The sequence below is a fragment of the Ursus arctos genome, unplaced genomic scaffold, assembly GCF_023065955.2.
Source record: "Ursus arctos isolate Adak ecotype North America unplaced genomic scaffold, UrsArc2.0 scaffold_31, whole genome shotgun sequence".
Classification (NCBI taxonomy): domain Eukaryota; kingdom Metazoa; phylum Chordata; class Mammalia; order Carnivora; family Ursidae; genus Ursus; species Ursus arctos.
In genome coordinates, this window is record NW_026622997.1 from 16511944 (window position 1) to 17665376 (window position 1153433).

Genomic DNA, 1153433 nt, shown 5'->3' on the forward strand with positions numbered 1-1153433 from the left:
AATGCACCACTTCCAAAAAGGGGAGACACCCAAGGCTACGTATGGCTCTGCAGCCTTAACCATAATATAATATTATCTAATGTCAAGGGATTTTTAAAAAAATAAATCATCCTCTAGGGCAAAGGCTGGAAAACTGTAGCTCATGGTCCAAATCCAGTCTTCTGTCTTCCTTCATAAAGAAAATTTTATTGGAATACACGCATGCCTTTACGTACTGTCCATGGTCATGTTCAAGCTACAATGGTGGAGGAAAGTAGCTGCTACAGAAACCCTATGCTCCGCAAAACTGAAAATACCTACTGTCTGGTCCTTTTCAAATTGATACAAAAGGGTTAGTATAAAATGAATCCATCGGCCTATGTATTATAGTCAATATTTTACAGTGTTCATAATATTAACTGTGACACTTCTCGCAACTTCTTGCACATCAGAAAAGATTCAAGGCCACTTGATGCAGTTTTAGGGTTAAGTATATTTTATACCACTCAAATTCTTTTAGGCAAAGCATCCTACTCCCCAGTCACCCTGGATAAATAAAATCCTGACGTGAAAGTACTCTACTGTCTCTAGCCTACAGCTCAAATTGCTACAGTAAAAGCTACATCCTGGTTGTGGACTCAGCAAATGTATTCATATTAAAACACGGTTTAGATTTTAATTTTGTGTTACCACCCCCTCTTGTACAATTGGGTTTCTGTTGTTTGCTGCGTATCTTTCCTTCTCAGCTTACGAGCACTTGCATTCTTCTGTATCTAAATCTTCAAACAACAATACGATGAGTAAAAGACAATTGTTCCTCATAAGAACTAGGATGATCAGTAGGGGAAGAAAGGGATAAAGAAAGGGGGGGTAATCAGAAGGGGGAATGAAACATGAGAGACTATGGACTATGAGAAACAAACTGAGGGCCTCAGAGGGGAGGGGGGTGGGGGAATGGGATGGACTGGTGATGGGTAGTAAGGAGGGCACGTATTGCATGGTGCACTGGGTGTTATACGCAACTAATGAGTCATCGAGCCTTACATCGGAAACCAGGGATGTACTGTATGGTGACTAACAATATAATAAAAAATCATAAGGGGCGCCTGGGTGGCACAGCAGTTAAGCGTCTGCCTTCGGCTCAGGGCGTGATCCCGGCGTTATGGGATCGAGAGACACATCAGGCTCCTCCGCTATGAGCCTGCTTCTTCCTCTCCCACTCCCCCTGCTTGTGTTCCCTCTCTCTCTGGCTATCTCTCTCTCTGTCAAATAAATAAATAAAATCTTTAAAAAATAAAAAAATAAAAAATAAAAAAATAAAAAATCTAAAAAAAAAAGAAATTAATTAGTAGAACACTGGTAAAAAATTAAAAAAAAAGAAGACAATTGTTCCTGTCTTTTCTACTTTTCTTTTTCTGCTGATTCGTTTGCATTAGCTTCCAAACATGCTTTCATTTTCTCTCATCTTAAAAAAAAGAAAAAATCTTTCTTTTGATCAAACATCCCCCCTACGGTCCTGCTTGCTAACATTTCCTTAAAGTATAACTCCTTCAGAACTTTCTTCAATTTCTCCTCTTTCTTCCCTTTCAAACTTCTCTAAGCAGGCTTTTGTCCTCCCCAGTCCCACTCCCGCTACTAGCAGTCAGCAGTGACCTTGTCGTCAAACCTCTACTCAGCTCCCAATCCTCATGCCACCTGACTTACAACCGCCAGCAGCTGACGTGCTCACCTGCTCTACTCTCCTTGATATACCGTCTTTCCTTGGCTTGCAGGGTGCCACGCTGTCTTGGGATCTTGACTTTTGTCCCAGTTCATACCTAGAACTGTGCCTGACACATGGTTAATGCCCGGCAAATACGTGTCTAAATAAAGGAGAATGGGACATCTCACCTCATCCGCAATAAAATAAATTCACGCCGCTGTTTACAGGATACTATCAAATGCTGTTTGAAAGCTTATTTAAAAAATGTGTATCCAAAATCCCAATGATCATATTCCAGGGCAAAAGTATCAAGTACTGTTGACAAAATAACTATCCTTCATCTATCTATCTATCTATCTATCTATCTATCTATCATCTATCTATCTATCTATCTATCATCTATCTATCTATCTATCTATCTATCATCTATCTATCTATCATCTATCTATCTATCTATCTATCTATCTATCTATCATCTATCTATCTATCATCTATCTATCTATCATCTATCTATCTATCTATCTATCTATCTATCATCTATCTATCTATCATCTATCTATCTATCTATCATCTATCTATCTATCTATCTATCATCTATCTATCTATCATCTATCTATCTATCATCTATCTATCTATCTATCTATCTATCATCTATCTATCTATCATCTATCTATCTATCTATCTATCTATCTATCATCTATCTATCTATCATCTATCTATCTATCTATCTATCTATCATCTATCTATCTATCTATCTATCTATATATCTATCCACAGACTGACTTCCTTCAAGGTATTTAAAGAAACTAAAATTTTTTATTGATAAAACAATGACAGTATTTTATTCTTCTGAGAATACTACCCATTTGGGGGAAAGAGTTACAAATCTGGGTAGATCATTGATTGAAATGCATGGCCTGACATCTTTCTTCTTCACTTATCATCGTGCGTGACAGAAGTTGTAAGAAGACCCTTGGGAATATATCAGTGATGGATACAACGGTGGCTAGCCATGTTAGCAAGGCCATTTGAGGAGAAGGGCATTAGGATCAGGATGACACATTATCTGGTCAGATAATAGGCGGCACATAGTAGGGGAATCTTCCCTGCCTTCCTGTTCCCTGTGAAACAGAAGCTAAGCTCATTGCGGGTGTCCGATAATACTTCGGAATGGAACGGAATTGAAAAAAAAGAAAAAAGCATCCTGGTAGATTGTAACTGAGTTGTTTTGATTTAAGAAGCATTTTTTTACTCAACATGTCTCTCCCAGATCATAATGTTTGTATGTGATAAATAGAAATTAAGAATCCAGACTCTCAACGGTTATTCAAAACAGCCTTTGTGAAAGCTGAAAGTGATTTTATTGAGCACCTGCACGTTGAAGGAGACGAAAAGCACGTATCACGAGAACACTGTAAACATAGTGTGAGGACGAAGCTGGGATTGTGATGCACAGGGCTTCCTCTGGGCGGTGACATGCCACCAAGACAAATGGCATTCCAGCCACTCAGTTGGCCAACGTCAAAGATTATTAACCAATTTCCGTCCTGTTCTTTTTTTTTTAATGGGTTTTAATGACCAGGCAAGATTTCACTGTTTAATATTTAAACAAATGTTTTTATGCGGAGACAATAAAGCCACTGTTGAGACTGGCTAGAACTGTTTAACATTCTCCAGTATGGCTGACTGCCATTCCTGCTGGAGTAAACGGCATAAGTTGATTTCTAGAAGTGTTCAGAATTTAAAGCTCTTTTGGGTGACACATGGGAATGGAATCTCCTTGAGTGGCACACATAGCATACCAGGTGTGTGTGGTCTGCCCCGCAGGGTGAGTTCCTCTATTGTTCTGGCTCTCCTAGCAGAACACAATTTGGTTAGTGTAGCTTGTCTTGGCTGAAGGAACTGGCTTGCCTCCATGTGCTGCTCCCTGTCTGCATTAACTCTTATCAAATTGCCGATGGCCTTTTATATCCCCCTTCTTAATTACCCACCATCAAATGCAGGAGGGTGGTGGGCTTCTGTTCCAAGGTTCAGTATCCCTCATTGGTAAGATGACCTGGAATGAACCTTTGAGGTAAGCTTTCTTAGTGTCCGAGGATATTGAAATATGAGGCAGGACATCGCTCAAAAGCCACTTTGACCTATTTAAACAGTAGTTCCGTATTTTTTTCCTCAGAGTCAGGTGTTATAACGTTTGGATTGTAGCAAGAAGGGTAATTTTACAAAATGTTCAGGATCTTTTAGGCATCTGAAGAAACCGCGATGGCCAAGTCCACGAACGATCTTTGATGACACCCCGAGGGAGGTATTATCTCTTATCTCTTTTAAGGTTGACTGTCGATAGGACAGGCTCCAAATTGTGTCACTATCCCTGTGGGTATTTAACCACACAACCCTCAAAATACTGAAGTTGTACATTCTACTTGTGCTCACCATGTTTTAACTAGTTTTTTTGCCTAGATGAGAATGGGGTCCAAGATAAAAGCCAGCATTTGGAAACAACATTATAAACCATGTGAAGTGCTACAAACACAGCAACAAGACAGGGACCAAATAGAATTTAGGAAAAGTGTGTTGATTTCTATTGTTTAAACTTGCCTTCTTTAATAACAATCTTTATACATCTCAAATGTAAAAAATGAAATCATTGAATATTACTGTGTATAAATTCTAAAACTTCCATGACTCACTGTCTGATAGTTAAGATGATTCCTCCAATCCAACACCCATAGAATATGCATTGGAGAACACACTTTCTCAAAAGGGGCATGAGTTAGTATCAATTCATCCATGTTCTCTCACCTAGCTCTCCTGGACTTCTGATTTTAGAAATGGCTGCCCAGAACCAGAAAACCATTTACAGCCACCTGGCCACAGGGAGAAGTGTTTCCCAAATTTCAGATCAGAAGTATTATTTGGGGCATTTGTTAAAAATATGGATTCCCTTCACCTTTTCCCGCCTACCTCTCACTTCAGGTTGACTCATTATATATGGATTGGAGCCCAAGAATACGGATTGTTAAAAGTCAATCTTTTATGTAGGGAAATTGTGTGAGACACTTTTCCAGGATATAGAATCCCCAAATTCTGACCTCACCAATTGAAGATGTACCAGTTTTGTGGCTTAATATATTCACAGGGAGTGAACAAGAGAAACTGGAAATGAACTAAGATATAAAAAGCATATATAAAGAATAAAAATGATAAGAGAAAAAGAGAGTTAAGCACAACAATGATCAGAGATAAGTAGTGACTACAAACTTAGGATATGAGAATATGAGGAAAAAAGAAAACCAGACAGAAAGACAGAGATACAGAGAGAGAGATTGATTTCCAGAAAAGTCTGCTTTCTCACATCTACTCTGAATTAGTCTTGGACTTGTGTCCAAGATCAAGGTCCCCTGTTCTCATGACAGTGCTCAATTGCCCCTCTCTTTTATGTACGTAGTTTTAGACAACTGGAAGCTAATTAGCAATACGTGAAGTTTTGTTATTAATGTGTTTATTTTAAAAATAGAAATCACTAAGGAAAATAAGTAGGGGTAGGAGATGTGTTGGTGGAATCACTACCATTAACTGAGCGTCCAGCTATGTTCCACACGCTATCCTCGTGTTCTAACATTTCTTTATTGATCTTCACAACTCTCCGAGAGAGGTTTTATTACAATTTTATTGATAAAGAAACAGGAGCTCAGAGAAGTGGTTTATCGAAGGTCACATCATCTAGCAGCGACAACTGAGGTTTGAACCCAGACGCATCTCTTTCTAGTACATCCTATGCTCATGAGACAGTAAGCTGTGGATTGAGAGGCAAGAATTTGGATTCACTTCCCGGGTTGGCTGATGACTCATTGTGTGTATTTAGATCCGTGTTTAGGTTCCTTTGTGCCTTGGTTTCCATATCTTCCAGTCTGCAGACAACTTTTCCGTTATCTGGTCAATATAGAATCTGTTGGAAGTTAAGTATGGGGTTTCTATTTGGGCTCTACGTCTGGTGTGAAATTGGGAGGAACGTATTCGAAATCTTTTGGTTGCTATCAAAATGGCAGCAGTGGCTCACAAGTGAGGGAGCCCATTAAAGCCATTCGAGGAACTATTCGCCTATCTGGGAGCCATCTGATGAGTTACTATTGCCTTCGGACCTTGTCTCATACTTACCAGCTTGCTAAATTCTGACAAAAGGGACAGAGTGAAGCTACTATCTAAAATAAAGTGTTCTGTTCCAACTGGCAAAAGGCAAACATGATCTCCCAGACACTCTTGCCTAGAAGTAACCGTTCTCTAATGAGTTGCTGTTTTTATTAAATATTATGTAGAGCTGATTCATCCTCTTGGATTATAGGAGACACAAACATAACGCAATGTGCTTTTCCTATGCAGAAGCTATTTGCAGCTATGTAACAAGTCCCGAGTGAATGTCTGAAAATCAGTCATGTTTGTACAGATTTAAAGAGGTTTGCACAAACTTTGAAAGAATTAAAAATAAGCATTTTTGAACAATCACTTCCATCCAAAGGACAGTGCTCCCTGGTGTCAAGGCGTTTCCTTTGCAAGAAGGAGCTGGGAGATATGAAAAAGAACATGAAATTAATGTTAAGAAAACAGATGTCCAGAGCCTTAGGGACTAGCATTGCAATTCCTGAGCAAGAGAGCTATAAAGTGCAAATGAGTCCAGGAAGGAAATGTGATAATGTGGGGGAGTGATAATCTATTGGGTAGGTCCTAGGTCTGTAGGGTTTTCATATTTTCAACAACGACTCAGTGATGGCACCAAGAACATATTTGTGTTCGATAAGTTAATAGGTGACCCGAGGCTGACCCAGAGAAAATTAAAGTTCAAAATTCCTTTATTCAAGGTGGGGGATAAACTTGGTGAAAAATTTAAGGATACTTTCCAGATAATGCAAACACTATGGAAATTAACATGGCAGGAGAGAGTTGTTTGGGGTTTACAATGAACTTCATGCTATCTCTAAGTCACCAGTACACAATTATAGTAATGTTTCCAAAGAAGCATGTAGGATGTACAGTAATTAACTGGAAAGGGAGTATATGGTGGGCCCCCTTTTCTCTAGTCAGTAAAGCAATGACAGAAGGAGAAAATAGGAGGGAACTGTAGAATGGGAGATTCAGGTCAACCAAGGGGATGAGATTTGCAATAAAGCAAACTGTTCAATACCAGAATATCTGGTTAAGGGTGTACTTATCATCCTTATTATCACTTTCTTGAGGTCTTTAAAAATCAGAGCATTTCTTGTGCAACCAGGACAAGGTGCATGCTATCAGGATGGCCAACACAAACTGCATCTAGGCTTAGATGATTCTTTAAGGCTCCCTTGGTCTGTTGCTTCCATGGACATATGAGAGGAAAGTGCAGGCTGTTCGAAACTTCCCTGGGCCTCCTGCTCTCATCCTGGACCCAGACAGCTCTCGGGATAACCAGACTTAGGCTGTGCTGGCTTTTCATCGCTCCATGTTAATTGACTCTGAAGTTGGAGCACATCCCTGTTTCTTCCCACTCTATCCCCCAAAATGGAAATGGATGAGTTCATTTTCTCCCACTCTGAACCAGCTCTGACTTTGCTAGCTCATGTTCTCAAATTTAGTTGTCTCACATGCCAGCCTGAGATAAAGAGGCAAAAAAAAAAAAAAAAGAAGAAAGAGGGTAAAAGAAGAGAAAGCACAGGTGGTACCAAGAGGATGGCCGGGGATGTGAGCCTTGGTTTAATTTCCATTTGTACATCATCTTGAATGGCAGTCAACATCAGTTAAAATGCTATCTTGACTGTGGAAATGTAGCTTTAATGAAAATTGCTCAGTCTCCCCCTTTCAATCCATTTGCTACCCTGAAACTAGAAACTCTGAAACTTCCAGTTCTTTGCATTATTGAAGAAGTGGTCTCTGATTAAAGAATAAAAGTCGTCTTGAGTTATAAGAGACTTTAGAGGAAGAGTATCTAGTCTAATAACTTTATTTTACAAATTAGCAAATGAAGAGCCAGGGGGATAAATGATGAGAACAAAATCACCCTCCTCTGGTTTACAGTCAAGATTCTGGGCTTCTTTTCTTTAAGATTTTATTTATTTATTTGAGACAGAGAGAATGAGCAGGAGGGAGGGGCAGAAGGAGAGAGAGAGAGAGAAGCAGGGTCACTGCTGAACAGGAAGCCTGATGCGAGGCTTAATTCTAGGACCCGGATATCATGACCTGAGCTGAAGGCAGACGCTTGAGCGACTGAGCCAGGCAGGTGCCCCTGGATTGTGGGCTTCTTGTGAGCGGAACATTTGTCCATTTTTTTCTGCCATATCCTCAGAACTTAGCACAGTGCTACACATACAGTAGAAACTCAACATGTATTTATTGAATGAATAAATAAATGACTTCTGATACCCTTTCTCATGGTCTTCCCATTCAAGCACACATTTTAGTTTAAAAAAAAAATCCAAAAAGCAATCTGAGGACCAATTTAGCTTACTTCACCCCACCTCGAGCCCTGAAATGACCTAATATTTTATCTTGGAATGTTCCACTGTGTTTCCAAAAATTCTTAGTATGCTGTAGTGTGGTTTGACTTAATTCTGTTTTCACAAAAAAAAGGTTGGCTAAGTGAGCCTTTCACAAATGCTCCATTGTTATCACCAGACTCAAACTTTCGCCAATGAAAAAGCGTCATCTTATTAAATTTTTGCTGTTTTGATTCTCAAACTTTCTCCTACTCTTAACAACTGAAGGAACTCTTTTACCTTCGTTTATGGTAGAAGTAAATAGAGGACCATAAGCCATATGAAGGTAAATCTCAGTACATGAATTCTGATATTAGAAAATCTGATTTCCACTAAATTCTACCCCTGCAACTAATAACACAGTATATGTTCACTAAATTGAATTTAAATAAAAATTTTTTTAAAAAAGAAAATCTGATTTCAAAACAGATACATTACAGGGAGGCCAATTCTTTGTAGTACTGAAGGATTTATCATTGGAGTTCTTTAAATACCAGTGTAGGGTATAAATGTGGTTCAGATTACATGCAACTTTTTAGGAACACATCTATTGTGCAAGAGAGGTGACTTCTGATACAACCACAGGATAGACAAAGCAGCCAACTGATGTGATGTGTTCTAGGACTGACTCAGAACATTAGAACCCAGAGTTCCCAAAGACCCATAAAGCACGTGGACTCTTCCAAGCGCCAGAGGTCAGGGAGAACCTAAGAACTACCTACCATACTTGAAACCGCTCGCTCCACAGTTAGTTAAGTCTAGAGATGAGAGATGAATGGGAATAGAAAGAGAACATTTTAACCCTTACTGGAACGTCAAATGCCCTAGTTCTGGCTAACTTTGACTGACAAGTAACAAATATTAACATTCTGACACTGAGATATTCATAATATGCATTAAAAAAATCAATGAGGAGGACACATACAATACAACAAAACAGAGAAATCAAATGTGCATGAGAAAAGGGATAGGAATAGAAACACAAAGAGAGAAGCTAACCCAACAAAGTGTATATTATATATACTTATATACCATAATGTATATTATTACAAGAGATGTGGATGTTGATTCCTGGCTTTTTAGCAGTGAGAAAAAGAGAACTGATCAGTTACATAACTCGTTATCTTCCTAAGATTTTTTTAAATGCTCAAGAAAGCACACCAGATAGAAATTTGTCTCCTAAATCTCCATTAAAATGACAATAAATAACACCCCTAATGATAAACTTACCATAGACCAGTGGTTCTCGAACTTCGGAGTACATCAGAATCAACTGGAAGACTTACTAAAACACGGATTCCAACACCACTCTCCAAGTTTCTGGTGCCATACATCTGAAGTGGGGCCCAAGCATTTGTATTTTTAATATCCTACCAGGTGCTAGCCATGCTGCTGGTCCAGGAACCCCACTTTGAAAACCATTGCACAAGGCCAAATTTGCCGGTCCTCTTCCTGAAGCATCTTTCCATATAGACTGATAACAATGAAAAAATGAGCAGTTACTTGGGATTAGTGCAAGGGAGTCCAAACACATCCCTTCTTCAGGTCCAGCCCACAGTGGGAGGTAGCAGTGGAGAGAGGTAATGGCCATACCATGTATCAGTTAGTATATTTGCTATATCATTCCTTAATGCAGACCAGTCCTGTTGGTTTATTCATTGTATCTCTTAACAAACTTGTAGAGTTCTTCCTCACTCATCAAATTATTCTGCAACCCAGAGCAGAAATAACTCTACCTAATGGAACACAGCCATCACGTGTCGCAATCACAAGAACAATCTTTTCTGATTAAAGGCTGCCTCTTAAGTGTCAATAGACTTTTGCATTTCTATCACTCATTCTTTACGCGCACCCCTTTCATCATTCATCCATTATTCATCAATTCTTTGAGACTGAGATTCCTCATATTTCCAACCACAAGTCAAATTCTATCAGCCATGTCTAATGCTTCTGTATCTCTAAACCACATGGTATAGTGCTTGTACGAAATGGACACTCAGTTATTGGAGTGCTGAACAAAATGCTTAAAAAGAAAACTGTAAGAAACCTGGGAGGCTGACAACTCATGTCACCAGAGGAGATTCCCCTCAGCCATCGTAGCATACCTTCTTTCTCATAAAGATGGACTCTTAGATCGACTATATTCTACTGAGGAAAAGAAATGTGTGTTAAAAAATATGTGATTTTACTTAGCATAATCCCCTCCAGCTCCACCCATATCGATGCAAATGGCGGGTATTCATCCTTTCTGATGGCTGAGTAATATTCCATTGTATATATGGACCATTCATCTGTTGAAGGGCATCTTGGCTCCTTCCACAGTTTGGGTGTTATACGCAACTAATGAATCACTGGACACGACATCAAAAACTAACGATGTACTATATAGTGGCTAACTGAACATAATTTTAAAAATGTGATTTTTATTGACAGTGTGAAAAATGTATGGCATGGATATTCTCTCTGAAATAGGATTTTTTCCCATATTTTAAAGTTAAGTTCATTCATTGATTCAACAATATCCTGAGCATCTACTATGTGTAAAGTAAAAGCAAAGAGTCCGCTCTTAAGGAGCTCACATCCCAATAGGGAGCACAGACATATAACCCATACTGGACTAGAGGTGCACATGAAGTAAGCTGGGGAAGTAAAGAAAATAATCAGCTTGGAGGTGGCAGAGGGTGGGCTTAGAAAGTTATCATCTCTGACTAAGTTGGCAGAACGCATACTGAGGGTAGCAGAACGTTTTAGGAAATCAGGACTCACACTGTTAGGAATTGGCATGCCTTTTACCATAGCAGGTAAAGCAAGCAAATTAACCCATCAATCAACTGTGAGCAAGGGAAGCATGAAGAATAGGACTGCGATGACACATACAGTGACATGTTTGGAGAGGAGCCAGAGATATCCTGCCACCAATTGCCATGGTCCTGACATTTCACCATTGAGAAGCCATTCCCATACATCCTAAACACTCTCTAGTTTTCCCATACATCTTTTTTTTTTAAGATTTTATTTATTTATTTGACAGAGATAGAGGCAGCTAGCCAGCGAGAGAGGGAACACAGGCAGGGGGAGTGGGAGAGGAAGAAGCAGTCTCATAGCGGAGGAGCCTGATGTGGGGCTCGATCCCATAACACCGGGATCACGCCCTGAGCCGAAGGCAGATGCTTAACCGCTGTGCCACCCAGGCGCCCCATAGTTTTCCCATACATCTTAAACACTATCTGGTTTTCTAAGTCCTCGGGTAAAATGCCATTTCCCCTAAGAGAGTCCCTCTCAACCTTGGCGACACCGTGGACATTTGAAGCTAGATAATTCTTGACTGTGAGGGACTGTCTGATACACTGCAGGATGACTAGCAGCATCTCTGGTCTCTACCCCCTAAATGTCAGGAGCAGCCCACGCCTTAGTCATGACAATAAAAAATATCTCCAGACATAGCAAAATGTCCCCTGGGAGGCAACACCACCTCGCATTGAGAACCACTGTTCTGGGAGGTATAGCACCTTAGGCTGGGGTCAGCTTTATTCTGTTTCTCACGATCGAAGAATAGCTCTTCTCTTTCTGGGGAGACTGCCTCCCCCATGTAGTTATTGTGCAGCTAAAAGAGAAGCGACTGAGGGCACCTGGGTGGCACAGCGGTTAAGCGTCTGCCTTCAGCTCAGGGTGTGATCCCGGAGTCCTGGGAGCGAGCCCCACATCAGGCTCCTCCGCTGGGAGCCTGCTTCTTCCTCTCCCACTCCCCCTGCCCGTGTTCCCTCTCTCGCTGGCTGTCTCTCTCTCTGTCAAATAAATAAATAAATAAATAAATAAATAAAATCTTTAAAAAAGAGAGAGAGAGAGAAGTGACAGGCCAATTAGGAAGCAGAATGACAATTGCCCAACAATCTTGTTGGCTATACCAGCTCTGGCTGTCAATGAGGTAACAGGTGTCACCACCAACTGAAATCTATGAATCAAACTATTTGAGCAAAGGAGACATGGGAGAGGGAGGGGAGGCAAATCAGAGTATGACAAATCAAAATGGCCCAATTTTATAAAAGCTTGGAGAAGAGTGTCTAAATTGAATCTTTTCTGTTTAGTTATATCATACGGCAGAAAGGAATTTAATTGATTATTTATTGATTGACCAAGTGTCGATAAAGTATATAATTATCACTGATACATTATTAATAATCAATCATGAAAATAACAATATCCTTTACATATATATAATGCTTTACAGCTTTTAATATCCTTTTCACATATGACCTTTTCCAAAAATTGGCAATGCATTCTGATGTTTCAAAAGTCAAAACAATCTAAAAAGGATGTGAAAAATCTCATTTCTACCCTTGTCCCATCCACTCATTTCTTCCTCACTGCAGATAACGATTTTTGAGTTTCTTTGATACCCTTCGAGAATCACATCATGAAAATACAAGAATATACGAATATGTGTTCATATTTTCCTATTTCTTACAGAAAAGTACCTTGCTATAATTCTGTCCTGCAGTTTGTTTGTTGTTTTAATTTCTTTTCCACGTAACCTCTTGGAGACTTCCATACAGAGAGCTTTCTCATCAATTGCTTTTTTATAGCTACATTGTCTTCCATACATGGCTACGCCACTGTTTGTGTAAATAGTCTCCTATTGATGAACTCCTGGATTGTTTCCAATTATGTTCTGTTGCATGCAATGCTGCAATAGTTAACCCTGGCCATGCATTGTTCCATGCGCCACCTTCATCTAATCCGGACATCGAACTCGATTCTCTTTCTGTGTGCAGCAAGAAAAAACAAAATGCACAATGTTAACCATATTTAAGTATACAGTTCCGTAGCGTTGAGTATCTGTACATTCTTGTGCAACAGATCTCTAGAAATTTTTCATCTTGCAGAACTGAGACTCTGTACCTATTAAACACTAAGTTCCTTTCTTTTGCCCTTAACCCCAGCCTCGGGTCACCACGTCTACTTTCTATTTATACGAATTTAACTATACTTTAGATCCTGCACGTAAGTGGAATCATACAATATTTGTGTTTGTGTAACTGGTTTGTTTCACTTAGTAGAATGTCCCCCAGTTTCATCCATGTGGTAGCATGTGACAGGATTTCCTTTCTTTTTAAGGCCACATAGGATTCTGTTGTGTATATACTACATTTTGTTTATCCAGTCATCCATTGATAGACCTTGGGTTACTTCCATTCATAGTTATTGTGACTAGTGCTGCTATGAACAGGATTGCGCAAACATCTCTTCAAGACCCTGCTTTCAGTTATTTTGGTTAGATACCCAGAAGTGAGATTGCTGGATGATATGATAACTGTATTTTTAATTTTCTGAAGGACCACCATATTGTTTTCCACAGTGGTGGCACCATTTTACGTTTTACATCCCCACCAGCAGTGCACAGGGCCAAGTTGAATTCTTAAATACTCCAAAGATGATGTATTATGTATGCAGAAACCAAGACAAGCTGCAGCCTCACAGATAGTACAACTCCAACTGGGAACATGCCAACAGACCTTCTTGACACAGTCCAGTATCCTCTATTATTCTACTTACTGCATTAAAATCCAAGTGAAGCAAACAATGCAAATGTTATTTTCTGTCATCAGTAAGTTTAGCCATCTCTGTTAGAGTCTCTGTAATAATTTTAGCCAATAGATTTTCCTACCCTTTGAAAGAATATATGTCCCCCTTGTTCCTCAATTCTGCTACTGGTCTCCCCCAGCACCACTTCCAAAAATAAAGATTAGTATACTGCTTCATTGGTTGTTATTTATGCCACGTTATATTCAGCCTCCATTATACATAAGCTAATTGAAATCTTGAACTTGGAAACAGAATGATGCCCCATTGGCCCAGCATTAGGGCAAGAGTCCCGAATGACTAATACAGTAACCTGGCTAGACGTGTTTGCTAACCCGAAAAGCTGTGATCTCTGGGCCAGGCACGTGGGGCCAGAGGAAGAACTAACTCTTGGCTGTATTAGTGGATTTTTCCACCAAAGAATTATTGCAGGAAGACAGGTCACAAAGTCAAAGCATATATTACTGAGCAGGGAATACCATCAGAGGCAAAAACAAATACCAGCAGGAAAGCCTGGCCCACTCTCCCTCACACATCTCCCCTCAAAGATGTTGGTAGTTGGAAGCTGTTTCAATAATGATAGCTCAAACTGATGACAATGCTCTCTAGAACTGTCCTTGTGATCTGGCTGTTTTATGTTTCATAAAATATCCAATGAAAAAAAGGAAGGTCATTGCCATGGGGAAGGATATGACAGAATGTTGTCCAGCAGAACTAATACTTTTCCTGCTCTACATATGCCTCAGATCAGCTTTCAAAGGTTTTACGCTCTAATTGTCAAGGAGCTTGCCGCTAATGATAAAATAATAATCTCTGACACTGGAGTGTGTGTATCAACATTTAAGAAAAAAATGGCTTTTATACTTGAATGGCATAGCTAAAAATCATCTAACAAGTACTGAAACCTAACATATCAAAGCAAACTAGAAATCCACCCGCATATGGAAGGAGACATTGAAAAGAGGTGCCTGTCTTAGGCTTGGCATTGGATGGAAAGGGAAAGAATCCTCCCAAAAGAATTCATAACCACACTCTGGTGTATATGTGGGTTTGCTTCCCAAGTTTGCACTTCCTGTTTAGTCCAAAGAAATCTGAATCCAATCCAATCCCTTGGGCAATAAGCCTTGACCTCCAAATTCCTTCTATTTCCTACTAATCAAACCCTGAATCTGATCACGAATTATCTTATCACTTATCTTGACACTTAAATATATTATATAAAATAAATATTTCCAGAAAGCAGTAACACATGAAGATATTATTATCCAGATATTTATTGTAACTCTATTCTTAACTATCTACATAATTAAAACAATTAACTCCTGAGTCTCAGAATTCACCAATTCTAGAAGATTGAAACAAGTTAAGGATGAAAGGTAAATGGAATTAATATGTTTGAGTCAACTGTCTATTAAGATGATGTATTTTTTAAAGATGTTATTTATTTATTTATTTATTTATTTATTTATTTATTTATTTGTCAGAGAGAGAGAGAGAGAGCACAAGCAGGGGAAGGGACAGAGGGAGAAGCAGGCTCCGCACTGATCAGGGAGCCAGATGTGGGACTCGATCTCAGGACCCTGAGATCATGACCTGAGCCAAAGGCAGACGTTTAACCGACAGAGCCACCCAGGCGTCCCTATTAAAATGATTTCTTATTTATTTCACATAAAATGTTATGTTGTGCTTATTATCACCATTAATAGTATTGTTAAGTTGCAGGTGAGGAAACTGAGGCATAGTAATTAAGTAACTTGCCCAAAGTCATGAGAAGGAAATGGTGGTAATTGGCCAAGTAAGATTCAATCCATGATAAACTCCAAACGCTTTGCTTTACTACTGTACTGTACATACTGCCTCTTTCCAGTACACACATTCTATTTTTATGCAAGAATTTAAAAATCTGAATTAGTTTTCTGTTCTATAGTTAATAACATGTCCTTCATAAAATATACATATATGTTATATACATACTTATATATATGTTATGTATATATTTGTATATGTGTATGTGTGTGTGCGCATGTGTGTGTATTCCTGTGGTTCATTTCCTCCCAGTATAAGAAAGCTTGTATAACGTCTTATTCCCATTCAAAAATTAATGTCTCAATATGAAAAAAAGCATCTGAAAGTAATGTGACAGACTTTGGGGGGAAAAGAAAGAAATTATTCATTCATTTCTGAGTATTTTAGAAGGCCTACTATGTTCTGGGGCCTATGCATGATTAGTGAACAAGCCATATAAGAAAACTGCTCTTTTGAAGAGTATAACAGGGAAACGCATAAAATAAGCAAATAGAAAAATAATAATGGCTTTAAGAAAATGGTAATTGCTACAAAAAGTAGAAAAATGGAATAATGATTGATAGTGAGGACAGGGCTGATGTTTTAGGAGAGCCATTTTATCTCATCGCTCTGAGTTGGTGATGCTTGAGAAGGGGTCTGAATAATGAGTTTAAAAAAAAACAGTGATCCTGAGATCTGGGGTCTTAGAGAGAATTTTCCAGCCCAAGGGCAAAGCACGGGTGAGGATCCTAAGGTAAGAGGTTGCTATATTTGACCAACAACCACTTAGTGGCCTGGAGTCTACGCGAAAGAAAGAATGGTTGGATGATTTCAGAGCAGTGCATGGGTCTAGATCATGAGGGACCTTGTCATTAGCTGGAAACTACTAGAGGATTTTATCATATCACTCGAACTACTGTTTGAAGAGCAGAGTTGCAAAAGCAGTAGAGGGAGTTCCCAAATATCCTTCACCTAGCTTCCTCCATTATTAACATCTTACGTAATCATAGTACAATGACCAAAATGAAGAAATTAACTGAACTACAGACTTACTTGGATTTTCAGTGTTCTTTTTCTCTTTCAGGATTCCAGATTGCATTTAGCTGTTAAGCCTCCTTTGTCTTCTTTAATCTATAATAGTTCTTTAGTCTCTCCTTGTCTTTCATGACTTTGACATTTTGAAGGATAATGGTCAGCTATTTTTGTAGAGTTTTTCTCAATTTGAGTTTGTCTGATGTTTTCTCATGATTGGATTGGTATTACATGTTTTTGGAAAGAATACCACAGAAGTGATTCTCCTCTCTGTGCATCACCATATCAGAGGGAACATGATACTATTACAAGGTGATATTAACCTTGATAGTTTGCTTAAGGTACTGCCTATTGGGTTTCTCCACTGTAAAGTTACTAATTTTCCCTTTATAGTTAATGATATCTTAGCAGAGATTCTTTAAAACCATGAAACTGTCCTGTTGTATCTCAACGTTGTGTCTACTGATTTTAGCATACCTTGTGGAACCTTGCCTGCAACAATAACTAGTGTGGTCTTTACTGCAGAATAGAGGGAGGTGAAGAAAAAAATCTAGGGCTTATCCAAGCCTGTGAGTGTGGGGGACACTCACAGAAGGGGACCTCAGAAACTTGCCTGTCTTAAACTTGTTGTGCGAAGGGAAAAAATATTTCTTTGGGAATTCAAAAGCAAATCTGTTTTTGTCTTGTTTTGTTTTAAACATTTTATTTATTTATTTGACAGAGAGAGAGAGAGCCAGTGAGAGAGGGAACAGTGGGAGAAGAAGAAGCAGGCTCCCAGCAGAGGAGCCTGATGCGGGGCTCGATCCCAAGACTCTGGGATCTGAGCTGAAGGCAGACGCTTAATGACTGAGCCACCCAGGTGCTCCCAAAATCTGTCTTTAATGTGAATTTGCTCCTGAAGTTCAGACTTGAGATTGGACCCAAAGCATTTTGATTCAAAAATGTATTTTAAGGTAGCTGTAGGTCACCAGTGCCTCAGTCACCTCACAAAATCAAGTGAAAATAATCTAAGCAGAAATCCACTTCCAACATTGACCTAAAATATTTCCCTAGATAACGTCCTACAGAACATGAGTTCACAGCTAAAAATCACAAAATACACACAAAGGAAAAAATGTCTTCAATGGAAGCCAGCAGAGACAATATATAGGAGAATCAGGTGAGCTGTCTGATATTGGAATTTTTCAATAAAAATAGTAAAAAGATTAAAAAATAAAATAAATATTAATAAATAAATATAAGTCACCAAACAAATTTGAAAAAGAAAAATAAATCCCTTAGAAGCAAAAACTATAACAATTGAAATTCAAACTGAGAGGATGAGTTAAAGAGCTTATTAGACCAAACTGAGGAAAGAATTAGTGAACTGGAAAATAGACCTGAAGAATTTACCCAGAATTCAGCATATTGGGTCAAAGAGAGAAAATATGAAACAGAGTGTAAGAGACACAGAGAAAAGGAGAGAGTCTAATATCAAACAAGCATTGTAAAAATTGAGAGAAATGAAAGAAAAGAGGAATGGAAAGGAAATACTTAAATAGAGAGTAACAGAATTTTTCAAAATTGTAGAAAGTTAAGATTTTAGAGATAAGAAATCTTATGCAAGATAAATAAAATATATCTACAATTAGACTTAGCCTATTAAAACTGGAAAACACTGAAGACTAAGTAATGATCTAAAATTTGTCTGAAAGAAAACATATTACTGACAAATTAGCAACAATCTGACTAATTGGTATCTCAACAACAGTATTTACTTACCTAAAACCGTATACCCAGAAAAACTATTTAATAATGCTATTTTTAGACAAAACTAAAAGGAGAGAATTCATAATGATATTTTTAGGGGAAAAAAATCATAAAAGAACTTTCCACCAATAACATTTACTAAAAAAATTATCAGGAAAGTCCTTTAGTGAGAATAATCTCAAATGGAATGTGTACAGTGCAAGAAGGAATGGATCAGTAAAGAAATTGGTAAAGCATATGAGCAACTTACACAAACAGTGATTGTATAAAATAACTAATATTTCCTAATTTGGTTAAAATACATGAGAGAACAAAAACACAGTGCACCGATGGTATACAAGAAAGGAGAAATTGTTTGGGATTATAGTGCTATTAGAATCCAAAATGTAAGTAGCCAGGCAAAGGTAATGATTAACTTTATGTATTAGTCGGGGTTCTCCTGAGAAAGAGAGCCAATAGGATATTTATTATAGGCATTGATTCACATAATTTTGGAAGCTGAGATATCACCCAGCCTGCTGTCTGCAAGCTGGAGAATCAGGAAAGTTGGCGGTATCATTCAGTCCAAGTCCAAAGACCCAAAAACCAGAGAAGCCAATGGTGTGTGTCTCAATCTTAGTTCAAAAGCTTGAGCACTGGGGAACACTGATATCCCAGAGCAGGAGAAGATGGATGTCCCAACTCCACTGGGGAGAGTAAATTCACCCTTCCTCTGCCTTTTTGTCCTATTTGGGCCCTCAATGGACTGAATGCTGCCCACTTGCACTGGGGAGAACAATCTACCTCATTCAGTTCACCAATTCAAATACTAATCTCTTTTGAAAACATCCTCACAGACACACGCAGAAATAATGGTGTACCAGCTTTCTGGGTATCTCTTAGCCCCATCAAATTGACATAAAAATTAAGCATCACACTTTAAAATTTAAGTTAAGTAGCATGGTAAAAATTTTATGGTACTACTAATGAAAAAGAAACTGAGTTTGTAATTTAAAACCAGTAGAGGAATATAAGATGGGATGAGAGGAAAAAATTCAAATGATTTCAAAGACAAAAGGAGAAGAAACAAATATGCTCAGAAATTTAGAAAAGGGGGAAGAAATAATAATGGTAGAAATAATTCCATGTATATGAATAATCACAATAAATATATATGAACTAAGTTTAGCCGCCATATAGCAAAGATGATTACATTGGATTTAAAAGGTGGCATATGCAGGGGACCCTGGGTGGCACAGCGGTTAAGCGTCTGCCTTCGGCTCAGGGCGTGATCCCGGCGTTATGGGATCAAGCCCCACATCAGGCTCCTCCGCTATGAGCCTGCTTCTTCCTCTCCCACTCCCCCTGCTTGTGTTCCCTCTCTCGCTGGCGGTCTCTCTCTCTGTCAAATGAATAAAATCTTTAAAAATAAATAAATAAATAAAAATAAAAGGTGGTATATGCAAATAATGAATCATGGAACACTACATCAAACACTAAGGGTGCACTGTATGGTGACTAACATAACATAATAAAAAATTATTATTAAAAAAAGATCCACTTATATGCTATTAACAAAAGATGCACGTAAATTACAACGCAGAAAATTTGAAAGTAAAAGACAGCTTCACCATATAGCTAATACAATAGACTCTATAGGAAACAATCCTGGAGATACAGTCATATCAGGGTAAAATGTTGAGTTCACCAGGAGGATGATATATGCAGCATATCACTAACGTATAAAGTAAAAATCAACAGAACCGCAAGAAACAAATAAATTGACCAACATCCCTGTATCCACTTGATAAGTATAATTTTGAATAACACAATTAGCAAGTTCAGTATAAGAGGCATTTAGAACATTGCACCCAAAACATACTTTTTAATCATGAAAAAAAAACACCATTTTAAAAATCTGGCCTGTAATATGTTTAGACCATGAAAACAACAAATCTCAAAATTTAGTGTCATGCAGTCATAATTCTCTGCCTACAACATAGCAAGATTTTAACTTAAATAAAAATATAATTCGTAATATTCCATATATCTGGAATTTTTTTTCATGTATCTGGAACTTTATTTTTAAATAGGCTCCACAAACAGTATGGAGCCCAGTGCAGGGCGGGAACTCAAGACGACTGAGATCAAGACCGGAGCTGAGATCAGGAGTCTGACGCTCAACTGACTGAGCCCCCCAGGTGCCTCTCACATCTGGAATTCTTAAAAAAGAAAAACAGAGCTCAAATTCTAAGTCACAAGAGAAATAATAATGAAAGGAAAAAATTAGAACTACCCAATACCCAAAAATACCACATATCAAAACATGAGTGATACTGAAAAAGCAATGCTTAGAAGTATAGAGCTTAAATCTTTGTCTTAGAAAATGTTAAAAGCTGAAATTGAAAATAATAAACATCCAGCTTCAGAAATTAAGGACACACAGCAGAAAAAGTATAAAAGAAAAGAATGATACAGCTACGTTTGTAACGTACAAGGTAGAGATAAAATACAGGATTAACAAAGCCAAGAGTTTATCTCATGTAAATACTAATAAAATTGACAGCATCTTGGCTGAACTGATTAAGACCAAAAAAAAAAAAAAACAAAACAAAAAAAACACAGTTTTTAAAAAATATGTTGTTGCAACTGACTCAATAAAAATTGTTTAAAAACTTGAAAAAACTAACCATTTAAGATATTGAATCAGCAACTTAAAATCATAAACAACTGAGAAAACATTAGGTGTGCTAATGTGGATAATGTGAATCACTCCGGCCAATTTACAAAGAAAAGGACTTGGAACAGGGTGTTCACCTTTACAGACTCACCACGACAGCTATCCTGGGTTTGGCACTTTTCTGTAAAGGACCAGATAGTATATAATGTAGGCTTTATGAATCATATGTAATCTCTGTCACATATTATCCTTTGTTTTGATTTTTGATTTTTATTTTATTTTTTAATAATATTTTTTATTATATTATGTTAGTCACCATACAGTACATCCCTAGTTTTTGATGTAAAGTTCCATGATTCATTACTTGCATATTGATTTTTGATTTTTAACACCACCTCAAAAATGTAAAAACCATTCTAACTCATGGATTATACAAAAACAGGCCATGAATTTGGCCTACAAGCTCTAGTTTGCCAGGCCCTGGTCTAAGCTGAACATTCTGGAATGATCAGTGGAAGCAAGTAGTTTGGTGCCCAAATTCAGGATAATTGCTAACTCTTCACTTCATGCTTTTTTTTTTTTTTCAGAGAGAGAGCAGGGGCAAGTGGGGTGCAAAGAGGCAGAGGCAGAGGGAGAGAGAGAATCTTTTTTTTTTTTTTTTAAGATTTTATTTATTTATTTGACAGGATAGAGACAGCCAGCGAGAGAGGGAACACAAGCAGGGGGAGCGGGAGAGGAAGAAGCAGGCTCATAGCGGAGGAGCCTGATGTGGGGCTCGATCCCATGACGCCAGGATCACGCCCTGAGCCGAAGGCAGATGCTTAACCGCTGTGCCACCCAGGCGCCCCGGAGAGAGAGAATCTTAAGCAGTTCCATACCCAGCAAGGAGCCAATGTGGGCCGCGATCTCACAATCCTGAAATCATGACCTGAACCAAAATCAAGAATCAGACACTTAACTCACTGAACCACCCAGGCATCCCTGCTTCATACTCTTTAAAATTAAGAGCATTTCATATTCTATCCTCAGGAAAAGTTAATTAGGGAAATAAAATGTCCTCAAAACTCCACAGAACTCCTTTGTGTACAATGGCGTTCAACAGGAACTAAAATTGAAATACTTGTTCCTATTTTCCTACAGTTCTAATAAATTATGTTCTTTTTCCCTGTGTGTGTTTATTTATTAATATACATGTTTACAATAAATTGTAAAAGTTATGTTCATATAACTATGTAGACATATATGTTTCGACCACTATAAATTAATATTATGTATTTATCTCTAATTATAAAAATATATTAAATACTTATTTATATTATTCTATTTTCCCAAAGCTGTCAACTCTATCTGAGCCTTCTGAGGCTGTTGGCTGCTTCCGATCACATGCGTTTACTGATTTGCTTGTCACTTTCTTGTCCCACTACCTACAGTGTCATTTGTTAACTAAATATCACAATTAAAGACATTTTGGTAAGAATAAGATAAATTCAATAAATAAATATGAATCCTGAGAAAGTATGGAAAGTGTATTTATAACATAATCATCAGCTTCACGGTGCTCAGGCTTTGATACATGCTGCTAAAATCATAATTGATAATATTGCCTTGAAAGCGGATGCCTGGAAGGTACATCAAGGAACAGTACTCTTCCATAGGTCAGTTCCTTTCCATTTACTCACTTTTGCCTAGACCTAGCATCTCCTGAATAGGTCTCGATGCAATGGTAGTTCTAGGATATCTAGAATTTCTAGCTCAATTAGAAGCACTTCCCTCTCATATATTTATATTTTTTCATAAATGTTAACAATTTCTGGGGCACCTGGGTGGCACAGTGGTTAAGCGTCTGCCTTCGGCTCAGGGCGTGATCCGGCATTATGGGATCGAGCCCCACATCAGGCTCCTCCGCTACGAGCCTGCTTCTTCCTCTCCCACTCCCCCTGCTTGTGTTCCCTCTCTCGCTGGCTGTCTCTCTCTCTGTCGAATAAATAAATAAAATCTTAAAAATAAATAAATAAATAAAATAAAAAATAAAATAAATGTTAACAATTTCTATATAATAAATTGGGCTGCTGGTTGAGAACCACGATCCTTCAACTCTCCCTAGCCCACCACCTCTTTGGTATATATTCTTTTTTTTTTTTTAAGATTTTATTTATTTGTCAGAGAGAGAAAGACAGAGAGCGCACAAGTGGGGAGAATGGCAGAGGGAGTGGGAAAAGTAGACTCCCCTGCTGAGTAGGGAGCCCAATGTGGGGCTCAATCCCAGGACCCCGAGATCATGACCTGAGCCGAAGCCAAAGGCTTAATCAGCTGAGCCACCCAGGCGTCTCTCTTTGGTATATATTCTTATTGGCCCATTTTCAAAGGGATTTCGTGTGCATGTTTGCACTGAAAGCACAGGACGCATGCCTGGGACGTCTATAACATAGTGGACAGAGTCACCAAGAATTTCCCTGAGGTCGAAAAGAAATTAAATGACATTCTTTCCCTGAGTTCTCAGCTGGAGAGAAAGAACAAAACAACCTGTTCATTGCCATCTATAGAAATTTGGATCTATCAAGGACTGAATATTAATCATGTTTTTACAGGAAGAGCAACACCAGGAAGCTTTTCTAGCTGAAAAGAAAAAAAAAATGAGAATGAAAATAAAGCAGTGCACTTCACAGACTTGAAAGTTCTGAAAATGACTCATCCAGGAATCATGTCAGGAATGCCTGGCTGTTACCAGATGGCTGGTTTGGGTGTCAGACTGGATTCTTGAGATCCAGGTTGAGGGACAGAGTCTCTCCTTTAGACCAGACCTTACCTTAAACTTGAGACCCCAGCCAGCATCCAGATGGAATTGGGCGTTCCAGGGACACTGGGATAATGCCCTGTTCTTAGCAGTTAGCTGACCCGTGGAAGAAGCAGATTTGTCTCCATTCTCTTCTCTGCATCCCCAAACAATAGAAGCAGCCTCACCTGTCTTAGTGGGACTTCAACTTAATGTAAGCACATTTCTAGAATACATACACGTGTGGGTGGTAATTCAATTCATACACATACACGTGCAGTCTACTTCCTGTCTTTTATTTCAATTAACTATGTACTGCTTTATGATGCTTCATATTTAATGTGTAATACAATTGAAACTCGTATCATTTGATTTTTCATTTGTTCTCTTATCTACCAAAGCCATTGAGAGCAGGGATCATGTTTTTTATTCTTTTGTGATCCCCATCTCGATTGAATTGAAATTCAAACACATTCTTTATTTCGAATGAATAAAAAAATCCGTGTGATATTCGTCTGACGAAGGAACATCATGAACTAAAAAAAAATCAAGATAAAACATTTCCCAGAAGCTTATCTTGTTCTTATTGGAACAAGTGGCAAACCCTATTGGATGGGCAATGCAACTGTTGGTCCGTAAGTTGTTCTCACAGATGTGCTGGGCACAGCATGCTTCTTCCTGGGACACAAACGTGGATGATGTCTTTCTCTGGTTTTCCTTACCATTGGATACTACCACGACCTCAAAAGCAAAACTATTTAAAAATTCATCTACTTATAAAGTAATCAATCAGTATTGTTATCGAGAGACTATTGCGTTTCTGACTATTTTTCGGAAGTGAGTAGGTGTTATAAAATCAAAAACAGGACATTAAAACACCAAAACTAGAAGTCACTGTGATGGGTTAATATGATTTAGAGTGTTTTATTTTTTTTTTTAACTTTAAGTTCTTTAAGCGTTGCGGGGGGGGGGGTATCTTGCTGATTTAACTCTTCTGAACACAAGGATCGTGACCCTAGTGAATCAGGTAGGCACTTCCGAGTTTAACAATACCTTAGAGCAGTGTTTTCCAAACTGTGCTCCTCGGTACACCACGTTTCTGGCAGTAAGTCAGTAAGTGTTCAATGAAAACAGTGATTAAGTGAGTTTGGGAAATAGTGCCTCCTCTATCACCCACTTGAATAATTCCCAATGCCAGTAATCTTGGTAACGATTCTGAGAAGTCCTTCTGTTAAGAAAGCTTTGCTCAGCTTTGTTTAACTCAGTGTTTCCCAAATGAATTCACCTACAGACTTTTATTTTTGATGATTATTAACATTTCAAAGGACACTCCGTGTTCCAAGCAGCACCATTCAGAAAAAGGTCCCGAAGGAGTTTATTCTTTACTTCAATTCTTTTGCAGGACAATAAAAGGATTAGTTGAAAAAAACCACACCTGCTTTCTGTAATGAGAAGCCCGCACAGTTTACTCTGCAAAAGTACATTGGTATGGTGGCGAGCCGCTCCTTCCCAAGAAGCGGGGAATAATCTGAACCCCGTGGGTGGGACAAAGGAATCCTAGCTATTCTTCCTAATCATCTTTTCTCCTTCTCTCTCCTATTCACGGTCTTGTTCATCCACACACGTGCGTGTGCGTGTGTGTGTGCGCGTGTGCGTGCGTGTGTGTGTGTGCGTGTGCGTGTGTGTGTGTGTGTGTGTGTGTGTTGGTGCATTTATTTCTTGTTTCTCACCCCATGGCACTAAATGTAGAAAAGTTATTCATATTTCCTTTAGTAACCACAGAAATAATTTGTTGCTTATTGCTGAATTTTAGGTTTTTACAACTTGTCTGTATTTCTCTCTGAAAGATCAACACTCCGCGATAGTTTGGGAAGAAAACAAGAAAGATAAAGATATACGACCTAGTCTCCTGATAATTGCTTCTATTCCCCAGAATATTCTGTGATGATTGATAACGCATGTCTTCAGCTTCTTCCCTCAATTGGCTTCATTGCGTCACTTCATAAACATGTTCAAGTCTTCTCTATGCTAATCAGACAAACTCTTTTTTTTTTTTTAATGATTTTTTATTATATTATGTTAGTCACCATACAGTACATCCCCGGTTTCCGATGTAAGGCTCGATGATTCATTAGTTGTGTATAACACCCGGTGCACCATGCAATACGTGCCCTCCTTACTACCCATCACCGGTCTATCCCATTCCCCCACCCCCCTCCCCTCTGAAGTCCTCAGTTTGTTTCTCATAGTCCATAGTCTCTCATGTTTCATTCCCCCTTCTGATTACCCCCCCTTTCTTTATCCCTTTCTTCCCCTACCGATCATCCTAGTTCTTATGTTCCATAGATGAGAGAAATCATATGATAGTTGTCTTTCTCTGCTTGACTTATTTCACTTAGCATTATCTCCTCCAGTGCTGTCCATGTTGTAGCAAATGTTGAGAACTCGTTCTTTCTGATAGCTGAGTAATATTCCATTGTATATATGGACCACAACTTCTTAATCCAGTCATCTGTTGAAGGGCATCTCGGCTCCTTCCACAATTTAGCTATTGTGGACATTGCTGCTATGAACATTGGGGTGCATATGGCCCTTCTCTTCACTACGTAATCAGACAAACTCTTAAATCTCTTGGTTACAGCCTTATTCCTCATTCTCGTCGCAGCCAAATTTCTAGGAGAATGTTACTTTTACTCATTCTGTTTGCACTTTCAATTTACTCTTCGGCCCTCTGCAATCCAGTTTATACACTACATTCTTCCCCAATACGTTTTACTGATACTGTTCTAAGAACACCAAGCATCATGTCTCTGTTATTATCTTGCTTGATCTTTCTGATGCAATTGGCTCCTTAACCTGAGCCTTCACGAATTTTCTACTCTCATGGTTTTAGTTACACCACCTTCTTGGTGATGCTCATTCTTGGCCACTTTGTGGGATTCTCTATGTCCATCCAACCTTCATTTTGCTGTTCCCTGGTGTCTGTGCTGGCTCCCTCTTCTCACTCTATTTGTTCTTTCTGGAGAATGTATTGCATTCTCAAATATTTAGCCACCACTTGTTTGCTGATGATTTGTAATTATCTACGTCCACCGTGAATATCTTCCCTATACATCAGACTCCCATAATCAGATGTTTCCCAGACAACTTTATCTAGATGTTCCACATGAACTCCCCCCAACATATTCACAGTAGAACTTTACTCCCCTTCCTCCTACTTCACAAAGATTTACTCTTCCAGATGTAATCCTTACTATAGTTGGTGGCAACAGTATAGTCTTGGTCATGCCAGAAAGAAACCTGGGTCGCCCCTGCACGCGGTTAACCTCTCCTCTTTCCTTGCCCTCACTTGCAACATCTAAGAGTAACTTGGCCCTTTCAATTCTGTTGCATTACCATGTGGAAGAGCCTCTGAACTTGTGGTCTCACTCATTCAAGTTTCTTGCCACAGAGCTGGTAAAATCACCTGCCTAAAACACAGATCATGTCAAGTCGTGGCTCTGCTTCATGCCTACCCACCAAAATATAATGGAAAGCTATTGTCTGCAGGACTGGTTCTCTTTCAGAGGGGCTGTGAAGTCTTCACTTTGCCCACTGCTTATCTCTGTGAGGCTGGATTTTCTTCAGATACTTCCAAGAAAATTAACATGACACGGCAGATTGAATACAGAAACAGATAGAGGAGAACTCTTAAGCCAGATTTGCAAAAGTGTAAAGCAGTGCCTCTTTTCTCACTAAATTTTGATTCTTGTTTTGGAAAATATACTTGTTTTTCATAAAAACAGGTTATTTATGTTAACATGTAATGAATTGAGTATTGTTATTTTTAAATGAATGAATAAATATTCTAGATGCCCCCATTGTAATTTCTAACAGGAAGTACAGATGGATGCAACCTGCATAAGTCAAAGTTCTTTAGGGTCCTCAATCATATGTAACAGCATAAAGTGGTCCTGAGACCAAAAGCTTTATGAACTTCTGATCTAAATGTTACAACATAAGCTTCTTAGCACACAGATGTTCACTAGCCTATTTATTTATTTATTTATTTATTGTTAAAGATGTTATTTATTTTTTTTAGAGACAGAAAGACAGGACACAAGTAAGGGGAGAGGCAGAGGGAGAGGGAGAAGCAGACTCCCCGACGAGTAGGGACCCAACACGGGGCTCAATCCCAGGGCCCCAGGATCATGACCTGAGCCGAAGGCAGATGCTTCACTGACTGAGCCACCCAGGCGCCCTACACTCACCTGTTTAATGCATTAATGGGAATGTTACATCTGATCTAAATCTGACCCAATCAATTCTGGGGTCACCTTCTTGAGAAAGGATTCCTCAAACCCCAATCTGGCTTAGGTTTTTCCTTTCCTGTGCTCCAGTTGTGCTGAAAAAAACCGTGCTTTTATTTATTTCTCCTAAAGAATTGTCAGCCCTTGAAAAGATCCTGTATTTTATTCACTTTTCTATTCCCAGTCCCTAGCTCTGTGCTTCCAGATAATCAATAACTGTGCACAAATCAAAGACGGAGCTATGGCTGATTTGCAAAGAAGCTTTCAGTTTTTGCAGCTGACTTTCTTCCAATTGAACCCAAAGTTGGAACCGTCTCAAATTCTCCTAATTTATGACTATAAATCTTCCATTCCACACACTTATTCACTCACTCATCCATTCAACAAATCCTGAGTGCTTACCATGTCTCAGGCACTGGGCTAGGCAGAGTTTCAATGCTGAAGCAAAGCATGCATGTTCTCTTTCCATTTGAATTTAATTGTCTGTGAAGAAAACTCCAGGGGCACCTGGGTAGCTCACTCGGTTAAGCCATCTGATGCTTGATTTCAGCTAAGATCATGATCTTAGGGTCGTGGGATCGAGTCCCGAGTAAGGCTCTCTACTCAGGGTGGAATTGGCCTCTCTTCCTTTCCCTCTGCCCCTCTCTGGCTGAAATGAATAAATAAATCTCTTTTTTAAAAAATTTTTTTAGTTTTTAAAGAGTTTATTTATAGCCCATCCACAAAATTTCTCCTCAGTCTGAGGAAAAAAATTCCTACCGATATTTTTATTTATTTTTTTTTACTTTTACATCTTTTAATTTTTTGATTGATTTTTTTATTTTAATTCAATTAATTAACATATAATGTATTATCGGTTTCAGACGTAGAGTTCACTGATTCATCAGTCTTATATATACCCAGTGGTCATTATATCACATGACCTCCTTAATGTCCATTGCCCAATTATGCCATCCCCCCACCCTTCCTCCAGCAACCCTCAGTTTGTTTCCTATGATTAAGAATCTCTTATGGTTTATCTCCCTCTCTGCTTTCCTCTTGTTTTATTTTTTCCTCTCTTCCCCTATGATCTTCTGTTTTGTTTCTTAAATTCCACATATGAGAGAGATCATATGATAATTGTCTTTCTCTGACTGACTTGTTTCACTTGGCGTAATACCCTCTAGTTCCATCCACATCATTGCAAATGGCAAGATTTCGGGTTTTTTGATGGTTGAGTAATAGTCCGTTGTGTGCATACACCACATCTTCTTTATCCATTCATCTGTTGATGGACATTTGGGCTTTTTCCATAGTATGGCTGTGGTGGACATTGCTGGTATAAACATTGGGTACAGGTGCCCCTTCGGATCACTACGTTTGTATCTTTGGGATAAATACCCAGTAGTGCAATTGCTGGGTCATAGGGTAGCGCTATTTTTAACTTTTTGAGGAACCTCCATACTGTTTTCCAGAGTGCCTGTATCAGCTTGCATTCCCACCAGTAGTGAAAGAGGGCTCCCTTTGTCCACATCCTCCCGAACATCTGTCGTTTCCTGACTTGTTAATTTTAGCCATTCTGACTGGTGTGAGGTGGTATCTCATTGAGGTTTTGATTTGTATTTCCCTGATGCCAAGTGATGTTGAGCATTTTTTCATGTGGCTGTTGGTCATTTGTATGTCTTCTTTGGAGAAATGTCTGTTCCTGCCTTCTGCCCATTTCTTGATTGGATTATTTGTTCTTTGGGTGTTGAATTTGATAAATTCTTTATAGATTTTGGATACTAGCCCTTTATCTGATATATCATTTGCAAATATCTTCTCCCATTCTGTCAGTTGTCTTTGGTTTTGTCGACTGTTTACTTTGCTGTGCAAAAGCTTTCTATCTTGATGGAGTCACAATAGTTCATTCTTGCCTTTGATTCCCTTGTCTTTGGAGACGTGTCTAGCAAGAAGTCGCTGCGGCTGAGGTCACAGAGGTTGCTGCCGCCTGTGTTCTTCTCTAGGATTTTGATGGATTCCTGTCTCACATTTAGGTCTTTCATCCATTTTGAATCTATTTTTGTGTATGCTGGAACTGTCTATAAAGGAAACGCCAGGGGCACCTGGGTGGCTCAGTTGGTTAAGCGGTCCAACTCCTGGTTTTGGCTAAGGTCATGATCTCAGGGCCATGAGATCGAGCCCCAAGTGGAACTCTCTGCTCAGGGCAGAGTCTGACTCTCTTCCTTTCCTTCCACCCCTCCTCGCCTAAAATAAATAAATAAATCTTTTTAAAAAGGAAAGAAAGAAAACTCTATTGCACCAGTAAATACACAAATACTGTATACTTGTAAATACTTATATGTATTGCTAGGAAAAAACAAACAAACGTTGTGCCATTAGAGAGGATCAGGAAGGGGCAAATCTTCTCTTGATAGTTTGGGCAATCAGAAAAGGATGCCCTCAGAGAATGATATTTAAGATAAAACCTTAAAGGTAGAAAGAAATAGTCAGATGCAAAATGGAGTGAAGTACAGGAAGTGTGAAGGCCCTTAGGTAATCAGGTCCTTGTCTTATTTGAGTAACTAAAAGATGGTTGATGTGACTAGAGTAGGAACAAGAGGCAGAACAGCCTGACTTAACACTGGAGAGGACAGAGGCCAAAGCATGCAGGGACTTACGAGTAGTCATCATAGCCTATAATCCAAAATGGGACCCTTTGAAAATGAAGGCGAGTGCTCAGAATAAGAACTTAGCCAACTGATATAAACAAGACTGATATAAACAAGGTTCGGCAAACCGAGACAGATGGTCACCCTACTTACATGCCATCTTAAGGGATAAGGTTTTATTTCAAGTGAAATGGGAAGCTATTCACGGGTTTTAAGATCATCCTGGTTGCTGGGGTGCCTGGGTGGCTCAGTTGGTTAAGCATCTGTCTTGGGCTCAGGTCATGATCTCAGGGTCCTGGGATAGAGCCTAGAGTTGGGCTCCCGGCTCAGTAAGGAGTCTGCTTCTCCCTCTCCCTATGCCCCTCCCCCAGCTTGTGCTCTTTCTCTTGTTCACTCTCTCTCTCTCAAATAAACAAATAAAATCTTAAAAACAAAAAGATCACTCTGGTTGATACCTGGAGAATAAAGAATGGGAGAGTAAAAGTAAAAATAGGAAGACCACTTAGAGAGTTCTTACAGCATCCAGGTAAGAGTTGTTTAGGGTAGAAATGGAAAGATTTGAGATCTATGTGGATGTAAATTAACAAGGTTTGGTGGCAAATTGGAAGTGAGGATTGGAGGAAAATGTAAGAGTCAAGAATAATCCCACATTTTCTAGGTGAGCAACTGGGTAGATGGCGGGGTCTTTTATTGAGAAAGATGTCTTCAGGAAAATAAGCGTATAGAGTGGGGAGAAGAGGGCAGAAATCAAGAATTGAATAATTTTGGGGGTGCCTGGGTGGCACAGCGGTTAAGCGTCTGCCTTCAGCTAAGGGCGTGATCCCGGCGTTATGGGATCGAGCCCCACATCAGGCTCCTCCGCTATGAGCCTGCTTCTTCCTCTCCCACTCCCCCTGCTTGTGTTCCCTCTCTCGCTGGCTGTCTCTATCTCTGTCAAATAAATAAATAAATAAATCTTTAAAAAAAAAAAGAATTGAATAATTTTGGATATTAACATTTGTAATTCCTGTGAGGCATTCAAGTAGACATAGGTGAAAGTTGGCCTTGTATACACAAATCTGAACTCAGAAAAAGATGACTGACCAAAAATGTTAACGTCGGTCATCAGCACATAGATAACATATAAGTAAAATGAAGTTCAAAATATTTCCTTTTGCCTCTTCTTCCATTTAAAAATGCTGATATAATTCTTACCCTCCCTGTCCCATATTTGTGATATAAAAAAAGGTTTGAAATTGGCTTCCAACTTTAAATTTTGAAAGCCTTGCTGTTTCTTATTCTACGCTGACTTCAATAAATGATTATACTGCATCTTTCGTAAGATTAAATTTTCAGCTTTTCTGGATGGGACTTGTACTACAGAGCTGTGGTATCCCTCAGGGTTTGAAAGTAGATCACTTCTGGGAAAATTAAATTATTTTGCAAGTATATGAATGAGGTCAGTTATTATTTATAATAACCCCACGGTGAAACAATTTATAAAGTTAGGAATCTGTCTGATCGATGAAACATCATGCCCTGGTATTTTGTTTGAGAAGTGTGGATTTAGGATACCAAATTTTCTTGAACAGGTAAGACCTGAAATTTGTTTTCAAAGCTGATAGAGTTATGTTCTCTGTGGCAAAAAGCCTACCAGCCTAAGTCAACATTATTTCATTAATTATGGGTGGATCTCTTTCCACTTCTAGATTTGAAGCTAAAACTGAAATGCTTAGGTCATTAATCTTTGTACTCCCAACTTCGTGCAAGAACTCATGCCTGTGGAATCCTTTGATTGAAGTAGCAATGTCAGGAATTTTGGAGCATACCCGACTAAATCTCCCAAAGGCTTATTACCTCTCCAATCAGTACATATAACACATAAATAAAACAAAATAACTGTGATTTGCTAACCAAACTTAACCCTGAAGTTGGAGATGGAAGGCGTGTGTGCATGAAAAAACTTGTCCCAGTTACATATTTTTTGAGTTTTTATTTTAATTCCAGTTAGTTAACATAGTGTTATATTAATTTTAGGTGTTGGTTACATATTTTACACACTAGTTTCCAAGTGTGACTAGACATGGGGATCTTAAAACAATGACATATTACCAAATTTTTTCATCTATCTCTTAAAGACTTTAGAAAAAAGATTATGATTCTAGGTAAACATGCAAATTATACAAATGTTTATGTGTATATATGCATATGCATGTGTATAGATGCAGTGTATTCATTTGTATAGTTTATGTGTGTATGTAGGTATATGTGTGTGTGTATAGACATATGCATAAGGAAAGGATAGATATCACACGATCGATATGGATGTCCTCTGAGGAAGGGGAACATTGAGATGCATGAAGTGAGCTTTCATGTTTAGTTCATGTATGTCCATAATATCTTCATCTTTCACCACGTGAGTGTATTCACATTTCCTGCATAATTTAAAAAGAAATGAAGAGAAAAAAAGAAATAGAGGAAAGTAAATAAATAGATGCATAATGTTTTATTTAAAAAGCAGGAGGATAAAGAAGAGAAAAAGAATAAAGGGATGACAATAAAAAGTGGAAATGTGACAGAAGTGTTTAGATTTGCTTCTTGATCAACTTATTTCAAATCTGGAAAACTGATGCAAAGATCTGGACTTTTTTTAATGTATCCATCTGAACTTTGGCTAGACCAAATGTTCCCAGTAACAATTGGCTGGTTATAAACAAATGAACCTTTATCTACTGGTTACGCGTAAAAGCGATCCGCAGGATCCAGGAACTCATCCCTCTCTGTGCTCTGCCGCACCCCCCCCCCCCCCCGTTCCTTGTAGGGAGCCTTCAGCAAATGAGTCATCACCAACGCTATGCTGTTGGTCTCTGTTTCAGGCTCCCCCTATTTAGATGGCTGACCTTGGCTGAGATCCTTATTCTTCTTGTTTTTATTAAGTTCTCTTTTTTAAGATTTTATTTTTTTATTTTAGAGACAGAGAGAGCATGCACATGAGCTGGGGGAGGGGCAAACGGAGAGGGAGAGGCAGAGAATCTCAAGCAGACTCCATGCTGAGCACAGGGTCTGTGCGGGACTCGATCTCATGACCCTGAGATCATGACTTGATCTGAAATCAAGAGCCGGACACTTAACTGACTGAGCCACCCAAGCGTCTCTTTATTAATTTCTTTTTAAAAACAAGCTTCTGTATGCCGCTTTTCTTTTCCCTTGGGAACGTTCATCCCAGTCCTCATGAGTCATAAAGTCATTCCTTTAATCCTCATGAGTACTTGCTCAAGATGCCACTCTTAGGAGAAGGAACCATGAGCAGCTTCTCTCAGGGAAGCAAAACCTTCTAACTCCTGGGGAGAATTTCTCTGTTATATCCACCCCACCCGCTAACATCTGAATATCCCCCTAGGAGAACGTATATTATGGAAATGCTTGGAGAAGTTCCCCCAAGCATTGAGCTGCCCCTTGTTACCAAGAATACAGTGATATTTGAATGAACAAATCTTACGGGGCTGGAATGGAAATGGGTATCATTACTGACAACAACATGTCCTGTTGTTCCTTTCTCTCCTTCTGCTCACATCCCTATATTCCTTTCTCTTCTCCCTGTTTCCTTCCTTTTAAACTTCTTCCTCATCTAATGCCCAGTACCTCCAAGAGTCTTTGCTTTCAGAAGGCTGTCTCCCTCAGGGCAAGTGTGACTTTCTGGCGTTGCCGCTCAGAATGACGCAAGGCGCTCCTGGCAGGGGAGGGCCTGCGGCTCTGCGTGACGACCTAGAACACTAGATCTCATCTGACAGCAGCCTCAGTGACTTGAAGGAATTCACAAGGAGCCCTTGGTTCCTCCCCATCGTTCCAAGCGCTGTCTGGGGCTGTCAGTCTGTCTTGTCCTCTACTCCTTGCCCAGGGCAGGTGGGAGACCCTAACCCACACTTCGGACAGAAATAGGACCGCTTGTTTGCGTCAGATACTAAGAACAAGAGCATTTGAAAATGTCTTAAAATTGCCCAATCCTCATGCCCCATTTTGTTAACTGCCCCTACCTCTGCCCCCAAAAATAAAGGAAGAAAGAGAGCTCTGTCCTCTCCTTAAGGTCATAAAGCACTGTACATTCTATGGTGAGACGTGGCAGCTGGTACAATAGGCTGTTCAGTCTTCCTGGATTTGGGGGGGCTGGTTTTCAATGTTTCTTTTCTTTTCTTTTTTTAAGATTTATTTATTTGAGAGTGAGAAAGAGGTAGACCACAAGTGAGAAGGGCAGAGGGAGAGAGAATCTGAAGCAGATTCCGTATCCAGTGCACAGCCCAACTCGAGGCTCGATCTCACAACCCTGTGATCATGACCTGAGCCAAACCAAGAGTCGGCCACTTAACCAACTGAGCCACCCAGGCACCCCTGGTTTTCAATGTTTCTGTGGGAGAAACTGATTCATTAGAGAAAGAATGAAATTTACCCATTTTAGTGTATTTTAGTATAAAATTGTGCAGAATTTTAGGTTAACAACCTGAGATGCATCATTTCTTCAAGGCAAACACGTCGTAGACATCCTCTGTCAAGACAATGTAGAGAGAGTCGTTCTCTGACATTCTTTGCCTCATATAAGTGACTTGATATAATAAGTCATCGACTGAGCATAGAATTAAAATTTTCGGAAACAAACTTTCCGTTTGATGTGTTTCTTGGTAAGGACAAGCTATTGAACAAAAAGTAGTCACAAAAAGTAGTTGATATTTGACTCATGCAAATTTCCGAAATGTGCACATGCAAGACTTTGAAGGTCTAGGCAAGGTTATTGAAGTGTAACTGAAGCCACATCCCACAGACTTCAAGACTTCTATTGAACAGAGATGACAAAACTATGTCAAATAAAGAAATGAAGTCCAAAGAATTCAGATTAATCCTCTTAACTCTATTTTGGATTTTGAGTCCAGGACCTTACCTTCATGCAGGGCAATCCTCACCGTCTATCTATTACATTAAGAACCCAGAATCACTTGTCAATTTGCAAAACCCACCCAGAAATATCCAACAAGTTTTACTTCTCATGCGTTGGCATTGCTAAGGAGTTTGAAGACCCTCTCCTGGTTTTAGGTACGTGCCTAGGCATTGTGAAGTATGCTCATCCCCCAGGCAACACAGAGCATAATATTTTCTTCTTCCAGGTCCTTTAATGACTCTGGATTTGCACTACACCAGCATATAGGACTCTAGCATTGCTGATTTTTAATGACTCAACAGGTCCAGACTCATAGGCAAGAATTTTAGGGCCATCGCCCAGGCCTGAATCAGCGAGGACTAAATCCAATTCATCGCTTTGCAGTGATATTTGTTTATTCTTGTTCCAAATGTGGTTCAAAGAAAAACAAAGCCCAGGGAAGCTTGGTACAATGTGTTAGCCTGCAAATAGCAATTATTTTAACGACACTGTATAGACCTGGTCACCATGCCATTTTAAGGACTCTTTTGACTTCGTTTATCTGAAATGACCAAGAGAATCAGAAGTGAGTCATGATAATTACTTATTGTTTTCCAAGACAAAAAATGAGTAATAGCCAAAGCCTTGCAGAAAAAAAAAAGATGATATACCAGAATATTCATAGTCCTTCCATTGTGTCCAGGTTCAATTATCTGATTGTCAGTCTGTTTATGGATGCCCTTTGGATGAAGCCCAAATCTGTGATCATTGGCAGGCATTATCTCAAGCAACATTAGCCTCATGAATCTCCACTGATCTTTTGCACCGAGGGTGAGGTGACTCTAATCTGATTATTGATAAATCACCACCTATCCTATTACTCATCCGCATTCCCATTTGGGGTGCAATAAATGCCAAAAGCTGGAAGTAGTCCCTCTCTTCTTTAAGTCTCAGAATAACAATTTATACTTGTGTCTTGAGGTCCAACCAATACGTCTTTCCACATTTCAACATCTCTAGAGGAGGTCATCTCACTCTTTGATTTTACAAAGATGACCCTGCCCACGGCTGGCCATCTAAGAAGATGGCAGGTGGGTGTGAGGCAGAGAGGTAGCCTCTGTCTCAGCCCCAGCAGAACACCTACTGTCCCCGACTTTGGAAGGCAATGCATTCTCTGTTTTTACAGTATAAGCATGATAACATGACCAACCTATGATTTTCAAAGGGTGCCTTGTTTTTGCCTTATAGACAAATTTAAAAAACTAAAAGACGTTTGTTCCTTACCTCTTGGAAAGAATTAAAGAGACGTCTGATAAAAAGTGCCACAGGTTGTAAACAGTGGAAAGTTTTTGCCTTTGTGTGGGTTGAGTTGGTTCAATGTTGCGGGAACACCTGGTAATTCTTCCTCCCTGCCTATATTAGAAGAAACGCCGCTCTGCGGTAGGCTTTCTTCAAGAGGGCTGGGTCTGCCTTGAACTTAAATCAACTACATCAGGAAACTGTGGGTGATGTTCTGGCTGTTTATCAAGATGGTTGGAAACCATTCTTGCAAGGTATTTGGAGATAATTGACTGTTACAGGTCAGGATCACAGCTGTACAAATGGTTCTTCAAAAACCATGACATCAATGAGGTATTTCTTTCTTTTTTTTTTTAAGATTTTATTTATTTATTTGACAGAGAGAGAGAGAGACAGCCAGCGAGAGAGGGAACACAAGCAGGGGGAGTCAGAGAGGAAGAAGCAGGCTCCCAGCGGAGAAGCCTGATGCGGGGCTCGATCCCAGAACGCGGGGAGGCCCTGAGCCGAAGGCAGGCGCTTAATGACTGAGCCACCCAGGCGCCCCCATGAGGTATTTCTGCTGGTTGAAGTAAGATATGTCTTATTGCGGCCTTCTGGGGGGGGCAATTTATTTGCTAGTCGTGAAGGCTCTCGTGGAGCTTGTCCAGACACACTTTACCCCCCACAGATGATCTATCCTCCTTCAACTGGGATAAAATGAGCTTCTCAGAAAGCCATAAGAAACTTCAACTGCCAATAATGAATAAGGGAATAGCCCGTACTTAAGCCGAAGTTTGGTTGTTTTCACAAGCAGGGAACTTACTAACACAAGCATCATGGCCACTCCATACAAAACACAGTTCAACAGAGTTACCGACTGATTAAAACACTGATACCTCAGCGCGCTGTGTGCTGTTATCCTGCTGAGGGCTTGGATTTGCATTCGAGTCTATTAATATTCAAATGGGACCTCCCTGACTACTTTCTCCATATTTGTCTTTTGGAACTTATCTCTTCCGATGTGTGACCAAGTCATGCCTGTGCTCATGACCTACTTCCTTATCAGACAGTAATTCCCATGTTGGCTGGACACAGATCTAAATTACTTTCTCTTACTCACTATTACTCCAGCAATAATACATACTCTTGGTAAATAAATTCTTAAGGAGCGTAAACAGATATTATTCTAGGGATGTATTTCCTTTCTTCTAAATAGAAAGGCACACATTTGTACATAGATGAATATGTTGATGACTACAGGTGAAATCAGGACAGAGAATGCCCTTGTTCCTATTTCTCGTTTAAATGATATTTAAACTCGTTTAGGGAAAATTTCCTACTGTAGGTTTTCAAGAATTTCAAAAGAAGAGTTTCGTGAGACTGCCAGACTTTTGGAAACACTTTGATGTTTCTCCCATATTTGCCCACTAACTCCTGATTGGTGTTAAGCTTGTTTTCTTTTAAAAGAGAAGTCAGTCAGGCTGTCTGGGGGGCTCAGTCGGTTAAGTATCTGCCTTCAATTCAGGTCAGGATCTCAGGGTCCCGGGCATCAGGCTCCCTGCTCAGCAGGGCGTCTGCTTCTTCCTCTCCCTCTCCCTCTCCCCCCTGCTCGTGCTCTCTTCCTCTGTCTCTTTCTCTCAAATAAGTAAATAAAATCTTTTAAAAAATAAAAGAGAAGTCAGTCACTGCTCCTCTTTTAAAAAATTCTCAAAAGTCCTATAAAATACTATAGATACTTAATTATGAATTCATAGTAATAATTAATTGTGAATTGAAACTACAGATCTGAGATGTATCAGGGATACTCTGAAAATTTAAACTAAAATTTCACTTCTTTATTGAATTGGTGTCTCTTCTACCAGGCAGAATGAAATTGCCAAAAATAATATAATCTATAATTCATATAACATTGTGGCTAGAATTACAACCTAAAATAATTTTCTTTCTACCTCCCAGCTCTCAAGGAGAAATGCTCTCAAAATTCTGGAAGTGCAACTCATTTTCATCACACAGACTTTCATATCTACTGCATCCAACAGTTGGACAGAATTTTTGCCCTATTCAGACAGACACCTCGTTAAAAAAAGCCCCAGCACCTTTTTGATCTAACTTTAAAAAGCATTGTCAATATCAAGAACATGGAGACTGTAGACTGTGAGTTGTTTATTATGTTAGAAGGAGCCTTCTGTATTGTATTGTTTGTGTGGTATGAAGCAACATTGTATGCCTGCCGTCCCTTTGGGACCCTCATGAAAAGGAGACATTTTATCTCCCTGCCTATGCCCGTAAATGAATTCTGCAAAGTAAATACAATATATAAAGACAAGCCTGACTCAAGTCATCTATGTGCCTCCCTTTAGCTATAGAGGAAGTTACTCATGCTTATCAGAGGACCAAATTTTGTGTGCCATTATTAGGTTGTGGGCATTATGGTAAGAGGACACCACTAAATAGTTTTTAGCAACAAGGTGTGCCAAGACATGGTCTCCCAGTCTACTGGCTTCAGAGAAAGTGCTCCTTCCTTTAGCCACGAAGTAGAGGAATTTCTATGAATAAAAAGAGAAGTTGGATCGTTGAGAACGGGCATCAGATCACTAGTTCATATAGGGGAGGTGGTTAAACACATTAATTTAAAAATATATTTTCGCATCTATGGCACTGAAATTTGAAGAACTGGAATTCATTTTATTTTATTAATTTAAATCAATGTGGAATTACATGCCTCCCATGAGGAAACCAAATATGCAGGAATTCAGCTACTTGACAAAACCGTGACCCCATTACAAGCCAGACAATGAGAAAGGACAATGGAGAAGGAAAGTCAAGTTGAAATTATATTGCTTCATGACTGAACCATGTCATTTATTTCCTGATCCTGACTCACAGTCTCTTCCGCCCATGTACATCAGTTTTGCCCAATCCTTTCCTATTTCTCCAGATTCTTCGGAACATTGGTGTCTGGTGTCTGGTGTCTGGTGTCTGTCGTCAGTGCAATTGCATTGTTGGGGTTAGATAAAATTGCTTCAAAGCCACAAACATCCAGACTCAGATCCTGACTCTGCCACTTGCTAGCTATGTGGCCTCAGACGAGAACTTTCTAAGAACTTGCTTGCTTTATAAATGATTATAGATTTTGTAAAGTAGCCATGTGACATCTGAAACAATAATTTTATAGAAAGTGAGGTTGTAAAAGCACATCGTATTTCTAAGATATGTTTTGAGAAAAACAACTCATTGAAAATACTTGTGCTACTTTTTTTTAAGATAAAGTATTAAACTGGGAAGTAGTTTGTTAATTACCATCCTAAGACTTGTAGCACTTGCTAGGTTTAATATCTTAGCAAAATGAAAGATTTAATTTTTACCCACAGGCATTGAACTGACACTTGATATTCACATGAAAAATATTGATCAGATGTTACTGACTTTAATTTAAAATTTAGAAACAGAAATAATCTAAAGCTTTATTTATTTGGTTTTACTGAGATGGAACTGACGTACAACATTATGTTAGTTTCAGGTGCATAATGAGTTGATCTTTGTAAATGTTGCAAAATGACACCACAATAAGTCTACTTAACACCCATCACCATACATAGTTACACATTTTTTTTCTTTTTTCTTGTGATGAAAATTTTTAAGATCTACTCTCCTAGCAACTATGCAACTTAGCAAATATACAAGGCAGTAATAAGTATTTTCCCCACGCTGTACATTGCATCCCCATTACTTATTTTAAAAATAATTTAAAGTTTTAGATCTTAGAAAAGCAAACACAGGTGTCTATGAAAACATAACAGAGAGTTTTATAAGCTTCTCTTTTCTCTATTTCTCTCCTAAGGAATTCTCTGAAGCTTAAAATACTTTCGTCAATATTTTGTTCAATATCCATCATATATTAAATCTGCTAAAAATTTTAACCTACAATGTCAGCTCAACCAACATTTCAATCATGCAGAAGCCTGAAGACTCAAGATTGATTCATCAGGTGCAAATTTTATACACTGAGGCATTTATAGCAAATGTGGAAAATACATCTTTGGATTTTCTGTGGCGGTTAAAGTGGTCTATTTTGGCCTGTCTCCTCCTTAATATCATCTCAAAGTATAAATTAGAACCTGTCAAGTACCAAATACAGCTGGAATAGAGTTGCCCAACAGTGATGTCAAACTCCCGAAGAGTAACAGTCCTAAACTGAGTACTTCAAGGGGTAACCTCCATGTTTTTTCTTCCTGTTACTGATTGGAGAAATGAGAGGACTGAACAATTTATATTTCCCAACCTTGTTCAGTGGAAGAGAAAAATACTATGGAAAGAATCACTTATGATTCTGGTCAGTGTCCTTCAACTCCCTCTCCAGGGATTTGTGCAAGTCTGCCTTCTCAAAAGTGAAAAACAGCTCACACTGCTCTCAAGAGCAGGCATCTATTTTGATTCCTTTGGCGACTTAAAAACATATCTGGGTCTGGATGTGTGTGCTCTTGAAACTGCAATTTGTCAACTTTGTTGTTGACGTATGGCACTTGTAGGGTTTGATTCGGGCTTGTCTTTAAAAAAAAAAAAGTTTCTTAAAACTGTATGCCTTTATCAGAAGTCGCCCCTGGGCTATTTACAAGTGCCATGGTTACAGTGCTGCTAGACTGATGATATTCACATGCAGGAAACAATGCAAGGAAAACAGGATTTGAACGGCTCCGACTGCACTAGCCCAAGAATTCCAGGAAGTGATTGTACTTCATGAAACCGTCTGTGCTCTGCTAGATTGTCTATAGCTTTTAAGGTCAAGTCCTATCACACTGAGTTTGCAATGCCCTTTGTAACAACGCGCAGTGTTTATGAAGCTGAGTACATGCTGTATTGTTTACCAGGCCGTGCGGTTTAGAGGTGCGATATCCCGGTCTGCCGTTCAGGATGGTACTGGGAATCCATCACGGGCTTTTCTGGCACAGGCTTGGGATCGGTTCAAAGAGTCACTAGCAACAGGGACCACGCGACAGCCCAGAGCATGGAGAAAGTCACGAAGCCTGCCGTCTCTGACGGGAGAGACGGGGGAGAGGGGAGAAGATAAATGTGGGGAGCACTCCGAGTTTATGTTCTAAGGTTTCTGTGCTTCCTGCTGTTGAGCAGTCTCTCCTCAGAGGGAGAAAGGGGCTGGCGTACAGTATTCCAAGAGTGCGGAAAGGAGCCGGAGACTACAATGGAATTTACTTCTTCGTAAGAGAGCTGGGAGGCAGCCAGGCATTCCAGGCCTCGCTCTCGGATTCTTTGATTTCTCAAGCAGTGCATAATGACCAGAGATGCCTTGTGCCGCTGGACTCAGCGGCTGGAGCCGGACAGTGGACACCGATGTGGGAAACGAAGGCAAAAGAAAAATGAAATTTCCTTACTACTTACAGCCCGTTGACAAGTCCTTGAGACAGGCAGAGTGACCTTCCTCTGGGAGCTCAGCTGCCTCCATGTTGAGCCTTTGCTAAGGGCAAAGGCAATCTTAGCTTAACTCTATCCCAACCCTCCCCCCCCCCCCCCGCCCCGGATCTTGTAAGTCTCCTTTAATACATAAAAATTCCTTTGGAAGCTTCCTTTATCTCCACCCCCCAAGATACATGTTAGCAATCATCCTCTAAGCATATGGCCCACCAATACACATCTGAAGGGTCTCATGAGGAAGTTTTTACTCAACAGTAATCAATGACCTTTTCCTAACTATAGCTAGTCCCCTCAGGATCCTGGAAACCTTGCTTCCAAAATACCTTGGAGGATTGTGCTGTTCCTAACCCCCTCCCAACTTGAAAGTATAAAATCAGTCACCTGTCACAATCCCAGTGCAGCTTTTTCTGCCCACGGGTGTTGTCCCCAGGCTTCCATAAAACCACTTTTTTTTGTACCAAAGACATCTCAAGAATTCTTTCTTGGTCATCAGCTCAGAACCCCAACATTTTCCTACATCAGACACCAAATCTCTTTGTAGCCGCCAGACTAGACTTGGCTGACAAGACTCCTGCTGTCTCCGTCCCGCTGAAGGACATTGAAGCTGAGTCGAACAAGCAATCACCCACAGCCGTTGTTAAGGATGCTGTAGCAATTGGATCATCTGGGCCAGGGTCCTTTCAGTTAAGAGCATCCGCTGCTACCCAGACTGCAACGAAGTGACTTTCTGGCGATGTTCACATGCTGTACACCAGAGTGATGGCCCCTTAGGGGTAACTGTGACTGCACTGTTTTTCCATACATGGACTGAATGAACCTTAGTGGGTGATTGTCAAATCAATCAATGTAAACTCAATGGAGTCCAGTAGTTTATAAGTTAAGTGACCTGCCATTAGGTGCCATTTCCTCGAGGAATGGAAAATAAATGGGTAACAGTGAGATACTCTCCATCCAGCCTGGCATTACGTACCCCACTATGTACCTGGTTTCACAATGGAGGGTTATATTTTGTTGAATGTATTTACTTTATTTTTAAATTTATAGGCATCTTGAGGTTCATCATTAAATTAGTAGGTACACTGTGGAGAAAATTGCACAGCTCTCTTTAAGCCTTTTAGTAAAACTTATTTCTTTCAAGTAGGCTCATCAAAGGCTCACCACTGCTGGACGTAGTAGTGAGCATTACCGCCTCATAAATGGTTGCCAATTACTGTCAAAACACACAAAACTAAATAAAAATAAAAACACCACTCATCAGGTAAAAATATGGTAGAAAACACTAGATCAGAAGTCCTACGATCTTTGTTCTGGTTTTGGCTTTGGCACTAACCACTAGGAAATTTCGTTTCTGCTATTTATAGGCATTGGGACAATCATTCCCTGGACCTTTGCCGGTTCATCTGCAAATGGAGGAGCTTTGAATATGTGATCTGTAAGGGCTCTCACATCTACAAAGACAGATTCTGAACCTGAGGGCTCTAGAGAAGAATCTATGGAGAGGGAGGGTGACGGCTTCCTGGAGGAGGAAGGAAAAGGCACGTATGGGATAAAGAACCAAGTACCAAATTTTGAGGATTAATCCTGCTAGTAGAAGAAAAATATACTTAATATTTTTTATTTGCATAGCACTTTTTAAAAAGTGACTCCACACACACACAAAAAAGTGACTCTACATTCACTAAATCCTCAGAAAAATCCTGGGAGGTTGATATGACAATTTTCAATTCACAGATAAGGAAGAAAGCTGAATCTTGCTGAAGGTACATAGTATTGAAGGCTTGCATTAAAAAAAATTTTTTTTAATTTAAAAAATTAAAAAAAAAAAAAAAAGACAAGTTCTCAGGCTCCAAGACCAGGACTCCTTAAGCAGTCCAAATAAAAGGGCAGTGGTGCCTGACAGGGAAGAAGTCCAACTGAGAGCATGTCTATTCTTGGTTCTTCTTGCTATATCACATTTAGTTTTCTGGAAGCTTTATGTGGCAAAATGCAAAAGACCATTCATTGGCCCTTTGTAGTAACATCTTCTGATTTTAACTGTGCTAATTTTATTTTTAACCCTGTTACGACATGCATACATAGGAAAGAAAGGAAATTATGAAGTTATTTATTTGAGGCATATCTTGGTTAAGAGAAATATATACATTAGAGATTATGAAAATCATTTTTTGTGCCCAAAATGCTCTCAGCACATTGTCAGATGATATAAATAAATGTTAATTACTGCACTTATTCAATATTTATGCAGTTAGAGCTAACAAAAGCATTAAGTACTATATATACAAACACAAAACATGTGAAGTTCGAAAAAGCAGTTTTTATAGGGAAAAGTATAGTTTGCAATTCTTACATTGGAAAAAGAGGAAAGACTTAAAATGAATGAGTACAATACCCATTCTAAGAAATTAGAAAAGGAACAACAGAACAAACCCAAAGAAAAAAGAAGGAAAGGGGTAAGAGGAAGAAGTGCAGAAACAAGACAGAAGGTAAAATTTCATATAAATATTCAAAAAGCTAATGGTTGTTTGCAAAGACAAAATTCTGATAGATCTATCAAGAAAAAAAGAGAATATGCAAACAAATAGCATAGGCATAAAAAAGGAGAAATAAATATTATTCCCATGGATATTTTAAAAGAAACAAGAAAATATTATGAACAACTGCAGGCCAGTATGTTTGTAAACTGATGAAATATATAGATTTGTAGGAAACATAACTTCTAAAAATTACTCATGAGGAAATAGAAATCCCCTACAAATTAGAAATTACCTGAATCTGTAGTTTAAAATCTCATAAAGGAAATGCCATGCCAGATGATTTTGCTTGTGAATTCTACCAAACACGTCTTACACAAACTCTTCCAGAGACTAGAAAAAGATGGAACACTTCCCAGCATATTTCATGAGACTTGTACAAGCTCAGTAGAAAAACTAAGAACAAAGCAAAGCAAGGAAAATTACAGGTTGGGATTATTGTCATTCACTACATTAACAAGTTAAAGGAGATAAGCCATATAATTACACCCAGAGTAGCAAAAAGCTGTCCAATGAAATTCAGTAACCACTCATGATAAAACCTTTGGCAAAGTAAGAATAGAAGAGAATGTCTTTAACTTGATGAAGAAGATCTGTAAAACTCCAGAGTAAACATCATATGTAATAGTAAATATTTACAACTTTCTTCTGAAATCATGAGGAAAACAAGGATGACACTACCACCACTTACTTCCTTTCCACATTGTCATGAAGTCCCAAACACCAAGGTAAAACATAATTAACTAATTAAATCAATCAATCAATCAATCAATCAAGAATTCAAGAGTTCAAAAGCCCAAGAGCTGTAAAGAAAGGAACAAATCTCTTGTTATTAATAGGTGATACAAAAACCCAAAGAGAAAACCCAATAAAATTAGTAACAAATCAATTAACAAAAACATTCTAGCTATGTTCAGATACAAAATGTAATTTAAAATATCTTCTACACTGTATGGTGACTAATATAACAAAATAAAAATTATAAAAAATAAAAATAAAAAAATAAAATAAAATGTCTTCTACAACAGCAAGAGGCACCTCGCTGGCTCAGCCAGGAGAGCATGCAACTCTTGATCTCGGGGTCATGAGTTCAAGCCCCACATTGGGTGTAGATATTGGTTAAAAATAAAATCTTTAAAAAATAAATAAATAAAAAGAAAAAAAAAGAAAATACCATCTATGAAACCAATAAATTATATAAAGTACATAAATACATAAAAATAAATCTAACAAAAGGTATACAATGCATGTATGATTCAAAACCTTTTTGAAGTTCATTAAAGAACTCCACCAATGGAAAACTATACGATGTTCTTAGATATGAAGAGTCATATCATAAACTTGTCAACTCTTCTCAAATGGATCTAAATAGTAAATATGATTACAACAACAATTTCTAAAAGTTTATTCTTGAAATTTAACTAGCTGATTTTGACATTTACATAACAGGATAAAAGAATAATGGGCAGCCAATGTGCTCCCAGAGAAGGAAAATAAGAAGAAGGAATTTGTGCTTGTAGATGTAGAGACTCACGTAAAACTATACTAATTAGGACATTAGCAATGTGTAATTAACAAGTAGACCAAAGGAATGGAATGGCGAGCTTAGAAACAAACCCACAGATATATAGAAACTTGATTTATGACAGAGATGGTATTTTAGATCAATAAAAAAGATTAGCTATTCGATAAAGGCTCCATCCAAAATTTTTTTAAGATTCTTTTTTTTAAGTAATCTCTACACCCAAGTTGGGGCCTGAACTCACAACCCCGAGATCAAGAGTCTCATGCCCCACCAACTAAGCCAGCCCCCTGCATTCAAATTTTTAAAACTGAAATTATACCCCTTTCTCACACTATACACAAAAATAAAATCCCAAGAGGATTAAAGAAATAAATGTGAAAAAGTATAGAATCCCAAGAGAATGTTGGAGGTCTCTATAAACAGAATTTAAAATTCACAAACTCTAGGGGCGCCTGGGTGGCGCAGTCATTAAGCGTCTGCCTTCGGCTCAGGGCGTGATCCCGGCGTTATGGGATCGAGCCCCACATCAGGCTCCTCTGCTATGAGCCTGCTTCTTTCTCTCCCACTCCCCCTGCTTGTGTTCCCTCTCTCGCTGGCTGTCTCTGTCAACTAAATAAATAAAATCTTTAAAAAAAAAAATAAATAAATAAAAATAAAATAAAATAAAATTCACAAACTCTAAAGAACCAGATTGAACAATTCAATGACTTTAAAATTAAGAACATTTCTTTGTCCAATGAGCCCACCAAGAGAGTAAAAATAATTAGCTATAGAGTGAGAAAATATAATTACCTTGCATATAATTTATAAAAGTAAATAAACTTCACATAGTTAAAATTTTTGCCCATCACTATTCCTGCTTTGATTAAGAGCTTGAATCAATTAATAAGAAAAAGAGGAACAACCCAATAGGAAAATGGGCAAAAGACCCAAAAAGGAATTCCAAAGGAAAGGAAACACACATGGCCTGTAATAAACATTGAAAAGATGCTGCACATCTTCAGTAATCAGAGAAATGCAGAGGCAAGATCACAATGAGATTTCATTCTACATGTACCAGACTGAAGGAAGAAAAAAAATTATTTGGACATTAGCTTGTGTAAAGAGGATGCTGAGCACTGGGAACTCTCATCCACGTCTGGTGGGGGTTCAAATGTGCACTACTCCTTGGAAAACAGTTCGGAATTGCCTAGAAATTGGAACATTCATTGCTTATGACCTAGCAATCCGCTTCTGGTTCACTCAGAGTCTCTGGCATATATGCACCAGGAGACAAGTACCCGAAAATTCTTAGCAGTGCTCTTGACAGTAGTCCCAAACTAGAAGACATCCAAATGTCGATCAAAATCAGAAGAAATAAAGCAGAACGGACAGATTCAAATGTGCATCAAAAGCAGAATAAACGAATTCATCTGAAGGAATACTACACAACTGCGAAAAATAGTGGGCTCCAGACACAAGCATCAACATGGATGCATTCCTAAAACATAATTTTGAGCAAAAGTAGTAAGTCCCAGGGAAGTAGAAATATAATATTTCCTCGATATAAATTGCCCCGAAGTCAAAACTAAACTATAGTTTGTGTAGGGATGTACACACGAATGTTAAAACTATATATATCAAATTATATATCAAATTTTATTTATATATATATATTTAAAACAGGGAATGATTAACGCAAAATTCAGGATCCTGGTTATCTCTGATGGGGGCAGGGAAAGCAATTGCTGGGTTCTCATGGAAGGATTTTAATTATACATTATGTTCTATTGCTAAAGCTTGGTGGTAGGTATGTGGTATTCACTTTATAGTAATCCTTTATAGTACAGGTATATTTGGGGCACTTTTGTGTATGGATGAGACCCCCCATAATACCAATAAGTAAATCTGTACTTCACACAGCATTCGTGTCCAGAAGCACTTCAAGATATCTCCTTCTTTGCCACTGGATTATTTGGGAAGGAAATGTTTTAAAAGCCCCGTCTTACAGTTAATGAATGTAAATGAGGAGCTTTAAGGTTTGGATGGACTAGGTGATAGACAGTGAGAGGGGGCTGTGGCTGCCCGAGGAGGGTGTGAAAGGTAAGAGGAAAGGAATTTCGCGGGTACCGTGGCCAACACACTTGTCGGTGTTAGTAACTTCGCCTGATACAGCCCCCGCTTGCAGGGTTGCCGCAAGCTGGAAATCCCATACCAGTCACCACTTCCCTGGTGACATTAGTTGTTCATGTAAATTCTGAATAACGGAAGGCAGAATTTTCATCACAAAATAGAAGGAAATGGAAAACAAAGACTGAGCCCAAGAAGTGGAACTTGAGGGCTGGGGTTTCTCCCTAAATTTCCCTTACACTTGTGTTGATGTTCTCCTCGGTTAAGTATTTGGAAAGCACATCGTATTTCATGTTTTCCCCCCTAAAAAAGAACACTTTGTACCCCTACTAGAAAGAATGGCAGTGTTTTCTCACTTTATTACATGATAGCACCATCTGACACCAGAAGGGAGAGATCTTATTTAGGGATACATACATGTGTGTAAAACTATAAAGAAAAAGGGAAGTAACAAAAGTAAAATGGGCATTTACCTCTAGCAAGGGTGGCGTGATCCCAGAGATTTACTACGTGAGGAGGGTGATTCTAAAACATTGGCTATATTCTCTTTCTTAACCTAGCTGAAAAATACGTGACCTTTCCTTTTACTATTATTCTTTAAACCATGCATAAATGTTTTATAATCTCTTTTCTACACATGATAAATTTCACAGTACTGATTTATGTACTTTATTTTACTGGAAGTTCTATTTAGATGCCCCCCCCCCAAAAAAAGTAGCGATAAAAACAGAGGGTCCCCGAAGAGCAAATACCAGAACCAAGTAGACCAGAGTGAGAGAAATTTTTCATGGACACCTGGTACTCTTTCCAGGCTTCAGACTTTTAAATATGCACTTTTTATAGGAGACACTTTAAATGCTTTCCTGCTGACTCCCGACAAATCACAAGCATTTGCTGGGGTGCTACAGGTTGAGTGAAAACGGAAAGGAATACCAGAAGAAGAGAAGCCACCGAGTTTGCAAGCCGCTTGGCCTGCCAGAAGGAACTCAAGGATTCCCAAAGCAGCATGTCAACAGTAGAGACCAACACTGAGTCAGCTCGACAGCCGCCTGAAAGTAGGGTGAGAGTGTATACCAGTTTGCTCCCTGTGGCCCCAGCTATGTCTTCTGTCCCACAATAATTATTATCAGCATGCCCTTTTGCTCTCAAAAGCATCCCAGTGAATTATGTGGCCGTCCTATCCATAAAGGAAAAGATATCACTGGTCCTGGGGGAGGTGGAGGGCTCATCCAGAAAGACATAGAACAAAGGGAGAATCTGGAGCTTAAATGCTGGGCTCTAATCGGCAAAAAAGAATGGAGAAAACTTTTTAAAAAGAAACTGAGAGAAAGAGAGAAAAGGAAAAGGAGAAGGAAGAGGGAATTATTTGTGGATTTGCTTAGATCTGTATGAAAAAGCAATGCACCCACGAAGAACAGGAGCAGACTCCCAAACATAGAACAAACTGGTGGCTGCTGGAGGGGAGGGGGGGATGGGCAAAAGAGATGAAGGGGGATTAAGAGGTACCAACTTCCAGCCCTAAAGTAAGCAAGTCACAGGGATGAGAGTACAGCATAAGGAATACAGTCAATAAGACGATGATAACTTCATGGGGTGACAGATGGTCATTAGACCCGTGATGGGCATTTCCTAATGCATAGACTTGTCCAATCACTATGTCATACCCCTGAAACTAATACAACGTCGTGTGTCAACTGTACTTCAATAAAATAAATAAACAAACAAATGAATAGGAGAAAAAAGAAATGCCAGGGGAGTAGCTGTTATTTCCTCAACCGACCAACTCTTCCTCTGCTTCGAGCTTCTACAGAGCATGCCTGGGCTTCTTTTCCCCTCGATTCCCTTTCCATCTGAGATGAGTCAAAGACACCCAGGAACCAGAATAATCAGCGTTGACTTAGGGATTAGGGAAGGGTTCTTTTCAAGCTGTCCATCGTGCCTGTGGAAGAAAGGATGGAAACTTCCTACGCGCTCTCATCACAGAGTTTGTGACCTGTGTTCTCGCTGTTCCCCAACAGGCATTCTTGTGGCTTTGTTAGTTCTAACAAAGAATGCTGGAATTTATGAGCCTTCCTCTTTTGACCCTTTTGGCTGAATTTATCAACATTCTCTAGTGTTATTAATAAAAGAAAAGAACTTATTTTTAGGTGGGATGAGCACAGAAGGCTGAAACCGGACCCTCCCAAGATGTTGCAACTCTGCAAGGGTGTCCTGGAGGCTCTTTCTCCCTCACGTGGTCAAGCCCGTAAGGCATTGTTTTGTAAACCTTGTCCTGAGAGGAGCAAGTCACAAAGTTTCTGTTTTGCTTTTTTCTTTAAAATATCTCAATTTGCATATAACCGTACAATGAATAATAGCTTATAGCAGCCAGGGGGAGGGACGGAGAGATAAAGCAAGATAAGAAGGCGTGGGCAGAAATGATAAAGGATCACACAAAAACGGTTATGCTACATGTTATTATTAGTCATTTCGTGTTTCTTCCTTCATCTTGTCTTTCTAAATAGCGGCTGCATTGGGATGGTGAGATCTGACTGCGGTCCCACATGCGGTTCTTCTGTGGATTTGTGGATAAGGAGGTGAGGAAAGTCTTCGGGGGAAAGAAATTCAGATGAGTGGGCTTCAGTAACCCGCAGGCAAACCTGGCCTGGGATTTACATCTCAGCCTCCAGAGACCCCAGGAAAAACATAAACGACAGTGTTACTAGAATATAAGCAATTTAATTTGACTCAGGTGAATGCGTAGAAAGAAAGGCCCAGGTCCCAGCTTTGGAATCAGACACTCCTAGGAGGGGAAAAAAAAAAGGCATTTGCTAATTCATTCATTTATTCGTTTATTCAAAATGGATAACAGCACTAAAATCATGGCTAGCTACGAGGGGAAAACTTTATTTGTTGCCTTCAGGTATGCTAAACTCTGGGTTTCAATTTATTAAGTGTAGGAGGATCGCTCAGAATTACTCTAAAATGCTGCAATACAGTTGAGAAAGATCCTTGGCCGCAAAAGGACTCACACGACACAAGCTTAAGCAAATTAATGCCAACTCTAATGGGCCAGTAAACATTATCAGTAGTGTCTTCATTTTTCTTGGTTTTAAGGCGGCCTCTTTTTCTACACGGACAACTCAGTTCTCTCTTTTAGTCTCCACTTCAAGAGAGAGGAGTCAGTATTCATATGTTAGACTATCCCTAGACTCTTCGCCGCAAAAGGAACATTTACCCAGTATTGAGACTTATGAATATAAAGGATAATGACAAAGCAGTCTACAAGAATTTCTCTCCATCAACACTGACTCCAATAAATGTCATAGTAATGAAGATTTGGGATGTGGAAGGTTTTTGGTAAAGGAAAAGGTATCAACAGAGTTTCACTTGGAACAGGGAAGAGAGGCATATAATTTGTGTTTTAGAGCGTAGATGTCCGCCATATACATACTTGTTCAATCCTCATTAAGGCATTGTGCCCAGTATTTATTTTTTCCCACTCCTTTTCCAAATAATGGGCGAGGTCCGCTCTGTGCCAGAATGGAAAAGGTGGTGATGGCAACTTCCCCTCAAGAAACTCACAGAGCCTCTTAGCCAAGATGCCAAACGGAAGCCACCCAGAAAGAAAACTTTTAAGTATTGGGGTGGGATTTTTCTCTTGAACATTCTAGCTCATTTGCCTCTCCAGACAACTCTCCATATATCTTCTTTTTAAAACAAATACACTTGGGAGAAGTCTTCATTTTAAGTGTTGTGGATGTCTGGATTAATTTTGAAGTGATTTCTTGGTAGAAATTGGTACTTAGTCAACTGAGAACAAGGATGACTCTTTCAGAAGGGAGAACAAGTGATGTGTATGGAGGTGAAGGTGGAAGAGAGATGGAGAAGACATGAGGAGACAGAAAATGACAAAGGAGAAGAGGGGAGGAGACAACAAGGAAGATAAATTTCTCTGATTTAAAACTTTTATCTGAACTGGCTCTGGTCCTTGTGGGAATTCTCTCACACAATGCCACGCAATACCCACTCATCTGGCAAACCTTTATTGAACACCTGGTACGTTCCAGACACTCAATTCAAGTCTGGGGATTCAAGACTGACCAAGACAAAGAGAGGACTTTTACCGCAGACTACATCCCAGAGGAACGTACATCTAAATTGAGCTTTGAGGAATGAATAAGAATTCACAAGAAAGGCAGGTAGCCAGACATGGCCATTTGTGACTTCCTCGAGCACTGCTTGCAATCCATTCGCTTTTCCCAGAGTCTCTACACTTCACCTCTTGGGCCTCCGTACTGGCCCATATCTATTTATTCTCAAGAGACAACCTAGGCTCCTGTTTCTTAGAGAAAGAGGGCCCACCATTCATGAAATTCTTCAGTTTCTCTCCATCATCACACAATCATATATCCCCATTCCCACCTCCTCACCTCATCTTACAGGAAAATGTATTCATCTCCCCCCTTGATGTAACCAAGTCTTTCTTCAATCACTGAGAGCTATACCTTTTATATCTCTTCTGGAACTTAATGATGCCATTGTCTCTATTCTCTCTCATGCCTTCATCTAATTTCATAGCCCTAGTTCAGCATGAAAAATGCTCAGCTTTTCTCTCTCTTCAAAAGCAAACACACACATACACGCACAGACATGCACACACACATACTCACAAATGTTTATTAAAACAATTCCCACCTGGATTTCCCCTACCTGTACTTGTATCATTTTATTAACCTCCTCATTTACAAAATCAATGAATTCTTAGTGATTCTCAACCTAATTAACCTTTCTGCACTATTAGACATTACTGACCATTTCTTCCTTCTTGGCGGTGCTCTCCTTTCTAAAATATTAACTTCTTTCCCGTTCTCTTGCCCACCTATTTGTTCTTTCTAGATATCTTATCATTCTTGATCCTTTAAATAGGTGTAGTCCCCAGAGTCCAGGTCCTGATCTGCTTCTCATTCCATTAGCTCTCCCAAGTAATTTTATTCATTTTTAGGGCTTATTCTCTCTGACTTCCCATGCCCAACCAACAGTAATTTCTATTAGATCTTCCTTCCTTGCTTTTATCAATCCCAACCCCTTTCTATATCCGACCTACTGCCATCACTCAATGCTGCCCTTCCTCGCCTCTCACCTTGTTTAGAATTAAAACCTCTTAATAGGTTTACTAACCTATTAAGGTTCTGGCGACCATTCCCTTCTTTTTCCACGGTTTGCCAGAATGATCTTCCTAAATAATAAATCTTGTTTTGTTCCCCTGCTTAAACACTGCAGTGGCTTCTCATTGCCTTCAGGATAAAGTTCAAATCCTTATGAAAATTCTCATAGTGAAACAGAGACTCCTTTAAGATTGGTGCCAGTGTCCTTTTCTAATCTCTCTTCCCTTTCTTTATACCAAGCACACACTTGGGGAAATTTTTTTTTATATATTTATTTGAGAGAGAGAGAGAGTGCAAGAGCGAGAGCACAAGCGGGGGGAGCAGCAGAGGGAGAGAGAGATGCGGGTTCCCCACTGAGCCAGGAGCCCAATGTGGGGCTCGATCCCAGGACTGCGGGATCATGACCCAAGCTGAAGGCAGATGCTTAACCGACTGAGCCACCCAGGTGCCCCACTTGGGGAAATTTTTGATCACCCTCAACCATGCCATGATTTTTCAGACCTCATCCCTTTGCTTCTGCTTAAATTTGAGCCTGGAATATCTTTCCCAAATTTCTCTACATGGAAAAATTTTACTTATTCTTCAAAATACAAAAAATAATTACATCCTCTGCAAAGCATTTCTTATTATTTCCCCTTTACTGCCTTCAGTTGTGCAAAAACACATCTCCCAGGCAAACTTAGTTACTGTTTCTTCTTTGCTCCTGTAATATTTCATTCATTCCACTATTTGCAGCCCTTGCCAACCAGATGGTTTCATGGTCATATAACTCTGTTTCTCCTGGGAAATCAAGGACCTAACCCATCAGGGCAGGGACAGTTAATGTCACAACAGGAACAATGATCTAGAACATTTAAGCTAAGTGAGCCATGTCCTATGCTAGGTGTGTGGTTAGTATCATCCTTCTGGGGGGGAAAGTAGATCTGATAACCTCTGAAAGTCTCTGTCTGGACTACCATGATTCTTTGAATGGCTTCTTTCACCATGGCATCAGCATAGAATCCATGATGCCTTTGTTTTCTAAAGGCCGCTGTGTGAACAGCAGCAAGAAAAACAGCATCTCTCTTACCACATCATCGTCACCATGAAGGAAGGTGGCATCTTGATAGCGTTTAGGCTTGCTCTCCTTCCCAAATGCCTGGATAAGCAGAATGACCTTTTTAGGGCTGTCCCATAAACTGAATCATTTTGAGAAGGGTCACTGTGGTCGGGCTTTCCGATAGGTGGTTTGCTGCGGTGTACAGAGTAGTAGAAATGAATGTATTACATGTCATTGACCTGTTAGTTCAACAGACCTTCCTTAAGGTCAATCCAAATGGGAGGGTACTTCTGAAGTCTGAAGAACTTCTGCTTTTCTAAAATGGGAATTGAGATGGAGATGTAGTTACAAAGCTCATGAGATGATTTAGTCTAATCGTAGGTATTGAAAAACCGAAGTGAGCACCTACCATATATATATATATATATATATAAAATACATCCTACCATATATATAACATATTATGTTTATATAATATATTATATTTATAATATATAATATATATTATATTTATAATATATAATATATTATATTTATATATATTATATATTTATATATATTATATATATTTATATATATATAATATATATAAACTTTAAAAGCTTAACTTGAGCCTAACAAAATATCTTTTTTTTAAATGATTTTTTATTATATTATGTTAGTCACCATACAGTACATCCCCGGTTTCCGATATAAAGTTCGATGATTCATTAGTTGCATATAACACCAGTGCACCATGCAATACGTGCCCTCCTTACTACCCATCACCGGTCTATCCCATTCCCCCACCCCCCTCCCCTCTGAGGCCCTCAGTTTGTTTCTCATAGTCCATAGTCTCTCATGTTTCATTCCCCCTTCTGATTACCCCCCCTTTCTTTACCCCTTTCTTCCCCTACCAATCATCCTATTTCTTATGTTCCACAGATGAGAGAAATCACATGATATTTGTCTTTCTCTGCTTGACTTATTTCACTAAGCATTATCTCCTCCAGTGCCGTCCATGTTGCAGCAAATGTTGAGAAATCGTTCTTTCTGATAGCTGAGTAATATTCCATTGTATATATGGACCACAACTTCTTAATCCAGTCATCTGTTGCAGGGCATCTCGGCTCCTTCCACGATTTAGCTATTGTGGACATTGCTGCTATGAACATTGGGGTGCATATGGCCCTTCTCTTCACTACGTCTGTATCTTTGGGGTAAACACCCAGTAGTGCAATGGCTGGATCATAGGGTAGCTCAATTTTTAACTTTTTAAGGGACCTCCACACTATTTTCCAGAGTGGCTGTACCAACTTGCATTCCCACCAACAGTGTAGGAGGGATCCCCTTTCTCCACATCCTCTCCAACAATTATTGTTTCTTGCCTTGTCTATTTTTGCCATAACAAAATATCTATGGTATAAAAACTTTTTTACAAACAAGATCTACATGAGAGGGACAATATGGTGTTACTACCCAGGTTTTACAAATGAGGAAATCAAGGCCCTGAGAAATTGTCATGCAGCTGGGACCCAGTTCTGATTCCTTCTCCAGAGAACTTCTACCATAAACACTGCCTCTCTGATTCACATGAAACCCATGCATGTCACTTTTATAATAAGAGTAATGATTTCTATGTTGAAGGGCTCTTGGGTTTTAACAACAAATGAACCCCTCATCTAGAGAACGTAGATTGCTATTATAAAACACAATATATTACCAAGTGGGGCTTTCTTCCTCTTTAAATCCTATTTCCCCTCCTTCAAGTTAGAGAGTCATTAATCCGCTGCTTTGTCATTCCATATGTATTAAAGCTAAACTGTGAAAATTGACTTGAAATGCAAATGCTGATTTAACACCTTTCCAGCAAATACTATGTCTTACTAATGCTAGAGAATGTAAGATCAGTAGATTGTGGAGCTCAGTTTTTTCTCCTTTTCAATTGTCTCTACTCGCTATCCTAGAATGTTCTGAAGGCGGCAAGTCAGGCTAGAAGAGAAAGTTTATAACAATTTGTATTTCCTCTGCTGTGGGGCAAAGAAAACCTTAAATGCCAGTTTTATAGTCTTCTGTACTCTCAAGGGAATTTAGGTATGCAGAGCTTTGGCTGAGATAGGAAAGGGAACAGCTCGGAGGTGGGGGCTGCTGCTTAAAATGTTCCTTTGTTTCATTTTTTTCCTGTTATTGTATATGAAACTTTGAAACCATCCTGACTTTCCATTCCGGAGGCACAGGCGAGCGCAGGTGCCAATTGCCAGGACAGCTCAGATGAGGGGCATACACGGTTCCTGGCTTTTATGGGGCTCCGGGTGAAAGCAGAGGGGGTTTCATGAAAAGTTTTACTATGAGACTAAGAAGTTTGCCTATCAGGGGCTGCCTGGGTAGCTCAGTTGGCTAAGTGTCTGACTCGTGATTTTGGCATTGGGGCTCCATGCTCAGGGGGAGTCTGCTTGAGATTCTCTCCCTCTGCCCTTGCCCCCACTCATGTGCATGCTTTCTTTCTCTCAAATAAATAAGTCTTTAAAAAAAAAAAAAAAAAAAAAAAAGATCTTTGCCTGTAAGGGTAGGCTGTAATCCTTTGTCAACCTTTGGGTGGAAGGTTTCCTGTATGGTAATTCAACAAGGGAGATCTCCAGGTTCGATACAAGCTAGCATAAAGCAGGGTACTACTAGCCCCCAAAATTGAGTGGAAACTCAAGGCTATGGATTCTAAATTCAGTGTGTTTTCTTGCCTTGTAAGCTGGGCAGTGTCTTTAAATTCTCTCCGCCTCCATTTCTTCATCTAGGGAATAGGGCATGCCACGGGGACAGGTGTTCTGTAAAAACATAGATATCATCGTTTCTTGGAAAATAAGTGCTCTGTTTAGGCAACAGGGCTCTCTTTTCTGTAGGGCAGGGTGTGAATCAGAGCTCCTGGGTCTCACTCCAAACTGCTGAAGATACCTGGAAGATGCTATGGACAAGGCACTTTGTTTGGCTTTAGGTACATTACCCAATGACTGTGCAAAACTTCGGGAAGATCTGTTTTACTGTTCTCTTAGATACATTACTCTGAAGTGATGAACTTAAAGATCTGCTGGGCTGACCACTTCTACCATGTTGAACAGCAAATTCCACTTTAACTCACTAGGCGTATTTCCCATACTCTCACCTATCCCACCCCCGCTCTCAAACACCACGCATGCGCATACGCACACACACGCTCACACGATACCTCCTCGCACTGGTCATTTGCGTGACCTATTCCGATGGTTTGAGGGATGTTAGAACCCTTTCAGCTGCCACATTTATGCACCTCTAAACTTTTCTCCTGTGATGACGCTGAAACCTGTCATTACAACGGAAAGGAGAAGAGTCAAACCTACTCCATTGTTGCTAATAGCACTTTCGTGTTGAAAGTGTGGGCTCTGGGTTCGAATCCCAGCTCTGTCGCTCGCTAGCTGTGTGATGTCTCTGAGGCTCAGTTTCATCCTCTGTGAAATGGTGACAGTAGCAGAATGGGCCTCATAGGTTTGCTGTGGGAAGTATGGGTGATAATGATGCAAAGTGCTTACAATCGTGCCTGATATATAATAAACACGCAATAAACACGGCTTTTATGATTATTGTTGGTTCTCCCACCTCCCGCCAGAAGAGGAAGGTAAACAGTGTTGGTGAAGAGACAGAGCAAACCCTATATTTGCACCAACCATTTACGAGTGTTCAACTTAATTTTTATTTTACTCCTGTTGATGGTAAATTTAGAGGGCCTGTGATGGCTGCCTTATCCTGTGGACGAAGACCGGGCCAATCCCTCTGTTGCTAATGACTGGAGTGACCTCTAGTGGTACCTTTATCATACTAGGGGAAGAACCAAAAACACCCAAATTCAAGACCGCTACTGGCCAGCATCAGCTTTTCCTATTTTGCTTGTAAACCCCAAATCCACAGATTGCTTCAGTGGAAACTAATGTAGTGTTTAATTGGGTTGACCGATTTCATAATGAAAATGTTAACATCCACAGTACTTTCAACAGTCCCTTCTGAACATCACCACACCCTCGCTACCATTCCGGTCTGTTTCCGTTACTGCTAAGCCAGGGGAGTCCTTCATTCACATGCAATTAAAATAGGTCGGTTGCCTCCCATGTGACTGACACCGTGCTAGACAGAAAGGGACATATAAAGATGAAAAATGGCCAGGCCTCTGCTCTCAAGAGCGTCTGAGTGAACAAAGGAACTGAGGGAGAATTTGAGGAGGAAAGTACTAAAAAAGTGTCCACTTCTCAGAATGTACTCAAGGAGATGTCAGCACAAAGAATTGCCACCATGGTGCTTTCTGGAACTGTAGACAAACTTTCTTTTTCTGATAGGGGAAGAAACAGACGCCCCCCTTGAGCAAAGAAAGCTGAATAAAGCCTGTGTATCCACCGGGATACAAGAGATTTCTTTCCACGGGCTGGGAAGTATTGGCTGACAGTAGAGTCAGGTAACACAAAAGAGAAGTACTCTGCTATGTGGTTGTTTTTGTAAATCCATATTAAATAAAACAAATTCAAACTTCAAAAATCATTCAAAGAAGTCATTTAAAATTTGTTTTGTTACTACAATCATATCTCACTTATTTTCTGGATAATTCTAATTTGAAATAAACTTACTCCTTTCTGTAAAAGCAATGCATTAGTAGGCAGGTAAAGAGGATAACATTTTATACCTTTATATAAATTTCCATGTAACAAAGTTCACAAGTCAGGAAAATATTTTGTCAGATCTTATTTTATCTCCTAGAAGATTGGCAATGTACATCTAGTCTGTGTCTAAAGAAGTAAGATTCCCAAAGAGAATGTTAGTGCTCTGACAGATTACCCATCCTCCAATCATTTTTATTTGATGGCTATATGAAGCTAAGGACTATTTTTAGCTACACATGAAAAGTATAATTGTCTCTAATTCTCTACTCACTCTCCATGAAGACTTTGGTGATGTTTCATTGACAAGCTAATAGCCTCACACAGAACTATTCAGACTTGGCAGAAATTTAGAAATTATTCAAGCCTGATTCGATCTAAAGGCCACAAAATGAATTCATAAAACTTCAAATTCCCCCTTGTAACAACTTTATTTGGCGATAGTATGGCGAGGATTCACTCCAAATACAATGTCATTGGAATTTTCCTGAAACATTAGGTTTTGATCATTGGGAATCCTGTTCCATTTTGTTTTAGGGTTTCTATTTAGTCTCACTTATGTTCATTCTTATGCCCTGGGAGGACAGACCCAGCCAATCAGGAACACAAAAAAGTTTTGTTTTTAAAACTTATTTGTTGGTTTATTCTAATTTATGGTTTCTTTATCCTTTATTTCTTTTTTCCTCTATTATTGTTTATTCTTTATTCTATTGATGATTTATGTCATTTATCTTAGCTGGTCCTCTGTTCAAATAAGCATTAAGATGTTCAACAGGATGTACCGGGTCTGATGAGGAGCTGGTATAGGATGGAAAGCATGGTTCATAAAGAAATAGTATAGGAAAGATTTATAGGAAAAAAACTCAAGTTGAAAATTACAACATTACTTGCCCTGGGGAGTCTTTGATTTCTCACTGTCAAATTTCGTTGATGCACTTTTTTATTTGCTTTATATTTATAACGATATTTACAATCTACTAGTCATTCGTAGGCAATGAATATCCTTAGCCACCACGGAGTGGTGATCTGCACGCAGTTAAACAGTTTATGCTTCTCTAAGCACTTGTACGAAGCATTGGGCTGAACTTAAGTTTGTTTGCTATATTGCTTTTAGTTATCTGAATTTAAATATTGCCACTTAAAACAACCATCAGCATATGTCCAAAACAAATAAAAGAGGTTAGTTGGCAGCACAGATTTAAAAACAACGTTTCACGCTAACCGGGAAAAGCTATGACACCTGGCTATCTAGTTTTGACTCCAGAGAAATAATAAAATGGGGTAAGGTCTTCATTTGAAAAGTGTTAGGGCTTATTGGGTGCCTACCTCTGCTCTGGGAAGTTTAAAAGTAAGTAGATGTAGCTTCCGGAAGCCTCAAAAAATCTTGGGAGATACAATGATTATAACTATGCCTTTGACACTTTGCAAGCTAGCGCGTTCTTTCATACCATTCCATTTTATCCACATAGCTTTTGCGGCTTCTTCTTTGGCCTATCATCAACAGGTCTGAGCTTTTTTGGTCCCTGTGCAACTTGTTTATCTCAGCAGTTTGCTGCCACCTAGTGTCCAGGATAGAGTGTCAGGCATTAAATCAGATTTGGTGAGGGACAGAGCAACTTGACCCTCACCGGAGAGCACACAGCGGAAAGACAGCATACTAGTGTTGTGATAATGGCTCTCGCGATGATCCAGGAATGCCATCAGATAAGACTTAACTCCCATTAATACGTGCCTCACAATAAGAATGAAGGGGGTGTGTGGAAACAGTTCCAGTCTCAAATTAAATTCGAAAACCACCTTACACATTTACAAGCAACTGAATTCAAAGCTCATTGAGTTCATTATGAGACTTCTTCTCACGCCAGCCCTACCACGTGAGTTTCATGAACACAATCACAAAAGATTAGGTAGATTTCAGAGGGATTCCCACCAACTGAGGTCTACCACTCTCAGGTATACTTTTGGATACTAGGTACCAGTATAAGGGAAATTTCTCCTTATTTTGTCTCCAAAATTTTAAACTTTCTCCACTTCAGTCCTCCATTTATATCCAGCTAAACAGGATGGCATATTACTTCTGCAGGTCTGGTTGTTACTAGGGTATGACAAACAGTGTTCGACATCCACTTTCCTTTCCAAGCCTGTTCCACTTATAGCTGTTCTGAAGAATAGATTTCATTTTGGGAAGTGAACACAGTGCCGTTACATAAAGCCTGATTGATGGGAGTGAAGGTGGGCAGGAGTTATCAAAATCTGAAAACGGAGTGTTTGAAGGGGAAGGAATGTATTATCATTAAAGAGGTGGGAGGATAGGATTGCCTGCTCTGGCTGAAAGATGGGTTGGAAGCTCCAGCCTTCATCGTAGATCCCAATGACTGATCCCGTCATCCTCGAGGACTCGCTCTGCTGGGCTGACCTTCTCACCATTCATTAAAACCATTTGTCAGGCAAAGTCCTCTTCAGCAATCGATCTAGTCACAAGCAGAGAGACTTGTTTGGACATCTCTCCATATGTCCCACTAGACTAAAATATTAAAACTTACACAGGAATGACCTCAGCAGCGCAGAGCCAAAAATGAGGCAATGAGGAAGAGAGAGAAAAATTCAGCCTCACTGTGAAATTGATTCCAACTCTCTCTCCCTTCTCATCTGTCCCTTTCCTCCCTACTGACGATGTCACAATGCTTTCACTTGCCCACTCCTATTCTCCCTCATACACACCCACAGGTCCTCACACATTTATCTCTCCTCCTTCTTTTCTGCAAGAAATATATGTCATGGAATCACTTTCCTGGTAGTGGAGCAACCATTGCAATATTTAAAACCCTCAGTTATAAATTTCATTGCCGCTCATTACATTTCCCGATTGACTGCCCATCTTTTTCAACCATTTCCTATATGGATACGAGCTTAAAAGGCTGGAGCATAACACAGGGTCTGTGAACAGAGCAAACATAAAATCTTTACTTTCGAAACTCTTGGATATTTTCATTTAAACGGTCCCATATTAGCAAAGGTGAGACCCTTTTTCTGTTTTGATCATTAAGTACTTGGCTACCTGAAGGAAGGCTGGGTTTTGGGTGAAGAATGTATTCTGACCGTACTGGCTCATTGTGTCCCTCTATATCTCATGGCATTCGTAATGAACATCTAAACCTACGGCGCAGAGGAGAGAAGTCCCAAGACGATAAGGAACCATGCAAATTGCATGCGTGTGTGATACATGCGTACCCACACACACATGCGACGCTGCTCATAGACTACATGCATTCGGGCTGCTGAGCCAGAAACAGGAATCGTGATTTAAATACTAGGCCAAGAAAGGCTCTTTCTGTGAGAAAGTCATCCTGAAATATACTTTTCCAGCACAGAACTTGAGTTACCAGTTGCTAGCGTTCATAAACCTGACGGTCATAAAATGTCTGTTCTTTGTTTAAAAAAACACCAATGGGGCGCCTGGGTGGCACAGCGGTTGAGCGTCTGCCTTCGGCTCAGGGCGTGATCCCGGCGTTGTGGGATCGAGTCCCACATCAGCCTCCTCTGCTGTGAGCCTGCTTCTTCCTCTCCCACTCCCCCTGCTTGTGTTCCCTCTCTCGCTGGCTGTCTCTATCTCTGTCAAATAAATAAATAAAATCTTTAAAAAAAATAAAATAAAATAAAAATAAAATAAAATAAAATAAAATAAAAAAACACCAATGGACACCTACCGTGTTACCTTAGAAGGCTAAGAACCCTTTTTGCACAGTGTTTTATTCACATAACAGAAAATATCCATCAATTGTCTACTGGTGTGCCCTCAGTAGAATATTAAGAACAATTTCTTCTGCAAAAGGATGGAAAACAAAAACCTTGAGCAGTGAAAGATTGCACATTCCAAGAAGGTTAGCTCATTTCCTTCGATGGAGTATAGTGAAAGGACCCGTGGACAGTGTGTGGTGTTGTGCTTTATCTGTAAAAAAAAAAAAAAAAAAAAAAAGAATAAAAAAGAAGCAAAGGCCTCACCATATCTTCTGGCATCCCTATCTAAAAGTCACCGAGTCAAACGGTAATTTTGAGCAACTTTGAAAAGCTCATCAATATTGTCTGCTATTTTAAACAACAAAAACTTTCTCTTTTTACCTCCAGCTATCTTACATTTTCATGACACAGACTCAAAATAGCACAACGCATATTTCTAGGTTGTGATCATTAAAATGTTTCATCCGGAGACCGCTAGCCGCAAATAATCAACTTGAGAAAATAAACCAAACTAAAAGGATTTCTTGTTCCTCTAACTATTTCTGGATTTTTTTTCAACCTTCTTTTCCTTCTTGCTCAAGCAAAGATAGCCCAAACAAACAAAACCCAGCTGTTTGCCCAATCTTTTCGATTTAAGCCTGTTTAAATCAAACTAGAAGTGACCGTATTTCTTGCTTCACCAAAAGGGAGTAAGGGACATATCTAAACGTTCCCCTGGGGAAGAGAAATAGGATAGGCCAGAAAGACAAATCATAAACGTGTAAGTCAAGGTTTTTCATAGAGGAACAACAGGAAATATCTATGAGGTTGTTTACAGCTTGTCAAGCTGACTTAATATAAGACTTCATAATGTGACTTACCTTGACAATAGTTCCAACTCTGGAATTTCCTTCCACTGCAGTAAATGTTACGGTGCCCTTGAACCAGGGAAGCAGCGTGGTGTGCAGTAGGGGAAGACACAGGCTTTGCAGATGGACAAACTGAAGTGTGAATACCCAACAGCCATTTGGCTTTGGCAATGTCTTAATGAATCTGAAGTTTGTAATTGTAAAACGAGTATAGGAATGTATGCCTACCATTACTGTGTGAAGATCTAGAGATAATACACGAGAAGTCCCTGGAATACATCTTTAACCATTTTTTTAAAGATCTTATTTATTTATTTGAGAGAGACAGAATGAGCAGGGAGGGGGGCAGAGGGAGAGAGAGAAAAAGACTCCCTGCTGAGCAGGGAGCCCAATGTGGGGCTCAATCCCAGGACCCTGGGGTCATGATCTGAGCTGAAGGCAGATGCTTAACCAACTGAGCCACCCCCAATCTTTAACCGTTATTGAGAGGATTATGGCAATCGAGCTATAGAAGACAGAATGGAGAGAAGAAGATTTTGTCCAGGACACAGGTAGAAAAAGCCTGGAAATCAGAAGAAATCAAATACCTCTTTAGTAAAAAAGTTTATTTAAGGTCCAACAAGCACAAAGAGGCAGGGAAACCAGGTGATAGAGACTTTGTGAAGATATCCGCTGTCCCAAACCAGAACTACTCTCCTCTATCACATCTCAGATGCCCTCGTAGAAACAGGCACTGCGAAAAGTAGTACTCGTGGGAAGCATCATTCTACAATCATGATGCTAAAATCAACCTTGCCTGGGCAAACGCTAATTTTCCTCACCCACTGGGCACATGCCAAGTTGGCGTATTAAAAATTTCATCTATTATTCAGCCTACATAAAGCGCTGGTATTTAGAGGTGGTTTTGCTACACTGTAGACTTAGGAAATGCATCATTCAGCAGAAATATGCAGCTAAGGACTTTCATCGCAATTTGACATTATTGTTACTGATGCAAAAGTGTTGTCGCCTTTTAAGCAAGAGCTGGAGTAAGGTGCCTCTGCCTATGTCTTGGCAGAACTGGCAGATCTTTGAGATTCAGCGCTAAGCCTAGTGTGCCTCGGCATAACAGCCCCACAGAACAGTGCTGCTGGACTTGTTCTAAATATGTCACAACATAGATTTGCAGCAAGAAGTCAGAAATTTAAAATCCATCGGACTAAGTCTGCTCCTGGAAGTGGTAGTTGATTTACTTCTGCGAACATCTCTTAAGTATCTTTTCATGCCAGCCACTGTACACACATTATTTAAATTTTCAGCTGTCTTGCCCAGAACTCTAAAAATATGCAAAAATTATTTTATTTATACCTCAAAAAACATTTTTTCCACTGGATAAAAAGAGAACACACCAAGTTTCAAAGCTTCAAAGAAAGGAAGATTATTTCAGAACCCTGCCAATATTCAATGTGGTGTGATTAGAAATAAGCCTTGGATAGGCAAAGAGCTCTTGGATAAGACAAAAAAACACAAAGCCCTACCAAAAAGAAAAACATTGATAAACTGGACTTTATGAAAACTGAAAACGTCTTATTATCAAAAGTCTCCATTAAGAAAATGAATAGATATACCACTGAGAGAAAGATGTTTGGTCAGAGGACCAAGGACACATATCCATAATATATAAAGAATTACTACAAATCACTAAATTTTAAAAATGCAATACGTATTGGCCAAAGTCTTGAGTACACATTCTACAAGAAGATATACAAGTAGCCAAAATGCACATGAAAAAGCTTTCACCATCATTAGTCATCAGCAAAATGGAATGTAAAGCCAATAAAATACCACATTACGCTCACCAGGATCGCTGAAATGAGAAACTCCGACAACACCAGGTGTTGGCAGGGGTGTGGAGCATCTGGAAATCTCAGAGTGTAAATGATAAACTACTTTTGAGAACTGTTTAACTTCCAGCAATTCCCTTCATATGTATTGACAGAGAGAAATGATAATAGATGCCCACAAATAGCCTGACTTGTACAAAAATATTCATGGCAGCTTTATTCATAATAGCCAAAAGCTAAAAACAGCCCAAGAGCCCCTTCACAGGAACACAGAGGCACAAATGGAGGCATATTCATAGAATGGAACAATCTTCCATAATAAAAAGGACAGAGCTATGGATACACACAGCAATCTGGATGAGTTTCAGAAGCGTCATACTGGGGAGCACCTTGTGGCTCAGTCACTTAAACGTCCAACTCTTGATTTAGGCTCAGGTCACGATCTCAGGGTTGTGAGATCGAGCCCCGCGTTGGGCTCTGCAATCCATGGAGAGTCTGCTTGAGATTCTCTCTCTCCGTCTCCCTCTGCCCCCACCTCTCTCTCTAAAATAAATAAATAAATCTTTTAAAAAATGTGTGTCATAGTGAATGAAAGAAGCCAGACACAAATGCCACATACAGTGTGACTCCATGTATACAAAGTCTAAATTCAGACAACACTAATCTTTGGTCATCAAAATCAGATAGTCATTGAGAGGCAAACTTGACTGGAAGAGAGCACGGGAAAAGCAACCACCCAAAGACATTAGATAGCAATGAAATCAGTCATATACTGGGAGGTGGGTGACACTTGGGACAAAGACAACAAAACTGGGTAAGTTGTATGCTTGTGTGGCTTTTAGCCTGAGGGCGAGTCACACCTGCGACATGTCGAACAGCTACAACTGAAGTAAATTCACGCCACATTGCCAGCCTGGAGAACGAGATGGCAGAGATTGCGCTGACCGCTGAGGCTGGGAAGGGAGGGGAGAGTCAGCTTCACCTACTGTGAATACACTTTATCCAAACCTTTCCATAGGTCCCAAACTATACGTCCATGTGGCAAATTTCTAGCAGCTCAGCTAAGGCTAAAAGAACTAAACCAGAATTTCAGTTGCCACCCACAGCTTTCAGTTGAAGTCCAGTCAAGTTATTTGTCCAACAGTAAAAATTAATATTTTTGCAGAAACATTAACATCCAAGGCACTTACAACATATCGTTTGTCCAGAATATAATCCAAAATTATTGCATAAGGAAAGAGGGAATATTATCCATAGTCAAGAGAAAAGACAGTCAGTGGAGACTGATCCCAAGATGGTCCAGATACAGGAATTCACAGGCAAGAATTTAAAGCAGCTAGGACAACCATGATAATGTCTGTGAGAGTGCTCGTAAGGAAGGAAAAGCTAGGAAATACAGAAAAGAAATGGAAACTAGGGGGGGAAGAACCAAATGGAAATCCACGACTTGAAAAAATGAAGTATCTGAAATAAAAAATTCAATGGATGAGCAAACAGCAGGTGGGAAATTATGGAAGAAGTATTGACCTTGAAGACAAAGAAACAGAAATTCTCCAATCTGAAAAAGAGAGAAAAATAGATTGAAAATAATACATGAGGCCTCAGAATGCGTGGGGCAGTATCAAGAGGCATAACAGAATTTTTGGAGTCCAAGAGGAAGCAAGAGAGAATGAGGCCCACCAAAAGAATTATTTGAAGAAATAATAGTTGCAATTTTCCCATATTTGGTGAAAGACAAAATCTGTAGATTCAAGAATCTCAGCCAGCCCTGAGTCTAAGCAGTAGAATAAGGGGGCTTAGTGTACACATACTTCAATTGTTCTCTATGCTAGGAAATTTTTCATAATAAAATGTTGAAAAATAATATAAAAACTCATCAAAACAAACACTGAGATCTGTATATGATATTGTATCTTAACATACCAGTTTTTAATAAGTAATCTAATTCTGGACCATATTAGGTGGATATTCAAGCTTCAGGCATTAACTGAAAGGCAATCAACATCTTTATGATTCCTGCTTATCGGGGTAAAGTGTGGTCCATGGAAAAGTCAGCTGGTGATTCAAATTATCTGATATAGGGTCTATGCCCAAATAATCTGTTAATTTATCAGTCCTTCTGTCACTCACTGAAAGCTCTTCATCTTAGCTCTTGCATATATATACACACGTCTGATGAAAAGGTTTAAAAAAAAGCAAGAATGAAAGACGGGAGACAGAACACCATCCTCAAGAAGCTCTTCCCCACTCTTGTGTTGGTGGATCTGGTCTTTATCTGCAAGAGTGTACATTACAAGGACGCACCAGAGAGCCTAATCTTTCAGCACTGTATTTGAGCACATGATGATAAAGAATACCATGCATAGATTTAGTTGTCCTACCTCTGTCACTAGCTAGTTGCGTGACTGTAAGTGAAACCCTAAATTTACTCAAAACTCAATTTCTTCTCCACAATATGAAGAAGTTAAGAAAAAAATTTGCTCCCTCAAGCCCCTTTCGTGCCTAAGAGCTGTTGTCCGCACTGACATCCTTTGAAAAGGACAAGAATTCTGTATTTCCGGGAACTCTACCAAGATGCCAAGTCAACTAAACCTGTTTGGTGTTTTTCTTTCTGGTCAAAGTCTAGGATCTACTTTCAGCCAGCCCCACGTGAACCCAGCAGATTTTGAACATTTGCAGATAAGCATCACAAACTCTGAGCAAGTGTTCTTGTTTTAAAAAGGGAACTGACACGAGCAACTAGGTGGGTTTTAAAAGATATGAAAATCCCCAAAGAAAGTTAATGTGCTGTGATTAAGTTCGTACAGAACTGACATCACGTAGGGGGAAAGGGAAAACCACCTACAATAAAATGTTACGCCTGTCCCTGTTTTCAAGTTCCTCCCACGCGTCTACTGCTTCTGTTGAAACTTGTAATTGCTAAAGTACTTTTGTATCATAAAAAGAGCTACAGTTCTGAAAGGGACTGTTGGCACCCAGATTCAGCTTTGGTGTTTGAGGCAAATAAATTGTTTGGTCATTTCTTTCCCGGGCCTTTAATAGCATTACTGGGGTCAGGGTGCCCAAAAGGGCCCTTTCTCTTAATCATAAATAGAGAACAAATATTCCACTTATTTTTGAATAGTTCTTTTTTGAAGACAAAGAGCTGGATGATATCGAGGCACAATGGCAGAAATAAAAGCAAACACTTAGCGACTGGCAAAAAAGTGATCAAAGCATACAAGCAGCTGTAAAAAGCTCATCTCCAATTCAAGTTCCTTTAAATACAAAGAAGTTGTTTTCAGAGTCAATCCAAACAATATCAAAATCTCCATTTGAAAATATGAAATCTACTTTTGCCTGATTTTCTGAATACGTAGAGATGAGCTGACGATCAGTTACGTAACCTTCCGAGAATTATCAGTGAGGCTCTGATTTGCACCGTTATCCCTCTCCTTCTGGCTCTCCATAGGTAGAGTTAACTCCAGAGCAATATCTATTTCGGGAAATGCTAAAATCTGTTTATTTTATAATTAACAAATGGGGCAAGCTTTTTTTGAAGCTTTTGTCTGGGCGACCAAAATTGCTGGCTGCCGCTAAGTTTATGACCATTTTTTTTTAAGGCAAGAATTCTATCAGTTCAAAATTATAATTCAGAAATCATTTTATGCTCAGGCCGAAAAAGACAAGAGATTGCGGTGTTTTCCAAACTCTGCTCCTGGAAGCCCCTTGAGATCTACAGAGATCCATCTAGGGCCTCGTCCTGTTCAAGCAGAACAGCTCAGTTTATTCTGTTTCTTTAAGAAAATAAAGTGGATGAAAATCATGGATTTTATCCAACTCCCTCTTTTGAAGGTTGAGAAAACTGAAGCTCAAAGACATGCCGTGGCCTTTTATAAGGTAGCTTTGCTAGGGGATTTGGATAAATGACAATGATTAGACCAAGAAATACGAGAGAGAAAGGGAGAGACAGAAAGAGAAGCAGTGCTGGGACACTGTCCCACGTTGGTACACCATTTTTCTCAGTTACCTTGGGTAAACGTCACCTCTGTGTCATACCTCATGTGTCTTGCGTCCTTTTCATATTTGTTGCTACTGCCTTAGTTCAGGTCTTACTTGCTCACACTGGAACTAGACTGTGTCTCCCTTTAGCCTTATCCAGCATCTCTTTCCTCCAATCCGTTTCACCCCTTGCTACCAGGCTTCCTCCCAAGCATGTGACTGCCCTGATGAGAGACCCCCAGTGGCTCCCCATTGTCTTCTGCTGTGCTTCCCAGCACGCAGTCCTGGACCAGCAGCATCAGTGCTACCTGAGAATGAGTTAGAAATACAGTTTCTCAGGGGCGCCTGGGTGGCGCAGTCGTTGAGCATCTGCCTTGGGCTCAGGGCGTGATCCTGGCGTTCCGGGATCGAGCCCCACATCAGGCTCCTCTGCTATGAGCCTGCTTCTTCCTCTCCCACTCCCCCTGCTTGTGTTCCCTCTCTCAATGGCTGTCTCTCTCCCTCTGTCAAATAAATAAAATCTTTAAAAATAAAAAAATAAAATAAAATAAAAAGAAATACAGTTTCTCGGTTCCCACCCCAGACTTGCTGAATCCAATACTCCAGGGTTGGGGCCCATAATCCGTGTTTCATCAAGCCCTCCAGGTGATTCTGAGGCACACTCACATTCGAGAACACTAGTCTAGAGAACAATCTCCAAACTCTTTGCAAGTGGTCAGGATTGCGCATCATCAGTTTCCAACCTACCTCCCATCTTTATCTTCTATTGCTTCCTAAAACGGGACCCATGTACCATTCAACTGTACTATTCCTTTGACCCAATAGATGACTGAACTTTTCCTACGTCCCGCCCTTTCCTCACTCTGTCGCGTGAGCCAGAAGTTTCACACTCATCTGTATCTGTCGAAACCCCACCAGTCTTTCAAAGCCAACATCAACTGCTCCTTCAAGAGCACCTGGCAATATCCGCATGGTGATATAACGTGTCCTTATTCTCAATGTCTGCAACACTTTCCCCCTTCTTTAGTTTTCTATACCTTCACTGAATTATAATTACGTGCGTATATATCTTGTCAGGGCTCCTAAATACTTTAAACCCAAGGCTGTGTTCGTTATTGTTTTGTATCTTACCCTGCCTATCACCCTGTATATATTTAGTAAATATTTGGTAAATAAAAGAATAAAGACTCCGTGAGACCAAGAACCATATCCTCCCTGGCATCAAGCACGAGGTACTGCACGTGACAGGTGTTTGTATGTTTATTACTTAAACAAAGAACTGAAGAATGGCAGTCTGCTTCAAAGGTCTGGTTTCTGATTTACAGGAACATTCTTTGTACATCTTCTCTATAACAATGCATTATTTAAAAAAATACATTATGGCCAAAGTACAAACAGCTGGGAGTTTAAAAGACCTGAATTCTAGACCAGCTACTTGCTAGTATATAACTTTAAATAAGCCACCTATTTTCCTGGGTTTAAATTTCCTCCTTTTAAAATGAAATTCTTAGACAATATGTTTTTTAAAGCTCTTCTACTGTTTAAAAACTATAATTTTATAAATCAGCATAGTGCAATGAAGAGAACATCCAATCACCAGACACTGAGAATCTTTTTTTGATAATCATTCTGTTAGGCACTAGAAGTGAGTTTTGAGTACCAGATTCAGCCTTGTAACTGACTCGCTTCTTATCTCAGTCAAGCTCCTGAACGGATTTGGAACCTCAATTCTTCACTTATAAAATCAGATTTTGCTAAATGACTATTATTGTGCCAGAGCATCTCTTTCCTTTTTTTTTTAAGATTTTTATTTATTATTTATTTGAGAGAGAGAGACAGAGCAAGAGAGGACAAGCAGAGGCAGCAGCAGAGGGAGAGGGAGAAACAGACTCCTCACTGAGCAGGGAGCTTGAACCCAGGACTCTGGGATTGTGACCTGACCTGAAGGCAGACACTTAACTGACTGAGCCACCCAGGCGTCCCAGAGCACTTCTTTTTTTATATTTGTTCCTACTGCACTCCCTCAGCCTTGTGCTGTGGCCATTAGTACAATCTTTCTGAAAGATTATTCCACTTAACCCCCCGTATTTTATTTTACATTCATACAAAATGTTTAATAAATGCCTGTTGAGTTTAATTGAAAGAAGTACGTGTTTTCTTTCACCTCACTGTAAGATTCAATAATTCAATGAAAACATGACTCCACAGTTTTCTATCAAAAATTTTAAAACCTTGAAAATTGTGGAAGAACACAACTTCAGTTGTTGCTGTCTCACTGAAGAGTTTTTAGGGCTTAGATGAATGGCTCACAGACACATGAAAAAGTTCAAAATCATTCATCATCAGGGAAATTCAATGCAAAACCACACTGAGATACCACCTTACACCAGTTAGAATGACAAAAATGGACAAGGTAAGAAACAACAAATGCTGGAAAGGATGTGGAGAAAGGGGAACCCTCTTACACTGTTGGTGGGAATGCAAGTTGGTACAGCCACTTTGGAAAACCATGTGGAGGTCCCTCAAAAAGTTAAAAATAGAGCTATTCTATGACCCAGCAATTGCACTACTGGGTATTTAGCACAAAGATACAGATGTAGTGAAGAGAAGGGCCACATGTACCCTAATGTTCATAGCAGCAATGTCCACAATAGCCAAACTGTGGAAGGAGCTGAGATGCCCTTCAACAGATGAATGGATAAAAAGATGTGGTCCATATATACAATGGAATATTACTCGGCCATCAGAAAGGATGAATAGCCACATTTGCATAGACATGGGTGGAACTGGAGTAGATTATGCTAAATGAAATAAGTCAAGCAGGGAAAGACAATTATCATATGGTTTCACTTATATGGCATAAGTACTAGCATGGAGGACATTAGGAAAAATGAAGGGGGGGAAATCAGAGGGGAAGACGAACCATGAGAGACTATGGGCTCTAGGAAACAAACTGAAGGTTTCAGAGGGGAGGGGGGGTGGGGGAATGGGCTAGCCCGGTAATGGGTATTAAGGAGGGCAGTATTGCATGGAGCACCGGGTGTTATACACAAACAATGAATCACGGAACACTACATCAAAAACTAATGATGTACTGTATGGTGACTAACATAACATAATAACATTTTAAAAAGAAAAGAAAAGTCTTTAGGTCTTAAAATGGATGGTGGGACTTTATTTTACTTGGAGCACTTCAAGCATGACACTTTCTCATGGCAGAATCCATCTGTAGTGGCGAGGTTAAAAATTCATGCAGACTGGAATAACACCAGGCAAAGAAAAAGAAATGGGGAAACAATCTGGAAAATCAAAAGGCAGAAAGGCTGGAACAGCTCAACAGTCTGCATCGAGGGTGGTTGCTGTAGGAAGGTCTCAAATCTAACGATGGCCTTTTCTGAGGATAATGATGTGGTTAGATGCATACCACATGGACCATGCTGAAATTGACTGTGTGGTAGACATGTTCTATTTCCCAGATTATGCTTGAAGAAGGAAATGCTCCAGTGGGATTCTTTCCAATCATTTCCCAAGGAAAGAATTCTGCCACCTTCTGAAATGACATAAGAGAGAAGATACGCTTTCAAATCTTGGGATGGGAAGAGTGAGTTAGGGTGGGCATGAAGTCTCCCAGGCACCCTCTTATCAAAATATAACCAAAATATAACCCACCTCTTTCCCCAGACCATAGGATGAAAACCAAAAAGATAACATAGAAGGGAGAAAATATGGCCACTTGGAAAGCTCTGATTATCAGGTTGTTGTTTGTCCATTGATAGTGAGACAGTTTTGACTTTGAGGCTATAGTAGGCTAAAGCCAAAACTACCATAAGTGAATAGGAATGGAACACTCCTAGGCCATCCTCCATTGCAGGAACAGTAGAGGGAAGATTGTCCCAAGGCTGGCACAAGAATTTCAAGGCCCAGAATCTGGTCATGAGACTCAGGGGATGTGATTTGCCAAGTAGCCAAATTGTTAACTTATTTGGTGGTGTAAGTGGTTTCTGGGCAGTGACAAGCTGGGGGTATAAAAGTCAGCAAAATCACCAACCCCCATACCTTTTGCCCAAAAGGCATCACATTTCACATTACTGAGACCTCCATACTTTGGATGTAATGTGAGACAGAAGGAAGAAAAGAGACATGCAGCTGTATCTTCTAAGTGTCTTTTGCATTTCTCATTAGATGTTTTGAATTAAACCCATGTAAAAGAAATCTAGAATTCTTTCCAGCTTGTCACACTTACCATCCTTGAAATAAAACCCAACCCAGTGGTCTGGTCTCACTCAGAAACCCAAGCTCCTAAAAAGAGCATAGAGTGACATGTCTGGCCTTTTGCAGATTGGGTTGATGTGGTGGATTGTATTTTTGTTCTCAAATAGTCACTGTCCCTACTTTGGGCGATAAACATACCCATCTCATTGACAAGAGGCTCGTCTGTGTGGCTGGCTTTAGCTAGTGCAATGTGAGCAGAAATGATACTCTAAGCAGAACTTTCAAGAGCCAGTGTGTGGTTCTGCCAGCTCTCCTGTCCCTCTGCTGAGATCAAAGAGTTTCAGCTTGGGACCACCCCTACAAAAGGAAGAGATTGTGGAGAAGAGCCATAACAAACATATAACACACATGAACTTGAACAGTAAATCTTTGTGATTGTGAGCTGCTAAGTAGAGGGGTCATTTGTTACAACAGTATAGCTTAGTCTGCACTGACTGGTACACTCATGTTAAGTCATAGAAGTTCCTAGCTGTAGGAAAAGCATGCCAGCCTTCTTGTTTTCCAGGAAACAACTGGTACATGTATAAAAATGTTATGCTCAATGTTTCATCATGTTGAAATTTTATGCATTTGTATTTTACAGTTCGGGTTCAAATGGTCTTATCTTTTCTAGGAGAGTGGTGATTGAGAACCATAAGCATCTGCATTCTCTCATCTATCGGTCTTCATTTGACCTAAATTCATTAATGGCCAATTTCTCCTGAAGCCAACATCTGAAAATGTGTTCACTAATCTTGAAACTCTGTACTAATTGAAATTTGAGTGTTTCCCTACATCTGCAGTCTAAGTTTTATAAACTTCTATTATTATTTTTCAGAAGCTGCCTGGAGAAAAGAAGGCAAAAGTCATATTATTTTGACCTTTCCGGTGCTCAAAGAAGATATACCTGGTAGAAGCCAAAGTATGATCCAGCCTATAAAATCAAATGCATTTTCTCTCCTGACCAGGTGAAGAGCTGTTACCACAGAGATACTGGCCAGAGTGCAGAGGCTATTCTGCTCTTAAGAAATGACAGGAAGAATTTTCTGTATTCCACAATTACACTTTAAATTTAAAAGATGTAATTTTCCCATGGATTATTGTACACGTTAATTTTTTCTACCACAAAATTAAATTCACTTACTCTTCCAAATTAGGATCAGCCAGTTGTCATTGATGTCAGATCTGACAATTTTTGCCCTTTAATTGGAGGAGTTAGTCCATTTACATTTAGTGTAATTACTGATCTGCTAGGTTTGGGTCTTGTATCATCTCATTTATTTTCTAGATAGTCTTCTTTTACTGCTTTCTTCCTCATTCCCTGTCTTCTTTGGGTTAATTATGTAACTTTTAGTAGTTGTTTCTATATCTTTTGTTGGCTTTTTCATTATATCTATTTGTAATATTTTTCTAGTGATTCTTCTAAGGATTTTAATACCCATCTTTAACTTATCCCTAAAAAACAAGCATCACTACAATTTAGGTTACTTTGAATTAATACTATACCACTTTACATACAATGCAAGAACCTTAAAACAATATCATTCTACTTATACACTCTTTCCCTTTATCCTATTGTTACATATTTTATTTTTAAATGTTTAAATCCCACAGTACATTTACCACTTTTGCTATTAACACTTAATTGATTTCAATTAATTTAAGAAAAGAAAAACACTTATATTTACACATTTATCCAGTGTTCTTCAGTCTTTCCTCTAGATTGGATGTTCTATTTGATATCATGTCAGAAGTTTCCTTTAGAATTTCTTATAATGTGGGTCTGCTGGCAACAAATTATCCCAGTTTTGGTTTATCTAAAAATGTCTTTACTTTGCCTTTGTTTTAAAAAAACTTATTGAGGGCCACTTGGGTGGCTCAGTCAGTTGGGCGTCTGCCTTCAGCACAGGCCATGATCCTGGAGTCCCAGGATTGAGCCCCATGTTGGGCTCCCTGCTTGATGGGGAGTCTGCTTCTCCCTCCCCCCTTGCCCCCTCCCCTCTCCCTACCCATGCCCACTCTCTCTTGCTCACTCTCTCTCCCAAATAAATGAATAAAATCTTCTAAAAAATTGCTGAGCATGGAATTCTAGGATGATACTTGTTTTTTGTTTCTGTTTTTGTTTCAGAACTTTAAAGATGCTATTCCATTGTCTTCTGGCTCCATTGTTATGAGAAGTCAGTTTTCAGTCCTATCATATTTCACCTGTACGTGATACAGCTGTTATTATTTGGATTCTTTAAATTTTTATATTTATATTTATCTTTGATGTTCAGAAGTTTGACTACAATGGATGTAGGGGTTGGTTGTTTTGTAATTATCCTGATGAATGTGTGGTTACAGCTTTGGTTAGTCTTAGTTCACATTTGATTTCTCAAGTTTTGACTACCTCTGCCTCCTGGTTGGCTCTGGGGTCCAACTCATGTGGCTACTAGACCTATAAACAATGAGACCTCATACCTACAGGAGCACAAAATTGTGAGACCATGAGATTGCTGGGTATATCCATTAACCATGAGACCTCAATCCTCTGAGCCTGTAAGACTGAAGATCACAAGAAAGTGGGACTGTGGAATGACAAGATTTGAGACCATAAGACTTTAAGTCTCAAGCTTACAAAATGTCCATGTGATGTCATGAGATCATGAATGTGATGGGATACACAATCTCTGTGTCTACTCTGACATCTGACTTATTATTTTACTAAGCAAAGAACTTAAAGATTCTGTGGCTTTATTTGGAACTAGCTAGTTTTGACTCTCTCTGTCTTTTTAAAACAATCATTTAGGTAGTTAATCTTCACAGATGAATTAAAATTATAGGAGATTCCTGGCTTTAGGATTGTCAAGGAGATATCTCTTCACCTCTTTCCTCTTGAAAACCACTCTGTACTAACAAGAACTTGGAACTCAAAATCCCTTCTTGATGAAATCTGCAACCCTCCACCACAAAATGGGAAGAAAGAAAACAGTTGGAGGAATAGTATATCTTAGCTGGACAGTGGCAGGTCAATCTAAGTTTTGCTGGAGGTAATACCAATAAGAACAAGCCTATTTGCCCTGCAAAACCCAGGAACAGCTAAGGAATAGAGGCATCAGATACTTTGTAAAATGAAGCTCAGTTGAAGGGTATGAACACAGTGGTTTCATTGAAAATCTCTTTTAAGAGCAGTTAGATACCAGCACTTCACCCCTCTCAGATAATCAGGCCATTTCTTTTCCATTCCACTACTGAATAGAACAGGTAATTTCTTCAGAGAAAGAACATCAAAGAGGCTCCAGATTAAAAAACAAAAACAAAAACAAACAAACAAAAAAAGGAACAGAGAAAGGTGTTGGAGAAGTGCTAACCTGCAGTCCAGAGAAAATTCTGTTAACTTCATACCTACCTTCTATCACTTGCCCAATGACAGAATGCCAATAGTCAGTTTAACACAACCTTCCAGACAGGAGATTGGGAGGTCTACCTCCGAAGAAAGTGAATTAACCCAGAAAACAACAACAACAACAACAACAACAACTAGATACTGACATTTTGGGTTCCCCAGTATATCACTTAGAGAAAGCTAACTGCTATAACAGATAGAGACCCCACCCCCCAAAAACATGATGGTGCAAACACATTAATGTTTAATTATTGCTCACATAAGAGTCATGCCATCATTCAGGCACCTGGGCAGATGGAGACTCTGCCATCTTCAACACATTGTTATCTGAGAATCTTTCTCATTCCAGATATAGGGGAGTGTGCTGCGGTGTATTCATGGGTCAGGCTTGGAAGTGGAAAGAGTCACTTCTACTAACATTCTATTGTGCAAAGCAGTCATAAACCCATATTTAACTGCAAAAGGGTTGGGGAATGGATTTTGGTGGGCAGCTGGAAATTTTAGCCACAATAAACCAAACATCTAGGCCCATGACTGATGGGTCTCCAGTGAGTAAACCCTCTTTGTGCAAAGAGCTTTTAGTGCTCGTGCCTGATTCATTTAAACAAGCCTCCAAAATATAAGATTAGGATACAATAAAAATACAATCACAAGAAAACTAGAAAGCATCCTCGGAAATTAAAAGTATTATAGCCCAAATTAAACATTCAAAAAATATTTAAAAATAAAACTGAAGAATTCTCCTAGAAAGGAGAACAGAAAAGCTGAGAAGACCAAAAGGAAAGAAAAGGAGAGGGAAGGGAGGGCAGGGGAGGAGAAGGAACAGAAGAAAAGGAAGGAAAGGAAAGATGTGAGAAGATGTGAGAATTATTTCAACAGCAACATTGGAAGCTAGAAGCAAAAAATTAATGTCTTCAAACTTTAAATAACAATGTATTCCAAGCCAAATGATTACCCATGTGTAATGAAAGAATAAAGAAAATTTCATATATGCTAAGTTTCAAAAATTTTATCTTCCATGAATCCTTACTTAGGCAGCCAATAAAGAATGTGTTCAACCAAAACAAGGGAGGAAATAAAAAAAGATAGAGACACAGGATCCAAGAAAAAGTCATCCAAAACAGGAAGAGGTAAAGGAGTCTTAGAATGAGGGCAAAGGATGTCAGTAAGAGAGTTGCATGGCAGAACTAGAGAAAAACAAGTATAGATTTAAAAATTGAACAGAAATCAAAAGAAGGGGTTGTTTCAAGAAAAAATAAAGTGGAACTGATCATCAAAACATTTCACCATATGTTATGGAAAGGTGTTAACAGAGTTAGTGAATAATGTGGCAAAACAGCCACAGGGTCAAAGAAAATTAAGCAAATGGCAGGGGCGGAGGGGGGGGAAGACTACCAATTACAGAAAGAATAAAAAGTTACAAAAGAAAAAATGTAATCACAGTATACAACAATATAAACAATATTTATATAGTCTATTTGTTATTTGTTGATATATAACAAACTTCCCGAAACTTAGCAGCTTAAAACAACACATATTTGGGGCCCCTGGGCACTCAGTCAGTTAAGTGTCTGCCTTTGGCTCAGGTCATGATCTCAGGGTCCTGGGATGGAGTCCCGCCTCCAGCTCCCTGCTCAGTGGGGAGTCTGCTTCTCCTTCTCCCTCTGTTTCTCCCCCCTGCTCGTGCACTCTCTTTCTCTCTCTCAAATAAATAAATAAAATCTTTTTTTAAAAACCCATATTTATGATCTCACAATCTACGGTTCAGGAATTTGAGCATGGCTTAGCTGGGTCTTACACTCTGTGGTTTCTCACAAGGCTGAAATCAATGTGTCACCCCAGGATCTATGGTGTTATCTGAAGTTTTGACTGGGACATGATCTGCTTCCACATTCACTCAATGGTTGTTGGCAGCATTCAGTTTCCCGCAGGCTATTACAAAGGAACTCTGTTCCTCGTTGGTTGTTTGCCAGGGGCCACCATCTCCTTGCCACATGGGCCTCTTCGTTTTGGTAGTTTGCTTCATCAAAGTCAAGAAAGCCACAACGTCTGTTAGCAAGACAGAAGGTACAAGTCTTCTGTAACCTAGTTACCGAAACAATACCCATTCAGTGTTGCCATATTCTATTGGCTAGGAGCCAGTTACTCAAAGAGAGGGGATTACACAATACCGGTTATACCAGGATGTGGAGATAATTGGAGAACATCTTAGAAGCTGCCCACAACACAGCAAGATAATTTTTCAATTTTTACAGATTGGATTCAATTTTAGAGACTTAACTAAAAGTGTGAGAGAAATCTATTGAGAATATGGAGGGAGAGGAAAAGAAACATAAGAGAATTAAAATTCACCATCTACAATGCAGGCAATCTGTAAACAATATCAATAGATGTCAACCAGAGGATAGTAACACAAACATAGCACTTAAGAACATAAAAGTAAATATCAAGAGACTCTCAAAAAAGTTAACATCGATTGCCTCTAGGGAGAGGATGGGGCAGGAGACAGCTGGTTTTGGTTTGGGGTTTTTCCTAAACAATATTAAGCAAAGACTTGATATTTCTCAAGTAAATCTAAAAGGATGAAATTTTGATTGCTAAAGGAAAACTTTAATGTTGACCACATTAATTGGATTTCAGAATTTAAAAACAAACTTTTTATGACTTCCTTCACTTCGTGATTTTTTTCTCATCAGTTGCATTAATTTTTACCTCCTAAAATGTAAAATATATTGTCAGATATTCATTGTTATTTCTAGTTTTTCCTTTGGCCAGTACAACAAGTTTTATTTAAAGTGTGTGTGTGTGTGTGTGTGTGTGTGTGTGTGTGTGTGTGTGCAACAGTGAGAACATTTCAGTGTCTTCTTCCTAGAGCTGTAGGCAAGCTATCATCTTGGCAATGCCTGGGACCTAAATGGCACAAGAAAAACACTCCCCACCCCCCCCAAAAAGATGGAAGGATTTCTGAGTGCAGGAAAGGAAAAGACATATGTACCAAAAGGTGTTTCAGGCATGAAGACATCAATTTATGCCATTAACAAAGCACTTTTCTTTTAAAACAGGAATCTACCCATTCTTTTCCACCTTCTCTTTCTAGTACCTATATGTTCTATTACAGCTTTATTTATTTACATTTTAATAAGAAATTGAAAACTATTTCAGTGAAATTGAAGAACAGGAAGGGTGAGGGAATCCCCTGGACAAAGACAGCTTTCAATGACGGGTAAAAAATAAGAAACATGTGGGGCACCTGGGTGGCTCAGTCAAGTAAGCGTCTGCCATCAGCTCAGGTCATGATCCCAGGGTCCTGGGATCGAGTCCTGCTTTGGGCTTCTTGCTCAGTGGGGAGCCTGCTTCTCCCTGTCCCTCCGCCTGCCACTCCACCTGCTTGTGCTCTCTCTCTGTCACACAAATAAATATAATCTTTAAAAAAAAAGAAAAAAAATTAAGAAACATGTGGATAGCCCATACGTCTTGCCACTTTCTGCGATGGCCAGGGATATGGTCACTAGGTATTGGGATCAAAGGAATATTACACGTGGATATTTTTAAATTTTTGACATTTCTTCATGAAAACATAAGACTCTCCTTGAATAGTCCCTCTTTAGAGACAGTTGCTACATCTTCAATTGCATTCACAAAGTGTTCTTTCTTTTCTTTGTAATTAAAAAAAGATTTCCCTTAGATTAAAAAAAGAGAGGTTTGCAAATCTAATTGCTATCTTTTGTAGCAAGTGGTTGAGTCTTTAACAAGCCGCCCTATTTGCTCTGTATGCAAAGACATTTACATGGTTCCTTTTTTTTGTAATCATTCATTACTTCTTTACAAAGATGACAAGAATGTAATTTTTTCTTTATTTCTGACACAACTTTTAATTATTCCTAATAGCAACTGAAGGAGTATTTTTATTTGTATGTTGATCTTCATATTTACTTGATTTTTTAAAAATTTTGTTGACCTGGAAGTACTTTTGGATTTAGGCTAAAATTTGAATTCAGACTCACCTGTGGCCACTGTTACATGAGATTTTTTGAATGTCTGCTTTGTAAGTGGAATTGAGATAGGGGCCTAACCACCTTCTGTATAAGAACACAGAGGTGAAGTCCTTCGCTCAAGGTCACATGGCTAGCTAGGCCAGCATCGGGAGGATGCCCTGCTCTCCTGACGGACTCCTAGTCAATGTTCCTTCCACTGCGCTTACAATTCTCTCACTGTTTCATCCAGTATATACATGGAATTGGGATTTGTTTTGTTTTGGGGGTTTATAAATATTCCCTTCTGCCTCTAGGTGAGAAATTAAACATGTGTCCACACAACACTTATCCGCTAACGTTCATAGCAGCGCTATCCACAGTAGCCAAAAAGCGAAAACAATCCAAATGTCCAGCAATTGAAGAACAGAGCAACAAAATGTGGCATATTCACACTCAGCAATAAAAAGGAATAAAATACTGACACCCGCTACCCCTTGGATAAGCCTTGAAAACATTATGCTAAGTAAAAGAAGTCAGGCACAGAAGTCCATATCCTGTATGATTTCATTTATGTGAAATGTCCGGAATAGGCAAATCTATAGACACATACAGTAAATTCATGGATGCAGAGAGTTGAGGGAGATGGGCAGGAAGGCTGGAGGGCTGACAGGTAAAAGGTGTGGGATTTTGCAGTGATGATAGTGTTTTACAATTGACTGTGATGATGGCATTACATAATGCTCTAAATACACTAGAAGCTATCGCATTAAACACTATAAATGGGTGAAGTACGGGATATAAATTATACCTCAATAAAGCTGTTAAAAATATGCCTTTGTTGGTGCTTATTTTAAAGAGAATTTAGATTTATATCATTAACATTAAGATGAGAAGAAATATCAACAACAACCAGAGATATAAATAATGGGCAAAAGAAAAAAAAAACCACAGATGGCTCAGAACTAAAAGAAATTTAATATATTTTGGTTTCTTGTGTTTTACCTTATGTATTAGATCTTCACTGTAAGCTGTGCTAAGAAAAAAATTTGAATGCCAATTTAGCTCTCTGTGATAGGTTCACTCAGTCTGCAAATATGGACATGCTGCCTGAAACCGTGCTGGATACCGGGGGTAAAATGGTAAACAAAAAAAGAAAGCTCATTCAGGGAGCTCATGGTAAAGATTCGTTTTTTAGGAAAAAAAAAAAAAACAAAGAATACAAAAATAGTAATTCAAAAGGTTACATGTACCCTAATGTTTATAGTAGCATTATCAATAGTAGTCAAATTATGGAAAGAGCCCAAATGTCCATCAACTGATGAATGAATAAAGAAAATGTGGTACACACACACACACACACACACACACACACACAGAGGAATATTATGCAGTCATAAAAACGAATGAAATCTTGCCATTGCAACAACATGGATAGAGCTAGAGATATATGCTAAGCGAAATAAGTCAGAGAAAGACAAATACGATATGATTTCACTCACGTGGAATTTAAGAAACAAAACAAACGATCATGGGGAAAAAAGGGGGGGGACCAAGAAACAGACTCCTAACTGAAGAGAACTGATGGTGACCAGAGGGGTGGGGGGAAGGGGGGATAGGTGGAACAGGTGAAGGGGAAGGACGCACTTGTGATGAGCACCGGGTGATGTAGGGAGGTGATAAATCACTACATTGTACACCTGAAACTAATATTACAGTGTACGTTAACTAACTGTAATTTAAGTAAAAACTAAAAAACAAAAACAAAAAAACCCCGAAGAGTTAGCATTTGTCAAACACATTCTATGTGCCAAACACCATGCGAGCCATTGTGCATCAGTTCAAAGTTATAATAAATTGAAAAACCATTTATCACACTACAGTTAATATTGGTTGGCTATTAAGATCATTGAAGTCATTAAATTATTCAGTTGACATCTATTTCATAAATAAAGTCATTCACTGTCTTATTTTTGTGTCTCAGAAACCAATTCAACTAATGATAATCAAAATACAGTTTATAATACAAATTTGTTGAACTCTCAAAAGCAATTAATGATTTAGCAATATGATGACCTTGTGATTGCAGTTCATTAAAATCCAAAGAGCAGTCAAACAGTTGTCTTATTGATTCTTTTCATCGCCAGTTCAAGAGAGCGGAGAGAGGAAAAACATTTACAAAGGCAGCATACGGACAGTCACGAACATAATTTGTAAGCCTGTACAAGACCAATGCCAGTTCGCGGACTCTCACGAATATTGTGGTCTGATGACTTTTCAAACAATGTGCAAGACTAACCACTGCTTTCTGCTTTATTTCACACACCTTCCAAGAAGCCCTCAGGCACAATAGTTGCTTTATTCTTTTGTACTTGTATCTTTATTACATATGCTGTGGGTGCATGGCAGGTGAAGGCAGGGGCTTGGCCAGTGACAACATTTGTCCCCCCTGCAGTCAGGTGGGTCACACTTACAAAAGTAAGTGTGACCTTTCTCCTGAGAACAAAGTGCTTTACAAATATCTGTCTGAGCTCAGAACCTCAGCAGGGAGCCTAGAAGACAGGGACTAGTAGTAAACTATTTCACACCCAAGGAAATCAAAGGAAAAGAGCCTTTCCGACTGCGATGTACGGAAATGTTAACCTTTTAAGTACTCGAGGCAAATGATCTGAGGAATGATTTGAGGCTGAGCTGGCCTCCTGCATCCCGACAATGGCAACAGAGTGTGCAGAGTTTGGGGGGTTCTGCTTGAACTGCAGGCATCCAAGCAGCCCAGATCCTGGCGTTGCACAAGGTAGCTCACTCAAGGAGGTGTCCGACAACCGTGCCTGGAGCCTAGCAGGCTCTTGCCAAGTGATCGTTGAATGGACTTTGGAAAATGTGGCATGAGGGACGTATGGGTGGCTCAGTGGGTTAAGCGTCTGCCTTCAGCTCAGGTCATGATCCCAGGGACCTGAGATCGAGGCCCGCATCAGGCTCCATGGGCAGCCTGCTTCTCCCTCTCCACCACTTGTGCTCTCTTGCACACTCGCTCTCTCTCTCTCAAATAAATAAAATCTTTAAAAGAAAATGTGGCATGAATTTGTAGCATAAACATAGTACGATCGCTATTAAGCAGGCAAAAGACAGTCTCCGCGATAATTACCGCTGGGACCATAACAAGGATGCGTTAGCTGCATGAGTTCACTGAAGAGGGATTTGATCAAATCAACCCATGAAAGGATTTGGGAATTATTTTTAATGTGTGTGCATACAAACACACAAACGGAAATTAACAATATATATTTAATTCAGTCCATCAATAATGGATGAAAAGTTACAACTAGGCTTTGAATTCAAGCTATTTTTAAATTAATTGATCATGGGGCACCTGGGTGGCTCAGTCCGTTAAGTGTCCTACTCTTGATTTTAGCTCAGGTTTCGATCTCAGGGCCATGAGATCGTGCCCCCCAGTGAGCTGCATGCTGACTGGGGAGTCTGCTGGAGATTCTCTCTCCCTCTCCCTCTGCCCCTCCCCCACTGCTCACATGCTCTTGCACTCTCTCTCTCTAAAAATAATAATAATAATAAAAGAAAAAACATTTTTAAAAAGAAAAAATTAAAGGGACTAGTTATCAGCAGGATTGGAACCAGAGATGGTGCGGAAACAAGACAGCAAGAACTGGCTATGGCCATGAGTGGCTTCTGGTGTCAGGCAACTTCAGGGTTCAGGGGGACACCTTGGGAAGGCATCAGTAGCCCAATAGGGCCCTTACTGGGATCTATGGCATGGCTGCCATTGTTGTCATTGGTAGGGAACTAGCAGGCAATGAGGGAACCAGAGGGTGCCAGCTGGGGAAGGTCTGCGTTCTGTCTCACTCCTCATGAGCCAGACACATTGTGAGATGGTTCCTCAGAATTCCATTTAAGGGGCTGTCACTGTCCTGGGGACTCCCAGGTCAATGGGAGCAATTAAAGAGGAGAGGTGATCTCTGCAGAGCAAAGGAACAGCGTTCTGTTACAACTATGGCATAATTTTTGCCCCAGATCACTGTTGCCAGGGGGAAAAAATAGATGAGTTATGTTCACCTTCCAAAGGATAATATTTTTAGTACTTTTAAAAGCCAATTATGAAAAACCATATGTAATTATAAAATAATGTTATGTTATTCTAATCCTGTAGTATAGTGCCAACAAGAAAAATAAAACCCAAAAATTAACTGCAGTAAAGTTTCCTGTAGGTTTCTGAGTGATACTGAGATTGTAATTTTTTAAAATAGCCTTTATATGGTAGAAGTCTAAATAGTCTGATTTTTTATTTGTTTTTACTGCCATGCTTATTTGAGATGTGTTACCATGACCAGTCTAAGTCAAGAGAACATTTACAGTATAAATGATGAAATATATATATATGTCTTGTCTCTCATACCTGTTGCTACAGATAATACAGCACGCTGTTTCTACCTATCCTGAATTAGAATTTCTTTTAAGTGCTTGAGGACATGAATTCATTTTTTTCATTTTTCTTATACTTGTCAGTAAACTTATTTTTACATTAATCACGGTATTTAAATGCCTTTCTATTGAGTCATGCCTAACAGAAACATAAACAGGGTTGGCTTTAGATAAAATTATAAAAAGGCAACATTTGTTTCCATCCCTCCAGCTTACCCAATCTGTTCTCTTAACCTTCCCCAAACCCCATCTCCCACCTTCCCTCCTGTCCTCCAGCGCAAACTGTGTCATTTCACCTACCTGATTTAACCCATCAAAACCTGTCTTAGAAACAACTACTGCAATTACTTACCATCTCTTCCTTTTATCAAAATGTATCAAAAAGGATCAAAAATAGCAACTGAATTTTAACAAGAAGCAATGCCTGGGCTTCTCACATCAAGGTGGCTTTAATCCTGGGAGTGCATTTAGTTGGCCAGCATATGCAAAATCTCAGGAAACATCTGACAGTCCATCTTCTCGAATGTAACTATTAATGGTACATTTTAAACATTTTATATGAAAACAAACATGGTTATATAAATCGGATTGCAAAGTACCAAGAATTGCAAAGACAAAACACAAGACTGTGAGGAAATATTATTGTGATAAGCTATTTGAACAAAAGCATTCATTTCCCTATTAGTTGATCTCATGTTCCTCTGCCTTCAGACAGGCATCTGTAGAAAAATTTAAGGAGCACAGGCTCCAGCCAAAGGAGTGAAGTCCTAATGTATAATTATTTCAGTACTATCCACCGAGACAGATACCAGAAATTAGCAAGAGGATGATAACTCTTATGTAGTAGAAATACATTGACGTTCCAACATTTACTGCCTGTGTGACCTTGGGCAAGTCACTAAACCTCTCTGAGTAAATCTTCCTATCTGTGAATTGAAAATGATGGCTCCCAGTTCAGTTGTTTGTTTTGTTTTGTTTTTCACAGGAACTGGGGAAGCTGAAGGAAGAAAAAGGTGAAACACTTTATAAATTATAACGTGCCACATAAAGGTAAGTGACTCTTGTTTCTAGTTTTGATCAACTACTTGCTTTGTAGAAATGCTCATAGGCCCTCTCTGAAGCCTGGAATCCCATTCCTGCGGCCGAGCCCCACCCTGCCCACTAGCTGACTGCTGGTCTCCTGTTCTGGTGTGGTGTCCTTCTGGACTCCTGCACTCAAGCTGAGAACTGCCTAAGGTGGAGGGGCAGCATTTGATCATAAATAATTATCCTTGTTGTATATTCAGATTTTACACAGAAATAGAAAAACATGTCTGTGTTTTAAAGAATCTATGCATGATTTTTGCTCGCATCCCTCCTCCACCTGAAGGATCTGTAGGAGCTTGTGCGGAATGCAGAATTGGTTCTGGTGATGCCTACATGGGAGGTGGAAGTAGCTCGAGAAATCACACTCCTTTCTTTGGAATCAAGATTACATCTATCTTTGGTTTATTTGCCATCTGTGCTGGTAAATCTTTTGGGGAGAGACAGATATATAGCTCTAGATTTGAGGCCGTCAATTAGGTCTTTATAAAAATAGAAAAATGTCTTAATCTGACCTTGTAATTCCTGGTAGTGGGTTTGGAGACAGAGAATGCCACTTCCCTCGTAGAAAGGCAAGCCGGACGTCCACACTGAAACCTACTCAGGGTCTTTCACTCCTAAAAGCCCCCAAGTGCAACTGTTTGATGGGGACAAGATCTCTTTCAATGGTTACCATGTTCTCCTTGGTGTGTGGACCACTGGGAACTTGAGTCAGCCCTCAGGCTTTGTCTTCAAAGACAGACACAAAACCCACGACCATTTTAAAGCTCCAAGAAAAGTACCTCTCAGGAAAGGGTCTGCTGCCAACCAGAAATTAAAAGTGTGCTTCCCGAGAGATTGATCCAGATAACATGAGCTGATATATTCTGCTCAAGTTTGAGAGTGAGCACATCTGGCTTCTAATCCCAGTCCTCCCACTGTGATTGTACAACTGGTAGATGGGGCCAGGTTCCTGCCCAGCTGGAATGCGAGGAGGCTTTGGCTGAGACGGGAAAGGCAAACGAACATTCTGAGGGGATGGGAACGATCCCAGATCTAATCTTTCCTTTAGCTTTGAACATGTCTATTCGAATTCTGCAAACTTACTCTCAATTTTAGGACATGTGGCCCCTATTTATTGTTTTTCTTTTCCTCTAAGGGAGTTCATCTTCTTTCTCATTCTCCTATTTTTTATTTATTTTATTTTATTTAACACTCACAACATGTGCTCATTTCCAGAGAACGCAGGCAGATACAAAGAGGGCAATAAAAAGAAGTATTGTGAGTGTGTTGAAATATTCCTTTCAAAGCTTTTAGATATGCATATGCATGTGTTTGAAAACCAGAATCACAACATACAGAGTCACTGAACATTTGCATTTCTTCTTTAAACTACACATGTTCTTTGCCCAAATTTTTAAGGAGCCATTTGCCTTTTTTCTGATTGATTTCAAAGCCCTATTTATATATTAAAAAGAGTAGCACCTTATAAATGTAGCAATTTTGTGCCTGGTTTATTCTTACCGTTTGAACTCATTCATTGTTTTAGGTAAAAGTAACCATTATTTTTTGAGAGACAAAAGCAAAACATATCACTGTGGGGGAAAAATAGCAAATATCAGTAAGTAAAAATAGAAGAAAACATTGGGGGAAAAGGCTCACATTAATCTACACCTTGAGATAACCATTATTAGTTACTTGGTATGTATCTTTCTCAATGTGTGTATTTATACATGCATATATTTCTTTTGATTGTGTTTACCTGAAAGTTGTTGTTACTTTTATTTTTGACTTGGCTATGTCCCTTTACTTAAGGCCTATGGCTTAAGAGCTCCACCTAATTGGAGTCTGCATTTTTTCCCCTCTGATTTGAGAAACTTACTGTGGCAGTTAAAACCATTTACTTTATACATGGTCCCACCCACCCCACCACGATTTCTGTTTAGTTTATTACCAAAAGGACTGTTCTTGCTCTCGCTCTCTCTCTTTTCTTCTTGTACTTTATTTTTGTAGTTTATTTTTTTTACTTTATTTCTATATATAGCCCATTTATGTTTTATTAGTGACCACATTTTGTTATGTCATTACTATTCAATTAGTTATTTCATGATGAGTGTTTTAATATTATATGGTTTTCCTGCTAAGAATTTCTGGGGATGCCTTGGGTGGCTCAGTCAGTTAAACATCTGCCTTGACTCAGGTCATGATCCCGTAGTCCTGGGATTGAGCCCCACTCGGGCTCCACGCTCAGAGGGGAGTCTGCTTGTCCCTCTCCCTCTGCCCCTTCCCCCCACTCGTGCACACTCTCTCTCTCTCTCACATAAATAAATTAAATATTTAAAAAAAAACCTTCTGGTAATTTTATCATGCTGCATGTGCATACTTATGCTAGAAGTATCTCTATTAATTAGTCTGCATGGTCATGCACATTTCTTGTTTCACATAAGCTATACATTTCCCAGTTCTCCATTTTAGTTTCTCATTCAGTCCACTGGACTAGCTGACGGAGACCCAAGCTCATCTCCCATCACCTTTGTGCATAAAATATCTGCAGGGAGTCTTCACTCATCAGTACACGGCAAGCCCTTCTCATCTGTAGGCTCCAGTGTTCAGGATAATTTTCTTCTTTCTTAATTATTGCTCTGGGCTCATCAACAGCACTTCTTCTCTGAAAGTCCACTCTACATAAATGTGAGCCCTAATTATGTTCTGCATTGCTCACCTTTTCTTCTTCTCTCTCTCTCTTTCTCATTTTTATCTCTAGACTTTCTACCTTAATTTCAGGAAAAATTCTTGGGTTTCTCTTCTACTTCAGAAATTTTATATTTTCAGTATCCAATCTACTATTCATTGTATACATCATGGCTTTTATTAGACACTTGTGTTTTTCATCTCTCTCCCTGCCACTCTGATTTTAGAACTTCATGACTACCTATTTTGGATTCATATATGCAAATTCGTTTAAGGCACTTTAATAACACAGTCAGAATCATTGAATTTTCTTTTCCTACTGTTTCTTGAGGCAACTCTATTTCAGAGGGAAGCATTTGCTTTGATTCTCCAGAGCAGTTCCTTATATCAGGTTAAAGCATATAAAATCGCTGGTATTCCAGCCTTTCTTTATTTATAAAATGGCAACTTTATACGGCTTCACCTAAAAGAAATATTTTCTTTTTTAGGACTTACTACTTACTCAATCTTTCACAAGCAAGCTGTTGCTGCCCAGATTGACTTATAGTCAAGTCAAAGTTAAGATGGGTTTGTGAGAGATTTATTTGTGTCTTTGTTACCATTCTTCAGTTCCAGGTAAATGGGAAGATTAAATATTATTCTTGAGATGAAGTTGTATTGTTGGTTGAGCTGTCCTAAGTGCTGGTAAGGGGGTGGGTAGCTGGCACTACAAATAGTTTCAACTGTCCATTTTGTCCATGCAATTTCCATACATGAGGGTAGATACTGCATAGCAGAAAACCCCACATCTCCTTAGGATGCTTAGTTGCCATTTCTCTTTTCAGTAATCATGGTAGACCAAAACAATGGTTCTTTGCTACTATATAAATTTGCCAGATTTGGCAACTAAAAATAAAAGATGCCCACTTAAGTTTGAATAAACAACAGATAATTTGTAGTATTAGTATGTCCTATGTAATATTTGGGACCTGTTATACTAAAAATTATTCGTTGTTACTGCAAATCAACACCACAATGAAGTATCTCCTTCTATCTGACAAAATTGCTAGAATCAAAAAGACAGGAAATAACAATTGTTGTCCAGGATGCAGAGAAAAAGGAACCCTTGTGTACTGTTGGTGGGAATGTAAATTGGTGCATCCACCGGGGAAAACAGTACGGTGGTTTCTCAAAAAGTTGAAGACAGAACTACCCTACAATCCAGTAATTGCACTTGGGTATTTACCCAAGGAAAATGAAAACACTAATTCCATAAGATGTATGCACCCTTATGTTTATTGCAACCTTACTTACAATAGATAAGATATGGAAACAACCCAAGTGCCCATCAATAGATGAATGGATAAAGATGTAAAGATGTGATATATGTATATAGATAGATAGATAGATCGATCTTCCACAAGCTTATGGTGGAATATGCCCATTGACCATGTGCAAAAATTTGCTTTTCTTCAGATCAAGAAAAATTTATATATATATATCTTCCATATATATGTGTATATATATATATATATATATCTTCCATATATAAATATATCTTCCATATATATATATGAATATTACTCAGCCATAAAAAGGATGAAATCTTGCCAACATAGATGGACCTAGAGAGTATTATGCTAAGAGAAATAAGTCAGACAGAGAGAGACAAAAACCATATGATTTCCCTAATATGTGGAATCTAAAAAACAAAACAAATGAATAAACAAAAAAGTAGAAACAGACCCATAAATACAGAAAACAATCTTGATGGTTGCTGGTTGAGGGTGGGGTGGAAAGGTGAGCAAAATTGGTGAAGGGCAATGGGAGATACAGGTTAGAATGAATGAATCACAAGGTAAGGTACAGCATCAGAAATACAGTCAATGGTATTATAATAGTGCTGTATAATAACAGATGGTATACTTCAATAAAAAAAACTATTCATTGTTTATCTGAAGTTCAAATTTAATTGTTCATCCTGTATTTTATCTGGCAACTACTACTCAGCCTAGTCACAGCATTAAATTACTTTCAACACAACAGGCAGTCAATATAAAACAACTGGAGTCAATCTGTGAGTTGACGTCCTTTTGATATCTTATAATGGAGCTTAACTGGAGGGGTACAAATGTTGCCAAAGAGATCATGCTTGTCTCTAATACTTGCATTTTTGAGTGTTTGGATGCTTGCTTGGGTTTCTCAGGATTTCCTCCACACGTGACCAGGAACACTGCTTTTATACAGGAGGAATGGCATGGGTCACTCTCTATAACTGTCATCAAGATGGGTCCACCTCACCACCTCTCCCATAAATGCCTCAGATGTCATGGAATGTCAGGAGTGCCCTTCCCTAGTTTCCAATGGCCATGCAACTTTCTATTAATCATTTCAAAGGGATTTGGGAAAATGAATATTAGATGACTGGGATATAGTCATCTTCCCACCTAACCTGGAGAATCAGAATAATTTTCTTGATCTGAAGCAAAACAAATTTTTGCACCTGGTCAATGGGCATATTGCACCATGAGCTTTAATAATCATATACACCTGATTATGATTTTTATCCATAGAATGGCCAATATTTTCATGAATTGATTGTTCTGGTTGTAAAAACAGAGACTTTAGAAAAGATAATTGTGAAAGAAATTGTCTCTTGCTCCCTAGTTTGAGTGTGGAGCAATGTGCAGACAGTAAGACTTGCTAATTGAATAGTGTGAAATATAACATGATGAACGAAACCTTGGAAATTTCACATTAAGATAATTTCTTTTTTTTTTTTAAGATTTTTAAATTTATTTATGTGACAGAGAGTCAGCCAGTGAGAGGGGGAACACAGCAGGGGAGTGGGAGAGGAAGAAGCAGGCTCCCAGAGGAGAAGCCCGATGCGGGACTCGATCTTAGAACGCCGGGATCACGCCCTGAGCCGAAGGCAGACGCTTAACGACTGCGCTACCCAGGTGCCCCACATTAAGATAATTTCTTATTTCAACACACACTGACCAAACTTTAAATGAGAATCCATTGAGAATGAAAATCAAAGCATTTAGACAGCACATCCAAAATTATCATAGGTGGCCTCTCTCTTTCTCTGCCTTCATTTTTTCCTCTCTGTGGGTGACATATAATAGAAGAACAACTTTCTGTAGCATTAAACCAGATTTCAGCCTCACTATTATAATCATACGCACATCAATGATTCATGTCGTATTCTTGCTTAACTCATGGAGATTATAAGGAAAGCATTCCTCTGGAGAATTTAACACGTGGCTCAACTTTTATGGATATTTCATTTTAGAAAAAGACGATTTTGGTCTAGGTATTCAGGATTGATGCCTTCATTAGGAAGTTTTGGTAAATAGTAAGGCCACTGGCCAAATCTACTATGATGCTCTAAATACAATAGGAAATAAGTTTGACTCATTTCAGTTCAAAAAGTATGTTGTTGATAATGCCAAACTGTCTCTGCAGTAAAAAGATTACTTTCCTTTTTATTTAATTGAGGTATAGTTGACCCACAATGTTATATTAGTTTCAAGTGTACAACATAGTGACTCGACAAATCTATACAGTGTTCTATGTTCACCACAAGTGTAGCTACCATCTGTCACCACGCAACACTATCAAAATACCATGGACCATAGTCCCCATGCTGTACCGTTTATTCCCATGATTTATTCATTCCATAATGGAAGCCTGTTCCTCCCACTCCCCTTCCCCCATTTTGCCCATTCCTCTGGCAACCACCAGTTTGTTCTCTGTATTTAAGAGTATGTTTCTGCTTTTTTTAGAAAGTTACTTTTCTTTTTTGGTATAGAAATACCTTTGATGTTTTATTTTAAGTTTTATATGTAACGCATATTCAAAGTAAAAATCAAAACGTATAAAATGATATAAAAAATATGAAAAAAATACCTTTAATTCCCACACTGTATGATAAACTTGACCATTATGTTGGTATATCTTTCTGGACTTCTAATTGTTTATAGTAGAAATATCAATGTGGACCTATAGAGGAATACAAAACCACAAGCAGAATGTTGACTTTATTTTAGGTAATACGTGCTTCAGCTCTTTGTTTGAATTCCTTTTTAATTTTAAAAGCCACCCTATAGAGTAGGTACTGTTAGCATTCCCAATTTAGAGATGAAGGAATTCTGAGGACAAATTAGTCAGCTTGTCCAAAGCCACATGCTAGCAAGTGGTGAAGCCAGAATCCAAAATGAAGCAGATTTATTCTAGAGCCAAAGACAGGCTAGGGGCTGTTCATGACCTGCATTTTTCCCCTAACAGTATATCACTGATACCTTTCCACATTAATATCCAAACACATACATCCTTTTTGTGAATGCCTTTAGATCGTTGTGCCTCAGTTTACATAAACGATCTCTTCGTGGTGGAGTTTAGTTTGGTTCTTTTTTTTTTTTTTTTTTGACTTCTACAATAATGTTCTGAAGATGACCTTTGCCATAGAACTCTGCTAATCTTCCTGATCACTTATTTAGGATAAATTCCTAAAAGTAGAATTTGAGAGTTCAATTTAATTTTTTATACACATTGACAAAATGCGTTTTCTAAAGATTAAGCCCATCTACACTCCTGCAAATGGAACATAAGAGTAACTTCTCTCCACACTGGCTCTACATAGAAAAATTCTTAAAATCTCCCATTCCAAGACGTTTTGAAAACAAATATCTCCTTCCGTAGTGAGTTAGCACTGTCATTTCCATTAAGTCCAACTATTTCAAAGACGATGATACTTTGTCCATTGGATCAATGCTTCTACGGAGAACACTGTTCCAGGGTCCAATCGCCCAATCACGGCCAGCAGGCGGTGCTCACACACAGACTAGAAAACTCTCCGTGGTCACATTCACTCTGATGCACAGGGCATCGTTCTCATTGTCTCAAACTCTTGCACAACACATCGTGGCCTGCTTACTCGAAACTTATGTAATAGTTTGTCCAGTAACCTCTACAATTCAGATTTTTTGTTATTCTTCTCATCAATGCCTTGGTGGGAGTGATGTTAGCAATGTCCCAATACCGCTCCCATGACCAGGTCCATACCTACAGTCAATAATAGCTCACTAGGACCCATTCATGTGAGTTTTCAAGCATCTGATCTTAAACACGCATCAGCCAGGTTTCACCTCTCACTTTTTTATCTATACTTCTTGTCTATAAGGAGTGGCATATGCCGAAACACTACCTAATGCTCTTTTTTCCCTATTTCACTTGTATTCAACTTTCACATATTTCTTATTAAAAAATATGGCTAAATATTTGTCATTGCAAGCGTGAAGTGGATAAGTTTCTCTATGTTTTCCTTCCTACTAGAGATCAGTTTCTTTCTTTTTTAATGTCATCGTATTTGGAACTATCATGCTGCCTTGTACTTAATATAAGCACATTTCTGACTCCTCTATGATTTGGTGGCTTATACCTTGAAAAGCACAATTCAAATGGAAAGATTGAAAAATGTGACCACACACACACACAAAATGTCTGAATATTCAAAATATCAGAAACAAAACAGATAAACATTTGGGAAGGGGGAATAAAAGAGAGAGAGAGAGAGAGAGAGACGGAGAGAAACAAGCCATAAGAGACTCTTAACACTAGAGAACAAACTGAGGGTTGATGGAGGGAGATGGGTGGGGGATGGGCTAATGGGTAATGGTATTAAGGAGGGCGCTTGCTATGATGAGCTCTGGGTGTTTTATGTAAGTGATGGATCACTGAATTCTACTCCTGAAACCAATATTGCACTGTATGTTAACTAACTAGAATTTAAATAGAAATTTTAAAAAATACATCAGAAAAAATTTTGAGAAAAATATTTACAACATATATGATCCACAGAAGATGATGTTCTTAAGAGATGAAGAGTTTGTAAATGTCTATTAAAAATATTAAAGCCCTAACAGAAAAAAATGGACAGTGAACTTGAACAGAATTTACAGAACTACAAGTAACAATGGATGTATTTCAAGAAAATATTTAATCTAGTTCTGACAAAAATACAAATTAAAATGATCTTGTTCAAATTAGCAAAGAGTAATTCAATGTTAGTAAGGAGGGTTAGGACATGGCAAAGTCACACCTCACACATGGTTAGTAAAAACATATAACCGTTCTAGAAAGAAATTTTACAACTTAAAGCAAAAACATTAAAAATATTTATACCTTTTGACCAGTAATATGTCTCTGGAAATTATTGGAAACCAAGTCAAACATTATACATGTAAAGTTCATTCTGACATTATTTATTCCAACAAAATAGTATACACCACTAAATATCCAGTAACGCAGCATAATTTTTAATATACGTGTATTTTTAACATACATATGCAGGGCAAATAAAGGAAGAATATATATCCTATCTTTGACATTTTCTCTGGATGTAAAGTAATAGTTTTTGGTTTTAATTTGTACTTTTTTGTTTCTCACACTTCGTAGAGAATTTCCCCTATTACTTTTATAATCAGAAAAAACACAGATTTAAAAGATCAACTTCATTGAGGTATAATTTCTGTACAATACAATGTACATAATTTAAGGGTAGAATTAACTGAGTTTTGAAAAATGGCATCCTAACGTGACACTCACCAGAATCAAGATACAGAATATTTGCTTTTTTTTTTTTTTTCTTTCCAATAAGTTCTATGCCCAGCCTGGGGCTTGAACTCACAACCCTGAGATCAGGAGTTGCCTGCTGTACTGACTGAACCAGCCTAGAGCCCCAAAACACAGAATATTTGTAGTCAAACCTTTCTACTTTCATCCCCAACAACCCCCGGTTAGCATTCTGTCGCTATGACTCAGTTTAGGCTCTCAAAAATTTCATGTAAATAGAATTAGTATGTTGTCTTCTGTGTTTCTCTTCTTCCCCTCAGCATAATTTTTTTAAGATTTAAACACGTTGATATGTATACCATTAGCTTGTTTCTTCTTACTGTTGAGGAGTATTGATTTCAAAGATAACACAACAATTTGTTTATCAAATCAACTAATGATGGGTATTTGGGTTGTTTCCAGTTTGGAGTTATTATAAATAAATCTTCTAATTACATTGGCAGAAAAGTCTGTGAACATATGCTTTAGTTTTCTTGAGTAAATACCTTGGAGCAGATTTTCTGGATAGTGAATATTTATTTAAAAATAAAAACAACTGCAGGAACACTGGGGTGGCTCAGTCAGTTAAGTATCTGCCTTTGGCTCAGGTCATGATCCCAGAGTCCTCAGTTCTGAGTAGCACATTGGGCTCTCTGCTCGCGGGGAGCCGGCCTCTCCTTCTCCTTCCTGCTCATGCGGTTTCTTGCTATCTCTCTGTCTCTCAAATGAATAAATGAAATCTTTTAAAAAATTTAAAGAACTGAAAAGCAGTGTTTCTAAGTAGTTATACCAATTTATCCTCCCAACAGCCATGTAAGAGAGTTTCAAATATTCTATACTCTCACTAACATTTGTTATTATCAGTCTTTTAAATTTTAGCCAACCTAGTGGTAAGAAGTGGGATCTTTTAATGATTCTTAGTCTCCGTTCATGTGCTTATTGAAGCTGTTCATCACTTCTATATTTTGAAAGTTTTATTAATACAACTTCAAATACTAAATATTAATCGATGATAGGATGCTTGATTCACCAAAACCTTCATAAGTGATGGTTAGGGCATCTGATTGACATAAGAAAGAGAAAGCCAGGTTAACTTCATGGAATTCTTCTTACCGAGGAAGCTTAGTTATATATTTTGCTAAATTAACTGCATTCTTGGCCCTTTCTTGTTTCCACACCTCTTGTCAAGTGACTTCAGAGTTCTTCCTCTAAAGCAGGAGAACTTCTCCATCCCGTGTGCCTTGCTTTGACCTTCGGGATAACTGGAAGTGACAGTGGGCTAGTTCTGAGCCGAGACCTTAAGGAGCTTTGCATGTGGCAGCTTGCTGTCTCTTGTTTTCCCATCATCCCCATGACGCCATGCCCTGGCTAATCGGGCAGAAAATGAGACACATCTCGAACAGAGCTCAGTAGCTCATCATCTCGGCCACAGCCAGCCTGGATCACCCAACCTCCAGCAGGTGAGTGAGCTCCATCAGGATCAGCAGAGACTCTTGGTTAACCCAAAGCTGACCCCGCATGATAAACACCTATCACTGTGCCACAACAGAGTCTGGTGGTTGCTTGCTACGTAGGTAACTGAAACAATTACAGTGAGCTTTCTTGCACATAATGGAACACATCTATTATGCTTTGAAATACATTGAAAATAATCCCCCAAACTGTTGTTGTTTCCTTGGATACCATGGGAAGCTTGGGTGCTTCAACGAATAGACAGACGTCTTCTGTATGTGTGATCACAGCATTGTTACAAAGGTTGTATAACACATCTAACACAAAGCAGGAAGAGCTGCCTTCAAGGGCTGGCATGCTGGTTTGTAGTCTCAAAAATCAATTTCTAAGTGAAATCCACAGAGACAATAAATCTGGATTCAATATAAATGTGTGCCAGTATGTGTAAATACGTGTGTGTGCTTGTATCACACACACACATCCTTATTAAGCACCTCAAAATATTTTTTTTAATCACGCACCCACCTGCAAAGAAAACCTTAATAAGTTCTAAGAAGTACAATTACACAGATTACTTTTTCCCATCTCATTACATTAACACCAGAAATTTATTTTTAAAAGGTTAAACCAAAGCATCGAATTACTTTTAAAACTCTCCTAAAATATTTTTACACCAAGCAGAAGATAATTCTCACACATTATTAGTTAATGAGGAATATATACCTCCTAAACATAATAGTTTTCATCTAAAACCAGACACCACATCCTGCTCGGTGATGAATACTTGATTTATCACAGTAATATCAGAAGCAAACAAAATGCACAAGGGCACCACCATTATTTATCTGGATTCTAAAAGTGAGACACCATACAGTAAAATAAACAAAAGAAGATATCGGTATTAGAAAAAATACATTTATCATGACTTGAAAGTAACACCATTTTCAATGAGGGTTATTCAAGAATACTGATAAAAAATATTTGAAGTAATAAAAAGTTAAATAAGGTAGCTCGTTAAAGCACAGACAAAAATAAGTGGACATCAGATAACCAAGCATAGCATTTGAATTCCTATCACTGGAAATTGATTAAAATCACCTTTTTACTGAAGAATAATTTAGAGGAATACTATCTCAGGTTTGGAGATAGATAGATAGATAGATAGATAGATAGATAGATAGATAGACGTAGATAGATACATAGGCATAGATATGCCAGCATATAGATATACAGATATTTATATAACTTTAAAATAATTATATCCTTCTTTGTGCCTATTTTTACTGTTGATCAATGCTATGAAGACTAGTAGAATTTAGGCAGGGCACAGAAATGAAGCGAAATGAAAAGCGGTTAAATTTTATTGTAATTTATTCCAATGCATACTATACCATGCATATCATCAACTAAGTAAGTGCTATAAATCGTTATCAACATTTCAGTTTATACTGCAGAGTCATTTGTACTGCGGTTGTAAAACCCCACGCTTGCATAATTATTTCAAGTAGTCAGTAATACTAGAAAGTATGAGAAGGCACCACAATTTTTTTTAATGTGAATTATTTTAAAATATGCCTGTGGCTATCACAAGCACATGCATACACTCTGTTTACTCTGTGTGAGGGAGATGTTATTTTACTTTGGTCCCTATTCTTTTCACACAAGCTTTATACTTGGGCTGCATAAAAATCATGTCTCTGAGAAGCAATTTAACTTTGCAGTCTGACTTCCAAAAATGCTCAAGTATTGTATGTGACGGTGGTGAGATTCTTGCAACAAGACCACAGGTGGATGGACTGAAGTTCATCTTCTCTTGCTCGTTCAGCCTACTGTCTAGGAGAGGTGCTAATGAACTCTGAAATGACCATATGTTTAATACAACCAGAAACACAAAAAGAGAAAAAGAATCCAAATAGCCTGCTCCCGAAAATCCAAGTGTCTGCTAGGCTCTAAAGACAACCCAATAGAAAGTAACAGATATCAATCATTATGTCACAAACAAAAAATGATGTAAGTTTATGAAAAGCTGATCAACCTCACTAACAATAAGACATGAAAATTAAGATGAGCTATAATTTTTGTCCACTAGATTGGATGAAATGTAAAAGACTGGTAATGTTCAGTACCAGCAATACAATAGGGAAATGACATTTTCATCAAATGCTGGTGGGTAGATAAGTTGTTACAACCTTGTATTGGATAGTTCTGCACGTGATAGAAAAACCAGGGGTGCCTGGCTGACTCAGTTGAGCGTCCGACTCTTGGTTTTGGCTCTGGTCATGATCTCAGAGTCTGAGATCTAGCCCCACGTCATTCTGCTTGGGATACTCTCTCCCTCTCCCTCTGCCCCTTCCCCTGCTCTCTCTCAAATAAATAAATCAATCTAAAAAAGAAAAAGAAAAAGAAAAAAGTGCCTCAGTCAATTAAGCAGCTATCTTTGGTTCAAGTCACAATCTCGGGGTCCTGGGATCAAGCCCCACGTTGGGTTCCCCGCTGAGCAGGGAGTCTGCTTGTCTTCTCCCTCTACCCCTCCCCCTGCTCTCTCTCTCTTTCTCTAAAATAAATAAATAAATCTTAGAGGAAAAAAAAGATACTTAAGACCTACCTTTCCTGACAGAAAATAACTATTGAATGGGGCATGAACTTGTGGCAGCTATACACTTTTGTGTGACATTTCGGTGGTATCTGCCAAAATTTAAATGCATAAATCTATAACAGTGTAATATTTCTTCCAGGAATTTAGGCTAGACATACTTCCAGAAATACTGGAAAGATACAGGCTTCCTTGTACGTACTTCTGGGAGTATTTCCATGTATGTACACGTATGTGCATCTGTATATCTTTACACAGTACTTCTGGAAATACATGTAATCATACCAGCATCATTAATAAAAAATTGGAAATAATATATAACTTACGTGTCAGTTAATGCATGTTAAATACTAAATATAGTATCAGGTACAATATGTGCTAAGTGAATATTTAGTGTTGTTTTGGGTTTTGGTGTAAATCTTTTGTTCTGTTTTTTTTTCTTTAATCTCCATCAATGTAAGATTAAAGCAATTGCAGACATCCACATATTGGAATACCTTGCAGCAATCAAAAAGAACAGCTATGTTTGCTGACACTGAAAGATGCACAAGATATATTGTTCAGAAAAGAATAATGTAAGTTTCTTAACAGTATGTGTAACATCATCTTATTTTTCTTTAAAAAGGCAAGGAAAATAAAGCTGAGAATATAACTGGGAAAGAGTTTAGGTTTTGATATTGCATTTTTTAAACAACACATAAGAGTTACTTTTTTATTCTTCTGGGTGATTCTAGATGTCCTCTTTGTTTTCAGTTGCTTAGTATGATGGGCATAGATAAGATGTGTTTTATATTTAACCTGCTTAGAGTTCTTAGCACCTCTTGCATATATAGTTTGATGTCTTTCATCAGTTAAAAATTCTCAGCCACTTCTCTTCAAGTAATAAGACTATCCCAATTCTCTTTCTTTTCTCTTCTGGTACATCAGTTGCACATGTTAGACCTTATTATTGTATCTTCTATGTCTCTTTTACTCTTTTCTGTATTTTCTGACCTTTTATTTCTTTGGATATTTTCTTCCATCTTACCTTCAAGGTTCCTTATTCTATCTTTGCCATTTGCAATCAGCTGTTAAACCATCCAATGAGTGTGCAGATTACATTTCTCAGTTATGTAATCTTTCCTTGAATCTTTCTATAGTTTCCTCAGAATTCTCATTTATTTATTTTAATGCCTTGAACATATATTATGTATTTTAAAGTCCCTGATAACTCCATTATCTGTATCTGGGTATCTATTTTTCCACTTTTTCTCTTGATTGTTTGGTTAAGTTTTGTCCTTTCATATGTTCATAATTTCTGACTAGACCCAAATATTCCCTATGAAAAACTGTAGAGGTGTTTTGAGACTCTAGATAATGTTACCTTTGTCCAGAGAAAATGTAATTTAGGTTCTGGCAGGCAGCTATGCTAGACACATTAGCAATCCAAGATTCACTTTTTTGATTAGGAATTGAGATGATCTAAAATTGGGCTTAAGCCTCTATAAGGAATGTTCTATTTCCAGTATCCCAGCACCCCCTTTACCTTCAGATTGGAGAATTCCAACCAAAAGTCTGGGACTTTGTGAACCACCCTCCTCATATTGGTGGACCTTGAATTCCAATTTTTATAACCTTACTCCTGTTGACAGCTCTACTCAGCTTCCCAACCTTTTGACATAGCTTATTGTTTTGAAAATTGGCAAATGCTTTGAGAGACCAACTCTCTTATTCTGGCTTACTTTTTTGGGGGCAGGGGTTTGGAGTACACAAATCTTTGCTCTCCAGTTTTTCCACCTATTTTCAAAGAAGGTTTGTGAGAAACAAGTTAATATACCACTGGCAAATTACAAATCACAAGCAATGTTTTTTAAATTAAAAAGAAGAAGAAAAAAAGAAAATTCCATTAGAGCACATCACACTCTGAGTTAATATCTGACATCTATATAAAAATGAGACTGAGAAGTTTTAACAAGAACTCTACATTTAGAGATTATATTTTAGGAATTTGAACCCTAGAAAATGTGAGGGGAACCACTAAGCGCATAAGGTATAAAAAATGGGAAACTTGTCTTGAGCTACTCCTTATCTTAAGATTAATCCCATTGGAAACTGAGATCTATTAAAAAGTTCCAAAGTGACCAAACAGTAGGATAGAAAATGAAATATCTGGGTTAAAATGTCAACATGAAGCCAGACCATAATCTCCTTCCATTAATACTATTAAGGTAGTTATTGAATGCATTATTTTTTCTTAGCCATATATCTGGCAGACTATCAATGTAGCTAATATAAGCAAGTAAAAAAAAAAAAAAAAAAAGTAAAACAATTATCAGCAGCAACCAAGCAAAGAAAGGGCAAATAAACTTAAAGAAAAAAAAAAGGCAACCAAGAAACTGAAAATTCTTTTGTGACTTCACATCTGACACCACAACTACCTCTCAGAGATCATATCAATGAACAAAATGTTATAAAATCTTGGAAATTCCCAATAATACCCATTTCCCATTTAGGCATGACCACACTGGCAGTAAACAGGTGAGTCAGGAAAATTCAAGGGAAAAAATTGTTAATGTAAGCATTATGAACAGTATAAATATTAATTCATACTGTGTGGACAGAGTGGCCCCCCTTAACCATAAATAAAAGAAAAGGAGCAGCAATAAAAGAAGTCAGGAACTGAGGGACAGACAAAAATTTCCCATCAGTGCCTCATGTCACAGAAAAAGCTTTAAAAGAATATAAATATATAAACCAAGGATGCAGTTAAAATAATAAAACCACATAATAAGAGGGAAAGGGAAATTTTTTTCCAGCCAAGGCAACAAATGGACAACAAAAAACTCCCCAACTACCTAGCTAATAAATAAATAAATTAGAAACCTTAAGGAGCAGATTAACCATGGCTGAAAATTAAATTACTGATAAGGACAAAAGCTTTTGAGATAATTATAATAAATGCTACGGAAATGGGCAAACAGATAAGATAATTAGAAAGAAGATAATAGATACAAAAGATAGACAAACACCATCTATCATGAAGATAGTTCCTATCCCTGAGGTAGAAAACAACAAATAAAATAACCAAAAAAATGTTTAAAGATGTAATAGGTCTAGGTAATTTTCTGCTATCCTAATGTCCAACTGGAACCACAGAGTAATAATAATAACAATTATAATAACGTCAGAGAGAACAAAGAAGAAAAACGTGTAACGTAATTTGAGAGGCTGAAAAGCAAATGGACCAATGGTAACCAATTTGGCAAATACAAGAAAGCCAAATCTCAAGCAGTCAAGAGAGCTGAGGCTCAACACAGTTTGCTTTACATAAATCTCAAAAGGTGCAGAAGCCGGCAGCCTTAGATCCCTCTAGAACTGTGGGAAAAAGAAAGAGATGCCAAGCTGACCGAGAGAGTTTTTCTCGAAGAAGTTAGCTTCTTAGTATTCTTTCTCATTTCATTCTAAGCCTCGGGATATATTATCTGGATACCTAGATTCAGTGGCTATATGCACACTGATTTCTAACTGCAGAGACCACCACTACCCCAGCTCCCCTGACTTTAGCTCCCAGAATGATGGTGTTTGGATGTTTATGTTCCAAGAAGGAGACTTGGGACACTAAGCAGTTCAAGAGGACATATTTAAAGACACCAATATTTGGAGATTCTCAAAAAAAGGCCATTAAGGTCACCCTATAATGAAGCTCAAATACAACAAACCCAACCCATGAACTCAGTGCTTCCAGTCAGCTTTAGTAACTCATCTTAATCATAAACACACAACCCAGAATTACAGGAACTAAAGGAAAACCTCTAGCATGAAAGAAGCAAAACAAACAAACCACCACCACCAACAAGAAATGAAAAAAGAAAAACCCAAGTCAGAAAAAAACTGGAAAAACTATGTAGGAAAAAAAAATCTTTAAAGATGCTATTACTAATACCCTCAGAGGGGGCACCTGGGTGGCTCAGTTGTTAAGCGTCTGCCTTCGGCTCAGGGCGTGATCCCGGCGTTATGGGATCGAGCCCCACATCAGGCTCCTCTGCTGGGAGCCTGCTTCTTCCTCTCCCACTCCCTCTGCTTCTGTTCCCTCTCTCACTGGCTGTCTCTCTCTCTGTCAAATAAATAAATAAAATCTTTAAAAAAAAAAAAGAAATACCCTCAGAGATAAGGAAAACTAATGCATCCTTGAAACAAGATTAGGATGCTCTTTAAAAAGGAGATTTCAAAGAAGCAAAAGCTTTTAGTAACAGAAATCTCAAGAACAAAAACTAAGAAATTCAATAGACAATTTGGAAAATATAAGTGAGGAAGTTCTCCATAAAATACTGCAGAAAGACAAGAGATTAAGAAAGAAGATAAGCGGGGCACCTGGGTGGCTCAGTCGTTAAGCATCTGCCTTCGGCTCAGATCATAATCTCAGGGTCCTGGGATTGAGCCCTGCATCGGGCTCCCCACTCAGCAAGGAGCCTGCTTCTCCCTTTCTTTCTGCCTGCTGCTCCCCCTACTTGTGCACACTCTGTCAAATAAATAAATGAAATCTTAAAAAAAAAAAAAAGGTAAGAAAATCAGAAAGCCAATCCATGATTCTAACACTGTAATAAAAGTCACTGCAGAAAGATAGACTAAAGACAAGTGAGCAGATGATGTCATCAATAAAACGATTTAAGAAAATATCCCAGAACAAAGGTGCCTGGGTGGCTCAGTTGGTTAAGTGTTCAACTCTCAGTTTAGGCTCAGGTCATGATCATGGGTTTTGGGATGGGCTCCGCATGGGGTTCCACATTCAGTGGGGAGTCTGCTTGAAAGAGTCTCTCCCTCTGCCCCTCCCCCTTCTCTCTGTCTTTTCAAATAAATAGATCTTAAAAAAAAAAAAAGAAAATATTCCAGAACAGAAGGACATATATCACCAATAAAAATTATGTTATGAAAAACAAATAACCTCATATAAAAGTGGTCTTCCAAAGAAGATATACAAATGGTCAACACATACATGAAAAACTCAACATGATTGGCTATCAGGCAGATGCAAATCAAAACCACTGTGAGATACCACAAAGAAGGATGGATAAAATCAAAAAGACAAGTGATAACAGGTATAGGCAGTGATGTGAAGAAATTGGAACCCTCATACATTGCTGGTAGGAATGCAAAATAATGTAGCTGCTTTGGAAAATAATCTAACAGTTCCTCAGAAGGTTAAATATAGAGTTACTGCATGACCCAGCAACTCTGTTCCTGGTATATACACAAGAGATTGGAAAACATATGTCTACACAAACGCTTGTACATAAACTATAAATTCTTCACACTAGCTAAACTGTGAGAAAACCCAAATACCACCAGTTGATATTAAAACAATTGTGATATAATCGTGATATTAAACAAATTGTGATATAAACATACAATGGAATATTATTCTGCAATGAAAATAAGGGAAATATTGATACATGCAGCAAAATGAATGTATCTTGAAAACATCACGCTAAGTGAAAGAAGTCAGTCAGGAAAAGTTATAAAACTGTATGAACTCATTTATCTGAAATGTCCAGAAAGGGCAAATCCACAGAGCCATAAACATAAAGTAGACTAGCGATGCCTAGTGCTGGGAGTTCAGGTTGGAGTTAGTGTTAATAGCTATGGGGTTTCTTTTGGTGGGTAATACAAATATTCTAAATTTGATTATGGTAAAAATGGCACAATTCTTTGAATATACTAAAAAACATTTAGTTGTGTACTTTAAATGAGTGAATTGCATGGTAGGTAAATTATATTTCAGTAAAGTTGTTTATATGCAAATTGCATTTAATTGAAGCATTTAAAAAATGATTGGCCAGGTTTCCAGTATAATGGATGAGAATAAATGCAACCAAGGTATTTTGTTGCCACATTTCGGAATACCAAGGACAAAAAGAAGATTCTATAGACTTCCAATGGAGGAAAAGTTAAATAATAAGAATCAGAAATCTGAATGGTGTCACACTTCTCAACAGCAATCAGAACGATGAAAAAATGCAGCAATGCTCTCAATATTCTGAAGGTAAATATCTCTGATCTAGAATTCTATAGTTAACCAAACTGTAATCAAGCATGAGGGTAAGATAAAGATATTTCTGGCATAAAAGTATCTCAAAAAAGTAACCTTGTACACCCTTCGACAAGATGCTTCTGGAGGGTGTGCTCCTTGAAATGAGCATATCAACTAAGAAGACGAGAAGGGATAGGGAAATGGGTCATCCAATGCCAGAGAGAGGCAAAGGGAATTCCCGGGGAATTCCCAAGGAAAAGGGAAGTCCCAAATGATAGTTATGCTCTAGATCAGAAGGCAACAGTCCAGTCTGAAGTGGCAAGACAAGCAACAAATATATGAAAAGCAGTCTTCACTAAGAGCCCTACAGCCATTCAACCCAAAATGCCTGGACATGCCTGCTCCAGGTGCTTATGTGTTCTGGATTGCATAACCACATGCTGTGGAAGTTTCTGCCCTTCTATCTATGCTCCAATATTAGATCATCTAAAGACACTCATTTCAAACCACAAAAGTGCACTTCATTCACCTTACTTGGGAGCTAAAGTAAGTCATGATGAGATGTGTTCATCAGAGTATCCGTGATTATGCTGGGTAACAAATTAACTCTCAGGCTTTGGGGACCTATCACTCTCATCCCACGAGTCCAGTGTGCCTCGGGATGGATATTCTGCTCCCATAGTCACTGAGCACCCAGGCTTATCTTAATAAACACTCCTATTCTTAACATCTTGTTCTCACAGTTGCTGCGGAGGGTTAAAATAGTCAGTTTAGCAGCCACTCTTCAACCACTCCCAGAAACAAGATACATCTCCCACACTCCCAGCACATTGGCAAGAGCTAGAAAAATGACCCTCTTCTAACCACAACGTTTCTAGGAAATGTGGCAGACCACATGAATAAATGGTGAGCAATAAATATCTCTACTGTATGAACTGGGAAGTAAAAATTACAAAGTAGCCTAATCTCTCTGACCATATTTTTGTCAGATATCCAGAACCTGGCTCACAGTCCATGCCTGCCAGATGCCCCACCTTCGTAAGCCCTGTGTTTTCCAGAATTCCATTATGACCTTGTCCACTAATATCCCCAAAGGAGGCAGTGGTTACTTCTAAGGAAGCTGAAGCTGAAATATGAAACAGAATGTTCAGCTTATGTTTTCTTCATCAATAAGCCCTTTCCTAACAACACAAGGTTTGTATTTGCTACTCAGATTTTCAAAAATAAGAGCAGGCAGGTAAAGAGAGAGAGAGAGAATTGTCAACACAAAAGTCAGAATAGTGGTTATCTCTGGTGGAGAGAAACAGTAATACAGCTGAGAAAATGAAAAAGTAACAGATTTTGTTACTTAATCTGGATAGTAAGTGCTGGGTACATAGGTCTTTGTTTTATTGATGTTCTTAAATTAAATCTCTATATCCATCTACCACTTCTCTGGTTTACCTGTATGTGTGTCTGGTTTCCTGTTGTGCAGTAAGGATTAACAGTGACCAAAGAAAGATTTGGCCCTCGACTAGCTCCTGAGAAGTAACCCCTAAACCCTTAGAATGCCTTTCCTGGAAAGAGTGTGTTTATTATCTAGAGGCCTTGGACATGCAATATCAGCTTGACCTTTAGAGAAGCCGGAGATAAAGGCCGGCCATGTGGGCAGTCAGCCATGCCTGTGTGCCTGGCTGTAGTGAAATCCTCAATTCCAGGGCATGGTGGAGCTTTCCTGTTTGGCAATACTCCATGCTTGTTGGCACACAGTGTTGCTGGGATCGGTGGACCCTGACTGCATGACTCCCCTGGGAGAGGACAACTGGAAGCCCTTGCCTGGTCTGGGATGCTGTCCCATGAGCCTCTTCCCTTTGCTGATTTTAATCTGCATCCTTCTGCCATAACTGTGAATTCTTCCAATGAAGGTGGTCTTGGGGACCCTGGAACTACACCCGGATATAAGACAGTCTTCACGATTAGTTTTTTTTTTTAATATAACAGAAGAAAATTTCCCTAAATATAGAAAGAATTAAATCTGCAGAACACAAAGACATTTTGTGTTCTGTAAAAGATTTATTTTAATAGATCTACATCAAGACATGTCACAAAGAAGTTCTGGACATTAAGTATAATGAGAGAAAAGAAATCTTTAGTCACCCAGAAGAAATGCAGTTTACCTACCGAGACAAGAAATAACTGCTGCTGAATTCCAGGTGATAATAAAAAAACCCTTATAAAAATCTGAGAAAGCACTGCTGAAGAATATAATACTCAGCTTCAGTTTATGCTCAAGTATTAAACTAACAGACCAACATTCTTACTCGGGAAACAATCACGGGGTAGTGCACCCATAGGTCCTTGCTGAAAGCAGTCACTCCAAAGCGAAATCATGCAATCAAATACGAATCAAAATACGAATAAAGATCTCAGAAAGGGAGACACAGGACTAAAATGATACGCATTGAACACTGAATTCATTTGATTGTGGAACCTGGTTAAACATCTGTTGGAGGGGTGCCTGGATGGCTCAGTCGGTTTAAGTGACCGACCCTTGATCTCAGGTCTTAATCTTGGAGTCCTGAGTTCAAGCCCCATATTGGGCTCCCCACTGGGCTTGGAGCCTACTTAAAAAACAAAAAACAAACAAACAAATAACTGTTAGAATCCATGAGTATAGAACAGAATGTAGATGTTAAAACTCTTAGCTAAATAAAAATAATAAAATACAAGTCAGGATGTGATTGGGAAGAAGGTGGGAGGGAGGGGGAGAAAACATGATAAATTCCTCCACCTTTCCTAGCACAAAGCTACAGAATTTTTTCAAAAATGGACCTAACCCAAAACATGACTCCATCTCTGATATTTTTCATAACCAACTTTCCTTAAAATAAATCTATATAATTGAGCTAATATAAAAATAACTGACATTTATGAATCACTATATTCTAGGCACTGTTCTAAATGTTTTCTTTATATTATCTCTTCTTAGCCTCACAACATCCTATGATTTAGGTACCATAAATCTTATTTTACAGATGAGAAATGTGAGGCATGGAAAATGTTAAGTAACTTGCCCAAGTTCCCACAGAAAGTTAAGGGGTGGATCCTCGAAGTAATATTTTTTATGTATGGAAACAATTCTATACAGTTTGACTTCAGGGTTTTTTTTCCTCCCTTAAGTTCAGTTGTAATTAAATTTGAAGTCTTACTTAATATAATATGCATAGCATAATCTCATTTTTTACAAAAATGCATTTTTTCATCTAGCTATTTTTCTAACTATATATATGTGGATAGAAAAATGTTCAGGATATAGTCAATAATATTGCAATAATATCGTATGGTGGCAGATGATGACTGCACAACAGGAAAAGAAAAAAATGTGGAGGAACATTGCTCATCTAATATTAGAGAAGGTATTTCAGAGAGTTAAATTTGGGGTAATATTTTGCTTTCTGCTCTATAATTATCTATATTGTCTGAACTTATATCATTAATAAGGTCTTTAAAATTAATAAAACACTCTCTTAAAATGTATCTTCTAATTTGGGGGGAAAAAACAACACGCTTCTACTGCACCAATACCATGAAATTTTGAGCAGCTATTTAAAGTGCTAGCGTACGGGTGCCTGGCTGGCCCAGTTGGCTAAGCGTCTGACTCTTGGTGTGGGCTCTGGCCCTGAACTCAGGGTCATGAGACCGAGCCCGCATTGGGCTCTGCACTCAGCGTGGAATCTGCTTGAGATTCTCTCCCTTTCCTTCTCCTCCTCCCCCCTCTACAATAAATTTTTTAAAATCTTTTTTTAAAAAAATGCTAGTGTGATTAAGACTTACGGATAATGGATAAGGTAAATTTATTTTTGTAAAAACTGTCAATTTGCAATACAACATGAAGAATACATTTAGTTCCGTAAAATTAAATATGGTGTGTTTGTGTGCATGTATGGAGTCAGACAGTCAGACACACAGTAAGCTCTTCAAGATATTAGCAGGGGTTATAACTGAATGTTAGAATTTGAGATAATTTTTCCTCCATATTGTTGTCAGAGTTGGTCAAATCATTAATCATAAGCACCCCCAATTTCTGTTAATAATATAAAATGGGGGAATTAAAAAAATTAAAATTGGGGGAATGGTAAAGGCAAAAGATACATTTATATTTGTCCCTCAGAGAGGTTCCCTGATTTCTCTACTCAGGCTGTTTGGCAAACGTGTGGGTGTTTGGGTTTTTTCCACAATTTTTTTCCTTTGCTGATGATTGCCTAAAACCTCGTTCTTGATTACCCTCTTTGAGATATGCGACAGCAGGAGCCGTTGGGTATTGAGTCATTTTGCCAGGGAGGGGAAGAAAATGCTCCAGGGCCATTTGAACGACACGAAAGGAATTGATTATATTTTTGACCCGTTGCTGCTGAATTAGGTGACTCTGACCTGCTGTGGCAAGATTGCCCAAGCAGGCTATTCTGCTGAGGGAACACATCGTTCTCCATCCTTTGCTAGACTGATTTAGCCCCTTGCTACTTAAAATGTGGTTTCTGGCACAGCCACGCAGGCCTCACCGGGGAGCTTAAGAGAAGCAGGGGGCTTCGGGTCCCCCATCAGACATACTTTTATTAAGATCCCAGGTGATCCTCAGGCACTTTAAAGCATGAGAACCGCTGATTCCAAGAACATCATGTTTCTGATTCTCTCTGATGCTTGGTCAAATGTGCGCCTGCATCCAGGTCAGAGAATCACAGAAGGTGAAATGGAAAATACCCACATTCCAAGGAGGAGAAAACTGGTGGGGAGAATAAGCCCACTTGGAGGAAAAAATAAGCCAGGCTCCTCCCGCCAACCACACCCTGGACACACAAACCTGCTCCAGGACTTGCAAAACCACAACTCGGAGATGTAAACTGGCACCCAGTTAGGCTACTCAAAGAAAAGTAACGTTGACACGAGAAATTGGAAATTAAAGACTGAGTTATTTGAATATTCTGTTGCCTCTTCAGGGAGCTGATTTCCAAGCTCTTGGTACCCTGGCTGGCACCTAATAAAACACCGTGTTTTTAACCCAATAAAGAATAAATTAAGGGCACATGGTTGGTCGGTGGAGCAAGTGACTCTTGAACTTACCGCTCAGGGTTGTAAGTTCCACTCCCAAATTGGGTGTAGAGATTATTTAAAAATAAAATCTTTAAGAAAAAGAAGAAGAAGAAATTAGATGACCATAAAGCTAAAAGAAAATTAAGACATAGAGTTTGACAGAGGAGCCCAAGGTCAATGCCAGTTAAAGGTAAATCATTTAGATCTTTTGATTCCTGCTCAGTGTTCTTTCTACCTCCTTTCCCTGTTTTGCTTTTCTACCTGTTTCCCTCTTATCTGGTCATGTACCATCCAAGTAATATAATAGACCCACTTGGAAATGATGATTATCTCAAGAGCTACCAAAATGGAAAAAGTCATCACCCTTTCCCGTTTGTTAAAATTATCAGAGTAATGGATGCTTTGTGAACGTGATGAAATTATGTTGAGTAAGACTGGTGTTGAAACAGCACATTTAGGAAAAAGACAAGAAAAAAAATTCACAAAGAGCAACAACAAAACTAAAAATCGTGGACTACCTGGGAATAAATTTAATAAATTCTGTGTAATTGTAGTTAAAACTCTAGCAACATGTTTTTAGGAGTTCATAGGACAAGTCTAAATTTCACCTGGAATTAGAAAGAAAGGAAAACCACCAGCAAAATTCTGAAAGAGAAGAGTAATTAAATGAGACTTGCCTCCAAGAGATTTCAGCGTTTACCATAAAGCTACTGTGAATGAAACAGTATCTTCCTGGTGAATTTAACTTCTAGTTTAAATCACATATTAAGGATATTTTTATAACGTTGAATCTTCCTGGTTAAGAAAAAGTATGTGTCTCCCTTTATTAATACTTGCCCCTCAGTAGCATCTTATAATATTATTTATTTATTTATATCTTGTTAAATTTATTTCTAAGCATTTTATGAATTGCTTTGTTGAATTATAGTAGTAGCTTTGTTGCTTTCACTGTGTTGCTGTTATTATGAATTGATCTTTCCAACATTCTATTTTCCATTCTTTATAAAAAGGCAATTCTGTGTTTAGGAATTGAATCTGTAGAAGTACTCACAGAAATTAAAAATATATAAAGTGATGTTTCACTGCAGCATGGCTTCAAATAGTAAAAATAGGGTTTGACAAGTGAATTCTGTTTTATCCATACAATGACGTACTGCGGAGTCATTTTTTAAAATGACATGGGTGTATAATGAATTGACATGAGTCACTGTCCATGATACAGCATAAAGAAAAAGGGCATTTTAAAACAGCATGTTAAATATACCATTTTATTTTCTAAATTATGCATGTCTACAGTGTTTGTATTTTCAGTGAAAGCCATATTATTTTGTAACTAGAAAAAATTAAAGTGGGACATTTTTAATACCATGTAGCTTATTGCAAGCATTGTGGTTAGCTTGAGAGATATAACTCAAAGCAGTTTAAGAAAGAAATTTGAAAATCAAAATATTAAAAACACTATAATCCCATGATCTTGCGCCAAACAGCGTTAATATTATAATGCGTGTGTTCCTTTTTCCACGTTGACTTGAAAGCATATTACACAGAGTTTACTCACCATGAACATGCCAACAATATAATATTGTATTGTGTGATGTCCCATAAATTACTTTGTCTTTCTCTTACAATTGGAAATTCAGGTTGCTTTGGTTTTCTCCATCCTAAGGAACAGTATGATATGGACCTTCAAGCAAAAAGTAACATTTATTAAATTTTAATTTCAATTAACATGACTTTCATATTGAATATCTCAAGTGGAAATCACTGCTATAGCATTCATAATTATTTATAGATATATACCATCAGCAGGATAACCACTTGAGAAATAAAAAATTCATCAAAGCTGTTTATTTGGATATTTTATAGATACAAAATAGTTATTTTACTCACTTTCTGATTGACCTTTGTCTGGAATGCTTAATGCGCTTGAGACTCAAAATAACTGAGCAGGGTGGAAATTGATTTGGATCACGATGGTCAGCTGTCAACTCTTTTTGTGGATGTTTTGAGGCAAGAATTCAAAAATGACTTATACTAGGATATAGGGGAAAGGCCTCAATGTTCCTTTATTTTATTTGTAAACCACCATTTAATTAACAATAAAAATTAAGTAAAGAAAATTGACTTGAGTTAGTAGAGCACACTATCATTAAAGACCACTGCTGAAAACAGTTGTTCCCCGTGCTTTGTCAGTGGGAGAATTTAAATGCCTTTAAGGAGAAAAATGAGACTACAGCACACTGAACCAACTATGCAATTCTACCAAATTTTCCAAGAAATAAAGCTCATATTGTTTATTTAAGAAGGTACATGATCTCTAAGGCTGCACTTGCAACCTGCCGTTAATAATTCAATTCGTCTGATTGCTGCAGATAAAGAGAATATTGTACATTGCTGTAGAAGTCATAACTGCTTCTCTTTCTCACCTTAACAGTATTCCTGAGGTAAGTTGAGAGTTGGTCTTTATATCACCACTTTACAAATGAAGAATTGACCCCCAAAGAGTTGAAGTCTCTCATTCAAAGTGATGCCATCCTGATACATTCTATTTGAAGTTGGTGATTCTCCATGGAATGTGGGCTCTGATTTGTTTGTCTAGAAAACAGAACACTCATTAGACAGATTGCTTTCAAAAATCAAAACAATTATGTAAATTTCCAACTACTTCAAAATGATATAAGCATTCAAGAAGTCATTAAGTGGCATTTAAATGTGAATTTTACATCTAAGGTAGCTGAAAATCTAGCCTGCCTTTCTGGAGAGGAGGTGGAGATTAATCCAGAATGGCATGAGCAAACTTTCTGTGTGGATGGTGATATTCTAGAAGGTTATAGGAGTAGACAGATAGGTGATAAAGTGAGTACAGTAAAATTTAACAGTAGAATCTTGGTGCATATTCAGTGTTAGTTATAAAAATCTTTCAATTTTTCTGCATGGTTGAATATTTTCTGCATGTTATAAAAATATAATAAAATGTGAAGAAAAAAAGGCATGGAGTTTTAACCCAATATATGTTAGAAACCCATGTCTAGGAAGACAAATCACTTAAATTTACTTGAGAAACTCAATTTGAAAGAATGCACAAAAAAATTATATCTGAGAGAGGCATTTGGAACCTGACTAGTCTCTTAAGAAAATATTGATTCGTCCAAATTGTATTCTAACTTTACTATAATGAAAACTGAGATTATGGTTTCTTTTCTGGATACTTGAAAAGTATAATTTGTGTATAGATATTTCTAAGTGTTTCTTTTTTTCAAATTAACTCTAGAGATTTAATTTCTCTTTCATTGTCTTTTCAAATATTTTCACTGTTCTTAGGACAACCTGGAAAACAAGCAAAGCAAATTTTTAGTAATTTAGTATGTCTGGGATAGCCTTGCCATTGAGCTTGCTTGCATTGCTCTTTTTTTTGGCTCAATGGGGAAAAAACAACTTCCTCTTTCAAGGCAACAAGCTCCAGTGACAGCTGCCTGCATAGGTTGGATTCACCTCCATGGTTTTCCTGCACTCCACATGTCTTCTGATTTCACAGTTCAAGAAGAGAAGCAAAAATAAACAAACAGAAGACCCCTAAATAGCCTGGGTGTCATTCTCAAAGAAATGACTGGGGACAATTGTCTTAAAAGAATACATAAGTGAAATAAGTCAGTTGGAGAAAGACAATTATCGTATGGTTTCACTTATATGTGGAGTATAAGGAATAGTGCAGAGAACCATAGGGGAAGGGAGGGAAAACTGAATGGGAAGAAATCAGAGAGGGAGACAAACCATGAGAGACTCTGGACTCTGGGAAACAAATTGAGGGTTGCAGAAGTGAGGGGGCTGGGAGGATGGGGTAACTGAGTAATAGGCATTAAGGAGGGCATGTGATCTGATGAGCACTGGGTGTTATACACAACTAATGAATCATTGAACATTATATCATAAACTAATGATGTACTATATGGTGGCTAATTGAACTTAATTAAAAAAAGAATATGTAACAATCTTTTAAAAATGACCCTAAAAATGTGGCAGTTTTGCTTTTCTAAAAATGATGGATGGATGGAAGATGTGTGTTTTCTCTCTTTAGTTCCACCAGGCACATACGTGTTCATGCTTAGTAAAGGCAGGTACTTTATTCTTTCTGAAAACTCTGGGCTGTCAAACCTTTGTTATGTTTCTCCTACTACAGAAGGTGTGGGTGAGTTCTGCCTGCTTGCTTGCTGAAGATATTAAAACGTGTTAGCAATTCTTTGCTGATATTTATACACTGCTAGAGGCTCTTTCTGATTTTAAATGCTTCACCAGGCTTACTGCCTTTATATCACTTGGTGATGGGAACTAAACCCTGTCTTAATGACCATTTATATATTAATACTCTTTGTAATAGTTCTATTGGATTTTTAACAGCTTTCAGAAACCTAAGTGTATTTGTGAAAGTTCCTTACTAAATTATCAAATAACAATGGTAACAGGTACATTTATTGTGATATGATTAGTTTTTCCTGGGAGGAATATGCAGTTTATTGGCACAAAAATAGATGAAAAAGAAGTAACAGAGGCTGCTGGCTCTATCCCATGAACCCAAAGGGGGGGATGCCATAGAATTGAGAGAGAGCTTGAAACCTAACAGAAACAGAGGGAAATCCCTAGGGAGAGAGAAGGCGCAGAGTCTTTATTGCCATGTATGTGGCAGAAACGACAGTGAGGAGCCGGGAGCAGGGGACGGGGAACTAGGTGGGGAGCTCATTTCACTGCATTCTTTTCTCTCCTCCATTACTTTATCAGCTGTCCTTGTAAAATAGAAAAACTTAAGTTCTAGCCTAATGTCGAGTACAGGAGTAAGTAACATCAGAGAAATTCTGGAAACTGATTTGGAAGAGAAGGGGAGAAGAAGTGGTGAAATCAACTAGCCAACCCTCCTCCTCCCACTCGGTTTCCACCCTTAGTGAGATAACTATACCTAAGTGAGGAGACTCTTCAGAAACAGCAGTGCCTGGGGCAAAGGTGCTGAGGGGTTCCTGAGGAATAGGACTACTTTATGAAGAGGGTAGACGTGCAGTAACTCAGGTGTAACCTCAGAGGCATATGCCCCTTTCCCTGACTAATCTGAGGGGGTGGAAGCTAGGGCTAAGGCATTTGTCCCTTCCTCTGTCTATACATCACCTGCAGAGAGGATTCACTGATCCAAAAGATCATGAGCTTAGAGAGGAAATAAGGGGACATCCGCAAAGCACAAGCAATATAGAATTGAGATCACATATGGAAAACCTACGTAAAAGTAAGCAGAATTAAGGACAATGGAGAATCAGAATTTAAAATAAGCATAATAGAAATTTTCAATGAAATAAGGAAGAATACTGAACCCATGTGTTGTGGTCAGCAATAATAAATAAGAACCATTTAGTGAGACAGGACATGAAAAATATTGTAGCTACATAAAGACCTTAAAAGGTGACTAGTTCACAGAGTAGGTATAGTCAAAAAACTGATTAAACTGGAATATCAGGTCCAGGAACTCTCCAAGAAGGCATTAATAAGAAACAAAGGGATGAAAAAATAGATGAGTTAGGAGACATAGAAAAAAGGAGGAGAAAATAAAAACAGACTATTTAATGTAAGAGTCCTAGAGAAGGAGGGGAAAATATAATCTATGCTAGGAAAAGTAGGAAAGTGTAAACATCTGTATAGTATAGGAGTCCCAGAGAGAGAAAAAAAATATGTATATACATAAATATATTTATATATAATTTAATCAAGGGAAAGTAGAAACGTAGAAAATAAAAAACAAAAGAAAATATGGTAAATAAAAAATGATAGAAAAAAGCATTCACAATAAATATAAATGAAATAAATTAAGATCAAAAGATAAAGCACCTCAGACTGAATTAAAAACAAGACAAAATACAACTCAGCAATATAGTATATGAGATATATTTACAATAAAAGAATATTATATGACTGAAAATAAGGGGATAAGTTACCAGGTAAATATGAATTAAAAGAACACATTGTATATATGGACCACATCTTTTTATCCATTCATCTGTTGAAGGGCATCTCGGCTCCTTCCACAGTTTAGCTATTGTGGACAATGCTGCTATGAACATTGGGGTGCATATGGCCCTTCTCTTCACTACGTCTGTATCTTTGGGGTAAATATCCAGTAGTGCAATTGCTGGGTCATAGGGTAGCTCTATTTTTAACTTTTTTGAGGGACCTCCACACGGTTTTCCAAAGTGGCTGTACCAACTTGCATTCCCACCAACAGTGTAAGAGGGTTCCCCTTTCTTCACATCCTCTCCAGCATTTGTTGTTTCCTGCCTTGTCGATTTTTGCCATTCTAACTGGCATAAGGTGGTATCTCAATGTAGTTTTGATTTGAATTTCCCTGATGGCTAATGATTTTGAACATTTTTTCATGTGTCTGTTAGCCATTTGTATGTCTTCATTGGAAAAGTGTCTGTTCATATCTTCTGCCCATTTTTTGATTTGATTATTTGTTTCTCATGTATTGAGTTTGAGCACTGGGTGTTATACGCAAACAATGAATCATGGAACACCACATCAAAAACTAATGATGTATTGTATGGTGACTAACATAACATAATAAAAAATTTTTAAAAAAGAACACATTGTAGCTATTTTAATATTAGTCAAAATGAAATTTAAGACAAAATTCTTAGGCATCAAAGAGAGATATTATTTACTGTAAGAGAGAAAATTGAGCAAGGCTCCAAAATGATCTGGAATATAACTGCATCCAACTATGTAGTCTTAAATAAATAAAGGAAAACTGATACAGATTAATCAACTCATGGTTGAATATTTTAATAGCCCCTTTCCAGAGTAGATTAGATAGATCATGCAGATAAAAAATGAAAAAGACTTGACACAATTTATAGTTATAAATTATAGGTATATAATTTAAATACACACACACACACACACACACACACACACACACACACACTCTTACCAAGCACATGCCAAATAGTCACAGTGATTGACTATGAATTAGGCAAGAAAGAGCCTCAAAAAATTCTAGAGAATCAATGTTATATAGATTATATTTTCTGATCATAATGTAATAAAATTAGAAAGTAAAAACAAAATGAAGTTCAATCTGAAAAGTCAAAATAGTTATATCCAGTTCCAAGATATTAATTCAATTCAACAGACATTTATTAAGCATCTACTAACTTGCAGTCCTTGGATATCCACAGAGCCCAATAATGCCCATTGAGATATGGGAAAAACATAACTTATTTATATTTTTTTCATACTTTTTAAAAAAAATTATGCTTGCATATATTTTATAATGTACATAATTAATATGTTGGTATAATACTTCAAGCAAATAATGCATAAAAGTAGTAATACATGTTATATATTTTTATTAGTTCCCTAGAGTTGCTGTAACAAATTACCATAAATTGGACAGCTTCAAACAACAGAAATTTATTCTCTCAAATTCTGAAGGCTAATGTCCCGAATCAAGGTGTTGGCAGGACCATGCTCCCACAGAAAGCCATAGGGGAGAATCTTTTCTTACATCTTCCTACCTTCCAGTGATTGCGGGCAACCCTTGGTGTTCCTTGGTTCCCAGCTATAACACTCTAATCTGTCTCATCTTCACATCACCTTTTCCCCTCCATGCATGTGTCTGTGTCCCCCAGGCTCCTTCTCTTTGTAAGGACACCAGTCATTGGATTTAGGGCCCACCCTAATCCAGTAGGAACTCAACTTGATTACATCTACAACGACCTTATTTCCAAGTAAGTTTACAGTCACAGGTACTAGGGGTTTGGACTTCAATATGTTTTTCTGGGGACACAAGTCAACTCACGACCTTTTTTTTAAGGTTCTAAAGTAGCACAGAGGAAAAGGGGTCATATCCAGATGAGGGAATCATGAAAGCCTTTGTTAAAGAGGTGATGTTTGTCTTGAGCACTGAGCACCATTTCATCCAAAGACACGAACACTCTATAGAATGTATTCGTGGCACAGATACAGAGCCCAGGGAAGGGTCAGGAACATTGAATCTGGTTTGGTTTAGAGTTATGGATAGAAAAATAAGATGAGGGGCGCCTGGGTGGCACAGCGGTTAAGCGTCTGCCTTCGGCTCAGGGCGTGATCCCGGCATTGTGGGATGGAGCCCCACATCAGGCTCCTCTGCTATGAGCCTGCTTCTTCCTCTCCCACTCCCCCTGCTTGTGTTCCCTCTTTCACTGGCTGTCTCTATCTCTGTCAAATAAATAAATAAAATCTTAAAAAAAAAAAAAAAGAAAAATAAGATGAAATCACATTGCAGAATCCCTTGGAAACCAGAAGGAAGATTTTATTTTGTTGTTGCTTTTGTTTTCTGGATTGTTTATTTCTTTATTTTCTTTATTGGTGGCAATAGAGAGCCACTGAATGTTTTTGAGACTCTTATTCTGGTAGCAGTGTGTATACAATGGATGGGAAGATGGATAGACAGGAGATACAGGGAAATGCTTTTAAATATCTAGGCCAAGGAGAAATAAAGACCTAAAGCCTCAGTATCTATGAGAATAGGAAGGACGAAACTGATTTGAGGACTATTACCAATGTAGAAGAAATAACCTGGGAAGTGATTGTATTGATAGACAAGTTGGAAGAAGTCAAGGGGCTTGAGTAATCAGGAGGCCAATAAAAATGGTCATGAAAATAGAGGAATCAAAAGGAAGGTAGAAATTGTTTTTGTAAGAATTTGAGGTTGGGGCACCTGGGTGGCTCAGTCAGTTAAGTGCCCAACTCTCGATTTTAGCTCAGGTAATGATCTCAGGGTCATGAGATAGAGCCCTGCATTGGGATCCACTCTGGGCATGGAGTCTGCTTGAGGTTCTGTCTCTCCCTCTCCTTCTGCCCCTCCCCCTGTTCATGCTCTCCATCTCTCTCTCTCTCAAATAAATAAGTAAATCTTAAAAAAAAAAATGAGTCTGAGGTTGAAATTCTGATGTATTTAGATTTAGGACAGTCCCAACAAGGATGTCAGACAGGAAAATGGAGACGGTTCTGAGTTCCCATATGACATCCAGTTTAGAGGTATAATTGGGAGAGTCATCTGCCTAAATCAAGGACAACTAAAGCTCTACAAGTCTATTTGCTCTCAAGGAAGAAAGTAGCAAAGAAAGCAGAGATGGGGTGGGATGGAGTTGGAGGTCTTGATTTAAATGCTTATTTTTTTAGTTATCTTCCATATCCTTCAACAGATTTTACAAATGCAATTGCTGAAGGATGAGTTTGTAGCAGAACAGGCCTTTCCTCTGCAATATACTGCTTTTCCCCTGCTCATATGCTCACTTTTTAATTCTTTGCCTATTAGGCCAGCTAATGTCGAGCTAATTGAAATGGGTAGCCACAGAGAATTCTGGGGTACATCCGAATTTTGAATAAATACCTTTAAAGATTCAGGAACACACACACAAACACAAATATAGCAAGCATTGTGTTAGGAGCTGGGATGTATGAGGGACCCTAAGCCTTAAGGAACCTCTAGTTTAATGAGGAAACTTTAAATCATGTAGGGGAGAAATATTAAAGTGGAACTGAAGGGGTCTGATGAATGAATGGATAGCCAGGTCTCATTATTTAGATAATGATTAGACATTTTTCTTTTAATGAGTTTGGTGGTGATGCAAAAGAGAGGGGGGAAACCAGCAGTAGCTTGTAGGTTGAGCAGGATAAAAGAAAAAATCATGTTTTTAGTGATGAGGAGCATGTAGGAATGATTACTCAGAAGAAAGGGCTCAGGAGAAAGGGAGTTGGAAATTCATATGACAGAAAGGGTAACTGAAAGTGTGGGGTCAGAAGTAGGCACAAGAAGATGGGGCTGGAGCGCCAGCCCAATGCTGAGCTTCAGTCTTCTTTCTGGAGAGGAAGAGAAAGTGCGGGAAGACAGGTGGGGTAGCAGACATTGGATAGCCAATTAATAATAGCGCTGGACTTTAAAGATAAGGAATCTTCAACATGCAAGTAAAAAGATCAAGGGGGAAAGAATCAGACTGGATCTCAGACTTTGCCACAAAAGTTTTGCCCCAAAATCCTTGAAGAAAGGGAGCATGACCGAAGAATTATATACCCACCCAAGGTGTCTTTCATATATAAGGACAAGTATTTTGGAACACGCAAAGAACTCAGGGACTATAGTCCCAGATAGACTGCATAAAATGAATTAAGAAACGATTGCAGAAGAGAAGCTAATGAAAAGTGTGTTTAAAAGCAACTGACACATAAGTGAATATTTTTATACTATACCTATGAAACATTTAGAGTTAAATTCAACTTTGTTTCCTGGCCCAGAAAACTACATACGAAAAAATTTACTTCTTTGGAAAAGATGTGTTCCAAACCAATTTTTAAGTAAAATTTGTTAAACAAATTCATTCTGAGGTTGGAGACTGCCTGGCTGTAAAGCCAAAAATAGCTTGTAGGGGGCGCCTGGGTGGCACAGCAGTTAAGCGTCTGCCTTCGGCTCAGGGTATGATCCCGGCGTTCTGGGATCAAGCCCCACATCAGGCTCCTCCACTATGAGCCTGCTTCTTCCTCTCCCTCTCCCCTGCTTGTGTTCTCTCTCTCGCTGGCTGTCTCTATCTCTGTCGAATAAATAAATAAAATCTTTAAAAAAAATAGCTTGTAATATTATTGAGTTAATATGTGATTGATACAATATATTACTTCAATTTCCAACCTTACTCTTAGCAAGGGAATGAACGATGACAGCAATATAAAAGTTTGACTTAAATAAGACTATGTTGAAATTTGCCTTTAAAAAAAATTTTTTTTAAGCTTCCTAGTCCCTTCTGTATTTCAGGAAATCTCTATCTTGTAAGTTTTTCTGAGAGGCAAAGTCACCTCCTAATGAGTGCAGGAAACACCAGGGCTCTACTAGAGATAGCTTGAGCCCCTAGCCAATGCTTGAGCCATCAAATGTAGCCACTCAAGACTGAATGAGGAGCTAAAGATGAAAAGATGTGCCTGCAGAAGGTTTTGTGGTGGGCAACATCAAAGGCAAGAACTGCATTGCCTTTCCAGGAGCCACCTACTCTCCAGGGCTGGGGCGGCAGGGACCCAGCCTATCAGATTGTTTAGCGGTGAGAGTAGCAGTGCCCCTACCTGATCCATTGCAGGTCTCAACTGCAGTAAGACAGTGGCCATGGCCCTAATTCTGACCTCCTGCCCAACTACCCTTTTATCTGCCACCATGGACCCTGGATATTCACAGACAGGTCTGTGGAATACATGCATATACATACAGCATAGGAGGAAAATTTTAGAGTTCAAGTATCGTATTATTTCACTTAACACAACTTTCCAGTTGTATTTCCCGTTATTACCATGCTCCGCAGCCTAGATGACTTATCTCCTGTACTTGTCCCCTTTCAAGTTCCTGATATTCCTTGCCTGATATGACATTTCTCTTTCTCACCAATGACTTCAGCTTTTTGAAGATTTATCCCCCTTATAAAACTAAACCAAAGGAGCCAACTGCTTCAGTGTCCATGGCTGCACAGGTTTATTGGGAGAGAAGCCCATTTGTACTTTCGATGGGTGGTAGCTTCCTGCTGGTTCCTAGGTGCTGAGAACACTGACCATCTCTCAGAGAGCAAGGAGGGCCAGCTTTGACTTGAACTGAGTATACTTGTTCCCTACCTAGTGGTGAAGGGTAGAGGACATCCTTCCACCCAATTTTGCGAATCTCTTCCTAGTGTGCTTTCCTACTACCTTTCTTTCTTTTCTCATGGTGATTCCCTCTCCAAAGTGCCACCCCGAAATAAAAACCTTGTATGTCATTAGCTGATGCATGGCCTACTGGAATGAGCAAAGAGTTAGCTTTTTTTTTTTTTTTCAAATAACTACATTTTTTATTGTTGTTTTTTGTCTTATTACACACGAAAGAGGACCCACATTAGACGGTGCTCCAGAGCCCATTTCTACTAGCTAGACAGACCTCTTGCTATACTCCTCAAGTTCCCACTTAAATGCCAGGCCCTCCTTAGTGCATTGACTAAATCCTCGCCTGCCCATTTCACATCCTTACTACATTCAATTCCTTCCTTTGCGTTGCCACATCAGTTGATGCTTCTCTTAAAGCAATCACTTATACTCAGGTGCAATGACAAATGATGTATTCTTTTATATCTTTCCTAGTCTTTCCTCTTTCCTATACTTTAAGTTACTGAAAGAAACTAACAACCAAAGATGTTCAATCACTAATGGAGTGCTTGCTTGTTCAGGCACTGCACTTGGCTTTGATCATCCAAAGACGAAAGCAACAGATTCTGACCTCCAGGAATTCAAAATCTAGGGGGAGAGTGAGAAGGAAACAGCACAAGGCATTATTGTCCATTTAGACAAAAAGAAACATGCAAGCTATGGGATCTCCTAGGATCCCATACCAGATGGGTTTGGGGAGCAGGGAGGATAGAACTGCAAAAAAACTTCCTAAGGAGGTAGGACTTCAAGTCATTCCTAAAGCATGAGAATATCAAAATGGGGGGAGGAATGGAAAGGACTTTGCAAGTGGAGGAAGAATATGAGCGAAACCAGAAAAGCATAAAGTGATCAGTGTGTGCAGAACACGGGGATTTCAGTGTCCTTCAAGTGTGAAATACAGAGGTGAGGCTTGCAGGGGTGTGGTGGCCAGATTGCAGAGGGACACATATGGCATGTTAAGGAGTTTGGGATTCATTTGGAAGGTCCTGGAAAGACAATGAAGAATCAAGTGGTTTAATATTTTGGATAGATCCCTCCATTGCCTTTGCAAAAGTTGGATTTGAGAGGGAAAATACCAAAGGCTGGTAAAATGATTAGGAGGCTGGTACAATACTGCCCACCACACAGTATCTGTTCCAGGATAGAGGTTGTAAGGTAAGGGAGGACATGATGGGTTGAAGAAACAATTACACAGTAACAAATTGATTAGGTTTGGAGATTTATTTTCTGTGGGGGATTAGAGGGAGGGAAGAGTCAAGGCTGCTCCCATGTTTTGTTGCCTAGGAGAGACTGTCAACCTAGAGGAAACACAGGGAGCCAACAAAGATGAGGATGACAGTATGGGACCAGTTGAGTTTAACTGTAATGGAGTAGATACATAGCTGGAAGTTAGATCATTAGGTCCACCCTGACTTAGTAAACGGCTGAACTTCAGGAGAAACTTCTGTGCTAGTAAGATTTGGGATTCACCAGCACCCAGCAGGTGGTTGTACACATGAGAATGGGCATTACTGTAGGGAGATAATGAGAAGAGAAAAAACACCAGGTTGGCACTAGAACAAGGTATACCAGCTATAATGATGGGCAGGAAACAAAGCCTTCCACAGAACATGCAGACAAGGCATTCAGAGATGCATGGGGGAAACAAGAAAGCAGAGATTTGAAGTGAGGGTGGGGGGCTACCATGCACAACCAGATAAGGACTGAACACATGCCCTGAATCTGACAACACATGAGGAACGTGCAGGGACACAGGCTAGAAGCCAAATCTCAGAGAGCTGAGCAGTGCCTGCGAGGTGTGAAAGTGGCAAGACCAGCAAAGGCAATTCTTTTAAGAAGCTTAGCTGCTGAGGGATGCAAAATGAATGGATGATAGAGAGGACCAGAAATCTTGGCAGTTGATACAAAATCAGCTCTGCATAGTTCAATATGGCATGTCCGCAATCGCCCACAGCCCCACCTGAGCACAATTGTCAGAGCCACCGCTTGACCCCTGACCTTCGGCCATCCCTCAGATCATGGGACACGGTCAATGGCAGGTGTTCTCAAGATGGATCAAGCTGGTGAACTGATGTGGATGGTTAAGCAACTGTCTGGCGAAACTGATTAAAACAGATAGCCCAAGCACATGTGCATTTTAAGTTTCCTTCAGTCAGCGTTGCTATAAGGATGAACCGTGAGGCTAATGGCTTCCCTTCTCTGCTAAGGCATTTCCCACAGACAGTTTTTCATGAAAACCAGGCAAAGAGGCAATTAGAGAAACCATGGGCTATATAAAAAGGCTTTTCTGTCTGTCTCCCAGCATCTGCCTACCTACCCCTGCATGGATTGCTCACGCTACTGTTCATTCTCTTCATCACCCTATTTTGAGACCAATTTACAGATGCTGTCACACCAACTGATGTTTGGTGGTAAAAGTCATTTTTTCTGCTTCAGTCCAGCCTTTTCTTACCAGCATTCGTAATGAGCATCTGGATCTCCTTCGGTATCAAAGGATGTGGGGAGACGTGCCAAGTGATAGCCTGAAGACACCCATCCCAGTAGAATGGGTTTTGTTTTATTTTTTAATTGCCAGGTTTGCAAACACGTTAGGGTCACTGGGACTATGTTCTATCAACTTCGAAATCCAGGGTTTTCAAACTCTGAAACAAAGGCCAAGGTCCTGTGTGAGAAACTAGCTGGACAAAAATATTCTCTCTTTTCCCTACTCTGACAAGCAGGCAGCCTGGGGTGAATGCTGGGGATTGCGTTCCATTGTCCACCAGGGATCCTTCTTGGTTGCTTTCCGTGGGTAGTGACAGAAGCTAGCCTGAAGTAGGAAGTGGGTGAGAAGGTTTTGTCTACACTGGAAGCAGAGGCAGTTTATCAGAGTCCTTTGCTCCTATACTTAAATTTGCTTTCTTAGTGATCAGCACACCGTCTTATTTCAAGAATGCATTCTCCAATTTCTCCATTTAGGTTGTAGACTTACCTGTCTCACCTGTCGGGAATTGCCTGAAGGGTTACTTGACTTCTCAGTAACCTACTTCCTATCACCACAGGGATCGCAGGCTGAGAGAGTGACAACTCTGAATGGCCATCATGTGCTACCTGATGAAGAAATACAGAAAAATTTGTATGTAAAATACATGCAACTTGTGTCTCAAGGGAGAGAGGACACTTTGAAATTTGTTGATTTTTCCCCCCTTGGTTGGCTCAAGTCCTCATGTGTTACGAAGGACAAGAAATGTCAATCCCTCTGGTTTTCGTTGCTGGAGCAACAAAGAACAGCAAGGCTCCCGGCAGGGTCTCCTGGCCCATCAGGCTCTGGCTGTGCAGAGACTCATCGCCAGACAAACACCCACCAGAGCCAGCCCTGCCACAAATGATGGTGTTCCAAGCAAAGATTAAATTGTGGTCATCCCCCACCCCTAGACACACACACATACCCCTCCCCACTTCCACTCCAAATCCCAGCTGTCTTCCAAATATGGGAAGCCCAGATTGCATTACTAGATGCAAAAAGTATGTTTTAACCTGTAATGCCAGCAGCAGTAGGATCCCAGCACCCAGTGCATAGGAAAGGGGACAGGACTTCTGCTCAACTATGAATGCAGGCACACGTCCAAGGGATGATTTAAGAAGGGTTGGGAACAGGGGTGTCTGGGTGGCTCAGTGGGTTAGGCATCTGACTCTTGATCTCAGTTCATGTCTTGATCTCAGGGTCATGAGTTCAAGCCCTGTGTTGGGCTCCATGCGCATGGAACCTACTTAAAAAAAAAATGTTGGGAACAAAATATGCAGAAGAAAGATCAATAAGAAAAACAAAATGGAAAACAATTCACAAAGATTTAAGAGAAGGAGTGTACTTTCCAATTGTGAAATTGAAACTGTAGCCCTGTTTTGAAGACCATGTTCCTTACCTGGCACAAGAAGGCATGGAAGGTGATGGTCAAGCATGATAAAGGCCCTTGTGTGAGTGTCCCATCAGAGGAAGCAACAATAACAATCAGAGTAACCACAAAAAGACACCCAGAAATGGAGCGGAAGCATGAGAGAGCTAACAACTGACCATCGAGCACTCCAGCAATAAGTGTCCCTTCTGTGGAGATTTTAATAAGGATGACTTCAGTGCAATATGAAGCAGAGGAGAAAGTAGGAACTGGAAATTTGAATATATGCAGGAGGTGACAAGAAAGTAAAGGCTGTGGGTTGTGAACAAGTACTCTGTCTGGAGACACGTTGAAAAGCCAGAGATGTTACCAAAGTTCAAAAACATAGAGAAAGGGACACCTGGGTGATGCAGTTGGTTAACCCTCCAACTCTTGGTTTCAGCTCAGGTCATGATCTCAGGTTCTGAGATAGAGCCCCATGTTGGGCTCCACACTCAGCCTGGAGTCTCCTTGAAGATTCTCTCTCACCCTCTCCCTCTGCCCTTCTCCCCACTCTCTCTCTTTCTCTCATTCTAGCTCTCTAAAATAACTAACTAAATCTTTAAAAACACAACACACAGGGAAGAGTGTGAGGTAAGAGAGAGCTGATGTGAGGGGACAAAGGAGCAGCAAGGTGGATGAAAGTGAGGATAGGTAGAGGGAGAGAGTACAAGATAGGTTGGGGTCTGCATGGAAGATGAGCAGGAGCTGGAAGGAAAAACACAGGAGGACAGCTTTGAAGAGGAAGTCCCTGATTTACGGTCAAGTCTTGGGAATCTGGTTAATGAGTTAGTGATGGATAATAGTTAACTAACTATAACAATGCCCTTTGAAAAATTTTAAAATGCAATAGTAAATGGCAGGAAAAAACATGCACTCTAATTTTTTAAAGTGATCAGGAAAAAAAGCAGTAATGGGGAATAGGAGATCTTATCTTGCTCCCAGCTCTCGTGACCTGAATGTCACATAGCTCCCCAAGTCTACTGCTGTTGCTTCGTTTGTTAGTCATCCGTTAAATGACTTGAACAGATTTAATTATATGTCATAAGAGGCAATGAAGCCATTATATAATATAGCCCATTTGTATTTTTTTTCTCCTCCACAGCTTCTGAACACAGAGATTGATTTTTTTAGTAAAGCTGATTCACCTAGATGTAGCCTTCTGGTGACATCATCCCACAGGACTCCAGTTCCACCTGCTTTATTACCCAGCCTCCCAATCTTTATTCTAGTCATAGGTCCCAGAAGGCAAGAATAAGAGGGAGGCAAGGAAGAAATAAGAGGAAACACTTCTAACTCCAATGCCTGTCGCTAGAGGGCAATTCTGGAAGCCAGGAGATCACTTGGGAAAATATTGCAAGATTCCAGGAAATGGGTGATGCTGGTCTGTGTGAGGGTGGAGGATGGAGCTGAGAGAAAATGGCAAATTGAAAAATACGTAGGGGATAACTGTAAGAACTAATTGGTTTGGGACAAGAAAGGGGAAATAAGTGATTGATGGGTTGAGCAAACTGATGAAATGGTGCTTATTACTGACCAGGGAACAAGGAGAAGAAGGAGGCTGTTTGTGGAGTAAGATGATTAATTCCATTCTGAATACACTGAATATGGGGGGACCTGAAAGACATCCAAATAGGATGACCCAATAGGCAATTAAATATATGCATCTCAGGCTCAGGAACAGGTCATCACTGGAAATACAGATTTGGGAGTTAGCGTGACTTAGGTGGCATTGGAAGCTGTCAGATTATGTGAAAACTCCCAGAGGGCCCATAGGGAATCCATAGAGTTAGAAGAGAAAAGGGTTATGGGAAACCCCAACATTTAAGAGACTGATAGAAAGAGAAGCCTAGAAAACTACAAAAGTGGGCTAAGAGAAGTAGAAAAAATCTAGAAGAAATTGCTGGAATGCAAACTCAGGTAATAGTGTATTTCAAGAGTGTCTGAAAGATAGTAGCAAGGCACACAGAAGACTAGCTTGGGGATATTCCTAAATTCTCCATATAATAGGAGACAGAGAAACTAAATAGCAAAACCAAAGCATATGGGAGCCTGTAGAAGAACTCTCAGTGACAAAACATCTTTATAAACTCTGAAATACAAGGGAGCAACAACAAACCATCAACAGTGACAAAACCCATGCCATTCCAGCATCTGTGTGGGAGAACACAGATGGAAGCTACAGGGCACCCGACAGACCTGAGACTAGGAGAACCCCAATATCGCCACCAGGAATTCACTGGAAAGTCAAAGTGGGTCAGTTTGGGAACAGCAGCTGAACAAGTAGGGGTTTCCTTACTCTGAATCTCTTTATTTCTAAAGTGAAGGCACTCAGAGTAAGAAGATCTCAAGCAATTGGAGTAGCCTCCCAGCTCTGAACTCTTGAAACTGAATTTCAGGGCTCCTCATGGGACAGGCTCCACACTGGAGGAGTGAAATCAAAATTGAGCCCATGAAAGAGAAGTCTAGCTCAAAGTGGGGGAGGGGAACTGAGACAAGAAATCTTAGACAAGCCACTGACATTTCGTAACATGAGAGAATGACAGGAGAGTTCTGTAAGTTAGAAAACTATCAGAACCAACCTCCTTCTAAACATTCAGAAAAATTAAATTGCCATAAAAAAGTTATCAAGTCCAAATTTATTGCAAAGTTTCTAGAAGATTAAAAAAAGAGCAGAATAATACCCTATACAAAATAAAAGCATGCCAAACGATAGGTTTAAAATAGATCGAAACGACTACATGCATAAAGTGAGCTAGAAGACATTAAGAAAACTACACAAGACATGAAATATCAACATATATCAGAATCAGAAGACTCCAAACGAAGTGACAGAACTCAAAAAGAATTAGAGTATAGAGATGTGGAATCACTGCATCATACACTTGAAACTAATGTAACATTGTATGTCAACTATGCTCAAATAAAAAATTGTTTAAAAAGAAATAAAAGACAAACTTATTTTAGAAATGAGAAGTTAGAAAGCACAACAGTAAATAAACACCACAGATAATGCCTTAAGAGAAATAAAAAATGAAAAGTTACAAATGCTTTAACTCACAAGAAACAAAGACTTTTTAAAAGGATTCAAGACAAAATGACAAGTTTTGAAGATAGACCAAGATGACCTAATAAAAAGATAATTCCAAAAAAGAACAAGAAAACCAAAAGTGAGGGGATAGACTACCCAAAACTAAAATTCAAGAGAATGTTTCTAAAATTAAAAAAAAAAAAGATTTGAAGCTACATATTGAAAGAGCACGAGTGCACATAATTCCAAAACAACCAACAGTAAAACATATTTTAGAAAAATGTTGAAGCTTAAAGAGATTTATAGAGAAGGAAAATAGATAATCATCAGACTTTTTGACCCCACAGCTTTGTACCAGATGAATATAAAGTGAAATACTTCAGATATTTAAAGACAGCGATTATGAACTAAGGATTTTATATCCAGCAAAACAGACCATCAAATACAAAGGTATAGAAAAGTTATCACTAAGAAAGAACAACAGTATTCCTACAATCCCTTCCAAAAGAATCTACTAGAGAGCAAGATTGGAGGAATCAAACTAGAAAAACATGACATGAAGCCAGGTGATGAGCAATAAATCTACAGCATGTATAAAACCAAAACTGAAGAGACTTGAAAGGGAGAAAGTTTCATATGTAACAGCTGCATGATCTGACAACATAGATATGGTACTGTCATTACCTGGTGTGTATAAGGGGATTGGCGTATGCAAACAATGTTTTTAAACTACTTTAGTTATTATAATTGATGGTAGTAGCATTAGTATTACTATTCTGAGAATATTGTGTGTGTATAACATGGGGATAGTAGGGTTTCTGAATCTTGGCACTATTGCCATTCAGGACCAAATATCTATTTGTTGTGAGGGCCAGTCCTGTGCATTTAGGATGTTTAGCAGCATCCCTGGCTCCTAGATACGAGTAGCACCAAAATCCCCTCACTCCAGTTGTGACAACCCAAAATGTCTCCAAACACTGCTCAATGTCCCCTGCAGGAGGAAAATCATCCCTGGTTGAGAACCACTTGGACAAAGCAAAGAAGCAATCATCAGATATTCTAATTCTAATTCATCCCCCAAGTCCTTGTAAAAAAAAGATTCTTGGCATAGAGGAAAAGAAATACAGGTTACAGTATAATACAGTGAGGAGAGAGAGAGAGAGAGAGAGAGAGAGAGAAAGAAATTTCAGCATTCAGATTTTAGTCTTGAAATACTATTTCCCATTAAGAGAAATCAGGGCTTGTTGGAGAAATGGCTGGCTCTAGATCTGGGGCAAGAAATGATTCTGGGGTACCTTGACATACCAGATATCAAGGAAGAAATTAAAGACAATTAGGGTCATGTCAAAAACACTCAGGATCTAACTGGAAAAGTTAGATCACCGGCCAAAGTTCAAGCAATTAATCTTCAACAAAAATAAGATATGCAGTTGATTGGAAATCATTAATTATGTTTAAATTTATGAGTTCATAATAATATTTTAAAAACAATCATTGGTTATCTTCAGAAGATGATAGGGAACCAAGGATTATCTTGAACACATCAATAAAGAATATGAATCAATACTTTATTCAGCCTTTCCTCAATTAACCAAACAATGGATGAGAGAAAATGTCTCTGTAATAGGTTTTCAAAAATAAATTCAAAAGAAATGATAAATTAGAATATCATCATTTTGCAAGCTCCTACAATTTAATAGATCTAGGCATTGAGAATCAATGGCCGTTAACAGCACCAAAAGATAAAACCAGACATAATATGCCTCCTGAAAAAAGGACACACTACCACCTATAGTCTTGCCAAAGAAATCAAACCTGACTCTGATTAAGTGTCTGGGCCCAAATGCCAATTTCCAAGAAATACAAAGGATGGAGGAACACGCTACTAGGAGTATGGCCATCAGTAAAATTCAGATTGTGGAAAAATACGCAGCCAAACAACCAGAGTTTTTTAACAGTCAAATTGTAAGGGAAAGAAAAGAATGCAAAAGGAAATTAAATGAAAAGAAACCTACACGCTACATCAAATATTTTTAAATGGGCAAGACTAAGCTGTAGTGTCTAAGCTGTCATAGGGATGCACACAGGAGTGATAAAAACATATGGAAGTACAAGAAATTATTAACACAAAAGTCAGGATGGAGGTTACTAGTGGGAGGATGGGCTTCTGAGCTAGCATCATGGTTTCTATTTCTTGGCCTGAGTGATGCTTACCAGAGTGGTCAATATATAATAATTCACTAATATCTGCATTTATTCTCCGTGATCTTGTGCACCTGTTCTATTTTACAATGAAGAGATTAGAAGAGAGAAATAGCCAGGGAAGGCACAGGTCCCAAAAATGAGTATGTCTAAATCCTCTCAATTTTGTGACAAGGAAGTAGATTTTTGCCTTATTGAGGCAGTTTCAGTGAAATGAGAGAGATTCAGAATAGACTGGAGTAGGGCGAGGAAGGTGGGGGGCGGGGAAGCAAGCACAGGCAACCCTATAAGAAATACAGCTTTGTGGTGCCTGCTTGGTGCAGTCAGTTAAGTGTCTGACTCTTGGTTTCGGCTCAGGTCATGATCTCAGGGTCATGAGATCAAGCCCCGCATTAGGCCCCACAGTCAGTGCAGAGTCTCCTTGAGATTCTCTCTCTCTCTCTCTCTCTCTCCCCCCTCTGCCCCTCCCACCCTTGGTCTCTCTCTCTCTAAAATAAATACATTAATTAAAAAAAAAAAAAGTAACAGCTTTGAAGGAGAAACAAGAGATTCAGCAACAAAGAGAGGAATAAGCCTAGAAAGGAGAGAGAGACATGCTTAAGTGCAGGTGGAGAGCAGTAAGCAGAAAGGAGGAGATTGAAGAGACACCTGAGAGACAGCCAGGCACCAAATCTTGAAGATCTGATGTCAAAATAAATCATGACAAAGAGAGAGAACCCATTTTTTTAAAAAAATGATAAAATCCATAAGTCTATAGTAATTTAATCGATTGATTGACAAAGAGGAGAAAGGAAAGCTCTTTCTTTCAGTAATATATCAATTAATAAACATGAAGGAAAGATAGAGCTGGAAAATAGGCAGGTTTCAACAGGATGGGAATAATAGATTGTTGGACTTCATAAGTGAAATATTGAGGAAGAACAGGATATTAACATAGCCTCAAGCTATCTCCCCACAAATCACTTATTAATTACAAAGGGGAAAATAATAACTGTGCAGTAGAGAAATATGGCAGACACCTTATCCAAGTCAATATTACCAATATTGGAACAACATGACCTCATGTGCCTCCTGATACAACACACTGAAGAAGAAAAACATTATGTTGGTTATATTCCTGCCAGAAATGAATAGCCTGAATTCTAATTGTGAGAAAATAACAAACAAATCCAAATTAAAGGACACTCTAAAAACTCATGGGTCTTTATTTTATAAAATCATCAAGGTCACGGAAGACAAAAAATGGGTGGAGAACTATTCTAGATTAAGGAAACTAAAGAGATGTGACAACTAAATGTTAAGAGTCATCTGGGAAAAGAAAATAGCTATAAAAGACATAATTAGGAAAACTGATGGGAGTACGAACATGAACCACGGATTCAACAATAGTATTGTTGTCAATGTTAAACTTCATGATTTCGATCACTGCACTATGGTTATGTCAGAGAGTGTCATTGTTCTTAGGAAATCCACCCAGCAGGATTTAGGAGGTAAGAAGTTGGCTTTCTCCGCAATGTATCTGAAATTATTCTTTATGAATTGAGACAGAGAGAGAGGAGCAGATGGGGTAAAATGTAAACAAGTGGTGACTCTGGATACAGAGTATGTGGATTTTCTTGTGCTATTCCTGAAACCTCTCTGTAAGTTTGAAATTACACCAAAACAGAAGTTAGAGGGAAGAGGAGGAATGATTGATGGATTGAGGTCACTAAGGAGATGAAAGGGGACAAGATTTAAAGAACATGCAGAGGGAAGAGCCCTAGATTAGAGGAGAGACACCGTCTCCACTGTAAAAGGAGGGAAAGGGGAAAGATGGCTTCGGGTGTCATTTTCTGTGTTGGTTGAATGGGGGGAGGATAAAACTATCATCTTATTAGCAAGGGAAAATCTTTATATTACTTTCATCTGCTTTTGAAAATTGATGAAGGCGGAAGCGAATGTGAGCCTGGAGCAGAAAGACCATTACTTAGCAGAGTGTGTTCCTCAATCTTTGGGTGTGCAAAGAAAGGTTTTAGGTTGATTGTGTGAGCACACAAGCCCACTTCCGTGCAGTGGGAGAGAGCGAGTGGGAGAAGTGGAGGGAGAAAACAAATAATGCAGAAGGGTCAGCCTCAATGTTATTGGGGAGACAGTGGTTCAGAAGAGAGTGAGGCACTTCTCCTCTACCGCCCAAGCTAGGATGCCTGGTTCTGGTCCTGCCTATGATTTTCCCCTAAGCCAGTTTTCACAGGATGAGCCTTTGGGCTATTTTTAAACTAAGGCATAAAATGTGTTCTACCTGTAAATTGTTCACATAACTGTTTGCCTTAGTCATTGCTCAAATTTAAGAGCTATTTGTGGAAAGATGAAATCCTACAACAAATAGTGAAATATTCAAGATATAAACCCATCTCTGTAAATACAGAACAGCATTACTTTCATGGTTTTCTGTTAAAATGCCCCCAAAGAGACCAATAGTCAAGATAGATGCAATGCACTTTCATTGAAAAGTGGGTTTTTCTTCCTTCAATGGCTCACAATTTTCACCATTACCTCTCTTCAGCTTGTTAGAGAAAGGATTTGGTCAACTGAAAGATGCACCATAAAGACTAAAAAATAAATAAAAAATTTGACCTCCAGAGATATCTTCACTCTTACAATGGTAATACTATTCAAGTACAACGTTTAAATATAGTGTTTCTTACACGTGGGAGAATATAAGGCCATTAGAAATGTTTTTCATTTTAAATAAATGAGCATTTACCCATTCAAATGAAGTAAAAGCCTATTTGTACAATTTTGGATGTTAGAAAATTGATTGGATGGCTGAATCTCTCATTCTGTGGGTCTCTCTTATTTTCAAACCTCTGATAAGATTGCTCAGAAAGTTTGGCAAATGACACCTACTGCCAAAAACGAGAAGCTGGCACCACACAGCTTAACCTTAGGCTCCCCAGAGATGGTGCAGTGCCCAGCTGGGAGGGAGAGACATCTCTGCTCTGCTGTGTACACCTCAAGTGGAGAGATGGGTCTCATATACAGCTCATTTTACCCACCAGGAATGGACTTAAAGGAAATTAGGAGGACATGGTACTTACTCAAACACTGAAATCAAGCATAAATTGAATACAATGGATACAAGGTAATGTGTCAGGGATGTTATAAGAACACATTGATTTACAACCATTATAACCGGATGAAATCTAAGAGCCAACAATACATTTTATAGATAGTCCTTTCAATAAGCCATCTAAAAGGCAAATACCTAGCAAAGACTATGATGTTTTACTCCTTCATTCTATAGACAGTATTATGTTCAAGGTCTTGTGTTAGAAATTGAGGATAAAGAAAAGAATGGAAGAGTCCTTATCTCAAAAAGCTCATAGCCTAGAATGAGATGTTCACCACCACCATCATCATTGCCATCATCATCTTCATCACAGTGGATACACACAATAAAAACATGGTCCTAACAGTATGGGAATATCAGAGAGGGAAACCTGAGTAGTCTGTTAACTCAGTCTTTAGGAACGGTGTAAGAGTATTGACAGATAAAACAGACTTACACAGGGAGAGAAGAGTGGATGGGCAGAAGGAAGAGAATGTCCACAGGCAAGCAGACACCAGAAAGCAAAAGGTCTTTAGAAACCAGAATTTTGGTCTGCCTAGAGCGAACAATGCATGTGGCAGTGCAAGGGCATACAGCAACTGCTGAAAGAAAAAATCTGGGTCTCTAAAATTTAGGGACCTCCCTAAATACTAGGGAGTTTGAACTGCATCCTAAAGAAAGAAAGAATCTCCAAAGACCACTGTTGCTAGGTAGAGCCAAAATCTTCCTGTTTTGAAGGTTTTAGATTGACTTCTCAATTTAAGAGTGTTTAAGGTAGAAGATTCTAAGAGGAAACAGATTTTAAATGACCTAAGTTTACAGTTACAAGCTACATATAAAAGACATTGACCCAGCAAAGATGATCTGTTATTGAATTTGAGCATGCAAAATATCATCTCAACCACTTACTGGAGTGCCTAGAAATTTGCTTCTTCTCTTCCTTAAAATTGTTGGTATGATCATCCCTCTCTGGATTTTTAAACAATTTTTCTGTTTTTCTGTTGATGTGTTAACTGTCATGTTTCCTAACAGTCTCTTTGGGATCAAACTCAAGTTGTCGCTCTCCAGGTACCAGGGGATAATTTCCCACCAGGGTGGTGTATGAGAATTACATAGTTGGAATTAATGCCAGTGAGTAGTATAAAAATTGACATCAAGTCCTGCAAGATGCCTAGGCACTAAGGAGAAACTGACACATTTCAATTATATGTAAATCTCTTGCCCTCTCCATGATGGTGGCCCCAGTAATGTTTGAAGTTTGGTTTTGTCTTAGCCGCATGATGCCTTGAGAAAGAAACTCTGTCTGTTGTAGTTTTCTCAGCACCCAAAAGATTATACTAGTTTCTACTCAAAAAGCTGTTAGTAGTAATTTCTACCCTAACAACTGTGCAAAGCTTCTCTGATGGGGGGAATTCTGCACACCTACTTACTGGCAAATATTTATCTCCCCTAAAGAGTCGTTGTAGTGAATTTGATTTCATATACCTGGAATTTTTTAAATGCAAATAATCATTGTGTTTCCCAGCCTTTTAAGACAAAAAATATTTCTTTATAGAGATGGGGAAAGCTCATTCTAGGTTCAAAAAACAACATTTGCAATAGCTCTCAGAAATCAGAGTTTGCAGAAAATTTCAGAAGACCATGTGGCTACCTCTGGTACCTCTGAGAGAGGGGGCTCACCCAGGAGGCTGTTTTGTTTACTGTGGCAAGAAGGGAGCAAGAAACACATTCTGAAGTCTGGATGGGTGTTAGTGAAAGATCTCAGATAAGTGAATGACATGCTCAATTTGAATTTTAAAGATTCATTCTAGCATAATTGAGGAGAATGCATTGAGAGAGGCATGGCGTAGATCCCAGAGACCATTAGAAACCTTTTCAAATAACTAAAGCCAAGAATGAGGAAGTAGTGGGAATGGAGGGTATAAAACACACTCATGAGGAGGGAAAATTGACAAAACTTAGTGACTGGCCAGATCTTGCTGGATAAAGAAAATACAGGGATTTAGGATGACTCCCAGCTTTCTAGATGAGATTCTCTGTATGATGATGTGCCATTTACCAAAAAAAAAAAAAAAAAAAAGAACACAGGAGAAAGAACAATTAGGGCATGCATAATGGTAACAGCTAAAATTTATTCAGGGTTTATTCATCATGCATTATGCCAAACTTCTTGCATTATGTTATGTCAAATGGCATGATGAGTTTGAGAGGTCTATGTCATCTCAGAGAGCATCCTCACCAGCAGCACCAGGAGGTTATGAGTCTATAGCTCAGAAGGGCGAATTGTTTTGGAGATCCCAATTCAAGAATCATGATATTGATAATAACAGCTAACATTTATTGAGTGTTTGCCACATACCAAGTATTGTTCCAAGTACCTTATGTGGATAACCCATGTAATCCTCGCAACATTCATATGAGATAGGAACTATCATTAATTCTTTTCATAAAAGAGGTCCAACAAGAAACATTAGTTGACTTGCCCAAGGTTACAGAGCCAGTAAATGCTGTGCCAGCATCTGAAGCAGGAACCACATTCCTTTTTTTTTTTTTTTAAAGATTTTATTTATTTATTTGACAGAGAGAGACAGCCAGCGAGAGAGGGAACACAAGCAGGGGGAGTGGGAGAGGAAGAAGCAGGCTCCTAGCGGAGGAGCCTGATGTGGGGCTCGATCCCAGAACGCTGGGATCACGCCCTGAGCTGAAGGCAGACACTTAACGACTGCATCACCCAGGTGCCCCAGGAACCATATTCCTAATTCCTAAACCTTAAGGTTGAAGACCAAAAGAAAGGTGCAAAAGTAAGAGCCCTGAGCCACACTTGGGTTCCTTTGATAGTAGATTCATTCTACTACATTTTCAACCCTGTGGTGGGGTTCTACAATCAAGGGAACAAATGGGCATGTCACAGGGAATTTAGGTTAAAAAACTGGATTTTAAAGTCTCCTTTGTGTGAATTTAGGCAAGTAACTTTTATCTCTGTGAGCTTCATTTTTTTTTTCAGTCTGTCAAAGTTGTATAATACCACCCAAAAGAATTTTTCTGAGAATGAAAAGAAATGTATTTATTTGAAAGTGGAGCGTATAGTAAAAAGGCACTAAGAGTCTATCATACATTCAACTCTCTTCAATCCACAATAGCCTATTCACTGTTAAAAGGAGCCACCATCACAAAATAACACTGAATAGACAAGGCCAGAGGTGGAGGAGAGATACTACAGAATGGACTTCCTTTACATCTTCTTGGGAAAACTAACATGTTCAAGTGAGAAAATCAGCAATGCTTTTTATCTACCCTATTTGAAGAATTAGAGCGAGCAACTTAGTGTTCTAAGTTAAAGAGAATTACGGGATATTACAACTTCTCAGGCCAGTATTTTGTGTCCTTAAATTGACAATAATTTCTTTAAACCATCGTACCAGATATTAAAACATCTGTAGCTATTTTGTATCCTCATATCCCTGGCAATATTACTGCTGTCATTCAATTTTTAAAACCTTGAGCTTTATGACTTTACAGATTTTCTCGACTTTAAGTGCAGTTTTATTGTATCTTGAAAATAAAATGTTTTCCGTAGATGCACAACTCCAATTGTTTTTATTGAACAAATGTTTAAGCTTCTCAAGGACAGAAAGAGTGTCTTGCAATTCTTTCATACCATCTGTAGGTACCCAAGATAGTTTGGAGAACCTAACGAGCAGCTATTGAATACAAAAACACAGACATTCTATAAAGCATTTCATAAGAATCATTCTACTGGTAGGTCACTTTTGAGATTATGGCAACACTTTAATTATAGCATACCTGGGCATTTGGAAAAATATTATTAGGATCAGTACATAACACATTCTGAGATAATTAAGAACTCCTAAGCTTTTTGAGATCCCATTTTACATCATTGGAACTAGCCTGCCAATGAATAAGCTAGACACTTGAGAAAATTTGCAGAACTATTTAAAAATACATGGTTTAAGTCTTTCTCCCTTCTTGGAGTTGGGCATAATCCATCTGATTAAATTATAACCCAACATAAGTAGTACTTTAGAATCAGTCAATACTTCCTTCTCCTCAACCTGATTTCCAAGGCAGAGGCATGAAATTCCCATCATACTCTATAATTTAGGTATTAATCTTTGACTCATCCTTGACATTCTACTTACACCTACACAAAGTCTTTCAGTCTTAAAAATGCCACCGTTTCAAGGTTTAGCAAATTGAGGCATACAGCTTTACCGCTAAAAGAAAAATCTCTCTCCTTCTGACTTTTTGCTCCCTCCCTCTCCCCCAAACTACTTTAGTACAAGACAAGTTTTTATCCTAGCTCTGCTAACTTCAAAAAATTGTTGTATAAGCTCTCTAAGTTAATTGAAACTCTAGAAAGTTAATAGCTTAATAAAAACTCAAAGTTTGGGGTGCCTGGGTGGCTCAGTTGGTTAAGCCTCTGCCTTCAACTCAGGTCATGATCCCAGGTTCCTGGGATGGAGCCCCGCATTGCCTTGGGCCGCTGGGCTCCCTGCTCAGTGAGGAGTCTGTTTCTCCCTCTGCTCCCCCTCAACTTGTGCTCTTTCTCTCACTCACTCTCTTTCTCAAATAAATAAGTAAAATCTTAAAAAAAAAAGAAAAAGAAAAAGAAAAAACCTCAAAGGTTTCCTAAAGAATATGCTGTTTTATGTCATTGATGATACCTTCCAGAAATTACCTTCACACCATTCTGCTGCACAGCAACTAAGGCTTCTATTATTAATACATTCCTGGCATTATGCTCTCATTATAAAAAATCCTATTATATTTGATTGAATTTAGATTTCTGCTTCCCCTTAAGACTTCTTAACACAATGATTCTTTTCCCTAGCTATACATTAGAATCACCTGGGGAGCTTTTAAAATACCAATGCCTGGGCCTTACCCCAGAACAAATAAATCAGAATCTCTAGGGGTAAAGTCTGAGCTTGGGTATATTTTTAAAGTTACGATGTTTTTTTCAATGTGCAGCCAGGGTTTAAACTACTATTTTAGCAATTCAGGAGGCACGTAAGTTGGGTTTGGCCAGGGCTGACCAGTTATCTTCTAAGGCTGACCCATGACCTGTGCATTGGCAAGACCCTGATCACCTCCAACATATGAAGCCAGCATTTAAACTTTATTTTTTTAAAGATTTATTTATTTATTTTGAGAGGAGAGAGAGAGAGCGAGAGCACGAGTTGGGGGAGGAGCAGAGGAAGAGGGACAAGCAGACTCAGTGCTGAGCGTGGTGCCTGAAGTGGAGCTCGATCTCACCGCCCTGAGATCATGACCTGAGCCGAAATCAAGAAGCAGGTGCTTAACCCGCTGAGCCACCGAGGTACCCCAAGACTTAAAACTTTAATGTGCTTGGACGTCACCTGTGAATCTAAGCAAAATGCAGATTCTGATCCAGTAGGTCTGGGGTGGAACCTGAGACTCTGCATTTCTGACCAGCCGCCAGGTACAAATGCTGCTCAGGGGAACACCTTATCGCTTAAGTGACTAGACTTGTTTGCACTGCTTCACCTTCCAAATATACTGGTTGAGAATTCATATCCATTGGTGCGACCTCTCCCTCTAGACACAAATTTCTTATTTCCTTTTAAACATCTACTCTTGAATGTTTGTGAGATACTTGAAATTCAAAGTGACTCCAACCGAAATTCACTGTCTCAGGTCAAGTCGTCCTCGTATCTTGCCTGGACTTAGTCAATTGCCTCTTAACAAGATTCTCTGGCTCTTGCCTAGAGAATAAAACCAGAACAGGATATCCATCACAGTGTGGTTCCTGCTTACTTCTTCATCTTCCTCTGCCAACATCCAAACCTGTCCTCTGGAGGCGCCCCTTCATCTTCTCTTTCCTCCTGAAATAATCCAAGCTTTTTTCCTTGCTTGCAGGCCTTTCTGGGCTGCCCCCTCTGCTCCACTTTATCTTCCTACTTAACTGCTACTCAGCTGTGACCTTAGGTCAAACAAACTTGCTCTTAAGCACTCTATAGCCAAGACAAGTTGGTCAAATTCCCTCTTCCACATCTCCATTAAAGCATTCCAACCTCTGAATTGTAATTATTTGTTTTATAACATTTCCTTTACCAAACGAGAGCCACCACACCGTCTGCCCTAAGAACTCTGTTGTTTCTTTGTTGTTATTTTTAAGCACAGTCATTTTGAATCAACTAAAGGAATGGCAAAATGAATGGGTAACACTAAATTGTCACCAATGTTGCCTCCTTTGACTCTCTAAAAGAGTTTCCTCTAAAAGAGTTCAGGTTTTGTTTGCTTTATTCTTTTGTTCAATAAACACTTTTTATTTCTTTAAGCTCAAATTGATTGCTTAGCTGCCCTAGAGAGCAACAGAGTAAAGAGATGTCGATTTAGCAAGTAGAAAAAAATAAATACTCATGTATTAGGATGAATTCAAATGCATAAATGGAAGTTCTTATTAGGTTAATGTGGTTGCTTGCCTCTATATCTTCATTCCACAGTTAGCCCTAGATGAAAGTATTGTGCTCATCATCATAAAAGCAACTCAAGATCCTTCCCAAAAAAGGTGAGGTAGTTTCAAGGGTATTCTTATTGTAGCATGCTTTACATAGCTTTTCAGGCATTGCTGTTTAAAGAAAGCCAAATTTCCAAGCTAAATTCTATAAGTGGAAATCGGAGGCTATGGTTAAGTGAACAGAAATAGAATTGACAACCTAAATGCGTCAACATCCATGAAAAGTGACATCAGCAGGTTTGGTGTGCTATTGCTTTTTTTTTTTTTTTTTTTTAAGGTGAGTAGGTGTTTAAAACTTTTAAATGTTTAGAAAGTGTTCTCTTCAGCTTATTTTTCTTTAGGTAATTTTTTTAACAAGAAAGAAGTTCTTTGCAAGAATTAGAAGATATGTTAGCACCAACAAATGTAAAATCATGTATCTGGCTAAAAACAAGGACATCAAAAAAGACTATAACCCTTTCTCCCAAGAAATAGAATTTGGGGATTATTATCATAATCCCAAGAAATCAGAAGAGGCCTCTGCACGTTGCATCTGATCACAAGTATTTACAGAGCTGCCTGCCATGGAACAATACCACTTGGTTGTTCATGAACCATTTTATGAGTCTCCTTGCTGATATCCAAAGGGCTTCTTAATGAATTTTTTAAGAGGATAGAAGGACAGTTAAATTTAAAGTTTCAAGCATGAAAGGCTGAAAACATTCCCAGGCAATCTCTTCCATCATTCTGCATAACTTTGTTGATGTTATTACCTTTCAAATGAATCTGTGAGTCCAGAAAAGAATATGTAGGTTGTTCTATCAAAATATTTTACCTCTTGGTGAAAGGGAATCAGTAAAACTCCTGATGAAGCAAAGTTAATCCCTCCATTCTCTTCCTACCCTAACTGCCACGTACATGTCTTTATTATAAGACATTCATGTTTATTGTATTTTGAATCTATTTACTTCAATAGACTATGAATTCTTTGAATGCAGGGATTTTATTTTTAACCATTCCTGGATGTTTAGCTCGTCACCAGTGTCAGATGCTTTTGCAGACCAAAAGTGGTTCAGTACCAGCAATTTCATATTGTTTAACCTAATAATTGTTCAATATTTGATGAATGAATACTCAATTAATTACTTCACATTAATATTCCATTTAGCAGGGTTGGACTTCTCAAAAGGAAACTCAGCATCTATTCCATGACTTTCATACTTTACAATGTTTATGAAATGATAGGAAGTATCAATCAGTCAACTGCTGACTTGATACTATGGGGATTTGCCCAGTTATTATGGCAAATAATTCAGCCTTAAGAGAGACCAAATAAGACCTCTGTGCTTCATTATATTCTGACAAATGAATTACAGTTCTGTAAATCTTTTGAATAGGAGAATGTTTGTTTCTAGAAAGTTTTTCATTCAGTGTGTGCATGTTTATGTGCCATATATATATATATGTATACATATACATATATATACATATATATATATTACTCTCTACATGTAGATTTTTCTCAGCATTTCTTAAGAGCGGACAAAAACTAAAGTGGGAAAAATTAACTCAGAAAGTTTAAGTGAGCTTTTGAGGAAGATGCCTCCTTCTGAAAACAACTTCAGAGAGATTCAAACCAGTCAACAAGCTAAAGGATACCAGGGTCAAAATAAATTGGATAGAGCTGTATTTTTCTTAATTGCATTGCCCAAGTGATGATATGAGAAATCCTTTATACCATTTAACAGTATATTTCAACAATAGCTCATTCTGTGAACCAAGATAACCACATAAACATTCCAAAGGACCATTTTTTTTTAAATGTATAGCTCACAGGACTTTTATTTTTATTTTTATGTATTTATTTTTGACAAATAAGGATTTTTTATATTTAAGATATACAATGTGATATTTTGATATATGTATACATTGTGAAATGATCACCACAATCAACTAATTAGCATATCATCACCTCTCATAGTCACCATTTGTGTATGTGTGTTAAGAATCCTTGAAATCTACTCTCTTAGCAAATTTCAAGTATAGAATACAGTATTAGTAGCTACAGTCACCATTGCTATGCATAAGGTCTCAAGAACTTATTCACCTGATAACTGAAAATTTGTACCCTTTGATCAATATGTCTCCTTTTTTTCCATTCCTCAGTCCAAAGGACCATTTTTACTTTTTGATGGATGTTTCTATCTCACTTAAATGATATGTTGGCTCTGAAGCCACTCTAATTTAGCTTAATATCTCAAAAACAGACCTTCCTTAATATATATATTCCCTTCTTTTAAAACCAGTTTACTTCCACCATTAGTATTCAAAATGACTTGCCACTATGAAAAATAATTAGAGCAAGAATTGCTGCTTCTTTAATGTAGAAGTCTCACAACAGGCTGTCCATGTTTAAGAGTAAGAAAGATACAAGGCTCCTGGTTGGCTCAATTGGTTAAGAGTCTGCCTTCAGCTCAGGTCATGATCTCAGGGCCCTGGGATCGAGTCCCACATCAGGCTCCCTGCTCAGCGGGGAATCTGCTTCTCCCTCTTACCCTCTCCCCACTTGCTCTCTCTCTTTCTCAAATAAATAAATAAAATCTTTAAGAAAAAAAAAAAAGAGTAAGAAAGACACAATATAACCCCTTCCCAAGGAATGAAAATACCATTGGGTTGGGTTAAGTGTTTAAAAGTCAACCTTTCAATCTCCCAGAATATTAAGTGAAAGGAATGAGGTGAAAAAACAGACATTAAAATCAGTTAACTCTTGGGGTGCCTGGGTGGCTCAGTCAGTTAAACGTTGGACTCTCGACTTCAGCTCAGATCGTGATCTCAGAGTCTCTGGATCAAGCTGGTATAGGCTCCATGCTGAGCAGGGAGTCTGCTGAGATTCTTCCCCTCTGCCACTCCCCCTACTACCCCCCTTCTCTCTCTCTAAAATAAATAAATCTTTTTTTTAAAAGTTAAAAAAAAACCTTTTCTTTCAATTGAAGAAAACAGCTTTCTTCTTTGCACTGTTGGTGGGAATATAAAATGGTATAGCCACCATGGAAAAACAGTATGGCAGTTCCTCAGAAAAATTAAAAATAGAACTCCCATATGAACCAGTAATTCCACTTCTGGGCATAAGCCCTAGAGAATTTAAAGCAGAACTTGAAGAGGTATTTGTAAACCCATATTCTCAGCGGCATTATTCACAATTGTCAGAAGGTAGAAGCAACCCATGTGGCCATTAGTAGATGAATAGATTTAAAAAATGTGGTATATCCATAAATGGAATATTATTCAGCCTTAGAAAGGAAGAAAATTCTGACACATGCTATAACATGGATGAACTTTGAGGACATTATGCTGAGTGAAATAAGCCAGTCACAAAAACGCAAATACAATATGATTCCACTTATATAAGGTACCTAGAATAGTTGAATTTGTACTGACAGAAAGTAGAAGGGTGGTTGCCACAGGCTGGGGAGAACAAAGAATGGGGAATTATTGTTTAGTGGGTACAGGGCTTCAGTTTTGCAAAACAAAGAGTTTTAAAGATAAATGGTGGTAATGGTTTCACAAAAATATACCACTGAACTCTTCACTTTAAAATAGTGAGATGGTAAATTTTACATTATGCATACTGTACAACAATTCAAAAAATTTTTAATTAAAAAAAAAGCATCACCAAAAGGCACTATTCATTGTCTTGGTCAGAATAGAGACACACAGCCACACGTGGGTAGCACAATGAATATTCTGAATCAGACACAAGAGTCAATGATACTGGGTGTGGCACGCAAACATCTATGCTTTTGCTTGGGCTCGTGACTTACCCGCGCAGACAAGTCCATTCAGTTCTTAGGATTTGTGTCAATCCATTCTGTAAAAGGAAGTTATAATCCCACTCCTGATTTCCATATGATGTGGTCATGAGAACCAAATGATGATTTTTCAGCTGAAAAATCCATGTCAAGTTGGAAGGTAGGTGGGGGCTTTTATGACAAAGGGCTTTTATGCCAGGAGATTCTATCTGTTAACAAACGGAGAGGTTTAAAATGGTGGACAATCTGAAGAAGGCCTAGTGGACACACTTTCCCCCTCTTAGCTGAATAGCCTTATGGAGAAGTCCACCTTAAACCCACCTTAGTTTCACCACTTAAGAACCTATTTCGTGTGTAACCATGGACAAGTTACATTACCTCTTTGCACTTTGGTTTTCTCATCCATTAAATGAGAATAACAATCAATCATTACCTTGGGGGTTGAGATGAAGGCAGATCACGGTGCTTAAATCAGTTCACCTGGCTGTCAAAAAATTTATCAACAGAACATCACCTCTATACATACTCTATGGCATTGGTTCTCAAATTTTAATGTGCACATGAATTTCTTGAAAAGCTTGTTAAAATGCAGGTTCTGAAAAGTAGGTCTGGGTGGAGCCCAAGAGTCTACGGTTCCCAAGTGCCCAGGTGGTGCTGGCGCTGTTCATCCACGGACACATTGTGAGCAGCAAGATTCTATACCAAGGGTCTCACAGCGTGATTCACTTCTAAATAGTCCGGTCTCACTTTACAAAAAGAAATAAAAGTCAGAAAGTTTAACCAGGCCTCAGTTCTATTGACTTCGGTTCTGAAAACTAGACTCTTTGAGCAATAAGATACTTTAGACCTACAGACTCAATCAATTAACATCTCCATCTTACATGAGAGGGAAAGAAAAGCCCAGTGCTGATGAGTCCTGTGCCTATCAGCACAGAGCAATAGATTTAGGATCCACATCTGGGTTTCTTAGTTCCCAATCCCTACACTTTCCAGGAATACAGTTATTGACAACAGTGTCTTAACCCAACACCCCCGTAGACATACATCCTAACTGAGGAAGTTTGGGAGACAGAGGGACAATGGTTGGCCTCTAGAGAGAAGCCAGTGGTGCATCCTGCTTCATTCTGTTCCAAAATGTTCCTCTGAACCTTCCCAAAGGAACAGAAATGAATGACTAATCCACCTTTTGTCAATATCTTAAAATCTAAGCAAGCTTTATGCAAAAACATCCCAGACCATTTCCACCCTGAAAATGATTTTTCCTTGGAGATTTTAAAAACACTCAGCCAGGATTCAGGCTTTGTTTGGCCTTTGGATCTTTGAATCTCAGGCTTCAGGGTCTTACTCTTTAAAACAGAACCACTGGGGTCCTCCTTGAGGAATAGACAGTAATGGTGACAGCCAACACCTAGGGCCTAGGAGACAGTCGACGCAGAGGGGGACTTTCTCCACACCCATGACTAACCACTCCAGCTTCCTGAGAATGTGTTATAAATGTTCCCAGAGCTGTGCTGCAGCCCAGTGGGTGCTTTCTTGGCTCTGTCTCACCACATATGTTATCTTCATGGTAGCTGCTCCCAAAAAGGGTTGTAACTCAAGGGAATTTCTTCACAGATTCATGTCTGGCTTTAAAACAAGGAGCTCTCAAACCTGTCAAATCAGGGAAGCAGACGGTATCTCTATTTTGGGGTACATTTTCCCTCTGGGTGTGTAAAGGTTTCCTTCGGGAGGACTCTTCCCTTTTACATTCATGGGTTTGACGCTTGCATGTTGGAAACCAACTCTGTGTCTGGAAAAGACACAGATCCTTTTCAAGGTGTACAATTCCGTGAAGTTCAGGTTGACCCCATAGGGAGGGGATAGTGGGGGACGGGGGTACACGATGCAGAGCTTAATGTACACAGCATGCAGCATTAGTTGAATACTTCTGCTGGTTGCCATAGGAATGAGAAGACTTTTGATTTTAAATCATAGTTCCTCTGGAGCTGTTAAAAATGTGACTGTGGATTCTTGCTGTTTACAACTAGGAGCTTTTTAAATCAAGGGCTCTTTAAAAAATGCAGTCCAAATGTTTACCCTGCCAAAGGAGGTTACACTAACCTGAAAAAAAATGTCACTCCCAAAGCCCCATCAGCTAAAGAACATGGACTTCTTCCAACTACCTTAAGCATCACAACTTCCAAGCTAGTGAAAAACAATGTGGTCTTGTTATTTTTCTTCCAGAAGAGATTTATGAAATACATAAAAACTGGTAGTAATTCCCCCAAGGCCGTTGTCATTCAATTGTCACAGGATGGGTGGGGGTGGGGGTCGCAGGGGAATATTTTTTTTTTAATGAGCAATTGATCTAAAACCAATAGTTCTTGAAATCATTTTTTTAAAGATTTTACTTATTTATTTGAAAGGGAGTGAACACAAGCAGAGGGTGGCGGGGCAGAGGGAGAGAGAGAAGCAGGCTCAGTCCCAGGACCCTGGGATCTGGAGCCAAATGTAGACATGTAACTGACTGAGTCACCCAGAGACCCTTGAAATCATTTTTTAAAATTGTTTGGTAAAACATAGTGGCACCTATGTATTTCGTTCCTCCATCCCATGGCCCCCTCGTCATTTTAATCACTAATTCAAAGTTCTGACATAGATTACCAATCTGCAATTTTAGGGTTAAACACTGCACTAAGTTTGATCGGTGTCTACTCTTCCCTTCTCCCACCACCAACTAGATGCTGCATTTTTCTTCTAATCTGAGAAGCTATGGAGAAATTAAATACATTAAAAGTTGTGCATCTTATGTAAAGCTTTCTAACTAGCATGATGAGTTATTGCCCCCTTAAACCCTGGATGGCTGAGCCCCCAAAGCTGACTGCCCTTGAACACATCTACTCATTTACACATATGATCATTTTCAATGTATGCCTTAATATGCAAAAAGTTGGAAGAATCTAAGTTTGGCTAACTCGTACTCTCCTTGAGAAAAGAAATTGGTAGTTTATTAATGTATTTTATAGTTTTCTAGTTTATTAATGTATTCCCCAAAATCCATGCTTTGCCTGGCACAGAGTGAGTGATAAACCATTATCCCCAATTAAATAATTATGAATAAATGAATAGTGACTGAACATTTAGACCAGACAACATGTCTGGCCCTACCCCTGAAAAATAGAAACTCCTGTTGTTGAGCCATTTATTATGCAATGGATAAAGGGCTTATTCTGCTCCAAGCATCTATATATATATTATGTCGTTTAATTTGGCTGAGGAAAGAGATGAGTTTATGAAAAAGAGTGGCCAAAATTCTGCTATAGTTTGTAACTCCCTGTTGTAGGAAAAGGAAAGCAGAGTGGTGGAAAGAAAAACAGCTGCCCTTTTGGTGAGGATATGTTGGCAGGAGTTCCAGATGCTCCCCTCCAGAAAAAGAACACGCACAGAAGAGCTCATCGAGTCCATCAGCTCTCTGTGGGAGAAGATAATTATAACAACTAACACTCTGGGGCACTTACTATGGGCCAGGTACCATTCTAGATGCATCTAGAGGTAATATTTCAACTAATATGAGACAGATGTGGTTGGGGTGCAGGGGATGGGATGTCTTACTCTCACAACTCCTTACATTTCTAAGCTGTTGAAGAAATATTTTAAAGTAATAACTAACCTAAATGCTTCCTGTGTATCAGGTTCTCTGTTGTCTGCACAGGTATCTCATTTGATTCTTATTTTTATTTTTATTCTACAGAGATGGAAGATGAGGCCTAGAGAGATTAGCTTGCTCAGCTAAGAAGCAGCAAAATTGGATTCCCAAGCCAATATTTTTAACCATGTTCCTGCATTGTCTCCTGAATGATTGGAAAACATTTCTTTGGTGTTTATTATATAGCAATGAGTATTTGAGACTAAATATGACAATTTTTCCAGGTATAAATAATGCCTGTGAAAAATGAAAACTCAGCAAATACCACTAAGGTTTTCTTTGTTTCAGAAGCAAGCACCCACCTACCATCATTCCCCTTTCTAAGCATTGTGGTGGAGGTGGGTCTTCTGTTATCTTCGATCCACTGGGAGTAAGGAATGCTGATTTGGAAACCTGATACCTGTGATATGATGCTCCTCAGTGCCTTTGGGTGATAGATCCCAGACATTTGTCTCTGAAAACAAACCAGGAGCTGTGTCATAATAATAATAATAATAATAATAATAATAATAATAATAATAATAATAATAATAATATTTGTTATGCAAATACCCTTGCACATATGCATAAGGAAAACATTTAGTATTAATATTTAAGCACAGAGACCTTGTTGTAGAATGTGTCAGTATATTAAAAACCTAAAAGGGATGAAATAGTTACCAAAGTTCCTTTGAATTATACAGTTTTGTTTGGTTTTTGACCTTGGCATTTGGGAAGAAAAGAAAAAGGTAGTTCAAGGTTACCATGTGTCTAAATTCATTTTGATTATTTTCTTCTTCTATGTCTATATATCTCTATCTCTGTCTGCCTCTCTTTTTCTAATCTCTACTTGTACTTCTATATCTGTCTATCATCTATCTATCATCTATCTATCTATCTATCTATCTATCTATCTATCTATCTATCATCTATCCAATCTATTGGTAATCCTCGGTTTGCATAGTAGTGTGGGATTTTCAAAATGACCTTGAAATGCCCGAAAAATGACTTATACTGTTTTGATACAATTCAAAGTCACTCCCTGTGAGCTCTCACTGCTATATTCAATCTTATTTTACAAATGTGTTTTGGAAGTTCAGGAGCCACATCTTCTGTAGGGTCTATAAGACTCATGCCCTCAGAGATCACTGTTCTTTCGTTCTTCAGCACATATTGAGATATTTTCAAGCTGCTTATCTGGATTTTTAGGAGGACTAGGAAAATGCAATTGAACTTGGGATTAATTTTTCCCCTCCAGGAGGGTTGAAAACAAATTACACACACACTCTACACATAAAGAATTGAAGGCAATGTGATTTTCTTGCCAGGAGGAATGAAGTCAAATATCATTATAATATATCCTCAAATTCATGTTTAAAAAAGCTACTACTGTCAATGCATTTCTCCATCAGTAGCTGGCCATTTTCATGTCTTCATAGTTTAGGGATTTGAGAGTAACAGTAAGTAGAGAGTTGTTTGAGAATTCCTTTCCCTACTCAATATCTCTTCATTTCCCTATTTCCAGATCAATTAGATAAACACTAAGATAGAAATATAATGTATGAGTATTCTTTCTGGCAAGCAAAGAAATTTCTGTATTTTAAAAATGATCAACTTACTAGAATCCAGTTGGCAGAAGAGTACAATGCCATTTTCAATATTGTTCTTTTCAACTCTGTGAACCAGCCCTTCTACAAGTATTAAAAGAGGGGAAAGAATATTTTCAGAAGTGGGCAGCAAGTGGAGCTAAAGGCTGCATTCTTCTCAGCCCTCCGCCATATTGGCCAATGCCACCTCTCTTCTAATGTGGCTTTCTCCAATGCAGTCCCAAACAGGGGGCTGTGTGATTTTGTTTTGAAGAATTTTCCTGCTAACTGAGAATGGGCGAAGGGGGAACAATTTTGACATGATGTTATTCAATAGGATTTAGAAGTCTGCCTATGATCCTTTGGGCAGTGTCAGTCCCTGGTCCAAATTAAGATGTTTACAGATTTAATGCCCATCTCTGCCAGCTGAATGCAGGCTTACCTCACTTTATTGCACTTTGCTTTATTGCACTTCACAGATTACTGTGTTTTTTATGAATTGAAGGTTTCTGGCAAACCTACATTGAGCAGGTGTATTGGCTCCATTTTTCCAACAGAATTTGTTCACTCACTTCATGTCTCTGGGTTACATTTTGGTAATCCTCACAATATTTTAAACATTATTATTTTTTTTATTATTATTATTACTATTATTATTATGTTTGTTAAGGTGATTGGTGATCAGTGATCTTTAATGCTGCTGTTGTAATTGTTATGGGACAGCACAAACCACACCCACATAGGACAATGAGTCAAATCAATAAATGCTGTGTGTTCTGACTGTTCCACCAACTGCTGTTCCCCCATTTCCCTCCCTCTCTTCAGACTTCCCTATTCCCTGAGATACAACAATATTGAAACGAGGCCAATTAATAACTTTACAGTGGTCTCTAAGTGTCCAAGTGAAAGAGAGTCACACATCTCTCACTTTAAATCAAAGGCTAGAAATTATTATGCTTGGTGAGGAAGGCATGTCAAAAGCCAGGATAGGCTGAAAGCTAGGCCTCTTGCACCAAGCAGTTAGCCAAGTTGTGAATGAAAAGAGAAAGTTCTTGAAGGATATTAAAAGTGCTACTCTGAGGGGCGCCTGGGTGGCTCAGTCAGTTGAACACCCTACTCTTAGTCTCAGCTCAGGTCTTGATCTCAGGGTCATGGATTCAGGCCCTGCGTTGGGCTCCATGTTGGGTGTGGAGCCTTCTTTAAAAAAAGAAAAAAGTGCTACTCCAGTGAACATATGAATGATAAGAAAGCGAAATAGGCTTATTGCTGACATGGAGAAAGTTCTAGTGGCCTGGACAGAAGATCAAACCAGCCACAACATTCCTTAAGCCAAAGCCTAACCCAGAGCAAGGTCCTAACTCTCTTCAATCCTATAAAGGCTGGGAGAGGTGAGGAAGCTGCAGAAGAAAGGTTGAAGCTAGAAAGGGTTGGTTCATGAGGTTTAAAAAAAGAAGCCATCTCTATAACACCAAGTGCAAGGTGAAGCAGCAAGTGCTGACGGAGAAGCTGCAGCAAGTTCTCCAGAAGATTGAGCTGAGAGAGTTAATGAAAGCAGCTGCAACTAAACAGATTTTTGAATGTAGATGAAACACCCTTCTGTTGGAAGCAGATGCCAGCCTGGACCTTCATAGCTCAAGAGGAGAAGTCAATGCCTCACTTCAAAGCTTCAAAGGACAGGCTGACTCTCTTGTCAAGGGCTAATGCAACTGGTGACTTTAACCTAAAGCCAGTGTTCCTTTACCATAGCAAAAAGCCCAGGGCCCATAAGAATGATGCTAGATCTACTCTTCCTGTGCTTTGTAAGTGGAACAACAAAGCCTGGATGGCATCACATCTGTTTACGACATGGTTGACTGAATATTTTAAGCCCACTGCTGAGACCTACTGCTCAGGAAAAAAGATTCCTTTCAAAATATGACTGCTCATTACAATGCACCTGGTCACCCAAAAGCTCTGATGGAGACGTACAGCTAGAGTAACGTTTTCACACCTGCTAACACCATGTCCATTCTGCAGCCCATGGATCAAGGAGTCATTTCAACTTTCAAGTCTTTTTCTTTAAAAAATACACTTTGTAAGACTACAGCTGCCATAGACAGTGAGTCCTCTGATGGATCTGGGCAAAATCAATTGAAAACCTTCTGGAAAGCATTCACCCGTCTAGGTGCCATTAAGAACATTTGTGATTCATGAGAAGAGGTCAAAATATTAAAATGAACAGGAGTTTGGAAGAAGTTGATTCCCACCCTCATGCATGAAGGGTTCGGGATGTCAGTGGAGGTAGTCACTGCAGATGTGGTGGAAATAGCAAGAGAACTAGAGTTAGAAGTGGAGTCTAAAGATGGGATTGAATTGCTGTCATCTCGTAATAAAACCTGAATAGATGAGGAGGTGCTCCTCAAGGGTGAACAAAGAAAGTAGCTTCTTGAGATGGAATTTACTCCTGCTGATGATGCTGTGAAAAACTGCTGAAATGACAATGAAGGATTTAGAATATTACATAAACTCAGTTGATCAAGCCACGGCAGGGTTTGAGGGGATTGACTCCATTTCCGAAAGAAGTTTCTATTGTGGGTAAAATGCTTATCAAACAGCATCACAAGCTACAGAGAAATCAGTCATGAAAGTCTGAGTCAATCAATGAGGCAAACTTCATTTTTGTCTTATTCTAAGAACTAGCCACAGCCACCCCACCTTTAGCAACCAGCACCCTGACCGGTCAGCTGCCAGCAACATGGACGCAAGATCTTCCATTGGCAGAAAGATTGCGAACTCTCTGAAAGCTCAGATGGTGGTTAGCATCGTTTAGCATTGAAGTATCTTTAAATTAAGATATGTACATTGGTTTTTTAAGACATAATGCTATTATACACCTAAGAAACTATAGTATAGTGTAAACAACACTGGGAAACCAAAAAATTCACTTGACTTGCTTTATTGTGATATTTACTTCATTGCAGTGATCTGGAGCTGAACCTGCAATATCTCCAAGGTATGCCTATACCTGGCACGTTATACATGAGGTCTCAAAACATGACTACATGCTTCCATGGAATACAATTAGGCTCCTTCTCCCTGTGAGACTTTGTTTTCCCAGTCTACCTTCCCAGCCCTCGCAGCCTTCTTTAGCTTTCAAACTATCATCAAAACCTTCTCACAAGAAAAGTCTGGAAATTCATTTACTATAGAGTAAAAGTAACTGATGATGGCTTAAAGTGTTTCCTCTCGCTGGGAGAGTTCAGTATGGATAAAACCTCAGATAAAATGTTTTCCGTCTCCTACCATTTAATGACAATCTTTAGTGAGCAGGGAAGGAGAGACTTCTTTTGAGGGATGGGCTAAGAGATAAGAGAGTGACTTGCCAAGCAGAGAGAAACCACTGATATTGCAACATATTCTGAGGTCAGCTATTTGCAGAAATAAATAAATATATTGTTTTCTATACTTGTTTAGCAAGCTAGCACTTAACCAAAGATCTTCAACCTAGGGACCCCACCAAGGAATCCAAAATGCTCCCACACTTTAAGCGAGCTTCTAATGTTTTAAAATTAAAGTTAGTTGGGTTTTCTGGGAAAAGAGAAATTTCCCCAATATTTCATGCAGAGAGAAGGCAGAGCTTTGTGTAGTTCAACACAAATATAAAACACTGTCTGCTAGAGAGCTCTGGAATACAGTGAACCAATTAAACAAGTAAAATTAATTATAAAATTGTCAATAACACAAAACTCTTCATTTCTTAGTAAACAGTGAACCCAGACTGACTCTGATAGAAGTCAATACAATGATACCAAAAGAACAAAAAAGCCAGTTGTCTACTTATGAATCATGTGACCTCCTCTCCCAAAATGTCTGGGTCTTATGCTAGCCAATAGAATAAATAAGTATACCCCAAAAATAAATTAACAAAAGCTGATATCTTTCCTGGTCTCCAGATTCCATCTTGAAATACACCTCCATTTTGAATTAATCAAATACTGCTTCCCTTTGTATCTAGAGCACTCATACACATACGCTCTTGTCACCAAACTGAATAGAAAGTATACATATCTCTGCCATGTCATGTATTTGTAACAATCCTGGGTTATTTCTTTCAGTCTTACAGTTCCAAATTTCCATATTATAATGCCAATGGTATAAAAGATATAACTCTACTTTGGCCTCTTTTAAAATAATTTTTTATTTCTTGCTCACTGGGACATGTTAACATTGTCTAAGTTAACTTTTTTGAGCTGATGTCTTGAAGATGATTTGGGCTGAATTGTTCAGGGCTACATAAGTGTTAGTCTGAATCCTTGCTCTAACGTTGCCTTCTGGTTCTATTATACCTCAGAACAATGGACCATTATAAATGTTGCTTTTGAGCAGAATAAAGTTACAAAACAGAGCTGAGCTGATCTAATCGTGACACGGGCTTTTGAACATTACAATGCTTCCCACTTTTAAAAATAATTCCTCACCCAGATATTCCTATATGTAATCTATAGATTTGTTCTCAGAGAGCAAAAGCATTTTTTGAAAATCTATTTCAGAAGCTGATCATATTATGTTTTTTTTTAAAAAAAGAACTAGTTGTTAATTATTTAGTAAAATGAAGTCCCCATTTTGCAAGTGAAGAATCATCCCCTTCCCAAATATATTTCTTTCTCTAAACGAAATTTTCCTCTCCGAGTTTTCTTAAATCATGGCCCTTTCATATTGCATGTACATTTTGTAAGACACTTCAAATTTACCTTTCTTGGCCAACTCTCCAGAAATGATTTCCTTCCAAACCCATCCCCCAACCTCTGGGAATCAAATTTCCAATTTAGCATCTCCATCGTCAATCACACATTCATCTGTGCTCACCTAAATGTTCGGTGTTTGTCAGCAGCAGTAGATTGCACATTCTCTCTCCCCATCTCTCTCTCTCTTTCTCTCTCACCTATGAGTCATTACAATTTCAGTAGATTCACAATAGAGAGTTCAGAACCTGTCGCCCACACCTCACTGTAAGCTAAAGAAACCAGAAGACAGCTTTCTCCTCTTGTAAATGTCAAGTGTTCAGCATGTCTCCATTGGAGGCTGAATAGAAATGTAACCTTAGAAAAGTAAGTCCTTGGGTCTGGGCAAAGCTTGGAGTATTCTGCTCCAAAGTGGACTTTCCCTACAAGAACATATGATTGGTAGTTTTAGCTTCCTCTTTCCTCAGGCTTAATTCAGCAGCCCCAGCTTGGTGTCTGATTTGTTCTGATTGGGTAGGAGAGCCCACAAGACAAACAGCAGGAGATTTTCAGGTTTGTCTCAAAAGCAGCCGGAAGAACTGTGTCTATGGGAGGGGGGAGTGTGGTGGTCTTCCATCCAAGACTTCTCAAATGTAGCTTCTTTTTTCTTAACAATCCAACACACCACACACATTCTAATTCTTCTTGGTCAACAAAGGGTCAAAACCCACTCTTGGGCTTGCAGTTGGCTCTCAGTATGCCTTTCATGAGCACATCTCCAAGTATTGTGTCTAAAAGTCCTTCCCGAGGTTTGGCAGGGAGAATATCCCACCAGAATAAGCTCAGGTATCTAACCAAAGTTTCCTTTTGCTATTGGGTTTATTTTGTTACATTCAGACAGAAAAGAATGCATTTAGACAGATTGGCATGATTTGGGCTGGAGCTTTGACCAAGCAATCAGAGGCAGGAAGGGGAAGAAAGGCCAGGGAAGAGGGAGGGGGTGAAATCAGATGTTCACTTTATATTTCACTCCAGAAAACAGCTCACAATTATAATTACCCACCTTGTTTTGCAGCTCAGAATAAAAGTGGCGTTGCACCAACCCCTACCCAAGCAGCCATCGTGATTAGAAAGTACTCCACACCTTGGAGAACTGAGGAGACATGAGCATAATTTTAAATGCAAATTAAATTGAGGGGGTAGCAGAAAGAACACATAAAAGACAGTAAAACAAAACCTTTCAATTTTCTTAAATTAGCAGTCTAATGTGTTCTAAAGAGCAGCTCCACTCAGATCTCTTCTTAGGGGTTGCATTTCATCACAATATAAAATGGGCAAATCCATCACTTGCCTCTGCCTAGTGCTCTCGAATTGAGATTGAAGGGAAAATTAGAAGCTGTTCATTTGGGCTCGCGTGCTCAGCAGCATTACACAGGTTCCTTTGATGCTCTGCGGTGTCCTGCTGCAAGAGGCCAGCAAGTGTTGGTGAGTATCTGCTAACTTCAAGACTCTTCCTTTCCTGTATCATTTTTGGCTACCTTTCTTTTCCGGGGGGGGGGGGGGGTGGGGGACAGCTCCCACAAGAGCTATGTTATAATGCATTTTTTAAAAGCTGGGAAATTTCAGGCAGCTTTTTCAGCTTCTTCCAGTGACTGATTCGCAGAAGGAAAGAGAGTTATTTTCAGCCTAGATGCTGGTGACTGATCTATGTATTAATTATAACAGGGGGACATTTAACATATGCTGAGCTCAAATGACCTTTCCCTACAACCCAGAGCCAGCATTAGGATAAGAACTGGGTGCCCCCCCAACAATTTGTAGACAACTTTTCTATCCTATTAACTGTTTAATCATGTAATTCTGTTGCAATTTGCAAATCAAACTGTGACTCGGGGCTATAAACATAAATTATTAAAGCTAAAACCCATTTTTCCAATGATGATGACACTTCTCTGCGTAAGAGAAGGAAGGGGTGATGGGGACTGGACCACATGATGGTTACATGTAGATTCTGATGGTGATGATTTTGTGCCCAAGTTTTATACGGGAAACTGGTCATTTTCTTCCTTCAGAGTGGAGGATACAAAGAGGCTGAGGCTGGCGTCACCTTCTGTTGCTAAGGTAACATGCTCTGGCCATTTTATGTGATAAAGGAGGTCCAGTGGACTGTATACATTATTCATCGCTGTTCTAATCAAACAATCAAAATTGTTTACTTTCATCGGGAATTTAGTGAGATCAAAGACACTCCAGCTGAAATTCTTCTTGTTTTTACTGCCGGCAGTTAGTCCTTGATTTTTTTTTTTCTCTTGCAGTAAGTATGATTTGCTGTTGGGGTACCTTTGGGTATTTTTTAAAGTTTCCTCTTACCAGATTTGGTTTCTTAAATTAAAATATGCACTGCTAGAAAGAGGAACGAATTGGATTAGCCTTCTGAGCTTGATTTTAATGACTTGGTCTTATAAATTCTTTCCAAAAACATCCTGCAGAAATAGAGATACTTCATTTGCGCAAGTATCAGGGAAAGGCTACATATGCTAAAAAGAACCCAACAGGCTGAATGCTTTTTAATGAAGTACATCAGCTTCCTGACAGGCTAGTGCATGATAATATTGTGGGGATTGTTGCCCTACAAACCAGGATTCTTTCTCAAAAGCAGCCTGGGTCGGGGGCAAGCAGGTGATGATTCTGTAGCACTTTATAAATGTGCTGGAGGGAATCACCAAAAAGGAAGAAATCCAAGGCATTTTTACAGCAAACATGTCAGCATGTGTCATAAATGCAAGGCACCTATAAGTGGAGGCTCGGATTCCCAGGCGATTCTCGCTGTTCTAGGGGAATCGGGACTCCCTGGACCAACTGAAGATCAGTTCAGAACGGCTGACACTTAACGATGCCATTCATCAGACAGACCTTTTGAAAACGGATAGCATATGAATTTAACAGCCTATTTTCCAGTTCATATACAACAAGGAAAGACTGGTACGTTATTTCTCTTTAGCTTAAATCATCTGGGTGTTTTTTTTTTTTTTCTGAGTAGAATATATTTCTTTTAATGAATGTTGATTAAATGTTGCATTTTCTCATACAGTAGGAAAGCTATGTTGAGGGTGGCTTTAGAATTGGAAATGTCAAATGAGGGAGTATTATAATGGGTATATATATATAAAATCCCAAAAATTTTAATATATATATATATATATATATATATATATATATATATATACATATACATATATGTGTCTCTAGAAATATACAGCCTTATATAACAAATATAATATATTGTATATACATATATATATATGGTTTTAAACATCTGTTTGACAGTCTAAAATAGTGTGGATTTTTTTTTTCCTTTTTCATAGGGATACAAGTGACTATTTTGTCTTGAAACTCTGCTTTTGGAACATCAAGGATGGATTATCCCAAAATGGATTATTTTCTGGATGTAGAGTCTGCTCATAGACTCTTGGATGTTGAGTCTGCTCAGAGATTCTTCTACAGTCAAGGAGCTCAAGGTAATACAAGGGGAGCAAGAGAGGAAACTCCTCTCTTTTGCATGTTGGCTTTATATTGACAGTTGAGTGTCAACTGCAGTAGCTTCAGCTCCACAGAAGAGGGTCAGTAACTGGGATTACTAAATCGAAAACAAATCTCTACCAAACTGTTGCCGAAATTGAGGCATGCAATAGAATGGATAAATGCAAACTTCTTGGATGTGGTTAAAAAAAAAGCATCCTACCCAACTTTTGACACAAATGCCCCTTAGACAGCTAGGTTAGAAAATGATTTCCCACCTCCTTGCACGCAAGCCAGAGGTATCTGGAAAGGTATTTGGAATGCTTTTATCCCCCCGGGAAAGGTGAAGTTTGCAGCCACTACACTTGAGGACATCAAGGGCACCCTGACCTGTCTGACTGAAATCCAGCTGAATGAGGGGCTCCTGAGATCAGCTTTGTGCTTCTAGAGCTGCCTTATCTATTTTAGATGAACTTCACGTTACTGCTGGAGGAATTAACAGTGCACTTGGGGAGCAGTGAGGAGCATGCCTGTTGTGAAGTGTGGCTGATGTGTGCATTTTTATTACATATTTCAAGATGGTCAGTTAAGCTCCAGTTGGCTGGCTCTTCCTGTTCCACAGTGTATCGAGAATGTTTTGCCAGCACACTGGAAAGAAGCCGGAGTGTCTTAGGGGGTCTCCTGACAGGCAGGAGATTTTTTTAAAGCATATTTTCTCTTTTCTATGGAATATTTAAAGTATTCAGTCAAAGCAATCTGATGATGGGCATCAGGAGAAAGGCAATGTCCGTATTCTTAAAGAGAAAAGTAGTCAAATTCTTGGAAGTCATAAGGCAGAACTGAGAAGAAATGCTGTTTAGGGATGGCTGGCGTCTCTCACTGTTAGGTGGTGACAGGTACTTCACACGGGGCACTGATGATATCTTCCTTGGCTTTCCCAGAGGTCTCCTCTGCATTGGTTTTACCTCACTGGCAAGCCAATTTCCCACGGCAACCTCAAGGGTTTGCAAGCCTCCTTCTTCTCTGCTTCCATTTTCCTGGCTATGATCCAAGCTTCTTAGAGTCAGGAGGGGCTGGGAAATGATCTGGTTGATTTGCTTGGGTCAGTGTGCTCATCAGCAGGACTTAAGTCAGCAAACGTGATACAACAGCTAATCCTCCCTGCACCTCCGGTTGTACATAGTCAGCAAATGGTCCTCTCAGCCACCTAAAGAGACATGAATATGTTGCTGAAGTAGGAGAAGAGGGAGAGGCTGGCCAGAACCTCCAGCCTCCTATGGGTCTGCAAGTAAGAAGATGCTAGGAGTAGATGGAGGAAAGGGGCTGAGGCTCAGTCCCCATCTCCAGTCCTGTGTTTAAACATTACTGCATCTGATCCATTCAATCTGAGTGGGACAATAATGTTCAGTGGTGGAGTCATCTACCTGAGCTGCGTAATGGTCGGCAGAGCAGAGAAGGGGAGTCGAGTTCATTAACAGTATTAAAGATGCCCACTTTGCCTTGCAGTAGAGATAGTTGAAGCTTTTAAGAAGCCTGTGGGCTCCAGGCTTCCACGGAAGGAAAGCAGGCAGGGTGTGGGAGGCTCAGAGGACTCAAAGCAGCCTGGTGGTTGTCAGCAGATGGAGTTTGGGGGTGGAGTGGTCAGAATTGTCGCCATCCGTGACTGTGGTTTAGACAGCAGCGCTGGAATGACTAGAAAAATGCAGGGGAGGTGGTAGCATAAGCCACTGGTGCTCCTGATAGCACATTCATTTTAAGGTAATAGGAACGACATTTCAATCAAAGGATCTTGAATTCATAGTAAGGTGGAGGGGTCCCTAAATATCACCTATTTCAATTTTTTAAAACCCCAGCCTTCCTGAATCAGACATCCAGGTGTACAGCCTAGGAGTCTGCATTTTAAGCAAGAGCTCCAATAATGTTACCTAGCAGCACATCAGTCTAGGGGCCCACATTTAAGGACCAGTCCACCCAGTCCAATCTCTCTCCTGCCTTCCTGGAACAGGAACACCTTCCTCTGCATTAGAGGCAGGATGACACAGTGGTTGCAGACCTGGGACCCTGATCGCTGGGGTTCAAATCATGGGTCTGCCACAGCGAACCTGGACAAGTTCACCTCTTTGATCTGCATTTCCCTCCCCTGCAAAACACAGAAACCATACTAGTGCCCAGTTCCTCAGTTGCTAGCAGCCTTAATGAAGTAAGATTTTAAGGTGCTGAAAACTGTCTGGCACATAAGAAATGCTACACATCAGCAAATCAATAAAATAAACACCCCTGGCAAAACACTATCTCCTCCTGTGTCTGAAATTTCATATGGAAGCCACTGCCAAACAAGAATGTAGCCTGATAGAAGCTTAATCTCCTATTTTTAGCAAAAAAAAAAAAAAGAAAGAAAGAAAGAAAGAAAGAAAGAAAAAGAAAGAAAAGAAAAGAAAAGAAAAGAAAAGAAAAGAAAAGAAAAGAAAATTTTACATGAATTATAAAACATAGTGATTATTTTCTTGTCACATCAAAACCCAACTCAGGGCATAACTGAAAAGTAATGAGTTTGTCTTGGCATTCCCTATCCACCTAGTCTTTTTTTTCACATGAAAAGTGAGACACACACCCCCTTCTTTTCTTCCCCATGCCTTCCCCAAAGGTGGACCACCTAGGGCCGGTGAACCCGTCTCCTTTCTGGACCTCTGCTGTCACTATGATGTGGGACTTGTCACGATACTGCCCCAGGTCCTCCATGGCAGTGTCCTTCCACTTGGCACAGACTCCCCAGACTTTCCTAGAGAATCAGTCCCTGGGCCTGATAAAGGGCTCGGGTGAGTGGGCAGAAGCCTGAAGACCACAGCCTGCACCCCTCCCTTTCAGAACCAGATGTATGTGTTTGAGTGGAGATTCTGAGCACCAGTGAAAAGGGGGCAGCATGGGAGCTGGCTCTTGGGAAAGGCATTTGAGGCAATTAGGGTTTTGTGCTGCTGCTGAATCACAGCACACAGCAGCTATCTTTCTGGCCAGCCTAGCCTGGGGACAGGGGAACAGTAGATCAATAACCCTGATCTGACACCCTCTTCTAAAAGAAGGTCCAACTGGGAGATAAAATGGAGCTGACCACCCAGAATTTGAGTGACCCGGGATTTGATCCCCTCAACTGGTCAGTGATTATTGCCTTTTTGAGTTGTCCATTCTCAAAATCATGTTGATACTTCTGTAGACCGATCAAGTGTTCTTGCAGGTGCAAATACTTTTAAAGGGGGAAGCAAGAAAATCTGAGTTTTATTTTCCACGTTACCATCCTTATATCAGTTTTATTTACAAATTCATAAACTTCTTAGATACCAACCCCTTCTCTACTGATGACATGCAAAATGCTTATCTAAGACCATGATGCTGGAATTATAATGTTTTTGACCCCATCACAGTTATTTTTCAATTCTTTTTGGAAAGTGGCAAAAGGCCTGCCTCTAAGTAGATGTGTTTAGCTAGTAAAACCCAGAGAAGACCCAGAGGGTGAAAAACAAGGACAAAAGATTGCTTTTGCTCTATTGTGGGACAAATTCTTCTGAAAGTCCCAGAGATTTTCCAAAGTCAATCATCAGCTCTGTGGAATAAAGCAGGTTGCTCTGTGGACCTTCATTTTTCCTTGGTTTGGTCCCGAGGTAAGGTAGATGAGTCCACCTCTCTGGGGATTCTGCTTCGGAAAGCATGATGTGTTGCAGAGAACAGAAAAACATCTAGGGTCACCCTGTTCATCATTCATCAGTGAAGGACGCTCTCCCAATTAATCTGTGAGTGCTTCATCAACAATTAAACCTGCTTATTGAGAGGGAATTCGGTGAAGGTCTCCATTAACTCAAAAGGAGAATTCTTGGGGTTGAAGATACACATGGCATAGAGATCAGCCATGTCCTGACATCAACTAACTTGAGTTCACCCACCTTCCAGGTTTCTGACAATGATGACTCACACCCTCAAGTTCAGTCTCTGTAATTTTTTACTGAACAGTTGCATGGGGAGGGAAGTCATATTATAAGACCACAAAACTAGCATCCTACGATTTTCGGGTTGAAAGGGACATTATAGATGGGGGATTCTCTTGGCCCCTCCTGAAACCAAGTAAAACGGAATTTGTGAGGGACAGACCCAGGTCCCAGGGCTACATTTTCAAAAAGCTACTGGGCTATTCTGATGAGCACTGAAGGTTGAGAACCACTGTTCTGGATCATTAATCACATGCTATTCAGAAGGTGGTCCTGAACTAACAGCACCCGCTTCATCTCAGAACTGGTTAGAGATGCAGGGTCTCAGGCACCCTAGACCTAGAGAAGCAGAACCCGCACTTGAACAAGATTTCCAGGTAATTTATGTTAGTTCAAGAAGCAATGACTGAATCCAGTGCATATTAGAAACACTTGGCGAGCTTTTATGAACTCAAGACTGGAGTCCCACGACAGATCTATTAAATCCGAATCTTTGGTGGTGAGACTTAAACTTGGGAATCATTTTAATTGTCCCTGGTGATTCAAATGTGCAACGAGGACTCAGAACTACTGACCTCCTGTTTTACAGTACAGGAGGTTTTAGCACGTCATGCGGCTATTCTTGCTTGAGGATCTTTCTCTATCTAGGTCCTTCCCTTAAATAAATCTACAGCATTGGAAAGGTGCAAATGGACTTTTTTAAAAAAGGACTGGGTGCTACCCTTTGCATATTCATTGTATCCATTAATCCTCAAAGAAACTTTGGGAAAGAGGAATTATGATGCTCATTTCACAGATGAGAAAAGACCACACATTTAGAAAGCAACATGGCCAGTAACTGAATTTGAGTATTTCTGACTCCAACAAACTCACAGGTAGTGAAGGAAACATTCATAACCAAATCACACTTCCAGATATGGTGAAGCTCAAGGTGGTTCCACCACATGCCCAGATCACACAGCTTACAGCAAGAAGGTGGAGACGCATCTTACCACACACACCCATACCCTCTCTGCTGCACTAGGTTTTTCTCCAAGATCATCAAAGTCCTTGGACAATTAAATTTCCTATCAAAGGGAAAATACATTAAAAGGCAGCCAATTGACTAAAGTCACTAGGCAATCACATTTATGACTCCTGCTCACAATTTCCCTCTTTTATCTTTTTAAATAACTCTTGGCATTGGAACCAGGTGCTATACTCATTTCGTCATAGAGCATCTTCTCTGTCTTTCCGGTGAAGGGAAATGCCGCTTTTGACAACTGATGAATGCCACAGTTAGCAGCTAAGAGTCTCTTCAAGATGCATTTGGAAATGGAGAGGAATTCATTAAAACCCTCTCTCTCAAACATTTCCTCCACCTTTTGCCCACCCTGTGAAATCTGTCAGAAGAGCTGGCTCTTCAATCGTTAGCTTTGAGTTATTTAACTCGAATGTACTCTAAACCTAAACTCTAAACCTCTGGGACTTCTTGACGTGGCCCCAAGAGACAAGGACATATGGTTATACTCGATTAGTTGCAAATCATTGACAACAGTCATCAGCACAAAATGTGCTCATGCTATTTCCTTTCCTGTGCTTCATGCAAGACCCAACCCAATGTTAACACCTCTGAGAAGCCTTGTCTGACTTTTCCAGGCCTTTCTTCCACAGCATTCTGGTCATGCCTATATTATAGCCTTTGTCATACTGTATTATTCAACTTTCACCACTTACTAGCTGCATGAGCTCACATAAATGGCTTCATGTCTCTAAGCCTCAGGGTCCTCATCAAAATGGACATAATCCTAGCTTCAAATTCATGGGGATTTTTTAGAATTAATAGAGGTGTGCTTAAAAAGTGTTCAGTACATTATTTATCATTATTGATTAATCATCGATGCTTTTGTTTTATTATTACTGAGGTGTCTGTTACATACCTAGAGAGCAGTGATCTCCCTAAATACCATTTTCTGGGTGCCTAGTATCATCCTTGGTATAGAGTAGGAGAATTAAGATGTAGTAAATGTCTCTATTCTATTGAACTCAAGGAATGAAAATGCTTAAATCTCCATTACAAAGAGATACTTGGGATTCAGGGAAATAACTTTTGACAATTGAAGATCTGGAAAATAAAACCTTCTAGGACCTTTAAAGAATTCAAATCTTTAGTTGAAAATAAGAGGCTGCTGAAGGCCAAAGGGAGGGACAGGTAAAAACAATTTTCAAATACATACAGGTTCAGGAAACAGAAAACGTTATCAACTTTGCTAGATCTCCCATAAAACAGAAGTAATTAAAAAATCAAAAGCAAAAAGAAAATAAAGCAGGAGAGATTTTGTGTACTATTGAGGAGCATTAACTTTTTAAATAGATTTACAGCGCCCCTGAATAGTACCGTTCGTAGAAGAGCTCTTTAATATATGAATCTATGATGACTGAGTTTTTATTCTGCCTTAAAGTAAGAGTTGTGGAATAAGCAACCAGTCAACATTTATTCTGCTGAACTCAACTGACATTAGTTCAAAAGCTGTTCTGAACATGTTCAGGAAACTAGCTCTGAGCTATATCTCAGCTGAGACACCTTTCCCGTTCCTTCTTCAGATCCTTACTGCCTAATCCAGTGCTTACATTCTGTGCTTGACTTGCCCTCTAACTAGCTTCCATTCACACTCCTGCTTCTGACCAGACTCAATGGAAGGTGGCTGTAGACACCCACCTAAACCCCAAGCTGGAGACACTTATTTTGAGAACCACTCACTGGAAGCCTGGCCATGGTGTTTCTAGGAGTCTTGCTGAGTAGATGCCAGGTTGTCTTCCTTCTTCCGGTCTGTCCCCTGAGACCTTCATGTCGTGGTTTTAGATGTGGTTTATAATGGGACCTACAGATCAAATTTGCTCCATAAGGACTGAGGTAGAAACAGTGATTGCATAGCAACCTGATCCCCATGTAAGGCGTGATTGCCAACAGGATCATAACCTTTTCCATTCACCAATCTTATGTCTTCCTTTTTGCCCCTCAGAGTCCTGCTAAGACCAACACAACTAATCAGCCACATCCATCTGTGTCCTCGTGGGCATGTCCTTACCATGTAGGATACATGTAATTTCCAGACCTATGTCTCTGAGAGGTGCTTCAGAAACCACTTTTCACAGAGAGTTTCTAGCCTTACTTTCATGGCGCTCAAGTCCTCACCTTCAACAAATACTTGCTTTTTGTCTTTTTTCTTTTCCTCTAAAATTCTATCCAGGAAGCAGCACGCTGTGCTTCACTCATGGATGACAAGCTAACTAGCAAGCCTTCCCTCCTAACCTCCCACACACTCCAGTTTAGACCTCTAATTGCTCACATGCAGGCTCTCCAAACCTGTGTTTAATACAAGGAACATTCTGTGTGAAGGAGAGGGTGAAGGCAGATTAAGAGAAAAAATACTGTGGAGATAGCGAGCTTGCCAATTTCATCGATAGGTAGATAACCATAAAATTTAATCTTCCATTTCTGGAGTATGCCATTGGAACAGGGCAATTCTCGGTACACAAAGTAGCCTCCGTGGTGCCAACAATTTACCTGCACTCGGTCTTCCAAAGCTCTTTGTGCCTTTGCTCCCAGCAAGCATCTGCTTTGCCATGTATTGTGATTCAGAGCTCATAAGTAATGTAGGATATGAGGACAAGAGGAAGAGAGAGAAAAGACCAGAGGATGAGAAACAGAAAGGGAAAAAAATGATATGAAAATACAATGAGATAATTGCAATCAATTAATAACTCCTGCTTTCACATAAGACATATGAGAGAGTGGATTACATATTCAGCTCACACACAGCCAGCGTCAGCCATGACCCAATTAGCATAAACAAATCACAGGTGCTTGGGAAAGAATTCTCATTTTCCCAAATAAATCTGTTTTCCTAAAAACTTTCAGTACCACCTTCTGGGACTGAGTTGGCAGAGGCAAGGATAGGGAGCCTAGCACATTAAAATCAGTTCACGGCTAATACTATTTTTAATATTTTAAAGAATATTTCAGTAAACAATTAGACCCAAACGCTCGTGCATAACCACAGATTGAATATTGGTGTGAATAGTACTTCTGAAATGTTAGGACTGAACAGAGAGATTATGTTGGAGATCTATGTATCTTTTTTCAATTATAAAAGCAAAACAAAGGTAGTATTAAAATATTTAGCTAAAAAATGGGAAGGAAAATCAACCCTACACAACTACCTTTGACCCTTGAACAATACAGGGGTCGGGACACCTACTTCCCATGCAGTCAAAAATCAGTGTATAACTTTTGATTCCCCCAAAACTTAACTGCTAATAGCCTGATGGTGACAGGAAGACTTACCATTGATAAAATATCAATTAACACATATTTTGTATGTTATATGTATTATATATTGTATTCTGACAACAAAGCTGAAGAAAATGTTATTAAAACAATCATAAGGAAGAAAATACATTAATACATTACTGTACAAAAAATCCGCCGATGAGTGGACCAGCACAGTTCAAACTCATGTTCAAGGGTCAACTGTGCATGCGTATAATGAATATCTTCTGCCAGTCTATGCTTTGCTTCTTTACTTTCTTAGTGGTATATTTTAATAAGTAGAAGTTTTTAATTTTGACGAAATTGGTAAATATTTTTTTCTATTATGGTTAGTCCTTTAACAAATCTTGGCTATCCTGAATGTTATGGAGATATTTTTCTGTGTTGTTGTTGTTGTTGTTGTTTTAAAGCCTTGTAGTTTTAGCTTTCACATTGAAGCCTGGATCCATCTTAAATGCATTTTCCATATGATACGGGGTAGAGGAGGGATTGCCTTTATTCAAGTATTCTTATTACAATGGACATTCTAATTGTGATCATTGAGAATAGAATATTTTACTTATTCTCCTTTCTCTAATGCTTTCTCCCTTTCCCCATATTCTTTATAGTCTTTATGTTAGTCAGATCAAAAGTGACTTATCATAGATGTGGTTTATATATCTTTGGAGTTTGTCCTTTACATGAAATTTGAGTAGGAAAGTTGACACTCCATTTTTAAGTTACTCTCAAAAGACTGAAGAATTCCCAAATTGGACTTTTTCTTGAAAATTGATTATCTACATGGCATAAAATAACCAAAAATCTAATACAGTTCTTTGTTTACAATTGTGAATGTTGGTATACCTTTTCTATAACTACTGGAATTAGAAATAATTGAATTTATTATTCTGCCATGTACTGTTACTTAAAATGTTTTTGTACATTTAAGGTATTCTAGATATTATTTACTCTAATAGTCCTACTATCCATCTATTTTCCTATTATTCAACTATCAGAAAGTGCTCAATGTCTATTTCTGTACATAGAATTGTTCACATTTGCAGCACTTTACTTTTGTTATACATATACATTACTATTTTGGCTGATTAATAGAATTTCAACACACAAAGCACATTCATTCAGCTGAACATTTGACAAATATTTATTGAGCACCTATAGAGTACCAAGTACTATCTATATATGACTTCAGCAGTCAACAAAACAGACAAAAACTTGCCTTTATGGAGCTTATATTTTAAGTGAGATTTTTCACTTTGATGTATATCCCAAATATTTACCTTTCTTTAAAAATGAATATTCAGATATTAACGATATGTCTGAATTATTTGCAGTAGATAATTATATGTCCATTACATATAATTGCATGTCCCCCTTTTCATAATGTAGAGTTCCTTTGAGAAATTGCTACCCAGCCAGGAATTAGACTTCCTAGACCCTCTTATAGCTTTGGTAGCACCCACAATCAGTTCTTGCCAATGGAATGACAACAGAATTAGTGTGTCACTTCCAAGCCAAGGTATTTTAGAAGTGGGTACACCTTCTCTATGCCTTTTTTTTTATTTATTTAAAAAAAATTTTTTTTAATTTAAATTCAATTTAGTTAACATATACTATGTTATTAGTTTCAGGGGTAGATTTACTGATTTCATCAGTTGCACATGACACCCAGTGCTCATTCCATCAAGTGCCCTCCTTAATGCCCATCCCCCAGTTACCCCATCCCCCACCACCTCCCCTCTAGCAACTCTCAGTTTCTTTCCTAGAGTTAAGAGTTTCTTATGGTTTGGTCTCCATGCTCTTTTTTTGCCTTTTACTGGCTGGATGCAGTTGACAACAAGGCCCTAGTGGATGATAGAGCATAGAGGGAAAGTGCTAATCACAGTTTCACTTCAAATAGGAAGGAAGACCAGTAACTCTGACTCCAGTGTGAACAAAAAAATACATTTTACTCTGTTAAGGTACTGAAATGTAAGGTTGATTTGATAAATTAGCATTACCATAACAAATATACGTGCCTTGTTCATACTGAAGACCGTTAGTCTGAATGGGTATGATGTTTATCTGAGAAAAGGACCATTATCCTTGATCTAGTACAATTTCAGAGTTGCCAAGAAAAGTGATCCTGAAGGAGGCAGTCAGCGAGGTAGCCTCCCAACGGGCAAGGCCAACACCTAAGAGGAGATTTTTGCTAAATACTGAGGCCAACACAAAATTAAATGCATCTCTTAGCAGTTAGTGACTTAAAGAAAAAAGTTGTATAAGAAAGTAATTTTGAGGACTCTGCGGCCCATGAACCAAACTTGCATAGTTATAATATCAAGTGGGTACTATCGGAATTTTGATAAAATAATTATTGCTGAGGAATGTGGAGGAGATATGGTGTAGGAAAACCATGTCCTTCCTCATTCTCTATGGTAGTGAGTGTAAACTGGGTCAAAAAATAATATATGTATGCTTTATATGCTCATATGGGAACAGAATTTGTTGCCTCTGTAGGAGTTGAACCACTGACTAGAAACAGAGGAGGGAAGGAGATTTTTTATTTTTTCACTTCTGAATATTGTACCTTGTAAATAATTACCTATTTAAAAATACATTTTTAAAAAAATGCAATATAGCTTGTGAGAATTTATTAGTATCAGGGAAGATATAATTTCCTGAATTTCAACAAAATCCATTATGAAAATTGGTGGATGGGATTGCAGAATTGATACCATAATTTAGCAAGCACCCTCAATGATATCCTTCCCCTAAAACCTATAAAGTTTCCAAGGTTTTCACTTATAACGGCTATTAAAATCAGTGCTGAAATAAACTGAACTTAGAACTAACCCTAAAGCGATCAGTCAAGATTTTTTTTTAATGTGTGAGAGAGAGAGAGAGAGAGAGAGAGAGAGAGCAGGAGCAGGGGGAGGGACAGAGGCAGAGGGAGAAACAGACTCCCCGCTGAGCAGAGAGCCCAACATGGGACTCGACCCCAGGACCCTGGGATCATGACCTGAGGTGAAGGCAGACACTTAACTGACTGAGCCACCCAGGTGCCCCAATCGATATGTTTTTAAATGTTGAAGCACATTCAGTTATTTGGGTCGTTGAAAAGTTTATGTTGCATCATAATACATCCCTAATATATGATATTCCAAACTTTCAATCAAATAAACAAAAATTACTTATTTATCTTAATTCATCTGTTAACTATCTCTTGTGTGTATTTTATAGCATATATAAAATATACATACAGTACAACACTGATCCATGGATTAAGAACTACGTTCTTGGGAATGCAGGTTCAGTAAGCTCCAGCGGGCGGGCTGCTGAGTCCACTTTGGAGACATCCATATCTGCCACAAAGCTCAGAGAGAGCACCTCTGATGGGAGTCGGCAGATCAAGGCTGTCTCAGAAGCACGGCTTGAGCTGAGACTTGAAGGCTGATAGGATTTAAATAGGGGTTAGGATGAGAAGGGCATTATAAAGCACGAAGACATAGAGGGAACTCACAAGGCTTCTTCAGGCTACTACAGCAAGTCTCCAACTGGGGTCTTGGCCCATCTACAACAGCATCACTGAAGCCATTGTTTAAAAGGCCTTCCCCAGACCTATTCAATCGAAAGTTCTGGTGTAGGGGAGTCAAAAATACTCATTTTCATCAAGCTCCTGATAATTTTTAGGCTTACCAAAATTTGAAAAATATCTAATTCTGTGAAAATACACTGGAGGCCATGTGGATATGTATTGCAGAGCCATTATAGGTGATTACAAAAAAAAAAAAAAAAAAAACAGCCGTCAATCCCAAAAAAGGAAATTGAGAAATGGCTCCTTTGACGTATTCATCACAGATGGGTCAGCCATATTACCAATACTTAATTCATTTACAATATTGGCATTTGCATGGAGTCCTGACCACTCTCCTGTTAATGGAATAAAGAGAACTGAAAAGTTTCAGCTCTATCCGTTGTTTGAGTGTTGGACCGTTCTCTTGTTTAATTACCTTTGAACTCTAGAAAAAGCCCAAAGAGGCAACAATGTTGGCTGCCACATTCCGCTCTGCCTGCTTATCCTAAGGCAAAATTAAATGTACTTTTCAAATCGGTCGATAAATGTTTCAGTTGTTGAAAAGCCCCCTTGTGTCATTAACTGCTCTTGGCCCATATATATTCTCAGGCTCTTCTTCTGAGTTTCACACCTTTGTTACCACTAATGCAATTGTAAGGTAGGAAGATGAAAAAATATATATAAATTCCTAGACTCCTATCTTCCACAACCTGTTTTCAGAATAATGTGTGGAACTCATGGTGATCATATTAATATTTAACATAATCTGACTATAATTTAGCCTCAAAATATTTTATTCCAAAATGTCATGTTCCATGGTATTATGTTGATACATTTGTAATCTTGGTTCATATTATTGTCACTTTGTAACAAAGGGCTTGTGTTTTTATTTTCCTCCTGTGGAGAAAAGATGCAAGACCCATTCCAGGCTACGTTAAAATGAAACCCTGGTACCAGTTAATGTGCATTAGGATTACAATAAAAGCACAGTGCCAACTTAAACTGTGTGCTTTCCTTGCATTTCTCACTCAAAAAGGGGGAATATTTGACAAAACACTTTACTTTTTAAAAATAAAATATGACCGGGCTACCTGGGTGGCTCAGTCAGTTAAACGTCCAACTCTTGATCTCAGCTCAGGTCTTGATCTCAGGGTCCTGAGTTTGAGCCCCGCATTGGCCCCAGCATGGAGCCTACTTAAAAAACTAAAAAATAAAATAAAATAAAAAATATGACCTAGGTGCCACACAGAAATGCAGAGCTATGAAAGCATATTTTAGGTGCATGCATACCAATTTGAAAGATGAATAGGAATAAGGCCAAGTAGAGAAAACAACCTTCTAGATGAAGGGGTTAAGTGAAATACAGGTGACCCTTGAACAAAGCAGGGGTTAGAGGTGTGAGTCCTGTGCACAGCTGAAAATCTGCGTGCAACCTTGACTTCCTCAAAACAAAACTAATAGCCTATGTTGACCAGAACCCTTACTGATAACAGAAACAGTTGTAACACATAGTATATAATACATGTACTGTATATATTATATGCATATAATACAGTATATATTCTGTTATAATACAGAATATATAGAATATATACTGTATTCTTACAATAATGTAGGCTAGAGAAAAGAATATGTTATTAAGAAAGTCATAAGGAAGAGAAAATACATTTACGGTACTGTACTATAGTTAATCAAAAAAATCCACGTATAAGTGGACCTGTGTTGTTCAAGGGTCAACTGTGTTTTAATTTTTTATACTGACTTTTGGTCACTCTCATACCCATTCAAATTTTTACAAAGTTACATTGTGGCATATACAAAATTGGAGTTATGAATGAAGTCTCTTCCAGGACTGGCTGAAGAATATCATGTTTTAAGGCTTGGGGTTCAGAGTAACAGATCTGATTTCACACTATGATTTCCACACCATAGCTTGTGACATGAAGTTATTTAATCTCTCTTTGCCTGGCTTTTCCCTTTTGAATGCAAATGAGAATAAGAGTTCTTAATCCAAAGAGTTATTTTGAGGATTAAGTGAAACAAAATGCATTTCACAAACTATGGTCCAACAGATGATTTGCAGATAATACTTATGAACTCTTTTATAATAACAATGTGTTTGTTTTCATCATGTTTTAGAAAAAATGTAAATTAAAGAAATTTAATGAAAATAGAAAGCTATATAATTAGACTTCATACTTAGGGGCTATTGCTTAGACCAAGGGGGAAAGAGTAGGCTAACTGAACTCCATTTAAGGAAAAACATGAAGTAAATAATCGACACTTTGATGGAGTAAAATCCATAAAAATGACGTAGGAGTGACTAACGTTTGGAAACACTGAACAAATAAACATAAAACACTAAGCAAAATGTCAAGTACCTAACATGCACTTAGTAAGTTTTAGCTCCTGTGTAATTATGCTTTAGTTTGGTCAAGCCCCTGAGGAAAATGGCAGGGCCTCCAGTTCCCCAGGAGAGACCTCCCACCCTGTCCCATGTCTGGTCTTTTCTGCCACTATTTATTCCTAATTCAGATTTCTAAGCCCTTTGAAAACGTGAGACAGTCTGAAAACACAGGAACAAGAAAAAGCAACAAAACTTTGATTTTTTTTTAAATCGAGTTGCTAAAAATCCCCAGAGAATTTTCTTTATGGTTGGACTGCTGGGTATTTTTGTCCTGCAAACTCTCTCAAAGCATTAGCTCCGCTGTTCTGATTTCCCCTGAATTTACAGCAAACTCTAGTTTATCAGCTTGTGGCTTCTAGGTGGCGATTGGCATAAGTCAGCACTTACCGAGGAATGAGAAAATCGATTTGGGAAAATCCGCTTTAAATCATATTTCCCTTCCTCCTTTTATTTTGTTTTGTTTTGAAACAAAACATGGTGATGTGAAGAAAGTGACATCAGAGACAAGGAAGCTAATTCTGACCCTGCCCTTAAATAGCCATGAGACTGGCTGTGCAAATAGCTGAATCTCTATGAGCCCTTGTTTCCCTGTTTGCAAAATTATAACAATGCTTGCAATATTATTGTCACAAGGACAAAATGACACAAAGGAATAACTTTAGATTAGTAGATTCTCAGTTTAAATAGTACATTCACAATAAATATTTGTTTAAGGAATGATAAATTGCCACAATAAGGAAAGGAAAGAACATTCATGGAGCAACTGTTTTGCGTCTTCAAGAAGCTCAGAGACAATATATATAATATAGTACAAAGTACTCTAATAGAAGCAAACACAGGATCTGAAAGGGGAAAGGAAAGAATTCAGAGAATTCTTTGTGGAAGACTTGATGCCAGAGTTTCATCCTAGAATTAGCACAATAGTGGGGCATTCCCTACAGAAAAAGCTAGTATGTATAGGTCTTTCCAGAAACAATTCAGTATGGCTAGATCAAAACGCACAAGAAGGTGAAGGTGACATCTGAGATTGGAGAAAAAAGCAGAGTTCAAGGAAAGGGATGTTGCATAGAAGATTAAGAAATTTGAAATCTGTAGGAAACAGAGCATTGTAAGGATTTCTAAAGCTGGGGCAGTTTCTAGGCCCGTTCATTTCAAATCTTGTTAGATATCAAAAACACACATTTTATAGCCCCGGCTCAGATGCACTGATCAGAATTTTAGGGAGTCAGGTATAGCAATCTGGATTTTTTTCTATTTTTAAGGGGTGTTTTGTCTTCTTTTTGCAGCTCCCAGATGCTTTGATGTAAATAGTATGAAGTCTAGAAGTTGAGACCCACTGACTAGCTTAATTATTCACTTTTAAAGTTATTTTCTAAGATTTTATATATTTACTTATTTTAGAGAGACAAAGCATGAGGGGGGAGTGGAGGAGGGGTACTGGGAGTGAGAAAAGCAGACTTCCCGCTGAGCAGGGAGCCCCACAACACAAGGCTCCATCCCAGGACCCCAAGATCTTGACTTGAGCTGAAGGCAGATGCTTAACTGACTGAGCCACCCAGGCGCCCCTAATTCTTTACTTTTATGGATGAGGAAAATAGAGCCAAAAGAGGTAAATGAATTAAATGGAATAAAAATCCAAGATTATATTCATTTAAATTCACTATTTGTTGACCACTAACCATGTGCTGGGTATTCAAACTCAAAATAGAAAAACCCCTTGGCCTCAAGAAGAAATAAATGATTTCAGGCCCAAAAGATAAATGCTGGGAGAATATATACACTGTGAGTTTGTAAGCACAGAGGAGGGCCCCCACATCAAACAGAAATACACGTGTGTGTTGGGGAGAGAGGGTAGATGTGTTTCTACATTAGCGTCCAAGAGGAGATGATGCTTAATCGGCCTTTGACTTAGACTGAAGTAGGAGAAAAAAGAACATTCAGGGCAGTGCAAAATGGCTTGTGATAAGGCATGGACACATGAGGAGTATTATATGTTAAGGGACCATGTTACAGAATGAAAGGTATATTGGAAATACAGGGCATGGCAAGAAAAGAGACTAGAAGAGCAGGCAGCAGCCAAGGCATGAAGCATACTTAGTTAAGCAAGCTTAAAGGAATTCTAAACCTGATATGGAATGCACCAAAGAATCTAACACAGGGGAGAGCTGTTGTGAGATCTGTTTGTATCAAGACCACAGACATGGAAGACAGATTGGAGGGAGTAAGATTAGAAATACAGAAAGAGAAGCACCTGCAGTGATCCCAACAAGAAGTAAAGACTGTGTGAAAAGGGAACTGACTGAGTGAATTCAGCAGGGGAGAGGGATTTTAGGAATATTAAGAAAGTGCTTTCCAGATTATGTTGTGGTAGAGTGAGTAGACAGAAAGTCAGAGAGGGGTATTTCCAATGATCCCCGGATGTTTTATGTGAACCCACTGGGTAGATGATGAAGCTATTCACTGGGAGAGAAAATACAGGAAGAAAATCAAGATGGAGGGGAGAAAAAGATAAATTCAATTTAGAGTATACTAAATTTGGAAACCCTATAGAATACCCAGCCATAGATTACCAGTAGGGAAAAAATCTATAGGCTTAAGGCTTGATAGAGAGATCTTAGAAAACCATACAAAATATTCTATATGCCTATGTAATTCCAAAAATAATGTCACTAACTGCTTTTACATCTGTCTCTAAATATGTAGTTCCACCGGGCCTTTAATTTTCCTTTCATATTTTCTTGGAGGACTGGGAGATGGTATAAAGGAAACATTTATTTTGTAAATTAAAAGTTTTTGCTCTAAGTACAATATTTTCTCTCTAGCACTAGTACTTAAAATTAATAGGCCATTTGAAATATTTACATAAACCAAATGTTTGAAGTTACCAATTATTATTTCAAATTCTGGCTTGTGTTTTCATAAGAAGCAAATTTTGAGTTAACACAAGATCGTCTAAAGAAAACAAGTTGTTTTTATCTTTTAAATAATCTCAATGCAGTTCAATCTCTTTACAGAAGTGTAGGCTCTAACAGAATGTTGCAAAAGAAGGGAAAAAAGAGATTCAGCTACAGTTGGTTAAAAATAGACCTTACTTTTCTTTTGAATCTACACAGTAAGATCTTTTGTTACATTTAGTTAATTATGTACTATTTGGTGACTGAATTATGTACTACTTGATCGGTGACAGGCAGAGAAAAAATGAGTTGACTTAGCCCAATTCAATTGTCTCTGGAAAGCAAGACCACACTTCCAAACATTATCTGCCAAGACTGATTTTGACATTAGCCTCTAGTCTATGCTAGCTCAATAATCTGGGCATGCACATAGAAATTGCAAAAGGAAATGAGAAAGGGAAGATGACTCACATTTCATGGGTCATGGGTTTAGTATTTATTTTCTCATTTAGGCCCAGAAAGGGAAGTTTGTAGAAGTACTTGTTTATTATTCTCATTTTACAGATGAAGTAATCCATGTTTCCAATAATAAAGTAACTTCCCAAGCCCAGACAGCTGTTAAGAATGGAGCCAGAATAACGCTCTTGAATCTTTTGATTCTTCCTATTACATCTCATGGTCCTATATTATATTGGCAACCGTGGCCATACTAAGAAATATGTGCGATCATACATGATTCGTGTATTTCCACATATTCAAAGGCAGAATCTCAATATGATAAGATGCAAATGTGGCAATGAAGGCATTTTATGTAATTTTACTCTTAGATTCAACATTCTCAAGTGATTTTCACCTTTATTTATTTGAAAAACTATCACTATGGGATGGTGAATCATCTCAGCCCTTCAGGTTGAATTATCCTAAGCCCTCATGGAAACTTATTCTCAAAATTCATTTCTCCCTCTCACTACCAACATAACACATAATAATTATAGAAATTTTAGAAAACATAGACAAACAACAAAACACACCAAACTCTCTGCATCATCCAAAAATAAGTACTCTCTACAACCTGTGAATATTCTTACATTCTTTTTTATACACATGAGCACACACACTTACACACATACATTTCCTTTTAACCTTAATCAAGCTCCTCAGCTTTATTACCTTTAATTTCCTCTGTCTGAATTTAAAACATAAGTAAATTCTTCATATCCTGGTGTAGTTGATTCTAACAAATGTAGGAAACAATCAGACACAGTTTGAGCTAAGAGGCAGAGGTCAACCATGCTTTGTTTTTGCGAAAAGGGTGACTTTGCCAGCTGGGTTGACGTTCCTGGCTCTGTTCTGCCATTATTTACTAGACAGAGTCTCTGACTAATACCCTGTGATCTGATCACTGTCATCAGGCCATCTGTAGACACAACAGAATGCAAATAAAATATCTACTGAATCTATATTCAGGCCTTCCTCTTCGACACGTACATTTAGGAATTTTTGTGTTTTTCCCCTTCCACCACCACAATATGTTTTTATTTTTATTACAACCAGATGTAGCACTTCGTTACATACCACGAGCAAGTGCCCAGATCTAATATTTCATTTAACAGTATAATGCCTACAATAATAGAACATTAGAACTAGGAGAGAATTAATTCAACTGGCTCATTTTACAGGTGATACAACTGAGGCTCAGGGGGGAAAAAAGGAAAGAAAATGTGTTCAGTAAATTCCTGACAGATACCACAAGCTATGCCTGTTTATTTCATTCAAAATCACATTGTTGCAACATTGTTGCCCGCCTACAATTTGTCAGGCTGTGTGTTAGCTGTTTTACATTTATTATATAATGTGTTATCCTCCCAAGGCCCAGGGAGAGTTTCTTTTCTATAGGAAATTAAAACTCTTCAGGATCACACAACTATGATGTGAACCATGCATGATTCCAAGATGAGTCTTTCTGACTCTGGTTTCCCCTCCAACATCCTGCCTTTCTGGAAAGAGGTGACATTGAAATCAGACATCTAGATAGTACAAGAGCAGAAACTAGAACCTAGTCCTCTACTATCTAGACCACCGCCCTTGTCTCTACAACTTGTTGTTGTACATGGAGCTCAAACGGGATTAAAGCCCATAGGATTTGCCTCTAAGATCACTTTGCAAATGACCAAGCCCAGCAGTTTGCCACACAAAGATACAGCCCGGTATACATCACCCTTTTTTACACTGAACGTGATTTAGAAATATTAGTACCTTTAGATTTCAAATTATGTCATTAATTAAAGCAACTCTATTGAAAATCAACCATGTAGAAAATACAAAATTAAAATAAATAAGGCTTCGCATCACCTGTGCTATTAAACACAACTGGAAAAGTGACTTGTATATCTGAACCGGGCATGTTCAACATTTAAGTAATAGAAAGCTATTTCAGTTTATGCCCAACTCAGTTCAACATACAAAGCCTGAAACACATTTTCCTTTTCTGCATCTAGCATGATTTAGCACCCAGCCCCCAGCCGCTCTGCACAGTATCTACTTTAAGAAGCTGAGAGGAAAGGAAGCAATGAACATTTGTTGCCCGCCTACCATTTGTCAGGCTGTGTGTTAGGTGTTTTACATTTATTACATAATGTTTTATCCTCCCAAGGCCCAGTGAGAGTTTATTTTATATCTAGTTTACATATAAAGAAACTGAAGCTTGGAGAGCTCACTAACTTTTTTCCAAGATCTAATAAGCATTAAGCTTGGGAATTATGCCAAGGTTTAATTGCGCAGTGACAGGCTCACTTGGAGCTGTCCGGTAATAATAGTTTTAAAATAATAAATGTTTATTGGGAATTTTCTTTGCCAAAGACTATACACATTCGCATGCTTGAATCCTCATAGCAATTCTAAACCATAGGTATCCGTAAGGCCCGTTTTATAGATGCACAAAGGGTAAGTGATTTGCATGAAATCGTACTACTTTTATTTTATTTTTTAAAAAACTTTTATTTAAATTCAATGTGATTAACATATAGTGTATTATTAGTTTCAGAGATAGAATTCAGTGATTCATCAATTGCATATAACACCCAGTGCTCATCACATCAATGCCCTCCTTAATGCCTATCACCCAGTTACCCCATCCCCCCACCCACCTTCCCTCCAGCAACCCTCAGTTTGTTCCCTATAGGTAAGAGTCTACAACTTTTAAGCATGGAACTTCAGCACAAAGTCAGGAAAGCTAGTCCCAAAGCCTGTGCTGCTAACCTTTATTTCATATTGTCTGAAAGGAAAATAATATCCACATCCTTGTGTTTATATATTCATACAAAGTGAAAATTACAACGCATCATAGGTGGACAGAGATGAAGAAAGAGAAAGATACTACATTGTCACAGTGGTACTGGATTGGGGATGGGAATAGAAACTTTCCAGCCACAGAGGATGGGCAGAGTTTAGACAGGCAAAGACAGCGAGAAGAAAAAGAAAGATTTTCCAGTGGAAAGATTTGTACTGTGATGTGATACTGTTTTCTTAATTTGTGTTTGGTCTTGTGTCTTAAAATCTGCTCACTGACCCATCACAGTGGTTGAGATTTGGGTTTTCTGACAGACCTAGATGGCATTTAAGTATGCATGATGGAGGCTCTAAGCCCATTGAGAAGCCACGTCTATTGTATTACTTACTTAGTGTTGGATATCAAATTACCCCAAACCTTAATGGCTTAGAACAACTAAAGTTTATCATCTCACAGTTTCTATAGGTCAGGAATTCCAGAGTATCTTAGCTCAGAAGTTGTGGCTCAGGACCTGAGGTGGTAGCCGGGAGGGATGTTGGCCCCTCAGCCAGAGGCGGCAGTCACCCGGATAGAGGAGGAGTTAAGATGGTGGAGGAGTGGAAGGACCCTGATCTTGCCTCCTCCCTGGACGGAAGAGAACTAGATAGGTACCAAATTATTCTGAACATCCAAGAAGTCAGTTGGAGGGCTGAGAGAACAAAAACTGCAAGTCTACAAGTAGAAAAGCGAGCACTTTCTGGAAGGTAGGAGGAGGGGAGTTGGGGGGGACGGAGCTGTGGCAGCCGGGACAGGGAGGAAGCCTGCTTACGAGGCTACCGCGCGACGTATTAGAAGAGGCCGAGTGGAAAATCAGAACTTTTAAGTTCCCTACCGTGGAGGGCGTGCCTGAATGAAAGGTGCTCAGGTGGCGAAGAGACGCTGAATCCCAGGAGCGACGGGGTGGTCTGAGGATCCCCTGGGTGGCAGGAAGGGCGGGTGGCGCCAAGGTGCCGCGCTGTTCCCAGGCATAGGAGCTGGGAAGCCAGTGGAGAGCTGGGTCTTGGGCCGGCTTGCTGCTATCAACGGCAAACCGTGCCGCGCGTTTGTGGGACCGCTTTCCTGGGATGGCGGGCAAGCGTGGAAGACCCTCTCTTGGAGGCTGCGGGCATCCCTTAAATTTCGAGTTTAGAAACTCAGGCACCTGAGACAAAAAGGCTCAGACACGGGCAGGGTGAATGCAGGGTTCATTTGAAACTGAGGAAACAAATAGGGTGATTGACTGCTTTTCTGTGAAGGCTCATGGGAAGAGTGGGGGACCCGAATTTTCAGCTTGGGGGCCAGAGGGTAGGACGCCGCCATATTATCCCGCCCCTCAGTGCTGAAAGCTTTCAGGGAGCAAAACAGCACCACCTAGTGGAGGCCAGAGCAGTTTACAGCAAACTGCACCCTGAAGGTGCACTTCCACGGAGGCAAGTCCACCTGAGAATCAGTGCACCAGGCCCCTCCTCCAGAAGACCAGCACAAATAATGCACTCACGCCAACTTTGCAAAGCTTCAGCTCTAGGGGAAATAGGCTTGAGTTCGCTTTGTACTTGTATTCTTTATTTCTTTTATTTTTATTATGTTTTCATTTAGTCTCATATTTTCCAATTCCTTTTTAAATTTTTTATTAATTTTTAAAATTTATATATATATACTTTTCATACATATTTTTAAAATTTTTTTGTCTACTTTCATTTTATTTTATTTTTTATTTTGGGGATCTAAATTCTTTTAACAAGCAGACCAAAACACATCCAGGATCTAGTGGGGGGTTTTTTGGTTTTCTTGTTTTGTGTTTTTGTTTTTCTTGTTTTGTGGGGTTTTTTTTTCTGTTTTTTGCTTTGTTTTTGTCTTTTGTTTGCTTTTTGGGGTTTGGGGGTTTTGTTGTTGTTGTTTTTGTTGTTCTTTTTTCTCTTTCTTCTTTTCTTTTCTGGACTAAATGATGAGATGGAGGAATTCACCCCAAGAGAAAGAACGTGAGGGAGAACTCACAGCCAGGAATTTAATCCATACAGACTCAAGTAAGATGTCTGAACTAGAATTTAAAACAATAATTATAAGGATACTAGCTGGGCTTGAAAAAAGCATGAAAGACACTAGAGAATCCCTTACTACAGAGATAAAAGAACTAAAATCTAGTCAGGCTGAAATTTAAAATGCTGTAATTGAGATGCAAACACAAATGGAGGCCATAGAAACAGGATGGATCAAGTAGAAGAGCAAATCAGTGATATAAAAGATAAAATTATGGAAAATAATGAACCCAAAAAGATGAGGGAAAGAAAGATAATGGACCACAAAGGCAGACTTAGAGAATTCAGTGACTTGGTAACATGTAGTAACATTGGTATCATAGGAGTCCCAGAAGATGAAGAGAGAGATAAAGGGGCAGAAGGTTTATTTGAACAAATTGTAACTGAAAACTTCCTAATCTGGGGTAGGACACAGACATCAAAATCCAAGAAGCACAGAGAATTCCCATTACATTCAGTAAAAGCCAGCCATCGCCGGGGCATATCATATTCACAAAACACACAGACAAGGAAAGAATCCTGAAAGCAGCAAGGGGAAAAAAGGTCCTTAACCTACAAGGGAAGACAGATCAGGTTCGCAAGGAATCTGTCCACAGAGACTTGGCAGGCCAGAAAGACATGGAAGGAAATATTCAACTTGCTGAATGGGAAAGATATGCAGCCAAGAATTCTTTATCCACCAAGGCTATCATTCAGAATAGAAGGAGAACTAAGGAGTTTTCCAGACAAACAAAAACTAAAGGAGTTCGTGACTACTAAACCAGCCCTGCAAGAAATTCTAAGGGGGGCTCTTAGAGTGGAGAAAAAAGGACCACAAGCAACAAAGACTAGACAGGACCAGAGAACATCACCAGAAACACCAAACTACAGGTAACACAATGGCACTGAATTCATATCTCTCAATAATCACTCTGAATGTAAGTGGACTAAATGTGCCAACCAAAGACATAGGGTATCAGAATGAATAAAAAAAACCAAGATCCATCTATATGCTGCCTACAAGAGACTCATCTGAGACCTAAAGACATCTGCAGATTGAAAGTGAGGGGATGGAGAATCATCTATCATGCTAATGGACATCAAAAGAAAACCAGAGTAGCCATACTTATATCAGACAAATTAGATTTTAAAACAAGACTGTAACAAGAGATGAAGAAGGGTACTATATTGTAATTAAGGTATCTATCCATCAGAAGATCTAACAATTGCAAATATTTATGCCCCCAACTTGGGAGCACCCAAATATATAAATAAATTAATAACAAACATAAAGAAACTCATTAATGGTAATACAATAATAGTAGGGGACTTTAACACCCCCATTTACAGCAATGGACTGATCATCTAAGCAGAAAATCAATAAGGAAACAATGGCTTTGAAAGACACTGGACCAGATGTGCTTAACAGATACATTCAGAACATTTGATCCTAAAGTAGAATACATGTTCTTCTTGAGTGTACATGGAACATTCTTCAGAACAGATCACATACAGGTCTCAACAAATAGAAAAAGATCAAGATCATACCATGCATATTTTCGGACCACATTGCTATGAAACTTGAAGTCAGCCACAAGAAAATATTTGGAAAGACCTCAAATATATGAAGGTTAAAGAACATCCTACTAAAGAATGAATGCATCAACCAGAAAATTAAAGAAGAATTTAAAAATACATGGAAGCAGATGAAAATGAAAGCACAATAGCCCAAAACCTTTGGGATGCATCAAAAGCAGTCCTACGAGGGAAGTATATTGCAGTACAGGCCTACCTCAAGAAGCAAGAAAAGTCTCAAATACACATCCTAACCTTACACCTCAATGAGTTAGAAAGGGAGCAAATAAAGCCTAAAGCCAGCAGAAGAGAAATAATAAAGATTAAGCAGAAATAAATGATAAACAAACAAACAAAAAACAGTGGAACAGATTAATGAAACTAAGACCTGGTTCTTTAGAAGAATTAATGAAATTGATAAACCCCTAGCCAGACTTATCAAAAAGAAAAGGGAAATGATCCAAATAGATAAAATCCCAAATGATAGAGGAGAGATCACAATCAACACCACAGAAATACAAACAATTATAAGAAAATGAAAAATTATATGCCAACAAACTGGGCAACCTGGAAGAAATGGACAAATTCTTAGAAAGTTGCAAACTACCAAAAGTGAAACAAGAAGTAGGAAATTTGAGCAGACCCATAACCAGCAAAGATATTGAATCCATTATCAAAAATGTCCCAACAAACAAAAGTCCTAGGCCAGATGGCTTCCCAAGGGAATTATAACATACATTTGAAGAGTTAATACCTATTATTCTCAAACTGTTCCAAAACATAGAAATGGAAGGAAAACTTCCAAACTCATTCTACAAAGCCAGCATTACCTTGATTCCAAAACTAGACAAAGACCCCACTAAAGGAGAATTATAGGCCAATATCCCTGATGAATATGGATGCAAAAATTCTCAACAAAATACTAGCAAAGTGAACTCACCAGTACATTAAAAGAATTATTCACCATGATCAAGTGGGATTTATTCCTGGGCTGTAGGGGTGGTTTCATATTTGCAAACCAGTCAATGTGATACACCATATTTAAAAAAAGAAAAGATAAGAACTATATGATCCTGTGAAAAGATGCAGAAAAAGAATTTGACAAAATACAGCATCATTACCTGATACAAACCCTCCATAAAGTAGGGATAGATGGAACATACCACAACATCATAAAAACCATATACAAAAGACCCACAGCTAATATCACCCTCAATGGGGAAAAACTGAGAGCCTTTCCCCTATAGTCAGGGACAAGACAAGGATGTCCACTCTCACCATTACTATTTAACATAGTACCGGAAGTCTTGCCTCAACAATCAAACAACAAAAAGAAATAGAAGGCAACTGAATTGGCAAGGAAGAAGTCAAACTTTCACTATTTACAGAAGACATGATACTCTATGTAGAAAACCCAAAAAACTCAACCAAAAAATTACTAGAACTCATACATGAATTCAGCGAAGTCTCAGTATGTAAAATCAATGTGCAGAAATCTGCTGCATTTCTATATACCAATAACAAAGCAGCAGAAAAAGAAATCAATGAATCGATCTCATTTGCAATTGCACCAAAACCAATAAGATACTTAGGAATAAATCTAACTAAAGAAGCAAAAGATCTATACTCTGAAATTATAGAACGCTTATGAAAAAAATTGAAGAGGTCTCAAAGAAATGGAAAAGCATTCCATGCTCATTGATTGGAAGAACAAACATTGTTAAAATGTCTATACTACCCAAAGCAATCTACACATTTAATGCAATCCCAATCAAAATACCACCTCCATTTTTCACAGAACCAGAACAACAATCCCAAAATTTGTATGGAACCACAAAAGACCCCAAATAGCCAAAGCAATTCTGAAAAAGAAAAACAAAGCTGGAGGCATCATGATTCCAGATTTCAAGCTATATTACAAAATCGTAGTCATCAAAACAGTATGGTACTAGCACAAAAACAGACACATAGATCAATGGAACAGAATAGAGAACCTAGAATGGACCCACAACTATATAGTCAACTAATCTTTGACAAAGCAGGAAAGAATATCCAATGGGAAAGACAGTCTCTTCAACAAATGGTGTTAGGAAAACTGGACAGCAACATGCAGAAGAATGAAACTGGACCATTTCCTTACACCATACACAAAAATAAATTCAAAATAGATGAAAGATCTTAATGTGAGACAGGAAACCATCAAAATCCTAGAGGAGACCACAGGAAGAAACCTTTGGCCTCAGCTGTAGCAGCTTCTAGACGTGTCACCACAGGCAAGGGAAACAAAAGCAAAAATGATCTATTGGGACTTCATCAAGATAAAAAGCTTCTGCACAGCAAAGGAAACAATCAACAAAACTAAAAGGCAGCCTACAGAATGGGAGAAGATATTTGCAAATGCCATATCTGATAAAGGGCTAGTATCTAAAATCTACAAAGAACTTACCAAACTCAACACCCAAAAAACAAATAACCCAGTTAAGAAATGGACAGAAGATATGAATAGACACTTTTCAAAAAAGACATCCAGATGGCTAACAGACACATGAAAAGATACTCAACATCACACATTATCAGGGAAATACAAATCAAACCATGATGAGATACCACCTCACACCTGTTAGAATGGCTAAAATTAACAACACAGGAAACAACAGGTGTTGGTGAGGATGTAGAGAAAGGGGAATCAGTCCTCTTGCACTGTTGGTGGGAATGCAAACTGGTGCAGCCACTCTGGAGAACAGGATGGAGGTTCCTCAAAATGTTAAAAATAGAACTACCCTACAATCCAGCAATTGCACTGATAGGTATTTATCCAAAGCATAAAAAAATACACATTCAAAGGGATACATGCACCCCGATGTTTATAGCAGCATTATCATTAATAGCCAAACTATGGAGAAAGCCCAAATGTCCACTGACTGATGAATGGATAAAGAAGATGTGATACACACACAGGCACGCACGCACACGCACACACACACACACACTGTAATATTACTTAGCCATCAGAAAAGAATGAAATCTTGCCATTTGCAATGACATGGATAGAGCTAGAGAGTACTACACTAAGTGAAATAAGTCGGTCCGAGAAAGACAAATACCATATGATTTCACTCATGTGGAATTTAAGAAAGAAAACAAGAGCACATGGGAAGGGGGGAAAGAAGAAAAGGAAAGAGGGGAAAAGCCATAAGAGACTCTTAATGATAGAGAACGAACTGAGTTGTTGGAGGGAGGTAGGTGGGGGATGGACTAGATGGGTGATGGAGATTAAGGAGGGCGCTTGTTGTGATGAGCACTGGGTGTTGTATGTAAGTGATGAATCACTGAATTCTACTCCAGAAACCAATATTGCACTGTCTGTTAACTACCTAAAATTTAAAACAAAACAAAACACCCTCCCCCCAAAAAAGCCCCTGCAGTCATCCAAAGGCTTGACAAGGGCTTCCAAGGTGGCTCACTCAGGAGTCTCAGTCCTTGCCTCATGAGCCTCTCCCTAGGCTTCTTGCGTGGGTTCCCCCATGACATTCCAGCTGGCTTCTTTCAGAGCAAGAGACCCAAAGATAAAGCAAGATAGAAGCCACAATGTATCTTATGACCTCACTTTGGAAATGATACACCATCACTTCTAGCATATTCTAGTGGTCACAGAGACCAACCTTAATATGGGAGAGGACTACAAAAGGGTATGAATTCCAGGAATTGGGGGTCATTGGGGGCCACCTTGGAGGCTGGCTATCACAACACAAACTTTTACAGGAGACGAAAAATTTCAAAAGAAGTAAAAAACATGGCAGATGTTGCTAATATATCTCAAAGCCTCAAGGGATTTTAAAATTAGGTACGATTTTACAAAAAACAAAATGTAGTCCCTCTGGAGAAGAAGCCACTATGCCAATGTTAAGGTAGCTATTAAATTGTCTTGAGTCCATCTTTATCCAGGTATTAATTCAAGAAATGCCAAATATTAAAGCTTTGAAAGAAGAGTCAGAACAAAGTCAATGTTAGACCCATATTATTATAGGAAACACGGCTGGCCTGAATGCCAGACATGGAGCCATCTCTTTGGGAAGCCACCACCTTTGGGGCCTGTAGAATTCAAAATTCCATAGTTCTATTCTCATAGGCTAAGATGGTAATGATGGACCTCCGAAGCTGTGCAGCGTGAAAGACCTGAATTAGGGCCAGTAAGCACTGTGAGGCTGGAACTCTAGGCAGCAATTATAAAAGCAAGGCAGCCACCCACTCTCCTTCGTGGGCCTCACAAAATTAGCCAGAAAGAAAGGAGGATTCTCATCAGAACTTTGTAGAGTGGATAGCTCATTTAATGGTAAGTTTAGGCAGAGAGAGCCAAGATGTACCAATAACAATTCCACAGATTCTGGGTTTTCTAGCAAAGTATGCATATTTATAGAAAAGAACAAATGTCTCAGCAGCTACTTACTAAATTTAGTTATAATGAAAAGCCCAAAAGTCTTTCTGGGATATTTTTGTTAAATCTATTTAAAATATATGTTACTAATGCAAACTTTTAGGGTTGATATTGCCATTAATAACACTGATCCTTATCATTTACATTTTGTGTTTTCTACATGAATGATTTTGAATAACATCACTGTAGTTACTGACATCATACTCATTTTATTTGTTTACTTATTTATTTTTGGAGAGGGAGGGAGGGGGGGCGGGGAGAGGAAGAGGGAGAGGGAGAGGATCTTAAGTAGGGTCCAGGCTCAGCATGGAGCCCAAGGAGGGGCTCTGCCTCACAACCCTGAGATCATGACCTGAGCTGAAATCAAGAGTTGGACCCTTAACCAACTGAGTCATCCAGGTGCCCTGGCATCATACTCATTTTAATTGTGGGGTGAAAATGTTCTTGTATTTTTGACTCATGTTAGGTATGCAAAATACTGATATATATACTTTATCTATACAGCCCAGATTCTTAATCTGCTTGACTCCTCTATCAATCAATCAATTTTTAAATTGCAGGACAGATTACCCTTGAAAATCAATACTGTATTTATCCACAGCCTGTGTGAATAACTGACAATGACAATTTTTCAGAAAGATTGAAAGTAAGGCTGGCACTTCATCTCTAGTCCTTGGAAACTCTTCTAAATAGAAAGAAACATGCGTTCACTAGTACCTTCTAAGTGTTATTAGAAAAAAAACTTACAGAAAATTTGCAAAAACAAAATAGTACAAGCATACTTTTATGTACCTTTACTCAGATTCACCTATTGATAATATTTTATCCTATTTGCTTATCATTTGCTCTCTTGCCTCTATATTTATCTATCGACCAGTTGATCGATTGATTGTTCTATCCAGAGAGGAACGTAAAAGTGTATATTTATACTGGGGGGGGGGTAGGAGAAGGACGGAAAGAGAATATATACATGCAGTTGTGTGTGTTTGATTTTGTGTGTGTATATATGTACATACATTTTTTTCCTAAGCCATCATGACCCTTTATCCCTAATACTTTACTGTGTATTTCCTAAGAATAGAAATAGGATAGCCTCTTTCATAACCACAGCACAGCTGTCAACTTCAGTACATTTAACTTTGACACTTAAATTGTTTTTAAAGTTTTTATTCAAATTCCAATTAGTTAACATACAGTGTAATATCAGTCTCAGGTGTACAATATAGTGATTGAACACTTCCATACAACACGCAGTGCTCATCACAGGTGCACTCAATCCCCATCACCTGTTTCACTCATTCCCCCACCCACCTCCCCTCTAGTAATGATCAATTTGTTCTCTATAGTTAAGAATCTCTTTCTTGGTTTGCCTCTCTTTTTTTTTTTTCTATGCTCATTTGTTTTGTTTCTTAAATTCCACATAAGTGAGATCATATGGTATTTGTCTTTCTCTGACTAACTTATTTCACGTAGCATAATACCCTCTAGTTCCATCCATATCATTGCAAATGGCAATATTTCCTTCTTTTTATGGCTGAATAATATTCCCTTCTATAAATATACACATCTTCTTTATCCATTCATCAGTTGATGGACACTTGGACTATTTCCATATTTAGTTATTGCAGATAATGCTGCTATAAACATCAAGGTGCATGCATCCCTTTGAATTAGTATTTTTGTATCCTTTGGGTAAATGCCTATCAGTGCAATTGCTGGATCGTAGGGTGGTTCTATTTTTAACATTTTGAGGAACCTCCATATTGTTCTCCAGAGGGGCTGCACCAGTTTCCATTCCCACCAACAGTGTAAGAGGGTCCCCTTTCTCTGCATCCTCATCAGCACCTGTTGTTTCTTGTGTTGTTGGTTTCAGCCAGTCTAACAGGTGTGAGGTCATATCTTATTGTGGTTTTGATTTCCCTGATGATGAATGATGTTGAGCATCTTTTCATGTGTCTGTTGGTCATGTGTATGTCTTCTTGAGAAAAATATCTCTTCATATCTTCTGCCCATTTTTAATAGGATTATTCAATTTTGGGGTGTTGAGTTTTACAAGTTCTTTATATGTTTCTGGATACTAACCCTTTATTAGATATGTCATTTGCAAAGATCTTCTCCCATTCAATAGGTTGCCTTTTAGTTTTGTTGTTTCCTTCACTGTGCAGATGCTTTTTATTTTGATGTAGTCCCAGTAATTTATTTTTGTTTTTCTCCCCCTTGCCTCAAGAGACATATCTAGAAAGAAGTTGCTGTGGCCAATGTCAAAAAGGTTACTGCCTGTGTCCTCCTCTAGAATTTTTATGGTTTCATGGCTCACATTTAGGTCTTTAATCCAGTTTGAATTTATTTTTGTGTATGGTGTAAGGAAATAGTCCAGTTTCATTCTTCTGCATGTTGCTGTCCAGTATTCCTAACACCATTTGTTGAAGAGACTTTCTTTCCCATTGTATAGTCTTTCCTGTTTTGTAGAAGATTAATTGACCATAGAGTTGTGGGTCCTTTTCTGAGTTTCCTGTTCTGTTCTATTGATCTATGTGTCTATTTTTGGGCCAGTGCCATACTGTTTTGATCACTAAAGCTTTGTAATATAATTTGAAGTCTGAAATTGTGATGCCTCTAGCTTTGCTTTGCTTTTTCAAGGTTGCTTTGGCTATTTGGGGGTCTTTGTGGTTCCATACAAATTTTAGGATTGTTCCAGCTCTGTGAAAAATGTTGTTGGTATTTTGATAGGGATTTCACTGAATGTGTAGATTGCTTTGGGTAATATAGACCTTATAACCAGGTTTGTTCTTCCAGTCTATGAGCATGGAATGTCTTTCCATTTCCTTGTGTCATCTTCAATTTCTTTCATCAATGTTTTATAGTTTTCAGAGCACGCTTCTTTCACCTCTTTAACACTGATACTTTAGTCTGTTCTTTGAATTTCAATTTTCTCAGCTGATCACAGAATGTCCTTTATAGCACTTTTTCCCTGCAAGACAGGATCTAGTCTAGAGTCAGTTCAGTCTAAGATCTGACTCCAGTACGGAGTCCTGTTTAGGGCCAGGTATCTTTTACCTCCTTTTATCTGAAAATTTTCAAAGCCTTAATTTGTCTTTTAGAACAATGGCTTTTTTTTTTTTAAAATACAATTCCCCTTCCCCCTTTTTAATAAACACTTCTTACTTTTGAGGTTGTGTGACATTTCCTCATCGTTCTACTCAGGTTATGCATTCTGGACCGGAACACTCCAAGAGTAATGTCATGTTCTGTAGGTATCACATCTGGAGTCACCCAATGTCCATTTGTCCCTCTGTGGTGATGATAATTTTGATTGCCCAGTCAAGGTGTTTTCTGATTTCTTCCTTGAAACTAATAAATCTGTGGGGAGAAATTTTAAGATCATGAAGATATCATCATCAAAATTTCCTCCTAGACTTAGCATCTATTATGAATCCTTGCTTGATCTTGATTTTTTTTCTTGTTTGATCTTTGTTACAATGGCTGCAAAATGATGATTTTGTAACTCCTGCACTCCTTCTGAACTGAGGTGTCAATTCTCTGCATTCTACTGGAAGCAAGAGTCCTCCCCTTTCCTGCATTTACTTATGTAGTTATTTATCCAATTATTATCCATTTTATCCACTTATCTATTTATGATTAGACTAATGAATACCTATTATTAATAATTCATCATTCATTAGTGGACTTAATTATTTTTTGTGCTCACATTGTTCCAGATTTGGCCAATGCAACCCCCTTCAAGCTGGCTCCTGTGTTGTGACATACCTCTTAATTTGGGGGAATGCTGCCTTGTTTTGGCATAACAAGAAGCCTACTCTCATCATTCTTTCATTATTCCTTATATGCATTTCCAATCTAGTTATTTGTTCTTGTTTTTAATGCAGCACAGAATGCTGTGGATAGAATACTTAAAAGATCATGGTTATAAAAAACAGATGTCATGATAGCCTAAAACGAAAGCTGAGACAGAAAAAAAAAAAAAACCTACAGAATTTTGGGGTAGTGGAATGTTGATAATCACAAAGATGCCCAAGTCATTAGGAAACTACGTAATAAGATCTAATTAAATTGTTATTAATAGTGTGGATTCGTAAATATTTGGTACTTAAATGCAATGATTATCGTATTTATTTGTGCATATTAATAAGCTGGAAGATTTTTTAACTTAAAAAAGAGCTTGTGCATTTATTTTTAAATTGATAAAGTTGGTATCAAATAACTACAAAACTCCACATACTATAATATTTTCCAGGATATATTTGTTTAAATAATAATATAACTGTTTTATTTCTAAATGTGTAGTAAATGGAGACTAGCAAATTTTTATTAAAGTAAGCACAATTCTGTGAGCTGAAAGTTTTCTAAAATTTATTTTTTAGTAGTATGTAATATATATATAGTGATGTAAACAAATATACAATGTATAATGTAATGAACTTTTACAAAAGTAATCACTTTTTCTAAAACTTATAATCACCACTCAAGTCAAGAAACAGAAAGTTTCCTTTGTGACCCCTCCAAGACATTATCTTTCTAATTAACCACTTATTGCTGTATATTAGCTTTATTTATTTTTCTTGTGCTTCACATAAGTGGAATATACAAATATTCATACAATGTATAAATCTGGCTTCTTTTGTTCAACATTATGCCTAAGAGATTCATCTATCTTGTTGCTTATAGTGATAATTTGTTCTTTTTCATTTTCATGAAGTATGACATTGTAATGAAGATATTACAATCATTTTTGAAATATTTTGCTTTTGATGGCCATTTGGGTTATTTCCAGTTTGGGGCCATTATGGATACATCTGCCATGGACATGCATGTCCATGTCATAGGGTATTTGTGTGTTTACCTATATTTATGCATACTGTGTGTGTAAACGGCTTTCCAGAGTGGTTTTACAAGCTTACATTCTCACCAGCTTTCATGAGAGCTCCAATTCTTCCACATCCTCACCAAAACTTGGCATTGAATGACTTTAAAGTTTTAGCCAAATTGGTGGATGTGTAATGATATGTCATTAAGGTTTTTATTTGCCTTTACCTTTAAGTAATGATTCTGAGCATCTCTTCTTATGCTTATTGGACATTTGAATTTTCTTGTTTGAAGTGCCTATTCAAGTCTTTTGCCCATTTTTTAAAAAATATTGAGTTGTGCTATCTGTCTTTTCATTATTGTTTTAGAGTTTCTTTATATATTCTGGTTCCAAGTCCTTTGTCATATACAAATCTGAAAATATCTTCTCCCATCCTCTGGCTTGCCTTTCCACTCCCCTAATATCTTTTCCTTATTTTTTTTAAAGATTTTATTTTATTTTTTTAGAGATTTTATTTATTTATTTATTTATTTATTTATTTGAGAGATAAAGAGAGAGCACAAGCGGGAAGAGGAGCAGAGGGAGAAGCTGACTCCCCACAGAACAGGGAGCCCAATGGAGTGGGGCTCCATCCCAGGACCCTGGGATCATGACCCAAGCCAAAGGCAGATGCTTAACTGACTGAGCCACCCAGGTACCCCTAAGATTTCATTTTTAAAGTAATCTCCACACTCAACATGAGGCTCAAACTCACAATCTTGAGATCCCAAGATCAAGAGTAGCATGCTCCACTGATGGAGCCAGCCAGGTGCCCCTGCCTTTTCTTTATTTAAGACCACTGCATGTAGTTTATTTTTACTAAATTGTTGAATATATGAGCATAAAGATGTTTGTAGTATTCTCTTATTATCCTTTTAATAGATATGGGATCTATAGTGATTACCCCTGTTTGAATTCTGATATTGGTAATTTGTATGCTCTCTATTTTTATCTTTGTTATGTTTGCTAGAAGTTAATCAATTTTTTTTAAGAATGAGCTTTTTGTTCCATTTACTTTTTTATTTTTCCATGTTTTCAATTGCACTGACTTCTGATCTTATCTTTATTAGTTCCTTCCTTCTTCTTACTTTAGATTTATTTTCCTCTTCTTTTTCTAAGTTCTCAATGTAGGATTATTGATTTGAGAATTTCCTCTTCTCTCATATGGACATTTAGTGTGCTATAAATTCCCCTATCAGCACTGTTTCAGCTGCATCCCACATATTTTGGTATGTTATACTTTTAGTTTTGTCTTGTGATGAACAAAAGTTCTTAATGTTAGTAGCAGCAACATGCCTGCTTATTCTTTTATTGTTAGTGCTTTTCATGTCCTGTTTAAAAATCTTTGCTTAGGTCATAAAATATACTTCTATGAAAAAATTTTCTTCTAGAAACTTTACTGTTTACCTTTCACACTTAGGTCTATGATCCATTTGGAATTGAATTTGTATATGGTGTGAGATAGGGATTAAGGTTTGTTTTCCACCATATGAATATCTAAGTGACCAAGCACTATATGTTGAAAAGTCCATCTTTCCCTCACAATACTGCAGTGGGATTCTCGTCATAATCAGGTGGCTGTTTACATATGGGTCTACTTTTAAATTCTCTGTTCTCTTCCATTTGTCTAATTATCTTACTTTGTTTTTGAATTCTATACCTTTATAGTAAGTTTTGATATCTTCTACTGTAAGTCCTCCAACTATTTTCTTTGTCATGATAAGGCTAGTCTTATCCCTTTGCATTTTCATACAAATTTTAGAATCAGCTTGTCAATTAAAAAAAAAGCTTGAATTTTAACTGGAATTTCATTGAATCTTTAGATCAATTTGAAGAGACTGATGCCTTTACATAGTGTGTCTTTTAATCCATGAGCATGAGAATGGTTTAGTCATCCTTCCTCATTTATTCAGGTCTTCTTAATTTCTTTCAGGTTGTAGTTTTTCATGTAGAGGTCCTGCTCGTCTTTTGTGAGATTTGTTCATAGGTATTTGATGGTTATGATACTTCTGTAAATGGTTCTTTTTAAGTTATATTTTCTAATTTTGTCAGTATGTTGAAACAAAATTGATGTTTTATACTGCTATTGTATCAGTGATGTTGTCAAATTCACTTATTATTTCTAACAGTCTGGATTCTTATAGATTCTAAATGTACACTATCATAACATTTATGACTAATCACAATTTTATTCTTGTTTTCCAATCACTATATCTTTCTAATTTCTTTTCTTTTACTTAAGTCACCGCATTGACCAAGACCTCCAGTATAATGTTGAGTAAAAGTGGTGAGAATGGACAAAATTAGGAGCCTTTTGAAAATCTATGTACCCAGGTCTCATCCCCTCAAAATTCAGTAGGTCCAGGTTGGGGGTCTTGAAAAATCTACAACTTTAACAAGTAGTCTAGGTGATATAAATGTAGGGGTATCCTAAAAACACACTTTGAGTAATATTTTTAAAGCTTCACTCACCTGAAGTGTTTTATTGATTAGGATGGAATATTGCTCTCTTCTTTCTTCCTTCTCTTCCCACCTTCATCTTCTTCCATGCTAGCAATGGATGTATAAAATGTTACTTTTTTGAGCACCCTATTTTGCTGCTTCTCTTTCTCTGTCACTAGGTCTGGATATAACATGCCTGTATGGGTCTTCAGTGTTAAAATGTTGACTGGCTTTAGAAAAGAAAAAAATCCTTATCCTGAGTCAGCAGTCCTACTCAAAAAGAAGCAATCTTTTTTAAAAAAAGTAATTCAAAAGTTGTTGAGATCACAGTTGAATTCAGTTCTTTCTATATACACGCCCACGCCCACACATGCACACACACAAACAATCATATGGGTGTTGCCACATGATGGAAACAGTATGAAGGAAAAAAAAAAACACATTCTAAAGGATGCACAGTTGTATAAAATAAACTTGAATAATATGAAATCACTTGAGAGAAATATGGATACCATGTGGTTTCCTAAATATGGCTAGATCCAAATCAAAGGAACAATGTATTTTCTTAGATTAAGAGACAAAATATGCCATGGAAGGAAGAAGAGATAGAAAAATAGCTGCAAATATAGAGTGTTAGAGCTAGGCAGGGCCTTAAGATCATGTTAGCTGACCCTGCCATTTTTATAGCTGAGGTGACAGAATTCCAACCTGGTAGAGTAAGTGACTTGCCCACTGTTACTTGGTGAGGTAGTGGTAGTACTGGGCCCAGCACCCAGCACCAGAGCTTCCACCCCAGAGCTTCTTGCCTGATGTCACCCAGAGAGTTTATGGTAAGAGATCACGTACATGAAAGGAATTCCAGAGAATAAAGAATGTGGATACATTGGGACAAACCCACAGAAGTGAGTCCTTCATACAGCATAGGAAGGAGCTACATGAAATGGGATCAATTTTGTGAACACATTGTAAGAAAGATGTAAGAAAGGAGGCAGAGTGAAAAGGGAATGGGAAAAACTAGATAAGACAAAGAAAACAGTAAATTAGGGAAGTCAAAAAATGGAAGATAATAGTCAGAAATAAAAATATCATAAAATAATTCAAGAACATGTACACAGATGTAATATTTTTATGTCGCTTTTGCCGAAAGTGTATCTATCTAGAATTATTTCAATAATAAAATGTCCATAACGAAATTTTATGAAAGTACATTTAGACTCCTTTAAAGAAAGGTACATCTAAAGTAATGGCAATGTTAAGTTCTTAATCTTCTAAAATGCTGAAAGAAGAAGATCTAGAAATCCAAAGATGTACTTCTCTATATCAAGAACCATTAAATGTAAAATCAAAGATACACACGGAAGGCTAAGGCTAGGTGTTTCTTCAAATGACTCTATTGGGTTTTGTTTTTAAGACATGGTTGAAGAATGAAAATACAAGGGGGTGGGGAATCCCAAATATTTTGATCAAGTGGCACTGCCTTAATTCAAAGAGTGGTAGAGTTTTTACAGTATTCAGAAGTGTTGGACTTAATTTCCTTACGTTTGCACTTCCTTAAGAGCCTGAACCTAAATGTTACAATCATAATATTGGTTTGCAGCCTGACTAGCCATGTAAAAGCATTAACCTTCATGGTTCACTTGATGAGCCAAAGACTCCTGTTGTGCCTCCTGGGAGAGGAGGCATCCATTTTTAATCTATGTTTAACAGAGATAAACGGGACATAATCTTGAGGCAAATGTCATAGAAAAGTGAATTTTAAGTGTGGCTAGTCAACCAAATACATATACTTAGCAAATCAATATACCAGTTAAGGACACAGGATTTAAAATCTGGCAGATATGGGTTTGGTCCCCTGTTCACTCCTTATTACTCATGTAACAACTCCTTCTTTTCTCTTCTCTCCTTCCTCCCTCCCTCTCCTTCTCTCCTCCCTTCTTCTGTTAAAAAATACCTATTGAGCATTTACTATGTACTGGGCTCATGCCATAGACTAGTGGGCCAGTTATCTGACATTGCTGAGGGAGAACATAGAAAGTTTATAGGGAAGAAATGTGTGGTGTGTGACACAAGCAGAGGTGCAGATACAGGTGTGAGCAGGACTGGGACAAATCTGAGCAGACTGGAAGCAAATAATGGGGGATGAGTTTGGAAAAACCTGTTAAAGTCAGATTGTGAAGGGCTCTGCATGCCAGGATAAGCAATTTCAAATTAACTACGCAGATAATTGGCAAATAATTAGAAATTGAAGGATTCCGGAGGAAGTCTAGTACAGAAAGCCAAAGGAGGAAACTACTTCAAGAAGAACAGTTTACTACTGAGCAGACAAGAAAGATGGATTTAACTGTTAAAAGGATATGCTGACCTTTAAAATAACTTTGTTTGGGTAGTGGGGATAGAACCCAGTGGTGGGAATGAAAGAGGGGATTGGCAGTGAAGACATGGAGCGTGTAGAGCGAGAGTTCCACGGGAAGCTTAAGCAGAATGGGAGGGAAATAGTCTGATAGAGACTGAGGAGGCAGCGAGGCCAAGGGCAGCTGTATTTTTCCTAAGATGAAGAGTTACCAGCTATGTGTGAAGTAGAAAGACCCGTGTGGAGAGACTGGAGATTCTAGGGTGCAAGAGTTCGAACTGACAGCCAAAGTGCAGAGGGAAGTCTTGCAGAGCTGGGGCAGCACTTCTTCCTCTGAAATGGAAGGGTATGACTTGACACTGAGATCTCCTTTGTAGCAGGGAGGGAATCAAGGCACCGTTTATCTGTGTACTCCAGGTGAGCTCTTATTAGAAAGGAGAGTGGCAACATCAGGCCACAAAAAAGACCAAGTGACTGAGGCTATAGAAAGACAAACATCAAAGAGTTTAGCCCATCAATAGATTCAGTAGGAGCATCAAAACATTCTGATTCACACTCCAGAAACCTTTCTACTTCCTTCGCTGCTGTATAATGTGGGAAGGTGGCAGTGCAAACATTCAAAGAAATGTAAAGTGCCCTTGATCCTCACCTCAATGGTACAGGGCTATAGAGACTACAGGTCCACTGCAAAGACCATTATTTGTCCCCGAAGTCACCAAATAAAGAGAAAGTTAAAGGTTAAAATGAATGGGTATTTATGGAGACATAAACACATCCTAGAAGTTAGTGACTGTAAAAAGAGGGTCACTCAATGCTGTGTGAATATGCCTAGTCTACATTCAAAGTATCAACTCCAAAAACTTTATTGCCAAACCGCTCCCAAACTTGTATATACTTTTCCTCTACCCTCCGCCTCCAGGGTTCAAGGGGGCGATAATTTAACAGCTCCTGAGGATTGCAGATCTGGTTGCATCTTTATTTGAGCTCCGGGTTGGGAAAGAGGGAGCGGAGGGGTACCCTGGGTGTAGTGCCCTTCTCCATGACCACTGGGAGCTTGCACTCCAGCAATAATAATTCCACGCAAGAAAAGCTGAAGTTGGTATATCTGGCCAGGCATCCTCAGTCTAGAGAATCCTGTGGGTTAAGGAGACCCTAGTGTGCACTTGAAAAGCAGAGTAAGTGCGTTTGGCGGGAGAGGGCACAGTGCTGACTGGGCATCTTTGCTTTGGAGTCTTCCCTTTCGCATCAGCCTATCTGTGCCAACAGCTGAAAACTGGGGCTGCGGGCAGGAGGCGGGGTGTCAGTCGGGAACACTGACCCATTGGCCCTGTGGCTGCAAGAGGAGTTAGGGGAGCCCTGGGAGCAAGCCAGGGATAGCCTGATCTCTGCTCCAGTCCACAAATCCTTAACGGATTTTCTTTCTCTCCCTTCACCCTTTTCTCTCCTTTGCTCTCTTTCTTTCTCTCTCCCTCTTTTTTTTTTCCCTTTTTCCCCTCTTTTCCCCCTCCCTCCCCGTCCCCTTCCCTTCCTCTCCCATCTCCCTTCCCCTCCCCCTCCCCGTGTGTGCGCCTCTTCCTTTCCCCTCCTCCCCTTTTCCGCCTCTCTCCCTCTCTCTCTCCATCTCCTTCTCCCTCTCAGCTCGCCGGGCGACCCTGCTCCTGCCTCCCACATTAATGGCGGCATCTTCGGAGGATGATATAGACCGGCGGCCCATCAGAAGAGTCCGCTCCAAGAGCGACACGCCGTACCTCGCCGAAGCCAGGATCTCCTTCAACCTAGGGGCAGGTAAGGACGACCCTCTCGCCTTACTCTCTCCCCCACACGGCTTCCTCGCTTCCCTTCCCTCCTCTCTGGCTGGCTCAGCCCCCTGCCTCTCCTTGGGTGTCCCCCTCCCGGCAGTGCCCTGCCTCCCGCCCCCCTTCCCACCCAGCCGGGCGCCGGGCTCGCTCACTTGCTCTTTGTGTCGCCGGTATTCGGAGGGTGTGTGTGTGTGTGTGTGTGTGTGTGTGTGTGTGTGTGTTGCGGAGGTGGGGGAGGGTAGTCCGTGGAGCCCTACATCCGCCCAGGAGTCACACGCGGGCTTCCCCCTTCTATGAGGAGAAGAAAGTGTTGTCAGCGATAACAATGATCTTAGGAATCACCAAAGCTGAATCGGGATGCGAGTGCACTGGCTGTGGGCGGAGGGTCTGGCAAGGCTCTGCTGGTGAGGTTTGCTAGCAGGGCTACTACAGGGTGGAACTTGTTGGTGACATTCAGACTGGTGATTTTGCTGTGTGTAGGCTGGCGAGATACCACTGGTGATACCACTGCTATGTGTAGGCTGGCGAGAGGGTGTGGGGTTGATAGCTAGGAACAGGACCTTATCCTTTCACCAAGCAGTTGGAGAGCAACCCTAGGGATGATAATAATAATTACATGGTCCATAAGATACATGTTAGGTGATTTGATTTGATTCTGTCACTGGTACTGGTGCCCAAAGTGGCCCAGATGGAATTAAGTGAAAAGGACAACTGAGGTAAAGAAGGGAGGGAGGTGGGAGGGAGGAGGATAGAGAGGAAGGGAGGAAGGGATGGAGGGAGGGAAGAAGAGGGGGCAATAGAAAGGACTGAGGGATTCAGAAAATCAAATTGCTTCAGTTGAGACCTCTCAGCATACCTGATAAGAGACACCCAGTGTCTTCTGTCCCCACTGCTGCAACTGCTCCAGATTCACGGGCAGACCTAACCCTCTGTTGCTAGTAGATGGTCACTGTCACTGGGAGGAAGTTGTTCACCACTAACTTCATAGTGCTGCCTTTTCTGAATGCCTCCTAAGTCCCCCCCCCCCCCCCGCGCGCCCCCTCCAGCTTGTGTCTCTTCCTTTCTAGAGTGTCTTAGTATTCTAGCTAGCAATTCCAGTGCAAAAAGAGTGAGGGCATTTTCCTGAAGACCCTCCCTCAAAATAGGTTTGAAAACCAGATAATACCTTTTTCTTTAGCAAACTAAATTCTTGGAAATGGAACTGAATCAAAGTGTGTGTGTGCATGTGTTGGAGCAAAGAGGACCTTCAAATGATAAGTATTGTATACACTATTGGGAAGTTTGGACAAAAGAGAAAACTCTGATTAGAGAAACAAGATGTGGTGGCCAAATAACCGTATCTTCAGGACTGGAAGAATGGCAACTGAAAGTACCAAAGTGGCCAAGGTCCTTGGAGTGTCGTTTTCCTGTCTTGGTGATTTTGGGTTTTGATCATATGTTCCCTGTCACTCCTAAAATGTTCTCCTCTGGATTTAGAGTGGGGAAATGAGGTCTTTATTGGGGGAAGCTTTGGCCATTCTTGTGGCGTGCTGTAATAGCCTATGGTCTCATTATGGAACTGTTAACCCTTCAGTTGTATGTTCCAGATTCAGGATGTGGTTGTGAGGGGTCTTCAAAAGGACTGAGAAGAGTTTTTTTTTTTTTTTTTTTATGACTGAGATTGTTTTCACACTGAGTGATATTAGAAATTGTACCACTGACCCCTTTCCTACCAAACTCTTGTATATTCCTTAGCATCTTTGCCTTAGCACAGGACAAAAGTGGCACTTAGTAAATGTTGTTTACCTTGTTTTACTTTTACAACAAAACAATAACATAAAACACTAAAAGGGAGCTTCAAGTTTCAGCCACTCCTGAGTTGGGTTGAGCTATTTTGCCACCAGATTAAACCCAGTGACTTGCAATCTTTTATTCTGGTTGAATTACTCTGGAGGCCAATTAAAAGAGTGAACTTTTCAGAGAAGATTTGTCTCCCTTTAATCTAGAAATAAACAAGCCCAATAAGCTCCCAGTCCCTTCCATATGTCCCTTAGAATTCCCCTAAAAGCAAAATCAAGAAAGACACCAGCAAGAAAGAGAAATGCCATCCAGAGGATGTTGGAAAGAAGGGAGGGCAGTCTCAGCGGGCTGTGCTCTACGGTTAGGGGAGCTGTCCTCTCTCTGTGGTGCTGAAGCTAAGGACTGTGTGACAGAGACATGACTGTAAGCAAGACACTCAAGGGAGGGGTGCCCAGTTCCTCCCTGTAATGGAATCCCAGGGAAAACATAGAGATCTAGCCACCGAAAACTTTTCTATCCCTGCCCACCTACATTTACCGCCTGTTTACTACGCCTCACGCCTACTGCTGCACTGCTCAAATCAGGCAGTTCTGCTCTAATTTTGTGCAGGCTGCTCACTCCTGGTGCTTTGTTTATTTTCCAGCTGGTTTCTGGTTGCTTTCCTGACATAGTAAGATCCACTCGCAGATGTGCCTTTCCCCCGCGTTTAAAAGTAATTGTAACCCCTGGTTTAAAAAGCAAACAGCCTTGTTTATCTCCTTGAGCAGCAAGTTATAATTAAACTATTAGTGTCGTTATCAGCGTTACTGAACAGAGGAGCCTGCACACTTCGGATAAATTACATAATTTGGGCATAGAGAGAATTTTGTTTGTCTCTTAACAATGATTTATAAACAATTAAGCAAGGAAGCTTTAATCTGCCCTTTATTCCCACTCCTCTTCTACCCCTCAAATAGTCACTTATTGTTTATTCTTTCCAGAGAAATTCTTTATTGGTTTAAACTATTTATGTTTAATATTTGCTTTCTCACACCCACTCATTATATTATTCCATGTTTAATATTTTAGAGGTTTAGTAATGCTTCATGGAATAAATATACATATATTCATTTTATTTGGATATCACAAAATCATTTTGGGTACCAACTCCCTAAAACTAATCTATATAGTTGCCAAATAAAGTGGACTGGGCATTTTGAATACTAATTAAATACTTAAGCATCCTTTCAACTACATCTTGTCCCTGAGGGCACTTAATAATATCATTTCAGAAATAACTCCACAGCTTGAGTGAAGGGTATACTCCTTCACCTACAGTCCCAAGTCAGTCAAAGAATAGCACCAAAATGTGGGTCTTAAATCACTTTATGAAGATGCAAATTTCAAGTTTTCGGCCTAAACTGACAGAGTATAGAACAGAAATTTTCTGAACCATGACTTCCATTTTTTCTAAAAGAGCCCCTTTTGTAGGTTTTTAACTTCTCTTCAGCACTTAGTATGTTATGCTAATATTGATAATGATTATTTACTGAAGATAGTATAAATGCTAGAGAAAATTAAGCCAATATATTTGCTGAAACTTACCCAGACACATCAGACCTCATTTAAAACATTGAAAGAGGTTTTTTTTTTTTTCCCTGAGAAACTAAAATGTGTTATAAGGACATCGTGTAACAGAAGACTATGTTCACACTATTAGTAGCAAGTGTTTCTAATTGTGTTCTCACTTAGTAATGAACATCACTGACATTTAGCTTGTGAGAACTCACCCTGCCTTATGAGGTCATTCATTCACTGCATTGAAGTGAATGCAATGAAGAGTTGCAGCTCATCTGGTGGATGTTTTCCTATAGGCTAGTGTGTTTTATTTATCTTTATATTGAGAGCACATAGAAGAGTATTTGATAGATAGAAGGTGCTAAAACTGAAAAGTTCTCTGCCATTACACACTGAGGTGAATGGAGGTGTTATGATAAATAGAAGACTTAAGCACATCAAAAATTTCTTAGAGGATGTCAAAAGAAGGAAGGCTAGTCATCCTGATGATTTAGGATTGTTTAAAACCCAAAACCAATATTGAGCCATGACTGAGAACAGTAAGTACTTCTCTAATCATAAGGAAGTTTAACCTTTGTTGACATTTCAGAATTGCTTTCGCGTGGAGTAGATTTTAAGTTAATAGCATGGTCAAATTCAGAATACCTATCCTCCTTGGGAGGTCAAGATCTGTTTTAGTTTCTGATGTCACCCAAGAATAGCTGTTTCTGACTTTTGCTGGTCTTCTCCACTCTTAGGCACAGAGGATAATGGCAGTCAAAATTGGCTTGTTCTGGCTACCTGTAAGAATGGATGGGTCGGCCAGATCAAGTTATAAACTGGGTCTCAGGAGATCTCTTTCCTGCCTTTCTTGAGGAGGAAGAATTTATTGCTTACTTAAATTATGAAAACTTATGATACTGAGAAGTGACAGCCCAGAGTGTGCCGTCATCACTTAGCAATGAGAACTGTCCCTAGGTAAAATTGTGAATATTGTCATACTCAACCAAGATTGTTGCACTAGTCTGAAGGTCTTGGTAAGCATCTTTCTTCACTCTTTCACTGAAGAATGCCAATGTCTCCCTCATAATTTTTTTTTTTTACTGATTTCAAATTGAAGGCAGATCATATGGATTTGGCTGTTACTTGGTGAGCCTAAAATCTCCTTGAAAGTATTGCTTCTAAGAGAAAGAAAAAGAAAGAAAGAAAGAAAGAAAGAAAGAAAGAAAGAAAGAAAACTGCTTTTCACATTCAGTAGCCACAGTGCAAATAGATGGCCTGTAGTTAAACAGAAGCCTCTATTATGGGACTCTCTGAAGGTCTGCCCTCCTTCTTTACTGTTGTTAAAGCTAACCAACCTGGTAAACTCATTATGTAATGCATTCAGATGGTACTGATGAAATCACTCCAGACAATATAAATAATATAAACCAGGTTAGGGAAAGTAAATAATTAACAATATGAGAAAATGGGAAACCCTTTGCTGTTAATATTTAATGTGGCTGCTTACCATGTCATTGTTTCAATAACAATCCGTACATTTATGAGACAACTCAAGTATAAAATCTGTGTCACATGGTTAGATTTTCTTGGGATCTCTGGTCTGGGCATTACTAAAAATTTTTTTAACATTTAAGTATTATATTTACTATTATCTTATCACTAAATGACAAGTTACTTGTGTAGTTTGTCTATAAATATATGTATATTTTGATTTTATGGAAGACCATGGAGGTGTGTTTTATGTGAAAAATATGAGTCAAGAGTCAGAAAAACTTGATTTTAATACATCTCTGCTTCTAACAGCATGGGCAAGTCATTTAACTGTTTGATTCATTCAGCCCTAAGATGAGGAATTTAGATTTTAAGACCTCTAAAGTCTCATCCAACCTAAAAATTTCCTATGAATAAGTAGTGCTTCTAACTCTAGCTGTAGTACCGGATATACACTATACCACTGATTTTTATATGCCATCTTATTTATGGTATAAAACATACATAGCATAATTATAGCAATAATTAAAATATTTGATTACAGCTAAGTTATGAAAACAAGTTTAATTAAACAAAGAATTGATAAATAATCAATATTAATTCTTAATAATGTGCTAGAAGGCACATTTACATACATCATCTTAATTAAAATGTTTTAAATTTGAATTTTCAAGGATTAGAGTCTTTAACATGGTTGATGCTTTGTAAATGTTTGTTGTATGATTGAGTAAGGTATTGGAGAAATCATGGCAATAAATGGAAAGTGAGAAAACTAAATATTAACCCAGTCTTCTAATTGGCATTTTAAATTTTTAGCCTGCCCTCCTTTATAATTAAAATGAATGGGGTATATAAGATCTAGATTTTCCCTTTATCCTTTTAAATTACCAGGGAAGGTAAGTATACCCCTTTGGAATTCAGATCGAATGACCCTAACTTCTAGACACTAACTGTAAAACTTGGTCATGGATTACAAAGAATTTTTTTTTCCTTTTTCTTCCCAAATGTATATGGTAACAGAAGCAAATAAATTGTTGGTTAGAACAGGTGCAAAACAATATATTTTATGCCTATATTTTAATACCAAGCAAAAATGTTTTAATATTACATGTGGAGTTACTCCTTGATGTATGCAACCTCAATTCGTGATTATTTATTGTAGAAGCAGGCATTAAGACACAAGTGGAAATGGAAGATGGTTTGTATAGCTATTTTTCTCCTAGACTTGATAAGGTGAAAAAGGGGACATGTATTATAGCCAGTGTATTATGTCATGAAAACAAAAGAGGCCCTGGAAGAACTATTAGTAGAAATAATATGTTCCTCATTGTATGATATAAGAATTCTAACATTTTTCCCCTTTGTTTCATCACTGTCCCCACCCACTTTGGTATGTGATAAAGTGGATGTGATTTCAGGAGGAAAAAAAGTGGGCCATGTTGACATCTTAATTGCTTTAATTTGAAGTCTTTTATATAATGTAAAATAGTTAAATAAAAGACAAAATCAATTTTATGGCCTTATTGAATGATGATGGATTAGCATGACTTTCTACACAGGTTATGGAAGGACAACAGAAATAATCACACTACTAGTTATTTAACATTTATAAAGGCAAGTGTTGTGTAAAAGCCTGTAGCTTTCCTATTGATCTTTTCTACCACATCTGTATACCCTAAACTAACAATTCAGGAGCAGAATCTTTGAATAGTAAACACCTGGGCTGTAATTATAGTCATGAGGATTCAAAGTATATCTTGGTTTTGAAACTATACTGAACTTTATCAATATGATTGTTTGCCATTTATAGACATAGAAAGCCCATTATTTCTAGATCTCTACCAAACATATGATAGCAAGTTGGTTTAATATTTGACCATGATGTAAACAGGAGTATAGAAAGAGCTTCATTTTTTTTGAATTTATCCCTATTCCATTTGGGCTCTGTGCTTTGTGGGGGAGGTGGAAGAAGGTAAGAAGAAATAATAATATAATAATATTTATTCATTCAACAAATATTGAGAAGTTAAATATGTATTAGACCATGTTTTGGACACTTGGGAAACATTAGTGATCAAAACGAGCAACATCTAACCCTTGTAAATTTTAACTTCTGAAAGTGGGTTATGGACAATAAACAATATAATATTTACATACATGGTATAGTATTTTCTAAGTTAAGTGTTAAGGCAAAAACAAATAAAGCAAGCTAAGAGTATAAGGCACATGGAGGCAAAGAAAGGGGTGGATTGCAGGATAGGCAACATTGAGAAGTGGGAACGAGAATGAAGTTCTCCAAAGGAGGTGAGAGAATGAGCAATGCCAGTATGGGTGGAGGACAGGGCAAGAGAAAGCTCAGGGAAAGCAAGTGGAAAGGCTCTGTTTTCTGGAGTGTCCCTGGTATGTTCAAGACCTGGCAAGGAGCCCAAGGTGGCTGGAGAGGAAATTCTTGAGGGAACAGGGACCAGATTACACAGGATCTGATGGGCCACTGCCAAGCTTTGACTCTCCTCTTAGTGAAATGTGGGACAGTGTAGGGATTTAAGCATAAGAGTAACACGATCTGAGATATAGTTTTAAAAGTATCGCTGGGGCTGCGGTGGTATGAGCAGACTATCGTGGGACAATGAGGAAGCAGGGAAGCTGATTTGGAAACTATTATAGTAACCCAGAGAAATAGTGGTGGCTTAGCAAGGAGGTACAGTGAGAAGTGGTCAGATTCTGTATGTATATCAAGGGATAGTCGACAAGCTTTCATGATGGAGTCACTGTGGGTTGTAAGAGAAGGAAAGAACCAAGAAGTCCCTCAAAGGTTTGGCCTGAGCAACTACAGAATAAAAGGGCCATTTTGGAGCATGGGGGAATGGTCAGAAGTTCAAATGCAGATAGGTCAAATGTGAGATGCCTACTGGACATCCCAGTGGAGGTATCAAATGGGCAGTTAGACAAGCCTAAGGCTAAAAATGAGGTCTGGCTCAGAAATAACTATGTAAGTTGTCTGCACATACAGTGTTTACTAACATCTACTGTGCCAAGGGCTTTATTAGCATTTGCTCATTTATATCTCATAATGACCCCATGAGGTTGGCATGATGATGACGATCCTTATTTTATCCACTTAGAAACTAAGTCACAAAGAGATTAAATATCTTAGCAATGGTGATACAGATAATTAGGGGAATAAGGTGAAGAATTGGAATTTGGATCATCTTTTATATGACTCCAAACCCATATTCTTAATGGCCATGATTTCTTACAAGAGAGCAAGCTTATGTCAGCTTTGCCATAATATGGTCACATTTTAAGCTGAACATGGCTAGGGGGAAAAAAAAGAGATAGAACTAAAAATGCATCCTAGCTCAGTATTTTAAAAAATATTTGGCTAGGACTCACTAAGAAATGCACTTTAGGGGTGCCTGGGTGGCAGAGTAGTTTACGCAGCCAACTCTTGCTTTGGGTTCTGGTTGTGATCTTGGGATCGTGATGTCGAGCCCCACATCACACTCTGTGCTGAGTGTGGAGCCTGCTTGAGATTTTCTCTCACTTTCTCCCTGTGCCCCTCCCTGCTTGAGCTCTCTCACGAAAGAAAGAAAGAAAGAAAGAAAGAAAGAAAGAAAGAAAGAAAGAGAGGAAGGGAGGGAGGAAGGAGGAAAAAGAAAAGAAAAAGAAACGCACTTTCTATCACCTCACATACACACATGCATATTTATAATTGGAATAAAATATTCCTCAACAGGTGTGAATATACTCTGATATTTTCTATATAATCCTATCCCATCCCTTCCCACTTTATTCCATTCTAACCTAATCTAGTTATAAAAATGCTAGTTACAACCCATCTAAATGATTTTACAACCTACAGTTTAAAAAACATTACTTCGTTGGTAGTTTACCAGGTGCTATTTCTGAACTCAGAAACAGTATTTGCAAGGAAATCCCCCAAAGAATGTGGTAAATTCATTTTCTTAACTGGACATCAATCAAGGTGAAAGAGAAAAACCTCAGAGTCAGGGTCAACTTAGCTATTGGGTACAGTAGGCACAGAGCCCAGACTCACAATACTTTTCAAGGCCGGCAAAAATGTTTTAATTTCTTGTAAAGTCGAGAGAAAAAAATGAATATAATCCAGCCTGGTTTATATTTGTCTTTATACCAGCATACTACTAAAATACAGTTTTTACTTTTTTTTTTTTTTTTTTTTTTTTTGTGGTGATAGGGGCTTTTAAAGGCAAAAATGCCTAGGAGCCACAGAAGTCACAATGCAATCCTGCAGAGTGCAAAGAGGAGCAGTGAGACAGAATCCTTTCTTTTCCAAGGTAGTCTAGTGGTTATGCGGATATACTCTTGAAACTAGACGTCTTCGGTTCAAATCCCCACTCTGTCACTTACTGGCTGTCTGACCTTGGGCAAGACATCTAACCTCTTCTTATCTCAGTTTTCTCACCTATAAAATGGTATTAATAATGGTGACCATCTTGGAGGGTTTTTTGGGGGGGTTTGTTTTGTTTTGCTTTTAAAGAGCAGATAATTTTATTAAATGTGAGAAGCTTAGAATAATGCCTTGCATATAGTGAGTATTCATCACACAAAGTGGCCAGTGAGCTTTATTAGGTTTCTGTGTTTTGCATCGTCCTTGTTCAATTCCTCCAAGATCCTACAACACAATAAAGAATGGAAAAAATGAAAGGAAAAAGAAAAAAGGAAGATGTCCTTCTAGTTACCACATTTTGTAAGACCAAATAAGCTACAAATTCAGGAACTTCCACATAAGGCATAAATTTTCTTAGCTAAATTTTACCTCTATTCAGTGCTTCTTGTCTGGAATACTGAGTGAATATGACAGGTTCAGAATGAGAAAAGAAGTCACCCTCAGACACTAAAAGTTAAGGAAATTTACATTCAGTCTATCCTCTGACTGAAGTTGAATGGATCAACCTTGAAATATCTTTTGCAAATGGCCACACGGAAATGGCTGTTCCAGTAGAGTAACTACTGGACTTTCCAGTGATCCCCTGAATAGGGAGCAGGTGTTTTGTGGAAAGGGAGGGGGGGAAGAGTAGAGAAAGGGGTATAGGGAGAAGAAAGGAGGAAGGCAAAGAAGGAGGGAGAAAAGAGAGAGAACACAACTTTTCAGTTTGAGAAGTCATCCATGTAGGCCAGGTGAATATCAAAAAATCACAGAATCTTAGCTTTTGAGAGCCAGGAGAAGCATCTTCTCTTTCTTGAATCATGGGCACAAGTGTTCTGTGATGGGTTTGGAGATTTGCTGAGCCCAAAATCTGAGTCTTCTACTGAAGGGCTGAATCATCTCTGAATCTTTGAAACCTGTAACGTGGGGATGACTCTCTGCCTAATTTTTGTTGTTGCTTTAAGGACCAAACATGAAAATGTTTTGCCAAGAGCCAAGTACTATACAAAGACAAGAAACAGATGTGGTCTGAGTGAATGGGACAGTTTTAGATGTCTAACTCTTGCACAAGTAAGGCACAGGAATGAAAATGTGAAAACCAGACTAATTCTACCTAAAATGTTGCCTTTGCCATAGCCAAAAATTCAACACAGCCTACTAGCCCAGAAAGACTGACTATAGCATTTACTGATTTATAAATGTAGGTGACCTTCGTGCCTCCACTGTCAACTCTCATCATGGAATGAAGTTTGGCTTCCTTAGGATATTATTACCAACCCATAAGAGACAAAGTGCTTGAATGTTTACAAGTGTTTGTCATTTTGAAGCTAAAAGTATGGAACATAAGAACTAGAATGATCAGTAGGGGAAGAAAGGGATAAAGAAAGGGGGGTAATCAGAAGGGAGAATGAAACATGAGAGACTATGGACTATGAGAAACAAACTGAGGGCTACAGAGGGGAGGGGGGTGGGGGAATGGGATAGGCCGGTGATGGGTAGTAAGGAGGGCACATATTGCATGGTGCACTGGGTGTTATACACACCTAATGAATCATCGAGCCTTACATCGAAAACCGGGGATGTACTGTATGGTGACCAACATAATATAATAAAAAATCATTATAAAAAATAAATTAAAAAAAAAAAAGTAACTGTACTGCCTCTAGGATCACTGGCCATGTGGGGCATCAGTCCAACTTGGCCGTAGGCAAACACTCAGCCAAATAACCAAGTGTATTCTTCCTTCCCAAACTCCCCTCCCATTTTCTTCATGCTCTACTCCTTCCCCCAACTGAATGCCCTGATTATTTGTTTTGACTTTATACAACACACCCAAAGCTTTCAAGGCCAGATCTTCATTTCTGAGAGGAAGAGGCTCAAATGTCCCCTGTGTATCTGCGGAAGTCTAGGACTGTTCATTACGTCCCACTCAAACCATAGAATTATACGGTTTGCACAGCTGTGAAGCCAGCTGCCCTGTGTTCCCTCCAGATCTCCCACCATGATGCCTTCCAGCAACATCTTTGCTCTATCTGGTCATGACGCTGACTGTAATCAGCTAAGAAGCAACTATTTCAGTAAGAAAACTGACTTTCCCCAGCAATTTCGGCAAGGAACTCAGAACCACCTCACATGTAAGGCAGCTTCTCAGTTCTAGAAACAATTTCTCCATGTTCAGTGTGTTCCACTGAAATAAAACAGGCAGAAACAAAATTGGGAGTGGATGGGTTCTTATCCTCATATGTACTTTTTGTCTTTGTTTCACCGTTTAGAGGGATTTCATGCATATAGAAGCAAAAAATTTCAGCGGATGTCTGAGTCTAGAGCTGTGATGGGTAATGCAGACCACACCAAATTGTGGCTAATCACAGATTCCCCATTATATATAATTTATGATATCACATAATTTTGACAAGTGTATTTTACTGCATTTTGACATAAAAAGATATTTGCTTTAAGCAAAATTAGAGGCTTGATACATTATTATAATTTTGAAAAACTTCAAAATGATAAAGTCTTTTTCAAATTGTAAAAGACCTGAGATAGTTTTCCTTTATCTTCTCATAAGGAGTTCATTTTAAATGTGCAGACATAAATCGTTAGTGTGGTTTCTGATGTTTTAGCCAAAGGTGTTTCTTACACTCTGTGTACCACTGACTGCTGGCCACAAAACTCCTCCCCACTTTCTGAAGCCACCAGACAGCATAATCGGTGCTCCCTTGGTTTCCTGTTTAGTTGATTTGAAAATTCTGCTTTGTCTTTCAATGTCTATTCATGTTTGCACCTAGAATACAGGTAATATTCTTTCTGGTATCTTAAGAACATTGGTATTTCTAGAAATAAAAAGATTTGCCTTTATTTTTCGTGTCCACCAAGATCTGAGTCAAACCACGTCAATTTGTCTGATGGAAGAGTAACCACATACATGGAAGTGTGTGTTAAGTTGAAGAGCAACTAGAACCATCCATAAAAATAATACCAGGTCAACCCAAAGTAAGCTCAAATCAGCCTTAAACTCACTTCATTGGTCTCTCTGTTACAGCTCATATAATATGATCTGTATGAACAATTTCTGCTGTAAAGTTACCTCATAAAGAAATATATCATCTACAGTCCTTTCATAAACCCAATTATAGGAGCAATTCAGGAGAGTTACAACTACTAGGATCTGCGTTCTATCTCCTCCCCGGTTCCACTTATTAAGGACACTGAAGTGGAAATATTGAGGTGGAAAGGAAACAATGACTGAATTTAGCCAACACAGAAAAGACTGGTATAATCACTCAGTCAGGCATTACTTCAGTTCTTTTATTGCCATGTTGCCAGCTCCATTTATTATAGATGATTTGTCCAGAGAAATGCTATCAGCAGGCCCTTTGTACACAAATATGAATGTATTTTCTTTTTAAAATATATTTTCAGTGTCTCATTGACTTGTTTTTTTAAAGATTATTTATTTGTTTGAGAAACAAAGAGAGCACATGCACTAGTGAGGGGAGGGGCAGAGGGATAGAATCTTTAAGCAGACTCCCTGCTGAGCAGAGAGCCCCTATGGCAAGCTGGGTTTGGATCCCAGGACCCGTGAGATCATGACATGCACAAAAACCAAGAGTCCGTCACTCAACCAACTAAGCCACCCAGGTGCCCCTCTCACTGACTGATTTACACAAAACTGTGTATGTTTCATTCAAAAGTGTTCCACTATTTAATTTAAATCTCATCACCATAGTACTTGGATAACTCAGATCTTTGGTGGCAAGTGGCAGAGAGAAATAGAAGAGTAGTAATTAATAAGACATCATTAATAATTGATAAAATATATTATTGAGGCAAAAAAAGACCAATTGTGAAAGATTTGCTTCCTTTTAATCTTATAACATGGCTCAGACTAGGTGGTATTCACATTAAATTTGTTGTTCTACACAGAATTGAAGTGGTGATACCGGTTTTGAAAGGAAATCACATAGGTTATAATAAAAAGGCATAGTAGGGACCAAGTAGAGAAGTGGATGTTAGTCTAATTAAAGCTTTTCTGCAGCCAAGATTCATCATTCAGAACTGAAGGAAAATGAGAAACATCTCATGGCTACTTGTACACTGATTCATGTATTTGGTGCATTCACGGCAACTGGGTACATAGACTCAGCAACACTGGTGTATATTAAAGTGGATGTAATTTTCTTTCCAGTTGCTGGTTCTCAGAGGACTTTATTCTCTCTCAATCTCTACAAACCTCAAATACAGTCCAATAACCACAATGAATCTTGAGCGCGTTTTAGTGTCTTTTCTAAATTATAACTGGTTTCGTCTCTCTCATCATGCTTGCTCGTCGGTGACCCTAAAGAAAAAGAATTGTGTTATTTATGTGGGTTCATAAAAATAGAATTTTTTCCCATAAGTCCTCAGTTTCCATAAATCTGTTGCTGAGGTTCACTGATTATCCTTCCCTGAGGGGGAGAACAGTTCCAAGTCTTAGGTCCACCTAATTTTTCCCATTACGTCCCCCGCTCTGCCTAGTGTACGGACCAAATGCCTTACTGCAGTAAAGTCTAGAGGCTATGCAGCTGGAAGCAGATCAGGGAGGCAGAGTGGCAAGTAAACGGTAGAGCTGTAGTCCTTCCAGGGATAAATTGCCAAGAGGGCCCACTGACTGATAACATACAATCATACATAGAAGGAGAAAAAATGTCTGGAGATTATTGATTCCCATGGGAGCTTGGGTTAGGTGAAGTGTCATGTTACTCTTTGCTCTTGAAGTATTACATACAAAGGGAGAAGCACAGGTATGTCAGACAGACCTGAGTATGAATTCTGACTCTTTTGGGCAAGTTTATTATCTTTATGAATTTCTGATTGCTTACCTATAAGATGGGCATATTCATTTCCCAGGGTCGTGAGAATGACTTGAAGGGGGGATATAATGTACTTGGCATAGTAGGTGCTCAGTAAACACTTTTCAAACCATTCAGGCAAGAAGCATGTTCAATTTAGTTTATTAACATAGAATCTCGATATTGTATCACGGTGACAATTATTAGATTAACCGAAGTCCCCTTATAAAACCTGGACAAAATTTTCAAAGAAGAATGGATGACTTGTTTATCGTGACTTATTTCATTAAATATCCGTATAACAAATATTTACCAAAGGCCTACTACATGCTTGACGTGGATTTAACAGTTTCTTCAACAAGTGAATCCATCAGTAGGAATATCATGTCCACCAGACTCCAAGCTTTTTGAGGGAAGGGACCATGTCTGCCTCATTCACCCCTGCTCTACCTATGCTATGTGTCTAGCATAGAGCATGGCCCATAAGAGGTGCTCAAAAAGTACTTGCCATGAAAAGAAATGTTATCATGGCAATGGCCACTTTGCTATCAGTCCATCTTTATACCAAACTCGTTGGATTTCTTCAGTTTTTTTAAAAAGGACTTCATTTTTTAAATTTTTTCATGTTTATGTTTTTATTGAGATGTAATTGACATACAACATTGTGTAAGTTTATGATCTACACATGTTGATGAAAGGACTTTATTTTTTTTTAATATTTTATTTATTTATTTGTCAGAGAGAGAGAGAGAGAGCACAAGCAGGGGGAGCAGCAGGCAGAGAGAGAGGGAGAAGCAGACTCCCTGCTGAGCAGGGATCCCGATGCGGGACTCGATCACAGGACCCTGGGATCATGACCTGAGCCGAAGGCAGACCCTTAACCAACTGAGCCACCCAGGTGTCCCAGAAAGGACTTTATTTTTTAAGAGCAGTTTTAGGATAACAGCAAAATGGAAAAGGAGGTACAGAGATTTTCCCTCTATCCTCTGCTCCCACATGTGGAGAGCCTTCTGTGATCACATCCCCCACAAGAGTGGGACATTTGTCACAATTGATGAAACTGCACTGGACATGTCACTATCACCTAAAGCCCATAGTTGACCTTAGATTTCACTCTTGGTGTTGTACTTTCTGTGGGTTAGTCAGATATATACTGACATGGATCCATCATTATAGTATCATGAAGAGTATTTTCATTGCCCTAAAAATCCTCTGTGATCTGCTTATTTGTCTCTCTTCCTGTCCCCCATCCCTGGCAACCACTGAACTTTTTACTGTCCTTATTGCTTCGCCTTTCCCAGAATGTCATAAAATTGGAATCGTACAGTTTATAATCTTTTCAGATTGGCTTCTTTCACATGCATTTAAGGTGGTATGCGTGTAAGATTTTTCCATGTCTTTTCGTGGCCTGATGGTTCATTTCTTTTTATCACTAAATAGCATTCCATTGTCTGGGTGGATTACAGTTTATTTATCCATTCACCTCCTACTGAAGGACATCTTGATTGCTTCCAAGTTTTGGCAATTATGAATAAAGCTGCTATAAACATCCATGTGCAGGTTTTTGTGTGGACATAAGTTTTCAACTCTTTTGGATAAATACCAAGGAGCGCGATTGTTGGATCATATGGTAAGAGTATGTTGTGTTTTGTAAGAAATCGCCAAACTGTTTTCAAAAGTAGCCGTACCATTTTCCATTCCCACCAGCAATGAATGAGAGTTCCTTCTCTTCACTTTTTCGTAATGTCTGTAGACATCTTCACACATCTGATCCTTGTTTCCTTCTGACAATTTCGATAAGCAGAAGCTTTAGAGCAAGGAGACACTTAACCTCTCAGAGTGGTCTACAAGCCAAGCAGGCCTCTCAGTATTGCCGTGTCCACGTCTCCAACCCCCCTCTCTGAGAGGGTCCAGAGATGTGATATTGTCTAGAGTTTGTGTCTAGGGGTCCTAAAAAACACGGAAAGAAAGGGTTATGTTGCTTTTCATTCTTAGTACGTTACAGTTGCAATAGCACTAGCGATGATACCGTTAACTTTTCTTCATCAATACTCAATTCATGGTCTCATCCCAAGTGATTCCCTATACATGGAGGAAGTTTGAAAGTGCTGTTCTGGCCAAGGAGACTAGCTGTTACTCCTCCCATGTATCACAACTAGGGATACCCTTAATTTTGCCCATTTTAAAAATGCTTAAGTAAAAATGAAGCAGGTACAACCAACCATAATGTGTTTCTCCTCATTGACCTGGCAGGTTTTTTTGTTTTTGTTTTTCTTCTTTTTGAGCTGAACTGTAGGAACTGACATCATTGTAACAAGATCATGGGAGTCTGCCATTTAATATATCTCTGAAAACCATAGTTAAGTTTTATAAAATAAACCACACTGAACTAGAAATAACATGCTTCTGTGTTGGACACCACCCTACAGCTCCAAGTCCTTAGAGTATAAACTTGGACTCAAAGGAACTTTCTTTAATTCTGGTGTAATACTCAGTCTCTCTTAAAATTCAGAGTGGGAAAATTATTAAAGTATTTAAAGAACTGAGCTTAGAGAAAGCTTAGAGATTACCTGTTCCAGTTAACCCATCTCGCAAATGAGGAAATTGTGTCCTAGAGAACCCTGTGGTCCCCAAAGAAGGGAAAAAAAAGAAAGGGAAAAAGAAAGTCTTCAGAATCTAGACATTCAAAAGCAGCTCGGTTCCAGGGGTGCCCTGGCAACAAGTACATAGAGGTTCTTATGAGCCTGCGAACACATTTCTTCCCAACTCCATGGTCAGTGATAGTACATCCGTGGCTTGAAATCAGCCTTAGAGTGAGTATTTACCCATGAAAATCAGCAAACACTACTATAAATCAGAACGTTTTTTTGAGAGCTGGCACGTCACAGCTCTGTTCACAGATTTGAGCCTGATATTTAACAGACATTCTCTGAGCACCATCCAAGCGTATATGTAAGTGGTTTAGGCATGTTTTATTAGATGCTAAAAATATCAAAGGAAAAGTATCAGAGTGGTTTCACTTGACCAATTTAATTTGACAACTTAACATTCTAATGTTTATTTACTTCAAAGGATCTAGGAATGTGTTGATAGATAAAATTACTTTATTATTGCTTTACTGGTATTTTAATATGGCAAAATCAATATGGCTAGATGCACGATATAAGCATGTCTGTTGAAAATATGCTTTCATCTTTAGAATAGATATAAAAACGTGTGATACAACTTAACACTTTTTCATAGAAAGTCTTTTATCATCTTACATTGTATTTTGGACACTTAGGAAGATGAAAGTAGATTTCTTTCTGCAGTCCATTCAATAATAAGATCAGGTTAGTCAGTGTTCCAACATATTATGCAGCATTTCCACATTTCCCAACTAATGTTACTATAATACATTAACTCTATTTGGAATCCAGTTTCAATCAAGTAGATGGTGAGTCAATTGCAATAACTGCATACCAGCCTTGCCAACTGGAAAGGTGCATCTTGAAGCAAGAAGTCAACAGCTATTTAGAATTCTCCTGGCGTATCTGTCCTTGGAACAGTTGCTAATCTCCATCAGGTGAAAAAAGTCATTACACGTAGGCTTTCTAAGAGAGCCTTTTAAAATTATATTTCAGTTTCTGCAAGTCACATGTGTTTTTCAAGCAGTGGAAAGAAAGGGTTTTTTTTTTTTTTTTTTTTTTTTGGTTTTCTGAGTAGTTGTTAGCTTATAGTAAATGCAGCGGTAGATGAAATCAAGGTCCCAGGGGAGCACCTGACTTGCTGGAGGGAATTTGAACAACCTTGTCTACACTCTTCTTTCCTTTTAAAATGTGGCTCAATGACAATCATAAAGGAGTGCATGTGCATACACTAAGAAACCAAATGAGAACTTTGCATTTATGCATGAGGGCAGTATAGGGAAATAAATGAGAATATTTTCTCTCTTGGTGTGTTTTAAAGCTTTCCAGGTCATTTCTGGGCGATCTGACGTATAGAAAAAGTATAAAGGGATTCAGAACAAGAGGTCATGAATTGAGAAAATAGCCTAAGGATGGAGAATTCTAGGAAAAATGATAAGACAAACTTAAAAGGCATTAATAAATCCTGTTTCGATTACTTTAACATATTCTAGCTGAATAACATGAATCAAGCAGAAAATGTTATTGTATGTGGCCTAAATATTATCGCATAATTGGGCTTGGCATTTTCCTTTGATGTAGAGAGTGACACCTGGTGCATCGGGACAATAGATTTGTCGATTGGGAAGTGAAATTACCTGATTTTGACAAGTTTGATGTGACTTGGTACAACAGCATCTCTTTCTATGGGAACAATTACTTAGAATGCTATCAAACCCTTTTTAGGGAACAGATCCTGGGAAGAACAGTTACCCCATCAATCCCCTGTTGGACAACAGATCCTGAGAAAAGAATGGATTTTACCTCCTTAAGGTCTTGGTAGGATGAATTAGTATAGAGAGCCAGAAATTTTCTTTTCACTTACTTTCTCTTTTTGAGAAAAGAATGAGTTCCAATCTTGGTTTGGGTTGGGGTTTGTGGGTTAGACCGTGGGCCATGGAGTCCTGCCAGTGGGGTTACATCACCTCCAGGCTTCATTAAGTATGTGACCTTGAGTTAGTTGCTGAACCCCCCTATGTCTTTCTTCTTTCTCAGTAAATTAGGGATAATAATAGCATCTATTTTACAGTTGTGGAGATTAGATAAAGCAATCTGTACAAAGTTCTTAGAAGAATTTCTGATACATAATGAGCACTCAGCAAATGTTCACTGGTACTATTAGTGGCCATGGCTGGCTGGGTCAGCCCAGGGTGCTAATAAGCTTTAGAGACTCAGCACCTGTTGGGAGAAGAGCCACAGACACAGGGTGGGCAGAGACACTGTGTGGTCCCCTCCGTGAGTCCCTGCTTTTGCTTTGCTCCCCCTCTGCACAGATCTGCTAGAGGCTCAGAAGAAAACCTCTTTCACCCCCAGGTTGAGTCTTGGCTGAAGCAACCTGTCCCAAAGCCATCATTCAGGCTGTGACTAAGCAAATTCAGGATTCAAGCCTCTTTTAGGTAACTTGATTTATGGGGTTAAGTATTTCACTCAGCAGGCAGGTTAAAGATGTGATATACCAGTGTTTAGTCACTTACAACTCTAACTGCTTGAGATGATTATGCAATCTGAAATGCCACAAGATGTGGGAAGCAGGGTATGAGTCAGCGAAGACTTTAGATCCTCTTGCCCTTTCATTTGGAAAGCCTCCTTGGTGCGTCCTCCCACTGTGGGGACTCTTAAACCTTGTTTCACAATTAACCCAAAAGGGCGATAGTGGAAGCACAGTTCCAGACATTAACAGCTGTTTTACATCATATCGCTATTTAGTATCCCCTGCCCCCAGACCCTAGTGCTAAGCACTAGAGACAGGAAGATGGGTAAGCAAGCCCTTAGTCCTGGAAGCCTGAGTTGACTTGGGTAGAGGGATGGTAAACAGGTGGTTCCAAGGCAAAGTGGTGGCAGGGTCATAGTCAAGGCACAGTCAAAGCATCACTCAACATAGACAATGATCAGCCCTGCCTGGGAGAGTCAGGGAATCTTTACTGAGGTGGGCACTTGGGCAGATCCTCAGAGGATGAGTTGGATTTTTCCCATGGAGGAAACCATGAGGAAAGCATTTCAGGAATTGAAGGGCATTCTAATCAGAGGAACCAGTCTACACAAAAGGCATCTGGCTCTTAGGTTACTCTGGCTCACAAAGGTTGTATTCCTTAAGAAATATGCATATATGATCTGTAATGCACCGAAGTGACTATGGACGTCTCTGCCATTGGGGGGGGGCAGACTGAGAGAAGAAAGCCATGGAAGGTAACTATGATACAGCCTAAGTGCTCTGACAGCAGAAAGTCGGGGTCCCCACAGCAGAGTGTCAGGACCCGGTGGGGGCTCATGTTGGGAGCTCACAGTGGAGGCTCACAGTGAGGTGGTGCTGGAGAAGGCTGTGGGAATGAGAGGCATCCCCCAGTGAGGCAAGGGAAGGGGTGTGTGCGAAGGTATGAAGGTCAGATGACATGCAACCTCTCAAAGAGCAGGAAAACTGGAGAGCGTGTATGAGCAGGGACCTGCGGAGGAGACGGGGGAGGGGACTAGACAGCAGAGACTTCATACGATACTCAGCAACAGTGAGGAAGGTGGATTAGAGAAGGCCCATACTGGAGGCAGGGAGGTGCTGAGTTTCTCTGAAGCATTTGGCAAGACCTGAGAGAGGCCTGAGCTGGGCCAGTAAGAGCAAGGATGCAAAATTGATTTAGAATCAAGACATTTTAAAAAGTAAAATAGCCAGGACCTAGGAACCATGGACTCTGAAGGGTTAGGGGGAGAGGGATGAGAACCTAAGTTTCTTCCTTGGCTAACTAAGTTCTCTTGACCAGTTCAGGGAACAGAGGATGGAGCACATACTCTCAGGAACTCTCAGGACAGATTAATGAGCTTCTCCATAGACAGGTGGGTTTGGGGTTGTCTGTGCAGCCTCTCAGGGGAGGATCCATCCAGAAGCAAATACATGGGTCAGGAGCTAGAGAGAAGTACTCATATTTACTAAAATCATAGGTGGGTAAGACCTCCTAGGTCAGAGATTCTTGTTCAGGGTACCATCAGTGATCACATTATGCCCAAGTGTAGATATCCTCAACGTTGTATTAGTTTCAGATGTACAGAGTAATGATTTGATGTATGTACTTATTATGAAATGATCATCATAATAACTTAAGCTAACATCCCATCACCAGCCTTTTCTTTCCTTTTTTTTTTTTTTTGAGTATAGTTGACACATGATGTGACTTCAATTACACGTATACAACATAGTGATTCAACTTCTCTGTAGGTTATGCTGTGCTCCCCACCATTGTAGCTACCCTCTGTCACCATACAGTATCACTGACTGTATTCCCTATGCTGTGCCTTTTAATCCCATGACTCATTCATTCCATAACTGGATGCCTGTATCTCCCTCTTCCCTAAACCCATTTTGCCCATCCCCCCATCCTCCTCCCCTCTGGCACCCATCAGTTTGTCCTCTGTATTTATAGGTCTGATTCTCTTTGTTTGTTTGTTTGTTTGTTTGTTTGTTTATTCATTTGTTTTGTTCTTTAGATTCCACGCAGGAGTGAAATCATATGGTATTTCTATTTCTCTGATTCATTTCACTTAGCATAATACCCTCTAGGTCTATCCATACTGTCACAATTGGGGAGAGTTCATCCTTTTTTACAGCTGGGTAATATTCCATTGTGTTGATAGACACCACATCTTCTTTATCCATTCATCTACCAATGGACGCAGGCTGCTTCCATATCTTGTAAATAATGCTGCAGTCCACATAAGGGGGCAGATATCTTTTCAAATGAGCATTTTCATTTTCTTTGGGTAAATACCCAAACGTAGGATTACTGGATCATATGGTAGTTCTGTTTTTAATTTCTTGAGACACCACAGTGGCTGCACCAATTTACATTCCCACAAAAGACCCCAAATAGCCATCACCATCTTTTTCTATATTTGCCCTGACCTGATGGAACAGTAGGAAGTCCTATGCCAGGGAAACCACGGTGAGAAACAGAAGAGGACGGGGAACAGACTCCCAACGGACATCCATTTTAAAGTGTGCAGAGAATAGGAGTCAGCCCCAGCAGGTGAGGAGGAACAGAAGGACAGGGAGGGAAACAAGAGCAAGCCAGAGGAAAAAGGGTTTTCTAGGGAAATACAGTGGCCAGTGGCCTTCATTCAAGGGCATTCACTGGGAAAGAAAGGTGAGAACAGTACTCTAGCTAGCTAGCGTGGGACAAGCGTCAGAAGAGGTTTTGTTTTGTTTTTCAGTTATGCACAGAGGTGTGGCTAATCTGATTTCCCCAGTTAGGTTACAAGGTCCCTGAAGAAGCAACCCTGTTTCCTATGGAAACTCTGGGCACAGTCCTGATGCTAATTCGGGGAATGAAGATTCACATACTGAGTTTGGTCACAGAATTAGTCAAACAACATTAGTGGTGTGCACAGAAATTTAAAATGTCACTTCTTAATAGTTCCAGAAATATGTGAATATACACATTTCGTAAGGGGAGAAAGCAGATTTTGTGATGTTAACTAATAATAATGAGTTTTTTAAAAATATTCTGATTCAGTAGACACTTACCTTCTTGCTCTGGAGGTTTTCTTTTATTTAGACTTATTTTAAAGTGTAACGAGATATTTTGTGCCTGCCTTTCTCTGCACACCGGCCTTTCTCCTACATTCATCTGTTAAGTAACATTTTCTCTACCACAGTGATCAAACCATATGTTCCCCTTCTGTAGTGTTTTGACTTTTTTTTTTTTGGTGAGGTAAATGGTACTTGGAGTGAATCTCACCATTCTCAAATACCAAGCAAATAAATTAATGAGGCTTAAAAATGAAATCAACTCTTTCCAGGCAACAACTCATTGATCAAAAATATCCCCTACCATCACTTCTAAATTGGAAGGTATATGTTGGCTTAGACTGGGGAGAGCATGCTCCCCAAAACATGAGAGTACGCATTTAAAGTTTCTGTTTGTACTAGGATGTGTCATTTGAGCTCAAGAAAAGTGTTAGAACTGATTACAAATCATAGCAAATGGACTCTATTTTCAACTTCCATTTTTAATTTAAGCTTGTACCAAATCCAGTAGGATTTCCAGACATTTATATAAAGATACAATATGAATGTGATAAGAAGGAGACCTTTAAATAAGAAAATACGCCCTTCAGGGGCGCCTGGGTGTCTCAGTCATTAAGCATCTGCCTTCGGCTCAGGGCGTGATCCCAGCGGTCTGGGATCAAGCCCCACATCAGGCTCCTCCGCTGGGAGCCTGCTTCTTCCTGTCCCACTCCCCCTGCTTGTGTTCCCTCTCTCGCTGGCTGTCTCTCTCTGTCAAATAAATAAATAAAAACTTAAAAAAAAAAGAAAGAAAGAAAATACGCCCTTTAGAATAATGAAAAGAATAAAACAATCTGGTGAACTGATGGAATACATAGCAGAAACCTCTCTTTAACAGAGGTTTGAAAGCAGTCATTAGTGTGCGGTGATTTCTCTGTTTTCTGTGTGCATTTTCCTGAAGTGAAGTTGGGGGCAGATATGAAAAGATGTCTAGATCTCCAAATGAAAAGATGGGTTGTCTCAGCCAAATTCCATTTCATGCCAAGATTTCTCAACAGGGTACAACAAATCAAGTTCCATTTCTGGGAGTTGACCCTCACGTGTGCAGGAGGACGTGTATGTTTCATATCAGCTCAGGATTTTCGGAGCGCTGTGACAAGTGGCTCTACTCTTCCCAACTAATATCCAGTTACTAGAATTTGTACCATCTAGCCTCACCTGATTCACTGTGTGTTCTGCAGACTTACGCAATTTGTCACCTTCTTAGGGGGATAGGACATGCAATGTTATTAATTATATTACCTTGTTTTAAATTAGACACTAAAAAAACCACCACATTTCAAACTAGTCTTAAGAACCACGTACAGCAGATCCAGAATGAAGGCTGTCAGTTCAAGTCATGTCTCTATTCTAATATTAAACCTCAGATTTCACAGATCTCATAATATCTGAGCTGTGACTATTTGCTTCAGGCATCAATGTGGCATTTAAAAAAATTTTTTCAACCACATGGACATTTCGCTTTGCCAGAGTATTTACTTCTCGCATAATGCTTAAAAATATTAAACTTTAACTAAAACATCCAATTTTATCACGTTCCAAGAGTCAGATCTCTCTTTTTGTCTGGTGAGGTCCTCTTTCCTTTTTATATTTCTAGACTCCTACATACTTGTCACCCATTTTGTATTGGTTGGTTGATGGATTGATTGATTGATTATTTCATTGATAAGGGAATCAAATTGCCCAGAAAATGCATTCTAAACACAAAAACCATTTTTCTTCTCTTAGAATTTTTGCTTGCAATTTTCACTCTGGGAAATTAAAGAGTATAGATACAGATGTAAAGGACCAGAGAAGGCAGTGGTGGGTATAAAGAAAGGCACTCAACTGAAAGGTGAGAGAGTTCATAAAAATTTCACATATGTGGCAATTGATCTGGGTGGGTCAGTCAGTTTAGCGTCCGACTCTTGATTTCGGCTCAGGTCATGATCTCAGGGCGGTAAGACTGAGCATCATATTGGGCTCAGGCTCAGCTCAGGAGTCTGCTTGGGATAATCTGCCTCTCCCTCTGCCCCTCCCTGTGCTCGCTCATGCTCGCTCGCTCTCTCTAAAATAAATAAATAAAATATATGGCAAACATGTTTCTTCCAGATGAGACAGATATGTATTTTTTGTATGGGAACTATTCTGTATTTTATACTGACATATATATTTGGTATTATTAGCTCTCTTTGCCCATGACATTCATGATTAATGTTTGCATAACCCCCTAGAATTTACAAAGTGCTCTCAGCTCTTATCTTCTCAACTGGAAGGTAAGCTCCTTCAGACCTAGAGGCATGTTTGCAGTTTCCTGACACTTCATAGATTTGAATATATCCAAATCAATAAATCTTAGAGCCGTTAGGTATCTGTGGGATGCTTAAATGCAGTATCATAGCTGCAGACATTCACCTGTTACGGCCGATAGTCCATTTTCAATAGAGGCTGGAAGAAAGAGGTCCAGACTTTGGCAGCTGAGCTGGCTTAGTTCTCAAAAAGCAAAACCATTTCCCAATAAAGTAAGTGATGATGTTGCTAGGAAGTCCCTGAGTTGCCTTGAGAGCGTGTCTGCAGCTGAAGGACCCATGACTTTCTATTATCTCTCCAAGGAGACTCCCCACTTCGGAAATGCTGAACAGATGGGGGCACCAGATGAGGGCCATCTCAGGCCCTACTAGCCAGAGTAGCCTATTAAAAGGATGAGCCAGGGAAGGGCTCAGGGACTCACTCTTTTATCTTTCTAGGACTCACCCCATCTCTCTTCATGTTTATGACACATTAATTACCCCAGGACTCCCGCACTGTATCGCATCTTATTCAATTTTTCAAATAACCGGTTTCCTGATATTTGTAACCCTATGATAAATCAATGTTCAGCACCCCAAAACACCCTTAATGAAATGACATCTTCTGTTTTTAAAAATGTTAAAATAAATATCTTAATTTTTTTAAAAACATTTATTTAGAGGAAGTTGGATCTGGCCATCTGTTGCCACATAGTTAACCAGTAATGTAGTAAATACAATATGAGGACATAAATCTATTTCCATTCACTGAACTCATTAATCATGTGGCCTAACGTGACTGCAGAGCACCACTCACCTTTTTAATTTGTATTAGGATAGTGAAGGCTAATCCTGGGATACTACATTTATTTTCGAGTACCAAATGACAAATTAAAATAAAATTTAATGTGGTGGGTTTTTTAAAAATCCATTGTGGTGGGGAAAATATGCAAATTCATGTGAGATGCAAAATGGTTTGAAATGGAATTTATACATATGGGAATCCAGGAGCAGGTGGTTTTCGTTTGCTCTTCCTCTAGTAAATTTTTTAGAAACTTGATATTTTAAGATCTGAGCAAGATTCTCTCCTGCCAATAGTTTTGACTGGAATATACTGTACCATCAAGCTTGCCGACCTCCAGATCTGATAGAAGACAAGAGATTCTCAACCATTTTCATAGATTCTTGGGTCAGGAAACCATTCATTATTTATGTTAAAATCTAAAACTAAAACTAAATAATTAAAAATAATTAGTTCATTCAAGAATTATTTATTGAGTGCTCACTCTAAGCCAGGCGTTGTGCTTAGAAATGGAAAGACAATGGTGAACGTTGTATTATTAATCCCTGTTCTCATGGCTCTTACAGTCTTAAAGGTCACCTCAGTGTGAACGTTCAAGTGATGTTAGAAGTTTTTTTAAAGACTTTATTTGATCGAGAGAGTGAGAGAGAGAGAGAAAGAGAGAGTGAGGACAAGCTACAAGCTGAGGTGGGGGGGAGGGGGGAGAAGCAGACTCCCCAAGCTGAGCAGGAAACCCAATGAGGAGATCATGACCTGAGCCGACACCAAGAGTCTGACACTCGATGGACTGAGCCACCCAGAAGCCCCGTGATGTTTAAAAATTTTTAAATTGGAATTCCTGGGTGGCTCAGTCTGTTAAGCTTCTGCTTTTGGCTCAGGTCATGACCCCAGGGTCCTGGGATCGAGCCCCATGTCAGTCTCTCTGCTTGGTGGGGAGCCTGCCTCTCCCTCTCCCTCTGCCGCTCCCCCTACTTATTCTCTCTCTCTCTGTCAAAAAATAAAATTTTTTATTTTTTAAAATTTTTTTATAATAATTTTTTGTTATGTTAGTCACCATACAGTATATCCTTAGTTTTTGATGTAATGTTCCATGATTCATTATTTGCGCATAACACCCAGTGCACCATGCAATATGTGCCCTCCTTAATACCCATCACCGGCCTATCCCAATCCCCCACCCGCCTTCCCTCTGAAGTCCTCAGTTTGTGGACTCTGGGAAACAAACTGGGAAAAAATTAAAAATTTTTAAATTAGGAAAGACTATTGTCTAAAGACCCTTTTTCTTTAAAATGCTTATACAACCTTTCAACTAAAGATGAGGTTATTTTCCTACATCTTTTGGCTATAAATGTTTACTTTTTTCTATTAACTATACATACCCACGTTAACAGAAGAAAGTATTGGTTATATAGCCAACACTGTCTTTATTTTCCTTTTCCTGTTTACTTATATATTGGAAAAAAAAAGTGAGACTTTCTTCTGTTGTCTTAACACACTCCTCATTACCATTTACAAATTTAGGTTAGTCCAAAATAAGAAAACAATCTTTCTGCTTCTGCGGAAAAAGCTGACTCTGGGAAGCCTGAATCCATACTGGCAGCAGCCTCTGGGAAAGCAGGTGCCTCACCATGGTCACCAGCTGATAACACGGGGTGGTCTTGGCAGTCTGCGCATGCCCGCCCTGCAAAGGTCTCCACGACACTTTGATAAGCATCAGACAGTGGTTGTCACCAGGTAGATGTGGGTTCAGGTTCAAGGGAAAATCAGAAACATCTTGTGCATATTATCTTGATTCTATTACTCCATTTTCATATTTGGAGTTTTACATATTCTGAGTAAAATCTTACTCAACTCTAAAATAGAGTTATTTAAACAAAAATGGACATATTATTTTAAGGTTAATTTTTCTTTTCAGGAGTCATTCATACCATCTTCCCTGACTTAAGGACCTCAGATGCCTCAAGTATTAGTTCTATAACCAAATTGGTCTTTACCTGCTTCTTCCTGCTCACTCACAGATTGGGGAAATAAGACGTTGGGCTCTAGAGTAATACTGAAGATTCTTAGATTCTGTAGAAAAGGAAGAAAAACTAGATAGGGTCCTTTACATGACATAGCTTGTTACAGAATATCATCTTTGACACATAGAAGTTACGATCCATCCTCTTCCCACAAAAGAGCCGGTCGGCTTCCAGAGTAGTCATTTTCATTCATGTTTTAGTAAAACCACTCACTTTTAAGGTCAGAAATTCTCAATATGCACACAGTGTTTGTGTTTAATATCCATTGATTGGCAGAAATGATGAAGAATTGAGTAATACTCAAACGTTTTTTGTACTTTATCCAACACAACACTATTTGCATACATCTGAAGAGTTAGAGCATGGATCTATCTGAGATTTATTCAGACTACAGCTAATAACCAGTCTATGCCCATGGATGGGATGACTTCTTGTAATGACCCTGGGGTCCCTCAGCAGCTCAAAAGGCATGGGTGTGGTATGGAAGGGAGAGGGGGTTTCTCTAGGTTGAATAAAGTATGGATCCCTTTTAAAAGAAAAAAAAAATATTACTGGGCCCCAGGAATTGCAAACCTGGTTATAAACTCCTTAACACTCAGAGCCCTTGTCTAACCATAAAATCAAAACAAATTAACAATCAAATACAGACTACAAAATCAATTAAAATCAAATTAACAAAACTAATTTAATGTGGCAAAACATGTTGTTTGGCTGAAATTAAATTGCCACTCAAAATGTGAATATAGTATCGACTACTATGGCAACGGGGCCTCTTCTGATTCCAGCATGTCTATATATTTCAAGTGCCAGGAGATAGTTTTCTGGTAGAACACAGTAGAGCCTTCATTTCTTCTGTGGATTTACTTGGTGCAAATGAATTATTTACTTATAAGTCTGTCTTAGAGTCTGCAATAGTATTACTTGTCGTTGTTGCAAAAGAGGTCATATTAATTTTTTAGATTATCATCTGAATAAAAACATCAAATCAAATCAATTCCTGTAAGGAATTTGCAGAATCTTAAAAACATGTTCAAGCACTTTCCTACCCCCATTTCCAATGACCGTGGATGCCTGTTTGAAACCCCTAGAAGACAGTAAACGTTCTGATGCTATACTATGTCAAGGGGTAGTCTCTGTAATAGTAACACAAAAGCTTGAAATTTAGTGTTGTATTATAAAGCATGTAAATGCCCAGCTCAATATTCCTACATAGAATACTGCAGGTTCACTACTAACCCATACTGTTCCTTTGTGCAAATTAGAAAAAGATGCCCCTCCCAGCAGACCCAACCCAACCCCAACCTGGCGTTCTTGGCTTAGCCACAGGTGCCAGGCAGGATTTCAGCTCCACTTGTCCCCTGGCTCGTGCCTTCATGCTGACAACCTGCACAACTGTACATGGCTGACCCAGGATATTAAGAAGTTAAGGAAGCAAGATTCCTCTCCTTAATTTTGTTTTCCAAAGAAAGAAATCCTGACTCTCAAATTGACTCATTAGCTAAGTTAAACCTCTTTGTAATGTCATATTTACTTCAGTTAATTAAAACAAATGCACTGGGAGATACTCCATGCAGTTTCCCTCAGGAAATTATTCCTGGTGACCTCATCTTAAATAGAAGACACTTTCTACCCATGAGTTCCATTTCCACTTATTTCACAAATTTCATTGCATTTTTCCCATTTTTTCCCATTTACTATAATTGTCCAAGTGATCAAACCCTAATTTCAAGTCCCCCAACACCTTCATGATCTCATTTTTTGGTAAAGGCTATTTCCTTGCTATATGTGATATGGTGATTTATAAGAAATGTGTATTTGGTCATTCAGATGACCAAAATATATTTCTCATATCTAATTTGGTCTTAGTCCATGGTTCCAGGCTCACAAGCTCCTAAAACCCTTAGAATTTCCTGCAATGAGAGCGATAAAGGTGTCTTTTCTTACTTTGATGAGGTGACCTTTGGAAAGCCTTTAGGTAACCTAAGGATGGGGGCTGGTTGCCAGGAGAACCAACCACTTGATGTAGAGTTGGACCCTTCAGTCCCACCTCCCACACCTGGGAGGGGAGGTAGGCTGGAGATGGAATCAATCAGTGGTCAATGATCTAATCAATCACGCCTGTATGATGGATTAAATCATAAAAACTCAAAAGAGTTTTTTAAAAACTCAAAAGAGCTGGGTGCCTGGGTGGCACAGTTTAGCAGCCAACTCTTGGGTTTCGGCTCAGGTTGTGATCTCAGGGTCATGAGATTGAGCCCTGAGTGGGGCTCTGTGCTTAGCATGGAGTCCACTAAAGTTTTTCCTCCCTCTCCCTCTGCCCCTCCCCACCTCACGCACTCTCTCAAATACATAAATAAATCTAAAAAAAAAAAAATTAAAAAGACCGTGTTCAAAGAGCTTCCAGGATGGAGAACACGTGGCGATTTGGGGAGAGTCGTGAGCCTGGGGAGGTCATGGAAAGCTCCAAACCCCTTCCCCGTATGCCTTGCCTTATGCATAGCTTCTGTCGGGATGTTCAACTGTATCTTTGTCATATCCTTTTATAAGCTAGTAATCTGGTAAGAAAAATGTTTCTCTGAGTTCTGTGAGCCACTCTAGCAAATTAGTCTAACCCAAAGAAGGGGTCATGGGAATCTCTGGTTTATAACTTGGCTTTCAACTGGTCTGCTGGGGGGGGGGGGGAGAGGAGTAGTCTTGTAGGGACTGAGCCCTTAACCTGTGAGATCTGATGCCATCTCCAGGTAGATAGTGTCAAAATTGACTTGAATTGCAGAACAAGCAGTTGGTGTCCAAGCATTGCTTGTTGCTGTGGGGGATCCCCCATCCCACATTGGAATTGGTGATGGGAGCCTCCAATTTACTGTATGACGAGGACTAGAAAGTAGCATTTTCACCATGGCAGTATTTCTCAGCAGCAGTATGGGAAGCTATATATATATGTGTGTGTGTGTGTGTGTGTGTGTGTATATACACACACACATATATATATATCCTCATTTTCTCACTATATATATAGCTTAGTTTAAATAAAGTGAGCTTTCCATATAGATAGAGCGTTTTGACTAGAAAGACATCATGGAGAATTATGTAATACTGTTATCCTGAATATCACTCACTGTGCTTTCCAATGCTGTGTACGGGTCATTTCCCAATGTTCACATTATTGAGAAAGTCAGCTTGTGCTTCCTTCCTGCTCTAAATCCAGAGAGAAGGGAGGGGGGGAGAAATTTATTAAGAACCTGTGGCAGGGAACTGAGGTGACACCTGGAAGTAGAAATCAGGAAGTTTAGAAAGATTTCGAGTTTCAAGAATCTGACTGTATTTTAGTCGTATTGTTATTGTTGTTTACAATCTTTGACAGTTATATGCATAATAAAAGCCCATTATCTAGGAGAGCAATGGAAGTATTCCAGTGGGGGGGGGGTTGCAGAGAGAAGGATAGAGAGAGGGAGAGAGAGAGGAGAGAGACTGAGAGAGAGAGCCATTCCGTTCTGTGTGGGTGCATGCACAGACCTAAGCATTCTGCAGAGGCAACTTTAGATATATGAGTGTCAGGGTCTGATATATAGAAACAGATAATTGCTGTTACGCGATCCTGAGCTTATATAGTAAATCCTCTCTTCTCTACGCTTCATACCCAGCAGAATTATGCAGAGGTAATTTTACTTAGTGGATTATGGCCATTTATCACAGAGTAAATCTTTGCCAGATCCCTGCAAAAGGAATAGAGCACTAGGAACTGGCTTCTACCCGAAGAGTCAAAACCTTGAGTACATCCCTCACAGCCCTGTTTGCATGCGTAATGACCTCCCCTGGGCAAGCAAATCTACAACAGCATGCCCAAGGCAAGTCCTTTTCTATGCAGCCTTCCCGGTGTTTGCGGTATATTCATTCAAGCTGCCTTAAGGTCATCTAAGCACGCTGAAGCAGAAGTTATGGAAAGTGATCTCCAAAACTCTAAAAACAGCTGCAAATCTTAAAGGGATGTTTTCTGATATACTACAGTGCAAACTGACCCTGCCTCATCCCTTTTATCCCCTATGTGATAAATGGTTTCGGAGGACAGAGGAACTGGGCAAAGGACGGGGAAAAACATATTTTGACTTTATCTCGTTCCCCCTCCTCTACAGAACGACACTTAGCATAATTTGTCACTCACACGAATCTCAGGCAAACTGCTAGGAGCCCCTCATGAAAACTGGAAATTCTTCATTCTAGCCGTTGATGTAGAGGCCTTTCTTTCCTTGTCACTCCCCTGGGGGAGATGGCAGGGCTTGAAGAATGCAAATTAACGAATTCTTCACATATTTTGGAGTCCCTCCCATGCTCTGTACTGGACTTGGAGAAGAGTAGTGCTGAGTCTTCCCCTCCTTGTCCCCACATTCTGCCTCTAGGCTGATCCTGGCTTCAATGTGAGTTCTTTGTTCTATGATATCTTCAGGGTGGAGAAGGCAGACCCCTTGTGCACCTGCCGTTGATGAGAAAGTTTATGATCCTTCCTTCGCTACTAATATTCATTCCATGCAGTATATGAGCCTCTAGTGACAAAACCATCTTCAAAGCAATGATCACTCTAATAAATAAGCGTTTGCTGTCTTGAAGTGTTTGGCAAGCTATTTATTTTCCAAACAGGCCCACAAGGGCTCTAGGGTTGCCCGGTTCAAAAGCACACTTCCATCAAGCGTGTTCGCTGTTAGCTAGGCTTTTCATTTGGAAGGAACAGGAAAGCTCAATTTGGTAATCTCAGTTCTTGGGAGATTCTTTTAATGAAAAGCATAGCTACTGGGAAACAGACACTTCATGGCAGTCCCAAATCAATCACTGTCTACACCCCTTCATGGTGGGCCCTCCAGGACCCGGGCACTTCTTCCCATCTCATTGCCATTTCCGCAACAAGTGTTCATGACTTCTGGTCATCTCTACTTTTTCCTGGAGCAAGGTGAACAGTAAATTCTTATTTTTCTCCCATTACCAAAATCCCAAGTGAAAGAATGCATTTGTCCTAACAAATGAATATTGACTCTGTTGGGGCTGACCTTTTATATTGAGTCATCTCATAGGATTCTGTCAACCTAAGTGTTGGTAGTCCCCTTCTTGGTCCAGTTCATTAGATCTGGATGTTTAAAGTGGCACACTATATGAGATCTGCACAGGGAACTGCTTATGACTGCTTTTCCTGCAAGGCACGTGGGCAAGGCCATTGTCCTCAGAGAGCACATTAGATGTGGCCCGTACCATGACTGACACTTCCAGTATAACATCAGGCCATAATGATGCAGGAAAGATGTTAGAGTTCAAAGCCAACAGCCAAGAAAGAATTCTTGAGATGTCTTTGGTGCAAAAAGGTGGTTTTATTAAAGCACAATGGCAGGACCTCTGGGCAGAAAGAGATGCACTGGGGTAGTGAAGAATGGCCCATTACGTACTTTCAAGTTAAGAGAGGGTGAGGGAGAGCGTAAGTCTCTAAGGAATTTTGGAAGCAAGGTTTCCAGGACCTTGGGGGCACTAGCTTTGTTAGGAAAAGGTCACTTATTACTGTCTAATCAAATCTTAGTCATGAGACTCTTCAGATGTATATCAGTGGGTCATGTGCTTGGGGAATGATTGTCAATATGTATTTTGGGGGGGTCTCTATAAAAGAAGTTTCCAAAGGAATTTTTTTTTTTAAGATTTTATTTATTTATTTGACAGAGAGAGAGACAGCCAGCGAGAGAGGGAACACAGGCAGGGGGAGTGGGAGAGGAAGAAGCAGGCTCCCAGCAGAGGAGCCTGATGTGGGGCTCGATCCCAGACTGCCGGGATCACACCCTGAGCCGAAGGCAGACACTTAACAACTGAGCCACCCAGGTGCCCCTCCAAAGGAATTTTTATATGTTCAAATAGACTTATAGGACCCTGGGGGTCGGGCTAAGATTGCCTTTTGCCCTTAGCAAAGTATTAACATCAATGAAGCTGAGTCCCTAAAGGAATGTCACTCTGCCCATTTCAAGGACTTGCCAGTGGGCTATAAGTAGTAAGGAAATTTAATAATTTTTCAAGGCCTTTGTTTCCCACATCAATAAAAAGACTGTATTCACAAGGACAGATATAATCAGCTTGTGTTTCCAATCCAGTTTCTAAGACTGTTGCATATTTGCCTACAGTTTTGGTGGGTTTTTTTGTTTTGTTTTGTTTTGTTTTTAGAGAGGGAGAGTGGGGGGAGGGGCAGAAGAAGAGGGAGAGACAATCTCAAGCAGGCTCATGCCCAGCACAGAACCTGCCGTGGGGTTCGATCTCACAACCCCAAGACCACAACCTGAGCCTAAATCAAGAGTCAGACACTTAACCGACTGAGCCACCCAGGTGCCCCTGCACATAGATTTGTAATATTGAGGATCTGGCTAAGGTTTTCATCAAAATACTGACTGAAAAGCATAAATCTTTTCCACCTAAATCTTTAGTTTTTTGCTTTCCATGAACTTGGATTGTGATGGCATAAGGCATAGTTATAGGAAAGGTAGCAATAACAACTTATGAGAACTGAAAGATGTGTTTGGCCTTTAGGGAATGTTAGATAAGGCTGGATGGTGGCCAGCAGTTGAATTTAAAAAGAGGACCTACTATTAATTAGGCAGGCAGAGTAACAGAAGATCGTGATTCTGGATAGCATCCTAATGACAGGAAGTGAGGGGCTATGTAGCTATCAAAAAGAATTATCCAGTAGACATAGGCATTATCTGAGTGCCTATTCTTTTATGAAATACATAGCCAGCTGGAAATTCAATTGGGAGATAGGGGGGAGAAAAAGAAATATTTGTGTTCAACCTGTATCATCTTTGGATTCAGATATTTACGACGCTCGGCTATGGGCATTCCAGAAGAGCTGTGGCCCCGTCTTTAGTGTAGCTGTGTTTTAGGCAGGACGAATGAAATACGTTCAGTTCACGTGCATTGTGAGCTGTGCTGTTGATTGAACAGGCAAGGCTGACAGCAGTCTGTGGCTTTGCTTGTGTATTGTCTGTGTAATGTCAGGAACCCTGGTTTCAAGAGTGTTGTCTTGTCATCTCCCTGCATCCCTTGCCCAGGTGGGTTGCAGCAAATGCACAGATTCGTTTGTGTTGGGTATCCAGGTGGGTAACTAGGAATACTCTGTGTGGGGGTCAAGTGCTTCACACTCACAAAAATCAGATCCACCCTGGATTAGTGTTGGTTCAAAGTATAAGAATTAAATTGAAAAGCATTAATTTTTTTAATGTGCGTATTTAAGACAGATTCTTTGCTCTCCTTGTGCTTCGAAATGTATGGGGTGCCATAAGTAAAACAATAGGGAATGTGAATGGGCTTTGCCTATGGCCTCATGACATATGGCGAGAGAACCTTTAACTTCAAATTTACTTTTTAAACCTATTTGGTTATAGTCCAAACCACATGGATTTTTCAGTGTAATAAAAACATATTTATAGAGTGTCATCATGCGCTTGCTTTGATAAGCAAATCTGCGGCGGATTCCAAAATAGCATTTTTCAGCCTCAAGGAGCTTTTGATCAAATTATGGAGAAAGACAGTCGTAAAAGTCACCATGGTTATAGAAATGAACATTTATTGCATGTTAAGATGCTTTAAATGGATTTCCAGCCATATACAAAAATATTATAAATTATTGTCTCATTTTCACAAAGGAAAATATTAAGTCCGTGGGGCTAAGTGGCAAGCCCAAGTAACCAGATGTAAGATTCAAATTTAGGTTACCTGAATTTAAGTCTGCATTTTTCTATTATATCATGTTCAATACATAAAATAGTGAAATAATAAATAACCGCTATATGAGTAATTGCTCTAGAAATTCAGAGAAGGAAAAGATCAACACAAGATATCAATTAGTCCTATACTTGCTTTTACAGGAGATGGTGCTAGAATGCATTCACACACACGCGATACCTACACGCACATACACCTATACACATACGTACACACATACACATATGCATGCTGGTATATACCTAGATACTCATCCACGCATACACACACATACATGATGATATAAGTGTAGATACGCATGCACACATACTGTAGAGAGAAAGAGAAAGCAAACATGAAACTCCTTCTAGGAGGCTGTAGTCTAAGAAGAAACACAGGACATTGCCATGAAAACAATGCATTTCATTAGAGTTGACACGTAGACTAGCACTGAGTTTCACCCACTATAATCGCGCATGTTGCCGTCCAATAGAAGAGGCTCCTGTGTCCACCCTCCCCCTTTGTCTCCATAGGCTAAAATAGATAAAAGCGTGCCCATTAGGTTAACATGTAAGGGTAGGAATAGTTCTTTCTTGGTTTGCTCAGGAAGGAAACCTCAAACAGCAGTTACATCTTATTCCTGGCTGTCTCAAAGCAATGCCCAGGAGTGGTACAGGGGTGACTAATCACTGCGGGCCTGCCAGGCTAGTCGTTGGCAGCAGGATCAGCGGGAAAACAGAAGGGAGGTTCAGGCTTCTTCTCTTGGGGGAAGCAACAGTGTTTTTACAATGTCTTGAGTCAAGAGTCTCTGGTATCACAAAACTGATTTAGAAGTTTCTTAGGGTCTGAATGCTGGTCCTGAAAGCAGGCCTCATGTCCCAGGAACCAGATGCCCTCTTACATGCCTTGTTGAGTATAAACCGCTTTTCCTTTTGCCAATATGGTTTTATTCATTTATTTCTATTATATTATATGTATTACATCGTTTATATCATATTCATTTATATTATTCATTCATTAATCCTTCGTCATGGCTTTATTTATGTATTCATTCATTCATTCATTCACTTAAAAAATATTTACTGAGTTGCCTACTTTGTGCAAATTAACAGGGCACATTTCACTGATTACACTCACCCAGTTGCTGATGTCTGCTCTGACATCCCTGAAGAGAATTCTTTCTTGACAGGACAATCCTTCAAAGGTCATTGTGCAAATAACAGCATAGCAGTTTTGTCATTTTAAAATGACAACTACAAGGAAAAGTAAAACTTTTCTTCTTAAGGCAGTTTTTCCCCTGCCTTTGGATATTCAAAAAAATACCAACGTGGTGATGGGAGACACTGTATATTCTGTCCCAGTAAATGAGACCTTTGTTATAATAGTCTACCTATACACCCTTTATTGTTTAAAATATAACACAAGGTTCAATTATAAAGGAATGTGACTGGTTTTCTTACGCTACTCATAAATTGATGGTAATCCAAAACCAGGAGCTTCTAATCTTTTTTTCGTGTGTGTGTGTGTGTGTGTGTGTGTGTGTGTGTGTTAGACCAAGCCAGTATTATAAATGCATGGCTTTCTCAGGAGAGTCATTTGAATAGGAAAAGAATTCCTGCCACAAATTCTGATAGTTTGTTGATCATCAATTTCAAAGCATCAGATACAAGGAATGATTCAGTCCAAAGTGTGGTATTTGCTATATAATTGGGTCTAAGGTTCAGAAACCAGTATAAAAGTAAGAATAGAAGGGAAAAAATTAAATTGCCTGTTTCTGGAAACTGTCAGTTGTCAGTGGTTGTACATATGTGCTTTGGGGTTGCTCAGGATCGGTATTAAGTGACAGATGCCCTTGCCACACTATTGCAAGTAGTTAAGTGTCAAGGAAGCTAGCCGTCTGGAAATTGCGATTCTGAAGTTGAGTTCAAAGTGACAGCTGTTTCCAGAGTACAAGAGGAAAGCCCTTCAATGCCCACCGTCAACAATCTTGATAAAAGTAGTCATTTTGTTTGTTTCCTCTCCTTTAAAAACACTTAGCCAAGCCTCAGTGTCAGAAAAAAATGGACACTTAAAATTACAGCTGTATATAAAAATATTCCATCTATGAAATTACATGTTTTTTAACTACCAAGTTAAATCACCTCTGGTAGTGAGTTTTGGGAAACAGAAGGGGGTGTGGGGGCAGACATCATGCCCTGACTTCTATAACTAAGGGAAAATTATAAGTTTTATCTAAATTCAGAAAGGTTGGGAATAAGCTGTCAAGCCATGGGTGATGTACTATACCAAGGAAAATATTTCACTTAGCAAAGCAATTGAGAAGTGGGACCATTTTCCAACTGACTGAAAAAGAGATGACTTGAATGGACAGTTCTCATAGAATATTTGAATAGGAGGGAGCTTAGAGATCACCCCTTCATTTTACAGTTGGGACAACTGTGAGGCAGAAACCTCCAGGCTGAGTCAGGGGTAATGCCAACCTTTGATGGAAAGCCAGAATGATGCGTCAGTTTTTTTCTACTAATAATGTTGTCTTTTAAATTAGAACATTATTATTATTGTTGTTGTTGTTGTAGTTAAGAACCCAGTAGGTATTTAAAAGCAGATGTAAAGCATAAGAATTTCAAAGTTACATTTCTCTGTGTTTACTTCCTTTACAAAAGCCACCAGTATCCTCCCATGAATGTGAAAGGCAGAAGGGTCTTTCATGGGGCAAATCTTACATATTCACAGCCAAGGCTGGAAAAGTTCTGATCCTGTGCAACGGTTTCCCAGAACACTGATGAAAAGAACAGTCGAAGATGTATTTGGGGGAGTTTATTCCAACCTGCCTTTACACAAAGGCCGAGAAGGCTGGAAGAAAGAACTCCGTTTGCTTCTGATTTACAGTCAGGCTCCTCCGACAGGCTGGCAGATACTGCTCAGAATCAATCTCCTGTTAGGCTGGGGTCGAATGCTAAATCACAGCTCTCCTCCTCAAGGGATTCTGGCAGGAACAAGGCTCGGGGGGTTGACCCCGTGGGTCCTAGGGCTTTCACCAACTGCATTGCTCTACCCAGAGTGACCTTTCTAGACAGGAACCAGCATCTCCGCATCTCAGAATGAGTAAGAGAGCAAATGGTAGAAACCACGGCTTCCACCTCTGCCCTGGCCTGAGCCAGGGGATTCAAGAGGGCACTTGGGTCCATTAACAGCATATTCGGGCAAATTAAATGAGAGAAAATGAGCACTGCCAAAGCCACAGCTTCCCTCTCCAAGTTCCCCATTGTATCAACTGGTGTAACTAGTCGCCATATTTTCATTTGCACCATTTAGCAAGATGTGGGCTTTGCAGAAATGAAACCCCTTTTCTTCTTTCCAGCGACAAAAATCTAGAGACTACAAGGAAGAGAGGCATGTTATCTTGTCAGAGTTATTTTTAAAGATTTTGAATAACCTAGCCATGATGTACAAAATCCCGTATTTTTTTAAGATTTATTTTTTTAAGATTATTTATTTATTTATTTGAGAGACAGAGCATGAGCAGGAAGGAGGAGCAGAGGGGGAGGGAGAAGCAGACTCCCCACTGAGCAGGGAGCCTGACACAGAGCTCGATCCCAGGACCCCAAAATCATGACCTGAGCCAAAAGCAGACGCTTAACTGACTGAGCCACCCAGGAGCCCCATGACTTATTGAATCATTTTGGAGAGAATGAGAGCCAGAGTGCCTGAGTGAGAGAAGCAGAGGGAGAGAGAGAGAGAGAATCTCAAGCACACTCCCTGCTGAGCACAGAGCCCCATGCAGGGCTCGATCTCAGGACCCTGAGATCACAACCCAAGCCGAAACCAAGAGTCAGATGCTTAACCAACTGCACCACCCAGGCACCCCCAAAGTCACATATTTTTAATGAGGACCTCATAGAGTGATGGAGAGGAAGGAAATATAATGAAAGAGAGAATTTCATCAGGACTCTGATGATCCATTAGGCTCTAATTATCTATGAAATTATATTTCATGTTGAGACACTATTATGATTTTGAGATGGAATAAGATACCAATATTCACTCACATTTGTTATTATTCTTAACTATCAAAATACTAATAAAGTGAGGAGTTAGTTACTAGACAATGTAAATTAATCTGGCAGAGAACAGTGGCCAAGGCCTTTTTGGGCCCATTGCATGCATAATATTCTAGTGCTCATTTATAACAACACCAAACAAATTTAAAACATTGTCTGTGCCTTCCAGCAGTAGTAATTTTGGAAAGAGATAAGACATGTAGGAGTAGAGTACAGCGTGAGGCAGAATTTGATTAAGTGCTAAACTGAGGCCATAGAACATAAAGGCTTATGTACATTTTCGGGGACGAGAGGGAGGACATGAGTTAAACTTTGAAAGGAAGACAGGACCTGAAGAAGCAAGAGTATTTAGAGAAGAAAGGAAGAAGTCACTCAGCTGAAGAGCTGTATCACTTTCTTGTTGAAGTTCTTTGGATGATACACACCACCATTTCTTTGTTCTTCTTTGTTAATACTCACTGTCCCCAATTTCTCTATTCTCTTTTCCTCTTAAATTACCTGGGTTCATGTGTTTGCTTTGCTTATTTGCCTTACTGCTTTTGCTGAGACCACTAATGCCTCAATCCTATTAAATCTAAAGGTCAAGTCCTACATCCTGTCTTTCTAGACCTGTCAGCATCATCAGTGATGGTGGGACCCACCCCACTTCCATTGGCAAACTTCCCTCACATGCCTGGCTTCCCACGCAGCCTCTCCTCCTGGTTTGCCTCCAGAGTCACTGGTAGATTACTCCCAGACTCCTTCAAAGTCCCTGATCTCTTAATATTGGACTGCCTCAGACCTAGGTCATTGGTCCTCTCTTCTCCATCTACACCAACTCCCTTGGTAGTCTCCTCTGGTCTCATGATTTTAAATAACACATAAGCAGAAATAACTTCCAAATGTATGTTCTGAGCCCAGACAACTCTTCCAAACTCTGTAGTCGTATATCTAACTACTCTTCAACATTTCTACCTGAATGCCCAACATATGTCCAAAACTGAACTCCTCATCTGTGGCCATTAAAACGTGCTCTACCCTCAGCCTTTCTGTCCAAGTGGATGGCTGCAATCATCTTCCTGTTTGCCTAGTCTAAAACCCTGGAGTCATTACCTTTTTTTTTTTTCTTGAGTGAGAGAGAGAAAATGTGCACACATGAATGGGGGTGGGGGAGGAGCAGAGGGAGACAGAGAGAGAGAATTTTAAGCAGCCTCCACGCTCAGCTAGGGACTGATATGGGTCTCAATTTCACGACCCTGAGATTGTGACCTGAGCAGAAATCATGAGTCAGATGCTTAAGCAACTCAGCCACCCAGGCACCCCACCGTGAAGTCATTTTTGACTCTTTCTTTCTATTTTCACCTACATCTGGAAATATTAAAAGAAATTTGTAGTGTTTGACCACATCTTGCCACTTCCATTGGTACAACTTTACTTCATGCCACCATGGTATCTCTCTTGGTTCATTCCAACAGCCTTGAAATACATCCCTATTTCTACTTTTTCCCCACTGGAAATCTATTCCCACTGACGGCTGAGAAAAAAACAAAAAATAAAAAATAAATTTTTAAAAAGAAATCTATTCCCAAAACAGAAGCCAAAGTGATCTTTTAAAATGAAAGGCTATGTTACTCATCTGGCTCAAAACCCCTTACAGCTTTCCAGTTTCCCTTGGACTAAAAGCCAAAATCCCTACAGCGACTGACAGGGCCTTTGTGGTCTGGGATCCTGTCACCTCTACCCCTGTTCCCTAGAATCGTCCTGCTGGATCACTCTGATCCAGCCACAGTGACCTCCCCTCTTTTTTGGAACACATCAGATAAGCTTGTGCCTCACAGCCTTTTCGCTGTTTCCTGTGCCTGAAATGCTGTCCCCCAGATATCACATGGCTCACTCTCTGAACTCCTTCAAGTACCTGCTCGAGGGTCCTTCACCTCAGCAAAACCCCCTCTAACTCCCCCATTTTATATTGCAAACTACTTGCCCAGTCGCAGTTTATATTGTTCATCATTTGTGCCCCTGAGAAAATGTAAGCTCCATAAGACCAGTGATCCTTGTCTGTTTTGTTTAATAAGAAAGACCACATAGCATGTGCCTAGTGAGTATTTACCGAATGAAGGAGCAGAGACAGGCCATGGCTACCTTATAGAAAGAGGGTATTATTGGATGTGCACAGGATGGGTCAAAGAATCTAAAGAAAAGTGATGAACTAGGCTTTCATAAAGACTTGAATTCATCTCCTCAGGTCCCCACATCGGGCTAAATTATGATCTCCATTTGGATCAAGGTCTAAATTGCAGAAAGAGAGTTCTGATTGGCCTACATTGGTCATCTGCCTGACCCTTGGCCAGGGGAGAGTGGGGCAGCTTGATGGACCATTCTATCTAAACTGGCTCCCATGGGGAAAGAACAATTCCTCTCTTTAAAATCAGTGAGCTGTTATTTTTTAAAAGGAGACTGAATAATAAGCAAACACAATAGACGGCCTATTCAGTAGTCATTCAGCCAGCATTGACTGAGGGCTAACTCTGTCTCTTACTGGGCTGCTCACAGTGGGGGGCATGGGAGGGACAGACACATAAGCAAATATATGCAATACAATAGGCTAAGCTTCTATGGCGATATAGAAAAGAACCACTGCTGCTCTCCGCAATGAGGGAGAAGAGAAGTAAGTGAACCTTTTTAGAGGCCCTGAGATGTTTCATTACAGAGAATCTCAGCATTTCATCCTTCAATCCTGTCACCTATGGTTGCTAAAAGGTTGCTGGTTTAGACCTTCTTTCATGGCGGTTTGAGGTACTTCCTCTTGTTCTCTGCCTGGGATGGAGGAATATATTTAAGGAATCAGATCAGCTCAAATAGCCAGAGATGAATAAGACCCCAGGAACTTGTCACTCATCGCACTTCCTCCACAAATGAAGTGACCTGAGCAAAGCTTTACAGTGAAGTATGAACATGGTGTCCTCGGGGAGAAGTGAAGAGACCAGACCTTTGGCAACAGCAGGTGCTCGCGCAGCAACCTTAGGAAAGAGACAAGAGGCAGCCGAGCGGAGTGGCTGAATGCAACGGCAGGCAGGGCGTGAAGCCGCCTGCTTGGGAGAGTTTCTTCGCCTCGCTAAGACTCACCTCTAGAAGGAGGAGAAAATATGCCAGAGCCATAAGCTTCATTCAGAAGATCAAGTGAGGGCATGAGTTACCATGTGTAGTACAGCCAGCACAGAGCCCCATACCAAATAGGCAGCCGCCATGTTTGCATTTTCGGTGAATGTTTGCTGAACACCTCTATGTCCAGCCTCTGCTCTAGGAGCAGCAGTGACCAACATAGAAAATAGTGCTCCTCTCCTGGGAGCTGCCCCATGGTAAGAAAGCAGATAGTAAATGCACAATAGGTTTCATAATATGCAGATCGTGATAGTGTCGTGAAGAAAAATAAAGACAAGGCGGATAGAAGGTGAAGGGACAGATGGGCAATATGCTCATATAAAGGGTGGTTGAGGAAGGTTTCTCTGATAATGACACTTGAACAGAGGTCCCAAAGGGGTGTTAATATACATGTGTATATGTATGAAAGTAGGTGAGTTGGTATAGACATTTATTTAAATGTACATATTTACATATATATACTTATATATTCATGTATTTGCATTATAGATTACAGTTAGAAATCAGAGAATAATGAGGTCTGACATCATCCTGAAAAAATTAAATCTGCAGAGTAATTTTTATTACTGAGGAAACTCAAATACTCAAAAATTCAAATGCTGCAGACACTGCATTCATGCCCATTTATTTAAAGCTATCTATAATTGTGCAAATTTCAGTGTTTGTGTCTTAGAAATTAGCATATTATGATCCCGTTCTCCCATTTTATATTCAAAATCTTGAAAATTTAACGTGAGGCTAAGATTCTTTTGAACTCTGAGGCTTTTTAGACGCCATTAAAATGGAATTCAAGGTTTAGGGACATTAAATAGAGTTGTACATTCTTGAGCTTGATATTCCCACTATATTTGTTCCTTAAATAAAAGCTTTTCTCAGGGAGCAATCATCAAAGGAATTCTGAAGCTTCTCTATCTTGACTACACCTACGTGTTTGCTATTTTTGGCAAGCTCTCTCCTAGTCAAAAACATGCTTAGATTTTAGATTTTTCTTGCTTCTAGTGAAGTTCGTGAGATTTGTCATTTTAATTTTATCTTCAAAAATGTATTTTTTTCCCCTAAGGTCATTATCAACTCTCGCCTCATGTTAAAAAGAGAGAGAGGAAGAGAGAAGGAGAAAGAAAGAGAAAGAAAGGAAAAGATGAATATTAAGGACCATTCACGTTAGGCGTTGCAGTCTGCACTGCACTATTTCTCAAGTGCTCTGATATGAGATTATTAACTTGGTGTTTCAGGAGTGTTTCAGAATTAAAATTGAACATATGTCAAATGTTTCATTGTGTGACAGTTGGCAACCATTCCCACCAGTCCTGTTCTAGAGTTTTATTGGGTTATAAAATCTGGTGACTGCAAAGCTTTGTACATAATTTTTCCTGTGTTCAGGTTTGTTATTTTTTCTGTGATTGGCATTTTTTAAAGAAAGCCATTTGGCAGGGGGCATGGGTGAACTGAAAGGCATAGCTCAGGACTCTGTCTTTTTCTCCATCCTTCTTGTATACCAAGAAAGCATAAGGAAAACATAATGTGTCATTCATTGTTTGAAATGAAATGCAAAGTCACACAGAGAAGAAAATTTTTGTAAACCCTTGGGCTGGAAGACACTTAGTGCTCCAAATTCTGATTATATTGATTAAGAAACCAAACCCAGGGGGCGCCTGGGTGGCGCAGTCGTTAAGCATCTGCCTTCAGCTCAGGGCGTGATCCTGGTGTTCCGGGATCGAGCCCCACATCAGGCTTCTCCGCTAGGAGCCTGCTTCTTCCTCTCCCACTCCCCCTGCTTGTGTTCCCTCTCTCGCTGGCTGTCTCTATCTCTGTCAAATAAATAAATAAAATATTTAAAAAAAAAAAAAAAAAGAAAAAGAAACCAAACCCAGAAAGGTGAAGTGGCTTTTTGAGTTAATTTAGTGGTAGAAGCTGCATCAGAATCCCAGATTTGTCGTTACCAACCTTGTGGTGTTTCAACTGTAACGTTTCATTGTCCAAAGTCGAGAGGAAAATATATGGTGTGAATCAGCTTTTACAAGACATACTCACATTTCTGTTTTCTTTAATGGGGCACCAAATTTTCCACACAATCAATATCACTTTCCCGAAGCTGCTTCTACAACTACCCTATGGCAGTTAGTAATTTGAGTGAGAATTCAGTGTGAATTCATATGAACTATGAATAAATTTAACCCGAGAAATATTTACTGTGCATCATGAAAATGCTGGGCCCCTTGCTAAGTCCTGGAGATATAAAGAGAAATAAGATGGGAAAGGCAGAGTTTGGAGTCAGAGAGCCTTGGGCTTGAATCCTGGTTCAGCCACTCAGCAGCTGTGTGGCCTTGGAAAAATAAGTTAACCTCTCTGAGCTTCACCTCACTTGGCCTATTTCTGAGGACAAAATGAAACATGCCACTTTGTAAAATGCCTAGTCCGTTTCACCCATTGTAGACCCTCGCATGTGAGACATACCCTCTATAACTCACAGATTAATCAAAATAGTAAGAGACCAAAGTGTGAACAGATGACAGTGGTACAATTTGATAAACCTGCCAGGAGTTACTGCTGAAGTGCACAGGGCATCCTTGGGTTATCCTAAAAGGATGTGTCAGGAGGAGCAGGAGAGGTGTTTGAATAGGGAAACCATTTGCCCAGCAGACAGGGATAAGGAAGAAAATTCCAAAACAAGGGAAATGCCCAAACAGATCACAAGCCTGAATGTGTGGGGCATAGAATGACACTGTTTAATAGAAATAAATGAAGCAAAATTTTCTAGTAGTCACATTTTTTTTAAAGATTTATTTATTTATTTGAGAGAGAGAGAGAGAGTGAGCAAGTGGGGCGGGGGGGCAGTGGGAAAGGGAGGGGGAGAGAAGCAGACTCCCCGATGAGCACGGAGCCCAACTCCGGGCTCCCTCTCACGCCCCCGAGATCATGATCTGAGCCGAAATTGAGAGTCACCTGCTTAACCGACGGAGCCATTGAGGCACTCCTCTAATAGCCACATTTTTTAAAGAGAAAAATGGAAATGAATTTTAAGACTATATTTTACTTAAATATGTATCTAAAGTGGTATGTATCAACATGTCCTCCGTATAAAAAGTTAATGAGATAGTTCACATTCTTTTCCCCATACTAAGCGTTTGAAATGCAGTGTGTATTTTCACTCACAGCACATCTGAATTCATACCGGACACATCTGAGGTCCGCAGTAGTCACATGTGGCTGGTGGCTCCCACCGTGGACAGCGTCGATATAGAACTGCGGGTGTGTGGGTAGAAAGGAGCTGGGGGGTTAGAGAGGAAGGCAGGGACCGGATGACAGGGGGCCTTGCAATGAACTTGACATTTTTAAGTAGGAGAGTTATATAACCACATCTGTAACTTACAAAGATCACCCTGGGGGAGAGGGAGTTCGAAAGAGGGACCAGCCCTCAGGAGGCTGTCACAAATGATCTAGGTAGACTGTTGCTTCTCAAACTTCAATGTGCACATGGGTAATCTGAGGATCTTGTTAAATTAAATTCTAATATTCTAGGTCAGGGATGGGGCCTGAGAGTCTGTATTACTAACAAGCTCCCCAGGGGATGTTCATCCTCCTGGTTCACGGGATCGCACTTTGCATAGCAAGGATCTAGAATAAAAAGTAGAAAATAACGTAAAGGATTATTTTGCCTAGAGAGAAGGAAGAACCTCTAGTTAATAATCAAAATGCAAACAAATGGCCCGGATTCTTTATAGTCCAGAACTAGCTACTTAGTGCTAAGCCCCTTTTGAAGTCACTCCTTCTCCGGGAACTCGCTGTGTCAATTAAGAATGTGAATGACAACCATTATCTTGCATTTCAATTTTGTTAACCTTTCCAGGAAGCTCATTAATTCATGTTAAAAGGATAAAGACATTTTGGGCACAAACTGCCTGTGATTTAATGCTCCCGGGGAAGAACATTTCCAGTCACAAATAAGTTGAAAACCACAAGACTGTAACAAAATTGCCCACGTAGGGGTTCAATGTATGACTAATGGGTCCTAGTGTTTGACGCAGGTAACGTGTCACCAAGTGATGAGGCAGCAGAAGTCAGGGATAGGAAATGACAACAAAACCGGTACATTTTTCATTGTGTCCATATACATTAAGTAATTTGGGAGAGGTCAGTTGACTGATATGGAGAGTAACTCTGATATGGAGATACGGTTTTTGAAGTTTATTTTATGTACTTTACACCTCCACTTTTTAGAAGGCAAAGTATATTAGCCCATTGTGCTGACTTTTTCCTCTTTCTTTCCTTTTCTTTCCATTTCATTCTTTTCTTTCTTTTCCTTTTTCTTTTTTTTTTTTCCTTTTTCTTTTTGGAGGGGTGGGTGGTGGTAATAGAGAATTTTCTTCAGGGAAAAATTCCTGATAGAAATTCTGTCTTCCCTTAACCGGAATTGATATTTTAGGAAAATGAATCTTCTAGTCCGTGGAGAAACCTAAGTTATTGTTTTTGGAATTCCTTAAAAGTTCCCAAATGATTCTTGGCCATTCCGTGAAGTTAAGTAGATAAAGAATTAATATGTTAAATTAGGATTCCAACATATGTACATCTGTGTTCGTTGGGAATGCAAAGAGTTAAATTGCATAACTTACTTAAACTTTGCCAAGGTCAACAAAGCTGATTTTTTTTTTCTTGATTAAGTTGAAAGAGCCACAGAAGGAAGGAAAAAACCCACTATTTAGGGGATGTATATATTGGGGAGACTTAATTGCTGTTATTTCTAAATATATGTATTTTCTTCTATAATATTTTGAGTGCCCTCTGACTTAAGTAAGAATGTGTGTGCTTTTTGGTTTAGAGTAGTTATGTATAAAACTCAATTTGGGTCCAAACAGTTAGGGCAAGAAAGCATTTTCCTTTTGCCAGGGCGTGCTACTTGGAAGATCGCTTGATGCCCAGGATGGTTACGTTGCTGTCTCCTGAGACCTAGTGGTGGCAGCTTCTCCCCTGCCCGCTGCCTGAGGGCTAGCCCAGTGCCCTCATAGCCGTGCTGGATACAGCAAGAAGGGTCTTTAAGACACCATTGCAGAATGAACCACACATTTCGATGTCTTAATTTCCAGACATGTGGTATTCAATCAATCACTAATTTTCTTCCCATCTTTGATTTCTAGGTCAGATTCCCAACATACCCACTAGGTACTGGTGCCCAGAGTTTCCAAAACATTTAAGGGAGAGAAGTATGGTGGGAGGAATAATCTAGGGTAAATGAAGGTAAAATCATAGAAAAGAACACTGGTGGGGACTTACGGCAGGTGAACAGTGGGACACTTCCAAAGGCTAGAGTCCACAGGCAAGGTTGAAGCAGAAATAAGAGGCACCTATATCTATCTTTGCCCTTTGTGTTCCAGACCCTGGGCTGACACGTCCGCAAAAATCTCAGGTACTCTGCACACCAGCACCGAAGGGCAGTGATTGTTATTTCCATTTTACAGAAGAGAACAATGAGCCTCAGAAATACTAATTAAGTTACTCGAGGGCACAAATGTTTCAGTGGCAGCACCTTCCTTCTTGAGGGTTTTCAGAAAGAGTAGACATCCTGCTTTCTAATTAGGGGAATGTGTCTTGTGCTGCATACTTTGGATAGTCGCTTAAGAGGTCAGCATATTGCAAAGGAAGGTGTCTTCATTGCTGGCTCATTTCCAGAGCATAACTTTCATTTTCTTGGAAATTTTGATGCATAATTAGCATGTGTACTGGCACAGTGGCAGAACAAATTCACAAGGTTTCAAAAGGTCGACAGTGTAGGCCCTTTCCTAAATCTGCCTGGTGGCCGTGTATGGTCTGCCTGTTTTTTTAGTCTAGTTGGTTGATCATTCCAAAAAGAATTCTGCCAGTTCTACTTGAAAGAATATTCAGATTCTTTCCACTTAAAACTGTTCTCCTTTCTTTCCTTTGTGAAGATCTCCAGGTAGCAACTTAAGAGCATTTCATTGATTTGAGATTATGTCAAGTTGCAAAAAGGCTGAGTGACACCTTCTAAATGTCATACTCTACAATAGTCACTTTGGGGAAAAGCAATATCCTTTTTTTTAATTTGACCTTTCTTGGGAACATGTTTGGTACATGTGATTCACTTCAGTTTTCCTCAAGTCATCTACATAAAAGATTTATAAAAGGATCTCCACCAGGGTGAAATTTCATCATGAGGCATGGAAAGAATGTTTTACAAATGCCACAGTGTGATGAAAGGTAAGGCCATGTATCAAGCTGGGGTCACCCTAGAGATAGCACTCATACGCAGAGAATTCACCATCACGGCTTTTTATCTAATAAATGCCACCCAAATCAAAATGCATATGTAAATGAGACATTCTTAGCTTTCAAAGTTAGAACCAGCTATTAGGTCTTCGAAATATTAGATATTTCTCCCACAATTTCTTTTCTGGGTGAAAAAATAACTATGTTGTCTTCTTGCTATAATAAGAAAAGCATCTCTTCATACTCTCTAGGTGTCTCTACTACCAACATTTGGACAGATTCCCCAAGAAATGATAAAACTAACTATATTGTTTGGAGGAGTAGATAAGAAGCCCATTATGAAGACACCTTACAGGGGCGCCTGGGTGGCTCAGTCAGTTTAGCAACCAACTCTTGATTTCAGCTCAGGTCAAGATCTCAGGGTCCTGGAATCAAGCCCCACCTTGGGCTCTGCGCTCAGGGCAGAGTTTGCTGGAGATTCTCTCCCTCTCCCTCTGCCTCTGTTCCTCCTCCTGCTAACACATGTGCTCTGTCTCTAAAATAAATAAAATCTTAAAAAAGAAGAAGACACCTCCATCTTATAACTCAGATTCATTGCTAGAAACTGACATGACACAAATTTCTGAAGTGTCAGTAATCTCAGCAGTCCTGGCCAAGCTGTAAAGCTGTGTGGTTAGACCTTTTAATCGTCTGGTGTTGATAACGTTTTCATCGTGAGGTAACCTAAATTTAATATGACCTTGAAAAGAAAGGAAAGGGGATTTTGATAGAATTTTTCATGGGCAAACTTTTATCCAAGTGGCCATTTCTACTGAAAGGCATAGAAGAGAGGTAGCTGAAGATGATGCTGTTAATAACAGCAGTAATAACTCAGAACTCATTATGTTCTGGTGCTATCGTATGTTATTCTATGTTACAGTTCACAAAAATTTTCACGTACTTTATTTACTTTAATCTTTCCATCAACATTGTGTACAAGTTTTTAAATCTTATTATTCTCATTTTGTTGATGAAGACATTGATGCCAAAATAAAAAACAGGCGCTGCGCTAGACCGCAGGTCTTCTGACCGCTGATCCCATAGTCATTCCATTACTCCTTTGAGAAGGAACAAAGAATAGTCATATGAGCAAGAAGTAGTGAGAAAGAAAAATTTTAAACTCCTTAACCTTATTGTCTCTATGCTAGATGATTACACTTTTTCTTGGTTAGAATCAGGGTTGGGATATAAATCCCTAGAATTAATTTTTTTTTAATCCAGAGATTGGCATTCCATATGCGCAAAAGAAAACATCTCAAAGATGGGGCGTCTCACCAAAAAGCTACAACCCAAGAGCAATGGTGGTCGAGCTCTTGCATGTCTTGCACACATGCAAGAGACACACTTGATCCTTTGGCATTTTGGGTTATTACACCCTTTTCCTAGCCTCCAGTTCAATAAATTGATTTTACGTCTCATTGTATGCCATCGTCCTTTCTCTTAAAGTCAGAGTGATTCCCTAATTTTAATATGGGCAGTTCATTAGAGAAGTCATAACAAAGAAAGTGAGGTGTGTGATCTAGAAAATTCTGAGTTAAAGAAGTTTAAAAGTCAATTTGAATAGCTCATTTTTCAGGGACCCTTCTCAGTTTCTAAGTGGCGAACTGTGCTAATAAATCTTTGAGTGTAGTATTTTTAAAAATAAGGTGAGGTTATCAGGAAGATAATATACAGTAGTTATGGACAGGGGTTTGTTAGGGCCCTTGATTTTTTGTATTCAAGATACTCAAGCTAAAGACAAATGTAATGGTGTGCCTTAAATTAATAATTTGTATTAGTAAAGTGATTTAGAGAAAGATTTTGAGCTTGCTAATATATTTTGACAATAGTTGAAAGGGGAGGCTCTACAAAAGACTGGAAAGATGGGTACAAATGAATCATCGGCAATCTACTTTGGCAGTAAACCTCAATTGCGCATGTCAAGTCAATGAGATGGTCAAGAGGACCACAGGACCAATGGTCCAGTCAGCACTGCGGGCACTACATGCCCCCTTGAACCAGATTTTGGCAGACTTCAACTACTCAACCAGGTTATGGCTTGGGCATCTCATTTTCATAAAGAAGGTAGGCAAAGGAGAACGAGTTCAGAAAGGGGCCACAAAAATAATTATGAGGGTTCACTTGTAAGAATAAAAATAAAAAAGAACAGAATATCCTTACTGCTTGGCTGACAGCTCTGCCAGGGCACGGATGGCAGAAGGGGGAGGAATTAATTGCAAAAAAGGAGCTAAGAAGTCTGTAGAAGTTTGGGAAGGAAGCATTTAGCAGAATCCTGGAACTTTAAAGCTGTAAGGTATCATAGAGATCATCTAGAGATTTGGTTGGAATTAATGAGGTTAAATTAAGCTGGGAAAATGAGATAAAAAGCAAGAAAAACCTTCTGCAAATGAGAACTACTTAATAATGCTTTATTGAGCCAAGTAGAACTCTTGCTCAGTTCTTCCTTCATATCATAGGACCCTAGAATATGATATTCCCTTTGCAACATTTAAGCCAATACCTTTACTAATATGACTGGAAGATTAAGCCACTGAGAAGTGACTTAATAAATTGTTGTCAGATCCAGTCTTTTGATATCTAGTTAGCATTACTTATACCCTACTTGTAGCCTCACCTGATTCAGATTTATGGAGTTGCATAGAGAACATATAATTTCTAGGCTCTGGTGTGATCATTTAACCTCACACAACCCTTTAAATTTATATACCCCTTGAGTCATAGGAAGTGGAGCTATATATTATGTAATTAAACTTATATAGCCAGTTAATGCCAAAGATGATGAGTAGATACTAACTTCTACCTATGCTCTTCTATTTCCAGCCTAACTTAGTTATTGGGGAAAAAAGAAAAACATTTTTAAGTCCCTATTAGTTTGTAGTCCTCATTAGCAATTTATGATAGTGTACAAGAAAAAGAGCCTAGGAACAAAAAGCTACACACAAAATTAATCATTTTTATGTTCTGGCAAATGGAATATGTAACTAGGGGAAAATAGAAGCTGGACAAGGCTAATTTTAAAAAGAAAAGAGGTATGGATAAGTATCAAAAGAGGAGCTATTTTAGATATGGCTGGCCTGATCCAAGTGATTCTAAGAAATTTGGAAAACACTGACTACTGACTTCATTAAATCTAAAATGCTATCAATTATAGGATGTACCATTATTTTATCTGCCACCAACAAAGAGACAACCAATTAAATTGTGACACAATGCTGTCTTATCTCATCAATTTTAAGATGCATCTTGCTTTCTGAAATGTTAAAATGTTTCTTAAAATGCACATAGTATCATCAATGAAATACTGTATCTTAAGCTTAAACACACAGCAATTGATTAGGTCTCTCAACTCCGAGTTGACTGTCTTCCCGGGGAAAGCCCTTGACACCCCAGGCCCTCATTGCTATCATTTTATTCTGAGAGGAGAAATTTTTAAAGAGACTGTGAGTTTGGGGGTTTATTCTCCTTGGTTAAGAGAAAATTGATTTCTAGTTCATTCTCTGTTCTTGGATGACAAGAGTGGCAAAATAAAAACCTTCTGTGAAGATCACTGATCTATGTGGCTTTTCAGGAAGGAGGAGACACATTCCATTATACAGTGAAGAGGAACGTGCATGTTAAAATATCAGGCTGCCCTTTCAACGCTTGTGTATTCACTGGTGACTGCTACCAAGCTGCACGGTCTTATCTGTGCTCTGCTGGAGGGTGCTGCTCTTTGATCTCATTATCTTATCACTTCTCTGTGTGTCCTCTTGTTGGAAAGTCTTTGTGTCAATACTGCCACACTCGGTAACTCTCAGAAGTCCAGTGCCTTTGAGCCAAGCAGGGAAGCTAATCAGGACCGAAGTGCTGGGAGGAGGCGGGAGGGCTTTAGACGTGAGATCTGTCTGCTCTAGGTCTCCTCTTGCACCTTGGCACCTGCACCACTAGTCCTAACCAGCCCACCACCCTTCACTGGGAAGGGGGGAAGGAGGAGGCAGATTAGGGAAGACGGGGAGTTCACACTTGAACTTCAAGTGTAAAGGTTTTATAAATAGGAAAAAGAAACACGTTACTGCCTATCCATACTAAAACATGCTAGGAGCATTGGGAGTGCGACCATACTCTTTTCTAAATTTCTCTAAGCTGTGCTCTAATTCAGAGTTTCCCATTTTTTTTATAATGATTTTTTATTATATTATGTTAGTCACCATACAGTACATCCCCGGTTTCCGATGTAAGGCTCGATGATTCATTAGTTGCGTATAACACCCAGTACACCATGCAATACGTGCCCTCCTTACTACCCATCACCGGCCTATCCCATTCCCCCACCCCCCTCCCCTCTGACACTACTGACATTTGGGGACAGGTAATGATTTGTTGGAAGGAGTGGGGGCTGCTCTGGGTACTATAGGACGTTTAGCTGCATCACTAGGCTTCAGATGTGGATTACACTCCTACCCTAATTGCAACAACCAAAACTCTCTCCATTGCCAATGTCCTCCAGAAGGCAAAATTACCTCCTCACCTCTCTCCATATGAGAACCTCCGCTCTAATCTCTCCAGAAAGAAAAGCTGCAGGGCATGGAGTAAAACTCCAAATAGTAACAAATGATCAGTCACTCCTCTACAAAGAGCTAAAAGGATTCCTTACTCTAGAATTGACCAATGCCAAGCAGAGAGGGGGAAAAAATGATTACCATCACTTGCAAAATATTGTTTGGAATTGCCTTGTGTCTCTTCGACTTCTTTTGCTCTTAGTTTAAAATGAAATAAATGCCCATTGAATTATATGCCAATTGAATTATCTGATGATCCTCATATTTAACTCAGAGAAAACAACTCTGCATTTTATTCAGTGACCTCAAAGAGGTGCTTTGAAGTGTTGACTTACGTTTATATGTCTTTGAAAATTCTTTTGTCCCATCAATTTTCCCAAGTTCTTCCCCTGTGTTCTGTCTTGCTTGGGATGGCTCAGGCACTGACAGCCAAAGAAATGAGAAAGCATAGTGCATGAGTTTAGATACCTGAAAGGAAAGAATTCACTGAAATCAGATTTATTTGAAAGTTGATGATTGGTCCCATTACACAATGATCTTTGCTGTATGAAATCATTTCTTATAGAAATTTTAATAAATATTATTTTATTAAGTATTACTTTTTGTCACTTAGAGTAGACATCAATTGACCACACTAGTATGAAAATACTCACTCCAAAAAATGAATAATTATTAACCCATAGAAATTTATTCAGACACTTTGTTGTAATTTACATGGTTTTTGCTACAAACTTGCTCAGTAACGGCGATGACTATTTCATGTGCTGTTCAGAATCTCACCTCTCTTATGCTCAGCATATGTGTTGCAAAAGAATTTTCCTTTTTGGTTATATGTGGGTTGTTTGGGACTGGGCTTTTAACATTTTTTGGTAAAGTCTGGGGCAAAAATTTATCAAACTATCTTATTAGTTAAGTCAGAAAACTTTATCACAGAGGAAATGACTCATCTGTACTCTTGAAAATATCACACTTGGAAGCCATCAATTAACACATTGTATGGAATTTACTTAACAATGCTTTTTGAGGTGTCAAACTCTTCAACTCCTTTCTAAAATAAATCTCTACTTACGTGATCTGGTTTACTTGAGGTCATAGGGCCACAATGACTTCACTTTTCTAGAAGCATGAAGCATGTGTGCAGCTTCAACAATCTCTACATGGTCACCTCCATTCATACCTCAGTCCCCCTTCTGCCTCCAATGACATGCTCAGAAAGACACTAATGACTGATGGTCAACTTGAATGGCCTCCTGTTTGCTTCCTTACATTGTAGTCGTGTTTGCCACTGTTAACTACAGTTCCTTCATGGAATTCCCATTGACTTTATAATGCTGCTTTCCTCTCCTCTTCCTCCTCCCCAACTCCCAATGTCCAAGATGCCTCTTCTTCCTCAGTAATCATGTCTCTCTCTGTGTTGTAGACTTGATCCAGTTCTCATTCTCTACCGTGTCTTCGAAATCCTACCCAGCCTCAGGGCTTTAGTGTAATGCCTCCCACACATACAGATTTGGAGTTCCTAATCCGGCTTTAAAACCTAACTGGAATTTCTAACAGCTGTACAAGTAGGTCCACCACCCTGTCATTTGCATATGCTCCCATTCTAGACTCATCGCATCACCATTGCCTTTGCCGTGACCAGACTTGAATCTAGAAGAAAGCTTTCATGTCCCTTTTTTCCCCCTCATGCCACACGTTGTATCAGTGGCAAATCAGGTAAGAAGCACTTTTGTGATGTCTCTGCTTTCCCTTACCTTGTTTTTCAGGCTCACATCTTGGTTCAGGTCCTTGTGTCCTCTCTTGTGGGCTAAGCACCTGTCTGATTTTCTCCCTTCTGGTCTGTTCAACAAGCTGCGGCTAGAGCTTACCTCTTCATAAAGAATGGCTCCTTCCAAAGAATGGAAACAGTTTCCCAAGTTCAGAAACTTGCAGTGGTCCCTCCAAGTATGCGATGTCTTCTACTTTCTGACCTCAACCCACTTATAGCTTCAATGTCCCACAGGCCAGCTAACCCAGGCAACTCCCCATCCCCTGAATATGGTCCGCCTGCACGTCCCTGTGCTCACACCACAGTCCCCAGGTGTCGTCTCATGAACTGCACATCAGCAGTGCCTGAGAACTTGTAAGAAATGCAGATTCGGGCCAACCTCAGATCTGCTGAATGAGAAACTCTGAAGGGAAGTCCCAGCAATCTGTGTTTTAATAAGCCCTTCAGGTGATTCTGATGTGTGCTAACATTTGCAAACTCAAAATGCTTTTTCCTATCCTTTCTGCTAAGATTTTCTCCCATCTTTTGAAAAATTGCTTAGATATGAGGTTTGTCTATGAGGTTGTCTCTGATTCCCTGCTCTGCTCCTATATCTACCTCTGTCTTTATCATGCCATTTCCAAGGCACTTCCTTGTTTCCCAGTTATATGCACCTGTTGGATCACCCCTGGTAGATGTTACACTCAAGGATAAGGACCGTGTGTGTGTTTGACTTTGTTTTATCCCTTGTCTTGGTATTTTAACATTTGCTCTATATTTTAAAAAAATAGAATTGAAAGCAATAAATAAAACTTTCCTAATTTGTGAGTGATATAATTCATCAAAATCTGGAAGGTTATCAGAAGCAATGAAATAGCACTTAAAATGTGGGAGAGTAGCTTTAATCTTCTAATAAAATAAATCCAGCCTTTATTCTCACATGCCTGTTCTATTAGGAGGGACCTGTCTGATATTGTGGTATTGACTTCAGAACATTTTGACTCTGATCTCTGGGAAAAAATTCTAACACCCAATAACAGCACAGAGACAGGAAGTGATGTTTTCAGTGTGAAGTCCATAGTGCTATTGCAGTTGGCATAATTGTTTTACCCAAAATGGTGTCTAAAAGCAAAGAAAAAGTTTTCCCAGGTAGGTATGAAATTTAAGTTTTAAAACCAATGTGTCTAAATTTACTCAATCGTCCTCCATCTGTGATTTGAACTCTTATTATTCTATTTTGTGCTGCTAATATTTATTGATTCATTTGAGTGTTATTTGGTTATAATATAAAACCAAGTCACGATGATATGCACGTATGTTTGATATAAAATAATATTACTAGCCCAATTTTCTTAGATAGGGAACAGACTGGGAGGAGGGGTGAAGGGCAGAGAAATGGAAGGCAGAAAGAATAGGGTCTGGGTGTGTCACACAGGTGGTGGTAACTAATCTACAATTTCAAATGTAGTCATAAAGTGCTGAAAACCTTGCTGTAATCAGTTTCATTGCTAGAGATTGGGTAAGCAATTAAAGTAGTGGTGAATTCACACTTCTAATGATTGACCAAAAAGAATTTAAGGTAATGAGTTCTAAATTAGGAAACTCATAGAGTGTCTACTCTATACCCAGCAGTTAGAAAATGGCACCTTAGCTCTTAAAACCTCCCAGAAGGGAGATACAACAGCTCCACCTGACAAATGAAGATGCCTATGCAGGGGAGGCTAAGGCACTTGTCCAAGGTCTACAGGCTGCACTGAGGAAATTCACCAGACTTGAGCCTAAACACCACTGGGGTCCCCTTGAAAGATGAGTGTCAGTGGTGCTCAACCTTTGGGTGCTTGCAGTCCTTTTGAATTCTAGACATTTTGGCAGTTCATTTAAAGAAATACAAAGACTGGGAACAGCTCATGTCAATGCTAACCATAGTGTAGACCCTTCTCCAATAAGCGGTGGCTCCCTGTCCATGTAAGCATCCTCAGCTCACCTGCTTTTGTTGGCAACTTACTCCCCTCTGTGCCCTGTGGATAGTGAGCAGAGCTGTGTGTGGCTCTCGCTGCACTTAGTCTCAGCTAGTCTCAGCACTCCAATGAGGGCACTTTGCTTTATTGTAGCTTGAGGTTAACTACACATTTCACCTCTACACTTTGTGACATATCCTCTCAACTCAACCTGACAGCCATTGTGGAGTATTCAGTTATAACAAAAATAAGCTTTACACATTGCTAAAAATTTGGTAACACATGTGACAGGATTGCAACACGCGGAGGCCCCCTGGAAGATAACATCTCATATCTTTTGAATGATTACGTAGTGAAATATAAAGCCTTGGTCTATCATATAACAGAAATTTTTAAATGATGCTAATTGGATTTTTAAAAGCCTTTTAAAAATTATGACTTCTGCCATTCATAGCAGGCTTTAATACTAGCAATTATCTTTTAGAGAGTATTATTTCATCAAACAATGCATTTTTTTTATAAATCAGAGCTCCGTTATACATTTTCACTAGTAATCGCTGTAAATTCAATCTTTAGGATGATTAAAATATTTAGCATCCATCAAAATCCCTGGGAAAAAATTACTGTCCTTAAAAAACATAGCCAGGAGGACATATATTTTCAGAATCTTGAATTTGTTTGCATGATAACTGCAATTACAAATCTGGAGTTTTTAATCTAGCAATCAGATGACAAGATGAGCAATTACCATTCCATGCTTAACTATTTTTATGATGACTTTTTTCCCCAAAGCAGCTGTTGTAGTTAAAAACGCAAAGATTCTTATTTTTTCTTCCCGTGCTACAGTATTTTGGCAAACAAATCTCTGTTTCCCAAAACATAAAGAGTCTGACTCTGAAAGATGATGTAACACATGTGTGCTTTCATAGATTTTCCAGTGCTTAATAATCTTGTAGATATGGGCTTTTTTTTTTTTTTTTAACCTCACAGAATGCTTAGTACAGATTGGCTACCCAATGAGTAGTTCATGAATGGACGAGTGAATGAATAATATTTGGATTATTTAACTGTATCTTCTAAAAGTGGTGTGTTCTTCTTTGTGTGTGTGTGTGTGTGTGTGAGAGAGAGAGAGAGAGAGAGAGAGAGAGAGAGAGATAGCAGCTGGAAAAGAAAACCCAAAATATTTATTGACACTATTTTCTTTTCTTCCTTCACTGGCTGATGACATTAAAGAGGTAGATAACGTTCTCTGGAGAATTCCAAATAAGAGACGCAAGTGTGCATTAGAGAGTTAGAGTCGCAGTATTAATTACTATGTCAACTCAATGAGATACAAAGGAATGAGAAAGATAGGATGATGGAGAGATAAATAGATAAGTACCACTGATCAATGCTGATTTCAGATATTTTAGTTCCCTAGCAGACTGTTTTGGTTAGAACAGAGACGTGCAAAATCTTTACAAAGAGCCGGCGTAATCTCTGATCAAAAATCTCACACCAACTCAGTCTTAGTGAATCCATCTAAAAAGATGCACCTTTACAAGGCCTTCACTATTCCTCACAGGCATTGCTGTGGCTTCCCTGTCACGGTGTCTTAACCCTTACTTGCATCCTTCCTAGTACTTGTTATGCTGACCTCTCCCCAGATATTTACGTAGATGTTTTCTCAATAGCCTTGTTGTGTTTCACCTTAATCGGTGAAACCATGTTTTAACCATCTTTGCACCTGCTGTGTCTGGCATAATGTTTTTGTCCAATGAAGTCTGTTGAATTTGACTGGGGGAGGGTAAATGTATAACACACTCATACCTCAGCTGCTATTAAGTTAAGGAGATTTACAGTTTAAAAGTATAATCCGCAGGGATTGAGAATTTTCCATTTAAGCTGCGGGACTGTTTCCATAATTTTAATAGGTTTGGTTTTAATGTATATACCAGGTGATATTGGAAACAGGCATCAGAGCGTAGAACTCGGTCATTCCTGTTTGTAGGAACTTTTCCTTAGTTTCTCTGTGACATCTCAAAGTAGAGCTCAGTAGCAAGTCCTGACCCATCTAATGAGTCAACATATTCATGACAAGCAGGTAACTTTTTCCATTATAACTTCGTGTGCAAAAAAAGTATTTTGCCACCCACATAGTTCCAAATATGACATTAATATGATTCATTGTAGTCACATGTGCAGAAACTAGTTTCTTGAGAGCAGTTACTAACCTATACAACAGAATTCTTCATCGGTCTCTGAAATCTTAGTACCATTATTCAGTCCTGGGGCACATTTAAAAATATACTTTCAGGGGCGCATGGGTGGCTCAGTTAGTTGGTTGAGTGTCCAACTCTTGGTTTTGGCTCAGGCCTTGATCTCATGGCTCGTGAGATCCAGCCCCGTGTAGGGCTCTGCGCTCAGCAGGGAATCTACTTGAGATTCTCTCTCTCTGCCCCTCCCCTCACTTTCTCTCCCTCTCTCTCTCTAAAATAAATAAATAAATCATCTATATATAATAAAAATATATCAATATATAAAATAAATAAATCAAATATCTCTATATATTTTTTCAAATTTTAAAATATTGGTGGAAATTAAATTTTCTTATCATTTCAGGAGAGCTATTCATCAGTACCCATCAAAAGTAATCGCATTTAATTTGTTTCAGCAATTCTGCTCATACAAATTTATCTTGACATAGCAATCATGTAGGTGCCAAAAGATGTGGCTATAAAATTCATGAAATGAGGGTTATCAAAACAGTAAAAATTAGAGACCACCATGATATACAAGAATCATGGTTAAGCTACATAAAACTGGTACAATGGAATACAAGGAAGGTATTTTAAATGACATAGAAGGGGCGCCTGGGTGGCACAGCGGTTAAGCGTCTGCCTTCGGCTCAGGGCGTGATCCCGGCGTTGTGGGATCGAGCCCCACATCAGGCTCCTCTGCTGTGAGCCTGCTTCTTCCTCTCCCACTCCCCCTGCTTGTGTTCCCTCTCTCACTGGCTGTCTCTCTCTCTGTCAAAGAAACAAATAAAATCTTTAAAAATAATAATAATAATAATAAATAAATAAATAAATAAATAAATAACATAGAAATCTTTTCATGAGTTATGATAGAGGTTACAACATCAGGTGGCATGTACAACCCCTTTTTGAAAAGTAATACCGATGAGAAAAAGGTATTATTTATCAATATTGCTGCCTCACCTTTAGTTAAAAGAAGGGTCATGATTTCTACTATCTTATTTGTAGCTTTACGTATTTTCGGACTTTCTGTAGTGAACACAGATTGCTTTAGCAGTAAGGAAAATAAAAGCTATCCTTGATATTTACACAGATTCTTTCATACGGCATTAATAAAAGCCAATCCCCTTGTGTAGGAATAGCAGGTACTCTACACCCAAGAGACCCCACTCACCAATCTCAGCACTTTGCCCTAAGCAACCCTGATGGAACCTCATTTTTTCTCAGCACTGGGCTCTTGATTACCCATTAATCCAAGCTAGTGTGAGACACGAAACCTGTTCTCCAATTCTACTCTATCAAAAGAAAACAAACAAAACTCTCTCCCCTGGGACAGAGATTCTCTTGTTGCATTCTGGTGTTTTATATAATAGTGCTTTAATTTCTCCCCTCGAAAAAATTTATCTTTCCTTCCAAAGAAGTAGTGTAGATTAATAAAGGGGTAGATGTGAGGCCAGATGTCTTTCTTGGAGAAAAGGAAATAATTCTTTAACTAAGCCTCATAGTTCAATTGTTCTTACCAGATCAGATACAGATGGAAAGGCCTATGGATTAGAACTTTCCTTTCATCCCCACCCCCCAAAAAAAGGTATATCAAACTTTATCTTTTTTGGATAGCAAATCATATGATTTGAATATTATTCCAACCAATGATTAGAACAATAAATATATCTTAACATAATTCTTATCTTCTTGGTATTAAAGTCCAAGGCCCCACCCTTGTAAGGAAAGTGATGTAGGACCCTAATACTAGAGGATGGAAATATAAATAAATGAACTGAGTTTACTGAAAACCTGTATTGAGGCAGCCCACCTCCATTGCCTGGCTGGTCATCTTTGCTTGTCAAGAAGTCTCTTATATGTAGTACATTCATTTTGGGTGGGTATGGGACAGAACAAATCAAGTGAATTCTGTCTGGGTTAAAAATGAAATAGTTCCTCAGATTATTTCTCTCTTCATAAGGTACACTCATTTCAAAATCTGCATTGTTTTAAACTCATTTTTTTCTCACTAGTAATTAATTGAAAGGGGGGACAAAATTGCTCCCTATTTTATGACAATTTAGCGTTGTCCTTGTGTCTCCTTTCCTCCCCCAAATCATTCATATTCCTCTTCCTTAAGATGCTACCTTTTTCTTATTCCCAGGCATTTATAAAAATGATCTCAATGTTTCACACAAGATTTGCATGAAGCGCCTTTGGTTTTCAAGAAACGGAGATGCACTTGGGTTTCTTGTAGAAAATCCCTGAGAGGTATTAGCCGCTGTAGAACTGGACGGCTGTTCCCTCTGTCAGGAAGTGACAGTGGCTTGCGTTCCAGCGTCTTCTCTGTAGTGACCCCAGAGCAACCGCCCGGACGTGCGCTGCTCACACCTCAGTGTTCTCGGCCCCACTTCTCTCACTAAGTGTGCTCTTCCTCTTCTACCACCGAGGACATCTTTGCTTCCCCCCTCCCCTGTCAGGGCTTCTGCTTCCTTCTCTCCCCATGCTTCTTTGCTCCTGTTCTGCTCTATTATGTATCACTTCTCTGTGTGTCCCATTCACACTCCTCAAGAAAGAGCATGCTGGGCCATCAGTCACCCCCTAGTAGCAGGTAAAGAACCGACGGAAGCAGCAGGCTTCTTAGGCTGCTGCCCAGACTATAAATGGCTGCTTTTGGTCACTTGTCCATCCTCCTGCCTATCAGATGTGTCTCTGCCCCAGAAACCCCTTGGAATTGGCCACAGATTCAGCAAGTGCTTCCTCCATCACATGTCTGGTAGATCAGTTTCCTAAATTATTCTTTGAGCTGCAAGGTGGTGTGTGGCATTTAACGTAATAGGAAGAGGCCTCATTCCTTGTTTTCCTGTCATTCGGAGATTACATACGGGGGTTTCAGAAATCGTAAGAGGAAGGAAATGTCATAGTTTGAGAAAACGCTGAAAAATGTCGTGGATTTCAATTTGCCTAGTCACATGAAACTTCAGAATAAATGCAACACAAGACCCGGCCCCGAGTGTATTTAAAATCATTACACAAAGTGCATCCTTGATTATATAAGGTTATGCTGGAGAATATTGTCTCATTACTGAAAAGAACTGGTAGGTTTTAATCATTTGACTTGTTAAAAATTTATGTGTGTGGTTTTTCTTTTCTTTTTCTTTTGTGACAAGAAACATTCTCTCGACATGGGTGGTGGTTACAAGGGTATATACAAATGGAAAAAAAAGTCCTTGAGCTGGACACTTAAGGTTAGTGTACTTGATGCATTTTATTTGATGTATACTTGACATTTGCTATCCTTCCATTTGAAGGACATTGCATGATTTCCTTCCTCCCCATCCCCATCTTGGCCAGATCTTCTCCAGCTTGAGGCTCTAGCCTAAACAGGCCCTACGCTGCTCTCTCTTCTTTCCCTGATGTTCTACCCCATATCAGTCACCTCTTCTGAAGTAGTTCTGGTCTGCTTCTCTCTTCAGCAGGTATGCTTACTTCAAAAACTCGTGTCTGTCTCTTACTGCCTACTTACCAGTACACTTCCTGAAAGCAGGCATCATCTTTTATTTTGCCTTTATGTCTCCATGGCAACCAGCACAGGACTCAGCTCATAGTAGGATTTCATTAAGGACGTGACTCCAAGGGGGGGCACGTGGGTGGCTCAGTCAGTGAAGCGTCTGCCTTTGGCTCTGCTCATGATCTCGGGGTCCTGGGATCAAACACCACCTCAGGCTCCCTGCTCAGTAGGGAGTCTGCTTCTCTCTCTCACTCTGCCCCTCCCCCCTGTCCCTGCTCCTGCTCTTTCTCTCTCCCTCTCTCAAATAAATAAGATCTTTAAAAAAAAAAAAAAAAAAAAGGACATGACTCCAGGAATGTCAGAAATGCCAGGAACCATACAGACCCATGGTCGTTTATTCTTTCTGAAAGAAATAGCCAATGCATAGGGTGTGTGTAGAGAAAGACAAACCAGCACGAATTTTTTTCTTATTAAGTGTACTGATGTGAAGTGTATAGACATGAGATAAAATTAACCATTTTTAAAGTCTACAATTCAGTGGCATTTAGTACCTTCACAGTATTGTGCACCTATCACCTCTATCTGGTTCCCACACATTTTCATTGGCCCAAAAGAAAACCCTGTACCCATTAAGCAGGCTCCTCTCCTTCTTCCCCATCCCCGGCTCCTGGCAACCGCTAATCTGTTTCTGTCTCCATGGATTCGCCTGTTCTGGACATTTCACATAAATGGAATTATACAATATGTGGCCTTTTGTGTCCGGCTTCTTTCATTTAGCATAATGGTTTCAAGGTTCATCCACAAGATATCATGTATCAGGGCTTCATTGCTTTGCATGGCTCAAGTACTAACGTTTTTGAGCACAAACAAAGCAGCAGATACTATGCCAGCTACTTTCCATATGTAACCCCACGTAGTCCCCTGTAGCAGCCCTGAGAAATATAAATAGCATTATCCTTATTTTACAGATCTGAATACCAAGGTTCAAAGAAGTGAAGTCTCTAGCCCGACTTTGGAAAGCAAGCCAACCAGCTCACCTGTTCTGAGATCCACATTCCTGACCCAAGGTGTAACGTTACTGCACTACACCCAGGTGTCTCTCGTGTTAGGATCCTTACTTCACATCTGGGTCTGTCTGTGCATTCCCTGCTGACATATTAGTGACACTGCCTGACATTTCAGAGCGGGCCAGACAGACCCTTGTCTATGATCTCCCTTGTTTGAAATCACCTGCTAGTTCTCAATATAGATGCTAAAAACTTTACAGAAATGTCCATTGCTCTCCAGTGCTGGATAAAGTTTCAGCCAATTGAAACCTGAAAACAATTTTCCCTCCTCGCCTGGCGATCACCAGAGAAGGAGGTCTCTTCAAGCTTTGTTTCAACTGTTGAAAAGAGGGGGTGATTTGAATATGCATGAACATCACCGACGCAGCAACAGCAGAGGTGGATTTTAATAATTAATTCATTAGGCCAATTTATTTCTCTAATTGGTTGTGAAGCTTTGTCAACTAGGAGATAGTAAAAACAATTAAAAATTTTTAAAAATTGAAAACTTAGTGGAGTTTGGGTATTAACGATGCACAGAGAGATGAAAACAGACAGGAGCCCTAATTATTTCTCAAATAAGTGTTTAAATATTTACAAATTGCATTTCAGTGAAACCCGTTTTTATTTTTATAGACGTGTGCTGTCTCCATTTGGGCTGGGATATTGGTTCCAAACACAAGTCCTGAAGGCCCTTTCACAGTTGAAGGGGAGCATTCTTAACCTTGGGTTCACAAACCACACCAAGGAGCCTGGTAACACCTTGAAATTATCTGGAAAAATGTTCTGTGTATGCATTTTTGTGAGATGGGAACACAGAGCCTTTTGTCAGATTCTTGGTCTAGGAAACACTACTTCACAGCTTTCTCCCTGACCCTCTGAAGCGGCGGCCAACCACAGTCTGACAGTGTGGGGCCCTAACTTTCCCTGCGATGGGAAGAGGGGCTTCCAATCATCCCAAGGACCCTGAGGCCAGCTGGCCCCTTAGCAGAGACTTGGAGTCTCCCTCTACACCTTCCACCTGTCCCTCTCTAACTAGTAAACCAAACCAAACCAACCAACCAGGTAAGAGACTGCAGCAAACACAGGGGCCCGCTAGGTGAAGGCTAACACTGGAAGCAGTCAGCGACGGAGAGAGTTTTCTGGAGGTGCAGAAAACAAGAATGGGCAGAGCTTTGCAACTCAAACTGTGGTCCACACACCAGCAGCAGCATCCCCTGGGGAACTTGTTAGAAACAGAGACTCTCAGGCCCCACCCAGACCAACTGGATCACAATCTGCATTTTTTTTTTTAAAGATTTTATTTATTTATTCGACAGAGATAGAGACAGCCAGTGAGAGAGGGAAAACAAGCAGGGGGAGTGGGAGAGGAAGAAGCAGGCTCATAGCGGAGGAGCCTGATGTGGGGCTCGATCCCATAACGCCAGGATCACGCCCTGAGCCGAAGGCAGACGCTTAACCGCTGTGCCACCCAGGTGCCCCCACAATCTGCATTTTCAACTGATTGCTCAGGGATTTCTAGACCCAGTAGAGTTTGAGAAACACTGGTCAGGCTGGTGCGGTGATCTGGACACCATTCTCCGTTCTCAGCGTGCCTCCCTCTTCTTCATGCCCCGTAGGAAGCCACATCCTCCTCCGTCACCGCCCTGACTCTAGCTCCTCCAGGTCACGTGGGATTCCTGTTGTTCCCTGATGTCAGTTAAGGATGGGGCTGTTTCTCATGCCGGTGCTGTCCCCTCCAGCCTCTGTCTGGTGCACAAAGCCCTGTGGCTGCCCTCTCTTGATGGTGCTGTGATAAGAAGAGAGAAAAGGGGCGCCTGGGTGGCTCAGTTGGTGAAGTGTCCTACTCTTGATTTCAGCTCAGGTCATGATCTTAGGGTCATGAGATTGAGCCCCACGTTGGGCTACATGCTGGGCGTGAAGCCTGTTTAAGATTCTCTCTCTCCCTCTGCCCTCCCTCTGCTCAGTGCGCATGCGTGGTCTCTGTTTCTCTCAAAAAAAAAAACAAAACCAAATAAATAAAAATACTAAATAAATAAATAAAAGAAGAGGAAGAAGAGAGACAGGAATCAGAAGATTCAGTTCTCCAATCACTTCTCCATGGGCCATATAGCCATGAGCAGGTCATGGCCTCTTGGGCCTTGTTTCCTCATCTTCAAGCTTCATGGGGTTGTAGTAAGGATCAAAGATACTGAAAAGTACTTTGTGCCTGGTTCCCAAACTGTTTCTTTTATTTTTTAAAGCCACTTTATTGAGGCCTGAGTGACATGCAAAAATAGGTTCCTGTTCAATGTGTCCAACTTGATGAGTTTGGGGACAGGTAGGCACCTGAGAAGTCATCACGACCAACCAGGCCATACATATATACATGACCTCCCGAAGTCTCCCCCTGTGCCCTTTTTATTATTATCACTATTACTGTATCATTATTATTATTATTATTATTATTACTACTACTATTATTATATTGTGGTAAGGACACATAACATAACATAAAAGGTCTACCTTCCTGGCAGATTTTAGAAGTGTACATTACAGCATCATTGGCAATCAGCACTACTCTGTGTGGTACATCTCCAGAACTTACGTAACTCTCTGGAAAGACCATGAATTGAGAGCTAGCAAGTCAGCTTTTCTTTCTTTTTCTTTCTTTTCTTTTTTTAAGGATTTTATTTATTTATTTGTCAGAGAGAGAGAGAGCACAAGCAGAGTAGCAGGCAGAGAAGGCAGAGGGAGAAGCAGGCTCCCCAGTGAGCAAGGAGCCCAATGCAGGACTCGATCCCAGGACCCTGGGATCATTACCTGAGCTGAAGGCAGACGCCCAACCAATTCAGCCACCCAGGCAACCCAACGAGTAGGGCTCTGACTAGTTTTGTGTGAACTTGGAAAGTCTCTTCCCCTTCATCTCCAGTCTATAAAATGAGGCTTTGGCCACCATGCTCTGTCATATCTTTCCTGACCCTGTCATTTTATGTCTTAGCTCGAGGAGGAAACTATCACCCACCAGATGTTCTACAAATGATGAAAAAAGCTACACTGTAGAGTCAAATGCTTGAAGGGTATCCCTCGGGACAAATATATGTTCACTGTTCCACTGGCACAAACATTAATCCCCCTCCATTAGTGATTCTGAGTTGCTGTGACTACTTGCAACCCAGAGCCCCAACCCTTGGTCCTTTGTGAGATACCCTCCATTAGGTTTGCCTCAAAACGCAACGCACTTCACACGCATTGAGCACAGTTGCAAACTCCTCTGTGACAAAATGAAAAGATTAATTTGGAGCTTCAGTACTTGGTGTTTATCTGTTAGGGTGCCAGCTGCCATTGTAATGATACAGTCTCCCATGCAGACAATTAAAAATGCTGAAGGACTCGGTTCTAATTGTTTTGCTTTGAATTATAATTCAATGAAGAGACATCACCTATGTAATAGGAGGGCCACCACGCTTTGTTTGAAGTTTCAACAATTCTTTGACTTCCTGTATACTGTTCTTTCTCACCAAAACCTCCCAAGGACCCCCCCCCCAAAACCAGGGAAGTATAAGGAGTGGCTTTGGTAGTGCCTAGAATTCCTTTTCCCTTTATTCTAAGCCCCAGCGCTGCCCCCGTGTCCCCCCACAGTTTACCCAAAATTCCCTTCTCCCCTGCGAGCCTCACATTTTGGTATTTCCTCTACTTGCATCTTCTTACATCAAACTTACCTGTTTTAATCATTCCCTCAGAAGCCGATCACTGCTACTGACGAGCAAATGTGGCAAATTAACCCAGTATTGAATAGTGGGTGCTAGTGAAGTTGCTCTTGCTTCTTTGTGCTTTACAAATGGAAAAGGAAGACAACAATCATCCTCCTCTTTTCACTGAGCATTAGTGACAGTTGCGTGGGAGGGGAAGGAGTGATGAGGGAACAGCTCCTTAACTCCACCTTCTCCCAAATTAAGTCAAACTACAGAAATCCCAGCTCACATCCAAAAAAGGGGACCAAATACAGGCTGTGGGGGAAGTTAAAAGAGAGATCTGCTTAGTTATCCTTCAGTTATTTTTTCTTCTACTTTTTTTTCTCCCTTTGTCTCTTTTCTGCCCTTAACAGCTTCTATTACCCAACTGAACACATAAGAGTATACAGAGCTTTTCCACAAGAAACTAATGGTGTTTACAAAGTTTGGTTCCCTTTTCCTCGTGTCTGCCCATCTTCCAAGGGAGCAGGGCTCAGTTTGTAAGGGGAAGAATATTTCCAGTGGGGACAGAACAAGAGCAAGTCAACTAAGCACAACTCTTCACCCCTGAGGGTGGACCTTTTCCAGATATGTAAATAACAGTTGTACATGAATATAATTATCTTCTAGAACCTTCCACCAACGCTACTTTAAATGGCTCCCTTTCAACTCAGAATTGGAACTCAGTCAATGATGCTTAATTTAAATGAATACTGGCATTAACCTGAAAAGGCTGTCAACTTCTCTCCTTAAAGGCCTGATGATACCTGATCTATTCAAAAGAGGTACAAGCCACTCACCCTTTCATGAGAGCTGTTTTATCAGACCCATTCTTTTTGAGCCTCCAAGAACAGATGTCATTTCTTAAACATTTTATCCCTCTCTTAATCTGAAGTTCTCTCTAAGGAAAATTCAGTCATTCCCTTTAGTCTTTTACACTTATGTATTTAAACCCTGTGGGTGTGTATCTTGGGTTTCATATCAGGGAGAGACAAAGCCTGATTAAGCTCACTCCGGAGGGACAGGGCACTAGTCTAAGAAAGGCTCTTCTTATTCTTGAGGGCCTCACATTATATGACATCCTGGTTTGGAGACCTCTGTCACTTGTGCCATCATCCCGCAAAATCATATCTGACACTTTCTGTCTATCTTCACAACTTTAAAGTATCCTACAGTGTTTCAGAAGTGGCAAATTCTGTTTTCATCTACATAAATTGCAATAGCCCCAGTTTAGAAGACAGGCTTTGATTTTTTTCCTTTTGCTTTGAAAAGTCTTTCCAATTTTATTAACAGACCAGGGCAGTCAGAAGGATGTGTCAAAAGACTTCATGAATTACCTCTTTCAAGAAAGAAGACCAAATTATCAGAACAGTATTTACACTGGAGTAGAATGTGCAATGGAATTATGGCTTAGCTGTGAGAGTCCCCACTGGGGTTAGCCGTGAGAAAAAAGAAAACCACTTTGGCGACTCAGAAGGACACTCATAATTTATACTGAAGAAGGGAATAGAGAGGACAAATCAGGTAGTGTGTGTGTGCGTGCGTGTGTGTTTGTGTGTGTGTGTGTGTGTGTGCACACATGCCCATATGCTTGTGTGTGTCTGGTACATGCATGTAATGACAGGATTTTTACAGTGGTAGTATGCCTTCCCTGATTGGCCGGGAAGCACGAGTTTGGTTATACTCACGTAGTGATCTAAAAGATAATACTTTTTATAAACCCTTCCTGTCTTTTGGTATTTTTAGTGTGTGGTGGGAGAAAAGACTCTTTGACAAAGGGGACTTTATTTTTTTATTTTTTTAAATATTTTATTTATTTATTTGACAGAGAGAGAGCACACAAGTAGGCACAGTGGCATGTGGCAGAAGGAGAGGGAGAAGGAGAAGCAGACTCCCTGCTGAGCAGGGAGCCTGATGCGGGGCTGGATCCCAGGACCCTGGGATCATGACCTGAGCCAAAGACAGACGCTTAACCAACTGACCTACCCAGGCACAGCAATAAAGGGGACTTTAACCAAGGAAATAGTGATTGCAAAATTACAAAGTAGGTGACATTTCTGTTTCTGCCTCCCTTTTCTGCAAACTTTTTACCGCTTTCCATATCTCCTTCAGACTTTTCCATCCCTTAAATCCTGGGAAAATAGTTTTAAACTTATTCATAGCAATAATAAATGGCCTGGTAGTCCATAAAGTAACATGGCTGAGGGCCAGAAAGATCTGGGACTGAATCCTGGCTCTGCCACATAATGTGAAATCTTGGACAAATTCATCTCTCCAAACCTCGGTTTCTTAAACTTGAAAATGGGAAGACTCAAGCCTTCCTGGTGAATTGCTATGATTGAGTGAGGTCATGCTCTAAAGCACTGAGCATAGGAGCTGGGACACAATAAGTGCCTAATACATGCTAGCTTTTGTCATTGTTGTATTATATCACCATAAAGGGAGAGAAGAGGTTTCATATTTTGGGAATTTTTCTAACACTAAATTGGAAGACTTTAGTTATATTTTTCAGGAAAGATAATTACTGAAATCAAACCATTTCCTCTGAGGAAGGTGGACTCTATATAATCACACAAAATCACCGCTGATTCAAAATAAGCAAATGTTTAATTCATTTTTCCAGCTTTATGGAGGTGTAATTGACATATAAAATTGTAAGATAAAGTGTGCATCATGGGGATTTAATACCTGAATACACTGGACAAGAAATCCCCCAATCTAGTTAATTAACACACCCGTCACCTCACATATTTATCTTTTTTGTGTATGCGAACACTTAAGTTCTACTTTGTCAGAAAATCTCAGTCATAGAATACAACGTTATCAACTGTAGTCACCCTGTTTCACATTCACTCTTCAAGCTTTATTCATCTTCTGACTCACTTTGTACCTTTTCACCAACTTCTTCCTGTTGTTCCCACCACCCCCAGCACCAGACAACCACTTTTCTACTCTATTTCAATGAGTTAAACTTTTTTTTTTTTTTTGGATTCTACCTGTAAGTGATACCACGCAGTATTTGTCTTTCTCTGTCTGACCTATTCCACTTACTGTAATTCCCCCAAGGTCCATCCATGTTGTCCCAAATGGCAGGATTCCCTTCTTTCTCGTGGCTGAATAATACTCCATTGTGTATGTATACCACGTCTTCTCTACCCATTATCTGTTGATGGACACTTAGGTTGTTTCCATATCTTGGTTATTGGGAATAGTGCTGTGATGAAGATGGGAGTGCAGATACCTCTTCAATGTTCTGTCTTCATTTCCTTTGGATATATACCCAGAAGTGGGATTGCTGGATCATATCATATTTCTTTATTTAATTTTTGGCAGGACCTCCATTCTGTTTTCTATAATGGCTGAACCCATTTACATCCCCACCATCAGGGCACAAGGCTTCCCTTTCTTCACATCCTTGCCAACACTTGTTATCTCTTGACTTCTGGATGATGGCCTTTCTAACAGGTGTAAGGTGATATCTCATTGTCGTTTTGACTTGTATCTCCCTGATGATTAGTGAGGTAGAGCACCTTTTCATGTACTTGTTGGCCATTTGCATGTCTTCTTTAGAAAAATGTCTACTTAGTTCCTGTACTCATTTTTTCATTCTGTTGTTTGGGTTTTTTTGTTTTGTTTGCTTTTGAGATATATGAGTTCTTTATATATTTTGGATATTAACTCCTTATCAAACATATGATTTGCAAACATTTTCTCCCTTTCCATAGATTGCCTTTTCATTTTGTTTATGGTTTCCTTCGCTGTGCAGAAGCATTTTAGTTTTATGTAGTCCCACTTGTTTAATTTTGCTTTTGTTGCCTTTACTTTTGGTGTCAAATCCAAAAAAGTCATTGCCAAGACCAATGTCAAGACGCTTACCCTCTATGTTTTCTTCCAGGAGTTTTGTGGCTTCAGGTCTTACATTCAAGTGTTTAACCCATTGTGAGTTGATTTTTGTGTGTGGTCCAGTGTCACTCTTTCACATGCGGCTGTCCAGTTTTCCCAACACCATTCCTTGAAGAGATTATCCTTTCCCCGTCGTATATTTTTGGCTCCTTTGTCCTAAATTAATTGGTCATAAATGCCTAGGTTTATTTCTGGGTTATGTAGTCTGTTGTGTTGATCTAGGTGTGTATTTTTGTGCTAGTACCATACTGTCTTGATTACTATGGCTTTGTAATATAGTTTGAAATCAGGAAGTGTGATGCCTCTAGGTTTGTCCTTCTTTCTCAAGGTTGCTTTTGTTATTCAGGATCTCTCGTGGTTCGATACAATTTTAGAATTGCTTTTTCTCTTTATGTGAAAAATGTCATTGGAAGTTTGATTGTATTGAATCTATAGATTGTGTTGAATCTGTAGATTCCTTTGGGTAGGATGGACGTTTTAAGTAAATGTTTACTTTTAAATTATTTTCTTTTGGGGGAGTGTGAGAATGCGTCATTTAGCATTTACTATGCAACAAAGCACCCCAAAACTTAGCCTAAAATGACATTTATTATTTCTCATGATTCTGTGAATTTTCTAGGTGCTTCTTTTGATCTGAACTAGTGTTGCTGGGGCTAGGTGGTCAAGAATGGCCTCACTCACTCACGTGTCTGGGGCCTGAGCTGAGATAGCTGAGGAGGCTGGGCTGGCTGGAGCCTGTGTCATCCTCCTGGAGGCTCGCCTAAGCTTTTTGGCATGATGGCAAGAGTTCCCAGTAGCTAGAAAGGGCAAACCCTGATAAGCAAGCACTTTTCAAGCCTCTGTTCTCTAATTAGTCAAAGCATATCACATGGCCAATGCAGATTGAAGGATTATAGTGCCCCCCACTTGGTGGGAGTTACTACCAAAAAACCTATGGCCATTCAGACTCCACAATACAGGAGTTTTGGGTAGCCAGGCCTTCTAATCTCCATACACAGCTATAAAGAGAGTTGTTCAGAATATTCCGTAGTGAGTCTACAGCTTTGTTCCCATAAGGAAATCAAAACCTTTAGGAAAAGTTAACACTTCTTAAAGCACAGAGTCATTGTCTACATGTAATTCTTGGCCTTTCAATCAGTAGTAGGTTTCCCAGTAAGAAAATATTTGGAAGAGGCTTGAAAATGTGAAAAGGACAAGGAAAAGTAAGGCATTATTATCATCTCTCAAGATTAGATAGGGTGGCTTTCTTTTTTTATATTTTTCCCTCTTTTTTTTGGCTTGGTTTTGGTGATGGTAATGATTTTTTTTTTTCCCAGAAAATGCTCATACAGACATATTTTAACAATTCAGCTTCTATTCTTAATCCTTGGTATATATTTTTAAGTTTGAAATAATAAAGAATTCAGATTTTAAATGAAATGTTTGGCTCTTTGATTTCACATTAATTTCCATTTTCTCTTGCCAAAATGAAGCTGTGCCTTTGTAAATCTCCCTGTGGAGTAACCCTTCTGTAAGGACATGGTACTTGAAGATAAGAGATCAGTTGAGAAAAGGAAGGAAGGAATGGAGAAGAAAAACATGCAACTGAGGGGAAGAGGGAAGTTGCAGAAAGCATCTCTTTGCTCTAAAACAAGTTTCCATGTCCATAGAAATGTTAAAAATATGTGTTTGTGGATAATGTTATGACAGAGTGAGCATTCAATCATGTGTGTCGTACATTTTACAAATAGGAAAGGAGGGGCACCTGGTTGGCTCGGTCGGTAGAGCACGTGACTCTTGATCTCAGGGTTGTGGGTTCAAGTCCCACACTGGAGGTAGAGATCACTTAAAAATAAAATCTTTAAAAAAATAGGAAAGGAGGTTAATTAAGCTGCTAAAGTTCATCCAAGCTGATCCAATTTGAACCCAGATCTGATTTTATTAGTTTTGGTGAGTGATGTTCAGGAACGTGAAAATGCCTTGAGAAAAACTTTTGGAGAGATTCATTTTAATGATAAGCCTCATGAGAAGACCATAGTTGATGTGCATTCGCCTGGCCTCGAGTCAAGTAAGATGAGACTTAAGAAAATCACAAGGAGAGTCTGTTTCAGGTCATGCCATGCTGGAGGAGCTCAGCGGGCTGTTGTGGGACTCTGGCCTGAGAAACATGAAGGACAAGGACCTTGCTATGGCCACAGAACAGAGGTCTGTGGTTTTACAAGTCACTGGACTCCTATCAACTAAATGTTAGAGGTCTGTGTTTCCAGGGAATGAAGATGTGGATAGAAAGAGAAAACTGCCCTGGAGCTCCTAACTGGACTTTGGCTCCTGGATTTGCAGTGAGATCCCAACAGGGAAAACCAGGGAAGCCACAAGGAGCCAGCCAGTCACCCTGGTTGGGGAGCTACCAGAGAGAGATACCAAGTGAATGAGGACTGGGGGACAGCCAGGTGAGAGGCCTTTGGACACTCCACAAAGCTCTCCATGAGAGACAGTTGATTTTGAAACTCTGCCTCAACCAGAAGATACCAATGCCAGCTCACAACAGTGCTAAACACCTAAGACATTCCCTGAGCCTTATCTGTCTTCTTCTTTCCTGGCCTTTCCCAAGTCCTGGAGGAGCAGGGGCATCTAGGGAGGGTGGGCTAGGGGTAGTAAAGAGGGCAGAAGCTCAAGTCAGGAGAGAAATGAAGGAGACTGCCTCTTTCCCAGGGTAGGTGTCTAGCCTACAGCCGTTCTGACCCACAGCTCTGACTTCAACTAATGCTCAGCATGTGGATAATAAGCCAAACTGGTCATGTGAATTACCAGGTTGGCACTGTTTCAAGGTTTAAAGTGAGAAAAGGACTTTTTGTTTTGTTTTTATCTCTCAAAAGGTAGCTGAGCATTAGACCACAGGGGGGTTTGCCTGAGAGGTTATGGGAAGGGAAATGCCTTTTGATTTTACCTTTCAAGTACTTTTTATACAATAACATTGGATCAGGAATGTGAGTGGCTTAGCAGTGACCACAAATAAACCTCATGGAGCCTTGGTAATAGATTTTCTTAACAACACTGTGGTTGTGGTCTTGGTGTCCCATCAGCAAAGGTTGCTTATCAATCAAGGCCATGTCACAAAATCTGACCGTCTGTGGACATCACCTAATTCTGGAAGCTCTGCCATCTACCATCACACACATAACCTTGGCAAGCTACTATATTCTCAATGCTTAGATTTTTAATTCCACAAAATGGGAGGAGTAGTGCACCTTTACATGAGATTTTAGAGGACAGTAAGTAAGTTCATATATTTCAAGAGCCTTGAGGAACAAATGAATGACACATGGGGAGTCCTAAATTTGATATTTCCAGTGACCTTTATTAAAATCAACACAGTGAATCCAAGAAGTTAATTTGAAACATCTATTCATTAAGTACACAATGAGTTTAAGAATAAAAAAATATAAGAAACGTTCCAGTGGTTCCATTCCCAATAAGATGCATGGAATTTTTTGAGTGAAGTAGAAAAAAAATTTTGTTAACCATATTCTGTTGGTTATTATGCGTGCAGCAAGCCTGCCTTTGGATCTGGGTAGATCTGGCCTGTTGGTTTTCAGATGGATCAGAGATCTATGAAATATAGAAGTCCTGGAAGTGAGCTGACCCACTTCCATGTTTAGAACACAGTGCTGTATTGAATTACACGAATTGATTTTTAGAAAATCCTTCTCTCAGTTGGAGCTTCAGATTCATTCTCTATTGCGCCTCTGTCTGTGGTTTTGTCTGTTATTGTAATAGGGCAGAAGTAGTTTCCTTCCACTTCAGAAGCTGGTACTTAGGGTTCATTCATTTCATCCATTTTCTTTCCTTATTTTGCAGACAAATAGAAGCTAAAATTCATTAGCTGCTAGGGGTCATTTGCTGTTTCATTGGGGTATGACTACATTTTGATTTTACGCATTCCTGAATTACCTTTTTCATGATTTTCCTTCCAAGAGAAGGGAAATTCTGTCACCAGCATGATGTGCCTAATGGGATTATACATCTGCATACCATTAAAGAAGAGAGAAGCTATTTAAATACGTTTCATTCTCAATCTACTGCTCTGGGAGATCACGGTTTAAGGATGGATTTCAGAAGGTTTAGAAGAGGGCAGTGAAGGCAGAGATGGAGACTAGAAGGGAAACAGATAATGCCGTCCTATTTCCTAGCTCTATTTTCATGGCACACTTAATCCCTTCTCCATCATGTAATAATGGGATCTATTAATACACGTGGGTCTTGAAGTTTCTGAAGATTAACATTAATATACATGGTCTAACTGTGTGTGTTTGGATCTAACACCTAGCGTAGGGGTCAAGAGAGCACCAGTTTAGGAACCAGAATACTTGGGCTTGATTCTGGGCTCCGACCTCAGGCAGGTAACTTCTGCTCTCCGTGCTTGGGTTTCCGCATCTGTAAAATGAGTGCAAAGGAAATCGTTAATATATTGACAGTGTCTAGAAGAGTTAATGACGTTATAGCTATTACTAGTTTCTCTGCTCTTATTTCTGAATGAAGTGATAGGTAACTATTTAGTATTGTTTCTCCATTTTATTTAGAAACATTTTACAAGTGGAATAGAAAAATGACTGAAAAACATCACTTTGTATTAGTACAGCCATCTCTTTTTTTAAGAAGTTTTGACAAATCGTGTGCTGGAAGTAATAAATCCTATCATTCTTGTTTTTACATGGCACGTACATTTTTCACATCCAAAAAAAGCAATAAACTTCAGCTTATATGCTGCATTTTTCCTTCTTCAGTGACTTTCCTCTGTTTTCATTCTTTGCATTATTATGCTGCTGCTTTTAAAACAAAGATATGTATGTGCCCCCTCTTACATCAGGACCGTTTTTGAAAGAAACTACCCAGACTCAGCCTCAGGCCCACATGCCTATTAATAGCAAAAGAATAACCTAACCTCTCTATTAAAATGAATGTCCAAGTTAGACTGTTTATTTTTTTTTTTTAGATTTATTTATTTATTTGAGAGAGAGAGAGCACAAGCACAGGGGTGGAGAGGGTAGGGGAGGAGCAGAGGGAGAGAAAGAATCTCAAGCAGACTCCCCGCTGAGCGTGGAGCCCAATGCAGGACTTGATTCCAATCTTTTGAAATCATGACCTGAGCTGAAACCAAGAGTTGGACGCTCTGAGCCACTCAGGTGCCCCTAGACTATTTATTTTAGAAAAAAAGATTGGATTCAACACAGGAGGGACACATTAGGGGTAAATAGTGACCAGAAATGAAAGATCCCCATGCTCTGCTCTTGGTAGCCAACAGCACATCATGCAGCTAGAAAGTTCCTCTTCCCTGAGAATACTCGCCCATTGAGCATATAAACAAAATCCTCCTTAATCATTTAGTCAGGAAACGAGGATCTGCTTTCCTTCAGTTCCCGGCCGTTTGGGACCATTGACCCCAACCAGGCAGGAAGCTAAATTGGAGCAGTGCAACCTCTAGGTGAACTTGACATTTCAGCCCTGAGCATCTCTTGAGAGACTCCGTCATTTTGCTGCCCCCACCCCCCAGCTACTTCTTGCTTGCTCATGCTTTCTGCCTTCCCAGCTATACTTTCCAGAATTTCTTTCTGTCTCCATTTTTGCTCCTTTCTTCATCATACAATCCTTTTTATGTTTGGCTATGTCACTCTCAACTGCTAGGGCATTCATTGCCTTTTTCATCTTTATCTCATTATGAAATAAAGGTTTCTAAGCTCACCATTACTCTTGATAACCTCTCCATTGATTAGGAGGGTAAGCATGCAAAATAAAGAGCAGAAAGAAAAGAAAAAATTTTGAGAGACTTTTTTCCACAATGCTAGGTTTACATTAATAATGGGATTTTTTCCAGATTAAAGTTTTCTTTGAATTTTTAATTAATAAATTTAATAGATTGGGAGTGTTCCTCAATATGGCTCTATACATTCACTTATGTTACAAGGCTCTGTAATGTTGAAAGTAATTTTTCCCCATGCCTAACTCCAAAAATCCAAGCACTTCACTGATTGACTTAGAAATGGGAAAGCCAACAAACTGTACATTTATTTCATTTTTTTTCTTTAGAGACTTTATTTTTAAGTCATCTCTACACCTTACAGAGGGCTCAAACTCATGACCCCGAGGTCAAGAGTCTTATGCTCCACTGACTGAGCCAGCCAGTTGCCCCCATCTTTTTTTTTTTAATTGATGTATTTACCATTTTTCCCAAAGGAATCAAGCAGCTTGCAAGCATACATACCCTCCAAGATAGCTTGAATTTAAAGTTGTGACACCCCTTCCCCCAATAAAATAAGAAGAAAAAACTAAAAATATACTTGGAAGAGGGCATCTGGTGGCTCAGTCAATTCTCAGCTCAGCTCTTGATCTCCGGGTCATGAGTTCAAGTCCTGTGTTAGTCTCCACAGTGGGTGTGGAGCCTACTTAAAAAAATAAAAATAAATAATAAAGTTAGAGGCAATGTGGAGCCGAAGAGGCTAAACATGTATATCTTCATGACCCAAGCCTCTTCGGAGGAGGAGTTTACCTGGTTGACTAGAAAAATGGAAACATAATCAAATTTAACAGCAATTCCCAATCATTACTAAAATCAAATTTAGTAGCAATTAACTTACAGAACAAGTGACTTTTACCTGAGAGAGAGACTCCTCCGTGAGGACCCAAGTGTAGCCTATTTGCTACTTGCTATTCATTCTCTCTGCCACTCAAGTAGAAAGTCTTCAAATGACTGTGGCAAAGTTATAGGCTATCCTTGAATCTTCTCTAATTTATTTATTAAATACATAATTTATCATCTTTATTACTTTAATCTTAACAACAAAAGTCACTTGCAATCCTTCTCAAACATACTGTGCTAGAGAACTTCCAGGTTTTCACAATGCTCAAGGTCCATAAATCAATATAAAGGAAACAATAGCTCAGGTTAAGGACAATTAATCTTGAAACAAAGGTTAAGCAGGGATTTCTCCTGTTACTCCTCATGAAGATGAGCACACTTTGATTGCTCGGATGCCTTTCTCCATGACATCCTGACAGACGTGTCAGGAAGTTCCATTCGATTAATTATCTTAACAGCCTTGAAAATTCCTCGTCAAGTTTTCTTGAAAGGACTTTTCCTGTCTTTTGCTTAATCACTTGAGATACAAGGGCTATCCAGGTATGTGCTGGAACTTCACTGCATAAACATGGAAACAACTTCACTCAATTGTATTTGAAGTAGGACCGGGTTTCATAGACATTTTGGAGTCACAAACCCTTGAGAAGAAGACAAAAGCTATAGACCCCCTTCCCCATAATGATGCACAAAGATTTATAATATTAAATGTTACATATCATTTCAGAGATTTTATAGACCTCCTAGAACCTATGCAAAAGGCCTGTACCCCAAAGATGCCATTCATTCTAACTTAAATAACTTGACTCTGGTTATTTTAAGATATATACACATAAACGAAAGCCTATATAGGTAGTAAATCTTGTTCTGGGACTTTACTAGAAATGACCATGGCATCAATGTCGAGAGGCAGACTGGGAAGTGTTTTCATTCATGTAAAAGGCAACATATCTGCCCAGACAGAGGCAGATCCAATTTACTAAAATTAACAGAACCTACTGTTTATGACAGATATTTCTGGAGCTGCCAAATATTAATATTTCTATGGAAGCAAAAGCCAGCTTAAAATTATCCCTCCTCATGAGAAGACTGGACCTTGGCAGGAGTACCAATGATACTTAAAAAGGCTGAAGTGAATTCTAATATAACCTTCCAACCATGTTATATGACAACATAAAAATGAAAAGAGCTTTCTTTTCTGACTTATGAGAGGGAGGGAGTCCTGAAATAAATAGAATATCTAGGAGCTATTATGATTTGCTATTTGGGCCTTTTCAATACTCATTAGTCACTTTGGTTTTTAGCAATTGTTTAATGTCTCTCTTTTCCAAAAGAAAGTTTAATTTTGGGATGTGATTGTCAGGTTAATTCAGAGCTAGAATTATCTATACAAAGAAGTGACTGTGGGCTTTGATTACCTCGCTAACCTTAACAAATCACAGTTGGCTTAGTGGGTAGGCAAGAGAATTGTCATTCTATCATTTTGCTAATATGACGTCAATTAACCAAAAGGATTTATTTATAGATCATGAAATTCTCAGCTTAAAGTGGAACATTATGCTTCTCTGTTCTCTTACTAGTTAGGAATTGCCACTGATTTTTGCAGTTCCCTACTTAAATACTATTTGAACTGATACTGTACATTTTCTGAAGCATATCTATATGTATTCAGCACAAAAATGTGACTCATGCAAACCCAGAAAGCGAAGCAAATTTAGACTGCATGAAAAGACATAAAATTATGAGGATGTATTCTCCTTATACGAGAAAAACTATAAGAAGTAGATGATCAAAGGTGTTCTATGATGGAGTTTCTATTCACTTTTGGGTTTTTCATCAGTAACAATTGGTGTTTTAGTATTACTTTAAATTCACATTTGAGGGGTGCCTGGGTGGCTCAGTCGTTAAGCGTCTGCCTTCAGCTCAGGGCGTGATCCTGGCATTATGGGATCGAGCCCCGCATCAGGGTCCTCCACTGGGAGCCTGCTTCTCCTCTCCCACTCCCCCTGCTTGTGTTCCCTCTCTCTCTCTGTGTCAAATAAATAAATACACTCTTAAAAAAAAATAAAATAAAAAAATAAAAATAAATTCACATTTGAGCACTTTTGACAGTGTAATATTTTTGTAAAAAAGAAGAAGGAAATACATGAGAATTTAATTGTAATTTTCTCTGGATCAGTAGGATTATGGATGATTTCTGTTCCCCACTGTTTCTTTATCTTTGTTTTCTAATTTTTCTGTAATAAAACTGTATTGCTCTTTTAATGAGCAAAAAGCAACAAAAGAAACTTCATTTTGGGAGGAAAATAATGGTCTCATTGTAAAATATATATATATATTGGCCTTTTTAAAAAGCAGTTTGGAATAGAGGCAAGACTACTTTGAAGCTTTTGGCCAAGGGGAGTCATCACAGAGATGAGGAAGGGCAATGCCTGTTTTGAAGGACTGTCAGTGGGGTGTCTCAAAAAAAAAAAAAAAAAAAGAAGTAAAAATCACAAACTTTTAGGCCAAAGAAAAAGTTCTTTCTAGTAGTGAAAAGAACTATTTACATGAAGTTGTATCTTAGCCTAATACAGCCCTGAGGGACTCTTAGAAGGTTTAATAGAATTCAGTTTGGGGACCACATTGTAGCCTTAAGTACAAGACCAAAGAGTTTTGTGCTTGATTTAGGAGGAGATGGAAGTTCACTTGAAAGCATTTGAGTAGATGGGTCATGAGATTAGTGCTGTAGTTAAGAAAAATTAATCTGCAAAACAGGGTAAATGGCTTGGGGAAAAGAGTAATGGTAGAATGTGTATAAGGTGTTAAGACTTTAAAATGGACCAGATGCGGTCTTGAATTGGGCTCCAGTTTTATGAGTGGAATGAATGAGTGAGATAGTAGAAGATTATAAAAGAAAACTAAAGGTGTCTTTACTTCCCTTCATCCAAGACACACCATTTATTCAGTTCACAACTGAGTCTAAAAACCAAAAATGAACTAAAAACTCTCCTCAGTTTGGAGACCCCGCTGATCCATCCTAGAATCTTACCTATTGTCTTCATTGATTGCTCTTAAAATAGGATTCAAGTCTTAGAGAAAAAGAATCTGTAAAAGAAGGCATTGGTAGTAAGATATTTGTTTCTTTAAATCTCTGCTTTACAGAATCAGCATAGTTAAAGCTCACATTGATAAAGTCTATATTGAACAAATAAAAATGATGAATTGATAGAAAGGCAGAGAAAGAAAGAGAGAGAACCAAAGAATATGGAGTTTAGACCACCCATCTATTATCAGCTAGCGACAGCTTATGATAAATGAAGACTCACTTTGTCTAAGACATTAACATTTTAAAATGTTGAATTTTGCACACCTAAGCATATGAAATTATGAAAGAACACTGCTTTTTTTCAGTTTCCCCCAGAAAAAGAAAATAAAGTAATAATGCCTTCATATTGTCTGATTAAAAATCCATTACCTAACACGTCATAGGCACTTAACAAATATCCACTAAATGACTGGATAAACAAACAAATAAATAAATACACATTAAATCATGGTGCATTTTTTAAAGCCATGTGAACACTTAGGGATGGTATATTTATAATTTGTAGACTTTAGGTTTGTCCGGAAATAGGAAGTGTCATGGTACCAAAATGAGGAAAATTATCCAGAAAAATACCCCTCACTCAGAACCTCAGGTATATATTGTACCTTGCACTTTGGTGACCTAGAGCAAGGGATGACATCCTTAAAATAGGAGGAAATTTAATCTATCATTTCATAACTAAGTAACTGATATTTAAGTCATGCTTGGATTCAAAGACATAAAGCAGGGATCAGATAGATATCTGCCTCCTTGTTTAAATTCACATTGGACATATAAGGTGTGGCTTACTTTGAAGTGTTTCCTGCCTCTTTAAGAGGAGACTTTGGCCAGTCTGGAATTATTCTATGTTCTGTTACATTCCTTGGCAGACATAACAGAATGACAACTATGATATGATTTAAAACCATCAGTGTTTAGCTCATACAGTAATTATATTTAATCCTCTTGGCAAATTGAACAACCTAGAAGAAACAGGTAAATTCCTAGAAATGTACAACCTACCAAGACTGAATCTGAAAAAAAAATAGAAAATCTGAACAGACTAATAATAAGTAAGGAGTTTGAATCAGTATTCAAAACCTCCCAACCAAGTAAAACCCAGGACCAGACAGTTTGGTGAATTCTACCAAACATTTAAAGAATTAACACCAATCCTTCTCAAACTCTTCCAAAAAAATTAAAGAGGAGAGAACACTCTCAAACTCATTTTATGAGGCCAGCATTACCCTGATACCAATGCCTGATAAAGACACTCCAAGAAAAGAAAACTATAGGCCAATATCCCTGATGAATATAGATGCAAAAATTCTCAAGAAGCTACTAGCAAACCAAATTCAACAGCACATTTAAAACATCATTGACTATGAACAAGTGGGATTCATCCCTGGGGTGCAAGGATGGTTCAACACATGAAAATCTCTTTAGCTATATGGAGAAGAAGAAAAGACAAGGTTAAGTCCAAGAGTTGCAAAACTTGCTTCCCTTGAATACGGTCTTGGTTATTTGTGGCACACACAATTTTAATGATTTCTTAAAATAGCTGCTGTCTTTTGATTTTGGAGAAGAAAGGGATCTTAGACCATGTATTCTAGACACCTTCCTTGTATGTTCAAGGAAACAACGTACCTCGAAAAAGTGAATGAGTCAGCAGACTAGGGTGATGCTCGTTTCTGTCAGAAATGTGGTGAAACATAGGGCTTTTCTCCTCACATGCCTTGAAGAAAGCACTTTGAAATTCTGGGATACAACATTTGTTAGAGGAAGAGCAGTTAGAAATAACACTTCATATTAACTAGGAGTCTGAAACAGAATCCACACTGTATAACCTATAATTGAATTGTATGCTCATATATGTTTAGTTTTAGAGTAATGGGCTTGTTGCCAGGTCAACACATTTTTCACATTCTGGCATGAACCTGAAGAAAGTTCGTCATAGTCCAGTTATGGATGTAGAACAGTAAACACTGAAAAATAATTCATGGCTGTAGCATGCCTCGAATAGTTAGACAATTTATCTCTTGTCAACAGGAAGCACTTCCCGGGTTTTTCAATCTGGCCCTGGTAACTGGCAGCAAATAAAGGCTTTAGGGAGTCAAGAATTTATCATATGAAAGTTGATGAACTCTCAAAGCAAGCAAAATTGAAATGCTTGTCTTAAATTTAGTGTAACGCTTAAGATTTCATTTACCATATTGCTTGTTTCAAAGTTCTCTGCCTCATGAGATAATAACTTAGTTTCAGATCTTTAGACTATTACCGGGAAAAGAACCCTACCTCCCATACCCCTCATCATTTGTTCCCCTTGTGTTGTCAGGAACATAGAAATGCAGGGGGATATAGAACACTGGTAAATCTCTGTCTATGCTAAATGCCAAAGTGCCTTCTCTGAGCCAGGACACTTGACCTCCTTTCCATCATGACCAAATAATGTCTTAGAAAATATGAAGTGCTTATGTATAAACAGTCTTTCTGAGATTCTCCTTAAGTAACCTGTAGTTTTACATTATCAACTATAGTGTGATCCCAAGGGCAAATTCCAGATTAGAGTGAGCCTGAATATGGTGAGCAAGACAAGCTTGAAGAGATGTCGTTCTGGAGCCCATTAATTGTTTGTCCTTGATGAAGTTAACTACCTATGGCAGCTCCCTGTCTTCTCATCTGTTAAATGGCTTCTGAGGTCCCTTCTACCTCAAAACCGCTACGATCCACATGGCATTTGTTTCTTTGCTTCCTTTTCTGTGTGAAAACTGGGCACATCTAAGTTATCTTCTGATACACCAGATAATCACTGCTCTAGAAACCTCTGTACCATAATCTGAATCTGTCCTTCTCTCCATCCTCACCACTGCCATCATGTTTGAAAACACCATCTCTCTCACCTGAATTATTTACTAGTCTCCTGCTTGTCACTCTTGCACACATGCACACACCACTTCACACACAGTCTGTTCTCCACGTGACAGGCAGAGTGAACACTTCTAAGCGTAAATCCTCTGATGGCCTCTTACAAACTTGGAATAAAATCTCACCCCCTTAGCCTGCCTTAGAAAACCCCGCATGGTCCAGCCTCTGCTGCCCTGTCATCCTTCTCCTGCCCTTATTCACCATGCTCTGTTGCTCTGGCTTTTTTTCTGCTCCTCACACACACCGAGCTCACTCACACCTTACAGTTTTTGAACTAATGGCTGCCTTTATCTGGAATAGTCTTCCCCCATCAATCATCATGATGGATGCCCAAGGCTGGGTCCTTCTTGTGATTCGCGGTTTGGTTGTTGCCTCCCTTGGAGAGCTTTCCTGAATCCCCATCCTGACATGTCCTCCAGTCACTCTCCATCCGGTTGTCCTGCTTTAGCCCCACTATAGCACTGACCATTGTCTGAAATCATATTATTGGAATGCGTGTCCACTTGTTGACTGATTTTATTTGCACCCACCCAAAAATGTTTGAAGAGATTTTGCCTATTTTTTTCCATTGATGTATCATTAGAACAGTGCCCAGCACATAGTAAGTGCTCAATAATAATTTTTTTCAAAAGCTATTTTTTTAGAGACTTTAGAAAAGAGTAAAAATATGTCCCCTTTGACAGAAATAATTTAGTTTCATCAACTCTAGAATCTGAATGGCATAATAGGTCCATAAATATTTGTAGAAATATTATACCTGTTTCAGACAGAAAATTCACACAGATTCATATGGCCAAAGCACACATAAGTCCGGATTACTGTAGCAGTGGATGGGAAAAAATATTAGTGATACAAACAAAATATAATACTAAGATAGTTTATCCTTGTTTTGGGAATGTGATGTTTGAGCCACAAGGGAATGAGATTAGAAAAACAAAAGTCTGAATGTAAATAGTTCTGTTCATATTGCCTTCAGAATGAGTCAGAACAGCATAAAGCTCTCCTCCTTGTAGGCAAATAGATCAAGTCAAGCTCCTGATGGTGACTTGTTTTGGAGAAATTTCTAGGACACCTTAGAACATCCTAGAACAGAGTGACAGGCCATCCTCAAGAGGAAGCATCTGCACACTTTCAAATACCCCCTTCCCAAAGATGAACATTTGATCCCCAGAAAAGTGAAATGCCCTGCTTTTGCCTCCCAACTGGTTAGCAATGAGAAGAATTCAGAAAAGGAGGAGAGTAGGCAAAAAGCTTTGAGGATGATAGGAAACTGGGGCCCAGATGATAGCTCGAAAGGGAGCAGAGGGAAGGGTAGCAGGGGGAAGGGTAGCTGGGCAAACCCAGAGGTAGAGAACCATGGAGAGAATAGACCTCTGTAGGAACGTGTTCTGAGAGTAAGGGCAAGCCTGAAGTAAGTATGCCTGTGGGACGAGTAAGGAGTCACATGGGGTACATGGAGTTATGAAGGTGTTTCTTCCTTCCCAGCCCATCCCAGGCATCTGGGCAGAGGAAGGCAAGACATTTCTGGAGATGCCTGTGTCAGAGTGTGAGGCAGAGTGTAGCATAGGGGAAGTGTGGAGTGCCCCCTAGTTAAATCCTTTATCCAGGAGGCCACTTGTCCAGCATGCCAAGCCAAATCCATGAAACATTGTTTTTAAACATTTGTTTGTTGGCTTTAATTTTACTTGCTTGTTTTTCAGTACATTTTTATCATTCAAAATTCAAAAGCTTCAAAAGGCTGCACACATGAAACAATGTCTCTCACCAACTAATGGTATATATATTTATAGGTATCCGTTATGGAAGATATTTCAAAAAAGAAAGTATATGAGGAGGGACAGATTGAACAGTAATGTACTGTGTCTTACACAGTGGTGTATTTTTTACCATAGTTTCATGTAAAGTAAGACAGATATTCCTGTTTCTCTTCTGCTGACAAGACAACAGGCAGAAGTTAAGTAACATAACCCAGGCTTTTTTGGTGAAAATATCTGGATTAACACCCAGCTGGGGAGTGGGGGAACACAAAGGGAAGAAAAGAGTTAAAGATAACTATAAATGAAATCTCCCATATACTAGTTTCGTGCTTGTTTTTTGAATAGCTACAAAGAAGAAAGTTTTGAATTCCTTTGCGGCAAGAAAATTTTAAATCATTAGTGTGTCTATATTGTTTCTTTATAAAATTTTATAAAAAATAATGGCCTTTTATTTAATACCATAAAAGCGACAATAATCATGGTCTTGGTGCTGGTGGATTAAGGACAAGGGCCTTTGTTTCAGTTTGAATTACTTTCTGGAACTTACCAGGAAGCCATCAACCTGATCTGACTTCTAAAGGCATCTGAAAATACGCCCACAGCAACTTAAAATATTAAGGGAATATTAATTCCCTGGCTCTGATTTTTAACTCCTGTCTTTCTCTTTCGCTCACCTGCCAACTCTATTTCTTTTTTCAGTTTCAATTTCAGCATACATGATGAGAAAAGGTACTCTTTTTTTTTTATTTAAATTTTTTAGAGAGAGAGCACACCAGTGGTGAGGGGAGGGACAGAGGGAGAGAGAGATTCTTAAGCAGACTCCACTCCCAGCGTGGAGCCTGACGTGGGACTCAGTCTCAGGACCCTGAGATCATGACCTGGGCCAAAATCAAGAGTTGGATGCTTAACTGACTGAGCCATGCAGGTGCCCCATAAAGGTACTCTTTTTTTCTACAGACCAAGCACCATATCTGAATTTTTTGGTAGCATAGTTTAGTGAATTTATAAAAGCAAAGTCAAAATTCTGATTTCTCTCAAACTTGAATTGTCAGGACTTTATCTCTTTCATCTGTCCCTTTTCTGGAAGCCAGTAGCATTGGTCCAGCAGGAAGGCTGAATATAAAAGTGAAACACCTCCAGCAATACTTAGCAAACTGAAAGGTGAAGAGGCGTCCTCAAATACTAATCAAGCTATCATCCTTGCAAAATTTCCAGAACAAATGCAATCAAGAATGATCAAAAAAGATACCATGTATCCCAGAGAGGCACTCATTTAGCTTTGGTGTCCACTGCTAGAAATGATAGTTGAAATATTTCCTGTGTAATATTGCTAGAGTCTAAATTACATACTTTGAAAATCACTGTCTTTTAGTTTCAGAGAAGAAGGAATTGTTCTAAGAAGGCAAGTACCTCCTCAGTAATTCACTTATAATTTGAAATATTTAAAATTATTTCAAATATTAACTGCGTTCACGAGCTTCTCCAGGGAGCCAGGAGTTTCTAAACGGCATTATCTCATCAGTCCAATTAGTTCCTAATGTGATGAATAAAGGGAGCAGATATTTTAAAAATTTTTTTCATTCTACTTATGAAAAATAAAAGATAAGCAAGAAACACCATTTCTTCAATTTAGTACAGTTGGACCAAATTAAGAGATGAGACAAACCATAAAAAATCTCTTTCTATGAATTACAACCCTACCTCAAAGTAGCTGAATGGTCCTGGACAAGTAACTTAACAAGCCCACGCATCAGCTTTTTCCCTATAAAAATGGGGATAAAGGCTTTCTTCACAGAATTATTGTGAGAATTGTAGAGCTTTATATGTAAAAATAACAATCCAGTGACTGACAATAATAGATATCTGTATTAGTTATTTGGAGCTGCATAACAATATTACTTCATTTAGTGGCTTAAAGCAACACACATTTACTACCTCACAATTTCTGCAGTCAGGTGTTTGGGCCCAGCTTTGCTCGGTCTCACAAAACTCCAGTCAAGGTGTTGGCCAAGGCTTCAGTCTCATCTGTAAGCTCAACTGAGGAAGAATCCATTTCCAAGCTCATGTGACTGTTGGCTGAATTCAGCTTCTTGTGGCTGTAGAGTTGAAGAACTTGGATTTTTACTGACCATTGGCTGGAGGACCCTCAGTTCCTAGAGGCCACATGAGCCACCTGAATAAGGCCACTTGCTTTATCAAACCAGCAAGGGGGAGAGTCTCCCTATGTTACATAATCATAGAAATGACATCCCATCGCCCTGGCTATCTTTTATGCCCATCATAGTGTCTAATACCCATTTCCTTCTTTTTCTACCTTACCAACCCTTTCTACCTTGCCAACACTTTCTTTTTTTGGTTTCTATGTCAGAAGACCATGACCCCTGTTGCCCCATAAAATTCTTCTTTGTTAAAGACAATACTTTAGAGTTCCCTAAAAATAAAATAGAAAAAGACAAGTTGCAGTGGAAAACACTTCAATTAGTGTTTTATAATAAATTAAATTGTGTTCTGTAAATTTACTAGTTAGGTAAAATGTCATTAAAATAGAAGGTCTTTTGTTTTCTGTTGTTGTGTCATGCTTTTGATGCATTTTTGTTGGACTGCATTCAGAAAATGATTACAAATCGAAATTGTTGAATGCAGAAGCATTCATGAAACACAGACACTACAAAATAATTTTGCAAACTAGCCTGAAAGTGGTTGTGGATTTTGTTCCCCTAAGTGTAGTCAAAAATAGCCACAAGCCCCAACATGAGACAGAATGGCATCAATGCCAGTGTTGGTCATCCTATGTAGTTTGGCCATGTTTTGTATGCCCTACCTGTGTCTAGAGTCTCTGGGTTCTCTGAGAACTAGGGTCTTCCAAAGATAGTAGGGATTTGAATGATTCTAAGGCTGTTGCTGCTGCTGCTAACAATGGTGGTGACAGCTAGCTAACATTCGCTTGCATTTATGACATGCCAGTTATCCTAACATGCTTCATATATGCAATCTGATACAACCCCGTGAGAAAGGAACTGTTATGATTCCTATTTCACAAATGCAGAAACAGAGCCTTAAAGAGATTTGAATCACATAGCAGGCAAGTGTTAGGGCCCGGAATCTAACCATACAAAGTTTCACTCTCAGAACTTGCCATGAAAAACCAGGAAGACTAAAGACAGGCCTTAATATTCTCTTCAAAATGTTATAGGACTGTCTGGCTGCAGATGGATCAAAGTTGCACCTGTGGCCAAGGAATGGCAACAGCCCTTGTTCTGACACTCACCCCATCCTAGCCACTGTGAATGTACCCCCAGATGTCAGCAAGCCATTACTCCTTCTCTTAGAGCCAGTGAGTGGGGAGTGGAACAGGCTCTCCATAACCCCCTCTACTCCACATGGAGTCCTTAGTGGGATTCAGGAAGGATCAGGCTTGTACCATGCCAGTGAACAGAGTAGCCAGGGCACTTCTGTGGTAGACTGTTCCTTCTCAATATTCCGTGGGTCCTATGCACTAGCCCCCTGCCACAACCTGGCTACCAAGATAACCCTTGTTTCCCCAGGCTTCAGCCTCCCAACCTGATTCCAATGTCTGATGCACTTTATAGAAGCAGAATACTGGTCACAAACACATCAAAATGTGCATATTTAATAGACAGAAAGTCCATCCATTATCACCGGAAACATATCTCATTAAATTAAAATGAACGAAGACCAGCTGGTTATAGTCCATGTGTCTACCTGGGCCACAAGTGGTAAGGTTAGGCTGTGTAAGAGGAAAAATGAAAGGTCTGTGGCAAGAGGGCAGGAATGTAGGTGTAATAGTGCTACAAAGCAAGAACAAAGGATCATGACTCTCTCTCTCTCTCTCTCTCTATATATATATATATATATATATCTGTCACCAGAGATCATTCCCAACCCCGAAGCAAAGGAGTTACATATTGACGAGAAATCATGAGCAGAATTTTTATGTGGATGTCCCATAAGAGACTTCATGGAGATACAGTTATTATATCTCACTAACTAAAAATTATTTTCAGACATTTATATTCTGTTCTCTTTTGATGTTAATTCCTTCAAGAATGCGTTCTATAGATCTTTATAGAAATTTCTCTAAAAATGCAGAACATCTGATTTCAGTCAAGCCAATATTTTGGCATATCTCATCTGTTTTCTTTAAACACTGGGCGGTTCATTCCATTAACTTGCTCCACTGTGCTCACAACCTAAACATAATAGAGAAAAAGCTTTCATCCATGAGAAAGAAGCTGGTGGAGCCTATGTCCTGGGAGTCCCATGTAGAAGCAGACTTCCAGACACTTGAACATGGAAGGAGACCTTCTCCACACTGCTCATTGGACCTGCTTCCTCATCCACATAGAGAAACACCAATGCTTCACCACAGGGGAAATTTCCGGGGCTACTATATAATGCAGCTCCGAGTCTTATATATTAATGGGTAATGTAGGCATGGATTTCCTATACCCACACCTATATTTCCTATTCTTTTTTTTTATTAAGATTTATTTATTTATTTATTTATTTATTTATTTATTTGAGAGAGAGCATGAGTGTGGGGAGGGGCAAAGAGAGAGGAAGAGGGAGAGTGAGAGAATCTCAAGTGGAGAATCTCAAGCCCTACATGGGGCTCCCATCTCACAACCCTGAGATCATGACCTGAGCTGGAATCAAGAGTCTGTCTGATTTCACTGAGCCACCTAGGTGCCCCACACACCTCTAATATCTCTATCAGCACGCTTTTCACAGTCTCTGCAAAAAATAAATAAATTACAAAGGTTTGTACCCTCTACCCCAAACTTATGTCTCCTAAAGTAGTGACCATTTCTTCTTGCTTTTGTATTGAATTTCCAAGTGTTATCAATGCTTTGCAGAAGAGTGCTAGGCACGAAGGAAACATTTAATAAATGCTTGTTGCATTGAGCTGGTGAGGAAATAACTCTATGGACTCGGCAGCTGAATGGACTTAGTGGGTGACATGGTCTGTCTCTCGGCCATGTTCAGACAGGACCGTGGGGACACTAGGGTATCCTGGCTACAGAAGAGTGAGTTGCAGTGAGAAATGTGATACAAATTAACTTTGCTGCTTTCCCGTCTATTGCATGGTAGGCATTGCTGTAAGCTCTGTAAATATACTTAACTTCTTTTAGGGCCCCGGGATGGCTCAGTCAGTTAAGCGTCTGACTTTAGCTGAGGTCATGATCTCAGGGTCCTGGGATCGAGCCCTGGTCAGCGGGAAGTCTGCTTCTTCCTCTCTCTCTCTGCCCCTCCCCAAGCTTGTGCACTCTTTCTCTTAAATAAATAAAATCTTTAAAATACATATATACTTCTTTTAATTTTCACAACCCTTTAAGGTATGAGATAAGGAAACTTAGATTTGGAGAAATTAAGTAACACAGTCAAGATCAGACATTTAATATGTTGTCAGATGGAGCTTGGACTCCAAGGCCATGTTCTTTCCATTAGACCAATGTGGTGCTTGCTTCTTTTTCTCGTTTGCTATACAGTGACATCACCCTACTAAAACTGAAGACCATGCCTCAACAATATGTGCACTAGGGTGGTGGTAGAGGCCACAACCTTGAACTTGCTAAGTTCTGGGAGACTATTAAGATCAGAGCAGGTGGGTCTTCAGAGTTTCTTCACTCTGTACACTTCCAGTTGCAAGGAGAAGAGCACACTATATATAAATTGAGCATCAGATATCAAGATTTTCTCTTTTTTTATATCACTAGGAAAATAAGAATAATTTCTCTCATGCTTGGGTAGAAATGTTCGACAAACAGAATAGTTTTGTATTACAGTGTGTACTGTGACCATTCAGCTATCAAAAAAGACTAGAGGGGCACCTGGGTGGATCTGTCGGAAGCATCTGCCTTTGTCTCAGGTCTTGATCCCAGCGTCCTGGGATCAAGCCCCAGTCCCATCTGGCTCCCTGCTCAGCGGGGAGCCTGCTTCTCCCTCTCCCTCCTTTTGTGCTCTCTCTCTCTCACTGTCAAATAAATAAATACAATATATTTTATTTAATTAAAAAAATAAGTACTCTGCTTAAAGAATTACATAGCGTTGGCCGGGAAAGCGTGCTGTAAACATTTCAATTTTACACTAAAATCCATTTTGATGAGTATCCTGCTTTATTTGGTGCATCTCTTATGGGAATCGTTAGGCGCTGACAATGTTCTTTTCTACTGATATTATCACTTAATTAAGCAGCTTATTTCAGTTGCCTGAGGGCTTCTTACACCTTTATTTTAAAAATAAAAAAGTACTCTTTAGAACCGCTTGTTATTATCTTGACAATCTACTTCAGTTTTATAGCTTTATATAAAGCAATCATGAGTGGTTATTTTTATGCCATTGGAAATAAGGAGTACTAGTCTATGATAACCACACAACACTGTATGTTTGCTACTTAATAAGAGACATATATAAATGAAATAAAAATACATATGTAAAATAACAGTGAGGAAAAACTATATTTGACTATGAAAAGTGCTGCTTATCCAGTGTTCTACCCTTAAAAATTTAATTAAAAAATTTCTGAAAGCAACCAGATGGTTAATTTGCTTTATTCAGGTATAGTTAATTTAATTATTTAAAGCATAATTTCATGTCTTCTCTCAGCAATATATACTACATAGAAAATCTTGAACTTTTGCCCATGTTACTAAGAAAAATAGATTGTAAGAAGTGTGTCATATTTTCTTCTAATAACAAGATTGCAAGTAGGAGGCTGTGTGACCTTGACCAATGGCCCAATGTCATAAATTACTGATGATCTCTTTAAAAGAAAATGTATAATTTCAAGTCTTAAAAATTATTTTAAATAATAAAACACATTTTAATAAGTGTATTTAAACAGTAAAGGTATTTTTTCTAAATTTTGCAAAAAGTCAACATGAATACACTGTAATTACTGATTATTTAAGGAATTTTAATATACCATAAAGGCACAATGTACTTAGCACAAAATTATATATATCTTTTGGGTCACAGTTTGACTTATCTCCCCTTCATGTGCTATCTGAAATAAACATTTTCTTAACAAAGTTGCTTTTTTGTCATTTGAGATGTAGAAAGACTTTGAGGTGATGTTTAGATGGTCCAAATATCCTGAAGTTGGAACCAGTGTCACCCTTCTTTTTTGTTAAAATCTCCCAGAGCAAGGAGAATATGCAAAATTTCCCCTTACTAGCTAAGGGCAGTAATCAATTTGAGTCGATTTTTAAGAAATTAAAATAAATGTCACTTATGTAGCTCTCCTAAGGACTTTAGCTCTGGGAGTTTGGACAGCAGAAACCTCACCATCTAGCCTTTAATTGATCTCCTTTTCATTCTTCCCATTTCAATGACAATTACAGGGGAGCCTGGAAGAAAAGAGGAAATACAAACAAGGAGCCTTAGAATTGGTGATGATGCTAAAAGATTGGGGAGGTAGCAGGTAGGGAAAGCAGAGCAAGGAGACTAGAAGCTAGCAGTTACACACGCACGCACACACACAGGCACACAACACTTAGAAATACCTATTTCTTTTGAAGCTGAGGGGTAAACCAGTTGCTTGGAAACCATTGATTCCTTATAAGTGATGTGTTAAACCATGCATCATAAATTGACAACCCCTCCCACTGCCAATGAGAGTAAGGTCAAGGATTGCTGTCCTACATGAGCAACTGGGCTTTGCAAATATTCAAAGCGCTGTTAGTAAAGACCTGACATTGAACGAAGGAGATAATACAGGTAACAGGCCTCCTACTGGGTATGACACCTCGGCAATCAATCACCAAAGTTCCCTTTGCCTTTCATTCATAACAGGTCAATTTAATATTTGTATTTGCATAAAATGTTTTATATGGCCATAAATGCCCTTTATTTCTGTGGATAAATATATTGTAGTAGAAACAATATGTTTTAAAGTCAAATAGATATGGGTCTGAACTTTAGTTCTGTCCTTGCCAGCTGTGTGACCTTGTGCAAAGTGGTTGATATCTCTGAATCCCAGATTCCTCTTATGTTAAATGAAGTTAAAAATTCAACTCTAAGAATGAACCACCCAGCTATAAGGATCTGCAATCTTGTAAGTAAGTGCTCAGGGCTTGATGCTGTTGGTGATGCTACAGGCATTGCTCTAAGCATTGGGGCCACTCAGGGGAAGCATACAGACCAGGTCCTTGCTCTTCGGAGTTTCTATGTTGCTAATTAGGTTCAATAAAGGGTAAAATGTATTAATATACGTGAAACACTGTATCACGGAGTGAAGGGAAATACTAGATGGGATATCTGCCTTGTAGAGCCTGCAACGATTCAAGATATATTTAAAGAAAGAAAGAAATATGAGAAAGGGGGAGAAAAAAACAGCAGGAGAAGATACCACTGGAGAAATCAGTGAAGAAGTGTCTCAGAGGAGCGATCAGGACCTCAGTTAAAGGATCTGCAGGCCTGCAAGAGAAACCTCTCCCCCATGTCAGCCTTCTAACGGTAGAAACAAAGAAGTGTGGTGAAAGCTTGAGCAGCAGCAGGCAACCAGGAATGATCTGGCTGCACAAAGGGTCACTGTGTTGCAATTCTCCCCTGGTATAAGAGTTTGTAGACACAAGTGAAACAAACCATAATGGTGTATGTAGGGAGAGCCTATGTGTTTGTGGGCATTGTAAGGTACAACAGCATCTGCGTGTTACGGTCTATATTTTCCAAAACTGTTTTTTTTTTTTTAATTTACAATATGAGTATCTGCATGGTACGCTTACAAATCTCTGCATGATCTACATGAGGGAAAGTGAGGAAATGCCCTAAGTTATTTTGGCCTCTTTTTCTTCTTCACCAGATCCCATGATGCATAGTTGTTCCCCCATCACGTATGCTGCCGGGTCTTTTGTGAATCCTTCCCCCTCTCTCTCTCCTGTGCGTTTTAGTCCCTGCTGCCAGGCGCTTGCTCATTCTTCTGCAGGGAGAGAGGAATGGCATGCAAAGATGTCATAGTGAAAAATCCCCTTAACGCTGAGCATTCCTTCTGCATCAGATGGCGGTATCGTCATCCGTGGCACAGCAGGCTTTTCACCTCCGGGATTACTATTTCTGTTCGGCTCAGAGACGTTCTCATGTGCTCAGATTATTATCATATATATGGCTTTTGTGTGCTATTTACCAAAAAAATACTCCTGAAAGGAAGATAACTCCTGAGGTTAATGCTTCTATTTAGCATGCTCCCCGAGGTCGGAATACCGGATCTCTGTGCTTTATTAAGTTCCTTCTGTGGGCTGGGATACCGAATTGTTCACATGTATCTCTTCGAAGCACATTATATTATTCCTTTTAAAAGGCCATTTGTCTTACCAAACGGCAGCATTCTCTTAGATTCAGCAAAAGTAACTTTGACTTCTTCATTTAAAAGAGCTCTCGTATTGCCTTTAAAATTTCGTCGGACAAAGTAAGCAATTCGCTGTGCACAGACCTCGTGCACCTGCTAAACATATATGCCTCTCTTCCCCACCATATTCCACAGTCAAGCCCGGGAGGTGAATAGGTGAAATGTACTTTGTTGGCAGATAGCAAAAGTGAGGACTGTGGAGAGGAGAGAATTGACCCCCATTTTGAAACCATTTCTTAAAAATAATAAGCAAAACTGAGGTCTAAACACTGTAGAATAAAGACTTTCATTTGGAAGGATGATTTTAGCCCTCATGTTGATATTTGACTGTTGTTCAGTGTGCCTGGTGAACTGCCTGTCACATAGGAAGAGGTTAATAACTGTCTGCCTAGGGAATAGATTGATAAATGTTCATGTCTAAGAGAGAGATCTTAAATGTTAAGATCTTTTTTTTTTTTTAAGAGAGAGAGAGAAACTGCGTGTGAGTTGGGGGGTGGGTGCGCTGGAAGGGACAGAGAGAGAATTTTAAGCAGGCTCCACACGCAGCGCAGAGCCGACATGGGACTTGATCTTATGACCCTGAGATCATGACCCGAGTGGAAATCAGGAGTCTGACGCCCAACTGACTTTAGTCTGACGCCCAACTGACTAAATGTTAAGATCTTAAATGCTATGGAAATGGAAAACTTTACTCTGATGCCACATGTCTGATACTCTTCTTGGGATTACACTGCAAATTTCCTTCAACACAGTGACAACTCTAAGGACTCTGCTTTCACAAGTCACATTCCCTTTCATATTTAAGGATCCCTACTACTGGGTGAGTGCACCTTAAGGGCAGATGCTCTTTTGCAACAAAGTTTTAGGTGGTTCCTGAGTCTAAGATTCGGAGCACAAGGCATGCACTGGTGTTGCTTAATCATCAAAATCAGATTTCTTTTGTGTGTGTGTGGGGGGGGTTGTTTGTTTGTTTTTTTTAATTTTAATTTTTTATTATATTATGTTAGTCACCATACAGTACATCCCTGGTTTCTGACGTAAAGTTCGATGATTCATTAGTTGCGTATAACACCCAGTGCACCATGCAATACGTGCCCTCCTGACTACCCATCACCAGTCTATCCCATTCCCCCACCCCTCTCCCCTCTGAAGCCCTCAGTTTGTTTCTCAGAGTCCATAGTCTCTCATGCTTCATTCCCCCTTCTGATTATCCCTTTCTTTATCCCTTTCTTCCCCTACCGATCATCCTAGTTCTTATGTTCCATATCGATTTCTTACATGTAGATGTGGCAAGAGCTTTGGACGCTTTATCAGGCTTTTCAGTTATACATTTGCTTGTTAACATTTGAAATGATGTCAAAAGATAAACTGAGGCATGTTAAAAATTTTAAGAGTTTACTTGAGCAAAAACCTACTCAAATTGGACAATGCCATACCGGAAGTGGTTAGGAGCACTCTGTGACAGGGAGGCAGGGTTAAGACTTTTATAGAGAAGAGGGGGAAGCAGAGCAAGGAAATCATCTGATTGGTGAAAACTGAAAGGGTTGCATTATTTGAGAAAGCCAAGTTGGCAGTTTGTGGTTGGTTGTTCTTAGGTTTCAATTTCTTAACCTTGAGGCCTTTTAGGCTTAGTTTGAGTTTGCTTACGTAGGCTACTAAGGCATTAAAGCCACCTTTGTCTAAAGACCTCCTTTAATTATTTTAACAATATTAACCCTAAAGAAACTTTGTAACTATAGAAATTAAAAATGCTATCCCTTGGGGCACCTGGGTGGCTCAGTTGGTTAAGCATTTGCCTTCGATTCAGGTCATGATCTCAGGGTCCTGGGATCAAGCCCAGCGTTGGGCTCCCTGCTCGGGGGGGGGGGGGGGGACACTCTGTTTCTCCCTCTCCCTCTGCCCCTTATGCTCGATCTCTCTCTCTCTCTCAAATAAATAAATAAAATCTTTTTTTAAAATGCTGTCACCTGCTATCACCTGGGTGACTCAGTTGGTTAAGTGTCCAGCTCTTCATCTCAGCTCAGGTCTTTATCTCAGGGTCATGAGTTCATGCCTCACATTGGGCTCCATGCTGGGCCCGGAGCCTGCTTTTAAAAAATTTTTAATTAAAAAATTAAAATAAATGCTATTGCCTTAATCCAATTATGAATGCTCTTTTTGCCCATTTCTCTTTGGCCTTTTTTCCATAGCCTTGGAGAATTTGGGATAATTCCAGTTATAGTTTAAAGACCACTCAGCAGCCTGCCTTTTTTTTTTTTTTTTTAAGATAATGTTCTATCATAAACATTTTAAGTTGCTACATAGTCTTTACAATTGTAGATAATTGAACAAGCTGGTATAATGACATTCAATAATGTTCCTTTTAACATCAGTGCTCCAGGGGGTGCCTGGGTGGCTCAGTCGGTTAAGCGTCTGCCTTTGGCTCAGGTAATGATCCCGGAGTCCCCAGACTGAGCCCTGCAGGATCGAGCCCCATGTAGGGCTCCCTGCTCAGTGGGGAGTCTGCTTCTCCCTCTTCCTCTCCCCCCAGTCATGCACGCTCTCTCTCTCTCTCTCAAATTAATAAATAAAATCTTTTTAAAAATTTAAAAAACAAACAAAACAACAAAAAACCATCCGTGTTCTCTGTGTGTGTGTGTGTGAGAGAGAGAGAGAGCAGGTAGAGATCAATGGAGAGCTCTGAATCAATAATATATACACATATATTGGCAAGTACAGAGAGATATGAATAAATTATAGCCCCTCAAATATTTGTAAATCAAACACTCAGCAACCTCATCTTATGACAAAGTAGATGAGTAAAAAACCAAGAAGAGAACAAACCAGAAAGATTTTTCAGTAGCCAGACTAGATGACACAAAGGTCATCAATCTTCATCATATTAAGCACTTTGCATTTCTCACTGAGAATCTATTACTCTTATTTCACATGCAATTCTAACACACTTGGTTATTGGTATTGATGTTGGTATCAATACTGATATTGATAATGGATAGGACCTATTAGCCCAGAGAGAAGCAGTAAAAAAAATGAAAACAGCCATAAAACCTCAACGAGAGCAGCCATCTCAGACAGTCTAGTAAAAAAGAAAAAAATTATAAAACACATACCAAGATGTTTCAGTGGTACATTATTAATAGGCTATTTAATACACTAGTAATAGGCTATTTAAAAAGTGTTGCTTTATATTCAGGAGACTCTATTTCCAAAGGCAGGAAAATAGCTAATATATTGGGAGAGATTTCCATCCAAAATTGATTTTAAAAAAACCAAAGAGAGTTTAAAGGAGCAAAACAACATTCCTCAAAATTTACTGCTTTAAAACAATTTATTCCTCAATGATACCATTTAATGGAGGTTTTAAAAGTATTTGCAATTTCCTGTGTATTATTTTTTATTTAGACTCTGATATACCTCCTCGTCCTGACATGGTTAGGAGAGTATTTCCTGGGAAATACAATAGCTGATCATTGGGTGATGCCAGTATATGCATATGAGATACATAAGGAATAATGGTATAATAAATGATCTATGATTATCCAGTGCTACCCTTGCAACACGCACCTGGAGTTTCATGAATCCATCCACAATAGGCTGGACCAATAGCACATACTGGTTATAAGCAGAATTGAGTTAACCAAGCGCATGGATATTAGGCCTGCATATTCACATCTCAGTCTTTAACTATCAGAAATAATCACCTACCGATGGAAAGTTAAGCCATGCCCATTTTTTCTGTTTATAGTCTTACCAATATACCTATATGTACATACACGTATTTTACATATACAGGATTTTACAGAAACACAAATATACGTAAGGGTGATTGTATCATGTTTCTTTCTTCCCACTATCTTCTTTTCCCAATCTCCTTTAGGCTGCACTGGACTGGATCAAGCACCAATTCATTTCTATTAAAAATCCAAGGCAACTGGTGGAGATGTTTATTTGGAAATTTTATAGCAGTTCATTTAGAAAGGAGGGCGGTAGTGGAGTTTGAATCAAACGGTTTCTCAAGACAATTGGTTTGCAACATGCCTGAGGATTAGCTCGCTTTAACTGACATTTAATAGCTTCTATTGCACATCCTGATAAACATTTCAGTGTAACTGATCACTTTGAAAACAAGACGTGGGCACTTGAGCAGACATGAGGAAAATAACTAGGTTTCTGGGTTCTGAACTTATTTTCAAATGGCTTTCTGCCATCAGAGAACACTAAATAAATTCCCCTGAGAAATCCACCTCAATTTAAAGGAAGCAAATCTTTCTTTTTCTTTTTTCTTTTTTTCTTTTTTAAAGAAAGTGCTGTAAGTGTCTGGATTAAACAGCTGAAAAATCAAAAGACATTCATGAGAGCCACTAAAATTCCAAGGAAATGGAGACTTTATTTATTTTTGCATTTCTCAAAGCACATTTAATCTGACCATCTCTAATTATCAGAGCTTATTCTATCTAGGATTTCAAAGACAGGCAATATTCTTCCTTACTACAACTCAAATGACTTTGCAGATGGTGCCTTGTTCATTCTGCACAACGCAACGCCCTACAATGGTTGAGGTGGATGGCACTGCTCTCCAGCAGGAATCCCCTGGCATGGCAGTAAGGAGACTCCTGAGTTAGATGCTCTATTTTCTCAGTTTATGAGCAATAACAGAAGCTCCCTGGGAGTGTGTGAGAGAATGAACCAATTAGGAAACCTCACTCCTCCTTGGGATTCTAGAAGACTTGGCATCAGCCACTACGTAAAGCACTTAGGTTTCCGTGTGGTGCGGGCCCATGTAGGTGTGCAAGTCAGTCAGACCTATACACACCTCCCTGTAGGAGCCCTTGCACCTGCTGGGAAGGGGAGGGGCCCAGAGCTGGGGGAGCGGCGGGATGAAGAGGATGATGGGTGGTCTGCAACCCATTGTGGAGACACGGATTGTGAGTCTGAGGAGAAAGAATGTAATTGACAGCCCCTGTCACTGCAGCTGACCGACTGGACCGTGAGCATGTGGGAGAGGTAGTCTTTGGACTTCTAGAAAGAACTGGGTGAAGCTTAGGTGGAGGCCAGGACTCTGTGTGAGCTGGAAGGGCAGGAGCCCATGGGTTTTGAGATTTTGCTGTTGCTGAGACCCCAGTGCTTTGCCAGAGCCTGTGAGGCCTGGGAGAGTTCAGATGGCGCCAGCAACAACATCAGCAGTTACATTCATAAATATCATATTCTGTGCAGTAGTGAACGGCTTCCCCGTCCTCAGATAATCAGGTAATAATGGCGAAAAAGTCTCCTCTCTTCTGTCCCCACGACTCTGATGAATATTTGAAATCCAAAACAAAAATACACAATTCTTGGCCACAAAGTTATGTTAAGTGGTTTAAGTTTCCAGAATACAAATACATGTACATTTCTTCAAATTAATGGAGTGGACTGCTTCATCCCTGAGATTTCCCTGGTGTTGTCATTCTATAAAAATCAGTGCCTGCATCTTTTTCCTGGACTGGCTTTGAGATCTAGGGAGCATCTTGCCTTCTGTGTCCCTTGTCCCAGGATGTCACAGGATTTGACTGCCAGGGCTGGAACTGGGAGTGTTGAGGATTCATTTTGCCTTTTGCTTCAGTCAAATTTTGCTTCGTCATCTCTGCTGCCCCTTCTTATCCCCATGCCTGCCCCGCACTGGATCAGTCTCCTGCCTCTTTCTCGACTTCAGGAAGCTGCTAGAATAGCGTGCTTTCTTCCTCTGCATTCACTGCAGCTGCTGCTGACAGACGTTTGCACTTTGTCCCACCAAGTTCAGATACAGACGCGGAATTCTTCCCAACCTGGGCTCCTGGCAGCCACCACTGGTACATCGACTTTGCATACGAGATGAACTAGATTTGCCATTCCTCCTATATGACATGGCCTGGAGAAGGGAAATCTACGTCATCACTTGTGCTCCCTTTAGCAGAAAATCTCTTTCTGTGTGGATGCGGGGCGGGGGGGTCCTTCCTTGCCTCTTTCAGCTAGTGCTATTTGCCAGCAATCCTTGGCATCCCTTGGCCTATAGATACATCATTCCAGTCACGTGGTGGTCTTTCCTCTCTCTGTCTTCCCATCGTCTTCCCTCTGTGCCTGTCTGGGTCGCAAGCTTACCGTCTTATAAGGACACCAGTCGTATCGGATTAGGACCCATCCTAATAACTTCACCTTAAATTCCTTAAATCTGCAAAGATCCTATTTCCAAATAAAGTCACATTCCAAGGTGCCGGAATTTAGGACTTCAACAGTCTTTTGTGTGTTGGGGGAGGGGGACATCATTAAACCCACAACAGTATTCCACTGCCCTGTTTTAATACATCCATATAATTCTTCCCAATTTTATGAAAGTTTGCATGATCACACATCTAAAACATCTACCTTACCCAGATTCCACAAACTAGGAGATGATCACCCCACACTGATACGCAGCAATGGAGCCACGCGAACATGCTCCTGAATGGACTGATCAGTAAGAATACCTACCACGTACCAGGGAGGTGGGTGCTGAAGAGGAGATGAAAAGAGTATAAGATGAGCTTTGGACTTTAAATAGCCTACCTCAAGAAATGCAGATTTAAATAGCAATCTAGAATATTAAATAAAGTGACACAAGGAAACAGAGTACCGTTGGGAATAGTGGTGGATTGTAATGGCATTAGAAGACATTATTGTAAGGAAATATAAGAATACCAAGTCTTGCAATTAGTCAATACCCTGCAAGTTTTCTGAAGAAGACAGATAGAAGTAATAACAGTCTAATGCAATAAAAATGCCATTTTATCATTAATTAACACTTACCCAATAACTCATAATGTGGAGCAGTGGTAAAGATAGGTTGAACACAGGATTCAGCCACTGAGTAGTGCCACATATTTCACATAGCTCTACTTTGATTTTCCAAATCACCTTAATAATCTGACGGATTCCACATACTTACTCTAAAGCATTTTGAACTTAAATCCTTAATTTTCTTTTCTTTTTAAAAGAAAAATCCTTAACAATTATGCACTGCTGTACTGAATGTTTTCCTCTCTTGTCCTGCATATCAGGAGCTTTGGTACTACTGCTTAAGAACATCTATGAGTATGTTCCATTATGTGGTAAGAAGTACTGAGGTCCTAAAGAGAAATTCTCATGAAGCCAATTTAAAGTATCAATGACCCAGCTATGGCTAAGCAATGGCCCACAGCTCGGGTGATTCATACCTTTCTCTCTCCCTTCCACCCTACCCTGTAAAAACAAACACAACAAAAGAAAATAGTAAAAATCTTACAAAGGGAAATCAGAAACTCAATCAGAAGAATCTAACTTAAGAAAGATACGATATGCGAAACTTCTAGAACTTAGTTTTGGAATACAAACTCCTTATCCTAAAATAGCAACAATCTCTAGAAATCATTGACTCTTGGATCTGAAGAGTACCAAGAGGTAACTAAATACATTGCCTTGCTTTGACAGCACTGGACATAAAGCATTCTACACAGAGGGGTTGTAACCTGTGTCCTAAAACCTTCAGGCAGGAAATCCTTGGTCTAGAAACCTTTTTTATCATATCACAGCCTGAATCATCAATAATTCATCCTTACTTCTGACCTAAGTCTCCAGCACTGCCCATTGCACAGGACACATATGAAGGACATATATTAAGCCCCTAATAAAGGTAAAAAAAAATGCAATTTAGAATCTATAAAAATCAAATAAGAAACAATCCTAGCACTTGGAAAGTTTCGTCAGTTGCAGAAATGGCAAATCTATAGCGAGGGTGTCACCATTGTCCTTGTTCCTTGCAGACATTATTAATGGATCACATTTATCCCCCCACTGGTGGACACAGTTTCAGAATCCTCAAGACAACATCTAGGAGGGCAAAAGATCGAATTTGGCAGAGGAGATGAGATCAATTTGTTAACCACGGTGGGCATATCACCAGTAACAACTCCAGACATATATACATATATTTTTAAAGGCTAAGTAGAGGGGCACCTGGGTGGCACAGTCGTTAAGGGTCCGCCTTCAGCTCAGAGCGTGATCCCAGCGTTCTGGGATCAAGCCCCACATCAGGCTTCTCTGCTGGGAGCCTGCTTCTTCCTCTCCCACTCCCCCTGCTTGTGTTCCCTCTCTTGCTGGCTGTCTCTCTCTGTCAAATAAATAAATAAAATCTTAAAAAAATAAAAAATAAAGGCTAAGTAGAGATTACAATAATGTGCTAAGAGAATGAAAAGAAAGGACAATTTTTTCTGAATGGTTGAAGCAGAGAAGGCTTCATGGAAGAGAGAGTATTGAAATAAGACTTTACAGAATGACTATGATGTCGGTGGGGACAAGTTTGGACCATGAACGTCCTGACTGGGACAGCCCAGGAACAAAGGCACGCGGTGTGTGTATGTGAAGCTCTGTGTATGGACAATTCCATGTGACTGGATTCCAGGGGTCGATATAAAGTGGGAACAAAAGTAACTTAGAGTCATGTTATTAAAGACCTTCAGTATCGTAGGAAATTTAATTTTTCTTCTCTGAGGTAATGGAAGTGTTGGGGGGGAGAAAATAACAAACATATCACTCTAATCAATTCCTTTAAAACAGAACCATAAATATCAGAATTACCCATTTCTCTAAAGAGCTGCCGAGCACGGGGTCCTCCAAAATCCACTTAAAGTTTTGTCATGGAAAATGTGTATGTTTCTTTTTTGTTTCATTTCCTCAGATGTAGGGTAATAGGCCAGGCTAATAGAATGTATTTTTGGCTGACCTGCTTGTCTCAGAGGGTATTTGCACCTTTTTAGCATTTTCCTTGTTTCTAGCAAATCCTGATAGAAAGTTTTGTTGTGTACCTAGGGAAGTGTCACTGTGTGATGGATGGCTTTTGTCCAGGGACTTACTGAATGCCTTATTTTTTTGAAATTTGGCTCTGAATCTGAAAATGACCTGAGACCGATCCGACGTGCGAATGAATGGGAATATAAGTTAGGAATTTATCATTTTGGTTACTTCTGGCAGAGTGGCTTACAATCAATTCCTGATTTCTCTTAATTCTAGAGCCGTACGGCCCAGAGCAGAATAAACCTTGAAATTAATAGTCACAATCAAAAGCTCCTAAACTGGAATAAGAGTGTGACCAAAGGCAATATATATATTTAATGATGATGATAATAAGGGCGACTACCAAAGGAAAAACTCAGCTAATCTGAATTCAACTACTGCCCTATCTTCTTGGGTCACCAGGGAAGTATCATTATTTAGTCCCTTCAGCTCATTAGGTCACTGTCTATTTAAGTTTAATTCCAAAAATTCACTCTTTCTCAAATTATCTAAAGGATAACTGCAGGAACCAAAATAAATCTTCCTTTGTGATCAGTCACATATACAAGAGTCCTGTGGTTACCGAGAATCCCACTTCCTGCTGCATCTTTATACTCTAACAATCACCAGGACTGACTGTCAGGATCCCAAATTCCTCCCACTTTAGCTACTTTGCCTCAACCAATTCTTGGAGGCCCCAGGGAAAGGGCAGTACTCTGCCCTTGGATAGTCTCTCAACAAAACACTGGTGTTTGCTTAAGAAACAAGCCAGGAGCATCCTGAGTGTTCTCTTTGCTCAGGACTACAGACAGAGAATGTGCTCTCCTGAGCAATGGGACCAAGAAAAGGACCCTGTGGTATTAATGAGATCTCAGAATCCCTCTCAGCCTATGAAAATGGAGGCCTCCTCTTGTTCGTTCTCTGTTGAAACTAGAGATTACTCTCTTCGTGGAATATTGTGTTTCAGACAGACTCAAGGAGCCAACTAAGAAAAGTATAATTCCCAAATGCAGAACCTGGAAAGCAATCTTTTGTCCTCAGTAAGTAGCTCTGTGTATGAAGTAGATCAAATGCTGACCTTATTCACAGAATGTTTGTATTTATTTTTCCTATTAGCTATTTCCTGCCTGTGGGCCACAATTAGATGGGAATTCATTGCTTAGATAAAAATTAGGTCAAGTGTTATCCTAAGAAAAAGATCTATAAATTATACTTACAGCACTTAAAACCAAATTAACATAGTTGCATGCTCATTAAAAAAAAATACTAACATTTTCCTAGGCAGAGATAGTACTCAATTGGTAATAAAAATAATCATGCTGAATCAACTAATAATATGAGTTTATGGTTGGGTGGGGGGTTTTTGGTTTTTGTTGTTGTTGTTGTTTTGGGATTACCAAAGCCTGAGGCCCTATCTTTTAGCCTTTTACCAGGGTTAATGCCTCTCAGTACTGATTATGATTCTCTCCCTCTTAAGACATGAGATTCAATCATCCTGCTTCAGCCAAACCTTGCGGACACAGAATAAGGGCTCTGTAGTCACAAGATCTAGGATTAAGTCCTGAGTTCACCATTTATTCACTGCAATCTTGGTCAGGTCACTGCGATCATTCAACAGACAAGTATTGAATGTTTCTTCCATGCCAGCTCCCGTTCTAGGCATTTGGGAGGCCAAGATTAAGAGATACAGCCTGATCTCAACAAATTTACTATAGAGCAGAGAAAAAGATATGCAGTATGAGAGTTGAAATAATGGAGGTTATGGAAGTTGGTATGGAAGGCATACAATGAGTTTAGGAAAGGACTGGGAAGACCTTTAGAAGGGACTGCACAGTAATACCAATGAATTCTCCGAGTGTGCGTGTAATGAGTCACCCACTCATTACAGAGATTCTCTTTGGTCAGGGTCCCAGTGCCCATGAGGCTTGGGGAGGCCACATGCTGCTCATACCCTAAGAAGGCTGAAATATAAACATCATAAAACCAATTCGTTCATCTACAGGTACATATATAACTTCCCAGGGGATTGGATAATCACAACTGAAGCCTTATTTTCTCATCTGTCAACAGGGCCAAATGATAATATCAATACATTCCTTAGATACTTTATAAGTGTGTGACTAAGTTTGGAGATACAAGTCTAGGTATCAGCGTATCTACCCTTCATCAAGTGTTGAAACCAGAGTTCCAAGTGCTTTGCATGCATTCTTTTATGGAGTCCTTCCTCTGCATTAAGATGTAAATATTACTGTGACGATTTTATCAAGGAGCAAAGTGAGATTCAGAGAACCTAAATAACTCATTCAAGATCACACAGCTAATAAACCTCACAGCCAATTTTTGAAGCTGGCTTATTCTAAAACCTGTGGTGTTAGACTCCAAGTTTACAATTTCCTATGAAATAATAAAATAAAATCTGCAAGAAGTTTAGTAAATGCAAACACCTTCACAAGAATGACTTAATAAGATGCAGGAAGAAACAAGAGGTAGCTAATGAAAATAGTTTCTGGTTTTAGAGTTACTGGCTTTTTTTTTTTTTTTTTTTACCACCTACACATACTTTTTTGCCTACTGAAATATATAGCACTTGGTACACAACCATGAGGGAACTGTCTCAAGCCTACTCTATATCAGTGAATGATTCTTACAACCAGTGCATGTATTACATATGCATTACAAATATGGTAATTTATAGCTTTTCCTTCCTGTTCTATATATATCAGTAAGTCTTTGCCATGCCTTGTGTATTTCAAGTGTATTTCAGGAATTCTATATTATACTAGTGGTATGTACTAAATGATATTTAAATTTGATACTATGATGGATTTTATGTGGACAGAAGTCCAGAGGCCTTGAGAGAAGATAGCAATCCAGGATTTTTTGGTGTTTGTTTTGTTTGTGTTTGTTTGTTTTTTTTTAATAGCAACAGTAAACACACTTCAAGAACCCCGTGTGCAAAGTTCAGTCTTAGGGAACAGGGCTATAATTTAGACCGTCAGCCAAGGAGCCTGCTTGTCCCACGAATGCTGATTGAGCTCTCTCCTTGGTTATGGATGGTGCCTCATTAACCATATCTTTGTACCCTTGCCCAGAACCAATATGTTCACCATCATTAATAACATGGACTCTAATACATAAGGACAACAGATGTTAATTCCCAATGCACAAGAAATTCTCCAGAGAGAACCTTTTAAATGTTGCTTGTATTATTAGACACAGGATTTTAGGGCTAGGAGGCTCCAACATCCATAAGGCACCATTAGGTTTTCTATAAAAATTCTCAACCATGGGTTCAGAATAGTATCTTAAGTGCACCATTGTTCCAAGGTTATGATGTAAGGATTGCTTGACAATTATAAGATTAATTGCTGGCATATTACATAAACTGTCCCACTTTTGTTGGGCAAGGCAGGCAACATTATAAAGTAGATTTATAGTTTTAGACCACTTTCAGAATGTCGTTACCCTGAGCATGTGGTCCACAGACAGAATGCCATTGCAGGGCTGTGCCTTTCCTCCCCAAACATCGTACACACTCTTGTTATGCTGGTGACTGGAAGTTATTTCCTCAATAAATCAGAAACGAATTTTCAAAATGTAAACATTTTGGTTTGTGTAGGCATTTAAGAATAAAGTTGGTGGACACACTCCCATCTCACATTGAATCTCTTGAGCTTTAAGAGACTTAGGCAGATGCCATGGCTCTGATTTCTTAAGAGAAAGGTCCAATAAGAGGTTGAAAAATGGTCACCCAATGCTCCTGTTCAGAAGATGAAAAGCAGCATGTGTTAGGATCTGCAAATCTCCATCTCATTTAGACTACACGCAGGTCCTGTTAAACAAACACGTGCAAATAATAACAGCAACTCCCAGTCTTCCTCCGGCTAGGACAGTGAATACATAAACCTCAATTTGAAACGTGTATGTTAGCCATGTGTTCTAATGAAATATATATTGAGTTGAAAAGAAGAAACAGAGAAGCTAAGCAAACACTTTACCCAGGGACTTCCTATCATTGCACTATTCTAGACAAAGGGGTTATCTGCTGTTAGAGGAATAAGCATATTGAAAGAGCACAGAAGCTCTGTGCTCTAGGCTCTTTGTTCTACTTACATCAGCTATGAAAATCCAGTTTACACAAGTTCTTCTTCTTGGTCGTTTTCTTTACCTTTTCTTTAAACCCATAATTAGTCATACTCTCCAGTATACAAATAGTAAGTGCGAGATGTAACATCATCATTTCTGGCAAGCTAGAAATCAGATGCATATTTTGAGCAGAGCCCAAAACTGGCCCCACACCACAAAAGCTAATTTTGATTATATCAGATTTAGTTAACATTTGAAATAAATAGTATGTACGTATAAACAGATAGTTGTAAATATAAGTGAATGTGTATGTATATATATACTTTACATAAACTTTATACATACATATACATAGTACTTGACACATACTAATATATATACTGGTATATAATATATACTAATATGTAATAGAGTATATAATGTATTATATAGACAAATATGTAAATAAATATATATTATAATATGTAATATATATAATTATTATATATTTATATTATGTATAAATTAGTATACATATTAAATATATATTTATATATGAATATATATAAATAAATCTTGCTGAAGTATTATACCAGGAGTTATTTATATGTTGGTGGAGGTGAAGGCGAGAGGTATCTACAGATCAATCAGATATAGTGGAGTCACAGCCAGGTCAGCTGGAAAGCACTAGAACTGGGAGAATGTGAGGAAAGAGGAAATGCTTCTCTGCTGTCCTTTTCAGGGTCACTAGCACAGACGGAGTCATGATACTTATCACAGTGGTGCTTACTGTTCCAGAGCTGTATCTCACTCCCTTTCAAGCCCAAGATAGAAGGAGAGTGGTCACTCCTTTGGCTGTTGAGAAGTCCCACGGTGTCCAGGCCAACACTCCTGCTGTGTTATCACACACCACAAGGTCATGATGCACCCAGCAGGGTTGAGAACAAGGAAGAAAGGAAATTAAAAAGGCTCCACTTTGTTTGATATGTCTGAACAACTGAGGGACTTGTAGGGACCAAGACTGTCTCTGTGTGGGGCGCCTGGGTGGTGCAGTCGTTAAGCGTCTGCCTTCGGCTCAGGGCTTGATCCCAGCATTCTGGGATCGAGCCCCACATCAGGCTTCTCCGCTGGGAGCCAGCTTCTTCCTCTCCCACTCCCCCTGCTTGTGTTCCCTCTCTCGCTGGCTGTCTCTCTCTGTCAAATAAATAGATAAAATCTTTAAAAAAAAAAAAAAAAAAAAAGAATATCTCTGTGTGCTTTCCATTACCAGTTAATGAGAGCAAGCTGGGATACTCATGAGCCTAGCAGTGACCCAGGAGACCCCAGTGCAATTGGAACGACTGTGTTACAGTGGACAGAAAAATGGTCTCACCTTTGGAAGACATGGATTCCACCCTAGCACTAGTCCTTACCAGCTGTGTCCCTGAGCAAGGCATTTCAGCTCCCAGAACCCCAATTTTCCACCATTAAATGGGGACTCTCAATAAGCCATGAAAGGGTTTCATGAACTCTAAAGTTTGATAATTACAGCATCATTTACTAACCAATAGTGTAGGTAGAGAATTTAGGAAGTTGAAATGTTTATTGTATATATTAGGCATCTTGGGCTGCTACAAAATACCATACACTGGGTGACTTAAACAGCAGACATGTATTTCTCACAGTTCTGGTGGCTGGGAAGTCCAAGATCAAGGTGTCCACGGGTTTGGTTCCTGGTGAGAGCTCTTCTTGGCATGCAGATGGCCACCTTCTTGATGTGTCCTTGTGTATCTTGTGTGATGTGTCTTGTGTATCCACATGTTGGATAGAAAGAGATCTCTGGCCTTTCCTCTCTTTATAAGGCACTAAGCCCATCATAAGAGTCCAACCGTCATGATCTCTTCTAAACCCGATTACCTCCTAGTACCCTCCTCAAATACCATTACACTGGGGGTTAGGGCTTCAGCATATGCATTTTGGAGGGAAACAAACATTCAGTCCATAACACTACATTGTGAGATAACCATTGTTTTATTAACCCAAAAGAATAAAGGTAATGACAGGAGATTATAAAATGTCTGGAATGAGTTCCTCTCATTTGAAGGCCAAGAGACCCAAGCAGGATCTGACCACAGAAGGACAGTCCAGTAGGGTATCCTTAGGAAATAAGGGTGTCTTTTAAATGATGCTTAGAAAGACAGGTTTGAATAATCACTGTTTCATCTTATAATATAAAATGATCATCGATGTGGGTGTTTACCATCTTCACAAAATGTATTTGTGATGTTTCCCCAGCTTTTAAAATAATGAGATATCTTCGATGTGATGCTAAAATAAACACAAAGCTCGTTGACTGCACAGAATTGCAGGGACACCCAGGTGCTGAGTGGCAGTTCAGGGAAGGCTGCTTCAGTAGCAATTCATGATGTATAAGATTCACTTGTAGCAAACGTAGGGCAAGTAAGTGGGGAGCAGAGAAGATAGCATTGAGCTTCATGCATGATGCTAAGTTGTCATGAATTTAGTACCATGTGAAATATTTTCTGTTGGTGGTGATGTCCAAGATTCTTACTTGCCTGCCCTTGACATAGAGTAGTAATGTAGACGGTAGGCTCAATGCCTGAACTCTTTGGGTGTCTGTCTAATCCCTGAGTGTCCATCACAAGTAAGGAAGATAGGATGTAGGTACATCAATTCACTTGTTTCTCAAATTTTTGCTGCATGTCTGAGAGGGGTCACCTGAAGGGTTCATCCACATACAGACTCCTAAGTCCCATCCTCGAAGTATGTGATTCAGTTGGTCTGGATGGAACCTGAGAATTTGTCCCACATGTTTCCTAGGTGATTTCAATGGTGCTGGTTCAAAAGGATGATGTTCTTTCAAACTCCATGTAATTAAGAAAGGAATTACACCCCAACACTGAGTCTTCACTTCTAAGAAATAGTTTCTTCAGCTAATTTGTCCTTTTGAAAAAATCGGATGAAAACTCAAGAGATAAACATGAGGCCTCCACAGACTAGCACATAGGACTTGGTTTCCATTGAGGTTTCCTCGGGAACTTAAAGGATTTCAGATGGGATTTCTATAGCCCAGCATTTTATAATCAATTGCCTTCTTTGTTCTTGATTTTCTGCTTTGTGTCATTGATTGAATATTCTTCATCTCTGTCTGCACAACTGAATTTGGTGTGTTAGTGCTGGTGTGTTAGTGTTGCCTAGAGGTAGGCAAGGGCAGGAAGTAGAGGGAGAACAGGTAGAAGGTCAGGTGAACAATGCGACCCAGTTTCCCCAGGTACGGGTCCCAACTTTTAAAACTGAAAATTCCCCCATTCCAGCAAAATCCTCAGCCTGGGCAAACCAGAAGAGTTGGTCACTCACCATACCATAAGGACAGCTTGCCAATGACCTTGGGGGAAGGGTGGGGAGAGAGAACGATAATGACTACTGATCATATCATTCATACTCACACTGGCTGCTTCACATTGGCAAAATCCCTTGGCAGTGATGGTATCATGAGAGCAGAAAAATGTCTTTCAGTACTGATGAGTTGATTTGACAAATACCAATAAAGTCATGCCTGCTGCCTTCCACCTAGATTCCAGTGTGAGGCTAGGGTTGAAATACCGTATAGCTGCTTCATGAGTCCACAAATGTGCGATAACTCCTCCTCCCCAAGCTCTTTTCATCTTTAGTTCCCTGGTCTTTTCACTGTTTCTACTGGGCACCTTTGTACACTCTTCCCCTACGTACTGTACTAGTTGCTCGGTAGTCAGAAGCTGTCCTAAGCGGTCATTATGGAAGCTTCCTCATTCTCTGCCTATCAGTGCTATTCAAATATTATAGTTTGCAAAGCTATAAAATTAAAGGTTTTAACTTCTTGATTTTCCAGAACAGTCCCACTTTCAGAAGGCTTGTTACATTGTCCCAACAAGTATCCTTGCTCTCATTGGGTTTGGGGGATTAACGTTTGGCTTGCAAAGTTTGATGTTATATATTCCTCCAGCTGTAAAGCCTTATAATTCTGCCCCTCCCCCCAATGCAAATGACTGGAAAATGAAGTTCAGTGGGAGAACTTGAACTTTGGTCTTCTCTTCTCTAAGAAAGGCACTCCCTTCCAACAGGAACAGCTGAAGGGGGCTCTGAGTTGCTGTCTTCTGACTCCAAGAGGGATACAGGAAGGAGAAACACAGCTCTTTCAATTATGTCTTACACCATCTGTGAATAAGCATGGTACCCAGCAAATCTCAGCCTAAGCAACAGTTTTGGGGAAGAACCATTATGATAAACAATATCGAAGAGTTTATACTTTCACTGCGCCTAAGTAATTCAAGCGGATGGCGGTGTTTGTGATTGCAGACTTAAAGCTTCTCACTTCCTCTCATCCAGAACAAATGGTACATCAAGCGAGCAGATTTCATATATTATAGGACCCAAGCTTTTCCTGGTAAAGGAAAGAAGTTAGACAAATATTTTGGTTGTATTTTAAACTTCCCTGTCAGGCTGTCTAACCTCTTCTCTCTGTCCACCCCTCCACCCACATCCTGGCTGAAGGATTGGTTCCTTACATGAGGTGCCTGGGTGGCTCAGTTGGTTAAGCATCTGACTTGATTTCGGCTCAGGTCATGATCTCAGGATTGTGAGACTGAGCCCCACGTTGGGCTCTGTACTCAATGGGGAGTCTGCTTGAGAGTCTCTCTCTCCCTCTTTCTCTGCCCCTCCTCCCATTGCACATGCACATACACACACTCTCTCTCTCAAATAAATAAATAAATCTTAAAAAAAAAAAAAAAAGGACCGGTTCTTTACATCCCTGAAATCCTCTCATTGCTTCCTCTCTCCCCAAAAGAGAGTGGAAAAGTTTCAAGAATTCTCTCCCCTACAGCCCAGCACTGCTATTCTTTATGTCAGAAAGAATTGGTGCCTAAAAAGCTCAGCCTGCACAATCCTCTTTCCTCCCACACACATGCCAGTTTTTGCAGGTTGAGTTGGGGTAATTGAGAAGGCGTATTCAGAATGTTCCATTTATGTTCCCAAAGGTGAAGGAGCCTCCGCAGGTCGCCTAACTACCCTCTGCAAATAAAACATTATGCAAGTTGCCTTGCTGAAAAGAGACTCAGGGCTTCTGTGACAGAAAAGAAACACCAACAATAGACGGGAGGTGTTTTCTGCAGAGTTGTGTGCTAGGGAGTTAAGGGGTCCGTAGATGCCAAACTAGTCTTTCTGTGTTTTACTGCTGTTGAACTAAAATAAAGCTTTCAAATGAAACACATGGTCCCTTATGGGTTAGTGGGCTAGAGGCCCACTTTGCAAAATGCTTTCATTTCTCCTCCTTTCCCTCCCCCCAGTCGCCTGTTGTGTTCACTAAGCCTTGAGTTTAGCTAATGGTGAGGAACTGGTGGTAGAGAGAGAAGTGAGAGAGAGAGAGAGAGAGAGAGCAGTGAAAAAGAGAAAGAGAGGTACAGAGACAGAGAGAAGAAAAGACACAGAGAGAGATAGAAAGAGGGAGAGAGAGAGAGAACTGGATACAAATGTCCTCTCTTCTGGGGACAACGCATGACCTCTATGGGGACAGCTCTCCTAAGCAGAGTAGTCATGTTGTAAATCTGAAAGCAGCACAGAACCTGACTTATGTAAGTAACAGTCTGGATAATCACAGAATTTAAGGGGGTGGCAAGTAATCTAGTTTAGCCACCAGCTTTTACAGATGAAATGAGAGGAGAATCCAGGAGAAATTTCATGGCTTCTCTGGGCTCACATAGTTAATTACCAACAGTGTAATTTTTAAGACTGCTAAGCTGCTTCAGGCACTGGTGAAAACAAGCAAACAACTATGCCCCCAGCAAAGTGGGTTTTGCAGCATGTTTGGGCAAGGGTCCCTTTTGACCACTAGCCCGGTCATTTGTACTGCTGGTGCCCTTGTCTATTCAGTTCCGAGGTCAGGACCCAAATCCAGGTCATGTGACCCCTGTGCAGCTCTCTGACTAGAATCGCAGGCTATACCTCTTGTATCTGCTGGGGTCTTCATTGCCTGCTGCTTCAAGGGGCCAGAGGAGAGCCACACCTCACTGGGTTCATTGCAAACTGCAAATCACAGTACCTAAGTGGTCAGATTCTTTAAAAAAAAAAAAAAGATTTTATTTATTTATTTGAGAGAGAGAGCCCAAGTGCAGAGGAGAGGGAGAAGCAGGCTTGATCCCAGGACCCTGGGATCATGACCTGAGCTGAAGGCAGACCCTTAACAGACTGAGCCACCCAGGTGCCCATGGTCGGATTCTTATAAGGATTAAATGTAAAGTCCTTTAGCAGACACTTGATGAGCTCTTCCTGTTTGCCACGGTCTCTCAAGTGCTTGACGTCTATGAATTCATTTCCCCTCATAGTAACAATAATGATTCCAGTTCATTTACTGACCCACTTCACAGGTGAGGAGATTGAAGTCTAGATAGGACAACTGACTGGCCCCAGATGCTAAGTAATTCAGCGTTCAACAAATTACTTTAAATGGAGGAGTTAGAATTTTGACTCTAGGATCTTGACTGGAGAGACCCAGCCCATTATCACAGCCCTATTCCAACACTTGGCATATAGCAGCTCTTCGTGAAATACAAATTCATTTCCATTATCAATAGTAAGAATTTTGGAGTCATAGTGACCTAGATTGCAAGATAGGGAGAGATAGATCTATAGGTTGGGGTGTGTTTTTTTCCTCCTTTTTGTTTCCTACTCAATGTAAGTCAATTTTTGGAGGAAGGAAGGAAGGGGAAGAAGAGTCCACCATTCATATGGGTAAAGCTATGGAACAGTCTGGGACAAGTATGGGACAAGACCTCTTTGTTTCCAGAGGAACATTGCCACACATCCACACCAATTAATGTCTCATCTCAACTCACATATTTGGTGGGAATCAGAGGTTCAAGTGCGGACCAGTGCATGGGTGGACCCCTCTAACACCATAGTTCTACATTCCTTAAGGAATGATAACTGTCTTTTTTTTTTTTTTGGCTTGTCTTTCATGATCCTATCTGAACCTATACTCTAAAGATGGATTCTCTATGAAAAGACACTTCTGAAGATGTCAAATTCAATAGAGAAGTGGAGGAGAGGACATGAGAAGCAAGGAGAGGGTGAGAGACATGCTACAGTCTATCAAGATGTGTAGATCAATATCAAGATGTATATATCAAGAGCTTCCATCATTTTTGGCAAAATAGCACCAAGGATGGATAGTGGGTATACTGAATGGAAACACAGAATGGGAAAGGAAGGAACAAAAGAGTGAGGGAAAGGAACAGAAAAGAAAGTTGTCACATGCCTCTTAATACCCTGAAAAAGCAAATGGCGTGTCCTTGTCTTTTCCCAGAGGACCATTCAGGGAGCTAGAAATAGTTTATGAGAACTTATGGACCATGTAAGATATGCCTAGGATCCAGACCCTGGGCACGCATTCTATTCATTTAGAACAGAGAAATTAGTCTGCTGGCAGTCCCTTCACCAAAAGCCAGGAACCTCAATTCTATACATAGATCCACTCCATAGAACCTCTTATAGGTACGAGTAGTCTACTACTTGCCCACTGGTGAGTGCCAGGTCTTGGTAACTTGTCCTCATTAATTCTCTTTTTAATTAACAGGGAGGATCCAGCATACTCCCCTCTTCATCCAAGCCTCTTTTCATTGCCATCCACATCCTCCTCCTAATCTGTATCCACCTCTGGGCCATGATTATGCTTCAGGTGTAATTCGGAGCCGTGAAAGAGACTCACGGGGCATTGATAGCTTCCCAGCATGGAGCTGACAGTACTTCCCCAGGGCATGCTGAATGAAGAACAGATTCAGTATGACATTCAAGTCCCTCTAGCAACAATCTCCACCCAATAGCGCAGCCCCATTCCTCACCCCTGCATTATGTACCTAATAATCCAGTTCTACCTTATGTTCCCTGGATCTCCACTGAATAGTCCAGCCCCATCTTAACCCTTTGTACCTCTCCCTGATGGTCCAGCCCTATCCCCAATACACCTCTACCTTCTTGTTTAGCCTTCTTCCCACTCTTGTACCACAGTGATGGTCCTACTGCAATTCTACATAATGGCCCAGCCCTAACTCCCACCCCTTAAACTCTACCTGAGTTTCAGCCCTATGCCCCACATTCCAACTAAACTGGGCTCTTCACTGTGGAGCAAACACATCCTCCTCTCCGCGAACCATGGTGTCCTTGTTAATGTTTACTCTGCCTAAATGCCCTTCATACTCCATATCCTTGAAATTTTACTACCTGTGTGAAATCCTTGGGAATCAGAATTTCTCATCTTCCCTGTCCACGGCTCTTTTCATTTGCGTTGCTTAGAGTACTTAGCACATTCTATTTTTAGTTATATGCATTCATAAATATATTGCCCCAAAACAGAAGATTGTAAAGGCAAGGAACTTGGGGTACAATGCCTCAGATCCTTTTAACAAATAGTCTCTGAGCTCCTCTTCTGTATCAGGCATGGTCCAAAGTGCTAGAGTAGAAGGTGACTAAGACATGGCTTTATAAGACCTTATTTTGTAGCCTGATAATTTGTATGCCCCTACAGTGCCTGGCAAAGTGCCACTAATAGGTCCTCAGTACATTCTGTAGAATAGAATGAAAGGGGGAAAAAAATTAGTTGGCTGAATGATCACTATAGCTGAATAGGGACACAGTAACAAACAAACAACAGCAACAACAACAACAAATCACTCCAATACTTCCCATGTACCAACATCTTTAATTGGCTCAGAGAAAACATGCACATTTTCTTCAATATGTCGGAGACATTGGCAGCCATGTAGGTGTAATAACGCATTGCTCTGTCAATTCAGAGATTCTTTGATGTGCTCATTTCAGGGAAATGTGTCTCTTGGTTGGAATGCTTTTATTTATTTTTTATCCCTTTTTTTTCAGACAGTTGCTATACAACCTGAAATTCAATTCATCTAAATGGAAGATTCATTAATGTATGATTACATGTTTCATCAAGGGGATTTTATCAAGCCCCTTTTTGGAGAGGAATTTGGTAGAATGATTTTTATTAGAACATGTCAGCCTCTGAAAAGTTCAAAATTATAATTATCCAGAAAACACTGGAGTCTGATTCCTTGGGAATTTTATTTGATGGCAGCAGGTATCTCCACAATGGCACACGTACACGCACCCATGTGCATTCTCTTCTGTCTCTTCCTTTGCGTGTGGAAGAACATTAAGTCTCCCCTCTGAGTACCTCAAATCTCCATAACCCATAACATATATAGTATATAATCCTCATAACACATACAGGCCCCTAGCACACACTTTCATTTCCATCTAGCAGTAATGAACGACACACACGTTCCATGACAGGAATCCTTGGACGGGCATGAGTTGGAAAGCTGACTTTTATCAGCTTCTAAAGGTCTCTATCCAAGTGATGATTTTTAAAAAACCAACTCTTTCTAAAAAGCAAGGGATAACATCAGTGCATGAGGAAAATTAGTTAGTTCTCAGACCCAGGAAATAAGATTACCATCTAGGGAATAACACTATATTTATCATCTATACTGAATGAACTTAGGCTCTGTGACTTAGAAGAAGTCACAAAGTCTCAGGAGACTGTCAGTAAATGTGTGATTGAAACATAGAAAGACCCAAATCCGGTCAACCCAGGGAGGAATCAAAGGTATGTGATGGTAACTATGAAAGTTGAAACCTAAGAAGGAAGAAAGGCTTTCCAACAGAATGGCCTGCTAGATCCAAAGAGGGGGACAAATAAAAACAATTTGTCAGTACTTATCCAAAACTATGAGCTATTGGACATTGGTACATGAGTTTGGAAATCAGACATCTGATTCACTGGGTATTTGCGTGTCTCAGACCTCTTCCCCAAATGCCTCAATGATCTTCACTGGGTCAAATGTTCTAATTATCTAACAAATGGCTTTTTACAGTTTGTTTATTCTAATCAAGACCAAAAGAAATCCTCACATTGCACTTGGTTTGTAAGTTTTTTAAGTCTCTTTTAATCGACATCATCCATCCCCTCTTTTATATTACCACTTGCTGTGGAAGTAATCAGGTCATTTAATCTGTAGAATTCCCCACAATCTAGATGTAACTCATTTCATCCCTGTGGTGTCATTTAACATGTTTCTCTATTCCTCATATTTCCTGTAAACCGCCTTGACTAGATCCAGCTTCCGTTCTTTGCCAAAAATACATCATGGATGTCATAATGTTGGTTGTTCTTCTTTTAGTGAGGTTAAGATTGATTAATGGGCTTGGATATTGTCAGCCCAATCCATCCATTCTGAAGTTCTTCATCAATCTTGTACCTAAATATTTTAACACCCATTGGTGATTGTTGCTTAGATTTCTATTTCATAAGAGGTTGAAATGGTTTTTTTTATAATTCTCTCATTCCTTCTGCCTTTATTAGCTGGAATTCTTCTATAAAGAAGAATGTTCCCAGGGTACCTGGGTGACTCAGTAGGTCAAACATCCGACTCTTGATTTCGGCTCAGGTCATGATCTCAGGGTTGTGAGATCGGGTCCCAGGTCAGTCTTCACGCTGGGCATGGAGTCTGCTTAAGTTTCTGTCTCTCCCTCTCCTTCTGCCCCTCCCCCTGCTCTCTAAAAAAAAAAAGAAAAAAAAGGAAGAAAAAGAAAGGAAAAATGTTCCTTCATCAAACATTTGGTTACCCTGAAATACAGTGTGTATGTGAAAGGCAGGATATATGATTGATTATTTTTCCTTCTATTTACACATTTTAGAAATAATGAGTTGATGACCAGAGAGTACTTGTTCCATTAGGAGCACATGGGTTTTGAAATAACAAATGTGCTCAATCCCTTGTAGTCATTATTCCTTTTGATGCTCTGATTATTACATCTTTGTCAAGTCGGAGCCCCTTTGAGTTAGCTCCTACACCTTTTGAAATGGCGTCAGTAGCTCCTGATAGCATCCTTCCTTTCTGGCATGATATGTTTCTAGCTCATCTTGTGCACTTACCACCCTAGACCTGGAAGCAGCCACCTCTCGGAGGAGCCCTCATTCCTTTCTCATGGGAAGTGATAATTAAAAACCACAATCTGGAGGCTAGAGGTGCTTGCTGGTATTGCCTCTTCCTTGTCTCTCGGCATCATCATTACACAGAGCTAGGAAATTCATAAGGGTATTGTGGGTACATCAAAAGAAAACTTTTATCTGCTCAAGGTGCATACTGTACTATTTATTCATGAAATATGACGGGGTAGATTGGATTTGTTTTAAAATATGCTGAGTTTTTTAAAAAGTACAGGGATGAAAAAAGAAGCTTGGAAAATATTAAAAGTGGGTGATGGGTAAGTGGGAGTTTTTTTTATATTATGATTTCCACTTTTATTGGATGTTTGAAAATCTCCATAATAAAAAGTTTAAGAAAAGGGTGATGTCTCTCTCTCTCTCTCTCTCTCTCTCTCACACACACACACACCTGCCATTTCACTTCTTCTTTCTGACTCCGTGTACATAAAGCAATCTTTTCATTACTCAGTTCTCCTGGTATCCTCACACAAGCCAGAAAGTAGGGGAAACAGGATGTATTCTAGTCCCTAGAAAGGGGAATCCTGAAATATACATTAAAAAATTATGAGCCTGGTTTGTTTCAATACCGTGGCTTTTGTAGTTCAGCACCTTTCCCCACGTGACCAAGATGCCCCTAAAGCTCTTCATCATTCTTGTTCTTCACTATCATCCTTAGCCATGCTGGACTCCTCCCGAGGGCAGGCGGAGACCAGATCTTTGTGTTCAGTGCCTGGCACTCCGCCAGTTGTGCAGCTCATCTAAATCCATTTTTCTGTTTAATTCTAAATCTACTTCTTAGAGTAAGACCAGTTTAGATCAGAGATGAAAACAATTATAAACATGTATAAACTGTGCCACGGTTCTGGGCACCTGGGCACCAGATAGGCAAACATCAATAAAACACAGTGCCTGCTCTCAAGGAAATTCCATTTGAGTGGGAAAGACATGTACACAAGTGCATACAGAGTCTTTAAGTAGAAAAAGAATCTCAATGTTAAGTACAAGTGCTGCATTAGACATTCATGGAAAGGTCTTTTGAAACACCAAGAAGGACCAATTAATTCTGAGGGAGCGCAGACAGGAAGCCCAGAGAAGAGATCCTATGTGAAATGGGCCTTTAAAGATGAGTGGAAATTCCACAGACACAAAGGGACTGGAATGGAGGGAAGAGGAGTTGGTATTCAGGGAGAGGGTAGAAGGGGGGAGGAGTCCAAAGGGGGAGGAGTATGAAGGGACAGAGAAGGGACATAAGGGAAAGAACCTGGTCTTCGCTTTGGAACGGTAACATCGTAAGCCTATGACTCTCGGCCCCACAGGCCAAATCCAGCCGGCATCAGGTGTCAGAAAGAACGTGTCCATGGTGTTTGCAGATTGTCTGTGGCTCTTTCTGTACCATCCTGGCTGAGTTGAGTGGTGTGTGCAAAGCCTGAAATGTGTACTCTCTGATCCTTTACAGAAAGAGTTTGCCTACCTCTGCTCTAGAACAGCATTTCTCCAACTTTAAAGTGCATAGAAGTCACCTTGGAATCTCATTGAAATGCAGATTCTCATTCAATAGGTCTGAATAAGCCTAAAATTCTGAATTCCTAAGAAACTCCAGGTGATGCCAGTGTTGCTAGACAGCGCAGCTTGCTCTGAGTAGCAAACAGCTAGAGAAACTCTGGATTCTCGGGGTCCGTTCTTCCAGAATGACATGAAAGAGTTGCATCTGAGAAAGTATCTGCAGCTGAGAATATGGCCAGAGCTGAACTCATTCTGGACACAACCTGATTTACTGAAGTTCATGGAGTTGCAAAGCCTTGTTTTAGTAACCACAGTTTAAGCTTTTTCTTTTTTTTAAAGATTTTATTTATTTGTCAGAGAGCATGAGAGAGAACACAAGCAGGGGGAGCGACAGGCAGAGGGAGAGGGAGAGGTAGGCTCTCTGCTGAGCAGGGAATCCAATGTGGGGCTCGATCCCAGAACCCTGGGATCATGACGTGAGCTGAAGGCAGCCACTTAACTGACTGAGCCACCCAGGCATCCCTCAGTCTAAGCTTTTAGAAGACCAGTTTTATAAGTGCCAAATGGCCACTAATCATGTCTCTCTCCTTCCTCAAAACAAGGCTTATACCAGTCACCATATGTTATGCATCCATTCCAAAGTGTCTGCATTTCTCTTCCTTTAAGCTGAGGATCTCCCCACCCCATGCCCTTCATCGCTCCTGAGCCACCAGTCATGTACCTCCCTCCCTTAACTGCAATAATTTGATGATCAAACACATTTCCAAAAGTAATGTCAACTATCCAACCAAAGGACCCCCTGCAAAATAAAAAGAGCAAATCCTGTTGGGACTGTACTTTGAACCATAACAAATGTAAAATATTGCTGATTTCCACCTACCTCATTCCAAAATCCTTATCATGTTATAGTAAAGTAAAAACAGTCACTTGAGTGACTTCAAATATGTTTTGCTTATTTCGGCTTGCTGTTATGAGGGTTGGAGCTGGGAATAATCCCTTCCCTCCCCTTTATTTTTTTAAATTTAATTTAATTTTTGTTTTGAGAGAGTGTGTGTGCATGTGTGGGGGGCAGGGGAAGAGCAGAGGGCGAGGGAGAGAGTGAATCTTAAGCAGGCTCCACACCCAGCACGGAGCCCAACACAGGGCTTGATCTCACAACCCTAAGATCATGACCTGAGCCAAAATCAAGAGTCAGACTCTTAACTGACTAAGCCACCCAGCCCCCCCCCACCTTTATTTTTAAGTAGAGAATTAGAACTAACTCAGATTTGGCAAATAGTGAATCTGAAAGAATATTTAAAATCCTCTGGCATTCAAATGTATTTATTCCTGGCAAAGAACTTCCTATTTCTGCACCTCCCCAACTTACCCCCCCAAAAAAACACTTATGTAAAGGACCAAACTTGAAGGGCACTTTGGAAATCAATCACTCTCAAAAGAATAACATTTAGATGAACTAACTCCAAATGACTCAGAAAACATATGGATTGAATTCCCACAGAAACTTTGTATATGGACTTTATATTTAATGTGTTTAATAGAGGACATGTTGCAATTTATCTGAAAAAAAAGGTCATCTCTCCCTCATCATGACTCCATAGGGTTCTCGGTTCTTCCAGAGCCCTGGCCCAGCAGCCAAGGGTGAGTGGCCCCACGCAACTACTAACTCAGTTGTGTCTGGCAAATCACTGAAATGCTCTGCCTCGGTACCTGCATCATGGCCGCTGAGGCCCACTCCAGTGCCAAGAGCAGAATTGGGGGGATTTGCCCAAGATCACCCAGAACCAGGAGTGAAGCTCAGCCTTCTGATCTCCCATCAAGGGCTTTCTTCAACATTCTGTTCTGTGCTGCTTCTATGAATAAAACTCATCCACGTATTACCCTGTTCTTGCCCGATCAGTAACGGAGGCTTCGCAGTCCAATCTGACCTACAAGTATAACCCCCAGTGCTGTTCGGTTGCTATCCTGCTTTTGGGGGCCGACACTGGAAATTAATCACTGTTGTGGGGATTTGTGTAGGCTCCCATGCAGCAGTGGAGATTTTTAGTTCAAATCAACAGAGAAATTACTAGATAAGCATGGCCTGCATTGTCCTATGTTTCAAGCTTTTCCGAGAGGGACTGTAGAGACCAAATGGACCCACACAATGACACACACCTTAAGGGTTGCTTGTGAAGTGCCTTCGCTCTGTTTGTAAGTGTGCAAGGGGGGAGACCAGGGGCCCTGTGGGTAATAATCAGGAGTGGCTGCTCCATGGGTGTGTTTTGGCCAAACATTATAATAAAGCTAGGGATATTAAAAACATGAATGGGAAGCCTGAAACAATTTACACCCATCTGATGAAGGCTTACAGTCTGTTTTCTCAAACATTTCTCAAACATGGTCACAAAATGAGGAGAGCAAAGGGATGTGAGCGGATGGGGCGAGCTCATCACCTCCGCAAGCACGATTGCTCTAGGCGGCCTGTGACAATCAGCGGAAGATGCCCTGTGTGTGGCATGGGGCTTATTGAGAGGGACAAAGGCTGATTTCCCCCACACTTTCAGCAGAGCCCCCTGTACAAGTAACGCATCTTCCAATGCGGCTTCCAAAATGCCTGGCACTGTTCTAAACTAAAGACACATGAAGTTTGTAACCTTCCTAATCATCCTAACGGTGTTTTATTTACAGTAGTAGCTATACTCGCACCCCTATGGTCATTATGATTCCCAATTTACAGATCAGGAAACTGAGATGAGAAGCAGGTAAGAGACTTATCCAAACCGGTAACACAGCTAGGAGACTTCAGAGTTAGAATTCTGCCCTAATGAGAAAATAATCCTCTAAGCTTCAGCTTCTCCCTGCCTTTGGGGACAAACACACATCACTGACTTTCAGGGGTGCACCCGCGAGCCCGGGCATGCACATACTTAATCGGTACCGTCTGACTAAAGAGGCCCTCCCCGGACTCAGAAATAGTGATCTCAAAATTCGTCTCAAGAAAGAATGCCCCTTCCTTGGGCAAGGCTCACAAGGAAGCCTCCAGTGTCAAGATCAAAAGCCTACCCCAGGCCGCAGTGAAATGACTTGTATGTATTTACGTTGTGTGGTTGTCGTGCCTGTGATGTGTCATGTTTTGGGTATGTGAGGCTGTTTCCTTCTGAAGCTCAGTATAGGAAATCAAAGGCTTGGATGTCAATTTGGGGTGAAGGTAGACTAGTTTGCAAGCTCAGGCATTGCCTGGAAGAAAATACCAGTAAACAACGCATGATGGAATAATGCACACTATCCAGTCCTAATCAACCGAGAGGAGAGAGCACCTCCAGGTTACCGAACCATCCAGCACACGGCCGAACCGGAGTGCAGAGAGTCCTAATGGCTGGCCCTTTCCTCCTCAGCTTTGCCCCACACCCCATCATCCTATTTCGGGGCACAGAACTCTGGCTGGTTCCTGGGTGTCCCCTGGGGCTTCACACTTGTGTGGCTTTGCATTGGCTCTCACTTCTTCTTGGAACCAGCTTCTTGCTGGTCTACCCGGCAAACTATTCCCCATTCATCAGATGACTTACATCACCACCCTGTGCCGCTTTCCCTACCTCCCCCCAAACCTCCCTTCCTCAGTCAGCCATCCCACTGCCTGTACGTTCCCCTTCCGCAGAGCAGCTTGGGTTTAGTGCCAAGAACTCAGGCTTCGGAGGCAGACAGAGTTTTCTCCCACCCAGACCCATTCATTATCCAGCATTAGCTGACTCTTCCTCAAATGGGAATGCTCAGAGTACCTATCGTAGAGTGGGGAAAGATCATATGATATACTCGTGGAAACCTTTAGAAATTCCCTCTATGTGTTTCTGACTCATATCATGTTGAACTGTAGTGGTGTCTGAAGCCAATCATACTTTCCCACCTGTGATTCCAGAGCCCTTAGCAGAGTGTCTGTGGAGGAGCCTTCAATGAATATTTATTAAATGAAAGGGTGAATAAGTATGAAAGCAGTAGAGATCTCAGGATCTTATCTAATGTTTTGTCATGTGTAGATATAAATCAAAATGTGACGATCCCCACAAAATCATAGGTACTTGAAATATCTGTGTTAAGACCATAATAAGCTCCTGTAGATTTATTGATCCCAATGCATGGATGGATGAACTTTGTTATGGATGAACTTTTGAAAGAACCCTGCTGCTCACCAGGGGCTTGCCGATGTAATTCAACCCCTATATTAGAAAAATAGAGAGAAATTGAAATGGAAATTAAGTATTTCCAAGGTCATAGAACCAATGGGCAGTAGAGCCAGAAGAAGAAAGTAAATCTCTCGAGTCCCTGGTACCTGTCTTGAGTGTAGGAAAGCCTAGCTCACCCATGGAAGAGTTGGAAAGAAACACCACGCTGTGTATGACCAGAGGCTGAGTGGTGAGCCAGCATCTCCAAGTGCAGCTGGAGTTCAGCCTGCTAATGTCGTTGCCCTGGGGATTATTGAGTTGGCCTCAGAGAATTGAATCACTGCTGAAATATTTAGAGCACCTGTGTGCTGTTCAGCATCATCAAGTTGTCTTGTCCCCCTCTTAGCTTCCCCGGGTCCTGAAAGTGTTATATATTATACTTTGGAACTCTTGTCTAAAACAGGAGGAGGTGAATAAAAAGGGATGAGACAGATTCAGACGCACTGTTTTCAGTGGCCTTATCTGGAATTTATGGCTCCATGCAATCAATCTTTCATCCACTTAAAATTTCACCTCTGCCTCTTCTTGTATCAACAGCATTGAGATGACACGTGTAGCAGCAGGGGTTGTTAATAGTCTAGAGATGCAGTGCGGTGGCTCACAGTTTCAATATTTTAATACGTTCTTGCTTGCAGTCATGTTTTTCAAGCAGGTTAACTTTGCTCATGTGTAGAGCAGATTACAGAGGCATGGCTGAAAGCAGTGAAGATTCTAGGAGGCCGTAGCAATCATCCAAGCAAGAAACTTGGACTATGAGTTTGAAACAAAGCAGAGACAGGAGGCAGATGGAGAGAGGAGAGACCTAGGAGGCGGTTAAGCTCTCTGAGGAGAGAGCCTGGGTCTGTCTTGCTCAGTTGAATGTGGAAATTGAGAAAGAAGATAAAGTAGAGAACAATGTCATTGTCCAAGGCCACTCGACCAATTCAAATGTAACTCCATGCAGCGAAGTCTTGAGAATCAGCCAACTGGGAAGCTCTCAGAGACTCCTGGGCTCTTTTTTACATCCTCCTCCCACTTTTCCCAGGTGCCCAGAATCCTCTGGAATCTTCCAGAATCCTCCAGAAGCTTCAAGGCTCCTGTTTTAATTATCTCCTTCCTCTTGGTTTCCTTCAAACTAATCTTTGACCCTTCCCTCAGGACCTTTGTGCCCCAGTCAGACTTACTCAGGTCTAAGTCAACAACACACAATAATATCAAGAGCCAACATTTACTAAGTACCAAGTATTTTACATTTATTATCTTTATTTGGTCCTCACAAGAATTCTCTGAAGCTCATAATATTATCATCCCCATTTTTCAGGTGGAAAAACCAGACCGCACAGAGGCAAAGTGTCAGGATTTGAATGCAGGCAGTTTGACTCCTGAACCCCACACCAAGATCACACTTCTTTCACGAATAGGTGGTGAACTTGGTCCACTGTGGCAGTTCTTCTATTCTTACGTGGGTATTTTTCTCCAGCTTACAGTAGTCAGAAGACTGTCAGTCACATATTTATTGATTTGAATGGATCAATAATGGAAAGATATTCATTGAGGCCACGTTATTCCCCAATACCATGCTAATCTGGGGTGCAAAGAGCTAAAATTTATTGAATGTGTACCGTGTACCGGACTTGCTACACACTTTTACATGCATTCACTTATTTAAACTTGACAACAACACTTTGAGTAGGTACGATTATCATCAACTCCAGTTTATAGATGAGGAAATAGACCCCCAGAGTTGACACAACCACTCAGGGACAGAAATGGGATTCAAATTCTGAGACCGTCTCTCTAAAGATCACACTTTTAGCTACTATGCTCTGCAGCAAGACAGGTGGGCTCATGGTTAAGTTGAGGAAATGTATGCATGATCAAGAGCCAAAAACAATTGATCCCCAAATAATATGTGATGTGGGTTTTCATGGCCTAAGTGAATGGAGAGTGTGTCTCTGAGAAGAGGAGCAGAGATTAAGCAAGATTTGATGAATGAGCAAAAAGAAAAGGTCAAGACTTTCCAGGTATGGAGGTCAAGGTGAAGGTCAGGGTGAGAAAATGGGATGGGTAAAAGCAACATCGATTTATCAATTAGCAGCAGCAGAGATTTCATGTTGCGGGGGGTGGTGAGTGAGTTGTGATTCAAAAGGAAATTTGCAGTCTTCTTTATCAGGCTAGGAAATATGGTCTTTTTTCCTGTAGTTATTAAAGAAGAGAAAAGAAAGAAAAAGGCAGAGTGAAGGCTTTGATCTAGGGGGAACACTGAGCCTCAATTTCTCCATCTGTAAAACAGGACTGTTAATACCACCTTGTCAGTAGCATGAGCCAACGTAGCGTAGCGTAATGTGCCAGGCACCGTGCCCACAAGAGTGTGCATTTGCATTGAACGGTAGTTATTTTTCCCCACTGCGAGTCACAGGATGAACCGGGCAATAAGGAGCTGCATGAGAGGGCAGAGCCTGTAGGGACAGAAGGGACACTAAGACTGTCACCGATGAAGTCACTGAACATCAGCAAAGAAGGCAATGATATGTGCCAGGTGACGCTTCAGTTTCCAGCCTAGGAAGTGGGGAAGGCAGGAGTGAGAGAGAGCCAGCTCATGTGGGGAGCACGGTCACAACGTTTGGTTCCAGACAAGCTGTTCCCGCAGTGACAGTCAGTCACTGAGAGCAGTCAGAGAGAGGGAACAGGAGCTCTTTACAGTCCTAAACTGTGGCCCTGAGTTCAGAGTCACCTGTGTAGACGTCATGTATGTCCCTGCTGCACTCCCCAGATGCTCTTTTCCCAGAGATGCCCATGGCTTTTGTATCACTTAGGGCTCAGCTCAAATGTCACCCTCTATGAGGAGCCATTCCTGACCTCTCCAAGAGAGGGCAGTGGCCCCCACGCTTTCTAGCCCATCGTCTTGCTTTCCTTCCTTCCTAACCCTCACCAGTGGCTGCAGTTGTAAGAAATGTCTGTTCATTTGTTCACAGTCTGCCTGCCCAGGGGAGCAGAGGCTTGGTCCTCTTCCCCACTGGGTCCAGCAAGCAGCAGAGGGTCTGGGAACAGGAGTCAGTAGCTTTAGCAAATGGTCTCGAGCACTGTTAAACTCAATAAACAGAAATGCATTTGAATAAATGAAACTATAATGTTGAATTTAGGCAGAGAATGAGGAGGGAAAAGAACAGAAGCTACAATGCAGCCCCTTGGAAACATCCAAGGTGCAGGAAGCAAGATGGAGATAGAGAGCAAAAATGAGAACAGAGAGATAGGAAATGAGGCAAGATACAGAAATGTCCTGAAGTCCAAGGGCAGAAGGTGTGTCAGAAAGAAAGCAGGGTGGGGGAAGGGGGAAGAAAAAGGAAAGAAGGAAGGAAAGAAAGAAGGAAGAGTGGAAGGGGGAAGGAAAAGAAAGAATTCAACATGGCCAAGTACTATAGAGGCCTGAGGGAGACTGAAATATAAGAAGGAGGAATTTGCTGGGGGCAGGGGCTCCTCTGGTCCGTGAGCTCCAGTCCAAGAGCAGGATGATGGAGGGAGGCAGGTACTGCTCCCTGCCAAGCCCTGGTAATCTTGCAACGGGAAATGGGGTTGAGAAGTAAGAGAGTAGTTTAAGGGGAGAAGAATGTAAGAGAAAGTAGGTCCTCCATAGGAGAGAATTAGGCATGAAGAGGGGGAGAATGAAATTGCTCAAGAAAAGGACATGATAAGGAGAGGACATCTGTCCCCAACAGGAGGGAGATGGACTGATCAGATCCACGACATTGGCGACCAAAATCCACAGAATGACTTTGTGATGACTTGTGGCCACATTACCATAGAGTCATAACCTCAACCCTATGAAGAGAAATAGAAGAACACATGAAAACAGATACTAATGCCTTTGCCATATGGAAAGATGTTTTCATCTGCTTAAAATCAACTTAGGCGCAAAATAGAGATTCCAAAGCAAACTGAGAAAATTAGAGAAAGATGACAATAGTGAAAATAGAAGGAGGAGGGAGTATGAGGGCTCTTGTGACCGTGTCAGCCAGCTCCCTGGTGGAAGCAAGACCCTTGCCCTTCTGCAGCATCCAACCCTGGAACATGAGGGGCTCCCGGTCTCTTGCCTTCCTGGCGAGGATTCCTCAGAGGTTCGGTAGAATAAGAATGCACTGTGAGGCACTTGGAAGTATGTTATAAATGAATCGGAGCTGGTATAGTAATGCTTGAAAGTGATTTCATTATCCCGGTTGTAACAAGACAGCTTTGTGTACAGCCATTGAGAGGTGATTCATGGTCTCCAGCAACCTCACACAAAGGCCTTTGAAAGCACCTGTTTGGAGGAGGTGTTGGGCCAGCAGGAGGCTTAATGACTCTAGAGAGATGCTGCTACCAGCAGCAGGGTCCTCACAGGTTCCCCAAGTGATAAATCAGAGTTATGGAGATGGAGCTTGGCAGGGTGACCCCTGCCCCAGCTCCTGCCTCAGGGACAGCCAGCTTGCAGCACGCATTCTCGGATATATTGAAACAAGAACATCAAGTTAAAAAAAAAAAAAAAGTATAAGGTCTTTTTAAAAAGATCACACAACAGAGAAAAAGAAATGCCCCAAAGTCCAGGCCCCAAGGGAGTTGAGTTCCCCGAGTTGCATGCTCTCTGGAGATGGCCTGGTCCCACTGAGCCCTCCTCCCATCCAGGGGTCCAAGCTGGGGCAGGTTGGTGACGCTGGGGCCCTAGGGCTGACGGACTCCTATTTTCTCCTCCTTTTTCTTCCTCCTGCGTATCACCATTCTCTTTTCGCCTGTACTGTCCTTTAGGTTCATCAGCTACCGTCTGATTAAGAGTCCAGTACATACATGCGTTCATCTCTGCACACACATGCCCACGGACACACATTCTCACAGCTGATCATAAGGGCAGGACCTATTCCAAACTTTTTTATCTTCCAGTATCTGGCACAGCGCTCTGCGCAGTAAATCTTCATGGATTTTCTTTCCATTTTCATTTCTTTTTTACATTAGTAAATTAGCACAAACTTGCATTAAAGGGATCATATACACCCAGAGATGAGCACCGTGATTTATTCCAGAAAATCACAGCGTTAGATTATTGAATTCTTAGAATGTCTTACACCTCAACATAGCACCAATATGCCATTCATTCATTCCTATTCACTCACTCATTCATTCATTCACTCACCACTGAACCCCTGTCATTTCCAGGCACTGTGCACACTGCACACACACATACACACAGATCCCTGCTCTCCAGTAACTCGGTTTTATAAAAGAAATACTAATCATAAATAAATAATTATCGGATGGCTTAACATAGTCTAATAAGAGTGCCAGATAAAGGAGCCACTGAAGTTGTCCTGATAATCAAGCAGTGATCACAGAAGAGTAGGGTTCTTTTTTTTTTTAAGATTTATTTATTTATTTGAGAGAAATAGAGAGAGAGAGAAAGAGAGCAGGGGGGAGGGGCAAAGGGAGAGAGAGTCCCAAGCAGACCCCAAGCTAAGTGCAGAGCCTGACTCGGGGCTCAGTCATGATCCTGAAATCACGACCTGACCTGAAACCAAGAGTCAGTCACAACCGCTGACCCACCCAGGCACCCCAGGAATAGGGTTCTGAAGGATGAATAGGAGTTTCCTTACTGTGGAAAGCCCTTGTTAGACCTGGTGATTCTAACATCATCCTCTTGCGACTCATTTGGAGATTCTAAGGGCATGGCCAAGGTTTGCTCAGATCTACAGACTGGAGCGAGGTTACCACACATTCCAGTGGCATGCAGGAAGGGTTTCTAGAATCTGCCTGAGTTCAGCCCGGACAGCGCCATGGTGAAGAGACACCACATCTGGCTCCAGGTTCCTCGGGTGCCTCTTGAGAAAGTTTTGTTGGAAGGGTTATCCACAAGCATCTGTCCAATTCCCTCAAAGGCTCTCAGGATGCTGAAGGATTTATTAATTTGGGCATTTCATGTAGACATTTATCACCTGACCCATTTAAAGGGAAGTGCCTGCATGTCTTTGATCAGAGAATTCCTATTATCTGGAAATTGCTGGACAGGGGATGTTGGAGACTTTGCCTGTTTATTTCACTTTGAAGTTTTAAATTGTAGTCTGGCTTCAGAAATGGCAAAGCTACATTTTCTTTCTGTCTCTCTGTGCCACTCCCTTCAAAGGGTTCATTTTATGAATCATTTCACCAGAAGGTTGTTTGAACATGCCCCTCACAATGACACAGCCACTCTTGTGGCTTTATTCTGAGAGAAGATACCATTCTTTATCTATACCCTTACGACATGGAAAATGAGTGAGGCTCTCATCTGATGACAGGGACACAGGGAATAGGGTCTAAGAACACAATTGACCATTTAAAACCCTGTCCAAGGAAGCTTAATGAAATGAAAAAGAGTTCTCTGATTCTACTATGACCTTACAATATTGGATCATTGTTGCATTGTGATGAAGCAAACCACAGCAACATATATCTTCACATTAAAATTTATGTCCTATTGCTAAAAAAGCAGCTTAAAAAACACATTCAAATGACAAAGACTTACACATTCCTGAAAATGAAGAAAAATGTTTGCAAGTTAAAAGGGCACTCTCAACGCTTACCAATTCCCCTATTAAACACAAGTATCTCAATAATAATTTCTATTATTATAAATGTCCTCACTGAATGCTTGCGGGCACTAACCACTTTAAATACTTTTTTCTTCATGTTAAATGTTCAAAACAACTCTTGGGAGGTAGTATTATTATGCCCATTTTACAGATGAGTAACTGAGAGAAGTAGGCAGATTAAGGAACTTCCCCAAGGCCATGCAGAACTTAAGCTCTCGAATGCTACATCTGCTATTCCCACATCATTCCCCTACCTATTCTGGGGAAGCAAAGGAGAAGGAGAATTAGAAGTAGAAAAGGTGGCTAGCCAGGCTTCCTAAATGAACTGAAATCCTAGCTTTAAAGTTAAGGGATTCATTGAGACCAAATATCATAGACAATATAGGGCTCCAGTTACCAGGATGGATTCCAGACAACATGGACCCAAGTAGAGAGCCCACAGACAGAAGCTGGTGAACAGTTCTTGATGGTGCTTGGTGCAGAGGGAGGAGGTGGGGTGGTGGGGTGAGCGGAGCCTTGCTCAGTCATTATTCATATCTGGAGCTTGCTCTGCTGGCATGAGTCAGCATTCTGAGGCAGGTGGGAACTTAAGGAATGCAGATCCTAAAGCTAAATGCTTTGGCTGTCATTTAAAAAAAAAAAAAAAGTAGAGGAAGGGATGAGGGAATGTAGATCATGAGGCAAAAAGTTTGGTTCCAAGCATGGCATCCCGAAGGAAGTCCATTGGGTGCAGACCAGCGTGCAATGCCATGTGACAAGACGGCTCCTTCTCCTTCACCTTCACCTTCTCCTTCTCTTTTTAGGAGCTGGAGACTTTCCCCGTCAGCCACGTGCAATCCCACTCGGTCGGCCAGCACCAGGGTGCCCCCTTCTCCTCTAGCTTGCCAACCCTCCCGAGTTTGGGGAATCAAGACCTTTCCTGATGCCCCCCACCCCCACTCAACACCACCTGTCCCCCTCCTCTTAGATTCCCTGCTCCTTTGACCACACACCAACAGGCGAAAGGAAGGGACTTTCATGCCAGGATCCTCAGTGCCTGAAGACAGTAGAGGGGTTGGCTAACATTATCATAAGCTTAATAAATCACTGCTTTCGGGGCGCCTGGGTGGCTCAGTCAGTTAAGCATCAGACTCTTGATTTCAGCTCAGGTCATGATCTCAGGGTATGAGATCCAGCCCCACATCAGACTCCGTGCTCAGTGGAGGGTCTCCTTTTCTCTCCGTCTCCCTCTGGCCCTCCCCCTGCTCTCTCTCTCAAATAAATAAATATATCTTTATAAAAAAAAAGTCATAAGTCACTGCTTTCTGCTGAGTCCTCTGAACTGTGGAATGCAGCTCACTTGCTCTTCTGTTCTTCCCCCACTCCCCGAATATTCCTAGCCAACACAAAACTGCCAGCCAAGCTAAACACTCATAGTCTTCCTCCTCTAATCCATCACCGACCCCTGCCATCCAGCAGTGCCCATCCATGGAATATCACCATTCAACTACAGAAGCAGTAACCCTCCAGCACTGAGAGCATGATGGTCTCACTTAGCTTGCATTCATTTGCCACGTGGATCAACAAACACTTTTTGAGTCCAGTATGTGCCAGACATGATTCTAGGTGCTGGGGACACAAAGATGGGTACAATATTATTCCCAATCTTAAGCATATCATTTATTAGAAAAGCTTTGCATGGAAATCCAAATTTCAGTAAGCTATATCTAGACTAGCATTTTATAATTAATCATGAATTTTAGAAACCTAAGGTCGTTAAAAAGGAGTCTTGTTTAACTCTTTCTAAAGGCCATGCATTGAGTAATATATTTTTGGTAAATAAAGTATGTTTTTAATTAGATTTGCCCTCTAAGAAATAAACCCTTCTGCTAATTAGAAAATGCACCCATCCAGAATGATTTTGTATTAGCTTTGCCGCAGTAACAAACAACTCCAAAATCTCCGTGGCTTGCAACATTTGTTCCTCACTCGTGTTATGTGTGGGCTCTCTTGCCAGCTATGGCTCTGTTCTATGTGTCTTTTGATTTCAGAACTCATGCCGGAGGGCTCTCTCTGGTGCATACTAGTCTAGTGAGAAGAAAACAGTAAGAGAATGGGTGGGAACATGTAACACCTCTTAAAGCTTCTGCCTCATGAGATGTATGTTGTCCTCAATCATATTTTGTTGTCCAAAGCAGGTCATATCAAGGTCAGTGGGGTGGGAATACTCTTCCCACAGACAAAAGGTGGAGGAGGAAGGCAAATAGTTATTGAATTCCGGTGCCTTCAGAAAGTCCATGTTGCTGGCTCTATCTATGTTTACATCTTTATCTATCACAATGACATTTAATGATCAAATGCATAATAGCTAAGGCATGTTGGAGAATTACAAATGTCGAGATATGATGCTTGGGAATATATGCTAATCTGACACCAGGGTTCCAACACTCTTCCGCCTTGCACATTGGAGGCCTGGAAAGAAATGGAAGTGGTTTTGTCAGCCTTCCCTCAAATTTCTGGGACATCTGGGAGCAGATGGCAGCAAGTAAGATTTACTGATGAGCCAAGCAGTCTTCCTTTAGCCAGAGTGTCAGTGTTATCCAGTGCCATTTTGATGCATTTAAAGTTTTTTTTTCACCAATTCATTCTTTTAATAAATCAGATAACTGAAAGATAGACTTGAAATATGATTATAGCCAAAATCTTCCGTGGTTCAATGTCTCTCTCTCTCTCTCTCTCTCTCTCTTTTTAAAGATTTTATTTATTTAAGAGAGCATGAGAGAGAGAGAGATCATGAGCAGGGGGAAGGGCAGAGTGAGAAGCAAACACCCTCCACCCCCCCACCCCCACCCCCCACGCCCACTGAGTAGGGAACCGGATGTGGGATGATCCCAGGACACTGGGATCCTGACCCGAGCCAAAGGCAGGTGCTCAATGGACTGAGTCACCCAGGTGCCCCACAATTTCTCTTTTTTAATTTTTTATCCCCAGACTGGCAGAGCTTGACTGGAGTTGAGCTTTGGAGGGTGAATCTTACAAACACGTGGCCCCATCTGTGAGGCTCCCTCTTGCCGGTTTCTCTGCCTTCACTGCAACCACCTGGTGCAAGACCCCTTCGGATCACCTGCGATCCTGCCCCATTCCCCTGAAGGCCCTCCCACTTTCGCCCTGCTCCCCTACCATTCTCAGTAGCACAGCCAGAGTGACCCTTTGAAATCAGAAGTCAGACCGTATGCCTCCTCTTCCCCAAACCTGCAGTGGCTCCCCTTTCATTCAGAGCAATCCCTGCAATCATTTACAAGGTCCTGCCTGGTCTGGGCTCCGATACCCCCATTTCCTTCTCCCTCCTTCCCCACTCACTCTTCTCCAGCCTCATTGGCCTCTTTTTCCCTAGAACCAAATATGTTCCCATCTTAGGGCCTTAGCTCCAGGCATTCTCTTCCTTTCGCCTGAAATGATCTTCCCTGGACATCTGCTTGGTTAATTTCCTCATTTACTCAAGTATCACCTTCCCAGGGAGGCAAAGGCTGGTGACCACGAAAACTGCCTCAACACTTGGGGTCCTCCTGACCCTGTTCTGCTTGTTTTTTGTTTGATTTTTGTTTAACAAATTTAACCCTCATAATAATTTGCCTGTTCTACTTACTGTTCAATAGCTGTCTTCCCCTCTTTCATAAGCTTATGAGTCTAAGTGCCTTTGTCTGTTCTGGTCACTGATACATCCCAGCTACCAACAATGATGCTCGGCACAAAGTGGACGTTCAGCAAGCTCTTGAATGACAAAGTGAATCCCTATCTTCCTTCCCGGAAGTAGAACACGTAAGGACTTTTGTAGATCACTAGTTCACTCCCTTCATCATTTTACTTGCTTTTTATTTATTTTTTTTAAAGATTTTATTTATTTATTCGACAGAGATAGAGACAGCCAGCGAGAGAGGGAACACAAGCAGGGGGAGTGGGAGAGGAAGAAGCAGGCTCATAGCGGAGGAGCCTGATGTGGGGCTCGATCCCACAACGCTGGGATCACGCCCTGAGCCGAAGGCAGACGCTTAACCGCTGTGCCACCCAGGCACCCCTACTTGCTTTTTAAACAAAAAATTGTAAAAAATCATCTTGCACTTTAAATATGCAAGTATAAGCCTTCATTCATCATGTTTGAGTAAGGAGCAATTTCCAAAGTGATACCAATTTCCCCTGGAAAAAGCAAAAATCAGCATTTCCAACATCATCGTGTGACACTTGGGTGATCAATGTGAGAAACTAGGCGCTGCTCCTTCCATTTTACAGATCATGTTATTGAGCTCAAGTGAGTGGCAATGATGTTCCTTGTCATTTAATCCATACCTTCACCCGAATCTTTTTAAGTGCCCGTCTTCCCCCTGGGTTCCTCAAATGTGAGCTGAATGCCAAAGATGAGGGAGACCACCCCCATGCTTTGACTTTATTACAAAAATTATGCTGTCCTTACATGGCTTGAGAAATGGGTGGATTTTATCATGAGGAAAGAAAGAACTGAAATTTCAGGATGCTACCTAAGTCAGAGCCTTCTGATGGACAAACCTAACCATTGGCTACTCCAGATACCTCCTACTTTTCATGCCGTTACACATTTTTCAGAGTCTGTGTAAACATGCAACCCATCCTCGACTGGCTTATAAAAACTGAACCAAAAAGAACCTGGTTTTACTAAGCCTTTCAGGGTTTGGCACCTAACAATAGTTAAGCCCAAAATCAAACTGGGCGTGAATTCCATCCGCCTCCTGGCTGTGTAACCCTCAGCAGGCCACCTACTCCCCAAGTCTCATCTGTAAAATGGGCATAACAATAGACCTGCTTTATAGGGTGTTGGGAGGATCGAATGAGATAATACCCACAGGGCTTCTGTTAGCTCTTCCACCGTCACACCCAAGTAGAATTCAGAGTCTACATGAGAGACATTTTCCCTATAAAGCTACTAGCTTATTAAATGAGTATGCTAACAGTTCATATTGAATATATGAATGCTGTAGTGCTCCCCACGAACCCTCAATCTGTCCAAATAAAGTCCTGAAAAATGGAGCTCCTCTTGCATTGTTAGCCTAATGATGGGAGCGGGCAAGCAGTTTTGCTCAGTTTGCACCATCTTGTCAAAGTGAGTGGTCTTTGCCAAAGGAGCACATTAGAGAAAATTGTTTTCATGGTAAAAACTGAAAAGCCCGGGACAGTGTCCAGCTCATTTATGATTTAATATATTTAATTCAGGCTTCACCTTATGCAAATAATAGACTACACATGCATAACTTCTCTTGCCTGGATCATGGCTCTTCAAACCTGGATCGAATTAGGAGAGAAATGCTCTGGGTCTGTCAGAGGGAAGCAGTGAGACATACACATCCATATGGATTTATAGTTACATGGGAGGTTTGGGGACTTGGTTGCAAAATCCTCATGTGTAGGACCCACTTTGGTTGTCAAAATAATATGATCTATTACAATGTTCCATCTTCTTTGACTATATCTTGAGTTCGTGGTAAAGCAGAGCAGAAGCAATGGCAGTTACTGTTTCAGATATATTTTTCCTTTTCATGGAGACAGGATAGTGTGAGTAATCAAAGCTGTCCTTCTACTTGTTCAAACAGATATGAGGGGCTGAAACATCGTCATGATCTCTGTCCTCAAGGAATCCACAATGGGGGGGGGGGCGGAGACAAGGAAACCACCAGTGATGAGTAGGACAAATTGTACGAGTCATATGAATGACAAGAGCAAAGGAGACTAGGTTTCATTAGAAGGTTATTTAGGGCTGGGGTGATAGGCACTGAGGAAGAGACAGGCTTTGGAATCAGGCTTTGAGGCAATGCTAGGATTTCTTAAGGCAAAGAAGGAGGATAGAAGCTTCCAGAGGGTTAAGAGGGAGAGAAAAAGTATTGGGTCTTGACAGTATAGAGTGTCCAGGCAACACACTTAGGCCAGTAATGTGGCTAAAAATGGGATTGGAAAGGAAGGAAAATCCCATTATTCCAGCCTTTCCTATATGCTGGGCACTTTATAAACACGATTCTCCGCGTCCTCCCATAAGCCCCATTGGACAGGTGAGAAAACCAGGAGCTCAAAAAGGAACACAAGTCATGTGCAAAGTTGGAGCCCAACTCAGGGCTGTCCGATTCCAGCACCGGCACTCTTTGCATCGATACCCAAATGCTATGCATCAGAGTCAAGGGGAGCAGCAAACTTTCAATAAACATTCATTCGTCAACAGTAGACAATTGCTGCTTAAGATTCTCCTGCTCTCCCTACCTCTCCAGATTTTCCATAGAAATTGCTACCTTAATCATAACAACAGATCGGCTGGAAAATTAGTGAAACAGCAAGGTACATCGTAAACTAGCTAGCTAATCCGTAGACGGGTTCTAGGCATATTTATGCTAGCCCTGTGACCGCTTCATTGTTAGATGTATGACTGTAAGAACCTGTATTTGGGGACCACCATCCGTCCTCCTGGTGGCGGGCTGTGCCCCTGAGCCTCTGCAGCCGCACCATGAAAACACCGGTAACTTGCATCCAACCTGTTAGCTTTCATCTTTCCCTCTTCTTCCACTATTACTGCAGATCCCACTTCTCCCTCGAGGGGACAAACAGCCAAAGTCCTTCTCACTCTAGGCTAAAGCCCTTCGCTAAGTCAGGAGTCCCATGGGCCTCCAAATTCAGCAAAGCAGCCCTGCCCTTGGAGGGAGAGAAGATTCAAGAACCCCATTTCTATTTACGTGAGGCCAGCTGCACCCTCTGCAGAGCAGGGTCAAGGGCGGAGGCTCCACAGGTGGGAGATACCGTGTGCTGTCATTAGCTTCCTTTAATGGCAATTTGCACAGGAGCACATCTTCCATTCCTGACCTGTGGGATTTTTTCCTTGAAACCCCCTACTTCACTTTTTAAACTTTATCGCCATCTCGCGGCTGCTTTTAATATTGCATGTGAGTGATTCGGCACAGGTTAACCCGCCTTGTGATCATTCATTTCCTCGTTTATTCAACAAGTAGTTTTTGAACCCCTATCTCAGGCTCTCGCACCGAAAAACAAGCTGATAAAGAGGAAGAAAGCCTAAGAGTATTATTGTAATTGTGATTTAATACGTTTTAAACCTCAATAGTCAGGTTTGCTTTGCCAGGTTGCATTTGAACTTGCGCGGCATCTAGCTGACGTCTCAGCCCAGCCACGCTGTCGCCCCTATGACAGGTAGGCACGTCCTGCTCTTTGACAAGTCACTCAAGAGCTGTGAGACTTCTGAGAAACGGAATGGAATATCTCCCTTATATACATAAAATTACAGAATAACAAGTGCCCAGCATAGGAAAAAATCCAAAAAGGGAAAGTTAAAATTGTCTTCAATTCCATCACAGAAAGGTAACTATCTCAACATTTTGATGTATATCTTCCATGGTTTTATGTCTACATGTCACAAAAGTGGTATCATTAGAGGCATGTTCTTTTTAAACTTCCTTTTAGAAAAATGTGAAAGCCTCTTGTCCGCTGCTAGATTCCCAGAGCCTAGAACAGTATTTGGCCCAGAAGGATCTTCCTCTAAAAGTAGTTGTTAAATACCTCTTGCACTGTTGGTGGGAATGCAAGCTGGTGCAGCCACTCTGGAAGACAGTATGGAGGTTCCTCAAAAAGCTAAAAATAGAGCTGCCCTATGATCCAGCAATTGCACTGCTGGGTATTTACCCAAAGGGTAAAAAAAAAACAGAATCAAAAGGGCACATGCACCCCGATGTTTATAGCAGCATTATCCACAATAGCCAAACTATGGAAAGAGCCCAGATGTCCATCAACCGATGAATGGATAAAGAAGATGTGGTATGTGTACACACACACACACACACACACACACACACACACACACACACACAGGAATATTACTCAGCCATCAAAAAGAATGAAATGTTGTCATTTGCAACAATGTGGATAGAGGTAGAGGGCATTATGCTAAGTGAAATAAGTCAGAGAAAGACAAATACCATATGATTTCATTCAGGTGGAATTTAAGAAACAAAACAGATGAACGTATGAAAAGGAGAAAGAGAGAGAGAGAGAAGCAAGCCATAAAAGACTCTTAATGATAAAGAACAACTGAGGGTTGATGGAGGGGGATGGGCATTAAGGAGGGCACTTGCTGTGATGAGCACTGGGTGTTGTATGCCAGTGATGAATCACTAAATTCTACCCCTGAAACCACTATTACACTATATGTTAACTAACTAGAATTTAAATAAAAATTTGAAAAAGAAAAAAAAACAAAAAAATAAATTGATTTTAAAATTAAAGTAGTTGTTAAATGAATGTGAGTAAACAATGTGCATAATTGTTTTTAATACCTGTATAAAATTTCACTCTGGGGATATCCTCTATCTGTTTAACTAACCTACTCTCATCTAATACTATGATTCTTTCTATTTTATTATTAACAAAACTGTAAAAAGTGAAGGCAGTGGAGTTGTATGAGTTTTACCATTTAGCGGCATGGTAGAGGGGTCCCTCAGTCCTGGTAATTATAAGCCAGCAGCAACAATGGTGGGGACCGCTTGCCAAATAAAATACAAGCTCTGATCCAGAAGATTGCTGTTTGCGCAAATTTTACCCATCAGAATAAGACCAAGGTGACATCCTCTGCCTCAGAACTGTAATCTGGGATCCTCGAGTCTGTCTGCAAATTAGAATTACCTGGGGAAATTTTAGACCTAGGGACGCCTGGGTCCCAGCCCCCAGAGAGTCTGACTTAATTGGTCTCTGGTGGGTCTCACTCACATGTATTTTTCAGAGCTCCCAGGTAATTCTACATGCAGCCAGGATAGAGAAACTCTCGTTTTCATGGACTTACCACGGGTTTCGTGTCAGGGAGATCCTCCCAGGAGGGAAAACAGCCCCAGTAAAGAAGCCCTTCTCCAGTGTGTGTGGTCAAGGTGAACGCAATGCCATGGGTATCCTAGCTGCTCAGATACCAGGCAGCAAGTTCTGCTAACTGGAACCCCTCAGAGCTATTTTTGGGAATTAACAATACAAGTAATGCAAGCACAGGGACTATGTATTAGACAACTTGCCAATATCATAATGACTGTACATACAGCAATCATAACCCTTGTGCACATAAAGCCACGGACTGCGTCTCTGTATTGTAATACAGTAAAGCCATTAGCAGCCATTATCCTTATAACCGGACATAGATATTAAAACAGGCTTCCACTGCCAGGTAGAGGAAATTAACTTTGGAACTACATATACGCTTTGTAATTGGTTTAGCACCATTTGGGAGATTTATGAGGGAGCTTCTCCCGGATTCTTTAGAATCGGAGACCCTGTATTCCTTTGAGAATTCCTTAGCCTGATTACTGTTTGCTCTCCTTTCACACGTTCCAGACTTTTGAGCGGCACTCTCTGAACTGAGCATGCCCAGATCACTTACCCTGCAACCCGCCACCCCCCAGGGTGCAATTAAATGCTTCACATGGGACCAAAATGCCAGACAGTCCCATGGGCTGGAAAGGAGTGAAGGGCATTGGATGTCGTCCCTGCTCCCCAGGAGATTCTAGTTAAAAATAAAAATAAACAACAGAGAAACGTTCTCTCGTGCCAAAAACAGCTCTAACCATATTTCTTTAGGGAATAAAACGTCTCATTTTTAAAACTCCAGTGAACTGACAGTTCCTTATATGCTTCTCTTCCCACGCAATTGGTTTTGATCTGTGCAGTTCTTTCTCATCTTTCAAGTATCGCTGCTGCAATTTTTGGAGGACTGGGGGGGGGGGTCTCTCTGGGGAACGGGAAAGGTCAGTTTTGTGTCTCTCTCCGATGTGTTAAGGGTAGAATTCAAAGTAAAGGAACCAAAAGTTCTATTGATGCCTTCTTGATGTTGAAGTTGAAGTTCCCAGCACGCCTGCCTGAGAGCTTGCCGTGACAATGAGTCCAATCTAAATACCCGGGTCAGCAGCAGGTGTGGAAACACTGGCTTCGGATACAAGATCTCAAATCAGGTGCTCACATACATGCTTCTTCAGGAGACCTTTCTGAAAAGCACGCCTAATTGAAATGAATAATAAAAGGATCATCACCAGCCTTGGTTTCTGTGTCCCTTTGTTACATAAGGGACATGGAAAATAGTTCACAACCTCTCCTGCTAGAATATTTCCATTGGCATTAAACGTGCCCAATTCCTCCCAGGCAGGAAAATAAAGCCTCCTTCAATCCCACACCGTCTTACGATTGCCAGGGGGCTCTCACCCTAACACACACACATATACACATGCGTGCACACACACACATCACCTCATTGTTAGTGTCCACTTCCCCCCTTACACTTATACCCTCTCGCTGACTTTGGCCTCTATCACATCGCTGAAATCTCTCCAGCCAAAAAGACAAAACATGTCTTTGTTCCAAAATGTAATGGGCACTTTGTAGTCTTTACTTTACTTGACTTCTCAGGCAGCATTTAGCACTGTGGATCTCTGTCTCGTTGACACACCATTTTCCTTGACTTCAGCCCACCTCATTCTCTTGGGATTTTTTTCCTACTTCTTTGGCTATTCCTGGGGTCCTTTTTTGCCTCCTTGTCTTCCTTGGCTCCCCTAAACCTTGTGGTTACATGCTGTCCTGCTCTTTCCCCTTTCCTCTACTCTCCATAGCTTCTCTGCCGGGGGACCCACCCACTCCCACCCCTCCAAATTCCAGCTGTCAGCTCATGATTCTTGAAACAACTCCAAACCCAGTCATTCTCCAGAACCCTGAAACAATGTGTCCAACAGACCCCACAATTGCAGCATGTCCTGAGCTCAGCTCTAGCACTCACTCTCCACCACTTCTATGTTCTCACGTCTGTGACACATGGGACATATATTCTATGTGTCTCCATGAGGCAACACCCAGAGCCCATTGGCCAAGCCAGAAACCTGGCCATCACTCTTGATGACTGAGCCACCGTATCCATTGGATCTACTTCCTACATGTCTCAAACACATCACCTCTTTCCAGCTTGGCTACTGTCTCAGTCCATACCGGCTGCTAGGACAGAATACCCACTGTGTGGCTTATAAACAACAGAAATGTATTTCTCAGAGTTCCGGAGGCTGGGAAGTCCAAGGTCACAGTGCCGGCAGATTCCGGGTCTGATGAGAGCCTGCTTCCTGGTTCATGCTCTAACCGCTCATGACAAAAAGATGAGGGGGCTCTCTGGGGACTGTGTGATAAGGGCACAAATCCCATTCACAGACACCCCACCCTCATGAACCTCCCAAAGACCTCCACCTCTAAACGTCATTGAGTTGAAGATTAGTTTTCAACATCTGAGTCTGGCTCAGGGATCGGAGAGAGGACACAAACACTCAATCGATAGCAGCTACTGTGGCTTTACTCGGGCAGCCTGCAACGTCCTTCATGGGGATCCCCTCAGCCACCCCCTGACACGGCACACTGTTTCCATTCTTGCTGACCCCCTCTCCAGCTCCAGCCAGAACACTCTCTCTATACGGCAATCCATCCTTGTTACCAGGACCTCCCATCACTTTCAGCATACGCCCCCTGGGCGTGGGCTCTGGAAGGTTCTCTCTGCTCTCCCCCACCACTCGCCTTTCCACCTTCTATGTCCACCAGCTATCCTGCACAGCACTCCAGCACAGGACTGGGGTACTTGCCTTACTATGTCTGACCCCAAGCCCTTTGCATAGGCTGCTCCCTGGGCCTGAAACACACCTCCCACCCAGCCCACCCCACTGTCTTGCCTCGTCCTCGTCTACATATCCTCACATACAGCCTCCCCAGAAAAACCTCCTGGAGCCCCTTGATGCTGCGATAGTGGCCTCTTGATGCCCCTTGTCTGCTCCCAGAGCACCTGTGTGTACTTCTAACCCATCACCTATTATACTGCGCTGAAACAGCCCGTGTATCTGTTATCTTCTTGCTCTAAGAAGACTGTAAATTCCCTAACGGTAGAGTCTGAATCTGAATTCATCACATGCTCACAATATGCATCAATTGCCTGGCAAACAGTTCAGTGATTAATAGATATCAAATGAATAAATGCAGCATGATTTTACTTTTCTAGTACAGGGCTGGTATGGGGAATAGTAATGGAAACAATCATTTTAAGGCATTGAAGTCATAAAAGCACCCCCAAAAGAAAGATAGCAAGCCCTTTACCTATTACCCTAGTTAATATAATCTTTAGTTGTATCTGTATGCCGTAAACTGTTAAAAATAGTCCAACTAATACGGTTCTTTTAATTTGTCCAAGGGAATGAAACTATAATGAAAAGGTGTGTCTATATGTAGATACCTGCAAGGGTTGGTAAAATTCTGATGCTCACGTAATTCAGTAGCCCCGGGTGGAAGGAGAGTAGCTCACGTTTCCTTATTCTGGGATCAACATGCGTTTCCTGCGCCCTCTTCTGGATGAACGGAGAATAGCTTAAATGTGGGGGAAAAAAATTCTGTAAGGAATGATGATTTCGGTACCAACCCCACAAGGGTGTTCTGGGTTCAGATCAACTCAGACTTTCCAGAAGAGTAACAGTAGTTGAAAACCCAGGGAGGCAAGTGTGTGATGTCACCACTGGATTAGAAACTGTTCTGCAGCGTCATGCAAGCCCATTCTGTAGGAGGTCCGCTCCCTGTGATGGGCCCTTGTGTCCTTTCAACTGAGAACTTAACAGCTATCCTGGTGGCAGCGCCCTCTCCCCTGAACACACAGTCCGGCCCCCTTCTAGACCAAACCAGGGGACCAGCTCTGCCCAGCGACTCTGTAAGGCCTGGTTGCCAGATTTAGGGGATATTTGGCAAATACTTTCTTTTCTCTGGAAACCCTATCTGTGACATACCCAGCCACACCAACTCTGGTCTGATGCTGTCTTGCTTAAGATTCTCCTTCTTCAAGTTCTTTAGTCTCTTAAATTGCTTGAATTATTTTTTGGAGACATATTTTTTATCATTTTTTATTTGTATTAAGCCTGTCCCCATTCTTCGTTTTTACTTCATTGTTTTACTTTCTATTAATTATTTTTGACTACTGCCTTTTCCCTCATCAATTTTTTTGAGCTGATAATATTGTCCAGTGATTTACTTTTATTTTAGCCCTACTTTTACTCCCACTCACCTTTTTCCTGAGAGGCTTTCAAGCTCTCAATTTCTTGGTTGATTAAATTATTTGCACTTTTATATCACCTTCTCTTATTTTAATATTTTACTGATCCTTTTCTATTAAAGTCCAGTTTCAGTGTTTGACTCTTGGCTGTGAATTATTCTTTGCTTCATTTTTACTTTATCTGCTGTCCACTAATTATTCCTGACTCTGTGTGTGTGTGTGTGTGTGTGTTTCATTTTAATTTGACATTTTACTTGATATTTAAGCCTTTTTGGCTCCTTTTTTAATTATTCAGACAAATATTATCTTCTGACTTTATTTTTAAATTGTTATTTTTTTCCCTCTTATTTTACAAAGAGCAATTCAAGAGACGTGCTGATAAAAGTAATTGGAAGGAGAGCATGTGACACTCCTTCATCCTCAGGGCGCTCCCTGGGTAGAGTGTCAGGGCAGCAGGGGCCCCTGTCTCCTTCACTTCGTTTCTTCGTGAGCAAAGAAATAAAGAACATTGAGTCGGGAAGTGAGATAAGGAATGGGATCTTAGTTCTCCACTTTTCAGTAAATGAATTTCTATTGGAAAGGATCCTCAGGCCTTTAGGAAAAAGCCATCTTAAGTCCTACTGTAGGACTGGCTAGGCTGTGGATGCTGTTTTCTGCTTATAATAGTCATTTTGCAATAGTATCTTTCCATCCTACCAAAAACATTATTACAGTCAACTTCAAAGGGACAACTTCTCTTTGGCCTTGATGGTAGGTGAAGTTCAGGACGCCTAAGAACAAGAGATTTCTCTTATAGCCTCTCCAAAAGATGGTAATATGTTAGAAAAAAAGAAAAGCAGTGCAAAGGGGGAAAAAAGGAGGGATGGAAGGAGGGGGGAAAACGAAAATGAAATTTCAGGAGTTTTTCTATCAACTTCCTTTTTGCACAACCTAAGAGTATAGACAATCTGGACCTTAGAAAGACTCAAGTCTCCAGAAATGCACCTCTGGTGTGGCTGTTTGCACACAGTGGTTTTCAACAAAGTGGTGGGGAGGGGGATGCATTTTGTCCTCCAGGGGACATTTGGCAATGCCTGGAGGCATTGTTTGTTGTCACAACGGGGGGGGGGGTGCCACTGACATTTAGGGGGTAGAAAGCAAGGATGCTCCTAAGAGCCGTATAATACACAGGACAACCCCCAGATACAACGTGCCCCTGCACTCAACCCCCAGCTCCTGGTCACGTGCCTTAATCACTCTGTGCCTCGGTTTCCTTATATGTAAAGTGGGGCTATCTTAAAGGGTTGCTGTGAGGATCAAACGAGTTAGGACAAGGAAAGCAGTCGGCACGGTGCCAGACACAACTGCCTGGCAAAGGTGGGTATATTTAAAGAAGAGCCATGCCATGAACCCACAGCCAAGAAGCAAATGTTCTGGTCGCTAATATTACCCTTAGATAGCATTGTTACGAATGAATCAACCAGATGGTCAGCCTGACCAGAGGTGACCTCTCTCCAAGGTTAAGTGAAAACTTAAACAAATTTCACTTCCTTACAAGGGCAATGGGACTGGACTCCGTCCTACTTCACATTAATTCTGTTTCCTCTTTGCTATTTAAGAACGAGTACACCAAGTACAGTTCTCCAAGCTTCCCTGCTGGTTGATTCTCAGCTCCTTCTTTGCCCCAGGGGAGTTCTTGGCCTTCCCCCGTAGAACTCTGTACGTAATTATGATGAAATAACAGTGAAATGGGATTTTAATTATTTTATTAAAGATAAGAAATATGGTTATACCCTTGAAGTCATATAAAACAAAATAGTATTAAATCACTGGCGATGGTTATATTTTTCCACCAGCTGAGTTTTAAAATATGTGAAAAGCCTGGGGTAAATTAAGAGAGATTTCGGCCTATTAACATTCCTAAACAGTTCTAAGTAGGTCAAGAATCCAGTCATAATACCTATGGATTTTTGGTTCCTCCTTGTTTCCTGATAGTACCGCATGTTTTATAATTTAACATCTTTTTAAGGAGGTAACAGCCTGTAAACTTAAAATAAAATCCTGTCTTTAACCCTCAAAAATATTTTTTTTAATGGAGACTTTGCTTATTACTTTAACAGAAGACCTACCTCCATCTTAAGATTTAGGGGATAATCGAGCTATTCTTTTTCACCTACCAGTACATACTACAGAATCTAGAACAGAGAAGACATTTCTTTTATGTTTGTTAAATGCATAGAACACACATATGAATTCACAAATGGACTATAAAAGCTATTCGAATTTTATTTTTTGCTTTGGGTTGTTAGTTTGTCTGTTTAACTAGCTTCTTTTTATGGAAACTACTCCCAACCATGGTTTCCCTGGCATGAGAATCACATTTAACATTATGCCTTTCCGTCTTTATTTCCTGACATCTCTTTGACCTGGGGAAGGATAAATAGTTCATTATCTGGAGGGCAAACCAATTATATACCCGGAGGTCACTGACCAGGTCTCAGTCTAGCATCATCAGCATTCCATCCAACCAGCCCAGTGTAGTAACCTAGAGAGGACACGGTCTGGCTACTGAGAGAGACGTGGCTCGCAGTCCATGGTCTGCTGCTTCCTGAGCCCTGGAGCCTCAATCTTCTTGTGTATGAAAGGAAACAATTGGGATTTTGCTGAGATGATAGAGGTTGATGACTGGCATATAGTGTGCCCTCTGTACATAGGCTATGGATTAGGCCCTGATCCCAATCATTTCCTTAGAAATAATAGTGAAGTCATAGGAAAGCCAACTGGATGAAAGGAAGCTCTCCTGCCCGTTAGCCAATTCTGTGGTTCTCAGTCCTTGGCTAAATGTTGACCTCACCTACTGAACTTCTGAAAAATTCTGATGTTTGGTACCCATCCTTAGGGATCCTGATTTAAATGGGAACAAGGTATCTATATGGTCCTAGAGTTGCCCCAGGGGATTCTAGGGACCATCCAGGGCTGAGAGCTACTGACCTGACAGGTGTGCCCAATCGTGTCCCTGTACTCTGGTAGGTCATGTGTTTGTTTATAAACAATCACTGAAACACATTTTCGTTTGAATGTATGTTCTTGTCCTTAAACTCTATCTAATTTGGTGTGTTGGGTATCTTTTAAGGAAGATTCGATGCTGATTCTAGAGTCTCCCTCCCAAAGCACAATGTCTAGTCAGCACTCATATATTCATTAAAATAATGAATTTATTACGTAATAATTTATGTAATAAATTATTACATAATTTATTGAACATCATCTATGTACCAGGAACTGTGTATTCTTCTGGGATCCAGAAATGAGCCTGACACAATCTTTGCTTCAAGTTGCTCCCAGTCCAATGGAGGAATGGTGACAGTTTAAGGTGACATGTGTTCCCATATGAGTATGCACTGAAGAAAGGTCGCTAACCCAGCCTCGGGAGAGAGAGAGCCTGAGAGCACATCCAGAGTAGGGGATGATAAGTATAGATAGGAATTACCTGCCCAGAGAAGAGCAGTCCAAAGATAGAATGTTGGAGGCATGAGTGGGGATGAGAGTTTGCCAGTTTCATATAATAACCATGAATTAATATTGTTTCATCTTCAAGGTTTTAGGGTAAGTCTGTAGGTACTTACCATACATTGAAGATTTTATTCAGATAATAGGGATTTAGACTAGTCCTACCTGGCAACTTCTCATTAATTAAATTCCCCAGGAAATATGTGTGATACTACCCTGACATAGTATGTTAAATAAGTTGAATAAATAACTGCTAACATCATTTCTGTTTTTTTTTTTTAGTTCTACAACACAGATAAAATTAATTTGCAAGTTCCCTTTTTCTCTTCCTTTTCCTAATCTTTCCTTATCTAATAGGCTAATTAAGGCAGGTTTTGTGTGCCTGTCATTGTCTGTATATGAGATAGACAGAAGAGTGGAAATGTCAGTGGTGTTCTGAGTAAAATAATTCCCAGAGAGTTGGCCTGTTGACAGTTCTGGTTTTAACCACTTAGTCAGATTGATTTAAAAATATATTACTCCTTATGTTCAGTGGTTTTCAACCATAGATTATTGAATTTTGAGCGGGACATCAAAGCATTGCAGAATTGACATTCGACTTAAAATATACATGAATGCGGTGTCTCGGTGTTCTCATCTCCCATTATCATATAGTTAAACTACGCGGGGGGTCAACTTTTTCACCTTCCAAAAACCTCATGTTTAAAGATGCTTTCTGATCTTTAAATGGAAAGTGCTAGTGATGAGAAACTAAAATATTTCCTTCCCTCAGATAATCTGTATGTCATAGCTTTGAGTTCAGCTCAGGGTATCTAATTTGTCAGTATTCTTTCCTTTCAAATCTAAACTTTATAAAAGGGAGAATTTATTGGCTCAAGGAATAGTAATAGGTGAGAAGGTATGCAGACCCTCCACTAATGTTATTAAGACTCTAGCTGCGTCTCTTCATCTCTCGGGTATGTTGCCTTCATTCTCTGGTAGGTTCTATCTCCGCAGAGGGGAAGCTGGTCTCTGACAGGCCCAAAGCCCCCAGTGAATACAGCTCATGGTCTCTGAAAGGGAAGCTGTCGGGGAACCAACCTTTCAAGTCCCCAAAAGAACTCTGATCGGCCCTTGTTGGGCCATGTGCCCACTCTGGACTAATCGCTCTGTCTGGGGAGATGAGCTTTTCTGATTGACTCCACCACTGATACCCACCAGAACCACAAGGAGAGGGGAAGAACAGTCCCCATGGTATAGAAACTGGGGGGCAGACAAATTAAGAGATGAGCATTACTAGTTACCGTGTTATTATAGCGCTTCTCTTGTACCTCCCTAAAAACTGTAGTATTTCCACTAAGCAAAGAAATGAAGATCCAATAGAAAAATTAACTACATTATATAGCTGGCCGTTCTTCTCTTTTGAAAATTCTTTCAACTACTGGCACATTTCCCTTCTGTGAGCAATAGACTCTCTCTGCAACATCACAAAACTCTCTTTGGTTATTCAGCTGCATGAGAAAATTCTTAGTAGCTCACACAACTAGTGTCTCAGAAAAAGAATTACAGTTTAATAAAATAAAAATACATTAACTAAACCTGTTTATCTTGAGTTTGTTATTTCTGCAGACAAGATGGGGGCTGAGGAAGATGGAGATAGGTGGGAAATTATAAGCTTTTCATTTTTGTGCTTTTCACCATATAAGACTTCCGTGAAAAGTTGTTAGTGTGTTTGTATTCCTATATAGTGATTACGGGCTGATAGGCACTGGTTTCCTGGCACTCAGATAGAATCTAACAGGATAGAACTACCTTGGAAATGTCACTTTTGTCTAAAGATGGTCCTCAGTTCTGAAGGCCCAGAAATTGTTTTTCCCTAATTCATTCAAGGGTTATTGATATCTCCAAGTCTAGCCAATACCAAATTCACAGAAGAAATCTGAGAATCTTCTTGAAACCTCCCTTCATGTATATTTCCATTGTGACCAGGCCCTCCTAATTCCGTCTTCTTAATACACCCGCCCATTCTCAACCCGTGTTCCCCTCTGCCTCTACCGTACACAGACTCCTATTGTCTCTAATCTAGACTGTGGTTCTACTCTTCTGATATCCTGACTCAATCCTCCCTCTTCTTTAATCAATTCTTTATATTGAGGTGAATATCCACATTCAAAATGTAAATCTTGAAATGGACTCCTGATCCTGGAACACTGGGACAGAATAAGTAGGTCTGCAATTAATATTTGAAGTGGTACTATTGGAAATGGTAGTTGGAAGGGAGGGGAGAGTCAGTGATTTCTCTCCTTCAGAGGAAGTTTCTAGGAGAAGCCAAACTTTAACCTCCATGTTGCTGGGCGAACATGACGTATTAGCAAGATCTATTACTAGGATCCACATAATGGCTAGTGATGTCAAGCTATGCCAATTTGAGGCATCCCTACCCACTTTTTGGGTAAATTGGATCCATAAGCCAGCTGGTCAGGGAATCTTCTCAGGGCTTAATAAAGAAAATTCTCAAGTTCTCTATTCTCCATTCATTTTTTTTTTAAGTTTCCTGCTTACTCTATCCCTTCTGCTGATATATTCATTCTTTAGAAATGGTAATGAGGGGCACCTGGGTGGCTCAGTCAGTTGGGTGTCTGACTCTTGGTTTCAGCTCAAGTCGTGATCTCAGCGTTGCGAGTTTGAACCCCACGTTCGGCTCCGTGCTGGGTGTGGAGCCTTCTTGGGATTCTCTCTCTCTCTCTCTCTCTCTGCCCCTCCCCTCCGCTCATGTGCACGCGCTGTCTAAATAAATAAATAAATAAAATGGTAAGAAACCAGTGGGCTCCAGCTGGACACTATTCTTCCAGATTTAGGCCTAAGAGATCACTTTAAGGAGATTAGATAATAGATTAGATAGATAGATAGATTGATGATAGATAGAGAGATAAATAGAGAGAGAGATAGAGATAATGATCTTTAAAATATACATCCTTATGCTTCCATTCTTCATATCTGGATTTCAACTAGTTTCGCTTGTTGACCCCCTAACACATCTATGTCCTACTGCCTAAAATAGTATCTGAACTCTACTATGTATAAATCAAATATTTATATTTAATAAATCAATATTTATTGATGGCATAATGGGGAAAGAAGTACTAAGCACCGCAGATCACTACATGAGGGAGTATGTTGACTAGGACCACATAGAACCATTCAGAAATTTGGCACTGGGGGGAAAGGACCCAACACTCCAAGTACCTACTAAAATCAGAGTTGTCCCATCTTGCTAGTAGCTCCCAAACATAAGCCTTTCCATACCGCCACTTCCAGAGCAGTTTCCGTTGAGTGATTTCCCTGAACACTAAGTGGGCGTCTCCGGCTGGTTGGACCAAGGTCAGACTGATAGGGGGTGACACAAAGGGGCCACATGTTCCTAGGGGACAACAGGTATGAAGAGAATATGAAATGCCACCTCCTAACTGGATGCCTGCCTGGGGACCCCGCAGAGTCAGTGTCCTGAGATGAGTTTCTCCCTTACAGTGGTAGCGTCTTTCTAGACTGACTAGAAAGATGGGAAAACGCTACTTGCATTCTGTCCAGTCATGCCACAAACTTGCTCAGAAAGCCAGTTCCTCTGTCCTGAGCCCAGTTTGAAGGACTTTGCCTGATCTGCAGCCTCAATGAGTTTTTAGGCACATGACATTTCAACCAGCCATCATCATCTTTAAGAGAATCTTTTAACACTAATGTGAATCCAGTTTCCTCTGGGGTTTATTTAGATAGTAAGAAGTTGTACTTATGAGGTTGCATAACATAAAGAAACCTAATTTGGGGCCGTGCAAGGATGGCAGCTGCAGTAAAAACTGGAGTTTGTAAAGAGAGGGAAAATGATCAATTAGCTTTGTGCCGCCATAATGGTCCAGCATCTCAGATCCACCTCCCCATTTCATCTTTCCCACACTGCTGCAGGGAAAAAACCAGCATAAAATCATGTAATCAATGAAATCTTGAATAGTGATGGGTCTTTAGAAATGTCACAGTAGGACATTTCTAGAGAGGAGGAGAAGGGATGATGGCACAAGGGAAGTGGCAAGAGAGGAGGATGTAGCCGTCCTTAGGCAATAGAAACCGAGAGGCAACATGGGGGCCCGGACTGTCATGCAGGTAACATCCTCATCAGCCCCTAGTACCTGACTGGATGTCAGTGAAACACATGGTTAGGGAGATTTTTAAAAAATTATTTTTCCTTAAAGACTCCATCTTTTTCAACCATTGTATACCACATGGTTTTCCATATCCACATACCATTTTGGCTTCTTTCTTGATATGGATGCAATCTGATGACCCTGCTACCATAATTTAATTGCAACCTATTCTTCCCCACAGGGTAATGATCCTGAAGTAATAACAATGTCACTCTTTACATCATGGTGTCAACTTAAACTGCAATTAGGCCACAGTTCCAGGCTATTAGGAGCTATTATCATAATAGCTATGGCTTCCTTTATTTGCAGATGCTGAGTTGTGAGATATAGAATTCTATGCAAGAGTAATTAGTTTTAAATTTATTTTTGCAATTATAATAATTGAACATGGAAGTGAATTTAAAAATATGAAGGGCATGGCATTGAGCCTGATGCAATGTCTTCATAATAGGCAGATTAAAGATATGATTATTACCAGTAGCTGAAAACAAACCTTGCTCCTCTGTAACAGTCCCACTGCAGATACAATGACCCATACATCCGTTCCAAGTTCAATGACTGTTCAGTACATTTACTATGTGGAGTCTTCATGAGAGTCACTTTGAAAATGGACCGATTCCCGAAGCAAGAGGAGGGCATCCCAGTTGTCCTGCTGGGGCTTGGAATCTTCAGCATTCCCACAGACGTCACCAAGGTATACTCACAGTCCCCCGGGGGGCACACTCAGTAGCATCTACACTTACCACTCATACCTGCTCATGGCCAGGCCTCCCAGATTCCCCAACTTTTAACAAAACACACAACCATTCATGATCACGCCAAGCGCCTCAACCTAAGATCCCAGTTGCACTCGGTCTCCAGCCGGCGCTGCTCTGGCGAGCTGTCCAGCCCTTCTATTGGTCATGGCACGGAGTCCTGCGGAGTGAGGCTGCTCCATCTCGCTTGGCCCAGCTCCTTGTTATGTGCCCATCTGCTCTTCAATTCTGCGTAGATTCCAGCGCAGGCCAGCCTTTGTACCAAACACGGAGGGGCCCTGGCAGGTCAAGTGCAGGGGGAGGGGCAGGTTCTCCTTTGCACGTCTTCCTAGACACGCTCTGTAATGCCCGAGAGAGGGTCAGGAGAACCGTGCTGAACAAAACGCTTGCAATACTAAGCCATCTGCTAGAGGGCAACATACGTTAAATAATAATGTGGCTGTTTTTCTGAGGGAATGACACAGAGTTTTTTAGTTCAAAACCAAGGTCCAGTTTCTTTGTTAAAAAAAAAAAAAATTCCAGTGTCCAAAGTCATTGTAGCTGAAAAACAATAGCCTTTGAATTCTTGCTATTTTTCAAGGGATGTATGTGGACACTTTATTACTGCTTTTGTCCCCTTCCCAGATTCACAAAACAGCCTACCATGATTCAGGGCAGCTAACCTTCTCCGCCACCAACAGTAAAACCCTCTCTTGAAAGCTCTATTAACTTGACTACCTGAAGACCAACAGATGAGAGAGGAAGGTCGAAGGAAAATACAGGATTGAGGACAAGGAGACATTTTGTGATTGTATGTCTCCCACAGCTTTTAACCTGCAGAGTTGACAGGGCAGGCTTTTAGGGGACCTCATGTCAAAACTAAGCAGAGGGTCCATTATTTCAGTATTTATAGTGCACAGCTTGTGTTATCCAAAGAGAGAATCAGTGGTTTGGTTTTGAAAAGGTTTTGTCAGCCACTAACGTTTGCACATGTCTATAAATTCAGTCTATGCCCCCTGTAAGAAAAAAGACGTGCGAGGTGCAAACACATCTTCCTCTCCCTCCACTCCACTCCCCTGCCTTATCTAATAAGTAGCTGATGTTTTGTCCTTGTGTATTAAGAAGTGACAATTTTTTAAAGCTGGCATTTAGAGCTATCAAAAATACATTCCAAGGATATATCCATCCTACTTAAAAGGCTTTCTGTCTGTCCCCTCCATCCCCAGGAAGCATAGTTTATTTATTTTTTATTTTTTTTCCTCCAGGAAGCATAGTTTAACTTATCAGATTAGATACTGAGTTTCCTACAGAAAAACCCAATGTAGACATATGACCAGAACATGAAAATCAAATGGCTCCATCTCATCAGGGCACCGAAGATGATTTTGCAGTCTCAGTGGAAAGAGATCGCGCAGAATACAGAACAGGGCAGGATCCAGGGGTTCATCAGGTGACTTGTCTATGAAGCTAGGCTGCCAGGCAAATTGACTGTGAACTCTCACTGTGTCCCAGAGGCACTTACAATGTTAAAAACTGCATGCAAATTTTAGCGCTCAAAGTCCCAAGACCCTCTTGCAGCAAATCCAAGAGCCGTATGCCAGTCAGGCACCAGGCAGCTTAGAACTTGGTAAGATTGATCAAACGCGATCAGATTCCGCCGGAGACCGTATCGCCCCAGGAAATGTCTGAATGCTTAACATGGCTCTCACATCATGTCAGGTGCTCCCAGTGGTCTCCAGATCCACTCCGGGTGCCCTCGGGTGCAAGGGAACTCCTAAGAGCGGAATTCTTTTCTTTTTTCCTCCAGGAAGAAAAGGTGGTAATACCCCAGGTATCCCTTAATAACATTTCCCTCTTAGCAAACGGGTAGTGTTCACAGGGGTGATATGTTTGCACCCTACACATTTTGACACTCTTAGGGTGTTATTCCTGCGAATATCAGGAACTTCCCAGTAAACTCTGAAGACAACCTGCTTCTGCTGAACGGTCTGAGACATCTTGTTAACGTCCTTCCTCGACTTCTGCTAGTTCCCCTACCTCCGGGGCTGTTCCTCTCGCCTCTTTCACTAACACCTTTGCTCTGCTCGGTGCTTAAACTTTGGGAATTTTAAGGACACCATGCTTGGTCTTTCTCGCCCCCAGAAGACTCTGCATGTCTTCCCTGGTGACTATGCCAACTACCATATTTGTGCTGGAGACATCTGTGTCCCCAGTCTGAGTTCCAGATTCCTGTCCCAATCACCTGTCTGATTTCTCCACCTGTAGGTCCCACAAGCACCTTCAATGTAACAACTCCCAATGTGAGTTCACCATCGTTACCACCAAAAGGTGTTCTTACTCCCCCATCTCAATTAGGGCGGCCATCCACTCAGTTGCTCTGTAAGCTGGTTCCAACCAGGACACAGAAACCTCACCATGACTGAAATTAGGAAGCTTAATATAAGAAGAATTAAACTATGCTGGGGGCTAACTATAAAGCTATAAAGAGAACTCTAAAGGGCAGGCTCGGGCTGAGGGAGAGCACCCAAAGAAGGACAAATTTGGAAATGGGTCCTGCACCCCAGGGCTGGCATTCAGATCTCACTGAGAAGGTACAGTTGCAGGCCCCCGGATGATGGAGGGGTTGGCTGGGTGTCCAGGCACGAGCTCACTGACAGAATGGCGAGCCCTGACCCTCTGGAGTTCAGATGAGCCCGGGCTGGTGGGTGGGCCACAGAGGGAGTCGGGACCCCACTGTGCCGTGGCCCGATGGCAGTATGGCACCAGGCCACACCAGAGCTGCTAAACATGCAGCAAGAGCCCCAAAAAGCACAACGCAGCACAGCAAACAGGAAGGGAAGCTCCCTTCTTCCTATCTGCCCCCCCAGGGCCCCCTACTGACATGGGAAGGAGGAATGCTTGAAGACTCCAGTTGATTCTGGCTGAGCAGATCCAGAATTGTGAATCTGGGGCTAAGCAGTAATGAATCATGGCTGGCACCGCGGCCTACACTAAGCTCCTCACATTTAGTGACCAGATCTTGCTAAACCCTTAGCGGGTCATCTGCCGCATAGAGTTCATCCTCTCTCACCCCTACCACCTCTGCCTTGGGGACCGTGGCCACGGTGTTGTGATTGGTCTTCCTGCCTCCAGTCCCGTCACCACACACTACCAAGTATCTCCCTAAAGGAACAAAATTATCTTTATTATGCCCTTGCTTAAAAGCCTCTGGTGTCTAATTGGCTGATGCAAGGCGTTAATAACAGAAAAAAAATGTGTGTGTGGGTGGGGGCGGGAGGGCTTATGTGGGATTCTCTGTACTGTGTGCTCATTTTTCTATGAGCCTAAAATTGCTCTAAAGAAAAAAAAAATTAAATCTTTTGAACTTTTAAAGAGAAAAACTCCTCTGTGGCTCCACTTTGCCAACCTCCTTCTCTTGGGACCTGGTTATTCCCGACCTTCATGTCCACGTGGCCTCTTTTCATTTCTCACCAGACTGAGTTTCTCCCACCAAGCCCTGAATTTCCAGCCCTGTCCTCCCAAACAAGGCATTTCCTTTGTGTGGAATACCCTTTGCTGCTTTCGTCCACGGGGCAATTTCTACCCATCCTGCAAGTCGCTTCTCAGATGCCAACTTTCAGCAAAACCTTTCCGGATAATCAAACAAGCCAGTTGTTTCTTTCTCTCTGCTCTCCTTTTATTTCTCAACACGCAATATTTTAAATTACCCGTGTACGTGTCAGGCTCTGCCATCTCTGTATAAACCTGTGTAACAAATGTATTGCCACATCTCCACACTTGGGAGAGCGATGGAATTTAGGGAGTCGGGATACCTGTCTCATGAGGGGGTAGGGAGAATAGATCAAAGTAAACGGGCTAGGTAGGCATTCCTAGAGACACACCCTTAATGGAAGAGTAGTGTTGACAATCAGTACATTTACAAGTATTAACCCAAAAGGATTAATAACTAATAAGCCTCAGGAGAATTGGCTACTCCTGGGCCTGGGCTCGTGAGTAGAATGAATTGTCAAAGTGATAAACAGCTACTGTTTTTTTGCTTTCAACATATCAGCATTGGAAGCTGTTGTAGCCCATCACCCATGGTAACTCAGAAATCCGGGTGGCTTCTAGTCAAAGGGTACTATTACCTTTCACAGCAAATGAGCAGCAAAGTAAGCCGAAGTCACATCTGTGATTATTATTAGGCTTCTGTTTAATAATAATAAGTTAGTGTGCCAGGCTTCTAGCTCAGCACTGCACACGGGTCCTCTTGTTTACAATTCACATTGACTTAGTCAATTCCTGCTTCCATGACTGGGGACAGTTCTTCAAGTAGTACACCAGTTTACTCTTTTTAGACCAGCCTCTCCATTGGTAGGAGTGTTGTGGAATGAATTTGTCTCAAGGGGACTGGCAGCGTAGACTGGGGTTTTTGTTAGCCAGTCAATATAACCAGGTGTCATTGAGCGGGACAAGTTGGAGCCTAACTCCAGACCTACAGCTTTTCAGGTTGACCCTAAGGAGGGACTTGGACCATATCAGAATCACCCAGGTTTATTTTGAGTTTCCTACCTTTGGTCAGCTCCAAGGAGAGAGCCACAAATGCAAACCAAGGCATGGACGTTGCCCCTTGGTTTCCACAGTGGCCCTCACTCTCTGAGCTGAGCTCAGGAACTCAGAACTCGGGAATTATTCAGAGGTGACTGGCAATCCAGGCACCTCTATTCTGATGGTACCACTAAAAAGAGAATCGAATTTGTTCTTGGTGATAAGCAAAAAATAACTATACAAACACCATCCTACCTCCTAACATGAAGCTTTAGCACCACCCATCATGGCAGGAATCAAGTTCAATGACAAGAACAGCTTATACACTTAAAGCCTTCACCTTGTGCTCTCCCCCTGGGCAAACAAGCATTGCACAGCAGATCACCTTTATAAATCGGTCCCTACAAGAAGCCACAAAGTGGTTTCCCCCAGACAGGACTCATCCGCAGTCTTAGATAGAGAGCTGGCCATTTGGCCCGCATGCAAATCATCTGTAACCCTTTCCTCCTCATCAAGAAACTGTCAGGGGAAACTCTAGGAAAACACTGGTCTGACATTTTAAAATTCCCATTACTCCTGCACAGCACAGAATTTTCAGGCTCTAGCCTCTGTAATCACACAGACCTATCCGTACCTCAGGTTGCAAACACGGTTTGTCTTATACATGATTACATCTCCGCTTAGTGGAAGGTGAGCCCAAATTTTGACAGTGCATTTAGAATGATGTCTGTTGACATTGCTGCTGCCATTGTATGTAAAATCAGCCTTGCTTTGTGAGAGCTGTCACCGCTCTCTGTCATCGTGCTATTTGCATATAGAGGTTGTCTGGTTGTATTTTTCAATAGTCATTCATTTGATGTGATGTCACTGTGAGCATAAAACAGGTGTTATGTCATAAATGAACGTGCTCTCTAAGTCTGGACTCCTAGTGTAAAATCACTGACCAGTGCCAAAAACCATTAGGACATGTCAGCATGTCATTAAATCTAAAGATAGAAGCAGAAAGAACAATCTTAACCAGAGCCATCTAAGTGGGCCAGGTTTTGGTTTCCAAAGACCGTTAGAATTTAATTTGCACCCAGGGGCGCCTGGGGGGCACAGCGGTTAAGCGTCTGCCTTCAGCTCAGGGCGTGATCCCGGCGTTATGGGATCGAGCCCCACATCAGGCTCCTCCGCTATGAGCCTGCTTCTTCCTCTCCCACTCCCCCTGCTTGTGTTCCCTCTTTCACTGGCTCTCTCTATCTCTGTCGAATAAATAAATAAAATCTTTAAAAAAAAAAAAAAAGAACACATCTAATAAAAGACCTAGGTTCTCTAATAATAAATATACACTGAGGGAAATATAAGCTTCTTTAAAAAAAAAAAAAAAAAAGAATTTAATTTGCACCCAGGATGGAAACGACCATTCTTCCACATCACTTGAAATTTAACTTTTATTCTCCCCTCCCTCTGCCGCTCCCCTTGCTTGTGCTCTCTTGCTCTATCTCTCAAATAAATAAATAAATAATCTTTAAAAGGGGGGGGCATCTGGGTGGCTCAGCCAGTTAAGCATCTGCCTTCAGCTCAGGTCATGATCCCGGGGTCCTGGGATCGAGCCCTGCATCACGCTCCCTGCTCAGCCGGGGGCCTGCTTCTCCCCCTCCCTCTGCCACTCCCTGTGCTTGTGCTCTCTCGCGCTCTCTCGCTCTCTCTCTCAAATAAATAAATAAACACTCGTAAAAAAAAAAAAAAGAAATTTAACTTTTACCTTTTAGTCATCAGCCAGGAGGAAAAAAAGGAAAGAAAAGAAAAGAAAAAAGAAAAAAAAGAATTCCAAAATGTCTTTGATTCTAAAATGCCATTGTTTTGTAGGGGCTCCACCCTGACTTGTAAGGCAAAAACGAAACGCAACCACTGTGGGTGTGCACATTGCTAAGATAATCTTTACAATCTAGAAACAGCATTTTAGACTCGAGGAAATAAGATAAATATTTTACCAGGGTGCCTTACAGAACTTAGAGTTAACTTTCTCACACACGAAGTGGAGGCTCATTTTTCCACCGTGATGCTTCCCGTGGCTTCTAGCTGTCCTGTCTGGCGTCCCTCACTGCCATCACTGAGAAATTCGGAAGTCCCGTTAAACCATCAGTTTTTGTGCGCAGCAACAATGCCCTTAAATGTGTACTGTGCTTGAAGTCAGTTTTATCTCTGCGGGACTCAGATCTCTCCAAGGAGAGACCCCCAAGTCTTTTGCCTGTTTTAGTTTTAATCCTGTTCTGTGCCTGACGTTGTCAAAGCACTGGGGGACATGGTCACATAGACCTGGATACCATTCACAGTTCACTTTTCACGTTGACAAAATCACTCCCTGACCTCAGCCCCAGTTGGCTTTCCCATGTTCAAAACATCATACTAGGTAATAGTTACCTCGAAGGAGAATTGTTTAAAAAGGAGAGACAGAGAAATGAACATGGGAATAATTTGCCTGAAACACAGTATTCACTCAAGAAGTGTTGACATTATGATCGTTACTCGTATTGTTAACAGATAAATATCTGCTCAGATGTTGGCTGAAATTCTCCAAATGAACTTAAATGCATGGTAAACAAATGAAGAGGAAGTAAGAGAAAACAAAACTTGTTTCTGTCCTGTTTCCAAATTACATGACAATGAATGTATTGAAGCATAAAGCTTTTTATATTCATAAACCAGTAAAAAAAAAATCCCAATAAGTTGTATTAAGTTCAAAAATCCACATTACGGAGGGTGACCTTGAGTATTTCACGCCATTTGCACATATGAAATTTCAGCTCTTCCCTTCTTCCCCTATTTGAGTCACTGATAGGTTAACAGAGGAGAAGAAGAGCTTTTCCAAGCCTGTCACCTGAAATAAACTGCCAAGGAGTCTGCATTTGCCAAGATGATAATGTGTATTTTTCATTATCTCTTCATTAATGGTAATCCATGCATTATCAAGCTTTTGCTCTTCCTGTTTCTATTTTTCCCTGCCTGGCACTTTAAGGAGGGGCTGAATGTAATGACGAAGTAAATTTGTATCTGCATTATAATTAACAAGTTGCAGGGGCGCCTGGGTGGCACAGTTGGTTAAGTGTCTGACTCTTGATCCAGCTCAGGTCTTGATCTCAGAGTTGTAAGTTCAAGCCCTGCATTGGGCATGTGCCCAGAGTGAAGCCTACTTAAAATAATAATAATAATAATAATAATAATAATTAACAAGTTGCAGAATTACAGTGAAAGAAAAGGCCTGTTGTTATACAAGTGTCCCTGAGAATAGGTCCAGGCCAAGGGGAAGTAGGAGCAAAATAAATGGAGGAAGAAAGTAGCTACAAGATGATGTGCCTTCCTGTGTCAAGTTAACTGTTTTGGAGGGAGGAAGGAAGACTTTATACGTTGAAGTCTAAGGGACCTGAAAATAGTATCCCTAATACTAATGGCTACCATTTTTTAGTCATTAGCTGTGTTTTCAAAAGCTGTGCAAAACATTTCATTCACCCTTAAAGCCTTTGTGTTTGATGCTGAGTTTGGCACTCTGAATTTGGTGCTACTGATGCCATTTTAGAGACAAGGCTTAGAGAAATGAAAGACCTAAGGTCCAGAGCCAGGAGGAGAGAGACAAATAAGGTGCCTAGCCTGCAAAATTTAAGGAAGCACTCATTCTCAGCTTTGTGCAAGTGCAGACCTGGCACCGGCCAGTGAGTGCCTCCTTAAATTTTGTACCCCAGATCCCTCCTTGCTTTACCCTACTCTCCACCCTGCCGGGATCCCACAACCAAAAAGAAAAAAACATGGTCAGGGCACCCGGGTGGCTCCATTAAGTGTCAGACTCTTGATTTCAGCTCAGGTCATGATCTCAGGGTCTTGGGATCGAGCCCCGTGTTGGGCTCCATGCTCAGAAGGGAACCTGCTTGAGATTCTCTCTCTCCCTCGCCCTCTGCCCCTCCTCCCCTAAAATAAATAAAAATAAATCTTGGAGGGGCGCCTGGGTGGCCCAGCGGTTAAGCGTCTGCCTTCGGCTCAGGGTATGATCCCGGCGTTCTGGGATCGAGCCCCACATCAGGCTCTTCCGCTATGAGCCTGCTTCTTCCTCTCCCACTCCCCCTGCTTGCGTTACCTCTCTCGCTGGCTGTCTCTATCTCTGTTGAATAAATAAATAAAATCTTTCTTTAAAAAAAAAATAAAATAAAATAAATAAATAAATCTTGGAGAAAAAATAAAAGAAAATGGTCAAGGAAGACTTTAGATCTGATCCAAAGTTCGTGTTTTCGACCACTCTATTAGGTACCATATCAGGTAACCATGCTCAACATTCTAGAAAATAAATTCAATAAATAAAGGCCCAGGGCTAGGAATACAGGGCACACAGAGATTAGAAAGGCAGTCCCTGTCTTCAAGACTACAGTGCTGGTGTACTAGGAGTTGCTGGCATCCCAAGCAATCTAACAGAGAAGGAGGGGAGGAAGGCCCAAGCATTGCTCTGCATTGCAGTATCGTCTGGCTCTAGCGTCAGCAGGCATCGTGGGAGGGGCACTGAATCTTACACTCTCAGAGTCTCATCTCCACACCTGCAAAACGGGAATGCTTTCACCTGGGCTGTCTACCTCACAAAGTCACAATGATGATGATGTCAAAAGGAGAGGGTACACTTTTTGGGACTGTCAAGCAGAGAACAAATAGAAGGAATGCTGACTGTAACGTACAGAACCATGAATTTGGAGTTGGAATCCCTGCATTCTACTTCTGGCTTTGCCTTTTATCCTTAGTAGAACCTTACAGAGGACTCTTCTTGCAAGATCTTGCTTCCTCATTCATTAAATGAGGAAATCTGATTCAAAATCCTCAAAGCATTTCATAATTACGTGACGGAAGTATTCAGGGAAGTGTTGAGTAAACGTTTGTAACGTTATTTGTAATCTCATCTTATTGTGCATGGATTAGTACACATTCAATGATGTCGACTCTAAGAGACTACTATGCAAACATATCAATGATGCATATAGGGCAATAAATAAAAATAATAAAAGATACATTTTAGGTAAGCATAAGGAACAACATCATAGCAGTCTATTTATTCAAGAAATACTTGTGGAGCACCATGATATGAGGAGTTGAATCTATAGCTCCAGAATCGAAGCCGCTTGCGCTGTCTACTTTGTTACAATCTTTCCCAAGCTACCAAGCGATAGAGTGGAGTCACAGAAAAACCGGGGGGCTGTGGAGATGACTGACCAAGGTTCAAATTCTGACTCTGCCACTAACTAGCTCTGTGGCAGCTGCTGGGTTTATGTCCACCTCTCTGAGCCCCGATATCCCAGCGTGTAAATAGAGCTAATGCTACTTCAGAGGGTCCCATGAGGGTTCGTGGAGCTTATAAATATCCTTACACATAGCAGGTGCTCAATAAACTAGTTACGTATCAGAACTCTAGTCAGTGATCAGAGTTAGCAACCACCTCCTGGGGAACACTGCGGGCAGGCAAATTTATAGGTTCTGTTCTTCTCTGCCTCAGCCACATCCTCTTGAAGGCTCTCACGGGCAGCATGACCCTCCCATCTAAACAACCTTGCGTAGGGGCCTTATTGTAAAAGGAGAGGGTGTCTATACAACCTTCTCACATACGAATTCCCAGATGCACAGCTGGGTGTGTCTCCTGGCATGTCAGCCCTCCCCCCAAACCCAACAAATTTGCACTCTGCCTCCTTGACTTACAGGTGGTAAGAACAGCACAGTAGGAAGACTTTCATACTTGGAATCCAGAGACTAGCATCTGAATCATATCGTCTCTTTGAGCTTTTGTTTCTTCGTCTGTAAAATGGGAATAATAACACGTGCTGCACTTGGCAAAGTTTTGATTCACTGAGTAAGATAATGTTTTTAAAACACTTAGAAGACCACGGTGTTATACAAGCATAAGGATCCACTGCAGGATACAGGGCTCTGGCCCAGGGAACATGAAGCATGAGCATGTGAGTTAGCCTCAGCTAACTCCCAGATGAATAAAGCAAGAGTTCACACCCTAACATCAGTAACCTGGAAATTATCTGCAGCTCCGCTGAAGTGTACTCTATACTTCGAGAGCAAAAAAGTATTCAGACAGCACCGCCTTGGAAGTCAGGTCCACGGTAATTAAAAGCGAGGGCACCTCCTCCTACAGCCCTCCCCTGGTCCCAGGACTCCGCATTGAATGTTGGAGTAAATTAATAGAACTTTATTCATCTTTAAAATATTTACTGAATATTGCCTACTAGCAGCACACAGTGGGAGATTACAAAGATAGGATCAGAAACTGAGCCTTTTTTCATACATCTATTACCCCTGCTATCCTTATGTGATGTGATAAAAAGAATGTTTAAAGAGAATTCCAGCAGCTCAAAATTTAATGCAAAGGAGACTAAGGATATTCTAAAATTAGAAAAGATTTGGCGGGTCTAAGTTATGATGGACAGGTCCTTATCAAAGGCCACGGACGTGAATCTACTCCAAAATTGGCTCTATTTCCATAATAAATAGTAGAAAAGGTGTATGACTAAGGTTTTGCCTTGAAAAATTAATCCATTTAAGCTATTTCATCCTATATTTAGCAACATTTAGGATGAAATACCATTATGCGGTAACTCATAAACACAAAAAAGAATGTATTACTTAAAATAGCTTTGCAACAAGTATTATGAAAGCACAGTGAGACATCCGGGACATTGGATCTGGCTTCTGCAGGATGATCCAGGATAGAATCGCATTTAGGAAATCATATGAAGACCTGCATTTTCCTAATATCATTCTCGTGACACCGAAAGTATTCCCATGGAAGCGTCTATTATGTCATTAAACTGGCCAATTTTTTTTCTCTCTTCAGTCGCTAACCGATCTCTTAGAAGCTCATGTTTCACAGGCCTTACAGTTCTCCATCATCATATTCCCTCAGTTCCTGAAACCATAACATTCCTTGCAAGATCTGCCGTTTCTCTTTACAGTCCATTTACACTGTCTCAGCAGAGAACTGAAGATGTGTAGTGGGAAGAGGAGATACGGTGATGACTTGCTTTTGTAAGTGGACGGTTTATAGTGACGTATTTAGCTTATAACGATAATTTGCTTCTCTAAACAACTTTATAAGTGTGGGATAACGAGCAGTCTCTGCTGGTGATAATAAAGTTCTAAAGTAAATTCTCTACATCACTTTTTTTTTTTAAGATTTTATTTATTTATTTGACAGAGATAGAGACAGCCAGCGAGAGAGGGAACACAAGCAGGGGGAGTGGGAGAGGAAGAAGCAGGCTCCTAGCAGAGGAGCCTGATGTGGGGCTCGATCCCGTAACGCCGGGATCACGCCCTGAGCCGAAGGCAAGCGCTTAACCGCTGTGCCACCCAGGCGCCCCTCTCTACATCACTTTAATTTATCCATTCAATCCTGAATGATACGATCACCAAATATAAATTGTTTTTTTATTTTTTGGCAGTCTGTAGATTATATAAATAATTTGCCCTTCAAGCTAAATTGACCTATATTATAGATGGTTGAGACTATGTATTCTAGATAATGTACATAGATGTAGATAAGCACATATATACACACACACATATTTTATATGGATATGGATATAGCCAGGTACAGATATGGATGGATGAATAGACAGATAGATAGAGATAAAGGTATGGGGACAGGTGTTGTATAGGTATGAGGTATGAAGGTGCGGGTACAAGGATAGAGATAGAGATAAATGTGTGTGTGAATGTATACACACATAACCAACACGTGTAGATCCACAGCTCTGTTGAGGTTATTTAATCCATATACAATAAAATATACAATCCATATACAAATAAAAATACAAGTTTTATTTTGTGTTTCAATAAGCAACCACACCAAACTCTTCAATCTGCCATTAACACTGATTTGCCAAGCTTCTGACACAATGCACTAATTTCCATGAATTTTTAATGAGATATAAAGTAAGATGAAAATTCTTAAATTATAGTAAGTAATCATATTTTGCAGTTGCTTATGCTCATTTAGGCCCATCTTAAAAATGCAGAAGTGCTTTTTCCTATGATTTGTATCACAAGTTGATGAACATAATGGAAATGGACGTTTTCAAGTCATTTCTTTTTGCATTACCATTCAATCTGTACCATTTCCGATAGGAAGCGTGTGTGAGCAGCTCATTATGCTAGCATGGATTGTTTCTCTGGTTTTGGTCCTCTTTCAGATCCATCGCCTAAATTGCCTGTTAATCTTGGCATATATATGCTTTCCTGGCGCTAGCTGCTGTTACAGATTCACAGCAGCTGCCCTTTGTATTTTATATACAGTCAGATACCTCGTAGGGCATTTGTGATGCAGACTGCAAGCACAACTAGCTCCCCATAACCCTGTCACCTTTTACTGAGGGCTCAACTGACCTGTTGATACAGCACAGTTAAGTTGTGATACCAGCCATAGGTTGAAAGTGAAAATTTCTCTACTGTCTTTTTTCTCTAAATTATAAATACATTTGAGTGAACACAACAACAGCCAATTAACTAATCAACAAGTACCGAGAGGCTATTAGTTGCTCAAGACTATGGGGAGGCCGGCCCAGAAGGTGTATACAAGGTTGTAAGTCCCCTAGAAGACTATAAATGTAAACAAAATGAAATTAATGCCAGTACTCTGTCGTATGCTGTGTGGGATGAGCAGTCCCCCAAGTCAGCAGTTCTTAGTGTTTTGGACCCTGTAGATTATCTCATTAAAGCTATGAACTCTGTCAAATGCCATACTTACACAAAAAGTTGAATAAAATGTCAAGGACTTCATGTATCTCTAGGTTAGGAACCTCTGTTCTGAGAGAAAAATTCCCACATCCTATAGTCATTCTGAACATTACATCAGATGATGTACATAAAACTAGCACGCAGAATGGAATTTAGCGGGTATTGGTACATTTCCCACATTCCCCTTAATTTTTGGAATTCATGTTTTATTTCAAAAGTCCTAGATTTGGCTGATGACTGTTCCCAGTAGAACATCACATAAGGATAGCATCTTACCTTGCAATTGCATTGATATTATAGAAAGCCCAGAATTGACCTCCAAAGATAAACAAAAATAACCTGGGGACTCCTCTTTCTCTCCTACCCCCCCAAAAAGGGTCTCCCATTCTCTGCTATCCAAAGCAGAAATATATAATCCAGTTCTAGGGGCCTCTCCTTCATATGTCTTCAAACCCATCCTAATGAACCATGTATCTTTTATTTCTTCACTAATCTCTTTGAAAAAATAGTCGATGTTCCTTCCTCCACTTTCTTCCCTTCAACTCACATGGCATCCCCCTGTAGTATTGCTTCTGACCCTAGCTCACTACTGGAATGTCCTTGGTTAGGTCCCCACGAACTCCTAAATGCTACCTCTCAGACATACTGTTAGAATTTTCTGCAGCTACTTAGCCCCATTGGCCTAACTTCTTCCTCTTCTAGAATTATGGTTGTCCTTGATGTCCTTCACTCCTACCACTCTCTCTCCTGGGTCTTCTCCACCATTTTGGGGTATTTGTTTGTTTGTTTGGTTTGGTTTGGGGTTTTTTTGTCTGTTGTCTTCCTGTCTCATCTCTTATTGCTATTTCCCAAGATACTGTCTTAGATCTTCTTTTCTCATTACATACCCTCCCCGACAGATTTCATCCATTCCCAGTGCTTCAGTGCTGCCCAATAAACTGACGACTTCCAAATCTGTGCCCTGACCCTCACTTGAATTCCACATCCATATCTGTAGTTGTATATACCACAAAATATACACCATAAAATATCCATATTTTGATATACCTCAAAATCTGTGTCCCCCCAAATCCAAGTCCTTGCCCATCCATCCTGTTCCCTATCCTGATTTGCAACATCAAGACTCACCCTTGACTCATATTCTTTATCTCCGTAGAAGGTTGTCCAGCAAGTTGCAAAGAGTCTTCCTTTGGAGCATTTCTGGCATTGGCTGCTTCTCCATCACAACCTGCTTTGGGCCCTCATTCCTCTTATTGGGATTTGTAGAGAGGCCTTCCCTCTCTGTTTACAAATCCACATCGCAATGTTCAGCAGGCATCGGGCTCAAACAGAGCTGATCATGAGCTCACAGTGCTTAGAGACAAAACACCAAGCTCTTTTGTGTGGCATTCACAGCTCCTCACACTCTGGTCCCAGAGCTTTCTAGCCAACCCCTTTCATGACTCCATGACTTTGTTTTGCTGCTCTTTCTGACAAATCTTGCAAGCCTCGTTAAGTCTAGTCATTGCTTAAGATAAAGCTTAGATGCCACCTTCCCTGTGAGGATTTATTTTACTTTTCCCACCCCAAGGACAATAATCACAATTTTGCTAATACTGCCGGCATAGTTCACATCACATATGGTCATTATGCACAGTTGTTCAGCTTGTTCAATGAGCAAGGACACCTGGCCAAGAGAACAAGGGTCTAAAATCCAGCCCACTGACAGAGGGAGCATCTGTCTTTCTAATTCACATAAAGGTGCAATGTAGGCAAGTGGTGACCCATTGTCAAACAGAACTTCAGTTTCAAGCTCTTAAATGCATCTGACGGTCTAGACTCTGAGCTTTTTACAGCCAGGTCTCCTTGGCCTTTTTAGCCTCAAGGCCAAGTACAGTTTCTTGCACTAACTTGCAAAAATTATCAAATTAGAAAGATCAATGATAGCAACAACAACAATAAGCCAATCAACACGTTTAATCCCCTATTATGTTGTAGGAACAATTCTGAATGTTTTTCCATCGATAATATCACTTAGTTATCACCATGTGCCTATGAAGAAGCTACTATTATTATTTCTGTTACTCAGATCATAGAAGTGGGGCTCAAAGAAGCTCAGTTATTTGCTTCAAGTCACATGGCCAGGATTTGAATCCAGTCCTGTCTAAATTCTGTGTCCTTAAACATGACAGCCAGCACAATAGGTACGGGCAGGTGCACACCGAAAAGACCCTCACATGTCCGCAATGTTAAAACCAGGGGCTCAGGACTGTCGGAGAATGTCAAGTGTTTTTGTAAAAAACAGTCTGATGAAGAGCAAACCCAGAGGTATCCTGCAAGCCCACCTACAGAAGAGAGATGTAACCTTTCTGCACAGGGAAAGGCAAGTTCAACCCCCGCTGTCTCCTGGGCGTCTGAAAGGAACCATCGTCCCCAGGAGGTCAGCACCCCAGAATTAGGATGGCTAGCCTCCCGCTGCTGCGTGCAGGTAATCTCCTGCTCTGCCTCCTGCCTCCAGCACCAATCTTTCTTTTACCTGCAATAAACCTCAGCTGGCTTGTCGGCTCTCACGCAAGTCCCGGTCACATCCAGGCACGGCATAAGCTCTGGAGTCCCTGTGTCAGGCTCAGACAAGGGTGAACAATAGAGCCATCCATCATGGCCGGGATGATGGTGCCCGTCCCCATGCCCCACTGTGTCACCCGGGGTTCATTAACACATTGAACAGGAGAAGGACAGACACCTGCTGATGAATGAGTGATCCTCTTCAAATGACCGTGGGAGAAGGGCGAGATCTCTTTCCAGAGCAGTTTTCACCACGTGTGTTAAAAAACCATGCTTGGTCCCTCCTGGAAGTCTGCTGAGCAGAGCACGCACAATGCCTGGTTCGTCCAGCTTCCATCCTGCTACCTCCCACCAAAACTGCTTGAAATTAACCCCCAGGATTCTAGAAAAACTGGGACGTGGCAGGGATTTGTTTTCCTTATTTCTTCAGAATCCCGGTTAAATCTCCACCTTTCCCTCAAAGCGTGAAGGATTGCTTCCCCCTCAGGGCGGTGGAGTGGTTGTGTCTGTCCCACTCATTGGAAAAGTTGCATTCCACCCATTTGTGCATTCAAGTCACAAACTCTGAGGTTGTGCTCTGTGCCAGGCACTGTGGCAGGGACCAGGAGAGACAAAGCCCTTCCACATCCTCAAAGGAGAGCCCAGCAAAACGGGCAAGGCAGATGGAGGGGAGGACCACCTCACTAGAGGCTGATGGTTTCTGTAGCACAGAGAGGTCGAGGTACTAGAAGAGAGCAGCACTGATGTGTGTACCCATCCCGAGGCAGGACCAAGGAACACTGTGCAGAGGAAGGGCACAGGAGTCTTGAAGAAGAAGAGGGAGAAGTCAGGGAGTTTCAGGCAAAAGCTCCTTAAATCACAATGTCTGAGTGTGGATGCAACACCGTGGTATTTTTTTAAAGACCCCCAGGAGACTCCAATGTGTAGCAAAGTCTGAGAAGCACCACTCTGGAGGAATGCCCTAAGCAAAACAGAGCTGCTGCATTGGGAAAGGATGCCCCTCGTATTCATTTATACCCCCACACTCCCCCATGGTCTCATCCCCGCCCCTCCCCGGTGGGCAGCTGGCAGCCTAAGAATGGATGACCAGCACTTGGGGACAAAAGGCTGGCTCCCTTGCCTACAGGTTGGACCAACTCTGTGAGCCAGTTCGTGCTTTAAGCTTCCCTATGGGGTCAGCCTCAAGCTAGACTCCAACTGAGACAACAACCTTGCTTTGAGTCTCCTCCCTGCCCTAACCTGCCCTTCCTCACCCTGTCTCCTGAGAGCATCACCAAGTAAAGTCACTTGTAACCTGAATCTCTGTCCCGGCTCTGCTCCAGGGCCCTGACTCCAGATTCCCCAGTCCTCTGAACTATTCGCTATAGACACTCCATTTGGATCGAATGATGGTGATTGTAGTAAAATGTCCTAGCCAGAGGGTGTATGGACTCTAGAATATTATCTGCAATCATTCATTGTCCCTTAATTGGAAGAGTGTGGAGGACAGTGGCTAAGCCCAAGGAGGTTGAAGACCCACAGTGGCTCTCAGACTTGAAACACACAAATCCAAAGAACAAATGACTCATTGTTCCTGAGTCACACCACAGAAACAGCTGCCAATCTTACCTCTTTTGAGGACTATTTATTCACGGCGAAAGCTCACCACTTCTTCACTGCGTTTTCTTAGTTTGGAAAAACACTTCCAGGATCCCCAGATGATATTCTTGAATGGTGTCTCACTGATCAGTCCCCACTGAGACTGCTCCTTCATTCTGGCTTGTCAGAAGTAATCATTTTGATTTCATGTAAATGCCTGCATGGTACTTCCTGGCTAAATAATCGTCGTTTTAAATGTTGATGCAAATGACAATGTCTTTTGAGTCACCAGCAGAGTACTGTCTCCCTTTAATTTTTTTGGCACTTTTTTTAAAAGACTTTATTTGTCTATTTGAGAGAGAGAGCACACATGCGAGAGAGAAGGAGAGAGAGAGAGAGAGCAGGAGCAGGGGGAGGGGCAGAGGGACAGGGAGACTCCCCAGTGAGCAGGGAGCCTGACAAGGGGCTTGATCCCAGAACTCTGGGGTCATGACCTGAGCCAAAGACAGAGCTTAACTGACTGAGACACCCAGACGCCCCTGCACTTTTTTAAAAAAAAGATTGTATTTTTCAGTAAGCTCTACACCCAGCATGGGGCTCAAACTCACAACCCCGAGATCAAGAATTGCACACTCGACCGACTGAGCCAGTCAGGCACTACAATTTTTTGCCCTGTTCTTTAATAAAATATTTTATCTCTAAAATACTGCAAGTAAAAGACTTTTTAATCTGTTGGTGAAACCTGCAAACACACCCTTCGGACAGAGTTTTTTGTGTGTCTGGAGAACCTCTTTGGGGACTACAGGAAAAGAAAGAGGAGTTGCTGACAATCAGTCCTCCAATAATTACTCAAGTATCTGATAACCAGGATCTTCGCCTGCGTTGTTCTAACAACATTGTGTATCAGCATCGCCAGCCACATTCATCCTCCAGCCTTGTCTTGTCCCTTAGACGATCACCCTAAGTGATGAGTCACTACCCAGGAGGGCACAGGGGACCAGTTCCGGTTGAAAGGGGTGGAAGCAAATACCACTTCAAAGCCAGTTCTAGGTACCAGAAAGGTTTTATCAGTACCATCATTCTAGAAGTTTGAGCTGAATCTGGAGTCCAGAAAGAACATGTGCAAAGGACAACAATACAGGCCATTATATTAGTTAAGATAAAAGCAAAGCTGCTATAACAAGGAAGCCCCCAAATACAGTAGCTTAAACAAGATAGAAATTTGGTTCTTCTCGAACCTAACAGCCTAGAAAGGAGTGGTCCAGGGCTGGCGAGCTGGCATGCAGGATTGCTGTAGCCACTGTCCCTTCTCAGAGAGTGGGAAGGGTGGAAAGGAAGTTGGGGCAAGCACCTTCCTCCTTAAAGAAGACAACCCAAAAGTCACATGCGTTGCTTCGGCTCATCTCATTTTAGCCTCAGCTTAGTCTCATGGTCAAACCTAACTGCATGGAAGGCTGGCAAATTTAGTTTGGAGCACTGTGGCTATATGCTGGGCTAAACTCAGGAGGTTTTCTTACTGAAAGAAAAGAGTCAGCGGTCTCTACAATGGCAAGTTACTATAAATGTCCAGGGACCCCAAATAAATCCAGCAGAGGACTGGGAGTGGAGTCAAAAAAGTATATACCGCAGGGCTATTCACATTATAAACACTGAGTACATATGTAAAGGCTGGGTTGATAGGTGAATGAGTAAATGGATGAATGAAAAGAAAATATTTGTGCCAGTATCCAGAAACTCCAGTTAAATAGGTGTGATATTCATAAAGCAGAATTCACATTAACAGATTCATATGAGCACACAAGACCTAGGGATGTGCCCCCTGGCCCGCGCTTGTATACATCCTGCTAAGTACAGGCAAGCAGAGTTTGGCAGGTGTGGGCTGAGAAACAGAGGAAAAGACCCAACACTCATTTCATTGATGGTCTCAGAATCTCACAGCTGGGAAATTCGGCCAGCTGGGACCGGGGCCACTATGCTGGCATTCCGACATCACTCAGACAATAGAAGTCTTCTGCTCTCTACGGAATCTCTGTCTCTGTAGATCAGTGGTTCTCAGAGTATGGTCCCCAGACCAGCTGTATCAGCATTATCTGGAAACTTTTAGAAAAGCAAATTCTCGGGACCCGCCCCAGTCCCATTGAATCAGAAATTCTTAGGGGGGCCCTCCAGATGATTCTGGTGCATGTTCAAGTCTGAGGACCACAAATCTAGACACTACTGCCTTCAGTTACCTGCTGCCTCTTCCTGAGCCATTTCACTGAGTGTCTTCTGAGAAAGATCGTGTAGCCCCAAATGCAGCTTGGTTTGGCCTGGATCTCACCAGAGATTATAGATCCTGTTCTGGAATCCTAGTCTAGGTGGGACTTTCAAAAAAACTCTTTTATTCATCTGTTTGTCTCTATGGTAGTAAATATGCAAATCATCCAAGATAGCAACTGTAGCCAGCACTATTCCCAAATATCTCTGAGGATGGAAATCCTAAGTGTTCCTTGTTAGATACTTCAGTGTTCAATCAATATATAAGACAAGGCATTTTTCCTTTTTGTTTTTAAATAGCCAAACTTCTTCCGGTTATAATGCAAGCCCATTTATTCTTAAATGATCTTTCCAAGAGATCGCCAGCCTTTGGCCATTCTAGTTATCATCTGTATACTCAAAGACATTTTTTACATCATTGCTTATTCTCTCTTCTGAGCTAAACAATTTCAATTTCTTCAACAATAAAAACAATCTTTTTTTTTTTTATTCCAAATGATCTTGATGGTTCCTGCTATGGAACCACCTGCATTTTGTGTCTGCATTTTGAAATATTTTTTGTGTCTCCCCAAATTCATATGTTGAAATCCTAACTCCCAAAGATAATGGCAACAGGCGGTGCTTAAATCACTAAGGTGAAATCCTAATGAATGGGATTAGTGTCTTAGAAAAGAGATCCCACAGAACTCCCCAGCCCCTTTGAGTGTGTAAAGATACAACAAGAAATCTATGACCTGGAAGGGGGCCCTCACCCGGCAATGCTGGTACCCTGATCTCAGACTTCGTACCGCCAGAATCGTGAGAAATAAATTTCCGTTCTGTGTAAACTGTTCTGTGGTACTTTATGATAGCAACCCTGAAGGACTTAGGCAGTTCCTAAATACTTTTTTTAATATTATCTTATAATAACCCTAATAGAGGAAGCCCTAAGACATTTTATCCCATTTTTATATATGAAGAAACTGAGATTCGCTAGGGTTGAACTACCTGCCTGGGGTTTGAGAGCGTGGACATGGCTGGGCCCACCCTGGCTCTAATTTATCTATCTATGGGGCTGGCATTTAATGTATTCCAAATCTTGGTTAAGTAAAGGTTTCACATTTTTCTTAAGGTTGGAAATTCTATTGTAAATTATAAGTTTGAAATGTCCTACAAATAAGGGGCTCCTGGGCAGCTCGGTCAGTTAAGCATCACACTCTCGATTTCAGCTCAGGTCATGATCTCAGGGTCTTGGGATCAAGCCCCACATCAGGCTCCATGCTCAGCCCAGAGTCTGCTTGAGATTCTGTCTCTGCCTCTGCCTCTCCGACTCGTGCTCTCTCTCTCTCTCTCTCTCAAATAAACAAATAAATCTTTTTTAAAAAGAGAAATGTCCTAAAAATAATATTATAGGAATTAAAATGTTCATGGGAAAGGACATTTTATTTAAGAAAAGTAGATATTCTAAAGGGATATTTCAAAATGCAGTGATCAAATCATCATAATTTGAGAATCCCAATGCCATGAAAACTAGGAGAAAAGAGGAGACAAATGTATCAAAGACACCAGTTAGAACTGATGACTGTAATGGGCCTTCTTCAACATGATTCACTTTATCTTCATGGGAATGAGCACCAAAAGCATCCAGTTGCCTTCTTTCTCAAATTACTTCATGGACAATTTCCATTATGTCCCCAGCACTAGAGGAAGACTTTACCCATCATGTACTTGTGGAATAAATAAGCAGTTGGTTCTTCATCTTCGAAGAGGACTAGAGAAATCAGAGCCAGGTGGAGTTCAACAACTGTCTATCCCTAGATACCTGCTAGTCCACGCTTTGTTTCCAGATGAACTGCAGACCGTGAAGTTATGTAACATGTTCAAGGTCCTACATATGGAGAGTAGTAGAATTGGAACTAAAAGTCAGCTTCCCCACATAGGTTATGCATTTGTCAAATTCATCAAACGGACACTTTAGATTCGTGCATTTCACTGTATGTAAGTTATACATTTAAAAAACCTTGTGTTTCCAACTCTTTTTTTTTTTTTTTTTTTTTTTTTTGTCATTTCTCTTCTGTTATAGTTCCCTCCTAAAGGATGAATCAGGAAAAAAATAGCTGATACAGTTCTGGCGACAAACAGCCTACCCAAGGTCAGACTTTGAATTTCCATGGAACACATTATAAAATCTCAGTACACAATCAGGGCTTGACGTCCCTATGCCAACTTTGTTTATTTTGCCAAAGAAGGAAATGAAAAGATTAAAAACCTTACTATTTAGAGTCGCCTTCATTTCAGAAGACAAAGAACATGTTGACATTTTAATAGGAAGGGTATAATCTCAGAATAAAGACAGTATCCCTCCCCCCCCCCCCCCCCCCCGGCAAAAGACCGTTTTTGTTACAGGCCTATGAAGATTCTCAAAGGACCAGCACAGACCAGCATCTGGAACTCTCAGGCCAGGTCAGAAAGAGCCAACAAATGAGGCTCGGTGCCAGAATATTAGCTTCCTGACTGTGGGTAGGGATAGGTTTCCTCCTTCTGACCTGGGCTCACACCTTAATGTCTTTATATTCCCACCAGGCCAGACATTTTTCATTGTGGGGGGGGATATGCATGAAGCAAGTGTGAGGCCACTAGTGCCAACCCTTAGCGGCCTCCTCAATGAGAGCTCATCTATTCCTCGACGTAGGAATCACACACTCGGCAAGAGAGCTCCTACGTAAACCGCATTAGCCCACAGCTGACACACAGTTCTCTACTCAACTTGAGCACCGCTCAAGGAGCCTTACAGGGCATCTACAATTTGATTTATTATAAAAAGGCAAACTCTGAGTTGGTGTGTGTTGCATATTGGTTCCTAGAGCTACCTTAACAAAATACCACAAAGTAGGTAGCTTGAAACAGCAGAAATTTATTCTCTTGCAGTTCTGGAAGCGCAGGGTCCAAAACTGAGGTGTCAGCAGGGCAGTGCTTCCTCTGAAGTCTTTGGGGAGGAGTCCTTCCTTGCCTCCTCTAGCTTCCAGTAGGAGTCTGCAATCCTTGCGTTTCTTGGCTTGCAGATGCATCCATCCAGTCAATGGCACCTTCACCCCAGGCCTTCTCCCCCGGGTGCCGTCACATCATCTTTCCTCCCTACATGCCTGGCTCTGGCTCTCTTCTCTTCCCAGAGGTCACCAGTCAAACAGGATTAATTCTATCTGCACAGACCCTGTTTCCAAATAAGGTCACATTCGCGGGTACCAGGGCTTAGAACTTCATGTATCTTTTGGGAGTCCACAGTTCAACCCATGGCAATGTGTTCGATTTACTCCATGGCTCTGGTGAGCCAGGGTTTTGAGGAGGATTTCAGATCTGTATCAACTCCCCCAAGACCCTGACAAAGCCTGCATTTACAGTACATCCCATGGGGTTGAAACGCTAATTAATAGCCACCTGCTGATCACCTTGTATGTGTTTGCAAGATGCACAAAACCCTGTCTCTACCTTCAATCCCCGCTCTACCCCTCACCAGTTCCGGACCCCTCTGTGCCCCAATTTCTCAGTCTATAAAAATAGGGATAACAGCCGCACCTTCCTTATAGGCTTGTTAGGATTACAGGAGAAAATAGATACTGTGTGATCCATAGCAAAGGTTTGATGGATGCTACCGATGGCTGCAATCCGATGTGTGCACAAAATATACCCATGCTTTAGAGAATACATAAGAGCAATATAACATATATCCACTGATGTTGCAATATAGAAGTTCAGTCGAAGGAAGGAGAGCATCTCGGGTATTGATTAATGCCTTATTTATGGTCTGCACGTGTTTGTGCATGATTGAGTAGATGAGGGCAACTCCATGTGTGTGCGTGTGTTTGCATCTAGTTTGATAGGGGAGCAGGAATCTGGAGGATGGATGTCTTTCCTGGGACTGGAAAAGAATTTCGGACCCAGTCTTCCTCATTTTATTTCCATCTAGCCACGTGGTTCCTGCAAAGCCTCAAGGACAAACTGTTCTGCGTTCACGGTGGCCGCCAGCCTGTGTGTCTTGTGTGAAATGAGACACGCTCCAGAAAAATCTCTTAGACCTGTGCATGGAGCGGGGAGGTCACCCCCATGGCTGAGCAATGGATTCTTAGTCTGCCCAAGAAGAGATTATCCTTGGAACATAATCTTTTTACAACCTGCTCAAACTCCCCTGTTCACTGAGGCCTTTGATCAAGGCCACTGCCTGGTGCTTTCAGATTGAGCACCAGAGAAAATGAGATCAAGTGACAATTTTGGTGCCCCTTAAAGAACCATGCCTATTTGCAGCAAAGAAGGACTATTGAGTTAACACCAAAACAAGACAAAAACCCATCTAAACCCCTTCTGTGCCTTGAGGATTTTTGCACTTCAAAACAGCTTCAAAGAATTTTCCATAGCCAGGCTCCCTTTATTCAGAATGAAAGTAACCTATCTGGAGCTACTCTAGCCACCTCTCCACTTATATTTACATTGGTATAATACTAATTGTAATATTAATTGATTAATCTAGCCCAAGGCGCTCAAGTGTCTGCACACAAAATTGGAATGTAATTGCAACAATAAAGAGATCAAATGAGGTTAATTAAAACATAAAAGACGACAAATGCTAAGTCAGGAAGCCCTTTGTATGCACTGAAAAGTGTGCCACTTATTTATAAGGCATTGTTTGCAGATTCCTGAGGAAGGAGTTCAAGGCAGAATAAATGTGGTGATTTGTTTACACACAGATATCAAATGGAAGTAGTCACGCCAGGACTGATCGCAGGACAGTTGCCCATCCAAGCATATATTTCATGGGACATTGTCGAAGTGAGTCTTTATAGGAGACATCGCATTGAACTGGCATTAATGCCATTTCCACATTTCTCCTAAAGCTGCAAACTTGAAGGAATAGCCTCTGCGGGAAACATGGCAGGAGGAGGACAAGGCAGGGAAAAGGAAGCAAGTCAAGACTGAACTCCTGTGAAGTTTAGGCACGTAATTTGCATCCGTAACATTGAAAAGGAGGAAAACGGACGGGGCAGGTCCTGGCTTAGCCACACCAGAACAAATTGCTTGCACTTGCAAGGGCCACTGGGGGTCAGGGGTGACATTGTACCTCAGACCCAATTTTTGTCTAATTTCTCTTCTTATCGACTGTAAAGAAACGAGTCTAAGGACTCATCACTTCAAAGCCGTTATGTGCACAACTTTCTAAAACTTAAGATTTCTGTCCTTCATCATCTTAGTAACAATCTCCGGCCCCGATCTTTTTTTTTTTTTTTCCCCCAAATATCTTGTTCAGCCCATGCAGTCTCATAACTCCTGCAGAGCCAGAAATGAAATCAGATGGGGACTTCACTGATCTCTACAATTTCAGATCTTTTTTTTAAAGACTTTATTTATGACAGAGAGAGAGAAGGAGAGGGAGCATGAGCAGAGGGTAGGGGCAGAGGGAGAAGCAGACTCCCAGCTGAGCAGGGAGCCTGAGTCGGGGCTCCATCCCAGGGCCCCAGGATTATGACCTGAGCCGAAGGCAGGCGCTTAGCCGACTGAGCCCCCCAGGTGCCCCAACAATTTCGCATCTTTTTCTGCCCAGCTACCTGTGTGTTGGGCCAGCTACAGGAATCACAGGGAGCCTGAAGCCTGTACCCACTACCAGCATCAGCACCATATGCCACCACCATCACCCTGCTCCCATCACCAAGGAAGGTTCTTGGAGATGATGCGGTCATTCGTTTATTCAACACTCAACACATATTTATTGAATGACTTTTATAGTAGTGAACCAAAGTCCCTGGTCTCGGGGAGGTTATGTTCCAGCAGAGAGAGACAGAGAACAAACAAATTAACGAAGGAATGTGTCATATAATGTCAGACGATGGTAAGAGTCAGGAAAGAAAATAAATCAGAAAAAGGTCTTGAGAGTGGTTAGGTAGGGGTGCTGTTTCAGAGTGTGGCCAGGAGAAAGCTCCCAGACAGGGTGCTGAGCAGAGACCAGAAAATCGGCATGAACGTGCCTCACTTCAATATTCCTTAAGTAGTCTCATGAACTCAAGTCTTATGGGAATGAGATGCAAAAGGTAAAACAGAATCCTTTCTCAGTTGTTCCGGGAAAATAATAGGAAGAGCTAGTTTTTACTGAGCACCTCAAAGGTATGAATTTAATCCCCCAGAACGTTTATCCCCGGGCACCTTTGTGAGGTGGGAATTAGGATTACCCTCCTTTTGCCAATGTGGTTATTAACTCACCAAAGGTTACACAGCAAGTGGATAGTGAGGCTGGGTTTCAACTCAAGGCCCCTGTGGGTTTTTTATTTTTGTTTTTCAGAGCGGCTGGTGTACAATAAATGGCACATTTTTAGGGGTACCATTCGAGGACTTTTAACGTATGTCTATACTCATGAAACATCACCGCCATAGAGACCGTAGACCTATGCCACACTCATGCCTCCTTATAATCCTACCACCCGTTTCCCGCTCACCTCCAAGCACCCCCTGATCTGTTTTCCATCATTTCAGATGAACTTGCATTTTCTGCAATTGTATATAAGTGGCATCATACAGTGTGAACTCTTTGTCATTTGGCTCTTTTCACCCTGCATGATTATTTTCTGATTTGTCCACATCGTTGTGGGTATCAGCAGTTCGATCCCTTTTTTGCTGAGTAGTGTTGCGTTGTGTAGACGTGCCACAGCTTGCTTATCCATTCACCTGCTAGTGAACACTGGTGCTGTGTCTGGTTCGGGGCTATTGCAAATCAGCGGGTGTGAACATTCGTGCAAAATGTTTGTATCAGACCCTCACTCTTAACCATTACGTAATAAAATTCTCTTAAAAAAAAAAAAAGATAAAAAGAGAACGCATAGCAGCTGCCTTGTGTGGCAAAACCACTCTGAACCAGAACCAAGACCATTAGATGTCAAAAGCTGGGACCACTTCCTAGTCTGAGGTAATGAGCAGCCATCGAAAAATGCAGTTGTAAAGCCTTTCACTCAGGTGTCACTTGGTTTCTCCATAATCTAAGGAGAGATGGCCTTAGATAACCTGGCCCAGAAATCCCTGGCTGGCGCTCTCTCTCCGACATTTACCAACAGCAGTGTGACTGTCCACAAGTCCCTCATCCTCCCCGGGACTCTTTCCTCATCAGTCAAAATGGCAGCCAAATTCTAGGCTGACTCATTGGCTCGTACCAATTAGAGGAAAGCGGGAGGTTATCCGTGTAGTTGGACATTCTTGGGTGGCTCTGCTCCTCTTTACTGCACGCAGCAACCCCGTTATGAAGCACGTAAGAACACCGAAGCCCCAGGAGTGGGGGTGCCCAAGGTGCCCCCGCTAATCACTGGCAGAAGGGAGTCCAAATCCAGGCTTCCTGACGTCAAGGACAGAACCCTCCCTCCCTCCTACACCAAACTGCTGCTTGTTGATTCTTCAAGTTTTATCTCCAGCAAATGTCCCGAATTACATGTGTGCATTTCTTTCCTGTTTTTTTAATGAATTAGGGTGGCCATCACCTGTCGTGGAATGTTGACTCCACAGTTTGTGATCAAATCATAGATGCTAGAGTCTTCGGGACACAGAGTAACACCTCGCTAGCAAGGTAGATGCTGCACGAAGGGAAACGCTTTTGGGGGAGAGAAGCTGTAATACAAGAGGCAAATCCATGATTCATTCCCCCCCCCCACCCTGCTGTTAATTTAAGTTATAATTACCCGAACTTTAAAAATAAAACCTGAAGAGCATCGCTGTCTCTGCCTCACGACAGCAAAGCACACCCCATTGCATCAACTCAAATCACACATTTAACAACTGCTGTTTTAGGTTTCGACTAATTAAGGAACGATTCTTGGTACATGCATTCCTACCACAATTAAATAACTCACGGTGTAGGATGGAACGGTTAAGGCTTCTTAAAGCTGCTTTTCCTCTTTCGGTGTTAAAAAGATGAGTTTCTCCTAGAGACCAGAGTTGTAAGAGGCTTGTGTTTTAACTCATGAAAGCCTCAATATATTGGTTTAGAGGGACTTCTTTAAAACAACTTAAATTATAGGGTAGCAGGCTGGAAGTTTCTCTTCAGCATGGTGAAGTATTCAGTGGAGATAAAATTGCTTTATAGATGGCTGACCAGAACTCAGTCTAGAATTCATAATACATGTCAAACCTTGAGTGGAAGGAGGCGTAATTTCTCAGAGAGCTTTATTGCTCGGGAGCTTTGTGCTGCAGAGAAGTGACGAAATGCCCCTTCGCAGCCTCCCTGTGTCTTGTCCTGCGTGCGGCTCGTGCTGGCTGTGCTGTGGAAAAAAGCAAACAGGTTGGAGATTTTTATGTTGATGGTCATGTTTAATGAGTCCCTAAGTTATGCTGGTTTATACCATCTAAGTTTCTCAGCCTGTCATGAATAGATCAATTCCAATGTCTTAACCCGCCTGCCCCTCAATACGTATCATTTGGACAGAGACACTTGCTGTCTGCTCATTGCAGGTACTAAGAAAAATTGGGACAGACTGAAATGATTCTGACTACCTTCTCCCAAGACAATGGTAGATTCAAAATGTCTGTATAGATTGGCCTTAGGGATTTCAATATGGCTGAAAGAGGAGGCTGGGGGCTTGACCTTTAAGAAGTGTTTGTATGGAAAGCATAGAGTCTTCCTTGGATGTTATGTTTATTGGACTCCCTTAGCACCAATTCCATGTCAGTAATCATTTGCTACTGGTGAGGTTCATGGCCAAGGCAACTTACCCATGTCAGTTCACCTACAGAAAATCCTTGGGCCCCACTACTTTGGGATAAACTTTTGGCTGGTGAAAGGCTAAACCAGACCAGCAGCAAATGCCCCTTTAAGAAGTACCCCCAAAGTAGCAACAAATTAGTGATAGGTGCATGATAATTAACCAACTTCCTACCTCATATCTGTCACTTGCCCATTGCATGGGGTACTATGACCATTTCTTACGACATAAGAAATGTAAAGTAGATGAAGGGTCATCCCTGAATATTACAATGGGGAACAGTAGCAAGCAGAAAACCATGGCACATGAAGCCTGACAGAAAGAAAAGAAGAGAGGGGGGGCTAGTCCCCCAACAAACACACTGCTCCAAAATCTTTCCTCTGCATGAAGACCTTACCTCTGGACAACATTCCACTACTTCCCATCTCTCCACTTGAACCTGTTCTCTCACCTGAGGTGGGTGGGAGCTGAAAATCCTTCACATTTAATACCGGGATTCTGGGGAGCTGCAGGGTTGTAAGTTATGGATGGAAGACACAGCAGGTGCGAGTCACAGATGCAGCGTCATGAGAACTGAGAGCAGATAATAAGCCAGAAACAAGTACACAAGCAAAGGAAGGTATTCGCTGGCCTTGAAAATCATGCAAAGTAAACTGAACTGTTATAGGGCATTATAAAGGGTGTAGGGCTTGCAGTCAGAATGCCACAGATGGACCTGAGTTAATGAACATACATTTTCTAATACACTCAGAGTTTTGGGGTGTTTCCTTCTGGAGAAGCTCCTCACCAAGGTGTGCACAAATTTGAGCAGGCAACACCAGATTCATGAACTGCCCTACGCTGCCCACAACTAAGCTCTCCCACAAAGGGATTAAACGAGAATCACCCATGAGGGATTCTCTTCCCCTATTCATGGACACTGGATCTCCAATGCCAGATTCCATCTGTTGCTCACCCTTTAGGAAATGAAATATTCCAACACAAAATAGGAAGGAAGGAAGGAAGGAAGGAAGGAAGGAAGGAAGGAAGGAAGGAAGGAAGAAAGGAAGGAAGGAAGGAAAGGGGCAGGGAGGTTCATAAACCCCAAAACAACCCAAGGCAATTCCCATTAAACATGTTACATATTCAGTTATAATTAAGTGACTTTTATGTGCCCAGCCCTGTGCTACTTAAACACCACGGGAATATCAAGAGGTATAAATACAATCCAAGCTTACATTTCTTTTTTTTTTTTTAAAGATTTTATTTATTCGACAGAGATAGAGATAGCCAGCGAGAGAGGGAACACAAGCAGGGGGAGTGGGAGAGGAAGAAGCAGGCTCATAGCAGAGGAGCCTGATGTGGGGCTCAATCCCAGAACGCCGGGATCACGCCCTGAGCTGAAGGCAGACGCTTAACTGCTGTGCCACCCAGGCACCCCCCAAGCTTACATTTCTTGAGCATTTATTAGCCAACTGATAGCGTAAGTCTTTTCAATACACTGTCCTCTTGAAAGTAACCACAACCCTATGTTGTCATTGTAGCTAGTTCCCCCATTTACAAATGATGACATTTTAGAGGTTAAGCAACTAGTTTAAGATCACACACTGATAAATGCCAAGCCTGGTATTGCAACTCACATAATGCTATTCCAGTGCCCGGGTGCTTAGCAGCAAAGATCTGCTGAAGAAAGTAGCCTCCGAGCTAGTGGACAGAGGAGCAAACCCACACAAATTTTCCTGACCCGTCGTGAGATCAGCGAGCACATCCCAGTGCTTCATAGCATTTTCATTAAGGCATTTCAGCAAGTGTAGATGTTTCCCGACCAACCACATTCCACCTTTGCAGAATCCTGGTAATATTCAATAAAAAAGTGTACGTGCACCTAAATAAGTTAAATGGGAATTTCCCTGTGACTCAACAAGACTACTGCTAGGTGGATACTGAAAAGAATTGAAAACGAAAGTTCAAACAAAAACCTATACAGAAACGTTCATAGCAGCATTATTTACAATGGCCAAAAGGTGGCAACACTCCTGATAGCCCATCAAATGATGAATGGATAAACAAATTGTAGCATATGGTGGAATATTACTCACCCATAAAAAGGAATGAAGTACTACTACAACTATAACATCGCTGAATCTTGAAACATCATGCAAAGGGAAAGAAGCCAGGCACAAAAGGCCACATATTACACAATTCTGTTTATATTAAACATCCAAAATATGGAAATCCATAGAGGCAGAAAGCAGATTAGTGGTCGTCAGGGGCTGGTGGGGAGAGGGAAACGGGGAGTGACTGCTTCTTGGATACAGGACTTCCTCTTCGGTTGATAGAAATATTATGGCACCAGACGGTGGTGATGGTTACAAAACATTGTGAATGTACTAAATGGCACTGAAGTATACACTTTTAAATGGATAAAATGCTGAATTTTCTGTTATATGCATTTCACCCCAACTTTAAAAAAAAGTAATGGGGCACCTGGGTGGCTCAGTTGGCTGTCTGACTTGATTTTGGTTCAGGTCATGATCTCAGGGTTGTGGGATCGAGCCCTGCGTTGGGCCCCCCCACGCCCCAACCCCCACTTGCACTCTCTCCTAAAAAAAAATGCATGATGGATCTGGAGTAAGAGATTACATGAGGCATTTGTAGGGGTTGATGGGTGTACAAGACACATTCTCTATCCTCCAAGAATCTAGATCTGCTACTGTCTGATGAAATTAATTAATTAATTAATTCCTGTTTCTCCGTGACCACGATGGCGTCTCTGCTTTGGTGACAAATGGTATGTCTAATCTAATAATTTCTCCCCTGGTGGTTGAATTGACACCAGTCGATGTGTGATGACTTGCAGAGGTTGTAAAACATTTGGGGGCTCAGCAGATCTGAGAGACATGCGTACATTTCTATTTTCGATTATATTTAAGAATTTATGATACTATAAATCTGTAGACCTTTTATGCATCTAGCCTCTGAATTGTCTTGCTTTTGCCAGAACAACAGGAAAACGACTGATAAAAGATGATTGTTCTCCGTATTTAGATCCTAGGTCATTTTTTGGATTATTAACTTTGCCAAACTGCATGTGGGATTAATTGGAAACAATTGCAATATACTCACTACATTGCACCACTTCCTTTCATTAATTAAGAGACATTAGCCTCTGTTCTACAGATGACAAAAGGGGTGGTTCTTCTTTTATAACCAGGCGGCAGCCATAGAAAGAAAGGCAGGAATTGCTGTGTGCCTGAGAACCAAGGAGGTGACAGAGGGCAGGAATTCCAGTATGATGGCTGCAGGGAGAGATGCTGAGTCCAACCTCTGGGCTCTTAGGTACCCTCAATTCTAAGCGTCTGATTCAATAGACCCAATTACACTTTGACCTCTCTATTTGCTAGGTCACAAAAGCAAGCTGCGTAATAAGGGAAAACATGTTAAAGAGGATTAAACAACAATGGAGTTAATGAAGAAAGTCACCTCACCATTCACAATTGCCTATCTATATTTAATTTTTTAATCAAAAAATAAATTGGAAATAAAATTAATAAAACAACATTGATATACATTTTTAGCAATAAACCTTTTTTAAAAATACCCCCTTATTTTGAACTTAAGAGTGTTGGGGACAGAGTGTGTGTGTGAATCTGTGTGTGTATATATGTGTATCTCTGTGCTTCAGCAGTTCATATCTGCAATCAGATTACCATAAGGGAAATAGCAATTCAACAAACGTTTATTGAACATCCACTTTGTAAGCTAGATACGGTAAGAGGACAGAGGAAGATTCTGAGAGTGGGGATGAAAGGGATATCGAAGACTTCATGGTGGCCTTTGAGTTGAGATTTTTTCTGGTCACTCAGGCAGCCCATGTCCTCTCTGATTTGGGGACCTTTACATAAGCAGTTGACCCTGCCTGCATCACACTTTCCATTTCTGCTTCTGATTTCTATCTGGCTAATTCCCACGTCTCCTTCAGGTTCCCATATAAAGCCACTTCTTCCAGGAAGCCCTCCCTAAGCATTCCCCCAGACTGATCAAGTCCGAACCCTCTGCACTGTCACAATTCTATTTCCCCCACGATAGCTCTTACCATATTCTGTGGTTGTGGCGTGTTTATGTGTCTGCCCTTCCGGCAAAACGATAAGCTTCCTGACAGCAGGTACTATATCCATCTTGCTTTCTATTGCTCTCCCCACACATTCTCCACTGTCTGGCATGGTGTTAAATACAGATTTGCCAAGCAAATGTATAATGGACAAGGGATGAATGAATGAATGAATGAATGAATGAATGAATGAAGAGGATTTGAACGTATCAGTGTTTCCCAAACAATCGTTCATAAACCCTAGTTCTTAAGGGCTTCCAGAAAAAGAGGAGTCCAATGTTTATAAAAAATTGGTTAAACAAAGCTAGCCAGGTTTATTTGTTGCAGGATTTCTCAGAGCCTTTGAAATGCTAATATGCATATAACCTTCAAGGGGAGAGGGTATATGGCATACATTATTACCCAGTACTGTATTGACCACAGCTCTTTTTTTCAGTAGAGCATTTCCTAAGACCAATATTCTGAAGGGGGTATAGTGGCAAGTGGTGCAAAAGATAGAGACTAAGGGAAGTGCATTGTCTGATGAGTTATTTTTTCAAAAGTAGTTTGAGAGTAAGTAGGAGGCAAGAGAACTGCAACATGATGTCCAACACAATAGAGGCCTCAGAGATCTAGAAAGACTTTACAGAGGGTGCAGTAAGCTGGTGGATTTGTAATGGCAGTCCTCTAGAATATGAATATATTTGGTAATATTTCCAACTTTTATTTTTTTTTTGAAGATTTTATTTATTTATTTGACAGAGAGAGAGATAGCCAGCGAGAGAGGGAACACAAGCAGGGGGGGGTGGGAGAGGAAGAAGCAGGCTCCCAGCAGAGGAGCCTGATGCGGGGCTCGATCCCAGAACACCGGGATCACGCCCTGAACCGAAGGCAGACGCTTAACGACTGAGCCACCCAGGCGCCCCACTGAGCCACCCAGGCGCCCCTATTTCCAACTTTTAAATGAAAGAAATCAGGCCCAGAAATAACCACATGGCCAGAGAAGCTCTTTCTGGCTGGATGTGGACTGTGACTCTTTTTGCTGAGCAATTTAGATCAGGATGGAACTAGAGGATATTATACTAAGTGAAGCAAGTCAGACGGAGAAAGACAAATATTTCTCGCCTGCGTGGAATCTAAGCAACAAAACAAACAGAAACAGAATCAGCAATACAGAGAACAACCTGGTGGTCGCCAGAGGGGAGATGGGTGGGGGGATGGGTGAAATAGATGAAGGGGATTAAGAGGTACAAGCTTCCAGTTATTGAATAAATAAGTCGCTGGGATGAAAAGTACAGCATAAGGAATATAGTCAATAATACTGTAATAACGTATGGTGGCCGATGGTAACCACACTTACTGTGGTGAGCATTGAGGAATGCATAGGATTGTCAAATCACTGCTGTACACCTGAAGCTAATATAACATTTATGTCAACTCCAGTAATAAAAAATTTTAAGACATCCTGCATAACCCAGTACTTTACACCAGCTTCCCAAGTATAACCCGAAGAAACATAATCATTCCTGTTACTTTTTTCTGTGACGACACTAATCGCCTTGCAACTTTCATATCAGTTAATGCTTACTGCATTGGGTTCTGCAGAAGAAGGATGAAAAGGCATGGTAAAGGGGCACCTGGAGGGCTCAGTCGGTTAAGTGTCTGCCTTTAGCTCGGGTCATGATCCCAGGGTCCTGGGATCAAGCCCCGCAGTGGGTTCCCTGCTCAGTGGGGAGCCTGCTTCTCCCTCTTCCTCTGCCTGCTGCTCCACCTGCTTGTGCTCTTTCTCTCTTTCTCTGTCAAATAAATAAAATAAAATCTAAAAAAAAAAAAAAGAGGAACTGGAAAAACTTTCTTTTCAAATTTTGAATGAGTGGTGAATTAATAACTTGGGAGGAATATCAAAACAGACAACATTAGAAAATTCCTTTAAAAGCATGAACATGGGAGCCAGACACATCTGGCTCCAGAGCTTGCCAGTTATATGACCTTTCGGAAAACAGACACACACGGCCAGATGCCGCAGCACGCACTCTCGGACATTCATTCATTTCGCCCTCATGATGACCCTAAGGAAAGGATGAGGCTCAGAAAAGTTTAAGCAAATTAAATATGTCACAAGTGAAAGAGTCAGATTCAAACCCTAGGTTATTTAATGACAAAGCCAGTTCCTTTCCACCAGTCTGAAAAATTCACGAGGACAGATAGGACGCCTGCTTTGCTTATGTCCGGAGTCTGGCACAGAGCAACTGTTACTATATGTTGAATGACCAAATGAATATGTGAATGTATGAGTGACTAAGCAAATTATAATGCTGTCTTCAATAGACTTTCTCTTTTTGAACCTTTTTTTTTTTCTTCTGTTGGCTCATTGTATGTACTCAAAACCTGAACTGAACCTGTCAGCAGGTTTAGGGATAGAAAGTTCTTGGTCAGGGGTGCCTGGGTGGCTCAGTCGTTAAGCGTCTCCTTCGGCTCAGGGTGTGATCCCGGCATTCTGGGATCAAGCCCCACATCAGGCTCCTCCGCTGGAAGCCTGCTTCTTCCTCTCCCACTCCCCCTGCTTGTGTTCCCTCTCTCGCTGGCTGTCTCTATCTCTGTCAAATGAATAAATAAAATCTTTAATAAAAAAAAAAAAAGGAAAAGAAAGTTCTTGGTCAAAACAGATCTCCAGATCCAGAATATTTGGCCATTAGTAGCCACGATGACTGTGACTGTTGAGAACATTGAGGCTAAAGTGATAGCTGATTGTGGGGGAGCTGTCCTATGCAGCCAAGGTTTGACCGGATGGTTTGAAACAATTCCTTATGATTGTGACATTAACATGAAGGCTGAGAAGTGTAGTTGTACAAAGTATGTACAAAGTATGTACAAAGTTGTACAAAGTGTCTAAATGGAAGGAAGTGTGATTATTTTAAAAAAAAAAAGTTGGCGGGGGTGAATTCCAGCCAGCTCTAAGGCCTTGGGAGCAAACCCCATCTTAATGAATGGGATTGGGTTTCTGGTGATGGTGTTGGCATTGGTGGTGGGTGTGGACAAGGAATGTCTAAGATGTGTCTACCCTGTGTCAGTTTTGAGGCTAAGTACTTAACCAGAACCACCTCGTTTCTCCTGACGATAATCCTACAACTTAGTCATTATTTTTATCATCATTTTTAGGCATGGACTTAGTAAAGAAAACACAGCTAAATAATGGGGCCGATTTAAACCCTGGTCCTCCCCGAATCCAGAGCCTGAGCTTTGAACCCGATGCTACTGTGCCTTTGGAAAATGTCATGGAGGCCATGTTTCTCTTCCAATTGGGTTTTGTTGTGTATTCAACAGCTACATTTCTCATTGACATGGATCAGGAACTCAGGAAGGGCTCGGCTGGGTGATTCTGGATCCAGTCTCTGATGAAGTTGCAGTCCAGCAGTGACTGTGGGGGCTGGGGTTGGAGCATCTGGGAACTCTCTCTGTCCCCACCTGGGTGAGGTTGGGCTTCCTCCTAGGATGGTGGCTGCAGAGAACTCAATTGCTCACTTGTCAGCTGAATGCATCAAGGGTAAATACTCCAACTAGTGAGATAGAAGCCGCATTGCCCTTTATGACCTACTCTCTGTAGTCCACAGAATTATTTCTACCACGCTGACTACAAGTGTGCTCCAAGCCCTCCCTTCCACCCAGAGTCGCAGGAAGAGGAATTAGATTCCATCCCCTGACCAGGAGGAAGTGGCAAGATTCTAAAGAGGGGGTGGGAGGGGAGATACGGTTGTGGCCAGCTTTGGAAGCTGTGATCTGCAAGGTGGAGGTTTGGGGATAGGTGGGGATGGGTAAGAGGGGAGGCCCGCACATGCAGTACTTACCGTTTGCTAGAGGCCTCTTTTAACTTACACCAAGGTACTTTATAAAGGGGGCATTGTCATCTCTTTCCCTTTTAGACCTGAGGATACAGAAGCTCGGAAACGTACCTGGCCAATGTCATTCGGCACCTGCTATACACCAGGCCACCTGACAGATGCTTTTTACAAACACTGCCTCCCACTTACCCTCGATTTATTATTATCAGCGTTGTTCACAGGAGGAAGCAGAGGCTCACTAGCCTGCCCCAGTGAGCAGGTGGCAGGACTAGAATTCAATCCCAGGTCTCGCCCTACTATAGTCTCCACCTTTTTTTTTTTTTTTAATCAGAGAAAGAGAGAGAGCACAAGCACTGGGGAGTGGCAGGAAGAGGGAGAAGCAGGCCCCCTACTGAGCTATGAGCCGACACAGGACTCGATCCCAGGACCCTGGGACCATGACCTGAGCCGAAGGCAGACGCTTAACCCACTGAGCCACCCAGGCGTCCCTATTCTCTACCTTTTAAAACCTCATTCATTTGCCCCATTATTTGGTCCACTGTGTGTCTCCTCTCCCTTCTTGTGTCTTTCTTGGGTCCCAGTCCTTTTTGGATGCATGTCGTCACATAACTTCCACATGGTGCTTTGGAGAGAATGAAAGGAAGCATCGAAACCACCTGCCCTCTGGGAAACTGCCTTTTCTATTGTTCTCCCAAGGCTGTCATACAGACATTGTGCTGAGCTGGCCAAAACGCAATTTGAAAAATGGCTTCGGAGATTGGCAGGCACACGGACTTGACGGAGAGTGAGGTATCGACTGCTCTGTTACAGATTATGCTGGAGGCCTCGGATATTTTTCCTGTCAAGCTCTGCCTTCCTTCTGGGAAGTTCTGTGTGAAGCAGCCCCCTTCGCTCTGAATAAGAATGCTTTGACCTCCTACCTTTCTTGTTTATGGTATCGCAGGCTTTCCAAGAGAGAGCAGAAACATGCTGCTCTAAGTTTAGCAACCTGGTGAGCTTAATATGGCTTTGGCAAGAAGATCTCGATATAAAGAGTCTTAGTTGGCCGAGAATAGCAAGGGACAAAATAAACTCATTTTATTTTATTTTTATAGTTTTAGTCATCATGTCTCTTTATTGCATTTTATTTTATTTTATTATAATTCCGGTAGTTAACATACAGTGTAATAGTGGTTTCAGGTGTACATGTAGTGATTCGGCACTTCCACACATCAGCCGGGGCTCGTCGCAGGGTACAACTCCACACCCAAGAACACCAAATAACCCAACTAAAAATAAAACTCATTTTAAAAATAGTCAATGGAGGGGCACCTGGGTGGCTCAGTCAGTTGAGCGTCTGCCTTTGGCTTGGGTCATGGTCCCAGGGTCCTAGGATCGAGCCCTGCATCGAGCCCAGCATTAAGCTCCATGCTCAGCGGGGAGCCTGCTTCTCTCTCTCCCTGTCCCCCTCCCTACTGCTCATTCTCTCTCTCAAATAAATTTTTTTTAAAAAAATCTTTAAAAAATTTTTAAAGATTTTTTTAAAAAAATTTTAAAAATCAATGGAAAGAGAGAAAAGGAGAAGAGTGAGGGAGGAAGAAGGAAAATAGAGAAGGGAGGGATGGAAAAGGAAAGAAAGAAGGAAGGAAGGACACAGACGTTGGGGAAGTCAATCCGCTCACCATCTGAATGTGTGCCGACCCCAAGTTGGATAGAAAGAAGGGAAGTGAGGTAGAAGAAGAGGCGTTCACTTGGGCACTGCCTTCTTGCAAGCACCCCCATGCCATCTCCAGTGTTTTGTTACTCTCACGTGATATCTGATTATAGTTAATATTAAGAATAAGGGGCACCTGGGTGATGCAGTCAGTTGAGCACCCGACTCTTGATTTCAGCTCAGGTCATAATCTCAGGGTCAAGCTCAGCGGGGAGTCTGCTTGAGATTCTCTCTCCCTCTGCTCCTCCTCCCACTCACGTGCTCTCTCTCAAATAAATAAATAAATCTTTAAAAGCATTAAGAATAAACTTTTCCATTAATTGACACAGACCTTAGTCGATCATAGACATCATCTCCTGTAGCACGCACAATAACCCACAATATCCTTATCTGCTTTTTCTAGATGAGAAAGGCTCTAGATGAGGCTCGCAGGACCTTACCCTGTGGAGGCAACCCTGCTCCCTGCGGTGTACTGTAAATCCAGCAGGTGGTGGCAAGGGCTGACCCCTGGGGGCATATAGATGGAGTCCAAGAGCAAGTGAAATTTTCCCAAGACTCACTTACTCTTCCAGCCCCGGGCCAGCCCTCCTAGCACAGCCCTCCTCCAAGTCTGAGGCTGTCCCAGGCTCCAGATCTCCAGAAAGTGCATCAGTAATAGCTTTCTGTTGACACTAAGGCTATTAGGTTGTTTATGTGGGTAGAAGTATGTATTTATTATTTGAAGCAGAAGTGTATTTTCTCTTCATTTCATTTAAACGAGAATTTATTAATCCCTTAGTACATGCACTGCCATTTATTTAGTGGTGTTGTGGAAACAAAACTAAAAAAAATTAATAAACTTAAGCAACTGACAAAGTAGTGGGAAAACAGAACCAAGTGTGCACCATCCCTGGGCACCCATGAGCAAGCCATTCCCTGGCCCCTCCATTTTTCTTTCTTAATTAGACCTTATTTTTATTTAATTAATTAATTTTTAGAGATTTTATTTATTTGAGAGAGAGAGAGCATGAGCAGGAGGGAGGGACAGAGAGGGAGAAGGAGGCTCCCCACTGAGCGAGGCTCCATCCCAGGACCCTGGGATCATGCCCTGAGCCAAAGGCAGCCGCTTAACCAATTGAGCCACCCAGGCACCCCCAATTAGACTTTATTTTTAGAGCAGTTTTGAGTTCACAGCAAAATTGAACAGAAAGGACAGAAAGTTCCCATATAGCCCCTACCCCGCCCACACACAGCACAGCCTCCCCCATTATCAGCATCTGGCCCCAGAGTGTTACATTTGTTTAAGCTGATGAATCACCACTGATGTGTTACTACAATAACTACATTGACACATCATTATCACCGCAAGGCTGTAGTTTACATAGGGTTGACTCTTGGTGTTATACATTCTATGGGTTTGAACAAATGTATGATGACATGTACCCACCATCATAGTATCATACAGAGAGTTTCACTGCCCTAAAAATCTCTCTGTGCTCCATGTACTCATTCCTGCCACACACACACATGCACGCGTGCACACACATACCCTCCCTAGCCCTTGACAACCACTAATCTTTTTACCATCACCATGGTTTTACCTTTTCCAAAATGTCATATAGTTGGAATCCTACAGTACAGAGCCTTTTCCGATTGGCTACTTTTACTTAGTAATAGACGCTTAAGTTTCTTCCATGTCTTTCCGTGGTTTCATAGCTCATTTCTTTTTTGTCTGTTTGCTTTTGAAGATTTCATCTATTTGTTTGTTTATTTATTTGAGAGAGAGTACAAGTGGGGGGGGCGGGGAGGAGCAGAAGCAGACCCCATGCTGAGCAGAGCCCAGTGAGGGGCTCGATCCCAGAACCCTGAGATCATGACCTGAGCCGAAATCGAAAGTCGGATGCTTAACCAACTAAGCCACCCAGGCACCCCATTTATAGCTCATTTCTTTTTAGGGCTAAATAATTTTCTGTTGTCTGGATGTACCAAGTTTATCTATCCATGCACTTCCTGAAGGACATCTTGGTTGCTTTCAAGTTCTGGCAATTTTGAATAAACCTGCTATGAACAGCCATGAGCAGGTTTTTGTGTGGACAAAAGCTTTCAATCCATTTGGGTAAATACCAGTGGGTGCAATTGCTGGATTGCTGGATTCCATGTCAAGAGTTTATTTTGTAAGAAACCACCAAACTGTCCTCCAAAATGGCTGTGCTGTTTTACACTCCCACCGGCAATGAATGAGAGTTCTTGCGTTCTGTATCCTCACCATCACAGAAGTTCTTCCACTTTTTAAAGCCCCGCCAAATTGAATTATGTGGAAATGAGTAGAGAGCCAGGAACAAAGCCAAAAGTGATTCTGAGCGACAAAACTAAATGTCACATCCTGTGATGTCCCTGTGGCAGGGTTCCTCAGCCCTTCCTCAAAGCCACCATATTCTTACTCAGTACAAAATACTATTAAGTTAGGCTTCCTGCTTTCCCAATACATTAAGAATTAGAAACATTTAATAGATGGAGGCAATAAACTATAAAACAAGACACATGCATCAGCCTGTTAATGAATAAGTTACTAGCAAGTGTGCAATCCTGCATTCTTTGGAGTCAGAACTGCACATAACTGCACATCAGCTTCTCATAAATGGTGTTTATAAGAATGACCTTAAAATGATACACGCCCCCCAATGTTTACATAAGCATTATCCACAATAGCCAAATTATGGAAAGAACCCAAATGTCCATCAACTCATGAATGGATAAGAAAGATGTGATTGAAATATATATTTATTATTATATATAATATATATTATTGTTATAGTATATATATAATTTATATATATATAAAATAAAATATAAAATATACACATACATAATGGAATATTACTCAGCCATCAGAAAGAATGAAATCTTGCCATTTGCAAGGACATGGATGGAGCCAGACAGTATTATGCTAAGTGAAATAAATCAGTCGGAGAAAGACAAATATCATATGATTTCACTCATATCTGGAATTTAAGAAACAAAACAAATGAACATAAGGGAGGGAAGAAAAGAGAGAGGCAAACCATGAAATAGACTCTTAACTGTAGAGAACAAACTGAGGGTTGCTGGAGGGGAGCCGGGTGGGGGGATGGGTAAATAGGTGATGGGAATTAAGGAGGGCACTTGCAATGAGCACCAGGTGTTGTATGTAAATGATGAAATGACTAAATTATACACCTGAAACTAATATTACACTGCATGTTAACTAGAATTTAAATAAAAATTTGAAAAAGAAACGGATACCTTACAACACTTGTTGAAAGATGGAAATGGTATTCAAGATGCCACAGCTATTAAACATTGAGAAGTTGCAGATTTGTGGTTGACATTAAATGAAATGGGTGTAAAATGCTTAGCACAGTGCCTGGTACCTAGTAGTGCTGATACATATTGGCTGCTATGTAATGATGGTGATGGTGATGGTGATGATGTACCAAGTGGTTCAACAGCAAGAAGGGGGAAATGGAATGGGAGGGGGATTAGAATTCCTCTGGCATTTATTGAGATCCTACTATGTCCCAAAGTGAATTCAAAGTAAATAGTATGTTGTTCCTCTCCTCGAGGACATATTCATCTAACATGTCATATAATTACAACAGAATGTGATAAATGTTGTACAAATCTCTTTATAAAAGTAGAGTGATAACACAGTTGAGGGGGCTGTTAATTTGGACTACAAGATTAAGAAAACCAACAGTAAATCCTGGAGCTAGGCTCAAAGGATTTTGCTGTTTAAGGGGTAGGCATTTTAAGATAGGACATTTCTGGCAGAGGAAACAGACTAGACAAAGACAAGTTGTCCTGGAAATCATGGCACAGTCAAGAATGTAGATCAGGGTAAAATCAAAGAAAGTGTAGCCAGGAGATGGGCTGGAAAGTTCCCTGAAGGCCAGTTTATGATTACCTAGTGTATCACCGCAAGGAGTATGGGTTTTTTTGGGAAGGCAGCAAGTTGCCGTTAAAGCGGAGGGATGCCTGAGTAGTTCAGTCGGTTAAGCATCTGCCTTTGGCTCAGGTCACAATCCCAGGGTCCTGGAATCGAGTCCTACATCCAGTTCCCTGCTCAGCAGGGAGGCTGCCTTTCCCTCTGCCTGTGGCTCCCCCTGCTTGTACTCTGTCTCTCTCTCCGACAAATAAATAAGTAAAATCATTTTAAAAAAATTTTTTTTTTCAGCTGAGAAGCTACATGATGAAATGTCTGCTTTCACCGCATCTCACACTGAAGGCAGGATAGAAACTGAACCTGGATGGGTAGAGAGTGGAGGCAGGGAGCCCAGGCAGAGGCTATCGGGATCTTCTAGGATATAGCAGAGATCCTGGAATTGGAGAAGAGGTGACAGGTAGACTCTATGGACTTAGTGGTCTGTGGGAGGGGCTCCAAGGAGCAGAGGGAGATGTAGACAGTGCAATCAAACATGATTCTGAGGTCCCTAACTTGGGTTAGGGGGCAACATTGTGATTGGGGCAACCCAATGAAGGAATTTTTTATAAACCCAAGATTTATTTTTTAATCTTCTCTATCTTCTGGTGACATGAAAGAAGCTGAGTCTTTAATACCATTTCTTTTTTTTTTTTTTTTACATTAAAAAATTTTTTTATGGAGCACCTGGGTGGCTCAGTTGGTTAAGCGACTACCTTCAGCTCAGGTCATGATCCTGGGGTCCTGGGATCCAGCCCTGAGGCCAGCTCTCTGCTTAGTGAGCAATCTGCTTCTCTCTGTCCCTCTAACCCCTCCACCTGCATGTGCTCTCTCTCGCTCGCTGCGAGCAGGAGAGGGGAGAGAGAGCATAAGGTGAGGGAAGGGCAGAGGGAGAGGGAGAAGCGGTCTCCCAGCTGAGCAGGAGCCCGAGGCGGGACTCAATCCCAGGACCCCAGGATCATGACCAGAGCCAAGGGCAGACGCTTAACCCACTGAGCCGCCCAGGCGCCCCAATACTATTTCAATTCCAGGCTTATTTGATATTTTCTTGCTCCGCCCAAGAGAACACTACTTGATTTATGCCATAAGGCTAGAACCAAATAAATGCAATTTATTTTTCTAAAAGTTTCAAGTAGGGATAGACAAATGCATACTCAAATTCCAAGCCCCATATGACAAAATACAGTCTGAGGTGGGACCATCCAATGTGGCCGGGTGTGGCCACACGTGGCTATTGAGCACCTGAAACATGGCTACTCCTAATTGAGATGTGTTGTAGGTATACAATACATAGAATTCATATCAGGTTTCAGAGATTTAGTATGAAGAAAAGAATACAAAATAATTTGTGAATAATTTTATATTGATTACCTGTTAAAATAATATTTTGGATATATTGGATTAAATAAAATATATTACCAAAATTAATTTCACTATTTTTTAATGCAAAAAATAGAAAATTTTAAATTATGTATGTGGCTTACATTATATTTCTATTGAATGGCGCTGGTCTAGGAAATTCAATTTTTGTGGCATCAATATTTAATGACTATATACGGACCAGGGGTATATTTTATATTATTGCTTTTCTTCCCATTACTGGGGAGGGTCTCACCACCTGATGTTTTCTATTATCTTACTATGTGTCCTTATTTTCATTAAGGCAGAAGTAGTTACCATAGCAACTGTGGCAACATACTATATTTACTATACGTAGAGGAGTGTGAAATAAACAGACATCAATCTGTCATTCAGGTTTACACATTTATATTTTCTTCATGAATGTCTGGGTCTTTGCAAAACTGAGCGCTGAGAGTAGGAAAACTGACTTGTAATTCCTGCCTGTGTCACTGGCTTCCTTGCGTCTGTATAAGGATAACAATGATCCCGGCCCACAGTTTAATATAGTAATGGTATCCAATATTCTGTCCAAAGCTGGAGGCAGGCAGAAAGGGCAAGATACTTTCCTTCCGTGGATGTGGGTGGGGGTGCAGAAGGGAGAAGAGAGGTCAGACTGGGACAAACCAAAAAAGGGTGATCAATGTTAATATTTGTTCCCATGGACTTTAACAGTCCTTTTTAGGTACTTAACACATTCAGCAACAAGGCTCCACTGGCTGGGAGAAGACTGGGAGCCCAGGGCCCCCTCCACATACAGGTCAGCCTGGCTTTGATATGGACAGTGCATACAGGTCTGAGTTTTTTATGTTGATCATCCTGTTTCATGATGCTTTAAGTGTTATACTCATTTATGCCATCGGAGTTTCCCAAAGAGCCTCTCATTCACGGGACAGTTCTATGTTTTAACATATTTGCCCCTCAATAAATATCTCAGAGATGACAGGGATGCTAAGAGAAGGAAGTTGGGATAGACTGAGATGATTCTTACCACTTTCACCCAAGACAGTGCTGGCTTCCAAATATCCAGAGATTGGCCTTAAGGATTTCAATTTGGTGGAAAGTGGGGGCTGGAGGAATTGGCCCTTAAGAGGTATTTGCATAACAAGCTTGTGGCTTTCAGTTGGTTGTTATGCTTGTTTGAGGAGGCTGGGGGAGGGTTTATGATGATCAAGGTCAGGTGGGGGAAGGGGGATTGGCTAAAGAGCCCCTCAACCCAATTTACCCCTTTGGCATTTCAGGGAACTTAGATATGTGGCAAAAGTAGTAAACACTCCAGGTTTCAGAGCTCAGTTTACACAGGTGCGATAAATCTCTGCACTCTATCATCTGAAAACACATTCAATACTGTATCACATCTACAGCCACCCTAAAGGAAAATCAAGGAAAGTGCTACAGTTACATCTGGAGATGTTACATGTTCAGAAATCTCTGCTACCTCAGCACTGGCATTTAGGAGGTCCTCTACCCAAGAAGAATCAAACCAAAAGGAAATAAAAATGCACTTCAAAAACTGTAGCATGCCCCGCCCCCCACCGAAATTTCAGAAAATGTTACTTGTCAGTGGTGTTTGCAAAAGCTCCCTCTCTGTCTCCCCCTTCACTCCAGGGGGAGGGGGGGAGGCAGGTAGGGGGACAGGAGCGGAGTGTGGTTTTCTGATCAGAACTCAAAAGGCACAGTTTGGATTATATAATGGAGCTGCTATGAGTCAGGTGACAGTCTCACTGAGTAATTCCCTGCAGAAGGAGACAAACTGCATGTTAAAAAGCTCAACAAATACTTCAAAAATAAAACAATAAAATAAAATAAAAAGCCCAGGCCGTGAGTTCCAGACTTCCAAGCTGCAGTTTTCTCTGAATTCTCTCCAAGCTGAAACAGCTGGGCGGGTTTGGCTGGGTCCGGAGACGCCCTCGCAGAGACTGCTGCTGAGGGCCAAGTGCAGGTCGGGGGTCTGGTTGGATCACCGGGTTACTTTCTGTTTCATTTCGAAATGTTCCCTGCTTCTGGAATTGGTTGCCTCCAATGTCAAGGAAAACGCATGACTCCTTGGAGACTCCAGCCAGGCTTTTAAGAACTGGGACTTTGTGAAGGTAAGAGGCATCCGTGTCCCGCCTGCCCCCGGGGGCTGCCACCTGGAAGGGGTCTTTGTGCGAGCAGGGAGTGGCAGGAGGAATCCGCCAACTTGTTCTGGGATCTGAATGAGGCCAGAGAAGCTATCTGCGGAGGGGTTTTAAGGTTAGCAAAGGGGGAAAGGTGGATCCTTCCCGCCTGGATGGGTGGCCAGCCAGTCCTTGGTAAGTGGAATCATCCCCAACTCCTGTGGGCTTCCTTCCCTCCCCCATTCCACCCTATGGAGGAGTTGGTCAGCAGTCAGGGACTTGGCACGGGCTGGCCCGGGGCCGGGAAGGAAGGCGAAGGGGCTGCCTGGCACCGAAGGGCTGCTTGGGTGTGTGGAGCATGTGTATTTCAGAGCTCGACACTTGAGACTCTCTCAGTCTAAGAAAGCACAGCTATTAGAAAGCCAGAAAACAGACCCAGAGGGGAGGATACTTGCGTGAGCAAGGAGTCTTGGGAAATCTGTAAGGTAGGCGTTTGAGTTTTAAATAATTTGATTGCTTTTCATGTATTTGTTAGTTGGATTTTGTATTAGTTTTATGTGTGGTTGGGTTTCGGGAATTTTCGCCTTTTGGAGCTGCCAGTATGGACTGATTTGGTTTTTCAATCTCCGGACCCGGTTCATAGGATGTCTTGGAACCCACTGATGTACATACGGGATGCGGATGCCTGAAGTCAGAGGACATTGATGGGAAACTGGCTAGCGATGTTTTTCAGATCGGGATTCACTTGCAAATCTCACTGCAGTGGAGGCTTGCCCTGGACTCAGGCTGAGGCAGGCAGGCAGGCAGCACTTGGGAACCTCAGGAAGTTTCTGACTTAAAGAGACAGGAAAGGAAAAATCAGGTCAGCAGTGGTTATTGGGGGGGGGGGCGCGGGGAGACGGGCTCAGGGAGAAGTTGTGGATGACGAAAGAGAAAGATGATCGGGAAATAGAAGGATAAATACAGGTTTGGTGAGATCCCCATCGTGGGCTGTGGCATCTTGAGGTTTTAGGCATGATGATAAAAATCAATATGGCAACTGATAACAGCTCACTGGGCATAAACAAGAAAGCTAAATGAATTTTTTCTCACTGACTTCTAGAGACCTCGGGAAATAAGCAAGGCTTGAGTTTCCAAGAGTTCCTTTCTAATTGCTATTCTTTTTTGGCCACACTGAGGTGCTCTAAACAAAACATGGTGATGTTAGAGCCCAAAAGAAAACGTGCTATGAAAGAGTAGGTCTAAGAAGGGATATTCAAGTTTTTTGCTACCCTTCACCCCTTCCCCACCTTACTTCCAGTTTTCAGCAAATTATATGAGCCGACTGTGTCTAATATAAACAACTCTTTAGAGTGTATAGTGATCGCTGTGAGAGGATGTTTGGATTTCACAATAAAAATGATCTCGAATCGGGGTTCTTAAATCCTTGAGCCCGTGGACCCCATGTGGAACAGAAAGGATCTTGTTGATCATGAATTTTCTAGAGTCATCTCTCTACTTTCGCCCTATCACCCTCACCTCTTCCCATGCTCAATGAGCAGGACTCAATGATGACAACAGAGAAAATGCATAACATAGTGAGGTTTCTAATTAAGCCCATGTTTGGAATACAGATAGTATACTATTATAAATATTCACAAGAGAACAGCTCATGGAGCCCCCCTACCCCCCGCAGGCCATGGCAGCCCCCCGAGAAAGCACTGCTTCCAGAATTCATGTCAGCACAGTGAGTTCCTTTTAATCCAGATTTCCAGCATTTGAAACTGGTGGAAAACCTGCATTTCTGTGCTTCAATAATATCATGAGGACTGAGGTAGGTAAGGATTGACCTCTGGACACCACAAGATCCATCAGGGCCTTTCAGATCACTGAAGACCACGTGATGCTCTGACTCGATTTACTTTTGAGTGCATTACCTTGCATTCCAGTTCACTCAGGTTTGGTAATCTGCCTAAATCATGGTGCCCACATCTCCCACCCCAAGAAACAGGACTCGCGGTTTTACAAAGGAGTTGTTTTTGTTACTTTCAGGGTGAGGCACAGTCTGGGAAATGCAGTTTGGATACGAAGGTACCAAATTTGGGGGTACATGTCTGGGACGGTTCAATAGTTCACGGGACAGCTGGTCAGAAGATGCGAGATAGGAAGGCTTTTGAAAATGCAGTCCTTGCAGAAACGTGGATACTTTGTTTAAAAGCATAGGTCTTTTGTGTTCAGGCCGACTTGGGTTTGCCTTCCTGTTCTCCCATCTATTCAGTCAGTGAGGTTGGGCAGCCTTCTTGACCTTTCTCAGCCTGTTTCTTCATCTGTAAAATTGAATCGTCATCATCGGTTGTCTGGGAAGTGAATAAAATGATATATAAGTGAAACAGCACATAATACAATACTGGCATAAGTAACACCTAATAAACAGTACCTGCTGTTATTATTGTTATGATTTGTGCTATTTAGTGACCACAAAATAGTTGAAAAATGGGGCCATTTTTTCCTTTTAATATCCCAGAGCTTAAGGAATAATGTTGTGCAACTTTAGAACAATGTTCGGGATCCTCAAAATGTTCTGGAATGAAGTTATTAGCGTATCTCTTCCTCTGAGTGATGAGGCATCATCACCCCATGTTTTGCATAGAAGAGTCTATTGAACTGGTTTAAGCCACATAGGACCTTAGTGGCGGGGAGGGGGGTACTTGTCTCTAGATTTGCTGTGCCCTACCCCCTAGATCACACTGCTCCTGATGGTCTCCGTGGGGACCACACCAGGGGCGGAGGGGTGGAAGTGGGGGCAACAAAGCCAAGAAGCTGTTGTCTCTAGAGAGCCTCAAACACCTTCCTGTCGATGGAGTTTGGTGCGGCAGACTCAGTTTCCCTGCTTCAGCCTGCTATTAGTGGTGGCTCTGCTGGGTTTTTTTCTCCTGAGTTGCTGGCCTCAGATGCCCTACAGCTGTCTACCCATGTGGCCAGCTCATGCAGATGGGTGATTATGACCAGGACTCCAGGCCTCCAATGGGGACAGCACAAAATCTGCTACCCTTGTGTAGCCCCTTATGGGCTCTGCTTCTATTTTCTCTTGCAGTCTCCTAACGTGGGGATTTAATGCCTCCCATCAAGCAAACTCCCAATTGTATGTTATCAAGTCCAACAATAGCCATATAATGAATCTAAAGGATACAGATGTCAAAAGGCCAGTTTTGCATTCCGTGGGTTTTTTGCTCCCTGTAGAACTCAGCATTCACAGTTACAGGATGGTGCTGAGAGAGGGAGTTCATAAAAGATAGTCCAGGAATAGCCTGGGCTTCTCAAAAAAACTAATAAAAATCACACACACACCCCCGAGACACACACAATGGTAGAGTGAAGAATGGTGTAAGAGTGTCTTCTTTTAAGAAATGCACCAAAGACAGCACAAAAGTCTAAAATGAAGAGAGACAGAAACAAAACCCAGTAGAATCACAGATAAGTAAGACACAGGATTCAAAAATAAAGAAACAAATTTTGAAATGTAAAAACACCCAAAGTTGGAAATATGATAAAGCTCAGGAAAAAGAAAAAGGAGCAGAATGTGGGAGAAACCACAGATAGAGCCCTGTAGCCTGAGTCCATCATTCCTCACTGATAAAATGGTAACAATAATCCCTACCCCACTCCAGGTGTTACTGAGAGACACAAATGAGAGACTGTGTCAAAACTGGGAAGATTGATGAGAACCTTAGAGTATTCCCTCAACACTGTTGAAAACGTGAACGTTAGCTAGGCCTGTCCATAGGTTTTAAAAACTATTTAGGATTTTAAAAAATTGACCAAAAAAGAAGGAATGTGTGTATTACTAAAAAATAGGATTTTCGGGGCGCCTGGGGGGCTCAGTTGGTTAAGCATCCGACTCCTGATTTCAACTCAGGTCATGATCTCAGGGTTGTGAGATAGAGCCCCTGAGTCAGGCTCCACACTCAGTGGGGAGTCAGCTTAAGATTCTCCCTCTTCCTCTGCCTCTTCCCTGCATGCATGTGTACTCTTGCATTCTCTAAAATAATAAATAAATCTTTAAAAAACCCACAGGATTTTCTTTTTAGTAATACAGAAGAAAATCACTTTGGATACTCTTAGCTGATAGATAACCAATAACTACTGTGTTAGTTTGCTGGGGCGGCCATGACACAATACCTTAGACTAAGTGGCCTAAACAGCAGAAACTTATTTTCTAATAGCTCTGGAGGCTGGAAGTCCAAGATCATGGCGTTGGCAGAGTTGGTTTCTCCTGAGCCCTCTCTCCTTGGCTTGAAGATGGCTGCCTTCTCTCTATGTCCTCACGTGTGTGTGTGCTTATCCTCTGTGTATGCACATCCCTGGGGTCTCTTCCTCTTCTTTGTCTTTTTTTAATAGATTTTTATTTATTAAGAGAAAGAGAGAGAACACAGAAGGAGAGTGAAAGGGAGAAGCAGACTCCCCGCTGAGCAGAGAGCCCAATGTGGGGCTTGATCCCAGGACCCTGAGATCATGACCTGAGCCAAAGGCTTAAGAAAGCTCATTAAAAGGTATGTTCTTGTTTTAGAAATTTATCAGGTCCCTAAAGGAAAATGGTATCTCCATAAAGGCACAGTGAAATCTCCAGATCGCCATGGAGAGACATCACGGAAAGTAGTCTGGCAGATCTGGCCCAAGAGTCAAGAGGAGCTTGACTTGCTGGTGTATTTCTGCTAAGAGGAGAAGGGAGGAGCTTGTTTTCTGCCTTCCTCCCAGGTGTTCTGTCAAAGAACTAGCTGACTAGTCCCAGGCATGGTTGCATCTCCGCCGTGACAGCTGTTCTTGGAGGATGGATTTCACATTGTTTGGAATTAGATGTTCCTTTGAAGTCAAAAGGATTGTGGCATTTCACTGGCTCATTTCCCACTTCCTTTTAATATTCTGTCTCTTGAAGGAAGTCGAAGATGAATCCTACCATCTGGGGTCCTGCCATGTTCAGTGTAATCATGCACGCTATTCCCCATTTCTTCCGTCGGTTCACAGCAGTGTGAACAGTGATATTCAGTGACACGGTTGCCTGAAATACACACACGTGTGCATGTATATGCACGCACACACGCGCACACACACACATACATTTATTCAATCCTGAAACAGAACTTGTGAGTAGAGAGGAAGGTGTTTTGTAAGTGATACTCGCACATCATTTTCTTCTTGAATGTCAGATCTTTGATTTCAGAGAAAGAGATACGGGATCCAGCTCATGGCCTAGGGGTCCCCACAAATGTGAGAAGCACTGAGGAACTAATGCCTATTCTCCATTCACAGCATGAAAAGGCTCGAAAGGGGAAGCAGGTGGTTCGCAGGTGTTTGTAGATAAGAATGAGCACGCTCACTGCCTTTCTGTGGCCCCTGACCACTCACAGCTGCACCTTTAGGAGACCATTTGCACACTCTGGTAGGACACATCCCAGCCAGATCCAAACAGGAAGCATGAGGAGACCGTGCAAGCAAGGCATACCTTGATTTTCTTTTTAAAACAACTGGTGGTAGTGAAAATTTATATTAGAAGGAAGAAAGAAGTAACTTAGTAACTTGTAAAACACTCTGTCCTGTCCCTTTGCATTAAAAACAAGATATGCCTCACGGGCGCCTAGGTGGCTCAGCCGGTTAGGTGTCTGCCTTCGACTCAGGCGATGGTCCCAGGGTCCTGGGTTTGAGCCCCACATTGGGCTCCCAGCTCAGCAGGGAGCCTGCTTCTCCCTCTGCTTGCTGCTCGGCCTGGCCTGCTTGTGCCCTCTCTCTTTCTTCTCTTTCTCTGTCAAATAAATAAATATAATCGTTAAAAAAAAAAAAAGGCTATGCCTCCATGCCCAAGGGGAAAGAACTGGTTCCCCAAGCATCATGAACATACCTTCTGAGCCAGCTCCTCTTGCTGTCTCAGCACAAAGAACACACTCCATTCTTAGGGGAGAGTTTTCCCCTTCTACCAGGATCCATTTCAAAGGCAGGGGCAGGAATGTGTTAGCTAAATTAGTTTGCCCAAACTTCAAGCTGTTTGGATGCAATGTTCTCTCCAAGTGTCAGGTGCTCTTGTCTGGGTTATTAGAAAGAGAATGTTGAAACTGTGATGCAATTTAGAATATGTCAGAGCCTGGATTGCTTAGCACTGATTTGAAGGTTCATGACTTGCCCGAAAAAGGACCTGGAGCCTGAAAATGTTTAAGAACACACACTCAGGAACAAGCCATCAGACTCCAAGAAAAACTAATACTGGTTCTCTTTGGCTTTCAGATAAATTAGGAACATAAATTAGGAACTCTTATTTAAGTTGGTTCGTTCCCATATAGAACTTTCCAAGTAAAAATGTGGGTTTGGGTTTTTTTTGTTTTTGTTTTTTTTGTTTTTGATAAAGCAAAAAAAAAAAAAATCACTACCTTGGTGGGTTTTTTAAATTATTGTTATTGTTATTGTATTTAATCAGTAAGCACTTACTGTCTACTGAACTAAGAACAAAGTGTTGTGCAAAGAGTTTTGCGGGGAAGAAAAGATGAATCAGATCTACCGTATCTAGAGAAAAAAACATGTACATAAAAGTTTTGTGGAGATACAGAAAATGACAGCTTCATGAGAACAGAAAAAAAACGGTTATTGAAGTTGAAAAACAGGAGATATTAATTCCAGCTAGAGAGGGCTTTAGGAATGTTTTTAACAAATGTCTCCGGGATGAATAGGTGTATTTCAGTGTGGAGGGGGAGCGGGGAGTGAGCATGAAGCAAAATCGTTCATGACACAGTGAGCAGGCCAGTTTTGTGGGAGGAGCAGGTGGAAAGAAAGCAGCCAGCTGTACATACATTGGGAAGAACTTGACTATCAAGCAGAGAAGGACAGGACATGTTGGGAGCTTAAAAGTATGCATAGGGTGGGGTGAATGGGGAGAGATGGTGAGTGTGACCATCGGTTACAATGTTACTGCAGGAGTGGAGAACCAAACAGCGGTTAATAATAGTGATAATGACAACAACTTGTTCTCACTTGCTGAGTGCCTTGTAGTTGTTGAGCGTTTCCTTTAGATGATCACTTTTAACGTGCCCAGCAGAGCTGGGAGATAGGTCCAAATAGACTTGATCCTTGTTATTCATGGGTTCTGTATTTGCAAATTCACTTATTCGCTAAAAGTTATTTGTAGCCCCAAAATCAATACTCATGATGCTTTCACAGTTGTTCATGGACATGCGCAGAGAAGCAAAAAAATTTGCGCTGCACATACATTCCCAACTGAAATCGAAGAAGGTGATGTTCTGCCATTTTGTTTCAGCTCTCAGACGTAAACAAGTGTTGTTTTCATGGTCTATTTAGTCTAATGTTTTCCACATTTGGGGGGGGGGTCTTTGTTGGTGACTTTGCTGTTTAAAATGTTCCCCAAGTGTAGTGCTGAAGTGTTCTCTTGTGTTCCTGAGTACAAGAAGGCCATGGAATACTTACGGAGAAAATATGTGTGTTGGATAAGCTTCGTTCAGGAATGAGTTAGAGTGCTGTTGGCCAACTTCAAGGTTAATGAATCAATAATATATACTAAATAAGATGTCTTTAAAGAGAAACACACATAAGACAAGGTACAAATTGATCAGTCGGTGGAAACATTGTGACCAGAGGCTCATGGGAACCTTAGCTTATATTTCCCTGAGGAGCAATGGTTCTGTGTTCACTAATTCAGTGTTCACAGTGACTTTATTGAAGAGGGCTACTTGAATATCGAGAATGCTATGGTACTGTCCTTTCCACAGAGGAGTAAGCTAAGGCTAGGAGAGATAAGGACCTTGCCTGAAGCCAAACAGCAGGCGTAAACCCAGTCTGCCAGACTGGCATGTCATCGTGTAATGACATATATTTGTAATGACATAAGGGTCTGGATCAGGTGACAGGGATGAAAATGAAGAATGGAGGAAAGGAGGTAAACTGCAAGAGGTTTAGGAAGTATAATCAACAGGACTTGGCCACTGACTGCACATGGAAGGCAAAGAGGAGTAGGGCTCCAGGAGGTCTCTGAAGTCAGGAGAAGGTGGCAGACTGTTGGGCAGAAGGTTGCAGGAAGGGTAAGCAGCAGCTTCAGCAGGGCTTAAGGCCTGGGGTTTGAGAACAGGAATGCCAGTTGTTATCTTCTGAGTTCTCATACATTCCAGGTGCTGTTGAGAGGCTCTACCCGAGCAATCTCATTGAATCTACAACAGCCCCGAGACAGTGACTACGATGCCCATTTTACAGATGAGGAGAGTGAGGCTCAAAGAAATAAAGTAACTTGTTTATGGGCACCTTGCTTATACAAAAAACAGGAAGTTCAAACCCAGACTGAGTGACCCTGGAGGTTGTAATAACAGAGAGAACTGTTGCAGTTTGAGATCTTGGAGGAAGAGACGCCTTAATGTTAGAGATACCCTATCTTGTTCTCTAGTTTCTTGTTTTTAATTGTATTTTTTCCAATATTTTCTCTTTTTACCAGATGTTTTCCTACCTTTGTGTTTTTGTTCAAATTCTTCTGTCCCACAGGAATGTTGTTTTCTCTCTTAGCTTTAAGGTTTTTCTCTTTCTTCCTCTTTTCTTTCTTGATGTTACAAAGGTATAACTAAAATTATTTAATAGCTGGGATGCCTGGGTGGCTCAGTTAAGCATCTGACTCTTGATTTTGGCTCAGGTCCTGATCTCAGGGTCGTGAGCTTGAGCCCCACATCGGGCTCTGTGCTGGACGTGGAACCTGCTCTTAATTCTCTCTCTGGGACACCTGAGTGGCTCAGTCGGTTAAGTGTCTGCCTTCGGTTTGGGTCATGATCCTGGGGTCCTGGGATCAACTCCCACATCAGGCTCCTTGCTCAGCAGGGAGCCTGCTTCTCCCCCTGCTTGTGCTCTCTCTCTCTCTGACAAATAAATAAATAAAATCTTAAAAAAAAAAAAGATTCTCTCTCTCCCTGTCCCTCTGCCCCTCCCCACCCTCAATGTGTGCTCTCTCTCTCTTGCTCCCAAAAAAAAAAAAAAAAAAAAATTAACAGTTGCTGGAATTAAACATGTTACGTTGTATTAGTTTGTGCTGTTTCATAAAAAAGTTTGAAGATTTCAAGGTTTCTAAGAATGTAATACGTGTTACTTAGCAACAATTATTCTCCTAATCACTCTGCATTTCACATTAATAGGCTTATGGTTTATTGGCAGATGTGCTCATTAATAGAGGAAAACATGATTATGCTATTTGTGTGTTAGATTTGGATAACCTGACATAAAAAGACACAGTCCCTGTTTTGCGTTTCATCTCAGATATCAATTATCTTTGAACTTTTTAAAAGATATGAAGTCTCTAAGTTTCCCAAATCCATATCCCTGAGACTTATTTGTCTATGTCCTGGAGATATTAAGAAATTAAATATTCCCCCGACACATGGGTATCAAGCGTTATTTCCGCAGGATTCCCAGTAGTACTGTGCCCGAGGAAGGAATAGTTTCCAAATACAGAGGGGGGTCTCATCTAAAAAGTGCCAGAACTGTTTATTATATTCAGAAACATGTTAGCAATATATAATAGGGGAAAAAATTCCCATCAGAATCTTGGGCTCCCTCCTTCTTTCTGCAAAGTGCCTCCAAGATGTCCAGAAGGTGAGCATTCTTTCTAACCACAGAAGGGGCTCTCCAGAGCTGTGGCATTTCATCAAAACACCTCTGCCCACAGAGTTCAAATGCCGGTGGTTGCAAGAATAGTTAGCTTGAATCTCTGCAGGCAAGCAGAAAAGAGTTCACCTACAAGGGACTGTCTATTCTTTGAAATAACCCAAGTATGAAACCGTTCCTTTATAAATTAAAAAGAAACCTCTTGAACTATTCTGAAGTCAAAAGAGAGAGTTACAATTCTGCCGTGTCCTCATTCAGCTGCAAGTAACTCCTAGGTGAATCAAGTCTGCATTTGTAGAGAGATCTGGTAAGGTAGGAACAAAGGCTAAGGCAAAGCCAGAGGAATCTTTGTCCTCTTCTGAAACTGCTACAGCGTAAAAAGGAACTGGGAAAAGTGAAGCCATGTTGGTTTGATTCAACAAACCCCCGAAACCATCTTTCAAATATTCTGGACGGAATCAAGTCCAAAGTGTGTTTTGCCAAGCCCGAGGGAAATTCACTCCATGTGTTTCTGATTCATTTATAGTTTAATCATCAAAATACTGCTTTGCAAGGACTAGTTATGTCCAAGAAACCTTTTATGAGCCGTTTTAAAACATTGTCTTGAAAACAGGAAGCACTGTTTTGCCAAGAGCTAACAGATGCCTGGGCAGAGGTTCTGGATTTGGTTGTGGGGGCAGAGCCCTGGAAACGGAGATTTCCAAATCTGGCAGAGCCAACCTTATAATGCCTTTGGGGGAATCTGTGCTGTGTGTCTGTCTCCACTCACTAGAATGACAGAAATCCCTCAGGGAAAACAACCCAAGGGTAGGGGACCACTGGCTTCTGTGATTTCCGCTCAAACTCGTTCCCATTCTTGGATTTTCACACCCTTTCTCTACATTCCATTTGCTAAGTGAAAATTCAGGAGATAACTTCTCTACTGAAATCTTACTAGTATTGTAGCCCTTAAAAACCTAAGGTAGAATTTCATCATTGAGTTTAGAAAACAGTAGCTTCGGAGGAGCCATTGACTTCAGGAATAGAAAAAATCATTTTTTTTCTCTTTATTTTTGAGGTTTTTTTTCATTAAATGAGCTCAAATGGTCAGAATTGAAGCCTTCTAAAATTGCTTCTACATCAAGTAATGTTTATGTCGCTTTCTCTCTCATTGTTCTTCATTGAGGGGTTTTAAAGTAAGTTCCCCCACCAGCTTCACCTGGGAAATTGTTGGAAATGAAAATTCTCTGAGCCCAACTCACATCTGTGTCCAGTGTTTCTCAAACTCCATGTACACCAGAATCATGGAGGCCCCATGCCTCGAGTTTCCTATTCAATAGGCCTGGGTGTGACCTGAGGACTTGTATGTCTAACAAGCCCTCCAGGTGCACCTATCCGCTGGTGTCAGGACCCCACCTGGAAAACCAGTATTCTACAATCTTCCCAGTTCTTACCACTAGCCTGCAGTTGAGTGGCAGGTATAAGAACCATTCTAGGTGTATCCACTAATGGTTAGTTGGGGATATGTTTCAGTGATTTCGCAAGGATGCCGTCTCGAAATTCCTGTGGACCATTATTCATGGCCAAAGAAATGAAGTAGTTTATGTAATTCTTGGAATGATTGTGTAAATATGGCCTCCACAGAGATCTAGGTGATAAAATAGTACCGCCAAGCCGATGTATATAAAACGCTTATCATCTTTAGAGACCTTCATGAATTAGACTGTAGACTTTAAAATTATATAAAAGTTAGCAACTACATTCATCGGGTGACAGGAACTTTCTCTGTCATTAAAATGTTAGAAGACTTTTATTGCATGGATTCTTGTGTAAGGAATATTGGCTATGTAATAGGAAAATGTCCTTGATGAGAGCCGTATGATTGACCCTCATGGGCCGTACGATCCTCAGGCAAACCGTGAAACTGGAGCTCAGTGAGGGTATTTCACCAGAGAGTTCCGTGGGAATGCTGCTTTTTGATATCTGACAATACAAAGAGCTTATAGAACCTTCTATTTTAAAAGAGTGGTTGGTAAACTTCCAAATGTATTAGAATCACCTGGGAATCTTGCCAATTGGCAGATTTCGGTTCAACAGATATGGATGGAGTGGGGCTTAAGGTAGTGCATTTCTAGTAGACTCCCAGGTGACGCTAACGCTGCTGGATCATGAACCGCACTTGGAGAAGTGAGGTTCTAGAATAGTGGTTCATGGCCCTGGGAAACCTTGAAAAGATTCTAAATCCAATATTCTGGGTGGGACATGGAGGTGGGTATTTTTAAAACACCCCAGGTGATCGTAACGTACATCCCACCCAGAGGAGCTCTGACCTGGAAAAGTAGTGGTCGCGGTCCTGGGCTGCCTCTCTCCGAATCAGATGCGTTGCCTGAGTCTTTGGTGAATATTCCATTGCAATGAATTCACACTCGACTTCTCTAACAAGTGTCTTAAGTGCCTATTTCTAGGTTGCTGATAAAGGAAAGAGGCAAATGCTTTAGATTCCAGATGTGTTGACTACCGAGTTGACATTCGGCTATGAAAACTTAGTGACCCGTCACGTATTCTCACTCCTGCAGAGGTTCCCCTTGTTTACTCTTCCAAGAGAGCTACAGATATAACTGTGGGTACAACCAACATTGACACTCAACTAAAAAATGCTTGATATGCTCAAGTACTTAGACACCTAGTTGAGAACTCAGAATCCTGCACTAAAAAAAAAAAAAAAATCGAGATTAAAAAATTGCCTGAAAAATGTGAAGAGCAGATGTTACAATCCATTTGTCTCTGGCATAAAATACATGTAATATTACTTCTGTGGAACATCTGATTCTGCTTATGACTGCACCCCGGTGGACCTTGTTGGGTGAGTTACTAGCTGAATGTGCTATCTGAGGTTGGGGTAATTAAATATCGCGCACCTAAATATTGGAGAATACCTGCCTAATGTAATTATTTCACTTTCAGTCGAGCTGAAGCGGAACTTCTCTTTCTCACAATAATTAGCCAACGGTTGCAGTTGCTTCTTCAGCTCGCTCCTAATTTCTGATAATAAAACTATGGCAAGATAGAAAAGAATATATTCCTATTTATTCTGGCAGAGGAATACAGACTCTAATAACTGTATCCAGTTATTTAAATGTTAAATCCCGAAGGAGACTTAAATGAACAGCATATTTTTGAAGTTAAATTTGATCCACCAAAAAGCCCTTTTTATCCTACTCCCCCCACCCACCCCCCATTTTTTTTTGCTAGTAGTATTACAACAGGCTGTAAAAACTGAAACTTTGGATGCCATATAAATATTTCCCATTTTATGCTATGGGTAGTTCGTAGGCATGAATCTAAACTGACCCAAACCCTCCTCACTATAAAAGTGCCTTCTTAACTATATCTCCGGGAATTGGAACGGTGTAGCGGTGATCAGTAGAATGATCGGTAATACAACAGACATGGCCGGGACAGTCATGAAGAGCCATTTCTTGTTCTTCAGGGCAGTACAGTATTGGGCGCTGCCTGTATATTTGGAGTTAATTTAATCCTTGTGCATACCAGGAGGAGCAGCCCAAAGCAGCCAGCGCTGGAGGAAATGCGTTTGGAACCATTTTGCTTGTTTCTTCTCTGATTTTGTCTTCACCCAACACTGGAACACCTGAAATGCCTCTCTGGGTCTCTTTACACATCTGCTTTTATCTGCCTTCTTGTCAATCCTTAGCCTTCAGGCTTTCTCGCAGTCTTGGGTGTGGCCACCATATGGCTTATAAGATCCCCCTACTGCTCCAGGTAGAAACTTACTGCCCAACCTAACCCCGTCCCACTCTGACGACCTCAGCTGCCAGGCCCATTCAGCTACAATTACAACAGACCACCTAGAAGCCTGGGGCAAGCGAAAAGTCATGGCTCTGGCACTCAGATTACTGAAGGTACCTGTATGGGGTGAAGGGGCTGGAAAGAGTGTAGAACCACCCTGCATGCCCTGGGGGCTGATGGTCCCCCTTGGACTTCAGGTCCCTCTATATTCATCTCTGGAGTCATGGGGCCTCTCACCACTCAGACTAGAGTTTCCTCTTACCACTCAGACTAGAGTTTTGGAGGTAGGGGTTAAGGAGGAGGAGTGAGGAGGGGAGTTTTAAACTTGTACATTCTTGAAAAGTCATGATTTGAAAATGTACAATTTGAATTTCAGTTCCCTTTAATACTGGCAGCTCTGACCAATAAAACCCACTTCCCTTCAGAGGCCCTTCCAGGTAAACCCAGTTTCTCCTTTTTGAGAAAGAAAAGAAGCTGATGTAGAATTTTGTAGTGATGGCCAGTAAGCTCATGGGTGTCTGTTTGCTTATATAGTGAAATTTCTTCTTGAAGCAAGGGAGGACCACATTTGGAATCCACCTGAAGGAACACTGCCTAATTTCCCATCCTTGGCAATCACCGGGATAGGCCCTGTAATTCTAATAGCTAGTGGTTGTTTTCAGCTTTTGGTGATTGATCAGATGTCTTAAGGTAGATAGGTTTTCAGTAAGGAAGTGGGCCAAACCAAGAGAACAGAAAATTGCCATAAAAATTAAAAAGAACACAAATAATAACAGAGGATGCGCAGACACCAGGCAGAAACAACACCAAGAATTAAGGCAAGAAAAGTGGTAAGAATTGCACTAAGAATTAGAAAGTCATCCTCAGAGCCTAAAGGTTAGGTCCATTGGGGAAGTCAGGAGCACCAAATGTAGCCCAAGTAGATAGGAATTTAAAAACCTAACAAATTATCCAGACAGAAATGGTGCCAAATTTGATAAAGAACGCCAATAATAAGACAAAGATAAGTAACCTAGGCCAGTTCTTCTGGTAGTTCTTATTTGAATAACCTGGGAGCAGACCGGTTTCAAAATACCGATTCCAGGATTTGTCACAGATCGATTAAGATCTCTAGACGTGGGACATAGGGATGGCAACTTCATTTAAATGTCCCTGAGATGATTTACATGTGCATTGAGAGCTCCAGCCCAACCAGTAATCTTCTCTTGTGCTTTCTGTTGGGATAAGAGTTAGTTCCAGGGATGGATGTTCTATGGCTGCCCTGTCCAATATGGCGCCCACCAACCACATGTGGCCAATGGGCACCTGAAATGCGCCTATTCCAAATTGCAATGTGCTAAATACACACTGAATTTTGAAGACTTAGCAGAAAGAGAAAGAATGGAGAACATCTCGTTTATAATTTTTATATTGTTTACACGTTGAATAATACCGTTGATATTATACATACACACACATACACACACATACGCCTTGGGTTAAAGAAAATATTTTTTAGGGGCGCCTGGGTAGCGCAGTGGTTGGGCATCTGCCTTCAGCTCAGGGCGTGATCCCAGCATTCTGGGTTTGAGCCCCACATCAGGCTCCTCCACTAGGAGCCTGCTTCTTCCTCTCCTACTTTCCCTGCTTGTGTTCCCTCTCTCGCTGGCTGTCTCTCTCTCTCTCTCAAATAAATAAATAAAATCTTTAAAAAAATATTTTTTAAAAATTAATTTCACCCATTTCTTTATATTTTTTAAATACAGCTACTAGAATACTTTAAATTACATTTGTGGGTCACATCATATTTCTGTTGGGCAGTGCTATGCTTGAACCTGTGGATAAAACAGCAAAGTTATGCTCCCTGAAGTACAAGAAGCAATGAGAAGACCATAGAAATGAAGGACTTTTTTAAATTAGGATTTACTTATTTGGTTGTGTTAGAAAATGTTGGTTTAAAATTAACTGTACTTTTTTGTGGGTTTTTTGTAGTTCAGTAGATCCCTTCTGCACAAAGGTTAAAACCTTACTCAGTAGAGATTTAGGAATGAAAGAGCCTTTCTGACCTACCCTAGGTGGAAATATTCCCCAGATTAAGTAGAATACTGCCACGGAAGTCATTCAGCCGTGTTTTGTCCAGAAATTAGTGTAGGAAAATTAAATGCTATATAGTACTATATATTTCTTGATATAGAACACATTTACGTACACACACCCCCAAATATCCATTAGTAATATGTAGGTGACAAATGGATCAGATAAGGTCTGATATATCAGCCTTAGTTTAGCTTCCCTAAATTTAGCGAACAAGAAGGGTGAACTTGTTCAAATTGGAGACGTTTTTAATCCATCCTATTGATAAATATCTACAGTACCAAGTACCACGCAAGATCCTAAGAATACAGTGATGAATAAGATAGATTACAGGTCCTACTTTTTCAAGGCTCGCAGGGAATGCAGACAAACAGGCAGTTATAATGTAGCATGATGAGCTGTAGAATAGGGAGCTAAGAAAGCACGGAGTGTTTGCACCTGTCAAAGACTTCCCGAAAAGCACAGCGTCTCCCTTGAGCCCTTGAAGGATGCATGGAGGTTGTTCCAGGCAGAGGGGCGTGTGTATTGATAGGGCTAGAGGCAGGGAAGTGTAAACTGTGAAAACTCAGAGAACGGAAAATAATTCTGTTGTGCTGTCGTAGCAGGTTGGGGGATGGGAGTCAGGTAAGGTGTGAGCCTGGAGAAGCAAATACGCGCCAGGAAAACAGCCCGTGCATTGTGTGGTTATAGGAAGTGGCCAGAAAAGGCAGATCCATAGAGGTAGAACATTGATTCATGGTTGCATAGGGGCTAGGGTGAGAATTAGGAGTGATGGCACCTGTCTTCTTTTTAGGATGTTGGAAATGTTCAAAAATTTGACTGTGGTGACGGTTGTACAACTCTGCAAATATACTAAAGTCCATTGATGGGTACACTTAAATTGGGTGAACATGATGGTGTGTAAATTATGTCTCAATAGAGCCATCAGGATAACAAGGCATTTTATAACCCTTGCTAAGGAGTTCTGATGCTCTCCCAATCAAGGCAAGAAGGTATCGGTGATACAGCTTCCTGCACCCGAATTTTGGACAGCTCCCCCTGGGATCATGCACAACCCCTCCTGTGTAAGGTCCAGCCGAGGGGAAGAGAACTGACCTCAGCTGAGCAACTACTGTATAACACACACAGCATAGACACCTGACACGCAGGATCTCATTTAAATCCCACCACAGCCTACTAGTGCCTTTACTCTATCTGGATGGTTTATTGCTGCTCCAATGGAGATGCAGTTCTCTTCGATCTGAAATATAGACAAGCCCTGCTTTACTTATGAGACATGTACGGCTCAGGGAGGCGAAGGCACCTTCCCAGAAGCACACGGAAAGTAAGGGGCGGAGCCGGGACTGGAGCTCAGGAGATGTCTGATTGATCTAAGGCTTGGTCTTTCTGCTCAGCCGGCTTTTCTGAGATTGGGTGAATAAGCATGCACAGCCCGGAGCAGGACGGCTTGGTAGATTGCCCAGCAGAAGTCCTTACACACGCCCCTTGTATTAATTTCCCGTGGCTGCCGTAACCAATCACCACACACTGAGTGGCTTAAAGCAATACAAATATGTTCTTTCTGGGGGCAGAAGGCTCCTTCTAGAGGCTTAAGGGAGAATCCATTGCCTCTCGAAACCACCTGCATCCCTTGGCTTGCGGTTCTTTCTTTGCAACGGGATCACTCCAACCTCTGCTTTTGTCATCACATCTCCTTCTTCTTTGACCTGACCCTCTTGTCTCCTTCTTACAAGGACCCTTGTCATTTACACTGGGCCCATCTGAATAATCCAGGATAATCTCTTCATCTCAAGAGCCTTACTTTCATCACGTCTGCAGGGTCCCTTCTGCCCTGTACTGGGACATCTTCACAGGTGGGGGGACTGGGATGTGGACGTCTTTGGGGGAGGCCATTATTCAACCTACCATACCCCTGATTTGAAAGGAGAAAAACCCGTGTTTGAAAGGATTCTCAGAATAACTGCAGTCTTCTATATTTTGACCTTGAACATAAACTCAAAAGCTTCTCTTTCTTCATAACCCAAACCGAGACTAGAATCAAATAATATTATCGTTTGTCTCCCATTTTAAAATGTCCTCCTCTTGAAATTTTAGAGGAATAAAGTAAGTTAAAAACTTGATGATGTGCCATGAAGAATATTATTTTCCTTTGAAGGTATTATCACTAGCTGATAAATTGCAGGCTTGCTTTCCTACGTCAAGCCCTCAGAGAGATCCCGCACCAAAGGAACGTGGAAGTGAGGACACGTGAGAACAACCACACATGTGGAATAATATTTATATTGCTCAAAAACTGTTTTGAGGCATCCTTTCTCTTCCACCATGTCACTTAAGGCAACTGTGTGCTGCGTAAAGCACGGTTTAAATAGGCCATTGTCTTCTTTTTTAAAGGTTCTAGGGTGTCTATTTTGCTCTAGGTTTACCTCCTACAGCAACAGCTGTAAATTGTCAAAGTCAAGGCCCCCAATTACAACAAAAGACGAAGAACAAACCCAGAGGCCATGAGGTGGCCTTGAATCTGCTGACTGAAAGCACAATATGGAGAGAGACTCGGTTGTTGTTATTTAAGGGTTCAGGGCTCTGAGGGGTTGTTCTTGCAAAGGTGGGAGACCTTATCCTATCCATAGGATATCTATATATATAGATAGGATATCTATGTAAGAGATACATATATACATATATATATATGTATATATATATGTATATATATATGTATGTATTTTTAATATACATTCAAAATATTAAATGGTAGGAGTTTGGTAATTGGAGAGGATGGAATGTTCCCTTAGCTCTTATGCAGAATTCTCCTGTATATTCTTGTCTCTTTTTGATGAAGGACGATAATACCTTTCTCTGGTAACCACTGTCACCTTCATAGAATAGATCACCCTCTTCATTTTTTACTGTCTTACACTCAGCCTACTAATATGGACATTTTTGTACTCTTTAGTTTGAACTCCATGGCTGACCTCTGCTTAAAGTAGTGTTTCCACTAAAAAATGTCCTAGGTGATTAACCAGATTGAGTCTCACAGTGTAGAATCCTGGGGACCCAGGGACCCTGCTCTCTGCCATGAACTGCTTATATGACCTGGGGGTCAGTCTATCTGGATCTCCTGTGTTTCCACATGAAGTTCAAGCCGGCCAGGGTTGTGTAGTGATAGGACTGTGAGGTGCCTTTCAGCTCCAGTATCTTGTAAGCTCAGAACATTTAGTGGCTATGGGAACTGTGTGTTGGATCTTGGTTTGGGGTTTCCAAGAAGCTGACTCAGGAATAGATACAATCTTGTGTAAGCGGCTGATTTGGGAGGCACACTCGGGAAATACTGGCAGCGGTCTGGGGAGATAAGACAGGAAGAGAGAAGGCAGGCCATCAAGAATACATGATCAAGCCTGTCACCACTGTATGCAGCGCGCCCCCACGTTATTCCAGTTTGGGGGTGCAGACACTAGGTATTTACTTATTCACACACTCCTTCTCTACCATGGGTTGAATGCTGCTTTGGGGGGCATTGTCTCTCCAGCACTTCCTGTGCCTTTACTCCTACAGTGGGGGAAGGGGAGCCCTCTGTTCAGAGTTGCAGGTATTCCCTGTAAGCCTTCTAATTAGGGAAGTGAGTGCCAGTGGGATACTGATGGGGAGCTGACTACGTCTGTCAGAATGTGTGTGAGAGGGGCAGGGAAGGACAGGAAATGAATGGTCAATTAGGAAATGAGCGAGCGGGGGTCTGATGTTTTGGTTTCTTTTAAACTTGCCACAAAGGTTCCAGAAACGACAAGGCATTGGTCTGAGGTGTTTAGTGGCGTATACATGCTACCTTCGTGGTGGGTATAGACAAGAAAATAAATTTGTAGCTCAGTGTTGAGGAAGAGTTTACAAAACTCCTGACCAGAGTGAAATCCTGACCAGGATGTTAGTAAACTTATAGATGATCTAAGTTATTTACGTAGAAACACTTAAAACACCACTCTGCCAAAGTCTGTAATGCAATTTTCTCTCACGACCTGTCCTTCAGGGAAATGACATTAAAATGTCATAATGTCACATTTTAACTCACAAAGAGTTCATCTTTAATTGCTTGGTATAGAAGGTTCAGTTTGGTGATGTGTTTGGGTCTTTCACACATGGCCAGTGCTCTGTGTAAGATGGGCCAACTGGTTCTATGATCATCCATTGCTCCTTGAAAGGCTTTGGCATTCAGAGATGCTCTTAGAAATAAGTGGGGTGGGAGGAATGGGATAATTACGTTCATTTCCCCCTTCTGAACTTTATTTCTGAGAACCCAACTTGCCAAGATCTGTGAAATATAGAAGACGCTTAGCAATCAATCACTGGGGAAGGAGGTGATGGAAGGGGAAGGAGACAGCTGGCCAAGGAGCTCTAAACTTCAGTCATTTTGTACTTCAGGACAAGAGAGCGGGATTGCTGACTTCTACATTTCCTTTGAGAGGTGGCATGCTAATGGCATACTGAAGAGTCTAATAAAGCCAAGTACAGGTGTAACTCCTTTAGGAAACCGTCAAACCGGTAAAAAGTGAAACTCCTTGAGTGAATATGAAATAAGATTTGACTTACATGTGACTTCGAATCTTAGAAAAAGAACAGACTTTCCAGAGCATCTAAATTGACCCTGTTATTTGACTTAAGGAAAAAAAATAAGACCTTGAAAGTGTCGCACCTTTGTCCTCGAGGGCCAGATTGCTTACGGATTCAAGTGTCCAGTGCTGTTTCTACCTGATCACATGGCTGTTTGGTCCCTTCTTCTCCCTCGCCCTCACCTTCTCCCTCTACCCCTCCCCCTCCCCTCTCTCTCCCTCCCTGTCCCCCTACCCCTCTCTCTCCCTCTCAAAACAAGAAGTTCATTTAAACAAGAAAACCCCTGATTTGAAAGGCCCACTCTCAAGGATTCATTCCTTTACCTTAGGCCTACATGTACTAGCTTCACACACAGCCTCCCCAAAAGTTGTGAAGTTGCTTTTGGCTTTACAATGATAAAAGCAAAACACCAAAATCCCCCAGTCATATAAGGTCTGCGAGGGTTTGCACTGTGGTTATTCGCTTAACACAGAGGACATAATCATTTGCCGTTCCGTAAGGACAGACGTTGAATGAGCATATGCCACTAAGGAGAATGGGGGCGTTTGCCAGAAACCGTCTTTTCCGGGCCTTGTCTCTAGTTGGTCTCTACTTTGAGCAGCATACCATAGACCACTGAGTGTTGCTGTTTTTTTTAAAGAAACATTTCTGTGTCCTCTGTCCTGCTTCTGTCAGCTTCACTTTGCCTGACTTACTCCAATGTAGTTGTCATTTACACTGCTGAAACTCAGAAGCATCCGACTCTTGATTTCAGCGCAGGTCATGATCTCAGGTTGGTGGGATCCAGCCCCCTGTGGGGCTCCCTGCTCAGCGGGAGTCTGCTTGAGATTCTCTCCCTCTCTCTTTCTACCCCTCCGCCTGCTTGTGCACATGCTCTCTCTCTCTCAAATAAATAAGTCTTAAAAAAAAAAAAAACCACAAAACTTGCTTCTCATTCCCAGGATGGCTGTGCCCTCCGAATAGTTCCTTTATTTCTGCATAGGAATGAACTCACTTCCGCAGTCAGCCAGGTTTATCAGCCACAGTAGAGAAGATAGAGTTCTCTTCACGATACATAGAAATGTTCAGCCTCACTGCTGGTAAAATGCTAACATGATTATGATGTCATGATCAAATTATAGAGGGTGGTTTTGTGCCATAGCAGAAGGAAGGTGCAAAAAGTCCAAGTCCTCAACATAGGTTCTCATTGAACAGTGTGGAACACTGGTGATTCAAAAAGCTTACAGAATAAACAAATCACACATTGTGTGTGTGTGTGTGTGTACACACGCGTGTAACAGATGACAAATACTGAAAGGGTTTATGTTTTGCCTCTTTCACTGCCTTTGCTCTTGGACACCCATCGCCCGGTGGCCTTAAAGTGACGGAGTTGAGACGAGGATTCATAATCCTCCACCCTTCACCCTTCCCCAACCCTGGCCCAGGCACATCGGGCAGGTTGCGTAGGAGTGCGTCACACATGCCCCACAGAGGGGGCCGTGCTTTGCGCCTGGTGACCTCTCCGCTTTTACTCACACTTCACTCCTTGCTTAGAATATTCCTTTGCTCTCTTCTCCATGGCTGCCTGTCCAGGTCTGGGTGTGACCTGGCCCAGGATCACGTGCTGACCCTCTAAACCAGAAGCTTCGTACTCTAGAAACACTTAGTTTGGTCTTTCTTATGATGCTGCTCACAGGCCTTTGCGTTGCTATTATTCTGTCTTACCGTTTTACACCGTAAACGCTTCAAGGGAACGAGCTCTGCTGGGGCCGCGGGACATGGTGCCTTGTATTCCCTTAGGAGCACCCCATAAGCATTGGGCCGAATGCATAGAAGAGTTGGGGGGAATTGTGGTGAGTTTGGGGTCACATTTGTGAGTCGCAAGCAGAATGACTTCTCTGTGCAGTGGTGGCGAGGCGAGTAGGTTAAAGTGGGCAGGTCCTTACAAGCTGCCCACTGCTTGTCTATGAGAACTGTGGTTTCGAGACTCTCTCTCCTAATTCTTATACAAATTCGTTTTCCCGTTTCCTAGAGACACCGGGTGCAGACCAAAGATAAAGACAGCCGGGAGAGAGAGATAGCCTTGCCGTTATTTATATGCCTTTATAAAAGTGTTCCTTCGTCTTATTTTAACTTTTCAGAAATTCCCTTGTAGAACTGAGTCTGCCTACACAATTTCTTTATAATTCAACTTGTGCATCAATATTCATAGCTCCGCCTACTCTTCCTTGCATTTTGGGGGCTGGGTGCAGGTCATACAGATGTCTGGGGATTCACTGTGACATAAACTTGGCCACCTTCCCCCCCGGTTTACCAGTGGGAATGTTCAGCAAACAGGGCTACATGTCGGGAGTCCTCGGGCACGCAGCCTCCCAGTCAAGCTTGTCCAGGCCACGTTGCCTTGGGTTTCTTCTCCTGCATCAGCTACATTTTACGGTGTGAATACCGGCCTTTTCGATGGGCCAACATGGGTAATTTTGGAATTGGCAGGTTGCGATTTTTCAGAGTAGGTTCTGTGGATGTGATAGTATAAGGTACTCCTGCAAACAAGTCGTGCGAGAGAGGCCGGAGACCATCCCATGAAAACTCTTCTGCATCTCCGTCTCTCTTATAAAAGCAAACTGATGTTAACTCACATTAGCCAAATGTCTTCTTTTTTCTTAAAGATGTATTTATTTATTTTTGGAGAGAGAGAGTGAGCGTGAGGGGCAGAGGGCGAGGGAGAGAGGATCTCAAGCAGACTCTGGGCTCAGAGTGGAGCCTGACATGGGGCTCGATCCCACGACCCTGAGACCATGACCCGAGTCAAAGTCAAGAGTCGGTGGCTTAATGGATTGCACCACCCAGGCGCCCTCGGCCAAGTGTCTTATCGTGACTGCACGTCGTGGCACTTCCTAGGTCCTATCGCGAATAGGAAGAAAACCTTTAGGCTGAAAGATAGCATATATGCCCCTTCTTTCTTCTGTTAGAATGTGAGCCATCCGAGAAAAACTCATGTTGTAAAGATTTCTGGTTATGTAGGAAAAATTCCATGGAGCACCCCCAAATATAGGCACTTTGCTTTACATTTATTTAACTTCTAGACATTTTCACCTTAGTTAAAGGATTGAGAGTTTTCCAGTTCAGAATCTGACCACGGGATCACTGTCTTGTCCTATGTGCATTGCCAGCCCTCAGAAGGGCACCTTGTGACCAGTGAGCTGATTGAACCAGAAAGTTCCTGAATGGCAGGGCGAGGACTCTTCAAGGTACAAACCATATGTAAGTGGATGAGTTGTACCAGGTAGCTGAATTGGGGCCTCAGCTTACCTTGACATATATACACACACACACACACACACACACACACACATACATATACACTAATAAAATCTTTTGTGTTTTATTCCCAGGGTCTTATCCAGGCCAAAATAAGATGCCAGTTACTTGAGCCCTGTCACATTGTTCCCATTCCCAGAATCCACTTTCCTGCATCGATTTTCTTGTCAAATCTCAGGAAGCCTCTTTTCCTGGTTGTCTTTGGGAAGAGATCAAATGTTTGCCTATTGACCAGAAATCCCAGAACTGAAACTGAGATAAACCATGAGTTTGCATTTCCCCTAACTGGCAGGTCCCCACAGCCCTATTAAGAATCTTCGTAATAGGATGTGGCTTCCCCGCTGTGACTTCCCCTGAATAAACTGGCCTCTGCTTGCCACACACCTGCTGCTTTTGCAACAGCACGCACCTGATATTCTTCTGCCTGGACCTGCCTAAGTTCCAATTCCCCAAAGCAACTTTCTCCAGCCACTGCTTAAATCCCTTTTGTTCATTCCCCTGAGACATGAATGATGACGTTTCTACTGCTTGCCGGTTATTTACTCATTATTAAGATGTACCTACCTAAAGCTCCCTTTCTATGTTGGCTCTCAAGAGACAATTCACCTGCATAAAAAACACTAGACTTGAAATCAACCAACATTTGTCCAAAGTCCAGTTTCCCTCCCTGTTAGAGCCTCTACTTTCTCATCTGTCCAGTGGATCAGTTCCTGACCCTCAAAAGATGTTCTTCCTAACTACAACTAATGAGTGTATATTCACAATAAATATGTACTTGGTGATGTAACATTCAATGTAAATGAGAGGGTTTTTCAATGTCTTCCTTTACCATTAAAGCTAAGACCCCTAGTGCCTGTGTGGCACAGTTGGTTGGGTGTCCAGCGATTGATTTCGGCTCAGATTGTGATCTCAGGATTGTGAGATTGGGCCCTGCATCGGACTCTATACTGGGCATGGAATCTGCTTGAGGTTCTTTCTCTCCCTTTCCCTCTGCCCCCACCCTCAAATAAATAAATAAATCTTAAAAAAAAAAAAAAAACACCTAAAAATCCAGTCTAGGTTGGGTTGGGAGGGCCAAAAAGACAGGCATGATGGTAATGGAGAGAAGAAAGCAGATTCTGGAAACATGGCGCATCAGGGTTGAATGTAAATGGACAGTTCTAACCTCAAGAACTTACATCATTGCTCACTTCTAAGCTACCCCCCTTTGGCGTTCCCCAAAAGGTTATCTTTCAACATGATTTTGTCATCTCATAGACACTAACCAGGTTATATCTATTACTTATAGAATATTAGCTAACATTGATTCCTATTTTTTTTTTTTTTTTGTATTATTGCCAGGGAAAGAATAGGGTCATGAGGCTCACATAGCTAAGTAGTTTGTTTCATAAGGAACTAGCAAACCTTCTCTTTCTGGGTCAGTAATACTGGAGCGTCCACTGATGATGGTTCAGAACACGTGGTTAATAAACAGGCAGCCTGTGTCAATTTTTATAGCACATTCATGGAAATGTAAGAACAGAATTTGACCAAGTATGTCTAACTAAAATAGTCACTTTGCATTTGAAACTTCTGATTTACAAGTTCTGTGACGAGTTTTATACTTAACAAAAGCCAGATTGCCCCTTAAGTTAACATTATCTAAACCACAGTATTCCACTGGCATTTCCAGCTGAAATTGCGTCCAACTGAAACCACCTACATTGAATTTTCATTAATAAAACATGAGGTTTGTCAGTATTATCATTGTTCTAAGTTAATATTTTAAGAAGCACTTTGAAAAATACTCTATAATTTCTCTAATTCACACCTGATCTACCGTAAATTGTCTCAAAATCCAAATTTTCCTATGGCTCAGATTTCCTCTACAGGCAATAATTTAAGCCTGAGGTCTTATCTCCAAATGAGACATTAACTTGCAGAGACCAGATATCTGACTTCATGCACATAGAGGTTCAGAACTGATTGAGGGTGGATATAGTTGGATCTCCTATATTCTAGTAAGTGGCTCCCTTAATTTTCATTCCAACAAAAAGCAAGTTCATTTGTATTTAAAAGTGGCTGCTGTTTACACTGAACATGCCGCTTCAGAAGTTTGTAAAGGACTGCAAATTAAATTATATATGTATATATATGAGAAATGAATGAAAAATTTTCAGTTTATGAAAAATGTTTTTAACTTGGGTGTGTGTGTGTGGCAGGACATAAAATTCTAACCTTAGAAATTTATATCATTGCTTACTTTTAAGCTATCCCTCTGGAGTTCCAAAAAAGAGTAACTTTCAATTTTATTTTGTCATTTCCCAGACACTAACCAGGTTATAGCTTCCATTGATAGAATATTAGCTAAGACAAATTTCTAAATATTTTTGTACATATCAATATGTATATGTATGTATTTATATATATGAAGTTAATAGCATTTTTCATAAAAGCTAAAACCTAGAAACAACCCAATGTCAATCAAGAATGGAATGGATAAATTATAACATAATCATAATGGTATACTACATAGCAGTAAAAGTAGCAAACCACAATTATATAGATAAATCCCACAAACATAGTATTGAGTGAAAGAAGCTAGAATACATATTGTATGATTCAATTTACATGAAGTTCAAAAGCATGCACAATTAAGTTATACTGTTAGAAACAACTTCGTTACCCTGAACTGGGGAGGAGGGTGAGGTTGGTGATTGGGAGGGAGCACTAATGGGGGCTTATCTTGATCTGGGTGATGTCTGCATGGATATTCCTGGAACTTCGTCCACAGTGATGTGTGCCTTGGCATATTGTAGAACTGGATATTGGATTGTCTAGATCTGTTCCAAAACTTTCATTCCTAATTGGGCAGTATTTTTATCATAAAAGATATGATGTTCTGGAAACATAAAATCAAACATATTCATGGAGTCCTGTGTGCTTATTCTGTGGGATTTAAAAATAAATAAATATGATTTCAGTCTTCCACTCACCAGATGAGAAGCCATAAATAATATGCATACATTCATTATTCACTTAGCATTCTTTTAAATACCGGCTCTGTGCAGGCAAGTGTGCTAAAAATACAGGGACGGATAAAAGTACTCCTTGCCATCAGAGAGCTCCCAGTCTTGTTGGGTTGATGGATGGGCAAGCATAGTGCTTCGTGACCTGTGTACGTGATGCCAGGTAGATGACACCAGTATATTAGAAACCCTTGGACGACTGAGGGGGTGGAGGTGGATTAATCCTACCTATGAGGATGGGATTTAAGGACAGCTTCACAGATGAGGTGATATTTGGAGAGTTCCTGATTCATGTTCGTTTGGGAAGACCTGGTAGGACAATATGGTTTAGGAGGAATAATGTAAGTAAAGGCCAAGACAAGTGAAAACGCATAGTTTGGTGGAAAGCACATCTGAAGGACACCTCCCCAGCTGCTAATGGGCTGCCTTGGAGCAATAGATTTTTCCCACTTCTTTATATAAGACTCTCACTACACATTTCCTACAGTAAGAATGTATCAGAAAAAAAATACATATGTAAATAGGATTTTTAAAGGAATGTGGTTTGGAATGTTAGGATCACAGCCAATCATCCATTATGAATAGGTTAAGAAGAATCCGGAATCCTGAAGATTTGGATTTTATTCTGTAGGTAAATGGGAGATAAGAAAGGCCTTTTTACAGAGGGGTGACGTCAACAGCAACAACTGGAGAGGAATTCAGAACAGTATTTGATTTAGCCCCAAAATGTGGTACATCAACATATGCACTGGGTCGGAGAAGACAACGGCATTGTGGACCAGAATGTGAATGACAGGCTTCATGGAAAGACATGGGATTGGAGCTCGTCCTGGCAAGATCTGTAATATTTAGATCAAGGAAAAAGCGGGGGAGAGGACATTTTAGGCTGAAGCAAAGTGTGAGCAAAAGCAAAGTGATGAGGATAGATGTTCCTGTTTGGAAATAATGAGATCTGAGGGCGCATAGGTGAAATCAGGGGAGGTTAAGACAGCTTCTCGTTCTAGAAGGGAGGTTTTGGATTTGATTGTATAAGTCAGGGGAGATTTTCAAGCAGAGGAATGATGTGATAAAAATAGTTCTTGAGCAAATAGAGCTCATTCAGCAGCAGTGCTCAGGGAGCTGTGGTGGAGGAAGCACGAACGATCTCCATGTGGGGTGAGCCATGGAAGCCATAGGAATGGAGCAGCAGAAGTAGCACATTTTAAGATTAAAAAGTCAACGGAATAGGTAAGTATTGGCTAGGGACTGAATGAGAGGAAAGAGTTAACTTTTGGAACAGAATTCCAAAGTCCTGAGGATAACTATAAATTGCCATAGAATCCCATTCAAATGGAAGTGTTACACTAGTCCCCATTATGAAGGCATACATTTTTCCAGCAACTGGGCTGGGTTGGACTAGCCACCCATGCTCTGGCTGAGGCTCCTCTGTGACCCATGGGGGGCATTTATGAAAGGGTTGGTCAGCCTCTGGCCATGAAAAAGAGCAAGCGTATCTGGTAACAGGGGCACTACCTCTAACACTAATCTTAGACATACCATGTGGCAGCCAACTAAGGTAATCAATGGGAATGGACATTGGAAATTAAACGGTTTGGGCTCCGTTGCAGTGTATCTTGATAGGCAAAGACACGGAGAATAAAGGCATCATTTCCTTAAGAGCTTCTTAAAATATGGAAGAATTGTCATAAGCAATTACAAATTAAATAGTCTTCATCTAGCCTGATTGCTGTAGATGACCTAGAAATCATCTCAAAGTATTATGTGCCAGAAAGTCACATCACACCGATCGCCAATTACCATGCGTAGATAGCAAAAGGGTGTGAAAAGTGCTTGGATGCCATGTTAAATATTCATTATGAAGTATTGAAGCAGAAAGTTCCCCTTCGATCCCTAGTTACAAAATTATCCACAGTGCTGGTAGGGGTGATGCATTATAAGTACATGTCCATCAAACCATCATGGAAAACCACCACCAAGATGCAAAATGATAATATTTGCAAAGTACTTAAGCAACTTTTTAATTCCTTGATCTTACCTCCCCACTGCATAGAATACATTTTTCTTCTTTTTAGCTCAGAAATCATAAAAGGTTGCTGAGAGTTTAAGCAATGTGGCCACCATCATGGTGACAAATGGATAGCAGGAAAAACTGAGTTGGTCAAGAAAGTCATGTTTGGATTTGGGGGACCAGGGATGCATCAGTTAACCAGTCTGTCTTGCTTGCCTTTCCTACAAAGTAAAAGAATCTATCCATCTCCCAGGGTTTTTGAGAGGATCAAAGGGATAATGGATGTGAAAGCAGGGTTCAAATGTGAGATCCCTTCAGTGTGACTAGAATGTGAAGTTCCCGCACATTTTTGAACTTTGCAGAGCCCGCTCGGGAATATTGATCTCCAAGAACAGCGTGCTTCTTGTTCAGCCTGCTGCTGCAACAAAGGTTTAAAAAGGAAAGCACTGTTTTTAACCATTCGTATGAATATTTAACAGCACCACACTGCATGTCATAGAGTTCTCCGTCCTCTACGTGGTAATTAGCAATCAGCATATGGAACACCACTACACGAGGAGTCTTCCAGGTGGGCAAGCCATTCGTTCATTCATATTCCAAACATCATTGCCATTCCATGTGTACAGGCACTGCAGACACAGGAAACATGAGATATAATTGCTCTCCACAGAGTCTCGAAGTCTTCAGGGGGAGGGAGAGAGAAAACCACATATTCACACAGCCACGTGAGAGCAGAGGCCTGAAGAAAATGTTACAGGAGCACAGGGGGAAGAGTGAATAACTCTGCCTATGTAGGCAAGAAAGTCTCATCCAGGAGGTGACATCTGAGCTGCAGGTGTGGCAAACCAGCTAGGTAGGATATTGGGGTTGTGGGCTGTCTACAGCAGTGTAACCTCAGGGCTCCTGACTGAGGCCCTGCACTCCTCAGCCCCTCACCCATCCAACTCCCTCTTGGAAGCATTTTCCTTGAAGTATTCTAAGGCCTTATCAGGTACCTTTGACCGAACGGATGGCAGCTCTCTAAGCGGGGAGCCCTGGACCTAAACCAGAACCCCTGTGGGCCCTGGACCACTGCTTCTCCTTTTTGGGATCATCTCCAACCCTCTAACTCCATCCCACCCCATGCCTGGCATGTGAGGTTGATCAGATGCCCCAAGGAGCTCAGCGTTCTCACCATGGGTTGGTTATGGGCCATGGAGTCCAGGGGGGTGGACTGCCTAGCAGATTTAGCAGATTTTTCCCACTGGCCAGCATGCTAGTGTGTGTGTGTGTGTGTGTGTGTGTGTGTGTGTGTGTGTGTGTGTGTATAAATCAGGTGACATGCTGATATGGGCAGACTCAGATAGTTTCTATAGACAAGGACTCTGCACACTGTAGGGATAGCTGTGGTTTATAGAGCAGTAGTATGTGTCTTCTCAGGACTACCCCACACTGGAAAACTCGACTGACCAGTAAGTCACTGCTTGTAATTATAATAGCTCACTCCATTATGACAGAAAGAGTGAACCTGGACCATTCTCTTACACCACACACAACAATTAACTCAAAGTGGATTAAAGACTTGAACATAAGACCTGAAACCATAAAACTCCTGGAAGAAAACCTAGGTGGTAAGCTCCTTCACATAGGTCTTGGTGATGATTTTTTTTTTTTTAAGATTTTATTTATTCAACAGAGACAGAGACAGCCAATGAGAGGGGGAACACAAGCAGGGGGAGTGGGAGAGGAAGAAGCAGGCTCATAGCGGAAGAGCCTGATGTGGGGCTCGATCCCAGAACACCGAGATCACGCCCTGAGCTGAAGGCAGACGCTTAACCGCTGTGCCACCCAGGCGCCCCCTTGGTGATGATTTTTTTTAATCTGACACCGATAGCAAGAGCAAGTAAAGCAGAAATAAATAAATGGGACTATATCAAACTAAAAAGCTTCTGCGCAGCAAAGACAACAGTCCACAAAATGGAAAGGCAACCTACTGAATGGGAGAAAATATTTGCAAATCATATCTCTGATAAGACACAAATAATCCAAAACATATAAAGAACTCATACAACTCAATAGCAATAAAACAATCCAATTTAAAAAAATGGGCAGAACACCTGAATAGACATTTTGTTAAGGAAGACATACAATTGGTCAACAGGTACATGAAAAAGATGCTCTACATCTTTAATCATCAGGGAAATGGCAAATCAAAACTGTAATGAGATATCACCCGACACCTGCCAGAATGGCTAAAATCAACAACACAAGCAACAACAGGTATTGGTGAGGAAGTGGAAGAAAAGGAACCCTCGTGCACTGTTGGTGGGAATGTAAACTGGTGCACCCACTGTAGGAATCAACGTGGAGGCTCCTCAAAAAATTCAAAATAGAACTAACATATGATCCAGCAATTCCACTCCTGGGTATTTTTCCAAAGAAAACGAAAACACTAATTCAAAAGATATACGCACTCCATGTTCATTGCAGTATATTTGCAATAGCCAAGACATGGAAACAACCTCAGTGCCCATTGATGGATGAACGGATAAAGAAGATGTGGTGTATGTATGTGTGTATTATGTACACACAAGGGAATATTACTCAGCCACAAAGAAAGAATGAATCTTGCTATGTGACAACATGGATGGACCTTCAGGGCATTATGCTAAGTGACATAAGTCAGACAGAGAAGACAAATACAGCATGATCTCTCTTATGTGCGGCTCCAAAAAATAATTGAATAAAGACTAAGCTCGTAGATACAGAGAACAGATTGATGGCTGCCTGAGCTGAGGAGTAGGAGAGATGGGTCAACTGTGTTTAGTTTTGGTTTTAGTTTAAATAAATTGAATGGGAAAAAAGGAAAACAATATGTCAAAAAAAGAGTGAATGAAACCAATGTCCCACATTGCTGATTATAAACTTTATTTTAAAGGTATTTTTTTTTCTCTTGTAATTACTTTTTGAGTTTAACTCAATCCCAACCCTCCAAATTCAGTGGTTCAGATGTCCTGCAGGACATACTGGGGCTCCTCCTGATGGATCTCAACATGCACCTCAGGGCGCCTGGCTGGCTCAGGCGGTAGAGCATGCAAACCTTGATCTCGGGGTTGTAAGTTCGAGTCCCATGTTGGGTATAGAGATGCCTTAAAAATAAAATCTTAAATACATAAATAAATAAACATGTACCTAGCCCAGGAGCTGGAGGAGACAAAGCAAGCTCTAGCAGGATCAGCCAGGTGGGCTGGTTGTGACCACATGACTGAGCTCCAGTAGCATCTAGTGACCCCGGACCAACGTACTGAGCATAAAAGGCACATGTCCCTGCCTGATTTCCACCATCAAAAAAAAAAAAAAAAAAAAAAAAATCTGCCAACAGAATGTTTTCTGAGGAGCCAGCAATACAGAAAAGTAGTCGTCTGCTGTTTTTTCTGATTTCATTAAAATATTCCCTTCTGCTCTTTGATTTCTTCTCCGGCACAGTTCTGTTCCTATATCTTTTTCTTCCTCTGAAAAAAAAAAAAAAATCACACAAAAAACTGTAAGTGAAGAACTCAAACTCCCTTCTCAGCGTTTTGTTGCCATATGGAGGTGGCTGGCCTCAGAGGAATAAGCTTGATACTTGGATGGATGATGAGGCACGTTCTCCAGAGTGGCCAGCACGATGGTGAACACTGAGAAGTAAATGGACTTCGTCTCATTAGATTAAACTATCCTGCTGGGGCTGGGGGCAGGGAAATCACATGAGCACCATTTTCTGAGCACACATCTTTAAAGGCTTGCTCAGGATCTCAGAGAATGGAAATATCAAGTACTGGATGTGATAAACCTTGTAAATTTCACACTCCCGTGCAAGACCTTTCTCAGTGGTGGCATTGACATAACTGTGTGTGTGTGTGTGTGTGTGTGTGTGTGTGTGTGTGTTTTACTATTAGGAAAGGTCTTCTGATCCTAATTAGTATCTGCTACTTTTTTATTCAAGCATAATTAGCATATGCTGTTATATGTTTCAGGTGTACAATAGAATGACTCCACGATTCTACACGCATCTCAGTGCTCATAGCAATAAGTGTACATTTAATCCCCTTCACCTATTTCACTTATTCCCTCACCCACCTCCTCTCTGGCAACCGCTAGTTCTCTGTATTTAAGAGTCATTATTTTTGTCTTTTTTGTTTGTTTGTTTTGTTTCTTAAATACCACACTTGAGCTATTTTTTTTAATATCCAAAATCTGCTGACAACACTTGCGTTGTTATTTACCATGTCCAGAAGGTAAACAGCTGACTTAGAGGAAGGTGAGCAAAAGGACAAGTCCTGGGTTAATAAAAGACAAGGCTCTCCTTCCCTTTTTCTCCCTCCTCCTAATTCCCTGCCCAAGTCCCTCAGTGATAGATGCTAAAGGACGAATCAGAGCGCCTTCCTCTTGCACTGTAAGCACCTTGAAAATAAAGCATCCCAGTATTTTTAAGAAATTGAAAATCTAGAAAGATGTTAATTACATTGTCAAAAAGCTTCCTCATTTCAGTGCACTGCATAACTAGGTAGCTGGAAGCTATATATAGCATCAGAGTGCTATTTTGGGCTCTTAATATGGTTTTAATTATTTGATTTACACAATGTTTCAATGCGGGAGAAAACTAGTTGGAGACCGGGTCAGAACAATCAGGTAGGTACCGCGGAAATCTTCAAGTGTCTCTCTCCAATCCTCCTTATTCTCTGACACATCTCCTGTCTGTGTCTTGGAAATATTCTACATCATGCTGCAAATGACGAGTTGTAGGGAACTTTTTAGTAGATGTCAAACTCACCTATGTTAAAGCTATCATCCATCCATCCATCCGGCCATCCACCCAGTATTTACCGAACTCCTGTGTACCGAGTGCCAGGACTATGCTGGAAGCTGGAGGAGCAGAGTGGAGGGGGAATGATAGGTAGTAAACTGTGGTTCTGGCCTTAGTGATGCTTAATGACGGTGAGGGAGACCAACATGCAGAGACACAATTAGAAGGACCTTCAGCAGTGCAGGCAACTGAACTGACATTCCCCAGGGTGCCTGGCCTGGATATACACCCTAGACACTGAGGGCTAGAGTTTCAATGCCCAATTCAAGGACGAGAAATGTGACCTTTACCTTGCTTAAGGCAATGAGCAAAGACCCTGCTTACGGGAAGTTTCCTCAAGGGTCTTCCACACTTAAACCTGGAAATAGGACAATAAAAATATATATAATTTTTTGCCTAAAAGGGCAGGTAAATAGTGAGGAGCCTTAAGCTCTGGGGATCTGGGTGTAGGCAGAAATGCCCCTGGGATAAATCAAAGCTGCAAACTTGTCCCACTCTCTATGTTAGGGATTCATATTTATAGGGCTGATAAGATTTGGAAATCCCAGTCCTAAAAGTGAATGTAATCCCCCCCCCCCCAGGCCATTGGAAGCACTGGGATACTGACAGAAGCAAATGAAAAATCTATAGGGAATGAAAAACTATCCCATTGAGCATAAATTCACAGTGAAAAACTCAAAGTTGCATGAAGAGATAGACCCCAAGAAGGAGGATAAGTGGATGCAACAAAGGAAGAACTAGAAATAAGAGAAAAATCTAGAGATTATAAAATATAGATGCTTACAATAAGAAAATTAAAGAAAAAATAGAAGCCATCATGAAAGAATAGACAGCTATGAAAAACAAGAGACAGACGAGAAAAGGAAATGCAATATATAATAATGAAAAATATAGTCTTGGAAACTATAAGTGGTTGGATTCAATAGCAGAGTAGACACAGCGGAAGAGAGACTCAATAAACTGGACAATCTAAGAAAGTCACTCATAATGAAGCTTAGAGAAATAATAAAAATATGTATTAAGAGTTATGGAAAATAATAACAATAAGGTCACATAGAACTTGTAAGAAAGGACACAACAGAGCTAATCCAGGGACAAAGAAGGGAAATAAGAGAAATAAAAGAGGAACTTAATGGGAAGGAAAACCAAGATACCATAAAAAACTCAAAAACAAAACAAAGCTAGTGTTTTGAAAATAGTAATAAAATAATCAAATGTCTGGCAAGATTCATTGAGAACAAAGCAAAAGGAGGAACAAACAAAGAATATTAGAAGTGCATAGTTAACAGATAATTTTAAAACATCTTAAAGGACTATTAAGATGAAGTTTCTGCAAGTAGATTTGAAAACTTAGGTAAAATGAGGAATTTTCCAGATAAACTATGAATTACCAGTGCTTACCAATAGGCAACTGAAATTTCTACAATTTCTAAAGAAGTTGAATCTACAATTAAAAAAAAAAATCTGTTAACGAGAAATCGATAGTACTAGAAGGTTTTGCTGGTGGTTTTAATGAGCATTCAAGAGGGGTTATCTGTAGGGGCACCTGGGTGGCTCAGTCAGTTGAGCATCTGACTCTTGATTTCAGCTCAGGTCATGATCTCAGTGTTGTGAGATCGAGCTTCGTGTCAGGCTCTGCACTTTGCTGGAGACTGCTTAAGATTCTCTCTCTCTCCTCTCCCTCTGCCCCTCCCCACCCCTGCTCATGCTCTCTCTCTAAAAAACAAAAACAACAAAAAAGAGGGGTTATCTTTAAGTTGTAAAAGGTGAGTATCTAATAGGTAATCAGGATATAGCAATTAAATCACACCCAGCATACTGAGAAACAAATTAAAATACCGGTAATACCAAGTGGGGGTGAGGTGGAAAGGGAAACTTTCATACACAGTGGATGGAATGGTAATTGTTACAATCACTTTGAGAGCTGCCAATATCCAGTTAAGCTAAAGATGGGCATATACTATGACACGGCTATTCAACTTTTATATTCCTTAGGGAAACTATTGCACAAGAGTACAGAAGAGAACTTTACCAGGATGCTCACTGAAGAATTCCTTATAATTACCCAAAAGTTAGATCCCAACTAACTAGCCCTCCATGAGGGAATCTGTAAATAAATTGTGATATAATTCTAAATCGGAATACTGATACAGCAAGAAATATGAATGGACTTGATTTACATGAATCAACATGCAATAATCTTAAAACATAATATTGACTTCAAAGTAGAATGTTAGAAAATGATTCTTAATACGTGGTACCGCTTATGTACATTTGAAACCCACAAAGCGATATTATGTAATGCTTGCAAACAGACATACAATAAGAATCCAAGAATATAGATGGAATACACACATGTCAACATCAGGAGAGTAGTTGCTTCTGGGAAAGGGGGTGAGAAAAGAAGTGAGGATTGGTGGTCTTTCACTAAATCTATAATTTGTAGCCCTTTGTGTTCTTTTTAAAGCATGAAAGCAGCTAGAACCAATGTCAACATTTTTAAACCTGAATAACACACATACAGTGTTGTACTCACTGTCTTTTTCTGTGCCTTTGAAATATATTATAAATAAAAATAATATTTACAGAATGTTACAATAAATGGCCAGTTGGCAGTAGGTTCCAGGGTGGCTCTGAGGACAGACAGCAGGTAGCTCTGTCTGCCCAAATATGCTAAGAGAGCCTTCCAAAATGGCAGCCTTTATGCTGTGATATGAATGAGAAAGAGGCTCCTGGGAGAGAGAAGGGGAAAGGGAAGGTCGTCCAGATGAGGAAGTAGCACATGGGAAGCCATGACAAGGCATAGCGCTTGGGAAGTGGGAGTCACCTACAGTAGCCATGAAGTGGTAGAGATACGCAAGATAGTAGGAGATGTGGCTGCAGAGGAAGACTTGGCCTGGCTTGGCTGTAGGTCAAGATTTGATATCTCAGGAGAGTTCAACGCTCCCTGAAAGCTCCTACTTCTATCTAGACTGTCATTTCCCTCTTCCAACACAGTCAATACTTATGTTTCTTTCCTCCTGAGACCTTCTTCTAGAGGTTGCAATGTATCAACTCTTTTTTTTTTTAAGCTTTTTTTTTTTTAAGATTTTATTTATTTATTTGACAGAGATAGAGATAGCCAGCGAGAGAGGGAATACAAGCAGGGGGAGTGGGAGAGGAAGAAGCAGGCTCATAGCGGAGGAGCCCGATGTGGGGCTCGATCCCATAACGCCAGGATCACACCCTGAGCCGAAGGCAGATGCTTAACCGCTGCGCCACCCAGGTGCCCCTGCAATGTATCAACTCTTAAACTCAAAGATTGCGTTTTTGGAAAGATCATCTTTGCAATCGTCTACCAGTCCAATCCCCTCATTTTATCCCCCAAAGAATGCACGGATCACTTTGATGGCAGGCCACTCTGAAGGTTTTACCTTTGCAATCCAAGTCAATTCAGTTGGCTTGCTGGGAGAATTGATTCCTAGAAAAGGTTTATGAAGGAGTCAAGGGAAAGACTGTGTCCAGAGACAGTTCATTGTTCATTGGTAGAAAATTTCATGAAAGTAACACGGTGATATGTGCATATGGGTGCTTAATGTATTATACATTATTTCAATGGGTTCTCTTTTTTTAAGATTTTATTTATTTATTTATTTATTTATTTATTTATTTATTTATTTATTTGACAGAAAGAGCAAGCGTAAGCAGGGGAGCAGCAGGCAGAGGGAGAGGGAGAAGCAGGCTCCCCCCAGAGCAGGGAGCCCGATGTGGGACTCGATCCCAAGTCTCTGGGATCATAACCTGAGGCGAAGGCAGACGCTTAACCGACTGAGCCACCCAGGCACCCCTTAATGGGTTCTTAATTATAAAAATTAATAAAAGAATAAATGAATTCATGTTTTGAAGAGTGAGAATGGGTGCCATCTCATCCCACCCCTGGCTCTGGGGATTTTTATCACAAATGATAAAAGAATTAAGATGAGGAGTGCATAAGGCTTGGTCACTGTGTGTACAAGATGGAGTGACATCGATAAGGCGAGAGGATTCAAGTCCAAGTGGCAGGGACCTGGGAAGGAGCAACAGCCTACACAAGGAAATGATGGGAAAAGTTTGGGGCCAGACTGTCGAATTCCAAAATACAACACTGCACATTCCAAATCAGTTTGATTCATGCCCTTCCCCCCAGCATCACCACCTGCAATAGCTCAGGTAAACATAATCAAATCTTTCTCGAGGATTCTCTGTAATGTTCTGAAATTCAGTTTCTTAATTCAACTCCACCTCTTAAGAAAAATGTGGCAGCCTGACACAGGAAATCTAATACACAGTGTGCGCTCACTTTGGAAAGTGCTCTCTTGTGTCTGGTCTACTCTTTTCCTTCTCACTTTGGTTTGCAACCTTTGTGTTTCCTGATCCTCCGGGACATGCTTGAGCCATAGGTAAATCAAAACGACCAGGAAGAATTCCTCTAGTTTGTTAAGACTGCCATCACCCGAGGTCTCGGTCCAACTGGGACCAGCAGGCGATGAGGCTGTGTGGTAGCATCGGTCTGGATTTGCAGATCGGGATGCCACGGACTCCTTCATTCCTTCCTCCAGCAATTAGCCATCTAGAGTTCTGGGCAGTCTCTTCGTGTTATCAAACTTATCCTTGTATTTATAATGAACATCCCAAATTGTTTGCATGGAATGGACCCTTTCCTTCCTGGGTTACCGATCTTGTCCCTCTTTTATTTTTATTTATATATTTTTTACTTATTTGAGAGAGAGAGAGAGACTGAGAGGAAGCGTGAGGGAGAGGGAGGGGCAGACTCCCCGCTGAGCAGGGACCGCCCTCCCCCCCAGGTGGGGCTTGATCCCGGGACTCCCGGATCAGGAGTCTGATGCTTAACAGACTGAGCCACCCAGGCACCCCTCTTGTCCCTCTTTTATAGTTTTGAGCTAAGGTCATGTTAGAGAACACAGCAGCACCTTGCTCATCTCTTTTGGCAAATGGCACAGGGTCCCAGGTAAAGGCAAAAATGCCTGCTATGTTAGCTCAGCCATCCAGTTTCTTTCTTGACTTGGCAAAATGCCAGCATGGACTACAAAGCATTTTATACATTTCTGCTCACTCTTGTCCTCGGCTGTAAATATTTATTCATAGCAAAATAGCTCTGTTCTCTTTTTGTTCCACTATTACATGTGAACATATCTGTATCTCTCATTATTTACATGTTTAACAAAACCCAAGGAAAAGTGTAAGCAGAAAGTTTACATTACAGCCCTGTGGTTTATCATGGCTCCTACGTTGCCCTTCTATTTCAAAGCGCAGTAACAGAAACAAAGCCTGTCTCTGTTCCAAAGTATACCGAGGATTGACAGAATGTCACTTGTTGGTTGATCATGTGCAACTGTCAAAAACTAAGCTTAGTTTTGCCAATGCCTGCCTTGGGGGATCACTCTACGTGAATGTAATGATGGGTAATAGTTCCCAAACGGTGTATAAAGTGTTCTGAACAACTCACCATTGACTTAATATGCAGCATTTGAGAAAAATGAGCAGATCCTAATATACAGACATGCCCTGTGTGGGCTCATGGACATATTATCCAGAAAGCTTCATAAGTAATGCTCATAATTCATCTGCACTAATGCCTTCAGCGTGTCTGAGAATTTACAACTTCGGAACGTCAGGTTTAGGCTGCAGAGCAGTATCTGCAACTTTCTCTTGCCAGCAAAACAGGAATGTTTTATTTTTAAGGTAGAGATGAGATTAGGATTTAGAAGCATGGAATGCTTCTTCGCCTTAAGGGAATTGACAGATCTAGAGGACACTAGCCTGGGAAGGTGTGGTTATTTTCTTGAAAGCAGGGGCTCTTAGGGTGCCTGGGTGGCTCAGTTGGTTAAGTGTCAGACTCATGATCTTAGGGTTGTAAGATCAAACCCATGTGGGGCTCTGTGTTCAGCACGAAGTCTGTTTGAGATTCTCTCTCTCCCTCTGCCCCTCCCTGCCGCCCGCTCACGCATGCGCACACATTCTCAATCAATATGTCAATAAAATCTTTTTAAAAAGAAGAAGAAGAAATCAGGGGATTTTAACCTGGGCTCGAGGTCTCCCCTGATATATTGCCAATTTTGGAAAAGGAAGAGAATCTGGAAAAGGGACTTCACATAGTTAAACTCTTCGGCCAGATTTACTATAAATAGTTTCTACTCATTATGTTTGGTAATGTAGAAAAATATGTTGATTTGATGTTTATAGACTGGATGTTTCCTTCATTTTTTTTTATCATAACTCACACCTTTTCTAAGAGTTGATCATTTTTGTCAAGGATTTAATAAGTCTTTTTTTTTCACCTTCTATGTTGAAAGGAAAAAGGGCATGTGTTACAATGTTTTAAACATAAATTACAAAATTTGCAAATGAAAGGATGTTCATTGGGGTACTTTTTTTTTTTTAAATCCAGAAAATGGAAAAGTAGATTGACTTCCAGTGTAAATGGGTATATCTTAGTGACTATGACAGGCTTGCCCTTCCTCTGAAATGCCCTCCAGGAATTTCTTCCTGGATTGGCTTAGAAGGATATTTTTACCTTCACTACAGCTTCTGTCCTGTGGGCACATTTTTGGATAGCAGCATGATACAGTGGAGAGTGACTGTGTCTGAATGGTGAATGGCTCTCATGCCTTGCAGATCTGGGCTCTGCCTTGTTCACATTATACAGCTTTGTGCAATGTTCTCATCTCCCTGGATCCTTCTTTGTCAGATGGTGATTGGAACACCTCGCATCTGGGAATTGTTGTGAGGATTACCTGAGAATTTGTAAATTAAAATTAGAAAACATATATAACATACAGTATTATGTAACATTTGATTTTAATATACAATATCTAATGTATTTGTTATTGCATAAATATATTTTATAAATAAGTGTGTAAATAAAAACATTTGGTGTATTTATTAGGAAAAAGCCCAGCAGCGTTTCACAAATACCCTGGAAGCTTATCAAGGGATATGTCCCTCCGTGCCTCCCCCCTACAATGGACCTTTTCCCTGTAGACTCATCATTGTGACCCTGAATGGGTTTTTAGAGTGTATCTTTATCTCTATATACAAGTGTATCTACTCTTCTATTCTTAAATTCCAATAGCACATTCTTCGTGATCTCTCTTTAGACTCTTCCTAGCTTTTTCATGTACCCTTCCAGTCCTGTAAGTAACATTCCTTTTCCACGTAACATGGCTACAAACTATTGTTATAATAATACGCGGAAATAATAGGTATCACAGAGAAAAAGCCCTACTGACATACAATGTATAAAAATAAATACAGTTCCTCTTCAGCCAGGCTGCTCTACTGTAACCACACGCGTGCACACACACACACACACACACACACACAGAAAAACAGTTTTGGAAGCTCACCAGATCACAGGACCCTGGCCTGTTGGGAAAAGAACCACTTGGCTTGTTACAAGCAGATACATGCCTTGATCATTCACTTTACAAGTCTTAGAGCATATTGTAATGTTTCCCTCGGTGGATTAGACCATCTTACTTTCCGTGGAAGAAATAATTTGCATGTCATACACTTATACACCTGCAGTACCCACTTAAGAACTCCCCATTGCTGGCTACTCACAGCTACTCACACCACAATCATGTTTCTTGTATAACTGAAGTTCTCATACTTGGAAAAAAAGGCGGGGGAAGGGCCAATTTGCATTTTTCACCAATGTCACGTTATCCTATCACCTTGTTCCTGCACACCCAGTTGTGATTAGGTCCTAATGACCCATTACCATTAGCTGATCCTGAGCTTTGCCAGACAGCCCGAGGGGCTCACCACACTGTGGGTGTAATCCCAGCCCTCAAAGGATAACATCAGTGAGTACCAACCGCGGTCCGTTTCAAGACTTAAATGGCAGGCATCTGCCAATACAGAGGATGGCTAGGAACCTAGGGATCCTATTTTTACCCCTGTTCTCTCCATCCTCAGTAGCTATGCCGCACCTGGCAGGCAGGTGTCTGTGTCCCACGCCTGTATCCTGATAACCCTTCTTGGTTGTGTTTTATGATGCCGTATGTTTGTCCCAAACTAGTGCCGGGGGTCCGTCTAGCAGCTCTCTGCATGTCAGTGGGATGGTTAGAGAAGGAAAAGTATGCTTTGCAGTTTAACATACTTTGGCTCAGATTTCTCACTGGCAAGAGGCTAATTGTGTAACCTGGGAAATTTATTTAATCTTATCCAGCTTCTGTTTCCGGAAGCGTAAAATGGAAATAACAGTTCTATTTTATGGTGGTGGTGTGATAACTAAATAAAGGGATAGGTAATATGCAAACACATACATAAATATGTCTCTCACCCACATCTGTCATTGTTGTATTAATCTTGATAGGCTAGATTAATCTTCCGTTAAATCAACACCGAAATTTCAGTAGCTTAGAACAGCACAAGTTTATTTCTCGTACTGCGTGGCCTTTGTGGGCCTGCCAGTAGGTTCGGCTCACTTCAGAACACAAAAGAAAGCAGCAGCTGCTATCTTGAACTTCAGCTCATGACTCGTAGGTTAGAATTGGCTACCTGGTTCCATCCGTTATCCTCAAGGGGGTTAGGTGTATAAACTGCAATCCTACCACGTACCTGAAGATAGCGAATCAGAAATATTTGGAGAATAATACTAATGCTCACAATATATGTCTTACAAGAATGAGTCCGTTCTCTGTATGTGAATTTTCTCATTAACAATACATTGTGGAAATCCTTCCAAGCCAATTTGTTAAGCTAGAACTCGTTTAGTGGCATCATGCTTTAAATGTACTGTAATTTATGCAGCCATTTCTTTATTGGTGGCCTTTTTTTACTTTATTGTGATATAAACACACTTAATGGCATCTCTGTGTTCAGGTGCTTTTATTCTACAAGATAAATATCCAGAAGTGTCTGAATTGCCAAAATCAACCTGTTTCTAAAAAGAAACATAAGGCTGTGTTTACATGGTTATAAATCTCATTTAATATGGGATTTATGATTTGGAGCAAAATGTAAAGAAATGGACTACTTTGGAACAACAGACTTCTCGCTAATCTTTAATAATTCTTGGGGTGCCTGGGTGGCTCAGTAGGTTAAGTGTCTGACTTCAGCTCAGGTCATGATCTCAGGGTCCTGGGATGGAGCCTGGAGGCAGGCTCCCTGCTCAATGGGGAATCTGCTTCTCCCTCTGCCCCTCCCCTATCCCACCCCCACTCATGTGTTTTTTTCCTCTCTCTCTGTCTCAAATAAATAAAATCTTAAAAAAAACAAAAACCTAATCTTTAACAGTCCTCATCCCCTCCCCTACCCCACCCCCACTCATGCGTTTTTTTCCTCTCTCTCTGTCTCAAATAAATAAAATCTTAAAAAAAAACAAAAACCTAATCTTTAACAGTCCTCATCCTCTACCTATTCTATCCTGTCTTCCCCTGGACATAAACAGAAATACCCGATTCCGAATTTTAAAATGCAGACTGAGAGCCTTCCTTGGGTATCGTCAATATAGATTGTAAGGATGCTTGACATAATAAGACCTTGCCGAAAATGTCCTACCAGACTGAACTTTCCATCCCAGCCACCAAGATTAGATGCACTTTGACTTCATGTTGAAGATCCTCTTCTTAGACTTGAGAACTAGACCACTCCAGTCCTCCTCCCATCTGTGGCAATGCAGAAAGAGAAAGAAACATTGCCAGATAACACTGCAATCAAGCTATAGCAATGCACTTCTGACTGTTGTCCTTCAAATCACCTCTTTCGCCACCTGTTTGGTCTAAATGCTTCCAATCTTCCCTTCTCATCGGGTTGCTATCTGCTAAGTGTTTGTAGAACAATTTGCACAGAACAACCCCTTAGTAAGCATAATTACCATAAGCCTAGAAGGAAAATTGCTCTCTATTCAGTTTTAGGAAAAGAAAAAAAAAAAAAGCAAACCCTTAGCTAAAACAAAACAAAAATCACACACACACACACACACACACACACACAAACTGCTTGTGCCATTGAGATGTCTCAACTTATTTTTAAGAACTCAAGTTCTAAAAACAGACATATGAAATTGGTTCTTCAAAGCAACTGTCCATGGACTGCTCTCTGGCTCTTGTACCAAAAACCTGCCAGGTTGGATTAAGAAATAATAAGGGAAAAGCTAAATCCAGAAGAACGTTTGCTATGGGCTCCAAAACACATTCTTAAGAAAAACATTGTGGGAGAAACCCTTCTTTTAGGAGAATAAAAGTTTGCCAATCATGCAGCTGCTTTCTAACGTTTATCTACAGGATTGGCATGCAAAATATTTAATAACTGGACTTTCAAGAGTCAGAAAGGATACTCCAGCTATTAGAACAGATGCCAGCCATCAATGATGCCTACAGCCATACCCATGCACAGGGCTGAGTATGAGCTCTCCTCACACGTCACTGTGTTGCCTGAAGAATTTTCACTGGCCTCCCGCAGCCAGCTCTGCTCATGTCTCCTTGCTCAGCATACAAATGCATTCTACTAAATATAAAAAAGCCTGGAAGCTGTATCCCCTTCTTGATGAAAGTCTACTTGCATTCCAGCATCTGTAAAAACAGGAGCGGAAACCACACACACACACACGAGTAGCGGGAGTGGAGCACAATTTAGTGTCATAAATCATTTGGAAGTCATTTTTAACCCTGTTCTTAAATATGTATTTTGTAGATTACCTTGCAGTTCTGGTTTTAACATAGTACACATTTACACATTTAGATCAAACTTAGACAAAAAATAGATGTTTTTCTTAAATTAGAAATATCACATATTGCTAATATTGAAGGAGTGGATAAAATTTCTCAGGCTGCTGTCACAAATTACCACCAAGTTGGTGGTTTAAAACAACAGATTCTTATCCTCCTGCAGGTCTGGAGACCATAAGTTCAAATTTAAGGTGTGGGCCGGGCCGTGATCCCCCAGAAGCTCTTTGGGAGATTTCACTCCTTGCCTTCTTCCAGCTTCTGGTGACTGACATTTCTTGTGACCACCCCACTCCAGTCTCTGCCTCTGTTTTTACGTTGCCTTGTCCTTTCCTGCCTGAGTCTTCCTGTCACTTGTGGGTGTCTCTTTGGTTTCATGAGGACACTTGTCATTGGATTCAGGACCTACCCAGATAATCCAGGATGATCTCTTCACTATAAGATCCTTAACTTCAGGGGCTCTGGGTGGCTCAGTAGGTTAAATGCCTGACTCTTGATTTCAGCTCAGGTCATGATCTCAGGGTTGTGAGATCAAGCCCCGTGTCGGGCTCCACACTGAGTGTAGAGCCTGCTTAAGATTCTCTCTCAGTCTCTCTGTCTCTGCCCCCTCACCACCTAGCATGCACACTCTCTTTTTAAAGAAAGAAAAAGAAAAGCAAGATCCTTAACTTCGTTAGTCTGCAAAGAACCTTTTTCCGAATAAAGACATATTCACATGTTCCAGGGATTTGAAATGGATATACCTTTTGGAGAGCCACCATTCAGCCCACTACGAGGATGATAGGAACAAGAAAGGAGACAGGTTTGTCCAGCTGGCTTAGTTGATAGAACATATGACTTTTGATCTTGGAGTTGTAAGTTTGTGCCCCAGGTGGGGTATAGAGATAACTTAAAATGAAAATCTTTAAAAAAAAAAAAAAAAAAAAAGGAGACCGAAGCTGGAAAAAAAATATATAATGGATAGCTTGAGTGTAAATTGAAGAGAAAAAGGGTGAGGAAGAAAAAAAAAATGTTAATCTTTTTAGACATCCAATATGTGTAGTGATATTTACTTAAGCACACCTCTCTTTGAATCGTTCCACTGCGTTGCCTTGTGTTGACATTAATATTTTGTATTTCTTTCTTTTTCATAAGAGTTAAAGCACTTTCTGAGCATTTCCAAATGTCTACCCTTTGATTTTGACTTCCCTTACGCCTAATAGCTGTTGAGCATTAAAAGTAGGGTGAGCAGAGATGGGCAGAAAGCAGAACAAAATCTGAGTTCCAAGTCGATCACGCACAGTTTCTCCCATTTGGCCTTGGGGAATTTTAAGGTCTACAGTTGCCTTCACATCATCATCATGGTGGTATCTTGTGGAAAGCCCAATTTTCCAGAAGATACTTTGCTGGGTGTAACCCTCCCGCCAGGCTAAAGATCATGGTAGGCCCCCACCCACCTACTGCATCACCATGAACTCCTTTTAGCCTATGACTTCACATGTTCTCCACATGGCCACCACCTCTCCTGCCACCCCGCTCCCCCCACCCCTCTACCCCCAGCTGCCTCAGGTTGACTTGCCCAGGGACCTCGTGCCTCACCAGCTCCTTCTCTTCCACATTAATCACTGCAGAATCCCCTTTACACATGGCTCCCACTGAGATATTCAATGCCTATTTCTCCCTGGCTGCTTCTAGCCATAAATTTGTGTATGTTTCAGGGGGGTGGGTTCCATTACTCTTTTTTTTTTTTAAGATCTTATTTATTTATTTATTTATTTATTTAAAGAGAGCAGGGAGGGGGGTCCAGAGGGAGAGAGAGAATCTCAAGCAGACTCCCTGCTGAGCGCAGAGCCCCTGACGCGAGGCTTGATCTCACGATCTTGAAATCGTGACCTGAGCTGAAATCAAGAGTCAGATGCTTAACCGACTGCGCCACCCAGGCGCCCTGATTCTGTTATTCTTATATGTCGTTTCGTTGAGTGCATCTTCATTCCTCTTGAATTTTAAGCTCTGTGGGATCAGGGGTCCTATCTGCTGTTTACTTTGGAAGCAGAATGTGTATTCCACTGGTAGGCAATTAGTACTATTGCCAGGCTGATGCCTGGGGGATGCTTCTCAAACCTTAATGTGCCTCTGAATCACCTGGAAGTCTTGCTAAAATGCAGGCTCTGGAGTACAGCTTGAGATGCTGCCTTTCTTCCCAAGCTCCCAGGTGACCGGATCAGCTGGTCTACAGAATTGTATTTTAAGTAACAGGTCTTAGGGCCCCAAACAAGCTTCAAGGAGGGGATCTACCAGTTAAGTGTATCCTAAAGAAGGGATGGGAACAAGATGGCCATGCAGCTAAGTGACACTGAGAGTGACCCCAGGGGAGACTTTCTCACTTGGATCCTGTGGGTAGAAATCCCATGCAAACTCCTCCATAGGCCCAGCGTTGAGAACCTCCGTTTAGGTGGCATAACGCTCTGCAATGTCCTTGCCTTCAGTGTTTCCCTCCTTCCTTTTCAAATTAAGAAATCCCACCAAAAAAGCTTTTATTTTTTTTCCAAGAATGCTGTCTGATGACCAGTTTCCTTCATTATCCGCGCAGGGAGGGGAGTAGCCGGAACAGCAACAGAGCTGAGCCATCATTGCAAGGATCATAATTAGCAGGTGTGTCTTCTGGGATGACACAGACCCAAACTCCGTGTAAGGTGTTTCTTGGCATTGGGAGCTATAGGGACATTCTAGTAATGGGTATCAGACGAAGGCTTCGCTGAGGTGGCATTCAAGGTAGAGAAGAGGGTCAAGCAAAAATGCCAGACACGGGTGTGTACACCTGCCCTACTGAGGGTCAGAGGAAAGGCGGCGCTGGGAGCCGCCAGACACAGACATCCTTCTTCCAAACTCCAGCCAGCACGAAGGTATATCCCGTCCTAGTCCTTTCTCCCCCACCTTCCGTTGCGGCAATAGGAGATAGTGCTTCTGAGCTTCCCAGTTCAGCCTGAGACACTAAGATTCCTGCATCTTCTAAGAGCAGCATGGTCTAATAGAACTTTCAGTGATGCTGGAAATGTTTCACCATCTCCCTGTCTAATTCAGTAGCCGCCAGGTACATGTGACTATCGGGCACGTGACCTGTGGCTGGAACAAGTGAGCGACTGAAATGTAATTTTATTTAATTTTAATCAATTTAAGTATAAATAGCCACAGGTGGCCAGTTGGAAGCTGCAGACTCAGGAAAAGCAGTTTAAGAAGATGGATCACCAACCAAGGGAATAGCACTCAGAGGTCTACCTTAGTCTCTTTAATTTGAATAAAGAGCCCCCATAACCGTGGGGCATCGCCTTTAATATTTGAGCCCAGGCTGGCGGTTGTGTCCATGTTCTCTGTGCTATGCCACTCGGCCAATTAAAATAGAGACCCCCAGAGCCTGTAGGTCTGTTTTAGTATTCAGTGAGTGCATAAAAGATTGCGGTGGGCTTAGTTGTTTTAATAGGACCGTGTGGGGTTTATGTGGGTCTCCTGTTCTGACCTGTGAGGCACGCGGTAAAGGGGGAAAGGCATGCAATTTTAAAAAGTCATTTAAGAAGCGATGTGTGTTTTCTTTTCTTTCTTTTTTTTTTTTTAAAGATTTTATATATTTATTTGAGAGAGATCGAGAAAGAGAGCGAGCATGAGTCGGGGGTAGAGGGAGAAGGAGAAACAGAGTTCCTGCTGAGCAGGGAGCCTGATGTAGGGCTGGATCCCAGGACTCTGGGATCATGACCTGAGCCGAAGGCAGACACTTAACCAACTGAGCCGTCCAGGAGCCCCAAGATATGTGTTTTCTTTGTTTTTGTTTTGTTTTGTTTTACAGGAGGTAGTTAAGTAGTAGTTTGGGGGAGGGATCTAGAGGATTTGGAAAAAATAACAAATGTTTGCCTATAACACAATGCAGTGTATTCCGTCATATACTCCACCAGCATAATAAATGGGGCCTCTGCCATCTCTCAGATAAGGCTTATAATTAGCCAGGGACCGAGTGACGTGAATCCGACATGAGAAGATACAGTGAGATTTACCTGCGGCTGGTTTGACTGGTAATCTAGGTGAGAAGGGAGGGGGTCCCTGAAGGTCCCAGTGGACACTGGGAGAGACTGGTGTAATGAAAGATGGCACAACTCTAACATGTGAATTCCATGTGAATTCCAGTCTCTGCCACCTACCTCTAGAGCAGGCTATGGCACTGGACGCTTAACGTCCCTAACTACACAATGAAGAAGAAACTGAATGTGCTCATTTGGGCAGAACATTTTGCAGGTGAGAAGTAGTATCCATGACAGAGTGGGAGCATTGCAATGATCAGAAGCTTATTATAACACAGTCATTTAATATCCCCTGTGGACTGTTGACACTTTTACCTGTGAGGGGAACCATATACATGGAGAGTTTGCCCAGCTGGGGGAGAGACTAGCAGTGATTTGCCCTTTGTGGAAGTATCAGTCGCAGGGTGTTATGAAATTAATTTGGGGGAAGTTCTAGAAACAACTAGCGGTGATAGTGCATCCATTAACTGACTATTTCAGTGGACTGGGGAACAAAGGGCAAAGGTTGTGGCTCACAAGGAATGAGGTGTGATGGGAAGATAGAGGCTTGGGGTTAGACACCCCAGGCTGTATGCACCTGTTTCACCATTAATGCCTTGCATCAAGATCACCTGGAGGAGCTTGTTAAATCTACAGATTCCTGGCCCTACACTTACCTACTAAACCAGAATTCCAGTGCTTAGGGGCCCCCAGATTTCTATTTTTTAAATAAGCACCCACAGTGGTTGTGATTTGAGGCTTCTCCCAGCCTTAGTTCTCTGAAAGATGATGTAGGATTCACAATATCTGAGTCCAGATTACTGTAATAGACAGAATGTGATTTTTTTTTTAAGCGCACAACAAAAAAGGCTCAACTCGTAGCTGGTGTTACCATTTGAGCCATGGGTCTGCTTACTGAAGGCACTGCTGTGTCTTTGGAAATCTCAGTAGATGTCATTCGCCTGGCTGAGCCTTACTCACCGTGCTAAGACAGCTGGGGAACCTTCAGGCAAATTAGCTGGGAGCCCGGAGTTTCAAGTTGCTGTTTCTGAGGATTCCTTTTAAGCAGCTTTTTCTGTTCCTTGTTAGTCTAAGTTTTAACGACACTGGTGGAAGGGCCCCTTCAGGATGGGGGATTTTTATGGAGGGTGAAAAGATCAATTATGTCCTAACAGGTTGCCAGCTCCAGGGAAAAGTCAAGGGCTATGGGCTGGACCCACTGGAGAATGGTAATTTGCTCTGGCCCACGAGAGAGGTGCTGGCACCCCGAGGCTTCGCGCGCAGCTGCCTTCGGTGTGGCACATCTTGCTTGCATTTGGCAGCGCGAGGCTTGAAGAAAAGGGGGAGGGGGAGGCTGGCGTTCTGCCCTGGAGCTCGAGAGAGTGAAGGTAGCTGCAAAACCCAGCAGGCGCAAAACGCCCGGGCTGAGATTTACGGAGGAGGGTGGGGCTGCCGGGGGAGAGGGTACACGTGAGGCCGCCAGAGGGGTGGGCGCGCCGCATCTCAGGTGAGACCGAGGAGTGCCTCCCGGAAACCCTCCTCCGGCCGCGGGGTTCGGATTGGCTCGGGCGGCGAGGTCGGCGAGGTCAAGACCCTTTCTGCGCCTTCCCCTGACCCGCCCCGCGGCGGTAGCGATGCCGTAGAGACGCGGGTGCGGGGCCGGGCGGGGGCATGCTGGCCGGGGCGGCGGGGCGCGGGTGGCAGCGCGCGGGGGCCCGAGCGGCGCCCGGCCCGGGGCGCCCGGGGGCCGGATGGCGGAGCCCACGCGCGCCGCGGAGCTGGGGAGGTTTGCGCTCCGCTCGCCGCGCTGCAGGGAGGGCGCGGTGCCAGCAGCGAGCGCCCAGAGACCCAAAAAGAAAGCTTTTTATTTGCTGAAGATGAAGCCCCTGAAGGAGCCTGCCCCCAACAACAACAACGTGTCCTTTGTGATCCATTGTCAACTAGGAAAGGAGATCAAACACATTTGCAGCAACTGCAGTCGGGGGGAGGACGCCCGGGACGGTAAGTGCCGGGGCCCGTCGGGGCGGCGGCAAGCGCGGGAGGCGGGGAGGTGGCGCGGCTGGTCCCCAGTTTGGGGGCGCCGCCGGCGTCTCAGCCTGGAAAACTGCGGGGACATCCGCCCGCCCGGCACTTTGCGGAGTGCTGCCCAGAACCAAACCCGGACCGCCACCGAGCATATACCATTGATGTATTTGCTCCCTCATACGAGGGGTTTGAAACAGTTAAATGGGCAGCTCTGGGATTTTCTCCCGGGCAGGTGGGGTTTGGGGGAGGGGGGGTTGTCAGGGGTCGCATTATTAGCTTTAAAAAGGTGGTTGCACCTGCTTTCCTAGCTTTCTGGGCTTCTTAGCTGTTCTCCCTCCCATCCTTGCGTTGTGATAGGCTTTGCTGGGCTGCGTGACAGATGTGGGGTTCGGGTGGGTTCACTTTGGCGAGGCGGTTTGGCCTCGGTCACAGCGCCCAGCGCCCTGGAGACTTGTGGAGTTGTTGCATGATTTCTGTTTAGAGTAAAACATGGCTGTGATTTTGGGAGCGCAGCTGCTGGCCCCTCTTGGAATGATGCCTAATGGCCAAAATGTGGGAGGTGGGGGAGGGGCTTGCAGCGGCTTCTTCCAGGTGAGCCTATGTGTGTGTGAGCCCAGGAACTTCCCCAGATCTGATCTGAAGTGGGGCGGTGAACGGGTGCCTGCCGGGCTGCCAGCGACTCTGGGCTGAAGGAGCCAAGAACGAGCGACAGCTCGGCGTGGACCCGGCAGAAACCACTGCAGATGTGGAAGCGCCTATGCATTTCGCTGGAGCCTCCGGGCGGTTCCGAAGCAGCTCACGGAGCCGACTCCGGAGGGCCAGTGAAGGTCGCAGAAAAGTTTTGGGCAGCAGATTTTGCAGGGCAAGCATTAGCTCCTGGCCAGCCCGAAGCTCAGGGCCTGGCTGACACTCCCACCTGCTTGGGCAGGCAGATTTTCCTAGCAACCAGGCGGGTTTAGCTTGTTCCCTTTGGAAAAACTGATATTAACCAGGATCCCTCCGTTCGCTGTCGGCCTCTGAAGTGCAAGGTAATGAAGTGACGGTGGCTTGGCTAATGTCTTTTCAAAATTAGAGTCCTGCCAGTGTGATTATACCTTTCTTTGATTAAGCTGTGAGAGAGGCTATGGGGGATAACACTACGCATCCTGGAGGAACACTGGAGCCATCGTAGGGCACACCAGTGCTGCTTGCGTTCGGTGTGGGGGAGGACATCCCTTTATGAGAAGCACACACTTACCCACATGTGTTTGGTCCTTCGGTTACTGTATACACTGATGACACTTCTGGAATATAAATGGATGAACAGGGTGATGCAAAGCCAGGCTTTTACCATATCATGTAATCGAGCCTGAGTTGCGGGCTAAAATATTTATTAAATGAATCACTCTGTTGACTGTGTTGCTCCCCACGTGGGCTGCTTCCACAGCCTTGGGAGTTGATTTAAATTAGGAGCTCTAAATGTTGCTACAGTAGGGAAAGGTCTGTGTCTGCGCTCAAGGATGTGTGGTTATGCAGACTGTCCCTGGTAAATGCGTTGGTGTACGTGGTCTGGGCACAGACTTCTGGTAACCTGCATCATCTCTACAGTCCCACACGCTCTGGAATGTCTTACGGAGCTAGCCATGGATGTTCACATAGCCTCTGATGCGACTAAAGTATTTAATTCAGAGGATTCTTGTACAGGGGAGACCTTGGACACCGCTAATCCTGCCTTTCTGGTGTGTGGTGCGCTCCCTTGAGCCGGTGAAATAGAATGAGGTCGAGTTGAACGGTTCTTCTTGCAGGGCCAGAGCCCAGGGCTGTACCGCCCGGTGTCAAAGGCAAGGAAGTTCAAATTTCACTTTCTGCAAAGATTAACCTTGTCTGATGGTTTCTCAGGAGTGAGCATTCTGTAAGATGAGTTCTCTAGACACTATTTTCAATTCCGCGACTCTCTTCTGTCTGCCAGGAGAGTTAGCTCTTTGGAAGGAAACGTGTAGTAAAGATTGTAGTCATGCAAACAGATTTGGGAGGGCTTCTCGGAAGAGGAGGTTTCCTGCGTTGTGTTCGGCACCATCAATGTGTCTGGTCTCTCACTCGGCACTCAGGAGGCCATTTGGTGGCAACCAAGGAAAGTTCTGGTCCCGCTGGAAAGCCTTTGCGTGAAAGTTGACACAGGCAGAATTTTACAGAGGCCTTGCTCACTGACTCTATTTCTTTATATATAAAGATGACAGTTCTTTTAAAAAGCAAATTTCAATAACTTGCCGTGTAAAGGCAACCTATAACTAAAAATATTTGGCTAATATAGAATACACTTTAAAGGAAAAAAAATATTCCTGGCTAGTTGAACATATATTAAAGGTGAAGTTACATTTTAGCAATTTGTATTTTACTTAAGAGTGTTTAAAAAAATTCCTGGTATCCACGAGCTAGTATTAAAAATGCTTTGCTGACCTTATTTTAAGTAATCTTCTATTTAAAAAAAGCTGTAGAATACAATTCACCGTTAATGGTCAAATATAGGTTTCTTTCTTTCATTTTTGCTGTTTTGGTTACCTTACTGAAACCATTTTCAAATCAGGAAGCAAGTTTCTGTAGCATTTCAGTGCTAAAGACCAAGTACTCAGAGCAAGGACAGGGTAGAACAAAAATTCAGACCCTTGTCTGTCTTTAAAATCAAGGTGCTTTCTACCATGCCATCAAATTGTCTTTTTTTAAAAAGTATCACCCACACTGAATATAGAAACTTAGGTACTATGATGTGTGTGTGTGTGACATACAGATGCAGTCCTATAGGCCAGGTTTATTAGGATATGGAATTAGAAGGAATTGTGGAATTCCTAAGTAGGCTTTAATTTTTTTTATCTGCCTTATCTATTAGATAGAGAAGCTGGAATTGGTAGGAACAGAGGGAGAAAAACATTTAGCTAAGTGGATTAGAAGTAATGTACATTGTAAAGCTACAAGAAACATGGCTAAATCATCACAGGTCTTCCACTGCAAGTCAATACGAGAATATTATTTAATTTACAAATAGTTAAAAGCAACTTCAGGGAGGAATCTATTCTAGAAGGCAAAGTATTTCTGGATATCATTTTACACATATTTTCTATTCTCATTTGAATTCCTTTTAAGTCTATTAATAGTGAGGGATTATCATAGGAATTACAACACATTAATCATTACTAAGATGTAATTTCAAGTAATTTTAATAGAAATAAGACATTTTAACATTTTAAAACACTTCAGACATATTTTGAAGCTTCTGTCTTATGGCATATTTTACAACTAATCAAATGATAAATAGATTTAGAAATAAGACCTATTGATTACAGCTGCTACTCAGTGCCTTTCACATGTGACTAATCAATATTTCAAGGTTGCCTTCATTTTACTAAATATGATTTCTATTCAAGTATTCATACAGACGTTCATGAATCCGTTGACTCACTAGACACCTTTCCAAATTTCGTTTTAGGGATTACAAATACCATGTTTTCTTGTGAATTCCAATACAAACTTTTGGAGTGACAACAATTTGTCATAGTGCTTCCTGTTAATGACTGGAGGGTTCATTCAGCAAGACAGCCTTTGGGAAGAGAACACCTTTTGGGTTTCTGTGGGTCAAATCCTTCATCTTGCAGATGAGAAAATTGAGGTGCATCGTGATAGGTGAGCAGGCCTCTGTGACCCACTTGGTGTCAGGGCTCCTTGCAGACCCTGTTCCTTCATGAAGTCCAAGACTGGATCCTGGCTGCTCCACTCGCTGGGCGGCTGTAGGATACCACAGTATTAACTTCTGTATGGAACTGTGTGGATTAAATGAGATAATGGGCACAAAGCATTTAGTGCAGTGCCGGCAAGAGAAGGTGCTCGAGAAGTACTTGCTGTGATTACTACCATTTGTAGCGTTACTACTAAGTCCAATATTGCGTTTTTCCTCCTCCTCCTGTGCTGCTTGGCCTCTTCCTTGGATTGAGTCCAAAATGAAAGCACTCATTTCTACTCTGTATTTAACAGTTAAAACCTAGATTTCTTTTTACTTTATTTGAGAGAGAGAGCTTAAGCAGGGGTGGGGGCAGTGGGAGAGGGAGAAGCAGACTCCCCCGCTGAGCAGGGAGCGCAACACAGGGCTCGATCCCAGGACCCCTGGATCACGACCTGAACTGAAGGCAGATGCTTAACCGACTGAGCCACCCAGGAGCCCCTAAAACCCGTATTTCTAATAAGGCAAGTGAAGTAAAAGTGAGCCTGGGGAAGGGCCCCTTCAGCATCGCAGAGGTCAGAAGTATTTTGTTGCTTTAAAGCTTTAACCATCACGACCAGTATGTTCTAGGTAAAAGGACTCGCGCGCGGATCTAAATTTACAATGACTAAGCATGTGTTTGGTCTGTTGAGTTATCAAAGAAATGGGCAAGATGAGATCCAGTTCTTTCTCTGGGAGGAAGGCCAAGAGCTGAGAGCAGTAGTAGCCAGAGAATTTTATGGGCAGGGGCCCGAAGGACCCTCGGAGGCATAGGGACAGCTCTGGCCAGAAGCAAGGGATAGAGGCTTGAGAGTGCTTCCTTGAGGTCAGGAGAGCCGAGGAAGTGCTCTGACTCGAGCCGAGTGTAGGGTTGTGTGTCACCTGGAGAGGAAGGGCACTTGCTCAAGCTATTGGGTAGAGAGGTAAGGAAGGGCTTAGCAGCATGTTGGGACGAGTATACAGAGTGGGGAATTCTAATGCAGTTGGGTCTTACAACTAACTGTGTTGGAGTATTGGGTACTCACCCAATGGAGTTGTTGACTGATTCTCTTATAATCATTCATAAAATCAGCCGCTTGAGTGTGCAGGGCCCCCTCAACTGAAGGGTACTTATCAACAGGTACAGCAACCAGTTGGTACCTTTGAAAAGTCTGGACTTTAATGAGAGCAGCAGCAAGTAAACTGTTGACTTATCTGAGGAAGCCGTTAACTGAGTGAGTAAAGCAGGAGGGCTTCCTAAAGGAGGTGACATATTTGAACTAGGACACCACAGAGGAGTCCTTTCGGTAAGGGAGAAACCATACACAAAGGATCGAAGCTGTAAAAGAGCATGACTTGCTTGGGAAAGGGGAGAAGTTCAGCAGGTAGAATTTGTGAAATGTCAGGGGGGCGAGGAAATGACCTGACTTTGTTTGGAAACATATGTTGAGGCAATTCATTTTCTTCCAGCAATATGTTTGTGAAGCACTTTTTATGTACCAAGTTAAGTATTAGGAATATAAAAATCAGTAAGACCTTATGGTCTTTGCCCTGAAATACCGTATAAAGGAGTCCAGGGAGATCGGTAGACAAGTGCGTGTGCAGAAGTTTTAAAAGTGTTTGAGAGAGAAAGGTATTGTTTCAGAGCCAGAAAGAGAGTGTGGTCAGTCCCACCTTGGGCATGAGGGACGTCTGGAAAATCCTGGGACAGTTTATGGAGTTTGAATTCCATCCTGTGATCCCTGGAGGCTGCACAGGGCTTTCTCCTTTGCTTGTTTGTTTTAAAGCATTCATTCATTCCCTTATTTATTTAGAGTGCATGCGAGGGCGAGGGCAAGGGCAAGGGCGAGGGCGAGGGCAAGGGCAAGGGCAAGGGCGAAGGCATCTCTACACTGAGCACAGAGCCCGATGCAGGGCTCGAGCCCACAGCCTGAGTCAAAACCAAGAGTCGGGCCCTTAATCGACTAAGTCACCCAGGTGCCCCTGCACAGGAGTTTTTAAGCAGAGGTGGCATGAACAAGTCACCTTTTTAAAACTATCATTATGGAAAATTGTTCACATACACAAAAGTAGAAAAGGATAATAAGCCCCTCTGAGTTTATCACCCACATTGCCCCACTCCTGTATTCTACTGAAGCACATGTGAGTGAGTTTTTATGATGGTGTTGCCAGCAGTGCCTAGGCAAGGACCAGACAAGAGAAAGGTATTCCAAGACTTGAAGCAGTCTAAGTGTCAAAAGACCAAGATTCTGCGATTCTGTTACAGACTCCTAAAAAGCTCCAGGAACACCAGTAATTCAAAGTCAGTTGGCCTTCTGTTAGCAAAGCTTTGAACTTATATGTGATTTTACTAATAACTTCCCCTTCCATTTTAGTAACTTCTGATGCTTTACAGATGACATCCATAAATACTCCATTTAGGAGAAGAGAGGCTAAAAATATTTGTAAAATCTACAGCTTGAAGTATACCCACATGTCTAAAGGAGATAAAAAGGATTAATGGAGAAGATACATACATAAAGCCGTACTGGTGGGGGGAGGGCTCGGTACTTGTTTAGGGGCCCCAAACATTCATCTCTGCAGTTTGGTAATTCGCATGAATGGTAAAAACTTTTAGGGCTTCAGTAAGTGTACGGAGTTTTTGGTTTTGTTGAGAGAGAGAGCGCGCGCAAGCATGCATGCATGTGTGCAGAGAGAGAATCTTAAGCAGGCTCCTTGCTCAGTGTGGAGCCCAATACAGGGCTTGATCTCACGACCCTGAGATCATGACCTGAGCCAAAATCAGGAGTCAGATGCTTAACCTACTGAGCCACCCAGGCGCCCCACAATTTTCCTTTTTTAAAAACCAGTCGCTGCCTAGAAGTGATACCATGCAGTGTTTGTCTTTCTTTGCCTGCTGTATTTCACTTAGCAGATTGCTCGCAAGATAGCGTCTATGTTGTTGCAAATGGCAGGGTATCCTTCTTTCTCTTGGCTGAATAATAGTCCAACGGTATATATACCACATCTTTATCCATTCACCCACTGAATTGGTCGTTTCCACCTCATGGCTATCATGAATACTGCAGTGAACATGGATGTGCAAATATCCCTTCACTATTCTGTCTGTATTTCCTTTGGGTCTATACCAGAAGTGGATAGCTGGATCATATGGTAATTCTATTTTTAATTTATTGAAGAACTTCCATACTGTTTTTTCTTTAATAACTGCATCAGTTTAAATTCTCACCAATAGTACACAAGGGTTCCCTTTTCTCGAGATCCTCACCAACACTTGTTATTTCTTTGTTTGCTTGTTTAAGGTAATAGCCATTCTAAGAGGTGGGAGGTGATCTCTCATTGTGGTTTTGGTTTGCATTGTCCTGATGATGAGTGATGTTGAGCACCTTTTCATGTAGCTGTTGGCCATTTGGAGTCTTCCCTGGAAAAATGTCTACTCAGATTCTCTGCTCATTTTTTTAAAAAGATTTTATTCATTTGAGAGAGAGAGAACACAAGCAGGGGGAAAGAGAGAGGGAGAAGCAGGCTCCCCGCCAAGCACGGAGCCCAACGTGGGGCTCGATCCCAGGACCCTGGGACCATGACCTGAGCCAAAGGCAGATGCTTAACCATCTGAGGCACCCAGGCAGGTTTCTCTGCACATTTTTAATCGGATTATTTGCTTTTTTGCCCTTGAATTGTATGATGACTTTATATGTTTTGATACTAACTCCTCATTGGATATATGACTTGCAAATACTTTCTCCCATTTCTTAGATTGCCTTTTATTTTGTTGATGACTTCCATTGCTGTGCAGAAGCTTTTTTTTTTTTTCAGTTTGATATAGTCCCATTAGTTTATTTTGCTTTTTTTTTTTTTTTTTTTTTTTTGCTTTTGGTGTCAAATCCAAAAAAATCACTGCCAAGATCCATGCCAAGGAACTTATTTCCTATCTTTTCTTCTGGGAGTTTTATGGTTTTAGGATTTACATTCAAGTCTTTAGTGCATTTTGAGTTGATTTTTGTGTGAGGTGCATGTGGCTGTCCAGTTTTCCTAGCACCATTTCTTGAAAAGATGATCATTTCCTCTGTTGTATATTCTTGGCTCCTTTGTCATAACTAATTGACCATATATGCATTTTTTTTCCCCCTCTGGGCTTGCTATTCTGTTCCATTGGTTGCTTTTGTGCCAGTACCATACTGTTTTGATTACTATAGCTTTGCAATATAGTTTGAAACCAAGAGGTGTGATGCGTCCTGCCTTTTTTTTTTTTTTTTCTTTAAGATTTATTTATTTTAGAGCGGGAGTGGAGGGAGGGGCAGAGAGAGCATCCTCAAGCAGACTCCCCACTGAGTGTGGAGCCCAACACGGGGCTTGATTCCAAGACTCTGAGATCATGACCAGAGCTGAAATCAAGAGTCAGTCGCTTAACCAATTGAGCCACCCAGGCACCCCGTCTCCTGCCTTTTTAAAGAATGCTTCAGCTACTTGGCGTCTTTTGTGGTTCCATATAAATTTGAGGATTTTTTTTTCTATTGCTATGGAAAATGTCATTTCTAGTTCTATGGAAAAGTTTCAGTTGCTTTAGGGAGATGTAATCCACACACCATACAATTCATCCATTTAAAGTGTATAATTCAAAGAGTGTTTGTATATTCACAGAGTTGTGCATCCATCACCAGAATGAATGTTAGAACACTTTCATTACCCAAAAAAGAAACCCCGCCTCCCATCCCATCTTCAAACCTATCCCTGCAATCCTCCTATCCTCTACGAACCCTAGATAACCAATATGCTTTTTGTTTCTATAGACTTCCCTAGTCCGTACATTTCATATCAGTGGAATCATGCAACAAGTGATCGGGTGCCTGTTGTCTTTCACTTAGCTTTGTACTTTCAAGGTTCTTTTCCATGGTTCAGTCTGTGTCAGTACGTCATTTATTTTTATTTCTAAATCATTGGGTGGATGTGACACATTTTGCTTATCCATTAGGTAGTTGGACATATAGGTCTCTACCTTGTGGCTATTACGATAATACTGCTGTGAGCATTCATGTACAAGTTTTAGTGTAGACATAATTCTCATTTCTCCTGGATCTATACCTAGGAGGAGAATTGCTGGATCATACAGTAACGCTGTTTAACCATCTGAGGAACTGTCAGACTCTTTTTCAAAGTGGCTGCACCCTTGGACCTTTCCACCCGCAATGACTATATGAAGGTCCCATTTCTCTACATCCTTTCTGACACTTGTTACCTGTGTTTTTGATTATAGCCTCCCTAGAGGATTTTTTTTTAAAGTGAGAAGGTTCTGAGTTGGTGGTCACGAAGAGGGTAATGCAGTCCATTTCAGGAAGCCAGTAAGGTTTTTTAGAAAGCCTAGACACCTTACATAGCTCTCTTTATATTGCACTTTGTAATTAGCACGTTATTTCCTTGTGATCATCACAGTAGCCTTTTCAGGTTGGAATTACTATTGTGACTGTGTTAGAGAAGAGGGAACAGAGCTCCAGAGCGCTCGTGGCTTCCTGCACATCACGAGCTGATGCTGCTGTCCCTGGACTGTCCCCCTGGAGCCACCTCCACAACTATGTTGGCTGCTGCTGAGATGTGAACCTCTGAGAAGAGACTAGTTATTTTGGTTAGTGAAATTCAGCTTCTTGAAGTGATTAATTAAAGGTGAAAAAGACTCTTAAGAAAAATCTGGGCAAAAACCAACACCCAAAGCAAACTGTCAATTCATTAAAAAGGGCAAGAGGAGATTGCATTTCTTCCACTTGTAAAATGAATTTCCCTCTCTTCCCTGAAGATGTTGCTGAGGTGCCTGAAATCTGGCTCGATCGAAGGTCCGTGAGCTTTGGCTCATGAGCCCTCTCCCTGTTTTTGTAGGTTGAGGAGGTGTTTTTGTTTGTTTTTACAATTTCAAAAGGCTGACCAAAATCAAAGGAAGACTAATATTTAGGGACACAGACACTTAGGTGAAATTCAAATGTTGGTGTTTATAAATAAAGTTTTATTGGCACACAGCCATGCACAATCATTTATGTACTGACCATGGCAGCAACTGCAGAGCTGAGTACTTGCAACAGAGACCCGTAAAGCCTAAGATGTTTACTCTCTGACCCTCATCAGAAAAAGTCTGCTGACCCCTGACTCTATCAAAGTTCTTGTGCTGAGAAGTTGTCCCTCCTAACCACCTCAGCACGATATCTGAGTTAGAATCCATGGGGACCCTGAGGTGCCTGGGTGGCTCAGTCGTTAAGCCTCTGCCTTCGGCTCAGGGCGTGATCCCAGGGTCCTGTGGTCGAGCCCCGCATCGGGCTCCCTGCTCCGCTGGGAGCCTGCTTCTTCCTTTCCCACTCCCCCTGCTTGTGTTCCCTTTCTCTCTGGCTGTCTCTCTCTGTCAAATAAATAAATAAATAAAATCTTAAAAAAAAAAAAAGATCTGGGGGACCCTCTCCTGTCCATGACGCTCACCTGGACTGCAGTTCTGGTCTTTATCAAGGGCTACTTGATATCCTAGGGTGTCCAGAGGGACCGATTTAAAGTGAAAATCCACCTAAAAAGGAACCACTTGTGGGAATTGGGTCTGTGGATTATCTTTGCTCTCCACCCGCACCCTGACCTTTATGTGGGCTTCAGGCTGGCACATTTTACAAAGACACTGGATTTTAAATCCCCACCTAAGAGCTCAGCATCTTGACTCTGTTATTGTTTCGGCATGAACTTTAGAATAATCGCCTTTGCTATTTTGGCACATGGAGATTTGCCTCCACAGTAATTATTTTGCAACCCACAAAAGTAATTATAAAATCAAATAATTATCTTCTAAACAAGCTGTAACCCCAGCATGGTTCTTGGAGGGGGAGGGGAGTTCCCATTCTTCACTTTTCGTTTTTAGGGGTGTCACATTCTGTGCCCCTTGTTTCCCCCTCCACCTTACCTCTGTTCTTGTGTTATTTCAAGTACAATAGCAATCTATAATGAAGCAAGAGCTACTTTCAAAGCAACCTCTTCAAAACAATAGCCCTGCTCCAAGTATATGAGCAGAAGGACAGAAGAGCAAGCAAGAAAAGGGACAAGCAAAGCCTGATTTAATCGTTCGGGTAATAGGAAATAAAATTGCAAAAGGGAAGATCAGCCTACCAGACTGTGTTACTGGTTGGTTTGAGTTTTTGAGAGCTGCACTGTAGTGAGGTCTCCAGGTTCTGAAGGTGTTCTCAGTGGCTGGCACCGGTGTTTCCTGGCACGAATGGAAGAATGAAATCTGCCGCACAGTTAGCGACCATCCGTCTCCGACAGGCTGGGCACATACCAGAATTAGGTTATTTCTTGAGAGACTTAGAGTCTGTTTATGAGTGTTTGACATGACCGGCAAACACTGTACATAACATTTATTTATATGTTTGGAAATTGGCACCTGTCTGATAAACGAAGCTACTTGCCTATAATGAAACTGATCTTAGTGACAGGGAAACATCACAGACCTGCTACAGTTCAAGAATCGCCCTCTGCAAATTTCAGTAACTCAACTAATTTGTAACTTTCTTTGCCAGCCCACTAAAAAGTCAAACATGCTACAGCTGGGAGCTCATCCTCCCCAGATGAACACATAGCGAACCTTTTGGCTTGCCCAGAGCCCTAATGTGGTCACATCCAGAATAAATAGTATGGTGCAGTTTCCTACCGGCCATAGTATGAATTATTCATGCACTATTAAGCAGCCTGTGGTCAGAACACCACAACCCAAAGTAAAACTGAATACAAAAGAGATTTTAATATTTGCAGCTGAAAGAGCCCTGTGCAGTGGAAATAGAAGCGATGGGAGGACACCTGGGGGGCTCAGTTGGTTAAGCGTCTGATTCTTGGTTTCAGCTTAAGGTCATGAAGGGAGATTCTTGAAGATTCTCTGTCCCTCTTCCCACTCTCGTGTGAGCTCGTTTTCTCTCAAATAAGTAAATCTTTAATTTAAAAAAAAAGGGAAATAGAAAATGATAAGCTACTGGACCCCTCCCATCCTTGCCTGGGGTCTTTGAGATTGAATCATGATGTATATGTAGATTTCTTGTGGTAGGAACATAGAAATAGCTTGGGGTACCTGGTAATTGTAGTAATTTTTGGACTGCACACCTGTGTTAACTTTTCAAGTTTTACTGGAAGGCAGAAGAGGGGAACATATCCAAAAAAGGAATATCTGTATTCGAGAAATAAAAGACAAAATGTAACCAATGAGAAGAGAGAGTCTTTGGAAGAAAACTTACAAGTATATTGAAATATATATCTATTTCATATATATAAACCAGATAAGAGAGGGGTTGCCCTCTCTGCCCTCCCATAGTGCCCTAGAATCCTAGAGATTTTAGAACCACAGTTTAAATGCTGTTCTCTGCATTGCTCCATTTAGATGAGATACAATGTACTGCAGAGTGATTATTGCATTTCTAGAATATAAACATCACATCCTAACGGGATTACACCCTAAATTTTAATTCAGTGGAGATGATGAAACATCTAGAGCAGCTGTGATATAAATAAGGTATAACCAAATAGGTTATAAGGGGGGGGTGTGTGTGTGTGAGAGAGAGAGTGTGAGAGAGAGAGCGCGCACAGTACAGATGCATACCCTAGGGTAAAGTTAGCTTTGAGAAAATGTACAAATTGGCTGAAGAATTACATCATATATAAATGAGTAGGAATATAACATTTTTAGATTCAAATTATTTTAGTAGAAATGTTTACTCTCACACCAACATTAATAATCACCTCTTTTAAAAAAGCTGCCTAAAATGAGATAGGATCTGGTGCACAATCCCTTTTGCTCCCTTCTTCACATTGTTGATGGTCCTGAAACTCACCACTGGATTTGTAAGCAAGTGTATTGAAGACCAAACCGGAATGACATTTAACACTTAAACCATAAGCGTGACAGATGGGTCAGTGTGTGTTACTAGCTCAAAGTCCATAATTCACCGTGAACGCAATGGCACAAATTTACTTTGAAAAACACCCTAGCCTAAATTACAGTAAGATTTAACTGGGAGGATTTCCACCATGATTTTGGAAAGCAGACACAGCTTATTTTTATTGCAAAATCCTAAGAGTGCGATTCCTGGCAGTGTTTACCAGAGAGAAGGAATTAGCAGCCTCAAGGGGAGGGTTAGGAAAACAGAGCACCCTCTGGGAATCCGCTCCTGCGTCTCTGTTCCAGTGGCCTCCCCGGAAACTGGCTTCAGACAGGTCACTCAGTCCCGACCCTCTTTTCTTTCTTGTGAAAGGGGGTGCCGGACAGGAGGGCCCACTTGTTTTTGCAGAGGGTCTCGAGAATATTCAGGAGGCATCTGGACCGTTTTCAAAAATAAACACAGGGGTGTGTTGTGCTTTTATATCCATGGTACCGGCTTGCCTTGCACATTCGAAAGGGAGGAAGGAGATGCGCTACCCTTTTCTCTTCGTCTTCTCCTCTCTGTTCGTGGGTGATGACGGGTGGAAGACCAGAGGTCCAGACAGGCTGGATGACCTGTAGGACTGGGCAAATGACCGCTGTTTGATTTCAAGGTGAAAGAGCAGAGGGGTTCCCTGAGCGAGTGAACAGATGGCAGCATTGTTGCTGCTACACTGATTCTGGCTGTGAGTGCCCCCCTTTTCCCTCTACCCTCCCCCATCCCCCAGCCTCAGCCGAGCCCTTCTCAGCCTGTGCAGGTCACTCTGAACAGCAGTCTCCTGAAGGCTGATCTAGAGACCGAGCACTGCCCATTGCCGGTCATCCTACTCAGAAGAAAAGGCTGCACATTCTCCAGCAAGGGTGGCGGGCTGAGGTCCTCTGGGAAGTACAGATCCTCTTCGGAATTCACAGCCCTCTGCTCTTCAGCTAAATCCATAGAAACCACAGAGTTTTAAAAATGAACGACTATGTCTGTGACTTAGAGATACAAGTGTTGGAGTGGATAGAGGGAGCCGTCTGGAAGCGGGTGGTAAAATTGTGGGACTTTGACCCTCCACCTTTGGTCTTGATTTGCTCCCTTTCTTTGCTTCCTTATGGGTGTTCAGGGTCCTATTCTGTTGGGTTCCTCCCAAAAGACAAAAGTTTAAGTTTGCCTTACTGCTTGTGGGAAAACAATTTTTTTTGCCTGGCGTCTAAATATGTTGAGGTCTGGATTGTTAGAACCAGTCCAAGGTAATAAGGCAGAAAAGACCAGTTCTTCCGTGCCATTTGGAAATACGGTCTGCCCAAATTCTGGGATCTGTGCCGTTCCAGCAGAGACCAGCAGAAAGCACTCCCCTTCCTGCCAAAGACTTAAAGTTAAGGGGGGGGGGGGGGGGCTGTGTCATGTTTCTCTGCTATTTCGTGTCCCAAAGCAGCTCTGATTACGGTGTGAGAAACTTTATAATTCAAGTTCGAAAGTTCAATGTTGAAATGTTTGTCAACTCTAATGAGATGTTTTCCGGAAAGTGTTCTGCGTAACACTTGCTCCTTAGGATGGTAATAGATGGTATGTGAAAAATTTCAAGATCAAACTCATTTGGAAAACAGAGCTAAAACAAAGTGAAGTAGATTGTTCTAACCTCTGAGCCCGTGGTATGCCATGTGCATGGTGAAGTTTCACGGAAAAAGTATATATACTTGTTTACCCAAAGTTACCCCAATGATCAGTGTGGTTTTGTTTTTTTCTTTTCCCCTGGGGGTGGGGAGAGTATCACAAGGGATGAATGTCCCAGAGGAAAATTAACGTGCTATTTCAGAATCCTCCTGTAGAAAATACCATATTGATTGAATATGTTTCGTACTTGGAGAGATATGGAACTTTACAGAACAATGAGGTTCATTCATGAATATTTCCTTCCAGCAGAAGCTATTAGCACTAAACTTTACATACGAACTGAAAAGGAATATGTTTGCTGAACATATTGATTCAGTGATTTTTCTGGTTAAAAGAGCTCTGAATGCAAATTATTCTGTTGAGCGTACATGTGCGTCAGTCCACCAGGCACCAGAGGCTCCCTGCTTCCCTAGTCAGGCTCTAGAACCATAGGGCAGGGCCCCGGCTTGCAGAGACTTGTGGTCGCCATGTGTGGAATATTTGAGGTCCGTGTTACTCAGCTGCAGGCCTACTGACATTTTGGACTGGATGATTCTTTGTGGGGGGTGGAGGGCCCTGTGCTTCATACGATATTCAGCATCCCTGGTCTCTACCCACAAAATGCCAACAGTCTTAAAAATGCACCTGGGATTTTATTTAATCAGGTATGGTAAGGGGACAGACAGGGAGATAACTGCCTCTGAATGAAGAGTTTATTTCTTAACCATCTGTAAGAGGTTGGGACGCATGCGTGCCAGTACTGGGATTGGTCCAGAGACAGAAAGACCAAGGGGAGAGCCTAGCTGAGAGTCTTCATTGTGTTTTTTGCAGGGAAGGAAGGTGCAAGTCAGGATAGGCAAGGTTGAGCAAGTGTAGGGTTGAATGGTCTAAGTCATGATGACTGGCTCAGCTGTTGAGTGGTCTCTGGTGGTCAGGTACCTGGCCCTGGAGTGATTTAGAACAGAGCAAATACTAACTTGGCGCATGAGAATTAGATGAGGTGCTTGGGGTTGGTTGGTTTGCATATGAGAGACATGGCAGCAGGCAAGTTAATGACCGTCCCTAGGAATCAACTAGCCCTGGGAGGGGCAGTCTCTCCTGGAGCCTGGATGTCAGGGCATCGCAAAATACTAAAAGTACAAAAAGCGTGATTGAAACAGCTACCTCCCAGTTACAACAACCCAAAATCTCCAGACATTGCCAGATGCCCCCCGAGGGGGCAAAATCACCCCAGGGGTTAGGAACCACTGATTAAGGAACAAGGTGGGTAGTGCCAACCATGAGTGATCTCACCAAAGCAAGAGAGCAATGTGGACTCAAGTCCCAGGAGAAGGCTTTGTGTGGAGATGCTGCTTTGGATCGGCAGAAGTCAGGAAGGAAGAAGTCTTGAGTAGGGGGATTCACATGAGCTCGAACAAAGGCGAGGGTGGGGGGGCGGAGATTAAGTGTACTGATGTTCAGATGTTAACAGTGACATTGTATTCATTTATTACACGCCAAGCCCTGTGCCAATGATGGGAATTGTGTCCTTCATCTTCCTAAAAGATGAGTAGTATTTATCTCATCTTGACAGAAAAGGAAACTGAGACTCAGGGATTAAGCAGCATGCTGGGTCATACCGCTGGGTATGTGTCGGTGTTAGGTTCCGAAATCAGGTCTCTGTGATTAGAAATAACATCAGGTAAGGTTAAAGGTTATTCAGTTACCGAAGCGTCTAGACTTAAAGGTATGTGGTACCCCTCAGCAGGGGTCCGGTACAATGGAGAGGGTGTCTCGGTTCATCTGGCAGCAACAGCCTGCAGGAGGCACAGGGGAGCTGGTCGCAGGTGGGCTGGGGTGCTGCTGAGCTGGGCGAGACCAGGTAATACAGGTGTGATGATCCCTGCTTGGTCAAGGGTGGTGACAGTAGGATTGGGGTGGTAGGGGGCATCAGAGATGTTTCCAGACAACATGAAATCCAGAAATAAAGGCTGAAGAAATGCATAAAAGGTTATACTTCATTGGGTCTAAGACAAAAGCCGAGCAGAATGGGGGTTTCCCCTCCTCCCGCACGGGAAGGGCGCAGGTGTAATAGGGAGGCAGCCTGGGGTGGGGTGGGGGGTATCTCAGAGTGTGGAGACTCTGGGCTCACTTAAAGAGTTGTTTTAGTTCATTTCCATGCCTCGTTTTTAATTTTCAGAATAGCACCCTCATTTGACATTCCTAGGAGCCAGGCACAGCTCCTTTGCACTTGACCTATGAACTCACTTATTATACTGGCCTCTGAATGTGCAGGCTCAGGGAGGTACAGTAACTTGCCCCAACTCCGCCTCCAGAGTCACGTCCTTACGTACCCAGCTGTGCAGCCTCAGAGCACGTAATTGTCCGCTGCTGGGCACTTGGGACCACTTTCTCTCCTATCGTTGGTGGGCACACTTAACGCACCTCTTGCCTTTCTCATCTATGGAACGAAGGGGCTGAGCTTGTAAATCCTTTTTGGCTCTACCATTCTGTGTCTATGAGTAATAATTCCACTAACCGAACAGACGAGTTACAATTCTGTTACTTAATTCAATACAATGGAGACCTTTTTCTTAGAGAAGATGTGTTTTCAAATGTCCTTTCTTTGAGCCGTTGGGTGGTTGGGAAAAGATACTTCTCTGGAATCCTAGCCCCTGCGCAGCGTTTGCAGAAAGCCATTCCTGTCGCGTGTGTACCTCAGTTCCCCCTGCTTGCCTGGGAGCTCCTTGAGGGCAAGATGAGGTTTTATTCATTTTTGTATTCCTGGCACATAGTTTGTTCCCAGCGGAAAATCTATACTTGCTTTGTTTTTGCTTTTTAATGATTGCAGACTGTAAGGGAATCATATTTAGTAAGTTTCACTTGTGAAACATTACCATCAGTCAGGGAAACTCTTTACGGAAGAAAAGGAGAGTATTTAGCCCTGAGCATGGCTACAAAAATAGAGGCAGGCAGTTAATGTTTGGAGGAAATGAAGCTGCTTAGCCAGGTTTTGTGAGGGCATAGGACTTCCAAGGCCCGAATGTACCGAGCACAAGGTCAAGTTGATGCTACTTCCTATCGAAGACTTTAGACAGGCGTTGGCAGACCTTCTCTGTAAAGGGCCAGATAGTAAACATTTTAGGCTTTCACCATATGGTCTCTGTTGCAACTAATCAATTTTGCTGTTGTAGCTCAAAAGCAGCCATAGGCAATAGATAAATGAAAAAGCACAGCAGCGTTCCAATAAGATTTTATTTACAAAGACGGGCAGCCAGCCGGATAGTTCGCCAAGCCCTGATGTCGACTTTCAAGTGCGACGGAACGGGGCACGTATGCCAGCCACTTGCTACCTGTGTGGCCTTTATCAGAGTAAGCCTCAGTCTCTCCGTCTATAAAATGGGGACTCTGACAGCATCTACGCCCAGGGCTGGGGTGGGATTACATGAGATAACATAAAGCATTTGGCACTGACCTGACCCTCGCGTATAGCCAGCACACAATAAATGGTGGCTATTATTGTTATTATTATAAGTAGTATGTCCCTCCTGTTGCCTTTTTATCCTTCGTGCTTTTCATTATATTAAATGAAGTCACATGAATTCATACTTGTGGATGCTATTTGAGTGTTTTATTTTCAGTCCTCCTTTTCTATCTTTACACTTCTTGAGTTTGAAGAAGGATAAGGAAAATATCTGTAGTTCCTACCAATTAGGATTATTGTAATAAAAAATTCACATGCAATCATTCACACGGTGCTTGGGAAATAGCACTGAGTATATTGTAGCTAATAGGATAAGGAAGAAGTTTAAAAATGTAGTTTTGTAAAATGAAGACTATAAAGAAAGTCACTAACGACTTAGAAATCTTATGAAATTTCAATCGAATAGGAATTCTGATGGAGAGATTTTAGCATTCAGTGCTAAAACTACATGACTTAGTTTTTTGTTTTGTTTTGTTTTTCACATTTTTTGTCTTGTTTTGTTTTAACATTTGGAGTCAATTAATTGCTTGGCTCTGTTCATCAGTGATTTCCTAAAGTGGAATCCATTGCTCATAAACTAGGAACTTAAAAACCAGTCAAGACATTTGTTTTTCAAAATGATCTGTTTATATTCTAGCTGAAACAGGATAAATCACACATGCAAAACAGCTGTCTGTTGGTCGTGAAGAACAGACCGTGTTCTACTTATGGGGAACACTCATTATGAACAGTCATTGTGCTGAGCTGATGATTGTACAGTAATATATACAAGAGGTAGAAGAACTTACCCAACGGGGCCTGGCTTCTTTCAAGACGTGTGTTTTAAGGTTTAGAGAACAGGGTTTCTCAACCTTGGCGGTACTGACATTCTGGGCCAGCTAATTCTTCATTCTGGGAGGTTGTCCTGTGTTCTGTAGCTATGTAACATCCCGACCTCCACCCACCAGATGCCAGGAACAAACCCCCACCTATCCCAGATTTTGCCAAATGCCTTCCCTTGGTTGAGAACCACTGGTGTAAACTGATGATGGTTCTACAGTGCCCTGAGACCTCCTATTCCAACATTTCCAAGCAACGATAACTTCTCCTAATGAAACATGCATGCCACATTTCTTAGGATTGTCCTAATTTCAGATAGCCTCCCTCACTGACCCAACACGCGTGCGTGAACTTGGAAATCCATCCCTCCCACCCCAGGCTGATTTTTCTTAAATTTGAAAACAGGGTGTGACTGTCCCTAGGCAGTGTTTGTCTTGTTTGGGCCCTAACGTTTGAGTATGTTTATCGTGCCACCTTTTATTTTTCATCTTGATGACTTTTGCTTAGACAAATAGTTGATGGACTTTGTATTGGTTAACAAATATCGTTATATATCCTACGAGTGATTAAGTCCACCATGAGTTTAACTGAAAAAAAAAATTTCATTTAAAACTTTAATAAAAGACAGAGCAATACAATTTTTTGGTCTCCTCTGCTTCCCATACTGGTGCTAAAGTGAAGCTTTTTGGTGGCTTTCATGACCATTGATTGGTTTAGTAATGCGTTACATTGTATGTGACTCGGAGTGCATGAGAAGAGTAATGTATACCTGTTTGCCGGGGTTACCTTTCCAGGTAAATTCTGGCACAGCAGGTGTATGACCCGAAGCAGGTTCATTTATCTTTAGAGTACCTTTTGTTTGTACAATAAAGTTGATATTACTCATGTCTTTAAAACAAGTACCAAAAATTACCAGTTTTCTTTTTAACCCACCTTTGCCCAAAGGATACAAGGGTAGCAAGAAGAAAAGAAATCAAAGTTTACTTTTTAGTAGATCTTGAACCAGGGACTACATGGGGACGTGGCTGTATATTAAATCTCTACTGAGATAAGTTATAGGGGATCTTGAGAAAGGTGCACTATTTAAATTGCATTTTGAAAATAGTTAGGCTAGAGCGTGTACATAGCTTTCTATTCCGCTATTCTGAGACTTATGGAATTTACCAGTGTAATGAAATACCACATTTTCCACACTGGGGAGAATTTGTGAATATACTACTTTACCTACTGCTATAGAATAATTACCCATGGAGAGATCTTTTCTGATATTATATAGCCTGGGAGTAACTTTGCCAAATTATTCCTGGGCTACTCTGTGTTCATCATTTATTAAGGAGATCCACTTCACACTGAACTGTGATACCTTGAAAAGTAATTGTGGCCCGTAGTAGTGGATATTTTTGGAACATTGGCTTTCCTGAGACATAATTACTTTAAGCTCAACCTATTTTGCGCTGAATCTGTGTATAGACAAGCACCTGCCTCTAGTTCCCCCATATTTTATAGCATTTGACTCAATGATAAAATAGCTCTTAAGGTTAAACTCTCCATCCCGGGGAGGTCAGGGCCACGCAGCCGAAGAGATCTTGTTCCTGTGTGTGGTTAAAATAGTATTTTCTAGGTTCTTCTTATGAGCGTGTACAGAATATCCCCTGTGCCCTGGATATTTGTGACATTTACTAACTCTGTGATGAATTTTTATGCTGTTGGAGAATACAGAAGAGGAGATGAAATCAATACTTTTGTTATTCCGTCGGAGTCTCGGTCAGAACTTCCAGTAAGAGCAAGTCTCAATTTTGTGAAACTTTTATTTCCTGAATGTCATGAAAGTGAAGCTAGCTAACTTCTTCCTTTCCTTCTCTTTTCCTGTACTTCAGTTTTTCTTTAGAACGCTACGGTTTTAATCTTAACTTGCAACTACATTTGTAAGGAGAAAAATCTGGAGGACAGCCACTGATTAGAAGTTTCTGTGCAATAGTATGAAGATAGCATTGGTACATGTTCTTATTAGACAAACAGCCTCTTATTAGAGAAATGTGGCCCCCCACCCCGCAACCCAAGCCAGATCCCTAAATTAGGAATAACACAGAATCGTCAAACTACTTAACATTAGATTTTTTTTTTGCATGTCCACAAAATCATTACCATTGCTTTGTGGCAAGGAACTGATTTGGAAGAATGAAGCGAGGCTGTCCTTCCCTCTCTGGAGCTCCAGCTACATTGTAGACAAGTGACTATTTGAAGTTGTTTCTCACTTTCAGGATGCAATAAGTGTAAACACTTGCCCTATTCTACTAGGTTAGGACAGTCGTTAGGACAGCTACTGTTACAACAGTACCATACAAACAACGCTATTGCGGTTTTGCAGACAAGTGGTCCTGTGTGGGCACATTCTGTTAGAACGCACCATCGTAGCGTCGATTCTTTCTGCAAACAGCCATCCCTAGCAGTTATTGGCAACGAGACAGAAACATTTTTCGAAAGATCACCATACAATGCTGTTTGTTTTCAGCTGTTTATTCTAGTTGGTTGGCCTCAGAACCAGAGAGGAAAACACATTATATGGTATTGATTCAGTCCGTCAGAATTCAGAAGCTTGATTCATGCCAATTTGACTACAGACACAAAAGTTGCTCCAACTTTTACGGTATGAATTGTTCTAAAAAAGAACTTCCCTAATGCTATACGGGGCTGACTTCTTCCTGTCCCACAGAGTGCCCTAAACAAAGTGGTAGATTATGGTTTTTAATAAAATTGTCTACATACCTTATACCGAATATAATAGAGCAAAACAGCACAAACTTATCTTTAAGAGAATCTGAAAAACTGTTTTCTCTAGATCTTGTCTGAACCATTAGATGATTGTGTGTGTGTGTGTCCCACAATATTGTACTTTTGAAGAGCAGACTCCTCTTTGTCCAATTAGCAAAGCTGCACACAGAGCAGATGTTTAATCAATGTTTGTTGAACTCATGAAAGGCAGTTTGTTGGGGAAACTAATTTTTGTTAAAATTCCTTACTATAGATTGTTTTTTCCCCTCCAAACCACTTCCCCTCATATTTTATCTTAGAAGTTCAGTTATTGCTCTTTTGGTGAGCTGAGAAAGAGCTCAAAATGAACAGCTACCATTTCTCCCCACAGTGGATATAGGGCTGAATTCTCCAGATAATTTTAAAAAATTCCTTTTATTGGCTTTGGGGTTGTGATTGTATCTGAGTGTGACACAGAAGACTTCCTTGTCAGACTTAAATTTTTTGACTGTGTCTTCTCCACTTGTAAATAAGAAACCCCTTAACCTGGCTTGTCCTCCTGAGTTGAATCTTTCTCGGATCCAGTCAGTTCCATAACCGCATCTAATTTTTAAATACGCATCAAAGAGAAGAGTTATATTTGCATGTGAGCCAGTATAAATAGCAAAAATTTACTTTTCTGAGTAGCGAAAAGCCAGGAAATAGATCAAGAAATTACCTTCGGTGTTTCTTGAAGGATAGTTCAACAAATATCAAATGCTGTTAGAAAACCTATGAAAATATTGACTTCATGGGGTCTAATTCCTTTCCGCTTAATGGCTCTATACCAGATCTCAGGCAATTTCCATTTAAATACATGCCCCTAAAGCCTTGGGAGTGTTCACAGAGTGTTTGCTTTGTGCACTGCATGAGGACATTGTGAATATATTTGAATTCCTCTTTCCCTTTTTAGTCAACTTAGCTATAAGATTAAAATCCAAATTATTTTCCCCAAGACAAAAAAATTAACTGTAGCTATGTCTTATTAGACCAGCCAGTGGGCTCTGTTGTTTTTATTGGTCTATAAAGTACTAGGCATCCATTTTTCATGAGTGCCGTTTTCATGTGAATTAAATCCTGTAGAATAAAGATGGTTTTGGCATCCAGCTAAATTTGAACTTGTTATCCACCCTACTCTCAGAGAGAGCCCCTTCATTTCCCCCTCCACTTTTATTTTTTTTTTAAAGATTTTATTTATTTATTCGACAGAGATAGAAACAGCCAGCGAGAGAGGGAACACAAGCAGGGGGAGTGGGAGAGGAAGAAGCAGGCTCCTAGCGGAGGACCCAAATGTGGGGCTCGATCCCATAACGCCGGAATCACGCCCTGAGCTGAAGGCAGACGCTTAACCGCTGTGCCACCCAGGCGCCCCTCCCCCTCCACTTTTAGATGGGACTTTATCTCCTTCCAGAATACAAATATTCCAGAAAAGTTGTAAGGGGTTAATTTTTTTTTTTTTTTTAACTCAGCAAACCATTTTAGTGCACTGTTGTTTCTGGTTAAATAATTCTTACAAGTCCACTTTAAAAACGCAAGAAATTTGCTAGCTAAAAATTATAATTAGTGGAATATCAAGGTGATATTATATTTTTTAAATTGAAAAAAATTAAAAAATTAAAAAAAATATTTTTTAAACTCCAACAGAATTTTTAAAAATTTTTACAAATTTCAGGAATGCCTGCGTGGCTCAGTCAGTTCAGTGTCTGACTTGGATTCAGATCATGGTCTCAGGGTGCCGGGATCAAGCCCTGCGTCGGGCTCCCCGCTCAGCAGGAAGTCTGCTTGTCCCTCTGCCTCTGTCCCTCCCGCCGTTGGTGCTCACTCGCTTGCTCTCACATGAATCTTTTAAAAAAATTTAGGAAGTTACAATAATATTTCGTTCTTAACTAAGGCCAGGAGCTGTATTAAGTAGTTAAGTGCATTATCTTATGTAATACAACAACCGTATAAAGAAGATATTATTATTCTCTTTTTAAAAGTTATTTTTTTAATTCCCATTTTAAAGTGAGGAAACCTGCCTTAGGTCATGAGGCTCATGTCTACCCATTCCAAAACTGAGCTCTTAAATGCTGTATCACACATACCCCAGGGATAGCCTCTGGTAGGAGAGGTAACATTCAAAGTTATTAGTAATTCCTTTATGCCCTGTACATTCAACCACAACTCCGCTAAGTACCATTTGTAGATCTGTTAGGTTTAAACACAAGTGCAATATTCACATTAGGCAACACGCTTTTCATAAGATAATAGCTACTACGCTACATCCATACTAAATGCTTTCACATATATTCATTCTTCAATAATATTCTTCATTCTTCATAACAATTTAAGAGAGAAGTTTTATTTTCCCTGTTGTGCAAAGGTAGGTACTGAGGCTTTGCATATGGCTTATAGATGGCAGAGATGGGATTGAATTCAACCCTATCTCCTCACCCCAAATCAGGAAACAAAGTTGTAGAGAAGATCATCTATGACTTTATGGCACCAGTAGAACCTCTGTTTATAGCTGAGTTTCTTCTTCCAGGTCCTATGCCTGTGTATAGACAGGTATGTAGATAGGCAGGTAAACTTTTAGAACAGTCTAACTATTCTGTACATAATATTTGGCAACTTATTGTCCACTGAACAGGCAACCATGACAGTTTTTCATGTCTGTAATTAGAGACATCCATCATCATTTATAATGGCCACATAGTCTATATTCGATTGTTGGCCCTTAGTTTGATTTATCCCTCATGGTTGGATAGTTGAATTACTTTTTGTGCTATGAAAATACAAATGAAGTTTAATTTGTGATGTGACCCTTCAATTTTTATATCTATATCAAACTTGATATATATATAGAGATCTACATATCTATATCAAGATATAGATATATATCTCAAACTTGATAGCAAGTCAGCAAATCACGATGGCATGTGGGGCCGACTTCTGTGAACAGCCAGTTATCAAGTTGAGGCAAAAGCAGTTCAGTCATCAGATTGGGCATAACCCTTATAACCAAGACATCTCTTTCAAGAAAGATGACAGTCTCTCATCCTTTCCTTGCGTGTGAGAAAATTCTCCCTCTTTTCTTACCTGTGGCTTGGAGGTAGATACCATCTCCTGTCCCGTAGCTCCACCTCCAGCCAGGGCTCTCCCTAGAAGTAAATAAATAAAGGATGAATCTTACCTGCAGTTGATTGTCCAAACCTTGCACATTCCAGGAAATGGGAAATATTATACATGCCCAAGTCAGAGCCTAAGAAACCTGCGTTCATTTACTCATTCAAAAATCTTTAGTGACCATTTCCTGTGTGTCATAAATGGTCCTGACCCATCAATCTAGTAGGGACATGTCAGTGAGGATGCTTTGGCTGCAGTGAGAGAGGACCTTGTGCATTTTGACTTTAAACAATAAGGTCATTCACTGTCTAACATAAATTTGTAAGTCGGGCTGGTTCCAGGCCTGATTCCATTGCACTACGATTCTGTGCTTTGTCCTCCTTTGCTTCTGGACTCCATCCTCAGACTGGTTGAGAGATGGTTATAACAGTTCAGTCCTCCCATCCTGACACCACAGTGACCAGGGGCAGAAACAGGACTGTCTCTCGTTGGCTATTTCTAAGAGCAAGGAGGCCATTCTTGGAAGCCCCGCCACCTACAGGCATCCCTTACAGATCTCACTGGTCAGATCTGGACAGGCTACCCACTCTTAATTACTGACCAGAGATCCACCCAATGGTGCTGGGAGTAGAGTCAGATTCTGGGAAGCTCGTGGTCCTGTAGAGAAGAGGTAAATAACTAAGCACAATCTGGGTTGTCTTAGGAAGGAAGATGCCCAGAAAGGGGCTTGACATTCTCTGTTAGAGAGGAAGCTGGCATTGCAAAGTGACACAACTAATCACCCAGGCAGAGGGAATGGCAGGTGCAAAGGCCTTGAGGCAGAAATGATGTGTTTCTTGTTGTGTTTGAGGAATAGGAAGATGAGCAGGGTTGGAACCACTGAGTGGGAGAGATCATGGCCCTCTGAGTTGATGTGACATCCCGGGGTCCTTAGCCTGAGATCAGGATGATTCACTGGGGGCTTTAGAGCAGAGCAGTGGCATGTTTGTGAGAGATTGTGTGAAAAACTTGGAGATAAGTGGTAGGAGTTAAGAATGGAAGTTGGAGGGGCGCCTGGGTGGCTCAATTGGTTGAGCGACCAACTCTTGGTTTCCGCTCAGGTCGTGATCTCAAGGTCGTGAGACTGAGCCCTGCATTGGGCTCCATGCTCAGTGTAGAGTCTGCTTGAAGATTCTCTCCCTCTGGCTCTCCCCCACGTGTGTGCGCGCTCTCTCTCCCTGTCTCAAATCAATCAATCAATCAGTCAATCTTTTAAAAAATGAAAGAATGGAGGTTGGTGATGCAGACAACTTGTCTGCCCTGAGTAGGGAAGTAGAGAGGGTTGGGAAATAATGAAGAATTAGTTTTGACCACTCTTGGTGATGCATTGGATCTGGGGGAGGTTACAGAAGAAATGGTATCAAAAATGACTCATGGATTTCTGTCTGAGCATTTAGAAAATTGACTGTGCCATTCCTAAAGAAGTGATCAGATTGGGGTGCCTGGGTGGCTCAGCTAAAGGGGTGACCTTTAGCTCAGGTCATGATCCCAGGGTCCTGGGATTGAGCCCTGTGTTAGGCTCCCTGCTCAGTGGGGAGCCTGCTTCTCCCTCCTTCTCCCATTGTCCCTCCTCCTCCCCCCCCTTATGCTCTAGCATGCACTCTCTTTCAAATCTTAAAAAAAAAAAAAAAAAAAAAAAAGTAATCAGATTAAGGGTGACAATAATTCACTTTCAGTAAAGTGGATTTCAGGTACCTGTAAAATATTATTTAGAGATGAGGAGTAATATTAATAGCAGAATGGTTCAGACACCATTCAAAATCTTTTCTTTTTCAGTCACGATTTCACAGTAACCCAATGAGGCAGATGCTGTTGTTATCCCCATTTTACAGATGTGGTAAATGAGACCCAGAGAAGTTAAGTAATTGGGCCAGAGTTAACACAGCTGGTAAGTTGTATCAGTTAGAAGAGCCTTCTAGGCTAGAAGCTTACATTTAGAAATGTTCAGCTTATCAGTGTTCAAGCCACAGGAGTAAATGAAGCTGTCTAGGGAGAGCTGAGCTTTGGGAAATTCCAAAATTAAATCAAAGTCTGACAGACACACAAGAAAAGAGGAAGAGGGGAAGAAGTCTTCCTATAGGTTGGCTTTAAAAAAAAAAAAAAAGTTAAAAAAAAAAATAAAAATACTTGACTCCTTTATAAGCTGAGGAACAGGTTATAAAAGGTTCTGAACTTCTGCCAGAGAGTGTGTGGAACATGGAGCTGTTATGTCAGCACTTGACATTCTGCCACTTACAAACCGTAGATTGTATAAACTTCTTCAAGTCACTCCTTTGCATTAGGATTAGGTTCAACTGCATAAAACAAAATCATAATAACTTAAACAAGATAAGAGTTTATTTCTCTGTCATGGAAAAATGCAGAGGCAGCCAGTTCAAACTTACCATGTGATGGCTTCATGAGATTCTTAAGGACCAAGGTGCCCCCTAGCTTACTGCTCCTTCATTACTATGAGGTGACCCTTGTCCTCATAGTGGCTGCCAAGTTCCAGCCATCACAGCTTTGCTCTAGAAAACTGGGTGAAGGGAAAAGCAGATCAAAGAAATGGCACATCCCTTCTCCTTAGCAAACTTGGCAGAAGTCGCGAAACTTCAGCTTACAGCTCAGTGGTCAAAGTTGGTAATATGGCCACACCTACCCTCAGAGGAGGCTAGGAAACAGTCTGTCATCTGCGCAGAAAATCAAGAAGCTTTCACTAAAGAGAAGGGAAAAATGGATATTGGCAGGCCACCAGCCATCCCTGCCACTGTCAGTTTGCTCTTTTGTAAAATAAGGATTAACATATTCGCTTTAACTCTCCTGTTGGTTTGTTGTAGGGATCAAATGATACAACTGGGCGAGTGCTTGATAAATGACAAAACACTATTCAGACAGTTGCTTGAGGATGGCCATCAACTCCTCTTGCACACAGTAGGCATTTATATTTTGAATGAGAAAATCTTGGGAAAAGTTAAGATTTTCCACAAATCTGTAGGTGCAAAAAGCAGGAAATGTGAATTGGAGAGACAGGATAATTTTTTCTATAATTTTTGCCTTTCAATGACAAGGCTTTCTTTTGCTTTTAGAATCAATTTCAGAACAGCCAAGATTGATCTTTGACTAGCTCTGCGGTCAAATGTCCCATCAGTTTTGCCAAACTCAGGCACTGTCCAAAGAATGCAGGAGAATTAACTGTGGGGACAGGAGTCATGTCATGAACCCACCTGGTCCTTCCCCTTCTGACTTCTTGGGAACATAACAAGATTCCAGCCCAAGGTCCCCTGAGAGGCCTGCACTAAAGGGAATGGCTCTATTGTTCAGAAACTAGTTGCACTGGTTGCTAAGAAATTGGATGCAAAGGGTAGCCCGTGACTGTGCCTTGGAGATCCTCAAAGCAAATGGAAGTTCTTTTCCCTGTTAATTCCTGACTACCCTAGGTTTATTTTATCTGGGAATGTTAATATTCCTTTAAGTTTTGAGTTTGCCTCCAGAAAGATGATGCTTTTGCCTTTAATAATGACCTTTAAGATCGTTCTGTCACATGGAGCAAAGAATTTCTATTTCCTCCCATAATACATCCCATAATACATGTGCTTCGTATGTTGCATATCAATTTCCCATTCCTCTCCGAATGGAATGGTATTTGCTTTTGTGTAATACTTCCCAATTTAGGATTTTAAAGGGTAGGAGCTTCACCTTCTCCTTCCTTAACTTCCCAATCCCGTAACTCGAGTGGTACAATAAATGTGTAACATAACCTCATGTGCTCATGGGCCATTATGTGCCCTTCGGGACAGAGATGAGGACGGAGGCCTGAACTTGGCCCGTTTCTTGTGACATCCCTGTTTTTCCTTTCCTTGACCTGAGGCCTTCTCATCTCACGCCTGGAAACTTTGGAAAGAGGACAGGGACTAGCACAATGAGAGCTGATTTAGTTGTGACAAGTTTTATTATGTCACCTCAAAGAGAAACTGGAAAGATGCTTTGTAAATTAAAATACCTGATTGCAAGTAGAACTGTAGGCCAACATTCTGACCATTTAACTTCGGCAATGCAGGGAGGTCTCCCAGTTGGAACCAATGCTGTTCGGTTAGTTTCATTGCTGCTCTGATGGTCATCTGATGGTCATTAGCTATACTTTCTGAAGCCCTCCAGCTAAGACCCAACAAACCGTTGCCTCCCTTCCACACTGTCGGACGAGATGAACCAAGAGTACATTCAGACAAAGGATAACCGCAGAACCTATCGACACCCTAGATTTGGAGTCAGGAGATGTTTAATGAGAACACACCAAGTGCCAGTTATTAGCCTAGAGTTTTCGTGTGTTAATATAAGAATTATACTATTTCGCTGTTAAGGAAATGAGATTCTCAGATTAATGAATTAATGTGCCTGTACCCACACAGCAAACTGATGATTGCTGCTTAGACCTCAGTGTTCAGAGTCCAAATTCTAGGCTCTGAGATCAGTATATTCAGTCATTAAAAAAAAAAAAATTTAAAAATATACTCCTAATTCAATGTGAATTCAGAACTACTTTTTTTTTTTTTTTAAAGATTTTTATTTATTTGACAGAGACAGGCAGCGAGAGAGGGAACACAAGCAGCGGGAGTGGGAGAGGAAGAAGCAGGCTCCTAGAGGAGAAGCCTGATGTGGGGCTCGATCCCAGAACGCTAGGATCACGCCCTGAGCCGAAGGCAGACGCCCAACGACTGCGCCACCCAGGTGCCCCTCGATGTGAATTCAGAACTTCTTAAGGGGAAACATTGATGACTTTCCCTGCTGAGACCTCTTTAGAAATTGAACATCTTTCATGCCGAAGAATAATGAGAGGTCCGCAAAGGGATTATTGACAGGACAAAAAGAACAGGACATTTACCTCTGAAAAAAGACTAATGGAACTCAATTTCTGTGTTCTGAAACAAGGAAAATTACGAATTCCTTGTGAAAACCTCAAAAAATACATCAGCATTTTCTTTCTTTTCTGACTAATGGTCAGGCGGGCCCAAGTTAGAGCTATGGATGGCAAATACACACGGAAATTATACACACAAGGGAGAGAAAGCAGGGCTGTTTTATGAAGGACCAGCATTCCTGCGAAAATATTTTCTCCAGGAGTACTGTGTTTAGGTTTCACATAGTCACTACGCAAATGACAAACGGTGCTGAAAAATTGGTCTGTGAACTAATGGGAGGTAAATGAGGAAACTGTTATGTCATTAGGGAAAGAAAATGAGGAATCTGAGCTTAAAAGGAAGTAAACTCAGGCAATGACTCTACCGTGGAACGTGAGGTCTTCACAAGGTGCTTTATCATTCCGTGTTCAATAGGTAACCCAGGGGCCGTTATTATGAGATCTTGCAATGAGCTCAAGGGAGGAAAAGGCTGAGGAGTGTGTTAACCTTGACAGTATCACAGAAGAGACTGTTTGAAAAGAGTTGGATCAAAAAACTTAGGCTGCTTGGTGTTGTGCGTCCTCAAGCCATCCATGAGGTTTGGGGTGTGAGGAATGACTGGGCCTTCTTTAGACTCAGGAGCCTTGGGGCGCTTTAACTGCCTGAGTTGGCAGATTCTGGGCAAGTCCCCTGACCACTCTGCATCTAATTTCCTGCACCTGTAGAAGGGGTCAGAAAAGACACTGCCTTGGCATTTCAGAAATGATGCCCCATGGAATGCTGGTCTGTTTTGAGACCTCCGTGGTGTCCCACCGGGGAGCACCAACCAGCCATATTTGTGGTTAAATTAAGTTTGGGAACCAAAAGGTTAAAGTTTACAAGGTTTTTTGCAGACCTTCTCAGAGCCTTAAAAAGGCTAAAACGTGATGTGATTCCTTGAGAAGAGGACATGGTATGTTAGCCATAATTGCAGGGCAACAGTGTTGGAAATCTGATACCCTTCCTACATAATGGACATGTTATGAAGCTCTAATGAGATAATAGATGTAAAAGCACTTGGAAAGAGGGGCACCTGGCTGGCTCAGTCAGTGGAGTGTGTGACTCTTTATCTTATGAGTTCGAGCCCTAGGTCGGGTGTAGAGATTACTTAATTAAAAAAAAAAAAAGCACTTGGAAAGAATAAAGCAGTATATGAACGTTAGACATGTTTAAAGACTTCAAATTCTTTGAGGGTTTTGGCACTGGCTAGCATCCCTGAAGCGATCTTACTCCTTAGCCACCCGAAGGCTATGGATTTAATTGTAAAGAAGGGTGTAAGGTTCTAGGCTTTGGTAGGAATGCCATGGTATGTTTTTCAAACTGTAATTCTTAGACTGCACACACCAGAATCACCTAGGCTGCTTATTAATGCATTCACGTTACTGGTTCACAGCTAAGAGAGAGACCAGGGATCAGAAGTTTTAAGATACTTGAGTTGATTCTTCTGCACTGAAGCGTGAGATGCACCAGTCCGGAAGGTCTTGGCACATAGTTCAGAGCCTCTAAACTTCATGTAATCCCTTAGTGGTAAACTGGTGAGGAACTTCATGCCTTTCTGGCCAGGTCGTCTGCCTGGTACTAGAGGAGACCTTTTATTTTTAGATAACTTTTACTTAGTCTCCCGTTCCATGCTCCCAAAGGGTGCATTTAGTACATAGCTGTTCATCCTCACAAGTCAGTATTATTCCCAGCTTATAGGAAAGCAAGCTGACAGGACTTCCCGAAGGTCACACAGTGAATTTGTTAGAGCCCTTTGGTTAGAAGCGACAGAATACCCAACCCAGCTGGTGTTTAGTAAAAAAGAGAATGTATTGGTTCATATAAAGAAAATGTCCAGTGTTAGAATGGTTTCAGGAAGGGCTGGATCCAGGGGCCCAAATGATGTAATGAAGACTCAGTTTCACCTGAGCCATCCTTCCTTCACTTTTCTTCTCTGTTGTTTCAATTCTCAGGCTCTCCCTTCAAGGTGGCAGGAATATTACTAGCAGGCTCATGCTATAGAACAAGGGTGGGCAAACTCTAGTCACAAGGGCTGGCCGCCTAGTTTTGTAAATAAAACTGTATTGAACACAGCCATGCCTATTTGTGCACATTTGTCCGTGGGTTGTTTTCATGCTGCAGGAAGTTTAGTGAGTATTTGCAACAGAGCTGTATGGCCCATAAAGCCCAAAGTATTTAGGATTTGCCTTTACGGAGTTTGCTGACCCCTGCAGGAGAAGCCAAGTTTTGTTGAAGTTTGATTTTGAATCTGTGAGAGGCACTATTTATTTATTTCTAGAGTGTCGGACCCTAGGGTCTAATGTTTTAGGATGAACAAAGAACCAGGGCACCTGGGGGGCTCAGTCAGTTAAGCACCTGTCTTGTCTCAGGTCATGATCTCAGGATCCTGGAATTGAGCCCCAGGTCAGGCTCCCTGCTCAGCTGGGAGTCTGCTTCACCCTCTGCCCCTCCCCCTGACTCGTGCTTGTGCACGCTCCCGCTTTCTCTCCCTCAAATAAATAAATAAAATCTTAAAAAAAAAAAAAAAGATGAACAAAGAACCTACATTACTTAAAAATTGTTGCTTTGGATTAACACGAGACTTGGGAGTTTATTTAGTTTAAATGAACAAGTTCCATTCCCAACACAAATATATTCTATTGATTAAAAGAACAATAGAATGTTTTGTAAGTTTTTGCAGTCATTATATGTTTTAGTGGTTGAAGGTTAGATTCCTGGAAGATGGAAGAGGAATTTTGTATTGCATGTCTCAGGAAGAACTTGGTTTATAATATATATTATCTCAATAAATAAAACAACACAGACATGTATAAATTTAAATTTAAAAAAGACGTTTTCCCCACCTGTCTGGTCTGTTAGCAGTGCTCTTTGTTCATTGACTGCCTGTGGTCATGAAATGCAAATACCCTCTCCACGGTGCTTAGAAAATCTGAAGTATTTGACATCCTCGGATTGTTTCCTCTCAAAGCATGTGAAATTACCATTGTGACTTAGAGATTCTTCTCCTATTAACCAAATCCGAGTGAAGGTTTTTAAGTCTATGGCCCCTGCTTTGACCAGCCTTAGAGAGAGAGAGCCTGCTTAATCGACAATCCCAGTTGAAACAGCATGTCTATTAATAGCCCCAGCCGAGTCCAGAGTTGAGTCTCATTGCCTGGCTAGGCTCAGTGGCTCGTCCCCGACTGAACGACTAGGGGTGGGGGTGGGGCGGTGGAGAATGCAGCGTTCTCATTGGCCCGCCCTGGGTCACGTGCCCACCCCCGTGTCAGGAGTGAGGTCATCCCTTCCCAAACCACCTGCACGGGAAGTAGAGAAAGAAGTCTCCAGAGGAGAATCAGGACCCTCTTGCTACCTGCTGGGAGGCCAAAAAAGAACTCATACCCACCAATAGCCGTTAAGTGGTAGGTTCTGGATCTGAACCCACATCGTCCTGGCTTTAAAACTAACATTCTTTCCACTGTGTACAATGTATAGCATTTGCTGAGCAAAGCGGACCTGACCCTGTCCCAGGCCAGACTCTGGTCCGTGCTGAGTTCCTGATGGCAGCCCGTGGCGTGGGTGCAGAGCAGACAAGGTCCTTATGGTTCTACCAGTCCTGGTGACCTAGGGTGGGGTGTGCATATATTTTATGACCTCTCAGGCTGAGGCAGATAACTGGTGTTCTCTCTTGCTGGAGTAGGGTCTGTTTCTATCGGCGTCTGTTTGTATGTAGCCTTTTCAAAAAGACCCTCATTTCCACGTTCCTCCCAGTGGCTGTTCAGTAACTTCAGTCAGTCATTCGGAAGTTTGAAAAGCCCAGTTTTCCTAGAGTGGGCAGGTATTCCTGAGACTAGACAAGGCTTAGTTAATAGCAGGTGTTTCTTCTAAGTGTCCTGTCTTTCTGTTCCTTAGTTCCTCCTCCATTTCCCCAAGTGTAAGATGGGGATGGTAACAGCACTGCCTCGTGAGATGAATGTAGGATTCCAGAAGGTACTATGTTAAGTGCCTTGGTCAGTGCCCCGCACAGACTCCATGACTAGAAGGGGTGGGTGTGTCGTTGCTGTCCTTGTCATCCTTGTCAATGCCTAAGGAAGCACCATCCTGTTTAGAATCTCCTTTCCTGATGTTGGGAAACCGGACACCCTCGTAGCAGTAGGCAGAGCTCTGTAGACCACATCAGTCACTGAGCGACTTTCTGATTTGATGGTGTGCAGTTCCTCAGCCAGTTCAGCTACTCCCTTTGCTCTCTTTAAAAGTCAGTGCCTCTGTGGACCCTGGACTTAAGGGCCTGCTTGTATTCCCCTAGGATTTCAGTTACTGCTTTGAGAGAAAATGAACGGAAAGACTCTGGGCCCTCTTTGGTCCCGTGGGAGCCGTGCATTCCCTCTCTCCCTCCCCATACTGGCCTAGTGTCCTTGTGTCCTTCTGCCAAGGTGCCTGTAAAGGATGGTCGCAGTCTGTTCACAGCGTTCAAGGCAGTGGTGAGCCTGTGAGCATACCTTTAGGGACCCGCTCCTGGCAGTGGGTAGAACTGCCTCCTACCAGGCAGAAATCTCTAGAGCCAGAACAAAAGGAGAAAGGTGGCCAAGTGCCTGAGCAAATATGCTGAGAAGTATGGGCCCAGGTACATGTGGCCTCCCTCTCTTCTCCCACCATGTCCCGACCCATAGGAGTGCAGTGTACCGGCACACCCTTTATTGGTTCTTCCCTCGTGAAGAATCCTGTAGCAACAAGATTGAGAAGCGGCTCTCTCAGTATAAACATCTGCATGTCTGTGCAGAGGCACAGTGGGCAAGACCCAAACGTCATGATGGTGTCTGACGCTGGTGTCCGGAGGGTGAGTGTGGTTTCGTATGGAGTGTAATTGGTGGTTCCCAGGTAGAGAGGGCAGCCACCTGGGTGTCCAGAAAACTGGGGGACACAGAGCTCCTTCCCCCTCCTCATTGGGGCCTGCAACACTCAAGCAGACTTTGGATGAAGACGGATGAACCCTTTGTTAAAAGCAGCTGTACTCCCTGTAACACTGGCCTAGGCCAGTATCCGTGTTCATACCCGTCTGTTCTAATGGGCAGATCGGATCCATCTTTGACCAATGGTAAGGGATGGGGAAGAAAGTGGTGATCAAAGGTTGGAAGATGGGGTAAAAGCAGTGAAGGTCAAGGAGAGGGCAGAGCGAGACGATGGTGAGAATACCAGAGATCCTCGTACTTGGTGATACTAACACCAGTGTGTTTTCGGGCTTCATGTCCGTGTTTGCATTGAACTCTTTAGTGGCCCCACGGTCAATGGGGGGGTGTTGTCTTATCTCCCACCTCCTTATGGGCTGGTATGTGTTCTCCAAACCAGGTAACCTTCTCTGGGCAAAAGAGCCTCCATGTACCCCCATGGCCACCTCTGCTAATGCTCACCCCTTGTCCCCTGTACCCCTTTCTCCCCATCTTCTTCCCACTCCTCAACTCATACACAGGAGCTTCTGATTTTTAGAATAAAAATGTGTCCATCCCTTTTTTTTTTTCTTAAACATACTTCATAGTTAATACAGATCAGTCCTAGGTCGGACAGATGCGCTCCAAAGAGTTCTGGCCTCTCTAAGACAGTGTGGTGTAACTTAGGGAGTGAAAAGGGGAGAATACTGCCCTCTTACTCCTGATGACTCCTACTAATCCCTCATTTCCCTGCCATAAGGTATCTCTGTAAACCTCCAAGCGTCCGTGTAAAAGCAGGGAAGCCGCAGTCATGGAGAATTTCCGGTGTGGCTGGGCACCTGTGTGCTGTCATTCTGCAGCTGTGAGAGAAGGTGTCGAGCGCTGCTCGCAGCAGAAACGGTGTGTTGGGTTTCGGCATCATTAACTGACCAGCTAATCCCACCTCCGCCTCGAACTTTGGCCACCACTCCTAAGACGGTGAAATGTGGTGAAAACATAACCACTTCATGCAATTGGAAGGAGAAGTGAATGTTATCAGGTCCTGCTACATAAGCTTTCTATTTCCTGAGTTCACTTTGGGTTGAGAGGCAAGTATCCGATTTGTGAGAATCTTAGGTCCTCCAAAAATCTAAGGAGCATTTGGTACCTGGAGAGAGGTATGGCGTGGGGGGCAGATGCCTTGGCCTCTCTGCCTCTGTTGAGGACTGGGCCTCAGGAGAGGCACTGTGGCTTCCTCCTTCTAAAATTCTCAGGGGAATACTGCATTGCTGATACTTTCTAGAACACCAAAGTTGGTTCTTCCTTTGGGTAAGCCTTGAAGGCCAGGCCAGCATGAGAAATATAATGGTAAGGGTGCCAACTGAACTGCCCCCCGGGGGCCATACTCCCATGGCCTGCTCTAAGAGCCCACCGGAAGCAACCCCGGGCTGCCAGAGGGGTGGGCTTCAGAGCCCACACAGACACAGGTGCTTGGATCCTGCCTCAATGAAGTCTTCTGTCTTGCTTTTCTCAAGGGACAGAAAAATCAAGTCCCAACCATTTCTCTCCCTCCGAGTAAAGTGAACCCTGGACATGTCATGAAAGGAGCCCCAGATAGCCTAGTGGCTTGAAGAGCATTTACCTGGATGGAGGTGCTGGGAAGACCCCCAGAGTCTGGCCAGCCCCCCCTCCTTCTCCTGCGGGTCTCTGAAGCAGCTCGGCTGCCCAGCCTCCTACCTTTTGGTTCAGCATTCTGTTCTGGCAGTTGACATTGGAGCTGATTCTTGTCTAAGTGAGCCGTTTCTCCACACAGCTGTCTCCTCTCTCTGCAGCATGAGGAAGCCACCTTTGAGAGCAGTGGGCCTGGCCACAGCAGCCTTTTCATCGTCTGCTTCAAAAGAAGGCTGTTTTTATAAATGCACCTGGCCCGTATGCCCTTCCTGTCCCCTTGTCTTCGTCCCGTTATCCCCCACGCTCCTGCGAGGCTGGAGACCACTTTATGCCAAGCCCGGTTGTACTTTCTGTTGCTTTTCTTCCCATCCTTACTCTAGGGTTGCCAATCCCTCGCTCGTAAACCCTCCAATTTCATTATCTGGTGGCAAAGCAGCCAGATTGGGAGTCCGCCCCTATTGTCAGATGAATTGGGGAAACACGTAATGTGGATGATTAAAATATAAATCAATTAGAGTAATCCAGTCTGCTCAGTAATCTGTACTTAAGAGCTAAACATCTTGAATTTAATAATGTACTTATTAAAGATCCATTTAACTATGGAGTTATAATTCTGCCTTCCTAATGCTCTCTCAGCGTCTTGCCACTCTAGGTTTCTCTAAGGCACTCCTAATTTCTTATAATTATTTTAATGTGGTAATTTTGGAACACTTTTTCTTCATTTTTTTCAAGATGTGATCATGAAACAGCTTTTTGGTCCTGGTGGTGTATTTTTCCTAAGGTGACTAGCGATACTGATTTGATTCCTCTCGAGAGGTGTACGAGTGAGTTGAAGTAGGGGTCCTCCTTCCTTCACTTTAAACAAACTATTATTGGATGCCAACTGTGAGAGCAAACCTCAGTACCAATCCTGAAGAACTTACCTTGACTTTTTTGTTGTTGTTGAGGGATGCAGCGTATAATCTCTTCCTTTATCCAACCTTTAACAGCAGGTGTTTCAGGTTGGCTAAACTTAGAGACGTCTCAGACTGGATACTTTAAAAATTTTATCTTTTATGTCTTAGACTAGAGACTCGAAAGAAAGATGGAAACTCTCCCAACCGCTTGCAGATACCCAGAGATACATGAACTTGTGCATGTGTTTTCAGTGGTGTGATACCCCCCCTGCCCCCGCCCAAGCCTGTTGGGATCGTAGATCCCAGGATGGGACTGTTGCTGAGTGAGTCTTCCATTTTGGCTGAGTGTGTGTTTTGAGAGGCGCTAGCAGATAATTCTGGGCTGGCTGCTCCGATGGGGGTTCCTGAGGCCAAGGCAGGAAATCAGAACTTTCTACTGTAAGTTGTGGGAAGCCACTTTTGAAAGCTGCTGGGAAAAGCAGGCTTCTGGAAGCGTCATCTCACAATAGTGTAAAATACAGGATTGAAGGCCAGAGACTGGGGTTTGGAATGGAGGCCTGGGGACTTGCAAAGTCTGGACAAGCAATACTCAGGTTATAAATGAAGGTGAGGAACAGGAACAAGGTGGTGAGTGTGAAAGTGAAAGCGACCTTGTGAAAATCAGATCACTAGACAGTCTTGATTTCCTTCCTGGACTCAAACCCCCCTGGACTCCAAACAGTTTTCACATCTGTCTCTCCCCCCAGGACGACTCAGCTAGTGGGCGTCCCTGAAGAAGCACCCACTCAAAGCAACGGATACCATTTATTTATTTATCATTTTAAGATTTTATTTGAGAGAAAGAGAGTGAGAGAGAGCACAAGCTGGGGGAGAGGGAGAAGCAGGCTCCCGGCCGAGCAGGGAGCCCACTGTGGGCTCGATTCTAGGACCCTGGGATCATGACCTGAGCCAAAGGCAGACACTTAACCGACTGAGCCACTCAGGCGTCCCACAGATACCATTTAAAGAGAATAATGTCCAAGTCCAGCGTGGTTCCAAATGCTGTTCGCTTGTTCCGTTCGGCTGCTTCTCCTTTCTCACTGTAGCTGGTTTTCTTCCCTTCTCTCCTCAGCCCCTCTGCAGCCCAAACTTCCTCAAAGCCTCCTCAGTGTGTACCTTCCCCCTCTCAGCCCCCGGTCACCCACTGCTGCTGGATTAATCTCCCTGAGGCTCCCATCTGATGTGTGACACTTGTGATCAGAGACCTCCACCAGACTTTGGGAGTGAAGTCTTCTGGTGACTAACCCTAGTTCAGAATGAAGGCCCGCATACTGTACCTTTGATCCACCCCCTTCTCTCCTCCCTGAAATTTACTTGGTAAATTTCTCAGCCTCCCTTCCCCTCGCTGTCAGTTCAGCCCGCCCTCTGCATCCAGTCTCTCTCTCCTCCTGCATCCGGGCAGATTTCCCTTCACTTGTTCTCTCCATTCCCCTAGGACGTGAAATCCAAATTTCCAAAGATACTTTGCAGAAAAACTGCCTTATTTGGCTCCAGAGCCCTTGTCATGAAGCTCCCTCCTGTCCTCCTCTGCTGCTTCCTTTTCTAATCAAAGTCTTTTTTTTTTTTTAAGTGTAAAGTCGTGGGGCATCTGGGTGGCTCAGTGGGTTAAGCATCCGACTCTTGATATCAGCTCAGATCTTGATCTCTGGGTTGTGAGTTCAAGCCCTGCGTTGAGCTCCACCCAAGGCATGGAGCCTACTTAAAAAAAAAAGTCTTCACTGACTACCCAGTCCTGAAACACAAAAACTTCAGCCATCCCCATTTCCCTGTCCTCCCTCGTGTTGATCCGGAAAGTGGCCAAGAGCCTGTGATTCTGCCACCCATCTGGATCTTGTCGTTTCTCAGGTCCCTTCTAGCACGCCCTACCTGTGTTCCAGTCACTTCCCCTGAAGAGGATTGCAGTGGCCTCCTCATTACTCTCTGCCACCTGTATCTTCCAGTTCGGGCTCCCATTGCTGTTCCAGTGCTAGTCCTAGAAATAAATCTAATTGTGCTTTCTCGATCACACTAATTAACATGAAGCCCGTCCCCCACCCAGACACTCTTTTTTTTTTTTTTTTAAAGATTTTATTTATTTATTTGACAGAGAGACAGCCAGCGAGAGAGGGAACACAAGCAGGGGGAGTAGGAGAGGAAGAAGCAGGTTCGCAGCGGAGGAGCCTGATGTGGGGCTCGATTCCATAACGGCAGGATCACGCCCTGAGCCGAAGGCAGACGCCCAACCGCTGTGCCACCCAGGCGCCCCGCACCCAGACACTCTTGATCTCCTTCACGGTGTTCTACTTTTTCTTTAATTTTCCCCCAAAACACAGATCTTCTAACATAGTGGACAGTTGACTTCGGTTGTCTTGTGTATTATCTGCTCTGCCCCTGCCCTCCCAGCTGAGGCTCTGTGAGTTGGTGTTCTTTCCTGTTTTGTTCACTGACATAATTTAAGCATCTGGTACGTAGTAAGCACTCAGTACATATTTGTTGCATGTCATAAGCTCAGTGCCTATGTTCACATTCTCGTCCTTTCCCCTCTGCTTATAGAATAAAACCCAAACGCCTGATAGAAACTTTCCAAAGCTTGCCTGATGGGGCTCCAGACTCCTCCAGCCCCCGTCCCTCACCGCTGGCTCTCCAGCTCACAGAGCTTAAGTGGTACTCAAGATCTAACGGGTCTCAGGACGTGCAACGTGCTTTCAGCCTTCTCTGATTCTTTTGGGTCCTTCTCTGTCTTCCCCATGTGGAGAGAACAGTTCCTCCTCTTTCAAAATCTGGCCAAAAGTTCCATCCCCTGTGGGTCTCCTCCAGTGCCGTGAAGGAGAATTAGTCTCTCTCTCCTGTTTGCTTCCTTTGAATTCTGTGTGGTTGCTCCTTTGTGCACTGGAGACCCCTGTGGTCTCGTCCCCTAGACTCTGTGCTCAGTGACGTCCAGGTCTTCTGTGTGTCTGCCCCAGATCGATCCCAGTGTCTTTTAGAGTATTACGGTGTCATTTAATGCAGGGGTTGAAAAGAAGAGCTTGTGCTGAAACACATAGTCAAAGGTTTGAGGGCCGTCACCACGCAACGTGTCCACATTGTTGCCGTCCTCACCCCCAAACCTGTGCTTGCCCTGTGTTCCCTGTTTCCATCAGTGCGGGGTGGCACTCGTACTTGAATCTGGGCATCAGGAATGATCTCCCTCCTCTCCCTCAGGTCATCCAACAAGACCCTGTTGACTTTGCTCCCAGACATCTCCTCCCAAATCCATCGACTTCTCTTCAGTCTTGCTGCTGGGAGCCTTTGCCAATCTGTCATCTCTGTCACCAAGCACACTGCCCGGCACGTGGTGGAGGGACCATATATATATTTCTGAAGTCCGTGAGTCTCTCAGTTAAAACCGTTTCAGGTGATAACAGGCAGACAACCAGGCTGTGAGATCGAGCTTCTGAGGAAGCCTGTGTTGCAAAAGTCTGGGTGATTTCTCTGAAGATGGTGTTAAGAGTGGTTTTCGGCACCATGGCTCTCGGTGTAACCTGACTCTAAAATAGTGAATCTCTCTCACCCTCCTGATTTTGCCACGGGGGTTACTTTTTCTACTTATTTCTGTCTTAAAAATTCAAATCTGTGTATATTTCCCTCACTGAGATATGTAAATTCTCATGTAAGTTGGAAAAGGTTTTGTTTCTTTACAAGGGATAAAAGAGGTCAGGGCGATCGTGACCTCCAAGGAAGGGTCCACTAGGCATGACGAGTTTGAAGGTCTTCGTGTCCTCACACGTGAAGTTACTGGGATTAGTCCATGTGTTCCCTCAAGTCACTTTCAGCTCCCAACTTCTAAGAATATTATCATTATGAAAGCACAATACCAGGAACAAGAAAACCTAGAGGAATGAAGGCAGTTGTAAAGTCTAATGGAGGGTGAGTGATTCTAAAATCAGTCTCGGGTGGAGACACTCACTGAACAGATTCGGGTGCTGCTTTGGGTCTGGGCAAAGCAGGAAGGAGAGTCGTGGGTGGTGGAGGCATTGGCATTGGAACAGACAGTTGATAAATGTTTTCTCCCTCCTCTTTCCTCGGCAGACGGTGCGATAGTGATTGTATCTGCCAAGTCTTATCTGAGCTGTTGCTGGACCAGTAGTTACACACTGTCACCTGACTCCTCTGATGCCCTCTTCCTGCCTCATTGGGGGAATCTTGATGTGTCAAGGGGGTTCTGTTCCTCCTCCACCTCGTTGTCCTCCTTCTTAGGTCTAAGTCGAGGTGTTGGGGTCATTTGGGGTGCTCTGGATACCTAGAATTTGGCTGTCTCCAGACTTTAGAACACGTTGGTATGCCTTCCACTCCAAAAGGCAAAAAAGAGAAACGGAACTTCGGTCATGTGGTTTCTGTTATCTGTAACCATGGAAAACGTTGGCCATCTGTGAGGATCCCATTTTAACACGTTTTTCTCTCTCTCTCTCTTTCCATCTCTTTCTCGGGGGGAAACAAGCTGAGGAAGTGGAGAGGCTGGCGGCCATGCGCTCTGACTCCCTTGTCCCAGGTACCCACACCCCTCCCATCCGGAGGAGAAGTAAGTTTGCCAACCTGGGAAGGATTTTCAAGCCTTGGAAGTGGAGAAAGAAGAAAAGCGAGAAGTTCAAACACACATCTGCAGGTAAGATGATTGTTTCCCTCGTTTCTCCTGGAGAGTTGGTTGACTTCAACTCTGTATGCTAATTAGAATTTAATTATTGTGAACCATCTGAACCAAAGAAGGGGGGGGGGAACCAAGCCTGAGTCTCGCTCTTGTGTTGAATAAATCTTCGGTGCCATTGAAAATGGCTTTCAGATCCTGCGTGTTTTCTCGTGTTTCAGGTTTTTTGTTGTTGTGTTTTGATCTGCCACTCGTGTTCAGTCTAGAAATATCTAAGCTTAGAATTCCACCTTTTCTGTAATTGAATGCTTTTATTCCACTACTGACAACCCATTTCTTATTCAGCCTTGTTTTCACTGCTCTGGTAAAAATCAACACACAGCAGAGAATAAGTTATATATGGTCTTTGGCAGATGAGAATAGGTTATTCCATGGAGGAAAAATCTTGAATGAACGATTGTTGGACATGGCAGGAAGACACAGGAGAATGAAATTGCAGCATCACTGCTATGGCAGGGGCAACGCTACAGTCCATGGCTTCGTGGATAGCAAAGGCATTGGAGGAAAGTCAGCCTAGCTGAGGGGTGAAGAGTGTAGATTGTGCAGTCAGACTGCGTGGGTTCAAGCCCCAGCTCTGATCCTTGGTAGTTATATGACCTTGCTCAGTTTATTTAAGTCCGTACCTCAGTTTTCTCGTCTGTAAAATAGGGCTAAGAACAGTACTTGACATGACTTAAAATCCTGAGTCTATGTGGCATGCTGTGTGGATCTGTTATATGAGTAGGCGTGTGCAGAGGGAAGTGTATAAGGAAAGAGGTCTGATTTCCCCCGGGGGAGTTGAGAGAAGATGGTGGAATAGCTGTGCAGATGCTCTTTGTTTTGTTCTGATGTTGCTCATTAAATGCCCAGGTCATTCTAGGCCTACACTCCAGGGCTTTCATTTCCTCCTTCCTCTTCATCCTCAAAAACTCAGCCTGCCCTCTTTCCTCCTGAGAATCATCACCTCTTCTGTTTCTTGGTCCCCTCCCCCTCTTCTTAACATCCCCCTCCCCCAACACCTGACCATGAGATAGGAGATGGGGCTGCTCGTTGTACCTGAACTTGAGTCTGCAGATCTGGGAATTTTATTTTATTTTATTATTTTTTTAAAGATCTTATTTGAGAGAGAGAGAGCGCTAGCTAGCACCAGTGGGGGGAGGGGCAGAGGGAGAGGGAGACACAGGCTCCCCAGTGAGCACGGAGCCCCATGTGGAGCTCGATCCCAGGACCCCGGGATCATGACCTGAGCAGAGGGCAGACGCTTAACCGACTGAGCCACGGAGGTGCCCCAAGATCTGGGAATTTTAATGCTAATTTCCTTGGGGAGTGAAAGAGAATAGCAAACATGGGAAAGTTGCAAAAAGCCTTGACACTGAAGGTGTCTGCTGAAGGCAGTTCTCATGGATATCTCCAGTTCATGTTTTCTGACTCTTCCTTTGATGGAAGTCCCGATGTCCTGTTGCTATAATGTGTTAATTCTTGAGATGAGAACAAACCTCTGAATTCCGGAACAGTCTCAACACTGTCATCCCGGGGACTGAGTCCCTTCACCCTGACTGCCTTCTGCACCCCTGTGGTCATTGTACAGGTGTAATAAAACCTGTGGGCCTCTCGTGCATTTCTAAACGTTGCTGAGAGATTGACATGCAGGCTGAACACTGAATGGATGACTCCTCTGTATGCCCCCATCATTGCCTCCGGGGAAATCTTACGTATATCCTTTAGACAAAGTGAGGGGTAAGACACTCGAAGAATGAAAAAGGGAGTGTTCTGTAAACACTGGAAAAAATAACAAAGTTTCAGGGTGCCTGCGTGACTCAGTCGCTTTGTTTCGTCTCAGGTCATGATCTCAGGGTGGTGGGATTGAGCCCGCCTTGGGCTCCATGTTCAGCAGAGAGTCTGCTTGCGATTCTCTCCCTCTGCCCTCACCCTACACACACGCGCGCGCGCGCACACACACACACACACACACACACACTCCTTCTCTCTCTCCTCCCCATAAGTAAATAAGTCTTTTAAAAAAATAACAGTTTCCACAAGATCCCTTACAATGGTCTTCCTCACTCTGCTGTGGAAAATGGTTTATAATAACACAAACACTTAGCTAATGGCCGTTCATCAGCATGAATCCCTGAATGAGGGTGCAACAGATGCCTTTCCTCCCAGCAAATCAAGAGCTTTGGTGTGTCCCTTTGGCAAGACCTTAAGGTAAAGTTCGGATGCTTCTTGCCTGCAAAGATAAGTATGCTGACTTCTTCTGTCAAAGGACCAGTTTCCTTTGACAGATGCAAATACAAGGACAGCAGATTACTCGTGGATCATTAGAAGTTTGATCGTTGTTTTCCTTGAAAACTCTTTGGGGAGAAAAAATTAAAACACGTGACGGGCAAAGTTGCCATTTGAATCATCCTTATCATTAACTATTCTTAGCAAGTTCTTGTGATCTCTCTGGCCAAACTGATTAATTTGGCAGTTGAGTATGATATTTGTATGTAGGGTTTTTATTATTATTATTATTATTTTTAAAGAGACATTCAGCTCCTGAAGTAGAAAATGTCGAGGATATACTATGGAATGTCTTTATATCCAGATAGATGGAGGGGTACAGGAATTGAGCAAAGCTATTCTAGTTTTTAAAAAAAGTCAGTGGTTTACACTAGAGTACCTTTGTATTTCACTGGATTCAGAAATATTCCTTATTTTTGGAGAAACTAATGGTGCCAGTTCTTAGCCCAAAAGAGGAAAAAATGGGCAACGTAAGGATGTTTAACATGATAAATTGTATATCTATGCAAGTAAAACTTGGAAGCACAAACTTTCCTATGCACTGACAAGAGTTAAATATTACATATACAGGAGGATTGATTGGTTTGGGGGTTGTTAATGGTTGGCCAATTTTAGCTGGTATGCGTATAATTTGTCTTGTATGTGTGTGTGTGTAATGCCCTTTTGTATGTAAAGTAATGTCCACAGTTTTAAATACAAATACGAAGTCCATATATTCATTTATAGTATGCATTTGTATTTAAAATTATACTCTTTCTTATTTTTTTATTTTTATTTTTTTTTTTTTAAGATTTTATTTATTTATTTGACAGACAGAGACAGCCAGCGAGAGAGGGAACACAAGCAGGGGGATGGGAGAGGAAGAAGCAGGCTCCTAGCGGAGGAGCCTGATGTGGGGCTCGATCCCAGAGCACCGGGATCACGCCCTGAGCCGAAGGCAGACGCTTAACGACTAGCCACCCAGGCGCCCCTAAAATTGTACTCTTTTTTAAATACATGAAAGGACACGAACACAGTGCATCCTTGGCCTGTTTGTATTTCCACAGCGAGTTATACTTACAATATGCCATCGTTAGCTAATCCTGTAGTTTTCCTGACTCAAGTTATGAGACAAGTGTGTCTGTGTATACCATGTCTTCAAAGATACACCCAGAAATACTGCTTTGTAAGTTGCATAACGATAAGAAAACTACACTGGAAAATTATAATCTCCACACATCCCTCAATTTTGGCATCAACAATTGTATGCATTTTTCAACTCTCTCCCTATCTGTATCTCGTGCTGCTCGCACATCCTTCCTATTCCAGGCCGAAGGCCAGTGTCCTGACAAGGCCTGCAGCAGTAAGTCCCCCGAGACTGAGCTCCAGACGGTGGTGAAAACCCTGGAGAAGAAAACAGCCCTGCATCGTAGCCATAGGGAAACGACAATGATAGCTAGGAGGTAAAATAACAGGTCCATCGGGACGTGATCTTTACACGCTTTCCAGCCTGTCCTCCTAGGCCGGGCCTGGGGCCTGCAAAGCAGTTAGCCTGACACGCCCAACTCCCTGCGTGGAGTCAGCGGTGGGTGTCCACAGCACACCCCCACAGCTGCTCCAGGAACAAAGACAAATGATAACATCCCCTCCACATAGAACAGGCAGCCCGCCCCAAAATAGTCCCCTGCAACCGTCTTCTCCAAATTCCTTGAAAATGAGGACTGTATTTATAGAAAAACAGAACTGGCAGGAATAAAGCATGAAGATGCCACAGAGTTAGGCTTCTGTTTCCTCTTGATAGAAAATCAGAAGCGGTAGGGGGTTGGCCCTGGAAATCTGCAACGTGCCAACATTCCTTCTGTGTTTCTAAGTGTTTCCGCATACCTGGGGCTGTGAGCAACACGATATTTTTAAAAATTTAAAAAAAAAAAAAAACCTTACTGAACGCCTACCCATGATGAAACCGCACCTGCTCTGGAGATGTGGAACTGTGAGCAACACCAGGCCTTGTCACTGACCTTGTGGCATGCACGGTGTAGGGGGAGAGGCAGACAAAACACAAGAATACAGGTAGGATCACAATTGCGACAAGGGCAGGGAAGGAAAGGTACTTGGGAAAATGCAGTTGAGGGATCAGAGAAACTGTCCTGAGGAAGAGAAGTTTGAACTGAGACCCAGCAGAGGAGAAAGCATTTAGAAAATGAGCATTCCAGGCAGCAAAACCACCTGTGCAAAGGCCCTGTGGTAGAAGAAATAGGGATGACCAGGCTGGGAAAGGAAGGAAACGAGCAGCTAGAGAATGGAGAGCTAGGAGGATGGTATTGGCTGAGGCTGGAGAGGTCACCAGAGAGTGGACCCTCGCTGGGCCTTCATCCTGTACAGTAAATTAGACAAGGGTATGAGTGGTTCCAGGAAGACCAGTTAAGCCACATACAGTTGATGGTAACTTGGGCTAATATTTGTTGGTAGAAATGGATGGATTTGAGAGATGTTATAAGGAATAAGTGACAGGCCTTAATGACCAGTGGATTTAGTAAGGAGAGAGAGAAGTGTCCTGTTCGACACTGTCATGTTGGTTTAGGGTTCCTGAGATGAGTACTGTGGAAGAGTGGCAGGTTTGGAGGAGTGGGGGGAGGGTGTGAGGGGTGGGAGAGAGGTGATTTCCATTTTAGGTGTGGATTGGAGTTGATGTTGTGATATCCAAAGCTGGAAGTTGAATATATGGGATGCAAAGAGGTCCGGACTGGGTGAGTAAATCCTGGATCTTTGCATATCTGCATTAGAGTGACCATGTAGGAGTTGGGCTGGGGAACAAGTATAGAATGCAAAGAATGGAAAGAAAAGAGGGCCGAAGCCTGCCTTAGAGACAAAAGAAGGCTGTCATCACTAGTGACTGGATAGAGGAGGATAAACTTGGAAAGGAGGTCGAAAGGCAGTGACTTTCTCCGATGGACTTATTTCATTTTGCCTTATACACTCTAGCTCCATCCGTGTTGTTGCAAATGGCAAGATCTCATTCTTTTTATGGCTGAGTACTATTCCACTGCATGTACACCACATCTTCTTTATCCATTCATCTGTGGATGGACACGCGGGCTGTTCCCATAGTTTGGCTGTTGTAAGTAACGCTGCAATAAACTTGGGGGTGCATATATCTTTTCAAATTAGTGTTTTTCTTTAGGTAAGTACGCAGTAGTGGAATTGCAAGATCATGTGGTATTTATCTTTAATTTTCCGAGGAACCTCCATACTGGTTTCCACAGTGGCTGCACCAGTTTGCATTCCCAACAGTGCATGAGGTTTTTGTTTTTGTTTTTCCCCACGTCCTCACTAATATCTGTAATGTCTTGTTTTGTTTTGTTTTATTAGCCACTCTGGCAGGTGTAAGGTGACGTCTCGTGATTTTGATTCACATTTCCCTAGTGATTCGTGATGTTGAGCATTTTTTCTTGTGTCTGTTAGCCATCTCTGTGTCTTCTTTGGAAAAATGTCTGTTCAGTCCTCTGCTCATTTTTTAATTGGTGGTTGCCAAAGGGGAAGGTAGGGGATGGGTGAGACAGGTGAAAGGGATTAAGAGCACACTCTCACTGATGGACACCGAGAAATGTATAGAATTGTTGAATCCTTACCTTGTACACCTGAAAGTAATATAACACTGTATTATTAATTATATTTCAATTTAACAAAAGAAAAAAGGCAGTGTCTAAAGAAGTAGGAGGAAAATGGGAAGAATGTAGTGTGAAAGGAGCCAGGAAGGGAAAATGTTTCAGGGAGGGTTTGATGAACCACATTCAGTACCATGAAGAAGCCAAGTGCAATACAGAAAAATGCCCGTTGACCTGATTCTGGTCCTCTGGAGCTCATTGATGACTTAGCAAAAGCTGTCTGGTGGATTATTTGGGGATCAATGCCAGATTAGTGTGGAGTGAGAAATTAGTAGGAAACATAGGGAAGTGGGAATAAGCTTTTGGAGGAGTCTGGCTGTGAAGTGGGGAAAAGACGCAGGACAGGATGAACGCTGCAGGAAAGGTACCCATGTCTCCAGAGGCTTGTGTATGTGCTTTGATCGCAAGCGGCTGTCTGTGTGCCTTCAGATTTGTCATTGTCATTGTACGATGGAAGTGACATAAGTGTGACAGGCCAGGGTGTGAGGGATCCAAGAGAGCGGAAGAGTAGGAAGATCTAGGAGAGGGGAGGGGGGTAAGATGCTGAGAAGCTAGGGGTCGGTGAGATATAAGGCACAGATAGCAGGGCTCATATCAGAAAAGGGCTGCACTGAAATGGCCGGGCCAGCAGAGGGGCTGGCTGGGGGGGGGGGGGGAGGACGTTGGGCATGACTCTATTGGGCTGCTGAGCTTTTCCAGGTCATAGGTCGGCTCATCTCTTCATGGGGAGGGCAGGAGTAGGACCTGGAGAGGAAACCACCAGTTTCAGGTTGGTGGTTATGACACTACGTGGCACCAGTGGCTTCAGCTGTCCCAGGACAACTCTGGATAAAGCAGACAGTTGGGTCCTCCAGGCACTGGGATTTTGCCAGATGGATTAAAAAGTGTGGGTGGGAGAGGTGTGGAGCAGAGGAGATGAGGGCATTTGTGTCCGTTTCCTAGGGCTGCCGTAAAAAATCACCACAAATTTAGTGGCTCAGAACCACAGACATTTATTCTCTCCTGGTTCTGCAGGTCCAAGTCCAAAATCAAGGCGTTGGCAGGGTGGGTTCCTCCTAGAAGCTGAGTGTGTGTTCCACACCTCTCTCCTAGCTCCTGGTGCCTGCTGGGCTATCCTTAGCATTCCGGGCTTGTGCGTCACTCCAGTCTTTGCCTCTGTCTGCACAGGGCCTTTCTCTTGTGTCTCCCTCTCCTTTCTCTTATAAGGACAGCAGACATTGGATGTAGGGTCCGCCCCATATCCAGGATCCTCTCATTCAGAGACCTTTAACTGAGTTATATCTGCAAAGACCTTGTTTCCACATAAGGTCATACGCACAGGTACGTGGTTAGGGCTTGAACCTGTCCCTTTGTGGGGATACAGTTTAATCCACTATGGTAGTGACTTTAAATTGGATTCAAAAAGGAAAGGTCCAGTGAGTGGAGCAGAATTAGAAAAGTCGATAGACTTGAGATTCCAGGGGCATCCAAGAATTTTAAAACCATCAGTGGGGCTGGTAGCCAGAAGCAAGCTAGAAGGGCAGGAAGCGGGGCCTGGGTACAAAGCTGCATCTTGAATTCGTGATTTTCAAAGTAGAGACTTTGTCGTAGTAGAGACTACAGCCATGGAACTGGGTGACTGAGGTAGAGGAAGAAGTTAGGAAATTATTGAAAACGTGGTAAACCATCCCGTCCACTAACAGAGACACGTACCTTACTTGCCAGATTGTGTGCGGATTTAATTTGCTATCTTCAACCAAGAAACAAAAGGAACTTTTCTCTTTGGTTTTAGCATTCAACTCGCTCCTGAACTAACGTTTCTTGGAGAGGTTCTCTATTTCCCTTTTCCAAATGGAGAGGTTTCCGTCCGTCATACCTTTAAAGTACTGCACCCTAAGTGATTTATAGGAAGTCAGAGGTCGCCTTTTAAACGGTCACTCCAGCTGTTGGCACACCCACCTAACGTACTGGTGGGGAAGGCTGCAGCTTTGACATAGGACTCATAGATGGCCTGTTCCCCTGTGATACGACTAGGGACCCGTGAACCGTGGCATCGGTCAGTCTGTGTCAGCCCCACCTAACTGCTGGCAATCATGAGGGGCCAGGCCTGAATATGCTGGGGGCTCCCCTCGTGTTCATGATGGGGTCCTGGAATAGCCTGCATGCTTTTGCCCAGCGTTTTCTGTACAGCGCGATACTAATGTCGTGGTGCCTGTAGGCAGGACAGGCGCAGGTACGCTCATGAGCATGGAGTCCTCGCACGGGGCCCCTCTGCCCTTCTGCTGTAGCTTCTGCTCACCCCAAGTCTCCCAGCGGAACAAGAGGCAACCCTGAGCCCTGGCCTGTGAGCTAACTATTTCATCTAGTTGCTGGCCGCCCCCTTCCCTCAGGGCCAGATTCTGCTGCCTTTATTTCCTGCATTGGTTCACCCAGAGTCACTGAGGACTTCAGCAATCCCTTCCGGGGAAGCCCGTGTCTCTGGGATTGCTCTTCAAATGATTGTTGCTCCTTGGATAAGGAAGACTGTCTAAACTGATTCTGCCTTTGGACGTGGTGGGATGGGCTTCGGAGCTTGTCAGAGCCTGTGGCTGATACCCAGGGTGGTTGGCTGGCATCTGAACCCCACGTTGCCAGTCCCTGGCTACTAGGAATTCCTAGCAGGTCCTGTGATGAGGGAAGTGTATATGCACTTCTCAGAGAAAGAGAGAGAAACCCTAAGCTGTTCATGGAGGCTCATATTGACATCCTTTCGTCATGCAGGATTGAAGATCACAGTTAATAAATGAAATCATTGTTTCTATATCCAGCATAAGACCAACTCTGCCTGCTGTAAAGGCCCTGTGGACCATCACTGGCTCAGCTCTGGAGCTGGAAGTTTCTATTCTTCCCACTTCGGCGGAGAGGTGAAATTGATTCATTGCAAACATTGATGCTCGTGAATGGGCCCGTGTGCGCCTGAGAGAGACGGTGTGGGCCTTTGCACCCTAACTCTAGTGTTCCCTTGGAGTCCCCTTTTCAGACTAACAAAGTAATGTGACGTACTTGGGCAGAACTTAGGTTTTCAGACTTCTGTAAGCCTCAGAGAGTTCAGTGAGGACATCAGCTTGGCATGAATGTTTCTTTATGTGCCAGGCACCCCCATTATCCCCAAAATTATAACAAGGACAGACGTGGCCCCTGCCTCCCAAAGGTTATGGTCTTGAGGGAATAATAGATAATAAAGCCAGAAATTACAGTAAAGTATCCGTGATATTAGAGGAGACACCCAGGGGCTCCAAGAACTCAAATTGAACAAACCCGGCTGAGTTACAAGTTAGCAGGAAAGGTTCCCTGGAGAAATGGACGTTTAACCAAGGTGTTAGGCAATGAATGTGAGGGAGTCCTTTCTCCTGGTGGAAAGAACAGAGCGTAGGAAAGTGTGGAGAAGGGGGAAGGTGAGATTGCCAACGTACAGCTTAAAAGGGAGGCTGTGGTTTGAGAGGGGTTGCTGGGGGGGAGGCAGAGTAGTGAGAGCTGAGGATGAAGAGGTGGGCAGGGATCTGCTCATGATGAAGGGTCTTACGAGGTCTGTTACGGAGCCTGGACTTTATCCCAATGCAGCATCCTACGGAAGCAGTCAAGAGACGCGCATTTTACCATTCTTATAGCACGGAAAAAGTTTGGAGTGTGACCAAACATCAAGTTTATGATCTAACTACTGTGTGTTTGCAGAACGAGAGAAAACTGGGATACAGTTAAGGGGACACCTCTTCGCTGTCATGGAATCCAATGGGATATTGAGTATTCCTGTTGATTCCAGTCACAAGGACACCGTTGGTGGAAGGAAGCGGGTGGTTGATGATGACACTGGGCAGAGATAAGATAGCCCAGACTAAAATAGTGGCATTAGGCACTGAAGACTCTGCACAGGGGCAAGAGATCTTTAGGAGACAGAATGAGCACAACTTGGTTGCAGATGGGAGGTGGAGGGCGAGAGGAGTAAAGAACCACTCTGGCTTCTCGCTGAGCGGTTAGATGGGTGGAGGTAGCTCTCACCCCATCAGGGACACTGAGGACGAGTGCGTTGGGGGGGCATATGATTTATGTGGGGGTATGCTGGCTCTCGTGTGCTTCTGAGATGCCCCAAGACTGAAGTCTGTTGGATGTAGAGAACTGAGATCAGGAGAGGTCTGGCTGGAAATGCAGATCTGGAAGTCCTGCATGCCTGTGGGTTCGTTTGAAGTCCTGGGATGGAAACTCCAAGGTGAAAATATGAAGTGGGAAGCAAAATAGGGCTGCAGTAGCAACACCCTGAGACCACCGACCTCTAAGCTATGCGCACAGGCAGTGGAGCCTATGGGGAGACAGACCAGACCCACTGGAGAGCTAGGAAAGAAAACCAGGAGGGACTGGTGGTGTTACCTCCGCAGAACACGAGACAGTTCAGGAAAGGAGAAGGGTCTGCTCTGGCGGCTTCTGATGGGATGGTAAGGACTTGAGATGTGTCCTGTGTGTTTAGTGACCAGTCTTCATTGGTGTCCTTGGGAGAACAGTTTCGGGGAAGCCTCTGGCTGGGATTTAGGAAGCATATGGTTGAGTTATGAATGAGAGAGGAGGAAGTAGACTTCTTTTAAGAGGCTTGGCCAGGAGGGAGAAAGAGAAATAGATCGTAGTCACCAAAATGGGAAATGAGCTTGAGGGAGGTGGTTTTTTGTTTTTTGTTTTTAATTGGTTGGATTGTGTCAAGATGCAAAATTTGCCTTAACGTGGCTTTGGCATTCCAAGGGAAATAGAAACATCAGCACAGTGACTGTGAAGCCAAATGAATATATTTCCATACATTTTTCAGTAATGACATTTCTTGTGACTAGAAAAAACAAACATGCAAATAATTAGAGCACTATTTAGCATGCATCTGATTTTAATAAGGAATCATCAAATCAAGCTGTCTAGCCTTCAGCCTCTGGCTAGATCACACATTCTCTTTGGGTAACTAGATCCTTCAGTTTCTTTAAGAAAGGAGTTGAGGATGGACATGCAAAGAATATTCTTACCTGCATGTCCATCATGACCCTCAAAGGGAACAGCTAAGGCTTGGAAGGCAAAGTAGACTTAATGGCCCAGTTAAAAAAAAAAAAAAAGACAGAAAATGTCCAATACAGGCTAAAGACTCTGGAAATCAGTACCTTCCTAGGGCTGGGCTGGTAAAGATGTCATTTTTTCCTCTCAAGGTGACCTTCCTCCATTGCTCTTATGTGTCAAGGCTATGAAATCCTTAACAACAGAGGCCCTGCCTTTTCCTCCTTGTCTCCTGGGATTGAGCAAACAGCTGACGTAGTGGGTGCCTAATAAGATCATAAGGAACTAAAAGTCAGAGAGGTGGCCAGCCAACTATAGGAACTCCTCTGTTTCCCGGGCTCTGACAGCAGAGAAATGAGGGCATTTACTGAAGCACAGAACACATGGCCCCTGCCTTCAAGAGACTTCCCATCATTCATGATTGTTTTTCAGTTTGTGTGGATTGTACACAGGTCAGGTTCCATGACATTGTGTGTTTACTTTCAGGGTTTTTGGGCAGCACTGTTTTTTGGGGTTATCTCTTGCTATGTAACAAAACATCCCCCAACATAGTAGCGGCTTAAAGCAACAATTGGACGGTCTTCTGTGACCTGATGATTGCCTGAGCTCAGCTGGGTGGTTCTTCAGCCAGTCTCTCTTGGGATCTCCTGTGTCTGCAGACTCATGGGATTGGGGTCATCAGGGGGCTCACCGGGATGTGGGGCGAGCTAGACCCCTCTTTTTCTCCATGTGTATTCTCAGTACCATTCCATGCGGTCTCTTCCTGTGGTCTCTCCAGCAGGATAGCTCGGGGCCTCCAAGAGCGCAATGGTACAAGCTGCTGGACCTTTTAAGACTCAGTCCAGAATCGGCCCAGTATCTCATTCAGTTTTGTGTTGGTTAAAAGAAGTCACGGGACCAGCCGAGACTCATTGTTGGGGCAGACTGAACAAGGGTGTGAATGCCAGGAGCATGGTCCGTTGGGTGCCGTCTCGGGAAGCCGGCTACACCATAGTTCAAGGTGTAACAAGGCTACAGCTGCTGCTCGTCCTCTTCTTTCCAGGTGGAATGTGCTTCACCAATTCTATATCGAGAACAACGACAGCAGTCTCGGTTGTGTCTTCAGTGCATGTGGAATACACTTGACCCTTTCCATGCCTTAAGAACCCTAATGGTACAGCAGACCTCCATGCTGTCGTTAACTTAATTCGGCAGGTTAGGAACCCAAGGTCTAGAGGGGCTGGATAATTTCCAGTTAGAAATGGCAGACCTGGAATTTGAACGTAGCCAGTAGTCTTGTCACCTGTATTGTGTTTCAGATCCATGAGTATGGGAACTTCTGATTCGGATGCCACACAAGTAGTTCCCCTGCACCTCACGGTGATGTCCTAGAACAGTTCCCTTTTCGGACACATCCCCATAAAGCCAACTTGTGAAGGAAAAGACACTCATCAGTGAACGCTGACTGGAAGTCATGGTGTGACTCTTTCTCGAATGCCCTTCAAGGCAGTGGCAAATAGCTTACTCCTCTTCGTTTGTGTCCCACACTGTCTAGTTCGACGTCATGTCCACGGCACATGCTTTGCATTTGTTGAATGGCTACAAAAGAGTAAATTGATACTAGCCCCAGACAAATACCATTCAAAACCTTTGCATTTGTATTTTCAGCAGAACATGACGTCTCTCTGCTGTGCGGCGTCTAGGAACAAAATGTGTGTACGTTAGGCAAGCAGACAGGGCTCACACAGGCCTCTGGAATGGGTGCTCGATTTACAGCTAGGTGTTTGCAGAGCTAATTCTGAAAGGACACCGGCCTTACAGCGTTGATCAGGAAATGGGTTCTTGGCCCACCGACTTTGACCACAAGCAGTTGTTCAGTGTGGCAGGTGGTGCAGGACCGTGGTTGGGACACAGACCGTGCAGCCCACCCACCACATGACCTCAGGCGAGTCATTTTTATCCTGTGCTCAGTTCCCTTGCCTAAAAGAGGAATAAAACTGGCACCTCATAAAGTTGAGGATTGAAGAATTTAGGGACGCCTGGGTGGCTCAGTCGGTTAAGCGTCTGCCTTCAGCTCAGGTCATTAGTCTCAGGGTCCTGGGATCAAGTCCCGCATCGGGCTCCTTGCTCAGTGGGGAGCCTGTTTCTCCCTCTGTCTGCTGCTCCCCCTGCTTATTCTCACTCTCTTTCTCTCTGACAAATAAAATCTTAAAAAAAAATGTTGGAAAGCTCTTAGAACAGTACCTCGCACATAATACATTGTATGAAAGTTTTACTTATAACTTTTTTTCTTTCCCCTTAGAAATGCATTAAAAAACAAGCATCGAAGAGTAAGGAAAGACTTATTTCATAGTCTTTGGATATGGTGTATGTATAAAGTGACATTTACGATGAGCTTCTCTTAGATTTAGGTCGTTTTACTTAGGTCCTGGGTGTAGGAGCCCGCGTGCAGACACATCGCAAGGTACCGATGAGTATTTCCTCCTCTCTATGAATTTACAATGAAGTGAACAAACACAATGGCTTCTGAGGAAATGCGCCATCCTGTTTCTCCTTTGGCCGCCTCATGGGCAAAAAAACATGTGTGATTTATGAAAAGGTGATCTTGGGCGGAGTGGAACAACGTGGGTGTAGTGTCCGTTGGAAAATCAGAGCTCTGTGGCCAGTCAGAATGCTCAAAAAATAGAGAAGGGGGTAAACACGATGACGATATACTTTATTTTGCAAACCTGGCCCTTTTTGACCATACCGCGGGAGGCCATCAGTGCCTAGACTGGGATGGTGAGCCTGAAACAGGCCTGTGGTGGGTGAAGAGGGGGGCGCGGTCACCCCGTACCACGCTGAGGCCAGTTCTGTTCTGCAAACAGAAAAGGAGTGCCAGTTAACTCGCAAGAGAAAGTAGAAGGGACCGTGTGGAACCGAGACTCCTAAGAATACGAAAAGGCACTCAGCTGCCCGGCATTTCAGCTAAATGAATTCATGGTGACTGAGTCCCAGAGCATCTTTGACGGATTGGACGTCTCGGTTCCCAGCCCTCAAACTCTGTGCCCGCCGCCTCTCCGGCTCTTCACCTGCTAGGTGTCTTGATCCAAAATTCTGTCCCATTTTCTTCCACCAGGAATTCATTCTGTCATCTTCAACACGTCTGTCACTCTCGGAGGTTCTGGACTGCACCTGTCACCTGCTTGCATGCCAGTCCAGCAGACCCCATGTGTGTCCCCACCTCCAGGCCCTCCTCACTGGCCTTGGGTGCCTCTCCTTCTGTGCAACTCCATCTTCTTTCTTTCCTCCTCTTCCCTAGCTGTGGTCCTCCTCTCATTCTTTCCCTCCTCTTTTCTCCTGGGAGCACTCATTTATCCTGTCGTAGTTCTGATGTCTCCTGAGTTCATTAAGTTCCCAGACGTTTGGTGGCCACATCCGTAGGGCAGCACTGCACTCTGAACTCTGTGGACCAAAAGCAGAATTCTATTGAATACAGAAATTCAGTTCTGTAAAGATCTTCACCCCAGGGGTGCCTGGGTGGCACAGCAGTTGGGCGTCTGCCTTCGGCTCAGGGCGTGATCCTGGTGTTATGGGATCGAGCCCCACGTCAGGCTCCTCCGCTATGAGCCTGCTTCTTCCTCTCCCACTCCCCCTGCTTGTGTTCCCTCTCTCGCTGGCTGTCTCTATCTCTGTCGAATAAATAAATAAAATCTTAAAAAAAAAAAAAAAGATCTTCACCCCAAGGCCAGCACTCTGCAGGACCCTCCCACCATCCCCCAAATAAGCGCACGCACACACACACACACACACACACACACACCCCAAATGCCTCCTTTCTGCCCGCACAGGCTTCCCCTCCAAAAGCACCCCGGCGCTGTGAAATGAATCCTCATTCACTCCGGGAACACCTTAGAATCGCGTCTCGATTTTATTTCCTTAACCAGTGCTGATTATAGACCTGCCCTTTCCTTTCTCCACAACCACTTTCATAGAGTAGTTCACCCGGGTTGCCTGGGTTTCCCCGGAAATCTTGGGCCTTTTCCCTTTGCTTCACTGTAAACACCGTCCTAGCACACTAGCATGAGTAAGAACAGTGGGATTGCTGGTAGTCATGAGTGGCCTATCGCTGGGCACCAAATGACAAATTCCAGAGCAGGTGCGATGTAGCTCTTACTGCCTCTGCAGTCCTAGGAGTCCGTTCCTGCTAACATCTGTTTTATAGATGAGGATAAGGAGGCTTAGGAAGGGTGAAGAACTTGCCCAGGATCACTCAGTTGGTGAGTGGTAAAGCCCGAGAGGGCTTGAGAGCAAGCGTGTCTGACTTCAGAGTGTCCTGGGCTTTGCTCGGAGAGATCACCGTTCCACGTGACTTGAAAGCCTAAAGAGTCAAAAGGTTAAGATGTATGTGTATCTTGGTTAGATACGTGTCAAGCACACTTGAATTCAGATAGCTGATCTCTGTAAGAAAACAAAATAATACTGGAAATAAGACGTGAGGATTTCAGTGAGAAATGCTGGCATTCCCGAGGCAAAGAAAAATCCTTGTGTGGTGTATGTTAACTTGTCTCTTTAAAAAATGAGTTCTTGTGCCTCGGTTGGTTGGTTGATTTCGTTGTTGTTGGTTTCCTTGTTGTAGTAAGTTACAGGGAAGATGTGAGGTAATTAGAAGTTGGGGCTTGTTTGACAAAAGAAATATCAAGTAACCTTAATGGGAAAAACAGACCACGAGCCCACATAGGAATCAAATGGCTTTTGAAGGTCAGTTTTAAAGGTCTTCCTCCTCCTCCTTGTTAGCCCAAGGGAGAGTTGGATCCAGGGGCATTATGGGAATACGAAATGTGTGAGATATTAATGGAAGCACATGGATGAAAGAAAGCGTTGTGTACCACGCACTTGCCTAGAGTGGCAGTCTGACCTGGAGGAGGAGGACGTGGGTGCTAACCCCAAATGCCTGGGGGGGACCTTCCCGTCTAATCACAGTGAGTTCTAATTAAGCGGCGTTGTGAGGGGTCTTTGTGGGGAAGTCAGAGAGCAGTGCTAATGATGTTCAGACTCAGATACAATTTCGGCATAGAAGACTGTTGTAATGTTTCGTCTATTTTTGTCCCCAAGCGCGTGTGAGTTTCTGAAGAGAATAAATGTCTCCTCTGTGGCATAGCAACATCTCCGTGTCCGCTGGGCTTAAAATTCCCTAGCTGCTTGGGAGCCGTGAGATTCTGTGAGATTATAGGAAGCTGCTTGATACCACTGCAAACTGTTGTCAAGGAAGCCCGTGAAAAGGGCTTCTAAATGCTTCTCGGCACACAGGAAGGGGTTGTTTAGTGCAGTGGTTAGAGCACCATGCTAATTACATTTCCAGACGTTTCTGGAATAAAGCAGCTGTGGACTGTAATATTCTACCACCTCATTTTACAATACCATATCCCAATGTAAAAAAAAAAAAAGTTATACAGTTTATCCATCATAGCACAAAACTGTTTCATGCATGGACAACTGGAAAGATTCTTTGCCAGAAGATCTGGCATGACAATGAGGATAATTCTCCCCCACCTCGTGAATGACTGAAACATCATTCGATAGATCTAGGTCAGGGAGGTATTTACAGAGATTCTGGTAATCGTGTGCCTTCCCTCACGGCCATAGTCACATCGGGTCGTAGTGTTTCTGGGAAGGCTGGGGGGCTCTTGTGTGTTGAATTCTAATCATAGGTACATAAGGAAATAGCTCTGAACAAGTCACTTAAGACGTTCATCACAGACTGCGTCCCTGTATAAGGTAATTACTGTCATAATTTTGTATTTAGACTCTAAATAGCACTTTGAGAGAAATTTTTTAAATAAATATAATAGATCCCATTCAAGTTTGAAAATAGAAAATTCCCCCTTCATCCTGACACCCTTCCAAATTACGATCAGTTATGCATATTTGCTTGCATTCTTTCGTAATGATTTCACATAGGTGAAAGCAAAACATTCATACCCTTTATCTCCCTCTTAATTTTTTAACGTAGTGGTTCGTTGTAGTAGACTTCTTGCTCCTAGTGGGCCGAGTCACCTGACTGTAACACATTCCCTTGGGCACACGCTGTTATAAATAACCTGCCACTAGCATCTGTGTATCCAGCGTTTCCTCCTTATGTACTTTCTTCTTTAGGGTAGAGACTGATTCAGGGGCGCACTGGGAGTGAATATTATTTTTAGCTCTTGCTTTCCAGAAAGGTTGTGGTGTGACGCGGGGAGTAATGACTTCACACTCTCGCAGTTGCAATAGAGAGACATGTGAGATTAAGTTGTAAGAGCAGTCTGTGAGAAATCAAGCAGGGAAGAGGGGGCTTTTTCCTGGGATTTGCCAACATTGGACAGTCTGTCCAGAGTGGCCACAGCAAAACTGTGGCCACTGGCTCTATTTGGACAGATCTCTTCTGTTGGAGCTTATTTTAAATTCCTGGTATGAATGTTGCAACCCACATGTAAAGTTTTCCTCATCAGAATACCTGAACTGTAGGGAGAACTTTAGTAAGAGCCAGCTAGAAGATAGCTGGGTATCGTTACAGGTGTAAACAAGCAGAGACCACAGAAGACGTCATTTACAAATGGTCCCTGATAAAGAGGATTGACAGGAGCAAAGTGAAATACTTGTGGAATGTTCAGTCTTTCACGGTAGCTCTTTAGTTAAGGTGAATTACATGAAAATTGGAATTTCTTCAATCAGTCAGTGAATTTTCTTTTAAGGATTTTATTTATTTGAGAGAGAGAGGGAGGGAGGGAAAGAGAGAGCGAGAGAGCATGAGCGGAGAAGAGAGGGAGGAGCAGACTCCCCCGCTGAGCAGGGAGCCCGACACAGGGCTCCATCCCAGGACCCTGAGGTCATGACCCTGAGATCATGACCCGAGCCCAAGGCAGACCCCCAACCGACTGAGCACCAGGTGCCCCAGTCAGTGAATCTTACATGAAAATTGGAATTTCTTCAATTAGTCAGTGAATCTTTATTGAAGACACAGTGAGGACTGGGGACCACAAGCAGCCTGGTGTTACTGGATCATCAATGTTGAGGCAAGGGTAGCAACCATATGAGAGGAGGCTGAGGAGGGACTAGTGTCATAACCTCTTTTTGTCATATTGGGGATGCGAGACTTTATCCTACAGTGGGTCACCAATAAAAGTTTTAAGCAGGGAAGTAGCAAAGGTCCTATTTTCAATTCAAAATAAATTGGACAAAGGACATGAACTAGCAAATTGAAAAAGAACACACATGTGCCATAAATATAAAAAAAAAAGCTCACCCTCACTCATAATTAAACACAAATTGAAACTGGGGAGATACGTCTTTCACTTATGACTTTGGTAGAAGGGAAAGAAATTGATCACTACACGGTGTCAGCTAGTAAGTAGAGTCGGAAACAGCCGTGCTCTTACAATGTCCGTGGAAGGGTGAATCAATGCAAGCCGTTTTAGAGGACAGTTTTGACAAGAGTAACCAAAAAAAACGTTTTTTAAGATTTTATTCTTTTTTTTGAGGCTGGCCTTTTTTTTTTTTTTTTTTTTAAGATTTTTATTTTTAAGTAATCTATAAACCCAACATGGGGCTTGAACTCACAACCCTGAGATCAAGAATCGCATGTTCCACTGACTGAGCTGGCCAGGAGGCCCGAGAGTAAACAAACAAAAATTTTTTAAGATTTTATTTATTTTAGAGTGCAGGTGTGTGAGCGGGGGATGGAGCAGAGGGGGAGAGAGAATCTCCAGCCTACTCCTTGCTGAGCAGGGAGCCCAATGCAGGGCCCCCGATCCCACAACCCTGGGAGAGGATCTGAGCTGAAATCAAGACTCAGAGGCTCAACGACTGAGCCACCCACCAAAATTTTATATGCACTTACACCTGACCTCGTAATTCATCAACCTTGCAAAGGATGGGAAGGCAAGGAAAGATTCTAGACTCAGGAAAGGATGCTGCAAAGTGACAGACATGAGGAAGGGCATACCCAGAAGGAGTTGTAAATTTCCAGTAATTTAACCTACATGTGTGTGTGCAGAATTATTAAGATGGATGTGCAGGGTTGTTCTTTACAGATTGTTTATAATATTAGAAAACTGGCAACAAGACAAATGACATCAGTCAGGGCTGGTGACATAAATCATGGTCTTTCTACACAATGGAGTACCAATAGAGCCACAAAAAACACAAGGTTGATTTATATCTCCAGATATTGAGGGAACTTTAAGATGTATAGCTTTATTCATGTCTGTTCATTTCTTGACTTTGACATTCCCCCTTATTTTTTAATTTTTTATTGAAGATTTTATTTATTTATTGGAGAGAGTACATATGAGTGGGGACAGGGGGAGCAGAGGGAGAGGGACAAGCAGGCTCCCTGCTGAGCAGAGAGCCCGATGCGGGGCTCGATCCCAGGACCCCAAGCTCATGACCCAAGCTGAAGGCAGACGCTTAACCAACTGAGCCACCCAGGTGTCCCCCCCCTTATTTAAAAAAAAAAAAATTGTATATATTTAAGGTATGCAACATGATGGTTTGATATGTATGTAGTAAATAATTATTATAGTCAATCCAATGAACATATCTCCCCCGCAGAATTACCATTTTTTGTGTGTGATGAGAACACCTGAAATCTCTTAACAAATTTCCAGTACTCCAAACAGCGTTGTTAACTAAAGGATAGATTGTATATACACATCTTGGTTTCTGAGTAAAAAAATTTTTTTCGCAAAAACACGGAAGAGACATTTAAGAGTGTGGTGGTTTTCAGGGAGTAGAATTGGATAGCTGAACAAAAGAGGAGGGCTTGGTATTTCATCATATTCCTTTTTTTGTGGCCGAGGGATTGCCATAGGTATTTGTTGCTTTTATATAAAATAATCAGAAGGTACATTCTCACTGGATGATCTTTGCCTAATTTAATGCTACTATGTATTATTTATGTGCCATTCACTCTTCCAGGCTCTTCACATTTATTAACTCTCGCTAATCATCACAAACCCATATAACGCAGGAGCTGTTATAGTCCCATTTTGCAGTTGAGCGAGCACAGAGGCACAGAGAGGGTAAGCAACTTGCCTCAAGGTCACACAGCAGTAAAAAAGCAGAGCCAGGATTTGAACTCCAGAAGCCTGGCACTCCAGCCCCCTTTACCTTTGCTCAATATTTTGATATTTGCTAGCACCCAAACAGAAGGCTCTGTCCTAGAGTACGTTCTTGGTAACAGTCCATATACCATTACTTGTTACCGATTTCAAGTTCTTTTTGTCAGTCACTAAATGGTTTTATTTAGTAACAGGCTGACATTATTTCTCGCCTCTGCTCCAGGAGGCACCTCTTTTTCAGATGCAGAAATTGTCCATCCTTCATCTGTCCACAATGGGACCATTTACAAAAGGTGGGAATTGGCTCCTAAAACCCCTCTTTCTTCTTTAGTAAGCCTAGTTTTGCTTTCTGAACAGAAAATCGAGAGTTCTCCTTTCCAGGCGTGCTGTGAGCCCAGTAGTGTCTGGCCAGGATCCATTCGTTTCTGTCTTCTATCCTCCAAAGCTGTTAGGCTCCCAGCCTGGGCTGCCTGCCTGCCCCATAGCAGAGCACTTTGTAGCTCAAGGTCATATGCCAGGGGAACTTTCTGCTCTCTGACTCCCTACATCAAGCTTGGAAGACAAAATAACGTAAGTCAAGCTAGATGCGAGGCCAGGGTGATTATCTGAGCTTCACTCTTTTCAGAATTATGTCACAGAAATAATAGTATTTGATCAGATAAACCTTCTTAGCAATGAAGTATTTGGGGGAAAAAAATACCGTGAAGGGGCATCTTTTTCTGTCTAATGCTACTTAGTGGCTCACCATACATACCCCATTGTTTAGCTCAGGTTTCTCTGGCAAACTCTTTTGTTCAACACATACTTACCCAAGATCTCCGAAATGGCAGGCTCAGAACAATGAGAGCTAAATAAGACAGAGTCTGCCCACACTGAACACACGCTAATGGAAGCAACCGAACTGGCAGCCAGTAATTACACCGCCACACACAGGGTGCTCTGGAAGAACGTAAGTGAGTCCTCGATTGTCTTAATTTAGTCCCGATCGAGAATTACCGCACAGAGAAGTGACCGCAGGTCTCCGCTGGGAGATTCCGGCCCCTCGGGTAATCACAGCCCCTCACCTGTGCTTGCATGCGTAGAAGAGCCGTGTGGCCCCTAGAAAGACAGGGAACAGTCGCTGTGTGACGACATCGAGACAGCTTCAGCCCATTGGGGCGTTCACGCCTTTGAGCAGTTCCACATTCAGTCTTCCGGTAGTTTTGTGAGCATTGTGTTGTATTTACTAAATGTTAAGCACTGACTTAGGCCCTTGGACACAAAGATGAAAAATACAGTCGGGGGCACCTGGATGGCTCAGTCCGTAAGCGTCCGACTCTTGATTTCGGCTCAGGTCGTGATCTCAGGGTCCTGGGATCAAGCCCCGCGTTGGGCTCCGTGCTGGACATGGCAGTTGCTTGGGATTCTCCCCCTCCATCTGCCCCACCCCACTTCTCTCTCCTACTCTCTTAAAAAAAAAAAAAAAAAAAAAAAGAAAAGAAAGAAAATGAAAAATACAGTTCCTCCCCTTGGAGACTTGAGTCTGGCCCAGTGGGGTTAGGAGCAGAGCTGAGGGGCGGAGAACACAGAGTGTGGTTCTGTGGGGACTTTGGAACTCATGTTCAAGGTCAGTAAGAGAGAAGAGACAGGAAGGAATGCTGCAAAGTTATGGATTTAAGGAGAAGCATGTCCAAAAGAAATTATGAAAGAAACCTCAGTAGCCTAAGAGCGGATTTGAGGGGATGTTCACAGAGGTCACGGAAGACTGCTGCGCCCTTCAGCTTCCACAAAAGTGTTCGTAAGAACAGTAGCAGGTGAGTTATTGCAAGCCTCACATGCCAGGTACCGTTCTAAATGCGGTTCATGCACTTCCGTGTTTAATTTTCATTGTAGACACGCGGGGTTTTGCATTTGTGGAAACCACCCGCGCGGGGATGTTGGACACCTTGCCAGTGTCACATCTTTTCGAATAAGGGAGCTGCGTTCGATCTGGTGCGTTGCCCTGCAGAGCCCCCAGGCTCAACCCCAGCACTGCAGCTACGGCCCTTCAACTGTAGACGCTTGACAGACACAGTTAGGGAAGAGGCTGTTCCCCCCACAGAGCAAATGGGACAGAGGCACCGAGGCGGGAAAGCAGAAGCATGTTCCAGAAGTTCGGAGCATGGGTTAGTAATAGGCAAGTGACGGGATATGAGGATTAGATCCTGGAAAGTAGTAAAGACTGCAGAGTTGGGCTTTTCTTCCCTTGGGGACTTCTGAGCAAGGAGGTGACATAATCACAGCTGGCCCTGGGTGACTCATTGGCAGTTACAGATAGAACTGTAGAGATCTGGCAGGGGAAGGCCAGGTAGAAGGCTATTGTACTGGGGATGTACTGTATGGTGACTAATATAACAAAATAAAAATTATAAAAACAAAAAGTTAATCATAAAAAAAAAGGCTATTGTAACAGTCTAGGCAAGAGATAATTGAAGCCTGCAGGGGGTGGTAGCATCAGGAATGAAGAGGAGAGAGAGAGAGAGGAGAGACATGGAGGAGGGAGAGGTGACAGGACACAGGAGACAAGATATGGGGACGAAGGAGAAATCAGAGGTGACTCTGAGACCTTGACCCCGGGTGACTCCTGATTGGTAGTGCTTTTTTAACAGGAGTGGGTAAGGGTTGAATGTAGGAGAATGAGAGAAGGCTTTTGTTTCTGACGGAGTCCTCTGGCCAGAGAGAATCCAAAAAGTCCCCATCGTGTGATGAAGGCAAGGCCATCTGCTGGGAGCGCAGGGCGCCCGGGCTGGGTTCTGTCTTGTCTTGAGAAGAGGGGGAACCGGGAACAGTCTTAACCCCATGAATCAATCGTAGTTGTTTTCTTGGGCTGTCCGAACAAGTACCACAAACTGAGAAACTTGAATACAAGATGTATCCTCTCACAGCTCTGGAGGCTGGGAGTCAGCGATCAAGGTATCAGTGGGGTGGGTTCCTTCTGAGGGCTCAGAGCGAGTCTGTTTCATGCCTCTCTCCTAGCTTCCGGTGGTTTGCTGAGAACCCTTGTCACCCCTTGGCTGGTAGAGCCATCCCCCCGATCTCTGCCTCATCTTCACACGTGGCGTTCCTCCTGTATGTGTATCTGTGTCCAAATTTCCCGTCTTGATAAGGACTCCTGTCATATGGGGCTAAGGGTCCACCATCCTGCCTCTAACATGACCTCGTAGTAATCGAAGTAATTACATGTTTAATGGCCTATTTCCAAACTAAGTCACATTCAGAGATCCTGGGAGTTAGGGCTTCAGCGTGTGAATTTGGGGGGCGGGGAATATAATTCAACCCATAACAGTGTATGAGATGAAGGCCTTCTTGCTCTCAAAAGATAACAAGTTTTTTCTTCTCCTTAGGCGCCTTCTAGAGGTTTGTGAGCAAGCCATTATTGGCCTAGAAGATTTTATCACATCTGTAAGGGTTGAGGCCTGTTCACAACTCATTAATGGACTTGCAAACATTCTTAATTAGCAAAAGAATGCCAGTACCCTCTCTGGAACACCATACTGCAGAGAAAGTAGCTGCTTAGCTGGGAGCACACGGCCCAGTTGCTAGAGAACTCTCCCCTGGGAATAGCTGCTTGAGAACGAACAGGTGCAGACTGGAGCCTGAGCTGGGAGTCCCCAGGATATTCAAGGGCAAATCGAGTCCCACATTCAGTACCCAACAGGGAGGGATTGGTGCCCATTTTCTCCTGCTTTGGACATCAAGCTTTGTCAGTAACAATAGTTTACGATTTATAACTCTGTATTTTTTTCTTCTTGGAAAATGAATTCTGTTAGCTTGTCGAAAAGGAAGACAGTCCACTGAAAATCTTTGTTTAAAAGGTATCTGATTTTTTCAGATTCACCCTCATCCTCATAGGCTTATGGGCTGTTACACGCAAGCAGGATCAGAGAAAAACACATCTGGATCAAGGTGTGTAGTCCTTCTCCAGGAAAAGGAAATGCCAGCTCAGAGGGACCTGACACTTCTTTGTCGGATGGCTGTAGGGGTGGGCATCCCAGAGATGGACAGCCGCCCATGAATGAATCACAAAGAGCTCTGCCCTGGGTGTTTATGATTCAGATCCAGTGCTTCCCTAAATCGTTCTTTGGTGGTTTTCCTTTTCTGTGTCGGTATATTTACATTTACACCCCATTTATAGGATTTGGCAGAGCTTGAGGCTGATAGCTTAAACTTTTCCCTTCACTTCCAATTTTCATTGCCCTCCCAATCTCGTAGCCCTGAAAATGAGCTTTTCTGAGCTCCTCATTAATTTTTCACTCCTCTCCCTGCGGGAGATTCACAGATACACAGAGCTAGGATTGCAGGCCAAAGAGTGCTTGGCAGGCGACTGCTGCACCCAGCAATAGATTTCAGAAACATCCCTCCAGGGATTTTGACAAGTGAGATGCCCAGGGCCTGCTCGTGCTGTAATTATGGGGTTCCCATTAGACCTTGAGAAAGTCGCACTGTATCCCAGTGTCGGTGTGCTGTGATTTGCTCCTTCTGTTTTTAATTGGGTGTTAAATTAAGAGTATCCATGTGATACACTAGCAAGATCACTGGTCTAACTGTGTGACCGTAGACAAGTGAGTTCACCTCTCTGAACCTTATCTTTTCATCTTCAGAATGTGAGGCTTAGACTACACAATCTCCAAAAGTCTGTTACGTCGAATACTCCTCTCATTTTGACACAGACCGGCATTCTTTTCAAGAAGTATAAAGAAAAGCCATTTAACAGGTTTCCCTCTGTGTCCCTGTTTCTGTGGCCAAAAGCAGGATCTGTGTGTTGGAAGTCTAAAAAATTGACTTCCACCCAGCTTTATGTAAGAAACATGCCACAAAGGAATATTCCCCTTAGAACAGTCCATTGTCAGCTCTCGGTCATGACATTGGAGGCCGTCTCCCGGCCTTCGCTGCCTTCCTTCCCATGTGACCCCATACAGCCATCACTCCTGATTAGAAGATCGAATGCATTTCTTTAGGGACCTTTTAAAAAGTTATCTCAAGTGCTGGAGTTTTGGGTTCCGTAGGACAAGCATGGGCCGGAGACCTCTGTAATGAGCCTAGAGTCTCTGTGAGCATGAACTTGCTCAGCTGGCAAAATTAACCCTATTGAAATGTTTACCCAGCTGTCTTAATTAGAACTGGGGTGTCTGCAGGGTCCACACGGATCAGGCTTTCAGGATGTTAAACTAAATCAGTGGTGCACACGATTTCCTTCTGCAGAGCCCCCTAACATGAGATAACCTTCTGAATATACAGGTGGTCTTCCAAGAGCTAATAATTCGAATGCTCAGTGGATAGAATAGGATAAAAGCTGGTGTTGGTCACCATACACTACCTGTATCTGATGTCTAGAAGCAATTATCTTGGGAATAAACTCTTTTGATCAGGAACCAGGACTGTTCTCTGTGAAAGCTGAATTCCCTTATATTGTCCTCGAGGACAATAGACAATGTCACAAAAAGGAAAATATAAAGCAAGCCTGGTGGAAAAGAAAAGAAAGAGGCGTTAGAGATTAAGTAGTACAATAGTGTGAGTAATGTCTCCACCTAAATTTTATGTCATCCTAGGTTAGAACCTTTTGTAAAAGAAGAAAAGTTTTTAATGGCTCGCTTCCCTGACTAATAGAAAATGAGAAGAAATTTCAGGCTGAGCTTAAAAATGAGAATATTTTTAGAAAAATACAGCAAGCGCTTGGAGTACAGACAGTTTGTTGCATCAACAGGAACTCAGAAATGCGTTGAATAGCCAATGGATTACTTCTTCATCTGAGCAGAGAATAGTACAGAATGCAATATTTAAAACACCAGGTAAGAAATTCCTGAAAATATTACTCTTTTCATGTACCCAGAAGAGTGTTGGAAAATAAAACAGGGGGTTAGAGCAATAATTACTTTGAGTGAAGCTCTGAAAGTACTCAAGTCCTTGGCACAACCCCATTTTCTTTCCCAAATTGGATTCTGCCCCTAGCCTAAGCCCCAAGAGCTCTTTTTCTCATGCATAACGTGAAGGGTTTAGAATATATGGTCTCCGAGGCCTCTGCCAGCTCTAATATTCTTTGGTTTTAAATCAACACATATGGGAAAAACATGTCAACTCTTATTAAGTAAGTTTTCAGCTGCGTTCAGATGCAGTAACAGCAAAAATGATAGACACGGTATTTACCCTGTCTGTTAGCAAAATATCTCTCTTTGCATAACATCCTCGCCAAGCACTGCTCCAGGTTATAACTATTTGAAGAGGCTAATATGATTTTATCTGAAAACGAATTTAAGTAAGAAGCCTAAAAGAAATATGGTTTGCCCTTTTAAATGCTGTGGCGGTAAGGCTTTCCTTACAAGGAATTTAGGAATATAAGAAAAAATGGTGGCCTTCTTGTTGTTGCTAGCTCTTCTCCTAGTTTGACTAACAATTCAGAGGATTGCAGGTAAGATCCTTCTTGTAGCCCTTTTCTCATGAACTGGACCAGATGTTAATGCCTAAAGAAAAAGAGCACTTACGGGCCAAGTAGGGACAGTTAGGTCTAGGCACAGACTTTTGGGAATAGCACTAACTTCCCTGTGTCGGGCATTCAACACTATTTTTCCTCCTACCTTTGTTTATCCTAATGTTTACATCCTTTTTCTTCTTCCCTTATGAGTCTGAGTCACTAATGGCTCTCACAGGCATCACTTTGCTCAAAGTCATTACACTGGAGATGACTGACCATGAAAATTACATCTTCAGAGCACTGAGGGGAAATACTACTAATCAATAATTTTGTGCCCTGGTAAGACATTGTTCTGGTGAAATAAAAATGTTCTTAGCAATAAAAATCTAGAAGAGTTTACCACGAAGAGATGGTCCCAAAAAGAAATGGAAGAGAATATAATTCAGGAAGAATGAACTAGAACCCATAATAAAGGAGTACAGTGCAGAAAGCAATAATGAGCAAAGAAATTGGCAAAATTTTATAAATATGAATAAGTGCTGATTGTTTAAAAATAACATTATAAGCAATTGAGGGGTTAACTAAATGAAGGCAAAACCAGTGTAGAGGATGATCTGAGTGAAGTTGTTCTTAACTCATTGTATTATTCTGGAGGTGGGAATTAGGAATTCATTCTGAACTTTGCAAGTCAAGTAGCATATTAAATATTTAAGGCTAACCCCTCGAAGAAGAGAAGTAAAATGGATAACTTAACCAGTGAAGAGGGAAAAGGAAGAAGAAAAGAGACCTCATCACCCTAAAAGAAGACAATAAAGAAGGAAAGAAGAAAGGAAAATCATGATATCTAGCACAGAAAAAGAGTAGAAATAAATCCAAATACATCAGTGATTACAATAAACATAAATGTTCTATATATTGCCAATTAAAAGATTGAGATTGCTAAAAAATATATAACAAAAATCCAGGTATAAGCTACTTATGAAATATACCTAAAACATGAGGATATAGAGAAGTTTAAAGGGCATAAAAAGATACACCAACCAATATTTTTTAAAAGATTTCATTTATTTAGAGAGCACAAGCAGGGGGAGCAGCAGGGAGAGGGAGAAGCAGGCTCCCCACTGAGCAAGGAGCCTACAACAGGGCTCAATCCCAAGACCCTGGGATCATGACCCAAGCCAGAGGCAGATGCTCAACCAACTGAGCCACCCAAGTGCCCCCCAGCCAATATTTTTTAAACAATGCCAGCTTATCTGCATTAATATCAGACAAAAAATATTTTTAAGTCAAGAAACACTTGTAAAGTTCATTATGTATTGATAAAATGTGCAGTTCATTAGGAAGCTGTAAAAATTCAAGATATGTATGTATGTAACTTGATAGTCTCAAAATATATACAGCAAAAGTTGGCAGAATACAAGGATAAATGAACAAATCTATTAGTGTGTCTCTCAGTAATTGGTCAGACAGACAAAAATAGTAAAGATCTAGAAAACGAAAATATACAATTAACGAGCTGTGAGACAGCCAAAGCTCATTATAAGTACATACATTTAAAAATAAACATCTATATAGTATATGGATTAAAGAATAATCTAGGGGCGCCTGGGTGGCTCAGTTGGTTAAGCAGCTGACTCTTGGTTTTAGCTCAGGTCATGACCTTGGGGTCCTGAGATCAAGCCCCGCCTTAGGCAGCATGGAGTCTGCTTGTCCCTCTCCCTCCCTCTGCCCCTCTCCCTGCTCTCTCTCTCTCTCTCAAATAAATAAATAGAATCATAAAAAAATAAATTATGCTCAATAGTAAATGTTTAGAACTGACTGAAAATAAATATATTACATGTCAGACACATATGAAATATAAAACAGCAAGTAGAAGTAAATGTATAACCTTAAAGGCATACCTTTGAAAAAAGACTGAAAAGAGCCAAAGTTAATCAGAAAATAGTGAAACAATAAATAAGATCCATAACACCTTCAAAACAGTTATTTGAAAAAAACATCTAAAATAGATTTTAAAAATCTAGCAGAATTATTTAAAATAAAGATGAAAGTTTAAAAAAATACTAGAAAAGAATGTAGCTACTGATAGAGTGGCCTTTTTAATCAAAAGGAGAAACTGAACAATTTATATACAGAAACTTAAAAACCAAAGTTAGAAAGACAGCTTCCCAGGAAATAATATGAGTGAGTGGCCGAAATGGATGCTAATAGAAAAACCTGAATAAATTATAATCAGTATCCAATTTAAATCAGGGAGTTTAGCAGCCCTCTTTCTTTTCTAAATCTTTTTTTTATTGAGAAATGACTTACATACAGTAAAATTCACCCTTTCTCATGTATTAGTTGTGAGTTTTGATAATTCTGTATAGACACATATCCCGACCACAATTAAGATAGTTTTTTTGCTCTAAAAAATTCCCTCATGCCCTTTTGTACACAACTCTTTCTCCCACCCCAAGCCCAGTAACAGTCGATCTGTTTTCTGTCCCTGTCCTTTTGTCTTTTCCAGAATGATACATAAATGGAATTAAGAAAGTTCATAGACTTTTGAGAATGCATTTCAGATTCATCCATGTTATGGTGTGTAGCAGTAATCCATTCCTTTTTCTTGAGAGTAGTATGGGATTGTGTGGGTATACCAGTGTATCCATTGGACCAGTTGAATGGCTTTCAGGTTGTTTCTAGTTTGGGGCAATTATATGTAAACATGTTTTCATTTCACCTGAGTCAATAACAGAGTGAGGTTGCTGGGTCATATGCTAAGGGTTTACCCTTAGCAGAAATTGCCATGCTGTTTTCAATGTGATTGAATTTCTACTTGCTTTGTGCTCTCATCAGCACTTGGTATTGTCCATTCTTTAATTTTAGCCATTCTAACGAGTGATGTCTCATTGTGGCTTAAATTTGCATTTCCCTAATGATTAGGGATGTTGAGCATCTGCTTATGTGCTAATGTGCTATTTTTATATCTTTGTTCAAATCTTTTGACAATTTTTTAAAAATTTAGGTGGTTTTTCTATTACTGAGTTTCAGACTGTGTCATATATTCTGGATAAATATTATGTGTAGGAGTTTAAAATCACCCTTCTTAAAAATGAAAATGATAGGCCTAGGTGGTTATTTAGCCAAATTCTACCATACTGTCAAGGAACAAATTATTCCAGAACACAGAAAATGAGAGAAAGCTCCCCATTCTGTTGTATAACCACAGTACCAAAAAGACATTATGAGAAAGAAAAATCTGTAGATCAACTTTACTTTCAAACATAGATTGAATATTATCAAACTAAACCCAGTAATTGGGGGGGGGGGGTCATATCCAAGTGGGGTTTATCCATTCAAGAACAGGTGAACATTAGAAAATGTATTAATGTAATTTGCCATATGACCATATTAAGGAGAAAATCCTATAATTATCTCAAAAGAAGAAAAAGCATTTGGTGAACTTTAACATCCATTCATGGCATTAAAAAAAAATGCAGCAAATTACAAATGAAAGCAGACATCTTAATTACCTGGTAAAGTATAGCTACAAAATGGTGAAGCACTAGAAGCATTCTTTCTGGAGGATAGCTAGAAGAGAAGAGTGTTCACGCTTACTATTTCTATTTACCACCGTCTGGAGGTCCTACCCAGAAGAATGAGATACGGTGCTTTCTACATAGAGAGTACAGGAGAATCCATGGAGAACTTAGAACTAATATGGAAGGGGGGCTCCTGGTTGGCTCGGTCGGTAGACCATGCAGTTCTTGATCTTAAGCTCATGAGTTTGAGCCCCACATTGGGTGTGGAGCCTACTTAAAAACAAAAACAAAAAAAAAACCTAATATGGAAGGTTTGGCAAGATGGTTGAATACAAGATTAACATATATTAAAAAATCAATAGAAGCCATATGTAATAGATAAAAGTAATAAGAAAACATAACGGTAATTTGTAAGAATTTATTCTTGATAGGCCAAAACAGCCACTCAGAACTATGGCTGTAGTTTCTGTAGTTGATTCTGTTTCACTCCTAAAGGACTTGACTCCTTATGTTGGCACTAGAAGAAATCTGATTCTCCCTATACATTCCAGCTTCTTTACAAATACCTGTTCCCAATGGTCTGTCCCCTGTGTGCGTATATACTGATCCATTTCATTTCATTCCCAAACCTTTGTAAAGGAGCTGCTGTGTTTCTGGCAGTTATCTTATCAAGCACCCATTTACCATGTTTCCTTTATTAGATCTGGAAAATTTGCCTCTACTCATGCTATTCATGGCCCTCTCAAAACACAGGTCAAATAGTCTTTGTTTTGGCCTCTGTTTCAGTATATAACTTTTTTTTTTCTCCCTAACTTGGCCCATCTTTGATTCTAAACTTTTTGGATATCAGAAAATTGTCCCTATAGTAATCCTGGAAAAGGCCTTCTAAGGTCAACTTCAACATTTAAATGACTTTTACCTGCAGGGAAACAGAGGATATAGTGCAGAACACAGTAAAATATTTTCTCCTGTGCTCTCAAGAGCAGGGACAGCATGCTATTATTCAATTTTGTATCCTGTAACAGAGTCTTACAGAAAGAGGTGCCGATTATATATATTTTTAAATTTTTTATTATGTTAGTCACCATACAGTACATCCTTAGTTGTTGATGTAGTGTTCCATGATTCATTGTTTGCGTATCCGATTATATTTTTAATGGATTATACAAAACCTGAAAGGTCCAGAAAACAGAGTGATTCATTTTAGATGTTCCACAAGCAATAGGAAGGTGGTCCTTCATTCCTTCTAATCCCCTTTACCTCTTTGTCATTGTGCAATCATAAAGCAACCTCCTATAGGTCTTTGTTGGACCTGGATAAAAGTGCAGATAGAGTCGCTCTCCCCTTGGCTTCCTCTTCCCACCCTAGGCCTGTCGTCCCCCACCACAAGGAACCTCTGGGGCATGAGTGTGGACACCCACCAGCCCACTACTCACGCTCCATCTTCTGGAAGCTCTTGGCCATCTGGGCAAGAAATTCAGTGGTCCCAAACACCCAGTGCTCAGAATGTGGTTTAAAAGTGGGTGCAGGATTCAGGGTGCACCCTTGGCCCAGACATCTTATCCTAAATGTGGAGGGTCAGAGGTAGGAGGAAGGGTCCTCTTAGGTACCAGGAACAGGGCAAGATTTTTCTGCTGCCTGTGCAACCAGGAATACATCAGCTCGTTTCCTGAAGAATTCTGACTCAACATACTCTCCTCTTTTAAGTAAAATCATAACATGTAAGAACTTAAAGAGACCTTTGAAAGCATCTTATCCAAACTTTTCATTAACTGAGGAAACCAAGGCCATGGAAATGAACTGACTTGCCAATGGTCATGTGACAAGGTCAGCATTAGACAACTAATAGAAAACCAGGTTTCCAGGGTACAAATAATGCTTCCCATTATCGTTCTTCCAGCTCTGTATTCAGTGCCTGTCACGGTAGTTCCCCCAGTGCTTTGGCAGACTGTGTTGCTTAGCTCTGTTGCTATTGAGTAAAACTGGCAAATTGAAACCACAGTGCAGCAAACTCTGCTTGGAGGGCAGAGGAAAATGTATCCACATGCTTTCAGCATCTCCATAACTCCTAATTGTGGGGAAAAAATTCCATGTGATGAATAGGATATGTCCTTTAGAATCAGAAGTGGACACCAGTGAGCTATCAGATAGGCTGAAACGCCAGAAGCCAAGTAAATACAATGGAAAGGAATAGCATTGCATTGTTGGCTTTTATTAAAGTTGTCCATTTTCATCCCTTCCAAGTTCCCTCCAGAGTAACATACCCAAGACAACTATGCTGCATGCAGCATGGCACCATAGACCAGCCATGTCTCAGCCTTGCGTGCTGTAGCTGGAATTCCCTGATTTTATTCTGAGAAGTGAAGTGAGAAGAAAAGGAGGAAAATAGCTCAGAAAAATAGCTCTTCTTCATTCCTTTATGTCATTCTTTCAATAAATATTTATCAAATGGTTTCTAGATACTAGGACCTGGGCTGGGTACTAGGACAGGAGGTGAACAAGGCACAGATAGTCCCTGCTCTTGAATATTTTCCAGTCTAATGGGAGAGAATCATAGGAGATCCTTGAGAGGGAAAAGCAGTGCGTGAAAGAGCTAAGCCAACAATGTGGGGAGCCCTGATAGAGCAGAAAGCAAAAAGGAGCGCTACCTGTTAGCAAGCATGGTGGAGGAGCTCGGTGCTTTGCTGCTGAGCAGATGAGGACTCATGTTCTTCATCTTCGTGGAGAACAAAGTGAACTACAGCTGGAGGGATTCAGGTGGGAAGTAACATTTACATATTTTTAAAAGCTTTTAGAATAGGAAATAGACACCTAGAGGAGATTATGGACTATTCTTATCTGATCATCTTTAAAGCAGACCCCCTGGCATAGGGTGGTTTAGCCATGATCTTGTTTGTGTCTGGGAATGATGAATCCGGGAACCCCTTGAGGTCACTGCAAGCTCCATTTGCGTTTATATGGTTGGCAGAATGCTTAGTGATGTTGGACAATACGTATCTAGTTTGTTATTTAGGAAGTGACACTACAGTGTTTAAAACAGATGTTAGATTTTGTGAACTATGGGTGAGATATAAGTAAGTCAAAAGCACCTAGTTTTTATTGCACTTTTTAGTGGATTAATACTGAATTACAAAGAAGAGGCATCTTCTGAGACAGCCATGTAGTTTTATTTTTATTGTTTTTGCAACAACTTTTTTTTTTTTTAGTTTTAAGTAGTTGTCAGCATTTTGTTTATGAAAAATATTTTTACACATGCATAGCTGACCTATAACGTTAAATTAGTTTCAGGTATATAACAGTGATTGAACAACTATTATGTTTTGCTACGCTCACTGCGAGTGTAGCTACCATCTGTTATCGTACATTATTACGGTACCATCCACTATATTTTCTATGCTGCACTTCTCATTCCCCAATTTATTCTCCATAACTGGAAGTCTGTATCTCCCATTCCCCTTCATCCATTTTGCCCATCCCCCCACCCCCCTTCCCTCTTGCAGCCATCAGTTTGCTGTTTATATTTATAGGTCACATTTTGTTCTTTATTCATTTGTTTTTTTAGATTCCGCATGAGTGAAATCGTAAAGCATTTGATCTTTCTCAGTCTGACTTATTTTACTTAGCATAATACCTTCTAGGTCGATCCCTGTTATTGCAAATGGCCCTATCTCTTCCTTCTTTATGGCTGTGTAATTTTCCATTGTGTATATATACCACATCTTCCTTATCCATTCGTCTGTTAATGGACACATAGATTGCTTCCTTATCTTAGCTATTGTAAATAATACTGCAGTAAGCATAGGAAATTAATGTTTTCATTTTCTCTGGGTAAATACCCCACAGTGGAATTATTGGCTCATATGGTATTTCCATTTTTCAATTTTTTGAGGTACCACCATACTGTTTTCCACAGTGGCTGCACCAATATAAATTCCCACCAACAGTGCGTAAGAATTCCTTTTTCTCTACATCGTTGCCAACACTTATTATTTCTTGTTTCTTTCTTTCTTTTTTTAATTTTAGCCATTCTGACACGGTGTACAGTGATATCTCATTGTGGTTTTGATTTGCATTTCCGTAATAATGAGTGATGTTGAGCATATTTTCATGTTCTGTTGACCACCTCTGTGTCTTCTTTGGAAAAATGTCTATTCAAGTCCTCTTGACTATTTTTTAATTGGATTATTTTTTTGGGTGTTAAGTTGTATAAGTTCTTTATATGTTTTGGATATTAAGCCCTTATTGGATGTGTCATTTGCAAATATCTTCTTCCATTTGGTAGGTTGGTTTTTTGTTTTGTTGCTGGTTTTCTTCACTGTGCAGAAGCTTTTTATTTTGGTGTAGCCCCTATGGTTTATTTTTGTTTTTGTTTCTCTTGCCTTAGGAGACATATCTAGAAAAATGTTAAGGCCAGTGTCAAAGGGATTACTGCCTGTGCTCTCTTCTAGGATTTTTATGGTTTCAGGTTTCACATTTAGGTCTTATTTTTGTATATGGCTTTAGAAAGTGGTCCAGTTTCATTCATACGTTGCAATCCTAACCCCCAGTGTGACTGGATTTGGAGGTGAGGCCTCTGGGGAAGCAGTTAAGGATAAACGAAGATAAGGGAGAGGCTGTAATCTAAGGGGAGGGGTGTCCTTGTTAGAAAAGACCCCAGAGAGCTTGCTTGCCTTGTCTCTCTTTGCACCAAAAGAAGAGGTCACATGAGCACACAGAAAGAAGGCAGCCACCTGTAAACCCAGAGAAATCTCAGGATGAAACCTACCTGGCCAGCTCCTTGATCTTGGATTTCCCAGCCTCCAGAACGCTGAGAAATACATTTCTGTTGCTTAAACCACCCAGTCTGTGGTATTTTGTTATGGTGGCCCTGAGACCCTCCCCATTTCCAACACCACTTATAAGAGAGGAAACACAGCTGAGGCTGTGGCACCGTTAATGGCCTATTAATTTATAAGATAAACCAATAAACTAAAAACAGAACATACTCCCCTTTCAGTGTGAGTGATTTAAATTAGGTGTCAGTGGCAGTCTTCATCACCATCGTTGACGCTGCTCTCTTTTGGTGGTGCTCTATTGGTCTATGGGATGCAGATAAAGCGGGCATGGTCTCTCCCTTTTAGGATTCTTGATGTTGTTGATTTCAGTCATTTAACAAAGAAAAATGGTGTGGGAGACCCCACAGCATCCTAACTTTACTGTGGCATTCCTCTGCGGTACTAGGGAGCCTGAAAAAATAAACCTCCCCACAAGGGGAAGATGAAGGTGAAGAGTGGGAGAAGGAATATGACCTTGAACTTAATTTGGAAATATAATTCATACGCACTTTTAACAACTAAAGTGGATTGCTTTGAAGTTCCCTGTTAGGTCAAAGATTCATAAAACTGGGGCGCCTGGGTGGCACAGCGGTTAAGCGTCTGCCTTCGGCTCAGGGCGTGATCCCAGGGTCCTGGAATCGAGCCCCACATCAGGCTCCTCTGCTATGAGCCTGCTTCTTCCTCTCCCACTTCCCCTGCTTGTGTTCCCTCTCTCGCTGGCTGTCTCTATCTCTGTCTAATAAATAAATAAATAAAATCTTAAAAAAAAAAAAGATTCATAAAACTAACAGGGTAAGTTATCAAGAGGAAGAATTGGGTTTTGATCCGTTGGCTTGTCACATGTTATGTCTATGTGTTACGTCATGTAAGTGTAAGAAGTCAAGCAGATAGGAACTGTAGCAGTTTTCGAAACCCAGAAAGTAGAAGGGAGGTCTCTCTTGATGTGTGTGTATTTCTTTTAACCGTGTGCTTTCCAGTTGCTAGCATCTGGATAATCACAACTAGGGATGACGTGCTTTTCCTTCGTGCTCCGTAGTTTTTTAAACCTCGTCCCCACAAATGATGTTAACTTCTGAGATTTTATGCCATTCCACAAACTGCTGGTGTATTCAGGCAGGTGATGGAGGTTGAAATGAGTCTTTCCAACCCATGCCTTTCTTTTTTCTCTTTCTCTATTTACCAACATGATTCCCTGGATCGAAATCAAATTGATAAGGAAATAAATTTGACCATTTCTTTTCCACTCCCCCGGTACACATTTGTTGATCCTAAGAGCAAACATTAGTGATTGGCTCATTTACAAGACTCTCTAAAGGTAAAAGAGAAATTCCTCCCCTGATTAGAGATTAAGCTAGTGCTTCAGATCCTTTAGACACATAGGCTAAATTAGAAGTAGTTGGACAGCCCTTAGAGGGCAGGTGGAGCCTTGGGAGGGAAAGCCACTAACGTATGTGTCCTGTTACTCTGTAAAAAAAGCATGCTGGAGAAGCTTCTTTAGGAAAGGGAATGAAGGGTAAGCCTGGGTGGCTCAGTTGGTTAAGCAGCTGCCTTCGGCTCCGGTCATGATCCCAGGGGTCCTGGGCTAGAGCCCCGCATCGGGCTCCCTGCTAGGCAGTGAGCCTGCTTCTCCCTCTCCCTCTGCCTGCAGCTCCCCCCGCTTGTGCGTGCACGCTCGCTCTCTCTTATTCGCTCACTCTGTCAAATAAACTTTTTTTTAAATGGAAAGCGAATCAAGTCTTGGTGACTCTGTGGATGCAGATTACTATTAGTAATAAAACTTGCAAGGCTGTGGACATTAAAAAGGAAGGAGAACATCGTAGGAAAGAGAGCAAGTGCAAAGTCTGCAGCCATGACGAAACCCAGAGAATTGATGTTTGTGTGGAATTTCTTAGTTTTTTAGTTTTTTCTAAAATATTTTGACTTGGGATATAAGTGAGGATTGTGACAGTTTTGTTTATTCAGTAAAGCTTTTGTATTACTTTTAGGGAAGGTCTCTCTGTGAAGAGGTGCCAGAAAAAATAACAAGTGAAGATTGGATCTATTCTATGAATAGTTTCTAGAAGCACGTAGCTTCTCCTGCCTGTCATGCATGACCACTGGAATGCTGAGAAGGCGTTGTATCTGCACTCAAAAGGAAAAACAAAGGTGGTGTAGAAAGGCAGGATAGCACAAGTTTTAGATGGCTAGGGGAGAACTGCTCTGATATTTACAAAAGACAGAAAGGGGGGAGTGAGGGAGGAAGAAAAAAGAAAAGCCTCGGGCTCTTTGCTCTTAAGGATTCATAAGGTAGAGGGGAAATAATTAGAAACTGAATTTCCCATAAATGCAAATCTAGATGTCAGGCATTCACCATTTTTCCAGAAACTCCTTGCAACCTACATGGTTGGAAGTAGGGTCCGTTTGAGCTCTCTTGAGCTCTGCTTGTATTCAAGATAAGGAATACTGTTTATAAATCTCCAAATGGTCTCCTGGATGATAACTTTATATGTTTTTTACTAGAAAGCAGTAAACCAATTCAAGATGGATTTATTTCTAAGAAAGTATTATCCGTGTTGATGCAAATTAATCTCTGCCTTGCCCTCCCTAATTCCTTCTTCCCTGCTCTCGTCCTGCTGCCCCCAGCAATGGTAGAAGGAGCGATTGTACTCTAAAGTAATTGGGTGTAATTATTTTTACACTTTATCCTGAGTTATTTGTAGTAATATTCCGCAGTTTGATCTTGGTTGTTAGAGCAGAGGAAAGCTCTTTTACTTTTGAGCTTTGAGAAACCACACACCTTTCTACCAGGAAACTGGTTTAAAGCTGAAGAATGTCCCTTTTGCCCTGGCCGACTGGCTGATTCAGAGCCAGATTCCCCTCCAGCCGTGGAGGATTGCCCTACTGAAAGCGTCGTAAACTCAGCGGCCTCAACTGGGCCTCATGTCCTCTCTGGCCATCCTACTCTGCTTCTCCAGAATGTTCACGCCGCCACTGTCCTTAGTGACTCCACTTTTCTCTAGCATCTTACTTCCTCCCCGCTCCCGATCCCCGACTCCTCCCGCTCCCGATCCCCGACTCCTACCATCCCCACGCGATTTTACCTTAGGAGCCTGGTGTAGACAGCAGCCGCCCTCAGGCAAGAATGCTCCCGGCTTCCTACTCCCTACCCCTTCTCTGCCTCCTCCTGCTGAGCTGGAGGAAGGTCCCTCTACCTTCTGAAGATCTGTCTGGCCCCTACTTTCCTACCTAGACAGAACCTCATATCCCCTCCTTTCTCTCCTAGGGTTCCGTTTTCACTTGTTGCTAGCTCTTGTCCCTACACAAAGATGCCCTTAGCGCCTTCCATGTTCAAAAGCTCTGCCTTGACCCTGTTGTTCCGGTGCCGTCCTTTCTCTGCTCCCGGCCGAGCTTCTCACCTTGCTCCTGGCTTTACTGCAGCTGCTCCTTGGAGGTCCATTCCTTTCTTCTTCTTCTTCTTCTTTTTTTTTTAAGATTTTATTTATTTATTTGACGGAGAGCGAGACAGCCAGCGAGAGAGGGAACACAAGCAGGGGGAGTGGGAGAGGAAGAAGCAGACTCACAGCGGAGGAGCCTGATGTGGGGCTCGATCCCAGAACGCCGGGATCACGCCCTGAGCCGAAGGCAGACGCTTAACCACTGCACCACCCCGGTGCCCCAGAGGTCCATTCCTTTCTGTGACTACTTCCAGTTTTACTTTCTCTTAACATCCCGAGGACTTTTCCCCAGTGAACCAGTTCCTCTTCTGCATAAGGGGTGTGGTTTGGAGTGTTGGGGTCTAGAGCCAATGGCCAGGAAAGTAGTCTTAAGACGTCTTTGGTGCAAAAACGTGGTTTTGTGAAAGCAGGGGGGACAGGACCCATGGGCAGAAATTGCTGCATTGGGGTCATGAAGAGCGGCTGAGTATATAAGATTTTCTGTCCTGGGGCGCCTGGGTGGCACAGCGGTTAAGCGTCTGCCTTCGGCTCAGGGCGTGATCCCGGCGTTATGGGATCGAGCCCCACATCGGGCTCCTCCGCTATGAGCCTGCTTCTTCCTCTCCCACTCCCCCTGCTTGTGTTCCCTTTCTCGCTGGCTGTCTCTATCTCTGTCGAATAAATAAATAAAATCTTAAAAAAAAAAAAAAAGATTTTCTGTCCTGTAGAGGGGAGGATGACGTCAAGGTTTCAGGAAATTTAATCTATAGGTTTCTGGAAGTTTGGCTGTTATTAAAATTGCTTTTTTTCCTTGTAAATCATTAAGAGACTCGTGTCCTGCATAACTGTGATCTCTTGGTTTTCCTCTAGCAAAGCATTAATGTTAAGACAACTGGGCATTCCTGGAGCAGTGTCACTCTGCTGCCGCAGGGACTTGTCAGCGGGCTCTGAGTTGTGAGGAAATTTAGTTTTCCATCTGCCTTTGTTTCTCACACAGAAGGACCAATCCCTCTTCTCTTGGCTTAGGTTTCATGCACTCTCCTGCTTTTCCTTGTCTCTCCCCAGTGCCTAACCGTTATAGTCCATGCAGCTTTGATCCTGAGCCCCCTTCTCCTCTGTACCCCGTCTCTAGAACATTTTCATCCTGCACGTGGCTCCACATATCACCTATGTGCTGATACAACCCAAGTTTAGATTTCTATCCATTGCCATCCAGATTTCCTCCGAAGGTCCAGACTCACACTTGATATCTCCAGTCTCTCTCACAAGGACCTCAAATTGACAGTCGTCAAAATCAGGCTCATCATCTGCCTCCCGAAACCCCATCCTTCTCCTGTGCTTCCTTCCTCCACCCTCACTCTTACTCAAGATAAACACAGCAGTGATTCTGAGCACCTCCCTGTCTACCACATTCAGTCTTGAAATCCTGTTCATTTATTGGACGTGTTCATTTGTCTCTAGTTCCCATGATTCCTTCCTAAGCCAACCTCCACGGTCTCTCGTCAGGACTATGACAACAGCCTCCCCTGGTCCCCTCACGTCCACTTCGGCACCCTGTAATCAGTTCTCTGCTCTGTTGCAACAGTCAACGTGGTCGTATTCCTCCTTTAGAACATTTGTATAGCTTCCAGCATGCTTATAAAGTCCAGAATCCTTTACACACTCTACAAGACCCTGCTTGAGCTAGCGCTGCCTGCAAGCCTCCTGCAATCCCAGCCACCCTCCCCTGGCACAGCCACATGGCCTTTCCTATGCTGGTAGTTCCCACTCCATGGCTCTGGTGCATGTCCACCCAGTCTTCAACTCTTATGCCTTCAGACTTGTCCAAATGTCACTTGCTCCGATATCCTCCAGTTTAAAACAGGCACCACAGCCATAGGCATTCATCGTGCCGTTGTGTTGCCATAGAATTTCTCTCAATTCAGAGTCCTGCGTCTCTTCTGATGATCAGACATCTGTCACCCACAGCAGACTGCCCGCTGGGGGCCCTCTGTCTGTGCCGTCCTAGATGCTCCTGGCACATGGGAGGTGCCCAATGATCGTTGCTGAATGAATCCGTGAGTGACAGATAAATAGAAACATCCTCCTGGAACTGACCTGGAGCTCTGGTGGCTCAGACTGGCTTCTTCAGTGCTGCTGGTGACAGGACAGGCCCTGTTCCCTGGTGTGTAACTGCCTCTGGAGTATAGCAATGAGTGTTCCTGTTCCCCATCAAAAAATCACTCCTAATGGTGATGTTCTGTGTATATGTATTTGAAGCCTTTTACCTTCTGCCTGTGAAGAGTGTTTACTCTAAGAATTTCTAAGTAGACATGAAAGGTAACTCATCTGCTGAAATCCAAACATAGTTATATTGACCTAGGAAGATGGCATTAGCTTGGAATGTTTCAACAGGTGCGATTCGTGCTTGAACACATCTTTTCAGTTTACACTTTACCGTGATAGTTGCTTTTTTTTTTTTAAGTTGGGAAGAGAAAATACACATTTGAAAGTTAGTCCGTACCCCATTGAAAGTCCTCTATAATTTCCAAGTGCTGTGGATGATGGTAAATCAGGAAGGGTGGCCGGCTGATTTAGTGTCACAACCAGGTTAGTGTTACTCTGCTCGACTGCATAACAGTCAGTGATATTCAAACACACGGACTGTGCTGTGAAGCCCTCGTGGTGAAGGAAGGAATAACAGAAATAAAATTGAGGAAAGGAAGGTATACGCTATCACAAAAGACAGAAGCCCCAAGCCATGCTATTGTACTGAGGCTAATCACCAGCAGAAAGTTTCATTTTCTCTTGATTAAAATTTCAAATTGTTTCCATTTGAATCTTCTTTCCACCTATCTCACATTAATACAATAATGGCATTTGAGTCAAGGTACGTCTTGAAACCTCTGAACAATCACATTCACAATTTCAGGCTCTCAGAATAAAATAGTTTTTTCCCAGATTTGCAGAAGAGAATTACAGACCCCACTGAAGTCCTGGCCAACTGTTTTAATTCCCAACATGGGAATGTGATCAGTTGTCTGCCTGGGGTAGATAAGCCACAAAACTGTGGACATACACTATTCTGTAAATGACAGAAGAAAAAAAATGCTTCTTTGAGCTTCCCCCAGCCGACCTCCAAAATTGTGTCCCTATGCACATCTACACCTGTTATGTTTATTCATTTATTCCTCTTCTCCCCTTTAATGGCACTCTTGGTATTCCTGTTTCCCACATTCTTAAATCCCAAATTGTGAACTGGCTGGTTGGTTGGTATTTTAATATAATTGCCTTCACCAAGTTGTGTGATAATCAGCTTCAGGAAACCCTCCGTGGAAATGAACTCATCAGTCGACAGGCACGTACCGGGCAACTGTGAGCTGTAAGGAAGGATTCTCTAGAAGATGAAGAGATTGATGCTTGAGCCCTGTTCATAACTCCCCAGGTACTTGGCGAGGCTCAGGTAATTGGGATAAACGAAAGGGCAGAGACAAGAGGTAAAGAGATGTCCCAGATTGCAATTGTAATGACTTGAGTTTATTTCTCCTGGTTCTTCTCTTATATATCAGAATCTTTTGAAGATCTTATTAAAACTCATGTTCCTGCTCACACCCCCCCCCCCCAACAACCCTCCAGAGATTCTGACTCAGTAAATCCTAGATAGGGCCCATCCATTTTCATTTTTAGAAGCTTCCTAGGGATACAGCTGCTAGCAGCCTGACCATACTTTGAGGATAACTGGTTGAGCTGGTTTCACTTAACCAGCTAACAGTGGGAACTGGTTCAGCCCAGCCAACAGTGGGAAGAGCTGACCCGTAATTTCCCTACCCCACTCTTTGCCATTTTGCAATAAACCTGTGTTAAGAACTAAGAAATGACAGTGGAACCTTTAGTCATGTAACCCACAGCATCAAAATATGATGGGCATGGAACTCAAGACACCATATTCAATGGTGACCATATTCCATGGGTGCAGATAGCACTTAGGCTGACCGGGGTAGAAACTTACAGAAGCTACATTGTGTTTCCAGACTCCCAGAGAAGAGGTAGGAAAGGGCGAGACATCTCTGAAGAGAAAAAGAAGCTTAACTTTTTCTGTAAGAATGCCAATCACCAGCTCAGGGGTGCGGCTCTGGGGTGCTGCTTAAAAGCAACAGAGAGGCCCACCCTGTCCGCGGAGGAGCCTCCTTGGGTAAAGTCTGGTGCTTGGAATGCTGGGTTTCACGGGGGGCTTCTTGCTGCCCTGGGGTAAATACCCCACGTGGTTTCCAAGAGGTCCTGTCCCGCTGGACACCCACTCTGTCGATACCCCGGAGAACCTCTGAAAAGGCTTTTTCCAACCAGTGAGAACAGGCTTGTCAGAATCTTGCTAACTGGGAAGACATTTGTCTTGCTCGTGGACCCCGAGTCGCGGCTCTGCGATCAGAATCGCGCTTTGCTTTGTTTTCCCTGAGGGGGAAGCAGTTGCCGAGGGCTTAACAATCGGCTTCTAACAAGCCCCGTGGAAGGAGCGGTTGATTGGGCTGGAGGAGAAACAATACAGTTAAGTTTCAGACTAATCATTAGAGTTCAACTTTGACCCAGTTGTTCCAGAGATTCAGTAAAACCCCTCTGCTTGGCTTGGAGTAAGGGAGTTTCTGGGTGTGTTGGAGAGGGTCATCGGCAGTGTGGAAAAAAACCACAGTTCGGTGATTTGGAATATCTTCTTACTCTCAAGGGATCAAACCCCAAAATGAGCAAACATTGTAAATCTCCATGGTAGGTTCTGTAATTAGAAATGAAAGGCCGGGAGAATTTTAGTATTTAAGAGCATAGCCTGTTCACTTACAACCATTACACTATGAATTATGTGTATTGTTTTGTCGTGTGTACGTGTGTGTGTGTGTGTGTGTGTGTGTGTGTGGTGTGTTTGGCTTGGGAACATTGCAGAGCAATCGAGGCTGTGGCTACGGCTGTTGTAGGTACGTAGCTCCACGGGGGGCAACCTCAAGGATGTGTAGGATTGCACTGGGAGAAAAAAAAAAAAAAAACGTGTTTCTATGTATATCTGGTTTTAGCAGCAAAATCTGTTCTTATTTTGAAAAGCTCGCAAAACCTCCCGGTAATAGCAGCGTATACTGTGATGAAAACGTAGCTGACGTTGCATCATGCGTTCTTCATATGCAAATCATACCTTTTAAAATAATCTCTAAAGTGACAGATGGACAGGCATTCGCTGCCTCCTTTATAGCCAGTCGGCCTCTAACCAAGCCGTCGCTTATCAAAGAAGCTTATGACCTTTACTTCATTTTTTGCAGTGTAAGACGGTCCAAACTGCTATTTTATTTCTTCACGGAGAGGCTCAGCCTGGCCAGGCTCGAATGTGATTGGAATTAGTTTTATGACACCATCAAAACAAAAGAGATACATTTCTACTTACTTCCACCTATTAAGGTTTGTCGCAAATACGGCCTGGAAACATTCTAAATAAATTACTTTGCCCTGTTGGAAAAAGTGCCATGCTGTTAATTTTATTGCTTTTCTGGCAAGCACATTAGTGTTAAGCAGTAGATATAATTGGAGGCATGTTATAAATTAGACATCACTGCTGTTGAACACAAAATCTATCTTTAGATGTAGGAAAACATCTTCAAGCAAACAAGCATTTCAAGAGCCTCCCATTCAATTGCCATCCCACCCCCCAAAACAACACATGACCTTAGCACATTTCACCAGATACAAAAAAAATTTGCTTTAAGAAACATTTTTATGAAAGAGAAAGAATGATGAATTGTTACAGACTACAGGGGACTAAAAAGAGAAATGTTTACAAAACTCAACTTGAGGTTCCAGATGGGATCCAGAAAAAAAAAAAAAAAGGAAAAATAGGTGAAATGTGAATAAAGTCTGTAGTTTAGTTGATAATGTGTGCAACAGGAGAGTCGCACTAAGCCCTAGCAGTGGTTTGTTGATTGTTGTGAGAATTTGCAAATATTTTCCACAGTCTTGGGATGGTGACTGTATTACTTTCGTAATAAGAAATCATAGTAGCAGTAACAGATGTGACAGTTTGCAGAATTGCCATTACTTTGCCAACATCCCAGTCCCTGCAGTAACTTCTTGAAATGAACTTTTCTTCTTTCTGAAACTATATATATTTTTAAGTGTAAACATGTTAACATGGGGTAGAAATGTTTCTTTGAACTTTTAAATTTGAACTGATTGTAGACCTACAGAAAAGTTGCAAATGTAGCTCAGACCTTCTTAATACCCTATACCTTGCTTCCGCAGTGTTGGCATCCTGTACAACCACAGTACGTGATCGAGGGCAGGATATTAACATTGTACCACATGACCAACTAAACTACAGACTTTATTCACATTTCACCTATTTTTCCTTTTTTTTTTTTTTTTTCTGGATCCCATCTGGAACCTCAAGTTGAGTTTTGTAAACATTTCTCTTTTTAGTCCCCTGTAGTCTGTAACAATTCATCATTCTTTCTCTTTCATAAAAATGTTTCTTAAAGCAAATTTTTTTTGTATCTGGTGAAATGTGCTAAGGTCATGTGTTGTTTTGGGGGGTGGGATGGCAATTGAATGGGAGGCTCTTGAAATGCTTGTTTGCTTGAAGAAAAATTTCATGGAGGCCTTTCCAATACATTAATAATCTATGACAACTTAGTCTTATTCAATAAACTTTACGAATTCAGATTAATAGAAAAAAAGCCACCCAGATTTGGTTAAAAACAAGGCCTGAATTTTAATTTTTAAATCTAACGTTTTAGAAATAGATGGGGTTTTCGTCCATTAATTTTTATAAAGCTCTCAATTGATGCAGAGTTTTCATTCTAAGTGTTGTCTAGGGGAGCTTCTTATTGAATATGAAAGGCAAATTTATAATTAACATAAGTATTATTTGTACTTTGTAGATTCTTTCAACTTCATAAATAATTCACTTCCTTAAATATCCTCCCCAGGAAGGATCTTATCTTTTTTTTTCCTTCACTATAAAAAAAACATTGGCTGAGCAAAGATAAATCTCAGCCAGAATCTTGCCTAGATTCTATAGATTTCAAGTTAGTGTGATTCAAATTAATAAGTTGTATGAGGAAACTTAATGTTGTTACCAAAATATGATTTTGGAGAGCAACTGAACTATTTATAAACTAATCTATTCTTCTCAGTACCTTGGCCCTCCTGGGTAAAAAAGGGCAGGAATACTCCATGCTTCACCGCTCTTTACAAATGACTATCGAATGGAGCTCTGTACACACGCCCCAGCTCCACAAGCATTGTTTTTTCCCCCTTCTCTTCTATTTCAGCTCTGCACTGTTTCAGCTGTTCTGTAGTTCACTTCTGACACCCCCTAGAGTGAGCTCAGACCCCACAAGTGAAAGGTCACAGTCCACAAGACTGCTCCATCTTCTGATGCCTGCAACAAGGATCTCTTGCACTTTGCACTGAATCCCTCCAAATGCCGGGCTTCCCATCTCCAGTTCAGTAATTTTTGGAAACACCCACGGAACTCTGGAAAGCACTTAAAGTTTTATTATAAAGGACACAGATCAGGAGCAGCCACATGAATGAAGAGAAGTGTGAGGTGGGGTCTGGGCAGGGTCCTGAACGTGGAGCTCAAATGCCCTCTCCTCTTGGAGCTGAAAGGCATTTCTGTTAGGGTTTCATTATGACTGGACATTGACCACTGGACTGAACTCAGTTTCTAGCCCTCTCTTCCCTCCCCAGAGGTAGGAAGTTCAGGGTGATATCAGGTGGCTTACAGCCCCAACCCTGTCATCACATGGTCTTTCCAGCCTAACCATCCTGAAATTATCTGGAGACCCACAGTGAGTTACCTCATTAGCATAAACTGTCCGGGCCAGCCAGGAATAACAAAGACATGCCTGTGACTCAGGAAATTGCAAGGATACAGTCTTTCTCTCAGGACAAAGGCCAAATTCTTTGGGTGTTTTTCTTCTTTAATTTTTTTTTCTTTCTGATAGTAAAAAAACAGGATATTGCATACTGTTTGGAAACTAGGAAAAGTATTAGGAGGGAAATAAAAATCATACATAATCCACAGTGATAACACCACTGTGAGTATTCTGCATATGGTTTTAGCAGTATTTTTGCTCTGCATTTGAAACAATGTTGAAGCATAGTTTATAGATTTTTTCATAATTTGTTAAATTTATCCCTGAATATTTGATGTTTGGATGCTGTTGTAAATAGTATTTTAAAAAACTTCATTCCCCAACTATTAATTTTTTTGTAGAAATATAGAAATGTAGTTAATTTCTGTATATTGACATTGTCCTTAGAATTTTCCAGATACGTGATCATGTTGCCCGCATATGCCCCCAATTTACATTTCTTCTTTCCTTTCCTTTCCTTTTCCCTTTTCCCTCTCCTTGTCCCGTCCTGTCCAGCTTCATTGTGTGGCTACCGAGGGTATTTTTAAAAGCATTTTATAATACAGTACAGTGTTAAATAGAAATAGGGGGAGCTGTATGTCTTTGCCCCGCATTCCTGATATTAGGGTAAAATGTGTCCAGGCTCTCACTGTTAAGTATGATGTTAACTCTAGATTATTCACACATGCCCTTTTAGTAAGGAAATTTCCTTCAATTCCTAGTTTTCTACCAGTTTTTTTTAAATCATAAATGGATGTTGCATATTTTCAAACTTTGTTTCACCTTTTAAGATAATTATTTTTTCCTTTATTCTGTTAGTGTGATGGAAGACAGTTGAATCACTTTTGAATGTTATACCAACCTTGCATTTTCTGGGATAAGTATCATTTGGTCATGCTGTATTATACTTTTTATATATATTGCTGGATTTCTTATGGATTTTCATGTCTGCATTCATGGGAGATACCGGTCTGTAATTTTTCTGTAATGTCCCTGTTTGGTTTTCCCACCAGGGTCAAACTGAGCTTATAAAAGGAGCTTAGGAAAAGTATCCTTCTCTTCTATGTTGTGAATGAGTCTGTGTAAAATTGTTATTATTTCTTCTGTAAATGTCTTATGGAGTTCAGCAGTGAAGCCATTTGAACCTGGAGTTTTCTTTGTAGAACAGGTTTCAATTTCAAATTCAATATCTTTAATAGATATAGAACTATTTTCATTTTCTCTTTCTTCTGGTATCATTTATAATGATTTGTCTTTCAGGCAATCTATCATTTCATGTAAGTTGTTGAATTATTGACCTAAAATTGTTCACAATATTTGCTTATAATCCTTTTTAGTGTCTATTGTATCTGTAGTGATGTCCCTTAGTTTTACTTTCATTCCTGATATTGATAACTTAAAAAATTCTTGATCGGTTTTGCTAGGGGGTTATCAATTATACTGATCTTTTCAAAAATCAACTTCTAATTTTATTGATTTTGCCTCATTTTTGCTCATTTTCTTTCTCACTGATTTCCAGTCTCTATTATTTCCTTTCCTATACTTCTGTTCAATTCAGTTTTCTTCTCCAGTTCCTTTAAAATGGGAGGCTTCTATCATTGATATTTTTCCCCTAGAATATAAGCATTTAAAGTTTTATGATTTTTCTTTAAAGACTGTTTCAGCTACCTCCCACAGACTTCATAAGCTATATTTTCATTATAATCCAGTTCCAGATATTATCTAATATTTCTTATTTCTTTTTTAACGCATCCATTACGTATACTGGTATTGTCTACTTTTGTAATACATAACTATATAAAAAATATTTTTGTTTTTGACTTCTGATTTAATATCACTGTAGTCACAGAACATATTCAGAATGATTTTAACTGTTTTACATTTATCAAGGCTTATTTTAAGCCGAGCGTATAGAATATGTGGGTCAATTTTTTTTTTTTTTTTTTTTTTTAAGATTTATTCATTTGAGAGAGAGAGAGCGAGCTCGAGCAGGGGGGACAGGCAGAGGGAGCTGGGAACGGAGCTGGGAGCCGGGAACTGAGCTGGGAGCCTGACATGGGGCTTGATCCTAAGACCTGGAGATCACAACCTGAGCCAAAGGCAGATGCTTAACCGAGACACCCAGACACCCCCTCCGGGTCAATGTTTTATGTCCGCTGAAAAGAAGTATATTTTGCAGTTTGGGGTAATGTATCCTATAAATGGCAGTTAGGTCAAGCTGGTTGATAGTGTTGTTCAAATTTTGTGTACTGTTGCTATATTTTGTTTACTTTTCTAGCAAATACTGCAAAAGGAACATTAAAATTTCCAAGTAAAATTATGAATTTGTCTATTTCTCCTTTCCATACTGTCAGTTTTTGATGAATGTATTTTGGAACTCTGTTGTTTAGGATTGTTATATAGCTCTTCTTAAAAATTTGACTTATTTCATAATGTAATGGCATTCTTTATATCTGGCACTATTCCTTGACATGAAGGTTATTTTGCCTGAAACTAATGTAGCTATTCCAGCTTCCAAGCATTCGTGTCTACATAGTTTATCTTTCTTCTGTCCTTTCACTGGTAGCCAATCTGTATGTATGTATATGTATTTATTATATTTTTCGAACATGTAAGGAGTTGTATTAAGCAATTCGTGAATTTGGCAACATCGCATCTAGCAAGTAGAGAAATGCTCTCGTTGTCTTTATATTTAAAGTGTGCTTTGTTGGGGCGCCTGGGTGGCACAGTCGTTAAGCGTCTGCCTTTGGCTCAGGGCGTGATCCCAGTGTTCTGGGATCGAGCCCCACATCAGGCTCCTCCGCTAGGAGCCTGCTTCTTCCTCTCCCACTCCCCCTGCTTGTGTTCCCTCTCTCACTGGCTGTTTCTGTCAAATAAATAAAATAAAATCTTAAAAAAAAAAAATACAGTGTGCTTTGTTTGTAGTAGATGGCATATAGTGGGTCCCTGCATTTTAGGGTGTTTTTTCATATAATTATCAATGTGGTTGTATTTAATCTACATTCTTGCTACTTGTTTCCCACGTGTCCCATCTGTTCTTTGTTCCATTTTCCTACATTTCATGCCTTCTTTTGGATTGTTTAATCATTTGTTTATTAGTTATATTCCCTTGTTTTATTTATTGATTCTTTTTATTGCTCTAGGATTTACTATATTCACCTTTGTTTTTCCACAGTCTATCTTTACTTGATATGGTGCCACTTTATATATAATGTAAGAACCTTTTACACAACAAACTTTCAATTCCCTCCTGAGTCCTTGTGCCACTCTTAAAATACGTTTAATTTCTATATACAGTATAAATCTCACAATGCATTTTTATTACTTTTTTATAGTTACCTTTTAAATAATTAAAAACTGATAAGAAGTCTTTTCCATTTTGCTACTCTTTATTCTTTTGTGTAAATCTGAGTTTGATCTGATAAAATTTTCTTTGGCCTAGAAAAACTGCCTTAATATGTCTTATAGTTCAGGCTTGCTGGAGATGAATTTGCACAGCTCTTATTTACCTGAAAATTTCTTTATTTTACCTTCAGTTTTGTGGGAAATTTCTCTGGGTATAGAATAATAGGTGATGGGTTTATTTTTCCTTTTGTAATTTAAAGATATTATTCTATTGTCTTCTAGATTGCCTTATTTTTGATGAGAAGTCAGAGAGCATTCTTATTTTTGTTCCCCTTTCTGTAATATGTCTTTTTGACTGGTTACTTTTTTAAAGATTTTCTTCTTATCATTAATTAGAATAATTTGATTATGGTGTGTCTTGGTGTCACTTTTTAAAAATTTGTCATGCTTGAGGTTTATTAAGCTTTTCGGATCCGTGGTTTTATTCCTTTATAGTTTTTTTTAACCAAATTTGAAAGAATTTAACTATTATTTTTTACAAAAATGTTCTGCGCCTTCCCCTCATACCTGTCTTTTGGAATTCAACTTATATGTGTATTAGAACATTTCATACTGTTGCATAGGACTCATAGGCCCTGCTCATTTTTTTCAGCCCTTTTATTTCTAGTTTTTCAGTTTGGATAGTTTCTATTCCCATGTCTTCAAGTTCACTATTCTTCTGCATTGTCTGATCTCTTGTTAATTCCATCTAGTGAAGCTTTTAATTCAGATACAGTATTTTTCAGCTCTGTAGGCCTTCGTTAGTTCTTCCTTATATCTTAAATTTTTCTCAGTTTCTCTTATGTTTATGTTTACTTTTCAATCCTTGACCATAAAATATTTTTTTTAAGTCCTTGTTTGCAAATTCCATTATCTCTGTTATTCCTGGATCTGTTTCTGTTGATTGGTTTTCCTCCTAATTATAGTTTACAATTCTCTTTTTCATTTGCCTAGCAGTTTTTGATTGAATACAGACCATTATGGTGTGACATTTTTGACTGTCTAGATTTTGTTTTATTCCATTTTAGAGTGTTAAGTTTTGTTCTGGCTAGCAATTGTTATTTGCACGATCCCTCCAAAGCTTGCTTTTTAAGTTTATTTTGAGTGGGTCCGGAGTAGTTTTCCTTTTAGGGTAGGTGTAGCCCTTCTACTGAGGCCTTCTGGGGTCTATACAAAATGCTGCAGGTGTTCAGTGAATTTTCTCTATTCTTAACGATCAGAGTTCGAATGAGTCCAGCTTTCTGTATTCTTTCTTTTCCTGGAAGTTGTAGTTTACTCAAAAGCTTGGAATCTTAGCTAAAAACTCAAAACAATTTCTATTCTCATATCCCAGCTGCCTCAGCCTCCCTGTTGCCTCCAGTCTCTTGTCTTTTCAATTCAGCAGGACCAGTAAGCTGTACTTGAAACCCACATCTGAGTACCACAGTCTGTAAAGTGCCTTCAGACAGAAATCTGGGGATATCATAGGGCTCACCTCACTTGTTTTCCTTTTCTCATAGATCACAGTCATGTCCTGCTTGTCTGGACTGTCAGAAAAGAGTTATTTTCTAAGTTTTATCCTCATTCTTAGTTTTTTACAGTCAAAGTCAAATCTGGTTACTCTGTCATAGCTGGAAACTGAAATTCTGCCCTTACTGCAAAGTTCTGTACCACATTTTTTTTTCTCTTTTGCGCTCTCTTAATCTTTTAAGTGTTTTTCATGCTCTCCAGAAATTCTCCTTTAAATGACTGGAGAACAGTCCTTTGACTAGATATACCATCATTTGCATAAGAAGCCCCCATAATTTACATAAGCACATAGACCCCAGTTGTGCATTAATATTAATGTACTTTTTTTTTATTATTTCCATAGGATAAAATGAAATTACTGTGTCAAAGGAAATAGACATTTGCATGGCTCTTTGCACAAATTACCAAGTTGCCATCCAGAAAGATTATTTTAGTTTAAACCCAGCAACACTATATGAAAGTGTGCATATCTCCATGACCTTGCTAGTACTGGATATTCAAATATTTTTTAAATATTCAATTTAAGTAAAAATTGATACCTTATTGTTGGAATATCATTTATCTAGAATTTCATTTATTTCATTAATGCTGTGCTTGAATTTATATAACATCTATTGGCTGTTCACATTTGTTTATTGAAAACCTATTAACTTAAAATATGGATATGTTTTAAAATATCAATAGTGGAGAGGTTCTTATACTGAGAACGGTCATCCCCTGTCCTGTACCTCATCATGCCAGTTTCACTGCTCAAAGAAACCAAGTTTTAACTCTAGATTTCTAACTTAGATCTTATAATGTTATTACTTAAGTTACTAATTTTTTTTTAAGATTTTATTTATTCTTTATTTGACAGAGAGACAGCCAGCGAGAGAAGGAACACAAGCAGGGGGAGAGGGAGAGGAAGAAGCAGGGGGAGCCCGATGCAGGGAGCCCGATGTGGGGCTTGATCCCAGGACTCTGGGATCACGCCCTGAGCCAAAGGCAGACGCTTAACGACTGAGCCACCCAGGTGCTCCAAGTTACTAATTTTAATATTTACTTTTCCTACTGTTTTAGGCTCTTAACTCTTACTTTAATCCTCTACCTTCTTTCCAGTATACTTATATAGTTGAATCAGTGAACAGTGTTTACGTTTGTGGGTCTGTATAATGATGTTCTCTGCAGAGATGCTAGTGTGTTATTACAATTCTCATTCTTGCAGAGCTTTTTTATTCTCTTCCTAAAGTGTTCTTTATTTTTTTTTTCATGTAATATCTTCCTTAAAACAATTTTTTTTTTTTTTTTTTTTTTTTTTTTAGCTCGGGCATGTTTACATCTATTGAGTGCCCGCATTTGCTGTGAGACTGCCTTATTCTCACCTTCCTGTTTGAAGTATGGGATGTTTACTGTCTAGATCACCAGTTTTTTCATCAGGAGACTTCTTTAGCTGTTGTCTGCCTGCATCTCATTGTTTTCTGGATTCCACACCTTTCCTCTGTTCTATAGCTTTGCTGCAGCACATCCTAAAGTGATTGTAAAGAACCTCACACACTTTGTTTCATTCAACGTGAAATTCCAGGGGCGCCTGGGTGGCACAGCGGTTGGGCGTCTGCCTTTGGCTCAGGGCGTGATCCCGGCGTTATGGGATCGAGCCCCACATCAGGCTCCTCCACTATGAGCCTGCTTCTTCCTCTCCCACTCCCCCTGCTTGTGTTCCCTCTCTCACTGGCTGTCTCTATCTCTGTCAAATAAATAAATAAAATCTTTAAAAAAAAAAAAAAGTAAATTCCAAGTTCTAATTAACTTTTATGACAATTTGAGGATATTATTATTTTGTAGCATTGAGGAGTTTTGAGAAGTTGAATGCATTCTGATTTTTATGCTTTTGGGTATGAACTTTCATTGTTTGGAGTATCTGGAGGTAGTGTCTTTATCGTTGATGTTCTAGAATCTCCTGATTGTGTACCTTGACATTCATTGTGTGTGGCCTCCAGTTGACATTTTCAATCTAAAGACCCTTGTGTTTCAGCTCTGGGAACTTTTCTTACATTATTTCTTTTAAAACTTTACTCCCTTTGACTTTCTCTGCTCTCTCATCCTGGAAATTCTGTCAGTCAGGTGTTAGATTTCACTGAGGGATTCTATCTCTTTATTCTGTTATTTTCCAACTTTTGTCTTTTGTTTCTAATGTCTGGGATATTTCCTTGACTTTGTATTCTAAGTCGTACACATATAATTTCATTTGTTTTGATAATCATTTTTTATTTTCAAGAAGTCTTTCTCGCTTTTTATTTCTTTTTCATAGCATACAGTTCATCTTTACTCAAAGGACATTTTATGGTATTCTTTCTTGGTCTTTGTTTTATCTGCTTCTCTGTTTTTTAATTTTTGATTTATTTGTCATGATATCCCTCTTTCATATAGGAGTTTTCCCTCACATTCCAAGTGGCCACTGGCTGTGAATTTATATTTAAGAGTGAGGCCTTGAGACTTCCACTTCCAACTGTATTTTGGACTAAATTCTCTGCAGGGCTCTCCTGCAAAAAAAAAAAATCCAAAAAACCAATTAGATCTTAGATGAGTCCTAGTATAACAGCTGCTGAGTTTTCAGGAAGTGGCAGAATTTTTTTTTTTTTAAGATTTTATTTATTTGACAGAGGGACAGCCAGCGAGAGAGGGAACCCAAGCAGGGGGAGTGGGAGAGGAAGAAGCAGGCTCCCAGCGGAGGAGCCCGATGCAGGGCTCAATCCCAGGACTCTGGGATCACGCCCTGAACCGAAGGCAGATGCTTAACAACTGAGCCAGCCAGGCGCCCCATGGAAGTGGCAGAAATTTTTGAGTTTCCCCTCCCTCCATAAAGCAACCACTGCAATCAGTTAAAGACCAAAAAGCCTTATGCTGATCCTGTTGAGCAGAATGAAAAAACCGAAGTTATCATGAAAAAAATTACTGATCAAAGGCAGCAGCAAAAAGATACATTTAAAAACTTCTATTAAGGGGCGCCTATGGGTGGCTCAGTTGGTTAAGTGTCCTCCTCTCGATTTCAGCTCAAGTCATGATCTCAGGGTTCTGAGGTCTGCCCCACATCAGGCTGTCCACTCAGTGCAAGTCTGCTTGAGAGTCTCCCTCTGCCCCTCCCCTTGCTCGTGCTCACTCGCCCTCTTTCTAAAATAAATAAATAAAATCTTTAAAAATAAAGTAAAAATTTCTGTAAAATGTGAAACTTATAAACGTACATTTAAATAGCTCATGGGCAAAAGAATAAATTATAATGGAAATTTAAAATACCTAGAACAAAAAATAAACAGTACATATTAAAACATTTGGAACGCAGGGATGTTCACGACCTTAAGTGTTCACAGAGAAGAGAACAGAAATTAAAATATCCAGTTTAAGAAACTAAGCAAAAGAACAACAGATTAAATCCAAAGCAAGTAGAAGGAAGGAGATTCCAAAGATACAGAGATGGGGATTAATAAAATAGGGGATCAGCAAATAGAACCACCAGATGAGAAAAAGTGCATAAATGAAATGAATAAGGAGTAAAGTTTAAAAAGGTACTGAGAATACAGCACACACCTTTGTCGATAAGCACTAAAATGTAGATCAAATAAATTTAGAAAAAAATAACAAAACTGGCCCAAGAATAAAACCATGAATAAATCTATAACCATTAAATAAGATGAATCAATAGAAAAAAATCTTTCCACAAAGAATGCATCAAAGGTTTTTAAGCAAGTTTTAGCAGACTTTCAAGAAACAGATTATTGTAAATTTAACAGATTATTATAAACCTTCCTTTCTCTTTAAGAGAAAGGAAAAAGGAGGGATACATGCTACCTGATTCTGCTGGACTCAGTTCATAATCCACACTAACAAATGACAGGATAGGATACATATGTGATCATTTCAGTAGACACAGAAAAATTATGGCATGAAATTTAACATCTACTCCTGATTAACAACAAGAAAAACAGTAGAAAGGGAACTTCCTTAAATTAATAAAACATACCAACAGCAATGAAAACAAAGCTAAATAAAACAGGAGTAAGCATCATTTTTATTTATTTTATTATTTTTAGTAAGCATCATTATTAATGCTGACATGTTAAAAAGCATTTAAAATCAGGAACAAGAATGCCCAGTTTTCAGGTTTTTATTTCATCATCTTACCAGAGGCCCCAGGCAATGCAGTAAGTCAAGAAAATTATTAAAATTATAAGATTAGTGGGGCGCCTCGGTGGCTCATTTGGTTAAGCCTCTGACTCTTGGTTTCGGCTCAGGTCCTGATCTCGGTGTCATGAGATCAAGCCCCATGTCAGGCTCTGTGCTCTCAGAGCATGGAGTCTGCTTGCGATTCTCTCTCCTTTTCCCTCTGCCCTTCCCACTCCTGTTCTCTCTCTCTCCCTCTCAAATAAATAAATTAAAAATAAGATGGGAAGGGAAGAAACAAACTGTCATAGTTTGCAGATTATTGAATTTAGGTAAATACACAGATCTCCGACTAGTTATTAGAAATAATGCAAGTATTGACCAGGATAAGCTGTAAGTAACCACGTTCCAACTGGATAAAAAGCAATAAAACTATATTGATTTTGGAAAAACAAAAATACTAAGAAAATCCGAAAAGGAAACTAAAAGGTCTGCAAAAACATTTTGCTCACAGCCCCGCACGGCACAGGTTTCTGATCCTGCAAGTAGCTGAGTGCTAGGCCCAGGGTGCTGGTACCCTTCGGGCTTGGCTTCTGTGCCCTCCGGTTCCCAGAAGCTGGGTTGCCCTGATGGCTTCACTTTCTCCCTCTTCCCCCTGCCAGGAGCTATTTTAATTGCTCCCATGTGTTGGCTCAAGAACAGAAAGACTACAGTTATTTTCTTTCCAAAAACTCTCAGTTCCCGTGAGACCTCTGAGTTCTTGAAGTCTCCAGAGTGGGGAAGGCATCGGGTCTGAGTTTGTCCCTAGAGCTATTATTGGTACAGCCACAGGACGCTTGGTCTTTTCATGTACGGGTGCTCCTTTCTGACCTGATCTGGGGCATCTAGTTAAATCTCCCCCCAGCCCCCTGGGAAGTGTTATTGTCTTAGAGGATGAGCGTATCCAGATACCAAAAGTATTAAGAAACAGCAGAAGGATGTTTCGTCACATGATAAAGTGAATTTTAGGGTCAGTAATCAGCAGGTTTAGAGTTTGAACCTCATTGCTCTCGCTGAGTGGTTCCCAACTGGGGCATTTTTGCCCCCAGGGGACGTTTGGCAACGTCTGGAGGCACTGCTGGTTGTCACGGTGTGAGGGGGTGAGGGGTGGTGAGTAGAGGTGCTCCTGGCCTCTAGTGGGGAGAGGCCAAGGAACTCACTAAACATCCTAGAATATACAGGACAGCCCCCAGAGCAGAGAATGACCTGCCTCAAAATATCAGTAGGGCTGAAGCTGAGAAACCCTAAATCAACAGCTCATGCAAAAGTTGTAAATCTAAACTGTCACCACAACAATAACGATTAGTATTTATTGAGCACTTAGGCTATCCCAGACGGGGTGCGAAATAAAGTGTGTGTGTGTGTGTGTGTGTGTGTGCGTGTGTGTGTGTGTGTGTGTGTGTTTTCCCTCATGGAACCCTCGTAGCTTCTCCTGCGAGGAAGGTACTATTTTTGTACCTACTTTACATATGAAAAAACTGAGCTTAGGGAGGTTAAAAAAAAATACGTAAGTTTATTCCATGACTGAGGAATAAAGCTGAAATTCAAACTGGTCCGACTCCAGGGCCAGACCTTGCAACTAAGCTAAACTCCCTTCCAAGTAGGGCCAGTGCCCTCGTCTTACAGGTGAGAGACTGTGGGGTCTTGATGTAGGCTTGTTCTTGTTCCTCTTTCAGTCCTTATAGGTTAAGTGCTCTCATGATGTGGGACAGGTTTAGCCCAGAATTGTTTTTATACTACCAGAGAACTGTTGGGTTGAAGACCTAGATTCTTCTTTAATTGTCTTACCACTACTTGACTCAGCGTAAAATGACCTCCCTAAAGCCTAAAGCCATACAGCTGGTTGAAGGTAGAACTGACAGCTGCCCCCCACCCCATCACACATGCTCAAGGCTTTATGGCACTTGATTCTCTACCTCCCCCCACCTTCCGCACACAAAGGAATCCCTTCTAAAGCTGCACCTTCTTTTCCCTTCTATCCATGTCTTAGTTTGGGTTAGCCTGAAAGCAGAGCCTGAGACAAGGGTTTGGGTGTAGGTAGTTTATTTGGGAGGTGATCTCAGGAAACGGAAAATGAGGCAGAGTAAATCAGGGAGGAAGAAAAGCCAGTACAAGGTGTGTTATTCAGGTTGCCGCTGTGAGCATCGGGAGCTCCTTCCCCGTTGCTTTAAATCCATGCTTTTCCGAGCTGCCCTTGCACTTGGGCTGAGCATAAAAGGGCTTGGGGCAGGTAATGGGAAAATGCAGATGCCCGCTGCATACCTGAGAAGGGGTGGTTTCGGTGAAATTGGGTTTAGCTCACATGGAACTGTCCTCTGCAGGTATAACTGAATTCAGAGTTAGGCCTGAGGGATATGAACCCACGACCAGTGAAGGGTTCACCAAGCACAGTGGCAACACAGCAGGTGCGTAGCGATTTCTCAACTAAGTTTGCATATCCTTCCGCTTCCCAGAAATAGGAGATTTGCTGGGGTAACATGGAGCTGTCGGGGTCTGTGATCCGATGGTCCCCAAGTGCTGGATGTGCTAGAGTCAGGCTTTCTTCTTGATACATGAGCTCTCCTCTTTTTCCTTTCAAAATGGTGCTCAATTTGCCTTTTTTTTTTTTTTATAAAAGTTCTGGACAAATATAAAACAGGAGGTAATCCTTAAGGCTCCAGTTCCTCATTGCTATTCTCGAGGAAGCTACTCTTGAGGATAACGTTTAAGTAGATTGAAATTGGAGAGATGTGCACCAAATTAGTCCACTTTCACAAATCCAGCACGCTGTGGAGTCTGGCGGCTGCTTTCAGAATGACAAGTGCAAGCTGGTTATACCCCGAGACAGGCCAAGACGGAGAGGCATCACGTACAAGTGCGATTATGAGATGAGAGTCCCGTGACATAAGGAAGCAGAAGACTCCTAAGTGTACCCTTTATTTTCCTAAAAAACAAAACAACAGTAGCCAACATTCATGGAGTTCTTTACCATGCACTGAGTCTTTTAAGGCCAACTTGGGAAAATATTGAAGCATTTTAGAAGCCAGAACGGTGTTTACTTTTAGGGAGAAAGGGAATTGGGTTGGGGAGAGCCACATGAGAGTCTCTGGAGCTCGCAGGGTTCTCTTATTTCCAAGGGGTGGTTACAGAGTAGGGCTCTTTATAATGAGCAATGTTTTCAGCTGCCTATGCTTTTTTGTAAGTACATTTTTGCAGTTTGAAGAAGGTGAAAATATTGATACTTTGTTGAACTGTGACTTCTGGGGAGGAGGGAACCATGAGAGACCTTTCAGCCTGCTCTTTGCCTTTTCTCCTTTCATCCATGTGACAGCCGATTGAGTAGATGACAAGGGTATTATCCCCATTGTCAGAGGATGAAACTGAGGCACACGGAGGTTAAATGACCTATCCCAGGTCACAGTTCTGGAGGGTGGCAAGTTTTGCTATTTAGACCTGATGCTTTTGCTTTTCCAAGTGTCAGAGCTGGCCAGTGGAAGTTAAGTGCTTGGCAGCCTCTTGGTTTATTCAAAACCGGAGCTAGCCTGCACTGGCTCAGTTATTCACTGCCTGGGCCTGGGCCCCTCAGAACCTTGAAGCCCAACGTGACAAGGGCATAGTGCCCCTTTGGAGGAAGTCGGCCGCCATGTTGTATCAGAGCAGCTGATATTTTTCTCTAGAAACCCGCCACTTCCCTCAGTCTCTTTGATTTTTCCTTTAAATTAAAAGACACCAGTCAATCACAGCATTTGGTGAAGGGGAGGTATATGCAAAAGGACCTCCAAAGGCCGAAGACGCTGGAAGGCTGAAGGCACTGGAAGGCTGAAGGGCAAGGGCTGCAAGTCCAGCTCCTTGAGAAATGGTTTATTAAGGCCATTTTGAAGCGTGTCTTGGGGGCATCAAGATTGAATAGATCTCCCCAACCCCACTTCCCCTACGACCTGCTTTTATGGCCCTAGAGGCCGGGAGTACACAGTGAGGGACCTCTGGGAGGAAAATGTTTGAGAATAGGTGTATCAGTCATATTTCCAGGGCAGATCAAGGAGGTTATGCCTAGAGGGTGTGCTTAAGGCTCTTGTTAAACCAAGGGAAAGAATGGGGGAGGGGAGAGTGCTGTGTTCTAGAAAGGTTCAGGTTATAGAGAAGTTGTGGTGGTGGAATGGTGCAAGATAGCCTTAGTCTGGTTCACACTTATTCTAGCCTCTGCACACTTGACCCCGGCAAGGTGCCATGTTTAATGGGTTTTGGGGTTTGATTCCAGTTGACCTTCTTTTCATCTTAGGTCTGGCTGTTTTCTTTTTAAACTTGGGCTCTTCCTCAGTGCTGAAGTCATGTTGGATGTGTTTATGAAATGGATGTCTATGAATAATCTTGGAAGGCTGTTAATAGAGGGTAGTAAATACCAAGTTAAAATACATCCTTAGCTCTTAAAAGGCTACAGTTTGCATCCCAGTCAACATCTGACATGCTCTACTCAACCAAGCAAGTATTTATTTGGCACCCGTTTTGTGATCAGTTAGCCCGTGTAGTAAGTTTCACAAAAATGCGCTCTTTGGTCGTAAGGATGGGATATATTTGAATGTGTGAGTATTTGAAATCCTACCGGGCTAGGCTTTTGAATCGGTGTGTAACATAATTTTTGGTAATTCACCTTGTAAGCTTAGCCCACGTATCTCCTAACACTTTCTTTTTCCTTTACGTTCAGTAATGATTGTAGCGCTATACCCTTCTGTCACCCTCTGGGTATTGTAATCTTTTTTAAACCACCTTTTCTTTTTTATTCACCCTCATGGCACCTAGCACAGATTTCTGCACCTGGTAAGCACTCAACAGATGTCTCAGATAAATTAATGCTCACCGTAGCCTCTCTGTTCAACTCTTGATTTTTATGAGCATGAGGATAAATTTAATTATTCATGTTGTATGTATAATCTGCTATTACTCTTTTCCTTAAACCAACATGTAGTCCTCAGGGCTGGTCCTGGAAGCTAGGTGGAATCAAACAAAAAATTCAATATTCAGTCAGTTTCTACCCGTGCATTAAAACTTTACAGAAATACTGCAGACTTTTCTAAAATGAAGAAGGAAAGTGAACTGACTGTGTTGATGAATTTTCTGTCTTATCCAAATTTTTGCTGCTCAGAGTATCTGGGCTGGGTGGATATGCATGAAGAATTATACATGCTCCCCCAATTATGGTCAGGCGCTGTGTCTCCCCTCCCAGGTTTCGGAAAGGCCAGAATGGAGGCTTTGGTTTTCAGGAAGCAAGGTAATCAAGAAGCCACTTGCCCGAGATTTTTACCCAAGTCCTGGTGGTCTATTAAATAGTATCCTTTTCCTGTCCCTCCATGAGGTCACTGCTCCTATGGTGCCCCAGAACCCCTTCTGAGAGGAGCAGTATGGTACGTGGGAAAGAGCCCACCACCCCTGGAGCTTAGAATCACTGGGGTTTGCACCTCTGTCCAACCACATTTCAGACTCATTGTTTCAAAGATTTATTTACTTATTTGAGAGAGAGCATAAGAGCACGTACAAACAGGGGGAGGGGCAGAGGAAGAAGGAGAGAGAGAATCTCAAGCAGACTCCATGCCCAGCTTGGAGCCCAACGCAGGGCTCCATCCCAGGACCCTGAGATCATGACCTGAGCCAAAATCAGGAGTCAGACCCTTACCCGACTGAGCCACCCTGTCGCCTCTAGACTCATTCTTTTGATACCATTCCTACAGTGCTGAAACTTAGTTCCTTCATCTGTAAAATGGTAACCAGAGTACTTAAAATGCTAGGTCAAGTGAGGGCACCTAGCATCCATGATAGGCCCTGAACAAACATTTCTTCTCCCCTTATTGAAGAGTTTTTCAGAAACCTCTCTCTGTCTTCCATTTTCAAGCTTTCTTTGTTTTTCCTAATTCCTAAGGAACAGAGTGGTTATTATTATTACTTTTTTACATCACTTCTTTTTTTTCCCCCAAGCGTGTTTTTCGGATGGTAGAAGATAGAAAATAAGGCTTGCACATGAGAAGGAAAGCATCTCTTCCCAAGAAATTCCAGTGTTAGGCAATGTGTTTGTGAAAACCCACAAGATTAATTTAAGCTTTTAACACTTGGTTGGGTGGGGGGGACTCCTGGGTGGCTTAGTCAGTTTAGCATCTGCCTTCGGCTCAGGTCATGATCTCAGGGTCCTGGGATCCAGCCCTGCCTTGGGCTCCCTGCTCAGTAGGGAGCATGCTTCTCCCTCTCCCTCTCCCCCCTGCTTGTGCACACACTCTCTCAAATAAATCAAATCTTTAGGGGAAAAAGATAAAGATTACCAATTTCATGATAATCAGTCACTTAGAACCCCGCGGTCCTGCTCATGTAAAGCTTTTTGGTGCTAAAGTTCGCCAAGCTGGAGGAAGTTGATGCTGTGTGAGGCACAAAGTAGGGGGCCTTGGTTTTCTTTCTTCCTGCAAGCCAAGGAGCGCAGGACCTTGTTTCTTCTTCTGTAGATTTCTGTGTTCATCTCCGTCATTTAATTCTGTGACACCAGGAGGCCGATCCGGCCGAGAACACACCACCCTCCATCGCCTTCCCACCACCGCGCAGTTCTGTGTCGGGAAAACCAGGGCTTGGGGAAAGACAAGGCACTACCCCTAAGGACTCATGCAGCCCTTGTTCCTGATGTCATTCTAAAGTATCTGTTGGTCTCTTCTGGAGAAAATTTACCAAGCATTGTGGCATTGGTGTCACTGTGCCCCTCTGCGTTTTTATAATTCAGATGAATGGCCGGCACTTGAACAGCGTGAGAAAGACCACTTTCTAATCTAGAGAGTGTAGGTCTGTGTACAGACAGAGACAGGTATGCCGCTGACGGCAGCACAAGGCAGGACCGGATAGTGTGTAAGGCAGGCAGGGGTGCTGGGGGGAGGGGGCGGAGGGTGGTGTTGCCTGATGCCTTGGGCAGTCCCGAGGGAAGCAGTGTGAAGCCCAGTGTGTGTGTGTGGTGGGGAGCCTGGCAGGGGAGATGGTGTGGCGCGTTGTGCTAAGGGGCACGGCTCCAGAGCCAGACTGCGGGGGCTCAACTCCCAGGTCTGTCACTTAATAGCTGGGTGTTCTGGGGAAGGTTACTTAATCACTCTGTGCTTCTGTTTTCTCAGTAAAGCGGACATAATCGTACCTCCTTCATAGGATTCTTGTATAGTAAGCTCTATTATGGATGGTATATCTTAGGTTATTGATCATATAATATGTAGTCATTCGGTTAGAATATATAATACTATGTATAGTATGATAGTTGTATAATGCAACTGTAATTTATATTATAGCTATTAGCTATGACAATAGCTATTATAATATAAATTATAATTTGAGGCTCAGTGGCATAGGGCCTAGTATGCCAACTTGGTGACTGCCAGTCAATTCATTTGGTAAACACTGGGGAGACTTAAAAGGGGCTCCGGGTAGATTTTTACATGATCTGACATGTTTTCTAGAAAATAACTCTGGCCACAGTGTGAAGGATGGTGGGTCTAGGTGAGGCTGGCGGCAGGAAGACCTAGCAGATGCCTCCTTCCATCACAACAGAATGCCAAAAGGACTGCAGAGGCCCGCGTGGAGAGCCGTGTAAGAGGAGACGGAGATCATATAAACCACATTTTATAGCGAATTGATGAGGGAAGCAGGAGAGAGTGCATTCAGATGTCCTACAACACGAAGCCCAGGACTCCTGTGGGCTTTAAATGCGTGGATTTACGTGCACGTGTGTGTGTGTGTGTGTGTCCACATGCAGAGGCTCGTAGGAAACATGGCAGGCCACGTGTTCATGGTGTGCTTGCTCATTGACCTCAGTGTGATACAGAAGCAATCTGTCCCTAACCCCTGCGGCCACCAGTCTTCACCGAGGGTTCATTGCTGTATTGGAATATTTGCCAGCACTTTCTGAACAGTGAACAATCCGATAACAAAATTCCTTTTAAAAAATTCACTTTTGGGGCGCCTGGGTGGCTCAGTCGCTAAGCATCTGCCTTTGGCTCAGGGCATGATCCCGGGGTTCTGGGATCGAGCCCCACGTCAGGCTCTTCCGCTGGGAGCCTGCTTCTTCCTCTCCCACTCCCCCTGCTTGTGTTCTCTGTCTCACTGGCTGTCTTTCTCTCTCTGTCAAATAAATAAAATCTTAAAAAAAAAAAAAATTCACTTTTAAGAGTTTCAGGAGATCAGGATTTTGTTTTTTTACATCTGGGTGTCTTGCGTTTTCATGAGTTTTTAATTAGGGTTACTGATTAAACAGCTTATATATGTAATTAGATGAAGTATAAAAACTCTCCTGAAATAAGGGGAGGATGTGGGGAACTTCCTCTGCACCTGATCGGTGATGAGCTTTGTAATGGTCATAGAAGGAAGCTTTAAAAATACGTGTGGTCACGGCACTGGCTTGCAAGTTAGGAAGTCAAACGACCTCTATATTGTTCTACGCAAATACAGGACTTTTACTCTACAGAGATGTGCTAAACTTACGTATCAGAGTTGTATAAGAATTACAGTGACAGTTATTGAAAGTGGGGGATGAGTAGGTGAGGCTTCATTGTACTGATGTCTGTACTTTTAAATACTTAAAATCTTTCCTGTTCTGTCATTTTTAAGGAGAATGAAACTTTTGGAAATGGGAAAATATTGTTGAGAACTGTTGCCTAGAGAGTATGTCGTGTGATTTTAGGGCCACTGGACCACTGATCCACCACGAGAATGACTCCATCAGTGAAGGTCATTGCCTTTAGTCTTTTTGAAAATGAACAAGGGTGGCCTGTGAGTTCACACACTGTCCTGCAAATAGCCACTGGACAGTAGCACATATTGGGTGTCTCTGGTTTGTGTCATTTTGTTAAATTAGGATCTTCTTAAGAGCCAGAGGCAAAGTTTGGACCTCTGAGGAAATGGTTCATGAGATGAATTTTGAAGAAGTAACATAAAGGAAGACCAAGAACTTTGCAAACTTCCCACGGAGTGCGGCTCCCAGAACTTGGAAGGAGGAAAGGGTCCTTAAAATGTGAAAGAATAATTTAGATGCTGAAGACAAACATTTCTTCTTTAATTTCACCTAAAGCCAGGTCAGCCTGGATCCAGCTCCCGGGTGTGGATAATGGTTTACAAGAGAATTTTATTGCTTTTTTCCTCTTGGAGTGGCCAGATTACCACTGTGCTCCCATGGGAACATTGGATCCTTTTAAAATAGGAATGTTTCAAAGATGTTGAGAGAATCCAAATCTGCGTATTTTTACTATTGGAAGAATAGTGAGTACTGAGTGGGGTTGCCACAGGGATATAAATGAAGGGCAAGAAGAAGAGAGAGGCTTAGCAGACTGGCCCTTTCTCTCACGCAGGTGCAGTGTTGAACGTGGAAAGACTGATCGTGGGTGTGTCTCTAAAAAGGAGAACTGGAAGGGCCCTTAAATTTAGGTCCTACAGCCAGCTCTGCGGGGGGAGAATGAAAGTCATTAATAGCCTCCATCAAATTGGCAGACATCTGTCCTCCTTGCTGATTTGCTGGGGGATGGGGATGCGTGGGGTGTTTTGTTGTTAATTTCTGAACTTTTGACTGGAGTCTCAATGTCCATAATCATTCCTCTAAAACAGATAAAACAACACCAACTTGAAGTCAGACAGTTTTGAGTTGTGTGCTGCAGTGCTGGCCCCGTCACGTCCCTTTCATTCCCTGCGGCCCCACCCAGGCAGACGACACTCACGTTAGCGCCGTAACGGTAGTGTGTGGTCTGACGGCAGGGACGGTGGAGCTCAGACAGTCCTGAGAAATGCTGGTTCAAATTGCTGGTTTTCAGATGAAGGAAGTGAATTCTGACCTGAGGTCAGATAGCCCAAAGGGGCAAGAGAGGTTGCCATGCGGAGTTCAAGAGGGGCAGGTCCTTCTGTATTCAAATGACCCAAGGAGACAGAATGCCCCCAGGAACCAAAAGGCAGAGTAAGACCCTCATCAGAAAGATCCAACGGTTCTAGGGGTATTGAACCACCAAGAGCTCGATCATGAGCAGTGATCCATCCCCTGTGCAAGTCTCCCTCTCCCCAGTGTTTTAACCAGAAGCGTGCCACTGGGACCTTAAGGCGTGGATGCCTGGGCTGGGCTGCGTCTCCAACCAACTTGGAAGAACCACAGAGCATGACTTCCCATACCATGGTGTTCTCTGACCAGTGGTGTTCCCTGGGGTTCCAGTCATCAAAAGCAGTTGTAATATCTGTTTCTATTTCTTTTCTTTTTTTTTTTAAGATTTTATTTATTTATTTGACAGAGAGACAGCCAGTGAGAGAGGGAACACAAGCAGGGGGAGTGGGAGAGGAAGAAGCAGGCTCCCACCAGAGGAGCCTGATGGGGAGCTCAATCCCAGAACACCGAGATCACGCCCTGAGCCAAAGGCAGACGCTTAACGACTGAGCCACCCAGGCACCCCTCTATTTATTTTCTTAAATGAATCTGTGAAATAATTACATAAGTGTGTTCCCTATCAAATGAAACCATTTGAGAGCATTCAAGCATGCATGTGGAGGCTCATTATGACTCAGTCACTTGATAAGTTGTTAGTTTGCCCTGCGTACCTGTGGGCATTGTGGTTATTAAGACAGTTCAGAACTGATTTTACTCTGAGTCAGATATTGTTTCCTTTATATCTATAAAGGCCTTTGATTAAAGACAAGAATTTGTATTGGTCAGCATGGGTGACTGTAACTAAGTCCCACAGACCGGGTGGCTTAAACAACAGAAATTTATTTTCTCACCATTCTGGAGGCCGGAAGCCCAAGATCAGGGTCCTGGCACGGTCGTGTTCTGGTGAGGGCTCCCTTCCTAACTTGTAGATGGCCACCTTCTTGGAGTGTCCTCATGTGGTGGAGAGAAAGGCAGCAAGCTCTTGGTGCCGCCTCTTTTATGTATATATTTTATTTTAGAGTGTGCAAGCAGGGGGAGGGGTGGAGGGAAAGGGAGAGAAAGAATTTCGGGAGTGATATGTTTCTTCTCCTATTGGAGGGAGATAGAAAATAAAGTCTTAGGAGTAGCAATTATGTTATTTTTCAGTGGGTTTCTTCCACTGAAGGTAACATTAAAAATAACTGAAAGGTAGACTGGAACAACCTCAAAAAGCTGCTGGCCTTGAAAACAAGATAAAATCAAGTTAAGAATGGAAGGGAGCCTGGGTGGTTAGGTGTCTGACTCTTGATCTCAAGGTCATGAGTTCAAGCCCTGTGCTGAGCTCCACGCTGGGTGTGGAGCCTACTTTAAAAAAAAAAAAAAAAGAAAAAGAATTTAATAGTATTTAAAAGCATTTCTCTTATTCAAATAAGGTTTCCTTTTAGGGATTTAGGCCAGCAAATAACCATGAAAGAAGAAAAAAAAGACATAAAAGTAGTTTAAGTGACAGGACTGACTTAGCTGTGTGTGTGAGAGAGAGTAGAGAGAATGTGAATTAGAAATTATCTTACTTTACTAATTCGTGAAAATACTTTATTGCATTTGTGTTTAAGAAACAATAAACATCAGTGTATCTGGAATCTAGGAAGTACCAAATACTAAATGTTCTGGAGAGGAAGGGAAAAAAACAAAGGGAAGGTGGGAATGAAGGAGAAAACGTCCAGCTACTTAGTTCTGTAAATGTCCAAGAAAGAAAGTAACTGCAGATGCCCATAAAATTCTACTTGCTGGGGGCCCCTGGGTGGCTTGGTGTGTTAAGCATCTGACTCTTGATTTTGACTCAGATCATGATCTCAGGGCCGTGGGATCAATTTCTCTCTCTCCCTCTGCTCCTCCCCCCATGCTCGCGCACGCTCGCGCTCTCTCTCTCTCTCAAATATTTAAAAAAAACTTACTACTTTCTAATGGAAGCTTGTTTAATGTTAGACCTCTTCAAGTTTAGAGAATGGGTGACTGATTTATACCAAGAGATTGAGGCCCTCCCATTATAGATTGGAATGGCCTTCAACAACACCATACATATCCACACATTTTTCGGGATGGCCATTTCATTTGCTGGAAGTATGCTTCAGTATTCTTATTTGCCCTTTCTGTCTGTAGTGGGTGCTATCAAGTGGGCATAAAATAATGTATTTTTAGAGCACTCTATACAGTGTGGTTCTTCCCACTATTTCTAAAGAATCCTACGGAAGTTGGCTGTAGAAACAAATTGATAGGAAGTTTCTTCAATTTTGGCAGAAATTGATTAAAGAAATTTTAACTATTAGCCATTGGTTAATTCCTCCTTGCTTCTTCAAAATAATGTCCATATGAAATGCCTATCAGGTTAATTTGGGAAAATAAGAAAATTGGAAGAAAGTGCAGATGTTAGTATGTATCTGACCTTTTTGAGATTGATTCTTGGCGTGGTTGGAAGTATCCTAGAGTTTCGCTTTGGTCTTAGATCCAAAGTGTTAACCTTGAGCTGATACATCATTGGAACCTCTCAGCCTCTGTTTCTTAGAAGGTTGGAATAGAAAACCCTTGTCTTCTCATCCATTCGCAAAATAATCGATCCCATAGCTCTTTGATGTTTACCATACAGACATTCACATTATGCATGTAATTTACAGAAAGAATTTAAAATGGTTTATGTGTATGAAAATATAAACACAGGCGTATCTCTGATCTATCATGTATAGATGATTCATTATGCTTGAGTGGCATGGCATTTTTTTTCTATGCTAGACTTGGCCTCATCTTTCCACTGAGTGATCTATATAAATTATGGCTTGCTTATTTGGGGCCATATGTGCATTCTTTTATGTTTGACCAAAGAAGACATTACTCAGAGACTCTTACTCTCTCCCTCTAAATGGTAGATGGCTTTAATTGACAGCTACCAGAAATTGTAACTGCCGCTGGCCTTCGGGAATCTAGATTTAGATGAACCCTGGCTTGATGGGCATTATGTTGTGGAATTAGAACTGTCTTCTGGCTTCCTCACTTCAAAAGTTATTCCGAACTTTGAAAATACATGTTGTTGAAGTGCTTAGAAAACAGGAACATCAATACACCTTTATTAAATTGTTAATTTCTTTGATTGATACTTTTAATCAGGCACCAGCACACAGTGTTGTAGCTCTATAGGTGATCATGTCTCTGTGTGATTGATGTCAGCTTACAGCATGATGGAAATATCATAATGCTTCATTAAGCATTAGGAAATTAGTGTTCGTATGAGTGATTTTACCAAAAGATTATCTCTTCTGAATGTCTTAAAGAATTTTTTAAATCAGTCTCAATAGAAGTCTCATGAGAATCTATGCCTTTCCATTTCTCCTTAAAGTAAATCTAATTTTATGTTTTCTTGATGCTTCAGGGTTCTTATTTACAAACTTTTTTTTTTTTTTTTTTTTACTATTGCCATGCACTGAATGATGAAGCTCACGGGGACTAATAAAGGGTGTAGGACGATTTAGTCTGTTGTCTCTAAAATCCCCTCCCCCATCTCCATTTCTGGAACTTACTACTTCTACCCGCCTGCCTCTTGCTTTGTGATTTATGTTTCTAATCCGGAATGGGCTAGGAAACCAGACTACCAAAACCCATTTAAATTATAACTACAATTAAAGTAAACTAGCTAGGTGTGGGAGTTTGGGGAGCTCTCAAAATGATTAACTGCGTGAGTTTTAATGCGTGGATTTGTGCCATCCATTCTACTGGCTGCGTTGCTTTTCTGGCTTCTTGCTAGCTGGCTAGCAACTTGAACTGCAGTTCAGATGAGGGAATGCTGTAGTGACTTCAAGCTCCGGAAAGTATCTTACAGTGATTCCTGGAGTCGTATGGAGGACAGCGATGGTTGACTGTATTTCAAGTCTTTAGTAAAAGTGAAATCCCTCTAATTTTAAATACATCAACATAAAGAACAATTATTATCTGAGCTTCAGAATCCTCTCTAATAAGATCATCTGCTATTCCAGTGGTTTCTTTGAATTGAGGGGGAAAATGACAGCAATATGGAAGATTTCATCCTTTAACTTCAGCTCACAGAAAGACTTTTATTTTTCTTGCATATTTTTGTTAAGCAACCATGAGCTCAACTCCGTTGAGGCAAATTAAAATTTTAACTGAACCTTCTCATTAACTGGTAACGTGAGGCTTGAAGGGGGTTTAATGACCCCATTAGAAAATTCATCCAACCTGTACTTTTAGGGAGGTGCATTTTAAAATAACCTTTTAGGTTTATTCTAAATTAACAGTCTGGTATAGGTCTGTACGGCCCCCCTCCCCCACGCTATCTGAAAGTACAACATTCTGGTGAAACCTTTTGTAAGCTGGAATGGCATAAAGTAAAGAAGTGGTTACAGTTGACCCTTGAACAACAGAGGGGCACTGACCACCCCCCCCCCACACACACACATGCAGTCAAAAATCCACATATAATTTTCAGCTCCCCCAAAACTTAACCACAAATGGCGTACTGTTGACTGGGAGCCTTACCAGTAAAATGAACAGTCGATTAACACATATTTTGTATGTTATAGATATTATAAACTGTATTCTTACCATAAGTAAGCTAGAGAAAAGAACGTGATTGGGAAAATCCTGAGGAAGAGAAAATACGTTTATAGTGTTGTACTATGAGTAGACCTGTGCAGTTCAAACACATGTTATTCAAACCCATGTACCATTAATTTACATATTAACATTTTTGAGCATTCCTGGTCCCCCAAAACAACTTCTTTAGGCTTTTATGATACCTTAGGGCACACCTTGCTAACGGACACACAAAATGAACGCTGAGCAAACACACGTAGTTCAAAACTCGGGAGGCTTGATGCTGAGATGCTGTGTGTAGTTCCTGGGGAAGGCGCTTGGTGGCGCCACTCTCTCTGCTGGGGTGCGCGCTGCCTCTATCGCAGCTGGCTGCAAAACACGCTAAACGCTATTTTCGCTTTTGACCTTTTTCTTTTTAAGTGAAAATTATCTTTGGATTTCTCTCAGTTAACAAAAACAGATACTAACGTAGGTCTTTCCTAAAAGCGAAGCGGCGTAGTGCGAAGTTTCGAAAAGCGAGGGATACCTATATGCTTTAAATGAAGCCAGTCCTGTAAAATTCCCATCTCAAGTCTGTGAGCTGAGACTTGGATTTTTTTTAATCCTTTTTTCCTTTGCAGATCCCTTTTTTCGGGGTCCTGGTAGTGGAATGCAAAAAAATTTCTCTATCTCTGAATAAGTCAAATGTTTATAAAGGCAGTGTTCATAAATGGAGTGTCCATATAAGTTTGGAGCATGTCATTGTTTTATTTGGAAAATTAAAATGCCTTTCCTGAGCTATGCAAATTAGGAAATGACAGTAACTTTGAAATGAACATGCAATACAGTAAAAATTATGAATGACATAGTAAATCCCACTTATTGTGTTATTCAAACAGTGGTTACACGACTATGGGTGACAAAGAGTACCTAAGGAGACAGGATAGTAGTACTCCTTACATATAGTGCTCAGAATATCTAGGATTTGTCAAAGCCCAGTTTCAAGCAGCTTTGTTTTTCTCCCCTCTAACTTCTGGTGAAGATTTTTCCTCTAGCCTTATCACTGCGGTTGTCTGTAAGGCTCAGTGACTTCCCTTCTGTTGCTTCTCATTTAATTTCAATTTTCTAGGAAGCCCCTACCCTCTGTTGGTTGTGTACTGAACTCTGGTTGTCTCTTTGCTTCTGATTTCTTGTCAGTTCTCCAATTATATATATTTGGTTGACCATCAGTGTTTTGATTTGGATACCCAACTCACTCAAAAGAGGATACCACCTCCTCTATCCCACCCCCAGCCCAAAGAAGACACTTTCCCACCCAACCTTACCATCATGGTGGGGGCATCACTGAAGTTCAGTGCAGAAAAGAATTTAGTTTAGGATATTAGGTGCTTATATCGCTAGAAGAATGAAAAAGTAACAAAGTTATCTGAATACATACCTGTGGGTATGTAATCAGAGTCACATTGGTACACAGCAGAAACCCAGATTCAAGTGCATGATTGCAGTCCTAGCAAAAATCCCCCGGGGGTGGGGGGGAAGTCCCTGGCAGAAGTGAAAAAAACAGGAGAATCCTAGTCCCTATGAATAGAGGGTTCAAGGATAAAATTGAGAAAAGGACCAAGTTACTATAACTGGGGTTCCATCATCAGAATAGTCAAGCATTAGCCCTGATTTTTAATACCAGATTAGGGACGTGTTCTCCACTCTCTCCCCAAAGCCTCGCTGTGTGCCTAGAATATAGGATGTACTAAAACCAAAAGAAATTGTCAGAAGAAAGAATGAATGGAATCCACAGATGAAATATTCAAAATTTACTCATTGACTTAAAGCGGCAGACAATTGAGATCTGGTTGTCCTTCCTGAATCGTGTGAAATCCTGTTCTGAATACGGAGGGCACAGGAGCCCTGGCAGAATCCGCCTACAGTGGGGACAAGTCTTCCATTGAGATAGAGCCCATGTAATGAGATCTGGCCCTGGTATCTCTCTGAATCTGACTTTAGTCACAAGAGATGTAGAGGCTACATTTAATTCCTAGAACTCTCCAGAAGTCAAGAACAGGGCTTATTTAAAAAATTTCTTCAGCTAGGCAACCCTCTTGGGTTCCTCCCTCTTTGAGAGCTTTGTACTATCATTTTACTATTGCTCAATAAACTTTGCTTTGCTGCCCACCCCTAAAACAAAAACAAGAACTTCAGTTAATATTTCCCCATTTCATAGCCGATTCAAATTTTTGAGAAATTTTGCCTTCATTTAATTTGATAACGTGTGGCATTTTGCCTTTAAAAAAATAAATATCTTAAAAGTCTCCTCAGCTTGATACACCTGTTGGGTCAACCTGTTAAATAGTTTTAAGGATTTACTTCAGTGATTTGACTGAATGCGAAACCCAAAGACCTCTCATGTTCTTTTAATAATGTAGAAAGGAGTTTTCCACAAAGCCAGTATAGAAGAAGAAATTTGAGCTCAGATGCCATTCAAAACTTGACCTTCGTGATATTTCCTAGTCTTTTTTTTCCCCAAATCCTTTCTAAGAACCATTTTAAGTAAAATAGTGCATTAGACACCACCCCCCTCAGGAGAAGAAATTCAGGTAGCCCCTTGCCACATGACTGGAAAAGACATGAAACTGAAGACTGGCCCACATCCCAGGCATCCCGGTCTTCTATTAGATACTGAGGCACTAACCCTGTAACTCAGAAAGGGTTACAACAGCTTGTTGAGACCTTAGTACTAGTTCTGCTTAATAGAGGAACTTCCTGGCTCCTGTGATCACGGAGCTGAGCTCTGCCTTCCCAGCCCAAGTCCCACCTGGCTACACCTGCCAGCTGTACTCCTCCCTGCTCTCTCTCCCATCACTTGGTTCTCAGCTCATCAGCCATCTCCAGAGACCCGTGGCCTCTTGTAGACCGAGGTCTCTGCCACCTCTGCATCCTGTACGTGGGATATACTTAGCATATGTCTACTCGTGGCGCTGTGGTCAGTGATACAGTGACAACTGTATTTATTTTATTATGGAGTCGTAACTACCTTTGGGAAACACTGGAGGGAAATTAGCAGTGCAGACTGCTGAGTTCATCAGTGGACAGTCTTTGTGCCCAGGATGTCCAAGCTTAAGCCTGAAAACCTGAAGCATGAGATTTTGGTTTGATTTTGTTCATTCTGAGTTTTGGTTTTTTGTTTTTTGTGGGTTTTTTGTTTTGTTTTGTTTTTAGTAAATATGGAAGATAAGTCAATTTTCAGAGCGTACCTAGAAATTAGTGGAATGTGCGTGCTACCTGACGGTAGTCAGCATCTTATATATAAAATATTTAATATTTGGTGACCAAGTTAACGAATGACCAAAGGAGCGAAGTAGCTTTGGACACAGCCATCATATTTCAGAAATTTTGACATAAAATGGTACTTTTGAGAATTGCCTCACTGGTAGATTTAAACTGCTTGGATTAAGTCATCTTTATATTTTCTCTCATCCCCTTTTGTCCAAAATAAAAATAACACTCGGGTTTCTAGATTCATGAATTCCTGTGGTTTGCGTCGTTACTGCTTACATTGTAGTCAGATGTCCTTAGTACCCCATGGCCTTGTGGATTGGGAATAGGAGTGGGTGAATGTGTTCCTGTTGTCTTTCACATAGGCAAAGAGGCCTCTCTCTCCAGAAATTGAAACACAGAGGGCAGGCTCCATGTGGTAGGAGAGGAAATACGTCTCTTGGTCTCACCTGTGAAGCATTGGTCAGAGAGTCTGCTAGGCCTCCTGAGATTGAAAGGGGTGACCTGTTAAGGGAAATAAGAGAGTTTCGTCCTTCACAGGTCTGGGCATTAAAGATGGAGCAGTGTCCCCTGAAAGTGTCATGGAGAGGTCATCACTGTCGAAAAGAAACAAAGCGAGACACTAAGTCAGTGAGACAGATTTTATTACTGACTTTTGCTGTAGAGGAGAGACCCTGGTGTATCATGAGCTCATCTCCATGGAAACCAAAGGCAGGAGGCCTTTTAAACACTGGGGTGTGCTGAAGGAAAAGTAACAAAGGGCCTTATGGGATGTGAGTAGGCCATCTGTGACTGCCAACTGGGTCTTACTGAAGTTAGGCTCCTTCCCTCCACAGAGGTTGGGAGACAGGTGTTCTCTCTCCCTCTCTCTCTCTCTATATATATATCAAATTTTTTTCCTTTTTTTTTTTTTTTAAGAGAGTGCAACTGAGGTGGGGTCAGGGGAAGGGGCAGAGGGAGAGAGAGAATCTTAAGCAGGCTCCATACCCAGTGCAGAGCCTGATACGGGGCTTGATCTCAGGACCCTGAGCTGAAACCAAGAGTTTGACACTTAAGCAACTGAACCACCCAGGCGCCCCAGAGGCTCTTTTTTGATGCTTACATTTCAAAGGAATAAGTTCCTTGAGAAAGACACTTGGGTTATAAAAAATACATATACATCTCCAAGGGACAGAAAGGATTTTCTATTGCAAGTTTTCTAAAGGAAATGCTCTAAGAAAAGAGAGCTCAGGGCCCTTACGTCAGGTGTTGCCCAGAACAAACAGGAAGTTCCCTTGGCAGTGTTGAGCGCTCTCACGCAGCCCCTGAAAATGGGGCTAGAATCATTACCATCCTAGGAACATGGCCTTGAGCTCCTAGAGAGTATGTTTCCTCAAGTCTCTTATGGATCATTTGTGTTGAAAATTGAGTTCTTGTAGGCAAGGGTTGAAGGCTAGTCAAGAAGAGGGCTCGGAGGGGCACCTGGCTGGCTTAGTTGTTAAGCGTCTGCCTTGGGCTCAGGGCGTGATCCCGGAGTCCTGGGATCGAGCCCCACATCAGGCTCTTCCACTGGGAGCCTGCTTCTTCCTCTCCCACTCCCTCTGCTTGTGTTCCCTCTCTCGCTGGCTGTCTCTCTGTCAAATAAATAAATAAAATCTTTAAAAAAAAAAAAAAAGGGGGGCTCAGAGGCACCTGAGTAGAGTTTAGTCAAGGATAGTCTTTGTCCCCATTTTGGGAGAACTCCAAAAGGAAAACAAGATGGATGTCAGAGGAACATTCGCCTGGCCACCCCCTGAGAAGGAGCACTTCCTTCTGTGGTTACCTTGGGGCCTCCAGTTACATTAATAAGGAACATGTCATTTCCTTAGACGACAACAGAATTTGCCAAGTGACTTGTGATTAAGGGTGCAATTTCTACCTGAGATTTTCTTCTTCATAAAGTCAAAGATGAGCTTTGAAGGAAGTTAGGATTTTCAGGTTATGGTGATTTTCACCTATCGTAAACTTTGTGAGATCAAGGATCAAAAGCATGAACATGACATGGGCCATTAACTGCATTTTTTACACGAAGGCCGCAATTTTATACGTCGTTTTAAAAGAAATCATGTCAAGAGGATTTACTTTGCCACTTGTCTTTCTTTTCCTTTCTTTGTTTCTTTTTCTTTTCTTTTTTTTTTTTTTGGTCACAGAAGTTGAAGGTTTTTCCTCCTCCTTTAACTTGCGAGAAAACTCAATTTTTTTTTTAAGATTTTATTTATTTATTTATTTTAGAAAGAAGGAAAGAAAAAGTGAGTGAGGAGACAGCAGAGGGAGACGGGATCTCAAGCAGACTCCGTGCTGAGCAGGGAGCCTGACGCAGGGTTCCATCCCAGGACCCTGAGATCATGACCTGAGCCAAAATCAAGAGTCAGTTACACAACCAACTGAGCCACCCAGGCACCCCGAAAACTCTTAATTTTTAAAGTTCTTTCTGGTGAGTCTTCTACAACAGGAACCAGCAAATTCTGATGTACAGGCCAAAAGAGGCTTCTAGACTGTTCTGTAAATCAGGTTTTATCGGAACACAGCCCTACTCCTTCATTTGTGCACTGTCTGTAGCTACGGTGGGAGAGCTGAGAAGTTTCCACACAGACGGTGGCTCTGTATCCCTTTGCAGGAGAAGTCTGCCAACATGCGCTCTATGTATTCACAAATTCTTTTTTCCATTATAACTATGTTTTCTATTTGAAACATGGAGCTGGAAGGCTTACAGAATCCAGACTGGCACTTTTGGACCCAGTTAGTTGTATATCCCCTCAACTTCCCAAATTTTCATTTGAGAGATTCCACTTGAATGCACATCCTTGTTTCAAGTCCCAGCAAAGCATCAAGAAAGAGACCAAGTGCATACCAGACAGCCAGGTTTCCTCAAGAACTAGGAACTATGGCGGTCATACGTAAGACCGTCACACACCGTGGAGGGAGCTGTACCCATTCTCCGTGAAGCTGCAGTCCTTCCTTAATTGCACAACATCTAGAAGCAATAGTAACAAAACTTTCTTTCTCTGAAAAATAGAACCCTTCCTCTTATTCAACCTTTCTGTAAAATTCATCCCCAGCATTCCTCTATCGAGAAATGAAGTCTTATAATCCCAAAGGGTCAAAGAAAGTCTTGAGTTTGTGATAGGATTTCTGTGACCTCAGGGGAAGAATCAGCAACTTTTAGAAGCATTTAAGCTCATAGCCAAGTATCGTATCTCTAAATTCTCACAATTTCCTTCTCTGAGTCTTGACATCTTAAAACTGAGCTCGTCACCTCACACCCATTAGGATGGCGATTACCAAAAAAGAGAAAAAGAAGAAAGAGAACCCAGAAACTAACAAGTGTTGCAAGAATCTGGAGAAACTGGAACTCTTGTGTGTTGTTGGCAGGAATGTAAAATGGTGCTGCCACTGTGGAAAACGGTATAGTGATTGCTCAAAAAATTAAAAGTAAAATCACCGTATGATCCAGCAATTCCACTTCTGGTATATATCCAAAAGAACTGAAGCAGGATCTCAAAGAGATATTTGTGCTCCCGTGTTCATAGCAGCACTGTTTGTAATAGCCAAGAGGTGGAAGTAACCCAGTGTCCATCCACAGATGACTGGATAAAGAAAATGCGGTGTAGACATACGACAGAGTATTACTCAGCCTTAAAAAGAAAGGAAATTTTTTTAAGATTTTATTTTTTGGCAGAGAGATGGAGACTGAGAGAGGGAACACAGCAGAGGGAGTGGGAAAGGGAAAAGTAGTCTCCCCACTGAGCAAGGAGCTCAATGCGGGGTTCGATCCCAGGCTCCTGGGATCATGACCTGAGCCGAAGGCAGACGCTTAACGACTGAGCCACCCAGGTGCCCCAAAAGAAAGGAAATTTTTATCCTACAAGATAGATGAACCTTATTGACGTCATGCTAAGTTAACGGGTATAGATCTGCACAAGAATGGGAATATACTTAATGCTACTGAACTGTATGCTTAGGAGTAGCAAAGATGCTAGAGTTTCTGTTGCATGTTGTTAATAACGCTAAGCCGCTGGCATCGCTGAGCTCATAGCTTTGACACCGCACACGACAGACTCCAGACAGAGACCAGACGGTTTTTCTGCCTTCACGGTTTCAGAGCAGTTCGTTTATTTAGCTAGCTCTGTCAGGTGACAGGGTATTTTAATAAGGGAAACAAATCAAGTGGAGTTGATTGATCTGGTCTTATCACTTGTTCTTGTAATATCGCGTGGGTACATCCTTGGGCAAGATTTTCTATTAACCCGATGACGAGGTCAGCACAGCCCCTTTTTTGGGCCTGCCAGGAAGGAGGAAAATGGGTTGATGATGGACATTTGCTTGTGGAACGCCACTGAGGTCAGCTGCGGTCCCCTCAGCCCCCAGCCATACTTCACCCCCTTACTCACGCAAGCTACAGTGGTACCAAGAATGAGAGTTGTCATTCTCAATTGCTGCCTCAGCCCAGACCTTTGCTCACATCAGCCCGTCACTGGGACTCAATCCCTAACATTGGGCAACAGCCAGACGGTATTATGGAACAAAGTTCCATTTGTGATGTCCTAACCAATCGTCTCAAGCAAATGAAAGAAACTGAATTCTGCCGTTTTTGTTTGTGAATTAAGGCTTGTACATTTGTCAGCTACCCCTGTCCTTGCTATAGTTATTTCAAAAGAAGTGCAGAAATACCCATCAGAAACAAAACTCACAAGTTGCGGTCACAAAAGAAGAGCAGAGAGGCTGAGCTTTCATTTAAGGGGGCTGTGTGCTGCCTGCCATGTCTCCCTGCCTTGTCATAACTGTGAGGACTGATGGCATCCCGTAGAAACAAGCAGAGCCTCGAGGAAAGCTTTGGATAGCACTCTGCTTCCAGACCTTTCTTTTCTATTGCATATGTTATGACATTTCTTCTTCTTTTGGTGGTGGTTGTGTTTTTCAATTTTTCCAATTGCTCTTACGGTAAGTGTCTGACTTACAACCCGACTATTTAAATATTCTGGGATTTTTTTTTTTTTCAAGGATAACATCCAGGCCCTAACAGTTCATTCCCCCCCACCATACAGATTAACAATTCACTTCACTGCTTTGAAAATAATGGACATTTTGCCATATTGGTGTTTTTTTTGTTTGTTTGTTTGTTTTTTTAAGAAGGTGTTGTTTATTTGACAGAGAAAGAGCATGCACAAGCAGGGGGAGTGGCAGGAAGGAGAAGCAGGTTCCCCACTGAGCAAGGAGCCCATTGCAGGACTCGATCCCAGGACTCTAGGATCATGACTTGAGTTAAAGTCAGATACTTAACCAACTGAGCCACCTGGGCATCCCTCGCCATATTGTTTTTATCATTAGTTGGCAAATGTACGAAGTATAGTCAAATCTGGTCCCTCTTTTCTGGGTAAAGCATCTTACTTATCATGCAAGAGAAGATTGAGAAAGAAATGAAAAAAATGTTTTGTCTGCAGAATAGGAAGTGATGTTCCTAAATTGCTTGGGACTTTTTCTTAGATTTGGAAGGTTTTGTTATTTAATTACAAGCAATTATTATGCATTTCTTCTTCATGAGCCTCTGTGTTCCGCTTTGGTGTAAAAGTCTCCCTGTAGCTCACTATTTCAATATGCACATGAAAATCCACGGCATATCTGCACATTCTTTCCTATACGATTCTCGCCACCTGAAGTGATTGATGATATGTGCTGTCGTAAACCTTCGTATACATATAAGAGTGTGAAATTATAGGGGCACCTGGGTGGCACAGCGGTTAAGCGTCTGCCTTCGGCTCAGGGCGTGATCCCGGCGTTACGGGATCGAGCCCCACATCAGGCTCCTCTGCTATGAGCCTGCTTCTTCCTCTCCCACTCCCCCTGCTTGTGTTCCCTCTCTCGCTGGCTGTCTCTATCTCTGTCAAATAAATATATAAAATCTTTAAAAAAAAAAAAAAGAGTGTGAAATTATAAATTGAAGCGTGGCTCTGGCCAGGTTAAGTTTGTCCTGAAGGACAGCGTGGTAATAGTGACAGCCACACTTCGGCTGGTTTATGAGTTTTATGCGTAGGGGCAGTGTGCTTGGTATGTGAAACCTCATTCAATGATAAGTAAATAACTGCTGAATTTAATAAAATGATTTAGGAAGTGATCGTAGTTTTTACAAGCTACAAAATTCTGTCCTGTAAGTAGTAAAAATTGTGTCTTTCGCTCTTCTGTGTATCCACGGTAGCCCATCTCTACGGGTTTGTTCATTCGTAGACAGGCTGGACAAGTTGTGAGAGGTAGTCCTCGTTCTTAAAGACACGGGTGGGCGGTGTAGCGGCATGGTGAAGGGTTCACACGCTGGACTCACATGGCTTGGGTTCGAGTCTCTCTTTGCCCTTTGGGCAACTTACTGAACATTTTCCTTTTCTGCGCAATGGAGATAGTAGTACTGACCGGGTAGAGCTGTGTTGAGATTTACATAAAGTACTACATGGAAAGCCAGTAACTCCTAATGTGTAGTAAGTGTTACCATGGCAACAGAAGGGAGAAACCGGGTCTTTGCACCAAATGTCCCTTTCAGGCAACATATCTGTCTGAGTAGATGTCTGACATACCTATGCATAGGTATAATTTTTTTTAAGATAGATTTATTTTTTAGAGAGAGAGTGCGAGTGGGGGAGGGGCAGAGGGAGATGGAAAGAGAGAGAGAATCCCAAGCAGGCTCCCTGTTGAATGTGAAGCCCGGCATGGGGCTCTATCTCACCCCCACGAGATCATGACCTGAGCCGAAATCAAGAGTCAAACGCTTAACCCACTGAGCCACCCAGGCGCCCTCGTATAGGTATAATTTAAAAAAAAATTTTTTTTTGCTCCAAGTTATTAGCTGACTTTCATTCTGACTGGTAATAAGGACAAATAAAAACTCTCCAACTAATGCTGCTGTCTTCCCCCTGATTTATAAAGTGTCCGAGAAGTAAGATCTTAAAGCCTAAATGTCTTAATACTTTTAAAGACCTCATCCAGCAGTGTCGATCTGACCATGGGTAGAAAAACAGGCAGTGAAGCAGGCAAGCTGATTCCCGTTAAGCTGGCACCACAAAACACTTTGAACAAGGGCCCTGTTATCTCGTAGGTAACAGGTGGTAGCTGGGGTAGTAAGCTGGTCTGGGCAGGATTTCAGCTTTCCAGTCTTCAGTGCCTCGAGCAGTACGCTTCTATCATGAAGTGATCAATAATAATTAGGTGTCTGGAATGAAATACAGTACGGTATTATGCTTCCTCCATCTGGAAGGAGAAGCTCACGTAACTAGGTCTAAATCAGTGCATTCTCTTTTTATTCCTGGGGGGCAGTGTTCGAGGCAGCAGAGAACACGGTGGAAATGTGAATTGCGGCTTGGTGTATAATCACACAAAAAAATTAGGTGTTATGACACACTTGGCTACAAGTAACAGAAGCAAGCCCCAAAGCACCACGCCTTTATTTCTGACATAAACACTTTCATCACATTGCATTCTCTATGACTGCAGGGCCACCTGTTTCACATTTAATAAAAATGGCTGTCACAATAGGTGATCTGTACATGAGGGGACAAAGCAAAGGTTGTCAATGGAGCTTAACGTAAATTATTTTTCAGATCTTATAGTTTATTAAATCATGTTCTAGCATGTTCCCGTCCCACGGGGCCAATAAATGGACAAGGAATTATTTCTTTTGTGTCTTGTCGGTCTCAGAAGAGAAAACTGAGACTTACTGAAACTGAGAATTTGATTTGAAATTTTCCTGTGCAGATTAGGGCTTAAAGAGCCCGAACATGGAAACTTTCCTCCGTGCGCTCCCAAGAGCGCTGAGCCTGACCCTCACAAAACTACTTCCCCTAAGTTGTTTCCTCCTTGTCCCTCGGGGGGGGGGGGGGGGGGACGGCAAGGGCAGCGCATCCTGCTTTCAAAATTCAGAATCCTTGCTGCTGCAGAATGACCTAAAATTTCTGCCCCCGCAACTTCCGGTCCCTGCGGTGCTGCCTCGAGACTTGCAAGCATCAAGAGCAGCTCTTCCACACGCGAGACTGACCTATTGGAAGAAATGACCAGCAAAAGAAGTGCAGCTTTTATTGCCTTATAATCACCCTTTCTTTCATTAACCGGAGATCGTCTGCTGCCAGCTGCTTAATTTCATTATCTGGTGGCTGAGTTTTTTATTCCCTTTCGGAGACCATTGGAGCAGTACAAAAGGAAGCAGCGTTAGTGAAAATGGCCTTTTAATGTTTTTGTTTGGGAAAATAAAATACGTTGGAAAAAAGTGTAGTAAGCGTCGACGTGCAGTTTAACAGGTGGCTCTAAAGCAAACTCCGCATAACCACTGCCCACGTCAGGAAAATTACCAACAGTCCCCAGAAGTCCCTTGATGTGCCTTTTTTTTTTTTTTTTGGTTTAAGATTTTATTTATTTATTGAGGGGAAGGCAGGAGCAGAGGGAGAGGAAGATAGAATCCCAAGCGGACTCCATGCCCAGCAGGGAGCACAACTCAGGGCTCGATCTCATGACCCTGAGATCATGACCTGAGCCGAAATCAAGAGTCGGACACTCAGCTGACTGAGCCACCCAGGTGCCCTTTGATATGCCTTTCTGATTGCAGTCCTCCTCCCCACCAAAGGCAGACACTGACGCGATTTTTATTGTGATTATATCCTTGCTTGTATTTGTGGTTTTCAAGGTCGGAGATGTATCCCTAAAACATACATCTAGTTTGGCCAGTTTTTGAACTTTATGTAAATGGAATCATGGTATATGTGTTTTGTCTTGCTCTCTTTACTCAACATTACTTATAAGATTCATTCATTTTGTGTGTTTACTTTTTATTTTGAAATTTTTCAAATGTTAGAGAAATTGAGAGAATTATAAACCAGTATTATAATGTAATTGCTTAGTTGCCACCTAATAGAGATTTGGCCATAGTTGTTCTTTCTTTTTTTTTTTTCCTTCCTCTTGAAGTGTTTTTAAGTTAATGACAGACTTTTTTTTTTTTAAGGGGGGCATGGGGGGACACCTGGGTGGCTTAGTTAAGCATCTGCTTTCAGCTCGAGTCATGATCCCAGGGCCCTGGGATCGAGTCCTGCTTTGGGCTTCTTGCTCAGTGGGGAGCCTGCTTCTCCCTCTGCCTGCTGCTCCCCTTGCTTATGTTCTCTCTCTCTCTCTGAAAAATAAATAAATAAAATCTTTAAAAAAATAAAAATAAAAAAAATAAAAATAAAAAGGGGCGTGGGGAGGAGCAGAGGGAGAGAGAGAATCTCAAGCATGGACCCCAGTGAAGGGCTCAATCTCATGACCCTGAGATCATGACCTGAGCTGAAATCAAGAGTCAGACGCTTAATCGACTGAGCCACCCAGGCACCCTAATTACATTTCTAATCATGCATCTCTAAAAAAATAAGGGCAATGTCCTATGTAACCACAAGATCCGTATCCTATATAGCAAAACTAATAATAATTCCCTAATATCATCTAATTCCCAGTCCATATTCGTGTGTTTCCAGCTGACCCCAAGACACTTTTATAGCTGGTTTGTTCAAATCAAGATCCATAAAGAATTTTTGAAGTAGTTTTAACTGTACAACTTGCAGCTGAAAATGAGTCTGTGATCCTGCCTTTTTCCCCATACACTTAATCAGTGGATAGAGCTCCCGTGGGACCTGGGTGCAGGCACTTCGCCCACAGGAACGAGGGAAACAGATCACCTCATCTCTGCTAATGACATGGTCCTACTCTTCTGCTCTATGACTCCAGAGGAAATTGCACTGTCCAAATTACTGTCAGAAGCACCTGATATCAATTATGTCAAAGCCAGAAATGTTATTTTGGGCAGATACTTTGTGGTACTGGTCTGCTCAAGGTTAAACAAGTCTAGTTATACTTATCTGGGGAGTGCATGGGGGACCCGCCCATCCGGGGGTCTCACTGGAAAGCAGCTCCAGTCTCTCCCAGCTGCAGTTCTTCACCAGGACCCCAGGAGGACAGGTGGGTGGATAGATGGTCCCTTTGCTCTATTAGCATCTTCCTGGTCAGCCATTCAAAAGAGGGTTTAGGGATGCCTGGCAACTCAGTGGGTTAAGTGTCCGACTCTTGGTTTCAGCTCAGGTCATGATCTCAGGGTCCTGGGATCGAGCCCCACCTTGAGCTCCCTGCTCAGAGCTTGTCTTGTTAGACAAGAGTCTGCTTGTTCCTCTCCCTAACCCACTGTTCCTGCCTCCACTCATGCTCTGTCTCTCTTTCTCAAATAAATCTTAAAAAAAAAGAAAAAGGTGTTTTGTTACACTGACAGAGTCCAAGAGAAAGAGTCATGCCATGCCATGGAGGGCCATATGGGGAAGCATCGCGGTCAGTCAGGAGGCAGAGAGAGTGGGAGGGAAATGTCGAAAATGAGGGCAAGAGCCTTTAGTGTGTTTCCCATAGGAAAGAATGGACAGGGTGAGCCAGCTTGCCTGGCTGGTTCGAATCATCTCAGCGGGCTCTGGGGCATGGGGACTATCTCCAGCTGTCTGACACCTGGGCCTGGGCTGATGAGGGCAGGTGGCTAGTGGCCTGTAGCGTACGAGCTCCTTAAGGAGGTGGTTGGGAGTCTGGGCTCTGGGTCAGGTGGTTTGCAGTGAAAGTATGTTCACAGGCCAGTCAGGTGCTATCTGGGATGTGGCTAGCCTTGGGAGGGGCAGTCTCACCAGGATTATAAGCAAGACCCCCAAGAGTTACCTGAAATTTAAAAAAATACAGAAAGTAAAAAGACAAGATTAATAGACAGGGATAGAGTTGCAAGAATAATTACGCGTCTCAAGGATTTCTGTGTGGCTTTTATATTAAGGCCGAGTTTGATGGCAAGCTTTGGAAGTCTTCCTTGAACATCCTAACCTTTGATTATGGTTTCGGGGGGGGGGCATTGGGGGGCTATTTTTGGTACGGTAATTGAGAAATCTATTCAATCCAGGCAAGAGGGGTACAGGAAGCTTCTTTTTGCATATTTGGACCTCCTTAGCTATTCTTTGTCAGTCTGTAAAAGCAAATCAGTAATTTTTCTCCCTTTTCCTCTTCAGGCTGTCTCTTATGTTGCACATAGACTTTTGTGCAACTGCTGTTGCCCTTGCAGTGGACTTTCGCACGTTTGCTGGCTTATGTGATTTTGTGTTTGGTGATTTATATTTATTGTTTTAAAATCGCCCTTACGGACTTCATCTTTTATATAAAAGGATTACTTCTTTTAGAGAGAGAGAATGAGAGCAGAGAGGAGGGGCAGAGGGAGAGAGAGAATCTTAAGCAGGCTCCACGCCCAGCTCAGAGCCCAATGCAGGACTCAATCTCATGACCCTGAGATCATGACCTGAACGGAAACCAAGCGTCAGACACTCAACCGAGTGAGCCACCCAGGCGCCCCTAAGAATATTACTTTTTACCACACATCTCACAAGACAATTTTTCAGTTTTCTTTTTATAAAAGAGATGGATGACTTTGTACTGTTAACTTCCATTTCCTGCGTCCCAGAGGCCAAGCGTTGCCGAGTGAGTCAGCTCACGGTCATGCCCTGGATCTCACTTTCTCTGATTTATCCCTGCTATCCTTTGGCCAGGTGTGATACCTATTACACCTTCTCTCTTCCCTCATGTGTTGATTCTCTTCCTCCGACTCTGTCATTTCTTCTCTGTTTTTCTTTTTTTCATCTTTGTACTACCCAAAGCCAGAGTTGTTGCAGAGAGCAGATCGGACCTCGTCTTGGTCAATGAACAGGAAACCATTACGTTTCTTTCCCCCGCACCAAACCCTCCTCCTCCTGTGTTTTGTAGTTTGGTAGTAGACCGGGTCGGAGGGTATCTGTCATCCTTCTGCACCAGACAGCCCACTTAACTTCACCTCAGGGGCAGTGCTGGAGCTCGTCTTTGCCCGTAGTTCAACTTGCCTGTAACTTTGGAAGGGCTGCTAAAAATAAGACTGGAAGAGAAGCGTCACATATACCTTGTTAAAAGAGTGAGTAGAAGTTCCCCAGAAGAAATTCTCCTAAGAATAGTAGTATAATTATGCCATCTTACCATGACCTACAGCCCCAAATAAACTAATAATAAAATCACCTTCTATTTCTAGAGTCTTGTACATGAGATTATATTTAGAGCCTGGGCACGTCGTAACGATCCTCACGACAACGTGGTATGGAAAAAAACAGGCATTAACCGTTTTCTACTCTGCCACTTACCGCTCTTTGACTCTGAACAAGTCAATTTTGCAGGGTCTCAGCTACCTCTGAGAAATGGGAATGATAACACTTCATGGGATGTGGTGAGGATTAAGTTAAATGACCTGTCACCCTTCTCAAAATGATCCGTGTATCCCTTGTGGGCACAGGGTTCTGGGCTAGGAAGTGGACAAAGCCAAAGGATAAAGAAGCCATCTCTTCCCAGAATGTCAATTAAACTTGGAAATTGGGGGTGGGTATTTTCTTATTTAAATAAAAGCAGGGGCGCCTGGGTGGCTCAGCGGTTAAGCGTCTGCCTTCGGCTCAGGTCGTGATCCCGGCGTTATGGGATCGAGCCCCACATCAGGCTCTTCTGCTATGAGCCTGCTTATTCCTCTCCCACTCCCCCTGCTTGTGTTCCCTTTCTCGCTGCCTGTCTCTATCTCTGTCAAATAAATAAATAAAACCTTAAAAAAATAAAAAAATAAATAAATAAATGCAAATAGATTTTTATGTGAGCTTCACTTAGTTCTTTTTTTTGAAAAAGATTTTTGTTTAAGAGAGCGGGAGAGAGAGAGCATGAGCAGGGGGAAGGGCAGAGAGAGAGAAGCAGGCTCCCAGCTGAGCAGGGAGCCCAGATGTGGGACTCGATCCCAGGACCCCAGGATCATGACCTGAGCCGAAGGCAGACGCTTAACCGGCTAAGCCACCCAGGAACTCTTCCACCTTAATTCTTAAGGCAAAACTCAGTACAGTAAAGAAACGGCATGCTTGGGACAGCCAACTCGGTCCTACCGTTGGAGCCCCTGGCATTACTGCTTTGCCGTTAGGAGTGGTTCCATGGAGAAGTTTGAGAAACACTGGTACCTGAAAAAGTTTACCATAGTCTGTGCCGGTACAGCATGGTCTTAGTTACCCCTCGTCCTTGTTTTAGAAAGTGTGCGGCTACATTTCCCCAGCATGTACTTGATATCCCCACTTAAATATAGCTAACATTAGGCTCGCCATCTTCCCTACAAACCTGATTCTCAGCCCGCATCCCCCACTGAGTCATCAGCACCACCGTCCGTTCAGCTCTGCAAGTCAGGAACCAGTTACCCTTGACCCCTCTTTCCTTCATGTCCTTAACGCGACACCATGGCCACCTTGCCACCTTCACATGACTTGAATGCATTCTTTGCCTGCATCGCCATCACCAGCATCTTGGTCCAAGTGACCATCATCTCTTGCCTAGACTAGGGAATCCCCAAGAACTGGCCTGCCTCCCATCCATTCTCCATGGTGATGTGGGCATTGATCTCTGATGGTTTATTTCCATTGCCCTTAAAACAGCATGGTCCATGAGGCCCTTCATGGCCCAGCCCCCCAAGCGTCTGGTGGTGGTGGGTGTAGTAACGTCGGGTGCTTTCTCTTTGCCAGCGGTGCCATGGTTCCTCCCATCAGGAGCCACTGCCCGGCTTGCTATGTCTGGGGTGTTTCCCTCAGCCCCAACCTGACTGCCCTTTGCTGAGATAATATATATTCGTCTTTCAGACTCCACTTGTGGGTCCCTTCCTCAGAAAAGCCTTTTCTCATGGCCCCGTAGGGGAGGTTACTGATCATATGACCAGTAGTCTCTTTCTTTTAACAGGACTTACCTTGTTTTGTAATCACACATTAGCTAATACTATTTGATGACCGTCTGAACCACACATCAGTCTGTCAACTGCGAGGGTAGGGATTGTCCCTTCAGTCTCCATCATCTCCAGCCCCTGGAGGAGTGCCTTTCGCCATGGACAGGGGGTCTGTCATTGTTGGATGAGCACCGGGAGTCCACAGAGTCCGCATGGCTGAATGATTGGGCTGGGAGCACCCACGTTCTGCTGAAACTTGCCATCCCAGACCGCCAGGCCCATGGCTTTGCCCACCTGCTGCTGATTCTTCCTTTAGTGCTGGGCATCAGGTCCTTCCACGTCCATCTGTGGTTTTGAAAAGCCCCCGAGAAACCTCATTCTGCTTAAGGGAAATTCATTCAATTTGTGGCTCAGTACGGGATTGGCAGAGCACCTCTTTATGCATGCTTTCTGGGAGGCTCGATGCCACCCCCAAAATCTGTTCACAAAATCCTTGCTTAAAAACCCCTGCTTCACCTTGCCTATCCAGTCTTCAGCCATCAGGATGTGCTGAGTCGTGCCAGTCAGGGCTTTGGTCGTGTATCTGTCTGCCTATTAGGTTAATGTCTCTGTGCTAATGGTCTTTTTTTCGCTGACATCCGGGGGCTTATGTCTTAGCCTCCCCTTAACTATGATATTGACAAATGCTTTGTGGTTAATTATCTTCTTTTAGGACGTTTTGCGGAAGTCATTTCTGCAAAGGCTGCAACGCAGAATGCTAGCATGGTCCTGTCTAAGCTGCGTGTCAGGATGCTAGTGCTATTTTAGCTGCCCTGACTCCATATTTTCTTGTTGGGGACCCTGGCCCTGACTACCTAACTGCCCAACTTACTCCTAACAAAAGCAGACAGAACTTTCTAACCTAACTGCATGCAGTTCTCTCTCCCTTTTCTGGGCGTTCCTCTTCTGCCCTCCTGCCCCCACGTCATGTCATTTGGTATGAGTCATAAAGCTCCCACAGCCCCCCCCCCCCCAACCAAGCACCATTCCAGTGATTCCTACACCCACCTTTCTGGCTTGACCTCCGTACAGCCCTCCTGACTCACTTCTATGGGTGTATATATATGTACCCATTTTACCATTAATATGTTCTCAGGAAGCGATATGGGAGTGCAGCCTAACCTCGTATTTATTTTGTTGCCTCATACCACTTAATTCATTATAAGTTAAGAGAGAGTTAGAACACGTAAAAAATAATAAGTCCCAAAAATATAAAAAAGGTAATTTCCAACCTTGATATGGCTGAGAATAACCCAGAGAGCTTTTCATGACAATATAAATGTCCAGGGTCCCACCCTGGACCTATTAAATCAGAGAAGCGGGGGCTGAGGCATCAGTGTTTCTCATACTGACTGAGTAACTTGACCAAGGTCACTTGGCTAGTAGGTAACAGAATCCTAGTCCCTGTTTCCTTGCTTGCTTTCTAGCGCTGACTTGAATTCTTCGTACTAAATTCTACAGAGCTTTGTACGTGCATAGTTAATCTGTGTCTGAATTTGTCCACGTGAAAGTTTCTTTATAACTGGCTTCCCCCCTCCCTGCGGAATAACTGTGCATCCAAAGGATGTGGAGATTCTCAAAAGCAACCAAAGTAACCTCTTCCCTCCTCCAGCGCCACCTGCCTCAGTGTCCCGCTCAGGGGCTCAGCCAAACCCCAGTGGATGTGTGTTTCATAACTGGGCAGCTCACAGCTTGCTTGTCCGCTTGGATTTGGAGGCTAAGAGAGGAAAGCAATGGGCACCTGTCCCATGGGGGTCCCCCACTACCTGCCCCCACCCCCCCATCTCTCACTTCAGAGAGTTTTGTAGGAGATGTTTTCATACCATTTTTTTTTAATAGTCGGGAAGGAACAAAATCCTCCGTGAGACATGAACTGTACGAAAGACATCATTAAATCCCACTCACAAGGAAATGCCACAATCAGGACGATGTGCTGTGACACAGAGACTGTGCCGAGGTTGGAGACAGCATTTCTGCCTTTGAATCCCCGCTCCTCTTGTCAGTAGTTCTGTTATTCTGACAAGTTGTTGAATTTCTCTATGCTACAGAATACTAAACCCTAAAGCGGGGTGAAATAAAGGGAAATAAGAGCTCCTACCTCATAGGTAGTTTGAAGATCGTTTTGAAGATTGGATGAAATAATCTGATTAAAATGCTTATCGTATTTCATTAACTTACATTAATGAAACGTAATTTACAGAGGCTTTTCTGTATGTTACTTTTTAATCCATGTTAACACATGCCTTGAAAAATGTCTTTGTTACCAACTCACACCTGCTTCTCTGTGTTTTGCTCGTAGCCCTGGAAAGGAAAATATCAATGAGGCAAAGCAGAGAGGAGCTGATAAAACGAGGGGTCTTGAAGGAAATCTATGATAAAGGTAAGGGGGACCGGTCTGCTCCTTGGGCCCTGGAAAGCCGTGCATGGAATGGGTGTGCGTACTTCTCGGAGTTGGATTCCGTGTTTTGCATTGCTTTATCAGGATTTGAACCTTGAAAACTCCACGGACAGTTTTGGAGGGAAGAAAATTTCGCAGACCACGCCAGAGCTCTCAGTATTATAGAGAAATCAGGCTCCTTTATTCTCAGCATTGGAATCACACCACAGGGTACCGTGCGGAATGACACGGCTGCAGGAACGGTGTGGGTCCTGGTCGGAATCTGTGGCTGTTCGAACACACACAGCTGGGGCGAAGTTAAGTGCCGAGGCTCTTTCGGGCACTGGGGGTTCCCAAGACACATGTTAAAAATCTACGGGCATCTAGAATTTTCTTGACAGATTTTTTTTTTAGCGGCCTTCTGTCTCCCCACAGTAAAAGAAGGCAACGCAGGGGCGCCTGGGTGGTACAGCGGTTAAGCGTCTGCCTTCGGCTCAGGGCATGATCCCGGCGTTGTGGGATCGAGCCCCATATCGGGCTCCTCCGCTATGATCCTGCTTCTTCCTCTCCCACTGCCCCTGCTTGTGTTCCCTCTCTCGCTGGCTGTCTATCTCTGTCAAATAAATAAATAAAATCTTTAAAAAAAAAAAAAGGCAACGCAGAGAACATTATAAAATATAACTGTACACATAAGATATTTCAAATGATAATTTCGAATGATAATATGGGCAGGATGCTGCAGGTGCCTTGTGAAAGTGTCCACAAGGGTTTGTCAGTGAACACTGTCTTTTGCTTATTGAGTGCCCGTCTTTAAGTACAAATGTATGCAGTGGTTTAAATGGTATATTAAGTGTTCTTCATTTTTATTTTTTAAGAGTTTTGCTGTTTTAAATTAGGCTTTCTCTCCTCCCCCTCACCCCTCCTCTCCCCTCAGCTACCCTCACCCCTGTCTCTCCTCCCCTGTCTCTTCCCCTCTCCTCCCCCTGCCTCCTCCTCTCCCTCTCCCCCACTTCCTTTCCCTCCTTCTCCCCCTTCTCACTCTCTCCTCCTCCTTCCTCCCCTCTGTCCTCCCCACTCCTCCCCTCTGTCTTCCCCCCTCCGTCTTCCCCCCTCCTTCCCCTCTTCTCCCTCCTCCTCTTCCCTCTCCTTCCCCCTCCTCCCCCCTCCTCCCTTCTTCTTCCCCCTCCCACCTCATCCCTCCTCTCCTTCCCCCTCCTTCTCCCTCCTCCCTTCTTCTTCCCGCTCCCCCCATCCTTCTAGCCTCTCCACTAACCCCTCCTCTCCTCCCTGTCCCCTCCTCTCCTCCTTCCCTCTTTCCCTTCCACTGTCCATGTTAAGGCCTCTGTGAAATGGCAAACTCTCGTCTTCCATCTTGATGCGTCATCACCGGTGATTGTCCGTCTCCAGTCTCCCTGTTGCTTGAAGCGGGTGTTATTTGCTGGGCCAGGTGATTAAAGCACATATTCTACTGCAAAGACACATCTTGACCGTTCAGCAACCCTGTAATCCTGCGTTGACCATGTTCCTGGGAGTCTTCTCCGGGCCTGGCTTGTATTCTGATACAAAAAGGCAGGTTGGGTTTCTCACTTTGGTCCACCTCTCTGCTTCCGCGTGTTCAGTGACTCGGTCCTTACGCCTCGGGCTCACGTCCCCTTGTCCATTCCCGTCACGGGCCTTCCCGGTGGCACTCCTCAAGTACTTTCTCTTAACACAGATGGCCACCCCGAAGTGCAACAAGTAGGAAGTGGCCCCGCCCTGCCCTACGTGGCAGGGGTGCTGGAGGTAGGGGTGAAGTTGTGCTATTTCAGAGCACCTCCTGGGGCCAGGAAATCCCTTTTGTGACCACTTGATCCTTCTCCTGCTGGGTAAGGCCTTCCCAAAATACAGTTCTCTGGTGGATTAAGCTCTCAGGGGAAGAGAAAGCCACAACGTCGTCGCGTTTCTCCGATGTCTTGCTTCCTGTCCAAGCCCCAGGCATCCCCTGCGTGGACCTTAATCCTTGCTGCTTCCCCCATCGGAGCTCCGCAGCAGAGATGGTTAGCGTCTGACTCCAGGTACCGGACTGCATAATAAGCCTCCCCTTGCTTCAGGAAACACTCCATCACATTTAAAGCCTGCTCAGATCCTGTGAAATGATCCCTTCCCCTCCCTCCTGTCTTCTTGCAACCTTTATATCTCTTACCGTAAACCTTCTGGAACACTCTGGAGAATACGTTTGACTATAGCATTGATTATTTCCATTCCACCTCATAACGGGGTTAAGGTAAGTTATTTCCCAAGTAACTTCTGACTTCACCAGAGAAGTCCTAGGTTATTAGAGCAAAAGCCTCATTTTCTAGAGACAGAAATGGGGAGCGTTGAGGGGGGGGGGCCTGCAAGCAAGTCCCAGCTGCTTTACTGTGTGCGTTCAGGAACTGGCTGTGGACAAAGGGACCAGGTTAGCCCCCACTTGTCACAACCACTTCCCGACTGGGCTTTTCGCTGTCACTGTGCTCTTCTGTTCGGTGTTGGCCGCCTTCCTTACTAGCGCGTTCTGTCCAGGAGAACACAGCCCTCAGAGGTTCCTGTTTGGTCCTCCCAGCCTCAGATCATGCTTGAGATAGATAAAGCTCACAGAAATTGTTGTTTGGGTGATGGGAAGAGGAGAAGAGAGGGACTAAAACCAGAAATTCATTGCACAGAGTACACGCAGGGCTTTGTATTTGCTTTGGGTTTTTCTGATAAAAAGTATGCATTGGAGGGGCACCTGGGTGACTCAGTTAAGCATCTGACTCTTGGTTTCGGCTCAGGTCATGGTCTCAGGGTCCTGGGATCGAGCCCCGAGTCAGGCTCAATACTCAACAGGGAGTTTGCTTGAGAGTCTCTCTCTCCCTCCTTCTCCCACTGCTCCTCCCCCTCTTGTGTGCTCTTACTCGCTCTCTTCATCTCTTTAAAATCTTTAAAAAAAAAAACAAAAAAGCATCCGTTTGTATCACTGTGGATATTAATCATGTTACCTTATATCAGCTGTGAGGAACACGGGCCCTGGCGTCCGATTGCTTGGGTTCAATTGCAGTTCTACCACTGATGAGCTGTGCAACTTCAGTCAAGTTGCTTACCTTCTCTGTGCTTCTGTGTCTTTATCGAAAAGTGTGGATAATGTCGTAATGAGGTTTACCTGGGATAACATGTGATGTTAGTGTGCTTGGGCAGCCATAACAGAATGGCACAGACGGAAATGTCCTTCCTCAGTGTTCTAGAGGCCGGGAGTCCGAGATCATGATGTCAGCAGGAATGATTTCTGGTGAAGTCTCTCTGCTTACCTTGGCTGCCTTCTCACCGTGTCCGCCCATGGCCTTCCTTCCATGGACACACACTTGTAGTGTCCCTTCCTGTTCCTAGAAGGACATCACCCCTGTTGGATCCAGGCCCCTCCCTTATAAGCTCATTGAACCTTGATTTTCTCCTTCAAGGCCCTTCCTCCAAATACAGTCACACTGGGTGTGTGGGATTCAATAGAGGAATTCGGGAGGTGGGGAGGATACCACTCAGTCCTTAACAATATGTCACATAGAATGGTGGTTGTCGCCCCATGTAAATTCTTGAGAGGTGGTAACACACCATTATTAGTAGTCGATCTCACCCTTTACAGGTGTCGAGACCCTTTCCATGCCTCGCCCTCAGTCAGCAGGTCCAAGAGTTTGGAAGAAACATGAGTGCCCCTCTTTCATCTGAGGTGTGAGGATCTGCGACCCACTCTTGACCATGTGGGGGGCCGACACGAAGACACCCCCACCCCCGGCCCGATTCAGTTTTCCTCCTACCCCTCCTCTTGGGTTTTCCTGTCCTCCGCCTCCTCCTCCCCTTTCTAGGGCATCACTTCTCTTGCTGTAGCTGGGGCTCTGGTGGGTAAAACACGTAAAACTCTTGCCACAACGTGAGTGAACAGCAAGTGGCAAAAGGACTTTTTTTTTTTTTTAAGATTTTATTTATTTATTTGAGAGAGAGAGAGACAGCCAGCGAGAGTGGGAACACAAGCAGGGGGAGTGGGAGAGGAAGAAGCAGGCTCCCAGCAGAGGAGCCTGATGCGGGGCTCGATCCCATAACGCCGGGATCACGCCCTGAGCCAAAGGCAGACGCTTAACGACCGAGCCACCCAGACGCCCCCAAAAGGACTTTTTAATCGGTTTCCAAGTTGCGTGTTTCCAAGAGACATTTCAGAGATTCGGAGCCATCATGCCACGTTGCCTGGCTGGTAATTCCTCCTCCTGTGCGGCTTCCTGCGTTAGCGACACGACTCCAGTCTCCTGGCAGTAAAACGGATCCCACCGGAGATGTGCGGTCCCTGGCGGCTGCCCGGTGGTTTGCAGTCACTGTGCCGGCCCGTCCGGCTGCCCGCAGCCCACGAGGCCTCGGCCTCTATTCACACTGAGGCCACGCTGTTCCGTGTATCAGCCTGCTAACGTGCGAGAAAGTGCTTTACCCTTAGTAGGTACCTTTCCTCTTCCAACTTCTTTACGTGGTTGATTTTGCTTAATAGCACCCCACTTGTTCATAGGAAGTATAAAGGTGAACTGGAAGGAGTGTGTTAGAAGTATGGAGCACACAGCACTCAGTAGCTTATGGGTTTTTTTTTTTTAATTATTGATTTCCATATAGAATCACATAATCTTAGAATCCAGAAGGGACTTTATTATTTTTTTTAAAAGATTTTATTTTTATTTAATTGACCGAGAGAGACAGCCAGCGAGAGAGGGAACACAAGCAGGGGGAGTGGGAGAGGAAGACGCAGGCTCCCAGTGGAGGAGACTGATGTGGGGCTCGATCCCAGAACGCCGGGATCACGCCCTGAGCCAAAGGCAGACACTTAACGACTGAGCCACCCAGGCGCCCCGAGAAGGGACTTTAGATAAAAGTTTTAAAATCCAGGAAAACAGTTTATTCTCTGGGTATATTGAGACCATGTGAGAAAGCAGGACACGTTGAAGACTCCATAGAAAGAAAATTTTTCATTATTAGTCTTGATATGGTAGGGACATGAAATCCTAAAATCTTTTAATCCCATTTTCCAAAATTTCCACCATGTGGATACAGCAGGTTTAGGAAGAACACAAGGTACACATTCAGAGGGTAAACTCATCATTCTAAATTGCAAAAAATGTTAAAACCAACTAGTGGTGGAAAATAATCTGTAATTTGATAGGCAGCTTATTTTTTAACAATTTATTTCCCAACCTTGTGGCCTGTGTGTTTGAATCAGAATGTGATGTTTCTCTTAGACTCACATACATTTCTTCATACAGCAAATTGGTCCTGAGTACCCTCTCTGTGCCTGGCGGTCCCCTGCGTGTTGAGCTACAGTGATGACCAAAAGAGCAAAATCCTCCCCTTCTCAGAGTTTCTATTCTACTAAAGGAAATAGGACATAATTAGATATTTCAAGGAGTGAAGTCAAGGAGTGATAAGCCCTATGAAGAAAAACAAAGCAGCAGGGTAAAAAGATGAAGTCATTGAGTGAAGCCATGATCTTGGTTAAATGCAATCATGGAGAACTTGATACTTACACAAAGAAATTAAATGATCTGTGGCTGAAACGGGGGCATGGGTCCTACCACTTACTTCCAAAAAAACTTTGACTCAGTATGTTCCTTTTAAATTCAAGCCTCTATACTACATTTGCCTCTCTCTCTCTCTCTCTCTCTCTCTCTCTCTCAGTTCTCTGTAAATCAGAGCACATCACACTCCACCACCACTGCCCCCCACCCCCGGCTCAGAGCCTGCAGTGGCTCCCCATTTCACTAGGAGATACTCCAAGTTCCTGCGACAGCCTACAAAGACCTCTGTGATTTGCACTCCAGCCCCTAAATTTGCTTCAACTCCCTGGCCATACCTCCTCATAATTTGCTCTTTTTTTTTTTTTTTTTTAAGATTTTATTTGTTTGAGAGAGAGAGCACACAAGCGGGGGGAGCGGCAGAGGGAGAGGGAGAAGCAGACTCCCTGCTGAGCAGGGAGCCTGACCTGGGGCTCAATCCCAGGACCCCGATCATGACCTGAGCCAAAGGCAGACGCTTAACTGACTGAGCCACCCAGGCGCCCCTCTTAACTTCCTCTTGATGACACATCTCCAGCCCCGCTTTCCAGCCCTTGATATTGGCATTGGCCGCTCCCTCTCCTGGAATCCTCTTCCCCCACATATCCATCCACACAGCTCCCTCTCTTTTCAAGTCTTTGCTCAGATGTCACCTTCTCAATGACGCTTATCCTGCAGCAGCCAGATTTTACATTGTTCCTCCTTCCCTAAGTCCTTCCTCCCCTTCCCCTGTTCTGTTTTCATTCTTTTTTTAGTTTCTGTCTCTTATATCACCTTCAAACAAGCTCTCTCAATTCCTTATCTGTTGTGTTACCCTTTCTCTCACCTGTCCGTCCTCACTGAAACAGAAGCTCCAGCACATAGGGTGGGGTCTTGGTCCGGGTTGTGCACGGATGCAGCCCGGGAGCCCACAACAGTGCCTGGGCCATAGCTGATGTCCAGTAAACGTTTATGGAATGAAGCACGTATGCAAACCGGCGGCTGTCCCTGCCTGCTCACACCACTTGGTTTATTCGCTCGTGTCGGTGAACTTCCTGATTCTCTGATCCCCCTTCTTTATTCAGCTTTATGGTCCATGAAACTTCATCGCCAGTTATTGAAATAGGCAATATCATTATTATGTGTATGTTTATGGAGATGGGTGCTAAATACTCGACTTTCAGACAGTGGCTTTTAAGTATTAAGGAGAAAAATACCCTGAAAACAATGCATGGTTTGGCTATTACTAAAATAGTGATAATATTTCTCTGACTTAGCAAGACTCTCAAGAGGTCACCTGGCAAAGCGAATGTTATTTTTCCAACATAGAGATTAAGTGGTGGAAGCCCGGCGAGGTTATTGCCTTGTCAACGGGTCCATGGCCGCCAGCAAGTGTGGACGCTTAAAACCCCTGCTAAGCCGGTGTGTCCTCCATTTGGAATTTATGGGAACACAGGAAAACTTTGTAACATGTTGCCAGTTGGTAGTCAGAGGATCTTAGTAAGTGTGGTTATTAGTGTGGTTTCAGATACTCTCTACAAATAAATGTAATGCTGGATTTGAAGAATATCAGGGTTAACAGTGGCGATTGTGCTGAATTTTCCTGAAGAACCTTAGTTCTCCCCCAGTGTCACCTGCTGCATACAGGACAGGCGTGTTTAATTCACATGGATGGGCAGGAGAGGGAAGGAGAGGCAGGAGAGGGAGGGGAGACCATCTCTCAGCGGTGGGATGGTACGACATCGCCCCTTAAGGGGAGCTGGAACGTGCAAGAATTATAGCTAGGGCCGCAGCAGCTCTCCCAGGAGTCTCCAGGGCAGTCCCACCGAGACCCAGGGAAGGAGACAGCCCACCAGCGAGGGAAGAAGAGCAGGGGGCCATGTCAGAATAGAACTGACTGGGGGCTGGTGAGCAACCTCCCTTTCCCCTGTGTGCTGGGAGTTAGAGATAACATTTCATGGCAAAGAATAAAGTGCACTGAAGTGTGCTTTTTGCCTTAATCAAGTGAGAGCAACATTTTGGAAGGTGTTGTTTTTAATTATAAGCACAAACAGAAGCTCTCTGAAATGGACAACTCTTTTATGCACGAGGCTGCATTTTCCCTTCTCTGGCATTCAAGAGAAGAAGAAGGAAAAAAAAGCCCACTATTTAAATTAAAAGGTCACCATATTTTAAAAATTAAAAATTCTCCTGTGTATCAAAGGAGATGAACGTAGTAGGCTTGGGCCTCCTGAAGTCACGTTGTTTATCTGGTACCGGAGGTGCGTAGACGTTTCAAGTCAGAGTTTGTGGGAAATGCTTTTCACAGCCTTTACCGGGCACGATTACTTTGTCACGTTTTTCGCTGTTTCTGAGGCCTTCCCTAAAAATGGCACCTTCTGAAAGCTATGGTGGAGAGTAGCTGTGCGGAAATAAAAATGGTGTTTACCTTTAGCATCAACGACACTCGTGACTGGTGAAGCACCTCAGAGCCTAGTACAGTGGATTTGCCCGACTGGGGTAGTTGGAAAGTGCTTTAAACAATAAAGAGAATAAATAGAAGTTGTGATCAAAATTCTCTTAAGCAATATGGTTCTTTAAAAAAAAAAAAAATCACCATCCCCAGCCAAACAGTGACTGAAATTATTGTTACAGCCACAAGTGAGCATCCCCAGTCAATTTACTCATCCCTTGCATATTTGTTGAATACCTGTTATGTTGTGGGCACCATCCTGGGCACCGGGAGTACTTAGGAGGGACAGGCCAGGCTTCCCTGGCTAACAGAACCCCCAGTCCTGGGAGTAGGGTTCAGGCACTCCACAGTTATGACGGGGAAGGTGCAGGCTGTCCGGGGGCACATGGAAGCATCACCTGCCCGGGCCTAGAGACTTAGGGAAGGCATCCCGGAAAGAGTGGTGTCTCCGAGAAAACCTGGCATGTGATGAGAATTATCCCAGAGAAGCTGGACAGGTTGGGAGAATGTCAGAAGGGGAAGGACTAGCCCACGTGGAGGCACCAAGTTGGGGAAAAGGGAGGGAGAAGAGAGTGTGTGTTTAGTAAGGCAAGGGGGCATTGGGATGGATCATGCAGACAGGAAAATTATAGTTGTTGTTTATCCTTTATCCTGAGGGCTGTGAGGGGCTTTAGAAGGGTTTTCTGCATGATCGGATTTGCAACCTCATTGTTCTGCCTACGGAGAAGAACATGGAGGCCAAGACATGAGTCAGGGTGTCCAGATAGTGACCATTGCTGGGATTCAGTGACGTGTTGGAGGGTAACAGGAATGGGGCGACATCTGGGGAGAGGACAGACTGGAGAATTAGAGGAGATGGAATCAAGAGGGCCCTGTGACTGCTGAGATTTGGGGAAGAGAAGGGAAGAGTGTAAGCATGGCTGATACTCGGGATTCTGGCTTGGGTGACTGAGTGGGCAGATACTGGGGCCATTTACTGAGCCAGGACCCAAAATAGGCGAGCTGAGATCACAAAATATTGCCATGGTTTGACCACACTGGGTAGACATACCCAAATATCTATGCAGACCACTAAAGATACAGATCTGAAGCTCAAGAGAGACAACTGGTTTGGAAATGCAGGTTTGGAAGAGTCATATAAATGGTTATTAAATCACACAAGTTGACGATAGTTCCCAGAGAAGATGTAGAATGGGAACATAAATGATCCTGATAGAAAACCCCATGGAACCCCAACATTAAATGTTCTGGTAGTAAAGCAAAAATGGTCTGGGAATAAGAAAAAACCCTGCAAGACTGGAAGTGGACAGAAAAATAGGAAGTAAACCGGAAATGTGTATCAGAATGGAAGCCAAGACAAAGTTTTGGGAAAAAGTGGTTTAAAGTGTCAAATATAGACACATCACATAAGATATGGACCAAGAAGTGTCCTTTGGATTATGCGTATGATGCTTGATTGTAGGCTTTTCAATTACCTATGAAGCCAATGTGAGATCAGCAGGGTATAAGTTAAAAGGCTTCTGGTTCAGGTCACAAAGACTTAACTCAAGGATGGGGAAGCAATAAGCAAATTTAGACCATGATCTTTTGTGTTTTGTTCTCTGTAGTATTCCAGATGCTTTGAGCAGTGCTTGGCATTTCTCAGTGCTCATTTAATAGTTATTGCCTTAATGAGTGGCTGAGCGAATGAATGAATCTCACATAATAAAGTCTAGTGGTAGGACAGCTCCAAGATTGGTTAATTCATCAGTTCACTAACATGGCTAAAGGATGCCATCATCGGGCTCCAACCCTTCACGGTAACAAGATGGCTGCAGGGATCCCACCATCACATGCAGATAATGTATCCAGAGGAAAGAGAGGGGGCTGTCTCTTCTTGGTATCTCTTTCCAAAAGCAAGCAAACCTTGCCCCAAAGCTTCTCCAGAATCACTCTCATTTTTCGTTGACCAGAATTTTGGGAGATAACCACTAGATATTTTGTTGCCTAATTTTGACGGATGCTTCCATTAACTAAAGTGTTACAGACAGTCAACTCCTATGGGCTGCTGCCTAGTTGGAGTTGTCCTTGGAAGACCCACCACCATACCACCCTTTCCAGCTGCCAATCCAGGCAGGGCAGGTGACCATGGGCATGGTGGGCATCATGGCCACCCACCCACACGTCCCCAGCCTACTGACGCTTGATCACTCTACAGTCATTGGTCTGCGTGGATGTTTGCGGTGCCAGAGCCAGCCGAACTTCAGAAGGCTGGTAGCTAATAAAAGGAAAGCCGATCATACTTAGAAAAGCCTTCCTGACTTGTCTAGGATTTGTGTAGATTTGGACAGGTAAGCAGGGCATTCGACTTCACCCCCACATAAATATCTAAAACAGCAGCGCTCTGCTGGGAGCTCCACACCCAAGGTTCTGGTCCTAGCTCTCTCGTCTTCTGTGTGTACAAGGCACAGGGCAGCTTTTCATCTCTTGGGACTCTGCTTTCAGAGTGGATGCGACCCCAGGACCCTGACTGCTCCCACCGGCAAAGCCATGCTTCCCTTCATTCCTCTCTCGCTGTGCCCGGTCCTCAGCCTGCTTGATTAAAAGCCATCTGTTGCAGCCAGGGGTCCTCCTAGTGTCTCAGGGAATACCCACGGGATGGCGTACTCTTCAACTCCAGTCTGCCCTTGCTTGTTCTCTTATGGGGCCATTGGAGGATCCAAGAACAGAGTCCTGGTTGGCCTTCTAAGCCCTTTCCTGCCCCGAGTGCCCAGTAAATGGTAGTGAGGCTCTCCACCGGACTTGGGGCCTGTGCTGCTTTTCTGCTCTTCTTAGATGCCTACCTTCCCTGGCTTGCCTCCCCTTCCCAGTTTCCCTTCCCCTGAACCTCGACTTTCCCTAGTGCCCCCCCCCCCCCCGCCGCCCACCCGGGAGAGCTGAGATTCCAGTGTGAGGCCTCAGGACTTCTCCACAGGCTGTGCCCACCTCTGTAACTCTTCACTCTTGCCAGCCGCATGCTTCCCGGAGCACATCTTCGCTCCCCAGCCCTCTCTTAATTTCTCAGAAGGAAATATTATCCACAAAACTGCCCACTAACTGTGATGTGGGCCACGTTAGCCACACCCTTTCAGCCTCCCAGCTCCAGAAATGCATTCCCTTTTTCATATTCATTAGGGCCATGACTGTGATTTTCAAGTCTGTTGTGAGCAGTACCGTCCAGTAGAATTCTAGGCCGTAACAGAAATGTTCTGTCATTCTGTGTGCTGGCCACCCCGGCAGCCTCTAGCTAGCCTCACGTGGTTGTTGTGTGCCTCAAGTGTGGCTAGGGGGTCTGCATTTTAAATTTTATTTAGTTTTAACTAATTATAGCTGCCTGTGGCTAGTGGGTGCCTTCTTGGAGAGCCCAGCTAGAGAAACAGAGTTGCTTACCTCTGTCTGGAAATGGCCAGCCCCTGTCACTTCCCGCCCCCCATTCTAGCCATTGAGGATTTTTTTTTTTTTTTTTGAGTCTTGGATTCCAATTTCAGCTGGGCTACCCTGATAACTAGGCAAGGCCCCTTGCACAAGGATGCAGTGTGCTTCTCTGAGAGTCACATGATCATATAATACAATAGGGGAGAAGCTGTGACATCTCATTCATTTCATATTCAGTCCCTGCCCCAGTTGCAGTTTTGGTATCAGAATGCCCAGGAAGAGCAAGATGGCAAACGCTCTTCCAGCTACAAACCTGGGAGCCAGAGTCGTTGTTTGGAAATCATACTTCATACTTCATCAGGTTAGATGATGTAAGAGCCATTGGCCTTCGGTGTGAAGATGGGGGTACAGGCAAAGCTGTCCCCAGTACAGATGAAACAGACCACTGTTTGACACAATGAGGCATTTGCAGTCCCAGCAAGCAGCTGAGGATATGGCAGGAAATGCTGATAAATCCAGCAGAAAACAGCTGTAGGGAAATGCAACCGAAACAGGCTCCCCAAGGTCAAGGCCACTTTTGTGACAGGAAGTCATTGCACCTCACATATTTAATGGCTTAGGCAAAGGCCTCTTAATTAATTTCAAAATAGGATACGAAATCCAGAACAGTAGCAAGCCTAAAAAAGGCGAGGTGATTCTCCGAGCACAAAAATAGGTACCGCTCCATTCCATGTAAGAAACCGTCCTGAATATCGCAGCATCGATTAAATTCTGGTATTGAACTGCATCTTGCACAGATTTTCAACGTAGCGGGTTCGAAAAGACTCTCTGGGTTACAAAGATGCTTGTATCAGACAGAAAGGAACCCCATGGCTCCTGCATAGTCGTTCCTCTGGATCAGCTGATCAGAATAATCCAGAGACTTGTAGCTGCAAATCAAATGGAAGATTCTCTAACTTTGTAGATTCCTAACATATGTGTTCCCTGATCCTACAGAATCCTCTGGTGTCTGCCTGAAATCCTGGTGATACACAGAGCCTTTTAAGCACAGAGACACACACAAACACGCTCACAATGACTTTTCCGCAGTGGAAAAGAAAGCCCACCAGAAAAGAGAGAAAGAAAGAGAGAATGAGACTGTTGGGTTTCTTTTGGTTTTGGTTTTGCAAAGAAGATGTTCAGTTCAAGTCTTTTTAAATGCTCAGGAATCAAATGCATTCGTTCGCAAACAGCCAATGTTTGAGAGGAATGTATTGCTTTCTGTGTATGTTTCAAATTCTACAAAATGTCATCTGTAGCAGCATGTAGTTTAATTACAACCCTTCCCTGAACTCAGGCAAATTGCAGAAAATATCTCCCACGAAAGTTGACACATGCCAGAGAGCCATTTCCAACTTCTTAGGTTTAAAGCTTTTAACCTTTCGGTCAAATCCTTAGATAAATTCTTTCTTAGCTAACTGTTGCTCAGCAAATCATTTGGCTGACTATGAGAGCAGCTAGTAGCTTCGATCATAATGATTTAAAAGGTGATCGGGATGAATGGAAGTTTTGCCAAAACTGTACATTGTGGCTAAAGTGGCATCTTTGTGGATTTCAAAACAATGACTCTACCGCCTACAGGGGTGGATTTTTTTTTTCCTACTCTAGCGGAAAAGTCTATCAGTGTCAAGAAAAAAAAAAGTCAATGAAGTCTGTACTTTGTGCCTTACTAATATTAGGACCACCACTACTAGAGTAACACTTTCTTGGGAAAACATCTTCCACTCGAACTCATCAGCCACCCAGTGGAGGTGCCCTTTTTTGGTCCAAGAGCATGCCTGGGAAGCTAAAATGAGATCATGGAATGGGCTGAATAGTGGCTCTTGTCTCAAAGGGAAACACGAGTTAGCAAGTGCTTGCAGGAGGCTCTCCTTACATGTCATCACAAAGGTAATGGTTTGCTTTAACGTAGGTGGCTTTGCTTTTTTGGTTTCACTTTCATTACAGCCATTGGGGATCACCAATAAATGAAAATGCATTTGAATTTTCACCAGCGTGCCTGTGTATTAGCAACAAAGATGCAGTTTAACTAATGCTCCTCGGGTTTCCAGTCTAAAACTGTCGCATGATGCTTCACTTACGTAGTAATTGTTCTTTAGTGTGGGAGCATAAGTGTAGCCAGAATTTTATGATGCCATTCACTCTTCTGTGTTGCAAGTTCTTAACAGTAACAGCATTTGGGTTTTGGAATGCCTGAGTGGCTCAGTCCATTAAGCGTCTGCCTTCTGCTCAGGTCATGATCTCAGGGTCCTGGAATCGAGCCCCACGTCGGGCTCCCTGCTCAGTGCAGAGTCTGTTTCTCCCTCTCCTTCTGCCCCTCAACCCTGCTTGTGTTCTCTCTCTCACTCTATTTCAAATAAATCTTAAAAAAAAAAAAAAAAAAGAATTTGGGTATTAACGCTGACATTTACATGTCTTTAAAGGATTCCTATATTGTTCTTTTGCCATCCTTGAGGAAGTAAAATCTCTAAGTCATTTTAAATGAGATCACATACTCTCACCACTTCCTAGCTCATTACTAACCAATTATGTGACTTTATGCAAGTTGTTTAACCATCTGATGCTCACTTTCCTTTCTACAGGGAGAGGAATTTTGGTACCAACGCCACAGAACTGTTTTATGTATATATTAAAGGAACAAGTACCTGGCTCAGAATAAATTCCCAACATGTTGTTTAAGGGGTTGTTACTATTATATAGAAAATGTCCAGCATTGTACTTGTCACTCTAAAATGCTTAAAAATATTTCCCTGACCCTCCCTTTCACTGTCCCGTTTTTTCTCCTTGTCTTTCTACTGAATATAAAGGCTTTGTAGGTAGAGCACAGCCTTCTAGCTCTATGCTAAAACTTACTTAACAGGTTTTTTTTTTTAATGAAAATATAACACTTTATTGGTGAACATCAGTGTATTTCCTTGATCTTGTGATATGCCCAAACAGAGCAAGTCAGACAAGAAAAAGAAAGCCTAAATGATTTGCTGTTTTAGCTTCTCTGTTATTTCAGGCTTATTTGCAAGTTTGGGGGGAGGGGGAGGACTTATTCTCATTTCTTCCCACTGTCCTACACTTAACACTTCCATCTGGAAGGAAGGTGGGCATTATCCAACACAGCCCTGTTTTTTTTCAAGGGACAGAAACTGAAGTCCCATAAGTTCAGTGACTTGTTTTGCAAGCCAGTGATGGCAAAAACAAGAACACGGCTCTCCCCGCACTGAGAGTCTGGGTTCTTTCCACCATACCTGCTGCTTCTCTCTCCCCACCCAGCCCTCCTGAGAATGAGTTAGGGGTGCTCTGTTCAAGGATGTACAGAGAACATGGTTTATAACACCATCCTGTCATCCTGTAACACCTTCCGTTTCTTTTTACCTGAGATAGAAAAAGCATGCTCTTCCCTTGAAACTCCAGACCCCTAAGGATTTGAAGGATCCAATATGCGTGCTCTTGGTAAGGGCTAGTCTAGAGGAAGTCATTGACAACAACTTTCAACTCCTGCCCTCCACCCAAACCTGGACCTCACATCAGCCCCCCCACCCCACCCCAAGAAGAAAGTCTGAGTCCTGAATCAACATTGGTCCAAGGTGAGGAGGGAAACCTAGGGCTCACCATTTGGATAGATTTGCTCCACCCCGTGGAGAAACAGGGACCTAGCAATGAGGTCACTGAAGAGAAGGGTAAGAAGCCAGGCCAAAGAAAAAAAACGAGGACTTAGGGAAAATCAATGCCTCAAGAAACCAGAGGAGTGAGGAAGGGAGTTTCCCTCCAACAAAAACTATTATTTTTTCATTTATTTTTTTAATGTTTTTTTATTATATTATGTTAGTCACCATATAGTACATCCCCGGTTTCCGATGTAAAGTTCGATGATTCATTAGTTGCGTATAACACCCAGTGCACCATGCTATACGTGCCCTCCTTACTACCCATCACCAGTCTATCCCATTCCCCCACCCCCCGCCCCTCTGAAGCCCTCAGTTTGTTTCTCATAGTCCATAGTCTCTCATGTTTCATTCCCCCTTCTGATTACCCCCACTTTCTTTATCCCTTTCTTCCCCTACCGATCTTCCTAGTTCTTATGTTCCATAGATGAGAGAAATCATATGATAATCGTCTTTCTCTGCTTGACTTATTTCACTTAGCATTATCTCCTCCAGTGCTGTCCATGTTGCAGCAAATGTTGAGAATTCGTTCTTTCTGATAGCTGAGTAATATTCCATTGTATATATGGACCACAACTTCTTAATCCAGTCATCTGTTGAAGGGCATCTCAGCTCCTTCCACGATTTAGCTATTGTGGACAATGCTGCTATGAACACTGGGGTGCATATGGGCCTTCTCTTCACTACATCTGTATCTTTGGGGTAAACACCCAAAACACCCAATGGCTGGTCATAGGGTAGCTCAAGTTTTAACTTTTTAAGGGACCTCCACACTGTTTTCCAGAGTGGCTGTACCAACGTGCATTCCCACCAACAATGTAGGAGGGATCCCCTTTCTCCACATCCTCTCCAACAATTGTTGTTTCTTGCCTTGTCTATTTTTGCCATTCTAACTGGCGTAAGGTGGTATCTCAGTGTGGTTTTGATTTGAATTTCCCTGATGGCTAATGATTTTGAACATTTTTTCATGTGTCTGTTAGCCATTTGTATGTCTTCATTGGAAAAGTGTCTGTTCATATCTTCTGCCCATTTTTTTGATTTGTTTATTTGGTTCTCGTGTATTGAGTTTGAGAAGTTCTTTGTAGATCTTGGATACCAGTCTTTTATCTGTAGTGTCATTTGCAAATATATTCTCCCATTCCATGGGCTGCCTCTTAGTTTTTTTTTAACTGTTTCCTTGGCTGTGCAGAAGCTTTTTATCTTGATGAAGTCCCGCAAGTTCATTTTATCTTTTGTTTCTCTTGCCTTTGGAGATGTGTCATGAGAAAAGTTGCTGTGGCTGATGTCGTAGAGGTTGCTGCCTATGTTCTCCTCTAGAATTTTGATGGATTTCTGTCTCACATCGAGGTCTTTCATCCATTTGGAGTTTATCTCTGTGTATGGTGTGAGAGAGTGGTCAAGTTTCATTCTTTTGCATGTAGCTGTCCAATTTTCCCAGCACCATTTATTGAAGAGACTGTCTTTTTTCCACCGGATGTTTTTTCCTGCTTTATCAAAGATTAGTTGCCCAAAGAGCCGAGGGTCCATTTCTGGGCTCTCTATTCTGTTCCATTGGTCTATGTGTCTGTTTTTGTGCCAGTACCATGCTGTCTTTGTGATCACAGCTTTGTAGTACAGCTCGAAATCCGGCATTGTGATGCCCCCAGCTTTGTTTTTCCAACAGTTCCTTGGAGATTCAGGGCCTTTTCTGGTTCCATACAAATTTAAGGACTTTTGTTCCAGTTCTTTGTAATTTAATGTAACAAAGCAGCATGCAGTTTTTATGTTGTTATTTTGTTTTACAAATGGAAGCATCTTTACAGAAAAAAAGTTAATGATCATTAAACTCCACTTGTGTCTCGTCAAATTTACTTCGGAACTTTGCCAGCTTGCATGCATATTTCATTTTGACGTGATCCTGATCCACAGGGACACATGGCTCCCCTTTCTGCTGTTGTACTTGACATTATTTCAGACACATTTTTTAATGTCTGGGCATCCACATGGTCACTTCATTTGTGTTTCTTTCATTCCCGGCAAGGCTCTGCCATTTCCCAAGAGGCACCCGGGACACTTTGTTTGTACACATACTCTTCATACTTGGAATAGTCCATCTTCTAGTAGCCGTGTTTGCTCCTGTCTCCCCACGACACTGCTCTTTTTCTTATATTTGGCGTACAGAATTTTATTTTGCAAATTAAAGATCAAAAAGTTTTGTGAGTCATCGAGCCTTACATCGGAAACCGGGGATGTACTGTATGGTGACTAACATAATATAATAAAAAATCATTATTAAAAAAAAAAAAAAGTTTTGTGAGTAAGCCAAAAACTCCCCATCTGGCTTCCCTCTTGCGAAATCTGAATAAATAAATGTGTGCATGCGTACTTACTTATAGTATTTATTCTAGTTCTAAAGTTTTCCTTTTTTTTTCCATGTGAAATTTATGCCATAATGGTTCAGTGTATAGGTGTGAAGCAATACTTTATACTCATAGTCAACTATTATTTATTTAAGGATGTCTTATCCAACTAGAAAAACATTTTTAAACATAGGTTTTTATATAATCCATATGCATACCCTAGAAAATCAGATTCAGGGGCGAGCTTAAGTTTATATTAAAGTATTTTTTCAGGAGCACCTGGGTGGCTCAGTCGGTTAAGCATCTGCCTTCGGCTCGGGTCATGATCCTGGGGTCCTGGGAGCAAGCCCCAAGTTGGGCTCCCTGCTCAGTGGGGAGTCTGCTGCTCCCCCTGCTTGTGCGCTCTCTCTCGCTCTCTCTCAAATAAAATCTTTTAAAAAAATAAAAAAATATTTTTTCAGAATTAAAATTGATACTTTCTTGTCTTCAACTTCAGAGCGCCATGAACCATGAGCACTCTCAGAACAAAGTATCTTTCGTGCAGTTTTTAATGTTATTTAATGTAAATGTTCTGTGGCTGTCCGTGAGAACCTGAAAGAATCCCATTGCCCATTCTCCATGGGACCTTCATGTATTAAAAAAAACAACTTCAGTTAAGCTTAAGCTTTGAGCAGATTTCATTGATCAGAAGGTGTCAGTCACCCTAAAACCAGAGAGTATTCCTAAAGCAAAACAACAATCGAGGAAAATTGAAAAACCCCTCGAATATGGGCACAAAGGTGCCATCCGGTTCTAGGTGAATACAAGTCCTAAATCAAACAAAAACAAAGCATTTTTCAATGTATCTTTTGAGCCAGTCCTCTGGATCACCACTGTTACGTAAATTGTACTTTCAGAACGTTAAAAGAAACTGCACGTGGGACAAAAATCCTCCTCAAACACGTGGTCTCCTGTGTGCGGAGCGTGGGGTGTTCTGTCTTACCTCAGCTCTTCTCTTCATCGGCTTCTCGGGGTGTAACTTCCCACTCTGGCTTCTCTTTCCCACCTCTCACACTAATTCCCGCCGGTGTCTGTGTCTCTGCGTTTCTTCATCTGTGTTGTGATGTCCTCCCTTAGCACCTGGCACCGTGCCCGGCTTGGGGGGGGGGGGGGGCGGGGAGCAGGGTGGGCTGCGGTAAAGCTCCAGGGCTCGGGGGCCAGCAGACCAGGCGGGGGTTTCTACAGGCATCAGAAGGTGCTGAAAGCAAACATCTGTCTGACTCACAAGGTCGTTGTGAGAGCTTGCGGTTTCTGGGTTGTGATGTGTGTTGTTAATTACAGGCTCTGGACAGATGTTTGCCAGTTGAATGAATTAATTCACTGTCACCTTTCCCTTCGCTCTCCTTGATTTGGTTGTTAACCCGACTCCACCAACATCTTTATTTCTTACATCTCACGAGGAGAGGAGGAGAATAAGGCTGGCACAATTTCCGTGACCAGTTCTGAGCTGAGATCCGTTGTTTTCTATGTCTCATCATTTAAAATTTATGACCTTGACGTGCACTCACTTCCGCACCATGTTCCCTGTCACTTCTGTGACCTGATTTTACCTCGTTAAGTATGTCTGCATCCGGCTCACATTTCAATTTTCCAATCTGCCCTACGGCTCTCCCCAGTCCCATATTCCTCTGTGACAAGTTCATGTTCACAATCCCTGGTTAGACAACGCAACCCCTTGCTTTCTTGTCCTCTTTGAGGTTTAATCCAACTGTCTCTGTTCCGTGTTAGCCCCATAAACAGCATTTCCTGCCCCAGACCTCATCATGACAAGGCACTGTTGCCGTTCCAGATTTCCTTGCATCTCTGACTCCTAACCTCCAGTCCAGTGGGTCTCAAAGTGTGGAACTCTGACCAGCCACAGCAGCTCCGGCATCCCCCAAGAACTTGCTAGCCATGCATATTCTCTGTTCCACCACAAAACTACTGGCGCAGAAACTCTGGGGGTGGAACCCAGCCCCACTTCAGGGAATTGCGGTCCCCGCTGAAGCCAGAGAAGCGCCATCTCAACCCCTGTGGTCTCAGGGGCCTTCCCCCTTCTGTTCCCGCTACTCATTCTTACTATCGGTAGTTGTGGTGCGCCATTTTGAAAACCATTATTACAGATCGTTTTAGAAGGTCATATAAAACATCAAAATAATTTCTAATATTATATAGGGCAGTATCATTTCTAATATTATTTCTAATACAATTTCTAATATTAGTATAAAGAGCAAACTCTTTCTCGTCCCCGATAACAAGAGACAGTGATGATCTTGATAGATGAGGGTACCAATAATCCATGAGACTCCTCTTCATCAGGAGGGTTAGCTTCTTTCTAAAAAAGAACAGTTTTTCTAATGCGAATTGAAATGCCAATAGAGAGGCTGGTAAACCGTACTTGTAAATAGAAAGGATGTAGAGAGTGACATACTCTTCAGATTAATTGAATTTGGAATTACCAAACATTGGGAATTCCCAGCTGATTTCTTAGCTCGATGATGAGTAAATGGGGTCAGTTACATTACTATCTCTACTTTTGTGTGTGTTTGAAAATGTCACAAGAAGAATTTTAAAACAGCAGTTACTTAACAGGGGCAAGCATCATTGTAACCCCGTGTTAAATGAATCCAAATCGGATGGTCTTCACTTTTGTTACTACCATTCTTAGTCATAAATGATATTAATAATGGATTTGTCATACCTATTGAATGGTTTCAATTTATTTCTGCTAGATCAGTAGGTAGGTAGATAAAACATGGTTATCAAGGTCAATATTGAAGAAATGACCAAAAACTAAAGAAATTCCTGTGATCTGTACCTTGTTGCTGTGCAAATAGAGAAACTCTTCACAAAACAGTTTTGCAAGATTCAAAGTATGTGTCACTTAGATATTGAAATATTAATACACATAAGTTTCATCTATTGGAATTTCTCCTAAAAAGGGAGACGCCTAATTGCAGAAAAGGCTTTATGCAGGAAGGTCATCGGCAGAGCCTCCTTTTTTCATTATATCATAAAACATGGGAACCCCCTTTATGACCAGCCACAGGAAGACAGCTAAACAAAATCCAGTTTAGTCATCCAGTGTAATCGTTAAGATTATAGTTATGCAAATTGTAATGTTTGTAATAGTAAAAAAAAAAACAACAAAACCCAAGACACAAAATCTGATGTGTAGTAAGATCACAACTATGAAAAATATGTACAGATAAATAAACTGTTTCTGTTGAGTTGTCTTACTCTTTTTCCTTCATTTTTATTTTTATTTTTTTTTTTGGTGGAAATGTATTTTTAGAAATTATGACAGTGGAATTCCCAAGGTAATGTTTCCTCTACAAAGCGGCCTTTGCGACTTAGCAAAGGAACTTTAAATCTACGGGGAGCTAGATTTCTGAGAGTTGCTGTGTCCCTAGGACGGCTTCTCTGGTCTTAGCAAAGCCTCTAGTACTAAGCCAGCAGCCTTGATGAAACCGAGATTCATAGAGTCTAAAGTGATCCAGCTACAGTCCTGTCTTCTCCCCAGTACTGCTTCTGGGGTGCTTCTTACCTGTTCGAAAGTACAGCAGTCATTTGATTCTTTCATCGCCCCGAAGAAGCAGAACTTGGCAGTGGCCCCCCAAACCCCCTCCTCCTCCGGTTGTCTTAACCGGGACCTTTATTACGCTGGGAGCATCAAGAATCAAAGTGGGTTCCTAGAGGTGTGTTAGACTGAGTGGCAGCGACAACATCATTCCACGAACTGGGAACACGAAGCCGTGCTACTTGCCACGGCATCGGTGGGGACTGGGGACCGTCCCCAATGGGGCGGCAACGCGGGAATGCACCCCCGTGGCCCTTCTCTCCCGAACACTCTCGGTTCAGCTGTGTACTGAGAGTCCACACTGCTCTTCTTATCAACGAGGAGTAGTGGTCATGTTAATTACAGCTGCACTAACTACCGCGCCGTTCCGGGCATACAGAAAGGCCCAATGAAAAAAATGGGGAGAAAACCACAATCTTCAAGTGTGTCAGTGCTTTCTGTCATCTGCCTCTGATGATTTTTTGGTATCTATTCTACTTTTTCTTATATGTTTATACAAGGTTCCGGTCAAATAGCCTATGACCTTGAACCATATGCTGTCTAAAGCCTGTTGGTTTGTAGATGACGCTGTTGACCGTTTCAGCGGGCCGGTTCTAATGGGGGGGGGGGGGGGCGCTGGTGGAGCACCCTTTTACCAGCACGCATTGCTGGGTATAACATTAAAGCCTTCGGAGGAGCATCGCACAAGAAAAGGATTATTTATACAAGATCCACCTTGAGTCATCTCACTGTTTCATTTCTACAAGTAAATCCTCTTTCTTCCAGTTTTAAGGCAGGTAATTGCTTTGCTAGCTTCTGTGTTTCTGACTAAGCATAACTTAGGAGTCTTTCATCTGGATGTTTATTCATCTTACTGGAACAGCTTTCCGTACTCTTTAAAAATTAATTTGACTTTAATGCCTCGTTATTTAGGACTCCCCTGGGCTAGGATGAAATCACACTGGGAGAATTTCTATTTGACAAATAGCCATTGTGTGGGGAGCCTTTGATCCTCTCCCGTGGTGTTAACTAGCTGCCGGCCCCTTGCTTTGAGGAGCTGTAAGGAAGATCAAAGTCTGTTCCCCCCCCCCAAGACGTGATCACTGGTGGACACTAGGAGAATTCTGGCACTTTCCATCATCCTGGGGACGCTGCAGCCTCAGCTGTGGTCTGAAGCCCTCTGAGTAGGCCCTCAGTACTCAATCCCTCAGAAGGTGGGACCCTCCCAATAGCCAGTGAGGAGCGGTCCCTGTTGTCAGGAGGGGAGCCTGGGGGACCTTCGAGCTCCTAAACACTTATCTGCCTGGAGAAATTGGATGCTGGCGGAAGTAAAGAGAAAAGAGGATGAATTTTTCCTAGGGCCTTAGAGAACCATACTTCTAGTGTTTGTTGAGTGGCATGAAGCCCTTGGCTCCCTAAAGTAGGCATTTCTAATCCTGGTTTTTCAGTCTCTGGGGCCTCGTCTGTTCTTCCAGGTTTTCAAAAATTAGGAAGAAAAGTTCATTTTAATTCACTTTCATTAAAAAAATGCATACAAAATATGGTGGTTATGGTTAGAAAGATGGAGAGCAAACAGGCAATTTTCTAGAGGTCGCTAGAAATTGCCGCCCTCGTGGTCAGATGCCATGTGTCTAAAAATAAAACAAGTGTCTGAAAAGCAAAAGAACAAGTGTAGATTTTACAGACTGACCTTGATAAAGATTGTTCAAAAACATTTAGATTCAGTTCGCCAATGATAAATGTCACCCTTCCCTGGATGGCGGGCATTGTCTAACTCTGCCATCTCCTTCTTGCTCCCACAGATGGGGAGCTCTCCATATCAAATGAAGATGATTCGCTGGAAAACGGACAGTCCCTGAGCTCCAGCCAGCTGTCTCTGCCTGCCCTGTCCGAAATGGAGCCGGTCCCCATGCCCAGGGATCCCTGCTCATACGAGGTGCTCCAGCCTTCAGACATCATGGACGGAACAGGTAATGCCCCTGGTCGAGCTGCATGTGGCATTCGGGACCTGTAGCCTGGCTGGACTTGGAGTTCTGTTTTGCACCACCCCGAGCCTAAGAATCTCCTGGAAATGGGGACAAAACTGCCCAATCGGTACATAACTTATACTTACTGTTCTGTAGTTTTTCAAGAACATTTTTTGTAATCTTAATGTCTTTAAAGAAGACATGCCCTGTTTTTGTACTATTGGGTATTTAAAATGTCATTGGTTTTTTTTCTAGCACTCTTTTCTCTTAAGGTCCAGCCAAGGAATCCTACACTTCTTCTACACGATACCTATCTGATTCACGTGTTTGTACAACCCTGGCACGGCCTTTAAGCCCAGTCTCGGTATACCAGCGAATGGTTGTTGTCAACTTAGCAAATTGTATCCGTTTACTGTATACAATCAGTGTGTTAATGGGCTCTTAAATTGTATACAGTTTACCGGTTAAGGTTAACTTGTATGCTGCTGACAGATGGTGTTTGGTACCACTGGCCTGTCACTACTTCTTTGGTCCAAAGCCCTCTGGATGGTCAGTATTACTCCCTCAGAAGGTAGGGTCCTCCCAGCAGCCAGTGAGGAGTGATCTTTTTGGCAAGAGGCAAGCCTGGGGAGAAAGGGAACTCTGGAGTCTCCAGAGCCCGGGGAGAAAGGCCATGTCCCTTTTCCACACCATATGCAAAGTCCGCAGCAGCAGAGCTCAGGTGCGAAGACAGGAGAGCTGGTGTTTGAGTCAATTCCATGCTGCGCTTTGGGACCTGGTGAGCATTGCCCTGTCAGTGTGTCCGACACTGATGGTCATGGTGTCCCTTGGGAGGGGGGAGAACCAAGAGCTCATGAGGGTTATTTGCAAGGGCTTTGAAGCTACAGGGTTCACTGCTACCCAGATTAGGGAGGAAGAAGAGGTCAGGGGAGAGTCAGTACACTCATTCCTATCGTAGCAGCGATGAGAGGAAGGAGGCTATGCAGCTGCCTGGCTGAGAAGATTTTTCCAGCTAAAGCAAGTGTATTGTGTTTCTCATCCAACCTTCCTTGTGATGCTGGAATCACACAGATTTGACCGTTAGAGGGAGATCTGTCATCCCAGTGAACTCAGAGCTTCAGTCTTGTTGGCCAGGCAGCACCCCCATCCCCCCCCCGCCCCGCCCCAGGACAGCTCTTAACTTGAGCCAGTCGGGGTTTCATGGATGAAAGGAGGAGTCAGACCGAATGCGGAACAAAGAGAAATAGGGGAAATCAAACAGAAAATCATCATTCCAGCAAGTGAGAAGAGAGAGGAAGCCAGGAGACAGAAAGACATTGTCTTGTTGCATCCTTTGTCTGGTCAAGGTTTATAGGAGCCCCTAAGCCTGCAAGGTGCCTGCTGGTGGCCGCTGCCTGGCTTGGCTGGCTCCAGAACCTGGAGCAGCAGCCACTCCAGGCACGTGAGGATTCCCGGCCTGGTGTCAGCCTCTAGGGCTCCTTCCGTGACTTCATGTCCCAGACCCGGGGAGACCCAGTGGGCAAAAACAAGACCCCGGAATCTCCTGTCTTCCTCTCAACAAAGGGCAAACAGGCCCAAGGAAGATGCCAGCATTTGGTGCTGGTTCGGTTCAGATGGGGCTCTTTGTCCCCGGCCCACTGCACCTGCCGGCTGTGGGTTGTTGCCGTGGTCCCATGAGTCACGTTTTAGAGAGCTCACAGGAGGTGTAGTACAAGTGCCAAGATTGACGGGAAGCTTGGGAGAGTTTGCAGAAAATGTCCTCTTCCTTTTTCCTCCCTCTTGCCCCTCCCCCCTCCCTTACTGCCTCAGCCTCCCTGATGTGCCCCTCCACCCACCCCCCCACCACCCGCTTTATTGGATTTCTAGTGGCCTGTCACTCTCCCCCACATACATGGCGACCTGCAACCGTCAGTGCTCTGCTGTGTTGCTAACCCACACCCCCGTCCTGTGTGCTCCCGCCGGCCCCCCCCGCACTGCGTTTGTGTAATGTCTCCTGTGTGTCGTGTGGTTGTCCCCTCAGTGTCTGAAGAGAGTCCCTCTGCCAGTGAGTCTGGAGTCCTCCTGTCCCAAGATCCTTCAGCCAAACCAGTCCTGCTACTGCCCCCCAAAAAACCTGCTGCTTTCTCTGGAGACCATGAGGACACCCCAGTGAAGCAGCTGTCCCTTCTCAAGCAACCCCCCGCCCTGCCTCCCAAACCCACTGCCAGGATTGCCAACCACTTAACAGGTGAGTCAAGACGTCTTCTGGGGGCGTGCAGCCCTGCCTTCCCTTCAAGGGATGATCTCTTGCTCTTTTTCTTTTTATCTGAGGCCCGTTGCACCTCTCCGGTGAGGTTGCTCTGTGGGACATTTGGGTGTTTCCATGTGCGTCTTGGTACACGCAGTCGTGACCTGGGTTTGTGTGTTTTTGTCAAGAAGCATTCAACATGCACCTGCCAGCCATATGCCAAGAGCCTTTGTCATGTGTATCTGTAAATATGTACATTGGTATTTATGTGGCTGACTCACGATTATTTGCCCATCGAGCTGAATTAGATTCAATGTCAAAATCTTTGCAAAGATGAAGAGTAGTACCTTGTTCCCTTCATAATGAGTTTGCCAAAGCTCTTAAAGTTTTTGTCTTTAAATTATTGATCTGAAGCCTGGCATATTTCCTCTATTAAAATTCATGTCTGTGCTGTTTGTTCTGTTAAAAAAAAAAAAAGTAGAGACAGTCTGCAGAGTATTGTGGGAAATACTTTTAAAAGAAGAGGAAGTTTTGTTCTAAAATGATATTTAGGTTTTCATGTTTAAAGCATTAGTGAACGCACGCACCGCTAGCTATTGAATTGGGCATCTAGTGAAATTGTACTCCACCACACATGAATCAGACACAACTTTCTGATTTAACCTTGTGGTTTAATTAAAGAGTAAAGATTTCAGGGGGGTTGTTTCTCCAGCCTTAAGAGTAGTTTCACCTGTTCGGCTGCCTTTTCATTGTGCGTTTGGTATTTTCGTAAATAGTTGCTAATTGATATCTGTGCATTTTTGTGAGATGTGACGAGGATGGAGGTGGGGCAGAATATTCACCTCTTTTATAGTAGAAAACTGAAGTTTAAGAAAAACGAGTGCCTTCAGCAGGGCTAGCAGGAACAGTGCAGTGGAGGCACGCTTGGACCCCACGCTTCCTAATTCCTTGTCCAGGGAACGTTGTCTCTGCGATAGAAGGGTGTCTCCCACATGGTGCTGAGTTTTATTCGAGTCCAGCTTAAACACAAGATTGAGTCAAACTATTCTAGCGACGTGTGTGTCCATCCAAGCCAGATGCTTGTGGTTCAAAAGAGCACATTTCCTTCTAAAGGAACCATTCAACGTATTAATAACACGTCAGTCCAGGGCCCCAAACTGTAAATGCGTAGACAAACCACAAGGAGAGAATGCTCTCATAAACTTCCCTCTAGGAGATAACCGCTGTCCATTTGTCTGTCTGCCTAATAAAAGTCAAATGCCTGCTATATGCCAGCGGCTTTTTGCCCGCATTGGTATCTTGTGAACTGGTTCTCGTGTTCGTAAATACTCCCCGCCACACTTTTGTTAGCTGCCCGGGGGCGAAGTCGGACTTAAGTATTTGGCCCCTTGTGGACTCTCCCATCTTCTGTTGTGAAAATCCGCAGCCAACATCCTCAGGGGCATCATTGCTTCACGAGCATCGGAATTTCTCCCAATTTCATTCTAGAATTAGAGTTGCTTATTCTCTTTCTAGAAATCAATTATATACCTTTGAAGAGCTATAGGCTTTGGAAGGCTTTGATGCCAAATTTCCCTGAAGAGTAAATATTGCAAAGTAAACTCTTGTACGTAGTTCATGTTTATTCATCACATATGTGCTGGGTATCAAAGCGGGTGCAAATAAAGGACGGTTTAATATGTAAATTTCACATATATATATTTTGTATGTTATCTATATTATATATACACGTAATAGAGTGCCAGGATACTGTCTGAATATCACTTGGAGGTCCGTGCAGTCTGATGAAAGGGCGTGGAAGGGCTGAAGCTTGAGCTGACCCTTCAAGCATAAAGGGCATTTATGGAGAACGAGGGGAGAACATTCCAGGAGAGAAGGCCCTGCTCAGAGGCCCAGAGATGGCATTGGTTTGGGTCGGTGACGAGGTGGCGGAGCTGGGGCAGAGGGTGCATCTCAGGATGAGTTGAGAAAGGGTTCTGTGGGGATTTAGACTCCGTTTTCATGGCATCGGAGAGCCTTTGGAGGTTTTTGAGCAGAGGATGATGTGATGAAAACCAGCCTTTCGAAAGTTTTCCTGGGTCACTGTGGAGAATGAACAGGAAGAGAAAGTGGACGGCCTAGAAAGGCCAGCCCTATGCCTCATTCTCCAGAATCACTAGTTGAATTAAATTGAATAATCTGAACCAGGGAGACTATGGAGGAAGCGACTCCTGTGTCTGAAATACGAGCTCACAAGCATCTGGCTGATCACAGCAGGAGGAGAGAGAACAGAACAATAGAAAAGCCATTTTCAAAGAATTGACACTTTCTTAGCCAACAAGAGCCTCTCATTTATCTAGTTCTCTAATTAATGAAGGCGCACTTCATTCATTCCCAGCTTCAGCTATGAGCCGTGAACGTGGGTGGCCTGGTATCTGCAGGATTCTTGATATATGCGAGACTGAGGATATCTGAATGAGCCCAATCTCTGGCTTCCCCACCCTTGTCCAAGGAGAGTGGACTTCTCTACTCTCTATAAACCTTACCTCTATGTAGCATGGATTGAATGGATAAAGATACATTAGAGCTAACAGTCCTTCCCGAGCTGTATCTGGTAGCCTCCGAAATAGGAGGAAGACAAGACAGGTGGAGATATCTGTGGGCTGCAAGCCTGGTGCTGTCCTTTTGGGTTTAAACTCAATTAGACATGCTTAATTTTTGTAGGTGAACAATCAGTCATCATGAATCTGCATCACCATGAGGCAGCTACATTAACCCTGTTCTGTTACTAATTACTCTAGAGACATCTGGGCTCTGTCAGAAGAAATTAATAAACCAAGAATTCTAGAACTCTAAATCGAGACTTATAAGTTGTAGCATGTTCTCTCTCACTGTCGGTTGTCCTGTTGACATTTTTGAAAGGAAACACAGGACAGTTTGAAAGACACCCAGCATGATTAATAGAGTGACATTGGTTAATGGTCCTGTAAGATACTAGAGGAAGGTGAGCCTGACCTGGGGCCACTTCCAAGTATAGGCTCAGGCAAAGACAAGCAGAATTATCTGCTGTGGCATGTGCTTCCACTTTATCAGGAAGACCGTTATGAACTTGGAGACTGTCTCACGAATTTTCTCTGTTGGCCAGCAAGTAGTGAGAAGCCTACTAGCTCTCCCAAACAGTCTTTCTTCTGCTCTTGTCATCATCCTGTTCTCCAACAGCAACATACACAATTTCACGTGATGGGGGAGCATCGGTTCTGGAAGTATGGTGCATAGCAGAGCTGGTTGCATAATGCGTATGAACTGAGGTGAATGATTCTCAAAGTGCATCTTTCTTGGGATGATGGTGGACCCCAGAGGAAAAGTGTTGATTGAAGTGGAAAAAAAAAAAAAAACCCACTGTCTCCTATCTTTCAAAGTCTTTGTTAATCACCTCTCCAGCCATCCTGTCTCCAAGAGTCCGGTATGACACACTACATGAATAATCCATGCCTCCGCATACGGTACCTGTGATTAGGTACCCCACAGGTGCTATTTGAATGGTGGATAATCAACTCCTACGAGAGCTGGACTTCACAGTCTGACATTCACACTTGGGGGATAATGGCAGCTGCCATTTTTTTGAGAACTTTACAGCATATCGTTAGTCCTAGTCGATCCTAATAGTCGATACTATTATCATTATTCTCTCTTTTTCCTAGAGGAGGAAAAGGAAATTCGGATAAGTTAAATAACTCAGTCGTGGTTACATAGCTAATAAGTGCCAGAGATGGACCTACTTTGGTTTTCTCCAGAGTTCTTACTCATAACCATTAGTTTCTACTCTCCTCACTAAGATGCCTATTCTTAAAATTCAAAACAATGGAATATGAGCTTTCTTCGGTTTGGTTTTTTGTTTTTGTTTTTTTGGTCTTGTGTGTTTCAGTCTGTTTAAGAAAATTGACTTCTTGGGTGCTTGGGTGGCTCACTTGGTTAAGCATCCAACTCTTGATTTCAGCTCAAGTCAGGACTCCAGGGTCATGAGATTAAGCCCCATGCTGGGCTCTGTGCTGAGCGTGGAGCCTGCTTAAGAGTCTCTCTCCCCCTGTGGTCCTCTAACACCCCCCACGACTGCTTGCGCTCTTTCTCCTCCCCCCTAAAAATAAATAAATTGATTGATTAATTAAATTTTTAAAGAAAGGAAATTGGCTTCTTTATTTGCATAACTCAAAGACAAAATGTATCCAGTCTTTCAAAAATAAGTAATATTCTCAAGGTACTTGATTATAGAGAGGAGGACTTGAATGCATTTGGGTTGGGTTTGGAAGAACATGCCAGAAATAGCCTGTAAGAATCAAGAACAGGCCAAATCACATGGGAAGCACTTGGCCACAATTAGAGACTTGCAGTTCAGCAAAGAAAAGGAAGTATTGGGGCGCCTGGGTAGCTCAGTCAGTTAAGCGTCCAGCTCTTGACTTGGGCTCAGGTCATGATCTCAGGGGTGTGAGATCCCGAGTCAGTGTGGAGCCTGCTTGAGATTCTCTAACTCTCCCTTTGCCCCTCTCCCGCTTGCTCTCCCTCTTCTCTTTCTCTCTCTCTCTCAAATAAATAAATAAATCCTTAAAAGAAAGGACAAAAAGAAAAGGAAGTGTTGCTGATCCTTTAAAAATAAGCCCTTCTGCTAATGTGAACCTGCCCAGGGTTTCTTTGTCTTTAGACCCTGAAATACAAGGAACTTGTGTTGGTGGATGGCTAATTTCAACATTCCAGAGTTTTTACAGCTGCAGACTTACCTGGCAAATGGCATCCGTGCCCTCTGGTACTTCTCAGCCTCACATGTCTAATGAGAATCTTCTACCCAGAGCTCGTCACACCAAAACCAACATTCCTGTTTATGCTGTCTCTCGAGTTTTGTGGACACATCCACGGCGGACTCTTCTGTAGTCACATTCGGATCTGTGATTTTGTTGTTCCTCTCTGGCTCGCTACTGTGTGTCCCCATTTCTCTCCAGTTTCCCTCCCCACTTGCCTTGTTCTCCTCCTGCATCCTCCTCTCCAATCCTACAAAATCATCTCCTTTTGCCTCTATCCTTGCATTCTACTCTGAAACTGCAGGAAAACTGGTAAGTGGACCACGGTGACCTTGGAGCTCGTTTCTGCCTTTCAGAGGAAAACATGAACTGTAACCCCAAAGCCTCAGAAAGAGGTTTAAGGTTCATAGTCTCTGGGTAGCCAATACCTTGAAGGAATGGGAAATATACCCGAATTTGCTCTTTATCCCCAGTTTTCTGTATTTTTCCAGTCCTGATTTCCCTTTCTTAAAATGCAGAAATTCTTTCTTGGTGCACGGGAGGACTTTCTATTAAAAGTTTATGACGGGTGCGCTCCGCTGTCACCTCTGTGACCAGTGTGATGATGATGGCAAAATACCTTTCTTTTTTGGTGGCACTGTTAGGATGGAAATGGAATTCACTTGGCACTTTTTATTATATTGGTAAAAACATAACGTATCACAGGTCGTAAGTGTGCAATTCAGTAACGTTAACTAGATTCATGTTTTGTACAACAGGATTTCCAGGACTTTGTCGTCTTGCAAAAGTCAAACTCTGTACCTATTAAACGACTCCCCTTTTCCTTTCCTCCTGCCGTGGCCCCTGACAACCACCACTTTACTTCTTGTTTCTAGGATTTGAGGCACCTCCGATAAGGGGAATCCCGTAGTGTTCGTCTTTTTAGCAGACGCTTGCTTCGCTTTGCTAATGCCCTCAAGGCCCGTCCATGCTGTAGCGTGGGATTGGATTTCCTTGCTTGGTAAGGCTGGATGGCACTGATGTTTTGACGGCCCACCCTGTGCAAGGTGCTCCGCCAGCCTTGACGGAATTTATAAGAAGTGTTGCCTCGCCAGCTGTAGGGGTCGAAGGCAGTTATAAGCTACAGAAAGTGCTTCGTATGAAGATGTATAAACACGGTTCTCAAGAAATATAAACAGCAGGAGACCTAATCCTTTTGAAAGAATCAGAAAAAGCCTCATAAAGGAGGATGTGTTTAAAACTTAAAGATGAGTCACATTTTGAAGGTCACAGAGGGGAAAGGAGGCTGTTGTGACATGGGAGGCAGAATTCTGAGTACAAGGCACAGTAAGTTCAAGAACTAGAGAACAGGGCACCTGGGTGGCTCAGTCGCTAAGCGTCTGCCTTCGGCTCAGGGCATGATCCCAGAGTCCTGGGATCGAGCCCCACATCAGGCTCCTCCGCTGGGAGCCTGCTTCTTCCTCTCCCACTCCCCCTGCTTGTGTCCCCACTCTCCCTGGCTGTCTCTCTCTCTCTCTCTGTCAAATAAATAAATAAAATCTTAAAAAAAAAAAAAAAAAAAAGAACTAGAGAGCAGCCCAGCTTGGCAGGGGTGCTGGATTCGTGGAGGGAGGTAACCAAAGGTCAGGCCAGAAGTGGGTTGAAGGGACACTGTAGAAAGCCTCGAATGCCATGACGAAGGATTTAACTTTAGAGGAGGAAGCAGGTGTGTTTTATGGACATTTAGCAGCAGTTGCTTGATTTCAACCCAGCTTGTCTCCTTGAGGCTCTTGTGGGTTCGATGGACAATAATATCGGGGGCTGGATGCACATCTGGAAATATAAAGGAAACTGGGGTGCATGGCCGTTGTCAATGGGAAATTGCAAAGGGCACCAAGCTGCTGCCCTTGGTTCTTCTCTTGGACATCGTGTCAGTGTCCTGGGGTCAGTTTCCCGAGAGCGGGGACGAAGTTGGCCGTGGTCCCCGCTGTGTCCTCAGCGAGCACCGAGCAGCCCCAGAGCAGGAGGGCTTGCGAGAGGACCTCCTGGGGCGGTGGCATTGAAGGAGGAGCTGGGTGATCGTTTGCCCACGAGTTCATAGCAGGATACTTGTTCATAGGCTCCAAGTTGTGCCATAGACGAAATCCGATCCTCGTGCTTCTGTAGAGCTTGAAGGAGCCCCGATCCCCAGATGGAAAAGCAGCCCCTTATCAGACTAGCACATAGAACCTAAGAGTCCTGCATCAGTCAGACTTGTGGTCCAGACCGAGGTGTCAGGGAGTGCGCTGGGAATGTTGGGAAATGGCGATGCCCTTGTAGTCCAGCAGGTGCAGGTGGCTAGACCAGCTGCCTCCATCACTGTAAGTGCAAGGGATAGGAGTGTGTCCTCCAACCATGAGTAAGTATCGTGCGTCAGGTAGGTGCAGGGTTGGAGATGAATTGCAACCATCCTTTTTTCCCCTTTATAATATCTAAGGCTCTGGCTTGAACTTACTCATACCTTCACCCTGAATGTTCTACCTCTTGATAGCTCCATAAGATCTATGTAGTATTTTATTTTTTTTACTACATTATGTTAGTCACCGTACAGTAGTACATCATTAGTTTTTGATGTAGTGTTCCATGACTCACTGTGTATAACACCCAGTGCTCCATGCGATACGTGTCCTCCTTAATACCCATCACCGGGCTGGCCCATCCCCCCTCCCCTCTAAAACCCTCAGTTTGTTTAAGATTTTATTTATTTGAGAGAGCATGAGTGGGGGGGAGGGGGCGGGGGGCGCGGGCAGAGGCAAAGGGAGAAACAGACTCCCCACTGAGCAAGGAGCCGGACGCAGGACTCGATCCCAGGACCCAGACATCATGACCTGAGCCGAAGGCAGAAGTTTAAGCAACTGAGCGACCTACCCAGGTGCTCCAATGTAGTATTTCATTTTATACCCTCTGCATTACCTACTTAAAGACAGCCTCGATCTGTCCTTAGTTCCGGTGTTCTGAGATCAGATGAGCACATTCATGCTTCCCATCATGACTTGAGACTTTGCTCTGACTCTCCCAGCCTCCTCCCGGAGAGTCACAAACAGCCGTCCTCCCGGTGGGCACTGTTGCATCCATGCTTCTTGCTGTTGTCCATCTCAAGAACTTTCTCCCTGCCCTTTGTGCCTGTCCTGCAGAAGGCTAGGTTCCACAGCTCAGTGATCAGTTGAACGCTGCTCTCCTCCCCGGTCTCGGTGGGAGCGACGACGGTCATCCTCATCACCGCAAAATCAAACCATGTAATGCGCTTTTGTGCGTGATTTGTAATCTCTAACAAAGTGCTGATCTCAGCAGGTGTTTGTTGTCATGGTAGAGGGACACCTACAGTTGTGGCTCTTTAAGGGCAGTTTTCTGGCAATGAATAATGTGTAATTTTACTTCAAAAAAAACCACAAAAAACCCAAGTTGTATGCCCTATGAAGAGGACAGGTGCCCCAGCTGTGACCCCCACCCACTGCCCAGCATCCCCATCCCCGTGAGGCATGTCCCTCCCTCCTTGTTACCATCTGCCCAGATGGTCTTTGGAAGGGGGAAATTTTAAAACAAAACGTTTCGTTGTGGAAAGTGACTCAGAAACAAAGTCAGGTGCTGGTGACGTGTGTGCTATCGTGGCCCTCACTTTTAGGATTCTGGAAGGTCTCAGGATGTGTTTGTCACAAACATTAGGTGGTCGTTGGTGTCCATGTGCTGGCCTGGCTGGGGAGAGCAAGCCGGCTTAGGGCATGTAACACAGGTCACTTCTTTGTTACCCGTTTCCCTCCGCATCATCCCTCTTACCGCGAGGGGTTGGTCATACATGTGGCCTTTCCAGGCATCAGACCCATGAACTCAGAATCCCTGGGATGGTCTGAAGGAATTGACAGAAGTCATGTGAGCACCTTTGTTTGCAGCCAGGGGGAATCCGGGCTTTGGTGACTCTAGACTCGTTTACGTTCTAAGTACTCTTCATAGAGGCCCTTTGTGTTCTTGGGTAGAGTGTCTGTATCTATAAAAGGCGACCAGAGACTCTAACCCACTGACACCAGGTTGGCAAATGGCTGAGAAATTGTTGCAACACCTTTGTTCATTAAGACACTAAGTGCTATTTTCATTGACAAGCACTCGGATGCATCCGCAGTTAGAAATGGGCTTCGACGACAGGTGCTAGTGAAAAAAAAGAGAAGAGAGGCTAGAGGTGTGTTCCTTTAGCCCAGACTGGTTCTGTGAGAGACTGTGGTCCTGGGACACAAGAACGGACTAGAGAAGTAATCTGGAGTTTTCCTTCCCTTGTCTGAAGTCGTAAGCCAGAACTGTGTCATGTTTGGAAATAACAGCCTTCTTGGGTTTTATGGCTCTGTGACACTCACAGTTTATTTTCCTTGTTCTCTGGAACGGGGTGTTTCTGCTTTTTCCACTCCATCAACATAGACAGTTTTATGAATATACTGCATCTCGATCAGTCTGGCTGCAGAGGGACTCATGCATTTCTAAGTCAGCAAGCAGAGAGCTATGTGTGTGCCCCCCCCCCCCCGCCCCCTGCAGGACCAGCTGCTGTCATCATTATAGATGCAGGAGGTAAAGTGTGTCCTCCAAAAATCCATAAATATTATGCGTCCCATAGATGCAAAGCTATTTTATTCAGCGAGGTGCTGTTGAGGCAAAAGAGACATTTTTTCTCCCTGGATTTTTAGAGGTAAAGAGTCTGAATCCCGAAAAATGTTTGCTATCTTTCCCAAGCCTTGGAACATCAGAGAATCTAGTTTCTGTCATTCCCAGTTCTGTGTTCTTTTCCACTAGCCCTAAATGCTGGTGCAGGGTGCCGTGCATTAGAACAGCACCCTGAAATCCGGATGGCCTTGCCTTTTTCTTTTCTTGTAGTGCTTTGTCGCAAGCAAGGAAGGCTGCCGAGACCGTCCTTTGGAAGCTCTCTCCCATTATTGCATTCACTTTCAGCCGGTTTTTCACCCCCTTACTTCGAACCGCCACATACTAAACCACCGCCCTCCTGATCACTGTCTTGGTTTCTTGAGTCCCACCCCAGACGGGAAGCATCAGGCTAGGGGACGCTCACAGGGCCGCAAGCGTCCTGGGAGTAACCGGCCAGAGGGATGCCGTGCTCGGCAGATTACAAAGCGCGTCCACATCCTCTTGTCGGACCCTCACCTGTGGCAGAGGCAGAGAATATATTATTTTTTCAGGATCAGTAAAGACTACATTTATTGAGCTCCTTTTGCATATCAGGGAATCAAGGACTAGACTGGGGGGATTTTATACTCAGGCCCTCTGCTGACCTGTTCAAGGACTTTGTAAAATTATAAAAAAGGTGCCCTTTGGAAGAATGAGTCACAGAACGCTGCCCATTCCTCTGGAATGACTGGATTTCAGCTGCTGGTCCCCATGGAGAAGCCGTGTATACGTTAATCCATTTACTTCTCGTAACAGACCTATGAAGTGGGTTATAGTCCCTTTCTGCAGCCGAGCAAACTGAGGCTCAGGAAGGCTAATGACTCAGGCAAAGTGACAGAGCTTCCTGGTCTTGGAACTGGGATTAAACCCCAGCTCTTCTGAGATCTAACCCAGTGGTGATTTCACAGCCATTCTATCCTCAGCCTACAATAGAACAGCCCCCCACAGGCCCTGCTCAGCACTCAGAGAGCAAGCACGAGAGCTGAATGTCCCCCAGGAGGCCCTGGGCACTTGTCCTTCTGCGTGAGGGAGCAGCCTCTTCACGGAGGAGTGGCCCTGAGAGGACAGCTTCTCAGATTCGATGGTGCAGGGCTCCCTGGGGTGTCTGTCAAGATGCACGTTCTCATTCAGAAGGCCTGGGCTGGGGCCCTGAGCCTCTGCATTTCTGGCACGCTCCCAGGAGCTTCTGCTGCTGCCAGCCCTCAGACCACACTTCGATTAGCAGAGCCTTAGGGTAGGAGAAAGTGGTCATTAAGTTCTACCTCTTCCTACGGCTCTGAAGACGTCGTGAGAAAGAAAACCAGATGTTTATTGAGCACCTACTATGCGCTGGTCCCAGCTCCTTGTTAGCAAACAGGAGGGGAACAGCCACACCCAGTGTCATAAGATTAATGCATCACTTACACCTACTGCGAATAAAAATTGGCAACAAGAAAAATGTAATGGATTAAATCGACTGTACGTGAGATGCTGTGACTATGGGAAATCGGGGCCCATGAGAGCCTCGTGGTGGCACCTTCACTTTGGGGAGATGGATGGATTGGCTTCCATGGACGTCATTCCCATGATGATGAGAACGAAGCCACCAGAAACAGAGCTACTATTTATTAACTGAGTGCCAGGCACGGTGCCACGCAGTGTGTGCACTTTATCTTACGTGATTTGTGCAATAGGCCTATGACATATTAATTCATCCCCATTTCACAGATTGGAAAACAGAACATCAAAGAGATCAAGCAGTTGCCATTGCTAACAGAGCTGAATAACTGTGTGACTTTACGGCTTATCTTCTGTGTTTAGTATGACAAACTCTGGTAATGATCTTGTGCCACTTAATCCGTTACTAACTTGGGGCAATTTCTCAGTGTGGTCTCCACCAAGGTCAGAGTGATCTGGGAGCTTCTCTACAAAGCAGAGTCCCAGACCCGGTTGTAAACCCACTGAATCAAAATCTCTGAGACTGAGGCTTAGAAATCCGCCTCTCCCATACCTCCCCGATGGGGTTGGTTGAAATCAGTACCGTAAGGATTTGGCATCTTGCAAAGAAACGGTGGAGTCAGGCAGTCCATTCCCAATGCATTCATCTCAGTCCGTTGTCCTTGTTACAAAGGTGTCCGTGCCTCATTAAACAGAAATGAGTATTGGGTGTATGTTTCCTTGTGTGTGTAGTACATACATACAGTGCACATAGGACATGTGAAAATCAGCACGAAGGAAACGAGGAATCTAATGCCCTGAATCAAGTTGGTAGGAAAAGCGAAACATCTGATTAAGTATTTATTGCTTGCAACAAAATTTTGAAGAAAGGCTCTTTAAGCAAACTTGTCTGAAATGTCCTTAAAGTATTCTAAAGCAAATAAAACAAAAAATTCACCCACAGGGATCTAAGAAATCTTTTCATCCACAAAGTGCTCATCCATAAGTGATTTTTATAAATATAAAATTAAATTGGAGGCGCCATTAGACAAATTGGTTTTAAGACAAGTCCCTTAATTGCAAATGTTAGGTTTAGGCAGAGCTAGTCATGAGGTGAATAGATCTTAGACAGTGTAGCTTTCAGTAAATTGGTTTCCTGCAAATCAGTTTTACTTTTTGTATGTGGGGGGCATAGAAATAGAACCGGGGGGGCGCCTGGGTGGCACAGCGGTTAAGCGTCTGCCTTCGGCTCAGGGCGTGATCCCGGCGTTGTGGGATCGAGCCCCACATGAGGCTCCTCTGCTGGGAGCCTGCTTCTTCCTCTCCCACTCCCCCTGCTTGTGTTCCCTCTCTCGCTGGCTGTCTCTATCGAATAAATAAATAAAATCTTTAAAAAAAAAAGGTCAGAAGACTTAATCTGCTCACCGCAGATTAAGTATAACTTAAAAAAAAAAGAAAAAAAAAGAAATAGAACCCGGGGACCGTACTGCTGACCACTCAGGGGCTGGATGGAACCAATGTATCATATCTCCGCCTTGGGCAGCATTGTGCTCCAAGCAGGGTAGCACCCCCAAATCAGTGATTCTCCCTGATTCTTTCCTCTTCCTCTCTGAATATGGTGAGCACCTGGGAAGCATTTAAAATCCAAACACCTGGCCCCAAGACTCTCAGTCAGTAGGTCAGAGTGGAGGCCAGGAATACAAACTTCTAGCAAGCATCAGGGGACTGTCGCAGGTGGTCCAAGAACTCTGCTTAAGAATTAGTGCTCTTGGGACACCTGGGTGGCTCAGTCAGCTGAGCATCTGACTCTTGATTTCAGCACCGGGCTTCATCTCAAGGTCGAGAGTTCAAGCCCCGCATCACTGGGCTCTGCTGGTGTGGCGTCTACTTAAAAAAAAAGAAAAAGGAATTTGTGCTCTTTTTTGTTTTGTTCAGAGAAAAGGACAAGAGTATGACGTTGAGTGGTTTTCAAACATGGCTTCTAAAAGACACAAAGCTGGGCACCCCCCCCCCAGCCCGGCCATCCCGCTAGAATCCCTGAGAGGGGCTGGGAGGGTCTGCATCAGTCTGAAGCTAATGCACCCCTGGGGTTGAGAACCACGAGAATGCAGAAGTCTGGGCTTCGCTGTGCTCCACTCTGGGCACCCTCTGGGGACAGCAGAAGGCCGCGTGGGAGGAGCCATCCAAATGCAGCTGGCCTTAACCAGGAGCAGGAAAGGCTGCAAGGGGGGAGATGGGTCTTCGGTTGTGCTTTAAATGGTGAATGCAATTTTGATTATTGGGCAGAGAGAGTGTTTCAGGGGGCTGGTGTGACAAAGGCCCTGAAAGAGGATGGTTACTGGGAAACCCCGTGGGGAAGCTGGCCTGCCCAGAGAGGCCAGGAGTGGCCACGGAGATGTAGGGTAGGAGGTGGCAGCTGGTGCTGGGCGGGGCTGGACAGCCCACAGCAGGGACCAGGGCAGGAAGTTGTCAGGGGACCTCCAGCGTGGTGTGTGATGGAGGAAGGTGTCTGGTACGGGGTGTAGATGAATTAAGAGGGTGGACCCTCTTACCTGCCCTACAAGAAGAGAGGAGGTCCCAGACTGGTGCAGTGGTCAAGGGGACAGAGAACACAGAAGTTAGCGAAGGACCAAGATAAAGCGACAGACAGAAACTCAGAATGGCAAATCGTGTATAGCTGGCTCCAGGTCTGTTAGGAGCAATGACTTGGTATTAAGATATCATAAAGACATAAAAATAGCCACTGAGAGTTACTAAAGATCTGGGCTGCCTAGGCGCCCCCCTCCCTTGTCTACCATGTTGGAGAAAGATGGGGATTATAGAGCTAATTCACTGAAAGCCAATAATGCCCCTGATTTTAACCTTTTTTCCCAATTTCCTCCCTTTTTACCAAATCTACTGAGCTAAAAAATTATTTAAGTAATTCTTCATTTCCTACCCCTATTTAATTGATGACCGTGTGTAGTGAAACAACCAGAAAGCAGACGCAGGCAGGAAAAGAGAAAGGGGTCCCATAACCCAGAATCTCTTTTCTCAAGCAACGAAAGTAACCATGTCCACTAATTTGGTCATTACGTCCTTGCCTGTTCTGATAGAATCTCTGGTGTCCCCTTGGCTATTTTCCTAGTGAAGAAACCAAGTAAGGTTTGCTGCAGAAGTGATGGTGGGAAACACGGTGGTCGCGCGTGTGCCGGAAGGTGTAGCTTAGCAAAATGGGTAGAACCCCACGTAATCGCTGTTCCTTCCCAAGGACACGGTTCCATGCAGCCCTCCTGGCTCTGCTTCCTCCTGCCCAGGCGAGTGAGCGCCTACCTGCTTTAGACAGATAGCTGGAATACAAAGGAAGGAGTAACAGGTCAAGAGTCTTGGATAGAAACCCTTGACACTTCCAGACACACTGCATTTGCTGGGTTGGCGCAAAGGCTTCCAAGAGCCAAGAGAGCGGACCCTTCAGTAGCAGGAACTGGACAAAGGGGGTGAGTTCCTGCCTCTCAGCCACTTTGGAGCGAGCACCATTGGTCATGCACCTGAACGTGGTTAGGTTACCTTGTGTCCTGTGCGTGGGGGATGGTGACAAACGGGATGAGCCTTCGTGGAGGAGCGTGAGGGAGCTCTGTGGTTACGACCGGTTGGCATTTTGCTGTGGGGGGGGGCAAGCTGGTCAAGCCCCCCGGAATGATTAGGCTTCCCTGTATCTCGGCTGTAGGATCCACAGTTTAGTGTCCACACCCCCCGCCCCAGCTGCATGGTCCTCAAATTATTTTCCATTTTATGCTCCTGTCCCTCCCCCACCCCACCCCGGAGAGTATCTATTTCTGGAGGGAGGTGCAAATTCATCCCACCAAAGAGCATCAGAACGTCAGCTCATGCTCTAAACATGTTGTGAGCCTCTCGCTGTGGGCACCGTACAAGACGCTAAGGGTAGTGACACGTGATTCGAGGTCCTTGTTCTCCAGCAGAGGAGACAGCTGTATAAAAAGGAAGCACCATTCGGTGTCCAGTGCATCGTCTGCAAAAGCAAGATGATAATGTCTCTGCATCAGGCTCGCTGTGAGGATTAAATTGAAAAGTCCTTAGTATCTGGCACGGGGTAAGGGGCGCCTCGAGTTCTTTCCGCCATCACTGTTGGCACCGTTGCTGTGGGCACGGACCTCCCTCGTGCCCTCAGTAGGTCCGCTGGGTGTGGCATGGAAGGAGTGATGTAATGAGCCAGGAAGGTTTCTCAGAGGAGGTAATTTTTGAGTTGGATCTATGAAGGGAGAGGAGGAATTGACCAGGAAGACAAAACAGAGGAATATTCCAAACTGAGGAGGGACCATGGCAGGGGCCCAGGGGTGTGCAAACATCAGGGAGTTTGGGGAGCACAGAAGTTCTAGAGGGAAGGAGAGGCCTCGCCCGTGCACCTTGGGTTTCTCTGTGAAGTAGGAGCAGCGGTCTGCTGAGGCAAGACCAGGGAAGACCACGACAGCCCGTGCGGAGAATGTGTGGGACAAAGGCCACCTTGTGGGATTTAGGGGATGCTGGAGACTGAATTTGTGGGCCAGCAAACAAGGAAAATCCACGGGAGAAAAGCAGTAGGTGACGTAGGAGACTTTGATGTAAGGCTTTTCAGATACGAAAGGAGAGGCCGTTCTTGATAGGGAAGCCGGAGCAGAGTTCAGGGGGTGAAGTGTGGGCATAGAGAGGAGCCAGACGGCACGCAGACTACGTACGGAAGGCTTGGATGATGCGTCAGGAAGGTGGGCTTTATTTCTAGGCCATTGGTGGGGTTTAAACGAGGGTGTGATGGCAAATTGGTGCCCTCGGGATGTCAGTTTGGTAGAACTGTGGAGAAATTAAACTGGAGAAGGCCACACTCAGAGTAGACAGACGGAGAAAAGTCTAAGGCCTCAAGGAGCAAGACGCAGAAACCCGCGGTCCTCCTGATGTGGTGTGAATTCGAGAGCGTTCTGCCTGCATCACACACGTGCCATACAGCCTTCCCTCCCCCGCCGTGCCCTTCCTGGCTGAGCTGCTCCCAGGCCAACCTGCAGCCCCCAAGACTCAACCCTGCCCCCAGCCATGCTCGATCATTTCCAGGAATTTACAGGGTTGTCCCAAAGGTGGCCCGTGGGCTGTTCTGTCCTGCAGCTCCCCGGAGTTTGGAGCATCTCTGGGAAGCCTACGAGCCACTGTCCTGGAACCGAGGGGTGCTGGCCGTGTGCAGGTCCCACCGAGGCCCAGGAGTACCTGTTGGAGCCTCCCTGCAGTTTGAACAGCCCAACTGTGGATGCCACGAGAGCGGGCCGACCAGCCCAGCCGCCGCGGAGCCCAGACCTCATGGAGGTCGGGTGTGGACAGGAAGAGATAAGCTACATAGCACACAGTCCGTGGACGCCTTGCCTCCACGTGGGGCCCCTGAGCCCGCTGTGTGACAGAGTCCTCATAGAGCATTATGCCCAGATTACAGATGAGGGCATTAAGCTCAGCAGCACTGGTGTCACTTGTGGAGGGACACGCTGTTCATGGACTTGAACCTAGGACTGGCTTCTAGTCCCGTGCCTGTTAGAAAGTGCCAGCTGAAAGGGTATTTTCACATGACAGTGGCAAAATTGTAGACATCATGGCATATGCTAGAAAAGGTGTCTTGGAAGTTCCGTGGGTTTCCATAAATGGAAGAATGCACTGCGTTCGTTGCCCCTTCCTGCTGCTGGTGAGCCTTACTTAGCCTGACAGCTGTGTGACAGACGTCGCGAATGCCTGGGTCCCCGAGGGCCCTGAGGGAGCAGAGTTGCCGGGTGCTTGTTCAGTAGCACTTACCCACTGGGTCTCCCGTTGGTGCATTTTACGTCAGGGCCCACGTCAGCGCCCACAGTCCCAGGGTGGGCGCACGTGTGATGTTCTAGGTTTCCTCCCGGGCCCCCAAACTCACAGCTGCCTCTTGCCCTCCTTTTGCTGCAGATCCTGGCGCCCCCGTGAAATTGCCTTGTCTGCCAGTGAAACTGTCGCCTCCGCTACCTCCAAAGAAAGTCATGATCTGCATGCCTGTAGGGGGGCCAGACCTCTCCCTGGCGTCCTACGCCGCCCAGAAGAGTGGCCAGCAGAGTGGGGCCCAGCACCACCACACGGTCCTGCCGTCCCAGATCCAACACCAGCTGCAGTACGGCAGTCTCGGCCCGCACCTCCCCTCCACCACCGGCTCCCTCCCCATGCACCCCTCCGGCTGCAGGATGATCGAGGAGCTGAACAAAACGCTGGCCATGACCATGCAGAGGCTGGAAAGGTAATTGGTGGGGAAGGGGGGGTGCAGGGGGAGGAGTTGGCCTTGGCTGGGGGTGGTTTGGGGATCTGACCATGACTCAGGAGTGGAGAGACCAGGGTAAGGGCTCATCCTCACTGAGGGAAAAGTTTGAAAGTAAAATCAGACCAAAAACTGAATGTCAGGGAAACTGTGGAAGAAAAAAAAACAGTGTTGCCAGTTGCCAAACTGTAGAACAATCATATTTATCAGAAAGAAAAAGTAGGGGTGCCTGGGTGGCGCAGTCGTTAAGCGTCTGCCTTCGGCTCAGGGCGTGATCCCGGCGTTCTGGGATCGAGTCCCACATCAGGCTCCTCCGCTGTGAGCCTGCTTCTTCCTCTCCCACTCCCCCTGCTTGTGTTCCCTCTCTCGCTGACTGTCTCTCTGTCAAGTAAATAAATAAAATCTTAAAAAAAAAAAGCATGCATGTATATACACATGTACTATATAAATAGTATAATATGTATAAATATATAAGCAATATATAAATGTATTAATATGTGTAAATATAGATTTTAAATATAAATATTTACTATAAATTAAATATTTGATATAAGTGTATCTAAATACATAAATATATATAAAGAGAACATATATATGTGTTCTGTAAGTCTTAACATTCTGTAAGTCTTAACATTTTCTGAAAGCATATACATATAATTACTAATAGTGGTTACCCCTCAGGTGGGGAGATGGGAGAGAAATTCTTTTATTTTTATATATCATATCTTTCTGTACTACTTTTTTATTTTGTGTGTGTTGTTTTTATGCTAGAAAAAGACAGGGGCACCTGGGCGGCTCAGTCAGTTGAGTGTCCTACTCTTGATCTCAGCTCAGGTCATGATCTCAGGGTCGTGAGATCGAGCCCCATGTAGGGCTCTGCACTCATTGAGATTCTCCCTCTCCCTCTGCCCCTCCCCCTGCTCTCACCTGTGATCTCGTGCTCTCTCTCTAAAAAAAAAAGAAGAAGAAAAAGAGAAAAAAGACAATTTGAATGTAAATAAGAAAAGATGAGAGCTGGCAGGATGGTGCTGGAAAAGCAGGGGGATGGGAGATGTGGAAGGCACCCCTTGTTCTTGCTGATGAAGGAAGCAGGTGCTTGTAGCCTGATTACTGACCCATTAGTGTTTAGCCACACCTCACACAGTCCACTCTTTCACCAGAATCCGCCTCCAGTAGCACTGCTGGGAGATCTGCAGAGAGGACCTGAAGGACTCGTTCTGAATTGTGTGTGCATGCGTGTGTGTGTGTGTGTGTGTGTGTGTGTGTGTGCGCGCGCGTGCGCAAATACCACCCCACTTCTGCCAGATTTCCCAACATGATTCCAAGGCGCGTTGCTTGCCCTAGTTCCCTAGCGTAACAAGAAGAAAGTGCTGCAATCCGCTGGGCAGGATGTGTCTGAGCTTGGGACCCTGAGTACCTGCCCCAGAGTAGTAACAGCTGTTAGCCAGGTCCTGCCGACGGGACGGGTGCAGTCTGGTGGGCCTGCTGGTCACGAGGCAGAGAGCCAGAGGCGAGACGGACATGGTCAGGAGCTTTCTATGATAGTTCCCGACTCTCTGCCAAGTAGTCTGTGTTTGGGCTACAAGTGATAGATTGAAAATTAAAATAGATGAATATACCGACCAACCAGCCAACAAAACAGGTCCTTCCTCATAGTCGTTTTGAAAAGCACCGTCCTAGGCAGTAAGTCAAGGGGACACGTCCTCAAGCCTGGGTCTTCCTACTGCAAATCCAGAACTCTTTCTGTAACAGTACGGCTGTTTTCCTGAAGACCGCGAACAGTCCACATCATTTCTGATCTCCACCCCCGCTGTATATCCAGTAAGTCTTTGTATCTCGCAGGAGAACTGAAAAGGATACTCGAGAGAACATGCTAGTTGCTAACTATGTTTCTGCTGAAATAACGCCGTTTTAGAAGGTTCAGTGGTAGGTACTAACCAACAAGGGACACACCGTTCTTCGGTTCAGTAATTTCAGTGTGTATTTGTAGAATATTTCAGTTGTGTGTAGCCCAGTGGGTAGGTCTGTTGGACCTAAACCAGGTCATTTCTTTTTTTCTTTTTTTTTTTTTTAAAGATTTTATTTATTTATTTGACAGAGACAGCGAGAGAGGGAACACAAGCAAGGGGAGTGTGAGAGGGACAAGCAGGCTTCCCGTGGAGCAGGGAGCCCAATGTGGGGCTCGATCCCAGGACCCTGGGATCATGACCTGAGCTGAAGGCAGACACTTAACGACTGAGCCACCCAGGCGCCCCGTTAAACCAGGTCATTTCTTCACTGAAATGAATTGAAGAGAACAGATGAGATTATGGGAAGAGGAGGCAAGATGGGGAACAGCATGATGTTGGCCTCTGGGCCAAGGTGATCCCCTGTGCTTCATGCCACACTCAGGCCCTCATTACCTCCTGTCTCCCTTCCTTCCCGCCTTAGGTCAAGGACAGGGTTGTTCTGATAGACCAGCCAGGACATAGGGAATTAACGTGTACATCACTCTGACAAGATCACCCTCGAGAGAGAGAGGCCTTCTTCCCAAGCAAATAAAGATGGGGAGATTTTTCTGAGCATCCCCATCTGGGTCTTCCAGAAGTCCCGGATGGATCTGGAGCAATGGGATCACAGGCCACCTCTCATTAGTGCGGGACCTGCCACTGTCTCTGGTGATGCTGCCCTCCTTTTAACTGCCTACAGATGCTCCCAGGTGCCTGTCAACATGATTTCATCCTTGTTCTGGCCAAGTTTAACACAGAAAGAAAGAATCATTTCCCTCTTCTCCTGGCAATTTCCAGTGACCTCAAAAAGCACGGCAAGTGGGAAGAAACATTCCCGAGCACTTAGGCATGCTGGCTGCAGAGCCCCTGAGGTCTCATGGAATGTCACCTGTCGGACCTTGGTGCATTCCTGTGGTCGGCTCCTGATGGAACACTGACTCATGTGAAAATCAAATGAAGAATTAAGGAGCATTAATGCCAGACTTTGGGCCATAAATCTGAATAAATAGTCCTATTATCATTGAAAGGGGCCAGAGAGCACATCCAGGCAGCCAGCGCACTGCCTGTCGCAGCCTTCCTGACCATTTGTCTTCCATTCCCTGCAAGAACAGGAGCCTCCAGAGGTCCCCAGAGAGCCCACCCCATTGTCAAGAAGGTTTGATTATTATCGAGTTTCTTATATTAAGTTAAAAGTCTTACTTCTCCTAACTTAGACTCCCTCAGTTCTATTTCTAGTCTTCCTTTCCTGTGAAAAATGTCCAAATCTTTGAAGGTTGCAGCCAGTGACTTGAATAAGGGTTTCTCTCTTCCACACCAGTAATCCCAAGTTTGTTATAATTAACTATATATTGAGATGGTTTCTAGACCGTTTACCGTCTTGATCGTGTTCTCCCAAGAATACTCTAAATCTGTTCTGATTTGTGTGAACAAGTTCTTTTAATTTTATTTTTAACATTTATTTAAATTGTGCTTAGTTAACATACAGTGCGGTGTTGGTTCCTGGAGTAGAATGCAGCGATCTGTCGCTTACATACAACACCCAGTGCTCATCCTAACAAGTACCTTCCTTCATCCCCTTCACCCTCCAACCCATCCTCCACCCACCTCCCTCCATCAGCCTTCAGTTTGTTCTCCATCATTAAGAGTCTCCTATGGTTTGTTTCCCTCTCTTCTTTTTCCTCCACCCCTTCCCATTTGTTCATCTGTTTTGTCTCTTCATTCCACGTATGAGTGAGATCGTGTGGTATTTGTCTTGCTCTGATTGACTTATTTCACTTAGCATAATACTCTCTAGCTCCATCCACGTTGTTGCAAATGGCAATATTTCATTCTTTTTGATGGCTGAGTAATATTCCATTGTTTATATATACACCACACCTTCTTTATCCATTCATTAGTCAGTGGACATTTGGGCTCTGTCCCTGATTTGACTATTGCTGATAAGGCTGCTATCGATAGGAGCAAGTTCTTAATCATTACTCCAACCTGAACTTCCTCCGTGATGCAAAGATGTGACATGTGGTTGGTCACTTACCGCATTGGCTCACCCGATTTGGGGGAGGGGTGCAGGACGAGGGAATTAGAGATGAAGTTGAAGCAAACTTGAAGAGTGCCGTATTTATCCAAGGTCACAGGGCTGCCCTCGGCGGGGCAGCCAGGCTGGAGGGGAGCCCCCCGCATCACGGGTTTGCACAGTCTAACTGCTGTGATGTCAGCCTCAGACACCATTTCTTTTTGCCTTCAATTCCTCATCTGTAAAACAGGGGTAATAATACCACCACCAACCTCATTAGGATTGTGAAGAACAAGTGACTTCTTCCATCCAAATCTGTCGTCTTATTGCCTGGCGTGCGTTGAAAATGTCCAAGAAACGGTAGTGAATGTTGCGCCAAACTACATAAAAATTCACCTCAGTGACCCTAAAAGGCACATTACAAATAGGTTTGATCCTGTCTTATTGGAGATTTTGTGTGTGTCTGTTTCCTGAAATGACAGGGTCTTCATTTGTTTCGTTCCCTGATGATTCATATCTTTTTTTGAAAGTGACAATTTTCTCATTTCAGGTATCATGCAATTTTTAATATCCGCAGTAAGCTCGGTGAGCTAATTGGCATAAATCTTGGAATTCAGACTTAAAATCCTAATCAGCCACTAATTTCTTTCTCATCTTAATTCAGTTCATCAATTCCCTGTGCTCTGGCTTCCCTGTTTGTAAAATGAAGATGGGATCTGTATCCTTGTTGACCCTGAAGGAATTTGGGGAAGATTCTTAAAGGAATACACTTTAAAGAAGTCCTTCTTAATTAAGGAAAAGGGAAATTCGTCCTTCCAGTCGCTCAGGCCAGGAATCTTGGGGTCACCCTTGACACACTTCTTTCTCTCGTACCTCATCTCTGAAGGGCTGGCAAATCCTCTTGGGTCTACACTGAGGTATGTCTTGGATGAGCCGCTTCCCACCTGGTGGTCTGACCTCCATTGTCCCTGCTGCCTGGTCTCCTGCCTCCACTTCTGCCTCTTCAGTCAAATAGACAAAGTGTGACAAAAATAGGATCATGACTGCATTAGTCTGTCAGGGCGGCCATAACAGAGTACCACAGACTGGGGGGCTTAAACAACAGGAATTTATGTTCTCACAGCTCTGCAGGCCGGAAATCCAAGATCAAAGTGTCAGCAGGATTGGTTTCCCCTGAGGCCTCTCTCCTTGGCTCACAGACAGCCGTCTTCTCCCTGGGTCCTCGCGTGGTCTTCCCTCTATGTGTGTGTCTGTGTCCTAATCTCCTGCTCTTATGAGGACTCCAGTCATTTGGTTAGAACCCCACCCCCACCCCAATGACCTCATCCTGCTCAGTGGCTCCTTTCAAGACCACTGGGTCCACATGCAGTCCCATTCTGCGGTCCTGGGATTAGGATTTAAAGACATGAACTTTGAGGGGGACACAATAACCCATAATAATGACTGTGCCCAGAATGTTTCTTTGGCCTTCCAGTGCACTTACGAGTGAAAAGCAAAGAAGGCCAGCGTGGCGTGGACCCCTGTCATGTCCCTGACTCATTCCCCACACTGCCCACCCTCACCCACCACGAAGGCCCTCTCGCTGTTCTCACAGCCTTGGACAGGCCAGGTGCCCTCGGACAACGGGCCTTTGCGCTGGCTATTCCCCCGCTCTAGACTGCTGTTCCCTAACCTATCCTCAGGGCTCCCTCCATCACCTTCCTTAGGTCTGCACTCACTTGTCACCTCCTCAGTGAGGCCTTCCCTGATCTCCCTTCTAAACATTGCAACCCTCCTCCCAACACAGTATATTCTCCAGCGCCCCCCCCCCCATTATTCTTTTTGTAGCATTTTTCCCCATCTAACATTCTGTATTGCTGGCTTTTCCTTTTGCTTATTGCTCTTCTCCATAGAGGTGAGAACTGTTTTGTTCAGACTTGTATCCTGAGCACCTAGCATAGGGCCTGGCTTATAGGCACTGGAGGTGCTTAATAAATGTTTGAGGGAATAAACCAGTGTGTGAGTGAGTGAATGAAGAGTCCTTGGTAACCACTATGGCTAGATGATTAAGCTCTTCCTGGGGATGGATAGAGCGCTCCTGATGTTGTCACTGTTGAGCTTTGAGTTCTGCAAGACACATGTTACCTAAATATTAAGTGATAGCAGGAAGAACATGTCTTTAACCTTTTGTATTTTTCTCATGATCCCAAAATTTTGAACGCTCCCTCTGTCTGGAATGCACTCTCCTCTCCACCACTCATTCCACCTTGTTTGGCAAAGCAAAATTCTGCTTATTTCTCAAGAAACACCTTGTCCTCCTTGACCCCTCCTCAGGTTCGCAGAGGAAGCTCTGCCTCCTTCTGGGCCGTGAGTGTCTGCACACAGTGTTGTGTGTTTGTCTGCATATTCTCTCCTTGATGTGGGCTGGGACCAGCCTTGTCTTCCCACTCAGCCCCCAGTCCCTCATGGGACCTGTCCTGTAGGAAGTACTCAGTGAACGTGTATTAAATGAATATTATTAGAAGTTCTTCCGATCTTTGAATAGACAGGTATCTTAACCTGATGTTTAATGTTTTATTAGAAAGTCCCTTAATTATAGAAACAAGCTTTAGTTGTGGGTACACTCCCCATCCCATTGTGGAGCTGTGTGAATTTTGTTTTGTAGATATTAGAAACAAAGTCAAAGTGTCTTCCTTTAAAGTTGCATATAGGTCTTTGCTTGTCACACTGAGTAATATCAGACTTGAGTTCAAGATACTGTAATGTCGGTGATGAACTTTACCCACTGAAGTTCGTTGTCCCTTCATTTAATTCTCTTGGACCGTATTTATTGTATATGATAGAATAGTGATCATCTGTGGCTCTTCCAGCGGACTGTTGGGGTGTAGAGTTTCATATCGGATCATCCAGCTGTCTTCAGTAACCTCCACCTAAGACAAAAACCAAACTTTCAGACTTTTAAGAATTTACAGAGATCTGAAAAATAGGCACAAGCAGATGAAAGGTGGACGAGGGGGCATCCGGACGGATTAGCGGAAGGGGAGTGTATTAGCATGGAAGGAGTAATGGAAATCTCTGGGTTGAAACTAAAAAAGCAGAAAATTCACATGTTTTTGTTCCTATTATCACTCATGTATCAATAATTGATATTCTTAATACTGTTATTTTCACCCATTGGGTTTTGGTTTAGGAAATTTTAAGAACCACGTATTTAGTTCTACAGAGATACGTTTGCTTACTACATATGGGTCTTAAAGTGGACAAATAAACACATTTCTAATAAATTCCGTTTTCCTCTACCTTTTCCTACCCTGGAATCCCTCAACAGCTAGAACAGGAAAGCTCTGACATTTAAAAAGGAAGGTACCTATGTTTCCTTAGCATCCGTAAGATCAGTCAGCAATTTTTTATTGAGTACCTTTTCTGGAGCAGGCTCTGTGTTTGACACTGGGGATACAGTGCTGGCCCCAGCGGGGTGCAGAGACTGCTAGCAGCATAAACTGGGTGAGTCAGTACCAGGGAGGGAGGAGGGCATACAGCAGGGGGTCAGCTTGGTAGGTGAGATTCAGGGTCGGCTTCCCTAGAGAGCTGCCTTTCACCTGAAATCCAAAAGATGGAAATGACCAGATGAAGAGGGAGAAAGGAAACGAGAGAACATTTTAGCGAGATGAGAGGAAGGAGTGATAGACTGTCTCCAAATGAGTGGTGAGGCTTTTCTGAAAAGGCAGGACGTTGGTGGTGACTCCCCGAGTTTGTAGAGAACCAATCATTGAGAATGAGAGAAATAAAAGAAGAGTGTAATCTGACATAAGGAAGGACCCAGGAGCTGCTGGAGGGGGTACTAGAGGTCTTCAAGAAGGATAGGCTAAGAGCTGTTTCCGATGCTTTACTCATGTACTTCATCAAAGGAAAACCTAGCAGGAGAGATCATCTACTCAGGACCTGTCCAACTCTGTCACCTCGTGTGCGATAGACTGAGGTAGGCTGTTGACTGTGAATGTTTCTAGAAATAGGTTGGTTTTACCTCTTCCGGGATATTGTGCATCTGTGTTAACAAGTCCAGACCAATGATGGTTTGTCAGACGCAGAAAGGGTTCCAGAACCATCTCGAACTCTTGTAACGTTTATTGAGTACTGCATGCCAAGCATTGTGGTAGACACACAATTAATAACATCTGTGGTATTTCTTCTAAAATAATAATTTTTCAAAGATTTATTTATTTTAGAGAGTGGGAACAGGGGAAGGGCCAGAGGGGGAGAGACAGAGAGAGAGAGAGAGAGAGAGAGAGGGAGAGAAGCAGACTCCACGTGGAGCACAGAGCCCAATATAGGGCTCGATCCTACAACCCTGAGATCATGACCTGAGCCGAAATCAAGAGTTGGGTGCTCAACCAACCGAGCCACCTAGGCGCCCCTGAAATAATATTGATAAGTTTAGGTATGTCAATAGTTTATTTTGTTTGCTTATAATATCCCCATTTTTATATTTACACATTAGCTGGGGATTAAATTACTACTGTCAAGAATATTGAAAAAGGAGTAATTTCAACCTTGGACAGAAGAAATTGAAATCAGTAGCCTTTCTCCCCCACTGTTCCCCACTCCCCAGATTCTTTAAATCTCTCAAATCCTATTGTTCCATAATTACTTTTAGACCTTCCGAAGAGCACAATTCATAATCCTAGTATAAATACATTCCATGGTGGCAACTCCTTTTATTCATGTGGCCTCCAGGGTCACAAGAAATTCTCGAGAATAATTCTTGCTCGTGAACTAGATGATTTCCAAGGTTTCTTGTAACCATAACAGTCTCATTACTGCACTGGCTTGTGGTAAGAGTGCTTCCATCTGCAAATCAGAGTGTTCCGTGATGATAAGCAGACACGCATTGGTGGCCTGGCAGGAGTGAAACCGAAGACCCAAATGTCATTTGCTTGTGAGGTGGCATCTGTTCGAAGAAGTTCAGGGTTTTGTTCATCTTCTATGAAACCACATACATATTTAAATGAAATGCATTTCCAGGGAAGGATTCTCTTTTTGGTATCAATGACCATTTGTCCCTGACTTCTTGAGGCCAGAACTGCCAATTTCTTACTTCAGGTCATTTCTTTGACTGAAACATGTATTTATCTGAAGTGGCTGCACGTGGATACTGTTTTATGATGTAACTGATTCCCAGGGGCATGGTGTGATTTCAGTGCAAGGTGATGTCACTGTGAGCAGGACATATTCTCCCCTGCCGGGTGGTGAGCAAACTGCTTAGGGGAAGTCTTAGGAGGATAAAAAAAAAAGAAGTGTATTTTCAAAAGAGGGAGACTCTGCTCTTGAATTCCTGTGTTGCATCGGTAGAAAACCTGCTCTTGCCCCGTGTGTGCCTGTTGATTCTTTGATCTTCTCAGAAACCATTGTCCAGAAAGATTTTTCAGGCCAAAACTAACCAAAAGGCTAAAGGAAGTGTTTGTAATAAATTCACGGATAATATCCGGAATGACTGGTTTCTGATGAATGGTCATTGCTTAAGTGCACCCCTAGTTAAAACAGCAACCATCAGCCCTGGCGTTAACGAACACACTGCACCAGCATTATCTCCGAGAAAGCCGATGAGGTGGGCAGACAGGTGTCTCCGTTTAACCGATGAGCAACTCAGCCAAGACGTACAGCTAGTGAGTGGCCCTTCTGCGTCTCAGACATCCAGCCAAGCATGACCTAGGACCCCCGCTGATGTGTACGGATAAAGTTCCGTGAGAAAGCCACCAGTCTGGCTCCACCATCCGAACTGGGGAAGGCTGGGCAGAGCTGGTCAGACTCTGTGCGTCTTACGGTTTTATTTCTCCCATCCCAACCCCAGACAGGATTTCAGAAATGTGGGGTCCCTGGTCCTTGGAAAGGGCAGAGGAAGGGATCATGAATGAATTAATTTACATTCATCACCACTCCTGGGGAAAAAAGCAGCTCAAAACACATCCTCGACTCAGGAAGGCTCAGTGCCCTGGTCTATATATAGAGCGGCATAGTTTCCTGCTGACGAGAGTCCAACAGAGAAACAAAAGCTCTCCTGTCGAGTTTCTTATCTTCGAAGGCCACGATAAAACGCACAATCGCGCCTGCTCGCCTGAAATGAAGCTGATTCACTGTTTTCTTGGCTTTCAGTGGTTATTTCTGTCATTCTTCTGCCTCAGGCGCTGTAATTCGTAGTATAATTTCTCACACATTTTTGGTCTCCAGGAAGGAAATTGTCCTCTCTCCCCTCAGAAAACTGTCTTTAGAACTCGCACACATTACAGAAGCCGCTCCTTTGGAAGTTGCGTTTCCTTTTCAGTGTTATGTTCATAGATAAGAAATTTCTTCTGTCCTTTGAGGAAATTAATGTCTTTTTAAAAATTTTACCAAGCACTGCCTCTGAAATCCGATGCCAGAAAGCAGTACCTCTTACGTGTTTTTCTTTAGAAAGGATGATTCTCCAGTATTTTCAAGGAAGATGAGGATTTTGAATAGACAGTGATTTTTAATTTCAAAACCTGCCCCCGATTTCCTAAAAGAATATTAGGGGGGTTTGGTAACCTGTAACCCCCCACCTGTGGATGAGGCCCAGGGCCCTGCCATGCATCTGCCTGTTACCATGTGACAGAGATAGAGCGATGACAGAAAGCTCTCTTGAAAAGAGACCAACCGTTGTCATGACTCTGAATTGTTGTAGATGTTTTGGCATTCATTTCTCTATGAATTATTCAAAGTAAACTGCCTCTCCCTCCCCAGTACTAAACAGGATAGGTATAAGATAATCTCTTAATTTTCAAAGTCAAGGGATTCCTTAGAACATGCAACTATTTCAGTGGTAGGAAAATGGCGGAGGGGAGGGGTGATAGAAATCTGAGGGGTGCCTTTGTGTTCCCAGTCTATGTGTCTCCTACTTGGCTTAGCAGAGTCAAAAAGGAGAGTTGAATTTTCCAAAGAGAAGACTTGCTAAATGTTTTTCTTGATGGAGACGGGACCGAGGGAGCAAATGAAGCTTTTCACTTCCGTGTTATATCATGGGGACATAATGAAGGAGAAGAGAGTTTAGAATGTATGCTTTCGCAGATTTAGGACTGCCCTTCTACTCTCAAGCTTTCAGAATTTTTGTTAGTACTGTGTCTGTTGTAAATAGTAGGCATCCTGTTTTAGGTAAATTTTTCTTTATTCTTCCTGTTCGTTTTTTTCATGAAGGAAAGTATCATTTTTGGTCAACGAGGATAAAAGAGTCCACATCCTCGTGGGCTTACCTTTCAGGGGAGGAGACCCATGAATATGTAATGTGCTGTGAAGTGGGGAGGGGGCACCGAAGAAAAATAAGGCAAGGAAACGGGAAGAGTTGATGGTGAGGCCTTTCTATCCTTGGTGAAATAGGTTATTAATGTGACCACAAGAAATCCATGCAGTCCCCCTTCTTAGTGACAACACTCCATGATCCACGGTTGGATTATTCAGCCTACTAATTATTGTCTCTTCTCTCTTGTATCCCATTCCATCTGCACACCTACTCACCTCCAGCCCTGTGATACTCACACTAAAACTATGCTATGCTGTCGGAGTCTAGAATTCACACCTGCCTTTCTGTTCCATAAGAGCCTCTGACCTTGGGACTCTTCAGAGCAAAATTCATAGCAAAAGAGCAGTTGGGTTCTGTGAGCATCTGTTATCCTTGCCTTTTGTTACATGGAAAATTATTATCTTCCATATTTTTTCTTGAATTTGTGGTACAAATTGCATTTCATGAACGTGTACAAGAAAATCCTGGACATCGAAGTTTCTCTGGGAGAAGACAGCCTGGTTCGTGTAAAGAACACAGTCTCGGAGTGAGAAGACCCAAAGCTACATCCCTGCTATGATCACAACCACGTGATCACTTCCCTCATTTTCCCGGAAACACAATGCCCTCATCCATAAAATCAAGATAATAGCAGTACCCTTCAAGTTTTTGTGAAGAGTCAATGAGAAGATGAACATTTACAAAGCACTTTTATAGGACCCTTCAAGGACCATATGTGTTAGCTATTATAGCTGCTTTGAAAGATGCCCTGTTCTTTCATCCTGAGCCATGGAGCCCCTGATATATTTAATTAGTAGAATGGAAATACTCCAGAATGGCACAGCTGTCCAGCGTCTCGTGAATATCGTGAAATGCTCATCCCTGTGACATTTGCTGGGAAAATTACATCATTTGGAGCTAGGTAGATGCAACAGAATCTCCTCTTTCCTCCATCCCTGGAGAATAATTTAGGGCCTTTGGTGTTTATTTAAATTCATTATAGAATGTCCTATAAGAAAAAAAAAAATGTCCTATAAGAAGAAACCTTCTAGATAGATTTCATCTCACCCAACTACCTTACCTTACAAGATGGCCCAACTCTGGACAGTCTTAATGGAAGTAGCCTGACAGGCTGTGAGTGTAGAATTAGAAAATGTAATGACTTCAAGCTCTTTCTTTCACCCGTTCTGTGCTCCTGTAGTCCTGAGATGGAAGGCACTGTGGGTACCATGGCACCCCTCCTTGCAGAGATCTCTGTGCCTTATCTCTTTGGATTATTTTCTTAGGGAAAAACTCTCAGTCACAATTTCTAAAACCTTAATTCTCCTTTCACAAGGATATTTTCCCGACAATAACAAGACTCTAAAGGTCACAGGGATGGTTATTTTAGTGAATTAAATGATGGGAACACACAACATGGCCTAGTCTGATTTCAGGGGACTTCAGTTCAAATATTTGACTGACTTTTCCATCCGTTCCAAAAACATGCACAAAAATGGGGCTGAGAGTTGAAGATCATGGATCACCAGCCTCTGTCTGCGACATGCGCAGTCAGTGGGGCAGGGGGAGGTGCTGAGACACGTAATTGTAACATAATATGACAGATGCCATAACGGAATTGGGAGCAGAGCCTGGGAGCCCAGAGAAAGGCCTGGTGTCCGTTGGAAAAATCAGAAAAGGTTGCTCAGAAGAACTGGCATTTGAGCTATCCCTGGAGGGTGGGGGATGCCCCAGGCCAAACTCTGAGGGGATAGTCCTGAGCCTGAGGGATGGTAGGAGCAGAGGGAGGAGGCAAGAAAATTCCCAGTGTGCTTGGGAAGCAGCGAGTGGCCTCATGTGGCCAGAACGCTGGGTACAGTGAAGAGTGGGAACAGCTCAGGTTGAAAGGAAGCATGGGACCATCTTGTGAAGCGCCCCCTCGTCCACACAGAGGGGCCGGAGTTCGTCAAGGTGACAGACCCTTCAGAGGTCTTAACTGGGAGAATTACATGATCAAATCTGTTTGACCGCCCTAGAGAGGGTGGGCAGGGGAAGGTCCTGGAAGAAGACAGAGTTCAAAGCCATAGCAGGGATTCTGCTCTGCGTAGCTGGTGGTATTGTGACATCAATAAGGGATAAAGTTCTGCAGTTCCTCCTGCCTGAGCTCAGTGATGTCTGCACCACTCCACCTGTGACGTTGGCCGTGCGCCTTGCTTTTCCGCTCTGAAACGGGGTAACGGTAGTACCCGTCCAAAAGGGTTGTTGTCAGGCTCACATGAGCCAATGCATGGCACAGGGTGAGCGTTTAAAATGTTAACTTTTATCCTGTTTGCGTGCAGTAGTGCAGTAAGAGTAAAGGAAGGCTCCATCCAGGAGGCAGGGATGAGAGGCTTTAAGCTGACCTACAGTGTTCGTATCCAGTCAGTGCTGGGGAGAGCAACAGTGAACACAAACCATAGGCAAGGAGAGCCATTTGAATTCCAAGCAAACTCAGCACTTCATCCGACGAGTTTTGATGTGAATGGTCTAGAATGGATCTTATTACATGAGTCAGCTTTTCCTAGGGGAGTTTGACAGGTACTCTGCAAGGTGTGGTGACTCATGCCACCAGAGTGTCATTTTGTAAATCACTGACCTGGGCAACGTGATGAGAAAAGCCGGCTCGCTCAAGAGTGTGGGGTAACTGCTGAGGGACCAGAGCAGGGGTGCAGAGAATTTATTCGGTGGAAGTCTAACAACGTCAGTAGGATGGTTCCACCCCTGAGGATCAGCCCTGGGACACAACAAGTCAGGAACTTAGAAGAAAGGATCTGGACGGTTCCTGGTCATCCAGAGAATGCTGCAGATTCCTGACGGTCAACGTCGAGCTTGCTTTGGAAGAGACTCACATGGTACAACGCTGGGGAAGCAGCGAGTACCAAAGCTTTTGTGGCTGTTCCAGGCCAGTGGCCCCCAAAGGGGCAGTTTTGCCCCCACAGGACATTCAGCAATGTCTGGTGATATTTTCGGCTGCCAAAACTGGAGGAGATACCATGGCACCTCGTGGGTAGAGCCCAGGGATGCTTGCTGAACACCTTACAATGCACAGGACAGACCCTCACCACGAAGAACCATCCAGCCCGAGTGTTAGTCATGCCGAGGCTGACAGAATCTGCTCTAGGCCGTTATTGAACCGAAATGTGACATATGCATTTGCTGATACGTACATTAGTTGAGTGTAGGACAACTTTCTATAGAAGTTGTAATGGTCATATTTATTTTAACATAAACTATAAACACAATAATTAGCACACAAAACCTTTGATCACAAAGGTATTGCTTAAATTGAGGTTCCAATGGTGTTTGTTCTTTTAAACATTGACTTAAAGATACAAAGAGAAAATAGTATAATCGGACTTCAACTATGGCACATACACACACAAAAAGTGAGTGTGGGCATGATCGAGGCTAGGGAACATTCGTTTAAGCCAGAGGTCAGAAAACTTTGTTGTTTTTCCATTGACTGTATTCCCCAGGCTGTACCTTTCATCCCGTGACTTCTTCATTCCCTAACTGGAAGCCTGTATCTCCCGCTTCCCCTTTGTCCATTTGCCCAGCCCCCACGCCCTCTGGCAGCCATCAGTGTGTTCTCTGTATTTGTGGGTCTGTTTCTGTTTCTGTTTGCTTCTTCATTTTGGTTTTTAGATTTCCCATATAAGTGCAGTCATGTGGTACTTGTCTTTCTCCATCTGACTGATTTCACTTAGCATAATGCCTTCTAGGTCCATCCATGTTGTTGCAAATGGCAAAAAAATCTCCTTTTTTATGGCCGCACAGTATTGCATTGCACATATAAACACCACATCCTCTTTATCCGTTCATCTGTCAATGGGCACCTGGGTTACTTCCCTATCTTGGCTCCTGTAAATAATGCTGCAGTAAACAGAGGTGCATATATCTTTTCGAATTAGTGTTTTCATTTTCCTCGGGTAAATACCCAGGAGTGGAATTAACTGGATCGCAGGTAATTCTATTTTTTGATTTTTTGAGGCACACCCATAGTTTTCCACAGCGGCTGCACCAGTTTGCATTCCCACCAACAGTGCGCAAGGTTCCTTTTTCTCCACATCCTTGCAACACTTGGTTTTTTTGTTTTTGTTTTTGGTTTTTTTTTTTTTTTGTTTTTGGCCATTTCTTGTCTTTTTGATACTAGCCAGTCCAACAGGTGTAGGGCAACATCATTGTGGTTTCGACGTGCATGTCTCTGATGATGAGTGACCTCGAGCATCTTTTCATGTGAGTTGGCCATCTGGATGTCGTCTTTGGAAAAATGTTCGGGTCCTCTGCCCATATTTTAATTGGATTATTTGGTTTTTTGGCATTGAGTTGTGTAAGTTCTTTATATATTTTGGTTATTAACACCTTATAGGATATATCATTTGCAAATATCTTCTATTCGGTCGGTTGCCTTTTTGTTTTGCTGATGGTTTCCCTTGCTGTGCAAAAAGCTTTTTATTCTGATGTAGTCCCAATAGTTTAATTTTGTTCTTGTTCCTGCTGCCTTAAGAGGCATAGCTAGAAAAACATTGCTAAGGCCAAAGAGAGTCCTGCCTGTGCTCTCTTCTGGGATTTTTATGGTTTCAGGTCTCCCGGTTAGGTCCTTAATCCATGTTGAGTTTATGTTTGTGTATGGTGTAAGAAAGTGGTCCAGTTCCATTCTTTTGCATGTAGCTGTCCAGTTTTCCCAGCAGCGTTTATTAAAGAGAGGGTCTTTTCCCCATTATATATTTTCCCAGCAGCGTTTATTAAAGAGAGGGTCTTTTCCCCATTATATATTCTTGCCTCCTTTGTTGTAGATTAATTGACCATATAAGCGTGGGTTTATTTCCGGGCTCCCTCCCCTGTTCTCTGGCTCTGTGTGTCCGTTTTTGTGCCAGTACCCTACAGCCTTGTAGTGGATCTGGGAATCTGAGATCGTAGTACCTCCAGCGTTGGTCTGCTTTCCCAGGATTGCTTTGGCTTTTCGGGGTCTTTCATGGTTCCATACAAATTTCAGAAAACATTTTCTGATAGTTGAATTGGTAAAGATTTGAGGCTCTATAGCAACTACTCAACTCTAACATTTGGGGGCAAAAGAGGCCACGCCAGTCAACGTGACTAAGTCGTCGGATGAGTCAACAGATGAGTCTCTTCACCGTCCTGACCATTACAATGCAGCGTCTGAGATGAATCCTTTCAACTCAGTGCCCAAGGGCAGCCTGACTGTGGCAAGATAGAGCACTAATACCTACCCTGGTTAGTAAGATTTAAAGTACTTCTATGAAGTAATAATGCTCTCCTTTACACATTTCCTCCACCTTGCATGCATACAGTTAGTGGGGTTTGAGATTAATCCAAGTACACAGTCTTACCAGTACTACAATTCAATTTTTAGGTATAGCGCATATTGAGACAGGAGAAGTTCAAATTCCAGCTCCCTCCTTTACTACCTGTGTCCTCACGGGCCAAATTACCCTCCCAGAGCCTCAATTTCCTGCTTGATAAAATGACTATAATGACACTTCTCCTACAGAGCTGTTACAAGGATGAAATGAGATACCGAATATGGAAGTTTCTAGAACAGTGGACAACACAGTCAATGTTCCCTTTTTTCACTCCCTCCATGCCTTCTCTATCTCAGTTCTTCTACATATTTGATGAGGATGCCCTTTTTGTCATTAAGCCATTGATGAAAGTGCCAAGTCAGGGGCACCCACAGCCCTGCAGTAAACACACCACGAGTGCCTCCCTGAAAATTAAAAAAATTCTTAAGACTCTTTGAAGATGATTTGCCATCCCCTTAGAAAAGCACCTAAATCCCAGTGATTCGAGCCCATATTCACTCAGCAAAAACCATGAAAGATGATTGCCTTGTGTCAGGAACAGTGTTAGACACCTGCTACAAACATGAGTAAGACACAGTCCCTGCCCCTCCGGGAGACTCCAGCTTGGCTGGGGACGGGAGGTAGCAGGCAAACAGATGTTCCCAATTTTCACAATGGTGGAGTGTCTGGAGAACACAGGCAAAGCATCGCCTGGGACAGAGCAGTAAAAGATAAACAGAAATCAGCACAGGGAAGGTGGGAGGGGCAAGTTCCAGGCCAAGAGCACGTGACACCTTGTTGCATGTGACCGAGGGTTACGTTGTACGGGGACAGGGCTAGGAAGGGGGAACGAGGGTGGGTTTCATAATATGGGTCAACTTGTGCAGGGGATCGTGCGTGCTGCTGTGCTGGAACCATGGCTTCTAGGCTGATGGCTTTCCCTTCCCTTTCACAGTGAGACCTTTGAGCGCGAATCTGCTAAGTGACAACTCCATCAGAGAAAACCAGCCTTAATAAGACTGATACTCGGCTAGATGTCCCCTTCTGCCTGCAGCCACCAGGCGTGGAGGCCAAATGTAATCAGGCGCTCCGTGTATGTCGATGTAGCTCTTGGCCTTGGCTAGTATAGCTCATAAGATGTTAATGGGATTTCCCATTTGTGTCACTCACGAAGCACTGGTTTTGTAGACTGGGCAGGTGTTCAGAGTTCCAATGGGTGAAGCGGTGAGATCTGGGTTTTAGCAAGTTGCTCGGACAACGGTGTGAATGGTCTGAAGCCCCGAGTGTCTAGAGTCCCCTGGAAGGCTGCTCCTGTCAGTAACAGGAGAGGGCCTCACTCACGGGCACGCCCACGGGCCACCTCATGCACACTGGCCTTGCTATAAAGGTAGGTTTACCCAATTTTGCCCAAAGAGACGGGGGCTCAGAGAGGTTACATCATTAGCCCAATGTAAAGATTTGATAGTAAGTGGCCAAACTTGGGCTCCGATCTGTATCTGGACTCCTCAGTCTAAGGTCCCGTAATAACCTTTCCAGCCTCCTGACTCTTGTCGCCTTTGTCTTCTCTTGCTGTCCTTTGGCTCCGCAGTTACCCGGTGTATGGGATTACCTGGGTGTTTGTCTTCCCCCCCAGCACCTCTCCTGATCTGTAGTTGGCAGCCCGCAGATACTTATGGCTCAGACTCTTTTGGTGGATTCACCTCGCTTCCTGGGAAACACCTTTATCCTTGTGGTAAATGAGACATTCTCTCAGCTGCTAGATTCATACTTGAGGAAGATGACCTGGTTGGGCCAGGCAAGATCTTCAGATGTGTCTGTGGTGCCCCCAACAGGCATTCGCCGATCACCATGACCGGTTGCTGTTTCCTAAGGCCGGTGGCCTGTTGGCTCGCACCTGTTACGGCGGCTGGCGGGCCCAACTTACGATCCCGTCCTTCTGAGGCCCTCACCCTTCCCCCGTATCTCTGAAGGAGGAGAGACCACAGCCTCCTGTGTCTCACAGCCTAGCTGTGAGGCTGCGTTTCCTACCTTTCTTTGCATAATATTTCTCCTTTCTCTGTCCTCTTGAGACAACGTGGAACCTTCTAGCTTAAGGAATTCTTGTGCTTTCCCGTTTCTAAAGTTTTTTTGGCCTCCAAAGGTTCTTCCCCACCACACAGGAATATCCGTTGGCTGCTTTTCACCCTTCACTCCTACCTGTCCTCTCCTCGGCTCTGCGGCTTTGCCAGAGCCTTTGTTAAACTATTGATGAGGGAGAGGAGAAGGCAGGGGTGGGGGACACATGGGCCAGCTGTGCAGTTAGGTTTTTGCCTCTTCCATGTCTACTTTCTTCATTGTCAGTGTGGAAATCTGAGCGCAGCTGGAAGGCAGGGCGTGCCTTGGGGAGGAAAGGGCCGCATGGCGGGCGGGGCAGTAGGTCCCTATTAGCCAGCTAGGCTGTCTGCCACCCCTCACTCCTCCACCTGCCTGCTCTCGCTGCCCCTGCACTACGTCAGGTGGGAAATGGACTCCTCGCACTGCTAATGGCTAATCAGATGCTCTGTGTTGGTAACTATGTGTTTTAATCTTATTCCGCCGTCGCAGGGTTTTTAAATTGAGTTCATTGCCTTGAACCTCATAGCTCGTAACGTGTTAACTCGATTTCCCTTTGTGTCCCTGCAGAGTTACATGCAAAACACACAGAGGAAAAACAGCTCTTTGGAAACAATAGAAGGAAGAAAGTTAATTAATTTAAATTAGGCATGGCAATAATTTAAACTATAATGAATGTTTCAAAGGAGAGTATCATGCATTCTATATGTCACGAGGAAAATTTTTCTTTTGGATTAGATATGCTAATGTAAAATGTATTGATATATAGTATAGCATAACCTCACCCTCCCCTTCCTTGTGAGTGCCAGACACTTTGGGATGGTAAAATGCATCGAGTCACCTGTGCTTAGAAATTCCATAAATGAAAGTATAAACACCACTTCCAGTTAACCTGAAGAAGAATTATAAAACTTCACGGTTCCTGGCTCCATTTTTCTTGCTAGACTTCATTCAGAGCCTGTCATAAAAAGAATTCTAGGGACTCCTGGGTGGCCCAGTGGCTAAGCGTCTACCTTTGGCTCAGGTCATGATCCCGGGGTCTTGGGATGGAGTCCAGTATCAGGCTCCTTGCTCAGCAGGGAGCCTGCTTCTCCCTCTGCCTGCTGCTCCCCCCGCTTGTGCTCTCTCTCTGGCAAATAAAATATTAAAAAAAAAATTCTAAATTGCTAAAGGGGCCTAGGAGAGACTCTGTTTCTTTTTCTTTTTTTTAAATAACTGTTTTCTTTATTTTTGAGATGCATTTCCTAATTTCCCTACAGTGAATTTATATGGCTTTTAGACTGAAGCGAACCATTTTTAATTAAAATGTCTTTTTTTATCTGCGTTGGTTCACCTTAGGAGGTAAAACCAAGAATGTCATCATCCTTGCCTTCTGGAAAATTAACCTACAAAAAAAAAAAAAACAGACTGACATGACCTGTGGCTGCTGAGAGTCTGACACGGTCCTTGGGAGAGAAGTCCTGCCAAGTTATCCATGACCCCGTGCACCACGATGGTCATGCATGTGTCTCCAGCCTTATGGTCCCATCTCCGCTCTTCCTCTGCCTCTCCATCCATGACATTTCAAACAGTCTCCCCCACGCTCAGCCCCTCCACTGTAATGTATAGCTCTGAAAGCTAGAACCTCATGCATTATCTCTTTCTTTCCTGGATCCCTAGCTTTACCCTCAATTATTGCTCTCACTCCTGTGAAACATGCGGATTGCAAATGAACCTTCCTTTGACGCTTGGAGATGTTGATCTTAACCATAAACATTTCTGGAATATAGATTTTTTTTTTAAAAAGTCTGTGTGTTTTTTTTAATTGTGACACATGCACCAGACCAAAAAAAATTTTTTTACCATGATAACCATTTTCAAGTGTACAGTTAAGTGGCATTGAGTACGTCCACACTGATGTGTAAGCCTTACCCCATCCATCCCTCAGGAAACTCTGCTGCCCTAAAATGTCTTCTCCAAGATAAGGAAGGAGACTTGAATTGCGCGGTAGACCCTTTGTCTCCTAGGATGGGACAGTTGAGTTTTTAAAAGATTCTGATGTATTTATGTGACATGTTGGCTGGAATTAACGTCCTCTCCTCCTCCTCCTCTCCCAACAGCTCTGAGCAGCGGGTCCCCTGTTCCACTTCTTACCACAGCTCTGGTTTGCACTCGGGTGACGGTGTCACCAAAGCGGGACCTCTGGGCCTTCCGGAAATAAGACAAGTGCCAACTGTTGTGATTGAATGTGATGACAATAAAGAAAATGTGCCTCATGAATCGGGCTACGAAGACGCTTCTTGCCTGTACACGAGAGAAGAGGAGGAGGAGGAGGACGAGGACGACGACAGCTCGCTGTACACCAGTGCGTGCGCCTCGGGGTGTCGCCGAGGGCGGGAGGGCGGGGCTCGGGGAGGAGAACTGCCGCAGCGGCCCCCACTCTGGCTTCCAGTCCGGGCGCAGGTGTCCCCTGGCCCGGGGTTCCAGGGCAGCTCAGTCAAGAAGACGAAAGGGTAAATGTCCTCCAGACGCCCTCATCCCTCCCAAAACTGCAACCCCGTGCTGCCACTTCTCATCTCTTAGATGGCTTTTTCTGTCTTTGGTTCCTTTCCTTTCCCCCTTACTCGAAAAAAAAGGGAGGGAGGGACCCTAAAACTCAGTTCCAGTCTACAGAATACTCAGAAATGCTAGCCATTGTATATGCAACAAATTCATTTTTAAGCACACCTCCACAGCTCTGGAAGGCTTGAATTTAAATTTCTTCCTTAGGCCTTTACGTGTGAAAGGCACAAGAAAAACAATGAAAAAGCAAAGTTTGAAATCGGGTGTTCTGGCCACAAATAATGAATTTTAGTTCAGCGAGTATAGACTGATTATTTGGTCAACCTTCTTTTTTCCAAGATTTTATTCAGACAGTGGGTGCAAGCAAGGGAGGGGCAGAGGAAGAGGGAGAGAGAGCATCTTAAGTGGACTCCATGCGGAGGTCAGAGCCTGACATGGGACTCGATCCCACGACCCTGAGATCATGACCTGAGCCAAAACCAAGAGTCAGACGCTTAACTGACTGAGCCACCCAAGTGCCCTATTTGGTCAACTTTTTAATGAATTTACATAATAGCAACTTTTTACTGAACATATACTTGCATGCCTGACAACTACTAAGATTTTATTCTGTTCCATGCATCTTACAACACCAGGTCACATGGATGCTGATGCCCCGTTCCATAGATAAGGGAGGAATGTGGAGAGGGAAGGGACTGGCCCAGAGCCTCACATCGAAGAGGCAGCCCTGGGGTTTGACACTGGCTAGGTCTCCTTCCAGGCCCTTGTTCTAGAACCAGTGGAGGAAGAAAGACCAGCACTACTAAATAAAATCCAAAAGAATGCCCCCCTCCCACGTGCTGCTTCCCAGTGTCTCCCTCTTGCTTTATACGCACCAGGCTTCAGCCAGCTAGCTAAACTGGAGAGCTGGGAAGAGGCCTGGTGAGCGAGCAATGAGACGATCAAAATCCTGTCCAGGAGAGAGGACCGCAGAGGGACCACCAGAGCCCCAGGGGCCCATGAGTGGGAGCAGCGCCCAGCCTCTGCTCCCCGTTTCCTACCCGGAGGATTGAATGTTTCTCAGCCTCAGCACCACTGACATTCAGAGCAGAGGACTGTTCGTTGTGGGGTCTGTCCTGTGCGTTACAGGGTGCTCAACAGCACCCCTGGCCTCTGCCTACGAGATGCCAGGAACACCCTCTCCCTCACCGCACCCCAGTTCTGATGAGCAATAGTATCTCTAGACTTTGCCAAATATGTCCTTGGTGGGGGGCGGGGGGTGCAAACTCACCCCTGGTTGAGAACTGTAGCTTTATTCCAGACGTAAGGAAGCCCTGCCCTCCGCTCAATCCCAGAACGTTGCCTGTTTCAGACCTCGCTTCCACTCCAGCCCCAAACGCACCCCACTCTGCCCAACTGTACTTTCCTTCGTGCACCCCTGGCTCCACTCCAGCTGGTCTCTGGTCTCCTGCGATCCCCTGGCTCATCCGTCCTCTCTGAGCCTTCCCCCTGCAGATGGCCACCAGCCGCTGCCTGTTTCGGGTGCCCCCTGTCCCTGGGCACCAACCCCCTCCTTTTTGAAGCTCCCCATAGCCACCCAAGGCCTCTGGCCATTCTCTGCCTTGCGTTCTGTTGCGCTCCACAGCCCGGCCGGCCCTCCTTTGTGATGTTGTCTGCCTGCTGGGGTTCCTGGGGGCAGAGATCCAATCACAGGCTCCCCGTGTGCCCCTCACATGCACAAGACAGCGAGATAGTGCGAGGTATAAAGAGCATGCCGGTCTCAGGAACTCTACCAGTGAACGCTCTGAGTAAGGCCGTAGCCGCTCCAGGTGTTAAGCCCCTTATGTCTGTCTTCCTGCCTTTCACCTCATGGCCCACCCTGGCCGTGTGGAGCCCAGGCAGCTGGCGGTCAGCATTAAGCACTTGTTTCTCCCTCCCGCAGCCTCCCTGGCCATGAAGGTGTGCAGGAAGGACTCCTTAGCCATCAAACTCAGCAACCGGCCCTCCAAGCGGGAGCTCGAAGAAAAGAACATCCTTCCCAGGCAGACGGATGAAGAGAGACTGGAGTTGAGGCAGCAGATCGGCACCAAGCTCACCAGGTAGGACAGCCCGACGGTCCGTTCTGCGGACTCCGGTAGAATTCGGTCTCCATCCCCAAATCGGGCCTGGGTGTCTCTCGAACAGCTTCCTGCGGGGACAGTCCATGGAACACATTCCAGGTCTTCGCCAGCGTTGCTGTTACAGTCCCTTCCCCTTCCCTCAGCCACATCTTGGCAATTTTACTTAAGTAAAGGTTCAGGGAGAAGCTGAAGGGCAGATTTCCAGGGAGAATAACCGCCTGGAGAAAAACCGCCACCGTCCAGTAGCTCGGACGACCTGCGTGCATTGGCACTGGGTTTGGTGAAGCTCAGTGCTGTCAGTCGGCACATTTTCTGCTCTCCTGCACAGCTCGATGAGGCCAGTGGTGAATCATGCCTCTTTACTGACCTGCGAGCCTTCCTGAGTGGTTGCCTTTACGTACGGATGCTACAGACATACTTGCGGCACTGTGTTATGTTCACGTATTAGACCCCTACGTCTGTGTTTAGAACCTAAGTCACGTGTCTGGTATTAGCTAACGTTCGCGGAGCTCCTATTATTTGCAGGCATTCTTCCAAACATTTTATGTGTATTAAATCATTTCCTCTTTGAGCCTCCCTGTGAAATGGGCATTTGTGTGCCCATTTCATAGAGGAGGACAGCGGGCTTTGAGACCTGTAGTTACCTGCATTGAGCTGCCCGAATGGCTCCAGAGCGCCCCCTCTTGACCAAGTGTATTACTACCCCCCTCTGGTCTAACAGCTGTCACCCGGAGCCCTTCCTTTGTACCGGGCACTGGGCCACGGCTTTGAGCTGCCCTCTGCCTCTTCCTAGCGGGACAGCCTCAAGTAAGTCACTTGTTGTGTCTGGCTAACATTGGTAAAATGGGAGTTGTAAAGGATTCAGAAACATAAGTAAAGCGTTTAAACCCGTCCCTGGCCCATAGTAAGTACTCTGTGACCCTCCCAACAACCCCGTCCTGTAGCTTTCATTATCTTCACAAGTACAGGCGAGGAACGTGGTGGCTAGAGAGTTTCCGGAGGTGTAGACACCATCCAGCAGCGTGCTGGTGTTCCTCCCTCCCACCTGACTTAGATCCTCACGTAAGGGCACCTTGCATCTCACGGTTAACTTGGTTTCATCCTGGAGGATGTTGGTTTAATGGTTCCGGGCTGTGTCAATTGTTCAACGCGGATGGATGATTTGGTCTTGCGTTATGCAGACTTCAGAGCCCTAGGATGGAGATAACCTAATCGCCTGCCACACGCGCGCACACTCTCACACGCTCACTGAGTGTGGTAACACGGCCACAGTTTAGTGATCCAGATCTCTCTTCATACTATGGTGACAGCTGCTAGAGCACCCTGGGGAGCCTGCCCCGTTGTTGGATTGTTACACATTCTTCCTTCCATGGAACAAAAATCTCTGTCCATGCAACTCTTCCCCACGGTCCCATCCTCTTCCTTCAGCGACCACTCAGAGCCTCATCCCCTATTATCATCCGTCTTAGAGACAGTGATACTCCTCTCCCAGGATAGAACCAGATCTTTCTGGGCACGGGATGGATGGATGTAGCTTTGGGCTGCTTCCTGAACCCACTTGCTCAGTTTTATACCCAACACAAAGAGAGCTGTCTTTTAGGGGATGAGGGGGAAAAGAAGGAGCGGTTCCTTGACCCCAGCCCATCTTCTCAAAGAGCAGCTCCCCCCACCCTGAGGGTGGGCACCCTTTGTCATGGTTTTCTGCCCTTCGTTCCCACTTTCCCAGCTTTGCTACAGAACAGGCAGAGCCCCAGGTGTGTGAGGGCAAAATGGAAGACTTCTCCGTGGGAAGCGAGGTGAGGGAGACGCCCGCCCATCTGGCTGCCTGGAGTGGCATCATCCGTGGGGAGGGAGAGAAAGATGGGGCCTGTAGAAAGCAGGCTTGGGCTGGCCTCTCTGCCTACCCATGTAGAGCTGTTCCACCTGGAGGTGACTGACAAAGTAAAACAGGCCATTGATGTCCCAGGACAGACTCCTGAAAGGGAGACAGCGCCCAGCTTCTCACACCTGAACCCACATTCCCATACCGCCACCATGACTGGCTGGCAGTGGCCGGGACAAGACCGCAGGTGGGAAGAGACACACAGACCATGCCCACGCTGGAAGTTCTCCACAATTAAAGCCTCATCCTTGTATGTCACCCCTTCCCAACCCTTCCTCCTCTAACAACACGTAACTCTGCTTGGAATTCCTAAAATCCACGAAGGTTACCGTTCCCAACTCTCTTGCATCCTGGTCGTGCCCTGAGAGAGAAAGAAGGGGAGTCAGGAGGGCCATGTTGGGTGCATTCAAGGCGTTGAGCTGGCCTGCGTCCTTGCTCCGAATTCACCTCGTCTTTGTTCATTTCTTCCAGCTGGGGAGTTTGTTTCCTCGTGGCCAGAGCCTGGGCATCTCCAGCCAGACTGTAGAAAGTGGGCCTAAAAGAGAGGATGTGGGGGCCTTCGGTGGGTTGCCCAGATAGTGCAGAATCCAGCAAATCAGGTGGACGGGCCAAGTCCGTATCTCACAGTCTTCTCTGAGATAGTGCAGCCACTGAGTCCCACCCAAGGAGTTTTCAGGATTATTATTCCCTTTGAGATGAGAACCCAACTCTGTGCTTCCAGCCACTCATTATCCTGAAGCCAGGGCCAAACGAAGGGGCAATGTGAGAAGCAGAAGGTGACGGTGGCAGAACTCGCCGTAGGGCAGGAGCCTTGGGTCCAAGCTCTGGTTCTGCAGTTTGCTGACCAGCATCTGCCCTGGGCCTTCACTTCCCAACCCGAGGGGATCAAAAAGATCATCTGATAACCTTGTGCCATCTGTGGGTTATATTACCGAAAAAGTAACTAGTAGAATGTAGGAACGTTCATTAGAGTTTGCAGCTACGGGGGTGTGGCCTTTTTTGGCTCCGGGAGGTCATGAAATTGTGCTGGAAATCTACATGCTTGGAAAAGCACGTAGCCAAGTCTGCAGTGCTCTGGGAGTGATGAGTAAGACACAAAACATAATTTGAGCCTGGCAGTTTTAATAGCATTAAAAAAAAAAAAAAACCCATACAAACAATGCAGCGTTCCAAGAATAATCCCAGCCTGGGGGTGGGGAAGAGAAACACCAAACAGTGTCAAGCATGAGGGCAGAGTTTCTCTGTAAGAATGCACGGAGATCATTCTTCCAAAAATACGTTCTCATTGATGCCACGGGGCACACTCTTCAAAACCTCAGTCGAGGAGTCATCTGGATGTTTTGACAGTAAATAACCGGTTGAGTCAGTTGCCATTTGAGAAGTGTGGGCTGCCCTTGAGACGTGAACATGGTCGACTGGGTGCACGTTGTTCTGTGCCTTATGTATACAGACTCAGGTTGGGTGCAGAGAACCAAGGGGTGAGCAAGCCCATCCGTGGAGGGGTGGGAGTGGGGGATAAAGGTAGCAGAATGTCTGTTTAAATTTGTTCTGTATCATTCTTTTTAAGCTGATCGCTCATGTGTGTATTATAATACTCATGGTGTATGAATGCAGTGGCACTAGTATGTAGCTAAGAGAAATGGCATATGGGGGGGGGGGGCATTGGTGCCTGCCTAGATTTTCTCGATGGACTTCTCAAAAGGCATGGAGTCCACAGACCAAGGGCCCTTCTCAAGGTAGGTGAGGAGGACTTTTCATCTCTGGTGACTGCTGGTCTATGGAAGTGTGCAAGCTTAGGGCAGCCCCCCCCCCGACCCCTGGCCCCGGAGCCCCACCTGAGTGCAAGACCCCAGTGCTTTCTCTCTGGGTCTCTTCTCGGGGCCCTTCAACCTGAACCCTAGGAGGTGGTCAGCCCGATTGCGCCTTCTGGCCCTTCTCCACTTTGCAGGGCGGGGTGCTGACTGGTCCACAGAGTGAAATTCTCAGACCACAGGGCCCCTGGGAATGGGACTCTCAGGGACTAAAGAGAAGCCTGATGCCCCAACAATGGCGTGCTGTCGTCTCTGAGATATCCTTTAGAAAGTGAATCGTCCTGTAAGTCACCAGGGCTGCGTGTTTTAAAAGGAAGGAAGTAAGACTCTGGAACGTGGCCCGTGCGTGGCCAGTGCAGTTGGGCATTTCCTTGGGGAACAGCCAGCTTTCCAGACCCAGCCGGCTCGGTCCTCTCCCACCGAGACCCTCTCCTCCGTGCTCTCCAGTCCCCTCTGGAATGTTTAGATCAGACAGGAGGGAAACTCAAAGGGAAGGCGCCTCGCAGTGTATGTGGGAGTGTGTAATGTAAAGCACACGCGGGCGTCAGTGAGGGTTGAGGCCGTCTGCTCCCCTGACACGCTCGTTCCCCGAACATACCTCTCTCGCTTTCACTATCAGCCGCCCGCTCGGGCGAAGGGCCCTCGTCGTCTTTGCAGCCATGGTTGACCAGACTTTCTCGGCACCACCCGAGCTGGAGCAGGCACCCCTCCCCCCAACTTGTAATTGGAAACATCTCCATGAGGAAGCTCTTGGAAGCCTTGCTCAGTTTGGGGAAGGATGTTTTTCCTTGTGATGTCCGCTCTCTGGACCAGACATATCCAGTGACCATGGCCACCATGGCCCATGATTCTACCCCACGATCAAAGGAAGAGACTTAATTTACGCTACTTGGAGTATTGGTTTCCTAGGGCAGCCATGAGAGCATACCAGAGAGAACCTGATTGCCTCCTGTTCTGGCAGCTAGACATCAAGACCAAGGTATCTGCAGGGCTGGTTCCTTCTAGGGCTGTGAACGGGAATCCGCGCCATGCCTCACCCCGGCTTCTGGGCGTTTGCTGGCACTCCCCGCTCGCGGGCACGTCACCCTGACCTGCAGCTTCATCTGAGCGTCTCCCTGTGAGCGCGTCTCTGTGTCAAAATTTCCCCCTTTCCATAAGGAGGCTGGTCATATCGGTGAGGGCCATCCACGACAGTCTTGTTTTAACTTGGTTTTCTCTATAAAGACCCTGTCTCTAAGGTCATATTCTGAGGTCGTGGGGTTAGGACTTCAACATACAAATTTTGCGGAGACGTGATTCGACCCATAACGTTTGGGGAGGTGCAGAGGTGCCCCTAGACTGGCTAGGAGAGGGGCCGCAGCCTCAGGTGCATGCCGGGGCCAGCCAGGTAGGGAACATAAGAAGTCAGGCATTTCTAAGATTGTGAACAGAGAGTGTTGGGAATGGGGGCAGCATGGGAAGTCCACCCCTTATCTAAAGGTGTTAGTGCTAGTCAGTTTCAGCCCCTCTTGTTTTGCAGAAACGAAGGACTAGTTTTTCAGTTCGTCTGAAAAAAATCTGGATTTGTTTTTTAAACAAAAGTTCAAAATTTTTAGAACATGGTACAGAGCAAACAATATATTTATGAATTAAATTCAGCCCAAGGACCACATCTCAGCCTGGGTGCCTGGTTTTGAACTCTGACCTGGAAGCTATCATTTTTCTTCTGTGGACCATAGTCATACATTCTTGGGGGAGTGCGCTACACATCTTTCCTGAAATTCTGAGAAAGGATATTACTGTATGTTGTAAACATAAATGTAAGGGGCACCTGGGCAGCTCAGTCGGTGAAGCGTCTGCCTTCAGCTCAGGTCATGATCTCAGGGTCCTGGGATCAAGGTCCACATCAGGCTCTGCACTCTGCAGGGAGTCTGCTTCTCCCTCTACCCCTCCCCCCTGCTTGTGCCTGTGCTCGCTCGTGCTCTCTCTCTCTCGCAAATGAATAAGTAAAATCTTAAATACATAAATGTGAGAATGTTGCATGTGTATATCTGTAGCAATTTCAGAGTAACATCTTATAGAATCCAAATTCATTTGAGTGTAGTTATTTATGTGGCTTGATCATTAAAGCAATCAACCACGATCCTAAAAAGAGCACGTGGTCCAGCTTTCTCTGTCTCAGGAATTCAGGTAGATGACTGCAGAAGAGCATGTTAATTTGGATGGAGACATACCTGTAGCTGCTTCTTTTCCTCTGGGTCCATGAGTCTGGGACTCAGAAGGATCTCAGGTTAAAGCACCTGCTGGTCATTGATAGTCTCAGTGTACATTTCAGACGTGGAAACCAGCGCTAAGCACCATGTCCAGATCAGAAGTAGGACCCTCCTTTGGTAAGTACAAAAATCCCTCCTCCCCTCCACATCAGGGACAGTTCCCATCACTTAGCCAGCCGCTGTCTTTGTGGTGGCAGAAGGTGGTGAACCAGACGGGGCCGCTGGGAAAATGTCAGTCCTGCCCATCCCCCTAGAACCTAGTATGTGATCCTCTCTTATCTAGAATGTAGTAACGTGGTAGAGAGAAAGAGTATGCTAAATCCGTATTTTGTGCTGCCAGGTGGTTCACAACTAAAGTCCCTAGAAGCAGAATATAAAGTCGTATGTACAGAGGATTAGGTCCTGCTCAAGGCAGAAAATTGAAATCCATTTCTTATGCTCATGGCACAGGCAATAAAAGACAGTAATTCTGACTTCAAACTGTAGCTTGCGCACTGCTTGTGGTTTGGGAAAATTGCTGCTGTGAGTCTGACGCACCGGAGCCTCCTTCCGAGGTGGCGAACAGCATCTCCCCCCCACATACACCCCCCCACAAAATCTAAGGACCCATGCTAAGTATGAGCCAGGTAGTTTCTTCTGCTGCAAAAGCACATCCCAAAAATAAGAATAACATTCAAAGGCTCTATAAATTCTGTTCAACGTTGACTGACTCCATAGCCCTGGACCCGAAGCCGCGGCGAGTCACCCTGCCAACAATGGAGGGAAATAAACCGAGAGCACTCAGGAGGAGCTTCCTTGTGGACCTGGCCCTTGCAGCCAGCTCCGTCCTGGTCATCCCCAGCACCCTGGCTGGGGCAGCCATGGTGGCGGTGCTGGCACGGAGCCCAGCCCAGTGGGAGGGAGGGAAGAGGGGGCTGCTTCCCATCCACAAAACCCGGCTGGGGTGTCACTCAGGCTGCTGGGCTTTTCTCTACGGATTCCGAGAGCACCCCTAAACCAACCGGAAATGGGGTACGAGCAGCCACACTGACACTGAGTGGACCTGATTCTTTGTGCAGCATTTGCATAGCGAACATGGAGACCCATCCAGTCGCTCAGATGCTTGACCTCTGCCATTAACTCGCTGCACAAAAATAGAAAACCCTTTGTAAAAGCCCTTCAGAAATGCTGACACCCAGTGAAAGGTGCTGAGTCGAGGCTACAGTGCTGTCCATCTGATAGAAAGAGGCAACCGCACATTTTTTGCTTTCTGTTAATGAAAGCTGCGGAGGCTCTCCAGGGGAGATTGGACAGAGGCGTCTTGGGGGAGGTGGAATAAAACTTCAGGAGCACAGAAGTGGAGATTGTGGCCTTGGGGCTTGAGCCACGCCCATCATGGGACCCGCAGCCACTGACCTGTGGCAGAGCCAGCCGAGCCTTGCAGAGACGTGGAAACCCCTAACTCTCCCACCCCTGTCTGCAGCGATTAAGAAAGGTAGTGAAGACAGTGTTCTTGACATCTTGTTACCCAGACGGCATTTCGGAGCCCTGACCGCACGTGCCGCGCGTGCACGTGTGCACGTGTGCGCATGTGCGTTCGGGAGGAGGGGAGTTGCGGTTCTCAAGCTTTGCGCGAGGTGTCCGGGAGCAAAGCCACATCTTGTCAGGCACTCCCGTTGCTGTGAGCGTGTGACTCGCAGCTGTCCCGGCTTCCTGAGCATTTTTCAGGGATAGAGTAAGTGTGGGGGACAAAAGAGCTGCTTTCTCCTCTGCAAAAACAGAATCCGTCTGTGTTTAAAACTTAAAACGGTTTAAAAAAGAAAAAAGTGGCCTTCCCTCCCTGGGGGGAGGGGTCTTATTTTGTTTTCTATTCATAGCTTTCTTGAACAACTGCTCAGTCCGTTGCAAAATTGGGGGCGCTGCGCTGGGGAGGGGGCCGCTGTATTCCCCTACAGAAGAAGCGGAGAATGGGCCAGTCTTCTGAGCTGCTGTACGTCTGGCTACACTTGAAGTTGTTAAAAGCCCTTTTAGTTCTCCAGCGATTCTTGTCCTGATCATTACGGGGGTCATCTGCAAGGATTATTCTTGTGTGTTGTTCATCTCAGCGGATGGCAGAAAGAAAGGCCCTGTTTCTTGGAATATTTGGCTAAGTAAGAGAAGAATGAGCCTGTCTCCATGGAGAGGCAACGTCTCAGGGCGATGGTCCCTGCCATAACATCATCTGAGACTCCAGAGGCCTTTCTGTGGTTAGCATGCCTCCCCGTTGACACCTCAGCTGACCATCTGTCTTCACCTGCACCCCTTGAGGTGGCTGCTCTTGGGATCCCTTCTCGTATGTGAAGAAACTGAGCTAATAATCCTAGGCACGATAAGGAGCAAAGAGAAACACACCTTCCTAATCCCAGACTTCTGTATCTGAAGCAGAGATGCTGAGAAAAATGTTTCGTTTGGTTTCATTTTTATGTTGAACAGAATTTCCATCCCAAGTGCCCATGGTTGGGCAGGAATTGGGGGGGGGGGCAGAGTTCTAGACCAGGGGCTCCGTCCTGTGTGTGCACATGTCCTCCAGGGGGAGAGGTAAGCCGTGAGAGGAAGAGGGGATAGGTGATTTTCTTCCCTCTCGGACTTAACTGGGCTTTTCCTTGCATTTCAGTGACACTGTCCGCAGTACGTAGGAAGAGCTCAAACTCTTGAGGCTGAGGTTTGGGTCTAGAGACGGTCCTGCCTGATGGAATGTGGGAAGCAAGGGCGTCCAGTGAAGCAAGGGCGTCCAGTGGGGTGGTTCCCACAGTGCGGTCCATGGGTCAGCGACATTAGCATCATCTGAGAACTTGCTGAAATGCATACTTCCAGGCCCCACCCAGGCTCTGAATCAGAAATTCTGAAGATGGAGCCCAGAGGTCTGCATTGTAACGAGCACGATTCTGACGCACACCAGTGTTTGGGAAGCAAGGGTCTAATAGAGCAATCCAGCCTGTGAAGCCTATGAACCGTAGATTGAAAGCTCCATCCTCCATTTACTGGGTGGGTTCCTGTCCAGCCTCAATTCCCACATCCGTAGGATGGGCCTCCCACCCAAGGTCATCAAGAGCTCTAAATGAGTATTTCTCCCAGTTGTAGATAATGAACCCTGGTTCCTTCCTTCTTATTGTGAATTTGAGTGTTACATTACACTAGACTCTTACTACTCAGAATAAGCGGTGTTATTCGCCCTAACAGGTAAGTCCTAAATCCCAATGGCTTGGGGCAATAAAGGTTTATTTTTCACTGGAGGAAAGCCTAATGTGGATCAGACGTCTTCTCCGTGATAAAGCCACCACACACTTCTAGAACACATGGCTCCAGTATCTCCCTAGCAAGGGAAGAGGGGTTAGAGGAGATACACACATCGCTTCTGCTCACGACCCACTAACCAGAGCTGGGCTCCTGACCCCAATCCAGCTGCAGGAGAGGCTGGAGGAGGAGAAGAGCGGTTGGAATATTTGATGAGCACATAGTGTCTCAGCCACAACCCCACGGAGCCAGCATTTGTCACAGGCTTTCTGTATTTGATGGTTCTGGTCACGGTCCCAGTCGTATAAAAGGGACCATCATATCTAAAACAGATGTGATTAAAAGACTTTTCAGAAATTTTGGTATAAAAACATACAGTGCAATATTGTTGAGCCTTTTAAAAAAAAAAGAAGGAAGTCCTTCCACTGACAACAACATAGATGAACCTGGAAGATGTTATGCCAAGTGAAGTAAGCCAGACATGGAAAAGCAAATACTGCATGAACTCACTTGTATGTGGACTCTCTCTCTCTCTCTTTTTTTTTTTTTTTTTTTTTGAGAGAGAGAGCATGAGCCGGGGGGCTGGGGGGCAGAGGGAGAGGAAGAGAGAGAATCTTAAGCAGGCTCCACACCCATCGTGAGTCCTATGTGGGGCTCGATCTCATGACCCTGGGATCCATGACCTGAGCCAGAATCAAGAGTAGGGTGCTCAACCAGCTGAGCCGCCCAGGGGCCCCACTTGTATGTCGAATCTGAAAAATCAAAAACAATCGAACTCCGAGTGACAGAGAGTAGAATGGCAATTAACAGAAGCTGGGGAGTGGGGGGCAAAGGAGAAGAATTGCTCAAATGGCACAAACTTTCAGTCATAAGATGAATAAGTTCTGGAGACATAATGAACAGCATGGTGACTAGAGTTAATAGTAACACATTATACACCATAATTTTCCCAGAGAATGGATCTCCCGTGTTCTCAGCACACACCAAAACAAAACAAAACAAAAAAAACCGGCACCTTGTGATGGTTGGTGATGGACGTGTTGATTAGTTTAGTTGAGATCGTCGTCTCACAAGATATACATATACCAGCACACCATGTTGTACGTTTTAAGTATATACAGTTTTCATCTGTCCAAAATAAGGAAGGAAGGAGGCAGCCAACTGGCAGTTGGAGGGCAGAGAGCATGGCGTCTCTGAGGGGAGCAGACCACGCGGAGAGTCCAACTCCGTGCGTTGGGGCGACTGTCACTACGTACCCCTGATCTGCCTCAGTGGATGGATTGCTCCAGAGGTCCAGGCTAGCAAAGCAGCTCACAGAAATCAGAATGATCGCAATTAGAGAAAAAAAGAGACCCCAAATAAACACTGCCTCCATTTAAAGAAAAAAACTGGCTTAAGTACAAATGGGAGGTCCCAGAAGGGCACCGTGGACCTTGAACTGAGTGAGTTTGTTTTCTGTGGGTTGAAGGTTAACTTTCCAGAGTCACAAGTCACTAAAGGAGACCAGGGAACCTCAGCTTCAACACATTGATTGTATTGTGAAGTATTGACTAAGCACCTACTATGTGCATGGCTCTGTGACTAAGCACCTACTGTGTGCATGGCTCTGTACTAAGTGTCACTTAAAATGTAACTGGATGGGGCGCCTGGGTCGCTCAGTCGGTTAAGCGTCTGCCTTCAGCTCGGGTCATTATCTCAGGGTCCTGGGATCGAGACACCTGGGTGGCTCAGTTGGTTAAGCGTCTGTCTTTGGCTCAGGTTGGGATCCTGGGATCCTGGGATGGAGTCCCTCATCAGGCTCCCTGCCCAGGGGGAGTCTGCTTCTCCCTCTGCCTCTGCTCCCCCTGCTTGTGCTTGCTCTCTCTGACAAATATATAAATAAAATCTTTTTTAAAAAATGGAGCTGGATAATCATCCCTTTACAAGAATTAAGACAAGCTAGTCAAGGCATACTCACTCTTATCAGGTTTACTCTGGGAAACAGATGCTAAGGGCAAGTTCTGTGGGGAACGTGTGGGTCCTTCTGGAAAGGGTGGGTCTGCATTTTTTTTTTTATTGGTGTGAATTTCTTTCAGACTATTTATCTTCCCCCCCCCCTTTTTTTTTCCTTTAAAATATTCCCAAAAGATTGGGGATAGGCAGGGATAATGTAAACACTGAATCATCCAAACAGTTGATTCAGAGCCCTTTTTCTCTGAAACGGGCACATTAATGGGAACAACTTGAACTCGAGTTGTCAGAGCACTTTCCCTGCGATATATTCTTTTTCTCCCCTTCAGTCTTTTGATCCCCTTACAAACTGAAACAGATAAGGATGTGTCATTTCTATCACGCTGTTATCCAGGAAAAGATCTCTCAGAGCCATTTGTGAACTTACCGGGAGGCAATAAGTAAACAGAGTTAAATCCTTGAGAAGCACTCAAAGTATCTTTCAGTCTTCGGTTGAAAGACGATTGTGTTGCATGGAATTCTACCTCAAAATCTGGCCTCGTGCTTCCAAATTGGCTTATTCATTTTTTTTTTCTTTTGCTATGGGCTTTGTGGCTGTATGTCAAGGAGACTGTGTGAGTTTCTTCACGGGCTTTGCAGTGACAGCTTCTGAATTTGAAAAGGTAATAGAATGAGAGCACTTTAGCGCCCCGTAAACACTGCTATCACCTCCTAGAGCACATGCCATTTTATAGATAAGGAAACCGAGCCCAAAAGAAGTTAAGCTGCTAACCAGCTTCACGGTTAGCTACACCTGGACTTGAAGCCACTTTCCCTGCCCCCAGCTGGTGCTAAAAATTAATACACCTGCAGCTAATATTACACTGTATGTGAACTGGAATTTAAATAAAAACTAAAAAAAAATTCATCTCCCTCAAAATAGGGAGAAATGTATTCACTTCTTACTGGAAGACAGAGGCCAATGGTTTGATTCAAAGCCTGACCAGTCATAATCTTCATTATTTTTACCAATTCATGCCTGAAAGAAAAAGGCCTTAAGACAGAGGTTTTGAATTACATCTTTGAGGAATGTTTTCAGTAATCAGAAGGCTTGTGAGAAAGGGGCATAGGTGGGTTCTTTCGTGGGCACGGTTTCCTCCTCGATCCTGCTTAGCAAGCCGAACACTGAAATGCCCAAGCAAGAGCTGTTTCCCCATTTTACTAGTTCATATGTGATCAAGTCTCATGAAGAACTTTGAAGACTTGAGCAGGTGCTTTGGAAGAGTCGTTGGCTGGTACCTTGGTTTGGGGTGTGTCCATTCTCCTGGTCATATCATTCAAACGAATGAAGCTCTCCTCTTTCATCCTTAAGAGTAACTTGCTCCTTGTTTCAGTGGTGAAGTTGGCATTTCCAGTCTCCAGAATAATTTCCATGGTATGTCATGCTCTTTCTCCCTCGCCCACCAAACTGGCTCTGGGGTTTATTATATGTGATTTTTCTACAGCTCTTATAGAGGGCTGGCACACACACAGCCCTGAAAACATAAATAGCAGAATTGGATTACAGTTCAGAAGTGTGTGATGCAGTTGTTTTTCCTGTATCCCGGCCCATCTTTGCTTACTGGCAAAATACCTCTCAGAGCGCATGCAAAATGCTAATAAGAGTAATTCATTTTATTTATCTTCATTATATTCATTTCACAATGCAAAGATTTTTATAATAGCCTCGAAAATTGCACTTATGCTCACTAAATAGACAGACTATAAACAGGAAAAAATTATCCAAAGATACAAACCCTGGAAAATCGCTTTTCCCTCTGATTCTAAAGGCAATTCCTTTGAAATATAAGTGAATACGCTTCTATTTTAGGAAGTAGGATCATGAAAGTTTTATGTTCTTTGCCCATGGAATCATTAAAACAATAGTTCTTCAAAATGGGAAGCCTTGTCGGTTCCTTTGGAAGAAGAGAAAGTAGGCAGGCAGATAAACAGTGCATGCCGACAGGTAATCGGTATGTTGCAGAGAGTTCTAGCTACCTGAAATGCAGCCCTCTTTTTGACTTACGATTCTCCTCGTTTTGTTCGTCGTCCTGTTGTAACTCACCAAGCTGCCTCTTAAAAGATGCTAAGCTAGGCGATTGCATCTTCCTGTGAGCTAATGACAGTGCAGGAGCCGTCCTCCTGAATTTACTGAACCAGTGTACCTGCCACCTGCATGTTCCATCCCAAGCAGCAGCCCATGTCCCATGCCAGGGGAGCCCTCGGCACACCGTCCTTCTGTGCTCCTGGAAGCCAAGTGGGCAGCTTCTGCTCTGAGCCTGCTCTGTGGGGTCCAGCACATCCCCGGAGCACCTCCCCTGCCCACCCCCAGCTCTCACTGCCTCTCAGCTCTCTGTCACGTTGCCCTCTTTCTTCACAGTCCTTAATGAGTAGCGTCATTTGGGACCACGGCCTGTGAAATATGATTCTCACCCCACAGTCAGCGAGCAGTGCAACCGGGATTTGTTCGGGCATTTTCCACGAAGGAGCTGTAAATCCATATGGCTCAGTCGAGGCAAAAACAAAATAAACCTATTCCTTTTTTTTTTTTAAGCCTGTGTGTAATCTGAGATTCAGACTATTTAAGAAATTGGTGAAAATTGTCAGAAATTTACATCGTAGGTTGCATGATAGCTGTTTAATAATTTATGAATAGTGGAGTGTCAAGGTATGTGGGGCACCTGGGTGGCTCAGTCGGTTAAGCGTCCGACTCTTGGTTTCGGGTCAGGTCCACCAAGGTCTCAGGGCCGTAGGATCGATCCCCATGCCAGGCTCTGCGCCCAGTGGGGAGTCTGCTTGAAATTCTGTCTCCCTCTCCCTCTGCCCCTCCTCCCACTCACACATGCACTCTCTCTCTCTCTTTGAGGGGGGACAAAAAAAGAATACCAAGATATGTGTAAAACTATCCGGGACATTTTCTTAAACATTAATCATTTCCATAAAAGTTTTCGGACAGCCTATTTGACGACGACCTTGAGTCAGAAGGACATTCTGATCTCTTTTATGTACATCACAGTTGTCCTGTTGAGTGCGTAGCAGAGCCCGGAGGCCACGGATGCTGCGAGAAGAGAGGAATCCCGCAAGGATGCAGGGATTAGGTGGGGCAAACAGGCCTATTAAGGGAAGCGTGCCTTTAGCTGCCACAGCGGGAGAGCTCACAGCCACCCCGCCACAGCTCTGGCCCGACCGGGGAGCCGCGGAGACTGACCCCCACAGGGGCCTGAGCTTGGGAAGGGGCAGGAGTCCGGGGGCCGCAGTGGCGGGTGAGAGCTGAGGATGGAGACGGTAGAAATCACTGAGCAGTTGTCCACGTCATGTGCCGCGTAAGGGAAGGCGATGCATAGGAGGCGTGACAGCTTTCAGGTATTTTATTTTTTAAAGATTTATTTATTAGTGACCGAGCCGGGGGAGGGGCAGAGGGAAGAGAGAGAATCTCCAGCAGACTCCCCGCTGAGCGAGGAACCCCCCCCCCGCCTCCCCCTCCCCTGCGGGGCTCGATCCCACGATCGTGAGGTCATGATCTGAGCCGAAACCAAGGGTCCTAGGCTCAACTGACTGCGCCAGCCAGGCGCCCCAGAGGGTGTCTTGGTGGTGTGGTGGCGGTGGTGGCGAGGAAGACGAGAGGATTGTGCTCAGGGTCTCCGTCTGACGTGTTGGGGGATCCAGCGTGTTGCCCCACTGCTACGGGGTCAGGAACTACACGGCACGTGACTAAAGCCCCCCTTTTGTTCTACCTCGAGGAACCAAAATAATTCGTGTCCGTCCAGTAAGCTGCGGCGGGTCCTGCGGTTCCACCGGGCCAGGTGATCGCCCGGGACGGAGTTCGCAGGCACGGGCGACACCCTGTGGCAGGGGTCGCAAACTGCAGCCTGGGGGCCAAACCCTACCTGCTGGGACGTCCGCTGGGGGGGGGGGGGGGGCGGTGGCTGCTTTCCCGCTGTAGTGACTGAGACCGCAGAGTCCGCCCCGCCTGACGCATTCACTGCTTGGCCCTTTGAAGAAGGAGATGACACGTTTAAGGATCGGGTGGCCTTGCCCCTCGCAATATTGACGCTGGGTCCATGTAGCAAGGGCACAAGCTTCAGGTGTCCCCATCACAGGGAGACATTGTGTCTGTCTTCACACAAAGAGGTTTTTCTCTGAGCTAATTTCTCTAATCAGAATGACTGCACTTGCTTTTACTTATTAGTCCAAATGTGAAGCCCGTATTGTTTCTACAAATTATACCAGGCGTACACTCCATTCTTTTAAACTGGATTTATCACCTGAGCCATTAAGAAAGCTGTTTCAAGGACAGCCAGGTACCATCAGAAACAGCACAGCTGAGCTCCTGGCCAGCGGAGGAGGGACCGGCTGTACAGGCTGATGAGAGAGGGAATCCATTTGTTTATTTATTTTTTAAGATTTTATTTATTTGAGAGAGAATGTGCGCATGAGCAGGGGGAGGGGCAGTGGGAGAGCGAGAAGCAGACTCCCCGCTGAGCAGGGAACCTGAGGTGGGGCTCGATCCCAGGACCCTGGGATCATGCCCTGAGCCAAAGGCAGACGCTGAACCAACTGAGCCCCCCAGGTGCCCCGAGAGGGAGTCCAGTTAGCAGAAGTTGTGTGTCGTCCTCAAGAAGGAAGGCCACGCGCTATGCCAGGCAGGTCCAGCTGGGAAAGGAGTAGCGGCCGAAGTGAGGAGCGTCTTCTTGTTTTGGGGGCTGGAGCTGGATTCCGGCCCCAGGACCAGGTTTGAAAGCACGAAGAAGAGGGACGCAAGGAGGCAAAGCCCCACACGGGTGCGTGATTCCTGGAGCGCGAGGCGGGCCTGAGCCCCAAGCTCTGACCTCCGGTGACACTAAACCGAGCATCACACAGGTGAGAAGAGAGGTCGTGGTGGCCGTTCCAGCAAATCACAGAACCGCCGATGTGTGGGATGTGTGTAAAATTGAGGTGACCAGAGCCTGACAGAACCTCTGTACAACACTTACAGCATGGGGAAGACGTGTACTTACACACACACACACACACCAGGAGAGCCCGTCTCCTGACTAGAGAAGCGAGGTGCTGAGAAGGGCCCGGTGCTTTGCTGGGATGGAAGGTTTCCCATCCCTTTCCTGCCGTGAATGCCCAGAACGAGGCCTTCCAGGGCTCTGAGAGGCCGAGCGTTCCCCCATGGGTGGGATTCTGCCTTCAGACAAGCTCAGCCTCACGATTTCTCTGGATAGAGCCACGGCGGTCATGGGGCCCCTGGGTGGCTCCGTCAGTTAAGCGTCAGACTCTGGATTTCGGCTCAGGTCATGGGGTCATGAGATCGAGCCCCGCCTCACCTTCATGCTGAGTGTGGAATCTGCTTGAGGTTCTCTCTCTCCCTCTACCCCTCCTCCATTAAAAAAAAAAAAAAAAAACATGGCGGTCAGGATGCTCTTCTGGGGGAGGAGACCACCCCTAAGGGAATGTTCCACTATCAGCCATTTCCCTCAGGATGAAGGTGTTTCTCTGACTTCTCAGGAGCTGGTGTTGCTGGTGGTCCTGTGAGGGACATGACAGTCACGGCCCAGGGCTGCTAATGGAGTCTGCCCAGTTTCCCTGAGCTCATACTGGAGCATTGCAGCCCTGAGATGCCACCTGCTCGTAGGGTGGTGCCCCAGTCACCTGGGATTCCCCTCCGGTCCCCCACATCGAGTGCACCTGTGGGAGAGTGAGGGAGCATGTGTGTGGTGTAGGTGCTGTGTACCTCATGGGACCAGATGTCAGGACATAAAGAAAAGGAGCCCAAGGGAGGGAAGAGAACTTGGACTCTCATTCACCAGGCTGGGAGCTAAGAGTCCCTTGGTAGATACGTGCTATGAGTTCAGTTGATTTGGGGGAATATATTTAAGGGGAGACAGTCTCTTCTCGCAAGGGATCTCCCAAAGCATTGGGTAGATAAGGCCAAGAAAGTAGAGAGAGATCTTTTCTGTTTGTTTCCTCTACAATCAAGGCGAAATCTATTCAAAGTGTCAGTATCACTCCATTCCCCGTTCTTATTCCTCTTCCCCCTTTCCCATGTAAGTAGATCCTTTCCCAGACAGATAGACCCATCCCATTCATCTTTCCTGATCCTTTCCCAATTAAAAGGATTTCCAAAGAAGGCAGAACTGCAAATCCAGACTGGTTAGACATTCCTAAGGTCCACCATCGTGCCAGAAATAAAAAGTATGTGGACGGGGTTGGGTTGGGGGGGGGTGGTCTGGGCTTTTTTGGTACATCACATATATAGAAAGATAGATTCTGTGAGAGATTACCATGCCATAGGAAGGCACTTAGCGTTTAATGAGAGTAACTGCATTCAATACACCTCCTTTGGGCTACAGGTCTATTGGTTTAAAAATGAAGGTTTACAGGGCTCCTGAGTGGCTCACTTGGTTGGGTGTCCAACTCTTGATTTTGGCTCGGGTCATGATCTCAAGGTTGTGGGATCGAGCCCTCCATTGGGCTCTGTGCTCAGCAAGGAGTCTGCTTGAGGTTCTCTCTCCCTCTCCCTCTGCCCCTCCCCTTGCTCTTGCACACATCTCTCTCTCTCAAATAGATAAATAGATTTTTTTCTTCTTTAATGAAGCTTTACGTTTACAATTGAGAAGTGATGGCTCAGGAAGGAGTGGGGGGTGTGGGACTTTTAATAAAGGAGGACTGTAGGAAACTTTGCAAAATAATGTGACCAAAACCCCCTCCGCACGGGCATCTGAGACTCTTTGGGGGTTTTGTGTGTTCCTCTCCAGGCTTCTAAACAGCACGGGAGCTCATCTGAACCTCAGTTGTTATTGTTTCTGGAAATAGGAGCTTGTGGGAGGCAGCAGGAGGACATTGGCCGGGGCTGCACCACGTGAAGAGGGGGAGGGAGGCTGGGGATTCCTGTCTCCTGGCCTCTGCCTCACCTGTACCCTCCGAACTCGCCTTGGGGAGTGCTGATGGCCCTGAGGGACTGGCTCATTGGGGGTGAATATGAAAAGAGCATGACCTGCACATGTTTGGGGGCTCCTGAGAGGAGTCTGGGTGGGAGGGGGCACCCCAGGGCCTACATCCAACTCTTCATCCGTTGTCTAGCTTCAGAAAGTTGTCATGGGTCATGTATGTTGTTTATTGGGGCCCCACAGAGCAGAGGCATTGGGGAAGTCTGGAACCATAATGGTTTTTAAATGAATGGATGAATGAATGGGTGAATAAATTAAATATATACTCTTAACGCCGTTTTTGTGTTGTCTGGGCTGTGCACGTCGATCTACCCCTGATACTGCCCATGACAGTCACCCAGCAGTGACACCCAGAGCTTCCTCTCTTCATTGCAATCACTTGTTGTCCTTGTCTTGATGGTCTGTGTCCATCAAAAGCAATATTCTTTAAAGGAGGAAGGACAGTAAGTCCAGAGATACCAAGGGAGGGCTCAAGCTAGACTCGCTGGAAGCCCGCACATACCTGAAGTTCCTGCTTGAGCCTGAGCAGGTCTTTTGCTGAGACTCGGACAGTTGTGGGCATGTTTGGTGGACACGTCCTGAGCCCACCAGAGGTTAGCTTTCTTGCACGGGATCGGCTCCATGGATGTGAACATCCGTGCCCTCGCACTGGGCAGGCAGCCATCAGCAGTCAAGTGACCAAGTGTTGTCGAGTGGCTTTCCCAGCAGTGGAGGCAAGCGCCCTCACTGCACAGGTTATGGCATAAAAAGAAGAGAGCGGCCAATGCCCTTTGGCCAGTGGCAGGACATGTTAAAAACTAAGTGGGGACTCCAGAGATCATTGGGGTACTTTGTAAAGATTGGAGCTGATGGGTTTGTGTGACATGGAGAACATTGTATGCAGTCATCTGAATGGTTTTCTTGGCTTTTTCCTCCTGGGTAGAGCGCTGTGCGTAGTTTGAGCTTCTACCTTTAAAGAGAAGTGGCACAATGACAGTCTCATCAAATGACCATTATCTGTCACTCTCTGGATCCACCAGATTTGATATGCGTGACAACAAAGCAGGCGTCTCCTTTCCCTCTGGTTTTCTCCGTGTCTGAAGCCTGGACAGCTTCATCCAGAAGGAAGACTTTCCATACCGTGATCTTTCTGTCCATCTTCTACCAGGAAATCTAGGGCTCACTAATTATGCTAACTTGAGGAGGATTTACTGACAGCAGGACTAATCTCAAAGATGCGGGCAGGCTTCGGAACCCTTCTGTCAAACAGCCCGAGGTGACAGATGAATCTCTCATGTAGATTACCGTAGCACTTTCTGTAGGAACCAAGGAAGCGATAGACTGCTTATCTGTTAAGATAGATAATCGGAGGCCTAGACCAATGTCTGGTATGTAATGGACAGACAGAAGGACTCACTCATGCATGGGTGGATTGGAGGGACGGATGGATGGGTGGGTGGATAGACTGATAAAATTAAGTTCAGGGTGACCAGCTCTCCTCAGCCACTTAACGTGGTAGAACAGTGGGCTTTTTTTTATCCCCACGTTTCTTATCTTTTGGCATCACGTTGTTTTAGCCTTTTGTGATGGATTCTTCACGTGAAGATGGCCTTGTTGAAATGAGCATATTCTTGGGTTGACTTCATTAACTATCTTAATTCCTATTGGAACAACTCAGATACTCTTTCAAAGTGAAACCTTCCTGATCGCTAATATTGGGTTTATGCCTAATAATGCCAGTAACACTGAAAGTATTCACTATGTCGGATCTCAGTTTTTTGGTTTTGTTTTTAAAGATTTTTCTTTAAGTAACCTCTACACCCAGTGTGGGGCTCGAACTTAAAACCCCAAGGTCAAGAGTCACATGCTCTACCAACTAAGTCAGCCAGGTGACCCTAGACTCTGAGTTTTTGTACCATTTTGGGTTTTTTTCAGTGTGTTTGATGCATAGCAAAACACACGTTCCCCTGGTTATTTCCAAACTGATCTCAGCTCCACACGACCAACATTATTTCCATAATGGTTTTACCTCACAATACTTGAGTTTAGCCACGGGGCCTCACTTTGGGGCCACAGCCTCCAATGGGCAAAGCCGAAAACACTTCCTTCTGAAAAGTAACCTATTTATCTATTTGAGGTCAGAGACTTTTTTTCAAGTTACCAAAAATAAAATTTCATGCCTTCTACTTACTTTTAAGAGGGATTTTTATCTCTCATTATCATTCCAGCCTCTCCGCGCTCCCGGGTAGCAGGCAGGCTAGCTTGTGGTCACAGCTACCCGTCAGACAGTGGGACTGGGCTCGGAGGTCCAGCGGCATAACGTGCCCAAGCGACCTTCCGGCTAATGGTGGGGCAGGCCAGGAGGCAGGCTCTGGACCCCAATCTGTTTTCTCTTCTCTGTGCTCTTTCCCAAGCTGGAACCAGGCTACTTGTGAATAGCTTGAGGGCAATGAGGAGGAGGAAGAAAATTGAAAACTATTGACTGAAATTCCTGGAAAGAGCTGGGTGCGTGGATCAATAATTTTAAGAGTTGTTCCGCCTTCTTGGCAGTGGGAAAGGGTAGCAGGGCATAGTCCTGTGGTATAAAAGCAAAACTGCTGTCCACTCTCCCAGAGGAACCTCTTCAGTGGCCGGGCCACCGTTGTGTAGGGCCCAGAGTTCTGGCCATCCCCTTGGGCACAACTCCTGGGTTGAAGTGTTGTTCATTGATTGAATGATCAAAAATCATCCCCTCCTGTGAGCCAGGCGCCATCTTAAGTCTAGAAACACAGAGATAAATAAGGCATCATTTGCCTGTGAAGGATTCCCGGTCTAGTTGGAAAGATAGTCATGCAAGTGGGTAATATGGGTGTCAGGGGTGAGGCCATGATCAAGAGGGGGGAGCCCAGCAGGGGGAGCTCCTAGCTCTGCTGGTAGCATCCAGAGGCCCTGCAGCTGTTCCAGACTGGGGATGTGTGCCCCGTTAGGTCAAGGTGAACAAGGAAGAGTGAAGGCCAACACGGTATGGGGCCTTTTACACTCACGCCGCAGGGCACGGGGGGAAGTGAGTGTGAGCTGTATTCTTAGTGCAGTGTCGCCCCTGAAGGCTGTTCGCAGAGGAGTGGCACGGTCTCCCTGTGGCCTCCCTGCTGTCCCTCCTCTGCCCGTTCCGAGCACCGGAATTCTAGGCAGTCTGCCCGAGGAGACCGGCATTCGGGGGACCCCTTCGTTCCGCCACACGGGCATGAAGGGCTGGGGCGTGGGGAGAAGGCCGGCTCCTCCGAGGGCCCCCGCCTGTCGGGTGGCGGACCCACGCTGGGTACGTACGGTGCTGCTTCTGAAGCCGCCCCCAGGACAGGGCCCCTCTGGGGCTCTCACCAGGCGTGCCACCTGCCGAGGAGGAGGAGCCGGAGCCAAGGGTGTGGAAGTAGACGTGAGCACACTGAAAACCAGGGGAGAAGGAGCTTCGAGAAGTCGCTGGTAGTCAAAGGGGCCAACGATAGAGAAAGGTCAGGTAAAACGAGGGCTCTGTGAAAGCCGCTGGATTTGGCAGTTAATCCCCAGTGACCTTGACGGCCGCGGATTCCTGATTCGGGAGAGCAAGGGCTCTGAGCCTCGTCACTGTTGTCCCGTGGCCCGGCTGGTCCTGTGTTGTGGGGGACAGGCGTGTGCGGGGTGGGACGTTGAGCCAGATGCGGGGGCGGCCTCCCCAGTCCTGACAACACGAATGTCTGTAGATGTTGCCGGAGGTCCCCTGGGGGCAGAATTGTCCAGGGGAGAACCAGGGCCATAGGGCGGCATGGACAGAAGCCGGGGTTGTGATGGTTTGCTGAGCCCTCGCACCTGAGCCGCTCTTTGCAAGAGGTCCGGCAGCCAAGGGCGAGGGAAGGAGGAGGTTCACTGGGGGAGGGGCAGCAGAGGTGGGGGGGTCGTTCATTTTGTTTTGTTTCTAATAAAGAGCAGATGTGCTTGCCCTAGGGAAAGAACTAGAAGAGAGAGAAAGGTTAAAGACAAGGCATAGTCATGGGGCAACATGTATTTAATGATTTCACAAACATGGAGCTTCTCCAGTTACCCGACTCGGTGCCAGGCGCTGTAGACACCACACTGAGCTGGTGACGGGTCCCTTGTTCAGAAATGACTGAAAATTTCAAAATGGCAGCAGAGCCTAGAGCCCAAGTGCGGGGCCCTCCCAAGCGGGGGCCCCCCTAAGCAGGGCCCCGTGCAGCTGCCCAGCTCTGTGCTCCTGAGGTGACCCTGGTGGTGAGGGGGCCGGGTGGCCCCAAGTCGCAGAGCCCGAGCCCCGGGGTCCAGGGGACAGGCCGGGCCATAACAAGAAGGGCAAGCACCAGCATGCGAAACTGTTGTCACACACGGTGGCACCTTCACCAAAAGGTTAGTGACCACAGGGAGTGATGTTTAAGGCTGAAGCTGTGAGGTTGACGACTACTCCCAGTTAGCCGAAGAGGAAGAGAGCGAATGCCGCTCTCAGGAAAGGCATGTGAATCTGGAAAGAACCAGGAAGACGCAGTTATGTCTACAGGATGGGGTGGGGGGGGATTCTTGGCAAGCGTGCAGATCATGAAGACTCTTCTAGGACCCTGGGTGTTTGACTGCCTCCTGCAGGCCCTGGGTGAGCGTGCGTAGTTTCCAAGCAGGGAGTGCTGTGGTCGGCTTTCCCCTTAGACCATCCCGAGCGGGGTGGAGGCGGACCCGAGTGGGGGGCTGTCGCAGCCAGCAGAGATGCTCAGGGCTGCCTTCCCGAGGCGGCTATGCTGGGCTAGAATGGGGGGCGGCTTGGACCTGGCGGTGGATTGGCTGTTGAGGGTCAAGTGCAGCAACGGCAATTCCCAGTTTCCCGGCTTGGGCAGCTCACGGGGACGCCAAGCTGTCAGGACCGGAGGGGAAGACGGATGACTTCATTTAGCAGCTTCTGAGCGTGACAGCCAATAGGAGTATACGTTGAGAAGGCCGTCCAGAGCTCGAAACTACGACTGAAGGCATAGATTTTGGAGTCATCGGGCTAGAGATGTGAACTGAAGTCATGACTATGGATGAGATCTTCCCAGGAGCGTGTGTGGCATCAGAACTGGCAGGATCTGGGCTAAATAATCACTAAAAGCATCTATCTTGTTCTCCAAGGTCTCCTAACACCTGGGGACGCCGCAATGGCCAAAGCCAGACAGAAACCCCCAGCCCATGTGGAACTGACACGTCCTCTGGAAAGATTCCGAAGGAGGGGCCGTAACTCAGTGCGTCTCCCCTCCCCGCAGCCCCATCACGCCTGTCTGCACTCATTCAATTTCCCACCTGGAGCAGCAGTTGGGAAACCCGTCTCCTCCTGCCTTAGGAGAGAGGACGAGTCCTTCCCATTTTCTCTTCCCACCCATCTGGAAGGGCCATTCCCTCCGCCGGGGGCTGAGATGCAGAAGACCAAAGTCAGTTCTGCTTTGCTTTTTCCCGAAATGCAGATAGAGCTTCAGAAATCCAAACTTTAAAACCAGAGCCCTCCAAACAATCTGTGGTTGCAAACGCTAATGAAAGCCATGACCTTGCAGTTGTGACGCCAGCAGAAAGCTCATTAGCTCCTTGCGGCAGAACGAATCCTCATCAGCAGCAGGAGTCAGACCAACCAGACCTACAGGGATTTTGTCATGTCTCTGGGGAGACACTCCCCTGCCCTGTGCATCGTCTAAAACGTCTTGCCACCATGTTCTCTCACGGTCTCCTTTTTCCGAGGCCAAAGCCGAAGTGCCATTTGCTTCAGGTCTGTCACAGTCCTCACATGCACAAAGAAAAGCCTTCGTTTATGTCATTGTTTCTTGCGGTCACCAGCATAGAGTTGTTCAAACTGTTACTACACAAAATCCATTTCTAAATTCTGCAAGGACCTGGAAGGCTCCCAGGTGGCGACTGATGGCGCGTGACATTTAAACAGGAACTCGGTGATTTTTCACTTTGCAGCCAATGCAGATCATTTAGCGGTGGTGTTCCATGTAAAGAAGAAACCATTTGAGGAGTGACAACAATTTTGCAGCTCAGCGATATCTTATAAACCAGGGCCACATATATAACAGCAAAAGCTATTGAAATCAATCACTTGAGAGCCTATTAAAACTACTACTTTCGGATCATTCATTTTACTGAAAAGTTAAACTCCCAAAAATGTTTCCTTTATCATCTAGCATATAAATGGTCATGTCTACCTACAGAGTCAGGAAGCACTTTTTAAATTTAATGTGAGTTTAAATCTGATACAATGACTTAAACATACCATCAAGACAGGGGTGAGAGATACAATACATTCAGAAAGTTTTTATTCTTAGAGTTATCTGCTCCTTGGGATTATTCATAAAACTGACCACTTTATTAATAAAGTAATTGTGCTCTGCTATCTGGATTTCTAGTGACCAGTATTTCTGTACAATGTAGATCTAGAAAGGAGCCTTTACGTGGACCATGTCAGGCTGCTCTGGGTCCTTTCCTAAGAAGCTGGCCACTAGAATTCTGAAGCTAGAGTTTATCCCTTTAGTTTATGAATTTGGATCTGTCCAAAGACCACCCTGCGAAGGAAGGGTATCATTTTAAGCTGATGTAAGTCGTCCTTGTGATAAACCAACTTATTTGTGTTACAGTAACTGAAAGCCATCAGTTGGGAACTCTTCATTAATTCCAGTACCAAATATACACACTTGTGTACAACCCACACCATCCTGCTTCCCCTGTCATGGTCAAGAGCCATCTCTCCTACATTTGAGAAGGAAGGTCTCTCTGTCCCTGGACCCCAACCCCTCCTGCCTCCTCGGGACTCCTGCACCATCAGCTGAGCCTCCTCCCTCCTCATATAGTTTCTCGCCACCACCACCTCATCTGGATTATTTCCATTAAACACATCCAGTCTTCTCCCAGTAAAAAGTATAAACCTCACCAGAGGCCCCCTTCACCTGCAAGTCTCTTGTCCAGCCAGGCTTCAGAAAGAATCATCCATACTTGTCCATTTTCTCACCTTTGTTCTCAGCTCACTCCAGCCTGGCTTGCATCCCCTGAGCCTCCTGACAAAGCTCTAGGCCAGGCTGCTTCCAGCCCACCTGGTGCTGATCCCCGTGGGCAGTTTGCCAGGCTCACCTGACCTCTCAGCAGCACCCAGCACCATGTCGGCTGGGCCCATCTTCCCACCTCACTCAGGGATACGACGTGCTGAGTGTTCTCCTGCCCTCACACCCTGTCCTCCTCTGACTCCCGGCAGATTCGTCATGCTCCGTCTGAGCAGTAAATAGTGGGATTCTGTGAGCTTCTAGCCTCAGCCCTCTTGCCTCCTTAGGCTGTGCCCCATCATATTCCTGGCTTCAAATATTCTCCGTATTGCAGACCAGCCCCAGATTTCCTTCCCTGGCCTCGACCTCTCCTCTCCAGGAGCATGGTGCCTGTGGCCGCCTACTTGCCCTCTCCTCTTGGATGTTCCGACAGCATTCCACCTCAGCAGATCCAAACTCAGACTCACAGTTCCCTTCCACCCTTCCCATCCTCCTCCAAAACCCTGCTTCCCTTCCCATGTGCATGTCTCAGTGAAGGGCATTGCCATCCATCCAGTTGTGTAAGCCGTGAAAGCTAAGACAGATCTTACATATACCTGCTTCTCCCTGCTCTGTCCATCTACACGACATCTCCATGGTCTGTCAGCTCAGCTTCCTAAGAATGTGCATGGCAGCTGCCGCAGCCTGGCCCAGGTGTCCCTCCTGTGGCTTCTTCCCAAACTGCCTCTTGTCCCCTCCCCCACCCCAGTGCACTCTCCAGACAACCACCAAGGAGATCCCTTGTAAATCTGAAATGTTCATTCACTCTTGCCCTCACTGATTCTAAAATGTCAACGCTTTCGTGGCTCCACATTGCTCCTTGAAAAAAGATCAGAATCCTGATACGGCCCCCGTGGGCCGCACGGCCTGTTTCCCACCTTCCTTCCTGCCCTCGCTGTCTCCACTCCAGCACTGTGGCTCCCTCTGTCCTTCCCACTGGGGCACCACATCACTCCCCCTGGGACCCCTCTCCTGGCCTAATTTGGTCAAACACCAGAATCCCTGCCCAGGTGCCTCCTGTTGGCAGCTTTTCACAATGGTTACATTTCATACTTGCTTCCGTGACCACCTGATTAATGACTGCCTCCCCCAGAGGCAGGACCTTGATCCGTTTTGACTCACCCAGTGCCCAGCGCAGAACCTGGCACGGAGCTGGCCTTCAACCAATAATTTGTAAAATGAACAAATGCATTTATTTAAATGTTTTATTATGTATTTTCTTTATATTTTTTTCTTTTCCTATCCCCCCCCCATTCACACTCCCTCAATGAATTCATGTTTGGATGTGGCCAAGTATATAGCATCTGCTTCTAAGAACCATGCCTGTACACGACAGGGATGACATCAGCCTTAGCCAATTAAATTGTTATTTGCAGCGCAGTCCCAATACCGTGTCCACGGAAAGTAGGCTCAGAGCAGAGCCAAAACTAGAACCCAGGTCCCCTAACTCCTGTATCATTTTCCTACCTGATCTCACTGTCAAAGCCAAAGCGACTCAGTACCGCATGTGTCCTTCAGGAGGGCTTAGCTCCGTTCCATTGTGGTGATTGGCCTTGATGTTCTCGGACCCTTTTGAGAGAAATTAAACATCAATGGGAGCCTCGCTAGAAAGCATGTGTCTGACTCTAAGGCCGTCTAGCTAACAGAATTTGCTCTGCTTGTAGTTCAGTCTCTTGTCCTTTCGTCCCCTCCAAACATGACTCATAAGAAAAAAAGAAAAAGCCAGCGCAGAACCAGGCAGCGGGTCTGGGGGCAGAATCAATGGGTGGGGGAATGTTCTGCAGACGCATCTGGGCATGAGACTTCTGGGATGCAAGCTCCATCTTGAATCGGGAGCTTATTCAAAACCTACTGACCGAAAGCCCTAGTGGCATCCAGAGCCTGGATTCGGCCAAGGGGTCCCACAAAGCTGGCTGCACATCCCTACCAACGAAGCCAGGGTTCTGGGGGAAGATAAAAGAAAGGTGAGGCAAGCCTCCCAGCAGCTCATTCTGAGAGGAGTCTGCATTCCAGACCCATGACACAGTTCCCTCCCGAGCTCTGAGAGTGCTATTTTAGGAAAGACTTCAAGACTCTGGAGTCCCAATTTAGAGTCTCCGGTATTGCAAACGTCCAACTATACAGCGGGCCCTTATCAGGGGGAAGAAATAGTGTCTTCGTGGGACGTTTGGAAGAGAAAATGACTAACGAACATGACAGTGTTCTTATAAATTGAACCACGCTTTGGAATACAATTTCCAACCATTTCCAGGGTACTCTAGATTTTACCAGCTGGTATCTGACCGGAATTCCTTTCTGGAGCATCGACGCCCGTGCCCTATCCAGAGCATCTGTGGCGATGCTTTTGGGGTCTCAAAATCCAGGGCAATGAAAATTACAGGTGACAAGCAGCGTTGGGTTTAAACAACTTGCACTCGGTAACTCCATGGACTTTCTGTTCCCACTCCGGGTCTCTCTCGAGATTCCATGGTGTAGACGCCCCTTGCCAACTAGAGACACTTGTGCTGATAACCGGCGAGGAAGCACGGCGTGAGCTCCTAGGGGAGCTCCTAGGCCCCTGTGCAGGATGCCGAGGAGCCCCTGACTCCTTCCACGGCTTTCTCCTCTCGTGCACACCCCCTCCTGTGGGTGCCACACGATGCTCGACTCTGCAGGCTCGTTAAGTACTTGCCAGGAGCTTCCAAAACTAAACCGTCTCTGTGAATACTAGGGCCCACGGTTCGTGCTGCTCATTGCTAGTGCTTTGTCCGCCCATACCAGCTTGTACTTCTCCTCCACGGGGCCCTCCCCACTCGCTGGGGACTTCTGTCGGGACAGGGGGCCACTGTCGTCCATCCCCGCCCCCCACTGTTGCATCATGGCCAGTTGACGCCCCTGCTGTGATGTCATACTTGTTACAGCCCCGTTAGTGCCGGCAACAGGAGTGGCATTCCCGTCCCTGCTCCCCTGTCCTTCCCCGTCTAAGGCGGCTCTGGTGGTGATGGGTGGGGACAAGAAGAAGAGCATCTATTGTTCTTTGCACACAAGAAGCGCTGTCTTGCGTCTCCCCGGGGCCGTGAGCCTCTTTTTGTCCTAACTGGATCTGCACAAACATGGCAAGCAGCGAGCCCTCGCCTGCGGCGGGGGGGTGGGGGGCAGAGGCCGCAGTCCCAAAGCGAGGCCACATGAGAGAAAGGGACCTCTGTGACGAGCAGCGTCCCCTGGCCCAGAGGCCCCGGGGGAGCGGGGCTGGGGAGGGGCCGACGGCGGGAGGAAGGAGGAGGGTCAGCTCGGCGTGACGTGTCGCAGGGCGCCTTTCCTGGGGTTGAAATTGAGGAACTGAGGCGGCGGTGGTCAGAGGCCGTCTTGCAGAGCACAGGATGGAACGGGCGCGCACCCTGTCTCATGCACCTACAAGGGCCGCGGAGATTAATGACCCAAGGAGGATATGATATGGTCCAAAAACTTTTCCTGGATTTTTTCCGCAGGCGGCTGAGCCAGAGGCCGACGGCAGAGGAATTGGAGCAGAGGAACATTCTAAAACGTAAGTGACTCAGCCCGTGGCAGTCGCTGGTGTCGCGTGGTGGCTTTGGTTCTTACTCAGTGTGTGGGCCACACGGTTTCTGCCTTGTGCCTGGGTGGAAATGACCGAGAAGCGCTCTGATGGTTGACGCTTCACCCCGGGGTGCTAGACCGTCCAAGGGCAGCCCCCCCGCAGAGCAGGCAAGTCCGAGTCCGCTTGGCTCGTTGGAAGCTCACAGACCGAGACCGTGAGACCCACCGTCCCCTTCGTGGGCCGTCAAGTCAGAGAAGCAGCAATATGAGAACTCCCTGAGGGCTTCTGAGCAGAGTTAGGGTCACCTTCACACCCAAATGGACTTAAAACCCACAAATACTATGTCAGTGGCTAAAACAAGGCAGACGGCCATTTGAAAACGGGGGCTGGAAACCATGACTTCCCGTGGCAGCTGGCTGCTGTTGATAACCACCCCCTTCCTGCGAAAATTAAAGTCTAGGAGAGCATTTCCAAGTGAGAACGCGTCGTGTGCCTCTCTCGGGGCTCCTCCAACTGGCCCACAGTAGGCCGGCCGCATGCTGTCACCCGAGGGAGGCTCGCCGTCAGCCTGGCCATGGGGAGAGAGAAGGAGCGAGCCCCGGGTTTGGTTCAGGACGCAGAGAGACTTGAGAGAGGGAACCCACTTGGTGCCTCGCCAGCGTGAAACTACGAGAAGCAAGCGTCTCAGGGACATCAGGATTCCTCCATGGGGTGGCAGATATTAAATGATTTAAAAACAAAGCCTCTCAGCCCACGTCTGCCCCGTCATTATTACGACTCGCCAGCACTCTCCTCGAGACGGCCAACAAATATTGTCTTTAGTTTAATTCATGACCCTTCTCCCCACACGCATCCGCTTCTAATTTCTCTCTAGAAAAGAGAAACAAGAGCCGTGCAGCGTTTGCTAGGAATGCCGCGCACACACACACACACACACACACACCCAATCACGTGAAGCCTCAGTCGGAGTGACTGGATATTTCCACTTAGACCAAGCAAAAATGTTCGTGATCTTCCTTTTTACTCCGCCCCCACCGTGGCCTTGGGACTTGGCCGGTTTTGAGTGGTTTGCTGAGGGTGGTGAGCTGCTGACCCTCCCCAGGGAGGGCTGGGGGGAGGGGGGCGGCCCGCAGCGCCGGCAAGGCACCTGTCCCTGTGAGGCGGGCCTCCGTCCACCGCCTGCCTCCTCCCCAGCCCTCAGCGCACGCGATTTTCAGGACGGGCCTCCCTCGTTGGGGGCACCTCCCGTCATTCCTCGGTCGCTCGGAATTTGTGTGTGTGTGTGTGTTTTTCTAACCACGAGGTGCCTTTAGCAGTTTTGAAGCTTCCAATGCTGTAAAACGAATGAGAACTCTTTCAGATGATTTTCATGGTCGGGGAAGCATTTGGCCTGTGTGGTGTCTCCCTTTCTGCCCCAGTCTCACACCTGATCCATCATTACCTTTCCCTTGTTGGAGAGGAAGGAAGATAGGTGTCCGTGTATTCTGGGTGTGGGAAATCGAGCAAACGTGCTTCCTTCCCCCTCTGCCTCTTCACCCGCACACACACCCAACACGGATCTGTTGTTTCTGGAGGAATCTCGGTACAATGTACCTATGGGGCCGAGCTGTTTGGTGGCCCCCAGCCTGCACCCAGACAGACAGGCTGCAACTCTCTGGGGCGCTGCTCAAGTTTCCGAAAATAGTGCTGCTCTCAGCAAGGGTTCGGGGCAGGGAACGAGGAGGCCCAGCTCCCTGGGAGACCACAGGCGGATCCCTCATGGTCGGGGGTGATTGCCATCTAGGAGGAGACTCAGGTCTCCGAGGCGGTGACTGGGGTCTAATAAGCCTGAGGGGCTTAGAGCCAGGCGACGCAAGCGGCGGCCTTAAAACCTTGTTCCCAGGGTCCACTTTTGTTCTAGTCCCTCTTCCTTCTTACCCCGTTCAAATAGCCGAATTAAAGAACTGCCTGACCAAGTTCAAACAGGCTGGTCGTTTCGGTTTTGAAACTTTTAAGACGTGAACGTCTACTTCCCATTCACGCTTATTTTTTCCCTGTGTTCTGGAACTTTGTTTTCCTAAGAATTTTTTTTAATCCATTCTGTTAAACAAGAAACTTTTAGTGGTATAAGGAAACAGCCATGCACAAATGATCCTGAACCGGGCTTTCAGTCATCTGAGGAGCCATCTGTCCGGGGTGCTGGGGACACGGGTGTCGCGGCTGTGCGGGGGAGCCTGGAGGGTCCGCAGCCGCCTTCCAGCCCCCGCCGGCCCCCGGGGACAGCTGGCTTTGTCCCGCAGCCAATGGGACTCTGTGCGCATTTGAGCACATAATGAGCGCACTCTGATGACAGCGGCAGCTGATGACATCACGGGCCTCTCCTGGCCTCTCTTCCCAGTTGCCTAATGGGGTTGTCTTGTACCCTCAGCCCGAGAATTCATGGCCCTGGGTTTGTAAATGGCTTTGAACTAAAGGTACAGATTCCAGAGGCGGCCACGTGTGGCCCCGCCCCGCAGGGGACCCTAGAAACACACACGGGGGAGGACGGCTCCAGGCTGGGCCACGGCTCCGAGGGGGCTTGTGGGATGAGGAGGCCCCGCCCGGAGTGTGAGGCCAGCAACCGGGAACGAGGACGAGGGGCCGGCCCCACGCAACACATGGACGGGGAAAGAGGCCAATTATTCTAGCAAGCCCAAAAGGGGCTGGGCTGTCGTCTGACGAATTAGCCGTGTAGCGCTGTAGCCTGTGCTGAGCCACTTAACGCCACGGCTCGTACATCCTCGTTTAGACCAAGAGCCCTGGAGCCGCCCCCTGGGTCCTCACTTTCCAGACTCGACCTCCCCTTTCATCCCCTGGCCACCTGCAGAAGCACCTGTCTGCGGTCTCCCTTCTTGCTTTCTGTCTCCCCATTTACCATGGATCGCCTGGTTCCTACTAAGTTGTTAATGGCTGGCTAGTTTAGTGAGTTTTTATCCAAGAGAAACCTTCATTGTTAAGGGGAACTCTGGGAGGAAGATAAGATCTTTCAGTCCAGAGGAAGGATCTCTCCCTCCTTCCCTCCTTCCCTCCCTGTCTGTCTCTCGTGGGGGTGGGGGCCCTGTGGGCATGCTGCACTGGGGTCCTCTGGTGACCTCGGCCCACTGCAGGATGTGGGCATGTCTGGTGCCCCCGTAGATCCTGAACCCCCCCCCAGTCAGTCACAGTGGCCAAACGGTGCCCCTGGGGCGTCGCTCAGGGCCTGAGTCCGGCTCTGACCTGCCACTGTCCCTCCCAGTGGGAAGTGTGGCCTTCAGAGTGTGTGGTGTCTCCCCCAGCTGGCTGCTGCCGGGGCTGGTGGGGAGGAGCTGGGTGGGACCCCACTTCCATGCACAGGGGCCTCCCTCTTTTAAAGACCCGTCCTATCCGGAGACAACTGAATTGCAGGGGTGCAGTGGCGTGACGAGTTAACTTACTGAAACGTAATTTAACAACAGTGATTTCAGCATGAGCGAGCGAGTGCCCCTGGGTGGTCTGAAGACCACCTGGAAGGAGACTGCTTTCATTATTGCCCCTCTAAAGTCAGGGGCTGAGAAGCAGAGACCCCCTCTGACACGGTTTGATAGACAATACTAGGCTCAGACCCGTGCCTCCGCCCCAGAGCCAGGAGGAAAGTGACATTCCCACGGTCGCTCGGTCGCTGGCTTTGCTTAGGAGGAGAAATAAGCCCTCATTCTCTGTCCCCCAAATCTCTGCTCCATCCCCCAGACCCTCTTACCTACGGCTCTTTAAACACCTGATGAGTAGGTCAGCCCACATACTAAGCTGGGAACATTTAGACTCCGAAGTCTTCTCTCCTGAGACACTCCTTAAAAAGCCTAAATGCAGACAATTGTGTCCCACACTCTGGCCTCCCACCTGCTCTGTGGACTTCTTGGAAGATTCAAAGAACTAATGGAATCAGGGCTTGCGAAAGGTGAGCGTTCGGGAATTCCTCCGTGCAGTCGGGCTGCACTGGGTGTCAGCCGTGCCTTATTCTGCTCCTGCAGCACATGGCGGGCACCCCCACGCCTTGGCCTCCTCTCTGGTCCCCACAGAGCACCAGACATGAGGCCACATCACAATGAGCCCCCAGCAGTCACTGGGAGGCCCGAGGCAGAGTTGAGTGGGCCCGGGGCTTGTCCAAAGCAGGGAGCCTTGCCTCTCCCCAGATGCCCACCTCCCTGCTCACAGCACCCCACTCTTGTAGGACCTACCTCCCTGCCTCGAAGCCACACCTCTCAGCCCAGCACTTCTGCCTGGAGACTTGAAACCCCCGTGTGGCATAAAGAAAACTAAGCGAGGCGGCCAGCCAGCTCACCGTCCGTTTGAAACCGTGCGGGCAGCTGGGCAAGCATCCCACAGGCAGGAGGGTGGCCGGGGAGAGGACAGGAGCTCGCTCCCCCCTTTTTCAAGTCATGAGGGGCTCGGCCTGGAGCCTGCGGACGTTCATGAGGATACCCCTGTGTGTGACACTATTTCCCAAAATCAAAAGCCCCTTCACTGTTTCTTGCAGCTCGGAATGAACAGGAGGAACAAGAGGAGAAGAGAGAGATCAAGAGGAGGTTAACTCGAAAGGTGAGCAGCTTCTCCAGATGGGAGCTGGGACAGAGGCCGGGCCGCCCGCTGCTCCAGTGCCCTCCGTGGGCCCCGGTGGCCTTGCAGCTGCCTGGCCCTGGCCCGCTGGAAGCTCTCTCGGGGGTCCTGCTCCTCAGGCACGAGAGCGAGCGGCTCTCTGGACTCGGCAGGACCTCTCCTGGGGACGGTGGTCAGCTCAGTTTCATGACCCACAGTCCCTCCGGCTGGTGACATTCTGTCGCCTGATTTGGGGACACCCACCCACCCCAAGCAACTTGACGGCAGATGCATTATATTTTCAATCACAGTGAATGTTCTTTAAAAATTCACCAGATTCACTAAAAATTCACCTCGCCAAGCCTTGGAAATTCATCGTCAAAATCAGTAGTTCAAATATAATGCAGTTTTGTGCTGTGACCCTGGGGGAGTAAGTTTCCCTCGCCTCCCTGGATACTATTCCTTACCTATTAACTGAGAACTGACTGTATTATTGCCAAATCCAATTTGAATTACTGATTAGGAAAAAGCCCAAAATACTGATAAATTTACTGAAGGTGTTTGAAAAGCACTTAAAGTCATAAAGCTAGAATGTTTACGTATTTTAACCCCAAAGATGGATGGCGTGGCAATGCAGAGTAGACCCAAATGGATCTAATTCTCTGTGAGTGGCCTAATGACAGACTCTTATTGGAGGCTTTTCTTGGATGATGTGGACAAGTATTAATTAATTGATAGCACACAAGAAATAATACTGTATTCTCTCTGACTACAGTGTTTGTAATCAGCCTCCTACAGTGACCATCTTGAAAGAAAGATACTCAAATCTTAGAGACAGTTAAGAGACCCATTAAAATTAATTTTTAAAGGTTTATTAATGGATTTCTCCCCCTAGAAATATTATGTAAAAGAAGAAATTCAGAGGTCCTAAAACCGCACACCAGTTATAAGGGTGCTGATTTGTGTCTCTTGGGCTTTCTCTCCCTTGGAGCGTCCCAGACAGCTGGTGACAAGCAGGTGCCGCCCCAGTTATGCCTGAAGGGCCGGATGACGGGCTGGCGGCCCCCTTGTGGGGACCTCACGGGAGAGCTAAGTGGCCCCACTTCATCCCAGTGCCCTCACCCAAGTCACGGTCTGCTTCTCTAAGTCCCTCAGAGCAGCCAGTCTTTGCACGCAGGGCATCCCTCTTCCCAGCCTAAGTAGTGTGGGGGCCTGAGGAAGAGGCACGGGCTTGTTTTACGTGTGTCCTTGAAATGACAGGCTATCCAGAGAGGCTGGTGACAACCCCTCCTTTCTGACACAGAAAGGTCTAGACTTAGGAAAAAAAAAAATTTAGATTGAATTTTCATCAGGTTCATTGGGGTTGATTGCTGGGCCCAGAAATTCTCCTAAATTTGAGGGGTTTCTTGCTAAAAACTTGTAATAGGACAATATGGCAGCATACATTTCGTTCTTACGGAAACTCAGCTGATGGCATCATTTGGCAGCAGGGCAGGGAGGGGGTTCCCGCCCCCCCCATCTCCCTGAGGGTGGGTGCTGCTAGGGATAGGTGCCCCCAGAGAGCCCCTCGTTTTTGCAGGGCTCCGAGACAGGAGGACTGGCTCCTCTTCCTCCCCAGTAGGAACACTGCCGGCGAAATTCAGCGCCTGCCCTCCCCTGGCTTGGGGACTGGGACGTAATGAGTTTCAGGGCAGGGAGAACTGTTCTTAAGGGCGAGGCTGGAAGGACCTTTCAGCTGTGTTTCTGCCACAGAGATGGGAGCCTGGCAGCAGGTAAGGGATTCCGTGTGGCCTCGGGGCCCTGAGCGGTTCCTTCCCTCTGGAGCCTTGAGCGCAGGAGACCGGATGCCAGTGGTGGTAGCTGCTTTTCGGTTATAGCTGCCTGAGGAGTTCTTCAGTACAGTTCCTTTTACTTTTAATGTGCTCATGAGAAAAATGAACCCCAGGAGCTGATGCTGATAGCAGCAGACCAGTCTTTCTCTTCAGCCAAATTGAGAAAAATGATATGTTCCATCTTTTAAGAAATGCCGGCCTCCCCCTTTCAAAAAAAAAAAAAAAATGCTAGGTCACTGGATGGATGGGAAGAAGGAAGGAGGGAGGGAAAGACGGAGGGGAGCAGGGGACATGCACTTGGGTCAAGTTGTATTCATAGTGGGATTTGGGGCTCAAGTAACTTACTCTTCAGTATTCGGTTGCAAATGGTATTTCTGCCGTAGATGAAACCGTAAGGCTACCAGCCCCTGCTCGCTACCCTTTCTGCCAGCCCACCAGCCCAGAAACCTGGCTTTGGCCACAAAGATCATTTCCTCACCCTCTGAGGAGGGACCCCAGGTTCATGCGCCCCAAGAGCTACATCGGCCACTAGCCAGAGGCCCCTCTGGGCACAAGGAGCCAGGGCACGAGCCTGTGCTCCCAGGGGAGCGTCCCGGGGGGCACTGGTTAGTGGCTTCCACGCTGCCTGAGACACTGCCCCTGGAGGAAGTTGGTGCCTTCCTCACTCCCTCCCTCCCTCGGAGCGCCTTACTGATTTGAGAGACGCTGTCTAGTCTCCATGGGATTCAGGCATGAAAAAATAGTCCCTGACCTTTAGATCTAACATTTCGTTTTCTGTTCACTCCGGACTCTGCCATCAAGTCTATTAGTAAAGTATCCAGGTCACGATTTCCAGAAATAACAGCTAGAAATTCCAGGCTTAGCCTTGCTCTGGTCATGGTGCACTTAGAAATTCACACTGTTTGTCCAGCACCCTGTGGTAAATCTTGCCAGTCCTAAGAAATACTAGGGATTTCGAGTGGGAGTCCTTACATAGCGGGGGGATATGGAAACAGTACATGTTCGTATGTCCTTTCATGACAGTGCAAAAGCTCCCTGAACTCACATTTTAGACAACACATTTTCGAGTCAGGACGGGCTGCCGCTTTCGTTCACAGCAACCCATAAAGCCTGGGGGACCTGTGGTTTCCTGCGACAGGCCCGCACTGCTGCCAGAGGGCCTGTCCCAGGAAAGCCAGGGCTGCCTCGGCGGAGACTGGAACTGCTTCGATGGGAAGCTGCACGTTATCTGGGCAAACGGGCCGGTGCCACAGCCCACGGGGCCTCTGCTCCCCAGACCTCCCCACCGCTGGCCAGCAGGGAGCTGCCGGCTGCTCTGGTCTTACCTGGAGCCTCGCAGTACCAGCTGCACTCTGCCGGTTACCAGCGGGCCGTCCTGTGACTGGGCTTGTCTGCGGCCGGCCAGCTGGCAGCAAGCTGGGGGGCACTCTGGAGCAGCCGGGGGTCTAGGGCAGCTGCAGGAAACAGAGCGAAAACAGCCGGGGTGCTTTGGAGTCCCTTGTGTGCGTGGGATTGATAGGCCTTTGCGGTGAGATTGTTATCTGCCTGCATTTTCTATTAATAGAAGTAAATACAGTCTAGGGCTTAGAGGAAATATTGCTTTTAAATAACATCGGTTAAACCTGAATGGACAGCCTCCTAAAGAAATAAACCTAGAGGCAGGAAATGATCATAGAAACGTCAGCCTTGTGCTGTTCAAGTACAAAGGAAGGGTGTAGTGACTAGGACGGGGAGGCGGTTAAGTCACTATGAGCTTCCCTCCTACCTGTCGCACCCCTTCCCCGCAGACCCATCCCGTGGGCCTGTCCCCCGGCTTCCCTGGCGCAGAGCCAGCCTCGCTCCGCATGTGTGGACCGGCTTTTTATCTGAACTTCTGGAGGAGCAGGGTCCCCTCGGACCTCCTGCATCATTCCTGCATCCCCCTGAACTTGCCTGTTGTTTGCACACACACCTTTCCTAAAACACACACACGTGTGTAAAATGACTTACAAACCCATCCTGCAGAGCACACTCCATTTGACACATGGTCATGGATTTACAAAACCAAAATGAGACAAAAGTGTGGTGTCAGGTGCCTGTCACCCGCTGAGAGAAGGGGCACAGGTGTGGGAAAACCCACACCCGCACAGACGGACGCGCAGCTCGTAGGGAGGCTCTGTGCGGTCGTTAAGGCGGAGACAGCCTGGCTGTCTATCCGGATGAGCCGGTAGATAGCTGCGGGGATAGTAACGCTGTGTCTGTCCTGGAGTTCTGGAAAAGGCCCAGGTCCAGGAGTCAGAGGCCCTAGCTCCCCAGCCGGGGCCGTCCCTCCCTCCCTCTCGTTGGGACGCGTTGGCGGCCTCTCCTCGTCCCCACCTGGAAGCTCGCGGACTGACCGGCGTCTCACCTGCGCTCCCTCCCTGCAGCTCAGCCAAAGACCCACGGTGGAAGAACTTAGAGAAAGAAAGATCCTCATCCGTTTCAGCGACTACGTGGAGGTGGCTGACGCTCAGGACTATGACCGCAGGGCCGACAAGCCGTGGACCCGCCTCACCGCTGCGGACAAAGTAAGCAGGGGGGCGGGGGGGGGGGGGGCCTCGGTGCAACAGCGCTGAGCAGCGGCTGCTGCGTCCCGCCTCCGCCCCCAGGCCGCCTCTGCAGAGAGGTCGCCCAGCTGGCTCTTCACCGCCCTCGCGAAGGCCCACGCAGTCACATAAAATCAGGCTGCACAGCAGCGGGAGGAGAGAGAGCATGGGAGGCTGGGCCCAGAGGGGTCCACGAGCGCCGGGCTGCAGGCTCCGTGCAGACCTTCGGGGAAGAGGACGCTGTCCCCTTCACCCGGGAGGATTCACACAACCAAAAGAGACAAACTCACTGTGTCTGCAGTTCTTATAACCTGATGGTAGACGAGAAGCATCACAGAGAGGGCGAAACCTGCCTCACTACACCAGCCCCTCATCCGTTTGGAAAACAATGATCTGAAGTTGAGCTTGTTTTCTAGGAAATGCCGGGAGGCAAAAGAAGGGAGGCAAAAAGATGCATCGTTCTTGAGGCGTCTGGGAGGCTGTCGGTTAGGTGTCTGACTCTTAGCTCAGGTCTTGATCTCGGGGTAGTGGGTGTGGGCCCTGCACTGGGCTCCACGCTGGGAGGGAGACCTCGTTCTTACCCGTCCGCTAGACCCTGTAGCAGGCCGAACCTCTGCTACAGAATCCTTTGAGACTCTAGTCCAATCATCAAGAGGGACTGGGGAGCTCAGGGCCTTTAAAAAAAAAATGTCTAAATTAATGACTACATCCAATGTGCAGGTGACATTGGGGAGACACTGGGACCTTCTCTTGAAGAGTCCTGCCATCACCCCATGAATTCCCAGGGCCAGTGGCTTTCTTATAAAAGTGGCGAGGTCATCTGCAGCGAGACTCTGGTCTGACCAATCTCAGGGAGCGTGAACGCAGGGAAGCTGCTACACTTGGGTGGGAATGATGGGATCAGAGGCAGACTTTCCAGAAGGGCTTCCCGCATGGTGGGTCCACCACACAGGTCCTGATGAATGGAAGCCTCTGCCCTCCTTTTAAACATAGCACTCCTCTCTTCCCTGTGCAGCCATCTGTGGTGAGTGACCCCAGGGACTGGCCCCACTGTCTACTAGTCACACACACAGACCCCAAAGACCCAGTCCCCAGGCAGTTGTGTCATGTAAATGGGAATGGAGGAAGGGGCCTTGGTCCTTTAGTTCACATTCTGACTGCAGCATGCTTGCTGACCGAGGATGGGGATCAGCAGAAGTTGAGGGAAAGTACAGCATGTCTCCACACACGCGCGCTGAAGTTGTGCGTAGCAGGCAGGGAGGGAACTTTCTAGTTCCTCACAGGCTGCTTCGGCAGAACAGGAAGTGGTGCCGAGGTTGATAAACAGGCACTTTGGGCGTTTTCTGGGGGGGAGCCCCGCTGATTCTACCTAAAGAATTTCAGCCCCTGGGGAAGAAGTGAGATTTTCTCCAGTGCCAGAACTTCTGTCCCACTCCCTCCTCACCAGTCCTGGCAGTCTGATGCCCGGCCCTCCCCTCCACCGCAGCTCATCCCTGTGGGCAGTGCTGGAAGGAGGAGGCCTTTCACACATAGCCCATGGCCTTGATGGATAGATCATAGATCACCTCAGAGTCAACAGAGCTATAAACGAGTGAGGGCTTTATAAATCTAAGGGGGGGGGGTGATCACGATCACCCATTCCCTTACTTTGATTGAGGAATTTGACCCACACCTTCTAGAAGTATCCACCTGGAGGCATCACCATGCTTGTGGGCAGCTAAGGAAGATGAGAGGTTGACATTTAAATGTGCCCTCAAGACCCCAGGAGTGTGGGGCAGATCTGCATGGGCTCTGGCTCCCTAGATGGCCACACTCCATGAAGAGAGGAAGACGACACTTTGGGCAATATGCCAGATCTCGCCATTTGCAATTTACATTTTAGCAGGAGGGGGATTCTTAGTAGGTTCTGGGTGATTTTTTTCCCTCGCAGTGAAAGAATTCATTTTCCGTACTTTGTCATATGGCTTTGTCAAAGAAAACAGAAACAAAAGGTGAACTCCCTCCGTCTGCCTCTTCCGCGTACTCACGGGCTTCTCTTCATTCCAGGCTGCCATTCGAAAGGAGCTCAATGAATTTAAAAGCACTGAAATGGAAGTTCATGAATTGAGTAGACATTTAACAAGGTTAGTGTATCAAGGGGTTCTTTTCCCCTTTTTTCCGCTCACACTGTAATATTTGCTTCCAGACGAAAACTCTCCCACCTGTGGCTAGGTCGCAGGTGGTGTGGCAGGTGTGCTGGGGGAGAAGGTGAAAGGTCAGCATGAAGATCCCCTGCGGTGACTGAGGCTTGGGGAGGAAGCACCACAGCCCAGGCTAAAAGGGTCTTCTGAAAGCCCTAGTGTTTAAATTATCCAAACAGAAGATCTGATTCAAGATCTGATAAGTGCCGACCACCAATAATGCCAGAGTGGGTTTTTATGGAAACTTAAGCTGAGAAGAAAAGACCGTTGACAGTTTATAACCAGTCAGGCCAAGCCAAACCTAGGCCAAAATACCAAATCCACGTGGCGCTTCCGAGGTGGGTTCGCCCCTGTGATTCCGTGTCCCCGTGGCCACCTTTGGAGAAATTGAAGCGCAGAGAGATTTGAGGGCCTGATGGAAGGTCCCGTGGCTGGCTAGCGACAGAGTCATCGACTTAATTCTTGTGACTCGTACTAAACAGTAACCATTTTAGAGAACCAGGACGTACCGGCTCTGTGGGGCTTGGCCTCAGAGACGCAGGTTGGGCGCTCCCCCTGGCTGCGGCGTCCAGGCCGAGAGCCGGCAGGGCTGTCCAGGGTGGCCCCCGGCAGCTCCAGAGTAAGCCACTCCAGAATCGAAGGTGAATCCCGTGGGGCTGGAGGACAGGGAGCGCTGTGGGCCTGTGCCTTCGGTTCAGCCCAGCACTCGTCAGCAACAGGGCATCTGGCACCTTTAAGAGCCCCCGGTCCTGATGTGATTATTTGTTTTCCTAGGTTTCACCGACCTTAACAGTCAAATTCCTCTTGAGTGCTATGCTGTCTTCAAAACATAAATTTATAAGAACCATAAGTGCTGGTATTTATTCACTTCCCCATTATGATGTAAATCTTCTGAACTGCCTTTTTTTAAAAAGAAGAAGAAGAGAAATAAAAGGAGACATGATCACGACTCTCTTTGCGAAAACGCGACGGTCACCGCTCCACGGCCAGAGCTGCTGGCGCTGCCGCGGACGCCGAGGGCACCGGCGGGCCGGACGGAAGACGCCCCGGCGCCCGGAGTGGCCTGGGCCTCTCCAGCCAGGCCCGGCAGGCCAGCCTGCCTTAGGCTCATTGAGGCCCCAGCGAACCTCTCCCCTAAAGTGTGTGTCACCTGGGTCCAAAGAAACCGAGGCGGTGGGTCTGGCCTGGAATGGACTGTGCAAAGCAAATGGTCGGGTGGGCCTTCTAGACTTGGCCAGACACACTGGCTGTAGGTGTGGCGTCCGGCTCAGGGGCCTCTGAGGAGGACGCTGAGAGGGAGCACTGTCCTCGGTTGCCCCTGCCCTTGCTCTCCCGTCAGCCGTCGTCCATATGGTGAACAGGAAGGAAGATGCTTTTCTGGGGGAGCCTGTGGTTGACCGTCGGCCCTGACCTGCGTGTGCTCCAGGTGTGGAAGGCCGGCCCCGAGCGCCTGTCCTGCCCCCGCGGACGGAGCTGAGCTGCCTTCCAGGGAGCTCTGGTGTAGGAGGGGAAAGCGGTCATTTGCTCGGTTCAAAAGAATCGACCCATGTGGGTCAGAAAAGCCAAATGCCATGGGGGATCTTACGCACACGGCCACTGCCGTGGTAATCCTGTGGCGTTGGTGCGTCTGAGCGTAAGGACCCTGTTGAGGACAGAAAGGCTGGGGTAAGGACACTGCTTGGCTGCTGTTCATTTTCTCCACGCACCCCGGGGCCGGTGACCGTGCGGCCTGGAAGCTGAAAACAGCCTCTCAGTTTAGGACCAATGCATGCAAGCCAGAGACCAGTCCCTGGCAGACTGGCCGTCCGGTCACGGAAGGACTGGTACTCAGAACCACTCGATGGCCTTCTAGTCTCCTTTCTTTGCACTGAAGAGTTGCTGTGGAGGAGCTTCAGGGTTCGGCAGATGCCGGAATCGTGCAAACACCAGCCGCGCCTGCCCACGCTGTACCTTCCCGCTCCTAGCCGGAGAGACGCCTTCCTCTCCCTCGTGGTGCTGGTAAGGCCGATCGAAGGGGTCTCTCTCCCTGTCCCATTCACTTGGGACCCCAGAAAGGCAGTGTTCTTTTGACGGAGGGACACCAAGGACAGGATGTGCAGGGAGAGGAAGGACAGCCCCCAAACCCTAACGACTATCTTAACAAGACCCCTTGCAGCTTCCTTGGTTTTCCTAACTACCAGAGCTCGTAGGGCCCTCAGTCCCGCCACTCTGCCTGGCCTTCTGGAGCCGTCGCACGGTTACTGCCGTTTCTCCAGGTAATGGCTCGCTCCCCGCCACCACGCGCCCGAGAGTTAGAAGGTGCCAGACTGGCCTTCACAAAAAAGGAGTTCCCCAGTTCCCACCCCAAAACGTGCGGGCAGCGTTAACTCCGGGGACGCACACCCACACGGAGGCCGTGTCATTTCCGCAGGCCTTCACGGCCCCTCCAGCCAGCACTAAGGCAGGAGCTGCGCCGGTTTTGGGGGGAGCGCAGGGCAGTTCTTGAGGCGGTGCCCACGAGCCTTTGCAGAGCCGAGCCCGCCGCTGCCCCGCCCCACGAGGGCGCCGTCACTAGATGCTTTTCTCTTTGAATGTGGAATCTGAATAGTTAACTGCCGTGGGAAGGTATTGTTCAGGGAAAACATGGTCGGGATCTTACTGTGGCTGTAAACACAGTCTTCCCGAAAGGCTTACTGACGTTTGAATGTGCTAATGGTAGGACGAAAGAGGTCGGGCTCTTTCGTTGGACTTTTTGACGGCAGGCATGTGTTCCAGGCAAAGGTGCCTGCCTTGCCAGGATTCTGGAACTCCCAGCTGGCCTCGTGCGGCTCCCAGGGCTCTGGTGTGATGGTCGGGCCTTGCCCGGGCCCAGGAGCGAGTCCAGAGAGAACGCCTTCCGTGGCCTGGACTCCTCCTTTGAAGGCCAACGGCTTCTCTGCTGGCTTCTCGGGCCTCTGAGGCCCTGGGAACGTGACGTCCAAATCGGTTTCCCTGCAGCCAGCCAGCCAGCCGCCCAGATATCCTGCCCGAAGTGCCCGACTGTGGCAGTCCGCCCTGAGCACGGAAGGCAGGGAGCACAATTTCCACTTCTTGCAGAGCGCCCTTTCTGAGAAGTCAGTTGCAGGAATTAGGGGTGAACTTCCTGTGCCCGAGATGGCACTCACCATCCAGGTGGGCTAGCTCAGCCCAGTTTAGGGGGCTCAGCACCCTCAGCGGACCACAGCATGGGGCCTCTGCTTTTTCCTTCCATGAAATCTTGAGGTCTTTATAGAAATCTATCCAAATTTTTTTTTGCCATATTATTAGGACAGCTGGAAGATGTTATTTAAAAAAAATAAAAAGGTGAGACAGGCTAGGCGGTTTACGATGCGTTCCTTTTCTGAAAAAGCCGCAGTTCTCAAAGGTCCTGTGCACATGCCTTCCCAGCGGAGCCTTCCGTCATTCGGATTAGCGTGAGAGGAGAAATGTGAAATTCCTCAAATCTAAGGTTTCCCTCTCAAAATCAGACATTGCCCCAACCTCCCCCCACCACCTGTGACGGAAGGGACTGCCGTCGGCCTACTTGCTCTTTCAAAATTGCTGATCTGTTCCTCTCCAAAGGCCCTCAAAGCCCTGTGAGACTTTTAAAACTTCAGCCTTTATGTCAAATTAGAGAAACCAAACAACGTGATGGTAGATGTGATAAAAGCCTGAGTTTATTTTTCTCCCGCTTATGAACGTGTATTTATATTTGCCGAATGAATATCGTGGTGTGTGCTTCGATGAATGGGATGTCAGGCTCTCCCTGTGCACAGCGGTGGGTGGAGGTCACCTTAGATGACTTTTCTTCCCATCTGTCTGTTAATCCCCAAACCAGTAGCTTTTCCAGTTGCTTCCCGGGTGTCTGTACATAGTTTGTCTTTGTATCGGAGCGCTCTCCTGTGTTCTCATTTAACAGATGATGGCTGTATGAGGAAGACAATGTAAATAGAATACAAATTAAACTGGATCTCTATGGCCTAGGTTTTGTACATACAGAAACTGCATGGTATTTAAATTATTGTTTGTCTCTGATGATGTATGCAGTTTCTTTAAAAACAAACCAAAAAAAAAAAGTCTAAAAAAAACCATTTCCTTGACTCTTGTGTATTTTATCCCCGCTGAAAACAGTCTGGCTGAGGACAGGGTTTGGGAGGAAGGCAGGTCAGCTCATCAGCAAACAGTAGGAGTTATGGAGACAGAAAACCACCTCATGTATCAGGTATTATTGGGGGGAAGGATGGCCGCACATAAATTAGCTTTCTAGGACTTTCGAAAATGTAGCGGCCAACCACCTGTCCTTGAATAATCTGGGAATAATGAATATAAATTACCTTGTTAAATCCGTCCGAGTCATCTCTTTAATATCCCGTATCAGCTGGCTGTACAGCAGCAGTGGGCGTCACTGCCCCAAAGCAAAGGCCCCAAACTACTTTGCTTTTGAGGACTTACCTCTGTCTCCAGGAGAAGTCTTGAGTATTTGCCCTGGAAAGCTAAGAATGCAACTTAACTTTCTGGTCCTAACTTGTCTTTTCGAAGGTTCTGGGGGGAGCAAGAGGGGCTTCAGTGCTTGCTGGCTGCGTTGTAGGTGGGTGAGGTTACTGGCCGTCTTCTGCTGGGTCAGGCCGTGGAAGCAGGTGGCTGTGGGGAAGCAGGGCCGACGGCGGTCCTGCCCCCCCGTGCCGTTCCTAGGAATCACGATGGAGGTCCTGACGCGCAGCTGTCAACTCAGGAAGTCTGGTGGGCCTGCGGTCTCTGCGTGTCTAGCTAGCGCTCAGGCCACGCTGGCGCTGCCGGTCCAGAAGGCCTGCTGCTCAGTAGCAGGGGTGGGAGGACAAAGGAGCTGCTTTGCCTTCACCTGGGAGTCTGCGGCCGCAGATCGGAGTGAGCACAGGCGCTGCTCGTTCCCGTGCTGAGCAGCGGCCACAAGCCCCCGTTGGCCGTTACCTTGTGCCGCGCCGCGTCAGAGGGCACACGCTCTCACCTGTGCTGGCGGAGGGGCTCCTGGAGCAGGACTAGCGACAGCAGAGTGGGCGAGTGGCTACAGAAAGGTTTCCAGGTTTCAGGCTGAGCGCTTCGCCCCCATGCTGCCCTCTGCTCACCCGCAGAGCAGAACAGGACTTTAATACATCTCAGCGGCAGAACAGGCTACAGATACCCAGGGGAGTGACAGACCTCTAAAGAAAAGACTCGGCCCTGCAAGAGGGAAGGAAACTGACCATCATCCCGAGGGAGCCCTTTCCGAAGTAAACAAAGGTCATGGCTACCCATCCCCAATAGGTAGAGGCGGCCAGTGTGTCCGTCTGTCAGATCTGTTTCGTCATCCTAGGACAGACAAGCGGTGGCTGTGTCACAACAAAAATTTGACCGAGTCACTTCTCTGGGCCTCAACTTTCTCACCTGGCAAATGGGAACACAGATGTCCTGGCTAGCCTTTGGGGCATCAGCTTTCTAGGACTTGGACTTAACTGAATTGTAAGACACTAAGCCCTTAGGAAAGAGTAAGCTTTAGAGGAGTCCTGCCAGGGCAATCTTTAGGAGAACAGTTTGGATTCCTCTCCTTCAGACCAGCCGCAAGTCTGACATGCATGCCTGCTACCCCTCCTTGCCTTAGATGGCCCTCTTGGAGGGCTCGTTGGCAGTGGGCTCTGCCTCCTCTCGCATGTGCCTTCGTGGGGGCTCATCCTGAGGCTGCCATCAACCAGACTACCCTATGCTGTCCTGCCTTCCCCCTTCCTCTGGGCAAAGCACCCCGGGGGGCCTGTGGACCTTGAGCAGTGATGCTTAGGTTGTCCTCTACAGCACCCCACCTTTGGGGCTGCATCAGGGATGAGCTTATACCTGACAAGTAAGCAAAAGGAAAGGTTTAACACCAGAAACACTCTCTAACTGGCTCTCTTCACATCCTTAGCACTCCCCTGGCCTCAGATGAACCACATATCTATAGCTACAGCTCAGATCTACCCTGAGCTCCTGGCCTGGGTTTCCAAATGGCACAAAGCAGCAGTACAGCATAGATGTTAGGGACATACGGTGCTGCTGTAGCAGAACACCCTGGGACCTCCCGGCCCATCAGGTCACACCCTGTATGGAGCCCCCGAGGACCCTCAGGCTGTGCCTGCCTTGGCTAGGGCACCCCCCATGCAAAGCACTCTGGGACTCTTCAGCCCACATCCCACTGCAAGCTTCAGCTGCTCGCCAGAGCACCATCTACATGGAGCACCCCAGCACCCCCTGGTTTGTGCCCACCTTGGCTCCTGCTGCCCCATCAAGGTGCCCCCTGCATGGAACATCATGGGACACCCCAGCTCATGCCCACTTCGGCTCAGGCCATTCCAGCAGGGCAGCTCAAGCACTGTCCTGGGACCCCCCAGCCCATGCCAATCACTGCTCTAGCCAACCAAAGTCACCAGGCACACACATAGTCTACACAGGGGATGACCACACATAAAACCATTTCTTCAAATTGAGGAGAAGTAGCTGCTCCCCATAATTCATATAAACGAACACAAAGTCAAGCAAAATGAGAAGACAGAGAAATATGCTCCAAACAAAAGAACAAGATAAAACCTCAGAAAAAAGAGAAGGAAATGAAACTAATCAATGTACCTGATAACGAGTTTGATGTAATGGTCACTGAGATGCTCACAGGACTGGAAAGAAAAGTGGATGAATTTAGTGAAAACTTCAACAAGGAGAAAGAAAATATGAAAAAGAACCAGAATTGAAGAACACAATAACTGAAATAAAAAACACACTAGAGGGAATCAACAATCGATTAAAGGAGGCAGAACATCAGCAATCTGGAAGACAGGGTGATGAAAAGCACACAAGCTGAACAGCAAAAATAAAGAACTTTAAAATGAGGATAGGCTAGGGGGTCTCTTGGACAACATGTCCAACAAACAAACATTGGCATTACGAGGGTTCCAGAAGGAGGAGGGAAGAGAAAGGGACAGAAAACTTGTTTGAAGGAATAACAGCTGAAAATTTCCCTAAAGTGGGGAAGGAAACAGACCTCCAGATTCAGGAAGCACAGAGAGTTCCAAACAAGATGAACACAAGCAAGTCCATACCACAACACAGAATAATTAAAATGCCAAAGATTAAAAATTAGAGAAATTTAAAAGCAGCAAGAGAGAAGTAACAAGATACGCACAAAGGAAACCCTATATGACTATCTGCTGATCTTTCAGCAGAAAGAAACTTTGCAGGCCAGCAGCGAGTGGCATGATATATTCAAACTGCTAAAAGAAAAAAACCTACAACCAAGAATACTCTACACAGCAAGATTATCATTCAGAGGGGCGCCTGGGTGGCTCAGTCGTTAAGCGTCTGCCTTCGGCTCAGGGCGTGATCACAGGGTCCTGGGATCAAGCCCTGCATCAGGCTCCCTGCTTGGCAGGAAGCCTGCTTCTCCCTCGCACACTCCCCTTTCTTGTGTTCCCTCTCTCACTGGCTCTTTCTTTGTAAAATTAATTAATTAATTAATTAAATCTTTAAAAAAAATAAATCTCTGAAATCTGAAATAAAGCCCCCTGAAACCAATGCTTAAAAAGAAAAAAAAAAAAAGATTATCATTCAAAATTGAAGGAGTTTCCCAGACCAAAAAAGAGAAAAAAAAAAAGTTGAAGGAGTTCATCATCACTAAACCAGCCTTATAAGAAATTTTAAAGGAAACTCTTTAAGTGGAAAAGAAAAGGCCATAATTAGAAGAAAATTGTAAAAGGAAAAAACGTCATGAGTAAAAGCAGACATACGGTAAAGGTAGCAGAGCAATCACTGATAAAGCTAGTGTGAAGGTTAAAGACAGAAGTATTAAAATCAATTAACTAAAAAAATTAAGGGTAATCACAAAATTTTAAAAAATGTAAAATACACATACAAACTGTGGAGGAGGGAGTAAAAATACAGTTCTTTTAGAATACATTCAAACTTAAGTGACCACCAACTTACTACAGACTGACATACATTTAGGATGAAGTAGGACTATATGCGAACCATATGTGAGGTTTATATGAACCTTATGGTAACCACACACTAAAAACCTATAATAGATACACAAAAAATAAAGCCAAAGAAAACCAAGCATAACAACAAGAGAATCATCAATCACAAGAGAGCAAGAGAAGAACTACAAAAACATCCAGAAGACAACAAATGGCAACAAATACCTATCAATAATTACTTTAAATGTAAATGGTCTACATGCTCCAATCAAGACACAGAATGGCAGAATGGATGAAAAAACAAGACCCGTCTATATGCTGCCTACAAGAGACATCGGATCCGAAGACACAGACTGAAAGCAAAGGGATGGAAAAAGACATTCTACACAAATGGAAGCGGGGGAAAGAAGGCAGGTAGCAATCCTTATATCAGACAAAATAGACTTTAAACAAAGACTGTAATGAGACAAAGGGCATTATTTCACGATAAGGGGATCAGTCCAGAAAGAGGATATACAACAATTGTGAACATTTACGTACCCAACGCCGGAGCACCTAAATCCATAAAGCAAGTATTAACAAACATAAAGGAAGAAACGGACAGTAATGCAGTAATAGTAGAGGACTTTAACACCTCACTGACGTCAACGGACAGACCATCCAGGTAGAAAATCAGTAAGGGAAGAGTGTCTTTCAACAACACATTTTTTTCAAGTGTACATGGAACTTTCTCTAGGACAGATCACATGTTAGGTCACAAAACAAGTCCCAATAAATTTAATAAGATTGAAATTATATCTTGCACCTTTTCCAACCAGAACAGTATAAAACTAGAAATTGATTACCAAAAAAACCTGGAAAAAAACACAAACATGGAGGCTAAACAACATGCTACTAAGTGGGTCAATGAAGACATGAAAGAGGAAATAAAATACATGGAGACAAATGAAAATGAAAACAACAGTCCAAAATCTTTGGGATGCAGTGAAAACAGATCTAAGAGGAGAATTTGTAGCAGCCTAGGCTTACCTCAAGAAACAAGAAAAATCTTAATCTAAACTTACACCTAAAAGAACTAGAAAAAGAACAAACAAAACCCAAAGTTAGAAGAAGTAAGATCAGAGCAGAAATAAAGACTAAAAAAATAAAAAAGATCAAGGAGATCAAGAGCTGGTTCTTTGGAAAGATAAACAAAATTGATAAACCTTTAGCCAGACTCATCAAAAAAGAGAGAGGACCCAAAATAAATCAGAAATGAAAAAAGACCAACCAACACTACACAAATACAAAGGATTATAAGAGACTACAACAAAACATGATATTTCAGCAAATTGGACAAGCTAGAAGAAATGGATAAACTCCTAGAAATATACAATCTTTCAAAACCAAATGAGGAAGATAGGAAATCTTCATAGAACAGTTACTAGTAACAAAATTAAACTGTAACCAAAAAACTCCAAACAAACAAAAGTCCAGGACCAGATGGATTCACAAGTGAATTCTACAAAACATTTAAAGAATATCTATTCTCTATTCCAAAAACCAGAAGCGAAAGGAGGGGCACATGGGTGAGAGAGTCAGATGCTCAACTGACAAGCTCAGGTCTTAATCTCAGGGTCATGAGTTCAAGCCCCATGTTGGGCTCCATGCCCAGCATGGAGCCTACTTAAAAACGAAAAAAAACAAAAAACAGAAGAGGAAGGAAAGCTTCCAAATACATTCTACAAGGCCAGGATCACCCTGATACCAAAACCAAAGGCACTGTTTAAAAAACAAAACTATAAGCCAACTTCCCTGATGAACATAGCTGTAAAAATCCTAAACAAAATACTAGCAAACCACATAAACAACATATGAAAAAAATCATTCACCATGATCAAGTGGGATTTACTCCGGGGATACGAACATGGCTCAATATTTGCAAGTCGATCAGTATGATACACCACATCAGCAAAACGAAGGATAAAAAGTATATGATCATCTCAATAGATGCAGAAAAAGCACCTGACAAAATTCAACATCAATTCATGATAAAAAGAAAAAACTCTCAACAAAGTGCATTTAGAGAGAACATACTTCAATACAATAAAGGCCACATATGACAAACCCACCACTAACATCATACACAATGGTGAAAAACAGGGAGCTTTTCCTCTAAGATCAGGAACAAGACAAGGACGCCCACTCTCACCACTTTTATTCAACACAGTACTAGAAGTCCTAGCCAGGGAATCAGACAAGAAATAAAAAGTATCCAAATTAGTAAGGAAGAAATAAAACTGGCACTATTTGCAGATGATATACTATATACAGAAAACCCTACAGACTCTACCGAAAACTATAAAGCCAAGGAAAAGCACACAAGCACACAATTCAGTAAAAGCACACAAATTCAGTAAAATTGCAGGATACAAAAATACAGAAATTTGTTGCCTTTCTATATACACTAAAAATGAAGTGGTAGAAATTTAAAAAGGTATTCCATTGGGGCACCTGGGTGGCTCAGTTAAGTGTCCAACTCTTGATTTCAGCTCAGGTCATGATTTCAGGGTCATGGGATCGAGCCCCGCATCAGCCTCCACGCTCAGTGCGGAGTCTGCTCCAGATTCTCTCACCCTCTGCTCCTCTGCTTATGCTCACTCGTGCTCTCTAAAATAAATGAAAAGCAATTCCATTTACAATTTTACCAAAAAGAATAAAGTGCCTAGGAATAAAGTTAACCAAAGAGGTGTACTCTTAAACTATAAAACACTGGTGAAAGAAACTAAAGAAGACACAAATAAATGGAAAGACATACCATGCTCGTGGATTAAGAGAGTATTGTTAAAATGTCCATACCACCCAAAACAATATATAGATTCAATGCATCTGGAAAATGCATTGACATCTGGAAAACTGCCAATACTATTTTTCCAGAACTAGAAAAAATAATCCTAAAATGTGTATAGAACCGCAAAGGATCCCGAATAGCCAAAGCAATCCTGACAAAGAACAACATCTGCTACATGCAAAACAATGAAACTGGATCATTTTCTTATACACCATACACAAAAATAAACTCGAAATGGATTAAAGACCTAAATGTAAGGCCTGAAACCATAAAACTCCTAGAGGAAAACAGGCAGTAATCTCTGACATCAGCCTAGCACCATTTTCATAGATAAGTCTTCTTGGGCAAGGGAAACAAAAGCAAAAATAAACTATTGGGACTGCACCAAAATATAAAGTTTTTGCACAGCAAAGAAACATCAACAAAAGAAAAGCGACCTACTGAATGGGAGAAGATATGAGCAAATGATAAATCCAATAAGGGGTTGATATCCAAAATATATAAAGAACTTACATAACACCAAAAAAAAGAGCTTATTAAAAAATAAGCAGAGGGAAAAAAATAATAAGCGGGGGGGGGCACCTGGGTGGCTTTGTTGGGTAAGTGCCCAACTCTTGATCTCAGCTTAGTCATGATCTTAGGGTCCTGAGATAGAGCCCAGTGTCGGGCTCTGTGCTCAGTGTGGAGTCTGCTTGAGATTCTCTCTCTCCCTCTGCCCCTCCCCCACTTGCTGTCTAATAAATAAATCTTTAAAAAAATAAAATAAGCAGACGATCTGAATAGACATTTTTCCAAAGAAGACATCAAGTGTCCAACAGACACATGAGAAAAGGCTCAACATCATTAATCATCAGGAAACAAATCAAAATCACCATGAGATATCACCTCACACTTTTCAGAATGGCTGGAATCAAAAACACAAGAAACGAGTGTTGGTGAGGATGTGGAGACAATGGAACCTTCATGCACTGTCGGTGGGAGTGTAAATTGGGGCAGCCACTGTGGAAAACAGTATGGAGGCTTCTCAAAAATTTTAAAAAATAGAACTACTGTACGATCCAGTAATTCCACTACTGGGTATTTACCCAAAGAAAATGAAAACACTAATTCCAAAAGATACGTGCACCCCCATGTTTACTGCAGCATTTAATAGCCAAGGTGTGGAAGCAAGCCGTGGCCACTGACAGATGAAGGGATAAGGAAAATATGGTATATATGTACAGTGGGGTATTAGCCACAGAAAAGAATGAGACCCTGCCCGTTGCCACAACACGGATGGTCCCAGAGAGTATTATGCTAAGTGAAATTAGTCTGATGGAGAAAGACAAAGACCATAGGATGTCACTTACATGTGGAATCTAAAAAACAAAACAAATGGACAAAAGCAGAAACAGACCCATCAATACAGAGAACACACTGCTGGTTGCTGGAGTGCGTGGGGGGATGGGCAAATAGGTGAAGGGGAGTGGGAGGCACGAGCTTCCCGGTATGGAATGAGTAAGCTGCAGGGATGAAAGCTTCAACACGGGGAATGTAGTCAGTGGTACTATGATGGCGCTGTATGGGGACAGGTGGGGAGCTACACTTGTGGTGAGCACAGCAAAACACACAGACTTAGCCAGTCACCATGTCACACACCCGAAACTAATGCATCATTGTGTGTTGACTACACTTCGATAAAAAAGAAAGAAGAAAAAACACCATGGTACTGAGCCCAGAAGCTCAGGGGTCGAAGTCTGGCACTCCGTTATTAACGGTGTCGGGCAAGTTACACTGTGCCTCCGCTTTCTCATCTGTAAAATGGGAATAAAGGCGCGTATTTTATGGGCTCCTACAAGGATTCAATAAAACCTGTATAAGGTGCTTAGCACAGCATCTGACATACAGTCAGGTCTTACCAACTGCTTTAGCTGGCACGTTTGACACGTCTCACAAGCTCCACAAACTCAGTTATGTCCCGTACTTTTGTTTTCGTATTTTTCACACCCTGCCCCTCTGCCCCAATCCTGTTCCTCCCCTTACTTCCTTTTCCAGTGAATGTCATCACCTAGAAGTCACTTTCTTTTTTCCACTTCCGGCTGATCACAGACCCCTGCCCGTTAGTTCTAGACACGACTCCACTGCTCTGTAATTAAGGCCTCACCTCTCGCCTGGATGATCACAGTCGTGCTCTCCTTGCCTGTGCCCCTGCTGGCCTGAAGTCCTCTATCCAAACGCAGACCTGCTCACACCCCTCTCCTGCCTGACGTCTGCCGGCCCCCTGCCCTTCTGGTGAGATCCCACTCCCCGCTGCACCAGCGTCGGTGCTGCTGTGGCCCACCCCCTGCCTTGTCCTCCTGCCGCGAGGCCCCAGAGCTGTCCCTGTGGCCCTGGAGCCCAGCAGGGGGGCTGATGATGGGGCCATGCTGCGGTGATCACCTCAGGGACAACAAAGGGGCTTCAGGGACTGAGCACCTAAGCTTCCTTGGACGGAGTCCATGAGAGGCCTCGCTTAGGTCACCCTGGACTCTAGTGAGAAGCCAGAGTACTCATGCGTGCAAAACAACACAAATAGTAGGAACAGAGAGTTGTGCCCTATGGTACCTGACACGTGGCCCCCAACTTCTAACAGGCTGTGTGGGCACTTCCTTCCTGTTGATACCACCACGCGCAGCTCCCAAACAGAGCACGCTGACGACATAAGTCAGCTGCGCTACACCATTTTCACGCAGGATTTTATTCATTCCTTGTGACAGCTGGCGGCTTCCAAACCAGGTCTGACTCAAGCGTCACTCTTAACCTGCTAGGTCAACTGCTTCCCTGCTGCTCTCTCGGACTCTCTCTCTCTCAGCCAGCCACTTATCGCAGTCACCTGTCTTCAGTATCATGCCCTCTTCTGACACCGAGGACCACGGATCAGGAAAGACACCCAGGTCTCTCCAAGCCCTCCAGGTAGCACACGGCCCGTCTGTGACTCCCACCAACCCCGGAGCCCGTCCGCCCATATTGATGACTTCCTGCGAGGGAACTCATGTGGGGCCAGGCGCTGGCACGGCACGGGTCCCACCTGGGGCTGTGGCCAAGGCAGGAAGAGAACAGGAGGCAGAACACGTCTGACATTTAATCCATCGTGGGCACGCAACCAGTCCCTCTCCCAAATGCTATTATTTGGTAAACGGGAGTTCTGCTCATTATACACCATTAATTTTTTTTAAAAAGCTCCTTGTTTCGTAAGAGGCCATGCTCATCCTATTTCCATGGGGTAACTCCCCAGATGAAGGCAAAGGGCCTTTTTAAAAATGAATTCATGAATTAGTTTGCAGAGGAGACAGGAAGAATAAACCACGAAAGCACAATTTAACTGATTCTTCTACTAAGCTCGGACAAACCAGTTAAGACACGCGCGATACTGAAAATCCACACGCCAGCTTCTCTTCGCCGCCGCCGCCGGTCGGGACTGAGCCTCGTGATCTCCAGGCTCCGTGTCTCCTGTGGGGTGACATCATTGCCGTTGCTGTTCCCTCCGTAAAAAAAGGAAACAAGTAACAAACCAGATAACAGACGACAGACTGGAAGGGAGGGAGGAAGAGTCAGTCTGTTCCTTAATTACCCACCCGGAGTGGGGTGGTTGTCACTGACCCCTCGTTCAAGGGGGGTTTCAAGGGTCCACAGGAGGCCGTGTCTTTATGAAGCGTGTGATTTCACAGCCCCCCTCCCAGAAGAGGGCACGCGAGTTTCTTCGGCTAAGCAGGTAAAAAACACTTCACACACGGGTGAAGCCTGTTATCTCAGAAAGTCCCCCGTGAATACAATCAGGGTGAAGAGCATGTACCCTGGCCTCCCAGCGCGCAGCGCACAGGCGAGAGCTGGGCTTTTTACTCCGCGCCCGAGCCTCCCAGAAGGAAAGCCCCAGCCGGGTCGCCGGCTCTACAAGGCCCTGTGGTTAAAATAGCAAAACTATTTCAGTTGGTCGTGTTCACATTATGCACGGTCTTGCTGTTGGCGGGGGGCAGGGGGGGGATGACAGTTTTCCAAGATTGTGGACATTCCCAGCAGCCCTCGGGCTCACCCCGTGGCAGAACATCCACCCACCCACCCGTGGCACAAGAGCTTCTTGCTGCCACTGAACTCTCTTGGGTTTTCCCCAAACCGCTCTCAGTGACCGGGTTACGACAGCCCCGGAGCAGGGAGGACAAACCCCTACGCAGTCCCCCTTCTTCCTAGAAAAGCATGTGCGATCCCACGCTTGTGTGGAGGCTGACAGGCTGCTTCTGGGGAAGGGAACTTGGGGCTGTCACTGTGCGCTGCACACCCTCTTGCCCCGCTGCCTTCTACCCCCACACGCACATATCCCTCTTCCGTTCAAAAACCCAGTTACAGGGGCGCCTGGCCAGCTCTGACAGTAGACCATGTGACTCTTGATCTCGGGGACTAAGTTCAAGCTCCACGTTGGGTGTAGAGAGGACTTAAATAAAACTTAAAAAGAAAAAGGGAAGCATTTGAAAGTACGTACAGTACTGGTTACCTTTAGTCTTGCCTGAACAAGGAAACTTATCTATGTGTACCGTGTTTACTCGGACAAACCTTATTTCAATTATATCAAAACTGAAAATCTAGGAACGACCACAATAAGGAAATGCGGGCATTTTTCAAACCATCTAGCAGCTGGTCAGAAAAATGGAGCCCCATGGGGCCGAGCAGTGAGCGGTTCCTATTTCAGGCCTCTGCCCATCACCCCCCGACCCAGCACCCCAGGCTGGGACATAAGCACGTCTCTTGATAATTTCAGTTCATTGTAAAGACATGGTTTCACCCTCCAGACACCAGCCAGCTCTGCATGAGTGCAAAGAGTGCAGGTGCAGAACTGAAGCCACTGAGGTGGGAAAGAGGGAAGGGCAGAGAGAGGCTTTGGGTTTGGACGGTTGTGGAGAGAAAGGTGAAGCCAAAAAAAAGGTCTTTGGACAGAAAAAGTATGGACCGTTCTTCTGTGGTTGAAAATATTTCACCATAGGTTCCTGTCCACAGGAGAGAGCAGACACGGATGCCTGACCACCAGTCCGTTCGAATGGCCTGGAGCGAGTCGCCGGGTAGCGGCATTTGGGTTTCAGCAGCAAAGCAAGAAGGGGAGTTGAGATGTTGCCTGAGCCGCCTTCCCGGCCTCAGCGCAGAGCTCCAAGCCGGCACAGGGAAGATGCAAAGGCCCGTTTCTCAAGGCCCAGCTGAGAGCGGTTTGGGTTCCACCCCTTCCTCTGAACAACATCACACTCACAGCACATTAACGGTGACAGGGGCACTTAGTCCAACCCCTTCCGGTTACAGCAGAGGCAGCAGTGCTCTGCTGCCCTTGCCACACCCAGGTGGGCAAGCCTAAAGGAAGCCCTGGATGGTGCACCCCTGCCTCCACCTAAGCTTCAGCCCTGCAGCCCCTCACTGCTCACATCAGCACTGGTCACTGCTGCCGCACTGACCTTTGTGTCCTCACACCACCATCCTGAGACCACCCCAACACCAGCTGCTATCAGTGCTGCACCCCAGCACTGCACTGGACACTTTCAGCTCTCATCCCCATCTTACAGAAAAGGAGACGTGAGGCTTAAAGGGAACAGGATCGTGCAGCCAGGGAGTGGCAGAGCCTAGCTAAGAACCCCAGGCTTCTAGCTCTCAACCCAGTTCCCTTGACCCTACGTTGATCAGCAAATGCACAGAGGGTGCTCAGAAAATGTTAGTTTAGGACACCGCCTTACACCTGTGTCTATGCTGCTGAACTGCATCTGCTCTGCTAGCGTCAGCACTGCCTTCAGCAGCCTTCACATAACAGGAAACCCAAATAGTGGCCCAAACAACTGTTTGTTTCTGTAAAGGAAATCTGGAGCTAAGCAAGGAAAATCTGATAACATCATCAATGTGCCACAACTCCGTTTTTCTGTCCTACCATCCTTATCATGTTGTTCCTATCCTCGTGGTTGCCTCATGGCCTAAGATGGCTGCTGGAGTTCCAGGTGTTATGTATGTGTTCCAGGCAGGAAGTTAAGAAGAAAGTTCACCTACCCGCTGACTAAATTCTCTTTTAAAAAAAGACCTTTTCTGGAAGTCCTACCTAATGACTTTGACTTCCATCTTACTGGCCACCAATGTTTTATCCAGACGAAGGGATCTTAAGGATCAGAGAACAGACAGGGGCAGTGTTCTAGGATGAGGACGTAGCTTGGGGAAGTACACTCCAGCCAGGAGGCTGCTCAGCTCTCTGTGGTGACCTCGTATAGCCTGCTGGAGCCCTGGAACCTCACCTCTCTTACGTGCGCACTGGGGAGGGGACTATGGAACCAGACGGCTTGCAAGCTCTCATCCAGCTCCCACATTCCTCAGGTCTAGGTGTGCCTGCCCTGTGACCTTGAAATCAGTCGGCCCTAGCGGCCGCATACCCCCAACTAACTCAATGCAGCTTCACCCAAGTGCCACCATGTCTGGCCACAGCCCAACTCTGTCTAGAGACCCAGATGTGGAACACCCTGGGGGGCCCAGACACCCTCCCAAGCAGTCAGAGGCAAATAAACAGCACTGCTGCCAGCCACTCCTCACCAAGCCCTCCCACTTGACTCAGGTCGGGGGAAGGAGCGAGGTGAAACCGACTTTCTGTAGAGTTCCAGAATAAATTAGACTTGATACCAAATGTTCACGAACACGTAGCCAAAGGAGACCGGGTTTGCCAAAGCTCCTAATGGGGTATTCCCCCACTCTGCCCACCCCATCTGAAAGGCCTGGCTGTCCCACCCTTCAGCTGGTTGACAGGAACCAGAAATCAGAGGTGAAGGAAAAGCCACTCAGACTTAGTTCAAGGCAGAAGGCGCCTGGTGCCCCTCCTGGCACCTTTGCAGGGTACATATCCAGTTAATAGATGTGCTAAATGGAGTGGAAAGCTTTCAGAGTGTCCTCTCAGTTCAGAGTGGACCCCTAACAACGTCCCTCCCTCAGCACCCCGACACTGCCATGGACACTAGGGAGGCTCCCCGTAGCCATGCGTCTGCCGTATGACCCCTCCATTCCCGCGGCTAGAGGTGACCGGGCTACAGATGGCACTGGGCCCTAGCTGGACCACGGCCTCTTTCTCACAGTCGAACGAACGGGAACCAAGAGACTGTCTCCATGACAGAACAGCTTAGGATCTGAGTGTAAGGCATCTTCCACTGGAGCAGCCTAGCACAGGTCAAAGAGAGGGGCATGAGAGCCCAGGCTCTCTTTGGTCCCGTCCCAGACCTGGTGGCCCTGAGCCCGCAGGGTCCTGAGCCTCACCCTGTATCCCAGAGTAAGGGTCTCCTTTAAGCAAGCTAGCTCCGGATGGTTCCATTACTTGTCACCACAGAAGGCTTAACACTGAGGCAGGGACTCAGGTACTCAAACTCATAGCCACAGCGAGCCTGAGCCGGCTGAGATGTGCTTTGGCTCTGAGGGAAAGGAAAAGAGGATGAGACACGATCTCTACCCTCAAGGAGCTCACGGGCTAGTGTGTGACCTCAACCAGCGTATTAAATGTGGTGAAAAGAACACAGAGTACTGGGAAGGAAACAAGCCTGAGGCAACAGGAAAGGGGCAGACAGCCAGGAGAGCTTCCTGGAGGAGGGGCTGCGTAAGCTAAACCTCAGAGTGGAGCCCTGCAGGGGGGAAAGGACGTTCCTGACAAAGATGAGCATAAGCCCAGAGAAGGGTAGGCTGGCGTGGTTTGGGGGAGAAAGCACACACGAGGAGCTATACTAGATAAGGCGGGGATCGGGGAAAGGGAACAAGACACAAGACTCAAGAGGCTTGCAGTTTAGAGGGAAACCACATGGAAAGTTCAGTAAAAGTCCAAGACTAGCAAACAAGAGCCTTCCAAATAATTACCATGAAATGAGTGGTGCCTGCTACGGGACAGAGGCTGAGAGGAAGGAGAACCCCCTTTTAGCTTGGCATTTACAAGAGACTTTCAGAACGGGCAGAGCAAAGTTAGGCCTCGAAGCAATGTGCGGATTCAAACAGGCAGCGCCTGGCCTCATTCTGCAAACGACGCTATAAAAATATTCAATATTATCCAGAGCTCCGGATTTCCTAAACCACTTTCACATTGAACTCATTTGCAAGCACGCTGCGGTGGAAGAAATGTAACAGAACGGCCTCCTGTCGATAGGGAAGCAAACACAGGTCACAGAACTAGTGAGGAGGGCAAAAGCTCAGGCCCTTCCCCCACACCCCGGCCCTCCCCACTAACAAGGGAAGGGGACAAAGAACCACACATGTCAGAGTAATCCTAACCCTGCTCTGAGGCTTCTGGGCCAACCCACATTACCGTCCCCTTTGTGGGGCAGCTCAGAGGAGTTGAGAGGTACCCTTTACGACCGAGAGAACACAACACGTACTTGTTTAATTTCGTATTTGTAACCTGGTCCATGATCAGGTGTGTTCAAACCGATGTCACGACTGAATGAGAATGACTCACAGAGCGAATGAACCAAACAGAAAGGAAGGGAAGAGATGGGAGGCAGGGGACCGAGGTTCACCATGAGGGTGAGCGCAGGCTTCTCACCTGTGAACTGTCCAGAGCTCTCCTTCTCCCTGCTGCCTCCCTCACAAACCTTCAGGGTATTCGTGCAGAGGGCAGGCAGAGAGTGGGGAGGAGACGCCCAGACTGCAAACGTCAGGGGAACCCGAGGTCGGAGGCTAGCGTGTGTGCAAGCGGTCGCTGCCTGGTAAAGCGTGTGCACGGTCCTTGGTAAACATCACAGTCGTACCGACGTTTCCAGTGTGAACACTAAGCACCTCCTGTGATACTCTATTGGGAGTTCTGCTCAGTCGGGACAAGTTTCTGGAAGGATTTCTCCCATTCTTCTTGGATCACATTCTCCAGCCTCCCCCTGTGGTCGCCCTACAGTAAAACCAGCCCCCAGGAGTGAGGTGAGGTGGCAACTAACCGTCTACTTACTTTTTAACCTCCGCAATGTAAGGCTGGAAGAAACCAAAAAAGACAGGGAGGAACCAGTCAGGAAAGCAGTAGAAAGGACGGCACCCCCACCCCACCCTGTGGTCCACCAGGAAAATTCCGAGCTCCCTCCTGTTCTCAGCACCCCTCTTCCTTCACCCTCCCCTCCCTCCCAAACCGGCGCCAACACTGGGTAAGCGACAGCTGACCTAGAGAGGTGTGGCTGGTGCCAAGAGCCACGAGCAGTTTCATTTGGCAGAGTCTAAGGAGAAACAGCTCTTTGTTTCATCCACCAGAGAGAACGCCACCAACTCCTGCTACAAAAATTCCCACACCCCCCTCTCTGTCAAGGCAGAGAGAAGTGTCCTCTGGCCCTTCCAAACCCAGAAGACAAAAGCTGCTTATCCTATGTGACCAGCCAGCCGCCCTGCCAGCTGCCCACACCCCGCCCCCCCCAAAGGCTGCCCGTGGCCGAAGAAGTCCGGACTCGTCTCCTGCTTGACATCCACAGCACCAGCCGAGGCTGTCAACCTGAGCAAGAGACTTGTCCAGGGCACATATGCTCTATTTTTACCCTCCTCAGCCTCACGGACTTCTCTCCAGAGTCTTCACTCTTAGGGAGAAAAAAAAAAAATCCCCACAGTGAGGAAGCGCTGACCACAGGACAGGGAACAGGTCAGAGCCAAGGGAGGATTCTTAAGTAATTCAAGACAGGGCAGGCCTAGGCCTCACACTCCCAGCGAGAGAGGATGGAGGCCTTCAGGGCTCTTCCTCCACATCATGTGATTTGTGGCTTGCCCCATGATTTTCAGGCAAACTTTCCATTAACAAAAAAATAAAAGTACTTCACTCTAATGAACCCTGACCCATTTGCCGAAGTAACCTCAGCCACACGCCCACACGCCTGTGTGCGCACACGATCCGTCAATTCCTTCTGTTACGAGGCAGAAACCACACACACTTCAACCTTCTGGGCTCTCAGTAGCTCCCAGCAGAGCAGATTTGGAGCTTTTTCATCGTGTTTATGAACACACCGTAAAAAATGAATGAATGAACGAATGAATGAATGAATGAGCTAATGTTAAAAAAAAAAAAAAGACACCGTGGAAGGGAAGGACTAAAACTAAATTTAATAATGTTAAATCCCAGTTTTCCGAGGGAGAGCGAGCCCCCCATATTAGCCCTAACAGTTTCAGCTACGACAAAAACCCCGGGCTGTAACACCGAGGGGAAATCCTGCAGTATCCTGACAAAATGTTTTGAATAATGGGACTATGGGGGTGTTTTCATCAGGAGCTGGGCTTCTCACCAGAGGCAGTGGGCAGAAACATTTTCAAGATACTGAGGCTCTCAGCAAAATAAAACTCTGATACCAAAATGAAACTGGATCCGCACACATTCTGCCACTGTCCTCACAGTGGGCCTTAAAAACCCTTCTGCTCAGATGGAGCTCTCTGGTTGTCTAAGAAAGAACACGCTTGATGGTATCAGACTAACTCACTTTTAAAAGAAAATCCCCACCCCCCAGTCCTTCGCCAGGAAGGTCAGACCAACCTGGGTTTGGCAGAATACTTCTGCTCCGATCCCTTCATAGGACAGTAAGAGTCTTCCCTTCAGCTCGTCTGGACCCCCCCCAAAGTTGTGAAGAGGCAAGTGTCAGCCCCCTAGGCTTCCTCCTGCCCAAGCATCCAGGCGCCCCGTGCCCCCCTCCCTCGCTCTGTGGCACGCCTGTCTTCTCCCAGAACTCAGGAGTAAGCAGGAGCACATACCTTGAAACTAACCTCTGGGTGAGAGGCTACTAATTCTTCATTTCTTCTTTCTCTGAGGTTGAGATTTACTATCACTTGACTTTATAATCTTTATTTTACTAAAAAGCTGTACTAATGATACGTGGCTCACAAATTAAATAAAAGTACAATTATATTTGTTTTAGGACTTCTCTGTGAATTTCGCATATCCCCCAAGATCAGCAAACAGCAGACAAGCGGAGCAGGAATTCCTCCTTCCGTGTTTTCTGTCTCCAGCTGGCTGGGAAGTTCTTCAGGGGCAGAGGCAATCACTGAATAAATGTAAAGCAGTAACTGTAGACAGCATTTTGCTTTAAGGAGTTTTGTTCTGGGTGTATTTTTTTGTTTTAAAAATGGAATACTCTTGGTTATGTTACTATTCCGAAGTACCAGCTGGCTTCAACAACTCTGTTCACTCTGACTTTTTTCTCAAGAGTTATTTTACACATTAGGGAGGAAAGGAATTCTCCAAATTCTAACTGCATAATTTCAGGGTCTCCCTCCTCTTCTGGGGGTGGGGTAGGGTAGAGAACCAACTCACCACTCGGGCTCCTGCATGTGTGACCACTGAACCAGTCTTGAACAAAGGGCCTCATCTCAATCACTGGTCTCAAAGCCTACAACTGTTTAATCAACACTAACCATTATGTGGCGCGACAGGGCCCAGGGCATTAGCTATTAACCTTAGCCTACCATTTCTCCCATTCCAATGCTGGGTGGCAGAGTGATCCCTAGAGCACACCCAACATTTAATGACCCATCAGGAAAAAACCATGAGTCTGGCAAGACATCTGCAAGTACTCTCTCTCCTGGTAGGTAAATTTAGACTTATTTTGTTCAATAACTTTCATTCCAACTGACACAGAAAAAAGAAAGTAAGGCTTTTATTGAAACCTATTTGGCAAGACGAAGCCTCAGAAAGTAGACAGCTTAGATTTAAACATGTACTGCGTCAACGGAGCCGAATCTGAGTTGTCAACAAAAGGAAGTTGTTCTTTATTCCAGAAATAGCCTTAGAAAGTAACGAGCATGGTGCTAATTAGAGAGGGGAAGGGCAGGCTTGCCTATCAAAGCACCTGCCCTCCGTGGCTGAACTGCTCTGAAAACAGGGAGGTATTTTCGAATAACTCTTTCACATGCTATTCAGAGTTGAACTTTGTACTTCTGTGTAACCACAAGTTGGGCTCCACAACACAACGTCACCAGGTATCTTAAATAATTTTACTGGGGAAAAAATGATGCTCTGAGCACCAAAGCAAGAGCCCTATTTTCAGTGAGTGTAGCAGGCGGTGTCCTGAGAACACACTGCTCAGGGCGGGTTGGGACACCATGCGCACGCGGGAGCCGTCAGGCTGAGTGCACTGGGGTCCCACAGTGTTTGTGCCACAAGTCGATGGCCTTGCTCACAATCGCGTCCGAGCTGTCCTGGGGAATCTGTGGACAAGCAAACCAGTCACCGTGAAATTTCGGTGTGTATAACTTCCTTGTCTCCCTCATTCGCTGCAACATAGCACTTACTGCCCCCAACCCCACAGAGTTCTCATGACTTTTCCGAAAGCGATCAAACGAAAGGCTACGGCCAGGATCTTTGTTTCACAGACCACGTTCAGGAGCTCTGGTCAGACTGCCTGGGTTTCAAGCCAGCACTTGCCCACTGTGTGCCCCTCGGCAGGTTACCTAGGCTACCTGAGTTCAGATCCCATCTCTAAAATGGGGCAAATGACAGCCTCTCTTCCCAGGGCCATTTAGGATTACGGGGGAGACTCCGTGAAAAATACTTACAGCCACTAACAGAATGCTGAGGACTCATTTATTCACCACACGTTCACGTGGTACTTACTATTTACTGAGCCACTATTCAAATGTTAATAGTGGCCAATTAAAAAAAAAGAAAAATAGATTCTGGGTCCAGTGAAATTCATCCCGGCATAAATCTCCACCTCTCTCCTGGTTAAGGGTATTCTAAGATACACAGAGATTTAGACCTTTCCCTACACGCACTAAGTATATACTTAAGCACATGAATAAACCCAACTGGGATTCTGCCAGAGACAGTAACAGCAGAAAGGGCTTACAAAATCCCCCACAACATCAGGCTTCCTTTCCCACTAAAAAGGATTACTCGACCTCGCAGGACAGCTGTCACCTCTTCCTTTTCTCAACAAGCCTGTTGGTGGTCACATCAGGCGATAAGACTCTGGTCTTCATGCACACCATGGTAACAGTCTCACTGCTCAGACTGTCATTCCCCAAAGTGAGGTTGCAAACTATAACCCACAGACCAACTTTAAGCTAAATTTTTCCAAGGGGGAAAAAAGTGTTTCTTATAAGGTAAAAAGTATCAGAGAAAGAATGTAATGCAGTAGGAAAATCTGGCTTGCTAACCTGACTTCCTTTCTAGATTCAAAATCAAATTTAAAAAAAAGCACACTTACATTTTCCAGAAACTTTGTTATCTTCTCTGCACTGTTCAGAGCCATTACTTTTATTTTAAAGGTTAATAAAATTTCCACAGCTACAAAAACTAGGATCTTACAGGATCCACTTACAACTTTATCCCAAACCCTATAAAAAAATCAAGAGATATAATAAAATTATTTGAGTTTGAAATTTATGTTTAGCTAAACATCTCACATTATAAAATTAATTCAAATTACTCCCTTTAAGTATAAACTTCAGAGAAAAGCTATAATGAAATAATCATCAGAAAAGCAAAACACAACAAATGAGCCATTTGAAACATATTTCACACACAATCAGCACTGGAAGGGAAAAAGGAATGATCACTAAAAAGTACTTGCTCTGCAAGAAATCTACCAGACACCCACTCCCTAACGTTTCGAACCTGACATTTAAGGGAAGGAAAAGTCGTAAACCAAAGTTTGGATTTTATTAATATTGTGTAATGCTAATCTAATCATTAAATGCTAAGGAATAACAACACAGCATATGAAACGAGATCAATGCAATTTCATTTTCCAGTGGTTCAAATTCCTAAAACTTCTCCAAGAGCTTAAGGAGCTAGGGGGCGCCTGAGTGGCTCAGTGGGTCAGGCGTCTGCCTTCGGCTCAGGTCATGATCTCAGGGTCCTGGGATCAAGCCCCGCATCAGGGCTCCCTGCTCAGTAGGGGAGTCTGCTTCTCCCTCTGCCCCCTGCTCATGCTCTCTCTCACCATCTCTCTCTCTCTCAAATAAATAAATAAAATTAAAGAGCTTAAGGGGCTAGTTATTGCTCTGTAACCACTCTAGAATAACTATTCTGGTAATTCCTATACCTCTTAAAGTTGGTGTTACACTCTACGTGCTTAGCCATGTAGTGTCTTGTGATGTTCTCTGCATGCCACCTTTCTTCCCAACCACCTCATACAGTCTTGGGGCAGGGGAAGGACTCTTAAATGCCAGCAACATACGTCTGGAATGAATGAAAGCTGACAGTGAGTCTCTGATCTCTGCCTGCCTTCAGCTACTTTAAAGATGTCATGATGGAACTAAGAACAGGAAGATTTCCTCCAGATCAGGACCTACCACATTTCTGGAAAAGAAAAGCCTAGACCTGTAAAAGAAAAGCTCCTGGAGACGGTTTCAGATGTGAATATTGTACAGCATCCAACATACTGAGGGCCTTCAAGGTTTCTAATTATATATGCTAATTTTTCTAGCATCAACATTAATTTGTATTCGTGTTAGGTTAACATGACTAATATTCGAGCATTCCCAACTGTATAAATAGTAAGTAGAATCAAGTGTTGCTCTGTTGCCTGCCAGAGAAGCTGGTTTCAAATTATGGTATTGTCCTCAAGCAAATGCATACTCCAGGGACGATCACATGAAAAACCAGGACCCTCCTCTGCCTCCAGGCATTCGGCCACCTCTGAAAGCGATACTTGCCTCTGTAAACTGGATTCAGGCAAGCACCCCGCGAAGCACCTCTTGAACCAGAGATCGTAAGGAAGTCTGGACAGCGCGGAACACGTCTTCAGATGACTCAGCAAACGGCTATCTTCCAGATTCAAGTATTGTTCAAAAGCCTTTGGCTAATGATTAAACAGGAAGGGAGATTACTCGTTTCCTGTGACGTAACATTACCTGATCTTACAGCCTGCGATGAATAAGATGAATCGAACGTACATGCTGAATGCAAGTAAGTGCTAGAAAACAAAACTTCAGACTCACCCAAGTCATGGGTGACGCAAAGTTCCCAGGTCAGCACTAACCAGAGCAACCAGCAGTGTGGGACTGAGGGGTTTTCCAGGACAGGACTGGGCAAAACCAAACAGTTCTTCCCCTTAATGTTCCCCCTAACAGCAGTAACAAGGTTCCACAGCTGAAGGCAGAAGTCCAAAGCAAAACTCAACTGTTCTGGGGAACTAAGAAAGGCCCACGAGACTCCTGGCTGCTCTGGAGCAGTAGATGATATACTCAGGAAAAAGGGAGAAGGGGAAAGGGTAAGACGAAAGAAACAGAGTAGGACCAAAGTGGGGAGAGGGAGTTCAGAAGAATGAGACAAAAAGAGCTGGACGTGAAAAGGGCCCACCAGTCCTAGAGCACACTGCTGCCAAGCACGACAGTGCACCATGCCGAAGAGACCCCGACAACAGAGACATCCAGAGGAGGCACTCTGTACCCCACATGCAGAAGAATTCTCGGGAGGCAGAGAAATAACGTGGGGGGAACAAAGCACCTGGTAGCCACCATGAAAGGTTAAGCAGCAGGCAACTCTAGGAGCCTGGGAGAGCTAACAAAGCTGGCTCCCAGACCAGCCAATCCGCTGGACACAAGCTGCTCTATTTAGGGTCCACTGGCCAAGAACAGCGCCTAGGGGTCCAACCCTGAAGTGTGTATTCCCTATTCAGAAAAAAATGGCATCCCGTATCACCTAAGCAAATGCAAACATTTATTTTACTAAATATCTGCATCTCGCCCAAAGAGGTAATTCATCACCCTTACAAAGTTCACTATAGCCAAACCCTATGCAACATACAGGGAATAGAGTAAATGATAATGTAATGACATAATGTCCCTGCCTTCAGGGAGCAAATAATCTGCTTGAGACAAGCATGTAATAAAGCTCTCATGGGGTAAGCACAGCATGCTGGACACACTGAGGTGGGAATCCAAACCCAGGCTTAGAAGCCACCGACTCCCAGAGAGGTGACATCTGAACAGGCTTACAAAGAATGACAGGAGCTAGCCAGGCAAACAGAGGCCCACATATTAATATCAGGCCCAGTTTTCCCTCTTTCAGGGGATCTCTAATTTTTTCTGCTTAACCAACTTTCCTACACTACTTAATAATTCCTAGAGCTTCTCAAGAACACTACACACAACTCCCCAAAACAGAAGCTTTTCTCCAAAGTACAAGTTGTCAAAAGGCTATCGTTCTCACCTTTCACCTCTAAAACCCCATCTAGAATTTTGGTTGGTTCTGCCAATGGAATGTTTTTTCACAAACTGACATGGGTGAACATACACATACACACATTTATATATTATGTCTCATAGCAAAGAAAAGCTCACCTAAAAGTCAGTACAAATAACAAGATAGATGAGAGAAAATTTTAAACTAGCTCTCCAGTACCTAGAACATTACTCGGCATAGTAAGCACCCAACATATAACCGTTAAGTAAATGAATATCATGAATTAAATGAAATGTTGAAATATGTTAATCAACATCTTGATAATCATTCAATGTACATCTTCCTGCCAGTCTTAAATTTTTCTAAATCTTTTTTCTGATTTATAATATGTTCATTATAAAAAATCTCAAAAATATAGTAAAGAATAAAGAAGGATATAAAGATCCCTTAAACTCACACTACCCAAAGATAACTACTGATAATATATAGTTGTATAGCACCCAATTGTTTTTCTGTATACATTGCACACACTTTTATTAGCTGGCCTCATATTGCATACACAGTTTAGTATCTTGCTCTTTGCACTCAACATATTGTGGGGCATTTTCCCCACAATAAACAACCTTAAACAACCTTAAAGGGTGACTATCCCTAAATCAAGAGAACTTCTAAAACCAGAGAAGAAAAAGCCAAAACCTCAAAAGAAAAAAATATAAATGACTCTCACTCTTAAGAAAGATGCTCAACCTCGGTATTTAAAAAAAAAAAAAAGGGGGGGGGCACCTGGGTGGCACAGCGGTTAAGCGTCTGCATTCGGCTCAGGGCATGATCCCGGCGTTCTGGGATCGAGCCCCACATCAGGCTCCTCCGCTATGAGCCTGCTTCTTCCTCTCCCACTCCCCCTGCTTTGTGTTCCCTCTCTCGCTGGCTGTCTCTCTCTCTGTCAAATAAATAAATAAAATATAAAATAAATAAATAAATAAATAAATAAATAAATAAATAAATAGAAAACCCAAAACTACACTGAGGTATCACCTCTAGTAATCACATGACTGTGTATTTACCCAAAAAATATAAAAACACTAATTCAAAGAGATACATACACCCCAATGTTTACTACAGCATTATCTACAATAACCGAACTATGGAAACAGCCCAAGTGTTCGCCAACTGATGAATGGATAAAGAAGATGTGACATATATACCCAATGGAATATTACTCAGACATAAAAAAAGAATGAAATCTTGCCGTTTGCATTGACGTGGATGGAGCTAGAGGGTATGATGCAAGTGAAATAAGTCAGAGAAAGGCAAATACCATATGATCCCAGTCATATGTGGAATTTAAGAAACAAAACAGATATGGGACGCCTGGGTGGCTCAGTCAGTTAAGTGTCTGCCTTTGGCTCAGGTCATGATCCCAGGGTCCTGGAATCCCCCTGCTCAGTGGGAAGCCTGCTTCTCCCTCTTCCTCTGCAGCTCCCCCTGCTTGTGCTCTGTCAAACAAATAATATATTAAAAAACAAAACAAAAAACCAGAGAACACAGGGGGAAGGAAAAAGAGAGGGAGGCAAATAACGAAACAGAATCTTAACTCCAGAGAACTGATGGTTCCGAAAGGGGAGGTGGGACAGTGGGTGGGTGAAATAGGCAGTAGAGATTAAGAGTACACGTACCATGAGGAGCCCTGAGTAACATACAGAACTGCTGAATCACTATGTTGTACACCGGAAACTAACAGAACACTGTATGTGAACTATACTAGAATTAAAATTTTTTAAAATCAATGAAAAAAATTTCACCCTTAAAAAAAAAAGCTATACTGAAGTATCATCTATCTCTCAGCTATCAGACTGGTGAAAATGACACACCATGTTGGCAAGGGGGACTGCAGGGAAATGCATTCTCATTCACTGGTCATGAGAATGAGGTCTATGAAGGGGAATTTGGAAATATCTAACAAAATAACATATGCCTCTACCCTTTGATCCAGTCAACCTATTTCTAGGAAACATATCCTCCAAATATACTGGTAAATAAGTGAAAAGGTATATCCACAAAGCTATTTATCCGTAACACCGTGTATAATAATAAAAGACTGGAAACATCCTAAGTGGCCAATAGAGAACAGGTCAAATAAACGAAAGTATATATACACGGTGGAATAATATGAAGCTGTGAAAAGGAATAAGGAATGTCTCTGTATACAGTTGACCCTTGAACAACATGAAGTTTGAACTACGTGGGTCCACTGACACATAAATGTGTTTTAAATAAATACATGTACAGTATTATAAATGTATATTTTTTCCTTATGATTTTCTTGATAACATTTTTTCTTTAGTTTCCTTTATTGTGAGAATACAGTATATAATACATATAACATACAAAATACATAGTTGTGTTAATAGACTGTTTATGTTCTTGGTAAGGCTTCCAGTCAACAGTAGGCTACAGTAGTTAAGTTTCTAGGGAGTCAAAAGTTATACATGATTTTCAACTGTGTGGAGGCTTAGTGCCCCTAACCTCAGCATTGTTCAAGGGTCAACTGTACATATGCCATGATTTCTAGCATATATCAGGTGAAAACAGCAAGGTAGAGAAAAATGTGTATCATATGCTACTACTAAATCTAAGAAAGATAGTACATATAAATACATATGTATAAACACTTTTTTTTAGTGGAGAGAATATTTACATTGCCTGAAAATTTTAGCATACAGCAAATGATGGATGAGATTATAATTATATTTTAACTGCTAAACTTTTAGGCTATTTCTAATATTTCCATGACCCTCGAATTCTTAGTTTATGAAGAAAAGAAAACATACCTCATCAACAGAAGGCAAAACCTGACAAACAAGAGACTTAACCACTGAGAGGAATTTATATTGAACTTAGGAAGAGGCTGTTAATAGTGTTTATTTAAAAAACAAAACAAACCAAAAAAAGTCTCTTTAGGATAGCTTTTAAAAAGCAGAGCGATGGCAATGAAAGAAAGTTCACTTACTTTAATGATTAAACACAATTAAGCCTGAGATGGCTTAAGTATGGTCTGCTCTGGAAAGAGATTAACCAGAGAGGCCGTCCAGGTCACACACTGAAGTTAGAGTCTATTCTCCTTGCCAAAGACAGGCCTCGTCAAAGAGCAACATTTCCTAAAGCTTGTAAAGAGAAGAGAAGCTGTGATGTAACCCTATCAATCAGAATATTACGACGTAATAAATGTGTCATCACCAGATAGAGTCTCATCTTCTTGTCATGCCAAAAACCCATCACTGCCCATTACATGTACATTTCCCTAGGATGATAAAACAAGCTATGCTTTGTGATAACCAATTTAGTTGGTAAAACCACAAAAACTTGAAAATGATAGATAAGATTATAAAAACTCTACTTTAACAGGAAGATAGGAAGAAAAGATCCACTAACCACAGTAATAAAAATTTTATGAGAAACTCAGCACAGTTTAAAAGAGAAAAATCCACGTAAATCACTAAGTCAAATAGCAACACAAAGGTATTTTAACTTTTCTTACACATTCTGAAGAACTTAAAAAAAAAAACTTCCTATTTAAAACTATGTGTTGAGTACTATAACGTACATATTAAGATAAACCTCTTTTTCGAAGATGAAGAAATTAAGGTTTAGAGGGCATTTAATATCTTGCTGATTCAAAATTCATTTCTAAAAAGAAACTGGAGTCCAAGCAAAGCCAACGCACTTTTGAAACAGAACAACAATATGAAGGAATTTTCCCTACCAGCTACCAAAACATATGAGGAAGCTATATTAAATAAATCATATGGTATTGGCCCAGGAATAGACAAACAGCTTGATGGGGTAAAAAGTCCAGAAAGAGATACAAATATATACAGAAATCTAGCATATGATAAAGGTGGCATTTCAAATCTGTGAAAAAAAAAAAAAAAGAATGAACCGACAGATTGCTAAGTGGTAGGTAGTTCTACTGCTTACTAACTGTGTGACCTTGGGCAAGTTACTTAACTGCTCTGTGCTTCAGTTTCCTCGTCTATAAAAACAGGGAGGTGTGTTAAAGTCAAGTTTTCACTAATAATGTAAACTGCCTGGCATGAAGCACGAGCTTAATAAAAGGGGAAGAGGAGGAGGCTGACTGAAGGTTTACTGCAGTTAACAGCAAAGAAACAAGGTCAAACCTGTGTCAATACCAATCACAAACACAAATCCCTCACAAATTAAAGGACTCAATTTTAAAATGTTTCAATATAGAGGCACCTGGGGGCTCAGTCAGTTAAGCCTTTGACTCTTGATTTCAGCTCAGGTCATGATCTCAGGGGTCGTGAGATGGAGCTCCACATCGGGCTCCGAGCTGGGTGTGGAGTCCGCTTAAGACGCTCTCTCTCTCTCTCCCTCTGCCCCTCTTACCCCACCCCCACTCCTGCTTGCTTGAGTGCACTCTCTCTTCCTCTAAAAAAATGTTTTAAAAACATATTAAAAAAATAAATAAAATGTTTAATATTTTTACAAGTTAGAGAAAAGCTTTTAAAAAAACTTTTTTTTAATCTTAGAGTTAGAAAGGGTTTCCTAAATAAGATACAAAAAGCAAACTATTGACAGATCTGATTATATCAAAACTTTAAAAGTCTCTATAAACAGGGAGAAAAGATTGTCAGCATATTAACACAGGATTAGTATCCAAGGTATATCAATAACTCCTACAAATAAAAAAGAGGCAAACAAAATAGAGAGGTGGACAAATACAAATGACCAATAAGCATATGCAAAGCTGCTCAGCTTCCCTAGAAAATGAGGATATGTAAATTAAAATGAGATACCATTTTCATTATCAGATTAACAAAAATTTAAGAAACTGAAACTATCGAGTACTGGCAATGGAGTGGAAAATAGAAAATCTTATCTCTTGGGGGAAGGAAAATCAGTATGCCTTCCGGGTGAGCAGCCTGGCAATTAAAAACTTTAAATACATCTCTCTTTCAACTGAGCAGTCCCCTTACAGGCACCTGCCCTACAGAAACACTCACATATATAAAAGACTCATGTAGAAGGGCATGCGGACTGTCAACATGGATCTGTTATATTAAAACATGGCAAAATTCTTAAAATGAAATAATATGAACACATTTTTAAGAGGAAAAAAAAAGTGGTTCTAAATGAGTGGCTCTCAACCCTAGAAACACTTCAGAATCACCTGCAGCTTTTAAAAAAATAGAATTCTGCCCCCCCCAACCCCGCTCCCCACCCCAGAGATTCTGACTTAATGGGTTTGGGTGAGGAAAAGCACTGATAATTTTTTAAAAGCTCCCAGGTAACAAACTGAGGGCTTCAGAGGGGAAGGGAGTGGGGGAATGGGATAGGCTGGTGATGGGTATTAAGGAGGACACGTATTGCATGGTGCACTGGGTGTTATACGCAAGTAATGAATCATGGAACTTTACATCGAAAACTAGGGATGTACTGCATGGTGACTAAAAAAAAAAAAAGCTCCCAAGTGGTTCTAACAGGAAGTCAGCGCTGAACACTACTGATCTGCACTGACTTGAAGAGCACTCCAAGACATTAGGTTTAAAAAAAAATTGTAGAGCCATATGAACGATATCATATTTATGTGATTTTTTTAAGTTATATATATAAAAAAATATGAATCATTATATGCATATGTGTGTGTGTGTATAGATGCACGTGTGTATATATGTCTATACCTGTGCATGTGGATGGATTCCATCCAACCTAATGTATACAAACAGTCTAGGATACACACCCAGCTAATGACAATGTTTACTTCTCAGAAAGTGGGGAATGATGAGGTACAGATCTATGGGAACACTGGATTCATCCAGATTAATACTTCAAGAACATACTTATTACTTGTGTTATCAAAAATAAAGAATTCTTTAAACATAAACTAGCAAAATGCTATGGAATTTACTTCAACACTAAATAAGAAAAGCAAATTACATCATGGTATAATCTGGACCTCTTGATTTAATTAAACGAGTAACATTATGCTTCCATCACCATGCTTGTTTTTATTGAAATTAACTAAGTGGATTAAATTTTAAATTCTGAAAATCAAATTTTATGTAATTGAACTCTATAAAACACTCTTGTAACAGTGCTCTACCAAGCTAAAGGGTCTTCTTGCCAACTGCCCTGATGACTGCAGTCAGCACAGTGATCCTCAGGGCCCCATCAACCTTCCTCAGCAGCCCTCGGCTGGCCCTGAAACCACTCTCAGTTACTGCTTTCAACAGGATTTCCAAATGAAACAACTTGATGATTTAAGAAAAAAGACATTCATTTTTAAATGAGAGGAATAAAGGAAAAAACCTGCAAAAACAGAATGGCAAAGAACCACTGGCTTATGTGGAGGAAGCAAGTGCTGAGCCACTCTCTGGACTCCCGAGTCCGAGCACAGCAGCCGGCCAGCAGCTGCCTCCCTCATCGCCATTCACCTCTCCTTCTTCACTAACAGAACCCAAGTTTAACAGATCACAATATGCCTGGCTGAAACAAAACAAAACAAACAAACAAACAAAAAACCACCACATTTCCCAGCCTCTGCTGTAGTCAGAGGTGGTCAGGTGCCACGGTCCTGCCACTAACAGATACGCAGAAGCAAAGTCTGTCCAAGGGAGACAGACTTGACTGGCTGCTCCTTCTACTCCCTCGCTTTTGTCTTCGCCCTTCCCTCCCTACCTGCCTAGAACACAGAGGTCATGGCTGTCACTCCAGCATCCAGCTGTGAGCAAAAGAGGAAGGAGCACACCTAACAATGCTGGACCAAAGGGACAGGAGCCTGGGTCCCCGCCAATATGGCACTGTGGCACTAGCTCTGGCCTGCCTTACCTCTAGACTTCTGGTTACGTGAGAGAAAAATATAAAGCTTCAGGTAGTTGGGCTTTCCGTTATATGCCGCCAAATTCAAACCTTAATGAATTCAGAGAGGCAATTCTCGATAAAGCCAGTAGATTCTAGACCAGGATAAGGAACAGAAAAGAGCAGGGGCTGCCAACTACGGCGTGCAGCAGGCCAAACCCAGCCACGACCATGCCTGCATGCGTTGTCAATGGCCGCTCCCATGCAACAACAGCAGAGCTGAGTGTTTGCAAGAGAGACACAGACCATCCGGCCCATCAACCTGGAAATATTTACTACTCGATCTTTTATGGAAAACATTTGTTGGCTCCTACTACAGAGGGTCCACTCATAATTGTAGCAGCACCAGGAAGTAAAGATATTTCCCCAGTACCACTACTCACCCCTACCCCACAAGAGCCAGAAAACCATCCCTTACCAGCTGGGGTAAAGACTCCCGGTATTTGTTATTTAATTGGTTCACGAAGCATCGGATGATCCAGTAACAGTCGACACTATCCTCTACCATCTCTTCCACGGCTTTGGCAATGGCAAGAAATACTTCATCTTCCGGCTCCTGAAAGATTAATAATAAATCTCTGGTAAAGGGAGGGAGCCAGCAGAAGAGAGGAATACATATTTCTCTCATAGAAATGAAACCTTACCCCCTAACTTTTGAAGAGGCTGCATTAATAAATCAAAGTGGAACCAAAAAGCACACAGTCCACCACTAAACAGAAGACCAGGTGGAGATAAGGATGGGTAACCAAAGAAATCTATGTGGATCAGTGGTGCTTACGACTGTCCAGGTTTCAGACTGAGCACTCAGAGATTTTTCCACCTTTTAACATTAAAGGTAATCAAAGAAAACATAAATCATAAGCAAGGTGCTGACTCTCTCCAACCGAAAGTATTCCCAGGGCTAGAAGAGAATTTCTTTCAAAAGGATGTGATAAACATCACAAATACTTGGAGACATTTGTTAATACAGTAATTTACAAAAGTTCAATGACTCCAAAGGGACTAACAAAGCATCTTAAAAAAAAATAAATTAAATAAAGCATTTTCTTTATTTCAAAACATTCATACATACCTTTAGAATTTTAAGCACCTTTAAGCACCTAGTAAGTTAAAATGTCCCTAGAATCAGAATTTTAGGAATCAGAAGAATGGCATTTCTCAAACCTTATGTCAACACTGAGAATATGAACATAAACCCTCAAGTAAATGTTAACAAAGTAATCTTATAAAAACTAGAATCTACCTGAAAATCTATTCTGTTTTCACACACTGTATCCCACACAAAATTACATTTTCATGGGCCCTGGGTGGTTCAGTCAGTTAAGCGCCCAATTCTTGATATACGCTCAGGACATGATCTCAAGATCACAGGATCGAGCCCCACATCAGGTGTGGAGCCTGCTTGGGATTCTCTCCCTCTCCCTCTGCTCCTCCCCCAGCTCATGCACGTGTGCACATGCACATGCTCTCTCTCTTTAAAAAAATTACATTTTCATCTAGGATTTAACAGCCGAAGGACTTAAGTGTAAAAAAAGAAACAAAAAGTATCTATTCCCCTTAAAAGCCCCAAGTTATATCAAAATTCCTATTTTAAAAAAGCATTTCATTTTAGGCCTCCTTTCAACCTCAATATTCTATAAAATGTCCAAGAGTAACGGAATCACAATAGCAAACAAACTGAGGGTTGCTGGAGGGGAGGGGGCGGGGGGATGGAGTAACTGGGTGATGGGCATTAAGGAGGGCACTTCATGTGATGAGCACTGGGGGTTATATGCAACTGATGAATCACTGAATTCTATCCCTGAAACCAATAATACACCATATGTTAATTAAATTCAAATAAAAATTTAAAAAAACAGAGTAACAGAATCACAGAAAATATATTTTTCTAAACATGAATTAATGTATCAGAGGAAGAGAGAGAAGGAAGAAAAGGGAAAGACAGTCTCCTTTCTTGGACTCCCACCCTATGCTGGGCACCGTGCAGGGCGCTCCTGAACGTGCCATCTCACAGGCTCCAGGACAGTGTGAGAGGCACGAAAGAGAACCAACGTCCTTGACTATGTTCCCAGCCCTGTGTCGAGGGCTGTCACACACTCTACTAGATAGTAATACTAATGAAGCTGAGTGGGGCTTGATGACTGGGGAGATGTGGGGTGGCAGAGTCAAAACCAACACTTTGATGGCACGTTTGCCCAAGGCCACAGTGAAGGTGTCTGGGCTTGGAGCACAGGCAAGCTAAGTAGGGATGAGGTAAAACCATAACCTTCATTTAGGTATCTTGAACTAATAGATAATCTAACCTAATACATAATTTAAGAACTTGCAGAGTCTACCAAGTTCGCTCTGCCAGAGAAAAGCAAAACTTACAGAAGTTTGTTAAGACTTCCAATTATTTTCAGGGCCATTCTCTCTTGATAAACTTAATACGAGAGGACAACCTCAGGTCTGTCCATGGGAGCCACATCATTCACTTCAAAAGAAAGAACAAGCCAAAACTCAAAGTGCTACAGGGATAGGTTGCAAATTGCAATTAAAAAATAAGTTTCAGGGTGCCTGGGTGGCTCAGGTCATGGTCTCAGGGTCCTGGGATGGAGCCCCATGCCGGGCTCCCTGCTCAATAGGAAGGCTGCCTCTCCCTCTCCCTCTGTCCCTCCCCAAGTCTTATGCTCTCTCTCTCAGATAAAGTCTTTAAAAGAAAAAAAAGTTTTATAGAAATAGCACAGCTTGCAGGCAAATACTAATTTTGAGCAATCGCTGTTTTAGCCAAATGCACAAAAAGTTAAAATGCCTAAAACGAACTTCCAATTACATTAAAATAGCCAAAGCCCAAGAGCTATAATCATTCCTTTGCCTGAACTTTCCCTCTTTCCCCTTTATGAACAACAAGTAACTAGAGTTAAGGGTTTGTCGAAGACAGAAGTTTAAAAACAGGTTGGGGGCCTGCTGGGCTGAGGCTGAGGAGGGTCAAGACGAAGGAGGCAGCCCATTGGGCCTGCAGGCAAGGGCCAAGAGGTAGCTGGCAATACTGCTTGCAACCAGAGGAATGAGCAAAGAAGTAACTGTACTAAGGGGAGCCTTTTCATATTTGCCCTTGTCAGACAAGAAAATGCAAACACAGAAGGGTAAAGGTGAGAAGAACTTGCGGTGCTGGACTGGGATCAGAGGTATCAGTGTGAACTGAGGCTTTTTCATATTCAGAGACAGACATATAAACATACATAGGTGAGTGTGACTGTGTGTACATGATTCTATGTAGTTATAGAACGTGTGTATATTTCCTAGCTCTGCCGACTGACAGGCCCTAGAAGCAACACCACACTGGAAACAACATGCACATCTAGTGTCCTGTTCTTGGTTTCTAGATACCACGTTTTCTTCAAAACAGAAACGGCTGATTTTAGGATTGGGGTAGAAAAAGTACAAGATGGGCTTGGAGTATTTTTTGTGCCAGAAAATAAGGAAATGTTCATTGATGGGAACTTGTTATAAAGACACAGACAGAGGAGAGGGGCGCCTGGGTAGCACAACGGTTAAGCGTCTGCCTTCGGCTCAGGGCGTGATCCCGGCGTTATGGGATCGAGCCCCACATCAGGCTCCTCCACTATGAGCCTGCTTCTTCCTCTCCCACTCCCCCTGCTTGTGTTCCCTCTCTCGCTGGCTGTCTCTATCTCTGTCAAATAAATAAATAAATAATCTTAAATTTAAAAAAATAAAAAATAAATAAAAAAATAAAGACACAGACAGAGGAGAGCCACTGAATGTTTCTAAAGCGGGGCGCTTGGGTGGCTCAGTTGGTTAAGCATCTGGCTTCGGCTCAGGTCATGATCCCAGGGTCCTGGGACTGTGTCCTGCATTGGGCTCCCTGCTCAGCAGGGGAGTCTGCTTCTCCCTCCGCTTGCTGCTCCCCCTGCTGTGCTCTCTCTCAAATAAATCAGTAAAGTCTTTAAAAAAAAGAAAAAAGAAAAAAAGAAAGTTTCTAAGGCAGTCAAAGGCCAGTAGGATGGGACAGTCTAGAGTTGAACTAAGTGTCAAACTAAAGTACCACTAACCAGTGGGAAGGAGGGACTTCGAGGCAACTTCCCAGACTCCAGCTGATACATGCGGAGATAGACTTCAACCTGAGGTGTGGCATCGCTGACAAAGCGAACAACTTTCAGGGCATGAAGGACATCACAGTACTGCTCCTTGCGATACATCATCACCTGGGCGTGGGATTCGTGGTGCGGAGGCAGGATCCCTATACAGAGACCAAGGGGAAAAAAGAATGGGCAAAATACTGAGACACAGACCCAAACCCCTCTATGACAGAGAACCAAGTGAGAAGCTGCCCATCATGATTAGACTGGAATCACACAGATATTTAGTTACCATACAGATTCTGTTCTACAAATTCTGTCTATAAAACAATCTTAAATTTAAAGTACTATCAATATTTGAATGCCAACTGCATCACTGACATGTAGGAGAAATGAAAGGGCATCATAAAGCCCTTGAATAAGTGTGCCCCTAAACAAGACCGTAACCATCAATTATCACAATGATTTCATTCATTCTGGTTGTCGGCCTGGGGCCTCCCTCAGCTCCTACAGACGTATCTCCAGGTTTTGCACTTGGCCCCTGCTACGGACTAAATTGTTTCCCCCCAAAATTCATATACTAAAGCCCCAACCCCAATGAAACTGTAAGTGGAGATAGGGCCGATAAGGAGTGATTAAGGCTAACTGAGGTGGTAATCCAACAGAGATGGTGCCCTTCTAAGAAAAGGAAGACATCCCAGAGTTTGCGCTCTGCCATGTGGGGACAGTGTGGGAAGGTGACCAGCTACAAGCTAAGAAGGGAGGCCTACAGCACCAACAACCAAACCAGCCAGCACCCTGATCCTGGATTTCTCAGCCTCCAGAACCGTGCAGATATAAACTGTTATTTAAGCTGCCCGGTCCGTGGTATTCAGTGATGGCTGCCCGAGTTAACAATACAGGCCTCTCATCTCAGAGCCACCAACAACTCAACAAATCCTTCCCCTCCCCAACAAGCAAACTTGCTCACAAAGTAGCCTAGCTTCAGGACCACAGAAATCTCTAATTTTCACTGATGAAGCCACCTTACATTACATTTTGATGCCGTTCTATGCTCATTAACCCATTTAAACATGTCTACCCGTGAGGCTTTGGGGCAAAAACCTATCTTTTTTACAAGCAAATGGCATGGAAAAAGCCTAGTGGACTACACTAAAATGTCCTCCAAATCTGGGCTAATAAAGATTAAACAGCTGTACTTCAACCCTCCTCATACTATTAGAGGTAGCACAGTGCTTCCCACATTGAGCCTCAAAGAAAGAGCTAGTTCTAAAAAGCTTCTTTCCGATATTTACCTAAAATGTATCAGGAAGCGGGCCTGACAAGGTCCCTGAGTAATCAACACCTGTGCTGGGAAGAGTGAGCTTGTCTCCTACACAGCATGGCAGCTCCAAATCTCCAGTGTCTTTACCACAAAATAACAACAAAGACTTACCTGATAAAGACAAGTGGGAAAAACAGAGGTGATGAACGACTCCTGGCACTCACAAAGTGTCACAAATTACAACTGTACATCTCCCAAGAATCCACTGGTATTATTAACTCATAAGACACATAGCATTTCCCAGTAAAAATAGACAGTACCGACAATATCACCTAAAAGGCATCCCTGGATGGCATTTATTTTGACAGCCGCCAGAAACACCTGGATTTAAGGAAAAAATGCTCAGGGAAAAACTAAAATAGTTGATACTGTTCTCTAGACATTACCTGGATGGTGGCCCACCAGAAACACAAGTGCACAAAGACTGCTGGGACCCACAACAGAAAAAGGCATCATACAGTGCTTTCTAATATGGGCGGTATTCCCTCACTGCCTCCACATTAATCAGACTGAGGACTGCAGATTTCTCAAGTCCTGGAAATACATTTTGGAAAGAAAATGAGGTCTGTCTATCCTACTTCAAATGGGCTCTTACCAACCTAAGCTCAAATCCTAGCTCTGCCACTTACAGAGCCTGCAGTCTTTGTCCCCGTCTGTAAAACTGGGATATTCATGCCTACCTCACAGGAGAATTCTAGATCACTCTCATTTTTTTTTTTTTTTAAAGAAAGGAGAATGGTGATGGATGGATGTTATATGCATCAGCAGGCACAGCACAGAAAAAAAAAATCCTTGACTCAAAAGGGATGCTGCCAGTCACTGTGGCACCTAATACACTTTTTCTTCCACAGAAACTGAGCAGGTTCATTTCTTCTTCTCCTTCAGCCACTCATCACTGAAATGTATCCATTTGTGCTTCTCAGAAGTAAAAACTCTTCCGTTTCTTTCTGACTCTGAGAGCACTCATTGGGAAGTCAGACCTCTGCAGCTGGGAATCACAGAGATCATAAACTGAGAGCTATGGCCTCAGAGTTAATTTAGCTCAGTATCCTCACTTTACAGGTGCAAAAACGGAGGCCTAGCAGGGTCTTCCTCAGGGTTACTCAGGTGATGGTAAAACCTAGACCAGTTCCTTCCCCAATACAATGCTCTTTCCACACCTAGTTTCGGGACACATGTTACTTTCTCTTCTATCATGACTAAATTGACACTCTTAGAGTCACATTTAACGTACCGCTGCTGAAGTCACCTACTTAAACAAACTGCTTTCACAGTGAGCGGTACATCAGTCTCCTGAGAGCAGATCCATCGTGCAGTAAAGAGCCTTACAAAATCCTCTTGTTTCTGACCGATAAGATGATGCATATCCCCTCACTCAACACTTTTAAAGATAAACTTTCCAACTGTTGGGTCTCATACCTAGAAGCACCTTCCATACCAGCGCACGGTACATGGATGGGAGAGGGAACCTCTGACTAAAAGTACAAAGTTTCTCGATATCTAGAGGAAGGAAAAAAAAAAAAACAGTTAGAAGCTTTTTATGCTGATCACATGAAAGTGCATTTCATTTTTTTCAAAAATTAGAGTAACATTTCCTCAGAAGAATTCTACTCTCGTCAGTAGATCTAGGAAAGGCAATGCTGGTCTGATTTCTAGCCCAGGTGTTCCACCAACTAGCTATTTAAAAACAATCAGTGCTTCACGGCGTAGGTGAAGCATTTTGCATATGTTACTACATTCCCTACAACATCAGCGGTAGTTACTGTTTATAGAATTTATTTCACTTAACCCATACTGCAAGTTTGTTGGGCGCAGAAATTGGGGCGCCTGGGTGGCTCAGTCGGTTAAGCATCCAATTCTTGATTTCAGCGTAGGGTGTGAACTCAGGTCGTGGGATCAAGACCGTGTTGGGCTCCCTGCTCAGCCGGGAGTCTGCTTCTCCCTCTCCCTCTCCCTCTCCCCCTCCCCCTCCTCCTCCTCTCTCTCTCTCTCTCTCTCTCAAATAAATAGATTTCTCTTTTAAAAAAAAAAAATGCAGATGGGGTGCCTGGGTGGCTCAGGTGGTTAAGCATCTGCCTTCGGCTCAGGTCATGATCTCCAGGTCCTGGGATCGAAACTAGAGTCGGGCTCCCTGCTCCATGGAGAGCCTGCTTCTGCCTCTCCCTCTGCCCCTCCCCCTGCTTGTGCTCCCTCTGTCTCTGACAAAAAAATAAAATCTTTAAAAAAAATAAATAAAAATAAAAATAAAATATTTTTTAAAATGCAGAAACTGAAGCTCAAAGCAGTTAAGTGACTTAAGTTAGTATAGCTAGTGAGTGTCACAGTCAGCCCTCAAATCTCTCCATTTTTCAATAATCCACAATCAACTGTCCTGGACCTCAGATCCCCCTACTTGTCAAATGAGAATAATTCCAGACATACTTAAAACACAGACTGTCTAGTGAGGATCAAAGATCAGGTGGGATATGGTTTTGAAATTTTAAAAGCATTCTACAGAGTACCATTTTTACCTATGGTTCAGTTTATTTTACTCTAGTCAACAGAACAGACCTTATTATTACTACAAAGAAACTAAAATGTCAATACATAATGTAGGCTCGGTATTTCCATAGAAGAAAAATCATGGCCAAGAGTTGTGAATTTACCCAGAAGCTAATAACACCTCTGAAAACCGAGGAAAGGAAACATATGGAAAATATGAGAAAAAAACATCATTGATTTCTTGAGACCTTTCAAAGGCATCTGACTTGGCCTCGGCAAAATATAAGCTTGAAAAATCCATAACTTCTCCTGAAACACACTATTCACCTGTTATCCTATCACTAAATAATACAGCAGGTAACAAATACTTCTGAATGTCTTTTAAGAGCCTTTCTTTCAGGACAGCTGGGATGACTAAAACCCGATAACTTTAGCTTGTAAAACTCACCCAGCCGGTCATCTTTTAGGAGAATTTCCAATGATTTCTTTTCTTCAACTCCACGAAACCCCACTTTCTCATAATATACTGAACGGAAGTTTCTCTGAGAGTCCTCAGTCATGTTTCATTCTTGGAGGAGAAAGAGCACGGAAGGAGAAAGAGTGAGCTTAAAAACAAAGAATGAAGAATTGGGAACTTTTCCAATGATTTTCTGCAACTTCCCCCATGAATTCGATATACTGAAATAAACTGGCTGCCCTTGCATAGGACTCAATATTAAATATCTCCTTTTAAACAACTAACACCACCTCACCTATGTTCCTTGGCCAAAAACCAAGACATAAAACTAAAGTCCTCTGAGCCGTTAAAATAGATTTCACAAGGTGCAGGCACTAGGGTTCCTACTTATGGGAGTTCCTAGCCATTACACATGTTCAAAGAAAAAAATTAGTGAAATATGAAGATGGAGAAGATGTCATGTAAAAGGGGTTACCAAACAGTATCCACTAGGATTCTTTTTGTTTTACAGATATTATGCATTAAAAAATTAGACTATATTCTAAAATGTTGGCAATGAGTTATCTTTAGGTAGTAGGATTCTCAGTGATTTAAATCTTTCTTTTGCTTAGCCATATTTTTTGAATGGGCACTTTGTAAAATGAAAAACTAAGCTATAAAGTAAAAAGCCACACGTTTCTCACTTAGTTTTCTTTTAAAGACAATACTATCAAATGCAATTACCAAAATTCAGAACTCACCACAGATTAACAGCACTAAACTGTAAACCAGAAGAGGCCCAGGAGTGTAGCCTATTGACAAGTGATGCCACAGCTGGAGACAGAATAACGACTTAAAATCTGGCATCAGAATTCAAAAAGTTCAGCTTCTCAGGTTCTTTCACAATAAACGTTCATAAGACTGACAGCAGGTCATCAGGAAAAGGTCAAACTGGGTTGGCATTTTTAAGAATAAAATGAATGTAACACATTTTTCAGGAAGTACTGCACTGCCTGACTCAAATGCTTAAAACGTCGACGCAAAAAAAACATATATATATATATATACACGCATACATGTACACATATATACACATATGTATTATATTAATATATATGTATAGATATAATCCTCAGGTTTAGAAATCCTGAGAAGTTCCAGACAGCCACGTTCTTATTGAAAAGATAGGCTCTGAGCCCCTTCAGTCACAGGAAAGAAGAGGAATCGTTTCAAATGACAAATTCTAAAGGGTTCTGAGCTTTGGGGACCAAATGCTTTTTTAAAAAACAAAATTACAAAGGACTAAAACACTAAATGAGCTCGGGATTCATTTAAAAACAGCATCCGAACAGCTGCAGGGTGATGCGGTGCCCATTGCCTAAAAACGCCATTCTCGGATTGCACTACAGCGGCATACAGGTCCTGGAGAAAATACTGTTGACACTTCGGCCCGAGCGTCCACTTCAGGAAATGCAAACACACCCTGGTTTGAGACCCCAGGTCCCCTTCTCCCTATTATGCTTCACCTCTAGAAGTGGAAACCACACCCGGGTTGAGACTAAGTGGTCCGGGGGAGGCAGCGGAAACCAGGCCCAGCGCGCTGACCGGCCGGCGGGCAGACGGGCGACGCAAGGGCCGCCGAGGACACGAAAGCGCCCCACGGTGGCCCCCGCTGTGGTGAGAGGTGGCCGGACACCCGCGCCCGGCAGGGCAGCGACCGGAAGAAGCCGCCGGCGCCGCTGTCGTCGCCGGACGTGACGTCAGTACCCGCCCGAGGGGCGGTGTCGAGACTGCGCGTGCGTACTGAGCATGCGCAAAAGCTCCACTCTCGCTCGGAGACCTGGACGCTTGAAAGAGCAGAAAGCCTCTCCCGTGCGAGGTTCAAGGTTGTCTTATCGCGGCGCCAGCCTCTGGCTTCCGTCCTCTAGCTCCTCCGGCCCACACCTGGTCCGGAGAATCTCGCGACCACCTTATCCCCTCTGCCCTGGCGGCTAGTGTTTGGGATGCTGTCTTCTCCAGGGCCGCAAGATCCCCGCCTGCTGGAGACCTTGGAGCCTGGGAGGATGCTCCCCAGCCTGTCTGCAGTGGAAGACTCCTGTTTTGATTCTTGATTCCCTTGTTGTTCTTCCAGTATGTGGAAACAAGTGAAGACCAAGCACATGAAAAATGCAAAGGCAATTTATTCAAAACTTGCTGTGCAGGGGAGCCACCATCCTTTGAGTTTTGGCAGAAAATCAAAGGCAGACAGGAGTGGGAACAGCTGATAGAGGAAAAAAGGCAATGCTTCAGGCGTACCCTCACTGAAGGCTATTGACATGAGGAAGCTGTAGGGAGACTAATTAGAAGGGGGACATCCTGTGTGATCCTTGCCATAGTCAGTTAGCCATGAGTGGCTTTCTCTGGTTGGTCCGAAGTTGGGACAAAAATTAGGGAAGCTGTCAGTTATTAATCAAGTCCTGGCCATTTGGGACCAATTGTTAACGGTCGTTTATTGCTTGACTTCCTAGGTTGTTTCTAAAGCTAGCAGTCTGGCTTCCTGCAAGTTTGACTTAGAGCAGACAGGCTTCCTAGGCTGATTATTATAGGTAAGGCATTGGTTTTCTATCTAGGTTGCTGCAGGTTGTGGGTCAGAGTTCTATTTGTATATATGGTTGGGCCACTGTATATTCAAATTAAACACTATAAAAGTAAATTATGAAAAATGAAGTTTTAAAACAAGATATACTAAATACAAGCCCCAATCTATTAGATTCAGCAGACGTAAAACTATTCTGTAAAATGGCTATTAAAGTTTATAAACATTTTCGGTTTCTCTGCTTACCTTGTCACAGACCAGCACTGGTCCTGGGGACATCCCTCTGAGCAACACTGCCTGTGTTTAAACCAACACAGCTGGAGAGGAACCCCCTAGAGAAAAGTCAGCTCGGTGATGGGTGCTCCTCCTTAAAAGCCCAAATGTGTACAGAACAGGCCACACAGAGGCCAAGCTCTAGAGGGAAACTTGGAATCAGTGGTACAGAAGTCAGTCCAGTTACAGTGTCAGGAAGTTTGTGGTGTAAAGCTAGATAGAACTTTAAGAGAAGCTAGTGGTGGTTGAACTTAAACACGTATGGTCCTCCCAACCCCTCGATCATTACCATCTTTATTTAGTTCCTCAGTACTGGGGTACTAAGCCTTGCTTAGGCAGCATTTCTTCACATCGGGAGGAATTCTTCAAGTTACAGCTTTCAAGAATTCCATTTGCTTCATTTACTTCCTCTGAACCTTGGACCCGTCACTAATGTTCACAATTTCCTTTTTTTATATCTTGGAAATAGAGCTAATCATGGTGACAATATCACAGGTATTGGAAGGCTTAGATGAGAAAGTATGTAAACTGCTTGGCACAGTGCTATGGCACAGCGAGCATATACGTGAATCAGCTGCCAGTTGCTTACGGGTGACAATATGGTTGTCTTTAATTGCCTTTCACTGTGCTTTTTGTGAGCTGATAAACAGAATATTTGGAAGCTTCTCTAGGAAATAAGTCTCCTGGAGACTACTGCAGCCAGACTGACCCTTTCAAAATGTCCTTTCTCTGCTTAAAATCCTACAACAGCTTCCTGTTTCCCTCAGAGTAAAAACCAAAATCATTTCGTTGTGTGCCTTCTTACCTCAACCTCATCTACTGTTAGGGACCCTCTTGTCTTAGGACCTTCTCATGTTTATTCTCTCTGCCGAAAATGGTATTTCCCCAGATAGCCACATAACCTGTTTCCTCACCTTAATTTTGGTCATATGTTTCCTCCTCCAACCATCACCCTACCGAAAATTGCAAACTCATTGCCTGAGTCCCAGTCTCCTCCCATCCTCTACTTTTCCTTTCTTCCTCAGCACTTACCACCTCACACACTACGTAATCCACATATTTTACTTGTTATTGAGTCTAACCTCCCACCAGGATGTCAATTCCACAAGGTCAGGAAACTTCGCTTTGTTAACTGATGCTTCCACAGTTGATGGGACAGTACTTGACATAGTAAGTGCTCAATTCAGACTGCTGAGTGAAGGAAAAGAGACCCCACACACTGTGAATGGAGAGCCATTCTTTTCTTAACATTGTACGTTTGGGCTGTGAGATGTCAGAAGACATTATTAGTCATCGGACGCCTGCCACAACACAGAACGTCGAGTGAAGTAGCGAAGTGTGATGCTGTGATTCATAAGAAACATATATTTGGTCTTCATCCCTGTTTCTGGTTCACAGCTCCTAAAACCCTTGAAATGTCCTAGGTGTTGAGAGTGAGAAAGATATCTCGTGTTATGTTAATGAGGTGACTGTTGGACTACAGCTAAGGATGGGGGCTGGTTGCCAGGTGATTAGAGGGTTGGAACGTTCTTTCTTTCTTTTTTTTTTTTTAAGATTTTATTTATTCATTGGGGGAGAGAGAGACAGAGCAGGCATAAGCAGGGGGAGAGGAAGAGCTAGAGGGAGAAGCATACTCCCCGCTGAGCTGGGAGCCCACTGTGGGGCTGGATCCCAGGACCCTGAGATCATGACCTGAGCCAAAGGCAGACACTTAACCATCTGAGCCACCCAGGCACCCCTAGAGGGCTGGAACTTTCAATTCTGCCCCCCTGACCCCCAGGAAGGTGAGAGAGGCTGGAGGTGTAATCGGTCCTCGATGGCCAATGATGTAGTCAATCATACCTGTATAATGAAGCCTCCATTAAAACCCCTAAGAGGAGGGGGTTTGGAGAGCTTCTGGGTTGGTGATTATTTGCAGAAAGTGCGGAAGCTCTGTGCCCTTCCCCCACGCCTTGCCCTAAGCATCTCTTCCATCTGGCTGTTCCTGAGTTACATCCTTTTATAATAAATCAGTAATATCACAAGTAAAGTGTTTCTCTTAGTTCTGTGAACCACACTAACAAATTACTCAAACCCAAGGAGGAGCTCGTAGGAACCTCCAGTGTATAGCTGGTTGGCCAGAAGCCAGGGAGACAGCCTAGATTTTCATCTGGAATCTGAAATGGGGGTGGGGGACCCAGTTTGTAGGATGGAGCCCTTCATCTGTGGAATCTGGTGCTGTCTCTGGGTAGATAATGTCCGAATTTAGTTAAAATATAAGACACTCAACTGGTGTCCAAGAATTGCTCAGTGGTGTAGGGAAACCACCCCCTCCACACGCACACGTGTGTGCTTGCACGCGCGCACACACACACACACACATACACACGTTAGAACTGGGTGAGATAATCTTAGCAGGCAATAAAATTTTCATGGAATTTAATTGAAATATGAATTTTAAAAGTCACAGGTGCACTTCATTTTTGAACGTATACCTTGCTGCCCATCTGTGGCCGGCATCATTTCTCACTGCGTTGTAACCTGACTGCCCTCTGGTGGTTAACTGTTCTTACTAAATTACGGGAATAATTGTACTAATCATAGCAGTTCCATACTTCACCACCCCACTCTGACCCATCACTGTTAATAGATATGTAAAAAGTTAAGGGCAGAGGGGTCCCTCTTGATTGGAAAGTTGGCCACAGTGTATAGAGACCCTCTATGCCTGGCTTGAGCTCTGGGATAATTAGATTTGAGGGATCCCATTCACTTGACTACTTTCTACTAGTAGGTTTTTCCTCATACAACCCTATCTTTTACCTGCATCATTTGACACAACTGGTGTTTTCATGACCCCTTTTCATGATGCGTAACGATACACAGATATGTCCTACTGGAGGCAACAGTAGCTAACCTTTTAAAACTAGGAGTGTATGTATTATGTAGATGTGATTACAAACTTCAATACTGTCTCTATGGTTAGACCCAGAGGTTGCCTAGTGCTTAAGGAGTCATTTAACAAATAACGAATCCATTAACCACTGATAATTATTTGGCCTTGGCCCTGTCTGATATTTTGCATAAATCTTTGACCCTTCTAGTGTCAAGATAGCATGGAGAGTCAGCAAGGTTAAAATGAAAACTTCATTTTCAGCGAAACTAGAAAAAGATATATAAAATAAGTGAAGAAATTTCCAAAGCAGTGGAGATTAACCAGGGCAGGTGTAGGAGAAAGAATCTGTGAGTTCTGGGTCAGTTTCAGTTGATCAATTTCTTCTTCTCATTATGGATCAAGTTTTCTTCTTTCTTTACATGCCTGGAAACTCTTCACTGGATGCCAGACTTTCACCTTTTTGGGGTGCTGAATAGAATTGTATCCCCTAAATATTCTTGAACTTTGTTCTAGAATGCAGTTTCATTACTTGGAAACGGTTTGATTCTTTTGGGGTTTGCTTTCAGGATTTGCTAGGTGGACCCAGAGACATGTTTATCCTGGGGCTAATTATTTCCCACTTCTCAGTACTCTACCTGATGTTCCATGAATTATGTGGCTTCCCAGTCTGGCTGCTGGGAAAAGGCACTAATTCTCCCCAACCTAGCGTATACAGTTCTCTCTAATCCTTTTGGATGATTCTTTCCCTGGCCTCAGGGAAAGAATCCTTATCACACCTGCAATGATCAGCCCTCTCCTGGAAACTTGAAGGGGACTCTGGGTAGATCTCTGGAGCTTGCTGTCTGTGGTTCTTTCCTCTCCAACACTCTGTTCTGTCAACTCTAGCCACCTTGCTTTCCCCAGTCTCTCAGCCCTGTATCCCTAAATCAGGGACTCCACCAGGCTCTACCTGGGCTCCCCCTCACTGCGCCACAGCTTGGACAGTCTCTCAAGGCAGTAAGCTGGGGTGATATCATAGGTCATACCTCATTTGTTTACCCCCTTTTGTGGAATCACTGATACCCAAGATCTTGAAAACTACGGTTTCACGTATTTTGTCCAGTTTTTTTGTTGGTGTTTCAGGTGAGAGATGCATCTGTCCTTGTTATGCTGCATCTTGATTACAAGCAGAGGTCCAGGGGCGCCTGGGTGGCTCAGTTGCTTAAGCATCCGACTCGTGATCTCAGCTCAGGTCTTGATCTCAGGATCATGAGTTCAAGCCCCACGCTGGGCTCCATGCTGGGTGTACAGCTTACACGAAAAAAAAAAAAAAGCAGAGGTCCAATCATTATTTTTCATGTTATCATTTTCTTTATTAATTCCACACATTTCAACAAAACATTTTGTCAGGAAAAAAAATGTTAAGAAATTTACCCAAGTAACAACACATTTCCTAAGGGAATGGGATGAGAAGATACCGTGGAAGGAACAGCATTTGAGATGAGGAGTAAAGACTTTGTAGCAAAAGGGGTATTTTTGACAGGAGATATGGCACCCACCGAACCACAAAGGAAATGATGATGTGTATTTGGAGAATGGGAGTCAGCCTGTGGCAGCTGTGTGGGTGTCATCAGAGATAAGGCTGGAGAGAAGGAAGGTCAGATATGGAAGGCCGAAGGACCAAGAACCCTCCTCTGAGGGAGCGGTGACTCAGATCAGAGGGAAGCTTTAGAACAGTGGATCTCAAAGACCTAGGAAGGGGAGACACCTGGAGGCTAGAGGGCCTCTCTGGAGGCGCTAAAGGCCATTGCAGAGGGAGGGAGAGGTGGGTTTGGACAGCTGAGAGGCTCTGAGAGGTCGTAGCTAACCTGGGACTCAAATCGGGACATCTGGGTTATGGCGGCCTGAAAGATCACTACAAGGAAGTCAGCAAGGAGCAGGTTGAGAACCAGCTATGTTCCATCACCAGCTAGCTAAGCAGGGGATAACCAGGGTCAGCATTTGATGACGACGCCCAGGTGCAGTTGTAGATGGTACACTCATGAAACGAGCTAGGGTGTTCCAGGCACTTTAAAATGCATTCTTGGAGAGTCAATCAAATCCTGAACAAAGGACCTACGGATAATTCCTCCACGTGGGGTTAGATTTTGCCCCGGTCTCTAGCCGTAGAAACTCGGCTTGCAGAATTCTCACGAGCAGCAGCAGAGGGCAGCAACGGCAGGTGGGTGGCAGATTCCTCGCAAGGCGCTCAGAGGACTTGGGCTTCTGCCTTCACCAACAGCAGGTGTTTCCAGATGCTGGGGAAGAGAAGGCTGGCCCCGGCTTGCCAGGTAAACCACACATCCATCTTCTTGCAGATGGCAATGCTGAGCAGGGCAACAGGGACCTCTTTATTCCATCAAGTGAAAAGAATAACAGCTACATTTATTGAGTGCCTACTATTTTTAGAGCCATGTGCATATTATGCCATTTAATTCTCTTAACAACCTGAAGAAGTTGGTATTATTATCACCACCTACATTTTATAGGAAAGGAGTCCAAGTGGATATAACTTGTAAATGATTGATATCTGGTTCCAGAGTCCACATGTTTAAACATTACATTGTATTACCTCTCCAGGAAGTGGTATTGTTATTGGAGTGAGTGAGTGTGTGTGTGTGTGTATGCTTTGCTTTTTGGTGCATAGAGAGTTTTTGTTAGTTTGTATACATTTAGGGTAAGATGGATGCCTTGTAAATTTTTAAATCTTTTCTTTTAAACAAGACACTATAGGGGCGCCTGGGTGGCACAGCGGTTAAGCATCTGCCTTCGGCTCAGGGCGTGATCCCGGAGTCCTGGGATCGAGCCCCACATCAGGCTCCTCCGCTATGAGACTGCTTCTTCTTCTCCCACTCCCCCTGCTTGTGTTCCCTCTCTCGCTGGCTGTCTCTGTCTCTGTTGAATAAATAAATCTTAAAAAAAAAAAACAAACAAACAAGACACTATAAGGCAGAAACAAGATATTTTGGTTTGTGGGAGCAGAGCCTCGTGAAGTGTGATCGCGTGACTAGTGCTGGTCCGCGAACTGTTATGGGTCTGCAACAAGGTTAAGTACAGAAATTCAGAGCAAGCATTTAGACGCTCTTGTAGCAACTTGACAGTCATTTTATGCCTGTTGAATCTAATAATAAAAATTGGGGGCTCGTATTTTGTATGTCTTTTATTTTAATTTTCCAGTGATTTGTATTTATTATATTTGAGAAAAGTTAAGTCCACAACAGATTAGAATTTTTATTTTTAGAAAGCTGGTTGTGGGGCACGTAGGTGGCTCAGTCATCAGTTAAGCGTCTGACTCTTGACTTCGGCTCAGGTCATGATCTCAGGGCTGTGAGATCGAGCCCTGCATTGGGCTCCGCACTAGGCGTGGAACCTGCTTGAGAGTCTCTCTCTCTCCCTCTCCCTTGTTCCTCCCGCCTTCTCAAAAAATAAAGATTCAAAAAAGCTGGTTCTTCACCACAAGATTGCTTGAAAGCACTGTAGCAGGGTTTATAACACATACAGAAAAGTCTAGAGGGTTTTAGATAGGTTCCTTTTATAGGGGAAATGAGCAGCCAGCACAGTTATTAAAACATGGAGACACCACTCCTCTGAATCCCCCAATAGCTCCACTGATGGTCATGATTAAAATAGAGCGGGGGGGGGGGCAGTTATAGGGGAGGAGGAAAATGAAGACCGAGAGAAAGCAGAAGGGAAAACCTTGGTAAAGCTTCAGGAACAGGAGCTGCTTCCCTTCCTGGCCAAATCACTGCAATGAGCATAGGAAAAGTGCATTATAAAGAAACAGATGGAGTGTGGAATAACTTTTTAAAAAACTGTTCCTACGTCTTGCCGGAGCACTTACATTCGATACAGCGAAGGATTCTGAGAGCCATGTAACCAACCGGCTTCCACCTCCATTCATTCCTAGTCTCTTACCTTAAAAAAAATACCTGATTTTCAGTTGAAGGATGAGCCCTTGGCCTCCCTCCAGCTCTGGCATCAAAAAGTTGTGATTTAGGAATGCAGAAGAAAAAGTTTTAGAAGTGGTATTTCTCAGAGAAACACAAAAATCAAACAAAAAGAGAACTTGCCAAGGCATAAGTAAAATTTAAATCTAGGAGTGGAGGGGCGCCTGGGTGGTTCAGCCGTTAAGCATCTGCCTTCAGCTCAGGGCATGATCCCAGCATTCTGGGATCGAGCCCCGCATAGGGCTCCTCCTCTGGGAACCTGTTTCTCCCTCTCCCACTCCCCCTGCTTGCGTTCCCTCTCTCGCTGGCTGTCTCTCTCTCTGTCAAAAAAATAAATAAAATTAAAAAAAAATAAAACTAGGAGTGGAGATTGTGAGGGTGAAGGAGGAAAAAAAATGAGCCATTCTTGGTTCAGTGGCAGGTGGTTTCCTTCTCTGAGGAGATAAAGGGGGAAATGCTTCGCAATGTCCTGATTCAGGAGTACCTGCTTAGCAGTGCACAGAGTAGACATCCATCCATGAAATATGATTTGCCAACAAGTGTTTCCCAGTTGCCCCCAATCTTTCCTCCCCTGCTGCTACTCTCCTTTCCCCTTACTTTCCTTTTTAAAATTGTCTTATTCGGATTCAGGAAAGGAGGATATGTCCATTTCCAGATGAGGATAGCTGAAGTTGGGACTTTAGGGAGTGACCTAAATCAAAGGTCAAATGTGGCAGCACCTGAGAACTTAGAAGTTAGTTCTAGGTGGGTCAGAATGGGGAAACCTCCTGTAGGGACGTCACAGGCCATCAGAAACAAGACTGAATTTCTCAGACTTGCCCGCAGGTAGGTGTGGCCATGAGACTAAGTCCCCGGCCAAAGGACGTGACAGAGACAGTAAGTGTGAAACTTTGGGTCATGTCCTTAGAGAGAAGGGGAATGTTCTCTGATTTCCTTTCTCCTGCTGGCCGGAATGCAGACACAAAGATGACCCATCTAGAACCATCCAGACAAAGTCAACTTCCTAGGAAAGACAGAGCAACCAGATAGAACCATCCAGACAAAGTCAACTTCCTAGGAAAGACAGAGCAACCAGATAAAGAAGCCAGGGCCCTGCCAACTTAGCAGAGAACACCTACCACTCCAGCTTTAGCTGTTACTGGAGAGAAAAACACCCTTTTCTTGCTTAAGCCTCTGTTGTTTTAGACTCTGTTCTATGCAATCAAACATATTCAAATGAATACAGACTTCCAGAAAAATATGCCCTCAAGACCACTGCTTTGAATGCCATAACAAACAATTAGGGGCCCCTGGGTGGCTCGGTCAAGCCGAAGACTCTTGATCTCTGCTCAGGTCATGATCTTGGGGTCTTGAAATCAAGATCAGAGTGAGGCTTCTAGTTCAGCGGGGAGTCCGCTTGAGATTCTCCCTCTCCTTCTGCCCCCCCCTTTCTCTCTCTAAAATAAATACATCTTTAAAAAAAATTTGAACAGAGATGTGAACATACATAAAAGTGCCAACTTCACATCTGTAAGAAAATACAGCTTGAGAGAGGGGACTGGAGCTCTTTGTCAACTAAGAAAAATAGGCTTAGCAAGATCCATTCCCATCCCCCAATTCTAATGCTTTTAGCCACAGAATCCTGTTAAGTTATTCCGAATCTAGTCCTCTCCATCTCCATAAAGCTTTCACTCTCTTCATTACTCCACCAATCCAAACCATTTTGCCAACACCCCACCCTCAGAATGCCTGAAACACCATCTAATCTCTCAGCTCTTACACTTGACCCAGTTTCCCTAAATTTCAAATCAGAGGCAACTCAACTCTGCTCTCTCAAAGGACTCTCTCAGCACACCCCTCCTCTGTGTCCTCACACTCTCCCAGATGAGATTCTCCTGATGTGTGGTTCCCAGGAGAACAATTTCCTGAGCTCAGAGACAGCTTACTCAATGTAAGTTTACCCTTTCTCCCTCTTCCCACGGACATTTATTAAGCTCTTTTTCTTTGCCGGGGGATCATACTGGGTACCGGCCTATACACCTGGCACCGGCAGGAACAAGAGAGGAGTCCAGCTGTCATGTGGCACAGATGTTTGGAGGCTCACTTCTGTCTAGGATCTAAGACAGTATGTGTGATGCAGGGAATGGGAAGGGAGTATGTGAGAACTTTTCTGCATGTGATTGGAGTAGCATTTCAACACAATATGAAGAATTAAAGTCTAATTTTAAACAGGTGGGTGATAGGTAGCCATAAAGGAGCGCTAACTTAAGACTTAGGACATTTCCAGAAATCGACATGCTAGTACTTACCATTACTTTTTTATAAAATAAATTGCATTGCAGACCCGGGCTCAAATTAATGTTCTATCGGTTCATCAAGCAAGTCCAATAGGAAGCCAGAGGGATCTGATTTTTTTTTAAAGATTTTATTTATTTGACAGACACAGAGAGAGAGAGAGAACAAGCAGAGGAAGCCGCAGAGAGAAAGGGAGAAGCAGGCTCCCCGCTGAGCAGGGAGCCCAGTGTGGGGCTTGATCCCGGCACCCTGGGATCATGACCTGAGCCGAAGGCAGATGCTTAACCGACTGAGCCACCCAGGCACCCCAGGATGTGATTATTTTTATCAAACCATACAGAGGCACGTTTTGCAAGCTATAGATTGCAAGGAGCCCTCTTTGCTTTGGATCACTGGAATGCTTTCTCCTTGGATGTGGTCTCTCAAATGCTGCATGGAACTCTGTGTGTCTGGCCCTTCTCATTGTCAGATCGATGGGAGATTTTTAATACTGATTGGATGAGTGAAGGTATAAGATAAAGGTAGGAGTGCACCAGACATCACTGGCATTTCACAGTGTAATCTGCCCTCTATGCAGATGTTGGTTTGGCTACTACATCTCTCATTTGCTATCTGCATTACCCTTGGCAAGTTGCTTATGAGCGTGGGCTATGTAAGAGGGTTAACAATAGTGAGGACGGTTGTAAGGATTAAACGAAGGCACTGTTACACTTGACACGCTTCCTTGGCTGAACAGAGCTCTATGTTTCTGCCAACTTTCCATCGACAAAGCTCTTGCCCTCCTACCTCTGCTCCCGTCTAAATTCATCTGTTCTCGCCAATCACTCTCGCCGCCTATGCGCAGCCTGGGCTCCACCCCTCCCTGCGATGCCACGCCTCCCCGCGATGCCACGCCTCCCCACAGTGCCACGCCTTCCTGCGATGCCACGCCTCCCTGCGATGCCATGCCTGCTTCTATACAAGTTCTGCTTCCGCCCTAGCAGCCCCGAGTGCGCCCCCTGCTGGTGCTTTGGCAGCGGTCTGGAGTCCCTTAGTCACCAATCAGCAGCCGGCAGGGCCCACCTGCCCCTACCCTCTGAGATTATCTGTCTTCCCTCAGTCCCACATGGGCCAATCAGTGCAAGGCAAGCACCCCCAAAACTTTGTAAAAAAAAAAAAAGGGGGTGGGGGGTGGACAGAGCAACCATGCTCACGTCTATGCCCTCCCTAAACCTGCTCCTTTTTAAATGGGTGCCATATTGAAAAGGATCTGATCCATCAAGTATCGTTCAGGAGAAATCAATAAGCTGCTTTTTTAAGGGATATTTGTATTTTTGCACGGGTACGTCATTAATCAATAGGGTGAAGTTTCAGGTATAAACAATAGGACAGAAGAGAGAAATTTGGGCCTCAATGAGTCCCAGGACCCTCCAATCATACCAGCTAGACCAGTTTATTTCACCGGAAGGCAGGTTCTATTCACAGTGGAATTGTACAAGGAGCTTGTTGCCTAAGTAACCTTGAAAAGCTGTCTTATGACGCACATATTACAAAACCAAAAGGTTGAAGAAGTTTTCTTGGAGGCTACTCTGTGTCATCAGGGTTTAATAATAGAAGTTAAAACACCCTCCCAATTGGAAATAAGATGATTCAAAGACCCAACTGAACACTTTGAACAGCACGCAAACATCCCGTCAATCATAAAGGCAGTAGGCAGTCCAAGAATTCGTGTGTGCCGTCTGCACACCTTGGATGTTTACCTGTGTCCCTGAGAACTTCTAGGTGGCATGATGGGACTGAAGACCTGGCCCCTGGAGTACTAGTCTCGGCAGCAGCAAGGGGCGAAAACGTGAAAGAGAATAAAAGGCACCTGTCTGCATCAGAACACCAGAGACAAAGCACGGCTCTCATTTGTAGCCAGCTGCCTGAGGCTTCCCAATTGAAGCTGAGAAAGGGCTGGGCTTTTGGCAGCTGGGCAGCTCACTGGCTGTGGGAGGCCCCCTTCCTGCATTTCCCGGGGAAGAGGGATGTTCTCTTTTATAGAAATGGGGTGGGCAGTGGGCATGTGAACTGCAGGTGGGACACCAGTGTGTGCAACCCAACATCCAGACCTATGCTGTCCCCGCGGTAACCTGGGCCACAGCTGGGAAGGTCCTAGGTTCCTTCCATTTGTAGCTTTTCTTTTTCTTTCTGAAGGAATTCCCAGACATTGCGGGTTTCCTGGACTATTTACACAGTACTATTGATACAATGTCACTTTGATACAATTTACTGTCTTCCCTCGGCCTTCTTCTAATCTTATTACCTAAGTGTTAGAAGGCAGGGTGTGGGGGGGGGGGGGGATACCAAACTATTTTGTTTTCTGGGAAGAAGAGAGTGAGCATACCTAAATAAATAAATAATTTAATTAATTAATTAATTTTAAAAAATAAATGTCTGGTTAAGGAAACACCTGACTTATTCCCTTTCTCCATCCTGACCCATTCTACTTGTTTTTCACACAGAGGAGCTCTTCGGAGATTAATCACAGGCTGATTGTCGTACACTTTTTGTGGAGCCGGGGGGGGGGGGGGGAAGAAAAGCTTAAAGGAGGAGGTAGGAAGAAAGGCAGGTAGCTGGCTAGTAGCAAAAGGACTCAGATGCCCGTGACTATGGGGGAACCGGGCTGAACGTGAGAGCAACCTGTTCTCCAGATAGACTGGTGAGTGCCCAGTGGGATCTCTTAGGGCAGATTAAGAATACAAACACTGTAGTCGTGTCCTTTGGGGCATCTGTTTGCTTGAGTATCAACTTCTTTTCGGCTCAACTCATATTTGTCAACACAGGAAAAACACAAAATTGACCAGCTCACAATATACTTGCCCATCCTAGAGAGAGTCAGATCAATGTTAGCAATTCAAAGCCAAAGAGCAGTTCTGACCTTTTAAAAGCCCTTAGAATCTGAGATTTATTTTTCTGCTAGAAAAGACTCTAGGAGACTATCAGCTGGCTCATCCGACTTGAAGAAAGGAAGGAATTATTAATGCGATTTCTGTTTTGGAGTGAGGCAGTTGAATCATAGAACATCAGAGGAATTAATTTTCCCGAAACCCTGTAGCCAGTAAGGGGTGGGGAGTGAGAGTCCAAGCTCCCCACTTTGGCAGGGTTCTGTCTTACATCCTGTTGTCTCCTGGCTGATGCATTACAAGCAATACTTTCCTTCTGTGCTGGGACGAGGCAGTGGGGAAGAAACAGGTGGTTACTCATCAGGCTGCTGACATCTGCAAAGGGAGCAGCACCTGTGGTTCTTGAACCCTGGCTGTCCCTTAGAATCACGTGGAGAGCTGTGACTGCGCCCCCTGGCCCATGAGTCAAATCTGAGCCTCTAGGGGTGGAGCCAAGGGTCTCCCTAGTTTGTGCAAGCTCCCAGGTGAGCTGAGAGCCACTGTTCTAGAACCCTGACTCTTCATGGTGGACAGATGGAAGACAGAGACTTGCCTGGAGCCATGCCCGCACTCACAATCACCTGGAGGGCTCGCTGGGCCCAGCCCCCAGTGTTTCTGATGCTCAGGTCTGGGGTGGGATGGAGGATTTGTATTTCTGCGGACCTAAGGACACCGCTCTGACCACTGCTGACCTAGAGGCAACTTTCTTCAAAATTACACTTGCCTGTCTGGAGCCTGAGCGTCTGTCATACCCCCTGGAGAGGACTTGGGGTGCACAGGTGGGCAAGAGGGTAGTTTTGATTAAGAATCCGGGTAAAAAGGATTACAGAGCACATGGCTCCTATTGTAGTTGCGCTATTCCTCAGGTGTCCTGCAGCCCGACGAAGGTGCCAGCGAGCAAGCCAGAATATAAAAACCGGAATTGGAAGTGGCTCACCTTTCTTTCTCAGCTGCAAGTAAAGGCTCTTGAAACTCCTACTAGAACTAGTGGATCTCCAGCAAACGGCTCTAAAAAGGCTACAAATAGTCTATTATCATGCCTTCTGGCAAGCCAGCAGCCCAGAGCAAGGAAAGCAGCATGCCTGGAGATCTGGGGCCCGTTTGACTTCCATGGGGCTTGTCCGGGCTCCTTGCCTTCGCCTTATAGGGTAATTGCGAAGACTTCAGTCACAGAATGAGGTCTGAGAACATGTTGCTCTCAGAGGAAAGGTGGCCGTGAAATGAAAACACAAAGGGTGTGGCAGATCCATCGTCCTCTGAATGTAACCACCCGTCTCTGCTGCTCCCCTCTTCTGTGTCTTTGGGATGAACTGGGCCTGAGCTAGGCTAGTCCGCAGCGGGAGGAATGGTGTGGAGGTCGGTCATACTCCAATAGAGGGGGCTGTGGAGTCGAATTCCCGAATGCAGGGACGGTGATGGTAATGCCAATGCCGGGAGAGAGGGCTTATGTCATGATGTAGGAAAGACCTAAGGAATTCGAAGCCGAGGGCCAAGAAAGAATTCTTGAGACGTCTTTGGTGCAAAAAGGTGGTTTTATGAAAGCACCAGGATCAGACCTGTGGGCAGAAAGAGCAGCACTGGGGTCATGAGGAATGGCCCATGATACACTTTCAAGTTGGGAGGGGGCTCGGGGGACCATAAGTCTCTAAGGAATTTTGGAAGCAAGGTTTCCAGGACCTTGAGGGGGCTAGCTGTTGTTGGGAAAAGGTCATTTATTACCGTCTAATAAAACCTTAGTCATGAGACCCTTCAGATGTATTTTGGTGGGTCATCTGCTTGGGGGATGACTGCCAACATGCATCTTGGGGGGTAGAGATAAAGGAAGTTTCCAAAGGAACTTTTATATATTATAGTAGACTTACAGGTTTCTGGGGTTGGGCTAGGGCTGCCTTTTGCCCTTAGCAAAGTATTAACATCGAGGCAGCTGGGTCCCTAGAGGAAGGTCACTCTGCCTGTCTCAAGGACTTGTCCGTGGGCTGTAGGTAGTACGGAAATTTAATTTTTCTTCTGCTTTTGTTTCCCACGTCACATGATGAGCCATTCCAGAGAAGCGGCTATTAATTACCACGTAGGAAGGAGAAAATCGAAAAGAATCTCCAATGAACCTATAAGTTCAGAGCCATGCCTCACCAACCCAAAGATCCCTTCCATGAGATGTTAATGTATGCAGTGGCAGGGCATAACTTAACACTCTAGGGAGTGACAAAACGTTGGGGAAATTCTAATCGCCAACAGAGTCACCTCCCTGTGCGGGACCCTACTGATGGGATTTGGACAAACCCACAAGGCCAAGCTATTCAAATCTGGGAGATATTGAGACTTTTAAACCTGAGATTTTGGGGCACCTGGGTGGCTCAATCAGTTTAGCGTCTGCCTTTGACTCAGGTCATGATCAAGGCGTCCTGGGATTGAGCCGCACAGCAGGATCCCTGCTCAGCGGGGCGTCTGCTTCTCCCTCTTCCTCTGCAGCTCCCCCTGCTCATGCTCTCTCTCTGTCAAATAAACAAAATCTTAAAAACAAACAAACAAACAAACAAACCTGAGATTTTAAGTGATTCCTTAGCCGGGAGAGACAAGAATTGGGATACCACAGTAACCACCAGGTCACTAAGGCCTCTTCGGCAAGTGTCTAAGCTGGCACCCTGAGTCAGTCTGTGGCCAAGGCAATACTTGCCCTTGACTTCTCTATGTGGCCTAGATGAACTGAGGCTCTGGGGGGATCTCTCTGCCTCTGGCTGAAGGTCTCACGATGTACTCTGGACCAGCATCTCACGATGCTGTACTCTGGAGCTTTTGGTCCCTACGCTCGGAACCGTTCCAGAGTCTGTGGGTCAATGGAAGTGTGTTAAACCCTACAGGTACACCACCCGGTGTGGCATTTCAGGGGATTTAACCTATTTCACTTGTGAAAAGGCTTCTTCTAAGCACTTCAGCTGGGTCAAGGACACCAACAGGCCGGTTAAAGAAAAGTACAAGGAGGCTTTGGCTCGGACTTTTGGGGTTCTTTGTGATGGGGCTTGAATTGTTTCACAAGCCCTGGCCTAATTTCCGCAAAGCTTCCAACACTGAGGATGAAAGGCATTCCAGAGCTGAAAAGGATTCTATCCTCTGGAGTGCGAGGACTGCCCGTGGTAAGGCCAACTCTGACAGGCTTAGCAGAAAACCGTTAACGCTCTCTGTTAACAGCCACCCCTAGGAAGGATATCATTGTTTTCCATAAAGAAATATAGATCATCATTTTGCTTTGAGTTTCTCCAGAACGAAAGGGCTCTGAATGGTGGCCAAGAGGCAAATGAGAGTAGGTGTCCCCAAAATGTCAGGCTGGCTGACCTGATCAGGGGAAGAGAAGGGGGAGGCAGAGGAGGGAGCTGGCATTGCAGCTCCATTACCGGGGGAAGTTAAAAAAAATTTTTTTAACTTTAGTAAAATATCCAGAACATAAAATTTACCAGTGTAACCGTGTTTAAGTATGTAGTTCAGGGGCACTTGGCGCGTTCACACAATTGTACAACGATCACCATTATCTGTCTCCAGTTTTAAAATTTTTTAATTAGAATTTTAATGTAGATTTCTTTTTATAAAGCCATTAAAAAGAATGAGGTCAATCTTCTATGCTGAGGTGGAAAGATGTTAAAAATACATTTAAGAGAAAGAGCCAGACACAGAGCAGTGTGTACGGTAGGTATGTTTTGTGGGTATGCTCAGATAACTTCAGGGAGATAATACAGATTGTGGAGGGGGGTTACCTCGGATCGTAGTGATGGCCTGGGGGGCATGGTCTTTGGAAGCTGAGGAGGGGTGAGAGACCTGTGTTTGCAGAAAATAAAAAAATAAAAAAATAAAAGGCTAAATGTCAGATTCTGAAGTGGAGGGTGTGTCCCAGGGGCCCAGGAGAGAAATGGGAGATGGGGTGAAATGGCAGATGTTTGAAACCTTGAACACTTCAGATTTGGGGGAATTGCAAATAGGAAGAGCAACAAGAAAGGAGGGTGGGATCCAGGATACACTTGGGGTCTGGTGCTCATTTAACACAGCGGTTGGTACTGAAAATTCTCCAGCGAATGCCAACAGTTTGATAGCTCTGAACAGCTCTAGAAGTGAACCAGCCAGACTTTTTAAGGTTCCTGTAAGAATGCCTGCTTCATTTCTTCTCATCTGCTATCCTCCTCCTCATGCAAGCTGTTCTCAGAGCCCAGATCAGGCCTGCCAGCCGCAGAGGAACCGTATTTCAGATCCTCACATAACAGTTCCTTGTCTCCAGAACCTTCCATATCTTAAGTGCATAGCTCTGGTCTTTCATCTGTTTTCCCCGTCGTCTGCTTCTACCCCGGGCGTGAACTACCACTTTGCTTCTGCCCTCCATTTCCCCCATTGCCCCCCCATTACTCCCAGCTCCTCCTCTTTTCTCTCCCCATCGCTTCCCTCCCACTTGCTTCCTCAGCGAGCCATACAGTGGATTTCACAGCCAGATTGATACACAGCTGTTCTTTCCAGACCAGCTCTCTCTTTCATTTCCTGGCAGCAACCTGAATGTCCAGTCCAGACTCAGCCTGGCATATTGAGGAGTGCCTGACTGACTTCTCCAGGCTCCCTTGTTAGCTCCCACGCCCCAGACAAGCAACCTCAGAAGGCTTAGAGGGACAGTGGGGGCTCATGTCTTGCCCCGCCCCCAACCCTTGTTGTCTCAATGGCTGTCATGAGTTCCTGGTCCTGGAGTCTGAGGAGTCTGGAGTGATTCTGAAGGCAGCCTCAAACAGCCCTGGTCTGACTTCCAATTTAGACCCCTCCGTGCTCTCTAAAAGGGCGTTAGTGACTTGGAGTTCAAGACCGAGGACTGCCTAGCGCCTTGTGGACCATGGACATGGTCTCCACATCAGCTGCAGCCACACAAGGCCCTTTTAGGGTCCCTCCTTCCTGATGGCCAAGGATGAAAGGGTCAGAGACCAAGGGGCATGCACACATCTGTGATCCAGATTGCAGTTCTGGGATTGAGCCCCAGCAGTGTACCAATCATTGACCAAGAAGTGAATCAATCTAGAACTGCGCAAGAAGGGGTCCTAAAAATTTAGCCTTTCATTTTTACGTGTGGCTAAAGAGAGAGGGTTTGTCTTGATACGAGGTGATCAGAACCTGCGTCTAAGCAAGAGAAGGTGTTCCCATAATTAGGATGACATTTTAGAGGAAGTCCAACAACCAACTTAGGGCGAGCCCGTCTTGTAGAGCTGTGGTTGGCCGGCTGTGCCACCAAGCTGTCGCAGTTCTTTTTCATCATTGTCTTGGGCAGCCTTCCAGCGGGGGGGGGGGGGGGGGGGGGACACACACTGCTGCCAAGCGCACCTGTGTAGGAATATCCAGACAGAGGGATCTTTTCTGCTTAGGCAAGATTAGGGTAGGTGTGGGTTAATAAAGCGGGAGCCCACTATGTAGAGTGAGGTGAAATGATTTTTTCCCCAATTTCTATACAGAAGTCTGCATACTTTGTATATAGGGATTCTTCGTTCTCGTAACAATTGTTGCAGTCATTTTATTTTTTCGGACTGAGCCACCCAGACTTGTCACAATATGTGCTAAAAATGCACAAGATAAAAGCAGCGGGAGAGAAGAGAAACTGGAAAATGGTTGTATGCATCTGTGTGTGGTGGCGGGCATGGGCAGAGGTAGACGGGCACAGGTGGACACGCAGGTTTCTCTTCCTTTACCAGCGAACAATCAGAAGGACTTGCAATACTATTGCGTCTGTTCTTCTAAAGCAGCAATGGAGAGACTCCGAAAGCGCTGATACTCATATCCTGTGATTTCGCAGGAGGCAGTATAATCCCTGGTTTACAAAACACGAAATGGGCTTGAATGGAAAGAAACCCACAGCACAGCAGGAGTCCAAATCTGGGAAGGCACAAATGGCTCCTGAGTTGCAAACGTACAGAAGTGCTAAGACGAGTGCAGTCTCCCATCAGGGCCGGTTGTCAGGGCACTCTGGCACTCAGAGGACTAGACCCCATCACAACCATACCTTATATTTGGGCAGATGGCACTTTTAGCTTTGACAAAGCACTCACCTTTACTGCCTTCTTTGGAACAGCTCCTAGATGGACTGCAGTGTCGTAAGATTGCTATAAGTGCACTGTAATAATCTATACAGATGCAGCGCTTTCCTTTATTGTCTGAACAGACTGCATTCGGAATTCATTGCTGTCAGGACCTGCTCACGAAGGAGTGAATAATGAGAATGTAGCTTTATGTACCATTATGTCTAATTCTTCGCCGTTTCTAAGTGATGGGAAAGCATGGACCAGACGAACTACCTCTGTGCAGAGAGGTGGGAAGACAGCGGTGGATGGAGAGGCAACTCATCCATGAGGGATCTCACATCACGCAAACCTGAAATTAGGCTGAGCTCAGTCCAAGACAATGGCCCTTCAAGGCTGCTGACAGGGAAGTCAGCAAAGCTGCTCTTGTGAACAATTAGGGGAGCTTGGTAGAGTGTCTTCCAGAGCTTGGTGTGAGGGTTTAGGTTAAGGTATTAAAATAATAGAGAATTCTAAAATTCGCTCCCCCATTCTGAAGTCTATATTGTCATCTTGTTGTCTGGACTAAGCTTTCACACACACACACACACACACACACACACACACACACACACACCAGATGTATCATCATTCCCATCCACATTCTTGCTTTGGATCGCACAGACCGGCCGGGAACCGAACCCATGAGCTACAGCATCTGGGTCTAATAAACAGGGAAACAGCTGGAATCGTGTCTTCTCTTCAATCTTTATTTGCTACTTGCACTTCTTTCTCCCAGCAAGGCAGATTGGAGAGGGCAGCAAAAGGCCACGTGCGAGGTGGCACGTGCCAGCTGGCTGAGCGATGCTAACCCCAGTCCCCTGAGCATCGCAGAGGTAACAGCGGACATTGTCTCCTGGGTCTGGAGCTCAGACTTATGGCCCAAGGGCCCAGTAGGGAAAGTCACCTCCCACAGTAGGTTTGGCCTTAAAAACACTAAAAACAGTTGCATTCATTGTCCTTTTTTTTCCTTTTCTTTCTTTTTTTTTTGCTTTAATAATAATAAAAAAAGAAAACCAAAACCTTCTATAATTTATAAGCTATTTTTTTGCTATCTACATTATATATAAAATATAGACTCTGTTTACTTTATAACACACATCTTTTCCCCTTGATAAATAACTCTTTAAAATATCTAGTATACATGCCTTGACTTTATATATATAAGTTTGGTTTTATACATATACATACATATATATACTCATGGTCGTACAACACAATAAATACATACGCGACAATGACAACCAAACAAATGTAATTTTGGTTAAAAAAAAAAAACCACGATGAAGAAGAAGAAGTAGTACTGTGAAAGCACCAGGCAGCAAACAGAAAGCCATATTTGCTAGAAACTTCTCCCTCCCCTGGGCAAGGCACAGGGCACAATACTATGTTTAGATATGTTTGGATGCCTGAAGGAGAAGGAGGGGAGCAAAGTAGCTGGTCAGGCCATTTGCTTTTGTTTTGCTTCTTAACGTGGGATTAGACTAGAATCACAAGTAAGTCATGGCATTTGTAAGGAGAAGTCATGGGGCTCATTCAACCACTTAGCCCTTGTGACGGCCGCAGAGGACAGCAGAGACCGGGAAGGGGAGTGAGAGAGACGGCACGACGCTATGGTTACTCTCTAGGCCTTGCCCGCACCGGCCTGGGCGAGCTTTCGATGCTTCACTAAGCGTAGAGCTATTGCATACGACACGGTCTTGTTTTTACTCTACTCGCTGCTGGTTTAAACAGAAAAGAGTACAACAGAATCCAGAGTAGTCAGTAGTGCAACACTTCAGTAGCCTGACTGAGAGCTAGATGCTCCGGCGGCCCTCTCAAGGGCTCCAGCAAACAGGGACTCTGACATGGGGAAGAGAGGCCACCGCCTTCCATGCTAACGGATGTGGTCACTCAGATACGACAGTGGCCTCACCTCCAGGCTCTGAGAGACCACTGAGCCCATGACCTCTTTGCATCACGGGAGGCCTTCGCTGCTCTTGTGGGAGGGCCTGGGAGCTTGACTCAGTCAGGGTTGTCCCCTGCGACTCAGAGGGCTGCCATCAGCCTGCTTGTCTGCCTAGGGTGGGGCAGGCCAGGTGGGGCATGCGGGCCATTGGTCAGGACACACACAGCTCTCCTGTCATTGCCCTCCTCCCTGTCCCCAAAAGAAACCTGAAATGCGGGCTCTGATAGTTTCTTTTTAATGATCTCCCCAATGTCATGGCCTCTGCCCTGGAAACTTCTGGGCTTTGGCCAAAGAAAGGAGGCAGCAAGTGGGACAGGTGTCAGAAACCAGTCAAGGCCTAGAACTGTATCTCAGAGAGGAGTGGCCAGTGGGGGAGGGGGACAATCGCAGCAGAGCTGGCCTCGGGAAATACCAAAGATGGACATGGAGACGTGTGTCCCCCATCCTTGCCAGATACCATACAAACTACAGATAACTGACCACAATGACAATCGCGATGGGAAATTTCAAACAGCTAGTTTCTGAGTACATTCGGGACATAATTGAGTTGCTAAAAAGTAAATGGATTCAGCCACAGTAGCTCAGGAAATACAGTCGGTTGCAGGTCTGAGTCCTAATCTCAACTCCTCCACCAACTAGCCACGGGAGCTCAGACGGGTCACTTCGCCTCTCTGCCTCCCTGTCCCCATCTGAGAGCTCTGAAGGTACCCGTGTGTGACAAGGTGGGACTTGCAACGTGGGACTTCTAGTCCTGGTTCTACCCCTAAGAAGCAGTGTGACCTCTGCCATCACTTAACCTCTCTGGGATATAAAATAAAGGATGTGAAGACACTGGGCTCTGGGGTCCCTCCGGATGCCACCAGAGCTACTTTCTCCCCAGGATGTCTCCCCAGCATGCTGACATATCCCCCCCCCATTCCCACCGGAAGAAAAGCAATGCCATCCGAGACCTACTTTAGGACCAACTCAAATCCAACAGTTGGGCTGGGAGACAAGATGAAGAGAGTTGAGAGTAGAGGCATGAATACGGTGCACGGGTAAATCGGAGTCAAATAAACGAACTCTAAAAGCCCCGCTCCCTGAGAAGACATTTTCCTATAATAATAGGAAGGCCACACCCCCCAGAGCAAAATCCAAGGCCACCTATAATAGTGGGCTAGTGACGTCTTGAAAATCCCCAACTCTGCAGTTGGCTGCATCACCTCCAATCACAATCAACTGAGGAAGTCGATTCTAAAAGAAGCTGAGTGCCATTTCCATTTTGGAAGGGGAAGAAAAATCGACTGCCTCTATTTGCAGCTCTACAAGGAACCTTCTGGCAGGACATCAAATGTGGCATCCTGTTCAACAGGACGGTGTGGACAGCAGTTGGGGAGAGCCCCCATGCAGGTCACACTGAGTGGGAGTCGTGGGATGCTCACAGGATGTGACAGGAACCCCCTCCGTGCTCGACAAGGCGCAGAGGCACAAAACTTTCTTCTCGGGAGGCAATGTGGTTTGGAGAAGAGAAGTTTTGGATTCAGGGGACTCCCCTTCTGCTTAATGGTTGTGTGACTTTGGGTAAGGTACTCTTCCTGTAAGAGCCTCACGTGTGTCATGAGAAGAACAATACCCAAAACCACAGGGTCCTTGGGGGGATTCAAGGAGAAAATTTGCCTAAAATACCCTGCACACAGCGGATGATCGAGAAGTGTTGGCGCACAGAGAGTACCTGGATGGCTCTCTGTCGATGGAGAAGGGGTCCGGAAGTAGCTTGTCTTGGAGTCAGCCAAGACTGTCCCCTAGGGAGTCCAGATACACCGGACACACAGACACTTGCCACCAGGTAGGGAAGGGGCATGTGTGGTACCCTGCGCCATCTCTCCTACTGAGAGGACAAATCATACGAGAGCTGACAGTGGTCATGGACTCAAGAAAACTCAAGAGAATCCAAACTTTCCAACGAAGCCCAGAGCATTCCAAACACTTGCAAATACCAGGTAAGAACCACTGACCTCCACCCTCTCTCAATCTGTAGCATGAGCCCAAATTTCCGGGACCAGAAGCATCCACACAATGATAGGAACAAATCAAGCAACAGGGACTAAATGTAAAGACCCTAAAATGTGCCTCCCTTACACCGGGTCTTTGAAACACTGTAACCAGAGCACAGAGGGGCTGGATTGCTGTGGGGGGCTCGTCCTGCGTCACAGTCGCCTGATGGCACCCAGTCCCCTGAGCGCACTATAGGAGGGGCTGGGCTTTGCCCCAGGAGGCTTTGCTCAAAGCTTGAGATCTTGGCTTCCCTTGCAGCTCCCAATCAAGGCTTTGCAAGTGGTAGTACAGGGGCGAAAAGGAGCATGAAAGAAGCATCTTGAACTCATTTCCTATAATTTTTGTATTTAAAAAATGAACTGCCTAGGTCTTTTCTTCCTCTCCTTTCTGCATCTACCTAGTACATGCATTTCAGTACGTAAAATCTGAGTAGACTTACTAAAATATTTTTCATGCTTCTTTTCAAGAATATTTTTTTTCTTTCTATACACCCTAGCCTCAAATGAGAATTTTTTGTTTTAGACACTGAATATTTATCACAGAACTCAGAGGCCTTTGGAAGAAAAGAAGTTTCCCAAGTCTTTTGGTTAAGTACAGAAACATAAAATTGAAACCCCTGCAATAGCCCTACTTAGATTATAAACGACTTAGAAAAATGAGACCCACAGAGTCATCTAGTTTTCTTTCCCTTCACCCTTAATCACAGCCTTTCAGGCTAGATAGACCAAAAAAAAAAAAAAACTTCTTTCCACTCAGTGTCTACAAAAGTTATCTACCCAGAGGGCAATTTAGGAGAACCTGAACCCAAACGGACCACCGCACGGCCCTCTGCTCAAACTATTACTGGGACTCGTTCATTCTACTAAATGTCTAGCTTTGAATTGACAACTGCAAAAGCCGGCATGCTCCCCAGGAAGGCGTGATGTCAGGGACCATCACGTACCCTGGAGAGTGTCAGCTGACTAACCTAGCCAGGTTGCAATGGGACCCCAGGAAGTAGGGCGACTCTTTCCGGGAAGACAATCCTTCCTCCTCTGTGCTGGAAAATGACCAACTTGCCCGTGGGGTTTAGACACGCCTACCCTGCACCCACGGACAGCCGGGCGGCACAGTGTACCGACCCTGGGAGGAGGAGGGAGGATACAACGAACTATTCTGTTCATTTTCAGATTCTGCCTCCTCAGAGCCTGGGGGGGGGGGGCTCACAGCCCCTTAAATTCCCTTCCAGTTCTACCACCAGTCACCTGAAAAGATGTCTACACCTCCACTGTGTGCCAGAGACAACTGTTGGACTTCTGTGACCTGTGAACAAAAGCCATGGAGATTGACAAGTACTGGTCTCCACACCCAAGCCTGACAAATGTCGAACGGAGGATGAAGGATTAAGAAAAGGCTAACCCCCGTCTTCAAAACGTTTGACTTGGTATTTCGTTCAAGAAAGGTCTACATTTTTAAGAACCGTTTCAGTGACATTTGGTGGTAGTGAGTGCTGACCAACCCTTGTGTGTGTGTGTGTGTGTGTGTGTGTGTGCGCGTAGCTTCAGTTGTTCCCTTTGGAATGACCCACCCCAAGCCTGCAGTCCACCATTTCTAGTAAAAGCTCTGGAAGCAGAGAGCGACAGGACAAGAGAGACAAGGGACCAAGGAAAGAAAGAATACGGTTCTTTTCCAACATGAACCTTCTCAGCCCTACATGAAGATACACCCCTGAGGGCTCTAAAACCCCATTTTAGAAACACTGAAAATTATGTTCCTGGTTGTCCTTTTGTTTAATACCTATTCAAAAACTTGCAGGTGTCAGCATCTTGAAAGCAAAGTTCAAGGCTAAGAAAAAGAGCCTTGACTTTTTTTTTTTTTTTTTTAAGGGAAGATGATTATATCTGCGTGGAACTGAAGGCTTCCCTTTTAAATCCACAAAGCTGGGGGAATCCCCTAAAAGTCCTTTACCAGCTTGGTAGGAGACACGAGGGCCGGAGCCCAAAGCCCGTCCAGGGCTGGCTCGCCTTCCCGCCTGCTGGGAGAGCCCCACCGCAACACGGGGGCCCCAGCATGTGAGCCTGTGGTCAGACCCACTCCTGCTGTGCCTTTGACCATGCTGGAGAGCCATGTGAAAGGACACTTCGGTAGCATATCCCCTTACGCTCAGTACCACCCCACCCCAAGGAGTAGTATAAGGTGGCTCCTTGCAATTTTTTAATTGTTGACAAACCCGAAGGGCTATTGTATTCTCTGCCTCCCCGGCTCCGGCTCCGTGCCCTGTGAGCTCTGGTGCTCTCCTTTTGGCTCACTTGCTGTTCCCGGCCCTCCCTTACCCCATCTCAGGCCAGGTGAGGGGCAATGAACCAATTAGGAAGACACTCCCTCCTGCTTCCTATGAGGAACACCGATCAGTCAAGATCGCTGGACACTTTGCTACCTTTGCTACCAAGTACTTTTTCCTCCAGATATTTTAAGTGGCTTCCTGGAATTCGAATGTTCTCATTAGCCCACTGCACCCCTACTTCTCCCCAGACTAACAGGCTTCCGGGGACAGATGGGGATGTGCCTTCTCCTGCCAGGAGCGGGTGCGGGGAGGAAAGCTGCCACCCAGTGAGCTTGTCACTAGATGGCAGGAGCCCGGGGCTGGCCAAGGAGGCCAAGGTGAAGGGGGTGGATGGGGTGAGGAGGAAAGCACCCCCTCTCTGCTTCTCACCGTAAGGGGGCAACAGAAGCTGCGAAGCCTCCTCCCCCTTTATGCAAATGCCGTGCAGGCACCATGTCAGGAATAGCAGGCCCCCCCAACACTCCCAGGCCATGAGCTCAGCCTGCCAACAGTCTCCATCGGTGCCCCTCCCCCGGGCTGGGGCTCCCCTCCTCAGGTGCCTCCTCCTCACACTGCCCCCCTCCACCTTCCCGCCCTGCACTGCTGGAGGCCACCTCTGCCCCACGCCTTCCCCCTCTCTGGGCTCCACGCTAAGACCGGCGTCCCCCTCGGTCCCCCGTCCCGCGCTAACAGTACAGGGACATCCTGCTGCGGCGCATGGCCTCGCTGATCAGGTAGGCGGGGCTCAGCTCGGGCTCCTCGGTCATGATGGCGATGTTCTGCCACTCGCCCGTCTGGCTGGACCTCTTGATGGTGTCCACCACGCACAGGGCGTACAGGCAGTCATCGAAGGTGGCGGCCATGGTGAGCGGCCGCCCGTCCCACGTGCGCCGGTCGTCCTGGTCCTGGAAGGCCTGGCGCACGGCCTGCATCATCTTGATGGTGCCGCGCAGGTAGGGCGCCGGGATGTCGCTGAAGGCCTTCTCCGGCAGCAGGGAGTTGCTGACGGGCGTGGCGTCCTGCAGCAGCAGCTCCTGCTCCGGCGCGCTGTTGCGCTGCCCGTACAGGTCCGTGCCCACCGCCAGCAGGCGCCCGGCCGAGCCCACCACGGTCACGTCCTGCTTGAAGTCGCCGGGCACGTTGAAGTTGAGGGTGACGGTGCAGCACACGCCGCCCTCCAGCACCATCTGGAAGGTGCAGAAGTCGTCGCTGGTGATCTGGCGGATGCCCTTGATGTGGTCGGTCTGCTTCACGAAGGTCTTGAGCAGCCCGTGGACCTTGACGGCCTTCTGGCCGGTGAGGAAGGTGAGCAGGTCGATGATGTAGGTGCCCACCGAGTGCAGGCCGCCGCCACCCATCAGGTCGTCGCAGCTCCAGTTGTACTTCTTGCCCAGCAGGCTGCCGCTGTGCACCTGCACCTCGCACACCAGCAGCTCGCCCACGTAGCCCTCCTCGATGAGCTGCTTCATGCGCACGAAGGCCGGCAGGAAGCGCAGCACGTTGCCCATGATGCTCATGAGCTTGGGGTAGTAGTGGGCCGCCGACATCATGCGGAAGGCGTCCAGCGGCGTGGCCGTGCGGTCGCAGATGACGTTCTTGCCGATGCCTGCGGGGTGGGAGGAAAGACAGCCGTGAGGGCGCGGGCGTGCGCAGCGACAGGGGGCGCAGTGGCCGGAAGACACTAATCCTTGGAGCGGACCAGACCCGATCTGAGAGTCCTCTTTACAACCGAAAATATCTCGTGGCACTGGTTACTTATGCAAAAGTTACGTAGTCTGTATTATATGTATAATATAACCTATATATAGTTATTCTAATATGTAAGTCTAGTGACTTATGTATTAAATCACGGATTTAAATATTGACTCATTTTACTGTACTTAAATAGCCTATATTTTGGAGAGGTTTTTTAAATATTTGCCAATATATAATATAAAACGTTTCATTTCATGGTTCGTGTCTATAAGTCCATAACATTTTATACACAAATATATTTTACTTGTAAAATACGGATAAATTTAAAATTTAAATATAAAATATAAGTCCTATGGAAGTATACAATATATTTTTACATATAAAATGTTTTATTAAAATTATCTTCCGTATGAGATGTTTTATAACTTTATTTTATATGTAAAACATAATGTATTAAAAATGTATTACTAGAAATATGTAGGGAAGAGAAGAGTGTCTCTGTCTTGATAGAACCAGAATATGTAAGCTTAAGTCATAGCCAAGGCAAGTCCGATTAAATACGAGGAAGAATTTCTTAATGATATCCTCCAGAGGTCTAAGCTTTTAACTCTCTCCCCTACAACCACAAACAAAGGATTATATTTTGAGTGTTATCCTGCTTGTTTATTCTACATTACGGATTAGGGCTGGCAGTGGTCAGAGATATGTTTGTTTACTGTTTTCCCACTCTTGACACGAAGAGTGGGTATTCCCTGCATCTGAGGGGTGGGCAGTGGCTGCTTCCTCACAGACCCCCATCTGGCTCGTGGTGGGGTTTGGTGCTTTGGGCCAATGCAGCTGGGGCCAAATAACAATTAGGCTTATTGTGATGACTGTACTGGGTGCATAAATTACAGGTAGATTCAAGCCCTTTGGGAGACTAAGTGATTCTGGGTCTGGAGAAAACAAAGGATCAAAGGAAAGAAGAGTGACAGGGGACAAGAAAGGGATTTATTCTGTAGAAGCCAAGAGTGAGGGAAGAAAAACAACTCAGCTGCACCTGTAGAGACAACCAACTGGAACTTAATAATAATAACAACAACAACAACAACAACAACAATAGAATGACACGGATTTTGTTAGTAAGCCAGATTAAAGGTTGCTAGGTGCAAAGACTTGGGGAGCTTCTGAGTCAGGGTACATGTCTGCCTGTGGCTGGTCTCTCTTGTCTAGTCATGCTTTGCACATTGACCCTCTAGTGGGGACCTGTCTATTCCAGCCACAGACAGGGGAGATACCCCAGGGAAAGGGAGCAACGAGACACACACTCCCATCCCAGTTGTCCTGACTGCGGACATTCAACTTGACAGAACCCATGAAATCTCACAACAAGCTGAGCTGAGATAGGGTTCTGTGGGGGTCCTGCAACTGTGGGTGTCTGTCCAGAGATGCCTGGACAAGGCCATGGTCTGGCCCGTGGCTCTCATTTTCCCAGTGGAAGAACTAGCCAAACAATAGACGTGGTCAGAACAGATTGTAGGAAATAAATACGATCGATGGCTGTCAATTTCCATACACACATTTAATTCTGGCCCTGAATGAAAGGCCTGGAAGCCACACGATGACCACATCTTGTCTCTTCCATACTGGCAGAGCTGGCTGGCTTTTCTAATGACCATGAATGATCAGTAAGAAGCTCCTTTAACTCTTAGCAACCAGTTGAGTACTAAGGCTCTGGAAGAGGGACGAGGAAACACTGGTTTGAATTACCAAATGTGCCATGCGCTTGCGAAACATAACGTTCTGATAACACGATCCTGTCGGCATTAGGCTCATGTAACACCAGCTCATACTGGCAGGAGCAGATTTACATGTAAACGGATTGGTAGGTCAGTGCAGGGACAGGTGACTAATGCTGCCAAAATCTGCCTCACACCTGCTGGATAGGGGCTGTGGCCTCTCCTATACCCTACCTCAAGGTCCCCCCAAACCAGGACCCTGCCTGTCATCGTCTTAGTGCACTTCCTGTCATCTTAATGACACATGAGAAAAAGTTTCTTATTTTTCTATTATACTCCCTTTTTAAAAAATTTTTTATTTATTTATTTGAGAGAGAGAGAGAGAGAGAGCATGAGCCATGGGGAAGGGCAGAGGGACAAGCACATTCCCCGCTGAGCACAGAGCCCATCGTGGGGCTCGATCCCAGGACCCCAAGATCAGGACCTGAGCCAGAAGTCTGAGGCTTAACTGACTGAGCCACCCACCTGCCTTATTTTTCTATCATAAAAAACTACAAAATAGTAAAAAAAAAAAAAAAAAAAAAGGGAACATTACTTGACTCCCCATCCACACACCCAAAACCATCACTAAATAGGTAATTCTTTGCAGCTCTAGAGATGAAAAGATTCTGTTGATAGCTCCTTCTCCAGAAAACGCAACATGAACAGACACACGAAGCCCTCTCCCCTTCTGAAACTCAGGCATGGCTCCCCCGCCGTTCTGAGATCCGTTAGGCTATTTACGTTAGGCTATTTACGTACGCTGTGGCTCCATGCTACACGATCCAGTCCTCAAAGACAAAGACTGGCTCTCATTTCTCAAGCCTGCGCTGTGCCCGCAGCGCCCAGTGGATGTGTGGCCTGGCCCCACCTTACAGCCCACGCTCTTAGCAATATCCACACTTCCCGGATGGGTCTCCGCAACCTCGTCACTCGCGATACCTACAAAGCACAGAGGAGACTTCTAGGAATCTACCAGAAAGAATCTAAAACGTAAGCATGGCTTGTTGCCCAAAGAGGCTTCTCACTGAATTATTTATTAAAGCAAAAAACTAGGGACAATGCAAATGCCCAATGATAGGAGAATGGGTAAGGGAGCTGTACTACAGCCGTATAATGGAATAATTGTGAAGCCGCTGGACGTGATGCCAGTGAAGACTTTTTAATGGCAGGCGAGATGATTATGATGTCATGTTAAGTGAAAAGGGGCTCTATTCACAGACATACTATGATCTCAACTCTCTCTTAAAAATACAAAAGAAGAAGAGAAAGTCTGGAAGGGAACACCTCAAAATGTTTACAGTGGTTAATTCATTAGTAGGATTATGACTGATTGGTATTTTCTTCACTGTGTTTTTCTGTGTGGTCTAAGTTTCTCTTTTAGGGTCAGAAAAAAATGTTTGCTTTTCTTTTTCTTTTAAAGACCATATCTATTTATTTAGGAGAGAGAGAGAGAGCACGAGCAGGGGGAAGGGGCAGAGGGAGAGGGAGAAGCGGACTCCGTGCCGAGTGGGGAGCCCAACGTGGGGCTCGATCCCAGGACCCCAAGATCATGACCCCAGCCGAAGTCAGACACTTGACTGACTGAGCCACCCCAGGCACCCCTTAGTTTTTCTGTTTTAAACCCAAAGGAGACTCGAAGACCTTTGAAGGATGGTGCTCACGTGATGGTGGAGGGCCCTCCAAGGCCTAGGGTGGGCAGGCAGGTGCGAGAGCCAGTGGACCTGTCCCCGTCCGTTCCCGTGTCCCAGCGGGCTGGTGAGCACTCCACGGACCCTCAACTGTGGCTGCTTAGAGGTTCAGGCTACATTGCAAGGACTTCTGGCTCCAATTCCTCAGGACTTCTTTATGATTCTGATGAAAGCTATGGACTCTCTTCCGAAGATGCGGTTCAAACATACACACACAACTGTACCCACACCCCAAGCCCATGCACAGTTCCCTCAGGTTCCGAGGAACAGGCATCTCCATCATAAACTGTACAGTAACTTCTTCTTTTTAAATTATGTGTGTATATATTTTTATTTTTTTAGTAGGCTCTATGCCCAACATGGGGCGCGAACTCACAATCCCCAGATCGAGTCACGTGCTCTACCAAGTGAGCCAGGCGCCCCTGTACAATCACTTTTTGAAGGCTTTATGACATTTTGTTAAAAACAAGATAATGCTTCCAGTTTTAAAAGAAACCCAAAATGCAGAGCTAGCAGGCTGTTCACTGATTCGTAAAGCAAATTCATTTTCTCTCTGCTCTGGACACTCTTACCGCAACCCTACCCCCCTTGGTGGGGCTTCTGCAAAGCACCCTCTGGAGCCCCCCAAATCCTCAGGTCCTCTTTCCCCAGCTTCTCCCCATCAAAATGCCCAGAACCTGAGGCTCCAAGGTCCTTAGCAGTTTCACAAGAACAAAGGGCTTAGGCTAAAGAAATACAATTCTACGTTTTGTTGTTTGCTTATTTGGCTTTTCTGATTTTTAATTTCAGCTTTACTGAGGTATAATTGACATATAAAATTGTAAGATTTTTTTTTAAAGATTTTGTTTATTTTGAGGGGGAGGGGCAGAGGGAGAGGGAGAGAGAGAATCTCAAGCTGACTCCCTTACTGAGCGCGGAGCCTGACGCGGGGCTCCATCTCACAACCCTGAGATCACGACCTGAGCTGAAACCAAGAGTCAGACGCTTAACCAACTGAGCCACGCAGGCGCCCCGAAAATTGTAAGATATTTAAAGTGTACATTGTGGCTATTTGATATACGCACGCATTGGGAAAGTATTTCCACCGTCTGTTTGGTTAACCTCTCATGTTTATCTGTGTGTGAGCAAACTTAGGTTCTATCCTCTTAGCAAATTCCAATTATGTAATACAATGTTATCAGCTATAAACACCACGTTTACATAAGCTCCTCAGCTCTTATTCATCTTCTAGCTGAAAGTTGGTCCTTAAAGGGATACAATTCACATTGTTGACTTCCAGTCATCAGACACAGTGTGTGTGTGTAGGGGTGTATGCAGGTGTGAAAGTACATGAGTGTAGCACACAGCATCCCCTCACTCCTAAAATCACATGCAGTGTAAAGGGAACTTACATTGTCTGGGTATAGGGTTGACACACCCAACGATCCTGGGTGTGTCAGATGCCGCAGAATATAGGCTGGGATTTCTTCCAAAGAAAGCAGAGACATACCTGCCTTCCGGATGGCCTCTGTCAGCCTGGGCTTTGGTCTGGCTCTCCAGAAAATACCACAGCTCTTTGGTGTCTTTGTGATTTTCAGGTGTCTTAGCACAATGCTTTTCTTGCTGCCCCTGAGAAAGTGCTAGGATACGCTCTAAAGAGAAAAGCCCTATCTCTATTTTGTGCTGAAAAGGAAATAACAAGTGGGGGCCAAATCCCGCACTCCTCCCTAAGGACACGACTTTGATAGGAAGGGAATAGATACCATCAGGGCAAAAGGAGCTGAAAGACTGTTTCTCAGGGAGAGAAGCTCGGGGAGAGACAGAAGGCCCTTTTCCCTGCCTGCCCCCAAACAGCCATGGCTGATTCCTAATGGGAAACCACGAGGGGAAGAGTATGACCTTGGTCTCTGCTCTGTAGACCCTAAGAGGAGAGTGTGTGTTTTCTCACTCCTGGGAGGACCTTACCAAAAGGCCAAACATGCTCCCTTAGGAGTTTCGACTCTCTTGGGGCAAGATGTGGTGTCTCCTTCTAAGGTGAAAGATCCACAACTCTGGCACCCCAAACCATCTTTTTTTTTAAAGATTTTATTTATTTGACAGAGAGAGACACAGTGAGAGAGGGAACACAAGCAGGGGGAGTGGAAGAAGGGGAAGCAGGCTTTCCGCTGAGCAGGGAGCCCGATGCGGGGCTCGATCCCAGGACCCAGGGATCATGACCTGAGCCGAAGGCAGACGCTTAACGACTGAGCCACCCAGGCGCCCGGCACCCCAAACCATCTTAAAGAAAATCATGCCGCAGAGGACCAAGCCAATCAAGGACGTAAAACATATGGATTCGATCGCACTCCAAATAAACAGGCCATGTGAAATGGAAAGCAGAAAAAAGTGCTACGTGACTGAGAAAGAGTGTTTTGTGTTTTGCCAAGCCCCAAATATTTCCCAACCTCCGGAGAGTTTCAGTTAGGCCCACTGGTGCTCACACTGAGGCAGAGGAAGAGCTTTCTGGGCATTTGGGGACAATGGTGGATGCAGTCACCCTGCTGCTCCCCGCCCCAGAAGTGATCTGAGTCATTATACCATCACCCTCTGCCTAGCTCTCTCCACCGAGGGATCTGCCCCTGCACCCAGAAATGGATGCCTTGGAATCTTGCCACATTTGTCAAGGCGGTGCAGTGACTCTGGGTGGGTGGCAGAGAACACATCAGGACTGGCCTGGCATGTGGGGCAGTCTTCACAGCCCGCCTCCACTGTACACCATTTATCCTTTTGCACTAAGACAAAGAGCCTAAGCTGGGTCTTTTGGGGATCGAGAGCAGCAGAATACAGCACCCCAGAATGTACTGCTCTGGCACGTGGATTATTTCGAGACTGAAGACAATGAGCAGACTCAAGGAGAGCTCTTTATCTCCTCCTAGACTGCCTAAAAGAATTCAGCTAGAGGGGCTGAACCAGGAAGAGAGAGCTATTACCAGAGATAACTTTTCATATCAGAAAGACTTATCTGCATGGCCTGGGGAACATTCATTAGTCAAGCATTTGTCCTCTTTCATCTTCCTGCGAAATGTCTTCTCCTCCCCTTTGAGGCCCCAGACCCCTGCACCCTCTTCTGCTTATCTTGGTTCTGATCTATAAGCCTCAAGGACCTGACTGCCAGGGAGTCTCATGTTTCTATAGGGGCTCCCGTACATAAGAAATTTGTTTTTCTCCCGTTACTGTCTAATGTCAATTTAATTTTTAGCCAACCAAAAAACTTAGAAGGGGAGATGGGAAACGTTGTCTGCCTCTTACAGCACTTTGCTGGAACAAACTTCATTTTTCAAGTGAGAACCCCCTGTCAGCAAATAAAGTGAGAGCATCTTTGTCCATAAAACGGTGGGACTAAGACCTTCTCACCTCTATCACGGAGCTGAAGCAGGGGAGAAAATGAGATCAATGGGAACACTCTGGAGGGTGAAAGCGCAACGTGCAAGACCGCGTGCCTGCTTTGTCAGAAGCTTTTAAAATGAAATAATTCCAGAAGGAGCTTTACTGCCCTCCTGAGATCTCTCATGGGGAAATGGGAAATTGGCTCCCTCCGCGGCCTGCTGAGTGTGTTCGCTGTAGTGAGCATGGTATCCAGGGCGCTCACGAGGGGTTAGTGCTGCAGAGAAGGAGTTTCCAACCAGCAGACCCTAAGCCATCTTCAGGCAGCTGCGCCCCCACCCTCCAAGCTCAAGGGCTCCTAGCTAGGGCTGGGTACCCACCCATATCGCTTTCCAGAGACAGGAGCCTTTGCAGGGGACTGACACGCCCTGCAGATGAGCCCCCCAAAGAAGCAGGGGCAAGGGACTTCCCACTGACTCCTTGAGGGAAAGACACACGCTGTCTGCTGTCCCAAAGAGCAGCCGCCCTTTCCTACCCTGGATCAAGTAGGTCATCCCCTGGGTACCTGGGGTACAGCTGCAACCCGGCCACCCAGAGACCAGAGCCATCCCCCAGGATAATCAGCCTGAAACTTCAAAGCACGCCTCCCTGCCAGCACATGGCCAATTACACACTCCCTTATCTAATCGATGGTGGAAATCTATGAGGCCAATGCTACTTTCCCACCAGTGCTTCCCAAGTATTCCACTTGTGTTGACAGCTCCTTATCTTCTGAAAGCCCAAATGGCTGCTGATCCTACAGCCGGGCTTGCAGCTGTCCTGGCAGTTTGGCAGAATTCCCACAAGAAGTCCCATCAGATGCAGCCTCCCAGTTTTTCCTCCCATTCACAGAAGGTAGAGAAGATTTCTCTGCCATTCAGGCCAGGAACTCGTTATCTTCATTTATACTCCATTCTGTCAGCGTTTCTGTGCTAGGCACTGGGCCTGAAAAATGAGTAAGAACGATAAATTGGAGCTCTCGGTCTAGTAGAGAAGACCAACCAGAAATGAGGGATTACAGTATTTTATAGATTACGGGGTCTAACAGGGATACGCAGTGAGAACAAGAAGAAGGGCTGTCCCACCGATTTGGGCGTGGTAGAAAGGTCTTCTGGAGAGGTGACATTTCAGCAGGGTTCTGAAGTATGTGTAAGAGTTTACCAGAGGGACTCCTCGGTGGTTCACTCACTTAAGCCTCCAACTTTTGATTTCAACTCAGGCCATGATCTCAGGGTCGTAAGATCGAGCCCTGTGTCAGGCTCTGTGCTCAGTGCAGCATCTGCTTCTATCTCTCCCTCGGCCCCACTCCCCCACTTGCACTCTCGCGCTCTCTCTCTCTCAAATAAATGAATTTAAAAAAAAAGTTTACTTGAATGAATATTCAGAAGATTCAGGTCTCATTTAGAAAATGGTTGAAAACAAGAGTGTTTAACCTAGGATCTGAGAAACCACTAAAATTGGAAATTATATGTATATATCCTGGTGTTTAATTTTCTGGAAGATTCACTAGAGTCTTAAAAGATTTTATGATTCAAAGGAGATCAAGCAGAACTGGTGTGTAGAGCAAAAGCAAAACTGAAGGGAGAGTAAAGACAAATCTCTGGTTTTAATGGAACTAAGTATCCAAACACACTGGATACTTGTAACCTTTCCTTCCCCTCTCCCGGGGTTTCACTCACTCCCTGCAACAGAGCATTCAGTCCAGCTCTGTCTCTGCTCTGGCTCGTCCCTCCTTCACCCACTAGGGGCTGGCATCTTCTCCCCCTCCACACTCCCGCCTACCCCCACCCCCCCAGACACACGTGTTTTTTTTAAAGCTGAGAATGCTTCTTTCAGCACCAGCAGGGATGACTTGTCTAAACCCCACTCCGTACCCTCTGGCCCTTCTTCCATATAAACTGGGAGGACAGCCCCTTTGGAGAAATCCCTCATCTTCAATCCCCAGGAGAGTTTCTGACAACTTCCCAACTCAGACTGCTAATCTGATCTGTTTGCAATAACAATGACATACTTTAAATTTTCTTTCTTTCTTTCTTTCTTTCTTTCTTTCTTTCTTTCTTTCTTTCTTTCTTTCTTTCTTTCGAGAGGAGGGGCAGAGGGAGAGAATCTCAAGCAGACTCCCCGCTGAGTGCAGAGATGGACACCGGGCTCAATCTCAGGACCCTGAGATCATGACCTGAACTGAAATCAAGGGTCACTTAACGGAGTGAGCCACCAGGCGCCTCAATGACGTACTTTAAAACAGCAACCACAACCAGCTACTGAGCACTTGTGCCAGAAGGGGCTGAGCATTTTACACACGCTTCCATGTTTGTAGTGTACACACCCCCATGAAGCGGGTACTAATGCCGTACCCATCTCACAGATGTGGAAACTGAGACTCGAAGAGGGGTAACAACTTGCCCACACTTCCACAAGTCAGTGACTGGTAGAGCTGGGATTTGAACCCAGACTGCCGGGCTTCAGAGCAAACCTGGTCTTCACTTTTACACTCCTACTGCCTTCAGAACACCCTTGTCCTCAGGCTGGCTCGGTTGTCTTCTGTCTGAATTGTATACAACACCCAGAGGTGACATCCCCCTCTCTGATGCATGCTCCCAATGCCGCCAGGCAACACGTGCCCGTGCACACGTGTGCAATGCCTGTAACACGCGGCACCTCACGAGAGCTCCAGGGAGAACCGTGTGGCTGACCGTGGAGAGCATCAAACACCAGGGAGGTGGGGGTGCCCACTGCCCCGCTGGATGACAGCCAGAAGCCCCGAGCATCATGATTAAGTTTCCATTCTAAATTCAAACCTCACACGGAAATAGGTCAAGGGTGACCTGCCTTCGGTTCCGTCTGTCCAGGCCCCTGGTGCCCTTGGTGGGCTCCGAAAGAGGCGAACGACCAGAGAAAGGAAATCAGCACAGCTAATGTAGGTGGGACTTGGTATGGAACCGAATTAGACGTTCAAGTGCTTTTCTATCTCCAATGGCCCTGAGAGGTCAGCCTCTATCCCACCAATGCTTTTTATGGGTCCCCCCGCCCCCCCACCACTCAGGACTGTTGTCTAAAGCCTCCTTTTGCAGAGGAATGCCGACCAGGTGTTGGATTTTCTCAGACTATTTCGTGCACATTAGATTATCTAATCATTGAGCCCATAACAGCAGGGATATCCAGAGCAGGGACAGTGCTCATGAAACACGTTTCATTTCCGGCTTCCCCACTGGTAAATCCCAGGCATCTGTATCACTCTTGGCCTGTTCGTGTTGAGAGTGAACGTGATGTGGGCAAGTCACAAGCCAGCCCCCTCCAGCCTGGGCATTCCACCGGAGGGAAAAGCTGGCCGCTGCTAGCCCAGGGGAGACAGCAGGTGGTGGGCAGAAGCCAGAGACCTTCGAGGCTAGTGGCGAGCTTCCTGGTAGGTAGGCCTGAGGTCCTTCCCTGCCTGTGGGTGGCACATACAGACCCCAGGGTGAGGGGCAGGAGGCAGTGAGAGGGCCCACGGGAGAACAGAGGCCTGGGGTTGGGCATTGTGGCTGCAGTGGTCATGGACTTGGGGACAGAGGAAAATGGCCAGGCTATGGGCTGCCAGTGGAGTCCTGCTATGGTTGTCCCAAACAGCCAAATGACAGCCACTGCATCTTACTGGGCCTTATTCTGGGGAGTGGTCTGGAACCGCCCCTCTCGAGCTTCCACCGCTATTCCACACTCGAACAAGCCAGAATTCAGAGGACACCATCTGGACACAGCTGGCGCACGTAGGCCACCACTTTCCCCACAGAAGCAGCCACGCCCCACAGTGGCAGAGGACACAGGGCAGAATGCTGAGCCACGGGGTCACCAGAGTCGTCCAAAAGAGACTGAGTTACTGAAACTGTAAATGACTGGGCTGGGTGAGTCGACTGGATGGCACTATAATTCCATTCCCTACCCACGCATCTAGCAGGATGGGGGCCTAGAAGGGTATGGAAGTAGAGTGTGAATTTGCATCACACATCGAAAAGGGTGGGAAGCCCCACATTATCTCCCAAAGCCCCGCCACTGTCCTCTCCAAAAACTCAGTACCGAATTGCCAATTTTTGAGTCAACGCTTTCCAGAGGAACTCTCTCCTCACTGTGCATATACCACGTGAGACAAGAGACTTTAGGGCGCCGGGGTGGCTCAGTCGGTGACGCGTCTGCCTTCGGCTCAGGTCATGATCCCAGGGTCCTGGGATCGAGCCCCACATCGGGCTCCCTGCTCACTGGGGAGCCTGCTTCTCCCTCTCTCTCTGCAGCTCCCCCTTCTTGTGCTCGCTCTCTCTGTCAAACAAATAAATAAAATCTTAAAAAAAAAAAAAAAGACAATAGACTTTAGGCAACTTCTCAAACCAAAGAGGAGGAAACTCCATTCAAAACAAACTCTCCAGTGAAGGGATGACAGCTACACTTACCCAGTGATGTGTGTGTGTGTGTGTGTGTGTGTGTGTGTGTGTGTGTTTAAAATCAGATTTCACACAGCCTAAGTTTTTGGCCTCTCTTAAACAATAGAAAGATTCAGAAACATTGGGTTTCTAACCCCCAGACCCTCTTGCATGACAACGATCAGCTGGAGCTTCTGGCTTCCAAAGCTGGGGGGTGCCTGCACCTCCAGCAGCCCCCAGTCCCCGCCAGTCCCCAGTGAAGGGCTGTGTTAGTTTTCTGTTGCTGCCCTAACGAACTACCAGGAACAGAGCTGCTGAACCCAACAGCCATTCGCAGGGTCTCTGCTTCGGGTTTCACAAAGCCACTCTGGGGAAGGATGTGCTTCCAAGTTCACAAGGCTGCTGGCTGAGTTCAGGGCTTTGGAGCTAAGGGCCTGAGGTTCTCTGCTGGTTTCCCGGTGGCTGTTCAGCTTCTAGAAGGGCCTGCATTCCTCAGGTGCGCTGCCACACGCAGCCCAGGGATGGTAAATGCAGGCCAGTCCTTAGGCCGGAATCTCCCTGACCTCCTCTTCTGCCACCAGCTAGCGAGAACCCTCTGTCTTGAAAGGGTTCCTGTTATTACATGAGGGCCCGCCCAGATCATTTCCCTTTGGCCGTAAAACTTAATCACAGGAAGGACACAGGGGAGCAAAGGTCATCTTCAATGACACCACTGCACTCCAATCCGTGTGCACGTGAGCTCGGGGGAAAAAAAGTCCTGCCGGGAGGAAGATTCTCAAGTATTCTCCCCACGTAAAGCATCTCAGACACGTGTTGACATCCCTTTCAAATCAACCTTTGTTTCTGTGTTCTTTCAATAATTTTTACTGCATCAGAAAGAAAGCCTGAGTGAGGTACTCTAGGCTTTAAGAACCTATTATTAGTCTCCTTGTTACCACGGAGATTGTGTCCCCGATTCAGGGCTCCCTGTAGGCAGCCGTAATAGGAACAGGGCCGGCAGGGTGGCGGGCTGGGTCTCCGGGGGCCGAAATGGGCATAATAAGCGAAGAGGAGCCGAAATTGTCAAGAATCCACTAGATGCCGGTGGGCTCAGAGAAGCCTCCCGCCGGCACCATTATCTCCGTTTGTCCAGAACTGGTCCTGGAGGCTCAGAGAGATTTGGATGGCCCAGGATCGCAGGCAGGTGGCAGGTTCCCACTGCAAATTCAGCTCTGTGTTCCCAAAGCCCTCGGTTTTCCACTCTCCAGCTGAGGAACCACGGCAGGTGGAAGGGGAGAAGCAGGATTAAATGCCAGAGCCTCGGAGCTACCAGATGCCTTAATAAAGCAGCCCCAAATCCTGTGGGCCCCACTGGACCCCGGCACAGAGTCCGGAAGGGATGTGGGGAGGCACCGGAGGTGGTGGGGGGCAAGGCTAGCGCCCGAAGGGGGAAGAGCTGGAGAGCAAAGGGCTGGAGGCCCCACGCTGAACCACAGCGGTTGCTGGCCTGGCGAGGCCGGCGTCCAGTTGCTCCACATCTATGGCTGGGAGCGGCCCAGGGAGCAACTGAAAGGGGCCGGTCAGGAAGGAGAGCGGCTGGGGAAACAGGTCGTGGCGGGGACAGGGTTCCCACAGCTGAACACAGGAAGCCCTGCAAGGGCTACAGCCCTCAGCACAAGCGGGCACCCGCCGCTTGGCCGAAGGAACTGGGCAGCAAGGCGCTTGCCACATACTCCACTTCTGAGAAGCAGTGGCCCAGGGGCAGAACGATAGCAGGGTCCACGCTACTGCACCAGCCCGTGGAGCCCAGGAGGGCAGATCCTGGGGGAGAATAAACACCTCAATGAGGCCAAAATGTGCCCCGGAGAGGAAAGCAGACCCGGGCTCCATGCTTCCTCACGAACACAGCATGGGCCTCACCCCGCTGCCAGGGCGGACGGCAGGCGATCCGTTCTAGGTCGGGGCTCCTGCTGATGCGGCCACACCATAGCAGTCAACCCCTGGCACAGCCAGGAGGTAAAGCAGATCTGGGGTTCCTGGAAGACGGTCAGGGTAGTCACGAGCAAAGCACTTCCCCGACTTGTCGTTTTCAGGGGCTGTCTGCCCTCTGAAGCTCCTTGCTCTATCTGAGAAACGCCTCACTGTGTGTGTGAGTCCTGGTGGGAGGTAGAACTTCTGCCCTCCCGTGGAAGCCAAGCAAGGGGTATGCTTTCCCAGCAGCCTTTGCAGAAGGGGCATGGGCACAGGCCTGGGTCTGGCCAACCAGGAACCCTGCCTGGGTTCAGTTCATAAGAAAAGCAGAGGATGGAGGGTCTAGGCTGGTGGTCAGGCTGGTGATATCCAGTTTTCAAGGGCTGCGGTGGCAGTGATTCCAAAGATGCCGGCACCACCGAGAAAGCAACAGGGTCCGTCCGTGTTGATTGGGTTCTCTGGTGTGACTTAGATGGGGATTCCAGCTGCCAAGGCTTCCGTTGGTCCTCCTGTTTTCCAAGCTTACTTCCCCAGCCTAACATTTCTGTGATGAACTAATCTCCTTTCAAGAAATCCTACTGTGTTAAAATCAGTCAGGTGGTTTCTGTTGTTGGCCATCAAAGTGTTTCTCCAGGACAAGATTTTATAAGCTTTCTGGATCCCTTTTTGAAAAGGCTGATTTGAGCACAGAGAAACCATTGAGTGTCTGTTAATAAAGCACCCAAAGATCCAGTGTGGTTTATTGGAAAGTGAAGGGGAACGAGGGTCGGGTGATGTGTTTTGAAGTTCTGATTCCAGCACGTGGAACTGTGTGACCCATGCCATTTGACATCGAGGAAACTGGGTTCCCATGTCTATAAAATTGGAAAGTAACACTTTCAAGAGGCTGCTTTGAGGATGAAATGACATATGGGCAACTCTCCGGCCACGTAAAGAGTGCTGGTGAATGTCTACTGAAATCAACAATGGATCCAACTAAAAACTGCTCCTGTCAGCAACTAGAGCTACAAGAATTAACACCTCGGGCAGCAGTGACGTCCGTGCGTGGTGGCAGAGGGCTGGGTACGTACCAAGACTTGAAATCGAAATGGGTTCTAAGTCGGACTCTGCCACCAATTCAATGTGCAAAAGCCATCTTTGAAATGGGGCTGCTATCTGGCCCGGGCAGCTTTATAAGGTCGTTGACAGCGTGGCACAAATGGGACATAAGAACGTCTGCTGGAAGGAGCAGTCAGTACAAGAAGAAAGTTACTGCTGACATGAGGTAGCAAAACAGAAAACCTACAAACCCAATCTACGGCAATGCTCTAGGTCTGGAATCACTGGTCTGATACCGGCTGCTCACGTGAGTGAGAACAAAATGCAGACCCTACGGGCACCGACTGGGGTGATGATTCACTCCATACACCGCACCCAGGGGCTTCTGTTGGCATTGTTGGCTGTATGGGGTGGCGACAGGGAGGCAAAATGCAAAGCAAAGGCAGGCTGAGACATTTAGCTGTGCACCTTATTAGCTGCTAGCAAATAATTGCAGCTCAGCTAGTGATGGAAGGCTGCAAATGAGAACCCCTCTTCCTGAGAACAAATCCGCCCCCTTGGTTGCAGCTGATACTTTAACAGATCTGCTAGGAGGAGGATCCAGAGCTCAGAACCTTAGTGATGGGCAAGACTGAGGGAGGAGGCTGGTGGGGGGTGGGGGGCGGGGGTGCAGTTTATACAGCACCTCACTGAGCACAGAGATCTGGGCTTCCCTGAGCAGTCCGGAAGCCAGCAATTTCTTCCCTCCTCCAGCCTGTTCTTTTAAAGGGACAGTACTTAGTTTTTCACCCTGGGACCAGGAGACAGACAACCCTCCGCGCATCGCTGGTGACAGTTTCAGCAAGCCCAGTCCGCTGAGGCTGAAAGCTGCAAACTGCTCTCTGGGAGTGGAGACAAGTCATATTGCCCCAGGCGCTGGCTAGGAGGAGTCTTGAGTTTTTTGTGGGGGGGGGGGGTGGTTTCCAACAATTTGCAAACAATGCGGACTCTTTTTAAACAAAGAATCCTCAGTTGGCAGGAACTCCCAGAAAACTGGGCACACCTCAGTCTGGGTTTGCCCCCGTGATACTAGTTGAAAGCCTGAGAAACTAGACAGCCCTTGGCTTGCTTGGTGAAGTCAGGTGGCAGCAGCCCCATTTTACAGATGAAGACGTGGACTAAATCTTAATCCTTTCTCTTCTCCATAATACTGTGAGAGGCCCTGGAGGAGGCTGGGATACAACATACAAGAACCAAAGGTTCTAAGGGCTCCAGCCCCAGGGGGAAAGAGTCCTAGCAAGGCTGTAACGGTTCCAGATACATCCTGAGGATGCCCCTTCGTGGCAGGGACTCTTTCGCTCCCAGGAGAGGGGTCTGCAGGGGCACAGTGCTGGAACAACCTGGCCCGGGGCTCCTGAGCACCTGATCACTCATCAGACTTGTGCACGACTCGGGTCGAGTATGGGGGGAGATGCCCAGATGTCTTAGACGCAGCAGATGCCCTAACGGTGTGCCAGATACAGAGAACGCAGACAAAGACCAGGCTTGGTGTGCTGTGTGCCACACTGCGGAGGGGTGTTGGAGCAGTAGGACTGCTGTCCGTGCCCGGGAAGCAGTTCCTGAGGCTTTTAAGCCCTCTGAGAGCAAAGAGCCAGCCTCTGCCAAGGGGCCTCCCTGTGGCTTGTCCCCCTCCCGCTTGGTAGGGTGCTGTCCTCCACCCTGGGAGGTCACTGCCATTCCCATTTCACAAACCAACTACCCAAATTCATATGCTAGTGATACAGCTGGGATTCCAATGCACGGATTCTGGCTCTGTGTATCTGCGGCTCCTTTTGAATAATACGTTGCAATTCTAATAGCAATTATTTGACAGCCAGGAAAACACGACTACAAAGGAATCAAGTTGTAATCACAGATTTTCATGTAACCTTTTGTTCAACTGCAAACACGTATTAAAGGCCTCCTGGGAAAGAAATGGGAGGGAGTGCCCCGGCCTCTACCTGATCTTATATTTTCCGCAACTGGTGTCTGTGCTTTAGAACCATGGTTCCCAACCTGAATGCCTCAGCACCCAAGGCATGCAGGGGTCCCACACGGAACTCTCGTGGGCACTGCAGTGTATTTTAAATGTCTGAGGAACACAAAGTAGTAGTCAGCATCTACTGGACATTACGGGAACCTCTGGCTCAAGGAAATTTAGTTTCAACATTGGATTGCATGGCATTCCTTTCAATAACATCCAACCTCTATGAAGCTGGGTTTTTGGCAGTTGCTGTGATGAAAACAGAGAGTACCAGGCAAAAATCCAGGTTGGACAGAAAATGAGAGTGGTTGTATCTTGACTCCAAGGTTTGAGAAGTTGAGCAGTGCCCAACAGGCACACATATACCATTACAATTCATTCTGATCATTTAAGAATGAAGTACAAGCGTTCTCATTCTTTCAATTTATGTGTTATTTTTTTCAAGTATCCTGCATGTGAGAACACAAATACTTATTATTTGGATTTACTAAATTGTTAGGTCTTTCTATTGTCTTCGGAGCACCATGAAAAAGTACTGAGACACTAAAGATAGTGTGAATGGAGAATGTTTGGGAACTTCTGCTCTAGAACATTCTGTGAACTCCCTCCTCTCACCCATAATTATAAGTTCTTTGAAGGTAGAAGCCATCTTGTACTGGTCAATACTTTGGTTTTCCCTCAGCAACGTACCTGGCTTGCTGTAGATACTTTTTAGATACTTGTTCACAACTGGCAATAAAAGAATGAACCCCGCCATGAGAAGCCCTTAAGCATCCACAGAGGTCCAGCAAGGTGTGAGTGATTATGGGGTGATTACACTCCAGCTCACAGATCCTACCAGCTGGCAGTCAGAGATGCATAAAGCACCTGCTGGGCCCTAGCGAATACATACAATTTTCTGAGCTCTCAGATGCAAAGTTAAATAATCAACGGCCTCTTAAGGGTTTTGAATACAAATAAAGATACAGCATTTGAGTATAAACCACCTTAAACGCCTCTGAAAAGGAGACTTCTTTGCCCATGAGGTTGGGATCCTGGTTTGTTTAAGCTGAATCTATTATTGTGTCATTGAGCCACATCATTCCCTCCAGTCTCAAACGGCAGACTCACGCCTCCAGGAAGAAGAGGCCCTCGGCACACAGGGGAGGGTCAGAGCTGGAGGACAGCAGCAGAGTTCAAGTGCCAGCCCCTACAGCTCTTCCACACCCCCGCCCCCCAGCCTGGTTTCTCCCGGCTGGAACTCTGCAGAGCAGAGTTGCTTGCCGGCTTCTCTATCTGCTGACCAGGAGATAAACTGGTCGCTTAGCAACAGCTGCATCCCGCTGCTGGAGCAGAGGAGTAGTGTGTCCAGTGTGAGGCTGACATTCTAATCTCTGGCATGTGCCAATCCTCTGTGTGGGTATCTCAAGATAGGGCAGGCAGGGGTGGACCCACCCAGGCACCTGCTCCCACAGGGCTCTAATTCTAATAAATCGCAGATGTTATCAGCAACCTAAAACCGCGACTGGAAACTGTGAAAGAGTTCACGGAACCGTCTTTAAAATGGTCCCCTGCCAGCCAGAGTCAGCGGAAGTGTCATTCACCCAACAGAATCCGCTCTCGGCCATCCACTTGCCTGCCAGTGAGCTCTTCTCCCCAAACAAACACCCCTCGTTCTGCTCTCTCCCTGGTGCTTTTCAAGAAACAAAGAGGCAGGATTCACCTCTACGCATGCCTCCGTGAGCAGAGGTCGAGTCATCAGCATATATGGGCATGAGCCAGGGGACAGGGATCGAGACTTTCTGTGGACCTCTGTTCCCATATCCCAGTCCCAACTCTGCCACTATCCATTTTCTCATCTCCAAAGGAAGGGGACTGGGCTAAAGCAACATTTCCCAAAGGGCAGTCCTGCGGGGTATTCACTCCTGGGCCATGCACCTGAAAAGGACTCCAAGGTCGAGAAGTTTGGGAAGCGCTTATCAAAAACGTTCACACGTTTCAGTTCTGTGTTCCACCCCCACTGCCAGTCTCGATCTCATGCCTCACAGTCCTAGGAGAGATTAGACCTGCCAATGAGCACCTTTGCCTCATAGGCTTCTGTGTGTTTTGATGGTTTTCTTAAAGCAATTGTAAGCACCGAGTCACAAAGGCACACACAACCGAGGTTGCAAGCACCCTCTCCATTAAAAAAGGCTTCTCCAATATAGCACTTCTTTGCGCCATCGATGTTTACATGAATCTCCAAGGAGTCAACAGTGTGGCCCAGTCCCCAAATTATCTGACCATTCCCTTTTACAATAAAACATGTTAGAGAGAAGAAGGACAGCTAGTGTTTGGACTCCACGTTCTATAGGGCCCCTTCAAGTATAGCATTCCATGATGTATAGTCTCCCCCCTGCCTTGCTAACTCAACAGCCAATGTGCATTGATTTGGGGGTGCAGGAGTACAGAGGAGATGAGGGGACCAGAGGGGCTCTGAAGCTAAGTCAGAGCTACTTAGGGTCCCACCAGCTGGCCCTCCCATAGCCTCAAGAGAGGAAAGCACTATAGCTGTTCCAGAAGGTACAGTTCAGGGAAGGTGGGGGTAGGAAAGCATGGCAAAACATGCTGGGAAGCCCATGCTCCCCACCATCTAGCACGCACACACCTTTAGGTTGAAGGAGTAGAAAAGAAAGAAATACATATGGAAAACTGCTCAGAAACAATCTCGGCAACTGGGGATGTAAACACCACATTGCAAAATCCAAATAGAGGTGCTTTTGCCAACTGTGGCGATGCAATCCAATAATAATAATGTGTCTTTAAACATGTCCAACACCCCTTTCCCACCTATCGTACTACTCAGCTTTTCCAAACATTGATACAGAGTACACACACACACACACACACACACACACACCCCTCCCGGTTAGAAACGTAACCTGTCACCACCATTTGCATGCCATTTGAGACTTTCCACCCGTTGGCCATGATTTATCTCTTCAAAGGGTTTCCTAACTTTCCTGCGGCTAAGTCCTCAAGCTCCGGCAGGTTTAGCCTCGCCATGCACTTTCCAACCTCAGACCTTGGCTCCTCCCTCTGTAGTCCCCGTTATGCACAAGCCCCGCCCAAGGCCCAACTGCAGTCCCGTGTCCTCTGGGATATCTTCCCTGCGGACCCCAAGCCTTGGGGAGCTCTCCTTCTCTAATACTTGCTACCTGAGCCGGTTATACTTTCTGAGCCTTTTTATAGAAACATCTGGAATTTGGTCATATTTCCATGTATGATATTGGAGCTCCACACCACCTGTGAACTCCATAACCGTGAGCAAGCTCTCCTAAACTCTCTGAACTTCCGTTTATTTTTGGTATATATAAAAAGGGAGAAGAACAGCATCTACAAAGGTTGTTATGACGACGAAATGAGTGAATATGTGGAAACTACTTAGCATGGCGCCCAGCATAGGCATTGCTAACTGAGTGACGGGCTTGATTAACCAATGCTGAAACCTTTTAGAATAATCAGGTACCATATCCTATCTACTTCTTGGTGTCCTCCAGTGGCCTAGCACGATGACCATCTTCCACAAGCTGTTGCTTGAAATTAACCCAACAAGGGAAAAAAAAGTCTGGAGGAGGGAATGTTGAAAGGATACGTACTATAGTCTTCAAGGATATAAAGGGATGTTGAGCATAAGATGTTTTTGTTTCTTTGAAGGTAGAAGACGAGAAAAGGACTTAGAGTTTCAGGCCTCGTGGCTGGAACTTCCTGATGCTGCCAGAGAGTACTGGGAGAGTCTGACCTCGGAGCTCTACCACTTATTTGGCCAAGGAACTGCACCTAGCTCTAAGCTGTGTCTTCACCTGTAAAATGGAGAAACCAGAGTATCGATCTGATTGGGAGGTTGTGAGAACCATCTTGAGAGCTCAGCATAGGTTCTGGAACATAGTAAGTGCTCAATAAATACTAATGCCGGTCATGCTGGTGCTGTACCAACGGATGTGGTGCTGTTTGGTTCTTTTCAATGGTTGCTACTCAGTTGCTTTTGGTAGATAGTTGTGAACAGGCCTGCCCGTGGTGCACAGGGGATTTATTTGAGGTGCTGAGATCTGTCAGACCAAGGACCACTCTGGTGGCCAAACAACCCTGCTGGCCACGTGTGCAGCCTCCTCATTGAGAATTGCTTCTTCTGACCAGTGTGTTTTGCTCCTGGGTCCTCTCTGATAACACTGACTCAGTGATTTCATCCTGGGGGAGAGGAGGTGAGCAGATGACATGGGTGGATCAGAACAAAGTCGAGGAACTTTCCAGAGAAGAAGAGTATGTGAAGTGACACAGGCTTTCGTGGTGGCATTCCCCCGGCTCATCATCCCTGAGGAGAGGCATTCGTGGTCAGTCTAGTGGGACCCCACCCAGCATGGCTCCATCAGGACTCTCCACTCCTGGTAGGGCAATGGGCTCCTGTGAAAATATAGTCTCCTTCCTCCCTCACTCACCTGGAATCTGGTGACACCAAAACTTACTGAAGTATTTCTTTCTAATAATGCCAAGCAACACTTGAGTTTCAATTTTTTTTTTTTTAATTCCTCAAGGTGTGCATGGGTGGCTCAGTCAGTTAAGTATCCGACTCTTGGTTTCCACTCAGGTCATGATCCTGGGGTCCTCGGACCAAGCCCCCCATTGGGCTCCACACTCAGTGTGGAGTCTGCTTGAGGATTCTCCCTCCTTGTCCCTCTGCCCCTCCTGCTGTGCTTGCTCTCTTTCTCTCTCTCAAATAAATAAATCTAAAAAAAATACAAAATAAAAAAATAAAAATGGCTCAAAATAATTTTAAATTTTGCATTTCACATGAAAAATAAAGTTCCTCCTACAGGATATAGAAGTTAGAAAGGAAAAGATGAGGAGCAAAGGGCATGGTACACTTACCATTTGTGTATATAAAAAAAGAATAAAAGCATATTTGCTTGTATTTATGTAAAGTATCTCCAGAAGAAAACACGGATAACCAGTAACATTGGTTTCCCCTGCACAGGAAATGGGGTCCTCAGGGCATGGGATAGAAGGGTGGCTTTTCAGTGTATCTGCTTTTGGACTCTGGATTTTGAACCAGGTGACTACACTCCTAATTCCAAAATAAATGGATAAAATTCCAAAAAGGAAAAAACAGGGGCGCCTGGGTGGCTCAGTCGGTTAAGCGTCCCATTCTTGGTTTCAGCTCAGGTCGCGATCTCAGGGTTGTGTAACTGAGCCCCAAGTCAGCGTCTGTGCTCAGTGCAGAGTCTGCCCCCTGTTCTTGGACATGCACTCTCTCTCTTTCTTAAATAAATAAATAAAATCTTAAAAAAAAAAAAAAAGGAAAAAATAACCCCTACAACATCCTTCAGATGGAAGTGGGGGCCTAAGTTTCAGGAGGGAGGGCCAGGACAGATTGAACATGGCCCTCCACCAAGAGGCACTGGATACACAATAACGAGCCTATAAATCACCTGCTAAAACTCCTATATCATGGCCCTGCCTCTGATAGGGGAATCTTGTTTTTCCTTATAATACAAGAGATTCAGGAATTATCCAGAAACTCAGATGTTGCAGTGTCATGGCTGGTTGGCTTGGAAGTTGGACAGATGCCAGACCCATCCCCCGGTAGCTATGCACACTCGGATAAGAGAGTTAGCGGCTCAGGGCTGTGGCTTCCTCACTGGTCAAGTGGACAGGAATATCCCGGGGAGTGACCAAACAAGACTCCCGTAAAGTGACCAGCTGTCAGCACTCACTCATCAATGAGAGATAAGGAGCCCAGAAGCCACCATGAGGGGCACGGAGAGGCCTGATGAGCTCCTGGTCTTTGCTCCCCCACAAAAGAAACCTCCTTGGCATAAATACTACTACCCCCAACCCCACTGAAGTTAGTTCCTAGCCAAGAGCAAAGAGATCCTGGGGACCTTCCTGTGGGAGGTCCCACTTAGGCTTACGTTATCCCTGGGCCTCCAGGGACCAGGGCAAGTCTACGTCCAGCTTGGGGTTCATTCATTCTGGGGAAGTCTGACCTTGGGATGAAACATGCCAGGCACGGAGCTGGGGCTGAACAGGAGCCCAGAGAAGTCAGTATAGAAATGTAATCCTAGTATGCCCCTCCCCACTGCCTTTTTTAAACTTGCAGATGGAGGTTCTAGAGTTTGGGGCGCTGGGGAACAGCATTTATATGTGCACTTAGTACATACAAGCACATATATGTTCAGTTAGTACTTAATACATACATAGTACATCTAAGTACCCATGAGGCCACCCAACATGAAAACTAAAGAGAGGCACAGTATCAGTCCCACTTCCATGGAGCTCACCAGAAATTCTCCAAACGATTATAGGCATAATTTATTGAGCACCTACTGTTTGCCAGGCACCGTGCTATGTGATTTACCTTCGATCTTCCCAGCAAAGTTAGATTACTGCATCCATCTTACAGAAGAGGAAAGCGAGGCCCGTACATTTAACCAGTGAGGGGTCACAGAGCCAGCCCCTGGGCTCAGGATTTCAAGTCAGGTCTGAGCATTCCCCTGCTTTCCAAATGCATGTCTCAGAGTGAGCGCCAAACTGAGTGCCACACTGAGAGCCAGACCAGCAGCGCTGTCACCTATAGGACGGGGGGCCTTTCCCAGATTCCGCCGAAGATTCCCTGTCTCCTGGTGTGCTAGGCTGAATGCCAGCATCCTAATCTCCTGGATCTGTGAATGTGCCCTTCTAAGATAGCAGAAGGGACTCTGCAGGTGTGATTACATTAAGGATCTTGAGATGGGGAGATTATCCTGGATTAGCCAGGGGGGCCCAGTGTCGTCACAGGGTCCTTATAAGAAGGAGGCATGAGATCAGAATGGGTGGTAGAGGATTTGTCACGGGAGCAAGAGGTCAGAGTGAAGTGAGAAAGTGGTCACAAGGAGTACAGCCAAGGCGAGGGCTTCTAGAAGCTGGAAAGGTAAGTGGAGTCTCCCCTGAAACTTCCAGAAGGAACGCAACCCTGCCAGAACCTTGAATTCAGACTTCTCACCTCCAGAACTGTCCAGAGGCTTGAAGAAACTAAATCTGTGAAAATTTGTGAGAGCAGCCATAGGGGCCTCACACACATGCTTCCTGTCCACGGAGGGCTGTCCAACGCCCAGGGAGACGCAAAGGCTCCTGGTGGCCGAGATCAGTGTAGGGTGCTTCGATGGAGGACCCACACCTTCTGAGCCACAGAGAGGCCCAGTGGGAGACCAGTGTGCCGAGAAGGACAAGGGCATCCATGATCGTCACTTTGGGAGTGCGCAGCCATGACTGGGGCGCCTGGGGCCCCACAGGGGCTGGACTGCAAAGGGAAAGGGAGGTCAGGCTTCAGGCTCCTCCCTCTCCACCTGAGGACTGCCACCTGCTGTGAGGTTTATCTGCATGTTCACTGTATAGCTTCCCACTTCCGCTGTCACTCCCGGAGACTCTGTCATCTCAGGGGCAATTGCTGCCATTTCCGGAAGAGGCGGGAGCCAGTGCTATATAAGGAGACCCAGACGTGGACTTAACAGGAGACCTGGGACCTCTGTGACCACCTGGTGGGGCAAACATCTCACCTCCCCCTACTACCACATTAGAAGCCAACACAAAACAGGAGAGCAGCAGGGAACAGGCAATATACTTGGCCAAATGCCAACTCACTCATAGGAAGTATGAGAAGACGGTGGTGTCCAGAATGACGCACAGCCCACGCGGCATCTCCCTGGAGCGGCCCTTGACTTGACGATTTGGGGAGGGGCAAACATTTGCCTATTAAACATATTTTATATAAAAATCAACACAAGCATATTTGGAACCGAATACCAATTTTGCATTAGCTGTTAGAAGAAGAAATTTCCGACTACAGGCCACGTCCTTAGATACTCCCAAAGTATGCGTTCCCTTTTCTTTGTTCTTAACAAATATGTCAGAAGAAAGTCTGAGAAGCGAGGTTTAGGGAAAAGTGCCAACACTAGAGCCTTCCCAGCTGTGTCTGACTCCTGGGGTGGCCAGCAACTAGCTGTATCATGCTAGTTACATAATATATATGTTATATTTCTCATATATACCACATATAGTATTTTTAAATATATACACTATGCATTATATAGTGTTATATATTATATAACATAGTATCTACACATATATATATATATTTTACACGTATTTCATGTCTCTAGGCCTGTCCTCGTCTGTACAATAGAAACGAGAACTCATACTAGTATTGATTAACGGGCGTTCCTGCACTCAGAAAGGAAGTATTCAGGACCCCACAAAGCCTGGAGGCAGAACAAAGCTCCGCTGAGCAAGGAGCCCCTCTCAGCCACCAGCTCAGCCTGCTGGGCCCCTCAGTGAGTGGCAACATCTCTTTCCCACTAGTCGGGGCTCAGACCAGCCCATGGCTGCCCCAAGCACAGCGTGCCCCCAGAACAGGACCCAGAGAGGGGCATTTGAGAGCACAGGATCGTTTTTGGAAGCCTTGCTATTGACAAGGATGCCACAGACACCAGTACGCTCCACTCGCTCTCTTTGTTTCTCCTAGCACAAAGCATGAGTCAGTTAATAGTGACGCTGGGCGATGAAAAGAGACCAGCTGGAGAAGCACTTCGGAAAACAGGCATTATTTTTAATCACGTAAAACATATATCTACCCCAAAGCCCAGAAATTCCACTCCTAGAAACGTAACTGAAGAGAAATGAAAACATATGTCTATACAGAAGACTGGAATATGAATGCTCACAGTGGTTTTATTTCCAGTAGCCCCAAACTGGAGACAACTCCATGTCCGTTAGTAGCTGAGGGGACAAAGACATCATGATCTACACAGAAAATAGGCTATATTCAACAATAAAAAGCAGTAAACTCCCCAGACATGCAACAATATGGAGAAATCTCCAAAACACTGTGCTGAGTGAAAGAAGCCATATGCAAAGGGAGACACATACTCTATGACTCTATTTATACCGAACTGTAAAACAGACGAAAGTAAGCTCTCAAAACGGAAGGCACATCAGTGGGTACCTGGGCTGGGGCTGGGACTGGGAGTGGGGAGTATGGGCCACAAGGTCACGCAGGAAACTTTTTGGAATAATGGGAACATTCTGTATTTTGAGATTGGGGTGGTGTTACAGAGGTATGTATATTTATTAAAATTCATCCAACTATACACTTAAAATGAGTGTATTTTATTATGTGTAAATTTTACCTCAATAAAGTAAATAGAAAAAAACCTGAGACACAGAAGGGGAAGGGGCGAGATGGCGAGTGATGGAGGGAGGGGGAGAAAGTGAGAGGGGAGGGAGGGGGACGGGGGTGGAGGGAGGGGGATAAAGGGGAATGGAGTTGGGGGGGGGAACAGGGAGAAGGAGAGGCGTCTGATGTCTTTGAGGACAATGTTCCCTTTCCGGAAGGCCAAGGCACCATTTTCTTTCTCCTACAATCCTTCACACAGTTGTTCCCACACTCCCTAAGAAACTGAGTTTCATCCTGAAGGGATTATAATCTATGAAACCATGGGAATATGGATTTTTGCTTTTCAAGGAGTGACCTCCAGCTTTCTGACACATTAAAGAGAGAGAGCAGAGACTTTATGGCGGATGGACGCCCCAGAGAGCACGCAGCACAAACCGTCACAGGGAACCAGGCACGACGCCTGGGCCAATACTAAGCCAGCACACAACCCTCACTTTGGAGGCAGAAAAAAATTAACCATGTATTTACCAGTTGGCAAGTGGTCATTGCCCTGAGATTCCTGAGTATCTCCTCGTCGCCCAGGACCCCTCCCCACCTCCGGCAGCTGGAAGCCTTGGCAGCTGTACCGCCAGACCTACTCCTGCTCCAAGGTGCTTTCTGTACTGCTGGGTTGGTACCCGGCCACACTAGATGGGGAAATATATCAAATGCCCTCCTCCTCCAGAACAGTATAAATTAGGAATAATCTACAAGCATATGGTGATTAAAAGAGCATGCATTTTGTCAGAATGCAGAACGCGGTGATGTCAATGGGAAAAAAACCCACCAAAGTGGGATGTTTTTAGTCCGATGCCATGTAAAACTCGCAAGGGATTTTTTTCCACTTGTAAGCTCTGCTTTGACCCTAATTACAGACTTATATCTTGCTTCCAGATCAACATTTTAAATGAAGGGAAGGGGAGGAATCTTGGCAGAACAGAAAGAAGACCACCGCTGGTGATAGGAGGCCAGGGATGAGGTGTGGGAGCATGAGAGGTCCCGAGGAAACACAGCCCCCCTCTTCTGTGGGGCCAGGGGAATCCAGCTCTCCACCCTACTAAATAAAGTGAGACGAGCGAGAGCCTCTCTGTCAGTCCTTACAACAATTAGTCATTGATGTTTAAGTATTGGGGGTGCGGACAGACAACAATGGTGTTCTGTCCAGTATCTTCAGCAAGGATTAATTCTCCTTAAAAGGTGCCTGGAGAACCGACCACAGCATCACACACTTGGGCAGACCAGTGGCCCTCCGGCTCAAGACAATAATTTCAGGTTCCCAATCTTTATATGAAATATAAATCCATTGAATGAGGATTGTCTGACTATAGAGGTTAGCTTTGGATGAGGTAGAGACCCACTGTGCCTTAATAATATAAATTCAAATACTCGGGGCATAAAAAAGGGAAAAGAGGGCTGTTGGGACGTAAAGGAGACATGACTGATAGAACTTCAGGTACAAGGGGAAGGCTTGTTTGGCCCCCGATTTGAGAAGGCTGACCATGACACGGCCTTTTACAGACAATCAAAGAAATCTGAACCCCGTAGTAGGTGAGAGCAGGGACATTTATTAACTGTTATGGGTCCGAGAGTGGCATGGTGGCTATTGAGAAAGGGAAAAAAGCAAGCAGCAAGAGGGAGGAAAGGAAGGAGGGAGGGAGGAAGGAGAAAGAAAGAAGGAAAGAAAGAAGAAAGAAAGAGACCAACAGATGCTAGCTTGGATCTGAAGGCTTCATATTGTTAAGATGGAATGCTGTCCAAATTGACCGACAGATTCAATATCATTTCTACCAAAATTCCAGCTGCCTTTTTTTTTTTTTTTTGGTAGAACTTGGCCAGCTGATCCTAAAATTCATATGGTAACGTGAGGCACCCAGAATAGTAAAAACAATCTTAGACAAGAGCAAAGCTGGGAGGCTTGTCATTCACGATTTCAAACTTACTACAAAGCTATAGTGATCAGGATGGTGTGGTACTGGCCTAAGGATGGGCAAAGCAATCAACAGCATAGAACTGGGAATTCGGAAATAAATCATACGCACGGCTAATTGATTTTCGACGGGGGTGCCAAGACCGTTCAACGGGGAAATAGTTTTTTCAACAAGCGACACAGAGACGACCTATAGATCTACCTAGAAAGAAGCTCACACCATATGCAAAAACTCACTCAAAATGGGTCACAGATCTAAATGTAAGAGCTAAAAACAGAAAGCTTTTCAAAGAAAACACAGGAGTAAAACCCTGAGACCTTGCATTAGATTTGATTTTGACAGTAGCATCTGAAATACATGGGCTTGAAGCCTCAGCTCTGCCACTTTCTTGCTATGGCCAAGTGGATGGTTTGATTTCCCTGAGCCTCAATGGGAATGAAGACACATCATCCTCATAGGGTTGTTAGAAGGGACTACATGAGGCGATGCTCTGCTGACGGCCCCCGGAGTACGAACTCAATGTGAGTTAACGCATGTGGGCATGTTCTCAGTAAAAGAACACGTAAGCTACTATAAGTGGACTTGGGTGCTAAATTTAAATTAATGTCATTGCAAGATTGAAAAAAGAAACTCCAATTTACAAAGCTTGATTTGAATTGCTTGCAAGGGGTAGTTTTCATGGGCTCTGTAGTATAAAACAGTTTTCAAATATTAAAGGCCCTGAGGGTAGCATGCAGGAGTCCTCTGGGCCAAATTCCACCTGAAGACACTGCTTATGGAGCACCTAGGGTTTTAAAATTTGAAATTGAGATGCTTTTACATAGGTTACCTCACCCCAGTGAACCACAAGCCCCACCATTCCCTATTATCTAACCATAAGCCCATCCTACTTGTTTATATCGTTATCTGGTTCCTGAAGGTGATTGCGTTTCTTGACTCTATCTCAAATGCTGGGAAAGCTCTTTGTTGGTTAACCAACCTTCTTCCTACAAAGGTTTGAAGAGCCTTCTTTCTTTCAGAGGACTTTTTGTGTTTGGGAAGGCTTTTAAAGTTCTTTTTTAATAGCTTCAATAATGTAAAATATAAAGTTCTGAAATATCTCAAAAGAACACAGACCAGCATTGCCCTAACAGAAATTAACAAGAAATGCAAGCCACATGTATAATTTTGAATTTTCTAGTAGCCATATGAAAAAAAGTAAAAAGACACAATTCATTTTCATAATATATTTTTTAGTCTAACATATCTAAAATATTATCAACATATAATCGGTATAAAAATTTGAGATATGTTATTTTATTTTTTAAGGATTTTATTTATTTATTGGACAGAGAGAGAGCACAAGCAGGGGGGGAGCAGCAGGCAGAGGGAGAGACAGAAGCAGGTTCCCTGCTCAGCAGGGAGCCTGATGTGGGGCTCGATCTCAGGACCCTGGGATCATGCCCTGAACCAAAGGCAGACACTTAACCACTGAGCCACCCAGGCGCCCCTTGAGATATTTTATATTCTTTACAACTAAGTCTTTGAAGTTTGGTGTGTGTTTTACACTTAAATCTCAATTTGGAATGGCCACATTTCAAGTGCTCAATAGCCAGATGTGGCCAGGGTCTCCCGAACCGGACAGGGAGAAATAGACAACCAACAATATCCATGTACTATAAGACCTTAAGGGGAGAATGGCTTATATAGGAAAACAACATCTACACTGGAAATTATTGAAGTGGCAGATTCTGAGGCTTTAGTGGTCCTGGTGGTGACAATGAGCACATTGAAGCTTCAGACAAGGGAAACTGAGACCACGCTACTCCAGGGTAGAGGGGGAGGGGAGGATATTCAGGGCTTCAATTTGCGCTGTTGTTTCTTCTTCTATCCTTTGCACTCCCTATGTGCCGGGGGTGAGACTGGGCAGGTTGAAAAAGCAGCAAACAAAAAAGAGTAGAAAGTGGGGTTGATGGACCACCATTCCTAATATTTATCTCTGCTTCAAGCCCTGGCCCCACATCCTCAGTGGCTTGTGGAGTCCCCACGGCCAGGAGGTTGCTGGTGGGAATTTTTCCTGCTACTCCCGACTTCCCTTCCCCAACTTCCGAGGCAACCTTCCCGATCTCCAAAGAACAGGCCTTCTGCTTCTGCTATTCAAGGAATATTATGTTCTCCCAACTGTGATATTTTGGGCATTTCTGGCAGGAGGTGGGATGGGCAGGGGTGGAAATAACTCACGAATGTTCTCTGAACAAGGAACCAGTAAAGTACAGACATCTGGCTCCGGGATTTTGCTGGCTGCAGGGATGTCATGGTAAACCCACTAACACTAATTGCTTTCACGTCTGCTCCCATTTCTAGTGCAAATAAAATGCCTCTCCAGCTAATGGAAAATGAAACGCCCATTGGCTGTTTGTTTACCACATTATGTAAGAGCTCTCTGTATCACCACTTCTTGCCCCAGCCCCATGCTGGAACCCTCTAAAGGACCTCATGCACAAAGACTATAAGGCTCCAAACATACAGGGTTAACAACGGTCAGAAAGGACACCTGCATTCTTGCTAGGGCTGTGGAACTCCTTCGTCCTAGACTAACTGGCTGAGAAGGGAAGGCAGAAAGAAGAGGGACAGAAAAGGGAAGGAATCCTACTTGTTTTTAATTCATGCTTCCAGGCATATTTTGGACCTCCTTACTTGACCTAAGTACAAAGATCTGAACCTCAACTTCTGAATTCAGTTTGACTGCCAAAGGGGAAATATAGGCCCAGCTAAAACTGGGGTTTAGGAGAATGGCTCTCCACCCACTGGGCCTTATATGGCTGTCCTTTAAAATGATTTACTGCTGTTAAGTCACTGGGCAGCCTTCTTGGAAAGCCCTGGTCCAGCTTGGCTGCCTGTGTTTACCCCCATGTTAGCATTTATTACCCAATGCGCTGACGAGTGCTTTATCTCCTCACTGACTACTGGCGGGGCTGCATCTTAAACATCACTCTATTTCCAGTGCCTAGCTGTCTCTCCCCACCCCATAATGCTTGTAGTAACAGAACCATGAGTTGTTAGCAGGGCACATGGTTGGTAAGAATAAAAAACTACATTTCCCAGTATCCTCTGCAGTTAAGTATAGCCATATGACTAAGTTCTGGCCAATAGGGTATCAGTAGAAGTGCGATGTGTAAACTTCCCATGGTGTCATTGGACATTTCCCCTCTTCCTGTGTGGATCCTCCCAGGGAGGGAGGCCATGTGGGCAAGAACCACATCCTAAGGATAGTGGAACAACAAAATGGAGGAGCCTGGCTCTTAGATAACGTGGAGCTGCCAGACTGCTTTCAGAGGGACTGTGACCTGAGGAAGAAATCATTATTTCAGATCTGAAATTATATGCTGAAGACTTATTTGTTGAAGAAGAGAAAGGAGAAAACCCATAAAATAAATAATAACACCACCCTGATGGTTATTTTGTGGGTCAACTTGAATGCACCACAGAGTACCCAGACATTTACCCAAATATTACTCTGGGTGGATCTGGGAGGGTGTTTCTGGAGGAGACTGACATCTGAATTGGTTGACTGAGTGGAGCAGACTGCCCTCCCTGATGAGGGTGGGCCTTATATAATCAGCTGATGACCTGGAAAAAAAACCAAAAGGGCTGAGTAAGAAGGAACTCCTCGGGGCGCCTGGGTGGCTCAGTTGGTTAAGTGTCTACCTTTGGCTCAGGTCATGATCTTGGGGGTCTGGGAATCAAGCCCTGCATCAGGCTCCCTGCTCAGTGGGGAGTCTGCTTCTCCCTTTGCCTCTCCCCTCTGCTTGTGCTCTCTCTCTGTGTCTCTCTCAAATAAATAAATAAAATCTTAAAAAAAAAAAAAAAAGAAGAAGGAACTCCTATTTTTCTGCCTTTGGACTTGAACTGAAATAATGGCTCTACTTGGGTCTCAGACGTGTTGGCTTTGGACTAGAACTTACACCACCGGCTTTCCTGGTCCTCAGGCCTTCTCACTTGGACTGGAACTACATTTGCTCTTCTGGGTTTGCAACATGCTAACTACAGATCTTGGGACTTCTCAGCCTCCATAACTGTGTGACCCAATTCTTTTATTCCTGGCAACCACGGGTCCAGCTAAAAGTTAAGGGTTCTGTTACTAGAGAAGTAGTCAGGAACTGATCAGGGGGAGGGGAGGGATAGCCCAGGGTCTGTGCTGTACCTGTAATTTCGCCAGGACCTGTGCTAGGTGCTGGAGATGGTGGTGTGCAAGCTGCAGGCTTGCCAGTGGTCAGTGGGGAGACAGACAAAGGACTGTGTAATTCTACCATACTATGATCTCTGTCTCTGTCCCTCCCATTGGATCTGTTTCTCTGGATAACCTTGACCAATACACCCACTATTAGGCTTTCTTTCTGGAGAGCGAGCCTCTGGCTCTTACTGATGAAGAATCTTACACCCCTTACTACACTATATGCTCCTGGGCTGAAAAGTTTCATCTTCCTCATCACCTGCTTTGGTCCCCACCTCCCTCTATATGCTGCCTACCCCATGGCTGGGTGTAGAGCAGCACCCCTTGACCAGACTGACCTAGACACATGGAATAAAGATCATATTCAAAACAAAGCCCTTTGTCATGTCCCTTTGGAATGCCTTTGAAACACTCCGTTACAATGGCTGAGAAAATTGTCCAAGATGGCCAAGTTCACAGGGCTTATCTTAGAAGAGAAACCTTCTCGAAAGCAGAGACTGGGCTTCATATAAACACCTCCTGCATAGCTATGAAGTTCCATGCAGCAAACTTTGGGGAAAGTTAAGTTCAAACGGGGCTCAGAGGAGCAAGCTTTTACCCCTGGGTTCAGTTTTTCCTGAGTCACTCAGTTTCATCAGGAGAGAACTGCAGACACAAACCCTGTGTAACATACGTGATGACTCTAACCCAGCCCAACCCCCTCCCTCCTCATATGTATCCAACCGACTCTGAGATTGCCCAACCAAAGAGCATAAGTTCACAGGATATCTCCTCTTGGGTCAGCTCCCAAAGGATGGGAGCACTTGGCTTTGTTCCCAGAAAAACTGTGATCTGCAGAAGTATGTGAGAAATGCGCCCGTCCCTACGGACCACTGCAGAAGAGAGTGGCCAAGAGCCCTTCAAAGTAGCGTTTGTCCCCCATGTGGAGAGTGTTTATGAACTGACACATTCTCTCTCTAGCTCAGGAAATAGCCGCCTCATCAGAACACAATTGAACACGACCTTGGGCCCAGCTGTGGCAGGCAGAGGTTAACTTCCTTTCCTGCTTAGGGCAGGACCCAGTTCCAATTGTCTCGCTTTGCCTCATTAAATTTTCTGCACAATGTAGCAAGTGCCTTATCTTGGGCAGCGAGGCAAAAGCTTCCCTTGTTCCTCTTTGTGGTTTGAAGTGGAAGTTTGATAAAGGGCACATTTTGCTTTTAAAAAAACAGCCTTAATTGTGTGGAGAAAGTACTTTTTCTACTGGTGGCTGCTATTCCCATAAAAATTTATATTCACCTGTGAAGACCTCCCATGTGACCTGGCAGGGAGGAAAGATAAAGCAGCCATGTTAAAGGGGCTCAGGTGAACAACTTAGGACCTAAAAGAAAGTAGGCCAGTGGGTCGAAATAAAATCCAGCCACAGGTGAACAAAAGATGTAAGAAACAGGAGATAATCTGATGCCAGCACTGTCCCTGGGCCCTCTCCCCCTCAGCGTTTCCATGGCCAATGGTACTCCATGCTCGCCTGGTTAAAACAGCTCTGTAAAGGGAAACGAGGTGGGCTGGTATATATGCTTACTTAGATATTCATTTATTTTAGAATGACTTTCTTGCTTCTTGCAGGAATGATACATGTTCCTTTTTTTTTTTATTAAGAAACTCAGAAAAATCTGAAGAGGAAAATGAAACTCGAAATCCCACCACCTGTCAAGCCTCTGTCACTAAGTTAGGCGACTGTCATGCAGTGACCTTTTTATGCACACATACGTCGAGGAAGATGGATAGATTTGGCGGTAGAAATAATATTAACAGGAGTCCACCACACACCATCTTTCATAAGGACGATTCCATTATTTAAACTTAACAGAAGAAAAAAACTGGAATGAAACAGAATCTGCTTGCTTTCTGAAATAATGCAGGTTTTTAGCCTGGCACGATTCTGAGGGCAGGGTGAACGTCCAAGGCCAGCTGAGGTAACAGACATCAGAAAGGCAGATAACACAGGGAAATAAAGCCCCAAACCCTAAGTGATTTGAGAATGTTTTCCTTGGCACTCTGCAGAGATGCCTTGCGTTGAGATAAGAGAAGCAAGCTCCTCTGGACTCTTGCTAGGAGCCCAGGGCCCAGGCTCCCACAGTGGGGCTGGCTCACCCGGTATCTTGACAGATTATCCGACCTCTTAAGAAGGGAACATCCACCTAGCACCGGGTAATTCCAGACGACCACAGTGCAGGTGGAAAGAAGGGTGTTAATCACCTAATGCGTGGACAGGAGAAAAGTGGGAAACAGTTTGAAAGCCCAGAATTCGTGTCAGGGGTCTCCCAGGATAGGCCGAGAGAGGTCTGAGCCGTTCGGATCAACGAAGACAAAGAGGGAAGGAGAGGAGAGGAGAAAAAGGTGTCTTACAGCCTTGACACTGAGGACCAAAGCCTTACCCCGACCCCATCCCTCACCCTCTGCCACTAAGGCCACGTAATCATACACACAGCCAAGCAGTTTAACTTCCAGGAGACGGTGGGAAATGCTTTCAAAGTAACCAGGACCTACCGCTTACGTAACGGTCCGATAAAGCCTTAAGCTCTGGGCAGGAAGAGCCCAGGGCCCTCCGAACAGCCAAGCACGTCTTTCGTCCTGCAGACATGCCGTCTCTGTCTACAGCACTGGGGGAAGGACGGTGGAGCCGCAGAAGGAAGGCTCCAGGCAAAGTCACACCTTGAATCAGAGAAGGCAGCTGTGAAAACAGCGGGCTCCAGCCCTGACAGAATCCAACCGAGGGCTGTGGGGCCTGCCTCCTCTGTGACCCAGGGAGGACTCCCACAGACGTCAGCTGCCTGTCTGCATGCAGGTGTAACGTGTGGTCCGTTCCCTTCAGACACAACGAACGATTCCAACACACGGTAGGGGCCACGTGGCCTATCACTCCCGGTTAGCACATTAACCGGGGTTATGGGCTAAACTGTATCCCCAAAAATCTCTATGTTGAGGTCCTAACCCCCGGGACCTCAGAATGTGACTATATTTGGAGATAAGGTCGTCAAAGAAGCAGTTAAGGCAAACGAAGTCTTGAGGGTCGGCCCTAATCCAGGATGACCCCGTCCTTCTAAGAAGAAGAGATTAGGACACGGCGGGTATGGAGCAAGACCACGTGGGGACACACGGAGAAAATGACCATCTGCAGGCCAAGGAGAGAGACCTCGGCATGAAACCAGCCCTGCTGACCCCTTGATCTTGGACATCTAGCTTCCAGAATGGGTCAGTTCTTTAAGCCCCCCAGTGCGTGGGACTTAGTAACGGCATCCGGAACAGACGGACACCCACACAGTTTGCTTGTTATCTTAGCAGAGGTGAGGTCCACCCAGAACGAACCGTGTCCAAGCAGAACCACCGTCACATCTGATGGGTGATACCGGTTATAAAATATTTCAAATATTTTTAACATCCGCCCCTCTTCGCACTTGTTAGTCCTATCCTAGTGGCCAACCCTTGGATGGTAAGACAATCGGCCTTCGGCTACAGAAATCAGCAAGAGCATGTCTGCTTTCTGGCCCCCTCGTCTTGCCTTCCCTTCCGGGGCTACGCAGAGCTCAGTGCTCTGTGGGCTCTGAGCACCACCCCCTCCTTCCTTCGAAGCATGGAAGTCGTGACCACTGCCTACAGCGAAGGGATGAAGGGGGCTCCTCTGAGCACGGCCCTCATCGGAGAGGCTCTCTGGGATCTTGTCTGCTTCGGACGGCGTGCGTGTCTGAGGACCAGGGCAGGGCTGCTATGACAGCATCCTCGCTGCGTGCTTGGCACCGTTCAGTCCTCCAAGTGGGATCACAAGAAACCCAGAGAAATCTGACCTGCAAAAAAAGTTGTACCAGAGCATCCAGTAGACCCACCCCCTTGGCTCTGTCACTGAGTTCGCCTTTGCCTACCTGTCCCCCTGGAGTGTCTGCACCCAATGCTAATGGGACATTCTCTTCGGGAAGGTCGCTGGCTGGACCACTTGGAATATTTGCCCACGGTGCGCCCCGACCCTTTCTCGCCCTCTTGGGTAGCAGGAGGCAGAACAGAAGTGACCTATCAGTCTTAAAAATCTGCCTGGGGACGGGCACCAGGGGCTAAGGTCCCCCACTTGCTAGGGGCTCTTTCGCCTGTCACCAGCCTCCACACTCTCCCCTGCCGCCAAGGGACGTGAACGCAGCCACGGTCGACAGGCGCGACAAGCAATAAGTATGCACTCCCCGTCCAGAATAATCGAAAGAAGAGGGCTGATCCAAGAATAACCGATAAAATCCTTTCTAATGGAAGGTAACTACCCCTGTGGCATTCAGTTCCGGAAGGGCAGGGAGCTCCCAGATGGCTCTAATTTAGCTCTTTACTCTCCTCATCCAAGGTAAGCCAAGGGTGAGGCAAGCTGAAAAGAATGTCTGAGCATTCTTTGGCCAAAAGGGGAAAAAACCCAAACCACCGCTCCTCCTCCCATCACCACTGCCACTCTGAAGCATGTGGTTGCCTCTTTCCTCCACAGCCGCACCAGCTCCCACCCCCTGGCTCATCGGCCAGCCTGTGCTCCCTCTCAAACGAGCATGGGTGCAAATCGGCCCCCGGCAAGGCAGAAACAACCTCGCAGATCAGACCCTAAAGCTCCGCCAAGCACACCAGCTTCAGTCTCTGAGCTCAGTTTGGTTCTGTCTTCTGAACAGATTACTGAGAACAGCAGCTACCTCAGGAATGACACAGCACAAAAATACCCCATATAAAGAGGCCAATACAAAATGCCCAAGACGGCCAAGTCCCTGACAAGTCTCCCAAAAGTCGGGTTTCTGGAGTCTACGGATGATGCTTTCATCTCCTTTACAGATCAGGGCTGTAAAATGCAAGTTTTACCCACCTATCGAAGGCTGTCACTTACGAGCACACTGCTCCGTCCCCTTGCCAGGCTAAGGGGCATTACACCACTTTCTAAGCACCCAATAACACGCCAAGTGCTCCGGGGAAATGGGAGAAAAACCGAGCATGGGCCCTCTTCCTTACCATCTTGCCATCTGGACAGAAGAAAAGATGTGTATATTTGGAAATGACTCGAGATGGCAGTACGGTCCCATTGGATGGAGTGCCAGGTAGTGTGACGCAGGTCTGTGAGTGCGAGAAGAATCCGGAGAGGACCAGAGGCAGTCAGCCCCACTGCACACCCAACCAACTGAACAAAACTGACTTAAGAGGCCCAGAGCTGAGCTGTTTGTCTTAAACAGAAAGGGTGACGCGTTGGGGAGCTCAGGGTGATCGTAGCGGACTCCGGGGGGAGGGGGAAACGCTGCCTTAGCACGGAGCTGAAGAAAGCATGTCTGAGAGTCGCTTGGCTAGGGTTCAATTCCTGATACCCCACTTGCTGCGTGTGCAGCCCCGGGCCCCTCACATGATGTCTCTGTGCCTCTGTAAGCTGGAGACCAACAAAGAGTGCTGACGTCATTGAGCTGCTGTGGGAAGCGGTTCAGCACAGCGCAGAGTAATACGCCTGAACTTCTAATGGGGTCAGCAGCACGAAGCAGGATATTCAGTCTAAGTCAAACGACACACTATGTAGCGGAACGTAATCTACTTTTTTTCATTTTTTATATTTTTTAATTAATGATTTAATTATTTTTAGGGGGTGGGAGGGGCAGAGGGAGAGAGAGAATCTCAAGCAGGCTCCACGCCCAACACGGAGCCCGACGCTGAGCTCTCCTGACCCCGAGATCATGACCTGAGCCAAAATCAAGAGTTGGACATTGAACCGATGGAGCCACCCAGGTGCCCCCAGTACGTAACTGCAAACAAGATTTTCTTGGGTGTGGGTTGGGGAGGCCCTGGGTTCCGGGGAATATGGCATCCGTCAGAAGAGCCTGTAACTCAAAGTCAGGGCCGTTGGAACCCCAGCGAATGTGGCCGCCAGACACAGAACTGGCCTGCTGTTCCTGCTGGTGTCCCTGCCGCGGAGCCCAAGCAGGGAGAAGAAGTCCGCACTGAAGAGAAAGCGTGTCAGGGATGATGTCCCAGAACACCCAGTGGCAAGGAACAAGCTGGCTCTCTGCTGGCAGGACTCCCTCCTCACCCCGCACGGCTGACATTCAGATCGTTCCCCAGCACGGATGGCCTTTTTGGTGAGAACACTTAAAATATTCCTCAGAAGCTAGATCCAAACAAGCAGCTCTTCTCGGCTCCTGCTAACGTTGGTCCCCTCCCCATCTCTCACCCTTTCCAGAACTTGAACATACCGGTCTCCTCCTGAGACAGTTCTAGAACATGCTTGACCATGAACAACGTGGATGGCCTCTTTTTGCCAGCCAGTTTGCCCTGCCCTTCCACCGGCCGAGCCCCTTCAACACTGACATCCCGTCTGAGGGAGTAGGAGGAAGGGCCCGTCCTTCGGAATATGGACACGGTATCGCTGAGTCACCCCACCTCTTCCATCCACCTGGCCTTGGCTGCTCAAGCTCCGAGCACAAAACAAGGTTCTCAGGAAGTGGATGCTGCTGGGCAGGTAGCTGCAGATCTCAGACGCCTTCCCACCCCTCCTCTTTCCTCAAGGTGAGGCGTCTGTCCAGGTCTTCGATCCAAAGGGGGCTTGGCTTAACTTCCACACGGCACCACGGAACAGACCAGACCCTCTGTGGCTCTGGCTTCCATAGTGGGCAAGCTGACCTACTGGACGGCTCATGTCCTCATCAGATGGGTACCTGCTTTGGGCTATGGAAATGGCTTAAATGAGACGAAGAACACAAAGCACATAGTTTAGAGTTTGGCACCTGACGGCCATTCACCTAACTAATCATTAGCATCATTATCATGAGGTTATAATGATTAGCGTCCAGTTTCCCATTCATTCACTCAACAAACACTGACCATGTTTTTTTAGCATCAACCATGCGCCAGGCACACAGTGGTAAAAGACAGACGTGGTCCTCAGCCCGTGTGGAATTTAGGGTCTACTGGGAGAGACAGCCAACAAATAAGCAAACGAAGAGAAAACCATCATTTCAGGTTGTGGGAGTGCTATGAAGGAAAGGGAATTTGTGACAGAGAATAAAAACAAGAGGGAGCTTACTTTGGATAGAGTGGGCAGGGAAGGCTTCTCTGCAGTGACATTTAAGCCCAAACCTTAAGGATGAGAAAAAGCTAGCCACGTGGAGAGAAGAGGCGGGAGGAACAGCATGCATAAAGGGCCTGGGGTCGAAAGAAGCTTGATGGGCCTGAGAAATGAAGGAAGTCGGCAGGGCTGGTGCGCCATCACGAAAGGGACTGTGTCACTGGATGAGGGGGGAGAGTGGGACTGGGCTGTAAGGCCATGGAAGGGAGTTTGATTTTTATCCTAAGGCAAGTCTCAGGATGGTCTTAGTCAAGAAATGGTACCTCATAGGGATGCATCATGCTTGCTCCAATTACTCACAATGAACATTTTGTATCTATGCTTTATTGAGCACTCCCCACACGGCAGGCGCTGCACTAAGAATTTTACCTGCATTATCCAGGCATGGCTACCAGCGATGGGGGCCAGGATGATGGCAGTGGAGACAGACAGAAGTGGACAAATTCGAGAAGTACATGATGATAGAATGAATGGGGCCCAGGGAAGACATCAGCATGGGTCAATGCCATTGGCTTCTCAAACTGTCCCAACACCCTCGTCATCATCCCCGGTCACGATCATCGTTCACCCAAAGGACAAGATTAAACCAACTAGTCGACTTCCCTACAAAGCCCCTACTAGACACACCTGCACTTTGAAAGACACTGTGTTCCGTAACAAGCACACGCAAGCTTAGTCTGGGCCCTAGAGTACTCTAGTAATCCATGCTTGGGTACTCTGCTTTTACCAACTTCCAAGGGCTGAGTCTAGAAACAGCTTCCAAAAGAAGCGAACGATTGCTGAATGGCCCCATTGATTTCAGTCAGCTCCAAGAACAAAAGCAGAGAAGTAGTCTAAGACGCCAAGTACCAGTGTTGTTGACTGATGCAGGGCTGCCGCGAGGACAGGCGGCATCACCTAGCGCGGAGGGGTTTCTAACTGCGTCACACGGTCGGTCACACAAAGGCCCAGAACAATGTCAGGCTCGAAGCAGCAACCAAGCCCTGAGCCTGGGGACAGCGTCTCATAAACACAGCAGGGAAAGAATTGCTGGAATACGGGTTCTTTCAACCACAGCATGAATAATGCTATCAGCTGCCACATCACCACCAAAACAATAAGGCAGGCCTGCCCTGGGAACCTGCTGGAAAACCATTCTGTTGAAAGAGCTCGATCCACCCCTCGGCGTAGAGCACACACTCGAGGGTTAGTAAGAGTGTGCTCCGGAAAGCTCCAGAAAACGTGGACCGCTTTCATCAATGTAAGGATGAATTTCACAGCGGGTGGCAAAGCACATTGAGGAAATGGAAACAAAGTAAGAGGGAAAAGGGACTTTCTAAAGGTGCCTTGAGTCTCCCATCTCCCCCCTGCCTGGAAGAACACGTTAACTTGTAGGGAAGAAGAAAGGTTTCGGGCTTACCTGACCTGGCGTCAGCCCCAGACCTGGCTCCGGCCTGTCATTTTTGGAAGCCAGTCATTCACTGACTCAGTAAAACCTTACCCCAAAGCCACTGCAGGGGACAGGCAAGGCAATAAATTGTAACAAAATAGAGAATGGACCCCCCCCCCCAAGAAAAGAATGCCAGAACTGGCAGGAATAGCCACATCGTGGGTGGGTAACTGTGCCCCCTCTTATTCATGACTGTCCCGAGATGCAGAAATCCAACCAAGACACAGTCTGGTTGATGCATGGCTGATGAAACCAGGACCTTCTGCAGAGTATGAAGTTGTGAGGGGTGATTCTCTGGCCATGGAAGAAGTTTATTTTCTTATCCCACCCTTGTTGCTGGCTCATCTTTGACACAAGTCATGAAGCCTCTGATACCGAAAATTCGGAAAGCGGATGGCACACAGCAGATTTCCCTAAATTCGGACGGGGCCACCACGTGCGGGAATCCCTCTCCGGAAACCCGGAAGGTGGGCTTCATCGGTCCTCTCTGCTCTGTATTTCTTATTCTCGTCTTACTCTGAAGTGTAAGATGTGAAAGCTGAAAGGCATCTTAGAAGTTGAGCTTAAGCAGCCGTCCCAGGGAGATGAATGTTCCCAGGCACGCATCTGGCACAGGAGGAACGAAAACCAAGGTCCCCTCAGCCCTGGTGGAGCGAGAGCCTTCCTGTTACACTGGGACACGTTTCTTAGCCCCTTCTGCTAACAGTATCCATAACACAAAGGCCCAGAAGGAAGTCAGACAGGCTTGGAAGCGGACAGATGTTCAGAATGCAGCCTAGCGATTGTCTGTTCCGTGTTTCCTGCTTGGCCTGGGTGGCTGGGGAGCTACAGCAGGTGGTTCCTGGTTTTGTGGGTTTTTTCCCCCTCGAGTTCCCACCCAGCAGAAGGCTTGGCACGGAGGAAAAGGAGCAGATGGCTCTTGTTCAAGGCCAGGCTGCCGTGTTGGACTTCTCCGGCATTTCCCGTAGAAAGAAAGAGTTGTGCCAGTTCGAGGGGTGAGAGAGTGTCTTTTCAAAGGAGATGGATGTGATTGGAATCTGGAGATCAAGATTCCAGAAAAGGAAACGGACTATTTCAAGGCTCTTCCTTTTCCATGTAGGAGGGAAGGGTGCCAGAGAGCTGCCTGGGACTCCACTGGCCAGAGCTCTACTCCCAAGGGACGGAGTGAAGGCAAATGACACCTGACCTCCCGACAGGGTGTGATACTAAATGGGCCACTCCTGGATCTCCACAGCGACCACCATCCTCTCCCACCCAGACTCTGTAGGTAGCTGCTGATCGCCTCGCCTCACCCCTACTGATGGGCTAAACCAGAGCTGGAGCCAGGCTCTTAAAACAGGACATCAGATCACACCGCCCTCCTGCTAGCCGTCCTCCTTGTGGTGCACTTAACAGAGAACCCCAAGTCCTCACTGTGGTGCACTGAGCTTCCTTGATCGGCCCTACTCCTCCTGCACAGCCCCGCACCACCGCTCCTCTGCCTCCCCCCCCCAACACTATTCCCTCCCGGCGCACTGGCCTCCCCCTTGTTGGGGAACATGGCAACACGTGCTCACCCCTTCTGGGTTTGCTACTGCATCCACCTGGAACATTCCACCTGGGAATGTCCCCCCAAACATTCACCCTGCCTTACTGCCTTCAATTCTCTGCTCAGATGACACATCTTCAGAGAGCCCTGCTCTGACCACCCCAGGAAGCCAGCGCCCCCCCCCCCCCGCCCCCATCATTCTCTGCCCTCTCCCCCTCTGCTTTCCACAGGGCTGCCATCATCACTTCAGTGTTTCTCTTTCCACCAGTGGAAGGTGTGTAAGCACGTAGGCAGCATGTGGCCTGTTTGCTACGCTGTTTCCAGTGACAATGGCTGGGACAGAGAAGGCATTCAATACATACTTGTTGGCTTGCATGGACCTGAACCCATCCATGCCTTTAAACCTGGCGTGGAAGAAGAAAACTTAATTTCCACTGGAAAACCCAAGGCCAGTGGGCCCCCTGATGTCTCAATATACACAAGCTTATTTCCAAATATATATACTCTCATTTGTCCACATAGCCTTGTTTTTTTGTTTGTTTTTGTTTTTTTGTCTTAGTGAGGTCTATGCCCAATGTGGGGCTCAGACTCACTACCTGGGTCAAGAGCTGCGTGCTCTACCCACTGAGCCAGCCAGGCTCCCCCACAGAGCCCTGTTTTTAAAAGGTGACAACGAAGCCTCAGGTCACACCACATGGAGCCAGGCAGGGAGACCAAGGGAGAGGGCTCGGCAGAGGACTCCCCAGAGGGAGAGGGCCTCCTCCCGCTCAGAGCCCAAGTGTGGCCCTAACTCTCCCGGGAAGACCCCCTCCCATCTCCTTCTGAGGGACAGCTAACTCAAGAGTGGAATGCTAAGGAAGTTAAGAGTGGAAGAGAAACGCAGAGCAAGGATTAAAAATTCATGCACCTGGGGCGCCTGGGTGGCACAGCGGTTAAGCGTCTGCCTTCGGCTCAGGGCGTGATCCCAGAGTTATGGGATCGAGCCCCACATCAGGCTCCTCTGCTATGAGCCTGCTTCTTCCTCTCCCACTCCCCCTGCTTGTGTTCCCTCTCTCGCTGGCTGTCTCTATCTCTGTCGAATAAATAAACAAAATCTTTAAAAAAAAAAAAAAAAAAATTCATGCACCAAGCCGGCCCCCAGAGCCCTCCTGAAAACATCCCAAGTCCATGGGAATAAATGCAGAGTTCTGCCTTTCCAACTTCACATCATATGGAGACCCAGGAAAAGAGCCGCTATCTTTTCTTCTAAGTCTTAAAAAAAATTATTATAAAAAAAGAAAAAAGAGAAAGAAAAAGGAAAAAAAGATTTTATTTGAGAGAGAGAGAGAGCGCGCATGCATAAGTTGGGGCAGAGGCAGAGGGTCAAGGAGACGACTCGCTGAGCGCAGAGCCTGATGCAAGGATTTCATCCCAGGACCCTGAGATCATGACCTGAGCTGAAGGCAAGATGCTTAACTGATGGAGCCATGCAGGCACCCCTCTTCTAAGTCTTTAGAATAAATGTGGCTAGGCAATCACCTTAACTGTCTACACTTCTAGGTATGCAACAGGCTGATGCCTCCATGTCACCAGAGGACTGATATTCCAGAGTCTTCAGGAGGCAGGAGGCACAGGCGCGCTCCCCCTCCATGTGGGAGTCGAACACGGCACTGAGGCGATGCTGCCGCATGTTCCAAGTGTGTTTTTTTAATTCCAGGCCCAGTCATTGTGCTTAGAGAAATCCACTCCAAACAGGATGTCATAAATCAGGCAAAAAGTTATATGCTAAGATATTCATCTAAGCACATTTATAATAGAAAAAAAGCTGGAAACAACCTAAATATCTAAAAATAAGAATGACTACATGTGTACAATTCTTAGCCCCATGCCTGGCACACAGTGCGAGTTCAACAAGGGGTAGAGATACTGTGTTTATGGTGCATAATTAAAGAAGGTGTGGTATGCTCTGTGATGGGTACTTCCTTATTAGGCTTTCCCCACTGGTGTGGCCACCTGCATACCAAAATCTGAGTGAAAGAAAATACGTGAACAATCACCTTTCTGCGGGAGACTGTATGTCCTCCCCATTCATCTTTCTCTACCACCCCAACCCCTGTATTTGACGAGTACACAAAAGGCATATGCCACCCCCAGGACCTGTTTTCTCCACCCCAGCTGCTGCTTTAGTAGTCTTCGTTAGCCTTCCCTCTGGGAGGCAGAGGAAAAAAACCTCCTCCTATAATCCAATCAGCAATTCTAGCATCTCCTGTGTTTCGGGCCTTGGCTAGGGCAGGGGCACCACACAGAGGATCAGGCCGGAAGCCCCTCCTGTCTAAGGACGGTCTCTAGGAGAGTGCAGAACGGCTTGCTGGGCAAGCGTAGCCCTCCTCCAGGGGTGTCAGTCAAACCGTGGTGGACACAGATCAACGGCTGGTTTCTTCCTCCGGGAAGCACCAAAGGGCAAAATCTGAATTTACGAGCTATATAGTTCCTTGGGGGAGAAATACATCCAAGGACTGAATACGAGGGATTGGTTGGGGCCCTTCCCCTTTCTCACTGCTAGGCACACGTCCAGGCACATACACACGCACACACACAGACCTCCTCACACCCGCAGACATGCCAACCACACACGCACACAAATACGCAAATACACCAGGCACAAATACACATGCGCACACAGACACACCTGATCTCCCTCCCTTTTGGCTAATGATGCCCTCCTCCGATTAAGGCTGCCGTTCAACCCTAGCGACAACAAAAAGAACCAGAAGTTTTATGGTTTGTGATGCTGGGAAAACCCCAAGTGGTACCATGGGCCCATGGAACACATCCTGCCCAGCTAGATTCTCAGGAGAGGGTAAGATCGCAGGTATCAGAAGAAAGGGGTGACCGGAAGAGACTGGAGAGACCGCCCACCCCGCGGGCCAGGACTCTGAGGTTTGCCACGTGGTGCTGGGTGCCCCCGAAATGCTGCTGCACACAGGCTTCCCTCCCCAGTAAACCCCTACCTTCTTCCTCCCACTTCCCCTTAATCATGATTTCTTCTTTCGCGATAACGCCCCCACAGGACAGGTGCAGACGCTTCTCGAAAAGCAAAGACGCTTATGGGTCTACACTTTGACCCTCTGCAAGCAAGTCACTCGCTGTCCCAGGTACATGAGAAGAAGGGAAAGAAAGAAAGGGAGAGGAAACCCATGTTCCTCTTGACTCAGATCATTTTTTCATTTTAGTAGGAAGCATGTGTTCACTCAGATACCGGTGGGCTGGTTCCTTTGCGTAAACAAAAAGCTTTCCTGAAAGCCGCAGGGAACCGGAGGGCAGGGATTCTACACAGGAATTTTTCTCTTCGTGAAAAGCAGGAGGCTTTCTGGAGAATGCCTTACTCTGGTTCGACCATTCTGGAAAGCCAGCTAGCAGAGCAGACTGTGAGTATGTATGCCTAGAGATTTCACCCAACGAAGTGTTTGATTTTGTTTTTATTTTATTTTTCCAAGGACGTAGTTTAAATCCACCCTGCCTTAATTGGCTTTTTCTTCTACTTCTAATGTCGTTTGAAATATAGATTTTCCAGGATGGGGCACATGTGTGGGAATGAACGTGGCGCCCACGAAGCGTGGCACGCCACAGGGCGCCTCAATACCCCTTTGCAGATAGCTGGCTTACTCAAGGCTTTCTTGAAAACCAACCAGGTGGATGCCTTTGGAAGTCTGTTTCACTTCCAGAAGAAAGTAATGGAATGAAACGCCGGATAGCATTACATTCGAGACTAAATCTAAAGTGCCCAGCATCGTACCAGGCAGATAAAAAGTGACCAAGGTACCAGACCCCCTCACTCCAGCGTTCGATTGAGACCAGGTTCCTCTGAATGCTGAAATTCATAGGCAGTTACACGGACACAGACACTCCTGAGAAACACGAAGGGTCCATTTACTGAGCACCTAGGCTCGCCGCCCTCTGTAGCTGTCGTGTGTCACCCTGGGAATACGGTGAAGCCCACTTTACCATGTAGGGGGCAGTGCTGAAGGTACCCAGGTTATGAGGCCAAGGTTATTCAGTAAGTAGCTCGATAAACGACCTCCCACATCACTAGCTGAGCTTCTTCACACGCAAAGAGAACTCACGACATACAGATGTCGTAGTCCTGCTCCCTGGGATGCTGAATGAATTCGCTGCTGGTATTTTGCAGGCACTAAGGAAGGTGAGCCGAGGAATGACTGCCCTGGGGACCCAGAAGCAGAGGTCAAGGTGGATTGGTGAGGCAGGCCTCCAAGGCAAGGGACAACTCAGTACCCTGCAAGCAGGATGGGGACTGGGAACTAACCACCAGAGGACAGAGAGCTTTGAGAATGAATGGCTCACTGCGGAGAGAACATGGCCGTAGTACCAGAAGGTTGGGGTTCGAGTCTCAGCTCTTTCTCTTATTTCCTGTGTCTTAGGGCACGTTATTTAACGCCTCTGGGCCTCAGTTTTCTCCCCCGCAAGGCAGGAATATGACAGTATTTCTTACACGGTTGTTGTGATGAGCAAGACTATGGGAAAGCATTTTCAGAAAACACAGGAAGTTGGAAATGGCCTCGATGTGGTGTTGTGGGAACCCACAGAACAAACTCAAGGTAACAGAGGCTCACAACACACTGAGTTTTTCCAGTCTGACTCAATCATCTTGAAATTACATTTTCAAGGTCATGCAGAGTCTGTCCAGAACCCAGGGCCACGTGTCTGGTATACCAATCAAGCCTCCGTAGGGAGAACGGGTGTGCAGGAGGGCTTGCCTTCCTTTTGTAACTGCAAAAATCCAAACTGACACAAAGGACAGGCTCAGGGGAGGTAACAGATGTGAGCGAACTGTGAAGAGTTAAAAACAGGATTTTTAAAAGTACTGCTGGTAGCAAACCTCTCTGATGCTTTTGGGACACTCAAGTTACGTCAGGCTGACATACCACGTTTCACAAATGCCACTGCTGCATCTGTTCGTAGAGGAGCGTTTATGCCACCGTCTGCTACTCCTGGAGCTCCCTTTGGTCTGTGCACATCTGGGATGCTGGGCCTCAGGGGTGGGGGGCCTGCTGGGCACCTCTCCATCGCTAGCAGGCCCCAGGACACCAGACTGAGCCTCGTGACCCTGAGGCCCCCAAGCCTGGGAAGAGACGGCTACACATGGAGGGCAACTCTGCCAAAAGAGAAAAATGACCGGTCCCTGAGAGCAAGCTGCTGACTGTGACCTTTTCTAACGGCTCGGAGCCGGACAGAGCACGGAGGCCTGACAGCGGGCCAAGCCTCCCCAGCGCAGTCAACGTTCAAGGACAGGCAGGCCTGGGAGCCCCGAGTGACTTGTGGATGGAAAAGTCCAGGTGGGAACTAGTTACTTACTTTTTCCTATCAACCCGTCTTTGAGTGCCGCCCTCTCTTTTCTTCTTGGCATTAGAAAAGACGAGGAAAGGGGCGCCTGGGTGGCACAGCGGTTAAGCGTCTGCCTTCGGCTCAGGGCATGATCCCGGCGTTCTGGGATCGAGCCCCACATCAGGCTCCTCCGCTATGAGACTGCTTCTTCCTCTCCCGCTCCCCCTGCTTGTGTTCCCTCTCTCGCTGGCTGTCTCTCTCTCTGTCAAATAAATAAATAAAATCTTTAAAAAAAAAAAAAAAAGAAAAGACAAGGAAAGTCAGCCCACGTGCAGCGTCTGGAGAAGCCTGGGTCCCTTCTCGGCTCCCAGCCTCCCGCTCGACTTCCCTTGCTCTGGTCCCAGCACCTCTTCTGGCAAAACGTGAGCCTTGCTCCGGCTCAATCCGGGGTCACACCAGTCACCAGGGGCTGGGGAGGAAGTGGGGAGGTTGTGTGTGCAGAGATGGGAGGGGGTGCCTCCCAAAGCCCGGCCACCGGCCCTGGAAACACAAACGTGACGTTTTCATTTTCCTGTCACCTTCTCACGTCGGGCACCCCGGGCAACTGGGCCAGCTTGTCATTTCCACCTGCTCGCCCACCCAGCACAGGAAAGACTGCCTCGACAAAAACAACAAAGGTTTCAAGCATTCACATCGTGAAGCTGAGGTTTCTCCGGCATTTCTCCAACTAAAGCACAGAGAACTTTCTCTGAGGGAGTCCCCCAGCCCAGGGGTAATGGAGGTTATCTGCCCCTCTGCACTGCACCTCCACGCTTCCTGTCCACGGACTTCCAACAGGAGCAGAAGACTCTGATTATTCAGTCGCTCTAATAATAAGGTCTGCTGGGGACTGTATGATGTACGGCTTCCTGCCTTTCTCTTTGGCCTGGTTAAAAAGTACCATGTTGGGCATCTATTTTCTTGACCACCCAAGAAGTGGGAATTAATATCTTAATAACACCAAAGTCCCTGAACGTGCGAGGCTAACCTGCTAGAAAGCCACGCAAGACCCCAAGAATGGGAGCTCCGGCAGGGTTCTACAAAAATGCACTCCCAGTGGGGTGCCTGGGTGGCTCAGTCGTTAAGCGTCTGCCTTCGGCTCAGGGCATGATCCCAGGGTCCTGGGATCGAGCCCCACATCGGGTTCCTCCGCTGGGAGCCTGCTTCTCCCTCTCCCACTCCCCCTGCTTGTATTCCCTCTCTCGCTGGCTGTCTCTCTCTGTGTCAAATGAATAAATAAAATCTTAAAAAAAAATGCACTCCTGGGAGAAATCAAGGTGGGTGGGGATCCGAGAGTTCATGATAGAGAGAGAACCAGGGGCATCTAGCTGGCCTCAGCTCCCTGCCAGGAAGTGATACAGTGGGTCACAGGGAAGAGCGTGTCCCCTGTGTGGCAGGTGTCGGCACCATCAAAGGCCTGTGTGGCCCCAACATGGGAGGGTGGCTGCCCTCAGGAGTTGGTCCCTTTGCATACCATCAACCAAGACATTCTGCCAACTTGTTGCTGCTTCGAGAACTGCCAGCTTGCCTATTTAACACAAAGGAAGCAGCGTTCAGAAACCGGGAGCTCCTTGGAGCCCTGAGGGTCCTGCTGGCCAAGAACTAGGAATCTCTCAAGTACTGCTGCTGTAAAAACCTTCACCAGAAAGTTAGTCAGGTGATGCCCGGGGCTTCTGGGCACCGCTCAGACACGAGGGTTCTTAGAAACAGCTCTTTGCCTAGGGCTGGCTGGAAGAACCAAACCTGACAACACCACAGTGTGTCAGGAAATCGACTGGGTGGGTGAGCAAAGCTCTTTCTTAAAAGAATATAACAGAAAATAGAACGTATTGCATGAAATAAGGGAAGTATCATCTTGCAATACTTGTTTTATACGTTCACATATTTATACATTATATAATATGTATTATGTGTGTGTATGCCTATGTTATACACACCCACACAGATCCATGGAAACACTGGTTTGGCAAACTGTATTTTTCAAATGCGATCACAGGACTTCTAGTCTCATGGATACTCCTAGAACCTGGCCACTTCTTGATGAAGAGTTAGAATCTATGGCCCTCCCCTTGAACTTAGGTGGGCCTTCGTAAGTAGTGCAATGAAAGAAAACATGGTGATGGGTAGTAAGGAGGGCACGTATTGCATGGTGCACTGGGTGTTATACCCAAGTAATGAATCATGGAACTTCACATCAAAAACTAGGGATGTACTGTATGGTGACTAACATAATATAATAAAAAACATTAATAAAAAAAAACATGCAGAATGACACCTTGTGACTTCCAAGGATCAGTACTAAAAGGTGATGTGGCTTCCAGAGGACTCCCGCTGTCTCTCGGGACGCTCTCTTACACAATCCAGCCACCGTGCTGTGAGGAACACCAAGCCGCACTCCGCCGTCTCTGCCAACAGTCCCAGCTGAGGTCCCAGCGAAGAGCCGGTGTCAACCACCAGACAAGTGAGGGAGGGAGCCTTCAGGCGATCTCAGCCTCTCGCCCTCGTTAGAGCCACCATGATGAGGCAGCGAGGAGCAGCGATGAATTGTTCCCCCCAAGCCTGCCCAAATTACAGATTTAAGAGCTCAATATATGACTGGTGTTGGTCCAGGCCACTAAGTTTCAGGACAATTCATTATACAGCAAGAGGGAAGCAGCATCAGTGGGTTGCAATATAAAACGGATGCTCTCTCTTCACTATGGGTCATGTTAAAAAAAGTTTGGGAAACGCTGGACTAGACCATCTGTACGAGCAAAACTTAAGTGTATCCACTCATTTTTCTCATCATCTATTCACTTATTGACTCTATAAATGTTGACTGTGGCTGGGCGCATGACGTACAGTTCACTCAGTTTCCCAGCATCGCTGAAGGAGCCTACCTCAAAACTCAAAGCTGCGCAGTAACAACTGACGTTTGGAGCCTGTGTGCTTCCCATGGTGTGTGCTTCCCATGGCACATTTCATGGGAAAAGCAATTGTCTCCGCCCTTGACATTCGCAAGCCCTGAAATGAAGGTCATGTTCCTCTAGCAGCATCCTTGCTCTACTCTCTCAAGGGGCTTCTCACTGGTGCCTCAGCCCCAGCCTGTCCCTCTGCACACCAGGCGGCTTCTGAAACCCCCCTGAGCAGCCAGATGTCGAAAGAAGAGGCTGCAGGTGCTGCAGGTGCCACTACACGCGTCGGTCAAGGAACAGAAGGCAGCCAGTGCCACACAACCAGCGACTGACCAGATCTCGTCCTGGCTAAATGACGTTCCGAACAGAGAAGACTCTTAGGAAGACAACAGAGGAGGGAGACACAGTGCAACTCCTATTTCTGGCTCTGCTCTAACACTTCTGCCAAAGTGAAACTTGAGGGAAGTTTCCCCATCCGGTCCCTCCACCTGTCCCGGCCAGGGCAGGCTGCTATAGCAAGACACCACGGACTGAGGGGCTGAAGCAACAGACATTTATTCTCACAGTTCTGGAGGCTGGGAGTCTGAGATCACCTCTTCCTGGTTTGCAGACGGCCAGCTGCTCCTCTACCCTCACATGCGGGAGAGAGATCAGCTCTCTGGTGGCTCCTCTCAGAAGGGCACTAATCCCATCATGGCGGCCCTACCACCCTCATGACCTCATCTAAACCGAATCATTTCCCCAGGGCGCCAAGGCCAAATATCACAATGGGGGGTTAGGGCTTCAAGGTAAGAATGTGGGGGGACACAACATTCCATCCACAGCACCTTCCTCGTGTCAGGACACCCTTCTACATGGTTTCTCTTGTGGTTCCACACGTCAACGGCCTGTGCGTGCACCCCCAGCCGCGGGGGCTGTTCTGGGAGTGGGCAGCATGCAGGACTGTGCGGCCTCTACCTCCTGCCCATCTTCTCATCTCACACCCTGAGGGGGCAGCCCACTAGCCTGGGTCCTGACAGAAGGCAGAAGACCTTGATGAACAAAGCAGCAGTCTGCACCCAACCCACTTCCTCTCAGCATCTCTGGTCACAAAACACTTCCTGTCAAGTGTCACTGGCCAGATGTGCAAGTGAATTAGAAATATTTATCATTTGCTCACCTAGGCCTGGTCTGTGTGATCAGCATGGGACAAAGCCATGGCCTGCTCATCACAGGGTTTTTCAACAGCAGCAGCCTGAGGGACATTTTGTGGGGGATCATTCTCTGTTGTGGGCCTGAGTGTCCTGTGCCCTGTAGGGTAGTCACAACGGCGTCCCTGGCTTCTACTCACTAGATGCTAGTGGGACCTGCCCAGCTGGGACAACGAAATTAATCTCCAGACACTGCCAAATGTTCCCTGGGGGGCAAAGTCTCCTCCAGTTGAAGACCACTGGGTTGACCCGCAGGGGGGCTTCCAGGGGTGGGGAGGCCCATAGCGGTTTTCCACAGGCTGTCCACTCTTTCTCTCCCCCTCCACCCTTCTCACATCACGTTCTCTCTCTTCGGTGAGTTTCCACTGCCTTTACCCAGCTGCCCGTGGCTTCCTCCCACGCTGCCACAAGGGTGGGCAGAGAACAGACCCCTCCATTAAGGTTTCATGGGTTCCTCTGTCCACACAGCATCGCCTGTTCCAATTCCTAAACGTGTGATCTGCAGGCCATTTGTTCAAAAAAAAACATTTGCAGAGCCTCCTGGAACAGCCTCACCAAGTTCTTAAATACCGATAGAAAGCAAGCAGAGACCTGGGAGGCACCCGGTCCCGGGAGAGCCTGGAAGTCACGGACACGGCGCGGGGCACCGCGGAAACACGTTAGTCCAGTGCCCGACCCTGGGCTCAGGCTTGAGGGAGACGACGAAGGAGCTAACATCCCCCTCCAGACGTGATGTCAGAGCCACATCTTAAAAGCCCAGGAGGAATCAGCTAAGCAGATGGAGCGGGGAAGGCATTCCCTGAGGACAGGGTGAAGGGAAGCACAGTGGGTTCTCAGCAGAGCAGGCTGGAGGCCAGTGCACGGTCAAAGCATCGGAAAAACCCAGCGAGACAAATGTGGCTGGAGAGCCAGAAGCCGAGAGACTCTGCCACATGCTCAGCCAGCAACATGCACTTGAACAGGCCACGTGTGGCCGCAAAGGTTGCCACACAAACTCACACATCCTGAGAGGTACATGTCTCCAGCCCAGCACCCCCAGGGCCACTTCAGAGCTGCTCCTTTCTAGAGCTTTCTCTCTGGGGCATATCCAAGCACAGGCTGTCCTGCTCTTGTGACCTCCCCACCCCCTTCGTCTAAGAGGATGGGGGCCTGGAGTCTCAGGTACGACGGTGATCTCTATTTACCTACTGCGAAGGGGGTGCTAATAAAGAAAAGTCAAGCAACTAGACTCAAACGCAGAGGAACAGAGAACTCTAGAAGAAGGTATCTTTGAGTCATAAAATGATGATTATGGTAGGGGGGCCCTACATCCTCCGCTCTCATCGACAGACACTTACCACGTGAAGCCTTCGCATGGGCCGTTCCCTCCGCCTGCACTACTGCTAGCTCCCCGTCCCTCCACCCTCCCCACTCCCTACTCCTCCTATCCCTGCCGGCAAGACTTCCTTTACTAATGACCTTCTTCAGATCCCTCCTACACGCTCTTGTTTCTCCTTCACCTCTCTAATTGTAATGAAATAATCAACTGTGTTGTCCTCTACTAGACCATAATCTCCAAAAGAACAGAGCCTGTGATAGTCTTGGGTACCACGTCTCCAGATGGGTCGGCCCAGGGATGACCTCCAGCACACCAAGCAGGTTGTTAAATTGTTGGGATACTTCTCTACCGGTTGCTGAAGAGCTGCTGTGCCAAACCCACTGCATGCCTGCGCCCGGACCGAGACTCAGTCTAAACTATGCAATGACTTTTCATGACAGCGTTTCTGTCCTTCCTGTGGACAAAGGGCAGGTCTCAGAAATGGGCTAGCCTGGGACTCTGAACTCTTGCCTTTTATCCATGGCTAACAGACTTAGAAAAATTTAGTTTCTTCCCCAACTAGCTTTCTTGTAAAAAGCCACTGTTATAAATTCAGTAGTAGGGGAGTGGAGAGGGTGATAGAGGGGATTTTAGCATGCATTCATGTTTACATGTGTAATTAGAAAGTTAATTCAGGAATATTTTTGTGCATGCATAGAACAGATCCGGAAGGATGTGTATACACAATGCACGTGTAATGATGGGTGCTCCAAGAAAGGGGCTTGATGACCACGGGGTGGAGGAAGAGGGAGATTAGCATTTCGTGGTTTATTCATCTGTATTTTTGAATTTTGAATCACATGAGTGTGCTCCCTGTACAAAAATATATATATACAAATGAAACAAGTTTTTTTAAATATAAGTTCAATTAGCCACCATAATTAGTTTCAGATGTAGAGTTCAATAATTCATCAGTTGCGTATAACACCCAGTGCTCATCACATCAGAGGCCCTCCTTAATTCCCATCACCCAGTTACATCCCCCCACCTACCTCCCTTCCAGCAACCCTCGGTTTGTTAAAAATTAAGTTTTGGAAGTATGTAAACAAAGTTTAATTTTAAAATGAAAGCAAAATAGGGACATTTACCAAAAAAAAAAAAAAAAATCTAACACAACAGTAGGATATCAAATGAAATTCAGTTTTCCCTCCCTAATCTCTATCCATTCCCCAAACGACTGGGAGCAGTTTCTTGTATATTCTCTCAGAATATCTATATTTTTAAAATAATCTCAATGGGATCACGCTATAAGCTCTATTTCACACCTTAATTTTTTGCCTATTATCTTGGAGACCTTTCCATATCCATGGATACGTATCGAAATTATGGCTCTGTAGGTTGCACATTACACTGTGTTAATATAGCACATTGCACACAATCCATTCCCCTACACGTACACACTTAGGATGCTTCCAGTTATTCAATATTATAACTAACGCTGCAGTGAACGTTTGTGCTAAAACAGCTAAATGAATCCCCAGAGGTGGAATTGCAGGGGTGAAGGGTAGGCGTGATTTTAACTTCGCTATTGCTGCACTGCTTGGCCCATACTCAATCACTGTGTGGCTTTCTTTTCTCCATCTATACATCAGGAAAATATTGATGGGCTATCAGGTTACTCCCGTAAAAGGCTTGGCTAGCCTGAGAAATACAAAGCGGGGTCATCTAAGGTGACATTCGGTCAAAGGCACGGTGTTCACGCAAAATCCCCAACACAGAACTGTTGTATGGGGCCAGACACGAGGCTGGGCTGCTGGTGGGTCCAATAAGCTCCAGCCTCAGTGTCCCTGGATGCCTGGCAGCCAAGGAACAGCTCGCTCCATGTCCAGGAGGGGCTTTTGCTTTTCTCCTAAAATTACTTCCAAAGAAAAAAGGTGCTCTCAGGTGCTCTCCTGAGTGAGATATGAGAGTAAAGGGAAGCCCAACCCAAAGGCGCTGGGTCTCAGGGAAGGCAATGAAAAAAAGTAAGAAGAGTTTCAGCCTCTAAGGCCAGGAGCTTAGGAAAAACCCAAAAAGATGCAAGAAGGTTGGATTTCTGCTGCTTTTTCCCCTTTGCCTCGTTCCACTTTTGAGTTCCCACAATGATATGCCAAGCCTCACCGAAGGTGTATCTTTGAAAATGTCCTTCCTCTAACCCTGGCAAATGCAGGAGAGATTGAAAGGGCCTCTCTCACCTCTACAAGCCACATTCATTCATTCATTCATTCTTTCATTCATTCATGAGTGGGAGGAAAGGCAGAGGGAGACTGGGAAAGAGAATCTCAAGCAGACTCCCTGCTGAGCACAGAGCCCCACATGGGACTCAATCCCAGGACCCTGAGATCATGACCTGAGCCGAAATCAAGAGTCAATGCTCCACCGACTCGGCCGCCCAGGCGCGCCTCTACAAGCCACTTTTAAATCTCTTCCCACCCACCCTGTAATGCAGTGTTGTCCAACAGAACCTTCTGCAATGATGACACTGCATTCTCTGTGCTGTCCACCAAGGGAGCTGCTGGCCATATGCGACCCTGGAATGTGGCTAGCACGACTGAGGAACTGAATTTGCCATTGTATTTTCTTTTAATTAACTTGAACGTAAATAGTCACATGTGGCTGGTGGCTACTGTCTTGAGCAGAGCAGCTGTCATGGTTTTTAAAGTACAGACGCCCTTTCAGCCCAAATCTCTCTCGATCGGCTCACTGAACACAGCAAACTCCCCGGCTCCCACGTAACAGGTGGATGTACAGAAGTGAATGCACCATGGGCCAAAATGCTGATCATGACCTCTGGCGGTCCCTGCTTCTGTCTGGTGGCACGCTGCTGCACAGCAGACGCTAGACAGGGTCCCATCGCTGGTACACTCGAGTCTGGGGGAGAAAAGATGCTCCCCTCCCTCCTTCATCCAACAGACATCTATTACATCGGTGCTGGGCTGGGCTTCGGGGTTCCAGATGCATGAGATGCTGGGGGAGAGCGTGAGAGGAAGAGGACGAGGAAAATATATACATGGGGAGACAGAGAGAACCCAAACCACATAAACCACGTGTTGAGCACCCCGTGTACGCTTTTCCATGTGTTTTCTCACTGAATGAGCTTCACAGAGAAGACACTTAAGTGCCAAGTCACAAAGTGACATGATAAAAAGGATTAGTTGTCTCACATACAGAAAACTCCGAGCCTCAAAGGGCATGTGGTGAGTTCAGCCTCTGCCTCTGCTCCCAAGTGTGATTTTGCAGCTCTATCTGCAATCCCCTGACCCCCACCTGCGTCCACAGTCATGCCCTGTCTATGAAAACCTAGAACAAAGCAGCTGTGCACAGCACGTTTAGGGAAGAAGGAGCAGAAAAGAAAGTTATCTCAACGTGGAAGGCAAGAGCAATGAAAATGTTGAGGAACCAAGGATGCAAATTACCTTCTTTAGAAAGAAAACCACTTGCAATCCTACAGACTCTTAATGTATCTTGTAACCCAAGACCTGGTCCCAAGCCTAAGAAAACATAGTGCCGTCTATGAATATAAAACTATACCTCCCTAAAAATGAACAGAAAAAGTTTTTAATTTTAAGACACAAATGACTTGGGGTGCCTGGGTGGCTCAGTCAGTTCAGCGTCTGACTCTTAATTTCGGCTCAGGTCATGATTTCAGGGTCGTGACATTGAGCCCCGTGTCCAGCTCCATACTCAGCAGGGAATCTGCTTGGGGTTTTCTCCCTCTGTGCCTCCCCCAACTCGCACACACTCGCTCGTGCACGCGCTCGCTCTCTCTCAGATAAATAAATAAATCTTAAGGAAACACGAATGAGTTTTCTCAACTAGTAATACATTAATTCTCTAACATTATATATGACATATTTTACATAAATTATATATAACATTCATATATTAATCTACATCACTGAGCACTTATGGGCCTGACATATATATGATTGATACTATTTCCAATCTCGACCACCCACCACCCTGCAACATGGACACCACTGCTCCCATTTGACAAATGAAGAAACTGAGGCTCAGGGGCCAAGGATTGACCTAGGCCCGGGCCCCGGACCTCCTAAGGTCTGAAGTTCATGCACTCCAGGCTGTCTCCTGACCTCAGCGCCATGCTGTGACTTCTATTTCATTCCAGGAGTGAGCCCTCAGCATTGCAATGTCCCACATGCAACCCAGCCCAGTGGTGAACGTCCGGCCCCACGCACGTGTCAGTAAAACCCTCTGAACCGGCAAATCGGTGTCAGGGCTGGTGCTATGGTGGCGGTACTAGCTGATAATGTGCTGAGAGCAGAACTGTTAGCCAGACACAAGGTATTAATTTTTTATAATTGATATTTAAGGAGGTGATAGAGAAACCTATTAATATTCCACAAGTGGACATGATTTCATATCAGGGAATGAGAACAAAATCACAGAAAAGGAGGCCAATCTGTGTTCCTGACTTCTGGAGACATCCTCCCTGCCATCACGGCACTTGGGAATTAATCGTTTCAGAGGTGCTGCGTAGAAGATTCGAGATCTGCCACCTCAACTTTACTCACGTTTGATTTTCTGGAGACTGCCCCCTTGTCAAACACGAAAACAGGATTGAGTTGTAAGCAGCTATTGTAATGCCTGGGCTACGGCGGGGAGGGAGGGTCAGAGAAGAAACAATTGAAAAGGGAAGATGATGAGTCCCTGGGATTGCAGATGGATCTGGGTGCACTCACAAGGCTGAAAAAGTCAGATGAGAGTAGCACCCGGTCCCGGGCAGGCCTGACCCAGGAGGGGCTCTGAGGCCCAGCCCTCCTCGATGGCACTGCTGCCGGCTTGGAGGCTGTCAGTCTGTCTGTCTGTCTCAAAGGCAAGAACTATCATCCAGAGCCTTCCTTCATGGACACGAGAAATATTACGGTTCTGCATTTGAGGCGTTTTCTCTGCATGTAGAGAAGCTGAGCTAGTGATGAAGGGTGTTGTTTACTGAGCAATTACTATCCACCGGGCCCTAGATGAAGCACGTGGCACGTATCACCTCTTTTTATCTTCAGGGGGACCATCTACAGTAGATAATATCACCCCCCTTGACATACAAGGGAACACAGCTACTGAATAGTAAATTTCTCCACGGTCTGTCTTGAGCCGTGGCTCTCGACACGCTTATCCACTATGGAGGGAGAGGAAGGATCCTTTACAAAATACCCCTGTCTGGGCTCCTCCCCCAGAGATTCTTATAATTCTGGCTCTAGGGTGTAGCCTGGGCATCCAGAGCCTGGGTGCTTCTAATGTTCGGTCAGGACTGGCCATCACCGCACTAAGGCGAGTCAGTGGGGGAGGTAAGAGTCAGACCCAGGTCTGTCTAATTCCAGAGTCTGTGATCAAAACTGCTCATCTCTACGGCCCTCCGTGCTGAAATTAGGAACATCAGGTGCTGTCACTCAGTAGTACTTGTTACAGGAACACCAGGCTAGACCGGTTCTTCCATCCCGGGCTGCCCGGGTCTCCCTGCGGTTCCAGATCCTTCGACCTAAGGGTTAATGTGAGTTCTTTGTCAACCATGCCCACGCGCACTATAATCACTCAATCTTCAGACAAGGGCTCTCACGCCCTGCCCCTGGGCAGCACCTCTCATTTCTAGAAAAGCAAGAGCTCCGACGCCCTCCCATTCCAGGACTGGCTTGGTCTCCTGGCAGCAATTTTGCTAACAAATGTTTTCAGAAATCAAAACCAGATACGTTTCCTATTAAATCAGAGAACAGCTTTCAATGTAAACAGTACTCAGGTTATTATCCAAACATCCGCAGCCCATTTGGAAAAACGCAGAGCCCTTTAATACTTTAAAAAGAAGGGCTTTTGTCGCTATCTTTCCGTGCTTCAGCTTTGCCAAAACTTCCCTGGCGTGTGTCTGTCCTGCTCTCCGGCCATCCTCCACTCTCTCCTCTTCCCTACCGTTCCTCCCCCACGGGACAGACAGAACCACTATGATTATCTGGGCATTTGGACACACGGGGATAAAAAGAACAGGCTTTGGCCCGCTGCACTGGTAATTTCGTCCGCTTATCTAAAAGTAATCAGACCCCTGCGAAGAACTTATTCCACGATTCACATCTGCCCGGGCTGATACAATTTCATATCATAAGCATTTAATATTAAGTTCGCCTCCCCCAGTCCCCCCTACTAGCGGGGATAGTGCTGTGCCGAGAAGCGTCCTCAACAATGCAGGACAAAATGGGGTGCAAACATGTTTGATGAAGGCTTGTCGGGCAGGGGGATGGAAGGGGATGGGTGTGTACCCAGAGCCGATTGCCCGGCCCTTGTTCATGGAGAAGTGGACAAGGCTATGGTCTCATGGAAACCGCGAGCCTTATCTCACCAACCATTTCGATGTCTAACTCGCTGTGACCTCAGGCAAGCGCCCTAAAACCACTTGGGGCCCGGTTTCCTTCTGGATTCTGACAACTTCTCCAGCCCCACAGGTCCATGAGCACCAGCGCGGACATCCGCTCTCCTCCCTGGTCCTCATGTGCCTGCTGCCACCTCGGACATGTGGGCTTTGCCCTTGTTTCTGAACTGGGGGCGGTTCGGGTGAAGAGCCTGGGGGGGTGGGGGCAACAAATCTGAGATCACTGCAAATGACAAGACCTCTTTAAAATGAAACACGGCACACAAAACTGCCACGTCCCACAGATAGACACCCCCCACACACCCCCACCCCCACCCCCGCCAAGAGGAAAGGAGGAAATATTTGAATGCAGACTTCTCTTCCATTTCATTCTCTGGGCAAAGAATTTCTTAATCTTCTCAGCTCCCCTATCAAAATCAACCTTCTCTAATTAGGAAGTGAAGCCCCCTTAATGTAACTTAATAATACAAATACCAGCCCTCCCATAACAGCACACTTCTGGTCAGTAATGCAGTAACAGGCCAGCTTATGCACACGGTAGTGGGGGTTAAAGACGGCGAAGAAACAGAGCTCAGCCTCCAGCAGAAGGCAAAGTGGAAGAAGATGGAGGAGGGAAGCTGTTAGCATTCAGGTAAAGGCGAGGGCTGGCAGCCTTCCAAACCCGCACATGTTCTGCACTCCAGTCTCCATAAAGGGCCAGATTTCCTGATGCTTGCTAAGCACCACTTCTCATATTCGTATGCGAATATTCAGGAACTAATATGCATCTCAACGAGATCCAGACACTGCCATGGCCATAATCTATTTGAGGACAGTAATAATGTTTGCACTTGTACTCAGCCCTCAATCTAAGGAGACCAAGATCCAACCCCACCTTTTCCCATATCCGGATGGCCAGAGAATTCAAACAATTTAGGAAAACAAACTCTCGCTTAACATTTTCCAGGGCCAAAGGCAAACAGATCTTGTCCTTTGGCAATGCCTGGCTTCTTCCCTCTCCAAGCCACAGTTCTGACATGGAGAGAAGTTTCCTGCCATCAACCAGAGGGAGTGACAGCTGGGTCTCACATCACTGTTTTGCTAACAAGCTTGATTTCAAAGGTACTATTCTCCCTTATTCCTGCAGAATCAAGAGACGTACCCCATAAGGAGACATCTTAATGCTGTAGCTTAGAGCATGCACAAACATACTAAAATGCAGGTCTAATCTTTAAGAAGCCAGTAGCTTGTCCGGCTGGGTTGCAGGGTCTGTACGTCCAGCCCTTCGCCGTCCTAAGCCTCTGGGCCTGGACACCATAGGTCAGGTCTGATCTCTTAATGGAGTATCACATCAAGCCACCAGCCAGGTACGGCAGCCTTGATGGGAGGAAATGTACACGGTAGTAGATGGGAGGTGGGAGAGGGTCTGTTCAACTGCGAAGGGGAAAGTGATGCTGGCAGGGACCAAAAAGGACTAGCAAAGGGAGAGGGAGTTTGGACCCTCCACCTTAACCACGTTGCTAACAAGAACAGCCCACTGCTAACATCCTTACGGAGCTAAAGGTTAACAGAGTGACAGCTCTGGGGACTGTAACACAACAGAGGACAGGCTTTGAAACAGTCACATCATTAAATGGAATTTATTTCAAATCACCTTTCAAGCCCCAAACACGGGTCTATTCACCTGGGACTTCCAAAATCGAATCCTAAGAACCAGCACTCCAGGGCTGACCCAGAAGAATGAGGCCAAAGTGTCAAAACAGAGACCTGTCTTTGTTAGAATAGGGGCCACCAGCAAGGTGATTATATCACGGGATGGCCGTGATCGCTCAACTGGAGGCAAAGGGAGGACCGTCCTTCTGGAAAAGCCACTCAGCCAGGGAAGAGCCTGGGTGTGCAGCCCCAGGAGAGGAAGGCTGAGCCAGGAGAGGCTGGGTGTCTGCCAGTCCAAACAGGCCTGCTGCAGCCACCTGCTAATCCCAGAGTGACATTCTCAAGCAGTGTCAGCAGGCACGTCCCCGAGACGGGTGGTGAAGGACACGTACAGGCTGCGTCTACTCCCTCAAACACATTTACGCAAGTGACAGCCAGTTACGGCAAGGGGGGGCCTGCAAGAAAATGGGTGTCCTAAGAAAGGAGGTGAAGTCCGCCATGATCCCACGAATCCATCCGGACAGTGAAGACAGCTTTTAGAAGCTGGAGGCACGCATTTGAGTCCCCCCTCCTTCCACCAGCCCACAGCAACGTGTCACTTATCCTCACCAGGCCCTTCTCGGAACACCTTGTAGGCCCTACAGCTGACACGGCCTCCTGAATTCCAGGCCCATCTGTTCTAGGCGTCAAAGTTTATTGGCAAAAATTTTCCTAATCTGAAAGGGAATGTTTAAGAGATGTTGGGGGAACCTAGAGGCCCTCCCAGATGTTAACCAGATCACCGTTTTGCCATCATCATAAAGGAGCAAAGATTTAAGTTGGAAGGTGTACTAGTCTGTTAGGGCGGCCCAGACTCGGTGACTCAAACAGCAGAGATGTATGGTCTCACAGTTCCGGGGGCTGGAAGATCGAGATACGGACGGGGCCGGGTCCCTCTGGGGGTGTGATGGAGAGTCTGTTCTATGGCTTTCTCCTGCTTCTGGTGGTCTGCAGGCAGTCCTTGGCTTATTCCCTAGCACCCCAATCTCTGCCTTTATCTTCACATGGAGCTCTCCTTGGGCAAATGTCTGCCTCAAATTTTCCCTTTTTATAAGTCATACTGGATTAAGGCCCACCCAATGACCACATTTTAACCCGAAGGCCCTATTTCCAAATAAGGTCACATTCTGAGGTATTAAGGGTTAGGACTCCAACATAACTTTTCTTTGTTGGGGTGGGGGAAGGGTGGAAGGGAGCAAATGCTGCCCATACTGGAAGGAATCTTAAAGACCCAGGGATTTACAAGCTATGTTCTATGAAATACCAACTTTTAAAAATGCTCCTTAAATAAAGAATCCTTCCACAGGTGTATACTTAACCCCAAATTCATTGAGTTGCGTACATTAAATACATATGGCTTTTTACATGTCAGTCATATCTCAATAAAGTGTTTTTAAAAAACACAAGATTTTATTTTTTTTTAAAGATTTTATTTATTTATTTGACAGAGAGAGAGACAGTGAGAGAGGGAACACAAGCAGGGGGAGTGGGAGAGGAAGAAGCAGGCTCATAGCGGAGGAGCCTGATGTGGGGCTCGATCCCATATCGCCGGGATCACACCCTGAGCCGAAGGCAGATGCTTAACCGCTGTGCCACCCAGGCGCCCCTAAAAAATACAAGATTTTAAAAAGTACTAAAATAGAAAAAGAGACAGAGAAAGAATCCTCTGGTCCAATATGTTTGAGAAATGCTCCAACTGTATCCGAGAAATCCATTATTACACCACACATTTATGAAGCACCTCTCCCCTACGACAGTTCCTGAGCTCGTGGAGACTCCAAAATTCAGTAAGACCTGGTTACTTCTGAGGAACTGGGTTTTGGAGGACGATGCGGGTGAGGGTAGAGAGAGCAGTGAATGTCAGCGTACCGTGTAAGTGCTATGAAAAGGGCAGACACAGGTCCCTACGGGGGCCCAGAGGAGAGAACTTACCCGAGCCTTGGAGAAGGGGAAGGCGTTAAGAGAAGGCTTCCTGAGGGGGAAGCCTAGCTGGGTCATTAAAGAATGCAGAGGAGTTTGCCCGTCAAAGTCATCAGGACAAAGGCCTGGTCAAGAAAGTGAAGGGAACGGAGCTCTAACGCAACATACACGTGAGGCAACGTCACAAGCTAAATGCTCCTAGAGAACAGAGGACAAGGCAAGCAGGGCGGACGGTAAAAGATGAAGAGATGCAGGCCACGGAGGGCTTGAGGTTTATGCCAAGAGTGAGAAGAGCCAGTGGAAGGAAGCACTTAGGCATGGGGGGTCGCAGAACGAGAACCTCCTCTGAACAGACACGGAGTAGATAGGAAAGAATAGAGGCAGGAAGGCCCACGAGGAGGCTGTTAAAAGATTACCGTGAGGCTAGAATTGGCAAATCATTTTGCAGCCATCATAACAAAAGACACACCATCGGGGAACACTAAATCGAGGGGGAAACTGTGAAGGCGGACGGAACGTAACCCTAAAGAGTATCCCCCACGGATTGCTTATTAGTTGCAATGCCCAAAATAGTAATGGGCAGAGGAGAAATTGGGAATGCCTGAACAGGGTGGTCAGAATGACTCAGCAGCGATGCTGGGCAGAGGGATCGTGCATTTCTACATGGGATCCAGCCGAGAACGTATATAATCTGAATTTAACTATGAAGAAACTCTGACAGACCCAAACAGAGGGACAGTCTCTTTTTTGAAAAGAGAAAGAAAAAGGAACTGTATCCTTCCAACATGCGAATGTCATAAGAGACAAAGAAAAACTTGCAGACGTTCCAGATTAAAGGAGCCTAATGAGACACGACAAGTAATGCATGTGTCAAGCAAGGCATGACACGGACTGGAGCCTGTGGCGAGGCGGGGAAGCACTAGAGCAGACATTATGGGGTCAAGTGGCAAAGCTGGAACGTGGAAGGGAGACTGCAGGAAGACGTTGCCTTGAGGGTTAATTCAGTGCAGTTGGTAACGGCCTCGGGATGATGTAACAGCACACCCCTCTTCTTAGGAAACACACGTGGAAGTTTTTAGGAGTTAGGGGCCATGATGTATGCAACTTACCCTCACACGCTGAGGAAAAGATTAGAGGGGTGTGTGTGTGTCTGTGTGTGTGTGTGTGTGTGTGCGCGCAGACGTGCATGGGGAGAGAGCAGATACCAGCACCCGTGCAACAGGGATGAGACCTTAACAGCAGGTGGATCTGCGTAAAGGATAGATGAGAGTTCTTCGCGTTATTTGCATTCTTGAAATTCTTTCCCAATCATAAGCTGGAAGAGAGAGAATGCTGAGGGCCTGAACTGGGGGAGCGCTGGCAGCAATGGAGACCGGAGGGGGTAAAAGGTGCCGTGGTGGGTAAGATTTGGGGAGACAAGGGGCCAGGGGAGACACGTAGAATGACTCCAAGTCCCTGGTGTGTGTATGCTGAACACAGGCAGGGAAGAAAGAGGGAGAGCAAGCTGACCTGCTGGGAAAAGGAGAGCATTCCGGATTAATGTCCAGCAGTCATGGTTCCTTCAAAAACCTCTTTCTTAATAACGTCTGTAATTGGTCACACTTGACTCTGGCTACAACCCATCGTAGACAGGGAATGCTCACTGTAGGCGGGTATTTTCCATTAATTTCCCTTTTTGCTTTGCAAGCACCCCTCAGTCATTTTTTCCAGGCGACTGTGGAGCTGCGGTGTTGCCTCCTCATTCTGTCTGAAGGAAAGTTCTAGAAGCCCCTACTCCCAAGTGTCTCCTCCACCCCCATAAGGCAGTTGGCACCGCGAGTTGTCTGCACAAAGGAAGCACTTGACAAAAGGGGCTGGCTGACAGTTTCCCTTTTTTGTCATTTTGTCATTTTAGCCCCACAGAAGGATGCTCTGATCGGTCTTCCACCAAACAGGGATCTCTGAACAATTTCAAAAAGAAAATGAAAGTTTCCAAATGCCATGGCAACACTCAGACTTCCTCACCAATGCCGAGAGGCGCAGCCTATCTACCCACTCCATGCATGTCGTCTGCAGCGCCTCTGTGTGAGATTTGATGCCTTGTCACCACTCTCCCAAGGATACAGAAAAACGCGCTTAAGCTGTGCTCTGGTAAAGTCAGCGTCTCAAGCCACTTAACGTACAGACTCTCAGAACGGCCTCTGAGGGTCATGCTTCTAGCTACCCAGTGGGCCGGGTTCCAGCAACACCTCTTAAGATGCTCTGTTCTTGATGCCCCGGCTCCAGAGACAGAGCCGAAGCCCCTCCAACGCAGGGGCTGATGTTAAATGCTGGAGTGCGAAGAGTGATCTTTGGCCCCTGGAGAGCAAACACTGAATCACCCGGGAAATGCAGGCCGGCAGCAAGCAGAACAGAGAGCTGCGTAGAGATTCAAACACTATGGTTTGAGTTCTCGTGGTCCATAAAAGATCTGACAGCCAAGCACGAGAGTTCACACTCTCCACTACGTATGGACTCACAGTTCCCGCTAGTAACGGTGCAAGACTACCTTCCCAGCACAGAACTTGTTTCCAAACAGAACGCTTACCTAAAGCATGTGGGTTTTTTTTTTTTTAAAGATTTTATTTATTTATTTGACAGAGAGACAGCCAGCGAGAGAGGGAACACAGCAGGGGAGTGGGAGAGGAAGAAGCAGGCTCCCAGCGGAGGAGCCTGATGTGGGACTCGATCCCCGAACGCCGGGATCACACCCTGAGCCGAAGGCAGACGCTTAACGACTGCGCTACCCAGGCGCCCCAAAGCATGTGGTTTCTTATTAAAGTTCATGCAAATGGTCTAAGCCCTTCCTTGCATGTCTTCTCAAATGATTTTCCTCCAACATTTTTTCCCCTCTAACTTAAATAAGACTACCTGGCTTTCCTACTTGGCTCTGGAGAAATCTATAACCTCATCTGATAAAGAATCCTGAAAGATGCTGCCAGAATTGTCCTGATGAGAAGGCATGCCGGCCAAACTGTTTCAGAAAATGCCCTCTGTGTTCTGGAAATGCCAAGCTGAGGCAAGAGTTCCTTGCTGATTTTTTACACGTGGACCACAAAGGATCTGGTCTCTCCGTGGAGGGTGCCACATCTGGATTCTACGTGGGGCTGGGGAGAACATTAGCGCTCGGGACGCAATGTTAAGGACACTGAAGCTCCTCTTTGAACGGTCAGCAGAACCCTGACCCTCTCTGCCACGGATTAGCAGCGGGAAGCCGCACAGGGGTGTGGGGTTTATCTTGACGTGCTCTCGGGCACTCCAAAGTCCATAAGCGACCAGAGTCCCCAAGACCACGCCCAAGCCTGGGAGGAGGATTCACAGGACTCCGCATACAGTTCGTTATACCCAAGGCTATGACTGATCACAGCAAAGAACGGGGAGCCAGAACAGCAAAGGGAAAAGGCTCCCGGGACAGTCTGGGGGAACCAGGAGCAAGTTGTCAAGACTCCTTTCCTGGTGGAGTCACACAGGATAGGCTTAATTCCTCCAGTGGCCCCCAGTGACCACAGGTGTGCAATGCTGTCTGCCAGGGAAGCCCAGGAGAGACTACGTGTCCAGGGTTTTTATTGGAGGGCTGGTCAGGTATGCACTTTCTGCCTGGAATTTCTACCCAAATTCCGGACTTCCAGAAGGAAAGCAAGTGTTCGATATCAACCATACTGTTTGTACTAATAGTTCAGGCACAGTGAGCCATGCCTATCACTTAGGGAAAGTTTTAGATCAGTGTAGGGAACTATTTACAGTTAAGCTCCCAGATGTCAGCCAAGGGTCAACCGCGTGAGCCAGCCTTTCTCAGGCTAACAGTCTTGGGCCTGTGCAACAAGTAAACCAAGACTCAGGCCAAAGTATGTGAATCCCAGACCGCAGCTGCCTCGGGTTGGTGCCCGGTAAGGTGACCTGCCACGCTTTGACGTTAGAGAGGCTCCCACTTGGGGCTGGCCCAGTTTGATACAGATGACATCCTTTTCATCAGCTGTGATGCTCATTCTTGGTACACGCTTGACAACTCCTGCTGGAGTCCCTAATGGACATCACGGAAATTTCTCAGAACCAAAAGACCCCTGAAAGAACATCTGGTTCACTCTCTGCAGGATACGGAGGTGGAAAGAGACCCAGAGGGAGGTTAAGTGATTTTCCCAGAATAAATCTGGACTTGAAAGCCCCTTTTCTTCTGCCAGACTCTCTTGGCCCCTGACACCAACCTGGCCCTCAGTCATGACCTCCAGACCTGGGAGGAGGGAACAGACCAGCAACATGGAGGCCTGAGCCCAGGGAACAGGCTGGCTCTGTGACTGGGCCAGGCGGAGGTCAGGGAAGAGTGGTCATGAAGAGGTCATGGAGTATGCAGGGTCAAGTCCAGTGTGTCTTGATAAATACTGGGTCACCAGTAAAGCCCTCCAAAATAGTTGTTACGCCGGTAGTGGGATCGTGGCTCCAGGGGCCCACCAACATGAAGCCCGTAGCCTGGGGGCAGGGGCAGCCAAAGGCCAAGCAGCTTGCTATGGCCCCAGGCCAATGCATTGCACCATCATCCCAGGGCAGCAGGAATGCCAGTCCGCAAAGGGAACAAAAGACAACAGACCCAAGCAGTAAGAACCAAGGTCAAGGTAATGTTCACTCCAAAGACGTACAGATACTAGGCTGAGGTCAGAAAGACGAGCGATGCTGATCTAATCCACCAATGGAGGGAGGGCACCTGCACGCTGTGTTTTCTAGAACCAGAACTCCATTCCTGCCCCAATTCTTCATTCTCACAGGCAGAAGGGAAGCAGACACAGAATTTGGATTAGGTTGAAGAGATTCTAGATGAGTCTGGCTACTCTCTTAAATTGAGGAGTTACAGAGCCAGGTTTTGGTGGTCGTGGCTGTTTTCCGACACATGGACCGGGAAACAAAAGGTCAGTGGTCCAACAGAGAAGCCCAGACAAAGAGAGAAAACACGCCCTAGTTCCCTGCACCCCTGCCTCTGATCCTTCCTAAGACTGAGCCCCAGCTCTGTCTGCAGCTCCAGGAGATACCCGGACCCTAATCATCCCTCCCCCACCCACCCCAAACCCTTTCTGTCTACTCCTGGGGCTGGTTTCTAGGACCTCCAAGCAAAAGAGACCTAACGAATACCAGCAGGACTGGCTGCCCCAAGCTTGCAGAGCTCGCTGCTTCACTCTTTAGGACAAAGAAGGCCTGTGGAAATGTTCCAGATTAAAGGAGCCTAAAGAGGCGAGGGCTGAGGATGGCAGCCAACAGGGAAGAGGACAGATAAGAGGTTGGCCTGCCCCCGGCACTTCTCCAGCGCGGACCCTCCAGCTTGGGGCCCTGGACCAAGAAGGCGGACTCTGAAAGCCAACGCCATCCCTTTGAAGATTAGAGACCTGAGCACGCAGTTCAACTCCTCCGGACCTCAGTGATTCTTGTCGGTAAAACATCTAATTATGCAGGCCCCCCATCCCTTTTCCAAACTCTCTGGGGCCAGATGCAAGTTAGCACTCCCAGGTTTCAGAAAGATAATACGGTGCATTTACTAGATGTTACATATCACGCCCAGCATTTTTCTCTACAGAGAACAGCGTGGAGCATTCCCATAATGTGGAGGAGAAAAATCAAACCATAAATTATCTCCCATCAGTCCAGCTTAGGTTCTGTGATCAAATGAGTTTACACAAAACCAAAGGAAAAAATTCAATTTTCACACTTCGGTTTGTGTGTTTTGGTTTTTTGGTTTTATTTGTGTTTTGTTTCGGGTTGGGTTTTGCCTTTTGGGTTTTTTTGTGCACTCAGAATTGAGGTTTAGGGACCGTGGCCCTGTGTCTATCTTGTTGGATTATTCCGAGGACGACCCGGGTTAATCCAGGGCACCACTTTGCACAATGCCTGCTACCACCTACGATTACATCGATTAGGTCTGTGTCTCGCACTGGGCCGCAAGCTCCTTTAACACATGGAGACACTATCTTAGTTGTTTTCAAATTCACCTTAGCACCCAGGGAAGTGTTCCGTGCACCGCGAGGCTTGAATAAATGTTTGTTAAATGCATAAATCTAGTTTCGAAGGTAAATTTTCTTTTTGGCATTCAAAACACAATGGATCCTTGCAGATTCCCTACAGGAGACAATTACGGAATCATCTGAGGATGCACTCATGTAGAAATCCAGGTGGCAACACCCTGACTCCTTTCAATGCAACTCTGTAAAGCATCCTTTGTCATAGGAGGTCCTCAGAACTTTAAACACAACTCAAATGGCAGAGAGAGCAGTGTAGCAGCTTACATTTAGTGAGAGCGACGATATGCCAAGTGGTTAAAGAACTTTACATGTATTAACTCATTTGTTCCTTTCAACCATTTTTTTTTAATTTGCCCATTTTACTGATATGGGAGCACAGCAGGTAACCTACCTAAAGATACGCTGCTAGTAAGTGGCAGCTTTCAACCAGGCCCTCAGACCCCACAACTTGTGCCTCCAGGGCCCCCCACATAAGGTAAAGACAAAAACCCTTTTACTCAAATCTTATGGGTTAAATTGTGTCTCCCCACTGCCAACCCTCCACGAAAGATGAAGTCCCAGCCCCCAGTACCTGCGAATGTGACTTTATTTAGCAAAGATGTCTGCAGATGATCAAGTTAAAATGGGGGAACTGGGGTCCTTATAACAGGGGGACATTTAGACATACGGACACACACACACACACACACACACACACACACACACACACACGGAGAACACCCCTGCACATGAACACAGAGACGGAGGGATGCTTCTACAAGCCAAGGAATGACAAACACCCCCAGCAGCTCGGGGACAGGCCTGGAAGGGATTGTCCCGACACTTGGATTCCAGCCTTCTGGCCTCCAGAACTCTGAGAAATTAATTTCTGTTGTCGAAACCACGCAGCTGGAGGTATTTTGTTAAGGCAAGCATCAAGCTGCTAAAAGAAATCTGCTGGAACCAGCAAGGGCAAGGTGGCTTAGTGGAATGACAGCAAGAGTTCCAGGGCACCAAGGAGCCTGTCGCTCATGGGCGCATTGCCAAATCCTACCTCCTGGCCTTTCGGTGACTGCTGCTTTTAAAACCAACCAAGAAGAAACCAAGAGAAGACGCATTTCCATGCCGCCCACGAGCTCCTTAGAATGAGCAACGGCACAAGTCCCAAGTGCACGTGTGTTCTCACACGCATTGCCCATGAAGCAGAAACCCCCGTCTCCACTGCTGGCACTCTCCACCTCCCACAGACCAGGGGCTGCTCATGACTCAGAAACGAGAGCTGATGGCCAGGGACCGAAGCCAGCGCTTTCTACCCCTTCTGTGGGCTGCCAGCAGGAGACAGAAGTGGCCCCACGTGGGATACCAGAGTAGGAGTCAGGGAGGTGTGTGTGTGGCGGGGGGGGGGGGGGCTGATGCGGGGGTTACTTCAGACCCCAGGACCTTAGCGTCATCCTTTGGCTATCCCAGCAAACCTCTGGCTGCCCCGCTATAAGAAACCTCACGGAGGTTATAAAGGCATCGGGATGAGATTTTATACCATCTGAGGCTACGGCTCCCGCTAGAGTTGAGGGTTTAGTCATCTGAGGCCATCTGATCTAAATCTCCCTGCTCACGTGCCTGTCACCCAGGGGCTCTGCGCACACGCCCCGCCACCCCCAGGCCCCTGTCCCTGTGAGCACCTAGGCAGAAAGCACGCGACTGGCAGCGGGCGGCTACACCTCGAGAGCGGTGCGCGGTGGGTCAGGTTTCCGACCCGATCGGGACGGAGTTTTACACTCAGGGTTACTGCTTTCAGGAGTCCCTATCACTAAATCACCTTGGTAATTCCAGACACCCGTCAGGGGTTTTGTTTCCCGAGAGGGAAGCCAGCCCTGGGCTCACAGAAACCGTGGAGAATGGTTCTAGGCAAGGAGGCTACCGTGAGGGGGAAGCCCCCTCGTCTCGGGTCTGAATTTGGTGGTAGAAACACTGGAGAGGTGGACGCGTGTGACTCTAAAGAGAAAATCCTCCCTTTGTCTCCCCAAAGGTTGACAGACTGACGGGGTGAGGTCTGGAACTGTAGGCAAATGGGCACCACGAAGGAAGTTCCAGGGGGTCAAGAGAAACTGAGGGTTCTTACAGATGGGTTTCGCTTAAAAAAAAAAAAAAGAACAATAGCATCATGACAGATCCGGTGTATTCCACTCTCCTTGATCCATTAAATACAAGTTCATTTTTAAATTACCAGTGGCACTCACCTCTAATCCCTTCCAGAAAAAAAACAAGGATCTACAGAATTTACAGACAGATCTCAATGGCTCTCTTACTGCAGACATCAATGCTGAACCGAGCGTTCGACGTGACATACAGCCTCCTCGAGCCTCACAGACCCGCGCCCTCCCCTCCACACCAGGCACTCCCGGGGATGAAACTTTTCCTGTTCGCACACTCACAGGACCGTTATCAAGGAGAATGAAGAGTTCCCATGCATTCTTGAAATAAGAACAAGAGACCTCAAGCACAGGGCACGGCCCCTGCAGGAGGTGCTGAGCTATGCCCCTCCCCCACCCTGGGGACCCTGGGCAGAGGGGTCTGGGGAGCACCAGGCAGGGGCACCTTCCCACCCCTCTCTGCTCCCACGACTAACAGGTGACTTAGTGGCCCACGTGGGAAAATCAGAGACGGGGCTTTGCTTCATAAATTTGAGGCAGAGAGGCAGAGACACACATGCCCGATGTGGAAAGTGGGAAAGAGGAGCTTAGCCTTCCCGGACACGCTCCGTCCTGTGCACCCCAAGGCAGACTTGCCAGGTGCAAAATGAGCACCTGCCAGGGATTTGAGGTGACCTGGGCTTGCTGTAATTTTCCAGAGCCTAAAATGGAGGAACAGTCTCTAGAAAGTTCGACAGCCTGTAGAACTCTGCCCTACGGACAGCAGGTGGTCAGGAAATGTGTGGGGATGATCATTAATAAGTCCGCCTCCAGCAGAGAGCCCAACTCGAAATGCGTTTCTTGTCCGTCCCCAGCTCGGGGTCCTCAGAACCGGTACAGAGAATAAATCCTCCGCCCAGGGAATGATGGGGCTGGGGCTGGATGACACCGTACTCGAAGTTTCTATGCCAGGTTCCTGATTATTGATTATTGGTGGGGAGCCCACTAAGTGTTAGCAACCATCTGTAACACATTGCTGCAGCTGGCTGTGATTCAGAGTAAGCAAGACATCCTTCGTAGAGTTTTAAGCTGGACTCTGTAACTTAGGTTCTCGGGAAGTAGCCGCCAGCCTCTTCTCGCAAGAAAACTGAACATGGAGATTTCACTGGCTCTGTTCTCAATGCTCTTAAATCATTCGCTTGGGTTACTTTGGCGACAACCTTTGGTTGAAACCAAGAAGTGTCTTCCATCCAGGCAACAGCAGAAGTTCCAGATACAATTCCTGGAGCTCAGACTGGGATCAGTGGTTCAAAAGGATTCCACTGTTTCCCCCAGTCTATCCCATCCCACAAACCTAGAGATCTTGGCTCACCCAAAAGAAACTAAGGACAATTAAAATACAAGTCTAATTGATTGTTTCCTAGTCCCTTGGCCCTGTTTTCCTCATCCAGACTTTTTAAACCTTCTTTGTATTATTTATCATCTAATAAACCATTTCCAAACTCCTCTGAAATAGAGATGTAATCAATAATGCTCCCCACTGAACTGGAAAGGCAGTCTGCTGGGTGGGGCAGTCACACTGATCTTGACTACAGTCCCAGACCCTCCCCATTAGCTGTGTGACCTTCAGCAAGTGATCTGAACTCTCTGGGCCCAACTGTCTTCCTTTATAAAATGGTACTAATACCTGCGTTATAGGGTTATTGCAAGGATCAAATGAGATGATAGGAAACTGTTTTGTGGGGGTAGTACTGTCCTAGCTGTCATCACTAAGGCAGCCAGAAAAAGATCCCATTGCTCCTCAAGCGAAAGGAGTGAATGTAGAGGAAGATGAGGGGGCATTTCTGATGTGGTTTCTTCTAAGAAGTGATATGGGGTAGGGAGAAGAAAAGCCCGAGGGACAGCTCCTGCAGTAACCAAGAGATTAGACCAGTGTTTCGTTCATCGAAAGCAAGATGGACAGATAAAGACAGGGACATGGAGGAAGGATCCAGAGATTTTTGTCCCATCTTCACCAACTGTTATGAGTCGAATTACGTCTCCTCAAAAGATGCTGAAGTCCTAAACCCCAGAACCTCAGAGTTAACCTGATTTTAAAATAGAGTCTTTGCAGATGCTAGAGGTAAAGCAAGGGAAAGTGGGCCCTAATCTAATGTGACTGGTGTCCCTATTAAAAGGAGAAATTTGGACACACACACACGCATGGGGAGAACGTCATGTGGAAAGGAAGGCCCAACAGGGATGATGCATCTACAAGCCCAAGAACATGGAGACTGCCAGACACCCCAAGAAGCGGGAGAAGGGCACGGCGCAGAGGCTCCTGCAGCCCTCAGATGGTACCAACCCTGAGGACACTTGACTTGGGGCTTGAGGCCTCCAGGCCGGGGAGACAATACATTTCTGTTGGTTAAGCCCCTGTTTTGTGAGACTGCACTATAGAAGTATTATTTCTATCAAGCAGAGGAAGTTATTATTACTATTATTATGACTTACTGTATTTTAGCACCACTGGGCACAGGACCGATGCTGAGAAATGAGCCCGTGGCTGGCGCCTTCATCGTGCCGTCCTGTTACTGTCTAGGTACCTCCAGCGCCCTTCTGTCACTCAGGGCCCTTCTGCCAACACTGCAGCTCACGCTCGCTACCAGGTCAACAGGCCCTAACACGGCCTCCCCACGCACAGAAGCAGTTGTACACGCTCCTCCGCTCCAGCCTGTGCGGACTCTGGGGAGCACTCAGTCCTCTGTTTGTTCCTACTTCCCTCCATCAGGGACCCCGGGACAAGCCCACCTCATGCCATCTTTGTCAGCAATGGTCCCACCAAACCCCCTTTCCTTTGCACTCAGACGTGGAGTCCAAACAGTTAGCTCCTTAAAAGAAAATAACAATCAAGTTCGGACAACAGCTGAGCCTGCCAGAGAACCTCACATCCCTGCAGAATATGCCTACATCTCCCATTTACAGGTCCCTCTCCCCACCTCCTTCTGTGGTAGGTGGATTCAGTTCCCATACACACTCAATGCCCCCAACAGAGTGATACCACTACTTTACTCTCTCTAAAAACCACCTCGGTTACATTTAATCATACACTGGTGGAGGGAGGTTGGGAACACCTCCTCAAATTCCTCGATGCCCCTCCCATCGAGCGGGGTGATCTATGTCCCTGCGCCTTGAGCCCAGGGCCTTTGTCACAGCCTCAATGAACAGAATGAGACTGAGTGACGGCAGGACTTCTAAGCCTGGGTTCGAAAAAGCACGTTAGTAGCATCTGGCGGTTTCTGGGACACTCACACTGGGAAGAAGTCCAGCCCTAAAATCTCACAGGGAGAGATGAGAGAAGGCAGTGGGAGTCGAGGAGCCCCAGCTGTTCCAGCACCCCCGCCCCGGTTGATCCTGTCTTCCCTGCCCAGGTACCTGACAGGTGTAGAAGGAACTTTCAAGAAGACCCCAGGCCCGTCCACCATCGGACTACAACAGCATGAACGACCCCGAGTGAGAACCGTCTAGGGGAGCCCAATCAACGTCTAAGTTGGTGAGCAAAAGAAATGATTGTTACTGGTTCTTTTGCTGTTACTATATTCAGCCACTGCTTGGGAGAGACGTGGCGCAGCTCTAGATCACTGGCACGACTCATGCTGTGTGCTCGTCCCTCGGTGACACACACAGTAGTCCTACGCCGTGGGAGGAAGCTCATCCCTCCCTCAGCCTCTCCCCTGCCCTCTCCCTCCACCTGCCATTCCTGCCATCTGCCAGTCCACCCTCCCACTATCTGTGTTTATTCCAGTGCCACCCTGCTCAGGACCACAGCGAGTCCCACCCCCCGGCTGGCCTCCCTCCCTCCGGTGCCCAGCACCCCCAGGCCCTCCCGCGCTGCTGCCCACGGCTCTTCCAAACCCAGGGCTGACAGCGTTGCTCCCCACCGCCTGGAGGCTACTCTGCTCCGTGGATCAGCGCCGTTCTGCGTCTCCAGCTTCGCTGCCGACCGTCGCTCCCCACGCCAGCCTAACTCAGGTCCCCCCCAGGCCCCTTCCCTGGACACACCGTGCCCATGAGCTCATGCTGCTCGCTCGCCGGGAAAGCTGCCCCCGCTCAAGCTTCGCTCAAATGTCAGGGCTTCTGTAAGGCTCCCCTCCGGGCCCTGACACCCTGGCCCCCTGCCCTCCCAGGCTAGCATGGCCTCTCACTTGGTACAAGGGGACTGGGGACTCCTTGAGGGCAGGACCCCCACCCGCTCTGCTTCTAACAGACTCGAAATAAACCTCGGCTGAGCCGTTGCGGAGGCCGCCCTCAGTAATTCCGGTGGGCCTCCCCAGAGGCCGCGGACTCTGATGGAGAGTTGTGCAAGGAGAGAGGAAGGGAACCGATCGCCCCTTTGGCCAGCACCAGAATCTGCCCTAGCTTTCGTTTTCCGCCTCTCAAGGGGATGGGCACCAAGGACGCCCGAGTCTGTGGGTGACAAGGACGTCAAAGGCGCACAATGAGTCACACATACCCCGGGGCACAGCACGTGGCTTAGAGCTCCTCATGCTTGAAGTGGAGAGGCAGCCTGAGGTAGTGTGAGAGGCTAAATAGCAGGTTTCAATTTTGATTGGGACAGTTTTTGTTTTGCTCTGGTTTTTGGGTTTCTTTCTTTCTTTTTTTTTTTTTTAAGATTTTATTTTTAAGGCATCTCTACACCCAACGTGGGGCTCGAACTCACAACCCTGAGATCAAGAGTCGCACGCTCCACTGACTGAGCCAGCCAGGTGCTCCAGTTCTGCTCTGTTTCCGTATAATGTCTACTTTTGATTTCCCAACGTAGAAATGGCTCCGTGACAGCCCTGGAGATGAGCTATGTCAGATCCCCCACACGTCAATGCAACCCCTTCTGTTAAAAGAACAAATTTCCATCATGTGCCAAGCATCTTGCTTAATTCTTACCACTACACTCTGAGGAAGTGAGTTATCTTCATTTACAGACAGAAACACAGAGAGGTTAAGTAACTTGCCCAAGGTTACACAGCGGGGAACCGGCAGAGTCAAAAGCTGAAGCGACCGTTAGGGCTACTCGGTCGCGGTGCTGCCTCTGAGCCCACGAGCGGAGGGGGGCCTGCTGTGTCCCGGGCGTGTAGGGGTGACTCATCACACCAGCCTGGGTACACACAGACGGTACGGGACGCACACACGCTGGCATCGCTCCGAGCCGTGGGAAAGCCAGTCCTCCTCCCTGGCTTTCTCGGTGGAGGCTGGGCCTGGCTGCTGTGTTTTCGGGGAAGATCTGATTCGGGGGCCAGGTGGAGTGATGGAGAAGGAGCCTTCTTTCCCCGGGAAGTCGGAGAGAGGGAATTCACGGTGGGGGAGAGAGCGCACCCCGTGCATCTCAGATGAAGGGGAAAACAACAGCACGCCCCTCACAGATGCAGCTGGCAGGAAGCAGCTGCCGAAGGAGAAACGGGCCATGTGGGGGCCGAGGGGTACCGCCCTGCTCTGGAGGCTGGAAGGTGTGAGCTGACGTGGGTGGAAAGATGAGGCAGGGGAGCAGCGGGGGGAGGCTTCTCTGGCTCATAAGCCAACCCCGACGAATTGGAGCTGTGGGAGCTGACAGTGACAAGGCTCTGTGCAGGGCTGGGCCTGGGGAGGGGCGGCAGACGTCTCCCATCCCCTCTGAACCCAGGCATCGTCCTCCTTCCCCGGTGGCTCTGGCTCAGGGACCAGACAGGAGAAGCCTGGGGGCTTATGCACACACAGACTAAACAAGAAAGACATAAGATTTAAATGCTCCCAGCAACCTGGGGCCACTTAATTCCAACAGGGGGGCTGGATATTTTGTCCCCAGTTTCTGAATGTCCTGAAGTAGGGCCCTTCCTAGAATTTCTGTCCCTCTTTTAACCCCTTCCATCAGAGTCAAAATGCTTTGGCAGAACATCTCCAATCGCATCTGGGCTCGGCACAAATCCACAGGCTGTGAGCTTCTCACCCAGCTCACCTCCAGTCCTGACAACAGCAAGGGCCTGGGAGAAGAAATCACCTTCCGAAAAGTAAAACGGGCTATCACGTGCCCTGCCAAACCCATCCTCAGTCAAGGCTGCCTCTTATTACTGGAACTTTTGGGGGGGGGGGGGCGGGGAATCACCTCTTCTCCCATCCTTTGCTGGGTCCCTTAATTTTCCCAGCCAGGCCTTGAGGTCAGTGAAATCATGGGTTTTTGGAAATTCCAGCTCCTAGAATTTAAACAAATTCTGTCCTCCTCGAACATAATCACTAGCTCTGTGAGCCACATACAACAAAAATAACCCAAGCCCACCCTGACGGTGAACCTCTGCACCCAAATTCCCCCATCCTCCTCCTCCAGCCGGTATAGCTGTCTGGGGGGGAGGGGGAGAAGCAAAGCACCTTGAGTTCGGTTGCAGAGGCCCATCCACCGAGCTCGGCAAGTCTGTGAAGGGCCGTTAAGAGTTCATTAAGCAGAAAGCATCTCTCTTTTCAAAACCGTCAAGTCACACGAGTGAGCAGTTAAGCAACTGTAAGGGAAGAAGGGAAGGGTTTCTTAAGGAGCATTTAAAAATGCAGAGCACCGTTATCTGTAACACAGCCCAGGGCAACTCAATTAATGCAAGCCCCAGGTCAGCCTTCAGCCTGGCTTTCCAGAAAGGTGGAGCTAGCAGGCGCTGAGGTAATCCCAGAGTCCAGCCTCCCTGGGTAGAGATGCTGTGTCCCAGGCCTGGGGGTGTGGGGCAGGGGGTAGGGGGAGGGAGGGGCTCACTGCCATCCAGTTAGAGGCAGGGCAGTACCCCAGGTCTGTGCTGCCCACCGCGGGAGCCACGAGCCAGACGCAGCTACTTACATTTCAATCATTAACATGGAATAAAATAAAAAAGTCACTTCCTCATTTGCCTGGCCACGTCTCACATGCTCAAGAGACACACGGGGCCAGTGCTGGATGGTGCAGAACGGCACATTCCCATCGCTGCAGAAAGTTCTACAGGACAGCGAGGCTTCGGATCACAAGACTCTCCAAGCTCTTTCCACCCCACCAGGGCCTGGGTCTCATTTTCCCTGCAGGTATCCACCCGTTAAGCATCATGAAATTCGTTCAGTGGGACAGAGCCAGCTTTCGGTCTTCGCGACGAAATAGAAGACAATAGAAAATATCATAGTGCATCATTTACCAATGAAATACGGGTCATGCCAGGTCAGAAAAACTGCTTGGTTTTATGCAATTTTGTTGATACACATGCACACATTACCTACAGCTATGCACTTAGAGTTATACATCCGCTGGGCCCCAGCGTAAACTGTATTCCCTCCCCTGAGTCAAAGTCAGAGAACGTCAGGCCCTCTCACTACGGTGTGATCCTGGTCTACAGATATTTGAAAGCTTTTGCCCCCATTCGTCTTCCCCTCTTCCACATGACTCAAATCACAAGACAGTGAGGCAGAGTGTCTGTTCCACAGGATTACACATGGGTTTTCCTCCCGACCCGATTTTCCCTGTTGATTTTATGTGTCACTTTGGCTAGGCCGTGCTACCCAGCTTCTTGGTCAAACATGATTCTGGATATTTCTGTGAAAGCATTTTTTTAGGTGAGATTAACATTTAAATCAGCTGACTCTGAGTAAAGCAAATTATGCTCCATGATGTGGGTGAGCCTCATCTAATCAGTTGAAGGTCTTAACAGAAAAAGACTAATCTCCCCTAAAGAGGGAATTCCACCAGCAGACTGGCCTTTGAACTTGAACTGCAACATCGACCCTTCCCGGGATCTCCAGCCTGCTGTCCTGCCCTGAAGATTTCAGACGTATCAGCATCCACCACCACATAAAACAATTTCTTAAAATAAATCTTGCTCTCTCTTTATACACACACCCCTTATTGGTCTTGTTTCTCTGAGAAACAGAACTTTCCCTAATACACACTTCTATTCCATCCAAAGAAAGCCTCCTTACTGTTCAAGGCTCTCTCAAATACTGCCCCCTCTGTGTGACACACCTGATTTCCTCTGTTAGAATAACTGCTACTTCTGCTGTGCCCGTTTCAGGACCATATTGTTTGTGCTATATTTTCACAGATTATTGTGCCTTGTTCTGTGGTTAATATTTAGATCCAAACCTTGTGACTCAAAGCTTGGTCCGTGAGCCAGTAGCATCAGCATACCCCAGAAACGTGTTAGAAATGCAGAATCTCAGAGCCCACCCCAGACCATGGATTCAGAATCTGCATTTTAACAGGATGCTTGGGTAAGCCCTAGCACGTCAAATTTTGAGAAGCACTGTTTTAAACAAAGCCCCTTAACCGTGAGGAGCGTTGAGATACAAATGCTGAGTTACTATCCTCAGAGATGGATGGAGTTGGTCTGGGGTACAGCCGGCGGGGAGGGGATGGGCATCAGGAAGTTCAAAACCTTCCCAGGGGTAGGGGTTCCTAATGTGCAGCCAAGTTTGAGAACCACCATAAACGCACCCCTCATTTTATAAGAGGAATTGAGACAGCAAAGTCAAGAGACTGGGTCAGGCCACAGAGTGAGTTAATATCAGGAACAGGACCCCACCAGGGTTTCCTGTGTCCCTGAAAATGTTAACAAAAGAGAAAAAAGATCCATATGCACGATCAGCAAATTTAAAATGAAACCTGGGTCATCCAACACCCAGCTGACGAAGGACATTGTCGTGACACCACGTGTCCTCCTTTGCAAAGAAGAACCGACAGGATTCTCTCTGAATTCAAAGAACCACTCAGTTTAGGTTGGATCCCAGGAACCCTCCCCATTTATAATGACTGTCAAACGCTGAAGCCAAGGGTAAAATTAGTGCTGGGAAAGCCAGGAGCCACCCCCACCCCCCCAGGTCTAGGGTGACCCAAAAACGTCCACGCCAACACAGATCTTACCCCCACTGGCTCCTTCGTGGTGCACTTGTCCCTGATCTCTGTTTACGTAGCTCCTGTGACAGGTACAAGACGATGCTATTACTGTGCCTTCTTAGCACTGTTGCCATATGGCGTGGATTCCCTCATCTGGGTTAGGAAATAAACAGTATTTCCCTTCAAGACTCCCTCTGGGTCTTATCTTTATGCAGACCTGGTCCTCTCATTCCTCTGCCAGTGTTACGATCAGTAACAACAGGCTCCCCCAAAGTTCAGTTCCCGTCACGTGCTCTAAGGGTAACGACATGCAGAGGGGCTCATCTTGGGGAGACCCGATGTGGACACCCACCAGTCACTCAAGTGTGAAAGGTGGCGTTCTCTATCGTCCCCTTCCCTTTGGCCTCCTGCAAACTGTCCCCAGGACAATTTCTGGCCCGGAGTTGGCAGGAACGAAAATCCCTTTGACAGGAATATCCCTCCTGCTGCTGACAATGCAATAGTCCTTTTTGGGCAAAACTCTTATCTTTCCTTAGTGCCATGGAGCACAATCTGCTTAATGAGGCACCGCAGTGAAAGCTAACTCCTAACGCACACTGTGCCGTTAAATTTGTGCCCAGAAATTATCCTGAACCCCACAGGATCACCAGCTTGATAGCCGGCAGCAGCAGCTGCTCATACAGATGTGTTCTCAGCAGTGACATTAACAGGAAAAAAAAAAAACAACAAACCACACACACCATCAAGGGCACAAGGCACATGAGCAGGCGCACACACACACACACACACACACACACACACAGGTGGCAAGCAGCCTTCCCCTTAACCCATACCGGTCATGCCACTTTGCCCCCAAAATGCATCTCCTCCCTTGCAGGTAAAGGGAAAACTGCTTCCTGGTATAAAGGAGAGCTATGTGTGCATGTGTAATAGTAGAGTAAATTAAAAAAAAAAAAAAGTCAAGCTAATCAACAATCTGGCAGCAATAGTATTAGAACGATGCTTAAAAATATTTAAGCAAACCAAATCACTTGGGCCGGTAAGTGCCAAGCTTTTACAGTGAGTCACCGGAGTAGCCAGACAAGCTGGGAACTAACTGGAGGGCCTCTTCTAAACCGACTGTAGCACCTGAATTTTACAGTTGAGGAAACGAAAGTCTAAGAGGTGAGGTCACTTGTCCAAGGTCACACAGCTAATGAGTTATGGTGTCGGGACAAGAACCACCTGTCTAGGCTCCCAGGCCAAGAGCCCTTTGGCGGCACCGTACCACCATCCCCCGTGCCCAGGAAGAAGTTCCTGCACGAGGGTTCTGAAACAGCGTCCCAGCACAGGTTTAGCTCAAAAGAAAACGTCCCGCAAAGCAAAGGGGAGCTACCAACATAGCAGCGGCACGGCTCCTACATCCTTGAGGAAGCCTGACGCCAACAAGAGCTTCACTGGCCACCCTGGGACAGGTTCAGAAAGCAGAGGGAAATGGCACGGCAGCAGCCCTTTCCAGCCGTGTTTGGGTTTTTGGTGTATATGGTTAGAATTATAAATCAATTACCCTATAACCAGGAGGCTATGGCTTCTCCCCGGATTCAGAGTCATATCCAGTCACTCCCCCTGCAAAACAGCAGAGCTCCTCGACTTTTCTACATCCGCTTCCCCTTCCTAGAAGCCAGCTTTTTCCCTTTGGCCAAGGCTGAACTAATTTTTGCTTTACCACAAATGTCTGCACGTGCCTGGGGACAGCTGTCCCAGATTCAAAGGCTCGCAGGATAGAAGAACTGGAGAGTCACCCCGACCAAATGATCTTCCCCCATGCTATTGTCTCTTTTTTTAAAAAATAAATTTATTTTTTCCATTAAGATCAGATTTTTAAAATAATCCCACAAACCCATAAGAACCAGCATTAGGATTTTGGCTTACTATCTACCAGACTTCCATTTTCTGGGTGCGTGCGTACGCGTGTGTGCTTTCAACAGGCTACCAACATGATACAGAAATATTTCTGTACCTTTTTCTTGATCCTTTTCATAAAAAATCTCCGTAATGCTGCAGTCTTCCCATACATAATTTCAAAGTCTATTTAGTATTTAATCAGCTGTATTTGCCATACTTCCCTGTTTCCCTGCTGCGGATTTAGGTTTGTTTCCAATGTTTCAGTAACATAAATAAGGCTTCACTAAACCCTACTGTGTGCGTACAGGTTTCTGCACAGTTATTATTTGAGGTTATTTCCTTGACTTCCCAGAAGTCAACCTCCCATTTTACTCACTGCTGGAGAAACTCGGGTCCCACATGAGTAAATACCTGATAAGCTAAAAGGAACACTCTGGAGACTGGGGTTCGATCAGCCGTGTGAACATCGACAAGCCACTCCACTCCCCCGAGACTCGGTTTCCCTCGGGCCTCAGGAGCTGGGTCCCTGCAAGGCCTGTCGCGGTGTTCTGCCCACCAGGAGTGTTTCCTTTCTGCTACTCGACGTAGCCACGCAAATCACCCAGCCTGTCTCCCTCCTGCCTCAGAAGCTGCTCGGGAAGATGACTTCATCAAAGCCCATCACGGGACCAGATTTGCTGGAGTGCGTGGGGGCTGCACAGATCAAGTCCCAGTCCAAAACTGGGCCGTGGTGTTGGCTGTTCCTCCCCCTGTGGTCCCCGGCACTGCTTTCTGAATCCAGGTCAGCCGTGGAATGACACAGAGCTGGCCGCATACCTGGGGGTGGTGACCGGAGGGTACTGGGACAATAATAATAAACACACCCAGGCCGGTGCTCGGGGACGTCCCAGAAACCAGTGCGGGGGAGGGAGTCAGCCTGTGTCTCCTACCGTGGTTCTCCAGGACAGGAAAGAGGCCCCCGTGTCTGCGACCACTGGTCACATCCCTAGCGGATGTGTGCAGGTTAAAACACCACCCTCGGCTCAGAGCAACCAGAACAAATGGAAAAATAGACCAGTCTTGTCTTAATCTTATCCAAGCCAACAGGGTGCCATTTATCGCTGGCCTCTTCTAACAATGAGTTATGATCCGTAGAGAAGGGGAGACCATTCGAGAGTATGTCCTCAATCTTTTTTTTTTTTTTTTAAAGATTTTATTTATTTATTTGACAGAGATAGAGACAGCCAGCGAGAGAGGGAACACAAGCAGGGGGAGTGGGAGAGGAAGAAGCAGGCTCATAGCAGAGGAGCCTGATGTGGGGCTCGATCCCACAACGCCGGGATCACGCCCTGAGCTGAAGGCAGACGCTTAACCGCTGTGCCACCCAGGCGCCCCTGTCCTCGATCTTTCGGTGCACAGTTCCTCCTGCTATTGTCTCCTCAGCTTATGCAATGAGACGGGAACTCCAATTTAGCCCTCTTGTCCCGTTTCGTGTCTTGTCTGTGGGACTCACGCAGCCTCTGTGCACACGGACCAGAGACTGTGCAGCCCGCTGTGCTGGCAAACACGCAGGCTTCCGAGCCTGGCAAACCTCCGTCCAGTTCTGATCCCACCGCTCAGCTGAGCGGACCCAACAAAGCGCGTCACAGAAGGCCAAACACCACTGCAGAGAGCGACGGTGATTTTACTCACTACCAAGAAAGAAAGCCTCCGACAATTAAACTAGGACAGGCCAGCGACTGTAAGACATACCTATATCATAGCTGTTGAAGGGTGAAAAAAACGTGCCTTAGAATCAATGGCATGTGGGAGGCGCCTGGGTGGCTCAGGTCATGATCCTGGGGTCATGGGATCGAGCCCCGCATCGGGCTCCCTACCCAGCGGGAAGCCTGCTTCTTTCTCCCCCTCTGCCCCTCCCTTGCTCACGCATGCTCTCTCTCTCTCTCTCTCAAATGAATAAATAAAAAATCTTAAAAAAAAAAAAAAAGAATCAATGCTATGTGGTATTTAACCTCTCACTTGTAAGACGGAGCTGGTAACTGTCCACCTTGAAGGTTGGTCGTGAGGTGGGAATGAGAGGACACCGTACTGTGCCTAACTCTGGACCTGGTCTGCAGTGAGTGCTTGATAAAATGTCAGGTCCTCTTCCCATTTCAAAAGTGATGGGTACTGGGGCACCTGGGTGGCTCAGTGAGTCAAGCATCGGACTCTTGATCTCAGCTCAGGTCTTGATCTCAGGGTGGTGAGTTCGAGCCCCACACTGGGCTCCATGCTGGGAATGGAGCTTACTACAAACAAACAAACAAACGTTCCTATCCCTATCCCTATTTAAGAGGAAAAAAAGTGATGGGTAGGTTCTGGATAGATTATAAGCTCTTTCATAGTAGATACCCTGTCTTATACATCTCTGCCCTCTTCTCACCCCCCATGGTCTAGAATACCTCTATACACATTGTAGGCACCCAACAAATGGATGGTGAATACGAATGCTGAACCAGTTTGAAAGCGCACACCCAAGCAGGAAACTGCTGTCAGAGGACGTAGCCTATGTGATCCCACCGGCTTCCCTGGCATCTGGAGGTGACAAGCGCACCTGGCAGTATCATCCTGACTGGGCTGCGGGGGTGGAAAGGAGAAAAGCCGGTGTCAGCTGCTCAGGGCTCCTCCGCCATGGAATCACCTTTGCAGGCAGGCTGCGTTGGGTAAGCACAAGCAGCCACGTCTCAGTTCCACAGACGAAGCAGCACAGAGGCAACCCCTGAGCCTTCTGGGGAAAGCCAGGCAGCCTCTGTGCCATGGATGTGAACGGCTGTGCATATTAAGTCAGACGGGCGATGTCCCCGAGGGCTCTAACCCTGTCCCCCAGGACTCTCTGAGAGCGGCACCGTGCCGTGTAAACAAATGTCCCACGTGGGTGGTGTTAGAAGGAGCAGAAGTTTAGACAAATAGAACCACGCGGCATTATTTTATTATTATTTTTTTCCCTGTTTATTCCTGCTGCTTTTTCCTCCTCGGGGGCCCCAGCTCTGTTGGAAAAGGGGAAGAGACTGAGCAGGGGAATGAATCTCATTTTCCACCGCCCACTTTTGATTATTCATATTCATGTGGGAGATAAGAGGGGCTGCCGATGACAAATTTCGGGAACAAGTCATCTCAAATCCCTACCTTGCCCTTGACTTCAGGCAAGCGCCGTTCTGTGGGAGGTGCCCTGGGCATGCACGCCCCACGTCCTCACCAAGGCACACTCATCTCTCCCCCCCAGCTCCAGTTAGCTGGAACTTCTGCAGTCCCAGTGCCTCCAGGCAATGCTCACACACAGGGGTATTGCTTTCACAAAGTGAATGGACTTGAAGGGGGGGAATCCCAATAATAATTAGAAAATCGGAATTACCTATTTGTTGAGGCTTCATGCATTAGTATTCCTTCAACCTTTCCCCTTGGATGCAGGGAAGGACGGGGGGGAGCGGAGAAAGGAGGAAATTCAGGCGGAAACCCCATCTCCCCCAGTAGGTTGGAAGGAGAAGAGAAAGCAACCTGTGAAGTCAGGGTTCTTCCCCAAAGCCGGCCATCAGGAACTGGCTGCAAGGGTTCTACATTCTTGTGGGATTAAGATGCCTGCTTCAAGTCCCTTCTCTCCTGCCCTCCCGTGCTTCTCTCTGCTCTGAGCTCTACAACGGCCAAAAGGAGGGAAAACCTCCCAAGGTTGCTGGGAGGGCTAAGGAAGAGTCTGCTGGGAGCCAAGCCTGCATTCCTGCCCTGGCCTCACTCCAGCCTTATCGGTGCCATCTGCTGCCCAAAGTACCTGTGATGACCCCCCAGGTGGGCAGGGGTATCATTTACCTGCTTACACACTGCCAACTGCTAATGGGGATTTCAGGAGCCTTTCCACAGACAGCATATCTCCTTGTTAGAGTCCTTACTAATAAATAGAGAAGGTCATGCCCATACCTTGTTAAGCTTCTACTAATTACTCATGAGAGTAATTACCCATACAGTGCAGACTATCATCCCATTCCTGGGAGAAAGAAAATGCACCCAAAGGTTTGAATGTCTCAAGAATTCACGTCTAGGGGTGCCTGGATAGTTCAGTCGGTTAAGCGTCCAACCCTTGGTTTCAGCTCAGGTCATGACCTCAGGGTCCTGGGATCAAGCTCTGCATAGGGCTCGGGACTCAGCAGGAAATCTGCTTGAGGATTCTCTCCTTTTCCCTCTGCCCCTTCCCCCTGCTCGTATACTCTCTAAATAAATAAATAAAATCTTTTTTTTCTTTTTTTAAAAAGATTTTATTTATTTGAGAAGGAGTGAGCACAGGCTCCAGACGCTTAACTGACTGAGCCACCTAGGTACCCCTAAATAAATAAAATCCTTAAAAAATTTTAAAAAAAAAGAATCCATACTTAGATCAAGCATAAATGAGTGCTATGTTCATAGCACTGAATCCCCAGCCTGGAGATGAGCACCGTCCACTAGAACTTTCTGCAATGATGGATATGGTCTGTGAGGCACCGTCCAATATGGAAGCCACCAGCCAGCCACATGTGAACTTTGAGCACTTGAAATGTGGCCAGGCATCTGAGGAACTGAATTGCCTATCTTATTTAGTTTTAATGTATGTAAATTTAAAGAGCCACACACCGAGTATAGCTAATGGCTACTATGTTGCAAAGCACGGAACTAGACGGTGCCCGGTATACAGATGGTGCTCAGTAAATGTCCGCTTACGGAAGAGTGAATAGATGGTAAGTAGCTCACCACAGTCAGTTCTGCTGAAGCAGGATTCTCACGTTGATCGGGTACCCACTTTAAACAAACCCCCGTTTAAGTCAACAACCTTCTGAGTCAGGTACTTTGATTAACTCTGCTTGACAGATAAAGAAACCGAGGCTCAGAAGAGTGAAGTGGAGGGTCCATGGCCACACAGAATGTGGCAAGACCAGGACCCCACCCCAAGCAGAGTGACCCGGCAGCCCCCTAAAACCAGTCAATTTTGCCACTGATGAAAAAAGCATTCGGGAGCCTCACTTTATTTTCTACAGGACAATACCAAATTCAACAGGGGTCTTTTCCTCTCGAAACAGAGCAATGAAGATACAGTGTGTCACCTGTGGAGATGTTTTATTTTTTTCTAAGATTTTATTTATTTGAGAGAGAGAGAGAAAACACACACACGAGCAAGGGCAGAGGAAGAGGGAGAGCCAGAATCTCAAGCCGACTCCGTGCTAAGCGTGGAGCTCGATGTGGGGCTCGATCCCACGACCCTGAGATCATGACCTGAGCTGAAACCAGGAGTTGGACGCTTAACCGACTGAGCTACCCAGGCGCCCCTGTGGAGACGTTTTAGAAGCCTTACCAGTGCACTCACCTAGCAGGGCTAGGACGAACCATCCATCCCACCACTGTGGCCCTTTCCTAAAACCATCTCCCCCGGACAGCAGGCTACCCTGCGGGAGCCTCACAACAGTGGGAGCTCTGGCCTCCCGATGCTGACAAGCCCCTCCACATGTCAAGCGCTGAGTGTCCTTCTCCAAGGAGATCCCCTTATCCTTTCTCCTGCAGTGAATCACAGCCCCACCCCGGCTCTGCCCCTTGCACCTTAAGGGGTTGGACTGTATCACATGAATTTCCGAGTTTCCCTCACCATCGGCCACAAGCACAAAACCAGGAACTGGGCAGGCTCCCCCTCTCCTTAGCTGACCCCACTCTCCACCACAGCATGGCCCCGACTCCATCACACAGGGAGCTTTTGTCTTTACGATGTCTCTCGCTGAATGGATTTTTGCAGCTTTTTTCACACCCTATAAGGCGGCCATTTGTGCTCCTCTCAAGGGGGTTCTTTCCAATGATCCTGCAAGCTGTTTCTTTCGCCTACCCCAGAGCTGTGTCATCTGTGACTGTCACCATTTGGAATTGAGGGGAGAGAAAGATTTAAGCAGAACTTACTGCTGATGGGGTGGGGGGTGATCTGCAAGCAAAAAAAAAAAATTTAATTCTAGAGAAGAACAAAAAAAATTTTTTTTAATTTTGGACATTCTTAAACTACTCTGTGTCCTAAGTGGTCAGTCATAGGAAACATAATTTTCCTCAGAAAATTGGTTCCTCCAGAACCAGCTGGTTCCTTGAAAAGGATTTTATATCATAGAACTTTCTATATCTTCCTTTACAATTATTTAACCCTGACCCCCCTCCCCCTTCTGGATCCAGTATAAGCCCCACCTCCTCCAGAAGGTCTTCCTGAACTGTCCAGGCCCTCAGCTTTCAGGCAGGATCCATTATCTGCAGGACCACCTCCTCAGGGACTCGTGCTGCCTGAGGAGAAGGGCCCTGGGGACCAGCAAGGCCTAACCTCACAGGCCCTGTGCATTTTATCTCTAACCTCAAACCCAAGTTCCCTAGTCAGCAAAACAAAAGCTCAGCAGTGAACTTTTTAATCAGTCTCTAGATCCAGCCCTTCTAGAAGACACCATAGCAATAATTCACCACCTATTAGCAGAAGCCCTGTCCAGATCTCACTTTTGTGCAAGTGTCTCATTCACTCTTTGTGAGGGGAATTCTGTTTCATTTGTTGTTGTTGTTGTTGCTGTTGTTGTTTTGTTTTTTCTGTTTTTTTCTCCTTCGTTTTAGTACCCTGTGTGGATTGGCACGGGGAAGCTTCTCAGGTGACGGACCCTTAATCCAATACTGATATTTTGGGGTTATTCAATTGCCCTAAGCAAATACTTCCTGGCCTTACAGTATCACAATTCACTCTGGACTGAATCATATACTTTATTGCATTGTTGTGTGTTTGCATATGCTTATCGTGTGTCAAGAACAAAGACCACAGACCATATCTTACTATCTGGGGCATTGCTACCACAGCCAACACAGTGCTACAGGCATTCAAACACATTTACTAATTTAAAAGAAATGAAGAAGAGAAACATTCTCCAGACACTGGGCAGAAACAGTGTCTGAAAGATCCTGGGCCACCTTGATAATCTTCAAATTGGAAATGTCCCATAAAGAATGCTCCATGCATTATCGGGCCCAGGGCAATGCTGGTGCCCAAGAGACGTCAGTATCCGCTCACATGGCCGTCTCGCTTTTCTAAATAATGAACCATTTCAATGAACATTTGGCAAAGCTAATTTTACTTGGGCTGGAGAATTTGTTCAGCTGCATCTAGTTCCAAAATCAAAAATAAAGGGAAGTCTTTGAAAACCCAAAAATCTACCCCTAACTGAACAACACAACAAAATCACAAAACCAACGCTCACAACTCAGTAATAAGAAGACAACCCAATCTAAAACTGCTCAAGAAATGTGAAGATACATGACTGGCTAAGAAGCATATGACAAGGTGCTCTATATCACTAGTCATTAGGGAAATGCAGGTCAAAATCGTAACGAGATCACACAACACACTATAATAATGGCTATACTCAAAAAGGCTGACAATGGGGCGCCTGGGTGGCTCAGTCGGTTAAGCCTCTGCCTTCGGCTAAGGTGATGATCCCAGGACCCCGGGATTGAGCCCCACAACGGGCTCCCTGCTCAGCAGGGAGTCTGCTTCTCCCTCTGCCCCTTCCCCTCATTTGTGTTTTTTTTCTCTCTCTCTGTGTCTCAAATAAATAAATAAAATCTTAAAAAAAAAAAAAAAAAGGCTGACAATACCAAATGTTGGTGATGGTGTAGAGATATTAGAATATTCCTACATAGGTGTTAGGAATATATAATGGTACAACTACTTCAGACAACTTTTTTTGGATTTATTTATTTGAGAGAGAAAGAGAGGGAGTGTGCAAGCAGGGGGAGGGGCAGAGGGAGAGAGTGGGAGAGTCTCAAGCAGACTCAACATTGAGCTTGACCCTGAGATCACCACCCAAGCCAGTCCAAGAGTTGGACGGGTACAGCTGCTTCAGAAAGCAGTTTGGCAGTCTGTTAAAAAGGTAAATCTATGTATACCATACAACCCAGCAATCTCACTCTTAGAGATCGATCCAAGAGAAGTGAAAGCACGGGTCCACAAAAGGCCTGGATGTAAATGTTCACAGCAGCATTATTCGTAACAGCTAAAAACTGGAAACAATACAAACATCCATCAAATGGTGAACGGATAAACTGCGGTATATCCATACAATGAAATATTACGGGGCAAAACAAGGAATGACTTTCCGACAGATGCGGTGATGAGAATGAACATCAGAAACACGCTAAGTGAAAGAAGCCAGGAACTAAAGACCACAGATCGTAGGATTTCACTTATATGAGATTTCTAGGAAAAGCAAAACAATAGGGACAGATCACATGTGTGGTGGCCTGGGGCTTGGCACAGGAACGGGGGCTGGCTGCAACCAGGCAGGAGGAAACCTTTGGGGATGCTGGAAGTATTCTAAAACTTTTTACACGACTGTATACGTTTACTAGAAATCATTGAATCTCCATGGGTAAACTTACGATACATACAGTTTATCTCAATAAGGCAAAAAAAGCAATGCTAAAGCTACGAACCAACTTAATTGGGGCTTCAAACCTCGATGGCTTCCGTGTACGCATATTATGCTAGCTAACAGAGCCCCTCAGTACCATAAAAGCTATTAGAGTGGGAAATTAGAAATTTAAAAAACAAGTCATATCATTTTAATGTAAAGTTATTTTTTCTGCATTTTTTAATACTCCACAGGGCATTAACAATTCTCAAGGGACGTCTAAACTCCAAGGCGTCCCCGGCTTGCTTAAAACTGAGAAGCCAGCTTCCCCAAAGCCCTGTTGACAGATGCAGAATTGGTCACGGTAAAGGGTCCAGGTGGGTCTCAGCAGTGAGGATTTTAAAGCTTTATCCCCCGACATCCACCTGGGTTGAGTCTGAACCCAAAAGATCTTTGGCCTTCAAGGTCTTCCTGCTTTAGAGGAAGATGCTCAGAGAGCGCTCTCCTAGGGACCCACACTCACCAGCTGAACTCAAGGGAGCGGCTTCCATACCAACAAGTCTTGCCAGACCCACACCTGTGTGACACGCCTGTCAGGTTCGTCACTGCCCAGCTTGCCTGGCCAGGTGGACTTGATCCAGGCAAAATGTGGATTTGTCAGGGTTCTGCAGAGAAACTGAACCAGTGGGGAGTGGTGGGTGGGTAGATGTGTGGGGAGAGGGAGAGAGAAAGGGAGAGAGAGAGGTTGAAAGAGAGGGAGAAAGAGGGAGGTGGGGGGGAAGGGAGGGAAGAGGAGGGGGCAGAGGGGGAGACAGAAGAGGAAGGCGGAGAGAGGAGGGGAGAGAGGGTTAAGGGAGGGAGAGGGTGGAAAAGGAAGGGAGACAGGGGGGCAGAGGAGGAGAGGGAGAGAGGAGAAGGAGGGAGAGAGAAGGGGAGAGGACAGAGGGGAGAAATGGAGAGGGGAGGGAAAGGGAGAGGGGCATGGGGGAGAGAGGCAGAGAGGGGAGAGAGGGAGGGGGAGAGACACCATGGGCAGGCCAGTGAAAGCAAGGTAGGTTTAGCAATTGGCTCATGCAAGTAGGGGGACGCACAAGGCCAGAATTTGCAAGGCAGGCCAGCAGGCTGGAGACCTAGGGAAGGGTTGATGTTGCAGTTTTCAGTGTAAAGGCCATCTGAAGATAGAAATTCCTCTTCCCCAGGACCTGCCTTTTTCCTGACTCCTGACTCCTTGAAGGCCCTGCCCTGACGCTTGTGCACAAAGGGTCTGTGCGTCACCGCGTTCCTCAGTTGGCACCCGCCAAGCAGGAGGGACTGGACCATAAAACTCCACAGAGCCAGTTACATGTATCTGCTTTTCCATCCCATATTTTACCAACAGAGACACTGTAAATGTAATAATAATGACGACAAGGTTGGCATCATTTTATCGTCACATACATCTTTTCTTTCCACTGTTTTACTGTGGTCACTATAAACGTGGCAAAATGTCCAATGTGTGTTTGAAGACAGCGGATAAAGAACGTACAAAATCAAGAAAGGTCTACATTTGTAAAATCATCAACCAAGTCTGGGTTCTCATCATTAGTGCCTTTTGGGAGTGCGGCCCCCTGGAGATGACCACTCCTAATCCCTCCAGCCCCACTTCCCTCACTACAGGGTCCCCAAGGCATTTTGTGATGGACCCCCCCATGTTACCAGATAACCTCCAGAAAGACTGAGCCGGGAGAAAGCATCAGACACAAGCAGGAGCAATTGGGAGTGGGGGCTGGGCGGGGGATGGGGGCTAAACCAGTAATATTTGTATTGGTTCTGTCCAGCACACGGGCCCTGGTCTAAAGAGGGATGGCTGATGCGGCCCACACACGGGGAGAATAGCACAGAATGATAAAATTCTAGTTCAGACTTTCTAGGCACCTACAGAGGCCTCAGCTAGGTCCCTGCCCCGAGTTCCACGGAGGACCCCGCATCCTTCTCACAGGTGATGATAAATCCTCACAGGAGCACAGTCCGTTCCTGGGAACACCAACAGCACCTTCTAGATCATGCATCCATGAACCAAGTACAGGATTCTCAGCAAATCCCATATCCAAAGCTTGACTTAGGCACATTCCCTTTAAAAAATAAAAATTAAAAAAAAGGGGGGGGGGGGCGCCTGGTTTGCTCAGTGGGTTAAGCATCCGAGTCCTGATTTCGGCTCAGGTCATGATCTCAGGGTCCTGGGATCGAGCCCCACGTCGGGCTCCACGCTCAGCAGAGTCTGCTAGAGACTCTCTCTCCCTCTCTCTTTGCCCCTGCCCCATTTTCTCTCTCTAGATAAATAAATCTTTTTTTTTTTTTTAAGATTTTATTTATTTATTTGACAGAGATAGAGACAGCCAGCGAGAGAGGGAACACAAGCAGGGGGAGTGGGAGAGGAAGAAGCAGGCTCATAGCGGAGGAGCCTGATGCGGGGCTCGATCCCACAACACCGGGATCACGCCCTGAGCCGAAGGCAGACGCTTAACCGCTGTGCCACCCAGGCGCCCCTAGATAAATAAATCTTTAAATAAATAAGTAAATAAATAAAAATTTAAAGAAAACTTTTAACTGGAATTTCTAAATCTGGCAGAAGGGAATCATCTCTTTAAAAAATATGAAAAACAAATCTTCGAAAGTACCATTCAGAACAGGCTGAAGAACTGATCACTTCGAGGTGAAGGAGAATAATATTTATTGAACTTATACAGACAGCTCCAGGGGAGGGTGCGGTGGCCAAGTCTTTACACCCCTGCTCATTTTAATTGTCATACCAACCTTGTATCATAGTATCTTTAACTCCATTTTATTGATTGGAAGACTGAGGCTCAGCGGGGATGGTTACAGTTGTGACCTGACAACCTTTTCTATCATCAGCAATTCTGTGAATCACAACGTCGTCTATAGTGACGGGCCTTGACTACCCTGAACCAAAATATATAACTAATTGCTAGTGTATTTCTTTCTTGGTGGAACCCTTAAAACATGTTATTTACTTCCACCATTTTTTTTTAAGATTTTATTTATTCAAGAGAGCGAGCGTGAGCACGAGCAGGGGGAGGGCAAAGGCAGAGGGAGAAGCAGGCTCCCTGCCAAGCAGGGAGCCCAGTGTGGGGCTCGATCCGAGCCGAAGGCAGACCTTTAAACAGCTGTGCCACCCAGGCGCCCCTACTTCCACCATTTTTTTTTGGTTCTTCCCCAGTTGCAGGATCAAAATGTCCAATCTCTTCATATGGCTTCTTCTCACTCGTACATTTTCCAAACCAGACATCATCAACAAAATAATCACTCAACTGCACCTAATTTCAGTTAGATGAAATGAGATTGGTGATGCTTGACTTTTCCTAACAGTACACAGTCATTTCTTCCATTTACATAATGCTCCAGGGCTTCCTCAAACCTACACCAAGCTGACAGACCAAAACCATCTCACTAGGGCTCAGCAGCAGAAATCCGGAGAGAGAAAAAAAAAAACCTAACTGTCTCTTCCACACAGTCTTCGGGGAGAAATACATCCAGAAGTGACGTCAAGGGGGAACTGGGATTCCAGAGTGGTTACTACCAAGTCCAGAAAGGACGTTTGATCATCTCCAGCCCTATCTCTGCCTGTGTGGCCACCACGCCTGCCCAGCCCTGCTTCCTCCTGGTTCTCCCCCTGTTCCAGCAGCTCTTCTCCACCGTGGGCAGCGCGGACACTCTGCAGTAGGGCAGGAAAGGGCACGATGCTCCCAGTCCTCGGCTGAGGATGTCAGACAAGTCGGGGCAAGATCAATGAGCACAGTCAAAGCTCACTGGAACTCTCCAGCCTTATTCCCCATCCCATAGGAGCCTGCCCTCCCACAGAGAGGCTTCCCCCAGAGAGTCTGCACTCCGGTCTCCAAAAACTGGGGCAGGGAACGTGAAAACAGATGTCGTCACATCACACACAAAGGCAACAGATATTTTAACACAGTTCCCCCAACAGGTTAATTATTCACGGCAGGGCTGGTCTTGTTTTCCCAAAGGCGGAAAGCCATCGCATCTCTGTGCCTGGCTGGCACTGCAGGCACATCAGCCGGGAGCTGGAGAGAAATTCTAAATCCTGGGTCCTGCCCTGGAATCTGCATTTTGACAAGATTCCCCCTCCCCGCCCCGCTCCGGCCGCCCTACCCTGCGGGGGGGATGAGCCCATGTGTGAAAGTCTGGGAGGCAACTGGGCTACTGCACGCAGGACAAACTGTTATTGATTGATGGACCCATCCTGTTGATAATCTTTGCCTTCCCCAAGCATTCATTCATTCATTGGAAAGGCATTCATTCGTCATTTAGCAAATATTTATAGTGTGCCTACTGGGTGACTCAGCGCCTGGCACTGTCTAGGAGAGATAAGGCCACCCTGGTGAGCAAAGCAGGCACAGGCCCTACCTCAAAAAACTTTCTTTCCAGTTGGGGAGACAAACAGCAAATAAGAGAACAAGCAAACAAATGAAAGAGGTCATCACAAACAGCGACGGCACTCCCAAGAACATGAAGGGGCTGCAGAGGTGTAAGTGAGAAGTGGGGAAAAGAACTTTTGGTTGGGAGGGGAGGACCAGAAAGCTCTCTCTCCTGATAGAACATCTGAGCTGAAACTTGAAAGTGAGAACGAGCCAGCCCTTCAGAGGAGTGAGGGGGAACCTTCTAGACAGAGGGAAAAGCCAGTTTGCAAAGGCCCAGAGTCAGGAAAGGGGCTCGTGTGTTTGGGTAAAAAGGCCCAAGTAGCTGGAGGGTCAGGGAGAGTAAACAATCGCCAAAGAGGTGACAGGGACTGGCAGGCGGGGCCAGCGCAGGCCACGAAACTGAATGTTGCTCCAAGTGCCAGGGCAGCCACTGAGAGCTTCTGAGCAAGGAGTAACATAGCGACATGCACGCGTATACATGCCACTCTCCTGTTGTACAGAGACTAGCTTGGACAGGGAACGAGAGTGGACCTAGGGAGGCAGCAGGTGGCTCACACTCTAGTGCAGGAGGACAAATGGGACACAGGTTTTAACTGACCCCAGAGGTAGGCTGGGAGCTGTGCTGCTCTGGATACCAAGGTGAGTTGCCTGTCCTGGCTGTCTTCGGGCACCGGGCAGTCAAGGGGCTTGCAGAGCAAGGCGCACAAGGAAATCGACAAACAGCAGTGTCGTTTCAGGGGCCGGTTAATTTGGCAACATCTTTGTTAAAGGAAATGAGCACATACTTTTTGACCGGCAGCTCCCGTATTTACCCTACAAGTACACTGGGGTGTGTGCAAAAGGACACAGGGTCTAGGTTATTCATTACACGTTTGAAGAAGCAAAAGATTGGGAACAACCTCAATGCTGAGCGATAGGGGACTGGGTAAGTAAATTTTGATCTATCCACACAATGAAATACTATACAGCAAAAAATAAGAACATGGATACTTTCCTTATGCTGTTTTTTTATATACGTATAGATGTGTATGTGAGTGTATACATATATTCTTCTCAAGATACTACTCTTGCATGACAAAAGCAAGGTATGTAACAGTGTGTATGAGATGTTACCAACTGTGTAAAAAAGACTTTAAAAATGCTCACACACATATTTGCCTGTACATACCTAGAAAAATCTTCAAAAAGAGACATAAAGGGGCGCCTGGGTGGTTCAGTTGGTTAAGCGTCTGCTTTCGGCTCAGGTCATGATCCTAGGATCCTGGGATTGAGTTCCACTTTGGGCTCCCTGTTCAGCGGGGAGCCTGCTTCTCTCTCTCCCAATGTCCCTCCCCCCACTCATGCGTGTGAATGCGCGCGCTCTCTCTCTCGCTCTCTCTCTCTCAAATAAATAAAAATCTTAAAAAAAAAAAAAAAGAGAGAGAGACATAAAAAAACCGGGACTGCCTCCAGCTGAAGAACAGGGACCAGGAGACATTCTTCCCTGTGCACTTTTATAGTATTTACAATTTACACCACGTGAATATATAAACCATTCAAAAGAACTAAATAAAATTTAAGTTTCACACGAATGCACTACAATAGGTTCAAGAAAAGATGGGAGCAGCCTTTGGTGCTGAGACCACAGAAGGGTATGTGAGGGGCGAGACTGAGAAAGAGGGAGACTTCAGGGAGGAGGCAACCCTGGGGGCCGAGTCTTGCAGGATGGACAGGCATCCTTCACTAACACAAGGCAGAAAGTGTTCCAGACAGAGGCATGGACCTACAATCAAAGAGGGTCCGTTCGAGGACACACCAGGAGTTCTGGGTTTAGCTGAAGTGCATGGGGTTCCAGAACAGCCAGCAGGACAGGAGCCTGGGCAAGGCTCATCACAGGCCAGCCCTTGCCTGTCATGCCAAGAAGTTGGGACTCTTCCTAGAAGTGACGAAAGGGGGGTGCAGTGACACAATCGAGTCTGCGGTCCTTCAAGGAAAAGTTGGCAGCGGTGTGGAAGATGGAGAGAGGCAGTGGTGAGGAGGGGCAGACGGCAAGCTCGCTCAGAGACCTAGGTAGGGGACGCGTTCCTTCTAGGGAGGAAGCCATGATAGACAAAAAGGAACAGATTCAAGAGAGAACAGTTTCCATGCGTGGGGTAATAAACAGGAACAAAGGAGAACGCCAATGATCTCATCCGAGCTACTTTGATCTGAGAGAAGAAACTGAGGCCAAAAAGCAAGTTTAGGGGATGAAGAGGAAGAAAGGACTGTGGGGAGGCAGAAGGGTAGGTTCAACTCCCCAGCTATCCGTCCATGAGCAATGCCACTCAGACCTCTGCATTTTAGTTTGCCTCATTTGTAAAATGGGGCTAACGTCTATGCTAGGCAGCCAGTCTCACGGGGAAAGTGTTTTATACACGGCACCTGCCACATTGCCTGGCACATGTTAGGAACTTCAGAAGAGACAGCCCTGGGCACTGTAGAAATTGTACAAAAGAACTGAAGAAAGTCTCTACAACAGAGAAATGCCTAGTTCACCAAAGGAGGGATTTCAAGGGAATTTTTAGAAACTCAAGGAGGATGTCTATGATTCTATTGATTCCAAGTGTCATTCTTCGACGGTCCCCAGACCAGCCCCTCACCTTGTCAGAGCAGAGACCCGCCAAGAATATGGATGGAGGGCCGTAGACCACTCGCCATCGCTAGGCAAGCAACTCAAAGGCCAGGCTTTGGCCAAAAGACGGGCAGTTCACCGGGACCAGTCAAGACTGGCTTGTTTCTATTCCAGGCAAACACTAGCATCTAAAACCCCCAACGGCCAAACCAGCTCTATGACTGTTCGGGGTGTTTCACTTCCTGTGTTGTGTGTTGTGTGTTGGACCTCTAACCATGACAGCAAAGCACACCCAGGCGACCACCCAGCCCCATGCTTTCAGATACAATGTGAAAGAGAGGGACCTCTGGGCATTCTCCAGTGAAGAGGAACTGGAGAATGAGACCAAAGTCCAGCCACATCTAAATTCAACACCCCCACATTTTCTATAATCATAAACTATCTCAAATTACCTACAAAATCAGGAGTTAAAAAAAAAGCCCAAGACTTATACAAAAATATAAACAAAACCTCAGTCCTTAGTCATGATTATAAACTAGGTCTACTTTTGAAGCCTCTTGGTTTTGAAGAGATAACTTGTGTTAATCTTGTCAAGGGAAAAAAAAATCATAGGGATTTTTGAAAATAAAAAGTATCCAGAAATGTATGATTTGTGCCACTTCTCTCCAACCCAGAGCCCCCCCAAATGCTTTCTTGGCTAAAGTACAAGAGATGGTCAGAAAACAGGCACATCCTTGTTCCCCGAATGGCCATTCTCCTGGAGATACACCTTAGGGATGCTGACCTGTAGGACTGTGCTGTCATAGTGGGGAAAAGCAACATTACAAGGTCTTTCTGATACGACCAGTTATGGGCTCTCTATAGAAGAGGACAGACCTGTTGGATACAAAGTGTTCTAATAGATTTATGCCACAGGATGGTTATAAGCTATCTTGATATGTATGCACAGATCCACTGTAAGCACAAATGTTAGCAACCCAATATATAGATTACATCTAACAGAAAAGTCAGAACCCAATGACGTTCAATTCAAGGCCAAAGAAAATCAGCAACAAAGGTGAGAAACTTAATAAAATCAACATGAAAACGGACAGCCTTGGGCAGCCTCCTCAGGAATTCTATCATGCTCCCTCTTGGAGTCAAGAGCAGAAGGGGGCTGATAAAAAATGGTTTTCTAGGAAGAAAGAGTTCTGCCTTCTGGTCATAGGTCTCTGAAGATAGAATTAACATGTACGTACATTTCACCTATCCCAAATTCACGCATTTTAAAATATAAAACATGCCTTCCAAGATGACATGAATTACCACTGATTGGCTTCAGAGTACTGACCCGCTCTTGCCCTAAAACTCTTCCCTAATGTCGTGTCCTGAGCTTTGTCTCTTTCCTCATCAATAAAAATTCCAACTTTCCAGGGTGGGTGTTACATTTCCTGGGAGAGTAAGGAGTGAGCAGTATTCCTAGGACTGTCTTAGGTACGAAGAGAACTGCTGACGGACAAAATATGCGCTTCTTTTTCCTCTGGGCATGACAGGGACGCCAGCGCTCTGTGCTCTGAGATTGTTCAAACCGCCTGGGTTAGGTGGGGGGACGGGCTGGCGAGGGGCGGTGAGCTCATTCCCAACCTGCTTGTCAACATCAGGCCTGGGAACTTTCCTGCCGGTTATTAAGGAGGGACTACTGCATGCTCCCACGTGAAACTGGCGCCGTTGGGCCTTTTCCCACACAAAGCATCCATACCTCTGGAACTACTGCGCCCATCCCCTAAAAATTTAAGGTCTATTATTTCAAACACACGCAGAAACCAATCCCTGAGCTGCCACGTTCGACAGTTCAATCCCCCTGCTTTTGTCAACCCAGTTCGTCACTAAGCCAGGACCCCGTGGAAGACCTCCCAGGGCACCCCCCACCCCCAGCCAACCACTCCCGCCATCCTGGCTCACGGCGAAGGCCGAATATACCCGGCTGAACGTCACAGTCTAATCCCACACTAAACTAACAGCAGAAGGAAGCAAACGGGCCTAGCAGGGCGCCACAGCTGCTACCCGCCAGGTAGTCTACCGCCCCCTGGAAAACCAGCCACACGTGTGGGGCCCTTGATTCCGGCGATCCTGGGCGCGCACTCGCCTCTCACAGGCGCGCACCCACGCACACACTCGGGGCACTACAGGCACAGCTGGGGACTTAGTTTTCTCTTCCTGAGAGCGGCTCATGCCCAGTCCTCAGCATCCGATCCGCCTCGTCGCCAGCCCTGGAACACACGCCTCCTCCAGCCTCGGCGCCACGCACGTGGGAAGGCGCGTCCAGGTGGTGCCAGTAGGGAGGAGAGAAGCAGCGCAGAGGCAGGGAAGGCCGGGGATGAGGAAGGAGGGAGCTCCGAGGGGCATGTGGCATCTCGGGCTCCCGGGCCGGAGTAGATGCCTCGTAAGTCTCTGGGATGCAGAGGGGCCGAGAGCAGAAAAGCAGCAGGGGAGGAAAGGAGCTGGAGGGGAGAGGGGACGGGGTCACTCACCCAGGGTTTTGACAGCGATCTGCCTGGTGAGGGGCGGCGGCAGGTTGATGCACACCAAGTCCACGTCCTGATGCAGCAGCACCTCGTCAATGCGGCTGGTGTAGAAGGGGACGCTCATCTCCTTGGCCAGCTCCTCCGCTTCCTCTTGCGTGCGGCCCCACAGCGCCTTCACCGCGAAGCCCTCATCTTTCAGCAGCGGGATGATGACACGGGCCGTGAGGCTGGTGCCGAACACGCCCACCCCGGGAAGCATGGCTGCTCTGGTCCGCTGGGCTCTGCTTTAGCTCAGATCTCCAATCGCACACACTCACACACCCCTCTAACCAGTCCTGCACCCGGCTCGCCGCGGTGCGCCAGCCGCCCGTGCCCCGGGCAAGGCGCCCGGGTGCCGAAAGCGCACGGAGCTGCAGGCGGAGCAGGCTCGGGGCGCCTCAGTACGGTGTCTGCTGCAGAGTCCGCCACGCGGGGCTCTCGGCCCTCCCGGGGGCGGCGGCAGGGACCCCCCCGGGGCGCCCGAGGCCCCGAAGCCCCGCGGAGCCCCGGCTCAGGCAGCGCCCCCGCCGCAGCGCCGGCCGGCTCCGCGAGCCCCGCCGAGGCCGCCCCATGGCCGGCTCATCCCCGCGTCCGCGCCGCCGCAGCCCGGGACCCGCTCTCTCCCGCGTGGTTTTCGCAACCGGCGACCTGCACACACGAGCCTCTACACCCTGCCAGAGCACGGACCGGCGCGGCTGCGGGGTCCCCTTTCTCGCCCGCCCTCGGCTCCGAATGAAATAATCCAGCGGCCACCAAGAGGCCGGCTAAGCACGCGTCTCGGAGGGCGCCGGGCGCGGATCTCGAGCTGCAGCGCGGCGCCGGCGGCCACGACCCGGCGCCAGCCTTCTCATTCTGCTGCCATGTTCGCTCGCAGCGCGGCTCGGGCGGCCTCGGCCCCAGACCGGCTCGGGCTCCGGGATCCCGCGGGGACGAGGGCGGAGTTGGTGAGTTTGGCTGTCAGCAGCCGGGTGTTGCTGCACCGCCCCCGCCGCAGCGCCGCGCGCCATTGGCCGCCGCGCGCCGCCCCCGCCCCCGCCGCCGCGGGCTCCCGGTGCGCGCCGCGCGGGGCCCAGGAACCCAGCCCGGCTCCTCCCCGGCCCCGCCCCGCGCGCCTCCGGCCCCTCAGCGGCTTCCCTTTCTTCGCCCTCACCTCCTCCCACCCTTGCTCGCCTCTTCCCAAACCCCGCCCCAAGCAGGCCAATAAATCCATCAGGGCCCGGCGCGCCCTACTGGGCGGGTCGTCAGTCCCTGGGAAGCGGGCCGTGGGCGACCCGGCCCGGGGGAGTCCGGGGGGCGGGGGCGACCCACCGAGGTGTGAGCAGCAGAGCGGGAGCGTTTCCTACGTGCCGAGAACCACACTAGGGAAGCTTTCCGGGCATTGCCTCTTAATCCTTGCACCAATTTAAGGTTATTGGTGCAACCCATTTAACTGATGATGCAGTTGAGCCCCGGGAAGGGTAAGTGACTTCCACAAGGTCACACGATAGGTAAGCGGCAGGCTTGACATTGGAATCCTGGCTAGGCTGCAGAGTTTGGGCGGTGAGCTGAGAGTTCCCCTCCAAGAGAGCTTGCTCCAGTCCTGTGCCACCCCTCCCGCCCTGCTCGCAGGGTCCAGCCGCCTTCCTCCCAGTCTTCTTAACAAGCTCTGCTTTCCCCGCGAGGCCAGCGCCTGAGTAGAGGCTAAGTGAGGGGTCCCCGAAGCGGCTGCGGCACGTGTTTCCGTCTGAGTTTCCAGACGGAGAGGACGCCCTGGCCAGAAGCTATGCCAGTAGCTCGACCTCTCACTTTGGCATCTTTCACCACTTACCGCCCCCTGCATCCCCCCCGCCCCGTGGCCTGCACCCCCACCCTCTGCTCCTTTGGGGGAGGGAGGGCCGGCTGAAGCTCGCCTTGCACCCACCTGGCTGCAGATCCTCAGCACCTATCACACTGGCATGTAGGTAGTAAGCCCTCAAGAAGCATTTTCAAAATAAATGAATGTCCACTTTGTGCCCACTTGGTGCTGGGATGCCAGACCCAAAGCTGAAAAGTACCGGACCTGGCTTCCAGCTCAAAGTCTCTGGAGAGGTCAGGGGTCCTGGCATGTTCCTCTCTTGTCTTAAGCACTCAGCTCAACGTGGCACAAGGTCTGCTTCAAACATGGGAGTGGAAAACGGGATACTTGCAAGCATTTAAAACAACTTGTAGCAACTGGCAGCGAGGCGGCCCGTGGAGAGAGCAGGATGCCAAAAGAGCTCGTGTGTTGCAATGGGGGGAGGTGGCTGACCTCAGGGCGTTAGAAGAAAGGCACAGAGGACACTGAGTGCTCTGAGTGGCTGCCAGCAGCCTGGGAAAGTCTGAGACAAAAGGAGTATTGCCATCAGCACTGACAGGCTTCTTGTGAGCAGAGGTTTTGTAAGAACCAAGGCAGGAACGCCTACAAGGGCAAGGGGTGCGGGCAGTGGTGTCAGACACGAGGCACCATCCTGCTGCACAAGAGGCCAGGTCATATGTCAGCGATGGCAGCGGCTAGTCTGGAGCAGGGGATGTGGCGCCTGGCACTGGGGTTGGAAGCAGAGCCGGAGCACCTGGGGTTGACTCTGGGCTCTGCCTTTTACTAGCCATGGGACCTTAAGCAAATTACTTCCCCCTTTTGGGGCCACCGTTATATCTGTTAAGTCAGGGTAATAATGTCATATACAAAGGATTTTGGAGGACTATAGGGGTCATTTTTATAAAGTCCTGAGACTAGGGTCTGGCACATAGTAAGCTCTAGATAAATGTTAAATAAATATGGAGAAGGGTCTGTTACCAACATCATTTCTTGATATGAGAGCCAATTACACGAGGGCAGCAATATCTAGCCAGTAAGAGGTAGTCTGTGTTCTTTTAAAGGGACCTCTACCCTTAGCTTCTGTGTGAGTAAAAATAAACCTGACATCTGTGTCGTATCAGAAGAACGTGATCACATCTGATTCTCATCAAATGTATAAAACAAACATCATCCCATTGCATAGAAGACAAAACTGAATCCTGGCAGCAACTCAAACTTACAGGCCTAAAACAGAAGCCTTCATTTCCAGCCTTCCCCCCGAACTGTTTCTCCCCCAGTCATTCCCATCTCAACAAATGGCACTGCTAGCCCACCATTTGGCCAAAAACCTTCGAGGCATCCAAGGCTCCTCTCCCACATACGCTCTGTAGTCAAGCATCAGCAGGGCCTGTCTACTCAGCTTGCAAAATGCATCCAGAGTCTGATAGCTCCCCCTGCATGGTGGGGGTTCGGGGTCACCATCATCACTGCCTAGACCACAACATTGACCTTGGCGCTGGTCTGACTCCTTGCACGCTTACCATTTCCCCCACGGTCCACACAGCAGCCAGAGTGAACCTTTATTCTCCACACAGCAGCCAGGGTGAACCTGTATTTTTTTTTAAATTTAAAGTATTAGATTTAAAAATCTAATTTAATCTAATTGTTTAATATTTAAAATATTAAAATATTAATAAAATATTATTTGTTTTAGAGAGAGAGTGCAAGCGGGAAAGGGAGAGAGAATCTCAAGCATTCTCCACACTGAGTACAGAGCCTGACATGGGGCTGGATCTCACAACCATGAGATCAGGACCTGAGCTGAAACCAAGAGTCGGATGCTCAGCTGACGGCACCACCTACGTGCCCCAGCCAGAGCGAACCTTTAAAAGGTAAGTCCAAAAAAAAAAAAGGTAAGTCCAATCATGTCTCACCAAGCTTGACACCTACCAGTGAATAAACCCCAAAGGCCTCGGGATGGCCTGAAAAGCTCTGCCTGAGCTAATCCCCTGCCTTGCACACCTCTTCACCTACAGCTCTCCACCCCACAGCCTGCATTCCAGCACACTGGCCTCCCCACTGCCCTGGACAGCAAAGCCCATTTGTGTCTCGGGGCCTTTGCACTTGCTGTTTCCTCTGCATGGCCCCCTTCCACACGCACCCTCCTTCTACCCCGACATATCCACGGGGCTCACTCTCTTCCTTAACTCAGATCTCTGCTCAGATATCCCCTCCTCAGATTGCCTTGCCCGACCATCCTGGCTAAAATGACATCTTTGTCACGTTTCATCCCATTATCTGGCTTTCTTTTTCTTTATACTTCTTCTCACTGCCCCACAACTTATTATAGATCTGTTTATCTGTTTATCATCTATTTGCCTCAACAGATTATAAACTCAGAGAGATCACAAGTGTGTGTGTCTTGTTCACTTCTGAATCCCCAGTGCCTGAAATTGTATCTGGCACCTGCTAGACACTCAATATGCATTTGTTGAACAAATGTTTATATGTTCTTCTAATAACCATGTAATATTATGAAGAGTGTATGAGCTAATATTTATAAACTGCTTAGAACTGTGCCAAGTGCCATGTGCAAGAATGGTTGAGGCCCTGGAGAAGCAAGGCTGAGTATGGCAGGACACCTGCAGGTAGCTCATGCCTGGTGGCCTGTTGATTGGAGACATGAATGGACAACAGCAATACAGCATGGCTCGTGCGATGGGGATGATTTGGGAGCAGAGGAAGGCTTTGCAATCAGAATGGAAAAGCTTCGAAGACTTGCAGAGAGAGGAAAGGACTAGACCCAGGTTTTTGAAAGACTTGCTGGAGTTGTTAGCTAGAACAAAGAGGTGAGAATGTTCTAGACTGGGGGAGGCTAAAAATAGGCTAACTCGAGGTGGAAAGGTTTGTATGGAGGAGGCCAGGACATGATGGACAATCACTTAATCTTAAAGCAGACAGTGAACAGTTTTAAAGATTTTTAAAAAAATTTAGGTAATCTCTACACCCAAGGTGGGGCTTGAACTCACAATCCCGAGATCAAGAATTGCATGCTCTATCGACTGAGCCAGCTAGACACTCCAGATTGGCATTTTAGAACCATCACTCAGGTTCCATGACAGAGGGGAATTGCAAGGGGGTGCACCCCACTCAGCCCTGCAAGGAGACCATTGCAATACCCAGAGAGCGAAGGAAGGCACAGGCTTGGGAATGAAGAGGCAGGCCCTCTGCTGTGATAAGATGGAGGCTCCCTGGCCATGTAGCTAATCGGATGTGGAAAGTGAGAAAGAGTTGGTAACTTTCCCAGGTTGCAGCTGGTGGAGAAGCTGGCTATACATTTGTGTTTTACTGGTTCACAGCACTGGGCAGGGGAGGATTGCTCTTAGCATGCATCGATCCTGAGCTTCTGATAACACGGACCTTTGAACCCCAGTGCTTTTGCACATGATACCCTCACAAATATCTGGTGTATATTCTTCATGTTCTTTGTGTGAGATCCTCTTAAACCTGGAGCCTGAATCCCAACGACAACCAGACATTTTGGCCTTTTAAACAGTTCCGAAAATAAGCCTGAAATTTTCTTCCCCTTCATTCCATGATTTATCTGCTAATCTCTACCATTTGCTTTTGGGTGAAGATTTTAGGCCTATTTTAATGTCATTTAAGATGATCGTCATGTTAAGAACATTCTCAACCTTTTTTTAGAAATAAAAATAGTGGGGATTCATTTTTTTATTTACAGCCCTAGGATGATGATAAAATGGAATTTCTTCTCATATTAGCTCAGTTTAATGATAATTTCAAATATTTTCATTGTACAAATCACTTAAACATAGTACAGAAATTTCGGAAATAAGATTTAATCTCTCCATCCTCATGTGGCCACTGTAAATAATTTGGTTTACTTGCTTCCACAATTTTAGAATTATTCTATTGTTTTCATGAAAAATAAGAGAAAATCTTGCTACCTCGTTTGATTTGTTTATTCTTTTTCATACAAAGTAGAAACAAGTTTTGATTATTTTTAGTTGAGTGTCCATAAATACCCAATATTCATATAAATCTTAATATTTGTAAAACGAAATGCTTTTGCTCTTGGTAGAAATATAACTTGGCCAAATGACAGCCAAAGATCCTGGAGCAGTTTTACTAAACAGTTCCAATATGCATAGTGCTGATATTCATTCCTGAACTTGTCATTAGTAGAGTTTTTAAAAGTAGCCATTCATCATTATACCTTCAGCTCTCTGGGAGGTTTTGTTGTTAATAATCGCTACCATTTACTGAGTGCTTGCTACACATGAGACACTAAACTTTGTATGTATTCACTCCTCACAGCTTTTACTGTTAAGTACAATTATCCCCATTATTACAAAGAAGGAAACTGCTATATAAAAAAAATAGTTAAGGTGCCTGAGGTAGGTAAAAGACAAGCATTTGACTGAAATCACCACGTTCCAAAATCGGAGTCTGTTACCACTAAGCCCCTGAACTTAGGTTAAATACCACAACCTCTGTTTTCCCCGGACACCAGGGCCCTTGGCCCTCTAGAGAAGAGGGGCATGCTTGCATTTCTCCTCTTTCTCCCCTTCCCCTAGTAAAGGTCAACAGGCTCCAAAGAGGGGTTCCCTAGAGCTGTGTCCAGGTCAGCAGCGCTGAGCTCTAATTGCTGCTTCTCAGGACAGGGGCATGGGACAGTCCTGCCCACCGTCATCTCTCCCCTGGACTCCTGCAGTGGCTTTTTAACAGGACAGACCCTCATACTCTTGCTGCATCCCACCCCTAAGTAAGCAGAGAGAGCTTTATTTTTCCTAAAAGATTTTATTTATTTGAGAGAGAAAGAGGGCACACAAGCAGGGGGGAGGGGCAGAGGGAGAGGGAGAAGCGGACTCCACTGAGCAGGGAGCCTGACCCCGGGCTGGATCCTAGAACCCCTGAGATCATGACCTGAGCCCAAGGCAGATGCTTAACCGACTGAGCCACCCAGACGCCCCTCAAAGAGAGCTTTAAAAAGCATTGACCATTATACTTCAATAATAAATAAATGAATATATATATATATTTAAACTTAAAAAATTGCATGTCAAATATACTACAATAAAAAAACTTTTTAAATACATATCAAGACAAAAATGAATAAAAATAAAAGCATTGGCCATCCTGATGAAAACCCTCCATTGCTTTCCTCCTGCCTCTGCAATACAAGCTAAACCCCTCAAAATGGCCTGGGTGGCTCTCGGCTCTGTCCCTCTGTTACAGAAATCAGATTCTTGGGCCTGACAAGGATAGAAAAGAGGTTGGACCTAAAAATCTGCTGAGGCAAGGTTTTATTGGGACTACAGATAGAGCTGAAGGAAGACAGAGAACCAACAGAGAGCACTTAGGGTAGCCCCCCAACATAAAAGAAGTACTGCTTATATAGACAAAGTTCTTGTTCCTGGTCCCACTCAGGTCCAACAGGCTAAGGAGAGAAAGGAGGAAAAATACCTCATCCTGATTGGCTAGAAGGGCCGGGTCCTGATTGATTGGGAGGGCCTCATCCTGATTGGTTGGAAGGGCCTGGTCCTGATTGGTTGAGAGGGCCTCGTCCTGATTGGTCGGTATTGTCAGACCCGGGTGACCCCTCCTTTTTAAAGTCTGCGTGTATATGGGGCCGTATCCTGGCCACATCCTGGTTCCGTTCTGTAAGAGAAGGGGTTTATCAATCTCAGTCCACAGAAAGTGCCCCAGGTGCATAATATTTGTCACCTGGGGCTCGTTCCCATGGTCCCTGTCTCACCTCCACCTCCTTTGTCTGACACCACTCATCCTTGAGTTGAGGGGTCAGTCCTCAGTGTCAGTCACACCCGTGCCTCCTGTTGATTCCTCCTCCGTCTTTCCTGGTTCTCTCCTGCCTCAAGACACCTGCACTTCCTGTTCCCTCTGCCTGGAATGCTGTTCTTCAGCCCTTCCTTCACCTGTTGGCTTGTTCCTCAGCCTTTTGGGCTCAACTGGCATGTCTCATCTTCCCCACCATATGCTGGCAGCTATTCTTTCCAACCCCACTGGCTGCTCTCCAACACCACCGTGTTAATTCCATCCACAGCATTTCCACAATCTACGTGAGTTTGCTTTCTTGACCATTGCCTGTCTCCCCCGGCTGGAATAGAAGTTCCTTGGGTCCAGAGCTCTTGCTGGTCTCGTTTATTGCTGTATCTCTACAGCCTAAAACAGCACTTGGTACCTCACTGATACACAATAAATCCTTGTTGAAAGAATAAGTTAATCATAGAGGCAGTAAACAGTTTCTAACTATCACCTAATGGCATGGGAAAATGCTTGGAGCGTAATGTCATGTTTAAAAAGCCAAAATAGTGTCGCGTATATAATACTGCAACTCTATCTTTTTTGTCTTTTTTGTTGCCGTAAATATACATTCATAAAATTTACCATTTTAATTATTTTTAAGTATACAATTCTCATTGTTGTACATACAACTCTATATTTTTAGGAAGAAATAACCTATGAAATGAAAAGAAAACCACTTTGTTCTACATGTCTGTCCTTTCCCTACATTTAAAATACAGAAAAAAACATTTAAATGGTTAAATGAACAATTAGTGTGGGTCACAGCCTCAGAAGCTTCTTTCATCTGCCACTCCCGCTCTGAGTAAATGAACCCGGTGAAGGAGGGAACCTAATGCATCAAACTATTTCACTAGCCCTCTGAACTACCGAAAGTAATAGGACCCAACTAGATTGTATAGCGACGGGTTTTTTATTTGCATCACTCACCAGGCCAAGAGAATGGGAGACACTGTTTAAAGCACCATCACCAAATCCATGGCTCTTGGACTGTGGAAATGGTTTTAAAGAAAATACACAGGGGTTTGGACATTACTAGCTCCTGTGGAAAATACAGAACTTTCCTTCTTGACATGGGAAAATCCTCAGGGCATCTGCCCTCTTCCTGCCCCCGGTCTCTCTGGGAGAATGCTATGCTACGCAACTTTCTGCTGCCTCAGTCAGTGTGTGAAGGCTTGGGGGCAGAGGAAATAATTGCTCTATAAGTAAACAGAAAAAAGTATGGTGCTTTTTCTGGACAGATCAATAAGGATGTAAGAAAACTATTTAGCATCCCAAATCATTAACACACTGCTTACACACGCAGACGAGCATACTAGAAAAATAACCCTCGTAACAGTCTGGCAGAAAGTAAATATTATTGGAGACAGAATAACATGGTCTTTGCAAATCAAATTAAGAGCATTATCCCACTCCCTCAATTTCTGGTTTAAAGAGTAGGCACATAGGGTCGCCTGGGTGGCACAGCCGTTAAGCGTCTGCCTTTGGCTCAGGGCGTGATACTGGCATTCTGGGATGGAGCCCCACATCAGGCTTCTGTGCTAGGAGGCTGCTTCTTCCTCTCCCACTCCCCCTGCCTGTGTTCCCTCTCTCACCGGCTGTCTCTCTCTGTCAAATAAATAAATAAAATCTTAAAAAAAAAAAATAAAGAGTAGGCACATAAAACAATATATGCTCCATTTTAAACATGTCTCTCCTGTTTGTTAATTAAGGCAACACACAGAACCCCAAATCAATCATTTGAACTATTCGTATCTAGACAGTGAGACCACAACATAAGCTGCGGCCCTGATTTTCTGTGGTCCAATGGAGGGCCACCCAAAGAACCAAGAGCCCTAGGGCTTGTTCCTAGGTAGAGGTAGTCAGGGGCAAAGTGTGGCCTGGGAGAATGATGGCAGAGAGAACATGTCAAGCACAATGAGAATAGAAGGGAACCAAGGCCATTCACTCACTCATTCATTCATCCAGGGGTGATGGTAAAATTACTTAACATCTGGTATAGCATGGGCACCAACCAATCCAGACAAACACCAGTAACCCTGAAGCACGGGCTTGGAGGTCCCCTGCTAGATCAAGCATCAGCACGTTATTCCTGGGTCATGGTCAGGCCTGGGAGACCTGGGGGAGAGGTCAAGGCAATGGGGTTGGAAAGCAGCACTCACAGCTCAGAGCAGCGACTGAACATTTCCACGAGAAGTACAGCCTCTACTGGGTTTGTGCATGCCAGCGGACCAGCAGCCCGCCATTCAGCTAGGTTCACGTACTGCCCGCTCTCTCTGGGTCCCTGAATTGCTCACTGGGAAGACAGAGCTAGAAGACTCCGTTATTTCCCTTAGGGTGCCCGTGGCCTTGTGCACCAGACAGGCAAACAGGCACATGTGATACGGTGTGTGCAAAGCAAAATTATGGAGGTAAACTACAGTTTTGTGGGAGTGACACACACACAAGCCAGGTGAGGGGTGGAGGGGAGGCAGAAGAGGGGTGGTGGGCAAGGTATGAGAAAGGAATTGGAAATGCTTCTTGCCTCGGTTAAATGAATTTTAGACCCTCTATAGTAAGCCATGGGAGGTGGATGAACAGTCCCCACGGGAGCCACAGCCCCGATTTTCCTGGGATTCTCTCTCCTCTTGGAGTCTCTCACCAGCTATCACTACCACCACAATGACCCAGCTGTCCTTCCCCATGTCCCCACCCCCACTCTCTCCCATCACCCCTTCCCCCACCCCCATGTCACACACACTCACCTTTTGTTTTTTCTCTCTGCACACAGCCAAGACAGGACTCCAACTTTTGAACAAAGGGCGAGGAGGAGGGACAGAGGGCTAGGAGCCAATGGCTGGGAAATAATATCAGGTACAGCCTTCAACTTGAGAACATGGCTTACAAATTAAACATATTTATCTTCAGCTCGGAACCCCTCACAGACCTTCCCTACCGTTATCATATGGTACACGGAAGATCTGCCAGCGTACTGGGGTAAAATAAGGAAGGTCTCGTGCAGCTGGGGTGACCTGCTTGTGGGTGGGTGCATCCCCTGAGGGAGGAGAGACCATCTTTCAAGCAGATTGAGAGATCTCCCTGGCCCATCCCTCTCCACAGGCGTTGGGAAGTGCTTGCTTGTGCCCCAGCTGGAAGGCTGTCATCTAGCCGTGGAGAGGCACTCATAAATGTGCAAAATCACAGTCCGAGAGAGAAGAGGAAGATAAGCAGTGGGGGCCCTGGCTACCAAAGAGCATAGCAACTATGCTTAAGGAGGAAAACCTTGTCTATGAGAGTCCAAACTAAGAAAATTAGAGAGAAGTCCCCAAAAAAGTTCCTGCTCCAATGAATATCTGGTGACAGTTTTCCTAGCTAAAAGAAAAATCCAGCCCCACAAGGATTCTCATGGAACTAAAAGAAGGGCTGGTTACAGAGCCAAGACCAGCCACCCTTGGGTAGAGCACCAGCCTAGGGCTGAGCTAAATGAATATTCAGTTCACTTTAGTTCAATCCCACCTGATCTAATCAGATAATATCCCTAGTGAAAGAACCCTGTCAGGTATCAACGAAGGAGAAATACTCAAAACAGGAAGGGCCCAGTTAACCAGCGGGTCATAACTGTGCTGAGTGAAGGCTACTTCTGTGTCACCTGCTGAATCACTACAAGTGCAGAGGCAGTGACATAGCTGGTATTTACACTTTCTGACCTGTTCTGGCATTTCCAAGTGTAGGACTGTTACATTAGACCCTCCCCCGTCTGGGGGTCAGAGAGGGAGTTCGTTTTTCCGGGACTACATAATTGCTGTTGTGTTTGGTTTCCTAGGATCATACTCAGGTTCTGCTTCTGGATCCTTCTTCCCTTCCTGATAAGATGAGGTTCCTGAAAGATAAACTCTTTCTTACTCTTCTTTTCCAAACAATAAGTTATTTATTAGTAAGACAATAATCATACTTAGAAATAATAACAGATATTTAGAGAGAATCTTCGCCCAACAAATACAGAATACATATCCTTTAGAAGCCCACCCAGAACGTTGACACACTTGACCATTTGTTCGGCCACACAGGAAATCACAACACATTTCAAAGGACTGATGTCATACAGATCGTGTTCTTTCACCACAATGTACTGAAAATAGAAACCAACAGTAGGTGGTATTCTCCCATCCCATAAATTTGACAATGAAAAATATGATTCTAAATAATCTCAGAATTAAAAAAGAAACCATAATGAAAATGAAAAAGATTTAGAAATGATACATGAAGAAAGCATACATATGAAAACGTGTGAGGCGGGTGCTTGGGTGGCTCAGTCAGTTAAGTGGCTGCCTTCAGCTCAGGTCATGATCTCAGGGTCCTGGGATCGAGCCTCACATTGGGCTCCCTGCTCAGCAGGAAGTTTGCTTCCCCCTCTCCCTCTGCTCCTACCCCCTGCTCATGCTCTGTCTCTCTCTCTCTCAAATAAATGAATAAAATCTTTAAGAAAAAAACAAAAACCTTCTAAGAACACATAATTATTATTTTTTTGATTTGATTTTTTTATTATGTTAGTCACCATACAGTACATCATTAGCTTTTGAGGTAGAGGAACACATAATTCTTATCTTAGCGAAACAGTTCCACATAGTGGAAGAAAGGGAAAAGCTACCTAGTTCATTTTATGAGGTTCCTATAGGTAGAAAAGTAATTTTTGAAACAGCAAAAAAAAAAAAAAAAAGCATAGGTCAATATAATGTATAAATATAAATGCAAGAATTCTAGGGGTCCTGGGTGGCTCAGTGGGTTAAGCATCCAACTCTTGGTTTCTGCTCAGGTCATGATGTCAGGGACATGAGATCAAGCCCCACATCGGGGCTTGAGATTCCTTTTCCCTCTCCCTCGGCCCCTCCCCTTGCTTGTGTTTTCTCTCTCTCTGTCTCTCAAGTAAAAAAAAAAAAAAATCTTTAAATGCAAGAATTCTAAATAAAAAACAAGCAAATTTAATTTTGCAGTATATAAAAATAGTTATAATTAGGGCTTATCCTGTAAAAATATATATGATTCAACATTAGAAAAATGTAGCAAATTACTATAAAATATGAAGATGTTAAGAGGAAGAAAATGATATGATTATCTTGAGAAATACAGAAAAATTTTGGCAATAGAATTCAACATTCATTCATCTTAAAAAATAATAAAACTTTTAACAAAGGATAGACCACAACTTCTTTAACTTGGGAAAATGGTTCCCCCTCTCCCCAAAAAAACCCTTATAATAATTTCATATTTAGTGATGAAACTTGAAACACATTCTTATGAAGTTCAGGCACAAGTCAAGGTGCCCATTTTCACCCCTCCTGCCTGATATCGAACTGGAACTCCTTGCCAATGAAAAGAGACAAGAAAAGAAGAGGCAAAATAACCAGGGAGAAAAAGATAAAATGCACATCATTTGCAAGTTGTCTTCATTGAAAATCCAAGAGAATCTTTGGGCAAAGTATTAGAAAAAATAAGAGTTTGCTGCGTATAAGATCAACATAAAAATAATCAGCATTCCTTTATACCACCCATCACCAATTAGAAAATTTGGTAGGAAAAAATTCTCGTTTGCAATAGCAAAAGAAATCATCTTGACTCTAAGAACGAGTTAAGCAGCGGATAGTCAGGGCTTGATAGGAAAGATACAAGAAGCTGCGTTGAGAAAGAAAGAAAAGCTGAATACGTGAACAAAGAGACTCAGTAGTCTCTCCCCCAATGAATTTCTAAGTTCCAAAAAGGTAAAATTTAAGAAAAAAGAGCAGCAATGGGGAAAGGGCTGTCGGGGTTATCTACTGATGTATAACAAACCTCTCCCAAACTCCGTGGCTTGCTACCGCCATTGTGACTTTGCAGCCTGGGTGGGCTCAGCTGGGCAGTTCTGCTGCCCTCGGAGGGTCACGCCGGTGACCACCGGCTGCTAGCTGCTCCGTTCAGAGCTGGACTCAGGTGGCTTGCAAAGATGGCTAGGCTCCTCTCTTTCTCTAGAAAGTGTCAGGGCTTATCCCTGTCCATTTGGTCTCTCCCTGTAGGTCTCTCTACCTGACCCTAAGGTTAAAGCATGTCACTAAGCCAACCTAGATTTTAGAGGTGGGGACCCCAGGGGTCTCTATATAGGAGGTTTGTTGCATTGGTCCTGCAGGGACCTGTCACACGTCAAGATTTGTGAAGTTAAAGTGTAGTGTTGGTGCAGGACCAGAGAAGTAAGTCAGCGGATCAGAACAGAGAGGCCAGAAACATATTAGCTTAGGAGGAACCCGATAAATGGTAGAAGTGTTGTTATGGATCAATAAGGAAAGGGTAGGCTTTTAAAAGTAAGTGGGGATGGGACAAAGGACTCTTCATACTTACGGGGGATTTCCACAAGTTCTTTGACATTTCTCCCTTTAAGATGTGGAGTGTAATTCCCGTCGCACTGAGTGTGAACTAGACTTCGTGAATAGACATGGGCTCACTTCTAATGAATAGAATAAAGTGGATGTAACAGTGTGTGAGACCTTAGAAACTATGTCCTAAAAGGCACTACAGCTGCCTGCCCGCTCACACTTTCTCTTGAATGGATCACTGGCTCTGGGGGAAGCGAGCTACCATGTCATGAGGACTCTTAGGCAGCCTTGTGGAGAGGCCTCTACGGGGAGAGACGGATGCTTCCTGCCAACAGCCATGTGAGTGAGTCATCTTGGAAGCACGGCCTTCACATGACTGTACCCCTGACCAACATCTGACACAGCCTCAGGAGAGACCCTGAGCCAGAACCACCCAGGGAAGCTGCTCCCAGATTGCCGACTCTCAGAAATTGTTGAGACAATAAATGTTTGTGGTTCTGAGCTGCTAAGTTTTGGAGTAATTTGTGACGTAGCTGTAGGTAACTGACCTAATATGTCAGCCCCCAAATGAAACAAAATCGGATCCTTCCTCACACTTCACACACAAAACTTTAGAACTTTCTAGAAGATAATGTGGGGCAATGTCTATGATTATAGGAAAGATTTCTTAAAGCAGACACAGACACACAAACATATGCCATAAAGGAAAAGACACGACCGCCAAGATGAAAGATCAACGACAAAAGAAAGAAGGTAGTTTGCAACATATAGTATGCAGAACACAGAACCCCGTCAAACAACTGAGTAAAGACAGGCAGCCCAATAGAAAAATACATAAATGTGATAAATAGATAATTCACGGAGGAACTAACCTAAGCAACCATTAACCATTTCACTAGTAACCAGAGAAATGCAAATTAAACCAGTGTGAGAGTCTATTGGTAATTCCTCCAATTGATCCAAATTAACAAATCTAAAAATATCAAGGGGGTGGGCAAATGGAAATTCTCTTACATTGCTGGGATACAAATTGTTACAGCCAGTGTGGAAACAGTTTGGCAACAGGAAGTAAAACTGAAAGTGTACATAGACTATGATCTGACAATTCCACTCTTGGCCATCGTAGGATTTCCAGAAAGAATCTCTGGCACCATTGCACAAGAAGACCCAGAGTTAGTTATTAGATAGTTATTGATGGATTGATTATGGTAAAGAATATTTGAAACAACCTAAATATCCATTAATAGGATGGAGAAATATTAAAAATGGTACATTTAAACCAAATACTATACCAGAGTAAAGGAATAAGTTACAGAAACATACTGTTGATTGAAGTAAAAGTATAATATTTTTCTGATTTTTAAACCACATGCAAAAAATTCTGTCTTTTCATGGATATATTTGTGGTTTCTATGTATTTAAATGAAATTGGAAGAATTCAATAGTATGGTATATTAGAACCGGAAGTAAATTAAGCCCTCAGTAGGAGACTTTAAAAAAATAGATTGGAAAGACAGATAGTTAATCTATGGGTCAACTTGACTGGTCCACAGGGTGCCCAGGTATTTGGTCAAACATTATTCTGAGTGTTTCCATGAGGGTTTTTTGGTTGAGATGAACATTTGAACTGGTAGACTGAGTAAAGCAGATTGTCCTCCCTAATGTGGTGGGCCTCATCCAATCAGTTGAAGGCCTGAGTAGAACAAAAAGGCTGACTCTCCCTCAAATAAGAGAAAATGCTTTCCTGCCTGACTGCCTTCAAAGTGGGACTTCTGATTTTTTATTGCCTTTGGACTTGAACTGAGACATCAGCTGTTCCTGAGTATCCAGCGTGCCAACTCACCCTACATTTTAATAACATCTGAAACACATGCCAAGCTACCTTCCCCAACCTTTCCAGAGTTATAAAAAACCCATTTATACTTCCCCAAGCCCTTGCCAGCACTGAAAGCTGGGCCCTCTAGGACTGTCTCAACCAATATCTTCTCTCTGGTTTATTTATTACATCCAAAAAGGTTTTTGATTCCTGGAATTCTCAATAAAATTCCCAAATCTTTGACTAATAACAGTTTTTGCTTGTGCCAACACCAAACTGAAAAATCTTAAGTGTATATATATATACACTTTAGTAATATATATATATGTATATATATATATATTACTACATGAACATATTACCAAGTTTTATATATATATATACTATAAATATATATTATATATATATATTATATATATAATATATATATATGTAACTAAATGAATATATTACCAAAGAATGGATGGATGGATGTGTACTGTTGATTTTATATATATATATATATATAGTGGTCCTAATTCCCATTTCTCTTTAGACTAATGGAATCTCCTCTTGTTCAGGGAACCATATTTACATATGTATGTGTGTGTGTATGTATATGTGTGTATTTATTTATTTATTTATTTATTTATTTATTTATTTATTAAATATTTTATTTATTTATTTGAGAGAGAAGGAGAGCACAAGCAAGGGGGAGGGACTGGGAGAGGGAGAAGCAGACTCCCCACTGAGCAGGGAGCCTAACGTGGGGCTTGATTGCAGGACTGTAGGATCATGACCTGATCTGAAGGCAGATGCTTAACCAACTGAGCCACCCAGGTGCCCAGGGAACCATTTATTTCCATCTCAAACATTCTTTGAAGGCACCCAGAATTGCTAACCAAATTCTGGTTCTTTTCTGAAATAGATCTGTGTTTATGGAAGTCTCAGGATGTGCAAGGAGTCAATGGTGGCATCCGTATCAGTTTCCAGGGTGTGCTCCTGCAAGGTTTGCAGACCAGTGACTACCGAGCACCTAGATTAAAGGCAGGGGCTTGTCCCAGATCCCAGAGGTGGCATAGCCATGTTATTTAAGGATTTCCAAAGGTAGAAACCCCAGTTTCATTTTTTGTTAGCTGCTCAGGATTTCTTCCTTCTATGGATGACTTTTGTTTTTAGTCATTTTCAGCTGGCAAAGGATTCCACTTGGCTGAGGGCCCAGCAGGTGACCTGTCACTCCTGCAGTACATTACAGAAACATAAATGAGACCATATTTTCATTGTATGTCATAAAAAGAGTCTGTAGAATTGTTCAGAGTAGTCACGGAAGCATCTTAGGATCTGTCCAGCCCCGAGGGGGAAACAAGCAGCCAGATGAAAATCACGGCATTTATGTGGAACTCTCAGTAAAGAGTATAGGGCTTTTATTAGCAACATCTGAGATGGCAATTTGAAAGCCACAGTTTGGAAATAGAAGCTGAAGGTAGCCCCAGGAATGGTAGGATGGAGGTAACAGGTTTCTAAAGTCAAAGAGACCATGCACGCACGAGCAGTGGGGTGACAAGGACTGATGAACCCTCTGCTATGGCCTCTGATTCTTGGATCAGCTTCTCTACCCAAAGTTCTGCCAAGTAGAACAGCAGACAGCAGCCCTGTTCCACCAGCCAGAGGGGCAGAGAGAGAACCAGACAAGACCAACAGGAACCCACAGCCTCTCTCCACCTGGTGGATTGCTGTTGGCGGCTCTGGGTGGTTGGTTTTCATCCTTCAAGAACGCCATGAATTGTTACTCTTCATAGGAGCTTGTAACTCATCAATAAGAAAATTGAAATATACAAAAAGCCTTTTATCATCTGAACACTTGGAAATTTTCTATGCATAAGTTTGAGTTCCAATCCCATGTCAAGATTGTGTCGAGATTTGGAAATCTATATTGCACTAGAAAAGAGTCGAGCTGTTCAAAGGTGAATTCTTCCTCTTTTTTCCTTTTTTTTTTTAAAGATTTTTTAAATTTATTTGACAGAGAGAGACAGCCAGAGAGAGAGAGGGAACACAAGCAGGGGGAGTGGGAGAAGAAGAAGCAGGATCCCAGCGAAGGAGCCCGATGCGGGGCTCGATCCCAGAACGCTGGGATCACGTCCTGAGCCGAAGGTAGATGCTTAACGACTGCGCCACCCAGGCACCCCACTGCGCCACCCAGGCGTCCCCTTCTTTTTTTTCCTTTTTAACTGACAGAGAAGTGAATTTTTAAATGAACTACAAGAAAACTTCAGTTTATCTGTAAAGAGAGCTATAAGAATCTACTCTACCATCAAGGGACCAACTGATCAATTACTTCTGTTCTAACCTAAACTGTTAAACTGATGTCCATTCCGGGTATTTCAAATTATTCAAATACTCATTTATGTACTTGATAATGGAGGCTACCTTCCCATTAGATGAAGTAATGGGGATGATATTTGGCAGAAAGGAATACATTTTTTCAGATTGAGATTGCTCTCCTAAAATATATTAAAACTCATGAGGTTTAAAATGCACTTATTACTAATTTCTTTATTTTTAAAAACTTGTTCACTAATCAAAAGTGAATCGTGAATTATCACCAAGTACTTATACCCATGTGACCACTTTCCAAGTCAAAAGTAGAACATTTCTGGCACCAAGAAGCCCCCTCCACCTCCCTCCTTCTCCATCCCCTCCCCACTGTCCACTATTCTCACCTCCAACAACAAAGGCAAGTTTTGCTAGATTAAACATTTTTGTACAAATGAAATGACATCATATGTATTCTTTTTTGGGTGATTTCCTTAATTTAATATGTTTTGGAGAGTCATCCAGGGTGTTATGTATAGCTATAGTTCGTTCGTTTTCTAAAACTTAATTCCACTATAGCTAATGTAGCATTGTATTAGTTTCAGGTGTACAATATAGTGATTCAAGAATTCTATACAACACCTGCATCTCATCACGACAGGTGCACTCCTTAATCCCCATCACTTATTTCCCCCATCCCCCACACCCTCCTCTCTGGTAACCAACAGTCTGTTCTCTAGAGTTAAGAGTCTGTTTCTTGGTTTGCCTCTCTCTCTCCTTTGCTCATTTGTTTTGTTTCTTAAATTCCACATATAACTGAGATCGTGTTGTGTTTGTCTTTCTCTGACTTATTTCACTTAGCGTAATATTCTCTGGCTCGATCCATGTTGTTGCAAATGGCAAGATTTCATTCTTTTTATGGCTGAATAATATTCCTCTGTGTATGTGTGTTTGTGTGTGTGTGTGTGTGTGTGTGTGTGTGTGTGTGTGTAAATCTTCTTTATCCATTCATCTATTGTTGGACACTTGGGCTATTTCCATAATTTGGCTAGAGTAGATAATGCTGCTATAAACAGAAGGGTGCATGAATCCCTTTGAATTAGTGTTTTTGTATTTTGGGGGTAAATACCCAGGAGTATGTTTACTGGATTGTAGGGTAGCTCTATTTTTAACTTTTTGAGGTGCCTCCATACTGTTTCCACAGTGGCTGTACCAGTTTGCATTCCCACCAACAGTGCACGAGGGCTTTTTTTTCTCCACATCCTCACCAACACCTGTTGTTTCTTGTGTTGTTGATTTCAGCCATACTGCCAGGTGTGAGGTGATATCTCATTACAGTTCTGATTTGCATTTCTCTAATAATAAGTAATGTGGAGCATCTTTTCAAGTGTCTGTTGGCCATCTGGATGTCTTCTTAGGAGAAATGTCTGTTTATGCCTTCTGCCCATTTTTTAATTGGATTATTTGTTTTGGTGTTGATTTGTATAAGTTCTTAACATATTTTGGATAATAACCCTTTATTAGATATGTCATTTACAAATATCTCCTCCCATTCAGTAGGTTGCCTTTTAGTTTTGTTGACTGTTTCTTTTGCTGTGCAGAAGCTTTTTATTTTGATGGAGTCCCAATAATTTATTTTTGTTTTTATTTCCCTTGCCTCAGCACGCCTATTTAAAAAATATTGTTACAGCCAATGTTAGAGAGATTACTTGCTGTGCTCTCTTCTAGGATTTTTATGGTTTCAGGTCTCATATTTAGGTCTTTAATCCATGTTGAATTTATTTTTGTGTGTGGTGTAAGAACGTGGTCTAGTTTCATCCTTTTGCACATGGCTGATATGGTTCATTCATTTGATTGCTGTGTAATATTCCATCGTAAGGCTATACAATGACTTATTCATTCACCCTATTGTTCGCGGATATTGGGGTTTGCTTACCATTTGAGATTGTTAGAAACCGTGCTGGTATGAACATTCTGGTATATGTCTTTTAGTGCATATCTCTGTGTGGATTTCTGTTGGATGTATACCCAGGAATGAATTTGTTGGGTCATGGGTTATATGAACACTCGATTTGGAGAAATAATGCCAAAGAGTTCTACAAAGTGGTTGTGAAGCTTCATTTATTTTGGCAGAGACTCTTTTTCTATTTCTGGCAAAGGGAAAGTTGAGTGAGTAGGATTTTTAATGGCTTGCAGGTTTCTTGGAACAAAATACCTTTTTTACAAACACTATTTGAATGAGTAAAGTTTAAGGTAATTAAGGGTTTAGAGATTTAATTTCTTTCTAAACTACAGACATTTTTCTTGGTAAGAAGTGTAAAAACACTTGGGGAAAAATACATTTTGGGATTTCCTTGTTGCCAAAATATCTGAAAAGTAATTCCAGCCACTCGGCTCAGATAATCCACAGTGGGGCCAGCCAGCTTCTGACTTGATATCATCCTGGGGTTTTCAATAAAATAAACAAAATACAGAGAGAAGCTGGGATCCCTGTTATTAAAGCAATGTCACTCCCATGAACTTAAGCAAATTAGCAAACATTTTCTTTCTTTAAAAAATATTTTATTTATTTATTTGAGACAGAGAGAGCACAAGCAGGGGGAGCAGCAGAGGGAGAGGGAGAAGGAGGCTCCCCACTGAGCAAGGCGCCCTATCCTGGACTCGATCCCAGGACCCTGGGCTCATGACCTGAGCCGAAGGCAGATGCTTAACTGACTGAGCCACGCAGACGCCCTGCAAATATTTTCAATGGATCCATAGCTCCGCCAAAAAGTAAGGCAGGTTTGAAGTCTGTTGTTGTTGTTGTTTTTAATTTCTAAGGTGAATGTTTGTTTCCTTCTCCCAAATATGGAAGACAGGTAGAAACAAACAACCGTAGCTGGAAATAGGAGGCAGTGTTTCCAAGAACGTTAAAAGTTCGTAGGCTGTTCCCACATCAGACATTGTCCATTGACAAGAGGTAAATTCGACCCCGGGCTTACTCTTCAGCAATTAAATCTTGATGAACCGCATGCCTGCCCAGGTGCTGTTATCACAGCTTTGAATGCTCCCTCCTCACCCCAAACCAAACACATGGGTTTCCTCCTCCAGGAAGCCTTCCCAGCTACCTGTCTCTCATTTTAGGGAATCTCTTCCAAATGCACAGTTTCATTTAATTTCTGCAAAAAGTTGCCAATCGGTGCTGTCCCCTTTTCTTAGACCAGGAAACCAAGGCTTTAAGAGGTCCAGTGGTTTGCTCTAGGTCAGAGTGTGGGTAAGTGGCAGAGCTGGGATTCAAAGTCAGGTTTTGTCTTCTACCTGCCCTCTCCCACTCTGTCCTAAATCCCTCTCCTCTGTCATCCCATAGCTCCCCGTGCAGCTGCATCTTTGGATTTATCACCTGTCCCCGTAATCACGGATTTATTTGCATAGCTCCCTGCCTCGATGTGAGGAAAACTTGAAGACTTGTATAAAATTTGGTTGTATATCCCCAGTCCTTAGCAAGTGCCCGATAAACAGTAAGGACTCAGAAAGATTACTGAGAGAGCGGCACCTGGGTGGCTCAGTCTTGATCTCAGTGGTTTTGATCTCATGGTTGTGAGTTCGAGTTCTATGTCGGGCTCCACTCTGGGTGTAGTCTACTTTTTTAAAAATTAAAAAAATAAAAGATAAAATAAAAAGATTATGGAAAGACTAAAAGGATGAATCTGTGCGTACTAATCGTGCATTCCTCTTAGTGAGCCACTACACAGCGGCCAGTGATTTATAGGCGAGGTGGTCAAGGGGTCGTTAAAGCAATGGCCTTGGAACCACAGAGCCCAGGGAACTCTTGGGTTTCTTCCTCTTCTTTTAAGGTCACTAATCCCTTCATGGGGCTCCACCCTCACTCATGACCTAATCTAAGCCTAATGACCTTCCAACGCCCCCCCCCCCCCACCTCCTGATACGTCCCGTTGGGAGGTAGGGCTTCCACATATGAATACGGGGAGGACACAAACATTCAGCGCGTAATCATTGTTATGAGCATTCGATGAATTGAACTGCGTTAAGCACCTCAAGCCATTCTTGGTACATAATAAAAGTGGACATACCTAGAACAGGGTGAAATTAGCCAAATTAGCTGGGCAGCTTATAGACAAAACCACTGTGGGAGTGCAAAGGAAAGCATTGTCACCTACTCCTGACTGTAGGCCTGGGTTCCGGGCACCGTGATCTACATGTGTTCTACATGTGTTCTACATGTGATCTATAGCCACCCGCCCAGTGCTGTGTGGAGGGATATGACTCTCCACGTGTTAGGTATGAGCAAGCAGAAACCGAGAGAGGCGAGAACATTCACCCAAAGTCACCCAGCCAACCACACTAGCTGCACCCCCACTGTGCGGCTGGGGTGTAAGCGCCGGGGTGCCTGCCTCTGTGGTCCGTGCTCTCCAGCAGTAACACTGAGTAGGGGCGCCTGGGGGTGGCTTCAGGGCGAGAGGAGACGTGAGAAGAATTTGAAAACTAAATCCAGCATTAAGGGGTAGAAATATCCATTGTCCTCATTTTGGCACTCGATGCTTAGTAGGGTGTTTCGGGCTAACTGCTTTGGCTGTGTCAGGGCGTCGCGACCTCAGCACCAGGAACATTTGCTGCGGTGGCTGGCCTGGGCAAGAGGGGCTTAGCGGCATCTCTGCCCGCTGCCCGCTGGATGCCTGGAGCATGCTGCTCTCGCCCAGTCAGGACCACCAACAATGTCTCCAGATGCTCCTCCCTCGGGGAGAAAAATCACTCGTGGTCGAGAACCACTGATCTCGGGGCGCCTGGGTGGCTCAGTCAGTTAAGCATCTGCCTCTGGCTCTGGTCATGATCCCAGAGTCCTGGGATCGAGTCCTGCATTAGGCTCCTTGCTCAGCTGGGAGCCTGCTTCCCGCCCCCCCCCCCCAACCCTGCTCGTGTTGTCTCTCTTCCTATCTCTGTCTCTCAGACAAATAAATAAATACAATCTTTTAAAAAAAGAGAGAGAGAGAACCACTGATCTACGTGTCTGCGTGATCTCGGTAACTCAGCTGTCAGCTGCGGAAAGCCAGGAACGCAGGATGCCTTTGTGCATTCGGCAAACCGATGAGCCAAATCTGGAAACGTAGTGATTGCTCCGTAGAACACCTGTTGTCCTCATCGCTCCCTTATACCTTTCTAAGCAGCTCTCCCACTTGTCCTTCCGATCTCACCTCTACTGTCACCTTTTCAGGGATGCTTTCTCCAGATCTAGACTTGCCGGGTTCCCCTTGTCGTCTTGCTGTGCAGCGCTGCTCTCAGAGTCCTCTCATCATTCCACAGGCACCCGGCAGGGTCGCGTCAGAGCGTGCTAGAAGCCCTCGATTTTAATTAAGGCCTTGCAAAGGCCCAGTGCTCTGAGGTGGCATGTTCAAGGTCACACGGCAAAGAAGGGACAAGCTAAAACCCCAGTCCTGGGCGGGTGGAGCAGGTCCCTAGGGGGCCAGAAGAGTAGATGCTGAGCAGAGCCCCAGTGGGTGGGCATCCGGGGCAGAGTCCGTCACAGGAGCAAACCGGAGCTGTAGGAGGAGAGCCGGTCAGAAGCCAGGGGCCAGCATGGTGGGAACGGAAGACCACGTGAGGGTGGGCACCCCCAGAAGCCACGGGATGCCAGCTTACAGCACGTGCCCAAGCTGGATGAAAGGTTGCGTCCGCGCATACGCCAGCCGCTGATCTGGCGATGCTAATGAACTTCTGGCTCGGCCCCGGTTTGAGGGGGGCTGAGCTGCAGGGAGAGGAAGGAGGAGCCTGGAGGAGGCAGAGTTTATGCCTCGCGTGGGCTCAGGTGCGTGGGTTTCCGGCGAGCTGTGTTCACTGTCCTTTCGCGGGAAAATGTCAGTCCTGCATTTCATTCCTGATGTCGGTAATTGGCCACCTGCTGCTGTGCCAGGTCGTGTGACCCGCACGGAGGGTGCAAGGGGAGCACAACAGAGGTGGCCCCGTCTCTCAACGCTCACCTGGTTCTCACACGAATGAATGCTTCATTATAAGCGTGTGCCGTGAGAGCGCCTAACAGAAGGACATCTCGTGCGAGGGCTGGGGAAGGGCTCCTGGAGAAGCGGGGAACTGAGCTAAGACAGGAACAGTGAATCAGAAGGAATCCTGCTCCCGTGAGTGTGCTGAGGGTAGGTGGGTGCCTCCAGGCTGAAGAGACAGCAGGGCAATGACTCCGAGGCAGAACCATGGGAGAAGGTAGAGCCCTAAAATACACAGTTGAACCCTTTTTTTCCTTTAAAAAAGGTAAAATGATTAGAAACAAAGAAAATAAAGCTAATGCTCCATTCAGGGTCCTCAGTGGTGAAGGGTTCCCCTCCCAAGAGGCCAGAAATAACGGACTACCTCCAAGAGAGAGGTAGGCTGGCTTTGCAGTCAAGGCCTCCCTCCTGAACGTGGCGTCTTAGTAGGAATATCAGTCCGAAGTTTGATCAGAGAATGTCCAGCAATTCAGTTTTTCTGGTTTATCGGGTCAATTGGAGTCTGAGGATTGAGTCACACTGACCAAAGTCATGGAAAACAGATGTATAAATCAGAATGCCTCTGTCTAATTTTGCCACAAAAAATGCATTGCATAGCAAATTGAAATATTCATATCTGCGGGTCAATGCGCTTCCTTCCCTGTAAAGTAGTCCACAAAGGAAAGCAAACGCTGATCAGGAGGCTAATGGGTGAGCAGGAATTGGAACAAAGCCTACTGGTCAAATAATCCATCTGTGACCGTTTGATGCTCCATTTTCTGCTAGAGATAAGCATATTTCCTGAGCCCCAAATCAGAACACAGAGCTTAACAAGGAACTCTAACTTGATTTGTCATTCATTCATTTATCTGTCTTTAATGGCTCTTTACTAATTAATAAAAATGTTAAATAATTATATAATAACATAAGTAGTTATAATTAATGTTATATTGTTATATATTTGTCACATAATATAATAATATAACATATAAATAAGATTTTGTTATAAATTGAATAAACCACCATTATTAGAAAGGAATAAATGACATAAATACAATATTCAGCAAAATATACAATATTTAATTAAATATTTGTGTCATCATTTTTATAAAACATTTATCTATCCAAGTTGATAGTTCGATTTTCTGCTGACACTTATTTTCTGCTAATACTCCGTTTTCTCAATTGTTATATTTTTCTCTCAATTAAAAAAATCTCTTTAAAAGTCTGAGTAATTTAAGAGATAGTTATGGCTCCATTCATTATGGAAGACATTTTCAGTTCTTCAATATTATTCATCAGACCAAGAAGCAATGACAGACAGTTCAGTGGCAATGAACAACCCTAGCACCAGATGTAGTTTCTAAATACTGTTTTTTACTAAAAGAAACCAGGGCTCCTTGGCGAAACAAGTGATTCAAGATCTGGGGCAGGAATTGTTCAAGATAGGGCTACGACATGTTGTTATGCCTGAAATTAAAGCTACCATCAAAGGCTCTTGGAGTCATGGCAGAAGGATACAGGAATGAACTTGAAAGGGCTCTCTCCATCTGGCCATAGTTGGGTCAATGGGAACACCAAAAAAATACTCATAATAGGTTGAAACACATCAAATATATAAAAATCCCATAGCTCGTATAATGACAATTTTTGAAAACAAATTAGTGATTTCCTTTGGAGGTTGCTAGGAGACCAACTCCAGACAGGCTGTTAAGTAAAAGGAACAGATCTTTTCCTGCCTTCTCTGAATAACCTGTATTTCAGGGTAACTGAGTTGTCGGTATGGGAAATACCTTCTTTGTAGAAAGATCACAGCTAATAAAAGCAGGAGGAATGACATAATTAGACAATCATCATTGTCAAATCCCTATTGAGTTAATGGATCTAGGCCATGCACATCAATGGGGATGAAAACCATTAGGTAAAAGGCTCATGGGGGTTTGTATTCTGGATATATCCGGCTGACAATATCTAGAACCATAAGGCAACTTAAAATCACTAAAGATGCACGCACCCGATGTCATATTTTTCCTAATGTGGTGCAGCAGGAATGCACAATGAGCTACCATCAAAGAGTTGTTGCCAAATGAACAGGAATCTAATCAAGACTCTGGATTTAACTATCTGTTTACAGAAAATATGGGGATAAGAGGAATGGGTTGGGTGCCTGGATGGCTCAGTCGGTTATGCGTCTGCCTTCAGCTCAGGTCATGATCTCAGGGTTGTGGGATCCAGCCCCCAGCTGGGCTCCCTGCTCAGCGGGGAGTCCGCTTCTCCCTCTCCCTCTGGTGCTCCCCCTGCTTGTGCTTGCTCTCTCTGTCAACTAAATAAATAAAATCTTAAAAAAAAAAAAAAAAAGAGGGATGTGTTAAGTGACACCAGGAGAAAACAATCAGTCAAATCTACATGTGAGGATTGCTATAGGACAAATGACCCAGTTTCTTTGACAAATGAATGGCTTACGAAGGAGGGGATAGTGGGGAAATGTAAGAAACTTAAGAACTATTTTGCGTCAGTCATCTCAGGCTGCCGTAATAAAACACCATAGGCTGAGTGGCATAAACCATGGAAACCTATTTTTCTCCAAGTTCTGGAGGCTGGAAGCCCAAGATCAGGGTACCAGCGTGGCTGGATTCTGGTGAGACCTCTTCTTGGCCTGCAGGTGGCTACCTTTTTGCTCTGTGTTCCTATACCTTTCCTCAGGGCGTGTGCATAGATATTCTGTCTATAAACCACCAATTGGATTGGGACCGCACACTTATGACCTCATTTAACGTTCATTCCAGCATCTCCAAATACAGTCACCCTAGGGATTAGGGCTTCAACATATGAATTTGGGTAGGGGGCACACAAATCATTCCAAAGCACATACCCACCAGATGCCATGCATAGAACTTCCTCCCTTGTATCCTGCAACAAACCAACTGTAAAAACACATTTATGGGACAGAGAAATCTTAACAACACTTATCGGATACCAGATAATGTTAAGGAATTATTGCTGCTTTTTGTAGATGTGACAAGGACGTTGTGGTTGTTTTTAAAATCGATTCTGTATCTCTTAGAGATGTATATACAGAAGTATGTACCTTTGAAGTGATTTAGAGTCTGGGACTCTCTTTAAAATAATCTGGAGGGGGAGAGGGAGGGGTGAGGAAGGGGATAGAGATGAAACAAGATTATGCATATGTCAACAACTGTTGGGGCTGGGTGATGGGCACCCAGGGCTTTATGACACTATTCTCTCTACATTTATGTAGAGAATTTTTTATAACAATAAAAAATATTGGGGCGCCTGGGTGGCATAGCGGTTGAGCGTCTGCCTTCGGCTCAGGGCGTGATCCCGGCGTTATGGGATCGAGCCCCGCATTGGGCTCCTCCGCTATGAGCCTGCTTCTTCCTCTCCCACTCCCCCTGCTTGTGTTCCCTCTCTCGCTGGCTGTCTCTATCTCTGTCAAATAAATAAATAAAATCTTAAAAAAAAAAAACAAAAACAATAAAAAATATTGTTAACGCAAAAGAGAGAGGGATAGAGACTCAAGAAATACCCTCAACCGTGCACAACGTATAGATCTTGTTAAATCCTTATTCAAACACTCCAATGATTACAAAGACATCTTGAGATAATTGAAGCAAATTGACCACGAGCTGTATGTTAGGTGATATTCTAAATTATTGTTAATTTTGTTGTGTATAATTGTGAGTTTTTTATTTTTTAAGGCCCTTCTTGTTAGAGGTACATAGTGAAGCATTATAGGCTGTGTTAGGATCCTCCCGAGAAACAGTCAGCTATAGATTCAGATACAGATAGATATTTCTTTTAAGGAATTGGGTCACATGATTGTGGAGGCTGGTGACCCCAAAACCTACTTGGTAGGCTGGCAGTCTAGTGATCCAAAGAAGAGCTGTACTTTGAATCGCAACAGAGTCTCTCTGCTGACAGAATTCCCTTTTTCTTAGTTTTTGTTCTACGAAAGCCTTCAACTGCTTAGATGAGGCCCACCCACATTATGGAACACGATCTGCTTTACTGAGAGTCTGCAGATTTAAATGTTATCCCCATTGCCCCCAAAACAAACAAAACAAAACAAAAACCCCCAACAAACAAGCAAAACACAAAACAAACCACCTTCACAAAAACTTCCAGAATAATATTTGACCAAGTATCTGGACATCAGGGATGCTATGGACTAAATTGTGTCCCCTGCCAAATCGATATGTTGGAACTTAAACCCCCCAGTATGACTATATTTGGAGACAGGGCCTTTAGGAGGTAATTAAAGTTAACTAAGATTATAAGAGTGGGGCCCTGATCTAACAGGATTGGTGGCCTTGTAAGGTTTGCAGGAAGAAGAGGTCATGTAAGCACATAGCAAGACCGTGGCCATCTACAAGCCAAAAGAAGAGTGCTCAGAATGAAACCTATGTTGCACCTTGATCTCTGACGTCCAAACTCCAAAACTGTGAGAAATAGATTTCTGTTGTTCAAGTCAGTCTGTGGCATTTTATTATATGGCAGCCCAAGCTAATTGACACCTAAAGTTAACCAGCACGCAAGCATTTATATGATCTGGAATTTGCTATTTAAAATACTCAAAAAGAGTTGAAAGTAAACAGGGAGGGTAGATGAAACATGATTGGCAAAGTGTGATAATTATTGATAATGATGGGTAAGGGTTTCATTACATTATTACCTGAAATTTTCGATCATAAACCATTTACAAGAAATGTTCATGAAATTGTCATGTTCTAGCCCAATAATGACAGGAAGAATTCACATACCCTCTTTATACTTAGAAGACAAATGTTTTAATGAAGAAATTCTTTAAGTACTTTTGTCCAGCTCTGATCTGTAGCTTCCTTTTTCCTATTCAACCAGCAAGTCCTCATTAAGGTATAAGTATAACTCAAGGACATAAAGATCATTAATTGATTATCATACCACAAAGAGGGAAGAACACTGTCGAAAAAATTGGGCAGAGGCTGGGTGGTTCAGTCGGTTAAGCGTCTGACTTCGGCTCAGATCATGATCCCAGAGTCCTGGGATGGAGTCCTAGCCCGGCTCCCTGCTCAGTGGGGAGTCTGCTTCGCCCTCTGCCCCTCCCCCGCTCATACACTCTCTCTCCCTTTCAAATAAATAAATAAAATCTTTTTTTAAAAAATTGGGCAGAGCATGTCTTTCAGGGCTTTCTACAACTGAAACCGCAAGAGCTGATAAGGATGTTTGAGATTTGCCTTTCAAAGATCTAGATAACGTGTCACATTATCATATAAATCCCTGTATCGAGATTTAAAATGCAAACTGTTAGAGTGAAAAAAACCCACCAGAAACAAAGTTGTTATTCAGGATCTTTGATTTTTCTTAAGAAGAACAGCTTTTTCACCAAATAATAAGGGCACTCTTGAAGGTTGAAATATTTTTATTACGTTAAGCATAGGTATTTTCAGAAACCTCATACTCCATATTGAAATTTGCAAAAAAAAAAAATCATTACAATTTTTCAGCACAAGCAGAACTGGGTCAGAGAACCTGTTGACGTGGACTGAAAGGAAGAGGCTCCCATCTGCTCCGTCTCCTGAATAATTCATCGGTGGGGCCCAAACAGGCTTGAAACTGGGGACTCAGCGTAACTGTTTCTAAGTGAAAATGGAAATCGGGTTTTTAGGGGAGCTCTTTGCTGGGAAATCTTGACCAGTATAATGAGAGCCTCGCCGTCTTGGTGCCCTGATTTGACATTCTAGACCTCTGACTGTCCTTTTCTGGTCTGAGAGGTATGGGCTGGGCATGGAGAGAGCCAAGCTTCCCTGCAGACCCCTGTGGGGCGCGGCATCACCCTGTCGGGCTGCTGATTAGAGCCTGTCCCCCCTTCTGCGTCTTCCAGGCCTGAGAGCAGCAGATCCAAAATGGTGTTGTTTAACTGGGGCTTGGGGACAGGCGATGCAGACGGGACACCACAGTGCCTGCAGGTATCTCCACCGACTGAATAAAACAAAACAAAACCAAAACATTCTGGGAAGGGGGAGTGGGTCAGCCTGTCGGCATCTAAAAATACCCAAGGAGGAGCATTAGAAACATCCCAGCCCCCCGGGGGGCAATCCAATGAAAACCGGAGAAGATTATGTCTGCCAGAAAAAAGACCTCCAGAGGGCCTCTGGAGAGGGAAGGAGAGCCTGGAGATGCAGAAAATATGTATTTGGGTCACTCAAAGGCTGGCACGGTGGCCCTTAGGAGACAGATGCTGGGAGAGCCTCATAATAGCCTCTGGCTGATGGCCAGGGGTAGCCTCTGCGGCCGTCCAAGGAGGCCAGCTTCAAGCGCGGAGAGTCCGTGGGCCTCGGGCCACTGTAGGAAGTCAGCAAGTTCACAGAGGAGCCACACGGGCTCTGTGAACGCTGACCCCACAGGATTTTTCAGAAATCAGCCTGAGCAAGGAGAACTGAATCTATTACATAAGGATGATGGGCGTCCGGGATTCTGGGGGTACATGAGACAAGGTCACAGGAAGCATCGCTCTGCACCTTTTTACCAGAAATGCCCCTGGATGAAGGGCCACTCTGGGGAGGGGGTGGGAGCTCTACTGTTGGGGAGCATTCCGATTGTTGGCTGGTATAGAGGCCCCGCTGTAGAAGAAATGCAGACACAAGTCTCCGGTTCCACGGGGCTCAGGGTCCCACATGGGCTGGGCCCTTCGGGGAACCAGTGGGGGGTCTCTGTAGCCCCCTCCAGCCTTTGCCTATTCCAGTCAGCTTATGCTCTCTCTGTCTCTCACTCTCCCTCTCTCTCCCCTGATGGCGAAATATTCCACGTTTGCCTTGGACCTTGCCTGGCCTTGGCACTCAGGGTTGCAAGCACACCCTCAGTCAGCCAAGCGGTGCTGGCCTGAGGCTTCTGAAGAGCATCATGCTTCTGGAAGGCTGAAGAGAAGATTTGCCCCCACCCCCTCCTACTCATCCCAGCTTCCCTCCACAGCCACTGCCCTACCTTCCTCTTCCCTTCCCTGGATAAAACTGTGTTCCCCACAAGTATGTGATGAGGAACACACACCCATTTGTCCTCGGGACCCTCCTGGGGAGATGGTAACTGGTCGACCAGAGCAAAGACCCTCACATGGCTGGAAGGAATCTTCTACCACTGAGTGGGCCTGACGACCCAATACACGCATAGTGCTGTGGAATTTATGAAGACCTTTCCCACCCATCGTCGCCTTCTGGTCTGGCAACTGCCGAGCAAAGCAAGTGTTATTAATTAATAATGAATAATTATTAATCTAAGTAGAACCTTAGACACGAACAGCTGAAGTACAAGGGCACCCAGTACCTCGGTGGCAGAACTAGAATTCAAACCCTGTCCTTTAATTCCAAGTAAAATCCTTTCTCCAATAAAATCCTAATACTAGCTACCATGTATTCAGATATACTGCATGTCATGCCCTCTCCCCTGTGCCTGACACATTTAACGGTCGTTAAACCTCAGGAAAACCCTCTCAGAGAAGGTATTGCTATCATTGTACCCATTTTTGGGATGAGGAAAACTGAGGCACAAGGAGGCTGTGTAATTGCCTGAGGTCACAGGGCTATACCTTACTACCTTACAGCTGCCTAAAATTTTGCAATTCCTGCTTCACTACAGATCAGAAACTCAGACTAGGAAAATGAAGTAACAAACAGAGAGGGACCCAAATAAAAAGTTTGGGGAATACAGAGCCAGCAGTTAGGACCTGACAAGGTGTGCTCCCCCAAGAGCTCAGCCCACAAGCAGGAAAGTGTAGATGCTTGCTCCTAGATCTGGGTAGGCGGGCAACACCAACTTCTTCGAAGCCTAAATGAGAAGCAAGTTTAGTGACAGTATCAGCCAGGGCCCCCGGCAGGAAACAGATGGCGCCTACTCCGAAGTGTTTAACTGAAAAGAACTTAAAAAAGACACTGTTTACAGAAGGGTGGGCAGAATGCGAGGAAGCAATAGGGGGTGATGAGGCACCCGGAAGTAACAAATGCGGGTAGCTGTTACCACCTTTAGGAGAGCAAGGACAAAGGGAGGGAAGGTGTTACCAGGACGCAGGGACCACTGGAGCCAGGAGAGGGAGAGCGTGCTGGGGCCTAGGGGATGAAGCCACCAACAGGCCTGCCCTCTCAACCTTCCATCTTCTGTAGGTGCCCCCTGGGACCAAGGGCCTTGGTGAGGCTGTCCAGAGACAGCTCCTGGGCCAAGGTCAAGGTGGAGAAGGGCAGTCAGTGAAGGGGTGAGGGAAGCATGCACCTGCTGAGTATCTCTGTGGGCTCGTACGGGTGGGTGGGAAGGAAAGGGTGGGGGTGGCACTTGGAGCTCCATCTGTTAGCGTGCAAAGAGGAGGGGAAGGCCTGTCTCCTGATGGGCAGGAGAACGTGGGGAGTCCAAGTGAACAAAAAGCAGCCTCCAAAGCCCGAAAACAAAATGCCCACGGTGGAGGGACTGAGGGGGGCCAGACCCAGGGGCCTGGGTGGCCCTCCCCGCACTTGGCTGGGCCCCTTAGAAGACCCAGAATCTCAAAGCTCCAGGGACAACCGATCTGCAAACTTCCGGTGGGCGAGGAGCCCGGGGAGAGACCGAAAGAGGGGTTTCCTTATCGAATCTCTTTTTTGTGATAAAAACGGATTGTATTTACATAGTGAAAAGAGGGGGCTTTCTTCTCACCTGTTAGACCCATCACTCAGCTTCACCTCCCACAGCACCCGAAAGATCAGAATCCTGAGGTTGTTCGACAAGAACCACTCGCAAGCGAAGAACGGTGATCTAGATGGCAAAGCGGGGATGAAGTTCCCCGACAGAGGGGCGGGTCACACATCCACTGGGGTGTGGAAAGAGGCGGGGGGCGGATTGTAAGTGGCCCAACCGCTGCTTTTAGTCCTGGTTTTTGGAGTCCCACATGCTTTCCCTTACTCACTGTTTTCACAAAGGGTCCTTGGTAGCAACTGGGGACACAGTGGAGATAGAGGTCAAAAGGTCACCATAAAAATGCGCAGTGGTGTCATACATTCGGGCTCTTCCATTTCCAGTATTTCTCTATTCATGGGGCGCCCATCAACCTGGGCGCTGGGGCCCTAAGCCAGGAAGTTGTCTTGGGCTCTTCCCTCCCCCCCACCATCCGTATCCCAGCTGTCTTCAGGTCTGGTTGAAAAGTTAAGTAAAATATACAGGTTGAGCCCCTATGATGTGCCGAGCCAAGTTCAGGTCCCGAGCGATCCCGAGCATAAGGGCCTCATGGTCAAGGAGCTTACCATTTTATCAGGTGAGATAGTAATAAATAGATAAACAAATAAAATCTCCGATTGTGGGTCCGGCTGCTTTGGTCTGCTGGGTAAAAGAAACTGGCTTAATTCCAGTCGTGGAAAAGACTTCAGGGTTTGTGATCAGTGATTCTAGAAGGGCCAAGTTCCTTCTTTCTCTCTGCTCTTTCTTCTTCTTTTGCTCTATCGCAAAGCTGGAAGCAAGATGGCTGCAGCAACTCCAAGCATCACAGTCAGAGGTTACTGAGGCCAGAGGGAGAAGAGAGGTGTCTTCTCTTCCTGTGGCTCTCCCAGGAGAGAGGAACCTTTCCCTGGCAGCCCTCACAGACTTCTCCTCATGTCTCTTCAGCTGGAATTGGGTCACTTGCCCATTCTAGAACCCTAAACGAGCAGAGGGCATGGGATAACCATTGGACCAAACAAGATGGAGTCTCTGCCCCAGGGGGTGTATGGAAGGGTGACATCTGACCCAAAATTAGAGTTTTGTCAAGGAGGAAAAAGAGTGGAACAAATTCTGGGTTGGTAGCCAACAGTGTTGAGAAAATATTTAAAAAGCATTCAAAATAAGATGAAATGATGAGACGGGGGGTCAGGACAGTTTGCCTTCGATCTCATCCCCACTGTCACTGACTGGAGTTAAGACCATAGCTTCCTAATTGGTCTTCCCGCTGCCAGCCTACCCTCCCCCACTCCACAAACCCATTCTTCACTTTGCCCCATTGGCTCTGCCTCAGATGCATACCTACTCATGTCTTCTCTTTTCTTAGAATGTTCCCAGAGCTCCTTATTTCATATGGAATGAAAAGACAAACACTTTAGCATGATGTGATAATTGAATACTCGGCACATGTGAGGCACTGTAGCCCTTCGATGGAAAAGCTATTATAACCCCACTGATGAGAGAGTCAGGCCCTGAGATGTTAGCTATCTTGTCCCTGCATTGTTAGTTTCCAGTCGCTGCTGTAACGCATCACTCCACACTTCATGGTTGACGACAGCCCAAACACATCTTACAGTTCTGGAGGCCAGAAGTCCGAAACCAGTTTCAAAATCAAGATGTCTGCAGAGCTGCGTTCCTTCTGGAGACTTAGGGGCAAGTCCATTTTCTTCCACCTACTTGATGCTCCCTGTGTTCCTGGCCACGTGTCCATATCACTCAACTCATGCTTCCCTCCTCCTTCTTTTTGATTTCCTGCCTCTTCTCATAAGGACCATTGTCATGACACTGGGCTCACTTGGAAAATCCAGGATAATCCCCCCCATCGCAAGATCTTAACTTAATCACATCTGCAAAGGCCCTTTTGCCGTGTAAGATAATATAGCCCCAAGATACGGATATTAGGACAGGGACATGTTGAGGGAGCCACGACTCTGGCTGCCACTCCCAAGATCATATGACCAGAAAGTAGTAAAATCAGGGTTTCAACTCAAGCTCTGAAGTTTGCAGAAGGAGTCACACCACTCTTCCCAATCTGGTTGTTTTGTCTTCCACCTGGAAGACTTTCTTGCCTACCCAGCCCCTCACAGGGCTAATTACCACTTAGGACCTAGCTCACGGGGATCTCTTGGCAAGCCTTCCATGACAGCATTCTTCCCCTACTCTTCTATCCCTGTATGTACCCTTCTAGATGTCCCCGCTCTGTGAGCCCACGTACCAGAGCTCACTACTAAAGTTATCATTTATAACTCTAAGGTTATAGGCTTCCCACAGAGCACAGGGAGCTCAGGAAAGCTGGTTGATTGGTTGATTGGTTGAATAAAGGAATCAGCTGGGGGTAAGGTATTTGCAAGGAGAGAAATAATTATAACAGCTCATAGATACAAGGAGAGGAGAGTTTGGCAGTAGTTTTGCGAAGTCTGTTTTGGGGTGGGAAGACATTTGGGGGTTTGGAACACCTTCTCCTTTCAAGAACCAGTAGGGATCCGTGTGGTGGTCTGAGAAGGAGGCAGGTAAGTGATCCTCTGGGGCCGCTCTGGTTTTCCAGTTAAATCTCCAGGTGGGGAGGGAGGTGAGTTTCAGGGCAGGAGCTGGTTGGTAGAGTAGAGTGAGCTCGTGGTTGTGCTCTCTCTGGGACAGGGTTGTGACGGACGGGTGAGGCACAGAAGGAGAGATTGTGCAATCCAGAGTGACAAACCTTTAACCACTCCTCAGCTTGTGAACATTCAGTTCATCAGAGCTTAGAGGTTGAAACTTGTGTTTAATACTCCTCTCCCCGCCCCCCCCCCACACACACTGGGGCAAAAAGAAATGGGCAGCCACAGCCGCCCAGCTAGTAAGCCCTAGAACCGGGCTTTGAACTCATACTGTCTGGGTTCGGGTCTGTGTGCTTACCACTGCACCGTACTGCCTTTCAAACACCAGTTGTGTGTGTTTTTTGTTTTTTTAAAGATGTATTTATTTGTCAGAGAGAGAGCACAAGCAGGGGGAGCGGCAGGCAGGAGGAGAAGCAGGATCCCCACGGAGCAGGGAGCCCAACGTGGGACTCGATCCCAGGACCCTGAGATCATGACGGGAGCCAAAGGCAGACCGACTGAGCCACCCAGGCATCCCCAACTGTGTTTTATTTTTAAAAGAAAGTCAGATCTGGGGACTGCGGAGCCTGGGGCTGCTGGGCAGACGGGTCCCAGAGAGAAATAAAGTCTAGGAGAGAAGAGGGAGGAAGTTGGGGTGAGAACTAATTTCAAAACCAGGTCTCCCAAGGCCAAGCACAGCACCATGCCCACACCCTTGTGTCAGGCCAACTCTTTGTCTCCTAAATGACTTTCCTTCTCGAAATCTACAATGGTTATTCATTGAGTATTATCATTTCTACCAGATAGAAAGGAAACTTAGATGTAAAGGAGTTCGATGCTATTCTAGCTTTCTTTATCCACAGGGCAGTGTGAATCCATCACACTTCAACCCTGCTCGCCCAGCCGCGGGCACATGGCTAAGATAAGCCAAGACCCCTGGCGTAGCAGAGCAGTGGCAATAGCCCACGATTAGACTTTTTCTGCCAACAGGGAGCTCTGCATCCATAAAAATTGCCCCATGGCTTTTGCTTAAACATGATCATACACCTTAAAACATGGTAAGTCATCTCTCACCATTTTACGATCTCATCCATCCGTCTGTCCATCTATCCATCCAGCGAATGCAATGAGTACCCATGAGGTACGAGACACCATTTTAGGTGCGGGAAATACAACAAATCTCTATTTTCTTTAGGGGTTGTGGGGAGTGAGTGTGGAACATGGGTAATACCCCAAACAAACCCAGAAAAGGTAATTTTTTTTAGAATAGAGATGAAGAAAATAAAACAGAGTGAAGGGAGGGGGACTACTTTACAGAAAGACATTGAGCTGCGGGACCTGAATAATGAGTTAGCCAAGTGAAGTCCTGGGCCAAGAGAGTTCTGGAACCGATTCTACAACTTTTATAGAGGGCTGAGTCGGAACTCCTACACATGCCTTCCCCCTCCCAGCCAAATCCCTTAGTGTACAGCTGAGGGAGCTCGAGGCTAGCAGACCCCTCACTGCCCACCTGTAGCCCTCGGGAACTAGCTGGCCAGTCACCCACTAGTCCTCCTCCCCTGGTGAGATGAGGAAACGACGTTGTGCTAACCAGAGAGACAGCAAGATGCTCCCTTCCTCCCTTCACTCATCAACCTCGCCGTGGGCCCTGATGGTCAGTAGCCTGAAAGTGTGGGCCTCCCCAGGATCCCCTGACCGCGTGGATGCCGCCACTCAGGTTGGACAACATGTACTCGCTGTAGGTGCCCAAAGGAGACCAGTGAGGAGGCTATGCTCTTCCTCTTTGAAGTTTTCACAGCACTTTTAGTCACTATCTCGCCTAATCTTCAGAACGCACAGCTAGACCAGACTTGTTTAATCCGCGTCTTCGAGAGCAGTGAAGCATAGGAATTTCAAGGCAGGCAGGTCTGGCTCTTCCTCTTGGTTCTGGAACTTACTAGTGTGTGACACCTGATAAATTCCTTCATCTCTTTGAAGGTTGGTTTCCTTGTCAGTTAAATAGAGACATCGGAACCGTCTCATAGGTGGTTGGGAGGGGAAACGTGTCAAATGTTTAGGAAAGCACCTGGCGTGCGGTTGGTGACTGATGGAGGTATTTTTTGCCCCTGGATGAGGGACGGGAGTCACTAGGTGTCCAATCACTAATTCCACAGCCAGCCTATGCCTGTGTGGGTGAAGCAGGATCGTTAGCCACGATTTCAGTCACTGCTCATCGCTGAGTGGCCAGGTTTGTCACACCTGTTCTAGACCCCCAGGTACGGGGCAAAGTGCTACGAAGACAGGGACGCCAATAAACGATTTGGCTGCTGGTGGAAAATAATGCGTTTCTTAAATATCAAGCCCCGAGCAGTGTGTGCAAGTAGATGATGCCTGTGATATACACCAACGTCACAGATTTTTTAAAAAACGATTAATTTTTAGTAAAAGTCATTCGTACTACATATTCTTTCCGTTCCTTTTCGGCGTCGAGGTGCTAATGCATCTGGTAGTAGCGATTCTTAGCAACAGGAAGAATTTCCGGCCAGGTGATCAAGTCAATGGCTATGCGTTATGCTTTCGACTTTCACTGAAATATGCCCAACCTATTTTCGGCTCTTCAAAATTGGAATCTGCTCCTAAAAATATGAGTGCTCAGCAAAGAGCCAAATAAGCATTTATTTATTTATTTTAGAGAGAGAGAGAAAGAGAGCGTGAGCAGGGGGAGGGGCAGAGGGAGAAGGAGAATCTCAAGCAGATTCCCTGCTGAGCACAGAGCCTGACGTGGGGCTCGATCCCACCACTCTAAGATCATGACCTGTGCTGAAATCAAGAGTCAGAGGCTTAACAGACTGAGTCACCCAGGGGCCCTGAGCCAAATAAGCGTTTAAATTACATTATTGAAAATTATTGCTATCTGAAATTCTCAATAAAAATGTAACAGCAATCCAACCGGTCTGAAGGGTGAACTTGCTTCCGGCTTATGCACTCCTAGCGTGTTAAGTCCCTTTGATCTGTAGCAGAACTTTCTTTGAGATTTGCAGACCACTGGCCTTGAGGACTGAAGGGCCAGACCTTCCCAGAAGATGAGGCCTGACTGCATTCAAAAATATCTCCCCTGGGGCGCCTGGGTGGCTCAGTCGTTAAGCGTCTGCCTTCAGCTCAGGTCATGGTCCCAGGGTGCTGGGATCAAGCCCCGCGTGGGGCTCTCTGCTCGTCGGGGAGCCTGCGTCTCCCTCTCCACTCCCCAGCGGTGAGCAGCCAAAACTGAGCTCAGTAACAAAATGCCAAAAAACCTCTTTTTTAGGGAGAAAGGGATATGGCACATTTGGAGAAAGGCTGGATCGCACTATTATCATCACTTGGGGAACTGAAAAAACCTGAAGCTCCATCCCACTGGAGGCCAGTTATATACCAGACCAATCGAATGAGCAATTTCTGGGGGGTGGGGCCTGGGCATCCATCGTTTTTAAAGCTCCCGGGAGTCCCCCAGGTGGCTTGTGGGCCTGGGGCAACTGCAAATATAGGATCACCTGGAGAAATTTTTTTTTTTAAGATTTGATTTATGGGTGAGAGAGAGAGTGAGCAAGTGAGAGGAAGAGAGCCATCATGAGCAGGGAGCCTGATGCGGGGCTCGACCCCAGGACCCTGGGATCATGACCTGAGCCGAAGGCAGACGCTTCACCAAATGAGCCACCCAGGCAGCCCCCTCCCCTGGAGAGATTTTTAAAAAACTTTGACGCGGTTGTGGCGGGGGGGGGGGGGGGGGGGGGCTGTGGGGGGCTGTGGGAGGGGGGGTGGGGAGCGTTTTCCAGAGCTTCTGACCCAGCCGATCTGCAGAGGAGCTGGTGAGTCTCCTGTGCAGCCTGGATTGAGCCTCTCTGGCCTAAAGCTGCTTCCTTAAGTGAATCAAGCCAGACCAATGAACCAATCTGGAATATTCCCCCACATCCTCCAGTTTTCTGCTGCTGCTTTCTGTGGTCAACTGTGATACGGGAGGGTGAAATCACTTCTTTTCTCTTTGAATTTAAATGTGATTCAAAACCAGCACCCTCTTAGGCTGTCAGCCATGTATACCTCTGTGCATTTAGACCTTTCTTACCCTTGGGGCAGCAGCCCTTCGGGAAGCTAACTCATTGGATTGCTCGTGGCTCTCAGACATGCAGAGCAAGGCAAACAGGTTAACAACAACAGATCCACCTGATTCCTTCATCTGAACTCGGGAAGCTTTAAAAAATTCCCGATGTGCCATCACACCATAGGTCGGTTTGTTCCGGGCCTCTCCGTCCTCAGAATCCCACAAAACTTCCCACTGGCTCACTCACCGTTCCCCTGCGGTACAGTTAGCTAAGCATGCAGGGAAAGGGTGACCTGAGCAGTGCAGGCGTGTAGCAATCTCCCCAAAATGGGAGGTTGTGGGTGATGGTGAATGAAGAGAGGGGCTGGGGCGCAGAATTTGAGGATGTTCACACCGTGTGCAGCGTAAGGAACAATCTGTCAACCCCCCGAGCTGTAAGGGAAGTGAAACAGCTTTCCTGAGGCCACAGAGAGGATGCCCAGCCCTGGACTCAAAGCCAGGTGTCTATGAATCCGAAGGGGTTTATTTTTCTCTGAGTCGTGGCCATCGTGTTGAAAGAGTCCACAGTCGGCTTATTTGAAACCTCTGGGGCCAGAGTGCCTTGGAATATGGAATTAGGGGGAGGGGAGGGGGGGTTGGAAGGTATATAAATTAATATTTCTGTGGCAAAATGTGAATATTTTCACTCAAGGGGTCAAGACGCCTCAGGTCAGGTTTAAAGTTAGGGTTTTCTGAAGTTCTGGAGTTTGGGGAGTTGCAGATAAGTGTGGAGACGAGTGGCACCTGGGGGGCTCAGTCGGTGAAGCGTCTGCCTTCGGCTCAGGTCATGATCTCAGGGTCTTGGGATCGAGCCCCTAGTCGGGGCTCCTGCTCAGCAGGGAGCCTGCTTCTCCTTCTCTCCCCTGTTCCTGCTCTATCTCTCACTATCTCTCTCTCTCTCTCAAATAAATAAATAAATAAATAAATAAAATCTTTTTAAAAAACGTGGAGATGAACATCAAAGGAAAGAAATACATGTATGTAGTAAACGTTTGTTGGATGGTGAGCATTGAGTGAATGGAGACATTCTGCAAAGCTCTGGACACTCATAACTCTAACAATAACCTTACAAAATAAGTACTATTACTACCTCCGTTCTCCAAATAGGGAAACTGAGGCATGGGTGGGTTAAGTAACTTGCCTAAAATCACCCAAGTCTATTCATTCGTTCAGTCTCAGTTGCCTTTTTTTTTTTTTTTGAGATTTTATTTATTCGAGGGAGAGAGAGAGAATGAGAGAGAGCATGAGCAGTGAGAGGGAGAAGCAGACCCCCCACCGAGCAGGGAGGCCAACATGGGGTTTGATGCCAGGACTCTGGGATCACAACCTGAGCTGAAGGCAGACACTTAACCGACTGAGCCACCCAGGCGCCCCTGTTCTGTCTCAGTTTCAATTAAAATCTTACAGCTGAAAATTTTCAGAGAATAATTTTTTTTTCTTATTGAATGGTGGAGTATTTCTGCAGTGACTGGGAGGCACTGGGCTTTGATCTGAGAGTTTTGGCTCTATAGCTTTAAGTATGCCATTTCTTTGGTGTTATCTGTTTCCGCGGCAGCCAGTCCGCACAAAACAGCTGCAGGTCCTCCCCTCTGAGCGCCGTTAGAAGTCTTGGGAAATTCAAGGGAAAACTCAGGGTTGATTCAATCCTTTCATTTGCTACTTGTTGAACACCCACAAGTCCTGGCACTTAACCAGAATTAGATCCACTCCTGATAAAGCAGAGCAGTGTGTGAACTTGTACTAAAGTCAGATGACTGAGGAAGGCTTTTCCTTAATCATGAGACTGCACGTGTAGATGCAGAGCTTCTGCCTCCTGCGTGACTCAGTTTCCCCTGGAATGATAACCTTTGCCTTCCTAAAGTAACCTAACGGAATTCACTGGAGTGGGTTCCTGCTACTGTGCCTAATACGTTTTAGAACACACTTTAAATACCGTCAGCGATGGATTAGAAAAACACCGTGTTCTGGTAATTACTGAAATAGAAAGTCTTAAACTGCACGATCATTCAAACTGCTGGTAGAACAATGTGCTTTCGTGTTTAGTGATTAATTTACCTTTCACTTTTGCCCCTTTAGAACTTAAAACTACTGCGTAAAGCATACAGATAACCCTAGCTGTCATGCGTCTATTTGGTGACCGACTGCATTTTATTATTTCAGAAACTTAGAACATTTTTTTCTAATTTAATTTTCAGGATTTATTTTTGAGGTTATGATAATGGTCCAAATTGACTGCTGTTTATCCATAAATGTGGTTTTTTTTTATTAAGATTTTATTTATTTATTTGGCAGAGACACAGCCAGCAAGAGAGGGAACACAGGCAGGGGGAGTGGGAGAGGAAGAAGCAGGCTCCCAGCAGAGGAGCCTGATGTGGGGCTCGATCCCAGAATGCCGGGATCACGCCCTGAGCCGAAGGCAGACGCCTAACAACTGAGCCACCCAGGCGCCCCCATAAATGTGTTTTTCTAAAAATATGATGCTATCTTAAGAGTGATTTTATTATGCTTGGGTAATGAAAATACTGAGATAATGAAATCCAGTGGAAAGAAGGGTTTATCTACAGAAATTCATTCTATGGGCAACTTTGAACAAATTTATTCTTAAATAAAATAAATAGATTAAGTGCCCTTATGCCGGGTTGGCTGGCCCTACAAGTCTGCCACTTTCTTCTTCATAAGGCTCCCCCTGGTGTTTCATTAAGTCCAACTTTAGTCAATTCTTTCAAGTGCTTTTAATTATCCTAAAGAACAATCCGTTGATGCCCCATCAATTATCACCAAAGCTAGAACATTTGGGCAAATTTTGAAAAATACTAGTAATTCCTCAACAAATGTTGTTGAATGGCTTAGGAAGATATTCCCACCAAACTCACACCAGAAACCAGGCAACCAAGGCAGAAAGAAGCCACTTAGCTCTAAACACTTACCTACTGGCTGTGGGACCTCAGGCAAGTCTCATTATTTCACTTATTTGTTTATTCAGCAAACTTTCCTTGGTGGTGAAGCCATTCCAGGCACCATCCTCCAATTCCCACCTCCCTCCTGGGCACTGGGGGCACAAGACTGACAAGACAGGTATGGTTCCTGCCTTCATGGACCTTATAAACTAAGAGAATCTCAACCTCGGTGTGCATCAGAATCACCCATAGGTAGGACTTGTTAAAAAAAGATGGCTGGTCCCCGCACCCAGAGTTTCTGATTCAGTATGTCTACAGTTAGGTCTGATAATTTGCATTTCTAGCAAGTTCCCAGATGATGATGATGATGCTGGCCTGGAAACCCTACTTTGAGAACCACTGCTCTAAGAGGACTAGAATCACAATAGTACAAGTGCTTTGAGATGCAGTCTCTGGGGACAGAGAGCGTTTCCCCAGACACAGCAGATTTAGTCAATTCCAAGACTTTAACATTTCTGAAATTGGGATATAGTAAACACTGACCATTCTTTTCCACACTTGAGATCTCCAAAATCAAAATGCATTTGATGAAACCCTTTTACAACATTGAAGCAGACACGGCAATCGACACAATGCAGCACTGGCACAAGGATAGACATAGATCAAAGGATTAGAATGGAGAGTCCAGAAATGGATCCCCACGTCTATGGTCAATTGATCTTCAACAAGAGCATTAAAACCAATCAATGGGAGAAAGAATGGTCTTCTCAACAGACAGTGCTGGGATAAAACATGGAAAAGAATGAAGTTAGACCCCATCTCTTCCCATACGCAAAAAATTAACTCAAAATGGATCAAAGACCTAAGTGTAAGAGCAACAACTATAAAACATTAAGATGAAAATATAGAGGTGGGTCTTCATGACCTTGGATTTGGCAAAGGATCTTTATATAGAACCAAAAGCATAAGCAACAAAAGGAAAACATGGGTAAAATAGATTTCATCAAAATTAAAACCTTTTGCGCTCAGAAGGGGAGAAAATATTTGAAACTCATGTAATCTGGTAAGGGAATCGAATCTGGAATATGTAAAGAACCCTCACACCTCAAAAATTAAAAGATAGCCTAATTTTAAAAATGGGCGAGCGGTCTGAACAGACATTTCTCCACAGAAGATCTATAGATGGCCACTAAGCACATGACAAGATGTTCAACAGGCTCAGGGCTGGTGGTGGGAGCAAGAGGGGGAGGGAGGGGGGTGACAGATAAAGAGCGCAGGATTTATTTTTGAGGTTATGAAAATGGTCCAAAAATTGTGATAGTTGCCCATATCTGTGACTTTACTAAAAACCCACTGCACTGTGTACTTTGAATGGGTGAGCCGTGCTATGTGAATTAGGTCTCAACAGAGCTATTTAGGGGCACCTGGGTAGCTTAGTTGGTTAAGTGTCGGAGTCTTGATTTCGGCTCAGGTCATGATCTCAGGGTCATGAGATCGCACTCCAAGTGGGGCTCTGTACTGAGCGTGGTGTCTGCTTGAGATTCTCTCTCTCTCCCTCTGCCCTTCCCCTCACTTGTGTGTGCATGCTCTCTCTCTCTCTCAAATAAATTAAATTAAATTAAAAGACACACACACACACACATACACACACACACACACACACACACACACTCGCTCACTCCATATAAGCAGATGCCTGAAGGATGGAGGACAGAAAGGGCACAAAACCAGGCAGAAAGTGGAGGTAGGGAAGCAATTGGCAGGAGGGAGCAAGGAAGGAGAGGAAAGGCAGTCCTAGGCTGAGGGAACTGTGTTTGCACGAAGTCCTGGAGAGCACGAAACATTCAAGAAAACAAAGGAATTTTGGTATGGTTGGCAGATGCTCTCTTTGAGGGAGAGAGGGCAAGAATTGCAATAGTGGGGCTGGCTGCAAAGAACTTTGTTCTCCCTACCTACACTCCAGGCCAGTGGATCCCAAAGTGTGGTCCCAGGATCAGAGACAACAGGAAGCAAGCTGGAGGCATCACCAGAGAGCATGTTAGAAATGCAAATTCTCTACCCATCCCAGTAGGCTCCACCCCTGACCCACTGCATCAGAAACTCCAGAGGGGGAGTGAGGAGTGGCAGAAATTGGGGCTTTAACAAGCTCTCCCCTGAGAGCACTGAACCTCTCCTCTTATCTTCTTACCAACCTGACTTCTCTATGGAAGCCAGTGTTTTTTGATAGGGTAAATCTTTTTTTTTTTTTTTAAAGATTTTATTTATTTATTTGACAGAGATAGAGACAGTCAGCGAGAGAGGGAACACAAGCAGGGGGAGTGGGAGAGGAAGAAGCAGGCTCATAGCGGAGGCGCCTGATGTGGGGCTCGATCCCATAACGCTGGGATCACGCCCTGAGCCGAAGGCAGACGCTTAACCGCTGTGCCACACAGGCGCCCCTGATAGGGTAAATCTATTTGAGGGGCTCCTTTGCTTGAAATTCTCTAACAGTCCCCAGTGCACTTAGTAGACAGAGGGCTGACCCTCCTGGACTTAGACTTTTGAAGGTCCCCCCACCCCGGCTGATTTGTGGAGAAGAGGTGGGGAAGAGTAAGAAGGAACTCCTGAGGACAGATGAAGAGGTGAGTGCAATAATCCAGGTCCATGTGATGGGGAGCTGGACTAGACACGGAGCGTAAGAGGGGTGGGGAGAGCACATCTATCTGAGAGACATGGAAGAAAAAGCAACAGGATTGGACTTGTTATTTCTAGGTGGCCTCCTGAATCTCTTTTTTCTTTTTCTGTGGTAAAATATACATAACCTAAGATTTACCATTTAAACATGTTTAAAAAGATTTTATTTATTTATTTGAGAGAGAGAGCGTGTGGGGGTAGAGAGACAGAAAAACTCTGTACTGAGCACAGAGTCCAACACAGGGTTTGATCCCACCACCCTGAGATCATGACCTGAGCCAAAATCAAAAGCTGGAGGCTTAACCAGCTGAGCCACCCAGGCACCCGCCATTTTAACCATTTTTAAGTGTTTAGTTTTGTGGCATCAAATACATTCATATTGTTGTGAAACCATCACCACCATTGCTCTCTAGAACTTTTTCGTCTTCCTTGCGACTGTATGCCCATTAAACAAGAACTTCCCATTCCCCCTGCTCTTAACAATCTCTATGAATTTGCCTATTGTAGGTCCTCCTATAGGGGATCTATTTAGTATTTGGCCTTTGTGTCTGGTTTCTTTCACTTAGCATAATGTTTTCAAGGTTCAACACTGTTGCGGCCTGTATCAGAATTCCATTCCTTTTTGTGGCTGAGTAATAGTCCACTGTATTGTTTGTCCCTTCATCTGCTAAGGGACACTTGGGTTGTTTCCATCTTTTTCTATTGTGAATAATGCTGCAATGAATGCTGGTATACAATACCTGTTTGAGGCCAGCTTTCAATTCTTTGGGGTATATACCCGGAAGTGGAATTGCTGGATCGTGTGGTAATTCTGTGTTTAGCTCTTGGAGGTCCTGCCAAACTGTTTTCCAGAGCAGCTGCACCATTTTTACCTTCTTTCTAGCACCGTATGAAGATTCCAGTTTCTCCGCATCCACCCCAACATTAGTTATTTTTTTATTTTTTTAAAGATTTATTTATCTGTTAGAGGGAGAGTGCACACGCGAATGCATAAACTAGGGGAGGGGCAGAGGGAGAGGGAGAGAGAGAATCTCAAGCAGACTCCATGCCCAGCTCAGAGCTCACACGGGGCTCGATCTCACGACCCCTGAGATCATGACCTGAGCTGAAACCAAGAGTCAGATGCTCAACTGACTAAGCCACACAGGTGCTCCTTATCTTTTTTAAAGATTTTATTTATTTATTTGAGAGAGAGAGTGCTGAAGCATGAGAGGGAGGAGGTCCAGAAGGAGAGGGAGAAGCAGACTCCACTCTGAGCGGGGAGCTGGACCTGGGGCTCAATCCGCAGGACCCTGAGATTAGAACCCGAGTTGAAGGCAGATGCTTAACTGACTAAGCCACCCAGGTGCCCCTATTTTGTTTTTTTTATAATAGTCATCCTCATGGGTGTGAATCGGTGTCTCGTTGTAGTTTTGGGTTTCCCTACTGGCTAGTGATATCATCATTTCATGTGCTTATTGGCCATTTGTCGATCTTTGAAGAAATGTCTGTTCAATTCCTTTGCGGATTTTTGAACTGGGTTATGGGGGGGGGTTGTTTTGTTTCGTTTGGTTGGTTGGTTGTTTTTTTTTTTGTTTGTTTTTTGTTGTTGGTTTGTTTGTTTGTTTTTGCTATTGTGCTGTAGATTTTTACATATTCTGGATATTAATCTCTTAACAGATACACGATTTGTAAATATTCTCTCCCAGTGTGTAAGTTCTTTCCTCTCTCTTGACAGTATCCTCTGATGCACAGATGGGCCTTGACTGAGTGCCCGTGCCTCAGGAGCTAGGAGACAGCAGGAATTTATCAGGAAAAATACGTGCTTGGTCCTGGGGTGAGGGAGAGGCAGAAGATGAGGAAATTGAGAAAATCCCCCGTGAAGACCCCAGCCCGTGTCTCAGGGCTGAAATCTTGCTGCATAGTCCTGATTGGCATATCAGAAGCAGAGTATTATTTTTCTTTTGGCATTATTTCTCTAACCAATTCCACTTACCCCTGGCAAGCAAGATGCCTAGAGTAGAAGGATGCCCAGATCTTTGTTGGTTCCTGAAAAAGCAAATAAAGATCCAGTGGCTTTCTCCACAGAATACAGCTAGCCTCTGAAGAGGCCTGCCCAGCTCACAGGCCCCGGAGCTTAAATGCCATTAGCTTCAAGGTAAACTGTCCTCTGGGCTTCTGACCCAGCTGGGAGCTTTCCTGAGGACAAAATCAATGCTACGGGCCAGTATTGCCAGGTAGAGCTACAGAGGAACAGAGGTTGCTTTTGAAGGAAGATGAGGGTAGGACTTCTTGATCAACTGTGGTCTTCTTTCCCACAGGGGACAACACTACTCTTTTTGATTGTGGTTTTAATGGTTAAGTCCAATATTTGAGGGACCAAAAAGCTGAGCAAGGTAGGAAAGAATGCTCATTGCCCACTTTTCTGGTTCTATAAAGAGGGATTATCCCCTGAAGAGTCCTTCCACACCCACGCTCATTCATCCTCAGGGAAGGAACAGCCCCTCGTGAGGTGACTTTGGGACAAGTAATCCTCTTGTGACTTTCTCTTTGGGAAACTGAGTCATGCAGAAAGCATTGTCCTTTTAGGATACAATTTAAGATCAAGCTCTACGTCTCCAAGCAAGGTTTCATTGCTGAGGAACAATGTTGTGCAACTGAGGAAAATTCCAGTGAACCATGTTAGAAGAAAGACTGGGTTATCTTTGTATTCTTTTTACTTAAAATGATATAATAAAATCTTTTTTTTTTTGTGAAGAGGTAATCGAAGAATAGGCAACAGTGTAAAAAAAAAAAAAATGTAGAGGAGTGTCCAGACATTTATTTAAAAAAATAGTCATGTTACCTTCTAGTTTTGTAGTACCTGTCAGCTTTATAGAATTGTAATTTCTTGTGATTTCTTTTCTCACTCTAAATATTTACTTTTATATCTAATTTTGTATTCATAATTTTGTTCTTTTCCTTAAGAGAGTCCCCCATGGGGCGCCTTAGTGGCTCAGTCGGTTGAGCATCTGACTCTTGATTTCAGCTCAGGTCATGATCTCAGGGTCTTGGGGTCAAGCCCTGCATCAGGCTCTGTGCTCAGCATAGAGTCAGCTTGAGATTCTCTCTCCCTCTGCCCCTCCCCCTGCTCATTCTCTCTCCCTTTCAAAATAAATTTTTTAAAAAAGAGGGTCCTCCACATTGTATAAGCATCAGGCCTCACAAAACCCAGACCCATCCCTGTCCCAATTAACTGAGGTACTAAAAAGCTAAAAACCCATTCCCTCTGCAATTTCCCATCCCAAATTAGGCCAGAGATGTTGTCCACTATAGCCTACCGGGGTCCCACAATGACCTTAAATAACGTTATCATGATAATAAAATGCCAACAACACATCCCTCCTGTCATGATGTTCACTGTGAATTTAAAGCTCAAAGAGGAAAATCCCAGAGAGGTCGAACTCCAGAATTTTGACGTTTAAGTTCAAAGGAATTAATCTAATATTTCTGCCCTTGGGAGTGAAAGTCTAAAGTCCAAATTCCTTAGGATAATTTTAAAAGAAATTTAACAGTCTCCCTAATTTCTTCTAGTCAGCTCTAACCACAGGGGTCCTGGGTGCCTGGGTGGCTGGAGGGGCTCCTCTGGGAGACCCAGCCTGGAATGACTGTGGTCCTCCAGGATATCCAAAATGTCACCCATCATGCCCCTTTTCAGAAAGTGGAAAGTGTTCACAGAAGACCAGGCTTTGAGTGGCCCTGGCCCCACGCCTACTCACTGGCAAAACAAAATCAAACAAACCAACGAGAAGCCACACTCTGGCCTTTAGAGCAATTATCCAGGCTCTCTGTAAATTAGGTTCTAGAAACCAATGCCTTGATCCATAGCTAAATGGAGAGAGAACAGAGGAAATCTCTGTGTGAGCCTCTCCAGGGAAAAACTAGTTCATCCCAATTATCTACAACTCTTGAGCTGTCATTTATGTTTCCTTGGGAGGCGATTCCTAGCAAGACATTAGTTACGGCCCTCCTCACCAACTGCGGCCATGGGGTGGGGGTGCTCCCCGCTGTGTCCACTGCTTCCTTCCAAAGAGAGGCGTTAAAGTCATCCCCACTTTCTTGCAAAATTTAGAAACTTGCATCTGCCTAATTGTTACATCTTCTCAGTTTCCCCTTTGAGTCTCAATCATTTAAAGCTAGAAGCTGATAAATGCTCTGTACCACACCTGGAACTCACTCGTAGTTGAAGGTTCTGACCTGCCAATCTGGCTGGGAAAATAACCCCAACAAACCACACACACACAACGAAAGGCAGCAAATGCTTGTTCCAACCATGACATTGTGCCTTTCTTCATAATTTGGCGTCTCTCCCCTTTGTTGCACAACAGAATCAGTTGGGAAACTTTAAAAAAAAATACTGCTTGTGGGGCACCTGGGTGCCTCAGTCGGCCTCTGCCTTTGCTGCTCAGGTCATGGTCCCAGGGTCATGGGATCAAGCCCCGGGCTCCCTGTTCAGCAGAGAGTTTGCTTCTGCCTCTCTCTCTGCCCTCCCCCCTCTGCCCTTGTGCTCTCTCTCTCAAATAAACAAGATCTTAAAAAGAATACTACTTGCTGAGCTCCACCCTAGAGAAATTAAATCAGAATTGGGGGGAATGTGGAGGAGTGAAGAGGTAGAAGGATATAGGCGTGTGTTTAATTGGTTTTCCCAGGCAGTTTGACCGTGCCGCCAAGGTCAAGAACCGTGTGGCCTGCTGGGGCCTGCTGTCACCACCCATCACGCCCTCCTCTGCTGTTCTTTGGTGTACTTCCTCATTTTGATGGGGCACACCCTCCAGTAGCCTCTTAAGGAAGGTGCATAGGACGTAAATTTTCTGAGTCCTTAAATGCCTGCAATGTCACTAACCGGGTGAACCGGTAGTTCACTACTGAACCAATGAGCTCACCGTTTGCCCCTCAGAACTTTAGGCATTGTTCGGGAATCCCTGGTGGTTCTGACTCTTCGAGAACCTATGGAGCTGTCGAGAAGCCCCTGCCATTCTCAACGTCATTCATTTAATCGGAACCTACTTTCTCCTCTGAAGGCATTGGAATATACCGGGCCATTTGAGTCCGGAGACTCACATCAAACATTTAAAAAATATTTTCTTATTAATTACCTTCCCTCCATTTTCCCTATGTTCATTTTCTGGGACTCCTACTACTTTAACTGACCTCCTGAATTGAGCCTTCGGATAATTTTTTTCTTATTCTTCCATTTTCTATTTTGTTGTTCCCTGAAGATGTCTTTGACTGTTTTCCAACCTCATGACCAAATTTCTTATTTCAGTCAGCCTATTTAATGTCTTTTGAATGCTATTTCAATAAGCATAGTAAAAAATTTTCTCTGGAAGTACGCAAGCTGGTTTTGACATTTATATGGGAAAATAAACAAGAAAGGCCATAAAAAATCTAAGAGGAAGTACATTGAGAGAGGACAAAGCCCTATCAGATATTAACACAGTCACAAACGCTTAGTAATAAACACAGTGTGGTGGTATGTATGAAAAGACACATGGGGGCGCCTGGGTGGCTCAGTCGTTAAGCATCTGTCTTGGCTCAGGGTGTGATCCCAGAGTCCTGGGATCGAGTCCCACATCAGGCTCCTCTGCTGGGAGCCTGCTTCTTCCTCTCCCACTCCCCCTGCTTGTGTTCCCTCTCTTGCTGGCTGTCTCTATCTCTCTATCTCTGTCAAATAAATAAAAAATCTTAAAAAAAAAAAGACACATGGATTTTTGGAGCAGAATAGAAAGTCCAGAAATAGATCCAACAGGTTATAGATACATTTCATACATGACAAAAGTACCATCTTTAATCAGTGGAGTAAAGATGAACTTTTTAGTAAAAGATATTGCAGTGACCGGGTACCCAATTGGAATAAACTACCGTTGGACCCATACTTCATACCATACATCAGGATAGACTCGAAATGGATCAAATATCTCCATGTAAGGAATTAAACTGTATAATATACGAGTATCTAACATGAGAAAACAGGGGTGAATTCCTTTATAACTAAGATATAGACAAGGCCTTTCTAATTATGTTTTTAAATTCACAAGTCATCACAGAAAAGATTGGTCAAGTCAACTACATAAATAACAAAATGTTTACATGGCAGACATAGCAAAAGCAAAATCAAGAGACAGAGTGGGAAAATATTTGTAAATTATATCACAAAGGGCTAATCTCCCTGAAACATAGATAACTATAGATATGTAGATAGACATATAGATATCTAGATACTTATCTATCTATCTATAAATATATATTGCTTCTAGAAATCAAAACAAAACGAAGGGCAAGGTGACAGGGAGTTCATGGAAGAAAGAACTATAAATACCCCTTTAAACATATGGAAATATAAACAACTTCACTTTAATAAGAAAAATATAAATGGAAACTGTACCAGGATGCCATTTTTCACCTATCAGATTATCTCCCCCCAACCAAAAAAAAAAAAAAAAAAAACTAAGAATTTGCTATTATCATACTTCGTTGGGAAGCCTCGGAAGAAACGGGCACTCCCATATTTTATTGGTGCAAAATCATACAAGCCCTTACGGAAGGGAATCTGGCAATATTCACCAAAATCACAGACCTATTTTCCCTTTGACACAGTAGTCACTCTTCTGGGAACAGATCCTAAACAACTTTCTATGTAAGTATGCAAGAGCACACATTCTAGTTTCTTGATTGTGGCATAATTTTTAAAATTTACAGATTATAAACTACCCATGTATTTAGCAGTTAAGTACTAGTTCAATGAATGAAGGTACATCTATTCGATGGGCTAGTATGCACCTATAAAAAGGAACGTGGAAGATCCCTCCTGATGGGAGGACATCTATCTATAGGCCATACCATTAAGAAATGAAAAGAACAGTATATATAGAATGTTATTTGATTGAATGTATGCAGCATGCTACACTTAGTGCAATGAAACTATCTATTATGTTTGTCTTCATTTGTAGAAACACTGCAAAGATAAATAAGAAACTAATAAAAATATTTTCTTTGGGAGGAATAATTAATCAGTACTCAATTTCTCTCAGGATGAGAAATCGATTTGAGTGACTTGTGAGTTTTTTGTTTGTTATTCTGTTTCCTGAATTAATGATTTTGGTCTCTGGATCAGTTAGGAATGCTTTCAGCTGTAAGCAACAACAACAACAAATAAGCAAAAAGCAGTTTATTTTTCTCAGATAACAAGAAATATGGTGATAAGTGGATGCTGGGCATTAGCTAGGATGGGTATCTCTACAATTCTTTTGGCCTTTCCCTCATGACCATGAGATTGCTGCCACAACTCCAAGCATCACATCTGCATTCACAGCAAGAAAAAAAAGAATAGAATAGGTAATCTCATATATTCCTGATGCTTATATCAACAAAGTAAAGCTTTTCCGGAGCCCCTAACAGACTTCGCTACACCAGGTCATTTGGTTCTCAAAAGAGAACTGGATTCTCATCATTGGCTTGGACCAGTGATGATCGATCATCTAGAACCGGGCACGTTACTACCTTGAATAAATTCAGGGTTCTATTCAAAGAAAGAAATGGAGAATGGCAGGGTAGGTTATAGTTTCTTTCTGTCATATTGGAAGTTTTCCTCCAAAATCACTGGTTATCCATTTTTATCTAAGAGTAAGGTGTCAAAAAAAAAGCTGGTGGGAAACAGGAGTACGTTGGGGGAGGCTTATTGTGGGGCAGGCCTCATGGTAGGGTGATTAGCCAGAGAGTAGACATTACTAGTATGGGGCAGTGGAGTCTAGGGCCCCATTCTATTCCCCCAGGAAGGAAACCTTCTATAAGAGGTCTGCCTTGGAGCCAGGGTGGCTGGGGTGGGTGTCTGAGGGAGGGGGTCGGCGGTCAGACTAGTCGGTTCCCAGGCTGTCAGATTGATCAGGCAATCAATCCCCTTGACAACAACCCCAAGCCTCAAGACCATCCTCGGGTACCTGCTATCTTTAAGGCAGGGGTTTTCAACTGGGAGTGTTTTTGTTCCCCAAATAACGTTGCCAACATTTAGCAAATAAATATATAGGTGCCCCGTTAAATGTGACTTTTTTTTTTTTAAGATTTTATTCATCTATATGACAGAGATAGAGATAGCCAGCGAGAGAGGGAACACAAGCAGGGGGAGTGGGAGAGGAAGAAGCAGGCTCCCAGCAGAGGAGCCTGATGTGGGGCTCGATCCCAGAATGCCGGGATCACGCCCTGAGCCGAAGGCAGATGCTTAACGACTGAGCCACCCAGGCGCCCCTAAATGTGACTTTCTGGTAAACAATGAATAATTTGTTAGTGTGAGTATGTTCCAAATATTGCATTATTTATCTGAAATTCACATTTAACTGGGTATCCTATATTTTATCTGGCAAGCTGGAGGTACCCAGGGGGAGAGTTGGCAACACCTGAGACATTTCTGGTTGTTACCACTCCAGGGGTGGGTAGAGGCCAGGGATCCTGCAATGTCCAGGGACAGTCTTCCCACTACAAAGAATTATCTTGTTCGAAATGTCAATAGTGCCGAGGTTGAGAAAACTTGCTCTAGTGCAAAGCCTTTTCTTTTCGGCTTGTCCAGAGAAGAAAGCTCCAGACTCTTGCCTGACATTGTATGCCCAGGATGGGGCACATTGATTTATTTTTCAAATCTCAGCCTGATCTATTTTCTGTGGTCATGTGAAAGACTCAAATGTTCTATCTTCTTCGTTTTCTTTTATTTGTAATAAGCAAAGCAAGGAAGTGCTGGCCAAGATAAGACAGCATTTCTGTTACGTTCAGGGACAGGAGGACCAGCCTGCATATGCCCTTGAGCCCTTTCTTGGTAAAGACAGAGTTCAGCGTCAGCCTCACAAGGCAGCCCTGAGGAGCTGGGGTGCGGGCTGGAGGGGGGGACTTGGCCGGCCCTTTCAGGCTGGGGTTTCCACCTTCCTGGCTGTGAGGGGAGGGCTGTGAGCCGCACACAGCTGCACTTCTCATGAAGAGCCGCTTTCTTTGCAGACCCAGGGGTGGGAGGGGAGCCGGCGTCAGAAGGTGGGGATGGTATGACATGGCTGTTAATCAAACAATTTTAAGAGACCAGGGGAGGAAGGAAGCAAAGGGGTGGAGAAGGTTCTGACTGTTTTCTGGTTATGAGATGTGTATAAATCTGTGGGAGGTTATTTGAGGATACGTATCTCAAGCCCTATTCACAGTTGTCCTTGAAATGAATTCCGGAACATTAGAATTCAGGGGTCGTCTCTCCTCTTCTGCAACCACTGGCCCCCATTTCCTTCCCTCCCGACAGACCCCGTGTCTCACACATGTTGGTGTGTGTGCGAACAGAATGAACCCGGGCATTATCCCCCAACCTGTACACCTTGATGTCCCTGAGGAAAAAAGTACTGCTAGGGTTTTTTCCCCTTTATTTTATTCATTTTTAGAAAAAGGAACATAAAAACTTTTTTTTTTTTTATTTTAACCACTCACTGCTGACTCAAGGGTAGAGATTAAGGGGTATTTTGGAGAATTTAAAAATAAAAAATCCATTCAGGCATTCATTAAGTCAAGCAAGATGATTCAGGCTGTTGGTTATATAAAAGCTTGGCTCTTTCTGGGAAATCTGTCTTTGCAGTTCGGGGCTTGCTGGAGAAAGGAAGGCATGGAGCCTAAGAGGGGCCTTACAGACAGCTTCATAACCACCAGAAAAGCCCCTTTTAAGGTTCAGCTATGGCCTCACCTGGCCTAGAAAATAAACCTGAGCGGGTGAGAGGTGGGAGGTGGGGGGGCTGGCAACCCCTCCCTTCGCCATGACCATTCATCATTTGTGGGTACAGTGAAGTCACTGAGTTGAGTGCCAATTAATGTTTGTCATTCCATGTCAACGTTAGTGACTGAATCTAGTTCTCCCATCTTTGGAAAGTATTATAAACTAAACTGAATTATATAAAAGAAAAAAGACTCTGATCTCAGCATACACCCTAAAGGTAGTAGAGATATCCAAGGGGGGAAGAAACCATTTACATATGTATGTTTGCACGTAGGTTCCACACCAGTGTGGAACCCAACGCAGGGCTCGAACTCACGACCCCGAGACCAAGACCTGAGCTGAGATCAACAGTCAGACACTTAACCAACTGAGCCACCCAGGTGCCCCCCAAAGCTATCATTTATTGAGTAATTGCTGTTTGCCAGGCACATTGCACGATGCATACATAATTCCACCTAATGATCCAACAACCTGATGGGGAAGATACTATTGTACTTCCCATCTTAAAAATGAGAAATGGAGTTTCTTACTAGCCACAGAGTTAGTAAGTGGCAGAACTAGGCGTAGTCCACGTTTTTCACTTAATATTGAACATGATCTCTTCCATGTTACGACTCAAACATGTTCATTGTCCGATGTTTTGAGTTGCTCTCTCACAATTTCTCACCTATCACTGGTCATTTGGATTACTTCCGATTTCTTTTTTTTCATTCTTTTTTTCCCATTGTATATGTATACCATCTCTTCTTTATCCATCTACTGATGGATACTTGCGTTGCTTCCCTATCTTGGCTATTGTAAATGCTAGAATAAGCATGGGGGTGCATATATATCTTTTTGAATTGAAGCTCTCCTTTTCTCTGGAAAGGAGTGAAATTGCTAGTAGTGAAATTGCTGGGTGATGTGGTATTTCTATTTTTAGTTTTTTGAGGAACCTCCATACTCTTTTCCACAGTGGCTACACCAGTTTGCATTCCCACCAACAGTGTGCAAGTGTTCCTTTTTCTCCACATCCTGGCCAATTCTTCTTATTTCTTGTCTTTTTGATATTACCATTCTGACAGGTATAAGGTGATATCTCATTGTGGTTGTCATTTGCCTATCCCTGGTGATTAGTGATGTTGAGCACATTCTCCTGTGTCTGTTGGCCATCTGTATGTCTTCTTTGGAAAAATGTCTATTCAGGTCCTCTCCCCAATTTTAATTGGATTATTTGTGGGTTTTGGGTGTTAAGTTGCATAAGTTCTTTATATATCTTGGATATTAACCTCTTATTGGATGTATCATTTACAAATATCTTCTCCTATTCCATAAGTTGCCTTTTCTTTTTAAGATTTTATTTACTTATTTTTGAGAGAGAGAGAGCGAGGGTGAGAATGAGAGCTCGAGCACGAGTTGAGGGAGGGGCAGAGGGCGAAGCAGACTCCCCCCTGAACAGGGAGCCCAATGAGGGACTCGATCCCAAGACCCTGGGAGCATGACCTGAGCCAAAGGCAGATGTTTAACCAACCGAGCCACCCAGTCGCCCTGCCTTTTTGTTTTGTTAATTGTTTCTTTCACTAGTCAAAAGCTTTTTATTTTGGTATAGTCCAACAGTTTAATTTTGCTTTTGTTTCCCTGTCTGAAGAGACATGTCTAGAAACGTGTTTCTATGGCTGGTGTCAAAGAAATTACTGTGTATATTTTCTTCTAGGAGTTTTATGGTTTCAGGGCTCATAATTAGGTCTTTAATCCATTGGAATTTATTTTCATGTTTGGTGTTAGGAAGTGGTCCAGTTTCATTCCTTTGCATGTATCTGTCCAGTTTTCCCAACAACATTTGTTGAAGAGACAGTCCTTTTCCCACTGTATATTCTTTTCTCCTTTGTCAAAGATTAATTGACCATATAAGCATGGGTTTTTTCCTGAACCCTCAATTCTGTCCTATTGATCCATATGTCTATTTTTGTTCCAGTACCATACTGTTTTGATTACTATAGTTTTGTAATGTATCTTGAAATCTGGGATTGTAATACTTCCAGTAGTTTTCTTCTTTTTCAAGATTGCTTTCGCTATTTGAGATCTCTTGTGGTTCCATACAAATTTGAGGATTATTTGTTCTATTTCTGTGAAAAGTATTGTTGGTATTTTGATAGGGATTGCATTAAAACTGTAGATTGCTTTGGGTAGTATAGATATTTTAACAATACTGTTTCTTCCGATCCATGAGCAGAGAATACCTTTCCATTCATTTTTATCAGGTTCAATTTCTTTCATCGATGTTTTATAGCTTTTGGAGTATGGCTCTTTCACCTCCTTAGTTAAGTTTATTCCTAGGTATTTAAGTTTTTTTGGTGCAGTTATAAGTGGGATTATTTTCTTCATCTCTCTTTCCGCTACTTCATTATTAGTATATAGTAATACAACAGATTTCTCTATATTAATTTTGTACCCTGTAACTTTACCTAATTCATTTATCAGTTCTAGTAGTTTTTTGGTGGAGTCTTTAGAGTTTTCTAGATATATCATGTCATCTGCAAATAGTGAAAGTTTGACTTCTTCCTTGCTAATTCAGATGCCTTTTATTTCTTTTTCTTGTCTGATTGCTGCAGCTAGGACTTCCAGTACTATGTAGAATAAAGGCAGTGAGAGTGGACATCTTTAATCTTTAATAAAGATTAGAGCAGAAAGAAATGGAGACTGAAAAAAACCAATAGAATAGATCAATAAAACCAGGAACTTGTTCTTTGAAAAGATAAACAAAATTGAAAACCTTTAGCTAGACTCATCAAAAAAAAAAAAAAAGAGAGGACTCAAATAAGTAAAATCAAAATCAGATAAAGACACTAAGAAAAGAAAACTATGGGGGCACATTGGTGGCTCAGTTGGTTAAATGTTTGCCTTCAGCTCAGGTCGTGATCCTGTAGTCCTGGGATTGAGCCCCACATCAGGCTCCCTGCTCAGGGGGGAGTTGGATTCTCCCTCTCCCTTGCCCCCCCACTTGTGTTCTCATTCACTCTTGAGTGCACATGTGCGTGCTCTCTTAAATAAATAAATAAAATATTTTTTTAAAAAAAGAAAACTACAAGACATCATCTCTGATGAGCATAAATGCAAAAATCAGCAACAAAGTATTAACAAACTGCATTCAACAATACATTATTTGCCATGATCAGGTAGGATTTATTCCAGGGATGCAAAGGTCTTTCAATATTTAAAAATCAATCAACATGGGGGCGCCTGGGTGGCACAGCGGTTAAGCGTCTGCCTTCGGCTCAGGGCGTGATCCCGGTGTGATGGGATCGAGCCCCACATCAGGCTCTTCTGCTATGAGCCTGCTTCTTCCTCTCCCACTCCCCCTGCTTGTGTTCCCTCTCTCGCTGGCTGTCTCTATCTCTGTCGAATAAATAAATAAAATCTTTAAAAAAATAAAAAAAAATAAAAAAAAATAAAAATCAATCTACATGATACACCACATTAATAAGAGAAAGTTAAAGACCGTATGATCATCGCAGAAAAAACATTTGACAAAATACAACGTCCATTCATGATAACAACTCTCAACAAAGTAGATTTAGAGGGAACATACCTCAATATAATAAAGGGTATATATGAAAAACCCACAGCTAACATCATATTCAGTGTTAGAAAACTAAGAGCTTTTCCTCTAAGAAAATGGAATGTTTTTAAGGAGTTTCATGTGTAGAGAATCATTGATGTCCAAAGAGGCCTGTTTCTCTGTATCCCTGATGAGGGAGCAGAAGGCTGGCTGAGGAAAAGCACCAGCTGACACCCTCCAACCTCCCTCCCGCACCCTACTCCTGGGTGGGATACGTGTGACATTTCTCCAGGAAGCTCCCAACTGTCTTAATGCCTTACTAGATTGGAAAACAACCTTAACTTGACAATGCCAAGGCCTTCAGGTCCTCTTTCGCATATGAAGTTATTTTGAAAACCTCCATTTTCCCTTACCTCCCCCAACTCCCAAGTATATAATCAGCCACCCCCTCACTACCCCAATGCAGCAGCTCTTTCTGCCCTCGTGTCCTGTCCCCGTCCTTTAATAAAACCACCTTTTGCACCAAAGATGTTTCAAGAATTCTTTCTTGGCCATCAGCTCCAGACCCCACCCCACCAAACTTTACCTACACTCAAAACTACATCACACTCACTCCTGAGAGCTTTTTCTTATCCTTGCTTAATAAAACTCTATTACTATTACTTGCTCTCCTTTGTCCACGAGCTTCATTCTTCGACTCCATGGAACAAGAACCTGGCTCTTCTTCTTCAACTCCATCAGCAATAGAAGTTATTACTGAAAACGTAATTTGTTAATTTTTTTAGAAAGAAATTTATTGTAAGTGGTTTGAATTTAATTTTGCTTTATAAGTAATCAGGTCAATTTTTTTATTCTCATTCATTTCTTGGCCTGATAGAAATCTCCTTTTATGAATGTCCTTTACTCCAGTTATCTATCGGGGCGTTAATGTTCTCGTAACCAATTTCAATGAATAATGAGATAGCAAATATTTTGCCATTTGTTAGAGTCTCAGTATTGTCCTCAGGTTGCTGTTTCCTTTAGTGTTTGATGACTTCTTTCCTAACATTTGAAAATGTTTATTTAAACCTCTTGGTGTTTTTCATGGTGACGTCCTTCATTCCGAGTTCAGACACTCACTTCTCTTTTCTTCGAGGAACCTGCACTCGACACGTCTGAGAAATTTCTCAGTCATATTTATAAAAAGTAAGGTTCAAAATAACACACAGAGAAAAACAACATACCCTGTCTCCACCCGAGGTCTACAAACCACCCAGAACTGATTGGGGCAAAGCCAGCGCCCGTGCACTTTGGGCCCCTCTGTTTCCCTGGCAAGCCATCCCAGTATTTAACAGCTCTCATTAGGTGATGTTGAAAATTCTCCATGACAGCTAATTTGAAACTCTTCTTGTGCCACACAGATCCGTTTGCTTTTGTCCTATTCTCCGGCAGGGACAGAACAGCTAGGCATTGTTCCTAGGCAGTTATTTCTCATGGGTAACACTTGCCCAGTGCATGATGGGCTCTCAATAAATGCCTCTTGATTAAAGTCAATAATGAGAATCTCTCATTAGATCTATTCTCAGGTTTTGTTTCTCAAAGTTGAATGAGCTAACAACTCTTCCCCTCCCCCCCATCATCTCTGTCTAACTTACTTCCGGGAACTTCCGGTCCTCTTGAAACATAGTCTCCAAGTAGAGATGTGAAGTCTGTGTCCTCAGGTCACCCCTGCCCCAGCACTCTCCCAGGGTGGGAGCATCTGATGGGGGAAACAAAGGCAGAAGAAAGATTATTAAGTTTCCTTACTACTTAGAGCCCACTGACAAATCCTTGAAACAGGCAGAGTGACCTTCCTCCAGGCACTCCCCTGCCTCGATGTTAATACTTTGCTGAGGGCAAAAGTCAACCTTAGCCCGACCCCCATGATTCTGTAAGTCTATTATAATATATAAAAGTTCCTTTGGAAACTTCCTTTATCTCTACCCCCCCAAGATACAGGTTGGCAGTCATCCCCCAAGCAGATGACCAACTGATATACATCTGAAGGGTCTCCTGACTAAGGTTTTATTAGACAGTAATAAGTGAACTTTTCCCAACAACAGCTAGCCCCCTCAAGGTCCTGGAAACCTTGCTTCCAAAATTCCTTAGAGACATGCGCTCTCCCAAACCCCTTCCCAACTGGAAAGTATATCATGGGCCATTCCTCACAAACCCAGGGCAGCTCTTCCTGCCCATGGGTCCTGTCCCCGTGCTTTCATAAAACCACCTTTTTGCACCAAAGACGTCTCAAGAATTTTTTCTTGGCCATCGGCTTCGAACCCTAACATCTTTCCTCCATCATATGGTGTCCAACCTGGGGCTCTGAATCCAGCATCTCAGCTGGACTCTGAGCCACAGAGCAAACTTGGTGAGTACTTCTGCCTTTGGTTCCCACATCAGCATCCAGTTTGCCCTCCACCCCCCAAGACGTGGTGTGGACGGCCTTCGCGAGGGTGTTCTCCCTGGAATAGATACAGGCTGAGCCAAAACCGTCAGGGTGGTGGAGAGAGAGCCGGCTGGGGTAGAACTGAGCTCTCGGGTCCGGGCTGCCAGGCACCAGCTATAACTCTGTGGCTCACAAGCTGACCTTGGATTGAATTTTAACCAATTTCAACCATAACAAATCGTCATAGGTAGGGAAAATATTTATCATCGACACAAGAAGATATACTAAAGTCAACAGATAGTTTTATATGTATTATATGTAACTCCCAATCTTAATCATTAAATTAAGATCTTTTTTTTCCCTGGGAACAGCTTTCATTACCCAGTCCTTAAAGTACTCTCAGGAAACACCAGACTGAGAAAAGTAATAATTCTATGAGCCCTAATTCTGTGTCACCTTATATCTGAGTAATCTGGCGGCAGAGGCCATCGTTATTACTTTGGAATGAAGGGGCTGTAGCCCGGAAGAGGGGTGGGCCTCGACTGACCCTTGTTTTTACTTTGACTGTATGTGGTTTTAATGTGGTTTTTGGAGTAGTGTTGGTGGGGTTCAGAGCCAAAGGCCAAAAAAGAATTCTTGAGACGTTTTTGGTGCAAAAAGGTGGTTTTATTAAAGCACCAGGACAGGATCGGTGGGCAGAAAGAGCTGCGGCCCTGGGATTGTGAGGGGCAACTGCTTATTGACTTTGGGGTTGGGGGAAGGAAAGATAAGGGAAGTTCCAAAAGGACTTGCCTGTGCTGAAGAAGACTCACAGGATCCTGGAGGCCTTGCTATTGTCAGGCTAAGTTGTTTTTCCCTCTGGCAAGGCATTAACATTGAGACAGTTGGGAGCTTTCTGGAGGAATGTTATACTCCGCCTGCCTCAAGTATTTGTCAGGGGGATGCTGGTTATAAGGAGGGTTAATCTCATCTACATTTTGTTCTGCCTTTGTCCCCCACATCAGTTTGAATTTTAAACCATTAGAACGTTCTCTTAAACCTTTTTTTTTTTTTTTTTTAAGATTTTATTCCTTTATTTGACAGAGAGAGAGAGAGCAGAAGCAGGGGGAATGGCAGGCAGAGGGAGACGAGGAAGCCTGACATGGGGCTCGATCCCAGGACCCTGAGATCATGACCTGAACCAAAGGCAGACACTCAACGGACTGAGCCACCTAGGCACCCCAATTAGAAGGTTCCCTTTCGGGATGCCTGCGCAGCTCAGTTGGTTAAGAGGCTGCCTTTGGCTCAGGTCATGATCCCAGGGTTCTGGGATCCAGCCCCACGTCAGGCTCCTTGCTCAGCGGGGAGCCTGCTTCTCCCTCTGGCTGCTCTGCCTGCCACTCCCCCTGCTCCTGTTCTCTCTCTCTGACAAATAAATAAATAAAATCTTTAAAAAAAGAAAAAGAAAGTTCTCTTTCTAAGGTTTCACAGCCTTAGTTGTTACTAAAATTGAGTTGACAATGCTCCGTGTGAGGGCCCAGAAGGTGTACAAAAGCCTCATTCACGGGGGAAAGCCATTACATCAAAAAGGAACTGTTCTGTTCTGTTTTCCTTATTTGGCCTAAAAAGAAACCCATTTCCCATCTCCCTCTTCACCTCCAGTTTAATTTTTTGTCAGAGGGGAAGGAGTTAATGGCCTAATGAGAGGCTCCCCGTCACCTTCCTTGGATGCCACATAGAGTCCCCAGAAGAGAGAAACGCCATCTTCTGTTGCTAACATTCTATTTCGTAATCGTCTTTGTTTATGTACATCTTCGAATCTGGAACAGCGCCCTGCATATCAGATTTGTGTGCAAGTTTCGTTCTGCATCCTAAACAAAAGTTGGACCACAATCCCTCCCATCCTCTGACTGAACCAGCCAGGAAATTCCTCTGGGGAGTTCGTTGTGCTCTGTTAAAACTTTCAGGTAAGGGTCCTTTCCAAAGCCTGCACCTACCTACCTTTTGTGACCTGGACACTGAGATGTGGCAGAACCCCCCCAAAACCTTTTGTTTTCTTTTTGAACTAGCGGCAAGATGACTCGATAGTCCATTAGAGAAAATGACCTTTCAGCGAGGTAGCGATGGGTTTTGTTTCTCCCAGCATAACGGGCTTTGTCCTACCTATTCAGATGACCATATGCTTGCCTTCTCCAGAATACTGCCTTCCGCTGCCTCGGAAGGTCTTAGAAAATTAGTTGGTGAACAAAGAAGTTGATTTAGGCGGAAGCTTTTCTACTCAGATTGAAGAATGATCCATTTTCTTGGATTCTTTCATTAAGCCACTATTGCTTAATTATTGAGCTCTCTGGAAGGCAAAGGAAACTGAGTTTGAATTCCTTTCCAGAGCTTTTTTCCCCCCAGCCTTTCTGCAGAGCCTAAGAAGGGCCTTTGGAAGACAAGCGCTATCCTCACTCTAAAGCCCAGACGTAGCCACTATGGATTGTGCCTGGCAATGCACGAGGGTTCCTTCTAGTGCTTTTAACCTCTCCTGCCTTGAGTGTCCTACAAAAAGGTGTAGTATTTTTGCCACCTATATTTTAAACTGACCCTGTTATTAAGAAAAGAATAATAGAACATTAGCAACCAATTGCATTTAAGAAATGGCTACTACATTAAGCCAAAATTCTTTCTGTTTAATATCAATTTTACTGACCTTGGGTCTAAATCACCTCTTCCATTAATCCCTCAGAAGGTCATTTTTAGAGCATGAGTGTGAATAGATAAAACACAGGGAGAAATATCTCAAGTGACAGTTTTAGTGTCTGTGGTTACAGCGATGAACTGGATTGATTTAGAAGTCCCATCGCAGCAAGGTTATTGACCCTTCCCTGGCCAGCACTCCCTTAAGCCAAGCTTTGACACGAACCAGCTCAGTGCTTAATTAATCCTTCTCTTTGCTTTGACTTTTAAAGTGGACTTGATCAAGGTCAGTCTTCTTCCAATGAATGATACAGTGTTGGGATTTTCTTTTTCTATCAAATTATACAATCCCAGGTTTGACAGTGCCTCACCCCTGACTATGGGCCAGCCACTTACCCTCGACAACCAGGTGGTGCTCTTAAAACAGAAGATGTTATCGTTGACCTGAAGATTCAAGGACAAATAAGTTATTAATGATTTGAAAGCACTTAGGACCTATAAAGCTCCATAAAAATCCCTCCTGCAATAATATAGGGGTAACATAAGCGAAGCACGATAGCCATTCACCATAGTGGAAATGAACCACTTAGGCGCCATTTTGGCTTTCTGTGAAAGTAAACAAAGGAGGATATATATCCTTTTTCCACCTGAACGTTTTACCTTCTAGTTATTTCCCTGTGGCTGTAGTGTAATGATTTGACATGATTCAAGGCTGTCTTTATATGTCAACAAGCTTGGGGTATCCTCATTGCCTTTGGCCTGTTTTTGACCTAGAAAGTAGAAAGCAAAGCTTGTGTTACTAAACATGTTAGCAGAAAATGCTAACAAGTTTGGAGCATGTAAGGCTTTGTCTAGAAACTGTGGTGGGGTATGTGGAAGAAGAGATAGATAAGCAAGTGGGTGTCAACCACATCAGCCATCTTTGTGTTTTGGAAAATGTGTAGGTACTCTACTGTCCTGTGAAGCATTTCTAGACCAAAAGAGGCCAATTTAAGACAACACTATAAAGAGACAGTGCTTACTGTTGAGTGGACATTGTCCTCTTTGGCTCCTCAGCATCTGTACCTCTTTCCAATATTTGGGGAATTCTCCCACTTTGAGAGTTTTGGTGGGAGGCAGAGTCTACCTCCCACTCTAGAAGGTGAAAATGCAAGATACTGGCTTTCCCCCGGCACCTAACCACAGGACAGAGGCCTGCCAGACAGAGGTGCCTGCTCTAGACTTTGAAAACAGAACTGGTAACATGAAGAAAGGACCAGAGCAACTCTATGTGACAGTGGCAAAGGCGCCCACCTTCTCAGGCAACAGAGGGAGTGGTGCGTAGGCAACATCCGGATCCAGAATGAGCAGTCTGTGGTTCAAGTTCCGGTATGGTCCCAGCTTCGTATGTGTTCTTCCCGCAGAAGTTCTACAGTGGGATTTTGAGCATTGCTCCTGTCTGAAGGTCTCAGACCTGGTCGCAGTGATACTGTGAGAGACCCATACCCTTTCATTATTAGTAACTTTTTAATATGAAAAATGTTCCTCTTTTGCATATGTATTTGTATTTGTCCAAACATATTCAAACCCTTTATCTCCCTAATCCCCTAGTTCTCCTGATACAATTTACTTACCATAAAATTCACACACTGTAGTTGAACAACTCAATGCGTTTTAGTACGTTTATAGAGTTCCATGAACCACCACCACAGTCTAGTCACGTTTTTGTTCCATTTTAGCATATAGTTCTAGGAATTTCGACACATAGATTTGTCTAACCACCCCAGAGGACTTCTTCACCCCAGAGGACTTCCTCCTGCTTCTATAGCTATACCTTCACCACACCTAGCCCCTGGCAACCACTGATCTGTTCACCTCTAGAATCTTGTTTTTCCCAGGATGTCATACAGTAGGTAGTCTTTTGTGACTTTGCATAACACTTTAGAGGGTCATCCAAGTGGTTGCATGTGATATTAGTCTATTCCTCTGTGCTGAGTGGTGATATGTCGTACAGCTGGACCACAGTTTATCTACTTAACTTTTGATGAGCATTTGCGTTGTTTCTGGGTTTTGTGGGGAGGAATTATGAAGAGAGTTGCTACCCAATATCTTTTTTTATGTTTTAAAAAATGTTTTTCATTTTGGAATAATCATGAACTTACCAAAAAAAAGTTGGGAATACCATACAAATAACGTTTTTTGGAAACCATTTGAGAACAGTTGATAATCTGATATTATCCCCCGACACTTAAGTATGTAATTTCTACACACAAGAACATTTTCCTACAAAACCACAGTACCACGGTCAAAATCAGGATGTCCTCCTTGATACATCACCACCACCTCATCCTCAGAGTCATTCAAGTTTATTCAGTTGACCCAACAGAGAATCGTATAGCAAACGTATCCAGGTCATAATCACACGGAGTATTTAGCTATCATGTTTCTTGTGTCTCTGTCTGTCTGGAAGAGTTCCTCAGTCTTTCAGTGGCTTTCATGACCCTGACACTTAACAGTCCAGTTCTTTTGTAGAATATCCTCCAATTTGGTCTGTCTGATGTTTCCTCAAATTAGATTAAGGTTATCAGTTTTGGAAGTGATGGTATCTTATAATGTCTGTTTGTCAAATTACCGAGGACATTCACTTTGATCCCTTGATTAGGTGGTATCTACCAGGTTGATAAATACTTAGTGGGGTGGTATTTGGAAACTAGATATCCTGTTCTGTATCAAACACACACACACTGCATACAAAATAAATGCAGATATTTAAATATACATATAATGTATCTATAGTCCTATGATTTCCTGTTTTATTTAGAAAGTTATAATTATTAATCTGGTGTCCTTCTGATGTCCCCATCATTCTTGGGGCATGTTCTTGCTTTCTGGAATTACAAAATATCTCAGGATCATCTTGTTCTTTTCTTGTGCCAAGTATGTTAATTGATATTGGGTATTACTGCTCCCAGTCTTTCAGTAGACAGAACTAGGGAAAATATGTATGTATATGCACATATACATACACACATTTTTTAAAAGATTTACTTATTTATTTGAGAGAGAGAGAGAAAGAGAGAGCTCACAAGCAGGAGGAGCAGAGGGAGAGAGAACTTCAAGCAGACTGTGCTGAGTACAGAGCCCAACGTGGAGCTCAATCTCATGACCCCGAGCGGAAACCAAGACTCAGACACTCAACCGACTGAGACACCCAGGTGCCCCAAATATACACACAAACATCTTTCTTTCATCTGTCCTCTATCATCATCATTTATCAGGGTTTTTATATATATTAGATGTTAATTCCTTATCACATATATGACTTGCAATTTTTTTTCTCGTTCCAGTGGTTTTCTTTCCATTTTGTTGATGGTTTCTGTTGCTGTACTGAAGCTTCTTTGTTTGATGTAGTCCCGTTTGTTTGTTTTTGCTTTTGTTGTCTTAGCTTTTGGTGTCAAATCCAAAAAATCATTGCCAAAACCAATGTCAAGAAGCTTACCCCCTAACTTTTCTTTCAGTTTTATGATTTCAAGCCTTACATTCAAATCTTTAATCCATTCTGAGTTGATTTGTGTACATGGTGTAAAATCGGGGTCCAGTTTCATTCTTTTGTATGTGGTTGTCCAGTTTTCAGTACCATTTACTGAAAAGACTATCCTTTCCCCATTTATATTTGTGACTCCTTGTTATATATCATTGACCACATACGTGTGAGTTAATTATTAGTGGGTTCTCTGCTCTGTTCCATTGATCTATGATTCTCTTTACATCAATACCATCCTGTATTGATTACTATAGCTTTGTCATTACAGTTTGAAATCAGGAAGTGTGATGGCTCCAGCTTTGTTCTTCTTTTTCAAGATTGTTTTGGCTATTTGGGGTCTTTTGTGGTTCCATGCAAATTTTAGAATTGTTCTATTTCTGTGAAAAATGTTTGTATTTTGATAGGGCTTGTGTTGTTTTTGTTGATTGCTTTGGCTTTGAGTAGATGGACATCTTCAATAATATTAGTTCTTCCAATTCATGAGCATAAACTATCTTTCCATTTATTTGTGTCTTCCTTAATTTCTTTCATCAGTGTACAGATCTTTCACCTCCTTGGTTAAATTTATTCCTAGGTGTTTTATTCTTTTTGAAGCAATTGTAAATGGGACTGTTTTCTTAATTCTTCTTTCTGTTAGTTCATTTTTAATGTATAGAAATGCAGCTGAGTTTTGCATATTGATTTTTTATCCTACAACTTAACTGAATTCATTTATCTTTTTTTTTTTATAGTCTTTAGGGTTTTCTGTATACAATATAATTTTATCTATAAGTAGAGACAGATTTACTTCTTTCATTCTGATTTAGATACCTTTTCTTTTTCTTGCCTAATTGTTCTGGCTAAGACTTCCAGTACTATGTTGAATAGAAGTGGCATGGGTAGGTATCTTTGTTTTGTTCCTGATCTTAGAGGAAAAGCTTTCAACTTCTCACTGGTGAGTATGGTGTTAGCAGTGGGCTTGTCATATATGGCCTTTATTATATTGAGGTATATTCCCTCTATACCCACTTTATTGAGAGTTTTATCATGAATGGACATTGAATTTTGTCATATGGTTTTTCTTCATTTATTGAGATGATCATATGATTTTTATCCTTCATTTTGCTAATGTGGTGTATCACATTGATTGACTTGTGGATGTTGAACCATCCTTACATTCTTGGAATAAATCTCACTTGATCATGGTATGTGATCTTTTGACTGTGTCATTGAATTCAGTGTGTTAATTTTTTTTTTTTTTGAGATTTTTGCATGTATGTTCATTAGGGATATTGGCCAGTAATTTCTTTTCCTATAGTGTCCGTGTCTGGTTTTGCTATCAGTGTAATGCTGGCCTCACAAAATGAATTTGGAGGTATTTCCTCCTCTTCTATTTTTTGGAAGCATTTGAGGATTGGTGTTAATTCTTTCAAAAAAAGATTTTATTTATTCATTTGAGAGAGAGACAGAGAATGAGCATGGGGAGGAACAGAGGGAGAGGGACAAGCAGACTCCCTGCTGAGCAGGGAGCCCAACATGGGGCCCAATCCCAGGACCTTGAGATCTTGACCTGAGCTGAAGTCAGACACTTAATTGACTGAGCCACTCAAAAGCCCCATGGATAGGTATTAATTCTTTAAATGGTTGGTAGACTATACCAGTGAATATATCCATCTTGTCCTAAACTTTTATTTCTTTCATTTATTTTTACTCTGATCTATGGTGTTTCCTTCTTTCCATTGCCTTTGGGCTTAGTGTGTTCTTCTAGTTCCTTCAGGTATAAAGTTAGGTGGTTTACTTGAGATCTTTCCTGTTTCTTAATATAGGCATTTAGTGCTATGAACTTCCCCTCCTTAGAACTGCTTTTACTGCATCCCATAAATTTTGGTATGTTGTGTTTCCATTTTCCTTTGTCTCAATACTTTGTTTTAAATTTCTCTTTTGATTTTTCTTTCATCCATTGGTTGTTTAATACCATGTTGCTTAATTACCACATATTTGTGAATTTTCCAGTTTTCTTCTTGTAATTGATTTCTAGTTTCATGTCATTGTGGTCAGAAAAAAAATGCTTGGTATGTTTTCAGTCTTCTTAAATATATTTATTTATTTATTGATTGATTGATTGATTGATTGATTTTATTTATTTATTTGACAGAGAGAGAGAGACAGCCAGCGAGAGAGGGAACACAAGCAGGGGGAGTGAGAGAGGAAGAAGCAGGCTCTTAGTGGAGGAGCCTGATGTGGGGCTAGATCCCAGAACGCTGGGATCACACCCTGAGCCGAAGGCAGATGCTTAACAACTGTGCCACCCAGGCGCCCCTTCTTAAATTTATTGAGACTTGTTTTGTGGCCTATTGTAAGATCTATCGTGGAGAACGTTCCATGTGTGCTTGAGAAGAATGTGTATTCTGCTGCTTTGAGTAGAATGTTCTGTATATGCCTGTTAAGTCCATCTGGTCTAACTTGTCATTTAAGTCCAATGTTTCCTTATTGATTTTCTATTTGGATGAAGGAAGTGGGGTATTAAAGTCTCCTGTTATTATTGTTTTGCTTTCTATTTCTCGCTTTAGGTGAGTCTTTGCTTTATATAGTTAGGTCCTCCTGTTATTGGGTGCACTAATATTTACAAATGTTATATCCTCTTGTTGGATTGACACCTCTGTCATTATGTAATACCCTTCTTTGTCGCCTGTTACAGTCTTTGCCTTAAAGTCTATTTTGTCTGATATAAATATAGCTACTCTGACTTTCTTTTGGCTTGCATTTACACGGAACAGCGTTTTCCATCCCTTCACTTTCAGTCTGTATATGTCTTTAAAGCTGAAGTGAGTCTCTTACAGGCAGTGTATAGTTAGTTGGGTCTTGTTTGTGTGTGTGTTTGAATCCATTCAGGCACTCTATGTCTTTTGATTGGGGAATTTAGTCCATTTACACTTAAAGTAATTGTTGATTGGTATGGACTTATTACTATTTTGTTAAGTGTTTTCTGGCTGTTTTGTTCCTTTCTTCTTCTCTCTCTTCCTTTGTGATTTGATGCTTTTCTGCAGTGGTATGCTTAGACTCCTTTCTTTTTATCTTTTGTGTATCTGCTGTAGGTTTTTTCTTTGTGGTTGCCAGAGGCTTACATTAAGCAACTTACATTTATAACAGTCTATTTTAAGTGAATAACAACTTGTTCAAATGCTTTCTAGAGCTCTACATTTTTACTTTCTTCTTCCCCATGTTTTATGTTCTCTTTATCTTGCTATTCATTAACAAATTATCATAGTTATAGTTACTCATCTAATATCTTTTTAAATAAAATCATTTTTTCTTCTTTCCTTTCTTTATTACTTTTTTTTTTAGAGAGAGAGAGCGAGAGCATGTGTGCATGTGGGAGGCAGGAGAGGCAGAGGGAGAGGGACAGAGAGAATTCTAAACAGGTTCCACACCCATTGTGGAGACTGGCAGTGCCTGATGTGGGGCTCAGTCCCACAACCCTGAGATCATGACTTGAGCTGAAAGCAAGTGTCAGATGCTTAACTGACTGAGCCATCCATGTGTCCCAATAAAATAATTTTTCTAATTAAACTAGTCAGAATTGGTTTCTGTGGCTTGCAGTTAAGAATTAGACCACTATTCTTCTATAACTGCAATGTCCCCAGACCTCACCAGCTGAGGATACAAATAAGGTCACTTTACTACTTAGATACTTATTTTGTTAGTTAAACAGTCCACACCTGTATAACTACAGTGTCCCTGGGTTGTTTTTTCCAGGTGTTTGTTGTTTGTCTTTTATATTTGTAGACATCTCCAAGCTCCTTCATGCCACTGCCCATTTCAGCAAGATGACTGAGCCCCACCCACCGCTTAACAGTCTACTTATTGTTCACATGTCATTTCTCCCATGTAATGGGTAATGACTTTTTAACACTGCACTCCTTGGCTTACATCCTTGGAGGCCTCCAGAAGAGACCCTTAGCCCCGGGGAATCATCAAGTTTAAGGAGCTGAATGCTTTAATTTTACACAAGCTTGTCTCTCTTTAGAGCTCCTGTGTTGTCAAGGGGAAGGGCCTGAGGCAGGCTTGTATAATAACCGTGGTATTCTACCTGAAATCATTGCTCTCCTCCAAACCTTAGTCTTGTTGCTGAGTTCTGCTCAGCATGCCTGATTTTTATTCCCTTAGAATGAATTCACTCTCGGAGGCTCTGTATTTATGGCTCCTTCTTCTTTTGAGCTCCCGTTCCCCTGCCAGTTCACCAGATATGACTTTCTTGGTGTTCCCTTCTACAATGCACATCCATTATGGAGCAGATGAAGCAAATTCAAAGGATTCTGAACCTGGGTGAAGCTTGGGCACATGGAAAGTCCCAAGAGTGACAGTTACTTGCTTCTTATCCTTCTTATCTAATTTTCCTAATCTGTGTCCAAAAATATCAGAGGGACCCCTCTTTAACCTAGTCTGGTTGAACACCTCATCCCCTGCCTTGGAGATTCCCCGCTGAGCTCAGAGCGGTGAGAGGCTGTCTCTCTTACCAAATCCCTACAAGCACTAAGTTATTTCTCTTGATTTGGGCCCTTCCCATTTTCTCTCTGCCATTAATAAGTGTATTACTTGTTTATCTCTATGTGACAAATTAGCCCAAAGCTTAGTGACTTAATACAAACATTTATGGTCTCACACTTTCTGTAGGTCAAGAATACAGGAACGGCTTAGCATGAAGATCGACAAACTTCAGCCAAGTCTTCACATGACAGCAGCTCTAGCTGACATCTTAGCTAGGAGATTGGAGCCAGAAACACAGAACTAAGCAGCTGCCAAATCCCTGGCCCACAGAAAGTGCGAGATAATAAGTGCTTGTTGTAAAATCATGAGTCTTTGTCATCAGTCTCTTACTCCATCCCGGTCCCCTGGCAAATGACCTACTGTCTTATGCCTACAGTTTTCCTTTCCCTGAGTGTGATATGAATAGAACCATACAGTAAGTAGCCTTTTGGGTTTGGCTTTTTTTCCCTTTAACATAATGCTTTCAGGATTCCTCCCTATTGTTGCATAAGTTATTCATTTGCTCCTTTTTATTGCCGAAGAGTACCTCCTTGTAAGGCTGTACCCAAAGTTGTTTATCCATTCACAGTTGATGGATATTTGGGTTGTTTCCAGGTTTTGGCGATTAAGAATACAGCTGCTATAAACATTAGCCCTGAGATGTTTCTGTGGACTTATGTTTCCATTTCTCTTGAAACACCCAGGAGTGAGATTGCTGGATCAAAATGGATCACAGATCTAAATGTGAAACCCAAACCTACTAAACTTCTACAGCAACGTTTTCCAATAGAACTTCCTGTAATGATGAAAATGTTTTATTATCCCTGTAACGTTCAATATAATGGCTAGTAGCCATATGTGGCTATTACGCGCTTGAAATGTGACTGATGTGACTGAGAAACTGAACTGTTAATTTTATTTAATTAGATTTTAATTGATTCAAATTTAAGTAGCCATATTTGACTAGTGGTTACCATATCAGACAAGGCACTTCTAGAAGAAAATACAGAAGAAAATCTTTGTGATTTCGGTTTAGGCAAAGGTGTACTTAGGGTACAAAAATCAAATCATAAGTCATATTTTTTTTTGATAAATTGGACTTCATCAAAATTTAAAAACCTCTGCTCCTTGAAAGAGGCTTGTAAGAAAATGAAGAGACAAGTAACAGAGAAAATATTTGCAAAACAAACACCTGGCTAAGGAATTTCACAGTTTAATAATAAGAAAACAACCCAATTTTTAAAAATAGGCAAAATATTTGAACAGACCCTTAACCAAACAGATTTAGATAGCAAATAAGTACATGGGAAGATGCTCAGCATGGTTATTCGTTAGAGAAATGGAAATCACCACCATGTGATACCACCTTACACTTAATAGAATGCCTTTTTAAAAAAAGATTTTATTTATTTATTTGAGAGAAAGAGAGAAGCAGACTCCAGAGAAATATTTAAAAGATGTCTTTTTTTAGTTGATGTATAGTTGACATACAATATTATATTAGTTTCAGGTGACAACATATTGATTCGACAATTATATACATATTGTAATGCTCACCATGATAAGTCTAATTATCATCTGTTACCAAGCAGGGTTATTACAATATTATTATTATTATTTAAATACAATCTTTTAAAAAAAGATTTTAGTTATTTACTTTTTGAGAGAAAGAGGGCACACATGCGCATAAGTAGGGGGAGGGGCAGAGTGAGAAGCAGATTTCCCACTTAGCAGAGAGCCCAATACCAGCATGATCCCAGGACCTTGGGATCATGACCTGAGCTGAAGGCAGATGCTTAACCCACTGAGTCACCCAGGAGCCCTATTACAATATTATTGACTCTATTCCTTTCATCCCCATGACTTATTTTTTTTAAGATTTTATTTATTCATTTGAGAGAGAGAGAGAGAGAGAACATGAGCAGGGGGCAGAAGGAGAGGGAGAAGCAGGCTCCCCACTGAGCAGGGAGCCTGATTTGGGGCTCTACCCCAGGACCCCGGGATCATGACCTGAGCTGAAGGCAGACACCCTACCAACTGAGCCACCGGGCACTGTCCCCATGACTTATTTATTTTATAACTGGAAGTTTGTACTCTTTATCCCCTTCACCTATTTCACGGTTCCATAGCTTGACCATTGTAACTAATGCTGCAATAAACATAAGGGTGCATATGTGTTTTTGAATTAAATATATACCGTTTTTGAGTAGGAAAACTCAACATCATAAATTTATTAATTCCCCCTAAATTAGTTTATAAATTTAACTTGATCTCTTAAAAAACTAGCAGGAGAGGGGTGCCCAAGTGGCTCAATCGGTTAAGCGTCCTGTTTCGTGGACTTTCTGTCAGGGGAGAGATGGCCTCAGCCAGCACAAACTGGCTGGGTCTCAAGCATGCCAAGAGGCAGAAACTGAGGGGGGCTTGATTACATCAGGGGAACTATGGCTAAAAGAAACCCCCAAACTCTACAGGTCTCCCAGAAAAGGAAGAATGGGCATCTGGACACTGCTGGCACTTTGATCCTTATCCTTGAAGTATCTGGAGACCAAGGAGCAGGGTGAAGGGGGGAGATGTGCTTGAGTCTGGACCTTCCCCACCTAACCCCCTCCTCCCTCTTCTCAACAAGTGGGAACAGTCTTCTGTTCAAAGTAAGCACTAGTAAGCGTGGAGAACTGGGATGCCTGATCTCAGATGGAGGGAGGCACGAAAGGAGAGCTATCTCTGTGGATCAAGGCGGAAGTGAAGACGCAACTGAGAAATTCCCTTTGAGTGGGGCCATTGGGACACACTGCCATTCTTCCAATGGCTTTAAGAGGACAAAAGCTATACACAAAATAAAACACAAACAAACAAAAAAATGCAGGCTTTAAACATGAAAAGAAAGAACATGGCTCTTGGACGTGTTAACCTTAGAAACGAAACAGTTATTTCACCAGCAAAAATGGGTTTATTCAGGAATAGAAGCAGAGAATTGTAATTCAGGACACGCAAGCTGCCGCCAAACCACAGGCAAGTCCAACAAAAGAGAGGGGGAAAATGTTATGTTATGGAGGAGGAGGAAGTTGGGAGGGGTTATCCTGAAAGAAAGTCCGTAGGACAAAGGCAAGAGTTCAGGGTGATGAAGGTTCCTCGCTGGCTGGGTTGCAGTGGATTTCTTGTAGGAGATGCAATGTACATCTTTTCCCTTTTGGGGCTGGTAATGGATGATTTTTTTCTTATTGGCCATTCTTCTGGTGGGGCCTGAAATTGACAATGCTTCCTGTAGTTGATGCTGAGCAGTAAGGCCCCCCTTCCATCCTCTGGACTCTACTTTAGTGAGGTTTCCCTTTATTAATAATGGCAGACATGAAGAATAAGGGCACCGAGTCCCCTACACCCTGCCATCCAACTACCAAAGGATTGCTGTCTGATGCAGCCTTTCCCTATAACCTAGCTTCCCTCATGGCAGAGCATGCAAACTCCTCCACCCCCCATTTCCTGTCTTCCACCACTCACAGCTCAGTTATAGGCGCTAATTTTATTTCTTAAGCGTGAGCTGTGTGCACTGCTGCTGTATCATACGAGGCCATGTTATATGCAGATGGGCCGACCAGCGGACAGAGGTGAGCCGCAGAGGAGAGCCAGTCCTTGGATGCTGTGGCTGCCGGATCCCTCCTAGGGCAGGGTCATTCTTGGTGTTAACCAGTCCTCCAGCCTCACACTGAATCCCGAAGAACCTGTGCAGAGAGGGCCTTGGTCTCTTCCCTTTCTCCATGAAAGGCCCAAGGTGCATGGGGCTGGTGGAGTGGGGGCGTGGGGCTGAATGTTACCTTGGCGTGTTACTGTGGGATCAGGTGGGAGCTGGGAGATGGAGAATCTAATGGGGCTGGGATTTTGCCCAATTTCTTGATTTTTAGTTTTGCAGTCTTGATGTCTATTTTCTTGCTGTTCTCCCTTAGTATTGAGTAAAACCCTTGGAAAATTTGTCTTCTCCTAAGTATGTCAAAATCAATCAATACAGGACACCCAGCCTAGATGTTTACATCCCCGTTTGCATTTGTACCAGAGGCTTAAAGAGGGCAGTCCACCCCTGAGGGGCAGCGTGATAATCAGCAAAGGGAGTGACTTTAAGAGGATATAAATGTCAGGGTGAGGGTGAGATTTTCTTCCCAGAGGTAAAGTTTGGCATGTCTGAATCTCACCAGAGGGAGGAGGCAATAAACACTACCTCCCAGCATATGTGCTCCTAAACTCCTGTATGCCCTTCTCGGTTATGCCAGGAAAACCTCTGTCAATAGGGTGAGTTACGGATAAACTGTTCTTGCTTATTTTTGGTTTGTTTTGTGTTGCAAGGGACCCATAAGCAACATGAAAGAAAAAGAAATTTGCTTCTTTACTTTAGTAAAGATAGCCAAGCCATTATCCTCTGAATTGTAGGCTGCTTTCCTGTGAGGTTTCGCAGGAAATATTTATTATATTTAATATATATTATTTATTATAATTTATTATAATAAATATATAATATTTATTATATTTAATATATATTAAATGAATTAATAAATTGGGCATCCACTGTCAGGCAGTGTGAGAGAAAATGTAATCAAAAAACCAGAAACACATTTGAGATCTTCCCTGGGATAGCAGCTATGGTGTTGTCAGAGCCTGTGTCAGGAACAAGGGGTCTCACATAATGGGGGGTTACAGAGAGCTGGGGTCCGAGAAGTTTTCCTTGAGGAAGGGACAAGTGAGCCGACACTGGAAGGATCAGAGGAGTTACTCTGGAGGGAATGGGGAAAGAACATTCCAGGAAGAGGGGACAGTCTTTGTTTTGGAAGAACAAGGCCATCAAGAAATTAAGTTGGAGTTGCTTGAAAGATGGAGAGGATGGTGGTTTCAAGAGGAAGAGTCAGCTCTTCCAAGCCTGGAAGAAGGGGTGGGGTGGAGGGGTGGGGAGGCGTAGGTGATAGACTCTGGGACCTTGATGGAATGCTATGCGTCAGAGGTGGCTGAGCTTGTGGGTGGTAGCAAAGGGCTACATGTCGGGCCTTCAGGCCAGGGAAGGTTGTAGTGAGGGGCACTGGGCCTCCCCCACTCCTTGCACCCCAGTGTCTGAATGAAGGGAAAGAGGAACACTTAATGGCTAATGTCACATGCACAAAAAGCAGTAGACCAACACCATCACGAGAGGCAGTAGGTGTGGTAGGCTGGACCTTCGTGTCTGGAGGCAAAGCACTTAGGTTCAAATCCTAGCTCTGTCAACAGCTTTCCTGCCTGGACACTTGCTTGATCTCCCTGGGCTTCAGCTTTCCCACCTGTAAAGTGGGGATTACAGTGTCTCTTTTATCAGGTGGTGGGGAAGATTTAAAATGGCTAATGCACGTTAAGTTCCTACAAGCGTCCGCAACAACGTCTGTGCCATATACACGTTAGGGAAAAGAGAGCCAGATGTGAGGCCCTCCTCCAATATCCTTGGACCCCCTAACCCCTGAGGGGCTGGTACAGCCTATAGGAGAGAGAGGGGTTTCCAAAGTGGGCTGAATTTCCAGCCAAACTAGGAAGTGGTTGAGGTTTGAGAAGGGGAAAACAGATGTTAAGGTAACATTTTTCGCTCCCACGTTCTCAGAGCACCTCCGGTTCAGGTGCATCAGCGGCGCATGAGCAATCCACCGTAGGAAACGTAGTGCAGACGGTAAGCCTGAATCAAAACTGAGAAAGATAAGCGATTTTAAGGGGAATCGGACACGTGGAGCCACATGCGTCACCGAGTCCTACAGACCCTCAAACTGTTCTCTTCGGACGCAGGTAAAGATCACAGCGGTGGTGCCTGGGAACCCAACGAACCGTCACTGGAAATAGCGTCTCAGGGAGAGCTGCCCCAACATTCGAAATGCCCTGTCCTGATCCAGCTGCGGGCTCAAAGACGAAAGCAGGTAATAATTCACGACAGATGAGGGATGCTCACAAAGGCGCAGCAGGACACCGGCCCCTGCCCCGCTCGCTGTTCCGCTGACCAGCGGTCGCTGGGGCACAGGCAGGAGCCAGGAGCGGGGGTGGCCCCCGTGCTCGCGGGCGCTGCCAGGCTGGGTCTCCGGCAGGGGCCGCTGCAGCGGGGCAGGTGGGCCGGCCCGCCCCGCCCCTCCGCCCCCCACGGCCCGCCCCCGCGCCAGGGCCGCCGCCGTTCCCGTCTCCTGCAGGTGCGTCTCCGCGCGGCCCGGGGGCTCCGCCGCCCTCCTCGGCTCCAGCCCGGGGGCCCGGCTCTGCACGCGCACGGTCCGCAACCTACCCTGACCTCCGCGGGACGGGGCGGGGCGGAGGCGGGGCCGGCCGACGCATGCGCGCTTCCCCCCTTCCCGGGTCCTTGACCAGTGGGAGAGCAAGGGGGAGGGGAGAGGACCCCGCTTCTGCGGGAAGACGCCCCCCCCCAACCCGAGGCTCCCCGGGCTGGGCAGCGGCACGTGCGGAGCCCTGAGCCCGGGTGTTCTCCGGGCATAGCCTGCAGGCAGCTGCCGCCCGAGAGACGAGGGAGGGGGCAGGAAGCGAGGTTCAAAGTCACGCGGCCGGAGCAGGTGGGCCTGGTAGGCCGCTGTGAAGGGGGAGCCGCAGGAGGGCTCTGAGCGGAGCGTCCCGTCTGAGGGGAGCCATTGTGGCCACTGGCAGCCCGGGTGGCAGATGTTGGTGGCTGCGTTGGTGGCTGCGGGCGTGGGAGGAGGGGTCGGAGCAGGGACGGAGTTGAAAGGTGCAGCCCTCAGGACTTGCCGACCAACACGGCTGTGCAGTGTGAGCTGTGAAAGGGAGAGGTCAGGTTCAAGGAGAAGATGCTTAAGGCTGTGCGGGGAGAAGGTGTGGGGAACGTTCCTGAGCTCAGGCGTGGTTGTGTGAGGTGGGAGCCGTCTGTTGGACACTGGGGGGCGGGGGGAATGTGGTCTGGAACGCTGGGAGGATGGGAGACCTCCCAGAGAGGTAGGAGGGAAACCTGGAAAGCGTGGTGTTGGGAAACCAGAAGAAGCAAACGTTTGCTGGAGACGTGATCAAAGGGGTCAGAGGCTGGACATGGCCAAGAAGGAGGATCCAGACGACCGTTGGGTTTAGCAAGGTGGATGGAGGTCTCTGGTGGCCTTGACAAGAGCAGTTGGTAGAGGGGAGAGAGGGAATGAGTGTGCCGTGTTCATGGCTGGGGACTGGCACATTGCACTTTCTTACCTCCGAGGGGTTCAAAAAATATTTATTTGTGTAAGTTTTTGCAGTGCCTATTTTAAATCATTGTTTTTCGTAAACATTTTTTTAAAATCTTGAATTCCTGATATAAACTTTTATTTATTGTATTTTTCAGAATTGGTAGGGTGCCACAGGGAACATGCCAACATTTTTCTTTTTTCTAATTCAGTAGGTGATTTCAAAAGTCCGGTTAACAGGGGACTGCCACTCACCCAGAGTAACCTCCATGTTTGGGGAACCAGCCCTGCACCCAGAAAGCTTCCAGTGACTGTTTGCTGAATGAGTTCATTTTCTCCCCTGTGGTCTGTCTTCCCACCCTGAAGATAAAAGGCCGAGTAATGGAGTTCTCCATTCCCTGAGTCAGCACAGTGGTGGACTGTGGAATTTGCTTTTCCACTTGAACAGGGCTGTAAGCTTGTGGAAGGTAGAACCACTGCTCCCCCTGACCCCCTAGAAAAGCAAATAAATGTTGGCACAGAAGACGCTTCCAGTAAATACTTTGTGGGAGCATCTTGAAAATAGTCTTATGTTCTGAGCATTTCTGAACTTGGAAGTACATTTCAGGTGGCACTGTTCAAAAACATGTAAATGTTTTGTATTTATTTATTTAATTTTATTTTGTATTTTATTATTTTTTAAAGAATTTTTTTATTTATTTGAGAAACAGAAGGAGAGGCAGAGGGAGAAGCAGGCTCCCTGCTGAGTAGGGAGACTGACGCGGGGTCTATCCCAGGACCTTGAGATCATGACCTGAGCCAAAGGCAGATGCTTAACTGACAGAGCCACCCACGTACCCCAAACATTTTGTATTTAATCTCTACTTTGTTTGCGCACATTCACTGAAGGACTTGCAGAACATCTTTTAAATTAATGGAAAATTCAGCAGAATGTTTCCCACATTCTTTAAAAAAAAAATCATGTGAAATGTTCACTAATAAAACAGGAGGTAGAATGGTTTTGTGAGACCAGAAATTTTCTGATTCATTACTTAAGATAGACATGAAAAATGTAGATTCTACTAATAAATTAATAAGTTAGTCTGATAAAAGAGTTGAAATACAAATAATATACATGTTTAGAAGGTATTTTAATTGTATTATAGTCCATGAGTGTGTGGATACATGCATTTGTATATATAATACATGTGTAGGTCATTAGACATAATTTGTATATGATGAGAACTAAACTGTCTTACCAAGAAGTACTTGGTGATTGCATTTCCTAGGCCAAGAATCTAGAAACTACTGATTTTTGGAAATGTTGGAACACGGGCAAGTAAAACTTTTTCCTACTTTATTATTTTGAGTTCAGTGTTATGGTGAAAGTAATTTTATTACTCAATAATGAAAACTTTTGAATAGAAAAACTTAGATGAAAAATTAGTAACATTTTACCCAGATAATATGTCCTAATCTTGTCAATCATATAATTAAAAATTCCTTAATATTCTCAAGTTTTTTTTTAATTTTCTAAAGATTTTATTAAGTAATTTCTATACCCAATGTGGGGCTCAAACTCACAACCCCGAGATCCAGAGTTGCATGCTCTTCCACTAAGCCGGCTCGGCGCCCCAATATTCTCACATTTTTGACAACTGTTTATAATTTGCAACAAATTCAATACTCATGCTCAGAATAGAATGAAGATTTGTCTTCATTTCATAGCTGTTCAGTAGAAGACCCATCACTGAGACCCTCTTGCAGAAGAAGTCTAGACAAAGGGCAGTATCGCTGGCTGCTTTATATTGATGCCTCTCTTAACTGGATTTAATTCCTTAAATTCTTTAAAGTTCTTAATGACTTTTAAAATCCTACCTTTATGTCTAAGAAAAAATATGGTAGTTTATTCAGGAGTTATCTAGAAGTCTTTGACAGTAAGTAGGAATGTTTGTAAACATTTGAAAACCTATAGAAGAAGAAAAGAATTTTCTGGAACACACTGATGTCTCCAAATTTATTAGAAAGCAACAGGGGAATCAAACATATTCATCCTTGAGAGAAGCATCTAAAGACATATATTAAGCTAAAAATGATAGCGTAAGTAATTTCACGTAATATGCGAGAAGGTTTTAGTCAAGTTAGGCAGTATTGGGAACTTTAATTTTCATAGTTTTTATCAAGATGTGCAAGTTTAACAATGATCAGCCATGGCAGTCTCTTAAGGCCTCAGATGGATCTGAGATCCTCAGCTGAATCTTTTCTTGATAATTATTGAAGCTCGGTGATGGGAATGTTAAAGAGCTCACTCTGCCATTCTGTTTTGGTATATGTTTAAATTTTTCCATAGTTAAAAAAAAATAAGCTAGCACAACACCTTACTTGTTCCTTACCGAGGTGCTTCAAATAATTTTTCCGAATAAATTGAAGTTTATCAAAAGCCTATCATGCCTGTGCTGGTTGAAAATCACGCCAAGCCATTTTCGCCATGCTTCCTTTAAATAGGGCGCTGGGCTGATCTCCTTGATGGTCCAGCATCCCCGTTGTTGCAGTCTGCAGGCTGCGCCCCAGCGTTCCAGTGCATGCAAGTCAGCCCACCTTCTCCCCCAGCAGCCAGTCAGCCAGGGGCCTTTTTTGGTGTTCCCTTTGGCTCAGACCTGCATTCCTTCTCTGCAGAAACGACTCCGGGCAGCTAGAGTCTTGTCCCGCAAGGTTGTTCTGGAAACCAACACTACACCGTTTTTCTCTAACCTATTCTCTTTTTCCCAATTCCAAGCTTTTCGTCTAGTCTTTTTGATTACAGCAGAGACAGGTTATAACGAAAATTTGTCAACATGATTCTTGTTTTTAAGTAAGGTTGACTGAAATACAACTTATGTGTTATGAAATTTCACCCTTCTTATTATACAGTTCCACGAGTTTTTGAAAACCACCACAAAATAAAGACATAGAATTTTCCACTGCTTTAAAAAAGTCCCCTGGCCCTCCCTGCCTCCCCCGTCCCCTGTCCTGTCCGCCCAATTCCTGGAAACTACGGATATGATTTCTGAATGTGTTTTCTGTACCTATAGTTTTGCTCTTTCATAATATCATATAAATGGTCTCAAATAGTATGTGCGGTTTTGGTTCTGGCTTCTTTTGCTTAGCATAATGCTTTTCTTTATTTTTTATTACTTTGAAATAATTTTAGGTTTACAGAAATGTTGCAGAAAGAGTACACAGAGTTCCCATGTACTATTTATCCAATTTCCCCTAAGGTTAACATCTTACCGAACTAGAATACAAGGATCTAAACCAGGACATTGACATTGACAAAGTACTATTCACTAACTTGGCAGACTTCATTCAAATTTTGCCACTTCTCACACTAGTGTCCCTTTTCATATCTTGAATCCAGTCCAGAAACAGTGCATTTGTCGTGTCTCCTTAGTCTGCAATCTGGAGTAAGTCCCCAGTCTTTATTTTTCATAAACTTGGTAACCTTCTTGAAGAGTACTGGCCAATTTTGCTGTAGAATGCCTCCTCAATTGGAATTTGTCTTATGTATTCTTTTTTTTATTTAATTTTAAGATTTTATTTATTTATTTGGGAAAGAGAGAGGGAGCACAAGTGGGGGGAGAGGCAGAAGGAGAGGGAGAAGCAGGCTGAGCAGGGAGCCCGACTCGGGGCTCGATCCCAGGACTCTGGGATCATGACCTGCGCCAAAGGCAGAAGCTTAACCGACCAAGCCGCCCAGGTGTGCCTGTCTGATGTATTCTTAATAATTAAATTGAACTAATGCATTTCGGGGTAAATACTACAGAAGTGATGTATTGCCCTTCTCACCGTATCCTCTAAGGAGGTAGATGGAGTCAGTGTGTCTTTTTACTGGTGATGTTAATTTTTTGATCACTCAGTTAAGGTAGGGTCTGCTAAGTTTTTCTACTGTCAAGTTCCTATTGCGTAATACTTAAAAAACTCACCCATGTTTTTGCATATATTAGCAGTTTGTTCTTTTCATTGTGGAATAGTATTTCATCGTATGGATGAACCACCGTTTTTTTTTTTTTTTTTAACCTCTTTTTAAGTTGATGGACATTCGCTTTGCTTCCATTTTTTCTGTGCTGGCAGTATGCAGCGGACCCTGGTGTTCTGTTGAACATGGTGTTCACAGAACACCAACATCAGACAAGGCTCCCCCGTGACCACGGTGAATCAGCAGAAAAACAAGACAACTCCATAATTAGGTCTGAACACAGACAAAAACAAGAACATTTTCCAAACCACAAAAAATGACAAAACATCCTATACAGGCTAATAGGAGCGGCTGCTGCTTCTGGACCCCAACATGAGCCCCTTTTCCCTCATTGCACCTTTTAGGTAAGATGTACTAAGATCACCAAGGTCTCCCGTCTCCTGACGGCTTGCAGTCCAGAGCGAAGCCTTGCTTGCATGAACCCTCCCGAGCCCTCCTGAACCTTCCCGAACCTTCCTAACACAAGCCCCGATCCTGTAATAAATCCTTTCTGTCACTGTTCCCGAGACCCTGCACGTGCTCAGTGTGTTTCTCTCTTCTTGCAACTTCCTTAACCACGGGTGTGTTTGTGGCCTTTGGAGAACACGGACACTGTAAACAACACACAAACACACATATTGAAAATTCTTTGCTTCTCCTCCTGTCTCCAGACATCCAGTTTCCCACAGCACCTGCAACTCTTTTTACGATTTAATTCTTCCATTTTTTAAAATGCAAATGCAGATAAGTAGTACGGTCTATACTTCTATCTCCTTTCCTTTCTCTTACGAAACACTGTTTGCATCTGGCTTTTTCCCCTCAGCATTGTATATTCCGGAGATGTCTGTCAAGGTTCTAGAGAATGTCCTGGGATGCCTGGCTGGGTTAGTCGGGAGAGCATGCAACTCTTGATCCTGGGGTTATAAATTCGAGCCCTATGCTGGGTTCTATAGAGCTTACATTTAAAAAAAAAAAAAAAAAGTGAAAAACTAAAAAGGTTAGAGAGAATGTCTATTTTATTAACATGTGAAATCTTCACACTGGAATGATGTGTGGAATGAATCTGATTTGGCACTAACAGGCTTTTTAAATTTATTTGTTTATTTAATTTATTTTTCATTTTAGAATTTTTTTAGTAACAGGCTTTTGAGCTTCATCTTCCAGACATTTATTTTCAACCTCTCCTAATATCCTCTGCCCTGCTGATACCAGCTGTCACTTCTGAAGTCAGTGAGCTGTCTGCTTATAAATACTGACTCGGGGGCCTGGGTGGCTCAGTCATTAAGCGTCTGCCTTCGGCTCAGGGCGTGATCCTGGAGTCCTGGGATCAAGCCCCACATCGGGCTCCTCCGCTGGGAACCTGCTTCTTCCTCTCCCACTCCCCCTGCCTGTGTTCCCTCTCTTGCTGGCTGTCTCTCTCTCTGTCAAATGAATAAATAAAATCTTTTAAATAAATAAATAAATAAATAAATAAATACTGACTCAACCGGCAAATCACATTGAATCACTTTGTTCATTAATTTTTTTAAAAAATTGTAGTAAAATACGCATAACCTAAAAATTTACCATCTCAACCATTTTTAGGGGAACAGTTCAGTAGTGTTAAGTAAGTACATCCACGTTATTGCATAACCAATCTCCAGAACTCTTTTCAGCTTACAAAACTGAAACCCTATGACCCGTCTTTGAGAACCACAGCTCCAGGGCACCCGGGAGTGCTTGAGAGCACAAATGGGAAACAGGTGGTTTAGAGGATGAAAACCATCAAGATCCGTTACTCATGATTTTTTTAAAGGGCATTCTTACACACACACACACACACACACACACACACACATACGTACAAATACAAGTTGATTCTGTTTCTGTGGTTTTTTTCTAAAGCCCATCTCAGGAATTAGTACCAGAAAGAAAACCTGATGCAACCTCTTCGGATTGTCCCCCGCCGACTACTTTACGGGCTGTATTGTGGACTGAAGTCTCCAGCTTCCTCTGGAACCCGGATTTGCCCAACAATGACTCGACCAAGTTCAAGTAGGTCTTTCTCAGCCTGCCACTCCTTGTCTCCGGTGAAGTTGGAAGTACCTGAGAGTTCCTGCACTTGGAGGGGGAATGTCTATAGTGGGTTCAGTGCTGGGCAAGATTTTGGAGAAAGCCACACTGCCATTCTCCCCTCAGGCAAACCCCTCCCAGGAGAGGTCCGGCATTATCTCTCAGTAGTCAGGTTGAATCTTTTGGAGACATTTTATTGCTTCTCCCAGAATATTTACATTCAAGCTTCTCACATAGGGTTTGTCTTTTAAAGCCCTCACCGCTCAGCAAGAGGGGGAAGCTGGAGTTTGTCCTACAGGGTCATATGGAGTTAAATGTGCTGCTGTTCAGATAGGATTCCTCTCTCTCCTGGGCCCTTAGTCTGTAGTGACTATAGAGCCTAACAGTTACACAATGAAGGATCTTCCGCGAGCCTGTTAAACATACGTTAGCATGGCATCGAAAGGCCAAGCTGCCCTCTTTTTGCCTATTTTTCAACTCTGGATAACTTTTTCTAATACTGCGAGTGTGCTCGAAGCTCCTCCTTCCATTTTGCCAAAGCTCAGGGTTCCTGGCTGTGGAGAAGAGGGCAGGCTGCTAGAGGCTATGGGGGACCACGGGTGTGTGCCTGACTTCCGCCCTGAGTGAGCTGTCTGGGCTTGGAACTGCAAAATGTCCTGGGGTGTTTTCCCTTAGTAGTTGGGAAATGCATTTTTTTCTTTTCTTCCTCTTCCTGTTCTTCCTCCTCCTCCTCCTCTTCCTCTTCTTTTTCTTCAAGATTTCTACCATATTAACATTACTATATTTACATCCTGCTTTCCAAGAACCAAACCTGAGTTGACCTGTGTTTCTAGAAGTTCCTAAAAGTGAGATCTTACTAGAAGTCACTTTGACCTAGGACCTATTCATTACTAGGATGACAGAGTTTACATTTCAGTTGAAAAAGACATTTAGGGCTAGGGAAGGCTTTCTGGGTGAACTTCGCAGTCCTTGAGGACATTTGTAGGGCTTGGACCCAGGAGTCACACAAATAGTCCCTGGGAAAGTACTTGTACCTTTTCTGATTAAGCATCTTGTTCTTTCAGGAGATTAGATCGGACGGCACACGCTAATCTGCCCGGCCTGGGTTTCTTTTTTCAAGCTCTTCCTGGTGGGACAGCTTTAGTGTGCCTCATTTGTCACACTGGTCTATCTCCAACGGGGGTGTAGCATGGACGGAGCTTTGGGATGGTTGGCAAACGGTTGGGCTGGTTATGCCCAAGGGGATGGTGTGCCTGCACCATTCATTCCTTTGGGATTTACGCTGCCAGAAACGTGATCCCAGGGAGCTTCGAGAATGTGGTTGGAGAGGGAGTTGGAGCCTCTGCTTCTTTGTTTCCGAGAGTCTGCTTTTACTCCCTATGCCTTCTTACCAGCAGCCAGAGAGGAGGGGAGGCAAAGGGGAGACGGGGTCTCTATTAAGATTCCCAGTCATGGGCCAGTCATGGAGGTGACTCTGGGCTTACGAGGAGAACGCCTCGGAAGGGAGGTGTCGAGGCATGAGAAACCAACAGCATCTGTCTTACCAGCTCGGGGTACAAATGAAGTCACATTCCCTTTCATATCTAAGTTCATTGTCTCTCCACCCCCGTCCCGCTATCTCTCCTTTTTTCCAACCTGCCTGTCCCGGGTTCCGTCTCTCAGGGGATGCTCATTCATTCCAGGGATCAACCGTGGTCGCCATTGCCTCTAGAGGGGAGACCAGAAAACCTGCTGCAGCAGCTGAAGAACTCACTGGCACTTTTGCCAAAATCTGCAGTGCCTTAGCCCAGATGACAGGATGTCTGTGTCGGGGCCACCGGCAACTCTGGGCCGGCATTTGCTTCTCCTGGGGGAGAGCAGAGGAGGGAGTCTGTCCTCTCCTGGCAGCTTATACTCGGCTCTGTACTGCTTAGGCCCGGCCTGCTGGAGCCGTGGCACTTCCATACACCCCCCCCCCCCAAATGAGGGCCTCCAGAGCCACAGCACCTGGGGGAGAAGGGTGTCGCTCAGCCACACGCCCTGCCCTAACCGAACCTGTGCTGCCCAGGAGGGACATGGCACTTCCAAGTCTAGCTCCTCACTCTGAACCCGGGATGAGGACATTTGTCGCAGGGGCGGATTCTGCCTTGGAGGTCGTGTAAAGTGCAGAGCCGGGGCCGCAGGGAGCCCTCGCTAAATGGTGGTTGCTGCCCCCGTTGGACAGAGATTGAGCGGGAGAATGCTTGGAGATGCAGAAGAAGGCGCTCCGTCCCAGAGAGCAAGCTATAGTCTGTGACCGTGGTCACCTGCTCTCACGGTATTCTCTGTGTTCGACTCTCTTCTGTTACCCCAAGGCTCTGGTGACGTCTTGTTGAAAGGTCCAGGTCTTACTTGTTTGTGAAGGAGAAGGTCACGTGTCCAGGTTTGGGGCAGAGCATCTGTTCACAGGGGAGGGGGCCTCACTCTCACCTTGTAATGATGCCGAGGGAGGCTGAAATCAGCAAGGTCCCCAGACGGAACAGAATTTGGGAAGGAAGGGAAGGTTTTGGAGTCCAGGGGGCGTGAGGTCAACCCCTCCTTCACTAGCTTGTTTTTACTGTTATGAGGAGGATGCTTTCCATCCATTAGCTTTTAAGATCTTTGTAACACGTGCTCTCGGGAAGGCACTACTGCGCACATCAAACAGCCAGGAGAGCAGAGGGCCCGTCGTTTCCATCACTTCTCACAGGTGGATGGATGGGAGGGGGAGCTGGGATTCAAAGCCAATGTCGTGTACCCTGCTTCTTTCTTTAAGATGCTGTGCACTCATATACATCAGGCCGCATGGACAGTGTCTTCATGGTACAGGAATGATTTTTTTTAAAGATGTATTTATTTATTTTAGAGAGAGAGAGAGCACGAGCGAGAAGGGCAGAGGGAGGGGAAGAGAGAATCTCAAGCAGACTCCATGCTCAGTGCAGAGCCTGATGCAGGGCTTGATCTCTCGATCCTGAAATCATGACCTGAGCCAAAATCAGGAGTCCGACACTCAACCAACTGAGCCACCCAGGTGCCCCTGGTACAGGAATGATTTTTTTATTTGGGGGTCCTAAAGTATCGTTTCACGCAAGGTCAAGTCAAAATGTGAGCAATCAGTACAGGATATAAATGTCCACACGGTACACTGGATTTATAAAGATTTTATTCTCTCTTTAGATATGGCTGATTTTCGGAAGTTTTTTGCAAAAGCAAAGCACGTAGTCATCATTTCAGGGGCTGGTGTTAGTGCTGAGAGTGGAGTCCCGACTTTCAGAGGAGCCGGGGGCTACTGGAGAAAATGGCAAGCTCAGGTGAGTGGTGCTTCCAGAATACCGAGGGGTTCTTCTGAATGAAGCCAGGGCGGAGTCTGACTTGAAGCCTGATGCCTGACCCAGGGGTCTAAGTTCTGAAATTAACCATGACTCTCGTGTTGGTTATTTTGGCCTCAACACAAAGTGTGTATGATTAAGGTCGCAGATGCAAGCAAAGCAGCCACTTTCCTTACTTTCTAGATCTGTAGAGATTTTATTTATTCACATAACGACTTAGATTTCTTCTGGTAATTAAAGTGGGGTCCGAGGGGCGCCTGGGTGGCACAGCAGTTAAGCGCCTGCCTTCGGCTCAGGGCGTGATCCTGGCGTTCTGGGATCGAGTCCCACATCAGGCTCCTCTGCTATGAGCCTGCTTCTTCCTCTCCCACTCCCCCTGCTTGTGTTCCCTCTCTCGCTGGCTGTCTCTATCTCTGTCAAATAAATAAATAAATAAATAAAATCTTAAAAAAGAAAAAAATAAAGTGGGGTCCGAGAATTCTTGGTTAGTGTAGTTCATCGCTTTTCTACAGATATTGAAATGAAGTATTACACATGTTTAAAGTTCCTGTGAACTTTTCATATTTTTAAAAAAGATTTTACTTATTTATTAGAGAGAGAGAACATGAGCAGGGGGAGGGGCAGAGGGAGAAGCAGGCTCCCCACTGAGCAGGGAGCCCTAAGTGGGGCTTGATCCCAGGACCCTAGACTATGACCTGAGCTGAGGGCAGACGCTTCACCGACTGAGCCACCCAGGCGCCCCTGAGCTTTTCATATTTAAAGCCACAGTTGCACTGTTGAAGGCTTAGGGCTTCATGTTTAAAAGGTTATATGAAGGCCATGAGAATGAAAGCTCTATGGGCGGGGACTTTTTAAAAATTCAGCTTGTATTAAGGCAAAAAAGTAAAATAAATAAAATAAACTTAAGTTTGTATTAAGGTATGATATACAGTTGACCCTTGAACAACACAGGTGATTTTTTTCTGACACTGACACGTGGATTTTTTTCTAAATCTATTGTAAAATTTTTTTTCCTAGAGATTTGAAACAATTCGAAAAAACTCACAGATGAGCCGTGTAACCTAGAAATATCTAAAAATCTAAGAAAAAGTTAGGTATGTTGTAAATGCATGAAATGTATGTAGATTCTAGTCTGCTTTTTATCATTTACTGCCATACAAATTTATTGCAAAAAGTTAAAATTTATCAGACCTTACGCACACAAGTGCAGGCCATGTGGGTGCCATTCCCAGTCTAGAGAAATGTAAACACATGTCACGATGCAGTATTAAATCGTAACTACATCACACTAACTACTGTAATAATTTCGTAGCTACCTCCAGTTGCTGTTGCCGGGAGCTCAAATGTCGCGAGTATCTGCTTAAAATACCGTGTGACCGTAGTCATCTGCATGTGAGCGGTTTGTCCCCCGAGTAAATTTCATATTGCAGTAAAGAGTGATCTCTTGCGGTTCTCGTGTATTTTTCGTCGTGTTTAGTGCAATACAGTCAACCCCGAATCATACCATGGGGCCACTCGCGCCACTAGTGATGTGGGAAGTGCTCCCAAGAAGCAGAGGAGAGTCATGACATTACAAGAAAAAGTGGAAGTGCTTGATATGACCTATAGGCTGCTGTCTGCAGCTGTGGTTGCCCACCATTCAAGATGAATGAATCCAATAAAGTCCACTGGGGGGGAGGGGAAAGAAAAGAAAAGGAAATTCATGAAGTCATTGCCATAGCTACACCAGCAGGTGCAGCAACCTGCACTTTCTGTGAAATGCATTTTTATCTCATGCTGAAAATGCAGCTCTTATGCGGGTTCAGGATTGCTGTAAGACAGGCGCATCTGTAGGCTCCAGTACGATTCGAGAACAAGTGAAGCCATTATGCTGACATCTTAAAGTAAAAAGAAGGTAAAGGGTCTAAAGCTGGGGAATTCAGTGCCAGCTAAAGATGGTTTGATCATCTTAGAAAGAGGTTTGGCTTAAAAAAAAGAAAAGCCAAGCTAATAGGAGGAGTTGCTTCTGCCAACCAAGAGGCAGTGGACAGGTTCCCAGACAGCATTAGGAAGATCACTGAGGAGAGAGTATGTCACAAGTGCCCTGTTCTGGGGGAGGGGGGGATGCTACAAAGGATGTTTATTAATAAGGGAAGTGATGGGCAGGATTGAAGGCAGGAAGGGATAGGCCAACTCTATGGTTTATACAAATGCAGTCTGGTTTCTGATCAGGACAGCCCTTATCTATAAAGCTGATACCCTCCCTCCCCACAGTGTTTTGAAGGGAAGAGATAAATACCAGCTGCCAGTGTTTTGGTCGCACAAGAAGAAGGCCTGGCCTGCAAGAATCCTGTTTCTGGATGGGTCCCTTCAATGAAGTACCTTGCCAGTAAGGGACTGCCTTTTAATGTTCCTTTAAAATTGGACAATGCCCCCTGGCCACCCAGAAGCCCAGGAGTTCAACCCTGAAGGCATCAAACTGGTCTGCTTGCCCCCAAACACAACATCTCTAATTCAGCCTATAGGTCAGGGGGCCATAAGGACCTGTAAGGCTCACGACACATAGTGCTCTATGGAAAGGATTGTCAATGCTGTGGAAGGGAACCCCGACAGAACATCGTGAAAGTCTGGAAGGATTACACCAGTAAAGATGCCATCATCATTAGAGAAAGAGCCACCAAAGCCATCAAGCCCAAAACAATAAATTGCTGCTGGAGAAAACTGCTTCCCAATGTTGTGCTTGACTTCTCAGGATTTACAACACAGCCAATCAAGAAAGCCATGGAAAAGACTGTGGCTGTGGCAGAAAAGACTGTGGGTGTGGAAAAAAAGTGCGGGACAAAGGGTTTTAAGATTTGGATCTTGGGAGCACCTGGGTGGCTCAGTCGATGAAGCATCCGACTCCTGGCTTCAGCTCAGGTCATGATGTCGGGGTGGTGCGATCGAGCCCCACGTCGGGCTCCACGCTCAGGTGGGAGTCTGCTTGAGATTCTGTCCCTCTGCCCCTCCCCCCCCTTTAAAATAAATAAATCTTCAAAAAAAGAAAAAAAAGATTTGGATCTTGGAGAAATTCAAGCGCTAACAGACACCACGCAAGAGGAATGAACGGAAGACGACTTGATGAAGATGAGAGCTTCCGAACCAGTGCCAGACGAGGAGGAGGAAGACTTGGAAGCAGGGCAGAAAACAAACCGACGTTAGACAGTCTGGCAGAAGGGTTCCGACAACCCCGGACGACTTTTGACTTCTTTTCCGACGTGGACTTGGGCACTGACACTAAAGCCAATGGTGGAAGAAGGCTTGGTACCACATAGACCCTTTGTAGAGAAAGGAAAAGGCAAAGCAGTCGGACAGAAGTTCCGACGACGTATTTCTACAAAGTTACACCCTGTGTGCCTGCCTCTCCTGCCTCCCTTCCCACCTCCCCACTGCCTCCGAGTCTGCAGCCCTCGGGACAGCAAAACCAGCCCTTCCTCCTCCTCCTCCTCCTTAAGAGGAGTCGCTGAGTTAGAGAAGCTGGGGTGGGGGCTCAGGAGGCCTCAGGGGGCCCTTCTAGAGAAGAGAGGTGGTCAGTGGTGTCAGAGCAGCTCAGAGTTTGTGGGGAAGCAAAGAAGTCGATAGAATGTGTCCGACTCCAGCTGTGTTCCAAGGACACACGTAGACAGGTTCCCGTGGCACCCGTGGCACCGTAAGCTGCTTCAGGCTGCTCGTGCTGGGCGTGGAGCGCAGGAAGGACGTACGGGGTGGATGCGGATAATCCAGACGTTTGCTCCCCATTCACTCCCCACGTGAAGGCTGACTGTACTACCAGGTAGAAGGGGGTGACCTTTATAGTCCAACCAAACACCTAATACCACCACCGCCACAATCGAGATATAGAATGTATTTTTTTAAGATTTTATTTATTTATTTGAGAGAAAGAGAGAGCGAGAGAGCATAGCAGGGGGAGAGGGAAAGGCAGGCTCCCCGCTGAGCAGCGAGCCTGATGCGGGACTCTATCCCAGGACTCCAGGATCGTGACCTGAGCTGAAAGCAGGTGCTTAACCCACTGAGCCACCCAAGCGCCCCAAGATATAGAATATTTCAGTCATGGCCAGAGGTTCCCTTGTGGCCTTTCCCCATTGGCTTGCAGCCCCACACAACAACGACTGTCCTCTCTTTCGCTGTGGATGAGATTTTTCCATCCTAGAAGAGACATCATCCTTTAAAAATATATTTTTATATATTCTGTTAGTATATATCCTGTTTTTTATATGTGTAGCTGTTTGTATGTAATTATAGTGTGTATATAATTACAGTTATAAAGAACTGAGTTTCTCGGCTATGGCCATTGTACCTTAAGTGGGCACCTTGCATTGTACTTTTCCCGGGTAACTGAAATCGACCTCCTCTATTGTGGGGCTCCATGAAAAAGCAGCTTCAGCCTGAATCGCTTTCCTGCATATTACTGTCCATAACTTCCTTGACTGGTAAGTGGGACGGGTGGCAATAGCCCTGCCTTGGAAGTGGGGAAATTAAAACCAGTTTCTCCACGGTCTCGCGTGCGTCCTGAAACCGAGACTCAGGCTGGCGCCCGGGCCCCTGTCCGGCGTCTGCCACACTGCGCGGGCCTACAGCAGGTCTGTTCCAGCTTGCGCCTTCCAGAAGCCGCCTGCTTCCGTGTTCCAGAGCATTGATGCATCCCGGCTTTCCCCCTTTGACTCCTGCCTCTTCTCTCTACCCCCAGGACCTGGCCACCCCTCAGGCCTTTGCGCGAAACCCTTCCCTGGTGTGGGAGTTCTACCACTACCGGCGGGAGGTCATGCTGAGCAAGGAGCCGAACCCGGGGCACCTCGCCATTGCTGAATGTGAGGCCCGGCTGCACGGGCAGGGCCGACGGGTCACGGTCATCACTCAAAACATAGATGAGCTGCACCGCAGGGCTGGCACCAAGAACCTTCTGGAAATCCATGGTGAGGGGCCCTCATGTGGGGAGGGGACTCAGATGTCAAGACACAAGGCCTGCCATTTCCCCCTGGGACCCACTGAATGGGAATCTGCATTTTGACAAGATGCCCAGGTATCTGGTGTGTGCATGACACAGCAGAGGGACAAGTGTCCTGCTGGGCTGAGGGGAAATGGGCGGCTCCGGCCATCCGACCACTATGGCTTTAGCAGGAGGTGCCCGGGAAGGCTCTGGCATTCCTGGGAGTAGCCATGGACTTTCCCTCTGTCCCCAGTTGGCTCTCTCCCCTGAGGCTGTGCTTCTGCTCAGCAGGCAGACCTTTAGGGAAGCTGCCAGATCAGTGACCTTCATTGCAGCCAGCCCACCAATTTTGTGATGCCCGTGGAGTTTGTCTTATATCCTGCTGGCTTCCCTTCTCTGCCCTTGATGACATCCTCCTTTTCCTTCACATCTTCTGGAATCCTCTCCTCCGGCTTGGAGCTCACCAAAAATCGAATGCATTTGTTCATGTAAGAGCATAACTGGGTATGCAAGCTTTCTTCCCAAGGGCATTTGTATCTAAGAGCCTACAAAACTGCCATCCCAAGGAATGCATTTCTAATGGTGGAATTTCCAGAAGCAGTGATCCCGGGAGTATGCAGTGAAGTTGCCCATTTCTGCCTGGGGTAGTGGCAGAAATGGGCAATGTTCACTTGGGTCCCGTCTCGCTTTTGTGTCCTAGCAATAGTCAGCCACTTGCCGACTGCGTGCCTCGTGGGCACCTTCTTCCACAGGGTCTGTCCACGTGGCTCATTTCTTTGGAGTTTCAGAACGTAGGTGGTGTCACTTGCCATGTATAAATGTATAAAATGGGGATTTTTTTTTAAGATTTATTTATTTGAGGGAGAGAGAGAGAGCGCGCCTGAGCAAGGTGAGGGGCAGAGGGAAAAGCAGACTCCTGGCTGAGCAGGGAGCCTGATGCAGGACTCGATCCCCGGACTCCGGGATCCTGACCTGAGCTGAAGGCTGATGTCTAACCGACTGAGCCACCCAGGCGCCCTAAAATGGGGATGTTAACATCTATCTTATAGTTGTTTTAAGGATTAAATAAGATAATATGTGCATCTTGTTGGAACTTCGGAGGTTGCAGACTGTTAGAACTCTCTTCTAACTTAGGTAAAAACAAAAGAAAGCCCTGCCTTTCATTAAACTAAAGATGCCACCAGCTTTAAGATACCTCACGCCCAAGACGGGGCTCGAACTCACAACCCCGAGATCAGGACCTGAGCTGAGATCAGACACTTCACTACCTGAGCCCCCCAGGAGCTCCAAGATACATCACATGTTTAATGTGACCCTCACAAAGAAAATAGTCTGCCCAAACCGTGATATATTATCCCGTAGAGTTGTCATTTTGTACTGACAGAAGCAGTTTGTGCAAACTTACTTAGACACAGAGTTTTAGAAACGATATCACATTTAGGCACATAAAACATAATATGCTTGTGCGTATAAAAACATCCAGAACTCATTTTCTTCCTCAAATGGCCCCTCAGTGGTTCGTCGGCTGAAATGGCCAGGGCTGGCGTTTGTCCCATCAGGCCACCGAGAGTAACAAGCAAGTCCCTGCACACCCCTCACCCATCACCGTTCCCCGTTAGCAGGTGTGCGAGTGCGGGCTACGACAGCCACCACACACCTACCGTCCGGCCCGGTACCAGTGGTAGGACCCGTGGTAGGACCGTGAGGGAAGACGGCTGTAGTAAGACGGACAACGCAGGGACACTGACTCACAAAACTGAGGAGTCTTAGGGTGGGGCTGACGTCGCTGTGTCCTCTGTCGCCCCGCCTCCCGCTCTCCCTCCCCAGGGAAAGCCCCACTTCTCCCCCTGCCCTTCTTCTGCCTCCGTGCCCCAGGCCAGTGAACGAAGCTGGGGATGGCCTTGCTTGGGTCACATCCCTCCCTTCGGCCAAAGGCTGCAAAGTGGATTAGGTACCGTGATTGGACCGGTCTGGAGCGTGGGCCTTAGCGTGTATTTTGGGATGGGACCGACAGCTCCATCCACTCGGCCTAGGGAGGGAGAGAGATGGCTCCCCGAGGAAGGAATGCTGGACAGAACGGAGCAACGCACGTGCACTCTGACGTGTGCTGGGCTCGGCGGGGTGCTGGGCACAAGGCGAACATCTGAGGAATTACAGTCACTGTTATCGTCTCAGCTCAAGAAATGGTCGCTAGTTTTAACAATTATTTGCTTCATGTAGTAATCGGTTATGTACTTACTGAGCTGCTTTTGTAGAAAAGATTCAAAATTTGTTAGATTGAAATTAAGATTTTGCAAATACATCCAAGGTATGGAAGGTTTATCAATAATATACTTGGTAGGGGCGCCTGGGTGGCACAGCGGTTAAGCGTCTGCCTTCGGCTCAGGGCGTGATCCTGGCATTCTGGGATCGAGCCCCACATCAGGCTCCTCCGCTATGAGCCTGCTTCTTCCTCTCCCACTCCCCCTGCTTGTGTTCCCTCTCTCGCTGGCTGTCTCTCTCTCTGTCAAATAAATAAATAAAATCTTAAAAATATATATATACTTGGTAAACCAGGCCCTTCGGTTTACTTTGGCGGCGCCTACCCTGCTGACCACTTCAAATCCACCTGCTCATAGGGGTCATTCGAGAGCTCCTTCGTCAGGTGGTAAGTGATTTATCTCTCTCCTTCCAGATTGCAGAGTCCGGGAGGCACGTGCTATCAGCTTGCTCAGGACCGCTACACGCCTTTGCATTTCCCGATACCTAGGGCAGGCCCATCTGCTAAAATGAACCCATAAAAACGCAATCATTCTGTACCCTTTCAGACATGGAGACAATTGCTCTTGATTGTACCAAATTCTGGTCTTGTTTAATTCGTGTTTTTCAGGTAGCTTATTTAAAACTCGCTGTACCTCTTGTGGCATCGTGGCTGAGAATTACAAGAGTCCAATTTGTCCAGCTTTGTCAGGAAAAGGGTAATTATCCTGCCCTCCGGAACGAGTGTGTGCTGTTTTCTCTTTTCAGTTGAATATAAATGTAAGGAAATTGAACGTTAGCTTAGGATTCCTATGGATATTTGTGAGAAATTAGACTAGATACAGTACAGCCAAATGGTAAAAGAAATATCTTGCTCAAAATTTACGATGCTAAGTGAAAACCACAGGCTCTCTTATCTAATACGATCCCAACACAGACACACAACGCACCCCCTTCGTGTTGGTGTATCAGTATACAGGTAAAAGACCAGGAGAAAATACAACAAAATATTACCAGTGATTATCAAGAGTGGTGGGATGATGGGAAATGTTGATTTCTTCTTTATAACTTTCTAGACTTTTCTTACAATTCTGTGATGAACATGTACTATTATTATAATTAGGGAAAAAATAAGAGTAGACTCGGAATATTGAGAAAAATTTTACCTGGTCATTTTAAATCAGTATAAATTATACAAGTAATATATTAATACAGTATCAGTGCAGAAGAGTCTAATTATGAGGACGTATACAGTGCGTATCATGAAACTCCCCCTTAACACACCGGCTGCTCCATCCCCTCCCCACATAGAAGTTCCGTCTCTTGAGGTAAAGTCACAGTGGTTAACTGCTTGGTGTCTGTCCTTCTTGTGCCCTTCTGAGTTAACGTGTACTAATTATGGGTTTTGAACCATATGCTGCCAGGCAAATATCCAGACTTACTGGGTTATGTTATCTCTTTGTTCTTTGATTATACCAATGACAGTTTCTTTTCTAATACTGTTTACTTCAGTGCTCCAGACCCTGAAACTCAAGATGCCAGGATCCCAGTGGAGAAACTTCCCCGGTGGGTAAAAAAAACGTGGATCCGTGTTTGGTTTTCCAGATTGTGAAAAAAAGAAGGGAATCAAAATCTAAGTTCATTTTGTGAGGTGTCTCTTATTTTTTTTTTTAAGATTTTTTTATTATTTGAGAGAGGGAAAGCCTGAGAGAGCATGAGTAGGGGGGAGGAGCAGAGGGAGAGGGAGAAGCAGACTCTCTGCTGAGCAGGAAGCCCGATGTGGGGCTCGATCCCGGGACCCTAAGATCATGACCTGAGCCAAAGGCAGGCGATTAACTGATTGAGCCACCCAGGCATCAGTGCAGAAACCAGTCCTGACCTACGAGACCAAGGGCAAATAGGCAAAGGCGAACCAAACGCGGTGAGAAACTGCTTCTTTCTGGTCTCTTTTTGCTTTGTGTTGTGATGGGAGAATTTGAGGTCTGGAAGGTTCCTGGGCAGACCTGATGCTCCAGGTGCGTATCTGGTGTGTATAACGTGTAGAGGCCGGCCTCTTGTATTATCTTCACCTTCCTCGTCGTCATCAGTGTTATCAATCCAGGGGAAAGAAGGCAGTAAAAGATCTTGCAAAGGTGAAATTACAGGACCAAACGGATTTTTATAGATTACGATAAACCCTAGAGAGATTTTTTTATCTCAGTTTTTCAAAGCCAGATGTTACCACAGTGTTTCCTAAACTATTTCATAGAGCACTGGATCCATGTGATGTTGAAGGGCATTACTTGAAAAAAAGATGTTATGTGCTCAAATAAATCTGGAAACCACAGATTAAACAAAGTTGGAGTATGTTTGTTTTCCTGCAGGACTTCTCAGTGCATTTCATATGCTGAAGTACACTGTTCCTCCTTAAAAAGTGGTTATATGTTAATATTTCACTGGTTTATTTAACCACAGAACTCTCTTCATGATTCTTAGTAAGGGTTTTCATTATCGAATTCTAAAAAGACAGACAACAGGCCCTTGAGAGGGTTTTGGTAATTGGCCCTGGAGAACTTGGCTGTGGTTATGGCAAGAAAAAGGTGAATCTGAGGAGACAAGAAAGGAGGTCATTGATGAGACCAGCAGGTGGTTGGGGTGTTAGAGGCAGGTCTGTGCCAGGTTCCTCCCAGGCAGCCACACCGATGCATGTGGTGAAGTAGCTGGGAAAGAGAAAGCTGCTGTTAAAACCCCAAATCCAACCGCGTCAATGTTGGAGATCCAGTTGGCTTGATCCGAGCTTCACGGATCAGGCAGCATGCCATCTAGCAGACAGGAAGGAGCTCCGAGGAGCCACACACAATGGAAGACTTTCAAAGGCCGAAGGAGGCAGGGCAAGGAAGTCTTTCTAGCGAAGAGGTATTACGTCTTGGTTGACTGACGTGGGGCTTAGCACAAGTGACTCCATTTTGGGCCTGTTGTCTGTGTTTTTAAACACTGTTTAGAAAGGAAATGTGAAGGTTGGCCGACACACATTTGTCAGCAACCCAGTGCATCCAGACAAAATAAAAACTTGATGAGGGCCATTAAAATGAGTACTTTCTATTCAGGATAAGCTCACATGGTCTGGAAGTGGAGGAATAGACAATAAGAAGGATCAGAGCCACCCATCTGGATAGACTGGATCTGGGGTACCCCTGCCCTTCCTCTGATCCACCTGGGCAGACCTGGCGGGGCAGGTGTTGGGGTTGGGTGAAGGTCAATGTTCTTACAGGTGTGAAGAGGCAGGGTGCGGCGGCCTGCTGAGACCTCACGTGGTGTGGTTTGGAGAAAACCTGGATCCTGCCATTCTGGAGGAGGTTGACAGAGAGCTGACCCTCTGCGACCTATGTCTAGTGGTAGGTCATTCCCTTCCCTGATCCTTGAGATTTTCTGGAACACCAGGACTAGGGTAGGAGTTCAGTGTTTTTCCTCCCTCCCACCCCCCCTTCCTTTCTTCTCTGTTCCCTCTCCTTCCTTCCCCCTCCTAATTTGTGTGTTGAGATGTCCTGTGGTACCCTATGGAAAGATGAAGAAACCATGAATGTGAATTGATCTTGAATGCGAAACTATGTAAGACCATGTCTTGGGCTTCACAAAGCCTCTTCCCACCACAAAAAAAAAAAACAAAAAACAAAAACAAAAAAAAAACCCCATGATTTTGAAAGTACTCTATGCTCATTATTAAATTTGAGAAAATACAAAAAAACTACAAAATTATAAAGAAGAAATTAGAAATCACCAATAACTCTATCATCCAGAAATTGCCACTGTTAGCATTTTAGTATATATTTTTTTCTAGATCAGAAGTGAGAAACTATGGCCTTTGGGCCAGATCTGGGCTGCCACTTGTTTTTGTAAATAAAGTTTTATTGGAACACAGCCATGTCCATTCTTCTGTATTGTCTATGGCTGCTTTCACACTGTGATGGCAGAGTTGACTATTTGTGATGGAGACTGTCTGGCTTACAAAGCCTAAAAAAATTACTATCTGGCCCTTTACAGAAAATCATTTGCCCACCCCTGGTCTAGACCTTTTCTTATGCAGATATATACGTATTGTTTTAAAATTCAGAAATGGGTTCAGACTGTACGTTCTGGTTTGAAACAACCTTATTCATGTATATTCCATGTCAGTATATCCACAAATCTGCATCATCTTTTTTTTTTTTTTTAAGATTTTTATTTATTTATTTGACAGAGATAGAGACAGTCAGCGAGAGAGGGAACACAAGCAGAGGGAGTGGGAGAGGAAGAAGCAGGCTCATAGAGGAGGAGCCTGATGTGGGGCTCGATCCCAGAACGCCGGGATCACGCCCTGAGCCGAAGGCAGACGCTTAACCGCTGTGCCACCCAGGCGCCCCTGCATCATCTTTTAATTGGCTGCATGGTGTTCTGTTGCTTGGCTGTAAAAGGAGATATTTCACCAATCCTCTGTTTTTGGACATTGAGGCCATTTCACATTTTGGTATTTTAAATAATGCTACGGTGAATATTCTTAGATATAACTTCTGAGCATGCTCTTCAGACCTTTTCCTTAGGGCATACTTCCCTAGAAGTGGACGTAACTGGACAAAGGGTGTGCATATTTCAGAACTTCCTTAATGTGTCTTTAAAAGCAGAAGCGCTTTCTCATGGGCGCATATTCATTCAGCCAGTGTTTATTGAGCGCGTCCCAGTGTCGCGTCGGTGCTCATGACTGATGATCAAATGAGAAAAGCTGGTTCGTACAGCATAGTCTGGACTTTCCTTTCTTGGAAAGCACATTTGTAAATACGTATTTGTAGGGAAAAACCTGAAAGAATATATATGAAAATGTGGAAGAGTGGTTATCTTGGGGTAGGAGGGTTATGAATGACACGTATCTATTTCTTCTTTGAATTTTCTAATGTTAAAAAAAAAAAAACCACATGGATTATTGGCATCGCCTCCCAGAGCAGAAACAAAACCGAACCATTCGTCTGTTGTTCTCTCCATTTGTGCTCCTTGTCTTCCAGCACATTCTTCTAGTGATCAGCTGAAAGGGTGCCTCCCAGCTTTCCGTCTGTCCCTCAGAAGCACCCCATTGATCCCACCCTGCTTAGCTTCCCTCACATCTGTAACCGCAAACCGGCCTGAGTTTATGTAATGTTTTCTGAAAGAATGTTTCTTTCCCCTGTAATGAGGTCACTTGTCCGTTTCCCTTCGTTTGCTTCGTAGGTGGGAACTTCCTCCGTGGTTTATCCTGCCGCCATGTTCGCGCCGCAGGTGTCTGCGCGGGGAGTGCCAGTGGCGGAATTCAACATGGAAACCACCCCAGCCACCAACAGATTCAGGTACGGGGGTCACCAAGGTGGGAGATAGAAGGTACTGAGCAGATGTAGCTACGTCGTCTGAACGGATCTTACCTACTGTTCTCATTAAAACAAAAAGAGACACAGTTTATGTTTTCTAATTTCGTCTGTTTTGATGGAAGAACAAAATATCGTTACCTGTAGACCAAAGGCAGCTGTGCCTTTTTCCAGGGAATTTGCCTTAGGGCTTTTGTGGTTCACATTTTGAAAGTTCTTTGATGAACATTTTCAGAGTTCTTGGATTCTGTAGGCTTGGCTTTCATTTGTATTTTTCAGGGAGAGTCGGTAATGGCGTTTAGGCATAGGTGAGTTGAATACCCAGCACGCAGCCGGGGAGGTGCCCGTGCGGACCTTCATGACCCGCTGTTCCCCCGGGGGGCGGCCTGGGTGAGCTCTTCTTTGGTTTTGTTGCCAAATATCTGCCAAATTGCCAGATATCCTCAGAACTAGTACTTGGGGCCATGTCGTGGTGCTGATCCTGTCTCCCATGTTTGTGTGGAAAGTGGAGACCATCAGACTATGTGTTTTTAGCCTCATTCTGAGTTCTATTTTATCCTTATCTTCATTTTGCTTTCTTTTTTCACCTTTCACCTTTTTTCACCTTTTGTCTTCCCTTTTTAATTGTTTATATATTTTTATCGGTCTGCTTATTTCCTTTCTAGAATAAGGTGGAACATAACCTGCATCAGTGCTCTTACAGAAAATACATAACTCGCAAAGAAATACAAATAAATAAAATACAAAACTTCACTGAAACTTGTTAGCATTACGTTAGCCAGTGGTTGTCACCTCAGCTTCATATTTAAAAATAACGACTGGTGGGTGCCTGAGGTGGCTCAGTCAGTTGAGCGTCTGCCTTCGGCTCAGATCATGATCCCAGGGTCCTGGGATCGAGCCCCGTGTCAGGCTCCCTGGTCACCGGGGAGCCTGCTTCTCCCTCTGCCCACTGTGCCTGCCGCTCCCCCTGCTTGTGCGTGCGCTCTCTGTCTCTCTCTATATCAAATAATGTATATCAAATAAATAAATATATATGTCAAATAATATATATCAAATAAATTAATTAAATTAAATAAAAATATGACTGGGCATCACGCATGAGATTCTGATGTACCTGGCCTCAGGTGTAGCCTGGGCATCATGATTTCCATAAACTTCCTAGATGATTCTAACGGGCAGCCAGGATGAGGGCCAGCATTCTGAGTCTTCACTGGGATAAAAAATGTGCCACAGACTGTGTGGAAATGCCCCTGATGACCCTCTTTGGGTGAGCTTGGCTCAATCTAATCTCCTCTGTGTCTTTTTAATCAGTACCATTTGTGTCCTTGGCCCACTTCTTCATTGGTAAGTGGTAAGTGGTAGGAACGAGGAAGACATCCTTTTAAAAACTTGCCTTCTATGTAAAACAGAGTCTTTGAAAACTATACAGTAAAAGAAATGAAAAGATCTACACATGTGGAAGGACACTTATGTCCGTGGACCAGACAACATCATATTGTTAAGATGGCGGTACTCCCCAAATTGATTTACAGATACAGCTCCTCTCCAACAAAATTGCAGCTGGCTTCTTGGCTAAAATTGGTGAGGTGATCCTAAAATGGGCAAGGGCCCAGAAGAGCCAAAACGAAAAGAAGGATGAAGTTGAAGAGCCCCAAAGTTACTGCGAAGTTACGGTTATCAAGACAGCATGGCACTGGCATGAAGATAGACATACGGACAGAATTGAAAGTCCAGATATAAACTGTCAGTGTATGGGCAACTGATTTTTGGAAAGGACATTTTTGGAAGACAATTCAGGAAAAGAGTAGTCCTTTTAACACATGGTTCTGGAGTGGCTGAAGTGCCACCTGCAAAAAAAGGAAATTGGACTCCTTCTTCATACCACATACAGAATTTAACCCACATGGATCATAGACCTAAATATAAGAGCTAAAAGTACAAAATACTTAAAAGAAAATATAGGAGTAAGTGCTTGTGACCTCAGGTTAGTCAAAGCCTCCGTAATATGACATCAGCAGCACAAGTAACATGAGAAAAATGGGTGACTTAGCTTTCCATCAACATTAGAACCCTCTGTGCTTCAATGGGTCCCGTCGATAAAGTAAAAAAGACAACCCACAGAATGAGAGGAAATATTTGCAAGTTTAATATTTGATATGGGACTCGCATCCAGAATATATAAAGAACTCTCACAATTCAATAATAAAAAGATCATCCAATTTAGAAATGGACCGAATATTTGAATACATGTTTTTCCAAATATATACACATGGTCAATAAGCATATTGAAAATATGCTGAACATTATTAAGATTAGGAAAATGCAAATTAAAACCACCATGAGATACCACTTAACACCCACTAGCGTGGCTAGAATTAAAAAAACAACAACAACTGTTGGTGAAGAAACTGGATCCGTCATCCATTGCTGGTGGAAACGTACAATGGTACAGCTGCTTTGGAAAACAGTCTGGCAGTTCTTCAAAAAGTTATACGCAGAGCTAACATAGGACCCTACGATGCTCTTAGGTAATGAAAACATATGTCTACACAGAAACATGTACCTGAGTGATCATAGCAGCATTGTTCATAATCAAAAGTGGGAACAATCCAAGTGTCCTTCGTCTGATGTGTGGCTAGAGGAAATTTGGTATTTATACACTGGAATATTATTCAGCTGTGAAAAGAATGAAGTACTGATCTGGGCTACAGCATGAATGACCCTTGAAAACACTATACTAAGTGAAAGAAGCCAGGCACACAAGACCACAAATCCTAGGATTCCATCTATAGGAGATATCCAGAAATCGACAGAGACTCACAGTGGATGGGAGGCTGCTAGGGTTCAGGTAGGGAGGAATGGGAAGTGACCGTTAGTGGGGACAGGTTTCCTTTCGGGGTGATGAGAATGTTCTAAAGTTGATGGTGGTGATGGTCGTATAATTTTGTGACGATAGGAAAAGAAACCATTAAATTATACATTTTAAACAAACAGATTACATGTGAATTACATCTCAATGAAGCTGTCCTATTAAAAATTAAATTCTCTTCTAACTTATGCCCTGAAAAGTAGACACGAAGCGTCTAATATGCATTGTGGCACCTGGAGTAGCATGCATCATTAGAAGTAACATCAGAGCCAGACAGCTTAGGCCCCTCGTGTGCCTGAAAGAGCATCGGGGTGGCATCACCTTTATGAAGGAGGGAATGAGCTGCATCCCCGGTCGCTTTCTTCTCATGTGGTTTATTTTTAGTCCTCGGATCTCCAGCTCACCTCTACTAAGTAGAAAGAATGAAAACAAATTTATCACGGTAGAAAAGTAACAGAATGCAGACAGGGAAAAAGAAGGAAATAAAAGCAGAGTGCTCCCCCGAGCCCAGAGCTGGCCTTTCATGGCCCAGCCTGACCAGCAGCTACGGGGCTTCCGTTGTGCGTGTCTTCAGAGGAAATTGAACGTGGTAGTTTTCCTGCGAGTTAAGAGACTCCTGGCATTTAAGAATATCCTTTCTTAAGCTGGGCCTCCTAAAAGTGCAGACCTGACTCGGCTGCTTCTCTTTCTCAGCCAGAATCGTTCAACCTCACGTCCTGAAAAGCTGCCACGTCTCCTTTCAGACACACCGGCTACTTGCTCGTTAGAAACTTGGATCAAATTTGACAAGCTCCTCACTGACCGGCACTGACTACAAGAACCAGTTTCTGTTGGTTGGAATTTTCCCAGAGGAGCGTAACTGACCAGGGCAGACAGTCATGCTTTTATCTAGGGGTCAGCAAAGCTGATGCCGAGAGATGCAGGTGATCTTCTTACCCTTCTCAACTTTTCAAACGGGAACCAGGCCTAGAGCGATAGAGCGTTCGAACACACAGTTTGACAAGGGCAGAATTTTCTCTTCCATCTCATGCATGATAGATTTGGGTTGAATTTTACGCGAGGTCGGGGCTCAGCAAACTGCTTCCTGTAGACCAAATCACCCAGCGTCTGTATTTGTAAATAAAGTTTTATTGGCACTCAGCCACGGCCCTGTGTTTCTGTACTGTTCATGCCTGCTTTTGCACCTGCAACCACGCAACTGAGTCATTCCCGCAGGCACCGTCTGGCCTGCTAGGCCCGAAATATGTTCTCTGGCTCTTTATAGAAGAAGTTTGCCGACTACTGCTCTAGGTTAACGAGAGGGATGAAAACTGGGATAATACGTCCTTTTAACCTAATTTCCTTTTACCTGAACAGGGAGCAGGGATGCTGCCTACGCTTTCAACTTGGATCTCACAGGACACCTGAGACCCTTGCTCAAGTTGTTGAGATTCCTTGCCCCAATTCTAATTTAGAGACGGACTCACAGAATTTGCCTCCCACTGAAATGTACTAATATAGCTCTGGTTTGTTTCTGTCATTGTCCGCATCCCCAGTGGTTGTCTTGGATGAGTTCTGAGGAGCTGTCACGGTTAGAGTAGATCCGAGGTATTTTCAGATTGGGCTTCAAGGTTTTGACTGTTATTCAACCCCGGGGTCCTCGGCGCATGAACGTCTGTGCATTTGCTGAGACAGGAATGGGTTTTGTGCTCGCCTGAGAGATGGTGCGCAGGCCCTTGCAAGCACCCTGGGCCTCCCGTGCCCCGTGACCACCACGTTCATCTTTGAATTTCTCTAAACTTTGGAATTCAGTTGAAGTCCACAGCTATCTATTAAGTACCTACTATGGACTAGGTACTATGTACTCGGTCCTAGGTACTAGGTACACTGTTCTAGGTGCTCAGGATAGGACATACCAGTAAACCAAACCATCTACCATGTGAAGATGACATTCTAGTGGTGGAGGCAAACCGTGGACAGGAAGCATAATAAACGTGCAAATGCTATAGCAGGGGAGAAGGGCAGCAGGCTGTGGCAAAGGTAGAGCTGGAGGGGAGCGGACAGGTTGCAGGATTCAGCTGGGTAGTCAGGGTAAGCCTCACTGAGAAGATGTCTGGGCAGGCTTGCAGGAGGGGAAGGAGCTAGCTAAGGAGATCGTCTAAGAGTGTCCCAGACACAGGACCACCCAGAGCGGAGGCCCCCAAGCCATGCACGCCTGGGAGGTGGAAGGGACAGCACTGGAGGTCAGTGTGGCCGGAGTTGAGGGAGGGAAGGGCACGTCCCAGAAGAGGGGGTAAGTACGGTCAGGAAGTAACACGTTCCTGCGGGGAAAGAAGTGCCCCCAAAGAAAGTGACCTGCCAGTGTAAAGAGTTCTTAGCTGGACATGGTTTTATAGATTGCTTTAATTATTTGCTCATCAAGAGTGTAAAGAGTTTACTTGTAGTTTTCTATTTTTTTAAAAGATTTTATTTATTTGAGAGAGAGACAGAGATAGAGCACAAGCAGGTGGAGCAGCCAGCAGAGGGAGAAGCAGACTCCCCACCAAGCAGGGAGCCCGATGCGGGGCTCGATCCCAGGACCGTGGGATCCTGACCTGAGCCGAAGGCAGACGCTTAACTGACTGAGCCAGCCAGGCGCCCCCAGGAGCTTACTTTTAATTTGTGGTTGACTGCAGTTGATAGGAAGTCCGATGCCTGGCTGGACGGTCAAGGGTGGGCAGTAGGGGCCCTACTCTTGGCTCGCGCAGCTGGGCTCCTGGTTGGTCTGTTCATCACGAAGTCATGTAACGTCAGAATAATTTTAAAAGGACACATAGATGCCTTAGCAAAATATACTTAAAGATACTTAAAAATACTTAATGTTATTTATTTAAAAATATGCTCATTTATAGCAGAACTCTGCGTTCGTTTTGCTTTGTTTGCTAGAGCTGAAGGCCTTTTATGTGAGCAGGTCCCCTGTTGTGTGTCCCTGATGCGCCTGATCCTCCCAGTGGTCCCCAGAAGCCCCTGAAGATTAAGATCACCCCAGCCCTTATTTTGTAAGACAAAACAGCCCTCCCCCCAAAAGTCAGATCCCAAGGCGCTAGTCTAGACTTCCTGAATCAGAATTTCCAGGGCGTGAGGACTGTTTGTATACTTGACAAGTGGCCCAGGTGATTCTTATCATCTGGGAGTCTGGGAAAACACTGGATTCCAACCTCTGGTTTGGGTATTTTTCTGCTTTTTTTTTTCTTTTTTAAAGTGCCACAAGAACTTATGAAAAGAAATTTGTGAAGCAGCCTTCCCCCTAGTCTTTATTTATTTCTTATTATTTTTTAAAGATTTTATTTATTTATTTGTTAGAGGGAGAGAGCACACAAGTGGGGGGAGGGGTAGAGGGAGAAGCAGACTCCCCGCTGAGCAGGGAGCCACACATGGGGCTCGATCTCAGGACCCTGGGATCATGACCTGAACCGAAGGCAGATGCTTAACCAGCTGAGCCACCTGGGCGTCCCCCACCTACACTAATTTAATAGAATTATTTTTAGTAACCTGTCGTGCTTCTCCAATGTATACATCAAGTTTTCCTAGGAGCAACCATCTTTTAACAACTGTATTTTTTGGGTTTATTGCATAATTTGTACTAAAATTAGATAATCACATTAACCAGTAGCAGTGGCATAAACAGATTCCAGAGGCAACCCAGTGGTCCTGGTCACCCTGCTGCTGGGGAGACGGGGATGGCGTGTGTGTTGGGGGGCGCGGGGTGCTACAACATGAGTCTTCAAGCACTTTTCCTCATGTATCTCTTTTAAACTTGACATCTAAAATTTTGTTTTGAAAAAGTCGAAAAAGATGTGATTCCAAGTGTATTGGAAATAAAATAGTCATTTTATAATAAAACCGCCATTATCATGGGTTTAAATATATCCGGGGTGAATGTCGCCACCACTGGACACACACGGTCATGTACTTACAGAGCAGATACACAAGCCCTTTTTAACAACCTTCATTGTTTTCCTCCTTGATCTTGTATTTCCGTTCTACTCTCACCACAGAAATGTATATTCATGTAATATATTTTTATGCTTAAAAATCTTTTGTTGACCATCCTATGATATTTCTGCAGCAAAATGTGGTCTGAATCATTTGTTTTCAGTTTCCTTAAAACTTAAAAAATGTTTTATTAAAAAATTCCTCCAGGTTGAACTATCACGAACAGTAATTTGTGGGATAGCTGTTGAAAACAACAAATAAATGATACATTTTAGTTAATAATTCCATAAAAGTGAAATCGTACTGGAAATGCATCTCTTCATAGACTTATAGGACATGAATTTTTCGGATTAGTTCCTGTGTCCCTGGCTGAGTGTAGGAAGGAGTCCGAGTTCACGCTGTTCTAGCCCGATCCACCAGAAAGTCACCAGAAACTAACCTGTAGTCAGCTCAGCTCTGCCCGCTCTCTGCAAATGAGGGAGGAACAGGGCGCGTGTCCCCAAACGAAGGAAAAGGTGCAGTTATTATAGGATTTGGAGGGAGGGTGGAGTTTAGGTGAAATTTAAATGAAGCTGTTTTTGGTAGTCTGAGCAGCAAGCAGGGCTGTGTGGGAGTCAAGTGCCGTCTGGCTGGCCATGTGGACGCAGGGTCCTGTTTCCCTGGAGACCGCAAATCGAAGGTAGACTGGCAACACTGCCCAGACGCCCCTTTGTGAAGCTCGGTCCCAGGGTTAGAAAGCAAGATTGCTGCTCGGTGGCAAAGTGGCTTCGATGCTTCAAGCACATTTATCCTTTCCTGCTGCAATTTCCAACGGCAGTTTCTGCTAGCTTATGATTTTAGACTATGGAATTCCTCCGTGAGTAAAAAAGCAGTAGTCACTCAAAGAAGGGAGTTGTCATGATACTTTGTACATCGTCTTGGGGAAAAAATATTGTTTCCTATTTGCAGTTGGCTTCATCTGTGTCTCTTATTCTACCCAATATGAGGGAGGGCAGGCCAGATTTTTCCTGGCCAAACTAAATTTCACCTTCCCAATGTCGATTGTAATTCTTAGCTTTTGCTCTTTAGAGACGTAGGTCCTGAGAATGTGAGCCACATAATTCACCGGGAATGAAAGGAATTTGATTATGGCATCGCCACTCAGATTTTGGACCTCTTTCCGAGTTATATGCCAAAATACACACTGTAATTTTGTATCGCAGTTAGGGATCTGTTCATTGACAGTCCTATCAGACCAGACCCTCTTTCAGTTTTACGGAAAGCAGGAACAAAATGGCCCTTCTTTGCCTAAGGATGCCTTGTCGCCCAATCTCTAGAAACCATTTGTTTGCCGAGACCTACACCAACATTTCAAACGTCCCTTTATCTGGCCCCTCATATGTTTTCACACTCTGTGAAAAGACATCGCTGTACGGTTTGGGGGGACGGGGGTGCGGGGACCAGCTTGCTCTTGCAAAGTGGGAGAAGGATGAATGTGGAAAGGAACACTCAAAAGTCCCTTTCTTAGGAAGGAGAACATATACAAGTTGAGGCTATGGGAATTTCTGGAAAGTTCTCCATGACAGCTATAATTTTGGGGAGAGCCTGGCTGTAATTTTTGGGAAGTCCTTAAGGGGCTATAACTCTGCATGTGAGGAGCTTTCTGGTGGCAGGAGGAGTGGAGATGTCACCTGGTTGGGGATGTCCATTAGCGGCACTCTGTCCAGAGAGAAGAGTATTTGAGGTCTCAGGCATTTATGATCTGTGTTGTGTCAAGAATAAACAATATGGGGGCTCCTGGGTGGCTCCGTTGGTTAAGCGTCTGCCTTCAGCTCAGGTCATGATCCCAGGGTCCTGGGGTCAAGTCTCATGTCAGGCTCCCTGCTCAGAGAGTCTGCCAAATAAATAAATAAAATCTTTAAAAAAAGAATAAACAACGTGAATATTGAATTACCTCGAGCATGTGCTTTTCCATTTTTAATTATGCTCAATTGGTTTTCCTCTGAATACTCTAGAAAATCCTGCTTTTTCCAGGATACTCTGAATCCTGCATTCAGAGTTGGGCTTTTTTTTTCTTCTTCCTGTTATGTTTTTCCTTGAAGGAAGCAGAAATGAATTTTTCTTCTTTCTCTCTCCTCTTTGCTCTTTTTGCTTGTTGCTACTCTCTGACTGTAAGTCAGGGTTAGTCATAAGGTCCAAAAGAGGACTTGAGAGTCTGTTCACTCAGCTAAAATGTTCGTGGTCTGCGTGGTGCACGAGGTTGTTTTTCTCGTGTCCTTAGTGCAGGAGAGTGCTGTTGTAATTAGTAAATAGACTTCGTAAAATTTCAGCTTCAGTTACGAGGTTGGCCATACAATCACAAAATGCACTTTGCAATTCTGTCTCCCCTATCCCTTAAATAAAATTGTTTATAGCACCTAAATTCCAGGCAGTTGCTTTCCCAAATTCCCTTGATCACTGGGACCAACCCATAATGAAATGTCTACGTCTAGAGTTATCAGACACTAGGTGAAAAAAGGAAGAACGAAGTTCATAGTACCGTATTTGTGAGAATTGGGATTTTGCTTCGGATGTAACTAAGAAATGTGTGACTTGCTGGAGTAGCCCCTTCGTGTTTCTAACTCTGCTTATTGTCCTATTTCAGGTTTCATTTCCAGGGGCCATGTGGTACCACTCTTCCCGAAGCCCTTGCTCCTCACGAAACTGAGAATGTTTCTTAGTTGTCCTGGGGAAAGAAGACATTGTAGTATGTCTACGTACCGGGCCACAAACAGAGGAGAACCAGTCACGGGGACAGTGAGCTACATACTGGAAAATCTAAAAATACCCTCCGAGTCCCCTGCCTGGAATTCCACCTGATGATAAGTGACGGGGCCTAGAAGCAACAATAGCAAACACTCTTAGAGGAAGTCAGAGAAGAGTCGAGGTAACGCATCGTATTTTGTGTGGACTTAAACATAAGATATCTCTTATGTTTGGTTGGTTATTGGAAGGTGGAAATTTTGTGATTAGAGTATCTTTTTAAAAAGTAATTGTCCTGATTGAATGGTTGTGATCTGGACACAGGAGTAGAGGGGTAAAACCTTGGTAGTTCTGATTTTTGCCAAGTTTTGGTGGAAAATAAAATCACTCTTTACGGTAGGTCATTTATTGTATAAAGATCTCACCCCAAGAGCTGTCTTTGTTGGGGGCTTTTCCTTGTCATTGTTTACCGTGTTCGGCTGCCTTACCTCTCAGTGTGTGGGGTAGCTTACAACAAGAACTCATGCAGGGGAGGAAGAGAAAAGTAGCATCGAGATAGAAAATCAGGGTGAGAAAAATAAATGATGCAAATATATGGACCCAAGCATAAACACAGCTGTCTAAAATTGAGCACTGGCCTCTTTAGCAGCCAAGGAGGAAAGAGAGAGGTGATGGTTGACTATTTCTCAATATCATAAACACAGACGCATACGGTCCCTGCGGGGGCCCACCAAGCTTTCCCAGACACTGAATTCTGGAGTCTTTTTTTTCCCCCATGGACTTGAAAAAATTATGTTCATATTACCTTGGAGTCAAGTAGTAAGAATACAGCTCGCTGCTCAAGTCTCACTACCTAATGCTGCCCCCAAGGCCCTTGGAATGCCTGCTGTCTGGTCTGACTGGGAGAAGTGGCCTTTAGTAAACAGCGTAGGGAGGTCATACATGCATAGGTCCCTCGGATCAGGTTGGCTCCCTGGGTCATTATACATGTGGGCCACTTTGCCTCAGCCCCTAACAAAATTGCATTTAATGATACCCCCTTGGCTTTTGTACAAGCGGGCAAGACACAGTCACATAAAACTTTGTACTGCATTTGCAAGTCATAACTTTAAATAAATCCCAGAGGTTCTTTGCATGGGCAAGAGGGATGCTCATAACTCCCGAGGGCTTGATTCACACTTTGCACGAGTGGGTCAAGACATGGACACAGAAGGGGGCCTTTTATAATGCAGTTTTTCTACCTGAAATACCATCATTCACTGTTAATAGGTTGTTGGACTTCTCGAAGTTAAATTCATACATTTTCCTAGTGTTAGCAATGATGAAAGTTAGCACACTGTCTCAGTGAGTCTGATTATATTTTTAATCTGTAATTTCCATCTGACCAAGGCCCCGATATTTCATAACTATTCTTTGCAACTCCTCTCATCCTGGGCCTTTGGTACCAGCGGTTTCTTCTTTCTTTCTTTCTTCTTTCTTTCTTTCTTTCTTTCTTTCTTTCTTTCTTCTTTCTTTCTTTCTCTTTCTTTCTTTCTTTTGTTTTTGTGTTTTGCCATTTTTGTTCATGTTTTGGTTTTGTTAGAGAAGATGAAAAACTGGAAAATACAAGATGTATGTGATATTTAATTCAACTTAATATTTATTGAATGTCTACCCTATGACAGACATTAGAAATAAAATGATCAGTAAGATATGGACCTTACCCTCAAGGAGGTCACAGAATTGTTGGGACAACTGTCATGTGAACTATTTTACAGAATGGAAACTACAGTAAAGAAATTTGTGCAAGATTCAGAGAAGAATGCAATTAGGGATGGGCGGAGTGGGGATGGGGTCAATGTTAAGATGCTTGGAAGGCTTTAAGAGGAAGTCAGCCTGGGTGGCAGTTTTGGAAGTGTAAATGGTTCCACGTGGAGGGTTATCAGTAGAGGAAACAGCACGTACAAATGCATAGCAAGTATGCAACAGCTTGGTTTGTTGAGAGAGTGATGAGTCATTTCATGTTGTACAATGGTGGGAGAAGATAAACACAGAGAGGATGCCAAGAAATGAAATCTACCTGGGGGGTGGAGGGATAGAGAGCAGCGCTAGGGTTGCATTCACTAAGCAATGGAGAAGTCATTCTTTCACCAGATACAGGGTTTGCGCTGGACCAGCCACTGTTCAGGTCCTGGGGTTAGAGCTGGGCACCAGGCGGGCACCCTGTTCTCACAGAGCTTACATCCTAATGTGGGAGTCGGATGATAAGCTATTAGGGAGCGGTGTTGGTGTTAACAGAGGTGTGGACAGTCCAGGGACAGGTGGTCAGGGAAGCCTGGGAAACGGTGGCTGAGGTCACCAAGCACATGTTTGGTGCTGAGCATCGATTTAAGCCTGCATCTGTCAACTTGTTACTGTCCGTGCCAGAAGGACTGAAAGGCATCACGTCCTGTTGCTACAGAAAAATTTTTCCCTTCCAAGGAAATGCCACTTCTGTGGGGGGCCAGGGGGTGAAGGGAGCCGAATCTACAAATACTAATTGGATTGAATGTGAAAGTTAATAAGGGGAAATCTCACTAAAATGGAGTTGGGAGGTAGGGCAGGGGGAGATCTCACGCTTTACCACTTGCCCTTAATTGCAAATCCGACAGGAAGAGATGGTGGACCTAGTAGGTGGATCCCAGCGGGAGAAAGACTTTCCTCCTTCCCCAGCAACAGCCCAGCCAATGAGAAGCCACTGTATTTCTAATCCCGTTTACTCCAATGGACTTTTTGTTTATGACAGCTTCTCCCAACTTCGCGGCTCCTCTATAAAAGAGAATCCACTCTTTAGTTTGGGGGACTTGCCTATGGTTTTGCCAACAGCTTGCTCTTCGGGCAACTCCCTGCGATTCCCGAAGAAACCCATTTTTTTTGCTGATAAAATAACTGGGAGTTTTATTTTTTAAGGTTAACAGGACCAAGTGGATCCCGGTGCTAGGTAGGGCCACCGGAGCTTGTGGTCACAGGTTTCTGTGCTCCTGGACGGCATAGCCCGTGGCAGCGGGACTGGAGGAGGGGAGACCCAGACAACCCTGCTGTCAGCTTCCCAGAGGAGGTCTCACGATGGCTCTTCCCCTCCTAGAAACAAGCGCCATCCCGACCTGCTCTCACTGCGGGAGCTCCAGTCGGTTATTCAGGGCAGGGTGAAATCCAGGTGGCGTCCCAGGCGGGGAAACCTCCCGGAGTAGGAGAGAAAACATTCCCGCCCCCGCCAACGCTCCGCTCTCCTTTGACCACGCCCTTCCCCGTCTGCGCATGCTCCTCCGCCGTCGCGCTGCTGTCTCCTCATCTGCACCTGCAGGGGGCGACGCAACTCGCGTCGCGCGCTCTTCACGTCACGCTGCGCTTGCGCGTTGCTTCCGGGTCAGAGGCCAGACGGTCAGGCGCTGCGCGGGCCATGGTGCAGCTCCGGCCGCGCGCGTCCCGCACCCCGGCGTCGGCGATGGTGGACGAGGGCCAGCCCGCCTCCGAGGAGGAGGAGGAGGCGGAGCACGGCCTGTTGCTTGGACAGCCCAGCAGCGGCGCGGCCGCGGAGCCGTTGGAGGAAGAAGACGAGGAAGGGGACGACGAGTTTGACGACGAGGCCCCGGAGGAGCTGACTTTCGCCAGCGCCCAGGCGGAAGCACGAGAAGAGGAACGGCGGGTTCGGGAGTCGGTGCGCAGGTTCGGAGCTCGCCGCCGGCCGGGAGAACCGCCCCTTCCCGTCCCGCGCGTGTCGCCCCGCACTAACTTGTCCCTCTTTCAGGGATAAAACGCTCCTGAAGGAGAAGAGGAAGCGACGCGAGGAGCTGTTCATCGAACAAAAGGTTAGAGGGTAGGGAGGCGTCTCCCTTTTAAAACACCGGGCCGGGTTTGATTTCCCGTGTGGTGCCCCAGCTGGGGGGGCTTAGGGGCGGGGAAAGTCGCTAATACGCCTTCAGACAACGGGGAAAACAAAGGCGCTTGAGCTCTTTGCTGTCCACCGAATGAAAACGGCAAGGGAAGAGTCGTGAATTCGAGATTCGGAGGGTTCATCCCACTTGGGACAGCTCACCATGACAGCCTAGTCGTCTAGCCTCGCGGAGGTCGTTTCTTTATCCGAAATTGGGTTGCAGTGAGAATTATGTGAGGTACTTTGTAAGCGGAGGGCTGTACGGCATGGAGTATGATCGCTTTGCTCTCTGACGCTTGGCAGATGGGCCGCAGAGAACGAACTCCAGGTGGACGGGACTTAATTGAGCTCATTGTAGAACTGTGGCCTTTGGGCTGGCCTGCGGTGGGCAGCCTTCCCAGTCTTCACCAAGTCTCCCGGAGAGTGTGGAATAGGTTGTTTCGTGGGCCCTGTCTTCCCACAACTTAGAGATAGTCGAGGCAGGGCTCACCCCAATTCATTCGTCTAGATGTAAAACTGTCCTTAAAATCAGAAACTTCAGAAGCAAGTCGGGGCATACTGTCATGTACCTCACTGCTGATTAATTTTTAAATCTTTTTATCTAAGAAAAGAAAACTCCTTCCAGATAACATTCTAGAGAAGTTAACTACAGCTGGACCGACTATGTAAGTAGCGCATCTTGTTACATACACTTTGCTTACGTACACCTGTTACTGATTGGTACACAGGTTTATTTGAATCCACATAATAGAATAAAAGAGTAAAAAGCTAGGCAGTAGATACTTGAATTTGGTGGGAAAGGTGGAGGGAATTAACTTTCCACTTTTCAGCCTTTTACCACTTCTTTTTGTTCATTCCTATAGCTAACTAGCTTCTGAGTTATTGATTCCAGGGTGTTTAGTCAATAAATGCTTGTGCTCCTGTCCTTGTGCTAAGGGCAGGGTAGATGGTGCTGAATAAAATAAGTGTGGAGACTTAGCATTTAGTGGAGTAGCAGACACGTGTCCACAGGCTCCTGAAGGTCCTCCTGTCCCGAACTTGCCTTGGCTGCTACCGCTTCATTCATTTAGCAGCTTTGCCCTCTATTGAATGGTTAAGGGCAAATGCTGTCGTCCTCTTCCTCATCTATCCCATGAAATCAAACTGTAACAGATTTAGACTTCTAAATATGGGGTAATTTTTAATGCCCCAGGTGTCCCTCCTAAATGCGCTAAGTTCAGAAGTTTAGTCCCATATTTTTTACCTAGGCCGGTGGTTCTTAAGTTTCAGTAAAAACTTTTCCGGAGTTACTCAGATCCTGAATGATATATACATTCGGAGGCACGTGGCGGCACACTCCCCTTTTCTCTGTAGAAACCAAGCTCAAATGTCACCTCTTCCTTCTCTTACCCCCCACCCCATCGCTTCCTCCTTTGTATAGCTTTTCTACTGTGCAAGTGCTTCCGTATGGAAATCTCCGGTTGTATTTTGTCGGCTTACGTTTGTCTCCATTCGACCAGTACTCCTTGAGGCTGGTCCTTGTCTCCATCCTCGTGTTTGTGCCCGAACTGCTGAATTAATCCTGTGATTTCTCCAAATTAAAGGATGCCATCCTACCACCTTTCACTTCATATTTTGAATACTCTGTATGTAACACGCTTTTTTCTTAAGTCTTTAACTGTTCAGTAGAAGCAGTTTGCTGTAGTCAAGTTTGCTCATATGCCTTCACAACTTAAATTCTGAGAAGACACTCCATCCTAGAATATACTAGCTTGGGAATTGGTAGCAATGCATCAGGAGGGACTTTTACTTTCCAAAACGGATCCTGAGTAAAAACTGAGGGTGGTGGTAATGAAAGGGGGTATCTTATTTGTAAAGCCAGATGAAATTGTGTAATAAGTGGAGTAATCTTTGCTATCTGCCATACTTATCAGTATTTTTATTGTTCGTCCTTAGCATAAAGAAACCATCAGGAAAGTTGAAAGAAGGTATGAACTGTTTTCATTTAAACAACTTGCTCATGTAAGTGTCAGTGCATCTGTAGATATCTGAAGCCAAATGTCACTGGCCCGGAGAGAGTGTAGCTTGGACCTGTTATCTATTTCTTACAAATAAAAATTGCACCGAAATTGGTATGAGTAGATATTTAAAGTGAACTCCAGTAAATGTTTCTGCTTTATTTTTACATAAGTACTAACTAGAAATAAAACTCAATTTTTTAGCTAATTTGCAGAAGAAAAAGGAAGACTATGAAAAAGGAAGTGATTCCAAGAATGCTAAAGAAAAAGTACAAAAAGTACAGTCTGTCGGGTAAGAGTCTTCTCTCTTTCTACAGAGAATGTAAAGGTGACGGAAGGGAGTTAAAGTAGTGGCTTATGTGGAGAAATATTTTAATTAGTAGTGGTTTCAGATTAGATTCTCTGTGGGAAAACCAATTCAGATGCTTATATAAGAATATTTGCCTACTAAAACATAAATGTTAGTCTATTTCTAGTAAAAGAAAATAGCCCTGTGATTCAGTTTTATTCATTATCTGTGCACATACAAAATTAGGATTTTGGTTTTTCACTATTTGAAGTAACAACAAAAATGCTCTTTATTTTCAAAGTAAGCACGTTATCAGACTTGCGCATTTTGACCTTTTGTGTTGGTCACCAGCCAGAATAAAAGCTACTTGGCTCTACGGCTAAAAGATCAAGATCTGAGAGATTCAAGGCAGGAAGCAGCGAAGGCCTTTATACAGAATTCTTTGTATGGTCCAGGAACCAACAGAACTACTGGTAAGTTCTTTACAGACTGTTTCTCTGTTTATTGCAAATTAAACAAAAATGATAAATAATTCTCTTTTCTAGTAAATAAGTTCCTGTCTCTTGAAAATAAGAGGTTACCAGTGAAAAAGGCTGCAGCCCAGTTTCTGAATAATTCTTGGGGTAAGATCCAGCTTTATTCTTAGTTTTGGTTTTTTAAATATCGAAAAATGCTCTTTTTTAAGGAAACAGTAAATAATTATGAAGCATCGACGTTTTCCTTATAATGCCTTCTGTATTAGTATGTGAAAGGTGCTTCTGAAAAATAGATCGGCGTGGTATGTACGTACATCTGTACAATCTGATTTAATAGACTTAATTCTAGTATTCATAGAATCTTAAAAACTTTGGAATTATTTCTTGGGAATTTTATATCTAATATTCTTAACTGCACAAAATTTTCTATTTTAGGAACCCAAAAAAAACAAAATGCAAAGAGGTTTAAAAGACGGTGGATGGTCAGAAAGATGAAAACGTCCAAGAAGTAAAGCAAAATGAAGAATGAGAACTTGTATGTACTTCTATGTATATAGTACTTAGTTATGTGGTTTAGACAGTGAGTTTTTCTGAAAAATCTAATAAATCATTTATAAAAATCGTTTTGAGGGGGGGTCATTGCAAAACTCCTAGATCTTCTGGGGGAAGCCCCCCACCACATTTCATCCTTCTGGAGTACAGGGGTGCCTTGCCATCTCTGAGGATTACACTGGAAGAAGAAGCAATTTCAAAGGAATTGTTTTCCTTTTGCTGAGTGTTCTTGATTTAATCGGACGCGCGTCTTCCCCCCCGCAGTGCTGGGTGCGCGGCAGGGTGAGAGGGGAAGCGGACGGCTGGGGCTTTCCAGCTGCAGCTCTCAGCTGCTTTCATCTTGCACATGTTCTGGTGCTTTGGTGAGAATTTGTTTTACAGAATACAGAATAGGAAAGAAGTAACTGACAGAGTTTGTCTAAGTATAATTATTTCTTCTTAAAATTCAAGCCTCCGTGTACATACAAAGTTAAAAGTCAACCAAAGGATATGGTTATCTTGGTTACTTTACGGGCAACTCCCGTGCCATACTGTAGTTTTTATAAAAACAGAAGATTTCCTGTTCTCTGTCTGCAGCACCCACAATATCAGGTTTGACCCTAATCCAGGGAGGCCGATACACTGAAGACAGTCTTAGGTTGCAGAGCTCAGATTTACAGTAGAAACCGTTCATTTTAATTGCTCTAATTTTATATTAATCAGAAGTATGCAGATACCTGATATATAAACTCGACACTCTAGTATCTGTAATAGTAAATTTTTAATGGCTGGTTAATTATATCACTACATTTTTATTGCAATATAGTACTCATTTAAGCACTTAAAAATGGAAGGTGTACAAAGATTAAATTAAGACACGGTAAATTGACTAAATATTTGGTTTTTATATAAATAAAGGTCATAACCACACTGTTGACATGTAATACTGTTATAATACAACAGTTAAACTGTGAGTCTACAACAGAAGTCGTCTGTAGTTGAACAGGAAACAAAGTTGAAAAAGACCATGTTAAAACAAAACTACTGGGACTAACAGGTCGGGATTGTAAGTAGCAACAAACATATTCACTCAGCTCCTGAGTATTTCAAGTTTTACAGTACACATTAAAAATGATTTCTTCCATCAACACTATAAATTCAAACTGTTGGATGTTTATGCGTTTTGCAAGTTACACTGATTGAATGCTTATATGGGAGTGGGGGTCGGAGCATCTCCCGATTTGAAGTTTACGTCACCCACATGCTAACACAAACACAACTTGTTCCGGCTCCTTCCCCCCCTCTCCCCCAAACAAAGGCGGCAGGATTTTTTGGTTTCTTTTAGGTAATTCTTTTTAAAGGATTTGTGATGATCAATTTGAACGTCTGAAATTCAGTAATATTTAACTCTTAGACAACTAAGAGGTTAAAGATGGAAAATAATTTCTCCTAACACCAAGTTAGAAAATCATTTGCATCATGCTGTAAACTAGGAAGCAATGTAAAGCGACAAAAACCTGTCCCCAGTACATAATTAAAAAAATCTAAATTTCAAATCAGCAGAGCTGGTCTACTTCCGTGTTGACTATACGCCACAATATACTGTGAGCCCCTTAAATGCATAGCTAATGTAGGTAGTCTTCCACTGTGGCAAATGCACAGGATCCGATTCCTGATCGAGCCATCAGTCCTAGACATTGTGTGGCCTGTCCCATTGCTAGGGCAAGTGGAGGTTGCTTTGGCAGATTGTGGGTTTCTGAGGAAAAATAATTAAAAATGTTAATAGCAATTAGCAAGACATTTTCTAAAAACTTCCCAGTTGGGAAAATACTGCATTTCTTTAAAAATTAGCAATGCCTACGCTGCTCTTAATGACCTAACTAGTGATGGTAATTTCTAGGCAAATGATTACTGTCGTGGACATGCTATTCTGACTAGATAATATGGGTGGTGGGTATTCATTTGTTAAGAAAAATTCTTGCAGAATTAGACTTTTTAAATTTTAGATACTTAAAAACTTCCATTTTAACTACGATGGGAAAGGTGTAATTTCTTCCTTGATATTTACAGTGAGGAGTAAGGAATATTTATTATTTCTCTTCAGCTTGACTAAAGTCAGTTGACTTACCAAAAAAAGACACCACGTTTTCAGTAGAAGTTTCACTGGTGGATTCTTCCCCTTCTGGGGGGAGAACCCAACTGAGGCTGTCTCCAAGGCACACTGGTGAGTGTTATTTGGTTTTCTAGGGGACTAATGGTGATGATGGTGGCCATGAGTGACAACAAAAGCAAAACCACCCTATAATCTTGGAGGGAGTTAGTTTATAATTGGTAGATAAAATATTTTAAAAATTGCCAATAAATTAGTTTTCAGGGTCATACATACCCCAAATTTTCAATCATAGTACAGATGCAGTTAATTACCAAAATTTGTTCTTGGCCAGAGATGAAAAAGTGAACTACTGGTGAAAGTGGCCAACCACCTAGAAGCTGGTGATCTCTCCTTGGGTGGAGATTTCCACATTTTAAGTTTACGTAGATTCCCAATTTATCTAGTTACTAATTAGTCCTTTGTAGGCATACTTGATAACAAAGGGCAAAGACCATGATAATCCTGGCTGGTAAGGCTCCATATGTTTGAATTCGACTCTGGGTTCCAAGTTTGCAATGTGGTGGGAGAAAGAAAAGATCCAGGTGGAATGAAGCCAAAAAAAAAGGGAAGCAAACTCAGGATTTAAAGGTGTAAGAGAAAAAGGATCAAGAATATAAGAATGAAAAATGCAAGAAAAAGGTACAAAGATTGGGGAGAAAGTATGGTTTAAAAAGCGGTCTGTGGGTTAGGATGAATAAAGTCCTGGCTATTTGGCAAGACACTAGTTAAATTTGGATGGTGATAAACATTTTTTTGCCAAGTCTAATCTTAAGCAGGACTGACTTTTACAGTTCTGCCTTGAGTCAAGAACAATTTTTTACACAAAATCAATGTAACGGAATAAAAACTGAAAAGGAAACATTTTCTCAAAGATGTCTCTTGATGGTTTATAGGGAAGTAACCTTGCTCAAAGGTAAGCATCTGGAGGTACTCTGATAGAATTTTAATTGGGGGGGGGCTGGGGAGGCATGTGGTTATAAGCATTTTTACAGTTTTTCTGGATATAGAACTTGCTAGAATTACATACAATCCATGTAACAACCTTAAGCACTTATTAGAGATGAAACTACATAAAATAGCATGATATAAATACGCACATTGACCCACAGCAATTTAATCTTGTCATTAATTTTGTAGGAATTATATCAATATAAACTTAAGTACTCTTCATAGCTGCACCCACACTACGTAATATGCAGCACAGCATATAAGAACATGTGTATCTTGTATAATGGCCCCAAAATGTAATAACTGAATTCCTTTAAAGAACCCAAGATGAAAAAAAACTGTCCTAACTGGTTACTCCCAAAATTTTTTTCCAGAAGATGTGGCATGTACCATAGAATATTACTCAGCTGCAAAAGAAAGAATGAAACCCTGCCATCTGCAAAGACATGGGTGGAGCTAGAGTGTTATGCTAAATGCAGTCAGTCAGAAAGACCAGTACCACATGATATCATACGTGGAATTTAAGAAACAAAACATGAACATACGGGAAGGGGAAAAAAAAAAGGGAAGCAAGCCGTAAGAGACTCAAAGAACAAACAGGGTTGATGGAGGGAAGGTGGTGGGGGATGGGCATTAGTCCCTCTGTGGTGAGCACTGGGAGTCGTATGTAAGTGATGCATCCCCGAACTCTACTCCTGAAGCCAATACTACACTATACGTTAACTAGAATTTAAATAAAAATTTGGATTTCCAAGTCTGAGTGATACCTATATATGAAGCTTAAATTAAGCCTTCGTGATTACCTATCATGTTGTAATTTCAAAAAGACAATTATAGTAAACCATAATTTGCCCTACAATCCCAGCATTGCTATTAAGTTCTATTTTTACCAATAGAGCTAAACGAATTTCATATAACCAAAGAGAATACAACACATTAAAGAATTCACATTATTTATTATATACAAACTCTAAGGAAACACCACAAAAAATGCTTTTTTATAAAATAACTATTCTTATTTCAAAACCCCCACTACTAGACCTTAACACAGTGAGCTGACAGTTGACCCTTGAGAAGCCGGGGTTTGAGCCGCACAGGTCCACTCCCAAGTGGCGTTTTTATGGAGATAGCACAGTAATGCAGAGGCATTTTCCCTTCCGGTTTTCTTCACGTCTTTTCTCCAGCTTTATGGTAAGAATCCAGTACGTTATGCATATAACATACAAGATACGTGCTAACCAAGTGCTCATGTTACTGGTAAGACTTCCAGCCAACAGCAGGCTTAGCAGGTTACGTTTCGGGGGAGTAAAAGTTACGTGCAAATTTTTGACTGTGCAGGGGGGTTCGTACCCCAACCCCCACATTCTTCAAGGGTCAACTGTAATTAACTCTGTAAGAGCAAATAAATGAATTAAGGGTCAACCGTGAACACTTGCTTCCTTTACATTCTGGCCGTGAGCGCTGGCCCTCTACGTGTCTCCGTCTAAAATGATCTCGAAGCTACTCTGTGGCACTGCTCTCATACACCTAAAACGGTCTGAGACATGTTCCTAAAAGCCCCTACGTCTGACAGGGCCACGGTGCAAGAAAAGACTTACAAAGCGGAGTCTCATTTTACCTGGGGATCTAGATTCTAAAGTCAGGTGAAAAATCACTCTTACTTATAAATTACATTTAAAAAGAATTATCCAGAAATTAGAAGATAGTTTGACCTAAACAACCCTGTAGAGTTTATATGTAAACACGCTGAATGCGGCAGAGTTCATACACAAAAAATCAGGGCTGCAGCGAGTTGCAGTGAGTCACTCACAGGAACGGGAACGGTAGCCTCTCTCTCAGGCTCGCCTCTGGCTCGGCCTCACTACTGACCCTCCTGTTCTTTCTTGCCCCGCCCCCCCTTTATTCGGTAAGGGTGTCTGGCTGACTGTGCTCAACTTTAATGCAAACAGAACGCTACTCCGGGGCTTGGTGCCGACAGGGCGCGCGCTCATCACCTGGAAGGCCCTTGTGTCTGCATTTTCAGCACCGTGGGAGCCGTGGTATGCGGGGCTCAGTCCAGAAATGCTTACATAACACGCACACAAAAATGTCTCTTTTCCTGACTTCCCCAGGTGCATCCCAAAGCACTGTGTTTTTATTTATTCCATCTGAATCCATTTCATCTGGAATTGAGCTAATGGAGGGGAAGGTTTCCATATTTCAAAATAATTTTAACTTCTGTAAAATGTAGAAAAGCATTTTCCCTTCTAGAAACCCCAGCACAAATACCGCCTCAAATGTTCAGAGAGTCCAGTTGAAGCCGTGCTCTACTCACCTAGTATTGCACTGTTGAGAGCTGAGCACACAGGTTCTCTCTGTATTGGGTCAAGCTGATTTCCAACTGGGCTGTTCCAGGGATCTGAATAAGCGAGTAAACTGAACGCATCCTGTTGAAAACATAGTTTGGTTTTTAATTCAAACATTTAAACTACTGTGATCCCCCACAGTTACAAAGGTGGGAGACAAGTAAAATACACAGCTTCATGGCCCGAGACTACTGTAACGTTTAAACCCACCTACCTCTGTGATTATGAAGCTATGTGTTTTTTAACTAGATTATGCAACAAAGCCTATGCTATTTTCATTTTTCTTTACTGTACACAGCCATTCTCATTAATCTTTCCCCATCCCTACACTTGCAGAACAGCAGAATTAAAACGAATTCTTCTGGAATGTGCTAATTAAAGAGAAAGACAAAAACATTCAGATGCTCTATAATTTATTACCGATACGAATCTGACATGAAAAGGATAGGGCCTCTCTATTTTTTTAGATAGACGTGGGAACTCGCTATATCTCACTGGATGTCATCTTCTCACTCAGGAATCAAAAATTAAACTGGCCCCCCTTCACGAACATTCAGTAGTTTCAACTATCCTCAAGACATCCTTCCTAAAGGAACTGACACACATCTTTTCCATCAATCACTCTTTCTGTCTTCTTTCTATGGGAGGTGCACATTACAGTGGTTTCAGACACTAGTTTCAAGTTCAAGCTGCATTATCAGCTGCTGTGTGGCATCTGGCCAGCAATGGCCTAAGTGTCCGTTTCCTCATCTGTCTGTAGAAGAGGTCCTGAGAACGTCATAAGGACAAACAGCACAATGAAGTTAGCAACGTCAGTTCACTCTAATCTTTCAACACACGATTTTTTTTTTTTAAGATTTTATTTGAGAGAGAGCAAGAGCGGTGGGGGGGGGGCGGGTAGGCAGAGGGACAAGCGAACTTCCCACTAAGTAGGGAGCCCGGTGCGGGGCTCGATCCCAGGACCCTGAAGACTCAAAGACTCCACCCCCAAATTACTAGGACTCATAGAACAATTCAGCAATGTGGCAGGATACAAAATCAATGCTCGGAATCAGTTGCATTTCTATACACGAACAATGAGACTGAAGAAAGAGAAATTTGGGAATCGATTCCATTTACAATAGTACCAAAAATCATACGATATCTTGGAATTAACTTAACCAGAGAGGTAAAGGATCTATAGTCTAGAAACTACAAATCACTCTTGAAAGACATTGAAGAAGACACAAAAAGATGGAAAAACATTCCATGCTCATGGATTGGAAGAATAAACATAGTTAAAATGTCTATGCTACCCAGAGCAATCTACACTTTCAATGCCATCCCAATCAAAATACCAATGACATTTTTCAAAGAGCTGGAACAAATAATCCTAAAATTTGTGTGGAACCAGAAAAGACCCTGAATCGCCAAGGAAATGTTGAAAAAGAAAAACAAAGCTGGGGGCATCATGTTGCCTGATTTCAAGCGATACTACAAAGCAGAGATCACCAAGACAGCATGGTACTGGCACAAAAACAGACACATAGACCAATGGAACAGAATAGAGAACCCAGAAATGGACCCTCGGTTCTATGGTCAACTAATCTTTGACAAAGCAGGAAAAAATATCCAGTGGAAAAAAAGTCTCTTCAATAAATGGTGCTGGGAAAATTGGACAGCTATATGCAAAAGAATGAAACTTGACCACTCTCTCACACCATACACAAAGATAAACTCCAAATGGATGAAGGACCTCGATGTGAGACAGGAATCCATCAAAATCACAGAGGAGAACACAGGCTGCAACCTCTTCGACATCGGCCACAGCAACTTCTTTCATGACACATCTCCAAAGGCAAGAGAAACAAAAGAAAAAATGAACTTTTGGGACTTCAACAAGATAAAAAGTTTCTGCACAGCCAAGGAAACAATCATCAAAACTAAGAGGCAGCCCACGGAATGGGAGAAGATATTTGCAAATGAAACTACAGATAAAAGGCTGGTATCCAAGATCTATAAAGAACTTCTCAAAATCAATATACGAGAAACAAATAATCAAATAAAAAAATGGGCAGAAAATATGAACAGACACTTTTCCAATGAAGACATACAAATGGCTAACGGACACATGAAAAAATGTTCAAAATCATTAGCCATCAAGGAAATTCAAATCAAAACCACACTGAGATACCACCTTACGCCAGTTAGAATGGCAAAAATTGACAAGGCAAGAAAAAACAAATGTTGGAGAGGATATGGAGAAGGGGGAACCCTCTTACACTGTTGGTGGGAATGCAAGTTGGTACAGCCACTTTGGAAAACCATGTGGAGGTCCCTCAAAAAGTTAAAAATAGAGTTACCCTATGACCCAACAATTGCACTACTGGATATTTACCCCAAAGATACAGACGTAGTGAAGAGAAGGGCCATATGTACCCCAATGTTCATAGCAGCACTGTCCACAATAGCTGAATTGTGGAAGGAGCTGAGATGCCCTTCAACAGACGAATGGATAAAGAAGATGTGGTCCATATACACAATGGAATATTACTCAGCCACCAGAAAGAACGATTACCCAACATTTGCTGCAACATGGACAGGACTGGAGGAGATTATGCTAGGCGAAATAAGTCAAGCAGAGAAAGACAATTATATAGTTTCACTCATTTATGGAACATAGGAAATAGCAGGAAGATCGGTAGGAGAAGGAAGGGAAGAATGAAGGGGGGGGTAAACAGAAGGGGGAATGAACCACGAGAGACTATGGACTCTAGGAAACAAACTGGGGGCCTCAGAGGGGAGGGGGCGGGGGACTGGGCTAGCCCGGTGAAGGGTTTCAAGGAGGGCACGTATTGCATGGAGCACTGGGTGTTATACGCAAACAGTGAATCATGGAACACTACATCAAACACTAAGGATGTACTGTATGGTGACTAACATAATAAAAAAAAAAATTTGAGAGAGAGCAAGTGCGGGGAAGGGGGGAGGGAGGCAGAGGGACAAGCAGACTCCCCACTGAGTAGGGAGCCCGATGCGGGGCTTGATCCCAGGACCCTGAGGTCACGACCTGAGCCGAAGGCAGCCGCTTCACCAACTGAGCCACCCAGATGTCTTCTTATTTTGCCAACGGTCAGTGCCCGGATCTGGAGGAGCAACGGAGACCTGGGAGAGACAGGTAACAGAACGCCTTCCCAGGTCAGAAGGCACACGGGGGAAAGTGCCGAGGAAACCGTGGATCGGTGAATTCAGTAAGAGCACGGCGCGCCCCGAGCGCTGCTCAGCTCTGCCGGCGGTTCACTCCAGCCGAGGCGACTGACCGAGCGTGCACGGCCTGCGTCCTGCACAGCTGACCGACCCTCACACCACTTCTGAAGGACTGATCTTCGCTCAAGACTTTCATTTACCCCACAACCACCTCACGGGGACCATCCCCACACTACAGATACATTTTTCAAGTAGACTAAAGAATTGGCTAAGGAGCAATGGGTATATAAAAACCCTTAAGCACAAAACTACCCCCTTGGGGCCATATGTCCGGACAAGCTAGCAAAAGGGAGAAATGGCGCAGCCCCAGATCTCAAATCCAGAGAACCATTCTTCTGTTTACACCTTTCCTAGTATTTAAAACAAAACCTCATGGGAAAAGATGATGATGGTAATTTTCACACACGTGGATAGACTCCGTTTATCCTCCTAATAACCTCAGGAGGCAGACACTGTTGTGCCCGTCTTAGAAGCAAACTGAGGCAGGGAGAGCTTGAGAGCACACAGCTAGTGCAGAAATCATTTTTGTAAGATGCAGTTTCTTTTAATTGCTGGTCTAAATATTAAGATGAAAAAAGTCTGACATTTAGCTCTGATATTTGCAATACAATTGAATAAATTATTGCACACAGCTACCAGGCACTCAGGCCACAGCTGGCAACCACCAGGACCCAGTCACTGTTTCAAGGACTCTCGCGGTCTTACAGAAAGTCAGACACATAAATAAGCAACGTATCGTGTCCCGCTTATTAACAGAGAGTATGTTGTCATGTGACATAATCGCAGAAAGAGACCCAAGCTCCATGGAAACAGGCTGAGAGAAAGAAAGGCAGGGATGGAACCACAGGTAAGGGGTCAGATCCTAAAATACCCCTAAATCACATTAAAAAGCTTGAATTTTTTCCAATATGGCAATAGAGTTTTAAGTCGAGGACCGACAGAGATAAAACCGGACTTTAGAAAGATCGCACAGCAGCATAAGAACAAAGCTGGGAAGTCAGGTGAAGCTCTAAGCAAGAAAACTAACAGAACCTTAAGAGGAAGAAAAAGAAGGTTTACACCACCAGGTTCCCTGTATCTATTTTATCCTTCTTTACAAAGGGAATGGAGTCAGGGCAGCAACATTCATGTTTTAAATCCTGCAGAACTAAACGGAGGGTTAAGCTTTGGTGGTGACCAGAGAAATGCAAATAAGCCATGTTAAGGTCTGATGTGGGGCCCGCTGAAGCAGATGAATGCAGCAGTGCCTCTGGCACTTTCCTTTCCACCGCGGGTAAGCTGGTAGAGGTTTCTAGAAAGCAGCAGGGCACTAGATCGCAAACGCCACACTAATACCATCCTGGGACTCCATCGTTCTATTTCTAGGACTCTCACCCAGTGTTACCATTTTAAGGAAGAAACCAAGATACACGTATAAAGGCATTCACTAAAGCATTTGAATAAAAGCAAAAAGTCTAACAGAGCAACGCTTAAGTGAACAGACCGAGCAGCACTGAAGAGTATGATGGAGCCACTTAAAAATAACTGCGTGCAAAGAAACTGGAAATAAGTGTTTATGACCGTAAGCAGCAGCAACACAAATCAGTGTCACTGTAAGTACGGGGTAAAATATACGCGCGTGGGACTTAAGACACAAAACGGACAGTGTCTGTGCACGGTCGCTGGATGCCGGGTTACTCTTCACCGCAGAAGGAAAGACCTCCGCGGGCAGAATTTCCGAGGCCCGCGTGCCGCCACCTCGGTGGGATTCTCAAACCGCGCTCAGAGGTGGCCCAAGACCTGCAGCAGCTCCTACACAGATGAGCCCGAACTGTTCTCTCTCTGCTTGCTCGCCAGCTGGGCCGCCGGCTCACACCGGGCTCTGCACCGCTCCCGCAGCCGCCCCGCGGCGGCGTCCACGGCGGCCCACCAAGTTCAGGTGCTTGTCCTGAAAGCCACTGGCAGGCCGGGCAGGTGAGAAACCGAGAGAAGGGGAGCAGAGGAGCAGAGAGAACGGGGGGGGGGGGGGGGGCTGCAGGCGCTGCTCCCCCACATTTAGCGCAGGCAGGCGCCCCCGTCCGCACCAGGCCTGCTCCCCCAGGGCTCAGGGCAGGCAGAATGCGAGGTGCGTCCCGGTAAGGCATTTAGGGGACTCTTACCTTCGCATTTAAACAAACCTTGCTCGCTCGCTCGCTCTCTATGCATGTGTGACTCCGACACTTACGCAGATCCACACAAAATGAAAGAGAAAAAATACCCACTATGATCACACGTGCCCTGAAGTGAAAAATAAAAGGAAAAGGAGTAATTTCTAAACCTTCTCAACTATGGCCAAGAAACTCTTCACGTCGTCCTTGTACCCTCCAGCTGTTTCAGGGGCTTCCAAGTTGGCTCAGTCAGCCAGCACATCCCTCTGTGGATCCAGGTAAGTTGAGGGGATGGGAAGGAAGGGGCTCAGGAGATTAAGAAAGTCTCGTGAAGCAGCTGGCATTTGCTCAGAAGTCAGAAGTGCAAAATCAAAGCCATCCGCATTCTTTAGATGAAGAAGATGAATTACATCTCTACATAATTCAATATATAATCAAGGACCCTCTTTGAGAAGAGGCCACATAATGCATTTTCGGGGCTTCCTGCACACTGGAATCAAAGTCAGCTGATGAGGCGAAATCCTGCATTTTCAAAGACATTACAGAAACCGCGCTCCTTCATCCTTCGCCATTAGCATCAAGTTTTAACGAGAAAACAGTGAGACGACCTAGTGTAAAAAGTGTAGGAACTCTTAAAAACATTTCGTATCCCCAAGTCTCCCCTAAAACAGCAGCTCTCCAGGTACCATCCAGATACCTGGGTCCAATCTGAGACCCTCTCAGGAGGTCGTGTGAGCTCCGAACTGTCTTCATAATGGCACAAAGATACTACTTTCCCTCGTCTCACTCTCGTGCTCCCACAACCACACGGTGGGGGTTCCCCGAGGTTACGGGGCGTGTGCAGGGAGGGGGGAGAATGCCGCTTACCACCCGCCGCTACACCCAGCGTTCAAAGTCACGCCACTGTTCGAATTTTTTGGAAGTTATTTTTCATAAGGACAGCCAATGGATTTATGATTATTTGTCAATAAATGGATCACAGTTTTAATTTCTAGTATGATAAAAATAAACATAACCCATACGAACAAAACTCTTTTTAATAAACACTCATTAAATAGCTCGGTGCTACCTGCATTAGATATAGTTCGAGGGGGAGGAGCGAAGACCTGGGCTGACCTCGAGGAATTCCTCATCTTAGAGGACAAATGTGGACGGCCATTTTCCTGATATAGGAATGCCTGATTTTTATTTATTTTACTTTTTTTTTTAAATTCCAGTATAATTAGAGAGTTACATTAGTTTTAGGTGTACAATATAGTGATTCAACAATTCTCTACACTCCTCAGGGCTCATCGCATGAAGTGTGCTCTTGATCCCCATCACCTATTTCATCCACCCCCCATCCACCTTCCCTCTGTTCTCTGCAGTTAACAGCCCATTTTTTGGTCTTTTCTTTGTTCACTTGTTTTGTTTCCTAAATTCCACATGCGTGAAATCGTGTATTTGTCTCTCTCTGACTGATTTCACTTAACACAATACCTTCTTAGTCCATTCATGCTGTCACAAACAGCAAGATTTCATCCTTTTTTACGGCTGAGTAACATTCCATTGTGTGTGTATATTTATAAATACTACACAAATATACACACACACAGCACATCTTTCTCCACTCGTCTACCCAGGGACACTCGGGCTGCTTCCGTGATCTGCTACTGTAAACAGTGCTGTGGTGAACACAGGGGCGCATGGATCTTTTCGAATTACCGTTTTCATAGTCTTTGGGTAAATACCCAGTCGTGGAATTACTGAATCATACGGTAGTTCTATTTTTATTTTTTGGGAACTCTCCAAACCGTTTTCCACAGTAGCTGCACCAGTTGGCTGTCCCACCAAATGATCTGACATTTTAAATGAGAAATTGTTTAAGTGACATATTCCACCGATTTTCTTTTATTTAGCATAAAAATCATAATTCAGCCCCCCTCTTTTTTGGATGGCTGAGGGTAGCCATTAGAAAGAGCAGCTGTGCTCTCCCGCGGAGGAAGTGTCATGTGCACAGAGCCCAGCTCTCCTGGTGCCCCAGCGACGGAGACGACAAGACCGCACACGCCGTTTAGCTGGCGATGTACGCACGGGGCTCCTTATCTGCTCCTAGGCTAAGCGGGTAGGCTCCGTCTACACGACAGGTGCCCTACTGAGGCTACAGTACGGGCAGCTGTTTTATGTTGCTGCCCGCATGCCGCGTTTGCTGCTACCGGGCGGAGCTGGCGGGGGCGCTGAGTCTCAGTCTGGGTCAGGAAGGGGTGGCCAAGGCCTTGCGCTTTCCCACTACACCCAGGCATCGGGCTCAGGGCCAGCGCACCCATCACCCCACTGTCATTTGGACTTCTTTCAAAACATTCAGGAGCAAATATTTATAACGAATCACCTCTGAGCCCAACCTAATGCAGGATTACAAAAAAATAAATAAATAAAAATACAGCAGCGAGTTTAATGTTTCACTGACTCACGGGGCTACTGGGACTTTTAGGAGTATGGAAAAAAAAAACTTTTAAAGAATCTTAACATCTCTACAACGAATTGCAGTGCTGACCTAAGGCGGGGGACAACTCGTCCATCTGTAACTGATACAATCGTGGCTCACATGCTGAACAGCTGAGATCTCATCCATCTCACCACCCATCGTACACGCCAATCCAGAAGAGATCTGAAAACGCATTTGAACTCTCCTGGTTTTGAAAGATGACCCAAGGCCTCAGCAATCACCACCAAAATGAAAATCACGTCGTAGACACTGAATTTGCTGCAGCCCTGAGCCATGTTTGCTGAATATCTCAAATTCATAGTTTTATCAGCAAACCCACACCCCTCCTAATAACTCTGCCAATTTTACAGCTGAGAAAACAAAACTAAACAAGTAAGTTGACAAAGACTATACAGTGCTGACAGGTGGCAGAACTGGGGTTTAATCTGTATTTTTTACTGGAAGTCCAACCAGAATTCCTGGCACTACTCAATGCTTCACAAAATGACAATTTAGGTCCTTTGACCCATTTCTAATTTTTCAAGGAAAAACAAATCTACCTTCAACATTTTTTTATTTGCTGTGTTCTTGCCACATTCTCTCCTCAGCTGTTCGCTCATGGCTTGTAGCTCTCTGCCGAAGTGAATCATTCTCTCTATGGCAGCTTGACTTCCTCCACACAGCTGGCGTCTTAACTGACTCGAATCAACTTCTGTAAGCAAAATAAACGAGTATTTTACTACCTTATGAAATGAAATACAATGGAGAAACGAACATAAATTGCTTATAACATTTTGTACGTTTCATTTACCAACTACTACCTAATAGTTTATCTAAATATGTAGATTTACTGTAATTCAGTGTGAAACTCTGCAGCTAAAAGGTATACTTTCTCTACGTCTCAAGAATCTAGGTCCAATCTCCAGCATGCAGCTGGAAGTCGGGTGACCACCTTTCAGTGTAGGGTGCACCTGGGTTATCAGGGAAAGGTTTATAAGAAGTTTAGCACATATCTCCCAACTACATTAAGCAGCATTAAGAAAAGAACACAGTCAGTAACCACCTCTAGGGCTGCTCTGGCAGCAAAGAGATGGAACACAAGGATGCCTCTCGGCTAAAAGCTAAATGACTCCAAAGAGACACAGAAGACACCATGTTATCGGAAGGGTTAATCACCCACTTTTACGGAATAATTGTATGCTATAGATCTTGGCGGGCAACAATCACTGATCAATAATGTAACTGAATGGATGACTAATGACACAGAAATTGCTCATGAGGACAAGAACCAACATTTACTGAGCTCTTCCTTTGTGCTTATTAGCTTTTCATAGATTGGCTCACTTAACCTCCACAATGACCTACAAGCGGCTGTTATTGTTACTGTACCCATTTTACAGATGAAGAAACTGAGGCACTGAGCTCTTAAGTAACTTGTCCACGGTTACACAGCTAGTAAGTGGCAGTCGCAGAATTCAAATCCAGGTAATCTGCCTCTAGAACTGCTGCCCTTAATCACCATGCTGAAATCACTCTCCGAAGGTTGAGGCTGCTGGGATCTGACACAGTAAAACCAGGCTGCCTTTTAAATTAAATCCCTTGCTTGAAAAAGTGAATTCTACATTGAACACATAATCCTCAACAACAATCCCCAATAAAGACCTTCTAACCTCAAAACAGTCAGAAATCTCAAGTTGCCATGGAATTCAGACAAATAAGAATTTTTAGGCTCCAATAAAATTTTCATTCACCAACTGATGGGGAAGTTTGCTGACGGTTTAACTTTATGGTACAATGTACTACACAAGTTATCAACAAAACAAAATTATGGATGCTATTGTACCTTCCAGCCACACCATTTTTTGGGCGGTGGGGAGAAGGGTGGGTCACACTTAAGCCCCTACTACGCGCGAGGCACTGAACTACGCATAGTCACATACATTCACATTAAATCAACAAAAGAAAATGATTAGAATTCATAAAATCATCTCTACCCATCTGGCCTTTACTGGTTATATTGAAATAAGCATAAAAACTTTTCACATCTCCAACCCCAAACATCCTCAAGAAAGTTAACACTACCAAGAGTGCGGCCGCATTAACGACAGCACCGACGTCGAGCTCAGACAGCGCCGCACAGGGAACCGGCCAGCGCTTAACTTCAGAAGGCACTGGAAAGTACCTCTGCTCCCCCAGCAACCCGCTCGCACAGCACGGTTTAGTACTATGTACCACCGGCAGATCCAGCGGCACATACGTCTGTAAATCTGACTTATGCTCATCGGCTGTGAATCAATACAAGTAAAAACATAACCTTGTAGTCATCATTTTTTATTAAAAATGTAATAAATATCGCTGCAGACCCATTTCAGTGTCACAATCTTCCATCTCGTGGTCGTGTTTAGAGCTACCATTTAGGAAACCATTGGATGAAGTCTCTCCAACCCCATTGGAGTAGTGCTCTGTTTCCATGTCTACATCGTTACTGGAATGAAAAAAAAAAACAAACCTAATTTTAGAAATTGCATACTTGTAGCTTAGTTTAAAATAAATTACTACTCAACTACATAGCCTACTTATAAACTGACTTCATAATATAAGGCAATAGCAATCTGCAAAAAAAGGTGTTTAGTTCAATCTTGAATGTCTTCAAAGCCAATATGCAGCTCGCTCTTAACAAACATGTACTCTTGGATGGGGAAGGGGAAAAAAGTGTGTGCCCTAAAATGCAGTGGTTTTCCGACTTTATATCAATTTGGGCAAACTCTTTTTCACAGACTTCCCACGATTTTTCCGACTCAGATCTGTGCTTCGTTTTTTGTTATAATCAGCCTTTGCCCCAAGATCCCCCACGCTCGCCCAGCGTGCGTTTCCAGCATTCAAAGAAAAAAAGGGGAAAACTTCAAACTATTCCCGGACCCTGCTTCACCTCTTTCCTGCCCTCATATTCACCCCTCCTAAGACGATTTTTTTCTTTAAAGGTCCTGACATTCTGCATTTGTCCCCAATCCTTAATACACAGCCTCCCGCGAAGGTAAACGACGACTTGGAAAACCACTGGGTCCGGTCCTCTCAGACCTCGTCGGCACCCGACAGACTTTCCTCCCCACAGGCTGTCGCATCGGCTTGAGGAAGCTAAAGCACTGCCAGATCTTAAGTTTAAAAATGCCGTTTCGGATCCTCAGGTTGCTCCTGACTTTCACTTGTGTCTCATTTACTGATGAACAGCCCCGTGCCAGTGGCCTTATCGGGACACGCCGAAGCTGTCGCCGGATGCCCCCCGCACTCTAAGAACGATAAACACCCACTCCTGAAGACTCCCCCAGTGAAGATCAACGTAAGGATTATACAGTCCAGAAGAACACACTTGATGAAAATATAGGAAATACATTAAAATGCACTTTTCTCATTTAAAAAGCAACGTATATTCATTTGTAGAAAAAAACAACACTGAAAGCAGATGAGCAAAAAGCGCTCTGTGTGTGATGCCCCCAGACGTAACACTGGCAGCGCCTCGGGGTGAGCGTGCGAGTTTAAGTATGCTCGCGTGGGGGCGCTGCTTCTGTCAGCAAAACACATCAGGTAAAAAGACACAGACCTAGGAAGAAGGGGGCAATGGCCCCAGGATTCCTCCATCGGTCAGAAACGTTTGTTTACTCTATGCTTGTTGTTTGTTTGTTTAAGTAGGCTCCTCGCCCAGTGTGGAGCCCAGTACGGGACTTGAACTCACGACCCTGAGACCAAGACCTGAGCTGAGATCAAGAGTCGGGTGCTCAACTGACTGAGCTGCCCAGGTGCCCCTGGTTTACTCTATCTTGATGAATTCTGGGATAAGAAAAATCAAACTTTAAAAATAATGATGTTTAATTTAATGGAAATTCTTAAGATCATAGTTTTTAGTGATCTTAATAAGTATACTAAATTTTTTCTTTTTTTTGACAATACAACATAGTATTTGGGAGGAATTCTTTCATTCAACACACATTTAAGAGCTTTTGAGCCATGTTCTGTGTTAGGTGCTAAGGGTGCAATGGAACAGCCTCTACCCTCCAGGGGCAAACGGGATCAGACCTAGGATGAAAGTTAATTACAAGGGGCGACACAACATTTGGTGGGGATGTGACCAAGGAAATCATCCTGGAAGAGTAACAATGGGACTGAGTTTTACAGCCTGCTTGAATGGAAGTTAGGAGGGAGGACGGGGAGGGAGGTGAGCAGCATTTCAGGTGGGGCAGAGGGTGGGGTGCAGTATAACGGAAAAAGCGCGTGTCTGGAAGTCAGAAATCCTGGGAAGTAGTCACGGTTCTGCAACTTACTGGCCACTAATTATTGAACTTGACCCCCCAGAAAGTCATTTACATTTCTGGTGTTCAGCTCTACATCTGTAAAATGGTTTTAATAGTTAATACCATCTTTGCTTACTTCGCAATCCCACAATCCCATTGTAAGGATGGCCTTTACCAGCTATAAAGTAACTGTTACTGTTTAACAGCTTAAGGCAGTTGAAGAGCTTCTTTTCTTCTCCTTCTTCACTGCACTCAGAGGAGGCTGTGTCACCAAACCCTTCCGGTGAGCTTGCTTGCCTGAACTCAGGTTAGAATGGGGCTCTTTAGCAACTTCCTGCCATGAAGGGTATTTAATAACCCACGAACTGCCCGCAGTCCTGCCCCAACAATGGCAGAACCCTCTACCAACGATACAGTACTAACGTGCTATAAAGTATGGTAAGTACTGAAGGCTTAACTTTCTAAATTTCCATACATAATTTTTATTACATTACAGTCTTCTAATCTTCCATTTTCTAGTATGTCATTTCTACTGAAAGACTACCCTAATCTCCCTGCAAGGGACGGCCGTTCTTCCCACTACTCTTCTCACACCACTTCCGGGGACGCCCACCGCAGCCTGTACCACACCACCATCACTTCGGTAGCTCGTCACTTGGGATAGATAATCTGGATATTCTGATTATTCTCCCTCTCCCAAACTGCAAATACAGATTTTTATACAGACTCCTTTCTCCAGAATCTTATTTCCATGAAGTCCCATGTGAAAAGTTAGCTTCAAATTTCTCCTCTGATGAGAAAGTTTTACACTGATGAACACTCCCCACAAATGCAGTGCAACCAATTCATGTGATAAGACCAAACCAACATCAAATTGATAAAAAAATACCCATTATTTTTTATTCGTATTATTTTTATCATCCCGCTAGTCCTGAACCAAAGAGAATTCAGATGCTGGATGGTTTGGGCAGGCTGACTTCGTAAGAGCCTGCTGCTCTCCTACGTTAGTGTTCAAATGATTACATTCCACCAACCTTTAGGTCCGGGAACCTCCAACCCGAGTTATCAAGGATTTTAGTGTAGTCATGTGGACATCCCTGCTCTCAAAGCTCTTTGAAGTCAGACACCATGCTTAGCAGAATATCTGACACCCAACAGGTCCCCAATACTATGCTCATGCTCTATGTTTATTACCAAATGACTTAAGGTCCATCTGCTGCTGTAAGCAAGCTCCCTAAAGACAGGCTTTCAAAAAAGATTCTTCATAAAGTTGTTTGGAACTCAGGAAACATTCTACACACTTACACCAAAAAAGCCCACACGCAAAGAAAAAAGAGTTGTAAACGTATTTTATGTTACTTCTAGAGAGTAAATATGCCACTGTGACTTAACTTGGAACCAGAAGAACAGCATCTATGTGACCATCTGTACAGGCTGGTGCCGGCAGGAAAACCAGAAGAAGGCAGAGCCCGGAGGGGATTCTTACAGCCCCGGCAGGGGGAAGAGGGAACGCAGAGTCAGAGGAAGGAACAAAGGAAAGAGGCTGTGTGCACATGGGGAGACTGAAAAGCTCTGGGGAACTTACTCCGTACCCCTCTTATTCTCTGGGGGCTTGGGAACTCCCAGACCCCCATTATGGACCATATAATTCAACTTTTCTGAATTACTGAAAATGATGACACTTAGGTTGCTTATACTAATGCAAAAGCTAGGGAGGGGAGATTACGTACCTGGTGAAGTTATTAACTTGCTGTGACCGTGACATGTTTATACTGTTTAGTTCTGGTACGTTCAAACTGGATGACGGGTGTTTACTATGGCAATATGACTGATGTGCTTTATTTGATATTACGCCATTACTACAACTTTCAAAACCTGGGGGGAAAAAAAGAAAAAGATGCATGAACACACACACACGAAATTATTATTTAGTTGTAAACAACGTAATCACATTCTGATCTTGCATTTAAAACTTTTATAATGTAGGAGAGTTAATGCATTTCTTAAATAGTAAACAAACAGGTAACTTCTTTGAAAGGCTGTAAGGATATTAATTGTGGGCTGTACTTACCATCTCCTCTAACATTGACTGAAGGCTTCATTATGGATCTTATTTAATTCCCACCACCCCCCTAGGAGGGCAGTGTTCTCATCGCTCCCATTTAATATATAAATACACCGAAGCTAAGAAGTTGTCCATGCCTGAGTCAACGTAGGGGCTTCAAGACGGGAGGTGGCGAAGGATACAAACCTGAGAATCATGGACGTGCGCAGGGTGGTGATGTAAATAAAATGAGAGGCGCTAATAGAGAGAGGTATGCGCCGATGGAGGAAAAGCAAAGGGGTTATTACTCTATGAAAGGAAAGGAAACGGTATCTGGCTTCTGTTTCAGAAAGCAGAACGTGCAGGGGCAAGAGAACCCCCTGGGAGGAACGGAAAGAGAGACAAGCAAAGACAGAAGACTAAGAAAAACCAGAAATAAACCTAGAGAAGTGATGTCATGAAGGCCAAGAAAGGCGAGAACTGTCGTCAAAAGAACACCGAAAGCCTGAGAGACAATGACCGGTGAGCCCAGAAAGGGCCAGAAGGAGAAGAACCGGGCAGAGCAGACTCTCGCAGGGGGCCGGTGGGGAGAGGACAAGAAAGCAGGCAGCCCAGCGAGATGTGCTGACGGGCGGACTAAAGCTACCACGGCCGCGGTGCCACCTTCACGTTTCTACCTCATCCGAACACACGGTGACCTCCTACCTTCACCGGATGTCTACGACTTCATTTCCAGAGACGACTCGGATGCTGACCTTTGTTTACGCACATCTGCTAATAACCTATTCTCAGAAACAGCTCTTCTTCAAGTTACCTTCCTGGTACTAAAAACACACCCATCGGATCCACATAAAATTTTTCTTCCAGAACGTCGTAAGATCAAGTATGCAAAAGAGCTATGTGGAAACGTCCAGATTTTTAAACGTTTTTAAATTTTGGTTCAAAGGCACAGAGAAGGCTAAAAACTTAAAAGTACTGTCATCACACCGAGTCTCACCAGAAAAATGTGCAGAGCTCCCTTTGCCTGAGGCTAAGCTGTGGATGTTCATCCCGTGGCTGGGGCTCATGCTCGGACTGCTGAAAGGGCGAGGACTAACAGGGTAGCTGTCTTGAGATTTTGGACTTCGGCCTCCCAGACAGCGCACTTCACTATCGGTACCATTCACCATTTCTATAAACTGACGCACTCTAAAAAAAGAAAAGACAAATTGACTTATTAGATGATTTTCAAATACCAGTTTGTTTATTTAGTAACAAGAGATTTCTGAGAGGAAATGTTTTAAGAACCAGTATTTATCAGTAAGTATGGCCTTTAGACAGTATGCTAAAAATATGAACTATGGCTTCATCTACCGTACTGCTTAACTTTGAAATTTTCCAGAAAAATCAGAGTGTAAAGCAAAAGACATTGAATTTCCTTTATTCAAGATTTACTGAGAAAATGAAAATCTTTCGGTAGTTATAATAAAATCAAAATGGACTTCATTTTTGGAAGTTAAAAATAATTTAATCAAACAATATTTGTACCTGATAGCAAGTCAAATAGTATGTAAGAACACAATGTGCTTTACTGGACAAATGACGCAAAGAGCACTGCTCCCCACTCTTCCTCATTCCTAGTCCCTTTTGCGACCTTTTCACCAAAATGGGCCACATTTAAAATTTTACTCTAAAGCAAAACAATTCTGACATTTGGCTTACAAAAGGCTCCTGGTACTTAAGAGAGGTGAAATATTAAGCTTAATAACACCTGAATTTTAAAATAACAAAGATTCAGAAGACCAATTAAAAAAGCCACATTACGACGGCCGTTACATAAAAAAAAAAAAGATGCAGAAAATAAAGTGTTGACAAGGATGTAGAAAAACTGGAACTCTGGTACGCTGTGGGTGAGACTGTAAAATGGCGCAGGGCTATAGAATTCTAAGGATTAATTTCCTCAAAAAATTAAACACAGATTTACCATATGGTTCAACAATTCCATTTCTGGGTATACCCCAAAGAACCGGAAACAGGGACTCCAACGGATAGCTGTGCACCCCTGTTCCTGGCAGCACTATTCACAATCCCCAAAGTGGAAGCAAACCAAGTGTCTATCAGTTAGCCTTCAAAATGAAGGGAATTCTGGCACATGCTACAACATGGATGAATTTTTGAGGACATTGTGCTATGAGGAATAAGCCAGTAACAAAAGAACAAATGTTTTATGCTTCCACTTAAATGAGGTACCCAGGAGAGTCAAATTCAATTTTATAGAGACAGAAAGTAAAATGGTAGTTGTCAGGAGCTGGGGGCAGGGAGGAATGGGGAGTTCGGGTCTCCGTTTGGGATAACAAAAAAAGTTCTGGAGATGGATGGTTGGTGAAGATTGCAGAACAGTGTGACTAAATACTACAGAACTGCACAGGTAAAAATGGCACATTTTATGTTATGTATATTTTACCACAATTTTCAAAATTACACAGACTTACAATAAGGTACACTGTGGAAGGAAAAACAGATATCCATCTTCTAAATAAGCTTTTAACATTTTTGAACATATAGCCAGCATAACAGAAGAGCCAACACAGAGCAAAAGATGCTGTGTGCTTATAACCCTCAACACAAGTGTTTTTTTAATAATCTGTTACTTCAACGTGCTATATTACAAAATTGTATGTAACTAACTGAAACAAGGTGAAACAAATTAAAACTATTAAAACATGAAAATAATTCTGATTATACATAACACACACACATACATAACAGAGCAGCATTTTATTAAACTCACTTTAATGTGAAAAGGAGATTAGGATTTCTTTCAAGTAAACTTGGGTATAACTGTTGTGTTGTTTCAATGGCTTCTCCCATTCTTCCTGCTAACACCAATTTCTGAATTCCTATTGAGAAAAGAAAGCAAGAGATTAATTTTTTAAGAGTAGAAACATAAACAGTGGACCGTCAAAAAAAAAAAAGTTAGTTAAAAAAATCTTGAAATAAATTATTGCGATTAACTTCCATTTCTTTTTCTAAAATCATGGTTTCTATTAGGCAATCAAGGGGAAATTTCAGACATTAAAAAATTAGAAAAGTATTTCATAAATTATTTTTAAAAATCACAAACTACTATACAAGTAATACAGGAAAAATACTTGTTAAGCAATGCTGAAGTATTGAACACTAAGATGAAAAAGACGGATGTGTTTATAGCCTACAATGTGGTGCCAGATTCACAGAATACGTTTCCCAATCTCATCAAGTTACACACACTAAAAATACGTACAGCTTTTAATATGTCACTCATACCTCAATAAAGTGTTTTTTTTTTTTTAAAAAAGACCATAGCAAACATTAGAGATAACGTTCAAAATGTCTTAGCAAACATGATACCTTCTGCCCCCAGTACTACGAGGATGCTGGCCTTTGAGTAAGATCTGGATTCAAGAGACATTCACTGAGTGTTCCCTATGCGGTTAGGTATTTGTTAAATTAGACGATGAGTATACAAAAAGAGTGAGCGATCATCTCCTATTTGCCAGAGCTCGTAACATAGTGAGAAAGACAAGCATACGATTAGCGACAACACAAGGTAATCGGTGTTATCACAGCAAGTTGGACCTATTAAAAAATTGTTTCAGGCATCACGATTTCACCCATCACGTTGTGTTTTGATGCCTATCCTCTCACCATGTCATACCCTCCCTGACGGACTAATGCCCACATTGAGAAGGTGAACTGTGGAAGAGTCACATGCTGACTCGCCCTTGCTAGATCAGGCCCCAGCTCTGGCCACAAGCCCTAGGACCGAAGCAATAAAAACTTAAGATCAATACTATCTTAAGTTTAGATAGCAATTTAAATAATGCAAAGATTTACATTTCTTTTATATATTAGCTCTACTAATATCGAATCCTGGGACTTTTTTTTACCAACTAAAAAAAAAAATTTTGTTAAATGTTTACTTCCTAAAATCTAAAGCAAACATTTTTTAAGAAAAAACTGGTAAACATTTCTTATACGACGTTCTCCAAAATTATATCTTTCTATATCCAGAATGCTAACACACTCTTATGTGAGTTTTTTTGTAAGGTGGTCTTCAAAAATGTCAATGAGAGTAAATTTCAGAGGCATCAATTTTAATTTAATATATCTGAAAATCTTTCAATTTAAAAAATAAAATCTCTAAAAATCAATATAACCAAACCGATAATCTGAAAACAAGTATTATCCATGCACCACAGGGTCCTTACTTTGTCTATTCTTAATGGAAGCTAATTCTTCTAGAACGGTCTGGTCTGTAGATCTGGCAAAGGCCTCTGCTGTGGCACAGTACCCATGGTGGACTAAATAAGATGAAACCATTCTTAAAATAAAAAGAAGAAACACACAGCTTTTAGTCAAGAGAATACAGGCTTCATACTACAATTTATATAAAACAAGATCTACTCTGTTGTTACAAAACCAACCTATTCCCTTTGAAATACGGCTTTAAGAACCTCAACTTTAAAGTTAAAAAAAAAAAAAAAACACCATTTGTTCTAATCATGTAGTATTTCCAAAAAGAGCAGTGCACACGCCATGTTAAGAGGACTCTCCCGAAGAGAACCTGTCACTAGAGAAGAGACTGACAGACTCTGGATTCTTGGCTCCCCATTATCCCCGGCTCCTTTCCTGGGACTTCCCATCCTTATATTCAAACTTACTAACCATAATTTCTGTTTCATCTTTATTGTACGACCTATCCCAGTGAAGAGCTGGCATTTTATGAAATACAACAATTTTTAAATAACAGATGAACTCTTTGTGTTATGGAGTTACACTCCTTTCTTCACTCATCGGTTACAGGAGATGGTTATCTACAAGACGTGAACGCAAGAAATACTAGGGTGAACTGAAGAGAGGATCTTTGAGAACAAAGTCTATGAGGGTGATACTACTGACCAATGAGAAACTAACCCTTATAATCTAAAGCAATTAGTATCACTGTACCTAAAAGATGAACTACTCAAATATGATTTACATGGAAGTGCCGCACTTCCAAAGAACAGGTTTTCTTAAAAAGTCATCAAGTGGTCAAAACACATTGACATCTAACCACAAAAGGTTAGAAAAACTATTGACTCAACAATATTAACCCAAATATCCAATATATCCAAATATTCAATCCTAAACCTGCCTGCATCTGGCATGCCTGAGACCCTATCAGAAAGTGGTAGGAAGCAGTGATTCAGGAAAGAGGGATTGGGGGGCAGAGGGGAAAATCTCCAAGAAACAAATTTCTCATTTTATTTCATCTAATTGGTCAAATTGATTTAAAAGGGCAGGGAAGAACTTTTTTTAAAATGGACTTCCTAGGAGGTCATGGTGAGTGTCAATTTTATAAAGAGTGGGGTGGGGGCAGGGACCCTCACTGGACTCTGGTTACAGAATTAAGATAAATGATGTTTTTTCTACTACTCTCCTGCTATGATGCTCAGCGGCAATCATTTTTAAAGGACGAAAGGGATGTGACCCCAGGAGAGCAACTCATGCTAGCTCTAACTCATGCTAACTAGGAGATCGTCAGGCAGGCTTCGCTCTTCTGTCAACCGGGCACAGGTTCTGTAAGAGCTCCAGGGAAGAAGCATGTTTTCAGAATCATCATCATGTCTTCCAATCATTATGTCCTCCAAAAAACACACACAAAAATTTTTATTATATCTTTAAATGTACAATCATTCAAAGCAATTACACAGACATTTAAGACAAATTGTCAGATTGGTGGTATGTGCAAGTCTCTGCTATTTTCTTGGGTGAGATGACAGGAGTGAAAATGACTAAATTTACTGGTACTTATTTAATTTTTAAGTCTGTACTATTTCAAGCTTTAAGAGCTACCATTTAGCACTACTGACACCCAGGAATCATCTCCAGCCTTTTAGCAAAGGTACAGTCTAAAAAGTTGACTGTCATTGGACTTATATTTTCCTGCCGACTTCCACTCCAATGAAATTCTACTTTTTCATAAAGAATGAGTTGAGATAAAGGTTGTTCATTTTATAGTAAACCTTTACTGACACCCACTGTCTGCTCTGCTACCTACCCAGTCTGTACCATCGTTATTATGGAATCCTAAGTATTTATCCTGCTTTTAGGAATCCTCACTCCATACTCCTAACTCTTTGGTCTTATTCCTTTTGCGGGCTCTTAAATGTCTAATAATAACATGGAAAAGTAAATGACGTTAAAAATAATTAGTAAGATTTAAAAAAAACTCTTTCATAATTGGAGGCTTTTGCTCAGATTTTCCTATTTAGAATAGGGGCAACCATAACTTCCCTGAATCTACATGAAAAATAATAAATAGATTTAGCAAAAGTGGGATCCTAATAAGCAAAAATAGCTGATATTATTCTTACAGAGTAACCCATTCACTGGAAAAAAATGAGTCAAATCTTGAAATACAAAACGTACATACCTAGTCTATATTCCAGTATATTAACTATACCAGTATTTCGGTGCTTATTCTTACTGAGTAATATTTCTTCATCCCCATATATATCTGAACTACTGCTGAACTGCCAAGTTCATGTCCAAAATCCACAGCTCCTGAATTACACAATCTAAAGTATCCTCCTGAATTTGTTTTTTGCGTTAGCGCTATTTCAAGAGAATCAAGTAACCTATCTATGGAAAGCATTAAATCCTATTACTAAGGATAGCAAATGAACTTGAGCGATCTAGTGTCACTTCATTTCCTCCACCAAATTCACACGTCAGACTAAAATACACTTTTGTATGTGTGCCACCAAATAAAAAATGATTTTTAATTGTTTGAGTGAATTGCTTCTTATAGAGATTAATACAGTCAATACATGAAAATTATTAGGATATATAAAAAATTATTTTTAATTAAGAAGAGTAAATTACTTTTTATAAAGATTTAAATACAATCAAAGATACACTAAGATTGGTAGGATATCAATTAGATTAAAACGCTTCAGTAAATAGTCCATGCTACAAGAATGTTTTATAAAAAATGTATTTTGGAATAATAACGTCCATTCAAATTTCTTCACTTACTTTTGTATCATGGTTTGCCATTCGCCTTCCCGATCTCCAATGGGAAACCGGTCTATCTGTGCCTGTATTTTGGTTCTCCACTCTCGCATATAGTCTTCTATATCAAACACGAAAGGGTGCTGCCCGAAATTGGCATCGACGACCTCTCCTGGGGTTTGCAGCCCCACGGTAGGATATAAATTTGGCTGTAAGACAACATATTTCACTAGCATCTATCTATTCCTTTTATATTAAAGACTTATTTATTCTTTCAAAAGCGATCTTTACAATAACAAAATAAAATTTTACTTCTTGAATAATTTAAAATCGCAGTCAAAACCAGCAGAGAAAGAAAAATAACCTAAATACGATTAAAAGCAAATAATCTAAATACAAATAATCTAAACTAGATCATATGCTGGATGTAAAATACCACTTCCTATAATCTCATCACCAAGAAAAAGATAAACCGTAAGCCACCTATTTTATTTATTCAGAGGCTGTGTGGTGTTAGACTTCTAATAAACAGAAACATAAATCTTGCTCTTCAGAATAGGTCATATAATAGTTACGAAGCTTTCCACATGTAACTCAGACTTATCTTTCTATATGTGATATGTCTGCTGCGTGTCTAGAAGCTGCCTGCGAGGACGAGTTAGTTACCACAGAAGTACAACCCTAACCGGGCACGCCCCACTTTCAGTTTCCTAATTTTATTTCTCTGTCCATCTGCATGCCACTAGAAAGAGACAGTGCTAAGAATGTCATTATAAGCAAAACACAGTGCCATTAAGAGTGGGGGTTCTCTTTATAAAAACAAATGACTCAAAATGCACATATTTCTGGAGTGGAAAAGGATTTAAATATTCAAATTCACAGAGAAATGCATCTAGATACGCTCCAAGATTTCGAGGCTAAACAATCAAGTTTAACAGCTTCAAGTACACAAAAAACACACAAGTTCTTTTGGCTCTATTACTATTTGTTATATCTACAGGGGGGACCAGTTACTGAATGTCTACTAAATAGCAGGGTTTAAGCATAATAATAATCCCGTGAAATAATGACTGTTTGCATTACAAAGATAAAGAAATTGAGGATTGGGGGTAATTAACTTGCTCAGGGTCTACATTATGACAGAAGAGGGACCGGAACACAGATTCATCTGACACCAGATCTAAGTTTAGTTTTTCTTCCTATTACCTCCAAATCCCACTTCATCACCATTCTCCGTACTTATGCCTTATTTCTTTGCCTTAACGGTTATCACAAGTATTTGCAGTACAAAATCAGGTGAAGTTTGAGAGGAGATAATTTGGATGTAAATATAAGATGCTTATTAGATTTCACAGCAAAAAGCTAAGAGGATGTATTTAGAAACAACTGATCAACCAAGCAACAAAATCAGAAACGAAAGGAATACTGTGTCAAAATACTGAGAAATAGAATTGCACTGGATTTGGGAAATAAATGGTAATGCAATGTGCGCAAATGTACTGATTCTTAATCAACAAAACTAGCAAGTTCTTACAGTTTCAAGCTGGAAAGTGAGATACTTGTTACAACCCTCTCATTTCACCACTGAGAAAACAGACCTAAAGAGTGAGAGGGATTTATCCGAAAGCACAAAACTTCTTAATGATACACATAAAGCAATTGATGCAAGCCTCTCCATTTCTAGCACAGTATTCTTTCCATTAAACTCCATTACAAAATTATGAAATACTTTAAAACAAAAGTATATGAAGCCAAAGACTCTTAATAAAGATAACAACAGAGTGCAAGGCAATCTTGTTAGGCAGAATTTATAATTCTGATATTCAGCATTGCCCAGAGATGCTTTAAAAATGTTTTGTTTGCTAAGCTAAATTTTTCTGACAAATTCAAGAAAATAATCATATCAACACTATAGAAGAAAACGGACATTCAGGATTACTGATAAAATTGTGCCATCAAAAAGTGTAAAATATTCCTGTGACAAAACATGCCATAAATGTCAAGACAAATGAACTTCATTGCAAAGAAATGTGCTGCACATATAAGAAAGGATCAACATTCTCAAGTAAACAATATTTTCATAATACAGGACAAAGATTAACAGACCAACTCAATTTCTTTTAAGTGGTGACAGGTATACAGGCAATTTGCAGAAGGAATATAAAATGACAATAAAAATAGGAAGACACTTAACCTCAATTTCCTAAAATACAAATCAAAACAAGAAGAGCTTTTTTTTGCACATTAAGATTTAAAAGACTGAAAACACCCAGTGTTGATTGAAGGTTGAGACAATAAGCCCTCTCATTAACTATACACAGAAATATAAAATGATACAATCTTTTAAGAAAGAAATCTGGCAAAGTCTATGAAAACTGACAAAGCAATTTCACTTGTAAGAATGAAATCCGACAGAGAAACAAACATGTGCAAAGATATATATGCCCAGCAGCATTATTTTAATGGCAAAATATTAAAAAGAAATGTCCATTCACAGGTGGTATTACATACCACATTCAGTGAAACTCAGACTCTAATAACTGTAAGATATATCGTCATTTTATGTCAAAGGAAAAACAATGCCCATTAAATCTGACAGGCCATAGATTCTAACTAAGATGCACCCTTACCTGCATACTTTTCATGTCAAAGTATGAAAAATGTACATCTTAGAAGTTGTGGCAGTACATCATACAGTAAGATATTATACAAAAGTAAGAGTAAAACATCTGTATACTCACACAGAAAGATGTCATATATATTACTAAATGAAGACCGCAAGCTAGAGACCACACAAACTATGACCCTACCTTTTCTGTAAGCGTTTAAATAATGGACAGACTGGCTAACGTAAGTTTAGAAACAGACCTGGAAGGATATACGCTCAGATCAACACGGTCATCTGAACAGGTTGGGATTACGAGAAACTTCTCTTTTGTACATTTCTGTATTTATAAACATTTATTATTTGAATACTTAACACTATATATTACTTCTGTAATCAGAATGTGATAAAAAACTAGAAGTTGTAAAGCTAGCTGGGGTCAATGAAAAGTAACTATTTTTTATACTACTTACTCAACTTTAAACCTGAAGAATTGGAGAGAAGGGAATTAGCCCTTAACTGGCTAAACTATACACATTTAAAAATATACATATAACAGATTTTTTTAACTTGCTAGACTGTAGATTTCTAAAAATAGAACGATGCAATGTTTTTACTGTAACCACAGAGCTGTGCAACCATCACCGCCATTTAATTTTACAACATTCTCATCATTCCAAAAAGTAACCTTGCACCTATTAGCAGTCCCTTCCCACCCCTCCCCATCCCGTAACCCTCAAGAACCACTTTCTGACCCTACAGATCTGCCTATTCCGGACATTTCATACAAACGGAATTATATAATATGTGGTCTTTCTAATTTTAGCATAATGCTTTCAAGGTTCTTCCATGATGTAGCATGGATCTAGGCTGTGGATTTATGTAAAACAATGTTTTCTAGGAAACTTTCTAAATTTAAAAGAAAATCACCCCTTCTAGAATTAGAAAAAACAAAAATAACTTCCATCTCTATGAAGAGAATAAAAAAAAGATCTCCTAATTTCTATTAACCTATAAAAAATACAGATCCAAAAAATAGCCAAAAGCTATACACAAAATCATATTCTCAATAGCATAATTTTGTTCTATTTTAAAGATGTTTTCTAATGAAAATAGCAAATAATGTAACTAATAAAACGTAGATTTCAAATCAGCTGAAAGAACTGGAAAGCAGCATCATTTTAAATGAGAGAAGCTTCTGTAAAACGAATTGACCCAATCCCAAAGTGAATTAGTTTAGAGATGGACACTTCTCGAACTGGTGAGGTGAGCTGAGGAAGAAAGATCATTCTGAGACAAGGTTTTCAAAGCGGTGTAAACACCCCAGGTTCCATGATTAAGTGCACCACGGTCTAGATAAACTTTTGTTCTGTAAATATACTCTCAGAATTTAATGCTACAACTGGCTAGTGAGAGATCACAGGTACAGAACATACAAACGCTTCTTTGGTGGGGCCCTCAAGGGAAAGACTTTTTTTTTTTCCTTTTTAAGTAGCAGAATGTTGTGCTACATGCAGGAGTCCCAGAAGATCTCAGAGTCACAAAAATAAAAAGCTCTCAGAACCAGTGTATTAAAAAAACACAAAACCTTGTAACAACCACCATAACTGCCACTTTACCCACTGTTGTTACAAAGCTGAATATCACCACTGCTTAATTATAGACAAGGCAAAAAACATAACTAGTGATTCTAAAATGGGACAAAAATAATCAGAAGACTACACAAAAATAGTCAACATGTCTACAACCAGCTTAGCGTTTTCCAAATCATCACCACTTGTACAAGCAAGGAACAAAAGCTCATAAAACATCTGCTTGCTCTGACAATTGGTTTTACTTGTTTAGGGCCACAAAGAGGTAAAAAAACAAAACAAAACAAAAAAACCCACAACACCCAACAAGTTGAGCCCTTCAGCCAACTGCAAATGCAACACAGTGTTGCCCACAGCCTCTGACAGTTCTGAGCCACACCGCCCTGCACCAACCCACCGGCAGCCGCACCGGCAGCCTCCCCTCCACGAAGCACATGATCCCAGTCCCACGTGTCCACTTACGCCTGTGATGACTACGTTACTTGTCCTCCCTTTAGATTAACTTGTGTGCTTGCTACCGGAATCATTCTCATCAGCGAATAAACATCCCGGTAAATCAAAAAAATCTTTCATTGCCTATACTTCCGCCACGAGCTACCATATCCCACTTGCTTCCTATTTCAGTTGAAATCCTCCACAAAGTTGTCCCTACTTTGTGATTTCCCTCCTCGTTTTCGCTCTTAAATCCTTTCCGATCAGGATTTCTTGATCACTCACTCTACTGAAACTGTGTCAAAGTCACCAGCACCCTCTACTCTGCTAAACCCGCGGGTCCAATTCTCCGTCCTTAGCCTACCTGTCGTATCACAGGGACATCTCACACAGTTGATTTTGCCTTTCTTCTAGAGATGCTTTCCTCCTCACTTGGCTTTGAGGACACACCCAATTCTAACTAAGTCTTCCTCCTACCTCACGGATTGCTCCTTCTCAATCTCCCTTTGGTGGTTGCTTCTCTTCTCCCAAACATGCATGCCCCTCTTCTCTGCCTACACACACTCCCTTGTCGATGTCATCTGGTCTCATGACTTTAAACACGGAAATGCCAAGGATTCCCAAATTTTTGTCTCCAGTCCAGATCACTCTCTTGAATTCTAGGCTTACAGGGCCAACTGTACACTTGGGAATTCCATTTAACTTATCCAAGACTGATCTCCAGATTCCCCTCCCCCGCCCCCCCCCAACCTGCTCTGTCTATATACGGCCTTCGGCCTTCTCTGTATCAGTAAGTGGCATCGCCATTCTTTCCATTCCTCAGGCCAAGAATCTCAAAGCCCTATCCTCTCATATTTTCACATCCAATCCTTCAGAAAATTCTCTTGGCTCTCAGTTGGGATTTTTTTTCAAATGATATTTTTTAATTTTTTAATTTAACTCTTTAATCTACCTGAAACTTACTTTGGCATAAATATAAGATAAAATCCTAAGATTACACACTTTTTCAAAAAGATAAACACTGGCTCCATTACTGCTTATTAAATAATGCTTCCTAGTGAACACGTTGATTTTAGACTCCACATTTTCCTTGGCTTATTAGCACAGTTGTTCTCTATTATAACTTTGATTTCTTCTGGGTTTTTTTTCCTAGAATTTTCTTCAGGAATATTAATAATCTATAGATGGGATGACTATTCTCTGCCTCTGATTCTCCTTTGTCAAACATCTCTGAAACTGAAATGTGTCCTGTAAGCACTGGTACCTCACATCTGTCTGCTCAGACAGCTGTCACTGCCCACACAGGTGTGAATCTACTGAAATAAGCTCTCTCTAAACTCTGGAACTTGACTGTTTCCTGGTGAAACAGCTGGATAATTGCTACCTCTAAGACATTTTAGTCAACAAGTTATGTATGGACCAAATAAGAAATATCAGAATCCCGGTTGTTGTAGTGCCTTCTGGTAATATTAAAAATTGATAGCATCAGAGCCTGCACAATGCAATCAGAAGCTTGGAAGAAAATGCCAGAGACATACTGGAGAGCTCTTAAGAAGTGTTCTGGATGGCACAGAAGATAGCATCACATAGAAAACTACAGACATCAGCTCTAAAAAAGTGGTTTAAAAGACTGGACTCAAAACTTGAAGTTTGGGGGAATACCTTAATCAAGCTCTATTCCTTATGTCATTATTTGCAGGTGTGCAACAAGTGATACTGATTAAAAACCTTTACTTAAATACCCCAAAATTCTAAGTGATAACAAAGCATCCTATCCTAGTTTGTTAGGTCTCCCCCCCCATTAGCGTTATACATCATGCATGTTACAATGCGCAGTCTGCCTCGGTAAACAAGGTATCTAGAATCAAAGCAGTTCTCTGATCTCTAATGATGTGCGTCACCATCACCCGCTGCCCGAATTTCTGCAAGAGCCTCCTCACGGGTCCGCCTGCTTCTGCCCTAAATCCTGCCCCAGTCTACTGTTCAAGCAGCAGTCGAAAGCATCAGCGATCCTTTAAAACTGAAGCTACCCCGTGAGAACTGAGACTCTGCAGTGCCTTTGCACGTCACTCAAAGGAAATGCCTAGGTACTTACAAGGGCCCTCCGGGTCTCCATGATCTCGCTAACCACCCCCCGCCCCCAGGATCTCGGACTCAGCTAGCACACTCTGTCTTCGTCCCCTCTCTGGGCCCCTTCCTTAGTCGGGCTCCTCTAACTGTTCCTCTGCCTGGGGACACTCTTGCTCTCCCTACTCATCCCGTGGGCTCCCTCGCTTTGTCCCAAGTCTCTGCTCAAGTCCTCCTTGGCAAACCTTGGCCAAGGGGGGCAAACCGCACAGCCCGTGTTCTGTCTTTGGTACTCCCACCTCCTTTTCCTCTTTCTTTAAAAAGTACCTGCGCCACCTTTTAAAATGTTGTAATTTGTTTTTAATGGACTGTTTACTCCTATTCCCCAGCTTGAACACTGCAAGAGGACAGAGACCTTCTCCGTTCTGATGCCTCCCCGGCGCACAGCCTTCCCCACAGCGGGCACTCAGTACGCGCTGTGTTGATAAATGCCCATGACCGCTGTGCAGCTTCTTGCCGAAAAGTTCAGCAACACCAAAGAAACATATTTCAAGTGAATGCGGTGACAGTGACATTACAAGGTGTATTGAAGTCATCAATTCTGATTTATTTTTTTAGCTACAACGAAATTCCCTTGTTCCAGGGCACCCGGTGCCCTTTGGAGCCTAATTTCTGAAGGTACACAGCAACGGTGGCTAGAGAAAGGATCTCTAGTCTAGGCATCGCCTATAAACTTGTTAGATATCAGGAAGACGGAATTCCAACCATGCTTAATACTAGTTTCTTTATACTTCTTTTAATTAAAAATACAAAACAGCTTTTAAAAGAAAGTATGTCTTACCGGTAGGTCGGTGAAAGCAATACCTAAAAAACAAACAAAACAAAACAAAACAAAAAAAAAGTGGCATTAGACACGGTTTTTCAAAGGCAGACGATAGTGACAAGCTGAATTTATAACTGAAAACAAGGGAAGGAATGGCAAAGGAAGGAAAGGAAAAAATTTTAAAGCTAAATACAAAATAATGAGACTAGTATTTTTCTCAGTAATGCCAACAGAGGTCTGAGTGAAAGCTCTATCTCCTTTCAAGATCCGCATCCTTGTTAGTCACACACCAGTGTTATTTCTGGAGCACTGCGACTTTCTCCAGGACTCTGGTTTCAGATGTACCTTCTAAGCTATGTCAAGAACCATATAAGAAAACTGGTTGCAAAATAGTCACATCTGATTTTTGACCAACACCCAAGCTGCTTTACCCAGTCTTATCACTTAATCTTCCTCACCTAGATTTCGCTTTTAAGTAATTTTGGGGGGGAGGGAAAGAAGAGATTTTTTTGTTACCAAGAAAAAAAAGTGAACGATGCAAAATACAGTACTTCTGTTTCTTAAAAAAAATTTTTTTTCTCACGAAAGTACATTGTTAAGTAACTTTGGACTATTCTGCAAAAAAACTTGATTTCTCATTCAAAGGATCAAGGTTTATACAGTTGAGAATTTCTCATCAATGTCCTCTGACAGTAATTTCAGCATAGTCACGTTCCAGATACGAGTCACAGGAGTAAGTCTACTGGCATCCCAAAGTGATGACTTAATATATTATCTCTCTTCAAATATTTAAATATATTACTTAGCTGAAAATAAAATAAATAAACCAAATATTTCTGTAGGACCTCATGTTTAAAAAAGACTGAGCTCTAGAAAAACAGGAGATAGTCAGTTACTCTCAATTCTTCCAGTCTAAACACACATTAAAACAAAACAAAAAAACCACACCAGCACCACTACCTCTCCCATGTTGATCGCCATCTAAAATTTGAGGGCGTTTCTATCAAATTATCTTTTAAGGTCTCTTCCCACTTGAGATTTTATGGCTCTGTAAATGTGCTGTGCCATCAGAAAACAGAATTAGCTGACTCTACCAATCAAAGTAATAAAATTAAAAGACAAAATGACTATGCCACTCTACTATATGGTTTTTAATAAATGTGTAAAAATAGTGGTTTGTAGTTAAGTCCTGTTTTTATGACTTCTAAAAAACTAGTAAATTCATGTTGGCTTGTCAAAAGAAAGCAAAGCTGGAGGTCCCCCAAGCCCCCCATAAAACATCAATTACTTTTAGCTTCATTAATAAATAGAAAGCAAAGTGACTACAGCCAAATATGGAAATTTATTCTAAAATTTTCAGGAAACTAAAAAGGGTACAGAAAACAACAGAGAATATTTTAATCAAATATTACCAATCATATCTTAGTATCTTAATCATAATTTAGCAGCCTAAAAAAATTTCCCCAAAGAGGTCTATTATAGAAAAGACTGTCTACTTTTACAGTTTTAGCCAAAATTCCTTTTTGTTAGTAATTACTGAAATCCTGTCTTTACCAAAAACTCTAATGAGAAACACAACTCAATCCCACAGGTTTACATGTTTGAACACTGCCAAATACAGCCACCACAACCTGTACACATTCAGACCACAGAAAGATGCCACTTTTGTAAGTTAGCAGATTTAAATTTTACACGGAAGACAATTTTTTTTATATTTCTAATTTTCTGATTTGTCAAGAGGCTTTTCAAAAAGTGATCTCCAATTGATGACATTCAATAAAAGTAAAAAATTTCCAATTAAGTTAACCAAGATACTGAACTGCTTCTCTATTTTCTCAAATAAAAACCTTTCCATTTCTATTTCTATAATCAGTAAATATGTATTTTGAAACAGAAACTAAAGATGTTTCAGCATTTGGGTAGAAATAATCCACTTCAGGAAATACAAAACAACAGTACGTATATTTTTATCTTCTAGATGCTAGAATTCAGACCAGAGGGAAGCATACTTCTGCAAAGACCCAGAGAATAAGTAAATCTCTTCTGCTCTCCAGGCTCTACAGTCTCCATCACAAGCACTCAGTTCCGCCACTGGACAGGAAAGCGCTGCCCACATTACACAAACGAATTGGTGTGGCTTTGTTCCCATGCAACTCGACTTAAAGCACAGACAGGAGACCAATCTGGATCACGGTCTGTGGCCTGCTGTCCTCTGTTCTAGAGGAGTAACTTGTTACTACTGCATCCCCAGCATCCAGCCCAGACTCGGGCAATGAGAATAAACAACATGAATGAGTACTCACTATGTGCCAGGCAATCACCTAAGAACTTTGCATGGATCATTTCAGTCTAAAAAAGGGAGGTATTATAGCGGTCCTATTTTACAAATTGAGGAACAGAAATATTAACTTGCATACGGTCACATGGCCTAAGCCAGGAGACAAACCCAGGCAACTGAAGAACCATGTTAATGGCTCTTAGAATCGCCACTCTATGGGCTTAATAAACATTAAATATATAAATGAATACTGACAAACGCCTCAAAAATTTACTTAAAATTAGAACATGATTTTATCATTAAGTACCCTTTTCTTAAGAAGTATCTCACATTTTAAAAATAGTTCTCTTATTCAAGAGAAAATCTCAACATAAATGTTTGTGAAAGTCTAATAAGAAACAAATAAAATCACATCACCTATGATCTTTCCATCTCCCAAAACAAAATTTCTTCTCTGGAATAAAGTTTTAGAAAACTGTAAAAAGACTAATTTTGGTTTTAAAAACATGCCTTTTGCATTTCTGAATCAAAGATCATACCTAAAAGCAGATTTCTGCAGTTTAATTTAAGATCAAATATCTTAAGCAACCAAGGCAACTAAGACCATCCTGGGTTAAATGCTTTGATAAGTCAGAGCCAGAATAGTAACAAGGAATCAACTAAAGAGGCTGAATCCTTTGGGAACTGGTTGGCCACAGCAATCAAATCACATATACACATTCTTGCCTGGTGTCCTGAATCAACACTCTTGACAACAATGACAATAAAAGGGTCTACTGTGGACTTGGGACAAACTTTATGTCAGATAAGACAGGACTTCAAAATCAATATTCATAATTAGAAGGAAAAGATTTAAGCTGAATATCAAAGTGAAGATACTAATTTTACATCAGGAATATGCTGAGACACTAAAAAGGATATAGCTATTACCACTGTAGCCAGAAATTTAGAATTTTCTACTATGAAATGAAAGATACAACGGTTTTTGCGTTATATGAAAGAACATCTATTATATGCCTAAGGACACTATTTGCTGTCTCATTTTTAAGTACTATTTACGCGCACACTGAAATCTCTGCCTTCTCAGGCTAGTTTTTGCGTCCTTTTGCTTTACCTCATCAGAAGTAATTTGCTTCGAATCAAGACTTTTCAAATAACGTGAAACCATTTTATTTTTTAAGCATCAGTCTTACTATCCTTTATAGTTTCTGTATAGAAACAAAAACAAAAAACTTCTAGGAAAAGGGAGTATAACAACCACACAGAATCCTCAATTTGAAGAGCTGCAGGTGCATATGCAACTAAAAAGCCTAATTTTCTACTAGTCTTAGAATGGATAGGCTTCTTTGTGTTTTTATTACTTTATTTTTTTATTCGCCATCTGTCTTTTATCCTTAGAAATTTTGCTGTTATGGTTTTAATTCTGCTCCGTTCTGCAGAACTTTAGTCATCACTGTTAGCAGGCCTGTCCTTTTAGGTCAAATGCCTTTTGTTTGGTTGACAGCATCAAGCCTTTCCTTCGTTATTACCCCATACTACACTAAAAACTGACAGCCTTTTTTCTCTCAGTACCTGTTACCTACAGAACTCAGTCAAACTATGAAGTGTTTAGTGTTTTACTCAAAGCAGAAAACACTTAGCATTTCTATTACTTGAATAAATATGTGAGCATGGGGATTATTTTCACAGTTATTCCCATACACGTGATACAATGTGGCTTTCACAGAACACAAATTTTCACCATTTCCTCAACTTCCACCTGAAAAGAACAAAGAAAGAATGTCCAGAGGCATGTATCTATAATCGAGGACTACATAATACACGTGACTACCATGCTGTAAGTACAATAATCACAATATTTGATTATTTTACATGCAATACATTATCTTAGTACCTAAACTATGTCCATTCTTGGTGTAGAAGCAGGTATTGTTGATAAGGTTAACACAACAGCCAATGACATCACCAGTCGTAAAAGTTGGTCCATAAGGTTGTCCCGTTCCAGAAGAACAAAATGAATGTCCATCATCCCCATGATAACCATATGAATGTTTATCCCAGCCTAAAGAGAAAGTTCCAGTATATTTACAATGAAAAGTAAGGTTCCTCTGTACTAGAGCTATTCACTAAGATTATGACAAGAAAAGCAAGAATGGTACAATAGATGATAGCACAGAGATAAAATTCCCAAATGTACATGTAAATTCCCAACAATTACACCACATGATTTCTACATTAAAATACTGCTTACAACACTAAGGAAAATAAATCTGCCACACAGAAGACTAAAACATGTATTAAACAAGACTCCTACCATTAAAAAAAAAAAATAGCAAGACACATTTTCCATGCATATTTCCTTTGCTAACAGACCAAAGGAATTTTGCTCTGATTTGATTTAAACACACACACACACACACACACACACACACACACAGTTTAATATAAAGTAGAAGATTTTTCTATTTTCAAAAAGTTTCCCCCAAATTAATTTTTAACATTAGTAAATAGAATACCGGAAAGTATAATTCAAGAATCAGTTGCATCTGATGAATGGTTTTGGGAAACAGTTCTGCCATCTCAATTGACACCTTCCTTAGTTTACTTTTACTATTAGCCTACATTCCCAGAATATTACACAAATGAAAACAGGTTAAAAGCCAGGAATGTGCTGGGTAGCAAAGAGAATCAATCACATTAAAATATTTAAAGTAGTTGATATGACTATGTAATGTAAAATACCAAAACAAAACAAAGCAAGCAAAAACATAAAACAACAAAATGCATGGTAGATGTAAGTTTTGCTGAATAGCACAAAATTAAAATTTTTTAAAACCACTTGGCTTCCACTTTGAACTCATGACACAGGAGATTAAAAATACAGAAAATCAATGTATTTAACTATTTCAAATTATTACTTCAAATTTTTAGCCAGAAAAGATGTAGCCATAAGACAGTACTATAATTCAACGATAAGTACCTGGTAGTCTATTCATGTTCACACCTTGAGCAGAAAGACCAATTCCCATGTAACTGTTAAAAAAAGAAAGGGGGGGGGGAGAGGAAGAAAAGCAGGTTATTATAACCATATATGTAAAAATTACCAAATACTCTGACACATATCAGAACCCAACCCAAGTTGAAACTCACAGGACAGCTACAAAAAAGTTCTACAATTCATAACAGCAAAAAAGGCAATATTAAGCAACAATAAAACCCAGATTCACAGTAAATTTCCATAGCACTAATTCATAAATACACCCAAAGTACTAGTAATAATTACGCACTCCACTAACAACTACAAAAACCTTTCAACTTATCTACATGTAAATATTTAGGATTAAGACTTCTAATAAAGAGTATAGGGGGACTTGTGGAAGAAAAAAGAAACAATAATTAGGAAACGATTATATTTCTAGAAAGACAGAGTAATAATCTAGACCATAAAGAAAGGGACATGGATACGTATTTGGAAAAAATGTCAAATTCATATAAAAACATCGGAAATATTTAATAAAATTACATTTACAAGTATGTACTATATGGTATCCATGTACTGGTTTTCTCAGAGTTTGGCAAAATGACAAAATCAAATTAGACATGGGATTCTTAGTTTTTAATTTATCAAACTAAAAGAATAAAATTACCTCCAAAAAAAGAAATATAAAAGGAAAAAGTATTAAGGCATGCGATTCATTTTTAAAAGCTTGTAAAATACTAATAAAACCTGATAAAGATAGCAGATGCAAAAAAAGAAAAAAAAAGAAAGAAAGAGGCAAACCACCAACTAAATAAAAGAATAAAGTAAATCCAGTTTGTGAAAAGGTTAATTGACTATGATTAAAATGGCACTTGATAAATTTCAACTACCATTTTTATTTTTGCTAAGATATTACTTATTTATTTGAGAGAGAGAGACACACAGAGTGTGAGCAGGGTGAGAGGAGCAGACCCCCCACTGAGCAGGGACCCTGATACCGGCCTTGATCCAGAGACTCCAGGATCATGACCTGAGCTGAAGACAGCCGCTTAACTGATTGAGCCACCCAGGCGCCCCTCAGCTACCATTTTTAATAAAAACTCAAGCAAAATAAAATGAAACTAAAATATGACACATTTTCCCAAATCTAATACAGCAAGATACTCAACAGTAAACACTGAAGCCATTTCCACTTAAAACAGGACATGGAATTGTCTACAACTGTTAAACATTATTCTGAAGGTTTCAGATAATTTAATAATATAATGAAAACAACCAGTATAATATTAAAAGATATAAAATAATCTTTATTTGTAGTTGCCATGATTATATACATAGAAAACTACAGAAACTACTAAAAGCTTTTAGAATTACAGTTGACCCTTGAATACTGGAGGGGCGGGAGGGGGCTGGGGTGCTGACTCCCATGTGGTCAAACATCCATGTATAACTTGATTCCCCCAAAACTTAACTACTGGGAGAGCCTGGGTGGCTCAGTTGGTTAAGCGTCTGCCTTCGGCTCAGGTCATGATCTCTGAGGCCCTGGGATTAAGTCCAGCATCGGCTCCAGGCTCCCTGTCTATGGGGAGTCTGTTTTTTCTCTCCCTCTGCCCCTGACCCCCACTTGTGTTCTCTGAGATAAAATCTTTATTAAAAAAAAAAAAAGAAAGAAAAAAAAAAAAAGAAAGAAACCCCAAAACTTAACTACTAATAGTCTGCTATTGACACCTTATGGATAACACAAACAGTGAACTGACATGTATTTTGCAGATTATGTATATTATATACTGTACTATTAGAATAAGGTCATAAGGAAGAAAAAAGAAAATGCTAAGAAAATCATAAGGAAAATATATCTATAGCACTGCGCTGTATTTACTGGAAAAAAATCTGCATGTAAGTGTACCCATGCAGATCAAACCTGTGTCGTTCAGAGGTCAAGTATAATGAAGTTTTTCGGCAAAGTGACTGGATATTAAAAAAAAACACAAAAATTTAAATTTCTCTTCTAGTAGTACCAGGTAGAGAAAAAAAGTAGTGTAAACATACCAGTCACAAAACTACAGAAATCATAAAATGGGAATCTCAAGTATGGCATAAAAATAATATATAAAAAGCGTAAATAAATGGATATACTATGTATATCTGGATAACTTGACAGTACAAAAAGACTTATCTTTCCAAAATTAATATATACATGTAATAAGACTTAAGAAAGATTCCCAATAAATTTTCAAAACCAGAAAATGATTTTAAAGCTCATATGTAAAAATACAGAATTTTAATCAAGAAGAACAATATTTTCAAAAGGAAAAATAACTTTGTGTTTGCCCGACCAGATAGTAAAACTCTGAGCGAGCTGAACTCACGAAAGCAGTATTACTATCAAGAGCAGGTATCAAGTGAGATAAGAGTGACAAAACATCAAGAAACAACATTTAGATACACGGTCAGAAAGATTTATTAAGTGTGTATTTTAGCTCAGCCCCTCTGTTCCAAACAGAACCTACAATTTAAGTACTGGGAGGGAAAAATTACTTAAGAAGGTACAAGACTCAAGTCTTCGAGGAGAAGAAATACAAAGCTGCGAGCAGGGATACGGCTAGGGACCAGCAAAGCTCTGGGTTTATGAGCACTCGTGATGCCTACAAGTTTCCCCTTCTGAGGACACAAGGACTTAAAATGTTCCACAAGAGAACATCAGCCATGCTCACTGCTTAAAGCCAAAAACTGGCTTTACGAAAGGCTCCTGAAAGAAGATGTGGAAACGCTGACACCATCTGTTGCCTTGGTTAAAGCTTGTCGGACACCACGGTCTACTTAAGAGAAGTAGACGTCTCTTGACTAATATGGAACAAAGCAGTCGAACAGATCAGTGACTGAATTGGCAAGGCTGCTAGTTCACCTTGAAAAGGGACCTGAGAACTCCAATGTACACCTGCTTTTAGTCTGGGGGCCCAGGTGTTAGAAAGTACAAACTGTAATAAAAAGAAAATAAGTATAGAAAAAGATGAACAAAATGAAGAAAACCTTTAGATTTCCCAATCAAAATGAGACTACAAAAGCAAAATTCTAGAATACCCAAATATGAAGAAGGCCAGGGAAATACGTAACTGCAACAAGAATGCATTCTAGATGACACGAACAAGTGGACAGTAAGACAAAGAGGATATTTTAAAAAGTACATTTAGGATATGTAGAAGAGGGGCGCCTGGGTGGCTCAGTCGTTAAGCGTCTGCCTTCGGCTCGGGGCGTGATCCCAGCGTTCTGGGATCGAGCCCCACATCAGGCTCCTCTGATATGAGCCTGCTTCTTCCTCTCCCACTCCCCCTGCTTGTGTTCCCTCTCTTGCTGCTGTCTCTATCTCTGTCAAATAAATAAATAAAATCTTTAAAAGAAAAAAAAAAAAAGGTCTAACATACATGTAACCAGAGTCCCACAAGGAGAAAAAGAGAGTGGGTTAAAAATTTTGAGAAAAATTTCCCAGATTTGGGAAAAAGAAAAACATTTATAAATTCATAAGCCTGGCAAACCTCAGCAGGTTAAATGCAAAAAAAAGCACACCTAGGCACAAATCACAGTCGAACTAAAAACAAACAAACAAACAAACAAACAAGAGAGACAGACACTGAAAGCAGCCAGGAGACAAAAAAAGACATTTTACTGTCACAGGAACACTGAGCTGAACACTCAGGTGCACATTTCTCACAAGAATATATGAAGCCCAGAAGACAGTGAAATGAAATCTCTACCAAACTGAAGCTGGGGGAAGCGGGACTCATGCTATATTATCACATTTAAGGTCCTTAAATTCACTGCACTATACAAAATCATGCAGTAAAAACTACAGGGTTTATGGGAAAAAGTGGGGTTAAGAGCACAGCATTCCAAAACTCCATTAGTAACACGTTAAAGGAGAGAAGAACCCAATTTAAAAAACCCCTAATTTCAGTAAAAACAATTTTACACATGCTAAAGTGTTTAAAATACATCAACACTACAATAAATATGGCACTTTACACTGAAAAGACCTGAAGTTTACTTGGGGAAGTAGGTGACATAGCACTGTAGCTTGTGGGTTATTGTGAAGTGGTGGAAGCAAAGTTATTTGACGGGGGAAACCTGTACCAGCAGAGGTGGATGGGTGTGGCCTGTAACATGCAGTGAACCAACATGTTTGGTACATGTTTCAAGTGTGCAGGACATATAAAAACAAGCTCAAAGTCAACAGCAGTGAGGGAGTGACGAGATTTTTAAAGTACATGAACAAGGGGCGCCTGGGTGGCTCAGTCGTTAAGCGTCTGCCTTCGGCTCGGGGCGTGATCCTGGTGTTCTGGGATCGAGCCCCGCATCAGGCTCCTCCGCTATGAGCCTGCTTCTTCCTCTCCCACTCCCCCTGCTTGTGTTCCCTCTCTCTCTGGCTGTCTCTCTCCCCGTCAAATAAATAAAATCTTAAAAAAAAAAAAATAATAAAGTACATGAACAAGAAATTTATTATTGTGGTACTATGTGTTTAGCAAAGCAAACAGACATAAAAAATTTTCAGATCAATGTATCAATACAGGTATTTTCAAATTTCACATTTATTAGCATTTTTTAAATTATGGTTGTACCAAATATCAAATAACAGAGACTAAGAAGACTAGTTTAGTTTAATTCCTACTATAGATAGGTTTAAGTCTACTAGCTTGTTAGTTTCCCATCTGTTCTCTCCATTCATCCTTTCCTATGTTCTTTGTATTTTTCTATATTTAACCTTTGTAACTTTTTGCTATACACTTCAGTATTGTGTTAACAAACACCTTATAAGTGTGAAAAATGGCATCTTTAACATATTCTTGATTGAATTAGTATATTTATCACATGATGACAATGTAACGCAAAACTTCTTAAAGCCTGTTTACCTCTTCCCACACTTTTGCTACTGCTATCACTGTTTTTTTTTTATATGTCGCACACTCCACAAGAATGTCACCATTATTGCTTTATATAGTTAATGCCAGTTTACTCAATTAGATACACAACACACTTCTCATCAGAAACCACAGAAGCCAGAAGGCAGTGGGATGATATACTGCTCTGCTGAAAGAAAGCCTGGGAAGCAAGAATTCTATATGGAGCAAAACTGTACTTCAAAAATGGAGAAACTAAGATATTCCCAACTAAACAAAAACTGAAAATTTGTCACTAACAAACCTGAATAAGAACTAATAAGGCAGAAAAGGAAGGAAACTAGATAGTAACTCAAATCTACACAAAGCAAGGACCTCAACAGTAACAACATAGGTAAACATAAAAGTATAAATGACTTGTTTCTAACTCTCTTCTATCTAAAAAACATAAAGCAGTAATTGTAGCATTTTGGGTTTAAATTGCATACAGATATAATTTTATGACAATAATAGCAAAAAGGACAAGGGAGAAAAATAGATATACTATGGAGCAAACTTTAACATACTACTGAAATTAAGTTGGTATCAATCCAAATTATATTTTCATATTAAGATATTATCTGAGTAATCCTCCAGAGCAACCACTAAGAGAATAATTCCAGGGGCACCTGGGAGGCTCAGTCAGTTAAGCGTCTGACTCTTGGTTGTGGCTTAGGTCATGATATCGGGGTCCTGGGATCGAGCCCTGCATCAGGCTCTGCACTCAGCAGGGAGTCTGCTTGGGATTCTTTCTCTCCCTCTGCCCCTCTTTCTGTTCACTCACATTCTCTCAGATAGACAAATAAAGCTTTATATATTAAAAAAAAAAAGAACTCAAGAACTACAAAAAAGAAGCCACAATGCACTTAAAAGTTTCACTAGAAAACATCTAATACACACAAAAGAAAGCAACAAGGGAAGAACAGTGAACACATTAACAATAAATATCAAAATGGCAGACTTAAGTCCTATGTTATCAATAATGATAATAAATGCAAATGGATAAATAAGATCATCCTAACAAAAGGCAGAGATCCACTGAATAGTCTTTTTCTCTTTTGAAAAAAGATCCAGTGATATGTACTCCACAGAGGACACTTTAGATTTGCACACACAAACAGGGTGAAAGTAAAAGGAAGGAAAAAGACATACTAAACAGTAATCAAATGAGAGACTAGATGTCTATACTTATACCAGACAAAATAGACTTTAAGACAAAAGTTGTTAGTAAAAATTAAAGAACATATTTTATCACGATGAAAGGGTCAATACATCAAGACATAACAATTACACACAAATACAAACCTAGCAACAGAGTCCTATTTAAAGCTAAAACTCAAAGAATTAATATACACAATTCACAATAGTTGAAAACTTCAATAACTCACTTTGAATGATGGGTGGAATAACTGGACAGAAAATCAACAAGGAAACGCAAAACTGAACACAAATGTAAACCAACCAGAACTAATAGACATCTGCAGAAGTCTCCGCCAACCATGTGGGGACGAGACATGCTTCTCAAGAGCACACAGAAGAATCTCCAGGATCTATTGTTAGGCCATAAAACAAGCCTCAATAAATTTAAAATAACTGAAATTATACACAGTATATTCTCCAACCACAAGGAAATTAAACCAGAAATTACAAACACGAAAAATTTCAATGTACACAAACACGTGGAAACTAAACAACACGCTCCTAAAAAAAACAAAGAAATCACAGGGGAAATTAGAAAATACTTAGAAATGAATGAGAATGAAAACGTAACACATCAAAACTTGTGGGATGAGTCTAAAGTGGTACTCAGAAGGAAATTTATAGCTGCAATTGCCTATATTTAAAAAAGACATATCTCAGGGCACCTGGCTGACTCAGTCAGTAGAGTGTGCAACTCTTGATTTCAGGGTTGTTGAACTCAAGCCCCATGTTGGGTGTAGAGATCACTTAAAAATAAAATCTTAAAGAAATATCTCTATAATCCAACTTTCTACTTTGAGAAACGAGATAATTAAAAACAAACAAACAAACCTAAAAAACCCAAAGCAGGCAATGGGAAGGAAATAATAAAGATTAGAGCAGAAATAAATGACATAAAGATCAGAAAAACAAAAGAATCAATGAATTCAAAAGTTGGTTCTACTAAGAGGAAAAAAGACTCAATCAAATCGGGAACAAAAGAATGTAATTACTACCAAAGTAAAAAAAGATTTTAAGGAAATAAAAAGAATTATAAGAAAATACTATGAACTATACAGCAACACATTACATAACCTACTTAACTTAAAATGGACAAATTCCTAAAAGTCATAAACTACCAAAACTCAATAGCAACCTTAAAACTTCCCACAAAGAAAAGCTACGCTCAGATGGCTTCATTGGTAAATTCTACCAAACATAAAGAAAAATTATCACCAATTCTCAGACTCCTCCCAGTGTTACCCTATTATCCAAATCAAAGACACCACAAGAAAACAACAGAAACTATCCTTTATGAATATATGTGCTCAAATCTTCAACTAGCAAACCAAATCTGGCAACATACAAAAAGGATTATTACACATCATGACCAAGGGGAATTTATCCTAGAAATACGGGTTGGTTTAGAAACATAATCAATGTTATACACCATACTGAGAGAATGAAAAATATAAAAGCAACATGATCATTGACACAGAAAAAGAATTAAGACAAACTCCATCATCCCTTCTTTATAACAACACTCAACAAATTAGGAATAAAAGGGAACCTCCTAACCCGGTAAAAAGCATCTATTAAAAAAAATCCATACCTAACATCATACTTAATGGTAAAGGACTAGGGGCGCCTGGGTGGCTCAGTCGTTAAAGCATCTGTCTTCGGCTCAGGGCATGATCCCAGGGTCCTGGGATCGAGCCCCGCATCAGGCTCCCTGCTCTGCTGGGAGCCTGCTTCTTCATCTCCCACTCGCCCTCTTTGTGTTCCCTCTCTCACTGGCTGTCTGTCAAATAAATAAGTAAAATCTTTAAAAAAAAAAAAAAAGGTAAAAGACTAAATGCTTTCCCCTTGAACAAGAAAAGGATATCTTTGGGGCGCCTGGGTGGCACAGCGGTTAAGCGTCTGCCTTCGGCTCAGGGCATGATCCCGGCGTTATGGGATCGAGCCCCACATCAGGCTCCTCCGCTATGAGCCTGCTTCTTCCTCTCCCACTCCCCCTGCTTGTGTTCCCTCTCTCACTGGCTGTCTCTCTCTCTGTCGAATGAATAAATAAAATCTTTAAAAAAAAAAAAAGAAAGAAAAGGATATCTTCTTTTACCATTTCTATTCAACACAGGACTGGAGGTTCTAGCTTGGGCAGTAACGCAAGAAAAAGCAAAGCCATCCGTATTATAAAGATAGGAGTAACCATCCTCTGTTCACATACAACACCGTTTTGTACGTAAAAAATCCTAAAGAATCCTTACCAAAAAACGAATACACAAGTTCAACAAGACTGCAGGATACCAAGTTCAGTATGCAAAAATCAGTTTTGGGGCACCTGGGTGGCTCAGTTGGTTGGGGGTCCGATTTGGGCTTGGGTCATTGCCTCGGGATAGTGGGATCGAGCCCTACGTTGGCCTCCATGCTCAGCAAGGACTCTGCTTGGGATTCTCTCCGTCCCTCTCCCTTTGCCCCTTCCCCATGCTCATACGCTCACACTCTCTCTAAATTAATTAAATAAAATCTTAAAAGAAATCAGTTTTATTTCTACTCTTTAGCAACAATTTGAAAATGAATTTAAGAAAACAATTCCACTTACAACAGAATCAAGAATAAAAAAATCTAGAAATAAACTTAACCAAAAAGTGCAAGACTTGAACACTAAAAACTACAAAACATTGTTGAAAGAAATTAAAGAACACCTAAATAAATAGAAAGATAACCACATTCATGGCCTAGAAGAATACTATTAATGCTGTTAAGATGGTAATGCCGTCCTAATTAATCTAGAGATACAAGGCAATCCTTGTCAAAATTCTAACTTGCTTTCCTGCAGAAATTAACAAATTGATCCTGAAATTCATATGGAAATGCAGAGGGCCCAGGAGAACCAAAACAATCTTGCAAAAGAAAAAAACCTGGTGGACTCACACCTCACAATGTTAAAACTCACTAGAACGTTAAAATAATTAAGAGAGTGTATTATTACTGGCTTTAGAATAGACATATATATTAATGCAACAGAATTAAAGAGTTTAGAAAATAACCCTTAAATTTATGGTCAATTGATTTGGACAAGGAAAGACAATTTAATGGAAGGAAGATAGACTCTTCCAACAACTGACACTGGGACTAGATGCATCTATGCAAAAGAATGAAAGCAAAGCAACACCACAACACCACATATAAAAATTAACTCAAAATGTTTTTCTTAGACAAAAACACCAGAGTAAATCTTCATAACCTTGGATTAGGCAACAGTTTCTTAGATATTACACCAAAAACACAAGTAACGACAACAAAAAGACAAACCAGACTTCATAAAATTATAAAACTTGTGTGTGTGTTGAAGAATACTGTCAAGAAATTTGAAACAGGAGAAATATATGCAAATCATACAGCTGTTAGGGGATTTCTATCCAGAATACATAAACAACACTTACAACTTAGCAATAAAAAGAAAATCCAACTAAAATATGGGCAAAGGACCTGAATAGACATTTCTCCAAAGAAAATCTACAGATAGCTAATAAGTGCATGAAAAGATGCTCAATATCATTAGTCATTAGCGAAATGCAAATCAAAACCACTATGAGATCTCACTTTACACACCCTAAGAGGACCAGATTCAAGAATACATGTGTTGGCAAGAATGAGCATTTAGAATTTTCACAGTTGGTGACAATGAAAAACTGTGCAGTCACTTTGGAAAACTGTCTAGCAGTTCCTTTAAATGGTAATCATGGTTTCTTTATGACCCACCAATTCAACTCCTGGCATCTACCCAGGAGAAATGAAAACATATCCACACAAAACAAGTTACACAGCATCACTCATAATAGCCAAAAATATATTTCTACCTACTGACAAATGGATAAACAAACTGTGATATATCCTTACAATGCAATATTACTCGGGAACAAAACAGAACGGAATACTGATATATGCTACAGCAGGAATGAACTCTGAAAACATTATGTTATGATAAATAAGCCAGGGAGTGTCTGGGTGGTTCAGTCAGTTGAGTATCTATCTGGCTCTTCGTTTTGGCTCGGGTCCAGTCCTGATGTCTGATCTCAGGGTCATGGGGTTGTTCTCAGGAGAAATTCTGCTTCTCTCCCACTCCCCCTCTGCTCTTTCCCTCCTCTCTCTCTCTCTCTTTCTAAAATAAATGGATGGATTTGGGGGGGGGGGGGGGATAAATAAGCTGGAAACAAAAGTCACATGTTGTAGGATTCCACTTATATAAAATGCCCAGTGTAGGCAAATCCACAGAAACAAAACAGGTTAAGTGGTTGCCCAGGACTGGGGGACATGACTGCTAATGGGTACAGGATTTCTTTTTTCAGGTGATATATCAATTCTAAAATTAAATAGTGGTAAGGACTGCACAATTCTGTGAACATACTAAAAACTACCTAATTGTACACTTTTAAGGATAAATTTTTATGATTCTGAATTTTGTCTCAATAAAACTCTCATTAAAGCATAAATAAGAGGTCTTTTGTTTTCAGCTCCAATATGTAAAGAGCTTGGAATCTGTCATTCCTTCCCCACAACAAGAAAGACAAAAGTTGAACAAATAGGAAAGCTACAGAGCTTACCGTGAGCAGGAGCCTCTGAAGAAAGTAACTGGTAAGAATACTTTATTAGAGTAACAGTGCATTCCTGAAGGCAGAGTATAAAGCAGCTTGAAGCTTTAAAACTCATAAAGGCCCAGTCTTAAGAGAAGCCTCCGCATATTCATGAGTTTTACCATTAGTAGCTCTGCCAGATTATCAACCAGGAGGAGGATGATTTCTTCCAGTTTTGGGCATGGGAAGAGGAAAAGTAACCATTCTGAGATATGGCCAGAGCAATGTATCCTCCTATTTAAAAAAAATTAATTAATTAATTAATTTATGTATGTATTTATGTATTTATTTTTGAGAGAGGTGGGAGCAGAGAGGGAGTAGCTGAGGGAAAGAGGGAATCCCAGGCAGGCTCCACGCCCAGCCTGATGCAGGGCTCAATCCCACTATCCTGAGATCATCACCTGAGCTGAAATCAAGAGCTGGACGCTTAACCGACTGAGCCACCCAGGCGAACCACAATGTGTCCTTTTTAACAAAGACCTGCCTTCAAGGGAAACTACTTTATCAGAATCTTTTTTGAATTAGAAAAAGGGCATTTAGACAACTCCAGTTCCAGTCAGCCTTCATGACCAAAGAGTCGGAAGGAGAGAAGACTAAAATTCTTCTTAAGTTCATAGGAAAGGGACCCTAGTCCACTATAACAACTGAGATTTAATCATAAAATTATAGAACACTTCCTTTCCCTGGTACCTTATCCCCACATCAGCAAAGTTCTAGTATAATAGTATAATAACAGTAGATTACAACTTAGAGAGGTGCAAGACACAGACTCTACTTAAGGAGTTCCTAGGGAAACCCCAAATAATAGTGAAAACAAAAACAAGGAAACCTGAGAAAAATGAAGCCTCTGACACCGTCAAACAATACACACGCCAAGCAAACATTAAACACAACGTGACTCCTAGCCAGCTTCTAAAACTTCACACTAACGATCTATTTACCTAGGTTCCTATTACCCAATAAAATCACATAACATTTTCAACAAAAAATTACACTGAATGCTAAAAAAAAGCAAGAAAAATACATTCTGAAGAAACAAAGCACGCATCACAACCAAACTCAGACAAGACAGAGATTTTGGAATCATCAAACTAAGAACTGAAGATAACTGTTATTAATTAACTAGGCTATGAAAAACAGTTTTTTTTAATGCTAGAAGTTAAAAACACTACCACAAAAATGCTTTTGATGATTTCGTCATTAGACTAAACGACGACTTGGAGAAGTAATCAGTGAGCCTGAAGATATGTTAATAAAAACCTCCCAAACTGAAATGCCAAGAGAAAAAAAGTAATGAAAAACATCAGAGCAGAACATGTAAGAACTGCAGGACAACTATGAAAGATATAACATACACATAATGGACATACCAAAAGAAGAAGAAAGAAACTTGGGTATTTTAAGTAAATAATGGCTGGGAATTTTTCCAAAATTAGTAACAGGTATGAAACCAAAGTTTCAAAAAGCTCAGAGAACACTAAATGGATAAATTCCAAAACATCAACACCGAGGCTTATATTCAAATTTCAGAAAGTCAAAAAAGAAATTCTTGAAATAAACTAAAGGACAAAACGAAACAAAAATTTAAGGAAGAGGGTTAAGGATTACATCAGACTTCCTCCCAGAAACCATGCAAGCAAGATGACACTGGAGAGAAATATCTGAGGGTTGAAAGAACAAACTAATCTCGAATTCAGTATCCATCAAAATTATCCTTCAAAAGTTAAAGACAAATAAAGACTTTATCAGGCAAACAAAAGCTGAAAGAACAGCCAATAGACTTGCCTTGAAAGAAGTATTAAAAGTTCTTCAGAGAGAAGGAAAAAGCATAGGTAAGAAACTCAGATCTAAGTAAAGAAAAAGACAAGGAATAAATGAAGATAAAATAAGATCTTTTATCCTTCATATTCTGAATTGATCTTAACTGTTGAAAATAATAACAGTAACAATGAATTAGGTACTATAGTTTATGGATAAGTGAAATGAGAGCAACAGTACATGAGAAGGGAGGGAAGAGTTGATTATAATCTGTTATAAAGCAACTGCACTACCTGTAAAATGGTAAAGTGTTATCTGAAAATGGACTTGTATTCATTAAAAATGTCTAGTGCAAACTCTAGGACAACTACCAATAAAATTTTAAAAAGAAGTATAACTCGTATCTTAAAACGGGAGAGTAAATGCAATCATAAAAAATGTTCAATTAAAACCAGAGAAGGAAGAAAACAGATTTAAAAAAAAATTAAGCAACAAGGAACAAATGCAATGAACAGAAAGCAATTACAAATAATGCTGACATTAACCCAGCTACAACAATAGTCACTTTCAATGTGAAAGGTCTAATTTGCCAATTAAAAGAAACTGACAGACTGGATAAGAAAACAAGGCCTAAGTATATGCCATCTGTAAGAAACTCACTTTAAATATAAAGACACAAATAGATTAAAAGTAAAGGGCTGGAGAAAGGTATACAATGCTAATTAACGCTAATCATAAGAAAGCAGGGCTAGCCACATTAATTTCAAAGCAGATATAACAAGGAAAATTACCAGAATTAGAAGCATTTCATAATGATTAAGAATCAATTCTTGAAGAAGACATAATAATCCTTAATGTGTATGCACCTTATAGCAAAGTGTCAAAAGCTGTGAGGTAAAAACTGATGGAACTGTAAGGAAAAACAGTTAAATCCACTATTATAACTGGAGACATCAACCAATCTGCATCAGTAACTGGCAGACACAGCAAGCAGAAAATAAGTAAGGATGGTCAAACTCAACAGCACCATCAATCAACTGGATTTCACTGACATTTATAGACTACTTCTATTCTGTTCCAGTAACAGCAGAATACACATTCTTCTCAAGCTCACAAAACCATTCACAAAGACAGACCATCTTCTGCTCCAGAAATCACACTCCTAGGTATTTACCCAAATGAGCTGAAACCTTATGTCCAAACAAAACTTGCACATGAATGTCTATGACAGCTTTGTTCATAACTGTTAAAAACTGGCAGTGACCAAGATGTCCCTTGATAGGTGGTGCATGGACAAAAACTGTAATACATCCGTACAATGGGGTATTGTTATTCAGTGATAGCAAAAAAAAAAAATCTATCAAGCCACGAAAAGATACAGAAGAATCTTAAATGCATATTGCTAAGTGCAAAGAGGTCAGTTTGAAAAGGCTACAACTGTATGATTCCAATTATAACCCTCGAGAAAACGTAAAATTATGGAGACAGAAAAAAGGTCAGTGGTTGCCAGGAGTGTGGAGATGGAGGGTAGAAAGGAGGACGAAGAGATGGAACTAGAGAGGATTTTTAGGGCAGCAAAACTATTCGGTATGACACTGCAATGGTGGATACATAACACTATGCATGTGCCAAGCCCCACAGAACTGTACAGCACAAAGACTGAACCCTGATGTAATCTAAGAACCTTCATTAATAATAACATCAATGTTGGTTAATCAATTATGACAAATGTACATTAATGCAAGATGTTAATAGGAGAAACTGGGGGAGGGAGGGGTATTTAGTAACTCTCTGTATTATCTGCCTAATTTTCATATAAATCTAAAACTGTCCTAAAAAACCAAAGTCCACTATTAAGGGGGGAAGAAACACCATAAATAAATATAAAGGGCAAACAAGTTAGGAGAAATATTCCAACATACATAATAAAGAATCATCCTTAATATACAGTATGCTTAAAAAAACTGTGAAGAAATGCTCACATGAAAACCTGTATACTTAGGGCAGCTGCACTCACAAATAACACACCACCAACACGAAGTCCCGCAACTGGTGAGGGAATGAATAGAACTACTAACGAAATACTAACTCAGTAATAAAAAGCAACAAACTAGTGGTACAAGCATCAATGTGGATTAATATCAAATGTACTACGCTAAAAGAAGTCAGTCTCAAAGATTGCATATGATACAATTCCATTCATACGCCATTTCTGAAAAAGAAAACCATTAAGGGAGGAGAATGGTCCGGTGGCTCTCAGGAGTTACCAGTGTAGAGAAGATTAATTAATGGTCATTTCCTTTTAGGGAAGTATGGGGGGTGATGAAATTGTTTTATATCATGATTGTGGTAGTGGCTGCAGGACTCTGCCTTTGCCAAAACTCACAGAACTGTACAAACAAACAAAAAAGTAAATTTTACTGTATCTTAATTAAAATGCAGGGCTGTTTATGTTATTTAGAAGCCAAGGCTAACCTATATGTGTAACAACAAAGGAAAGTAATAAATCACCTTATATACATTAAAATGGGGGGCACTCGCCCCTGCATCTCAAGAAGGCCCCACCCAGGCCTGCGCCCTGCAAACAAGACACCTAGAAGGAGAGATGGCCCTGCAACGGAGAAGCCAGCACACTTCAACCAGGCCCTGCTAGAATCCCCAATGCCTCAAACAAAACACATCTATGTGGTTATTATCAATGCTGCTATTAAAAAAATGTAATAAAATGTAAAGATATCAGACAACAATAGAGGAGGAAAGCATGTTAGGAAACTGTGTATACATTTCCTAGAAATGTAAAGTGACAATGCTTTTCAAAAGGGCAAATATGGCCTTTTGAGTGAAATAATTCAACTTTTGGCAGGTTCAAAAAGAGTGGTGAACTAGACATTTGTATCATATAGGATTAGTTAGCTTTTAATTCAATTTAATCTTAAGATTAAACTTAATTTATTTACAATAATTCATTTAACCAATGCCTTATTTGAAACTCAGAAGCAATTTTATCAATGTGACTTCTTAACAAAAGTGTTCATGAATTTCAGAAATAAAATTTCCTATTACACTAAATGTTAGCTGTTCAGTAAGCATTCACCTAGTGGGTATAATGGTAACCAATCAAACTTATTTGATGTCTAATTTTAAAATTTCAAATTCTGAGTAGTTTCTTCTTGTTATTTTAGGTAGAAGAGGGATCTTTTTGTCTTGCAAGACTTGAAAATTACTTAATACCTTTTGAAGTGAAATGTCTTACTTCTGTCAGATCGCATAATGAATATAGTAAGACGCTTAAATTAAGAGCACGATAAGAGAATTACTGCTTCAAGATATACTGGTGTACGTATGTCTATTTCTACATATAGAAACTTATGAGACGTGTCTGCAACCCACAAGCTACCAATTTTTTTTTTTTTGGTAAAGATTTTATTTACTTGAGAGAGTAAAAGCAGGGGGAGTCACAGAGGCAGAGGGAGAAGCAGACTCCCCTGCTGAGCAGGGAGCCTGACCTGGATCCCAGGACCCTGGGATCATGACCAGAGCCCAAAGCAGACGCTTAACCGACTAAGCCACCAGGTGCCCCCACAAGCTACCAATCTTAGGTCTGTGTAAAAGATATGAACATATATCTACTTCTTTATGTGGAAAAAAAAAAAAACATGACTACTTTCAACCATTAAGAGTAAACTGCAGATACACACCCAATTGGTGATTCATATAGCAGTGCTATAAAATTAAACCAAAAACATTTCCTCAAAAGCTGTAGATGTTCCTGTGAAAATATTTCAGTCAGGTTTTTAAAAGATACATATTTCAGGGTTAAAAAACAAGCATGAACCAAGTCAGTTAAGAACTTACAAAAAAAGCAAACAAACAAAACCACAATTGCCTAGAGAGTGAAGGTTCTAAAAGATTATGAACACATCAGAAATGATGAGAGAAGAATCATATGAAACTTGACCATTAAACTGTCATGCTTTTTATTGTTTGTATGTTATATGATGTCCTGAACATCTTAAAAAGTCTGCTGGCCACGGACTTGGCCTGGAGCATCTCTCACGTACAAACCAGCCCATCCCGAGTCCTGTCCACAGCCCCAGCCAGCTTCTTCTCTCACTTTCACACACACACACACACTATCACACCACTACTTCCCCTGACTGAAATCATCCCAGGGCCAGGGACCAGAAAACCAGAGACCAGCACAATAGCCCAAAGCCCACCCAATCCCTTCCAATTAGCTCCTCCTAAACTGTTCGGTCTGGCCCTGCTTTGCCCTTTCCTTGGGAACCCCAACAAAGGCTCTGACCTAGGCCTTTCCCTTACTCCTGTCTTCTGCCACCTGACCAAAACCCAGTACTTCCCCTGGGACCCTTCGTGGCATGTGAGACCTCCCTCTCTAGGATCTGTGAGTATAATAAACTTCCTTCCAAGCCTTGTTCTTGTTTCCTCCTGCAGCTGTAACAACTTCACCATTCCATATTCAACACGTACATTCTTAGAACAGCCACTATTACCATACAAAAGTAATTCAAGAATATGCATATTTAAAATATTACAAATTAAGTAATAATCACTAAGAACTACCTGAGGTAACAGAATTAAGGTAAGAAATTCAGAAGTGAAGTAAAGGAAAATGGAAATAATTATCCACAATACTACTACTCAAACCTAGAGCATTTTGATTTCTTCTCTATGACGCAAAATTTTGTTCCAATTCTAATCCTCCACTGACAGCAAAGCAGCTACCTCTCTTTCTCTATACTGTACTCCCCTTCCCTCATATCTCCTAAAGCAGAAGGATCCTGGAAAACAAAACGGGCTCTACCACTTGCTTCTGGAGAGCCCACAATAATATACATCAACCTCTGAGATGCATATTTCTCCCATTACCTCTAAAAAGCTATAAAAATAAACAGTACCAGGGCTCCTGGGTAGCTCAGTTGGTCGAGCATCAGCCTTCCAGCTCAGGTCATGATCCCAGGGCCTGGGACTGAGCCCTCACATCGGGCTCCCTGCTCAGCAAGGGGTCTGCTTCTCCCTCTCCCTCTGCCCCTTCCACCCCCCCCCCATAAATAAAATCTTTAAAAAATAAAAATAAATAAAAAAATAAACAGTACCTTAAATTAAGGAGTGGCTATGCTTACGAAGACAGCCTTCAAGTACCTATTCATTTATCCTGCCTTTTAAGTAATAAGACAATAAAACTTGAAGATCCACGAAAGCGGAATACTAGTCTGAGAGTTCTTCCAATGACTCTTTGTCAAGGAATCGCATCCGTGGTTAATTACAACAACAACAAATAAACATAACTTGGTTTCCTGACTTTTTAAAGTAGTCTGTTACAGCGTTAAACATAAAGTAAGGAAAATAATTTATCACATTTTATGTATAAAAGAGATCCTTTCACTTCATAGGCACTAAATTATGACTCTATTAATAAAGTGAAATATTTGACTAACAAAATCAATTCTTTATATTGTACTCCATGCTTAAAATTCTTACTTTTCAGCATGTCCCTGCAAAATTGATGAACAATAATCATCAGCAATTCCAAATCATGCAAATAAATTAATAAGAAATTGCGTCACATCCTGGCTGGCTCAGTTGGTAGAACGTGCGACTTTTGATCTTGGGGTTCTGAGTTCGAGCCCCATGTTGAGTGTTGAGATTGCTTAAAAATAAAACCTTTAAGAAAAAAAAAAAAAAAAGAAATTCCTTCACATTTCAATTTTATAAACTTAACAGGTATTATCCATCATAGCAAGTGAGGTGTACCTACAAAACTATACAGATTGTAGAATATTTTATTGTTTGATTTTTTCAGCAATAACCTTCCTCTTCACAAGTGTTAGAACTTAAAAATTTACATTGGATCTTTAAGATTTCTTAAAGATTTTATTTATTTGAGAGAGAGAGAAAGCGAGAGACAGAGTATAAGCGGAGGGGGAGGGGCAAAGGGAGAGGGAAAAGTGCCCAATGAGGGGCTTGATCCCAGGTTAAGCAGATGCTTAACCAACTGAGCCACTCAGGCGCCCCTCTTTAAGGCTTTTTTCTTAAAGATTTTATTTATTTATTTGACAGAGAGAGACAGCCAGCAAGAAGGGGAACACAAGCAGGGGGAGTGGGAGAGGAAGAAGCAGGCTCCCAGTGGAGAAGCCTGATGTGGGGCTCGATCCCAGAACACTGGGATCACGCCCTGAGCCGAAGGCAGACACTCAATGACTGCGCCACCCAGGCGCCCCCCTTTAAGACTTTTTAATAGGAAGTCTCCAATTTATAATACAAGTAAGTAGGATAATAGTGTTTTTACTTGCATCATATAAGAACTAGAAGAAAAAAGATATCAGAAGTGAAGACAAACTCAACAGAACATAAGAATGAACAGTCCCCACAGAAAAAGAAAGAACAGAACAGAGAAATTTTCAAAGTAAACAAAGAAGGAAAGTAAAAGGTTTTGTGAACAAATGATACAGAAGTTAGGCAAAGAAGATCCAGCATGTGATCATAATTAAAGAAACCTATGGGGGCGCCTGGGTGGCACAGCGGTTAAGCGTCTGCCTTCGGCTCAGGACGTGATCCCGGCGTTATGGGATTGAGCCCCACATCAGGCTCCTCCGCTATGAGCCTGCTTCTTCCTCTCCCACTCCCCCTGCTTGTGTTCCCTCTCTCGCTGGCTGTCTCTATCTCTGTCAAATAAATAAATAAAATCTTTAAAAAAAAAAAGAAACCTATGTAATGGAACAGAACAAATACTGAAAATTATCATACGAGAAAACTTTCAAAATAAAAGAAGACTTGAAATTATCATTTAAGGCCATACATAAAAGTTAACACACTAAGAAATATTCAGTAGCAACTCTTTAAAGAAAAATCTTTTGGCCTTCCAAGTGAAAGACCAATTTTCTTTTTTTTTTAATTTAAGTATGGAGCCCAAGGTGGGGTTTGAACTCACAACCCTAAGATGAAAACCTGAGCTGAGAGCTAGAGCCAAATGCTTAACCAACTGAGCCACCCAAGCACCCCAAGACCAATTTTCTTATAAGGAAAAAAAGATGGCATAAGACTGTGACAATGATACTTCACATCCAAGTCTATGGAGCTCAAAAAAATATCTGCCAGGGATTTCATATCCAGTCAAACCGTAATAAAATGGATGTATTAGTCACAAACAGTTATGAACCAGAAAGGACTTAAATATTGTTCCCATGAGCTCTTCCTGAGTTCTCTAGTAAAGAATGATCTTCAGATGACCAAAAAAGACCAAAAAAAAAAAAAAAAAATGACCAAATAAAACCCTAAGAGAACCTTTGGCCTAAGGCCTGGTACAGAGCATTATTAAACATGTTGCATTTGTAACTAATACTAAATGATGAAGTAACATAGTTGTGTATGCAGATATTATGTGCTTTTAACGACATGTAGATACAACAGAATAACAAAACAGGGGAGAGTTCACCAAAAAAGAATGAACTATCAATACACTATGGACTACCCCATGAATCTCAAACGCACCACACCGACTGAAAAGAAAGCCTTACTCAAAGGGTTACATTTATATGGCATTCTGGTTTCAAATTAAAAAAAAAAAAAAATACAGGAATAGAAAACACATCAGTGGTTGCCAGGAGTTAGGGGTGGGAGGAGGATTTGATTATAAAGGGGGCAGTAAGAGGGAATTTGGGGAGGTGAGGCAATAGTTCTGTTCTTGACTGTAAGCATTTGTCTCTAAGCATCTGTCAAAACTCACAGAACTATACATCCCCTTCCCAAAAAGTGGATTTTTACTGCAGGTATATCAGTAAGAAATTTTTAAATACCTCCCCCCCAAGATACTACGGGAGAGGGGAAATGAAGAGGTTACTAGCTGATTTCATTATTGCTCACAAAAGAGATGATCTTAAAAGGAGGGGACTATAAGTGTTAGTATAAAAGTAATTTTCTAAATGTAAAACTACACTAACCTTTCCCCCAAAAGAGAGCAATGAAAATAGACATCATAAAAAAAAAAAAAGTGACAAAAATGTTTCAAGTTTCCTTTCACTCCTATCTCCAGCTAACCACTTCCCCTATCTAGAAGCAACTACTGTCATCATTTCTTTGTGCTATCTGTTCAGAGTTTTCTAAAGCATATTTGGTTATACAGCTGACCTTGAACAACATGGGTATGAACTGTATGGGTTCACTTAGACATGGCTTTTTTATAATACAGTACTGTAAATGTATTTTCTCTTCCTTATGAATTTCTTAACATTTCCTTTTCTCTAGCTTACTTTATTGTATGAATATAACATATATTACAGATATAAGATGTGTTAGTCAACTGTTTATGTTATCGGTAACAAATCTGGCCAACAGTAGGCCATTAGTAGTTAAGTTTCTTGGGAGTCAAAAGTTATACACAGAAAAGCAGGGGTAGCAATACTTCTAGCAGACAAAACAGATTTTAAAACAAAGACTGTAACGAGACAAAGAGGTACTACATAATAAAAAAGATACCAACCCAACAAGAGGATGTAACAATTGTAAATATCTATGCATCCAACACTGGAACACCTAAATACATAGAAAACGGTCACAGATATAAAGGCAGAAATGGACAGTAAAACAATAGTAGGGGACTTTCACACCAACAGACAGATCATCCAGACGGAAAGTCAATGAAAATGACACACTGACCAGATGGACTTAGATATATACAAAACTTTCCGTCCAAAAACAACAGAATATACATTCTTTTCAAGTGCACATGGAACATTCTCCAGGACAGATCACACGGTAGGCCAGAAAAGAGTCTCAATAATTTAAGAATACTGAAATCATATCATGCATCTTTTCTGACCACAGCAGCATGCAACTAGAAATCAATCACAAGAAAAACACTGGAAAATACGCAGACACATGGAGCCTAAACCACATGCTACGGAACAACCAATGCGTCCATGAAGAAATCAAAGAAGAAACCAAAAGTACATGGAGACATATGAAATGAAAATGGAAACACAAAAGACCAAAATCTCTGGGACTCAGCAAAAGCAATTCAAACAGGGAAATTTATAGTGATAACGGCCTACCTTAAGAAACCAAAAGAATCTCAAATAAACAATCTAATCTTACACCCAAAGGAACTAGAAAAAGAACAAGGCCCAAAGTTAGTAAAAGGAAGGAAATAAGAAAGATCAGAAGAGCAGAAATAAAAAAAAGAGACCCAAAAAAACACTAGAAAACATCAAAGAAGCCAAGAACCGGTTCTCTGAAAACAAAATTGATAAACCTCTAGGCAAACTTATCAAGAAAAAGAGGGAGGAATCAAAATCAGAAATGAAAGAGAAGTAACAATCGATACCGCAGAAATATAAAGGATTATAAAACACTACTGCAGGGGTGCCTGGGTGGCTCAGATGGAATTGATTTCAGCTCAAGGTCATGATCTCACGGTCCTGGGATAGAGACCTGCACCGGGATCCACACTCGGCGTGGAGTCTGCTTGAGATTCTCCCTCTCCCTCTGCCCCTCCCCACACTTGTGCACATGCTCTCTCTAAATAAATAAAATCTTAAAAAAAAAAAATTCAAAAAAAAAAATGCCAACAAATTGGACAACCTAGGGAAAAAAATGGGTAAATTCCTAGAAACATACAATCTTCCAAAACGAATTCCAAAAACGAATTAGGAAAAAACAGAAACTCTGAACAGACTGATTACTGGTAACAAAATTGAATCAGGAATCAAAAACCTTCAACAAACAAAAGTCCAAGACTAGATGGATTCATAGGTAAATTCTACAAAACACTTAAAGAATTAATGCCTATTTTCCTCAAACTATTCCAAAAAATAGAAGACGAAGGAAGGCTTCCAAACACATTCTACAAGGCCAATACCCTGGTACCCAAACCAGACAAAGACACTACAAAAAAACAGAACTACAGGCCAATATCCCTGATGAACACAGATGCAAATTTCTTCAACAAAATATTAGCAAACCACATTCAACAATATATCAAAGGATCATTCACCATGATCAAGTGGGATTTATTCCAGGGATGCAACAAAGATGGCTCAATATACACAATCAATCAGTATGATACACCATATTAACAAGGGAAAGGATACAAATCATATGATTATCTCAATAGAGGCAGAAAGAGCACCTGACAAAATTCAACATCCAGTTATGATAAAAACTCTCAACAAAGTGGGTTTAGAGGGAACACACCTCAACATTTACAGACCATATATGAAAAACCCACAACCAGGGCGCCTGGGTGGCTAGGTCAACTGAGCATCTGTCTTTGGCTCAGGTCATGATCTCGTGGTCCTGGAATCAAGCCCTGCGTTGGGATGCTTCTCCCTCTCCCTCTGCCCCCCTCCCTGCTTGTGCACGCGTGCTCTCTCTCTCTCTCTCACTCTATCTCAAATAAATATATAAAATCTTAAAAACAAAAACAAAACCCCACAACTAACGTCATATTCAATGGTGAAAATTGAGAACCTTTCCACTAAGATCAGGATAAGACAAGGATGACCACTCTAGCCACTTTTATCAACATAGGCCCAGAAGTCCTAGTCAAAGCAATCAGACAAAACAAAAAACAAAACAAAACAAAACAAAAAAAGGCATCCAAATTGGTAAGAAAGAAGTTATACTGTCACTATTTGCAGATGGTGTAATACTATACATAAAAAACCCTAAAAATTCCACCAAGAACTATTAGAATAAACAAATTCAGTAAAGTTGCAGGATACAAAATTAACACAGAAATTGGTTGTGTTTCTGTATACTAATAACAAAGTAAAAGAAAGAGAAATAAGAAAACAATTCCAATTACAACTGCATCAAAAAATAAATTATCTAGGAATAAACTTAACCAAGAAAGTGAAAGACCTGTACTCGTGAAATACTATAATACACTGATGAAAGAAATTGAAGATGACACAAATGGAAAACTATCTCATGCTCAGGGATTGGAAGAATTAATACTGTTAAAATGTCCATACCACCCAAAGTAATCTACAGATTCAATGCAATCCCTATTGAAACACCAACAGCATTTTTCATAGAAGTAGAACAGTACTGAAATTTCTATGGAACCACAAAAGACCCTAAAGAGTTCTCAAAGCAATCTTGAGAAAGAACAAAGCTGGAGTTACCATAATCTGAGATTACAAAATACACTTCAAAAGAGTAATCCAAACAGTATGGTTGCACAAAAAACATGCAGATCAGTGAAACAGAATACAAGGTTCAGAAATAAACCTACACTTCTATGGACAATTAATCTATGACAAAGGAGGCGAGAATATACAATGGGGAAAAGATAGTCTCTTCAGTAAATGGTGCTGGGGAAACTGGACAGCTACATGCAAAAGAATTTAAGTGGACCACTTTCTAACACCATATACAAAAATAAACTCAAAATGGATTAGAGACCTAAATGCAAGACCAGAAACCATAAAACTCCTAAAAGAGAACATAGGCAGGAATCCCTGACATCGGCCTTAACAACATTTTTCTAGACAGGTCTCCTGAGACAAGGGAAGCAAAAGCAAACTTATTGGGACTACACTAAAATAAAAAGCCTTTGCATAGTAAAAACAAAAACAAAAACAAAAAACCATCAACAAAACAAAAGGGCAACCTACTGAGTGGTAGAAATTATCTGCAAATGATGTATCTGATAAGTGTTAATATTCAAAATAAATACATAAGGAGCTTATACAACTCAACACAGAAGGCAAAATAAGAACCCAATTCAAACTGAGCAGAGGACCTGAATAGACATTTCTCCAAAGAGGATATACAGACCGCCAAGAGAAACATGAAAAGATGCTCAACATCACTAATCCTCAGGGAAATGCAAATCAAAACCACAATGAGATTATCACTTTACACCTGTCCAAATGGCTGTAATGAAAAAGACAAGAAACAACAGGTACCGGCGAGGATGCAGAGGATAGGTAACCTTCGAGCACTGTTGGTGGGAATGCAAACTGGTGCAGTCACTGTGGAAAACAGTATGGAGATTCCTCTAAAAAGTCAAAACTGGAACTACCATATGATCCAGTAATGCTGGTAATGGATATTTACCAAAGAAAACAAAAACACTAATTCTAAAAGATGCAGGCATCCATATGTTAATTGCAGCATCATTTACAATGACCAAGATATAGAAGCAACCTAAGTGTCCATGAACAGATGAATGAATAAAGAAAATGTGGTACACATACACACAATAGATACACACAATGAACATTACTCAGCCATAAAAAAAAAGAAACCAAAAACTGAGAACTTGCCATTTGTGACAAATGGATGAACCTAGAAGGCATTATGCTAAGTGAAATAAGCCAAAGACAAATGTCATTTCCTTATACATAGAATCTAGAAACAAAACAAAACAAAAAAACCCAAAAAACAAATGAACAACCAACCAAGCAGAAACAGACCCATAAATACAGAGAACTGATGGGTGCCTGAGGGCAGAGGGGTAGAGGGATGGGCAAAATGATTGAAGGGGAGTGGGAGACACAGGCTTCCAGCTACAGAATGAAGAAGTCACAGGGATGAAAGATACCAAATAGGGAATATAGTCAATAACGCTGCAATAGTGTTGTATGGGACAGATGGAAGCCACACTTCCAGGGAGCACAGCTTAAGGCACAGAGTTATACACCTGAAATTCACGTACATCGTGTGTCAACTACACATCCAAAAAAAAGATCAGCTAACTCTAAACTTACAACCATAACAGCACATTCCAGGCAATAAATAACTTTTGATCAAACAGGAAACAAAAAACCCAAAATTATCACAGATTCTCAACTGCACAGAGGACTTTAGCACCCCTAGTTTCCCATACTGTTCAAGGGTCAAATGTATTTTCAAAAGAAATAAACCAAGAACTAATAAAAATAATTACCTGCAGGAATGGGGAAGATGACCCGGAAAAAATTAAACTGCAAAGTACCTTCTTGTAAAGTTTTAATTTTGGAACAATCCAAATGTTCAAATGTTCTACATAATTACAGAAAACAAAAAGCAAAAAAAGAAATCCCAGAAACCTAAGAAATTTAAATAAATGAAACTAATATGTCAAGTAAGCTGTAGAAACACAAAAGAATTACTTCAAGGGACTTTAAAGTTCAGTATTTTGAGTATCTTTCCCTAGTAGGATATATTCTAAAGACATCTTATAGTAATCAATATTCTTTTTAGTAATAATATTGGCACTTTAATTTAGAAATATATAGTTATGTTCCAATACAAAACAGATGAAAAATTATGTCGATAACATTAGAAACAAAGATTTTCAGATTAAGAAAAAAGAGATACAAGTGTAAAATTAGAGAATTCAAGTGAAACTGATATGAAAACTCTGCAATTCACCTTGAAATGCATTTAAAAAGAAGATGGGTTGGTGGATGGACATGTTTGTGATAAAGCCAATAGAGCAAAATTCTAACTTTAACATCTAAATGGTGGGTATATGGCTGTTCACCGTATTAACTCTTCTGTATGTACGAAATGTTGGGGAGGAAAACTGCTTAGAATCTGTCCTGTCCGGGCACCTGGGGGTCTCAGCTGGTTGAGCAGCCAACTCTTGATTGTGGCTCAGGTCATGATCTCAGGGTCCTGGGATCGAGCCCCAAGTGAGGCTCTGGGCTCAGCCAGGAGTCTGCTTGGGGATGCTCTCAATCTCTCTCTCTCTGCCCCTCCCCCTACTTTCTCTGTCTCTCTCAAATCAATCTTGGGGGGGAAAAAAAGGAATCTGTACTGTCTAAATCACAAAGAGAAACACTAGGATGAAGCTAGTGTTTAACCAGCCCATGCTTCCTTCCAAGAAAAACTACTCCTCCATAATCATTGTGAGCACTTCAACCACTCCTCCTGAAAACCCTATCCAAATCGCCAGATGATCGACAAAGAGTCAAAAGGTCTAGAACCTACAGACCATTTCTCCTTATTCTGAAATGCTCGATTTCGCCTAAATGATTCCAGCAGTCAGCAAACAGCAAGCACTCCACATATCTGAGATAAGCACAGACTGGTTACAAACCGGTTTTCTGGTTCTGAGAAAGTAAAATTTGACTTCAAGTAATATATTCATTATGACAAAGCCATTCAGCCTTAGAGTTATATTGAAAGATTATGGGTATTTTCAAGACATTATTAAAAAGAGATTTTCTCTCTGAATTTTTCATTAAATTCATCCTAAGGTAAAAGTATAGGTAGTGGCCCACGTGAGAATAATAGATTTTATTATTCAAATACATCTTAAGTTGTTTTTTTTTTTCCCTTAGAGTAACATTAGAATTTGTTTGAATAGAGAAAAGAAAGTCCTGGAGAATACACCACAAACCGTCAATGCAGTTTAGTATGTATGTATGGGTGGTAGGCCTGCAGATCCTTTTTAAAATAGTTATGCTTTTTTCCGCTTCACAGGATTTGTTTGACTTCTCCTTTTGCATTAAGAATGCATTACCTCATAACTACAAAAAAGGTTCTTAAAAAAAATCCATATGCATTTGCTGGATACAAGATAGCTGATGGGAATAGGGGGTGGGGTAAGGATGATCTGAGATTTAGCTACACTGAAGATAACCAACTCAAGAAGAATTTGAGAAACACGATGGTGATATATTTCCAGGTCACTTTTCCCCAAGTCACCAGGTACTTGGTTAAAGAACATTTTGCTCACCACCACAAACACAGTTCCCATCATCTTTGGTCGTTTCAAAAGGCAGGTAAAAGAAGTATTCAAATCCCTCCATCAATACCAAATCCCCACCTAACTGCACTCAGCCAACAGATTCCTCCAGCACCATTTTTGCCCAGCATTGCTCTACACACTAAGAATACACTACTGAACAAAACAGACCAAAAATCCCTTCTGCTTCTCCTCGTGTAAGTCGTCTTTTGGTCCTACACCCAAGATGGCATCTCCCGCAATTCCAGCTCAGAAATCCTCTTCTTCAACCTCACTCTTCTCAAACCTCACTCAAGACAGCAGTAAGTACATCTCTCCATTTTGTCCGAGTTTATCAGCTCCTTACTGATTTCACTTCATTACCCAGCCTGAACTAAAACTGGCCATTTCAATATTGCCTCGCCAGTAACCTCAGTCTACAACTGTTCTTCCAATTCACCTGACCTTTCAGTTCCCATCCTGCATCAATCATACAATTCAACTTTCCTGCCCGATCAGCTGAGTACATAGAGAAAAACGATGTTACGTATGTGAATTGTCACAACAAATTCCGGGTTTTAAATTTCATAGTTCCTCAATACTTCTACTTCTCTGGTCAGTGAATGTTTACTAAGTATTTATGTGGAGGGACAACACAGATTAAGCTGTGAAGAGTCTGGCTCTCATGGAGTTGACACTCTCACAGAGAAGACAGACCTTAAGTAATTATGAACATGACGAAATGCTGGGAAGGGGCAGTACAAGAGGCCATGAGAACAGCTAACAGGAGCCTAACCCAGCTGGGAGGAAGAAAGGCTGTCAAGAAAGGCTTCCCGAAGTAGAGATATTTGTGTTCCAGTCAATTCCATACTCCATTCCATATTCCTAATTTATTTAAAATCCCCAACTCCACCCCCTTAGCAAAGGAATTCACCTCCTCAATCCTTCTTTGGACTCATTAGTGACTCCTCAATCAAGTGACTGATATAACCAAGCTTCTCCCACTCAGAAGGCAGTTGGACTCATCTTTCTGGAGAGCAAGTCGGCCACTGTATCACAAGTCTTAAAAATGTGTGTATTTTTTCCCTTGAGAGGATAATTCTACTTTGAGAAATCTTTCCCAAGGAAACAGAGATAGATTTCATGCAGAAAAATTATTCATAATTGTGAAAGGAGTTCACTTAAATAACAATTAAATAGCTATGGATATGCCTTAATATAGGTATGACAAACTATGTTGCAGCCAAGAAGTAAAGGAAAAAGAAATAGGAAAATGCTTATATCTATGCAAGAAATATGTAATGATATATCAATAATAAAACAGAATGCAAACCTCTGTAAGTAGAGAATAATTATGTTTAAAATATAAAAAAGTGTATTTATAAAAACTAGAAGGAAACAAGTTGAATTATTAATAGCAATTATACAAGATAATTTTCCTCCTCATATTTTTCTGTACTCTTTGAATTTGTCAATTAGCAGTGTATTATTTTGCTGAATGGATAGAGTATTTTTGTTTTCCACGACAGCAGCACAGCTCTGCAGTCTGCTGGCTCCGCCGTTCCCATTCTTCACCCCTGTATCTGACGTACCACACCCGCTTCCATCCCAACTTAAAGGTAATTGCTGTAACAAGGATGAACAGTATCCTAAGTGACAAACCAGTGGACACGAGTTCTTTTTAGTGACTTTCTTGGCTTCTGACACAATACACCCTCCAATCTACCTTCTCTCTCACCATTCCTTCTTAGAATCTTTAGCTAGATTTTTTTCCTGCTTATATATCCAATAAATATGTTTCAAGTGTCCATCCTAGGCCTTTCTTTAGCTACATACTTATTTGGGTGATTGATCACATCGATCCCTATGGCTTTAACAACTCCCATTCTGATAACTCCAAAACCCACCTATAGTTCTGCTCTCTCTCCAAAAACCCACAGCTCTGTTATTAATGAATCATCTGGATGTCCCAGAGCAATTCAAACCCTGTTCCCATCATCTGCAACTTCAAAGTTCCACTTCCCTCCAGGATTTCTTATTTTGTTTAGTCTCCAGAGACCTGGAAGTTATCCTTAACTCCTTCTCTCTCAACAGCCACCTTCACCACTCCCACCTCCTAATTAAGGTAGGTTTTTTTTTTTTCATGTCCTAAATAGCCATCACAGCTGTCTACTTCTTCACCAACTCTTCTACACAGATTCAGCCTTCAATTTAAAATCATAATAGCCCACTGGTCCTCTTGATGTCAGTCTCAGCCCTCTTATTTTTTGTATTATCATGAGAATAACCTCATAAAATGCAAATCCAAGCATTATCACATCCCCTTGCTTAAAACTAGCACCTAAAAGACAAAGGATAATGCCCATTAGTATCAGAAGTCCTTTCACAATCATGTGTACACACAATCCTCCCACAAAACTTCGTGCAGGCAGGCCCAATATTCGAATCTCCATCTGTCCAATCCCAAAGTCCTTCACCATATTTCTTGGCAAAAGTAACTAATCAGCTTCTAAAACAGCTATTCATCTTTAAAAACTCTGCTCACAGACAATCTCTGGGGAATCTTTAGGAAATTAGTCAAAAGAAGGTCAGTGAGGGCTAAAAGACAGGGAAGTGAGAGACTCAGCTTTAACTTTCTTCTTCCATAACTATCAGCAAGCTTTCTATGGAGGCTTCCCATTCCATCTTCCAATACTGTTGGTCACTTCCTCCATCATACTTCTCCAGTGTGTCCATATATCTATATCTGTGTGTGTGTATATTTATATATTTAATAACTTACTGACATGGCCATGTCCCTTCTTACCTGAGAACTTCTGGAGGGCAGGGACCCAATCCATCCTTATAAATCTTAGGTTTCTAGCGCATAATAGGTATCCAACAAATTAAACCACCACCTCTTCCTCTATTTTTTAAATCTCTATCACAGTCCATCCCTAGGCACCAGCCACACAACCCATCTCCTATCTCTAGTCATCTCTCACGCTGCCATCGCACACCATATCCAATGCCCCGCCCCCCACCCCCTGCCCCAGTCAGTACCGCCTCTCTAAAACAGGTATCCTATCACTGCCCTAACTAAAGACTGAAGGCTCCATATTACCTATAGAGCATTCCATCTTAGAACTATCATCAATGCTCTCTAGAATCTATTTCCATTCTTACTTCTGGAAACTCTTCACTATAATCCCTCAAGTCTCCAACAATACTGAGCCACAGACCTCAGCCACAAACACTGCACAGTTCCACTCCTCCCCTGAGACTATTTCCACGACTATCACAGTCTGGAATATTTTTCCCCAGAAGAGCTCCTCAAATTCTTACTCATTTTGTTAGGCTTATATCAATACTACCTTCCTTTATAAATCTGCTTCCTTGAGCTAGAATTAATCACTATCCCCTCAGTTCTCCCATATACTCCCTTGTTCTTAAAGTGATTAGTGAGTCTTAATTTAGAGTAATTTGTTTAAGTTTGCTCCTTGCCCTGCCCCACTGTACCCTCCAAAGACTTCGACATTCCTTGTGGGCAGTGATCCACATTTAGTTTACTCGATGCATTTATTGAATTTCTACTAAGTGTCAGGTCCTCCCCTGGGAACTATGGATAAGACAGAGATAAATAAAATAATTTCAAATTTATATTCACCTGCTAACAATGCCTGACACATCATACGTGTTCAATATATATTTGCTAAGTTAATAAATATGTTGCTTACTTGATGCCTTTGTTCACTTTTTTCATTCCTTTGTTCACTGTGTTTCCATTTGCTGCTTATCACCCATCGAAACCAGAAGGAAAGACCTTTTAAAGCCTTTTAAAACTAAATGGGAAGAGAGGCCTCTATTTCTCTTCCACTCCCCCAAGAAATAATCCAGAAAGTCAGCATGCATAGAAGGAACACTCTAAGAATTACACTTTCTTATCAGCAGAAGAATTTAGGAACAGAACACAGAGACTGGATTACTTGCTGGTTTCTCCTGAATCACTGGCAGAGTGGCATCAATATTTTGCTTGAAAAGCTAAAAGTAGCATACTCATAATAAATTATAACTCTAAAAATATTCAAATAAAAAAATTATCGCCTCTCACATTTAAAATTATCTGTATCTTCACTGTGTTAGTATGTATAATTTAAAACTTGCACAAAATTCCTGCACTGAAAGTAGATTCATGAGACAAAGACTGCTTTTAGAAATCCCTCTTGATGGTCAACAATCATTAACAAGAACAAAAAATATACAGCCTTTAAATGTCTCAAAAAAAGTTATGCAGACACGGTGATAGGTGATTTAACTTTTTGTTATGAAATGCATTATAAATTTATTTTTAAATTAATTATAAAACTTAGGCTATTGTGTCCCAATAAATAAGCTTATTTTCCTGAACATATACAAAATTATGTTTAGTTTAAATGAAAACCCAAGGCAAAACCACAAATATATTATTTCTTTCACTCACTAAAAGGAACTTCCTTCAACACTTATTTCTTAGGCAATAAGGTACAAGTAATAATATCATAGCCATATTCCTAATTTTCCAAGGCAGACCCAGAAATAATGCATATCACAGACAAATGAAGAGGTAATTCATGCTCAACTCCCGCCATGTCCTGAGAAAACTTGCTGCACTGACCAATTTATCTTAAACCAAGATCTTGGACCTAAATATTTATTTACCTGCTCTAATCCTGAGTAAACACACTGTTTAAAAGAAAATTAAATTTCAAATGGAGTATAATTAAACTCTCAGATGAGCAGCTATCACTGCAAATGAAAAGTGACCAACAGCCGCTCCTTCTGGTCCATTCTTTACAAAGACGTTGGGATTTTAGGAAGGCATTTTTAGTTCTCATAATACAGTTAAACACATCTCCAGAAAGACATTACTTGCCCAAAACTAGCAATATGACTTGCTTTTCTTCCATAAATGAATCGTGCTTCCCTTTCAAAAGCATGGGGTTAGACCTGGAACTTTGTTCAAAGAGTGTACCAGAAAGACAAATAAGATCTGCTCAAAGATACCACAGTTTTCTCCAATAGTACATAGGAGGTAAGTACTGTTTCTCATTCATTCACTTATTCCTTCATGTGAATGCTAGCTATCAATTACGTACTGGACTTACAGAAACATAAAGGAGTCCCTCACCCTTGATTCTGCAGTTTACACCATCAGTAGGCAGACGACTGAAACACACAGATATTATAAATTACAGTCTGGCCAAAATGTAAAGGAAGCATAGTAAAGGCGTAATCCTATTTGGGGGAGGAGAAAGTGCCACCGAACAGGTCTCTTTAAACTAGGGTTGAAGAGTAATTAGTTAAGCTGGGCAAATGGTAAAGGGACAAGAGAAGGTGAATATAAGGAAGGAAGGAAAGAGCGTGCAGACAGAACTAGAAATACGAGCCGGCGTGTACAGTCAGAGAAGCACAAGCAGTACCTTATGGTACCACACCCCTATCTACCCAATGCATTTTTCACAGATAGCTGATTCTGATTAAAACAGATCCTTGGGAGTATCTTCTAACCTAAAAAGTTTGTTCCACCTCTCTCTTTGGGGTCACTTTATGTTGATTCAACTCTGTTTAGCACCCTACCTTCTATTTTCCTGGGCTTATTTCTTCAAGCCTAAGCGTGCATCCAAGTGGAAATGAAGATTAACTGGATGCCCCAGTTAGAGCTTCCACTGCTCAGGAAAGAGCTGAGGTGTAAGGACCCTGAATTTAACTGGAGTAAATAACAAAATGAAAACCACCCCACGAACATTCCAGTCAATTCAGTACTTTTAAGTATATCTGTAAGTCATTTCTTAACCACTTCCACAGCTGTTGACAAATGATGAATTTAAAACCAAAATAAAGGGGCGCCTGGGTGGCTCAGTAGGTTAAGCATCTGCCTTCAGCTCAGGTCATGATCTCAGGGTCCTGGGATCGAACCCCACATCAGACTCCATGCTCAGTGGGGAGTCTGCTTCTCCCTCTCCCTCTGCGCAGCCCCCCCCCCCCCCGCCCCGGCTGACTCTCTCTCAAATAAATAAATAAAATCTTAAAAAAAAAAATCAAAATAATTATTTTGTTAAAAACAGGAGGGCAGATAAGAATTAAAGATTCTTTAACACCATTCGTCATTAAGGAAATGTAAATTAAAACCACAACAAGAAACCACTAAGATATATTATGATAGCAAAAAATTTTAAACAAAAAAACCTGACAATACCAAGCTCTCCTGAGGAGGCAAACCAACAGGAACTTTCTTACACGGCTGGTGGGAATGCAAACTAGTACAGCCACTCTGCAAAACAATCTGGCAGTTCCTTATAAAGTTAAAAATGCACTTAACACATGATCCAGCAATCCCACTCCTAGATATTTACCCAACTGAAACGAAAATTCAAGTTTACACAAAAACCTGTACATAAATGTTTATAGTGGCTATATTCCTAATTGCCAAAAACTGGAAACAACCCAGATGTCCCTCAACTGAAGAGTGGATAAGCAAACTGTGGTTGGCTCAACCATACAATCAGCAGTAAAAAGGACTCATCTACCAATACATGCAACAACAGGGATGAATCTCAGATGTATTACACTAAGTGAAAGATGCCAAAATTAGAAGGCTGCATACTATGATTCCATTTATATGCCATTCTAGAAACAGCAAAATATAGAGACTGAAGACCAATCAATGGTTGCCATTGAGAGATGGGGAAGAATCGTCTACAAAGGGGTATAAAGGAATTTTGGGAGGTGATGGGACTGTTTTATCACTGATCCTTGAACAATGGATGGTGCTAGGACATCGATCACCCATCCCCCAGCCCTGCCACCACACAAGCTGAAAATCCTGTATAACTTCTGCTGTCCCCAAAACTTAACTATTAACAGCCTGATGTTGACTGGAAGCCCTACCAGTACCATAAACAGTTAACGCATATTTTGTATGTTGTATATATTTTATGCTGTAGTCTTACAATAAAGCTAGAGAAAAGGAAATGTTATTAAGAAAATCAAAAGGAAGAAAAACTATATTTCCAGGGCTGAACCGTAGTTATAAAAATTGTCTGCATATAAAGTAGACCCAGGCGGATCAAACTTGTATCATTCAAAAACCAACTGTATATTGATTGTGCTGGTGGTTACATGACTACACACATCTGTCAAAACTCACAGAGCTGCACACTAAAAATGATAAATTTTACTGTATGTAAAAATCACCTAATTTTAAAAATGAAAGGAAAAAAGATGAATGAGGGATCCTGGCAACAAAGAAGTGAGACTGAAGAGTTACGAAGGAGTTAGTCACATCATGTAGGACTCTGCTAAGAAGTTTTAGATTTTATCCTCAAAGCAACAGGTGTACCACACGATCTCAAGATGGGGACAAACGCCAGTGAGCTGTGCTCGAAAGAACGACAACAGTCGCAGACTGAAGTAAGAGCAAAACAGGGAGCAACTGGGAGACCAATGAACCGACCACCTAGGTATTTAGGGGATAACTTGGCAACCCTAAGGCAGGGGCCGCAGAGGCGGACAGAGTAAGTTAGAGATAGGAAGGCCTCAAGTTTCTAGCAATAGTGAAACCACTAACCAAGCTGGTGCTGAGAAAAAGACTTAAAACAAGCTACACTGAAATACCTGTGGGACACTCAAATGCAAACCTCGGGTTAGATGGATTGGTCTAGAGCTCGAGGGAATAACTGGAGATGTAGCTTTAGATCTGACACTCATCGGGGTATTTGCAGCCATGAAAATATAAGGTCAAGTTCATGCAAAGACAGAACATGTAGAGTGAAAAGGTGAAGGGAACCCCAGGAATCACTGTGAGCAACAACAGCACGAATGAGGTTGACGGTATAATTTTAAATATAAAAAGAACTGGCTGAGTGTGCACGCAGTGGTAGAGTTAAAAATGGTTACAATCATGTGCCTGTTTCAATCTAGGGTCTCTCAACCACTTTACCCTTGGCTTCTCTGATTTTATCTTTGGCTTGATCACCCTGGGAAAACTGAGACAGTTCAATAAAAAGTTATCAATGAATTCCAAGGTTGCACTTTCTATCTACTTTCCATACTGTTGACAGTGAAAATCTTCAGCAAATAAAGTAGGAGGAATAATCTACTAAATATACTTATTTTGTCAGTTAAACATAGAAGAAGCACTACCAGGTTAAGTGATTCACTTCAAATACAGGTCAACTTAGTCACTCTAACTCAACAGGGCCAACTCACCCAGTAAGTTTATCTTGGGAGTTGGACTAAGGACTCTATGGATGTTTTAAAGGATCTCTGATACCACAATGAAGTTATCAGGAAATGCCATAGGATAGATCTAATGATTCTTGGTAATCAGTTCTTAATCAGAGATACGCGCCAAAATTCCCGGTGGAGCTTCCTTAAGAATGCCTGTCTTGCCCAAGCTCTGCTTCTGCAAATAGTGATTTAAGAACTTTTAGGGTAAGGCCCAAATTACTATCTTTGTTATAGTCCCGTAAGTGATTCTGTGTACACACACATACTACACACAGACCCCAGGTTGGAAAGCAATGCTAGAAAAGCTGGTTCCAGGATCTACATGGAGTTCTCACTTGGAAGCTTTTACACCACATCCTAATCCCTGGGAATCACCTCCAACTGAGAGCATACACACATAGTTCCCTGATCTAAACCCATATTTCTAAGTCCCAACCCCTGTGAAATACCTATGAATCACCTTTTGGCCTTGGTTAACTAGCTCTGAGAAGACTGAAGTTCTCAGCAGAATTCAGAAAAGGGCAGTGTAAGACAAGGCATGGAAAATGAGTCACTGTCTCTCTGCTGTTTAATTCCAATTCTCCAATTTAATGACAAACGGACCAGAAAAACTTGGTTATTTCACCAACTCAGTATCAACTAGTATTTAAGGAGAACTATATCCAACCTGCTTACAGCATAATATTCAGATCCTACTTTACCAATTACCAGTATTTCCGAGATTCCAATTTTCCAATTACATCATAAATTTTATAAATCAAGACAAAAATTATCCAAGAACAGCAAACAATTTATTCCACCAAAATGTCCACTTACCCATCTCTTCCCTTACTGACAATTTTTACTTCAAAATAATAAATCCCACAGGCTGCTGGTATTGGATGCGTGGCGCGGACAGACGCTGCATCCTTTGGGGTTTTGCCATGACCTGCATATGAAACAGGAAGGGGAAAAAAAATCAAATGAGATATTCAACAAAAATCTGAAACAATTCAGGAAGAAATGCGGTTTCCAGAATGATACACAGACATTTCTGCTCCCATCAGTACACATAAAGACTTAAACAAACATTTGTCATCACAATCTAGTACGCAAAGTAGCCCAGGGTTAGTCATGGGACTCTTGACACTGTTACTAAATTGAACGCACTTGCAGAACCTGAACACACTGAACCTACCACACTAAATACTACAGGGTAGACTGGATGCATTTGAAGAACATGATGAAAATATGATCTTAATTTTATTAGATCCAAATATGCTTATAATTTGTATTATTCCCAAGCAACATTCTTTTGTCAAATGGCCTATTTTTTAAACCAGAAGCATCTATATTGTCGGGTATATTTTTAAGGGAAATTTTATATAATTAGATTGAATTGGCAAAGCAGCTTTCTTACTTAAAGAGTTTTCAAGTTTGGGTGGCTCAGTCAATTAAGCATCTGCCTTCAGCTGAGGTCATGATCACAGGGTCCTGGGATTGAGCCCTGCATGGGGCTCCATGCTCAGCGGGGAGTCTGGTCTGCTTATCCCTACCCCTCAGTCCCACTTCCCGACCCCTACTCATGCTCTCTCTCTCTCAAATAAATTCTTTGAAAATCTTAAAAAAAAAAAAAGAATTTTCAAGTTTGTTCTTGGACATACTCTTATCAATTTTATACAAAGACTGATCCAAAAAAATTTCTTTGGTCAATTATAGCCTACTAAGAAATATATCTAATCTCTAGTTGTTATTTTCTTTCTCTCTTTGTAAAGAAAGGGATGTATCATCATACCACTGCTGAAATCTTTAGGTAATCTGTTAGACGATGTCTTTTAAACTTTTTTAAAACAGCTATTCCTCAATTCTAATCCTGGCGCATTTGCTCCGCTCACAATCACCTCCCCTGTCCCTGACCCAAGACACAAATTAGCCGGAAAGCTAGCATGTGAACAAAAATCAGGTGAGCAACAGAAAATATGCCCATAAAACCACAGAAGAAGAAAAACAGAAGTTGAAGCAGCATGTCAGAAAGTACTCAGAGTAAGATAAGCCTCCACAATCCCCAAAAGGACTGCATGAGAAAAAATACTCTAAATTATTATTCAGTGTTCTAGTTAAATACGCTTCACCCAATAGAAACTTAGGTCATTAATCCTTTAGTCATACTCTAACATTACCTTCATGGGTAGAAAAATTCGCCTTCTCATATTTACCATTATTGTTTTAAAACTAAATATCTTCTTTTAACTCATAAACCATATCTTAGCTATACAATAATCAAGACACACCAATGAGATGATACCTTCCCTTCCCATAAACTTTATCAAATTACATCACTGAACAGTTAAGTTCACATTTGCAATGCAAATTAGCACATGTTCACATGGCCCAAAAGAAACTGAATGAACTCAACCACTCCCTTCTATTACCATGAAAACCTGTGTCCACAGATGTCTTAAGTATATAGGTTATGGGCAAAAGTTCTCAATCTGGTGACCCCTGGGAGGTGATAAAACTGGTCAGGAAGATAAAAACAAAAGCAGCAATAGCAGAAGAAAAAAAAACACAGCATAAGTCTGCAGAATGACACCGGTCACTTCTTCAAAACAGACATTTAAAATGTAAATACGTGTTCAAATAACTGAGTTGCCTGGGAAATGGTCAGATAAACTAAATGCATTTTAAGAATTTAGACAGTTAAAAAAAATCTAAGGAAAACCCTGATTAACCCCGGAGTCCTAAATCAACTAGCTTTTATTTTTGGTTTTGTTTTTCTGGAAGGGAAGTGACCAAAACTTTTAGGGATAAAGTAGCCTCCAGGTATTCTTGATGATGATGATGATGATGATAAAGTAGCCTCAAGGCATTCCTGATGGTGATGGTGGTGATGGTGGTGATGGTGGTGGTGGTGATGGTGGTGGTAAATGACAACAGTTACCATACATTTAATGCTACTGCTCAGAGAGTACTCTATTTGTTCACTTGTTTAGCCCTCAAAACAACTTCTGAGGTAGGTACGATTTATTATCATTTCACAGTTGAGGAAATTAGGGAAGATGAAGAAAAGACATACTGCTGTGTGAGAATCCCAAACCAGGATTTGTGCTGGGATTTAAATTCGAGAAGTCCGATCCAGTGCAGGCTCTGAACCCACAGGAAGGATCCAGTTACAATGAGCATTCTGGATCACTTCACTAGTATTCCTACCTCCTATTCTTCCTACTTCTATGGGAAAAGAGAAAGAAAAGAAATATTTGAGGGTAAACACTCTCGCAAAGAATTAAGTGCTTCTGTACAGATTTTTCTCATTCAACATCTGTGAAATGGGTTTTAACCTCATTTTAAAGAGAGAAAACTCTTACAGATGTTATATTACTTGCCCCTAATTAGTAGAATCACGCGTTAAATCCATATATGAATTAAACTGCCCTACATTTTCGCTTTATGCAAAAATAACTATCAACAACTACATAATCATTAGTCTTCAAGGTTCTATTACATTCACTACGCTCTACAGACACTGCAGAAAAATTCCGTAAAGGTTAAAAGGATCTGTTTCATTTTTAAATTAAACTTAAATGTAAAGACCTAAGAAAAAGCTGAGATGTCAGATTAAAAGCATTCATACTCTTAGGTAGTAAGACTAGTAATGTCAGAGTGAAGGGCCTATTTCCAATAACGCTCATCAGCAGGAAGCTTATCACCTTGAATTCTGTGATAACCAGAAAACAACCTCACACTACCGAAGTATAAACTGTTAAAACCACAAAGTCTTCAATGTTAAGTGTCTTCTATATGGTTCAAAAAGAAAATACAGGGGTGCCTGGGTAGCGCAGTCGTTAAAGCGTCTGCCTTCGGCTCAGGGCGTGATCCCGGCGTACCGGGATCGAGTCCCACATCAGGCTCCTCTGCTAGGAGCCTGCTTCTTCCTCTCCCACTCCCCCTGCTGTGTTCCCTCTCTCGCTGGCTGTCTCTCTGTCACATAAATAAATAAAATCTTTAAAAAAAAAAAAATACATTTACTAGCGAGGCTAGCAAGACCTCGCTCTTTCACTTCACAATCTGTTGATTCCTTTTAAACGAAAGGAAAAGAGTCTGAATGAAGCTCACCTCCAACCCCCTCTCCACTCTCCAACACGCACTCCCAGCTGCCTTTCTGGAAATATAACTCAGTCCTCCTTGTACCACTATTCCCCCATACAACTAAAATTCCTTGACAGTCTCCCATTCAGCCACGGCAAAAAACCACCTTCCTGAAACCCTGCTCATCCGGCCCTCCTGCCACACTTTCCACAGCTCTCCTGTGCCTTCCTGCATCCGCCACACTGGCCCGAACTCTTCCCCGCCCCACACTGGAAAGAGCTGCCCTTCCTCTTTACTTAAGTCCTGCTCATCCCTTAGCTCAGGTTTTTCTTGCTCAATGGCTCTTTCTCTGACTTGGTCTAACCTCCTTTTTATTATGCCCTCACAGCAACATGTATCTGTCCCATATGACATTCACACACTTCCCAATTACCTGTGATTATCTTACCGTCCTCACATTTTAATTCCTGGACCTCTTTACTCCCACTGACCTCCTACTCTAACTTTAATCATTCCTTCCTGGAGCCACGCTCTGGATTCTGACATCACCTGAAACTATTCCACCTCAGAAATAGTAAATTCTAATGAAATCTGTTCTGCTACAGAACACATTTCCTGAAACACATTTCTTGAATACAAATTAGCTCCCATGTATTTGATAAATACAGGAATGATGTCAGCATAATAAAGAAATCATTTAGCTCCTAACACAGCTTCTCCCGGTACATTAACAAAAGTAAAGAGAAAAATCTAGCAACATATAAAAACCCCGAAGTCAGAAACCCGGGGCACCTCCCCAAGTGCATTCCTATCGCGTCCAGCGCTTAGTGGCTCCAAGAACTGCTACGCCGGCTACTGTACGAAGCCATCTGGGGAAAATTCAAGCCCAACACTGATCAAAAAATACTAAGACATTTCCTCTTTGTTATTATCAGTATGGACCCACGCATCTCTTGCATATTTACTTTATACTTTGGGTTGTAACTCAATACTACTTTATTTTGCTGCTCAAACTGCCCCCCTCATGACCCACTGGGAACTTTTTCATTTGGCTCCTCTGACATACCTGTATTATGGTTTTGCTTTCTGTTTGCTATTTTCTGGCCCCAGAAGACACTGGAGGCTCATCTTGCATGTTTCCTGCCCCAGTCCTAGAATCAGCCATTTCTCCAAGGAGCCCTGAGGCTCCTTTTACTGGCAAATGGCATTAGAACCCAACATCTAGCTACTAGGTATGCTCCTTGTTACTGGGGTGTCATTGCTTTTAGGCTTTCTCACTGATAAGAGCAAGGAAATATATGTATGTATACTAAACTCCTGTGTGTGTGCGCGCCTACATTTCTATATGTAACCGTCTGTGTTTGTATTAAACCAAACACGAGTTCTTACTGAGGTCTCCAACTTTATTACCACACCGATCATTCTAACCTTCTCTCTCTGCTTACCTGTAAAATTCCACCCCAGTGATAAGAAACTTAGCTCCCACTGGCCGCCATCCGTTTAACTGTTCGATTCCAGTATACATGTATAACAACATCTGAATTGCTAACTCATATCCCCACAGGATACAACTTTATCAGTGAGAGTTCGGTTTCCCTCACCTTTAGTTTTACAGACTACCGATTCCCAAAGTTACCTCTGTCAGCACCCGTCCCCCTTCTTCTCTGAGGCGGTTTCATATCTTTGTAACACAGCTAGATCGTTTTGTCACGTTCTGCATTTTATCCTGAGATTGGCCCCTTCCTCCTAAATGAGTTTTTTTAATTTGCATACATTAAAGTTCCCTCTATATAGCTGTCAAGTTCTGTGGGCTTGAAAATACAAGGTGTGATGCGTCCACTAGTACGGTATCATACAGAATACTTTCACTGCCCTAAAAATCCCCTGTGCTTCGCCTACCCCTCCCCTCAAGGCTCTGACAACCACTCATCTTTTTTACCATCTCTAGAGTTTTGCCTTTTCCAGAATGTCAGATGACTGAAATCATACAGTATGTAATCTTTTCAGACTGGCTTCTTTCACTTAGCAATATATGCACTGAAGATCTGTCTACCTATCTTCAGGGACAGCGCATTTCTTTATATCGCTGAATAACATTCTATTGTATGGATATACCACAGTATCCATTCACCTACTCAAAGACATCTCGGCTGCTTCTTGTTTGGGGCAATTATGACAGTAGTCACTATGAACATTCACATGCCGGTTTTTGTGGGGGCGTAAGTTTCCAAATCAGCCGGGCAGGAGCTCAACTGCTGGTAAAACTATGCTTAGCTTTGCCAGAAACTGCCAAACCCTTTCCCAAAGCTGCTGCATCATTTTGCCTGCCCCCAGCAGTACGCGAGTTCCTGCTGCTCGGCACCCTCACCAGCAACCGGCGTGGTCAGGTCTTCTTTGGACTTGAGCCATTCTCATAGCTGAAGTCTGTGAGCTTTTTCCTCTTTGTTTGAAAAAGGGGGTGGGGGTTGAAAAGGGCTAAACCCTGAATCAGATATTTATTTTTGATCAAACAGCTGTCAAGGACTTACATCTCTAAGAAGGAAGCCCAAACCCCAGGGCTTAAGGCTATGAGGGATCAGCAGCCTGTGACGCCGGGCACAAATGCCACTGGAAATCGAACTGGGCTTCTATTTTACTAGGACTGTTATTTTCGTGGTGCTCTGGTCACAGAGTTCCACAGGTGTCAAGCGGTCTGCCCCAGCCCGATTTTTCCCATAAGACCCATTACTTTTAGTGCCCAATTCTGTGGAGAACATAAGGTTTTCCGAGGAACACATTTTTGGCACCGGAGCTGAAATGCCTGTATCTTCCTCTCGGACACAATTCCCTATCCTCTCCCCTTTCTAAACATGTCACTGCCACATTTCCTCCTCAATATCAAGGGAACTCGCATTCCCTGAACCCTGTTTCCCCCTTCCCCATTTTTCCTCTTCCAGGATAGGCTACAAGGTAATCACTTAAGAGCTCTCAAATATCCTCAATATTCCTCTCACATGCTTATCCTTCCAGCACAGGCGACCAGCAAAACCACAGCCTCAGATCAACAGGATAATCCACCTTCCCTGCTCCTGCCCTGGGCAGCTGGCTTCTACCGAATAAAATCCAAAAGCCTTGCAAACGGCCACCACTATGAACGAATGCTGTTAGCTGGGCTCTCCCACTGAGGAACCCTTTGTTAGCTAGTTCCCCCTTCCCCTCGATGGCTGGGCCATGTTTTCATCACTCACTCGAAGCTTTAGGTCCTGTCCTCGAGTAAGCATACTACCTCACCGATTTTATCATATAATGGGACTCTGCTATTGTATATGGCCCTGTTCCACTCTCCACTCTTCTATTACAAAGAGGTCAGTGTCCCCCACCCCTGTTCACCTCTTCCCCTATGACCAGAGCAGTCACATGTCCTCCTCTCTTCTTCAGAACTGCCCTGTGCTCCTGAACGGCTCTCCTCCCCCCAAGCCAGCACTGTCAGCCTCCCAAGCTTTTCTCCACCCTTCCCCTCTTTACTTTCCTTCCCTTCAATCTCTCAATCTGTACGGGCAGTGTCCCCAAAATGGCCACTTTCCAAATCCTACATGCCTTGGTGCTAAAATCACTGTCGATAATGCACTGGGGTTGGTAGTGAGCATAACGAACTTTTTCTTTTTTTGGAATGTTAAGGTAATAAAAGCAAGTACTGTTACTGTTAATTTTATTTGTCAAAAGCTATGTTAAATTTTGTACACATTTACTGGGACTCCGTACATCGGACTAACATTACACTCCTCTAACTTAATGTCACTTCGGTCTCACCCGCATTGACGAGCTAAAACGAGACTGACTTAGAAATGATACAATAGTCTCCAACAAAGTGCTTTCCAAAGGAGTTTTTATGGGTAATTTTGATTCTGTGGATTTTCATCGTCTTTGCTGACACCAGAAACTAATCACCGGGCACAACATAACTCCACTATCAACCATTTAAAAAAAAACCCAATCCTACCTTAACCTCATCCTCCTCCAGGTATTGCTTAATCTCTTTCTTCACCTATATTTCTCAAGAGTAATCTATAGTCGCTATCCTCTCTGCATGTCCCTACTACTGGCTCTGATCTTTGCCCCCATCGCTAAATTCAAACTGCTCTCCTTAAGGTCACAATGATCTAATTTCCAAATCCAGTGGAAAACTTTCCCTGCCCGGCTCACTAAACCGATCTGCTGCATTTGACACTAAAGGTCACTTCCTCATTTCGGATACTACTCCGCTCAGCTTCTGTGACACCACACTCTTCCCCTGTCCGGGTACCTCTTTAACTAGTCCTTCTTAGACTCCACCCAATCTTTTAACGTTGGCCTTGCTCAGGGTTCCAGCTCTGGCCCACAGCTCTTCTCACTTTACCTACTCTCTCTCATACCCTCTCCTTGAGTTTCAGCCACCACCTACAGGTGACTCCCAAATCAGTCATGACCTAGACCCCTCTCCCACACGCTCAGGTCAATTACGGTACACGCCCACCCTCCCTATGAGAAATGGCTTCACATGCTATCCCTACTGAAGGAAGTGGGGCCCAGACTCTCCTTGTGCTAGGAGGGTATTTTGTTTCATAAGTACCCTTGACACCCCTACAGCTGATTCAACACAGGTGAACACCTGACATGAAGGCCACCAATTCAACACCACAGCATATAATGAAAAGCTCTGCCCAACTAAGAATGATGGCAATTAGCTTATCCAATCTGTTAAATCCCTGAGGAATCTGGAATAGGAAGGAAAGGATGAACCAGTCAGGGGGGGAAAAGAGAAGAAAACAACCAGTAACTACAGCTGAGTCACTTGAGCACTAGAATAAAGTGAAAAGTCATGAACTCCAGCTGCTGCAATGCTTGGAGCCACCTCAACTCCAGAACATCTGTTCCTGCTCTTTCTGGAAGGCTTCTCTGGGTTCTTCTAGTTTCCGTGAAGTCAGATCATATGGCCGACATTCCCATTCCTACTCATCTCCAAATACACTGTAATACTTCCTTGTAATTATTATTTAATTCGTGGTTCACTGCAAGAACCTCACAGAGCTAGAACCCAAGTGTCATCCTCGATCTCTCTCTCCATCATTCCATCAGTTCCTATCAGGGTCACTTTAAAACATATCACAAATATGTCTGCTCTGCTCCATCCCACCACTGATCGAGTTCAGGTCCTTAATTCTTACACAGACTTCTAAACGAGTTTGCTATTTTCAGTCTTGTACTCCTTAAATCCATCTTCCAATTAGCTGTATAATACGACAAAAACGAAAATATGAGCCAGTCACTTCCCACTTAAAATCCTTTGACGATTCCCCATGTCCTACAGAATAAGATAAGCTCAGTAAAATATTCCGAAGGCCTCTCACGATCTCTTCCCAGCTGTTACTTGTCACACACGCTTAAATTCCAACACACCAGAATTGCTGGTAGACTCAAACGTATACAATAATTCTCACCTCTAAGCTTTTAGTTATGCATTTTCACTTGTAATGCCTAGCGCCCCTCCTCCATCTTTCAAGCCTGACCAGGGGCCTCATCTCTCCCCAAAGCAGTCCCTGACTCACCAACTTCATCACTTGCAGCGTCAGCCAGGGGTAGAGACGTTCCTCCCGTCTTCCACAGGACTCTTGAGAACACTTCCCTTCTACAACTTGTGTGTTTTACCTGCTTTGAGCTCTCTGAATTCAACGATGGTATCTTATCACCTTGGAGTCCCCAGAACCTGGCACCAAGTAAACATGCACTTAAAGCTTGTCGAATAAATGCAGGTACACGAATTGTCTAGCAGAATACCTGCCCTGTAGCAACAGCTCTATGATTTATCATTACTACTACTTTTCTGCAGGTGTGATTATTAGATTCACTTAATTCTTGCAGCCATCAACTACCATTTTTCGAAGCTAAATTTCCCATAATACTGACAAAGAGATTCCAGGGAAAAGCTCAGTTTGGTTTTTTAAATTCCTGGATTTTAAGAAATATTTTTAAATTATCTCCATAATTCCTAAAAGACATTTGCATTGGCAGGCAAGCAAATATTGTTAAGATATTTGTTCAACCTTAAGAAGTGCAAGAAATTCAGTAAGTAATTTAAGAAATGTCAAAGGCCTGATGACTGGTGATACGGAGAGGGATGGGAGTGAGGCACACGAGAAAGTCAGCTATCTGGTTAGATGCCGTTAGTAATGCTTCAAGTAAAAGAGCAATTCACTAGTTCCTAGCTACCTATCATTTCCAACTTTCACTTCTCTTGTGTTTCCTGTAAGCTGCCCTAAATCAATAGAATCAAGGCGCCTGGACTTTTCCATGGCATTCGTATGTTCCAGGCATTTTTTTCTCCATAGGAAATACTTTTAATGTTCAACTATTCTTCAAAAAGTTCTAAATGTCATTGCTGGATTTTATCTATTAGAGATAATTAAAACTCACACAAATTGAAATAGGCAATACTGTATGGCTCGAAAGAGCACTAAATTTAGAGTTGGTGAAAATTAGTTTCCAACCCTGGCTTACTTGTGACTGGGAAAATCTAGCCTCCAGGTGCTCCCACTCCCTCACATCGCAAATGAGAATTCCACCATCTTGTCCAAATCCACTAACACACTTGTGTGTATATTAAAAAGCTTTGTAAAGTATCCAAATGTGGTAACTTCACAGATAGAAAAATGCAATCTGTAACTGAAACATTTAGGACTAATTGAATACATTGTCACATGCATTAAAATGCTTTAAGTTGGAGTAAAGTCCTCATTATAACTTAGTCTAAACTTGTCACATTTGTACTTACTCAAAGCTGACAATTTTAAAAATAAAAGGGGCTATGCCTGAGTGTTTCAACGGTTGGTGTGTGACTGCTAAGGAAAAGGTCTTTTTAAAAATTTTAACATATAGTATATACACCCTGCTCTTCCTCTGCAATCCAATCAACTTTGTCTGCACGTCTGGCATTGTTTAACATTAATCCCTTCTAATCATTTAAGGAACCATATGGCTTCCAAAAACAGTAATTCCAACTTAGAAAAATAACATCTTAAAAAACAGAGCATGTTCAGAGCAAAAGAAATCAAGATATTTCTATTTCAAAGGTAAGAAAAATCCTTGCCATTCTGGAAAATAATTATCAATCTTTTCAAACTCTGTAACATGCAAAAACATCTTATGAAAGTTGTTTTAATGTGAAGTGTCTGAAAATGCTTAGGTAAAAATCAAAGTGGCACAATGAAATGTTAAATAAAATTCACTCTTATTTTGTGACTTCGAAGTTTTATTCTCCACCACCTATGACACTTCCCCGTTGCTCCCTTCCCCTAATACTGGGAGAGAGTTGCCCAGGACTTTGGTGTGGTCCACTCAGAAGGCACACAGAACAACAACAGGAAAAAAAAAACGCCACACACACATTAAAATAACAAGAGGAAGAGGCAGTAGAAGGGGGGAAAAGAACTGTGTTTGTGACAAGGGGGAAGGGAGAGACAAAGGGGAGATGACAGAGAGAGAAAAGAAAAAAGATGATAACAAAATCTGTTCTTCCTGAAGTAATGCTTTATGTTTATAAAGGAGTGAAGTTTCCAGAAAGTGAAGCTTAGTATTACACAACAAAAAGTAATAAAGAGGCCAACAGGAAAAATAATGAAGACAGCAGTGTCATAAATATACCAAACTCCAACCAATTTCTCATAAGCATGCACTTTTCTCTGACCCAAATAATAATTTTATGTAAAAGGAGTTAATAAAACTAATCAAGGCATGTTACAGTGCAAAAGAAACTCTCATCACAAATCCTAGCACTCACGGAAATTCAGAGCTGGAAATTTCCTTACCATTCAGCTCAACTCTCTCATCTCTCAGAGGAAGAAACTGAGGCCCTGTCCTGTATACACGCCTAAAATCACAAATGACTGCAGGACTCAGCAAAGCTAGGATTCTCTGTTCAATAATTTTCCGTATCTTTTGCCTCTGATTTTATAACCTAATTGTTAACCATGAACCATAAATTTAAGATAAAGTTTCGTCAAGTCTAACAAAAAGCTTTCCGGTAGCCAGATGAGAAGTAAACACTTCATAGCACTGCATCGTTCACACAAATTGGAACACAAAATTAAATAACAGCCTTCACAGAGTATTAACAAAATGTCCTCACTTAAGAGAAAACAAAGGGTATTTTCGACCATTTAGATTAAGAAACATAATATTTAAACTGAAACTACTTCTCTGGATCTATGGATAGAAAGAAGGAATATTCAAAAGGCCTATTTTTGTGCGTGGTTCTTTCCAGCCAAATCATTTGGTAGATTTCTGTCGCCATTCTCCTTTCTGATTAAATTGTAGCTTATTTATCGAGGTTCTGCTCATATTTTAGTCCTGTACACTTGAAGAATTTAACCACAAGAACTGTTTATACCCTCTATATCCCTGTCACTAGGATCTGATTAAGACCCTTCCTTTGTAGCCAATCAAAAGGAGGCTGCTTTGAATGTAAAAGCTCCTGCCTCAGGTTTGGGGCCTAAAAACTGGATTTGTTTCCAGACAGACTGATGCATTAGACTGATTTTGTTTTCTCCCAGACAAGTAAACTTGACGCATGCTATTAATTTGGGCTACATTTCAAAAATTCTCAGAGCAACTTATAATTTTCTATAAAAATGATCTGCTTAAAGCTTTGTTTCAACAGAGGAGAGGCAGGTGAGGGAGGAGGGGGACAAACACAAGCCTAAGGCTGTTTTGGTTGTGTGTGTGTGTGTGTGTGTGTGTGTGTGTGTTTTTAAACTGCAGGTGTAAAACATAAGCCAATTTTCTTTAAAATGCTATATAACATTTTAAGATATCCGTTTTCAATTAGACTTCATATAATACCGGCACGTAAATACAGGGCATTTCCAATCAGTAGTGGTAGGTTCCTGCTCCCCTAAGAAAACACCTACTTCTGAGGTTCACCTCTTACCCTCCCAGCTGCTTTGGGTAAGAAACATTGATGCCAAACTTGGGGCCCTTGTCCTTTTGTCCCCCTAGACAATCTCTGGCCTAATTTTGGACAAAATCCTCCACTGATTACCCCTCCCCCTTTATCTGCCTGCTCTCCCTTAATTAGAAATCATACCTCAGAATCGTGCCTCTCTTCCCCCTACGTAAGAAGAGAACGCCTGACCCACCGCCACCTGGAGAACAATGTAACCCAACTCCGGGCCCATGGATTCCTCTATCCGAGCCCTAAGATTTATCTTAAAGAAAAATCAGAAAGCGAGTTATGTCCTGTCATCCTGGATTCCCTCAAGGTGTCCTCCTCCTGGCCTAGGATTACCAGCTCCATTACACCTACGGGCATTCTACTCACCTGCCTTCCCCAAGAATCTGGCCCCCGTCCCCCCGACCCCGGTCCCACCCCCGCAGCAGCGGAACGGGCGGCGAGTCACCTCGGAGGGCACCGGGCCCTGGGAGGGAGGGGGTCGGGGGCGGGTCGAGAGTCGGCTGCGGCGGCAGGACACGTCGGGTCAGTGGCCCCACTCCCACCGCACGACACACGCCCAGTACCTTTGTAGTGCACCCGCAGGTTGTTCTGAGAGAGGCCGATGTAGCTGAACTTGTCCTTCGGGCTCCAGGACCGCGGTAGCGGCGTCTCCTGCTCGTCCACAGCCGGGTAGAGGCGCTTCAGCCGCCGCTGCAGCTCCTTCTCCTGCTCGTTCAGGGCCGAGTCCCCGTGCGGGAAGGGGGCCGCGGCGCTGCTGCCCGCCGCCAGGGTTGCGGCCGGGCCGCCTCCGGCCGGGCCGGGGCCCGCGGCGAGGCCCGGGGGCGCTGGGGGTGCGCTGGCGGGGGCGGCCGCCGAGGCGGGCGGCGGGGGCGGCGGCGGCGGCGGGGCCGCGGTGGCGGGGGGCGGCGGCGGCGGCGGCGGGTGGAGGAGCAGGGCGGCCGCCGCGGCCCCCAAGCCGCCGCCGCCGCCCGCGCCGCCGCCGGGCGAGCCGGCCGGAGAGGAGCCGGCGCTGACGGCCGGGGGCGCCGGCAGGACGACTCCGGAGACGGGGGCCACGGCCGCCGGCGGTGGCGGCGGCAGCTGCTGCTGCTGTTGTTGTTGTGGCGGCGGCGGCGGCGGCGGCGGCTGCCCGGACATCCCGGCCGCGACTCAGTCTGCGGCCACCTCCACCTCTTCTCTTCTTCCTCCTCTGCTTCCCGGGGGCGCTGTCGCTGCGGCCGCCGGCACCAGGCGCCCAGTCCGCCCGCCCCGGAAGCAGGCGGCGGGCCGCGCGCCGAGGGAGAGCGCGACGGTTGGGGGGCTCGGAGACGGGGGAGCGGGCAGCGGGCCGGGGGAGGCCCGGAGAGAACGTTGGCCGGGGTGCGGGCGCGGGCCCGGGACGAGGCGCCGAAGGCGGGGGCGAGGCGGGAGCGCGGGCGCAGAAGGCGCGCTGGCGGCCGCGGCGGCCGCTGCTCTCGCTGCTCTCGCGGCTGTTTCCCGGCGGGCGGGCCGGGCCGGCGCGAGACGCTGCGCGCGGGCGGCGCTGGGCGAGGGGGCGGGGACGGAGGCGCGAGGGGCGGGGGGAGCACGGGCGGCGGGGGGCGGGCCCGCGGGGGTCCCGGCGCGCGGGCCGCGGGGGCGGGGAAGGGGGGAGAGGCGCGCGGCCGGAGCGGCGGAGCGCTCCTCCGGGGCGGGGCGTGAGGCTCCCGGCGCGGGGTCCCTCCGCCTGTCCCCGCCTTCTCCCACGAGCCCGCCGCTTCCCGCCCCCCCCAACCCCCGCCTCCGGCCCCCCGCCCGCCCGGGCCCTCCCGGGAGAATCTCCTCCTACTTTACTTCTTTTTGTTGTCATCGCCCCTCCTTCCCCCCCCCCCCCCCGCCGCCGTAGGGTTCCCGCTGGAGCGGCGGTGCTGCTTCTCGCCCAGGCGAAAGTAATCGAGCCTGGCTGGGGCCGCCGCGAGCCCGGCCCGCGGGCGCCCGGGACGAACGTAACGGGTCGGGCTCCGGGGGCCCAACTCAGACCCCGAGGTGCGCAGCCCCGGGAGTGCTCACGGACTGCTCGGGCGCCGCTTGGCCGCGCTTGTCGGAGTAGGTTCCCGTCCGCCGCCTCCTTCTCTACGAACCTACTGCTCTTTATTCCGCACGGAACTTAATACCCTAACATTTATCACATGCGGACTGGAAACCATTTACGAAGGCAAAGTCTCCCACTTAAAACAGTGGTCATTTTATTAATTACTTTTATGAGGACTTAAAGTGAACTTGGAGTGGTAGAAGGTGCCACAGGAATACTAATAAAGACTGGCATGTCTTCAAAGAGCAGGAGCATGAACTATATGAATACAAGATTACGGTGTGCATTTAGAAAGGGCTTCTAGAGACGTCAAAACATTTTATAGGCTCATTAATTTTCATAACAGGTCTCTTTGTTAGGTAGCAAAGAATTATGCACATTTTTAAAACAAGGAAATATTCACTGAGGTCAGCAGAGTCAAAAATAGGACTTCCTACTTGGCAATTCCCAATAGAGTACTTTGCTTGGTCGACTAATTTGGCACAACTTGCCAAGTGTTGCTCTCTGACCCATCCTAGAATTACTATTTTGTTTTCACCACTTCCCTTTGTTTGGGTCATCCTTTCCGTAGCCGGCAAAATCGATCTTAACTCGTGTAAACTACATGCGATAAATTCTGGTATTTTGTTTGCTTCCAAAGATACTGTGATGGTAATTGGCCAAATAAGCAAGGAATGAATGGTTTGCTGAATAGAGAATTATTTATTTTGTCTTGAAGAGGGTAGGTAAATGATGATTTAATTGAAGGCCCCTAATGTCTGGCCAGAACTAATAAAGTCATTCCGTCTAATTTCTCCCTCAATTACCCAGACAACTTGATGCCCCGTTGTTCTTTAATAAAAATACCCGATAATTCTAACCTATTTTTGATGACTTTTTCCAAGCCACTGCACTTTAAATTACATGATGTCATTGTATTTAAATTGTTCTAAAACTTTCATTTGTATTACAGTAACAATGAGTTAAGTGTAAGCCAAGCTCCTTTTAAATGTTGGCTAATCAAGGTTGAATAAATGGGCTCCAAACCTCATCAAACTTTCTTGAAATAGTCATCAAATTTACATTGATGAACATGTACTTTTCTGTCAGCACACTTAGAAACCATTTAAAACCTTACATAGGAGCATACTAGGAGCAGCTGAAAGAATAAAAGTATCTGACATTTTGTTAGAAGCTTTTTAAAGGAGTAACTGGTTGCTCTCCAAACAAGCGACCTCAAAAAATTAATGACTTCACTTTTGGGGGAGGATGCTGTGAAATGGCCACTTTTTCATACTAAAGCTGGCAGGAAACATAGAGAATATCATCTTAGAAAGCCACGTATTTGGTGATATTTATAAAGAGAAATAAAGGTATTCGTGCCTTTGACTTACTCCCACCAAAAAGTCCAGGCCAAGTAACAAGTCTAAAATGTGGAAGAATCTTAGGCCTATACACGTTCAACAAGAACTAGATGAAATGTGCAAGCAAACAAAATGTCCAACAAGAAGAGCCTAGTTGAAGAAATTGTCATATATCCCACTTAAGAGGATTAGGAATACAGGAGCACATTTAGCACATTTGTTTGAATTTTTTTTTTTTTAATGCATTCCTCTGGGCAGTGGAATTGCCAAAAGAAGGAGGCCGACCAATCAGAAACAGGCATTCCTTTCTCTTGATTTAGTCATTGGCTATTGGGCCCAATTTCAGACCTCCTCCCTCCGGGCCTCTTGCACAGGCTCAGTCTGAAATAAATATTACACGGCTCCTTAAAAATATGGTTTTGAAGAAATGGAAGAGAGATTATGATGCAATACATGGGAAATGCCTAGACAATAGTTATACACTGCCAAAATTGTTACCAAAAAGACGTGAAGGAAAAAAAAAATCACAAAATGTTTCTGTAATGGGCAATTATAATACATCATTAAAAGTAAATTTTTTTGAAATATTATGAAAATATTTTTTAAAATTTTTTGTGAAAAAACTAGACATGTACATAGAGACATATGTGGTAAAAATCCAATAGCCTTGGACTTGTACACAATCTTTTTATACCTGTTTCCAGTCTTCGCCATGTGTCGTTATAATATTGATATATATCTTCGTGATATTGATATATTCCTTTGCTATAATACTGATATATATCTACTGCTGAGGTTCTTGGTAGGAACCAATAGGAGCCAAATCTGGCTCTCTTAAGCAGAAGGAACTTACTGGAAAGATATTGGATGGTTCTCAGAATTGAAAACCAGGCCTAAAAACAAAGGCCAAAGGGGGTCAGGCAGCATAAATAGACTGGCCAGGACCCCACCACTGGTCCCAGCGGCCACCATCTGATGCCACCTCCACCACCTAACCTCTCATCTCCATGATCCCCAATCTTTGCATCGCTCACTCCAGTTTCAAAGTTGGCAAAGCCTCGATTGCATGACCATGCCAGGACTACCGTGAGCAGAGATTCCCAGCTTCTGCTATGAGTGGGTTATAGAGGTGCTGAGATTGATGCCCACAGCTGGGGGTAGGCCTGGAGTGCCTAGAGCCCGCAGAGCTGGTCTTTTCTGGCAGTGAGCAGCCTCATAGAGTATTTTACACATCGTATCCATTTTCTATGCATGGCATGACATGAAAAAGGTTATAGAACACATTGCCCTTGTGGAAAAGGGGCCACTGATGCCCATCGTTGAGGATTTCCCAGTACTAGGAAAGAGGGTCAGACGCTGGCCAGCCAGTTTCAGTAAATATCCATGACAGTATCCTTTCTGGGTACCGGAAAATGTGATGGCCAAGTATCCAAGATCCAGAGTATGGCTTTAGGGTCTGTATTAGTTATCTACTGCTGCTTAGTGAGCTACCCCCAAACTCAGTGGCTTAAAATAACAGTATATCACATAGTTTCTGTGGGACAGGAATCTGGCCCAACTTAACGGGGCCCTCTGCATTAGTCTCTCCCAGGCAGTCAAGGTGTCCACTGCGCTGCCCTCATCCCAAGGCTTGATGGGGAAAGGATCTACTTGTAAACTCACTCCCCTGGTGATGGGCAGGATTCAGTTCCTTGAAGCCATTGGACTCAGGGCCTCAGTTCCTTGCTGGCTACTGGCCAGAAGTGGCCCTCAGTCCCTTGGCACATGGGCGTCTCCAACAAAAACAGCTGTGTCATCAAAGTGTGCCAGCCAAGACAGCAGTACCAGCAGGACAGTCTTTTGACAGATAGATGAAGACAGATAGACTTCTGACAGTACAGAAGTCAGTCTTTTGTAACCTAATCACGGAAGTACCATCCCATCACTTTTGCCTTCATCTATTTGTTCAAAGGAAGTCACTAAGTCACTTTAGGTCACTAGGTCCAGCCCCCAATCAAGGGGAGGGGATGGTACCAGGGGATGAACAGAGACTTCGGAGTCCAAGGCTAGGTTGACAAAATCTAATGAGGAGATTTTTGCATCCTGTCTTGGCCAGGCCAGGGAGGTGGTGCGGGCTATGGCCACAAACCCCGAGATAGGATTCCTGGGGCTTCGGGTTCAGGGTGAAAAGCATCTGCAGAATCCCATGGAATTACACAAATGCATTATTTCACAGTCAAGGGTGAATAAAACAGTTACAATTCAGTGTTCATTAATAAAATAAATGTGAACCCAGAAGTTATTAAATTTAGAGGAAACTCCATGTTTTATTAATCAGGTCTAGAAGAATTTGAACAAAAACTGCAATTCTGGCTTAAAGAACCCAAACAAGTTAATCTACCATCAATCTGATTTTTCTCTTACTTTTTCCTTCTGCTTTTTCTAGTCTACTGTAACTCTTCTCTCATCTGCAAAAGTCCTATTTTTTCTTCCATATGGATCTCTACATGGTGCCATGAAAAGTACATGCAAAATGGAGTAACAGCAGGGAGCAAAACTTCTGGGAGGCTCTGAAACTCACTTCCTCTGCACTGTCTCCCTTAGTGCTACTGGGTAGGTGTGATCAGGTCCTTGATGGATTCATAAAATGGGAAGGCTGCCCCAGAATTTCCCCCAAGTACCAGGCAATGCCTCCTACGAGCCTAGGAAACACCTATTAGTTAAGTGGATTCTAACGCATGCCAGTGGCCAAAGGCATGCTGTTTTAGTCCATCTGGGCTGCTATAGTAAAATCCCACAGGCTAGGTGGCCTATAAACAACAAATAGACATTTATTTATCACAGTACTGGAGACTAGGAAGTCCAAGATCAAAGAACCTGCAGATTCAGCGTCTGGTGATGGCCCTCTTCCTGGTCCATAGATGGCCATCTTCTCACTGTGTCCTCACATGGCAGGAAGGGTGAGGGAGTGCTCTGGGATCTCTTTTATAAGGGCACTAATCCCATTCACGTGGGCTCCACCCTCCCGACCTAATCGTCGCCCAAATGCCCCACCTCCAAATACCATCACTTTGGGGATTAGATTTCAACATACGGATTTGGAGGAGGCTGGAATACAAACATTTGGTCTATAGCAAATAGTTAGGAGGGAAGAGATAGATAAAAGGAAAAGAAAAGAAAAAGTAGAAAAAATAGAAGAGAAAAAATAGACGGGTCCTTAAAGGATAATGATGAATAGTTCCCCAAAGTGCTAGACATCACTGAGGACTATTACTTGCCTCCTAGTTCCCTAAGATGTGGGCTGCATGTCAGCCATCATTTACTGGGTACCTAGTATATGCGATACACAGTGCTAGGTAGCATGTGGATGTTTCTAGGAAAGGGGGAGGGGGAGTCTCAAGGTCCTTGCCTTAAAGGCGTTGCTTTTACACAACCGGTTTTTCAGATCGAGTATGAAAAGTGCTATAATAGAGACAAAAAGCAACATGGCTATTTTTCTAATATCCCAAGAAACATAATTCTCCAGCCCAACCCATTGGTATAAGTAAGACAAATTAATTCTTCAGTCTGAGTCTCTTTGTACCTAGGTTACCACGTGGACATAATTACATGTATTTTTTTTCTTATCATGGTGATCCTTAAAGAAGGTGCAAGGTGTTATTTGCAACCTAAGTAAATATAAGAAGAAAGCAATTTAGTGAAGCAATTTATTTTACAATTCACTATTTCCTTCATCCTTGCTATATATCATTTTATGCTCAGTAATTATTTAAACATTTTTGTTTGTTTTTCTTAAGGGCCTTTAATGATATGCAAGGAAAAACATGCCAAGCACTATGTGAAGCTTTTTAAAATTGTTAATGTTTTGGGGCACCTGGATGGCTCAGTTAAGCATCTGCCTTCAGCTCAGGTCATGAGCCCAGGGTCCTGGGATGGAGTCCTGCATTGGGCTCCCTGCTCCATGGGGAGTCTGCTTCTCCCTCTGCCCCTCCTCCCACTTGTTCTCTCAATCTCTCTCTCTCTCTCTCTCTCTCAAATAATAAATAAATGACATCTTTAAAAAATACAATAAAATCGTTAATGTTTCAAAGATGTCAGAACATCCATATTTTAGGGGTGCCTGGGTGGCTTAGTCAGTTAAGCACCTGCCTTCAGCTTAGGTCACGAGCCCAGGGTCCTCGGATCGAGGCCTGCATTGAGCTCTCTGCTCAGCTGGGAGCCTGCTTCTCCCTCTCCCTCTGCTCCTCCCCCTGCTTATGCTCTCTTGCTCTCTCTCTCTCAAATAAAAAAAATCTAAAAAAAAAAAAAGAATATCTGTATTTTAAAAAGCAACCTAAACTATTTCAAAGACTTCTTTAGTAGTTTTCTCCTTCATCTGCAATCCGTCTAACAAATATTTAACTCATAAATGGATATCGATTATTTAAAGGAGTGGCATTTGCTGGGAATTACTGGCCTGTCCCCTGCTACCACCAAACATCTCAGTCCCTCATATGTGCTTTGTGCCACTATCCATCCGAAAACTTCCCCTAGTCAGCATTCTTCAGAGACCAAAGACCTCTCTAAATCCTTAAACTCCAAATCCCACCATCATGTAGCAAGCCGCCCCTATAAAATACAGTGAGTACATTGTGAATAATCTACATGGTTCGAGAACAGCAAAGCTGTGCTAAACAGGAGGATGCTGGGTGACTACTCCACGATCAAGTGCATATTTCCATGTAGTGCACTAACCCATCACACACGTGATGCAATTTGTGCTTGGCAAAATTACCAACGTGAATTATGTCAAGGATCTTCTGGGGCGCTTCTAAAGAGTCAAGACTGTGGGTGTTCAGGGGCGCCTGGGTGGCTCAGTCGTTAAGCGTCTGCCTTCAGCTCAGGGCGTGATCCCAGAGTCCTGGGATGGAGCCCCGCATCAGTCTCCCTGCTCCACTGGGAAGCCTGCTTCTCCCTCTCCCACTCCCTCTGCTTGTGTTCCCTCTCTCGCTGGCTGTCTCTCTCTCTGTCAAATAAATAAATAAAATCTTAAAAAAAAAAAAAAAAAGACCGTGGGTGTTCAATGCCGAGTATAGTGGGTTAGATTCTCTAGTGGGGTACCTCCCTCTTTATCTTGGTGTGGCTGTGTCCACACACACGTGCACACTGTAGCTGACCTCAAAAATAGCACCCCAAAAGATAGCCACCCTTGGACCTGAATGTGACCTTACTTGGAAAGAGGGTCTTTGCAGATACGATTAAGGATCTTGTAATGAGATGATCCTGGATTGTCACAGTGGGCCCTAAATCCCACGGCAAACGTCCTCTGGAAAGAGGCAGACAGATGAGGAGGCCATGTGAAGACAGAGCAGGGGGACACGCCCCCGAAAGTCAAGGAATGCCAACATCCACTGGAAGCCGGAAGAGGCAAAGCTTCGATCCTCCCTTTCAGGCATGGACGAGTGCAGCCCTGCCAACGCCTTGACCTCTGACTTCTGACCTCCAGAACTGTGAGAGAAGAAAGTCCTGTTGTTTTAAGCCACCAAATTTGTGGTCCTTGGTCACGCAGCCTAGGAAAGGAAGCACGCATGTAGTTCAAACGTATCAGGTTCTGGGGACAAAAAGTTGCACAAAGTTGTTAAGAAGATGAAGTGTACTGTGTGTTGTGGGAGCCAGAGCGATCCATTAACACGTTTCCCTCCTCAAAACTACGGTGCTTTTGTATTTGAATGTACTTTGCTGTAAGATTCAGAGCTCCCGCGTCATGTTAATCTTATTACCTCAATAAGACAAATCTAGGCTCACCATTTTTTATAATTTTATAGCTTAGCCTCATTTCTCCCCCCACCCCTCTGGGTTCTGATTGCATTTCAGTAAAGGAAGGGGTTATAAGTACTCTGGTTGGATGGAAGCGTAATTTTATGATTGGGGTAGGAACTGAAATGGCACTTCCACTGGGCAGAAACACAAATGCCCTAAAACGGCCCTAAGGACGCTATCAGAGGGTCGCCTTGGCTGCCAGAGCTCCGAGCTGGTACTTTTTAACCATTACATGCCTAATGTCACGTGTATCGTGCTTTAACGACGGTAGAAAAATCGGACCCCGTAAGGATAACTTTGTAGGATAGGTCGGTTGCCTTCTATCAGGTTTCCTAGAGGCAGCGCCTGAGGTGGGGTTTCTTTTTTTATTATTTATTGATCATTAAAAAAAAATTTTAATCCCCATATAATTAATGTACAGTGTGATATTAGTTCAGGTGCACCATATAGTGAGTCAACACTTCTACACATTACTCAGTGCTCATGGCGATAAGTGCGCTCTTCGTCCGCTGTATTTCACCTCTCCCCCCACCCACCTCCCCTCTGGCAACCACCAGTTGGTTCTTTATAGATATAAAGTCTGTTTTTATGTTTGTTTCTTTTTTCTTTGTTCGTGGACTTGAGGTTTCTGACGCAAGTGGGGTTTTTGTTGAGACAGTGCTCTCAAGCGCCGTTTGGAGGGGAATAAGGGAAGCAGGATAGTGCAGGGGAAGAAGCCAGGCAAAGACCGGTGTCCCGGGACGCCTGGGTGGCTCAGTCGGTTAAGCGTCTGCCTTCGGCTCAGGTCATGATCCCAGGGTCTGCCGTCGGCTCAGGTCATGATCCCAGGGTCTTGGGATCGAGTTCCGCATCGGGTTCCTTGCTCAGTGGGGAGTCTGCTTCTCCCTCTGCCTACAGCTCCTCCTGCTTGTGTTCTCTCTCTCTCTCTCTCTGACAAATAAATAAAATCTATTAAAAAAAAAAAAAGGCGAGTGTCCAGGGAAGTCTGGCTTCTGCCTGACCCCACAGGGAGCTCTGAAGCGTGTGCGGCATTGCAGCATTGTCCGCCCGCCTTGGGCAAGAGTCCGGGACTTTTATAACATGTATTAATTGCTCATTAGCTGCAGACTCCCTCCCTCCCAGGGGGAGCATAACATCCCGGCATCTCTGGGCCAGGAGACTCCCTTGAGGCAAGGACAATCCTCTGGAGAAGGGCTCAGTGCGAACTGCTGAGATGGGTGAGCCCGCAGGTGATGGAAACTGGTCAAGGTACCAACAGCTATTTAGGGATGTGTGGGCTCTCCTGCAGACTGCATTTCTGATCACACGGCTGATCACTTCCATGAATACCTATGCCGTAAGAGAACTCTCCGAAAGAAGAAAAAGAAATACGGTGTTTGCATTACTGGAAAGTTGGCAATCCACAAGTCTTGCAAATCATATTAGGGAGATATCATCAGCAAATACTTTCAAGTTCTAATAGGAATAATCTGGGAGGAGTGTCTTTTGAAAAGAAATCTGTTTTTAGGGGTGACAGGGTGGCTTAGTGAGTTGGGCGTCTGCCTTCTGCTCGGGTTGTGATCCTGGGGTCCTGGGATAGAGTCCTGCATGGGGCTCCCTGCTCAGCGGGGAGTCTGCTTCTCCCTCTGCCCCTCACCCCCCTCAAGCTCTCACTCTCTCAAATAGTAAATGAATAAAATCTTTAAAAAACAATTTTTTTTAAAGAAAAAAAAAAGAACTCTGTTTTTAGGATGCATGTGGGAGCCCGGCCCAGCTGTGAGTTTGTGCTGCTGCGCTCGGTGCTGACCTCACATCGTGCTTATTTTCACGGTCTGTATGTCTTTTTCCACTCTCTGTTGGCCACATGAACGTCCGTCTGGGTCAGTGTGGTTTATTTTAGTCTGTAAGGTCCTAGTAGGCACAGGTCACATCTATTTATTGTTCCCTATGTGGCAACTACACAATTATCTGCCTAATAGCTGCTTCTTGTTGATGACGCAGTGTAGACACGTGACTATTGGCCTTTTGATGATGGCAATGATATTTTACTCAAAGGACCTCCCGGGCTTTAACCACATGACTAAGGAGTCATCCTAAGACAGATGTGCGCATTCAGATACCCCCAGGAGCCAGAGAGATCCTGTAAAACAGTGACCCAGGTTAGGCAGAAAACAATAGAGAGCAGTGGGAACTGTAAGAGATAGAGTGTGTAAGGCGATTCAAATCATCATGTTTGAAACACCACACGGGCGAAACAGAACACTTCTGTGGGTCAGACCTAGTTAATGGGTCACCAGTGAGTGGCCGAATGGCAGCTCTGAGTTCAGAGCTGGAAATTCAGGCCAATTACCGATGTCTTGGATGTGGTTGCCGCCTCCCATTGTCCTGGGTCACTGGAGGAGCCAAAAACTGTTATGATTTGCCTCTGCCCACCATCGACAATTGGAAGCACCTGGTATTTCCGTCACGCCGCCCTGCTTGTAGAACCAGATCTAGAGATCTTGATAGACTTCGTGGCTTGCCAGGGAAGTCTGAGTCATAGATGCCCCATCTACTTAACACAACCGGGAGAAATACCTGAAGAGGGCCTGCTTCCTCTAGTAGGCCGTCAAGTATTTCCCGATGCCGCAAACAAGCTAGTTGGATAATCTTTGATTCCGTGTCTTTAGAAGCACCTCGTGGGTTTGATAAAGTTTCTCACCATTTGATTATGCTGCAAAGATCACACGTACTCATCGCAAGTGTTGGCAGGAACGTGGAGAAATCAGAACCCTCATACACTGCTAGAGGGAACATAAACCGGGGCAGCCACTGTGAAAACCAGTAGGGTGGTCCCCAAGAGGTGACACATAGAGGTACCCTGTGACCTGGCGATTCTACTCCCATGTACACACCCAAGAAGACGAAAAACATATGTCCACATAAAAGCTTGTGCGCAGATATTCAGAGCAGCATGATTCATAATAGGTCAAAGGCAGAAACCATCCAACCCTCCACCAATGGAGGAACAGATAAATAAAACGTGGTTTATCCATACCACGGAACATCGCTCAGCAGTAGAAGGGAATGAGGTATGGGCACAGGCTACAACAGGGGTGGACCTGGGAAATGTTAAGTGAAGGAAGCCAGTCACAAAAGACCATGTATTTCATGATTCCATTCATATCTTTTTTCAAACAGTTTTAAAATCTATTCTACTTTCTTTTTCTCGTATCCACTTTGTTGGCTTTATAATGGATCGCCAATAGAAATTGGGGTTGGGATTCAGAAAGCCCAATCTTTCCGTGTTCGATAGTGGGAACTCCACTCAAGACTCCACTGTTTGGAATAAATGGACCAGTACAGTGGTTCTCAAACTTTAGAATGCTTCACAACGCCCTAAGGCATAGATCCAGGGCACAGAGCGCATCAGAATGACCCGAGACATGGGGCTATGGGTCTATAGAACCACAGGTCCACGGATTTGTTACATTTCCAACAACTTTGTTACATTCCCAACAAAGTATGGGAATTTTGATTTGGCTAGTGGGAATTTGTTGCTGCTGGTCTGGGGACCACACTCGAGAATTACTAGACTAGAATTTCTTCTTTATTTTTTTATTTTGAAAAAGTCACAGAGTGGGGTGTCTGGATGGGTCGGTGGGTTAAGCATTTGCCTTCGGCTCATGTCATGATCTCGGGGTTCTGGGATAGAGCCCTGCATTGGGCTCCCTGCTCAGTGGGGAGTCTGTTTCTCCCTCTGCCTCTCGTCTCTCTCTCACTCTCTCTCAAATAAATAAAACATTAAAAAAAAGAAAAAAAGGAAAAAGTCACAGAGTTATAGGAAAGTTGGAAATACAGCACAAAGAAATTTTTTTCTTTTCTTTCTTTTTTTCTTTTTTTTTTTTTTTTACTGAGCCATTTGATAATAAGCTGCAGGCTTAATGCCCTATTACATCCTAATACTTCAGTGTAAAATTCCTACAAAGATATTCTTCTACACAACCCAAGTAGGACCATCGTGATCAGGAAAGAAACACGAATGCATTACTACCACCGAATCTTCACGCCCTATTCAAGTTTGGACAATTGTCCCAATAACCGAAGGATCCAGATCAGAACCACACGTTGCAGTTAATTATCACGTTTCCATAGGAATGGGCCAGTTCCTCGGTCTCTTCAATGTTCTTGACCCTGACACCTTTTTACTTATTCCCAGGTATTTTTTGCAGTATCCCCCAATTTGGGTTTGTCTGGTGCTTCCTCCTGAGAAGAATCAGGTTATGTGTCTCGGGCAGGAATAACACACAAATGCCTCTGTGTTCTCAGTGTATTTGATCAGGTGCTGCCCGGTTTCAATATCCCCCGTTAATGATGACGTTGACTCTGATCATTTAAGAAAGGTGGTATCTGCCAGGCTTCTCCACTATAAAGTTACTCTTTTCCTCTTTATTATTGATTAATATTTTTGTGGGGAAGTATTCTGGAATGAGCTGAATAGCTCATTCCTTATCAAACTTCCAATTCATAAATTCATTATTTATATATCTATCAACGCATGCCTTCCCATTTTATTCAATAGATTCATAAACCGCCACGATTATCATTTATTCTGATGCTCAAGTTACCTCTGATTTGACTAGTGGGAGCCCTCTGTCCTTCTGACACACCCCCATCCTTATTTGAGCGTTTTCTTACACTCTTGCACAAGAAGATGTTCCAGACTCATCTTCTACTTTCCATGCTGCAGGTTTGGAAATCAGTCATTTTTCCAAGAAAAATAGTCCCTTTTGTTTTTTTTTAAAGATTTTATTTATTTGACAGTGAGAGAGAGAGAGAGAGAGCACAAGCCAGGGGAGCGGCAGGCAGGGGGAGAGGGAGAGGGAGAAACAGACTCCCCATTGAGCAGGGAGCCCGATGTGGGGCTCAATCCGAGGACCCCGAGATCATGACCAGAGCCGAAGGCAGCTGCTTAACCGACTGAGCCACCCAGGCGCCCGCCATAGCTCCTTTTGGTTGGAAATGACATTTGAAGCCCACATTTTGGGGAGTGTTGTTGCTCTTAGGCCTTCTCAGTGACAGCTACGGTGTATAGACTACACGTACTACTAGTTATCTACTGCTGTATAACAAGTACCATGAACTTAGCAACTTATACACACACTTACTATCTCACAGTTTCCGAGGTCAGGAATCCTGGCGTGGCTTCGCTGGCTCTTTTGTTCGAGGGTCTCACAAAGTGCCCGGGGTTGTGATCTTCTCTCCAGGCTTAGCTGGGGAAGGACCCACTTCCATGCTCATGTGGTGGCAGAGAGCCTCTGTGTCTCAGTTGGGCTGTTGGCTGGAGGTTGCCCTCAGCTCTTTGCCCCATGGGCTCCTCCATGGAACCACCGACAACGTAGCAGCTTGCTTCATCGAAGCCAGCAAGGGAGAGAGTCTCCAAGGAGGACGGACATGACAATCTTCAGTAGCCTAATCAATGAAACAGCATCCTATTATCTCTGGTGTATTGTATTGGTTAGAACAGGTCATAGGCGCTGCCACACTCAAGGGGAGGGGCTTCCACAAATGCATGAACGCCAGGGAGTATGGATGATTGGGGACCCTGTTAGGAGCTTCGTACTACAATCACCTAAGTGATAGAGGCCATCGGATAGAGACCATCGAATGATGGTCTGTCTGCCACGATACATATATGCATAGGTACATCTATGTTTATATTTCTATTCCTCCATCCAGTCTATCTACCTATCCAATCTTGCAGACCATGCTTCATCACTGCTACGTCCACTTCCCATGTAACACCACGTTGTTCATTTTTCTTTCCTCCTTTTCCATGCTTGTGACTCCCTTCCCCAATGGTGAGAAACCTTTATGTATTTACTTATTTGATAAATTCCTTGCCTCTGTTGCCACTCCTCCATTACAGATGCTTTCCTCTCTGCTCAGGCTCTGCTATCTCGTGTCGGGCTTCCCTCACATGAAGATGCCTTGGTCATCATGCTTAAGACTCTGACCCACACATGGAGCCCCTCTGTATGGGGATGTCCCCTCATCCTCAGGGGCTCTGACTCCCTGTCAGTCATGCCTCCCCTTGTGTGGTGGTCTTCTTCGCCTTGTTTAAGATCTGACACACCACAGCTAACCCTCTCTCCCTGCGCCGTGGATGTGCAGCCCCATCTAACACCTTAGGTCTGAATCATTTGGGAAGAAAGGCAAGGAAAAGGAAGGAAAAGAGCACATTTCTCTTTAACCATTCCATTTTTTTCCTCCTTAAATACAATTCGACCTCTTAGTAATAACATCAGAAGTTTGTCTTATAATAAAATCCCTAGTGGGGCGCCTGGGTGGCTCAGTCGGTTAAGCGTCTGACTCGTGGTTTCAGCTGAAGTCATGATCTCCAGGTTGCGGGGTCGACCCCCCTGCCGCCGTGGGGCTCCACGGTCAGCGTGGAGTCTTCTTGGAATTCTCTCTCTTACTCCCCTCTCCTCGTGCTCTCTCTCAAATAAATAAATAACATCTTTAAAAAAAATCCCTAGTAGCTTGCATAGGGGGTGGATATTAGCCATCATCACAGAACGTTAACTAGTTTGACCCACGTCACTAAAAAGCATCAGACCTGGACAATCTTGACTTCTGACCAGTTTTGCACCTTCCAATAGTCCTTGTGGAGATTACTGTTGTTTCACTTTATGTTGCTGGTGTTCACCATGAGTGCTAGCATAGTGGCTGGCTTTGGGTCGTGTCTCCTCTCTGGGGGATATTCTCAAGCCTTCCCTAATCACCCCAACCTAAGAGATCTAAGACCTGGCTGGTCAAAACAGACCCAAAGCAGAACATCAGGCCATCCCGACAGGACATGCAGTACCCCCATCCCGCCACTGCTGGGGTGCGCGGTGGGACAGGGCTCCTTTAAGGGCTGGAAGCAGGGAAGAATGCACGTGGGCTGCCAAAACAGCATGTGAGCCTGGTGAAGAGGATCCCAACTGCAAGCACGTGAAGAGGGCGAGGCAGAACTAAACAGTGCTCTTTCTTCTTGGCAAAAACAAGAGACAAAAGCCACCTCGGAGGAGAAAGAGATGCTATTTTTAGATGTGAGAGTGATAGCCATTTTTAGAGGATTGTCCCCTCAAACTGAAAATTATGTTGGTTTTTGGTTTTTTGGGTTTTTTTGTTTTGTTTTGTTTTAAAGTAGAACATCTAAGGCTGGCTCTGTAGAGTAATGGGACACACATGTACACGCATAGACCACTTGCCCATTTAGTTGGCCAGGGGATCTCTGAGGAAACCCGACTAGCATTTTGACTGTGTTATGTGTGTCAGGGATCACAGTGGGTGCTGCTGAGAATTCTTGTTCCTTCCGAAACACCAAAGGACAGGCTGCAGGGGTTTAGGACTGGGTTAGCTCTGTAAGGATCTCCTTGTCAAGGTGCTCCTTGTCCTCGTTTGCTTGACATTGGAAATCAACATACTCTTGTGCTTAGGAAGAGACCCCACGGAAAGGAGGCCAGGCAACAGCAGACGGTCTAAATCAACTCTCAAACACACAAGTGGTTGGAAACACTCCCTATCTGGAAAGCCGAGCAGCTTATACGCTCAAGAGAGGCTTTGCGATGAATTCTTTTGGTGAGCAAAGACCCCGATGATTTTGGTTATACAGCTGAATCTTCAGTTATCAGGTTTGCTTAATTTAAGTTCCACTTGCACTGAATCAGATTGTTGTTGGGAAACACCAACGATTGCATTTTTTTTTCCTTTGCCAGGCTAGCCCGGAGTGGAAAAGGGCTTGAACGATGGGAGTCAGACCTAACTATAATCCACTTCTGTCTCTCAACCCCTGAGTCACAGCAGGCAGGTCAGTGAGCCTCTCTGATCTCCAGGTTCTGCATGTGCAAAATGGGGGCCATTTTTCCCACCTCACAGAGCACTCTGCAATCCTCAGCACCTTTCCGGCCCAAGGCAGGTGCTCCGAGAAGAAAAGTGGCCATGGGTTTTGTTAATTACAGAGTCAGAAGCCAACAGAGGTTGCACATCTTAGAAGGTCAGCAGCCCTGACCTAATTCCTGCCTAGGTCATGGAGGGGGATCAACCACCAGCAGCTCGGAGATTCCAGGATTCAGACTATAACCTGCAGGATGTCTGCCTTCAAAATCCATGGGAGACACAAAAGGACAAATAGTGCACGATTCCACTTAAATGAGGAATCTAGAACAGGCGAATTCATAGAGACAGAAAGGAGAAGAGAGATTGTCAGGGGCCAGAGATCATGGGAGCTATTGCTTAATGGGTATAGGATTTCAGTTTAGGGTGATGGAAAAGTTCTTGAGATGGATGGTGGTGATGGTTGCACAACCACGTGACTGTACCTATTGCCCCTGAAATGTACATTTAGAAATGGTTAGAAGGGTCAATTTTGTTATGTTGATTTTACAACAATTTTAAAAATGGGGAAAAAATGCATTGGATTGATGGAAATCAAGATACATCCCGGGGCACCTGGCTGGCTCAGTGGAGCAGCTCATTCTTGATCTCGGGCGGCTATGAGTTCGAGTCCCATGTTGGGGCTTGTGGAGATCACTAAATAAATAAAACTTATGAAAAAAAAGGATACATGCAATCATGGAATATCGTATAGCTGTTAGAAAGAACGGGATAGATTTTATTCTACTGACATAAAAAGATGCCCAGTAAAAAACCAAGTTGTAACCATATGTGTAGCATAACGCCAGTTGTTTTCTCTGCTTCACACTTATTAGCTCATCCTGTCTTTGCAACACCCCTGTGATGTATATACCTTTGTCATTACCCCATTTTGCAGATGAGGAAACAAACCCACAAGTGAGGTAAAGTGCCTTGCCCAAGACACAGATGTGATAAGTGGCAGAGCTAGAATTTTGATCCGGCTCCAACTATCTGGCTCCCAGAGTCTGAGTTCTAGACGCTTCTGTATCATCTTCACTTGAGAGCTTTTTAAATATGCAGGTTCTCTGGCCCCGGCCCAGACCTCCTGGATCAGATCTGCAAAGTACTGAGATCCAGGAAGGGTTCCTATGCACCTCAGAGGCCGAGAGGACCGCAGCACAAACTGCCAGGCAGTTTGTGCCTGTTTCATGAGAATAATAAATGTTAACATATGCATAGGTAGGGACGCCTGGGTGACTCAGTCGGTTAAGCATCTTTCTTCAGCTCAGGTCATGATCCCAGGCTCCTGGGATCAAGTCCTGCATTGGGCTCCTTGCTCAGTGGACAGTCTGCTTCTCCCTCTGCCTGCCATTCCCCCTGCTTGTGCTCTCTCTCTCTCTCTGACAAATAAATAAATAAAATCTTAAAAAATATATATGCATAGGTAAACTTTACTTGGAATTCCATGGACTTCTGTGTTTTTTTCTTTTAACCCAGCAGTTTATTCTGCAAAATAGAACCTCCCAAAATCTGTATTAAATAGGTTGCAAACAAGGTTTCGTCCTATCTTATCATTAGCTTAGGAGTTATTTTGTCAGTTTAGAATGCTCTTCTCTTGAGACTCCTGCCTACGACCTTCCAAACTCAGTCTTCAAGAATAGAGTAAAACCTTAGCAAGTTGAACTCGACGTATTCGTTTGGAATCTGGTGAAGTCTTTGAGAAACTGAAGACGTTGTTGAGTAAATAACTTATCGAGCTAGTCACTAGACTTGTAGGGGGACATACTTAACCCGCTAAACAAAGCCAGCCTGGCTTCTTTTTTTAATTTTAAGGATTTGGGTATATTAATGATTTCTGATCGTAAATAAGACATCAACCTTCGGTAGGGGTCCAGGACTGCTTCTGGATAGATATTCTAGTAGTATCTTTGTTGGTTTGATGTAATTTAATGCACTAGAACTAATGTCTTGGAAATGACTCTGTAACTCGTACATTTTCCGAGTCATGTAAATTCTACCCCCTTTCCATACCCGCCATCACAACTGGGCTGATTCATGCAATTTTTATCTCATCAAGTCTTGAATATAGTATCATGTAGTGAGGATGCGTTTGATTAAACCCTGAACTAAGAAAGTTTCCCTGAACCTCTCCATGCCTGTAAAATGGGTATATTAAGGGTTACAGGCAGGGTCACCACATGTGGTTGTGCAGACTGAGAGCTGTATACGGTTAGGAGGTACCCGCTGCAGCCTGCATGGTTGTAGGCCGCTGCTCTGCTTGGAGGGTTCCTGGGAGGATAACCTGAGCTAATAGACACTGATTAAGTGAAATTGTGCCCAGCGCGGAATATGTGCTGTTTGAGTGTTTGACGATTTTAACGGAATAGGTCTTGATTCAAGGGATTATTGCCCTCAAATAAATATTGCAATGAATGACAAGAGAAATGAACTTGGAGAGTAAGATGTGCTTTCTTCAATCAAATCACTGATTTGGTATGCAATTAGTATATTCTTCCATTAAGAAAAAATTCAGAAAACCTACCTATCATACAAGATGGAAGTAAAATTTCTGCCTTCCAGGGGCGCACAATGAAATGATAGACCCAGGAGTACAACTTGCTGGAGAGGAGGGGATCTTTGGGAGGATTTAGGTCCTGGGACCACATAAGCCTCAATCCCAACTCCGCCATCACCAGCTGTAAGACCTACACGCTCACCTCAGATGAACGCCTTTAAACCTCAGTTTCTTTATAGTGGACAGAATGATTAACTTAATCACTGAGCTGTCAGGAGGGTAGAAGGAGACAAGCACGCAAGGACTCACCACTGTTTGGGGCACTAATGAGCTCCCAGGAAGCCCTCGCTTACCTGCTTGTGGTCTTACCAGCGGCATCATTATTATTCCAGAGGCAACTCTCTTCTCTTTCCACTTTGCCTTCTACTTCCCCGCATGCCTACTCTTTTCCAGAGGGCACACATTCCCACCACTATGATGTCCATCCGTTGTTTTCTCCTGCCTGGCCTTTTCTCTCCAGCATCTGTTCTAAACCCTTGAGTTAAACTCGATACAAGACTCATCTCCTGGAACCAAAAAAAGGCTAAGAGAGATGGAAGGCCACTCGGATTACTTACCAACAGTTAGCCTCTGCTCCTATCTCTTAGGAATAACAAAATGACCATGGTTTTGTCCTCAGGATGTAAAATGTGGTTTTGTCTTCATCATGTCCTCACTATGTAAATATCCTCAAAAATAGAAAACATGGGGCGCCTGGGTGGCACAGCGGTTAAGCGTCTGCCTTCGTCTCAGGGCGTGATCCCGGCGTTATGGGATCGAGCCCCACCTCAGGCTCCTCCACTATGAGCCTGCTTCTTCCTCTCCCACTCCCCCTGCTTGTGTTCCCTCTCTCGCTGGCTGTCTCTGTCGAATAAATAAATAAAATCTTTAAAAAAAAAATAGAAAACATGTCCTGGGTTTTCTTTGTGTCATGTTGAACTATTTCTTGCATCTATGCTTTAAAGTAGAAATACTAATGGTTGCCCCACTTCATAAGTTTTAAAAAATGGAATTTATAAAAAAAATCATTGCTTATTTGTTCATTAAATGAGTCTACCAGCTACATGTCAGCTGTAGACACAAAGAGAAATAAGGTTGAGATTGGTCCTCCAGGAATGTATAGCCTTGTAAGAAAAACACAAGGGGAAGACAGTTCTGCTAGGGACCGCTAGGTTCTGAGGCAGAAATAAGGTCCGGACACTAAGGGGTGTTTGCCGGTCACCACAGGCAGGCGCTTAAGGCCTGCCAGCTTTCCCGGGAACTAGGAAAATGTTTGCGTCCTTGGGAAAAAAAAGTGTCAGGTCCAAAATATGAAAAGGAAACGACAATATCAAATACATATGTAACTGAATGTCTATAAAACATACCATATGTCAATTGCATCCAAATTATTTATAAAAGTGATTCCATCTGAAGATGATATGTAACCTGGTTTTTTTTTTTTTTCTTTCCATTGCCTCTCCCCCAGTTCCATGGGGTTGCAGGCAATCTCTGGGGCTTCTTGGCTTGTGGCAGGCTGACTCCAGTCTTCCCATGACGCTCTCCTTGCGGCTCTGTGTCCAAATTTCCCCCTTTCCATAAGGACACCAGTCCTCTTGGTGTAGGGGCCCAGCCCACTCCAGCGTGGCCTCCCCCTAATTTAACTCATTACATCTGCAGTGCTCTATTTCCAAATAAGGTCCCGTTCTGAGGAAGTCGAAGTTAGAACCTCAGCATATGAATTCTGAAGGACACAATTCACCCCATAAGAGAGGGCGAAGTAGTCATGGGAGGAAGGCCAGGGAGGCACAGCAGAGGCCTGCACAGACTAGAGAGCACAGGGCCACATGGGGAAGAGAACCAAGATGAGCCTGAGGAGGGGGGGCCTGGGTGGCTCAGTCAGTTAAGTGTCCGACTCTTGGTTTCGGCTCAGGTCATGATCTCACGGTGGTGAGATCGAGCCCCATGTTGGGCTTTGCGCTCAGTGTCTAGTCTGCTTAAGACTCTTTCTCCTTCTCCATCTGCTCCTCCCTCAAGCGTGTGCTCGTGCGTGCTCTTTCTAAATAAATAAAGCCTTAAAAAAAAATGAGACTGACATATTACAAAGCACTTCATAAACCAAATACAAGTTTCATCTAAAGGCCAGGGTTTTCCAGTATGAGATTTTAAAATAAAACAATCCTCATGCCCCTCTGCCTTCCCTTGCCCTCCTTTTACCCAAACTCCCCTTACCCCAAGATCCTAAAAGCCAACCAGGAAAGAATCAAGCTTAAAGGTGTAGGGAGTCACAGGGCGTGTTCCCTGCACAACCCAGGGCAGAATCCAAGCAACTGGACCTTGTTCAAGTGGCCTCTTTCTATGTCTGCCATTTTCATTTGCCTCATTTAGAAGGTAATTCTTTGGTTGTTGTTGAATCTTAGATCATAATTTATTGGGTCCATTTTTTAAAAAACAGTATTCTGTAATACTAAATGAAACAATCTCGTCAATATCACTACCTGCATTAAAATGTTTTATGAAGGGGGCGCAGGGTGGCTTGGTCTGTTAAGCATCTGCCTTTGGCTCAGGTCATGATCTCAGGGTCCTGGGATTGAGCCCCGCATCCTGCTCCCTGCACAGCGGGGCGTCTGCTTCTCCCTCTCCCTCTCCCTCTGTCCCTCCCCTGCTCATGCATGCGCGTACTCTCTCTCTCTCAAATAAATTAATATTTTAAAAAAATAAATGTTTTATGAAGGTAGAATGACTGTTAATCAGGCATGGGAAGAAAACTGAAATGATCTGCTGATGTGTCTGTTTCCCTCACTACCCTGTAGGTACCTCCAGGGCAGGAACTATATCACTTCTATATCCTGTAGCATTCCTGTATCCCACTGCTAAATACCGTGCTCAGTAACTATGAAACTAACTGAAGGCCAGAGACCCCCTCGCTCAGCTCAGGAGGCCTGCTGTAGGTTGGGTGCCCCGCAGTGCCCTTCTCAGACCAAGGAGTTAATAGTTTACAGTAATGTCCAGGAGGCCCACACTATTCCAGAAACAAATCCCATAGTATGCCCCAGACCTAGCGATCTTGCTATAAAAAAGCCAAATGTGCATCAAACATTCTGAATGGAAAAAAATGTTTTGAATAAAAGGTATCCTAAAGGGGCGCCTGGGTGGCGCAGTCATTAAGCATCTGCCTTCAGCTCAGGGCGTGATCCCGGCGTTCTGGGATCGAGCCCTGCATTGGGCTCCTCTGCTAGGAGCCTGCTTCTTCCTCTCCCACTCCCCCTGCTTGTGTTCCCTCTCTCGCTGGCTGTCTCTGTCAAGTAAATAAATAAAATCTTAAAAAAAAAAACTATCCTAAAAAGACAGAATCCACAAGCCACACACACACACACACACACACTATATATATATATATATATATATATGTAAAAAAACATAAATTCTTCTAAGAAACAAAAGACATTCACAGACACATGACAGGCTAGAATAAAATATTTACATCATATATATTAGACTAAGGTTTAGTATCCTATATGCACAAGAAATTCATTTATTACAAATGGCTGGTAAACAATGAAAGGGTCGCTACTGATCCAAGACATGCACATTAAACAGCAATGAGTAACTTTTTTGCCTCCTGGGTGGACAGAAATGGAAAAGACCCAGTGTTGGTAAAGGTGGGGGTGAAAGGTGCTCTGGGAGAAAGTATAACCTGGTTTATTTCTGGAGGGCAATTGGCAGCATCTATCACAATATAAAAGGTAAATAAGCTTGTGTCCGGCAAGTCCAGTTCTGGAGATTGATTCCAGGGCTGTATCAACAGGCAGCCTTCACAGGGCACCTGCGGTGTGCCAGATCTCATGCCAAGTGCATCATGTGGACAACATCATTTGCTTCACACAATGACGTATCATCACTTCCATTTTCCAAGAAACTGAGGTTTAGGGAAGTTAAGTTTCTGCCATGAGTGATTAGTGAAGCCAGGATTTAACTCCCGGCAGCCCGACTCCAAAGCCTGTAACTATAATCGCTCCCTTTAGGATGCCTCACTCCTGCATGAGAATGCACTGTTGTAATACAGAGACGAAATCCAAGAATCTAACATTAGAAAGATGAGGGGTGCCTGGGTTAAGCATCTGCCTTCAGCTCAGGTCATGATCTCAGGGTCCTGGGATCAAGTCCCCCGTGGGGCTCCCTGCTCAGGGAGGAGTCCGCTTCTCCCTCTCCCTCTGGCCCTCCCTCCTGCTCGTGCTCTCGCTTGCTCTCTCTCTGAGGAATAAATCAAAAAATACTTAAAAAATAATAAAACAAAATAAAATCAGAAGGATGGTTTGATAAATAAGTTACAGTCATATCCTGGGGTACCCTGCAGCAAGACCAGGTAGTTTTGTACGTACTGATAGGGAAACTACTCGTGTCGTTTTATTGAGTAGAAAAAAAGCAAGTTGTAAAATGACACCAACAGTAAAACGGATTGTTCCTTTTTTTAAAAAAACAACAACTATGTGTGTGCATAGGTACAAAAGGACACATACTGCTTCAACAACCCACCCCCACAGAGGGGCGTGAGAAAAAGGACACACACCAAGTCACTTACAGTAGTTATTCCTTAAACGTGGAAGGAGGGGGACTTTCACTTCTTTAAATATGTATCATTTAGGTCTCTTGACTTCCTAAGTGACGGAAAGCCTAACTGTAATTCGCTGAAATACTACAGGGGAACACTTGCTCATGCCACTGGAAGGTCCAGAGGTCTGGTGTGATCCGACAGCTTGACAAGGCCGGGCTTGGTGGGATATGGCAACGTAGTGATGTCTTCAAGGAGTTGGTTTCTTTCCATCTTTGTGCTGTGCCTTCAGCTGTGTCGGCTGCATTCATAAGCAAGATTCCCTCATGGTGGCAAAAAGGTTGCAGCAGTTCCAAGCTTCACATAAGCACCCCCATGGTATCCGGAAGCAGGGATGTGTTCATGTCCTCTGTTTCTCAGCAAAAGTCTTCAGGTTCAATATCAATGGAACCAATCCCGAATGAACTCCTGGGGCCAGAGGAATGGCAGGGGCATATTGGCCTGGGCCTATATACTCTAAATAAGCCACAGTGGCTTAGATTGATCAAGGTGTCCCCTAAAGCTGGGAGTGCGGTCGGCCCCATCAAATCACTCATGGCCGCCACATGATAGAGGAGGGGTGGAATGTTTGTTGTAGAAACAACACTATAATACACATCTGCATTATTTAAATTTTCTATCAGTTCAATAGACACCAAAGCATCTAATACTTTGGTGATTTTAAAAATATAATAATGGACCTTTTCTTTTTCATGAAAATATGTTGTAAATGATCTTTTTTTTTAAGATTTATTTATTTATTTATTTATTTATTTGAGAGAGAGAGAGAGTGAGAGAGAGAGAGACTGAGCAGGGGAAGGGACAGAAGGAGAGAGGCAGAGAGAGAGGGAGAGAGCTCGAGCAGGGTGGGGGGGGCATAGAGGGAGAGAGAATCTCAAGCAGACCCCCTGCTGAGCTTGGAGCCCAAAGATCATGACCTGACCCGAAATCAAGAGAACTGACTAAGTCACCCAGGCACCCCTGCAAATCATCATTTTTATAAATATTTTTATTTCTTCCTCAAGTTCAAATTACATAGCTAAACTTCCTGCATCAAAGGGTCATCTAAGAGATGTTGCAGCATGTTGTAGCTAGAGGGACCAGTGCTGGACTGAGAATTAGCAGCCTGAGCTCAAGTTCTAGGTCAGTCAGCAACAGTGAGCTCTCAAGACAGTCACAGACCTGCTCTGGACTCGGTTTCCTTATCAGCAAATGATGGCCTTGGAGTAGATGATCTTTAAGTTCCCTTCTATCTCAAGTATTCCTTTCTCTTTGTTTATAAGATATTCCTATCCATCCGTCCATCCATCCATCCATCCATCCATCCATTCATTCATGTATGGCTTTTTTTTGGTAATAATACTATATGCGTAAGATGAAAATATTCTAACAATACAAAAAGCTTCACAGTGAAAAAGTTCATTCCTCCCGCGACCCTCGCCTCCCAACCTCTGCTCTGTGCCCCGCCCTCGCCACTGTTAACTATTTATCCTGTTTGCATGCATTCTCCCCCTGCCTCATTTATACAGGTAGTGACCTGCCGCCCCTGTCCCCACCCCAGTCCACTTTCCATCTAACTACCTATAATGGACCTCTTGGGTCAGAAGGTCTGTGCAGTTTGCATTTTGATCAAAACATGGCTAAATGACCCACCAAAGAAAGGATGATGCTTGTCTCCGGTATGTCATCAACACCTTATGTTATTACTTTTTCATTTTTGTTATTGTACAGGATCAAAAAACCACATCTCGTTGTGGTTTTACTTTGCCTTTCTTTCATCCTGTTTGAGGTTGAGAACGCTAATATGTCTAAAAGCCATCGATGGTTGTTATTTTGTAAACCTTCTGTGCAGGCACTTGGCCCTTCTCTTGTGAAGCTACCAGTTTTCTTGGAATGTGGAAGATGGGGTATTCTTTTTTTTTTCTTAAAGATTTTATTTATTTATTTATTCGACAGAGATAGAGACAGCCAGCGAGAGAGGGAACACAAGCAGGGGGAGTGGGAGAGGAAGAAGAAGGCTCATAGCGGAAGAGCCTGATGTGGGGCTTGATCCCACAACGCCAGGATCACGCCCTGAGCCGAAGGCAGACGCTTAACCGCTGTGCCACCCAGGCGCCCCAGGAAGATGGGGTATTCTTAATACCCCTCTCCTGGGATGACGGAACTTAGAGGCCATCCCATTAAGCCACGGGGTTGCAGGTGGGTGTTGAGTGGGGGTGGTGGGCAGAATGGCCCACGAGGGACCCACGGAGTGAAGGGGGCACCACATAGACCAGGAGCATGGCTTTTATATTGGAAAGTGTTTGGGATATCAACAAACAAAGAACTTTTTTTTTTTCACATTCTTTTGAATGTGAAATAGGGAACTTATGGCCTCCTAGACCTGAAATAGTGCTGATCTGGCCTTTTGCAGAAAACGTTTGCAGGTCCTGGAATAGGAGGCTGGGGCAGGCTGGGAGGCAGGAGGGAACTCAGACAGATGGTAGCTCAGAAGGGAAGAGTCCTCAGTTCTCTTAGCTGGAGGGCTTCACGTTGTCAAGTTTGGCCAAGACTTCAGGAAGGATCAAGATTTAAGAGTGTTCTGGAACTTGGGGCGCCTGGGTGGCTCAGTCGGTTAAGCGTCTAAGACACCAAAGCATCTAATACTTTGGTGATTTTAAAAATATAATAATGGACCTTTTTTTTTTTTTCATGAAAATACATTGCAAATGATCTTTAAGCCTTCGGCTCAGGTCATATCCCGGGGTTCTTGGATGGAGGCCTGCATCGGGCTCTCTGCTCAGCAGGGAGTCTGCTTCTTCTTCTTCCACTCCCCCTACTTGTGCTCTTTCTCTCTCTCAAGTGAATAAATAAAATCTTTTAAAAAAAGAGTGTTCTGGATTCAGCAATGAGGAAGTAGGTCACTGTGACCTTTGTAGAACAGGTTTGGGGGAGTGTTGTTGGGCAGGGTTTTGAGTCACAAGAAAGAAAAAAAACAGAAAGGGAGGGAAGGCCCCGGGGGTGGGGTGAGGTAGTGGTGCGGGGGGGGGGGGGGGGGGGGGGGGAGAGAAAGAAATAGGGAGGGACAGGCCTGGACACAAAACATGAGTGCTTAGCAAAAGTTAAGTGGAACAAAGAGAAAACTGGCATGACTTCTTTAAGACAAATAATAATTACCATATAATATTAAATAATCATAATTATTATTATGAATGCAAATACCATTTACAGCTTTGAAGCACACCTCAGGTCTATCTGACATAAGCTGTAGATTCCCCTTCTCCAATCTCTCACTCTGTAGGGAAGGAAATCCCCGACGGACATAAAAACAGTGTCAGCCCCAGGGTGGGACCTTCCTTGGGTGCGAGCCAGTCCAGCCCCCACACGTTTCATGTGTTCCTCAGTGAGGAAAAGTGACATGGCCAGGCCACACAGTGAGCGGGGCGGGAGCTACAGCTCTGGCTTTTAATCTCAGCTCTTTCTCTGCCCCATGGCTGCCATGTCTATCCTCTTTGACGGCCCAAGAGCATCCACCAGCCAGCCAGCACCTGTGGATGCTCCGTCAATTTTTCCAAATTTTATATATTCATTTCCATTTATATATTCACTTCCAAGACACTGTAGTTCATTCTTTTCCCACCTTCTATTTGGAATACCCTCTTCCATTTTTGTAAAATTAATGTTAGGGCAGTGTAATTTTTTGTTTGAGGTTTTATTTATTCATTCATTTGAGGGAGAGAGAGAGAGGGAGAGAGAGAATGCGTGATCATAGAGGGGAAGAGCAGGAGGAGGGGCAGAGGGACAAGCAGACTCCCCACTGAGTGTGGAGCCCAATGCCAGGCGCGATCCCATGTCCCTGAGATCACGACCTAAGCCTAAACCAAGAGTCAGACACTTAACCGATTGAGCCACCCAGACGCCCAGAGGTGGAATTTTTTTATTGCGGTAAAATAGACACAATGCAAAAATGACCATCGCAACCATTTTCAAGCGTACGGTTCTTTGGCATTATGTATGCTCACATTGTTGTTTAAAAATTTACATGAAGAATTTACAATTTACATTAAAAATGACATCCATCACCGCCATGAAAAGGCTGAACTTTTTCGTCATCCCCGACTGAAACCCAGTACCCATGAAACGATACCTCCCTGTTCCCCAGGTTGAGGTACAATTTGTATCCAAGAAAATCCCCATTTTAAGTGTACATTTTATTGGACGTTGACAAATGTATACTCTTGGGTAGTCACTCTCTAATCAAAATATAGAACATTTCTGTCACCACAAAATGTTCCCTTGTGGCTCTTTGCAGTCAGCCCCCAAACTCTGTCTCTGACCTCTAATCTAGACTTGTGTTCTGCTCAAAGCACATATTTTTGCAGTCCTGCAAGATTAAAAACCACACCGCATTGTGGTTTTACTTTGTCTTTTTTTAATTATTATTGTGTATGAGGTTGAGAATGTTTCTGTCATTATAGGTTTTTTTCCGCTTTTCTAGAATTTCATAAAAATGGGATCAGACAATATATGCTCTGGGGTATTTGGCTTCTTTCACTGAGTATAATGTTTCTGAAATTCACCCATGTCTTGTACACCAGTACTTTGTTCCTTTTTATTGCTGAGAAGTATTCTAGGATATGAATCTACCAGAATTTGTTTATCTATTCATTGGTTGACAGACATTTTGGGTATTTTCAATTTTGTTTTGTTTTGCTATTATGAATAAAGCTCCATAAACACTCATGTACCAGGCTTTGCGCGGACACATATTTTCAATTCTCTTGGGTAAAAAAAACAGGAGTCGAATTGCTGGGTCCTATGGTTAGTGTGACTTTATGAGAAATGGCCAAACTGTTTTCCAGCATGGTTGCACCATTTTGTTTTTCCCCAGCAACGTATGAGGGCTCTGTCACTCTGCGTCCTTGCCAACCCTTGGACATGGTGTCAGTCTTTCACATTTAAGCCACTCTGGTGCATGTGTAGTGTGTCCTTTTGTGGCTTTAATTTCCATTTCTCTGACAAATAAAAATGTTGAGCATTTTTTCATGTGCTTATTGGTCAATTGTATGTCTCTTGTGAAATGTTCGTTTAAATTTTTTGCCCATTAAAGAAATGGGATGCTTGTCATCTTCTTATTGCTTTGTAAGAGTTTTTTTTTAAATATATATATATCTGGGTACAAGTCCTTGGTCAGATGGATATGAATATCAGAAGTTAAAGTTTGTCTAATTTGCCTCCACAGAGGCAAGGGTGGGACTTCTCTTTTTTAAAGATTTATTTTATTTGAGAGAGAGTGTGCACCCATGTGCGGGGGAGGGGTGCAGAGAGAGAGGGAGAGAATCTCAAGCAGACTCCCTGCTGAGCACCTAGCCCAACGCAGGGCTCGATCTCACGACACTAAGATCAGGACCTGAGCCAAAACCAAGAGTCAAACGCTCAACGGACGGAGCCACCCAGGCGCCCCAGGGTGGGGCTTCTTAATTCCCCAGTAAAGCAAGGACATCCTCACCAGGTTTATACCTGTGGATGGCATCCTGTCAAAGAGTAACCAGGGATGGCTTCAGCTGGCGTTTTTGAGCCCTACACCTGAAGTGGTAATAAGCAGTGGCTTGTGGTGTTGGTGGGCAAAGACATTCTATGGCTCCCTGGCATTCCAGGAAGCAGCCTTAGGAACCCATCACCCAAGCCATGGAGAGTCTTTGGTGTAGGGTCTGAAGTATCTAAGCCCCGTTTGCCTTTGGGGGAAGGAAGACGTGATAGTGGTGTAGCAGGCCTAGGGAAGCGGGGTGCCCTGGCATGGTTTCTGGATAGGGCACTCTAACGTATATGGCCTGTATCTTGTCCTGATTACGGCGAGGGAACGCAAACAGCAAACAGCACCGATGCCGCGGCCTTGGAAGGTGATGGAAGGTGACAACCGGTGTCCTCACATTCTCGCTCTTCTCCTTTTCAGTAGAATATTTGAAATTGTCAAGGATGTGGGACCACATGGAGTCCTCCTATATGTTCCTTCTCTGCTGGTGCTTTAGTCAGAACCTCAACCAAACACAGCTCCTAAAATCCTACACAGGAAGTTCTCCACGCAGCAATGGGAAGTCTCAGGGTGACCTCTACACAAATCAAAGTGCTTCTCAGTGATTACCTGGAATATTTATCTGCAGGAAAATCTTTGGTCAGGAGACAGCAGACTTTCCTTGGAACATGACTAGCAAGCAGGAGGGCACCTTTGCAGGAACCAATAGGGCGCTGCTGAAATGTTCTGTCTCATAAAACAGGTGGGACAGACCTCACGTGGGCAGCTGGACCCAGAGCGGAGCAGCTGGAGACGGCAGCATGTGAGCACACTGCCGGTCGGGGTCTCGCTTTGATCTAAGGGGAACGAGGAAATCCGAGAGAAGAAGCAGGGTGGGCAGCAGGTGCGCAAAAACCAAGCAAGGAAGGAGAAGTCAGGAGACCACATCTGCACTACGAAGAAATAAAACGAGGTTGCAGGGAGGCAGTCAGGAAATCTTCGTCAGGTTTCAGATGAGACCTCAAGGATGAGTAAGAGTCAGGCAGGGGTGGAGCGGAAGGCGGAGTAGTCCAAGCAGATGGACCCCATGTCAAAGGCCCCTAGGTGGCCGGCTCTTCTTGGAGATGTTACTTTCACAGTGACACCCTACAGCTGTGAAGCTCCAGGCACAGGGTGGGCACCTTCTCCTCAACGTGAACCAAGGCTGTTACCCCCAGCTGCTCTGCACTACCCTCCGGTGGCAATGTCTTCTGTCCCCCTGCCCCGTGCTGCTCTCCAGGGTCCTGTTCGCATTAGATGCTGGTCCTTTAATTTTCAGAGCCCTCCCTGAAGCCTTGGGGCTCTTGATGTGTATCTATTTCCCTTGGGTCTGGAGGACAACTGGCCTTCTGGCCCCAAATTCCTGTTTTTTTGCTTCGTTGCCAGGCTTGGCCAGGCTTCCTCAGGGACATCTGGAAAAGAACTTTCTGACGCCATGTTTCAGCTTTTAAAAACGACCTGTTATTCTATAATCTCACAGTCATATTGGAATGGCCTCGGTTTTTTTGTTTAAGATCCTTTGAAGAAAAGATTGCATAATGATATTTAGTTTCATAACTAGATGTAGCCAAGAGCCCATAGTTCAATTATAGGGGTACCCAGTTTTCGGAAAAACTGATACATGGAAATTCTCCTAACATGGTTCTATTCAGAGAGGATTTTTCACATTAAAAAAAAAAAAATCACTGCTGGTTTCCTCTAAATAATTTCCCCAGTGTAGTTAAAAGAAGATAAAGTTTTCCAAAGAAATTCAATTCATATTCAACTTCTCAGGGTCTGTACAAGGACAGTCGTTGTATAAAGGGAGGCCCGTCTGAATGCTCTGTTCTCCTTCCTTCCACTGAGCACATCAGGATTTGCATGACCTCCTCTTCCCAAAACCCTGCCATCTCCGGCCTTCAGTTGGGCCCCTCTGTGCTCACCCATGGACTTCCCCCTGCCCAGACTCTGGAGCTGCAGCTGTCCCTGAGAGACCCGGAGGCCCACTGGCCTTCTCTTGATCCCAAACGCATGCCAGCCATGCCCCCATTTCTCTGCTCCTCTTTCCAGCAGAACTCTTCAGGAAGTTGTCTGTACTGATGGTCTCCAAATCCTCTCCCGTTATCCTTGAACGCAATTTCATCAGGCTTTCACCACCCTCCCCCCGACACCGCTCTTGTCCAGGTCTCATGAACGCTGCTCCTCCTCCTTCTACTTGACCTCTCACTAGCTGATTCTTCTCCGCTGTGGAACCCTTTCCTTACTTGGCCTCTGGACCACCACTCCCCCATGCTTCCCCTGCAGCCTCGCTTGTCTCTCTAATTTATGTTCCAAACTATTCTGGAACTCAGTCCTCAGACTTCCTCTCTCCTCCCCTCCGCACTCACTCCCTAAGTGGTATCTGTGTTCATGTGGCTTTAAATGCATCGCGAAAACTACCAAATTCGTATTTCAGTTAGGACCTCCCCTCTGAACTCCAGGCTCACACAAGTCCTCCTACGTCCCCTCTTGCTCATCTACGGTCGATTCTACTCAACTGCTGAGTGATCAGGTTAAAACATAACTTAGAGCTTGTCGTTCCTTTCTCAGGACCTTCCACGGTGCCCCACCTCGTGTGGAATGAAAGCCTGTCTTTATGAAAGACTCCGGGGCCTGTCTGACTTGGCCCCTGGATGCCTCTCTGAGCTTTGTTTCCGTCCACACTTGCTCACTTTGCTGCCATCTCTGGCATGCCCCAGCTGGCTGCTGGTGGACAGCCCTCAGGTGCCGAGGATGGCCTCGGGGCAGGAGAGCTGCCTCCCCCCAACAGCCCACCCCATCCCTTTCCCAGGGCAACCACTGCTGAATGGCACGGGCGTGCGGGGACCCAGCCCCCTCCCCAGCGTGGGACAGCTCCGGAGGGTCGTCCTATCCTCAGAACTCCCCACGGGAGACAGCTCTTCATCCGCCTAGCCTTGCTCCCTTCCCCCTTCCCTCCCACAAGCTGATCCCCAGAGCACTCCCTCATGACACCCCGGACATCAACCGCCACCTCAGACATCAACCGCCACCTCAGACACTGCTTCCTGGGGAACCCCACCTGGGAAATGGATCCCTTTGCTATGTCTGGAACCTACCAGGCACCCTTTGCCTCAGGACTCTTGCCATCGCTATCCCTTCTGCCCTCAGAGCTCTTCTCCTAGATGTTCTCACAGCTCACGCCCTCACTTCCTTCCTGTCTGTGCCGAATGTCCTGTAGGGAGCGGCCCGTCCTGACTAGACTAGCAGGCACTGCCATCACCAAGTCCTCTCCTCCTGTTATCTCTTGGACATACTATAATGGTCTGCGTGGTTTTCTACAGTCTTTATCATCATGTGATAAAAATTTCCTTATTTATTTCTCCCATTGGACGCTTGCTCCAAAGGGCAGGGACCTTGCCTATTTTGTTCACTGTTATTCCATGGCTCCTGCCACATGGTAGAGTCTGAGCACTAAGTCAGCCTGGTGCTGGTCTTGCTCTGACCTGAGGCTACTCATTGGCCATTGTTATATCCCCTGTGACAAAGTCTTGGCGTGTGGGTTTCCATCCTGACTCTTTTGATCCCTGTGATGCTGAGTCAATGTCTTCATGGCTTCCACGGTACCCTCCATGACTGAGGGTCTGCCTCTTCGGCCTTTCTAGAGATAGGATCCTGCCCCTACAGTCTATTTCCTCTGTATCTACTAATCGATTAGCAGGAATCCTACCTCTCACTCTCCAGATGCCCTTGGGTTGTTGAATACTGGAACCTCGCCCCACAATCCAAGTACCCATTCTCAACCGTGTGCCACCCATGGTCTGCTCAGCCTCCTGAAAGCCTTGTCCAGACTATGGGCCACACCTTAATCAGCAGCATCAGAGAGGGCCTTGCAAGGCAGCGTCTCTGCTGCAGGGAAGGAAGTTCGCGTTGGGGTGCGCACCCCAGCTCTGTCGCTAACCATGGGGCGCCCTGGGGCACCCCAGCTCTGTCGCTAACCCTGGGTGCCCTCATTTCTCTGTGCTTTAGCTTCCCCGCACCCCTGGAGAGTACGGTCAATGACGTCAGCCTTGCAGAGCGGCTGTCAACAACACATGAAGATGTATGAAGGTGTCTGGCACGTCGCTGGGAGTCAGCACCCTTCTCCCAACCGTACTGAGACCCTCCGTGACATCCGGCCCGTTGTGCTCAGTGGAGTAGCATGTCCTCACCATGTCCTCAGCGGCAACTTGGAGTCTGGGTAGCTCTGCGCGCAAAAATATAGTATTTCCCTTGGGAAAACATTGGCATTACGTGAAGGGTCAGGATAATTTCAAACATCTTGAAACAATACAGCAGTAACCTGTGCGGCAAGGTTACGCTGTCAGCCAGGTGCCCCGGGTCCAGGCATTTAGCTCGTGTAGAGGAAAGCAGGGTTTGGACTCTGAAAGGCAGCCTATAACAAACAGGTAGCACTAATGCCTACCGAACACTCTCCTCGCTCTTGCCAGATTTAATGGAAACATTTATACTAAACCTTGCCAAATTCACAGACGCTTTGTGAGTTCCCATTACTTTGCTACTCAAAAGGAAGGGAGTGATCGTTTCGGGGGCAGGGTGTGGTATATTTAACAGAGCGCTGAAAGCAAGTTCAACACAAATGACCAATGTTGGCAGATTGCACAATTCTCAAGTTATTTTTGTGATGGGCAGTGTTTTTCTTTTTTTATTCTATTTTCCTCCCTCTTGAGTTGGCGAATGATTTCCAGTGAACAGCCTCGGTCTGGTACAATCCGGTTAGCTTGCGTTGCACAGAGTGCCAAAGAGAGGGGCCGTGTGGATACTTGTTATTTTAATGGACTCCCAGTATAGTGAAGACGGAGGAGGAAATGTTGGGGTGTTCACCTGTAATTTGTACTCTTGGTTTGGAAGCAGGGCATCAGCTCAGCAAAGAGAATGTAAAAATACACAATACAATAAGATCACCGCAATTTCTGACGTCTGAGCCATCATCTATTAGGGAATCGAAACATGTGTAGACACGTCATGAAGGATGTAATACTCTTCTCTGTGACCTGGTACAGAGCTTCCCTGTCCAACGGCTCTGTTGTCTCGGTAAGACTGCCAGGCGGAATGTGTTTGAAGTCATTATTGATTACTACTGAATCTGACAGACTTGGTATCCTCTCAACATACTTTACCTATAGCGATGGCTAAGGGTGAAGAGTGTCCTTGAGAAAACGTAATGTGCATCCAAGAAAGCAGAGTCCTTCTTCATATTCAGTCCAAGGTGGTTCAAAGATTTCCAGTTTCCTCGGGGGGAGCTGAGTGCACAAGTCAAAGGGGATGTTTGAGTCCAGCGAATGTTTCCCAGGAGAAGCGTCAGCATTTATTATTATTTTATTTTATTTTATTCTATTTTTTAAAGATTTTATTTATTTTTTGACAGAGAAAGAAAGAAAGCCAGTGAGAGAGGGAACACAAGCGAGGGAAGCGGGAAAGGAAGAAGCAGGCTCCCAGTGGAGCAGGGAGCCCGATGAGGGGCTTGATCCCAGAACCCTGGGATCACGCCCTGAGCCGAAGGCAGACGCTTAATGACTAAGCCACCCAGGCGCCCCAGGCTTCAGCATTTAAACTCCAGTTTTCAGTTTTCTTTTTTTTTTAGAGGGTGGGGAGAGGGAGAGGATCTTAAGCAGGTTCCACACCCAGCATGGAGCCCGACACGGGGCTCCATCTCACAGCCCTGAGATCACGACCTGAGCCAAAATCAAGAGTTGGATGCTTAACCAACTGAGCCACCCACGTGCCCCCCCCAAGTTTTCATTTTTAAAAAATATAACATGCTTGTGTTAAAAAAAAAATTGAACAGCACACAGTGAAGAGTAAGCCTCCCTCAGCACACTGACCCCCCACCCCAGTTCCCTTCCCTGGAGGAAGCTACTATTACCATTTTTTTGTGGGTCCTTCCCCGGTAGTGTCGATGCATACAAAGGGAGCTTTGATTTTTTTTGAAATGCATTTTTATAGGTTCAGCTGAAGTGGTTTGTAAGATAGCTTTTCCAAATCACTCTCCATGGTAACATAACTTTGGAACATACACAACAACACACACTCACACGGACACACACATGGACACATACAGTTGTCCTCTTAAGCATCCAAGAAATGGAGGGGAAATGATGCAACAACGTGACTAGTAGGTATATTCCAGTAAACCGCGCTGGTGAGAGGATTCTCAGATGGTTCCAGACAGCTTTTTGTACAGAAATAGCCCGGTGAGAACACCCAGCCTACTCAGACGGCAGAACAAATCCCAGGAACTTGCCTTCGTGCAACCTTCCCCTTCAAGCTCAAGTCTAAACACATCAGAGCTTGGCAGGGCTGCCCGGGTACGTTGCCGACAGACAGACGCTCTAGTACCTCAGTCTCTCCGTGCTTTTCCCTCCGAACCAGTACATTCTTACGGATTAGACGGCACCACCTCCTCCCCCACCGCCCACACACGGAAGCTGAAAGCCCCTCGAGTTTCTCTCCGTCACGCAGTTGAATAAAAACCCAACTCACTCCCACTCGGAAGGAAAGGAAAAAACACCAGCAGGTATAAAGCTAACATATACGTGTACATGTTTGGCAGAAACAAGAAAAATCACTCTGTCTAGGAGGCCATTCGGAAGCTAGGTCCTGCACAGTGTTGCTCAGATTGGGAAGTAGTGTATTTGGCTTCAGGATAGACGTGGCTGGATGGGAGTGATATGGAGTAATTTGAGAAATTGCCGTGCTAGAGACTTTTCCATAATTGGCATGGGAGTGGGGGACCCTGGGGGACTCGCTTTTACCTAAATCCTGATACACCATACAAGAGCTGGCCTAATTTTTAGCAAACTCAGCCAATCTACAGGAACCTGAGTAAAAATCTCTCATCAAAAGCCAACACTCCAAAATAAGAAGCATATGGAAGGCAGTAGAAAAGGAACATCTCCACTGTATAGCAGATACACTTGGGAGCGCAGGTCTTACTCCGGGTTAAGGGAAGAGCGACTTGTATGTTTCGGGGACACTGGAAAGACCACGTTCCCCAGAAATACTGCCTCACCTGCTGGCTACTGAAAATCCTTTCCGAGTTGAGAAAACCTTTAAGTCCTCAACAGCAGAGAAAGCGAAATAAGCAAAATCCCCTGAATAGAAGAGCGATCATGATAACGCTCATTTCCTGAACGCTTACTCATGGTAAATGCTTACATTCATACTCAGGACTTTACATGAATGGTCTCCTTTAATCCCAGTGGTAGCTGGTCCCCAGGATGACCCCTCCACGACCTGGCCTCTACATATATAGATGCCCTGTGTGCGCCCTTGAATCTGGGCTGGCTCTGGGATGGACGTATAACCAGCAGAACGGGGCAGAAGGGATACTTGTGGTCTCTAAGGCTAGCTCAGGAGAAGCCTGACAGCTTCCGCCTTGGTTTCTTGGAATGGTCATTCTGGGGAAAGTCAATTGCCAGATAAGAAATCCAATTCCCCTGAGACTGCCATATTGGGAGGAAGCCCAAGCAAGTCACGTGGAGTAGTGGAACAGAGAACGAGATGCTGGCGATAGCCCTTGGCCATTCCAGCCATTCCACACCAGGAACCAGACACGTGAACCAAGAACCAGTTTCATGCCAGTCTTCAGATGATTCGGCCCCCAACTGACATCTGTTTACAACTGTATGTGAGATCCTCAGTGAAAACTGCCCACCTGAGCCCACTCAATGCACAGAACCATTAGAAATCATAATAAATCGGTGCTTTATCCCACGAAGTTTCAGCATGCTTTGTTATCCAGTGATAGACTGCTGAAACATTTACTCTCCAAGATTCTGGAAATCACAGAGAACTCTCCAACACCCATTTCACCCCTTCCTCACTGTGCAGTTTGGGGAATTGACCGCGGTCTAGGGGTACCCCTCATCAGACTATGCTAGTGGTTTTCAGAGTGTGATCCATGGGCTTCAGTGACATCTCAGAACTCATTAGAAAGGCAAATTCTGGGGCGCCTGGGTGGCTCGGTCAGTTAAGCATCCGCCTTCTGCTCAGGTCATGAGCCCAGGGTCCCGGGATCGAGTCCTGCATCAGGCTCCTTGCTCAGCAGGGAGTCTGCTTCTTTCTCTGCCTGCTGCTCCCCCTGCTTGTGCTCGTGCATACGCTCTCTCTCTGTCAAATAAAGAAGTAAAAAAAAAAAAAAAAAAGAAAAAAGCAATTTCTCAGGCTCTTCTCTGGACCCACAGAATCAGAAACACTGGCGCCGAGGCCCAGTTATCTGTGTTTTTGTAAGTCCTTCGGGTAATCCTGCTGTGCGCTCAAGTCTGGGAACCACAGCCTGTATACCAACCCTGGTAACCCTGCTCATACCTTGCTAGTAACTAGTTTAAAGACCCAGGTCTGAGTCAATCAGCACCCGGCATTCCCTTGGTGTCAGTCATTAGTCTGTGCTCGAGGGGGTGGTCCCTCCGTCCCGGTGACAGCCTCTCTGTGAAAGGAGCTGGCCTTAAGATGTGGCTGCCACCGAGGATGGAAGGCAGGGAGGCAGACCGAACCTGGGTCCCTGGCAGCAGGGTTCAGGCAGCCTGTGGCACCTCTGAACTTTCAATTAGGGCGGGGGTCCATCAATTTCCTTAGTGCTCAGACCCCTGTGAGTTGGCTCTGTGGCTGGCTCAAAGCGTACCGCCAGGCACAGGGAGCGCACTGGTCTGTCTTTTACGTGGGAGGGTCTAGCTGATTTGCAGTAGCTCAGACCCCTAGGAAGCAGAAAAGCTAGGGTTTGAACCTGGGTCTCTGTGCTGTCAAAGCCCACCCTCATCACGAAGCCCCGAAAGGGTGAGATTTGCCCTCTTCCTGAGAACCGAGGCCTCTGTGCCTATTTTTGGTGGGTCAGGGCATCTGACGGAAGAAGGGATACTGCAGAATGGGGAAAAGGTCCAGGGAGAGGAGGGAGGTTGCAGAAACGATAATCTTCTGCTGAATTCTACTCAGGTCTGGCCTATGCTCAGGTATTTCTTCGTGTCCCTAAATTGAACGATGTCCTTTCTCCTCTCCTTTCCCCCCAGATTGTCATATTCTGTTGTTTTGCAGGGAAGACTCTGGGAGAGGGTAAGGCCAGAGTGTTCCTTTGGGGAGGAGGCTGATTGGTCCAAGTAGTTCTAAAAACTGCATCCACCCACAGCACGCTACTCCAAAGACAGTTTATAATCACAAAAGGAACAATCTGGAAGATTCCAGCTGTCAACACAGCTAAAATGTAGCAGCAGCAGACCTTGCACAGGAGACATAGGCCACGGCACGGGATTGGGGCTTTTTCTAACCTCGGGTATTCCCCAGGCTCTGTGCCCCCTCAGGGGATGCCAACACTGGGGGGGAGGGTTGCCTCTATTCCCCTACACTGTGGTCTGACCTAGAAGTCGGCTTCATTCACTCCCACCACATCCCTGCCTCTTCTGGTACCATCCGCGAGAGTGAGGTTGTAACCGACAATCTGGAGCCCAGTTCGGGGCAGGCCCGAGGTACCACGGCTGCAGCTAGAGGACACTTTCAGGGAAAACACGAAACGAGGCTTACGAGAAACAAGACGAACGATGTGACAACTCTTTCCTCCAACGGTCACCTAGAGTCTGAAACACGGGCAGATCAGCCTTGATGACAGTTCCGATAAATGTTCTACTTTGAAACAGATCGCTGTGGGAAACAGCAAGCATTTCTTGAAGCCTCTGCTGTGTGCATGGCATTAATTCAGCAAAGGCCGTCCATTAGGGGACAGTCCGTCCAGGGATGCTCAGAGACAACTATAAAACAACAGGTCAACAACGAGAAGATAGAGATGACGAGATGCGCGGATGCTTGTTTCTAGGTACCGGGTGTGGACGTGTACATACTAATGTAATCCCTATATGAGCCTAGGACATAAGTCCTGTTATTAGCCCCATTTTACTGATAAGGAAACTGAGGCGCTGAGAGCTGAAGTCATTTTCCCAAGGTCAAGGGATTCAAACCGAAGCAGGCTGGCTCTGGAGGCCGTGCTCCTGACCCTGAGGCAAGATGCTAAAAGGGAGGAACGCAAAGAATGGGGTTGATCCTAGACAGCCTCCTGGAGGAAGTTAACTGTTCACCCAGAATGATGGGGATTCAAGGGCCATGTTGGTGGTGAGAATGAGAAAGATTTTTTTAAAAAATAGATTCCCCTTCTTGCTGTTTTTCCTTAAGATTTATTTATTTGAGGAGAGACAGCATGAGTGGGGGGAGGGGCAGAGAGAGAGAATCTCAAGCAGAGGTCGTGCTGAGCATGGAGCCTGACAGGGGGCTCGATCTCACGACCCTGAGATCATGACCTGAGCAGAAGGCAGACGCTTCACCGACTGATCCACCCCGGCGCCCCTCCTCATGAAACATTTTAAAGAGAGGGATGCACTAGGTTATTTCATTTAGTTACCACTGAACCTTCATCACTAAGCAATGCAGGACTTATCAGAAGCCAGAGCATCATCTTGGGAGACGGGGCGGGAGGCCTGCGCCCTGCAGGCAGGGCACTGAAGGAAGCGTTGGCCCACTCCCGGCCCGGGTGGGGCCTAGCGAGCGGCCAGCAGTGTGACCCACGCGGTCAGCTGCACAACTGACAGTTGGCTTGGGCTCCTCATCCGAAAATTGAAGGTGCAGGATGGACATGTTTTTTTAAAAAAACAGTTTTAATGAGTTCGACATACAATTTACTGATTTGAAGCGTGTCCTCAGTGTATTCACGGAGCTGGGCAACCATCGCCATAAGCCATTTTTAGAGCATTGTCATCACCCCAAAAAGGAACCCTGTACCCTCTGCACTCACTCTCCACGCCCTCAGCCCAAGGCAAATACCAATCCCCTTTCTGTCTCTAGGGATTTGCTTATTCTGGTGAAGGGGTGTGTGTGTGTGTGTGTGTGTGTGTGTGTGTGTATACACATTTTATACATACATAATTTTTTTAACACACAAGAAGCTGGGGTGAAAAGCACGTGTGCCCTTCAAGTGTGCCCCTTCTTTCTACCATCTGAGATCTAAAGCCTTGCTTTGCTTGAGAAGAGCAAGACATACATGGTTTCCATGGAAAACTGAAAGCAGGCAACAAGGGTTTTATGCGAATAAAACAGAATTGGATAAGATGTGAATACTTCCAGGGGCCCAGTCAGGATTTGGGCAGCCCAGCTTTCTGGGACATTTTGAAAAGTGGCTGAATTCTTTTTTCTCATGTAGTGCTACAGAGAGATGGTTGCCTTGGTTGATGAGGAATGAAATATCTTAGGGGCCCCTGCTGCTTAACTGGTGGAGTGTGCGACTCTTGATCTCAGGGTTGTGAGTTCGAGCCCCGTGCTGGGTGTGAAGATTCCTTAAAAATAAAATCTTTATAAAAGAGACAGAATGGAATATCCTAATTAATGATCATATCACCAAGAAGAAGGATACTAACGAAATAATAAGGAATTATTTAAGGCCTACACTTCGGATGAATCTAAGGCTTAGACTGTGGCCTTCAAGTCAACTTTAATCCTTTTACATAAAGCCCCCCAAATAAAATTATGAACATTCACAGTCAGCCTGGGATTTATATGAAGGGCTGGTATAGTATAATTCTGGAGAGCTTGTGATTATTTCCTCGAGGCTATCTATATTCGTCCAATACCTGCTATAACCTATACTCCAGCTTTTCAAAGGATTCGTGTTTGTTTATTTATTTATTTATTTATTTATTTAAGAGAGAGAGCATAAGCAGGGAGAGAGGCAGAGGCAGAGGGAGAAGCAGGCTCCCCGCTGAGCAGGGAGGCCCATGCAGGAACTTGATCCCAGGACCCTGGGATCATGACCTCAGCCAAAGGCAGACAGTTAACCATCTGAGCCACCCAGGTGCCCCAGGACTAGCATTTTTTGCTAGGATACTGTATCTTTCTCAATAGCTTTATCTGTCTTGGTACTCTGGGGAGGTGGCGAAGGAGCAGAATAAGGGAAATGTACTTATTTGGGTAGTGGTAAAAGCAACGTTACTAGTAATTACTAGTAAGTGATTCCAGTTACTACACGTAGGGTTTTATAGTTTATTAAACATTTTCATGTTTTGACCTCATTTGATCCTTACCAGGTGCTATCAGTGGGCAGGGTCTCTATTCCCGAGAGTCAGAATGCTTGGGTCCGAATCCGGAGTCGCCGAGTATTAGCTGGGTGCTTGTGGGGCGCGTTACTTCGACTCTCTCTGCCTTGATTTCCTCCTCTGTAAAGAGATCATTTCAGTGCTTACTTCATAGGGATGTGACGAAGAGTAAATGAGCATGGAAAGACTTTAGAACTGTGTCTGAAAAATACTAAACCAATGCTCCACAATTTTCCCATTCTCATTATTGTTGCTGGTATTTTAGAAATGTGGGAACCATGGGCTTGGCAAGGTCCAGCGGTTTTCCCAAGAGCACAGCAAGTGGCCAGGCTGGGAGCTGAACCCAGAGCTCCTGACTCATCGCATTAGTGGTTGTGAAATTATCCACCTGTAAAAAACGGATGGTTAGCAACCTGACCGAGACCTCGTGCCACTAAAACAAAATATAATCATGGTTTTATTAATTGGCAGGAAGATGTTAATAGACTTTTCCCCATCTTGAACTTTTTGCCTTAAGAGTTTGCTTAACCTTTGAGGGCTCGCTACTGTGCTGTCCACCAGCACTTGCGATGTTCGTAACCAAGTAAAGGCATTCCCGTAAATATTAATGGGGAAGACTTGGAGCCCCCTGACCATGCTCAGCTCAACAGCTTTTCTGTTTTCACTGAGCACTGACCTTCTGCTTTAATTGCATTCACACATCCTAAGCAGACTTTCTGCAGGTACACCTGTCCTGGGTCGCAGGAAGGAACTGGATGTGCCGGGAATCTACACCGCCCCCTTTGCAAGCCTGATGGTCCCCAAATGTGCCACAGCCGTTCCTCCCGAACCCCAACTTCTACCAGATGTAGACGCACTTTTTTACACTTTTCCCTCAACCAGAGGAAGAGAACAGATAGGAGAGAGTGGGGGACGTGTGCTTCTGCCACACAGCCAAAGGCAACTGAGGGGAAAATAAACCTCAGGATACAGGGGTGGGGGTGGGGGTGGGGGTGAGCAGCACCTGTTGGAGGGGAGGGGAGCAGTATCTGGTATGCTGTGCTTTGGCCAAAATAAGACGGCAAAGCTGAGGTTATACCGCCCTGCAGATTGGGGAGGAGTTTTGAGAAATAAGCATGTATATGAATTTGTTCATTAACAGATTTATTTTTCCTCAAATGTGCAAGTTATTTGGAACAAATCCTGGGAACTGGTTTTAAAATAAAAAAAAAAAAGGAATTAAAGATTTGGTTGGAGAAGCAGTAAAAATATCCTGTGGCAGAGAATAAAATAACATTACCCACAGGTTCTTAGAAATAAAGGGAAAGGACATCCTGAAGCGTTACTAGCCACTAAAAGGTGGTAACTAAAAGCCGTTATATCCTTCTCCCTAGTACACAGCCTGTGTTATTTTTGCAAACACTGTAACCAATACCGTTGAATGCCAACCCAACAACCAATTCCAGCTTCTTTCTTCCTTGCCCCCCTCCCACCAGAAGGGCTGCAAAGCTAACATTCTCTTCTGCAAACTGTCTTGCTATAGATGGCCTATGTGACCTCCTCCTGGCCTAGGAGACATCAGGGCTTTTCTGTGGGAATGGGATAGATCTTTGTCCTTGATTAAAGGAGAGAGATCTATGAGAAAAGCCCTCGTGTACCTTGCTCTCTTTTTGCTTTGCGTGCTGCCAAATGAGGATGTGATGCCTGGAGCTGTGGCACGCATTTTGTGATCAGGTAACACCAAGGCTGAAGCTGAAAGCTAGCACACGGAGGAAGCTAAGAATGGGAAGATGAAAAGAGCTGGGTCCTTGCAGGCAACGTTGAGCTGCCAAACCAACCCTGAGGATCACCTGTATTTCTAGACTCAAGTAATAAGTCATTTGGTATAAACCACTGTTCGTTTTGTGTTACAGTTGAAAGCACCCAACTGTTACGATGCAAAAGAAAATTTTTTTTATAAATGCTCTCATGGGTTCACTGAATATCTTGATCCCCCACGCTTCCATCCTTTCTCCATAACATCTCATCACCCTTTTTCACAGATAGCAGAGACACCACCTGTTAAGAGGGTCTCTCAATAAGATGTGAGGCTCGTGCACACTATAAACTTCTATAAAAGCAAGAGAAATAGTACAAAATGCTTCTGCAGTAGGCAAAAACAGCAACTTTCATGCACCCAGCAGCTGTTTCTTCTCGCCTGGGAGAAGGCACATTGTGGACAGAGTGGGCGCTGGCAGAGGAAGAAGGCAAACCCCTGTGCGAGACAGTTTAAACAAAGACTAAAAGAATTAGGACCTTGTAAAATGCCCATGCACTTCAACTCCTTATTCCTGAGAGTGCTGGCCTAGAACAAATTACAGGCCTGTTTGCAGCATGTAAAAGGCGACCCAAAGCTGAGTGCTGCCTGTTTACGTCCAGGATGCAGATACCCACCCCCGTGTGGTAGGCAGCCGCTGAGACCCCTCCCCAGCATCCTACTGTCCGGGAAGCTGCAAAATTAGGGGAGAGACGCGACCGGCCATGCGATGCATGGTCAAAGCGCTGCTATGGAAAGCCAGAGGTTTTGGTTCCAGACAGAGAGCTGTTTCTAGAAAATGTCATTCTCTGAAGCTATGTTCTTATTCTGAAAGACACCAAAGGCCCCAGGCAAAGAAGATGTTCAGTTCGCTGCACCCTTGGATGTGACAGGACCAGGTGGGAGGTTGTACACGGACGCCCCACACCCTGTACCCCACACCCCCTCGGTAAACACAGAGGCTGAGTCTGCCAATCATTTGGGGCCTTTTAGGCACTTTACGGCTCACCTTCCAGTCTAGTTTATTTGACTCTCTAACTTCGGTAGATTTCTGGTCGGTACCTAACATTAATTTCTGGGCCATTTTATTCATCCACTTTCCCAGGGGGTTTGCTTTCCTCTGGAGCAGACCGACGTTACACCGAAGGTCACTTGCACGGAGTGACTCACGAAGAGCTCCTGCTCCCTTACTCAGCGGGTCCACAGGGAAGAAGCCCGCACCAAGGCACCGCAGCATCTCCCCCTGCACTCTTCGGCTGGCTGCCGCGGCCGCTGCTTGCTTCGGTTCCCTTCTTCAGGGCTTCGTCTAGGTGAGCCAACCTCCATCAGTAAGCGGTCGGGCTCGTGCTGGTGTTTGTTCTCCACAATGCAAGCCGGTCCGAGAGAATTCTGCCCACCCAACGGGGAGCTAAGAGGTGCAGAAGGGCGTTCTGAGGGCACCTGAGTTTTGCCCTTCCGGAACTTGGATTCTGTAAGCCAGAAAGGGCAAATTCCTTTCCACTCCAGCGAGCCTGATTTGGATTTCGATCACTCGCAAACTGAGTCAGCTCAGCCACTTCTAAGCACTTCTAATTAAAACTCATTTCCCCTCGATGTAAGCCCCCAGTTCTAACCATCAAATTGCGTCACATTCTTCTGTGAATTCCAATGTACACAGATGAATAAAAAAACTCTCTTAAAAAAATAAAACATTTCCCCTCAAACAAGTAACGTATTTTACACGAGCATGGTAATTCCTTTAAATAGAAAATTTATTTTGCAAATCAAGTAATAAGCATTTTCAAAGTTACAGTCTATACAAACCCAACTTTTTAGGGTATTAGGCTTCCTCATAATACACCAGTGTTATCATATACAATGGAGGGAGTAACATTAAAATACAATGACGGCAGAAGTTCTCAATTTGCCAACTCATTGACTAATTCGAATGAAAAGTGTAGTAGTCACAGAGAAAGAATTAAATATTTTCGATAATAAAAATAGTATATCCACTCTATTATATAACAAAATGTAACTGACTATTCATTTAAGTGATAAAACGGTAAATAAATTGATCTGGGTTATAATCAGAAGAACATGAGTGTAAATCTGTAGAAAGATATTTTCAAAATAAAATTCCACGGAAGGGCTAAACATTCTCAAACATAAAGAATACATCAAGAACAAATGGTTTCTGTTTAACATGTTTTTGCTTTAGTGTCAGAAAAGCCACAAATGTGATAAACATATGGTAAAGCCCAAGTTTTCTAGACAGGAGTCCTGCAGTACCATTTATGTGAGATTTGTTCAGAAACGATGCCAACAGTATCAAGAGAGCATCGCAGGGTGGGGGCGGGGGAAGCACTCGCCCTTGCCGACTGGGCTAATTACCAGGCAGAGGAGGCGGTGATGGAGGCGAGGAGGAGGAGGAGGAGGAGGAGGAGGAGGAAGAGGAGGTGGAGGAGGAGGAGGAGGGGGAGGGGAGGGGGAGGAGGAGATGGAGGAGGCTGGAGGCTGGAGGCTGGGACACGGGAGGGAAGCTCACATCACGCAGTGCAGCTAGAGGGAAAAGCACGAGCTGAGCCGCGGACAACCCAGGCAGGGACATGTTCTCTGTGGCTTGGGATTTTTATTTTTAGAGTGTTCCAAGACAAATTCCAGCAAGATGTCTGGTTTGAGTCAAGGCTTTCTTCTTGAACTTGACTTCTCAACTGAGGTACTTGGCATACTTAAGGGAAAAAATGAACGCACTCGGATTTAGCTTTGTTAGATATTAAGCGAGAAAAGCAGCTGAAGGAATAAGAAGAGGCCAGAAATCAAAATCCTGTTTCCTGTAAAGAACCGTATAGACAGACAGGTTTTGCTTATTAATGGAACAGGAAAGGAGGGAGAACTGGAGTTTAGGCTCCTTAAACCAGGAAAGGGCAGGGGAGAGGAGTGTAGGAACGCAGAGGTACCCCCGAAGAAGGGACAGGAAGTCCGGATTCTGTCCATTTGGTGTTCTGCTCTGGGCGTTTGTAGCAGAGGCACCTGTGCCCAGAGGGTAGCATCTGCAGCATCTGGCGCTGGTTAATTTCCCAGGTGCTACACATGGGTTGTCTGGAAGTTGTGCCAGGCATCTTCCCCCTTCTGAAATCAGGCTAAGGCCTAAGTTCCTAAGCGATCGGAAGCCTTCTGTACCGATAGTTTAGTCCCAGCATGATGCTTCCGCTGTTCACAGAAGTCTGGGCCAGCCAGCAGCGGGAAGGGTATGCTTCTATTTCCGGCTCACATGCTTTTCAGATAGAATGCATTTGACCAAAGGGAACACAGTCCTGAACCTTCCTAACCTCCATATGCATGCAATCTGAGCCACCAAAGGGCGAATTCATTGTTCCCGAGGTTGCGGTACGGGGGAGTCTGTTCTGTACTGCAAAAAAACTACCCACCAAAATCCAAGGCCCTTATTAAGAGGCTGCTGCAGCCCACTGTAAACTGACAGGAATGTCATTTGGAATACTTTTGGCAGGTCAGTGTCACCCCACTGAATGTTATTTAAGAAATATTTTACCAGGAAGTAAGGTCACTTCGCTTGTTTTTAACCTATACAAGTTAGAGTTTGCTTTGAAACATAATTGCATACAGTGCTTTTTCCTCTTCGGGATTCTTTTATTTTGGAGGAGTGTTTGTGCTCCAGGCCCTTTCTCCAAGCTCTTACTAACCACAGTTCTATCCATACTAACTAGTTGCAAATGTGGTCTTAATGGGCTGTCCTTTACTTAAATTGGTAATACGTCAGGCGACTGCTCAATGTGCAGTATTTTTGGGGGATCCTTCTCTGAAAGGGGAAGCACATATGGCTACAGTATTTTATGAAGCAGTTGAGATAATTCTGGATCAAGTTGAAGACAATTAAATCATCATTCACTCTGAAACTGATACCACAATGCCAGAGTACTGGATTCCCAGGCTCACCTGGGGTTCGGAAGCTTTGTGCTAAACATACGTTTAAAAAACGACAATCACTTACATTTTCTGAAGATTAGAAACGACAACCAAAGGACAAAGGTAACTTTTTTGCCAGCGCAGTTAGAACAGTGACGATGGATGATTTATTCTGCCAATTCGATCAACAAGTGCCTTTGTGGCTTCTCCACTGTGCCAGATTCCGTGCACGTGCGCGCATGTGGAGAAAGACAACAACATGCTCTCCGTGTCCTCGTTTTTACAATGCTTATTCTCTCCCATGCCAGTCATTCAGATAATATGAGACTGTGCTTCTGAAAAGAACCCCAGCTGCATCTAGGGATTTATTTGTTTTAAAAAACAGAAGTAAGGTAGGTATGAGAATGCCCTCACCAACCAAAGGAATCGATCTTGATGAAGATAACCCTGGCATGACAGGTCTGATTTTAAAGCCTACAATCTGAGCTTGGAATGCGCAAAGGCATATTCATTCAAGACTTTTATAAGAAGCGCGTACACAACCTAAGTATCTAGATATTGCTGCCGAAGGAAAACGGAGTGCCTCTCCTGTGATACAAAGCACATGAAGACCAGAAGCAAGTAGAGTTGGTCCCACAAGCCGAAGCGGACGTCCCTGCTGAGAATTAGCAAGTGTTCTAGGCAGGCAATGCTGCCAATGCCAATGGAGTATTGCTACAGTTCTCAAGCCGGGGAGGTGGGGGGGTGGGGAACGAGGCGGGAGGGTGGGAGAGGAATCTAGCACTCTCCCAGGTAAAAAGAGAATCCCTGTTACAGTTACAAAACTTCATTAGGCAACAAGATTTTTCTGGCTGGAAGGCACACGAAAAATAACCATGACAATAACTTACTAAGACAATGGAAATTAAGAGAAAAAAAATTGCTTGAGGGAGACAGTACAGGTGAACCAGTAGCACACCAACCCACTGGGGCTGATAGGCAGCGCCGAACACGGGCACTGGCTGAGGGGAAGGACTGGGTCCGAGGGACAGAGGTTTAGTGCTCTTGGTTTAGTTTCGGTGATTCTTCAGCCCTGAGGGAAGCCATTGAGCCTTTTAAATGGAGACCCCCAATCCTCTATGTGACAGAAGACTGAAAATTGCAGAGTTATATAAATATTTATGTGGGTACGTCCCACGGGTTAGACCAAGTTCACTGGTCCGCCTGAGTGGGGTCTTCCAAGGTGTTTGTCCACCACCACTCAGCGGTACAAAGGCAACTACACAGAAAAGATGGAAGGAACCATTACGACTTCTTTCCTTGGTTCTATGTCCATAATCTGCACAAAATAAATAATACACGTTAAGTCAAAACTAGGGTTAAAATGTGGAAATGGCGGGAGGGGGGGAAGAGGCACGGCAATCCGGTGTTCTTAAGGCAAAACAATAGGGATCTCTTTAAACAGACACTTTATTATATCCACAGGCGATAAAATCCCAGAGCTACTGTGAGGCACGTAAATACAGATCCTGTAAGAAAAAAGAGATTGAGCATGGTATTAGCTGTGTTAACACTTACTTAAAGAACAACTTTTTACTAAGAAAACATACAGGCGCTTAGCCACCTCTCCACCGAACAGAAAAACAAAGGAAAGAAACGCTGATCGCCTGCTGCTGTGCCACGTTCCACGAGACACCTGCCCACTAAAACACTCCACTCCTCGCAATCGTTGTCTTCAAAGTAGAAACGTATCCAACAGTCAACAAAACTTTTCAAACAAAGTCAGAAATTCTGTGATCACAAAGGTATGCATGCATACTATAGGGGGACACACCCTTTAAAACCTCACCAACAGAATTCCACTTCTAACTGCTATTATAATTTGAAAATATTGATTAATCCAAAATGTTAAATGTGAGCTATAATAATCGCTAAGTTATTTTTATACCTGAATCTTCATTCCCTCTCTTGGCTCAAAAATTACAAAACCACAATAATTCCTTCCGAGCAGTGTCACCAATTAAAGAAGAGAGAACACAACTCAAAACCCTTTCATTCCATCCATAAAACACTGTCTGGAATTTCACTAAAAAAAATTCCAAGTAACTACTGTTCAATGTCAGTTTCTTATTAAAACATAAGATTCCACCGGTTTGTAAAGAACATCATTTTACTGCTAAGGAAAAAAAAATACCAATTACTATATGACATTCCATCTATTGGAAATGATAACCAGCCTTCTAATTTCAGAGATGTTAAAACGTAAAAAAAATGTGTTAGAATCGATGAAACGCAGTATCTGTCTCTGACTTATTTTCCAAATTTTATTTATGTTCTGCTTGTTTGAACTACCTAGACACAAAAGAGCTCACCTGCTAAATATTTAATGTTATCGAGCTTGTGCGACTCCAGCATGGTTTTGAGGCCGGCGACCTCCGTGTCTATCTTCCTGTCTGTCTGGGTGACGGCCCGATCTTGCTGGGCATGCTTATAAAACGAAGAGATTTGCAGCATCAAACCATCTGGGAAATACCTGCCATGCCCTCAGCTCCCGCCGTCCTACAGGCCCTCCCCGCCGGGGCGCAGTCCCAGGGAAAGATGGGGTACAATTAAGGAGACGTGGGTTTCACCTTAGCTCTCCTAGCCTCACATGATGTTGCGCTGCTCAGGGCCTTTACTATCTCTGGGCCTGTTTACTTTAATTTGAAAAAAGCAAAAAACCCCACCAAAACCCAAAAACAAACAAACACCGCTGGCCCTGCCTTCACACAGGGTAATCGAATGTGATAACGTTAAAAAAAAAAAGCTTCTGTAAACGATAGATTGCTCTACAAATTAAGGCCAAAGTTAAAAGGCAGTCTTTTCTCAAAGACAATAAAGGTACTTCATCTTTCTAAGTTCCTCTCAGAGAGGTTTACGAAAAATGCTTTAAAAAGTGAACACGGGGACACCTGGGTGGCTCAGTCAGTTGAGCACCTGCCTTCTGCTCAGGTCAGGATCCCAGGGTCCTGGGATCAAGTCCCGCATCCCACTCCTTGCTCAGCAGGGAGCCTGCTTCTCCCTCTCTCTACCTGCCGCTCCCCCTGCTTGTGCTCTCTGACAAATAAATAAATAAAATCTTTAAAAGAAATAAAAACAGGGGTGCCTGGGTGGCACAGCGGTTAAGCGTCTGCCTTCGGCTCAGGGCATGATCCCAGTGTTATGGGATCGAGGCCCACATCAGGCTCCTCCGCTATGAGCCTGCTTCTTCCTCTCCCACTCCCCCTGCTTGTGTTCCCTCTCTCGCTGGCTGTCTCTATCTCTGTCAAATAAATAAAATCTTAAAAAAAAAAATAAAAAATAAAAACAAAAAGTGAATGCAATCTTAGATAATCTAAAAGCAACAGTATTTGCCTTGACACAATTCCTATTCACATTTTAAAGTTTTCTTCTTTCACAGTTCGAACACCAAGTATTTTATTTTATTTATTTATTTCAAGATTTTATTTATTTATTTATTTGACAGAGAGAGAGAGAGACAGCGAGAGAGGGAACACATGCAGGGGGAATGGGAGAGGAAGAAGCAGGCTCCCAGCGGAGCAGGGAGCCCAATGAGGGGCTCGATCCCAGGACTCTGGGATCGTGACCTGAGCCGAAGGCAGACGCTTAACAACTGAGCCCCCCAGGTGTCCCACAAACACCAAGTATTTTATTAGTACGAGGCTTGGTTATACCAAAGGCCTATTTGTGTTTTTTTCCAAATATAATGCGGTTAAACTACATACATAAGCAACCCCTAAGGGTGGTGAGTTTGGCTCATGTTATAAAGGGGTTGTAACATTTCATTAATGCATAAAAATAATTCACTGAACATCCTAGAACAAATAAGTACAACTGACCCTTCAACAACGTGGGTTTGAAGTGCATGGGTCCACTTGTACGTGGTACAGTACTATAAATCTATGTTCTCTTTCTTATGATTTTAGTAACATTTTTCCTCTAGCTTACTTTGTTTTAGTGTACAATACACTAACATACAAAATACGTGTTAGTTGATTGTTTATGTTATCAGGAAGGCTTCCAGTCAACAGGCAGCTATTAGCAGTTAAGTTTCTGGGGGGTCGAAAGTTGGATGCAGATTTTTGACTGTATGGGAGGGTCCCTAACCCCCTATTGTTCAAGGATCACTTGTAGTTCCTTATGGCTAAAAATTCTGGTAAGGAATAAGGAAAGAAAGGACTGGATGAGTAGAAAAGTATTCCAGAGGAATATTCTACTACTGTCTGATAGAAGGGTCTTACAAGTTTCTGAGGTCCTAAGTAACAGAAGATGGGAAAAAAATAATGCATGCTGTAAGTTCAAAATTAATTTAAAAAAATCTCCATTCCTTATTATTCTTCAGTCACTGGGATTTAAACTTTCATTAAGATAAACAAATACTCTATTAAGTGCCAAAAAAAATCCTAGGATACTCCACTTCCGGGTACACACCCTAGAGAACTGAACACAGGGAGTCCGACAGATACTGGCACAACCTTATTCGCAATGGCCAAAAGATGAAGGCAACCCAAGGGTAATCCAAACGTGGTCTAGCCGTAAATGGAATGTTATTTAGCCCTAAAAAGGAGGGAAATTCTGACAGGCTACAACACGGATGAACCTTAAGGACATTACGTGGAGCAAAATAAGACAGTCACACGATACTATATGACTCCACTTCTACGGGGTCCCTAGAGTAGTCAAATTCATAGAGACGGAGAGCAGAACGGTGGCAGCCGGCGCTGGGGAGAGGGAAATGGGAATTAGTGTGGGACGTAGTTTCAGTTCGACAAGATGTAAAGAGTTCTGCGAATGCATGGCAGTGATAGTTGTGTGAGGATGTGAAGGTACTTAATGCCACTCAACTGTCCGCTTAAAAACGGTTAAGATGGTAATTTTATGTGTCCTTTACCACAGCGAAAAACAAAACAAAAAACACCCTAGGACACAAAACTTGAGTGTACCCTCCCATAACACATCATCACAAGGAACAGTAACCACGCATGGAATGAAGCCAAGGTGAACACAATGACCAAGAAAAGTAGTCTCATTTCTTACCAATGCCACCATTTCTGTCCTCATTTCTAGCAGCTTCCTTTCATTCAGCGAGTACTGAAAGAAACAAACATGTAACATAGGTCAGATTCTGAATTATTCCTTCCTCCCTCTCCTCCTTCTCTGGTACCTTAAATATTCTGGTCTCGGAGTTTGCACGAATATAGGACACTAGAAATCACCTCTAGAATCAAGTAGCCTACTTGCCCCTCTCCTTTAGAAGTGTTTTCTTAAGTTTCTTATTTCTAGCCACCCAGTGCTCCAGGATCTGGATTCCCCTTGTCACCCTTCACCTCTCTCTTCTGCTTTTGTCATCTGTTTGCTGTGATGCCATCTGGCCCCTCCCACTAGTATAACTGCACTCCCTGGGGACCAATTGGCATGGCTGCTGAGTCGTGTGCTTTTTGGCTTTGAGAGGGTTGACAAAAGTGGGGAACAATTTAGTCTGGGAGCTAACCCGCCACAATCACAAAATCGGTCACAACCTGAGGCTTAGACAAAGTTAGAAATGTTATAAAGTTGGGGAAAAAATAGTTTCAAGGAATATTTTTATGTGACATAGACATTGCCTAAAGATACAATATAAATACACTGGTACCAGAAATGCACCAAACCATCACATGTCGGTTTTACTTGAACAACAACAACCCACTTGGGTGTGTCGCAATCCAGTGTTTGTCAAAGTGGTATCTTGCCCTAACATTTATGCAAAGATTTAGTGCAATTTTATTGACATTGAGACCAAAATCAGACATGTCGCCTTAGCAGAGGGCATTAGGATTTAATTGAGCAGATGAAAATCTATAATTTAAATGAAAAATTAGCATTTAATTTTTCACTAAATTAACACTGTGATAGGGGAGAAAATTAATGCTTAAGTATCTAGAAACTTTCTAGGTATAAAATGTTCCCCTGGAACTACCAGGGCACTAGAGTATAAAAACAGTACTGCTCACAAATTCTTAAATTAAAAAAAAATTTTTTTTAATTTTTTAAAAAATTGGGAGAAAAAAACCCCCAAAACCCCAAACCGAGGACTAGTCTAGGACCAAAAAATGCTCATTTCTATCTTTAAATGTCAGGGTTTCAGATAAGGAAAGAGCTATGCATTGCATCGCCACAAGAGGGCAGGGTGGACTGGAGTTTTCTGCACACCCTTAGACTCCTGTCTTCCCTGAGTCAGTACTGACTGGGCCAGAAGAGAAAAGCCTAAATCTTGACACTGCTGTGATTTCTAAAATAGTATCTATGTGACTCATCTCCCTGCACCCCCAAAGTGGCTTACAGGCCATACTGCTCTGAAACTGGCTGTAAGTACCACCAGTTACAGAACTGAAACAGAACTTTATTCAACAAGGAGAGGGAGGGTCACGTACTCCCCCTTACCAATGCACACTGAATACAGACTGTCCTGTACTTCAGAGCCATGCAAGTTTAGGATGACCAAGAACCACGTCTCAGCTAGGTTAGTAAATCCCATCCCTTCACTGGCTTTCACCCATGTTGATCAGTCCCACATCCTCCTTAGCTACAGGCATCTTCCTAAGTCACGTGCATTCAGATTTTTTGCTACACATAACCCGTAAGGCCAAAGATAATTAAAAGAGTTTCTCCTTGGGGAGGGGGGATGGGAGGATGGGGTAACTGGGTGATGGACATTAAGGAGGGTACGTGATGTAATGAGCACTGGGTAATATACAAGACCGATGAATCACTGACCTCTACCTCTGAAACTAATAATACACTATATGTTAATTAATTGAATTTAAATTTAAAAAATCCGTTAAGATGGTTAGAAAAAGAATATTTTAGAGGAATTTGAAATTAAAAATCTAAACAACAGTGCTATAAGAGCCATCTTGACACCTGAGGCAAAAGGAAAAATCAGTAATATCTTAAAGTTTAGATATTTCACCTGTCATAGATTTTGTTAATTTAAATATTTTTACTACAGCATTAAAATATTATTCATCCTAATTAAAAAAAAAGAGCTTCTCCTTTTCTAGAGACTAATCACATGCTACCAACTGTTAAATATTTTAGTGATACTAGGTGAATTAATCTTTATGGTTGAAGAGTGTTTTTTGAGACAAGACAGACAAGTGACATGGGAATAATCATTTTGTACAACAAAGCTCAGCTTAACTCCTGAAATCCAGAGGCGGTTCCAAAATAGAGTTAAGTACTTGTCTGAATTTCAGTATTAGCTTCATTTATCATGTAGCTCATTCTGGTTAAAAGCAAATTGTGAGAAATCGGAAGACAAGGCACAACTGTGGATACTGTTTCTACATGTGTATCCAGTTTCGTGTCAGTAAAAGGTGCTTCACAAGGCCTATTTCTCATTATCCTAAGAATAAAGAAGGTATCTAACTATTGCTATCAAATTCAAATAAAGCCTGAACAAGAAGATAGATGGGTTAAAAGTCACTAGAGGCAACTCAACATTATTTTTATTAGAACATTTTCACTGAAGCATTATTTACAGTCGCTGAGACACAGATGCATATGTCCACTGCTGGATGAGGGGATGAAAAAATGTGTACATATATAATGGAATATTACTCAGCCATAAAAAAGAAGGAAATCCTGCCATTTGGGATGACATGGATGGACCCTGAGTGACTACAATAAGTGAAACAAGAGAAAGACAAATACTGTATGATCTTCCATGTGGAATCTAAAACCAAAAAGAATCTCCCAAAAACCTGAGCTCACAGATATAGAGAACAGAATGGTGGCTGCCAAGGGTGGGACGGCGGGGTGGGTGAAATTGGTCAAAAGGTACAAACGTGGAGCTGTGAACTAAGTGAAGTCTTGGGCTGTAATGCAGGGCGTGGGGGCTGTAGTGAATAATGCTATACTTTCTATTTGAAAGTTGCTAAGAGAATAGATCTTAAAAGTTCTCATCACAAGAAAAAAATCTATGTGTGAGGACAGATGGTAACTAGACTTGCGGTCATTATGTTGTACGCCTGAAACTGATGTGATGCTGTGTATGTTGATAATAACTGAACAAAATAAACAATCAAAAAAAAAGGTGTTGCTGTGCAAACTCCGAGGGGGAAAAGCAGTACTTCTATGCATTATTTGTGGAAAAGCATGGTCAGCAGAACTGCATCTGCACGGCTTTCTTGGGTCCTGTACACAATCTCACAAGTTAACCGTACAGGTGCAAGTACCCTTCTGCTTACTTACTTACAACCTACCTTTCTGAGATTCTTTTTTTTTTAAAGATTTTTATTTATTTACTTTGAGAGAGAGTTTGCGCACAAGCAGGGGTAAGTGGCAGAAAGAGAGGGAGAAGGAGGCTTCCTGACGTGGGGCTTGATCCCAGGACCCCAGGATCATGACCTGAGCCAAAGGCAGACACTTAACCCAACTGAGCCGCCCAGGCGCCCCTTCTCAGATCTCTTCGGTAACAAGTGTACAGAAGTACTTTTCCTAATTAGAAATTTCAATTTAATGTAACTTAAAGAACCATTTCGAATTTGCATTTCAAAACGATACAATCAAGTCATTAAGATTTCTCTGTTTAAAATTTAAAAAAGACTATATGGAAATATATTTTTAATCTTGAATTTCAGTGTAGAATTTAATATTATTTAACACAGATGATCCACTCAATTTTTGAAAAATCTGGACCTGTGAAGGTTTAGGCTAGATGAAATAGGGCAAGATTGGGTTTGATTTCTTTGGTAACGTCTAAGTAACACATAATTTAGTTTCTCTCTGAAATGAGATTCAAACTTGATTTGACCAAGAGTTTAATTTTTAAAAAATTTTTTTTAAAAGTTTTATTTTTAATCTCTACACAATGTGGGGCTTGAACCCATTACCTCAAGATCAAGAGTCAAAGGCTATGCACCTCCCAAGATTTTCATTTTACTTTTGAAAGCATTAAATTTAAGCTGTAAGACAAAATACAATCAAAGAGAAAACTGTGTCTAACAACGATGCCCAGGTAAACATTTAACAGTACTGGTGAACTGTCTGTATACTCAGACCAGACCGAGCATTCCGTCCTGCAAAGAGATGAATTCACACTCTGATTTTAATAAAGGAACATACCAATTCTTTCACTCTGCTCTTTTCTAGATTGAAGTCTAACTTGGTATCTGTTCGGACTTTGACCACTTCATCCTAGCAGGAGGGCAAACAAAGAGAGAAAGAAATCCAAAGTGAGAAATGGAAACCCTCTTGGGATGTGAAGGCTGGGACTTCCCAGTCATCTACTGAAATAACCCCCCTTATGCTTAAGTCAGCCCAGAGCGGGTTACTGCTGCTTTAACCTCGAGATTCCCAGTGTAATATCCTTATGGCATTTATGACTGAAGCTGTTCCCTGGACAACTCTGGAGAGCAGAGATGGACTCAAAGAAAGAAAATATGAAATTCTGGTTTAAATAAAGCCTTCTGACGCTCGTCAGAACCTTTCCTTCCTTAACGTCCATGTCCTTTCCATTTAAAATAAAAAAAAAAAAATCGAACAGCTGGCACAGTAAACATTTTCAAATCACATGTAATTCTCTAAAGCCAGTCTGTTCTAACAGAACTGAAAGGCTCCCTATGTGGCAACTTCAACATTTTTAAATTTAAAGATGATTTCATTCATCCTAGAACACAATTTTCTTAATGAATTTGGTTAGATATCACCAATTTACTCACTGACTCTGTTCTCACCTAATCTTCCAGTGTGTACTTTTGAGACATATTACACAAATATTTAACATAGGATTAAGTTTTTAAGAACACCTAAAGAACTTCTGACACTGTATTTATTACTACGTTTACGTAACTGCCAATAAGCACGCAAGCAGGAGTGAGGGTCTCACCATTATTTGTTGTTTTAACCGATGCAGTTCCACGTTTATCTTCTAAAAACACATTAAAAAAAACAAAAACAAGTCAAGGATATGGCTAGAAGGTTAAAAAATAAATAAATAAAACATAGTAATAAACCTACATTAGAACATGTTTTTGTGCACAGTTCTAACTGCATTCAGAATGAAACATAAGCTGAACCGTCTTAGGAGCAGACATGATTATCTGTCATGCCAGAATGGTATTATAATGCATACGCCTATCTTGAGATCAGTTTTAATTCATCTCGAAGGTTACATAAAATCAGTAACACAATTTAATTTTTTTTTTAAGTAGGCTCCCCAGCGTGGAGGCCAATGTAGGGTTTGAACTCATGACCCTGAGATCAAGACCTGGGCCAAGATCAAGTCAGAGGCTTACTGACTGAGCCACCCATGTGACCCAGTAACACAATTGTTTTTAACATACACGTTTGCCTTCAGAGGCCCTGTCTTCCATACCTCCTTCAATTTTTCTTTTAATGAATTCTCCCTTCAAATAACCGATTTCAGGGCAAATGCGAGAGTTTCAAACTTTACTGTTTTCTAGCAAAAGCAATCTTTTGCTGGAAGGCCTCTCACAAGACCAAGATCAACTGGTAATAAATGGACTTCCTTTATGGGATTTTAGCCAGGACTGAAAACAAAAGGAAGGATGCCAACACAGCAATTACTTCAATGCTGAACCCGTATGCCACACTGTAGAAACCAAGGGATACATCTGCAACGATGTGGGTGGAACCAGAGGGTATTATGCGAAATGAAGTAAGTCAATCAGAGAAAGACAAATGCTGTATGATTTCACTCATATGTGGAATTTAAGAAACAAAACAGATGAACGTAGGGGATGGGAAGGAAAAATACAATAAGATAACAGAGAGGGAGGCAAACCATAAGAGACTCTTAATCACAGGGAACAAACTGAGGGTTACTGGAGGGGAGGGAGCTGAGGGGGTAACTAGGTGCTGGGCATTAAGGAGGGCACTTGATATAATGAGCACTGGGTGTTAAATATAAGTGATGAATCACCAAATTCTACCTCTGAAACCAACACACTATATGGTCACTAAATTGAATTAAAAACAAAAAAAAAGAAATCAAGGGATATTTTACAGCAGCGCTTGTCTGTGATAACCAAAAACTGGCAACAACTCTCCTATGCAGCTGATCCTTGAACAACGCTGGGGGTTAGGGGCACTGATTCCCCCCCCCCCCCGGTTAAATATCTCCATATATAACTTCTGACTCCCCCAAAACTCAACTACTATTAGCTCACCACTGACCAGAAGCCTTACTGGTAACGTGACACGTTCTTTGAATGTTATATGCATTCCACACCATCTTCTCAGAATAAAGTTAGCCAGAGAAAAGCAAATGTTACTAAGAAAATCGTAAGGAAGAGAAAACACATTTACTGAACTGTTCAAGTGGACCTGTTCATCTCAAACCCGTGTTGCTCAGGGGTCAAGTGTACATCACAGCGGAAAAATGTGACACAGTCATAGAATACTACAGACATCGAGCAAGAGCGAACTACTGTAAGACGCACCACAGGACTCCCCCGGATGAAGTGCTGGAACAGGCAAAACCAGTCAACGGTGACACAGGTCAGTATAGTGGTCTTCCTAGCAGGGCGTTAGCAGGCTTCTGGGGAGCCAGGAATATTCTACTTCCTGATCTGGTGGAGGACACCTGGTGAAAACGCACCTGACTCGTGCACTTCTGTCCGTGCGCATTATGTCTCAGTGTCTCTGACAGCAAGCATTTTATTAGTATGAGTGGCTCTTTAGTTTTACCTCATTTTCTGCTCTGAGGGCTGAAAATTCGCTCTTCTCCAAAATAATCATATCTTTTTTCACATTAGCAATCTGAGACATTATTTGCTGTACAGTGATCTCCTAGGAAAAGAAAACAAAACATATAAGTAGGCTGGCCTAGGATGTCTGCCTCCTACCTGGGATCATCTTAGTGAGAAACCAGGAGGATACGGACACGAGAGGTTCCGCAAGGTCATCATCCTCTATTCCAGAATGAAGAAAGGAAAAGAATAAAGACTCAAGTCCAGTATCATCATCAAGTGAGCCAGTTCAAAGGGTGGCGTCTGCGGACCCGCAGCTCAAGAACACACTGCTGTAATTCCAGCCACATCTCCCTGTGTTAAGTACGGTGGATTGAAATAGTCCTTTTTTCAAGCATAGTTGAGTTTTCCAGCATGATTCTACAACAGCTGACAAAATAGCTTCGGAAAAAAAAAATATATACATATTTTTTAAAGTAGGCTCCATGCCCAGAGTGGAACCCAACGCAGGGCTTGAATTCACAACCCTGAGATTAAGACTCGAGCTGAGATTGAGTCAGACGGTTAACTGACTGAACCACGCAGGTGCCCCTTGAATAAATTACTTTTATTTATTTATTTTTAAAAAGACTTTATTTATTTGACACAGAGAGAGAGACAGACAGTGAGAGAGGGAACACAAGCAGGGGGAGTGGGAGAGGAAGAAGCAGGCTCCCAGCAGAGGAGCCTGATGCAAGACTCGATCCCAGAACACCGGGATCACGCCTTGAACCGAAGGCAGATGCTTAACGACTGAGCCACCCAGGCGCCCCTGAATAAATTACTTTTAATACCACTGGAATCATTTGCCTCTGAACTCTGAAGTACTATATGCTTTTTGGGGCTCCTGGGTGGCTCAGTCGGTTAAACGTCAGCCTTTGCGTTAGGTCGGGATCCCAGGGTCCTGGGATCATGCCCTGTATCGGGCTCCCTGCCTGGTGGGGAGTCTGCTTCTCCCTCTGCCCCTCCCCTGCTTGTGTTCTCTCTCTCAAATAAAATCCTTAAAGAAAAAAGTATTATATGCTTTTCAACAGAATATTATCCAAAAATACATATTACAAATAACATCCCAGCTTTAGACTTTAAATTTGCTGCTACGCCCTGACAAAGCTAACCTGCTGCATCTTGGTGACCATGTCCTTGTAGACGATATCCATGTTGGCGTCCGTGATCTTGACCAATGCGGAGACAGTGATTTCTGCTTGCTGGGTGGTGAACCCTAAGCAAACACATGAAGACAATCACACTCCGGAGACTCCATTTGTTGGGGAAAAAAAGAGAAAAAAACCCTTCACAGAAGGGGAGAGTATGTTTGAATTCAGAAAGACTAGAGTCCCAGGCTATGATGTGTGCGTCACTCTGGGCAAGCAAGACGCACCTATTTCTTCATGTGAAGATAAAGGGATGCGCTGGTGTCCTCTACCATCCTACCTAGCTGCAAAAAAATCCTGTTTCCTGAGAATGTCTCATGACATAGAGGAAGCTGAAATGTGGGGTCAAGGAAAGGAATGCAAGATCAAAATTACAGATGCAATTTACCACTTTTGTAACTTAACAAAGACTCTACGTAATCTTTATTTCCCTCCCCATGGCCTAAATTTTCTATAATGACATGATTTCCTTAATTTAAAAATGTACACATTAGTGAAGAGTGATTTACTTAAGTAGGAAAGTTCAATTATTTCACACCCACCATAAATCCATCAGATCACTGACCATATAAAGATAACTAGTAAGTTAGCTACTAATTTATCTCATGTTAAAAGGCAAAATTCATTCTTTCATTTTTCCTCCACAAGTCTCTTCGGTCACTTGTGGAGAAGGGACCAGGCTGGAAAAAAAATATATTCTTTGATACTCAGCAAATGATGCTGACTTGAAAGATCTAACTCAGCAGTGTTACTGTTTTTATTTTATTTTTATTTTTTATTTTTTTAAAGATTTTATTTATTTATTCGACAGAGATAGAGACAGCCAGCGAGAGAGGGAACACAAGCAGGGGGAGTGGGAGAGGAAGAAGCAGGCTCACAGCGGAGGAACCTGATGTGGGGCTCGATCCCATAACGCCAGGATCATGCCCTGAGCTGAAGGCAGACGCTTAACCGCTGTGCCACCCAGGCGCCCAGTGTTACTGTTTTTAATACCTTTAGATAGTACAGCCTGAGAAGCTAATAATACACTGTATGCTAATTAACTGAATTTAAAAAGTTGGAATAGTAATTTATATTTCACATTGGAAATGCTAATAAAATGCTTAAAACCAAGTCCCTGGAAAGTAATTTTTTTAATATTAAATACTTCCATCCATAAGAACTGCAGAAGAAACCACTGATTCTTGTAATTAAAGGCACATTTGTTTAAAAAAATTATAACTGATAAAATTTAGATGAAATTAAGCATAGACTATAATTTTTTTAAAATTTTGAGTGAGTGCATGTGTGTGCCTGCACATGCCCGTGCACAGACACACACACACACACATACATACACACACACGAGCTGGGGGGATGGGCAGAGGGAGACGGGGAGAGAAATCTCAAGCAGACTCCCTGCTGAGCACAGAGCCCAGAGCTCCATCTCAAGACTCTGAGATCAAAACCTGAGCCAAAGTCAAGGGTCTTAACTGACTGAGCCACCCAGGCAGCCCCCAACATAAGAAACAAAGACAAATATTTAAAAGAGACAAAAAGACCTCCAAAGACCTGCTCCCTTCATTTATTCAAAGTCCTTCGATTTTCAACATGTGGGTCACGTGCATCTAGAAAAATCATCCAAAAGGTTACCCACCAAAATGTTATGTTGTTTTGCTCTGGGGTATTGGGATTCAAAATACTTTTTCCTGTTTCTTCTCTGCCTTCCTAATTTTTTGAAAATGAAAATGCACCTTGTAATTTTTAAAACTTTATGAAGAAACGTTCATAGTTAAACATAGTTAGGTTTGGCAATTGTTAAGAAAACAAAAAGAGACCAGAGGAGAACTTATGCTGATAACAAACTCCACAGCCTTATAATTTATAACCACCTATGGGAGGAGAAAGGGGTAAGAAAAAGCAGAAGTTGGGCCTGAAAACATACCAGGTTACCAGATACAAAATAATGTTTTGTAGGAATGAGAGAACAGGACACTATCAGTGTTAGCAAGATTACAGACATGCAGGAAGTTTCGTGAAGCAGGAGACGCAGCTCTGGAGAAGACATGGATGGAAGGTGGGGGTGCTCCTGGACGGGTCCTTCTCGGCCCCCTAAGGCATCCTAAGACATCCACCCTTCATCTAAGAGACCTCATGCCCTGCATTTCCGAGGGGTCCTCACAACGCTGGTCTTGAGATACGCAAAGACTCATGCGTCAAGGTTTGAAATCAAGAAAAGCAGGAAGTACATCTATCGAAACATCACACTTTAAACATTAAACATGAACAATTTTTATCTATCAAAAATAAATAAATAGATTTTCTGGTGGGGGAGGGGAATTAAACCCCACCTCTTAACGGGAGAAAGATCTGTGGCCATCTTGAGTCCACTGTAGCTACCCTGCCACTTAACAAGATTTATGATGCTCCCTTGTTCTCATCAAGCCCTAGTGTGTAGTGAAACACCCCCGTTCTCTCGAATATGGCTTTTTACAATGGGTTACTTTGAATGCAAGAACACAAGGTCCACAGAAAAAAGGAAAAAGTAGGAAGACTTCTGCTTATCTACGTATTTTCTGATGCCTCCCTTCTCAATTCCACTTTTCATTTTTAAATTCTGAGCTGAGGGGCGCCTGGGTGGCTCAGTAGTTAAGCGTCTGCCTTCGGCTCAGGGCGTGATCCCGGCGTTCTAGGATCGAGCCCCGCATCAGGCTCCTCTGCTGAGAGCCTGCTTCTTCCTCTCCTACTGCCCCTGCTTGTGTTCCCTCTCTCGCTGCCTGTCTCTATCTCTGTCGAATAAATAAATAAAATCTTAAAAATGAATAAATAAATGAATAAATAAATTCTGAGCTGAAAGGTTTGGTGAAAAAAAGGCCTGAGGGGCTCCTGGGTGGCACAGCGGTTAAGCGTCTGCCTTCGGCTCAGGGCGTGATCCCGGCGTTCTGGGATCGAGCCCCACATCAGGCTCCTCCGCTATGAGCCTGCTTCTTCCTCTCCCACTCCCCCTGCTTGTGTTCCCTCTCTCGCTGCCTGTCTCTATCTCTGTCAAATAAGTAAATAAAATCTTTAAAAAAAAAAAAAAAAAGGCCTGATGTTTCAAGCTTGAGAAGGAAAGCAGTGAAAATTTTGGGTTTTGTTGTTGTTTGTTTGTTTGTTTTAAAGATTTAATTTTGATACGGTACTTGACAATTCTTCCAAAGTGCATTCAAGTACAGCCCATTTCCTTTAATACTCAAGGGAATCTTTGGAATTCTTCTTGTGCCCACCCTGCCCATGAGATGAGGAGACAGAAACCAGGAAGGACGGGGCGCCTGGGAAGCTCAGTCAGTTAAGCATCTGCCTTTGGTTCAGGTCCATGATCTTGGGGTTCTGGGATCGACCGTGCCTTGGGCTCCCCGCTCAGCGGGAGTCTGCTTCTCCCTCTCCTTCTGCCCCTGCCCTCTGCTCGTGCGCTGTCTCAAATAATTAAATAAAATCTAAAAAAAAGAAAAAAGAAACTGGGAAGGATGAGAGAACTTCCTAGCTCCGCAGCTGGGCTCTGGCAGAGCTTGAACCCAGGGCGTCGACCTCCCCAGTGCAAGCACAGAAGTCACTCCACCCGCTTGTCCTGGGCAAGGGAGGCAGAGCTACAGAGGGTAGCTCTGCAGATACGAATATGTACAACTAGAGAAATATCTATAGTGTCGTGAAGAGTACAATACAGAGAATTAGAATCGGCTGTTTAGAGAAGAGTCAATGAGAATGTTACCTATGTACTGAACGCACGTTCGATACATGTCAGATATGTTAGAGCATCTTTTACATTAATTAACAGCAATAAGGAAAAATATTAGTTGGACTATTAAAAAAACACAAGTTGAAATTATTAGCAATTGCTGCTCAGCAACATTTTAATTTCATAACAATTTTAAAAGCACACAACATGCACAGTAACAAAACTACCACTTCTGTGCACCAGGCAGGTGTCATAGGAACCATCCCTGAGTTTTGCTAACTTGTGTCTAAATCTTTATCTGTAACACTCCACCTCCGGAGGGATGTTATAAAAATACACTTTTCACGGACAAATAGAAAACATGTGCAAAAAGTCTCAACTGTACTGGCGGAAGCAAAAATGTCCTTAAACAAAAAAATAAGAACTTAAAAAATGGAGCCTGACCAAAAGATTATCTGTAGACTTAACCGTCAAAGAGAACTAGGAGAAGTTAGATAAGATCACGAGGACTTATAATTTAGTGTTTCTCCATGGCACTGAGTGACTCACGAAAGGATTACCATTTTCTTCCAGTAAACACACTAAGGCATGGGTGTCAAAGTAGAGCTTCCTGTTTCCGTAAGAGGTGAAATCTCTCCTTTTATGCTCCAGATCTCTCCTGTGCTCCAGCTGCAGGCTCCCGGCAGACAGGCTTAGCTCTAGAATGCAAAGGGCAAATTAGGCTCAAAACAGGATCTGGTGGTAAACAAAAGAAATTTAAAGAGTATGGCATACCTCAAAAGTCTACCTAGTTGGGGCTTTATCGAGATGAAATTCACATACCATACAATTCACCCATTTCAAGTGTTCAATTTGATTTTTACTATCGAGTCGTGCAACCTTCAGCACAGTCAACTCTAGAACGTTTTCATCATCCCAAAAAGAAACGCTATACCCTTTAGCTATCGTGCCCCAATCTCCCTACTCCCTCAACCCCCGGCAATCCCTTATCTACTTTCTGTCTTTACAGATTTGCCTACTCTGGGCATTACGTATGGATAGAATCATGAGGGATGTGGTATTGTGTGACTGGTTTTTTCACTTAGGTAAGGTTTTCAAGGTTCATGCACCTTATAATCATGTGCACTTTATATTTTTTATTTCTGAATCACATTGTTTTAGGAATATGCCAATTTTTTCTTACCTACTGATCAGTTGAAGGACATGTGAGTTGTTTCCACTTCTTCACTGCTATCAACAATGCTGCTGTGAACATTTGTGCATGAGATTTGGTGTGAACGAGTTTTCAATTCTCTTGGGTATATACCCAGGAATTGTTGCATCATACAGTGACTCTGTGTTTAACCTTATTAGGTTATGCCAGACTATTTTCCAAAGTGGCTACACCATTCTTCATTCCCAACAGCAGTGTCTGAGGGTTCCAATTTCTCTACATTATCAACACTTGTTATTGTCTGTCTTTTTTATTATAACCATCCCAGTGGGTATAAAGTGGTATCCCATTGCAATTTACTTTATTATTATTTTTTAGATGTCTCTTCAATTATGGTATTTACTTATTTATTTGTTCTCTATAATGAAGTGTTTCTTGGCTTGTCTCTCATTTCTTCCTTTGTTCATTTGTTTCTTAAATCCCACATATGAGTGAAATCAAATGGTATTTGTCTTCTCTGACTTATTTTGCTTAGCATAATACCCTCTAGCTCTAGCACTTCATTGCAAATGGCAAGATTTCATTCTTTTTTATCACTGAATAGTCTGTGATGTGTGTATATATTCATCCATTCATCTATTGATGGACACTTGGGCTGCTTGCATAACTTGGCTATTGTAAATAACGCTGCAATAAACCTAGAGCTAGCTCACTGCAGTTTTGATTTGTACTTCCTTGATGCCTAGTGATGCTGAGCATCTTTTCATTGCTTATTGGCCATTTGTAAAACTTTGGAGAAACATCTATTCAGACCCTTTGCCCATTTTAAAAAACTGGGTTATCTGTGCCTGGGTGGCACAGTTGGTTAAGCGTCCAACTCTTGGTTCCAGCTCAGGTAGTGATCTCAGAGCTGTGAGCTTGAGCCCCACATCGGGCTCCAAGCTCAGTGCAGAGTCTGTCTGAGATTCTCTCTCCCTCTCCCTCTGTTCTTCCTGCTCACGCTCTAATAAATAAATACATATTTAAAATATCGGGTTATCTTTTTATTATTGAGTTGGTTGTTAAGAATTCTTTATACATTTTAGCAGCATCTGGGTGGCTCAGTCGCCTGACTGTCTGCCTTAGGCTCAGGTCATGATCCCCGAGTCCTGGGATCCAGCCCTGCGTCAGGCTTCCTGCTCAGAGAGGAGTCTGCTTCTCTGCCCCTCCCGTGGCTGGTGCTTTCTCCCTCTCTCTCACTCTCACATAAATAAATAAAAATTAAAAAAAGAATTCTTTATACATTTTTTTAAAGGTTTTATTCATTTGAGAGAGACAGTGTGTGAGAGAGAGAAAGCAGGAGAGGCGGGAGGGTCAGAGGAAGAAGCAGACTCCCTGCTGAGCAACGAGCCCGATGCAGGACTTGATCCTGGGACTCGTGACCCCAGGATCATGACCTGAGATGAAGGCGATGCTTAACTGACTGAGCCACCCAGGTACCCTTATTTATACATTTTAAATACAAGTTCCTTATCATATATATAATTTGCAAATACTCTCTCCCATTCTGCGGGCTGGCTTTCACTTTCTTGATGGTGCCTTTCGAAGCACAAAGTTCTTAATTTTAATGAAGTCCGATTTATTTATTTATTTTTGTCCCTTGTGCTTTTGGTGTCATATCTAAGAAACTACTGGCTAATTCCAGGACACAAAGATTTAAACCAATTTTTTTCCTGAGAGTTTTAGTTTCAGCTCTTACAGTTTGGTTTCTGACCCATCTGTGTTAAGTTTTATGAGGTGTGAGATGAGGGTTCGACTTCTTTTGCATGTGGATATCCAGCTGTTTCAGAATTATCTTGGAATCTGTCAAAAATCAGTTGACTGTAAATTATCTCTGGGTTCTCCATTCCATGCCACTGATTTAGATCTGTCCTTATACCAGTGACACATCTTCTTGATTACTTGTAGCTCTGTAGTAAATTTTTGTATCAGGAAAGGAGTCTTCTAGTTTTGTCCTTTTTCAAGATTGCATTGGTCATTCTCAGTCCCTTGCATTTCCATACGTATTTTAGGATCAGCTTATCAATTTCTACAGAGAAGCCACCTGAAACTTTGAGAGAGATTGTTTTAAATCTGTAGATCAATTTGGGGGAGGTACAAACTCTTCCAATCCATGAACATAGGATGTTTTTCCATTTACTTAGGTCTTTAAGAATGTTAGGTAGATTTCACAGTACAGCCGCCCCTTGAACACAGGTTTAGACCACACGGGTCCACTTATACACAGATTTTTTACAGCACAGTATTTCCACTTCTTTATGATTTTCTTAATAATGTTTTCTTTTCTCTAGCTTACACTATTCTAAGAATACAGAATATAACACATATAATATATAAAATATGTGTTAACCAACTGTCTATTATAGTAAAGTTTCTGGCAAACAGTAAGATATTAGTAGTTAAATTTTTGGGAAGTCAAAAGTTATACACAGATTTTCAACTGTGTGGGAATTGGCACTCCTAAGTCCTATGTTGTTCAAGGGTCAATCGTTTAAATTTTGTGAGTTTTTTTGTTAAATTTATCCCTAAGTACTTTATTCTTTTTGATGCTACTATAAAGGGAATTGTTTTTTAGAGTGTTCATTCTAGTGTAGAGTAATGCAACTGATTTTTGTATTTCATTATATTTTTTATGTTGATCTTGTATCCTGCAATCTTCTTGAACTTGTTAATTAGCTCTAACGGTTTTTTAGTGAATTCCTTAGAGTTTTGTATGTACAGGGTCATGTCACCTGTGAACAGTGATAGCTTTACTTTCTCCTTTCCATTGTCTTGCCCTGGTTAGAATTTCTATGTTGCATGGCTGGTGATGGCAGACATCCTTGCTCCTGACCTTTGGAGGGAAAGCATTCGTCCTTCACTATTAAGTATGATGTTAGCTGTGAGTGTTTCACAGATGCCCTTTATCGGTGAGGCAGTTTCCTTCTATTCCTAATTTGTCAAGTGCTTTTTATCATGAAGGGGTGCTAAATTTTGTCAAATTCCTCTTCTCTGTCTTTTGAGGTAATCACATGGTTTGTTTGTGTTTCTTTTTTTTTATATATGGTGCGGAACAGGAACTGATATTCAGATGTTAAATGAACCTGTTGTTTCTGGGACGGAATCCTCTTTGGTCATGATGTATACTTCTTTTTTACATATTGCTGGATTTGATTTGCTGAGAATTTTGCTGAGGATTTTTGTCTTTATTCATAAGAGGTATTGGTCAATAGTTTTCTTTGTGATGTCTCTACAAAGTCTATCGTTAAAGACGTGTTCTAACAATGTGTATGTTAACCTTTCCTATGAATTTCTGTGCATTTAGCCACAGATCCAACACATTTTGTAAACTTGTTTCAAGGTGCTCATTTGAAGAGGGTAGCATGGTAATGGTTCTCTGGCTTTTGTATTTCATGTACCATAAAAATAGTTTAAAAAAAATATGTAACAATTGCAATGCCAACTAGTAATTCTGTCCGGAAAGGGCATTTAAACACAATAGCTCCTTACTATTACAAGCATACTACAGAAGACATTTGACAGCAGCAGAAAAAAAAAGAGATGGACACTATAAAATAAAAAACTTGCATTTAAATGTAATAAACACAGCTATATGAAAATTTTGCTACATATTTGTCTTTGCTTTTCTATGATGCCCGGTTTATAGGAGAGTGGTAAAAGAGATAACAGGTATTACTAACTCAAAGTTCAAAAGTTTGAGGTAAATCCCCTAAATGACCAGAAAGATACTTCAGCTAATCAGCTCCTATTGTCAATCCTTCACCTCTAAACACTCTAAAGGAAACTGCATGTAAGCAAAGACGTGACAGGGACAGAACCCTACAGATCTGATGTTTGCCTAGAAGCTTATAACAGTGGTTCCCACCTTGGAAAGAGGGTCACAGTCAGTGTCAAGGTAAGTACAAGAAATCCAATCATCATTTTGTACCAAGCGCTGTTTGCAGACTGACAAAATATAAAATGCAACAACTGTTATATGTAAGTGTGACCTCGATGGTTAAAAAAAAGGCCCTCACATTCAGAGAACCACTGGCCTACAGGATTGGGTCCTTGGCAAGGCACACAAATACAAAGCCTGTCCTAATTTAGCCCACACCTACCCTTTCAGCTTTCTTTCCAGCCACCTAAGTTATTCCATGTCCTATACTCACCCACCTTAGTACTCCACCCGTAAGTCTGGCAACTGGGCAAGGTTAAGCATCATTTTACCCCTCTTCATTTAATTTTACAACTTGCGAAGCAAACATTATGATCCGGGCAAGGCACTATGCCACAGTGTGTGGTTCGGTCTGCTAGTCCCACCCAGGTCAGAGGGCAGCCTTGATTGCTCCTTATCTGTGTTCTCAGCCCAGTTCAGATAGCTCTGTCACAGCACTTACCATCCTGTTTCCACATCTGTATCATCTGCCAGTCCAAACATCCCAAGAGCAGCCAGTCTTAGTCATTTTCACATTGTTAGCACCTAGCAGAAGGCCTGGCCAACTGCAGGCCAGAAATAATTTTGTAAGAGAACTCTATGATCTGATCACGAGACTGTCCAGGAAGAAAATTTGAAATCAACCCCTCTCACCTCTTCACCTATGATCTTCCCTTTTTACATAAAATAGCTCAGTTAAATCTGGTCCCTCTTTTTTCATTCTTTATCCCCAGTCCTGAGACAAAGCTGGCCTCCAGGAGAAGAGACCCCAAATGTCTGCCTGATCACAGAACAGACCTAGCTTGAGAAACAGTGGTGGTGAATGAATGAATGAATGAATCTCTCAAGGGGCTCTCTAGAGGCCAACCCGCCCATCTTTAAACTGTGCTCAACTGTCCCATGGGTCAGGGAGCTTGAAAACATTTAAGTCTAGAACTGGCTGGTGAAGAGAGATGGGATTTTTCTAGTACCACATTTGTTTCTAACAACAAATTAATCATTTGTGTGATTTAAAACCTCTCTCTCTCTCACACACACACACACACCCCAAAACTAAACTATCACGACTACTTTCTAAGCAAGAGCTGATTCCAATTTCGATGCTTATTTTTTTTTTCTCCTCCAAAACAACTGGAATTCATTTCAACTACAAGCTTACTTCAACAAAATATGTAGTATCATCTGAAAAGTGGAGAAAAGGGCTGGCCGCTTCTCACTTGGCAGGCCCACCCCTGCTGATGGAAGTTGAATGCCAGCTTGCCTTCTGTCAAAGGACGAAGCCTGAGGAGGAGCAATACTGTGGCATTTACAATACCTCTGACTCATTTTTTCTCTTTTATTGTGACAACAAAGTGAGGCCCAAGAACCAGGAATTCCTGCTAATAACCAGGAAGCAAGTAAACTGAGCTATGTTAAAGTGCAATGCGTAATTCTCCTTTGAGGGACCTTCAGGATATCAAAAGGATATTAAAACACACACACAAAAGAAGCCCAAAGTTAGCCTTGAACGGAGGAGGAAACCAAGTAGAAACCTGCTACTCATACCATCCTTAAGTCTCAGTAACTCTACTGAGAACCCTGGCACCAAACAAATCACTAGGCTGAAAGTAAAGGAACAAAACTCATTTGCTGATGATTGCTCCTTACCAGTCTTGCCTGTTTCCCCGTATTTATGTACCCATCCTTGCTCTGTGAATAAAGAGATCCTTTGAGCCTAATCCAATAGTACCACCATCCTGATAAAATCAGAAAACTCATGAGAAAGAATACTCTTCCCTTTTGCGCCATAGTCTTGAATGAGGAGATGAAAATAAATCACAAGTCACCAGCTTGTCAAAAAAAAGAAAGAAAGAAAGAAAGAAAGAAAGAAAGAGACAAAAGTACTGAAATAAAGACCAAAGTCATCTCTAACTCATAATTCCTGCAGAACACTGACAGAGTTCGCAACTCATTGCCCACCCTGTGTGTGCAGAACTTCCTTCCTTCACTTTTTTGCCCTCCCAATCAGTCTCTTCCCCAGCCCCGAGTACTTTTATATTTTAGAACCAGTCAACATTTACTGGGCCTTTCTATTAAGAAAAACGTGAAAAAAAAAAGCCATCAGTATGGTTACTGATGGTTATTGATTGATACGAAAGACCACCCAAAGTGGCATTTTTGCCCTTTGCTAATAAAGATTATCTCAAATGATATTTTCATCAACAATTTGCTATCTAGTACATCGAGCCTGTTTCAGACTTCCCTAATCTTTATGCAGGGCAGTGACTGCTCTCACCTCCTTCAAGTATTTAATCAAACGCCACCTTCTCAACATAAACTATTCTGATGACCCCATTTTAATTCCTTGCTGGAGGCCCACCTCACTTCCTAACCCTTACCACCTCCATTTTTTCCCTGTGGTATTTATCACTTCCGTACGTAGATTATACGTAAATTATAAGTGTATGTACGTAGTTATAGCTATCTATCTACATCATCTCCTGTACTACAGTGAAGGTCCGAGATTGTGCTGATAGTACCCTGAAAAGCGCCAGCCAAGCCCAGAACAGGCAACTAGTGTTCAAAGAGTTAATAAATCCACTAGAGCCGAAAGTGAAATTGCAGTTCCCAGAGCTCCGCTCCTCAATCTCGCAAGCCCCCCGCAGCCGCCCGCACCCGAAAGCCGACACGAGGGACGCGTCACCGGCGCCCACGCGGCGGCTCCACGCCCCGGCGAGCACCAGCTCCCTGCCCAGCGCGCACGGCCCTCCCGGCATCCCGGCCAACTGCGCTCCACACACCTTGTGCCCAGGACTCCGGGTCACCAGGGCGGAGGCAGACAGACCTTCGTCCCACGCCCCAGACGAGGCCAGCGACCTCGCCTGACCCGACCTCTGGGTCGCCGAGCCTCCCCCTCCCGCCCAGCCCGGAAGGTCAAAGCCAAAGCTGGCCCCGCCCCCCGCCCGGCCAGGCGAGCCCCCTGCTCCCCCGGTACGCGGCCCTCACCTCTCCTGGACGAAGTCAGGGCGGCCACTCGGCCGCGGCACAGGTGGAGGGCGCCGGCGGCCCAGGCGACGCCCGGGGCAAGGCCCGGCAGGTACCTCCCCGCGCCGCCGCGGCCGGCCGCCGGGACGGAGGACCCCGGGCGCGAGTGCTCCCGGTCCCCGAGGGGCCTGCGCGGGGCGACGGCTGCCAGGCGCGGGGAGGGCACGAGCAGGAGGAGGAGCAGCGGGGAGGCACGTGACGCGCCGCCGCGGGCCGCCGGGGCACGAGGCCGCAGTGCCCCCAGACCCACGGACAGCGCTGACAGGCCGTGGCGCGCCGGGACGCCCCGGCCGCCCGGGCTTCCGCAGCGGGCTGACAGCAGGAAGAGCAGAAGCCGCCGGCGGTCCGGCGGGCGCTTCGGCGTCCCGCCCGCGACGAAGCCGCAGTCCATCGCCACGGCGGTCACCGGCCGGGGCGCGCGCTCATGCGGCTAGCGCGCCGCGCCGGCCCGAGTCGGACGGCTGGAGCGAGCGTGGGCGGTGGCGCCGGGCCCGCCCTTTCCTGCCGGGCGGGCGGGGCTCCGGGCGCGCGCCGGGGCGGGGCCAGGCGCGGCCAGGCGGGGCGGGGCGGGGCGAGGCGGGGCGAGGAGGGGCGGGGCGAGGAGGGGCGGGGCGAGGCCCCGGGCCCCGCGAAAGAGGAGATCCCCGGTCTTGCGCGAGCCTGGGACCAGCTCAGTGCGGTGGAGGCTGCGGGCACTCCCGCATCTGCGATGCCTTCCTGGCTGCCACGATTTGCATATTCATTACGCTGGTGTCCTTACGAAGACATTCATTACCCTGCCGCCCTTCAGAGTCCCAAGGAAAGTCCCCGCACCACCCGGCTGCCCTAGATTTTACTATCCCCGACTGAAGTCCCCCAAAGTGTGGCGCTGGGGTGCATGTTAGGGAATTAACAGGGCCAAGGGAGCGGCGTTTACACAGTCAATACATTTTCAAGGCTGAACTTCAGAGTTTTGTTTCCGGATTAGCACACCAAGAAAGGAGAAAGTCTCAATCTGAGGAATTTAAAACGTGGGGCGTGAATGTTAACTGAGACCTCTTGGCGTAGGAGATCTGAAACTAGTGGTGTTCAGTTCAGGGAGCTTTTTGAATGCCTAATGCACCCGTCTCAATTACGGGTCCCTTGTGTGAAGTTAGTAGATGTTCCTTGAGTGAAGGAATGAAGTATGCGCAGGGCTGCAGGCTTGGAGATAGAAGAAAAATGAGATTGTTCTTGTCCTCCAGGAGTTTTCTGATACACTTGACGTTTGTCCACATGCTTGATGAAAGAAAAACATGTTATGAGCCATAAGAGCTACAAAGTGCTGATTAGACAGAAGAGAGTGCACAAGGCTATGGAAGAGGTGGAAGAGATGTTTAAACGGCTATCAAAATATAAAGCATTAGAAATATTAAGGTGCAAGTAGACATTTCCATAGAATGTAGGAGTTACACGTTTGTAGAACTGGTAGGGAAAGCAATTTAGCAATATGTTTCAACGGCCTTTTACGTTCATAGATTGATGGCATGTGGTTTGTTTCCAGTTTTTGGCTATTATGAACATTCTTGTATAAGTCTTTGTGTGGACATATGTTATTTATCTCTTGCTAAAGAAAAAAAATTATTCAATGACATTTGTTAATGCACAGTAAGGAAGACTTTATTCAAGGGTGGGGGGCGATCTTGAGAGGTATCGGGAGCAATGCTGTGGAATTTTGCAGTGGGGAAGAGAGAGATTGGGCTCAACTTCAAATACAGCAGAGATAGGTGGGAATTTATAGCCACAGAGCAGGATGGATGGGGAATTACTACGAGGGAGCATCAGGACTAACATTCTGGCTGGATTCTGGCTAAACCAGCCTCATAGGATTCTTACTAGAGGCAGATCAAGGTGATCAGATATACAGGATGGAGGATCCTGGTTAAACTGTTTTATGGGGAATTTTACTAAAATCGGACCCTGCAGAGAGGAACAGGAAAGTCCAAAAGTCAGGCCTAGTTGGAAAGGAGTTCTGTAGGTTAATGACAAAATCTTTGTCATCCTCTTGGGAAAGGATCTAAGAGTCAAATTGCTGATTCATATGTTAAGCGTAGCTTAAATTTTTTTTAAAGATTTTATTTATTTATTTGATAGAGAACACAAGCAGGAGGAGCAACAGACAGAGGGAGAGGGAGAAGCAGTCCCCTCAAGGAGCAGGGAGCCCGATGCAGGGCTCAATCCCAGGACCCTAGGACCATGACCTGAGCCGAAGGCAGACAGTTAGCTACTGAGCCACCCAAGTGGCCCTAGTTTAAATTTTTTTAAATTTTATTTAAGTCATCTCTACACCCTACATGGGGCTCAAACTCATGACCCTGAGATCAAGAGTTATAGGCTTTCCCAACTGAGCCAGCCAGGTGCTCCGAGTGTATGTTAATTCACAGAAGATGCCAAGTTGTTTTCCAAAGTCATCATACCCCTTTATATTCTCACCAGCAGTAGCTGAATTTCAATTATTCCATCTCCTAGCCAAGTTATGGTATCTTCTCTCCTAATGGAATGGTATCTCATTGTGAATTTAATGTACATTTTCCTGATGAATAAAGATGTTGGTTACCTTCTTGTGTTGTTTTAAAAACTGTTATTGTCAGTATGAAATGCAGTGATATATGTCAAGTGCTTAGCACAGTACCCGGCATGCAGTTGAAGCCTAGTAAATGTCAGGACTAATTATAGGTTGGATAAGACTTTTCCTTGGATAAAACATGACACATGTTACCTGCTTTCCAAAGCATGTCTTTTTTTTGGTCTCAGCACCCCAGTTTCCCATGGGGAGACACTTGTCCCTGCTCTCAGTCCATGTGGTTTGGGTTGGCCAACCTTTCTTCAGGCCACAAGCATGAGCATGTCACCCAATGAGAGTCAATGAGCTTTGAGACTGGGAGTTTTCTAGGAGTTATGGGGAAGGACAATGTCTTATTTTATGCTGGTACCTAGGTGTAGGGTGTTTTGGACCTTGAGCTCTTGGGGTTACCATGTGGCCTGAGACTGAAGCCATTATGAAGAAAACAGACCTGGAAGATGAAGAGTTCTAGCTTAACCTGAAATTGACATTTTTATTTATATAAACCAACAAACCGCTCTTGTTTAAACCAGTAAGGTTTGTGTCTCTTGTCCTGACTAATAATGGGAATCTAATGAATGGAGAGACTAGACACAGAAATCTAATGGCCACATAAAAAAGAAGTATCAACATATCAAGGCTTCAGGCAGGGGCCAAACAACTTCCAAGATTCAGGACTTTCTGGTGTTGCAGAAAATAAAAATCAGACTGGTGAGAAACCAAGCAACACTAGGAGAAGTAGGAGAACTCGGGTTTATTTTACACTGGCAGACCCAGATGAGCTCACCCTCGAAATGCTGGACCTAGGGCAGCAGGTTACGGAGGTTTTATAGGGGAGTGCAGGGGGTCAGGTTTCAAGGGCTTTGCTGACTGCTGGTAGGTGGGTTTAAACTGAGGGGGGGGGCTTGCTTTAGGCAGGAACAGAGGTCAGCACAGGGAGCTTGTGGCAGGAAGGCTGTTTACAGAAACAGAAAGGGCTGGTTATCTCCTGCTCCTAGCGGGGCTTCTGGTTATCTAGCTATTGTTAGTAACTTTCCATCTTCTGGGGCCTACCGCCTGGGCCTGCTCTGGGTAATTTTCCTCTTCGCTGGCAAAGTTGAATTGGAGAATATGCTTGGACCTGGAGCCAAAGTGGAGCCCTCCTACTCTCACCCCACATCTAGACTTGGAGACCTTCCATGAGCAGAGTTGGCTTCATGGAGCAGACCCTCTGAGACACTACAGCTATGAGAACTCTAGGTGGGCCTCACACACTCTGAGGTATCAGGAGAGAACAGAGGAAGGATGGGCAGAACTGTCTCCAGAAAAGGCCCCGGGCCTGCCCTCTGTGTGGTTACCCAGTGGTGACAGAAAGATCCAGGGCTCGTTGGCTCGGTGCAAGCAAGTCAAAGACAACAAAGGAGCTGGAGCATGTGTGAGTGTGACCTTTAACGTAATGACCCCATTTGCAAGTAAACATTGACCAGGAGAGATCAGCTTCCACTCATCAGATTAGCTCTTCTCCCTAATGGAAGAGTAGTAAAGGGTGAGGGGAGGATTCTGGTTCTAGGTAAGATGGAGTGAGCACACTCCATCCTGTCTCTTCAACTCAGTGCAGCTATAAAATCTGGACAGAAAGCATAGAGCAGGAATTTGAGGACTCTGAAAACTGAATAGTCGCAAGCAGATCAGTGAAGACAAAAATTCAAAGTACCACCAAACTGATGTTGAGTCCACAGAATTTTTTCCCCTGTGGCATCCTTCTAGCCTTTACTGTCAACCCAGAATCCCATCTCCAGCAAAAATTCCATCAGGAATGGAGTTGGAGTAAAAATGCTCTCAAATGAAGGAAATCTAAGATGATTTTTTTGCCAGCAGACTTGTTCTAAAAGATTTGCTAAAGGAAATTCACTAGGTAGAAGGAAAGTGATACCAAAAGGAAGCTTGGAACATCAGGAATGAAGGAAGAGCAATAGAAATAGTAAATACCTAGGTAAATGTAATACACTTTTCTTCTTCTCTTTCTTCTTTAAAATATGCTTAACGGTTGAAAGCAAAAATGATAACAGTGTCTGATGGAGTTTTCAGTGTTTGTGAAAATAATACATAATACAAGTACAAAATAAAGGGGCAAGAATAAAGAGATTTATATGGTGGTAAGTTTTCTGCATTGCACTTTAAGTGCTAAATACTGATTCCAAGTGGACTTAGAAAAGTTAATATGAATAATGTAATGCCTAGAACAACACATAAGCACAGGTTTCAAAGAAACAAAGTTATGGGGTGCCTTGGTGGCTCAGTCGTTAAGCGTCTGCCTTCGGCTCAGGGTGTGGTCCCGGATCCCTGGGATCGAGCCCCGCATCAGGCTCCTCCACTGGGAGCCTGCTTCTTCCTCTCCCACTCCCCCTGCTTGTGTTCCCTCTCTCGCTGGCTGTCTCTCTCTGTCAAATGAATAAATAAAATCTTTAAAAACAACAATAACAACAAAGAAACAAAGTTAAAATACACAATAGATAAAATGTAATAATAAAAAATGTTCAAATAACTCAAAAAGAGACAGGAAAAGGGAAATAGAAAATTAAAAAAAAAAAACCAGAGGGAGCCAACTAAAAGGAAATAATGAAATGGTAGATCTAAATCCAAACATAGCAATAATTACATTAAATGTGAATGATATAAACCAGAGGTCAACAAAGTTCTTAAAAAGGCCAGATAGTAAATATTTTTGACTTTATGGGTCACATACAATTTCTGTGGCATGTTCTTCTTCTCCAAAAACAGGTGGTGGGCTGGACTTGACCCAGGGGCCATTGTTTGCCAACCTCTGGTCTAAGCACACCAATTGAAAGACAGAGATTGTTGGATGAATTAAAAAGTAAAAGAAAGGGGAGCCTGGGTGGCACAGCGGTTAAGCGTCTGCCTTCGGCTCAGGGCGTGATCCCGGCGTTGCGGGATCGAGCCCCACATCGGGCTCCTCCGCTGGGAGCCTGCTTCTTCCTCTCCCACTCCCCCTGCTGTGTTCCCTCTCTCGCTGGCTGTCTCTCTGTCACATAAATAAATAAAATCTTAAAAAAAAAAAAAAAAGTAAAAGAAAAAAGAACCGATGACCTAACTACACAGTTACAAGAAACTCATTCTGTTAGAAGAATATAAGTAGGTTGGAGGGGAAGGAGAGAGGAGATGCTCCTTAGTGCTTCGCTAGGAGGTAAAAATCCCAATGAACGTAATTTCTTCTTCTTCTTTTTTTTTTTTTTTTTTTATTTATTTGACAGAGATAGAGACAGCCAGCGAGAGAGGGAACACAAGCAGGGGGAGTGGGAGAGGAAGAAGCAGGCTTGCAGCAGAGGAGCCTGACGTGGGGCTCGAACCCGGAACGCCGGGATCACGCCCTGAGCCGAAGGCAGACGCTTTAACCGCTGTGCCACCCAGGCGCCCCCCAATGAACGTAATTTCTAATGTGTGCTGAGATGAGAACTTGACAAAGAGAGGGAGTTCTTGCTATTTCCATCCTCTTCCCTTTTAGAGAAGCCAGATTTCTAGCAATTTCAGAGTTTAAGAACGTAACCCTGAAACCGAAAGTGAAGGATGGCTCTGAGATATCATCAGTTACCCCGAAAAACCCTGAGCTCTTTATGCCACACAAAGGCCTTTGGACGCTCATTCTGTGCCCATTTACTCTTATTTTACATATGATATTGAATACATTACTCCGTCCCACCATCTTATCAAGTAAGAAACAGTAAGTTAAAAGGATGGAGAAATAAGGAACTAATGGGTAAGGTACAGTAAGAAAGGTATGGGACGGTGATGTGGGGAACAAAGGCAGAAGGAAACGTACATGAAATTAACTGCCCTTATAACCTGCAGCCCATTGACAAATACTTGAGGCAGGCAGAGTATCAAGTTTCTCCAGGAAGCTTCCAGTTGTCTTAATGTTAATGCCTTGCTAGAGGGAAAAACAGCCTTGGTTCCACAATAGCTAAGCCTCAGGCTTCCTGAGTCTTCTTTTAGCATATGAAAATCCTTTTGAAACTTCCCTTAACCTTCCCCCAACCCCAAAGTATATAATCAGTTACCCCTCACAATCCTGGGGCCACAGCAACTCTTTCTGCCTATGGGTCCCATCCCTGTGCTTTAATAAAAGCACCATTTTGCACCGAAGACATCTCAAGAATTCTTTCTTGGCTGTTGGCTCTGGGCCCCACCAACCCACCAACCTCATCAAAAAACATTCAAAAACTACGTCAGGGGAACCTGGCTGGCTCAATCAGCAGAGCGTGTGGCTCTTGATCTCAGGGTTGTAGGTTTGAGCCCCATGTTGGGTGTAGAGATGACTTTAGAAAAATAAAATCTAAAAAAAGAAAGTTACGTGACGGTACAACTATCACTGAGGAATATGATGGAAACTTAGAGGATTCGAGGATTAACTACCCTTGGCTGAGTTTCTACTTCAGGGACAACTATCTATATATTGGATCACTTTTATACTCCGTATCTATTCTAGTCTTTGGAATGGTGTGATTGTTTGTTATTCCCGCCCCATTTACTTTGATCACCTCAATCCTTCTTCTCTGGGAGCAATCTAATTTTTTACTTTACCAGTTCTGTTCCTTACTCTGTGTTCTCTACATTTGTAGGGATCAAAGCAAGAGGACAAATGAAAGAGCCATTAACCGTATATCCAAATATTTAGAAGTTCTCAATCAAGCGAAGTGACTATTAATTAAAATATGGTCCAACCTTCTTTTTTGCGGAGGGTCGTGGACTATGCCACCCCCAAAATATGCCGCTTTGGCATCAGGATTGTTTTGAACAGAAGGCAACTGAGAGGAAGTCAATACAAGAAAAGTTCTCTGCTCTCCCCACTATTTGCCTAAAAACAGGACAAAGATCTGGAAAGGTGCCCCCTCTCTTTTCTCTACCAGGAAGGACAGAAGTGAATCATCAGAGGGAACTCCAGGTCAGTATCAGCCCAGAGACTGAATCAGAGGAATCTACATGACAACCCTTTTCTACAACTAGCCCTTAGCTACCATTACTTCCCCATAGCTTTGCCTTCCTACAATTCGCTGTCCCTGGAAGCTCAAAGTCCTTGCCTTTTATCTTGCCACTTCTGTACAAAGTAAGGGTTCTTTGCTAAAATGCTGTATAAGTCCAAGTTCTACCCACTCCTATTACTCATTTCTGACCACTCCCATGTGTGTGCTTGTACTTGTTCATAAACTTCTGTTTGTTTTTCTCTCATAGATCTGTCTTTTATCAGTCTAATTTGGGGACCGAACCAATGAACTTAAGATAGGTGAGGGGAAAACGAGTTTTTCCTCCCTTACGCTTGACAAATATGCTTTCTTACTGACGAAATACAAAATATGTGGATAAACAATGGTTTTTCGTAGTTTCATATTGTTTCTACGTGACCGAAATTTGGCAAATCAACGAGGATGATGAATGTCACTATCACTGGGCACACGTGGGAATTCTGTTCCTGGGCCAGCAACATGCAGATGAAAACTAAAAGACTTCCCTAGTTAGTGCCTTTTTATCTACTCTATAAAATCAATTTCTTTCTTTCATTTCAGCAATATCACTAGATATGCTGTTATAATGAAGATTTTCACATAATTTGTTTTCTTAGCGATGAGGGAGAACGCCAGCTGAGGACAAAGCACAAGCTGACACTTGCAACCTCCTCTCCCCCCTTCCTGGGTGGGATACATGTGACATTCGTCCAGGAAGCTCCCAACCGTCTTAATGTTAATATCTTGTTAAGTGGAAAAACAACCTTAACTTCACAAAGGCAAGGCCTCCTGTACCTTGTAGGTCCTCTTTAGCATATGAAAGTGCTTTTGAAAACCTCCCGGATTTCCCTGTTCCTGACTCCCAAGTATATAATCAGCAACCCCTTACAACCCCAGGGAAGCAGCTTTTTCTGCCCACGGGCCTTGTCCCCGCGCTTTAATAAAACCACCGTTTTGCACCAAAGACGTCTCCAGAATTCTTTTTTGTTCGTCGGCTCCAGACCTCACCCCACCAAACCTCACCTATATTCCCAAATTACATCCTTAGGACAGGAAAGAGCTAAAGGATTAGAAAATCAAATGTACTCAAACTGAAGAAAATCTGAATAATTTACATAGAAAACCCAAAGTGAATGGGAAAAAGTTTCAAAACAAATTGCTTCAATGGTTTGCATAGTTTTCTCCAAATTATTGAAGTTTCTCTATTGAAAGGCAACGTAGTTACAATGAACAAAAATAAAAATTAAAGTTGACAATTTTAGTTAATACTTAAAAATTTTAACACAATTGGGATGCCTAGGTGGCTCAGTTGGTTAATTGTCTGCATTCAGTCCGGGTCATTATCGCAGGGTCCTGGGATCAGGCTGGGAGCCTGCTTCTCCCTCCCTCTGCCTGCAGCTCTCCCTGCTTGTGCTCTCCCTCTCTGTCTCTATGTCAAATAAACAAATAAAATCTAAAGATTTTTTACTATACCAAATAATCTAAAGATTTTTAGATAAAATAGATAAAATCTAAAGATTTTATTTATTTATTTGACATAGAGACAGCCAGCGAGAGAGGGAACACAAGCAGGGGGAGTGGGAGAGGAAGAAGCACGCTCCCAGTGGAGGAGCCTGATGCGGGGCTCGATCCCAAAACGTTGGGATCACGCCTTGAGCCGAAGGCAGACGCTTAATGACTGCGCCACCCAGGCGCCCCTAAACAATTTTTTTAACACAATCATAGTAAATATTTTTATATTGATAAACTTTTCTCAGTTTTGGTGTTTAATATCCACATAAGTACCAATGTTAAGAATTAAAACCGTGTTTCACATACGTGGTGTCTTAAATGTATGTAGGTACACATTTAAGAATAAGATGTAATATGGGTTGTTTAATACTACAAAATGTTCCTCGATACCATGTGCCATAATTGTGAACAGTGCGCTATTTTTTTAGTGTTTCTCAACCAAAGAACTGGACGCAAAGAGAAAGGTGAAAGGATGCTTGGCCTTACCCGCAAACAACACTGCTTTACGCAAGAGTCTCATGGATTCATCGTATCTGAGACTAAGTATCGGACAAGTTAATTAATTGGTCTTTTATTTTTCCTAAAGACTTCAGCTCAAATCCTTCCCATACTCCTGAGCAGCGTCCCTCTCCGATGCTGGCAAAGACACAAAAGACTTCCTGGCATTTGGCCTTCTTCAGTGCATTTGAGGAAACATTTCCTTGGGGCCTGAGAAGGGTTATTTATGGGGGCAGAGTTTAGGTTTGTGGGTTCCACTGCACCAGAGCAGGGCACTGGAGGTGACTGTGTTCTTTACTAAGTTTGTTTTCTTGGATATTTGAGATATCATCCGTCCTCTAAAATCAGGGGCCAGGGTCTCCTCTGTTCATATGTAAGGGTATATATAAGAAACTGAATTTATTAGTTATGGTATTCTTTCTGTCCTTAATTCATTTAGTTGACATGGAAAATTCCCTTTTTTCATATTATTGCTCTTATTTCATCTTGTCTTTGAGTTCTTATTTAATAAAACTCGTATTTTTATTGAGTTGCTTTATAGAGAAACCATTACAGAAAATTATCCTCTCACCTTTGAGTTATATTTTCTTTGACACTTGTTTCTATCTTTCTCTCTTTTAAGGATTTAATCAATTGATTTGAGAGAGAGAGACAGAGAGAGAGAATGAGCAGGGAGGAGGGGCAGAGAGAGGGAGAAGCAGACTCCCTGCTGAGCAGGGCACCTGACTCGGGGCTGGATCCCAGGACCCTAAGATCAGGACCTGAGCCGAAGGCAGACGCTTAACCTACTGAGCCCCTCAGGCGTCTTCTGTATCTTTCTTTCTAGTCTTGCTTGTTTCTTTCTCTTCCTTTAAAAAACATTTTTGTAACGCATGCAGCATGTTTTCATGTTGTTAAAACTTAACGTAAGTGGCTCTATCCAGACCTTTAATTTCCTTGGATAGAGGTGATCTTTCCTCAAAAATGGTTTTCTCATTTTCATATGAGACCTGTTTCTCTAACCCTCTGAACTACACCTTGAGGGTGAAGTTCTCGTGCTCTGCTTTTCTGTAGCCTAAAGTCCTGGTTCTGACAGGGGAGAGCTCAACTGAGATTGCCTGTGGCCTTTCTTAGAGAGACTACGCTAATATCTTTTTGAGGTTTTATTGATTGACAGATCAATCAACAGACTTTGCTTCGCCATGATGGACTGGGAGGGGAGGAGGAGGTGATGGAGGAGTAATTGTATTTCCATTGGAAAGAAAAATTTCCCTGGAGTGTGTTTCTGTTAGAGAGTCAAAGCTGGCTATTCAGTCCTCCATTTTACCTGCCTTCCCCCAATAGCTGGAAAATGGCATTTTTGGAAGATTAGTCTGGCATCGATACTCAGGATGGATTGAAATGGAAGAGGTTGGACTCAAGGAGACCAGAGAGGCAATGGGAATGTATGTGAGAAATGAATTAGGTTGAAAACATTGAGTGGGAAGGAAAAAGAGTAAAACACGTTTGGAGGGGGGAGAAAATCCCCAAGTCTCCAGTGACAGAAGAGACGTAGATAACCCAGGATTGGGAAAAGACAAAATGTATTTAACTGTGGGGACTGAAAAATTGATAATGCTGCTTGCTGTGTGATGAAAACTGTATTGATTTTTTGAATGTGCAGAAAAAGATGAACTCGGTTTGGGCATACAACTCCTTCAAAAGTGAAAAAGCAGGCAAATAATACTGCATGTATTGTACAGTCTCGATCTGTTATATATGTGTTACTAATGTAATATATATTATATATACTATACCACGATCTATAGTATTATGTATAATTACTATATTATTAATATAATGATAGCATTTATTATTATTACAAGTATCCCCCATTTTTGAAAAGCTTGTGTCACACCATTTTGCGTTTATGGAAGCCCTACATTAGTACCTGCGTTCCCTAAGTGAAAGAAATCTGAAGAGGCTTTTTGCTTTTACAGAAAAAGGTAAACGCTAACAGTCATTCAGCGACTGTTCTGCAGGGAACTGTTCAAGAGGCAGCACGCCTTCCAAGCAGCCAGAGTGGCCCCACCAAGCTTCTTACCCCAAATAACACCCAGCATCTCAGCATCAAGCTGCCAGAGTTTTCAAAGAGCATCTGGGCTTTACCTGGATTTATTCTGTGCGTCCATTAGCAAGATGTGTCCGAAGGTCTTTTTAATTCACTTTTTTTTTTTTTACAGATTTTATTTATTTATTTGTCAGAGAGGGAGAAAGAGAGAGAGGGAGAGAGTGAGCACAAGCACGGAGAGCAGCAGGCAGAGAGAGAAGCAGGCTCCCTGCTGAGCAAGGAGCCCGATGCGGGACTCGATCCCAGGACCTCGGGATCATGACCCCAGCCGAAAGCAGATGCCTAACTGACTGAGCCACCCAGGTGTCCCTGAAGAGGTCATGTTTTTGGGTCTGGGAAGGCTCAAAACCTTTTCCATGTGAATTAGTGGTATTTGCTTCACTGTTGTTTGGGATTCTGGCTTACGAAAGGTTTCGTAGGAGCGCTGTACTTCTGGATGGCGGACGAAAACTGCAGATTGTACACTATATATAACGATATATCGAGAGTAATATGTATAACTTTAGAAGACTACATATTAAAATATTTAACAGTGTTTACTTCTGAAGGGGGATTTATGGATGGATTCATTTTTTTCTCTTGCTTTTATCAACTTTTCTACAAATGAACATAAATTACTTTTATAATGGAGAAAAATTTGCAAAAAATGGAGACATCAAAGTAGATGATACTATATTTCATGTGAATTGCCACAAAAATTGTTGAAAGTTCTTTTAACCCTTCTGGAGATAAGTTTCGTTGCCATTGAACACCGAGATGGGGCTCGTCTACACTGATGAGCTGTATAAAATAGATTTCGAAGACTTAGTACAAAAAAAAAGAATAAAATGTCTTAAGCACTTTTTAACATTACTTACGTGTTGAAATGATAATTTTCGACGTATTAGGTTAAATAAAACATTATTAAAATTAATTTCATGCATCTCTTTTTACTTCTTAAAATGTGTCTACTGGAAGGTTTACTACTGGAAAGTGTAACATTACATATGTGGTTCGCATCCGTGGTTTTGTTCCTATTAGACAGTGCTGGTCTGGAGTATTATCCAATTTTTAATAAACCAGCAAAAACCAGGTGACTTCAAGGGCTCTGGCTACCCAGTATCATCTTTTTCTGTAACTTTATCCTCTCTGGAGCATTTGTACTTCCAATATTTCTGACACCAACTTCCCAGAGTTAGTGTCACACATGAAAGGACTCAGTCCCACAAGGCAGCTCCCACTTGAAATGCCAGTCATAAGTCCCAGGTTGTCACCTGTAATTCAGTCCAACTGGCGATCCATTGGGGGTTCAATAATTTGCTAGAATGACTGACAGAACTCAGGAGAGTACTTGTTATTACTGAGTGATTATAAAAGGATACAACCCAGGAAAAGCCAAATAGAAGAGATGGCATAGGGCAAGGAATGGGAAGGGTCTTGGGGCTGCCATGTCCTCTCTGGGCACACCATTCTCCCAGGGCCATGATTGTGTTCACCTACATAAAAGCTCTCTCAGTCCTGTTGTTTTGGGGTTCTATGGAGGTTTCCTTTCTTAGGCACGACTGATTAAATCATTGACCATTAGGGATTGAACTCAACCTCCAGCCCTTCTCCCCTACCTGGGTCTTTTTCTACTCCTTCCAAGGGTCTGCTAGATCTGGTGTACCTAAGAAAATGACAGAACCAGTCCATGGTGCAGCCGGGTTCGCTGTTGGAAACGGCCATCTCATCATTCCTGGGAACTGTGTTCATTTTGTTCTTGCTCACTCTGGGCTGATTTCTGAAACTACGACCCCTTCTCTTCTTTCTCTGAAACAGTGCTAAAGCAAGACTATTGCACTGGCAGATGTTTCTAAAGCTTCAGAGGAAACTGAAGCGTAAGTAGAAAGCAGCGTCACGCTGTGTGCTGCTCATTCCTCTCCCTATAAGCTTTCCTGCCCTGCCCTACTAGAGGGAATTTCTCTCTCCTCCATCAAGCCCTGCCGCCACTGTGGCCCCTTCCACTCTGCCTTCTTTCTTCCAGAGTCCAATTCCCTCCTCAGCGTCCGCTGACAACTCCAAAATTTCTTGAGAATTTACCACTTAGAATACTTTGTTGAAACATTTTCTATCTGGACAGCCCAGGCTCCCTTCCCTTTCAAAGCCAAATAGTCCCCTTTTGTTGGTTTCTGGAAGACTCTACTGCTCAAATTTCCATGAGCTTTTTATAATCGCACCGCTTCCCTAGGTTACACTAGTTTTGTTTGTGGACAGGTGGCATACCTCTCATTATGAGCCAAGCTCTCTTGTATTGACAATTCTCAGGTATCAGAAAAGCTTTAAGCCTGGAATGTTGTTGACCTCCCGCAAATTGAAATCTGATACCTGGAGTTATTTGCAGGATAGCACAGTGGGGGTGGAAGGGGTTTAAGACCCTGGGTGGTTGCTCTGACTGTTAGTAGCTATGTGCCTTGAGGTGAATTTCTTCCTCTCTCTCACACTGAATTATCCCATTCTTCAAGAGGATTCTGTTGCAATAATACTGTCTACCTCTTAGGTGAGGATGAAGATGAGAGAATGAATGGTCAAAACCTACTACCATTCTTGGTGTATAGTATGTCTCAATAAATAGTACCTATTTTGGTCATTTTACATATATCTATATCTATCTATATCTATATCTGTATATCTATCTCCAAGGAATCTGAGGTAGTAAGAAATGCATACTTCCATAGTGTAGTGTGTCTTTTAGAAATCTTTTGGGTTGCAAATAACAGGTATCTTAGCCTATGGTAGCTCAAACAATTAGGGGTCTCTTTAACCTAAAGTACACAACTGGAGATTGGTCATTTGGGACTGACGCAGTGCTCAGCAACGTCATGAAGAACCCAGACTCCTTTTGTCTTCCTGCTCTACACAGCTCAGTGTGTGGTTTTCATTCTCAAGCTTGTTGGATTCATGGTCACAAGATAGCTGCAGCATCACTGGACCTCACGACCACATTCCAGTCTGGAAGAGAAGAGGAAAGCGAAGGGGGCAAAGACCTTCCCATTGTAATAATTTGTGTTTTATTTCAGAAAGTGATGCCCTCCCCAGGGCTTACTGCTTATGTCTCACTGGCTGGAATTGACCCACATGGCATGCCCATGCCTGGCTAGAAGGCTGAAGAGTCAAGTATTTACTTCCTATACCTCAAGAGGAAGAATAGAGCATAAGAGTGAAGCAAAAGTAGGGAACGGACATTGATGTGACCTATGTCATCTGTCACAAAGAGCTGGGATGATTGGGAGGGCAGAGATGATCAGCTTCTATGGAGGTGGCATAATTTCTACGCCCCAGGGACCTAGGGAATCTAGGGTCTAAGGACGTAGTACATGCATAAGTGTTTTACTTCCATCTAAGTCCCTGGGAGAAGAAAAGTGGCTCTGCTCCTTTTCACTAACATTTATCAAGTGGCTGTAATGTTCCTGGGACTACACAGTTGAATAATATTGGCACAGTCACCGTCTTCAGTGATGTAGGAACGTATACTCATCCGACTGTATGATATTCCATCCACAGGGATATGCAGGTGATGCTATGGGGGAAACACAGAGGAGGGGGTATTTGCTTAGACTGGGACATCAAGGAGGGCTCCCCAGAGGAGGTGACCCTGGAGATCGGTTTTGAAAGATGACAAAGATTCTAGAAGGTGAACAAAGTTAAAAAGGTATCGTAGGTAGAAGAAATGTGCGCAAAGGCCTGGAGGTAAGGAGACCACACAGACGATTCAAAGAATCCTGAAGAATTGGTGAGGACTGGGCCTTAGGATCTATGTTGGGGTCTAAAGAGAAACAGGACTAGAGAGATAGGCAGAGGCAGGCTCAAGAAAGCCTTGTTTGCCACATGAAGAAATTTATATGGAGCCACGGAAGGATTTCAAATCAGGGAACAACAAGATCAAATTTAAATGTTCAAAGTAGCTGACAGGCAATGAAAAGGACAGACTGGAGGAAGAGAGGATGAGATCAGAGGCAGAACGATTAGAAGGTAACTGAGAGAATCAGGGAGAAACAACCAATGTCAGAAATAGCAGACAGTGATTTGCAGAAGAGCATGGGAACTGTGGGGAGCGACTTCCTGTGTAGGGAGGGCAGGAAAGGACGAGATGACCGAGTTAAGCGACTTTGCCACAGCCCAGACCTAAGGGGAGCTGGACACAGGCTTATGATTGGTTTAAGACTGACCAGGATGTTGCAGTTACTTCTGCCGTTTTCCCCATATACCCCAACCCTAGGTGGATTTAAGCGTCAACAAAACTCAAGGGACTTGTGAATTCAGAGTGAGGTTTAACCATGGTCCTCTGAAAGCAAGCAATGATGTGAAGGTGTGTCTGGTAGCTTCTGTCCATGTCCCTACATCCTCTCAGCCTCCCCTCTGGTGTCAGTAACGGCTGGAGCAAATAGTTCCGTGAGGGCTTTGACTCATTTCTCGCTGACAGCCTCTCACCTCGAGCATGAGCTCTGTGTGCCTCCTTCAATGCAATGGGACAGGACGACAGTGGGGATTGGCTCTGCCCACCCAGATGAGGAACCCACCAGATGCAAGGAGCCAGGCTTCCCAGGGCACCACGTGGAAGGCTGCCTGCTGACACATGACTAATCTGTGGCTGTGGCAGCAGTAGCAAATACCACCTCTGCTATGTTGAAGTCTCTGAGATTTGGGGGACATGTGCAGATTTGGGGGACATTTGTAGAGCCCCCCTAATCCGCCCACCATCCACCTCCATGGAGAGCTGCTCACTTGACCAGGCGGGATATGGCGGCCTTTAGAGTGTCCCATGCATAGCTTCCATGACTGTGTGGCGGCCCTACTTGCCTCTCCAGGAGAGAAGCCAGACTTTCACAGGATCCCTCACAGTTAAATGTGTGACCTCATCTCCACCCACCAGGTACATGTGTCCGGGTGAGACTTTGGGCAGTGAGCCACGTGAAGGCAAGCACCGCTGCTCGTGTAATGATGGTGGCAGAGCCATTGGTTGGGGTAGGGGGCTAGTGGTTTGGTGTCTCATGCACAGCACCAGGTGTGATCTGCAGGGTCTTTGCAGGCAGACTGCTGTAGTATGGGTTCAGCAATGCTCCCAGCTCTGCACCCTGCAAGCCTGACTCCACTCCTGCTGCAAATTTTGTAGACTACTTAAGATTCTTGATTAAATTAATTTCCTGCTTAACTAGGGGTGCAGTGGTATGGGCTGAATGTATATGTCCCTGTACTCCTAATTCTGAAGTTGAAGCCCTAACCCCCAGTGGGATAGTATAAGGACATGGGGCTTTGGGAAGGCAACTGGGTTTAGATAACACAATGAGGGTAGAGTCCCCTGCTGGGATTAGTGCCCATAGAAGAGGAGGAAGAGACACCACACCCCTGTCCCTGCCACATGGAGACACAGAGAGAGGGCAGTTCTCTACAAACCATGAAGAGGGGTCTAATCAGCTCCCATCTTGATCTTGAACATCTGGCTCCAGAGCTGTGAAAAAGCAGATTTCTTTCGTTCAAGCTACTCCGTCTGGGGCATTTGGTTACGGCATCCTGAGCAGGCGAATACCCCAGCTCTACTGGCTTATTAGGGTACAGGCTCGGCATCTATAACAGAGACCTGCAAGCAAGGTAAGTAGTATAGGGTTGATAGGGTGCCTCTGTGGTGTTGACAAACTGGTTGACTCACCCTGGAGTGTTGCTAGTATCTGCCAAGATAAGCCACTGACATTCTGACGTTCCAAGCAGGCAGAAAAAAAGGGGAGGCTGTGCCTCTTCCCTTCAGGGCCACGACCTAGAAGTTGAACATATTACTTCCACTTACACGGCGTTGGCCAGAACGGAGTTAAATGGCCAAACCTAGCTGACGGAGAGTCTGGGAAATATAGTCTTTATTTCGCGTGGCCTTGATCTCGCTCAGATCTCGCTCAGATTTAGTCCCATCAGAAAGAAAGGGAGAATGAATGCTCGAAGGACACGAATAGTTCTGCCACAAAGTATAAGAGAAATTTTTTTTATATCGCCAGAAAAACAAAACGCACACATACACACACACACTCTTGGTTCCTTAGTGAACAATATGACAATCTGTTTCTTTTAATTCTGATCTCTCATGAAAGCCAGGTTTGGAAATCTCATTGCTGTCTCCAAGTGCTGATCAATTTCATTTCATGGCCCCCTATTGATTTACTTCTAGATTCAGCTGATTGTAACTGGGAGCCTACCCACATCTTGACTTTTCAGGGATTACCACCTCTGGGCGTTGAGTCCTGGAGAAAATGAGCACCCAGCGATACATCTTATAAATATTAAAGTTAATGTGACAAGCACAAAATACATATTTTTAGCAAAGGGGTCAGAAGATAGCAGGATGGACTATATTTCATGAGCATGGCTTTCTTCTTGCCCAGTGCTCTCATCGGAGATGCACTAGGCTGATGGTCATGTAATCTTCCCAACCAGGGCCAGGTCCTTTAAATCATGGGAAGCCCTGAATAGGAATTTACCAAGTCCCCTATAACTCCAATCGAGTCATCTGGAAACTCGGGCAAAATAATCTTAAAGGGTTGCACACACATCATTTGGATCTAATGTTTAGGTCCCAGGCACCATTTCTTATAATCCTATTGGTGCCATTTTGCTCTATTGTTTCAAAGATTATATATTATGAAAATGATTAATCATCACGCAGGTACAACTACATGTCACCTATCTCACCATGACCTGTCTGAGACATGCGCACCAGGCCATCTCCATTACAAGGCCCAGGAGAGACCTGGCACAGCAGGCTTGCCAGAGCATGCCCCACCCCCACTCCCAATGACCTTTTCTACTTGATTCATTAGCTCCTGTAAACTGGGCTGGGCTCAGAACAAGGAATCACTTCCTCTCTGTTTCTATCCCATTTTGTCCTTTTTACTGCTGCTCTCTCCAGATAAGAATAGGGAATCTGTCAGGGATAAAGGGGACTGCATAGGGGATAGGTGAATCCTGACCTTTTGGGGAACTTGACTGATGCTGGATACAATCTGCTGCATCTCAGGGTATGCAGAAAAGAGTTAATACAGCAAGCTTAAATTGTAGTCCTTGGAAAGTCCTGCTTTCTCATTTGGCACTTGGGTGGTGTCGGAGAACTTAGGTCCCTGGAGGAGTCCCATTGTTAAGTGACAAGAGGAGCTCTCGCTGTGCCTAAGCTGATTGTAGAAACAGTAGGGTTTACGTTGAACAACTGCTTTCTTTCTGGGAGTCTGGAATTTTGTTTGGTTCATGTGAAGCAGAAGCTGTCTACACAATCAGTCCCTAAAGAGACCCTGGGCGCTGAGTCTCTCCTGAGCTTCCCTAGTAGACGACACTTCACATCTGTGGTCACAGCTCGTTGCTAGGGGAATTACGCATAGCTGTGTGATTCCAATGGGAGAGGACCCTTGGAAGCTTGTGCCTGGTTTCTACCGGACTTCGCTCTCTAAGCCTTTTTCCTTTGTTGATTGAGCTTGGTATTCTTTTTGATGCAGTACATCAGCGGTGAATATGACTGTGTGCTGAGTCCTCGGAGTCTTCCTAGGGAACTACGGAATGTGGAGGTAGTCTTGGGGATCTCCCATGCTCAGAGTAGTAAAAACTTATTAACAGTTTTGTTACATCCACCATACATGTAACAATTTAACGTCCATCCTTCCATTAGAATGCAAACTCCATGAGGTCAGGGGCCATGTCCTGTTCATCCCTCTATCTTTAGCGCTTAGGTATAGTGCCCATCACATAAATGATGATTAACGACTTTTTCGGAAAAAATAGGCTAAACAGGGTGGAAGGAGCAGGTATTTAGTAGGTTAACTGTGGAAAAGTGGATGCTATGGATTTGAGCCCAAATTTGATTTCATTTTCGATCATACAGATAAGCAACCCAGGTTATGGGAAAGTATTTTAGGATAAATATCACATCTTACATTGTATCCCAAGCTTAGACTTAGCCCATATCCCTATGCCATGAAATGTGCTTCTAGGTATTTTCACTCATCTGTATTTCCCCCTGGTACTGGGTTAAATAGTGTCTCCCCTAAATTCATGTCCTCCCAGAACCTAAGAATGTAATTTTATTTGGAAATAGGGTCATTGCAGGTAGCATTGGTTAAGACGATAAGGTGGGCCCTGACCAATGACTGGGGTCCTTACAAACAACAATGCACAGAGACACAGAGAGGTGGACAGAGAGAAGGTGATGTTAATAAAGAATCATGTAGCGAGGAAAGGCCACGTGAAGACAGAGATTGAAGTGATAGGTCTACAAGTCAAGGATACCAAGGATTGTCGGTGACCACCAGTAGCTAGGAGAGAGGCATGGAAGAGATCGTTCCTCCAGGCCTTTAGGAGCAACCAACCCAACACCTTGATTTTGGACTTCTAGCTTCTGGACCAGTGAGAGAATTAGTGCCTGTGATTTTAAGCAACACTGTTAATGGTACTTGTTAGAACAGCCCTAGAAAACAAATACATCCCTTAAATTTCATGTAACGAAGATGCTTAAATTTCTTTCTTTTTTCACTTTCGGCAATTGGCAAGAACACAGCGGTACAACTTTTATATTTTGTCTCTATAACTTTACATAATTATACATAAATATACATATTTAAATCTGTAAACATAGGCCTTTATTCCAGCATACAATTTCTTATTTCTAAATGAACATGTCTAGATGGTTTCCTTCAGCCAGCTCTGGAGCCGAAAAAAAATTACCAAAACCCATAATCTTGTGTGAATCTGTTTGGCTATTTTGAACTTAGATATTCTTTATTTGAATATTTCTCCTTTGGAAGAAATGACATGATACAAATCTGGTAAGCATATACTCACAAAAGCACAGTATAAATATTTTCTCTTCTGAGAAATCAGTGAAGCCATTTATAGAGAGTAGAAGAAGAAACCCACAAATATTTACAGCCGTAAGTTGATCAAAACGGATTTCAATTTGTTAAAAATACTGAGGGGCACCTGATCAGTGGTGGGGGGAAAGGAGGGAAATAAAAGCATGTTTACTGGTATCTATTAATGAAGAAAAGTTTACTTAAGTTAACTTGATTAATCAACGAAATTGATAAATCAACAATATTTACTGGGTACTTACTCTGCACTTAAGATCATTATTATTATCATTAGCATGAAATCATTGCTGAGATGGGGTTTTTTCCTATAGAACTTGCTTCACCCAACTCAGGCTACAGGGTATTCCAAATTCAGTCCCTTAGGGAAGAGTTGTTTATAGTAGCAATATAAAGAAAAATGAAAGTAAACCCTAGCTTTTGGGTTTCAAAATAAACTTCTGTTTTAAAATGTAGATTTTATTATTACTCAAGTATGGTAAGACCAGAGGTAGCTGTCTGCCATTGAAAAAATGATTTGTTGTATTTGCAGATTCCAAGAGAAGAGGGCATTCCATTTAGGGCCACATGGGGAAGCATGAGGGGCTGTCAGGAGGTGGAGGGAGTGAGGGGAAGGTGTGGACAAGAGGCTTGACTGTGGTTTCTACGGGGGAGGAACAGGAAGGCAGCGTAAGCAGGCTTAGGGCTGGCTAGCTGGAATAGTTTCAGTGGGCTTTGGGTGGAGTTGTCCTGAGTCGTCTAGCCCCTGGCCCCGGGGTGCAGGGGAATATTGGTCCTGAGTAAGCGAGCCTGATAGAGAGGGTCGTGGGGTGTGTGAGCTCTGGGTTGGCTGGTTTGCCCTTGAAGTCACTCTCCCAGGCAAGCCATTTACTATCTCTAGGAATTGGCTAATCGTGGGAGGGGCAATTCCTCTGCGTTGGCAAGTCCCAAGAGGTCAAAGCATAAGAAACAGAAAATTAAAACGCATGATTAGGGGGCACCTGGTGGCTCAGTCGGTTAAGCGTCTGCCTGTAGCTCAGGTCATGATCCTGGAATCATGGGATCGAGCCCCACATTGGGCTCCCTGCTCAGCTGGAAGTCGGCTTCTCCCTCTGCCTGTCCTCCCTCTTGTTCTCTCTCTCTCACTCTGTCTCTCTCTCTCAAAAAAAATAAATAAATAAATAAAGAGACATGATTAACATACCTCGAGATTTTTTTTTATTATCAAGATGTTCGAATGGATCCCCAAATAGGTAAAACACTATAACGATCCCCCATTTAGTCATGGTTCAACCTAATTATCAACAAATCCAGCCCCTATGTCCTCTCCATTTCCCTCACCATTGGACTGTTCAAAGCAAATTCCAGATGTCTTATTTCACCCATAACTACTTCACTATTCTCTAAAAGAAAAGAATTCTTTTTTTTTAAACCCACACATAACACTCTTCCCATACATTATTAAATTAACGTGAATTCTTTGCTTTCATCAGTGATCCAGTTAGCATTTACATGTTCTCACTTGCCTCACAACGTTTTTCAAAGTTTATTGGTTCACTTCAGGAGACGATGAAGGTTCTAACATTGTACTTGGCTGACAGATCACTTAATTTTTCTGTTAATTCTAAATTGTCTTCCTGAAGGGATGTTACAGTAGCAACATACAGAAAAGATTAGTCAAGTTTCGGCTTATGAGTTTCACGATAGACCTTTCAGTCTTGCCTCAGAGAGAGTGGTTGAAAGCGACTTGAGCCTCTGAAGATTGTCTTTTAAGCATTCAGAATATAGTAGTCATACTATCAACAGCGCACATGGAGGAATGCTTGCGGCGCCATTTTGTCCCTCTGCCTCAGGGGAGCTGAAAAGATCCAGGAGCTGGAAGAAGGGTCTGTGTTGGGTGAGCTTGGAGCCTGCTCTGGGGTCCTCTCCGCCGTGTCTGCCAGTGGAGGCTGTGGGAGAGAGAAGTCCTGAATATGTCTGGGGGTCAGGGGTGCGGAAAAGGTCTTCGGCCACATGAGAAAATGGAAGGCGATTCATTCAGCGCTTGCAACGGTAAGAGACTCAGCCACCGTGACGTGCATTTTGGCAGAGACTCAAAGGCCGGCGGAGACCTGAGAAGGGTTGATGGTGGGGAAAGAGGACAACTTCAGCTATGGCCTCCTTGGAAGTGGTTGTCCCGGGGAAGCTGCAGGCAGCTTAAGGACAAGTGGGGCTTCCTATGTGATCGGAAAGGGACACATATTTGGTTTCCTCTGTCTGGTCCTGAGTTGGAAGCAGGGACAAAAATTAGGGAAGCTGTCAGTTATTCATCAAGTCCTGGCCATTTGGGGCTGATCGACGGGCTTCCTGGGTTGTTGCTCGAGATCGCCAGCTGACTTTCTGCAGCTCTGCCTTCGGGCAGGCTGACTTCCCCCGGGCTGGTGACTGTAGGTAAGGGGTTGGTGTCCGGGGCAGGTGGCTGCAGGTTGTGGGTCAGAGTTCTAATTTTATCACTAGTCTGGTTAAGTCTGTTTGTCTGTTCAGTCTCTGAGAGGGCAGCAAGGACACCTGCGTGCGCTCCCCATGTGAGCCTTGCGAGAGGCATGGGAAAATACCCCACGTTCCCTGGGTCTCCCTCCGAGCGCCCAGAAAGAGCTGAGAAGGGCGTGCTGGGAGGCTACATTCTCTGAGGAGAAAAGAGTGACCCGTGTGGTTTAAGGTTCAGAGACCAGATAGAAACACAGGACCTTCTCCCTTAGAGCTGAGGCTTTGGTTTCTAACTGTCTTAAAGAAAATGTATTCTTCTTTACCCTTACAAATATTGCATCATTTCAGTCTGACAGTAGCCTTGTATCTTGCCTATGTGTTCTTTTTTTCTGTATTCTTGATGCCCTGGGATGTGGGCCTCGAACCTGGAGA

At 43.4% G+C, this 1153433-nt stretch overlaps 7 protein-coding genes and 1 long non-coding RNA gene across 34 annotated transcripts; 3 read left to right on the forward strand and 5 right to left on the reverse strand.

Moving 5' to 3' along the window:
• The first annotated feature begins 156507 nt into the window (after positions 1-156507).
• PHACTR1 (phosphatase and actin regulator 1) lies at positions 156508-683673 on the forward strand. 6 transcript variants are annotated; one of them, XM_057304929.1, is made up of 15 exons: positions 156508-156852; positions 158733-158885; positions 198653-198799; positions 488052-488216; positions 577207-577287; positions 600092-600259; positions 602277-602483; positions 619289-619610; positions 640409-640653; positions 642772-642928; positions 671548-671603; positions 676126-676187; positions 680422-680562; positions 682627-682703; positions 683535-683673. In XM_057304929.1, the coding sequence occupies exons 2-15, from the start codon at positions 158783-158785 to the stop codon at positions 683548-683550; spliced, it is 1947 nt and encodes a 648-aa protein (XP_057160912.1). In that variant the 5' UTR covers positions 156508-156852; positions 158733-158782; the 3' UTR covers positions 683551-683673. The 6 variants fall into 6 exon arrangements, with proteins under 6 accessions (XP_057160912.1, XP_057160913.1, XP_026367286.2 ...); XM_057304930.1 differs by lacking the exons at positions 156508-156852; positions 158733-158885; positions 198653-198799 and adding an exon at positions 396394-409202; XM_026511501.4 differs by lacking the exons at positions 156508-156852; positions 158733-158885; positions 198653-198799 and adding an exon at positions 446442-446691.
• Positions 683674-705120: 21447 nt separating this feature from the next.
• Positions 705121-726574, reverse strand: TBC1D7 (TBC1 domain family member 7). 7 transcript variants are annotated; one of them, XM_048225805.2, is made up of 9 exons: positions 726337-726556; positions 725572-725644; positions 724823-724979; positions 723313-723393; positions 720543-720730; positions 716909-717046; positions 708141-708286; positions 706688-706817; positions 705121-705686 (listed from the first exon to the last, which is right to left on the reverse strand). In XM_048225805.2, the coding sequence occupies exons 3-9, from the start codon at positions 724932-724934 to the stop codon at positions 705600-705602; spliced, it is 882 nt and encodes a 293-aa protein (XP_048081762.1). In that variant the 5' UTR covers positions 724935-724979; positions 725572-725644; positions 726337-726556; the 3' UTR covers positions 705121-705599. The 7 variants fall into 7 exon arrangements, with proteins under 7 accessions (XP_048081762.1, XP_026367293.1, XP_026367292.1 ...); XM_026511508.4 differs by having other exon boundaries at positions 724823-724942; positions 726337-726555; XM_026511507.4 differs by lacking the exon at positions 725572-725644 and having other exon boundaries at positions 724823-724942; positions 726337-726574.
• Positions 726575-746426: 19852 nt separating this feature from the next.
• GFOD1 (Gfo/Idh/MocA-like oxidoreductase domain containing 1) lies at positions 746427-853804 on the reverse strand. The gene is made up of 2 exons (XM_026511510.4): positions 852833-853804; positions 746427-753627 (listed from the first exon to the last, which is right to left on the reverse strand). Exons 1-2 carry the CDS (start codon positions 853083-853085, stop codon positions 752708-752710), a joined length of 1173 nt encoding a protein of 390 aa, XP_026367295.1. The 5' UTR covers positions 853086-853804; the 3' UTR covers positions 746427-752707.
• LOC130542227 (uncharacterized) lies at positions 790877-827924 on the reverse strand. Its single transcript, XR_008956630.1, has 2 exons — positions 796446-827924; positions 790877-796226 (listed from the first exon to the last, which is right to left on the reverse strand). It is a non-coding gene; the product is annotated as an uncharacterized LOC130542227 (long non-coding RNA).
• Positions 853805-930325: 76521 nt separating the features above from the next.
• On the forward strand, positions 930326-964519 carry SIRT5 (sirtuin 5). Of its 12 annotated transcripts, XM_057304771.1 has the most exons (10): positions 930550-930759; positions 931578-931832; positions 937223-937372; positions 940565-940698; positions 945422-945647; positions 948531-948618; positions 949412-949465; positions 951150-951273; positions 953114-953229; positions 962691-964519. In XM_057304771.1, the coding sequence occupies exons 3-10, from the start codon at positions 937258-937260 to the stop codon at positions 962764-962766; spliced, it is 933 nt and encodes a 310-aa protein (XP_057160754.1). In that variant the 5' UTR covers positions 930550-930759; positions 931578-931832; positions 937223-937257; the 3' UTR covers positions 962767-964519. The 12 variants fall into 12 exon arrangements, with proteins under 12 accessions (XP_026367301.2, XP_057160749.1, XP_057160752.1 ...); XM_026511516.4 differs by lacking the exons at positions 930550-930759; positions 931578-931832 and adding an exon at positions 930326-930387; XM_057304766.1 differs by lacking the exons at positions 930550-930759; positions 931578-931832; positions 962691-964519 and adding exons at positions 930326-930387; positions 956807-957253.
• A 44-nt stretch (positions 964520-964563) lies between these two features.
• Positions 964564-970064, forward strand: NOL7 (nucleolar protein 7). Its single transcript, XM_026511519.4, has 8 exons — positions 964564-966472; positions 966555-966615; positions 967287-967345; positions 968616-968647; positions 968882-968969; positions 969318-969439; positions 969512-969589; positions 969878-970064. The coding sequence occupies exons 1-8, from the start codon at positions 966207-966209 to the stop codon at positions 969952-969954; spliced, it is 783 nt and encodes a 260-aa protein (XP_026367304.2). The 5' UTR covers positions 964564-966206; the 3' UTR covers positions 969955-970064.
• A 673-nt stretch (positions 970065-970737) lies between these two features.
• RANBP9 (RAN binding protein 9) lies at positions 970738-1059057 on the reverse strand. The gene is made up of 14 exons (XM_026511511.4): positions 1058404-1059057; positions 1045627-1045738; positions 1009379-1009431; positions 1008293-1008460; positions 1004139-1004161; positions 996626-996810; positions 993814-993926; positions 992355-992463; positions 990582-990772; positions 989271-989415; positions 985618-985739; positions 983815-983966; positions 975388-975499; positions 970738-971729 (listed from the first exon to the last, which is right to left on the reverse strand). The coding sequence occupies exons 1-14, from the start codon at positions 1058975-1058977 to the stop codon at positions 971599-971601; spliced, it is 2190 nt and encodes a 729-aa protein (XP_026367296.2). The 5' UTR covers positions 1058978-1059057; the 3' UTR covers positions 970738-971598.
• A 26840-nt stretch (positions 1059058-1085897) lies between these two features.
• On the reverse strand, positions 1085898-1130505 carry MCUR1 (mitochondrial calcium uniporter regulator 1). 5 transcript variants are annotated; one of them, XM_026511512.4, is made up of 10 exons: positions 1129992-1130505; positions 1122459-1122596; positions 1118169-1118272; positions 1117013-1117114; positions 1115190-1115231; positions 1114427-1114498; positions 1110359-1110412; positions 1107655-1107769; positions 1099615-1099746; positions 1085898-1092804 (listed from the first exon to the last, which is right to left on the reverse strand). In XM_026511512.4, the coding sequence occupies exons 1-9, from the start codon at positions 1130419-1130421 to the stop codon at positions 1099640-1099642; spliced, it is 1164 nt and encodes a 387-aa protein (XP_026367297.1). In that variant the 5' UTR covers positions 1130422-1130505; the 3' UTR covers positions 1085898-1092804; positions 1099615-1099639. The 5 variants fall into 5 exon arrangements, 4 of the variants coding, with proteins under 4 accessions (XP_026367297.1, XP_026367299.1, XP_026367298.1 ...); XR_006410958.3 differs by lacking the exon at positions 1107655-1107769; XM_026511513.4 differs by lacking the exons at positions 1085898-1092804; positions 1099615-1099746 and adding an exon at positions 1103134-1106811 and having other exon boundaries at positions 1129992-1130503.
• Between the last annotated feature and the right edge of the window lie 22928 nt (positions 1130506-1153433).

What these genes read in the sequence shown, in the direction of transcription:
- PHACTR1 (XM_057304929.1), top strand. Translation starts at nt 158,783, where the DNA reads ATGGATTATCCCAAAATGGATTATTTTCTGGATGTAGAGTCTGCTCAT. An exon ending in GTTCAAACACACATCTGCAG is followed by an intron (nt 488,217 to 577,206) that starts GTAAGATGATTG and finishes TTTTGCTCGTAG; the next exon opens with CCCTGGAAAGGAAAATATCA. An exon ending in GAAGGAAATCTATGATAAAG is followed by an intron (nt 577,288 to 600,091) that starts GTAAGGGGGACC and finishes TTGCTCCCACAG; the next exon opens with ATGGGGAGCTCTCCATATCA.
- TBC1D7 (XM_057304932.1), bottom strand. Translation starts at nt 724,934, where the DNA reads ATGACTGAGGACTCTCAGAGAAACTTCCGTTCAGTATATTATGAGAAA. An exon ending in GGGAGTCTTTACCCCAGCTG is followed by an intron (nt 708,287 to 716,908) that starts GTAAGGGATGGT and finishes TTTAATCATTAG; the next exon opens with CCAAAGGCTTTTGAACAATA. An exon ending in CCTGAATCCAGTTTACAGAG is followed by an intron (nt 706,818 to 708,140) that starts GCAAGTATCGCT and finishes ATTTTTTTATAG; the next exon opens with GGTTTGGGATAAAGTTGTAA.
- GFOD1 (XM_026511510.4), bottom strand. Translation starts at nt 853,085, where the DNA reads ATGCTTCCCGGGGTGGGCGTGTTCGGCACCAGCCTCACGGCCCGTGTC. An exon ending in GATCGCTGTCAAAACCCTGG is followed by an intron (nt 753,628 to 852,832) that starts GTGAGTGACCCC and finishes CCCACCCCGCAG; the next exon opens with GCATCGGCAAGAACGTCATC.
- SIRT5 (XM_057304766.1), top strand. Translation starts at nt 937,258, where the DNA reads ATGCAACCTCTTCGGATTGTCCCCCGCCGACTACTTTACGGGCTGTAT. An exon ending in TCTGCGACCTATGTCTAGTG is followed by an intron (nt 951,274 to 953,113) that starts GTAGGTCATTCC and finishes TTTGCTTCGTAG; the next exon opens with GTGGGAACTTCCTCCGTGGT. An exon ending in CCAGCCACCAACAGATTCAG is followed by an intron (nt 953,230 to 956,806) that starts GTACGGGGGTCA and finishes TCTCTTTCTCAG; the next exon opens with CCAGAATCGTTCAACCTCAC.
- NOL7 (XM_026511519.4), top strand. Translation starts at nt 966,207, where the DNA reads ATGGTGCAGCTCCGGCCGCGCGCGTCCCGCACCCCGGCGTCGGCGATG. An exon ending in GTTCGGGAGTCGGTGCGCAG is followed by an intron (nt 966,473 to 966,554) that starts GTTCGGAGCTCG and finishes TCCCTCTTTCAG; the next exon opens with GGATAAAACGCTCCTGAAGG. An exon ending in AGGAACCAACAGAACTACTG is followed by an intron (nt 969,440 to 969,511) that starts GTAAGTTCTTTA and finishes TCTCTTTTCTAG; the next exon opens with TAAATAAGTTCCTGTCTCTT.
- RANBP9 (XM_026511511.4), bottom strand. Translation starts at nt 1,058,977, where the DNA reads ATGTCCGGGCAGCCGCCGCCGCCGCCGCCGCCGCCACAACAACAACAG. An exon ending in GAGCTCTGCACATTTTTCTG is followed by an intron (nt 989,416 to 990,581) that starts GTGAGACTCGGT and finishes TTTTCCCCCCAG; the next exon opens with GTTTTGAAAGTTGTAGTAAT. An exon ending in TCTCAACAGTGCAATACTAG is followed by an intron (nt 971,730 to 975,387) that starts GTGAGTAGAGCA and finishes ATTTTTCCTCAG; the next exon opens with AAACCCACAATCTGCCAAAG.
- MCUR1 (XM_026511512.4), bottom strand. Translation starts at nt 1,130,421, where the DNA reads ATGGACTGCGGCTTCGTCGCGGGCGGGACGCCGAAGCGCCCGCCGGAC. An exon ending in CCCTCAGAGCAGAAAATGAG is followed by an intron (nt 1,115,232 to 1,117,012) that starts GTAAAACTAAAG and finishes ATGTGTTTTTAG; the next exon opens with AAGATAAACGTGGAACTGCA. An exon ending in TAACATTAAATATTTAGCAG is followed by an intron (nt 1,099,747 to 1,107,654) that starts GTGAGCTCTTTT and finishes ATCTCTTTACAG; the next exon opens with AGGAGGAAATCAAGGCAGAG.